This window comes from Bufo gargarizans, chromosome 3 (genome assembly GCF_014858855.1).
Source record: "Bufo gargarizans isolate SCDJY-AF-19 chromosome 3, ASM1485885v1, whole genome shotgun sequence".
Taxonomy (NCBI): Eukaryota; Metazoa; Chordata; class Amphibia; order Anura; family Bufonidae; genus Bufo; species Bufo gargarizans.
This window is the reverse complement of record NC_058082.1, coordinates 536,697,126-537,850,558: the sequence shown is the minus strand read 5'-3', so window position 1 is coordinate 537,850,558 and position 1,153,433 is coordinate 536,697,126. Positions and strand designations below refer to the sequence as shown.

The following is a 1,153,433-nucleotide window of genomic DNA, read 5'->3' as shown; positions in this document are numbered from 1 at the left end:
CCAGTATACCTTCAATTTTGAATAAATCCCCAACAGTGTCACCAGCAAAGCACCCCCACACCATCACACCTCCTCCTCCATGCTTCACGGTGGGAACCAGGCATGTAGAATCCATCCGTTCTCCTTTTCTGCGCTGCACAAAGTCACGGTGGTTGGAACCAAAGATCTCAAATTTGGACTCATCAGACCAAAGCACAGATTTCCACTGGTCTAATGTCCATTCCTTGTGTTCTTTAGCCCAAACAAGTCTCTTCTGCTTGTTGCCTGTCCTTAGCAGTAGTTTCCTAGCAGATATTGTACCATGAAGGCCTGAGTCACACAGTCTCCTCTTAACAGTTTTTCTAGAGATGTGTCTGCTGCTAGAACTCTGTGTGGCATTGACCTGGTCTCTAATCTGAGCTGCTGTTAACCTGCGATTTCTGAGGCTGGTGACTCGGATGAACTTATCCTCCGCAGCAGAGGTGACTTATGGTCTTCCTTTCCTGGGGAGGTCCGCATGTGAGCCAGTTTCTTTGTAGCGCTTGATGGTTTTTGTGACTGCACTTGGCGACACTTTCAAAGTTTTCCCAATTTTTCGGACTGACTGACCTTCATTTCTTAAAGTAATGCTGGCCACTCGTTTTTCTTTACTTAGCTGCTTTTTTCTTGCCATAATACAAATTCTAACAGTCTATTCAGTAGGAATATCAGCTGTGTATCCACCTGACTTCTCCATAACGCAACTGATGGTCCCGACCCCATTTATAAGGCAAGAAATCCCACTTATTAAACCTGACAGGGCACACCTGTGAAGTGAAAACCATTTCAGGTGACTACCTCTTGAAGCTCATCAAGAGAATGCCAAGAGTGTGCAAAGCAGTAATGTGGCTACTTTGAAGAACCTAGAATATGACACATTTTCAGTTGTTTCACACTTTTTTGTTATGTATATAATTCCACATGTGTTAATTCATAGTTTTGATGCCTTCAGTGTGAATCTAGAATTTTCATAGTCATGAAAATAAAGAAAACTCTTTGAATGAGAAGGTGTGTCCAAACTTTTGGTCTGTACTGTATATAACAATTTGGAAGTGCTATTCTCTCTGCTTTAACCGGTAACTGTAGAATCTCTAACCTAATCCTTGGATTCCCCTCTTTCCAAATAAAATCCCTCATTAACCTATCAAAACAAGTGAAAATCTTACTTGGTAACCATACTGGAGCACATTGGATTACATAAAAAATCTTAGGGAGGAAAACCATCTTTATCAAATTAATTTGTCCCATCAGAGATAATGGTAACCTTTTCCAGATGTGTATTTTCTTTTTCAAATCATCTAAAAGAGCGTACACATTTAACCTAACATATTCTGTCAGATACTTTGCAATATTGACTCCCAAATACTTAAAACTACTTTCCCTATCCACCAAGTGAACATCAGAAATCCTCTCACCTACCCCATCCTCTAATAACATCAAGTGAGGTTTTTTCCAATGTATTTTGAGTCCCGAATAATATCCAAATCTCTCAATTATCCCATCACTTTGACCCTCTACTCATCAATTGGTTGGATTAACAGGCACTCTATCATTCAAGGCTGTACTGAGAATGTGTATATAAAATAGTGCAAAAAGTATTATGGAATTCTATAGTGAAGAAATATGAAGAGAACCGATTTAATGTAACCACCTTAGTAATTCTTCAATATCAACTGATATAATTAAAATAAATGAATAAAATGATTAATTATCAGTAGAGATGAGCGGACCCGAACATTTCAGTAAAAGTTTGGGTTTGGTGTTCGGCAATTTCTTAAAACTTTTTGAAAGGCTGCAGAGCAGCCAATCAACAAGCGTTTAACTGTGTGCCCTTAGAAGCCATTACAGCCATGCCTACTAATGGCATGGCTGTGAGTGGCCAGTGCAGCATATGACCCAGGCTCTATATAAGCTGGAGTCAGGTAGCGCTGCACGTCACTCTGCTGTGCTTAGTGTAGGGAGAGGATGCTGCTGTGAGGGAGAGAATAGGACAGAATCTGTTATCAGAACTCCAATTGAACTACACAGATTTAGTTGTGTAGGTGCAGTGCACAATCTTTTTACCCTGCCCTGAGCCCAGTGACAGAGAAAAATAACTTTTATCCATCTGTTAGTTAGGTGGGCGACGGCGGCCATTTTATGCAAAGTCAGTGCACCAGCACTGCATCTGTGCTTTTGTGACATTCAAATCCAAGCTTAAAATACTGCAATAATAATCCTACTCCATATGGATCTCCACCTCATAAATCAAGGTTTTTTGGTTTGTTTTTTGTACGTATTTTATGTCATTTCATTTATTTGTCAGTTACATTTTAGGGTGAAATTCAGCAATTTTGGGGTGTGATATACCAATGCTATACCTAGTAGACAGGTAAAAAAATTCACTAAATTGTCTTAAATTTTCGCATGAAATTAACAAATGTTTGTCTGTGATAGACCCCTGCTCTAGCTAGTAGACAGGTTAATACATTTCACAAATTTTTCTGTTACATTCTTGGGTTGACATTTTACAATTTTTGACGTGAATAAACCCCTGCTCTGCATAGGTGACAGGGACAGAAATTTTTACAAATAATCTGTTCCATTGGTGGGTGACATTAACCCATTTCTGGCAATGAAAAACCCCTACTCTGCATAGGCAACAGGGACCTACATTTTTAAAATTCACCCTTTCCTTCGATCCTTCTGCTATAATTATTTGTCCCACATTTCCGCTTCATCCCATTGCAGCCATTGACCTCCCTTGGATGAGGATTTGCCGATAACCGTGATCAACATGGTAGGCTGAGAAAAGAACATCGAAAGTTGATAGATAAGATATCCAAATGGATGGTGGATGTCACAGGGGGACCTCTGCATAGGTGACAGGAAATTTCAGAAAATCATCTGTTACATTGTCAGGTGACATTTTACAAATTTTGCCGGATAGAAACCCCTGCTCTGCATAGGTGAAATTCTTCTTTAATTGATGTGTGCCGCCTCCTTTCATTCAATGCTTAAACTTTAACAATTTGTCCCACATTTGTGCTTCAATAGTTTGTCCCACGTTTCCACTCTATCATATTTAATTTCCAACAAATAACCTCACTTGGATGTGGTCTCACATTCTCATGCTCCCTCTCCGGCGTGGAACCCTTATTCGCCGATAACCGTGATCAACATGGTAGACTCAGAAAAGAACATTGAAAGTTGATAGAGAAGATAATCTCTAAATTGATGTTGGACGTCACAGGAACGTGCGACATGGTGGGGAAGTTTGTTTGCACACGCCACATACGATGGTTCTGCCCCCTGCAACTTCTGGGTCTCCAAATTGGGCACATGGCCTGAGCTTGCCCTTTACGCCTTGGAGGTGATGGCCTGCCCTGCAGCCAGTGTATTGTCTGAGCGTGTGTTTTGCACGACTGGAGGGGGTTATCACAGGTTATTTCCCAATGTTTTGGGGTGTACCATAATTTAAAAAATAAAAAAAAAATATATATATATATATATATATATATATATACAGAGGAAAAATGGCAGCACTGGCTATAAATGGGAAAAGTAGGGTGCACGTGCCTGGGGAATAGACTTCTCACCCCTCAATAGAATCCAGAAAAAGAGACGGCACTCCAGTAAAATGAAAAAAATCGATGTTACCTTTATTCAACCATCCGGTGCAACGTTTCGGCTCTAAATGAGCCTTTTTCAAGCAGAGATACAATGTGAGTGAAAACAAACTTATAAGCGAATCAATTAACACAGACACACCCATCTCTGGGGGTGGCTACACAATTACAAACATCTGAGCAAATCATGAAGACACATCCCACATCGGGTGTGTTCACAAAACAAATCAGTGTCATGATGACATATAAAAAAGTGCAAAACACTGAGTGCTAAAGTGAAAAACATATGTATCACAAAATTACACATTACAAGTGCATTTATCAATTGCATATCCCATGTGGATCCATGGACACACGCATCGATCAGGTAAACATAACTAATCGATGCGTGTGTCCAGTACCGCATGCGTGTAGAGGACGGAGCCGGAGAAAGGAAATCCGGACACATCCAACATCACCTGGAGACATATTCCATGTGGATATACGACATTGTGGTCATTCCAACACTCAGGCACGGCGTAACCTTCATCCCGGACTAGAAACGTCATCAAAGCTTGCCAACATCGTTGCGTCATCAAGACGCCCTTGACTGGTCACGGCGCATGCCCAGTATCGATCCATGTTATAAGGCGCCATCTTTAAAGCTGGAGAAATACCCTTGACCTGTGTAGCAGCATACTAAAGTATATTTGAGCATCAAACCTGTATGGAACCAGAGTGTGGCGGTCAAGACAGGTAGTGGCAACAAGGAGAACCAATGTGTCAACAACCCATACCCAGGTATCAATCCTGTACACACACGGAAACCCCAGTGTGTAAACAGGTACATACCATGGGTGTCATACCGCAACTTTCACTCAAGAGGGCTCTCCGCTCCAGGTATACAGATGCCACAGGGGGTAAATCCAGCCGGCCAAAGGAGAGAATCTGGGCTGCATCGCCGCAAACCAGTACAACAGAACATGTGTACAGGTCCCAGGAGGTTTGCCGGTCCTGGCGATATGGAAAAATATATAAAAAAACACAATAAAAATATAATAAATGATAATGTTATATACACATAGCCCATGGAAATAATGCTCCTATGCATGATGCCGTGTCCAATTCCTCCACTTGCTCCTGCCCAGAGAAGTGCTGAAGTGTAAAATGGTGATCTAGAGACAAAATGGAAAAATATATGAATATATATTTTTAAACATATATATTTTTAAACAAAGAAAGAAAAATCTTGAAACAGATGTTAATAATCTCTTAGTGTGCACACACTTGTTGCCACTACCTGTCTTGACCGCCACACTCTGGTTCCATACAGGTTTGATGCTCAAATATACTTTAGTATGCTGCTACACAGGTCAAGGGTATTTCTCCAGCTTTAAAGATGGCGCCTTATAACATGGATCGATACTGGGCATGCGCCGTGACCAGTCAAGGGCGTCTTGATGACGCAACGATGTAATTGTGTAGCCACCCCCAGAGATGGGTGTGTCTGTGTTAATTGATTTGCTTATAAGTTTGTTTTCACTCACATTGTATCTCTGCTTGAAAAAGGCTCATTTAGAGCCGAAACGTTGCACCGGATGGTTGAATAAAGGTAACATCGATTTTTTTCATTTTAGTGGAGTGCCGTCCCTTTTTCTGGAATATATATATATATATATATATATATATGTATAAATTTAAAACCAAAAAGCAGTGTAGGCTACTTCCTCCTCATCCACCGCCGCTTCCACCTACACCGCCACATCCACCACTTCCTCAAACGCCTACTCCATATGGACCTAGTCCTCAGATCAAGATTATATATTTTTACGTATTTTATGTTAAGGGTGGGTTAAGGATAATGTGGTCTGTGATTGGTTAGGAGACTTATTAGAGTAAAGAGGTAGTAGGATGATTGAAACTGATAGCAAAGGAGTAGTCATAGATCGCTACAGGAGGTTATATACCGATGTATGATAGATCTTTTTGAAATGTCCCTGTTTTAGATATTTTATGTATTTGCTATTATATGTATTTTACAGTGTTTTATTGAACATGTACAGTGGAGGAAATAATTATTTGACCCCTCACTGATTTTGTAAGTTTGTCCAATGACAAAGAAATGAAAAGTCTCAGAACAGTATCATTTCAATGGTAGGTTTATTGTAACAGTGGCAGATAGCACATCAAAAGGAAAATCGAAAAAATAACTTTAAATAAAAGATAGCAACTGATTTGCATTTCATTGAGTGAAATAAGTATTTGAACCCCTACCAACCATTAAGAGTTCTGGCTCCCACAGAGTGGTTAGACACTTCTACTCAATTAGTCACCCTCATTAAGGACACCTGTCTTAACTAGTCACCTGTATAAAAGACACCTGTCCACAGAATCAATCAATCAAGCAGACTCCAAACTCTCCAACATGGGAAAGACCAAAGAGCTGTCCAAGGATGTCAGAGACAAAATTGTAGACCTGCACAAGGCTGGAATGGGCTACAAAACCATTAGCAAGAAGCTGGGAGAGAAGGTGACAACTGTTGGTGCGATTGTTCGAAAATGGAAGGAGCACAAAATGACCATCAATCGACCTCGCTCTGGGGCTCCACGCAAGATCTCACCTCGTGGGGTGTCAATGGTTCTGAGAAAGGTGAAAAAGCATCCTAGAACTACATGGGAGGAGTTAGTTAATGACCTCAAATTAGCAGGGACCACAGTCACCAAGAAAACCATTGGAAACACATTACACCGCAATGGATTAAAATCCTGCAGGGCTCGCAAGGTCCCCCTGCTCAGGAAGGCACATGTGCAGGCCCGTCTGAAGTTTGCCAATGAACACCTGAATGATTCAGAGAGTGACTGGGAGAAGGTGCTGTGGTCTGATGAGACCAAAATAGAGCTCTTTGGCATTAACTCAACTCGCTGTGTTTGGAGGAAGAAAAATGCTGCCTATGACCCCCAAAACACCGTCCCCACCGTCAAGCATGGGGGTGGAAACATTTTGCTTTGGGGGTGTTTTTCTGCTAAGGGCACAGGACAACTTATTCGCATAAACGGGAAAATGGACGGAGCCATGTATCGTGAAATCCTGAGCGACAACCTCCTTCCCTCTGCCAGGAAACTGAAAATGGGTCGTGGATGGGTGTTCCAGCACGACAATGACCCAAAACATACAGCAAAGGCAACAAAGGAGTGGCTCAAGAAGAAGCACATTAAGGTCATGGAGTGGCCTAGTCAGTCTCCGGACCTTAATCCAATCGAAAACCTATGGAGGGAGCTCAAGCTCAGAGTTGCACAGAGACAGCCTCGAAACCTTAGGGATTTAGAGATGATCTGCAAAGAGGAGTGGACCAACATTCCTCCTAAAATGTGCGCAAACTTGGTCATCAATTACAAGAAACGTTTGACCTCTGTGCTTGCAAACAAGGGTTTTTCCACCAAGTATTAAGTCTTTTTTTGTTAGAGGGTTCAAATACTTATTTCACTCAATGAAATGCAAATCAGTTGCTATCTTTTATTTAAAGTTATTTTTTCGATTTTCCTTTTGATGTGCTATCTGCCACTGTTACAATAAACCTACCATTGAAATGATACTGGTCTGAGACTTTTCATTTCTTTGTCATTGGACAAACTTACAAAATCAGTGAGGGGTCAAATAATTATTTCCTCCACTGTATTTGTGTGATTTAATGTCTTGATTATTTAAACGTCTAATTGATTGGATCATGTGTGAGTGGGTAGGCGGGTGCAAACCAACCTGACCCGTTATAAGACCGCCCTGGAGTGGGTGGGATGAATACCCCTGACAAAGCTCGACTGAGCGAAACCTGGGTCGGGTGATTGATCCATTGTATACTGCCTGTATATACTTGTACATTGTGAGTATAATAAAACCATTTTCTACTCCAATCTGTATGACGGTACTTCACTATTGGATGCAATTTTGGTGTTCCATAGAAGCTTGGAAAGGAGAGGAGAGGCTTTGACTGGCCTGTTTGCTTCCCCATGTCCGTGATTATCTTGCTGGCTTCGATTGTGGATCTCCTGTGACTTCAGAGGCAGCGCGGTCCAATCAAAAGAAACGCTTTCACCTGTGTGAACTGTACCAACTTCACCATTGGGACCTGCGACGCCACTAAGCAACGTACCTTTTTGAGGCTTATTTATTATTTATAAACAAGAAATAGCTGTTTTGGCACTTTTTTTATTATTATTTTTTTATATTTACAACATTCATCTGACAGGTTAGATCATGTGGTATTTTTATAGAGAAGGTTGTCACGCATGCGGCGATACCTAATATGTATAAAAAAGTTTTTATATATGTAAGTTTTGCACAATATTTTCATTTTTGAAATTAAAAAAATCATGTTTTAGTGTGTTTGATCACTTGCTATTACACTTTTTGTGATGTAAGGTGACAAAAAAATAATTTTTTTTAACACCATTTATTATTATTTTTTTTTTACGGTGTTCACCTGAGGGGTTAGGTCATGTGATATTTTTATAGAGCAGATTATTATGGGCGGGGCTATACCTAATATGTATACTTTTTTTAATTTATGTTTTACACAATAATATCATTTTTGAAACAAAAAAATAAAACATCATGTTTTAGTGTTTCCATAGTCTGAGAGCCATAGTTTTTTTCAGTTTTTGGGCAATTATCTTGGATAGGGTCTCATTTTTTGCAGGGTGAGATGACTGTTTGATGGTACTATTTTGGGGTACATATGACTTCTTGATCGCTTGCTATTGCACTTTCTGTGATGTAAGGTGACAAAAAATGATTTATTTAGCACAGTTTTTATTTAGATTTTTTGCAGTGTTCATCTGAGGGGTTAGCTCATGTGATATGTTTTTAGAGACGGTTGATACGGACGCGGCAATACTTAATATTTCAACTTTTTTCCCCCCTATTTTTTACCAATTTTTTTTTACTTTATTTGGGGAAAATGTATTACTCATACAGCTTCCTGCCTGTGAGATCCAGGGGGCTGGATCTCACAGGCTCATCACAGTAAGGCAGCGCCGATGCTTAAGGAAGGCATTGCTCTGCCTTCCTTGCCATCGGGTCCCCCCAACAGCCGCATGGGGACCCGATGACACCTCCGATCACCGCCACCGCATAAGGTAAAAGCTGCAAACCGCAGGGACCCCCCCTTGCATTTACCCAAGGTGCCTGCTCAATGATTTGAGCAGGCACCAGGTTCCGCCCTGTGTCCTTAAGTACAGGTACGCAAAGAAGACAAAGAAGATTATAGCACTATATTAGCTAAACTGCTCTACATTAGTTTTTTAGAATATTCGCTATATTGCTATATATTCTTGTTTTTAGAATATTACGAATATTCTAAAAAACCAATATATAGCACTATATCGAATAAATTTAGTTTTTTAGAATGTTCGTCATTGCTTGAGAAGCAACTTAAGCAGGGAGGAATCATAACTTCAGATGGAAAAAAATTACGAATATTCAAAAAAATATATATATAGCAGTATATTCTATAGTGCTATATATGCATTTTTGACCAATGCCTGCATTGATTGCGTAATATTTGCATATTCCGCGATCATTACCTTGCCAATTTTTTTTGTAATTTTTTTTAGTATATAACAAATATTCAAATTCGGAAATATTCGACAAATATTCTACAAAATATTTGCGAAATATTGCGAATTCCAATATGACCCATGACGCCTATCACTATTCAGCAGTGTAAGACAAATAAATTCTTTAAAAATCATGCAATGTGATTTCCTGCGTTTTTGTTTTAAAATTCTGGGGATGCACCTACAATGTGAATTTCAGACCCCTCCATGATTTCTAAGTGAGAGAACTTGCAAAATTGCAGGGTGTTCAAATACTTCGGTTCCTCACTGTATATACAGTACAGACCAAAAGTTTGGACACACCTTCTCATTCAAAGAGTTTTCTATATTTTCATGACTATGAAAATTGTAGATTCACACTGAAGGCATCAAAACTATGAATTAACAAACCGGATTCCCAAAAAGTTGGGACACTAAACAAATTGTGAATAAAAACTGAATGCAATGATGTGGAGATGGCAAATGTCAATATTTTATTTGTAATAGAACGTAGATGACAGATCAAACGTTTAATCCGAGTAAATGTATCATTTTAAAGTAAAAATACGTTGATTCAAATTTTCACGGTGTCAACAAATCCCAAAAAAGTTGGTACAAGTAGCAATAAGAGGCTGGAAAAAGTAAATTTCAGCATAACGAAGAGCTGGAAGACCAATTAACACTAATTAGGTCAATTGGCAACATGATTGGGTATAAAAAGAGCTTCTCAGAGTGGCAATGTCTCTCAGAAGCCAAGGTGGGTAGAGGATCACCAATTCCCACAATGTTGCGCAGAAAGATAGTGGAGCAATATCAGAAAGGTGTTACCCAGCGAAAAATTGCAAAGACTTTGCATCTATCATCATCAACTGTTCAAATCATAACATCATCCGAAGATTCAGAGAATCTGGAACAATCTCTGTGCGTAAGGGTCAAGGCCGTAAAACCATACTGGATGCCCGTGATCTCCGGGCCCTTAAACGACACTGCACCACAAACAGGAATGCTACTGTAAAGGAAATCACAGAATGGGCTCAGGAATACTTCCAGAAACCATTGTCAGTGAACACAATCCACCGTGCCATCTGCGGTTGCCAGCTGAAACTCTACAGTTCAAAGAAGAAGCCATTTCTAAGCAAGATCCACAAGCTCAGGCGTTTTCACTGGGCCAGGGATCATTTAAAATGGAGTGTGGCAAAATGAAAGACTGTTCTGTGGTCAGACGAGTCACGATTCAAAGTTATTTTTGGAAATCTGGGACGCCATGTCATCCGGACCAAAGAGGACAAGGACAACCCAATTTTGTTATCAACGCTCAGTTCAGAAGCCTGCATCTCTGATGGTATGGGTTGCATGAGTGCGTGTGGCATGGGCAGCTTGCATGTCTGGAAAGGCACCATCAATGCAGAAAAATATATTCAGGTTCTAGAACAACATATGCTCCCATCCAGACGTCATCTCTTTCAGGGAAGACCCTGCATTTTTCAACAAGATAATGCCAGACCACATTCTGCATCAATCACAACATCATGGCTGCGTAGGAGAAGGATCCGGGTACTCAAATGGCCAGTCTGCAGTCCAGATCTTTCACCTATAGAGAACATTTGGCGCATCATAAAGAGGAAGGTGCAACAAAGAAGGCCCAAGACAATTGAACAGTTAGAGGCCTGAATTAGACAAGAATGGGAGAGCATTCCTATTTCTAAACTTGAGAAACTGGTCTCCTCGGTCCCCAGACATCTTTTGGGTGTTGTAAGAAGTAGGGGAGATGCCACACAGTGGTGAAAATGGCCTTGTCCCAACTTTTTGGGGATTTGTTGACACCATGAAATTCTGATTCAACATATTTTTCCCGTAAAATGGTACATTTTCTCAGTTTAAACTTTTGTTCTGTGATTTATGTTCTTTTCTGAATAAAATATTAGAAGTTGGCACCTCCACATCATTGCATTCAGTTTTTATTCACGATTTGTATAGTGTCCCAACTTTTTTGGAATCCGGGTTGTATATACATAACAAAAAAGTGTGAAACAACTGAAAATATGTCATATTCTAGGTTCTTCAAAGTAGCCACCTTTTGCTTTGATTACTGCTTTGCACACTCTTGGCATTCTCTTGATGAGCTTCAAGAGGTAGTCACCTGAAATGGTCTTCACTTCACAGGTGTGCCCTGTCAGGTTTAATAAGTGGGATTTCTTGCCTTATAAATGGGGTTGAGACCATCAGTTGCGTTGTGGAGAAGTCAGGTGGATACACAGCTTATAGTCCTACTGAACAGACTGTTAGAATTTGTATTATGGCAAGAAAAAAGCAGCTAAGTAAAGAAAAACGAGTGGCCATCATTACTTTAAGAAATGAAGGTCAGTCAGTCTGAAAAATTGGGAAAACTTTGAAAGTGTCCCCAAGTGCAGTCACAAAAACCATCAAGCGCTACAAAGAAACTGGCTCACATGCGGACCGCCCCAGGAAAGGAAGACCAAGAGTCACCTCTGCTGCGGAGGATAAGTTCATCCGAGTCACCAGCCTCAGAAATCGCAGGTTAACAGCAGCTCAGATTAGAGACCAGGTCAATGCCACACAGAGTTCTAGCAGCAGACACATCTCTACAACAACTGTTAAGAGGAGACTGTGTGAATCAGGCCTTCATGGTAGAATATCTGCTAGGAAACCACTGCTAAGGACAGGCAACAAGCAGAAGAGACTTGTTTGGGCTAAAGAACACAAGGAATGGACATTACAGACCAGTGGAAATCTGTGCTTTGGTCTGATGAGTCCAAATTTGAGATCTTTGGTTCCAACAACCGTGTCTTTGTGCGATGCAAAAAAGGTGAACGGATGGACTCTACATGCCTGGTTCCCACCGTGAAGCTAGGAGGAGGAGGTATGATGGTGTGGGGGTGCTTTGCTGGTGACACTGTTGGAGATTTATTCAAAATTGAAGGCATACTGAACCAGCATGGCTACCACAGCTTTTTGCAGCGGCATGCTATTCCATCCGGTTTGCGTTTAGTTGGACCATCATTTATTTTTCAACAGGACAATGACCCCAAACACACCTCCAGGCTGTGTAAGGGCTATTTGACCATGAAGGAGAGTGATGGGGTGCGCCAGATGACCTGGCCTCCACAGTCACCGGACCTGAACCCAATCGAGATGGTTTGGGGTGAGCTGGACCGCAGAGTGAAGGCAAAAGGGCCAACAAGTGCTAAGCATCTCTGGGAACTCCTTCAAGACTGTTGGAAGACCATTTCAGGTGACTACCACTTGAAGCTCATCAAGAGAATGCCAAGAGTGTGCAAAGCAGTAATCAAAGCAAAAGGTGGCTACTTTGAAGAACCTAGAATATGACATATTTTCAGTTGTTTCACACTTGTTTGTTATGTATATAATTCCACATGTGTTAATTTATAGTTTTGATGCCTTCAGTGTGAATCTACAATTTTCATAGTCATGAAAATAAAGAAAACTCTTTGAATGAGAAGGTGTGTCCAAACTTTTGGTCTGTACTGTATATTTGCTATTACATTGTATAGTTAATGATATATTGATGGTAAGAAGAGATATCTGCCGCCACCATCTGCCTTATATGAAATAGACTCAAAATTAACTTTATTATGTACTAATATAGAAACTCCCCTTGAATATGATACTGAATGATAGGACCTAGGGACTTTTTTTGTGCAGGTGGCATTTCTCCGCCGCCCTCACCACTTTCCCAAAAAGGTGGTGTGGCAAGGGAGGCAAAGAAGTAAAGCCAAAGGGCCTGGCACATTTATATTCTTTTACAACAGTTTTCAGGGGTAAAAGAACACTGAAATCTATGTTAGCTAAATTAAATCTGCTGATCAATTTCTTCTAAATGAACCTGAAATTAATTGCAAGAAATTGGCTCATCTTTAGTCACTGTGCCTACCTTTTGTAGACCCAAAGACCACAAGGGCCAATACAACCCATAAGGACAGATCCTTTTAGTTAACTGACTTCCTATAAAACTGTCCTTGTTTTGTATGTGTGTCATTAAAGGGGTTTTCCCATCTCGCTATTTCATCCTCACCTGCAGCCAGCTCTGCTGTTCACTTCCTGGTATCCTGCTTCTAAGGCTGGGGGGGCTTAGGCAGTTTGAGTTAAGGCCGGCCACACCTCCGTATGAAATCACACTGAGAACTCAGTCCTTGCCTGCTCGTTCATGTGGATAGTATGAGTCATCAGTCTGGCAGCATGCAGTGTCTGTGAGGCCCACCCCTCCTGCTGGGGAATCATCACTCAGAGAGTAGTGGTCAGTGAGCTCAGTAGACAGTAACATGTTGCTGTCCTGCATTCTAATACAGTTTTACACACAGAACCTGTCTTCTCTTTTTTAAACCCATTCTGTGCAGCAAAACGATTCGCTACTATACATTAGCCTAAAAGAATGTTAGCTAGTAGCCATATGATCTGTGCTTTTGACTCCCATAAAACATGACCAACCCCCACCGTCCAGCACTGATGCAGATTTGTTTCCATTACAGTTGTTTATAAAGCTTAGACCATGTATCTGTATAGATGCATATACAGCTCTGCTACATCTGTCTTCCCCAGTCCACTACCAGCACTGTGTTTGAATCACTTCATAATACAGCTCTGCTACATCTGTCTCCCCACCCCTTACTATCACTGTGTCTGAACAGCTTCATATATAGCTTTGCTACAGCTGTCTATTTCTCTCTCCCACCAGTACTGTGGCTACACCTGTCTTCCCTGAAACGCTATATATACAGCTCTGCTACATCTGTCTTGCTCTCCACTACCAGCTCTGTGTTTGAATCACTTCATATACAGCTCTGCTATCTGTCTATTTCTTTCTCCCACCAGCACTGTGGCTGAACCTCCTCATATACAGCTCTGCTACATCTGTCTATTCCCCTCTCCCACTAGCACTGTGGCTGAACCTCATCATATACAGCTCTGCTACACCTGTCTTCCCTGAATCACGATATATACAGCTCTACTAGGTCTGTCTTGCTCTCCACTAACAGCACTGTGTTTGAATCACTTCATATACTGTTCTGCTAAATCTGTCTATTCTCCTCCCCACTAGCACTGTGTCTGAACAGCTTCATATATAGCTCTGCTACATCTGTCTAAATCTCTCTCCCACCAGCACTGTGGCTGAATCACCTCATAAACAGATCTGCTACATCTATCTTCCCCTCCCCCACTAGCACTGTGACTGAACAGCTTCACATACAGCTCTGCTACATCTATCTTTTACCTTCCTTCACCAGCACTGTGGCATTGTAAGAATAGCTACAAATACTGCGCTGCTGTATGTCATAGACAGAAACCTACTAACTCATACTAGTAAAGTAAGGTGTTACATCACAATGCACAGTACTGCTTTCTTCCATCAAGAGAAATAGCTATGTCTGGCAATATAGCTATATGGGCATCTGCCAAACTGAGGCTCCATTCACACGTCCGCAATTTGTAATCCGCACAATTGCGGAACAGATGCGGATCCAGTCATTTCAATGGGGCCGGAAAAGATGTGGATAGCATTCATTATGCTGTCTGCATCCGTAGTTCAGTTCCGTTCTGCGGATCCGAACAAAAAATAGAGCATGTCCTACTTTTGGCAGTAAATTGTGGTACGTGGCCCCATTGTAGTCAATCGGTCCTCAAAAATGCAGATGGCATGAGGAAAGGTGCCAAATGTCATCCGCAATTACGGTTTCGCAGGAAATAGAAAAAAAATAATAGGCCTGCCCCCTGTGACTTTCAGAACCAGGGAAAGTAGTGTCTACAGAAGGAGAAGTAGAAGAATAGAGAGCTGATAATCAAAATGGCATAATTTGATGTTGAAAGGTTGATTGTCTTAATTCAGGAACTCCCAGCCCTATGGGACACCTGTGCTGAGGTCTATCATGACCGTGTGAAAAAGGACCGTTGTGGGAGGAAATTGGAAAAGAACTACTAGTGACAGCATGGTGCTCCCTCAGTCCAGAAGAAAGATAAAATCTGTGAGTATATGCATTTTTTAAAAAGTATGTTTATTTTAAATTGCTTCATACACACATCCGCGGAGCACGGTCCGTGAAAACCAGGCCGGGAGTGCACTGCGTCATTGATTGCTCTCCCGTGCGCTCCTGCACTCAGCAGCATGGCAGGCCGGGTTTACAAGGACCATGCACCACGGGTGTGTACGACGTCTTATGGTCCGTGAGTAGGCCATATGTCCTGGAACAGCATAGATAGTGTACTTTTAAGTGATACAGTACTTTACATGCTCATTTGCACATATTCTATGCTTCTTCATGACAGATGCCAACTCACTTTTGTGTATATATTGTAAATTTAATATATTTTGTGCAAGAGGCTTATTCAGAAAATGTTTGGCATAGCATACATTTTAAATTCCCTTTCAGCAATGCATAACGTATTGCATAGCAACCGATGAACATGTAAAAACATATTTTTTATACTTTAATAACCACATTTTTTATTCTATATTTCTTAGATATGAATTGATAATAGGCCTTTTTTTTTTACAAAAATTGATTATTAGGGCTCATGCAAATGTCTGTTGAGTGGCCATTCCATGCATTGGGGAGTGCCGTATGCGGCCCGCAATACGGCCATGTACATGAGCCCTAAAACTAGAAGGATGTTTGTATCAGCCCTCATACACACGACCATATGTCCTCTAAGACACATGGTCCGTGAGCAGGCTTTTATTAAAATTTTGTCTAGTAAATTTGTATTAATAATAATAAATTTATAAAAAATGTTTTTATTATTATTCTCTTATTAGTCCAATAACTAAAAAAAAAGAATGAACACCTGCAGGGACCAGTTCCGCAGGGAATTAAATGCAAAGCAGAGGAGGGGTGAAGGTGAGAAAAAAAAACATGTACACCAGACATCTCAATTTTTTTAAACAAATAATGGAATTGAGAACTTAAGTAATTTTTATATTATATTTTAAATATTTTAATACATTTTTATATAAAAAATGAATTATAACTTTTTTTTACAGAACTGTTGTCAATCTGTCTGCTGGGTCTCAACCACTGTCCACAGAAGTAGAGTAAAGAGAGGTGAAGGAAGAAAACCAGGATGTCATAGGAGAAGAATCGGTTTCTCAAGCACCTTTTGAAGAAATCAATGCGATGCCCAACCCAGAAGTCAGCCCTGTAGCAGCTGCTGCACCAGTTTGCCTTTCATCTGGCAGACGAGGGTGACGTGTCATGATCGATTCGGTTTAGAACTTTGAGGCCAGGTTGATACTCTGGTACTCGAATATCTAAACCGGAATCGATCCGAGGCAAGGAAGAAGTGGCTTTAAAAGGGCTAGCTTCTTCCTTGCATCGTGTGCCGATTGCCATGTTGACTCTATTTTTCCCATCGACAAAATCAAGAATTCGAGAGAGTATTGGCTTTAGAAATTCTTGCAAACGTGGTTCGTAGAGTATCTTCACCACCCAGGCTTTACTATACTCAAATCTGTATCTCTTCTCTGGCTCATCACCCTCTGCGTCACTAAATCATTTTAAAACTTCTTGTACTCTTCCCACATTTGAATTATGGTCCAAAACTGCGAGCGTTGCTTAAGCAACCAAGGCATCACAATAAAAATGTACCCGTTTTGGATGGTACTTGAGTACACTTGAATGGAAAACCTCTAATTCTCCGGTGTGGCAAAAAAACTAAGATGTTTGATGTCCCTCAGAAGTGATTTTTATAACAATACTTTTTAGTTTGTCATATGCAGTGGAGTCGGCACTGAGTCACTTTATATCCGGAATACTGGTTTGATGATGGCACCTTGAGTACTCATTTTTAGAATCCCATTCATTAATATTTATCACTTGTTTTAAAACAGACTTCCATCTTACTACTAATTCAGCTGGGTCGGTCTGCATCACAGTTTCTTGAGCACCACCAAAGATGATTTTTTTATGGATGGTATCCATGGTGACAGTGAGGCACAATGTTTGCTTTATGAAGCAGTTAGGAGCTTCTGTCCAACCAACATTTACCTTGCTTTCAATAATTCGGTCAATAGTATCTTTAAAACCTTGTTTTTCAAGGCTTACAGAAGTGGTCGTTGGAATTATTTGTTGTACACTGAAGTCCAGTATTTTTCCAAGGTCTGTCTGCATCATTGTGTAGATGCAATATTTTGCAGAAAAACAAGGGCTGTAGGATTGACCGCCCCCTGCTAAGCATACCGGTGTGCTTTTCAGTGTGGATATTATTTGGACATGTTATTTTTGCCATCCTTCGCTTATGATGAGAAATATATACTTGTGCTGGTGATGTTAATGAGTTGACTTTGATATCATCAACACATTGATTTAGGTCAAATATTTTATTTTATTTTTTTAGGAAATGGCTACTACTGCACTGCAAGATAAGATAAGGTTGCAAGCCACAATTTGATTTACTCACAGCTGGCTGGTCCACAGTTGTTAATTGTGTCCTCGTACACATTTTACATCTAAGTTTATAGCTGATCCTATCTGTCTGATTTTCATATGTGTTAGTTTTCTCCCACATGTTTTTCTGTACTGGCATGGTATCATAGAGATCATACTTTCCAGGCAACTTTGAAGACAATACATTTTTTATCTCCACCTATAATATCAATTTTATCAGGATCTGTAGTTACTTCCCCTAGTGGTTCAATCTCATCAATGAATGCAGATAAATCATCATCTTCCTCTTCTTCTGATTCTAAAATGCCAGCAATTTTTTTTTACAAAGTCCATTTTTTTTTATTTTTTTTTAAAGGTGACATATGTGGGATTTATAATCTGCTGCACATTTTGGATGCACTCAATGGGTTGGAGGAAAATATACTTTGCAACATGTCTATGGCTTCTAAGTATCTGTTACGGTTGCAGTCAGTGGTAGGTGCAGTTGTATCATGCTTCCAAGTAGATTCATTTCCCCTGTCTGAATGACATTACCTGTTGAAATAAAAGGATGTGACCCAACTTGGGTACTAGGCATATTTTCAAAATTTATTTTTTTAGTTCTCCTTCTGACAGATGGCCTAGTCTGTAACATGGGCACTGTTTCAGCTGCAGCGTGACTTTGTCTACAGACAATTTTTTCAGAAATATGTGCAGAGGGGTAGCAGATCGCGAGTCCGAACTCATGAATGATTCCGAAGTTGATGGGCTTTCTTCGGTTGTCCCTACAGTTACATCTGATGAATCCTAGGTACTATCAAGTGTTTTAGGGAAAATGTTGGGCAGAGCGTCAGGACATAATTTTTTACATAAGCCACCTTCTTCATAAGCAAAATAGTCAAAGTGCTTAGAGCACAATCGATAATTGTCATGTTTTTGTCTGGAATCCATATTTTTTTTTCTACCCATTCATCCAAGTTGGGAAAATGATCAGGAGCCTGCTTAATCCATTTACGGATAATTCTCAGATCTTTAGGAAAAACATGCATTATAATATTTTTCCCTTTGTCCCTCCAGGTGTGGTTACATCCCTTTATAATGCACCAGGGCAGAATTATCAATTCAGAAATTGGTTATCTATAACGGAAAAAGAAAAGAAAAAAGTATTTTTTTTTAAATATTAAAATGTTTAAAAAAATAGATATGTATTTAAATCTCAGACACTGGTGGCATCTTGATTGCATATGACCCCAGTAGACCATAGGTGTGTTTTTTTGCACCCATGGAGCCATGCATCCATCTGGTAAACAGATCAAGTAAAGTCATAAAGAGCCGACTCTGCTTACGCAGCCGCCCACTGTTCACAGTCGTGTGGACATTGAAAATAGGCAAGCTATGTGCGTGGGCCGCACCAAAATACATGGCGGTGGCATCCGCACAAGCCATCAGAACCACACCTATCATCCAATGGGTTAATATCCTAGCGATATATTTAATAAAATTATACAGATTTTCTCTATTTAGTTCAAATATTTGCAAAATGATTAGTGTCAAGTACAAAAATTATAATCAATTACCGTTGAAAGCAGGCACCAGGCGTACTGATTTCAGTTAGTGGATTGGTTTCACGACCCAGGACTATGACACACTGTAAAGTGAGCAGGAATCGCAGCAATCTGGTACTGGATTAGAATTTTTTTTTTTTAAATTAAAACAATGTATCTACATTCTATGCTTCCCAGCACTTTACATTGTTATCCAGCATTTCACTGTATTTTGACATACTAATCAAATGTTTCGTAAAGAAACACTTGTAGGGATGTTACTTAGAATAATTTTTGGCACAAAATGGTTTTATAATAAATAGTAAATTCACTGTATCTGACTGCAGCGTTCAAGATTATCAATTATATTTATTTTGGAGGGGGCTGTAGATAGAGAGGGATGTTATTTACATGGGACTGTAAATTGGAGGGGGCTGGTGAGATGGTGTGATGTTATTTACATAGGATTCTATGGCGGAGGGGGGGAATAGGGTTATTTACATGGGGCTGTATGTTGGAGGGGCTGAAGGGAGGGTAGTGATGTTCTTTACATAGGACTGTATTTTGGAGAGGGCAGGAGAGATTGTGTGATGCTATCTACATGGGACTGAATGGTGGAGGGAGGAATATAACTACAGTAGGTACTGCAAATCCAGGGGACATTATAGGTGTTCTTATTACTACTGGGGGCTCTATAGGAGGGACTTATAGATCCTCCTTATTTTTACTAAGAGTACTATGGGGGCCTTATTACTACTGAGGGGTCTGTAGGGAGCTTTATTACCACTGGGAAACAATAGGGGGGCTTATTTCTACTGGGGCTCTGTGAGGGTATTATTAATACTGGAGGGCTCTACTACTAATGGGGGCATTCTTGGGGAGCGTTATTACTGTTGGGGCACTGTAGGGGGGGAGTATTACTAATGGGGGCATTCTGGAAAGGAATTTCCTCCCCAGTGTCCCTCCATTTCATAATGTTTACCATCTGCCCCACAATTTTACCCTTCATCTGCGTCCCTCCACTCTATAATGTCCTCTCCATTGTCCCTCCATTCCATATGTAAAAATGATACTAACTTTGAAGTTGTTCCGGTCTGCCGATAGTTCTCCTGCACTTCCTCTCTCTCTGCACGTCCTTTCGCCGATGTCCGCGCTCCATACAGAGCATGCGCGGCTCTGTACTAGACTCGGCCAGGAAGAATTCAGCACTGCGCATGCGCGGTGGCATGAGCATTCAAAACAATGATGTGCGGCCCGGCCGGGGGAAAAGAATGTGTTCTGCGCAGGTGTGGCCTACTGATGCGGCACACAAGCGGTGGCTGTATCTAGTCGTTACCAGAAGACAACAGTGGGGTAGGAGTGCACAAATTTTCCCTAGATTGGTAGGGATTTGATAAAGAAACATAATTCGAAAAATTATAACAGGCACTTCAATAACACATTAAAATATGATCAATGAGATGGGAATACCCTTTTAAGATAGGGTATTGTGAACCCAAGTGTGGACAGTGACTGATGTGGATAACTACAATCTCTGTACAGCTCTGCAAAATGCTAAATACTAGCACTAAATAAGCTGGAGAAAAAGAACAGTCTTTCTGCCACAAGGAATCCCCATGACAATTCTCTGAGAACCACTCAAATTCAATTAGATTTTATTTTTTTTGACCAATAAGAACGTGTTAGAAAAAGGGCAAAATCACACCCGTATTTATACACAATTTATTTTTGCAAGTAAAATGATCACAATGCACACTGAATAGAACCCTTTTTCTTGATAAATGGAAAAATTGATTAACATCACTATGCCCTATGAAAAAGTCATATTCACTAACAGGGTTTTAAAAAATGTGAGGTCCCTGGCTAGATTCCATATCAGCTGTTGATCCCGATGCCATGTAGAAATGTTAATTTCCTTTCTCTCTTTTTCTAAATTCTATTCTGTATACATGTATACCCTTAATATAAGCTTATGATATGTACTGTATAAATAGAGACAGTCATATATATTTTATCAAGGTTTTAATTGGTCCTTCCCCTTTATTCTGAACAAATATAAATGGTTATAGATGTCCGAAACTTGGCCACATTTCTGCAGTATGAGGTAACTGTACATGTATACTGCATGTATACTGACTTTTAGGCATTTATCAAACTGGTGTAAAGTAGAACTGGCTTAGTTGCCCTTTCATTTTTGACAGCTCCTTTGGAAAATGAGACGTGGAATCTGATTGGTTGCTATGGGTAACTAAGCCAGTTCTACTTTACACCTATTTGATAAATGGCCCCATTAGTTTAGGAACATAGAGTTCAGCTCATCAGGGTAAGATGTCTTGCTACCATCTATGTCATATGGGCATTGGCCGAGCGCCATGTTAGGCGCTGGTCGAGTTGGAGCTGGCCCATCTGTTGGATGACTCTCGGTGACTCTTACTTTACTTTACCTTTTGTATATCATTGTATATATTTTCTATCACAGTTTAGTAAATTCCTTTTGCACCTAAGTTGTGTCAAGTATTTTTTTTTTTCCTCGAACTTCAGATCCCATGATAATACATATTTGAATGTAATTAACACGACTATATACTATTATATACTGTTATCTGTACTTTAATGTACTGTTTATCTGTACAACATGTTAAGTAAAATGACTTTAAAGGAAAATATTACTTTAAAGAGGAGCTAAGAGCAGCTGTATAAGCTTTCGACAAGTCATTTGGACTCCATTTCTGGTTTTCTAAAATGTGACTTGGGACAAACTAATGTGTCAGGCAAATCACACAGAAGCAAATATTCTGAGGATTCTGACCTCTGTAGCTAATCTTCACTATCTGGACATAAGCCTACGGACTTTAAGATCTTTCCAACCCTTCTTGTCACAGCTGTGATGTGCAGAATGACTATAAACATAAACAAACTGAAAAATAACCAATATTCAACCAGCTTCATCATGGGGCCCTAAACAGAGGGCCTTCACGACACACTGAAGACTTGTGTGAAACGGGTTAACTACGCGGCTGCCACACGATTTGTTCATATATTCTCAAAGTAAATAATGAAAATACCTATTAATTAAAATAAAAATTGAAGGGGGATTTGGCTGGCGCTGGAGTTAGACTGTTCCAGTATTCGAAGATAAAGCTCCATTAGCTTCACTGGTATTACAGCCATGATGGTATATTACAATTGTGAAAAAAAAGTTCCGCTTGTATGCTAAAAGTCTCTTATTCATTGCTATTTATCCCATCAGCAAAAAGCTATAGCACAGTACTATCAATCATAGACTGACCTTATAGCAATCACTGTTGTTTGTCTCTTGCCTGAAAATGAAATGCTCGTTGCAATTCAAAATGCCACAGGTTATTCATGTCCATCTCCCTCCCTATTAGGCTGTTAGCTTGTTCTACATCTTCGTTTCATGCATATTATGTAATCCATGGACAGAAACCCATGACTACAAAATGTATTTATTATTGATATTCAATTATATATACAGGTGAAACTCGAAAAATTTGAATATTGTGCAACGTTCATTTATTTCAGTAATGCATCTTAAAAGGTGAAACTAACATAGGAGATAGACTCATTACATGCAAAGCGAGATATTTCAAGCCTTTAGGGTCCATTCACACGTCCGTTGTTTCTTTCCTGATCTGTTCCGTTTTTTTTGCGGAACAGATCTGGACCAGATCTGGACCCATTCGTTTTCAATGGGTCTTGAAAAAAATTGGACAGCAAAATGTCCGATTTTTTTTCAGGACCCATTGAAAATGAATGGGTCCAGATCTGGTCCAGATCTGTTCCGCAAAAAAACGGAACAGATCAGGAAAGAAACAACGGACGTGTGAATGGACCCTAATTTGTCATAATCTGGATGATTATGGCTTACAGCTTATGAAACCCCAAAGTCACAATTTTGAGGTACCCTTTGCTCAGGGGGTATGGATTAATTAGCTGACTAGAGTGTGACACTTTGAGCCTAGAATATTTGAACCTTTTCACAAAATTCTAATTTTAAGCTGCATTAATGCAATTCCTTTTAATTGGCATTACTGAAATAAATGGACTTTTACACAATGAGTTTCACCTATATATATTTTTATTATTCCTAGTATTAGATTGAGTACAAAGTCAAACAATCACCAGATTATCCTGTTGCTGTTGAGATCATTCTTAGAAATGTTTGAATGTTTTTCTTGCGAGAGCAATCGTCTGTATGACACCTTACCTACAATTTCCCTCTCTTTGTATTAACAGAGAAAACATTGTATAGTATCTTTTTTTAGGGTCACATATAGTAAAAAGAAAATACAGCATAAACTAGTAGTTTCCAATTCAACTAATTATTAATCCTTCAGAGCAGTGGCGGTCTTTAACACTACACAAACCACTCAATTGTGTGGGGACCCCGCGATAACACAGCAATGCATCCTAAGGATCTTGGTTAGGACAGTTTTAATGGAATGATTGGGTCTGAAGCCAAAAAGTAGGTGGGTTGAGAGGTGGGAGGACAGCTCGAGATGGACATGTTGTTCTAGGAGTTTTGATGAGAATGGGAGTAGTGAGGTGTGGCAATAGCTGGATAAGGCCTCTTTCACACTACAGTATGTCCATTTCAGTGTTTTGCGGTCCGTTTTTCACGGATCCGTTGCTCTGTTTTTTTGCTTCCGTTGTGGTTCCGTTTCCGTTCCGTTGTTCCGTTCCGTTTTTCCGTATGGCATATACAGTATACAGTAATTACATAGGAAAAAATTGGGCTGGGCATAACATTTTCAATAGATGGTTCAGAAAAAACGGAACGGAAACGGAAGACATATGGATGCATTTCCGTATGTGTTCCATTTTTTTTGCGGACCCATTGACTTGAATGGAGCCACGGACCGTGATTTGCGGGCAATAATAGGACGTTCTATCTTTCAACGGAACGGAAAAACGGAAATACAATAACGGAATGCATACGGAACACATTCCTTTTTTTTTGCGGAACCATTGAAATGAATGGTTCCGTATACGGACCGTGTACGGAACGCAAAAAATGGACCGCAAAACGGAAAAAAACGGTAGTGTGAAAGAGGCCTAAAGAGGATGGGTCCAGAGAAGGTCTCTTGAGTATGGGTGGGATGGTTGCTTGTTTAAAAGAGGAAGGGAAGAGACACTAGTGGTTAGTGATAAGTTGAAGAAGTGGGTTAGGGCAGGAATAACTATAGTGGTGAGGTTAGGAAGAGGCGGAATGGGATTGGGTCAAAAGCACAGGTACTGAGGTGTGACTTGGAGATTAAGATGGAAAGGTTTTCTTTCGTGACCGTGTTAAACTGGGTTATTTAGGATGATCACTGGGTTGCTGTGTAGGAGGGAAGTAGGGGTAGCTTGAAGCTTTCACAGATTTTGTTGATTTTTTCTTTGAAATATTTAGCAAAGCCTTCAGCTGAGATGAGGGGTGTGGGGAGGGGACAGAGTAGAGAATTAAAGACAGTTGTTGTGTTGGGGATTGCAGGATAGAGATGATATGAGAGCAGTGAAATAGTCCTGTTTAGAAAAAATGATTGCAGACTTGTATTTGAGAATAGCTTTTTTGTCTAAGATGAAGTCTTCTTTAGCATGGGATTTCTTTCAGCATCGTTCTGCAGCTCTGGCTTGTCTCAGTTCCCTCAACAATGGTCCCTTAATTATCAGAACAACGTCATGGATGGAGAATGTGTCGTGTGTACAGTGTAACTGTGCAGGCATAGTCTGCAAAGGCCAGGGACGGAAGCGGCTTCTGTATCATTGGTAATGTCACATTTCTAGTGTCAGTTTGCCCCTGCTGCACATGGATTTAGCTTTTGCCACTAAAATGTAAAGTTTTTGAAAATGTTTTAGTTATCTCTTTAATTGCACTCAGCTCAGCCTTTCCCTTAAATTCCTACTGTGATGTGACTCAGCTCATACTATCAAATGAACCACACACGCCTTTCTTTGAATTTCTACGGTGATGTGACTCAGCACATAATCTGAAATTAATAACACACGCCTTTCTTTAAATTTCTACGGTGACCTGATTAGCTGAGTGCAAATAACTATCACCTTAATTGCATTTCTCAAAGATTTTCCCAAAACCTTAGTGGCAAAAGCTAAATCCATGTGCAACAGAGGTAAACTGATGGCAGGGGGCCCACAGCACCTTACTCAGTGTGAATACTAATCAGGTTTCATGCGATTTCCACACCTGCAGTAAGGAGGGATGGTATGCCATAGTTTACAGGACCTGCTCTAGCTGGATGCCGCTGCATTCACTGTTGGAACCTATTGACAATAATGTGATCTGACGAGGATTCTGCTAGTTTATGGCAAGAGTGATGGGTTTTGGACTGCATGCACCAGTTTTTCTGTGGCCAAAACCCAGCACTCATGTCAAAAACTGGCAGAGTCCCTGCCGGATTCCATTATTGTCAATGGGGTCCCGCGGTGCACAGCCTTATCCGGCTATGCCGGATATGGTGAACTCCAGCAGGCTGTTCCTTTTGTAGGAACAGCCTGCTGGATACCTTACCACAGGTGCACAAATAGCCTTAGTTGTTTAGAGCCACCTGCGGTAGGAAGGAACAGCCTGCCCAAGTTCACTGGAGCCAACTTAGCTGGATACCAATGCATGCACCACTTTTATTGCAGCAGAAACCCAGAACTCATGCCAGAAACTTGTTTTATCTCCACAAGTCCCATTATAGTCAATGGGGTCCGATGGTGCACAGCCCTATACGGCTATGCCAAATACAGTGAAGACTGGCAGGCTGTTCTGCAGGAACAGCCTGCTGGATACCTTACTGCAGGCTTGCAAGTAGCCTTAGATGTTCAGAGCCATAATATGAAGGTAAGTCAACAATTAGCTGTACTCTGGCTGTAGAATTTATTTGAATCAACTTACAGAAAAGGCAAATACATCATTTTTCACATGATCTCCCTAGGCACTGATGTGTAGGTTTGAACATGTTATGTCAGTTAATTTGTGACTACTGGAGATGAGGGAATTTCTCAAAAACTCAATTCGGCCTGTTCACTGAATTTTCCCAAAAGATTTGCTTAGATCCGAATTTATTTTCGACGAATCGCGTAAAAAAACATCTATTTTCGGGCTGCAGAGAGCCTTTATAGGGATGTAGAACACTATGCCTTGCAGTAACACACATAGAGAGTGTGCTGTGGTAGTAATATAATACTGTGAGTCAGTATGACATGCAGATGATAGGTGTCGCTCTTAGAATCACTGCACACTTCACTTATTTGGGCAGTTACAGGGCCAAATATCGACAAAATAACTCAAGTGTGAACTCAGCCTTACAGGTTGATGTTAGCATCAAGAAGAAGCACAGTCCTTTTACACTGTTGCCAGCAGATTCCACATAGATGTAAACAGAACCTGTTCTATTAAATGCTTATACAAGTAGAACCCCCTCCGACAGAATGGGGAGGTTGTCAGCAGTAAGTTTGTGCTAACGTCACTGATTATTTTGCCCTTCCTCTGATCCGTCAGAACAATAACCCACAAAAAAAGGATCCTGTCTGTGGAGCATCTGCCTTTATTCAGGTCAGCATTTGCTTAATAATCCATCAATATTGCTAATGCCAAAAAAAAAAAAAAACAGGAGTGGATCTAAAACAATTCCATGTGAATGGAATATTTGCATGTCTTCTGTGTTTTCTACCCACTCTTGCTTTCGGCTACCAAATCATGAGCCAATTCTGATGGGACCATACAGGCCTTACAGCTGCTACACAGACAGGATCCATTTTGCTTCTCATTTGTCCTTCCTTCTGACAGGTCAGAAGAAGGGTCAAACAAATGATGTCAGCCAGGCCGAAAGGCAAAATAGTGGCCCAGTCATGAAGTGGGGAGGGTGGGAACAGCATGAGGAGACCACAGAGTGGCCCAATGACAGTGTGGAGGTGGAGACAGCATCAGGAGGCCACAGATTGGCACAATGACAGATTCTGAAGGTGGCGGGAGTAGCAGCATCAGGAGAAGGCCACTGAGTGGCACAATGACAGAGCGTGGAGGTGGCAGGAGAATGAGGAAGCCACAGAGTGGCACAATGACAGAGCATGGAGTTGGCGGCAGTATCAGGAGGAGGCCACAGGGTGGCACAATGACCGAGTGTGGAGGTGCCGGAAGCATCAGGAGACCACAGAGTGGCAAAGTGACATAGTGTGGAGGTGGCGGCAGCATCAGGAGGCTACAAAGTGGCAAGGTGACATAGTGTGAAGGTGGCAGCAGCATGAGGATGCCAAAGAGTGGCACAATGACGAGAGATTGCAGAGGTGACAGCAGCATGAGGGGGCCACTCACTGTTAAAGGGGCAGTCACTGTGGAGGTCACTGTTAAAGTTACAGTCACTGTTAAAGAGGCGGGCATTGTGGAGGTCACTATTAAAGGGGTGGTCAATGTTGAAGAGGGGGCACTGTGGAGGTCACTATTAAAGGGGCAGACACTGTGGAGGTCACTGTTAAAGGGGCAAGCACTGTGGAGGTCACTGTTAAAGGGGTGGGCACTGTGAAGGTAACTCTTAAAGGGGAGGGCTCTGTGGAAGTCACTGTTAAAGGGGCAGGCACTGTGAGGTCACTGTTAAAGGGGAAGGCACTGTGGAAGTTACTGTTAAAGGTGCGGGCACTGAAGAAGTTACTGTTAAAGGAGCAGGCACTGTGAAGGTCACAGTTAAAGGGGTGGTCAATGTTAAAGAGGCGGGCAAAGTGGAGGTCATTGTTAAAGGGGCAGGCACTCTTAAAGGGGTGGGCATTATGGAGATCACTGTTAAAAGACAGTCAATTTAAAAGGGATGGGCAATGTGAAGGTCACTGATAAAGGGGCAGACACTGTGGAGGTGACCAAACGACTTGACTGATCTTCACCAAATTTGGCACACAGGTACATTAGGTGTCCGGGAAGGACATACCGTTCCTGAGATATTCCCAAAAAATGTTAAGGGGGCAGGGGCCACTATTAAAAGGGCAGCTGCTGTGGAGCTTGCTGTTAAAGGGGCGGGCACTGTGGAGGTCACTGTTAAACTGTTAAGGGGGAAGGCCACTGTGGAGGTCACTGTTAAATGGAGAGGGTACTGTGAGGTCACTGTTAAGGGAATGGGGTACTATGGCAGTCACTATTAAAGGGATGGGTGCTGTGGAGATCTCTGTTAAGGGGGCAGGGAACAGTAGAGGTCACAGATAAGGTGACGGTCCCCTATGGAGGTCAGTGTTAAGGCGCTGGGTGCTGTATAGGTCACTGTTAAGGGGGCCGGCCCCTGAGGAGGTCTCTGTCAAGGGAGTGAGGTGCTGTGAAACTCACTGTTAAAGGGGCGGGCTGCTGTAAAGGTGAAAGTTAAGGGGGTGGGCTGCTGTGGAGATTACATTTTAAGGAGGCGGGGCACTGTGGAGTTAACTTAAAGGGAACCTGTCACCAAAAAAACGGATACTAAACTGTTAATAGTACCTTATAGTGCTGCAGAGTAGTTTCTTAATGCACTATTTGATTGTTAAGGCTACTTTCACACTTGCGTTCAGAGCGGAACGTAAGTCTGGACGGATCTGCTTGCCTCCGCACGGCCAGGCGGACACCCGAACGCTGCAAGCAGCGTTCAGGTGTCCGCCTGCTGAGCGGAGCGGAGGCTGAACGCTGCCAGACTGATGCATTCTGAGCAGATCTGCGTCCACTCAGAATGCATTAGGGCTGGACGGACGCGTTTGGGGCCGCTTGTGAGCCCCTTCAAACGGAGCTCACAAGCGGACGCCCGAACGCTAGTGTGAAAGTAGCCTTAGCCGCATCTAGCCTCCTGGAGAAATCGTTGTTTTATTCGGCCGCTGCCCCCTGCTTCAAGTCAGGTTTGAAGTCAAGGGGGCAGCCGCCTAGGCATCTCCAATGCTGCTCTCCCCGCCTCCCGCCGCCTTTATTGACATGCCGGATCTCAGTGCCGGGACCGCGCTTCCAGCCCGCATGCGCAGTAAAGGGCTGCTGTAGCGCGATCCCGGCTCCGGCTCGTACACTCAGCCGGCTTCAGTTTCTACTGCGCATGCGCCCGCCAGCCTTACATACTAGCGCAGTTACAAAAGATGCCGGGTGCATGCGCAGTAGTGAAACTGAAGCCGGCTGAATGTACGAGCCGGAGCCGGGATCGCGCTACAGCAGCCCTTTACTGCGTATGCGGGCTGGGAGCGGGGTCCCGGCACTGAGATCCGGCATGTCAATAAAGGCGGCGGGAGGCGGGGAGAGCAGCATTGGAGACGCCTAGGCGGCTGCCCCCTTGACTTCAAACCTGACTTGAAGCAGGGGGCAGCGGCTGAATAAAACAACAATTTCTCCAGGAGGCTAGATGCGGCTAAACAATCAAAGAGTGCATTAGGAAACTACTCTGCAGCACTGTAAGGTACTATTAACAGTTTAGTATCCGTTTTTTTGGTGACAGGTTCCCTTTAAGGGGGCAGAGTGTTGTAGAGGTCACTGTTATAGGGGATACTGTCAATATCTTTTAGCAACACACACAAAAATTACATGAAATAGATTAAATATACCTGTGCGAAGTCGGGTCGTTCTGCTAGTATATACTCTGAACAAAAATATGAACGCAACACTTTCAATTTTGCTCCCATTTTGCATGAGCTGAAATCAAAGATCTGAAACATTTTCTGCATACACAAAAGAACCATTACTCTCAAATATTGTTCACAAATCTGTCTAAATCTGTGTTAGTGAGCACTTCTCCTTTGCCAAGATAATCCATCCCACTTCACAGGTGTGGCATATCAAAGTGCTGATTAGACAGCATGAATGATGCACAGGTGTGCCTTAGACTGCCCACAATAAAAGACAACTCTGAATTGTGCAGTTTGATCACACCGCACAATGCCACAGATGTTACAACGTTTGAGGGAGTGTGCAATTGGCATGCTGATTGCAGGAATGTCTACCAGAGCTGTTGCCCGTGCAATGAATGTTAATTTCTCTACAATAAGCCGTCTCCAAAGGCGTTTCAGAGAATTTGGCAGTACATCCAACCAGCCTCACAGCCGCAGACCACGTGTAACCACACCAGCCCAGGACCTCCACATCCAGCATGTTCACCTCCATGATCATCTGAGATCAGCCACCCGGACAGCTGCAGCAACAATCGGTTTGCATAACCAAAGAACTTCTACACAAACCGTCAGAAACAGTCTCAGGGAAGCTCATCTGCATGCTCGTCGTCCTCATCGGGGTCTGGACCTGACTGCAGTATGTCATCGTAACGGACTTGAGTGGGCAAATGCTCACATTCAATGGCTTCTGGCACGTTGGAGAGGTGTTCTGTTCACGGTCTTTTCCCGGTTTTCACTGTTCAGGGCAGATGGCAGACAGCGTGTATGGCGTCATGTGGGTGAGCGGTTTGCTGACATCAACGTTGTGTATCGAGTTGCCCATGGTGGCTGTGGGGTTATGGTATGGGCAGGCATATGTTATGGACAACGAACACAGGCACATTTTATTGATGGCATTTTGAATGCACAGAGATACCCATTGTTGTGTCATTCATCCATGACCATCACGTCATGTTGCAGCATGATAATGCACGGCCCCATATTGCAAGGATCTGTACACATGTCCTGGAAGCTGAAAACATCCCAGTTCTTGCATGGCCAGCATACTCACCGGACATGTCACCCATTGAGTGTGTTTGGGATGCTCTGGATCGGCGTATACAACAGCGTGTTCCAGTTCCTGCCAATATTCTGCAACTTCGCACAGCTATTGAAGAGGAGGGGACCAGCATTCCACAGGCCACAATCAACAACAATATTTGAGAGTAATGAGTCTTTTGTGTATTTAGAAAATGTTTCAGATCTTTAAGTTTAGCTCATGCAAAATGGGAGCAAAACCGAAAGTGTTGCGTTTATATTTTTGTTCAGTGTGTGTATATATATATATATATATATATATATATATAAATTTCAGTTAGTGTCAGTTTAGAATTTTGCCTGAATGCACCATCTGCGTACATGCATTTTGCAACCACTGAGCACCGATCAGTAGTGTCCATTACTGATCGCGTCTGCTCAGTTTGCACTGCAAGTTTTTTTGTGTTTTTTTTTGCAGAATAGACTTTTATAAAAAAAATTCTCCTAAATTAAATTTCAAGCTAATTACAAGCCCCTTCACATGTAGAAACACAACATACACACCCCTCACACTAAATAAAGTTTGAAACAGTTCACACCCCAATAAAATTAAAATGGCCCGTCCGTCCCAACGAGTATACTCAGCTGAAGAGGCATATGTCATGCTTGCCTCCGATACTGTGTCTGCCAGTGAGGGAGAAGAGGATGCCACTTTCCTCTACTTATCTACCCCCTCATCATCATCATCCGCTGATGAGTGACCCTCTAGAAGGTGCCCCAGGGTAGCAGCGGAGGCAGCCCCCCAGAGTGAACCCTTATGGACCCCAACCCCTGACGATTATCAGCCTCAAATTCCTGTTTTGAGGGCAGCTCTGGAATACAGATAGACTGTGCGGGCTTTACTGAACTAGATTTTTTCTAAATCTTCTTCTCTAAAGATTTGGTAAATTTAATGGTGGTCCAAACCAATTTATACACCCAACAATTTATTGATCATAACCCTAGTAAGTGCAGCAGAGATGATGAAATTTTGGGGACTCGTGTTGCATATGGGCGTTGTGAAGAAGCCAAATGTTAGACAATATTGGAGTTCAGACATTTTCTACTAGACTTCAATTTACAGTAAGACCATGACCCGAAAGTGATTTGAGTCAATTAGGAAATTCCTACACCACAACGACAATGCACAGTGCCCCTTCCAAAACGACCCAACATTTGACCGTCTGTTCAAAGTTAGGCCTGTCATTGACCGCTTTAACACCAAGTTTTCTGACGTGTACAACCCAGATAAAAATGTCAGCGTAGATGAGTCCCTATTACTTTTCAAAGGAAGGATTAGATTCCGCCAGTACCTGCCGAGCAAACAGGCAAGGTATGGCCTAAATATTTACAAATCTTGTGAGAGTAGCTCTGGGTGCACTCACAAGTTCCACATTTATGAAGGGAAAGATTCCCAGATAGAACCCCCAGAATGCCCCTTAATCCTTGGAGTTACGGAAAGATTGTGTGGGACTTACTGCACCCACTGCTGTAGGGTTACCACCTCTATGTGGTGACTATTATACCAGCAAACCCCTATTCATGTCCCTAACTGCCAGAGGTACTGTGGCTTGCGGCACAGTACGCAGAAATCTGAGAGGTCTCCCTAGATCCCCAATAGGGCAATCACTGAGAAAGGATGAAAGCAGGGCTCTCCTCCATGAGAACATGCTGGTGGTTAAGTACAAAGACAAGAGGGACGTCCTTGTACTGACCACCATTCACACTAACACCAGCTCCCCTGCTCCTGTACAAGGTACCACAACCGCTACCCCAAAACCAGTTTGTATCCTGGACAACAACAGGCACATAGGAGGGGTGGATCTTTCAGATCAACTTCTGAAGCCCTACAGTGCCACACAAAAAACGAAAGTGTGGTGCAAAAAGCTGGCCGTACACATTGTACAAATGGCAATGTGCTATTTCAATCTGCAGGCCACACAGGAACTTTCCTTCAGTTCCAAAAGGTGGTTATCAAGGCCCTATTTCAAAGTCAGGCCGGGGAGGGTCCGAGTACTTCTAGAAGTCATGGTGCCTGTGTTGTACCAGGGCAACATTTTCCAGGTCAAATCCCCAGACATCAAGGAAGGTAAGGAGCCAATAAAGATGCAAGGTGTGTCACAAAGGGGGATAAGGAAAGACTCCATTTACCACTGCAAAACCTGCCCTGTACATGCAGGAGTGTTTTAAAATCTACCACTCATCCATGGAGTATTAATTTTATTTTATCCATGATGTACACTGTAGTTTTACCACCTTATATCTTTGATTTAGTCCACATAGCTTACAGATCCACTTTTCACCAACCACTACGTATTACTTTCCGAGAAACACCTGTTAGGTCAAAAGTACCCCTTCAGCAGGGGTGTATCTATCACAAGGCAAACAAGGCATTTGCCTAGGGCGGCATTTGAAAAGGGGGCGGCAAAATGTCTTGTTTGCTTAGTGATAGTTACACAATATGCTAAATATATTTTTTGCCCCTTGTCCGATCCTTCATAATGCGAGCAGCATCGCCGGCGCCGCATAGTGAAAGAGTTGAAAAACTTACTTCCTCCCCCTCCTGACTTCCTCCCGACCTCCCCTGCCTTTTGTGTCCTCACGTTGCCGTCGTGACGTCACACGGAGATGGAGTCACGGGCCGGAAACTCTAGGGTGAGCCTTATCTCCTCCAACTGCAGAGCGGATCCTGCACACGGTCACCGTGAACACTGAGGCCAGGCCCCGGCCACCAATGCACTGATCCCTGAGCCTGCTGTCTTCAAAAACTGTAAGTACTTAAATTACAGTAATTCACAAAAAATCTATTACTTAGTTGTTTTATGGGGTAAGGGGGTTGGGACCCGTTGGGTGGTTAGAGGGGGGAGAATTAGGGAGGGATTAATACTGTACTAACTCTAGCTGCACATTGTTTTTTAACAAGGAAGGGATGGGTCAAATTTATATTAGGGGGGTGCCCGAGTTTAGTCTTGCCTAGGGCAGCACAAAACCAAGATACACCACTGCCCTTCAGCACTTAAAATGTTCGTACTGGGGTGCTCTTTCCAAAATAGGGTCATTTCTTGGGGGTTTTAATTTCTGGGGACCTCAAGAATTTTTTTAAATGCGACATTGCACCTAAAATCAATGTCTGCCCATTCAGGTCAGCAAAATCCATATTTTGATGTTTGAATCTAGAGCCCTGCTGTGCGCCTATACATTATTTTTTGAGCACATATGAGGTGTTACTATTTTCAGGGGGAAATTTGTAACAGAATGTGGGGTGCATTTTGTCCTGTTACCCCTTGTGAAAGTGAAAGATGTGGGTGAAAAGCAACTTTTTATGGAAAAAATAATAATTTTTCCTTTTCACAGCCAAGTGTTTCTTAATTCTGTGAAACACCTGATGGGTCAGTGCTCACCACACACCTTGAAGTATTCCTTGAGCGGTGTAGTTTTCAGAATGAGGTCACTTTTTGGGGGGTTTCCACTGTAGGGCCACCTCAGGGTGTTTTCATATGCGACATAGCTCCCAATTACCATTCCATTTAAATCCGCTCTCCAAAAGCCATATGGTGTTCCTTTCCACTCTGAAGTCTGCTGTGCGCCCAGACATCAGTTTTTGAGCACATAGGGGATGTTTCTGTAAACTCCAGATTCAGCATAATAGATTTTGAGTTTTGTTTGGCTGTTAACTCTTGATGTGTTGCATTAAAATCTTTTACATTTCATTCCCATTTTCTTTTAATTCTCATGGGGCACCTAACGAGTTAACAAAGTTTGTAAATTCAGTTTTGAATAGTTTGAGGGGTGTAGTATCTAAAATGGCGTGATTTATGGGTGGTTTCTAGTATGTAAGCCCCATAAAGTGACTTCATAGCTGAACTGGTCCTGAAAAAAATGGGATTTGGAAATTTTCATAAAAAATGTAAAGTTTTGCTTCTAAACTCCTTCTAACGGGGGGCGGAGCCTAGCCGTGACTGCAGATGGCTGTGTGAGACCTCGGCTCCTCCGCACTCAAGCTAATCAAGCCTCTTATACAGCAGTGACCCACTTAAAAATAGTCAAATATGGGAGAGACAGGGGTGCTGACGCACCTGACACCCCGAGAACCCAAAAGAGCCAACAAGCCATGCAGAGATTCCTCAAAAAGAAGGCCCTCATCTCCCCAGGCGCAGGGCCTAAGATGGCGCCGGCAGCAGCATGTGCCGAAGATGGCGAAGACTCCGACGCAGCTAGCTCTCAAGGAGAAGTGGAACTCCGCGACCCCTCACCAGTATCGAAGTCTTTCCTTACTAAGGTACTGGGACAGGCGCTGGAAAAGGCAATAAAGCCAGTGCTTTCTGAACTATCCGACATTAAATCGGAGATAGCACAAATGGGGCATAGAGTGGAGTCTCTAGAAACCGCAACACAGGAGATAGTGTCACACTCCGCGGGAGTAGCGGAATATCTGGACTTCCATACCACAGAGATCAATAGAGCAATGTTAATGCTCGAAGATCAAGAAAATAGAAGCCGGAGGCGAAATGTTCGTATTAAGGGGTTACCCGAAACCTGGGCCTCTGAATCCTTGCGCAAAGTCGCCCTAGAAATATTTGCCGATCTCCTGGGTGAGGAGTCCGTTGGAGAGATAATAATAGAGCGGATCCATAGGGCGCTGAGACCTGCCCCAAAGCCGGCTGAAAGGCCCAGAGACGTCATATGTGGACTGCTTTCATTTGTGGATACCGCTCGCATAATGGCGGCCGCTAGAGATAAAAAGCAAATAATCTATGGTGGAGCAGAAATAGCCCTATACCAGGATATCGCGCCTACCACGCTTGCAAAAAGACGCACGATGAAGCCACTCCTGGACGAACTGAGAGCACACAAGATTCCCTACATGTGGCTATACCCATTCGGACTTGCGATAATAAAAAATGGAAAACGCATTCCGATCCACACCCCAGATGACCTGGAAAGAGCCTGGGAAGCCATCGGTATTCGCCCAGTGGAAGTCGCCTCCTGGATGCCGCTGATACCATCTACAGACTTACCGAGCCTCCCGCAGATGGAATCCTGGAGGAAGATCCAGAAGAAGAAGTCCAAGTCAAACAGAGCGGCGGCCGAGGTGAGTTCCTCACCGACCTGAAGGTGATCTGCAGGTCACAATCCAGGTTTCATGAAGGACGGTCAGAGAAGTAATACCTGACTCCAGATCTCCAGCGAGCGGATACCTCTTACAGGGTTTGAGCTCGGAGTTATTTTCTAATGTTTTCTAATGTTTAGTATGTTTACTCACTTGTTATCTAACGTTATATGTCAGAGGGTGAGTCACTAAGACTCTGTGGCTTGCCCAAAAAATGGGGCCTGCGAATTTATTATAGGCCTTATGGTATGCTAACACTGTATGCGAATAGAGGAGTGACAATATTCGCATTTTGTCATCGCCCCATTATAGTGTGGCGTTCGTGTGCCACCTAGATATAGTACCACTAACATTCCCCCCCCCCATCTCCGTTTCCCTCACCTCCCCCCCCCCCCCTTCTTTCCTACCTCCCTTGCCCATATACACGTGTCTCTATATTAAAGAAAAAAAAAAGAGAAGAAGGCTTATATAATCCTAGCATGTTGATGACGAAATTAAAATACAGTGGTTTACATCTAATACTTGCCTCATATAAGTTTCTGACACATTATCAGGTTATTGATTTTAGAGAAACGTTTCTCCATCCCTAGAAGTAGGGAAAGACATGTTCAGCTTAGTGGGACCACCAACCAGCCTGTGAAAGATGGCCTGGTTTGCAGGCTTGAAGTGCGAGGGATAAGTCCATCCTCTTACACCCTCCTAACTCGCATACACTAGATTTTGTAGTACTGTTTATTACTTTTTTTTCTTTTTCCTTTTTTCTTCCATATATAATCTATTTTTCTTTTTCCTATTCTTCCCCCTTCTGTCTGTTTAATTCTACTACTCCTCCTCTTTTTTCTCCATCCCCCTCCTACCCCCCCTGTAGATCGATCTAACTACATTGTATAGACAACCAGAGATCTGTCACCTGGGAGATAATGGCGGAAGTGAAAATAACAACATTTAACGTAAAGGGCCTCAACTCGCCTCAGAAGAGAGGCCAGGTTATGTTAGCCATAAAAAAAATGGGTGCTCACATAGTCTTTCTACAAGAGACACACCTAAGGCAGAAAAAAATACCTAATTTTCCTACGCGCGTATTTGACCAATGGTTTCATGGCGCCCACCCTACTTCAGCTTCCAAGGGAGTCTCCATTGCCATCCATCACTCAATACCTTTCACACTACACCAGCAGCACAAGGATGATGAGGGTAGACTCCTGATCCTGAAAGGAGAGATTGCTTCCCGAAAATATACTTTAGTTAACCTATACGCACCTAACAAGGCTACGGTCCAATGGCTGCTTAAAACGCTGAATACCATTGACCACTATGCAGAGGGCCAAGTGATTCTGGGCGCTGACCTTAACCTGGTCCTGAATCCTGAACTGGACTCATCTACCACAAAATCACACATTGCCCAGAAACACATTAGCAGGCTACACAAAAAGCTACAAAATCTGAAACTGATTGATGTATGGAGGACTAGCAACCCTTCTGTGAAAGACTATTCTTTCTTCTCCATTCCGCACGGCTCCTATCAACGACTTGACCACATACTAATTTCTGCCTCTCTTTTGCCTGTCTCCAGCGCAGCCGAGATTGGGAACATCACCATCTCTGACCACGCTCCCTGCCACGTGACCCTTGCCCTCGCCTCCCTACCAAAGAGAGAATGGAATTGGAAACTAAACGAATCCCTATTGAACAACAGACTTCATATCGAACAGGTTAGATCTCAGCTGGAACTGTATTTCGAGACCAATTCCACCGCACATAGCACCTCACCTATAGAATGGGAGGCCCATAAGGCATACATTAGGGGCTGCTTCATCTCTATTGGGACACGGGTCAAAAAGGAGCAGCAGAAGACCCTAGAATCCATTCTAGACCAGATTTCTAAGATTTAAAAACTTAACAAATTATCTTCTTGTAAAAAAAAACAGGCAGACTTAGTAGAACTCAGAACCCAGCTTAAAAAACTGTTAGCTCAGAAAGTGAGGAAACAGTGGTTACACTTCCAGCACAAGGTGTACGCACATGGCGATAAGGGAGGTAAAATGATGACAGCAATTTGAAAAAAGGCTAAAAATGTGTCATATATCCCCAAGATAAGAAAGGTAGATGGTACTGTTACTCAGGAGACTCCGGAAATAGCTGAGGCTTTTGAAAATTTTATGAAGACCTCTATAATCTAAACAAATATATTCCCCTCAACCATGGTGATGCTAGGCGGACGCAGATCAAAAACTTCCTGGACTCACTAGAGCTCCCTGTAGTACGCACAGCCGATTTAGAATCCCTGACTACCCCAATTACGCTAGCAGAAGTGAAATCCATTGTGAGCAGTTTCCCACCAGGGAAGAGCCCTGGACCAGACGGTCTGCCCCTCCTCTACTATAGGACTTTCCAAGACATCCTATTACCCAGACTCACTAACATATGCAACACACTCTTACAAGGAGGTCAGCTACCCAGACAGACACAAGAATCTTATGTCACTCTCATACATAAAGAAGGCAAAGACCCTCAGAACTGCGGAAGCTACAGGCCAATTTCCCTCTTGAACCTGGACCTAAAGATATGGGCCAAAATCCTAGCAACCAGATTAGGCAAGCTACTTCCTTACCTAATAGGCCCAGAACAGTCAGGATTCATCCAAGGTAGAGAAGGGAAAGATAACGCCCATAGAATCTTCCATGCAATCCATGCAGCCAAGACAAAGAGGTTCCAGTTGGCTCTGTTAAGCATAGATGCGGAAAAGGCATTTGACAGAGTCAACAGGAACTTTATGGAAATGGTGCTAAAAAAGTTCGCCATACCAGAACCTTTCATTCACTCAATACTCACTCTCTATCAGCAACCCCATGCCAGGTTGAAGGTTAATGGAACGCTGTCTCCAACCTTTGAGATCTCAAACGGTACCAGACAGGGGTGCCCATTGTCCCCCTCTCTGTTCATCTTGGTTGTGGAAACGCTTATCCAGTTAGTCAGACAGACACCTGAGATCCAAGGAGTAAGTCGGGGCGAGGCAGACTTGAAATGTACTGCTTTCGCTGATGATCTATTATTCCTGGTGACCAACCCTGAGATAGGATTAGACCACTTGACCAAGAAAATAGAGATCTTTAGCCACATTTCAGACTTCAAGGTCAACCATTCTAAATCCGAAATATTAAATATTTCATTCCCTGAAGCACAAGCAGCTTCCCTCCGGACCCACCTTCCCTTCCACTGGACCAAAGGCCCCTTAAAATATCTTGGGATATTAATACCTAATAACCTAGAGGAATTATTTGCATGTAACGTCACTCCCCTCAAAAGCGATACTTCACGACTACTACAAAAATACAACCTGCCATACTTATCCTGGATGGGTAGAAAGAATGTGATCAAAGCCTATATTTTCCCTAAGATCCTGTATGTAATGCAAATGGTCCCGATCCACTTGCCGAATACATTTTTCCAGTAGACTTTTTTCACAGTTCTTCTGGAACGGTAGGCGATCTAGGCTATCGCATTCCCTCTTAATTAGACATAAACTTAGGGGTGGGCTGGGCCTCCCGGATGTGGCAAAGTACTACCAGGCAATGCAGCTAAACAGATGGCTAGAATCCGTTGACCCTAAGAGACGACCAGATGTGTATGATCTAATGCAACAAAATGTGGGACCTATGCTCCAGAGACTCCTCTGGCTGCCCGAAACAAGGTCAGGTAAGAACAAGGATCTCGACCCCTTATTGAAAGGGATCAGAGAGACTTGGAGAGAACTAAATAATACATTAGCTCCTAACCCATCTCCACTGTTGCCAGCAAACCTTATTCCCGACTTATTAGGTAAGAGTAGTGATATTCACCCCGAAATATGGGCCTCCTTGACTCAAACTAGAATAGGTGACTTATCTCTGAACACTGAAGAGACCATTTTGAGCAAAATACCGGAGCGAATTAAAGACTCGCCGGGTTTCTTTCTAACGAGAGCATACTTAGGTGCTGTGTGCGGTGGACTGGGAAAGAGGTGCACACCAGGTAGATCTTTAACCGATTTTGAAAAAGCAATACTCTCCCCCCTCCCTAACCAGAGGAGGATCGCATCACTCTATACCTTGGTGGGAGCCGAGGGCGAGGCGAAAAAACCACTATATATAAGGGAATGGGAGAAAGAACTTAACACTGTTTTTTCTGATCATGATCTTAAAAAGATTCTAGCATTTTCACATGGAACTTCACCGTGTATACGCCTACAAGAAAACCACTTCAAGCTTCTTACCAGATGGTATAGAACTCCAGAGTTCTTACATAGATGTGGTGTGGCCCCTGATCGACTGTGCTGGAGATGTGGCAAAGGCACAGGCTCACTGTCTCATATTTGGTGGTCGTGCCCACTGATCATACCATTCTGGGATAACATCACCAAGATAATTAAAAAAGTTACCACCCCTGAGTTCAAGCTCACTGCGGAAATGGTTTTCTTCTCCCTGCCAACTGACACATATAGGCCATCAAAGCATAACTTAGTGACCCATCTCATTTCGGCAGCTAAGGCCATTATCCCTCTACATTGGAGAGATACCAGCACCCCTTCCATACAGGAGTGGGAGGCCAAAGTAAATCTAATATCCCAATTCAAAGAAATGACAAGTTGGATCAACAGAAACCACGAGAGATATCTAAAAACTTGGCAACCTTGGAAGAAACTGAATGAGGGTGGGCGAGGTGCCTCGCTCTAGTGCTTATGCTGAGAGTAGGTCTGGAGACAAAGATCAGTGAGTGACCAACAGGGAAAACAGCTGCAAGTTGTTCAAGGATATTGACGGACTCAATTGTAGTAGGCTTCGATGTACTCCCCCTCCCCCTCCCCCCCCTCCCCTCTTCAGTTTTTCTCCTCTCTTCATCTTTCTTCTTTTCTTTTCCTTCTATTCTTTTCTTTCTTTTTGTCTTCTATTCATATTATTTCTTCATGCCATTGTCCAGGCCTTTACTGCATGAATGTAATGTATGACATTCGCATTGCCATATTGCCAGGATGCCTCTAATTAGTCAAAGTTGTTCAAATGACTATGATATTGTTATGCGATACTTAAAATGCCATGCCTGGATTTTGTATCCCTCCTTATGTGGAGGTAAATGATTGTCTACTGGATACTTATGTTTATATTTCTATTGAAAATTCTGAAAATAAAGAATTTATAAACTCCTTCTAACATCCCCAAAAAAATAAAATGTCATTTTCAAAATGATCCAAACATGAAGTAGGCATATGGGGAATGTAAAGTAATAACTCTTTTTTTTAGGTATTACTATCTATTATTAAAGTAGAGAAATTGAAATTTTGAAATGTGCTTTTAAACGTTTGGGTAAATTTGTTATTTTTTAATAAATAAAAATGAAATATTTTTTACTTAAATTTACCTGTAACGGTCCGGGTCTGGTTCAGAGTTTTTATAGCAACTACCTCAGGTAACATAGTCAGAAGGAAGCCAGTGTTCGATGCACAGGATAAAATCAGCAAGCAGGAGAAGGCAAATACTGTAGTCAGAAGGAAGCCAGTTGTCGATGCACAGGATAACGTCAGCAAGCAGGAGAATACCATCTGACCCCAATAAGGGACAATTTTTTGAACATTTTTAAAAGGCTTCTGTCACCCCCCGTCACCCCCCAAAGTCATATTTTTTTTTAGGCTAATTAAAATCCTTATACTGCGATTTTTCAATATATAGTGCTCTTACCCCTTTCTGTTGGCTAGTTTCTTTAAAAACCTCACTTTTATAATATGTAAATTACCTCTCTACCAGCAAGTAGGGTGGTTACTTGCTGGTAGCCGCCGAATCCTCCTTTAAAAAAAAACGCCCCCTCCTCCTGCTGATTGACGGGGCCAGCGAGTGCTCTCCTCCTCCGGCTGGCCCTGTCTGCAATTAAAATCCCGCGCCTGCACCTCATTTGGCGCAGGCGCTCTGAGAGAAGGACTCTCTCTTCCTCAGCACTCCCTCAGTGCGCCTGCGCTGATGACATCACCTCTAAACCTGAAAGAGAAGACGTCATCGGCGCAGGCGCACTGAGGAAGTGCTGAGGAAGCGAGCGTCCTTTTCTCAGAGCGCCTGCGCTGAATGAGGTGCAGGCGCGGGATTTGAATTGCAGACAGGGCCAGCCGGAGGAGGAGAGCACTCGCTGGCCCTGTCAATCAGCAGGAGAAGGGGGCATTTTTTTTAAAGGAGGATGCGGCGGCTACCAGCAAGTAACCACCCTACTTGCTGGTAGAGAGGTAATTTACATATTATGAAAGTGCATTTTTTAAAGAAACTAGCCAACAGAAAAGGGTAAAAGCACTATATATTGAAAAATTGCAGTATAAGGATTTTAATTAGCCTAAAAAAAAAATGACTTTTGGGGGATGACAGAAGCCCTTTAAATTTAAAAAGCTTAGTGGGGTTATCTCATTACAAAAAAATTGCATTTATCATATAGACAAAGATAATACAAGGCACTTATTAATGCATTGTGATTGTCCATATTGCTTCCCTTTCTGGCTTGATTAATTATACATTGTACACTGCTTGTATCCAGAAATTACAACTACCATGCAATCCTGCATCAGTGGCTGAGCTTGCACACTATACGGTAATAAAAAGTGCCTTGTATCAACTACAAACTACTATTGGTACTGGGTTTCCTTTATGGTTCTGATCTTTGCTTGGGTCTATGTGTCTTGTTTTTGTCCCAGGGTGTTGTTTGTCTCGCACCTTAGCAGAGTAGGGAACGTTGACCAGTTGCGGACTTGCCACTTAGAGCTTGCAATGCAAATAAGCAAGGAAAGTAGGCAGGGTTCTAGTTAGGGCCCAATGTCCATGTCCATCTCTACCTACTGACATTATGCACATTTTTTTTTACTTCACGACTACTACAAAAATACAACCTGCCATACTTATCCTGGATGGGTAGAAAGAATGTGATCAAAGCCTATATTTTCCCTAAGATCCTGTATGTAATGCAAATGGTCCCGATCCACTTGCCGAATACATTTTTCCAGTAGACTTTTTTCACAGTTCTTCTGGAACGGTAGGCGATCTAGGCTATCGCATTCCCTCTTAATTAGACATAAACTTAGGGGTGGGCTGGGCCTCCCGGATGTGGCAAAGTACTACCAGGCAATGCAGCTAAACAGATGGCTAGAATCCGTTGACCCTAAGAGACGACCAGATGTGTATGATCTAATGCAACAAAATGTGGGACCTATGCTCCAGAGACTCCTCTGGCTGCCCGAAACAAGGTCAGGTAAGAACAAGGATCTCGACCCCTTATTGAAAGGGATCAGAGAGACTTGGAGAGAACTAAATAATACATTAGCTCCTAACCCATCTCCACTGTTGCCAGCAAACCTTATTCCCGACTTATTAGGTAAGAGTAGTGATATTCACCCCGAAATATGGGCCTCCTTGACTCAAACTAGAATAGGTGACTTATCTCTGAACACTGAAGAGACCATTTTGAGCAAAATACCGGAGCGAATTAAAGACTCGCCGGGTTTCTTTCTAACGAGAGCATACTTAGGTGCTGTGTGCGGTGGACTGGGAAAGAGGTGCACACCAGGTAGATCTTTAACCGATTTTGAAAAAGCAATACTCTCCCCCCTCCCTAACCAGAGGAGGATCGCATCACTCTATACCTTGGTGGGAGCCGAGGGCGAGGCGAAAAAACCACTATATATAAGGGAATGGGAGAAAGAACTTAACACTGTTTTTTCTGATCATGATCTTAAAAAGATTCTAGCATTTTCACATGGAACTTCACCGTGTATACGCCTACAAGAAAACCACTTCAAGCTTCTTACCAGATGGTATAGAACTCCAGAGTTCTTACATAGATGTGGTGTGGCCCCTGATCGACTGTGCTGGAGATGTGGCAAAGGCACAGGCTCACTGTCTCATATTTGGTGGTCGTGCCCACTGATCATACCATTCTGGGATAACATCACCAAGATAATTAAAAAAGTTACCACCCCTGAGTTCAAGCTCACTGCGGAAATGGTTTTCTTCTCCCTGCCAACTGACACATATAGGCCATCAAAGCATAACTTAGTGACCCATCTCATTTCGGCAGCTAAGGCCATTATCCCTCTACATTGGAGAGATACCAGCACCCCTTCCATACAGGAGTGGGAGGCCAAAGTAAATCTAATATCCCAATTCAAAGAAATGACAAGTTGGATCAACAGAAACCACGAGAGATATCTAAAAACTTGGCAACCTTGGAAGAAACTGAATGAGGGTGGGCGAGGTGCCTCGCTCTAGTGCTTATGCTGAGAGTAGGTCTGGAGACAAAGATCAGTGAGTGACCAACAGGGAAAACAGCTGCAAGTTGTTCAAGGATATTGACGGACTCAATTGTAGTAGGCTTCGATGTACTCCCCCTCCCCCTCCCCCCCTCCCCTCTTCAGTTTTTCTCCTCTCTTCATCTTTCTTCTTTTCTTTTCCTTCTATTCTTTTCTTTCTTTTTGTCTTCTATTCATATTATTTCTTCATGCCATTGTCCAGGCCTTTACTGCATGAATGTAATGTATGACATTCGCATTGCCATATTGCCAGGATGCCTCTAATTAGTCAAAGTTGTTCAAATGACTATGATATTGTTATGCGATACTTAAAATGCCATGCCTGGATTTTGTATCCCTCCTTATGTGGAGGTAAATGATTGTCTACTGGATACTTATGTTTATATTTCTATTGAAAATTCTGAAAATAAAGAATTTATAAACTCCTTCTAACATCCCCAAAAAAATAAAATGTCATTTTCAAAATGATCCAAACATGAAGTAGGCATATGGGGAATGTAAAGTAATAACTCTTTTTTTTAGGTATTACTATCTATTATTAAAGTAGAGAAATTGAAATTTTGAAATGTGCTTTTCAAACGTTTGGGTAAATTTGTTATTTTTTAATAAATAAAAATGAAATATTTTTTACTTAAATTTACCTGTAACGGTCCGGGTCTGGTTCAGAGTTTTTATAGCAACTACCTCAGGTAACATAGTCAGAAGGAAGCCAGTGTTCGATGCACAGGATAAAATCAGCAAGCAGGAGAAGGCAAATACTGTAGTCAGAAGGAAGCCAGTTGTCGATGCACAGGATAACGTCAGCAAGCAGGAGAATACCATCTGACCCCAATAAGGGACAATTTTTTGAACATTTTTAAAAGGCTTCTGTCACCCCCCCCCCCCCCAAAGTCATATTTTTTTTTAGGCTAATTAAAATCCTTATACTGCGATTTTTCAATATATAGTGCTCTTACCCCTTTCTGTTGGCTAGTTTCTTTAAAAACCTCACTTTTATAATATGTAAATTACCTCTCTACCAGCAAGTAGGGTGGTTACTTGCTGGTAGCCGCCGAATCCTCCTTTAAAAAAAAACGCCCCCTCCTCCTGCTGATTGACGGGGCCAGCGAGTGCTCTCCTCCTCCGGCTGGCCCTGTCTGCAATTAAAATCCCGCGCCTGCACCTCATTTGGCGCAGGCGCTCTGAGAGAAGGACTCTCTCTTCCTCAGCACTCCCTCAGTGCGCCTGCGCCGATGACATCACCTCTAAACCTGAAAGAGAAGACGTCATCGGCGCAGGCGCACTGAGGAAGTGCTGAGGAAGCGAGCGTCCTTTTCTCAGAGCGCCTGCGCTGAATGAGGTGCAGGCGCGGGATTTGAATTGCAGACAGGGCCAGCCGGAGGAGGAGAGCACTCGCTGGCCCTGTCAATCAGCAGGAGGATGCGGCGGCTACCAGCAAGTAACCACCCTACTTGCTGGTAGAGAGGTAATTTACATATTATGAAAGTGCATTTTTTAAAGAAACTAGCCAACAGAAAAGGGTAAAAGCACTATATATTGAAAAATCGCAGTATAAGGATTTTAATTAGCCTAAAAAAAAAATGACTTTTGGGGGATGACAGAAGCCCTTTAAATTTAAAAAGCTTAGTGGGGTTATCTCATTACAAAAAAATTGCATTTATCATATAGACAAAGATAATACAAGGCACTTATTAATGCATTGTGATTGTCCATATTGCTTCCCTTTCTGGCTTGATTAATTATACATTGTACACTGCTTGTATCCAGAAATTACAACTACCATGCAATCCTGCATCAGTGGCTGAGCTTGCACACTATACGGTAATAAAAAGTGCCTTGTATCAACTACAAACTACTATTGGTACTGGGTTTCCTTTATGGTTCTGATCTTTGCTTGGGTCTATGTGTCTTGTTTTTGTCCCAGGGTGTTGTTTGTCTCGCACCTTAGCAGAGTAGGGAACGTCGACCAGTTGCGGACTTGCCACTTAGAGCTTGCAATGCAAATAAGCAAGGAAAGTAGGCAGGGTTCTAGTTAGGGCCCAATGTCCATGTCCATCTCTACCTACTGACATTATGCACATTTTTTTCTCATAACACAACGTGTGTTTAAACACTATCTGCCCCAGTAAGGAACAGGGAACTTTTTTATTTTATTTTAAAAGCAAAACAAATGTGAGGGCACAATGTGTTTTTAAATGTGCTGTTTGTTAACACCATCAAACGTGTTAACCAACAGTTATATATGTCAGTGTTATTTACTAATTGCTGGGATTGTTTCAATAGCTTAAAAGGGAAAGGGATCAAAAATTCTAAAGAGAATAAAAAAGATGAACACACGAGAGAGAAAATGAGTCCTTGGAGACCTCAGAGTGTCATATACCAATTTTAAGGCCTTTCACTTCAGGTAGAATTGATTCAAACCTGACAGATTCAACGAATCTCAAACAAAACAACATTTCTAAATATTTGCTCATCTCTTCTTAGGGCTAAAATGTTTTGAGGGATTTTTTTTTATTTTCATGTTATCATAGAGATAATGACTTTCTGGAGGAAATATTTAGGTCATGGCACAACAGCTAAAGTACCAAGCAAACTGTTCCCAAAGAGCACAATGGTTCAGAGGATATCACCTACTCAACATCATCATATCTCTGTGCACCTGAAAACATTTTTCTACAATTGTTCTAAATTTTACCAACCTGTTTTTGCTATAATAGCACACTAATGGAAAAATCATCAACTAATTACATTATTATAATTTCTCAATCTTTATGTAATATCTGTATTGTTTTTAGACGTCTTTTTCTAAAAGATTCTATGCTGCCTCAGATTCCATATTATAAAGCTAATCTCAAATAACCCTAGTGTACAGCCTCCAGAAATATTAGAGAAATCCCTTTCAATATACTCTCCATTTTAAAACACTTTCTTCCATTGTAGACCATAAAGTCCCATTTAACTTGTTTTTAGAATGATTTGTAAATTACTGCAATATAATACTTGCAGATACGACTGTGATTGTAAAAAAAAGATCTGATTTTATGAGGAAGACATAACTAATATTTGTAAGCAGATAAAAGTGAAATAAACAAGTAAATAAAGCGTGAAGCAGACCAGAGAGATGGCAGTTGGTTATTTCTATTTACACAGTAGAACAAATATTTAATGCATGTGGAGAAAACATTATGGAACAAAGTTAATCAATTATAAAGACGGCACCTGATTCCACTATAATATTGACTAAGCTGTTGAAGTTCTGCTTTTCGCAGTATTTATGGACCTACTGCTGTGTCAGATCGCGTTTTCATACTTTTCTTTGCTTTCCCATAATTCACTCTTTATAACTGAAGCATTTTTCATTTTAAATCAAACCTAACATGAAGAAATAACATGTGTTAATTCCATAATTACAGAATTATAGGGCTGTTATAGTGGTTTATGTTTCTGCATGCGGTTTACAGACAGGAAGCAGAAGGTGAACATTGCACACTTCTAAAAGTGACAGGTTAGCTTGAAGCGTGTAATAATTATGACATATGTATGGCACTAAGAACACAGAAGTGTAATTCAAGCAGTAATTTACAAACTATGTTTGGCGATTTGCTTCTTTTACTGACTTCAGTCTTTTGATTTACAGAATACTGATGGCAGGCTTGGATTTGGCCATTGAGTTGGAATAAAATGTAAATTAATAATTATTCAAACATAAATCATCAATAAGGCTTTAATTAAATTATAGATTACTGCACATACAAGGCAACCTCAATATTCCTCAATAGGGGGCACCAACTTGCAATAACTACAAGAACCATGGCACTCTGAATGATGTGTTGCATGAAGCCCTAGCAGTACAATGCAAAAGATTTTGTATTGGATTGATATGGGCTCTCTATGGCTTCTTTGTTACTTTCTATTTTATTACATGCCTTTCATTGTTTCATATATCACTTACAGTGAAGTACAGTATTGCCTTCCTAAACCTGATGACTTTGGCAACAAAAGTCGTAAACCTAAGAATTTTAGATGTTATTAATTAAGCTGAAATACACCTATATTAGGCGTATTTCAGGCGCAGACTGCAACGGTTAGGTGCTCTGCAATCTGCAACTTCTCCCCACTCATGCCAGGTCTAAAATTTTAGGTGTGGTGTGGGTGGGGAAGGGGACAGGCCAGCAGGCCCATCTCATTTACCATTTTCTACACCTGTTTCAGGTGTTCAACAAGGTCTAAATGTAAGACAGCTAGGAAGCTGTCTTAGATTTAGAACAGGCGGAGGTTCGGCAGAACCACCGCCAGCTTAGGGGTTTATTAAGGCCTCATGCACACGACAGTATTTTTTGACGGTCCACAAAAACGGGGTCCGTAGGTCCGTGATCCGTGACCGTTTTTTCGTCCGTGGGTCTTCCTTGATTTTTGGAGGATCCACGGACATGAAAAAAAGTCGTTTTGGTGTCCGCCTGGCCGTGCGGAGCCAAACGGATCCGTCCTGAATTACAATGCAAGTCAATGGGGACGGATCCGTTTGATGTTGACACAATATGGTGCCATTTCAAACGGATCCGTCCCCATTGACTTTCAGTGTAAAGTCTGGAGTCCCTTTTATACCAACGGATCGGAGTTTTCTCCAATCCGATGGTATATTTTAACTTGAAGCTTCCTCATCACCATGGGAACGCCTCTATGTTAGAATATACTGTCGGATATGAGTTACATCGTGAAAACTCATTTCCGACAGTATATTCTAACACAGAGGCGTTCCCATGGTGATGGGGACGCTTCTAGTTAGAATATACTACAAACTGTGTACATGACTGCCCCCTGCTGCCTGGCAGCACCCGATCTCTTACAGGGGGCCGTGATCAGCACAATTAACTCCTCAGGTGCTGCACCTGAAGGGGTTAATTGTACTATCATATCCCCCTGTAAGAGATCAGGGCTGCCAGGCAGCAGGGGGCAGACCCCCCCTCCCCAGTTTGAATATCATTGGTGGCCAGTGCGGCCCCCCCCCTCCCTCTCTCTATTGTAATAAATCGTTGGTGGCACAGTGTGCGCCCCCCATTGGACCCCCCCCCTCCCTCTATTGTAATAAATCGTTGGTGGCACAGTGTGCGCCCCCCATCGGCCCCCCTCCCTCTATAGCAGTAACAACATTGGTGGCCAGTGTGCGGCCTCCCATCCCCCCCCCCCCCCCCTGATCATTGGTGGCAGCGTAGTTCCGATCGGAGTCCCAGTTTAATCGCTGGGGCTCCGATCGGTAACAATGGCAACCAGGAAGCTACTGCAGCCCTGGTTGCCATTGTTACTTAGCAATAGTACAATAGTAGAAGATTCATACTTACCTGCTGGCTGCTGTGATGTCTGTGACCGGCCGGGAGCTCCTCCTACTGGTAAGTGACAGTTCATTTAGCAATGCGCCGCACAGACCTGTCACTTACCAGTAGGTGGAGCTCCCGGCCGGACACAGACATCGCAGCAGCCAGCAGGTAACTATGAATCTTCTACTATTGTACTATTGCTAAGTAACCATGGCAACCAGGACTGCAGTAGCGTCCTGGTTGCCATGGTTACCGAATCGGAGCCCCAGCGATTAAACTGGGACTCCGATCGGAACTCCGCTGCCACCAAGATCGGGGGGGGGGGGAGATGGGAGGCCGCACACTGGCCACCAATGTTGGTAATGCTATATAGGGAGGGGGGGCCGATGGGGGTGCACACTGTGCCACCAACGATTTATTACAATAGAGGGAGGAAGGGGGGGCGATGGGGGGGCGCACACTGTGCCACCAATGATTTATTACAATAGAGGGAGGAAGGGGGGGCCCGATGGGGGGCGCACACTGTGCCACCAACAATTTATTACAATAGAGGGAGGAAGGGGGGGGCCCGATGGGGGGCGCACACTGTGCCACCAACGATTTATTACAATAGAGGGAGGGAGGGGGGCCGCACTGGCCACCAATGATATTCAAACTGGGGAGGGGGGGGTCTGCTCCCTGCTGCCTGGCAGCCCTGATCTCTTACAGGGGGATATGATAGTACAATTAACCCCTTCAGGTGCCGCACCTGAAGGGGTTAATTGTGCTGATCACGGCCCCCTGTAAGAGATCGGGTGCTGCCAGGCAGCAGGGGGCAGTCTTGTACACAGTTTGTAGTGTATTCTAACTAGAAGCGTCCCCATCACCATGGGAACGCCTCTGTGTTAGAATATACTGTCGGATCTTCGGATCCGTCTGTATGAAAGCAACCTACGGCCACGGATCACGGACACGGATGCCAATCTTGTGTGCATCCGTGTTCTTTCACGGACCCATTGACTTGAATGGGTCCGTGAACCGCTGTCCGTCAAAAAAATAGGACAGGTCATATTTTTTTGACGGACAGGATACACGGATCACGGCCTCGGCTGCAAAACGGTGCATTTTCCGATTTTTCCACGGACCCTTTGAAAGTCAATGGGTCCGCGAAAAAAAACGGAAAACGGCACAACGGCCACGGATGCACACAACGGTCGTGTGCATGAGGCCTAAGACTGGAGTCAAAAACGCCAGTCTTATTAAATATGCCCCTTTATTCCTATATCTTATATCAATGGATGGAGCCCTTCATATTGTTCCTTTTCATCAGAGTGACTAACCATAAATTCAAATTTACTGCTTTATGTCATATATAAAATGCAAATAATGGAATAATTTCCTTCATATTAAAATATATAGCTTGTTGTTATTGGTAATATATAAGGAAACTATGGTGAAGTGAGCAACTACACAATATAATTAGAGATAAGCAAATTTCTAAAAAATTCTATTTGGGCGGTGTGCCGAATTTTCAAAAAGGTTTAATTCAATCCGAATTTATTTGTGACAAATCGCATTAAAAAACAGCTATTTACTGGCTGTAAAGAGACTGTATAGTGATGTAGAACACTGTGCCTTGCATTAAAACGCACAGGTAGACTCCTGAGGTAGTGAAACAATACTGTGAGTCAGTATGACATGCAGATTACAAGCGTTGCTCTTAGAATCACTGCATACTTCACTTATTTGGGCAGTTATGGGGCCAAAACTAACAAAATAACTCAAGTGTAAACTCAGCCTTACAGGTCGATGTTATCGTGAAGAAGAAGCGCACTCTATTTACACCGTCATCAGCTGATTCCACATAGATGTCTGCAGAACCTGTTCTATTAAATGCTTATACAAGTAGAGCCCCCCGACAGAGTGGAGCGGGTGTCAGCAGTAAGTTTGTGTTGATGTCACTGATTATTTTGCCCTTCCTCTGATCCGTCAGAACAATAACCCCTAAAAAACTCTCCTGTCTGTTGAGCATCCGCCTTCACTCGGTCAGCATTTGTCAGTAATTCATCAGCTCTGCTAAAGCCCCAAAAAAAAACAGGAGTGGATCCAAAACAGAGATGACACATGATTGGAATATTTGCATGTCTTCTGTGTTTTGTACACACTCCTGCTATTGGCTATCAAACCATAAGCCAATTCTAATGCAAAATAGGGACCATGTCATACAGGCCTACATAGACAGGATCAGTTGTGCGTCTCATTTTTTCTTCCTATATAGTGCTATAATGTAATGTAATGACAAGTGGAAGGCTGAAAAGTCAGCCTGAATTTGTGGGAGGGGCATCTTACCTTCTTAAGCTCCAGCCCCTAGCTCCTCAGGGCGCTTCTGTTCACACCTGGATAGGGAGTCGCCTGCTCTGGTACTGCATCCGTGCACGTCGTGAGTTGCTTTCATCTGGTTCGTTCGTTTCGTTTTCATACGCTGCCGTCACGTCTTCAGGAGAGGTAATTCTGTGCAAACAATGCGCCACAAGGGCTCCATCAGCAGCGGTCACATACCTCCGGCTCCCTGAGTCGGCATGCGTTCCAGCGTGGAACGCATGCCGATACACATTTCTGCCCCAAATTGTTTCTCTCTTCCTGTTTCTCTTTGCTTGTTTCTCTCCTGTCTTTCCCGTCCAAACTCCCTCCCGAAGACTGGTTCAGACTCGCTGTGCTTCTGCATCCCACTGATGTCATCCTGAGCCAGCCAGGTTGAACTGGTCACAAACTAAGCTACATAGGTTTAAAGTTTGCACTCCAGCTGCAATGCGCTTCCTATACAATTACACGGGAGAGGAATGAGCAGCAGGGGACAAGTCTGATGGAGGAAGACAGTAGGAAGCGACAATTAGCCCGAAGTTACACGTCTCAGCTACTTAAAGGGAGGCCAAAATGCAAACAAACTACTTTATCGTTACTTAAAATCAAGGGGACCACACTTGTAATCATCTATAAGAAATACAATAATTAGGAGCGGCTATGGTACTCACTGCTGATCTCGCCGAGTACCTATATCAATATACTGACAATGTTTGATCCTCAGGCTCCGCTGCAGGCCGGCGTGCGTTCCAGCATGGAGCGCACGCCGGAAATCCGCCGCCAGGCATGAGCCGGGTCACGTGGTCGGCGTGCGTTCCAGCTTGGAGCGCACGCCGGAGTCCCTCGGCCAGGCCTGGGCCTGGTCACGTATTCGGCGTGCGTTCCAGCTTGGAGCGCATGCCGGAGTGCTTCCGCCGGGCCTGAGCTTGGTCACGTGGTCGGCGTGCGTTCCAGCTTGGAGCGCACGCCGGAGTCCCTCAGCCAGGCCTGGGCCTGGTCATGGATTCGGCGTGCATTCCGGAGTGGAGCGCATGCCGGAATCTCCATTCAGGCCCGGCCGATTCATGCCATGGCGGCTCCGGTGCCTTGGCTCCTACCTAAGTCGTTCCTGTCCCCTCTGGGTCCCTCCCCTTCTTCTATTACTCCCTGATTCTGGCCTCACTATCAGGTCTACTGCCCCCAGGCTGGCACCCCCGCCGAAACAGGCCACACGCGGCAAACAGGGGTATCTAGCCCCTGGGCAACGACGGCCCATTCCCACAAACAGCAAAAAAAATAAAAAAATGTAAAAAAAAAATATATATATATATACAAATTAATCGGTAGGCTCAAATTCACCAGCCATTTCATACGCACTCCCGCCGTGCGGCAGCGGGTGGAAGGCAAGTCGTCCTCGGTTCCTCATTTAGGGGGAGGGCCCCGGGGTCCCTGCTGGGCTGGAAGGGACCTAGGTCAGCACAGTGTTCAAAAAAACCGGGGGTCTTACCACGAGTAGGCCAGGCCATCATTGCACGCCATACCCATTCAGCGGTCACTAAACGCTCACTGCAGTCATCTATTCTATGGGGGCGACAGTGCCATGTGTTATATGTATGTACTTCACGTTATATGCTGCTGTCTCATCTACTGGTTCGCCAGGCTCATACCTACTTCTGTCTCCTGGATCACCCAGGCTCACACCTACTTCTGTCTCCTGGATCACCCAGGCTCACACCTACTTCTGTCTCCTGGATCGCCCAGGCTCATACCTACCTCTGCCTCCTGGATCGCCCAGGCACGCACCTACCTCTGCCTCCTGGATCGCCCAGGCATGCACCTACCTCTGTTTCCTGGATCGCCCAGGCTCATACCTACCTCTGCCTCCTGGATCGCCCAGGCACGCACCTACCTCTGTCTCCTGGTTCGTCCAGGCTCATACTTACCTCTGCCTCCTGGATCGCCCAGGCACGCACCTACCTCTGTCTCCTGGTTCGTCCAGGCTCATACCTACCTCTGCCTCCTGGATCGCCCAGGCACGCACCTACCTCTGTCTCCTGGTTCACCAGGCTCTTACCTACCTCTGCCTCCTGGATCGCCCAGGCACGCAACTACCTCTGCCTCCTGGATCGCCCAGGCACGCAACTACCTCTGTCTCCTGGTTCGCCCAGGCTCACACCTACCTGTCTCCTGGTTCACCCAGGCCTGTCATCCTCCCCAGTTAGGTTCTCTTTCCCTTCCGAACTTTATGGATTTGTCCTCTCAGGAACGTGTTCTGACCGTTCACTTGTACGACATTTGGACCAAGGTCAGGTAACCCAAGACATCAGTACAGGTAGTAGCCTCTAATCCCAGGTACGTTACTCAGACCGACACAAGCCTTCTCGCAGTCGTACTACGTTCCGGTCACATATAGTTATTGCATATTTTTCCAGGAACAGTCTGGTTATGTATTCCCCTGAATCGCTCAGGCGTCTGTATTTTCCCGGGTCTCTCAGTGGGTAGGTGGTGGCCAGGTCCACCCAGGTTCAGGGTAATGCCCGACGCACCCAGGGTCCGTCATCTTCACGAAAGGTGTAGGTAAGCGCCTGATTCGCTCAGGATTCAATGTATTTGCCTGAATCGCTCAGGTTCCATGCGTCTGCCTGGAACGCTCGGGGGTTTCTCAGCAGGGTCCGGCTGGTTCCTGGTTACCCGGTTCGTGTCCGGCATGTCTGGATTTCTGTTTCCCGCAGGTCTTGTTGCATGCAGCGCGACTTCGGGCCCTGATTCTGGCAGTTCAGGGTCATCCAGCAGTTGGCCATGACGCCCAGGCTGCATCCTGGTTCTCCGTCGCTTCATTCCAGTGCCACCAGATCACACCTGGTAAGCAGGGCCCCAGGCCACCGGAATTTCGATCCATCCTCAATTGTGTCGCAGGGCGTCTCCGTGTCCGGTCATTCCACGGTGCCAGGTTTCAGGTAAGGTCCAGCCGGGTGGCGGCTTTACGCACCTCCGCAGCTCAGAGCCTTCCTTCATTCATCACGAGCCTCCATTCCTAGGTCTTTAGTGTCGCCGGAGAGTTGGCAGCACTGTCCGTGGATTCCGGTAGGTTGCGATCCTTTTTATACCATGGTCATTCCTGTTTCCTTTCCGCTCTCGCCCGGTCACTCGGCCACCGCTTAAAAAAAAAAGGGGGAATTATATATATATATTTTTGGGGGGGTTTTCCAGGGGGGGGGGGTTCTGACGCACCCCAGGTCTCATTTCCCTGAATCGCTCGGGTTTTATGTATTCCCCTGAATCGCTCAGGTTTCATGTATTTACCTGAATCACCCAGGTTTTATGTATTTACCCGCGTCACTCAGGTTTTACGTATTTTCCCTGAAATCACTCAGGTCATGTATTTCCCTGAATCGCTCAGGTTTGTATTTTCCTGTCTCTTTCAGGTTGACGGTATTTCCAGGGTGTATGTATTAATATTACAGGCTATAGCTACTAGAGAGAGATCGTTGATCCAGGGAGTTATTCTGATTGCCTGATTGGAGTCGGGAAGGAATTTTTATTCCCCTAAAGTGAGGAAAATTGGCTTCTACCTCACAGGTTTTTTTTGCCTTCCTCTGGATCAACTTGCAGGATGACAGGCCGAACTGTATGGACAAATGTCTTTTTCGGCCTTATGTACTATGTTACTATGTATTTTCCTGATTTACTCAGGTCACGTATTTCCCTGAAATCGCTCAGGTCTTATTTCCCACAGGTTGTTCGCATTTGACTGAATCGGTCAGGATCCAATATATTTGCCTGAAACGCTCAGAGGTTTTCCCGTACCATCAGGAAACTACCAAGCCGGCGTCAAGGTTTCCAAAGTTTTTCAAGGTCCCACACGCAGGTGGCTTGAACGATGTCTCCTACACCCTGGCGTTCATAGCCCACTGTCACCGCAAATCTCAGGCTGTCATTTAACACCATCGGGCTGTACCTAGCGGGGATACAGCACTGCGCCATGCTTCATAATCCAAATGGAGGTTCCATTTCTTCAGTGCAGGCAGTCAAGGCAGCCCTTAGGGGGATCCAGAGGTGCGGGGATGCCCCTACCGCCCGTAGAAAGCCTGTCTCCGGCGAGATGTTTGGGAGACTGTCGTCCGCGCTGGATAGACATTCTTTTGGGCACTCTCCTAGTTTAATTATTAAGGCAGCCATGTATCTCGGGTTTTACGGGTTCCTCAGGCCAGGTGAGTTTACCAGCACCTCCCCTAAACGTCAGGGGTTGCAGGTGCGGCAGTTGTCCTGGGCCCATGACCATTTTTGTCCTCTGGCTCCCTTTCACGAAGGCCAATCAGCATGGGCCTCCCTCGGAGGTCAGGTTTTAAACCTCGAACGATTGGTGGCCGGTCATGGTCCTCCGTCAATTGTTAGCCCTGTTGCAAGATGCCCCCCTAGATGGCCCGCTGCTTCCTTGGCGTGGGGGGCCCCTGACGTCAATTCAGTTCGTGTCCTGCCTCAGGTCTCAGCCATAACCGACTGGCCATCACAGGACACTCGCTCCGAATAGGGGCCGCGTCCTCAACATCAAAAAACGAGGTCCCGGCGCACGTGATCAAATGCATGGGTCGTTGGCGCTCTTCCTGCTTCACAAGATACATACCGAACCCGAATGTAGAGATTTCCCAGGCGTTTTGTAGTCTTGCCCTCTGAGTGGAATTAAAAGCTTTTGGTCACTACTCTGCTCTCCTCGTCTATCTTTGCCCACTACTAGGCTTACCCTCGCTCCTGGCTTCCGGCACAACACAGCCAGCTAGGTCAGGGGAGGCGCTTCACCCACTTATCACAGTTAAGCCTCTCCCATAAGTGGAAGGCTGAAAAGTCAGCCTGAATTTGTGGGAGGGGCATCTTACCTTCTTAAGCTCCAGCCCCCAGCTCCTCAGGGCGCTTCTGTTCACACCCACCCACCCCCCCTGTTCTCAAACACTCCCCTTAGGGTATGCCCACTACTAGGCTTACCCTCGCTCCTGGCTTCCGGCACAACACAGCCAGCTAGGTCAGGGGAGGCGCTTCACCCACTTATCACAGTTAAGCCTCTCCCATAAATATTTTTAGTTTATTTTTTTCAACACAGTACACATCAGGTGATCATCCCTCCCTTCTTCTAGCTTGTGGGCCAATGAGAAGGCTTTGTCACAGCTTAGCAACATCCCTAGCAACCAATAGAAAAGTTGCTTGCCCCTTACTATACAAGTTGCATGTATTGCAAAAAAAATATGCGCATCATTAATTGGCGAAAATTTGCGCAAATATATTGGAGCACTCTATCTGCATATAAAGCTATTCTAATGTTCTACCGTGTCAATCAATTTCTCCAGTCTCAGGAAACTTATACCAGCTTGAAAAATGTAGTATAAGTGACCGACGCCGGTATTACGCAAATAATACATTGCCGATTTTCACAATCAAAAATATAAAATTAAATTCTCAAATATATGACGAATATTCTACAAATTATTCGCTAAATATTGTGAATTCAAATATTGCCCCTGCCGCTCATCACTAGTGAGTATGCATCAGGCCATTTGCGCAAGTGACTCAGAGGGACTCCCTGCCTCCATCTCTACTGCATACTTCCACGGTGTGTCTTGGCCCTCTGCCTCATCTTCCTTATTGCCCTGTAGCTCCTCTGGCTGCTCCTGCTCTTCCTGATCCTCCTATCATGTCACTTGTGTAGATAAACCACCCATTTCTCTACACATTGCTGTCCTCCTCCTTCTCTAGTTCAGCTCCCACAAGACTCATGTGGCCGTGAGATGTAGTCTCCACATATCCTGTCACCTGGCCTGCCAGATTTAGCAGCATCTGTTCCAGGGCATGAAGCAGTGGAATGACGTTGTTCATCCCGTAGTCCTGGCGACTGACAAATAAAGTGGCCTCCTCAAAGCGCCCGAACAAACGGCAGGTGTCACGCATGAGCTGCCACTGTCTAACATCAAAGTTAAACAGGGGAATACCTCTGTCCACCTGTATCATCAATTATACGTTTATGGCCTTTCTCTATTCATATAAATCGGTCTAACATATGGAGGGTGGAATTCCAACAGGTGGAAATGTCGCATATCAGCCTATGTTGGGGGAGGCTGTTCTAATGCTGCAGTTCGAGGAGGGTGTGCTTTGCGGTGTACGAGTGGCTGAAGTGCATCCTGGCCATTTTCAGGATGTCTTGCAGATGGGTAGAAGACTTCAGGAACCACTTTTCAAACAGTGGCAGGGGCAATATTCAAATTTGAGATATTTTGCGAATATTTTGGTGAATATTCAAGATATATTCGTGAATTTGTGATCTCCGTTTATTATTTTCTTGATTGCGAAAATTGACAATTGGAAAATTTGCAATAAAAATGTAGCAATAAAAATTTGAGAAATGAAAATTTGCGATGAACACTACTCCTAAAGTCAAAGATATTTCAGCTTTCTCATTGGACCACAAGCAAGAAGCAGTGATAGATAATGTGTACTGATGAGAAAAATCTAGAATATTTGCGATTACTAAAATATAGCACTATATTCAAAATATTTGCAAATTCTCGAAGTGCCAATATTTGCGATAAAAAATTTGTGATTAGAATATTTGCGATCAACACCAATTGCCACACTGCTGGCTCACTCGCAAGCTGCCACCCTCTTCTCCTGATGATGATGATGATGAAGCCCCTTCTTCACCCAGCTCCCACATATGATCAGCTACATCATCAACTACTGTCTGCACGTCACTGATGTCTGCCTAAACGGTCTCAGGGCCAGGAGCCTGACCGCTCACAACACCTGCTCCCACACGATTCTCATCATCACTACTTGCCCACCTATCAGAGGAAGCAGCGGATGTCTCCTCCAGACATCGACTGGGCAGTAGCCCAAATTATACTTCTCGTGCTGAGGGAACTGAAAAAGACAGAGGAAGGTTCAGGACAGGTGGGAGCACAGGGCCTGCTCCCGGGCTATTCCAACTAAGTGTCATGTCAGTGGAACCCACTGACTCTTGGCTGAGGGTGTCTAATGTTATTTGTGACAAAGTCGAAGAACGAGTCAACCATTCAAGCACCACTGGGTTGCTGGTCAATACACGATTGCTAGATGACACTGGGAGCTCAGGCATCTCGTTGCAACTTCTGCTGCCATCCCCTACTTCTGTTGCCTGAGACAGAAACAAAATAAAGGAATATAACAATCACAATTCACCGCCAAACGGCTAATGGGACGTACGTATATTTCGTTTTTCTACACCACGTAAAAGTTTGTAGCACCATGTTTCTTCACCGCTGAATGGCAATTAAGGCATATATACAGTATATATCTATATAATTAGATATAGATAAATTTTCAGTATATATATATATATATATATATATATAGTTGTGTTCAAAATAATAGCAGTGTGTTTAAAAAAGTGAATAAAGCTCAAAATCCTTGCGTTGGGAACACTACACATTCTATTCCACAACAAAACATGAAGAAAAATACAGTATATCAAATATGTGTTGTTCCTCCAAAAAAAAAAAATTGAAAAGTGATTATACTGTTAAAAAAAATAGCAGTGTTTGTATTCTTCTTTACAAACTCAAACATTCACTATATAAACTGAAAAATGTTTGAAGATTTTGCTTTCCTTTGAATCACTTAACTAATATTTAGTTGTATAACCACTGTTATTGAGAACTGCTGTACATCTTTGTTGCATGGAGTCAACCAACTTTTGGCAACAAAGGTATTCCAGGCCAGGATGATTGGACTACAGTCCACAGTTCTTCTCTATTTCTTGGTTTTGCCTCAGAAACTGCATTTTTGATGTCACCTTACAAGTTTTCTATTGGATTAAGATCTGGAGAATTGGGCTGGCCACTCCATAACGTCAATCTTGTTGGTCTGGAACCAAGATGTTGAAGGTTTACTGGTGTGCTTGGGGTCGTTGTCTTGTGTGAACACCCTTTTCAAGGGCATTTCCTCTTCAGCATAAGGCAGTATGACCTCTTCAAGTATTCTGATGTATTCAAACTGATCCATGATCCCTGGTATGTGATACATAGGCCCAACACCTTAGTATGAGAAACATCCCCATATTATGCTTGCGGCACCATGCTTCACTGTCTTCATAGTGTACTGTGGCTTTAATTCAGTGTTTGGGGGTCATCTGACAAACTGTCTCCGACCACTAGACCAAAAAAGAACAATCTTACTTTCATCAGTCCACAAAATGTGCTCTTTGGCAAATTGCAACCTCTTCAGCACGTCAGTTTTTTTCAACAGTGGGACTTTGCGGGGGCTTCTTGCAGATAGCTTGGCTTCTCGTAGGCATCTTCTAATTTTAACAGTACTCACAGGTAACTTTAGACCTTCTTTGATCTTCCTGGAGCTGACTGTTGGCTGAGTCCTTGCCATTTTGGCTATTCTTCTATCCATTCGAATAGTAGTTTTTAGCTTTCTTCCAGTTGCCATTTTAAAACATTTGCGATCATTTTAGCTGAGCAGTCTATTATTTTCTGCACTTCTTTATTTTTTTCCCCTCTCCAATCAAATTTTTAATCAAGGTATGCTGTTTGTCTGAACAATGTGTGGAACTACCCATTTTCCTCAGAATTTCAAAGAAATGCACTGTAACCAGTATGTACAACATTTGCTGCCTTCCTCCTTTAAAAAAGGGAAATCATTTCCACCTGTTTTTCAAAGAATGAATGACCTCACTCATTGAACTCCATACTGCTATTATTTTGAACATGCCCTTTTCAATAAGTAATTGAATTACAGAGAATCAGCAACATGCATGTCATGACTGTTGGGTCTGTTGGGTTTCTATTACTCTACAACACCTGCTATTATTTTGAACACAACTGTATATACTGTGTATATATAGATATATATATATATATATATATATATATATATGTATACAGCAAAGACCAAAAGTTTGGACACACCTTCTCATTCAAAGAGTTTTCTTTATTTTCATGACTATGAAAATTGTAGATTTACACTGAAGGCATCAAAACTATGAATTAACTCACGTGGAATTATATGCATAACAAAAAAGTGTGAAACAACTGAAAATATGTCATATTCTAGGTTCTTCAAAGTAGCCACCTTTTGCTTTGATTACTGCTTTGCACACTCTTGGCATTCTCTTGATGAGCTTCAAGAGGTAGTCACCTGAAATGGTCTTCCAACAGTCTTGAAGGAGTTCCCAGAGATGCTTAGCACTTGTTGGCCCTTTTGCCTTCACTCTGCAGTCCAGCTGACCCCAAACCATCTCGATTGGGTTCAGGTCCGGTGACTGTGGAGGCCAGGTCATCTGGCGCAGCACCCCATCACTCTCCTTCATCCTGAAATAGCCCTTACACAGCCTGGAGGTTTGGGGTCATTTTCCTGTTGAAAAATAAATGATGGTCCAACTAAACGCAAACCGGATGGAATAGCATGCCGCTACAAGATGCTGTGGTAGCAATGCTGGTTCAGTATGCCTTCAATTTTGAATAAATCCCCAACAGTGTCCCCAGAAAAACACCCCCACACCATCACATCTCCTCCTCCATGCTTCACGGTGGAAACCAGGCAGGTAGAGTCCATCCGTTCACCTTTTCTGTGTCGCACAAAGACACGGTGGTTGGAACCAAAGATCTCAAATTTGGACTCATCAGACCTAAGCACAGATTTCCACTGGTCTAATGCCCATTCCTTGTGTTCTTTAGCCCAAACAAGTCTCTTCTGCTTGTTGCCTGTCCTTAGCAGTGGTTTCCTAGCAGATATTCTACCATGAAGGCCTGATTCACACAGTCTCCTCTTAGCAGTTGTTCTAGAGATGTGTCTGCTGCTAGAACTCTGTGTGGCATTGACCTGGTCTCTAATCTGAGCTGCTGTTAACCTGCGATTTCTGAGGCTGGTGACTCGGATGAACTTATCCTCCGCAGCAGAGGTGACTCTTGGTCTTCCTTTCCTGGGGCGGTCCGCATGTGAGCCAGTTTCTTTGTAGCGCTTGATGGTTTTTGTGACTGCACTTGGGGACACTTTCAAAGTTTTCCCAATTTTTCGGACTGACTGACCTTCATTTCTTAAAGTAATGATGGCCACTCGTTTTTCTTTACTTAGCTGTTTTTTTCTTGCCATAATACAAATTCTAACAGTCTATTCAGTAGGACTATCAGCTGTGTATCCACCTGACTTCTCCACAACGCAACTGATGGTCCGACCCCATTTATAAGGCAAGAAATTCCACTTATTAAACCTGAAAGGGCACACCTGTGAAGTGAAAACCATTTAAGGTGACTACCTCTTGAAGCTCATCAAGAGAATGCCAAGAGTGTGCAAAGCAGTAATAAAAGCAAAAGGTGGCTACTTTGAAGAACCTAGAATATGACATATTTTCAGTTGTTTCACACTTTTTTGTTATGTATATAATTCCACATGTGTTAATTCATAGTTTTGATGCCTTCAGTGTGAATCTACAATTTTCATAGTCATGAAAATAAAGAAAACTGTTTGAATGAGAAGGTGTGTCCAAACTTTTGGTCTGTACTGTGTATATATTGTGGGGTTTCGCTCTGGTAGATAGGGTAAGCTGGTGCAGTACAGAGGCAAAATACAAGTTCTTAACTCAAAACGTCAGTGTTTATTCACACTTGAGGCAATTGCACAAAACAGCTTGTAACTTTGCACTCTTGGAGTTAGTTCACATACAATGGAAAGTTCATATAACACAAGTCACCATGCTGACAGTTCTGCCTCCAGTAGTCCACAGCTGGCTTTAGGGGGCCTGTTTCCCCAGCATGTGTCTCTCAGCCCTCCAGCACGGCACAAAGCCTCAGATCCCAAAAACAGAGACATCTCTGCTGAGCCCAGCAGCCTATTTAAGGACTGCCAGGTGCTGCCAAAACCCGGACCGGCACTTAAACTCCGGTCCGGTGTTTGACCTCAGCCCAGCAGCACATGCGGGGAGAAAAATACCTGTATATATATATATATTTATTTTTTATTAATTTTTCTTCTCTTTAATAACAATCTGTAATTGTTAAATACAAGCTTGAAATACTGCAATAATTTTCAGGGTTTTAAAATACACCCATTTTGGGCAAAATACTAAATTTGCAGCCTTTGCTGCATCGGTCAGTGTAAAATACACGCGTTAGATACTGCTGTTATATTCTGTTATTTAAAAAAAACACCCATTTTGGGAAAAATACTAAATTTGCAGCCTTTGCTGCATCTGTCATTGTGAAATACACGCGTTAGATACGGCTGTTAAATTCTGTTATTAAAAAAACACCCATTTTGGGCAAGATCCTAAATTTGCGGAGAATGAGAAGAGCGTCGAATAAGGGACATTGCCCTGGTCGTGGTGCTGCTGGTGAAGCTCCTGTTGCAGGGAGAGGACGTGGTCTATCTGTGCCAGCTACACGCACAAGTGTTTTTGAGGGACACACCGCGCAGGGTTTAGAGCAACAGACCGATGAATGGTTGGTGCCAGTGAGCCTCAAGCCTGGCCTGGTGGTGTGCGATAATGGGCAAAATCTCGTAGCAGCTCTGGGACTAGCCAGTTTGACGCACATCCCTTGCCTGGCGCATGTGCTGAATTTGGTGGTGCAGAGGTTCCTTAAAAATTACCCCGATATGTCAGAGCTGCTGCAGAATGTGCGGGCCGTCTGTACCCGTTTTCAGTGTTCTCACCCTGTTGCTGCTCACCTGTCAGCGCTGTAGCGTAACTTCGGCCTTCCCGCTCACCACCTCATATGCGACATGCCCACAGGGTGGAACTCAGTGCCGATAACGCCGAATGTGGCACAGGAGGAGAAGGAGGAAAAGGGATCATTTCATAGGGTTTCCGGCCAGTCATTCACAAGTGGCTCCGAGGGTGGGTTCCTGCAACCACAAACGTTATTTCCCTATCCACATTTGTTTGAAGAGCACTTGCCTTGCTCCTTAACCAAATTTTGCTGCCATTTGCAGCCCTCTAACTCTTTCCATGACTTTTTTAGAGCCATTTTAGTGCTCAAAAGTTCAGGTCCCCATTGACTTCAATGGGTTCGGGTTCGCGGTCAAGTTCGGGTCCCAAACTCGAACTTTTTTGTGAAGTTTGTCCGAACCCGTCGAACCCGAACAACCAGGTGTCCGCTTAACTCTAGAAATAACCTAAAAGCAGCAGTATAATGGCAATTTGGATCCCCAGTTAGTGCAGAAAGGTGTAATAGAATTGCTCCTATTACCCAGGCTGTACACTCTCCTATTGCACCCTGTTCTCCTTTTATGGAGTAGATAATGCCTCCCTATCCTTTCCCTACAGCTTGAATAATCTTTCCCTGAACTTGTAAATAATCTTTTTAGCACAATTAAGTCTTTCCTACCACTGTCCCTAGCGCCTGCTGACGTCTATTTCTGCACTAAGTACATTGAAAAATGGCAGAATCCAAAATGGCTGAGGCTATTTATAGGGCTGTGACATCACAGGGCTGGCTGGCTGCTGATTGGCTGCATGCATGGCATTGTGGGTGATCCCTCGTTTCCAGAGTTCTTTGCTCCATGTGCAAACACGTGCAGCAGCTATTTTCGGAAAAAATGCAATTCGTTACCACGAAGCGTGAGGAAATTCGGATTCGGTGCGAATTCAATTTTACCTGAAATCCGGATCGAGTTCCACTTTGTGAACTTCGATTTGCTCATCTCTATAGATAATCAATAAGGTTCTGACCTGGTTCCATTTTTTTTTTACAGTATATTTTCTTTTATGTTGTAAATTTCAGTTGCAACCTGATGTATATTTGTATATTCTTAAAGGGGCTTTCCAGCTCAACGAAATGATTACCTATCCTCGCGAAAAGCCGTTGTTCTGTCCTCAGATGCAAATCTAGTTATTTCTGTGTGTTTATTAGTTTAGACATTGCTATTACCTGTGTCTGTTTTCCATCTGCATTATATTGTATGGTAACAGCACCATCTACTGATGAGTTTAGCGTATTTCATCTAGCCTCTGTTCCTATGCATTGTGGGAGTCCCAGGGCATTGTGGGTAGCTCCTGGTTCTTTGTGGTCTTGTTCTTGTTTAGAAGCAGAAACCATCTTATGTCTGAGGAGCCACATACTCACTGGTTTTCTGGCCCATGATCTATTATTCAGCCTGTTTTTTAAGCATAGTCGGTAAGGGTACTATCTATGTGTCATTATACTGCAGTTTATATGTTTGTTGCATTTAATAGCTCATTGTCATTGCATTATTACCTGATGTACTGTATGTATAGCAGATTATTCTGTATCCTATACAATGTACTATTGAAGTATATGTTCTGAAATACTACTGTTTTTATTCTGTAGTTTCACCTTTCCTGTCATAATCTATTAGCAATAAAAAGAAGGTTACAGCTGAACAGCCTTTTTCTTATGAAGACAGGGGGTTTAGCTACATGTCAGATTGCACACCGTGCTAACGTGTATGAGGACAGTATAGCCGTCATTAGCTGAAGAGTGGGGGTCTGACGACCCACACCCAAGTCGATCAGCTGTTTAGGTATAGCTCCATCCCTCAACTACAAGTTTACCAAAAAGCTGATTGGCATGGGTATGGTGTATCGGACCCTTGCTGATCAGCTAGTGATGGCCTATCCTAGAATAAGAAAATTCAGGGGTTGGCAGCACTACTCATCCCACTCATTTGGGTACTGACCAGGAAATGGCTTACAAGCCAAATGGCGCGCGCAGATAGGGATCCTGGCTGGGGGTCCCAACTCATCCAGACAATTCAATAATCCGCAGCACTCGCCGGTAAATGATGAAAATAGTGGTGATTTATTCACTCAAGCAGCCAGTATACAGCGACGTTTCAACCTCAGTTGGTCTTTATCAAGCAGTGAGTGACCATATCCCAGTGTGCCTTAAATAGTATGTATGGGTGGATACAATAATGGGTGTATATAATTCCGCCCCCCCAGTGGGAGTATACTTCCATTTACAAAAAACATGATTCAATTAACTGAACATTCAACAAATACTTAATTGTCATCAACGGAAAAAATTTTCAAGGCTGGACATAACATCTCACAGCTGAGGTTCCAAATTATTGATGGGATTAGACAGCCCCGACGAGGAGGGGATCGAGAGACCTTGTTGAAACGTGTAGAGCTGAAATGGATTCATAGACTAGACACCCTGGAGCCCAGGGGTCTTAATAGGGACTTTAATTTGATTTTTTTTGCCTGATTTTGTGATCCTCATTTCATACCCCTTTATTCCGTGTATAGGAGCTTTTTTAATACTGTATCTTAAGTTTTGTGCCCAACATGTATGTTGTGTTAGGTTTTAATAGACCACGGTGATATGAACACATTTACACATTAATTTTTTTTCTCCTTTTCCAGCCTGTGGATGGTGGGTCTCTATGTATTCCTCTGCTCTTATCCTGGTCTATCCCCGACTGTTGAACTCGTGGTACCTCTTTACAGCTACTAGTCGAAGGTAAAGGGGAATCTGGATACCAATTTGGAAGACTGTGGGATGTTATGCCCAGCTTTGAGGGAATTGGGGATGGGTCTGGCTACTCCTGTCTGGAGAGGTGTGTTTGGACTGCCTGCATGTGTGGACACAATCCTGTTCCTATGGCTGGTTGTTATGAGCAGCTGTGGGGCATTTTTTGTGTCCACAATCCCCCTAAATAACGTGACATACGCCACTCCATATATTTTGAATATGGAGGTGTGATCTGTTTCTTGGGGCTGAATGCATGGGAACATGGGAACCCCGACTGGGTGTTCAGCCGGCTGTCGCTGGTTGTACCCCTGGGGGACCATGTTGTCTCCTGGGTGGTCTCTAGCTGATGCATGAGTGGGTGCACTCTTGACCCTGCGGGTGGCTGTTATGGACCACGAGGGTCATGTTTGTGTATCCACATCCTCAAAATAATTGGACACACGTCCAGTCCCGTGGTAGGGATGGGAGCGGTGGACAGTTTCCTGGGGGTGGAATGGATGTGAACACAGTTGCCTCAGGGGTGTGTGCAAGTAGCGGTTGCCGATTGTCACCCTGGAGGTAATGTGCTCGATATGATGTATTTACGGCTGGAGATGGATGGATGGTCCATTAAAAACCTCCTGGCAGGTTGACTGATTCCCCCTACTAATAAATGGCTGCAGGTCCGACTGGCCCGGTGTGCCAGATGATATGGAGTGCTCCGTTTTCATTATGGAGCGTCCCTGTCTCCCTGACGACCGGAGCTAGCTGTCCTGCATTGAGTCTGTGTTGAGGGGAGGAGTAATCTCTCCTCCACACAGCAACAGCTGAGGTCACGATAAACCCATTTTTCCTATTGGCTGCAGTCACCTAGCAGAGGAATATTCTTATTTGTTCTGGGAATCGGCAACTAGTGATGTCATCTACAGCCTTTTTTCTTATTGGCCGATGCTGGGGAACGCCTCCGTTGCCTAGGTGCTGTGGCAGATCCTTGAGCATGCGCATTGTGAAGGAGGGGAAGCCAGTGTCTGACATGTTACCGGGACTAGCGTGGAGTGCAGGGATAGCGTGGAGATCCTCATACATAGGTGATATATAGGGGAATATGTCGACTTCATCACTTTTTATGCTGTTTAACCACTTCAACCCCGCTAGCTGAAACCCCCTTAATGACCAGGCCACTTTTTACACTTCTGCACTACGCTACTTTCACAGTTTATTGCTCGTTCATGCAACTCACCACCCAAATGAATTTTACCTCTTTTTCTTCTCATTAATAGAGCTTTCATTTGGTGGTATTTCATTGCTGCTGACATTTTTACTTTTTCTGTTATTAATCTAAATTTAACGATTTTTCTGCAAAAAAATTACATTTTTCACTTTCAGTTGTAAAATTTTGCAAAAAAAACGACATCCATATATAAATTTTTCGCTAAATTTATTGTTCTACATGTCTTTGATTAAAAAAAAATGTTTGGGTAAAAAAAAATGGTTTGGCTAAAAGTTATAGCATTTACAAACTATGGTACAAAAATGTGAATTTCCGTATTTTGAAGCAGCTCTGACTTTCTGAGCACCTGTCATGTTTCCTGAGGTTCTACAATGCCCAGACAGTACAAACACCCCACAAATGACCCCATTTCGGAAAGTAGACACCCTAAGGTATTTACTGATGGGCATAGTGAGTTCATAGAACTTTTTATTTTTTGTCACAAGTTAGCGGAAAATGATGATTTTTTTCTTACAAAGTCTCATATTCCACTATCTTCTGCCAAAAAATAAAAACTTCCATGAACTCACTATGCCCATCACAAAATACCTTGGGGTGTCTTCTTTCCAAAATGGGGTCACTTGTGGGGTAGTTCTACTGCCCTGGCATTTTAGGGGCCCATATGTGTGAGAAGAAGTTTGCAATCAAAATCTGTAAAAAATGACCGGTGAAATCCGAAAGGTGCACTTTGTGCACTTTGGAATGTGTGCCCCTTTGCCAACCTAGGCTGCAAAAGTGTCACACATGTGGTATCGCCGTACTCAGGAGAAGTTGGGGAATGTGTTTTTGGGTGTCATTTTACATATACCCATGCTGGGTGAGATAAATATCTTGGTCAAATGCCAACTTTGTATAAAAAAAATGGGAAAGTTGTCTTTTGACAAGATATTTCTCTCACCCAGCATGGGTATATGTAAAATGACACCCCAAAACACATTCCCCAACTTCTCCTGAGTACGGCGATACCACATGTGTGACACTTTTTTGCAGCCAAGGTGGGCAAAGGGGCACACATTCCAGGGAGCACCTTTCGGATTTCACAGGCCATTTTTTACACATTTTGATTGCAAACTACTTATCACACATATGGGCCCCTAAAATGCCAGGGCAGTATAACTACGCCACAAGTGACCCCATTTTGGAAAGAAGACACCCCAAGGTATTCCGTGAGGGGCATGGCGAGTTCCTAGAATTTTTTATTCTTTGTCACAAGTTAGCAGAAAATGATGATTTTTTTTCCTTACAAAGTCTTATATTCCACTAACTTGCGACAAAAAAAAAAAATTCTAGGTACTCGCCATGCCCCTCACGGAATACCTTGGGGTGTCTTCTTTCCAAAATGGGGTCACTTGTGGCGTAGTTATACTGCCCTGGCATTTTAGGGGCCCATATGTGTGAGAAGTAGTTTGCAATCAAAATCTGTAAAAAATGACCGGTGAAATCCGAAAGGTGCACTTTGGAATGTGTGCCCCTTTGCCCACCTAGGCTGCAAAAAAGTGTCACACATGTGGTATCTCCGTACTCAGGAGAAGTTGGGGAATGTGTTTTGGGGTGTCATTTTACATATACCCATGCTGGGTGAGAGAAATATCTTGGCAAAAGACAACTTTTCCCATTTTTTATACAAAGTTGGCATTTGACCAAGATATTTATCTCACCCAGCATGGGTATATGTAAAATGACACCCCAAAACACATTCCCCAACTTCTCCTGAGTACGGCGATACCACATGTGTGACACTTTTTTGCAGCCTAGATGCGCAAAGCGGCCCAAATTCCTTTTAGGAGGGCATTTTTAGACATTTGGATCCCAGACTTCTTCTCACGCTTTAGGGCCCCTAAAAAGCCAGGGCAGTATAAATAAACCACATGTGACCCCACTTTGGAAAGAAGACACCCCAAGGTATTCAATGAGGCGCCTGGCGAGTTCATAGAATTTTTTTGGGGGGGCATAAGTTGGCGGAAATAGATTTTTGTTTAGTTTTTTCTCACAAAGTCTCACTTTCCGCTAACTTGGGACAAAAATTTCAATCTTTCATGGACTCAATATGCCCCTCAGCGAATACCTTGGGGTGTCTTCTTTCCAAAATGGGGTCATTTGTGGGGTGTTTGTACTGCCCTGGCATTTGAGGGTCTCCGCAATCATTACATGTATGGCCAGCATTAGGAGTTTCTGCTATTCTCCTTATATTAAGCATACAGGTAATGAGATTTTTTTTTCCGTTCAGCCTCTGGGCTGAAAGAAAAAAATGAACAGCACAGATTTCTTCATTCGCATCGATCAATGTGGATGAACAAATCTCTGCCAAACAAAAAAAGGAGGGGAAAGGCGTCTGCCAGGACATAGGAGCTCCGCCCAACATCCATACCCACTTAGCTCGTATGCCCTGGCAAACCAGATTTCTCCATTCACATCAATCGATGTGGATGAATAAATCATTGCCGGGATTTTTTTTTATATACAAAGTGTTTGCTAAAGCATAGGAACACCGCCACCTCCTCAGCTCATATGCCTCGGCAAACGTATACAGCGCCGCATACACCGACTTGTGTGTAATCTGACAGCAGCGCAATGCTTCTGTCAGAATGCACATCAGTGCTGCAGCTAGTCGGTTGGTCCACCTGGAAGCTAAAAAAAAAAAAACAGGCCGCAACGCAATAATTTTTTTAACTTTTGAACAGAACATATAAACTTTAACTTTTTGAACTGAACATTAACCTTTTTGCTTACTGGTGATTTTTTTTTTTTTTTTTTTTTACCTTTATAGGACAAACCTCTCCTTCCCCATGGGACAATGTGCAAAGATGTGGCGAAGTACATTATGCACTTTATCCCAGGTGAAAGGAGAGGTTTGCAGCAGCTGTATGTGAATGGGCCCTAATAGCCCTGTGTGCCTGTCCTGGTGAGATGTGATCCCTATGCAGGTTGCTCGCTCAATTTGGATTGTCGTGTCTGCGTGAATGGAGGAGAGCATGTAAACGTCACGCTTGTCTCTCCATTTCACCGCGAGCAGTTCTTGGTTACACAAGGCAGCCCCCTCCCTCCTTGCAAGACGGGTGGTAACGAGCCGTTGGGGGAAGCCCGCGCGACTAGTTCACGCGGTGCCACAGCAGCCAATCTGTTCTAGAAACAAATGCCTGAAGAGGGCCACACTTGTGTAGAAATTGTCCACATAAAGATGGTACCCCTTGCCGAATAAGGGTGACACCAAGTCCCAGACTGTCTTCCCACTGCTCCCCAGGTAGTCAGGGCAACCGACCGGCTCCTGGGTCTGATCTTTTCCCTCATAGATCCGAAATTTGTGGGTATAGCCTGTGGCCCTTTCACAGAGCTTATACAATTTGACCCCATACCGGGCGCGCTTGCTTGGGATGTATTGTTTGACGCCAAGGCGCCCGGGGACTCGTCTATGCAGATGTTTTGCTCAGGGGTATACAAATCTGCAAATTTCTGGTTGATATGGTCTATGAGGGGCCAAATTTTGTGGAGCCGGTCAAAAGCTGGGTGGCCTCTGGGACGGGAGGTGGTGTTGTCGCTAAAGTGCAGGAAACGCAGGATGGTCTCAAATCGTTTCCTGGACATAGCAGCAGAGAACATGGGCATGTGATGAATTGGGTTCGTGGACCAATATGACCGCAATTCATGCTTTTTGGTTAGACCCATGTTGAGGAGAAGGCCCAGAAAAATTTTAATTTTGGAAACTTGGACTGGTTTCCACCGGAAAGGCTGGGCATAAAAGCTTCCCGGGTTGGCGGTTATAAATTGTGTGGCATACCGATTTGTTTCTGCCACAACTAAGTCTAAGAGCTCCACAGTCAAGAACAGCTCAAAAAATCCCAGGGCCGAACCGATCTGAGCTGTCTCAACCTGAACTCCAGACTGGGCGGTGAAAGGGGAAACTACAGGTGCGGCTGAAGTTGGGGACTGCCAATCAGGGTTTGCCAGAACCTCAGGGATTCTAGGGGCTCTACGGGCCCGTCTTTGCGGTGGCTGCGACGGGGTAACTACTACACGTGCCACCGTACCAGCTTCAACTGCCCTTCTGGTGCTCGCCACTTCACCATGTTGTACGGCAGTGCTGGTACTAGGTCCAGGATGGGCTGCGCTGCTGGTGTATGCCTCACCACGTAATCCGTCAGCGCCAGCCCCACTCTGCTGCCCTTGAAGCGGATCCTGCGCAACCTGTGGTCTAGCGACACGGGGCCGGGTACGCCTGGTGCTATCAGGGACGTCAGCCTCCTCGTCCGAACTTTGGGTCAGAGTGCCACTGCTTTTTACAGGTTCATATTCTGACCCGCTAGATTCATCAGATGAGGGTTCCCATTCCTCATCCGACTGGGTCAGAAGCCTGTAGGCCTCTTCAGAAGAATACCCCCTGTTTGACATTTGGGCAACTAAATTTAGGGGTATTCCCTGAGACTACCCAAGAAAAAAAAGCAAGCCTGTCTTACAAATGGGAGGCTAGCGAAGTACCGGAGGCTGCTGCGGTTGATATTTTTTATCGCCGCAGCGCGTATAAAGTTAATGTGCAGTGATCAAAAAAAAAAAAAAAAATTTGTCACTGCGGTGGGGTGGGCACAGGCCTGATCGGGGAAACACTGCGTTTTGGGTGGAGGGCGAACTAAGGTGACACTAATACTATTATAGATCTGACTGTGATCAGTTTTGATCACTTACAGATACTGTAAAAGTACAAATGCTGATTAACGATACGCTAATCAGCGAATCAGTGACTGCGGTGCGGTGGGCTGGGCGCTAAACAATCGCTAAACTACCTAACCAAGGGGCCTAAACTATCCTAAACCTAACAGTCAATACCAGTGAAAAAGAAAAAAGTGACAGTTTACACTGATCACTTTTTTCCCTTTCACTAGGTGATTGACAGGGGGCGATCAAGGGGTTAATTGGGGTGATGGGGGTGATGGAGGGTGATCTGGGGCTAAGTGAAGTGTTGGTGGGTACTCACAGTGATGCCTGCTCCTCTGCTGAGACCAACCGCCTTAAAGGACCAGCAGAGGAGCAGGGAAGCCATTTAACACATCATATTTACTAATATGATGTGTTAGCTGGCTTCTGATTCGATTTTTTTAAAATCAGCAACCAGCCAGCGACGATCATTGGCTGGCAGGTTGCTGACGAAATACTCCTTTAACTTTTGCCAGCCCGCGATGCGCATGCGCGGGCCTGCTCTGACCGAAATCTCGCGTCCAGGAGCAATGAATCAACCACCTTCCGATGGCATCTGTGCGTTGGGTGGTCCGGAGGTGGTTAATTACTTTGATGACAATTAAGTATTTGTTGAATGTTCAGTTAATTGAATCATGTTTTGTGTAAATGGAAGTATACTCCCACTGGGGGGCCGAATTATATACACCCATTATTGTATCCACCCATACACACTATTTAAGGCACACTGGGATATGGTCACTCACTGCTTGATAAAGGCCATCTGAGGTCGAAACGTCGCTGTATACTGGCTGCTTGAGTGAATAAATCACCACTATTTTCATAATTTACCGGCGAGTGCTGCAGATTATTGAATTGTCTATCCTAGAATAAGCCATCACTTAGTAAAGGCTCAAGAATCATTTATAATACTGTCACAACCAGACAGCTGAGAAGCTCTGACAGAGGCCTTTCAGAACCTCCTCCTTGAGTTTTCTTTGTTGTGGTATTCAGTTCCTCATCTCGTTAGCCTCTCTCAGCTGTCATGTAGTTGGACTGATTGCTTCCCTTTAAATTCCTCCCCATAATGCTTTACTGGGCGGCTTATACTTCTTCCTGGAGTGTGTGTGCATGCTGACCCTTTTTCCCAGTCTGCTACAAAGTTAAGTGCTGTACATTTTATCTGTTATTTTCTGTTTGCTGGATCCCAGGTGACCCTGACTCCCTCCGTGTCTGGTGTAGGGAGCCGGTGGTCGTGTCCCCTCACTATTGTAGGGTGTTCAGGGGTTATATAGTCGAGGTACGTGGATATGCAACCATCCACCTTTGGGATATTTGTATAGGCTGAGCAGCCAGGGAAAGTGCTAGGTCTTGTGCAGGGGTCTCGCTTTTGGTTCCTTAGCTTTGGATCCAGTGAGTCATATATGCATGTTGTTTTGTCTTGTTTCCTGTACACCATTCGTGACATTATAAGCCGCCAAAACCGTCTCAAGCATGGATCCGGTTTCACTTTTGGCTGAACGCCTTCAGGGTCTTTCATTGGAGGTAGCTGATCTCCGCAGGACTTTTTCTCAGCTTCAAGTGACCGGTTCAGCTGGCGTTCATGGAGTTTGTTCTGAGCCTAAGATCTCGCTCCCGGATACGTTTTCCGGGGGTAGTGAAAATTTTGTGCGTTTTAGAGAGGCTTGCAAACTCCATTTTCGCCTTCTTCCCCATTCCTCTGGTGATGAGGAACGGAGGGTGGGGATCATTATATCGCTACTCAGGGGTAACGCTCAGTCCTGGGCCTTTTCGCTGCCGGAGGGGGCACGGCCCCTCCATTCAGTGGATGAATTCTTTTTAGCCCTGGGTCAGATATATGATGATCCGGATCGTATTGCTCTGGCTGAGTCTAGACTACGTTTATTATGCCAGGGTAAACAATCCGCAGAGATATACTGCTCAGAATTTCGGAGATGGGCAGCTGATACTGGTTGGAATGATGCTGCACTCCGAAGTCAATTTTGCCATGGTCTTTCAGAGGGATTGAAAGATGCATTTGCCTTTCATGAAAGGCCTATTTCCTTGGACTCTGCTATGTCTCAGGCCGTTCGTATTGACAGGCGTCTTAGAGAGAGAGGAGAGATCTCTCCTTCCTGTCATACTCAGTCCCAGGACAGTGCAGCGGTCCCATTCTGTGTGCAGGGGTCTCAGTCGCTGTCAGCCCCTTCTGAGCAGGAGCCCATGCAGCTGGGGTTGATTGCTTCTGACAATAGAAGATTCAGCCCGCATGGGAGGCTTTGTTTTTGTTGTGGAGGTATAAATCATTTGGCAAATGTTTGTCCCTCTAGGAGATTCAGGCAGTTCTCTGGGAGTAATAAAGAAACAAAGAGGAAAAAATCTTTTAAAAATGTTCCGTCTGTTACTATTGGCAAGGTTGAGGCGGAAATTGAATGTTTTCGGTTTGCTTGTAGTTCCCGTTTTGTCCTGCCTGCTAGGGTGGCGCTAGAGAGCAAGAGCATTTTTTGTGAGATTTTTGTGGATAGTGGAGCAGCGGTCAATCTCAATTTGCAATAACTCATGGTTTCCAGGTGTGCACTTTGGGAAAGGATATTCCTGTTTTTGCTATTGATTCCGCTCCACTTTCTCAGAAATCATTAAAGGGCATAGTTCACAATATCCGTTTAATTGTGAGTGATGCTCATGTTGAGGATGTGTCATGTTTCGTCCTCAGCGGTTTGCCTACTCCTCTAGTGTTGGGGCTACCCTGGCTCACTAAACATAATCCCACCATTGATTGGCAAGCGAGGCAAATAAATGGTTGGAGTGACTTTTGCTGAGAGAATTGCCTCACGACATCTGTTTCTGAGGTTGCTACTAAGACTGTACCATCTTTTCTCTCTGAATTTTCGGATGTCTTCTCTGAGAGTGGAGTTCAGGATTTGCCCCCCCCCCCCACAGGGAGTACGATTGCCCTATTAATCTCATCCCAGGTGCCAAGCTGCCTAAATCTTGTTTATACAATCTTTCCCAACCTGAAAGGATCGCTATGCGTGCTTATATCTCTGAGAGTCTGAGAAAAGGACACATACGACCCTCGAAGTCACCTGTTGCCGCTGGTTTTTTCTTTGTTAAGAAAAAAGATGGTTCTTTAAGACCTTGTCTGGATTTCAGGGAGCTGAACAGTATCACTATTCGTGACCCTTATCTGCTTCCTCTAATCCCGGACCTGTTTAACCAGGTTGTTGGGGCTAAAGTCTTTTCCTAATTAGATCTAAGAGGGGCATACAACCTGGTCAGGGTCAGAGAAGGAGACGAATGGAAGACGGCCTTCACTACCCCTGAGGGCCATTTTGAAAATTTGGTTATGCCTTTTGGTTTGATGAACGCTCCAGCCGTTTTTCAGTATTTCGTGAACAGCATTTTTTAGCATTTGATGGGAAAATTTGTATTAGTATATTTGGATGACATTTAGATTTTTTCCCCTGATTTCAAAACTCATAAGGAACATTTACGTCAGGTCTTGCTCATTCTGCGGGAGAATAAATTATATGCGAAACTGGAAAAATGTGTGTTTGCGGTTCCAGAAATTCAATTTCTGGGGTTTCTTCTCTCCGCTTCTGGTTTTCGCATGGACCCCGAGAAGGTCCGCGCTGTGCTTGAGTGGGAGCTTCCTGAGAATCAGAAGGCGCTGATGCGTTTTTTGGGCTTTGCCAATTATTACAGGAAGTTTATTTTGAATTATTCCTCTATTGTTAAACCACTCACTGATATGACCAGAAAGGGGGTAGATTTTTCTTTTTGGTCGCTAGAGGCGAGTAAGGCTTTTTCTAATATCAAGGAGAGTTTTGCTTCCGCTCCCATCTTGGTGCAACCTGATATTTCTTTACCCTTCATAGTTGAGGTTGATGCTTCTGAGGTGGGTGTGGGTGCGGTCTTGTCTCAGGGTTCCTCTCCTGCCAAATGGCGACCGTGTGCCTTTTTCTCGAAAAAACTCTCCTCCGCAGAGAGAAATTACGATGTGGGAGATAGGGAATTGTTGGCCATCAAGTTGGATTTTGAGGAATGGCGCCATTGGCTGGAGGGAGCCAGACACCCTATTACCGTGTTTACTGACCATAAAAATCTGGCCTACTTGGAGTCAGCCAAGCGTCTGAACCCGAGACAGGCCAGATGGTCTTTGTTCTTTTCAAGATTTAATTTTGTTGTCACGTTCTGCCCTGGAGTTAAGAATGTGAAGGCAGATGCCCTGTCACGTTGTTTTCCAGGAGGCGGGAATTTTGAAGACCCGGGTCCCATTTTGGCTGAAGGTGTGGTGGTCTCTGCTCTTTTTTCTGAATTGGAGGCAGAGGTGCAGGCAGCCCAGTCAGAGGCTCCTGATCTTTGTCCTCCTGGGAGGTTGTTTGTGCCTCTCGCTTTAAGACACAAGATTTTTAAGGAACACCACGATACGGTCCTTGCTGGGCACCCGGGGGCAAGAGCCACACTGGATCTCATCACTCGGAGATTCTGGTGGCCTGCGCTTCGTAAGTCGGTTGAGGGTTTTGTGGCAGCCTGCGAGACTTGCGCTCATGCCAAAGTCCCTCATTCACGGCCATCAGGTCCTCTCCTTCCCTTACCCATTCCTTCCCGTCCTTGGACACATCTGTCCATGGACTTCATAACGGACCTGCCTCGTTCCTCGGGGAAGACTGTGATTCTGGTGGTGGTGGACCGTTTTAGCAAAATGGTGCATTTCATCCCTTTTCCTGGTTTGCCCAATGCTAAGACGCTGGCGCAGGCATTTATTGATCACATTGTCAAATTGCACGGTATTCCTTCAGACATAGTCTCTGATAGGGGCACGCAGTTTGTTTCCAGATTCTGGAAGGCTTTCTGTTCTCGCTTGGGGGTTCGGTTGTCATTCTTTTCTGCTTTCCACCCGCAGTCGAATGGCCAGACAGAGCGCGTCAATCAGAATCTGGAGACATATCTGCGCTGTTTTGTGGCGGAGAATCAAGAGGACTGGTGTTCTTTTTTGTCCCTTGCTGAGTTTGCTTTAAATAACCGTCGTCAGGAGTCCTCTGATAAGTCACCATTTTTTGGTGCATATGGGTTTCATCCGCAGTTTGGGACTTTCTCGGGAGAGGGGTCTTCTGGTTTACCTGATGAGGACAGATTCTCCTCGTCTTTGTCATCTATTTGGCAAAAGATTCAGGATAATCTAAAGAGCATGAGTGAGAGATATAAGCGTGTGGCAGATAAGAGACGTGTGCTTGGTCCGGACCTGAATGTTGGTGATCTGGTGTGGTTGTCTACCAAGAATATCAAATTGAAGGTTCCCTCCTGGAAGTTGGGTCCTAGGTTTATTGGGCCTTGCAAAATACTGTCTGTCATCAATCCTGTTGCCTACCGTCTTGATCTTCCTCAGACTTGGAAGATCCATAATGTTTTTCATAAGTCCTTATTGAAACCTTATGTTCAACCCATTGTACCCTCGCCTTTGCCTCCTCCTCCGATTATGGTTGATGGGAATCTTGAATTTCAGGTCTCTAGGATTGTGGATTCTCGTCTTGTCCGCGGTTCTCTTCAGTACCTTGTTCATTGGGAGGGTTATGGTCCTGAGGAGAGGATGTGGGTCCCAGTGACGGACATTAAGGCCTCTCGTCTCATCAGGGCTTTCCATAGGTCCCATCCTGAGAAGGTGGGTTCTCAGTGTCCGGAGTCCACTCGTAGATGGAGGGGTACTGTCACAACCAGACAGCTGAGAAGCTCTGACAGAGGCCTTTCAGAACCTCCTCCTTGAGTTTTCTTTGTTGTGGTATTCAGTTCCTCATCTCGTTAGCCTCTCTCAGCTGTCATGTAGTTGGACTGATTGCTTCCCTTTAAATTCCTCCCCATAATGCTTTACTGGGCGGCTTATACTTCTTCCTGGAGTGTGTGCGCATGCTGATCCTGTTTCCCAGTCTGCTAAAAAGTTAAGTGCTGTACATTTATCTGTTATTTTCTGTTTGCTGGATCCCAGGTGACCCTGACTCCCTCCGTGTCTGGTGTAGGGAGCCGGTGGTCGTGTCCCCTCACTATTGTAGGGTGTTCAGGGGTTATATATTCGAGGTACGTGGATATGCAACCATTCACCTTTGGGATCTTTGCATAGGCTGAGCAGCCAGGGAAAGTGCTAGGTCTTGTGCAGGGGTCTCCCTTTTGGTTCCTTAGCTTTGGAACCAGTGAGTCATATATGCATGTTACTTTGTCTTGTTTCCTGTACACCGTCCGTGACAAATACATTGTCTATTCCAGAGATTTTTTTGTCATCCAATTTTTTATTTTTATTTTTTATTTCAGTTCAGGTTTTTGAGGCATTATAATTACCCGACAATAAGAGACCACAATCATACTTTTCTCAGTGGTATATCAGGTGTTTGGCAGTACTCATTCAGGCTGGGCATTAAGCCAATGCCTCCGGATTTCTGTGATGATTTTTGGAGTACCCCTGGAGAAAGGTTTGTTTACATAAGACCAGATAGAATCAATCTGACATTTGTATCCAATTTAACAAAATAACATTTCTAGGGTTAAATATTCAATATTCATATTCTTAAATATGTAATAGGTAATACTTGGGAATTTTTGGAAATACAAGTTTATTTTAATGAACATGTGCACTTTAGAGCAGAATGTTTTCAAATTAGTTAAATCTCAAGCCATGTCTATTAATTCAGCCCACTCCACTTTACATGGAGTAAGAATGTATAAGAAGCGTTAGATAATCAAAGTATCTTGTGGAGTTTAAAGTGAATGTTTAATCAAAAAAATACCTATTTAAATCACGACATAAATTTTTACATTTTTGTAAATAATTTTTGATAATGTTATTTTTAGTTCTCCAAAATCTATATTTAAACACCAAGCCTTTCAATAGGCGCCACTTCTTGGTCTGTACAGATCAATTTACTGCAGTTACCTGCTTATCTATACACAGAAAAGATATCATTACAGGTAGGATTAGAATGACACATAAGCCAGGACCACCATTCACAATAAGTGATTATCAAAGCATATCTATTCTTTCCTTGTACAATGACCTCTGAACAGGTCACAGAGCTGCCTAGAAAACTCTCCAATAGATGTCAATAGGGTCCCATCCAGACCATTGTGTCTATGACTAGTGTTAAGCAAGCATGCTCGGCCAAATACCTGTTCGGTTCGAGCATCGCTATGTTTGGCACATGGCGTTACTCGGCCGCATGTGCTCGAGTGCCATGCTCGAGTCTCCTGCCCACATGCTCGAGTCTCCTCCCCACATCAATAAACGTGCAGGTAAGTACTGCCATCACTGTAATGCCAGTAGCCATTTTGGCTACTGGCATTAGAGTGATTGGCTGGCTGAAACGCATCATCGGGTGCTATATAGCATCCAATGACGCGGGTTCGGCTCATTACGAGTCAGGGAGAGCTTTTTTTAAAAGCATTTCAAAGAGCAAAAAGTCCTTTTAAGGAGTATTGTGTGTGGTGGCAGCAATTTCATCTTGCAAAGTAGTCTTCGTATTTTTTTTTCATGCTTTACGATTATTTTTCTATAGAAGGTGTCTGCAGTGACTTGTGACATCTGTTCAGCAATACCGTCTGTGTATCAGGGGCAGATATAGGAAGAATATTATTGAAAACAATTATATTTTTTCCATAATTTATCCACATTTTTCCTATGAACGGTCCCTGCAGTGAATTGTCACATCTGTGCTGCAATAGCGTGTGTGTGTGTGTGTCAGGCCCAGATATTGGGAAAAATATTAGTGACAATAAATATATTTTTCCCACAATTTATTCACACTTTGCCTATAAACGGTCCCTGCAGTGAATTGTCACATCTACGCTTGCAATAGCATGTGTGTGTCAGGAGAAGAGATAATAAAAATATAAGTGAAATCTATTTTCCTTTTTCGATACTTTTACATACTTTTTTCATATACTGTGCTTGCTGCGAACTGTGACACCCATGCCACATCTTGTGTGTCAAGCATGCAAATAACATTTAATATGAAGAAGGCGAGCATTTAGGGACAGGGAAGTGGCCGTGATGCTGATGGTGCACGCAGAGGCCATGGCCCTGGGCGCATTTAAACTGTGCCTGCTGCCAGAGCAGAAGAAAAACAATCATCCAAGATACCTAGCTTCAAGTCCCAGTATGCAGGGTGGCAAAGGACACCACTCTTGAAGTCAGCCCAGTGCGAGCAGGTGGTCGGTTGGATTGCAGCAGATAGTGCTTCCAGTTGGTTAAGCACCACCTTGTTTTCCACCAAGTCCAGTCTCAGTAGCCAGGAGTCTGGTCCACGCAATCCTCACCCTGATCCTCCTTCCTCCTACCATTTACATTCTGGCCAAACAAGTGATCCCACACTCGGATATTCTGAGGACCTCTTTTCATTGCCATTAAGTGATTTGGCCCTCTCGCCAAGAACGCTTGAAGAGGGACCTGAGATCTTGTGCCCCGATTCCCAACCTCTTGAGCATCCAGAGTCACAAGAACATGACGCTGAGGAACGGCAATTAGTGTTTAATGAGGTGGATGATGATGAGACCCAGTTGCCAATGACTCAACCGCAATTAACGTCTCAAAAGGTTGAGGAAGAAGATGACACACAGTTGTCAATCACTGACGTTGTTGTTAGGTCAACAAATCAGGAGGATGATGAGAGTGAGGAAGAGGAGGTGCTGGACGGTGGCAACAAGCTGAACAAGGAGGCAGAACAGAGAGGGAGGGATCTGCAGCACTGCAACAGTGTCAACGCCTGCCCTGGGAGAGATCTTAGAAGTTCAAATAGACGGATGACTCAGGAGTCTATCTGACAGATCTCTGTTGTTTTCATTATTGCTGACAGGTTTCCACCCCTTCGCAGATGCTGCTCATTATCAGTCAGGTGGCTCTTTATATATTCCGCCTCTTACTTGTTTCCCTGCGGCTGATAGCTCTTCTGCTTGTGTGGTGTTCTCCTGTTCCAGTTACATCTCAAGCTAAGTCCTTTCCCTTTTCTTGGTGTGTCTGCCCTGACTAGGCCTCAGGGAGATACTAGTTCCTTCAGTTTGGAAGGAGCCGGTTGCATCTTTCCCTGTTCCCTAAGCTGAAAGTTTGGTGCAGTGTTCAGGTTCCTGTGCATGTGCATTTCTACCATTGAGATTTGCACATGTTGTTAGCAGCTTAGGGAGAGAATCAGGGAATGCTAGGAGGTGACCTCTTTATTCCGTAGGTTTGGGGCCTAGTCTGTTGTTGTTTATTTGTGGTTCCCTTTGGTTGTCTTTCCTTCCCCGTACTTACTGTGACATTATCAGCCGCCGAATACCGTTACTGTTTCCCCTGCTCTGTATTGTCATGGATCCTGTCTCTGCACTGGTGGATCACATGAAGGGGTTGTTGCTGGAGGTAGCAGACCTCCGTGAATATGTTGCAAGGTGTCAGGCATCTGTTTTCGCCAGTGGAGTCCAGACCTGCTCTGAACCTAAGATCGCCCTCCCGGACCGATTTTCAGGAGGAAGTGACAACTTTGTTCGGTTCAGGTAGTCTTGCAAACTTTATTTTCGCTTACGCCCTTGTAATCCGTGTACTGGGGTGGGCTCCCCAGGATACAGCAAAGTCACAGACAAGGAAAGCAACTCTGACACCAACTTTATATACAAGAACAGAAACTTTAATAGATACAGTAATAACACAAGTTATTCAAAGAGCTGGATACAGTAAGGGAACAACAGCTACTCTCCTTCCTTTGAGTATCCATTCACTGCCGGACATCCGCAAGCCAGGATGGAATCGCATTCAGTCCCTCATAGCACGCTCCTTTCACCATGTCAGATCAACACTTCCTGGTTCACACAGAAGCAGCTTGCATGAGTCATTATCTGCAATGCATATGCATATCCCAGAGTGTGCTGACTGTGCTGTAAAACAGTGGCCTCTAGTGCCCGGAATGCCAAATGACAGCTCCAATACAATTTAAACATAAACATTATACAGGCAGAACTTATCCACAATCTAACACCCTCACTCCTCTGGTGGCGAAAGTCAAAAGGTGTGTATCGTTATTTCTTTATTGAAAGGTAACGCTCAATCCTGGGCCTTTTCTTTGCCAACCGGATCCCAATCCCTCTAGTCGGTGGATAATTTTTTCAGAGCCTTGGGACTTATTTATGACGACCCAGACCAAGTTTCTCTGGCTGAATCTATGTTGCACGGCTTGCAACAGGGAAATCGGTCTGCTAAGTCCTATTGCTCTGAATTCAGGAGATGGGCAACTGATTCTGAGTGGAATGACCCTGCTCTCCGGAGTCAGTTCTGTCAGGGGCTATCTGAGAGACTAAAAGATGCCCTAGCACTCCATGAAAATCCTGTTTCATTAGAAGCTGCCATGTCCCTTGCGGTACGAATTGATAGACGTCTGAGGGAAAGGTGTAAGACTCTGTTCTCTCAGGACGTATTACCTGAAGGGAGGTCGGTCCCCTCTGACACTCGGGTTACTGAGACACCTGAGCCCATGTTTGGAGATGAACCTATGCAATTGGGACGGGTCTCCCCTGGTGATAAGAACTTCAGGGCTAAAAAGAGACTGTTTTTTTGTGGTAAAGAGGGTCATTTTGTTAATGTTTGTCCCTACGTAAAATATCAAGGCAAGTAAAAAAAAAAAAAAAAAAGGACTTACCAATTAGTTTTGTTCTCTAACTATAGGCAGACTAGTTGAGGAATCTGAGAACATGCTCTTGTCTTTTACTGGTAGTACCCGTTTTCTCCTGCCTGCCAGGGCGGCGCTAGATTCTAAAAATATTGATGTGGAGGTATTTTTGGACAGCGGGCAGGGGTTAACCTTGTGGATTATCAGTTTGCCCTGATGCATGGTTTTAAATCTAATGCACTGGACAAAGAGATCTCAGTGTTCGCTATTGATTCTGCCACCCTTTCTCAAAAATCTTTGACTTAACATAACCCTACTGATTGGCAAGCGAGACAGATCAAGGTCTGGAGTGATTACTGTATGGACAACTGTCTCGTCACATCTCTTGCTGGGATATCCACTAAGATGTTACCCCCGTTTCTCTCTGATTTTTCTGATATGTTCACTGAGAGTTTGGATCGGGAGTTGCCACCTCATAGAGAATATGATTGCCCTGTCTGATTCCCGGTTGCCAAAGTTTCGGTTGTATAACCTTTCTGAACCCAAAAGAGTTGCTATATGAAAGTATATTACTGAGAGTTTGGCAAAGGGACACATCACACCATCTAAGTCACCTATAGGGGCAGTTTTTTTATTTTATTTTTTGCAAAGAAAAAAGATGGGACATTGAGACCGTGTCAAGATTTCTGAGAGTTGAATCACATAACTATCCGTGATCCTTATCCCCTTCCCTTGATCCCAGATTTGTTCAACCAGATTGTTGGAGCTAAGTAGAGATGTCGCAAACATAAAATTTTCCAAATTTCTGCAAATGTTTGCGAACGGGCGAACCGGGCGAACAGCCATTGACTTTAATAGGCAGGCGAATTTTAAAACCCACAGGGACACTTTCTAGCCACAGTAGTGATGGAAAAGTTGTTTCAAGGGGACTAACACCTGGACTGTGGCATGTCGGAGGGGAATCCATGGCAAAACTCCCATGGAAAATGACATAGTTGACACAGAGTTGGATTTTAATCCATAATGGGCATAAATCACCTAACAATCCTAAAAAATTTTAAACAACGTGGCTTAAAACATCCAGTGTGTGTATACGATCAGGTATGATGTTGTATCAATCAGGTAGTGTAAGGGTTACGCCTGCTTCACAGACATTGACAGACCAAACTCCCCTTTTAATGCACCGCAAACAGTCCATTTGCCCAACTGCAAACTTCCCATTTGCACAAGGTTGGATACCAAGCTAGCCATGTCCCGTTGATGTCATTGAAGGTTTCTTCCTCCACCCAGCCAAGTACAACACCAAGGGTCCCCGAAGGTGAATTGAATAGATTTTTCGAACGGGGAGATGGTTAAAAAAAACGCTGGCTCCCTCCCCTTTGTTTGAATCCACCCCACGGTCACTGCGTCTGCGCCGTGCAATTTACTGTCACACCTGATATGAGTGGTATTTTCTGTAGTAATATTCTCATCAGTTTAATCCCTGTTACATGACGTCCCCAATCTGGGGTCCATTTATTAAATTGATTTTTCGAACGGGGAGATGGTTAAAAAAAACACTGGCTCCCTTCCTTTTGTTTGAATCCACGCCACGGTCACTTAGTTTGCGCCGTGCAATTTACTGTCACACCCGATATTAGTGGTATTTTCTGTAGTGGTATTCTCATCAGTTTAATCCCTGTTACGTCCCATATCAGGGATTGCCTTTTGTGAAAAAAAGATTTAGGCCGGGTACCTTCGACTACCTTCACAGTAACAGACCAAACTCTAAAACACCAAACTGAATTGATTTTAGGAATCGGGAGATGGAAAAAGCAGCTTGGTCGGTCCTCTTACTCGCAAGTTGGGGCACTGCGCGTGCACGGAGCAATGTGCTGTGACACCCTATATGAGTGGTGTCTTAACTAGTAGAGTTGAGCGAACACCTTGATGTTCGGGTTCGAGAAGTTCAGCCGAACTTCCCGGAAATGTTCGGGTTCGGGATCCGAACTCGACCCGAACTTCGCCCCGAACCCGAACCCCATTGAAGTCAATGGGGACCCAAACTTTTCGGCATGAAAAATGCTGTAAAATAGGAAGGGCTAGAGGGCTGAAAAAGGCAGCAAAATGTAGGTAAATCCCCTGCAAACAAATGTGGATAGGGAAATGAATGAAAAAAATTATAAATAAAAAAATAACCAATATCAATTGGAGAGAGGTCTCATGGCAGAGAATCAGGCTTCATGTCACCCACCACTGGAACAGGCCACTGTCAGATATTTAGGCCCCGGCACCCAGACAGAGAAGAGAGGTCCCATAGCAGAGATTCAGGCTTCATGTCATAGCAGAGAATCAGGCTTCACATCACCCAACACTGGAACAGGGCACTGTCAGATATTTAGGCCCCAGCACCCAGACAGAGGAGAGAGGTCCCATAGCAGAGATTCAGGCTTCATGTCATAGCAGAGAATCAGGCTTCACATCACCCAACACTGGAACAGGGCACTGTCAGATATTTAGGCCCCAGCACCCAGACAGAGGAGAGAGGTCCCATTGCAAAGAATCAGGCTTCATGTCATAGCAGAGAATCAGGCTTCACATCACCCAACACTGGAACAGGGCACTGTCAGATATTTAGGCCCCGGCACCCAGACAGAGGAGAGAGGTCCCATAGCAGAGATTCAGGCTTCATGTCATAGCAGAGAATCAGGCTTCATGTCATAGCAGAGAATCAGGCTTCATGTCATAGCAGAGAATCAGGCTTCACGTCATAGCAGAGAATCAGGCTTCACGTCATAGCAGAGAATCAGGCTTCACGTCACCCACCACTGGAACAGGCCATTGTCAGATATTTAGGCCCTGGCACCCAAACAGAGGAGAGAGGTCCCATATCAGAGAATCAGGCTTCATGTCATAGTAGAGAATCAGGCTTCATGTCATAGCAGAGAATCAGGCTTCACGTCACCCACCACTGGAACAGGCCATTGTCAGATATTTAGGCCCCGGCACCCAGACAGAACAGAGAGGTCCCATTGCAGAGAATCAGGTTTCACGTCACCCACCACTGGAACAGGCCATTGTCAGATATTTAGGCCCCGGCACACAGACAGAGGAGAGAGGTCCCATAGCAGAGAATCAGGCTTCATGTCATAGTAGAGAATCAGGCTTCACGTCATAGCAGAGAATCAGGCTTCACGTCATAGCAGAAAATCAGGCTTCACGTCATAGCAGATAATCAGGCTTCACGTCACCCACCACAGGAACAGGCCATTGTCAGATATTTAGGCCCTGGCACCCAAACAGAGGAGAGAGGTCCCATAGCAGAGAATCAGGCTTCATGTCATAGTAGAGAATCAGGCTTCATGTCATAGCAGAGAATCAGGCTTCACGTCACCCACCACTGGAACAGGCCATTGTCAGATATTTAGGCCCCGGCACCCAGACAGAACAGAGAGGTCCCATTGCAGAGAATCAGGTTTCACGTCACCCACCACTGGAACAGGCCATTGTCAGATATTTAGGCCCCGGCACACAGACAGAGGAGAGAGGTCCCATAGCAGAGAATCAGGCTTCATGTCATAGCAGAGAATCAGGCTTCATGTCATAGCAGAGAATCAGGCTTCATGTCATAGCAGAGAATCAGGCTTCATGTCACCCACCACTTGAACAGGCCATTGTCAGATATTTGGGCCCCGGCACCCAGACAGAGGAGAGAGGTCCGATAGCAGAGAATCAGGCTTCATGTCACCCAACACTGGAACAGGCCACTTTCAGATATTTTTAGGCCCCGGCACCCAGACAGAGGAGAGAGGTCCCATTGCAGAGAATCAGGCTTCATGTCATAGCAGAGAATCAGGCTTCAAGTCATAGCAGAGAATCAGGCTTCATGTCATAGCAGAGAATCAGGCTTCACGTCACCCACTACGGAAACAGGCCATTGTCAGATATTTAGGCCCCGGCACCCAGACAGAGGAGAGAGGTTCCATTGCAGAGAATCAGGCTTCACGTCATAGCAGAGAATCAGGCTTCATGTCACCCACCACTGGAACAGGCCATTGTCAGATATTTTGGCCCCGGCACCCAGACAGAGGAGAGAGGTCCCATAGCAGAGAATCAGGCTTCATGTCATAGCAGAGAATCAGGCTTCATGTCATAGCAGAGAATCAGGCTTCACGTCACCCACCACTGGAACAGGCCATTGTCAGATATTTAGGCCCTGGCACCCAAACAGAGGAGAGAGGTCCCATAGAAGAGAATCAGGCTTCATGTCATAGTAGAGAATCAGGCTTCATGTCATAGCAGAGAATCAGGCTGCACGTCACCCACCACTGGAACAGGCCATTGTCAGATATTTAGGCCCCGGCACCCAGACAGAACAGAGAGGTCCCATTGCAGAGAATCAGGTTTCACGTCACCCACCACTGGAACAGGCCATTGTCAGATATTTAGGCCCCGGCACACAGACAGAGGAGAGAGGTCCCATAGCAGAGAATCAGGCTTCATGTCATAGTAGAGAATCAGGCTTCACGTCATAGCAGAGAATCAGGCTTCACATCATAGCAGAGAATCAGGCTTCACGTCACCCACCACAGGAACAGGCCATTGTCAGATATTTAGGCCCTGGCACCCAAACAGAGGAGAGAGGTCCCATAGCAGAGAATCAGGCTTCATGTCATAGTAGAGAATCAGGCTTCATGTCATAGCAGAGAATCAGGCTTCACGTCACCCACCACTGGAACAGGCCATTGTCAGATATTTAGGCCCCGGCACCCAGACAGAACAGAGAGGTCCCATTGCAGAGAATCAGGTTTCACGTCACCCACCACTGGAACAGGCCATTGTCAGATATTTAGGCCCCGGCACACAGACAGAGGAGAGAGGTCCCATAGCAGAGAATCAGGCTTCATGTCATAGCAGAGAATCAGGCTTCATGTCATAGCAGAGAATCAGGCTTCATGTCATAGCAGAGAATCAGGCTTCATGTCACCCACCACTGGAACAGGCCATTGTCAGATATTTGGGCCCCGGCACCCAGACAGAGGAGAGAGGTCCGATAGCAGAGAATCAGGCTTCATGTCATAGTAGAGAATCAGGCTTCATGTCACCCAACACTGGAACAGGCCACTTTCAGATATTTTTAGGCCCCGGCACCCAGACAGAGGAGAGAGGTCCCATAGCAGAGATTCAGGCTTCATGTCATAGCAGAGAATCAGGCTTCATGTCACCCAACACAGGAACAGGCCACTGTCAGATATTTTTAGGCCCCCGGCACCCAGACAGAGGAGAGGTTCATTCAACTTTGGATTGCCCCATTTTTTATTTTTTTTTGTATATACGCGTCCCCGTCCCCCGTCCCCTCATAAGGGTGGTGGGAGGGTAAATGGAAAGGAAAGGGAAAAGATTGGGGGAAATGGGAGAGGGGGAGAAAAATAGTATAAAATAATCGCTCAGGGAAATATGGAAATGTACTTTTGAAGATGTGCTTTGAAGATATTTAAATATTTGATGTGTTTGAAATGTGTATATGTTTCTTTTTGTATAATGAAAATAAAGATATATTTAAAAAAAAAAAAATTTGGATTGCCCCGCAATAGAATGGTAAAATGAAAATAAAAAAAGGATTGAATGAGGAAGTGCCCTGGAGTACAATAATATATGGTTAAGGGGAGGTAGTTATAAATGTCTAATCTGCACAAGGGATGGACAGGTCCTGTGGGATCCATGCTTGGTTCATTTTTATGAACGTCAGCTTGTCCACATTGGCTGTAGACAGGCGGCTGCGTTTGTCTGTAATGACGCCCCCTGCCGTGCTGAATACACGTTCAGACAAAACGCTGGCCGCCGGGCAGGCCAGCACCTCCAAGGCATAAAAGGCTAGCTCTGGCCACGTGGACAATTTGGAGACCCAGAAGTTGAATGGGGCCGAACCATCAGTCAGTACGTGGAGGGGTGTGCACACGTACTGTTCCACCATGTTAGTGAAATGTTGCCTCCTGCTAACACGTTGCGTATCAGGTGGTGGTGCAGTTAGCTGTGGCGTGGTGACAAAACTTTTCCACATCTCTGCCATGCTAACCCTGCCCTCAGAGGAGCTGGCCGTGACACAGCTGCGTTGGCGACCTCTTGCTCATCATTTGACTTCGCCTTGGGCTTCCACTTGTTCCCCTGTGACATTTGAGAATGCTCTCAGTAGCGCGTCTACCAACGTGCGCTTGTACTCGCGCATCTTCCTATCACGCTCCAGTGCAGGAAGTAAGGTGGGCACATTGTCTTTGTACCGGGGATCCAGCAGGGTGGCAACCCAGTAGTCCGCACATGTTAAAATGTGGGCAACTCTGCTGTCGTTGCGCAGGCACTGCAGCATGTAGTCGCTCATGTGTCCCAGGCTGCCCAGAGGTAAGGACAAGCTGTCCTCTGTGGGAGGCGTATCGTCATCGTCCTGCATTTCGCCCCAGCCACGCACCAGTGATGGGCCCGAGCTGCGTTGTGTGCCCCCCCGCTGTGAACATTCTTCATCCTCATCCTCCTCCACCTCCTCCTCATCCTCCTCGTCCTCCAGTAGTGGGCCCTGGCTGGCCACATTTGTACCTGGCCTCTGCTGTTGCAAAAAACCTCCCTCTGAGTCACTTCTAAGAGACTGGCCTGAAAGTGCTAAAAATGACCCCTCTTCCTCCTCCTCCTCCTGGGCCACCTCCTCTTCCATCATCAACCTAAGTGTTTTCTCAAGGAGACATAGAAGTGGTATTGTAACACTGATAACTGCGTCATCGCCACTGGCCATGTTGGTGGAGTACTCAAAACAGTGCAACAGGGCACACAGGTCTCGCATGGAGGCCCAGTCATTGGTGGTGAAGTGGTGCTGTTCCGCAGTGCGACTGACCCATGTGTGCTGCAGCTGAAACTCCACTATGGCCTGCTGCTGCTTGCACAGTCTGTCCAGCATGTGCAAGGTGGAGTTTCACATGGTGGGCACGTCGCATATGAGGCAGTGAGCGGGAAGGCGGAAGTTACGCTGTAGCGCAGACAGGTGAGCAGCGGCAGGATGTGAACGCCGGAAGCGCGCATAGACGGCCCACACTTTATGCAGCAGCTCTGACATGTCGGGGTCGTTGTGAATGAACTTCTGCACCACCAAATTCAGCACATGCGCCAGGCAAGGGATGTGCGTCAAACCGGCTAGTCTCAGAGCTGCAACAAGATTTCGCCCATTATCGCACACCACCAGGCCGGGCTTGAGGCTCACCAGCAGCAACCACTCGTCGGTCTGTTGTTCAATACCCCGCCACAACTCCTGTGCGGTGTGGCACCTATCCCCCAAACATATGAGTTTCAGAATGGCCTGCTGACGTTTACCCCGGGCTGTCATGAAGTTGGTGGTGAAGGTGTGTGGCTGACTGGATGAGCAGGTGGAAGAAGAGGAGGAGGAAGCCGAGTAGGAGGAGGAGGCTACAGGAGGCAAAGAATGTTGCTCTGCGATCCTTGGCGGCGGAAGGACGTGCACCAAACAGCTCTCCGCCTGGGGCCCAGCCGCCACTACATTTACCCAGTGTGCAGTTAGGGAGATATAGCATCCCTGGCCGTGCTTACTGGTCCACGTATCTGTGGTTAGGTGGACCTTGCCACAGATGGCGTTGCGCAGTGCACACTTGATTTTATCGGATATTTGGTTGTGCAGGGAAGGCACGGCTCTCTTGGAGAAGTAGTGGCGGCTGGGAACAACATACTGTGGGACAGCAAGCGACATGAGCTGTTTGAAGCTGTCTGTGTCCACCAGCCTGAATGACAGCATTTCGAAGGCCAGTAGTTTAGAAATGCTGGCATTCAGGGCCAGGGATTGAGGGTGGCTAGGTGAGAATTTACGCTTTCTCTCAAATGTTTGTGAGAAGGAGAGCTGAACGCTGCCGTGTGACATGGTTGAGATGCTTAGTGACAGAGGTGGTGGATGTTGGTGGTACATCCTCTGTTTGCTGGGTGGCAGGTGCCAACGTTCCTCCAGAGGCGGAGGAAGAGGCCGAGGCGGCAGCAGCAGAAGAGATAGCAGGGGCAGTCTGAGTGAGTTCCTTGTTTTTAAGGTGTTTACTCCACTGCAGTTCATGCTTTGCATGCAGGTGCCTGGTCATGCAGGTTGTGCTAAGGTTCAGAACGTTAATGCCTCGCTTCAGGCTGGGTCTTGTCATCAGCACATTGTTTGAATAACTGCCACGCCAGGGAACTCCTTGAAGCTGCCTTTGGCGTGCTCAGTCAGTGGCACGACCTTCATTCCATGTGGGGTCTAGGACCTCATTGTCCCCTGCATCGTCTTCCACCCAGTCTTCCTCCCTGACCTCCTGTTCAGTCTGCACACTGCAGAAAGACGCAGCAGTTGGCACCTGTGTTTCATCATCAGAGACGTGCTGAGGTGGTATTCCCATGTCCTCATCATCAGGAAACATAAGTGGTTGTGCGTCAGTGCATTTTATGTCTTCCACCGCTGGGGAAGGGCTAGGTGGATGCCCTTGGGAAACCCTGCCAGCAGAGTTTTCAAACAGCATAAGAGACTGCTGCATAACTTGAGGCTCAGACAGTTTCCCTGATATGCATGGGGGTGATGTGACAGACTGATGGGCTTGGTTTTCAGGCGCCATCTGTGAGCTTTCTGCAGAAGACTGGGTGGGAGATAATGTGAACGTGCTGGATCCACTGTCGGCCACCCAATTGACTAATGCCTGTACCTGCTCAGGCCTTACCATCCTTATAACGGCATTGGGCCCCACCAAATTGTCATGGTCTTACCTCCTTGCTGTTCCCTTCGTTTGACATGTGCTGGCGGCCATCTTGGTTTCTAAGGTTTTCTTGTAGCCTCCCACCCTGCGGCTCCTCCTTCCCACTTGGAGGAGCTGGATGCCCAGCTCATATATATAGGAGGTCTGTGGCTTCAGTTCCTTGCTTGGTCCTCCTGTGTTCACATGCTTCCAAGACTGCTGCTGCTTCTGGTTCCTGATCCTGGCCTCGTCTGACTACCCCGTTGGTTCCTGATTCCGGCTTCGTCTGACTACCCCGTTGGTTCCTGATTCCGGCTTCGTCTGACTACCCCGTTGGTTCCTGTTCCTGGCTTCGTCTGACTACCCTTCTGGTTCCTGACCTCTGTCTCCGCAAGACCCTGCTTCGGTTTAGCCATCCGTTCGGACTTTGCTTACGGCTTGCTCTTCAATAAAACCTTCTTATTTTCCACTTATCTCTTGTTGTACGTCTGGTTCATGGTTCCATGACATTAGGACCAAGCCATGAATTCTGACGGTACAGGGCCACCCTCGCTACCTACGCTGGTTGCCAGACTTGATCAGCAGGATCACCTGTTGGGTCGGTTCGCTGTGGCGTTGCAAACCCTGCTTGAACGCACGGCTCATTTAGCTTCCGTTGCCGATGGGTCGGTTGTCGCTCCTGGGCCCGCTCCTACTGCCGCTCCGGTTGTTGCGCCAGAGTCTACCCTGACACCTGTTGCTGCGCCTGTGGTGTTTCAGGGTATGACCGGTTCTGCCCCCCTTCCACAGCGCTTTGGGGGAGAGCCAACTCAGTGCCGAGGTTTCCTTAACCAGGTGGGCATTTACTTCGAGTTGCTGCCACATGCCTTTCCTACTGAGAGATCAAGGGTGGGCTTCTTGATCTCGCTGCTCTCGGACAAGGCCTTGGCCTGGGCCAGCCCTTTATGGGAGAACAACAATCCGGTGGTTGCCGAGTTTTCCGGTTTTGTTGCTTCTCTTCGGAAGGTATTCGATGTGCCGGCTCGTGCTGCCTCTGCTGTGAAGCTCCTTATGTCCATCAGACAGGGTTCACGATCCGTAGCTGAATACGCCATTGAGTTTCGTACCCTGGCAGCAGAGGTGGGCTGGAATAATGAGGCTCTGGTCGCTGCTTTCTCTCATGGTCTCTCGGATGCCTTGAAGGATGAGGTTGCAGCTAAGGACCTACCAGTGGAGCTCGAGTCTCTTATTTCTTTCCTGATTTTGATTGACACCAGACTCAGGGAGAGACCTTCCTTTAAGGAGAGCCTGCGGAGGTCTCCTAACAGATTGGCGCCTACGTTTGCTGTCCCACCCGTGCCTCCCTCTCCTCCCACGCCTCCTGGGGATGACTTGTCTGGGGGTGAACCCATGCAGCGGGGGTTTGCTCGCCTGTCTGAGGGGGAGAGGGTACTCCGGAGACGCGAGGGCCGATGCATGTACTGTGGTCTCGGTGGGCATTTTCGGTTGGCATGTCCGAACCGTCCGGGAGAACGCTCGCACCTGAGGTCCTGTCGGGGGCAGATCTTGGGTGGAGTCTCCTCGTCCCCGGTTTCCCGTGTTGACAAACCTCTGATCACGGTTGTCCTCTCCTGGGTCGGGGGCTCGGTGACGACCCAGGCGTTGGTGGACTCTGGTGCTGGTGGTTTGTTCATTGATAGAGTGTTCGTTGCCGCCAATTCCATTCCTCTGCAGCCTCGAGGTTCCCCACTGGCTCTTGAGGCGATAGACGGCAGACCCCTTCTGCCGCCACACGTGACTCATGAGACCCTTCCAGTGGGGATAGCCATTGGTGCCGTTCACAGAGAGTCGGTCTGTCTCCAGGTTATTTCGACTCCACACTACTCGGTGGTCTTGGGGTACCCCTGGCTCCAGAAGCATAATCCGACTTTCGATTGGAGATCGGTCGAGATCCTCTCGTGGTCACCGCAGTGTGGGGCTAGTTGCAGCCATGGGCCTGTCAATTTGCTGTGTACTTCCTCGGACTCTCTGTTGCCTCCTGAATACGAAGAGTACCGGGATTTATTCGATAAGGTTCGCGCGGTTGCCCTACCTCCGCACCGCCCATACGATTGTGCCATAGAGTTACAATCCGGTGCCGCTCCTCCTCGTGGCAAAGTCTATCCACTGTCGGTAGCGGAGAATGAGGCCATGGAGGAGTACGTGAGGGAGGCGCTTTCACGCGGACACATTCGCAAATCCTCGTCCCCGGCAGGGGCTGGATTTTTCTTTGTGAAAAAGAAGGGCGGCGAGTTGAGGCCTTGCATCGATTACAGGGGTCTCAATCGCATCACGATCAAGAACGCTTACCCGATACCCTTGATTTCCGAGCTGTTCGATCGCCTCAAAGGGGCCACGGTCTTTACCAAACTCGACCTGAGGGCGGCATATAACCTGGTAAGGATCAAGGCGGGCGATGAGTGGAAGACCGCGTTTAACACCAGGACCGGTCATTATGAATCCTTGGTTATGCCCTTTGGGTTGTGCAATGCGCCCGCAGTCTTCCAGGAATTCATCAACGATGTTTTCCGTGACCTGTTGCAGCAGTGTGTGGTGGTCTATTTGGATGACATCTTGGTATATTCTGCATCCATGGAGGCCCACATTCTGGATGTCAGACGAGTGTTGCAACGCTTACGAGAGAACAAGCTGTTCGGTAAGCTTGAGAAATGCGAATTTCACCGATCCCAGGTAACCTTCTTAGGTTACATCATTTCCGCTGAGGGGTTCTCCATGGATCCTGAGAAGGTTTCGGCTGTCTTACAGTGGCCCCAGCCCAGTGGGCTTCGTGCCCTGCAGCGCTTTTTGGGCTTCGCCAATTATTATCGGAAGTTCATCAGGGACTTTTCCATGCTAGCCAAGCCTCTCACGGATCTGACCAGGAAGGGCAGTAATCCTCAGGTCTGGCCGCTCGAGGCCATCCGAGCTTTTGAGGCTCTAAAGTCCGCCTTTGTGTCGGCTCCGATTCTGTCGCATCCCAACCCTGGGTTGCCTTTTGTCCTCGAGGTGGACGCGTCTGAGACGGGAGTAGGCGCCCTCCTGTCTCAGCGTAGAACACCAGAGGGTCCTCTGCTTCCTTGTGGGTTTTACTCCCGGAAACTGTCTTCCGCGGAGTGCAACTATCAGATTGGTGAAAGGGAGTTATTGGCCATCGTGCAGGCCCTTAAAGAATGGAGGCACTTGCTCGAGGGCTCGGTGGTTCCGGTTCTCATCCTGACGGACCACAAGAATCTGACCTACCTCTCTGAGGCCAAGAGATTGACACCACGTCAGGCCAGATGGGCTCTGTTCTTGTCACGTTTTAATTACGTGGTCTCCTACCTACCCGGCTCCAAGAACATCAGAGCGGATGCCTTATCACGGCAGTACTCCGAGCTGTCCGGGGAGGAGTCGATTCCGACTACGGTCATACCCCCGAATCAGATCCTGGCCGCTATTCGCACCAGCCTGACTTCTCCTCTGGGTGAGCAGATTTTGGCGGCTCAATCTGGTGCTCCCTCTGGGAGACCCAACGGCAGATGTTTTGTGCCTGAGGAGTTGCGCACTCGGTTGTTGCGAACCTACCATAACTCCAAGGCCGCGGGGCACCCTGGAAAGAATCAGCTGTCCTGGGCGGTTTCACGTCTGTTCTGGTGGCCTTCTCTACGTTCCGACATCGCCGCATATGTAGCGGCATGCTCCGTTTGTGCCCAGAGTAAGTCCCCTCGGCACCTTCCGTTGGGCCTTTTGCAACCCATAGCCACCGGGGAGCGTCCATGGTCACACCTGGGGATGGATTTCATTGTGGACCTCCCTGCATCCCGAGGCCATACGGTCATTCTCATGATTGTGGATCGGTTTTCCAAAATGTGCCACTGTGTTCCTCTCAAGAAGTTACCCTCTGCACAAGAGTTGGCCTCGATTTTTGCCAGGGAGGTCTTCCGGTTGCACGGTTTGCCCAAGGAGATTGTGTCGGATCGGGGGAGTCAGTTTGTGTCCAGGTTCTGGCGCGCCTTTTGCTCCCAGTTGGGGATTCATCTCTCTTTCTCCTCGGCCTACCACCCTCAGTCCAATGGGGCCGCAGAACGATCCAATCAGGCCTTGGAGCAATTCCTTCGTTGCTATGTCTCCGATCACCAAGACAATTGGGTTGACCTCCTGCCTTGGGCTGAGTTTGCCAGGAACACGGCGGTGAACTCTTCCTCTGGGACGTCTCCCTTCATGGCCAATTATGGGTTCCAACCTGCCGTGTTACCGGAGGTATTCTCTCCCCAGGATATTCCGGCTGTGGAGGATCACCTTTCCGTCCTACGTGCTTCTTGGGTACAGATCCAGAGGTCCCTTGAGGTCTCTGCGCAGCGCCAGAAACTCCAGGCTGATCGCAGACGAGCGCCCGCTCCTTCCTACCAGGTCGGAGACCGCGTATGGTTGTCCACCCGCAACCTCAACCTTCGAGTGCCCACTCCCAAGCTGGCGCCTCGCTTTGTTGGTCCCTTCCGAGTGCTTCGCAGGGTAAACCCGGTAGCCTATGCCCTTGCGCTTCCTCCTGGCATGCGGATCTCCAACGTGTTTCATGTCTCCCTGTTGAAGCCACTGGTGTGTAATCGTTTCACTTCCTCGATTCCTCGGCCTCGTCCGGTCCAAGTGGGCAATCGTGAGGAGTATGAGGTGAGCAATATCCTGGACTCACGCCTGGTCCGTGGCCGGGTGCAGTTTTTGGTCCATTGGCGTGGTTATGGTCCAGAGGAGCGTTCCTGGGTTCCCTCCGCAGATGTCCATGCTCCTGCTTTGCTCCGAGCCTTCCACGCACGCTTCCCTCAGAAACCGTTCCTTACTCCGCGGAGGAGGGGCCCTTGAGGGGGAGGTACTGTCATGGTCTTACCTCCTTGCTGTTCCCTTCGTTTGACATGTGCTGGCGGCCATCTTGGTTTCTGGGTTTTCTTGTAGCCTCCCACCCTGCGGCTCCTCCTTCCCACTGGGAGGAGCTGGATGCCCAGCTCATATATATAGGAGGTCTGTGGCTTCAGTTCCTTGCTTGGTCCTCCTGTGTTCACATGCTTCCAAGACTGCTGCTGCTTCTGGTTCCTGATCCTGGCCTCGTCTGACTACCCCGTTGGTTCCTGATTCCGGCTTCGTCTGACTACCCCGTTGGTTCCTGATTCCGGCTTCGTCTGACTACCCCGTTGGTTCCTGTTCCTGGCTTCGTCTGACTACCCTTCTGGTTCCTGACCTCTGTCTCCGCAAGACCCTGCTTCGGTTTAGCCATCCGTTCGGACTTTGCTTACGGCTTGCTCTTCAATAAAACCTTCTTATTTTCCACTTATCTCTTGTTGTACGTCTGGTTCATGGTTCCATGACACAAATATCTGTCACGGCTGAGGATGGGGAAAACCCTCAGCTGTGCGATGCCCAAAGATGTTAACCGCTACTCGGCCAGGACAAGAGAATTAGGGAGCAGGTGATATAACACAGGAGGCTACTCCAGCTAGCCATGGCTGAAGTACCCCTCAGACACGTGCTAAACACTGAGGCTTTATAGGCCCAAGTAGCCACACCCAACAAACACACCCAGTGTTCACACACACAGAAGGGAATTAACCCTTCACACACAAGGCAAGGGAAGACGGCCACTTAAAGGGGAATACACACATAAACCAAATACTACACCTGTTGCCGCGGGCAATGGCATGTGTGACAATCATGTCCTGGGGATCAGCCATAGGGCTGGGACACTGCCACCACACGCACTCAACACCACACATTGCCACAAACAACCAAATGCAGGAAAGTGTCATACAACAAACCATAGGCCGTGACACTCTCACCCCTCAAAGCCCCCTCACCCACACAAAAGGGAAAACAAGTGTGGGACCCCAAACATCGAAGGGGGAAGGGAAAAAAATGCAGGATCAGTGTCAGCGAGTCTCCTCAGGACTGCTGCCAGCCCCTGGAACAACAGGGACCAGAGACCAGCAAAGAAACAGCCCGGAGAGACCGCACTGAACACTACGTCCACTCTCAGCACACGGTTCCCACAAAGTCGCTGCCAGCATGCATCCTCTCCCAGCACACATTAAAGCCAGTCCAACGAGGACTGCAGCCAGCCACACCGACACAAATTAGCGAACCACTGAGACGTGGACAAGGAGAAACCCAACCACTAGTGTCAGTTCACAGACACTGCAGCAACAGCCACAGAGAACTGTACAGTATAAGGGTTCCCCTTTCACCCTCCCTCCGGAGGATAAGCATGTGTGCCAGAAAGCGGCAGGCACCACATGCTGCGCCCTCTTCCGAAGGCGGGATACTCCCACCCCTCAAAGCGCCTTCCAACAAAAAAAAGGGGAAAGTTGGTGAGGCACAAAAACAATGGGAGGGGGGGGGAGGGGAACAACAAACAAGGGGCACCAACACGGACACGGTGAGAAAGGAATGGCGGGGAATGCCACTCACCGCGCCTTCAGCGGCGAAAGCCCCACAACGCTCTCCCTCCGGAAAACGCGCATGCACCCCATCCGCAGATGGCGGTACATGCTTCACCCTCTTTCGAGGGAAGGCCACGTGAGGAGCCATTGTGGTCATACTGTCACGGCTGAGGATGGGGAAAACCCTCAGCCGTGCGATGCCCAAAGATGTTAACCGCTACTCGGCCAGGACAAGAGAATTAGGGAGCAGGTAATATAACACAGGAGGCTACTCCGGCTAGCCATGGCTGAAGTACCCCTCAGACACGTGCTAAACACTGAGGCTTTATAGGCCCAAGTAGCCACACCCAACAAACACACCCAGTGTTCACACACACAGAAGGGAATTAACCCTTCACACACAAGGCAAGGGAAGACGGCCACTTAAAGGGGAATACACACATAAACCACACACTACACCTGTTGCCGCGGGCAACGGCATGTGTGACAATCATGTCCTGGGACACTGCCACCACACGCACTCAACACCACACGTTGCCACGGACAACCAAATGCAGGAAAGTGTCACACAACAAACCATAGGCTGTGACAATATCGCTGTAAATTCTGGCGTCTACTGGGACCTGAGGTAGTTGGTACACTAGGACGTGTGGCTGTGGCAGAACGGCCATGTCCTCTCCAGGAACTAGAGGGTCCACTAACACCACCACGACCATGTCCGCGTCCCTTACTAGATGTTTTCCTCATTATTACCGTTCACAACAATAAGAAAAAAATTATTTGGCCCAATGTATTGAATTCAAATTCAGGCCTTTTTTTACAGGCACCTAACACTATCTGGCTATCTATTTAGGTACCGTATTACACTAATACAGGCACAGCAGTAACTAGCGTGTGAAGTTATTGAGGATGACCCTATCAGCACCTTCAATGTAATATACCCTTTTATGGATAGTTTTAAACTTGGCCTGATACAGCAGAAACCACTGATTTAGGGAATTGCTAATTTGGGAATTGTATTTCAACCCAGAAAGAAAGATATCCTTTGCCAGACAGCAGACAGTATTGCAATTGGCTAGCCACAGCTAAAACACCAGATTTAGGGTACTGCTATTTTGGCAATTGTATTTCACCCCTCAATAAAATAGTAAGCACAGCCAAGCCCCTGATATAGGATATAGCAAAAAAAAAACAACACTATTGGTTAAATGTACTTGGTGGCAGCTTGTGCTGGCGAACCACAAGACACAAAATGGCCGCCGATCACCCCAGAAAAAAGTGACAGAAAAACGCTCTGGGCAGCCTAAAAACAGTGAGCATTTAAATAGCAGAGGTTGAATGATTCACAGCTGTAGATCAATCACTTCATTAAGTGTTTTGGAAGAGTAAATCGCTGCCTAATCTCGCCCTAACAGCAGCAGCTGCATCCTATCCTTACACTGATGAGAGCAGAGTGAAGTGCGGCGCTACGTGACTCCAGCTTAAATAGAGGCTGGGTCACATGCTGCACTGGCCAATCACAGCCATGCCAATAGTAGGCATGACTGTGATGGCCTCTTGGGGCAAGTAGTATTACGCTTGTTGATTGGCTGCTTTGCTGCCTTTCAAAAAGCGCCAAGAAAGCGCTGAACACCGAACCCGAACCCGGACTTTTACGCTAATGTTCGGGTTTGGGTCCATGTCACGAACACCCCAAAATTCGGTACGAACCCGAACTATACAGTTCGGGTTCGCTCATCCCTATTAACTAGTACTATTCCTATCAGTTTAATCCCTGTTACGTGCCCTATCCGGGGACGTGTGTCAAATTGATTAATCATTGTCGAATAAACGACATCCTGAAATAATTTTGTTCAGAGCTCTGCACTTGCTTTGAATTGGAATTGATGGGGATTTTTTAAATTGTCTGTATTATTTCGAATAAACTATTAAATGACTTTACTATGATTTTTTTTATTTTATGTATTAAAAACCCATACAACTTATGAAAAATTATCCAGCCAATCGCTTTTAATCTGATCATAATGAAGCAACGGCCTTATCTGGGGTGTGGCAACATTGCCAACACACTCATAGAGGTGATGATCGCTTCATTGTGATACGCAAGCCCCTTCACCACAACAAGGTACCGAACACGAAGTGGAATTGACACATGTATGTGCCTTTTTTTTTGTTTTATTTTTGCAGCCACAGTGCAGCACTAGAGGCCAGAAAAATTAGGCATGTACACATGCCTGAAAAATCTGGTATTGTTGCAGCCGTATTGTTTATGTTTTCCAGGCAGAAAGGTGACTAAAATATTGCGGCTTGAACCCTAGTTGGTGGCGGAGAATTCACGAAAGTCATCCGGTATGCAGACATTAAATACAGCAGCGTGGGGACCATTTTGAGGCCAAGGCATGTCATCAGGCCTTTTGTTAGTCAAACGTATCCCCCACTGTCAGTCCATTCGGGATCCATGCCTCATTCATCTTAATGAAGGTGAGGTAATCAACACTTTTTTGACCGAGGCAACTTCTTTTGTCAGTGACAATGCCTCCTGCTGCACTGAAGGTCCTTTCTGACAGGACACTTGAAGCGGGGCAGGCCAGAAGTTCTATCGCAAACTGGGATAGTTCAGGCCACAGGTCAAGCCTGCACACCCAGTAGTCAAGGGGTTCATCTCTCCTCAGAGTGTCGATATCTGCAGTTAAGGCAAGGTAGTCTGTTACCTGTCGGTCGAGTCGTTCTCTAAGGCTGGATCCCGAAGGGCTATGGCGATGTGTAGTACTGAAAAAGCTCTGCATGTCCTCCATCAACAACACATCTGTAAAGCGTCCTGTCCTTGCCGCCGTGGTCGTGGTAGGAGGAGGATTACTTTCACCTCTTCCCCAGTTAGATTCCCGTTGTGCTGTGACATCCCCCTTATAAGCTGTGTAAAGCATATTTTTTAGTTTGGTTTTGAACTGCTAAATCCTTTCTGACTTTCGGTAATTTGGTAACATTTCCGCCACTTTCTGCTTATACAGGGGGTCTAGTTGTGTGGCCACCCAGTACAGGTCGTTCTCCTTCATCCTTTTTATACGAGGGTCCCTCAACAGACATAAGTTAGATTCGGCCAGAGCAACACGATCTGGGTCATCATATATCTGCCCCAGGGCCGCAAAAAATCTTTCCACGGATCGAAGGGAGGGATCCCCTGATGGCAACGAAAAAGCCCAAGTCTGAGCATTACCCCTGAGCAGGGAGATGACAATCCTCACCCTCTGTTCCTCATTACCAGAGGAATGGGGATACAAGCAAAAATGGAGTTTGCATGCCTCTCTGAAACAAAATTCTCACTGCCCCCGGAGAATGTCTCCGGAAGTGAGACCTTTGGCTCGCAACAGACTCCATGGGCCGGAGCAGAGCCCAATGCTTGAAGCTGAGTCATAGATTGACGGAGATCCGCTACCTCCAAAGAAAGACCCTGCATGCGGTCAACCAGGTCAGATCCATGTCAAAAAAGGACGGTTAGGCGGATTATAATGTCACGGCTGTAAGTGAGCAACAAGAGCCTACACAGTGAATAGCAACTGACCGGACCCAAACTAGGGAGGATAAAGGGTGACCCCTGTCAGACCCTAAAAGCTCTCCCTAATCTGCTAAGCACATGTCCGGATCCGGATGGTGGATCGAGACATGCCCGCGTACCTAAGGCTGATGACCACTGAAACCCCTACAATAGTGGAAGGGGCACGGCCACCGGTGCCCTGCTCAGTATATGGACGGAACCGGGGTCGCCTCGGATCCAGTCAGCAAAGAAACAGAAACACACAATGTCTGAACACTTAACTCAAGGAGCTGCAGCTGTAGTGAAAACAGATCCAAAGTCAGCAGACAATATCCGAAGTACTTGCTTCAGCAGAACACAGATCCAGTGAAAAGATATCACACAGGTGAAGATACTCAAGTGAGAGATACAGCTCAAATGAAAAGTATAATCCGCACCTCTACAAAGGAGGAGGGGTGATTTAAAGGCAGCGAAATCAAACACAGGAGGGACAGCTGGGAGGAAGGAAACAGAAAGTAAAGGCCTCATCACAGGGGCGGAGAAACAGGGCAGAGGGAACTCCTCCAAGCTCTAGTAGTGACATCATCACAGGGGTGGAGAAACAGAGCCGTGAGAACGTCTCAAAGCTCTGGTAGTGACATTGGTGCGGGGTCAGCCACTGATCCATTTGTGTGTTCAGGGCGGACAGGAGTGCTGGTCCGGTGTGGCTCTCTGCTTTCAGGCAAGTCAACCCCAAGACAGCGTGACACTGTCGTATCCGGGATGTGGAATAGCCCCTGGGGAGCTGGGGGGATTCAGTTCATGTGCAGCCAGACGCTGCAGCAGAAGAGGACTCAGCCGAGGAGGTTATGGAAGAGGATGGAGTAGGAGGAGTAGAGGAGGTGGCAGTAGGCCTGCCTGCAAGTCGTGGCGGTGTCACCAACTCCGCTGCAGAGCCACACAATCCATGCTTGGCAGCCGTCAGCAGGTTGACCCAATGCGCAGTGTAGGAGATATACCTGCCCTGACCGTGCTTTGCAGACCAGGTATCAGTGGTCAGATGGCCCCTTGCCCTAACACTGTATGCCAGAGATGCCATGACTTCCTTTTCAATCACTGAGTAGAGGTTTGGGATTGCCTTTTTTGAAAAAAAAAATCGTCCGGGTACCTTCCACTGTGGTGTCCCAATAGCGACAAATTTTTTGAAGGCCTCAGACTTCACTAGCTGGTATGGTAAAAGCTGGCGGGCTAAGTGTTCCATCAAGCCAGCTGTCAGACGCCAGGCAAGGGGGTGACTCTGTGACATTGGCTTCTTACGTTCAAACATTTCCTTTACAGACACCTGACTGTGGGCAGATGAGATGGAACTGCTGAAGACTAGGTGAGAGGCGGAGTGGCGGGTGGTTGAGAGGGGGCAAGGAGGACAGCAGTAGTTGACGTGGCTGAAGATGCTGGACCAGGAGGAGGATGGTGGCTTTGAGCTTGTGTGCTGCTTCTACTCGTTATCATGTGTTGATCCCATAGGCGTTTGTGATGTGCAAACATGTGCCTTCGCAAAGCAGTTGTACCTAGGTGGGTGTTGGATTTCCCACAACTCAGTTTCTTTTGGCACAGGTTGCAAATGGCATTGCTGTTGTCAGAGGCAGACACACAAAAAAAAAAGCCACACTGCTGAGCTTTGCAATGACGGCATTCTTGTGGTGGCAACAGCATGCGTTGATTGGCGTGCTGTCTGGCTGACCCCGGGTGCCAATACATGCTGTCTGACTGTGCCACTAGCTCCTTGTGACGACCACCCCCTGCTTCCAACTCGTCTCCTCCTTCTCTCTGTCTCCCCTTCTGAACTTTCCCCCTCTTCTTCTTCTCTTCGAGCAGGCACCCACGTGGCATCCACGGACACATCGTCATCATCAACCACTTCACTTGTATCTGACACCTCAGCAAAGGAAGCAGCAGCGGGTACAACATCATCATCATCATCACACTGTACGTCCATGTGTGTAATGCTGCCTAACTGAGACATATCCCTGTTACCTACAGTCATGTGAAAAAATTAGGACACCCTTTGAAAGCATGTGGTTTTTTGTAACATTTTTAATAAAAGGTTATTTCATCTCCGTTTCAACAATACAGAGAGATTAAAGTAATCCGACTAAACAAAGAAAACTGAAGAAAAGTCTTTTCAAGATCTTCTGTAAATGTCATTCTACAAAAATGCCTATTCTAACTGAGGAAAAAGATAGGACACCCTTGCCCCTAATAGCGAGTGTTACCTCCTTTGGCTGAAATAACTGCAGTGAGACGGTTCTTGTAGCCATCTACCAGTCTTCGACATCGGTCTGAGGAAATTTTACCCCACTCCTCAATGCAGAACTTTTTCAGCTGTGAGATGTTTGAGGGGTTTCTTGCACGTACAGCCCTTTTCAAGTCACCCCACAGCATCTCAATGGGATTCAAATCTGGACTTTGACTTGGCCATTCCAGGACTCTCCATTTCTTCTTTTTCAGCCAATCTTTGGTTGATTTACTAGTATGTTTTGGGTCATTGTCATGTTGCATGGTCCAGTTCCGCTTCAGCTTTAATTTTCTAACTGATGGTCTCACATGTTCTTCAAGCACCTTCTGATACACAGTAGAATTCATCGTGGATTCTATGATGGTGAGCTGACCAGGTCCTGCTGCAGCAAAGCAGCCCCAAACCATGACACTTCCACCTCCATGCTTCACAGTTGGTATGAGGTTCTTTTCTTGGAATGCTGTGTTTGGTTTACGCCAAACATGTCCTCTGCTGTTGTGTCCAAATAATTCAATTTTGGACTCATCTGTCCAAAGAACATTATTCCAGAAGTCCTGGTCTTTGTCAACTTTATCTCTGGCAAATGTCAGTCTGGCCTCGATGTTTCTCTTGGAAAGCAAAGGTTTCCTCCTTGCACACCTCCCATGCAAGTTAAACTTGTACAGTCTCTTTCTGATTGTAGAGGCATGTACTTCTACATCAACAGTAGCCAGAGCCTGCTGTAGTTCTCGAGATGACACTTTAGGGTTTTTGGAGACCTCTTTTAGCATCTTGCGGTCTGCTCTTGGGGTGAACTTGCTGGGGCGACCAGTCCTGGGCATGTTGGCAGTTGTTTTGAAAGCCCTCCACTTGTAGACTATCTTCCGGACAGTGGAATGGCTGATTTCAAAATCTTTTGAGATCTTTTTAAATCCCTTCCCAGACTCATAGGCTGCTACAATCTTTTTTCTGAAGTCCTCTGACAGCTCTTTTGCTCTCACCATGGTGCTCACTCTCACTTCAACAGTCAGGAGCACACCAAACTAAATGTCTGAGGTTTAAATAGGGCAAGCCTCATTCAACATGCAGAGTAACGATCTACTAATTATGTGCACCTGGTGTGATATACCTGTGTGAGATCTGAGCCAATTTAAGAGGGAATACATGTGAGGGTGTCCTATCTTTTTCCTCAGTTAGAATAGGCATTTTTGTAGAATGACATTTACAGAAGATCTTGAAAAGACTTTTCTTCAGTTTTCTTTGTTTAGTTGGATTACTTTAATCTCTCTGTATTGTTGAAACGGAGATGAAATAACCTTTTATTAAAAATGTTACAAAAAACCACATGCTTTCAAAGGGTGTCCTAATTTTTTCACATGACTGTACATCCTCTGGCAATAATGGTTGCGCATCACTAATTTCATCCAACTGATGTGTAAATAACTCCTCTGAGGGATCAAGTGAAGCGGCTGTGGTGGCTGTGGTGGTAGTTGTGGTAGTGGCGGCAGGCGGGAGAGTGGTAACTTGAGAGCAGGTGACCAAAGCTGATCTGGAGGAGGATGGTGTGTCAAGGTTCTTAGCGGAAGCTGTTGAAGATAGGGTGTCCTGTGTAAGCCAGTCAACTATTTTCTCAGAATTTTTTGGGTTCAGGGTACGTGGCCTCTGAACACTAGGCATTATTCCAGGGCCAGTGGAAATCGCAGCACCACGACCACGACGGCCCCTGCGGGGTGGCCTGCCTCTGTCTGTCATATTTTTTTTTAGATAAGTGGTACTATGCGTGCAAGGTACTGTGCCACCCTATATAAGTGGTGGGCAGTGGGCACAGTACAGTCTGTGTGGGCCTGACACACACACGGGCTTGCAACTGTGATTATATCGCAGAAAAATATTATTATTTTTTTTATTTGCAAGGTATTTGAGTGAATGACACCCTGTAACAGTATGAGTGGAGGCCTAGCCACTAGCCAGTGGCCACAATACAGTCTGTGTGGTATTTTCTGTCACACCCTGTATGAATGGTGTGCACACAGTGCTGTCTGTGACTGAGCCTGCAGCCTCTCACACACGGGCAGCCAGGCAACTGCAATATATATATATATATATATATATATATAAAAAGCAGACTGATGTACCAGCCCTGAAAAGGGCTATTTGGGGTGCTGTCAGGACGCTGTCCTTACAGCAGATGAGTCTGTGGACACAGAACACTGCCCTAGCTAACGCTTTCCCTATTGAATCAGTAGCAGCAGCACTGTCCCTCCTCTCACTGAGAATGCAGCTTCCGAATGAATCTAAAATGGATGCTGTCCAGGAGGTGGGAGGGTCTGGGAGTGAGGGTCTGCTGCTGATTGGCTGGAATGTGTCTGCTGACTGTGAGGTACAGGGTCAAAGTTTACTCAATGATGATGTATAGGGGGCGGACCGAACATCTCATATGTTCGCCCGCCGCGGCAAACGCAAACAAGCTATGTTCGTCGGGAACTGTTCGCCGTTGAATAGTTCGGGACATCACTAGAGCTAAGGTGTTTTATAAATTAGACCTAAGAGGGGCCTATAATCTGGTAAGAATCAGAGAGGGGGATGAATGGAAGACAGCTTTTAATACTCCTGTGGGACTCACCAGCAGGCCCTCACATATAATTTTTTAGAGGGCCTGCTCACCAGTATGCCCTCATATATATAATTTTTTAGAGGGTCCGCTCACTTGCAGGTCCAAACCTAAAATCTTTTACAGGGTCAGCTCACCTGCAGGCCCGCAACTCAAATCTTTTGCAGGGTCAGCTCACCTGCAGGCTCGCAAATCAAATCTTTTACAGGGTCAGCTCACCTGTAGGCCCGCAACTCAATGTGATATACAGGTATGCAGCATCAGCAGCAGCAAGGTGATAAAAATGAGTGGCAAGGTGGAGATGGCAGCATGAGGAGGCCACATAGTGGCACGAGTCTGGATAAAAGACTGAGGCCACAGATTGTTTAGAAAGATGCAGATGGAAACAAATCTGTGGAGCTGTATGACGGTTACCTGCAGATTAATGCAGCCATCAAAATCAAGTTGGGTTTGTCGGTTCCACCTCAGCTCACTAGCAGGCCCGCAACTCAAATATTTTAAAGGGTCAGCTCACCTGCAGGCCCTCAGCTAATTATACCTAATAGGTAATTTGTGCACATGCTGCCTTGCTTGGATGTGGTAGCCGTAGCAATTTCTCAGGCTCCCTCTCCGGAATCAAACACTGATTACCTGTTAACCGTAATTTACAATGGTTTTGAGCTGACAATTACATCGAAAGTTGATAGGCCAGACATCCGAATGGATCGTCACTGTCACCGGGACGTGCCATCGGCCCCAGGTTAACTAGAATCACCAAAGCGGCAGCAGGCCACCGCTCATAATGTTTTAGATGGTCAGATCAGCAGGCCCTTGCTCCTAATGTTTTTAACCCCTTAAGGACATAGGACGTATCGGTACGCCCTATTTCCCGAGTCCTTGAGGACATAGGACGTACCGGTATGTCCTGACTTAAAATCGGCATTCCGGCGCCGCGGGGGTTAATCGGAATGGGACGCCGGCTGAAATCATTCAGCCGGCATCCCGTAACAATGCAGGGGGGGTCATTTTACCCCCCGTATTGGCAATCGCAGAAAACCGCAGGTCAATTCAGACCTGCAGTTTTCTGCGTTTCCGGTCCATTCGGGTGTCCTGTGACCCGATGAACCGGAAAAAGACTGCGATCGGTGGCGTAATTATACACCACCAATCGCAGTCCGAGGATTTGAGGAGGCAGTGCTGGCCCTGGTGCTGAACGCCGCTGTCCAGGGTGCTGATTGGTGCAGGGGAGAGAGGCGCGAGATTCAAACTTCCTGCGCTCCTCTCTCCCCTCCTCTTCCTGTCCAGCACCCTGACCGTGCAGCATCGTCCAGCACCAGCTCCTGTGTCCCCCTAATCGGCATCCATCACCCTCCTGCACCCATCGCCACCCAGTTAGGTTAGGGTCAGTGAGGGAGAGGCACCGTTAGGAAGGGAAAGAAGGGAAAAGTTAGTTAGGAAAAAAAAAAAAGTACTTTTATTCCAAACTTCCATCTATCCATCTAACACTAACCTAGACCCCCCCTCCGCCACTTGCCCCCCCCCCCACCAGCCCCCCCACCCCCACCAGCCCCCCCACCCCCCACCAGCCTCCCCACCCCCCACCAGCCTCCCCCCCCACCCACCAGCCTTCCCCCCCACCCACCAGCCTCCCCCCCACCCACCAGCCTCCCCCCCCTCACCAGCCTCCCCCCCCCCCTCACCACCACTTTTTTTTTTCTGCGTGCGCTGACTGGCCGGCACTTTTTAGCGTCCCCAACAGTTCACTAGAGAACATAAAACACTATGGCTCTCAGACTTTGGAGACACAGAAACAATTTTTCTTTCCCCAAAAAATATTAGTTTTAGTGCAGGCATCCTCAAACTGCGGCCCTCCAGATGTTGTAAAACTATAACTCCCAGCATGCCCAGACAACCTACAGCCATCAGCAGGGCATGGTGGGAATTGTAGTTTTACAACATCTGGAGGGCCGCAGTTTTAGGATGCCTGCTTAGTGTCTCCAAAGTCTGAGAGCCATACATATTGGGCATCGTCGCGTGCGTAAAAGTCGTCGCTATAAAAATAACCTTTGACCAAACGCCTCGGATGAACGGTGTTAAAAATATAAAATAAAACTGTGCCAAAACACCCATTTTTGGGCAAAATTTCAATTTGAATCCATTTTGCCGGTAATAAAGCAAGGGTTAACAGCCAAACAAAACTAAATATTTATTGCCCCGATTCTGTAGTTTGCAGAAACACCCCATATGTGGTCGTAAATGGCTATATAGCCGCACGGCAGGGCATAGAACGAAGGGAACTCTATACGGTTTCTGGAAGGCAGATTTTGATGGACAGTTATTTTTTTGACACCATGTCCCATTAGAAGCCCCCCCTGATGTAGCCTAGACTAGAAACTCCAAAAAAGTCACCCCATCTAAGAAACTACACCACTCAAGGTATTCAAAAGTTACTTTACAAACTATGTTAACCCTTTAGGTGTTCCACAAAACTAAATAGCGAATGTAGAAACAATATTAGAATTTAATTTTTTTGTTACATTGCCTCAAAAAAGAGTAATATAGAGCAACCAAAAATCAAATTTACCCCAAAAATAGTCCCAAAACAACCACCTTATCCCGTAGTTTCCTAGATGGGGTCACTTTTATAGAGTTTCTACTCTAGGGGTGCATCAGGGGGCTTAAAAGCGTACATGGTGTAAATAAACCAGTCCAGCAAAATCTGCCTTCCAAAAACCATATGACGTTCCCCTTCTTCTATGTCCTGCCGTTTAGCCAAATAGTAGTTTACGACCACATATGGGGTGTTTCTGCAAACTACAGAATCAGGGCAACCCATTTTAAGTGTTGTTTGGCAGTTAACCCTTGTTTTACTCCTGGAAAAAATTGATTATATTGGAAAATTTTCCAAAAAATAGAAATTTAAAAATTGTTTCTCCATCTGCCATTAACTCTTGTGGAACACCTAAAGGGTTAACAAAGTTTGTAAACCCAGTTTTGAATACCTTGAGGGGTGTACTTTCTTAGATGGAGTCACTTTTTAAAAAAAATTATATTCTAGGGGTGCAACAGGGGGCTTCAAACGGGACATGGTATAAACAAAACCAGTCCTGCAAAATCTGCCTTCCAAAACCCATATGGTGTTCCCCTATTCTATGTGCTACCGTTCGGCCAAACAGTAGTTTACAACCACATATGGGGTGTTTTTGCAAACTACAGAATCAGGGCAACCCATTTTGAGTGTTGTTTGGCAGTTAACCCTTGTTTTACTCCTGGAAAAAATTGATTATATTGGAAAATTTTCCAAAAAATTGAAATTTCTAAATTGTTTCTCCATCTGCCATTAACTCTTGTGGGAGACCTAAAGGGTTAATAAAGTTTGAAAAAACAGTTTTGAATACCTTGAGGGGTGTAGTTTCTAGAATGGGGTCATTTTTGGGAGGTTTCTATTATCTAAGCCTCACAATATGACTTCAAACCTGAACTGGTCCATAAAAATGGGATTTTGAAGATTTTTGGGGGTATTACTATGTATTACTATGTATTACAGAAGTAGAGAAACTGAAACTTAGAAATTTGCTAATTTTTTAAAATGTTTGGTAAAAATTGTATTTTTTTTATGCAAAAAAAATAACTTTTTTGACCCAATTTTAGCAGTGTCATGAAGTACAATATGTGACAAAAAAACAATCTCAGAACGGCCTGGGTAAGTCAAAGCGTTTTAAAGTGACACTGGTCAGATTTGCAAAAAATGGCCTGGTCCTTAAGGTGAAAATGAGCCTGGTCCTTAAGGGGTTAAGGGTCACTAGCAGGCCATCAATCATAATTTTTAAAGGGTGTGTATGATGCCCTCCTTTATGTATAACTAAGGGTGCATCGGAGTGCCACTTCCTTGCAATTTTTGGCAGCACTTGCACTTTATATACAAGTAAATACACAGGAAAGAATATTGTCTATCAATTTTTCCTCTGAAATGTATTTGTTTCCCTTCGTTTTGTGTGTATTATTGTCATTATGTAAAAGTGGCGTACTATTCGGACAACATAGTTCCCAGCAGTGACCAGCAAGTCCAAGATGAATCCATACATCCTCTGCATGCTGTTAGAGAAGCATTTCGGTAGTGTTACCAACAATTTCTGACATTTTCTTATGAACCAGGCACCCTCCCCTCTTCAGAGCATGTAGTACCTGGTTTAATGCTCGGGTTCTCCCATTGACTTTCATTATACTTGGGTGCTCGGTCAAGCACCCGAATATCACGATGTGTTCGGCCCGAGCACCCGAGCACTACGGTGTTCGATCAACACTATCTATGACCCATGTAGATTCCATAAAGAAATTTTCTTAATGCTTTGTAAATGCTGTTAAGGAGAGCCCAGGCAAGATGGCCGCCCCATAGTCATGTTCAGAAAACAGAATAAAAAATTTGTAATAAGAAAATAAAAAGAGATTAGAAAAATAGGAAATGTGTTACTATTTGGTTTTAACTGGCAGATAACATTTTTGGTAACACATTGAAGGCTGGGTATACACATTCTGTGTGCCACATGAAGCCAAAACCCTGCTCACCCTTGTTAGCCAATAGTCACACAACTTTGAATTAAAGAGGACCTTTCACCTGTAAAAACAATGTGAACTAAGTATGCTGACATGGAGAGCGGCGCCCGGGGATCTCACTGCACTTACTATTATCCCCGGGCGCCTGGGAGAAAAAAACCTCCCAGGCTGTGAGCTGTGCTCTGCGATTGGCCAGCGCTGCAGCCTAGGAGAAGGAGACGCCCACAGGACAAGTGCAGACACCGCCTACTATAACTTACAGAGGGAAGATACCGGAGGGCATAACGGGAGAACGGAGTGGCGCCCGGGGATAATGGTAAGTGCAGTGAGATCCCCAGGCGCCGCTCTCCATGTCAGCATACTTAGTTCACATTGTTTTTACACGTGAAAGGTCCTCTTTAAGACCTTGGTTTTATCAGCACAATCATGCAGCCACTGACGAAAATAGCCTCATGTGGCAGCCAGAACTGTTGAAAGGCTTTCCTAAAATAGTACTAACTAATAGTGCGGTTCTGACTTTCTCGCTATAAACTGTATTTGAGGCTGGGGGGTATCCCTAATGTAACATTTTAGTTAGCAATATTTTTGCCAGTATTTTCAAGGTTCCACACTCCAGTTCTAGAATATATGTTAAAGTGTTTCTATTTTATATTTTTTACAGACAGACAAGTCGTTCATTTGTTAAAAGGAAATCTATCAGTGCCTGAGAGGGCCGCATAAGATATTAACAGGTATGCTGATTTCACCATTGTCTCTGTTATATGTGCCATTGATGTAGATTAGTGTTGAGTGAATCACAATATCCTAAGTGGACTTCAATCTGAATTTCAGGAATAATTTGATTTGCCGCAAAGCTGAATTTCCTCGAGCTTCATGGTAACAAATCTATTTGCCCTGAAATGGCAGTAAAAAAAAACACACTTACTTCATCCAATTGTCCATCAAGAAGCCATCACGGCCATCTTGATTGCAGTGATGACGTCACCACGCCCAGCCAGTGTGATGACGTCATTGTGTCACTGCGCAAGATTTCACTTGTGTCTTCAATCAAGATGGCTGGGATGGCCTCTACATGATGAAATGGATAAAGGGAATATGTATATTTTTTTTACTGGATTAGCCCCTGAAAAGCCTTAAAGGGGTCATCCAAGTTCTCAAACAGCCCACCATGTGCCAGGCCCCTCACAGGTAACATACTTACCCCGCTCCCCGTGCAGCTCTTGGTCTCCGCACCGCTGCTGCTTCTCCCTGTACACAAATGAAAACATCTGGTGTCGGGGGAGCAACCAACAGCAGGCGGGGACAAGCCTCCCTAGAATCACCAGCGATGCTAGGGAGGCTTGTCCCTGCCTGCCATTAGCTGCTCTTCCCCGACACCGGGTGTTTTCATCTGTGTACAGGGAGAAGCAGCAGTACGGGGTCCAGGAGTGTCGCAGGGAGCAGAGTAAGTATATTACCTGTGAGGGGCTCAGCACATGGGGGCTGTTTGTGAAATTGGATAACCCCTTTAATTTTAATCTCAGATGCAGCGATCGGTGATGAACCATTTTATATCAATCTAAACTACAGATTGACCATCAAAAAATGAGCCCTTACACACTTCTGTAGACATCACCATTTTAAAACAGGAATATGGATCATGCTGCTGCTGCCAACTCACCACTCTGTGGTCTCATGCTGCTGCCACCTCAACACTCTGTCACTGGGCCACTCTGTGAAAATAAATATTTTTTAAACTTTTAATTTTTTCAGTATTAAAGCACAAGAGAAACTATAAATGTAGTATCATTGTAATTGTACTAACTTGTGAAGGTAACAGGTTTTACCGGATAGGGAACGCTGTAAAAGCAAAACCTGTAAAACTGAGGTGGAATGAATATATTTTTTTTTTCAATTCCACTCCATTTAATATTTTTTTCCAGCTTCCCACTACTTTCATATATCTACATGAACTAAAGAATAAAAAAGTTATCCAGAAAGATGTGTGGGGTAAAAAAAACAGAAACTCAAAAACAGAAAATCCTCCTGGGCTAAAGGGGTTAATCAACATTGTACCTGTCTATACACAATTTAGGTAGGTGAGCATTTGTCTCTATTTACTTAATACAACCCGTCATCTATGGTATAAAGCAATGTATTCTTTTCTTTTCACAACAGTTTGAAATTGTCACCAATTACAGATATTTTCTCTTGTATGTCTCTTCTCACCTAAACAATAGAAGGAATTTGGGAGCTTTGACGCTCACATTTGTTGAATTAGGTTGAACAATGCACATGTAATGGTTAAACTAATATCACACAAAGCCTTTAAACAACTTTTGTAGACACTGAACTGACCAGCCATTGCTTCTCCACAGTGCTAGATACTGTTGTTTAATCTCATTTATGACCTTAAAGTAAACATAAGAAGCCTCCAAGGGTTGCTTTCATAGTGTTGCTACAAAGAACTTTCAGCTGCAAGTTTACTTTTGAGGGAAGTAAATATTGTTGATGAAACATTGATCTTGTACGGTTTTTCTATTAACTCACTTCAGTGCACATTGCACCAAACTTCAGTCTTTTCCCAAGAAATCTCATACACTGTTTCACACCAAAGCGGTCCATTGTCCACAATTAGCTTTTTCTTTCAGTCTGTGTTCATGGCTGCCTCCAGTCTACAGTGAATCTATACTTATCATTGATATCCTGTCAGTACATCACTGAGTAACAAAGATAACAAATTGTGCATTAATGTTAATAGAAAATATATTTCATTTTGGTATTTTTTTTTCAAAAGTATGCTAAATGGGGCATTTCTGCGCCATTAGTACATATTTCTACAAATCTAATTGACAGCAGTATAGTTGTAGGGGGTGTAGAGGCAGCAGTCACCCCTTGGTTCTGGTGCCTTAGGCTGAATCCGGCACCATTCATTTCAATGGGGCTGTGTACATGAGCGTTTTTTTTCACGCATCACTTCTGCAATCAGTGGCGTCGCCAGGGGGGGAGCCAGAGGGGGCCACCGCCCCCCTACATCAAGCTGTGCCCCCCCATGTTCCCCCCCCAACTAAAATGTCCCCCATTAATTTTGGTGGTGGATGGTCTATGCTGCACTGCTGTGCACTGTGTAGGCACTAGGCAGCCCTACCGGACATCTTCTTCACATCTGATGATCTGACTGAGTCTCGGACTTGGTGCCGTTGCGGTCTCACTCTCTAGTCTCCACCCACCGCTGCCGCGTCCCCGGCTCCGCCCCTGGCCCCGCCCCCCAGCTCCGCCCCCGGCCCCAGGACCTGACAAGTTGAGTCAGACTCAGTCAAACTCAGTGGCAGTGCTGTGCATAAATCAGCGTGCCGCTAGTCAAGACTAGCTGATTCTGATTCATTCAACTACTGGCAGCAGCTGCTTAAAGGGCTTCAGTCACCCCACTAAAGTCATTATTTTTTGGGGGGGGCAACTTAAATTCCTTATAATGCGATTTATCAATATACTGTATAATGCTCTTACTCATTTTGGTTGGGCAGTTTCTTAAAAAAAACTGACTTTTATAATATGTAAATGACCTCTCTACCAGCAAGTAGGGGGGCTACTTGCTCATAGCAGCCGCATCCTCCTTTCATAAAGACGCCCCCTCCTCATGTTGATTGACAGGGCCAGCGAACGCGCTCGTCCTCTGGCTGGCCCTGTCTGCGTTCAAAATCTGGCGCCTGCGCCGTACCGGTCTTCAGTCGGCGCAAGCGCACTGAGAGGAGGACGCTCGCTCGGCCGCTCCTTCCTCAATGCGCCTGCGCAGATGACATCACATCTACACCCGGCGCAGGTGCACTGAGGAAGGAGCGGCCGAGCGAGCGTCCTCCTCTCAGTGCGCATGCACCGACTGAAGACAGGTACGGCGCAGGCCCTCTCCTCTCCACACTTCCAACATTTTGCCTCCCCTGTTTTGTACATCTTACTCAGTACCCTAGGGGTAATATAGGTCCGATGGAGGATAAAAAACTGCGTCAGTCGGAAACTACTGGAGATGGTACTCCTTTTTACATTTTTATAAATACTTCTCCAGTCCAGAGTTGAGGGTTCCACCTCTTGTGCCCATTTCTTTTCACTATTAAATCAAATCACCCCCCCAACCCCTTCTTTATTTTTTTTTTATAAATCTGTGAAATTGATACTTTACTCCCTATTCCCTGAAAACATATTTAACAGGTAAAACATATTGACTCAAATTTACCATTACCATGAAGTGCAATGTGTCATGAGAAAACAATCTCTGAAAGGCTTGGATAAGTAAACACATTCCAAAGTTATTACCACATGGTCAGGAAGGGGGTAAATGGCCCATTCTGGAAGTGGTTAAAGGGAACCTGTCACTTTAAACATGGTGTCTGAACTGAAGGCAGCATATTATAGAGCAGGAGAAGCTAAGCAGATATATAGCTTTAAGAGAAACAATTAAATATAACTTGCATTTTCACATTGGTTACTAAACCTACCCTAATAAGAGGTGCTACTTCTAGTTCTGTACAGATACCTTTACTGCAATTACCTTCTTATCTGTCATTATTATCCTGCCTGTAGGGTATGTAAGCATTCAATGGGTGAGGTCATAGATGGCAGGTGCCTCACTGAGGCTGCTACTCTCAGTGATATAAATCCCAGAGGTAAATTGCGATCAGTGATGTTAGATCATTGAGTTTGTGGTAGCTGGAGTTTGGGTTCGGGATTTAGGAGTGACTGAAGAGTTTGGGTGGGAAGGTCTCTCCCATACTCCATCTCGGGTGTTACCACCTCACACAGATGAGGAAGCTAATTTAAAAGACACGCTGCCAGAGTGTAGTGGGTTGTTCTCTCTTGGCAGAGAGAAATCGCTAAGAAAAACCTACAAGCTAGTGAGAAGATTTTGTGAATTCTATGAACTGTCATTTTTGATTGCAGAAGCAAGCCTGTACCATTTGTATTTGCTGTGTTCCCAGTAAAACCTTGGAAAAAGAGACTGTCTGAGTGGTCCCGTCTCACAGGTAGAATATGTCTGCATTAGAGATGAGCAAAGTTTTCAAAAATTCAAATCAGTGGATTTGATTCGTTACAAATTAATTTGTCACAAAATGCTTTAAATTGGGTACACCCAGGCCTCTCTGCCTAATCATATTTATCCCATTTGGTGGCCCAATCTCAGCTTGGAATTTAAACTAGGGAGATTGCAGGGTGAGCGTATAACCATGTGCGTTACGTTCTAGTGCACTTACATTCATAGTAAGTAATGTGCTGTCAGTGTTACAGGTGTAATTTATCAACAAGATTCATAGCTAATCCCTTCTGTTAAACAAAACAAAAAGCATACAGCACCCTTCAGTAAAGCAAAAAACCTGTGCGAACCCCTGCAGTGCAATGACTTCTCAGTGAAACAAAATAAAGAAATGGAGGCAGTGCCAATAAAGTAGTGGAGATAAAAAATGTTCTGCTACATGTTGTGGCAGTCCAAACACATGTTTTTTAATCCCTTCTCTTAGCTATAGATTTATTGTACATCAGTAATGCAGGTCACTGTTACCACTGTTACCATCAAGTCTAATTTATTGCCGTGGCCAGTTGGGAGGGTGGCAGTAACAGTGATAATAATAGCCCCATGAAAGAGTGGGGACCGTATTATGTCCTCCTCCACTGCCACTTCATCCTCCTGGTGGCTCAGGTAGACATAAAATGTAAGTGCCAGGTCTTCTGTTCCCCGCCTATCAGATTTTTCAGCATCTAATCCAGGATGCGAAGAAGTGGAATGACATTCATCTTGTAGTTCTGCTGACTGACAAATAAAGCGGCCTCCTCAAATGGCCTAAGCAAATGGCACGTGTCACGCATGAGCTGCCACTGGCTAACCTAATTCCTCTGCTGGTACAGGTGGCCTGGCATATTTAGTGTTGAGTTTCAACGGGTGGAAATGCATATCTGGCGATGTTGGGAAAGAGCATTTTGCCTTTGCAGATCAAGGAGGGCGTGTTTTGCACAGTAAGAGTGGCTGAAGTGCATGCACAGTTTCCTGGACATTTTTAACAGCTCTTCCAATTCAGTGGAAGACCTGAGGAACTGATTGACAATGAGATTGAAGATGTGCAACTTGCAGGGGTCAGCTCTCCCAAGCAACACAGACAAAATGTTCTTCCCATTATCAGTAACCATGGTTCCTGTCTACAGTTGGCAAGGTGACAGCCAGTGTTTGATGTCTTTATTGATGACGCTGAGCAGTTCCTTCCCAGTGTGGCTCTGTTCACCAAGTCTGACCAGATGCAGAATCAAGTGAAAATGCTTAGATTTGCATAGGTGATATGCTGGAGGTCCACTGTAAACTGTGCCTAGAGGGGAGGGTAAGTACAAGGTGGAGGATGAGGAGCCAGAGGAGGACATTGGCACAGAAATCTCATGATTAGAATGCTAAGACGATACCTGGCAAAGTTGCTGGTGAGCCTCGCCTTGAACAAAATTTTCTCAGTGGGCTGTTAACAACATATATTGTCCTTGACCATAATTACAACTCAATACGTCAGCACTGGCGTAAACTCCACCAGATACCGAAAAGCCCAAGGACTGGCTTGCCTTTAGCTCAACAAACATGTTCAGGGCTGGTACAGGTTTTTTTTTTGTTTGTTTTTTAAGTAATGTTGGCTTGGGACTTTACACCTTGGGTGGGCACAATCCTTCAGTTCTCTGAAAGGTGGAGATTCAACTAGATGGAAATGGAGGGACTGTAGTACCAGAAACTTGGCCAGGTGCATGTTCAGCTTCTTTGCCATTGGATGAGTGAACACATCTTTTTGCAATCACCTCAGTGATTGATTGCTGTCAAAACAAATGACGAGGAGTAGGTGAAGTAGGAGTAGGAGCATCAGGATCAATAGACAACATTGAAGTCGATGGGAAGGAATGACAGCTCTGACTGTTGGAGAAAGATGCAGCGGTTGCTGCATCAGGTTGTAGCACTAAATGAGTGACACTGTTTTCCCACGCCATTTTATAGTGACGTCCAATGTGTTGATGCAGGGTCATCGTGCCAACATTAGCACCCTAGACATGCCTCACCTTCTACCCACATATCCTGCATACCCCCACACTGATGTCCTCCAGCAACTTGGTGAAAAATTCCCACACTGCCGAGTATAGCATTTTTCCTCCACCACTGTATGATGCCTAACTGCCTCTGCTTTTATGAACCCATGCACTGCTAGTGTGTTCCACACAGCACAAAATAAGCCCCCAAGGGGAGGGTGTCAGTATCTAAAACATAACTTTCAATTAAATATGCAGATTAAACAGACAAATCGCCAGGACCGGATGGCACACACCCCAGTATCCTAAGGGAAATTAGGTAATGTCATAGCCAGACCCTAATTTCTGATATTTGCGGACTCTATACTGACAGGGAATGTCCCACAGGATTGGCGCATGGCAAATGTGGTGTCAATATTCAAAAAGGGTCCAAAAACAGAGCCTGGAAACTAGAGGCTGGTAAGTTTAACATCTGTTGTGGGTAAACTGTTTGAAGGTTTTCTGAGAGATGCTATCTTAGAGCATCTCAACGGAAATAAGCAAATAACGCCATATCAGCATGGCTTCGTGAGGGATTGGTCATGCCAAACTAATTTAATCAGTTTCTCTGAGGAGGTAAGTTCTAGACTTGACAGCGGCGAATCAATGGTTGTCGTGTATCTGGACTTCTCCAAAGCATTTGACACTGTACCACATAAAAGGTTAGTATATAAAATGAGAATGCTCGGACTAGGAGAAAATGTCTGTATGTGGGTAAGTAACTGGATGAGTGATAGAAGACAGAGGGTGGTTATTAACGGTACACACTCAGATTGGGTGACTGTCACTAGTGGGGTACCTCAGGGGTCAGTATTGGGCCCTATTCTCTTCAATATATTTATTAATGATCTTGTAGAAGGCTTGCATAGTAAAGTATCAATTTTCGCAGATGACACTAAACTATGTAAAGTAATTTACATTGAAGAGGACAGTATACTACTACAGAGAGATGTGGATAGATTGGAGGCTTGGGCAGATATGTGACAGATGAGGTTTAACACTGACAAATGTAAAGTTATGCACATGTGAAGGAATAATGCAAGTCACCCGTACATACTAAATGGTAAAACACTCGGTAACACTGACATGGAAAAGGATCTAGGAATTTTTATAAACAGCAAACTAAGCTGCAAAAACCAGTGTCAGGCAGCTGCTGCCAAGGCCAATAAGATAATGGGTTGCATCAGAAGGGGCATAGATGCCCGTGATAAGAACATAGTCCTACAACTTTACAAATCACTAGTCAGACCACACATGGAGTACTGTGTACAGTTCTGTGCTCCTGTAAACAAGGCAGACATAGCAGAGCTGGAGAAGGTCCAGAGGAGGGCAACTAAAGTAATAACTGGAATGGGGCAACTACAGTACCCTGAAAGATAAACAAAATTAGGGTTATTCACTTTAGAAAAAAGACGACTGAGGGGAGATCTAATTAATATGTATAAATATATCAGGGGTCAGTACAGAGATCTATCCCATCATCTATTTATACCAAGGACTGTGACTGTGATGAGGGGACATCCTCTGCGTCTGGAGGAAAGAAGGTTTGTACACAAACATAGAAAAGGATTCTTTACGGTAAGAGCAGTGCGACTATGGAACTTACTGCTGAGGAGGTGGTGATGGTGAGTACAATAAAGGAATTCAAGAGGGGCCTGGATGTATTTCTGGAGCGTAATAATATTACAGGCTATAGCTACTAGAGAGGGGTCGTTGATCCAGGGAGTTATTCTGATTGCCTGATTGGAGTCGGGAAGGAATTTTTTATTCCCCTAAAGTGGGGAAAATTGGCTTCTACCTCACATTTTTTCTCTGGATCAACTTGCAGGATAACAGGCCGAACTGGATGGACAAATGTCTTTTTTCGGCCTTATGTACTATGTCACTATGTAAACACACCACTGTGATGCAATATTCTAAAAACATGGGGGGTCCAATCCTGGTACCCCAACACTGGTAGAGAAAGAATGAACAAAAAACCTGCTGCACCTAATGAAAGGTGCGAGCAGTCATACCAGACCAATATATACAATTGGACCAGCAAAGGTTTCAAGGGAGGCAAAATCCAGAGGTCGGAGTCTGTATGGACGACGGAGAACTGTGCCTGTTAAGCCCTATTTGTAGGGAAGGGGACTGGTTTCATTCTACCTATCTATACAGAGCACCTGCCCCAACAGGGGCGACCCTGTCCATATACCTGTCCCTATTTTGGACCTGGTCCCTAATTCTGAAAATAAACATAGCCAGCTAATGCACTCCTGATGACTTCCTGACGTGGCACGTTTCTGTCTGTGTCGGCTCTTCGGTGGGGGGGGAAAGTACAAAAAGAATGAAAGCGGGTATCCAGCCTGCAGCTATAACTGGGTCAGATGTAGAGATAATTGTAAATGCCCCCCAGGTGAGAGGGTGCAAATGGGGGAAATAAAGAACTACCAGCTGCTGGTAGGCTGGTAGTTCTTTATTTCCCCCCAACCATAGGGGACCTGCCATATGTAGGATTATCATATCCTCTGGACCAACCAGCATAGGATTAACATGTCCTTTGCACATTTGCACCCCCTTACCTGGGGGGCATTTACAATTATCTCTACATCTGACCCAATTATCGCTGCAGGAGACATGTGCTTCCACCCAACTGTCATCATTAGTACTAGTATGCTTAGAGCACCATTTTTGCCACAGTCCATTCCTTTGGAGGGTCCAGGCAACTGTTAGTTTTGGTGTACATTAGCTGTATTAGTACTGTAACAAATTAACTATGAATGTTGCAGCAGTTGAAGAAGATAAACACGGTAATATATTAAACTGCTCTTTAATACTGAGGCACAGTAATACTATATATAAACTAAGAACTAAACTGCAAATGTGCCAGCACTTCAACAAGATGCATAGGGCAATATATAAGACCACCGTTTAATACTGAGGCACAATAATCTATATATAAACTAATAGATTAAATGGGATTTTGGCAGCAGTTCACCAAGATGCACATGGCGATTGTACTCAACCTGCACTGTCCCTGCAGTCTCACTATGCTCTCCTTATGTTCTCTTTACAGTGTCTAAAAACTCTCCCTACAATCTACCTACACTGTCACTACACATAAGCACAGTCCCTATCCAATATTCTTCAATTAAAGGCTTTCTGCATCTCTGTCCCTACTGCATAAGCACTTGTTGCGTCTTTCCCTATGATCCACTCACAGTGAAATGGCAGGGACAGTGTGGGATGAGGCTTTTTATAGGGCTGCAAAATCACAGGTGATGGCTTTCTGCTGATTGGCTGGCTGTATGGCATTATGGGTCATTTTGCATTCCTGGGCTTCCTACTTCCACTTTGTAACCTATGCTGTAGCCATTAAAAGAAAAAAATCTGATTGGTTACCACAAAGCGCGAGGCAATTTGGTTTCTTGACGCATCACATTTTTTTCTAAACTTCAGATCAAATTCCACTTTAATAGCTTAGTCTGCATGTACAGAGTCTGATGGAACATGACACAAGTTTGTTTCTGATGAACCCAGCAAACTCCCTTCCTCCCTATATGTTTCTTTTCTTATTTAAGTCTTTGCCACCCCTCACATTGCAGCTTATATAATTTGTATGTCCATATGCATTGGAATTGGAGAATATTCACAGAAAGAGTCAGAAAAGGATTAAAGTTTAACCTCTGCACTGGAACATATTTTCCATTTAATGCTCATTTTTTCGGTCATGGATAAATTTACAGGAACAATTATGAACCGAAGAATTCAATTTAATAGTTATAACAATAAGGGTTGTATTGCCTTAATTAGCCTATGTTCCTTTCTTCCAACAGTTATTCTGAATAAATTTATACATATATGCATACAATGGAATTATTTAACCAGCAGTGGGGTAAAGGTCAAAAGGATAATTAATAACATAGAAATGTGTACTGATACATCAATTACCAGTCTCCCTGGCTGGCTAAATATCATACTGTAGTTTTACTTACCTTATTTTCACAATGAAGGGATCATAATTTATATCAGTCATTCTTACAACTTAAAGACTATGCTAAACTTTGCACTTTATTGTATGTTCATTTGCTTTCAAAATTAGGCAACTTTCTAAATATCAGTGTTAATAGGTTACAGTAACTGGATTTGTAATGCAATGTCCTACTATTTTGCTTCTGTAGAGAAAATGTAAGTCCTTCACCTAGCTGCTGGTGTTGTTGAATCTGACATAAATGCTAGAGCACCTCTTTTCTTTTATTTTCTTTCTTTTCTTTCTTTCCTTTCCACACCCTTCTCTGCTCCTGAACACACAAACGTCTGAATCTGAGAAGTTAAACCAGAGTGAATTGTTGTCAGGGTAAGAGATACTGATGTGGTATAACAAAAATCTGTTGCAGAGTAGTCACTGTGATTCAATAATGATTAGATGAGATGAGATTTATTAAGTGGGGTTATGAGGTTTCATATGGTTCCCTAAGGCCTCTTTCCTCTTTCTTTGCTGTGCAGTAGGAAAAGGACCTTTGATGACATCACTGCACTCATCACATTGTCCATCACATGATCCATCACCATGGTGATGGATCATGTGATGGAAGCAGTGACGTCACCACAGGTCCTATTCCTGTGCACAGCAAAGATGAAGACAGAAGAGAATCTGGGCTGTGCGAACAAGTGGATTAAGATGAGTTAAATTTATTATTATTTTTTTAACCCCTCCAGCCCTATTTTACTTAGCATTCTGTATTAAGAATGCTATTATTTCCCTTTATAACCATGTTATAAGGGAAAATAATAAAGATCATCTCCTAGCAACCGTGCACAAAAATCGCACCGCATCCGCACTTGCTTGCGGATGCTTGCGATTTTCACGCAGCCCCATTCACTTCTATGGGGCCTGTGTTGTGTGAAAAATGCACAAAGTAGAGCATGCTGCAATTTTCACGCAACGCACAAGTGATGCGTGAAAACCACCGCTCATGTGCACAAATCAGTGTTGGAATGGGGCAACTACAGTGTTTATGGCAGTGTTTATGTCACCCAGCAATAGAACAGAGGATTTTGAGAGATTTAGGCCCCTGTCAGCAATGCAGAGCAGGGGTTCATTCATGGCAAAAGGGGGTTCATGTCACCCAGCAATACAACAGAGGATTTTGAGAGATTTAGGCCCCAGTCACCCAGGCACAGCAGGGGTTCATGTCACCCAGCAATACAACAGAGGAGTTTGAGAGATTTAAGCCCCAGTCACCCAGGCACAGCAGGGGTTCATTCACGTCAAAAGAGGGTTCATGTCACCATGCAATACAACAGAAGATTTTGAGAGATTTAGGCCCCTGTCAGCAATGTAGAGCAGGGGTTCATTCACGGCAAAAGGGGGTTCATGTCACCCAGCAATACAACAGAGGATTTTGAGAGATTTAGGCACCTGTCACCCAGGCACAGCAGGGTTTTTTATATACGCCAAACATGGTAAAATGTCACCCGACAATTGAAAATAAGAATTTTTGAATTTAGGTCACTAAAATTGTTTTTTTTATTTATTAAAATGGCTCTAAAAAAGTCCTTGAAAAGGCTAGAGGGATGTAAAAGGCAGTAAAATGCATGGCAACTGCTCTGCAAACAAATGTGGATAGGGAAATAATTAAAATGAAATAAAATAACTAAAAATTACAAATTAATAACCTGCAACTCAGAGAAGGAGATGGATATGTAGTCGGAGGTTGAGGAGGCGGTGAATGTGGTGTTGTAGGTGGAGGCAGCAATGGAGGAGGAACAGGTAGCCAAAATGTTTTTTTATTTTTTTTTATTGGGGTAGGTAGCCCCCAAAATATTGGGACAAATAAAATAAAAAATAAAACAAAGAATCATTGCACTTGACCTGAGTACAAGAATGTATGTTTGATGGTGGTATAAATGTCTATTCTGCACAAGGTACAGACAAGTCTTGTGGGATCCAAGCCTGGTTCATTTTAATGAATGTGAGCTTGTCCAAGTTGGCTGTGGACAGGCGGCTGCGTCTGTCTGTAATGACGCCTCCTGCTGTGCTAAATACGCATTCAGAGAGTACACTGGCTGCAGGGCAGGGCAGCACCTCCAAGGCATACAGGGCAAGCTCTGGCCATGTGGACAATTTGGAGACCCAGAAGTTGAATGGGGCAGAACCATCAGTCAGTACGTGTAGGCGTGTGCACAGGTACTGTTCCACCATGTTGTTAAAATGCTGCCTCCTGCTAACACGCTCCATATCAGCAGTTGGGGCCGGTTGTTGCGGCGAGGTGACAAATCTTTTCCACATGTTGGCCATGCTAACCCTGCCTTCTGAGGTGCTGGCGCTGACACAGCTGCGTTGGAGACCTCTTCCTCCTCCCCTGCCTTCGCCTTGTGCTTCCACTTGTCCCCCGGCATCAGTCGGGAATGCTCTCAAGAGCGCGTCTACCAGCGTGAGATGCTTGGTGATGGAGGTGGTGTTGGTCAGTGCATTCTATGTCTTCCACCCCTGGGGAAGGGCTAGGTGGATGCCCTTGGGAAACCCTGCCAGCAGAGTCTTCAAACAACATAAGAGACTGCTGCATGACTTGAGGCTCAGACAGGTTCCCCGATATGCACGGGGGTGATGTGACAGACTGATGGGCATGGGTTTCAGGCGCCACCTGTGCGCTTTCTGCAGAAGAAGCGCAATTACGTCATCAAAGGTCCTTTTGCAGGTCCTGAAAGAAGAAGAAAGAAGATGATGCCAGCTGCGCAATGCTGAGGTGAGTTATGTTTTATTATGTTTTGACCCTCAATTAACATTATACTTAGCATTCTGTATTAAAGAATGCTATTATTTTCCATTATAACCATGTTATAATGGAAAATAATAATATATCCAGAACACCAAACCCGAACTTCAGTGAAGAAGTCGGGTCTGGGCACCACTTTCAGTTTTTTCTCACGCGTGTGCAAAACGCATTGCCCTTGCATGGAAAAAACTGAACATCGGAGCGCAATCTCAGACAAAACTGACTGCAATTGCATGCCTACTCACGCGGGTTTCCCGCAATGCACCCTGAACGCATCCGGCCCTCACCCGCGACGCCTGTGTGAAGGGGGCCTTAAGACGAATAAAGGGGGTTTTCCCCCCAAAAAAATTATTTATGACTTTTACAGACACACTCTACAGAAGAATTTCCTCTCCTACAATAGTTAAGACAGGTGAAGGGAGTGTTCCTAATTATTTATTCTCCTCTCTCCTACAACAGTTAAGACTAGAGATGAGCAAAACGAAGCTGACAAAGTGGAATTCGATCCGAATTTCTGAAAAAAAATTGATTTGCAACTAATACGAAATTCCTCGTGCTTCTTGGTAACGAATCACAATTTTTCCTAAAATGTCAGCTGTTATGGCGGCTACACGTATGAGGACATACGGCAAGGAACTCTGGGAAGGCGTGCAGCCAACCAGCGGCCAGCCAGCCCAGTGATGTCACAGCTCTAAAATTACGATGGCCATCTTAGATTCTGACATTTTCCAGTGTTCAGAGTGCAGGGACAGATGTGAGTAGGCGTTAGGGACAGCTATTGGAAAAACCGCTGTCTAAAAAAAACCTGAAAAAACGATTTATAAGTGCAGGGAAAGGATAGGGGGGAATCATTTCACAGCATCTTAGTGCAGGGAGAGACGTCAGAAGGCGCTAGGGACATTGATAGGAAAGTGATTTACAAGTGCAGGGAAAGGATAGGGAGTAGGGAGTACCTAACTTTAGGATTTTTGGACCCTAGACCCGAACCCGAACTTTTTCGTAAAAGTTTGGGTTCGGTGTTTGGTGCTTTCTTGGCGCTTTTTGAGAGGCAGCACAGCAGCAATTCAAGAAGCAGTTAACTGTCTGACCTTAGAAGCCATCACAGCCATGCCTACTAATGGTATGGCTGTGATTGGCGAGAGCAGCTTTTGACCCAGGCTCTATATAAGCTTGAGTCACGTAGCGCTGCATGTCACTCTGCTGTTAAAAGTGTAGGGATAGGATGCTGCTGGACTTGTGATTTCAGGGAGAGAATAGGAGCGAATCTAACTCAGCAATCTACAGAGAAATAGTTGTGTGGGTGCAGGACACAATTGTTTTACCCTGCCCTGAGGCCATTGACAAAAAAAAAAAAAAAAAAAACTTTTATAATTCTGTTAGTTAGGTGGGTGGCGGTGGCGGCGGCCATTTTATGCAAACTCAGTGCAATAGCACTGCATCTGAGCTTTTGGGACATTGCAAATCACCATTTTTTTTAGCAAACTACAACATCTGCAATTTAAGGTAGAAATGCACCCATCATTTTCTGGGGTTTGAAAAACACACTTTTTTGACAAAAAACATTATTTTCAGGCCTTGCAGCATCAGCACATGTGAAATTACAGGCTTATATACTGCTGTCAAATTCAGTTGTTAAACAAACACTCGTTTGGGCACAAAATATTTAGTTGGCAGCCTTTGATGCAGATGTCATTGTGAGATACACACTTAATACATTTGGGTTACATTCAGACATTTTAAATACCGCCATTTGGTGCACCAATATTGAATTCAGGCCTGCACTGGTTCAGACCGTGTGAGATACTCCCTCTATATACAGGGGTTTGATTCAGGGATTTGAAATACAGTCATTTGAAATACAGCCATTTTGGGCAAAGGGAAATTTACTTCGGCCTATACTGGTTCAGACCCTGTGAAATACACCCTCTACATACAGGGGTTTGAAGCAGGCATTTGAAATATAGCCATTTGAAATACAGCCATTTTGTGCAAAGAAATATTTAATTCAGACGTATACTGGTTCATGCCCTGTCAGATACAGCCTCTACATACAGGGGTTTGATTCAGGGATTTGAAATACAGCCATTTCGTGCAAAGAAATATTTACTTCAGGCCTACACTGGTTCAAACCATGTGAGATAACCCCTCTACATACAGGGGTTTGAATCAGGCATTTGAAATACAGCCATTTGAAATATAGCCATTTTGGGCAAAGAAATATTTACTTCAGGCCTACACTGGTTCAGACTGTGTTAGATACTCCCTGTAGATACAGGGGTTTGATTCAGGGATTTGAAATACAGCCATTTGAAATGCAGCCATTTTGTGCAAATAAATATTTACTTCCGGTCTACACTGGTTCAGACCATGTGAGATACCACCTCTACATACAGGGGTTTTAATCAGGCATTTGAAATACAGCCATTTGAAATACAGCCATTTTGGGCAAAGAAATATTTACTTCAGACCTACACTGGTTCAGACCGTGTGAGATACCCCCTCTACATACAGGGGTTTGAATCAGGCATTTGAAATACAGCCATTTTGTGCAAATAAATATTTACTTCAGACCTACACTGGTTCAGACCTTGTGAGATACCACCTCTACATACAGGGGTTTGAATCAGGCATTTGAAATACAGCCATTTTGTGCAAATAAATATTTACTTCAGACCTACACTGGTTCAGACCTTGTGAGATACCACCTCTACATACAGGGGTTTGATTCAGGGATTTGAAATACAGCCATTTGAAATACAGCCATTTTGGGCAAATAAATATTTAGTTCAGGCCTACACTGGTTCAGACCGTGTGAGATACCCGCTCTACATACAGGGGTTTGAATCAGGCATTTAAAATACAGCCATTTGAAATACAGCCATTTTGGGCAAAGAAATATTTACTTCAGGCCTACACTGGTTCAGGCCCTGTGAGATACACCCTCTACATACAGGGGTTTGTTTCAGGTATTTGAAATACAGCCATTTAGGGCAAAGAAATATTTAGTTCAGGCCTACATTGGTTTAGACCGTGTGAGATACACCCTTTACATACTGTCGTTCTTTTCTACTATTAATTAAACACCCATTTAGGGCAAGATCCAAAAGTTGAAAAATATGAGAAGAGCGTCAAATAAGGGATGTGGCCCAGGTCGTGGTGCTGCTGGTGGAGCTCCTGTTGGACGTGGTTGATCTGTGGCAGCTACACGCACAAGTAAAAACCCTTCCTCAGGTGCGAGTAGGCGACAAAACCTGCAGCGGTATTTGGTCGGGCCTAATGCTGCTCTACGAATGATGAGGCCTGAACAAGTTCAAGCGATAGTAGATTGGGTTGCTGACAGTGGATCCAGTTCCTTCACATTGTCTCCCACCCAGTCTCCTGCTGAAAGCCCACAGTTGGCACCTGCAGCCGATGTCCATCAGTCTTTCACCTCACCCCCTTGCAAATCAGCCAAGCAGTCTGAGCCCCAAGTCATGCAGCAGTCTCTTCTGCTTTTTGATGACTCTGTTAGCAGGGTTTCGCAGGGCCATCCACCTAGCCCTGCCCCAGAAGTGGAAGAGATTGAGTGCACCGATGCTCAACCACTTATCTTTCAAGATGAGTACATGGGAGGACCATCGCAGCACGTCTCGGATGATGATGAAACACAGGTGCCAACTGCTGGGGCTTTCAAAAGTGTGCAGACAAGGAAGTCAGGGGTGAAGACTGGGTGGAAGATGATGTGGAGGACGATAAGGTCCTCGACCCCACATGGAATCAAAGTCATGCGAGTGACCTATGTAGTTTGGAGGAAGAGGCGGTGGTCACACAGAGCCACCAGTACAGCAGAAGAGGGAGCAGGGTGCAAAAGCGGAGCGGCCGTCCTCTAGACAGTATGCCTCCTACTGCCCACTGCAGCAGGGGACCGAGCACACCAAAGCCAGCTCCAAGGAGTTCCCTGGTGTGGCAGTTCTTCAGACAATGTGCTGATGAGACACAAGCTGCAGTGGAGTAGACACCTCAAAAACCAAGAAAGGTCTCTGGCTCCTCCTGCTTCCTGTTCTGCTGCAGTTGCGGCCTCTTCATCCACCTCTGGAGGGACAGTGCCACCTGCCACCCCGCAAACAGAGGACCTGCCAGCAACACCAACATCTGGGTCACCAAGCATCTCCACAATGTCCCACGGAAGCATTCTTCTCTCCATATCCCAAATGCTGGAGAGGAAGAGGAAGTACCCTCCTACCCACCCGCTATCCCTAGCCCTGAATGCCAGCATTTCTAAATTACTGGGCTTTGAAATGCTGTCATTCCGTCTGGTGGAGATGGATAGTTTTAAAGGCCTTATGGCGGTGGCTGTCCCATAGTATGTCGTGCCCAGCTGCCACTACTTTTCAAGGTGAGCCATCCCTTCCCTTACAACCAAGTAGGGGACAAAATCAGGTGTGCACTGCGCAACACCATCTGAGGCAAGGTGCACCTGACTACGGATATGTGGACCAGTAAGCACGGTCAGGGCTGTTATATCTCCATAACAGCACACTGGGTAAATGCAGTGGTGGCTGGGCCTGAGGCGGATAGCAGTTTGGCGCATGTCCTTCCACCACCGAGGCTTGCAGGGCACTTCAGTTTGCCTCCTGTTGCTTCCTCCTCCTACTCTGCTTCCTCATCCTCTACCAGCTCCTCATCCGGTCAGCGTAACACCTTCACCACCAACTTCAGCACAGCCCGGGGTAAACGACAGCAGGCAGTTTTAAAACTTATCTGTTTGGGGGACAAACCCCACACCACGCAGGAGCTGTGGACGGGCCTTGAAACACAGACCGATGAGTGGTTTGTGCCAGTCAGCCTCAAGCCCGGCCTGGAGGTGTGCGATAATGGGCGAAATCTCGTAGCAGCTCTGGGACTAGCCGGTTTGACGCACATTCCTTGCCTGGTGCATGTGCTGAATTTGGTGGTTCAGAGATTCCTTAAAAATTACCCCGATATGTCAGAGCTGCTGCATAAAGTGCTGGCCGTCTGTGCGCGCTTTCGGCGTTCTCACCCTGCTGCTTGCCTGTCAGCGCTGCAGCGTAACTTCAGCCTTCCCGTTCACCTCCTCATATGCGACGTGCCCACAAGGTGGAACTCCACCTTGCACATGCTGGCCAGACTGTGTAAGCATCAGCAGGCGATAGTGGAGTTTCAGCTGCAGCACGGACAGGTGAGTCGCTTGGCAGAACAGCACCACTTCAACAACAATGACTGGGCCTCCATGCAAGACCTGTGTTCCTTGTTGCGCTGTTCTCAGCGTTACTATCCCACTTCTATGCCTCCTTGAAAAAACGCTCCTGGTGATGATGGAAGAGGATGTAGCACAGGAGGAAGGAAGAGGGATCATTCCGGCCAGTCATTCCCAAGTGGCTCCGAGGGTGGGTTCCTGCACCCACAAACCCAAGGTACACAATTGCCCAGCCAGGGCACAGTTCAGGAGGATGATGAGGTGGAGGATGAGGAGGAGGAGATGGAGGAGGAGGAACCATGTTCACAGCAGGATGGTACCCAGACCAGCTCATGGCCATCACTGCTGCGTGGATGGGGGGATACAGAGGACACAGACGATACACCTCCTACAGAGGACAGCTTTTTGTTGCCTCTGGGCAGCCTGGCACACATGAGCGATTACATGCTGCAGTGTCTCTGCAATGACCGCCAAGTTGCCCACATTCTAACTTGTGCCGATTACTGGGTGGCCATGCTGCTGGATCCCCGTTACAAGGACAACGTACGGTCCTTAATTCCATCACTGGAGGGTGATCATAAGATACGTGAGTACAAGCGCACACTGGTAGACGCACTGCTGGTGGCATTCCCACCTGACAGCGGGGGCACAGTGGAAGCACAAGGCGTAGCAGAGGACGAGGAAGAGGTCGCCAAAGCAGCTGGGGCACTGCCAGCACCTCAGAAGGCAGAGTTAGCATGGCCCAAATGTGGAAAAGCTTTGTCAGCACGCCACAACAACCAGCACCACCAGCTGATATGGAACGTCTTAGCAGAAGGCAGCATTTCACCAACATGGTGGAGCAGTATGTGTGCACACGCCTACACGTACTGAATGACGGGTCTGCCCCCTTCAACTTCTGGGTCTCCAAATTGGGCACATGGCCTGAGCTTGCCCTTTACGCCTTGGAGGTGCTGGCCTGCCCTGCAGCCAGTGTACACTACGTGCAGAATTATTAGGCAAATGAGTATTTTGACCACATCATCCTCTTTATGCATGTTGTCTTACTCCAAGCTGTATAGGCTCGAAAGCCTACTACCAATTAAGCATATTAGGTGATGTGCATCTCTGTAATGAGAAGGGGTGTGGTCTAATGACATCAACACCCTATATCAGGTGTGCATAATTATTAGGCAACTTCCTTTCCTTTGGCAAAATGGGTCAAGAAGGACTTGACAGGCTCAGAAAAGTCAAAAATAGTGAGATATCTTGCAGAGGGATGCAGCACTCTTAAAATTGCAAAGCTTCTGAAGCGTGATCATCGAACAATCAAGCGTTTCATTCAAAATAGTCAACAGGGTCGCAAGAAGCGTGTGAAAAAACCAAGGCGCAAAATAACTGCCCATGAACTGAGAAAAATCAAGCGTGCAGCTGCCAAGATGCCACTTGCCACCAGTTTGGCCATATTTCAGAGCTGCAACATCACTGGAGTGCCCAAAAGCACAAGGTGTGCAATATTCAGAGACATGGCCAAGGTAAGAAAGGCTGAAAGACGACCACCACTGAACAAGACACACAAGCTGAAACGTCAAGACTGGGCCAAGAAATATCTCGAGACTGATTTTTCAAAGGTTTTATGGACTGATGAAATGAGAGTGAGTCTTGATGGGCCAGATGGCTGGATTGGTAAAGGGCAGAGAGCTCCAGTCCGACTCAGACGCCAGCAAGGTGGAGGTGGAGTACTGGTTTGGGCTGGTATCATCAAAGATGAGCTTGTGGGGCCTTTTCGGGTTGAGGATGGAGTCACGCTCAACTCCCAGTCCTACTGCCAGTTTCTGGAAGACACCTTCTTCAAGCAGTAGTACAGGAAGAAGTCTGCAAGGTAAGAAAAACATGATTTTCATGCAGGACAATGCTCCACCACACGCGTCCAAGTACTCCACAACGTGGCTGGCAAAAAAGGGTATAAAATAAGAAAATCTAATGACATGGCCTCCTTGTTCACCTGATCTGAACCCCATTGAGAACCTGTGGTCCATCATCAAATGTGAGATTTACAAGGAGGGAAAACAGTACACCTCTCTGAACAGTGTCTGGGAGGCTGTGGTTGCTGCTGCACGCAATGTTGATGGTGAACAGATCAAAACACTGACAGAATCCATGGATGGCAGGCTTTTGAGTGTCCTTGCAAAGAAAGGTGGCTATATTGGTCACTGATTTGTTTTTGTTTTGTTTTTGAATGTCAGAAATGTATATTTGTGAATGTTGAGATGTTATATTGGTTTCACTGGTAAAAATAAATAATTGAAATGGGTATATATTTGTTTTTTGTTAAGTTGCCTAATAATTATGTACAGTAATAGTCACCTGCACACACAGATATCCCCCTAAAATAGCTAAAACTAAAAACAAACTAAAAACTACTTCCAAAAATATTCAGCTTTGATATTAATGAGTTTTTTGGGTTCATTGAGAACATGGTTGTTGTTCAATAATAAAATTAATCCTCAAAAATACAACTTGCCTAATAATTCTGCACTCCCTGTATTGTCTGAACGCGTGTTTAGCATGACTTGAGGGGGTTATCACAGGTTATATTTCCCAATGTTTTGGGGTGTACCCTAATTTAAAAAATAAAATGTAAATCCAAAAAGCAGTGTAGGCTACCTCCTTCTCCTCCACCGCCGCTTTCACCTACACCGCCACATCCACCTTTTCCTTCAACCTCCTACTCCATATGGACCTGGTCCTCCTAGGTCAAGATTTTATGTTATTTTAAGTCATTATCCTATTCACATTTGTTTGCAGAGCATTAAACAAATTTTGACGACATTTGCAGCCGTCTAGCCCTTTCTATGACATTTTTAGAGCCATTTTAGTGCTCAAAAGTTCGGGTCCCCATTGACTTCAATGGGGTTTAGGTTCGGGGTCAAGTTCGGGTCAAGTTCGGGTCCCTAACTTGAACTTTTTTCCGAAGTTCGGCCGAAAACGTCGAACCCAAACATCCAGGTGTCCGCTCAACTCTAATAGGGAGGAATCATTTCACAGCATCTTAGTGCAGGGAGAGACGTCAGAAGGCGCTAGGGACATTGATAGGAAAGTAATTTACAAGTTCAGGGAATAGATAGGGAGTAGTGTTGAGCGAACTTGTGTTTTAAGTTCGGCGTCTAAAGTTCGGGTTATCGAAGTATGCCGTTATGGATTCCGCGGAATTTAGTAACCATAACGGGATACTTCAATAACCTGAACCCGAACTTTAGACGCCGAACTTAAAACACAAGTTCGCTCAACACTAATAGGGAGGAATAATTTCACATTTTAGTGCAGGGAGAGACATCTGAAGTCGCTTGGGACAGTGCTAGAGAAACCTCATTGTGGGGAAAAAAAAGTCATTTACAAGTGCAGGAAAACATTATTTGGGGATCCAAATAGCCATTATACAGCTCTGGCATTTTAGCAATTTGTTCTGGTAATTGGGGTGCAAGTGTTATGTTGAAATGCCTTTAATGGCTTATATCTGTAGAATAATATATGCGCATTTCACTTCCGCAGTGTTTTGTGTTGAAAGAGTTTAGTGGCATATTTCAGTACAAAAAGGAAAAATATATACGCTTTTCACTTCTGCAGTTATACACTGAACAAAAATATAAACGCAACACTTTAGGTTTTGCTCCCATTTTGCATGAGCTGAACTCAAAGATCTGAAACATTTTCTACATACACAAAAGACCCATTACTCTCAAATATTGTTCACAAATCTGTCTAAATCTGTGTTAGTGAGCACTTCTCCTTTGCCGAAATAATCCATCCCACCTCACAGGTGTGTCATATCAAGGCGCTGATTAGACAGCATGAATATTGCACAGGTGTGCCTTAGACTGACAACAATAAAAGGTCGTATTTGAAGATGGGTGGAAGACTTCAGGAACCGCTTGACAACCAGATTGAACACGTGTGCCATGCAGGGCGCATGGCTCAGCCCTCCTTGACGCAGCGCCAACACACATTTTCTTGACGTTGTCAGTCACCATGGATCCGATTTTGAGTTGTTGCGGAGAAAGCCAGGATTTGATTTCTGGACGAAGGGCAGGGAGCAGTTCCTCCCCTGTGTGACTCAGTTCGCCCAGGGAAATGAAGTGCAGAACAGCGTGACACCGCTGTGCCCTGCACATTTGGTATGCTGGAGGGCCCCTGTGAATTTTCTCTGCAGAGGAGGCTGAGAACACGGTGGAGGATGAGGAGGCAGAGGCAGACATTGTTGCAGGACCAATGGCGTGGCACCGAGGAGGCGGAAGTGGCGTCACCTGGCCAAGTTTCTGGTGTGGTTGTGCAAGAACCACATTCACCCAGTAGGCCGTAAAGGACATATATTGTCCCTGTCCGTAGTTACAGCTCCACACGTCGGTGCTGCCGTGCAATTTGGCAGACACCGACAGGCTCAAGGACTGGCCCACCTTCTGTTCTACATCTGTGTGCAGGGCTAGTACTGCCTTTTTGGCAAAGAAATGACGGCTTGGGACTCTCCACCTCGGCTTGGCAAAAGCCATCAGTTCTCTGAAAAGTGCAGAGTCCACCACTTGGAAAGGGAGGGACTGCAGCACCATCAACTTGGACAGGGGCACATTCAGCTTCTGCGCCTTTGGATGCATGCATACATACTGTTGTCTCTTGGCAATCGCTTCGGTGATCGATTGCTGATAAAATGACTGATGAGGAGCAGGAGGATCAGAACCAGCAGATGATGGGAAGGACAGACAGGTCATTTCAGCTGAGATGGTGAAGCCTTGACTGCCTGAAACCGGGTGCGTGCCACTGGGTGAAGCAGCGGTTGCTGCGGCAGGCTGAACCACCACATCGGAGCCACGGTTCTCCCAGGTCTCTTTTTGGTGATGCTGCATGTGTGATGCAGGGCCGTGGTGCCAACATGGCACTTGGGCCACGCTTCACCTTCTGCCCACATATACCACACATGGCCATGTTCACCTCCATTGGCGGCTTAACAAAAAACTGCCACACCGCCGAGTACGTGATTTTACCCCCAACACTACGCACTGACTGCCTGCTACTGCCGCTGCCTCCGTGAACCCGTGAATCGCTACTTCCCGGGCAGGTAGGCTCCTGTGAAGCGACTGGTCTAAACCAGGCATGTTTCACTCCTGGCCTCCCACTGCTGCCACCCTGCTGACTCCTGGCCGCGCTAGCGACTTGCTGGCACCTCTTCTGGCTCACAGGCTAGCTGCCAGCCTCTTTTCCCGATGATGATGATGATGAAGCTCCTTCGTCACCCGGCTCCAAAGTGCAATAAGCTACATCATCATCGAGTACTATCTGCACATCACTGATGTCCTACTCAACCATCTCTGGATCAGGAGCCTGACCGCTCGCAACACCAGGTACCACGCCACACTCCTCATCACTACTTGCCCGCCTAGAAGAGGAAGCAGCAGATGTCTCCTCCCCATCTTGGCTGGCCAGTAGCTGCTGACTGTCCCCTAGTAGCTCGTCCTCGCTAAAAAGTGCCCACAGTCGAGCCCACAGCATATAACACTTCTCTGGCTAAGGAAACAGAAAAGGACAGAGGCAGGTTGAGGACAGGTGAAGGCACAGAGCCTACTCCCGGGTCAACTAAGCGTTGTGTCAGAGGAACCCACCGACTCTTGGTTGGGGGTGTCTGATGTCACTTGGGACAAAGTTGATGATCGAGTCAACCATTCAAGAACGGCTGGGTTGCTGGTCCAGATACGACTGGCAGATGACACTTGGAGCTCAGGCCTCTCGCTGCGACTCCTGCTCCCACACCCCGTTACTCTGCTGCGACCTCTGCCTACGCCAGAAACATTTAGGACTCTGCCACTCCCGTGTGCAGGATCTGGCACTTCTCTGTCTGACATACTGTTAGATCAAATAATCAAATGTTAGATCAATTTTTTTTTTCTTCCACTAAGGCGAACGTTGTTTGTTTTCCGTGTCCGTTCCATTTTTTTTGCGGATAGGATGCGGACCCATTCATTTTACCGTGTGCTGTCCACATCAGTATGTCCATTCCGTTGCCCCGCAAAAAAAATTGTGCATGTCCTATTTTTTTCTAGTTTGCAGACAAGGATAGGCATTATTATAATGGATCCACACAAAAAAAAAAACAATCTGCAAAATAAAGTATGCCATACGTCATCAGTTTGCGGACCGCAAAACACATGCGGTCATGTGCATGTAGTCTAATACACGGCAAACAAGGTTTCAGACTATATAACTGCACCGCAGAATGGCAATTAGATCCTAATTTTTTTCTACTTTTACAAAAAATGCTTTTCAACAGATAAGTGCAAAGATGAATATAACTTTTTTTCTTCCACTAATACACGACAAACAGGGCTTCATAATATATCACTGCACCGCAGAATGACAATTGGGCTCTAATATTTTTTTACTTTTACACAACAGGTTAGTGCAACAATGAACGGTGAATATAATTTTTTTCTTACACTAACACATGGCAAATAGGGCTTCAGAATATGTCTCTGCACGAATGGCGATTTGGCCCTAATTTTACACAAGGCTTTTCAACAGATGAGTGCAACGATGAACGGAGAATGTATTTTTATTTCGCCACTAATACACGGCAAACTGAGTTTCAGAATATATCACTAGAGATGGCCCTGCGGTTCATCCAGCGGTCGTTTCACGGCGAACTTTTGCAATTTAGGCGTTCCACAAGAATTAAAGGAAAATGGAGATCAAATGTTAAAATTTCACTTTTTTGGCAGATTTTCCATTTTAATCAAATTTTTTATTTAACACATCGATGGTTAACAGCCAAAGAAAAGGAGTGCCACAAGAGAAGGAGGGCCACATGGTTTTTAGATGCCATGTCCCATTTGAAGCCCCCCCTGATGCACCCTTACAGTAGAAACTCCCAAGAAGTGGAAACTAGGGGATAAGGTGCCAGTTTTATTGGTACTATTTTTGGGTACATATGATTTTTTGATCATTCATTATAACACTATATGAGGCAAGGTGACCAAAAATTGGTTGTTTTAGCATAGTTTTTATTTATTTATTTTTACAGCGTTCATCTGAGGGGTTCGGTAAAGTGACATTTTTATATCGTTGCGGACGTGGCGATACCTAATATGTATAATTTTTCTTCTTTTTTTAAGTTTTACACAATAATAGCATTTTTGAAACAAAAAAAATTGTGTTTTAATGTGTCCATGTTCTGAGAGCTACCGTTTTTTTTTATTTTTTTAGTGATTTTCTTATGTAGGGGCTCATTTTTTCCAGGATGAGGTGACAGTTTTATTGGCACTATTTTGTGGGACATACGCCTTTTTGATCAATTGGTGTTGCACTTTTTGTGATGTAAGGTGACAAAAATACACCCGAGGGGTTAGGTCATGTGATATTTTTATAGAGCTGGTTGTTATGGACGCGGAAATACCTAATATGTATACTTTTTTTTTATTTTTTTCACTTTAACACAATAATAGCATTTTTGTAAACAAGTGATGTTTTAGTGTCTCCATGTTCTGACAGCTATAGTTTTATATTTTTTTAGAGATTTTCTTATGTAGGGGCTCATTTTTTGCGGGATGACGTGGCGGTTTTATTGGTATAATTTTGTGGGATTTATGCCTTTTTGATCACTTGGTGTTGCACTTTTTGTGATGTAAGGGTGACAAAAATGGCTTTTTGACTGGGTCAATCATCCGGGATCAGAGGAAGCGGATAAGGGTCACAAATTGTGATACTGTTCAGCTCCCTGAAATCCAGACATGGTCTTAAAGAACCATCTTTTTTCTTAACAAAGAAAAAAACAGCGGCAACAGGTGACTTCGAGGGTCGTATGTGTCCCTTTCTCAGGCTCTCAGAGATATAAGCACGCATAGCGACCCTTTCAGGTTGGGAGAGATTGTATAAACGAAATGTAGGCAGCTTGGTGCCTGGGATGAGATTAATAGGGCAATCGTACTCCCTGTGAGGGGGAAGCTCATGAACCCCACTCTCAGAAAACACATCCAAAAATTCAGAGAGAAAAGATGGTACAGTCTTAGTAGAAACCTCTGAAACAGATGTCGAGAGGCAATTCTCTCTGCAAAAGTCACTCCAACCATTTATTTGCCTCGCTTGGCAATCAATGGTGGGGTTATGTTTAGTGGGCCAGGGTAGCCCCAACACTAGAGGAGTAGGCAACCCGCTTAGGACGAAACATGACACATCCTCAACATGAGTATCACTCACAATCAAACGGATATTGTAAACTATGCCCTTTAACGATTTCTGAGAAAGTGGAGCGGAATCAATAGCAAAAACAGGTATATCCTTTCCCAAAGTGCATACCTGGAAACCATGTGTTATAGCAAATTGATTATCAATGAGATTGACAGTTGCTCCACTATCTACAAAAATCCCACAAAGAATGTTCTTGCTCTCTAGCGCCACTCTGGCATGTAGGACAAAACGGGAACTACAAGCAAACGGAAAACCTTCAATTTCCACATCAACCTTGCCAATAGTAACAGATGGGACGTTTTTAGAGGACATTTTTCTTTTTGTTTCTTTATTACTCTAAAAAAACTGCCTGAATCTCCTAGAGGGACAAACATTTGCCAAATGATTTATACCTCCACAACAAAAACAACCCCTCCTCAGAGCTGAATCCTCTATTGTCAGAGGCAAGCAAACCCAGCTGCATGGGCTCCTGCTCAGAGAGGATTGAGAGACTGAGGCTCCTGCGTACTGAATGAGACCACCCCACTATCCTTGGACTGAGTATGACAGGAAGGAGTGATCTCTCCTCTCTCTCTAAGACGCCTGTCAACAGGAACAGCCCGAGACATGGCAGAATCCAAGGAGGTAGGTCTCTCATGAAAGACAAATGCATCTTTCAATCCCTCTGAAAGACCATGGCAAAATTGACGTCGGAGTGCAGCATCATTCCAACCAGTATCAGCTGCCCATCTCCGAAATTCTGAACAGTATATCTCTGCGGACTGTTTACCCTGGCATAAAAGACGCAGTTAGGATTCCGCCAGAGAAATACGATCCGGATCATCATATATCTGACCCAGGGCTAAAAAAAATGTATCCACTGAACGGAGGGGCCGTGCCTCCACCGGTAGCGAAAGGGCCCAGGACTGAGCGTTATCCCTGAGTAGCAAGATGATGATCCCCACCCTCCACTCGAAAATGGAGTTTGCAAGCCTCTCTAAAACGTATCCGGAAGCCAGATTTTAGCCTCAGAACAAATTCCTTGAACGCAAGCAGAAATGGTCACCTCAAACTGAGAGACAGTTTTCCGGAGATCTGCTACCTCCAGTGAAAGACCCTGCATGTGGTCAATCAAGGTTGAAACCGGATTCATGCTTAAGATGGTTTTGGTGGTTTATAATGTCACAGATGGTGTTACAGATAACTAGAAGACACAAATGAAGATCCGACTGACTTGATCCAAAAATAAGGAACAAAAGGGTAAGCCATGTAACAGCCCTAGCTCTCTCCCTTACTGCTCAGCCTATGCAAAAATCTCAATGGTAGAAAATTGCATACCCTCGTTCCTCGACTGTATGACACTTGAACACCCTATAATAGCGAGGGGACACAACCACCGGCTCCCTACACAGGGACTTATCTTGTGGATGCAGCAGTGACAGCTTGTAGCATCAGCATACTCCGGGAAGTTGTATAAACCGCAAGGTGAGGAAGTATGGGGAGAAGATATATAGGGAGGCAATCACTGCTAATAGATGACAGCTGGGAGAGGGAGGAGAGATGTCAAAACGAAACAAACCAAAAGAAGATCATGCAGGAGGTACTGAAGAGCGTCTATCAGAACTTCTCAAAGATCTGGTGGTGACTCATATATGTTCTTCCTCTAAATACTTATTTAGGGGTGCTACTGCTATACACCTTCTTTCACCAAATACTGATTGAAGGTTGCAATACACCTACTTCCACCAAATACTGATTGAGGGGTGCCTTATACCTGTTTCCCGCCAAATAGTAATTGAGGGGTGCTATATACCTGTTTTCGCCAAATACTGATTAAGGGGTGCTATAATACCTGTTTCCACCAAAAATTGATTGAGGGGTGCCATATACCTTCTTCCACTAAATACTGATTGAGGGGTGCAATATACCTTCTTCCACAATTACTGCTCTTTTCTACGGGCTTAGGCAGAGGGTCATTTAGAAAATGACAGGCAGACGATTCCGCAGGGATGGTAGGGGTCGGATAGGTGGGAAGTTGGAGAAGGTGCGTGCAATATCTTCAGAGGGCGCACCAGAGTTGGTTGAGTGGCTCACTCAGCCTTCCGCTTCAGCGTACTCCTCGTCCTCTGTATCTGCACCCTCCTCACTCTCTGCTGTGTGCACCCCCAAAGACACCACCAACACCACCATAGCTTCTCCACCGAGAGGAATTATTTTCCCATCCATTCCCAGACCTTACGATGCACAGCCATTCTTGGCATCGGATGAGGAAGAGGCGGTAGGAACGGCCGCCACCCAGCGGTCTGACGACAGTACCCAGGTCGTCCCAAGGAAGGTGGTCCCCGCTATTGCTGCCTACTCTGAGATCTCTAATGTCAGTGGTGAAGGTGACTATGATGACGTGTCGATGGATGTCACGTGGGTGCCCACAAGAGAGGAAGAGGAGGGGAGTTCAGAGGGAGAGATCAGCAGATAGGGAGGAGGAGGAGGAGAAGTAGGCATGACTCGCAGTGCACAGGAGGCAAAAAGCAGACTGTAAATGTATCTGGAGCGAGCCATCCACCATGCACGGTCACATCTTAAGCTCCCAGGACACCGGCACATGGCTCCGCAGTGTGGGCTTTTTTTTTACTTGTCAGCTGCTAATAATAGTGTTCACATCTGCATCGTGTGCTTTCAACGCATAAGACGTGATCAGCCCAACACTCACCTAGGGACGACCGCCTTAAGAAGGCACCTGGCCTCCCATCACTGAGCCCAGTGGGAACAACGCCATCAGAACCCACAAAGCCATACTCCTGGTGCTCCACGTCCTGCCTCTTATCCTTCTCCTCTCTCCTTCCATTTGTCCTCCACCTTCCACCGTGATGTCACCGTGTTCATCTGGCACAAGGCAGGCTTCCGTGGCCCAAATGTTCAAGCATAAAAAAAAAAGATTATTCTCTTGCCCAACAGCTGACCGCTGGCTTGTCATATCTGCTAGCCCACCAACTACTGCCATATAAATTGGTGGACTCGGAGGCCTTTAGAAAATTTGTGGCCATTGGCACACTGCAATGGAAGGTCCCCGGAAGGAAATATTTCTCCCAGAATGGCATCCCTGAACTATATGGCCACGGTCAGCGGCAAGTTAATATATTTCTGGCACACAGTGTCGGTGCTAAGATACATCTGACCACAGACACGTGGTCTAGCAAACACGGTCAGGAAAGGTACATAACTTTTACCTTCAACTGGGTGAACCTTCTGACGGCTGTCAAGCATGCAATCCGTGGCACCCGTGTGGATTTGGTGTTACCGCCATTGAATTCAGTGCAGGCTTGCCTCTTCTTCTCCTCCTCCTACTCCATCTTCCGTCTCTTCCTCAGCGGACTCCTCCTTTTCCACTGCTACCACCTCTTCCACTGCACCCCCCAAGCTCCCCAGAACCTATTCGACAAGCCAGCTGAGATGTTGCCATGCTGTGCTGCGGCTGTTGTGCCTGGAAGCCAAGAGCCATACTGTTCCTCCACTGCTTTCAGCCCTGCGGTCACAGGCCAATCAGTGGCTAACCCCGCTCAATTTGACAGTTGGTAAAGTGGTGTCCGACAATGGTGCCATTTTGATGAGCGTGCTGAAACAGGGCAAAATGACACACGTGCCGTGCATGGCACACATCCTGAACTTAGTTGTGCAGCGATTCGTTACCAAATGCCCCAGGGTCCAGGACGTCTTGCGGCAGGCCAGGAAAATCTCTGGCCATTTAAGAAGATCTCACATGGGCATGGCTCGACTTGCTGACATTAAGCGGCGACACCACTTGCCTGGCGGACGTCTGATTTGTGACTGCCTGACACGCTGGAACTCCACCTTGTATATGCTTGATAGGCTGCTCCAGCAGAAATGTGCCGTTAACGACTACCTGTATGAACTCTGCTGCAGCACAGGTTCTGGGGAGCTTGTTTTTTTTTACCACGCCAGTGGCTGCTCATGCACGACGCATGCAGACTTCTGCAGCCATTTGATGAGATCACCAAACTGGTCAGTCACAGCCAGGGCGCCATCAGTGACATTGTACCTTACGCCTTCTTTCTGAAGCGTGCATTTCGTTGTGTCATTGATCAAGCCGTCGAGGAGCAGGAGCAGGAAGATGAGGAAGTCGCAATGCTAAATGAATTCCCAGTGGGGGCTAATCTATCTGAGACAAGTCAGCAGGAGTGTGAAGAGAAGTTGGAGGAGGATGTTGGCTGGGGGGAGGAAGGGAGGAGCAAGAAGAGCCGGATTTAAACTTTTTGGGGATCCCTGGTGTTGCCCGTGGCTGAGGGGAGGAAACCAAGGATGACATTCTCCTGGGCGATGAGCAATAACCAGGGCGCTCCACCGCTTCCAAATAGTGCAAATGGGGGCCTTCATGCTACAGTGTTTGAAGAGAGACCCCGTATAAAAAGCATAAAGGGCAAGGACCTGTACTAAGTGGCAACGTACTAAGACCCCCGGTACAAACACAAAGTGTCAGACATGTTACCAGCATTACAGAGGCCTGTCAGAATGCAGCATTTACAGGCCTTGCTGCGAGAGATGCTGCATTCTGCTGTTGTGGGCAATGGCAGAGGAATTTCCACCCACAGTGAAGCAGGTGCTGGTACCAATCCTACCGCGCATGCAAAAAGAGGGCGGTTTGAATATGTGTTGGTCACTTCAGATGTGAGATCATTCTTGCAACCAACCCATTGACAGCCTCCCTCCGAATCCAGACTCGGGGAATGTCTAGACCGACAGGTGTCCGACTCTATTGGGTTAATGGCTGATGTGGACGCTGTGAGAAATGAAGAACCCCTTAACTACTGGCTGTGCAGGCTTGACCTGTGGCCAGAGCTGCACAATTTGCCATGGAACTCTTGGCTTGCCCCTTGTCTAGTGTCCTGTCCGAAAGGACGTTTAGCGCAGCAGGGGGATCGTGACAGATAAGTGCACTCGCCTAACTCAAGACAGTGTGGACTACCTCACATTTCTAAAAATGAATAACGCATGGATCTCGGAGGAATTCAACACCTGAGATGACCACGTGTAATTGAATTTCCTCATGCCAGCCCACACATATCTGCCACCATTCAGAAGAAAGAATGGTCCTTGCTTTATGTTTATATAGCAGCATAAAAGGCCTTTTTTGTCAGGTGAATGCCTAATTTTTGTGGCCTGTACTGGCCGACAGTTACATTTTAATCCTGTGACCGCCTAATGTCCCTCCAGCCACAGAATCCTACAACGTTGTTTGCTGACAGTTGAATGCCTATTGGCTAATTTTTGGGGCCTGTACTAGCCGACAGTTACATTTTTATCCTCTGTCCGCCTAATGTTCCTCCAGCCACAGAATCCTACAAAGTTCTGTGCTGTCAGGTGAATGCCTATTGGCTAATTTTTGGGGCCTGTACTGTCCGACAGTTACATTTTTATCCTGTGACCGCCTAATGTACCTCTATTTACCTGCTGTTTTGTGTTAGCCTTATACTACAGAGTTACCATTTACCTGCTGCTTTCAGAGCTGTTTAAGTTTATTTTAGGTGTTGCCCGGTCTGGTAGTGCTTTATTAGATATAACTGCACCACACAAGGGCAAATAAAACATAGAAATATTTCCTTGTAATAAACCCTGTTAATGCCTCTATCAAACAGCACTTACACCCTAATAAGAACGGTTTGCTGGAATTGCAGAGCTGTATAATGGCAATTTGGATCCCCAGTCAATGCAGCAAGGTGTAATAGGATTGTTCATATTACCCAGGCTGTCACTTCCCCGACTGAACCCTGTTCAACAGAAATGCTGGTGAAATCATTCATCCCTATCCTTTCCCTACACCTTGAATAATCTTTCCCTGCACATGTAAATCGTTTTTTTTTCACCACAATCAAGTCTTTCCTATCACTGTCCCTAGCACCTGCAGACACGTCTCTCCCTGCACTAAGTATGCTGGTGAATAGCAGAATCTAAGATGGCTGCCAATATTTATAAGGCTGTGATATCACAGGGTTGGCTGCCGGCTGGCTGCTGATTGGCTGCATGCATAGCAGTGTGGGTGATCCCGTCTTCCCAAAGTTCCTTGCCCCATGTCCTCAGACGTGCAGCAGCCATTTTAGGAAAAAATATATATTTGTTACCAAGAAGCGTGAGAAAATTAGCATTCAGCGCAAATCGATTTTTTTCCTGAAAGTCGGATCAAATTCCACTTTGTCAGCTTTGATTCGCTAGAGGGGACAGCCTAGTATGTCATAGTTAGTGTTTAATAATGGATTCTCCACGAAATGGAGAGCCACGAAAGGGATTCACAGGGAAAAGGGACAGAGGAGTAACAGGAGAGAGGTGGATTAGCCAGACAGCAAAGTTAAGGATAGATTGGGGCATAAGCATGATAGATAGGAGGCTACAGAGGAGGATGTTGCAGTAGTTCAGGTGGAAGATGATGAGGCTTAGTAAAATTATTTTTATACATTCCCAGTCAAGAGATATTTTTGAGTTGGAGGTGGCAGGCCAAAGCTGTAGATTGAGGAAAGTGGGGGTCCTAGGACAGAGTCTTGAAAGACACAAACAGAGTGGGGACAGGAGAAGGAGTGGTGAGAAAGTAGGAAACACTAAACGTTCAATCTGAGGTATCAGGTGATCCAGGAGAGGGCCAAGGCTGTGATTCATAGTAATCAAATAGTTTGTACAGCTAAAAAATACATCAGTCCATCCAGTTTAGCCAGTTATCCTGCAAGTTAATCCAGAACAATGCAAAAAATCCCCCCCCTGTGAGGTAGAAGCCAATTCTTCTCATTTTAGGGGGGAAAAAACCTTCCAGACTCCAATCAAGCAATCAAAATAGCTCCCTGGATCAATGACCCTTTTCCAGAAATCTAATAACTATAACCTATAATATTACACTCCAGAAATATATACAAGCCCCTCTTGAACTATTTTAGTGAATTCACCATCACCACCTCCTCAGGCAGAGAGTTCTATAGTCTCCCTGCTCTTACCATAAACAATCCTTTTCTATGTTTGTGTAGAAGACTTCTTTCCTCTAGACATAGAGAGTGTCACATTGTCACAGTCACTGTCCTGGGTGTAAATAGATCATGGGAGACATATCTGTACTGCCCCCTGATATATTCAAACATAGTTATTAGAGCCCCCCTGAGTTGTCTTTTTTCTAAAGTGAATAACCCAAGTTTTGATCATCTTCCTGGACACTGTAGTCCACCCATTACAGTTATTAGTTTAGTTGGCCTCCTTTGAACTCTCTCCAGCTTTGTTATGTCTATCTTGTTCACAGGAGGCCAGTAATGTACACAACACTCAGTGTGTGGTCTGACTAGTGTTTTGTAAAGTGGCGGGAGTAAGTTCTCATTATGTGCATAAATACCCCTTTTGATGCACACAATAATTGTATTGGCTTTGGCAGCAGCTGCCTGACACTGGTTTCTAGTTTATTTTGCTGTCAACTAAAATTCCTACGTCCTTTTCCGTGTCAGTGTTAACCATGTGTGACATGTATTTTTCCTTCCTATGTGCATAACCATACATTTGTCAGTGTTAAACCTCATCTGCTACTTTTCTGTCTAAGCCTCCAATCTATCCACATCCATCTGTAGCAGTATATTGTCCGCTTTGGTGTTAATTACCGTACTTTACACAGTTTAGTGTCTTCTGCAAAAATTTATATTTTACTGTGTAAGACTTCTTCTATAGCATCTCTTAGAAAACCTTCAAACAGTTTACCCACAACAGATGTTAGACTTACTGCCCTATATTTTCCAGGCTTTGTTTTTGACACCTTTTGGAATATCGGCACCATATTTGCTAAGTGCCTATGGAATGCTCCTTGTTTATATAGAGTCTTTAAATGTCGGAAATAAGGGTCTGTCTATGACATTACTATATTCTCTTTGAAGACGGGGGTGTATGCCATCTGGCACCAACTATTTGTCTATTTTTATTTTTTTAAGATTTACTTTTTCCTCATCGCTCTATACAGCTCTTCCCTCATCATCTGTAAAAGGCCGACACTTGCATATTTAATCTTTTTTTTCCATTTATTTCTTGTTCCAAGGAATAACAGATTTTGTAACAGAAGACAGATTGTAGCTGGGCAAAGAGGAAGTAGGAAGAAAGGTGGGAGGACAATTAAAGGTGGACATGTTGGGTACCTAACTTTGAGGCATATGGGAGTAGTGATATTGAGCAATAGCTAGACAAAGAGGGTAGGTCAAGTGAAGGCTTTTTAAGGATGGGTGTGATCGTTGCATGTTTAAAATGGGGGAAGACACTGGTGCTTAATTATAGTCTGAAGAGATGTGTTAGATCTGGGATAAACACTGTGGTGAGTTTGAGGTGGGATGGTTTCAGATCAAGCCTGCAGGTGGTGAGATAGGATCTGGAGAGTAGAGTGGAAAATGTTCCTTCTGTAATTGCAGAGGAACTGGTTTTGGGGGAACTGGACTGAAGAGTTGTGTAGAAGGCTGTGAGGACAGTACGCTGAAGCTTTCTCTGATATTGTTAATATTTTGTTCAAAGTCAAGTGCTCAGCTGGGATGAGAGGTGAGAGAGTGAGCACCAGGAGATGAAGAAGAGTGGCAGTGCTAGAAATACTAGAGGAATTATGTTTTTTGAATACCAGGGAATTTTTAGTTAATATATTGGGGTCCCCCATCCTGTCTGAGCAGAACCGCTACATAGAACGGGATTCATTTTCAAGGGCCCTGTATTCCTATGCCTTAAACAGGCAGCACATTGAATTCAATGTATAATTCTTCAGTTCTCCTGTGGTGAAGCTGTAGGAGAATTGTTCACCTCATGCTGGGTTCCCTATCGACTACAGATGATTGTCAAGGAACCCTTCTAACAAAAAAATGATTATGAAGTGGTTAATTTGGTTTTTAACTAGATGATCTATTAATGACTTAGAATATCATTGTAGTATCTCAGGTTCTTTACAACCAGGGTGAAAAAAATGTTGTTTGCTGTGATATAATCCTGTTTAAATTGGTTCTTAACAAGAGACTATTTTTCCAGCTAGTATGAATGGATCCAAATGATGCTAACATTTTTGAGAACGCTATGCAACAAATCATTTTTAATTATACAGCCATTCTGTGTGAACATAATGCCAGGAAAATCTCATACTGCAGGCCAACACAAATTCATTTTCATTTATAGTAAGTACTTTACGCTTATATGTCTGATATTCATTCTAGGAGCGTCTTTAATGGATGATGAGCATTTTAATAAATGATGAGTTCGGTACAACACACCACAAGGATATGGTTGAATTCAGAACTGATTAACAAATTGGAAGCAATTTTTTCAGTTTTCAAAGAGGGCTCATGCCACATGTAATTTCAGGCCAGAGGAGTAGGAATTTATGGTTTGATCATTAGACTAGCACGGCTGTTATTTCCCTAAAAAGATATAAACTGTTGACAAGTTGGTTTTATGGTTGATGACTATTGAAATTGATAATGGGGTTGTTATGAATTTTGAAGCTGCCAAAGTAATTCCACGTCGCTGAGGGCCTTACATCACTCTTATTTTACGCGATTAAAATGTTAAAAAATTAAACTGCTGATCGGCTTTGATGTGACAAGAAAACTACTTGGGATTGCTGCTTCTGAAATTTATAATAGTATTAAAGTGAATTTTATATTTACTGTAACTAAAATAAGACCACAGCATCTCATCTGACATAAAACTCAAATATCTAATGCTTCATTCTAAGTGGCTATTTATTAAGTTATATTTCCAGAGATTTAAACAAAAACTGTCCAGGATGTGTGTTGGGGCAAAAATATCATGTACAAGCTGCTGAGCTATACACAGGCTCATATACACAGGCCATTTATCGGCTGAACAAACATTTTTACAACTATTACTGTTATAATCTACTATTCATACAATTATTACGTTTTACTGACAAATGCCGAACCCAACTTAAATAGTAAATGTATCTAGCACTCTCAAATGCTAGATATTCTTACTGCCTCATATACAAGGCCCGACAATTACTTTATTTACTGGTACGATCTTTTATGCAGGCATAAAAAAATATTTTTTTGTTAGAAACACACCTCCCCATATAAAAAAGGGATATGCTGCCAACAATAATACAGGAGCAATTATAAGTAGTGGAGAATTTTTCATACAGGTGTTTGTTGCGTCTCTATGACATAACAAAAGGTTTTTGTAAAGTTAGTGACCCTTTAAGTGGCCCTCAAGTCTTCACCTTTTAACTCCTATAAAGGCCACTACTTCATGGAGTAGTCTGTGATCAGTGGTTGCTCACCCCTGAAGGTTAAGACACACCGGTGTGGCCCACCAAGGGTTGAGGCAAAATTGTAGTCAGGAATCAAGCTGAGGTCAGGGCAGGCAATGTTTGTGCAATCCAAGAAACAGTCCAAAATTAATAGAAGGCTCCAGAAGGTCAATATGAGAAACAGGCACAGGGGCAGGCCAGGCAGTAAAAGGTCAAATCCAGTTAACAGGCAGGGTGAGTACACAGGAGAGTGACCAGAAGAATGGTGTCTCGTTGCAGGAAACTAGCAACTAGAACCCATTTGTCAGGCAACGGGACAGTGACTTATATACCCATGTGAAGGCTGCCATAGGCTGTGAACATCTAATAGTGTGGGCATATATTCCTATTGGCCTCTTAACATGTCAGCACGCACCCTTTCAGATGCTTCCAGACCATGGCAGTCTTCATATGGATATTTAAGGCACCCAGAAATGTTGCTTAGGAGGGAACTGTGGAGAATACAGGAGTCACGCATTGTCCGCCATGCAAAATTTTAGACCCCAACCATTAGTATAAGCCCATCCTACTTATAATAGGCCAGCTGAAATTATATAATTATACCATCATGATGTCTAAAGAAGGACACTTTCAGAGCAGGATTAAGAACAACGCATTTTGTGTCTTAAGGCTAGACACTTCACCAGGTTCAGATTACAATCTTGTTTCCTGTATAGGGTAGGATTAATAATATTTTTTATGGACACATGCCCTGCCTCCTTAATTAGCACACACCCACAAAACCCATCTACATAAATTACTAGTAGTACATACAGTACATAGAGTTAGAAGCAACAAAGTAGCCGCTCCAGCACTCTGATTTTGAATAAAACCATACATTTTTTATTTAAAATATTTTCAAAAAAATCCAAAAATCGCACACAGCAGGACATCTCCCCACACCACTCAACGCATTTCGGACTGTGCTCAGTCCTTATTCATGACATAAAACAAATGAATCCCTTTTGCGTTTAAGGCTACTTTCACACCTGCGTTAGTGCAGATCCGTCTTATATCTGCACAGACGGATCCACACCGATAATGCAAACGCTTGTATCTGTTCAGAACAGATTCATTTGCATTACCATGAACAAAAAAACAAAAAAAAATTTTTTGTTCATGACAATGCAAATGGATCCATTTTGACTTACACTGAGAGTCAATGGGAGGCAGATCCGTTTTCAATTGCACCATATTGTGTCAGTGAAAACGGATCCGTCCCCATTGACTTGTAAGTCAGGACGGATCCGTTTGGCTCCGCATCATCAGGAGGACATCAAAACGCTGCAAGCAGTGTTTTGGTGTCCGTCTCCAGAGCATAATGGAGGCTGAACGGAGGCAAACTGATGCATTCTGAACGGATCCTTATCCATTCAGAATGCATTGGGGCTAAACTGATCCATTTTGGGCCGCTTGTGAGAGCCCTGAAACAGATCTCACAAGCGGACCCAGAAACGCCATTGTGAAAGTAGCCTAAAAAAGACTGCACAAATACAGGTACCAATGTCACATGATCCTCTAATGATAGGGTATTAACCCTTGGAAATCCAGGAGAAAATATAGTAAAACAGGAATACATGGTTGCAGACATTGTTATATATGAATAACAAAAGCTGGTATGATGATAAGAATAATAATACAAAAATGTGGGTGTCGACTTTGTAATAATTTTTTTTTTTATATATTTCCCTATTGAGAAGTTGTTTTTTTTTGTTTTTGTTATGTGATCCCCTCCTCTATAAGGCCTCTCTCTATCTCTTGGAAAGAAAAGTCAGCAAAATCGCCTCCATGGATATCTCTGAAATGTCTCGTCAGTGTACACCGACCTGCTCTAGCATACTCACATACTTTGCACTTTTTATGTCCACAATTATAAAAACCTGGATAAGATAGCCAGGTCTTTTGGAAACGTCTGTAAAGGTAAACACACTTGGAAACCGAATGTTATCCAGTATATGTGCCCTTATGGACACAAAACTGACGCAATTTTCACAATTTTAGCAAGTTCTTGGTCCTGTTCTAGGCTGGAATATATTTTTAATGATTGCAGTGATTTGTTGGAATTGTCTAATATTGTGACAAAAGTTATAGGATTTTTGTTGTTTATTTTTGTGTTGTATGAGAGTGGGATTTTGACGTTCCTGTTGTAGTGTATTTTTTTAGACATGAGCTATTTTTTGTACTGCTCTTTTCAGTGTTCTGTCAGTGTATTCTCAGTGCATTCTATAACAATGACTTTCTCTCTGTCTTGTTGAAAGATGTCATTTTCAGTACAATTGTGTCTCAGGCGCACCAATTCTCCATATGGGATGTTTTCAGTAATATGTTTAGGATGGCAAGACTTGACAAACAGGAGAAAGTTGCCAGCTATGGGGTTTCTCTATGGGGAACTGAGGACATTTGCACCTTCATGCAACAGATTGACATCCAGAAACAGAATGCTGACAGGATGATAATTATGAGTAAACTTCAGGTTCATTTCATTGGCATTAATATAGTCCACAGAGTCTCCACCTTCGTGCCACTCCAAACAAACAACAGGTCATCAATAAAACGACCAGACCATTTTATTGCTGACAGAAAGGGATTTGATTTAGACTGGAGGACTCGCATCTCCCACATGCTCATAAATATGTTAGCAAATGACGGGGAGAAGCGATCCCCCAATGGTGTGCCATATATTTGAAATAAATATTTATAATTAAACACAAAAAATGTATTCCTAAGTGGAAAATCAACCAAAATCTCCTGCAAAGGTAATGAATAGAGTTAGACGCAGTACAAGCTGCAGTATAAACACATAAGTAAATACTAGTATGTTATCATCAATCTTCAACTGCAAGATAGGTTGGACTGAGACCTGCAAGCCAGGGCGGACAGCGACCTGCAAGACAGGGCGGACAGTGACCTGCAAGACAGGGCAAACAGCGTAAACAAACAACTGCACTTTCACCACTTATATCTATGTTTCTCTTTGGCAGACAGAGGACTGTACAAAAGAGCAGCACAGATTCAGGCTGACATTGAGCTGTGTCTCTGTGTACTGTGTGTATTGGAGAAGTGGACTGGACTGGAGAGAGCTCTGAGCTGAGAAAGAGCTTGCCTTGTTGGTTGCAAACTCGCCCGCTCTTTATTAGCTGAGTGGGAGCGGCCACCGACTGGCCTGAATGGAGGATTAAGAAGTGAGCTCTGCCTCACTCGGCATTTATCAGAATCCAAACTTGCAACGTTTCGGCTCACAAGAGCCTTCCTCCAGCTGGAGGAAGGCTCTTGTGAGCCGAAACGTCGCGTTTGCCATATTATGGGTGAATAAAAGTTCACATATTTCACTTTTATTCAGGAGTGCAGTCCTATTTTTTCCATTTATATACAGTCATGTGAAAAAATTAGGACACCCTTTGAAAGCATGTGGTTTTTTGTAACATTTTTAATAAAAGGTTATTTCATCTCCGTTTCAACAATACAGAGAGATTAAAGTAATCCGACTAAACAAAGAAAACTGAAGAAAAGTCTTTTCAAGATCTTCTGTAAATGTCATTCTACAAAAATGCCTATTCTAACTGAGGAAAAAGATAGGACACCCTTGCCCCTAATAGCGAGTGTTACCTCCTTTGGCTGAAATAACTGCAGTGAGACGGTTCTTGCAGCCATCAACCAGTCTTCGACATCGGTCTGAGGAAATTTTACCCCACTCCTCAATGCAGAACTTTTTCAGCTGTGAGATGTTTGAGGGGTTTCTTGCACGTACAGCCCTTTTCAAGTCACCCCACAGCATCTCAATGGGATTCAAATCTGGACTTTGACTTGGCCATTCCAGGACTCTCCATTTCTTCTTTTTCAGCCAATCTTTGGTTGATTTACTAGTATGTTTTGGGTCATTGTCATGTTGCATGGTCCAGTTCCGCTTCAGCTTTAATTTTCTAACTGATGGTCTCACATGTTCTTCAAGCACCTTCTGATACACAGTAGAATTCATCGTGGATTCTATGATGGTGAGCTGACCAGGTCCTGCTGCAGCAAAGCAGCCCCAAACCATGACACTTCCACCTCCATGCTTCACAGTTGGTATGAGGTTCTTTTCTTGGAATGCTGTGTTTGGTTTACGCCAAACATGTCCTCTGCTGTTGTGTCCAAATAATTCAATTTTGGACTCATCTGTCCAAAGAACATTATTCCAGAAGTCCTGGTCTTTGTCAACTTTATCTCTGGCAAATGTCAGTCTGGCCTCGATGTTTCTCTTGGAAAGCAAAGGTTTCCTCCTTGCACACCTCCCATGCAAGTTAAACTTGTACAGTCTCTTTCTGATTGTAGAGGCATGTACTTCTACATCAACAGTAGCCAGAGCCTGCTGTAGTTCTCGAGATGACACTTTAGGGTTTTTGGAGACCTCTTTTAGCATCTTGCGGTCTGCTCTTGGGGTGAACTTGCTGGGGCGACCAGTCCTGGGCATGTTGGCAGTTGTTTTGAAAGCCCTCCACTTGTAGACTATCTTCCGGACAGTGGAATGGCTGATTTCAAAATCTTTTGAGATCTTTTTAAATCCCTTCCCAGACTCATAGGCTGCTACAATCTTTTTTCTGAAGTCCTCTGACAGCTCTTTTGCTCTCACCATGGTGCTCACTCTCACTTCAACAGTCAGGAGCACACCAAACTAAATGTCTGAGGTTTAAATAGGGCAAGCCTCATTCAACATGCAGAGTAACGATCTACTAATTATGTGCACCTGGTGTGATATACCTGTGTGAGATCTGAGCCAATTTAAGAGGGAATACATGTGAGGGTGTCCTATCTTTTTCCTCAGTTAGAATAGGCATTTTTGTAGAATGACATTTACAGAAGATCTTGAAAAGACTTTTCTTCAGTTTTCTTTGTTTAGTTGGATTACTTTAATCTCTCTGTATTGTTGAAACGGAGATGAAATAACCTTTTATTAAAAATGTTACAAAAAACCACATGCTTTCAAAGGGTGTCCTAATTTTTTCACATGACTGTATATATATATATATATATATATATATATATATATTGTAAGGGATCTCACTCTCTCAGGGGGTCTCAATCATAGATTTCTCGCAGAAAACCGGATTGAAGTCAAAATTATGCTTTATTTTCTGGTACTTTAGCACAATACAGCAACCAAAATAACTCCTGCCCGTCTAGGCACTACCTAATACATAAATCATTCCCTGACTCACCTCTAAAGAATACAGTTCACACACGTGATCAGATGTGGCTTTCTCAGCCCAAACAGTCCAGCAGCCTCCAGGCTGTGAATACTCCAGTACCTTTTGGGGGATTATGGCCCAGTAGTCCTCCTGACTCTGGCTATGCGACCCTCACTCCACAGGTGTCGCTAGGTCCCAAAAGTTTGGGTTATTATGTAACCTTGTGGCCCCTCAACCTCCTGGCTGAGACTACTCAGAGCCTCTACAGGTCTCTGTTACAAATCACTCTCTCCGCAGACTAACACACAGAGGGTTGGTTTTATGCCTCCTTGATTAGAGAAGGCCTCACCTGCGATCACCTCATGTGAAAGGTAATACCTGTGCTGGAAAGGTGTGGACTGGCAGATCCCATTACCAAACCTATCTGCCAATCCAAGTAAAATCCAGCCCAGAAGAAAATGTATACAAAACTGTTTAAGCAAAATATACTTTGCTGAGACCACTGCGGCTTTCTGGATTTTAGTTATCTCACCCAGTTGAGTTATCTGGGTGGGATACACACGCCTTCCCGCACTGTCCACATTACCTTCATTTTTTAAAGTAATGATGGCCACTCGTTTTTCTTTACTTAGCTGCTTTTTTCTTGCCATTTTACAAATTCTAACAGTCTATTCAGTAGGGCTATCAACTGTGTATCCACCTGACTTCTCCACAAGGCAACTGATGGTCCCAACCCCATTTATAAGGCAATTAATCCCACTTATTAAACCTGACAGGGCACACCTGTGAAGTGAAAACCATTTCATGTGACTGCCTCTTGAAGCTCATCAAGAGAATGCCAAGAGTGTGCAAAGCAGTAATCAAACCAAAAGGTGGCAACTGGGTAAGTCATGAAAATAAAGAAAACTCTTTGAATGAGAAGGTGTGTCCAAACTTTCGGTCTGTACTGTATATATATATATATATATATATATATATATATATATATATATAAAATCTCCAAGTGCCGAGTCCTCATAGCAGAATGCTAACACAAACAATACCACATGACACAATGGAGGACAAATTAGATAACTATAGCCATATTACCCAATAAACATCAGCCAGATTATCCAGAGGAATGCAAGCCATGTCGCCCCTCTAAGTGCAAACCATATTATGAACAATACAGTTCCCCCTATAATGCACACACATTTCCCTTGCAATACACAAAGAACATGCAGTTTCTCCATATAAAAAACTGTTGCTCCATGTAGTAAACCAATAGTAATATTACAATAACAATATATGCATTCACAGCTTCTTCACACACAGTATACAGTCAGGTCCATAAAAATTGGGACATTGACACAATTTTAACATTTGGATTTGAAATGAAACTAACAAGATGTGTTTTAACTGCAGACTGTCAGCTTTAGTTTGAGGGTATTTACATCCAAATCAGGTGAACGGTGTGCATATGTGGCTCCCATTTTTTAAGGGAATAAAAGTAATGGGACAACTGGCTTCTCAGCTATTCCATGGCCAGGTGTGTGTTATTCCCTCATTATCCCAAATACAATGAGCAGATAAAAGGCCCAGAGTTCATTTCAAGTGTGCTATTTGCTTTTGGAATCTGTTGCTGTCTGTTGAGGAAGGGTTGAGATATATGCATATATATATCCATACATGCATGCAAATACGTGCGTGCATGTGTGATATATATGCATGCACTGACTGCCACGTCATAGGATGATGTGCGCAGATGTGCCCAGCATCTGCGCTCGTCTGCCCCTAGTGGTCCACAGGGACTCATTGTGGCCCCTGTGGAAAATATGCGCCCCCAAATAAGTATGTATATATATATATATATATATATATATATATATATATATATATACACATATATGTAGAGGGAAGTGTATTCAATTCCCTATGAACTCTTATCAACAGTTCATCCCCCATGTTTAGAGTAAAACTTGTGCTGATAGCCTGTAGGATAACAGCTGATTAGTATCTAGTCCTCTTTTGTTCAGGCCCCAAACAATCAGACTCTCTGGCACCATTTGTCAGGGGTTTTTCTAACCAAAGACATCATAAACCCACACCTCTGCCCCATGGCCATGCTTCTACTCCCAGCATTTTGGGACTAGGGTGGAGGACTCTGGGGATTTGAGGAAGGCACACTATGATGTCACATGCCTGATGAGGGGGGAGGTGGGCTGTTTCTGAGGCTGATATAGGAGCCCCAAGCAAGGAACAAGGGCTCTTGCAACCAGACTAGAATCAGAGACACATGGGAGAGAGCAGATCCATGATGACCACCTGGAAATGGCCTACTAACTCTGGAAGGATTACGTATACACCTGTGTAGCCCCTACCTACCCCTCACATACCCCCTATATCCAACCCCTTCCCTGCCACCAACACATCCCATTGCAATAACTATACCCATACCCCCATAACCCCTTGCACATAACTCACCACTGTATGATCCCTCTCCCTGTCATCCACTCCTACCATTGCCCTGTACCTCAGCAATCACTTGTAAGGTATTAACCCTGGCATTGCTGAATCCCTAACCTGGATCCCTACCCTTTAGTTCCCCTTACCCTAATCCTACTATACTTGCAAGGCATGAACCCTTGCATTGCTGGATCCCTACCCAATGTCTGTGGCCTGCATTCACCCCTGCAGGGCCACCAATCTTAGGGATAGAATTAGACAGGTGGGGTGGGCTGCTAATACGTGTGTGTATTGTATAGTTAGTTTGTGGGTGGAATTTGGGAACCGTGTAGTGTAGTTTAGTGCTGTATTTAGTACTTTATTGTTAGTGTATTGCATGCGTAGTGTATTGTTGGTAATAATAAATACTGTGTTTTATATATAACCATCTGTGTATTGTGTGGTTATTAGCGATAGTTAGTTTAGTAAGGCGCATGCAGCTAGCGTAGTGATTAGTGTAAGGCAAAATATAGTCAAAGCATTGTGTTATTGTTATAAAAAGGTATAAATAGGCGGAGTCATTGATAGATGGCTCCTCCCATTTATGAATATTAATTATTGATATTTGCATCAATAATTAACAATGGCGAGCCAGGCCCACTGCTTAGAGTTTGAAATCTGTGTTTGGTTTTGAGGCTAAATGTCGGTTATACTGTTAATTATCAGGCAAGAGAGACGCGGTCAGCGGTCTGAGCATCTAGGACCTGATAATTCGGACTGGTAACGCGACTCTTCCTTATGGTGTTTGAGGCTAGAGATCGGTTATTCTGTGAATTGTCAGGCAAGAGAGACGCGGTCAGCAGTCTGAGCGTCTAGGACCTGATAATTCGGACAGATAACGCGACTCTTCCTTACAGCTCCAAACGCAGATCAAAATCTTTAGCAGAGAATCTATAATCTATCTGTGCGTAATATTTTACTATTTGCTTTACACGGTCACTGCATCGAGTGATTGCAAGGGAGAAGAGGACACGTCACTGGAGGAGATCCATCTTCATTGATGCGGCGTACAAGTCCGGCTGGACGGGAAGAAGCGATCCGGGAGAAAAAGGACTTCTTCCAAGCAGCTGACTAGGACGAAGAGGTACGGCCCCAATGAGAAGATGGACGCTCATCAAACAGTGAGTATGGACTTCCCCACACTGCAACACTTGAGCAGACACAGCACATTTAACCCCATCCTCTCCACTACATACAAGTCAGCAGAAATGCTGTGGTCCAATTTGTTAGCACAGGCTTGTAGTTATGACAAGCTTTGTGTTTACAAACGGACGGTGTTGAACAAGGCCACCAAACGGCTTTGGATGCTAGCCAAACTGGTTCATACGTTTGAGGCTAGCATCTGTAAACCAAAGGAAGTGGCGCTGGTGTCTCGGTCAACGGAGACAATTCCTCCGGCCGTTCACTGCCAGTGCTGTGCCAGTAATTCGGACCAGGTTTCGGCATTGCGGGCATAGCTGGCGGAGAATGTGCAGTCCACTGTTGACCGAGATGCGCAGGTGGCTAGGTTAGAGTCACAGTTATTAGAGCTGCAGAGGCAGAAGGAGGAAATTGAGGCTAAGTTGACTCAGTCTTATACTGAGGTCAAGGCCTTCAAGGAGCAGACTGCCTCTTCTAATGTGACGGTAGCCAAATTGAAGGCTCAGGTTGCTGTAAGCTCCCAGATAATGACTGGCATGCAACAGGTCATCACCAGGTTGGTGCCGGCCCTTTCTTTTCCCGTAAAGTCAGGGTCGGAATCTCCCAAAACTTTGCCCTATGCAGGGCAAAAAGGGGGGAGAGTAGTCTGTGACAGGCCAAATCACCAGACCAAGCCTGTCCAGACTAACAGAGATTTCTCGTGCTTTTTTCCATTGGGGGACACAGACCATGGGTATAGCTTAGAGGTATTAGTAGGAGGGACACTATGCAAATGAAAGAGCTCCTCCTCCTCGGGCTATACCCCCAGACTCCACCAGGAGGAACTCAGTCTTTGCTTAGTGTCTGGTGAAGGAGGTTGACACTCTCTGATTCTACTCCTTTTTGTTATTTTTATTCTAGATGGGGACACAGGTCGGCATGGCGCCTTCCTGGTCCCCCGTGGAGTGCCCGCCGCCGTCTTTGGGACGTTGCCTGGCTGCCTCCATTTCCCCCCAAGAAGATAAGTGGATCCGGGCTCGACCTGTTAGCTCCGGCATCCCACCAGCTGCTGGGACGCCTGCTGCCTACCCTCCTCCAGAGCACTGTTCTCCTGGATTGGAGTCAGAAGTCTGAAGAGGCGCATCCCTGCTGGTCTGGACATCGAGGGAGCATGCTGAGCAGATAAGTGTTGCACAATCCCTCCCCCTCCCTCTGTGTCTATTTGTCTGTGGCTGCCTGGGTGAGCTTGAAGAAGGATCCTGATGGGGCACTTTCTTCATTTTGGCACTGGAGTACTGGCATCTCTTCCCCTTAAACTGTGGGCTTCAGCGCTTCTCTCGTCGGGCCTTGGCTGCTGCGCTCCCTCAGCGCCCGCCGGCAGGCCGCTCCTCCACGTGGTGCGCTTATTTCCGCGCATATTTTCGCGCTCGCGCATATTTTCGCGCGCGCGCATATTTTCGCGCGCGCGCTTATTTTTCGTGCGCGCGCTTATTTTCGCGCGCTTTTTTCGCGCCATAATGACGCGTTAGGGGAGGCGGAGCCTCGGCATGCCGCTCTGACTCTCCTTACACCGGAGACTCTGTTTGCTCATGGCCGTGCAGCTCCTCATCACTCTACTCCGTTTTGTGCCAGGCAAGCTGGTAGCTCAGTGGTACTGCTGCTGTTGCCCCATGTCCAGGCTTTCTGAGTTCAAAGCCCCTTTCAGCCTTCAAAAATTGTTTATATTATTCTAGATGGGGACACAGGTCGGCATGGCGCCTTCCTGGTCCCCCGTGGAATGCCCGCTGCCGTCCTTGGACGCTGCCTGGCTGCCTCCATTGCCCCCCAAAGAAGACAAGTGGATCCGGGCTCGACCTGCAGCTCCGGTATCCCACCAGCTACTGGGTCTCCTGCTGCCACCCTCCACCAGAACACTGCACTCCTGGACAAGGAGTCAGAAGCCTGATGAGGTGCATCCCTGCTGGTCCTGGAGTCGAGGGAGAAGTTCTGCAGGAGCAGATAAGTATTGCCTGCATCCCTGCCTTACCCCCCTCCTCCACCCCTCCTCCACGTCCCTGGGGGCCTGCGGTCCCCGCTTGGGCATCTGCCATGTCCAGCGCGGCCGCTAAATTGGTCTTAGTCACCAAGGCAACCATGTCCTTTAATCCTGTGGCGCTAACGACTCCATCTCTCTCAGTGGTCCCCACAGTGGGTGACTGACTACGAAGAGGCAGCGTGAGCGGCAGCATCCCACCTCGGATGTCTCTGTCTCTCCACCCCCCTCACCTCGCCGGTGGCGCTTGCGGACTGCTCTTCCCCCTCCCTAGGGAGAGTACTCCGAAGGAGAATTATCCGGCTCGGACGAGCCACGTCCTTTTTGGACTATAGGGCATTTTCAAATCCTGTGACGCCAACCACCTCTCTAAGTGGTTTTCCACAGAAGACGCCCGAATACTAACAGGGAGCGTGAGCAGCAGCATCCCTCCTTGGATGGCTCTGGCTCCCCCCCCCCCCCCCTCGTCTAGAGGCGCGTTCGGGCGACTCTCCCCTCCCTTAGGGAGCGCAAGTCTGAAGGAGAATTTCCGGCTCTGATTAGGTCATGGAGCGGGACCCCTCGCCTAAGCTCTCCACCAGGGTGGCTGACTTAGTGGTGACTGTCCGAGACACCTTTATTCTCCAAGGGGATTCTCCTCCTTCCACTGGTCAGGAGTTCCCCCTTTTTCCGTCCAGGCAGTCGGAGACTACCATGTTCCCGGTCCATGAGGGATTTTTCCGCGGTCATGTCCAGGGCCTGGGGTGGTCTTAATAAGGTTCTCGACCACCCAGCGCATGAATATACTTTCCTTTCCCTGCTGACGGCGAGGAGAGGTGTCTCCTCCCCCTAAGGTGGATCCTCCGGTGGCCGGATTAGCCAATTATGTGGCCCTTCCTGTCTTAGTCAGTTCCTCTTTCCAGGATGCTGTAGACAGACGCATAGACTCTCTTCCAGGTCCTTTTTTCGCTGGCAGCGCGTCCCTGTGACCTACCTTTCACTCAGCAGGGGTAGCCAGTGCTCTCTCGGTGTGGTTACAACACCACCACCAGGAACTGGCGGTACGAGATGCGGCTACTAACACACTGGAGTTGGTTCTCCAGATGTCTCAGGCTTCTAACATTCTTTGCGAAGCTTCTAGGGACATTGTTTCCCTCTTTGCCCGCAGGTTGGCCATCTCTGTCACTCAGCGCGAAGAGATCTGATTGAAGGTGTGGGACGCTGACGCCTCCACCAAGCGTTCCCTTGCTAATCTCCCCTTTGGGGTTTCCAGGCCTTGTGGGGATCAGCTGGACGAGTTCGTCTCTGCATGCCTTTTGCCGTTTCTCATCTGGTAGGCCGTCGCCTGCTTCCTCCGCCGGGGGTCTCAGGTCGCCCGCAAAGAGGCCTTCCTTTGCACCAGCCTTCCCGGCACTAGAGGGCCCAGTCAGCCCGCCCTGCTGCTCCTAGGCCTATCACATGTCCCGATTGCGGGATCCCACCATCGATTCCTGCGCTTCGCCATTATGGGTCGACACTGTCAGTTTGTCGCCCTTCCTTCGGGTTGGCGACCACCCCGCGGGTCCTTGCCACGGTCCTGGACCGCTCATGGCGCTTCTTCGTACCAGGGGCATTCCTTTGCTGCCCTGTCGGGACGATATCCGGATAGAGGCCCCCCTCTCTACCGCAGACCACGGACAGCGTCCGGATCACTGTTCAGACCCTGGAACGGTTCGGCTGCCTGGTAACTTTCCCAAACTCCTGCCTCTTCCCGTCCCAGAGGCTCTCCTTCCGGAGGGTGATTTTGGACACCTCGGCTGCCAAAGTATTCTACCAGCCTTCAAGTCCTCCCAGGTCCAGGGGGCAGTGTCGCATCTGCTGCGCTCCCCGTGCCTCTCCATTCGGGAATACTTGCGGGTCCTGGGTCTTATGGTAGCCTCTTTCGAGGCCTTTCCATATGCCCAGTTTCACACTCGCCTGGCGCAACAGGAGATCCTTTACCTTTCAGCGGGTTCGGGCAGTTCTCCCTTGGTGGCTGTTCCCAAAGAACCTGAGGTCGGGGAGTTCCTTTCTCGCATTCTCCTGGACGATCGCCGCCACCGATGCCAGCATCCTGGGTTGGGGGGGCGTTTTCCAGTCTCGCACGGTTCAAGGAATTTGGCCGGCGGCAGAGTCTCGCCTTCCAATCAACTTTCTGGAATTGAGGGCGATTTTTTCCGCTCTCTCTCTCCTATTGGACCTCTCTCCTTGCGGGCCTCCCAGTGCGGGTTCAAACGGGCAATGCCGCGGCCGTGGCCTATATCGACCATCAGGACGGGACCCGCAGCCGGATGGTGATGCAGGAGGTGAAGTGAATTCTGACGTGGGCGGAGACTCACGTTCCGGTGTTGTCAGCAGTTTGCATTCCAGGAATGGACAACTGGACAGCGGACTTTCTAAGCCACAACACGGTGGATCCAAGCGAGTGGTCTCTGCATCCAGAAGGGTTCGAAGAAATCTGCCACAGATGGGACCGTCCGGATGTGGACTTAATGGCGTCCGGGTTCAACAACAAGATCCCAGTGGTCCTGGCTCGCGCCCGTGATCCGGAGGCGTACGGATGGATGCGCAGGTGTCTCCGTGGCAGGACTTCAGCCTCCTCTGTTTTCCTCTCCTGCCAAAGGGTCTACGCCAGTTCGAGGCGGAAGGGACTCCGACCGTTCTCATCACCCCAGAGTGGCCTCGCCGCGCGTGGTTTTTCGGACGTGGCTCGGTTGCTGGCGGACGCCCCATGGCCTCTTCCCGACGGACAGGACTTACTGTCTCAGGGCCCGTTCTTCCGCCGGAATTTGCGGTCTCTTCGTTTACCGGCGTGACTGTTGAAACCGCCATCCTGATAAAGATGGGGTTCTCGGATTCAGTGGTTAGGACCATGATCAGTCCGGGGAAGTCTTCTTCCTCCCGGATTTACTATCGTACCTGGATGGCCTTCCTATCCTTTTTTGAGGTTTCGGGGTTCCCCCCCCTTCGGTTTTCCATCTTGATGGTACTGTCTTTTCTTCAGTCTGGGCTTGTGCAGGGACTGTCGCTTAGTTCCCTGTAAGGTCAGGTTTCGGCGCGGGCCGTCAGAGGTCCCTTGCTCTTAAGGGTCCGGTGGTGACCTTTCTTCGGGGGTGGCGCATTCGGTTCCCCGTATGTTCCCCCTTTGTCTCCTTGGGATCTCAATTTGGTTCTGCGCGCTCTGCAGTCGGCTCCCTTCGAGCCTTTGAGGAGGGTCTCTCTGACTGTTCTCATCTGGACTTCCTTGTGACCATAGCTTCTGATACAGCTACATAGCGTAGTGATTAAAGTTCTGGGCTATTATGCAGTGGCTGTGAGTTCACGTCCCATCACGAGCTTTTAGGTCAGACTGGTGTCGAAGCTGGCCGCTCTTTCCTGTCAGGAGCCTTAATGGTTTTCCTCCAGGATTAAGTTGTGCTCCGTCCAGTCCCCTTCTTTTTGCCCAGGGTGGTCTCTCCCTTCCGCCTTGATGAGGATCTTGTCCTGCCTTCCTTTTGTCCTTCTCCGGCTAACCCCAAGGAACGCACTCTGCATTCCCTGGATGTTGTACGGGTCCTGAAGGTGTGTCTCGCGGCTACTGCTTCCGTCCGCCGTTCTTGGCGCTCTGGATCTGCTTGGCTATTTCCGCGGCTTGTTACGCTTGTGGTGGAGTTCCCCCGGCTAGAATTGCCGCTCACTCCATTGGGGCGGAGGGGACTTCCTGGGCAAGACGCAGTCGTGCCTCTGCGTCTCAGCTGTGTACGGCGGCCACCTGGTCGTCCTTGCATACCTTTGCAAATTTTTGTCAGTTGCATTCACTGGCTTCGGCTGATGCGGCTTTGGCCGCAGGGTTTTGCAGGCTGTGGTTCCTGTTTGACCGTTGGGGCGTTCCTCCTGGCGGTGCTGATATTTTTTCCCACCCCATGGACTGCTTTTGGACGTCCCATGGTCTGTGTCCCCCAATGGAAAAAAGCACGAGAAAAGGAGATTTTTGTGAAACTCACCTGTAAAATCTTTTTCTCGTCTTTTCCATTGGGGGACACAGCTCCCACCCATTATTCCTGTTGCAGGAGGGGTCTTTAGTTCAGTTTTTCTGTTTCTGGTTGGACCTTATGGCTTGGTCCGATGGTTTCCATGATTTTTTCTTGCTCCTTCTCCTACTGCTTGTGCAACGCCTGAGTTCCTCCTGGTGGAGTCTGGGGGTATAGCCCGAGGAGGAGGAGCTCTTTCATTTGCATAGTGTCCCTCCTACTAATACCTCTAAGCTATACCCATGGTCTGTGTCCCCCAATGGAAAAGACGAGAAAAAGATTTTACAGGTGAGTTTCACAAAAATCTCCTTTTTTCCCTGACTTTGGGGAAAAGAAAGATTGTGAAAAGTGCCTCCCTGAGGATGGAACAATTCAGGAAGCGCGGATGCAGTGTGGATGGACCTAAGCCATGCCGGGCAAACATCAAATGTTTTGCGTGTGGTGGCTTGGGTCATATAGCAAAGCACTGCAAAATACACAAGACAGAAAGCGCAATCAGGTGCTTTAGGTGTGGGAACAAAGGACACATTGCAAGGAATTGCCCTTGTGCAAGTAATTGCAATGTGTCCAGTGATGGGATTCAGGCAACAAATCGTGCAGCGGGGTCTAGTCAGCTTGGCCATAAAGGGGTTACCTCTTTGCGACACATGCCTCATCAGGCGCTGAGGGGTCAGAATGGCCAAGCTAGGCTAGGCAACATTTGACACCCCTGTACTATTTGTTACACAGTTTGTTCCCTGTGCATGTCCATGTTGTGTGTTTTTGTTATCTGTTTGTACGTTCTTCTTGATGTTGATGGTGGTATTCCTTGTCTACAAATGTGTTCCACCATGCTGATTTATGTAGTTTGCTAAGTCCCGTCTGCTGTTTTTGTTTCATTATGTGTCCCCTTGGAGTGGAACAGTGTTATACTGTGGATCGAGAACGTATAGGTTCGCGAGCAGTTAATTTCACATTGGATATCCTGCTGGTCGGTAGAAGGCATAAGGACCTTCTCCATGCAGCACACAAAGGATGGTGTGATATTATTCCTGGCAACCAGGGTCTCAGATCGATACAGATAACACTTTTGTGCTCAAGGTTTTCGGTAGGGCTGTGTTGCGCTGGGGACTGGGGCAGACAGACAACATTGGTGTAATGTTGTGCTGCGCACTTAATTCTAGTCCGAGCAGATAGCACAGCTCTGATAGGGATTGAACGTAGAGTGCTTGGCAGCAGAATGTGGACCGTGTTCTTGTGTTGTGGGGTCCTGGGGAGCCAGGGCATGACTATGCCATTGGTTCTGCGGGCCTCCACAATACAGGATCACAGGGGGAAATCAGCCTGGGTACACATGAGTGGACGGGGATACGGTGCAATCAATAACAATATGGTGCTTTGTCCACAGCACTTCAGTTATCCTAACCTAGTAGGGTGGCCATCCTTATCTGTTGGTGCAGAGGGATGTGTAGCAGAGGACGCGATCCTCTGAAGGTAGGGTGTTCAGACACCAGTGTTGGGATAACGAGGGGTCCTGTAAGATAAAGGGCAGCCCAATACCTTTCTCTACCCATGGGTCAAAGGTATTGGTGCTGGGAATTTATGACATTTAATTGCACTCTGAGGGGAGAAATTCCCCTGGGAGCGCCTGGTATTTTCTTCTGTCATAGGTGTGTTTTATATGGAGCGGAAGAAAAAACCCAGGAGATGCCACAGAAGAGACCAGCTATTCCCCCTGACACTCTTGTGAGGCTCCAGAGGATCCCACTGGATTTTGGCAATCAAGCGACCTCTGTCTAGGGGTGTTCTAGAGATGGACTGTGCCACAATCCAGCAGGAGCATTATCTCAGGCTCTGGAGAAAGACTTGGAGACGTTCGGGTGGAAGAGCTTATTCTATGATCGCTTGTTTCACCCAGTGAAACTTCTTCTGGTTCTGGTCATCTACATTAGACGGAGGGTCAAGGGACTTATTGACCAAATACACCAGAACCAGACAGAACTTTATCGAACTAACCGAAGGAGGAGGCTCAGGACATAACGCAAACATTGTTCCTGTAGCCAAATATTGTATGGACACACTTTGTTTCCTATGAGGGCTCGGGACGCATAACGTGTACTACCCTGAAACCCCATAGCACATTGTACATTTATTGATTTTGTTTGTCAGGTCGATGGTGTACCCATAGACACTCTAGGTACAAATGTGTGACAGCCCACACCCATGGAAACTCGCCCAACACACTGCGGAGAGTTATTATTTGGCTGTACACATTTGTATCCTATAGTCATTTCCCATTGACACAGGGGTCTGCAAGCTACCTGTGTCTTTGGAGGTGTAAAGATATGCCAGGTTGCATGAGTCTCTATGGGTACACATACATATAATGGAATTTGGTGGTGTTGGAAAGGATGTGACCTGTGTTTTGTGTGAATGGGGATAAGGTTAGGACACGATAGGGACAGGCATCCTTTGTTTGACATTTGCCACCTTGAACCCTGGAACGGTGAAGTTCTTAAGGGAAGGGCTGGATGGGTAGTGTGGGGGAGGTGTTCTCCGCAGTTAGAATTTAGGTACTATGACATCACCGCTTAAAAGTCTAACCTGCCTTGTAAAGACCTATTAATCTGTCCACGGGAGAACCGCACCCATCAAGATGGAAACAGATTTTGGACGAAAGTTGTGATGAAAGAAAGTTGGGACTGAGGTTGTGAGGGTGAACCCGCTCCAGATTCCTTGGAGACGGCCATACCTGAAGATCGGCAGAACTACCGAGAGACTGTGGGGGTGTGGTCACTCCGAAGTGGGGGTGGCCGACACTAAAAGACTGTTAAAGAAAGGCCAGTTAAAGACTGCGAGGGTGAACCCGCTCCAAATTTGGGGGGGCGACGACACCTGAAGATCGGCAACTACCGAGAGACTGGAAGACTATTCTAAAGATGTCAAGAAAGTTCCCGCGAGAAGAAGACGGTGTATCCTGTGGACAGAGGAGTAGGTTACGGTGAAGGGCAGGTTGGAGGAAGCTGGATGAGGGGTGTCTACGTACCTAAAGATTAGTGTGCACTACAGTTCTTCCTGAACTTCCACCAAGGATGGGGTTGAGGGGGGGGGGGGGGGGGGCAAATATATCTCAACCTGTTCCCCCAATATATTGTCGTATTATATATAGACCGACAACAGGGGGATTGTTGAGGAAGGGTAGAGACGTGTATATATATATATATATATATATATATCCAATGCAAATACGTGCGTGCATGTGTGATATATATGCATGCACTGACTGCCACGTCATAGGATGATGTGCGCAGATGTGCCCAGCATCTGCACGTGTCTGCCCCTAGTGGTCCACAGGGACTCATTGTGGCCCCTGTGGAAAATATGTGCCCCCAAATAAGTATATAGAATGTACGGGATTAGCTCTTTTCCAGGGGTTGCAAACACACACTTCTTCACAGAAACCAGGATTTAGGGGCCAAACTGTGCTTTATTGTGGCACACGGCATAAAGCAAAAACACACAAAGCCAAAATAAAATACCTTGCCCGTCTGGGCCCTAACTAAACAAATAGGTTTCCCTGACTCACCTAAAGCGTAGCACAGTTCACACCCGTGATGAGATGCGGCTTTCCCAGCCCAACCTCCAGCAGCCTCCAGGCTGCTCTCACACCAGTGTCTCTTGGGGGATAGTGGTCTCTCAGCCTGTCCCGGCTCAGACCACACAGAGCCACTCCAGCCTTCTGTGTGCAAGTCCCCCAAAGTCCAGGCTATTGGATAGCCTCGTGGCCCCTCAGCCTGGCTTATCTGAGACCACACTGACAGAGCCTCACCAGGCCTCTGTCTGCACACTCTCCAGAGTGATACACACCCAAGATTCAGTAGCAGGATTAAATAGGATCCCTGGACATGAGCATGCCCTAAGTCCCGGACTGGAACCTGGGGAAAGTGTATGTAGAGGGAAGTGTATTCAATTCCCTATGAACTCTTATCAACAGTTCATCCCCCATGTTTAGAGTAAAACTTGTGCTGATAGCCTGTAGGATAACAGCTGATTAGTATCTAGTCCTCTTTTGTTCAGGCCCCAAACAATCAGACTCTCTGGCACCATTTGTCAGGGGTTTTTCTAACCAAAGACATCATAAACCCACACCTCTGCCCCATGACCATGCTTCTACTCCCAGCATTTTGGGACTAGGGGGGAGGATTTGAGGAAGGCACACTATGATGTCACATGCCTGATGAGGGGGGAGGTGGGCTGTTTCGGAGGCTGATATAGGAGCCCCAAGCAAGGAACAAGGGCTCTTGCAACCAGACTAGAATCAGAGACACATGGGAGAGAGCAGATCCATGATGACCACCTGGAAATGGCCTACTAACTCTGGAAGGATTAAGTGTACACCTGTGTAGCCCCTACCTACCCCTCACATACCCACTATATCCAACCCCTTCCCTGCCACCAACACATCCCATTGCAATAACTATACCCATACCCCCTACAACCCCTTGCCCATAACTCACCACCGTATGATCCCTCTCCCTGTCATCCACTCCTACCATTGCCCTGTACCTCAGCAATCACTTGTAAGGTATTAACCCTGGCATTGCTGAATCCCTAACCTGGATCCCTACCCTTTAGTTCCCCTTACCCTAATCCTACTATACTTGCAAGGTATGAACCCTTGCATTGCTGGACCCCTACCCAATGTCTGTGGCCTACATTCACCCCTGCAGGGCCACCAATCTTAGGGATAGAATTAGACAGGTGGGGTGGGCTGCTAATACGTGTGTGTGTGTATTGTATAGTTAGTTTGTGGGTGGAATTTGGGAACCGTGTAGTGTAGTTTAGTGCTGTATTTAGTACTGTATTGTTAGTGTATTGCATGCGTAGTGTATTGTTGGTAATAATAAATACTGTGTTTTATATATAACTGTGTATTGTGTGGTTATTAGCGATAGTTAGTTTAGTAAGGCGCATGCAGCTAGCGTAGTGATTAGTGTAAGGCAAAGTATAGTCAAAGCATTGTGTTATTGTTATATAAAGGTATAAATAGGCGGAGTCATCGATAGACGGCTCCTCCCATTTATGAATATTAATTATTGATATTTGCATAAATATTGGTGATTAATATTCCCCCTTAACACTGTCAACAGATGAGATCCAAAGAGCTGTCACTATCAGTGAAGCAAGCCATCATTAAGCTGAAAAAACAAAACAAACTCATCAGAGAGATGGCAAAAACATTAGGCATGGCCAAAACAACTGTTTGGAACATTCTTAAAAAGAAGGAACACACCGGTGAGCTCACCACCACCAAAAGACCTGGAAGACCAAGGAAAACAACTGTGGTGGATGACCGAAGAATTCTTTCCCTGGTGAAGAAATCACCCTTCACAACAGTTGTCCAGATCAAGAACACTCTCCAGGAGGTATGTGCATGTGTGTCAAAGTCAACAATCAAGAGCAGACGTCACCAGAGTAAATACAGAGGGTTCACCACAAGATATAAACCATTGGCGAGCCTCACAAACAGGAAGGCCAGATTACAGTTTGCCAAACGACATCTAAAAAAGCCTTCACAGTTCTGGAACAACATCCTATGGACAGATGAGATCAAGATCAACTTGTACTAGAATGATGGGAAGAGAAGAGTATGGAGAAGGAAAGGAACTGCTCATGATCCTAAGCATACCACCTCATCAGTGAAGCATGGTGGTGTTATTGTCATTGTGTGGTGTGCATGTATGGCTGCCAATGGAACTGGTTCTCTTGTATTTATTCATGATGTGACTTCTGGCAAAAGCAGCAGGATGAATTCTGAAGTGTTTTTGGCAATATTATCTGCTCATATTGAGCCAAATGCTCCAGAACTCATTGGACGGCGCTTCACAGTGCAGATGGACAATGACCCAAAGCATACTGCAAAAACAACCAAAGAGTATTTTAAGGGAAAGAAGTGGAATGTTATGCAATGGCCAAGTCAATCACATGACCTGAATCCAATTTAACATGCATTTCACTTGCTGAAGACAAAACTAAAGAGAAAATGCCCCAAGAACAAGCAGGAACTGAAGACAGTTCCAGTAGGCCTGGGATGCAGAGGCCTGGGATGAAACCCATCATCTGGTGATGTCTATGCATTCCAGACTTCAGGCTGTAATTGACTGTAAAGGATTTCCAACCAAGTATTAAAAAGTGAACGTTTATTTTTTGATTATTATTCTGTCCCATTCCTTTTGGTCCCTTAACAAGTGGGAGGCACATATGCAAACTCTTGTAATTCCTACACGGTTCACCTGATTTGGATGTAGATACCCTCAAATTAAAGCTGACAGTCTGCAGTTAAAGCACATCTTGTTTGTTTCTTTATAAATCCATTGTGGTGGTGTATAGAGCCCAAAATGTTAGAATTTTTTGATGTCCCAATATTTATGGACCTGACTGTATACACATCTCCTCCTGTCCACGGTATATACAACACTACTCCGCTCACAGTATATATACAGCATCCCCGCTCATAGTATATACACATATCCTCCACTCACAGTATATACACATCTCCTCCGCTGTCAGTAGATAGATATATATATATATATTGTGACATAGCAAGGGGTTTTGTTTGACAAGGCAGGCATTTTCCTCCCAACATGGGCGGCTGGGCTGATTTCCAGCCAGGTGAGATCAAACACCGGACCAGAGTTTAAGTGCCGATCCGGGGTTTGGCAGCACCTGGCTGTCCTTTAAATAGGCAGATGGGCTCAGAATCACTCTCTGTCTTGGGATCTGAGGCATGGTGCCGTCCTAGAGGGCTGAGAGCCGCATGCGGGGAAACAGGCCCCCTAAAGCCTGTTGTGGAAGCTGGAAAAAACCTGCTAATAAGGTGACTGTTTTGTACTTTGTATTTTCCTTGGTGTGAACAAACACAAAGACTGGACATTTTTGCTTAGTTTTTTTCTCCTGTGTTCAGTGTCGGACTGGGGTACCTAGGGACCACCAATAAAATTTATTTTGGGGGCCCACCGTACAGATACATTCAAATATAATAAATAATCTAAAATGTTTTTTATATGAACATAAGCTGGTTGATGTGCTGTACATATATATATATATATATATATATATATATATATATATATATATATATATATATATATATATATATATATATAGTCCAGAAAAAATGGGCGGCACTCCAGGAAAAAGTACAAGTGAACTTTAATCACCCAGGTGGTGCAACGTTTCGGTTCTGCACTAGAACCTTTTTCAAGCAGAATTACAACTCAAATCACAGCATTATATACAGGTGGGACAATTAGCTAGCTGAACATGTGATCACACTCCACCCTGTGGGTGTGTTACAAATCTTGATCATCCAATAAAAAAGTGTATACAACAAAAATAGACACAATGCAGATGCAATAAAGCATACCTGTGACAGAATATATACGTGACATATACATGTTTACACATAGTGTATCAATGACCACATATTGTATCGATCATTTATAAAATCGATCTGTCCGATCGGTGCATTGTGGTGTGATGTGTTTTATAAAAACGAGAGTAGCAGAGAGGGGGGAGGGCGATCAAAGAAACATACCAGAGGGACAAAAGGAACCTGTCATGCCGTTGCTCAGCGTTGTTTGTTGTTCACTGCGCACCACTCTGAGATGTGCCGGCCGAAGACCTCTGATGTCATCAAATCGGGCCGCAGCGTCATCTTCCCGAGTCTCACCCCTGCGCATGCTCAGTGGATAGAGACTGTTCCCAGCGCCATCTTGCTTAGTGGAAAACAGATCGCTACGCCAATACACTAAGTGTAATGCATCCAAGCCACTTGTTCAAGGGTAACGGCACATCAGAAAGAAAGGGACAATCTAGAAACCAGAATGTCTCCCTTCATACCCACATGAAGCCATGCTGCGGCCACGGAATCCGCGGCCCCTGCACAGACGACCCTATGGTTACTGAGTGCCCTCATACCCGGGAGGGATCTCCTCTTCTGGGCATAAGGATGTCACAAAGTGTGGACAGTAGCTGGGGGTCTTATCGCTCAAATTTCACATGGTGCTCATCAAAAGTAGGCATACGGCACTCAGAAATTGTAGTACAGGTATCAAAAAAACAGTAAAATCAATCATGTGGGGCAAAAAACGTCCCACATAACCCTCTGGTATATGATGTGTCATGATCAGCCCAACCGCCTCCGCCAATCTTCCAGTAGTGAAATGTGAATGATCTGTGTAAAGAGCCAAGCGTATAGTGTCTAATGAGACCAAATTAGAGGAGACCCTGAGCTCGATGTCCCTGAAATTTCAGGATAGGGGTTATCCCAAACGGCTGCTAAATGAACACATAAGTAAAGTACAGAATTTGGACAGGGCTGACCTATTAACACCACGGAAGGCTATCCGTAAGACGGCCAGGATTCCTTTCATCTCGGTGTATGGTGAACATAGTCCTTCCGTTAATAAGATCCTGAAAAAACATTGGGGCCTATTAGGTACATGTTTTAGTGAGATCTCTGAATTTCAGCGTCCTCCTCTTCTCTCCTACCGTAGGTCCAGGAATTTGAAGGATCAGTTGGTAAAGGCGGATATAGGTTCAAAAGGATCCTTGAAACAGACCACGTTGGCGCAGTTGGGTTTGGGCTGTTATCCCTGCCTCAACTGCGTCAACTGTAAGTACATTCGCAAGGGGAAGAATTTTATACACCCTGGGACCGGTGAATCTTTCAAAATTCAATTTCACCTAACCTGTGACTCCAGCTACGTTATCTACATACTATCATGTCCATGCAATTTACTATATGTAGGGGAGACGACCACAGAGCTTAAGACTCGCCTCAACAACCATCGCTTGAGTATTAGAAAAAAAGAGGATAGACTTACCGGTATCCAAACATTTCACGGAAGCCAAGCACAGGGAAGGCGACCTGAGATGTTGGATAGTGGATCAGATTCCCCAACCTAGGCGAGGTGGGGATAGATCTAAGGTATTGAGACATAGAGAGCTTAGCTGGATTCACAGGTTAGGCAGTCTGAAGCCTCAAGGCTTAAATGTAGACTATAACTTTGGGGATGTTCTGTAGGGTGGTTTGCCCCTTGTGTCAAGTTGGGTGCCACTAGGCCCCTCATGTGTACACTAAGAGAGTTAATTAACTCAACCAATATTTTTCTTGCCTTATTAATTTATTTTTCTTTTCTTTACACAGATCATTCACATTTCACTACTGGAAGATTGGCGGAGGCGGTTGGGCTGATCATGACACATCATATACCAGAGGGTTATGTGGGACGTTTTTTGCCCCACATGATTGATTTTACTGTTTTTTTGATACCTGTACTACAATTTTTGAAGTGCCGTATGCCTACTTTTGATGAGCACCATGTGAAATTTGAGCGATAAGACCCCCAGCTACTGTCCACACTTTGTGACATCCTTATGCCCAGAAGAGGAGATCCCTCCCGGGTATGAGGGCACTCAGTAACCATAGGGTCGTCTGTGCAGGGGCCGCGGATTCCGTGGCCGCAGCATGGCTTCATGTGGGTATGAAGGGAGACATTCTGGTTTCTAGATTGTCCCTTTCTTTCTGATGTGCCGTTACCCTTGAACAAGTGGCTTGGATGCATTACACTTAGTGTATTGGCGTAGCGATCTGTTTTCCACTAAGCAAGATGGCGCTGGGAACAGTCTCTATCCACTGAGCATGCGCAGGGGTGAGACTCGGGAAGATGACGCTGCGGCCCGATTTGATGACATCAGAGGTCTTCGGCCGGCACATCTCAGAGTGGTGCGCAGTGAACAACAAACAACGCTGAGCAACGGCATGACAGGTTCCTTTTGTCCCTCTGGTATGTTTCTTTGATCGCCCTCCCCCCTCTCTGCTACTCTCGTTTTTATAAAACACATCACACCACAATGCACCGATCGGACAGATCGATTTTATAAATGATCGATACAATATGTGGTCATTGATACACTATGTGTAAACATGTATATGTCACGTATATATTCTGTCACAGGTATGCTTTATTGCATCTGCATTGTGTCTATTTTTGTTGTATACACTTTTTTATTGGATGATCAAGATTTGTAACACACCCACAGGGTGGAGTGTGATCACATGTTCAGCTAGCTAATTGTCCCACCTGTATATAATGCTGTGATTTGAGTTGTAATTCTGCTTGAAAAAGGTTCTAGTGCAGAACCGAAACGTTGCACCACCTGGGTGATTAAAGTTCACTTGTACTTTTTCCTGGAGTGCCGCCCATTTTTTCTGGACTACAAAATTGGGGTAAGAAGCCTATTCCCCTGGAGACGTGCACCCTATTTCCACTAGACTGCGTACCAGTGCCGCCATTTTTCCTTTGTATATATATATATATATATATATGAATATATGTATGTAGTGTACTAAATCTAATGTGTTATGTGCCACTTGTGCAGGGGGTGGAAGACTAGGGGCCCACCTTGCTCAGTGGCCCACCGGGGGATTCCCCTGTACCCCTGTGGGCCAGTCCGATTCTGCCTGTGTGAATAAACTGTTTCCTTTGCCTCTGTTCCACGTCCGCTTACTCTGCCTACCAGAGCGAATCCTCACTATATATATATATATATATATATATATATATATATATATATATATATATATATATATACACTACGTGCAGAATTATTAGGCAAATGAGTATTTTGACCACATCATCCTCTTTATGCATGTTGTCTTACTCCAAGCTGTATAGGCTCGAAAGCCTACTACCAATTAAGCATATTAGGTGATGTGCATCTCTGTAATGAGAAGGGGTGTAGTCTAATGACATCAACACCCTATATCAGGTGTGCATAATTATTAGGCAACTTCCTTTCCTTTGGCAAAATGGGTCAAAAGAAGGACTTGACAGGCTCAGAAAAGTCAAAAATAGTGAGATATCTTGCAGAGGGATGCAGCACTCTTAAAATTGCAAAGCTTCTGAAGCGTGATCATCGAACAATCAAGCGTTTCATTCAAAATAGTCAACAGGGTCGCAAGAAGCGTGTGGAAAAACCAAGGCGCAAAATAACTGCCCATGAACTGAGAAAAGTCAAGCGTGCAGCTGCCAAGATGCCACTTGCCACCAGTTTGGCCATATTTCAGAGCTGCAACATCACTGGAGTGCCCAAAAGCACAAGGTGTGCAATACTCAGAGACATGGCCAAGGTAAGAAAGGCTGAAAGACAACCACCACTGAACAAGACACACAAGCTAAAAAGTCAATACTGGGCCAAGAAATATCTCAAGACTGATTTTTCTAAGGTTTTATGGACTGATGAAATGAGAGTGAGTCTTGATGGGCCAGATGGCTGGATTGGTAAAGGGCAGAGAGCTCCAGTCCGACTCAGACGCCAGAAAGGTGGAGGTGGAGTACTGGTTTGGGCTGGTATCATCAAAGATGAGCTTGTGGGGCCTTTTTGGGTTGAGGATGGAGTCAAGCTCAACTCCCAGTCCTACTGCCAGTTTCTGGAAGACACCTTCTTCAAGCAGTGGTACAGGAAGAAGTCTGCAAGGTAAGAAAAACATGATTTTCATGCAGGACAATGTTCCATCACACGCGTCCAAGTACTCCACAACGTGGCTGGCAAGAAAGGGTATAAAAGAAGAAAATCTAATGACATGGCCTCCTTGTTCACCTGATCTGAACCCCATTGAGAACCTGTGGTCCATCATCAAATGTGAGATTTACAAGGAGGGAAAACAGTACACCTCTCTGAACAGTGTCTGGGAGGCTGTGGTTGCTGCTGCACGCAATGTTGATGGTGAACAGATCAAAACACTGACAGAATCCATGGATGGCAGGCTTTTGAGTGTCCTTGCAAAGAAAGGTGGCTATATTGGTCACTGATTTGTTTTTGCTTTGGTTTTGAATGTCAGAAATGTATATTTGTGAATGTTGAGATGTTATATTGGTTTCACTGGTAAAAATAAATAATTGAAATGGGTATATATTTGTTTTTTGTTAAGTTGCCTAATAATTATGTACAGTAATAGTCACCTGCACACACAGATATCCCCCTAAAATAGCTAAAACTAAAAACAAACTAAAAACTACTTCCAAAAATATTCAGCTTTGATATTAATGAGTTTTTTGGGTTCATTGAGAACATGGTTGTTGTTCAATAATAAAATTAATCCTCAAAAATACAACTTGCCTCTTTTCGTCTTTCACAAGATACTTTTTTCCCTCCCCCCCTCTTCTCTTCCTCTCTATTCCCTTCCTATGTTTTGCTCTACTCCTGAGGTCCCCCGACCTTACTCTTCCCTTCTCTCAGTTATATCCTCCTTCACAGGAGGTTCTACCTTGTTGCTTTTAATTGTATATTAACATGCTCAATTGTGTTATTATATACCCTGTATATAGTTTGTCAAAATGGGTCCTACATTCGAAAACATCTGCTTCACCGGGATGCAACGTCTTATTCTGCTATACAAACTTCTTTCACCTATGGATCCTATAAAGGTAACATCACTAAATGTAAATGGACTTAATGTCCCCCAAAAAAGGAGTCAGGTCTTCCATATGCTAAGGAGGGAGAGGGCAGACCTTTTGTTTCTACAGGAGACACACTTTAGACATAACCGCATTCCGGCCCTCTTCAATAAACATTATACTAAATGGTTCCACAGTTCCCACTCTTCCGCCTCTAGAGGTGTTTCCATCGGGATTAAGGCCAATACCCCCTTTCAACTACAAGCACAATATACTGACCCTGAGAGTAGGTACTTGTTCCTTAAAGGTACACTCTATGGCACTAAGCTGACCCTTGCCAACGTCTATGCTCCCAATTCTGGACAAATACCCTGGCTAATTAAGTTGTTAAGTTCACTACAAGACTTTAAAGAAGGAGTGTTAATCCTGGGAGGTGACCTGAACCTTACCCTTGATCACCCCATGGACTCTACCTCTAATACCCCGAAATACTCCGCTGCACAAATGTGTAAGTTACGTAGAGCTTTAGCTGCGCACCAGATATCAGACACCTGGAGACTGGCTCACCCCAGGGACAGAGACTTTACCTTCTTCTCCGCTGTTCACGGATCCTACCAGCGCTTGGATTACTTGTTTATGTCCAACCATGCACTGGATAAGATAATAGCCTCCACCATTGGTCAGATTACTATCTCAGACCATGCCCCTGTCTCTCTGGTGATTCAGCTGAAAGGTCTCCCCCCTAAAGCTTGGTCCTGGCGATTAAATGAAACCCTGTTGGAAAATGATAGGGACAGGACTAGATTGGAGGAAAAGCTAGTAGCCTTTTTTGATTTGAATAACACCCCTCTTATGGACAAGGCCATGATTTGGGAAGCCCATAAGGCTTTCATTAGAGGCAAGCTCATCTCCCTGGGATCATGGGTTCGGAAGCAAAGGTCACTTAAAGTAGATTCCATATTAGCTCAAATTTCTACTTTGGAAAGCATCAACAAAAGTAACCCTTCAGATACCCAGTACAATGATATTGTTAAACTGAGATGCCAATTGAAAGATTTATTAAATATCAAATCAGCTAAAGCCCTTAGGTCAGCCAAATATAAGCTTTATATTCATGGGGATAGGGGATCCAGACTACTCTCGCAAATGATTAAAGGCCAAAGAGAAAAAGCTTTTATTGATAACATTAAATCTGACAAAGGTCTGCATCTTACTAATACTCCTGCCATAGCAGAGGAATTTGCTGGATTTTATTCCGCCCTTTATAATCTAAAATCTGAGGACCCTGGTCTTACGATTAACAAAATTAACAATTTCCTAGAGACGGTCAAAGTCCCAACTTTAACAATTGAGGATAGGGACATGTTACTCTCCCCGGTGACTTTAGATGAAATTTTAAATGTTTTAGCGAGTACTCCTTCAGGGAAATGCCCAGGACCAGATGGCCTACCCATAATATACTATAAAAAATTTAAAAATACCCTGGCCCCGCAGCTAGTAAATTTATGTAACTCTTTACTAAATGGTAGCTCCCTTCCGCCACAATCACTAATCGCCCACATAACAGTTATCCCTAAAGAAGGGAAAGATCCCACTAAATGTAGCAGCTACAGGCCTATCTCTCTGCTTAACGTGGATGTCAAACTCTGGGCCAAGCTCTTAAGCTTTAGGATAGCAAAATTACTCCCTAAGCTCATAGGTGAAGAGCAGGTAGGCTTTGTTAAGGGGCGAGAGGGTAAGCACAACGTTAGCAGAGTTCTACATGCCATATATTACGCTAAACAACACAAAGTCCCACTGACGCTCTTGGGAACGGATGCGGAAAAAGCATTCGATAGGGTTAACTGGGTTTTTATAGAGAATGCTTTACGCCACTTTGGATTTCCGCCCATGTTTATTTCAGCCATTTTTTCTCTTTATGCAAGTCCCTCAGCTAGGGTCCTGATTAATGGAACTTTATCTCCTCCTTTCCACATCTCCAATGGAACGAGACAGGGCTGCCCTCTCTCTCCTGCATTGTTCATTTTATCTTTGGAAATGCTCCTTTGTAAACTAAGAACATCAGAGGCTATTAAGGGTTTGAAAGTGAATGGAAGAACCCACTCACTGGCAGCCTTTGCGGATGACCTGCTCCTTATTATAACGAATCCTACAGTTGCAATCCCAGAGGTGATTAAGATATTTTCGGACTTTGGAGAGGTTTCAAATTTCAAAGTCAACTATGACAAATCTGAAATTCTCAATATCACTGCCTCAGAGAAACACATGTCAGCCATCAAAACTAGCACCTCCTTTCAATGGCCGAGAGAGGCTATCAAACATTTGGGGATCATGATCCCAGCAGACCCCTCATCCCTATTTAAACTTAATTATGTCCCCTTATTTGGCAAGATTAAATCTTATCTGACATCCATTAAGCTCCCCTTCCTTTCCTGGTTAGGTAAGAAAAACCTACTCTCCACATATGTACTACCGCGAATCCTCTATACCTTGAGAAGTCTGCCTATACCACTGTCAAACAAATACATTTCTGAATTCAGGAGTTTATTCAGTAGTTTTTTATGGTCCAACAAAAAACCACGCCTAGCCTACTCCCTTCTTATCAGGAAACATAACAAAGGTGGACTGTCCCTTCCAGACTTAAAAACTTACCTTCACGCTATACAGCTAGAGAGGTGGATTGAAATGTCCAGACCTCACAATAAAGCCCTACACGTTGATTTGGAGAAAGCTTTACCTGGGGACAATGCCCTTCACCGACTATGGGTTCAAGCACCTATCAAAAAAGGGAAAACCTCTCTAAGTGCCCTAACACGAGGTATGCTTCAGGTCTGTGACAGTACCGCAGCCCTCTCAATGTCCACAAACAGACTTTCCCCCATAGCTCCCTTGTCTGTTCTCCCGTTTTACCTCAATAGAGATGGAGGTGACTTTCATGGAGCTTGGAGATACCTAAATGTGCTCAAGGTAGCTGACCTGATTAAAGCCACTGACATATCAGAACTCTTGAGATTAGCCCAAACCCATATACCTAGTCATCTATGGTCCACCTTAATGGAATTAGATTTCGACTTATGTTGCAAAAAAATTAAGAAGACCTGTGTAGTGCCCTATAATGATCCCACATGGCTAGAAAATTATACTCTTCTGCCCAATCCTCCCCCTAAAATTCTCTCAAAACTTTATTCCCAACTAATCTTGAACTCTTCCACGGAAATACCCACATACTTGAGGGTATGGGAGAAGGAACTTCAGGTCTCCCTGGCAGACGATGAGATTAAAACTATATTACAACACTCCCATGGCTTCTCCAGATGCATACGCATTCAGGAAAACTCCTATAAAATATTGTCAAGGTGGTACAGGACCCCAGACTTTCTTTACAGAGCCCACCTCTCGCCTTCTGATGAGTGCTGGAGATGCCAAGAAGATAGAGGCTCCATTACTCATATTTGGTGGTCATGTAGGAAAGTCTTGAGTTTTTGGTCTGAGGTGGAGGCAATTATTAATAAAGTGTGCAAGTTACAGATTGCCCTGTCCCCTGCCCTTATTCTACTATGGCTGCCCCAGAAGAAGTTCAAGCCCTCTGCTAATAATTTGGCCACACACATGATAGCGGCAGCTAAATATATTATCCCTACCAAGTGGAGGAACCCAGACCCCCCCACCATTAAAGAATGGATAGAGAAAACTCACCAGATATGTCTTATGGAAGAAATGTTGGGTTGGGATAAGAGTAATAGACATACATTCCTAAAGATTTGGCAACCATGGTTGGACTTTCATGGAAATTACCTGAGAACTTAAAATCCACGCGCCTTTGTTAAAGAAGGTGTGCTATAGCGCTTGCTCGCTTCCTCCTGACCTAACCCATAAGGATCGTCCTTATAGAGAAGATTATAACCCTCTTACACTCCCTTTTCACTTATTACTTTCAGTGTCCATTTACTATAATACCAGGCTCTTGTCAAGGTCACTTTAGTTTCCAGCAGATCTCTCATCACACCCACTCAATATGCCATCTGCATTATAAAGATGCTCCCGGATCACTAACTCCATCGCAGACCCATCCGTTTATTGTGTTTATTGTGTTTCTTTTCCCGTTTTCTGATTTATATTGTCCTTTACTGTTCTGACAGTACTCTTGATCCTAGTAATTAATAGGCATCTGACTTCTCTAATATGTGCCTCTGTGTCTAGATCGGAGAGGTGAGGGGTTATACATATATAGTGTGCGACCTCCTCTTTCTCCTTTTATTTTATGCTTAGGTCCATTAGTATCGAGACTGCTCACTCAGTTTTCATGCTATCTAATTCAGTGCCTTATACATATTTGTACTCTTGTCATATGTACTTGTCATCCCTTTTTCTTGTTATGAAAAATATTCATAAATAAAGAATTTACAAAAAAAAAAATACAACTTGCCTAATAATTCTGCACTCCCTGTATAACCTCCACCCACAGTACATACACACATTTTCTCCACTCACGGTATATACACATCTTCTCCGCACACAGTGTACACATATCTCCTCCACTCACAGTATATACTGTAAGGGATCGCCTTCTTTCAGGGGGTCACAATCACAGATATCTTCACGGACACCAGAATTAAAGTCCAAATGATGGTTTATTTTCACCAGCCCAAACATACACAATACAAAATAAACACCTGCCTGGTGTAACTAATACATATAATGTTTTCCCTTTCTCACCTAAAATTACAGCTTTATGCACAGGGTCTCAGGCACCAAGCCTTAGTCGGTCTGCTCACAACCCACAGTCCACACTGGTAAGGGATCAGGCTTCACATAGCCTCGTGGCCTCCTGTCTCTGTTCCAAATCACTCTCTCCCCCAGTCTGACATACTGGGAGGTGCTTTATGCCAGCCTGATTACAGCAGGTCTCACCCGCGATCAGCTCAGATAGAAGGGAATACCTGTTTTGGAAGGGTGTGGATTGGCAGATCCCATTTCCAGTCCAATCTGCCAATCCAACTTAAATCCAGCCCAGAATTAATAAACAAAACTGTCTCAGCATACTATGTTTTGCTGAGATGACTGCCGCTCCCTGGATTTTAGCTGTCTCACCTAGCTGAGGTACCTGAGTGGGACATACACACTTTCCAGCACTGTTCCCATTGCCACAATACACATCTCCTCCGATCACAGTATATATACATCTCCTCCACTCATAGTATATACAGATCTCCTCTGTTGACGGTGTGTGTATATATATATATATATATATATATATACACAGTACAGACCAAAAGTTTGGACACACCTTCTCATTCAAAGAGTTTTCTTTATTTTCATGACTATGAAAATTGTAGATTCTGTCACGACCCTTGGTCATGGTCGTGACTCTTTGAGCCGCATGCAGTTGCCCGTGGTTTAGTGTTGTCAACCGCAGCTGGGGGCACTTAGTGGTTTGCCTCAGGTGCGGTTGCTGCGGACAACAGGCATGCGTGCAGTTGCCTTTGGCAACGTGTGTTTGTGTGCACTTCCTTGTCTGTTTGTTGTGCACGAGGTGGTGTTTAGTATGACCAAACTGGTTCCTCACCTGGTCTCCTTCGAAAGAGGGTGAAGCATTTATCCCCATAGGCTGATGGGGTGCATGCACGTTCTCCGGAGGGAGAGCATTATGGGGTTCACCGTTAACGGCACGGTTGGTGGCTTTTCCCCGCCACCTTGCTAACCGTGTCCGTGTTGGTGACCCCTCGTCCCTCTCAGGGTTCCTATCTCTGGTCATCTGCTGGCAGCATTCCTTTGGTGTTCCGGCAGGTGTGCTGGTTGGGGAGTGTCTGCTGGCAGCGACCTGGAGTAGGAACGTCCTCCTGAGTTGGACGCGGTGTCCAGTGTTCCTCCTCCAGACTGCTTTGTTGGCTGGCGACCTGGGACTGTTGTGTACGGTCCAGGTCTGTTGGCGGCAGTTCTGGGGGGAGATACGGGCATCTGTCTGGCAGTGCCTCCAGTTGTTCTCTCTTCCAGTCTGCTTTGTTGGCTGGCGACCTGGGACTGTTGTGTACGGTCCAGGTTTGTTGGCGGCAGCTCTGGAGGGAGACACTGGTGGTTATCAGGCATTGCCCCTCCCCCCCCTCCCTGTTGTTTGGTCCCACCAGCTTTCCTTTTCGGTTGGGGGGGCTTTGAGGGAAGGGAGTGTCACGACCCTTGGTCATGGTCGTGACTCTTTGAGCCGCATGCAGTTGCCCGTGGTTTAGTGTTGTCAACCGCAGCTGGGGGCACTTAGTGGTTTGCCTCAGGTGCGGTTGCCGCGGACAACAGGCATGCGTGCAGTTGCCTTTGGCAACGTGTGTTTGTGTGCACTTCCTTGTCTGTTTGTTGTGCACGAGGTGGTGTTTAGTATGCACTTGGACTCCTCCCTTCACCTGCGGTTGTCCGCGGCAACATCTGGTGTTGTTTGCATGTAGTGGAAGTGTCTCGGCCTGTGGGCTGTTCTTTAGGACACTGTTGCCACGCATGCCGTTGCCGGCGATAACAGGTGAGTGAGTGTGTGTACTTCCCCTTTTAGTTGGTGTTTTCCCTTTCCTGTGGTGCTGGAAAGGTTAACTCTCTTCCCAGTGTGTGTGATGTCACTGTGTGTGTTCTGACCAGTGGGTGTAGCCACTTAGGCCTATAAAGCCTCTGTCTCTGGCTTGGCTCAGTAGGTTGCTTTCAGCCAGGCATAGCTGGAGCAGCCTCCTGTATATTACCATCTACCAGTGGGGGCCTCCCTTCTGGTCATAAATCTTTGTTACACGGTGTTATCTAGGTGTGTGTGGGGTTTTGTGTTATTGCAGCTTATGGTCCAGGGTTCCTGTGTGATGTCTGGTGTGTGCTGTGTTCTTTGGTGTCTTGAACTAACAGCACCTGCACATGGGTTCCTGGTTGTGTTGTCTGTAGCAGGTGAGTGTTGTGTGGATTACTTTTGCCTGTCACTGCCATAGCTGTTTCTGTTTCCCTTTGTAGCTTGGCCTCATTAGACTCCTGTTTCTCCGTCTCCAGGAGGAACGGGCTGTCTACCCTGTTCTCTAGTTCAGGGCCGACTTGAGGGCTTGTAGGGACTATAAGGTTCCAGCGTATGAGCCCTCCTACCATCAAGGTCGGCTCATACTGACAGGAGACAGGGTTAGCGTTAGGGACGCAATAGGAGGTGACCTGCTCCCTAATTCTGTGGTTCTGGCCAAGTGGTAACCCTACCATCTCCTGGCACCGCACAGCTGGGGGTTTCCCCCACCTCCAGCCGTGACAGATTCACACTGAAGGCATCAAAACTATGAATTAACACATGTGGAATTATATACATAACAAAAAAGTGTGAAACAACTGAAAATATGTCATATTCTAGGTTCTTCAAAATAGCCACTTTTTGCTTTGATTACTACTTTGCATGCTCTTGGCATTCTCTTGATGAGCTTCAAGAGGTAGTCACCTGAAATGGTCTTCCAACAGTCTTGAAGGAGTTCCCAGAGATGCTTAGCACTTTTTGGCCCTTTTGCCTTCACTCTGCGGTCCAGCTCACCCCAAACCATCTCGATTGGGTTCAGGTCCGGTGACTGTGGAGGCCAGGTTATCTGGCGCAGCACCCCATCCCTCTCCTTCATGGTCAAATAGCCCTTACACAGCCTGGAGGTGTGTTTGGGGGTCATTGTCCTGTTCAAAAAAAAATGATGGTCCAACTAAACGCAAACCGGATGGAATAGCATGCCGCTGCAAGATGCTGTGGTAGCCATGCTGGTTTAGTATGCCTTCAATTTTGAATAAATCCCCAACAGTGTCACCAGCAAAGCACCCCCACACCATCACACCTCCTCCTCCAGGTTTCACGATGGGAATCAGGCACGTAGAGTCCATCCGTTCACCTTTTCTGCGTCGCACAAAGACACAGTGTTTGGAACCAAAGATCTCAAATTTGGACTCATCAGACCAAAGCACAGATTTCCATTGGTCTAATGTCCATTCCTTGTGTTATTTAGCCCAAACAAGTCTCTTCTGTTTGTTGCCTGTCCTTAGCAGTGGTTTCCTAGCAGATATTCTACCATGAAGGCCTTATTCACACAGTCTGCTCTCCTCCTTGTTCTAGAGATGTGTCTGCTGCTAGAACTCTGTGTGGCATTGACCTGGTCTCTAATCTGAGCTGCTGTTAACCTGCTATTTCTGAGGCTGGTGACTCAGATGAACTTATCCTCTGCAGCAGAGGTGACTCTTGGTCTTCCTTTCCTGGGGCGGACCGCATGTGAGCCAGTTTCTTTGTAGCGCTTGATGGTTTTTGTGACTGCACTTGGGGACACTTTCAAAGTTTTCCCAATTTTTCCGACTGACTGACCTTAATTTCTTAAAGTAATGATGGCCACTCGTTTTTCTTTACTTAGCTGCTTTTTTCTTGCCATAATACAAATTCTAACAGTCTATTCAGTAGGACTATCAGCTGTGTATCCACCTGACTTCTCCACAACGCAACTGATAGTCCCAACCCCATTTAAGCTAAGGCAAGAAATCCCACTTATTAAACCTGACAGGGCACACCTGTGAAGTGAAAACCATTTCAGGTGACTACCTCTTGAAGCTCATCAAGAGAATGCCAAGAGTGTGCAAAGCAGTAATCAAAGCAAAAGGTGGCTACTTTGAAGAACCTAGAATATGACATATTTTCAGTTGTTTCACACTTTTTTGTTATGTATATAATATCACATGTGTTAATTCATAGTTTTGATGCCTTCAGTGTGAATCTACAATTTTCATAGTCATGAAAATAAAGAAAACTCTTTGAATGAGAAGGTGTGTCCAAACTTTTGGTCTATATATCTCCTCCGCACACAGTGTATACATATCTCCTCCACTCACAGTATATACACATCTCCTCCACTCACAGTATATACACATCTCCTCCACTCACAGTATATACACATCTCCTCCACTCACAGTATATACACATCTCCTCCACTCACAGTATATACACATCTCCTCCACTCACAGTATATACACATCTCCTCCACCCACAGTATATACACATCTCCTCCACCCACAGTATATACACATCTCCTCCACCCACAGTATATACACATCTCCTCCACCCACAGTATATACACATCTCCTCCACCCACAGTATATACACATCACCTCCACCCACAGTATATACACATCTCCTCCACCCACAGTATATACACATCTCCTCCACCCACAGTATATACACACCTCTACCCACAATATATACACATTTCCTCCACCCACAGTATATACACATTTCCTCCACTCACAGTATATACACATCTCCTCCTCTGACAGTATACAGTGTATATATATATATATATATATATATATATATATATATATATATAGAAACCAGATTCCCAAAAAGTTGGGACACTATACAAATCATGAATAAATACTGAATGCAATGATGTGGAGGTGCCAACTTCTAATATTTTATTCAGAATAGAACATAAATCACGGAACATAAGTTTAAACTGAGAAAATGTACAATTTTAAGGGAAAAATATGTTGAATCAGAATTTCATGGTGTCAACAGATCCCCAAAAAGTTGGGACAAGGCCATTTTCACCACTGTGTGGCATCTCCCCTTCTTCTTACAACACTCAACAGACGTCTGGGGACCGAGGAGACCAGTTTCTCAAGTTTAGAAATAGGAATGCTCTCCCATTCTTGTCTAATACAGGCCTCTAACTGTTCAATCGTCTTGGGCCTTCTTTGTTGCACCTTCCTCTTTATGATGCGCCAAATGTTCTCTATAGGTGAAAGATCTGGACTGCAGACTGGCCATTTCAGTACCCGGATCCTTCTCCTACGCAGCCATGATGTTGTGATTGATGCAGAATGTGGTCTGGCATTATCTTGTTGAAAAATGCAGGGTCTTCCCTGAAAGAGATGACGTCTGGATGGGAGCATATGTTGTTCTAGAACCTGAATATATTTTTCTGCATTGATGGTGCCTTTCCAGACATGCAAGCTGCCCATGCCACACGCACTCATACAACCCCATACCATCAGAGATGCAGGCTTCTGAACTGAGCGTTGATAACAACTTGGGTTGTTCTTGTCCTCTTTGGTCCCGATGACATGGCGTCCCAGATTTCCAAAAAGAACTTTGAATCGTGACTCGTCTGACCAGAGAACAGTCTTCCATTTTGCCACACTCCATTTTAAATGTTCCCTGGCCCAGTGAAAACGCCTGAGCTTGTGGATCTTGCTTAGAAATGGCTTCTTCTTTGCACTGTAGAGTTTCAGCTGGCAACGGCGGATGGCACGGTGGATTGTGTTCACTGACAATGGTTTCTGGAAGTATTCCTGAGCCCATTCTGTGATTTCCTTTACAGTAGCATTCCTGTTTGTGGTGCAGTGTCGTTTAAGGGCCCGGAGATCACGGGCATCCAGTATGGTTTTACGGCCTTGACCCTTACGCACAGAGATTGTTCCAGATTCTCTGAATCTTCGGATGATGTTATGCACAGTTGATGATGATAGATGCAAAGTTTTTGCAATTTTTCGCTGGGTAACACCTTTCTGATATTGCTCCACTATCTTTCTGCGCAACATTGTGGGAATTGGTGATCCTCTACCCATCTTGGCTTCTGAGAGACACTGCCACTCTGAGAAGCTCTTTTTATACCCAATCATGTTGCCAATTGACCTAATTAGTGTTAATTGGTCTTCCAGCTCTTTGTTATGCTCAAATTTACTTTTTCCAGCCTCTTATTGCTACTTGTCCCAACTTTTTTGGGATTTGTTGACACCGTGAAATTTTGAATCAATGCATTTTTCCTTTAAAATGATACATTTACTCGGATTAAACGCTTGATCTGTCATCTACATTCTATTACAAATAAAATATTGACATTTGTCATCTCCACATCATTGCATTCAGTTTTTATTCACAATTTGTATAGTGTCCCAACTTTTTGTGAATCCGGTTTGTATGTATATATATATATATATATATATATATATATATATATATACACACACACACACACACACACACACACTCACCTAAAGAATTATTAGGAACACCATACTAATACGGTGTTGGACCCCCTTTTGCCTTCAGAACTGCCTTAATTCTACGTGGCATTGATTAAACAAGGTGCTGATAGCATTCTTTAGAAATGTTGGACCATATTGATAGGATAGCATCTTGCAGTTGATGGAGATTTGAAGGATGCACATCCAGGGCACAAAGCTCCCGTTCCACCACATACCAAAGATGCTCTATTGGGTTGATATCTTGTGACTGTGGGGTCCATTTTAGTACAGTGAACTCATTGTCATGTTCAAGAAACCAATTTGAAATGATTCGAGCTTTGTGACATGGTGCATTATCCTGCTGGAAGTAGCCATCAGAGGATGGGTACATGGTGGTCATGAAGGGATGGACAAGGTCAGAAACAATGCTCAGGTAGCCCGTGGCATTTAAACGATGACCAATAGGCACTAAGGGATCTAAAGTGTGCCCAGAAAACATCCCCCACACCATTACACCACCACCACCAGTCTGCACAGTGGTAACAAGGCATGATGGATACATGTTCTCATTCTGTTTACGCCAAATTCGGACTCTACCATTTAAATGTCTTAACAGAAATCGAGACTCGTCAGACCAGGCAACATTTTTCCAGTCTTCAACAGTCCAATTTTGGTGAGCTTGTGCAAATTGTAGCCTCTTTTTCCTATTGGTAGTGGAGATGAGTGGTACCCGGTGGGGTCTTCTGCTGTTGTAGCCCACCTTTCTTTCCCATTCTGACATTCAGTTTGGAGTTCAGGAGATTGTCTTGACCAGGACCACAACCCTACTTGCATTGAAGCAACTGCCATGTGATTGGTTGACTAGATAATCGCATTAATGAGAAATAGAACAAGTGTTCCTAATAATTCTTTAGGTGAGTGTATATATACAGGTCCTTCTCAAAAAATTAGCATATTGTGATAAAGTTCATTATTTTCTGTAATGTACTGATAAACATTAGACTTTCATATATTTTAGATTCATTACACACCAACTGAAGTAGTTCAAGCCTTTTATTGTTTTAATATTGATGATTTTGGCATACAGCTCATGAAAACCCAAATTTCCTATCTCAAAAAATTAGCATATTTCATCCGACCAATAAAAGAAAAGTATTTTTAATACAAAAAAAGTCAACCTTCAAATAATTATGTTCAGTTATGCACTCAATACTTGGTCGGGAATCCTTTTGCAGAAATGACTGCTTCAATGCGGCGTGGCATGGAGGCAATCAGCCTGTGGCACTGCTGAGGTGTTATGGAGGCCCAGGATGCTTCGATAGCGGCCTTAAGCTCATCCAGAGTGTTGGGTCTTGCATCTCTCAACTTTCTCTTCCCAATATCCCACAGATTCTCTATGGAGTTCAGGTCAGGAGAGTTGGCAGGCCAATTGAGCACAGTAATACCATGGTCAGTAAACCATTTACCAGTGGTTTTGGCACTGTGAGCAGGTGCCAGGTCGTGCTGAAAAATGAAATCTTCATCTCCATAAAGCTTTTCAGAAGATGGAAGCATGAAGTGCTCCAAAATCTCCTGATAGCTAGCTGCATTGACCCTGCCCTTGATAAAACACAGTGGACCAACACCAGCAGCTGACATGGCACCCCAGACCATCACTGACTGTGGGTACTTGACACTGGACTTCAGGCATTTTGGCATTTCCCTCTCCCCAGTCTTCCTCCAGACTCTGGCACCTTGATTTCCGAATGACATGCAACAGTCCAGTGCAGCTTCTCTGTAGCCCAGGTCAGGCGCTTCTGCCGCTGTTTCTGGTTCAAAAGTGGCTTGACCTGGGGAATGCGGCATCTGTAGCCCATTTCCTGCACACGCCTGTACACGGTGGCTCTGGATGTTTCTACTCCAGACTCAGTCCACTGCTTCCGCAGGTCCCCCAAGGTCTGGAATCGGTCCTTCTCCACAATCTTCCTCAGGGTCCGGTCACCTCTTCTCGTTGTGCAGCGTTTTCTGCCACACTTTTTCCTTCCCACAGACTTCCCACTGAGGTGCCTTGATACAGCACTCTGGGAACAGCCTATTCGTTCAGAAATGTCTTTCTGTGTCTTACCCTCTTGCTTGAGGGTGTCAATGATGGCCTTCTGGACAGCAGTCAGGTCGGCAGTCTTACCCATGATTGCGGTTTTGAGTAATGAACCAGGCTGGGAATTTTTAAAAGCCTCAGGAATCTTTTGCAGGTGTTTAGGGTTAATTAGTTGATTCAGATGATTAGGTCAATAGCTCGTTTAGAGAACCTTTTCATGATATGCTAATTTTTTTAGATAGGAATTTTGGGTTTTCATGAGCTGTATGCCAAAATCATCAATATTAAAACAATAAAAGGCTTGAACTACTTCAGTTGGTGTGTAATGAATCTAAAATATATGAAAGTCTAATGTTTATCAGTACATTACAGAAAATAATGAACTTTATCACAATATGCTAATTTTTTGAGAAGGACCTGTATATATATCCTTCATCAACAGTATATACACATTTCCTCCACTCACAGTATATATATCTCCTTCACCCACAGAGTACATACCCATCGCCTCTGCTCACAGTATATACTTATCTAACCCACCCACTGTATATACACATCTCCTCCACTCACAGTACATACTGTACACATCTCCTTCACCCACAGTATATACACATCTCCTCCACTTACAGTATATACACATCTCCTCCGCTCTCAGTATATGGTCATCTCCCCCGCTGACAGTATATACATCTCGTTTGCTCGTAGTATACACACATCTCCTCCACTCACAGTATGTAGACAGCCTCCACGAAGTGTATTTACACAGTTCATGCATGCAGTATATACTATTTCACATACAGACAGGTTCCATAAGCATACTGTACTGTACATGGATGGTGGGGGACTCACATGAAGCTGCTCTGCTGTGGTACGTAACACACCTTTCTGCTGTTCCATGTTATCAGATTAATAGTGGATGCTACTGGGCTGGCAGAGGCCATTATCCCAAGGCCTTTCACACTGCAGCACTGGTGACCTTTACAGCTGGAGCAGGACTAGCAGCAGCAGTAGCTCCTTAGTCTGCTTGTCTTTGTTGGGGAAATTCTCCTGCAGGGGCTGGGGTCTGGTCCTTGGCTGCTAGACCTGATTAAGCTGCGGGGCTAAGCATAAGCCCTGCTTCATGCGCTGATACTGAGCCAGTATCACAGGGCTTCTGGCCAGTTATGCTGTACTTCTCCGAAACACAGAATGAAGGTGCAGCAGGCCACCACACAGGGCCTATCGATTTCTAGGTTTTAGGAATGCCAAGAGGTGATGGGGCCTTATTAGTTTGGAGTCATGGTGCTCCTACCTGGATACTGTCACTTCCCTGGGGTTAGGCTCCATAGCATTTAAGGAAGTTGTAGTTGGTGGAATACGTCAAGCCAAGACATGGTAAAATTCAACAGTTTTACTTGAATAAACTTGCATCCAGACAATACTTGATCTTCTTTTTGGCTCCAGATGGCTGAGGGTAAACTGGCAGATAAACTTGAATACTTCACTGCAGACTCCTGCTGCAAGAGGGGGCGCTCCCTCATTGCACCATGTCTGATCTCCTTCCAACTCTCAACTCCACTAACTTCCTGCCACACTCTCCCTTGGTGGGAAGCAGGACTCGTCCACTTCTGCCCAAAAGGGGGGAGAATGGAGTGGAAAGTTTCATTCTAAAGATCTCTCTCTGCCAGATACACTGCCACCTGCTGGTAAACCATGCACAGTGCGTGAAATACAATAAATAACAGTTACATAGCTCCTTCTTAACAGATCTGGAAACAGAAGGCATAGTGGTGTCACACATTGGTTAGGCATTATAGACAGTAGCCATTGTAGGAATGGAAGTGTTGGCACTCGGGTACTACATACCCCCTAACTGAAACCTAAGCCGCCCTCAGCTTGTGCTTAGGGTATGCTGCAGGGTTGCCTTTTAAGTTACAGTACTGCTTTATACTACTTTCTGTTGCTTTTCTACATTCTGGTGCTTCAGACTACACATCCTAGATGACATAGTGATGGCTACCTATACATGTCTTACAGAGATCGCCTTGACGTTCGACAGACGGGCTCAGATGGTTTTGTACAAAATGCATTTGCCAACCATCTCACTTTATAAATAAGCGTAGTATTAGCACTATACATTTTTTTGTGACTATGGCATTGTTGTACTTTATCTGGTTTGCAGAGTGCTGTTGCATTGTCCTTTTTTTTCTCTATGTTTTCAGCCATGGCAGCACGCACCTGTGCATTGAGGTGTGCTGACTAACCCCCTTTTTTTTGCAGATATACATATGAAGTACCGCTCTGTTGTTTTTGAATAGGGTCTCCACTTTACTGTTTTCCATCTCAGTGAACCCAGAGGGCAACAACTGCATAAAACTATCATTCTTAACTTCCTTTCGTGTATACCAAGCTCTAGTACTACTGAAACATAACTCTGTAATCCTATACAATGAAGGCCTTCAAATAGAAGGGTGGCTTCATCCTGTAATCCCTTGCTGTATCAAGGTCTAATTATGCTTTAAACTTTGTCACCTTGATGCATATTTCTTTAAGGCACCTAGAACAAGGAGAAGGAACCATGGCTGCGCCAATCTATTAAATAGCTTAACTCATATATTTTCAGCAGCAGAGTTACCCTTTAAAGTATTAAGGCACTGGTGCTGCTTGTAGCAATTGTAGTGCTTACAGCAATGGTACTGCTTGTGAATCTAGGTCATGGTCCTCCTGTGTATGATCCCAGAGACACAAGACATACTGGCTCCTTCCCCTCCCAAGAGAGAAATCGGTTAAGGGCATATGCAAGCACAATACAATACCTAGGCTTTCTAAACTAACACAGGGCTACATGACCATGTTATACTTGTCCTGAGTTCCCAGAGGCAGTCCACATAAGCAATGGAGCAAAGAGTAGCTAACTATCTAGCTAAGAGTACTATTTCACCAAAGTCTATTCAAAAAGTGCATGGAAAATCACATTGTTGCTCCAATTAAAAAATAATCCATACAATGAGCAAAAATACTTTAATGTTGCAAAAACTTTAGTGCAAAAATATCACAGTTGAGGTCACAAAGAGCTCAGGTACTCGTTTGAGTCGACTTTTTTGGGTTTTGGCTTATAATTTTGCAAAAAAACATAAAACATAGGACAAAATGAATTTTAACTGCAAAGTCATTTGTGATCCACAGAAGGTAGTAAAACTTGTATTTGTCATCCACATGAGGGTTAAAGTTAAGCTTAATCTGAGAAGGGGAAAAAAAAAGGGTGTTTGGTGCTAACATGCACAACCTGGAGATTATTATTGGATGAGCAGAGTCCTTACAATCCATGCACCTCTAGGTGAGAGACAAAAGAAGGCAACAAAAATCAAATGTTGGCCAACAAAGATCTCTCATCAATCAGATAAAGTCCACGTTCTAGCTCCGGTAGTCCTCGATGCATCTTCTACAGCAGCATGAGGTCTCCTCAGGTGAGGGACATGAAGTCCTCCTCACTGCAGGAGCTACTAAAGCTCATGAAGGGATGCTCCTGCCCTGTTGCAGTTACCTGTGGCCTGGCAGCAGAGCCCGACTGCCCCCTGGAGGCCACATTGGGTCTGATCAGTGCTGAAGTGCAGGAGCTGGCAAAGAGGACTCCCCTCCATTCAGAACCTCCTGCCAAGGCTGGGTATCCAGACACCCCCGGTTACAGAGGCGGTGGCAGAAGGGTCTCCAGTGGTGGCTTGATGGCAGGCGCGTCCCTGTTGATGACCTCTTGGTCGGACGGCTGCTTCCAGGGCACTTGGTATTGAACAGTCATGGGGGAGTAGTAAAAGGCCGGGTCTACGTAAGACCCTATATGGATCTGGGCGGACATTATTTTCGTTTCAGAGTGCTGGAGAATAACTTTTTGGATTTAATGTGTTTTCTGGAGTGAAGCTCATGCACCGATTCTTTGCCACCTGTTGGCTTGGCAGGAGTAAGTTGGCTATAGTTCAAAGTTGTAGGGTCTCCTGCCACTAACCAGTAAGCCCACCAACATTTACTGTATGCTGTGAACAGCACAGAATTAAAAAAAAGAACAATATTTTTGTGCAAAATGGCACTTGCCCCAAATATTTGTGACATGTATTCTTTATTAATTAATTGCATGCAAACTTGATAAATCACAACTAAAATGTCCATGTATAGTGATGTCTGATTAAATGATATAACATTAAATTTAAAACAAATACATGTTTAGATATAAATATACTTGTAATTATGTAATCTTAGTATCTTCAGTAATGAAGGTACCAAGTATACAATACCTCCCCATTCTTTCTTATCTATAGAATGTGAATATATTTGAAGACAATCCAAGGATTGGTATATATTATATTATGTAACAGTATTTAATATTTACAGGTGAATGCGGCAGTATCAGTGTATCTAATTACTCTTCACTAATTCCAAAAGTAAATTCCACTGTGCTTCACAAATTTACCCATCATTAAGCTTTACAGTACTTTCCAGCATACAAAATGCATGTGCTACACGCAATTAAGTTTAGTTTCAATCACAGGCCTGGAATTCATTATTAGTATTTTAATACATTTGCTCCAACTGGAAAAAAATAAAAAATAAAGAAATTCCTATTAAAGAAGTGATAATATGCAAACTACAAAATTCCTACATCTAATATTCTAATTACATACCCACTATAATAGATGTATGCAATAGTAGCACTAATAAGTGAGAAAGACATTCACTTTCAAAACAGTTGCATTCTTTCCTCTATCCCACAGTCATTAGTGGCAAATAGTTTTGACATGCTCAGCCATTTTGTCTTCCTTAGGGAAAATAATTCTGCAATTGTTATAACAAGTAAGAAGGCAGAGCACACATGTTTTGCTTCTGCTAGAATTGTTCAAGTAAATTCAAGGAAAAAAAAAGATCATAACAGTTGAGCTCGTTATTTAGTTTTACATTGGACTTTATATAGGTGTTGCATAACAAATCTACTTCTGCTGCATATGTATAGATAGAATAAGAATTGATAGCTTTGACTTTGTAAATAATTCAAAACAGTAATAAATACCAGCATCAAGTATTCTTCAAGAGGCAGGGGAGGACTGGGAACTTAAAATGGCCCTGAAAAAAAAAAAAAAAAAAACTAAAAGTGGCCCTATGTTGTATGGCCGTTCAAAAAGGACTATATACCACAGTGCTGCACAACATATTGCTCCAAAAGCGGTCCCTCTGTGGTGGCCATCAGTAGATGCCATTTTCTGTTCTACACCTCCAGTTGTCTTTGATTAAGATATGGAGCAGGGGCTTAGGACGTGAGATATGGGCCACAGCAGTTGAATTCAGGAGGACTTGTGTGGTCGCTGGCTGGGTCCATGAGTACCTAATTCTCACAGTGTTAATTACTGCTGAAAACTGCTTGGGTGGCCCCCTGGGCTTCGGCCCACGGGGAGATTTCCCTGCAAGGTCTATGGCCAATCTACCCCTGGCACAAAGGTGATCTTTGTTTAATTACATGAACAATGTTATTATACAAGACTAGATCCTATGCTTATCTCATCACCACAACATATGATTCATGGTCACATACATTATATTATATGTAAGAGGGTCAGAAACACCTGGGTGTGGTCTGTGTCTTCTTCATGGTACCCCAGTCAAGGATGGCACAGTGACTAACACAGGAACAGCAGGGTTTCTCTTCACCAATGATCTACTGAGACTGAGGTAAAGTACATATGGTTACAGTTAGGCTTGAACTAATCGATCTTTGGATCATAGATCCAAAGTTGACTAGTTCATATACTTAGATTTTAATGGTGTTTCTGTACAGCACTGAAATGTATTGGCTGCATGGAGCTAAAGTTCTTCTTGGCCAAAGTCGCGCAAGACTTCAGTTAATTCCTACGGTATGTATATCTGCGTATTGAAAAACAATAAAATAAAAAAGATCTGATATGGTCTTTGGTACCAAGGTATCTCTAGTACCAAAGCCCAGTTCATTCCAAACACAAAAAGTAATAAAAAGTAACAAGAGGATAACTAGAATTTATAGGGACCGAAAACAAAATCAGATGGGACACCCTACACCTAAAACATCAGCATAATTAGCAATAATTTAAGGTATGTATAATAGCACAATATATATAAAAAAAATGACAGCAAAAAGCCTCTCTATTTACAGTATATGACTTCCCACAAAAAGGTGCAATGTGCTGGCATGTGATGCCCGCCCTCCCCCCCCCCCCCCTCCTTTCCCAACCTATGGGCCCCATAGCAAGTGGTAAGGCTACTATGGCTATAGTTACACCCATGCCTAATATAAAATCCTTATGTGTCTTTGTTAGTTGCTTTTTCGTTAGATAACGCAGTTGCAGATAATGAAGAATACAATAGAAAACAGTGCATTGTTCTCTCAGGCTGCAGCCATGTCTACTACCCTTCCTTCTCCTCCTCTCATGCTAGTGCACGTGACCCAGGAAGTATAGGAGGATTGGTCTGGGATTAGTCTTGGATATCTTCTGTCTATATAGCAACAGTGGCCTTTTTTGGAAGGAATATCCTAGCTCAGGGATCAGCAACCTTTGGCACTACAGCTGCTTTGAAACTACAACTCCCAGCATGCAAACATGCTTGGTTGTTCTCACAACTCCCATAGAATGAAATGGAGCATTCAGGGAGGTGTAGTTTCAGAACATTTGGAGTGCCGGAGGTTGCTGATCCCTGTCCTAGTTAGTAATGGTATAAAATAGATTTGTTTACAACTCGAGATGAGAAAATCGATTCGAACCAAATCAGATTAGTCACAAGTTTCACAAATATTTGTCCACCAACCAAATCAGATGTTTTGGTGATTCATTTTCGATGAGTCATGCTAAAATGGCACTCAGAGCCATTTACTGTCGAAATTGGCAGAGAAAACAAGGAGGAAAGAAGAAGATGGAGGATCACATGACACAGAGCAAGATGGAGGAGGTCTTGCCCTGATTGGCTCAAAGGCTGACAGCCTAATCAGGGGCAGGATTCAGGAGCATCCTTTTATTGACAAAGTCATAGAACACCATTCTGTGTTCAACTAGCAACCTGAAAGGACGTCTTGTGTCTCTGAGACACAAGCCATTAATCTAGTGTTATAGGGACAATACAGGGACACTGTAAAGAGAATATAAGGATAGAATAGGGAAATATAATTGCAAATATTTTAGGGTTTTATCAGGGAAAGCTTATAACAAGAAAAAGGGACTGGTCACTGTCTCAGTTGTTTCAAGTAGCTTGCTGACAATTAGTTCTGCATTACAAAAGCTTGCAAAAAATAATATTTTTCTGCATGAAAGGCCTCCAATTTTTTTTTTTTTTATAAAAAAGTTTCGACAGTTCACAGACTTATTGCTAGCACCCCAATGGCATACATTGTGCTGAGCAAATACAACTTTTTTTTTCAAAAAACTATTCAAATTTACCATTTTTAATTGAGCATTACAGTGCATTATAACCATATTACTGAATGTGTTGTATAGTACTGTAAGATAATGGGTAGCTACTGCAATAACAGCATTGTTAAACCCATGTTAGTTACAGATGCAGCCGAGCTAAACTTGATGGTTAACGGGTTAAGTAGAAAATGGCACAAAAGATTCAATGTATTTCAATGGCTTTTGTCATAAGATGGCAGGAGATAACACTGTTACATGTGTTATCACAGTTATCAGACTTCATCTTAGCTCGGCTATATCTGTAACTTTTGTATTACTGCAAGATAATGGGTAGTAACAACAAAAGCAATACTGCAATAATACCTTTGTTAAAGCCATGTAATTGAACGCTGTGACAAACATTTGTAATTGAAGATGTGACAAACGTATGACATTTGTAATTCATCATTTGTGTTTCCTACTCTCCTGCCTAATGCTTTAAATAGCTTAATTATAGTGTGTTGGTCAGGTGAGGAACGCCATCCTGGTTTATAACTGCACATTCTGAGACTGGGCAAGGTAAGTGGAGCGTTATGGAATTTGTAGGTTGCATCTTACCTTTGTTTGAAGAGCCTGAAACTATCTAAGCTCCAGTCAGCAAATGGATTGGTTGGAGGTCAGGACACATCAGATAAAACTATCTATTGGGCATAGGATATTTGAGTGTGTTTTCTCCGGAAAAGTTTTAAAAACCTACCTGGTTATGTAGGGATAGTCTGTGTGTGGAGCTATGATATAACATCAGAACACAGCTCTCTTGATAAAAGACCAAGAACTGAATGACAAAGACATCTTTTAAGGATGTGAGGTTAGTTTTAATGTAATTCCTTTGACCTATCTTTATATTGTCCATCTTTATCTGTAACTTGGATGTGCTGTTGTTAAATCATATTAAACTGTTAAGTTTAGTAACTGTTCTGCTGTCCTGTTGATTGTTATATTTTTATTGCAATCTACTGTGTGTAAAGCAATGTATTGGCTTAGCTGCAGAATACTTAGGTGTGGTAACTCCTGCAGTTGCTTCACAGTGGGTGAGAATATCCCTACCTTAGGTAAGAGTCCCAGCAGGTAAGAATGGGGTCCCACAAAACAGTGTATTGGATATGGCTTTGTATAGCCTGAAGTAGTTTTGGGATAGCCTTTTGTATTGATACACAGGAAAGTGGGCATAGGCTTGGCCAAGCAGTGAGGAAAAAATGGTGTCCTAGTGTAGTGTGCAATGACAAACTTAGGCCTCATGCACACGGCCGTTGTTTTGGCCCGCATCCGAGCCGCAGTTTTTGCGGCTCTGGTGCGGACCCATTCACTTTGATGGGGCCGCAAAAGGTGCAGAGAGCACTCCATGTGCTGCCCGTACCCGTTGCTCTGTACCGTGGCCCCAGAAAAAAAAAATATAACATGTCCTATTATTGTCCGTTTTGCGAACAAGAATAGGCATTTCTACAATGTGCAGCCCATTCCATTCCGCAAATTGCGTAAGGCACATGGACTGCTTTCATTTTTTGTGGATCTGCGGTTTGCATGTAGCCTGTAGCCTTAGTCGTGTGCATGTAGCCTTATTTTACTTTTACGATTAAAAAAAACTTGTGGTACTGCAAGATAGTGTTCAATAAAAAAAAAATAACTGCAAAAACTGCACTGGTATACCTAGGTTATTGGAAACAGTCTCTTACTGCAATATACCATGTAGTTCAAACACGTTACTACAAAAACTGAATTCTACCCATTAGAGATGAGTGAATTTCAAAAAAATTTGATTCGGCCGGTTCGCCTAATTTTTTTTTTTATTTTTTTTTATTTGATCCGAATTTATTTGCAGCAAATCACATAAAAAAATGACTATTTCCTGGCTGCAAAACCTTTATAGTGGTGTAGAACACTGTGCCTTGCAGTAACACGCATAGGGAGTCTGCTATGGTAGTGAAACAATACTGTGAGTCAGTATGACATGCAGATGACAAGCGTTGCTCTTAGAATCACTGCACACTTCACTTATTTGGGCAGTTACAGGGCCAAAACTGACCAAATAACTCAATGTTAGCATCAAGAAGCAGCACACTCCTTTTACACCCTTGTCAGCTAATTCCACATAGATGTCTACAGAACCTGTTCTATTAAACGCTTATACAAGTAGAGCCCCCCGGAGTGGAGAGGGTGTCAGCAGTAAGTTTGTGTTGACGTTGTAACGAGACAGTTTCAGCAGACAAGGGGTTAAAATCCGTTTAGGCGATATGCCCCTTTCCGAGAGACAGGCACAGCTACTGCAGAACACCAACCTCCCGAACTGGATACAAAATAGCACTCCAAACTGGAACCTCGCAAATAGCTGTCAGCAGACGAACAGGAAAAAGGTACAGTCCACTTACACTCCTGGCAATCAGTCTCTAACAGCATACATGGAATCCCCCCAATGACGAGACAAGGCTCCGTGTTGAGGGTCAAACAGTGCTCTGACTGTACTTCAAGTACAGCCTCTTTTATTGATAAAAAACAAACATAGTACTGCCCACAGGGTTTTGAAATCCAACCAATCAGTAATTCACAACACACACAATGTAAATACAGCAACCAATCGTTCCCGCCCCCTAGAGGACCAGAAGGGAGACTGCGACACAGGACAGATACAACATATCCCCACAATGCATCATGGTTTCCTCCTCTCTGTCCCGGAGACGACCGAAGACAATCCAATTATCTCTCAGGACAAAAGGGAGATCGCCAATACACATGTGGAGACAACAAGACAGACATCACCATTTAAACACACAATGGGACAATGGGACAATAGAACCACACCCAGCATATTCCTCCCAAGCTGACAAGTTACACTTATTATAAGTTGTTATAACTTTGTGAAGTTACATTGTCCATACATATAACTTACATCAATTTAAAACAGTATAACTTGGGGGACAAACCTATCCAAAATTCCCTGGAATAGGTTCAGGGGTTTAAAAGTTACTATGGGCCATAATCCTGAGGCAAGAGGCTTTTAAACAGCCCCCTCCAAAACACCGTGGCGAGGTTGGTTTCGCCACAGACGTCACTGATTATTTTGCCCTTCCTCTGATCGGTCAGAGCAATAAACCTCAAAAAATGGATCCTGTCTATTAAGCATCCACCTTCACTCGGTCAGCATTTGGTCAATAATCAATCAGTATTGGTATTGCCAAAGAAAACAGGAGTGGATCCAAAACGGAGATGACAAGTAAATGGAGTATATTCATGTCTTCTGTGTTTTTTACCCACTCCTGCTTTTGGGTACCAAATCATAAGCCAATTCTGATGCAAAATAGGGACCACGTCATGCAGGTCTTAAAGCTGTCACATAGACAGGAACCGCTGTGTGTCTCATTTTTCCTTCCCTCTGACAGATCAGAAGAAGGGTCAAATAAATTATGTCAGCCAGGCCAAAAGGCAAAATAGTGGCAAAGTCATGAAGTGGGGAGGGTGGGAACAGAATGATAAGTCCACAGAGTGGCCCTATGACATAGTGGTGAGGTGGAAGCAGCATGAGTAAACCACAGAGTGGCCCAATGACAGAGTCTGGAGGTGTCAGCAGCTGTCACGGATGGTGTTGCAGAGAACTAGAAGACACAAATAAAGATCCGACTGATTGATCCCAAACTAAGGAACATAAGGGTGAGCCCTATAAAAGTCCTAGAGCTCTCCCTGACTGCTCAGCCCATGCAAAGATCTTTATGATAGATAATTGCATGCCCTCGTACCTAGACTGTGTGACACCTGAAAACCCTATAATAGTAAGGGGACACGACCACCGGCTCCCTACACTTAATACGGAGAGAGTCAGGGTCACCTAGGATCAAGCCAACAGGAAAACACAAATAAAGGAACAGACTTAACTGAGGAACCATCAGTTGTAGCATCTAGCAGTGAGCACAATCCAGGAAGTTGTATAAACAGCAAAGTGATGCAGTATGGGAGGGGATATAAAGGGATGCAATCAGTGCAGATAGATGACAGCTAAGAGAGGGAAACGAGATGACAAAATGAAACCAAAACAAAAGAACCTCAAGCAAGAGGTACTGAAGAACGTCTGTCAGAGCTTCTCAGAGATCTGGCGGTGACAGTAACATCAGGAGGAGGCCACAGAGTGGCACATTGACAGTGTGGAGGTGGCATCAGCAGCATTAGGTGGCCATAGAGTGGCACAATGACAGTGTGGAGGTGGCGGCAGCATCAGGAGGCCACAGAGTGGCACAATGACAGAGTGTGGGGGTGGCGGCAGCAGCAGTATCAAGAGGAGGCCACAGAGTGTCACAATGACAGTGTGGAGGTGGTTGCAGCATCAGGAGGCCACAATGTGGCATAATGACAGAGTTGGGAGGCAGCGGCAGCAGCAGCATCAGGAGGAGGCCACAGGGTGGCACAATGACAGTGTGGAGGTGGCGGCAGCAGGAGCATCAGGAGGAGGCCACAGGGTGGCACAATGACAGTGTGGAGGTGGTGGCAGCAGCATCAGGAGGAGGCCACAGGGTGGCACAATGACAGTTTGGAGGTGGCAGCAGCAGAATTAGGAGGCCATGGAATGGCACAATGACAGTGTGGAGTTGGCGGAAGCATCAGGAGGCCACAGAGTGGCACAATGACACAGTGTGGGGGTGGCGGCAGCAGCATCAGGAGGAGGCCACAAAGTGGCACAATGACAGTGTGGAGGTGGCAGCAGTATCAGGAGGCCACAAAGTGGCACAATGACAGTGTGGAGGTGGCAGCAGCATCAGGAGGCCACAGAGTGGTACAATAACAGAGGGTGGAGGTGGCGGCAGCAGAAGCATCAGGAGGAGGACACAGGGTGGCCCAATGACAGAATGGAGGTGGCAGCAGCAGCATAAGGAGACCACAAAGTAACACAATGACAGAGTGTGGAGGTGGCAGCAGCATCATTAGGAGGCCACAGAGTGGCAAAATTACAGTGTGAAGGTGGCGGCAGCAGCATCAGGATGAGGCCACAGGGTGGCACAATGACAGAGTGTGGAGGTGGCAGTAGTAGCATCAGGAGGCCACAGAGTGGCAAGGTGACATATTGTTGAGGTAGCAGCAGCATCAGGAGACCACAGAGTGGCAAGGTGACATAGTGTGGAGGTGGCAGCAGCATCAGAGTGACACGGTAACAGAGTGGGGAGGTGGGTGGCAATACCAGTACCAGCTGAAGATGGTGGGTGAAAAAGAAGCACTTGGCATCAGATGTGCGGCATCAGGTGGGTGGCACCATCAGAATAGTAGCTGAGGCAGGTTGCCAGAAGAAACCGGTCTCTTTTGTCAGTGTTTGTGTGGCAACATGAATGTTCTAGTCTGATGCATCAGGCATTGGTCGACCTGGTGGATTTTGTTGATCCTTATGTATTTTAGAGAAACAGCAAACTACTGGTAATCTCTGTTGTGTCTCTATTAGAGATGAGCAAATTTTACAAAAAAATTCACTTTGTGACGAATTACTTCGTCACGAACTGCATTTTAAAAAAAGTAGTGGGTGCAAAAACAGGGAGCTGTGATAGCGCCGCACCCCCGTCATTGTACCCCTCAGATGCTGCGTTCATACATGATCATGGCATCTGAGTGTAAAAACAGTGTAAATTAACAATAAATTAAATGAAACTTACCGTGTCCATTTGCTTGTGATGGGCCGGCAGCCGTCATCTTGCTTGAAGATCTGGCGCGATATTACGTCATCACGCCGGCCAACCTGGTGACATCATACCTCACCACGCACGGGACTTCAGTCGAGATCGTCAAAAAAGATGGCGGCCCATTGTGAGCAAATGGAGGAGGTAAGAATGAATTTCTTTGTTTTTTATACTATTTCAGGTTAAATCGATTCGCTTACACGAAGCACGAGGAAATTCGGCTTAGAGGCGAATCGATTTGAATCTTGGGATTCAATTCACTCATCTCTAGTGTCTATTATAAATTTATCTTCTTGTTCTAACAGTATACCTTTTTCCAGACCTCTTTTACAATATTCAATAAGTGTTTTATAATATTCCTTAGTGGGGATCCTATTTAGTTGATTATATGTTGATTTATCTGATAAATTATAATTCTAAATCATATTTTTCTGCCTCCAAAATTTCAATGGCTCCTCTCTTATCTGCCGGTCATATGACTATATTCCCTGTAGAAAATGGTCTACATGTCAGAGAGCAAGTAAGCTGTCTTATATTTAGAACTAGTGCTGCTACGCAGTTAAAATCTATGTAATTTAATTTATCTAATAGTCTATATTTGGTTTTATGCTTCCATCTAGTGGCCGTTTTTGCTAATGCACTTGTTTTTCTCGTTCTTGATATCCTGTTTCTTCATACTGCTCCAAACATATGCACAGGTGCACATGTATTCTCAGGTACGCTTACTAAAGCATCATCTTTTGACCGCACAATACCGGAATCCTTCTGTTCTGCTGTACTCTGTTATCTGGCTTACAGAATAAAGTAACTTACACGGATAAACTCGGTGTTGGCGAGTTCAAGCTATCTGATAAGGATTGTCATTGATGGAGAAAAGGAGTATGGCGCAGATGCTCGACACTTTGTGAGAGAGAGACTTATATGTTGACAATAGACTCAAGTCTTTACCTACAGACAAAGAAGCCATAGACCTGCTCTAAGGGACACAGAGTATGCTTTCTGACGCTAACCTCAGACTACACAAAATTGCCTCAAATAGTGTTGCTGTTATGAAAGCCTTTCAACCTGGCGATCATGCCACAGGGTTTAAGGACTTAAATCTGGGAATGAACATGCCACCTATACAGAGAAGTCTGGGCCTACGGTGGCACTTATTAAAGGACACTTTCAGCTTTCAAGTCAGCTCTACAGACAAGCCATTTACCAAGCGTAGTGTTCTGTCAGTGGTAAAAAGCCTATACGATCCAATGGGATTTGTGGCTCCCATCACCATACAAGGTAAAGCCTTACTTAGACAGCTCTCAGAGTCTATTAAAGAGTGAGATGCTCCACTGCCACCTGACAAGCTTTCAAAGTGGGAGTCCTGGAATCAATCTCTACACACCTTAGATGGAATCCATATACCACACTGCTACAACTCAGCTTCCCTTGCTACGAGCTGGAGAGAAGAGCTTCACATCTTCTCAGACGCATCTACTGAGGCCATAGCGGCTGTTGCCTACCACAAGGTGAGAGACTCTTCTAATCAAACACACATAGGCTTTCTGTTTGGGAAAGCTATATTAGCACCTAAGCCTGAGCACACAATTCCTAGGATTGAACTTTGTGGGACTGTGCTAGCTGTAGAAATTGCAGATTTCATAATATGCGAGTTAGACATTCAGATAGATGACACCAAATTCTACACAGACAGTAAGGTTGTTATGGGCTACATATACAACCAGACTAAATGCTTCTATGTCTACGTCAGCAACCGTGTAGAAAGAATCAGGAAATCATCTAAACCTGAACAATGGCATTATGTCCCATCTGAAATTAATCCTGCAGATCATGCTACTAGGCCAGTGTCTGCAAGTGTATTTACCAATTCTTCCTGGTTAACAGGTCCTGAATTCCTGCTGGACCCCACAGAAGAGACCACGGCTGAAGTCTTCAGCCTTCTAGAACCTGACAAAGATCCAGAGACCCCAACTATCCTTACCCCAGCTACCCTGCTTACCCAGAAGCTTGGGTCCGTTCCTGTTCCACCTGGAAACTTTAAAGACGTAAATCTGTGCTTTGATAATGGAAGAGAGTACAAAACCTTGCCAACCGCTTCTGGAATCGGAAGATGAAGTATCTTTCCACTCTGCAAGGATGCAGGAAATGGCAACGTCAGTAACCTAACATACAAGTTGGAGATCTCGTTCTGCTCAAGAACCAATCGAGTCGCCTATGGGAATTATTGTGAAGAACGTTCTTAGTGATGGCGGTAAGGTACACAAAGTGGAGGTGAAAGTTGCAAGGCAAGGGAGACTTTCATCAGGGCTTATCACGGAACTTATTCTGCTCTTGCCTTTTGGAGAATGAATTTATTGCCTAGGCTGCTAATTCCTACTTGAAACTTCAAGCAAGAAGTGTTTGAACTTACATTTTAGGCTACTTTCACACTTGCGTTCGGGGTTCCGCTTGCGAGTTCCCTTTGAAGGCTCTCACAAGTGGCCCGAACGGATCCGTACAGCCCCAATGCATTCTGAGTGGATGCGGATCCACTCAGAATGCATCAGTATGGCTCCGTTTGGCCTCCGTTCCGCTCAGCAGGCGGACACCCGAACGCAGCCTGCAGCGTTTTCGTGTCCGCCTGGCCGTGCGGAGCCAAAACTGATCCATCCAGATTACAATGCAAGTCAATGGGGACAGATCCGTTTGATGTTGACACAATATGGTGCAATTGCAAATGGGTCCGTCCCCTATTGACCTTCAATGTAAAGTCAGGAGTCCCTATTACTATACCAACGGATCAGAGTTTTCTCCAATCCGATGGTATATTTTAACTTGAAGCGTCCCCATCACCATGGGAACGCCTCTATGTTAGAATATACCATCGGATTTGAGTTAGATCGTGAAAACTCAGATCCGACAGTATATTCTAACACAGAGGCGTTCCCATAGTGATGGGGACGCTTCAAGTTAGAATATACTGAGAACTGTGTACATAACTGCCCCCTGCTGCCTGGCAGCACCCGATCTCTTACAGGGGGCTGTGATCCGCACAATTAAACTCTCAGGTGCCGCACCTGAGGGGTTAATTGTGCGGATCTCAGCCCCCTGATCGGGTGCTGCCAGGCAGCAGGGGCCAGACCCCCCTCCCTCCCCAGTATTAAATTCATTGGTGGCCAGTGCGGCCCCCCTCCCTCCCTCCCCAGTATTAAATTCATTGGTGACCAGTGCGGCCCCCCCTCCATCCCTCCCCAGTATTAAATTCATTGGTGGCCAGTGCGGCCCCCCTCTCCCCCCTAATTAACCACTTCAGCCCCGCTAGCTGAAACCCCCTTCATGACCAGAGCACTTTTTACACTTCGGCACTACACTCCTTTCACCGTTTATCGCTCGGTCATGCAACTTACCACCCAAATGAATTTTACCTCCTTTTCTTCTCACTAATGGAGCTTTCATTTGGTGGTATTACATTGCTGCTGATATTTTTACTTTTTTTTGTTATTAATCAAAATGTAACGATTTTTTGGCAGAAAAATGACATTTTTCACTTTCAGCTGTAAAATTTTGCAAAAAAAACGACATCCATATATACATTTTTCACCAAATGTATTGTTCTACATGTCTTTGATAAAAAAAAATGTTTGGGCAAAAAAAAAAAATGGTTTGGGTAAAAGTTATAGCGTTTACAAACTATGGTACAAAAATGTGAATTTCCGCTTTTTGAAACAGCTCTGATTTTCTGAGCACCTGTCATGATTCCTGAGGTTCTACAATGCCCAAACAGTAGAAAAACCCCACAAATGACCCCATTTCGGAAAGTACACACCCTAAGGTATTCGCTGATGGGCATAGTGAGTTCATAGAACTTTTTATTTTTTGTCACAAGTTAGCGGAAAATGATGATGATTTTATTTTATTTTTCTTACAAAGTCTCATATTCCACTAACTTGCGACAAAAAATAAAAAATTCTAGGAACTCACCATGCCCCTCACAGAATACCTTGGGGTGTCTTCTTTCCAAAATGGGGTCACTTGTGGTGTAGTTATACTACCCTGGCAATTTAGGGGCCCATATGTGTGAGAAGTACTTTGCAATCAAAATCTGTAAAAAATGACCGGTGAAATCCGAAAGGTGCACTTTGGAATATGTGCCCCTTTGCCCACCTTGGCGTCAAAAAAGTGTCACACATCTAGTATCGCCGTACTCAGGAGAAGTTGGGGAATGTGTTTTGGGGTGTCATTTTACATATACCCATGCTGGGTGAGAGAAATATCTTGGCAAAAGACAACTTTTCCCATTTTTTTATACAAAGTTGGCATTTGACCAAGATATTTTTCTCACCCAGCATGGGTATATGTAAAATGACACACCAAAACACATTCCCCAACTTCTCCTGAGTACGGCGATACCAGATGTGTGACACTTTTTTGATGCCAAGGTGGGCAAAGGGGCACATATTCCAAAGTGCACCTTTCGGATTTTGCAGGCCATTTTTTACACATTTTGATTGCAAAGTTCTTCTCACACATTTGGGCCCCTAAATTGCCAGGGCAGTGTAAGTACGCCACAAGTGACCCCATTTTGGAAAGAAGACACCCCAAAGTATTTCGTGAGGGGCATGGCGAGTTCCTAGAACTTTTTATTTTTTGTCGCAAGTTAGTGGAATATGAGACTTTGTAAGGAAAAAAGGAAAAAAAAGAAAAATCATCATTTTCCGCTAACTTGTGACAAAAAATAAAAAATTCTAGGAACTCGCCGTGCCCCTCACGGAATACCTTGGGGTGTCTTCTTTCCAAAATGGGGTCACTTGTGGCGTAGTTATACTGCCCTGGCAATTTAGGGACCCATATGTGTGAGAAGAACTTTGCAATCAAAATGTGTAAAAAATGGCCTGCGAAATCCGAAAGGTGCACTTTGGAATGTGTGCCCCTTTGCCCACCTAGGCTGCAAAAAAGTGTCACACATCTGGTATCGCCGTACTCAGGAGAAGTTGGGGAATGTGTTTTGGAGTGTCATTTTACATATACCCATGCTGGGTGAGAGAAATATCTTGGCAAAAGACAACTTTTCCCATTTTTTTATACAAAGTTGGCATTTGACCAAGATCTTTTTCTCACCCAGCATGGGTATATGTAAAATGACACCCCAAAACACATTCCCCAACTTCTCCTGAGTACGGCGATACTAGATGTGTGACACTTTTTTGACGCCAAGGTGGGCAAAGGGGCACATATTCCAAAGTGCACCTTTCGGGTTTCGCCGGTCATTTTTTACACATTTTGATTGCAAGGTACTTCTCACACATTTGGGCCCCTAAATTGCCAGGGCAGTATAACTACGGCACAAGTGACCCCATTTTGGAAAGAAGACACCCCAAGTTATTCCGTGAGGGGCACTGCGAGTTCCTAGAATTTATTTATTTTTGTCACAAGTTAGCGGAAAATGATAATTTTTTTTTTTCTCTTTTTTCCTTACAAAGTCTCATATTCCACTAACTTGCGACAAAAAATAAAAAAATCTAGGAACTCACCATGCCCCTCACTGAATACCTTGGGGTGTCTTCTTTCCAAAATGGGGTCACTTGTGGCGTAGTTATACTGCCCTGGCAATTTAGGGGCCCATATGTGGGAGAAGAAGTTTGCAATCAAAATGTGTAAAAAATGGCCTGCGAAATCCGAAAGGTGCACTTTGGAATATGTGCCCCTTTGCCCACCTTGGCATCAAAAAAGTGTCACACATCTGGTATCGCCGTACTCAGGAGAAGTTGGGGAATGTGTTTTGGGGTGTCATTTTACATATACCCATGCTGGGTGAGAGAAATATCTTGGCAAAAGACAACTTTTCCCATTTTTTTATACAAAGTTGGCATTTGACCAAGATATTTCTCTCACCCAGCATGGGTATATGTAAAATTACACTCCAAAACACATTCCCCAACTTCTCCTGAGTACGGCGATACAAGATGTGTGACACTTTTTTGCAACCAAGGTGGGCAAAGGTGCCCAAATTCCTTTTAGGAGGGCATTTTTAGACATTTGGATCCCAGACTTCTTCTCACGCTTTAGGGCCCCTAAAAAGCCAGGGCAGTATAAATACCCCACATGTGACCCCACTTTGGAAAGAAGACACCCCAAGGTATTCAATGAGGGGCCTGGCGAGTTCATCGAATTTTTATTTTTTTGCATAAGTTAGCGGAAATTGATTTTTTTTTGTTTTTTTCTCACAAAGTCTCACTTTCCGCTAACTTAGGACACAAATTTCAATCTTTCAAGGACTCAATATGCCCCTCACGGAATACCTTGGGGTGTCTTCTTTCCGAAATGGGGTCACATGTGGGGTATTTATACTGCCCTGGCTTTTTAGGGGCCCTAAAGCGTGAGAAGAAGTCTGGAATATAAATGTCTAAAAATGTTTACGCATTTGGATTCCGTGAGGGGTATGGTGAGATCATGTGAGATTTTATTTTTTGACACAAGTTAGTGGAATATGAGACTTAGTAAGAAAAAACAAACAAAAAAAATATATATTTCCGCTAACTTGAGCCAAAAAAATGTCTGAATGGAGCCTTACAGGGGGGGTGATCAATGACAGGGGGTGATCAATGACAGGGGGGTGATCAATGTCAGGGGGGTGATCACCCATATAGACTCCCTGATCACCTCCATCATTGATCACCCCCCTGGTAAGGCTCCATTCAGACGTCCGTATGATTTTTACGGATCCATGGATACATGGATCGGATCCGCAAAACACATGCGGACGTCTGAATGGAGCCTTACAGGGGGGTGATCAATGACAGGGGGTGATCAGGGAGTGTATATGGGTGATCACCCCCTGTCATTGATCACCCCCCTGGTAAGGCTCCATTCAGACGTCCGTATGATTTTTACGGATCCATGGATACATGGATCGGATCCGCAAAACACATGCGGACATCTGAATGGAGCCTTACAGGGGGGTGATCAATGACAGGGGGTGATCAGGGAGTGTATATGGGTGATCACCCCCTGTCATTGATCACCCCCCTGGTAAGGCTCCATTCAGACGTCCGTATGATTTTTACGGATCCATGGATCGGATCCGCAAAACACATGCGGACGTCTGAATGGAGCCTTACAGGGGGGTGATCAATGACAGGGGGTGATCAGGGAATGTATATGGGTGATCACCCCCTGTCATTGATCACCCCCCTGGTAAGGCTCCATTCAGACGTCCGTATCATTTTTACGGATCCATGGATACTTGGATCGGATCCGCAAAACACATGCGGACGTCTGAATGGAGCCTTACAGGGGGGTGATCAATGACAGGGTGTGATCAGGGAGTGTATATGGGTGATCACCCCCCTGTCATTGATCACCCCCCTGTAAGGCTCCATTCAGACGTCCGTATGATTTTTACGGATCCATGGATACATGGATCGGATCCGCAAAACACATGCGGACGTCTGAATGGAGCCTTACAGGGGGGTGATCAATGACAGGGGGTGATCAGGGAGTGTATATGGGATGATCACCCCCCTGTAAGGCTCCATTCAGACGTCCGCATGTGTTTTGCGGATCCGATCCATGTATCCATGGATCCGTAAAAATCATACGGACGTCTGAATGGAGCCTTGCAGGGGGGTGATCAATGACAGGGGGGTGATCAATGACAGGGGGTGATCAGGGAAGCTATATGGGTGATCACCCGCCTGTCATTGATCACCCCCCTGTAAGGCTCCATTCAGACGTCCGCATGTGTTTTGCGGATCCGATCCATGTATCCGTAAAAATCATACGGACGTCTGAATGGAGCCTTGCAGGGGGGTGATCAATGACAGGGGGTGATCAGGGAATCTATATGGATGATCACCCACCTGTCATTGATCACCCCCCTGTAAGGCTCCATTCAGACGTCCGCATGTGTCTTGCGGATCCGATCCATGTATCCATGGATCCGTAAAAATCATACGGACATCTGAATGGAGCCTTGCAGGGGGGTGATCAATGACAGGGGGTGATCAGAGAATCTATATGGGTGATCACCCGCCTGTCATTGATCACCCCCCTGTAAGGCTCCATTCAGACGTCCGTATGTGTTTTGCGGATCCGATCCATGCATCTGTGGATCCGTAAAAATCATACGGACGTCTGAACGGAGCCTGACAGGGGGGTGATCAATGACAGGGGGGTGATCAATGACAGGGGGGGTGATCAGGGAGTTTATATGGGGTGATCAGGGGTTTATAAGGGGTTAATAAGTGACGGGGGGGTGTAGTGTAGTGTTTGGTGCGACTTTACTGACCTACCTGTGTCCTCTGGTGGTCGATCCTAACAAAAGGGACCACCAGAGGACCAGGTAGTAGGTATATTAGACGCTGTTATCAAAACAGCGTCTAATATACCTTTAGGGGTTAAAAAAATTCACATCTCCAGCCTGCCAGCAAGCGATCGCCGCTGGCAGGCTGGAGATCCACTCGCTTACCTTTTGTTCCTGTGAGCGCGCGCGCCTGCGTGCGCGCGTTCACAGGAAATCTCGGGTATCGCGAGATGACGCGCCGATGCGTCCAGGAGGAACAAATCAACCACCTCCCGGACGCATCGGCGCATTAGGCGGTCGGGAGGTGGTTAAAATCACCCCCCCCAATCATTGGTGGCAGCGGAGAGTTCCAAATTTTAGAAGCATTATACTTACCTGTGCTGTCTGTGGCCGGCCGGTCACAGACAGCGCAGGTAAGTATAATGCTTCTAAAATTGCTAAGTAACCATGGCAGCTAGAACTGCAGTAGCGTTCTGGCTGCCATGGTAACCGATCGGAGTCCCAGCGATTAAACTGGGACTCCGATAGGCAATGCCGCTCCGCTGCCACCAATGATGGGAGGGTAATTTTAATTAGGCGGGGGGAGAGGGGGGCCACAAATGAATTTAATACTGGGGAGGGAGGGAGGGGGGCCGCACTGGCCACCAATGAATTTAATACTGGGGAGGAAGGGAGGGAGTGGGGGGCCGCACTGGCCACCAATGAATTTAAAACTGGGGAGGGAGGGGGGCAGCACTGGCCACCAATGAATTTAAAACTGGGGAGGGAGGGGGGGTCTGGCCCCCTGCTGCCTGGCAGCACCTGATCTTTTACAGGGGGCTATGATACGCACAATTAACCCCTCAGGTGCGGCACCTGAGGGGTTAATTGTGCGGATCACAGCTCCCTGTAAGAGATCGGATGCTGCCAGGCAGCAGGGGGCAGTTATGTACACAATTCTTAGTATATTCTAACTTGAAGCGTCCCCATAACCATGGGAACGCCTGCATTAGAATATACTGTCGGATCTGAGTTTTCACGATGTGAAAACTCAGATCTGAAAAAGCTGTCTAACGCAGATGGATCCGTTCTGAACGGATGCAAGCATTTGCATTATAGGTGCGGATCCATCTGTTCAGATACCAGACGGATCCGCACCGAACGCAAGTGTGAAAGTAGCCTTAGTTGCTGCATTATATGCCTGTTCTCTTTATGTTTTTCAGGTCCTCGGACACCAAGCAAATTACTGTTGTTTATTTGCAATTATATAACTACCGTTATGGTTTAAATAGTGACATTTTCAATGCCAGACAGGGAATGTGCTGCTACGCAGTTAAATCTATAGTTTAATTCATAGGATATTCTATATTTGGCTATATGCTCCGTGTTTGGTAATGCACTTGCTTTTCTCGTTCTTGATATCTGTGATTTATTTATTTTCTTTGCTCCACCCCTTCTTCTGTGTACCTCACTTCCTGCTTCTTCATACTGCTCCAGACATATGCACAGGTACACATGTATTCTCATGTACGCTTAGCGAAGCATCATCTTTTGACCGCACAATACCGGAATCCATCTGTTCTGCTGTACTCTGTTATCTGGCTTACAGAATAAAGCAACTTACACAGATAAACTCGGTGTTGGTGAGTTCAAGTTATCTTATAAGGATTGTCCGCAGCGAATATATCTGCTTATACAGGGAGTGCAGAATTATGAGGCAAATGAGTATTTTGACCACATCATCCTCTTTATGCATGTTGTCTTACTCCAAGCTGTATAGGCTCGAAAGCCTACTACCAATTAAGCATATTAGGTGATGTGCATCTCGGTAATGAGAAGGGGTGTGGTCTAATGACATCAACACCCTATATCAGGTGTGCATAATTATTAGGCAACTTCCTTTCCTTTGGCAAAATGGGTCAAATGAAGGACTTGACAGGCTCAGAAAAGTCAAAAATAGTGAGACATCTTGCAGAGGGATGCAGCACTCTTAAAATTGCAAAGCTTCTGAAGCGTGATCATCGAACAATCAAGCGTTTCATTCAAAATAGTCAACAGGGTCGCAAGAAGCGTGTGGAAAAAGGCGCAAAATAACTGCCCATGAACTGAGAAAAGTCAAGCGTGCAGCTGCCAAGATACCACTTGCCACCAGTTTGGCCATATTTCAGAGCTGCAACATCACTGGAGTGCCCAAAAGCACAAGGTGTGCAATACTCAGAGACATGGCCAAGGTAAGAAAGGCTGAAAGACGACCACCACTGAACAAGACACACAAGCTGAAACGTCAAGACTGGGCCAAGAAATATCTCAAGACTGATTTTTCTAAGGTTTTATGGACTGATGAAATGAGAGTGAGTCTTGATGGGCCAGATGGATGGGCCCGTGGCTGGATTGGTAAAGGGCAGAGAGCTCCAGTCCGACTCAGACACCAGCAAGGTGGAGGTGGAGTACTGGTTTGGGCTGGTATTATCAAAGATGAGCTTGTGGGGCCTTTTCGGGTTGAGGATGGAGTCAAGCTCAACTCCCAGTCCTACTGCCAGTTTCTGGAAGACACCTTCTTCAAGCAGTGGTACAGGAAGAAGTCTGCATCCTTCAAGAAAAACATGATTTTCATGCAGGACAATGCTCCATCACACGCGTCCAAGTACTCCACGGCGTGGCTGGCAAGAAAGGGTATAAAAGAAGAAAATCTAATGACACCTGATCTGAACCCCATTGAGAACCTGTGGTCCATCATCAAATGTGAGATTTACAAGGAGGGAAAACAGTACACCTCTCTGAACAGTGTCTGGGAGGCTGTGGTTGCTGCTGCACGCAATGTTGATGGTGAACAGATCAAAACACTGACAGAATCCATGGATGGCAGGCTTTTGAGTGTCCTTGCAAAGAAAGGTGGCTATATTTGTCACTGATTTGTTTTTGTTTTGTTTTTGAATGTCAGAAATGTATATTTGTGAATGTTGAGATGTTATATTGGTTTCACTGGTAAAAATAAATAATTGAAATGGGTATATATTTGTTTTTTGTTAAGTTGCCTAATAATTATGCACAGTAATAGTCACCTGCACACACAGATATCCCCCTAAAATAGCTAAAACTAAAAACAAACTAAAAACTACTTCCAAAAATATTCAGCTTTGATATTAATGAGTTTTTTGGGTTCATTGAGAACATGGTTGTTGTTCAATAATAAAATTAATCCTCAAAAATACAACTTGCCTAATAATTCTGCACTCCCTGTACAGGCCAGGCATAGAGGTCTCACTAGGGATAAATCGCTATTACAACAATCGGAGTCAGAATAGAACTGGTGCCTAGATGCACCAAAGTTATGAAGAGGCCTGCACCACTTCATAACTTCGGTGTATCCACCGCCAGCACAGGGTCTTTATTATGTCTGGCATCTAAAATGCAGGTCTAAATAAATGTAGCCCATTGTTTTTGTTTGTAGCATTAAAAAAATACATCTCTGATTCCATGCCAGTTTAGGGAAATATGTGGGCAAAATATTACGCACATTGGGGTTCAACAGATTGGCTCTGCTATCATTGTTGACATGCGATGCACCAAGGGACACTGCCAACAACTATGGCCAAGTCAGACACTAATTAATTCAAGCAGGAAATATAATCCTCTCAAGTGGTAGTGTGCTTAGTAGGAATCACTTTCTGATGATAAAATATTTTTTGATATATTGAACATTTTCATAATTTCTAAAATCAACAGATTATAGGCACCAACCCAAACACATATTTCCCAACATACGATATCATTAGCAAAAGGAAAGAAACAAAGTTGTATTAGCTATTGGTCAACAAATGGTCTGCCTTGAGGACTGTATTCTGACAGTCGTGGATTTTATGCAAAATATTGTATATACACAATGATGGACATCTGGTTAAATTATTACTATGAAGGTTTGGAGAAATCTGCATTCCAGAAAACTCTAGAAAAAGGGGTAATCTATTAAGCTGAAATACACCTATATTAGCGGCTACTTCCAAATTTTCCCTGCTCACACCAGGTCTAAATAAGTGGAAGTGGCATAGGAGGGGGCAGGCCAGCAGGCTTATCTTATTTACTATTTTCTACAACTGTTTTAGGCGTAGAAAAAGGTCTAAGTGCAAGACAGTTTGGAAGCTGGCTTACATTTAGAACTGGCAGAGGATTCACCGCAGTTATGAAGAGGCCGGCGCCTCTATATAACTCTGGCGGATCCACTGCCACTTTAGGGGTTTATTAAGACTGGCATCTAAAATGCCAGTCTTAATAAATGTGCCCCTAAATGGCTTAAAGAAAAATCAGCAGCTAATGTGAAACTAAATGCTTTGGTTGAGAATAAATCACTACTTCGTAACTAAGAACATCTCTTTTTCTTCTGTCACACAGGGGATTTGGAGGTTTTCCATTCTAGCGCTTTTATTATGATGCCATAGTGGCCTGAACAACATTTGTACTTCTTGATCATAATACAAATTTGGAAAGGGTACAGGCTGTTCTACAAAACATTGTAAATAAAACACATGTTGCTGCCCAAAAAGCTTTTAAAGGGGTGATCTAAACTCTAAAACATGTCCCCCAATGCTCGGGCCCCTCCTATAGATTAAATTTACCCTGCTCCCTGGCACCCAAGTTGCTCCTGATGCCCGCACGGTCGTCGCTGCTGCACACCCCAGCTGTGCAGATCAAAATATCCAGGGAGGGGGGTTGCCAATAGCAGGTGGCGGGCGATACTAGGGGCTTGTCCCCGTCGTGGCCTGCTATAGGCTGCTTCCCCTGTTGCCAGATGTTTTAATCTGTGCAACGGGGAAAAGGTCGAGATTAGGAGCAACATGGGTGCCAGAGAGTGGGGTCGGTATAATCTATATATGGGGCCTGCACACTGGGTGGCATGTTTTATAGTTTGGATAACCCCCTTAAAGGGCATGGCTACAAGAAGATCTTGAATGCAACCATGGATTGCAGTGTAGCAAGGCAGCCATAGAAAAGATTGGGGTAGCAGCACGACTCTCATGTTTGCCTTAACAGAAACCCCAGAAATGCTAAAAATTTCAGCAGGGTTGGATTTTTTATGATTCTGAGGTTGCAGTCCTGGCAAACATGTGAGTCGTGCTGCACTCCAATTCATCTCTATTGCTGCCCTGCTATACTGTGATCCTTGGTCATGCAACGGCTGTCCCGCCCAAGATCACTGTGTAAGTTGGTCTTAATGCAGGTTCACTTTATCACGTTCTCATAATTCTAGCAGGTCCCACTGAGTGAACCAGCAACTACCCTTTACTTATGAAATATCCCTGAAATTTGACCCAAATGTAAATGTGCTATTTTGATTTGGAGAATGTTGGTGAGAAATGATAAAACATTCCTTTTTTAAAACTTTTTTCTTTATTTTTGTTTCAGCAAAACAAATTTTTATTAAGATTTATTAACATGTGAAATCCCGTATTTTCTACTACAAATATAAACAATTATACCACATCTAATAGTTGTTTTACTGAACTAAAATTATAAATAAATTAAACTATGGTGACATGTTGATTCAAATCTGAGATAGGACTAAGCGCCAGGCCCAAATGGTCGGGATTCTGGAAACAGTCGGACAGGACTGCACTCTGATGTTTCAGTAACTCCAACTGCATTAGGCCTGAGTTATGAGAAGAGCTTAGCAGAACAAGCTAAGTTACTTCTATAAGCCCGGCCAACTTGGAACAGCACTTCTCTCGCCATGGAAGCAAGGGATAGAAGCATAGGTTTGTGTAAGCGTTGGACAAACAGCTGTTAGATGTGATAATTACAGTATTTGGCAATCATTTTTTCAACAACTGTTCAAAGAACGATTAGAAGAACAAACAGCAATTAGAAGAATCAAAAATTCAAGTTCAAATCTGCTTCAGACAGTGGGAGGTCCTGATAATATTGAAATCCTCTGTAATGATCATTTAGATCTGGGAAGCCTTCTCTAATTTTTAGCACAGGACAGTGTTGTCTCCTGTTATGCTTGCCAACTATGCCCTGGACCCATGATGTGAATGCTCAATAGGAAACAAGATGAAGAGATCTGTATAACAAACCAAGAACATTATGGTCAATATATTTATCTTATAAAAAAGCTGGTAATTAAAAACCTTCTTACAACAATGTAAATTTCTGTGCACTACCCAGCACATGGATATTTTGAACAGACTAGCCTACCTCAAATTACGAAGTCACAGATTAGACATTTACTTTTCGTCTGTAGATGGCATCTTTTCAACAAAATGAACGATGCATAATATCAACAACACGATACCAGCTTTAATTTGGAGTTGGTATTGGTATAGATCAATTTAGTTAGTAATAGCTTATCCACTATATGTAATCCATCTTACACTTTCATCAACTGAGAAGAAGGCCATATCTCATCTCAAAGATTGATGACATTTCGCTAGGAGATGCCATAAATATCACAAAGGTGCGTGTCCCACCACTGGTAACTACTTCTATGTTCACAATAGGGCCCTCTAAGTGCAGTTGAGCACTCTGCTCAAGCAACTCCTTCTTTCCCAGAATTTGGAATGCTGGATATTGCCCAGGCAGAGCAAGGGCATATTCTCGGGATTACCTCGGGTTTTAAAAGACCATGGCACAACCAGTGCTAATTTGCATTATGGTGAGCATCTGAAAGAGATCATTCTGGTCCAGACAAACAGCCTCAATAGATGGATGTTGAGTGATACAAGCAATTCCAGATTCTAACAGGTTTTTGCTAGACATCTATCTCTGTGCAACACAAACATTCACTCGCTGATTGCATGGTTCGGCAATTTTTGCATTTACACCAATAAAAATATTTTAGGCAGTTTTCATACATACAGAGGTAATTAGAAAACAGAAGTTCTGGACCTCAGTGGCGTAACTATCAGGGAAACATCTGCTTTAGGGCCCGAGCTCAGAAGGTGCACGGGAGCAGTCGCTGTACTTCATCACCCTGGGCCCCCGTCAGATCAGCTGCCTTTTCCTGCACCTAAAGTCAGGTTCCAAGTCTTGCACTGCACTTATGTGTCACTAACCGGACATCGCATTAGTTCTGATGATGAACAGTGACCAGCATCAGTGCGATCAGTTGTGTTTGGGGCTATGTTAGCTTAGCCCATTTTCCTACCTGCCATTCCTGCAGCCTGAAGCTTTGATGCCCAGCATGCTGAACATTATTTGGATTGCCACAACCCTGCCAGTAATGTGAGTGGCATGAGAACTGGGGTTATATTCAGCTTTCCCAGACTGTTCTCATGTCTCTGCACTTGGGACATGCAGTGCAGGCCGAAGCTGGGTGATATTAAATCATGTAATGTCATCCAGCTTCCCTGCTATCCTGCATGGCACAAGTGCAGAGTCATTACAGTATGGGGACCAGGGGGTGGACTGTGTATACTAATTCACTAGAAAAAATATGAGATCTGCACACCCTAGATGGTGGGTGCTCGTGAAGGACAGACGTCAATTGATTCACAGAGGAAATCCACGGCACACCATTTGCATTTCATCAATTATACTAATTCACTGGCGCCGGTCCTGCAGGCAGCCCATTTCAGCAGCTCTCCATTCATTCTTGAGTTTTTCCTTTTTTAATTCTTTTTTAGACCTGTTGTGTATTTGTTTACTTACTTGTTACTTAGTTTTTGCTTAGTGACAAGATGGACCGGAATACATTTTGGCCAACCCGTTTTTAATTTTGTTTTTTTCGTCCGGCGAGAGTGAGCGATCAAGCTGCTATTGTTTACAGCAGGGATCAGCTGTTAGCGCTCCGTAGCTCTGCTGAGTCGTTTACCAGTCGTTTCCCCGCGAGTTAATGAGAAAGAGACGGGGGACCAGGGATGGAAGAGGACGTTGGGACTGGAGGAAAAGGAACAGACCCGCCATCCCTTCCATCATTATGGGAAATGTGAGATTGCTCCAAAACAAAGCGGATGATTTAGCGGCGCTAACGAAGCATCAGCGCGTCTATAGAGAGAGTAGTTTACTCATTCTGACTGAGACATGGCTGACAGAATTAACGCTGAACACGCATGTATACATGGAAGGGTTTCATCTGCTCCAGGCTGACAGAAGCAAAGAGAGCGGTAAGACAAGAGGGGGACGTCTGGCTGTGTTTGTGAACGATAGATGGCATAACTCTGGGCATTTAACTATCAAAGAGACGCTTTGCTGTGAAGACATTGAGCTGCTAGCTGTTAGCATGAGACCTCACTATCTGCCACGAGAGTTTACATCGGTTATTGTGTTTAGTAGTCTACGTGCCCCCCTCTGCCAATGCTTCAGTGCCTGTGACATTATTCACACTGTGACCAGCAGACTCCAGACAAGACACACCCAGGCCCTCTTTTTGATCTCTGGAGACTTTAATCACGTGTCCCTGTCTTCCACTCTTCCGACCTTCACCCAGTATGTTAACTGCCACACAAGAGACAATAAAACGCTGGACCTACTGTATGCTAATACTAAACAGGCATACAGCTCCTCACCTCTCCCTCCAATGGGGTTGCTCAGAACACAATCTGGTTTATCTTCAGCCTGTATACAGACCCCTTGTATGCAGAGAACCAGCTGTGAGGCAGACAGTGAGAGGATGGTCTGAGGAGACTGAAGACGCTCTGAGGGACTGTTTCAACTGCACTGTGTGCGATGAGCTCTTTGCTTCTCGTGGGGAAGACATCAACAACATTACTGACTGCATCACAGACTACATAAACTTCTGTGTGGACAACACCGTGCCAGTCATGAAGGTGCAGTGTTTTTCTATTAATAAGCCTTGCATTAACCCAGAAATAAAGGCTCTCCTTGAAAAAAAAAAAAAAAAGCTTAAAACTGTGCAAAAGGAGTCGAGAAGGAAGATCAGAGAGGGGAAAGCCATCTACAGGAAGCAGACGGAGGACCAGCTGCAGCAGAATAACACACACGGGGTCTAGAAAAGCCTTAAAACCATCTCAGGTCACAAACCGGGTCAAAATAAGACCGCAGGTGACTTGGGGTGGGTAAATGAGTTGAACCAGTTCTTCAAAAGGTTTGACCAGATGGAAGCACTGTGAGGATCATGTTTTTTTTCCTCCACCATCCAACTTGTACATCTGAGGGACAATCTGGAGATGGCAGGAGTGGACTACCACATGTCACATTGGATACTTGACTACCTCACAGAACACCCACAGTTTAAATCTCAGGGTTGTTTCTCTGACAAGCTGTTCTGCATTACAGGGGTCCCCTGGTGAGGTCTTCATTGGATCCACTGCAGTTTGCTTACCAGCCTGGCATCGGGGTGGATGATGCCATCATCTACCTCCTACACTGTGCTGTAAGTCACCTGGAGAGGCCTAGAAGTACTGTGAGGATCATGTTTTTTGATTCCTCCAGTGCTTTTAACACCATTCAACCTGTACTTCTGAGGGACAAGCTGGAGATTGCAGGAGTGGACTACCACATGTCACATTGGATACTTGACTACCTAACAGAACGCCCACAGTTTGTTAAATCTCAGGGTCGTGTCTCTGACAAGCTGTTCTGCAGTACAAGAACACCTCAGGGAACTGTACTGGCACCGTTCCTCTTCACCCTCTACACTGCAGACTTCTCCATCAACTCCCCAGACTGCCACCTACAGAAGTTCTATTAAGACTCTGCCATAGTCGGCCTTATCACAGGTGAGGACGACTCAGAGTACAGACAGGGGACACAGGATTTTGTCGACCGGTGTCAGCAAAACCAGCTCCAGATCAAAGCGGGCAAAACCAAGGTGCTGGTGGTGGATTTCCACAGACACAGGCCCTCTGCTTTGGTTCCGGTGAACATACAGGGAACAGAAATTGAGGTGGTAGTCACTAAGTACCTGGGTGTTCACCTGAACAACAAACTAGACTGGAGCCATAACACTGATGCTCTTTTCATAAAGGGTCAGAGCAGACTATCTGTTGAGGAGACTGAGGTCCTTTGGAGTGCAGGGGACGCTCCTAAAGAACTTATTTGACTCAGTGGTGGCATCAGCCATATTCTATGGTGCAGTTTGTTGGGGGAGCAGCTTATCTGTGGCTGAGAGACAGAGATTATATAAGCTCATTAAGAAGGCCAGCTCTATCCTAGGTTGTCCCCTTGATCCAGTGCATGAGGTGGGTGACAGAAGAACTCTAGCAAAATTAACATCACTGTTAGACAATGTCTCCCACCCTAGGCATGAAGCTGTTGTGGAGCTGAAGAGCTCCTTCAGTGACAGACTGCTGCATCCTAGGTGCACAAAGGAACATTATCATAGGTCATTCCTCCCAGCAGCGGTTAGGATTTATAACCACCACCGTTCCCAAAAACCCAATAGTGAATTTTTTAAGTAAATTCTGTTATGTTTTTCTTGTATTTTTACTCTTTAATTTCTAATTACTCTTATTTATGCTCCTGTTATGAATGTGATTGCTGCTGCCATGCCAAAATGTCCCCACCGAGGGACAATAAAGGGATTATTTTCTTCTTCTTCTTCTATATTGCTTCATCAATGTATGTGGTGACTGTGTGTATGAGTGTGTCCATGTACATGGTAACTATGTGTATACGAGTGTGTCCATTTATGTGGTGACTGTGTGTGTGTGAGTCTGTCAATGTATGTGGTGAGTGTGTGTGTCCATGTTTGTGATGATTGTGTGTGTGAGTGTGTCCATGTATGTGGTGACTGTGTGTATGAGTGTGTCCATGACAGAACTGTATAGGGCACCTGTGGCTGCAGTATGAAGGGTACAGAGGCTAAAATACAAAATAATGTACAGGTAAATCAGACATATCTATTATAATTGCAGAGCAGATATAAAGGGGTTGAGTTAAATATAAAATATGTCAACAGCTGTATATGTTAAAAACAAAAAAGTCATGCTAAAAGGACAGTAAAAAAATAATAATAATAATAATTAAAAAGTCACAAAATAGCCATAATGGGGGGTTTGCAAAGGAGGAGGTGCTTATCAAAGAATTGTGTGTATGTGTGTGTGTGTGTGTGTGTGTGTGGTGTGTGTGTGGGTGTGTGTGTGGTGTGTGTGGGGGGGGGGGGGGGGGAGTATACAAAAATTTGCTGTGGGGTCCAGTTAGTTCTAGCTGCGCCTCTGTCATTGGCTCAACAAATAAAGAGTTATTGAAACAAAGTGGACAGGCTAAATGTAATTGAACCCGAGAACGTTAGGGCATTCAATTTGGTAAACATGCAAAAGGTCTAGCCACAACAATCGAATATATAAAGCTGAGTGTATGCGTGTATGTCTGCTAAAGGAATCCGCACTGTTCCAATAAATTTGGCACACAGGTACATCAGGTGTCCGGGAAGGTTTTAGACTCGGTCTCAGCTCTCTAGGACATACCGTTCCTGAGATATTCCCTAAAAATGCAAATATGGCACATCAGATTACCTAAATTAGCCAATAGAAGACTGCAGGTCTTTCATATTCCAACTGCCATACACACGGTAACATGTCCCTTATCAGCCAATAGAAGCTCGCATGTCCTTAGTTTCCACATACACACAGTTTTACACCAGGCTTCCATAACAGCCCAGTCATTTTTCTTCACTGCTGTAGGTCAGCTTTAGGGTACATTCATACGTTTGCAAATGGGTACGCATCAGTTCCGCAATATTGGGAATGTGTGCATACCCATTCTTCCTTAATGGGGCTGGAATGGATGCGAAGAGCAGGCAGTGGTTGCAGAGCAGGTAGAGCACTGAAGGAAGCAGTGGTAACACCACTGCCTAAGAAACCAGCGCTACCTGTGACCGATCTGAGCAACCTTAGACCGATTTCGGAACTGCTGTTCGCTGCAAAGATAGACGAGAAGGAGGTTGTTGCACAACTACAGGGATATTTGGAGGCCAATCACATTCTTGATGACTTCCAGTCGGGATTCCGACCCGGAAGGGGTACTGAGACCGCTCTGGTCAATGTCCAGGACGATCTACTGATGGCATTAGACCAGAATGACTCTATGGTCCTAGTCCTTCTGGACCTATCATCCGCTTTTCACACTATTGACCATCAAGTGTTACTGAACTGGTTGAAAGTGGTAGCCGGATTAGATGGAAAGACATTGGCATGGATGGTCTCATTTCTCCAGGACAGGGTACAACGAGTGAAGCTGGGGGAATTTCACTCAGTCGATCTCCCACTGTCCTGTGGAGTACCACAAGGCTCAGCACTATCTCCAGGCTTGTTCAACATCTATCTGAGACCATTGGCCGACATCATCAGGAGCCACAATCTTCAGTTTCATGTTTATGCGCATGATACACAACTATACTTTAGGCTTGCCAAAGGAACAGTTGATCAAGTTGATCTGGCCGGATGTCTCTTGGAGATCGATCACTGGATGAGTGCCAATCATCTACAGCTTAATGGCACCAAAACTGAATGTATTACATTCAGTGACCAGAAAATTACACCCTCAGCACCCCAATGGCCATTGTCTTTTGGACCTGTCCCTGAGACAGCTATCCAGGTCAGGGACTTGGGAAGTGGTCTTGGACTACAGATTAACCCTGGCTCCTCAGATTAATCGGGTGGTTAGTATTTGCCACTACCAGCTGAAACTTCTAAGGAGGATCTTAAAATACATTGAATCCCCTCTCAGGAAAGCCTTGGTCGGAGCAGCGATCAGCAGTCGGTTGGACTATTGTAATGCCTTGTACATGGGACTCCCTAAGAAGAACTTGCATAGACTTCAACTTGTGCAGAATGCCGCAGCAAGGCTACTAACGGGTGTTGCCCATCGAGAGCATCACTCTCTCTCTTAATGCCTTGCACTGGCTCCCTGTCCAACAACGGGTGATGTTCAAGATTGGATGCTTCATGCATAGGGTATTCCATGTTGTACCCTTGTACCTGCAACGTAAATTTACCAGGTACGCCCTGTTGAGGACATTGAGGTCTAGTAACTCTGCAAATTTTACCATCCCGCAAGTTAACAAGATAAGACGTGGAGGTAGATCCTTTTCGGCTCAAGGGGCCAGATTTTGGAACCACCTACCTCTGGCACTGAAAATGATTCCCAGTCTTCTCTCATTCAGATGTGCACTGAAAACCTTACTTTTCAAACAGGCGTTTGATCTTCCTATATAACACACACATTTTTTGGTTCATATAATTTTGGGGGTTTTCCTAAATCTTAGTCTATAAATAATCGAACAGTTCTCGGACATGATAAGCATCTCAAATAGTTTTCAAAACTCCTGTCCAAAAGCCTGTCAGCTCTGTGCACTCCCATAACATATGTAGAGTAGATGCAGGGCCCATCCTGCACCTCGGACAAGAAGGATCAGGTCTAACCCCAATCGCATAAAAGAATAACGGAGTTCTATAGACTCTGTGAATAAGCAATAGTGGCATACGCTGCCCCTTGCAAATTGAAAGTTGTGGCGCCAGCGCCAGCACCTTATTCTATTGGTCTACCGATATGTGGCCAACATCTTTCTCCCATTTCTGCTTGACCAGGAGTATTCCATCTCTCATAGATTCAGTAAGTATATTTCCATAGATTAAAAGGTATTAACCCTTTTGTGGAGCCTCTAGTCCGGATCTGTTGCATAATAGGTACCACTGCAAAAGTTGCAGGACATGTTTTAAACTGTGCCCGAAATGCGTGCCACATTTGTAGAAATTGGTAAAAGGCATTACGGGAAGACTAAACTCCTCCTGGAATTGCTTGAACGATATAAATTCCCCATCTTTCTGGAGTTGATATAGAAAAAGTATCCCTTTCTCTTCCCACGGGCAGAATCCCTCAAACGAAAGATTTCCGGCAGATTAGGGTTCACACAGTGAAGTCATTTGTGTAATGCCTTTTACCGACACTATATCGCCACACTTGCGCCACACCTTATATAATAAATCAATTGTAGAAAATCTGGCAACCGAAGCAGCCAGGCCACCTAATTCCAGTAAAGGTACTTATATCCTCTGATATGGAACACCAGCCTCGCCGACGCATTCCCCGAGGAGTCTGACCCCAACCCCTCAGGTGCTGCATCTAGGAGGCAATAAAGTACAACCAAAGATTAGGCATAGATAATCCACCCGAGTCCTTCCCTCTCTGTAAAGTCTCCAATTCTATCCTGGCCAGTCTTTTTCGCCAGATCAGACTTCTAAACAGTCCTTGTATCTTAAAGAAAACCCGCTGCAGGATCCACACTGGGGAGTTATGCAGGATATAAGTATCATCTTGAGTATATTACTCCTCCCCACTTTGGACATTGGCAATTTGCACCATATAGGGATCTTATCCGCCATAGTATTTAGATATAGGTAATTATGTGAAGGATAATATGGATCCACTTCTAAAGATATAGTAATACCCAGGTATTTAAACCGCTGAGCTACTTGTAACTGTGTGGACGCTATGGAAACAGTAGGAGGAATAGAATCCAGTGGGAAAATAATGCATTCATCCCAATTTATTGTTAGACCTGACCTGTCGCCAAATTCTCATATGAGAGACAAAAGAGGATAAATATATTATTCTAGATCCTAATGTAGACAAGTATTTCATCCACATACAGTGAAATGCGTTCTTCCTGATGGAAACCCCTCAATCTGCGTTGATGACCTAAGTGAGCACGTGAGTGGTTCAATTGCTATGGCAAAAAGGAGACGGGAAAGTGAGCAGCCCTGTCGAGTGCCTCTTTCCAGGCCAAACACCGCCGAGATGCCACCGTTGCCCCGAATCCAGGCAACGGGGCAGTGATAAAACAATTGGACCCACAAAACAAAGTTACTAAGTTAACCCAATAAATAAAGCATAATTTCTACAAATAAATGCATATTCAAACTACATCATCATCGTCCTCAACTGGTTGTAAATCTATACTTTGAGCCACTTCAGATACCTGTAATGTGGATAATGAAAAAAGGACACATTGAGTTTGAGTATTCAAACGCATCATTACAAAAATGTACGGTTTCCCATGGTGCTCGATTCAACTAGATATGACTGTCATACATAGCCAACAGCAAGCACCTGGTCACCTGTAGCCCCACACAGATGAGTACAGTTCATATCTGTGGCCGCCACTCCATTCAAGTTATTGGCGGGTGCCCCGGCGCTCAGGGAATGGCCAACAACACACTTATCCACTATTGTGTAGATTGGGAATCATTTGCTGCATTGGAACAAATAATTTTTTTAATTTTTTTATATTGCAATTATAAAAACTGCATGAATGACATTGACACATCCAAGTCTTAGAATTCCACCTCTTTGCAGGTGGCCCTTACAGTAAGAAAAAGCATAGACATTTTTGTTAACCAGCGAATCTAATTATAATGGACGGTAAATCTTTATTATTATGTTCTCAGTGTATGATATCTAACTCAAAATGTGTGTATCTCTTAATATATTCTGGGGCAGACTGGTCATAGAACCCACCAGTAAGGACTCAGTGGACCACTGCCTAGGGGGCCACCAGAGCCCTCCTGATGGCTACCAGCCAGGTAAATAACAATGTGGCGCATCCTGTGTTAAAGATGTATTTCTACCTCAGACACTGATGGCATTTGGGTGGGATAGGCCATCAATGCCATACAGTGCCAGGTCCAAACTCTGGAACCCGTTCATATCTGCAGAACAAGCACATCTGCTGGGAGTGCCATGTAGCAGGCCAGTAGCCAAAGTCCTCCTTCTGAATTCACCTGTATTTCCATTCTCAAGACAGCTATGCAATGAAATACTGCCCTGTGACATGGCAGCCAATGGTTCCCTGCCCCGCCTTTCATCCCTACTTAGACGTGGCAGGCAGTAAGTTGGGGCAGGAGGTAGTGGGACAATGAAGTCAACAGGACCACTGGCCCTCGGTCCCCTAACTTCTGCAGGGACAGTATAAAGTGCTGAACTGTGGCATTTGGATCTGCCGGAGAAGTATATTGTATTCTATGCTTGTGCTGCTACTGTGAGCATCTACACGGGCAGAAAAGACGGGTTGTGCAAGATGTCTGGCCCAGTCAATTAAATGGCAGGTGAGCACGCACTTCATCTGTGGGGATGGCCCCTCATAAGTGAAGAAATGTGGCTAATGAAACAAATTAATATGTCAGAATAGATTTGCTAATTTCTAAATTCTTTATCTATTTCTTTTTACCCATCTATATCTATCTATCTCTATTTACGGAAATATCTGCTATATCTTCTATAATCATATTTTTCTAAATGTGGTGTTTGGTGCACAACTTGGGTGGTTGTAGAGAGTTGAGGACAAGAACATATCCTACTGGGCTGATCTCTATTGCCTTAGCTCTGGGAATTTGCTTTTGTAGTGGTGCTGAGAACTAGCGAATCACTGGTATGGTTTTAGGCATTTCAGCATCCGCTTTTACCATAGATGGTTGTGAAGGTCTTGTACAAGTTCCCTACTGATGATGCTGATAAAGGACACAGTTATCACGTACAGGCAAGCAGTGCAATCACGTCAATAAAGTTCTGCTTGCCTGTACAAGCCTCAGAGGATCCAGGAAGAAGGATGCTACAGCTGTGGAAGGTTAGTGAACTGTGCAGATGGAACAACCCCTTCAAAGAAGCCAGGTCCTGGTTGCCTTCTAGGAACAGCCTAGAAGCCTGCAATTGAAAATCACTGATGGCTAAGGGCAGGACCTCTAACTTCCTTCAAAAGGCTTAATGTGCTTCACACATTAATACTATTTTATAAAATAAATCCTGTCAACATTACTGCCGTTCATTGAGGTGCATGTGACATTTAAAACTGCAAATATTGCGGCTGGTACACAGAGAAGGGGATTATTGGGTCAAACTATCCCGCATCACCTGAATATGCTCAGCATTTGTCATGTCATGTACAATACATGCAAATAAATTATTTTATCTCAGACATGCGGGAGAGAAACTTTAAAGAGGAAGATAAAGCACAAAGTCTAATTATACCGAGAAATCCAGAGGTGATGTACAACAAAATGTAGTCTGAACTACTGCATGCATAATACTACAGCGTTAGGAGGATAATTATCAGAAATTAAACATTTTGAGACAGAGACAGTATTAAGCAAAGACTAAAATTGGTTTAAAAAAAAAATTCATGAATGGTTTGATTCACTATCTTCTTTGACCCTACTGGTCCAGCTTGTAAATCGATAACAGAAGTATATTAATGGGGTTTTACATAATACGGTATCCTAATATGCTATGCAAAAAAAAAAAAAAATTAAACCAGTGAGACTACAAAGTATGATGGATATTGTTATGTATACCCATGCTTGGTTCAGTGTATACTATTTGTACTCTTTTTTGGTATACAGACATAGGGGGTCATTTATTAAACAGAAATACGCTTATATTAGGTGTATTTCTGGTGCAGATTGTAGTGCAAAGGTCATTTGTGGCGCAATCTGAGACTTCTCCCTGCTCATGCTAGGTCTAAAAAAGTAGACGTGGCGTGGTCGGGGACAGGCCTGTAGGCCCATCTTATTTACCCTTTTACTTAATTATTTACCCGGTCTTAATTAATGTACCCCATAATGTTCAGACATATGGCCAAATGTAATGAGAACAGCAGAGCAATGCCTATGGATCCTCCATATGGCTCTGTAAAGAACTATCCGTGCAGTATGCATAAGCTGTCCTCATGGTAACATGCTTTATATATGGAGGTATTTTGCCCTAGATGCAATATTGAATATATGGCATTTAATGGAGAATGCCACACTTTTTGGGAAATATTACAGAATGAAAGCCTCCACATAAACTTATAGGCATACAGTGATATAGTAAAAGCATCACAGGAGCCCAGTTACAGCTTTACACAAAGGCAGAGCCAAAATACAGAAGTGTGAATTTGTTCAGTACAGTATTTTAGGACTATAGACTGTAATGAGCCAGACATGTACATGTTGGTGCCCTTCCATTAAAGAAATAAAAACCCTGAAGTCTGGACGTTCCACTATTTCCACTATGCAAAGTAATCAACTCATTACTTTATTGCACTTTAAAGGGTTAACTTGCATTGACTTATACTGTTTAATACTGTGTAACTGCATTTTATATATATGTTGTCGAATATATCCTGTTCATTTGCACTGTATTTGAACAGCACTGTGAAAAGGGTTAACAAATATTCAGAGACTTTTGGGACTTTCTAGATAATAGTGAGAGGCTGGTAATTTTCCACAGTTACCATGAGAGTTAAAAATAAGTATGTTTTGGAGGGGGGGGGGGGGGGAACAGACTTGTTTACCACCAAAACCAGACAGACTGACCTTTGAATGCCAGGTGCTGCTATGTTATGTCTGAAAACCTGTTTTTCTATGGAAAAACACTTTGCTTTTAAAGCTCTAATGCAAATTTATGAGAGACAAAAAGTGTGACATTGTATTTGTTTGGGCTGAGTTGCTCTACTTTACCCTCCCAGTTCTGGAATGTATTATGCCAGTGTTATCCAATACATTCCAGACCGCTAAGGGTTACTTAGCATCATAAATCAATACAATGTTATGGCAGTGCTGGAAGCTCATGACGGGTGCAGCACTGCGAGTCCAGAGTGTGACACCCGCCAGTGTGAAACCAGCCTTAAACTTAACATTTTGTTGCACAACTTTTTGAGGCAATCGCTGCAATCAAGCGATTTCTGTAATTCTCAATGAGACTTCTGCATCTGTGCACAGGTATTTTGACCCATTCCCTCATGAGCAAACTGCTCCAGCTGTCTCAGGTTTGAACGGTACCTTCTCCAGACTGCATGTTTCAGCCCCTTCCACAGTTGATCATCTTCCATTAAGTCCACTTTGGCTAAGACAGAGACAGATGGCGAGATCTGACACTGATGTACCTTGATCTTGGAGTTCATCTCTAATCTCTTTGGAAGTTGTTTTGGGCTCTTTGGTTACCATTTGTATTATCCGTCTCTTCAATTTGTCATCAATTTTCCTCTTCTGGCCATGTCCGGGGTGCTTGGTTACAGTCCTATACACCTTAGACTTCTGAATAATATGTGCAACTGTATTAGGCCTCATGCACACAGCCGTATTCCGTGGCCGAGAGCAGACCGTGGAAAACCAGCCGGGATTCCTGCTGACAGCATGAGTGCACGGCGTCATTGGTTGCTATGACGCCGTGCGCTTCATGCAGCCGCTGCTGTACAGTAATACACTCGTATAGTGTATTACTGTACAGCAGCGGCTGCATGAAGCACACAGCGTCATAGCAACCAATGACGCCGTGCACTCATGCTGTCAGGAGGAATCCCGGCCGGGTTTCCACGGTCCGCTCTCGGCCGCGGAACACGGCGGTGTGCATGAGGCCTTACTGTATCCTCTCTAGGACTTTTTAAATCTTTGCAGGGAATATATGACCTCTTAAGAGCCAAACATCTCTCCCTCTAGCATGGCAGAGGAAGATATATTCCCTCCATAAGTAGACAGTTGTATTATAAATGACATATGCCAGGTGCTGGACTCTGTTACAGAATTCTCATTTTGAACCAGGAGCTTCAAGTTATGGCTCTGAAAAATAGTGTTAAAAGTGATGACATAAACTCTAGCTTCTGTGTCCATGTCATCACTCTGTCATACAGTTTTTGGTGCTACAATGAAATACAGTATAAGGCCTCATGCACACAAATGTTTTTTGGGTCCGCATCCAAGCCGCAGTTTTTGCGGCTCGGGTGCGGACCCATTAAATTCAATGGGGCTGCAAAAGATGCGAACAGCACTCCGTGTGCTGTCCGCATACATTGCTCCGTTCTGAGGCCCCGCAAAAAAATATAGCATATCCTATTCTTGTCCGTTCCGGAAGGCACACGGGCGGCTTTCGTTTTTTGAGGATCCGCGGTTTGCGGACCGCAAAAAACGGCACGGTCGTGTGCATGAGGCCTAAGCCTGGCCTTCTCGGCAGTGGTGTAGCGTGGGTTGCCAGGACCCGAAGCAAGCCAAGTATTTCGCCCCAACCTGTGGACACGTCCCTTTTTACAGATAATGCAGTAGATGTCACATGCAGTCCTATGTAACACCAAAGATAACACAGTAATAGCTCTCTGATTACAAACCGGATTCCCAAAAAGTTGGGACACTAAACAAATTGTGAATAAAAACTGAATGCAATGATGTGGAGATGGCAAATGTCAATATTTTATTTGTAATAGAACGTAGATGACAGATCAAACGTTTAATCCAAGTAAATGTATCATTTTAAAGGAAAAATACATTGATTCAAATTTTCACAGTGTCAACAAATCCCCAAAAAGTTGGGACAAGTAGCAATAAGAGGCTGGAAAAAGTAAATTTGAGCATAACGAAGAGCTGGAAGACCAATTAACACTAATTAGGTCAATTGGCAACATGATTGGGTATAAAAAGAGCTTCTCAGAGTGGCAGAGTCTCTCAGAAGCCAAGATGGGTAGAGGATCACCAATTCCCACAATGTTGCACAGAAAGATAGTGGAGCAATATCAGAAAGGTGTTACCCAGCGAAAAATTGCAAAGATTTTGCATCTATCATCATCAACTGTGCATAACATCATCCGAAGATTAGAGAATCTGGAACAATCTCTGTGCGTAAGGGTCAAGGCCGTAAAACCATACTGGATGCCCGTGATCTCCGGGCCCTTAAACGACACTGCACCACAAACAGGAATGCTACTGTAAAGGAAATCACAGAATGGGCTCAGGAATACTTCCAGAAACCATTGTCAGTGAACACAATCCACCGTGCCATCCGCCGTTGCCAGCTGAAACTCTACAGTGCAAAGAAGAAGCCATGTCTAAGCAAGATCCACAAGCTCAGGCGTTTTCACTGGGCCAGGGATCATTTAAAATGGAGTGTGGCAAAATGGAAGACTGTTCTGTGGTCAGACGAGTCACGATTCAAAGTTCTTTTTGGAAATCTGGGACGCCATGTCATCTGGACCAAAGAGGACAAGGACAACCCAAGTTGTTATCAACGCTCAGTTCAGAAGCCTACATGTCTGATGGTATGGGGTTGCATGAGTGCGTGTGGCATGGGCAGCTTGCATGTCTGGAAAGGCACCATCAATGCAGAAAAATATATTCAGGTTCTAGAACAACATATGCTCCCATCCAGACGTCATCTCTTTCAGGGAAGACCCTGCATTTCTCAACAAGATAATGCCAGACCACCTTCTGCATCAATCACAACATCATGGCTGCGTAGGAGAAGGATCCGGGTACTGAAATGGCCAGTCTGCAGTCCAGATCTTTCACCTATAGAGAACATTTGGCGCATCATAAAGAGGAAGGTGCAACAAAGAAGGCCCAAGACGATTGAACAGTTAGAGGCCTGTATTAGACAAGAATGGGAGAGCATTCCTATTTCTAAACTTGAGAAACTGGTCTCCTCGGTCCCCAGAAGTCTGTTGAGTGTTGTAAGAAGAAGGGGAGATGCCACACAGTGGTGAAAATGGCCTTGTCCCAACGTTTTGGGGATTTGTTGACACCATGAAATTCTGATTCAACATATTTTTCCCTTAAAATGGTACATTTTCTCAGTTTAAACTTATGTTCCGTGATTTATGTTCTATTCTGAATAAAATATTAGAAGTTGGCACCTCCACATCATTGCATTCAGTTTTTATTCACGATTTGTATAGTGTCCCAACTTTTTGGGAATCCGGTTTGTACATAATGTAGTAGATGTTACCTGCAGTCCTATGTAACACTACAGATAACACGGTGATAACTTTCTGATTACATAATGTAGTAGATGTTACCTGCAGTCCTATGTAACACCACAGACAACACAGAGATAACTCTGAGTACATATAATGTAGTAGATGTTTCCTGCAGTCCTATTTAACACCACAGATAACACAGTGAAAACCCTCTGAGTACATATAATGTAGTAGATGTTTCCTGCAGTCCTATGTAACACCACAGATGACACAACTCTCTGAGTACAGACAATGTAGTAGATGGGTGTGAGGCCCTAGAATTCAGAACACACAGTGTGACCTAGAGTCTGGGGCCAGGGTGCAACAGTGTGGGCCAAATTCTCTGTACACCCCCCCCCCCCCCCCCCCCCAAGATATTTGGATTGTCATTACATACAGTCAGGTCCATAAATATTGGGACATCAACACAATTCTAATATTTTTGGCTCTATACACCACCACAATGGATTTGAAATGAAACAAACAAGATGTGCTTTAACTGCAGACTGTCAGCTTTAATTTGAGGGCATTTACATCCAAATCAGGTGAACGGTGTGGGAATTACAACAGTTTGCATATGTGCCTCCCACACTTACTAACATCATCTCCTAGCAAGCATGTGTGAAAATCGCATTACATTCGCACTTGCTTGCGGATGCTTTGTGATTTTCACGCATCCCCATTCATTTCTATAGGGGGCTGCGTTGCGTGAAAAACACAGAATATAGAACATGCTGCAATGATTTTCACGCAACGCACAAGTGATGCGTGAAAATCACCGCTCATCTGCACAGCCATAAATCACTGTGAAAGGTGCACCACAAAGATATGCAACTGACAACACTGGCTGATCCCGCAGGCTGATGTTAAGAACTGAGACTTTAGCCAATGTATTCCGGTCAGGTATCTCAGCGTGGCGTGGGTTCCTGCCACTAAACTACCTACGGAGTGTGAACACAGGTATGTGGGAGCATGGCTGTAAGTTGTAGCTCAGTGTTCACACTCCAGTAGGTAGTCTAGTGGTAGGACCCATGCCACACTGAGATACCTTGACAGTTGTGCAAAAGGGCTCCGATGTGTTCCTGACTGGAATACGTTGGCTGAAGTCTCAGTTCTTAACATCACCCTGAGGGATCAGCCAGTGTTGTCAGGTGCATATCATTGTGGTGCACCTTTCACAGTGATTTATGTATTTTTATATTTGCATCCACACATTATCCCATTCTGTGTAGGATACCATTGTGGTGCATGTGGTCCGCTGCCGACATCCTCCATTGTATGCATTTTTGCTGGGGATTGCCGTTAGCAACGGATCACATGCGGAGGAATTGCTCCCCCGGTTATAAACACGCCACAGTGTTTGGGGTTTTTGAGCATTTCCTCCCATTTAGGCCACTTTATTTCAGTTATTGATCTGAACAGCCCCATTCAAGTGAATGGGTCCGGATTCAGTACGGGTGCAATACGTTCACCTCACGCATTGCACCCACGCGGAATTCTCGCCCGTGTGAAAGCGGCCTTATCCTGCTGCTACCTCCAATACCATTCTAGTGCCATTTACATAGTCCCCCATAATAATATGCTCCCAAACTGTCCTCCATTGTAATAGCGTTCCCTACAGCACCCCCAAAAGCAACCGCATCAGTAGCAATGTCCTCCATATTGTGCTCAATAATAATGCTCCCACAGCACCAATATTAATTACACACAGAACAGGTGCAGATCTTTCCTTAGGCCTTATGTCTGTGGAGGCTCCAGTCCTGGTTTTGGCTCATAATCACTGATGGAAATCACTGACGTGTCAATGAGGCTTAACCCTTTCATCTGTCAGCAGATTTGAACCAATGAAATTGGCTGACCTACTGCAGGTGCACTATGGGGCCATGAACACGTCCTTATTTTTTGTAGATTCATGTGGATGTTCTGTAAATGGCTGACTGACCCACAGAAGAGCAGATGAATCCCTTGGTTGGCCCCCAGACATCCGTGTCAGTTTTGGATCAGTGGTAACACAGACCGTGTTCAATCCGTGTTTTCTCCCGTGACAGATCCGTGTTGGGTCCGTTTTTTGCTGTCCGTGTTGCATCATTTTTTCACTGACACTGAACAGTTGAAAAATAATTTTCAAAGCATCTCTTCTTAATGATCCGTGAAATACGGATGCAAAACGGATGGCATCCGAGTTTTTCATGGACCCATAGACTATAATGGGCGTGAGTGATCCTGGAACACGGACCAAGTTAGGACATGCATCCGTGCTCAAAACACGGACCATGCTAAAACACTGATGTGTGAATACACACGTTCAAATGTATGGAGACGTGTGCTGTCCGCGGCGAACACGTACAGCACACATACGTGAAACACTGATGTGTGAATGAGGCTTAAGGGTGGGCCCCAACCTCCTAAGTACTTAAAATATATTAGAGGGGTCAGAAAATGGCATTTATCTTGCAGAGAAAGTTATTACAAGGCACTTACTAATGTATTGTGATTGTCCATATTGCCTCCTTTGCTGTCTGGATTCATTTTTCCATCACATTATACACTGCTTGTTTCCATGGTTACGACCATCCTACAATCCAGCAGCGGTGGCTGTGCTTGCACACTATAGAAAAAAGCTATAGGCAGTGAAGCCTATATTGTTAATAAAATGATAAAAGTAACACTCCTCCCCGGACCCCTGGTGAGTGAAACCCATCATGCTCTCCGCAGCAGAAGGCACCATGAAGCAACGTCATTGCACCTGCTGTGCTGACCACTAGAGCACAGGCCAGGGAATGATCATCATGACCCGGCCTGTGCGCTCTGCTATTCCACCCTGCTCATCGCGCGATTCGCGCCTGCTGGGGAGAGCTGACGTCCCTGCTTCACCATTGTCTCCTCAGAAAGCGGGACAACTGCTAGAATCCAGGCCTGTCCTGCTGGGAGTTATGCTTTAGTACAAACATGGTCGCACACAAATGCATCTTTCCCCTGATATGTATTGAGAATGGGCGGTGGGAAATCTGAGAACTGGGACCAGTTAATATTTGCACGGAGCCCCCTGAATTAATTTTACTGGTGGGCCCTTGGCACCCCAGTCCGATCCGGATGAGCGAAGTTATCAAAAATTTGTTTTTGCTGCTTTGCCAAATTTCACAAAGTAATTTGATTTGTGACTAATTACTTTGTCGCGATGAGCATTTCTTTGTATGTAGCGGGCACAATGGAAGGGCGATTGTGCCACCCCCCCATTGAACCCCCAAGATGCTGCGTTCATTCTGAGACTACAATTCAGGCCTTTCAGGGGTTAGTCATCCGCTGGCCGGGCGAGCCACTGATGATATCACTGCGACTGATCAGCGTGTTGGCATGGTGATGTCATACGTCAGCCCGCACAAAATTTTGCGCCTTTTTTGCAATCAAGATGGCCGCGATGACTTCTTCACGCCAAAATGGTTGAGGTGAGAATCATTTTTTCTATTACCAGTATTTAAACGAAACGCGAGGAAACTGAGCTTTGCGGCAAATCAAATTTTTCCTGGATTGAAATTCGGATTGAAGTCCATTCATTTTCCTTCTGAGGACCAGACTACTTCCCGCAGAATCGATCAGCATTTGCTGAAATACAGACAGGACTGAGTGCGCGAGGCCTTATCCGTGGTGCAAATAGGGTTAGCGATATAATTGTGTTGTCAGAAATGGATGAGGCCCCATGCAGGTCACTATGATCTATCCGTTATGACTGCACAAACCAGACAAATGACAGACTCAGCTCTGCTGCATCTGTGCGAGTGTGGCTGTAGGAAGAGAACCCGTATACTGTGATCCTTTATGTATTGTCAAGGATTTCGGTTATTTCCTTCACGCCCGCTGTGCATTTATACTCTTAGGCCCCTTTCACACGAGTGAGTTTTCTGCGCGGGTGCAACGCGTGACGTGAACGCATAGCACCCGCACTGAATCGTGACCCATTCATATAAATGGGTCTGTGCACATGAGCGTTGTTTTTCACGCATCACTTGTGCGTTGTGTGAAAAATGCAGCATGTTCTATATTCTGCATTTTTCACGCGGTCCTGGCCCCATAGAAGTAAATGGGGCTTCAGTAAAAAAAAAAAAAAACGCATTGCATCCGGAAGCAGGTGTGGGTGCGATCCGTTTTCCACTGATGGTTGCTAAGAGATGTTGTTTGTAAACCTTCCGTTTTTTATCACGCGCGTGAGAAACGCATTGCACCCGCGCGGAAAAAAAACTGAACGCAATCGCAGACAAAACTGACTGAACTTGCTCGCGAAATGGTGCGACTTTCACTGAACGCACCCAAAGCCAATCTGTCACGCTCGTGTGCAAGAGGCCTGCCCCTTTCACATGAGCGTGACGGATTGGCTCCGGAGGCGCTCAGTGAAACTCGCACCATTTCGCAAGCAAGTTCAGTCAGTTTTGTCTGCGATTGCGTTCAGTTTTTTACGCGCGGGCACAATGCGCATTGATGCGTTTTTCACGTGCGTGATAAAAACGGAAGGTTTACAAACAACATCTCTTAGCAACAATCGGTGAAAAACGCTTCGTATCCGCACTTGCTTCTGGATGCGATGCGTTTTTCATGCAGCCCCATTCACTTCTATGGGGCTAGGACCGCGTGAAAAACGCTTAATATAGAACATGCTGCAATTTTCAGGCAACGCACAAGTGATGCGTGAAAAACAATGCTCATGTACACAGCCCCATTGAAATGAATGGGTCCGGATTCAGTGCGGGCGCAATGCGTTCACGTCACGCGTTGCACTTGCGCGGGAAATCTCGCTTGTGTGAAAGGGGCCTTACTTCTCGCTTTTGCTCCAACATTCCCAGAGATTTCCTTTACTCCCCAATCATTTCTGCAGCTGGTGATATAAGGCACAGAATTACCAATGTGCTTCAGATCCCAGGGTTAGATGGTGGTTGTCCTCGAGGTGTGTCTCAGGCTGCCCATTCATTTCCTCCATAGCTGAGCATTCTGAGGTGGAGAAGACGCTGAAGTGACAAGCATGGCCCTGTCATCCCTGCAGCCTGTCAGCCACATCCTCTTCGACATGGACGGCCTTCTGCTCGGTGTGTACAATGGCTTCTGCCTCTGTTAACCCTTCCCCTCCCTGCTTCCCTCATGTCCTGCACTGTAAACCCTCCCACTGGATGAGACGGGAGCCCCTTACTGGTGGAGCCACTAGTTTCTCTGCACAATGTGAACTTTCCTCCATTACCGTATTATCTGTTGTACTAGGGAAGAGAAGTTACCACATTGATTCAACTTCTACAGCTTGGTCTGTAAGGCCAAGGCAAAACTACCATTATATATATTTATTTTATTTTATTTTATTTGACAAAATAGCCAGTCCATAAAACAACTAGGATCATGCTTTTATTCGACCCCTAATTGTATAATAACAACCAATTAGATTCCACCTTTCATTTTTTAGAGCTCCATTTGAAAATGAAAGGTGGAATCTGATTGGTTTCAAAGGGCAACAAAGTAAAAACATTTTTATACCAATTTTGATAAATGTCCCCCATGGTGTTTTATGATAGTTCATATCTGATTGTGGATATCTTGTACTGAACTCATAGATAACAACTGACTCCAAAAAAGAAGGATATCACCCCCCCCCCCCCAAAGAATGTCAGTGGGGCACACACCACTACAATGCGCATCATCGTACAGACCACCCTTATATAATATCTAACATTAAAGACGCTCCATTCTCTGCCAGCTGTCCACAGGGAAGCTGAATCCATAGGACAGAGCAGCAGTCCGGGGGCACATGTTCTCTAGCGGCAGGACGGATCCGACAGGCTGTTCACCCGACGGAACAGCCTACCGGAGGTCTGTGCCGCTAGTGTGAAAGTAGCCTTACTGAAATTGAAACTTTGCACGATACACTATATACCGCCATATTCAGCTCTATACATGATTCTATACCGCTATCTCCAGCTCTATACATGATACACTATATACCGCTATCGCCAGCTCTTTACATGATACACTATATACCGCTATCGCCAGCTCTTTACATGATACACTATATACCGCTATCGCCAGCTCTATACATGATACACTATATACCGCTATCGCCAGCTCTATACATGATACACTATATACCGCTATCGCCAGCTCTTTACATGATACATTATATACCGCTATCGCCAGCTCTTTACATGATACACTATATACCGCTATCGCCAGCTCTTTACATGATACACTATATACCGCTATCGCCAGCTCTTTACATGATACACTATATACCGCTATCGCCAGCTCTTTACATGATACACTATATACCGCTATCGCCAGCTCTTTACATGATACACTATATACCGCTATCGCCAGCTCTTTACATGATACACTATATACCGCTATCGCCAGCTCTTTACATGATACACTATATACCGCTATCGCCAGCTCTTTACATGATACACTATATACCGCTATCTCCAGCTCTTTACATGATACACTATATACCGCTATCTCCAGCTCTATACATGATACACTATATACCGCCATATTCAGCTCTATACATGATACACTATATACCTCCATCTCCAGCTCTGTACATGATACATTATATACCATCTCCAGCTCTATACATTATATACCGCCATGTACAGCTCTATATATGATACACTATGTACCGCCATGTCCAGCTCTATACATGATACACTATAAACCGCCATATTCAGCTCTATATATGATACACTATATCAGGGCTTCACAAATTTCCTTGGAATCTAGGAGCCAGCTAAAAAAGTTAGGAGCCGTTTATTTTTTATTTTTTTACCTTATAAAGCCTTATTTTCATCGACAAAAGTAACACCTCTTAAATTAACATATAAAGAAGTCTAGAACCCAAAACATGGGCATTGTTTATTATGAGTACTATGACATCACTGTGTGCAGCATCTCTTCAGTGTTTATCATAGTACTGTGACGTCACTGTGTGCCGAATCTCTTCAGTGTTTATTATCAGAGTACTGTGATGTCACTGTGTGCAGCATCTCCTCAGTGTTTATTATCAGAGTACTGTGATGTTACTGTGTGCAGCATCTCTTCACATCGTTTATTATCAGAGTACTGTGACGTCACTGTGTGCCGCATCTCCTCAGTGTTTATCAGAGTACTGTGACGTCACTGTGTGCCGAATCTCTTCAGTGTTTATTATCAGAGTACTGTGACGTCACTGTGTGCCGCATCTCCTCAGTGTTTATCAGTTTACTGTGACGTCACTGTGTGCAGCAACTCTTCAGTGTTTATCAGAGTAGTGTGACATCACTGTGTGCCGCATCTCTTCACATCGTTTATTATCAGAGTACTGTGACGTCACTGTGTGCCGCATCTCCTCAGTGTTTATCAGTGTACTGTGACGTCACTGTGTGCAGCATCTCTTCAGTGTTTATTATCAGAGTACTGTGATGTCACTGTGTGCAGCATCTCCTCAGTGTTTATTATCAGAGTACTGTGATGTCACTGTGTGCAGCATCTCCTCAGTGTTTATTATCAGAGTACTGTGATGTTACTGTGTGCAGCATCTCTTCACATCGTTTATTATCAGAGTACTGTGACGTCACTGTGTGCCGCATCTCCTCAGTGTTTATCAGTTTACTGTGACGTCACTGTGTGCAGCAACTCTTCAGTGTTTATCAGTGTACTGTGATGTCACTGTGTGCAGCATCTCTTCACATCGTTTATTATCAGAGTACTGTGACGTCACTGTGTGCCGCATCTCCTCAGTGTTTATCAGTGTACTGTGACGTCACTGTGTGCAGCATCTCTTCAGTGTTTTTCAGTGTACTGTGACGTCACTGTGTGCAGCATCTCTTCGTTGTTTATCAGTGTACTGTGATGTCACTGTGTGCCGCATCTTCTCAGTGTTTATCAGTGTAATGTGATGTCCCTGTGTACCGCATCTCTTCAGTGTTTATCAGAGTACTGTGATGTCCCTGTGTACCGCATCTCTTCAGTGTTTATCAGAGTAGTGTGACGTCACTGTGTGCAACATCTCCTCAGTGTTTATCAGTGTACTGTGACGTCACTGTGTGCCGCATCTCTTCAGTGTTTATCAGAGTACTGTGACGTCACTGTGTGCCGCATCTCTTCACATTGTTTATTGTCAGTGTACTGTGATGTTACTGTGTGCAGCATCTCCTCAGTGTTTATCAGTGTACTGTGACATCACTGTGTTCCGCATCTCTTCAGTGTTTATCAGAGTAGTGTGACATCACTGTGTGCCGCATCTCCTCAGTGTTTATCAGAGTACTGTGATGTCCCTGTGTACCGCATCTCTTCAGTGTTTATCAGAGTACTGTGACGTCACTGTGTGCAACATCTCCTCAGTGTTTATCAGTGTACTGTGACGTCACTGTGTGCAGCATCTCCTCAGTGTTTATCAGTGTACTGTGACGTCACTGTGTGCAGCATCTCTTCAGTGTTTATCAGAGTACTGTGACGTCACTGTGTGCAGCATCTCCTCAGTGTTTATCAGTGTACTGTGATGTCACTGTGTGCAGCATCTCTTCAGTGTTTATCAGTTTACTGTGATGTCACTGTGTGCAGCATCTCTTCAGTGTTTATCAGTTTACTGTGATGTTACTGTGTGCCGCATCTCTTCAGTGTTTATCAGAGTAGTGTGACATCACTGTGTTCCGCATCTCTTCAGTGTTTATCAGTGTACTGTGACGTCACTGTGTGCAGCATCTCTTCAGTGTTTTTCAGTGTACTGTGACGTCACTGTGTGCAGCATCTCTTCGTTGTTTATCAGTGTAATGTGATGTCCCTGTGTACCGCATCTCTTCAGTGTTTATCAGAGTACTGTGATGTCCCTGTGTACCGCATCTCTTCAGTGTTTATCAGAGTACTGTGACGTCACTGTGTGCAACATCTCCTCAGTGTTTATCAGTGTACTGTGACGTCACTGTGTGCCGCATCTCTTCAGTGTTTATCAGAGTAGTGTGACATCACTGTGTTCCGCATCTCTTCAGTGTTTATCAGTGTACTGTGACGTCACTGTGTGCAGCATCTCTTCAGTGTTTTTCAGTGTACTGTGATGTCACTGTGTGCAGCATCTCTTCGTTGTTTATCAGTGTACTGTGATGTCACTGTGTGCCGCATCTTCTCAGTGTTTATCAGTGTAATGTGATGTCCCTGTGTACCGCATCTCTTCAGTGTTTATCAGAGTACTGTGATGTCCCTGTGTACCGCATCTCTTCAGTGTTTATCAGAGTAGTGTGACATCACTGTGTGCCGCATCTCCTCAGTGTTTATCAGAGTACTGTGATGTCCCTGTGTACCGCATCTCTTCAGTGTTTATCAGAGTACTGTGACGTCACTGTGTGCAACATCTCCTCAGTGTTTATCAGTGTACTGTGACGTCACTGTGTGCCGCATCTCTTCAGTGTTTATCAGAGTAGTGTGACATCACTGTGTTCCGCATCTCTTCAGTGTTTATCAGTGTACTGTGACGTCACTGTGTGCAGCATCTCCTCAGTGTTTATCAGTGTACTGTGACGTCACTGTGTGCAGCATCTCCTCAGTGTTTATCAGTGTACTGTGATGTCACTGTGTGCAGCATCTCTTCAGTGTTTATCAGTTTACTGTGATGTTACGGTGTGCCGCATCTCCTCAGTGTTTATCAGTGTACTGTGACGTCACTGTGTGCAGCATCTCCTCAGTGTTTATCAGTGTACTGTGACGTCACTGTGTGCCGCATCTCTTCAGTGTTTATCAGTGTACTGTGACGTCACTGTGTGCCGCATCTCTTCAGTGTTTATCAGAGTAGTGTGACGTCACTGTGTGCAGCATCTCCTCAGTGTTTATCAGTGTACTGTGACGTCACTGTGTGCAGCATCTCTTCACATCGTTTATTATCAGAGTACTGTGATGTCACTGTGTGCCGCATCTCTTCAGTGTACTGTGACGTCACTGTGTGCCGCATCTCTTCAGTGTTCATCAGTGTACTGTGACGTCCCTGTGTATAATCCCTGCGCTGTGACGTCCCTGTGTATAATCCCTGCGCTGTGACGTCACTGTGTGTATAATCCCTGCGCTGTGACGTCACTGTGTGTATAATCCCTGCGCTGCTCTGCAGCTGACAGAACTGAGATCCCTTCCCCAGGATGTTTGGTCTGGACTCCTCATTCATCTCATAGTTCTTCTCTTGTAAACTTATTTTGTGACTAGATAAAACTGAAGCAGCGCTGGGTTTGAAGAGAAATGTCCCTCGTTGCCGCCTGTACCTGCCATCACTGCGGGATCACTGCCCTTCTGCTGTCCCGGAATATTTGTCCTGTCCAGGGGATAATGGAGTCTCTGTTGTTGGCGTCTCCGGGGCCGTCCCTGTGCTCCCTCCGCTGTGGACGCGCACTGAGTCCAGGCCGGGATTTGGTTCCAGTTCTTGCTGGATCTACATCCCGTGCTGTGATTTGGCTGGGGTGGGGCTGCGGTCCTGTTTGTCGGAGGGATCTCGGAGTCCTGTGAGTGCGTTAAGCCTCATGCACACGTCTGTGTGATCCCGGCCTTGATTTCTTCTGAAATCGCAGGAGCGCTCGGCATCATTGGTTGCTATGCCTTACTTGATACCATTCGATACCACGCAAAAAAAATAAACCCAAAAAGCCACGTGCATTCCGCATTTTTAAAAAATGGCGAATCGCACAGTTTTTATAAAAAACATTCTGTTACGGCGTTCACCGCATATTTTTTTTTTTTCTATTTTACTAATTTGGACTTTTTGGACGTGGTGATATGTGATATGTTTATTTATTTATTGTTTATATATTTAATATGTAATTTATACTTAATATTTTGGTGTTTTTAAAAAATGAGGACCTTTCATCGGTCCAAACATTGTGAACTAAGTATCATGACATATACAGCGGCGCCCAGGGATCTCACTGCACTTACTATTATCCCTGGGCGCCGCTCCGTTCTCCCGTTATGTCCTCCGGTATGTTCGGGGACTTGGTTATAGTAGGCGGAGACTTAGGGGACTTGGTTATATAGTAGGCAGAGACTTAGGGGACTTGGTTATAGTAGGAGGAGACTGCCCTTGTTCTGCTGGGCGTCTCCTCCTCCTAGGCTGTAGCGCTGTCCAATCGCAGCTCACAGCTCACAGCCTGGGAGGTTTTTTTTTCTCCCAGGCTGTGAGCTGTGCGCTGCGATTGGCCAGCGCTACAGCCTAGGAGGAGGAGACGCCCAGCAGAACAAGGGCAGTCTCCTCCTACTATAACCAAGTCCCCGAACATACCGAAGGGCATAACGGGAGAACGGAGCAGCGCTCAGGGATAATAGTAAGTGCAGTGAGATCCATGGGCGCCGCTGTATATGTCATGATACTTAGTTCACAATGTTTGGACCGATGAAAGGTCCTCTTAAATAACTATTTCCCCCCTTATGGGGAGAAGAAGATGCCCAGGAGAACAAAGGCAGTCTCCTCCTACTATAACCAAGTGACCGAACATACCGGAGGGCATAGCGGGAGAACGGAGCTGGCCCAGGGATAATAGTAAGGGCAGTGAGATCCCTGGGCGCCGCTGTACAGATCATGACACTTAGTTCACTATTTTTTGCCAGATGAAAGGTCCGCGCCCGGCTGCTGGTGTGCTGGGCCTATTTTCAAGCAGGGGCAAATACCCAGACGACAGGACAAAATTCCTGATCACCATGGCGACCTGGTGCTTGGGATTTGTCGAGCCCTATATCCCGCCATGTCCAGCTCTATACATGATACATTATAAACAGCCATGTACAGCTCTATATATGATACACTATATACCGCCATGTCCAGCTCTATATATACTTTATATACTGCCATGTACAGCTCTATATATGATACACTATATACCGCCATGTCCAGCTCTATATATACTTTATATACTGCCATGTACAGCTCTATATATGATACATTATATACCGCCATATCCAGCTCTATACATGATACACTATATACCGCCATGTCCAGCTCTATACATGATACATTATATACTGCCATGTACAGCTCTATACCGTATATGATACACTATATACCGCCATGTCCAGCTCTATACATGATACATTATATACCGCCATGTACAGCTCTATATATGATACACTATATACCGCCATGTCCAGCTCTATACATGATACATTATATACTGCCATGTACAGCTCTATACATGATACACTATATACCGCCATGTCCAGCTCTATACATGATACATACAACTTGCTGCAGACTCTCCTAGCAGGCAGACATGTCATTCAGGACAGCTCTTGTATTCACTCCCTTAGCAGTGTCATTATACAGCTGGGACTTGTAGTCCTACACATACAACATGCAGCAGAGTCTCCCAGCAGGCAGACATGTCACTCAGGGCAGTACTTGTATCCACTCCCTTAGCAGCGTCATTATACAGCTGGGATTTGTAGTCCTACACATAAAACATGCTGCAGACGCTCCCAGCAGGCAGACATGTCACTCAGGGCAGCTCTTGTATCCACTCCCTTAGCAGTGTAATTATACAGCTGGGACTTGTAGTCCTACACATACAACATGCTGCCGAGTCTCAGACATGTCACTCAGGGCAGTACTTGTAGCCACTCCCTTAGCAGTGTCATTATACAGCTGGGACTTGTAGTTCTACACATACAACATGCTGTAGTCTCTCCCAGCAGGCAGACATGTCACTCAGGGCAGCTCTTGTATTCACTCCCTTAGCAGTGTCATTATACAGCTGGGACTTGTAGTTCTACACATACAACATGCTGCCGAGTCTCAGACATGTCACTCAGGGCAGTACTTGTAGCCACTCCCTTAGCAGTGTCATTATACAGCTGGGACTTGTAGTTCTACACATACAACTTGCTGCAGACTCTCCTAGCAGGCAGACATGTCATTCAGGGCAGCTCTTGTATTCACTCCCTTAGCAGTGTCATTATACAGCTGGGACTTGTAGTTCTACACATACAACATGCTGCCGAGTCTCAGACATGTCACTCAGGGCAGTACTTGTAGCCACTCCCTTAGCAGTGTCATTATACAGCTGGGACTTATAGTTCTACACATACAACATGCTGTAGTCTCTCCCAGCAGGCAGACATGTCACTCAGGGCAGCTCTTGTATTCACTCCCTTAGCAGTGTTATTATACAGCTGGGACTTGTTGTCCTGCACATACAACATGCTGCAGACTCTCCTAGCAGGCAGACATGTCACTCAGGGCAGCTCTTGTATTCACTCCCTTAGCAGTGTCATTATACAGCTGGGACTAGTAGTCCTGCACATACAACATGCTGCAGACTCTCCCAGCAGACAGACATGTCACTCAGGGCAGTACTTGTATCCACTCCCTTAGCAGTGTCATTATACAGCTGGGACTTGTAGTCCTACACATACGACATGCTGCAGAGTCTCCCAGCAGGCAGACATGTCACTCAGGGCAGCTCTTGTATCCACTCCCTTAGCAGTGTCATTATACAGCTGGGACTTGTAGTTCTACACATACAACATGCTGTAGTCTCTCCCAGCAGGCAGACATGTAACTCAGGGCAGCTATTGTATTCACTCCCTTAGCAGTGTCATTATACAGCTGGGACTTGTAGTTCTACACATACAACATGCTGCTGAGTCTCCCAGCAGGCAGACATGTCACTCAGGGCAGGACTTGTATTCACTCCCTTAGCAGTGTCATTATACAGCTGGGACTTGTAGTCCTACACATACAACATGCTGCTGAGTCTCCCAGCAGGCAGACATGTCACTCAGGGCAGTACTTGTATTCACTCCCTTAGCAGAGCAGGGGGAGGGGCAGAGGTTGTATTTATTGCAAGTAAACAAAGGGCCAGAAAAGAACCAGGGAAATGAGGAAATAGATATTTTTTTGCCTAAAACTTGCTTAGCTTTTAGGCTTCGTTCACACTTCAGTGTTTGGTCAGTGATTTCCATCAGTGATTTGTGAGCCAAAACCAGAAGTGGAGCCTTCACAGACATGAGGTAGAAGGAAAAGATCTGCTCCTGTTCTGTGTTTAGAGTTGCACCTGGTTTTGGCTCACAAATCACTGATGGAAATCACTGACTAAACACTGAAGTGTGAACGAGGCCTTAGTTATATATCGCTGACCATCAGAGTTACAGTGCTATATCTATTTTCCATAACTCAGACAACCCTTTTATGGGGTTTAAGTGGAGGGTCCCTTCATCAGGCATGAAACAACAGTTAGGCCCCTTTCACACTGGCGAGAATTCCGCACGGGTGCAATGCGTGAGGTGAATGCATTGCACCCGCACTGAATACGGTCCCATTCACTTCAATGGGGCTGGGTAGATGAGCGGTGATTTTCACGCATCACTTGTGCGTTGCGTGAAAATTGCAGCATGTTCTATATTCTGCGTTTTTCACGCAACGCAGGCCCCATAGAAATGAATGGGGTTCTGTGAAAATCGGCAACATCCGCAAGCAAGGGCGGATGTGATGCGATTTTCACGCATGGTTGCTAGGAGAGAAACGGGATGAGCAACCCTGGACCCCATTAAAGTCTATTCACTGTATTATTTTCCCTTATAACATTGTTATAAGGGAAAATAATAGCATTCTTAATGCAGAATGCTTACTAAAATGTGGCTTGAGGGGTTAAAAAATACATAAAACAGGACCTTTGATGACGTAATCGCGCTCACCACGTGGTGACGTCAGCGCAAGTCCTGCTGAATGAAGATAGAAAGAACCCCTTAATCCACATTTTAGTAAGCATTCTGTATTAAGAATGCTATTACTTTCCCATATAACAATGTTAAAAGGGAAATAATGCAGGGAATACACTTTAATGGGGTCCGTGGTTCTTATCCCTATCATCTCATAGCAACCATGCGTGAAAATCGCACCGCATCCGCACTTGCTTGAGATTTTCACGCAGCCCCATTCATTTCTATGGGGCCTGCATCAACGTGAAAAACGCAGAATATAGAACATGCTGCGATGAAAATCAGAACAAGTGCAGTGTCCCAGGGGGTCAGTAGTGTATGCTGGGCTTTGTAGTGCAGATTGACCACTAACCTGGGATCCACTGTCGTCTTCAAATCGGGGCGAATGCTGGAACAGGCAGGTAGTTAAAGAGTTCGTGACGCCAGTGTCAATTAAACGGTGACACGCCGTGTATGATGTTATAAAAGAATGAAGCAAGCATAGGGTAGCCAACAAAAACTGGAACTTTACTGAATATCAGTCAGGATAATACATGGACACAGGTAGAGCACAGTTCCATGAAAGACGGTTGGTTTTCCATACAGATACAGGTGGTTCTTGGGAGTACAGAATGGCCGGTCTTAGCAATGTATAATACAGAGTGTTGATTGCAGGAGATGCAGTACAGGCGGCTTGCACACTATTCCTGACTGGTCCTGACACATGTGACTTGCTCTCCAAGGTCTAATGCCCTTTATCTGGCGTACCCTTGAAGCTGTCCTTATCTAGTACCTCCTCTGTTATCTTGAGTACCTCTTGCTTTATCTGATCGGCCTCTGTGGTAATCTGTGTCTTGGCTGGTGGCTTGCTTATGCTGCTTCAGCTAAACGGATGATGACTCAGGAGGGGAACCTTTTCCTTGGATCCGGAACCCGGTTACAGGGCCTTTACTACCCTCTCCTAGCCGGCAGGCTTCAGGCCTGCTATGCTCTCACAGGCCCATAGCCTGGCCTTCCCTCAGACACAGGATCATTTCTGACCTCTGCTCCCACTGTCTGACTCTCTACTACTACTTCCTGACTGGGCCTTATATAACCTAGGGTTCCCTAGCTCCCTCTAGTGACTCAGAGCTGGAACTACACCCTAGCCGGCCTGCAAATGCACGTTTCACAGTAACAGGAAAATACATAGCATGACATTATAAGATATTCTATACCAACCTCCCCTTAAATACAGGGGGAACGACAATACCCAAGTGACCCTTCAGTAGTGACGGGGTATTACTCTCCCGTACACTACACAAGTGATGCGTGAAGATCACTGCTCATCTGCACAGCCCAATTGAAGTGAATGGGTCCGGATTCAGTGCGGGTGCAATGCGTTCACCTCACACATTGCACCCGCGCGGAATTCTTGCCCGGGTGAAAGGGGCCTAACAGTGCATTAACCCTCCCCCTGCTCCAGGCTGGCTTAGGTCACACACATCTGAAGGGGGGAGCTGAAATAGTGCTGATGGATCCTGCTTATTAAAAAGACATTGGGCCAGTACATGACCACAGTGCCTGCGGACTGTAATACAGATTTATTCTTGATAAAAAATGTTTCTTATAGTACGGTACGTAAATGGACAGTACAGAGATCTCTGTAATGACTATTTTCATACCTAAGGCCTCCTGCACACGAACGCGTGCGCCCTGTGGCCGTGCTGCGGCCCACAAAATGCGGGCCGCAATGCACGAACGTCATCCGTGGGGCAGCCGCAGCGGATCGCGGACACATTCACTTTAACGTGTCTGCGATCCCGCCGTTCTGCAACAAGATAGGACATGTTCTATCTTTTTGTGTACAGGACGAAACCCCACAGAAGCACTCCGTAGTACTTCCGTAGGGTTCCGTTCCGTGCTTCCGTTCTGCATCTCCGGATTTGCGGACCCATTGAAGTAAATGGGTCCGCATCTGTGATGCGGAATGCACATGGAACGGTGCCAGTGTATTTTCGGATCCGCAAAGGCGGTCCACAATACGGTAACGGGACAGCTACGGTTGTGTGCAGGAGGCCTAAGCCTGTCACTATAACAAGAAGGCATCATCTAAGTCTAGTGCAAAGAAGCCTTTTACCATCAGCCTAGACAGGGATTCTTTACTGTAAGGGTACAACCACACGACCAGGTTTTCTGATGTAGTTTTGGGAGCCAAAACCAGGAGTTAGTTAAAAAAAGGAGAGTTGTATCTGTCCTTGGTACTGTCTCTCCTTTTTCGATACTCTGCCGATTTCGGCTTCCAAAACTGCATGCAGAAAGCTAAGGGTCCATTCACACGTCCCATTCATTTTCAATGGGGCCGGAATGTGCTGTCTGCATCCGCACTTCTGTTCCGCAAAAAAAATAGAACATGTCCTTTTCTTATCCGCAATTGCAGACAAGAAAAGGCATTTTCTATGAGAGTGCCAGCGATGTGCGGTTCCGCAAAACGCGGAACGCACCTTGCCGGTGTCCGTATTTTGCGGATCCGCAATTTGAAAAACACATACGGATGTGTGAATGGACCCTAACTGTGTGGCCGTACCCTAAGAGCAGTGAGACGCAGCCTATGGGGATTCATTGAGGTTTTGAGGTTCATGAAGGGCCTGGATTAGAGATGAGCAAATCAGTTTGTAATGAACCGGGTTCATTACAAATTGTAAAAAATGTTGTCTGGCATCTGAACCTGAAGCTTCAGGTTTTTTTCGGACAAATCCAGTAAAACGGCACGCAGCACCATTTTGCCGAACATGTTGGTGGGAAAAAGCCCTAGAGGAAGTGGACGGGAGGGACAGGTGGGTTGGGCCAAGTAGTGCAGGAGGGGGGGCCCTTGCAGAATGTCTTCTGTGGTGGGCCATGAATGAAGGTGGACGGGTATTTGCAGTGTCTGGCAGAAAAACGACTTTAGGGACAGAGTTCAGTCACAATTAAGCTTCTATTCTACTGTCGGGGTCAGTGAAGGGCAAGGCTAGAATGAAGAATTGTGTAGCATAGAGAAAGAACTGATATGAAACACGAGGATGGGGCTGGGTGTGGCCGGCAGTATGTTCTAGCTGCAATTATTTATTATTAAAGCGCCATTCATTCCATAGCGCTGCACATATGAGAAGGCATATACATACATACATAATACAGACAATTGCACTGAGCATGAACAAGATGAGTTACAGACTGGTACAGAAGGAGAGAGGGCCCTGCCCGTAAGGGCTTACAATCTACATGGTATGGGAGAAGGACACAGTAGGTGAGGGTGAAGTTGGTCATGGCGGTATAGAGGCAGCAGGGGCACTGGTTGTAGGCTTGTCTGAAGAGGTGAGTTTTCAGGTTTCTTTTGAAGGATTCCACTGTAGGGGAGAGTCTGATATGTTGGGGTACCGACTTCCAGAGTATGGGGGATGCATGGGAGAAATCTTGGAGGCGATTTTGGGAAGAGGTGATAAGAGGAGAGAAGGAGGTCTTGTGAGGATCGGAGATTGCCTATGGGGATGTATCGGGAAAGTAGCTCAGAGATGTAAGGAGGGGACAGATTGCTGCCTCAGGCCTCTTGCACACGACCATATGGCATTTTCTGTATTTTGCGGTCTGTTTTTCACAGATCCGTTGTTCATTTTTTTGTTTCCGTTCCGTAGTTCAGCAAAAAATCTCTGCATGGTTTCTGTATGCGATAACGCCCAACAGACATTAGGCCCAAATCTGTTAACGACGCCAATACTGCATTATTTCCAGTATCAGTAGCAGTGTCTTCATTGTGGTTGTGTAAAGGGAAGAACACAGGTGTTGTTTCCAGGTTGGGCAGCCCATGCCGCTCATACTGAACTTGTCCCTCAACCCCCTCATATGTATCTTAGAACAGACGCTGGCGCTCACGTGGCTACAGAGGAGGTAGAAGAATTGCTGTCTGTCCTGTACCTGTTGGGGACCCAAAATGAGAATTTTCCTTGAGGGAGGAAGAGTCAGATTTGGATGAGTAAGAGGATAATGGCCAGGACACCCAGTCGTCTCAGTGGGGTGCAGAGTTGAAAAGAACTGGCTCCTCTGGTTTGCTGGCCAGAATGGTGACCTGTAGACTCCCTTGCTTACTACCATGAGAGGTGTATAATTGATATCAAGCAGTCTGATCATTACTGGATAGCCATGCTTCTAGACCCTCACTTTTAAAGCAAAATAGGGGAATGTTTTGCTCTCTCTGAAAGTCAGGCCAAATGACATTATAATTAGGAAACACTGTCTGTGCACCTTGCCGCAGCTTTCGATGAGCAGACGCCTGCCGCCAGCATGTCTGAAAGGAAGACCCCTCTCCACCTCCCACAGAGTCACCCACCAGCCAGTTCAGTTTCCTCAACATAGTGTTTACCTACACTCTGGCCAGTCTCTAGCGCATACCTTGTTCCCTGACCCCATGGATTTCTGGGCAGGGGGTCTGGTCCGGACACCACACAAAGAAAGGATGTGTCCTTTGTCGGCCTGGTTGTGGCTATAAACTGTGTCTGCCCTAAAGGAGTATTCGGGTTGTTAAAAGTTATCCTTTATCCATAGGATAGGGACTAACTCTTTTTTTAGGTCCTACGGCGTGGATCCCCGTGATCACGAGAACTGGCATGGATAGGGGGTAATATTTAACAACTAGAATACTCCTTAAAGTGCATTGTGTGAATGAGGACTTAATCTATCATTGAGGCCTCATGCACACGACCGTTGTGTGCACCCGTGGCCGTTGTGCCGTTTTCCGTTTTTTTCTGCGGCTCCATTGACTTTCAATGGGGCCGTAGAAAACTCGGCTTGTGCACCGTTTTTACACCGCGCCCGTGACCCGTGTTTCGAGGCCGTGAAAAAAATATAACCTGTCCTATTTTTTTCACGGCCAACGGTTCACGGGCCCATTCAAGTCAATGGGTCCGTGAAAATCAGACTTAGATTTTTTTTTAATCTTTCATGTCCGTGGATCCTCCAAAAATCACGGCAGACCCACGGAAGAAAAAACGGGCACGGATCACGGTACAACGGAACCAAGTTTTGCGGGACGTTTAAAAATACGTTCGTGTGCATGAGGCCTTAGGCCTCATGCACACGGACGTTTTTTTTCACGGTCCGCAAAACGGGGTTCCGTTGGTCCGTGATCCGTGACCGTTTTTCCGTCCGTGGGTCTTCCTTGATTTTTGGAGGATCCACGGACATGAAAAAAAAGTCATTTTGGTGTCCGCCTGGCCGTGCGGAGCCAAACGGATCCGTCCTGAATTACAATGCAAGTCAATGGGGACGGATCCGTTTGATGTTGACACAATATGGTGCCATTTCAAACGGATCCGTCCCCATTGACTTTCAATGTAAAGTCTGGAGTTCTGTTATACCATCGGATTGGAGTTTTCTCCAATCCGATGGTATATTTTAACTTGTAGCGTCCCCATCACCATGGGAACGCCTCTATGTTAGAATATACTGTCGGATATGAGCTACATCGTGAAACTCATTTCCGACAGTATATTCTAACACAGAGGCGTTCCCATGGTGATGGAGACGCTTCAGGTTAGAATATACAAAAAAACTGTGTACATGACTGTCCCCTGCTGCCTGGCAGGTGCTGCCAGGCAGCAGGGGGCAGACCCCCCCCCCCCTGTTTTTAACTCATTGGTGGCCAGTGGGCCCCCCCTCCCCTGTTGTTAACTCGTTGGTGGCCAGTGTGCGCACCCCCCTCCCTCCCGCCCTCTATTGTTTTAATACATTGGGGCCAGTGTGCGGCGCGCCCCCCCCCAACCCCCCTCCCTCCCTCTATTGTTTTAATACATTGGGGCCAGTGTGCGCGCGCCCCCCCAACCCCCCCTCCCTCCCTCTATTGTTTTAATACATTGGGGCCAGTGTGCGCACCCCCCCAACCCCCCCCCCCCTCCCTCCCTCTATTGTAATCATCATCGGTGGCAGCGGAGTAGAAGATTTTCATACTTACCTGGCTGCTGGCTGCTGCGATCTCTGTGTCCGGCCGGGAGCTCCTCCTACTGGTAAGTGACAGGTCTGTGCGGCGCATTGCTGTCACTTACCAGTAGGAGGAGCTCCCGGCCGGACGCAGACATCGCAGCAGCCAGCAGCCAGGTAAGTATGAAAATCTTCCACTCCGCTGCCACCGATGATGATTACAATAGAGGGAGGGAGGGGGGGGGGGGGGTTGGGGGGGCGCGCGCACACTGGCCCCAATGTATTAAAACAATAGAGGGAGGGAGGGGGGGTTGGGGGGGCGCGCGCACACTGGCCCCAATGTATTAAAACAATAGAGGGAGGGAGGGGGCGCGCGCACACTGGCCCCAATGTATTAAAACAATAGAGGGAGGGAGGGGGGGTTGGGGGGGCGCGCGCACACTGGCCCCAATGTATTAAAACAATAGAGGGAGGGAGGGGGGGTGCGCACACTGGCCACCAACGAGTTAACAACGGGGGGGGGCCGCACAATGATATTCAAACTGGGGAGGGGGGGGGGGTCTGCCCCCTGCTGCCTGGCAGCCCTGATCTCTTACAGGGGGATATGATGGGGTTAATTGTACTATCATATCCCCCTGTAAGAGATCGGGTGCTGCCAGGCAGCAGGGGGCAGTCTTGTACAAAGTTTGCAGTGTATTCTAACTAGAAGCGTCCCCATCACCATGGGAACGCTTCTGTGTTAGAACATACTGTCGGAAATGAGTTTTCACGAAGTGAAAACTTAGATCAGAAAAAGCTTTTATGCAGACGGATCTTCAGATCCGTCTGTATGAAAGCAACCTACGGCCACGGATCACGGACACGGATGCCAATCTTGTGTGCATCCGTGTTCTTTCACGGACCCATTGACTTGAATGGGCCCGTGAACCGTTGGCCGTGAAAAAAATAGGACAGGTCATATTTTTTTCACGGCCAGGAAACACGGCTCACGGATGCGGCTGCCAAACGGTGCATTTTCCGATTTTTCCACGGACCCATTGAAAGTCAATGGGTCCGTGAAAAAAAACGGAAAACGGCACAACGGCCACGGATGCACACAACGGTCGTGTGCATGAGGCCTAAGGGGTAGAGGGTACTCGTTCACGTGATCGGTGGAGGTCCCAGCAGAAGGATCCCCACCGGTAAAATAGTTATCCCTGATCCTGTGGATAACTTTTAACAACCGGAATACTCCTTTAAAGGCCATTTATCAGCAGATTTGTACCTGTGAAACTGGCTGACCTGTTACATGTGCACTTGGCAGCTGAAGCCATCTGTGTTGGTCCTATGTTCATATGTATCTGATTGCTGAGAAAGTTTTAATATATACAAAGCAGTTTCTAGGAGAAAAGGGGGCATTGCCTTTACTCCTAGAGACTCAGCTCTCTCTGCCGTGCCAGGCAGGTAAACGGGACCCTGTCAGTCAAAGTGCAGAAGGTGCGGCAGTTGAAGAAAGAGCTGAGCCTTTAGGGGTAACGGCACCACTCTTGCTGCTCCTAGAGGATCATTTTCACTTATAAACATCATTTTTCTCAGCCATGCGGGCACATATGAACATGAGACCAACACGGATGCCTTCAGCTGCCAAGTGCACAAGTAACAGGACAGCCAATGTCATAGGTACAAATCTGCTGACAGAGGCCCTTAACGCTGGGTTCAGACCTGAGCGTTCGGAAACGAGCGCTCTGTATGCGCGATTGTACGGGCGTTTACAATCGCGCATACAGAGACAGGGGTGCACACATTGTCGCGCGTTCCCGAATATCTATGTGCGGGAACGCGCGACAAACGCCCAAAAAAAAGCTCAAGCACTTGTTTGAGCGTCGGGCGTTTTACAGCGCGTAGGAACGCGCTGTAAAATGCTCAGGTGTGAACCCAGCGTAAAGTGCAAACAAAGGGAAGCAGACTCTGCTTGGAATTTTTTTGGGCGGAATGTGCGCAAAATTCCACAAGCAAAATTTTTTTTTTTAAATGCATAAATGGGGACTTGCATTTGGTTACATCTAAAAAGCAATGATAAAATAGCATGAAACTGGCAAGAACACTGTAAGGCGACGGCAATCAATTCCCCTTTGCTTGGCACATAAACCAGCTAAGTGTGTGTTCTGCTAGAAAGAATTATTTCTCAAAGAGAAGTCAGTGCGGATTGTAATGTATTGATGCTCCAGGTGAAAGACCGATCTGATAGAACCCGTGTGTGGTATATACCGTAGTACACACAGGTGTTCTGTCTGCGCATCACTCATTACTCTCGGTATATTTGCAGACATGCTGCGCGGTACATTCTTGCTTCTTAGCACTTTGCAGGTCACTGATCACTTGGCTGATAGAATGCTGATTTCCCCGCGTCTTTGTCATTTTCCACACTGACATGTTTCTAATCCTTACAAGAGCCATTCAGGGTAAAAAAAATATTTTAAAAAAAATTGTGAGCACATCTGATTTAAGAAAAAATAAACGGTAATACTCTCCTGTTCAGTCCGCTACCCCGGTGGTCCTCTCTGGTTTTTACGTAGTCAGTGGCATAGCTCCAAGGCAGACCAAGAAGCTGCTATGGGGCCCAGAGGGGATGGAAGACCCCACCCTCTACAATGTCTAATGTAGCGCCACCCACTCTACTCCAGTTTCGAGTCCCTATATGGGACTCGGACGGTCCCTGCTTCCCCTGTGTTCAGCCCCCCCCTACATACTTTGTGTGTGTACAGTGCATGTCCCCGACTCTGACCCTGTGCCCTACAGTCCCACCCCAGACACTGCAGCCAAGGGAGCACTCTCCTCTGTCTTCTGGGTGCTGAACTGGCCAATCAGTATTTAGCAGTGCTAAGAGCCTGGCCTAGTGCAGCAGATAGAACTGAGCGGGCAGGACACAGCAGTCTTCTGTGTAGCACCGTCCTTCCTGGCTGTCAAGCCACCCGGGCGGACTACAGCCCCCAGCCAGAGACTAAGGTTTTTTTCTAGCCACAGACAGAGTCTCACTGCACTGACTCCAAGTTTAAAAAAAGTTCATGGGGGGATTGTTTCTGGGGTGGAGAGGCAGCAGCAAGCAAAGTTCAAGTGTCCTGTATATAAAGCTTATATAGAGGACCATGTACCCTAGGCAATCCCCCCTCCCCATGAGCTCTGGGGGGGGGGGGCTTCCTGGGCTACACTAAGCATCAGCAGCAAGCGAAGTTCATGGGGTGGGGGAGGCAATGCCAGGCTTTTGAAAAGCAGGCAGGAGGAACAGTATACGTGCGAGATCCTGCCCTGCGCTCGCTTAGCTGTGCTCACATACATATCGCTCTGCCTGCCTGTGCCCATTCCGCTAAAGCCTGAACTAGCCCAGCTGGGGGGGGGGTAATGATTTCTATGTGCTTACAGTACATTAACAAATATTGTTTTGCACGATTCCTTTCACTTTGCAAAAATGGTAAATCTTACAAATTCTGCCTAGGATATTTAAATGTATGACCACACCTGAAGATAATCCTACAAATGGGTCAGACAGGAGTTACAGCGTTATCCATCACCAGTAAATGTCTAGGCAGTCGGTAAATCAGGGCACCTTTTCCGGTGTCTATAAAAAAAATCATTCAGCTGAGATTTTCTGTGAAGCCGGAGGAGCTTCTGCAAGTTACTGTAATCATCGTCATCATGGTCAATAATGACTGTGTATGGTGTGTAGACATCAATGACCTTTAATATTTATGATGTATTATGGTTGTTCAATATTTGTTGATGAAGTGGATTAATAAGACCAAACCTTGAACAAGAAGTGTTGACAGAAGGACACAGAAACCTGGCGGCTTCAGGCTTGTAACATGAGGCACTAACAAGTGCTTAGATGCAAATAAGCTGCTAAAAAGGTTTTTCACATTTAAAGGGCATTTGTTGTGAGATTTATAACTATGACACAGTGGACCTGTTACATGTGCACTTGGCAGGTGAAGGCATCTGTGTTGGTCCCATGTTCATATGTGCCCGCATTGCTGAGAAAAATGAGGTTTCAATATATGCAAATGAGCCTCTAGAAGCAACTGTTCACTTTCATGGTTAGTTAGTTAGTTAGCCACGCTGATCAGTGAGAAATAGCAGGGGGATGCATAAATATTTAGGGTAGAGATATTAATATCCTGTACACTATGTGAGGGAGCAGCTCCCAGCCAAGCCTGTCTTCCCACTCAGTAGTGCACTGTACTGCACAAGGAAGACCGATGTGCCTTAGCAACGTTCATACAGAGAGAGCGCTGCGAAGGGACATTTCTGGGCAAGTTTTCTACTATAAATGTACACGTTCTTTAAATAAACTATATTACAAAAATTTTCCTAATCACTGTCCCTACACAGAAGCAAAAAAACTAAACAAAACATGAGTTACACTTTAACTCCTACACTGGGTCAGTTTTCACCTTCCTGCCCTTTTTTTTGCAAATCTGACCAGTGTCACTTTATGTGGTAATTACTTTGGCAGCAAGGGTTAACAGATAAACAAAACTCAATGTTTATTACCCTGATTCTGCAGTTTACAGAAACACCCCATATGTGGTCGTAAACTGCTGTATGGGCAAACGGCAGGGCTCAGAAGGGAAGGAGCAACATATGGATTTTGGAGGGTATATATCATTGGGATTATTTGTGGGTACCATGTCGCACTTGAAGATCCCCTGATGCATCCCTGCAGTGGAAATTCCCCAAAAGTGACCACATTTTGATGTCACACTTGTGTGTGGAAGGAAAATACCACACCGAGCATAGGAGGGAAAGGGGATACCGGAATAAGGAAAACTATGGGGGACAGTATACTAGATAAAATATCACTTTTATTAAAAAGTAAGACATGTACACACACACAAGCTGGTACAATGGAGAGACCAGTTGAGTACAAATAAGATGTGAGTAGTGGGCTGGACCAATGGTGGCAGACCGGGCACAACTGTGTCAAATAAGATCAGCTAGCCCTATTGCCTCCCTGCTTGTCCTGGTCCGCCCTACAAAATGTGTCCATGGGACGAGGTCCAAAAAAGCCCCGCAAGGGGTGGCCCCGACTGGAACTCTCTTCCTGTATAAGTGACCCTATTGAGGCCCTGACACAGGGAGAACACAAACCGTCCAAAGGGACGGAAAACACACAATAAATGAAAAAGTAACCCCACCAACAGATATATCCCCTAAAGAGGGGGATAGGGTGACGGTTATACTTATGTGTCCCGACGCGTTTCTTCACAGGATGCCCCAGGATTCATCAGGGGACACGGGGCAATTACTGCAGGCAGAGTATGGCTGAGTCTGAGGATCACATCAAAAGTGCAAAAACTAGAATAAGTACAATGACATAACATAGATGAGCCCCCATGTCGTCAGCCCTCATTGGGCCATGGAGGCAAATCACTTACATTTTTGTTTGGCAGCGGTCGGCGTATGGCTCTAAATCCACCATCAAGCTATGACCCAGGGTGTCCGCAGTGGTGGGGTGACCGGCAGCTAATGGGGCGACTAACGCCCCCTTATATAGGCTGTAGGGCCATGTGCAATGTTCCGAGAGCCTCCGGCGCCCCTTGATGACGTCACGAGAGAAGTGCCAGTCATTAGGTCATGTGACCGGAAGGATCGCAATCGCGCATGCGCAGAAACACTTCAATGTGCTTCAGGGGCCCAGGTGGAACGCACAGCTATATTTCCGCATCACGTGATCGCCATCTCTTTAGGGGATATATCTGTTGGTGGGGTTACTTTTTCATTTATTGTGTGTTTCCCGTCCCTTTGGACGGTTTGTGTTCTCCCTGTGTCAGGGCCTCAATAGGGTCACTTATACAGGAAGAGAGTTCCAGTCGGGGCCACCCCTTGCGGGGCTTTTTTGGACCCCGTCCCATGGACACATTTTGTAGGGCGGACCAGGACAAGCAGGGAGGCAATAGGGCTAGCTGATCTTATTTGACACAGTTGTGCCCGGTCTGCCACCATTGGTCCAGCCCACTACTCACATCTTATTTGTACTCAACTGGCCTCTCCATTGTACCAGCTTGTGTGTGTGTGTACATGTCTTACTTTTTAATAAAAGTGATATTTTATCTAGTATACTGCCCCCCATAGTTTTTCTTTATTGTCTAATTGAGCAGTAACTCAGGGAGGCACCCCTGTCTCTTCCTGACTGACCATCTTCAATCTGTTTTGATACCGGAATAAGGCCTGGTTAACCAGGGAAGGAAGATGGACACCTCCTAGAGAAAACTCTAACTCCAGTCCTGACAGACTACCAGTATGATATAAAAGTAGGTTCACGTGGATAGCTTACCACCTTACTCAGAGTGGAAAAGGTGCTCTAGTCTAAACTGATCACCCAATCAGTGAAAAATACGTAATGAAGAAAATATATAAGACTGGCACTCACTATATGGGTCACATCAGCACAATTTAATAAGGCAGCAGAAATACAATACTAATCACACTATAAAAAAACCACAGTTCCGGATAAATCTGTGGAAAGCATACAGTAAAAACAATCACATTCAAATCACACCCTAAAATGTATAAGAAAAATATAAAAAACTCAATGCACTCGCAGCAGTCCTCTACATGCAAGATAGGGCCGTGTGGAGGAAATCCCTTCAAATGCTGTGCTGTAGGATAATTATGCTACCCAGGTGTTGAATGTGTCACAAGCCTGTTGTATGTTTGATCATGCTCCTTGGCAAGAGATACTGATACTGTCCACATGACAATGTCCGTCTGAATTCCTATATTCGAAAGTTCACATTGAACATATAGTGGGGCAATGTAGCGACAAAAAGTCTTTCCTCCTTAAGTGCAATGTCCGCACTCAATATATGGCGGCTCGGTCCGGCAGGAGGCGAATGCCGTGGTGGGAGTTATAATATGCCCAATGTTGTTGTGGGCAATCGAATGTGGTGGTAGGTGGTATGGGAGTATAAAGCTTACCGGTATATGATGGCAGTTGGCAGTCCCGTTTTTTAGCTATCTACTCACCACCGCACGGCTGCTCTTGCTCCCTTGGCGTCCTCACTCTCTGGTGCGTCTCACGTGACTATTACAGAGATATCGCGAGGTCTGGTCTTTTAGTCCGGTTCGTAGGTGAGGTTTCACTCAGAGTAAAGAGATTTGGAGCGCTCCAATCTTTGAACTTTCTTAGGTGGTCCAAGCTGTATCCAGTTTCTTGTCAGTGCAGGGGTATAACGCCAGACGCGTTTCGGGGACTTCACTCCCCTCCTCAGTGGCTTTACCCCTACTCAAACGTCACATCCTTTTATATCCCCTTGGGTCATCTTCAAAATCTGGACCGGAGCATATATTTTACTTGTTGCGATATCGGTGCGTCTTCTGTGCGGTTTTTAACCGACATATGCGTTTTTTATATATTGTCTTCATATTGTTGCGACTAAGATAGGCAATGAAGGAAAAATCGCTGCGGCATTGCTTTGCATAAAAATATCAATCTATCTTTAAAAAGGGGAGGTGTATTGACCTGCAGTATATAATACATACATATTCATAGGGAAAGAACCATACTACTCATCCAATATATGTTAATTTTGTAATACACTAGAATTCATATAGCTTTGGCTCGGTCTTGCTTTCTATAAGTAGATGGGGGGATGTGGGACCATCCCCAAGGGGGGGTCACAGTGCCGATAGACGGCCAGACATGTGATCCCCCATGTGATCCCCCATTGGATGAGAGGCACACATCCCTAGACCTATAAGAAGCCAAATATTAATAGCTCTGTGTTCAAGCCTGCTGGAATCATACTTCCAAAATCATAAATCTGTTTGGATTCCGCTCTTGACATTCACTCAATATGTTTCCCTCCTCTCCAGTGTTTGTCAATCCTCTCGAAAGCTACAAACGTCAGCCCTGTGGGATCTTGCCTGTGAACTTCTTTAAAGTGCTTTGAGAGTGAGTGTTTTAAATATCCTTTCCTGATATTGGATATATGTTCAGATATCCTCACTCTCAAAGCTCTTTTCGTTCTCCCAACATATTGTCTGGAGCACGGGCATTGGATGAGACTACCAGTATGAACAGGCCCCAAAGGTAGGCAAGCTCATACACCAGATACCTAGAATCCTATCTCACCCTATGGGACCTTGGAACTAATGTCAGGACTGAGTCTACCTGTTCCTCCAAAGGGAAGGACGAACAGGAGTCTCCATTCAGCCTAATGACCAACAACATGGAAAGGCAACACACACATATATATACAGTACAGATCAAAAGTTTGGACACACCTTCTCATTCAAAGAGTTTTCCTTATTTTCATGACTATGAAAATTGTAGATTCACACTGAAGGCATCAAAACTATGAATTAACACATGTGGAATTATATACATAACAAAAAAGTGTGAAACAACTGAAAATATGTCATATTCTAGGTTCTTCAAAGTCGCCACCTTTTGCTTTAATTACTGCTTTGCACACTCTTGGCATTCTCTTGATGAGCTTCAAGAGGTAGTCACCTGAAATGGTCTTCCAACAGTCTTGAAGGAGTTCCCAGAGATGCTTAGCACTTGTTGGCCCTTTTGCCTTCACTCTGCGGTCCAGCTCACTCCAAACCATCTCGATTGGGTTCAGGTCCGGTGACTGTGGAGGCCAGGTCATCTGGCGCAGCAGCCCATCACTCTCCATTGTGGTAAAATAGCCCTTACACAGCCTGGAGGTGTGTTTGGGGTCATTGTCCTGTTGAAAAATAAATGATGGTCCAACTAAACGCAAACCGGATGGAATAGCATGCCGCTGCAAGATGCTGTGGTAGCCATGCTGGTTCAGTATGCCTTCCATTTTGAATAAATCCTCAACAGTGTCACCAGCAAAGCACCCCCACACCATCACGCGTCCTCCTCCGTGCTTCACGGTGGGAACCAGGCATGTAGAGTCCATCCATTCACCTTTTCTGCGTCGCACAAAGACACAGTGGTTGGAACCAAAGATCTCAAATTTGGACTCGTCAGACCAAAGCACAGATTTCCACTGGTCTAATGTCCATTCCTTGTGTTCTTTAGCCCAAACAAGTCTCTTCTGCTTGTTGCCTGTCCTTAGCAGTGGTTTCCTAGCAGATATTCTACCATGAAGGCCTGATTCATACAGTCTCCTCTTAACAGTTGTTCTAGAGATGTGTCTGCTGCTAGAACTCTGTGTGGCATTGAGCTGGTCTCTAATCTGAGCTGCTGTTAACCTGCGATTTCTGAGGCTGGTGACTCAGGTGAACTTATCCTTCGCAGCAGAGGTGACTCTTGGTCTTCCTTTCCTGGGGCGGTCCGCATGTGAGCCAGTTTCTTTGTAGCGCTTGATGGTTTTTGTGACTGCACTTGGGGACACTTTCAAAGTTTTCCCAATTTTTCAGACTGACTGACCTTCATTTCTTAAAGTAATGATGGCCACTCGTTTTTCTTTACTTAGCTGCTTTTTTCTTGCCATAATACAAATTCTAACAGTCTATTCAGTAGGACTATCAGCTGTGTATCCACCTGACTTCTCCACAATGCAACTGATGGTCCCAACCCCATTTATAAGGCAAGCAATCCCACTTATTAAACCTGACAAGACACACCTGTAAAGTGAAAACCATTTCAGGTGACTACCTCTTGAAGCTCATCAAGAGAATGCCAAGAGTGTGCAAAGCAGCAATCAAAGCAAAAAGGTGGCTACTTTGATTAACCTAGAATATGACATATTTTCAGTTATTTCACACTTTTTTGTTATGTATATAAATCCACATGTGTTAATTCATAGTTTTGATGCCTTCAGTGTGAATCTACAATTTTCATAGTCATGAAAATAAAGAAAACTCTTTGAATGAGAAGGTGTGTCCAAACTTTTGGTCTGTACTGTGTGTGTGTATGTATATATATGTTAATAAACAAAATACAAAAAGGAAAGGAAACACATCTTCAATCAGAAGGTAAAAAGACCACAATAGCCACTCCTGGGGAAAGAAGGTTTGGCAAGCACTACAAACAACACAGAAGTCATTTGATCCAAAAGGAAAACATGTCAGTTCAAACCACGTGTTGCCAGTCACACAGATCTCCTGCCTACCTGTCGCGGGAACATCCGTATGTCTCGGTACGTCCGTGACATTTGGAAACTATCAGATAAGATTGCAGTTTCATTGCTACTATTTTGGGGTACATATGATTTTTTGATGACTCAATATTACGCTTTTTGTGAGGCAAGGTAACCAAATAATGGGTGTTCTGGCACAGCTTTTATTTATTATTTTAGTGTGTTAACCTGACGAGATATATCATGGGAAATTTTTATAGTGCCGATCATTGCGGATGCAGCGATGCCAAATATGTCTATAAAATAATTTTTTTTCTGTGTTGCCATTTTCTGAAAGCCATATTTCAGTAAATTTTTTTTTTTTTTTTTTTTTTTTTTTTTTTTAGCGTTCACCTGATGGGGAAGATCAGGTGATATGTGATATTTTTATAGAGCTGTTCATTACGGATGCGGTAACACCTATTATGTCTATTTTTTCTTTAAATTAAAAATGGCTTGATTAGGGATGAGTGAATCGACTTTGGATGCTTCATCCGAAGTCGATTTGCCTAAATTTTTGTTGTAATACTGTACAGAGTGGGAGCTCCGTACAGTATTAGAATGTATTGGCTCCGATGAGCCGAAGTTATTACTTCGCAAAGTCTCGAGAGACTTCATGTAATGTTCCAAGTTACCACTTGGAACTGAACCCGAGTTCGGTATCAAGTTTTTTACAGTAATTAATTCACTAAGTTTTTACACAAAGTCTCACGAGACTTCGCAAAGTAATAACTTTGGCTCATTGGAGCCAATACATTCTAATACTGTACGGAGTTGTATGCAAATTGACTTTGATGAAGCATCCGAAGTCGATTCACTCATCGCTAGGATTGTTTTCTTTACTGGAAACTTTTTTTTAACTTTTTTTCTTTTTTTTTACTTTTTTTTTTTTTTTGGTCCCAGTATGGCACTTCAGCTTTTGAGGCTCTGATTGCAGATTCGATCTAGTACAATACATTGTATTGTATTGCGTGTATTTTACTACGTTGAAACTGTCAGTTTCACACTGACAGTGTGCCTATGAGGCCAACCCTGGTGGCTGGGCCACTTGGGCTTTCATATATAGCAAGGGCTGGGGTTGCCATAGCAGCCATAGTCCCCCTGTTGCTGGGGGGCCGATGGAGAAATATGGGGAGCCCCCTCCCTCTGCGAACCTCATATATGCCACAGTCAGCATAGATTGCAACATATAAGAGGTTAATATGTGTTTACAGCGATGCTGGTGGATACAGCAGGGTCCTGGCTGTCAGTCACTGCAGGGCCCTTGCATTGATTGGGCGCACGCACAGCTACTGTGCCTGCCCGGTCACCAAGACATACTAGTATATCATTTTGCGGGAAGTCACTTCCCACTGCGACGTACTATTATATCAAATGTCAGGAAGGGGTTAAGCAATGCAGTCAATTATACTGTCAGTAGGAAACGGACAGGCAATCGGTTAGCCTGTGCATCTGGCATTGCCTAATAGGCAAACACAGAGGGCAGGCCTGGGAGTCTTCATTGGACCCCTTGCTTTCTACAGATATAGCCACCCCGTGATCATGGCGGTGCTGATGGCTAACAGAGGGAGCCCCCTCCCTTTGAAAACCACTAAGATGCTGTGGTCGCAATTGACTGCTGCATGTATGGTGTTAAACAGCTGGGATCAGCATTTTTACCAATTCGGGACGTTAAAGCAGAAGCTGAGCTCCTACTCTTCGCTGCATGGAAGACCCTTGCAGTGCTTAGATGTCGGCTATGTAATACATTATGCAATTGGAATATAAAACTAGGACGCAAAAAATGGTCATCGTATGGCAGAAAAATAATTAGTTATGGCTTAATAAGGAGGCGGAGGGGTGTTTACAAGATCATAATAATGGCCAACACATAACAAGTGCAATGTCAGGAACAAACTGCAATTTGTTTTTTGATAGCTTTTAGTTCAAATGTATTTTTTCCTCCTATTCAATAATGAAATAATAATTACCATCATCAATCAGAACTATTGAAGTCACAAAGTGATCAAATGTACCTCAGCAATTTTTGAAACTTATGAGTAAATCAAAGCCTCTAAAACTGTATTTGATTTAATATCTTTTTATTTGGATCAAAGTGTAGTGAGATCTGTCTGAATGGCATCAAGGTTACTCTGAATATGTTTGCTGGCAGCATTCCCTATGTAGGGCATTCAAAATAACGGAATAACTGCTCGTTCCAAATCAAGTTGTTGGAATGCACTGATCCACACAAGAAAGGCCCTGGGCTTTCTTCCATTCCACCCTTAGCTAAAACTTTTCTGCTCCTTTCTGCCAAATTCCAACGCATTTATCACAACTGACAAAATCTAAGTTATTCTTTTCATGTCAGACATCCAGAAGAAATAAATAGAATGTTTTCTGAAGAATAACGTCACATTGTATGATTATATGGCTGGAAATAGAACAAAACTTGAACATATGATAGCATGGGTTGTTTCTATAGTTTTCTGTCCCCTGCATAAACACACAAATATCACTCAGTTGTTAATGCAGCACCCTAATAATGCCTTACATGCCCGTGTCTGTGACTTGAGACTTGCGGGTCTCGGACTTGGACGCTACAGCCATCATTTACAGCAGTGGGGAGCTACGTACTCCTACACTTAGCAAGAAACACTGCATCCCAGTGCAGTTGCAGTGCCCTTTTAGGAGCAGTGCTCACAGCATTCAAAGTTAATTTACATACCACTTAATTAATTAAAAGCAGTGATAGAGGTATACAGTGCCCTGAAAAAGTATTGATATCCCTTGAACATTTCCACTTTTTTCACGTTACAGCCACAAACTTAAATGTATTTTATTGGGATATTATGTGATAGACCAACACAAAGTAGAAAGTATGTTTGAAGTGAAAAGAAAATTATACCCGGTTTTCAAAAGTTTTAATAAGGGTACTTTCACACTTGCAGCAGAGGATTCCAGCAGGCAGTTCCGTCGCCGGAACTGCCTGCAGTCGCAAATGCGGATGGACGCAAGCAGATGGCATTTGTCAGACAGATCTGTCTCTCCGGTGTCATCTGGAAAAACGGATCTGGTATTTATTTACTTTTGCATTATTAAAGGTCTGCGCATGCACAGACCGTAAAACCACATCTGTTTTGCCGGAACACTTAATGCCGGCTCCAGCACTAATACATTTCAATGGAAATTAATGCCGGCATTCAGGCAAGTGTTCAGGATTTTTGGCTGGAGAGAAAACTGCAGCATGCTGCAGTATTTTTTCCGGCCAAAAAACATAAGAGTGACTGAACTGATGCATACTGAACAGAATGCTCTCCATTCAGAATGCATTAGGATAAAACGAATCCGTTTTTTTCATGTACTGAGCTCCTGTGACGGAACTCAACACCGGGAAAGAAAACCGCTAGTGTGAAAGTACCCTTAATAAAAATCTGGAAAGTGTAGTGTGTATTTGTATTCAGCCACCCCTAAATACCATCCTGTGTGACCAATTGCCTTTATAAGTCACCTAATTAGTAAATTGAGTTAACCTGTGCATAATGTATTCTCAGTATAATTATAGCTGTTCTGTGAAGGCCTTGGAAGTCTGTTAGTGAACATTAGTGATCAAAGAGCATCAACAAAACCAAGGAACAGAACAGACAGGTCAGGGATAAAGTTGTGGAGAAGTGTAAAGCAGGATTAGGCTGTAAAAAATATCCTAAGCTCAAGAGTATGGCACAACTGCAAACCTACCAAGACATGGTCAGCCACCTAAACTGACAGCCCAGGCAAGGAGAGCACTAAATAGAAAAGCAGCTAAGAGGACCATGGTCACTAGTAGAGCTGCAGAGATCCACAGCTCAGGTGGAATAATCTGTCCATAGGACAATTGGTCATGTACTCCACAAATCTGGCCTTTTATGGAAGAGTGGCAAGGAGAAAGCCATTTTTGAAAGCAATCAAACATGTGGAAGAAGGTGCTATGGTCAAGTGAGACCAAAGTTGAACTTTTGGGCCTAAATGCAAAATGCTATGTGAATTTCTTTTGTTCAGCAGGGACAGGGAAGCTGGTCAGAGTTCATGGGAAGATAGATGGAGCTAAATACAGGGACTTCCTGGTAGAGGCTGCAACAAAATAAGACTGGGGTGGAGGTTCACCTTCCACCTGGACAACAACCCTAAACATACAGCCAGAACTACAATGGAATAGTTTACATTAATGCATATTCATGTGTTAAAACTGCCCAGTCAAAGTCCAGACCTAAATTTGTTGACAATCTGTGACAAGACTTGAAAATTGCTGTTCACACACAGACGCTCTCCATTCAGTCTGAGCTTGAGCTATTTTGCAATGAATAATGGGCCAAATTTTCTGTCTTTAGATGTGCAAAGCTGGGTGAGACATACCCCAAAATACTTGGAGCTGTAATTGCAGCAAAAGTTGGTCCTACAAATTATTGACTCAGAGGGGCTGAATACAAATGCATGCCACACTTTTCACATTTTTATTTATTAGAAATTTTGAAAACCGTGCATCATTTTATTTTTATTTTTTTCACTTTACGTATACTTGCTACTTTGTGTTGGTCTATCACATAAAATCCCAATAAAATACACTTACGTTTGTGGGTATAATGTCAAAAAATGTGGAAAAGTTCAAGGGCTATGAATACATTTTCAAGGCACTGTATATTACTTCCAGTCAGCTGTCCGTCCCCAACAAAACTGCTGGCAGACTTCCTTTAAGGGCTGTGAAATATTGATCAGAATGGTTTAAATGGTTTAAAACTATAAAAGAAGTTATATTCACCTCAAAATTATCCATTGATTTTGTTCTGACACTTCCTGGGTCACCTCTTGGTCTCTACTTCCCCGTTCTTTCCAACATGGACATGTGACGCTGCAGCCACATTGGTGACTTTTTATGGAGACTACAGTCGCTATGGTCAACTAATGGTCTGATAGGTAGGTAGGTTAGAGAGGGGTCTGGAACCTTGCTAAACGAATATTAACTTGTGTGCACAGTATACGATCAATACATATGAGAAGTCATCAAAGTGGGAAAGGGTCACGTGTAGTTTTAATCAGCACTAGTTTGTACCATATGAATATTTATTTTCAGAAGGTATAATAAAGGAGCAGTGAGAACAGCTTATTATGGTTATCTATGAGGCGGTATGCTTCTTTGGTTTGTTTCTCCTCTGAGTAATGGCGCATGTAGACGAGCAGACAATGGTTACAGTTTGAATGCTGACAACTCATGTGGGATGATAATCGTGCAGTGTAAATGTATCTAGCGACTGAACGATTATACTGAAAAAGCTTGTTTGTAAAATTGTGAATAAATAAATTATTTGCTGTTATTGAACTGTGGTAATGTAAAGTGCATCATGTGATATTTCGGCAATGTGAACTGTTAGGCCGGCAGTCCATGTCCACCGCTGTCCCACTTTCCTGGGTGAGCATCGCTCTGCTCACCCTGTATGAACTGGGACTAATGCTCAATGAACTTCCTTACAGCAGTGATAGAGTTAATCCTTCCCTTTTTGCTCCCTGTCTAGCGGCTGACTGATTGTTAATCAGCCTCCCTATTTGGCTGGTCTGTGGATCCACTTCCTGGCCTGAGCTTTAGGTTTTCTAGTGTCTAGTAACCAGCGGAGGTGTGATCTCTTGCCTGACTACCCGTGTGCCATATCTTGCCTGACTTTCAATTTTGCTCCTTCCGCCTGTCCCGATCTTGGAATTGTTATTTTGATTATGAACATACTCAGCCTGCCCGACCTTGGAATTACTGCCTGGAATATGTATGTACTCTGCCTGCCCTGATCTTGGACTATATTCAGACTACTCTTTTTGCCTGAGTGCTTTGAACTGGTGTTTTTGACCACCGCTGCCATCTATACCAGGACTATTCCAGGAGGTAGTAGCCTGTTTTGTTCCCTGCAGCAAAGTCTAGATCCCTGTACAGGGGGGAAAGGGTAAATACTATAGAAAGTCAAATGGGTTACTTGCCACAATGGGTCCACACCCACCTCCCGTTACATGAACATGAATGTACAAAGAGGTGTATGTTATGTAAAATGTTGCCACTTAATTGCAGTGAACGATCCTCAAGCGACTAAACGATTGCATGGGAACAAATTTGTACACAATTATCGTTACATGAAAATGCTGGTCTGTCGTTACATGAAAATCGCCTAAAAAATCGCCTAAAAAAAAAAATCTAGTCAATAAAAATAAAAGCATATATTGTACATACAGTGATAACAGTCTCACCATATTACATCAATGCAAAAAGCAGATTGCAGAGCTTCACAGTAACACAATCGAGTATGAATTAGGTTTCCAGGGCAATAGCCCGACAATACAGGTAGGTGAAGACACCCAATCGTATCCAAGTATGTCTGATTACCACTAAATGTATGCATGAAAATATCTGGTGAAAACATAAGGAATCAAAAAGACATAAAACACAATAAGGAAGGTGACACAAGGACGTAAAGACACAAAAAACATGATAGTCCTGTCATCTATGACTTTTTCCATTATTTTCTAAGATAATCCATCTGCTGGGCCAAATGGCTAAACCTAAAGGCGCAGTTGAAAGGTTCGGCCAAGATTTGACCTAATGGCCAACATGGTCTCCCTCACCAGGCTAAAGCTGCCTGGAATGTGTGAAGTGAATCCATAGGATAGGCTTACTCTCCCAGTAACTTAACCCTTGCTGATCTCCTCTATATCTATCTTCTTAGCATACTTTATCCATGGTTCCCAGACCTGTAAATATCTATCCCTAGTATTGTAATTCCACCCCACCAACTCTTCCATTCTGCACATATCGCTCATATTCTCATGCCACATCTTAAGGGACTGCGGGTCGTTATCTTTCCATTTCACAGGGACTAACAACTTAGCAGCCGTGATCATATGTGTGGGGAGGTTCATTCTGTTCGGTCTGAAGCCAGCTAGGGGTAACCACAATAGGACTAACTCCGGGGGGGGGGGGGGGGCTTCAGGTCAACAGAGCAAATCTGATTAATCATTTTTTCAATACCTTCCCAGAACTCCTTCAGACTCAGGCAGAACCACGATATGTGTGACAGAGATCCTTTATCCTTCCCACATCTCCAACAAAGATCATTTGGCACTAGTCCCATTTTGAATAACAGCTCGGGTGTTCTGTACCATCTAGTGAGAATTTTTAGGGAGTTTTCTTGGGTCAGAATACATTAGGAGAACCCATGTGAATGAGTCAAGATATAGCTCCTATCTCTATCGTCCAGTGTGCAGTTCAACTCTCTCTCCCAGGCGCTAACGTAAGAGGGTATACAGTTGTTCCTATCCCTCAACAATTGCGTATAGATGAGTGAGATGCATTTCGGGGGGATTTTGGGAAGCAAAGTGTATGTTTCTAACCAAGTAGGATCCGCAAGAGGAACAAACTTGGACTTTTTGAACTTGGCACACGTGATCTCAAAATCCCTTTCTTGCAGGAAGTCCCACTTGGCACTATTTTCCCCAGCGAAGGAGGTATAATAGCCATTCTGATGGGGCGTTCTCACAAGATCTCCTAATACTATCCCCGACAGAGAGATCCAGATGGGAATATGCACAAAGAAAAGTCCAGCTCACCCAATTATTCCACCACCTGCGTGCACGGAAAAGGCCGGCAAGCCCGTATATTCTTGATATGAAAGCACAATGAAATTCCAGCACTCACGATTTTGGTAGCTAAAATCTTTGTCTTTTATTCAGGCAGTAGACATATAAACAGGACATCCACCCACAAGTGCAGCAACCTTGACGCGTTTCGAACAGTAGTTCTTAGTCGTAACAATGAGCAGTGTCTCCTCTGGCACCTTTATACCAGTCTATACCAAAATGTAATTGCTTTTCTCCTCCACCTGAGGGGTGGGGGAGTGTAGGAGGCAGGGAACATTTTAACCTCTTGTTTTCCAGGTGAGGCACTGCTCATATGTTTCACAATAGAAAATTCATGCATCTATACAAAGTCACTGATTATTACAAAAATTTGTGTTGAAAAATAACCATTAAATAAAAACAGTGAACATATTAAAATTGTCAAAGAATGTCAATTGTCAGGATAGCATCAGAACACCATATTGGTTATATATAGCCAATTTATTTGTATGGATCCACATATATTAGTGCTGTGTTGCTAATTCTGGCATGGATCCCTTTTCTCCATTACTGCTCTTGATTGAATTGAAAAAATGCATGCATACATAGCTATGATGAAAGGAAATGTGAAAAAACAGGAAAGTCATGAGTTAGTAGAAATACATAAGTTCATTTTTCTTATTGAGGCCATTTGGATGTCTGGTATTCAACTTAAAAATCCAAAAAGCCTCTCTGAGTCTCACTAAACGTTTAAAATCTCCTCCTCTGTTAGGTAATTTCACCTGTTCAATTGCAAAGGCTTTGAAATTGCGCACCTGGCTTTCGTGTTTACTAATAAAATGTTTAGCCGCATTGGATGTGTTCACACTATGCGGATTTTTTATGTAGTTGAGGTGCTCCAGAATTCGGACCTTAAATTTTCTAGTGGTACATCCCACATATAACATGTCACAGGCTATACATTTTATGATATATACCACCCCCATAGAATTACAATTAATATAAGATTTGATTGGATATATGTGCGAATTATTCGCATCGTGAAAAGTTTTGGTATTTACTGCGTATGTACAAGTACGGCAGCGCAAACTTCCGCATTTAGTGAAACCCTTGTATATAAGCCAGGGATCCCGTTTATATTTGTTTCGATGTATATACATGGAGGGTGATAAATCATTCCCTATAGTTCTTGGCCGTCTTGACACAATTCTACAACCTTGTTTTAGCGCACAGTGCAATATTTCGTCATCATGAAGAATAGGTAAATATTTTTTAATAATTTGTTGAATTTTTTCAAATTGTTTACTGTACGTCAAAACAAGTGTAGGTAAATTGTGTTTTTCATTTTTATTTACATTTATATCTGAAATCTCACTTTTTGATATCTGTTTAGAGATATTTTTATTTTTAGGAGTTGAAAAGAGTAAGGCTTCTCTATTTTTCTTTTTAGTTATAGCTAGGCCTCTGGATATCATCCAGTTTGGATATGCTCTTTGTTTTAATCTATTTATAATAGTTTGAGCCTCTATTTCAAAAGCCGCTGCGGTACTGCAGTTTCTGTAGGCACGTGTGAATTCTCCCACAGGAATTGATTTTATTGTGTGTAGGGGGTGATGGCTATTTGCCCGTAGTAGTGTATTTCCTGTTATTTCCTTGCGGTAGGTTTTAGTTTGTATAATCTGGTTCAGTTTTCCTGTAAGTGTTAAATCAAGAAAATTGATACTTTGCGGATGTTCCGTATATGTAAATTTTAAATTATATGTGTTATTTTCCAGATATTGCATGAAGTGTTGTATGGCAGGTACATCACCACTCCAGATAAGGAGCATATCATCGATGTACCTGCCATACCACACCACATGGTCCGCAAATGGATTTTTAATATTATATACATATGCCTCCTCCCAATAGGACATTGTTAGATTGGCCAGGGAGGGTGAGTACTTCGCACCCATTGATACACCAGATATCTGTACATAGTATATAGAGTTGAATGAAAAATAATTGTGAGACATCAGAAATTGAGTAACCTCCAGAGTATAATCTATAAAATCCTCAGAAAAATTGCTGTATTTGTGCAAATGGAATTCAAGTGCTAGCATCGCCACATGATGTGGTATTGATGGATAAAGCGATACCACATCAATGGACAACCATCTGTAGTTTTCAGCCCAGGTCATGTCATAAAAAGATTGCAGAATTGATGTGGTATCTTTAATATACCCTGGGATTCTTTTGACAAGGGGCTGTAAACTACAGTCTAGCCATTCACCCAGCCTCTCTGTTAGGGATCCAATCCCGCTGACTATGGGGCGTAGAGGGGGAGGAAATTGGCCCTTGTGGACTTTAGGGAGGGCATGCATTATAGGTGTAACTGTAAATTCTACATTTAAATAATTAAATTGTTTTTGGTTAATGTGATTATATTCCAAACCTTTTCGCAAAATCTCAAGAAATTCCCCTTTATATTTGGGTAAAGGGTCAATATCTAACCTTTGATATACTGAGAGATCAGAGAGCAATTTATTCATTTGTTCACAGTACATGTCACAGTCCAGGACGACGACGGAACCTCCCTTATCGGCCATTTTTATAACAATACGTTCATTATCGGCTAGTTCCTTGATTGCTTTTTTATATTTCATAGGCAGGTTGGTATATCCCCCCTCGTCCTGGATGTGACTATGTATTTCTTTTAGCTCCCTCTCTATGATATCTTGAAAGGTGTCCATATTGGTAGTTCTGGACATGATAGGATAGAAATCCGGATTAGTGATTTTAAATTTCTGAGCATCAACACATCTATCATATTCCAGTGATTCCCCTTGAAGATCGGTGAGACATGTTAGGGCCAATTGTTCTTGGAACGATAAATGAAAATATTCATTTTCAATTCTACTTTCCGAACATGTCTGATCGATATTTCGTATGGGCTCATTCATATCCACATCACTGAAATGTCTAGTCACTCTCAGTTGTCTTATAAATCTATTTATATCTAATAAAGTAGAAAATAAATCAAAATTGACAGAAGGTACAAAATTTAAACCTAATTTGAGAACTTCAATTTGTTCAGTTGAGAGGATTGTGGCAGACAAATTTATAACATCTAATTGTGCACAGTCAGCTATCTTTGTTGGTAGCGTGTTGACCTGGTTTGGGGCGTTTTTGTGTTTACGTCCCGCCCGGCGCACTCGTTTTTTGACGATTTTGTTGCAGTATCCTCCTTTTTATTTTTATTGTTCTCCAGGTTAATATTTTTAGATTTTCTATAGTATGACAGTTAGGGTTTCGCTCCATATTCCATGATTTGCTGAGGGCTTTGTGGTAAATCCTGTGAGCCATCAGAGGTGTCAGCGGTATCCAGTTCAGAGGAAAAGCTCACTCTTGGTGATTTATTTTGTGACTTATTTATAATTGCGGTTATCTTGCTTTGATTTATTTTTGTTTTTATTTTTCAAAATGGATCTGGGGGTCGAGTAAAGGTTTTCCCTCCTACCCCATTCATATACTTGATCCTGTTTGTAATCATATAGATCTCTCTGGAATTTATTGTGTTTAATATCCGTGATATATTCTTCCATATGATGTATATTATTCAGCATTTCTGTTTGCAAACTTTCAAAATCTGCCCCAGATTCAAGAGGTTTTAAAGATAATTTACAACACTTCATGCAATATCTGGAAAATAACACATATAATTTAAAATTTACATATACGGAACATCCGCAAAGTATCAATTTTCTTGATTTAACACTTACAGGAAAACTGAACCAGATTATACAAACTAAAACCTACCGCAAGGAAATAACAGGAAATACATTACTACGGGCAAATAGCCATCACCCCCTACACACAATAAAATCAATTCCTGTGGGAGAATTCACACGTGCCTACAGAAACTGCAGTACCGCAGCGGCTTTTGAAATAGAGGCTCAAACTATTATAAATAGATTAAAACAAAGAGCATACCCAAACTGGATGATATCCAGAGGCCTAGCTATAACTAAAAAGAAAAATAGAGAAGCCTTACTCTTTTCAACTCCTAAAAATAAAAATATCTCTAAACAGATATCAAAAAGTGAGATTTCAGATATAAATGTAAATAAAAACGAAAAAGATAATTAACCTACACTTGTTTTGACGTACAGTAAACAATTTGAAAAAATTCAACAAATTATTAAAAAATATTTACCTATTCTTCATGATGACGAAATATTGCACTGTGCGCTAAAACAAGGTTGTAGAATTGTGTCAAGACGGCCAAGAACTATAGGGAATGATTTATCACCCTCCATGTATATATATCGAAACAAATATAAACGGGATCCCTGGCTTATATACAAGGGTTTCACTAAATGCGGAAGTTTGCGCTGCCGTACTTGTACATACGCAGTAAATACCAAAACTTTTCACGATGCGAATAATTCGCACATATATCCAATCAAATCTTATATTAATTGTAATTCTATGGGGGTGGTATATATCATAAAATGTATAGCCTGTGACATGTTATATGTGGGATGTACCACTAGAAAATTTAAGGTCCGAATTCTGGAGCACCTCAACTACATAAAAAATCCGCATAGTGTGAACACATCCAATGCGGCTAAACATTTTATTAGTAAACACGAAAGCCAGGTGCGCAATTTCAAAGCCTTTGCAATTGAACAGGTGAAATTACCTAACAGAGGAGGAGATTTTAAACGTTTAGTGAGACTCAGAGAGGCTTTTTGGATTTTTAAGTTGAATACCAGACATCCAAATGGCCTCAATAAGAAAAATGAACTTATGTATTTCTACTAACTCATGACTTTCCTGTTTTTTCACATTTCCTTTCATCATAGCTATGTATGCATGCATTTTTTCAATTCAATCAAGAGCAGTAATGGAGAAAAGGGATCCATGCCAGAATTAGCAACACAGCACTAATATATGTGGATCCATACAAATAAATTGGCTATATATAACCAATATGGTGTTCTGATGCTATCCTGACAATTGACATTCTTTGACAATTTTAATATGTTCACTGTTTTTATTTAATGGTTATTTTTCAACACAAATTTTTGTAATAATCAGTGACTTTGTATAGATGCATGAATTTTCTATTGTGAAACATATGAGCAGTGCCTCACCTGGAAAACAAGAGGTTAAAATGTTCCCTGCCTCCTACACTCCCCCACCCCTCAGGTGGAGGAGAAAAGCAATTACATTTTGGTATAGACTGGTATAAAGGTGCCAGAGGAGACACTGCTCATTGTTACGACTAAGAACTACTGTTCGAAACGCGTCAAGGTTGCTGCACTTGTGGGTGGATGTCCTGTTTATATGTCTACTGCCTGAATAAAAGACGAAGATTTTAGCTACCAAAATCGTGAGTGCTGGAATTTCATTGTGCTTTCATATCCAGATCCAGATGGGGCCTGATTCTACATATGATTTATTTAGTATCTGGGGCAGCATTCTAAGTGGTGTCAGAGGTGACAATTTCCCCCTCCCTTTGTTAAGCGCCTCCGTTCTACTACAAGCAATAACAGTACTTTTCGTGATGACGCAAATCAGGGATTATTTATCAGGTTTTTTTAAAGGGAACCACAGCATATAGTCTGCTGAGTTTCCCATTAGGGCGAGCTCCATCTCCACATGCAATGGTGGGGGTGTAAGCCTCACTAAGGCAATCCATCTCTCCAGGTGTATAGCTTGTACATATTGCTCCACATCTGGGAGTGATATGCCTCCTCCTTCTTTCTCCTAGTAAGCAACCCAAAGGGGAGTCTAGCCTTTTTGTTCGCCCAGATGTACCTCCCTATTATCCGTCTAATCTTAGATATGTAATTGGCCGGTAAATACAATGGAAGAGATCTTAGGGTGTATAACAGCTGATGTAGTATGTAAGCCGTGATCACATTTTTCCTCCCTAGCCAGGAAAGGAATGGCAGAGAACTTTTGGTAAGGAAAGTTTCAATCTTATTCAGCAGAGGAGGGAAATTCAGTCTGAACAGCAGTCCAGGATCACTAGATATATTAATTACTTAATGGAAGTTGGAGGCCACTTGTGGAAGTAGGCAGTTAAGTCTAATTTGTTGTGCGGAGGAGAGGGATATTCCTAATGCTTCTGAATTGTCCAGGTTGATCTTAAAGTTGGACAATGTTCCGAACTGCTGGAAAATATTCAAAACCTCGCTCATAGCATTTACTGGGTCAGTTAACATGAGGAGTAAATCGTCGGCGAACGTCGCCATTTTATGGGTGTATGTACCTAAGCGCAGCCCCGGGATAGCAGGGTTTTGTCTAAATTTTAGAAGTAAGGTCTCTAAGGTGAGTATAAAGAGTGTGGGGGATACGGGGCATCCCTGCCGCGTGCCATTACGTATCAAGAAGGCGTCTGACAGAGTCCCATTCACCATGATGCGTGCTGATGGCGACGAATATAGCGAAAATATGGCGTTAATATACTGTTCTGGAAAGCCAAATGCCTCCAATGCACTCCGCATGTACAGCCAACTGACCCTGTCAAACGCCTTCTCCGCATCGGTACCTAGTAGCACCATTGGTATCCGATTCTTCTTAGCATGACAAACAGCATGGACCACCCTACTAACATTGTGTCTCCCCTCCCGTCCTGGGACGAACCCCACTTGTTCCTCTCCCACAAGCTCAGGCAGAAGCTTAGAAATCCTGGTACTAAGCAATTTAGCCCACCACTTCAAATCAGTGTTGAGCAGGGAAATAGGCCTGTAGCTTCCACATACTTCTTGGTCTTTCCCCTCCTTATGTATTACTGTAATATGCGCTGCCTGAGCCTGCGGGGGTAGAGTCCCCCCTCTGAGTAAACAGTTGCATAAACGGACAAAATGAGGAACAAGTATGTCTCTAAACTTTTTATAGTAAGCAATGGGGAACCCATCCGGGCCAGGGCTCCTCCCGGACGGAATGGTGTCTAGAACTCGTGTCACCTCCTCTGCTGTAAAAGGCTTCAGTAACTCAAGGCTATTTGCTTCTGAAACTGATGGAATCTTAATGGAGCTTAAAAATTCCTTAATCTGCAGGGCTATATCTGGACGAGGGCCACTATCCTTCAAGTTATATAGGGATCCATAAAACTTACAGAACTCCTTTGCTATGGCTGTCATGTTTGTGAGTCTATTCCCGCTTGAGGATTTTATCGCCTGAATGAAGGACTTATCTCTCTGATGCTTTAAAAGAGCGGACATTAGTTTGGAGCTTTTGTTACCGTGAAGGTAATGTTTAAAACGTAGGGCCTGCAGTATTTTAGCTGTTTTAACATTGAGGAGATCTCTCACCTGCCTACGTAGGGCAGCTAGGGAGTTATACACCTCACCAGACTGCGATTTATTTTGTGGATGCTCTCAAGCGTAGATACTGCAGCAATAAAGAGTTCAGCTCTTTCAATCTATGTCTCTTTAACCTAGTGCCCAGACTAATAAGTTCTCCTCTAATCACTTCTTTGTGAGCTTCCCACAGAATGGGGCTCGAGATCTGATCTGAGTCATTATTCAGAAAATAATCCCTCCGCTTTTGTGTGATTGACTGCGCATGGATTGCATCATCTATTAATGTGGTGTTTAATCGCCAGGTCCAGGATCTACACGGCAAGTCCGCAAACTTCACACTTACACTTATGGGAGCATGATCAGAAATAACCGCATTGTCTATTGTGGCTTTCGTGACCAACGGGAGTGCTTGGTTAGATAAGAAAATATAATCCAGTCTCTGGTACAAATCATGTACTCTAGAGTGGAACGTATAATCTTTATCTTCTGGATGTAACAACCTCCATACGTCCGACACCCCCAAATCCGACAATGCAAGGTGAAGTTTGCAGAGTTGTTTAACCGACGTGCTCCTACCCCTAGATGTGGTGTCCTTCATGGGTCAAAGATCATGTTCAGCTCCCCTCCCATGATTAATAAACCTTCCGCAAAGGGCTTCAGGATGTCAAGCGTCCGTAAAATCCACCTAATCTGATTACAGTTGGGAACATACAGATTTGCCATAGTAACAGTTAAGTTAAGAATTTTCCCTTTAACCAACAGGTACCTGCCCTCCGGATCTGCCATTTTAGCTAACATTTGGAACAGGACATTCTTCCCTACGCCTATAGAGATGCCCCGTGAGGCCGACGAGTAGGACGCATGGTACCATAGGGGGAATTGTTTGCTGATCACATTAGGTATATGCATATATCTGAAGTGAGTCTCCTGTATAAAAGTGATGTCAACACGCTCTTTCTTTAAGGTGTGGTATAACTGGCTCCTCTTTTGAGGGATATTAGCGCCATTAACATTAAGGGAGTAAACTTTCACTTCAGCCATATCCAAATAAGCGTCTATCTAAGAGACTAGCAGTACAGTGGATGTCAAGCAAGACAGGACATAAACAACAACAATCAAAAGTGAATATGAACAAAACAAGTTGTTAGGATCTGGACTTGAACCTGGGACCTCTGCTGTGTCTGGCGGTGCCTCTACTTGCTGAGCCACCTGAAGTGCTGGACAGTTCCTTAGACTATTCCTTGAATGATCTTGTCTTGAATCTTGTTTGCCTTGAACCTTGAACCCCTTGCTCCTCCCATGAACTTCCTGATTTAAGCCATGTCTCTGCACTTCCTGGTTGCCAGATTATTGTGCCTTACCAGCCAATATCTTGCTCTTGTCTTTACTGCTGCCGACCGTATCTCTGCTACCATCCGTTACTGACATTTGGCTTGTTCCTCGACTACGCTCCTGCTTAATCCCAACCTGCACTATTTGTTACCGACTTTGGCTTGTTATTCAACCACGCTTCTGCTTGATCCCTGTCTGCTATATCTGCTACTGGATCTCGGCTTGCTCACCTCCTGCTGGGGCTATCCTGAGGACCGCGACCTGGTACTAACACGCAGCAAAGTCCATCTCCACCATCAGGAGCTCTGGCGAATACCGGTTAGTACTTAGACCCCGCACCTCAGGTGAACCCGTGTCATCAGCCAGGGTGACCAGTGTGAATATCTGCTCCGCTGCTATAGCTACTGGCCTCCGAGCCTGACTCCAGACCGTGACAGAATAATCTGGCCCAAAACATGGAGGCCGCTGTAGCAGCTGCTGTGGCTCCTCTCAGGGTACAAATCTCTGAGTTGCAGGCATTTGGTGTTAACTACCAGGAGAAGTTTGCTGATTTACAAATTGAAGTGAAAGGGCTACAAGAGGACATCCTTGATCTGCATAGACAATTGCGGGACTTTCGTTCCCGTGACACTGCTGCTGTAGATACTAATGCACGAATGCCCCTACCACTCAAGTTTAATGGAGACCGTCACCATTACAGAGGTTTCCTTAATCAGTGTCGTATATACTTTCAGATGCAACCAGCTGCATTTACTTCTGACAGGAAAAGGGTGCTGTTTATTATTAATCTCCTGACTGAGGAAGCCTTAGCCTGGGCCTCCCCTTATGTGGAGAAAGATGATGTCATCCTGGATAATTTCAATAATTTTGTGGCTGCTATGAATCAAGTTTTCGATGATCCTAACCGCTGCGCTACTGCTGAGGCAAAATTACACAAATTAAGGCAGGGCAGACGCTCAGTTGCAGAGTACACCACAGAATTCCGACGTTGGATCTCAGATACCAATTGGAATCCAGCAGCACAAAAGAGTCAGTTCCGTCAAGGACTCTCTGAACAAGTAAAAGATGAGCTAGCCAGAGTAGAAAGTCCTGAAGACCTTGAGGCTTTTATTAAATTATGTATTCGAATTGATCAGAGGCTTACTGAAAGGAGAAAAGAGAGACTGGGAATCCTAGGCAGTAATGGTGACATGCGTTTTTCTACTAGCCAGTTTACTCCTAAGGGTCCAAGAGTTCTTCCAGATTCTGACAGTGCTGAACCTATGCAGGTGGATGCTATTAAAAGATCTATTACTACTCAGGAGAAAGAAAGACGACGTTCAGAGAACTTATGTCTTTATTGTGGAAACGCTGGACACTACGCAATTAATTGTCCCAATAAATTTAGAAGAACAATTGCGGCAACTGATGTTGTATCTGAACAAATAAACTCAATTTCTCAGTCTGTCTCTCCTTTGATTCAGGAAGCAAATAAAGTTCATTCTTTATCAACTCATTTTATCATCCCTATAAAGCTTATCGTTGAAGATAGTGAAATACCTTGTTCTGCTATGCTGGACTCAGGGGCCGGGGGAAACTTCATGGACATTGAATTTGCCCAAAATCATAACATTCAAATAAGAAATAAACTCACCCCTGTTGATATGGAAACTGTGGATGGCTCACCCTTATCTTCAGGACCTGTTACCCATGAGACTGTTTCACTTAAACTCCTAATTGAGACTGACCATCAGGAGACTATCAGTTTTCAGCTGATCACATCACCCAAGTTCCCTATCATCCTGGGCATTCCTTGGTTCTCTATCCATAATCCCTCCATCAACTGGGAAACACGTTCTTTAAGTTTTACCTCTGACCATTGCAAAAAACATTGCAGGGAATCTTATCAAATAAGCCCTCCACCAACCCTGGATTCACAAGCAGTTATGGTAACTACCCAGTCATATGACAAGCTACCTCCACAATATCTTGAGTTTTGTGACGTTTGTGATAAAAAGAACGCCGATCAGCTGCCTCCTCATCGCTCGTATGATTGCCCCATTGAATTGCTTCCAGGGGCAGAAATACCCTTTGGTCGCCTTTTTTCTTTATCAGAACCTGAGCTGAAGGTGCTCCGGGAGTGGCTTAATGAGAATCTGGAGAAGGGTTTTATCAGACACTCAACCTCTCCTGCTGGGGCAGCCTTGTTCTTCGTGGAGAAAAAGGACTCAACCCTGCGTCCGTGTATCGACTACAGAGATTTAAACAGGATCACAATTAAAAATCGCTATCCACTTCCACTGATTCCAGAAATGCTCGAGAGACTCCGCTCCGCCAAGCTCTTTACCAAATTAGATTTACGGGGGGCATACAACCTTGTCCGCATTCGTCCTGGAGATGAATGGAAAACTGCTTTCAGAACCAGATATGGACATTTTGAGTCTTTGGTCATGCCCTTTGGACTGTGCAATGCTCCCGCAACCTTTCAGCATTTTATTAATGATGTTTTCCGAGATTTGCTGGATCAGTTTGTAATAGCCTATTTGGATGATATTCTAATTTTTTCTGATAATTTGGAAGAACACCGCAAGCATGTCTGTATTGTCCTCAAGAGACTAAGGCAGAATCAACTTTACATAAAACTAGAGAAATGCGAGTTTGAACAAAGTCAGATCCAGTTCTTGGGTTACATAATTTCTTCTGAAGGGGTAAGCATGGATCCCGATAAGATCAAAGCAGTGGTGGATTGGCCTGTCCCTACGAATGTTAAGGAGATACAACGATTTGTTGGATTTGCTAACTTTTACAGGAGATTTATAAGGAATTTCTCCAAGGTAATAGCTCCAATTACACAGATGACAAAGAAAGGAATACCCTTTTTGTGGTCATCTGAGTCACAAGCTGCCTTTAGTAAACTAAAGACTCTCTTCACTACTGCACCAATACTGGTACATCCAGATCCTGAACTACCTTTCATCGTAGAAGTTGATGCTTCAGATTCTGCTGTGGGAGCTATTCTTTCTCAGCGAATTGGAGAAAGAATGCAGCTTCATCCTTGTGCTTATTTCTCTCGACTGATGTCTCCAGCCGAGAAGAATTATGACATTGGAAACAAGGAGCTGCTGGCAATTAAGCAAGCATTTTCTGAGTGGAGGCATCTGCTGGAAGGGGCTAAGCACCCTGTAACCGTTCTCACGGATCACAAAAATTTAGAATTTATTCGGTCTGCCAAGAGGTTGTCATCTAGACAAGCACGTTGGACCCTATTCTTCTCGAGGTTCAATTTCGTTATCTCGTACCGCCCCGGGTCAAGGAATGGTAAGGCTGATGCCCTGTCACGGATGTTGTCTGGGCCTCTCCAGGAAAGCAACTCCGAATGTACGATCCTGCCTCAAAAGAACTTTCTAGGGGCCATGAGTTCTAAGACCTTTCTTAATCTTCTCAAGAAGGGGTATGAGAATGACCCACTTCTTAATCATCCTCCTAAAGACTTTAACCTCAAGTACAGCAACGGTTTTTGGACTCAAGCGCATTGCCTCTATGTACCTGAATCAGTTCGAGTAGAAGCCCTCAGGTTGGTTCACGACTCTAAACTTGCTGGTCATTTTGGGGTTTCTAAGACAGAGGAACTCTTATCACGTTCCTTTTGGTGGCCTGGGTACAAGAAAGATGTCAAGAATTATGTGGCTTCGTGTCGAACCTGTGCTCGCAATAAGACACCCCGATCGTCTCCTCTGGGGTTACTTCAACCACTGCCTGTTCCATCAAGACCATGGGGGTCAATTTCGATGGACTTTGTGGTTGACCTTCCCCTTTCTAAAGGGATGACCACCATCCTGGTAGTTGTGGACCGTCTCACTAAAATGGCTCATTTTATTCCAGTTAAGGGGGTACCCTCTGCCGAACATACTGCAGAAGTAATGGTCCGGGAAGTTTTTAAACTACATGGAATTCCTGATGATGTGGTGTCTGACAGAGGAGTACAGTTTACCTCTAAATTTTGGAGAAGTTTTTGCTCAGCGTTGGGTGTAGCAATTAATCTGTCCTCAGCTTTTCATCCACAGTCTAATGGTCAGACCGAGAGGACCAATCAAACCTTGGAGCAATACCTTCGATGCTTTGTGAGTTATCTTCAGGATGATTGGGTGGACTACCTTCCTACAGCAGAGTTTGCTTACAATAACTCTAAACATAGCTCCACTTCCCAAAGCCCCTTTTTCCTAAACACTGGGTATCATCCAGTTTTTATTCCAGGGCTACCTATTTCAACTCCAATTCCTGCTGTTACAGACAGATTAACTTCATTACAGGAGATCCAGGAGAAAGTGACGGACACATTGAAGGAGGCTCAGGAATATTACAAGAAAGCTGCTGACAGACATCGGAGATCAATCCCCACCTTTCAAGTAGGTGACAAAGTTTGGTTATCTACCAAAAATTTGAAGGTTCAGGTTCCATGTGCTAAGTTGGGTCAAAAGTTTGTGGGACCTTTTGAGATTTCTTCTCAAATCAACCCGGTCACTTTTCGCCTAAAACTTCCCGACAATATGAGGATTCACCCTGTTTTTCATGTATCGCTACTTAAAACGTTTCATGAAAATACTTTTTCTGGAAGAATTCATCCTCCTCCTCCACCTGTTGAAGTACAGGGTGAAGAAGAATTTGTGGTGGAAAAAATTCTTGACTCCAGGATCTTTCGGAAAAAATTACAATATCTGGTTCAATGGGAAGGATATGGGCCAGAAGAAAACTCTTGGGAGCCGGCTGAGAATGTTCACGCCCCTAGATTAACAAAGGAATTCCACCAGAGGTTTCCTCACAAACCTGGCCCTAAGACATCCAGGGGATGTCCTGGGAGGACGGGAGTACTGTTAGGATCTGGACTTGAACCTGGGACCTCTGCTGTGTCTGGCGGTGCCTCTACTTGCTGAGCCACCTGAAGTGCTGGACAGTTCCTTAGACTATTCCTTGAATGATCTTGTCTTGAATCTTGTTTGCCTTGAACCTTGAACCCCTTGCTCCTCCCATGAACTTCCTGATTTAAGCCATGTCTCTGCACTTCCTGGTTGCCAGATTATTGTGCCTTACCAGCCAATATCTTGCTCTTGTCTTTACTGCTGCCGACCGTATCTCTGCTACCATCCGTTACTGACATTTGGCTTGTTCCTCGACTACGCTCCTGCTTAATCCCAACCTGCACTATTTGTTACCGACTTTGGCTTGTTATTCAACCACGCTTCTGCTTGATCCCTGTCTGCTATATCTGCTACTGGATCTCGGCTTGCTCACCTCCTGCTGGGGCTATCCTGAGGACCGCGACCTGGTACTAACACGCAGCAAAGTCCATCTCCACCATCAGGAGCTCTGGCGAATACCGGTTAGTACTTAGACCCCGCACCTCAGGTGAACCCGTGTCATCAGCCAGGGTGACCAGTGTGAATATCTGCTCTGCTGCTATAGCTACTGGCCTCCGAGCCTGACTCCAGACCGTGACACAAGTGGACTATAGAACCCAATGGCGTCTTGCGACGCTGTAAAGCACACGCTGGACAAGTAATCAAGGCCAGTGGGGGGTGACATGTGTAGAGAAGTCACAGGACCCATCTCCATCCACCCGGCCTATCAAGCTAGAAAAAGAATACCCGTAATTACATAGTTTAACAACATGTAAGTGCAAAGTTGTAGGTTAGCATTAAACCCCTAGCTGGGGAAGATAACTCTGCTTCCTCAGTGGAAAACTCAAACATATATAAGGTGACCTCGATGAACACAGAAATAATAAACAATCTAGAGGAAGAAACTTCTCTTATAGGATCAAAGTCCTGTTTCTCAGATGGCCTTCTTCCTCGACGAGCGACCTTTGCTCGCCGTCTGCCACTGCAGGTTCTGCGGGAGCTGAGGTAGATCTGGCGGGAATGACATCGGTTGCCATGATGGGATTTCCAGTGGTTCCATCTGCAATGCATCCCACATCCTGGGCAAATCCTCTGGTGCTTGCACAGTATATTGCCGTCCCTCAATTGTGGTTGTCAGTCCAAAAGGGAAGAGCCACTTCACAGGGAGCTTCTTCTCCTTTAAGGCATTAGTTAGTGGACGAAAGGCTCTCCGTTTCGCCAGTGTGCTGGCCGCTAAGTCCTGAAACAATAGGATCTTATGCTCATCCAGCAAGAGGTCACCCGCCTCTCTCGCAGCTCTAAGCAAGGCCGCAGTGTCCAGGTAGTTCATAAGAGCACATACCACATCCCTGGGAGGTTCTGTGGCCGGCGGTTTCAATAACAATGGCGTCTGCGCGCTCTTTGCCCACAAGCATCTCAAACAAATGGCGCACTGTGGCCGTCAGCTCCTCTGCAGTGATCGACTCAGGGACTCCTCTTAAACGAATGTTCTTGCATCGACCCCTGTTCTCTTGGTCTTCCAGGTACAAGAAAGCGGTATTCACCTGTTTGCAGACCGAGGCAAGTTGCGACTGCATCCCCGCACTGTGCTGCGTCATGAGGGAGTGAGTCCTCCAAGGCCTCCACTCTGTGGCCCACATGCAGGACCCCTGTTTTAATGTCCAACAGCTCTTTCAGGACTGGCGACAAAGCTTTGTCCAGCGATTGAGCTAGCGACTGTTGCAGGAAGGCTCTGGTGATCGGTAAGGCGTCACGCTCACCTTGTATTTCGGAGCAGGCATCCGAGCTGTCGCCATCAGAGTCGTCTTCCCGCCTCTCCACAGCTGGTGTAGATCGCGCTGCCTTCCCCCGCTCCGACTGAGACGAAGAGGTCTTTTTGCTGAGGTATTTGTTCATGTCGCTTTGCGAGCTTTTCAGTTTCGGGGTGCTCTCCACTTCCCCTCTCTTTTCTCTACCAATCTTCCCCATCATCTTGTCGGGTAGCTGTGAAATAGGCTAAAAGACAGGGCTTATGGCAAGGAGCTCAGACGCACACATCCTCCACCATGCTCAGTCGGCCTAAAAAAAATTATCTACTCGTCTAAATCAGTGTATACAGAGATAGCTGTCAGGCATTGATAAGATGATCCTCGTTTACAACTAAACTCAGAAAAAGCTGAGATTTACCTGTATGAATTGCAAGTTTTCTGAAACTTTACCCACAAAACTCAACCTGTTCAGCTGGTCCTGCTCTATAACATGCTGCATTTCATGGTGACAGGTTCCCTTTAATGGTACAGTACCGACATCCGATTATTACCGATTATAACGTGTGTACGAGGGACAGTGTTGGTCCAGAAGGACTGCTAACATTTTAGTTTTCATCTGTAGTGTATCTTTCACTTGCATTTACTGAACCACTTTGGATCCGTGCAGAGACATATACAGTATGATGTGTTCTTTTTTATTAGCGCTATAAAGTTTTATGTTGCTGGCTCCCTGTTCAAAATGCACCTAAACCTTCTGTCATGAGCTGAACTGTATCTCTCACACAGACGCCTACTCTTTGATCCTCTGAGCAAAAACGAGCCAGTGCTGAAATCTACTTTTACAAGGAAAAAAAGAAACAAATATCTTTTGTAAAGGGCAGTTAAGTGAAGGAAACATGTGACAAAGAACAACATCATTAGGACTCCTGCACAACAAACGTATTTTCTTTCCCTGTCCGTTCCATTTTTTTGGCGAACCGTATGCAGAACCATTCATTTTAATTGGTCCGGAAAAATAACGGAAATTACTCTGCTATCCATTTCCGTATGTCCGTATTTCCATTCCACAAAAGAATAGAACATGTCCTATTATTGTCCGCATTATGGACAAGGCTAGGACTGTCCTATTAGGGGCCCGCTGTTCCATTCCGCAAAATACGGAATACAATACAGATGTCAGCTGTATTGTTTTGCTGCTCCGTTTTTTGCGGACGGTAAAATGCATATGGTTGTGTGCATGAGCCCTTAGGGAGTTTTCCAGGAATAAAATATCTATCCTGAGGATAGGTCATCAGTATTGGATCGGTGGGGATCCAACTCCTGGCACCCCGGTGATTAGCTGCTTGAAGAGATGGTGGTCCTCATACTACATGCTTGGTATTACAGCTCATCTGATTGACATCTTTATGGGAGCGAGGAAAGCCCCCTCTTTGCCTATTTATTCAATGTTTCCATAGACCCCATAAGTAGATTCCTGTTAAATACCCTGATTGTTTGGAAAATTATGTTAAAGGCACTGTGGTGAAAGTGATGGCTGTTGTGGTGATAACCCATCTTAGAAACTTCCTGCACATGCCTTTGTAATTTCTCAACAAGTTTGGAGCATTGGCAGGATTTATTTTTAATGTAGAAAAATCTGAAGCCCTCCTCCTCAAAGATCTGCACAAACCATCTTGGTCACATAATATTCCCATAAACTGGTGTCTAAACGCTGTAAAATACCCGGGCTTTCAGATGTCTAGACATCCTTTAAAACTTGCCATGAATATTACTCCTTATATAAAGAAAGCTGGAAAATTCCTTGCTCATATGCAACAAAAATGCCACTACTTCTTTCTTTTGTATAAGTAGGCCTCATTTGCTTAAAATGCTAGAGATTTTTAAATTCTTTACTTTTTTCAGGCCCTGCCTTAAAGGGAGTCTTTCAGCTAAAATCACCATTATAGAACACTAACATCAGGATCTCCATTACTTTCCCCATATTAGAATGCTACCTTCCATATTGCTGTCCATCGCCGATTTTCTCAGAAAAACACTTTTATTTAATATGTTAATTAGCTTCTGAAGGTGCCCAGGCCCCTTGATGCTTTTCATACAAAACCCCTCCCCTTTCACCCCTCTGGCCCACCCTAGGTTCTTCTGATTACATCTTCAGAGGCACAAGGCCGGCTAGATCGGGATGTACGGGCCGGCACATGCCATTAACCATTAGACGCATTTGCCCATAATGGGGAATGAAGTGCACAGGCGCGGCAAATCTGTTGAACAGCACTGGTGCTGGATTTCTCACTAAGAGGAGGACGTAATCAGAACCTAGGGCCGGCCAGAGGGGTGAAAGGGGAGGGGTTTTGTATGAAAAGCGCCGAGTGGCCTGGGCAACGGCTGCATGAAAGCCGCCCCTGGGAACCTTCAGAAGCTAATTAACATATTGAATAAAAGTGTTTTTTCTGAGAAAATCAGCGATGGACAGTATACTACCAATTGCGGGTGCAGATATCTACCATTGTTTGTGGTCTTGCCCATCTGTGTAGAGATTTTTGTGATGCTAGTTAGGATTTTTACCCTACGTTATAATACTACTTTTTACTCTTTAACTTGTTGTGACTGCCCTATTACAGGCTGTGGTATTACAGTGGAGGTTCGAGCGAAGTGCGCCGGCCGGCGCATGCGCACTTCGCTAAACGAGGCCGCTGCTAGTAGTCCCCCACTTGGCTGAATCGAGCGGACGTACGAGAGGCGGTGTTGAACTGAGGTAGGCGGATCGAAAGAAAGGGAGGACGCCAATTTCAGCATTGAAGGCGGCGCTGGGCACCTAAACTAGATGGCTGCAGCCGGGCACCTTTCACCATGAGACGTCCCCTTGGACACATTTCGAAGTGATTGGCAGGTGATATAAACATCTTTTTTATGAATATAGAGCCACAGGGGCATTTAATAAACTCACTTTAGGATTCAGTGTTTTACAAGGGACATCACCATATGTTTAGCTTATAGGACCAGTTTCTCATGACAGAATCCCTGGTTAAATGCACACAACCGTACCTGTTTTCCCTCCACAAAACACAGATCCGCAAAATATGGATACGTTCTGTGTGCGTGCTGCAATTTTCTCACTTCCAAAAATAGGGCATGTCATATATTTGGCAGAATGGCCACATTGGATTAGGGTTGTTGCGGGTATCGAAATTTCGATACCCAATCGATACTTTTGTTCCGGTATCGATACGATACCGGGATTTCCGTTTTTCCGATACTGGGCTGCGCTTCTGCGCAGCCTAGTATCTCTGAACATGAGTGCGCTGCTATCGGCGCGCTCATGTTCTCTCAGCAGCACAGGGGAGAAGGAAGCTGTCTTCCTCCCTCCCCCCTGTACTGCTGCCGATGCCACCAATGAGAAGAGAGGGGCGGAGGAGGGGCGGGCGCACTGCGCCACCAATGATAGGACTATTCCCACACACAGCGGCGCCCAGCGATGTCTCAGCACTTACCATTAGTCCTGGGCACTGCTCCATTCACCCGCAGTGCCCCATTACTGTCTCCTCTCCTGCTCCACATGCTGCTGATTACTATCAGAGCGATAGGAAGGAGACATCAGCTTCACTAGTGGGCGTTCCTTCTCCCAGGCTGTAGCGCTGTCCAATCGCAGCGCAGGGAGAAGGAACGCCCACTAGTGAAGCTGCTGTCTCCTCCACATCGCTCCTATAGTAATCAGCAGCATGTGGAGCAGGAGAGGAGACAGTAATGGGGCACTGCGGGCGAACGGAGCGGCGCCCAGGACTAATGGTGAGTGCTGGGACATCGCTGGGCGCCGCTCTGTGTAGCCTGAAACTTAGTCTGGACGCAGTGGGCACAGGGTCCTCTCCCCTCCCCCTCATTTGTGGTGCAGTGGCAGCTTCTGATCGGAGCCCCAGCTGTGTAAGCCTGGGGCTCCGATCGGTTACCATGGCAGCCAGGACGCTACAGAAGCCCTGGCTGCCATGGTAACATCCCTGATGCTGTGTGCACAAAGCACAGAGCAGCAGGGACAGTGTGAAGTCCTATTCACCCTGATAGAGATCTATCAGGCTGAATAGGACAAGGGATGAAAAATCCTAGGTTCTAGCCCCTAAGGGGGGAAATGGTTTTAAATAAAAAGTGTAAAAAAAAAAAAAGTTAAAAACCCCCCACCAAAATATGAAGTCCAAACTATTAAAAGATAACAAAATCTAGGTGGTGAACGCCGGAACAGAAAAAATAAATAAAAACTGCGCGATTCGCCATTTTTTAAAATGCGGAATGCACGTGGCTTTTTTGGTTTGTTTATTTTTTTTGCGTGGTATCGAATGGTATTGAGTATCACAATACTTTTTCATGGTATCGAAACCGAATCAAAAATTTGGTATTGCAACAACTCTACATTGGATGAAATAACATGCTTCCTGTGTTTATTCTGATCCGCATGGGTTCCGGTTTATACCTTGATATTGGTTCCGATCCTGATTCTGTGTCTTTGATTGGGTTTGCTTGCGATCTTGATTCTTGTCTGTTTGGTATGCTTGGGTTCTGGCTGTGTAAACTGGTCATTGCAGTTCTACCTGTGGGTGCTTGGACTAGGTTCCTGCCAGCATCAGGACTGTTCCCCAGTTGGGGGCTGTCATTCAGGAGAGATCATCCAAGCAGGTGGGAACAGTGTTTTGTTCCTTTGTTTAATAAAGTGTTCGTTTTTGCACATTCTGTTTCCTTATGTCATCTGTGAACGCTTAGAATATGTTCAATGGATCTCTCAAACTCCTGAACATGACACTGGGCAGGTAGTGTAGTATCAACATGGGTAAACAGGTTTGGTCATACAGTGAAGGGTCAATATGGTAGTAAGCACAGGTCAGGCGGTGAAGGGTTAATACTGGTAAACAAATAAAGGTTGGTAGACAGGCAGACAACAGAACGGAACAGCTTAACTTAGGGCACTACAAAAACCTATTGCTCAGGCACCCTCCCAATAGGGACCGTGCCTGAAATACCCCAGGATTGCCAGCCATTAGCTGCGGAAGAGTAGGGTGCGCAGGCTGGCCCCCTAATAGCCAGAAGAATAGCTGATACTAAATTTGGAGCTATTGATACATTCAAATTTAGCCATTTGTCTGCTCCACATCTCCATATTGCTGCTGAACACTAAGGCCCCTTTCACACGGGCGTGGTGGATTGGGGCGGGATGCGTTGAGGGAAAATGATGCGATTTTGACACTAAGACAAGTCAGTTTTCACTGCAATTGCCTTCCACGTTTTTTTTTTTTCTGCGCGGGTTCAAAACATTGTAATGCGTTTTGCACCCGCGTAAGAAAAATCAGCATGTTTGGTACCCAGATCCGAACCCGGACTTCTTCACAGAAGTTTGGGTTTGGGTTATGTGTTGTGTAGATTTTATTATTTTCCCTTATAATATGGTTATAAGGGAAAATAATAGCATTCTTAATACAGAATGCTTAGTAAATTAGGGCTGGAGGGGTTAAAAAAAAAATGTAACTCACCTTAATCAACTTCATCACGCAGCCCGGCTTCTTTTCTGTCTTCTTCTTTAAGGAATAGGACCTTTGATGATGTCACTACGCTCTTCACATGGTCCATCACATGATCTTTTACCATGGTGATGGATCATGTGACGGACCATGTGATGAGCGCAGTGACATCATCAAAGGTCCTTTTCCTGTGCACAGCAAAGAAGAATACAGAAGTGAAGCCGAGCTGCGCGATCAAGTGGATTAAGGTGAGTTATATATTTTTTTAACCCCTCGAGCCCTATTGTACTATGCATTCTGTATTAAGAATGCTATTATTTTTCCTTATAATCATGTTATAAGGGAAAATAATAATGATCGGGTCCCCATCCCGATCGTCTCCTAGCAACTGTGCGTGAAAATCGCACCACATCCGCACTTGCTTGCGGATGCTTACGATTTTCACGCAGCCCCATTCACTTCTATTTAGAACATGCTGCGATTTTCACGCAATGCACAAGTGATGCGTGAAAATCCCCGCTCATGTGCACAGCCCAATAGAAATGAATGGGTCCGGATTCAGTGCGGATGCAATGTGTTCACGTCATGCATTGCACCCGCCGGAAAACTTGCTCGTGTGAAAGGGGCCTAAGGGTACTTTCACACTAGTGTTAACGTTTTCCGGCATTGAGTTCCGTCCTAGGGGCTCAATACCGGATAAAAACTGATCAGTTTTATCCTAATGCATTCTGAATGGAGAGCATTCCATTCAGTTTGCATCAGGATGTTTTCAGTTCAGTCTCTCTTACGGTATTTGGCCAGAGAAAATTGGTATTTTCTGAGTCCAAAATTCCAGAACACTTGCCGGAATGCTGGATTCGGCATTATTTTCTATTGAAGTGCATTAATGCCGGATCCGGCACCAAGTGTTCTGGCAAAACTGATCTGGTTTTCCGGTCTGCGCAGACCTTTAAAAATGCAAAAAAATATATAATACTGGATCAGTTTTTCCAAATGACACCGGAGAGACATATCCGGTGTTTCAATGCATTTGTTAGACCGATTCGCATCTGGATCCGTCTACAAATGCTATCCGTTTGCACACAAATTTCCGAATCCGGCAGGCAGTTCCGTCGCCAGAACTCTTCACAACGCAAGTCTGAAAGTACCCTAAATAGAAGCATTGAGTCGGGGAGATCTGTGCTATCACCGGGTGATTATCATACTTATTGGTTGATTTCTTTCATTATTTACCTGCTGTGTGTTGTGGAGAACACTTCTGTAATTTGGATGCCAATGAAAAAAGTCTTGAGGATTAGGAATTACAGATGCAAATTAGGCTTTATTTCTATTTCCATTTGTATATAGCTTATATAATGTAGCAGTTATCAGGGGAATGCAGGCTTTAGCCCATGCAAAGTGAATTCATTGAACTTCTAACTAAAAGCATTATTACTTTGCCCCTACAGTAGTTTCATTTCATATTTTCTTTTTGTTCCTATTCCCGTTTGCTTATCTTAGACACCTAAGTGACCTTGTTTGTCGTCGTTCTATTTTCTATTTCCTTATGATGCTTATTTGCCCTATTCTTGCTGTTCTGCTAAGTGACTGTTGATAGCAAAAATATTCCCCTAAGGAAACAGGAATATGTTTCTTTCTTCTCTTTGTAAACCCCTCCTGGATGTGATCAATCTATGGTCCCTTGTCTTGGATGTTACTACATAACCTACAGAACAAGCAATGTACAACATACATCAATGACTTTGTTGTTTTTGCAGATCTTTATTTTCTTTTTCTTTAGAGAAAAAGATCTCATAAGTTACATCCTACTAAATCTTCAGTCCATTTTTGAGGGGCTGGAGTTTTTACCGCTAGTTGGGGATTTCATATTTATGTCGACGGACATTTAGAAACTTTTAGTGAAGCTACAGACCAGTGTCATCAAAATTCATGATTAACAATTCTAACAGTACAGAGATTTTGCATTTGCTAATTAACCCATTTAGGATGCAACCATTTTGGGTCCTGAAGATTCATTTTTTGTTGTTGTTGTTGTTGTTGTTTTTTTCATCACTTGGTTTCAAGAGCCATAACTTTCACATTTTCCTATAAACTTTGTTTGTACAACATTCACTGTGCTATATAAATAAATATTTTAACCACTTAAAGGCTATGTACAACTTTTGGAGGCAATTTTTTATGATTGAATTTTACTAATTTTTGGCTCGAAATCATATTTTCATTTGTCCTTTATAAAAAATATTGAGATGTTCTGTCTCAAAGGGTTAACTGTTCTAACTGTGTGACTGGTACTTTCACTTTGTGCCTATCAACTAATAAACTTTATCTCTAAACTACTAATAGGTCATAAACACTTATTTAAGCCATTGAGCTGTAATGAGTATTTATAATGTCAGAGAGCAGAGATAAGGATCCCGTCAGCTCCTGGTCTGAAGGAAAAGACAGAAAATCCACAGGCTGCTACTACAGTATCTCAGCTATGTATATATATTCCATATTTTTAGTACAGACCAATTGCAAAATTGTTTTTTTTTAGATCAAAATGAGTACAATGCAATAATTAAAAATATTGCCCCCAAATGTGTACATAGCCTTTAAGTACATCCCCTCCTTTAATACTAAGGGGGCATTTATCAATTCCTGTGTATTGTATGCTGATCTTCATTCCCCCTGTGCTGCCGGAGGATAGGCCAAATTTATGTAGAGACTCATGCCGTCTTCTGCTCTTGCTGTGCGATACATTTAAATCTATGGTCGCCTCCTAGCTGCCATACATTTTAGTCTTTCTTTATGTCAGAAAACCGATGTAAAGAAAGAAGAACATGGCGGGCCAACATCGCTATCCGCTTCCTGCACATGGCACTCCTCCTTTCTTGCCACTTCTGAAAAGTGACATGAAGGGGATTATGTCACACATACTGTATATTGTGTGGGACAAAATGTGCAACCTATTAATGCCAGAAAAGTGGCATAAATAGGGTAGGGAATGTCCACTTAAGTTAATTTTGGTGTAATATTTTTATTTTTAGGTCTCACAACATTCAGAAAGCCGTAGCTTTTTTTTTTTTTTTTTTTCTGACAGTATAGCCATGTAAGGACTTTTTTTTGTGGGAGTTGTATTATTTATCGCACCATTTAGTGAGTGGCACATAACTTATTAATTAATATTTATTAACTCTTTCTTGGGAAGCATGTAAAAAAAATCACAAATTCCACCATTGTTTTATTTTTATTTTTAAATGTATGCCTTTGGAATAAATAATGTGTTACCCTAATCTTACAAAACCAAAGAATAAAGGCGATATCAAATATGTATCATTTTTCAGTCTTACTACTTTTGCAAAATAATAGTGCATCATATAAATTGCCTAGCACTTGTTTTTAGTTTGCAAGAAATAAAAACTCTTTGTTTTGTAATTTTCTATAGTCACAGAACTCCTTAGAGACTTTTAAGGCTCTTTTCACATTACAGGTATGTCAGAGCCTTCCCTCAGATATTGGTCCATGTATATAGAGGACTCTAATATGTCATGTGTATTTCGAAGTTTTTCTTGGTTACCTTTGCATAGAAAAGCGTAGTCAGCTACTACCACCTCCCTGCTCCTGGCAGACATGGACACTGAGGTTATCACCTGTCCTGCAGCCTTCCTGCTCTGGTGGTCCATGCCCGCAGACATCTTCTGCACAGCCAGCCGCTGGAGCTATTAGCTCTGCATACTGCCCTGAGGCCTTGCTGCCTCCTGAATGCTGGTCTCTCTGCTCTTAGGGTGTTTGTGCTCTCTCTGGCTCTTAAAGAGCCAGCATGTATACATACAAATCTGACCCCAACCTATGGCTAGCCTTCCCTGGGTAATTGATGGCTCTATCCCCCTATCAGAGCGGGCCTGAGCAATAAGTTATCTAGCTTCCTAGTCACTGTGAAATTGAACTGTTATTCTGTTTTGACATGCTCAATCTCTGACACCCATATTGACCCTTTTCTGGCTGTTCCCATGTTTAAACGGTTTTATTGGATTGAATATAATCTTCCTGCCCTGACCTTGGCTTTTACACTGATTATTTTACCTGTACATTAGGTGTCTGTTGCTTCAGTGTCTATTGACCTGCCAAGGTCAACTGTCCCTGAACAAGGACTACTTCAAGAGGTAGTGGTCTGGTAGTTCCCCTGTAATGAAGTCTAGATCCCTGTACAGGGATTAAACGGTGAAGACCAGAGGGCCACTAAGAAAATCGCCTTAAAAGTAGCCCTAAGCCAAATCTGTTTAGTGACAGAGAGGGTCCACACCCACTTTCTTAAAAAAAAAAAAAAAAAAAAAAAAAAAAAAACAATAGAAGACTACTGTATATAAGCATGACCAAGGACAAAAAGGCACAGGGACAACATCAACTGAGCCTTATACTTTCATAATTTACAATAGAGATACTCTGTCCAATATATACATTTCATTACCACCAGAACCCTGTAATAGGGTCTCCCACCCACCATTTGTTATTTATAGTAAAGATGTCTTTTTATGTTGCAGAAGGGCCTTTGGTAACAGGGTCAAGGTGTGGTTGCTACATTTGCACCACCTATAGCCACCTCCCTGAATATAGGCACATTTGTCTGTTTTCCATGATCTATATTGATAATCAGTTTACTTTGGAGGAGAACTGAAGGAAGAATAACTCCTTCTCTAGTCCAGCAGTCAGAGGTACTTCCTCCACCTGCTCATGTAATGCTGTGCAGAGGGGACCACAGAGACTAAAGTCAAAAAATGAAGAAGCTATCTGATCCTCTGAGCAGACCCTATGCTACTTTGCAAGTAATTGTTCAATATGCACAGTTCAGAGTGGCATATACAGTACAGTCAGTTGGGGCGTGAAGGGCTTCTGCCTGACGTCTTCAATAAAAATATTGGGTGTCACCTCAAAGTTCTATAATCGTTTGTACTCTTTTATGTTCTTAATACAATTTTGTGGCTATAATTATTTTCAACAATTTGCAATAGAAGGCACTGTACATTATCCCACATATATTTGGTATCCTTGAATCTGTAACAACCAATAAAGTTAACACAGTGAGTAGAAAATGGCTTACTATAAAAACTCAAGATAAGAAAATAGTCACCTTAATAAAAAGGAAAATTAATTAAACTGTAATTAAAATGTATCGCAAAAGGACATTAAAAAGAGAACACAAGTCGTGCTGGAGCAATGACAGCGAGAGCAACATAAAATACAAAAAAATAGCTGCAGGAATAAAAAATAAAAAATGAAAACTCTTCTGGTCCTTAAAGTGTACCTCAGCTTTTCATGCACTTTTCAGAACAGGCTGTTGTGTCTTCATTAGCAATAACACTATTTCTGACCATTCTATCACTTGTATCCTACATTTTTCAACAGTTTTCTCCTCTTCAGGCTTTATCTGTAGTCCTCAGTCTCGGTTCTCCTTGAACCATTGGGTGGAGACTAGCTACTATGGAGTCTTCCACAGTAAGCACAGCATATAGACAGGAGATTCTGCTCCCTAACTTTAACTTTCTATTCAGAAGCTGCATCAGTACCATATAGGACATTACGTTTTTGCAGTTTTGATGTTAATAAAGCTCTTGGGTGAGATAGATAATTTACAATTAGCTGCTCTAGCCTTTTTGTGTTTCTCAGTTGTTAATAACTGTGCAGCTCACTCCCACTCCCTATCTATAGACTTCTATCAGAAATTGTAATCTTACGCTCCTGTGACTTGACGGTATGTTTCTGTCTCTCAAGATTGACTTGAATTCAGAGTGAATGTTAGTTTAGGAAAGGAGGGGAGAGCTAATAAGAGGATAATTAAGCATTTACCTGTGATACTATATATTGCAAAGTTTCTTATATTCATCTTTACCATTGATTAACAGATGTGTGTGTCAGAATTGTACCATTTTATCTCCATGACCAGACACATTTTATTTTTTAGTACATGTGGCTTTAAAAGTAATATTTATTTGTTGTTATTTACCGTATTTTTCTCTTTATAAGACACATCTGATGATAAGACATACCTTGGTTTTTGAGGACGAAAATAAGAAAAAAAAGGTGTTTTTTAACCAAAATGTGTGCTTTTGGTGGGTTTTGAACTAACGGTGGTCTGTGGATGATGCACTGTTATGGGGTATCTGAGGATGACACTATTATGGGGGGGATCTGTGGATGACACTATTATGGGGGGATCTGTGGATGACACTATTATGGGGGGATCTGTGGATGACACTATTATGGGGGGATCTGTGGATGACACTATTATGGGGGGATCTGTGGATGACACTGTAATGAGGGATCTGTGGATGACACTGTAATGAGGGATCTGTGGATGACAATGTTATGGGGGGATCTGTGGATGACACTGTAATGCGGGATCTGTGGATGGCAATGTTATGGGGGAATATGTGGATGACACTAATATGGGGAATCTGTGGATAATACTGTTATGGAGGAATATGTGGATGACACTAATATGGGGAAGCTGTGGATAATACTGTTATGGGGAATATGTGGATGACACTATTATGGGGGGATCTGTGGATGACACTGTTATGGGGGATCTGTGGATGACACTATTATGTGATTATAACCCCCCTCATCCATAGGAATCCACCCATATACTGCATTACATAGGTTGATTCTTATGGATGAGGGGGTTATAGTCATATTTAATATACTGTAGACACATGCCAATTACAGAACAGTGTTTATTTTAAATATGACTATAACCCCCCTCATCCATAGGAATCTACCCATATACTGCAGTACATGGGTGGATTCCTATGGATTAGGATAGTTATATGTGGCACACATTTTTTTATTAGGGTACCCGGACAGGTCATATGGCGCGAACAATGTGAGAAGCTAATTGGTGGAGGAAATGTATGGAACTGATTGGTGGAGGCAGGGGGAGCAGGACTCGCTCACAACCAATCAGCACAGAAGGCTCCTGCTGCTGGTTTGAGTGGAAGAACTTGCAGGCTGGCGGCACTACAGGGTATACAGAGAAGCCGCCAGCCTGCCCAACGATACTGTAGTGTAGGGCAGCGCAGCAATGAATGAAATGGAAGCACGGCTGCCGGCATTACTTAACATTCAGTGAAGCCGCCAGCCCGCCCAAGGTGCTACTTACTGCTGAAGCCTAAGTGCTGCCAGCCTGTGCTAACTCATTCACCCCGGCCCGCACCACCCACCTAGTACATAACCAAGAGAGCGCAACATGAGAGAATGGCAAGCACATTCTTGTATGCCCGCCCACACGAAGTTCTGTGGGTCACCTTACTTTTATAAGACACTCTGCCTTTTTCCCTCCACTTTGGAGGGGGAAAAAATGTGCGTCTTATAAAGGGCTTTTTCTTCAGTAATAGGGCTTTACTTTGATGTCATTTTTATTTTGGTATTTTACTGCATCTAAAAAGATTATATTTTTTTTTTTTTATTGTTTCCCCCTTACTCTTGTGGTTGTTTTCATATAGGGGATGCATAGTTCACAGACACTGTGGCTAGGGCAAGAATCACCAGTGGTAGAGGCCTTTTTTGTCTTAGTTCATTTTTTATATTTGGATTGGATAGAACCGGCACTCGAAACAATCGGATTGTACGTGGAAATAAATTAAAATTATTTATTAAACAATAAACGCTCAATAAGCTATATTCTGTGTACATCAGAGTAAAATCACAGTAAAAATCACATAAAAGGCATATAAAACATATGTATATACCAAATGAATATCTCTGATATAGAGAAATCTCAAATGCTGGGCACAGCAGGCTGCATCCGTGTCCCCCCCAGTTGGGTAAGGTTGTTAGATCGCAGGCGTCTGTGACAAAGCAGAATGGTGTATTTGAAATATATTCAGTGGTATTTATGCATAAAAAATAAAGCTATGTATAGATGGATTCAGTAGCATATATCCCACATAGTCCTAAATTTATCACCGTATAGGATAAGGGATAGAGAATAGTCAGATATGGTCTATATTTTGACCATGAATGGATTGTCCAGCATCAATAGCAATCTAAGATTCACAAGCACTTGTCCAGCACGTCTGTAATCACAGTGCCTGTGCGCCTCTCATGCAAAGAATCGGTATAGTTCCACTGAACTTGATGTTACTCACTGTGTCTCCGTGTAGGCTCACTCGGTTAGGTCTGCGGAGGGATTTCTGCCGTGGCGTCCCACGCTTTAGCTTTTCTCCGCTGTATTTGTGTCGGGTCCAGTTTGTAATGGGATCCCGTCTCTACTCTCGTGAGAGACCTGTGTTAGACCTGTATTAGCTGTTTCAGCTGTTTCGCTTCGGTGAGTCTTACAACACTTACTGGTCTTCTATAAGTGGATGTATTCTCTCCATCCTTTTAGTACATGGCCATGTACCGCTGAGATGATTCTTTCACAGGTAATACGCCCAGACGCGTTTCGAGATATCTTATCTCTTCCTCAGTGGGTATGACCTGTGAACACTGCTCTTGTGTTTGATATACTCTCATCTCAATTAATTGATTCCTTTCACCTGTTCCAAAACTTGTGTAAGAGCATGGAGGATTTGCTTTTCATTAACCTTTTCTTTTCCATATAGTGTTTCTATCTTAGAATCCTCTTTCAGTAGCATTAATAATGTCAGACATCTCTGCATATATATATATATTTATTCACATATGGTAACTATATAATCAAATATAAGATAAAAATAAAATAAAAAGTATATGTAATCTAAAAAGTATAAAAGAACCACTACTCAATAATATATATTGGCAGACATTTGAAATCCTACATTGTGGGGAAATGTTTTTATATCACTCATGTGGTGAATAGTTCTCCACCTACATATTCCATTATTAATATCTTAAAATGTGAGATTTTTTTACATATCGGTCCTGAAGGGCATATGTCAATCCCCATCTTCCTAAGGGCTGATTGGCTAAATCTCAAAATACTGTTAAAATTCAATTGTTCCTTTTCGGGATATGGTCCTCATTTTCAATCTATTTTTCTTTCTTGTATACATTTTTTTCTATAGTCTTTATTCCTTATTTCAATATAATTCATACCTGCACTTATTTGAAATTTTGCGTTTTTTTATTGCGGTTTTTTCATGCGTTTTTTTTCCCGATTTTTCTCTGCGGTTTTTCTGGGGATGCGTTTTTTTTTTTTTTTTTTTTTAAAGTTCAAAAAAAAAAAAAGGTTTTTTAATTTTTTACATATATATAGAATAGTTTTATCTTCCTTCCTTCTATTTAGGGGATTTTGGATTCAAAATGTTACTATATTTTCATTTCTCAGAATCTATCTCTATACTCATCTATAATGCTGTAAATGGTTAGAGTCTTATAATCTAAATAAAACCAAAAATCTCCAAGTCTGAGTTCAACCCCGCAGGGAGGAGACTACCAAAATCATAAATTCTTCTGGACTCAGCTCGTGACATCCTCATAATGTGATTACCTCCTCTCCAGTGTATGTCCACCTTTTCCAGGGCCACAAAGGAAAAGCCCTTGGGGTCACTATTGTGTGACACTTTAAAGTGTTTGGATAGAGAATGATTTTCATATCCTTTTCTGATATTATTTAGATGTTCTGTTATTCTCACTCTCAAGGGTCTTTTCGTTCTGCCAATGTATTGTTTCTGGCAGGGGCACTGGAAAAGGTAGACAACACTGGAGAAGTCACATGTCAGGCAACCCTTAATATCCAAACTAAATTCATTTTGAGTGGATTGGACCTTGCTTATCTTTTTTGGGAATGTGGAGTTTTTACACCCCGAACATCTCCCACATCTGAAAAACCCATTCATATTCAGCCATTTTTGAAGTGTGGGTGCCTCTTTTTTCTTGTGATTAATTATTGTGGGTGCTATTTTTAAGCCTAAGTTAGGTGCCTTGGTGAAAGTGATAAGTGGGGAAGTGTGCAACATGGGTCCAATGACCTTATCTCTTAGTAAAAAGTGCCAGTGTTGATTTATGATGTGCCGTATTTGTTTGGATTGTGAACTGTAAGGTAAAATAATTCTCAATTCCCCTTCCTTATTTGTGTTTTTGTGAATATTTGGCTGAAAAAAGGTCCCTCTCTCTGTTTCTCTTATTTTTACCAGAGCATCTGTAAGGACTTTTTCGGGGTAACCTTTACATTCGAACTGTTCTTTCATTTTGAGGGCCTCAATTTCAAAGTCCACTTCCTCAGTACAATTTCGTTTTATACGGCGAAACTGTCCTGAGGGAATATTTAGTAGCCATTGGGGTAGATGGCAGCTTGTGAATGGTATAAAACTGTTTTTCGCTGTTGGTTTATAGTGGGTATTACACCTGTATTTATTGTCACATTGTGTAATCTGCTTTGTCACAGACGCCTGCGATCTAACAACCTTACCCAACTGGGGGGGACACGGATGCAGCCTGCTGTGCCCAGCATTTGAGATTTCTCTATATCAGAGATATTCATTTGGTATATACATATGTTTTATATGCCTTTTATGTGATTTTTACTGTGATTTTACTCTGATGTACACAGAATATAGCTTATTGAGCGTTTATTGTTTAATAAATAATTTTAATTTATTTCCACGTACAATCCGATTGTTTCGAGTGCCGGTTCTATCCAATCCATTTATATCCATTAGAACCAAGGGGTGTTTTTTGAACCTGCGCACCTGTCGTGGCAAATCAAAGTGAGCCACCTGCTTAAATATCTTTAGCATTTTTTATATTTGTTTTGTCTTTATTCATTTATTGTTGTTTAATTTACACATTGTTCCCCCAGAAGATTATACAAGACATATGGGGAGCATTTTCCCATTACTTTTTTCATTGCTGATTTGTCCTATAACTGTGAGTGAAATACAGTCTCTGGGCCCTCACTGCAGAGCTGCTCTGGGTTTGCTTATACATAGCCATTCCTGTTACCCACGGAAAGGAGTAGGAAACATAATGAAAGCTTTCTGATCTGTATGCAGTTCATGGCACTGTACACAGCGATGGGAAAGGCTGTCACTAACATATGGCCTCCTATTCCTGCATCTGCTCCCTGTTCAACTACAAAGTCTTCAAGGACACCAAGAACAGAATTTTAGAGTTAAATGCAGATCTGACAGATTTTTTAAGTGATCTGATTCTGTGTCTAGGAGCAAGCCAGTTTTAGGAGAGTCATTTTTGTTTCTCCCTCTTCCAGGACTATCTATAGATACCATATTGGGGTTCATCAGATTTTTTTTTTATTTTTTTTACTTGATATATTTTTTTTTTTATGGTGTTCCCAAGGCATTATAAATAGCATGATTTTTTGGAAATATTCGGATGCGATAATACCATATCTATTTCATAGTTTTTAACTTTTTTGCTTTAGTCCCCGGCCCTGTGATTGTTCTGCTGTAAATAGACTTTACTGGTGTTCTATTACAGATTTAATAGGAGATTCAGGATGCAATAGTAACAGTAACATGGCAGGCCTCTGAGCCTTCAGTAGGTCCCTGGCTGCCATGAATATTGATTGGCACCCCATGTTTGTGTCATGTGTGGTGGGAGGCAATCAGGATGCTGCGGTCACTATTGACCATGCCACCTAAGGGGTTAAGCACCTGGATTCAGAGTTGTTCCCAATCCTAAACAAAGCAGGTAGGCGCTCTATGCATATCCACATACATCATTGGTTGTTACGGTGTTAAAGGGTTAGGCTGACACAATCCTTTTTGCACACTTAATAGAACTGTTTGCATCTTCCTCGTGACTTGATACTGATATCATATTTTCTATGGACATTTCGCATGGAGCAAGAAAATGAGACGCATTTAGTACACAATCCATTGATGTACACAGTCAATAATTATGTGTTTGACATTTTGAGATAGTGAAGTCTATGCAAAATAGCTTGTGGGCTTACAAATGAAACCGGTGAGCATTTTAGCCTTGCAGTTTTGCAGTATTTTACAAAATAGAAAATATGTATAAAATATGACTAATATGGGAGTAAATTGTTTTAAAGGGGTTGGCCACTTTGTGGCTACTTGTGACCAATATGTAGGTAAGATGACTATATGGCCCTTACTATAATATATGCATTGTTGATATTCTGTGCCGTTAGCTAGATTTCATAAGCCAGATCCCCCCAATATTCTGTGATATCCACATCGAGGTCTTGTCCATCAAATGGCGGCTGATGGAGGGTCAGGTGACCAGACACATCACTCTCCTCTATTCTAATACACTGCATCTTCACTAAACTCACAACTGTGAAATGTAGATGGCAGGTGTAGTGTATTTGAATGGAAGATACATCACATGGAGGGGATTTGCCTGGTCACATGACCCCTCATCAGCAGATGTTTTATGGACAGGACCTGTGTGCCGACAGGACAAAAAGACAAGGGGACATACCTTATTAAATATAGAAAATGGAGCAGAATTTCAACAAATGCTACATTAGTAAGTGTCATATACAGTAATCATCTTACAAATGCATCGGTAAACCGTATGCAGAACGGAGCCTTTAAGTATTTTGACAGACAAGGGCTAATTTCTCAGTAATGTGCAAGGACACGTTCTGGCACTACGTAAAAACTGTCATTTTGAGTAACACCTGTGGTAAATTTGTTAAAAAGTTGAACAGCTCATGATACTACTTTTATAAAAATAGACACCAAGCTTTACACCAGGTCTGTAACAAAAAAAAATTCTGCCTCAAGACCATGATAAATGTGTCAGACTCCAGAACTGAGGTTACCTAGATACACCCCCTGCTCGCCCATGCTCCATCGAAAGCCAAAATTTGACAAATACGTAACTTAGGTTTATCTCCCATATCTGCATTATGGATCCATGAGGTATGGGTCAGTATAACATTGCCCACATACAGCTATGGACCCTTAATGGAGCTCAATATGCCTTGACACATGACATGTTCAGGGGCATGCCACAACTCAGAAGAGAGAATCATGGAGGCTCCATGAGACTGTACTAGGCTAAATGTAGATCCTCGCATGTTGAGTTGCTGCATGTATGGGGCATTGATACTGTTCACAGTAGAGCGGTATTGTGTCTGAAAGAAAGCACTGATATTTTTCTAACCTGAAGCAAACTTTTAAAAGGCAACTTGTCACGTCAGATCCACTGTACCTTATTCGTATGCATATGGAGCTCTGGAAGTCGTTCTTGTCGTGGTAAATGTGCTGAAAATCCACTTCAAATCTTCTTCCCCTTGTATGCAAATGAGTCTGTTTAAGTCAAGAGGCAGGTGTATCCTCCTCCCAGTCAAGGTCTCCCTGCCCTCCTCCTGCCTCTTGATTGATGTTCTCTCAGGAAGGGATCTCATGTGGACAGGGGATGATGTTCCCTTCTCGAGAGGCTCACGATCAGTCAAGATGCAGGAGGTGGAGGGTGGGCAGGGAAACTGCCGGCCTTTTTAAAAATTCCTTTTAATGAAATCAAGGCTTTAATGAAAATAGCCTTGATTTAATTAAAAGGAATTTTCCAGATGGCCTTTGCGTGGTGACTGTGGTTTGTTCCTGTGATTCTACAAGCGATCCTGGCCGGGGGAGTTTAGCCTTTGGGTGTTTTATGCTTATCCCTCAGGCTATCTCCCCCAGTGAAGTGAGTTACTTATATATATTTTATTCATTTTATTGATATTTATTTTATTTATTGATCTTTACCTATATTTGCAACCGTACTGAGGTTTTTTAACCATTGAACCTTCTTAACGCACGGCCATCCTTCTATATACAGATCCTATATACAGATCGTATACACTCCTACAAACCACTCTAGACAGTACTATATTCCCTACATCATTCTATTTTGCTCCATTCTACACAGGTGATTTGGCGCCAACCTAGTGGCTGGGTTATTATAGTTTTTTTGATTCTTATACTTTATTATTATATACAGCGATCCCTGCTGTGTATTCAGCCACCTCTGGCAGCCTACCACCGATCCGCCTCCCTACCCACTACAGATCTTTCTCTCTCCTCCCTGGTGGCGCCTGGTTGTTGTCTATTGGACCACCTTTGGAGATATTATCCAAGGGTAATCTGATACTAACACTCTTTTTTTTTTTTTTTTTGGGGGGGGGGGGTCTATTTCCCCTCCTCCTTCTATACCCTTGTCACAGTCCTGGGGATAAATAGATGATGGGAGAGATCTTTGTACTGACCCCTGATATAGTTATACATACAGTTGGAAGAAAAAGTATGTGAACCATATGGAATGATATGGATTTCTGCACAAATTGGTCATAAGATGTGATCTGATCTTCATCTAAGTCGCAACAATAGACAATCACAGTCTGCTTAACCCCTTAGGGACACAGCCTTTTTACACCTTAGGACCAGGCCATTTTTTGCAAATCTGACCAGTGTCACTTTAAGTGCTGATAACTTTAAAACGCTTTGACTTATCCAGGCCGTTCTGAGATTGTTTTTTCGTCACATATTGTACTTCATGACACTGGTAAAATGAAGTAAAAAAAAATATTTTTTTTGCACAAAATAATACCTAATTTACCAAAAAATATCAAAAATTTGCAAATTTCAAAGTTTCAGTTTCTCTACTTCTGTAATACATAGTAATACCCCCAAAAATTGTGATGATTTTACATTCCCCATATGTTTACTTCATGTTTGTAGCATTTTGGGAATGATATTTTATTTTTTGGGGATGTTACAAGGCTTAGAAGTTTAGAAGCAAATTTTGAAAATTTTCAGAAATCTTCGAAATCCCACTTTTTATGGACCAGTTCAGGTTTGAAGTCATATTGTGAGGCTTAGATAATAGAAACCTCCCAAAAATGACCCCATCTAAGAAACTACACCCCTCAAGGTATTCAAAACTGATTTTACATACGTCGTTAACCCTTTAGGTGTTGCACAAGAGTTATTGGCAAATGGGGATGAAATTTGAGAATTTCATTTTTTTGTCTAATTTTCCATTTTAACCCATTTTTTCCACTAACAAAGCAAGGGTTAACAGCCAAACAAGACTGTATCTTTATTGCCCTGACTCTGCCGTTTACAGAAACACCCCATATGTGGCCGTAAACTACTGTACGGCCACACAGCGGGGCGTAGAGTGAAAGGTGCGCCGTTTGGTTTTTGGAAGCCAGATTTTGCTGGACTGGTTTTTTGACACCATGTCCCATTTAAAGCCCCCCTGATGCACCCCTAGAGTAGAAACTCCATAAAAGTGACCCCATCTAAGAAACTACACCCCTCAAGGTATTCAAAACTGATTTTACATACATTTTTAACCCTTTAGGTGTTGCACAAGATTTAATGGAAAATAGAGATACAATTTCCAAATTTCACTTTTTTGGCAGATTTTCCATTTTAATATTTTTTTTCCAGTTACAAAGAAAGGGTTAACAGCCAAACAAAACTCATTATTCATGGCCCTAATTCTGTAGTTTACAGAAACACCCCATATGTGGTCGTAAACTGCTGTACGGTCACACGGCAGGGCGCAGAAGGAAAGGAATGCCATACGGTTTTTGGAAGGCTGGATTTTGCTGGACAGTTTTTTTTTGACACCATGTCCCATTTGAAGACCCCCTGATGCACCCCTATAGTAGAAACTCTAAAAAAGTGACCCCATTTTAGAAACTACGGGATAGGGTGGCAGTTTTGTTGGTACTAGTTTAGGGTACATATGATTTTTGGTTGCTCTATATTACACTTTTTGTGCGGCAAGGTAACAAGAAATTCCTTTTTGGCACAGTTATTTTTTTTTGTTATTTACAACATTCATCTGACAGGTTAGATCATGTGATAATTTTATAGAGCAGGTTGTCACGGACGCGGCGATACATAATATGTATACAATTTTTTTTATTTATGTAAGTTTTACACAATGATTTCATTTTTAAAACAAAAAAAGTTTTAGTGTCTACATAGTCTAAGAGCCATAGTTGTTTCAGTTTTTGGGCGATTATCTTGAGTAGGGTCTCATTTTTTGCGGGATGAGATGACGGTTTGATTGGCACTATTTTGGGGTGCATATGATTTTTTGATCGCTTGTTATTGCACTTTTTGTGATGTAAGATGACAAAAAATTGCTTTTCTTACACCGTTTTTATTTTTATTTTTTTACGGTGGTCACCTGAGGGGTTAGGTCATGTGATATTTTTATAGAGCCAGTCCATACGGACGCGGCAATACCTAATATGTATACTTTTTTTAAATTTATGTAAGTTTTACACAATGATTTCATTTTTGAAACAAAAAAAATGATGTTTTAGTGTTTTCATAGTCTAAGAGCCATAGTTTTTTCAGTTTTTGGGCGATTATCTTAAGTAGGGTCTCATTTTTTGCGGGATGAGATGACGGTTTGATTGTTACAATTTTGGCGTACATGCGACTTTTTTGATCACTTTTATTACCTTTTTTTGGGAAGTAAGGTGGGCAAAATTTCTATTTCATCATAGTTTTTAATTTTTTATTTTTATGGCGTTCACCGTTCGGGTAAAGTAACATGACCGTTTTATAGATCAGGTCGTTACGGACGCGGCAATACCAAACATGCGTAGGGAATTTAATTTTTTTCATTTTTAATCAGTGATAAATGTGTTTTTTGATTTTTGCTTTTTTTTCACTTTTTTTAACTCTTTTTTTTACCCAGACCCACTTGGTTCTTGAAGATCCAGTGGGTCTGATGTCTGTATAATACAATACTGTACTCTATATAGGGTACTGCACTGTATTTTACTTACTGAACAGATCTATGCTTTCAGCATAGATCTGTTCAGTACCATGGACAGCAGGATGCCTGAGAAGGCATCCTGTTGCCATGGGAACCTTCCCCGTCTGTCACAACTGCGCAGACGGGGAAGGGTGAGGACTGGGGTGTCGGGGGGCTGTCTGGGGGCTCTCTCCCTCTCCCATCGGGGGGCTGCAAAGGCACAGCAGCCCCCCGATCGGAGAGGGAGGGAGCTCCCTGCGCTGTTAACCTTTTCCATACAGCGGTCCGTACGGACCGCTGTATGGAAAGGGTTAAACGGCTGACATCGCATCAACGATGTCAGCCGTTTATACCAGGGTGCCAGCAATGTGCTGGCACCCTGGTATACCCACTAGAAACCAACGATTATTGAAGGGGAGGCGGGCGGGGGATCGCGATCCCGCCTGCCGCACCGCCCGCCTCCCGCACCGCCCGCACCGCCCGCAACCCTCCCCCTGTACCACCCGCCCACATAATATCATTCAGGGGTGCAGGGGGAGGAAGAACATATATATTCTGGGCATTGTAAAGTTTCTGATCCCCGCGGTCAGGGACCGCAGGGATCAGAAACGGCAAAAAGCGCATCAAACCGCAGGTCTGAATTGACTTGCGGTTTGTTGCGATCGCCGACATGGGGGGGTCACGGGACCCCCCCGCGCATTTAGCCTAGGTGCCTGCTCAATGATTTGTGCAGGCACCTTGTTCCGATCACTGCCAGCCGGGCGGCAGTGATCGGAACAACACATGACGTACCGGTACTTCATGTGTCCTTAAGTACCAGGGCATCATGACGTACCGGTACGTCATGTTTCCTGAAGAGGTTAAACTAATAACACACAAAGAATTAAATGTTACCATGTTTTTATTGAACACACCATGTAAACATTCACAGTGCAGGTGGAAAAAGTATGTGAACCCTTGGATTTAATAACTGGTTAAACCTTTTTTGGCCGCAATAACTTCAACCAAACGTTTCCTGCAGATCAGACGTGCACAACGGTCAGCAGTAAAATAAGCTCTTTACAGAACTGTTTCAGTTCAGCAATATTCTTGGGATGTCTGGTGTGAATCGTTTTCTTGAGGTCATGCCACAGCGTCTCAATCGGGTTGAGGTCAGGACTCTGACTGGGCCACTCCAGAAGGTGTATTTTCTTCTGTTGAGGCCATTCTGTTAATGATTTACTTCTATGCTCTGGGTCGTTGTCCTGTTTCAACACCCATCTTCTGTTGAGCTTCAGCTGGTGGACAGATGGCCTTAAGTTCTCTTGCAAAATGTCTTGATAAACTTGGGAATTCATTTTTCCTTCGGTGATAGCAATCCGTCCAGGCCCTGACGCAGCAAAGCAGCCCCAAACCATGATGCCCCCACCACAATACTTCACAGTTGGGATGAGGTTTTGATGTTGGTGTGCTGTGCCTCTTTTTCTCCAGACATAGTGTTATGTTTTTCTTCCAAACAACTGAACTTTGGTTTCATCTGTCCACAGAATATTTTGCCAGTACTGTTGTGGAACATCCAGGTGCTGTTGTGCAAACTGTAAATGTGCAGCAATGTTTTTTTTTTTTTTTTTGGACAGCAGTGGCTTCCTCTGTGATATCCTCTCATTAAATCTGTTCTTGTTTAGTGTTTTACGTATCGTAGATTCGCTAACAGGGATGTTGGCATATGCCAGAGACTTTTGTAAGTCTTTAGCTGACACTCTAGGATTCTTCTTCACCTCATTGAGCAGTCTGCACTGTGCTCTTGCAGTCATCTTTACAGGACGGCCACTCCTAGGGAGAGTAGCAGCAGTTCTGAACTTTCTCCATTTATAGACAATTTGTCTTACCGTGGACTGATGAACAGCAAGGCTTTTGGAGATACTTTTATAACCCTTTCCAGCTTTATGCAAGTCAACAATTCTTAATCGTAGGTCTTCTGAGAGCTCTTTTGTGCAAGGCATCATTCACATCAGGCAATGCTTCTTGTGAAAAGCAAACCCAGAACTAGTGTGTATTTTTTATAAGGCAGGGCAGCTGTAACCAACACCTCCAATCTCATCTCATTGATTGGACTCCAGTTGGCTGACACCTCACTCCAATTCGCTCTTGGAGATGTCATTAGTCTAGGGATTCACATACTTTTTCCACCTGCACTGTGAATGTTTACATGGTGTGTTCAATAAAAACATGGTAGCACATTCTTTGTGTGTTATTAGTTTAAGCAGACTGTGATTGTCTATTGTTGTGACTTAGATGAAGATCAGATCACATTTTATGACCAATTTGTGCAGAAATCCATATAATTCTAAAGGGTTCACATACTTTTTCTTGCAATGGTAGTTATTAGATCTCCCCTCAGCTGTCTTTTTTCTAAAGTGAATAACCCTAATTTTGATAATCTTTTAGGGTACTGTAATTCCCTCATTCCCGTTATTACTTTAGTTGCCCTCAGGGTGGATTTGATTTAAAGGGACACTGACAGGCCAAATAAGCATATTGGTTGTATATATGTATGCACAGGTCTTTTATTGTATAATAAAAACATATAAGTCTAACCCCTGTCCACCTTATGAATACTGTAAAATGATGTTTTATAACCTGTTAGAATTGCTCGTCTTTCTGCCCAAGGGGCGGCGTTTCTGCTTCACTTCTGCCCAGGCAGCCTCCCCCCAACCGCCGTTCTGAAGCGCCGGCCAGCTCATCAATATTCACTTTGCTGGGCGGCTTCTGCTGTTCCGACATTACAAGATCCGGCGCATGCCCAATACAAATCAGTGAGGGTGCCGGGCACATGCGCAGAAGATGAAATGGAGTCCAATGCCCATAGATTTGTATTGGGCATGCGCCGGATCTTGTAATGTCGGGAACAGCAGAAGCCGCCCAGCGAAGTGAATATTGATGAGCTGGATGGCACTTCAGAACGGCGGTTGGGGGAGGCTGCCTGGGAAGAAGTGAAGCAATTCTAACCGGTTATAAAACATCATTTTACAAAATGCACATCAATGCCTCATTCAACATCCAGCATAGAGGCAGGGCAGGGTGCTGGTTTGCAGAGCGTGATTGCATTTGTGTTTTTGCGTTTGTATCTGTAATTCACCATAGCAATGTGCACCTGCATAGGGTTGTGCTGACTGAACCCCCCACATTTTTTTCTTTGTAGTATATATTGGAGGTGTGGAGATCTCCAAGCAGTCATGCACACCTGACCAGTTAGACTGCCCTGGAGGCTGGTTTTAAAGTCAGTATAAAACTGAGTCTGCTTATATAGCACCTACCAGTAGCCATTTGGCTCCAGGAGAAGTATATAGTGGGCTCAGCATGCATGTTGGTACTTGCATCCCTGGATCCGATGAAAGCTGTAATGGCACCTGACGGGGTTAAAAGCAGAGTGTGCTTGGCGTGCATGCTGTACCTGCGCTCCCTGGACTTTGTGTGGCTGTCATGGCCGATAACAGGTAGGAACTAGTGTTAGGGACCACTTATAGAGGCGACCTTGATGTGGTGAGTGGCTTATTACGCTTTGGCCAAAATGTACACCAATGCCTCATTCAACATCCAGCATAGAGGCAGGGCAGAGTGCTGGTTGCAGAGTGCGATTGCATTTGTGTTTTTGCATTTGTATCTGTATTTCGCCATAGCAATGAGCACCTGCATAGGGTTGTGCTGACTGAAGTTTTGAGAACTGCAAAAGTAAACCAAGCATCTGTGATAATATCTTGTAGGCAGATAAACTGCCCAATAATCTTACAAAAACTTCTGGAAGAGCATGACAATGTGAATGGATTAATGGAATTTATTTACCAAAAAAATTACACATGTAGAAACATAGAATGTGTCAGCAGATAAGAACCATTCGGCCCATCTAGTCTGCCCAATATACTGAATACTATGAATAGCCCATGGCCCTATCTTATATGAAGGATGGCCTTATGCCTATCCCATGCATGCTTAAACTCCTCCACTGTATTTGCAGCTACCACTTCTGCAGGAAGGCTATTCCATGCATCCACTACTCTCTCAGTAAAGTAATACTTCCTGATATTACTTTTAAACCTTTGCCCCTCTAATTTAAAACTATGTCCTTTTGTAGCAGTTTTTCTTCTTTTAAATATTCTCTCCTCTTTTACCTTGTTGATTCCCTTTATGTATTTAAACGTTTTTTTTTATCATATCCCCTCTGTCTCGTCTTTCTTCCAAGCTATACATGTTAAGATCCTTTAACCTTTTCTGGTAAATTTTTTCTTGCAATCCATGTACTAGTTTAGTAGCTCTTCTCTGAACTCTCTCCAAAGTATCAATATCCTTCTGGAGATATGGTCTCCAGTACTGAGCACAATACTCCAAATGAGGTCTCACTAGTGCTCTGTAGAGCGGCATGAGCACCTCCCTCTTTCTACTGGTAATGCCTCTCCCTATACACCCAAGCATTCTGCTAGCATTTCCTGCTGCTCTATGACATTGTCTGCCTACCTTTAAGTCTTCTGAAATAATGACCCCTAAATCCCTTTCCTCAGATACTAAGGTTAGGACTGTATGACAGATTTTATATTCTTCTCTTGGGTTTTTATGCCCCAGGTGCATTATCTTGTACTTATCAACATTAAATTTTAGTTGCCAGATTTTGGACCATTCCTCTAGTTTTCCTAAATCCTTTTCCATTTGGTGTATCCCTCCAGGAACCTCAACCCTGTTACAAATCTTTGTGTCATCAGGAAAAAGACACACCTTACAATCGAGGCCTTCTGCAATTTCACTGATAAAGATATTAAACAATATGGGTCCCAGAACAGATCCCTGAGGTACCCCACTGGTAACAAGACCTTGGTCTGAATATGCTCCATTGACTACAACCCTCTGTTGCCTGTCCCTCAGCCACTGCCTAATCCATTCAACAATATGGGAGTCCACGTACAGCCTTATTCTACATAATTAAAAAACTAATCTTTATTGCATGATGGAATAACCTTTTGGATGGTAATATATTTTCCTCAAAAAATCTGATTTAAATTAAAAAAATCAATTTTTTTTGATAAAAATAAATAAAAAATCATCGATTTTTATCCACCCTGGTTGCCCTCCTCTGGACCCTCTCCAGCTCTGCTATGCCTGCCTTGTTCACAGGAGCCCAGAACTGTACACAGTACTCAATGTGTGATCTGACCAGTGATTTGTAAAGTGGTTGGACTATGTTCTCATCACGGGCATCTATGCCCCTTCTGATGCAACCCATTATCTTATTGGCCTTGGCAGCAGCTGCCTGACACTGGTTTTTACAGCTTAGTTTGCTGTTTACTAAAATTCCTAGGTCGTTTTCCATGTCAGTGTTACCTGAGTGTTTTACCATTTAGTATGTACTGGTGACTTGCATTATTCCTTCCCATGTGCATAACTTTACATTTATCAGTGTTAAACCTCATCTGCCACTTCTCTGCCAAGCCTCCAATCTATCCAGATCCCTCTGTAGTAGTATACTGTCCTCTTCCGTGTCAATCACTTTACACAGTTTAGTGTCATCTGCAAATATTGATATTTTACTGTGCAAGCCTTCTACAAGATCATTAATAAATATATTTTCAAGAGAATATGGCCTACTGACCCATGAGGTACCCCACTAGTGACAGTGACCCAATCTGAGTGGGTACCGTTAATAACCATCCTATGTTTTCTATCACTGAGCCAGTTACTTACCCACATACAGACGTTATAGAAATTGATTAAATTAGTTTGACATGACCGATTCCCTCATGAATCCATGCTGATATGGCATCAGAAAATTTAGTTTAGTTTAGCCATACGGTCCATTGTGGTCACTCTGAATGAAATTATTGCAAAACTCAGACGTTTGTCCACAACTATGGAAAAAATATTGTAAAAACCACTACATAAGAATAAACCCTTCAAAAGATAAGTAAATGCATTAAAGGGGTATTATCATCTTAATGATCACTGTTAAATCTGTTAATGATTTAACAGTGATAATTTTTCTAAATATATTTCATTAACAAATCCCCACCCCTTAGAAAAAAATAAACCTATACTTACCTGACTGTTGTCTTCCATCTCCCCTGGTTACAGCCACTGCTCTTCTCAGGAACCGCAGTGGCCGCGCGTGCACAGACGACTTATTTTCTTCTCCCGGCCGGCCGCACGCTGTTCTGAACGTGCACGCTGAGTCCGCGCATGCGCCCTGGTGACGTCTTCCTGGCTAGTATACTAGCGCGGACTCTGTGTGTGCGCGTTCAGTACAGTGCGCGGCTCGGCCGGGAGAAGACATCAATGAAGATGGAGCCCGCCCCCTGCCAAAACTAGGAAGTGGACGGCGCGCCGGGAGCAGGTAAGTAGCAAATAGCGTGTTGAGAAAACCCCTTTAAAGGGGTTGTCTCACTTCAGCAAATGGCATTTATCATGCAGAGAAAGTTACCGTATTTTTCGCCCTATGAGACGCACCTGCCCATAAGACGCACCTAGGATTTTGGGGAGGAAAATAAGAAAAAAAATGTTTTATCCAAAAGGTGTGCTTTTGGCGGGTTTGGAACTAATGGTGGTCTGTGGATGGCACTATTTCTAGGGATCTGTGGATGGCACTGTTATGGGGGAGATCTGTCACCATTGGAGTGGTAAAATATTACTCCTTTTGTTCTTTTATAGTATTATAAACTGTTAGATTTTATTTTTTTTTTTTATCATAGGGTTAGACATCATGGCACATTTCTTTTTGCACTTGGAAGCATTCTCGGGAATTTTAATTTTCACTCTTTGCCCTGTAGCTCTGTCAGCAACCTGTATCTTCCAAAGGACATGCATTGTCTATTACCGGAAGACTATTAAAGGGGTTGTCTCACTTCAGCAAATGGCATTCATCATGTATAGAAAGTTAATACAAGGCACTTACTAATATATTGTGAATATCCATATTGCTTCCTTGGCTGACTTGATTTATTTTTCCATCACATTATACACTGCTTGTTTATAGGGGTTATGACCATCAGTGGTGGTTGTGCTTACAGATCATAGGAAATGGCATCGGCCTCTCTCACTTTTTTCAATAGTGTACGTATGCGTTCACTGCTGCTGGTTTGCAGAGTGGTCCTAGAAAGCAATATGGTCAATCACAATACATTAGTAAGTGCCTTATATTAACTTTGTCTACACGATAAATGCAATCTGCTGAATTAGCTTTATGACAGATTCGATGGCACACTACTATCACAGATTCAATGGCTCTCCATTCCTACTGGGCGATTGCCCTTTTCTATTTAGCGCTGTTTCATTGGGGCTTCTGTGTTGCTACAATTTCTTGCCCTCTGGTGTGGCCGACAGCTATCTTCTTGACTATTTCACAACTCCCTCATATGCATACATGTTCCCGTTGTCCGAAGCTCTTTATACAACAATACACTATTGTGTATGTGGGGCTTTAGTTGCAAATTCATAAAATCCAATAATATGTAATACATTTTAGAATTGTAACTTTTTTTTAAATGATGGGAAATAATGACATGAATTAATGACATGAATTTCAAGTGTTACCATGCAAGCCGGTGTTGACCAACTGTGCCACTAAATGGATTTGATTTGGGGCCTCTCCTGGGGGCATTGCAAATATAGATCCCAGGTGTTCACCCTTTCATCTCTTTCTATAGGGATCTGGACTTTGCTGCAGGGTCACCAGACTGCTACCTGTAGGAGTAGTCTCCATCCATAAACCATTTACCCAGGCTGGTCAAGAGACACTGGTGCATGACACCACGGGGACAGGCAAAAGCGTGGTCAGAGAACAAGCCAAGGTCAGGATAGGCAGAGTTCTTGCAATATGGTAAACAGGCAATAGGTCAGGGCAGGCAGCCGAGGGTCAGTGCGCATGGCAGGACCATCGGCATCACACATTATATTTTGGTGCCTTTTTATTTTAAAACATTTTCAAGTAATTTTTTACTGCAGTATGGGGAAAACACAATCTACACAGAACATGCTACATTTTGAAAATTTTCCACAAAAACATCACAGACCAAACTGCTTTATACGTAGACTGCATATATACAATATATACATATATATATATTTCACTATAGACTCTAAAGTAGCTTATTTTCAAAATGTTGTTTGATTCCTCCCTTAAAGGGATTGTCTGGCCTAATTAAAAAATAAAATAAAATATAGTGACAGACAGCAGTGAATTAAAAACAAAACAAAAAAACTCTTTACTCGCCTCCGTTGCCGCATCACAGCTCCCACAACAGTGACATGCCATTCTTGTACACATGAACACTGAGGCCAATGACTGGCTGCAGCAGTCTTGTATAAAAGAACCGCTCGCTGTTGCTTCTGTTCTGGCAGGACCACTGTGAGCCATGGTGCTGAAGTGAAGGGCATTTTAAAAGGTAAGGATTTTATTATCTTTTTTTTTTTTTTTTTTTCAAGCAAACCTTTCACCACAAAATGCAATGCAATCTGCAGGCAGCATTTTATAGAACCTGTGGAGCTGAGCAGATTGTTATGTAATTTTGTAGGAAAAGATTCAGTATAACTTGTATATATGCATTCAAATCTCTGCCATTTCTCACTTCAGCTGTACATGGGGGAGCTGTTGTCAGTGATTGATAGCATTGTGGGCATAGAGAGATAGCTGTCAGTCACTGATGTGCAAAGGGATGGATTTAAAGGGGTTATCCAATTTCTCCAACCCCCCCTCACATGTCCCATGCCCCTCACCAGTAATATATTTACCCCGTTACCCCCAGTGAGGGGCCCAGCACATGTGGGGTGGGGGGTCGGGGGTTAGAAATTGGATAACCACTTTAGGTCCAGAAAGCAGAGATTTGAATGTATAAATTCACATGTCCATCCATCCCTTGATTGAACTTGATTGATATGTCTTTTTTCAACTGTATTAACTATGTAATTACGTAACTATATGAATTACAAGATTAGGCCTCATGCACACGACCGTTCCGTTTTTTGCGTCCGCGGATCAGCAAAAAAATGGAAGCTGCCCATGTGCCTTCCGCAATTTGCGGAATGGAACGGGCGGCCGTCAATATAAATGCCTATTCTTGTCCGCAAAGCGCGGACAAGAATAGGACGTGTTAGATTTTTTTAGCAGGGCCGCGGAACGGAGCAACGGATGCGGACAGCACACAGAGTGCTGTCCGCATCTTTTGCGGCCCCATTGAAGTGAATGGGTCCGCATCCGAGCTGCCAAAATGGCGGCTCGGATGCGGACCCAAACAACGGCCGTGTGCATGAGGCCTTAACTGAATGTTTTACCTAGGCTACTTTCACACTGGCGTTTCTGGGTCCACCTGTGAGATCCGTTTCAGGGCTCTCACAAGCGGCCCAAAATGGATCAGTTTAGCCCCAGTGCATTCTGAATGGATAAGGATCCGTTCAGAATGCATCAGTTTGCCACTGTTCTGCCTCCATTCGGCTCTGGAGGCGGACACCAAAACGCTGCTTACAGCGTTTTGGTGTCCGGCCTGGCGCTGCAGAGCCAAACGGATCCGTCCTGACTTACAATGGGGACGGATCCGTTTACATTGACACAATATGGTGCAATTGTAAACTGATTCGTCCCCCATTGACTTTCAATGTAAGTCAGGACGGATCAGTTTGACTTACACTTAGACTTAGGCCTCTTTCACACTTGTGTTGTCCGGATCCGGCGTGTACTCCACTTGCCGGAATTACACGCCGGATCCGGAAAAACGCAAGTGAACTGAAAGCATTTGAAGACGGATCCGTCTTCAAAATGCGTTCAGTGTTTCTATGGCAGCCAGGATGCTATTAAAGTCCTGGTTGCCATAGTGGGAGCGGGGGAGCGGTATACTTACAGTCCGCGCGGCTCCCGGGGCGCTCCAGAATGACATCAGCGCGCCCCATGCGCATGGATGACGTGCCATGCGATCACGTGATCCATGCGCTTGGAGCGCCCCGGGAGCCGCATGGACGGTAAGTATGCGCTCCCCCGCTCCCCACTACACTTTACCAAGGCTGCCAGGACTTTAGCATCCCGGCAGCCATGGTAACCATTCAGAAAAAGCTAAACGTCGGATCCTGCAATGCGCCGAAACGATGTTTAGCTTAAGGCCGGATCCGGATCAATGCCTTTCAATGGGCATTAATTCCGGATCCGGCCTTGCAGCAAGTCTTCATGCTGCGGTATTTTCTCAGGCCAAAAAACGTTCCGGTCCGGAACTGAAGACATCCTGATGCATCCTAAACGGATTTCTCTCCATTCAGAATGCATGATCAGGATTCTTCCGGCATAGAGCCCCGACGACGGAACTCTATGCCGGAAGAAAAGAACTCGTGTGTGAAAGAGCCGTTAGACTTTTTTTTTGACAGAGTTAATATGCAGACGGATATGTTCTAAAAGGATACCAGCGTTTGCAGTATACAGGGAGTGCAGAATTATTAGGCAAGTTGTATTTTTGAGGATTCATTTTATTATTGAACAACAACCATGTTCTCAATGAACCCAAAAAAACTCATTAATATCAAAGCTGAATATTTTTGGAAGTAGTTTTTAGTTTGTTTTTAGTTTTAGCTATTTTAGGGGGATATCTGTGTGTGCAGGTGACTATTACTGTGCATAATTATTAGGCAACTTAACAAAAAACAAATATATACCCATTTCAATTATTTATTTTTACCAGTGAAACCAATATAACATCTCAACATTCACAAATATACATTTCTGACATTCAAAAACAAAACAAAAACAAATCAGTGACCAATATAGCCACCTTTCTTTGCAAGGACACTCAAAAGCCTGCCATCCATGGATTCTGTCAGTGTTTTGATCTGTTCACCATCAACATTGCGTGCAGCAGCAACCACAGCCTCCCAGACACTGTTCAGAGAGGTGTACTGTTTTCCCTCCTTGTAAATCTCACATTTGATGATGGACCACAGGTTCTCAATGGGGTTCAGATCAGGTGAACAAGGAGGCCATGTCATTAGATTTTCTTCTTTTATACCCTTTCTTGCCAACCACGTTGTGGAGTACTTGGACGCGAGTGATGGAGCATTGTCCTGCATGAAAATCATGTTTTTCTTGAAGGATGCAGACTTCTTCCTGTACCACTGCTTGAAGAAGGTGTCTTCCAGAAACTGGCAGTAGGACTGGGAGTTGAGCTTGACTCCATCCTCAACCCCAAAAGGCCCCACAAGCTCATCTTTGATGATACCAGCCCAAACCAGTACTCCACCTCCACCTTGCTGGCGTCTGAGTCGGACTGGAGCTCTCTGCCCTTTACCAACCCAGCCATCTGGCCCATCAAGACTCACTCTCATTTCATCAGTCCATAAAACCTTAGAAAAATCAGTCTTGAGATATTTCTTGGCCCAGTCTTGACGTTTCAGCTTGTGTGTCTTGTTCAGTGGTGGTCGTCTTTCAGCCTTTCTTACCTTGGCCATGTCTCTGAGTATTGCACACCTTGTGCTTTTGTGCACTCCAGTGATGTTGCTGCTCTGACATATGGCCAAACTGGTGGCAAGTGGCATCTTGGCAGCTGCACGCTTGACTTTTCTCAGTTCATGGGCAGTTATTTTGCGCCTTGGTTTTTCCACACGCTTCTTGCGACCCTGTTGACTATTTTGAATGAAACGCTTGATTGTTCGATGATCACGCTTCAGAAGCTTTGCAATTTTAAGAGTGCTGCATCCCTCTGCAAGATATCTCACTATTTTTGACTTTTCTGAGCCTGTCAAGTCCTTCTTTTGACCCATTTTGCCAAAGGAAAGGAAGTTGCCTAATAATTATGCACACCTGATATAGGGTGTTGATGTCATTAGACCACACCCCTTCTCATTACCGAGATGCACATCACCTAATATGCTTAATTGGTAGTAGGCTTTCGAGCCTATACAGCTTGGAGTAAGACAACATGCATAAAGAGGATGATGTGGTCAAAATACTCATTTGCCTAATAATTCTGCACGTAGTGTAGGTGCGGATATGTCTGTGCAGATACCAGAAAGATTCGCACCTAAACGCAGGTGTGAAAGAAGCCTTAAAACTATATATCAATCTAGTCGGCTCCTCTGGCTCTGAGTTGTCGCACCACATTTTATGGTGACACGTTCTCTTTAACTCATTGCTGTTTGCCATTAATTTCTATTAAGTCCTAATAACCTCTTTAAGGTATAGTCACATTTATGCATCCAGAACAAATGGAGAAATTTAATTATCCTAATGTGAAGGTTAATCGACAACCATTGAACTTTTTAACCAAGTCAATATGTTCTTGTTGCCCAAAGCTGAATAAAAATAACTTCAGCTCTCAAAACAGATAGAAAGTTTTTCTGCAAATTAATAACCGACTTGGGCTGGAAAGTTTTAGACTGTGCGTGTCAATTATCAAGCAATACTAGGAATTTAAATATCCCAACCTAAGAAGTATGCTTTGATGCTTTTACTTATTCACATCTCAAATTTGCTGAATGTCTGTATTGCATAATTAATAATACTGCAAGATTCAGAATTATTGCTTTGGCCTAGATACATACCTGCTGATACATAATGAATTAGTTCATATCTTTAATTTTATGGTTTCCATGTACTTTTTTTTATCCTGCTCCGGTGCTTGACATAAAATTATACATATGTACATTGTAGCCTATAATGACCATGCACTATAGCACCTAAATGTGTGTGTGTGTGTGTGTGTGTGTGTACATATATATATATATATATATATATATATATATATATGTGTATATATATATATATATATATATACAGTACAGACCAAAAGTTTGGACACACCTTCTCATTCAAAGAGTTTTCTTTATTTTCTTGACTATGAAAATTGTAGGTTCACACTGAAGGCATCCAAACTATGAATTAACACATGTGGAATTATATACATAACAAAAAAAGTGTGAAACAACTGAAAATGTCATATTCTAGGTTCTTCAAAGTAGCCACCTTTTGCTTTGATTACTGCTTTGCACACTCTTGGCATTCTCTTGATGAGCTTCAAGAGGTAGTCACCTGAAATGGTCTTCCAACAGTCTTGAAGGAGTTCCCAGAGATGCTCAGCACTTGTTGGCCCTTTTGCCTTCACTCTGCGGTCCAGCTCACCCCAAACCATCTTGATTGGGTTCAGGTCCGGTGACTGTGGAGGCCAGGTCATCTGGCGCAGCAGCCCATCACTCTCCTTCATGGTCAATCAGCCCTTACATGGCCTGGAGGTGTGTTTGGGGTCATTGTCCTGTTGAAAAATAAATGATGGTCCAACTAAACGCAAACCGGATGGAATAGCATGCCGCTGCAAGATGCTGTGGTAGCCATGCTGGTTCAGTATGCCTTTAATTTTGAATAAATCCCCAACAGTGTCACCAGCAAAGCACCCCCACACCATCACACCTCCTCCTCCATGTTTCATGGTGGGAACCAGGCATGTAGAATCCATCCGTTCACCTTCTCTGCATCGCACAAAGACACAGTGGTTGGAACCAAAGATCTCAAATTTGGACTCATCAGACCAAAGCACAGATTTCCACTGGTCTTATGTCCATTCAAATCAAAGCAAAAGGTGGCTACTTTAAAGAACCTAGAATATGACATATTTTCAGTTGTTTCACACATTGCACTTTAGGGCTATTTATTCCCTGGGCAGGGAAGGAAGGGGTTAACAGTAGCTGATTGCAGTGCACTCCTGCCAAGTGCAGGAGCTTGATTGTCACATGTGAACAGCTAACCCACCCACATAAAGGGAAGATTCATATCCTCCAGATATATGAGTAAAAAAGTGAAAAAAAAAAAGATGAAAGTTACACTGGAGGGCAGCATGTTTTCACATTGTTATAGTTAATATAATGATGCACATTACTGCAGATAATTTTATTTATATATTTTTTGATACATAGAATAACCCCTGTAAGAAAATCTTAGAACCATTGTTTGCTTGCACAATTGCATTTCTCTGGAACAGAGGTGTCAAACTCATCAGCCTTATGGTTCTCTGCAAAGGGCCGTTAGTAATTCTGCGACTGTATAAATGTAACTATGCCAGTTAGACGTAGTTACATTTATAGCCTGTTAAAGGCAACTATAAGGCTTTAGTTAACATGAGTTCCCCCTAAGAAAGCCTGCTGTCTTGTACCCCCCCCCAACATTGCCCTCAGAGAGCCTGCTGCCATATTGCCCCCAGTGTGCCTGCTGCCATATTGCCCCCAGTGTGCCTGCTGCCATATTGCCCCCAGTGTGCCTGCTGCCATATTGCCCCCAGTGTGCCTGCTGCCTTATTGCCCCCAGTGTGCCTGCTACCATATTGTCCCCAGAGAGCCTGCTGCCATATTGTCCCCAGAGAACCTGCTGCCATATTGTCCCCAGAGAGCCTGCTGCCATATTGTCCCCAGAGAGCCTGCTGCCACATTGCCCTCAGAGAGCCTGCTGCCACATTGCCCTCAGAGAGCCTGCTGCCACATTGCCCTCAGAGAGCCTGCTGCCACATTGCCCTCAGAGAGCCTGCTGCCACATTGCCCTCAGAGAGCCTGCTGCCACATTGCCTTCAGAGAGCCTGCTGCCACATTGCCCTCAGAGAGCCTGCTGCCACATTGCCCTCAGAGAGCCTGCTGCCACATTGCCCTCAGAGAGCCTGCTGCCACATTGCCCTCAGAGAGCCTGCTGCCACATTGCCCTCAGAGAGCCTGCTGCCACATTGCCCTCAGAGAGCCTGCTGCCACATTGCCCTCAGAGAGCCTGCTGCCACATTGCCCTCAGAGAGCCTGCTGCCACATTGCCCCCAGTGTGCCTGCTGCCACATTGCCCCCAGTGTGCCTGCTGCCATATTGTCCCCAGAGAACCTGCTGCCATATTGTCCCCAGAGAACCTGCTGCCATATTGTCCCCAGACAGCCTGCTGCCATATTGCCACCAGAGAGCCTGCTGATATATTGCTCCCAATGTGCCTCCTGCCATATTGCCCACAGTGTGTCTGCTGACATATTGTCCCCAGAGAGTATGCTGCCATATTGCCCCAAAGAGCCTGCTGCCATATTGCCCCCAGAGAGTATGCTGATATATTGCTCCCAGTGTGCCTGTTGCCATTTCCCCCCCGGTGTGCCTCCTGCCATATTGCTCCCAGTGTGCCTGCTGCCATTTTCCCCCCGGTGTGCCTGCTGCCATATTGCCCCCGGTGTGCCTCCTGCCATATTGCCCCAGTGTGCCTCCTGCCATATTGCCCCCAGTGTTACTTCTACCATATTGCCCCCAGTGTGCCTGCTGCCATATTGGTCCCAGAGAGCATGCTGCCACCAGCTGTATTTACCTTCTTCTCCACTCCTGCTCCATGCAGGCACAAAAAGTAGATGGCGCCCAGCAATGATCTGTGCTCACCAATCCAGTCCTGGCCGCTCAGCAATCGCGTTAAAGCATCACAACCCGGCTTTGTTACCACTGCATAGAGTGGTGGAGCCGCGGCACGCTGCATCCATGTGATTGCTGAGTGCCCGGGACAGGATTAGTGGGTGTACATATACATCGGGCACTACTCACACTTATTTCTCATCAGCCATCCATAGCACCGGCGGTCCACAAAAAAACAAGGCCACGTGTAGGATTTGGCCCGCTGGCCTTGTGATTGACACATGTGCTCTAGAAGGATGAAACATTCTCTCCTGTGCAAACAGTTCTCACACAGGTAGTCAAACTTCTTGCTTCTTTAGTACCAGCCCTCAACGACTGTCTACGCATAAAGCAATGGCCAATTCTTGAAGCACCTTTCTATAATGTCTTCATGCAGATTATGTGCTCTTGGCAGTTAAACCAATCACCACGACATACATTTATGTCATATTGCCTGGAAGACAACCTTCCTTTACATGGGATGACCCAGCTCTTTGAACAGTGCAGTAACCTATGATGCTGTGCGCTCCCGTGTGCAGGATGTATGCCGCTCCGGGACATATAGCCCGCTCACGTACCGTATGTCTCGGAGGGCATATGGTCGTGTGCATGAGCCCTAAGTCTGCAAGGTTTGCACACCTAGATTTGGAGATTTTCTGCCATTCTTTTCCACAGATCCTTCCAAGCTCTGTCATGTCTGTCATGGGGACCGTCGGTGGAGAGAACTTAACGTTCTCTCCAGTGATGTTTGATTGGATTAAAATCAGAGCTCTGAATAGGCTAGTCAGGAACATTTACAAAGTTATCCCCAAGCCACTCCTGTGTTCTCTTGTCTGTGTACTTAGTCATTGTCTTGTTGCAAGGTAAACCTTTGACCCAATCTGAGTTCCAGAGCACTCTGAATCAGATATCATTAAAATAGCTCTGTACTTTGCTCAATTCAGTTTTGCCTCAACTCTCCCAGCCACTGAAAAATATCCCCACAGTACAATGCTGCTGCCACCTTGCCTTAGTGTAGTTTGGGGTGCCTAGGGCCCACCAGTAAAAGTCATTTTGGGGGACCACTGAAGAGCTACATGCATATACTACCTGCCCCCACTACCCAGATTTTATATGAACATAGGCAATAGCCAGCCTCTATATATGTCAGTCTACTGTGCCATGTGCCACTTGTGCAGGGATGGGGACTAGGGGCCCACCTTGCTCTGGGGCCCAATGGGGTATTCACCTGTTCCCCTGTGGGCCAGTCCAAACCCGAATTTAGTGATGGCATTGGGCAGGTGATAAGCAGTACCTGGTTTGCTGCAAACATGACATTTGGAATTGATCATTCATCAGACCTGAGAATCTTGTCTCTCACAGTCTTAGAGTCCTTTAGCTGCCTTTTTGCAAATTTTCTCTTGTGTTTGCTTAGGGGCAGGCTTTCTGTATACTCTGCCATAAACATCCGATTGGTGGAATGCTGAAGTGATGGTTGACCTTCTGGAAGTTTCTCCCTTCTACGCACAGGATCTTTGGAGCTCAGCCAGATTGACCATTTTATTTTTGGTCACTTCTCTTACCAAGGCCCTTCTCCCCCAATTAGTCAGTTTGGTTGGGTGGCTAGCTCCAGGAAGAGTCCTGGCTGTTCCAAACTTCTTATGTTTAAGAATTGTGGAGGCTACTGTGCTTTTGCGAACTTTCAGTGCAGCAGAAATGTTTTTGTACCCTTCTCCAGACCTGTGCCTCCACAAGCAGTTCATTCCTCCATACAGCTTGGTTTTTACTTCGATATGCATAGTCAGCTGTGCAACCTTATATAGACAGGGGTGTGTCTTTCCAAATCATGTCCAATCATTCAATCAAGGTGTGGAAACATGTCAATGATGATCAAGATAAATGGGAAGCCTACAGAGCTAAATTTCAAGTGTCATACCAAAGGGTCTGAATACCTACATCCATGAGAAAAGTTAGCTTTTCCTTTTTAATAAATTTGCAAGCCTTCCTAAAATTCAGTTTTCACTTCCTCATTATGGGATATTGAGCACAGATTGATGGGCAAAAACTTTATTTTTTTAATTTCTTTATTTTAGCACAAGGCTGCAATATAACGAAATGTGAAAAATCAAAAGGATCTGAAGACTTTCCGAATGCACCCGCCTCATGTGTTGTACATGGGTTGAAAATGGGTTGTTGTCATGAGAAAAGTTTAAAAGTCCACTGTATAAGATATTTAACAAAAATTTACGGTATGTGCCATTTTAGACTTAAATATCTAATTTTCTCAATATTTTTAAATAGGCTTTTAAGCATTTATCTCTAATTGATATTTGCCAAACAATGAACACAATTAATGCTAAAAAAAAAATTGCCAATAGGTATTTGGCCAGGAAAACACAATGCACATATGTTCGTACTATCCTATTTAGCAATAGATAATGGCGGTTTGAGAAAGTGTGGGCAGTCAGCTATGTAATGAATTCCTGTAGCATTTGCTTAATAATTTTACGCTAGTGCAGCATGATAATTACAACCAGTGCACCACTGCTGTAATCAGTACAATAAGTCCTTGTGTACAGTGTATGCCTATAGTATACATATTTATAAGATCACCTCTGAAGCTGACCCGTGGAACTGGCCAACAATATAACGTGTAGGTGGGCTTCCTGACTCTCCCCTAATGGCAGACATGGGGAAAAATTCAACTACCCTATCCTTTTTTTTTTTTCTCATGGAGATAAGCCACATCTAGAGAAGTCTGACAGCTGCTTTCTGTCAATTATGAACACATCCATTCTCAACTTAATCAAATATGTATCTGTGGGGCCTTCAAGAGCTGTTGGCCAAACAAGCATTAGACAACAGGTATCTTAGGTGTATGGCCATTGTAAGCCTTTTTTTTCCCTAAACTTAAGAATCCCAAGCTTTCATTTTTTTAAAAATGATCTCACATTTCAATCACATTTCAATTATTTACTTTTCGTCCCCACCTTTAAACCCTCTCTAACTCTACTACATCCTATTTTAGAGTATAATGCCAAAAAAACACCCTTTGGGGCTATACAAAAAGAGAAAATGGGCCGGTCACTGACAGGATATAATGAGTTGGAATATGTAGGTATTCTGATGCATTGTACAGTAAAGCTGAAAAAGGATCATACGTAGGGACAGAGAAAAAGTTGGAAAAAAAAAGGTTTAATAAAGTTTAGAAGAAAAGTTAAAAAAATTAAGTAAAACAAACTATTTTTGTGCTGCATAATAAACAGGGTGAAACAAGATTAAAAAGGCAGATTTTTTGGCTCTTTTTCAGCAACCCACCACCCCACCTCACCTACGTTCAAAGAAGAAAAAATAGCAAAAATGTCAACTCTAAAGATGCAAGCGGAATAAATAAAGAAATACACATTTTCTACTTAAAGGGAACCTGTCACCTAGATTTTGAGTATAGAGCTGAGTACATGGGCTGCTAGATCGCCGCTAGCACAGCCGCAATATCCAGTCCCTATAGCTCTGTGTGCTTTTATTGTGTAAAAAAAAAAAACACACGATTTTATATATATGAAATGAGGCTTCTAACAATACCGGAGCCCAGCCACACCCACTGTGAAGGAGCCCAGCACCGCCCCGCATACTCCGAATCTCCTCCTTGCTCCCCACTGTAATCTCGCGATGCGCAAGCTAGCGCATGCACAGTGTTGACATAGTGTTCCTTCCCTGTGCTGGCATCAGCCTCAGGGAACAAACTGCGCATGCGCTAGCTCGCACATCACAAGATTACAGCGCTTTAGCTTTGTGTTGTCGGTTAGCAAGGAAGAGATTCGGAGGATGCGGGGCGGGGCTGGGCTCCTTCACAGTGGGCGTGGCTGGGCTCAGAGTCAGAGAACGATAGACTCCTCTCTGAAGCATGGAAGAGACAGGACTCATCTAAGGTTTATTTACATACATATAAAATCATTTTTTTGACACAATTAAAGCACAGAGAGCTTTGGGGACTGGTTATTGCGGATGTGTTAGCGGCGATCTAGCAGCCCACGTCCTCAGCTCTATACCCAACATCCAGGTGACAGGTTCCCTTTAAATCGAGAAACCACTTGTGAAGTTTGGGTGAAGGTTTAAAACTAGTGCCAAAAGAAAAAACTAAAATAAATTTTTTGCATAAGCAACATCTATCACCAGGATGGTTGCTAAATGTATGATTGCTGGCGGTCCTAGGGCCCTGACAGATTAAGATTGAGAGTTCCCTGTGTAAAAAGAATCAGAAGCTTGCGGGCGTAATCAGCGCTCAATTTATTGTCTATGAGATTGAAGGAGTATAGTGCTCAGTGGTCAGATCTCCAATGATCGTACATGTATTACCTATCCAGTGACAGACTTTACCATCACACAGACCAAACAGATGCTTGTGGCCCACAAATCAAGGCTTCCCTGCTGATCACAAGTGGTCTTCTAGAAAACACAACTTAAGGAAAGGACATACAGTCTATGCAGACGGTTAAGCTGCATGGGTGGTCCGAGCTGTAGAGCAGGAGTAGAAGTGTCTAGGCTTTACTGCTAAGCGGACATTGGGTCTTAGCGGTCTGGGCAAGGTTTAGTGGCCTCCAGACATAATGTTAATTGGTGCCCAGCCTCAAAAATGGCAAATCCACCTCTGTACCTGTTCTGTGGATATGTGGTAAATATTACTTCTAGCAATATGCTCTAAAGAGAAAGAGAAAAGCAGAACATTTTATTTGTGTGACTTTTTTCATACTTACATTTTGAAATAAAAAGCAAGACTTCATTGCCATTTTATATTGTTCTTAAAAACATGAATATAAATTAGATATTTTTTTCCAGCATGTTGGAAAGCTTTTCATGTGCATATTTTCTGACAGGCCATAAGGTTTTAGAGTTTTCGAGATATTCTGGATTTAGGTGTGAGATTTTCCCTAGGGGATTGTCTTTCTGCAACAGAACTGTGAAATCATGTGTCGGGAATACAGCACACAAACTTTTCACAAAGCTGACTGGGAATATAAAAAATACATGTTTGTATGCAATATATATATAGTATGAATGACCTCAAAATCCTAAACTGAAACCATGAGTTACAATATTAAGAGAATGTGCTCTTATCAATTGAAGGTACAGAATATTCTTAGCATATACCTTGCACCTTTAAGGCAACATATACAGATCTCAGTACAGCCATATTCGTATAGCATCTGTGTAAAGGGGGATTCATTCCCCCAAGACGCACTTCATCAGACAAAAGGGCACGATCACACTCAAATAAGTCAATAATCTTATCAATGAACCCTAGCCAGTAGATTTCTAGTTTTGGGCAGTTCCATATCAATTAATTCATATTAGGCTACTTTCACACTTGCGTTCAGGGTTCCGCTTGTGAGTTCCGAACGGATCCGTACAGCCCCAATGCATTGAGTGGATGCGGATCAGTATGGCTCCGCTTGGCCTCCGTTCCGCTCAGCAGGCGGACACCCGAACGCTGCTGCAGCGTTTTCGTGTCCGCCTGGCCGTGCGGAGCCAAACGGATCCATCCAGACTTACAATGTAAGTCAATGGGAACGGATCCGTTTGAAGTTGACACAATATGGTGCAATTTTAAACGGATCCGCCCCCCCTATTGACTTTCAATGTAAAGTCTGGACGGATCCGTCTGACTACAAATTGAACTTAGATTTTTTTCTGAAATATAATGTAAACGGATCCGTTCTGAACGGATACCATCATTTGCATTATAGGAGCGGATCCGTCTGTGCAGACACCAGACGGATCCGCTACGAACGCAAGTGTGAAAGTAGCCTTTTCCTTACAAAGACACTTAATTTTTATTTTTTATTTTTTTGAATGTGTAGCTTTTAATCTATGAAGTATTATAAAAGGCCTGATGTATAAAAAGTATTGAGATGTTGTAGATTAAATAAACAGACAATAACAATACAGATTTAAGGATATTCATCCAACCGGCATGTTTTATGGGGGAACAGTCTTGTTTCCATTTCTCAAAGACGCTCTTGATATGTTTCATATGTAGCCTTGATACAACCTTCTAAAGCTTTCAGATTCCATGTTTTATCTTTGGTCTCTCAAATATTGTTCTTAAATGTCCAAAGTCAATACACTTGACTTAACCTGGAATCGAAATTTATCAGGGGAACTATATTTAGGTTCTCAAAAGCTTCAATATCCCATGAAACACAAAATCCAACATATCTAAAAGCTGTTTTCACAAATGAGAAATCCACTATTACAAGGTTGAGGGATAGTGAGTGAAAGCAATATTGAGTTATCATTAGTTATCAATTATTTGTTACCTAACCCTTTAACAACCATAATTCCGCTCCTAAAAGACCTGATATATAGATATATAGATATATATAGATATATATATATATATATATATATATATATATATATACCTTATGTTTTTATTTGTTGGCCTACCAACATATTTTTGAGACATTTTTTCATGAGGCATACTGTAGGATAGTTTTTCTCTTTTTTAATACCCTTTAACAGAAATATAGAAAGTTCAGATAAAATGGAGAAGCTTTTTTTTTATACCAATTTATAGTTCTTTGTTCTATAAATTTGCAAAGTAACAAATCAAGTATTAAAAACAGTTCTTTAATTTGTTTAACCACTTCAGCCCCGCTAGGTGAAACCCCCTTCATGACCAGGCCACTTTTTACACCTCGGCACTACACTCCTTTCACCGTTTATCGCTCGGTCATGCAACTTACCACCCAAATGAATTTTACCTCCTTTTCTTCTCACTAATGGAGCTTTCATTTGGTGGTATTTTATTGCTGCTGACATTTTTACTTTTTTTGTTATTAATCAAAATATAACGATTTTTTTGCAAAAAAATGACATTTTTCACTTTCAGCTGTGAAATTTTGCAAAAAAAACGACATCCATATATAAATTTTTCACTAAATTTATAGTTCTACATGTCTTTGATAAAAAAAAAATGTTTGGGCAAAAAAAAAATGGTTTGGGTAAAAGTTATAGCATTTACAAACTATGGTACAAAAATGTGAATTTCCGCTTTTTGAAACGGCTCTGATTTTCTGAGCACCTGTCATGTTTCCTGAGGTTCTACAATGCCCAAACAGTATAACTACCCCACAAATGACCCCATTTCGGAAAGTAGACACCCTAAGGTATTCGCTGATGGGCATAGTGAGTTCATAGAACTTTTTATTTTTTGTCACAAGTTAGCGGAAAATGATGATGATTTTTTTATTTTATTTTTTTCTTACAAAGTCTCATATTCCACTAACTTGCGACAAAAAATAAAAAATTCTAGGAACTCGCCATGCCCCTCACAGAATACCTTGGGGTGTCTTCTTTCCAAAATGGGGTCACTTGTGGCGTAGTTATACTGCCCTGGCAATTTAGGGGCCCAAATGTGTGAGAAGAACTTTGCAATCAAAATGTGTAAGAAATGACCGGTGAAATCCGAAAGGTGCACTTTGGAATATGCGCCCCTTTGCCCACCTTGGCAGCAAAAAAGTGTCACACATGTGGTATCGCCGTACTCAGGAGAAGTTGGGGAATGTGTTTTGGGGTGTCATTTTACATATACCCATGCTGGGTGAGAGAAATATCTTGGCAAAAGACAACTTTTCCCATTTTTTTATACAAAGTTGGCATTTGACCAAGATATTTTTCTCACCCAGCATGGGTATATGTAAAATGACACCCCAAAACACATTCCCCAACTTCTTCTGAGTACGGCGATACCAGATGTGTCACACTTTTTTGCAGCCTAGATGCGCAAAGGGGCCCAAATTCCTTTTAGGAGGGCATTTTTAGACATTTGGATCCCAGACTTCTTCTCACGCTTTAGGGCCCCTAAAAAGCCAGGGCAGTATAAATACCCCACATGTGACCCCACTTTGGAAAGAAGACACCCAAGGTATCCAATGAGGGGCCTGGCAAGTTCATAGAATTTTTTTTATTTTTGCATAAGTTAGCGGAAATTGATTTTTTTTTTTTGTTTTTTCTCACAAAGTCTCACTTTCCGCTAACTTAGGACAAAAATTTCAATCTTTCATGGACTCAATATGCCCCTCAGCAAATACCTTGGGGTGTCTTCTTTCCAAAATGGGGTCAGTTGTGGGGTGTTTGTACTGCCCTGGCATTTGAGGGTCTCCGCAATCATTACATGTATGGCCAGCATTAGGAGTTTCTGCTATTCTCCTTATATTGAGCATACAGGTAATGAGATTTTTTTTTCCGTTCAGCCTCTGGGCTGAAAGAAAAAAATGAATGGCACAGATTTCTTCATTCGCATCGATCAATGTGGATGAAAAAATCTCTGCCAAAAAAAAAAAATGGAGGGGAAAGGCGTCTGCCAGGACATAGGAGCTCCGCCCTACATCCATACCCACTTAGCTCGTATGCCCTGGCAAACCAGATTTCTCCATTCACATCAATCGATGTGGATGAATAAATCATTGCCGGGATTTTTTTTTTTTTATATATATATATATATATATATATACAAAATGCTTGCCAAAGCATAGGAACGCCGCCTCCTCCTCAGCTCGTATGCCTTGGCAAACGTATCTGTCACTGCAGAGGAGAAAATCCCGTCTTGCAGCGCCGCATACACCGACTTGCGTGTAATCTGACAGCAGCGCAATGCTTCTGTCAGAATGCACATCGGTGCTGCAGCTAGTAGATCGGTTGGTCCACCTGGAAGGTAAAAAGACAAAAAAAAAAAGAAAAAACCAGGCCACAACGCAATAATTTTATTAACTTTGGAACAGAACATGTAACTTTAACTTTTGGAACTAAACATTAACCTGTTTGCTTACCTGTTTTTTTTTTTTTTTTTTTTTTTACCTTTATAGAACAAACCTCTCCTTCCCCATGGGTCAATGTGCAAAGCGCAAATCGCCCAAAGATGTGGCGAAGTGCGTTATGCACTTTGTCCCATGTGAAAGGAGACGTTTGCAGCAGCTGTGAGTGAATGGGCCCTAATAGCCCTGTGTGCCTATCCTGGTGAGATGTGATCCCTATGCTAGGTGTACCTGTGTGTGGTACTTTCGGAAACACTCCCCTAAGCATAGGGCAGGGTGGTCGGGACAGTCAGGACAGAAATAACGGGTGTCACGCCTTATTCCACTCCTGCTACAGACACGACATTTTTTTTCGGGGTGGCGGTCGGTTTGAGGTACCAGCAACGACACTGGGGAAGTGTCGCTCGTGTAGACGGCTAACTACACTGGTGGATGGGGCCACGGAACCTCCTGGATACAGGAGGTTCGCGATGATCTCTTCCTGAAATTTGAGGAAGGATCCAGTTCTCCCAGCCTTACTGTAGAGAACAAAACTATTGTACAGAGCCAATTGAATTAAATATACAGACACCTTCTTATACCAGCGTCTGGTGCGTCGGGAAACTAAATACGGAGCCAACATCTGGTCATTGAAGTCGACCCCTCCCATGTGGAGGTTATAGTCGTGGACTGAGAGGGGCTTTTCAATGACACGGGTTGCTCGCTCAATTTGGATTGTCGTGTCTGCGTGAATGGAGGAGAGCATGTAAACGTCACGCTTGTCTCTCCATTTCACCGCGAGCAGTTCTTCGTTACACAGTGCGGCCCTCTGCCCCCTTGCAAGACGGGTGGTAACGAGCCGTTGGGGGAAGCCCGCGCGACTAGTTCGCGCGGTACCACAGGCGCCAATCCGTTCTAGAAACAAATGCCTAAAGAGGGCCACACTTGTGTAAAAATTGTCCACATAAAGATGGTACCCCTTGCCGAATAAGGGTGACACCAAGTCCCAAACTGTCTTCCCACTGCTCCCCAGGTAGTCAGGGCAACCGACCGGCTCCAGGGTCTGATCTTTTCCCTCATAGACCCGAAATTTGTGGGTATAGCCTGTGGCCCTTTCACAGAGCTTATACAATTTGACCCCATACCGGGCGCGCTTGCTTGGGATGTATTGTTTGAAGCCAAGGCGCCCGGTAAAATGTATTAGGGACTCGTCTATGCAGATGTTTTGCTCAGGGGTATACAAATCTGCAAATTTCTGGTTGAAATGGTCTATGAGGGGCCGAATTTTGTGGAGCCGGTCAAAAGCAGGGTGGCCCCTGGGACGGGAGGCGGTGTTGTCACTAAAGTGCAGGAAACGCAGGATGACCTCAAATCGTGTCCTGGACATAGCAGCAGAGAACATGGGCATGTGATGAATTGGGTTCGTGGACCAATATGACCGCAATTCATGTTTTTTTGTCAGGCCCATGTTGAGGAGGAGGCCCAGAAAAGTTTTAAATTCGGAAACTTGGACTGGTTTCCACCGGAAAGGCTGGGCATAAAAGCTTTCCGGGTTAGCGGTGATAAATTGTGTGGCATACCGGTTTGTCTCTGCCACGACTAAGTCTAAAAGCTCCGCAGTCAAGAACAGCTCAAAAAATCCCAGGGCCGAACCGATCTGAGCCGTCTCAACCCGAACTCCAGACTGGGCAGTGAATGGGAAAACTACAGGTGCGGCTGAAGTTGGGGACTGCCAATCAGGGTTTGCCAGCACCTCTGGGATTCTAGGGGCTCTACGGGCACGTCTTTGCGGTGGCTGCGACGGGGTCACTACTGCACGTGCCACCGTACCAGCTTCAACTGCCCTTCTGGTGCTCGCTACTTCACCAGGTTGTACGGCAGTGCTGGTACTAGGTCCAGGAAGGGCTGGGCTGCTGGTGTATGCCTCACCACGTAATCCGACAGCACCAGCCCCACTCTGCTGCTCTTGAAGCGGATCCTGCGCAACCTGCGGTCTAGCGACACGGGGCCGGGTACGCCTGGTGCTATCAGGGACCTCAGCCTCCTCGTCCGAACTTTGGGTCAGAGAGCCACTGCTTTCTACAGGTTCGTATTCTGACCCGCTGGATTCATCAGATGAGGGTTCCCACTCCTCATCCGACTGGGTCAGAAGCCTGTAGGCCTCTTCAGAGGAATACCCCCTGTTTGACATGTGGGCAACAAAATTTAGGGGTATTCCCTGAGACTACCCAAGAAAAAAAAAGCAAGCCTGTCTTACAAAGGGGAGGCTAGCGAAGTACCGGATGCTGCTGCGGTTGATAAAAAATATCAAAACTGATTTATTTATCGCCGCAGTGCGTGTAAAGTGAATGTGCAGTGATCAAAAAAAAAAAAATTTTTTGTCACTGCGGTGGGGCGGGTGTGGGCGAACGCACGTGTGGGCGACCGATCAGGCCTGATCGGGCAAACACTGCGTTTTGGGTGGAGGGCGAACTAAAGTGACACTAGTACTATTATAGATCTGACCGTGATCAGTTTTGATCACTTTCAGATACTATAAAAGTACAAATGCTGATTAGCGATACGCTAATCAGCGAATAACGGACTGCGGTGCGGTGGGCTGGGCGCTAACTGATCGCTAACTACCTAACCAAGGGACCTAAACTATACCTAAAACCTAACGGTCAATAACAGTGAAAAAAAAAAGTGACAGTTTGCACTGATCACTTTTTTCCTTTCACTAGTGATTGACAGGGGGGGATAAAAGGGGTGATCAAAGGGTTAATTGGGGTGATCTGGGGGCTAAATGTGGTGTGGTGGGTACTCACAGTAAAGATGTGCTCCTCTGCTGGAACCAACCGACCAAAAGAAGGAGCAGAGGAGCACAGCAGCCATATAACCCCATCATATTTACTAATATGTGGGGTTATATGCCTGCTGATTGGATTTTTTAAAAATCAGCAGCCTGCCAGCCAATGATCGTGGCCGGCAGGCTGCTGACGAAATAGTCTTCTGCGAAATGCCGGCCCGCGATGCGCATGCGCGGGCCGGCTGTGACGTAATCTCGCGTCTCGCGAGAGGACGCGCCGATGCGTCCAGGAGGAACTAAACAACCACCTCCCGGACGCATCGGTGCGTACAGCGGTCGGGAGGTGGTTAAAGTATAACTGTTGTATTATTATTTTTGGAGTATTGGATTGAGGTGGTTAATATCACCTTGGTGGCCCTATTTCAACTTTTCACTGTGTATTCAATTACCCCTTAATTCCACAGTTTTGTTCCCTGTACTGCCTACTTTTACCTGTGCTTAAAATAAGGTTGCTAGGCAGGGTCCGTCTATGTGTTGAAGGACGGAGGACACAGAAGCACGCAGCGTGCAAGGTCACATTACTGACAGCCAGGGACTGTAAGTAAATGATTAAAGCCAGGTCCTCCCCAGCAGCTGATAACAGTGCCTGGGCTGTGTGCACTTCTCCCTGTCCCTGCACTTGGCAGACGCTCCCTCACTCAGCAGAGCTGGAGAAGTAGAGTTGAAGCAGCGCAGACCAGGGAGGGGAGATCTGCCATCTGCTCAGTGTATAAATGACAGCAACGTGTGGTAAGAGGACCCCTTTGTGCTGCAGGAGATTAACCCTTTAGAGGGGAGGGCTCTGGTTACTGACACTTTTGGGGGGCTATTGTTACTGGCTAGTGAGGGCAGGCGGGATTAGCCTCGGTGAGGGCAGTGGCGGCCATCTTAACTGAATAGTGAAATTGCAGTTTTATGCAGACTGGTTGCTAAGGGCTGAATCTTATTAAATATAGGGTAAGTCAGTTGTTATGGGTGGGGTGCTTTTTATCTTTGCATTTTTTTCATATATATGTAAATAGATATATATTTTATTTATATTTTTATTTTATTATTTTTATTTATTTATTTTTTGTTATGTAAGGCATTCTACATGATTCTACATGTAGTCATTAAAGACCCCCAGCAGAGATATTCATACTTTATTTTTTTATTTTTTTATCTTATCTTTCATTTTCCACTGTAAATGAGGTATCCATAGGATGATTTCCAGGTCCAGTAGAGTCAGTGATAACATTGCTATTCACTATACAAAGTAATTTAGGAAGAATATTGCAAAATTATAGCCTTGGTATTTATAACACCATTTTTTTTTAACATAAAAAGCATACTATCTATCCAAGTTTTATCTATACATTATTGTGAGCTCCATTGGTGACACGGCAGATGTCTACAAAAAATTTTAGACTAAGGCCTCTTTCACACGGGCGAGTTTTCTGTGCGGGTGCAATGCGTGAAGTGAACTCATTGCACCCGCACTGAATCCGGACCTATTCATTTCTATGGGGCTGTGCACACGAGCAGTGATTTTCACGCATCACTTGTGCGTTGAGTGAAAATCGCAGCAAGCTTTATTTTGTGCGTTTTTCACACAACGCAGGCCCCATAGAAGTGAATGGGGCTGCGTGAAAATCGCAAGCATCCGCAAGCAAGTGCGGATGCGGTGGGATTTTCACGCACGGTTGCTAGAAGACGATTGGGATGGGGACCCGATCATTATTATTTTCCCTTATAACATGGTTATAAGGGAAAATAATAGCATTCCTAATACGGAATGCTTAGTACAATAGGGCTGGAGGGGTTAAAAAAAATAATAATAATTTAACTCACCTTAATCCACTTGTTCGCGCAGCCCGGCTTCTCTTCTGTCTTCATCCGTGAGGAAAAGGACCTGTGGTGACGTCACTGCACTCATCTTATGGTCCGTCACATGATCCATCACCATGGTGATGGATCATGTGATGGACCGTGTGATGAGCACAGTGGCGTCACCACAGGTCCTTTTCCTCACAGATGAAGACAGAAGAGAAGCCGGGCTGCGCGAACAAGTGGATTAAGGTGAGTTAAATTATTATTTATTTTTTTAACCCCTCCAGCCCTATTGTACTAAGCATTCCGTATTAGGAATGCTATTATTTTCCCTTATAACCATGTTATAAGGGAGAATAATACAGTCTACACAACACCTAACCCAAACCTGAACTTCTGTGAAGAAGTTCGGGTTTGGGTACCAAACATGCCGATTTTTCTCATGCGTGTGCAAAACGCAATACAATGTTTTGCACTCGTGCTAAAAAATCATGCATGTTCCCGCAAAGCAGCCGCATCTTTTCCCACATCGTCCGTGTGAAACCAGCCTAACACAAACATGGTCACAGGTGCATATCCATAAAGTGAGCATACAGATAATAATAAAAGCATGGCTGCACAACATTCCACATGCAAACAATAGAACTTAGAAATGGGGGTCATTCTAAATTAAAGGGGTATTACACCTACTATAAATGAAGAAATAGAAGCTCTTTGAGCATATTTTTGATCAAACATGTGTTGGGCCCATCTACAAGGCGTCAAGGTGGCTACGGCAGATGGGTACCTAACACTAACAGACTTCCTCTCTTGGACCTACCTTAGCCTACAATATTCAGGGCAGTGTAGGAACCAGGCTTAGGTAAGTCCAGTAGAGGCAGTTCTGTTAGCGATAGGTACCCATCTGTGGACACTACCTTGCCTGGTAGATGGGCCGGACACACTTTTGATCAAAAATTTGCGCAAGGAGCTTCTATTGCTTCATTTATAGTAGATATAATAACACTTTAATTTAGAATGACCCCCATTTCCTAGTTCTATTGTTTGCATGTGAAATGTTCTGCAGCCATGCTTTTATTAACGGCAGATGTCTAGATGATATTCCAATTCTTTCCAGATGTGTACCAGTATATCCTGCGATATAGACCACTTTTTCAGTCATGCGTCATCTCAGGCCATTCAAATACTTTGGCTAGGGGGATAGATACCTGGAGCTCTTGATGTAGCACAGAAAGAAGTCGCCGGGTGTTAGATCTGGTGATGGTGGAGTCCAGCACAACATTGGTGAATTGTTTATTCTGTCGAAGCATTTCCAGGTAGGAGTTACCAGTGACAGTATCCTTGGAAAAGAAAGAATGGACTGTAGACTTTGAGTCTGCTCATTCCACAGAAGGCATTTACTTTGGCTGTCCATTTCAGCATTTTCTTTAGTAAACTCCATCTTTTTTCACAATCCAAAATATGCTGTAATATAAAGACAAGGTCTCAGATGCTCACGTGTTTCAAACAAACAAGTACTCAGTCATAGAATAAAAACTTGTTTGTTCCAAATGCCTAAATGGCAGGGATCTTGATCTTATAGTACAAGATGTCTTAATGGATTGCTAATAACAATGGGTTTTACTGAAAGTAAGTGCTGGATTGAACACTTTTATATTTAGTATGGCTACCAAAAAGTTATTGAGTGTCTTTTTTACCGTATGTGCTATTTTATTTTTAGTATGTATTTTGATTTTACATTGTGGCCTCTAAAGCTTCACGGTGAACTAAAAGTAGCTTACAAGTTTCCAGTAGAAACATGTTAGACCCAGTGGTACTGTACACAAAATAGTTTGCCAATCATAAGATGGGTTTTTAAATGATAACCAAGGTACAAATATGGTTCAGTAATATCTTATCTGGTCATTTTATTGAGCACTGTGTAGAAATTGATTGAGGACATTGAAGAGGACTCCACTAAGATTTGTTTGTGTAGCCATTTATTCTTGTATGCAATTCATAATTTAAAGCCTATCATAACAGACAGAGAATAATCTTTAAGATTCAACAACTGAAACCTACAGTGACATTGTGACAGATCAAATGTTAAAAAGAAGCATCTACATAATGGTTTATGAGTGGGCAATCAGTGTACCCTTATGTTCACTGCTGAGCAACACTCATCATGTTTTCTTTAAGCTCTTTGAACATGTCTGAGTTCCGGAACTCAATCTGTCCATATTTCTCTAATCTCTATGATAAACACAAACAATTGGCTAAGGTATGTTTGATTATTTCAATGTCGATGGCTTACATCCTGTTGGAAGATGGATTCAGATTCAAATCCAACAATCCATGAAATGCTTCTTCCTTTCCAACATTTTCCAGAGGGTGACCCCCATATACATCAAATATAGAATGACATAATGTTATTTGCAGGTAACGGATAAAAGGAGCTGGCTTAGGAGCTAAGCCCTCTCCATACTTAGAAGGTGGTGGCCATGTAATCGAGCTGATACCTAGGCCAATGACCGAAATTGGAGACGTCGCAGATCATAGTTATTTATTCCCTCAGATGTCATGGCATCAATAGTAACTATGGGATCTTAGAGGTTAGACAGAGAGAGACGGCTCCCTCAATCCTCCATTTAGAGTGAGTGCAGCAAAACCATGGTTCCCATGAAAAAATTCCAATAGACTGCATGAGTATACTATTGCAGTCTATGGTATAAGTGATCAGAAGATATGGAAATAAAAATGTCAAGGGAAATTAAAATTACAGTATCCCAGTTTTACATACACAATTCACTGAAGAAAATGCACCAAAATGATACGCACCTGACAAAACTAGCCAGTACCTCAGGCAGATGTTAAAAGCTGAGACCTTTGCCAATATCTTCCAGTCAGGAACATATCGGAGCCCCTCATGCGCCACGTCACGGTGTCTCAGCACACATGGGGGTCCTACCACTAAACTGCCCGTGGTGTGTGAACAGGGTCTGAACAGTGCAATTAACTCACAGCCAGGCTCTCACATGCCTCCATAGTGGTATCACAAATGCATTGTGAGGTAAAATAAAGCTGTGAGCCGCACCCACGACAGACCATGTGACACAGAATCTACCAGGTGCAAAAGAATGTTATCAACAAAATAAAGTGGCACATTCCATACACATAAGGACAAAAACTCATACAGTACGGTATGCTATAAGTTTGCATTGATTCTTGCTTGTAATACTGTGACAGACACACAGTGCTGCCCATAATTATTCATACCCCTGGCAAATTTTGACTTAAAGTTACTTTTATTCAACCAGTAAGTAATTTTTCGACGGGGAATGACATGGGTGTCTCCCAAAAGATAATAAGACAATGTAAAAGAGGCATTATTGTGGAAAAAAAACTATTTCTCAGCTTTTATTTACATTTGAGCAAAAAGTGTCCAGTCCAAAATTATTGCCCATTCATCTTTAGCATTGAGCTCCAAATCTTTCAGGTTGGAGGGTCTTCTTGCCATCACCCTGATCTTTAGCTCCCTCCACAGATTCTCAATTGGATTCAAGTCTGGACTCTGGCTTCACCGCTTTTGCTGTGTGTTTTGGGTCATTGTCATGCTGAAATGTCCACTGTTGCCTAAGGCCAAGTTTCTCTGCAGACTGCCTGATGTTGTCGTGGACAATCCTCATGTAGTGCTTTTTTTTTTATGGTGCCGTTTACTGTGGTTAGGTTCCCTGGTTCATTGGCTGAAAAACACCCCCAAAGCATTAGGTTCCCACCACCATGTTTGACAGTGGCAATGGTGTTCTTTGGGTTGAAGGCTTCTCCTTTTTTACGCCAAATGAAGGAAACATCATTGTGACCAAACAATTTAATTTTTGTTTCATCTGACCATAACACAGAAGACCAGAAGTCGTCGTCTTTGTCCAGATGAGCTTTTGCAAAGGCCAAGCGAGCTTTTGTGTGCCTTATCTGGAGAAGTGGCGTCCTCATTGTTCTGCATTGTGGAGTGTCTGTTGAATTGTCTGCCTTGAGACACTGCCACCAGCAGAGCCCAGGTTCACCAGGATGGCCTTGGTGGTGATCCTTTGATTCTTTTTCACCTCTCTAACTATCCTCCTGGCCAGCACAGGTGTCACTTTTGGTTTCCGACCACGTCCTCTGTAATTTTTGCTCAAATGCAAATAAAAGCTGAGAATTTTTTCTTTTTTTTTTCTTTTCCCACAATAATGCCTTATGTACATCGTCTTATTATGTTTTGGTAGACACCTTTGTCCTTTCCAGTCAAAAAATCACTTGCTGGTTGAATAAAAGTAACTTTAAGTCAAAATTTGCCAGGGGTATGAATAATTATGGGCAGCACTGTATATTAAATAGAAAGTTAAGTACAAGATGGAGATTACCTGATCTCCATCAACATTCTCATAATCTAGGAGCATTTTCTGTCAGTCCATGCGCCTAAACTGAAATCTACTGCAGCTTGTAGCTGCCATAGATTTCAGTCTTAATTTACACCAGAAAAAAGGTGTACAGGAGGGAAAATGTGGAGTGCCTTCTGGCCTTGCCCCTTCCCAGCCTCTGCCATGCAACCTTCTTGGAAAGTGGCAATGGTAGTGTAGATACACCACTTGCATCTAAAATTCATTGCAGTGATGTTTAATAAAGATGAGCAAATCGAAGCTGACAAACTGGAATTCAATACGAATTTTAGGAAAACTTTGATTTGCAACAAATGCAACTTTCCTCTTGCTTCGTGGTAATGAATTGCAATTTTCCTAAAATGGCGGCTATACGTGTGAGGACTGAGGCCATGGGGCAAGGAACTCTGGGCAGATTGACATGCCTGCATGCAGCCAATCTGCAGCCAGCCAGCTATGTGATGTCACAGCCCTTTAAATACGGCAGCCATTTTAGATTCTGACATTTCCCAGCATTCAGAGTGCAAGCACAGATGTCTAAAGGCGCTAAGGACAGCTATTGGAAAAACCTTTATTAAAAAAAAAAACTGAAAAAAGGATTTAGAAGTGCAGGGAAAGGATAGGGAGAAATCATTTCACATCATCTTAGTGCAGGGAGAGACGTCAGAAGGCGCTAGGGACATTGATATGAAAGTGATTTACAAGTGCAGGGAACAATTATTTGGGGATCCAAATAGTCATTAAACAGCTCTGTCATTCCAGCTTTTTGTTATTGGGCTGCAAGTGTTATGTTGGAAAGCCTTTAGTGGCTTATATCTTAGTATCTTATTCAGCATGACAAAAATATATACGTAGTTCACTTCTGCAGTTATTTCAGTTGAAAGCGTATAGGGGTGTATTACAGTACAACAAGAAAAATATATATGCACTGTTGTAGTTATTTATGGTCAAAGCATATAGGGGCGTATTTCAGTAAAATAAGAAGAATATATACACACTGCGCTATTTACATCTACATAGAAGACGGAAAAATACAAACAAAGACATACAATAAACCCACAGATACAAATAGTTTCATCTCCCGTGAAAGCTGCCACCTCCCACAGTGGTTGGAAAATATCCCAAAAGGGCAATTTGTGAGAATTAAACCTAACTGTACTAAAGAAAAAGAATATGAAATAGAGGCAGACAAAATGCAGAAAAAATTTGAAGACAGAGGTTATGACAGGGAAAAATTACTAGCTCAGAAAAAACTAATAGGTACCCTTGACAGACAGGAATTAATTAATAAAAAGAAAACACTAGAATATAGTAAAGCAAAAACAGAAGCTTTTGAAATACCACCAATCATTACACAATATAATAGTCAAGCAGGGATATTGAGAAAAATAATCAAAAGACACTGGGAAACCCTGAAGGAGGACAAAATAATAGGAGACCTGATCCCCAAAAATCCAAAATGTATTTATAGAAAAGCCAAGAATGTGGGAAGCATAATAGCCCCAACCAACAAATGCTTGAGCAAAAATGACAATCAAATATCAAACACAACTCCAGGACAGAAACCGCAGGGAGGTTTCTTTCCATGCGGCAATTGCGGTATATGCAAGAAACTAAAAATAAATAAAAAACAGAACATAAAGTTGGAAATACACAATGAATGGACAGGGGACACAGAAACACACAAAATAAAAGATCATATCACCTGCAAAAGTCAGGGCGCAATATATGCAATAACATGTCCGTGTAAAAAAACATACATAGGACGCACAAAAAGAACAATAAGTAAAAGAATAGGGGAACACATCTACAACATAGGAAGAAAATATGAGGGTCACCCGCTCTCCAGACATTACAAAGAGAAACACGGGGGAAAGTATAACGGCACCACCTGTTGTGGTATTGAAATAGTTAAAAAAGACAAAAGAGGAGGAGATTATATAAAGAAAATGTCCAGGACAGAAAGCCGCTGGATATTCAACTTAAATACTCTAGCACCCTCAGGACTGAATTCTGAAATAGAACTATTCGCTTTCCAGTAGACATCAAACCAGAATACGGGCAAGGAAGGGGTTAAGAATGGGAGGAGATACGGACCTTTAAAATCAGCACCAGGAACCAGAACAGCTATCCCTGACAAAGATTAGCGATCTAATCGAAACGCGTTGGAGTATTTTTGGTCCTCCTGGTCCACCGTAGCTACCACCGTGACGTCACGCAGCACTCCGTGCAAGCGTGTACGAGCGGCCTTTTCAAACCACGAGCTGTGCCACTGGCCGGGGCAAGCTCTGCAGTTTAGATTTTTTTTTTTTTTTAAAACCCACAAAAAATAATAAATAATCATTAGGGCAAACCTCCCCAAACCCTTCCCCATCCTGGACGGCACCTAAAAAGGAGAAAAAAACTGAAAAAAGAAAAAGCAAGAAGGACACAGAGGAACAGGATCCGCAGCTGCAACATTACTCTGGGAGTCACTGTATCATATACTGTGGGCCTTTACAGTACTGAACAGGCAGGGAGAGAGGGGAAAAGGGGGTATACGTCGCGCAGTACCGAACAGATACACACTGCGCTATTTACTAATTTTCTGATTCCAACAAAAAATATATATTCTCAGGTCACTTCTGCAGTTATTTCTGGTGAAAGCGTATAGGGGCATATTTAATTAAAAAAAGAAAAATATATACGTACTGCACTGTTGCAGAATGATATGGATTTATGCACAAATTGGTCATAAAATGTGATCTGATCTTCATCTAAGTCACAACAATAGAAAAATGAAACTAATAACACACAAAGAATTAAATGTTACCATGTTTTTAATGAACACACCATGTAAACATTCACAGTGCAGGTGGAAAAAGTATCTGAATCCCTAGACTAATGACATCTCCAACAGCTAATTGGAGTGAGGTGTCAGCCAACTGGCGTCCAGTCAATGAGTAAAGATTGGAGGTGTTGGTTATAGCTGCCCTGCCCTATAAAAAACACACACCAGTTCTGGGTTTGCTTTTCACAAGAATCATTGCCTGATGTGAATGAAGCCTTGCACAAAAGAGCTCTCCGAAGACCTACGATTTAAGAATTGTTGACTTGCATAAAGCTGGAAAGGGTTATAAAAGTATCTCCAAAAGCCTTGCTGTTCATCAGTCCACGGTAAGACAAATTGTCTATAAATGGAGAAAGTTCAGCACTGCCTCTATTCTCCCTAGGAGTGCCCATCCTGTAAAGATGACTGCAAGAGCACAGCACAGACTGATCAATGAGGTGAAGAAGAATCCAAGAATCCTAGAGTGTCAGCTAAAGACTTACAAAAGTCTCTGGCATTTGCTAACATCCCTTTTAGCAAATCTACGATACGTAAAATACTAAACAAGAATGGATTTCATGGGAGGATACCATAGGGGAAGCCACTGCTGTCCCCAAAAAATTATAATAATTGCTGCACGTTTACAGTTTGCACAAGAGCACCTGGATGTTCCACAGTTGAGTTGTTTGGAAGAAACACACAACACTATGGGCCAGATTTATCATTAGCTCAGGTCAGAATAATGGAGTGAAAAAGTCCCAAAAAGAGTCCCAAACGCTAAAACTGCGCACAAATCTGCACTATGCTCGCCAGTTTTCTGAAAGTGGGCGTGTTTTCTTATGTAAATGAATCTCTAGACAGATTTACTATTGGGACTATTTAAAAAGTCACAAAAAAGTTGCAATTTCACTCCAGTGAGGACCATGCTTATCTTATGAGACTTTTTAATAGAACATGTGACTTTTTCATAGAAACGTGCGACTTTTGTAAAGCTGCTCACTGATGGATAAACTGCTACCGTCAAGCCACATTTATTACAGTCTTAAAGGGCCGATCATAAATCTGACTTGGCTAAAACTGACTTTAGCCATATGTTAAAGTGGAGTGAGCTGTCAGAGTAATGATAAATCTAGCCCTATGTGTGGAGAAAAAGAGGCACAGTACACCAACATCAAAACCTCATCCCAACTGTAAAGTATGGTGGTGGGGGCATCAGGGTTTGGGGCTGCTTTCCTGCGTCAGGGCCTGGACAGATTGCTATCATCAAATGAAAAATGAATTCCCAAGTTTATCAAGACATTTTGCAGTAGAACGTAAGGCCATCTGTCCACCAGCTGAAGCTCAACAGAAGATGGGTGTTGCAACAGGACAATGACCCAAAGCATAAAAGTAAATCAACAACAGAATGGCTTAAACAGAAGAAAATACGCCTTCTGGAGTGGCCCAGTCAGAGTCCTGACCTTAACTGTGGCATGACCTCAGGAAAGCAATTCACACCAGACATCCAAAGAATATTGCTGAACTGAAACAGTTCTGTAAAGAGGAATGGTCAAGAATGACTCCTGACCGTTGTGCACATCTGATCTGCAACTACAGGAAACGCTTGGTTGAAGTTATTGCTGCCAAAGGCTGTTCAACCAGTTATTAAATACAAGGGTTCACATACTTTTTCCACCTGCACTGTGAATGTTTACAGGGTGTGTTCAATAAAAACATGGTAACATTTAATTATTTGTGTGTTATTAGTTTAAGCGGACTGTGATTGTCTATTGTGACTTTTATGACCAATTTGCGCAGAAATCCATATCATTCCAAAGGGTTCACATACTTTTTCTTGCAACTGTATAGTGACATTTCAGTCAAACAAGAAAAATATATGCTCAGTTCACTTCTGTAGTCATTTCTGTTGAAAGCGTATAGGGGTGTATTACAGTAAAAAAAGAAAAATATATACGCATTTCACTGGTGCACTTACAGACGTGGACAAAATTGTTGGTACCCTTTGGTCAATGAAAGAAAAAGTCACAATGGTCACAGAAATAACTTTAATCTGACAAAAGTAATAATAAATTAAAATTCTATAAATGTTAACCAATGAAAGTCAGACATTGTTTTTCAACCATGCTTCAACAGAATTATGTAAAAAAATAAACTCATGAAACAGGCATGGACAAAAATGATGGTACCCCTAGAAAACACAGAACATAATGTGACCAAAGGGACATGTTAATTCAAGGTGTGTCCACTAATTAGCATCACAGGTGTCTACAACCTTGTAATCAGCCATTGGGCCTATATATATGGCTCCAGGTAATCACTGTGTTGTTTGGTGATATGGTGTGTACCACACTCGACATGGACCAGAGGAAGCAAAGGAAAGAGCTGTCTCAAGAGATCAGAAAGAAAATTATAGACAAGCATGTTAAAGGTAAAGGCTATAAGACCATCTCCAAGCAACTAGATGTTCCTGTGAGTACAGTTGCACATATTATTCATAAGTTTAAGATCCATGGGACTGTAGCCAACCTCCCTGGACGTGGCCGCAGGAGGAAAATTGATGACAAATCTAAGAGACGGATAATCCGAATGGTAACAAAAGAGCCTAGAAAGACTTCTAAAGAGATTCAAGGTGAACTTCATGCTCAAGGAACATCAGTGTCAGATCGCACCATCCGTCGTTGTTTGAGCCAAAGTGGACTACATGGGAGACGACCAAGGAGGACACCATTGTTGAAAACGAATCATAAAAAAGCAAGACTGGAATATGCCAAACTACATGTTGACAAGCCACAAAGCTTCTGGGAGAATGTCCTGTGGACAGATGAGACAAAAATCGAAGTTTTTGCCAAGGCACATCAGCTGTATGTTCACAGACGAAAAAATGAAGCATATCAAGAAAAGAACACTGTCCCTACTGTGAAACATGGAGGAGGCTCTGTTATGTTCTGGGGCTGCTTTGCTGCGTCTGGCACAGGGTGTCTTGAATCTGTGCAGGGTACAATGAAATCTCAAGACTATCAAGGAATTCTAGAGAGAAATGTACTAGCCAGTGTCAGAAAGCTTGGTCTCAGTCGCAGGTCATGGGTCTTGCAACAGGACAATGACCCAAAACACACCGCTAAAAACACCCAAGAATGGCTAAGAGGAAAAAATTGGACTATTCTAAAGTGGCCTTCTATGAGCCCTGACCTCAATCCTATTGAGCATCTTTGGAAGGAGCTGAAACATGCAGTCTGGAAAAGGCACCCTTCAAACCGGACACAACTGGAGCAGTTTGCTCATGAGGAGTGGGCCAAAATACCTGCTGAGAGGTGCAGATGTCTCATTGACAGTTACAGGAAGCGTTTGATTGCAGTGATTGCCTCAAAAGGTTGCGCAACAAAATATTAAGTTAGGGGTACCATCATTTTTGTCCATGCCTGTTTCATGAGTTTATTTTTTTACATAATTCTGTTGAAGCATGGTTGAAAAACAATGTCTGACTTTCATTGGTTAACATTTATAGAATTTTAATTTATTATTACTTTTGTCAGATTAAAGTTATTTCTGTGACCATTGTGACTTTTTCTTTCATTGACCAAAGGGTACCAACAATTTTGTCCACGTCTGTATTTGTGGCAAAAACGTTTGGTGGCCTATTTCAGTACAAAAATAAAAGTATTTTTTCAGTTCATGTCGGCGGTTATATGTGTTGAATTTATGGCTGGGAGTCAGCACGGTGACAGCAGTGGGAGGTCGGGAGCCAAACGTGCCCGGGGTAGAGCACCTGCTTCGCCTACCTACCTGGGAAGTAGCAGGGGTTCATGGAAGTAGCGGCGCTAACATTCAGTCAATGCGGCAGTTATATGTGGTAAAATCTTTAAAACACCTAACAATAAATAGCTATCATGAATATCTCACATGGAGTTATTTGTATATCACCTACAATGCTCAAAAAGCTACCACACAAAGAATAATTATTATTATAATCAATAAGTTCCTTTATTAGACATCCTAAATGATATATCATTAAAAAACATACACAAAAGCAGTAATCATGAAAACACGAAAGTGTTGCAAACAAATGTTTGAAAAACAGAGAAAGCTCCAGACCAAAACAGGGACTAGTATCCCCCCACCACAGTTGTAGCAGTTTCAGTTGAGTGGGGCTCATGTGGAAATGTGCACCCATAGAATAAGTAACAAGGCACACCAACCATTGGGGTGGTGTGAACCTGCGTGCAACCCCACACAACAGAGACTGCAGGGGGGTGGGGGGGGGGAGAAAAGGTTTAAAGTGCACAAAGTACAGCAAAACACATTCCTTACTGACCCTGGTCTGAAGCAACCGCCCGACGATCGTTTCGCCTCACGAATATTTGTTTTTCCACCGAAATAATTCACAAAAGATTTTAACGCATATAAGTGCAGCACTAAACACTGAATAAAATGTATTTTTCCACCAAAATACTTCAATAAAGATTTTACCACATATACCGGAGCACAGAGATGGAAAGGGTCTTCTGATTTCCCCACGCACTACACGGACGTCTGAGAAATTAACGCTGCTTCTGACAGCAGCTCCTGGGAGTGAGTGAAGGAAACACTCCTGCTACCGGCTTCCTCATTTCGCATGCGCCGAAGGAAGGAAGCCAGCAGCAGGAGTGCGTCCTTCACTCACTGCGCCTGCGCCGAATACTAAACGGGGCGGCGCAGGTGCGGGAATTACGGGACTTTGAGGAGACTTTGTTTTTTAAGTTCGGCGTCTAAAGTTCGGGTTCGGGTTATCGAAGAATTCTGTTATGGATTCTAAATTCCGTTATGGTCTGTGGTAGCAGAATCCATAACGGGATTCTTCGATAACCCTAACCTAAACTTTAGACGCCGAACTTAAAACAAAAGTACGCGCAACACTACTCGAGAGTCAATCAACTGAACCTGGGCTGACCTTTAAAAGTCTTTATTTTAATAGAACGGCGGCAGGCAGGGAGTTATAAAGCATACTGTTATGTACTGCTGACATTAGCACATCGCTAATATCAGTTAGCTACATAACATTATTTTTTATGACAGAAACCCTTTTTTTTGTTAAAATCTTTTTTAAAATATTTCGGTGGAAATACAAATTTTCACCTACTCCATTAACTTCCTCATCTCCTCGTTACCATCAGACACACTAACTTTACACCCCCCCAGCTATATATATATATATATATATATAACAGAAAAAGAATTCGGCGGCACCAGTCTGCGGCTCAGGTGCTATGTCCAAAGAAATGAGCTCCAACCTTCTTATATATGTAGAGAATGGGACAGCACTCCAAGACTTGAAAAAAGTAGAAATCTTTATTCACCCATGTGAAAAATAATTGCAACGTTTCAGCTCACAACTGAGCCTTTCTCAAGCTTGAGAAAGGCTCAGTTGTGAGCTGAAACGTTGCAATTATTTTTCACATGGGTGAATAAAGATTTCTACTTTTTTCAAGTCTTGGAGTGCTGTCCCATTCTCTACATATATATTTGTGTAAGGGGCTTACGGTAGTACAGTGAAGAGCCCTGGGAAAGCAGGGAATGAGTGCAGTCGGTTGTGGTGTGCCGGAACCGAGGATGAGGTAGGCCTGAGAAAGAAGAGGGCCTACCCAAGGAAAAGATATGGAAGAAATGAGTTGTAAATGAGTGGAGTGGTGGGAGGGTCAAAAAGCTCAGACCTCAATGATGCAGGAGCCAGGTAAGGGGAGTGCCCTAAATAGGCTGGAGGCGGACCTCAGCCCCTCCCACAAATCCAGGCAATCTGCCTTAATACTTGTGTAAGGGGCTTACGGTAGTACAGTGAAGAGCCCTGGGAAAGCAGGGAATGAGTGCAGTCGGTTGTGGTGTGCCGGAACCGAGGATGAGGTGGGCCTGAGAAAGAAGAGGGCAAAAATGGAAATAACCAGTTTATTGTAACCAATTGATGTATCAATGGCTTAACCCGACATGTTTTGGAAAGCCACTCTTAACTCTTGTGTTGGATTGGGAATGTATTGCCCGTAAGCGGATGACTCCCAGCGCCCCAATCCCCTGATGACATGAGTGAGGATGTTGGCACTGGAGGCCGTGGACGTGGCTCCAATGCGAAAGGAGTGCCCTGAGTAGTTGGCTGCGTTGAGGCCTAGTTGTGTGAGAGATGACCCGGCATGGGTCATGAAGGTGGTGGTGGTGAGTACCGAACCATGTAGTTGAAGTAGCGGTTGAGAGGGTAGAACTTGTAACGCTGATTGTGAGCATCCAGGACCCTGACTGGACACCATCTGTTGTGCGTGGGGTAATGAAATGTTGACGGGTAAGTGCTGACTATTCTTGGAGTGAGGTAAGGACAGGATGTAGTGAACCATGTGTTTTGACAAGTGGGAGACAAGAAGACAAGGTGAGGTTCGGGTCGTGGAGGCTGTAGTGAATTTCCAGGAACTCAGGAATCCGTAGATGGCCAAGTAAATTGCCGTTTTGATGATGGAGTTGGTATCTGTTTCAAGAGGCGTGGTGTCCAGTAAGTCGGATAATGCTTTGAAGATATGATTGATTATGGGTAGCCTCTGGGCTGGACGTGCGGGTTCCGTTTCCTGAATACCTCTGAGTATGGATTTGATCTGGTGCGAGGACATGAAGCTGATGTTATTGGGGTGTGTGATTAGCATATGATGTTGAAATGCCAGTGAGATATAGTTTGATGGTGTTGTATGACATGATTTTGAGGTGGCAAAAAGAAGCCAACCCCGGAAGAGACGTCATGACAAAAGGGTGCGTGATGTTGTGTTCCAACAGGACCTGTTGAATAGTGTGAACGCTCTGTTGTGTGTTCTATGTGTATCGTCTGATAGTGCTAAGCGGGACAAAGACTGGCTATGCTGCATGATGCCTTCTAATCCAGAATGAGCTGTTTGAAATGATGGAGTGATGGAGGCCGTGGGTGACGCTGATGGGAGAGCTTGATGAAATGCCTGAAATTTGACGCGAGACAGACTGTCAGCTGCCGTATTGCCCACCCCCGGGACATGGAAACAATGTAAGAAGAAATTATTGCAAGCGGCCAACCAAGAAAGTCTCCGCAGAAACCTCACGATTGTGAGAGATTTGGAACAATCCTGTTGATGAACTGGCAGGTCGTATGGTTGTCTGAATAGCACCGGACCGACATGTTTGCCCCTGAATGACCCCACGCTACGGCAGCCGCCCCGATGGGGTAGAACTTGAAAAGCGCTGAGGCAGCGGAGAATCCCTCCAAACCCCGGACCGCAGGAGGCCAGCTGCCCCACAGCCAATCGTTCCCAAAAATGGCCGCGAAGCCTGTGGTAGATGCCGCATCTGACCAGATAGAGGGGGAAGAGTCCGACGGCTGAGGGAGAAACAAGCCCCCGCCACTCCAGGTGGACAGAAATCTCCCCCACATGCCCAGAGCTGCCTGCAGCGTGGGCATCCAGGGACACCCCGTGCGAGTCGTGTAGGAGAAAGGGGAGAGGTGCAGGAGCCGTGATATAAATGAGCGACCCTGAGGTGGATGCGCATGGCAAAGATCAGGGAGCCCAACAGGGACTGCAGTTCTTTGCGGTTGCCAGTGCTGAGTTGAAGGTAGTTGTCTATGTGGGCGAGAATGTCCTGGATCTTCCCGGATGGCAAACTGGCTTGCATTGAGGCTGAATACAACTGGGTACCCAGGAAAGGTGATGACCGTGTCTGGCCCTTCTGTCTTCCTGGTGGCGATGGGTACCCCAGGTTCCTCCTCCGGTATTATGTGCGCCGGGCTGACTTCTTGGTCCTCCAGGCTAACGGTCGACGTGATCACTGGCAATCCGGCCGGCGCCGGTGACGCTGCCGGTGGTGGCCCTGCCAAGGAGAGGGTCGCGGTGACTGATTCCAGCCTATCCAACCTGGCGTTGACTTTAGACATGGATGACATTTAGGGAGGACAGCATGGTATGTATATCCCCTGTGCTGGACTGGCTAGGTCCTTCCCCTGCCTCCCTGTTATCGATTGGCGTGCGCAGCAGCCGGAAAAGCTCTGCTTCCCTCGCCGTGGCGGGGAAGGGAACATGCCGTCACCTTAACTCCGTCGTTATGCGCGGGATTGTCCAGGATCTGATGGGTGCTGGACTGGCTAGACCGTCTCCCTGGGTAGCAGTGGCGGATCTAGCAGGGGTGCCAGGTAGGGAGAAGTTCTCTATCCCTTCCAGAGACATGCTAAAACAAAACAGTTGATTAGCTTGGGGAAACACAGGATCGTGCTGGCAAGCTAGCTAGGCCGGATGGCGAAAAATTATACTTGCATGGTGACAGATGAGGCCCTGCTAATTTGCCAAGCGGCTTGAGAGGCTCTACCTATGATTTGGCGCGAGGGGTTAATGAGGCCACTTGTGGTAGTGGCAGGAGCGTTGGCCTCTCAGTGACTGTAAGACAGGACTAGGGGAAGGGAGTGACAGGTGAGGCCCTCTCTATGCAACACGCGAGGCGGCTTACTAACGAGGTGGCGCGTTGGGCGGGTGCCTCTGTACGTTTGAGGCGGGGTGTCGGCCTCGCGGGACCACTAACTGCTGGCGAAGCCAAGAAGGGGGTAACCTAGTGGGATGATGGTGCCCCTAAAGCCAGCACGCTGACCCTAACGGGATTATTCGAAATGTAAGGAAGACTTTTGTTAATGAGCAGGAGAACATACCTGGTGGTAAGAAAAAATTCTCCGGATACATGGTAGTGCAAAATACAATATAGGTTGACCGCCTGAAAAAAAGGGGGAGGGTAGACATAAGATAGTGTGATGAAATGTGACAATGTACATGGTACATATGCATGACCCGGAGGATCATGACGGTTGTTCATGAAATGATAGCTTGCGCCTGGTGTGAGAAGAGACCAGCGCGTGGCGCATGGCCATGCACAAGTGGGAATGCGCGTTTTGCAATCCAATGGAACGTATTGGTCTGTGTCCTTTAATTTGCTTTTTTTTTTTTTTTTTTTTTATATTGTGTGGGGCTGCTGGGGTGATGTTTGACTTTGGAGGGGCGTGCTGGAAGGCCCCCCTGCAACCTGCGCAGGAGGGGCCCCCTGTGTGACCGGAGCCCCCTGAGCTCAGCCGACCAGCCGGGCCGGACCGTCCGACGGCGGCCCCCCGTATCAGATGCGGCGCGCACGGCCGCCGGGACACCGCGCATGCGCCGACGGAATCGCCGCGCATGCGCAGAACCCCGGCCGCGCATGTGCAGACCAGGCACCAGGACGCGGCCGCGCGCGCCATCGGCCGCGCTGCAGGAGGAGCGGCAAAACAGGCAGGAGGCGGTTTGGGAGGGGATGTCTGTGCAGCGGTCAGCCCAGAGGAGGTTGCAATGAATAGGGGGTGTGCCGGTTGCACCGCCGCTGGCCCCTGTAGCTGTGCACGTGAATACGGGGGGGGGGGCATGAACGTTGCTGGCGAAGTTGTGTGAATCATGTGGATCATGCTGGAAGTTTATGTGATTGTTTATGAAGAGTAACATCTTAGAGCATATGAAAATGAAATGCCATTTATTTCTGTTCCCATCCGTCCGGAGTCCCACCACGGCCGCCGGGACACCGCGCATGCGCCGACGGAATCGGAGCGGCAAAACAGGCAGGAGGCGGTGGGGAGGGGATGTCTGTGCAGCGGTAAGCCCAGTGGAGGTTGAAATGAATAGGGGGTGTGCCGGGGGCCCGCAGCTGGCCCCTGTGCTGTGCACATGAATACGAGGAGGGGGGGGGGGGGTTCGAGGGCATGAATGTTGGATGTTGAGGGGTGAAATGAAATAAACCAGAAATGGGGAATGGGGCTGGAACCAGCAGGGTGCTGACCGGAGTGTCGGTCCTGTGGGGAGATGCCAGAATAGGCATGAGAGCAATGAGCTGCCGGTGATTGCTGCGAGAAGCCGTGACATGGGTGCAGCGTGTGTGAAAAGAACAACAGAACTGGGGGATTTAATCCAGGAACCATTGGCCGCATGCTGCCAGAGCTGTTGCCCGGAATGGTGGTGCGGTTTGTGAACAAATGCGCATGAACAGGTGCGACAGAAATGAAAGCTGGTGACTTTGTATGAAAACCGTGACATTGGTGCGCATTGATGAAATGAGATGAACCGGTACAGGGGCAACCGTGAGGCCCTGCTGTACCGTATGAAATAACTCATACGCATTTGTGCTCCTGCAGCCGTGCACGTGAACATGAGGAGGAGGAGGGGGGGGGGGCATGAATGTGGATGATTGTGGGGTGATATGGACTGAAAAGGAAATGGGGAACGAGCCTGGAAACCACAGGGGTGCTGACCGCAGTGTTGCCTGTGGGAAGATTGCTTGAACGAGACATGACAAAATGAGATGCTGGTGACAGTGAGAAAGCCGTGACATTAGCGCAGCGTCTATGAAATGAAATGAAACAGAAATGGGGGATTAGGCCAGAAACCATGCCGCATGCTGCAGAGGTGTTGACCGGAATGGTAGTATGGTGTGGACAAATTGCACATGAACAAGGCGTGACAGAAATGAATACTGGTGACTTGTATGAGAAAACCGTGACATTGGTGCAGCGTATGATGAAATGAAATGAACCGGTACAGGGGCAACAGTGAGGCCCCGGCTGTACCGTATGGATGACTCAGAAACCACTGCCTGCAGCCGCAGGGGTGTTGTCCGGAGTGGTGATACGGTGTAGGTAAATTTATGCATGAACAAGACATGACAGAAATGAAATGCTGGTGACCTGGGCGAGAAAGCTGTGACATTAGTGCAGCGTTTGGTGAAATGAAATTAACAGAAATGGGGGATTGCCCAGGAAACGACTGCATGCTTGCCGCAGGGGGGCAACGAAAAACTCCCCGAAATTCAGCGACTCGCAGGCAACTCTCCAGACACTCCACAAGCGACCTCCTCTCTAAAAAGCTCAGACCTCAATGATGCAGGAGCCAGGTAAGGGGAGTGCCCTAAATAGGCTGGAGGCGGACCTCAGCCCCTCCCACAAATCCAGGCAATCTGCCTTAATACATATACATATATATATATATATATATATATATATTAAAGGTAAATGACACTGCCAGCCTGCTAAAGGGAACTACAGCATGATACCACAATACATTTGATATGACATTTAGCAACAGTTTAAAGTGCCCACATATGGCACATAGTGGGACACTGCATCAAGATGAATCAGGCGTGGATCAGCCAGGATTTCCACACAACAATTCCTGATGCATCAGACTACATCATCCATGGTGCCAAACCAACAATTTGACAAGAGACCAGTTTCTTCTACTTCTTATCTTTGAAGACCCTACCACCAATGTATGAAATAATATTTACAGTAATGACGCCTGCTTAAGACTCACAAAGTCTAGTGTTACTAGCGGCTATGTTCATTTGGCCACAGCCTAGACAATACACTAAAGGGCCCCTACAGTGATTGGGATCAGGAACTCCTAATTTTACTGTTTCAAGCAAAAAAGATTCTGATTTGCCCAAATCAGGACGAATCTGAATGAACCAACACTAGTACAGATCATTCCATAAAAAATTTGCCCTTCACACAGCTCCATGGACATATCTATAAAAAATAATCATTGGGGTCAGAATATGGCAATGCAAACAAAAAAATAATAATATTTTTTTCAAAGTTTTTATTTTCTTATTTTCAGTATTAAAACAAGAAAAATGACAGAAATGTCATTCACTGACCCAGAGAATAAAGGTAACAGGTCATTTATGTTGCATAGAGAATGGCGTAAAAACGAAATCCATAAAATTGTGGTGGAATAGTTTTTTCCAGATCCACCCCATTTAGCTTCCCACTACATCATATGCTATAATAAATGGTGCCATTACAAAGTACAACTTATCCTGCAAAAAAAAAAAAAAAAAAAAAAAAAAAAAAATATATATTTTTTGCCAATATAAGGAGATGATAAATCTCTCCCAGTGTTAAGAAATATTGCTAAATTGTGGTCTTTTCTGACATGTTTTTTACCAGAAGAATTGAAAAAAGCTAATGATTTTCCACAGCAGAACTTCAGATAATGCATTAGCAATTATCCAAATGATACAAAGCAAAAAAACATTAATTTACGAAAAACAAGAAGGTGGTGAATGGTTAAGGAAAACAGAAGCAGAATGGTTTACTTATGTCCCATTTCCTTTAAGCCATCTGCTATAATAATATCTACATTTTCATTACGAAAATATTGTAAATTGAATCAGTCGCTAATGGAAATATATCCATCAGTCTTTGAATGGTTCAATAGTAACAAAAACACATCCCAGACAGTGCCTGACATCTGTTCACACTGTTTTATCACCCTAATATACATATTTTTAAGTACCTTTTACCCAGCACATTTTCTAAAAACATCATTGGCCTTCTTTGACTTCACATCTACAGAAAGGTTAAATCCTAATGGTTCATTGTAGATGAAGAGCTTGACAAAGACCAATTAAAATGAAGCTAATAAGTCTTGCGTTATATTATTTTTTTGCCATTCACTTTCATGTAACTTCTTGTAAAATAATTCTCACAGGGTAGATATTGTCATACTTTAGCAAGCTAATACATACTAAGAAATCCCAGAGGTGACGAGAAAAGGCAAAAAATATGCTGATGTTGAGAAAAAGATGCTGCAAAGCTGTTGTAAGCTCATTTAAATACGCAAAATATTCTATACATTATGAATATTTTATGCGAACATCTTTAACATTCATCATTCCATCTGATAAAAGGGACTCTGAAGAGGGTCTGTGACTTCTTCGTTGCATAAAGGTTTTCTTCTTCCTTTACAAGATGTCTCAGGTGGCAAAAATGGTGGTTTATAATTGTATTCCTTTTATCGCTACTCCATGTTGTGCTTTTGCATACCACTGTGAGCCAATATGCTTATGTTGCTGATGATTTATGTAAGTACAGCATATTGATTTCATGATGACAGCAGCAGCTAATAGCCTATTCACCCTACCCTCAGGGAAGCAGGCGCTGGCTTTTTGACATGTTAGGGGTTCTTTTAAGTCAGATTATTATTAAGTGAAGGTAGGGTAGTGCCTTACTGGCTAGAGCCACCATTAGGGCAGCATAGCTGGTACTGTTATATGAGGTTCCATCATGATTTCTGATAAAATAAGGGGGCAGTAGTGAAAGGGTGCCGAGCAGTTAAAGGGATTTTCTGGGACTTTAGGTGGCCATGCACATTATATAAAATGATAAAATATGGTTGATGGTTGAACAGCAGTCAAACAATCATCTAGTGAATGACCAATGACCATTCAGTCCATACATTTATGACCATACAATTGTTCTAACGAGCCACGCGTGCTCAATGAAACTGTACAATAGCTAAAAGATCTTTCTGGGAACATTAGTTCAATGAAAGATTTTCGTTCGACCTTTGGCCGAAAATTTCAAACACTTCAGAATGTCATTGGTCGACTAAAATGATAAATTGTTCATAACCCCACGAACAATTGTTTTGGTTGAAATTGACTATTTTGAACAACTTTTGACTTACGTGTATGGCCACAATGCATTATGCCGATTATAACCCAGCCATGATCCCCTGAAAAAGGTCTTGAGGACCGAAACGTCGGGACATACTATGGCTTATGAATTATAAATAATGTATATTATGATTTTGGCGCCAATAGTCATATATTGACATTTTGAAAAAAAATTTTGTACCTAAAATAAACTTGAAAAAGAAAAAGAAATATTGGAGTGCCGTGGATTATCTCTATTTATTTGGCCACATTCATGACCTCATCAATATCTGATTGGCCTTCAACTTCACGTCCATTGGTATAGATAAAGCTAATGGCATCCAATGTTCTCCCATAGGTTCTTCTTTATTTAAAACATAACCCAACTGACAAAAATGCAATGTTTATGCAATGCATATCTTTATTTCTTATATATGTTAACAATGGTTTTGCATGGGGTTTGAGTTGACCATAATTGTTAATGAGCTTTAGTTTACCTGTTGCAAATTTGGATACTCTTGGTTTTCTGAGTGATGGGACTTGCATGTGAGCCCCATATCCCTTTGCCACAAAACAATTTTCATGTTTGTAAACTGGACCTACACCCCAAAATTAGAGCCCAGCTTGAGACACCATCAACATTTAGATGATAGTGATCCCATACAGGTGCCTGGGCTAATCGAGATGGCACTCCTCATCACAGGTGTACCTTTCCCAAGCTCTGTGCAGTACAAGTTCTCCAAAGTAGAAAATAGGATAAGCTAGCATGTGTTAAGTCCTTCATGGCGGACATACAGTGTCGTTTTTTTGCCCCAAATCCTTAGAGAGGTGCTAACGCCAGATACGTAAATTCATACCAATCTTCAAGAGAATTAAGCCGCATGGGGGATATAAAATCCAGTTTTCCATGACAACATTGATCACATGGATGTTGTGCAGTATAGTGACATTCAAATAAAAGGGCTTGAGCTGCAATAAAAAGCATAACTGCTAAACAAAGTATGGCGCTCTGCTCCATATAGTATGAAGAGGTCTGACAACAAAGCAACCCCTTGAAGCAGTTGATCGTCGGGGATGCTAAGAGCCTGACCCCTACTGATCAGATAAATTGATAGGTCACTTATAAGTAATTCCTGGGAAATCCCTTTAATAATCTAAAGTTATACCTAGTGGGCAGGGAAAAAGAGGAAGTAGAAAAGCATGAAGGGGAGAAGCAATTAATTGCATAGATCTCTCCTCACTTCCTGCAGTTGACACAATGAAGACCCCTTCATTTACTTACGGACTCTAAACTAAAGCAGCTGCAAATTTATGTGCTGAGGTAGGTGGAAAAGGGGAACTATAAATTATATGTGCAAGAAGGTGGGATGGAATGATTTTGTGTAGTGAAATTTGTTGTAGATAATTTTTGTTGAGGAGAAGACATTTAGGCCCCCTGCACACGATCAGGATTGCGTGTGGATTTTGCGCGCGGATTTGCATGCGGAAAATCCGCACCGTAGGTCATGTACATTGTATTCTATGAGAATTTGAAATTCTCAATGCACACGATGCAGATTTTTTCTGTGCGGATTTTGACCTGCGGTGCGGATTTTAATATCCGCGACATGTCAATAAAATTTTTTTTTTTCCTGACCGGATTTTCTTCATTCACTTAGTGAAATCCGCATGCGGAAAATCCACACCGAATCCGCACCAAATCCGCATGCAAATCCGCACCAATTAATGCGGATTGACCGCACAAATTTGCCTGCGAACACCTGCGGATTTCAGTGCGGATTCTCCGCACATGAATCCTGAACGTGTGCATGTACCCTTATAAACCTTTTTATTGTTGGGTTTGAGTATGAGACTTGGTTTAAAGTCTAATCCTCAGAAGGGAAGCTTCTTTATAGTTTATTATGAGGGGTAGGGGCTTTTTTTTTTTTATAGATCACTGCTATGCAAGCGAGTATAGCCACTGACCGGCTATACCCTGGAGGGGGGTGAGTAATTGACTACCTGGTCTTCACTAGATCCTCTGATGGTAAGGATAGGCTTGGGCCATTAGGGTAATCACCAGGTACCACTCCAGAGCAGTCCCCGGGTCAGTGGCAGCTGGGGAAGGGGAAGGACGTGGTCAAGAAGTCCGAAGTCAGGGCAGGCAGCAATCAAGCAAAGTCCTTAATGAAGTCCGAGGTCAGTGGCAGGCGGCAAATAAATAAAATCCAAGAGCAGGGACCGGTACACAGAAAAGTAGAAACTCCAAAAACACCTTCACACTAGGAACTAGAGATGATCGAATCGAAGTTGACAAAGTGGAATTCAATCGGAATTTCAGGAAGAATTCGATTTGCACCGAAGCCGAATTTCCTCACACTTTGTGGTAACGAATCACATTTCTTCTTAAAATGGCTGCTGCACATGTGAGGACATGGAGCAAGGAACTCTGGGAAGGCGGGATCACCCATAATGCCATGCACTCAGCCAATCAGCAGCCAGCCCTGTGATGTCACAGCCATCTTGGATTCTGCCATTTCCAAGTGCAGGGAGAGACGTCTGCAAGCTCTAGGGACAGTGCTATAAAAAACGTCATTGTGCTAAAAAAAAACAATTTGCAAGTTCAGGGTTCAGTAGGGGAGTTTACAGCCTGGGTAATAGGATCAATCCTATTACACCTTGCTGCACTGACTGCGGATTGAAATTGCCATTATACAGCTCTGTAATTCCAGCAAACCGTTCTTGTTATTGGGGTGTTACAGTCATATTCCTATGTCTTATTTGCCCTTGTGCTATGCAGTGATATTAGTGGGAATAAAAGGGCTTATTAGTAGGGATGAGCGAACTCGAACTGTATAGTTCGGGTTCGTACCGAATTTTGGGGTGTCCGTGACACGGACCCGAACCCGGACATTTTCGTAAAGGTTCGGGTTCGGTGTTCGTCGCTTTCTTCGCGCTTTTGTGACGCTTTCTTGGCGCTTTTTGAAAGGCTGCAAAGCAGCCAATCAACAAGCGTCATACTACTTGCCCCAAGAGGCCATCACAGCCATGCCTACTATTGGCATGGCTGTGATTGGCCAGAGCACCATGTGACCCAGCCTCTATTTAAGCTGGAGTCACATAGCGCCGCCCGTCACTCTGCTCTGATTAGCGTAGGGAGAGGTTGCGGCTGCGACAGTAGGGCGAGATTAGGCAGATTAACTCCTCCAAAGGACTTGATTAACTGATCGATCTGCAGCTGTGGATCATTGAGCTGCTGATCCTCAATTGCTCACTGTTTTTAGGCTGCCCAGACCGTTTGTCAGTCACATTTTTCTGGGGTGATCGGCGGCCATTTTGTGTCTTGTGGTGCGCCAGCACAAGCTGCGACCAAGTGCATTTAACCTTCAATGGTGTGGTTGTTTTTTGGCTAAAGCCTACATCAGGGTGAAGCTGTCACACCAAGTGCATTTAACCAGCAATAGTCTGTTCATTTTTTGGCCATATACAAAATCAGGGGCAAGCTGCGCCTGTCACCAAGTGCATTTAACCCTCAATGGTGTGGTTGTTTTTTGGCTAAAGCCTACATCAGGGTGAAGCTGTCACACCAAGTGCATTTAACCAGCAATAGTCTGTTCATTTTTTGGCCATATACTAAATCAGGGGCAAGCTGCGCCTGTCACCAAGTGCATTTAACCCTCAATGGTGTGGTTGTTTTTTGGCTAAAGCCTACATCAGGGTGAAGCTGTCACACCAAGTGCATTTAACCAGCAATAGTCTGTTTATTTTTTGGCCATATCCCAGTCTAATTCTGTCACTAAATCCATACCGGTCACCCAGCGCCTAAATACTAGGCCTCAAATTTATATCCCGCTAAATCTGTCCTTAGTGCTGTAGCTGGGCGAGTTATTTAGTGTCCGTTCAAGCACATTTCTTGTTCTGGGTTGAAATACAATTCCCAATTTAGCAATTTCATAATTTAGTGGTTTCTGCTATATCAGAGCTATTTGAAATCTATCCCTAAAAGGGTATATAATATTCAAGGTGCACATTGGGTCATTCAGAATAACTTCACACACACCCGCTACTGTGTATTTCCAAGTCTAATTCTGGCACTAAACCCATACCTGTCACCCAGCGCCTAAATACTAGGCCTCAAATTTATATCCAGCTAAATCTGTCCCTAGTGCTGTAGCTGGGCGAGTTATTTAGTGTCCGTTCAAGCACATTTCTTGTTCTGGGTTGAAATACAATTCCCAATTTAGCAATTTCATAATTTAGTGGTTTCTGCTATATCAGAGCTATTTGAAATCTATCCCTAAAAGGGTATATAATATTCAAGGTGCACATTGGGTCATTCAGAATAACTTCACACACACCCGCTACTGTGTATTTCCAAGTCTAATTCTGGCACTAAACCCATACCTGTCACCCAGCGCCTAAATACTAGGCCTCAAATTTATATCCAGCTAAATCTGTCCCTAGTGCTGTAGCTGGGCGAGTTATTTAGTGTCCGTTCAAGCACATTTCTTGTTCTGGGTTGAAATACAATTCCCAATTTAGCAATTTCATAATTTAGTGGTTTCTGCTATATCAGAGCTATTTGAAATCTATCCCTAAAAGGGTATATAATATTCAAGGTGCACATTGGGTCATTCAGAATAACTTCACACACACCCGCTACTGTGTATTTCCAAGTCTAATTCTGGCACTAAACCCATACCTGTCACCCAGCGCCTAAATACTAGGCCTCAAATTTATATCCCGCTAAATCTGTCCCTAGTGCTGTAGCTGGGCGAGTTATTTAGTGTCCGTTCAAGCACATTTCTTGTTCTGGGTTGAAATACAATTCCCAATTTAGCAATTTCATAATTTAGTGGTTTCTGCTATATCAGAGCTATTTGAAATCTATCCCTAAAAGGGTATATAATATTCAAGGTGCACATAGGGTCATTCAGAATAACTTCACACACCCGCTACTGTGCATTTCCAAATCTAATTCTGTCACTAAACCCATACCTGTCACCCAGCGCCTAAATACTAGGCCTCAAATTTATATCCCGCTAAATCTCTCGTTACCGCTGTCCTGTTGTGGCTGGGAAAGTTATTTAGTGTCCGTCAAAGCACATTTTTTGTTCTGGGTTGAAATACAATTCCCAATTTAGCAATTTCATAATTTAGTCGTTTCTGCTATATCAGAGCTATTTGAAATCTATCCCTAAAAGGGTAGATCATATTGAAGGTGCACATAGGGTCATTCAGAATAACTTCACACACACGCTTCTGTGCATTTCCAAGTCTAATTCTGTCACTAAATCCATACCGGTCACCCAGCGCCTAAATACTAGGCCTCAAATTTATATCCCGCTGAATTTGAATACAATACATTGGGCCAAATAATATATTTGTTGTTGTGGTGAACCATAACAATGAGAAAAACATCTAGTAAGGGACGCGGACGTGGACATGGTCGTGGTGGTGTTAGTGGACCCTCTGGTGCTGGGAGAGGACGTGGCCGTTCTGCCACATCCACACGTCCTAGTGTACCAACTACCTCAGGTCCCAGTAGCCGCCAGAATTTACAGCGATATATGGTGGGGCCCAATGCCGTTCTAAGGATGGTAAGGCCTGAGCAGGTACAGGCATTAGTCAATTGGGTGGCCGACAGTGGATCCAGCACGTTCACATTATCTCCCACCCAGTCTTCTGCAGAAAGCGCACAGATGGCGCCTGAAAACCAACCCCATCAGTCTGTCACATCACCCCCATGCATACCAGGGAAACTGTCTCAGCCTCAAGTTATGCAGCAGTCTCTTATGCTGTTTGAAGACTCCGCTGGCAGGGTTTCCCAAGGGCATCCACCTAGCCCTTCCCCAGCGGTGAAAGACATAGAATGCACTGACGCACAACCACTTATGTTTCCTGATGATGAGGACATGGGAATACCACCTCAGCATGTCTCTGATGATGACGAAACACAGGTGCCAACTGCTGCGTCTTTCTGCAGTGTGCAGACTGAACAGGAGGTCAGGGATCAAGACTGGGTGGAAGACGATGCAGGGGACGATGAGGTCCTAGACCCCACATGGAATGAAGGTCGTGCCACTGACTTTCACAGTTCGGAGGAAGAGGCAGTGGTGAGACCGAGCCAACAGCGTAGCAAAAGAGGGAGCAGTGGGCAAAAGCAGAACACCCGCCGCCAAGAGACTCCGCCTGCTACTGACCGCCGCCATCTGGGACCGAGCACCCCAAAGGCAGCTTCAAGGAGTTCCCTGGCATGGCACTTCTTCAAACAATGTGCTGACGACAAGACCCGAGTGGTTTGCACGCTGTGCCATCAGAGCCTGAAGCGAGGCATTAACGTTCTGAACCTGAGCACAACCTGCATGACCAGGCACCTGCATGCAAAGCATGAACTGCAGTGGAGTAAACACCTTAAAACCAAGGAAGTCACTCAGGCTCCCCCTGCTACCTCTTCTGCTGCTGCCGCCTCGGCCTATTCTGCTGCTGCCGCCTCGGCCTCTTCCTCCGCCTCTGGAGGAACGTTGGCACCTGCCGCCCAGCAAACAGGGGATGTACCACCAACACCACCACCACCACCTCCGTCACCAAGCGTCTCAACCATGTCACACGCCAGCGTTCAGCTCTCCATCTCACAAACATTTGATAGAAAGCGTAAATTCCCACCTAGCCACCCTCGATCCCTGGCCCTGAATGCCAGCATTTCTAAACTACTGGCCTATGAAATGCTGTCATTTAGGCTGGTGGACACAGACAGCTTCAAACAGCTCATGTCGCTTGCTGTCCCACAGTATGTTGTTCCCAGCCGGCACTACTTCTCCAAGAGAGCCGTGCCTTCCCTGCACAACCAAGTATCCGATAAAATCAAGTGTGCACTGCGCAACGCCATCTGTGGCAAGGTCCACCTAACCACAGATACGTGGACCAGTAAGCACGGCCAGGGACGCTATATCTCCCTAACTGCACACTGGGTAAATGTAGTGGCAGCTGGGCCCCAGGCGGAGAGCTGTTTGGCGCACGTCCTTCCGCCGCCAAGGATCGCAGGGCAACATTCTTTGCCTCCTGTTGCCACCTCCTCCTTCTCGGCTTCCTCCTCCTCTTCTTCCACCTGCTCATCCAGTCAGCCACACACCTTCACCACCAACTTCAGCACAGCCGCGGGATGACGTGAGTACGTCGCGTCTCGCTCTCCCCTCTGTGCTGGCCTCCTCCCTGCAAGCGCTGATGCCCTGACGCTGAACAGCTGACGCCGGCGTCCTCCTCCCAAAGCTCCGACGCCCTGTGCCGAAACAGCTGATGCTGGTGCCTTCTGATGCGCCGAGCTCCGATGCGCTGAGCCGGACAGCTGATGAGGAGAGCAGAGCTGCGTGCCCGGTTTGACTCTCGCACAGCTCACGTCTCCGCATGTTAAGTGGAGGACGCTGCTGTCGGCCGCGGCTGTCTCACTCTCTGGTCTGCTCTAGACTTGTTTGCCCTGCGTTGCTTCATCCGTTTTACCTGTTTGATTCTGTTCTGCTTGACCTCGTGACTGCCCGTTTGGCTCTTCTTTGCGGCCCCTGTCTGCTGCTGCTGCCTCGCTGCTCTGCTTGACGCTGGATTAGTGGATTGCCTGTTCCTCCGGATTTTCGCCTTGCTGGGTTTCTCCTGCCTCCTTTCTGCTGGCGTGCTGGTGTGCCTGCTGCTGGACTCCTTGACCCCCTGCTATTCGCCTGCTATCGGTCTCTCTGCCACTCGGACGGATATATCATATCTATACCACGGCTTGGACTTGCTGCTACGGCCACGGCGGATACTGGGACTACAACGTCGTTCACGTGAGAACTGAACTTTGATTTCGTACTTATCGTATTGTTAATGTGGCGCGGAGATAGCTTTTGCCAAAAACTGCTCCCTGCTTGTGGTTAAAGGGAAAAAAAAAAAAAAAAAAAAAAAAAAAACAGAACTAAAGGAAAGAGAGAAAAAAAAAAAAAAAAAAAGAAGGGGAAAAGGAAAGGGAAAAAAAAAAAATACACTATAAATAAAAACAAAATATAGGCGAGGGGAAAGGAATAAACAAGGGGAAAAAATAAAAGGAAGGAGGGGGGAGAAAAGGGAGAAGGGGCGATAAAGAAAGAGAGAAAAAAAAAAAAAAAAAAAAAAAAAAATATATATATATATACAATATAAAGTGTTGGAAATGGCCCCAAAACGACGGTCAATTGACTCTTCCACTACTAAGCTGGGGGCTAAGACTCCAGAGAACAAAATCGATAAATTTTTAAAATCGCCCTTCTTAGCTGAAAAAAACCCAGCTAAAACCAAACCTCCAGCCAAGATGAAAAAACTGGCGAATACTCGTCAAAATGCTGATCTCTCTGAGGATGGATCAGAGGATGTTGACCAGGAGGGAGGCGAGGAAGGCTCCTCTACACAAATACGAACGGAATACGACCCATCGGTTTTGGACAAAATCCTTTGCGCTGTGGAAAATAATGGCACTTTGGCGCAGGGAATGTCCACGCAATTGGGGTCAGTGCAGAGCGATATTTCCTTAATAAGAGAAGATCTAGGAAAGATAAGGGAGCGAGTTCTTAGCGCGGAAAAAACCATTGATTCCCTGCAAACAGGCATGGGCATGCTAAAATCCAAAATGATAACCCTGGCATCAGAAAATCAAGCACTACAAAATAAGCTAGAGGACCTAGAAAATAGGTCAAGGCGCAATAATGTGCGCATAATCGGTTTCTCTGAAGGAGCTCAGGGCCGACAACTAGAGGAAGAAATTAAAGATGTAGTCATGCACAGCTTTGGGAGTGAGAACTTTTCCCCTATGTTTCAAATAGAAAGAGCACACCGAATACCAGGAGGGAAGCCCATACCAGGGAGACCGCCGCGTGCAATTTTAATCAAACTGCTATTGTCTGCTGATAGAGACATGATTTTGAAAAGAGCAAGAGAATGTGCACCCATTGAATATCAGGGTACTAAACTGCTCTTTTTTCCTGATTTTGCGCGGCAGACTCAGGAGAAAAGAAGAAACTTTATAGAGATAAAGAAACGATTGGCGGCTAAGGAGATCAAATACTCTCTACAGTATCCAGCGAAATTGAGAGTAATCCACAACGGGACTTCACTTTATTTTGAGACACCACAGCAGGCGTTAAACTGGCTGGAGCAAATGGGCATCTGAAATTTTGTATTAGTAGGAATAAAGGGAAGGAAGGGAGGGAGGGGCGCCCAATGATATTAAACATTTGCTATAGCATCCAGCGATCCAAGAGTGATCCATAAGGGAACTGCTCAATCCTGTTCAGAGAGAAAGAAAGGAAAAAAGGAAAAAAGCACAACAAGCGTCAGAACAGCTGGAGAAAACGGATATTATTATGGAAGGGAGGGGCCAGGGCAAGGGAGAACGGCCGGGGGTTTAGAGGTTCGCTGACCAGATCGGGCGGATCAATGGAGAGGGGAGCGGGATGGGCGGGCGGGAACCCACCTTGCAGGTTCGGGGAGGGTTTTTTTTTTTTTTTTTTTTTTTTTTTCTTTATGCACAGTGAAGGATGTCTACTCGGATAGTAACCTGGAATATCAGAGGGCTCGGTGAAAGGGTAAAAAGGCAAGCCATTATGGATGCACTTAAACGATATCTTCCAGCAATTATCTGCATGGTAGAAACCCATCTTACCAAAGAAACCGTGTCCCGTTTGACAACGGGATGGCATTTGCAGTCCTATCACTCCACTTTTAGTAGCTCTTCTAGGGGTGTTTCAGTTTTGATCCATAACTCTGTGGACTTTATCCTTATTAAATCCTATATAGATGACCAGGGTAGATTTATTTTTTTGCATGGCAAGCTGTATGGCCATAGCTATATTCTCGCTTTTTTTTATATACCTCCGCCCTTCTCAATGTACCCATTGGTCCAGCTAATACTCTTTTTTGAAGGGAGATCAGAATGCCGGCTAGTTTTGATGGGGGACTTTAATGCAGTGATGGACCCCAAGAAAGACAGATTTACATTAGATGCAGAATGTGGGAGGAATCTATCTGCCTCCCCGCTGCCACAATTCTGCCGGGAAGTTGGACTGGTGGATATATGGGAACATCTTGGCGGAGGCAAGCGAGTATACTCTTGTGTTAGCAGGGGCGGCAGAGCTATGTCCAGAATTGATTTAGCATTTACCAATGAGAATAATCTCTGCAATATCCGTAAGATACGATATGGTGTAAGAACAATCTCGGATCACTCACCGGTATTGATTGAGGTTTGTATTGGGAAGAACAAGGATAATAGGGGGCTAGGATTTAAGTTGAACCCATATTGGTTTTCTATTATGGATAATTTACAGTCCACTAAATCATTGATATCCTCTTTTTGGGAAGTGAATCGCCCCTCTGCTAACATCAACATAGTATGGGATGCCCTGAAAGCATATCTGAGGGGGGTCTTCATAAGCGAGATTGCTGCAGCAAAGAGAACATTTAAAAAAAAAGAGGAGGAACTGACCAGGGCTGTAGCAGGCGCAAGCGAGCGTTTTATCGCCCAACCTACTGAGTATAATAGGGAGGAGATGCAGAAGGCCAGCTGTTCCTTGGATAAATACATAACAGAGAAAGCTACTCATAGAGTATTTTTCAAGGGTTTAAAATATTTTTCGGAGTCTGGACGCCCCGGCAGGTTGCTGGCTAGGATAATTTCACAACAAGGCAAGAAAAATCAGTCTATTGTTTCGATCCGTAATATAGCAGGGGAAACTATAACAGACTCAGAAGGAATTAGGGACACCTTCCTACAATATTTCACCCAGATATATAGCCCCTCTCCTGGCCTGCCGCCTGACCTAGCGACGCGGTTTCTTGAGAGGATCTCACTTCCTGTTTTAAATGAAGCTCAAATAGAATATCTGGAAGAGGAGTTATCCCTTTTGGAACTTCAAGAGGCTTTGGGATCCATCACGGGGAACTCGTCGCCGGGGATGGATGGCCTTCCATATGAGGTTTACCGCAAGTATAGCGATGTGATTCTCCCTCAACTTCTAGATGTCTTTTCTCAGGCAACACAGGGAGGAAATTTACCATGCACTATGATGGAGGCTCTTATTGTTTTAATTCCCAAAAAGGATAAGGATCCGTTAGAAACGAGCTCCTATAGACCGATCTCGTTACTAAACACAGATGCTAAGCTACTATCTAAAGTTTTAGCTAGGAGGCTTTCACAGGTTATATCAACTATTATTCACTCAGACCAAAATGGCTTTATGCCAAAAAGGGGCACTCACCACAATCTGCATAGGTTATTTATTAACATTCAGTCTCCGGGGTGTGGGGCCCGCTCCATCCTGTCGCTGGATGCCACTAAGGCCTTCGACAGGGTGGAGTGGACCTTTCTCTGGGCGGTAATGAAAAAAATGGGCTTTGGCCCCAGATTTGTGGCGATGGTTCAGCTACTATATAGCTCCCCAACTGCTAGGATCAGGGTTAATGATACGATCACAGAGAGCTTCTCCCTAGGAAGAGGCACCCGTCAAGGCTGTCCTCTTTCACCTCTTCTTTTTAATATTTATATTGAACCTTTAGCGGCCAGCATAAGACAGGATCTGCAGGTGGCTGGCTTCTGTTTAATGGGGAAGCATGACCGTGTATCCCTCTACGCAGATGATATTTTGATTTTCCTCCAGCAAACAGAAACTACTCTCCCCCGTATAATGGATTTGGTTTGTTTTTTTTCTGCTCCGTCTGGCCTAGAGATCAATTGGGAGAAGACTGCTCTCCTTCCTATAGACGAGCTGCGAGGTAATTGGGATGATCAGCTAACTGTCTCTGAATCAATAAAGTACCTGGGGATTTCAGTTTCTGCCAAACCTTTGGAATATTTACAACTTAACTTGATTCCCCTGCTGATAAAGCTGAGGGCCAAATCCAAGATATGGCAAAAAATTCTGCATACGAGAGCTGATAGAATTTCTTTAATCAAAATGGTAGTACTGCCCCAGGTTCTTTATGTCCTGCGCAACTCGCCTGTATGGATCGCAGATAAGTACTTTAGACTAATTGAGCGGATGCTTAACGATCTACTGTGGGGGAGGAAGCGCGTCAGACTGAAGGCGCTCTACTTCTCTATGCCCTATAGTCAGGGAGGCCTTAACCTCCCTTACTTTAGGGGCTACTTCATGGCTTCTCAGCTTTGCCTTTTTAGTGATTGGGAGAATAGCCATTTCTGCAATAGAGTGGTGAAAGACTCAGGCTTTACGGATTTCTTTACTGTATTGGAGTCCGACTATCTATTAAATTCACAGATCGGGTATACACTTTTTTGCAGAATGGCTATAAAGACCTGGCGGGTCATCAGGAGCTGGTGTGGAGTTGAGGCATCGCTTATTTGTACCCCATTGTGGCATAACCTAAAGCTTGTGAATATAAGGGACTTGAAGTGCTGCCAGTATTGGAGGACGAAGAAAGTTCAGTATTTACATCAGGTGGTTAGTGGTGGACAAATTCTGTCCTCAAGGGAAATAGGGGAGAGGGCAGATATGGGTGAGGTGGCTTGGTATGCATATTTCCAATTGAGGTTTGCACTCTCTAGCACTTTGAATAGTCACCTTCTTTCTATAGATTCTCCTGAATTTTTACACAATCTTATTATTAAGAAAACTGCTACAAAAATCAAAATGTCATATTGTTATAGACACTTAATGAAACACTTTTTTATGGGTCTTCTTTCTCCAGGACAGAAGTCCTGGTCTTTGTTACTTTCAGAGGTGGGTCCCCCAGATTGGGAGACTATAGGGGAAAGCTTAAAATATGTTTCACACAATTTTAATCACACTGTTGTACAATTTAACATTCTGCACAAAATATATGTGACACCTATGTGGCTATATAGAAGAGGACTTAGGACCTCCTCTGATTGCCCACGCTGTGGCGACCCCGGGGCAGATCACCTACATCTGTTCTGGGATTGCCCGATGATGGGTAGTTATTGGAGATCAGTCCAGACCACCTTGGCTTGCAAACTGAATATGCTTGTTCCTTTGTCCCCCAGGATATGGGTCCTGGGAGACCTATCGGAGGTTAACTATCAGCCCATAAATCGCCAATTACTGATTAAGGTTATGTTCCTGGCCAGGCTTATTGTTGCGAGATTGTGGTTTAGCTCCACCACTCCAGATTGCGGTAACTGGATGGCTCTGGTTGAGAAGGTGAAAAACTACGAGAAGATTTTGTACAAACAAAGAGGAGCCTACTTAAAATGGATTGGTCTGTGGGAAGAGTGGGTTACGGTTTAATTAATTAACTAAAATTTTTTTTTTTTTTTTTTTTTTTTTTTTTTTCTTTCCTGCAAGGCTGGGAGGGGGGGGGGGGGGGTTGGGGCGGGTTGCGGATGATTTATATTATAAATGTCATGCTGATATGTATTTTTGTATTATAAATAAAATATGGAGATTAAAAAAAAAAAAAACTTCAGCACAGCCCGGGGTAAACGTCAGCAGGCCATTCTGAAACTCATATGTTTGGGGGACAGGCCCCACACCGCACAGGAGTTGTGGCGGGGTATAGAACAACAGACCGACGAGTGGTTGCTGCCGGTGAGCCTCAAGACCGGCCTGGTGGTGTGTGATAATGGGCGAAATCTCGTTGCAGCTCTGGGACTAGCCAATTTGACGCACATCCCTTGCTTGGCGCATGTGCTGAATTTGGTGGTGCAGAAGTTCATTCACAACTACCCCGACATGTCAGAGCTGCTGCATAAAGTGCGGGCCGTCTGTTCGCGCTTCCGGCGTTCACATCCTGCTGCTGCTCGCCTGTCTGCGCTACAGCGTAACTTCGGCCTTCCCGCTCACCGCCTCATATGCGACGTGCCCACCAGGTGGAACTCCACCTTGCACATGCTGGACAGACTGTGCGAGCAGCAGCAGGCCATAGTGGAGTTTCAGCTGCAGCACGCACGGGTCAGTCGCACTACAGAACAGCACCACTTCACCACCAATGACTGGGCCTCCATGCGAGACCTGTGTGCCCTGTTGCGCTGTTTCGAGTACTCCACCAACATGGCCAGTGGCGATGACACCGTTATCAGCGTTACAATACCACTTCTATGTCTCCTTGAGAAAACACTTAGGGCGATGATGGAAGAGGAGGTGGCCCAGGAGGAGGAGGAGGAGGAGGAGGAAGAGGGGTCATTTTTAGCACTTTCAGGCCAGTCTCTTCGAAGTGACTCAGAGGGAGGTTTTTGGCAACAGCAGAGGCCAGGTACAAATGTGGCCAGCCAGGGCCCACTACTGGAGGACGAGGAGGACGAGGATGAGGAGGAGGTGGAGGAGGATGAGGATGAAGCATGGTCACAGCGGGGTGGCACCCAACGCAGCTCGGGTCCATCACTGGTGCGTGGCTGGGGGGAAAGGCAGGACGATGACGATACGCCTCCCACAGAGGACAGCTTGTCCTTACCCCTGGGCAGCCTGGCACACATGAGCGACTACATGCTGCAGTGCCTGCGCAACGACAGCAGAGTTGCCCACATTTTAACCTGTGCGGACTACTGGGTTGCCACCCTGCTGGATCCACGCTACAAAGACAATGTGCCCACCTTACTTCCTGCACTGGAGCGTGATAGGAAGATGCGCGAGTACAAGCGCACGTTGGTAGACGCGCTACTGAGAGCATTCCCAAATGTCACAGGGGAACAAGTGGAAGCCCAAGGCCAAGGCAGAGGAGGAGCAAGAGGTCGCCAAGGCAGCTGTGTCACGGCCAGCTCCTCTGAGGGCAGGGTTAGCATGGCAGAGATGTGGAAAACTTTTGTCAACACGCCACAGCTAACTGCACCACCACCTGATACGCAACGTGTTAGCAGGAGGCAACATTTCACTAACATGGTGGAACAGTACGTGTGCACACCCCTCCACGTACTGACTGATGGTTCGGCCCCATTCAACTTCTGGGTCTCTAAATTGTCCACGTGGCCAGAGCTAGCCTTTTATGCCTTGGAGGTGCTGGCCTGCCCGGCAGCCAGCGTTTTGTCTGAACGTGTATTCAGCACGGCAGGGGGCGTCATTACAGACAAACGCAGCCGCCTGTCTACAGCCAATGTGGACAAGCTGACGTTCATAAAAATGAACCAGGCATGGATCCCACAGGACCTGTCCGTCCCTTGTCCAGATTAGACATTAACTACCTCCCCATAACCATATATTATTGGACTCCAGGGCACTTCCTCATTCAATCCTATTTTTATTTTCATTTTACCATTATATTGCGAGGCTACCCAAAGTTGAATGAACCTCTCCTCTGCCTGTGTGCTAGGCCTAAATATATGCCAATGGACTGTTGCAGTGGTGGCTGACGTGAAGCCTCATTCTCTGCTATGACATGCAGACTGATTCTCTGCTGACATGAAGACAGATTCTCTGTTACGGGACCTCCCTCCTCTGCCTGGGTGCTGGGCCTAAATATATGCCAATGGACTGTTGCAGTGGTGGCTGACATGAAGCCTGATTCTCTGCTATGACATGCAGACTAATTCTCTGCTGACATGAAGCCAGATTGTCTGTTACGGGACCTCTCTCCTCTGCCTGGGTGCTGGGCCTAAATTTATGACAATGGACTGTTGCAGTGGTGGCTGACGTGAAGCCTGATTCTCTGCTATGACATGCAGACTGATTCTCTGCTGACATGAAGCCAGATTGTCTGTTACGGGACCTCTCTGCTCTGCCTGTGTGCTAGGCCTAAATATATGCCAATGGACTGTTGCAGTGGTGGGTGACGTGAAGCCTCATTCTCTGCTATGACATGCAGACTGATTCTCTGCTGACATGAAGACAGATTCTCTGTTACGGGACCTCCCTCCTCTGCCTGGGTGCTGGGCCTAAATATATGCCAATGGACTGTTGCAGTGGTGGCTGACGTGAAGCCTCATTCTCTGCTATGACATGCAGACTGATTCTCTGCTGACATGAAGCCAGATTGTCTGTTACGGGACCTCTCTGCTCTGCCTGTGTGCTAGGCCTAAATATATGCCAATGGACTGTTGCAGTGGTGGCTGACGTGAAGCCTGATTCTCTGCTATGACATGCAGACTGATTCTCTGCTGACATGAAGCCAGATTGTCTGTTACGGGACCTCTCTGCTCTGCCTGTGTGCTAGGCCTAAATATATGCCAATGGACTGTTGCAGTGGTGGGTGACGTGAAGCCTCATTCTCTGCTATGACATGCAGACTGATTCTCTGCTGACATGAAGACAGATTCTCTGTTACGGGACCTCCCTCCTCTGCCTGGGTGCTGGGCCTAAATATATGCCAATGGACTGTTGCAGTGGTGGCTGACATGAAGCCTGATTCTCTGCTATGACATGCAGACTAATTCTCTGCTGACATGAAGCCAGATTGTCTGTTACGGGACCTCTCTCCTCTGCCTGGGTGCTGGGCCTAAATTTATGACAATGGACTGTTGCAGTGGTGGCTGACGTGAAGCCTGATTCTCTGCTATGACATGCAGACTGATTCTCTGCTGACATGAAGCCAGATTGTCTGTTACGGGACCTCTCTGCTCTGCCTGTGTGCTAGGCCTAAATATATGCCAATGGACTGTTGCAGTGGTGGCTGACGTGAAGCCTCATTCTCTGCTATGACATGCAGACTGATTCTCTGCTGACATGAAGCCAGATTGTCTGTTACGGGACCTCTCTGCTCTGCCTGTGTGCTAGGCCTAAATATATGCCAATGGACTGTTGCAGTGGTGGCTGACGTGAAGCCTGATTCTCTGCTATGACATGCAGACTGATTCTCTGCTGACATGAAGCCAGATTGTCTGTTACGGGACCTCTCTGCTCTGCCTGTGTGCTAGGCCTAAATATATGCCAATGGACTGTTGCAGTGGTGGGTGACGTGAAGCCTCATTCTCTGCTATGACATGCAGACTGATTCTCTGCTGACATGAAGACAGATTCTCTGTTACGGGACCTCCCTCCTCTGCCTGGGTGCTGGGCCTAAATATATGCCAATGGACTGTTGCAGTGGTGGCTGACATGAAGCCTGATTCTCTGCTATGACATGCAGACTAATTCTCTGCTGACATGAAGCCAGATTGTCTGTTACGGGACCTCTCTCCTCTGCCTGGGTGCTGGGCCTAAATTTATGACAATGGACTGTTGCAGTGGTGGCTGACGTGAAGCCTGATTCTCTGCTATGACATGCAGACTGATTCTCTGCTGACATGAAGCCAGATTGTCTGTTACGGGACCTCTCTGCTCTGCCTGTGTGCTAGGCCTAAATATATGCCAATGGACTGTTGCAGTGGTGGCTGACGTGAAGCCTCATTCTCTGCTATGACATGCAGACTGATTCTCTGCTGACATGAAGCCAGATTGTCTGTTACGGGACCTCTCTGCTCTGCCTGTGTGCTAGGCCTAAATATATGCCAATGGACTGTTGCAGTGGTGGGTGACGTGAAGCCTCATTCTCTGCTATGACATGCAGACTGATTCTCTGCTGACATGAAGCCAGATTCTCTGTTACGGGACCTCTCTGCTCTGCCTGTGTGCTAGGCCTAAATATATGCCAATGGACTGTTGCAGTGGTGGCTGACGTGAAGCCTCATTCTCTGCTATGACATGCAGACTAATTCTCTGCTGACATGAAGACAGATTCTCTGTTACGGGACCTCTCTCCTCTGCCTGGGTGCCGGGGCCTAAATATCTGAGAATGGACTGTTCCAGTGGTGGGTGACGGGAAGCCAGATTCTCTGCTATGGAACCTCTCTCCAATTGATTTTGGTTAATTTTTATTTATTTAATTTTTATTTTAATTCATTTCCCTATCCACATTTGTTTGCAGGGGATTTACCTACATGTTGCTGCCTTTTGCAGCCCTCTAGCTCTTTCCTGGGCTGTTTTACAGCCTTTTTAGTGCCGAAAAGTTCGGGTCCCCATTGACTTCAATGGGGTTCGGGTTCGGGACGAAGTTCGGATCGGGTTCGGATCCCGAACCCGAACATTTCCGGGATGTTCGGCCGAACTTCTCGAACCCGAACATCCAGGTGTTCGCTCAACTCTACTTATTAGTCGTTGTGTGATGAAGTACGAAAATTGCAGCCCTTTTTGTTGTGTATTAGTGGCAAAAGAAAATTATATTTGCCGTTCAGTGGTGCAGTTATATGTTCTAAAGCCCTTTTTGGCATGTATTAGTGGGTAGTGTTGGGCACGAATATTCGAATCGCGAATATCGGCACTTCGAGAATTCGCAAATATTTAGAATATAGTGATATGTATTTGTACTTTCGAATATTCTAGATTTTTTTTCATCTGAACCCATGATCCCTCCCTGCTTCTTGCTTGTGGGCCAATAAGAAGGCTGCAATGTCTTTGTCTGAGATTAGCAACATCCCTAGCAACCAATTAGAAAGTTGCCTACCCCTTTCTATATAAGAACCTCCCCAGCAGCCATATTTTCTAGTTTTTTTTTTTTTTTTTCCTTTAAGTTCTGAGAGGGAGCGCAGTGTCATTGCTGTGCTCTGTGCTTTCCTCTCATTACATTAGACAGATAGTTAGATAGCTGATATATATAATATAGATAGTTAGTGGGAGATAGTCAGTGCAGGTTAGATAGTGATATAGTGTAGGTTCTGTTGTCCATACATACATGCTACAGACATAGTGCTGTGATGTCACAACAATACATAGTGCACCAATCAGTAATATGTAGTCATAAATGTGTAAAATGTGAAGTTTCACATATTGCACCAAAATATTTGCATCATTAGTGCCGATTAGTGCAATCGCAAAGATATTGGAGCACTCTATCTGCATATAAAGCCATTTTTAATGTTCTGCTGTGCCAACCATTTTCTTCACTCTCAGGAAACTTCCAGCAGCTTGGAAAATGTAGCAAAAGTGATCCATGCCTGTATTGCGCGCTTCATTATGCAAATATTATATTACCGATTTTCACAATCGACAAAATAATCACAAATTCGCGAATATATGACGAATATTCTACAAAATATTCACAAAATATCACAAATTTGAATATTTCCCCTGCCGCTCATCACTGTTAGTGGGGAAAAAGAAAATGGGCTTATTAGCAGTAGTATGAGTACTTGAGAATGTACTAGCAGCCATTTTGACAGGGTCAGGGGACCCCATTCTTGTTGTGGATCCGACCTTGGTGGATAAATGTCTGATATGTAGATACCTCTATAAATAGGGGCGGATTGGCCATAGACTCTACAGGAAAATGTCCCCTTGGGCCGATGCCCAGGGGGCCACCTGAGCCCTCCTCATGGGCACCAGCCAGATAAGTAATTATCTGTCGCCTCCATAGTTAAAGGGAGTCCGTCACCTGACATCCCAGACATCCCTGTGTGCACTTTGTATCTGTATAAAACTTGGATAAGGGGTCACTCAAATATCAGGTAAACACACGATGATTTGTATCCACACTCGACTTTATATAATTGTGCGTAAAATATAACAATCTACAATAAAAAATGCAATTAAAACATATCATAAAACACATACAAAGAATGCTAAAATATAAACCGCTAGGTCCCAATATCTGTAAATGCTATGACCGCAATTAGGGGATTGGGTATCCCAATTAGCAATGCCGTCCAGTTTAAATCAAACTGTCGCTTGGAGCTGGAAAAGAGTCACTATTCCATCTGCACTCTTGAATATATCTGAAAAGGGAGTGCTATTTGATTATTACTTGAGTGTACGTTACCGCGTCTTTATCCGGTGATCGCCGGTTCTTTTATCTAGCATGGTATTCGTACCAGTTCTTCGGTTAGGTGAAGTCTCCCACTCCTCTGTACGGAGCACAGCGATGTAGCAGGAACTTTCTGCTGTGACCTTCCAGGACCTACGTGGCGTCCCACGTGGTTCACTGCTTGGTCATGTGCTGCTGACGTCTTCTGCACGGGGATTCAAATCACCTGTATCCGAATGTTTGATGAGTTTGTACGTGATCAAAGTTCAAAGTGTTGAAAGATACACACCAAATTAGTAATATTATGAAAACTCCTGGCTTCGATGATCCCTCACTGTTATTTTTTAACGCGTTTCGGGGGTGAGCCCCTTCTTCAGTGGTTTAAACAGTGGAGATAAAATGTCCTCTTTTATATAGTGTCCATACTTAAGACATGTGGGTTGGGACATTGGATTAAACAGGTGAGGGATATCTTGAAAACCAGGAAGACACAGTCTCAAGGATTGGAGCCTATCCTTTTATGTTATAAACTTCAGCTCCAAGCAACCTTGTATTGGCAGGTCTATATATGGAGAAATAATTCAGCAATGAAGTGTCATGGTGGTATAATGTGAGATCAAACCGGTCAAATAGTATATAAATAGTATACAGACCCTAAAATATGTAAAACAAGAAAAAACGCAAGTGTGGTTTTTGTGCGTTTTCAATGCGTTTTTTCAAGATTTTCCTAAAAATGGATCAGAATGATAAAACAGGATACATTTGTAAAATTTGATACCTTGTACACACTTAATACAACAATATATATATATATATATGTATTTTCACTCTTGTCTTCATTATGTCCATAAAATTGTATATAAAATTGTATATTCATGAATAGGACATGTTCTATTTTTTTCAGGATCGGAATTGGCGGACCCGGAAGTGCGGGTCCGCAATTCTGGATCGGGGCCGCAAGCCGTGCGGCCCCATAGAAATGTATTGGTCCGCAATTCCGTTCCGCAAAATGCGGAATGGAATTGTGGATGTGTGAATGGAGCCTTAAAGTGGAGTACAGACACAAAGTGCACACAGGGATGCCTGGGATGTCTCTGTAATCTTCTGTGGGGCAGTGCTCTTAGTTATGTTGGTAAAAAATTAGGTGACAGACTCCCTTTAATCAACGCCGGGGGTCGTCAAGTGTTGTGTACCTGGCTGGTGACCACAGGTGCTCTACTGATTCCTCTATTCAACTCTATTGCCATCCTGAGGCACCTGGAGTAGGAGGACATTCTGTGGCAGCTGGTGCCAGCCACCACAGAGGAGAAGCATCTGAGGAGGTACATTGTGGTTTTTAGTTCTGATGTGGCAGTTTATTGTGTTACACTGAGATATTTGCCTCTGCTGGGGCGGTATTTTGTGCCAGCATATGATAGTGCTGGCCCACCTACTTGCCTCGGCCCTGCTTTCTGTCAGTTTGGACCCTCCTACAACATGGGGCCATTTATAGTTTTTTTCCAGAGCCACTTTAGGTTCCCAATCCACCCCTGTCTATAAATGTATACATCTCCCAGGGAATGCACATACGTACACAATGAATGCAATGTGAATAAACCCTAATATACAGTATACACCCACCTATCTGTCTATGGGCACTTACTGTAGACGTGCACTTTTAGTAAACCTGAGTATAAGTACTTGAGTATGTTTCTTGTATCTTTTTTTAGTTTTGGAGAAGTATGTTGACATCATACAACATAGAAAATCTATAGGGGGTGCAAATGTTTAGACAGAGTTATAAATAATAGCTTCGATGAGATATAAAAAATAGCTGGTTTGTAGAAAAAGCCATGTTTTTCCATTAGTTTGTGTTACGGAGAGGCAGAGAGAGGCTAGAAACCATTTCCTGCTATGATTTCTTCAGTTTGTATACCTGCATTAAGCAGCTCTCTGCAGGCAGCTGAAGGGAAAGATGAAGAGCCTGAAACATCCCACATTTTTGAAAATATTTTCAAGGACACAGTAAGAGATTCACTGAAGTTGATGTTTTGAAAAGTAACCAGTAGTTATCATTCAATGCAGAGTTCAAATTCGTTTCCAAATAGTGTTTTCTTTTAAGTATAATGGAGTCATTTGTCCCTTACTCACATTATTCACATTTCTTACACCAGATGTCACTGTAAAGTCATTATGAAGTATAAAACTCACTACATACAAAGAGTTTACAAATCTTCAAAATAGCACTTAAAAAATGCCACAAAAACAGCAATAAAAAGCAGTATTACGGTATAACCATATATGACATAAATGCTTTAATTCTCCACAACAGGATTTTGTTTGTACAATTTGCAGCATTTACAGTACCAGCAAAGTGAATGAGATTTCGGAAAGTTCATCCACACACTGTGGAGAAAAGTCACAGCATACATCCATAGCATGTCAGTTGTTGCTGCGGGTTTTACTCACATCTTTTATCCAATGCAAGAACTAACAGTGGCAGAAGACCCACTGTGATGGTGATAGCGATGCAGCAAGAAAAAACAGCCTGTTTTGGACAGTTTTTGTGATGGTGATTTTTTACCTTATTCGCTGTGGAAAATCTTAAAGGGTTTCTACCACTTGAATATCACATATTTGGTGTTCAGACACTAGCGATTCGCTAGTGTCTGTTCTTGCCTACAAGCTAATTATCACATTAATCCGGGCTGCCGATACCTCAAAAAAAGCACTTATATCTTTATGCAAATGAGCCTCTAGGTGCTATGCAGGCGTTTTTCTAAGCACCTAGAGGCTCCGTCTACCTTGCATTTTGCCGCCCTGCGCCTCGCTCCAGCACGCCCATCTCTCACTGTAATCGATCCTCCCCCTGCTTCAGCCTTCCGAAATCCCGCGCCTGCGCCGTCCGTCGCGGCATTCGGAGGCATTCGGCGCAGGCGCAGTCAATGTCTGACCGCTTGCTGCTGGGCTTCGTCTGTCCCACGGAGCTCTGTGACGTCATCGGCGCAGGCGCAGTTGAAATGTCTGAGCAGGGAGCGGTCAGACATTGACTGCGCCTGCGCCGAATGCCTCCGAATGCCGCGACGGACGGCGCAGGCGCGGGATTTCGGAAGGCTGAAGCAGGGGGAGGATCGATTACAGTGAGAGATGGGCGTGCTGGAGCGAGGCGCAGGGCGGCAAAATGCAAGGTAGACGGAGCCTCTAGGTGCTTAGAAAAACGCCTGCATAGCACCTAGAGGCTCATTTGCATAAAGATATAAGTGCTTTTTTTGAGGTATCGGCAGCCCGGATTAATGTGATAATTAGCTTGTAGGCAAGAACAGACACTAGCGAATCGCTAGTGTCTGAACACCAAATATGTGATATTCAAGTGGTAGAAACCCTTTAAGGTGCCTAAGGATCCTATTAAGCTGAAACCCCACATGCAGTTTTTGATGCAGTTACAGGCAAAACTTAATTTAGACGGAATGGAAAATACATTTATTGACCCCAAAAAAACAAAAAAAAACACCAAGAAGGATTTGTTAAAATTGAATGAAACTTTATATTGGAATGTAATGATCTTTTTAGAGAGAAAGGATGTTTATTAGGGGAAAACTACAGGGAGTGCAGAATTATTAGGCAAATGAGTATTTTGACCACATCATCCTCTTTATGCATGTTGTCTTACTCCAAGCTGTATAGGCTCGAAAGCCTACTACCAATTAAGCATATTAGGTGATGTGCATCTCTGTAATGAGAAGGGGTGTGGTCTAATGACATCAACACCCTATATCAGGTGTGCATAATTATTAGGCAACTTCCTTTCCTTTGGCAAAATGGGTCAAAAGAAGGACTTGACAGGCTTAGCAAAGTCAAAAATAGTGAGATACCTTGCAGAGGGATGCAGCACTCTTAAAATTGCAAAGCTTCTTAAGCGTGATCATCGAACAATCAAGCGTTTCATTCAAAATAGTCAACAGGGTCGCAAGAAGCGTGTGGAAAAATAAGGCGCAAAATAACTGCCCATGAACTGAGAAAAGTCAAGCGTGCAGCTGCCAAGATGCCACTTGCCACCAGTTTGGCCATATTTCAGAACTGCAACATCACTGGAGTGCCCAAAAGCACAAGGTGTGCAATACTCAGAGACATGGCCAAGGTAAGAAAGGCTGAAAGACGACCACCACTGAACAAGACACACAAGCTGAAACGTCAAGACTGGGCCAAGAAATATCTCAAGACTGATTTTTCTAAGGTTTTATGGACTGATGAAATGAGAGTGAGTCTTGATGGGCCAGATGGATGGGCCCGTGGCTGGATTAGTAAAGGGCAGAGAGCTCCAGTCCGACTCAGACGCCAGCAAGGTGGAGGTGGAGTACTGGTTTGGGCTGGTATCATCAAAGATGAGCTTGTGGGGCCTTTTTGGGTTGAGGATGGAGTCAAGCTCAACTCCCAGTCCTACTGCCAGTTTCTGGAAGACACCTTCTTCAAGCAGTGGTACAGGAAGAAGTCTGCATCCTTCAAGAAAAACATGATTTTCATGCAGGACAATGCTCCATCACACGCGTCCAAGTACTCCACAGAATGGCTGGCAAGAAAGGGTATAAAAGAAGAAAATCTAATGACATGGCCTCCTTGTTCACCTGATCTGAACCCCATTGAGAACCTGTGGTCCATCATCAAATGTGAGATTTACAAGGAGGGAAAACAGTACACCTCTCTGAACAGTGTCTGGGAGGCTGTGGTTGCTGCTGCACGCAATGTTGATGGTGAACAGATCAAAACACTGACAGAATCCATGGATGGCAGGCTTTTGAGTGTCCTTGCAAAGAAAGGTGGCTATATTGGTCACTGATTTGTTTTTGTTTTGTTTTTGAATGTCAGAAATGTATATTTGTGAATGTTGAGATGTTATATTGGTTTCACTGGTAAAAATAAATAATTGAAATGGGTATATATTTGTTTTTTGTTAAGTTGCCTAATAATTATGCACAGTAATAGTCACCTGCACACACAGATATCCCCCTAAAATAGCTAAAACTAAAAACAAACTAAAAACTACTTCCAAAAATATTCAGCTTTGATATTAATGAGTTTTTTGGGTTCATTGAGAACATGGTTGTTGTTCAATAATAAAAATAATCCTCAAAAATACAACTTGCCTAATAATTCTGCACTCCCTGTATATAACTGAGAGAAGGCTCCAGTACCCTCTTGGGCCGTCTCTAGGCTTGTTACAAGATGAGATGTGGTTGGGCATGCAGGTTCTGTATGGTATCCTGGTGAACATTTGCCCACAGATGTTGCAGCTGGGCTTGTAGGTCCTGCATAGTCATAGATTACCAAAGCTGGTGTCCCAGCTCGTCCCACAAATGCTCGATTGGCAAATCAAGAAAGTGTTGGAGATATCTAGTGAAGATATTCCTTGCAAACCCTTGCTGTATGTGGGCGAGCATTATCCTGCTTAAAAATGCCATTTGAAAGCCCTGCCATGAGCTGCAACACGTGTGGCCGCAGGATGTCCTGCACATATCACTAAGCTGTTAGTGTCCCTCATATCACTACTAGAGGTGAACAACTATCATATGCGAGGGTTCCCCAGATCATCACACCAGCAGTTGGGACAGTATGTCACTCAACAGCAAAGGCAGGATTGGGGTGCTCATCACCAGGCCTCCATACTTTTTTTTTATTACTTTTATTTTCAAAAAAGATAATAAAATTACAATGTACCAATTCGTTGTCGGAATTCAAAAATACATACAGTGCAAAAAGTGAGTACAGTACATCTTAATCTCATCCTATGTTATTTTTATCAAAAACTTGTGTGATTAAATGTATCCCATGTTTTTCCCAATATTTAGGATCACCCATTTGCATGATTTGAGGTAGATGTACATTCCTCCACAAGGGGGTATACTGGACCGATTGGGATACTCCAACCGCACATCTAACTTGTTGCCAGATGTGCTCAAGCATTCTACTAAAAGGATTTGTTATTATTTTCTTCTCAATGGGGCCCTTTTCGAGGATGGGAAAAGGATCATCCCAAGGTCCGCAGTGCTCCCCAAAAATATTAATTCGTTAAAAAGGGACTCCAATTTATTAAAGAACTTATCTTCTACTGCTATCAGACATGCATTTAACACATATAGTAACATTGGTAATAATGTCATTTTTATGAGAGCGATACGGTTAATTTGTGACAGGGGTAGTCTTAGCCATACTCAAATTTTTTCGGTGACCTTAGCTATTATTGGAAGAACATTCAATTTCTTATAGTCCTCCAGTTTGGTTCCAATATGGATACCCAGATATATTAAAGATTCTGATGGGCTCAACATATTGACCCGAGAATTATAATCCGGTGGGACAGGAAATTTTAATGGGAGGAACTTTGATTTTTTTCCCAATTTATCTCATATCCAGATAAACATCCAAATTCATCTATACTTTCCATAACCCTGGGCAAGTTCCTATACCCTCCCCCCAGAAAGAGTAAAGTGTCGTCCGCATATAGGCTTATTTTATCGGCTGCTCCCTCACATCCGAAACCCTGTATTTCCTCATCTGCTCTAATCTTACATGCCATTGGTTCCAAAAACAGTGCGAAAAGTAAGGGGGGGGAGGGGGAATCCCTGTCGTGTTCCCCGGGTCAATGGAAAGAGAGGCGAATACTCCCCATTAACCCGAACCCTGGATACTGGGTTCCGATACAAAATATGAACCCATCTGGAGAAATATTCGCCCGTGACATCACTCTCCAGGAAGGGCCACTCCACCCTGTCAAACGCCTTAGCAGCGTCAAGAGACAGGATGGAGCAGTCCTCCCCTCCCCCCCCCATCTGAATATTCAGAAAGGCCCTCCTTATATTATCCTGTATACTCCTTTTAGGGATAAACCCAGTTTGATCTGCATGGACAATCTTGTGAATAACAGCTTTTAATCTGTTGGCCAACAGTTTTGCTAGGATTTTATAATCTGTGTTCAACAGAGAGATGGGGCGATAGGACGTAACTGACAACGGGTCTTTTCCCTTTTTGGGGATCATTGTAATAGTTGCTTCCATCCATGAAGGGGGCAGGGAACCCAGTATCCATGATTGATTTAATACTTCCAACATTTGGGGCAAAATAATTCCCTCATGTTTTTGGTATACTTCAAATGGGAAACCGTTCAGCCCTGGGGACGTATTACCTTTAATAGTTTTTAGCGTATTCTGTAGCTCACTCAGTTGGATTGGTCTATTCAGCCATTCTATATCTTGTTGGTCAAATTCTGGGATCTTTATGTTGTTTAAATATGGATCTATTTTTACTCCCTGGTCCATAGGACCAGCCTGGTATAGCGCGGAAAAATATTGCCTGAATTCACCTAGAATATCGTCCGTGTCTCTTAAGATGTCTCCTGCCTCTGTCCTAATTCCATTAATATTGTTGCTTCCCCTTTGATTTTTTACTATTGTGGATAGTAATCTGCTCGGTTTACCGGATTCGCTAAAGGTCCTCAACCCCGAAAAAAACATTTTATTCTGTGCTTTTTTATATAAATATTGTTTATATTCATCTTGTGCTTTTTTTAATTGAAGTTGTTTATCTGGGGTATTTATCTGCACAATCTCATTCATTATCTGATTGAGCGTGCCTTCTGTTTCCTAATTTCTGTTTCCTAATTTTATATGAATATATACCTCGAAGGTATGCCTTGAGCGAATCCCAAACCATGTGTATATGTGTTGAGTTAATGTTGTCGCTCCAAAAAAGCTTTATTTCCTCATTAATCTTATCCACGTCCTTTATTAATGTTATCCAATGGGGGTTGAGTTTAAAAATTCTATTCTCCTTAAGTTTGTTATAACTATCCACTGTTACAGTGACCGGTGAGTGATCGGAAATACCATGGCTTTCATAGTTCATTTTTTTAACCCTATTGATGAGCCCGGGGCTGGCGACGGCAAGATCAACTCGTGACATGGACCTATATGTATTACTAAAGCATGAATATACTTGTTTATTACCGTACAGAGATCGCCATATATCCACCAATCCCATTTCTTTACTTATTCTAAATAGTAACGTATTTGGGCTACTATTTTGTTCATAATTAGTTATGGTAGATATCCTATCTATTTTAATGTCCATGACAGAGTTGAAATCGCCCACCACCAGCACCGAGCATTCAAGCAATTATACTCCTTTGACCCTGCCACTTGCAGTGAAGAAAAATATATCGGCCCTTTTGAGCTATTAGTTGTTTTTATTTTTTGTCACAAGTTAGTGGAATATAGACTTTGTAAGAAAAAAAAAAAAAAAAACATTTCCCGCTAACTTGTGACAAAAAATAAAAACTTCCATGAACTCACTATGCCCATCAGCTAATACCTTAGGGTGTCTACTTTCCGAAATGGGGTCATTTGTGGGTTTTTTCTACTGTCTGGGCATTGTAGAACCTTAGGAAACAAGACAGGTGCTCAGAAAGTCAGAGCTGCTTCAGAAAGTGGAAATTCACATTTTTGTACCATAGTTTGTAAACGCTATAACTTTTACCCAAACCATTTTTTTTTTTTACCGAAACATTTTTTTTAATCAAAGACATGTAGAACAATAAATTTAGAGGAACATTTATATATAGATGTCTTTTTTAATTTTTTTATTTTACAACTGAAAGTGAAAAATTTCATTTTTTTGCAAAAAATTCGTTAAAGTTCGATTAATAACAAAATTTTTTTTAAAATGTTAGCAGCAATGAAATACCACCAAATGAAAGCTCTATTAGTGAGAAGAAAAGGCGGTAAAATTCATCTGGGTGGTAAGTTGCATGACCGAGCAATAAACGTGTAGTGCAGAATTGTAAAAAGTGGTCTGGTCATTAAAGGGTTTCTACCACCAGAAATACTATTATGTAGCTACCTGACATTAGCGATGCACTAATGTCAGCACTACATAACAGTATGTTTCTAACAGTAGTTCCTGCAGCCGTTTTTGTTAAAAACGTACTTTTATAGATATGCTAATGAGCCTCTAGGTGCTATGTGGGAGTCATTAGCACCTAGAGGGCTCCGTCCACTAACCATTTCAGCCGCCCATCGCGTCCCTCCAGCCCGCCCCGCTCCTGTTGATTGACGTGAAACTTCTCAGTATAGAGTACCAATTCCTAGAGGCTCATTAGCATATCTATAAAAGTATGTTTTTAACAAAAACGGCTGCAGGAACTACTGTTAGAAACATACTGTTATGTAGTGCTGACATTAGCGCATCGTTAATGTCAGGCAGCTACATAACAGTATTTCTGGTGGTAGAAACCCTTTAAGGGTGTTTAAGCTAGGGGGGCTGGTTAAAAATGTAAAAAGAAATTTAAAAATGGAAAAATAATAATGCCAAAAGCTCAACCCTATATATAAATGAAAGCAGCAAGTAAGTTATACAGAACTCAGAGTTAGTGTGGAGCGAGCATGCTCGGCCAAACACTAGTTCGACTCCAGCATCGCTATGCTCGGCGCATCACAGGGTTCAGCCGATCACTGTGTGTGCTCGAGTGCGATGCTCGAGTCAGTGTATTTAAATCAAATTTAGCCCCTATTTCTATGCAGAAGATCGCTGTACAGTGAGGGAATCCCTCAGTGTGAGTCTGCGGCTTAGGAGTCCCTGCTCTGACTCCATATATAGCTATATCCATATATGGAGTCAGTGCTTAGGGACACCCCGGTGTATTCAAATCTAATTTAGCCTGTATTTCAGAAAAGTTTCTGCTGGGATTTGAACTCATGACCTTCTGCATTAGAGGCAAGGCACTTAAAGAGGACCTTTCATCGGTCCAAACATCATGTAAGATCATTATCCCTGGGTGCCGCTCCTTTCGCCCGCTGTGTCCTCCGGCATCTTCACTGAATTGGTTCTACTAGGCAGAGTCTGCCCTGTTTCACCCTGGGCGTTCCTTTTCCAAGGCTGTAGCGCTGTCCATTCTCAGCGCAGAGCTCACAGCCTGGAAGAAAAAAAACTCCCAGGCTGTGAGATTTGCGCTGCGATTGGACAGCGCTGCAGTCTGAGAGAAGGAACGAAAGGGTGAAACAGGGCAGACTCCGCCTAGTAGAACCAATTCAGTGAAGATACCGGAGGACACAGCGGGCGAACGAAGTGGCGCCCAGGGACAATAGTAAGTGCAGTGAGATCTCTGGGCACCGCTCTATGTAGCCTGATAATTATCTTACAATGTTTGGACCGATAAAAGATCCCCTTTAACCACTCAGCTATAATATCTGCATGGGGGTGCTTGGGGGAATTACATTTGCTTGGCTGCTCAGTAGAACACCCAAGCATTGCGAAGTGTTGTACTTGAGCATACAAGTACTTTGGTGTTGATGTTTTTGAGTTGGTGGTGGAAAGGGCTTGGATGTGCGGTCAGAAGGAAAGGGCAGAATACAAGGTCACTCCAAGGCAGCGGACTTGGTTGACCGGGGATAGTGTGCAGCCATTGATCGTGATAGATAGGTCTGTTGGGGGGTTTAAGCAAGATGGGGGAAAGATGATGAATTCAGTTTTATCCATGTTGAGTTTTAGAAAGCGAAAGGCAAACTACTGTCTCAAGAGGTTGATGAAGAGGATGAGACACAGTTGTCAATCACTGAGGTTGTGGTTAGGTCAACAAATCAGGAGAATGATTAGAGTGAGGAAGTGGAAGAGGAGGTGGTGGACAATGGGGTCACTGACCCAACCTGGGAAGGTGGAAAGCCGAACAAGGATAGCAGTACAGAGGAGGAGGGATCTGCAGCACCACAACAGAAACATAGAAACAGAATGTGTCGGCAGATAAGAACCATTTGGCCCACCTAGTCTGCCCAATATACTGAATACTATGAATATTCCTTGGCCCTATCTTATATGAAGGATGGCCTTATGCCTGTCCCATGCATGCTTAAACTCCTTCACTGTATTTGCAGCTACCACTTCTGCATGAAGGGTATTCCATGCATCCACTACTCTCTCAGTAAAGTAATACTTCCTGATATTACTTTTAAACCTTTGCCCCTCTAATTTAAACCAATGTCCTCTTGTAGCAGTTTTTCTTCTTTTAAATATTCTCTCCTCTTTTACCTTGTTGATTCCCTTTATGTATTTAAAAGTTTCTTTCATATCCCCTCTGTCTTGTCTGTCTTCCAAGCTATACATGTTAAGGTCCTTTAACCTTTCCTGGTAAGTTTTATCCTGCAATCCATGTACTAGTTTAGTAGCTCTTCTCTGAACTCTCTCCAAAGTAGCAATATCCTTCTGGAGATATGGTCTCCAGTACTGCGCACAACACTCCAAATGAGGTCTCACTAGTGCTCTGTAGAGCGGCATGAGTACCTCCCTCTTTCTACTGGTAATACCTTTCCCTATACACCCAAGCATTCTGCTAGCATTTCCTGCTGCTCTATGACATTGTCTGCCTACTTTTAAGACTTCTGAAATAATGACCCCTAAATCCATTTCCTCAGATACTGAGGTTAGGACTGTATCACTGATTTTATATTCTGCTCTTGGGTTTTTACGCCCCAGGTGCATTATCTTGCACTTATCAAGATTAAATTTTAGTTGCCAGATTTTTGACCATTCATTTAGTTTTCCTAAATCCTTTTCCATTTGGTGTATCCCTCCAGAAACCTCAACCCTGTTACAAATCTGTGTGTCATCAGCAAAAAGACACACCTTTACATTGAGGCTTTCTGCAATTTCGCTGATAAAGATATTAAAGAATATGGGTCCCAGAACAGATCCCTGAGGTACCCCACTGGTAACAAGACCATTGTCTGAATATACTCCATTGACTACAACCCTCTGTTGTCTGTCCCTCAGCCATTGCCTAATGCATTCAACAATATGGGAGTCCAAGCGCAAAGACTGCAATTTATTGATAAGCCTTCTATGTGGGACAGTATCAAAAGCCTTACTAAAGTCTAGATAAGCAATGTCTACTGCACCTCCGCCATCTATTATTTTAGTCACCCAATCAAAAAAAAAATCAATAAGATTAGTTTGACGTGATCTCCCTGAAGTAAACCCATGCTGTTTTTCATCTTTGAATCTATGGGATTTTAGATGTTCCACAATGCTCTCCTTGAGTATGATTTCCATTAATTTCCCCACTATTAATGTCAGGCTTACTGGCCTATAGTTGCCCGATTCCTCCCTACTACCTTTCTTGTTAATGGGAACATTTGTTAATTTTGAATCTTCTGGGACGACTCCTGTTACCAGTGATTGGTTAAATAAATCTGTTAATTGTTTTGCTATTTCACCGCTAAGCTCTTTTAATAGCTTTGGGTGTATCCCATCAGGCCCCTGTGAATTATTTGTATTATTTTAGACAGCTGACTTAGAACCTCTTCCTCTGTAAAGACACATGCATCAAAAGATTCATTAGTCTTCCTTCCTAACTGAGGTCCCTTTCCTTCATTTTCCTTTGTAAAAACTGAACAGAAGTATTCATTGAGGCAGTCAGCTAGTTCTTTATCTTCTTCCATATACCTTCCTTCTTTTGTTTTTAATTTGGTAATTCCTTGTTTTACTACAATAAAACTACTTCAATGGCACTCTGTGTGTTCCACTAAAGTGTGGCAGCGGTATCGCAGCAGAACCGCAATATCTGCTGCACTAAAGGAGGTACTAAATGTATAATAGTAGCGATACCGCACTCTGTATCTATTATCACCTTTTTTCACTGACTGAGCTCATTTCTCTTCTGCCTGTGCTTTAGAAGCTCTTATAACTTGTTTTGCCTCTCTCTGCCTAATCTTATAAATTTGCCGGTCATCCTCGTTTTGGCTTTCTTTATAATTACTAAATGCTATCTTTTAGTTTTTAATGATTTTGGCCACTTCTGCTAAGTACCACAGTAGCCTCTTCCATTTTTTTGCTTTTACTGACAAGCCTAATGCAATTATCTGTTGCCTTAAATAGGGCCACTTTTAAGTTGTCCCATTTCTCCTGGACTCCATTGAAACTGTTCCAATCTGATAGAGACTTGTATACCACTAATCTAATTTTAGAAAAGTCAGTTTTTCTAAAATCTAAAACTTTTGTTTATGTGTGGTGTGACTGTACTTATAGTAAACCACACTGACTGGTGATCACTAGATCCCAAGCTTTCCCCTACAGTAATATCAGATACCAAATTCCCATTTGTGAATACTAAATCTAAAATGGCCTCCTTTAGGGTTGGCTCCTCAACTACTTGCTGTAGAGAAAATCCCAGTAGGGAATTTAGAATATCTGTACTCCTAGCAGAACTAGCTATTTTGGTTTTCCAGTTTACATCAGGAAGATTAAAGTCTCCCATAATGATAACTTCCCCTTTCAATGTCATTTTAGCTAGTTCCTTAACTAGTAGATCATCTAATTCTTTGACTTTGCTAGGTGGTCTATATAGCAAGCATTTGTAGACCAGACTCTGAGGTTGTCATTTCTATATAGCACCCGATGACGAGTGTTCGGCTCATTTGTAGTCAGAGAGAGCTGAGTATAGGAAGGGACAGTGTTGGGAGTGTAATTGAATATTATTTCTGTACAAAAACATGGCAGAGACCCAATAGTCTGCACTAAATTGCTCAGTGTTAGGGAGAGCTGTGCATAGGAAGGGACAGACAGTGTAGGGAGTGTAATAGGAAGATTTTTATACAAAAAACTTTTCAGAGACCCAGAAGTCCTTTTAAGGACTATTGTGTGTGACAGCAGCAATATATATTTTTAACGCATCCTGCGCAAAATGCTGTGCAATAGGCCGCTGCAGACAGTTAAATTACTCACGCCACATCTCCTATGTAAATTGTGCGTATCCCTAAAATATCAGTGATATCCAGTGCACTTTTTCCGTAGACTGTGTCCACTGCGGACAGTTAAATTATCCACACCACATCTGTTTAAAGTGTGCGCATCCCTAAAATATCAGTGCCATGCAGTGCTTTTTTTCCCGTAGTCTGTGTCCGCTTCTGACAGTGACCTTACCAGGCCCACATCTGCTGTGTAACGTGTGTGCTTCAAAATTTATCTGTGACATAACATTTCATTTTTAAATAGACAGTGTCCCCCTCTGAGAATCGCGATTGGGTAATTTCAGCGCCCCCTTGCCTTCCTTGGATGTGGTAGCCGTTTCTCAGGCTCCCTCTCCGGAATCGAACACTGATTCTTCGTTAACCTGTGGTCACCATGTTAGACGCATAAAAGAACATCAAAAGTTAATAGTACAGACATCCAAATGGATCATCAATGTTACGGGGACGTGCGATCAGGCAGAAGTCATCTAGAGTCAACAAAGCTGCAGCAGACCCTCGCCCATAATGTTTGCGATGGTCAGCTCATCTTCAGGCCCTCAACCATAACTTTTTTGATGGTCAACTAAGCAGCAGGCACTCTCCCATAAGAGTCTGGTCAACACAATCCTCACCACCGGGGGTCACGGAACTAATAAGCGCGGAGGAGTCTCGTTGGTTATCGGAATTAACAAGACACATCGCTCCACCAACTTAGTACGGCCATGCACCACCACCCACAGAATCGAGAAAGAGCTATCAAACTTTCAATTCTTTCCGTGTCCGAGCCGGGTGAGGTTTGCTGTGTTGAGTCAAATTATGCCGCAGGCTCCACTCCTAGTGGTGCCCTTCCGTCAATTAAGTTTCAGCTTTGCAACCATACTCCCCCGGAACCCAAAGACTTTTGTTTCCCGGAAGCTGCTCGGCGGGTCATGGGAATAACTCTGCCGGATCGCCTGTCGGATTGTCTTCGGACCTCCGATTTTCGTTGTTGATTGATGAAAACATTCTTGGCCAATACTTTTACTGTGGTTCGTCTTGCGCCGGTCCACGAATTTTACCTCTAGCGGTGCAATACGGATATCACCGGACGTCCCTCTTAATCATGGCCCCAATTCCGAAAATCAACAACATTTTTGGCTGAACTTGCACTTTATATACAAGTAAATATACAGGAAAGAATGTTTCCTAACAATTTTTCCTCTAAAATTGATTTCATCTTCGGTTTTGTGCTTATTACTGTCAGTCTGTAAATGTTGCATACTAATCGGACAACATCGTTCCCAGCAGCGACCTGGGAGTCCAAGATGCATCCAGACATCCTCCCTATGCTGTTCCCGAACCAGTTAGATGGTGTTTCCATCATTTTCTGACCTTTTCCTATGAACCAGGCACCCTCCCCTCTTCAGAGCAGGGGGTCCTTGGTTTAATGATCGGGTTCTCTCATTGACTTCCATTATACCGAGCACCCGAGCATCCCGATATGTTCGGCCAGAGCACCCGAGCACTTAGGTGCTTGATCAACACTAGTTTTCAACCAAGTATTAGAAATGAACATTTTATCAACAATTATTTAATTTGTCCAATGGTTGCTAAGCTGTTCTATACCTGTGTGCTGTGTTCTATCTTTGATTCAATTTGCAGCAAAGCCAAACCGTCCGCTGCCATCTTGCTTGAAGATCTTGCACAAAATTCCATGCATTGTGACATATGATATCACCACGCTGGCCGACATGATGGCTTCATCATGGGCTACGTGAGATTTTGCGCCGATCTTGAATCAAGATGGCGACAGCCGGCCCGTTGCAAGCAAATGGATGAGGAAAGTATGATTTTTTTGTTTTAAATTTAACACTCTCTTATTACTATCAAATGCAGCGATCAGCTATGAAAGTGGCATTTGAGGGGTACAATGATGGGGAGCTGCACAATCGTTGCTTCCTCTCATTACACCCACTAGTTATGAAGAAATGCACTTTGTGACTAAGTAATGAGTCGCAAATCTATTTTTTTTGTAAAACTCTGCGAATTAGCCAAATAGAATTTTAGAATACTTCGCTCATCTCTAGTTCTGACTAATGAAGTACCAAATCATGACCTATCCGGTTCTGATCTGGGGCACAGTGCTCTATTTAATCCCCTTCCTGGCCAGATCCCATTGCCAGGTATAAGTTTTCACTCCCTAGCTGTGCTCCCAGTTCTGTGTGCGTTTGGATTGCTTATTGGATTGCCCTCTGCTTGCCTTTGACTGCTGTCTCGTGATTTGGTACTGTGTTTCCTGTCTGGTTCTGACCTCAGCGGCTATTCTGACTACCATCTGTCATCTGATTTGGTATTGCATTGTCTGCCCGCGTCCGACACCCATTCCTGTACAATTTCCTCTTTTGTGTAGTTTCTTCCCTGTATGTGTGTCAGTCCTGTACCTAGCAGAGTAGGGACCGTCCACCAGTTGCAGACTTGCCATCTAGAGCTTGCACTGCAAGTAGGCAGGGAAAGCGTGCTGTGTTCTAGTTATGGCTCACTTCCTGTGTGTTCTTGCCTACTTTCATGACACATGTTTTTTCTACATTTACAATTCTACTGGCTTAAGAGCTGAAATCTCTAAAATGTGTTCTAGTAAGGCTGGAATTGCATCTAAAATGATCAGTTTTGCTTAGTTTATGTTAGTTCCATTAGGTTCCAGTTATGTTTTATAGAGAAAGTTGTCAATTTCTGTGGCTCTAGTCCAGTCTTGGTACTGATGTTTGTTTATAGGCAGTAGCATTGACATGTTGGTATATAGCATGTGATCCCTGCAGTCAATCACTGTCCTCGGTAGTTTACCACTGAGGACAACGATTAGCTTCAGCCACGATGTTCCATACACCTGCACATCACTGTGCACCTTACCGACACTGTGATGTGCACAATGTCCTGTAAGTGGGAGTATGTGACTCTCCCATACAACCACTATATGGGCTCCAGTGGTCACATGCTACAAACCAACAAGTCACTGTGTACGTCCCGTGATGTGCAATGTATGTTAACTGGAATAGCAGGACTAGACCAGCATTGCAGAGAATGTCACTGGAGAAAGGGGTGAGTATAATATGATTTTGTACTGTAAGCAAGATTGTTAAAATGTTTTTATTATCTTATTCATCTCCTTTAAAAAGAACTTGTCCCTCAAAATGCATTGCAATACATAATGTTATAGAGCAGGAGGAGCTGAGCAGATTGATATACATTTTTGGGGAAAAGATTTGGTAAAACTTGTAATTTTTGCATTTAAACCTCTGCTCTTTCAAAATATAAAACTGCCCCTGTGCACAGCGATCAGGGACTAACAGCTGTCTCTGTATACAAACTTACACAGAAAATGCTATCATCCACTGATAAGATGGCCTCCATGTACAACACAGCTCAGAAAGAGCAGAGATTTAAATGTGTATATATAAATGTTCCTGAAAACTCTGGTCATGCAGATCAGTAATACAAATGTGTGCATGAGCCCTCAATGGTCTTGTAGTGTATTTTGTTCTAGTCACCTCTTTTAATTTTTCAGCTAATAATGAGTAAGATGCAGAATTAGGCCTCATGCACTTGACCCACAAAAAACACATCCTCAAAAAACATGGATGACATCTGTGTGCATTCCATATTTTGTGGAACGGAACTGCTGGCCCCTAATAGAACAGTCCTATCCTTGTCCGTAATGTCAGTAATAGGACATGTTCTATCCCAGTGATGGCTAACCTTGGCACTCCAGCTGTGGTGAAACTACGACTCCCAGCATGCTCCATTTATTTCTATAGAGTTTTGAGAGCAGCCAAGCAAGGGGGGCATCTTGGGAGTTGTAGTTTTACCACAGCTGGAGTGCCAAGGTTAGCCATCACTGTTCTATCCTTTTGCGGAACAGAAATACGGACATGCGTAAACAGAATGCACACAGACTACCTTCCGTTTTTTTTGCAGACCCATTGAAATTAATGATTCTGTATACAGTGCGCAAAAACGGAACGGACGCGGAATGAAAATACGTTTGTGTGCATGAGGCCTTAGACAAATGTATTTTCAGCGCCGATCATTTCACAGTTTACAGGTTTCCTTTCAGGGAGGGTAAAATGCGTCACCCTTAACATGAAATGCCTCTTTAGCATAGTGTAGTAATATGAATTAAACAGGTATGTTTCCTTTATGTGCTGACTTCTCTTTCCAAAGGTTTAATCATGTAAAAATGAATTCAACACTGTGATCGTTATTCAGGTGGAAATACTTTCCACAGCAAGACAGCTTGTTAATGTAATGCTATGATAAATCTCCAATTTGGTGTCTGAATTTCCTATTCATTTGAAAGCTACAAAGTGGAGATCTAATTAGCAGAAATGTATGGCCCTGGGGACAACAAGCCTTTACTCCCAGCCCTACAAAGAGTTCACAGGATACGTTTGGAACAAAATAGTACTTACCAGTTTTATTTAGATTGATTGACTTTGATATATCATTTCCTTAAACCGAGATAAATAGAGAAGCAGCATAGAATTTGTCTAGAAAAAACAAATATTGTGTGTGTGGCAATGTTTTCTGTTCATTCTAGGTTATTAAAGCAAGCTGTTGGTAATTTAAAATTGCACATATTTAACTGAAATTGACGGGATGAATTTAAAAGAAAGGCAAAATGCACATTTCATTGCAGAATCTTACTACTTAGTTGGAATGCATGCATTTCACTATGTGTCCTGGCTAGGAGATGCTTTTCATGTTGCATTAGGGCAGTAACACCCAGCATTTTTTATCTAAATTAGGCTACATGCACACCGTGGGCCCCCCTGTGGCTGTATTGCAGCCCGCATACAGCGGGTCCGCAATACACGGGCATCGGCCGTGTGCAATCACTGAGATGCGGAACGGAGGCATGGATCGGAACCCCACGGAAGCACTATGGAGTCCTTCCGTGGTGTTTGTGGCCGTGCCTCCGCACCACAAAAAAGTAGTGCATGCACTACTTTTTTGCGGTGCGGACCGTCTGATGCAGATCGTGGACCCCATTCAAGTGAATGGGTCCGCGATCCGCATGTAGCTGCCCCACAGTCTGGACCGGGATTTGCGGTCCGCAGCATGGGCATGGAGCCCTTACGTTCGTGTGCATGTAGCCTTAGCCTGGCTTGGGTTTGTTAGGTTAAAAGGAATGTCCAGAATTAGAAAAACAGGAATACGTTCTTCCTAAAAGAGTGCCACGCCTTTTCACTGGTTCAGTGTGGTATTGCAGCTTAGCTGTATTCACTTCAGTTTAAATTAGCTGGAATGCAAGACGCAACCCAAGCAGTAATTTTTTTCTAATTTTACACAATGCCTTAAACATAAAGTAAACTTTTACTTTCAGTCCCCAAAAATAATTATGGCCACATGACAACCAGAGTTGCTTGAGGATCTCCACTTGTTAAATAGCTGCATAGTGAATTTAGAAAAGCTATAAATCACCAGTCTCAGCCTTTCATACATGAACGCCCTAAGGAACCTTAAAGGGAACCAGTCGCCTCAAAAATGCATCTACACCCTCCAGCAGTACCTCATAGTAGCCCGCAGTCTGATAATAATCATATGTTTCATCCTGTTGTCCGATGCTGCATAAGCTCAAAAACCACAGTTTTATTCTCCGTCAGCACTATAGTGCCGGTCAGCTTGAAGTCAAGGGGGCAGCGGCCTCCTTGCTTCAAGTCAAGGTAACCATGCCTCCTAACTGTCCCCCCTTGCCTGAGAGAGACAACCTACAGTTGGGCCACAGTTGCCAAAGTCTTGCACATGCGCAGTGCGCCGATGAAACCCAGATAACAGCGGCAGCAGGAGATGGGATCGCACACGAGTACAGAGCGCATTGCGCATGCTCAAGACTTTGACAATCGCGGCCGAACTGCAGGATGTCACTCTCAAGAAAAAGGGGACAGTTAGGAGGCATGGTTACCTTGACGTGAAACAAGGAGGCTGCTGCCCCCTTGACTTCAAGCTGACCGCCAATATAGCGCAGATGGAGAATAAAACAGCGGTTTTTGAGCTCATGCTGCATCGGACTACAGAATGAAGCATATGCTATGCATATTATCAGACTGCGGGCTACTATGAGGTACTGCTGGCAGGTGTAGATGCATTTTTGAGGTGACAGGTTCCCTTTAAATCCATTTTGACTTGGCCTTGCAAAAAATCTTCCTGAACATTTCTTACTACCCGAAACCTTATATAGTAAAAAGGTTTGTAGCCAGCTCACCTTTCGATCCTGTGTAACGGTGCACGGGGCGGACTCAAGCCAGTCCAAGATAAATACACAAGTAGAAAAAGGCTCCGGCACCAAAGGACGTAGTGAAAATCCCGGTCTTTATTTTTGTCACCACAGTATAGGTACAACCAGCAACAGTGACACTGTTACCCACTTGTCCCCACGATCTACGCGTTTCGAACAGTGTTGTTCTTAGTCATGATCTGAGGAGTCTGGCGTGTACCGGGCTGAAATAAGGTTCACCCCTGAGACATCCGCCCATAAGGGAGGGATCTCAAAATCTGGGGCAAGCCAAAAATCAGTCCGGTAGACGCGAGACACCTGTGCAAACAAAGTCACCTGTGACATATAAAAATCTATATACCCCACAGTGTTACAACATATATTACAACATATATGAAATATTAAATACAAAATGTAGTTACTCTCTCCTAAGAAAAAAGGCAGAGCATAAAGAAATATATATACATATGATCCATGATTTGGCAACCCGATATGGTATATTTGCACTATTGCTTACTAAATGCAGACAGAAGGGCGCATATAAAAAAAAAAAAAGAAAAAACAACATATCAGAAAAAAGGGGAAGTTATTGCCAGAAAAATACAAAATACAAACATAAATTAGATAATAAAATGGGAAATACCAAAGCTAAAAGAAATACATTATCAAATCAAAACAAAAAGATATATGTATATACATATATATGCACAGACAAAATTTACATAGGACGGGACTTATGGTTTTTCCATAGTTCTGTAGTATTGATGCCCGAGTTCACCATACTCTCCAAGATTAAACATAGATGGAATTCTAAACTGATCGCTCCCTGTGAACTGACGCAAGCTGTGAACAAGCGCCAAGGTTCATACACAAGGAGCAATTAGACACATTATAATGACCATGGCGAACTCGGGAGCCAAAAAACAGACTGACATCTCACCAAATTTGTCTTATGTCTCTTACATTTATCTGTTGGAAAAGAACGCTTCCTATCACTAATGTTGTACACTCTAAAAGACATGCCGATCTATAAGTAAGCCAGCATGTTATCTTATTATAATATGATCTTATGTTGTCTAACAATCATAAAGGAAGAGCGCATATTATAGGCTGAGACAAAGTCTATAGGTATTATATGTCTGTGCATATTTTAGAAGCAAGTAAATATTATATATATTCCATTTTTATTACTTGTAGTTTTTGTCTTAATTAAATTACGCTATCAACTTGGTATATTCTATTTTGAGTTGAGATTTAATTTATGGGGAAATATATACTTATTTTTTATTTTTTATGTAATTATTGTTGCTGTTTTTTGTTTCCTACTATATCTATATCCTCATACCATATATCATTCATGTATGTTATAATATTCTGAATATCTATCCAGAAAATATTCTGGGGGTATCAGATGAGGAATATAGAAAAGAAAATTAGGAAAGTAGCGACATATAATATGTTTGTCTTTCCATTTGCCAATTACCATGGAAAATTTACATGTATACTGAAACGCATAATTCAATTAAAATGCAGAGCAGCACAAACATGCCGTTGCAATAGCAGTGTCTTGATTAGGTCATATATGACTACCATGAGAAAAAGCCTCATAATTATATAATGTCAGACCTATATAATAATCATAGGGGGTTCCATTCATGTCTTTTCAGAGAGAGTACATACATATAATTAAAAATACCATAAGATAAAACCTATATGGGTATGTGTAAAAACAAGGTGATTTTTTGTTTGATATTACCACCTCGCTGAGATAAGGTGACCCGTTCAAAAGCAAAAGTACTAAATGTATCTGTATTCCGATTGTGTGCATCTATAAAATGATGTGCCGCGTTAGAGACTCCTATGGCTGTTGGATTTTGAATGTAATTGAGATGTTCACGTAGTCGATCCTTAAATTTCCTACTAGTGCAGCCCACATACATTAAATCACATGAGGTGCAAATAATGATATAAATAACTCCAGTTGTATTACAATTTATGAAACTCTTAACAGGAAAAGTCTCAGTATGTATTGAGTTATAGAATTGTTTGGTGTTTTTGGCAACTCTGCATGTCTTACATCTCGTATGTCCTTATTTGGAGAAACCAGTATATTTTAACCATGTGGTAGGATTTTTAGAACGTGTTGGGGTGTACATAGAGGGGGAAAGTGTTTTACCCAAAGTGTCAGGTCTTTTAGATACTACCCGGCAGCCGTGTCTTAGGGTGTCCCTCAAAATGTCATCTTCATACAAGATAGGGAGACATCTCTGGATGATATTTTTGATTTCCGTAAACTGTCTACTATATGTAAGTACTATTGTTGGTATGATGTTATTGTTCTCTTGGGTGGTATCGGATTTGACATAGGTTTGATTATTGTATCCGTCCTTTCGCTCATTAGCAGTGGGATCTATTAAAATGCTCTTTGTGTCGAGGTGTAAAAGTTTAGCTCTAGATTTATTTTTTGCAATTTTGAAACCCCTATGTAGCATCCATTGTGGATAGCCTCGTATTTGTAAGCGTCTCCACACTTTAGTACATTCCCTATTGAATGTTTCATCCGTACTACAATTTCTCCTGGCTCTTGTGAATTCACCGACAGGGATACTTTTAATAGTATGAAATGGATGATGGGAATTTGCCTTGAGGATAGTGTTGCCAGATATCTCCTTGCGGTAGGTCTCTGTCAACACCACCTGATCTGGAGTCCCAGTTAATGTCAAATCCAGGAAATGGATAGTTGTGGGATGCTGTGTATAGGTAAATCTCAAATTATATGTGTTCTGATTCAAATAATGAACGAAGTCTGGTATGGCAGACACATCGCCTCCCCATATTAGGAGCAGATCATCAATGTATCTGCCATACCAGACAACACACCCAGAAAAGGGATTATCAACTGAAAAAACATACTTTTCCTCCCAAAAAGCCATAGCTATGTTGGCCAAAGACGGGGAAAATTTAGCCCCCATAGAAACACCTGAGGTCTGGATGTAAAAGACCTCATCAAATACAAAATAGTTATGTGTTAGGAGGTACAATGTAACCTCCAACACATAGTCAATAAACATGTCAGAGTAGCCACTATATTTGTGCAAATTATACTCCAAGGCCAGAAGAGCATATGAGTGGGGTATGAAAGGATACAGCGCCACTACGTCCAATGTGATCCAGGTATATTCTTTAGACCATGTACAATTATACATATATTTAAGCACGTTGGTTGTGTCTCTAATGTAGCCTGGAGATCTTTTCACAAAGGGTTGTAGTACTGAATCCAACCATTGCCCCAATTTCTCCGTTAAGGATCCAATGCCGGACACTATAGGGCGTAATGGTGGAGGGTTAACCCCTTTATGCATTTTAGGGAGAGCATGGATTATGGGAGTAACAGGATATTTAACATTCAAAAATTCATATTGTTTCTGTGTTATATGTCCCCTCTCTAAACCCTTATTTAAGGATAGAGGTTAATTCTCTTTTGTATGTTATAAGAGGGTTCTGTTTAAGAATGAGGTAGGTGGTGGTGTCAGACAGGACTCCCAACATTAATGAGTGATAACATGTCCTGTCGAGGCACCACCACGGACCCTCCTTTATCCGCCATTTTTATTATAAGATTTTTATTATCTTCCAGTTGTTTTAAAGCATTTTTCTGTAATGTATTCAGATTGTGCTTTTTAACAACAGGAATCGAATCCTGAGCTTTAAGCAATTCTCTTTCTACTACCTCCTGGAATGTATCCATACAGGAGGTACGGAATTTTTCGGAGTTTTAAAACCGTGCTGTTTAATCTGATCATATAGCTCCTCCCCCTCTGCATGAAGATGCACGAGACAAAGTAAGGATTGTTGTTCTTTAAAAGACAAATTTGTATAGATATTCTCATCTGTCAATTTATCCTCATTTGTCGCAGCATCTTCATGCAGAGGGGGAGTTTCAGAAAAACATCTTCTCAATGTAAGATTCCTGATGAATCTATTTACTTGCATAATAGTAGAAAAAGGGTCAAAATTAGTATCAGGCACAAAGTTCAAACCTAAGGAGAGTACATTCTTTTGATCAGGGGTTAATTCCTGGCTGGACAGATTAATAACATCCAACATCATATTACTCTCAAGAGATTCAACATTCATTTGTTCTGCAAACGAGTGGACATCTGGTGGGGTCTTTTTATGCTTGCGGCCCCCCCTTCGGATCCGTTTTTTGATTGTGCCGGTTTGTCCCTGTTATTTCTATTCTTTTGATAATAAGATGGTTTTGATTGATGTGATTCACGGTTTTGTGAGTCATTCATTAAATCTTCTCCTAATGACTCACATGATTCCGATGTCTCAAGTTCCAAATTACTGAAGCTGACTCTGCGAGGTAAGTCCTGTTTAGTAGGAGTTTTCTTATTTTTGATGTATATTTTATTGGTATATTTCTTTTTTAAGATGGATTTAGGCGTGCTGTGAGGGTTCTCTCTTCTCCCCCATTCATATACCTGGTTATTGTTATAATCGTAGAGATCCCTTTGGAATTTACGGTGTTTCATCTCCATTATATTGTCTTCCATTTCCTTAATAGACATCATGATTTCTTCTTCTTTTTTTGCAAAGTTTTCACATGTTTTATATTTTTCAAGAGCACCCTTACATGTGTCCATTTCTGTCTGTATATGATTGAGTCTTTCGGCCTCGTGTTCTATAATCAGAGACATCAACCGTAATGAGCAATCACTTAATGTTTTGTTCCATCTCAACACAAATGAGTCCGAAAATATTGTGGTCGGAATCTTTTTTAGTCTTAAGCCTCGCGGAATCATTTCTTTTTCCACATATTTTATCAGGGTCGTATGGTCCCACCATACTTTGATCTCATGGGTTAAAAGTCTCTCCAGTTCCTGAAATTGGAATTTCATACTACTTTCATCACTTAGTATTAGGTCACATGTCGAGAAGACTTTATCCGCTTTGGATTTACGGTCAATGCATGCAGTAAATGCCATGTTTGGCTCGGGATATTGTGGGTCAGCGTTCACACTGTGCTGTTTTAATTGCGGGATATAATAGTCGTCCGAGTAGTATCAATACAGTTATAACTTGGGATCAGATGAGCACGAGCGCTTGTTGCAATATATAGTAAAAAGGTTTGTAGCCAGCTCACCTTTCGATCCTGTGTAACGGTGCACGGGGCGGACTCAAGCCAGTCCAAGATAAATACACAAGTAGAAAAAGGCTCTGGCACCAAAGGACGTAGTGAAAATCCCGGTCTTTATTTTTGTCACCACAGTATAGGTACAACCAGCAACAGTGACACTGTGACCCACTTGTCCCCATGATCTACGCATTTCGAACAGTGTTGTTCTTAGTCATGATCTGAGGAGTCTGGCGTGTACCGGGCTGAAATAAGGTTCACCCCTGAGACATCCGCCCATAAGGGAGGGATCTCAAAATCTGGGGCAAGCCAAAAATCAGTCCGGTAGACGCGAGACACCTGTGCAAACAAATTCACCTGTGACATATAAAAATCTATATACCCCACAGTGTTACAACATATATTACAACATATATGAAATATAAAATACAAAATGTAGTTACTCTCTTCTAAGAAAAAAGGCAGAGCATAAAGAAATATATATACATATGATCCATGATTTGGCAACCCGATATGGTATATTTTCACTATTGCTTACTAAATGCAGACAGAAGGGCGTATATAAAATAAAAGAAAAAGAAAAAACAACATCAGAAAAAAGGGGAAGTTATTGCCAGAAAAATACAAAATACAAACATAAATTAGATAATAAAGGATTTTCACTACGTCCTTTGCTGCCGGAGCCTTTTTCTACTTGTGTACCAGAAACCTTGTATTATTGTGTCTAAGACATAATGTTTAACATTTCTAATATAGTAGTGTGACAATCTGTAGAGAAAGGAGTCATCTGCATGCCATGGATCTGTTGCTTCTCAGCATAATTTAAAAACCTCTCCATTAGGACTCTTAGTATACATTTTGCTCAAAATGCATAAGCCCACTCACCACATCAAAGTGTACTCTTATGAGCAGATACCTATCGTAACTTAGCACAGCGTCACATGGAGAATACCACCACCGCAACACAACTCCTGCAGGCAGTGAGACCCAGCAGCTCAATAGTACTGTCTCGTTCTGGATTTTGAGACCACATGGAGAGATCTGTTCACATTGTGTGGTGTTGCATGATCGCTGTTGCTGTTGTGATGCTGTGCCTGTGGGCTGGTTGTGTTCAGTGCCATGGCGGCTTAGCCTGACAACGTCAAAGTGACAAAATCGTGGTATTGTTGGGCTTCTGGGTTTTGCCCGGCAATGGTCACCATGTGGCACTGTGCCAAATTAGAGTAGGGGCCTACTTAACAGAGGCCACCTTCATCTAATAAGTAGATCTATGAATTTTGATTATGAGCATTTTTAATTTGAAGTCCTTTATCTGAGATGTTTATAAATTAAGCTGACAAACAATAGATAAATCCATGGCAGGTGAATGTGAGATCCATATATTTTCCTCCACAGTCTAGTATAGCACAGAGTGACACTCCTATACTTTTCCATGAACATACATGTTATAGGCAATGTTTGTGGAGCCACTGTGTCAACCAGTGGGTTTGATTTTTAGGATACACCTAAGGGAAATATCCTGGTATTTACCCTTTAATCCCTATGCAGGAATCTGGACTTTGCTGTATGAGAGTCATTACCTTTTGGAATAGTCCCAGTATGGTTGGCTGCTGAACCACAGCACATACGGAACAGGCAATGCATATAGGAAATGGGCAGAGTTCATGCAAATCTTTGACAAAATCCAGAGATCTGGGCAGGTAGCATGCAATCAGTATGTTGAATAAGCACAGGTCAGGAATCAGGCAGACAAATAGATAATAGCTCTTTTACAAACTCTAGCTAACTAGACAGAGACCTAGCAAGATTATTGTAAAGGCAAGGACTGAAGGTAATAGTCAGGTCTCTATAGGAGCAGCTGATTAGCAATTGGACACAACTATTTATCATCTCCCAGAGAGAAGATTAACACTTGCAGTGCTGAAGACAGAGATACAAGCAATGCAAGCCCCAATTCAAACACAAGTTAGCACCCGTGTGCACAGGACAGCTGTGGCCATGAACTGGCATTGTAACATTACTCCACTACCTTTACGCCCCTTATTTCTTGGTCCAGATGCTCTCAGGAGGGCAGGGCATTAATATTGGTGAGAATGAAGATATTTTGAGACATCACCTCCTGATTAGCTTGATCAATGGATTTTCGGATAACATCTCTCTCAAGTTTTTTTTTTTACATGTTCCGACTTAGACATATAGAAAGTAGACTTGGGGAAGAGTGGTGCCCAGGATGAGGTCAATAGAAAAATGAGCATATGGAGAAGGCAGATTTTGCAGATGTTGAGGTACAGGTGGATTCCAGACAAGATGCACAATAGTCAAGCATTGGGAGTGACAGACATAATCTTAACAAAGAATCTGTGCAGTTTCAATCTAGAACCAAACTGTGTGGAGGGAACCAAAGCAGTTCCAGCAGTAGTAGACAGGTAGACACAGGCAAAACATAGAGAGGCATTTTCTCTGAATGGTAGATGCCCACTTGAAGCTCCAAAAGTACAGTGATGTACTGGATGGTCTCAGAGAGAACCTCTCCTTTAATGCAGGTCACCACTAAAGTTTTTTTTGTTAGGTGCCGGACATGTATACAATACTGGTTCACCAAGGTCTGATGTAGAAAGCTTCCTGCCGAGCCAGAGTCTAGGAAGGCCTGAATGGTAAACATCATACCATTGCAAGACAAAGATACTGGTGAAGTCAACTTTGGAGAGAACTGGTCTTCACTCAGGACCATCTCTTCTATGGTCCCTAGGCTTGGGAATCCCTTCTTGCAAGGAGAAGTGCGGATTTAGAGTCCCTTGGCTCCACAATACATACATAAGTTATTGGAACACCTGTGCAGATGTTACCCTTCAGACAATTTGAGTCTTTCCACTTGCATGGGCTTTGGTGCAGGTGAAGAAGAATGAGAAGGAATCAGAGATCTCTGGAAATAAATAACCAATCGTGGAGGTTTTCTCTAATGCACTGCTTCCTTGGCATGTTCCTAGAACTGAAGATCAATGTGGGTAGCACAAGAGATTGAACCTTCAAGGGTAAGATATAGGACAAATCATGTGCTTAGCCACACATGTATTTGTTGGTTTCATTTTCTTCTATTGATGCTCTTCCTTGTGTGACAGAATATAGTGCCCAAATAAAACAACTATACAGAGCCTAAATAACATTGCCATAAAGTGTCAAGAAACACATTATCGAAAAATTGGGGAAGCTTTTGGAGCACAGGATATCAGGGCCATTGGAACCACCTTCAGTGACACTAAAGTTGATACTTTAGACACGTCTATGCTGTAGGCTCTGCCTCTCAAATTATGAGGAGTTTTGGAGCTTTAAAATAGCAGAGCAAGAACCAATGTAAAATAAATAGGGATGAGCGAAGCGAGCTTCGGATCCTAGATCCGTAGTCTTTTCTCTGAAAACTTCGGATTAATGCTTTAAAGAGATCCATCTCTGTACAGCATTAATAAGTCAGTTATTCAAGAAGTCTCCTTAGTATTTGGTTTTTAAAATTTGGATCCAAACTCTGCTTCGGTTCTGAGGTAAATGACTTCACATCATCGGAGACAGATCTCTATTATTTTGTAGTTTTGAGTGAAGCAACTTGGATCCAAAGCTCTCTTCGTTCAGCACTAAAAATAAATGAAAACAAAAATACTACTCATCCTTTATTTGTCCTGCAGCTCTAGTGCCGCCTATCCGATTCCTGACTCTTCAATTCCTGCTTGTACAGTAGCTATCACATGCATTTTATTGCTCACGTGATTGATGTGGTGAATCATTGGCGTCAACTGTCATGTGTAAATGAATGCATGCGACCACTGAGGCCAGTGACTGGCTGGAGCTGTCAAGTGAATGATGAATGGTACTTGATCACTGCTTTGTTATAGAACACAGCATTTTCTAGGTATGGAATATTACCTTTCAGACATGTTTTCCATAGACATCTCTGTAAGAATTGAAAAATATAAATGTATGCAATCACAAAAGGTGAAAAGCATGCTTTTTTCCATCATAAAAGACAGTGTGAACAGTCTTAGAGAGGCTGTTCAGTATTAGAAGAACATAGCTGTTTTATTTTCCAGAAATTACACCATTTTTATTGACAGGTTGTGCGGCTCAGCTGCATTCTAGTGAGTGTAGCTGAGCTGCAATACTACACTAATCCAATGAACAGGTTTTTCTTTTCCTAGAAAATCCCTATGTACAGCCTTTATGGTTACAATGTCACTCTATATGCAGTCTGTTTTATCTCCACTGTAGAGTGATTTAACCTAATGGAAACTGGGGAAATATTATTTTTAGGTTTTTTTTTTCCTTCCTACCTTCCTATAATTTTTATATTTTCCCTTTAAAAAAGGCATTATTTAAAATATGCAGTATTTTTAGTGGAACAATTTAGTTTATCATATCTTGTACTAAAAAATTAAGAAAAATTTTCTTTGTGGAATAAAAAACAACAACGTTTGAGTATTAGTGTTGGGCACGAATATTTGAATCGCAAATTTTAGTCGTAAATATATCCACATTGAGAATTTGTGAAGATTTTGAGTATAGTGATATATATTCGTATTCGCAAATATTCTAGATTTTTTTCATCTGAACCCATGATCCTTCCCTGCTTCTTGCTTGTGGGCCAATGAGAAGGCTGCAATTTCTTTGTCTGAGATTAGCAACATCCCTAGCAACCAATAGGAAAGTTGCCTACCCTTTACTATATAAGAACCTCCCAAACAGCTATTTTCTGTAGTTTCATGGAGTTCTGAGAGAGACAGCACTGTTAATGTTTAATTACATTAGATAGTTAATATATATATATATATATATATATATATATATCTATCAAATTACAGATAGTTGGATATGTCAGTGTAGGTTAGATAGTGGTATAGTGTAGCTGATAGGTTCTTCTGCCCATACATACATACATACATACATACATAGTGCTGTGAGGGCACAAGTTCACAACAATACTTAGTGCACAAATCATTAATATGTAGTCAGACCTGCTAAAATGTGAAGTTGCATGTATTGAGGCAAAATATACGCATCATTATTTGCCAATTTGCGCACTCGCAAATATATTGGAGCACTCTATCTGCATATAAAGCTATTGTATTGTTCTGCCTTGCCAACCAATTTCTCCAGTCTCGGTAAACTAGCAGCAAGACGCGCATATTACATTGCCGATTTTTGCAATCAAGAAAAGAATGGCGAATTCTTGAATTTATGACGAATATTTGCGAAATATCACAAATTTGAATATTGCCCCTGCCTCTCATCACTATTGAGTATGTGACCTACAGTGCATGATAAAAAATGACATAATAAATCTTACTCGTTATACTGGTTTTCTACGTGGGGGATTTGAAGCTCTACATTACAAAATTGACTTCTGAGCACTATAAACATATATCAAGAATTACAGAATTTTGGACCTTTTTGAGATAACCGCCCACAATTACTGTGTGTGTGTGTGTTTGGGGGGGGGGGGCTCAAAGAATTAAAGAAGATGGCCAGAACGCATAGTATATGGTTGAACTGAAAATCTATGACAGGTAATTTGGTACAGGTAATTTGGTCTTGATATGAGAGTAGTCGTATTAAAGGGGTGACTTTATTTCTGTCATGGGCAGTCGGTGTGGAGCCACTGTGTCAAACAACCAGTTTGACTAGGGCGTTACTCTGGAAGTTCCCCTGATATTCACCCTTTAACCCCTATGTGATGATCTAAAATTCAGTGCAGTAGAGCCACCAGGAAGCTAACTCTTGGAGTAGTTCTAGTATGGATTACGGATGACCCACTGTGGTTAGAGACACTGGTTCAAAGTACCAAGTCATCAAGCAATACTCCTAGGTCATCACTATGTTTACCTGGATAATCCCTTTAACCATTATGTATTGGAAAGTACTGGGGAATTTAGTGTATGAAGACCAGTAGATTTCTACTGCACCTGAATGGAAAGATCCTATTATAAACAATGCATTTGGAAAATCTTTAGACCCTTTCACTTTTTTCACATTTTGTTTATATTGCAGGCTAAAAAAATATATAAAGTTTGCCCCTATTATTCTGGACACCCCATAAGGAGAAAAAGAAAACTGAATGTAAGACATCTTCGCTAACTTATTGAAAAGGAAAAACTAAAATATTTTATTGACACAAATATTCAGACCCTTTACTCAGGACTTAGTTGAAGCACCTTTGGCAGCAATTACAGCCTCCAGTCTTCTTGGGTATGATGCCAAAAGGTTTCCTCATCTGAATATGGGGATTTTTTGCCATTCTTTTCTGTATATCCTCTCAAGATCTGTGAAGGGTGGACCTTCAGTGAACAGCCATTTTCAGTTCTCTCCTGATAAGTTTGATTGGGGTCAAGTCAGGGCTCCGGTTGGGCCACTTATGGACATTCACAGAGTTAGCCATAAGGCACTCTTGTTTTTTTTCTAGGCTGTGTACTTGGCTGGTTCATTGTCTTGTTGGAAGGTGAAATTTTGGCCCAGGTTAAGTCCAGAGCACTCTGAATTAGGTTTCATTAAAAAATACCTCTATACTTTGCTCCATTCAGCTTTCCCTCAGCCATGACCAACCAATATATCTGTCCCAGCTGCTGAAAAACACTCCCCCCCCCCCCCCGCAGTATGATGCTGCCACCATGCTTCACTGTATGGATGGTATTAGGCAATGCCTAGTTTCCTCCAAACATGAAGCTTAGAATTGGGGCCAAAAGGTTCAATATTGCTTTCATCAAACTAGAGCATCTCCTCTCTCTATCCTTTAGGTGCTTTTTTTGCAAACCTTCATGCATTCTTTACTGAGGTTTCTTTCTGGGTACTCTGTTATAATGCCCAGTTTGGTGGAATGCTGCAGTGATGGTTGTTGACCTTCTGGAAATTTCTCTTATGTACACACAGGATCTTTATAGCTCACCAAGAGTGACCACTGGGTTATTGGTCACCTCTCTTACCAAGGCCCCTTTCTCCTGATTTAATTAGTATGTTGGGGCGGCCAGCTTCAGGAAGAATAGTGGTTATTCCCCAAAAATTCCATTTAAGAATTATGGAGGCCATTGTTGTCTTGGGAACTTTCAGTACAGCAGAAATGTTTTTTGCCCTTCTCCAGACATGTGCCTCCACACAATCCTGCCTCTGGGCTCCACGGCAGTTGTTTCCTCCTCTTGGCTTAGTTTTTGGTCTGATATGCATTGTCAACTGTGAACTAAACAGAGTAGCATTTCTGCTGTTCTGGCTACAGTTTATGCAATGTTACAATGTTGTAAAAAATTTAAGGAGTTTTTTAGGAGTAGAAAAAAATGCTCTGTTTATCCAGAAACAGTGTAACGTCTGCCCACGTACAAAATCTAGTATTGCATCTCAGTCCCATTTAAGTGGATGAAGCTAAACTGCTATCTGATTCACAGACCATGGAAAAGAAGGGCAGTTTGAAAAAAAAAACAACAAAAAAAAATAAACGTGCTTTCCCTTTAATTTCACTGCCTTTTTTACGATAAAAAAAAAGCTTTTGATAATTCTAGTATTTGGAAAAACAATTTTTTGATAAATATAAAAAAATAGGACTTGCTAGTAATCTAGAGATTTCTTGCCTCATATTTTTGCAGCACATTTCACGTCGGCTGTGTCATTCTGACTGACATTCACTTCACAAGAAGCACCTTTACAAAGAAATTCTTTTGTAAACAGCAATTTTTATAAAAGAATCACATTTTGTGAGCAGTGCAGGGACACATATTTTGCATTTCTGAAGGATTTAATGCTTGCTATAAAACAACCTTTTCATCCTGCATCACGTTGTTCAAAACTCTGTGTCCTCTGCTTATTGAGGAATAAAATAAATGGAATTTCCTGTTTGCAGAAGAGATATTTTTATGAAGAAAAAAAAAGAAAGGTTTGTACTCTTTCTGTACCAGTAATAGAAAATGGCACTTAGTATCTATTACATCTATAGTTTTATGTTTGTGTCTTATTTATTATAAAATCTGAAAATTGGTTTTGCACAGTGCAGAATTTTTGTATGTGTTCATTTCACAGTGGATGGCAGCTTGAGTACAGCTGTTTTGCAGACAGAATTACAGGAATCATGTTCTTATGTCTGACTAGTCAGCACAGTGATACCATACTGACCCCAGAAGACTTCAGAATTACGAGTAGCAGTCCCATGTCTCTTGCAGTGCTGTATGCTATGAAGATATTTTTAATGAGTTCAGGCTGTCGAATGACACTGTGCATCAAATGGAAGGATTTTTTTTTTTCCCTCTTTCAAACTGTAGTAAGGAACTACTATATAGTATTTTATTTCATACCGTACTGTCTGTATGGGCACGTAGTATAAAAGGTCAGTCTCGCTCAAGGAAATTGCAGATTTGCTTTAATAAAAAATATATATTTTAAATTTAGACAAATACATTTTCAGTTGATTTCATATACAAAGGATTAAAGTGTAGGAAGCAGGTTTTCTGGGCTGTTTGTGAAAAATAAAACACAGAATAAGTAGTAGCAGAGGAATATTTGCAGTATATAACTAAATGGCAACGTGGATAGATTCATCCACCCTAGAGCCATCCATACACATAAAATAATAATTGGTTGAAACCACAAATTTTGAGGGGATCTACTGACCATCTAATGGACATGGGGCCTACTGACTCTTCTCCAAATGGCAGATGCCTGGCCTGTGGTGGTAGCTTCATCTCAGAGGACAGTAGGATCGAACATGTTGAGATCCGGCATGTCTAATTCTTTTGGTCTTAGGGAAATTAGCCAATCTGACAGAGATGTCTGGCAGTGGCTTTCTCCCTTCTCCCCATTCAAAACTTGTTCTGGAAAAGCTAGGAATCATGATGGTGGTGGCTGAACAGGTTTTTTCTAGTGTTTCTGTTGCGTCAAGCCAGGACAGAAAGAGGAAAGCAGCAGGTATATGGAATAACAGTAGTGGTGGGGTGTCATGACCGGCGTGCCGATCACATACGTGACGCAAAGGGAGGGAAATGGGAAGGCCCTGTCCAAGGGAGAGGGAAAGGTGGTGACCCCTAACTCACCTTGAGGCTGGCACCTGACTGCCCTGACATCCCTAGACGGGTTCCTCACCCGTACGCCGATCACGTGCCTAAACCCTGGCTTTCCCTGAGATGAGCCCTACGTAGTGAATAGGGCGGTGGGGACACTAGTCCTCATCACTAACACTAAAGGAAAACACCAAGGAGAGGACAGACAATACAGACAAAACATATAATCCCAGGTGGGCGACAACAAACAACCAACAGGGATCTGGAGGGTAACGCTCTGGAACAACAACCAGGAATCACAGCTACACAGCTCCAGTGGGTCAGTATAGAAGTCCAGGCAGGAAGCTCTATATCTGGCAACCAGAGAAGTGGGAGAGGGGAATATAAGGAGGTTGGGATTGCTGGACAAGAAACAGCTGAGGAGAAGAAGCTATGGATCCCTGAGTGAGACAAAAAGGATTGCAATGCAAACCCAGAAAGCTACCATTAAGAAACAGCACTATCTTTAGACATAGAGCGCGCAGCCACCCGCTGCGACTTCCTGTCCCCGGGTATAACTGAGTCAGACGTGGCTCTTGACACCCTCGTGAAAGGGGGATGTTAGAGATGAATAAAGCAGAGTACAGCACTTGGCCCTTTTTGGAACTCCTGGAGAGATGAATTGAGTGACAGAGCACATGCCCAACTTGCAGCTCTGTTAATTTCTGGAGGCTCAGGTCAGTATAGGTGGAAGTCCCGGCGGTAGAGCCACAACCGATCCAATAATCCTGTGAATAGGGGATATTTTGTCACAGCTGGAATACTCCTTTATACATTTCCCTGAAACAAAATTTTAAGACCAGCCCTTTGTGTGTGCGCATATATAGAAGGAATGATTCTCAACCTTTTTCTAATGGTAAACCACTGAAAACCTCTACCAGTAACACTGCTGTTGGCATTTATATAGTATGTAGATAAATTAAAGACAATAATGTTTACTTTAGCTGTATTTGCTAGTTTGGACATTTCACATCCAGCAGTCAGTCTTTGAATCTGCAAGAATTTTCCATCCCTGTAGTTCAAGTGACAATGTGGCTGTACTATCTGCTGTGGAAGCCTTCTCTGAGCTGCAGGAAATCCAGACGTTCTTAGTTGGGAGGCATTGCTATGGCATGCACCCATTGAGCAGTATGTTTGTGCAAAAATGGATGTTTATTGAGATGCAACAATTACATGGAATACCGATATAAATAATCCCTCACTCATAGTTACTCGTTTCTAAAGGCCCAAAGCAGAACAAAATATATTAACAGATTAATCTCACTGATATAGCCTCCATTTTTGCTATCGACAAGAAACATTTGTAATGCACTTTTCTCACAAGCGCAGTTCAGGAGTAGGATGATGAATTTGATATAATGTCCTGAGTAGAGGACAGATGTGTTACCCTCAAACCCCTAACTGAAAATGTGTGCTTTGTGTCTTTTTAATGTGTCCAGGAATATTTTGCGATTGTTAAGTACAGTAACTAATTTGACTCATTTATTTGAACATCTGTATTATGTATCTACTTTTCGCACTTGACTATAAATCTGATGTAGTTTTATGTCAAATTTATGCAGAAATATAGAAAATGCTGAATGGTTCACAGACTTTCAAGCACCACTGTAATGAGTTGCAGAGGGTTAAGACCCTGGTTCCAAATGTTTTATGATGGATCCTACATGTGGACAGTTTTTTCATGCCCACTATTCTGTGCAGATGGTAAGGAGTGTGGGCAAGGCTATTTAATAATGATGTAATAATGTCAGATACCTCACTAACTTGCCAGCAACCATTGAAGGTGGAAACTACTGCTGAATGACCACTATATTGCTATTCACATTATACTTTTATTTTTCATTTTTTTCATTGTATGTCTTTTTATGAAGGTGGTAACCTTTTTTTAAATCTAATCTTATCAATTGTACCTATACGATCCCCCCCCTCCCCACGTACCATAGCATACCCTCTATGATCGACATTGATATTAAATAAATGCACATTTTTACCAATCTGTCTACATTGCTCCTTAAGTGTTCTACTAGGTGAAGAGTGCCGGTTTTCTACACATTCTCATTGCAATGTCAGATACCTGTTTCATGAGTGACTGTTTCCTATCGATAACTATATCCAAATCATATACATGGTCTGAGCATTGAAGGATTGTGTTTCCCAGGGATAGAGATGTTGGATGAGTAAATTGCCATTTTAGGTGCTGACCTCCAAATGAGAGAACTTCTATTTTGTCTGGGTTCAGTTTTAGCCAGCATGCAAAGATTCTTGTAGTCCAGCTAAGGCCCCTATTAATTGTGACCGGCCAGCTACTCCAACTGATATATGTGCAGAGCACTTTAGTGCGTAGATCCGGCAGCTATACATTGATAGCGCCAGACAAAAGCGATTTGCTGTTTGGCGCTGTTTGGCATCCGGAGTGATCATTGATGTTTTGGATAAATATGATTAATCCCATAGAAAACTATGGGGTCAGTTCTGGCTTGAGTTCCCCTACAGTGTTTTTTACTTCACGACATAGGTATACTGAACTGGATTGGCTGATATACAGTATGTGGGGCTGGCCTAAGCCAGAATTTATAGCTGGAGATGATTCATTGACTGTGGGTATCATCTGCAATGACACATGATGGTGAGGGGGGTGCTTAAGAAATTTGTATCTATACAGTATATGTAGAACCGATAGGCCAATATTTATGTCATAGGGACTAAGCAGGTGCATTGTAAAGGGTTTGATTGAGGGCTAAACTTGGGAGTGGAATCAATGGGATCCTCTGATTTTCATACTTTAATCCCTGTACAGGGATCTGGCCTTCACTGCAGGGAATCCTCAGTTCACAACCAGAAGAATAATCTCTATTAGCAACATTTTATTTGATGCTAGGTGGTGACAAATGGATACAGTACAAAATTGGAAGTCATAGTCAGCTGGATAAAGGTCAGGGCTTATGAAGTTCAGGCTATACATTAGACAGGTAGAAGGTCAGACCAGACCAGAAAAATTACCATAGCGTGGAACTGGAGCACAATGGAACCTTTTGGACAGGCCAAGAGTGAAGGGGGAGGGTCCCATTAATATCCAAATAGTTAAAAAAAAAAAATAGGGTAGATATTTCACAGAACTGTCTTGTATTATGGCCCTTTTACATGGGCTGATGCATCAGGAAAGAACCATTCATTCCTGATCATTTATGTAGAGAAAGTTAATATAAGCCACTTACTAATGTATTGTGTTTGTACATATTGTCTCCTTTGCTGGCTGGATTCATTTTTCCGTCGCATTATACACTGTCTGTTTCCATGGGTATTACCACCCTGCAATGCAGCAGCAGTGGCCATGCTTGTACACGATGGGAAAAAACACTAGCCTATGTTGGCCCCTAAGGTCCCGGCCACCAGATAAGCTGGCGGTTTTTCTTTTAGCGTGCAAGAATAACCACCACAGATGGATTGCAGGGTGGTCATAACCATGTAAATGAGCAGTGTATAATGTAATGGAAAAATGAATCCAGCCAGCAAAGAAAGCAATATGTACAAACACAATACATTAGTAAGTGCCTTGTATTAACTTTATCTACATGATGAATGCCACTCGTTGAAGTGAGACAACCCCTTTAAGTTGCAGAGATACATTTACATGCTGTAATCATTCCCTTCATGAGGGGAGGAATGACAACTATTGTTTGTTGGCAGCTCATCTCCATTTGCACATGCCAATGTGCTGCCCACAAATGATGATTTTAGGTGCAACATAGTAGATGTGACCACTCGACACATGAGCATTTGCTCATTTTGTCGGATGATTGATGATACTTTTACACAGGACGGTTATGAGGGATGAGCCTTCATACGACCCTTCATCCTCAATATTTATCCCAATCCTTGGACCATTAAGAAGGTCTATTACACTATGCCTGAGAGTTGAAATATCAGCTTTCTTTGCTCTCAGTTGGATTCATTGTTCCCCTTCTGCCTTTGTAATATTCAAACCCAATGCTATCCATAATCTGTAATGCAGCTTTATATTCTCACAATGCTTGTATACTCGGTTTGCCAAAGAAAACTAGATAACCTTGTGATTTTCACTTTATATCATTTATTCTTTTATACAAGTGTTACATTTTACAGCTTTTTGGGTTGGTTCATAGAAAGCCTACAGTGAAGATGTGTTAATGTGTTAAACTATCAGTCAACTATAAAGGTAGCCAGTCAAAGATGGTCGAATAATGGCTATGCTCAGTGTGTGAGAAGCCTTATCTGCAGATAATCCTACATTAGTTAGGGGTTGAACAGCAGGCTATACACAGCCACAGTTTAGAGAATGCAGTTCACCTAAATAAAACCTACATAATATCATAAAAGCCCGAGAGGTGAAAAAATAATGGGGAGTGACTCACTAAGAGCTATTTATGGCAATACAGTTCATTTGAAAGAGATAATTCTTTAAAAAAAAAAGAAAGAAAACTCACTCGCTTTGACTTTCATAGTGTTTTCAACAAAATGTTGTTGCCATTTGATCCTGTATGATAGTTTAAGTTACACTGAAAATGTCATCCTGTGCCATTGTGAAACAGTAAAAGGCATGAAGTGTGAAGGATTTAATGAAGCTACTAGGACAACATGTACAGAGTATAGTGTGACGCTATTAAATAAAAATAAAATAAAGCAAGTCCGAGGATTCTGTGTTCTCTGGTTCGCCTGTGCCACTTCCGCAGCAGAGCCAGTGTAAGTTTTCATACTGATCTTTCTGACATTTATACTAGACGAAAGGTCAGAATTTTAATGTACAATAATAAATTCTCCATGAAGCATGATCCATATTTTATATATCCACAATTTTGATGTTCAAAAGAAGGATCTCTCGAAAAAGAAATTACATTGTACAAAGAAACAGAGTGAAGGCTTAGGAGCGAGAAGAAAGACTGCGCAGATTAATTTGGAAACGGGATGTCAAAGCTTGGGATGGGTGCTAAGTAAATTGTAAGATCTTTTTTTTTTTTTCTAGTAATAAATCTAAGCCATATAATGAGATTGGTTACTTTCAATTGAAGGCAAGAGCAATCCCTTCCATTCTAACACATCATTTCGCAAATCTTGACCTCTAATTATAGGATTTTTCTTTTGTGTGTTTCCTATAAGGTTTTACATATTTTTGCAAGGGACAATGCCAGCCCTGTCATTTTTACTGCCGTCTACTTAACCCACCAGCCTATTGTTCTCCTCTTTCTATAGAGAGTGTCAGAGATCTTAATTATCTTTTGTCTTTTTTTTGTTAACACTCTTTTTGCATGCCTCTTAAAAGAAAAAACTGCAGATCACAGATTATTACTAACCGTGGCGTTAATTGCTATATCTTGCCTTGTGTGGTGCTTTCAGGTTGTGTATTCCATTTGTTATCTTGCATATCTTTCTGAGGGCTGAGAACAATACTTGGTGAATGTGTTGATTTACAATTGCAGATGTCACAGAAGGTGATTTCGTATTCTGCTGTTTGTAGCAGTTGTGGTGTCTGTTAGAAAATCAGCTACTATTCCTAATTGCATGTCACACCATTAAAAATCAATAGGACATAGGATGTTTTCTCAAAAGGAATGCAGATCTCTGAGAAAATGGGAATTTTTGTTTGGTTTTTTTAATTTTATGTATCATCCATGGGCAAATGTTAGTGACTTTGAATACTTTGCTTACTACTATGTTCTTAAAGGGACATGGATTTATCTGATGTTGGTCTAATAGATCACTAAAACCAGAGCCAAATTATACCAACCTTCCAATTTCCTCCAAAGTTTTTTATATATATATCTACACACACACCCCAGGAAAACCCTTTGAGGGGAATGTCTCATTTCCTCCATGCACAGTTTTATTATATAAAAAAGTCACAAACTTCTTTGCAACTTTGTAAATGCTATTGTGCCTAAATTTAGGTCCTAAGTGTCTATGCCACCCTCACGTTTCCCTAGCATATTCATCTTCTTTTATGCCAGTTTTGTTTTGTTCATGTATCAATCAGAATGTCATTCTCCAAAGCTTTCAAACCCCTCTCATGATTACAGCACATTATGTACTATATGCCTCACAATGGAAAACTGAAGAAGGTCTGGACTGTAATTACATGTAAGATCAAGCAACATTCATATGGTTATGCCCTGGCCTGGGAACCTACAGTACATCTTAGCACCATCGCATTATAACCATATTGCCAAGAATTCCCCTACTGTTCATGTACCAAGACCCTGAATATATGAATGTACAAGGATTAAATTGTAATAGAATACAAGGGTCAACTTTATTTTCTTTAGGCCTCATGCACACGACCGTGTTCCGCGGCCGAGAGCGGTCCGTGGTAACACGGCCTGGATTCCTGTTGACAGCAGGAGTGCACGGTGTCATTGGTTGATATGACGCCGCGCGCTTCATGCCGCCGCTGCACTACAGTAATACACTCGTATAGTGTATTACTGTAGTGCAGCAGCGGCATGAAGAGCACGGCATCATAGCAACCAATGACGCACTGCGCTCCTGCTGTCAACAGGAATCCAGGCCGTGTTACCGCGGAACACGGCCGTGTGCATGAGGCCTTAGGCCTCTTTCACACAACTGTGCACATTTTTCAGCCAATGATATGACATGTACCATCTTTGCCGGCTTTTATGTGCTTCCAGGTCCATGCGGACGTGCCACAAAAGATAGGACATGTCCTATCTTTGGCCAGATTTTGTGGATCACAGACCCATTGAAGTTAAAGGGTCTGCACTGTGATTCTGGCACCATGGCCAGTGTCCGCCTTTTTGAAGTCCGCAAAACAGATATGTTCATGTGAATGATACCTTATGAAAAATGTTACGAACAATTATAAGGGCACTAAATATTTTAATACACAAATCTTTTTTGCATCATGTTCCAGCTTTCTTTTATTTATTTTGATAAAGCCTACAATGTGGGGGATATTTTATGATTAAAACCTGACAGAATTTTTTGTAAATTGCTTCAAAGTGCTCGAGACTGGTGTGAAGGCACCAAATTTATTTGATATTTTATTAAACTTTGAAATAAAAAAAATATGGGTCTAAATTTTAAATGAAATAAATTAGAATTAAATGTTACAAGCAGAAGGGATTTCCTGTTATCTTGTCTCCTCCTGTCTATTTGTATTGTGTAGGGGAATTGCTAGGCAACTGCATTACATTTGATCCCTTATTCTAGGTTAGCTGATCAGCTTGGTCAGCTTAGTACTCCCTTATTATTCCTTGTATTTTGTTCCTAGCCGAGATTTGCTTCCTGTCAATTTAGCATGGTCCTAATAGTCCTTTAAGCCCTTACCTTGCTACTAACCATGAAGTTTGTTTCATGCGGTAACAATAAAATTCAGCCCTACTTTAAATCCTGTAGATATCTGGGCTTTGGGAGACTGGGAAACTTTGTATTTATATATAGGCTTGTGGCTAAATCCATCTCGATTCAGTATTCTCTTTTATACAAATATTCGTTCAGACAGTGAAGCTCAGTCTTCTTCTTGTAGTTCCACAAACTAGCCTCTGCAGGTAGGTTTTACCTAGATATTGGTAGACCATGGTGCAGAGAGCAGAAAAACAACTGCATGGGGTCCGATAGAGTAAAAAACTTTCCTTTTCTTTATAATACTCACAAGACAAAATCATATATTTACCTTTCATAAAATACCAAACTGGCTTCCTCAATAACTTTTGGTACTGCAGGGTAGACTTGAGCAAATCGATTCATTAGAATCAAAATCTGTCTCAATTTTTTTTTTACATTTGGTAGAATCAGATGTTTTTCAGATTCGTCTGGGTAAGAGAGATAAATAATTTTCAGCCCAATAGGATAACATGGGGGAAGTCTTTATGTTGCAGCCAGGCCATGTTCCTCTGAAAATTGTTAGTCCTTGTGGTGTTCTGCAAAATTAACATCCCACAGTGTAGCTAATGGTTTGTTGCTGATTTTCTGAAGCTTAATGTCTCAAGTCATTTCAACAGAGGATGTAATCCACACAAAAATCCACCCTTAGTTTTCTTTCCCTTTATGAATGAAAGCTAGTTTGCATATGTTTTTCCCCGAAACCCAGATGAGCCCATGCCTACTAGGTGCTCAGGTGCTCTCCTTGAGGAATCGTAGTATCCTCTGCATCCCAACCAAAGCCTTTCACCTAGCTAAGCCAGTTCTCTCTGGTCTGCACTGATGAGGCACAATCTAAATTATGCTTTTAAGCTTGACTTACAAGATTAACCTAACATTTGGTGACAAAATAAGCTTAGGAAGAAAAGCTAATTTGCATACCCAGAAGAGGCTTGTCTGGCCTATAACGCTCTTTGAGCAGGTCAAATTCTCCCTCTCTCTCAATTCAAATTGCATGGTTAGGTGAAAAAGTTTATTTCACCTTTGTGTAAATACTACTATGTTTGAAAAGACAGCTACTGTACATCAAAGCTGAGCTTATATTTACATATGTTACAGTAACATCCGCTGATATTATTGCTTTAGAACAGAAGTGCATATCTTTTTATGTTCCAAGGGCCACATTGTCAGATACTACCACTCCCAAGGCCCATAATAAAGCTTAGAGACATTTATAGCATATAATGACATGTATGCCGTATATATCTCATAGGTAGCTGTCATGGTCCCTCTCATAACAGAGATGAAAATATCTGAGAGACTGGCAGCGCGTGAGGGTATCTGACAGTCTCTCTGTTTTCTCCTTGCAGTGTTGTTGTTTGGTAATGACTACATCTCTTGTCAGGTGCAGTTTGTGGTCATTACTAAGGCTGTATTTAGTTCTGACTCACACTGCTTACCATGCGGTTGATATTTCCTGCTGTAGTTGGTTGAGCTGGTGTGTTGTTCCTTTGGATCTCCTGCACCTCCATTATTCTTTAAGCTAAGTGCATTTTGTTTTGCATTTTGTTGTTCGCTTGTGTTTGTTGTTTTCTAGGCCTCAGAGAGACCCTGGTTCCTTCATCTGGGAAGGAACCAGTAGTCTCATTCCCTGCCCCCACTCCTAGGGCTTTCCAGGGTCTCCAGGGCTAATGTTCTGGTGTATAAGTATCTCCACCTTCAGGGTCTACTCATATTGGCAGGAGTCAGGGAGAGGTCTAGGGATTCATAGGAGGTCACCATCCCTCTCCCTTAGCTTTGAGGCCTAGATTCTGGTCTATTTCCTTCTGTGTGTTATCTGGTGTTTTCCCCTCCCCATTATTTGTGACAGTAGCATACTTACCAGCATTAGTAAATTTAGGGCATTGAAACCTCGTCCCTGGTAACTACTGAACCTGTCAGAATCACTCACACTAGACATGGTTTACATAAACCCTAACCAATTGTGGCCTGTGAAAGCACACATTTATGGCGCCTCTATCTCCCAGCGGTATTACCGCATGTTAAACTCCTCATTGCATCCACACCAATGTGACTTCTTCTCCCACCAGCGGCATTAGTCTAATGAAGGCACAGAGTTGCCGAAACGTCACTTCGCTGCAGCAACCATCTTTGTACGCAAAATAAACAAGTTGCATCAAATACGACTTAGCTGGAGTCTTTGTATCTATTGTTAAAGGGGTGGGAACCTTACTCCAGCAGAATATCCACTGAGTGCTACAAGGGCTCTGCTTGTATATATAGGAGACACAGTGATATTTGAGAAGTGAAATGAAGTTTATTGGATTTACAGAAAGTGTGCTATAATTGTTTAAACAAAATTAGGCAGGTGCATAAATTTGGGCACCGCAAAAAATAAATTAAATCAATATTTAGTAGATCCTTCTTTTGCAGAAATTGCAGCCTCTAAACCCTTCCTGTAGGTTCCAATGAGAGTCTGGATTCTGGTTGAAGGTGTTTTGGACCATTCCTCTTTACAAAACATCTTTAGTTCATTCAGGTTTGATGGCTTCCGAGCAGGAACAGCTCTCTTTAAGTCACACCACAGATTTTCAATGATATTCAGGTCTGGGGACTGAGATGGCCATTCCAGAACGTTGTACTTGTTCCATAAATGCCTTAGTGGATTTTGAGCAGTGTTTAAGGTCGTTGTCTTGTTGAAAGATCCAGCTCCGGCGCAGCTTCAGCTTTGTCACTGATTCCTGGACATTGGTCTCCAGAATCTGCTGATACTGAGTGGAATCCATGCGTCCCTCAACTTTGACAAGATTCCCAGTCCCTGCACTGGCCACACAGCCCCACAGCATGATGAAACCACCACTATATTTTACTGTAGGTAGCAGGTGTTTTTCTTGGAATGCTGTGTTCTTTTTCCTCAATGCATAACGCCCCATATTATGGCCAAATAACTCAAAGACAACCGGTCAAAAAAATAAAATAAACATAAACTATGACTCTTAGACTATGGAGACACTAAAATATGTTTGTTCTTTTTGCTTCAAAACTGCTTTTATTGTGTTAATGTGAAATAAATAAAAAAGTTTTTATATTAAATATTAGGTATTGCCACATCAGTAACAACCAGCTCTATAAAAATATCACATGACCTAACCCCTCAGGTGAACACCGTAAAAAAAATAAAAAAAAAAAGTGCCAAGAAATCAATTTTTCTCACCCAACATTACATAAAGTGCCACACCAAGCGATCAAAAAGGCGTATGCCCCCCAAAATAGTACCAATCAAACCTTCACCTCATCCTGCAAAAAATGAGACTCTAATTTCTAATTAAGACAATCGGTCAAAAAATAAAAAAAGCTATGGCTCTCATACTATGGAGACACTAAAACATATATTTTTTTTGTTTAAAAAATGCTATTATTGTGTGAAACTTAAATAAATAAGAAAAAGTATACATATTAGGTATTGCCACATCCGTAACGATCTGCTCTATAAAATGTCACATGACCTCACCCCTCAGATGAACGCTGTAAAAATAAATAAATAATAACTGTGCCAAAACAACCAATTTTTGGGTCACCTTGCCCCATAAAGTATAATAATGAATGATTAAAAAATCATATGTACCCAAAAATTGTACCAATAAAAATGTCAACTCTTCCTGCAAACAATGAGCCCCTACGCAAGACGATCGGCATAAAATAATAATAATACGACGTTAAGAAAATGGAGACGCAAAAACATTTTATTTTTTAAAATGCTTTATTGTGTAAAACTGAAACAAACAAACAAAGAAAGTAGACATATTTGATATCAATGCATCCGTAACAACCTGCTCTATAAAAATAGTGCATGATCTACCCTGTCAGATGAATGTTCCCCAAAATCATACGAATGAAACTGGCACCTTATACCCTAGTTTCCAAAATGGGGTAACTTTTTGGGAGCTTCTACTGTACGGGTGCATCAGGGGGGCTTCAAATGGGACGTGGCATCAAAATCTGCCTTTCAAAAACTATACGGCGCTCCTTTTCTTCTGCGAGCTGTCGGGTGCCCTTACATCAGTTTACAACCACATGTGGGGTGTTTCTGTAAACCGCAGAATCAGGGTAATAAATATAAAAAATTGGGGGCTGTTGACCCTCGATGTGCTAAAGAAATAAAGAAAAAAATGATAGATTAAATAGGAAATCTGCCAAAAAAGTGAAATTTAGAAATGTCATCTTCATTTTCCTTTAATTCTTGTGGAACACCTAAAGAGTTAGCAAAGTTTGTAAAATCAGCTTTGAGTAACTTGAGGGGTGTAGTTTCTACAATGGGGTCATTTTTGGGTGGTTTATACTATGTACTTCAGACCTGAACTGGTCCTTCAAAAGTGGGTTGGGAAATTTTCTTAAAAATTTAAAGAATTGCTTCTAAAATCCTAAGCCTTCTAACGTCCTAAAAAAATAAAATGACATTTGCAAAAGGATGCCATAAAATAGACATATGTGGAATGTTAAGTAATAAATATTTTATGAAGTATCACATTCTGTTTTAAAAGCAGAGAAATTAATATTTAGAAAATTGTGAATTTTTCAAAATTTGTGGTGCATTTTGGATTATTTTATAAATAAAGTTGAAATACAGTACAGACCAAAAGTTTGGACACACCTTCTCCTTCAAAGAGTTTTCTTTATTTTCATGACCATGCAAATTGTAGATTCACACTGAAGGGATCAAAACTATGAATTAACACATGTGGAATTATATGCATAACAAAAAAGTGTGAAACAACTGAAAATATGTCATACTCTAGGTTCTTCAAAGTAGCCACCTTTTGCTTTGATTACTGCTTTGCACACTCTTGGCATTCTCTTGATGAGCTTCAAGAGGTAGTCACCTGAAATGGTCTTCCAACAGTCTTGAAGGAGTTCCCAGAGATGCTTAGCACTTGTTGGCCCTTTTGCCTTCACTCTGCGGTCCAGCTCACCCCAAACCATTTCAATTGGGTTCAGGTCTGGTGACTGTGGAGGCCAGGTCATCTGGCACAGCACCCCATCACTCTCCTTCATGGCCAAATAGCCCTTACACAGCCTGGAGGTGTGTTTGGGGTCACTGTCCTGTTGAAAAATAAATGATGGTCCAACTAAACGCAAACCGGATGGAACAGCATGCCGCTGCAAGATGCTGTGGTAGCCATGCTGGTTCAGTATGCCTTCAATTTTGAATAAATCCCCAACAGTGTCACCAGCAAAGCACCCCCACCCCATCACACCTCCTCCTCCATGCTTCACGGTGGGAACCAGGCATGTAGAGTCCATCCGTTCACCTTTTCTGCATCGCACAAAGACACGGTAGTTGGAATCAAAGATCTTAAATTTGGACTCATCAGACCAAAGCACAAATTTCCACTGGTCTAATGTCCATTCCTTGTGTTCTTTAGCCCAAATAAGTCTCTTCTGCTTGTTGCCTGTCCTTAGCAGTGGTTTCCTAGCAGATATTCTACCATGAAGGCCTGATTCACACAGTCTCCTCGTAATAGTTGTTCTAGAGATGTCTGCTGCTAGAACTCTGTGTGGCATTGACCTGGTCTCTAATCTGAGCTGATGTTAACCTGCGATTTCTGAGGCTGGTCACTCGGATGAATGAAAATAAGAAAAAAATATATATTGTACTAAAAGGTGTGCTTTTGGTGGGTTTTGAACTATTGGTGGTTTGTGGATGACACTGTTATGGGGATCTGTGGATGACACACTGTTAAGGGGGATCTATGGATGACACACTGTTATGGGGGAATCTGTGGATAACACTGTTAGGGGGGCATCTGTGGATGACATTGTTATGTGGATCTGTGGATGATACTGTTATGGGGACATCTGTGGATGTCACTGTAAGGGCTCGTTCACATGACCGTATGTCTTTTTCAGTTTTTTATGGGCCGTGTTCCCCAGATCCGTTTTTCAGTTTTTTGTTTTGTTTTTTTTCAGTAGTGTTTTCGGTTCTGTTCCGTTTTTCCGCATGGCATATACAGTATAAAATAATGACAGAAAAAATTGGGCTGGGCATAACATTTTCAATAGATGGTTCTTTAAAAATGGAACGGACATTGAAGACATACGGATGCATTTCCGTATGTGTTCTGTTTTTTTAGCGGACCATTAACTTGAAAGGAGCCACGAAACGTGATTTGCGGGCAATAATAGGACATGTTTTGTCTTTCAACGGAACGGAAAAACGGAAATACTGAATGCATACGGAGTACATTCAGTTTTTTTGTGGAACTATTGAAATGAATTGTTCCGTATACGGCCCGTATATGGAATGTAAATAACATTTGTGTGAAACGAGCCCTTATCGGGAGATCTGTGGATGACACTGTTATGGGTGGGATCTGTGGATAACACATATATAGCAACCTTTGCTATATATGTGTTATTCACAGATCCCCCCCATAAGTGTCCCTGTGTAAATAGTGACCGCAATACACCGGGCCTGTGCACAGCAATGTTCATATGTATAGTTTAGTCATGTAATCCTAAGTAAAGTACTACTCTGTAGTAGTATTTAATATCAAACTACCGTAGCAGGCAGGCCGACCAGCAGCGTAATGTCACTCACTCCGTCACACGCCTGCTCCTCCCACTTTATTAATGAAGTAGGAGGAGAAGGCGTATGACAGTTGCCGGCCTCCAGCCCCTCCTTCCTCCCCGCTGATACATCGCAGGCCGCACTTTGCAGCATACGTATAGAGTCAAGTTGTTTACTGTATAAACAGAAAAGAGGGCACACCATAGGGTAAAAACCTTTTGGAAATTCTGATAAAATCCCAATTTGGGAGGCTCACCTTGCAGGGTTGCACAATTATAGGCACAACGCTATTGTAGACATGTGGGAAATAATTTTAATCCCCAATATGAAGGTTGGTATGCAGCCACGGATGTAGATGTCCTCGGATAAGCGTGCCTAGGCCCACACAGAGGATTGAAATGACATGAAGAAAGGGAGCATCCCTCAGTGCAAGGAACCAACCAGGCAGACGATAAATCTTCAAGAGTTTTTATTGCAATCACACAACGCGTTTCGGGGAAAGGGTCCCCTTCATCAGGTGAAAAATATTGCCTCAAATATTGCAATATTTTTCACCTGATGAAGGGGACCCTTTCCCCGAAACACATTGTGTGATTGCAATAAAAACTCTTGAAGATTCATCGTCTGCCTCTGGTTGGTTCCTTGCGCTGAGGGATGCTCCTTTTCTTCATGGCACTGTGCAGCATAGCAGCTGGCGATGTATCAGTGTGAGCAAAGTAAAAATGGCAGCATTCACTTTATAAGACGCACTACCGCTTTTGGGGGGGAAAAGTGCGTCCTATAAAGCAAAATATACGGTATTCTCCTCTCTAATCTCCTGCTCCTGAAATAATTTTTAAGGACCTTCTACCTACCTCTAACTTTGTCATTGGTGCCAATGTGCATCATGACCCTTGGGTCTTCGCCAGCCCCTCCCAGTAATCTATTAACCCGATCCACTATCCGTGACTTAATCCCAAGTCATAAACTTGAGACAAAACAAACTTAAGATAAAAACACACTTGAAAGCTTGCACACTGCCTATTTCAGTCTGTTTTTAAAGCTGATTTCCCAAACCTACTTAAAACCAGTCTGGAGACCCCCCTCCCCCTTACCCACCCTCTGGATACAAAGGGATTGGCAGCTGTCTATGTATGCATGCTCATACCATTGATGGTGGGCTCAGAATCACAAATAAGCTTATCCACTGTATGCATGTATAAACCAAGAAAGAGCAGGGAATTAAGTGAATACATTACAAGTAGTATATAACTTCTTTCCACAAAACTATATGCCAATCTTTTTAATTTTTCCTACTCTATAACACATAGGTTTAACGCTATTTCCAAGGTGTCATATACCCTTTACATTTTTTATTTTATTACAAATGGATATTCTTACTTTATAAAACTAAGGCTTATCTGTAGTTTATACTATACATTTCTAATAAGTAGAGAATAGTACTTAGCCCATATCATCCCATGTGCATTTTCTCCTCAGTTAGGGTCCATTCACACGTCCGTTTTTTCTTTCCTGATCTGTTCCGTTTTTTCAGGAACAGATCAGGACCAGATCTGGACCCATTCATTTTCAATGGGTCCTGGAAAAAATCGGACAGCACAATGTGTGCTGTCCGTTTCCGTTGTTCCGTTCCGCATGTCCGTTTAAATATAAAACATGTCCTATTCTTGTCCTGAAAAATCGGATCCTGGTACAATACAAAGTCAATGGATCCGCAAAAAACGGATGACATTCGGATGTCATTCCGTATGTCATCCGTTTTTTGCGGATTCCGTTCCTGGAAACACATAACAAATTTTTTTTATTTTTTTTTTTTCAATTTTTTTTCAAAGAAATCCAAACAACTTTATTTGATTATTGAAATGTATACATGTTCCCGTTTTTTGCGGATCCGCAAAAAACGGATGACATACGGAAACATTTTCAGGAACAACGGATCCGCAAAAAACGGACCGTTTTTCAGGATGAAAAAAAACAGGACGTGTGAATGGACCCTTAATTGTATTGAGTTAATTAGGTTCTAGATGTCAGTAACTTACATTACCGGTATGTTTCATTAGTTTCCACCACTTTTTTTATTTGGTTACAAAAATTTCTATTAAAAAGAATTTTAACAAAATGTTTAAACTTTAGTTAATTTTTGTAAATATATCCTGTATACAGTGTGTCATTTTCCGCAAAGAATTGAAACAAAACAGGCTTTCATGTGCAAAGGAATAATTTATTGCATTTCTAGGCCTCCAATGATTGATCCCCCAAAGTATTTACTTCTAGCTTTCCAGTAATTGTTCTCTTCCAGAAGGAAAGTAAATCCACTGAGGTTAACATTTGTGTATTGTATGTTTTTATTTATCTTTGTATATCAAAAAATAACATAGATCAATAAACTAAGATCACAATTCACTGCCGCATATCTGGGGACTATAGATTATTTAAAGAAGACAATATATTTTGTGGATTTCACAAGTTTTCTTTGCTGGATAACGGGCTGAACTGGATGGACAGATGTCTTTTTTCAGCCTTATAAACTATGTTACTATATTACTATGTTTAGTTTACTGCAGAGAACTAAGGCATTTTCTGAACCTACTGATTACATCTGTTACAGTATTTTGTCAAGAGTATTGTGTTTTTTTTATTTTTTTTATTTTTTTAACCCCTTCAGGACCCTTCCCTTTTTCACCTTAAGGGCCAGGCCATTTTTTTGCAAATCTGACATATGTCAGTTTATGTGGTGATAACTTTAACCCCTTAGTGACCACCCATACACCATTTTACGGCGGTCACTAAGGGGCCTTAGGCTGGGCCGCCGCGTTTTTACGACGGCCCAGTCTAAGCGCTGCACGGCTCCCCCGTGCAGCAGGGAGCGCGGACCCGGCTCTCACAGCCCTGACCGGCAGAAGTGCCGATCCGTGCTGTTTATCCCTTTACATGCTGGGCGCAATGGCGCCCGCTGCATGTAAAGTGGTGACAGAGGGAGCAGAGTCCCTGTGTCTCCCATCAGCACCCCGAAAATGTGATAACGGGGTGCTGATGTGTTGTGAAGCTTACCTTGCTTCCGTTCAGGGCCCCGAGCCTGTCTTCAGTAATCTCCAGCAGGCTGTGCCTCTCTCGCGCAGCCTGCTGGTTAATCTTTGAATAGCATTGCTATTGAAATGTAATGCATTATAGAGATAATGCATTGCATTTTAAAAGCAATCAAAATACTGTATATTATAGTCCCCTTGTGGGACTTTTAAGTAGTAAAAAAAAATAGAAAAAAATACACATTTATTAAATAAAAAACATTCCATAAAATAAAAAAATATATGCTTTTTTTCCATTGAAAATATGCTTTTCAATGAAAAAAATAGCAAAAAGAAAATATCCCCCATATGTTTGGTATTGCCGCGTCCGTAACGACCCGGACTACATAAATATAACATAAATTATCCACTATGGTGAACCCCGTAAAAAAAAAAAAAAAAAAAAAAAGACAGAATTTCTAATTTATTCTTAGTTTCCACTGAAATTTTTTTAATAACAAGCGATCAAAAAGTGCTGTCTGGCTGACCCCGGGTGCCGATACATGCTGTCTGACTGTGCCATTAGCGCCTTGTGACGACCTCCCCCTGCTTCCAACTCGTCTCCTCCTTCTCTCTGTCTCCCCTTCTGAACTTTCCCCCTCTTCTTCTTCTCTTTGAGCAGGCACCCACGTGGCATCCATTTCACTTGTATCTGACACCTCAGCAAAGGAAGCAGCAGCGGGTACAACATCATCATCATCATCATCATCATCATCATCATCACACTGTATGTCCATGTGTGTAATGCTGCCTGACTGAGACATATCCCTGTTATCTACATCCTCTGGCAATAATGGTTGTGCATCACTAATTTCATCCAACTGATGTGTAAATAACTCCTCTGAGGGATCAAGTGAAGCGGCTGTGGTGGTAGCGGTGGTGGTGGCGGCAGGCAGGAGAGTGGTAACTTGAGAGCAGGTGACCAAAGCTGAGCTAGAGGAGGATGGTGCGTCAAGGTTCTTAGGTGAAGCTGTTGAAGATTGGGTGTCCTGTGTAAGCCAGTCAACTATTTTCTCAGAATTTTTTGGGTTCAGAGTACATGGCCTCTGAACACTGGGCATTATTCCAGGGCCAGTGAAAATCACAGCACCATGACCACGACGGCCCCTGCGGGGTGGCCGGCCTCTGCCTGTCATTTTATTTTAGATAAGTGGTACTATGCGTGCAAGGTACTGTGCCACCCTATATAAGTGGTGGGCAGTGGGCACAGTACAGTCTGTGTGGGCCTGACACACACGGGCTTGCAACTGTGATTATATCACAGAAAAATATTAAATAGATTTTTTTTTATTTGCAAGGTATTTGAGTGAGTGACACCCTGTAACGGTATAAGTGGAGGCCTAGCCACTGGCCACAATACAGTCTGTATGGGCCTGACACACACTGGCTTACAACCATGATTATATCATTAAAATATATTAAATCAAATTTTTTTTTATCTGCAAGGTTTTTGAGTGAGTGACACCTTGTAACAGTTTGAGTGGAGGCCTAGCCAGTGGCCACAATACAGTCTGTGTGGGCCTTACACACACTGGCTTGCAACTGGGATTATATCACAGAAAAATATTAAATATATATATTTTTTTATCTATGAGGTATTTTCTGTCACACCCTGTATGAATGGTGTGCACACAGTGCTGTCTGTGACTGAGCCTGCAGCCTCTCACACACGGGCAGCCAGGCAACTGCAATAAATACACATATATATATATATATATATATATATATATATATATATATATAAAAAACTGACTGATATACCAGCCCTGAAAAGGGCTTTTTGGGGTGCTGTCAGGAAGCTGTCCTACAGCAGATGAGTCTGTGGACACAGAGCACTGCCCTAGCTAACGCTTTCCCTATTGAATCAGCAGCAGCCGCACTGTCCCTCCTCTCACTGAGAATGTAGCTTCTGAATGAATCTAAAATGGATGCTGTCCAGGAGGTGGGAGGGTCTGGGAGGGAGGGTCTGCTGCTGATTGGCTGGAATGTGTCTGCTGACTGTGAGGTACAGGGTCAAAGTTTACTCAATGATGATGTATAGGGGGCGGACCAAACATTGCATATGTTCGCCCGCCGCGGCGAACGCGAGCAAGCTATGTTCGCCGGGAACTGTTCGCTGGCAAATAGTTCGGGACATCACTAGTTGCCATGTCACATTTGAAGACCCCCTGATGCATCGCTAGAGTAGAAAGTCCCAAAAAGTGATCCCTTTTTGGAAAATATACCCCTCAAAGTATTTAAAACAGATGTTGCGAACTTTGGTAACCCTTTAGGTGTTCCACAAGAATAAAAGGAAAATGTAGATTATATTTCTGAATGTCACTTTTTTGGCAGATTTTCCATTTATTCAATTTTTTTCAGTAACAAAGCAAGAGTTGACAGCCAAACAAAACTCAATATTTATTACCCTGATTCTGTAGTTTACAGAAATACCCCATAAACTGCTGTACGGGCACACGGCAGAGCATAGAAGGAAAGGAATGCCATATGGTTTTTGGAAGGCAGATTTCACTAGGATAATCATAAGTTGCTATGTCACCTTTGATGGTGGCAGTTTTGTTGGTACTATTTTAGGGTACATATGATTTTTGGTTGCTCTACATTACACTTTTTGTGAGGCAAGGTGATAAAAAATAGCTGTTCTGGCGCCATTTTTATTTATAATGTTCATCTGAGAGGTTAGATCATGTGGTATTTTTATACAGCAGGTTGTTACAGACGCGACAATACCAAAAAATTTTTGTTTGTTTGTTTCAGTTTTACATAATAAAGCATTTAAAAAAATAACATTTTGTGTCTCCATATTCTGAAAGGTGGTTTTCATGTGATATTTTTATATGGAAGGTTGTTACGGACGCGGCAATACCTAATAGGTATGCTTTTTTATTAATTAAAGTTTTACACAATAACAGCATTTTTTAAACAAAAAAAAAAAGTTTCAGTGTCTCCATATTCTGAAACCCATAGTTTTTTTTATTTTTTGGGCGATTGTCTTAGGTAGGTTCCCATTTTTTTGCAGGATGAGATGACGATTTATTGGTATGATTTGGGGGGGGGGGGTGTATGACTTTTTGATTGCTTGGTACTATACTTTTTGTGCTGTAAGGTGATTAAAAAATGGCTTTTTTACACAGTTTTTTTTTTTTTTTTTTTGATGGTGTTCATCTGAAGGGTTAGATCACGTGATATTTTTATAGAGCAGGTTGTTACGGACGCGTTTGTTATGGACGCAGGTTGTTAGCAGGTTTAGTGTCTCCATAGTCTGAGCCATAGTTTTTTATATTTTTTGGGTGATTGTCTTAGGTAGGGTCTCATTTTTTTGTGGGGTGAAGTGACCGTTCGATTGGTACAATGTTTGGGGGCATACGCCTTTTTGATCGCTTGATGTTGCACTTTTATGGTGACAAAAAATGTTTTTTAGCACAGTTTTTAATTTATTTTTTTGACAATGTTCTCCTGAGTAGTCAGGTTATGTGATATTTTTATAGAACCGATCGAGACAGCCGCGACAATACTTAATATGTCTACTTTTATTTTTTATTTTCCTATTTGTTACAATATTTTTAACTTTATTTTTGGGCTTTTACTTGATTTTTATTTGAAACTTTTAACCTTTTTAGGCCTGGAGGTTTTTTTTTTTTTTCGTTTTACACTCTCTGCCTTACTAGAGCCATAACGTTTTTATTTGTCTGTCTAAAATTTTTTGCAGGACAAGTTTTACTTTTCAATGCCACCATTTAATACAGCTATGATATAGTGAAAAGCGGGAAAAAATTCCAAATAGGTTGAAATTGCAACAAAAAAAAAGAAATTCCACCACAGTTTTATTGTTTTATTTATTTACAACGTTTGATGTACTATAAAACTGACCGGCTACTTTTACTCTATAGGTCAGTATAAATCTGGTGATACCTTTATATGTATAGTTTTTCTTGCATTTTGTCGCCATATTTTGACCCCTATAACTTTTTCGTAATTATGTGTATGGAGCTGTATGGGGGCTATCTTTTTTGCGGGGCGATCTGCACTTTTCATTTATACCATTCTTGTGTGTATATCACTTTTTGATCACTTTTTATAAAAACATTTTTAGAAAATGAAGCGACCAAAAATGGCGAATCGGCCTTTTGAACACTTTTTTTCATTTTGGTGTTTGCCGTATGGGGAATATATTTTAATATTTTTTTTTTTTTTACTATGGGCGTTTTCGCAAATCGCTTCACCCATGATGTGTATTTTTTATTTTATTTTTTTTATTTTTATTTTAGGAAAAGGGGGGTGATTTGAATTTGGATGTTTTTTATTTTTAAGACCTTTTTTTTTTGCAATTTTTTTTATAGGGTACTATAACATGCAATCATTAGAGTGCTATTATCATAGTCTCCAATGTACTCTATGATTATTTTACTACTTTCTTATGGAGCCCTATTTCAGGCAAGGGCTCCATAGGAAACACTATGCAGCAGCCTCGTGTCATTCACAAAGACAGGTGCTGCTGCACACATGCTTCGGCTCCTGTGATTGCCACGCGGGGGAGCTGGAGAAGCACACTTCCGGTGTTTCACGTGCTCAGGTGCCGTGGTCACAATTGACCATGGCATCTGAGGGGTTAAATGTCTGCGTTCGGCATTACTGACGGTTGTGGACATGAGCCACGGGTGCCTGCTATAAGAAGCAGGCGGCCACCTGCAGCTATCTTTAAAGATTCCACCAGCGCCATACATGTGCTGCGCTAGGCGTTAAGGGGTTCATTTTTTTTTTGCAAAACTTTCTATTTTAACTTATTTTGTCACTTTTTTATAGTCCCACTCTGGGACTTAAACTTTTGGGTGTTGGATCCCCTTTACAATGCATTACAATACTTCTGTATTATGTGTTGGCTGTAAATGTATTACACACTGTAATACACTTAAAGCTTTCTGCCTGTGAGTTCCAGGGGGCTGGATCTCATAGGCTGTCACCGAAGGCATCCACAATGCTTAGGGAAGGCATCGGGCTGCCTTTCCTGCCATCAGGTCCGCATCACAGCAGCGCATGGAACCGATGGCCACCCGCTCTCGGCAGGATCCCGCACGTGCCACAGTCAGTGTTGACCGCTGCAGTATGAGGGGTAATGCGCCGGCAGTGGTGTTTTCACTGATGCCAGCGCATACAGCAGGGGTCTGGCTATCAGTGACTGACAGACCCCTGCAGCTGATTAGGCGGGTGCAGCTCCTGGTCCTTAACCAACACCTGTCTGCCCGTTGACTATAAACGTCCGGTAGGTGGATCTCTATCCCTGAATGGAAGTTACTGAATGTCCATTCAGTGATGGCAGCTGCAAAATAATCGTGCAGCTGCAGATCGGGTTGCCCACTGTCCGTGACAGCAGGGCAACCCAGAGAGAAGGCAGGGACAGTTACCAGGTGTCCCTGCCTTCTAGATCGCTGTATACACAGTGCTCAACGAGAGCTACAGACCTCGATCAGCCCTGCACTGAGGCTATACAGTGTTGTATAGTGCTGTACAGCCTCTCTGGGGGGTGTATTATCCCTGTACTCTGTCAGCCCCAATTACAGGAGAAATCAATAGTGAAAAAAATATATATAAATGTGAAGTTAAATGTCCCCCAGAAGACTTGTATGACCTTATGGGGGACGCAAAGTGTAAAAAAATAAAATAAAAATAAATAAATAATAATAATTCCCCAAGAAAAAAAGAAAAAAGTTAAAAATGGTTAAAAAATAAATAAAAATATATTCATATTTGGTATTGCCGCATCCCTGACGGTCGGCTCTATAAACACAATAAAAATGATAAACTGTGTCAAAAAGAGCCATTTTTGTCACGTTACATCACAAAAAGTGCAACACCAAGGGATCAAAAATGTGTATGTCCCAAACAATGGTACCAAAAATGAGTCCCCACATAAGAAAATAAGTAAAAAATAAATAAAAAAAATTAAAATAAACTATGGCTTTCAGGCTATGGAGACACTAACCCTGGGTTCACACCTAAGCGTTCCTCAAACGCGCGTTTTTGTCGCGCGTTTTTATGCGCGTTTTTTGTAATAGTAAACGCGCGTTTGACGCGCGTTTGTGTCATTGACTGCAGTGTCCTATGGCCACAAACGCGCGTCAAAACGCCCCAAAGAAGCTCAAGTACTTGTTTGAGCGTCGGGCGTTTTACAGCGCGTTCGTACGCGCTGTAAAACGCCCAGGTGTGAACCCTTCCCATAGGGAAGCATTGGTTTTCATGTCTTAAGCGTTTTACAGCGCGTTTGAACCCAGGGTAAAACATAATTTTTATTTAAACTTATATTTATTTAAAACTTAAATAAATAAAAAAGTATGTATATTAGGTATTGCCACGCCCGTAACAATCTGATCTATAAAAATTTCAAATGACCTAACCTTTAAGGTGAACACTGTAAAAATAAATAAATAAAAACTGTGCTAAAACAACCAATTTTTTGGTCACCTTGCCTTGCCCCATAAAGTGTTATAATGAATGATCAAAAAAAATCATATGTATCCAAAAATGGTACCAATAAAAACATCAACTCTTCCTGCAAAAAACGAGCCCCTGCACAAGACGATTGGCAAAAAAAAAAAAAGGCATTCAGAATATGAAGACACAATTTTTTTCTTTTCAAAAATGCTTTGTTATGTAAAACTGAAACAAACAAACAAAGAAAGTAGACATATTTAATATCATTGTGTCCATAACAAACTGCTCTATAAAAATAGCACATGATCTACCCTGTCAGATGAATGTTGTAAAAAAATAAAAAAATAACAACGGTGCCAAAACAGCCATTTATTGGTTACCTTGCCTCACAAAAAACGTAATATAGAGCAATTAAAAATCATATGTACCCCAATAAACCTGGCACCTTATCCCCTTGTTTCCAAAATGGGGTCACTCTCTGGGAGTTTCTACTGTACGGGTGCATCAGGTGGGCTTCAAATGGGACGTGGCATCTAAAAATCAGTTCAGCAACATCTGCCTTCCAAAAACCATATGGCGCTCCTTTTCTTCTGCGCCCTGCTGTGTGCTTTTACATCAGTTTACAACCACATGTGGGGTGTTTTTGTAAACCACAGAATCAGGGTAATAAATATTGAGTTTTGTTTGGCTGTTAACCCTCGATCTGTTAAAGGAAAAAATTGATCAAAATGGAAAATCTGCCAAAAAAGTGAAATTTTAAAATTTGATCTCCATTTTCTTTTACTTCTTGTTGAACACCTAAAGGGTTAACAAAGTTTGTAAAATCAGTTTTCAGTAACTTGAGGGGTGTAGTTTCTACAATGGGGTCTTTTATGGGGGGCATCCACTATGTAAGCCCCACAGAGTGACTTCAGACCTGAACTGGTCCTTAAATAGTGGGTTTTGGCAATTTACTTAAAAATTTTAAGAATTGCTTTAAAATTATAAGCCTTCTAACGTCCTAAAAAAAAACAAAATGACATTTACAAAATGATGCCAACATAAAGTAGACATATGGGGAATGTTGAGTAATAAATATTTTATGAAGAATTACTTTCTGTTTTAAATGCAGAGAAATTTAAATTTCGAAAAAATTGCACATTTTTTACACTTTTTTAGTAAATTTGGGATTTTTTCATAAATAAAGGTGAAATATATAGACTCAAATTTATGACTATCATGAAGTACAATGTGTTACGAGAAAACAATCTCTGAATGGCTTGGATAAGTAAAAGCGTTCCAAAGCTATTACCACATAAAGTGACATATGTCAGATTTGCTAAATTAGGCCTGGTCAGGAAGGGGGCAAATGGACCACGTGAAGTGGTTAAGTCATGGCCAGATATGATGTACATGTATGTCATGGGTCCTTATGGGGTTAAAGTAAATATAATGTACAATTTGCTAACGTAGATAATACACAGTTCACATTCTCTTCTTATACTAGTGTTCTATTTCCCTGGCTGGCCTTGTCAAGTGCAGAGGGCACAGCAGTTGTAAAGAGAACTGAGCCTATATGAATAATGGCAATGCCCCCTTGCTCCTAGAGGCTCATACAGAGTCACACCACAAAAGTGACCCAAATTTGGAAACTACACTCTCAAGTTATTTATCAAGGGGTGGATTGAGCACTTTTATATCACAGGTATTTTGAAGAAATTAATTTGCAAGTTTTCCACAGATATGATATTTCAGGCCCCAATATCTCACACCCTTTGAATTGTAAAGGCGGGTTCTACTAGGTATAGAAATGCCATATATACTGCTTTTTCGGCGCACTGCAGGGTTCAGAAGGGAAAGACAACCTTTTGGTTTTTGCAGTGCATATTTTGATTGCTTTATAGGTGCCATGTTAAAAAGCCTCTGAGGTACCAGTATAGCAATTGTCTGACAACTATACCGTTTTTATTTTTATTTTGCCAGAGATGTGTGAGGGCTTATTTTTGCTAGATGAGTTTCCATTATCATTGGCTATATTACTTTGCTGGGGGGCCTACTTCTGGGACCACCACTAATCACAAGAATGGAGATCCTGTAACCCATGGTGCTCCCCGAAATGAACAGCGCTGCTGGCTCGGCATGTGCTCCATTAATTTATGTGGACTTTCTGGAGATAGATGAGCGCTATACTCGGAAATTTTTGTTCAAATTCGATTCGTTTACAATTGATTCCTCAAATATATTGGAAAAATAAAAAAAAAGTTCTGATTAATGCAGGTGCAGGCTGTTTTATACAGCAGGCACATAGCTGCAATGACTGGGATTGACAATAACGACAATCTTGTTCATTTAACTCCACAGATGCCATGGTCAATAACGATCAAAGCATTTATAGGGTTAGCGAGAGGGAGGGGGGTCCCTCTGCTTACCCATAGGAGCCCCTGTGGTGATATCACAGGGCTACGATCCATTGCCATGATAGCCTGGGGCCTTTAATAGGTTCCCAGGCCTGTCATAGGTAACTTTCTGTGAAGTTGAGTCTGAATCACAGCATCATAGGCAGTGTGTCAGAATCCCATATACTGCAATAGTATTCTATCACAGTCTATAGGGCAAGTGATCAGAGGATTGCATGTTTAAGTACCCTAATGGACTAAACATTACTGTATAAAAAAGTTTTGGAAAAAACACAAAAATATAAAAAAATGAAATCAGCCTCCTTTTTCAATTTTACAATTAAAAATAAATAGGCAATATGAAAAATAAGGTACAGCCAGGTCCAGAAATGTCCGAACTATTCTTTTCAATTCTCTTTTTATTGGTTTTATAGTAAAATCCATAAGAAATACGGAATAACAATTGTAGTACAAGGTACAAAATCAGAGAGCGACTGTGATGATGCAACATCGGAGTACAAGTTGAACAATCACAATGTGCAGGTAGATACAAATCATAAATAAATAGAAGTACCTTGCATGTAAGATTGGATAAAGAATATAATTTCCTAATAGTAGTTTTATAAATGATTTAAATGGGGGGATAGGAGGAGAGAAGGGGAGAGAGGGGAGTTGAAATGGAAGGGGGCAGGGTTTGGGTTTTGTGTTTCAGATTTAATCCGGAGTAGTTAGAGACAATGAAGCGATCTGTTGTAATACCTGAGGAATTGACCGGAACGTAATCCAGTCATGCCAGATCTTTTGAAATTTAGTGTGAGAGCTTAGTTCCCAGGCTGATAGTTCTTCCATCAGGAATATGAAATTAACTTTTTGTAACCATTGAGCTATGCTAGGGGCTTTCTGTTGATTCCACTGTTGTGGGATTAGAGATTTTGCAGTGGCCATGAGGTGTTGGAAAAGGATCCTTTTCTCAGGAGGGATTCTTTTAAGTCTAATGTTGAGGAAGATGGAGACTGAGTTGGGTTCTGAGGTCAAAGAGCATATTTATTTGGTCAGATTCAGTACCTCTGACCAGAAGGGAGTTAATACAGGGTGTGACTACCACACGTGGAAGTATGTGCCTTGTGCAGAGTTGCACTTCTAGCATGTGTCTAGATCGAGGCATCCCATTTGTTTAAGCCTAACCGGGGTGCGATACCATCTGGAGACAAGCTTAAAATAATTTTCTTGTAGTCAAATACATTGTGAGATGCCATGAGATTTCCTATAAATCTGTTTGATTTCAAGAGGGGTCCATGTGGCTGCCAGGTCCTTTCCCCAGTCTGAAATGTAGTTTCTGTCTGTGGGAGATCTTATAATTTGCACAATGGCATAAACTTTTGAGAGGAGGTGTGGCGGTGGGTTTTTGGAGGTGCTCATCTCTTCAAGAGGTGAGAGCCCTTGGGGCGCCGGCATGATGTTGTTAAGGGGCTATAAGCTTATTTATGTGAATTCTTTGTAGGTGTTGAAGGGAAGTACCTTCTAGTGGGTCTTCTGTAGTATCATTATTGAGGAAGGTTATAATACATATGTTTTGTAATTCCTGAAGGTTGAGTCTGATTCCCCTGAATTCTGGCAGGTGTATATCCAGGGTGTCAGCGATTGACATCAGAGGAGAGAGAATAGGGCTAATTTTTTTTTATATGCATTCCAAATTTTTAAGATGGTTTGGGTGATGGCGTCCGAGAAGAGTTGGCTGTTTTTTTTTGTAGTTTTCGTTTTGCCATAGGAGAGATCTTAACGGAAATTTAGCTTAGTATGTCTCTAATGAAAACCCAAGTTTTTTGTCTCCTAAACGCAACCAATGTACCACCCTGGATAAATGTACTGTGTCATAATAAAGTTTTCAATCAGGTAAGGACATTCCCCCTCTTAGTTTATGTTGAACTAACAGGTTGTGGCTCAATCTGGGTCGACTGCCTCGCCAGAGATAGCTGATCAGTCTCCAAATGTTTGTGAAAAATTGCGGTAGTGAAATGGGGAGGGTTTGAAAAAGATACAGTAGTTTAGGGAGGAGTATAGATTTTATAAGATTCTTAAGAATGGGAGGGACCACGAGTCTAAGGTCAGTTTGAATTTTGTTAGGATGGGGGCGTAATTTAGTGCATACAGGTCTTTCCATGTAGAGATATATAATGTGAGATTTAGGCCAATGGTATAGGTAATGTGTTTGAAGTAGTTTGGTCTCTTCATTATGCAAATTAAAACCCAAGGCCTCCGATTTTGTGATATTCATTTTTATATTAGAGATTTGTCCATATTCCTGAAACAATGATTGAAAAGCAGGAAAAGCAGAGGATGGATTAGTCAGAATTAGCAAAATGTCATCAGCATATGCCGCTGTGTTGTGCATCCGGCTACCATCATCAAACCCCTTAATGTCTGGGTGTGATCTGATGGCCGCTAGGAGAGGTTCTAATGATAATATGAACAGAATTGGTGAAAGTGGGCAGCCTTGATAGGTTCCATTTTTCTATATGGAAAGGGGCTGATAGAGATTGATTGATGCGCAGTTTGGCCGTAGGTCTAGAGTACATAACAGAGATCGCAGCAATAAAGGCCTGGGGGAATCAGAAGTGTAACAGTACTTGTTTCATGTAGGACCCAGTCCACCCTATCGAAAGCCTTCTCTGCGTCGGTCCCAAGAAGAACCAGCGGTTGCCTACTATGGGACACTATTTGGATTACTGAGAGGATCCTCATAGTGTTGTCCTTCCCCTCTCTTCCGGACACAAATCCCACCTGCTCAGGCGAGATCAGGTCGGGTAGTATAGGCTTGAGTCTATTTGCTAGTAGGTTGGCGTATAGTTTTAGGTCAGTATTCAGGAGTGAGATGGGTCTGTAACTACTACAATTGTAGTGATGTATGCCTCTAATGCTTGTTGGGGTATATCAAATCCTGAGAGGTAGGAGTTTAACGTGTCGGTCAGCTGGGAGAGGAGAACCGAGGAGAAAGAGTCATAGTAAGAGCAGGGTAGGCCATCAGGGGCCGGGGCTTTGTTATTAGGGCTTCTCTTTAGAGCGGACCGGACCTCATCTATCGAGAAAGGTTTAAGTAGAGACACATGTGAGTTAGGATTTAGTTTGGGGAGGTCTAACCGTAAGAGGAAGTCCGAAATGGCCAAATGATGCGATCTCTGATTATGCCCTCTGTCCACTGGGGGAAGTTGGTATAAAGATGAGTAGAATCGTATGAATTCGGCCTCTATTTCTGATGGGGTTGATGTGATATTTCCTGAGACCTGCCTAATCCCAGTGATATTAGTATGAGGTTTTTTTTCCATTTAAAGAGGACCTTTCACTGATTATGACACTGTGAACTAAGAATATAGACACGGAGAGCGGCGCCCGGGGATCTCACTGCACTTACTATTATCCCTGGGCGCCGCTTCGTTCTCCTGCTATGCCCTCCGGTATCTCTGGTCACAAAGTTATGGTAGGCGGAGTCTGCCCTTGTTCTTCTGTAGTGCTGGCCAATCGCATTGCAGAGCTCACAGCCTGGGAGAAAATAACCTCCCAGGCTGTGAGCTCTGCGCTGCGATTGGTTAGCGCTAGAGCAGAACAAGGGCAGACTCCGCCTACCATAACTTAGTGACTGAAATCTCCGTCTACTATAACTTAGTGAGCGAAGATACCAGAGGGCATAGCGGGAGAACTGAGCAGCGCCCAGGGATAATAGTAAGTGCAGTGAGATCCCCGGGCGCCACTCTACATGTCTGTATTCTTAGTTCACAGTGTCCTAATCAGTGAAAGGTCCTCTTTAATGAGGGACATCATTAGTTTTGATGTTTTGTCTCCATGTGCGTAAAATGAATGTTTAGTTGACATATATATTTTTGCGGAGGATTTATTTGGTCCATCTTTGAGTTGTAGATGAGCTTCAGTAAGTTTTTAGAGATGGCGGGTCATTAGGGATTGTTTGTGAATTTTCTCTAATCTAAATATTTCGGTGTATAATGATAGTATTTCATGATCTCTTTGCTTTTTGTGGTATGTGCCCGCTGAAATAAACTCACCTCGAACGGTGGCCTTGTGTGCTTCCCAGACAAAAGGAATCGAGGTACCTTTGTCTCGGTTTTGTTGAAAATATAATTCCAGGCGTGCATTAATCTTGTTATATATTGAGCGGACGGATAATAATGTTCCATTAAGTCTCCTTGGGGGTTTAACCTGGGATTTGTTTTTAACAAGCAATGTCATTTCTAAAGGGGAATGATCAGAATGAACACTGGGACCAATTATTGTAGAACAGAGTTTGGAAAGTGAAGGTTGTTGCAGAAGAAAATAGTCTAGTCTGTGGTAGGAGTTATGTGGAGCTGAATACAAGGTGTAGTCACGGTCAGTAAGGTGATCAAAACGCCATACATCTCTTAGAGTGAGGAGTTGGAGGGAGTGTTTAATATGATTAAGTGCCCGGTAAGACCGAGCGGATTTGCCTGTGGATGTGTCCAACATGGGATCTAGTGCTAGGTTGAAATCTCCTCCAACCACCAAGATCCCTTATGAGACTCCATTTATCAATGTAAGGACATCACGTATCCAAGGAGCTTGTTTTGTGTTTGGGGTGTATAGATTAGTTAACGTGACTAGTATTCCATTCAGTTTCCTGACAAGTATCAGGAATCTACCGTCCTTATCTTTCTGTAGAAGGTCTAAGTCAAAAGTTACGCTTTTTCAAAATGCAATAGCTACACCCTTCGAGTTCTTGGTAGGGGTGTGGAAGTAGAACCATTTGTCAAAGAAGTGTCCTTGCATGGCCGGGGTCCTCTCGGAAATGAGTTTCCTCTAGGAAAATGACATCTGCGTGGGCTTTTTTCAAAGCGTGTAGTGTTTGACTGCGCTTGACTACCGTGCTAAAGCCTCTGACATTGTAAGAGATAAATTTTAAGTTGGCCATATGATAGTAGAAATAATCAACGCCTCTGGAGTGTATGTGGACTGAATTTAATGTGTTATGTTGGTTATGCCCTATGCCTTTAGGGACTGAGGAGGTGAGGGTGGGGAAGGAGGGAAGGGGGAGGGAGGGGGGGTGATAAAGAACATCAGGTAGAATACTAAGATGAACACTGTATCTTAAAGAGACCAATAATGTTAAAAGCATAGAGCAATAACAAAAGCAACATGAACTGACAGCCAGGAGGGTTATAGCTGAAATAAAGAACTTATGTATGTGCGAGTGATGGACAGAAATAAACAACATACATGAGTACTGCCCTTAAAGTCCATGACCATCAAACAGAGGGGAATGGATTATTTAAAGTGGCGCCGCGGAAGAGCCACAAATTTTCAGCCATCTCCTTCAGGTAGGAGTGTGGGATTACAGGAATAAGGCCAGGAGATGCCAAGATGACATCCCATTGTCCCAGTTCTGGGCTGTCCCGCATCGCTTAGACAGGATCACCCTGTTTTAGGACAGGATTATCCTGTATATCAGCACAATACATGCCCTATAAATCAGGATAGAGGAATAGAACTGCTGATTAATAAACATTAAAGACTGTCAAAGGCAGATGTGGGATGGAGGGGGGGGGGGGGGTTCCGGGTCCCGGGTCTCGGGACCCAGACGTCTCCAAAATGGAAACTAGAAAGTTAAATCTGAAATGAAAAATATAGGGATAAAGCCTCGCTATCCTAGGGACCTCCTCCACTCCGTCCCTCCTGTAAAAAGGAACACTATCAATATAAAATTATCCTAACAAGAATGATGTAATATGTATAGTAGTGTATCCAAGCTAAAGTATATCACCCAGGTCCGCTGGGGTTCAGGTCGGGTCCATCTAAATTCTCCTGGGGGTCATTTTCCCTAGTCTTTTCCGATTCCTGTTTCTTTTTTCGGAGTCTGCGGTTTCCCATGGTGTAGGTGGAGGGATCGTAGGTAGACCAGTAAGGTCTTGAATCGGGGACCACTCTGGAATGTCCATGTCTGAGATGTTGAGCTGTGCCAGGAGATCTGGTAGATCTGGTAGTTCCGCATGGTCTCGAAGAATAAATATCTTCCCTTCATGAGAAAAGGAAAGCCCAAAAGGAAACAGCCATTTGTAAGGGATGTTCCTTCTCCCTAGTACTTCGGTGAGAGGTCTGAGGATATTTCTTTTAGAGAGTGTGACCCTCGCCAGGTCTTGGAAAATAAAGATCGACAAACACTCTAGTCAGGGTTAGGAGGCTTTGTGCGGGCTAGTCGCAGGATGTCATCTTTTACTTTGGAGTGAAAAAAAAAGGGACAAATGACGTCTCTGGGAGGTTCTTTAGAGGTAGGTTTCACTCTTAGAAATCTGTGTGCTCAGCACTTTGCTTCTCCTCTATATCCCCAAGATGGCTATTAGTATTGCCTCCTATAATGTCAAAGGATGCAATTCACCTTCTAAAAGGTGTCAGATTTTTGGAATGTTGAGGAGAAATAAAGCAAATATAATTTTTCTACAGGAGACACATTTTAGAATACAACATTTCCCCAACCTTTCTTTTTCTTTTTATCCTACTTGGTTTCACTGTGGTTCCCCTACTTCAAACTCTAGAGGTGTTAGCATAGGTTTCCAAAATAAGGTTCCCTTTACCCTTGATGAACAATTATGTGACCCGGAGGGGAGGTTTTTGATGATTAAGGGTAAAATTGGTCAACATCTCTACACCTTTGCGAACTTATACGCCCCAAATGATCACCAAATCTCTTGGTTAAAATCAACTCTTCTAAAATTAGAAGCTTTTAGAGGTGGTGTCACGGTGGTAGGAGGAGACTTGAATTTAGTCCTAAACCCCCTCATTGACTCTTCAAAAATCGGCCCAATCACATAAAGGGTTTCGCTCTTTACTACTTACCCTATCCAAAGCCCATCTAATTGATGTTTGGCGCACCATGAATCCTGATTCCAAAGACTATACCTTTTACTCTCCTATGCACAAATCGTATCAGCGATTAGACTATCTATTTGTTTCAAAAGAGCATCTCCAGCTGTGTTCCAGAACCGAAATAGGATCTATAATCCTATCCGATCACGCCCCAATATTTCTCCATATGAAACCGCCTGTTAACCATAAACATAACAGCCACTGGAGGTTTAATGAACAACTCATCAACTCATCCGATAATATATCTGAACTGAAACAAGTGTTAAGAAAATACTTTGATAATAACTGCACCCCTGAGGTTTCACCACAAACAGTCTTGGACGCTCACAAAGCCTATATACGGGGCCACTGTATCAGCCTAGGAGCTCATCTTAAAAAAGAAAGACAAAGACAGATGGATTCTCCCCATGAGAAAATTTGCCTCCTAGAAAGAGCTCACAAAATTTCCCTTCTGGAGACTCATTTGCAGGAGCTTTCCTCATGTGGAGCCTCTCTCAAGAATCTTTTAAACATAAGTTCCGCTAAGTTTTACTTACACTCCCAATTCAAAATATTTGCTCATGGAAACAAGACCTCTCGCTTTATGATGTCCAGACTAAAAAGCTGAAAAATGCAAAACTTCATACACAAATTAAAAACTCCAGATGGTGCCTTAACCTTCGAAACTAATAAAATAGCTTCCTTATTTAGAGACTATTATGAATCTCTCTATAACCTTAACCCACAGCAATCCACTCCGAGTAATACTATATCGCCATCAACCCTATCTCTATAAAATTAGCCCTCCCCTCGCTCTCAGAACAAAGCAAAACCCAACTGGCATCGCCATTTTCCTCAGAAGAATTACTAGTAGCTATTAAAAATTCCCCTAGAGGGAAATGCCCAGGTCCTGATGGTCTCCCTATTCCCTATTATTCGACGTTTCAGGAGATTTTGATTCCACACCTATTACCGGTGTACAATGCCACTTTATTAGGTATACCCCTATCAACCGATATGACCAGAGCCCACATTACTCTAATCCCTAAAGAGGGTAAAGACCATACTTTATGCCCCAATTTCAGACCTATCTCCCTTCTCAACTTAGATTTAAAGCTTTTAGCCAAAATGCTCGCAAATAGACTGGCGGGACTTCTCCCGTCTTTAATCCACAGAGATCAAGTGAGGTTTGTAAAACAAAGAGAGGGAAAAGATAATACAGCCCGGATCCTCAATATCATCCACTATGTCAAAAAGAAAAACCTCCCTCTAGTCCTTCTCAGCACAGATGCTGAGAAGGCCTTTGATAGGGTCAATTGGTCCTTTATGTACTCAGCGTTGAGGTCTCGCAATTTCCCTCCCCTGTTTATTTTTGCAATAGAAGCTATGTACCTTCATGCCTCGGCTTCAATTAGGGTAAATGACACCCTATCTGAACCCTTCAAAATTCGTAATGGCACCCGCCAAGGCTGCCCCCTTTCCCCACTTTTATTTGTTCTCGTCATTGGAGCCTCTTTTACAGACCATTAGGCTAGATGGCGACATCCAGGGAATATCTCTAGGGGACCAACAACATAAAATTGCCGCCTTTGCGGACGATCTGCTTTTAATAATCAGCAATCCTGAGACGGCTCTTCCCAAGATATATGGACACTTAGAAACCTATGGATCGTTCTCCAATTTTAAGGTTAATCACAATAAATCACTTATAATCTCTACTGGCCTTAAAAAATCTTTAAAAGATCATCTAGTAGCAAACTCTCCTTTCAATTGACTGCTCCCTTTTTAACGTTTCTGGGGGTTAAAATGTCTATGGATCCAAATCAACTTTTCAACTTGAACTATGTTCATCTCCAAAACAAACTGTCCGAGAACTTGAATTCCCTGGATGTCCCCATACTCTCATGGTTTGGGAGGAAGAACATTTTACTTTCCCTCATTATCCCTAAACTTACATACCTCCAACAGACCTTACCAATTCCAGTTCCCTCCTCATACAATTATAAACTTAGAACCTTGTTCTGTGCCTTTATTTGGAATAAGAAAAAAGCCAGATTGTCATACAACCTGTTATCATTCCCGAGGGAGAGAGGGGGGATTTCATTGCCAGATCCGGAACTATATGGCAAAGCGATATTACTCACTAGAGTAACAGATTGGATGAACGCCCCCAAACAGAAATCGTGGGTTCCAATGGAAGAATCCCTACTTGGGATGCCTTTTAGAGCAGCGTTATTAGGACGATCGTCATTACCACCTACCCATCCAAACATCTCTCCAGTAATGAAGGCAACCCTACAAGCATGGAATGCCCTGCAGTCCTCCCCCTTCAGTCCCCTTTCCCATCCCCTATTCTTAATATAAAAGACATACTTCAATTAGCTCCCAAGCCCTACAAAATAGTCTACCTACTGAGATAATTCAGACTAAGGCGAGATTAATTGATTTATACACTGATGGACAATTGATTTCCGTCAAAGCAATGAATGATTTCTTTAACACCCCTTGGTCTAGCTTTAATGGTCTTCACTTTCTAAGGGCGTATTTGTCTCAACATATCCAAATACAAAACTTACTACGCCCTATAACATGGTTTGAGCACTTGATCTCTTGAAACTCTTCCCCACACAAACTGATATCTCAATGGTACAATAGGTTGAGGACTCCTCCTCCTGTCGCGCTGACACCGGCCTTCATTAGATTATGGGAAAAAAGACCTAGATAAATGCTTCTCCCCCGAAGACATCAGTACTATCTATAACTCCCCACATAAAGCCTCAAGATGTGTCAAAATTCAAGAAAATAACTACAAAATCATCACACAGTGGTATAAAACCCCTGACAAGACATGCTTGTACTCAGCCTCGGCTTCTGACACATGCTGGAGATGCTCTAAGAATAAAGGTACATATATCCACATCTGGTGGTCGTGTCCGATTTTGGCTAACTGCTGGATTAAGATTTTCCATACTTGCAATAAAATTTGTAACTCCAATATTGCCCCATCACCAGAGGTTGCTCTTTGAATCTCTTTCCTAAAGATCCCTCTCCACCTAATCTGGCACTATTTAAACAGTTAGTGTACGCTGCCAAATTACTAATCCCCATATTGTGGTTATCAGCCGAGGTCCCAACTAAGGAACAATGGCTCCAAAAAATCAATCAAATATATCGTCTAGAGGAATTATCTTCCTGGGAAATGAGATCTCACCTCAAGTTTCTGAAAACCTGGAGCAAGTGGATCTCTTATAGAGGGTACTAATCGGTCCATTCCGCGAGGATGATTCTCTTACAGTTCAAGGTTCAGCGGACAATCATACGGTTCCTTCCCCACCGTGGAGTCCATCTCCTGACCCGTCTCGGATGTGTATCTCGGATCTAGATCTAAGTTGTACCTCCAATAGTCTACCTACTGAGATAATTCAGACTAAGGCGAGATTAATTGATTTATACACTGATGGACAATTGATTTCCGTCAATTAAATCACCTCTTTAAATGTGATCTGTAATAAGGAATAACAGATATGAGTCTCAGAATTTTTGCTGTTTATATTTATGTGGAAAGATTTATGACTTAACTATGTAGCCAAGAAGGTGGACATACAAACATTCTCTTCAATATGCTGTCTTCCTGTTGAACAATCTCTTTGAAAATAATATGACCCGTAATATGTATTTGACAGACCTGGAATTAGTTCAGAAATGTATTGGAATGGTGGAGATTTGTCACTTTTCCACTATTCCAGTTTCTTTGTATGATTCTGAATTGTTTAATAAATTTATAAAAAATAAATAAAAATAAATAAATATTATTAGTTTTTTCATACGGGTAAACAAATGTTCAGTACCAATGTCTTGAGTTCCCTTTTCATTGTGGTTTTTAAAAAAAATACCTACTTTCACTATTAAACATTTCACGGATTTCGATTGTGGTTTTGGCAAGATTTTATTTCACAAAATGTTTTAGTTATTGCCAAGCAGGATAATAAAGTTTATATTTCCAGCTAAAAAAAATAATAATCTGTGTGCTCTTTCAATAGTTATTTCCAGAGGGTAATTGTTCCCCAAGATCGCCATGAAGATCTGTTTAACAGTGTCAGGGAGAGTTTCTGGGAGGAAAGATTCAGGGATTCCCTTGATCCATAAATTATTACGTCTTGCACGGTTTTCTTGATCCTCCATCCAGTTGATGATCTTGTTCATATGTGATTGGCAGGAGGTAAATGTGGTTGTCGCCGCTTCAGTGTAGCAGACCAGCTGAGATTGTACACTCTCTAGTTGTTCGACCCTGCCTCCAATGCTTCTTACATCTTGTTTGATATCCTGTAACTCTTTAAAGGGAACCAGTCACCGGGATTTTGGGTATAGAGCTGAGGACATGGGTTGCTAGATGGCCGCTAGCACATCCGCAATACCCAGTCCCCATAGCTCTTATGTGTGCTTTTATTGTTTCAAAAAACCTATTTGATACATATGAAAATTAACCTGAGATGAGTCCTGTCCCTGACTCCTCTCACCTACAGGACTCCTCTCAGGTTAATTTGCATATGTATCAAATAGGTTTTTTGAAACAATAAAAGTACACAGAGCTATGGGGACTGGGTTTTGCGGATGTGCTAGTGGCCAACTAGCAACCCATGTCCTCAGCTCTATGCACAAAATCCTGGTGACAGGTTCCCTTTAAGCACTGGCTCCAAAGCCTTGGAGAGGGCTTTCCTCAGGAAATTTCTTGATATTGCGAGGCTCCGTTCCTCCTGTGTCTCATCTGCATCACTTTCCATGTCTAAGAGATCATGTGGAGTGTGGACACTTTTTTTTTCTTCTGCAAATAGAGAGATCAGTGGAGGGGTATGCTTAATAGAGGATGTCCCTTGTGTTTTTTTGCATATAAGAGTCTGTTATTTTCATAGTAGTTGCTGCTCTGGTTTTGCCTGGACCGATTTTGACCATAGCAGTGGATGACAAGAGATAATCCCCTTTAATTTCGGGTGATGTGGGAGATGAGCAGTAGAAATAGCGGTAAGTGACCCTCGTCGGCCGTTCAAAGAAAGTCTATGTCGACATTGTGCTTCCGCTAAGGGGAGTAAATAAAAATTGGGACAATGGTCCTGAAAATCTTAGGAAGAATAAGTCAAATTTTCTTGCAGGCGTATTACTGCAGCAGAAAAATTGGGTCAGAGGCCCTCTAAGAGACAGCTTTGGTGGTCCCAAAAATAGAGACCAATAAAAATTTAGGCTTAGCCTATGTATTCCATATATAATCACCGGAACGAAGATGCGATGCAGTGTAAAGCAGCGGGGTAAAATTTTGTTATTCCCGTTTGACGGCTGCAAAAGATTCCCGGTACTATCCTGTGTCCCAGGGGTATAGAGACGTACCTTTGTGGCGATTTTGAAACTTGTTCCACTCTATGGAGTGGGTAGTGAGTAAATGGGGTCTCTGCAATCTTTAAGCGGCCCTGATGTGTCGCGGAATAGCGCTGTGCAGGCAGTTTTTTTCCTGGGACAGGGAAGCAGTGCCGGTAATGGATTATGCCTCCACTCAGAGCGTCGGCCCGGGCGCTAGAGCCAACAGTGTTTTCCGTTGGGTTCTGTGTGGTCTGGCAGTTCACGCAAGGCGGGCGTGGGAGTTAGGCCCAGAAATCCGTAGTCGGGTATGCACGGCCAGTTCACCCGATCGTGGAAGGGGCAACCCCGCAGGTGAAGCGCTGCTTGCCGCTTTCGGTACCGGACCCTGACTCAGGTAAGGCTCTTAAGCCCGGGGTGCAGGTGTGTCCACGGCTGGGCTGGTAATCGAGGCCAAGGCTTCACTTCCCGGCTAGGCCCGATATAGATCTCCGGTTCCGCTGGGCCTAGTTTCAGGCTCAAAACAAAGAGCATAATGTGTGGAGCCTAGATGTTGTAGATGTGTGCCTCTTTGTCCACCGGGGACTAGTGGATGCCGACGGATTAGCGTGTCTCAGTAGGAGCTGTGCAGAAAAGCGTCTGCACCGCACGGCTGCAAGTCACGCCCCCTCATGTCCGAACTATTCAAATTTTTAAATATTTGCCCTGTGTTGTGCATCTCATTTTTTGTTCTTGTCCCTCTGACAAAATTGAACAAAAAGTGATGAAAAAATTATGTGTACCACAAAATAATAGCATTAAAACCTACAGTCCACCCCAAAACAGCAAGCCTTCACACAGGTCTGTAGATAAAAAAAATAATAATAAAATATATATATATATATATATATATATATATATATACAGTACAGACCAAAAGTTTGGACACACCTTCTCATTCAAAGAGTTTTCTTTATTTTCATGACTATAAAAATTGTAGATTCCCACTTAAGGCATCAAAACTATGAATTAACACATGTGGAATTATATACATAACTGAAAATATGTCATATTCTAGGTTCTTCAAAGTAGCCACCTTTTGCTTTGATTACTGCTTTGTACACTCTTGGCATTCTCTTGATGAGCTTCAAGAGGTAGTCACCTGAAATGGTCTTCCAACAGTCTTGAAGGAGTTCCCAGAGATGCTTAGCACTTGATGGCCCTTTTGCCTTCACTCTGCGGTCCAGCTCACCCCAAACCAACTTGATTGGGTTCAGGTCCGGTGACTGTGTAGGCCAGGTCATCTGGCGCAGCACCCCATCACTCTCCTTCATGGTCAAATAGCCCTTACACAGCCTGGAGGTGTGTTTGGGGTCATTGCCCTGTTGAAAAATGAATGATGGTCCAACTAAACGCAAACCGGATGGAATAGCATGCCGCTGCAAGATGCTGTGGTAGCCATGCTGGTTCAGTATGCCTTCAATTTTGAATAAATCCCCAACAGTGTCACCAGCAAAGCACCCCCACCCCATCACACCTCCTTCTCCATGCTTCATGGTGGGAACCAGGCATGTAGAGTCCATCCGTTCACCTTTTCTGCGTCGCACAAAGACACGGTGGTTGGAACCAAAGATCTCAAATTTGGACTCATCAGACCAAAGCACACATTTCCACTGTTCTAATGTCCATTCCTTGTGTTCTTTAGCCCCAAAAAGTCTCTTGTGCTTGTTGCCTGTCCTTAGCAATGGTTTCCTAGCAGATATTCTACCATGAAGGCCTGATTCACACAGTCTCCTCTTAACAGTTGTTCTTTACTTAGCTGCTTTATTCTTGCCATAATACAAATTCTAACAGTCTATTCAGTAGGACTATCAGCTGTGTATCCACCTGACTTCTCCACAACGCAACTGATGGTTCCAACCCCATTTATAAGGCAAGAAATCCCCAGGGCCGTCTTTACCAAGGGGCAAAAGGGGCAGCTGCTAGCCACTGCCCCGGGTGTCAGGCTGTCAGCTACAGAGGGGGTGCTGCCATGCCATACCTGCCGGCACTGAGTCCAGGCACCATACTGTGTCTGAGAGCTGTGATCTAGGACCTTAGATGACATCATCACCATGTGACCAGTAACCTAGCAATATTACTGGTCACATGGCTATGAGGTCATCACAGGTCCTACCAGGACTGTTGCAGGAGAAGTTTGCAAGCTTTTTTTTGTGTAGATTACATCAGAAAAAGGTGACAGGGGCTGTTATGCTAATAAACTGTAAACTACTGTATAGTGGGGTGCTGTATACTGTGTGGGGGCTTGTATACTGTGTGGGGGCTTGTATACTGCGTGGGGGCCTGTATACTGTGTGGGGGGCCTGTATACTGTGTGGGACTGTATACTGTGGGGGGCCTGTATACTTTGGGGGGGGGGGCTGTATACTGTGTGGGGGGCTGTATACTGTGGGGAGGCCTGTATAGTGTGGGGGCCTGTATAGTGTGGGGGGGCCTGTATAGTGTGGGGGGCCTGTATAGTGTGGTGGCTTGTATAGTGTGGGGGGCTGTATAGTGTATACTGTGGGTGCTGTATATTGAGGAGTGCTATACTGCTGTACTGTATACTGTGGGGGGCTGTATACTGTATACTGTGGGTGCTGTATAGTGTGGAGTGCTATACTGCTGTACTCTATAGTGTGGGGTGCTGTATAGTGTGGAGTGCTATACTGCTGTACTCTATAGTGTGGGTAGCTGTATAGTGTGGGGTGCTGTATCGTGTATAGTTTGGGGTGCTGTATACGGTGAGGTGCTATACTACTCTACTGTATACTGTGAGGTGTTGTATACTGTGGGTGCTGTATACTGTGGGCTGCTATACTGCTCTACTATATAATGTGGGGTACTGTATAGTGTGGGGTGCTATACTGCATACTATGGGGTGCTGGGGTGCACTGTAACACTAGGGTGAGCCGAGCCCTGGTCGCCTTCCTGCAGAGCGGTGCCAACTTCCAGCCTGAGCCCAGAGCACTGATCCTGAGCCGCTGGAGTCTTCAGAACTGGAAGTATTTACAGTCGTTCACTGTACTCTACCAGATGTGTGGATTTTTTGTGTGTGTTGTGGAGGGCGTGATTGCCTGCTAAGGTGTGGGAAGGCGGGATCCAGGGGGCTCAAGTAAATTTTTGCCCAGGGTCCAATCAATATTAAAGATGGCCCTCGAAATCCCACTTATTAAACCTGACAGGGCACACCTGTGAAGTGAAAACCATTTCAGGTGACTACCTCTTGAAGCTCATCAAGAGAATGCCAAGAGTGTGCAAAGCAGTAATCAAAGCAAAAGGTGGCTACTTTGAAGAACCTAGAATATGACATATTTTCAGTTGTTTCACACTTTTTTGTTATGTATATAATTCCACATGTGTTAATTCATAGTTTTTGATGCCTTCAGTGTGAATCTACAATTTTCATAGTCCTGAAAATAAAGAAAACTCTGTAAATGAGAAGGTGTGTCCAAACGTTTGGTCTGTACTGTGTGCATATATATATATATATATATATATATATATATATTAATGGCTGTCAGAATATGGCAATGCAAAGAAAAAAAAATTTTTTTTTTTAAGTAGTAAGACATAATAAAACCTAAAAACGTTGGCATCACTGTAATTGTACTGACCTGAATAATACGGTTGTGATGTCATTTTTAGCAAACAGTAAACATTACAAAAACAGATCAAAAAGTTGCAAAACTCAATAGTGCACCTTTTAGATGCTATTGCAAGTAGATTTAGTTGCAAATGCCAGTTTTACTCCACCATTGCCAGTTTCCAAAAATGAGGCATAGATAGACAGGGTTTGCCAAGGCCATCAGCCCTGGCACATTCATCATCATATATGCCAGAAACTGATGACTGAAATCTAGGGCTGCAGCTTAGTTGTCGATAATTTCAGCGATTAATAGGGGAAAAAACACCAAAATGACAAAACAAGGGGTTTATATGATTTTACTTGAAAAATTATGTTAAAAGGCCATGTTAAAACAAATTGTTGATGGCACTGTTATGGAGAGGTTCTGTGGATGGCGCTGTTATGGAGGGGTTCTGTGGATGGCGCTGTTATGGAGGGGTTCTGTGGATGGCGCTGTTATGGAGGGGTTCTGTGGATGGCGCTGTTATGGAGGGGATCTGTGGATGGCACTGTTATGGAGGGGATCTGTGGATGGCACTGTTATGGAGGGGATCTGTGGATGGCACTGTTATGGAGGGGATCTGTGGATGGCACTGTTATGGGGGATCTGTGGATGACACTGTTATGGGGGATCTGTGGATGGCACTGTTATGGGGGGGTCTGTGGATGACACTGTTATGGGGGATCTGTGGATGACACTGTTATGGTGGATCTGTGGATGACACTCTTATGGGGGCGATCTGTGGGTGGCACTGTTATGGGGGGGATCTGTGGGTGGCACTGTTATGGAGGGGATCTGTGGATGGCACTGTTATTGAGGGGATCTGTGGATGGCACTGTTATTGAGGGGATCTGTGGATGGAACTGTTATGGGGATCTGTGAATGGCACTGTTATGGGGAGGGGGACCTGTGGATGACTATGCTATGTGGGGAATCTATGGATGACACTTTATAGCATCTTAAGCTATATGTGTCATCCACAGATCTCCCCCATAGCAGTGTCATCCACAGATCCCCCTCCCCATAACAGTGCCATACACAGATCCCCCTCCATAACAGTGCCATACACAGATCCTCCTCCCCATAACAGCCCTGGCCCTGTCGCTCACAGCAGTATTCCTTAACCGGCAGTATCTTTTACTTTAAATCACTGCATCTTTTTTACCTTACAATTAAGCTCCAGTAACCGGCAGAGTGGGCGGTGGCGTAACGTCACTTACTCACGTGACACGCCTGCTCCACCTACTTTGCTTACTCACGTGAGTAAGTGATGTTACGCCGCCGCCCGCTCTGCGTGTTACTGGAGCTTCATTGTAAGGTAAAAAAGACGCAGTGATTTAAAGTTCAGGGACCCGCAGGCATAGTGCCTACCGCCTGCTCCCGCCCGCATAGCAACAAATCGGCCGATTATTCGATAACGGGATTCATTGACAACCAATTCCGTTATCGAATATCATCAATAACGTTGATTAATCGTTGCAGCCCTACTGAAATCGGAAAGTTTGGTGCACAGACTTCTGCCTTGTCAGAATAACATGTCTGCTCTGGCCATCGCAGGACCTATAAAGACCTGTGTAGCACACACTGGTCTTAATAAATCAGGACTTAAAGGGGTTGTCCCACTTTGCTGTTTCAATCTTACCAGCAGTAAATGTCCTGATAACTTCCTGCTTCTCAGGCAGTTGAGTGAAGGCCACGCCTCCTCATGACTCACCCTCAGAGCTCAGTCCGTGCTTTCATGTGGATGAGTCATCCACATGGAGCCTGCAGAGTAATGTAAAGCCCATCCCCCTGCTGGGGAATCACTCAGTGACCACTGACCAATGCTAGTGAACTAATGGAGTAACTTGTGGCTGTCCTGCATTATAATACACTTACACATAAAACCTGTGTTACAAACCCATTCTGTGCAGCAAAAACAATAAATCACTACAGCCCAAATGCATGTTAGCTAGTAGCCATATGATCTGTGCTAGATATAGATAGATATATTCACTGACTTATTACCCAGCTTTCCCGATGTCTGATATTATAACTGACTTATTACCCAGCTTTCCCGGTGTACAATATTATCACTGACTTATTACCCAGCTTTCCCGGTATCAGATATTATCACTGACTTATTACCCAGCTTTCCCGGTGTACAATATTATCACTGACTTATTACCCAGCTTTCCCGGTATCAGATATTATCACTGACTTATTACCCAGCTTTCCCGGTGTACAATATTATCACTGACTTATTACCCAGCTTTCCCGGTATCAGATATTATCACTGACTTATTACCCAGCTTTCCCGGTATCAGATATTATCACTGACTTATTACCCAGCTTTCCCGGTGTACAATATTATTACAGACTTATTACCCAGCTTTCCCGGTGTACAATATTATCACTGACTTATTACCCAGCTTTCCCGGTATCAGATATTATCACTGACTTATTACCCAGCTTTCCCGGTGTACAATATTATCACTGACTTATTACCCAGCTTTCCCGGTGTACAATATTATCACTGACTTATTACCCAGCTTTCCCGGTATCAGATATTATCACTGACTTATTACCCAGCTTTCCCGGTGTACAATATTATCACTGACTTATTACCCAGCTTTCCCGGTGTACAATATTATTGTACACCGGGAAAGCTGGGTAATAAGTCAGTGATAATATCTGATACCGGGAAAGCTGGGTAATAAGTCAGTGATATTACCCAGCTTTCCCGGTATCAGATATTATCACTGACTTATTACCCAGCTTTCCCGGTGTCAGATATTATCACTGACTTATTACCCAGCTTTCCCGGTGTACAATATTATCACTGACTTATTACCCAGCTTTCCCGGTGTACAATCGCGGTGTACAAAGCTGGGTAATATCACTGACTTATTACCCAGCTTTCCCGGTATCAGATATTATCACTGACTTATTACCCAGCTTTCCCGGTGTACAATATTATCACTGACTTATTACCCAGCTTTCCCGGTGTACAATATTATTGTACACCGGGAAAGCTGGGTAATAAGTCAGTGATAATATCTGATACCGGGAAAGCTGGGTAATAAGTCAGTGATATTACCCAGCTTTCCCGGTATCAGATATTATCACTGACTTATTACCCAGCTTTCCCAGTGTACAATAATATTGTACACCGGGAAAGCTGGGTAATAAGTCAGTGATAATATTGTACACCGGGAAAGCTGGGTAATAAGTCTGTAATAATATTGTACACCGGGAAAGCTGGGTAATAAGTCAGAAGTCAGTGATAATATCTGATACCGGGAAAGCTGGGTAATAAGTCAGTGATAATATCTGATACCGGGAAAGCTGGGTAATAAGTCAGTGATAATATCTGATACCGGGAAAGCTGGGTAATAAGTCAGTGATAATATCTGATACCGGGAAAGCTGGGTAATAAGTCTTATAGACTTATTACCCAGCTTTCCCGGTGTCTGATATTATCACTGACCTATTACCCAGCTTATATGGAACTCGGCCACATATCAGTGTATTACCCTATCTCTTCACCATTCTTTATATGACATATATTGATAATCCCCACCTCACCAATCACTGAGAATGTACCAGCGCATACCTAGCTCTGCTACATATCCATTTTATGTCAGTCCTACACCTGTACTATCTCTCCACCATTCTTTATATGACATATATTGATAATCCCCACCTCACCAATCACTGAGAATGTACCAGCGCATACCTAGCTCTGCTACATATCCCTGTTATCTCAGTCCTACACCTGTAATATCTCTCCACCATTCTTTATATGCCATATATTGATAATCCCCACCTCACCGATCACTGAGAATGTACCAGCGCATACCTAGCTCTGCTACATATCCCCGTTATCTCAGTCCTACACCTGTAATATCTCTCCACCATTCTTTATATGCCATATATTGATAATCCCCACCTCACCAATCACTGAGAATGTACCAGCACATACCTAGCTCTGCTACATATCCCTGTTATCTCAGTCCTACACCTGTAATATCTCTCCACCATTCTTTATATGCCATATATTGATAATACCCACCTCACCGATCACTGAGAATGTACCAGCGCAGACCTAGCTCTGCTACATATCCCTGTTATCCCTGCTGTCCATAGATATAATATAGTTGCCCCCAGTCTGCATAAAATTCATATAGTTGCCCCCAGTGTCCATTCATATAATATAGTTGCCCCCAGTGTCCATTCATATAATATAGTTGCCCCCAGTGTCCATAGATATAATATAGTTGCCCCCAGTCTGCATAAAATTCATATAGTTGCCCCCAGTGTCCATAGATATAATATAGTTGCCTACAGTCTGCATAAAATTCATATAGTTGCCCCCAGTGTCCATTCATATAATATAGTTGCCCCCAGTGTCCATAGATATAATATAGTTTCCCCCCAGTCTGCATAAAATTCATATAGTTGCCCCCAGTGTCCATTCATATAATATAGTTGCCCCCAGTGTCCATAGATATAATATAGTTGCCCCCAGTCTGCATAAAATTCATATAGTTGCCCCCAGTGTCCATACATATAATATAGTTGCCCCCAATGTCCATTCATATAATATAGTTGCCCCCAGTGTCCATAGATATAATATAGTTGCCCCCAGTCTGCATAAAATTCATATAGTTGCCCCCAGTGTCCATAGATATAATATAGTTGCCCCCAGTGTCCATACATATAATATAGTTGCCCCCAGTGTCCATTCATATAATATAGTTGCCCCCAGTGTCCATAGATATAATATAGTTGCCCCCAGTCTGCATAAAATTCATATAGTTGCCCCCAGTGTCCATAGATATAATATAGTTGCCCCCAGTCTGCATAAAATTCATATAGTTGCCCCCAATGTCCATTCATATAATATAGTTGCCCCCAGTGTCCATAGATATAATATAGTTGCCCCCAGTCTGCATAAAATTCATATAGTTGCCCCCAGTGTCCATACATATAATATAGTTGCCCCCAATGTCCATTCATATAATATAGTTGCCCCCAGTGTCCATAGATATAATATAGTTGCCCCCAGTCTGCATAAAATTCATATAGTTGCCCCCAGTGTCCATAGATATAATATAGTTGCCCCCAGTGTCCATAGATATAATATAGTTGCCCCCAGTCTGCATAAAATTCATATAGTTGCCCCCAGTGTCCATAGATATAATATAGTTGCCCCCAGTCTGCATAAAATTCATATAGTTGCCCCCAATGTCCATTCATATAATATAGTTGCCCCCAGTGTCCATAGATATAATATAGTTGCCCCCAGTCTGCATAAAATTCATATAGTTGCCCCCAGTGTCCATACATATAATATAGTTGCCCCCAGTCTGCATAAAATTCATACAGTTGCCCCCAGTGTCCATAGATATAATATAGTGGCCCCCAGTCTGCATAAAATTCATATAGTTGCCCCCAGTGTCCATACATATAATATAGTTGCCCCCAATGTCCAAATATATAATATAGTTGCCCCCAGTTTGCATAAATATAATATAGTTGCCCCCAGTGTCCATAGATAGAATACATTTGCCCCCCCAGTGTACATAAAAATGCCCCCATGGAATTTCCTATGAAACCCCTTTATTGCAGAATATTCAATTATCGTTGGTCGATTAGTGGTTCAGCAGATATTATACTTACAGTATCCTGTTCCTCCGACGTCCGTCCGCTCACTCCGCTGACTCGCCCGAACTGTTGTGACGCCCGCGCATGCGCAGCTTTATCCAAGACGCGGCGGATATACTGCGCATGCGCGGTCGTGCGCGTTCATGTAGTGGAGAGGGCGGACGATAAATTTACTCCACTGTAGTGCGCAGGCGCGGCAAAAGGATGCGGCCGGCGAAAAGCGGCCGTATCCAGGGGAGATCCTAGTAAACAAAGGATAGTAATATAAGCTGTTTTAGGGTGAAGGAAAGTTTTTTTTTAAACACATATATAGGAAGAAATGTTCACTGGGGGACAATAAATTAGGATAAACCGATTTAATGAAGTGGGACAACCCCTTTAAGTCCTTAGGAGAGTTTGGGAAATATCCATCTTCCAAACATCCAAAAGCACCAGACCTGTGCTACTTTATTTTAAATTTTTTAGTAGATAGATTTTTGGCATTTTTGGCCTAATAGTATGTCTCATAGGGTATACTCCCTTATTGGCCATTGTCCACACATGGAAGTCCTGTGACCAGGCAAATCGGACATCTGCACATGTATTATTGTGAGTTTAATCTCTTGCAGACCATTATCACCCATTGCGCAGCAGGAAGGGAGTTAAGGACCCACATCACAACACACTGATCAGGCAGACACAGGAGCTGAGCTTGTTTGATAAGAACAGGGGCCTAGCTGTTATTGCTGGCATCGGTGAAAAGTGGTTTAACCTCTTAGATGAGGCAGTCAATGATGCTTTCTTTCTCACCCCATCGGCTCCTTGTGATTTAATCGCCAGGTAGTGATGGTTGCTGTTGCTGTTGCAGCCTGAGGCCTTACAAAGGCCCCCTGACCTGCCAGCTATGGAAGCCTATGAGTTCTAGCCACAGGCTGGGCTCACAGAAACTGTTAATGTATTACAATACAGCATGTTTTGTATTGCTTTCTAAAAGTGATCAGACCCTAAAAAGCACCCTAGTGGTACAAAGAATAAAGTAAATAAAAACAGTTTTTTATAAATAAAAAATAAAAGTTTCAAGTAAAAAATACACCTCAACCCCCCCCCCCCCCCTTCCCCTCATGATCTACCCTGTCAGATGAACATCATAAAAATAAATACATAAAAACTATGCCGGAACAGCCATTTTGTGGTCACCATGGCCTCAAAAAACATAATTTCAAGCAATCAAAAATGTAATGTACTCCAAAATGATATCAATAAAAACATAAACTAATCCTGCGAAAGACGAGCCCTCATACAAGACAATCTCTAGATTAACAAAAACTACGGTCCTGCCGTTTGCCCATAGAACTGCTTAGATCCAAATCTATGCCATTTCTGTGCCTATTAATTCAAGAAGTGTGATGTCAGTTTTTAGATTGCACCATCCGGATAGATAAATACATTGAGAGGTGTAATTTTCAATTTGAACAACTTCTTGGGGGTCTATTATTTTTTCACCCCAGTCTCTCTACCATTGTCAGTACAAGATGTGTAAATAATCACATTAGGCCACAAATGGACATGGTGCTATTTTACTCCTGAGACATGCTGTATGCCCATGTTGGGTGTTTAAAAAACAAAGAAGCACAACATAATAATAATAATAATAATATCAATAAAAAGGTTTATTTGCATATCTGCATATGCTGGACATGGGATATTGGGCACTGAAATGCATAGCTGTTTAAAAATTGCACTTTTCACTTTGCATCTGCTGTGCATTAATTTTTGCAAAAAATAAGGGGTGTAATTTCTAACTTCTCAGGACTTCTCATTTTTTTTACTTTACCTCACAGCCTCTACAGTTGTCTGCCAATGCTGTATAAATCACCAAAATAGACCTCAAATACACGTGTCCTTTCTCTTCTGAGCCCTTCAGTGTGCCCAAACAACAGTTTATGACCACAATGAGGGTATTGTCAAACTTGAGGAAAACAATCTGAAACAAAATTTGGAGTACTTTTTCTCCTATTACCACTTGTGAAAAGGAAACATTTGCTGCTAAAATTATATATATGTATTTTTTCATTTCATGTCCCAAATTCAATGAAAGACCTGTGGGATCAAGCCAATCACTATACACCTAGGTAAATTCTTTGAAGAGTTCTATTTTTAAAATGGAGTAACTTTTTTTAGGTTTTACATTGGGGCTCTGCAAATATGACATGGCACCCAACAACTAATTCTAGTGAAATCTGCTCTCCAAAAGCCAATGGTGTTACTTCTGTTCACATGTGAGCCATTTACCACATTCAGGAGAAATGTGTAACACATTATGAGGTATTTTTGTTCTTGCTACTGCTTGAGAAAATAATAAAAATAAAACTGGTGCTAAAAACATTTTATTGGAGGAAATTGCATTTTTTCATCTTCATAGATAGTGTTTCTAAATTTTATTAAATGCCTGTGACATAAAAGCGCTCACTACGCACCTTGAAAAATACTCTGATGGGTTTAATTTCCAAAATAGGGCCACTTCTTGGGTATTTTCACTATAGTGATAACCCAGAGTCTTTCAAAATGTGACATAGAGGCTGAAAACCATATCAGCGAAATCCATACAGCGCTCCTTCCTTTCTGAGCCCTGCGGTGTGCCCATACAACTGTTTATGAGCAAATATGGGGTGTTGTATTCGAGAGAAAATGGGTAACAAATCGTGACATGTCAGTTTCTCTACAAATGTTACATGGTGCCCAAAAATAATTCCAGCAAAATCTGCCCTCCAAAATCCATAAGGGACTTCTTCCCTTCTGAGCCCTTCTGTAAACCTCAGAATAGAAGTAATCAATATTGAGTTTTTTTTTTTTGGGCTGTTAATTGCTTCTAATATTAGAAGCCTAACTGTAACCCTTACCATCTTAAAAAATAAAATTACATTTACAAAATGAGGTCAACATAAACATATGTGGTACCACTATCTGTCTTTATTAAGTTATTAAATAAAAGTTTTGAAAATTGCCAAAGCTAAATCACATTGACCCAAATTTACTGCAGGCATAAAGTGCAATGTGGCAGCTTTATCATCTCCCTTGTGCTAAAAAAATGACTTAAAAAAATTACAAGATGCCTGTTTTACGCTACCCTCACCACTGTTCCAAAAGCAAGGGCAAGGGTGGAAAAGTGATGTGGCCAACAGCCAAGACACATTTATCTTCATTTACGCCAGATGAAGCCAGAAATCTAAGTCTTGAGCTGTCATAGATTTCTGTTTAGGAGCATAGACTGTGTGTCATCATAAATTTGGTGCATCTTTTGGCAGCGCAGGGAATATCAGGACCAGGTCTTAGGATGGATCCTGAAGATGAAAACTGTCTGGGTCCTGAATGGGTTAATGCAAGTGGAGTATGTTTAAATGGAGGAGGTGGAGTGATGTGACTGGGTTATATAACCCTCCTTCAATGGTCATCTTATGGACAGGACCTCTATGCGGACAGCACACAAGATATACCGAACAATGGAACATGGCTAATGGAATAAAGCAAATGACATAAAATGTCAAAAAGCTTCAAATAAATATATCCCATATGTTGCTTTGAGAGATTACATTTTGGGAACCATCATCTTTGACCTTTAATAATAATCTAATAAGAAAATTGGCCCCAAGAATTGATACTCAAAATATAAACGCATAATACAGCATTGGAGCATAGGTAGGTCACCCCACAATTGATAGTAACACAGGGTGGCCAAAAACACTCTAGATGAATAAGGATTAATAATTAGACTATATCAGGTCTTTGCACTATTACTCCAATTTTCTTATTAGATTATTATTAAAGGTTAAGTTTTATATTGATCATCTTTCTACTTTCGCTGTAAAATTAAGGTGGTTTATTTCGATTATCTAGCTATCTCTGCTGTGTATTTATACCATCATCTTTGACCACTAAATATTTTCTTCTGCTTTGGGGACATACATCTCCAAGAATTCAGTTTTTAAAAGGACTTTAGAATTTGCTTGCATTGGTTTACTATATACCCGTACAGTAGTGTTTTGTTTTTTTCTTCTATGTCTACATGTTTTTAGCAGCCATCCATACCAATATCATATTCAAAATTTGAACTGTTGCACTGTTTATTTTAATTTTTATTTTTTTACACAAAATGCTCTAGGTTTACTTAGCTATACCACTTGTGTAGGAACCCACCTCTGTATTTGAAAACACTATTAAAAACTAAATCCAGAATTCATAGAACTTTAATTCATTCTATCTCACACCAGCACTGAGCTGACCGCACTACCAGATCCGTAATTCAATGCATAGACTTTGAGTTTGACAAATTGCTGCCCATGAGTAGTACCCATGTATATTAACATAAATCGTCTGAGTAATAGGTCTTATCAGACGTCGGTAACCTGTATAAATGGCTTGGCTTCCCAGCTAATGCTCTGTGGTTTTGTTTGCCTGCTTATACTGTGGTAGTAGAGGCAGTTTATTATTCTGGCTTGATCTTAAAAATGTACGAGTACCACATTGCCCTCAGATCGTTGTCTATTCCTTTTATTTGTCTCTTAGTTCCCACTGCATCAGTAATAAATTAGGTTGTAGGACAGCAACAGCTTAAGCCATATGCCTTCAATTTATCTTTAACTTTCACTTGCTGAGAACGCCACCTGGTACTGCCAAGTGTACGCTTTTTTTTTTTTTCTTTTAGTTGGGCTATCAATCTTGAAACTATCAGAGCTAGTCTGTTAAATTTGTGCTGATTTGAAACAGTATTGTGATATATGTCTTGTGGGCTTTTGGGGCTGCACTGTTCAATTTTTTTTCCCCCATTAAATCACGCTAAAGGATTTGACCGCACTAGTCTGTTGTTGATGGTTGATTTTAGTCATATGTATTTTATGCCTTTCACTCAAAATGAATATGCCCAAGGAAAGGTTCAATAGGTGCAGTATTTACTCACAAATCAAATTTCTGGAAGATGTAAGTGTCATTGTGCTGTACACTTCATTTGTGGATATCGGTAAGTCAGTGGAACTATGTGTTTTGTGAAGTTCAGGGGTCACCCATTGTAGGAGCAACAAGAATATTCATTATGAGTTACATATCCTGGACAAGGACCAATTTCTATAAATTCATTGTTGTGTGGATAAAGGACATCCTTGCACAACATACAGTATGTACACTGTGCACCGAAATAATACATGAAAGATATTTTGTATATCGGGTTCAAATAAGGTAAACCTGAATATACAAGGCCAGATTTATCATTTGAATAAGCCAGTTTTCTGGTGTGAAAAAGTCGCAAACTGCATTTGTGCAGCTTTTTAAACTCTGCCAGCCTAGCCACAAGTGCCCTTTCTCTGCCAGCCTAGCCACTTTCCTGAAATAGGGGTGCAGTGAGGGTAGGAATGGGGCAGGGACAGTGGTCCCGCCACATTTATCATCTTCTACGCCAGTTTTCTTGTGTAGAAGAACTGTGAAATCTACTGTATGCCAGTCGGGGGCTGGCATAGATTTCTTTTAATTTGCACAGACTGCCAGGTGCTGCACCTAATTTATGACGGCGCATACCTGGCCCAGGGTACATAGCTGAGCGATGATAAATCTCCCTTCAGTATTCTAGTTTTTCTTGCCACTAAGATTTCCTATCATTCCCACAGATCAGTCACTGCACATTATACAGAGCCATGCTAGTTCTGACAAGCCGTGACCCCTTTGATTTGCTAATCAATGGGCGTTGGACCTCCATTGATCTGATAGTGACAGGCAATTATTATTTAAGTTCCAGAAAACTGCTTTAAGTTTTCTTGCTTCCTGGATTGGGAACCATTAATGTTTACTTCTCGGTAAAAACTCTGTTATGGCCACGCTAGGCTTATATACCAACCTTATTCATACATTCCCATTTACCAATGTCCTATTGGCATCCGTAGACTGGTATGTGTCAGTATACATTTTTGAAACTATACAGGTTTCCTATGTAGAGCCATATAGTGACACATATTGGAGCCTTCTGTGACATCATGAAATCAATATATTGTACACTTCCACAGAAAGTGATAGCTAAATGTGAAGATATGTTTATGATCATATATAAAGGCATGATTTAAAGGGGTTGTCCTAGCTACAGACATTGATGATGTATCCTCAGCTGTGCTCTGTACAAAGCATAGATTCCGGGGCCAAATCTGACCAAAACAGGTGATTGGTGACAGTGCAGAGTGTCATACCCCACTAATCCAATACTGATCCGTGTACCTATACTGATATCTACACCAACCCCCGTACGTCTGCCATAAATTTCAGTATTTTTTTATGCCAGAAAACTGGCATAAAAGATAATAAATGTGGCCAGGTCAATTTTCAGGAAAGTGGCAAGGTGACAAAGACACCACTTGTGCAAACAATTTTGCATATATGGCAGCATCTACAGGGAACACCCGTGTTCTCTGTCTAACCTTGAGGGTGATCGGTACTGTCCATTTCAGCACTCCATTAGTGGCCCCCTGCAGCCCCCTTACTTGCTTTTACAGTGAGGCAGCAGTGACTGGGCCACAAGGGGGAAGTACATCCTCTCTCTTCCCTTTACTAAGATGGCTAGCTGTCGGGGATATCCGTCATCTTAACCTGGCCACTGTGTGATTAGACAACATGATCGATTTTCATAACGCATTACACAAATGTCTACAAAATACTTAGATATAAATGGGAACTCTTTTAGTTAAAGGGTTATCCATAGGATAAGGGATAACAATTAGGTTGGTGGGGTTCCTACCACTGGGACTCCCACCGATCGTGAGAATAGGTATCCAGTACCCCTCAGAGCCCCCAAATGAACGGAATAGCAGGTCAGGCATGCAAACTACCATTCCACTTATCTCTATGAGCCTTCCAGAAATAGCCAGGTGCTGTACTCTGCCATCTCTGGAACTCTTGTAAAGATAAATGGAACGCATGGCCGACCTGTCACTCTGTTCATGGTATGGGGTAACAATTCTTATGATCATAGGGTCCCAATGGTATTATCCCCACTGATCTAATAGTTATCCCCTCTCATTTTAACAACTGTAATACCCCTTTAAAGCACAAATAGGACATGTCCTATAATTTGCTAAACAGACACACGGATGAATGTATCTGTGTCAAATCTAAATTTTTCGGATTGCACATGGACTCATTTCTATGAGTCCTCAGAAAGAAAGAAAAAAATAACCTGACAGCACACGGTTGTCATCCATGTGCTGTCCGCATCCATATGTCCATTTTGCAAATTATAGAACATGTTCTATTCTTCTCTATTTTGCATTTCTATAAATGGGACTGAGAAAAATGGGGATTGCCGATGGAAGGTGCCGTATTTTGCAGATCCATGGTTTGCAGACCACGACACAACACAATCATGTGCATGATGTCTAATGCAGCATCTGCAAGTCCAGAAATTCTGATAACTCCTCGGGCAGTTATAGAGGGTGTTAAGGTAGCAATTGCCTTTTAGGTGCCGGAGGGGGCAAAATATCCCTCTACTGCATAAGAATATTACAGGTTTATAAATGGCTGCTGCAGATTTTGCAAGGAGCCTCATGAATTTCGGGTTACATCTCGGTCTATGATAATCTTCAGCCTTAGAAGTTTATAACCAGAAGCCTAAACCTCCACCAGTTTGGATAATCTTTTGTTCGAAAAAAGTGATTATAGCAAACATACATTTTGAAGGACTGTCTTCCATAAAGCTTTCTAAAACTACTAGTACATTGTACAGTATATACAGCTTTATTACCATGGTTTGGGCCATAAAATCTGATAATCTGGTCTATCAGCCCTGAACGGAGCATCCAATGTAATGTGAACAAGACCTAAATTCCCATTAATGAAGGATTACATGAATTTTATTGTAGTTATTTTTTTTTCATTTTTTTTTAGCTACCATCAAATCCTACTATAGCTCACTGTAAAAATACAGTGTAATCCATCTTAATGCTTTTATATGCCTTCCTTTACAGATACAGAACGTCTTTACACAGTGGTATTTCAAGAAATCTGTGACCGATTTGGAAAGAAATACACATGGGATGTGAAATCCTTAGTCATGGGGAAAAAGGCATTGCCAGCAGCCCAAATTATCTGTGATGTTCTCGACCTTCCTACTACTGCTGAAGAATTACTGAATGAAAGTCTAATAATGCAGGAGAAGATTTTTCCAACTGCATCCTTAATGCCAGGTATAGTGAAAGTTGTACTGTAGGGGGAATGGAAGTGTTTAATACTGACAAAGCCATGTTCTATCACACGGGCAAGTCTTCTAAAACCATCATCTCTGCTCAGTCGTTACCATATCTGGAAATATCTGTGTAGTATGGAGGATCTTACTTAAAGGGGTTATCCGAGTTATGGGGGAATTTTTTTTTATAAAACTCATCAGGACTTACATATACATTAGTTAAGCTTGATTTCTGAAGAGAGAAACCCATACTTAAACCTTTTCATGGTTCTGTTATTGCTGTGTTTAGATGCTGAAGTACATGCTGAGGGGGAGTATAACAACAATGCCTGAGCTCTCCCTCATGAATATTTGTGGGTGTGAACAATCTTACCTTCCCTGCCCCCTGCTCTGCACAACCTAACTTTGCATAAAAAAACTGTCACATGATCATCTTCTAGCTCACACAGACAGATCTTCCCGTCACATTGCAGATACAGCTACAGCTCAGATACAGCTACAGCTTAGATACATATATAGCTATAGCTATAAGATGGACATACATCTGTAGCAAAGCCATAGCTGTATATAAGCTGTAGCTGTATCTAAGCTATAGCTGTATCTAAGCTGTATCTAAGCTATAGCGGTATCTAAGCTGTAGCTAAGCTGTAGCTGTATCTAAGCCGTAGCTGTATCTAAGTTATAGCTGTATCTAAGCTATATCTGAACTTAAAAGCTATGGCTGTATCTAAGCTGTATCTAAGCTATAGCTGTATCTAAGCTATATCTGAATTTAAAAGCTATGGCTGTATCTAAGCTGTATCTAAGCTATAGCTGTATCTAAGCGGTATCTAAGCTATAGCTGTATCTAAGCTATAGCTGTATCTAAGCTATAGCTGTATTAGATATAGTTATAGCTATATCTATATGATGGACATTTATAAACTTTGTGTGTCCTGGGGGTGGTATTACGAGTATAACGATCCCCAGACGCTGGAGGGGAACGTGTAAACTGGCCCATGGAAGTGAGGGAAGGAGCCAGACACATACCCTGCTGCTGAAGAAAATCTATCACTGCTCTGGTAAGTATTGCGCTTGAGCGATCTCTGATAATCACAGAGGCAGTGTGAGGAGAGGGAGAGAGGGGCGGGCACCAAAGGCTCTGACGTATTGTTTACAGAGCTGGGCCACTCCCTCAAGCAGGGAGAAGCTTGTAAACGAGACGTCAGTTCCAGAGAAGGGTTGATGACGTCGGGGGTCACATGACCCAAATCGGCAGTGGCTAAACAGAGCAAAATCAGTAAAGTAAGTGATTTACAAAATAGTTTAATATACTAATATAATAGCTATTAGCATACATTTATATAACTCGGATAACCCCTTTAACCGCCTCCGGACCGCCTAACGCAGATTTGCGGTCCGGAGGAGGCAGCTCTGCGCAGAGTGACGCATATACGCGTCGTCTCACGAGAGAGCTGTGACTTCCTGTGAACGCGCGCACACAGGCGCGCGCGTTCACAGGAACGGAAGGTAAGAGACAGGATCTCCAGCCTGCCAGCGGCGATCGTTCGCTGGCAGGCTGGAGATGTGATTTTTTTTTAACCCCTAAGGCCTCTTTCACACGGGCGTCAGTTTTTTTGCCCGGATAAGAGCCGGGTGCGTTGCGGGAAAATGCGCGATTTTCCCGCGCGAGTGCAAAACATTGTCATGCGTTGCACTCTTGTGAGAAAAATCGCGCATGTTTGGTACCCAAACCCGAACTTCTTCATAGAAGTTCGGGCTTGGGATTGATGTTCTGAAGATTGTATTATTTTCCCTTATAACATGGTTCTGAATACAGAATGCATAGTAAACCAGCACTAGAGGGGTTAAAAAAAATAATAATAATAATTTAACTCACCTTAGTCCACTTGATCACGAAGATGGCATCTCCTTGTGTCTCTTCTGCGCTGAGCGGCTGAACAGGACCTGGGGTGAGCTGCTCCATTAAATACAGGTTAAGGACCTTCGATGACGTCACTCCGGTCATCACATGGTACGTCACATGATCTTTTACCATGGTGATTCACCATGGTAAAAGACCATGCGATGACTGGAGTGACGTCATCGCAGGTCCTTAAGCGATAGTTAATGGAGCAGCTCAGCCCAGGTCCTGTTCAGCCGCTCAGCGCAGAGGAGACACAAGGAGATGCCAGCTTCGCGATCAAGTGGACTAAGGTGAGTTAAATTTTTTTTAATTTTTTTTTAACCCCTCTAGCGCTGGTTTGCTATGCATTCTGTATTCAGAATGCTATTATTTTCCCTTATAACCATGTTATAAGGGAAAATAATAATGATCGGGTCTCCATCCCGATCGTCTCCTAGCAACCGTGCGTGCAAATCGCATGGCATCTGTACTTGCTTGCGGATGCCATCCGATTTTCACACACCCCATTCATTTCTATGGGGCCTGCGTCACGTCGAAATCGGACAATATAGAGCATGCTGCGATTTCAACTGAACGCACAAGTGATGCATTAAAAACAACGCTCATGTGCACAGCCCCATAGAAATGAATGGGTCAGGATTTAGTGCGGGTGCCATACGTTCGCCGCACGGATCGCACCCGCACGGAAAACTCGCCCGTGTGAAAGGAGCCTAACAGGTATATTAGACGCTGTTTTGATAACAGCGTATAATATACCTACTACCTGGTCCTCTGGTGGTCCCTTTTGTTTGGATCGACCACCAGAGGACACAGATAGCTGTGTAAAGTACCACAAAACACTACACCCCCCCGTCACTTATTAACCCCTTATGAACCCCTGATCACCCCATATAGACTCCCTGATCACCCCCCTGTCATTGATCACCCCCCTGTCAGGCTCCGTTCAGACGTCCGTATGATTTTTACGGATCCACGGATACATGGATCGGATCCGCAAAACACATACGGACGTCTGAATGGAGCCTTACAGGGGGGTGATCAATGACAGGCGGGTGATCACCCATATAGACTCCCTGATCACCCCCCTGTCATTGATCACCCCCCTGTAAGGCTCCATTCAGATGTCCATATGATTTTTACGGATCCACGGATACATGGATCGGATCCGCAAAACACATACGGACGTCTGAATGGAGCCTTACAGGGGGGTGATCATCAATGACAGGGGGGTGATCACCTCATATACACTCCCTGATCACCCCCTGTCATTGATCACCCCCCTGTCAGGCTCCGTTCAGACGTCCGTATGATTTTTACGGATCCACGGATACATGGATCGGATCCGCAAAACACATACGGACGTCTGAATGGAGCCTTACAGGGGGGTGATCAATGACAGGGGGGTGATCACCCCATACAAACTCCCTGATCACTCCCCTGTCATTGATCACCCCCTGTAAGGCTCCATTAAGCCTTTTTTCTTGGCACAATTTAGCGGAAAATGATGATTTTTTTTTTTTCCTTACAAAGTCTCATATTCCACTAACTTGTGACAAAAAATAAAAAATTCTAGGAACTCGCCATGCCCCTCATGGAATACCTTGTGGTGTCTTCTTTCCAAAATGGGGTCACTTGTAGGGTAGTTATACTGCCCTGGCATTCTAGGGGCCCTAATGTGTGCGAAGTAGTTTGAAATCAAAATGTGTAAAAAATGACCGGTGAAATCCTAAAGGTGCTCTTTGGAATGTGTGCCCCTTTGCCCACCTAGGCGGCAAAAAAGTGTCACACATCTGGTATAGCCATACTCAGGAGAAGTTGAGGAATGTGTTTTGGGGTGTCATTTTACATATACCCATGCTGGGTGAGAGAAATATCTTGGCAAAAGACAACATTTCCCATTTTTTTATACAAAGTTGGCATTTGACCAAGATATTTATCTCACCCAGCATGGGTATATGTAAAATGACACCCCAAAACACATTCCCCAACTTCTCCTGAGTACGGCGATACCACATGTGTGACACTTTTTTGCCGCCTAGGTGGGCAAAGGGACCCACATTCCAAAGAGTACCTTTAGGATTTCACAGGTCATTTTTTACACATTTTGATTTCAAACTACTTCGCACACATTAGGGCCCCTAGAATGCCAGGGCAGTATAACTACCCTACAAGTGACCCCATTTTGGAAAGAAGACACCTCAGGGTATTCCGTGAGGGGCATGGCGAGTTCCTAGAATTTTTTTATTTTTTGTCACAAGTTAGTGGAATATGAGACTTTGTAAGAAAAAAATTAAATAAAAAATAAATCATCATTTTCCGCTAACTTGTGACAAAAAATAAAAAGTTCTATGAACTCACTATGCCCATCAGTGAATACCTTAGGGTGTCTACTTTCCGAAATGGGGTCATTTGTGGGGTGTTTATACTGTCTGGGCATTGTAGAACCTCAGGAAATATGACAGGTGCTCAGAAAGTCAGAGCTGTTTCAAAAAGCGGAAATTCACATTTTTGTACCATAGTTTGTAAACGCTATAACTTTTACCCAAACCATTTTTTTTTACCGAAACATTTTGTTTTTAATCAAAGACGTGTAGAACAATAAATTTAGCGAAAAATTTATATATGGATGTCGTTTTTTTTGCAACTTAAAGTGAAAAATGTCATTTTTTTGCAAAAAAATCGTTAAATTTTGATTAATAACAAAAAAAGTAAAAATGTCAACAGCAATGAAATACCACCAAATGAAAGCTCTATTAGTGAGAAGAAAAGGAGGTAAAATTCATTTGGGTGGTAAGTTGCATGACCGAGCAATAAACAGTGAAAGTAGTGTAGTGCAGAATTGTAAAAAGTGGCCTGGTCATTAAGGGGGTTTTAGCTAGTGGGGTTGAAGTGGTTAAGAAGAATGCTAAAAGGGAATCTATGTAAGGGATGCATATTACGGCCACAGGTCCATACTCCTAGTATCCCAAATGACACAAAAAAATGTGCTGTTTGGTTACTTGGACTCTCTCTGCAGTTACTGGAACACTCGTGCATGTTCATATAAACCCTGCTGCGGGGGAAAAGGGGAAGGCATTTTTTTTTTTTCAAATCACAATAGGCTCAGGGTCTGGCTTTATTTGCCCTCATAGCCTGCCATTCTCTCACACCTTCCTCTAAAAAAAATGCTAGTTACACAAAAAAACAGCATACAGAAAAAACACAGTATGGACAAAAATGCCTAAAAAAAAACGCTATAAAAAAGGTGATCAAGTCAGGCATTTTTTGGCCTAAAAAAGCACCAGGGACAAAACTGTGTGCGGAGGAGTCCTAACACTGTTAAAGGGACTGCTTTATTTGTGCCTGAAATAAAGAATAGACTCTTACTTACCAAGCAGATGCCACTCTGCCACTCCTCTTCTCCCGGATGAGCTCTGTTAACTCAGCTGCAATGGTAACATCATGTTGACATGTGACCGCTGCAGCCAATGACTAGCCCCAGAGGTTCATTGCTTGAGGCTAGTGATTGGCTACAGCAGTTTATCATTTCCAGAGCACACAGATAAGAGGGGACACGCTCACTAAGGCCTTGCTGCCCTTACAATGACAATGGGGCAGATTTATAAATGCATATAAAAAAAATTGAACAATATGGGATTTTGGCCACCCCATGTTTATAGAAGTTACAAACATTGACTTAAAATCTCATGCAATATAGTAGCGGGGCACGTGCGCTTCACTTGGTTATAGACTGGTGTACCTATTGATCTTCCGATCATTTAAAGGGGTTTTCAAATGAAGACTTGTGTTGATATGCCCACTGGCAGGTCCAGCAGACAATGCTTTGAATTGGTTGGACAAAAACTGCTGCACTGGCCGACTCTGCATATTTTCCAGGTAGCGGCCGGATCTCTGCCCAACCCCATTATAGTCAATCTGGTCTAGCGGGTAGTATCTGGTAATGGCAGATCCGGAGTACTCTGGCAAGCTGTTATCTACCGAAACATACTGCTGGTAATCTCGGCTGCAGATATGAGTCTAGCCTAACTTGTACCAGAATACATTGTGCAAGTTATTAACTTACACTCTAATGTATTTACTGTGTGAACGGTCTTGTTGCTACAGTTAAATTTGTGTAATGTTTGCATAAATATTCTGATGCTTAATGAAACAATAGGACAGGATTGGCCATAAACCCTACAGGGACATTTCCCGGTGGGCTGATGTCCAGGGGGCCTCCCAAGCCCTTCTATCTGCTGCTGGCCAGGTACATAATGAGTATTAATGAAAGCTATGAGAATCAGGTACTCAGGTACCCAACCAACCACTGTACATGCCCTCCTGAATTCAGCTGCTGTGGACTATATCTCACCTCCTAAGCCTAATGGCAGCTATTGATGGCGACCACAGAGGGACAGTTTTTGGGGCAATATATTGTGCTGCACTGTGGCCAGTTTTTTATTTTTTTATTTATTTCAGGGCCACTTTAAGATCTCAGTCCACTCCTGAAAAAGGATGAAGGAGCATTTGTCTGCACATTTGTACCTATGAAACTGGTTAACCTGTTACATGTGTGCTTGGTAGCTGAAGGCATTTGTGTGGGTCCAATGTTTATATGTGTCCACATTACTGAGAATAAAAAATACTGTATGTGCAAATAAGCCTGTATGTTATTTGTAATCTTGTAGTTTTACCACATATACAATCTCTCACTCACACGCTCCGCACAGAGAGTGCAACCTGTTGACCAAAAAACAAATTATACTACAAGGAATAGTCATCTTTTTTGAAAGACAGGAATGGTTTATGTTGTATGTCAGACTGCACACTGTGTGAACGTGTAATAAGACGGAACAATACACTTTATCACTTGGCTATAATAGCCTGCCTACATTCAATGTGCTGCCTGTACTATTCATAGTGGGCCCTGCACTAATGAATGGCAGGAAAATTCTAAATCATATTGGTACACCATAGGCTTTTTCCAGGGCATGGGTGCACACAGAAAGGGATCTGCGTGCAGCCTCTGGCACCCGTGCCATAGGTTCGCCACCACTGGCCTAGAGGCTCTGCTCTCTCTGCAACTACTGCCCCCTCTCCACCTTAATTAACAGGGCCAGACAGTGAAAGTGAGTTCAGGGCTGCCTGCCCTTGTAAATCAAAATGCAGAGAGTGCTGAGCCTCTAGGTGTAACAGCATTGCCCCGTTGCTCCTAGAGGCTCATTTGTATACATTAAAACATATTTTTTCTCAGCAATGTTGGCACATATGAACATGGGACCAGCACAGATGCTTTCACCTGCCAAGGGCACATACCACAGGTTAGCCAATTTCAAAGGTACAAATCTGCTGACAGATGCCCTTTAACCCCTTAAGGACCAAGCTAATTTTCACCTTAAAGGGAACCTGTCATGTGGATATTTGATTATAATCTAACTAATTATATACAATCATTAACTACTAAAAAGTGCCTTCGATTTTTGGGGCCGTTACAAGGCTTAGAAGTTTAGAAGCAAATCTTGACATTTTTCAGAGGTTTTCCAAAACCCACTTTTTAAGGACCAGTTCAGGTCTGAAGTCACTTTGTGAGGCTTACATAATAGAAACCACCGACAAATGACCCCATTTTAAAAACTACACCCCTCAAGGTATTCAAAACTGATTTTACAAACGTTGTTAACCCTTTAGGTGTTCCACAAGAGTTACTGGCAAATCGAGATGAAATTTAAGAATGTCAATTTTTTGGCAAATTTTCCATTTTAATGCATTTTTTCCAGTAACAAAGCAAGGGTTAATACCCAAACAAAACTCAATATTTATTGCCCTGATTCTGTAGTTTATAGAAACACCACATATGTGGTCGCAAACTACTGTACGGGCACACGGCAGGGCGCAGAAGGAAAGGAACACAATTTGGTTTCTGGAAGGCAGATTTTGCTGGACTGGTTTATTTACACCATGTCCCATTTGAAGCCGCCCTGATGCACCCCTAGAGTAGAAACTCCTTAAAAGTGACCCCATTTAGAAAACTACGAGATAAGGTGGCAGTTTTGTTGGGACTATTTTTAGGGTACATATGATTTTTGGTTGCTCTATATTACATTTTTGTGAGGAAAGGTTACAAGAAATTGAAATTCAGAAATTTCATCTCCATTTGCCAATAACTCTTGTGGAACACTTGAAGGGTTAACAAAGTTTGTAATATCAGTTTTGAATACCTTGAGGGGTGTAGTTTCTTAGATGGGGTCACTTTTCTGTAGTTTCTACTCTAGGGGTGCATCAGGGGGCTTCAAATGGGACATGGTGTAAAAAAAAAAAAAAAAACTGTCCAGCAAAATCTGCCTTCCAAAATCCATATGGCGCTCCTTTCCTTGTGCGCCCCACCGTTTGGCTATACAGCATTTTACAAGCATATATGGGGTGTTTCTGTAAACTACAGAAACAGGGCAATAAATATAGAGTTTTGTTTGACTGCTAACCCTTGCTTTGTTAAAGATTAAAATGGAAAATTTGGCAAAAAATAGCTGTTTTGGCACTTTTTTTTTGGACTGTTCATTTGAGTGGTTAGGTCATGTGTTATTTTTATAGAGCAGATTCATACGGATGCAACAATACCTAATATGTCTACTTTTATTTTTTTTAACATTAATTTAGGTTTAACACTATAATATACTTTTTGAAACAAAAAAAAAACATTTTAGTATCTCCATAGTCTGAGAGTCAGTTTCTTTTTTTAGTTTTTAGCAGAGCTCATTTTTTGTGGGATGAGAGGACTGTTTTATTGGCACTATTTTGGGGTGTGTATGACATTTGAATCGCTTGCTATTACACTTTTTGTGATGTAAGGTGACAAAAAAATTGATTTTTTATTTTATTTTTTTGACTGTGATCATCTGAGCCATTAGGTCATGCGGTATTTTTATAGTTCAGGTTCTTACAGACGCGGCAATGCCTAATATGTATACTTTTTTTAATTTATTTTAGTTTTACAAAATAATATCCTTTAAAAAAAAATTTTTTAGTGTCTAAAGTCTAAGAGCCATATTTTTTTTATTTTTTATGGGCAATTGTTTGTGGCCAAATAGAATTGAAATTGGGGAAGGGGATTATAAATTTAGTACTCCATGGAAGTGTGGTACTCCCTTAAGCAACCCTCAATGCAGAGGCCCGCATGATCGGGGCACGTGTCACCTCTGAGTGATGATGGTGTCCTTCCGTATCCGCCTCTTGTGACACACTCTGCACTTTTTGGGGGACCGTCCTTTTTTCTAGTATGGGGGACCACACCTAAAAAGTGTTGGCCAGGGATGATCCTGGCGCCTCCAGTTCCCTAAGGTACCCCAGCCTGCTCTTTCCTTATCAGAAAAGATCAGGGCCTTGAGAACTGCCTCATAGAACTGCAGGAATTTCTCTGTGTTGCCAGCGCTCCGGGACAGCACAAAAGAGTTGTACAAGGCAACCTGTAGACCGCAACTTTTTTGTACCATGCCTGGGTTTTGCGCATGGCGTTATATGGCTTGAGGACTTGATCAGAGAGATCAACTCCTCCCATATACCGATTGTTGTCCACGATACAATCGGGCTTGAGTACCGTTGCCGCGGTACCTCGCACAGCCACAGGGGTGATGCTGTTACCGTGAATTGTGGACAGTACAGAGACAACCCTCTTGTTTTACCAACAGGTTTCTTGTAAGGGCACGGGTCTCACCCCTGGGGATAGGTACCTCGAGGGGGTGGGTAGGGAGGCCGTGTTGATTTTTCTGCATGGACCCACGTGGATCTGGCGGTGAGGGACTGGAACAAGGGGATACTAGTATAAAAGTTATCCACGTACAGGTGGTAACCCTTATCTAGCAGTGGGTGCATAAGGTCCCACACAAGTTTCCTGCTAACACCCAGAGTGGGGGGACATTCTGGGGGTTCAATACGGGAATCTCGCCCCCTCATACACACAAAACTTGTAAGTGTACCCTGAGGTATTGTTATAGAGTTTGTACAGCTTCACGCCATACCTCGCCCGCTTAGAGGGAACATACTGGCGGAAACTCATCAACAGTGACCTCCCTTCCAGGTACATAGTCCTCTAAAAATTTGGCCCTGAAGTGATCGATGACCGACCTGGTTTTGTACAGGCGGTCATAGGTAGGATCACCTCGGGGGGGGGGGGGGGGGGGGGGGAGAGCGCATGCTGCATTATCTGCATAATGTAGGCATTTCCAAATGGCCTCAAAACTGGAACCTGTCATGGCCATACAGTAGAGTGGGGTCTGGTAGAAGACGTCCCTACTCCAGTACTGCCTGACACAGTTTTTTTTTTTTTTTTTACTAGGACCATGTGCAGCATGAGGCCCCAAAACGTCCTTATCTCCGCTGCACTGACCGGAGTCCAGCCACCGGACCTAGCCAAAAAGGAGACCGGGTGTTGAGCAATGAACTGTTAGGCGAACAAGTTCGTTTGCTCCACCATCAGATTCACAAAGTGGTCACTGAAAATAAAAATAAAAAAAGTAATATTCAGTGAAGCCCACTGAGGGAATCTAGATTCCTGGTTGGCCAACAAAATCCTCTGGGGTACACCATACAAGTTCATCGGTAGGGGGCTCAGGTGGACTTCTCTGTTGGGCCGAAAAACTAGTAAGAGCCCCAGGGCTGCTCATACTAGTGTGGTTCACAGGGTCCCTTGCATGGGGGTCCCCTGGCTCCACCTGGCGGCATCTCTGCCGCCTTGGGGGTTCATCATCACTAGATGATGAGGATGCGGATGACAACAGGAAAGTGGGGTCATCCTCGTCCTCACTGGGGCTCTCTGAGTCGGAGACAAGCAGGGCATATGCCTCCTTGGCCGAGAACGTCCGGCGGGCCATAGGGGATTGTGTGTGTGCGCATGTGTGTAAAACTTTATTTAGTGTGTGTGGGAGGGCTGGTGTTCACGTTAACTTATTCCCTGCCCTAACCAACCCTAAACCTAACAGAATAAAATAAATACAACTAAATAAAAATATCAAAGCCCCCAAAATTTTTAACAAACAAAAAAAAAAACAACAAAAAAAGAAAAAAGATTCAAAGCGGTCAGAAGCAGATCAGCGTGGGGTGGGCGATGTGCTAACAGTAACCGGATGCTAAGAGTGCCGGGCCACAGTCAGCGCACGCACACATGACAAAAGAGAATGTGTGTGTGTGTGGGGGGTGGGGGGCAGGGGGGAAGCTGCAGCACCCCTGGGGGGTCTAAGGTTGCACAGCTGAGTGTGCTGTGGACCCCAGGCACCCGATCAAGGAAAAGCCCAAAAAATAACTTTTTTCCCCCTAAAACTGTCCCTTAGTCTCCCTGCCTATTCTAACCTTTCCCTAAACCTGTCCCTGCGAACTTTTGTGCCAGATGGCACTATGGTGGCTCATGTGGGGGTGCTGAGCTCAGAGGTGGACGGACGAGCTCCTCTCTCCTGGCTCCATGGAAGCAGTGTGGAGGAGGAGAGCAGAGCTGGAGGAAGTTAACCCCCGCCCGTCCAGCCAATAGGATGCGATCCTGAGAGGTGATGTCACCGCTACTTCTCAGGATCTAAGGATGGTGATTGGTGGTGTATTATCGCACCACGATCACCATCTTATTCCGGGTTATCGGGTCACCGGAGACCCGAATGACCCGGAAACGCAGCAAACCGCAGGAAACACAGCAAACCGCAGGTCTGAATTGACCTGCGGTTTGCTGTGATCGCCGATACGGGGGGGTGGTCACAGGACCCCCCTCGGCATTGTCACAGAATGCCTGCTGAATTATTTTGGCGGTGATCGGAAATACACAGGGCGTACCTGTACGCCCTGTGACCTTAAAGGGAGTCTTTCACCTAATCTGAGCGTTTTAGACCGCTCAGATCAGGTTATAGACTCTTTAACCCTCATTACGATCATACCTTTGTCTTATGTGTCCATCGCCCAGATAATGAAAATAACACTTTTTAAACTTAGGCAAATTACCTTCTGAAGGTGCCCAGGGGCGGCGTTACTGGGCGATGTGCCCAGAAAAACACACCTCCAGCCGGCGGACGTCACGAGCGGCACCAGAGGACGGCGGGCTGGGAACTGGCCCGCACCTGCGCACTGCTCTGCCCATTATGGGCAGATGAACAGCTTTTCATATTGCGCATGCGCCAGCCAACTAAAGACAGCCGGCCGGCGCATGCGCAATATGAAAGGATGTTCCTCTGCCCATAATGGGCAGAGCAGTGCGCAGGTGCGGGCCAGTTCCCAGCCCGCCGTCCTCTGGTGCCGCTCGTGACGTCCGCCGGCTGGAGGTGTGTTTTTCTGGGCACATCGCCCAGTAACGCCGCCCCTGGGCACCTTCAGAAGGTAATTTGCCTAAGTTTAAAAAGTGTTATTTTCATTATCTGGGCGATGGACACATAAGACAAAGGTATGATCGTAATGAGGGTTAAAGAGTCTATAACCTGATCTGAGCGGTCTAAAACGCTCAGATTAGGTGAAAGACTCCCTTTAAGGACTCGGACAGCAGGGCATACCTGTACGCCGTGTGTCCTTAAGCGGTTAAATTGTAAGGATAAACAGATAATCATGACTTAGATAAGATACGATGGCATGGCATGATTGTACATTATGCTCATGTCTCTAAATTGCCTTGAGTTGAAACTATTCCCACAGAAAACTGGAAATGTTTTTGACTTCAGAAGTCATAAATGAGGAAATTATACTATAACTTATGTGATGCAGAAAGTGACAAGTGCCCAGTCAACCATCTTGGCCGAACCACTAACTGTGCCTGCCACATGCTAGCTAACAGTAGGAGAGATGACTTAATCATAATGCCAGGTATTTGTCAGTCAGAAAAATATTCATGTATTTTTGTCCTGTTTTGTTTTTAAATTGTGCTGATATTATTTCTACTGACGGGTAACCGCACAATTTGTTGCAACTGACATATCGTAGGGAAAAGTGCCAGAAGCAGTAGGTGCCACAGTACTTTATATCTCTACTAAATTTAGCTAAATAAGCTATTGTACAAAGGTCAACAAAGCGTAAATGCTTAAGAATGACTACATTTCCTATGGCTCGAGTGTATTCCATTTTTTATACCTTCTGAATATATTTTTTATATGCATAGTAGATAATCATTGATTGACACGTCAAGTAGCTACTTGTTGGCCACTTACTTAGGTAATATACACGGAAATGCATCTTCTATCAACAACCCCTATTAGATTGGTGCCACAAAGGCCATGTATGTGTTCCTGTAACCTGTGGCACGCAGATAATTATCCCACGGAAAGCAGAGGTTGACTGCCCATAGACCCCAAAAGGAAGCTTCTCAGTAGATTGATGCCTCGCAGCCAACGCCCGGTACATAACTATCTCCTAGTGTTAATTAATGCTGAAAGTCTCAGGTACTTATGTACCCGACCAACGGCTGAAGCAAATGTCTTAACGCCGCAATGGAAGTAAATGTTTACTGCTTTGTTCCCACACAGATTAACACTGATACACTGGGGCCACCATGTCATCACGTTATTGCTGGTAAATATAAGTGAGGGTTAACATCGTGTTTTTCCCATCCGTTTAACGTATACAAAATTAAATGCCACACCGTGGTCTCCATTCACTATACAGTTCCATTGTAAAAAATGCATTTATACTTTTTTTAACGGACTCTGCAAGATGCAATTTTAAATAGCAATGACGTATTGTGACAGATAAGTGCCCGCTGTAGCAAATCATTTTCTTTGGCAATGACCTATGTATTATTCTAACATTTTAGGGCTCTTTCACACCTGCGTTCTTTTCTTCCGGCATAGAGTTCCGTCGTCGGTTTTTGCTCCGGCCAAAAATCCTGAACACTTGCCGCAAGGCCGGATCCGGAATTAATGCCCATTGAAAGGCATTGATCCGGATCTGGCCTTAAGCTAAACGTCGTTTCGGAGCATTGCCGGATCCGACGTTTAGCTTTTTCTGAATGGTTACCATGGCTGCCGGGACGCTAAAGTCCTGGCAGCCATGGTAAAGTGGAGTGGGAGCGGGGGAGCAGCATACTTACCGTCCGTACGGCTCCCGGGGCGCTCCAGAGTGACGTCAGGGCGCCCCGCGCGCATGGATGACGTGATTGCATGGCACGTCATCCATGCGCATGAGGTGCTCTGACGTCATTCTGGAGCGCCCCAGGAGCCGCACGGACTGTAAGTATACTGCTCCCCTGCTCCCCACTACTACTATGGCAACCAGGACTTTAATAGCGTCCTGGCTGCCATAGTAACACTGAACGCATTTTGAAGACGGATTCGTCTTCAAATGCTTTCAGTTCACTTGCGTTTTTCCGGATCCGGTGTGTAATTCCGGCAAATGGAGTACACGCCGGATCCGGACAACGCAAGTGTGAAAGAGGCCTTAACTGCCGGGAACCCTCTTGTAAGCTTTGACCTTAATAGACTTAAAGGGGTTGTTTCGTCTCACCATTACTAAATCATGATGGGACTAGGCCCCAACCACCAGGTGTGGGACGTGGGGGGGCAGTGGAGATGGCCGGTGCTCTGCTGTTTCAGTAGCTTACTTACTTGGAAACGGCATAGCTTTCTGCGCTATAATGTTTCTGTCACTCCCATGCACTGCAATGAGAGCTACTGAAACAGCGGAGCACTGACCCGGTTTGCTGTTTCCCAGGGCTTAGTCCCATCTCACCTTAGTAACGGAGAGATAAGACAACCCCTTTAACCCCTTAGTGACCAGCCTTTTTTGCACCTTACTGACCAAGCATTTTCTTCATGTTTACAATATCACATTCCAAAAGCAATAACGCTTTTATTTCTCCATCTATGAAGCTGTATGAGGGCTTGTTTTTTGTAGTAGTTTTTAATGGTGACATTTTAAGGTACACATAACTTACTTATTAACTTTTATTAACTCTTTCTGGGAGGAGGATAGGAAAAAACAGCAATACTACCACTAAGTTTATGTTATAAATTTTGTGGCGTTCTTTTCAGCACAAATAACACAATCATTTTATTATCTGGGTCAGTACAATTATAGCAATACCAACTACATAACTTTTTTATTTTTATTTCTACAGAGCTGTGTGAGGGCTTGATTTTTGTGGGACGCCTTATAGTTTTCATTGCTATCATTTTGCGGAATATACATTTTTTTCATCACTTTACATTTTTGTGGCAAATAAGCAAAGGAATAAATTGAAATGATATATTGAATATACGCCTATAAATACAATAGAGCAAATAACATGGGGATAGGCGCTAAAACAAAATAATAATGTCTTTATTAATTGTCTGATTAAGAAATAAGGGGTATCAACCGTCAGTATAATGTGCAAAACTGACTTTAACAATTGTGAAAACACTGATATATACCAAATAGCACCACCATCTGGATTGCCAGTGTAGTCTCACAAGCTACTAGCATAAGGGGCTCATTCAACCACAGGGTTCAAGATGTGTATCCCAGGGTGAAAGGTATCAAGGGGATGTATTGGTATGGGAATTTCACCAAACACCACTCCAAAACAGTGAGAGCCAGCGCGCAGACTCTCACTGCACTAATAATCACAGGTGCTGGACTATGGCAGAGCAATAGCATTCACTCCAGGTGGATTAAAGGAGCAATGGTTGCCCTGACATGTCCCTTATTTGCAACAGCTCAACGCTGCGTTTCCATGCATTGGGAATGCATTTCATCAGGAGCTATGTGCACCAGGTTAATACTAGAGCCCAGAGCCTCAGTGTTGTTTTAATAACCGAGGTAATGGACAAACAAACAGTCAGTGATAGAGATCCCTGCCTAGCACCGTTTTCCTCTAGTGTGAGGTACGGAGCTTTACAAACAGTCACTATCCTGCCTGAGCTAGCAACCTCTAGGCTGAGGTGCTGCGTGCTAGTGTGCATGTAATCCGGCACTGTGATGGCCGCAAAGCGGCCCACAGAACACCGAGCTTTACAGGGTGAAACCCCGCCCTGTTAGACACGCCTCCGTCAATCAGCCAATCCGGCCAGGAGGCACGGCACAAGGCAAACTAAAGGCTGAAGGGTGGAGGAACAAGGTGAGTCACAGGGAAAGCGCAGCAAGCGCCACATAAACAAAGCAAGGAATTTACAAAGCGGCTTTATATATTTATCGCAGCATGGACATCTTTATTATAATATACAGTGAAGGAGAGTCACTCCAAGAGAAGTGTGTAAAAACGGACAGACACATAGATTCATGTGTGTAGCCACTTGTATCAATGATCACACACATGAATCCACTTCTCATAGTGCATTGTACAGTAACACAAAGAAATCAGCCTGGTCACTAGATGAACGGGACGTATGAGATCGCATCATTGAGGCCGGATGGTTTGATGGTATTCAGAGAAAAAATCCATCTCGCCTCTTTTTGCAACAATATGCGATCATAATCACCGCCCCTTGGTGACGGCTTCACAGAGTCGATCACTTGAAATTTGACCGAAGATGTATCCCCCCTGTGAAGGTCAAGAACATGACGAGCAATTGGCGTATCTTTGAGATTGGTAATATCCAAAATATGCTCCCCAATCCGTCTTCTTAGCTCTCTGATGGTTTTACCCACATATTTGATGCTGCATATACATGTCATTAAATACACAACACCAACTGACTTGCAATTGTGGAAAGACTTAATGAAGAACGTTTTATCCGCAGTGCTGTTAGTGAAGCTTTTGGATTTTTTAATGAACCCACAAAATTTACAGGATCCACAAGGAAACGTACCTGTAAGTGGGTTTCGCAGCCATGACTGCGGACGGGGGCTGATGTACAGACTATGTGTCAACATATCACGTAAATTATTGTTGCGGCGATAAGTGACTGAAGGGTTGGCTGAAATCATCCCACCAATATCCGGATCGGATTTCAAAATGTCCCAGTGCTCGTTAAGGACATGGCGCACCTCGTCATGGGCGCCGTCAAAAGTCCCAATGATCCTCACAATATTCTCACTATTGTCCCTCTTTTTCGGAGACAACAACCGATCCCTGTTAGTACTCATTGAGTGCTGGTAAGCCTGCTTTAGACACTGCTGAGGATAACCACGACACTGAAACCTCTGCTGGAGATCTTTAGCAGCCACCCTAAAATCACTGAGATGAGAACAATTCCTCCTAACCCTCAAGTATTGGCCCTTAGGGATTCCTCTCCTAAGGGCCACAGGGTGCGCACTGTCCCATTTCAAAAGGTTATTGGTAGCTGTGGGCTTTCTGAAAACGTTGGTACTAATATGCCCATCAGCAGACAATGAAATGGACAGATCCAGGAAGGAAATGTTCTTCAAATCCATTTCTGAGGTGAAAAAAAGTCCCACGGTGTTGTTGTTGAGGACCGCAACAAATTCACGGAACAATTCACTATCGCCCCCCCACAGGATCAGCACATCATCGATGTACCTGATCCAGAGGGGGACAACATCCGTGAATCGCTCCATATCTTCACAAAACACTACCTCCCTCTCCCACCAGCCCAGGTAGAGGTTCGCAAAAGTCGGGGCACAGGGACTGCCCATTGCGACCCCCCTGAGCTGGTGGAAGATAGAGCCATCAAACAAAAATACATTGTGTGTGAGTATGAAACTCAACAATTCCATTACAAAGGCATTATGGGCCCTATATTGTTCACCCCTCTGCTGAAGGAATGTTAGGATCGCTCCACAGCCCAATCCGTGAGGGATTGAGCTGTAGAGCGCCTCCACATCCAAACTGGCCAGATAGGTACCACTGTCACATTGGACACCATCCAAGCGTCCCAGCACATCCATAGTATCCCTTACATGTGAGGGCAAGCTGTTAACAAATGGACGCAGGATGGTATCAACATAAGTACTGATATTGGCTGTCAAACAATTGTTTCCAGACACTATCGGCCTCCCCTTTAGAGGTTCATACCCCTTATGAACTTTGGGGAGACAATAAAAGGCCGCAGTGACTGGGTGTGAAGGTAACAAAAAGGCCAATTCAGTCTTGTCAATGAGTTTCTTCTCAAGGGCTTGGTTCAAAATACAGGACAATTCCACCTTATAAGTTGGCGTGGGATCAGACGGAAGTAGTTCATATGTAAGCTTGTCCCTGAGCACGCTCATACACATATTACGATATTGTTCGTGCCCAAGGACAACAATATTTCCGCCTTTGTCTGATGATTTAATCACCACTTCTTTGTCCTGTTGCAATAACCACAAGGCCCCTCTTTCTTGGTCATTCAAATTGTCACTGTTAAGTCCATGCATGTCAATCTGACTCAACTTATTAGACACTATAGGACACAAAAGTATCAATTGGGGTGCAATCACCAATAGGTGGCATTTTTGTTGAGGGTAATCTAAGCTTGGTGAACGGACCATCACCTGGATCCCTTTGTCCCTCAGCCAGAAGATCTGATAAGATTTGGACATCTGGCAAGTCTGATATATCAATTCCTAGCTCTTCGCATTTCCTGCGGTCATTATTGACAAAAAATTTTCGCCACTTGAGCTTACGCGCAAATAAATTCAGGTCTTTGACCCACCCAAAACAATCAAACCTGCGCATCGGGACAAATGAAAGGCCCTTTTGTAGAACATGGGTCTCCATGGTAGTTAGAGTCCGTGAAGACAAGTTAATAACTTGTAACTCGTCCTTCATTGATCTAGATGGAAATAGGGATGTAGTTTGGGACGTACAGGGGGATGTCAATGTTTGTTCCTCAGTAAGTATTGGGAAATCAGCGGGGTATCGTCTAAAAAACCCCCCCTACCGTATTGACCTCTACCTCCTCGTCCTCTTCTACTACCCCTACCTCTATTCCTACCACCATACGGTCTTCTAGCGGACTGGGACCTTGTTCGCTTATCACCAGTAGCGTCTGAATCTATTTCACCCTCTGAGGAAGAGACTTCGGTATCTAACTCAAGAGCATCCGAATGTTTGATGCTATAATCAAAGATTTTGCCCTCTTTAAAGTCTCTGATATCTCTATTGAAAAGGGAGTGTTTCTTTTCTTTTAACTGGGCAGTGTATTTTTCCACAGAAATTTGGAGGAGTGACTCCTTTTTATTAAAATCAGTGTGACTATTGAATTTTTTTGTTGCCTCAATAGCTTCCTTCAGGTCACTTTCCAGAGATGTCACAACACTCTTTTCCTCCTCCAATAGGAGTTTCATCAATCTCAGAGAGGAATCTACGGACTCCTTCTCCCACTTTTTCAGGAAGTCCGCAGATCTCAATCGGACTGATGGTGTGATAGGATTCCTCAGGCCACGTGGGACAATTTTATTCCCAATATACGTTTCCAAAGACTGCACCTCCCACCAAGATCTAACAAAATTTTTGTAGATCTTAGTGACTTGTTTGAAAGCAGAAGAGATGGTAATTGTCTGAGAGGCAAAAGATATGTCTCGCTCAGAAAACACCTCACTAGGATCTCCCATCCACTGTGCGGTGTCAATGCCGCTAGATAAAAAGCCTGCCATTCCTTGTATAATAATTAAATGGAATAAATTGAAATGATATATTGAATATACGCCTATAAATACAATAGAGCAAATAACATGGGGATAGGCGCTAAAACAAAATAATAATGTCTTTATTAATTGTCTGATTAAGAAATAAGGGGTATCAACCGTCAGTATAATGTGCAAAACTGACTTTAACAATTGTGAAAACACTGATATATACCAAATAGCACCACCATCTGGATTGCCAGTGTAGTCTCACAAGCTACTAGCATAAGGGGCTCATTCAACCACAGGGTTCAAGATGTGTATCCCAGGGTGAAAGGTATCAAGGGGATGTATTGGTATGGGAATTTCACCAAACACCACTCCAAAACAGTGAGAGCCAGCGCGCAGACTCTCACTGCACTAATAATCACAGGTGCTGGACTATGGCAGAGCAATAGCATTCACTCCAGGTGGATTAAAGGAGCAATGGTTGCCCTGACATGTCCCTTATTTGCAACAGCTCAACGCTGCGTTTCCATGCATTGGGAATGCATTTCATCAGGAGCTATGTGCACCAGGTTAATACTAGAGCCCATTACCTCGGTTATTAAAACAACACTGAGGCTCTGGGCTCTAGTATTAACCTGGTGCACATAGCTCCTGATGAAATGCATTCCCAATGCATGGAAACGCAGCGTTGAGCTGTTGCAAATAAGGGACATGTCAGGGCAACCATTGCTCCTTTAATCCACCTGGAGTGAATGCTATTGCTCTGCCATAGTCCAGCACCTGTGATTATTAGTGCAGTGAGAGTCTGCGCGCTGGCTCTCACTGTTTTGGAGTGGTGTTTGGTGAAATTCCCATACCAATACATCCCCTTGATACCTTTCACCCTGGGATACACATCTTGAACCCTGTGGTTGAATGAGCCCCTTATGCTAGTAGCTTGTGAGACTACACTGGCAATCCAGATGGTGGTGCTATTTGGTATATATCAGTGTTTTCACAATTGTTAAAGTCAGTTTTGCACATTATACTGACGGTTGATACCCCTTATTTCTTAATCAGACAATTAATAAAGACATTATTATTTTGTTTTAGCGCCTATCCCCATGTTATTTGCAAATAAGCAAAGGGCAGAAATTATGGCTTTTTGTTGATGTTGTTTTTATTTTGCAGTGTTCACCATACGGGATAAATTACATAATAATTTCATAGTGTGGGGCGTTACAGACATGGCATTACCAAATATGTGGAGATTTTTGCAATTTATTTTCCATTGAAAATCATTTTTTTCAATGTAACAAACATTTTTTTATTGGATTTTATTTTATTTTATTTTAATAAATATTTTTTTAAACTTATTTAACCATTTAATAGTCCCATAGGGGGACTGTCATAGACAATATTTTGATTGCTTCTAAAATATTTCTATAGTGCAATGTATTTTAATGTCAGTGCTATACTGACATTCACCAGCAGGCTGTGCCAGAGAGGCAACCTGCTGGGAAACACTGGAGGAAGGCCTGGGGCTTATACTCGGCCCCAGCCTGCATACTCTGACATCGGCACCCCACAATCTCATTTGTGGGGTGCTGATGGAAGACAGAGGAGGTCCATTCCCTCTGTAACAGCTTACATTCGGGGGGCGCCATTGCTCGTTAAACAGCCTAGATTGGTACTCCTTCCAGTCCCAATTGTTAGAGCAAGAGTACGGCTAACAAGTAACAGCTGTGCCCCCACTCTCTGCTGCACGGTAGACACGTGCATCACTTAGGTTGGCCACTGTAAAAATGGGGCGGCTCAGCCTAAAGCCCCTTAGTGACTTCTGTAAAAAAAAGTGGTCACTTTTGGTGGCCACTAAAGGGTTAAGTCACGGAATACTAGATAAATGAATGTCACCATGATATATTTTTTTTCCTCCGATTCCAAATTTTACATACACTAAATGGAATTACGATAATCAGGTTTGGACTGATCCACCAATAGATCCTCTGGTTAGCTAAGCCTTAGGCAAAATAATGAAAATCTGCCGTCACAAAGATCACACATTAGGCAATGTAGCGATTAAGCTACCTATAGAAATTATAATTTTTTTTATTATTTCACAAATGACCAATTATCTTATCTGGGGTTCATCCCACGGGCATAATTAAAATCAAATTTTAGGGGCCACCAACCAAATAATCTACTAAATACGCAAAATACCATTTGAAAACCAACCAGTAGATCAACCTCTTCATCCCTAAGGATGATATACTGAGTCTTGCAGCCTATCAGTAGTGACATCGCTTCTCCAGAAAAGTCATATAAGCAGAAGTTTTTTTACAGATCTAGTAATATACAATTTACTGATTGAAATGGATGTGTAGCGCCAAAGTACATTCACTTGAGTTCTGTAATGGTATATGAGTGGCCTTCAGGCCGAGTACTCAAGGGGTTAATTTACTGGACGCTATTGGGCAGCCAGTCTTATTTATGGGATTTCATTGTCTTCCACATTCATTTCAGATAATAACAGTGAACTTGAAAACTTTATTTTTCCCGAAACTGTCACATACGATTATTATCCGCTATCATTGATAGTATGGACAAGCTTTATCATGTAATCTTTGCATTTCTCATTTATTTCCTCTCTCTTTCTCTGTCACAGGGGTTGAAAAGTTAATCTACCATCTGAATAAGCACAACATCCCAATGGCTGTTGCCACCAGCTCAGCCAGAGTGACATTTGAAATGAAAACAAGCAGGCACAAAGAATTCTTCAATTTATTCCATCACATTGTGCTTGGAGATGACCCAGATGTGAAAAATGGCAAACCTCAGCCTGATGCTTTTCTTGTATGTGCAAAGAGGTTTAACCCCCCTCCGAGCGTCGGCAAGGTAAGTGTGAAAATACATATTACTCCCGCCGCTGTGCTAGGTTTGGAAATTACACAATCATAAAGTAGTTACGTTTGCAGGGCAAGGGGCGAAATAGGTTATAGGTTATTCAATGTCTTTTAAAATGGTGAAAACTGGCCAGAAATCTGTCCCTTTGTGACTCATTCCATGTCGCCTAGAAGGCAGCTTGGACATCAGCGTGCACAAATGATCAAAAATCATATAATAGTAAAAATATATTGTACAAAGTACATTAAGAAAACAGCAGAACCTAGCAGCATCTTATACGACCTGACGTATTGGATCTTGCCAGACGCAGTTAATGCTTCGAGGTAAGGGTAAGTGACCGTTTAGCTCCCTATGTAAATTGTATTGCTTTAAGACTTGCTGTACAGCCATGGTACTCATTATCTTCTGCTTATGTCAGTCCTACCACTCCATCTCACTGCTAAATGGGCATGCAAAGGTTATCCCCAGAAGTCCAGCTGTCAGGTTACATAAAAACATTACACTTTTTGAAGAGAATTAAAAAATATATAATAATCTGCAGAAGCAACCAAACGATATTTGCCTTGTAGGCCTTTTTTGTATTTCTGTGGGAATGATATCTGTTTTCCCAGCTTAGTGCCTTTCTATGATATCTTGAGAACAATGGAACCTCATATTTTACCCATATATGTATATGTCTATGAACATTTTATAGCACGCAATAGAATAGGATACCGGGAGGGCTCATGTTTCAGATGTTCACATGCAGTATTACCTACTGTCTTTCTAAGTAAGATGGGTCCATCACCTAAATAGGGTGGCTTTAAAGGGGTGTTAAATAAAAGGACCTATCCTCAGGATAGGTTTTAAGTGGCTGCCAGCTGTTTTAATGGACTCTTCCTAGGCCAGTGACGTCACATTTATTGGTCAGATAGTCTAGGAGCAGCTCAATGTCAACCACAGCTGCTATCCAATGCTGTGAGGAGGAGGCCACGGTGCTCACCGGAGGGCCGCAGCCTCTTTAAACAGCTATCGGCTGGGATACCAAGTGTCAGGCCCCCACCAATCTCTCTGAGAGGATGGGTCGTCAGCATTAAACACTCAGACAACCCCTTTAAATTGCTTGTTCACCTTTGGGAGGCCTTTCTGCCAGAATCCCCCCCCCCCCCCCCCCCCCACACACACACACACATCCTGTTTAACCTGGTTGACCACAGCAGTTACATACTCTCCATGCATCATGTATTACTGCAGATAATAGTCCCAAATTGTAGCGTCAGATTGCCTTTAAAGGTGGTATTCAAATTAGAAGAGATAATACCCTCATCCACTAGAATTGCCTGAATGCTGGGATCCCCACCTATAGCCAGAACAAATAAACAAGCCTCATTATAATGAAGTGTACCACTGCCTATGGGACACCCAGAGATAGCCAAGTGCTATATTTGTACTTAATTGAGGTGAATGGAGTGGAAGTCCAATGCTCCATTTAAATGGAGGACTCGGTCTACATTTTCATGATTGACGGGGCCCCAAGTGGTCAGACATCCATCAATATTCTTTATTCAATTGATAGGGGATAACTTTTTCTATTTGGAATACCTCTTTAAAGCCACTCTTTTCCATTGATGGTGTTGGACTGGGGTTCCTCGGGCCCACCAGTAAAATTTATTCTAAGGGCCCACTGTAGAGCTACAAGTAAATACCACCTGCTACCACAACAGCAGGCAGCAGTAATATGCTTAAGATGATCGATTATGAGGGTCCCTGTAGCGATTTTGAGAAGGTAGGTCCTTTAGGAAAGTGGATACTGTCTGGCCTGCCTCTATGCCTAAAAGTCTTCTTCACCACCTGATGCATCTATACTAATAAACTACCAGGGTTTTTTATATGGACATAGGCAGGTTGAAATTCTGTACGCTGCATGTTTGTATGTATGTGGTGCGGTCTGTCTTCGGTGTTATGTGCAAGGGATGAGGGACTGGGGGCCCACCTTTGTCAGGGGCCCATTGGGGGATTTGCCTGTTCCCCTGTGGGCCAGTCCGAGCCTAGCTTTATACTATTAAACTTAACTGTAGCAGCCAGTGACAGGCAGCTGTTGCCACGTCCAATGAGCTTATGGGTTGCATCAAAAGGGACAGCTCAGAGCTGCCATAGATCTCTGGCTTCATTTGCACCAGTAAACTGGCGCAAACAAAGATAAATTTGTTGGGGCGGCTAGCCACTCCCCCTTCCCATCCTTGCCACAGCCACTTTAGGGAAAGTGGCGTGGTTGGCATAAAAACCAAGAGATGTGACATTTGTCTAAAAAGATGCAGTTAAAAAGTTGTAAACACGTAGGGGTAATTTAAAAAGACCTCTACAAAACTTTGGCGTATACACCACTTGTCTAAATATACACTAGCGCTCTTGCTGGTGTGGCTTTCGACCATTTTCTAGAAATGTCCCTTTTTTAGACATAGTGTGAGCGGGAAAAGTTGCAGATTGTATTGCAAATAACCAAAAAGTGGCATATATCTGTTAGTAAATGACCCCCATAGTTTGTGACTTTTTAACACCACTTTTCAGGCAAATGGGAGGTGATAAATCTCCTGCATAGTCCTGCCACTTTACAAATCGCTAGTCAGACCACACATGGAGTACTGTGTACAGTTCTGGGCTCCTGTAAACAAGGCAGACATAGCAGAGCTGCAGAGGGTTCAGAGGAGGGCAACTAAAGTAATAACTGGAATGGGGCAACTACAGTACCCTGAAAGATTATCAAAATTAGGGTTATTCACTTTAGAAAAAACACAAATGAGGGGAGATCAAATAACTATGTATAAATGTATCCAGGGGCAGTACAGAGATCTCCCCCATGATTTATGAGAAAGAAGATTTCTCCATCCAGATTATGTAGAAGATGATTCTTTACGGTAAGAGCAGCGAGACTATGGAACTCTCTGCCTGAGGAGGTGGTGATGGTGAGTACAATAAAGGAATTCATGAGGGGCCTGGATGTATTTCTGGAGCATAATAATATTACAGGCTGTAGCTACTAGAGAGAGATCGTTGATCCAGGGAGTTATTCTGATTGCCTGATTGGAGTCGGGAAGAAATTTTTTATTCCCCTAAAGTGGGGAAAATTGGCTTCTACCTCACAGTTTTTTTTTTTGTTTTTTTTGCCTTCCTCTGGATCAACTTGCAGGATAACAGGCTGAACTGGATGGACAGATGTCTTTTTTAGCCTTACAAACTATGTTACTAATACACTTCTTATTTGATCGGAGTAAAAGCTAACACTGTGGATATGACATTTAATTTAGGCAATATTCTTATGTGACTGCTTGGAACCAACTTCCATTGTCATGCACCTGCTATCACCTATTTTTAGAAGTGAAATAAAGTAAGTTTTCTGCGTGCACTCAATGCAGGAATCAATTTAAGCTACTTTATTGCCAAGACTACAGGACCCTGATTTTTCCGAGATGTAGAGAAATAAAGGCCAGAATATATGTCAATGTCAAGATACAACTTTTTCAAAATGCTTCTAACTTGTGTAACTATTCCACAGAGCAAACTATCCCTGTGAGCATATTAAAGGGTCTTCTCTATACAGGAAATGATAAAATAGCACTCTGGGAATGTCCTCCTTTTCTTTTTAATACAGTAACTTCTCAAATATGTCAAAAGAGGAGATCTGTTAAAATACATAAAATATACAGACTGCTGTATAACAGCACGAATAAAAGACGTTGAGCAAACTGACATTTTGTATTATACCCAACTCTGAGAAGAAGAGAAAAAAATGAACATTAGGTGAGAAAATAAATTAGATAGTGGTTGCCATATCCCCTTGAATGGAATAGCACCTAGTACATAAAATATGTGTTAAAAAATGTACAGTATATACTGAAAAATATTTAGCTGAAGTATAAAATACTTTTATAACGATCTCTTTAAATGTAAACTGAATGTGGAGCTTAGAACTGTGCTTATATGTTAGAGGTGAGCTGAATTGCACCTGTTTGTCAGACATCAAGAGTAAAAGTATTGATGGTACCCTTAAGGAACAGCGCTATGGGGCACATTTTCCAGAGTGGAATTTCTGCAAAAGATTACAGCACATAACATGTTTTTTTTTTTCCAGATTTTGTTGTGCAGAGGCTGGAAACTGCCTATAGCTTCCCTTGGCAGAAGCAATAGCACTTTGTGAATACTGCTGTATTCCAAGTCTATGGAGAGGGCTATGTAATACCATGTATCCCTTGAAGTTGTCCCATTTTGCCATTGCTATAGCGAGATAGAAGTAAGTGTGACCACCAGGAGGACAGGAGACAGTTAGGGGAAATGGCACAGCTTGCTGGGCTAGTCTGTTTCTGTAGCTCCAATGCACCGCAAGGGGAGCTGGCCCACTCCACTGTTTCCTGGCCACCTGATGGTCAGTGCTTATTCCCATCTGACCTTAGTAATGGTGAGATGGAACAACCCCTTTAATATATTAATTTGACACTCTTGGTGTTTTTATACATATGTTGCCACTGCAGGCAGTTCCTTCTTTGTAAGTGATTTCCACCTCTTATCGGGTATCAGTCTAGGGTACACTGGTTGTGTGACAGTCATGGCCAGGGTCACAGCATAGAGGTGATGCAATAGGAATTAATGAGATTGCAGTACATTGCTCTGCAATCTCATTCATTTCTATGAGATCACCACTACTCTGCAATCCTGGCCACAAGAAGTATCACTGTGTAGCCATGGCCTAATAAATGTCTTATTTTTAACTATTTTGCATCACAACATATTCAATTTTATTACTGTTATATGATGTGTGCTCTATGGGGGTGACATAATAGATCTTAATATATCGGCCCCAATGTATTACATTTATATTTACTGCAATATTTTTTCATTTCATGGTTGTTGTCTCTAATAGTTTTGAAGGACCTTGAGTCTAAAGCTAGCTTTCCACTTATGTCAGCTGAATGCTGATTCCTGTGACAGCCCCCGTACACATGCATGCTCAGCTTGGCCGAGTGTGAATGTGTTCTACAAGAGGAGAACAGCCGCCAGACTCCTCTAGTGGCGGTATGTCTCCCAGAGAACAAAATGAACGGGTATGTTGAAGTTCAAAAACTCGATTCTTCTCTTTCCCAATAGCAAACGTTCTGGGAGCCTCCAAACATATTAGATGGATGTCTGGTCTGACCAAAATTAGTGGGTTCACCCAACATTAAACTAATGAGTATGGCTAACTTAAAGGAGATCTCCAGTCTTTTATTTAGAATTTCCTGGAGTCTTCTCACCTGTGGATGACATATTGTTTCCTGAGTACTTACCTATCTATCACAACACTAGTGTTGCCATTTCTACTATGCTTAGACTGGCTGTATGCCTTTCCTATCAGGTCCTGACCTTATGTGTCCCCGAGTCTTCTTGTTCAGCTACATATACAGTATATATGCTGCTGAACAAGAGAGACCCAAGAACACATCTGGTCGGGACCTACTGTAGGTAGACAAGCCCACAGTCGGTCTGGGCATAGTGGAGACAACTGCATCGGTTGAACAACGGGCAGCTAAGTACTGAGGGAATGATCTTTTATCCACTGCAAGAAGACACCAAGATTTACAAAAAATAAAATAAACTGGAGAACCCTTTTAAGATCAGAATGTTGCATTTTCCTTTTTTATAACATGGAACAGAAAGAGGCAAGTAATAATAGCAGCAGAATGCTGCATTGCATACATTTACCCTTGGGAAAAGTTGACCAGTTCAGAAAAAGCACTGAATGAACAGATTTGTTGGCTCAATGAGATGATACACCGTACATGCTTCAGTTTCATAAGCGATGCTGCTCTAAGAGACTTGTGCTAAGTAGTCTGGAAAAGGCTAAATGGGATCAAGCTGTATCCCACACAAAGCATCACTAGAACATCTAGACAGAGGTTTGTAAAGTGTAGGCCTCTCATCTGACATTTAATCAATCAGCAATTTAATGAGCTAACATATAACAGTTCTGTTCAACAAGGGATATAAACATTGAAAGCAGACAACTTTCTATAGTTATGTCTGGAAATTCTTTACCTGTCCACAAATATTGTCTTCCAGAATGTTTACTGGCTTAAATATACTCTATCAGTGTTTTAACCCATTAGGGTTTATCAAAAACTCAGATGAATATAATGCACTTAAAGGTCCTGGAGTTTCTGAGAAAAATAAACTTTTAATATATGCAAATGTGGCAATAAAAGCAATGGGGCATTGCCTTTACAGTCCCTGACAAAAGTCTTGTTGCTTGTGTACAAATTGACCTGAAGTGCCGCTAAAATATATTTCTAATCAAGATTTTGTTACAAGAAATGGGTCATTTTAATCCCAACAGCTTTTGTAATAAAGTTTCAGTGCAAAACGAAATGACAAAAAGTATTCTAATATTCACAGCTTGGTAAAGCCCATTGAGTATATTTTTGCCAAGACATAAGTGTTGTCGCCTTGTCATATGAGCTTCACCTGTGACTAATAATGGATCAATTAGGTCTCAGGTGTGTATAAAAAGAACCCCAGTACACTAGACCTTCACATCAACTGCAACTAAACCTCTGCAAACATGCCTAACATTCACCCAGAGACTAAAGTGTTGATTATCAAGAGGCTGAAGACCAGATCCACTGTTGATGTGGCAGACACCTTCAGTGTGTCTCAGCGTCAAGTTCAGAGGATAAAAAAAAAAACGATTTGAAGAGACTGGAGACGTTTTGGACAAGGCCAGGTCAGGCCGACCCCGCAAGACAACTGCTCAAGAGGACCGTTTGTTGGCTCGAAAATCCAAGGCCAGACCATTTTCCACTGCAGCAGAGCTCCATGAGACCTGGTCAACTGAAGTCCCAGTGTCAACCAGAACAGTTTGTCGGATTCTGTCTCGAAATGGCCTCCATGGTCAAATCAGTGCCCATAAGCCAGCACTAAACAAAAGACAATTGAAAAACCGTGTGGCATTTGCCAAGGCCCACAGCCTGCTAAAATGATGTACACTGGAAAAGTGGCAGAAGGTGGATTTTTCAGATGAATCTTCTGTTGAATTACACCACAGTCGCCGCAAATATTGCAGGAGACCTACTGGAACCCGCATGGAGCCGAGATTTACCCAGAAAACTGTGAAGTTTGGTGCAGGCAAAATCATTGTCTGGGCTTACATCCAGTATAGGGGTGTGCGAGGGATGTGCAGGGTGGAAGGCAACATCAATAGTCTAAAATACCAAGAAATCTTAGCTACCTCTTATATTCCCAACCATAAAAAAGGCCAAATTCTGCAGCAGGATGGTGCTCCATCGCATACTTCCATCTCCACATCAAAGTTCCTTAAGGCGAAGAAGATCAAGATGCTCCAGGATTTGCCAGCCCAGTCACCAGACATGAATATCATTGAGCATATGTGGTGTAGGATGAAAGAGGAAGCATGGAAGACAAAACCAAAGAATATTGATGAACTCTGTGAGGCATGCAAGACTGTTTTCTTTGCTATTCCTGATGACTTCATCAAAAAATTGTATGAATCCTTGCCAAACCGCATGGATGCTGTCATTCAAGCTCATGGAAGTCATACAAAATATTACATTCCGATCTCACAGCACCACTACTTAATTTGCTGACATATTTTTGGATTTGCAGTAAAGTTGTTCAATTTCTGTATATAGGCGACAAAACTTTTGTCTTGCCAAAATTTGACCTTTCTGTCTTGATTAAATGATAAATCTTTTCTCAGTGAAACTAATTTATTTCAGTGCTTTGAACATCATTTGGGGGGGCTTCAGGTTTTCATATGAGCTTTTTCTAACACCAATTGATTAATTAAAAGTCAGATTAATAGCAGGAGTTTCTACAAAATAGAGAAGCGACAAGGCTTTTGTCAGGGACTGTACACCTAGAGGCTCTGCTTTCTCAGCAACTACAATGCCCCGTTACTCCTGGAGGCTCATTCAAATATAATAAAACATTTTTCTCAGTAATGTGGGCACATATAAACATGGGAACCAACACAGATGCTTTTAGCTGCCAAAATCACATTCAACAGATCAGACAGTTTAATAGGTACAAATCTGCTGACAGATGTCCTTTAACCCCAAGGATATTAAAGGATTTTTTTAATTTTTTTTTTGTTTGTCATTTTTCTTTTTCTTTTTCCTTTTTTTGTGGGACAAGTTGTACTTTCAAATGCCACAATTTAATATGGTAAACAATGTAGTGGGAAGCAGGAAACAAAATCCCAAATGGGGTGGCATTAGGGAAAAACAGCGCAATTTCTCCACCTTTTTACTGGGTTTGTCCCTATGGCGTTCCCTGTGCGGCTTAACTGACCTGTACCCATCATTATCTGGGTCAGTATGATTACAACAATACCACATATAGGTTTCATGTGTTTAAATACTAAAAAAAAAAAAAAACTTTGAAAAAAAAATATTTTTATTGCCATACTCTGACCCCCATAACTTTTTTTTATAGTCATTTCTACTGAATTTTGAAGTGTGTGTGTCTTTTTGATCACATTTTATTAAATTTTTGGGGTAAGAGAAACGATGAAAAAAATGGCGAATCAGCCATGTTGATACTATTTTTCCATTACTCCATTCATCGTATTGGAATTTGTTTTAATATTTTTGGACGCGGTGATGCCTATGATGTTTATATTTGTTATTACTTATGTATTACTTTTTTATTATAAGGAAAGAGGGGTGGGAATTTATTTATTTTTTAAAATTTTCCCCTCTAGAAGGCTACAATGTCCACTATTTTTTTTTTTTTAAGAGAATATTACTATACTGCCATAAGGAGTATAGTAATTATCTAATTACTGATCTCCTATGTTGGCCTGCCAGCTGCTGGTCAACATAGGAACTGCAGCTTTAATACGCTAGGTCTCTGCAGAGAGACCCTACCTATTAGAAATAATGATCAGCAACCCTGATCACACTTGAACACGGCATTATTGCCTGTCGCAGACATTAGCCATGGGCCTCTGCTGTTTCAAACAGCAGAGATTCATCGGCTATCGTGCCCGCTGCTTGTGCGAGCGGGCGTCTTGTTTAAAGACCACACTAGCACTGTACATGTACTGTGCTGGTAGCGAAGGGGTTAATCTGCTAAAGCATGTCTGAAGGGGATCAGTATGGATGGAATGTTGCATGCTGCATTCGTTGCTGTCTGTTTTGACTACTGGATATAACTGTTACTTCTCAGGGAGACAAGCACCTTGTACTTGAATAGTGATCGTGGATACATATACCAAGGAAATAGGGCTTCTGTCCAAGAACATGGGTTCCAAATCAAAGCCTGGTCACTGAAAAGTGTGCCTATAGGGGGGGAAAAAACACAACTTACCTGCCGAGATTCACTGTTCCAGCACCATAGCTCCAGTCCTGTGACTGGTGTTACCAATCAGTGGCTTCAGAAGTCACACGTCCAAGAGCGGCCCCAGAGTTTACCTGACTGGTTTTAATGTCACAAAGTTAACTTGCCTGAAACGCACTTGTGATGTCACAGCAGGTTCACGACTGAAACCTAGTTGAGATGTTCCAGCTGTTTACATGACTGATGCCCACTTTGATGACTGGAACACATGCATGATGTCACAACAGATTACCCAACAGAAACACAATTATTATGTCACATCAATTTTCCTGACAAAAACATGTGATGGGACACTTAAATGGGATGAGCAGTTGTAATTACACTGCATTGTCGCTGCAAGGCAGACAACCTGCAGGTAAATATTGAAGAGAATTATAATTCAGTATGGGCCCCTTAAATAGCTGATCGGAGGAGGTGCCAGGAGTTGGACCACCGCCAGTCTGATATTGATTGATTAGCTCATCAATATTATGCTACTTAAACAACCTCTTTCACATCAGAGTGGCCTCCATAGACAATTGATTTTGCAGAGCAATTGTCATCAAACAAATGAGCGTTTACGTAATACATGATGACTGGCTACACCAGAGCAAGAGCTCCTGCTTATTACTAGCTTTCTGCTTCGGCTCAAAGAGGCTCTAATACAGGAGAGGGACTCTCTTTAGGATGGTTGTATACTTATGGAAAGGAGTTGTTGACACCAACCAACACCTTTAAGTGGGCATGGAGCTATGATTTCAGGGATTAATATTATGCATGTCATAATGTTGCCCTAAAACTGTTAATATAATGGCGTTTTACTATGATGACATACTATGGGCAGTTTGATAGCAGTCAGCACTAGCTTTCAACACTGGAATAAGAATCTCCATGGTGTTGTTTTTCTTCATATGTGCACGTGTTTAACTTGAGATATATAAAAAAAAAAGACTATGACTCTAATTGTGGCAAAAAAAGAATGATGAATGTGGATGATTACAATTTATGTGCAGATATACAGAATATATTGGTGCTACCAGTCCTTGGTTCAAAGGGCAACATCTGCATGGAGTTTGTATGTTCTCTCCATGTTTGTGTGGGTTTCCTTTAGGTACTCTATTTCCTCCCACACTCAAAAAAATACTCTATACAGATAAATTGATTCAGAAATTAGATTGTTTGCCCCAGTGGGGATAAAGAATGATATGAGTATTCTCTGTACAGTGCTACCATCTAAAAGCAGTAAGAAACAAATAAAAATTATTTTTCTAGATTACAAATAGACTTATCAAAACATGGGCAAGACTTATCAAAACATGTATAGAGAAATCAGAGCACAGGCCTATGCAAAATTATTGCACTGCTGCTTTTCTTTCCAAATTGCATGTAAAAAAATAAAAGTTTACTTCAGATTTGTTACTTGCAGTAGTTATGCTAACTTTATTGTAACAATTTCTGCTCCAGAAGCCAGGCAAAGAGGGAGGATATCTGGCAACCTAAGAGCTATTACAAACTAACTTGCTCTGGCTATTGGTATGGAGCGGAGAGGCAGGAGGGGGCTTGGCATGAGAGCCAATTAGTTAGATCTGTGTTCTTAAATACTGCTGTGCTATTGCTCAATGCCAGGTATTTAACTTTCAACCTTATTCCTCTATACGTTAGTTTCCTCTGTGCATTTTGTGACTAATCTTGTGTTTTTATTTGTTACTATATATGACCTTTGTCGCGGGTTTGCTACTATATATGACCTTTGTCGCGGGTTTGTTTGCTTACGGTGAAGTCACCAATGACAAACTTTGAGACTTCGGGGTTAAAAGTCCAAATGGTATTTCACAGCACATAAAGCATAACATGAAACATGAAATAAACACCTGCTTGTCTATGCGCTAACTATACAGAGACTTCTCTCTTGCACATGCTTTCAGCAGGACACGAGGATTAGTCAAATAGCTAGCAGACTCTGACACTGACTGAGGCTCTAAAGCCTCTATTTATTCCACTGTAATGATCATAGTAGCCACACCTGTGATCTCCTCAGACTAAACTGAATAGCTTTGAACAACAAAATCTGAACAAATACACTTTGTTGAAACAAATACTGCTTTCTGGATTCTTTATATCTCAGCCAGCTAAGGGCTCTGGGTGAAATATATACCCCTTCCCGGATTTTACCACATACTTGGTTACACCTCATACAGTGATCCTGACTACTCCCCTGCCTTTTGTTATTGTGCTCTCTCTTTCGATTTTAAACCTCAATTTGGCTTTGCTGTTCCTTCCTCTGTGGTTCTGACCCTATTCACTTCATCTGTTAGCAGCTACCAGGTGAACTCAAGATAAGACTCCATACCACCCAGTGTGGCCATTCAGGGTTAAATATTTAGCTTACTAAATGGGACCTCCCCCAGCTCCAGCATCTATTCCAGTGTAGGTAGGGCCCCTTTAGTTATAGAGGTGTTGCAGGGCTAGTTGTCCAGCTCTCACTGAACCAGCTAGCTAGCGTTAAGTTTGGCATGTCTTTCTACTCTGGTTAGTCACATCTCTTTCACATTGTTGACATACAAAATGGAGATGGACACGACTCTGTGTTTATTAAATGGGTAGGATATCAATGCAAATAAATCGTAGATAACTCAGTTTTGATTTGATTTAGCTTTGATTTGGATGCATGGTTCAACTTAAGCTGGATTTACACGGGCCAATTGAGCGTCCGATTGCTGGGAATGAAGCGTTCCTTCCTGACAGTCAGCTGCTCGTTTAGTGAAGGAGACCACTGTAGTTACATGCAGCGATCTCCTTCACGGTATGAAGACTAGACCTCATCCTCATACAGAATAATGGTTTCCTGCCCAGAAGCCATGAACGGTGGTGTCTGCATGAACAACAGGATCACACGATGAACAAGTGTTTTGCTTGTTCATCGGGTAATCAGCGGCACATTGACATGGCCAAAATAATCTGCCCGATTCTCAGGCCGTGAAAATGCACCTTTACAGTCACTGAAAAATATATACAGTCAGGTCCATAAATATTGGGATATTGACAAAATTCTAACATTTTTGACTCTATACACCACCACAATGGATTTGAAATCAAACAAACAAGATGTGCGTTAACTGCAGAATATCAGCTGAACGGTGTAGGAATTACAACAGTTTGCATATGTGCCTCCCACTTGTTAAGGGACCAAAAGGAATGGGACAATTGGCTTCTCTGCTGTCTCAATGCCAGGTGTTTGCTATTCCCTCATTATCCCAATTACAATGAGCAGATAAAAGGTCCAGAGTTAATTTCAAGTGTGCTATTTGCTTTTGGAATCTGTTGCTGTCAACTCTCAAGATGAGATCCAAAGAGCTGTCACTATCAGTGAAGCAAGCCATCATTAGGCTGAAAAAACAAAACAAACCCCATCAGAGAGATGGCAAAAACTTTAGGCATGGCCAAAACAACTGTTTGGAACATTCATAAAATGAAGGAATGCATTGGTGAGCTCAGCAACACCAAAAGACCCGGAAGACCACGGAAAACAACAGTGGTGGATGACCGAAGAATTCTTTCCCTGGTGAAGAAAACACCCTTCACAACAGTTAGCCAGATGAAGAACACTCTCCCGGAGGTAGGTGTATGTGTGTCAAAGTCAACAATCAAGAACATCACACCATCAGTTGGGACAATGTGTCACTCCATAGCAAAGGCAGGATTGACGATATGACCACAAGGCCTCCATAGTTTAACTAAACTGTTGTGGAATCCCAAACAAAACCCGGATTAGTCACTAAAGACAATATGGTTCCAGTCCGTAGCAGTACAGTTTTCTCGTTCATGACACCACTGCAAATGTAGGCAATGTTATCTGGCTGTCAATTGCAGTACACATAACCGGAGCCATGACACCAAATTTTCTTCTGCGGAATGCCTGGGAATGGTCTAGATAGAGACAGGGGTGTGTAACGAATGTGCTACCTTTGAACAAAACTGTAAGAGCTGCTCATTCTTGTCCTCTCTCCTGGTGATATGTCTGGATCATCCGAATCCTAGGTGCTGTGTTTACCTGCCCTTAGATACCACTGCTTCCAACACCTTCTAACAGCTAGGCCAGAACATCTTAGATGGCAGGCAATTTATCAGGCAATGTATCAAAACAACTATCCTGCTTTTCTCAGCCAGCTCTGTTGATGGGGCAAAATGTCTTTGAGTGTGTCTAGCAGTTAAATATATATGTTACTGAGAGATATACCTCTGAGGACCTTTTTTATGGCTCTGGGGGGAAGCAATTTTCTGCCCTTTAGTGGCAAGACCCAGAGTCAAATCATACCACACCTGTAATCATTTATATATCTGCCTGAGACATAACTGCATGTTGAGGGTTGCAGCAATTCAACATTTTTATTTGGGTGCATTATTGTAATTTTTTTCTTTTGTCAACAAATGTAGATTTTTATTAAACCTTAATAGATTTATAATAAAGTTAAAATATTCATTGACATCTACTTCCAAGCATAACCACTCAAAGATCCTTCATCCCCAAATATTCCATTATCATCTCATGACAACTGTAATTTGAGTTAGTGTTGTCCTATAACCTGTATTTTAAAATGGTGTCCATTTTGGTTAATACTATCCTAGATTTGTCTCTAATTAATAGATAATAAAACCATCTATCAAGAAAAAGATTGGAAGAAACTAAATAAATTGGTTAATATCAATGAAACATTTTTCAAAACAGTTATTGATGTCATTGTTTAAAGATACATAGTACAGACCAAAAGTTTGGACACACCTTCTCATTCAAAGAGTTTTCTTTATTTTCATGACTATGAAAATTGTAGATTTACACTGAAGGCATCAAAACTATGAATTAACACATGTGGAATAATATACAAAACAAAAAAGTGTGAAACAACTGAAAATATGTAATATTCTAGGTTATTCAAAGTAGCCACCCTTTGCTTTGATTACTGCTTTGCACACTCTTGGCATTCTCTTGATGAGCTTCAAGAGGTAGTCACCTGAAATGGTCTTCCAACAGTCTTATAGGAGTTCCCAGAGATGCTTAGCACTTGTTGGCCCTTTTGCCTTCACTCTGTGGTCCAGCTCACACCAAACCATCTCGATTGGGTTTAGGTCTGGTGACTGTGGAGGCCAGATCATCTGGCGCAGCACCCCATCACTCTCCTTCATGGTGAAATAGCCCTTACACAGCCTGGAGGTGTGTTTGGGGTCATTGTCCTGTTGAAAAATAAATGATGGTCCAACTAAACGCAAACCGGATGGAATAGCATGCCGCTGCAAGATGCTGTGGTAGCCATGCTGGTTCAGTATGCCTTCAATTTTGAATAAATCCCCAACAGTGTCACCAGCAAAGCACCATCACACCTCCTCCTCCATGTTTCACGGTGGGAACCAGGCATGTAGAGTCCATCCGTTCACCTTTTCTGCGTCGCACAAAGACACGGTGGTATGAACCAAAGATCTCAAATTTGGACTCGTCAGACCAAAGCACAGATTTCCACTGGTCTAAAGTCCATTCCTTGTGTTCTGTAGCCCAAACAAATCTCTTCTGCTTGTTGCCTGTCCTTAGCAGTGGTTTCCTAGCAGATATTCTACCATGAAGACCTGATTCACACAGTCTCCTCTTAACAGTTGTTCTAGAGATGTGTCTGCTGCTAGAACTCTGTGTGGCATTTACCTGGTCTCTAATCTGAGCTGCTGTTAACCTGCGATTTCTGAGGCTGGTGACTTGGATGAACTTATCCTCCGCAGCAGAGGTGACTCTTGGTCTTCCTTTCCTGGGGTGATCCGCATGTGAGCCAGTTTCTTTGTAGCGCTTGATGGTTTTTGTGACTGCACTTGGGGACACTTTCAAAGTTTTCCCAATTTTTCGGACTGACTGACTATCATTTCTTAAAGTAATGATGGCCGCTCGTTTTTCTTTACTTAGCTTCTTTTTTCTTGCCATAATACAAATTCTAACAGCCTATTCAGTAGGACTATCAGCTGTGTATCCACCTGACTTCTCCACAAAGCAACTGATGGCCCCAACCCCATTTATAAAGCAAGAAATCCCACTTATTAAACCTGACAGGGCACACCTGTAAAGTGAAAACCATTTGAGGTGACTACCTCTTGAAGCTCATCAAGAGAATGCAAAGAGTGTGCAAAGCAGTAATCAAAGCAAAAGGTGGCTACTTTGAAGAACCTAGAATATGACATATTTTCAGTTGTTTCACACTTTTTTGTTATGTATATAATTCCACATGTGTTAATTCATAGTTTTGATGCCTTTAGTGTGAATCTACAATTTTCATAGTCATGAAAATAAAGAAAACTTTTTGAATGAGAAGATGTGTCCAAACTTTTGGTCTGTACTGTGTACATGTTTAATTTTTCCAAAAATATGATTTTCATATGACTTTGCTTATGCCCTGAGTCTCAGTGATGTAAAAGTGTAAAAGATATATATATGCCAAATTTTAAGAAGATTGGATAATATTTTGGGGTTGCACAAATTGATCACATTTATTACTACTCTCACTCCTGTACCTAGGAGGTTGGTCTAAAACAACTTCAGTTTCAGGATCTAATGGGCTCTGCATCAAGCAAGGTGGATAGCAAAGGCAATATATGCATTTAAAATTGTCCTTTTCACTAAACAGTTGAATATTCCTCAACTAGAATTCAAAGGAATGAAACGGGTTGCACATTTTGTTAGTCTCATATATGTTTGCTTTTTGCATGAGGCAATTGTAAGTCGATGGGCTCCAAAGAATGATTTGGATATGCTACAGCTTTTTGTCACGGACGGTGTACAGGAAACAAGACAAAGCAACATGCATATATGACTGAGTGGATCCAAAGCTAAGGAACCAAAAGGGAGACCCCTGCACAAGACCTGAGACTTTCCCTGGCTGCTCAGCCTATGCAAAGATCCGAAAGGTGGAAGGTTGCATATCCACGTACCTCGACTATATAACCCCTGAACACCCTACAATAGTGAGGGGACACGACCACCGGCTCCCTACACCAGACACGGAGGGAGTCAGGGTCACCTGGGATCCAGCAAACAGAAAATAACAGATAAATGTTCAGCACTTAACTTTGTAGCAGACTGGAAAACAAGATCAGCATGCACACACACTCCAGGAAGTAGTATAAGCCACCCAGTAATGCATTATGGGACGGAATTTAAAGGGATGCAATCAGTCCAACTCCATGACAGCTGAGAGAGGCTAACGAGATGAGGAACTGAACAGCACAACAAAGAGAACTCAAGGAGGAGGTTCTGAAAGGCCTCTGTCAGAGCTTCTCAGCTGTCTGGTTGTGACACTTTTGAGCACTTACTCAGATGCAGACGTAAAAAAAAAAAAAAGTGCTCTCACAGTTGCAAAACAGACAAACTTATTACTCAGGCTGTTAAGGAAAATATGACAAAAAAAATGTGAAACCAAATCTGCAAAGAAAAAGAAAATGAAATGATTAGAGGGGAAAAACCTAGTTTTTGAAGTAAAAGACCTGAGCGATTTAGTTACTAATAAAACAATGACATTCTTTGAATTGTTTGGGATCCACTACATGACAGAATACTGAAGTGATTCTATAAGAAGCCATGTGAACGCTCTTAAGGTGGCATATGTTACCCCAGAAAGAGGAATTGCTCTAATAAAAAAGTGTAACAGGAACGAACAACAAAAATTATTCTTGTTGAGGGTAGTCGAGCATCACATAAAAGTCACCAAGATAACAAAAGAAGGGATTGCATCGTTCAAAGTTGATTAATATAACACTTGTTTTGCCTTTTGTACTACCTAATTATCTTAGTGTCTAGTTTTAATATTATTTTAAGTTTGTGATTTCTAGTTTTCCCAATAAAGGTAATTTACATTGAAAAATCATATTTTTTGCCTACTTTTACAAAAGTAAAAGTCTGCAAAAATTTAACATTTAATTTTTTTTTTCTATTAAAAAATGAAACATCCTAATATGTACAGTATATAGTAACATGTAGGTATACGGCTTCTAACCACTGCAGCCAATCACTGTCCTAAGCTATAGGCTGCTGTAGACACTAATTGACCACAGCTGCCATGTACCATATCCCGACACGTCATGCCTGCTGTTCATAAACAAACAGTGGCAGGAGTACCAGAGGAGTACTGCAAAGAATAAGATTTTTTTATTTTTTTTATCGTACATTGCTGAAACTTTCCAATATTTATGATTGTCTCAGGCAACCCTTTTACATTAGGTTCCTTTTATCTCCTTTTTTAACATGTACCAATAGATTTGGGACTGGGACTTTTTTTTAAAAGTCACAAAAAATTCCCCCAGTCGCTCCAATGGGGAGTGGTTTAGAAAACTAGACAAAGTTGTTAGGTCTAAAGATAAAACAAATTTAACAAACATGTGCCATTTGATAAATTTGGCACAAACACAGACTCTTATTTTGCAGTACAACATTATTACAGAGATAACAAATTTATATAGTTTTAACGATTGAAAGCCCCAAAAAATTGAAAAAAAAATATCCATCTACAGAGCTGTATAAGGCCTTTTTTTGTGGGGTCAGGTTTAATTTCATGTTTCTATTAAACCCTGCCACAGGCAAGGCTCAAAAGGAACTTTGTTATGGCAGGCAACAACTGACACATTTATGTATTGATTCATTTTCTAATTTACATGGATCCATCACACAAAAAATAAATACAAAATCCGCGATAGAGCTGTGTTTGTTTGTTTGTCAAATTGTTCTTTGGTGTATGTCTGTTTCATTATTTAGATTTCAAACTCATCATCCAAATGTCACCAGTAGTGTTCAGCGAACCCAAACTGCAAAGTTCGGGTCCATACCTAACTTTGCAAGTTCGGGTACCCGGACCTGAACCCAAACTTTGCAGCAGAAAAGTTCAAGTTCGGTGTTCGGGCATTTAATTAAAGCTTTTTAAAAGGCTGCAGGGCAACCAATGAACAAGAGTTTAAGCTGTGGGCACTTTTAAGCCACACAGCCATGCCTAATAATGGCATGGCTGTGATTGGCCGGTGTATCATGTGAACCAGCCTATATACAAGCTGGATCACGTGTAGCACCACCCATTAGATCTGAGTAGTGCAGAGACAGGAAGCAGGCAGCTGAAGTGAGGGAGAGTGTTAGGAATCTCATCTGGCTATTTATTTTGTGGGTGACCTATAGTGATTTTCTTGTGGGTGCGCAATACCCCATCTTTGTACCCTTGACACAAAAATATAATAGTTAGGCCTCATGCACACGACCATATGTATTTTGCGGTCCACAAAATAACTGATCCGCATAAATGCTGATGACATCCGTGTGTATTCTGTATTTTGCGGAACGGAACAGCTGGCCCCTAATAGAACAGTACTATCCTTGTCCATAATGCGGACAATAAGAGGACATGTTCTATTTCTTTTTGTAATGGAAATATGGACATACAGAAACAGAATGCACACTGAGTTACTTCTGTTTTTTTTGCAGACACATTGAAATGAATGGTTCCGTATGCGGTCCGCCAAAAAAATGAAACAGACACAGAAAGAATATACGTTTGTGTGCATGAGGCCTTAATCTGTATTAGTTCGGTGGGTGACATATACCAATTTTTTGTGTGAGGTAAACCTTCATTGCATCCGTGACAGGGATATTAATATAGTTAATCCATCTGTATGTTTGGTGGGTGACATATACCCATTTTTGGTGTGAGGTACACCTGCACTGTACCCGTGACAAGGAAATTAATATAGTTAATCTGTCTGTTAGTTCGGTGGGTGACATATACCCATTTTTTGTTCGAGGTACACCTTCACTGCATCCGTGACAGGGAAAGGATTATAGCTAATCCATCTGTTAGTACAGTGGGTGACCTCAAAGATTGAGGAGAGCATAAAAAAAGGGATATGTGGTCATGGTGCTGCTGGTGGTGGAGCTCCTGTTGCAGGAAAATGACGTGGTCGATCTGTGCCAGCTACACACCCAAATGAAACACCTTCTTCAGGTGCACGTAGGCAACAGAACGTTCAGTGTACAAATGGTGAGGCCAGAACAAGTAGAGGCGTTAGTAGATTAGATGGCTGACAGTGCCTCCAGTTCCTTCTCATTGTCTCCCACCCGGTCCCCTGTTGAGTGCACTGATGCCCAATCACTTATGTTTCAGGATGTGGACATGGGAGGACCGTCGCAGCACGTCTCTGATGATGACGAAACACAGGTGCCCACTGCTGCGGCTTTCTGCAGTGTGCAGACCGGCAAGGAGGGCAGGGGTGAAGAGTGGGTGAAAGATGATGTGGGGGATGATGAGGTCCTAGACCCTACATGGAATCAAGGTCATGCGAGTGACGTGTGCAGTTTGAAGGAAGAGCTGGGGGTCATACAGCACCATCCACAGAGCAAAAGAGGGTGCAGGGTTCAAAAGCAGAGTGGCAGTCCCCCCTAGCCAGTATGCCTGCTACTGCCCACCACACCCAGGGACTGAGCACACTAAAGCCAGCTCCAAGGAGATCCCTGGCGTGGCAGAGTCTCCAACTCCATAGGTTACCACATAACATAGCACACCTTTTTCGTTTACTCCATTCATCATGGTTGTAATTGAAGGCACCTTGTGCGGACAACTTCCCAGACACATTAACCCTGGACTTGCCAGGATATTCATTTTCTGACAAGAAAGCCGCACAGTGTGAACCCACCACCATGTCATTAATTAAAAAACATATAGTACATACATAAAAAATGAAACATAGAAATACAAACTAAACATAAACATAAATGACGGAAGAAGATAGGAAAAAATGCTCCAGCACCGCGGTGGATAATATGAAAATCCCGATCTTTATTAACACCATAAAACATCCAGGTGAGTACAGCAATCGAAGACAAACACTGGTGGTCCCCGGTACCCCGGATCTACACGTTTCGAACTATTGAGTTCTTAGTCATGATCCTAGGTGTCTCCCATGCTCCAAGCCTAAAATACTATCCACCCGCCATTATCCCCTCCTAGTAAGGGAGGAGCATAATGGAACAGGGCCGGCAGCAGAATCGGCTGGGCCCATGGGAGACACCTGTGTAAACCCAATCACATGTTGCACAATCCCAATCCCAATAATATAACATGAAAAAATATATACATAAATAAAACATCTCTCTCTATATAACTAACTGGTATAAAATCCTCTGTAGGCCGTCTCTCCAAACATATTTAACATGGTATTCTAATTCCATATGAATTATGAATGAATAGATGTAATATTCAAAAGACAAAGATAAGAATAAACACAAAATCTCTGAGTCTCAGTCAGCGCACAAAAATAAGATTTTATCATATTGTATTGTCCCATTTGTATCACATATTGCTTTGGTTCCATACATAGATCTTTTAATTTCTTCATTCATCCATTATGTTGGAGTATTTGATTTTCTTCATTATACTCAGAAAACGCATTGTATGAACCGAGGTCAATCTTTAGACTGAAAAAAAGGGGGACCGCTTTTATCGAACATAATATATCAATGGTTAATCCATAAAACAGATCCGCGGTGTATCATGTATTATGTAATAAATTGTTTGATAGGTGTAAGACAAACATTTATATATAAAAAAATTAAAAATTAAAATATACATATTTTTGTGCGCTGACTGAGACTCAGAGATTTTGTGTTTATTCTTATCTTTGTCTTTTGAATATTACATCTATTCATTCATAATTCATATGGAATTAGAATACCATGTTAAATATGTTTGGAGAGACGGCCTACAGAGGATTTTATACCAGTTAGTTATATAGAGAGAGATGTTTTATTTATGTATATATTTTTTCATGTTATATTATTGGGATTGGGATTGTGCAACATGTGATTGGGTTTACACAGGTGTCTCCCATGGGCCCAGCCGATTCTGCTGCCGGCCCTGTTCCATTATGCTCCTCCCTTACTAGGAGGGGATAATGGCGGGTGGATAGTATTTTAGGCTTGGAGCATGGGAGACACCTAGGATCATGACTAAGAACTCAATAGTTCGAAACGCGTAGATCCGGGGTACCGGGGACCACCAGTGTTTGTCTTCGATTGCTGTACTCACCTGGATGTTTTATGGTGTTAATAAAGATCGGGATTTTCATATTATCCACCGCGGTGCTGGAGCATTTTTTCCTATCTTCTTCCGTTTACAAGGGACTGGCTTGAGTCCGCCCCGTGCACCGCTGTGCAGGACGATGAGGTGAGCTGGCTACAATCCTTCTCTATATAAACATAAATGACCTTCGGCTTTCTGATAAGCAGCAGTCTATTATTATACAGTGACCGCAGAAGGAGATCAATTTGCAATGCCAATAATTCTTGGCATTAGTAAAAACATAATATCTTTGCAGTCCTGAATCCAAATTCATATCTCTTCTATACATTGATATCTGCAGTTAGATATGTAGTGTATAATATAATATAATACTCGACTTGTCATTAACCCCGGGTGCGCTGAATCGATCTTGTTCATGAGCAGCCGGAATCAAAGGCAAAACCTCACTGTCCAGCCGTCGTCATGTGTACAGATGAACAGAGACGTGTATGACAAACCGGACAATCCTAGTTACCAATAACTCTATACTCAGTACCGCTATTTGGTTGAGCATAAGTATCATATTATGTTGGGGTTTTGACACAATATACCAGTAAGTACCCAACTTATGACATGGTGGTGGGTTCACACTGTGCGGCTTTCTTGTCAGAAAATGAATATCCTGGCAAGTCCAGGGTTAATGTGTCTGGGAAGTTGTCCTCACAAGGTGCCTTCAATTACAACCATGATGAATGGAGTAAACGAAAAAGGTGTGCTATGTTATGTGGTAACCTATGGAGTTGGAGACTCCCACCCACGTCACTGGGGGGGAGATGGTGCAACCCCTTTATATAGAAATTATTTGTTACCACTAAGGGTACTCACCCGAAACGCGTCAACGTCAATACCGTGTATGTGGTGGTTATGTCTGTCAACCATATTTGAATAATAAAGAAGAGCTATCAGAGGAACTCGATTTGTCTCCGGGACCTTTCTTCACTTATCTGCAGCCTGCCACGGGAACACTCCCCTAGGGCCTCTGGAGCCGGGATTACTTATTCCACCAGGGAGGTGAGCTGGACATAATTTTAAATATTTTCCAAAGTGTTGTTTTCCGTGCCACACCTCCGGTGTCCCGAGGAGATGTTATTACCTTTAGCTCTATAACTTATATTTGGATCACGGACTTCCACTGAACATACACGGATATACCTTTTAACAATGGCCTTTTGTATCCGGCCTGATCGACAGTCTAAAGCGGATTCAGTTTTTCGGCAGAGGACTCAGGCCGCTCCAATGATCTGGATATCAAAAGCGGTATTAAAGACTTGGAACGTTTACTTAATCAAGAAACCCGCGTTTGGTGGGACTGTACCACTCTTACGAAATACAAAGAAAAATGTATGATACCACGCGGCTTAAGAATCAAAAAAGTTCCTACTACCGTCTTTTCAGATGATTTTGTATGTACAGTAGATGGAACAGCATATTAACGGATTGTTCCATGGAGTTAATGAAACTTATTATAGAGTTTGAAACTGAAAAACTGACTGCACTGCAACAGGAGATTTTGTCTGCAAAAGAACTTCTAGAGAAATGTACCAGCAATCCAGAATTTATCCTGATGGAAGAGGAAATGAAACTATCTATCACCAAACTCGAGGACACCATTATGGATTATAAACATTCCAAATATCAACGGGACTTATATGACTACAACCATAATCAGGTTTATGAATGGGGGAGGAGGGATAATCATTATTCTACACCCAGGTCGATATTGAAAACCCGTAAGAAAAAGAAATTATCCAAACGAGTGGCCAGAGTTAGTTTCTCCTCAGATACAGAGGGCTCTGATTTCTCACATGCAGCAGGTGAATTGGAACCGCGACTTGATGTCTCCGCCCTGCCTCTTTCATATGATGAACCTGGCAATACTGCTTCATATTACAAAAAATCCAAAATAGAAAAAGATAAAAGAGATATATTAAATGTCTCAAAAAACATAGAACTAGAGGCGGACGGAAACACAGGTCAGCGGCATTCAAGAGCCACACGACTGCAAACCAAACAAAAATAAGGTTTAATGAGTTAAGTGTGATTAACCTGTCCAGCGTGGTCTTGAGTGATGAACAGAGATATGTACTCTCCCTTGGTCTCAATTTTGCCCCCACAGGTCATTTTGATATGTTTTCTACCTTACTTGACATTAATAAATTTGTACGAAATATTACAGTATCCCGACATTTTCATGATGCCCCGTCTCCTGCTGATACCCCATATGGCAAGACACATGGATACGAAGATAACTCTTTTAAAAATCTACTGTTCAAAGAACAAGTGTCACTGTGTTGCCTTGTAGGACTTCAGGAGGAACAAGGAATTAGGGATTTACCCAGCCCTCCTGGAAGGTTCCGTACACAAAACACCAAAAAAAGAATTAAGAAGTATAGAGATAGAAAGTAAGAAAACTTATACTCACAGTAACCTTAGTGTATCACAAACCCAAGCTCTTCGGGAATTACAGAAACTTGATTCCTTGGTCATTAAAATGGCTGACAAGGGGGGGGGGGGGGCGGTGGTCGTCATGGACAAAGAAATCTATGGCAATCAGCTTCGGGAAATGTTGGCGGATGCATCCACGTACAATAAACTGCCAGGAGACCCTTTACGGGAATACATGGATAATTATTCACCATTGATACAAAAGGGAAAAGACCTGGGTATTTTCAGTGATGGTGAATATAGATATTTGTGCGTGGATGCCCCAGTCACACCCATTATACATGCGTTGCCTAAAGTCCATAAAGGCGTCCATCCGCCCTCCCTTCGTCCCATAGTGTCCGGCATTGGTTCACTGACAGAACGTCTGGGTAGCTGGCTGGACAATGTTCTCCAGCCCCTAGTCAGGCGTACTCCAGGTTTCCTGAAGGATACGGGGGACGTATTACGGGCCATGTACGAGTTTAGATGGGAGGAGGGATACAATTGGATTACGGCGGATGTAGTTTCTCTCTATCCTTCTATTCCCCACGGGGTTGCTCTGCTGGCAATGGAATACCACCTACATCGCTATACCGGACTTAGTTCCGGTTATATTGATTTTGTCTGTCAGATTACAGCATTCCTTCTGACTCATAATTACTTTGTGTTTGATGGTGTGCACTACCTACAGACCCGCGGAGTGTCGATGGGGGCCAGATTCTCACCGTCCCTGGCAAACCTGACTATGTCATATTGGGAGGAGAAATATATTTACAATCTGGATAATCCATTTATGCCTGGTTTGGTCTGGTATGGCAGATACATCGACGATGTGCTCATGGTGTGGGCCGGCGGTGTGTCTGCCGTACCAGACCTCCAGGCATATTTAAACAATAATAATTACAACTTGAAATTTACATGTGCAACACACGAATTCCACACTAATTTCCTCGATCTAACACTCCGCTGGGTTCCAGGTGAGATAGTGCACACCATCACCTATAGAAAGGAAGTGGCAGGCAATTCCATATTAAATGCCAAAAGTCATCATCCCATGCATACTGTCAGAGAAATACCCGTGGGTGAATTTATGCGCACAGTCAGGAATTGTAGCGAGATAGAGAAACTAGATGATGAATTTAATAAAGTGGAAAAAAGATTGAGAGACAGAAATTATCCTGCTTGGATGATTAAAAGAGGGAGAGATATAGCAGTACGAAGGGATAGAAAAGATATGCTGTTTGGAAGGCCAAAATATAGGCCAAGGATATTGACACCTGCTGGCGGTGTGGAAGCATGTAGAGACGGCGATCAGGAAGGTGTTCCTACTTTATCTCTGACATACAGCAGAGAATTCAATGCAATTAGTTCAACCATAAAAAAATGTTTACCTATTCTGTTCGATGATGATATTTTATATCAAGCGCTGAAATCAGGTTGCAGGATTGTCTCCAGAAGAGCACCCACTCTGTCCTGCTCTCTGTCTCCATCGTTCTACACTGCTAGTAGTAAGGGAAATAATTTTAGGCCAAACTGGCTTACCTACAAAGGATTTACTAAGTGTGGAGGTCATCCTTGCAAGACTTGCGATTATGTGCTGCCGGCAAAGTCATTTGACAATGCAGCTCATTCATGCAAATTTCCCATCCAGAGTTATATAAACTGCAATACGGAGGGCGTTGTTTATGTTATCAAATGTACTCATTGTGATCTGATGTATGTTGGCAGTACATCACGCAAGTTCAAAACCCGCATTCTAGAACATCTAAATTATATCAAAAACCCGAACAGTGTCAATATCTCTAACGTAGCAAGGCACTTTATACAAAAACATGCCCGTCAGGTATCATTTTTCCAGGCATATGCTATTGAGAGGGTTTTGGCCCCCAGGAGGGGCGGTGACCTCAAGAAAAAAATCCTTCTTCGTGAGGCCTACTGGATTTTTAGGCTTGGTACTAGGATTCCAGTAGGTCTCAACTTGAAAAAAGAATTAATATATGTTTACCAGTGAGCACTTAAAATAAGTTGGGTACTTACTGGTATATTGTGTCAAAACCCCAACATAATATGATACTCATGCTCAACCAAATAGCGGTACTGAGTATAGAGTTATTGGTAACTAGGATTGTCCGGTTTATCATACACGTCTCTGTTCATCTGTACATATATTTATCTCTGTTCATCTGCACACATGACGACGGCTGGACAGTGAGGTTTTGCCTTTGATTCCGGCTGCTCATGGACAAGATCGATTCAGCGCACCCGGGGTTAATGACAAGTCGAGTATTATATTATATTATACACTACATATCTAACTGCAGATATCAATGTATAGAAGAGATATGAATTTGGATTCAGGACTGCAAAGATATTATGTTTTTACTAATGCCAAGAATTATTGGCATTGCAAATTGATCTCCTTCTGCGGTCACTGTATAATAATAGACTGCTGCTTATCAGAAAGCCGAAGGTCATTTATGTTTATGTTTAGTTTGTATTTCTATGTTTCATTTTTTATGTATGTACTATATGTTTTTTAATTAATGACATGGTGGTGGGTTCACACTGTGCGGCTTTCTTGTCAGAAAATGAATATCCTGGCAAGTCCAGGGTTAATGTGTCTGGGAAGTTGTCCGCACAAGGTGCCTTCAATTACAACCATGATGAATGGAGTAAACGAAAAAGGTGTGCTATGTTATGTGGTAACCTATGGAGTTGGAGACTCCCACCCACGTCACTGGGGGGGAGATGGTCCAACCCCTTTATATAGAAGGTTCACATAAGGTAATTTGTTACGACTAAGGGTACTCACCCGAAACGCGTCAACGTCAATACCGTGTATGTGGTGGTTATGTCTGTCAACCATATTTGAATAATAAAGAAGAGCTATCAGAGGAACTCGATTTGTCTCCGGGACCTTTCTTCACTTATCTGCAGCCTGCCACGGGAACACTCAACTAGGGCCTCTGGAGCCGGGATTACTTATTCCACCAGGGAGGTGAGCTGGACATAATTTTAAATATAATGCTGAAAGCAACCTGATTAACTTTACAGATAGCTTTTGGACCAATACAATGGATGTGTATTGATTATTCCCTTTGAACATGAAAGAGTTAATTACAATTCCTCCCCTGATGCTTGTTGTACAGTTGCTGAAAATAGTAACACCTGAGGTATGAAACTAGGGATATCTAGAACTAACGGGCAAATATACATTGAGGGACAGAAGTATTTGAACACCCTGCGATTTTCGAAGTTCTCCCACTTAGAAATCATGGAGGACTCTGAAATTCACATTGCAGGTGCATTCCCACGCTGAGGCTTCTGCCAATAGCTGAGGTCCAGAAATGCATTTGATTTGCTTGCTTTTGTATTCATAGTTATTTAGTCTGAATTACAGCTAATGGTATTTGTAAGTTTGCATAGTAGCTGATTAATTTAATAAACCAATTAAAACTCATGGAAAAATCATTCAAATTCAACAGATTATAGAAAAATTTCTGTGAGATCAAGTACATAAATTATGACTCATGGTGGATTACTAATTGTTAATACTTTTTGACCTTTATGACCTGCAACGAGGGTTGAAAAAGAACAACTGGTCTAAGGCTGAGTTCACACGGGCGTGACGGATTTGTTCAGGATGCTTTCCGGTTGTACTGCGGCAAACCCGCGCGAGTAGGTACCCAATTGCAGTCAGTTTTGACTGCGATTTGCGTTCCGTTGTTTCATTTTTATCGCGCGGGTGCAATGCGTTTTGCACGCGAGTGATAAAAAACTGACTGTGGTACCCAGACCCGCACTTGGTAATGGACCATGTGATTGGACCATGTGATCTGACGTCACCACAGGTCCTTTAGCCGGCAGCTCATGATTAAAGAAGTAAGAAGAGACCGGCAGTTTTTTTGTTTTTAACCCTCAATTGACCAGCTACTAAGCATTCTGTATTAAAGAATGCTACTATTTCCCCTTATAACCATGTTATAAGGAAAATAATACAGTGAATAGACTGTCATCTTAGCAACCATGCGTGAAAATCGCACCGCATCCGCACTTGCTTGCGATTTTCACTCAGCCCCATTCACTTTTATGGGTCCCGCGTTGCGTGATAAACGCACAATATAGAACATGCTGCGATTTTCACGCAATGCATAAGTGATGAGTGAAAATCACCGCTCATGTGCACAGCCCCATAGAAGAGAATGGGTCCGGATTCAGTGCCGGTGCAATGCGTTCAGCTCACGCATTGCACCCGCGCGGAAATCTCGCCCGTGTGAACTCAGCCTAAGGCCGAGTGCACACGGCTGTGAGCGGTCTGTGTAACCATGGGCTGGATTCCTGCTGAGAGCAGGAGCGCACGGCATCACTGGTTGCTATGACGCCGTGCGCTTCCTGCTGCTGCCGCAATACAGTAATACACTGGTATAGATCATACCAGTGTATCACTGTATTGCGGCGGCAGCAGGAAGCGCACGGCGTCGTAGCAACCAATGACGCCGTGCGCTCCTGCTCTGAGCAGGAATCCAGCCCGTGGTTCCACGGACCGCTCACGGCCGTGTGCATTCGGCCTAAGGCTCTTGCAAATCACTGAAATGTTGCTCTGTGGACTTTTTTTGATTGGCAATTGGAAGTTAACTTTTTTATATGTTAGACTTATGGCAGGCATAATCAAGAATCCATGTTTTAGTTTTCCACCTATACGGCATACATATTAGGACATCGTCAGACAAATATTAGACAAAACTCCGTCCTCCCTCATCCAAAACTCAGTCCTCCATCAGACATCAGCCAAAACTCCGTCCTCCCTCACCCAAAACTCCGTCCTCCCTCACCCAAAACTCCATCAGACCTCAGACATCAGACAAAACTCCGTCCTCCATCAGGCAAAACTCCATCAGCCCTCAGACATCAGACAAAACTCCATCATCCGTCAGGCAAAACTCCATCAGACCTCAGACATCAGACAAAACTCCGTCCTCCCTCACCCAAAACTCCATCAGACCTCAGACATCAGACAAAACTCCGTCCTCCGTCACCCAAAACTCCTTCAGACCTCAGACATCAGCTAAAACTCTGTCCTCCCTCAGACATCAGCCAAAACTCAGTCCTCCCTAACTCAAAATACGCCCTACCACACACACTCTTCACCTGACGGAGCTGCTAGCTGCTGGAGAGGCAAAGGACCTGTGATGACGTCATGACCATGTGACGAGTCACGTGTGTGGGAGGGGTCAGATGTGCACAGCAGCTGGTAGAGTGTACAGAACAGTAGCCATCAAATAGAGCTCTGTACTAGAGATGTGTGTGTAACCTGCATGTAGCAGAGCTGTGTACTGTGTCACAGAGATGTATGTGTAACCTGCATGTAGCAGAACTGTGTACTGTGTTATAGAGATGTATGTGTAACCTGCAGGTAGCAGAACTGTATGTGTAACCTGCAGGTAGCAGATCTGTGTACTGAGTTACAGAGATGTATGTGTAACCTGCAGGTAGCAGATCTGTATGTGTAACCTGCAGGTAGCAGAGCTATGTACTGTGTTACAGAGATGTATGTGTAACCTGCAGGTAGCAGAGCTGTTTACTGTGTTACATAGATGTATGAGTAACCTGCAGGTAGCAGAGCTGTGTACTGTGTTACAGAGATGTGTGTGTAAACTGCATGTAGCAGAGCTGTGTACTGTGTTAGAGATGTATGTGTAACCTGCAGGTAGCAGAGCTGTGTACTGTGTAGGAGATCTGTATGTGTAACCTGCATGTAGCAGAGCTGTGTACTGTGTAGCAGATCTGTATGTGTAACCTGCAGGTAGCAGAGCTGTGTACTGTGTAGGAGATCTGTATGTGTAACCTGCATGTAGCAGAGCTGTGTACTGTGTTACAGAGATGTATGTATAACCTGCAGGTAGCAGAGCTGTGTACTGTGTAGGAGATCTGTATGTGTAACCTGCAGGTAGCAGAGCTGTGAACTGTGTAGGAGATCTGTATGTGTAACCTGCATGTAGCAGAGCTGTGTACTGTGTAGCAGATCTGTATGTATAACCTGCATGTAGCAGAGCTGTGTACTGTGTAGCAGAGCTGTATGTGTAACCTGCATGTAGCAGAGCTGTGTACTGTGTAGCAGTGCTGTATGTGTAACCTGCATGTAGCAGTGCTGTGTACTGTGTAGCAGTGCTGTATGTGTAACCTGCATGTAGCAGTGCTGTGTACTGTGTAGCAGAGCTGTATGTGTAACCTGCATGTAGCAGTGCTGTGTACTGTGTAGCAGAGCTGTATGTGTAACCTGAATGTAGCAGAGCTGTGTACTGTGTAGCAGAGCTGTATGTGTAATCTGCATTTATCAGAGCTGTGTGCTGTGTAGCGGAGCTGTATGTGTAACCTGCATGTAGCAGTGCTGTGTACTGTGATACAGAGATGTGTGTGTAACCGGATGTAGCAGAGATTTTTACTGTGTAACAGAGATGTGTGTGTAACCTGGGAACTATAAAAAAGTGTAAAATAAAACATAAAAATTCATATCACCCCCTTTTCCCAAAATGAAAATAAAAGAACTAAAAAAATACACATCATGGGTGTCGCAATGTGTAAAAACACCCATTGTATAAAAATATATTCCCCATACGGCAAACGGCAAAACAGGAAAAAAAAAAAGAGTCCAAATGTCCGATTCGCCGTTTTTGGTCGCTTCATTTGCTACAAAAATGTAAATAAAAAGTGATCAAAAAGTCTTAAACACCCCAGAATGGTATCAGTGAAAAGTTCAGATTGCCCCGCAAAAAATGAGCCCCCATCCAGCTCTGTACACATAATTCCCAAAAAGTTATAGAGCTCAAAATATGACAACAAAAAAAATCTGATTCTGTCACTTCCGAGTTACTCAGAATTGGTAACCCTAATTAATAAATACATGCAACATGAATGACAGAATCAGATTTTTTTTGTTGTCATATTTTGAGCTCTATAACTTTTTGGGAATTATGTGTACAGAGCTGGATGGGGGCTCATTTTTTGCGGGGCAATCTGAACTTTTCACTGATACCATTCTGGGGTGTTTAAGACTTTTTGATCACTTTTTATTTACATTTTTGTAGCAAATGAAGCGACCAAAAACGGCGAATCGGACATTTGGACTCTTTTTTTTTTCCTGTTTTGCCGTTTGCCATATGGGGAATATATTTTTATACAATGGGTGTTTTTACACATTGCGACACCCATGATGTGTATTTTTTTAGTTCTTTTATTTTCATTTTGGGAAAAGGGGGTGATATGCATTTTTATGTTTTATTTTACACTTTTTTATAGTTCCCAGGTTACACACACATCTCTGTTACACAGTAAAAATCTCTGCTACATCCGGTTACACACACATCTCTGTATCACAGTACACAGCACTGCTACATGCAGGTTACACATACAGCTCCGCTACACAGCACACAGCTCTGATAAATGCAGATTACACATACAGCTCTGCTACACAGTACACAGCTCTGCTACATTCAGGTTACACATACAGCTCTGCTACACAGTACACAGCACTGCTACATGCAGGTTACACATACAGCTCTGCTACACAGTACACAGCACTGCTACATGCAGGTTACACATACAGCACTGCTACACAGTACACAGCACTGCTACATTCAGGTTACACATACAGCTCTGCTACACAGTACACAGCACTGCTACATGCAGGTTACACATACAGCTCTGCTACACAGTACACAGCTCTGCTACATGCAGGTTACACATAAAGCACTGCTACACAGTACACAGCTCTGCTACATGCAGGTTACACATACATCTCTGTAACACAGTACACAGCACTGCTACCTGCAGGTTACACGTACATCTCTGTAACACAGTACACAGCTCTGCTACATGCAGGTTACACATACAGCTCTGCTACACAGTACACAGCACTGCTACATGCAGGTTACACATACAGCACTGCTACTCAGTTCACAGCTCTGCTACCTGCAAGTTACACATACAGATCTGCTACACAGTACACAGCTCTGCTACCTACAGGTTACACATACATCTCTGTAACACAGTACACAGCTCTGCTACATGCAGGTTACACATACATCTCTGTAAGGCCTCATGCACACGACCGTTGTGTGCATCCGTTGCCGTTGTACCGTTTTCATTTTTTTTTTCGCGGACCCATTGACTTTCAATGGGTCCGTGGAAAAATCGGAAAATGCACCGTTTGGCTTCCGCGTCCGTGATCCGTTTTTCCAGTCCGTGAAAAAAATAGGACCTGTCCTATTTTTTTCACTGACAACAGTTCACGGACTCATTCAAGTCAATGGGTCCGTGAAAAATCACGGATGCACACAAGATAGTCATCCGCATCCATGATCCGTGTCCGTGATCCGTGTCCGTTTTTCCTATCATTTTCAATGCAAACTTGACTTAGTTTTTTTTTTTCACTTTTCATGTCCGTGGATCCTCCAAAAATCAAGGAAGACCCACGGAAGAAAAAAACGGTCACAGATCACGGAACAACGGAAATCCATTTTGCGGACCGCAAAAAAAAACGGTCGTGTGCATGAGGCCTAACACAGTACACAGCTCTGCTACCTGCAGGTTGCACATACATCCCTGTAACACAGTACACAGCTCTGCTACATGCAGGTTACACATACAGCTCCGCTACACAGCACACAGCTCTGCTACATGCAGATTACACATACAGCTCTGCTACATTCAGGTTACACATACAGCACTGCTACACAGTACACAGCACTGCTACATGCAGGTTACACACACATCTCTGTAACACAGTACACAGCTCTGCTACATGCTGTTACACACACTGCTCTATATACACAGTACACAGCTCTGCTACATGCAGGTTACACATACAGATCTACTACACAGTACACAGCTCTGCTACCTGCAGGTTACACATACATATCTGCTACACAGTACACAGCTCTGCTACCTGCAGTTTACACATACAGATCTGCTACCTGCAGGTTACACATACATCTCTGTAACACAGTACACAGCTCTGCTACATGCAGGTTACACATACATCTATGTAACACAGTACACAGCTCTGCTACATGCAGGTTACACACACATTTCTAGTACAGAGCTCTATTTGATGGCTACTGTTCTGTACACTCTACCAGCTGCTGTGCACATCTGACCCCTCCCACACACGTGACTCGTCACATGGTCATGATGTCATCACAGGTCCTTTGCTTCTCCAGCAGCTAGCAGCTCTGTCAGGTGAAGAGTGTGTGTAGTAGGGCGTATTTTGAGTTAGGGAGGACAGAGTTTTGTCTGATGTCTGAGGTCTGATGGAGTTTTGGGTGAGGGAGGACGGAGTTTTGTCTGATGTCTGAGGTCTGATGGAGTTTTGCCTGATGGAGGACGGAGTTTTGTCTGATGTCTGATGGAGTTTTGCCTGACGGAGGATGGAGTTTTGTCTGATGTCTGAGGTCTGATGGAGTTTTGCCTGATGGAGGACGGAGTTTTGTCTGATGTCTGATGGAGTTTTGCCTGACGGAGGACGGAGTTTTGTCTGATGTCTGAGGGCTGATGGAGTTTTGCCTGATGGAGGACAGAGTTTTGTCTGATGTCTGAGGTCTGATGGAGTTTTGGGTGAGGAAGGACGGAGTTTTGTCTGATGTCTGAGGTCTGATGGAGTTTTGCCTGACGGAGGACGGAGTTTTGTCTGATGTCTGAGGTCTGATGGAGTTTTGGGTGAGGGAGGACGGAGTTTTGTCTGAGGTCTGATGGAGTTTTGGATGAGGGAGGACAGAGTTTTGTCTAAAGTCTGAGGTAGGAGGGAGTTTTGCCTGACGGAGGATGGAGTTGTGGATGATGTCTGACGATGTCCTAATATGTATGCCGTACACCTACATCCATTCATTCATAAGAACTAAGGCTCTGTAAAAATGCTAAGAAGGCAATTTTTCAAGGATATATTTTTCAATAGTAAGTAATGCCACTGATGACAAAAAAAAGCTTTAAAATCTAAGTTTTCAGTCCTGAACATATTTAGGCCACTACTTAGGCTACTTTAACATGTCCTTTTTTTCTTTCTGGTTTTGAGATCTGTTGGAGAAACTGAAAACCAAAGGAAGACGCTTCAGTTTTGTCCCCATTCATTGTCAATGGGGACAAAACTTAAACCGGAACAGAGTGTGCCAGAATGCATTCTGTTTTGTTGTGTTCCCATGCCAAACACATAACCAGGTCCAGCATGATGTATGTAAAATATAAGAAAAAGAGCTGAATCGCACATCCTCAATACTATGCTTTTATCTAACTGCTTCTCAGCATAATTAAGATCGCTTCTCAGCTCAATTGATCGTATACCTATCCCTATGCTGTATGCTGTACATGAGGCATTAGTATACAATTTGATCAAAAAGCATAGGCCTACTCCCGCGACAAGGTTACCTATTTGAATGGGACCCTATTCTAAGTTTGGCGCAGCGCTGCACGGCGACCACCGACGCTGCAACACCGCACCAGCAGGCAGCGGGACCCAGCAGTCAAACAGCGCCCCCACTGTCTGGCTAAGCCACCCTGGCACTAGGCCTTACCAACCCACCAGCACAGCACCAACGCACCAATGGCCGCCGTACAGTACTGCACCATGTGAACAGGTGTGGAACTCACCTTATCACATATTCTCAGGAACTCCAACTGAGAGGTAGAAATGTATAACCTTATGCGGACTCCTGCTAATTAAAAGCACCTGGGCCGAATGGGGAGAAGTGCTGATACCAGTGGGGAAAAGAGCATAGATTCTATAAAACACGTAAAATAGTTTTAAAAGAAAAGGAACTGGATCGCACATCCTCAATACTAAGCTTTTATCTAATAACTGCTTCTCAGCATAACATCGCTACTCAGCGCAGTTGAACGTATACCTACCCCTATGCTGCCGGATCCATTTTTTTACAATGGTTTTAGTGGCGGATCCGTCTTGTTCATTTTGGAAATAATGCAACTGGATCTGTTCTGAACGGATGCAAACGGTTGTATTTTTTACCAGCTGTGTTTTTGCTGATTCCCTGACAGATCTAGCAAAAACGCTGATGTGAAAGTAGCCTTAGCTAACAAAAAGCCACAAAAATGGAAGTACAGGTGAAACTCGAAAAATTTGAATACCGTGCAAAGTTTATTTATTTCCGTAATGCAACTTAAAAGGTGAAACTAATATATGAGAAAGCCTCATTACATGCAAAGCGAGATATTTCTTTTTTTTATTTATTTATTTATTTTTTTAAATTTTTCAATATAGACATAAACCAACAGTAGCCTGAAGGCCTTAAGTTGAAATATATAGACAGGGAGTTGCATATATTCAGGCATGACGAAAAGTAACCACATAAAGTAATATCAAAGTCATCCAAAGAATAGTAGCCAGAAATGATGGAGAATTCACATATCTTTGTGCAATGCCCAAATATTAATTCATAAATCCAACCTACAATAAGTCTGATTATTCAGGGCTGCCTTGGCTACATGGTGTTGAGCAAATTATACATTAAAGGGGTTGTCCAGGTTCAGAGCTGAACCTGGACATCCCTCCATTTTCACCCCGGCAGCCCCCCTGACATTAGCATCGGAGCTGTTCATGCTCCGATGCTCTCCTTTGCCCTGCGCTAAATCGCGCAGGGCAAAGGCATTTTTCAGAGTTCCGGTGACGTACCGGGGCTCTCTATGGGGCTGACAGGAACCCCGGTGACGTCACCGGCACTGATGGGCGGGATTTGGCTCTGCCCTAGCCAGTAAAACGGCTAGGGCAGAGCTAAAGCCCGCCCCTCAGAGCCGGTGACGTCACCGAACACACTGCTGGGCGGAAGTTACCGCCCGGCAGTGTGTTATTGTAAACACAAGAGCCTGTGCCCTGCGCGATCTAGCGCAGGGCACGGGAGCGCATCGGAGCATGAGATGCTCCGATGCCAGGCTCAGGAGGGCTGCCGGGGTGAAAATAAGGGTATGTCCGGGTTCAGCTCTGAACCTGGACAACCCCTTTAAGTGGATGTACACAGCAACGTAGAAAAGTATGGAAAGAAAGGACTTTGAGAAGAAAGTTGTGGGAAGAAAAGAAGAAATAAAGTAGGGGACAAAGCGAGATATTTCAAGCCTTTACTTGTTATAATCTGGATGATTATGGCGTACAGCTTATGAAACCCCAAAGTCACAATTTTGAGGTACCCTTTGCTCAGGGGCTATGGATTAATTAGCTGACTAGAGTGCAACACTTTGAGCCTAGAATATTGAACCTTTTCACAAAAAAAATTTTAAGCTGCATTAATACAATTCCTTTAAATTTGCATTACTGAAATAAATGGGCTTTTCCACAATATTGTAATTTTTGGAGTTTCACCTGTATAAGCTAGCTAGTGCTAAATTTTTATGTTGATACAGTATGTTCTACAAAATACTTTGTACATTAATTTAGATTTCATTTGTAGTGGTTAGAATAGCCTTACAAAAAAAATTACTGCAATTAATTTGAAAAAAAATAATATTGTTTTTGACTTTTAAAGATGAAACTAAACATTTTCCTTCTGTGACATTTCATTTCAGTAAGACTAGTAAGCACGAGCTGTCAATGCTTAGGATGGAAAAGGTCAGTGCCAGTGTAGAAAAAAAAAAAACAACCCAAAAAAAATAAAATAAGGAGAACATTTCAAATGTGTGTTTCTAATATACTGTATATCTTTCTATGATTTTTTTTTCTCTGAAGAAAATTGATTTGTAAGCCAAGATGAAGCAATTTGATAATAGCTACTATTTCCTCTCTATAAAGAGGAATGACAAAAGTAAGTGTCTAGTATAAAAAACATGCATTGATGCACAGGATAGAGATGTAACATTCCCAATTTTTAGATATATAAGTACAACAATCTCTCAAGTTAAAATATGAATTTGTTCCAGGACGAACATTGTATGTTGAAACCATTGTACCTTGAGTAATTGGTTCCAAAGCCTCAAAATGTTACCTAAGATAAGAGAAAATGAAGATTTAAGAAAAATAAGCAGATAATTAAAACAGATAAAACAAGTCCTTACAGATGAGGAATAGCTGCTAACTAGTAACGAATACAGCTTCGTTACCAGACAAGTGACTTTGATTGGTTAGATCTGAGTCTAAGACATTGTATGTTGAGTATTATTGTATCCTGTGGCCATTGTATCTTGAGGGACCACTGTATTATCAGTAAACCTTCAGATGCATTTAATAGTGAAATGGGATACATCTGTCTTTTTCTTTTACAATATCAGGAATAATTGTCAATCCAACTGCTATATCCTAACAATCTCACAAACAATGGTCAAGATTCACTCTGCACCTCGATGCCACAACATTGCACAAATGGACATAGTGTTTTAACCTCTTACCGCTCACAGTACATTATAATGAGATGTATTCATATATATAAAAAATTATGCATGTAAAAAAAGTAAACTAGGGATCTAATCATAAAACTAACCTACTCATGGTTCACCATTGCATTGTATTGTATTTTTTGTGAACCAGCATCATCTGGTTAAGATTGGCAATCCTGACCAGATGTTGAGAAAAGAGCTGCTGAATCCTTCTTCATGCCAGGGACACTGGCTTAGTGCAACAATTGCTTCAATACATGTTTGGGCAGTTGGAAAAAAATCTTCACTCTGCTTTACGTTTCATGTTAGCGACAGTGGGTGGAAGCCCCTCAAAATCAATGTATAACTGAATTGGTGCTTAAAAAATGTTTTGGGAAATTTTCTTAAAAATTTGGAAAATTGCTTCTAAAATTCTAAGCCTTCTAGTGTCTAAAAAAATTAATTTACAAAATAATGCCAACACAAAGCAGACATATGGGGAATGTTGATTGATAACTATTTTATGAGGTATTACAATCTGTCTTAAAAGTAGAGAAATTACATTTTTTGTTAAATGTTGGATTTTGTATAAATAAATGTGAAATGTATCAACTCAACTTTACCACTGTCATAAAGTACAATGTGTAACGAGAAAACACTCTCAGAATGTATGGGATAAGTAAAAGCGTTCCAAAGGTATTACCACATAAAGTGACACGTCAGATTTGCAAAAAAAATGGCCTGGGCAGGAAGGTGAAAAACGGCCTGGGGCAGATAGCGTTAAATAGTATTGTTGCACTATTTTGTTTCTTTATCTGGGATCTATATGAAGTATCTTTTATTTATTATTAAAAGGGTTGTCCAAGTTATATTTATTGATGACCTATCCTCAGGATAGGCGATCAATATCAGATCGGCTGGGATCCGACACCGGCACCCCCGCCGATCAGCTGTTTGAAAAGAAGGCGCGTGCCGTGCCAGCGCTGCCTCCTCTTCACTGTTTACCTTCTCGTCGTTGCATCTGCAGCGGTGAGCAGGTGTAATTACGCCTAAGCCGTCCCATTCATTTCAATAGTACGGATCGCTTCTATACACTTGTATAGGAGCGATCCGTACCATTGAAATGATTGGGACGGTTTGGGCGTAATTACACCTGCTCACCGCTGCAGATGCAATGACAAGAAGGTAAACAGTGAAGAGAAGGCAGCGCTGGCACGGCACGCATTTTCTCTTCAAACAGCTGATCGGCGGGGGTGCCGGTGTCGGACCCCAACCGATCTGATATTGATGACCTATCCTGAGGATAGGTCATCAATAAATATAACTTGGACAACCCTTTTAATTATTTGGCCTTGTTTATTGATGTATTTGGCCCCTTTCTTAGGTTTTATTGTAAACTATGCGAGGGGGAGATTCTCAAATATGCATACTTTTGAGACCTCTAGTTTTTCTGTGGTGCTTTTTAATAGTTTTTTTTATTATCTAATAAAGCCTTATCTTTTGTATTATATATAGAGTTGAGCGAACACCTGGATGTTCGGGTTCGAGAAGTTCGGCCGAACTTCCCGGAAATGTTCGGGTTCGGGATCCGAACCCGATCCGAACTTCGTCCCGAACCCGAACCCCATTGAAGTCAATGGGGACCCAAACTTTTCGGTACTAAAAAGGCTGTAAAACAGCCCAGGAAAGGGCTAGAGGGCTGCAAAAGGCAGCAACATGTAGGTAAATCCCCTGCAAACAAATGTGGATAGGGAAATGAATTAAAATAAAAATTAAATAAATAAAAATTAACCAAAATCAATTGGAGAGAGGTCCCATAGCAGAGAATCTGGCTTCACGTCACCCACCACTGGAACAGTCCATTCTCAGATATTTAGGCCCCGGCACCCAGCCAGAGGAGAGAGGTCCCGTAACAGAGAATCTGTCTTCATGTCAGCAGAGAATCAGTCTGCATGTCATAGCAGAGAATCAGGCTTCACGTCAGCCACCACTGCAACAGTCCAGTGTCATAAATTTAGGCCAAGCACCCAGGCAGAGGAGAGAGGTCCCGTAACAGACAATCTGGCTTCATGTCAGCAGAGAATCAGTCTTCATGTCATAGCAGAGAATCAGGCTTCACGTCAGCCACCACTGCAACAGTCCAGTGTCAGATATTTAGGCCCAGCACCCAGGCAGAGGAGAGAGGTCCCGTAACAGACAATCAGGCTTCACGTCAGCCACCAGTGCAACAGTCCATTGGCATATATTTAGGCCCAGCACCCAGGCAGAGGAGAGAGGTCCCGTAACAGAGAATCTGTCTTCATGTCAGCAGAGAATCAGTCTGCATGTCATAGCAGAGAATCAGGCTTCACGTCACCCACCACTGTAAGAGTCCATTTTCATAAATTTAGGCCCAGCACCCAGGCAGAGGAGAGAGGTCCCGTAACAGACAATCTGGCTTCATGTCAGCAGAGAATCAGTCTTCATATCATAGCAGAGAATCAGGCTTCACGTCAGCCACCAATGCAACAGTCCATTGTCAGATATTTAGGCCCAGGCCCAGGCAGAGGAGAGAGGTCCTGTAACAGACAATCAGGCTTCACGTCAGCCACCAGTGCAACAGTCCATTGGCATATATTTAGGCCCAGCACCCAGGCAGAGGAGAGAGGTCCCGTAACAGAGAAATTGGCTTCATGTCAGCAGAGAATTAGTCTGCATGTCATAGCAGAGAATCAGGCTTCACGTCACCCAACATTGGAACAGTCCATTGGCATATATTTAGGCCCCGGCACCCAGACAGAGGAGAGGTTCATTCAAATTTGGGTAGCCTCGCAATATAATGGTAAAATGAAAATAAAAATAGGATTGAATGAGGAAGTGCCCTGGAGTACAATAATATATGGTTAAGGGGAGGTAGTTAATGTCTAATCTGGACAAGGGACGGACAGGTCCTGTGGGATCCATGCCTGGTTCATTTTTATGAACGTCAGCTTGTCCACATTGGCTGTAGACAGGTGGCTGCGTTTGTCTGTAATGACACCCCCTGCCGTGCTGAATACACGTTCAGACAAAACGCTGGCCGCCGGGCAGGCCAGCACCTCCAAGGCATAAAAGGCTAGCTCTGGCCACGTGGACAATTTAGAGACCCAGTAGTTGAATGGGGCCGAACCATCAGTCAGTACATGGAGGGGTGTGCACACGTACTGTTCCACCATGTTAGTGAAATGTTGCCTCCTGCTAACACGTTGCGTATCAGGTGGTGGTGCAGTTAGCTGTGGCGTGTTGACAAAACTTTTCCACATCTCTGCCATGCTAACCCTGCCCTCAGAGGAGCTGGCCGTGACACAGCTGCCTTGGCGACCTCTTTCTCCTCCTCTGCCTTGGCCTTGGGCTTCCACTTGTTCCCCTGTGACATTTGGGAATTCTCTCAGTAGCGCGTCTACCAACGTGCGCTTGTACTCGCGCATCTTCCTATCACGCTCCAGTGCAGGAAGTAAGGTGGGCACATTGTCTTTGTAGCGTGGATCCAGCAGGGTGGCAACCCAGTAGTCCGCACACGTTAAAAAATGTGGGCAACTCTGCTGTCGTTGCGCAGGCACTGCAGCATGTAGTCGCTCATGTGTGCCAGGCTGCCCAGGGGTAAGGACAAGCTGTCCTCTGTGGGAGGCGTATCGTCATCGTCCTGCCTTTCCCCCCAGCCACGCACCAGTGATGGACCCGAGCTGCGTTGGGTGCCACCCCGCTGTGACCATGCTTCATCCTCATCCTCCTCCACCTCCTCCTCATCCTCGTCCTCCTTGTCCTCCAGTAGTGGGCCCTGGCTGGCCACATTTGTACCTGGCCTCTGCTGTTGCCAAAAACCTCCCTCTGAGTCACTTCGAAGAGACTGGCCTGAAAGTGCTAAAAATGACCCCTCTTCCTCCTCTTCCTCCTCCTCCTCCTCCTGGGCCACCTCCTCTTCCATCATCGCCCTAAGTGTTTTCTCAAGGAGACATAGAAGTGGTATTGTAACGCTGATAACGGCGTCATCGCCACTGGCCATGTTGGTGGAGTACTCGAAACAGCCCAACAGGGCACACAGGTCTCGCATGGAGGCCCAGTCATTGGTGGTGAAGTGGTGCTGTTCTGTAGTGCGACTGACCCGTGCGTGCTGCAGCTGAAACTCCACTATGGCCTGCTGCTGCTCGCACAGTCTGTCCAGCATGTGCAAGGTGGAGTTCCACCTGGTGGGCACGTCGCATATGAGGCGGTGAGCGGGAAGGCCGAAGTTACGCTGTAGCGCAGACAGGCGAGCAGCAGCAGGATGTGAACGCCGGAAGCGCGAACAGACGGCCCGCACTTTATGCAGCAGCTCTGACATGTCGGGGTAGTTGTGAATGAACTTCTGCACCACCAAATTCAGCACATGCGCCAAGCAAGGGATGTGCGTCAAACCGGCTAGTCCCAGAGATGCAATGAGATTTCGCCCATTATCACACACCACCAGGCCGGGCTTGAGGCTCACCGGCAGCAACCACTCGTCGGTCTGTTGTTCTATACCCTGCCACAACTCCTGTGCGGTGTGGGGCCTGTCCCCCAAACATATGAGTTTCAGAATGGCCTGCTGACGTTTACCCCGGGCTGTGCTGAAGTTGGTGGTGAAGGTGTGTGGCTGACTAGATGAGCAGGTGGAAGAAGAGGAGGAGGAAGTCGAGTACGAGGAGGTGGCAACAGGAGGCAAAGAATGTTGCCCTGCGATCCTTGGCGGCGGAAGGACGTGCGCCAAACAGCTCTCCGCCTGGGGCCCAGCTGCCACTACATTTACCCAGTGTGCAGTTAGGGAGATATAGCGTCCCTGGCCGTGCTTACTGGTCCACGTATCTGTGGTTAGGTGGACCTTGCCACAGATGGCGTTGCGCAGTGCACACTTGATTTTATCGGATACTTGGTTGTGCAGGGAAGGCACGGCTCTCTTGGAGAAGTAGTGCCGGCTGGGAACAACATACTGTGGGACAGCAAGCGACATGAGCTGTTTGAAGCTGTCTGTGTCCACCAGCCTAAATGACAGCATTTCATAGGCCAGTAGTTTAGAAATGCTGGCATTCAGGGCCAGGGATCGAGGGTGGCTAGGTGGGAATTTACGCTTTCTCTCAAATGTTTGTGAGATGGAGAGCTGAACGCTGCCGTGTGACATGGTTGAGATGCTTGGTGACGGAGGTGGTGGTGGTGTTGGTGGTACATCCCCTGTTTGCTGGGCGGCAGGTGCCAACGTTCCTCCAGAGGCGGAGGAAGAGGCCGAGGCGGCAGCAGCAGAAGAGGCCGAGGCGGCAGCAGCAGAAGAGGTAGCAGGGGGAGCCTGAGTGACTTCCTTGGTTTTAAGGTGTTTACTCCACTGCAGTTCATGCTTTGCATGCAGGTGCCTGGTCATGCAGGTTGTGCTCAGGTTCAGAACGTTAATGCCTCGCTTCAGGCTCTGATGGCACAGCGTGCAAACCACTCGGGTCTTGTCGTCAGCACATTGTTTGAAGAAGTGCCATGCCAGGGAACTCCTTGAAGCTGCCTTTGGGGTGCTCGGTCCCAGATGGCGGCGGTCAGTAGCAGGCGGAGTCTCTTGGCGGCGGGTGTTCTGCTTTTGCCCACTGCTCCCTCTTTTGCTACGCTGTTGGCTCGGTCTCACCACTGCCTCTTCCTCCGAACTGTGAAAGTCAGTGGCACGACCTTCATTCCATGTGGGGTCTAGGACCTCATCGTCCCCTGCATCGTCTTCCACCCAGTCTTGATCCCTGACCTCCTGTTCAGTCTGCACACTGCAGAAAGACGCAGCAGTTGGCACCTGTGTTTCATCATCATCAGAGACATGCTGAGGTGGTATTCCCATGTCCTCATCATCAGGAAACATAAGTGGTTGTGCGTCAGTGCATTCTATGTCTTTCACCGCTGGGGAAGGGCTAGGTGGATGCCCTTGGGAAACCCTGCCAGCGGAGTTAGAACAGCATAAGAGACTGCTGCATAACTTGAGGCTCAGACAGTTTCCGTGGTATGCATAGGGGTGATGTGACAGACTGATGGGGTTGGTTTTCAGGCGCCATCTGCGCGCTTTCTGCAGAAGACTGGGTGGGAGATAATGTGAACGTGCTGGATCCACTGTCGGCCACCCAATTGACTAATGCCTGTACCTGCTCAGGCCTTACCATCCTTAGAGCGGCATTGGGCCCCACCATATATCGCTGTAAATTCTGGCGGCTACTGGGACCTGAGGTAGTTGGTACACTAGGATGTGTGGATGTGGCAGAACGGCCAAGTCCTCTCCCAGCACCAGAGGGTCCACTAACACCACCACGACCATGTCCACGTCCGTGTCCCTTACTAGATGTTTTCCTCATTGTTATCGTTCACCACAACAACAAAAATATTATTTGGCCCAATATATTGTATTCAAATTCAGCTGAATATAAATTTGAGGCCTAGTATTTAGGTGCTGGGTGACCGGTATAGATTTACTGACAGAATTAGACTTGGAAATGCACAGTAGCGTGTGTGTGAAGTTATTCTGAATGACCCTATGTGCACCTTGAATATTATATACCCTTTTAGGGATAGATTTCAAATAGCTCTGATACAGCAGAAACCACTAAATTAGGAAATTGCTAAACTGGGAATTGTATTTCAACCCAGAACAAAAAATGTGCTTTGACGGACACTAAATAACTTGCCCAGCCAGAACAGTACAGCGTTAACGACAGATTTAGCGGGATATAAATTTGAGGCCTAGTATTTAGGCGCTGGGTGGCCGGTATGGATTTACTGACAGAATTAGACTGGGATATGGCCAAAAAATAACCACACTATTGCTGGTTAAATGCACTTGGTGTGACAGCTTGACCAACCACACTACTGAGGGTTAAATGCACTTGGTGACAGGCGCAGCTTGCCCCTGATGTAGTATATGGCCAATAGTCTAAACAGACTATTGCTGGTTAAATGCACTTGGTGTGACAGCTTCACCCTGATGTAGGCTTTAGCCAAAAAACAACCACACCATTGAGGGTTAAATGCACTTGGTCGCAGCTTGTGCTGGCGCACCACAAGACACAAAATGGCCGCCGATCACCCCAGAAAAAAGTGACTGACAAACGGTCTGGGCAGCCTAAAAACAGTGAGCAATTGAATTTCAGCAGCTCAATGATGCACAGCTGTAGATCGATCGATTAATCAAGTCCTTTGGAGGAGTTAATCTGCCTAATCTCGCCCTACTGTCGCAGCCGCAACCTCTCCCTACGCTAATCAGAGCAGAGTGACGGGCGGCGCTATGTGACTCCAGCTTAAATAGAGGCTGGGTCACATGGTGCTCTGGCCAATCACAGCCATGCCAATAGTAGGCATGGCTGTGACGGCCTCTTGGGGCAAGTAGTATGACGCTTGTTGATTGGCTGCTTTGCAGCCTTTCAAAAAGCGTCACAAAAGCGCCAAGAAAGCGACGAACACCGAACCCGAACCCGGACTTTTACGAAAATATCCGGGTTCGGGTCCGTGTCACGGACACCCCAAAATTCGGTACGAACCCGAACTATACAGTTCGAGTTCGCTCATCCCTAATTATATAGTATGCATCAGCATGTACTTTTTCCTTTTGTGTGTTCTTGATGTACAGTGGAGGAAATAATTATTTGACCCCTCACTGATTTTGTAAGTTTGTCCAATGACAAAGAAATGAAAAGTCTCAGAACAGTATCATTTCAATGGTAGGTTTATTGTAACAGTGGCAGATAGCACATCAAAAGGAAAATCGAAAAAATAACTTTAAATAAAAGATAGCAACTGATTTGCATTTCATTGAGTGAAATAAGTATTTGAACCCTCTAACAAAAAAAGACTTAATACTTGGTGGAAAAACCCTTGTTTGCAAGCACAGAGGTCAAACGTTTCTTGTAATTGATGACCAAGTTTGCGCACATTTTAGGAGGAATGTTGGTCCACTCCTCTTTGCAGATCATCTCTAAATCCCTAAGGTTTCGAGGCTGTCTCTGTGCAACTCTGAGCTTGAGCTCCCTCCATAGGTTTTCGATTGGATTAAGGTCCGGAGACTGACTAGGCCACTCCATGACCTTAATGTGCTTCTTCTTGAGCCACTCCTTTGTTGCCTTTGCTGTATGTTTTGGGTCATTGTCGTGCTGGAACACCCATCCACGACCCATTTTCAGTTTCCTGGCAGAGGGAAGGAGGTTGTCGCTCAGGATTTCACGATACATGGCTCCGTCCATTTTCCCGTTTATGCGAATAAGTTGTCCTGTGCCCTTAGCAGAAAAACACCCCCAAAGCAAAATGTTTCCACCCCCATGCTTGACGGTGGGGACGGTGTTTTGGGGGTCATAGGCAGCATTTTTCTTCCTCCAAACACAGCGATTTGAGTTAATGCCAAAGAGCTCTATTTTGGTCTCATCAGACCACAGCACCTTCTCCCAGTCACTCTCTGAATCATTCAGGTGTTCATTGGCAAACTTCAGACGGGCCTGCACATGTGCCTTCCTGAGCAGGGGGACCTTGCGAGCCCTGCAGGATTTTAATCCATTGCGGTGTAATGTGTTTCCAATGGTTTTCTTGGTGACTGTGGTCCCTGCTAATTTGAGGTCATTAACTAACTCCTCCCGTGTAGTTCTAGGATGCTTTTTCACCTTTCTCAGAACCATTGACACCCCACGAGGTGAGATCTTGCGTGGAGCCCCAGAGCGAGGTCGATTGATGGTCATTTTGTGCTCCTTCCATTTTCGAACAATCGCACCAACAGTTGTCACCTTCTCTCCCAGCTTCTTGCTAATGGTTTTGTAGCCCATTCCAGCCTTGTGCAGGTCTACAATTTTGTCTCTGACATCCTTGGACAGCTCTTTGGTCTTTCCCATGTTGGAGAGTTTGGAGTCTGCTTGATTGATTGATTCTGTGGACAGGTGTCTTTTATACAGGTGACTAGTTAAGACAGGTGTCCTTAATGAGGGTGACTAATTGAGTAGAAGTGTCTAACCACTCTGTGGGAGCCAGAACTCTTAATGGTTGGTAGGGGTTCAAATACTTATTTCACTCAATGAAATGCAAATCAGTTGCTATCTTTTATTTAAAGTTATTTTTTCGATTTTCCTTTTGATGTGCTATCTGCCACTGTTACAATAAACCTACCATTGAAATGATACTGTTCTGAGACTTTTCATTTCTTTGTCATTGGACAAACTTACAAAATCAGTGAGGGGTCAAATAATTATTTCCTCCACTGTATATGTATTGTATTTTGGTGGTGTCCATCCTACATTCCATATTTGTACTATTCAGGACGGAGACATTTACCGGAGACATGTACTTTCTCCCATAGGTGAATGTACTTTGGTGTGAAAAATACAAATCAATTCAAGAACAACAACAATTGACCTCATGAAGGGTTCAGCATTCCAGTGGCCCAGAACCACTACCTTGCCTGCCAGGCCCAGAGTAGCAATGTTTTCTCCTTCACACAGCCTGAGGCCTTCTTCCTACCAGCAATGGCTCCAACTGCCGTAGGATGCACACATTCTCTTTGGCTCTGAAAGCGCCAGCATGCATCCACCTTGGTCTCTCACAGCCTGTGGTTAAAAAAGAAAAAAACAAATACACCACTTATCATAGGGTTTCAGTTACAAAAAAAAACTGATGTGCGCTCCTGGAGCTGTATCCAACAACTCCTGTGTAAAGTCCATATATAGACTTCCCACGAATTGAAGAAATAATGCTTTAATCCAAAGCTAGAAAACCTAGATGCAACGTTTTGGCTTTTACTTAGCCTTCTTCAAGCATGCTTGAGACTGAGACTGACTCAATAGAAAATGTATGGGCCCAGCTTAAGGGCTGTTTCACACGAGCGGATGCATGTGTGAAATGACAGCCAAGACCCGATGCAGACTGCATAAGCAGGGAGCATTAACATGATTGATAATGCTCCTTGCCTGTCTGTGACCTCTTTACTACGAAATCACAGTGACAACTTTATCTCACTGTGATTTCGTAGTAAAGAGGTCACAGAGAGGCATGGAGCATTATCAATCATGTTAATGCTCCGTGCTTCTGCTGTCCGCATTGGGTCCTGGCTGTCATTGACGCAGCGGATGTCGCACACGGCATCCGCTCGTGTGAAACAGCCCTAATTCTGTCCCCATGCAGTGAGGAGAGCTCAATAGGTAAGCATTTCTCTCACCTCTTTCTAGCAAACTGTGGGTGTCTGAGCTCTCAAAACCCCACAATCAAAACCTCTCTATAACATAACAGTTTTCTGAAAACTCAGTGACCCGTTAACAGACTTGTTATAGTTAATAGTTAATCAATTATTTTTATTTTTTTATTCAGCCGAGAATGTAGTGCCTAATTTCCTAAATGTGTTTTTGTCACATCATGTGAACTGTTTGTAGTGTTTTTATTTTGCTGGTTATCTGGTTTTATTTGTCGTTTTTGCATTTGAGTCCTTAAAATATAAATGTACCCAAAGAACAAGAAAAAGCATTCTATTAGAGCAGCATTTTTTTTTTTTTTTTTTTTAACATAAATGTCATTGAGTTCTCAGTACAAGTGACCTACAAAAGAAAATGCATATTGTAGCTTAGAGGATGAAAAATTGGAGACAGTTATAGTATAAAATAATAATTATAATTGTAATAATATGGATAGTGAATATATCAATATTAATTTCAGATATTTCCTGTGCTCATAGTTGTTTCCATATAGTGGTGCTGGTAGATTAACGTCCAAAACATTTGCACATTTTAACAGGGATTGGTAATTATTGTCTCATGCCTGGAGTATTTTATTGCATCATAAAGTGTGTGTTTTACTCTTGATAATGCATTTGCATAATCGTGTAAGAAAGAACCTAAGTGGCATGTTCGATAAGCTACAATTAATGTCACTTACAGCTTATATTATTAGAACTGGTAAAGGGAGTTTTTAACCCCTTAACGCCCAGTGCCATACATGTACAGCGTGCTGATCAGGCGGGTGCAGGAGCTGCACCCATCCGATCCGCGGCAGGGGTCTGGCAGTCACTGATAGCCGGACCCCTGCTATATGCGCCGGCACTGATGCCGGCATTAAACACTGATGCAAATAAACCCTGCGCGGCCGCGGTCAGCGCTGACCGCAGCACGTGCGATTTCCGTTCAGGGAGGAAGCAGACATCGGGTCCCCGCACTGCTGTGACAGGGATGCAATGGCAAGGAAATCAGCCCAATGTCTTCCTTAGGCATCATGGCTGCCTTCTGGGAGAGCCTGTGAGATCCAGCAAGACAGTCTGTAATACACTTACAGCCAATGAATCACAATACAAAAGTAAATTTTCTGGAAATTTTCAAGATTTGCTTCTAAGCCTTCTAACGTCCCTAAAAAAATTAAATGGCATTCACAAAATTATCCAAACATGAAGTAGACATATGGGGAATGTAAAGTAGTAACTATTTTTGGAGTTATTACTATCTATTATAAAAGTAGATACATTTTAATTAGGAAATTTGCTATTCTTTTCCAGTTTTTGGTAATTTTTTTTATTTTTTAAATATTGAATTGAATTTTTTTGACTCAATTTTACCACTATCATGGAGTACAATATGTGAAGAGAAAAAAAAAATATCTGACAATGGCCTGGATAAGTAAAAGCGTTTTAAAGTTATTACCACATAAATGTCACAGGGCGCCAGCGATGCCCTCGCTCTCTGCAGCGCGGCTGGCGTCCTCGGTTCCCCCAGCAACCAGGATAAGCCTGAGCACCGAGCTGAGCATTCGGTGCTCAGCCCTATGCAGCAGGGTGAGTCATGTGACACTGGCCATGTCATATGACCCCTGCTAGTCAGATTTTAAACAGGCAGCCTGCTGGCCACAGGTTGCCTGTTATTTAGGTTCCACCTGCCATTTTGTCTTACCTGGCGTACTTACCTTCTGCCGAATTCCTGACGATCCTCTGCCTGCTCCTTATGTACTTTTGCTGCTCTTCTGGTATTCTGACCCCGGCTTCCTCCTGACGATCCTGTCAGATTTGCTAAAAATGGCCTGTGCAGAAAGGTGAAAAATGGCTTGGTCCTGAAAGGGTTAAAAGCATCTTATGTGTGCAAACATTTGCACCAGAGACATAAAACAATGTTTTAATGCAGCTTAGGCATGCAATGATTCTCTATGTCCTTGTTTAAAATGAAGGTCAAAATAAAAACTATTTATTAATTTAATAATTTGAATTGATGAATATGGAGATAGCAAAATACAAAAAAAGTTGTACCATAAAAAAAAAAATAAAAAAATACGGGGAACATTTACTAACCTATTTTGTGGCATAGATAGGTTGCACATTTTGTTGCACCATTTGTGCGGCAAAATGTGTGACAGAAGTCACAAGGATATAGGCGTTCCGTAGATAGGTAGCAGGCAGCATCGGAGGTCTTCACAGCAATCTTCTGACATGAATATAGACTTAAATCTACAGCAGCTAGGAGGCTGGTGTAGATTTAAGTGTGTTGCACGGCACAGCCAGAAGATGTGCCAAATATATGAGAGGCGTCCACCATCTTTCAACATTACAGGGGATTCAAGACCGGTGTACAATATCAATATGCTGGTCTTGATAAATGTCTCTTTTTTTTCTGTCTAAAATACAAAAAAAGTAAAAAAAGGCAGCACTCTTGAGAAGAAAAAGAAGTCCTTTATTCACCTATGTGGTAACAGCGACGCTTTAGCACTTGTCTGCTTTAGGGCCAGTGCTGCCACTATATAAATATATATATATATATATATAAGTTTCTGTCTGTCTGTCGGAGCATTCTTTATGTGCGACAAACGACTGGTTTTAGACCGGACTCAGCTCTCTAGGACGCACTGTTCCTGAGATATTCCCACATTAGCCAATACAAGCCTGCAAGTCTTTCTCTTCAAATCCCAACTGCTCAACTGCTATAAACACAGTTTTACTCCAGGTTTCCATAACAACCCAGCCATTTTGTTTTACTGCTTAAATGGGCTGGCACTGTGGAGGTCACTGTTATTAATGGGGTGGGCACTGTGGAGGTCACTGTTAAAGGGGCGGGCACTGCAAAAGTCACTGTTAAAGGGGCGGTCTCTGTGAAAGTCACTGTTAAAGGGGAGGTCACTGTGAAAATCACCGTTAAAGGGGTGGTCACTGTGAAAATCACAATTAAAGGGGCGACCACTGTTAAAGGGACAATCACTGTGGAGGTCAATGTTAAAGGGGCGGTTACTGTGGAGGTCAATGTTATAGGGAAACTTGATATCTTTTTATGACACACGGAAACATAAAATGAAATAGATGAAATATACCCGTGTTAAGCCGGGTCCTTGTGCTAATTAATATATATATATATATATATATATATATATATATATACAGTACATACCAAACGTTTGGACACACCTTCTCATTCAAAGAGTTTTCTTTATTTTCATAACTATGAAAATTGTAGATTCACACTGAAGGCATCAAAACTCTGAATTAACACATGTGGAATTATATACATAACAAAAAAGTGTGAAACAGAAAATATGTCATTTTCTAGGTTCTTCAAAGTAGCCACCTTTTGATTTGATTACTGCTTTGCACACTCTTGGCATTCTCTTGATGAGCTTCAAGAGGTAGTCACCTGAAATGGTCTTCCAACAGTCTTGAAGGAGTTCCCAGAGATGCTTAGCACTTGTTGGCCCTTTTGCCTTCACTCTGCGGTCCAGCTCACCCCAAACCATCTCGATTGGGTTCAGGTCCGGTGACTGTGGAGGCCAGGTCATCTGGTGCAGCACCCCATCACTCTCCTTCATGGTCAAATAGCCCTTAAACAGCCTGGAGGTGTGTTTGGGGTCATTGTCCTGTTGAAAAATAAATGATGGTCCAACTAAACGCAAACCGGATGGAATAGAATGCCGCTGCAAGATGCTGTGGTAGCCATGCTGGTTCAGTATGCCTTCAATTTTGAATAAATCCCCAACAGTTGTCACCAGCAAAGCACCACCACACCATCATACCTCCTCCTCCATGCTTCCCGGTGGGAACCAGGCATGTAGAGTCCACCCGTTCACCTTTTCTGCGTCGCACAAAGACACAGTGGTTGGAACCAAAGATCTCAAATTTGGACTCATCAGACCAAAGCACAGTTTTCCACTGGTCTAATGTCCATTCCTTGTGTTCTTTAGCCCAAACAAGTCTCTTCTGCTTGTTGCCTGTCCTTAGCAGTGGTTTCCTAGCAGATATTCTACCATGAAGACCTGATTCACACAGTCTCCTGTTAAGTTGTTCTAGAGATGTGTCTGCTGCTAGAACTTTGTGTGGCATTGATCTGGTCTCTAATCTGAGCTGCTGTTAACCTGTGATTTCTGAGGCTGGTGACTCGGATGACCTTATCCTCCGCAGCAGAGGTGACTCTTGGTCTTCCTTTCCTGGGGCGGTCCGCATGTGAGCCAGTTTCTTTGTAGCGCTTGATGGTTTTTGTGACTGCACTTGGGGACACTTTAAAAGTTTTCCCAATTTTTTGGACTGACTGACCTTCATTTTCTTCATTTTCAGCTGTGTATCCACCTGACTTCTCCACAATACAACTGATGGTCCCAACCCCATTTATAAGGCAAGAAATCCCACTTATTAAACCTGACAGGGCACACCTGTGAAGTGAGAACCATTTCAGGTGACTACCTCTTGAAGCTCATCAAGAGAATGCCAAGAGTGTGCAAAGCAGTAATCAAAGCAAAAGGTGGCTACTTTGAAGAACCTAGAATATGACTTATTTTCAGTTGTTTCACACTTTTTTGTTATGTATATAATTCCTTATGTGTTAATGTTAGTTTTGATGCCTTCAGTGTGAATCTACAATTTTCATAGTCATGAAAATAAAGAAAACTCTTTGAATGAGAAGGTGTGTCCAAACTTTTGGTCTGTACTGTATATATATATATATATATATATATATGTTAAATATAACACATTTTAGCATTGTTTTTCATTTCCGTCACTTTCAAAATAACAAAAAAAGGAAGAGAGCCCAAAGCTAAATATTGGGCACCCTGCATGGTTAGTACCTAGTAGCAGCCCCTTTGGCAAGTATCATAGCTTAATAAGGCTTTTTGTAGCCAGCCAAGAGTTTTTTTAATTCTTGTTTGAGGAATTGTCATCCATTCTTTCTTGTAAAAGTCTTCCAGTTCTGTAAGATTACTTGGACGTATTGCATGTGTTGCTCTTGTGGTCTATCCATAGATTTTCAATGATATTCAGATCACGGAGCTGTGACGGTCATGGTAATACCTGCAGCTTCTTTCTTTTGAGGTAGTCTATTATGAATTTTGAGGTGTATTTAGGATCATTATCCATTTGTAGAAGCCGTCTTCTTTTCAACTTCAGCTTTCTATTTTACAGTTGGTATTGGTATGTTTGCATTGAATCCATTCTTGCCTCTAATTGATCCACCACCCCAGGCTTAATGGTTGGAGAGGTGTTCTTTCCATGAAACTATGTGCCTTTTTTTCTCCGAACATACCTTTTGCTCATTTTGGCCAAAGAGTTATATTTTAACCTCATCAGTCCACAGGACTTGTTTCCAAAAAGCATCAGTCTTGTTTGTCCTTTTGAAAACTGTTGACTCTGAATTTTGTGGTGAGGACGCAAGAGATGTTTTCTTCTGATGACTCTTCCATGAAGGCCATATTTGTACAGTTGTTGAATAGTAGAACAAGGTACCACTTAGTACCAAGGTACTACAACTCCAGATTCTGCTAAATCTTCTTGAAGGTCTTTTACAGCCAAGATGGGTTCTGATTTGACGAGCAGCTTTCTCTGAGATTTTTATTTGTCTTCCAGACCTTCTCTTCACCTCCACTGTTCTTGTTAACTGCTATTTCTTAATTACATTTCAAACTGAGAAATGGCACCCTGAAACTACCTCAAGAGTCACAAGGTTTTACCATAGTTCTCGCTGTCCGCTGTTCTGAACATATTTGAAAATTTATGGATAGACCTTAAAAGAGCATACAAGACAGCCCAGGAATCTCAACTAACTGGAAGATTTTTGCAAGGAATAATTGATGAAAATCCCTCAAACAAGAATTGAAAGACTCTTGTCTGGCTACAAAAAGTCTTTACAAGCTGTGATACTTGCAAATGGGGTGCAACTAGATAGTAATCATGCAGGGTGCCAAACTTTTGCTTCGGGTCCTTTCCTTTTTTGTTATTTTAAAAATGTAAAAAATGAAAGTAAAAATTATGTTTTTGCTTAAAATACAAAAGGAATGCATCATCTATAACTTTATGTCCTTTGGAGATAATTTTATCTTCAGTTTGCTTAACTGTTCACATTAACATAAATTCTCACCAGAGGCCAGAGGTGCCCAATATTTTGTATGCCACTATATATATACAAATAATATGGGGTTAGTCAGCACCTCCCAATGCCATGGCGAAAACATAGAGAAAAAAAGACAATGCAGCAGCACCCTGCAAACCAGATTATAGTGCTAATGCTACACTTATTTATAAAGTGAGATACTTGGCGAATACATTTTGTACAAAACTATTTGAGCCCGTCTGCCGAACGTCTTTTTTTTCTCTCTGAATTTGGGAAGGCCTCAAAACAATGGGAAATGGAAATTTGGGAAGGCCCCAAAACAATGGCAAATGGAAAAGAGCATGCAAAGAGAAAGTGTGCTGGAGTTTAACAATGGCTCGTTACGGCCAGTTTACTTGTCTGTTCAGCACAAGGTACGGACAAATCCTGTGGGATCCGTGCCTGGTTTATTTGAATGAAGGTGAGCTTGTCCACGTTGGTTGTGGACTGCGCTTGCACTTGTCTGTGATCAACCTCCCTGCCATGCTAAACACATGTTCGGACAATACACTGGCCGCAGGTCACACCAGTACATCCAAGGCGTAAAGGGCAAGTTCAGGCCATGTGCCAAATTTGCAGACCCAGAAGATGAATGGGGCAGACACATCATTCAGTACATGTAGGCGTGTGCACACATACTGTTCCACCGTGTTGCTGAAATGCTGCCTCCTGCTATGACGTTCCGTATCAGTTGGTGGTGTTGGTTGTTGTGGCGTTCTGAAAAAGCTTTTCCACATTTTGGCATGGCTAATCCTTCCTTCTGAGGTGCTGGCGATGCCCCTGCTGCGGTGGTGACTTTCTCCTCCTCTGCCTTCACCTTGTGCTTCCACTGAGACCCCGCTGTCAGGTGGGAATGCCATCAGCAGCGTGTCTACTAACATGCGCTTGTACTCGCACATCTTCCGATCACGCTCCAGTGATGGAATTAAGGACGGCTTGTTGTCCTTGTAGCGTAGATGTGGCCACCCAGTAATCAGCACTGGTTAGAATGTGGGCAATTTGGCGGTCGGCAGGCAGTGCAGCATGAAGTCGCTCATGTGTGCCAGGCTGCCCAGAGGCAACGACAAGATGTCCTCTGTGGGAGGTGTATCGTCTGTGTCCTCTGTATCCCCCCAGCCATGCTACAGTGATGCCCATGAGCTGCTTTGGGTGCCACCCTGTTGTGAACATGGTTCCTCCTCATCATCCTCCTCCTTCAGAACTGTGTTCTGCCGGGACAATTGTGTACCCGGCCTCTGTTGGTGCAGAAAGCCAACCTCCAAGCCACTTGTAAATGACTGTCCTGATAACCGTGGAAATGATCCCTCCTCCTTTTTCTCCTGTACCACATCTGCTTTCATCATCGTCCGAAGTGTTTTTTCAAGGAAACATAGAAGTGGGATAGTTACACTGAGGATGGCGTCATCAGCACTGGCTATGTTGGTGTATTCGAAACAGTGCAACACGGCACACACATCCCGCATGGAGGCCCACTCATTGGTAGGGAAGTGGTGCTGTTCCACAGAGTGACTCATCGGTGTGTGCAGCAGCTGAATCTCCACTATCGCTTGCTGCTGCTCGCACAGTCTCTACTGCATGTGCAAGGTGGAGTTCCACCTTGTGGATAGATCGCATATGAGGCGGTAAGTGGCAAGGCCGAAGTTACACTGCAGCACAGACAGGCAAGCAGCAGCAGGGTGAGAACGCTGAAATCACGCCCAGACGGCCCACACTTTCTGCAGCAGCTCTGACATATACAGGTCATTTTTCAGGAACCTCTGCACCACCAAATTCAGCACATGCGCCAGGCAAGGGATGTGTGTCGAACCAGCAAGGCCCAAAGCTGCTACAAGATTTCATCCATTATCGCACACCACCAGGCCAGGCTTGAGGCTCAGCGGCACCAACCACTCATCGATCTGTTGTTTCATGCCTGTCCACAGCTCCTGCACAGTGTGTGGTTTTTCCCCCAAACAGATGAGTTTCAAAACAGCCTGCTGTTGTTTCCCTCTGGCTGTGCTGAAGTTGGTGATACAGGTTTTACATTGACCGGATGAGGAGGTGATAGAGGAGGAAGCGGAGTAGGAGGCAACGAGGAATGTCCTGCATTCCTCAATGGACAGGACATGCGCCAAACTGCTATCTGCCTCAGGCCCAGCCGCCACTGCATTTACCCAGTGTGCTGTTAGGGAGATATAACGTCCCTGCCTATGCTTACTGGTCCACATATCGGTTACGTGGACCTTGACACAGATGGTGTTGCGCAATGCACACCTGATTTTGTCTGCCACTTAGTTGTGCAGGGCTGGTATAGCTCGCCTGGAAAAGTAGTGGCGGCTGGTAACCAGGTATGTAAGGTTTTTTAAAGTCTTCGTCTCCACCAGACAGAATGACAGCATTTCAAATAGCAGGAATTTTGAAATGCTGGCATTCCGGGCCAGGGGGGACTTCCTCTTTCTCTCCACTGTTTGGGGGATGGACAGCTGTACGCTTTTATGGGACAGTGTGCAGATGCTTGGTGACGGTGGTGAAGGTGGTGGTGTTGCTGCCACATACTCTGTTTGTAGGGAGGTGCCACTGCAGGTGCCACTGTCACTCCAGAGGGGGAGGAAGAGGCTGAGACTGCAGCAGAAGAGGGAGCAGGAGCAGCCTGAGATCTTTTGTGGTTTTTGATGTGTGTACTCCACTGCAGATCGTGATTTGCATTTAGATGCCTGGTCATGCAGGTGGTGCGCAGGTTTAGAACATTTATGCCTCGCTTCAAGCCCCGTTTGCACAGCGTGCAGCAAATCACTCACGTCTTGTCGTCAGCACATTGTCTGAAGAACAGCCACACCAGGGAACTCCTTTGAGCTGGCTTTGGTGTGCTCATTCCCTGGGTGCATGGGCAGTAGCTCATTTGCTGCGTGACACTCGCATGACATTGATTCCATGTTGGTTCTTGGACCTCATTAAACTTCACATCATCTTCCACCCACACTTCACTCCTGCCCTCCTTGCCGGTCTGCACACTGCAGAAAGCCGCAGCAGTTAGCACCTGTGTTTCGTCATTATCAGAGACGTGCTGCACTGGTCCTCCCATGTCCACATCTTGAAATATAAGTGGTTGGGGTTCAGTGCACGGAATCTCTTTCACTTCTGGGGCAGGGCTAGGTGGATGGCCCAATGAAGCACTGCCAGCAGAGTCATCAAAATGCATACGAGACTGCTGCATAAGTTGGGGCTCAGACTGCTTGGCTGATTTGAAAGGGGGCGAGGTGAAAGACAGATGCCCATGGGCTGCAGGTGCCAACTCTGCGCTTTCAGCAGGGGACTGGGTGGGAGACAATATGAAGGAACAGGAGGCACTGTCAGCCACCAAATCCACTACTGCCTCTACTTGTTTTGGCCTCACCATTCGTACACCGGTATTCGGGCCTACAAAATAACATTGAACGTTCTGTCGCCTATGTGCACCTGAGGAAGGTGTTTTGTTTGGGTGTGTAGCGGGCACAGATCAACCACGTCCTCTCCCTGCAACAGAAACTCCACAAGCAGCACCACGAACAGGGTCACGTCCCTTATTTGATGCTCTCTTCGTTCTTTTGAGGTCACACACTGAACTAACAGACTGATTAACTATATTAATTTCCCTGTCACGGATGCACTGCAGGTGTACCTCACACCAAAAATGGGTATATGTCACCCGCCAATCTAACAGACAGATTAACTATATTAATTTCTCTGTCACGGATGCAGTGCAGATGTACCTCACTAAAAAAATGGGTATATGTCACCCACCAATCTAACAGACAGATTTGCTATATTAATTTCCCTGTGACGGATGCAGTGCAGGTGTACCTCACACCAAAAATGGGTATATGTCACCCACCAAACTAACAAACTGATGAACTATTATATTTTTGTGTCAGGGGTACAAAGATTGCACCCACAAAAAAACCCGCTATAGGTCACCTGCAGAATTAGGCTATATGCACACGAGTGTTGTTTGTTTCCGTGTTAGTTACGATTCCATGTGCTGTCCGCATCAGTATGTCTGTTCTGTAGCCCCGCAAAAAAGATTGAACATGTCCCATTCTTGTCCGTTTTAGGCATTATTACAATAGATCCGCAAAAACAATTGGACAGCACATGGATGCCATACATTTTTTTTGGGAGGGTCCACAATTTTCGGCCCGCAAAACACATACGGTCGTGTTCATGTAGCCTTAACAGCCATATTAATTATATTATATTTCTGTGTCAGGGATGCAAAGCTGGTGTATTGCACCCACAAAAATATCACTATAGATCACCCACAGAATAGCCAGATGAGATTCCTAACACTCTCCCTAACTTCAGGTGCCTGCTTCCTGTCTCTGCACTACTGGGCGGTGCTAAATGTGATTAAGCTGGTTCAGGTTTGGGTTGCAGTTCGGGTTTGCTCAACACTAAACACAAGATGACTGGTAATCTTCCTCAGTCTGGGGCTCCATGCAAGATCTCTCCTCGTAGGGTAAGGATGATTCTGAGAAAGGTCATGAATCAGCCCAGAACTTCATGGGAGGACAGTCTCAAAGATTACCATTATTAAAACACTAGGCCATCATGGATTAAAATCCTGAAGGGTACGCAAAGTCCCTCTGTGCATGCCAGCACATGTCCAGGCCTGTTTGAAGTTCACCAGTGACCATCTGGATGATCCAGAGGAGTCATGGGAGAAGGTCATGTGGTCAGATGAGACCAAAATATAAGGGAAGAAAAGTCCAGCTGCCTGTGGATGACACTTTTATAGGGAGGGGGATCTGTGGATGACACTGCTATGGGGGGGGGGGGGATCTGTGGATGCCACATACCGTATATAGCATCTTATGCTATATGTGTCATCCCCATTTCCCCCTCCATAACAGTGTCATCCACAGATCTCCCTCCCCGACTCTCACAGGAGTGTACATTTGACATTTCTAAACTGTAATCCATATCCTGCAGTAACTTTAACTTTAAATGAGGATTAAGCTGGCCGCTCATCTCTACTAGTACCTTAACCTTACACCACTTGGCTAGCTTCGGTAACAGGGCCAGGCTACAGCCTACAGGTACTGCGTGTTAGTTGTTACCGAGCGAGTGCTGATTTCTGCAGGTCAGAGCATACGGATTACAGTTTAGAAGAAATGTACACTCCTGAGAGCGGTCCAGACCAGTGGCAGATCCAGAGCCTGGTCTCGGGAGGGGCACTTCCAGATAATTTTCTGTCCGCCGCCACAGAACAAGTGTGCTTATAGAACAGACTACACAGTGTAGAGGTATACTGTATACTGTGTGGCACAGTGTAGAGGTATACTGTGTGGCACAGTGTAGAGGTATACTGTGTGGCACAGTGTAGAGGTATACTGTGTGGCACAGTGTAGAGGTATACTGTGTGGCACAGTGTAGAGGTATACTGTGTGGCACAGTGTAGAGGTACACTGTGTGGCACAGTGTAGAGGTACACTGTGTGGCACAGTGTAGAGGTACACTGTGTGGCACAGTGTAGAGGTACACTGTGTGGCACAGTGTAGAGGTATACTGTGTGGCACAGTGTAGAGGTATACTGTGTGGCACAGTGTAGAGGTATACTGTGTGGCACAGTGTAGAGGTATACTGTATATTGTGGGGCACAGTGTAGCGGTATACTGTATATTGTGGGGCACAGTGTAGAGGTATATGTCTATAACATAAACATATTTCACATGAACACTTACAGTTACTTGGCTTGGCCCTTGGGGATCTCGGACACCACTTCAACACTTTGGCCGGGGGCTCGGCGGAGCTGATGTTGTGCTTTATCCTAATGAGAAAGATTTCATAATAAGGATTTGGAGAAGGGGCAGAGGTATAGCAGAGCAGGGAGAGGCTGGTGCTGCTAATAGGGGGTCATACCATGGGGGAGTAATAAAGCCCACCATAATGCCCCCCAGTAGAAATAATTCTCCTTATAATGTGACAATGCAAAAAATACCCCCTTATTCCCCCAGTTGAGCTAATGTCCCCATAATGTGCCAGAATAAAATACACCTATATAGTGCCCCCAGTAAATGCCCCCATAGTGCTCCTCTCCCCCTTCCTCCTAGTGCCCCCCATAATGTACCAATATAAAATGCACCAGTAGATGCCCTCAGTGTCCCCCATAATTTGCAAGTATAAATTACCTCTTCTTAGTGACCCCGTAGATGACTCCATAGTACTCCTCTCCCCCCTCCCCATAGTACCCACCATAATGTGTCCCAGTATAAAATGCTACTGTACAGAGCCCCCATATAAAACACCCCTTCTTTGTGGCTCAGTAGATGCCTCTATAGTGCCCACCAATAATGTGCCAGTAATAAGCCCCCCCATTACGTGCCAGTAATAAGCCCCCCATTACGTACCAGTAATAAGCCCCCCCCATTACGTGCCAGTCATAAGCCCCCCATTACGTGCCAGTCATAAGCCCCCCATTACGTGCCAGTAATAAGCCCCCCATTACATGCATGATTCATTGACCCATCGAGAAAAGCCTGTTGTGTAGCTGGAGCAATGTTACAGATGTTACATTAAATACTCTGTTTTTGCAGACTTTAAATTGATAAACACATTAAAAACCATTCAAAGTGTCAAGTTTATTGCCCCCTTCTTTGTGACCTCAGTAGATGCCCCTATAGTGCCCACCAATAATGTGCCAGTAATAAGCCCCCCCATTACGTGCCAGTAATAAGCCCCCCCATTACGTGCCAGTAATAAGCCCCCCCATTACGTGCCAGTCATAAGCCCCCATTACGTGCCAGTAATAAGCCCCCATTACGTGCCAGTAATAAGCCCCCCATTACGTGCCAGTAATAAGCCCCCTCATTACGTGCCAGTAATAAGCCCCCCATTGCGTGCCAGTAATAAGACCCCCATTACGTGCCAGTAATAAGCCCCCCATTACGTGCCAGTAATAAGCCCCCCATTACGTGCCAGTAATAAGCCCCCCATTACGTTCAGTAATAAGCCCCCCATTACGTGCCAGTAATAAGCCCCCATTACGTGCCAGTAATAAGCCCCCTCATTACGTGCAGTAATAAGCCCCCATTGCGTGCCAGTAATAAGCCCCCCATTACGTGCCAGTAATAAGCCCCCCATTACGTGCCAGTAATAAGCCCCCCATTACGTGTCAGTAATAAGCCCCCCATTACGTTTCCAGTAATAAGCCCCCCATTACGTGCCAGTAATAAGCCCCCCATTACGTTCAGTAATAAGCCCCCCATTACGTTTCAGTAATAAGCCCCCCATTACGTTTCAGTAATAAGCCCCCCATTACGTGCCAGTAATAAGCCCCCCATTACGTGCCAGTAATAAGCCCCCCATTACGTGCCAGTAATAAGCCCCCCATACTGTGCCAGTATTAGGTCCCCCCCATCATGTGCCAGTATTAGGTCCCCCCCATCATGTGCCAGTATTAGCCCCCCATCATGTGCCAGCCCAGTATTAAGTCCCCCCATCATGTGCCAGCCCAGTATTAAGTCCCCCCATCATGTGCCAGCCCAGTATTAAGTCGTCGTCCCCATCATGTGCCAGCCCAGTATTAAGTCCCCCCCATCATGTGCCAGCCCAGTATTAGGTCCCCCCCATCATGTGCCAGCCCAGTATTAAGTCCCCCCTACCCATCATGTGCCAGCCCAGTATTTAGTCCCCCCCTACCCATCATGTGCCAGCCCAGTATTAAGTCCCCCCCAATGTGCCAGTATCACTATTGTAAAAAAAAAAAAAAAAAAATTATACTTACCTCCATGTCAGCGTTGCAATGCAGGCCTCTTCTGGCCTGTGTCCCACGCTGTATGGCTCAGGCGGCGCGATGACGTATCGCACCACCTGCGCCGGCCTCTGATAGGCTGCCGGCCTAGTGCCGGCAGCCTATCAGAGGAAGGGGAAGGGACACGCCTCTCCCTCCCCTGCAGCACCGCCGCTGGCACAGGCAGATTCCTAAGGAGATGAGCGCAATGGAAGCGCTCATCTCCCTGTGCCCGGCAGCGGCGGCTCACTTTGGGGGGGGGGGCGCATTTTAGTTGGGGGGCACATGGGGGGGCACAGCATGATGTAGGGGGGGCCGTGGCCCCCTCTGGCCCCCCCCCCCCCCCCCCGGCGACGCCACTGACTCTACTTGCTGTGTTTGAAGGAAGAAGAAGGATGAGTACAACACCAAAATCACCTTCCCAACCGTGAAGCATGGGGGTGGAAACATCATACTTTGGGGGTACTTTTCTGCAAAGGGGACAGAACAACTGTATTGAAGGGAGGTTGGATGGGGCCACGTATCACAAGATTTTGGCCAACAACCTCCCTCCCTCAGTAAGAGCATTTAGGTGGGTCATTAATGGGTCAGCATGACAATGACACGAAACACACATCCAAAACAGCTAAGGAGTGGCTCCATAAGAAACATTTCAAGGTCTTGGAGTGGCCTAGCCAGTCTCCAGACCTGAACCCAATTGAAAGTTTTTGGAGGGAGCTCATTCTGTCTCTCACAGTTGAAGTGTGCCTATGATAAATAAATTACAGATTCCTTGTAGGTGGGAAAACTTGCAAAAATTGTCAGTGTATCAGTTACTTATTTCCCCCACTTTGTGTGACTATATATATATATATATATATATATATATATATATATATATATGGCATGACTTTCCGCAGTACTTTTTCACAAGGGAATAGTCAATTTCAATTGTGTGTGTGATAAGAACTCTGCTAAAGAATATCTACAAAATTTTCTGATCTGCAACTTTCTTCATATTGCTGTCAATACAGTTGCTGGAGGGAAGGACAGAGATATTGCATGATTCATTGACCCATCGAGAAAAGCCTGTTGTGTAGCTGGAGCAATGTTACAGATGTAGCAAGCATTAACTTGATACTTAATACATTAAATACTCTGTTTTTGCAGACTTTAAATTGATAAACACATTAAAAACCATTCAAAGTGTCAAGTTTATTGCCTCCGGTATCTTCATAGTTAGGCTCCACCCAGGGGAACCTGCCGGCGCCTCCTTCTCCCATGCTGCAGCGCTGGCCAATCACAGCGCTCAGCTCATAGCCTGAGAGGCTTTTTTCTCTCTCAGGCTATGAGCTGAGCGCTGCGATTGGCCAGCGCCACAACATGGGAGAATGAGCCGACGGCAGGTTCCCCTGGGTGGAGCCTAACTATGAAGATACCGGAGACAATAACGGGAGAACGGAGCGGTGTCCAGGTATAACAGTAAGTGCAGGGGGGTCCCTGGGCGCCGCTCTACATGTCTGTATAGTTAGTTTAGAAGTTTTATTCTGGTGAAAGGTCCTCTTTAAGTTTGTTAAATGTTGGGTTAACACTTGCTATTGGGTTAACACATTAGCAATTCACTGGTTCACCTGAAATGCACCACTAGATCACCACTAGATCACCATGAGAAACATGGGATCACAGTCTAGCAATGCAGCCATATAAAAGAATAGGATTGCAGTGCAATTTGCCGCAACCCCAGAATCTAAAAAAAAAATCCATCATGGTTGTATTTTTTGTGACATTGGGGTCGCATTTGCAGCAAACAAGTTGTTCTATGCCCCCATTAATTTCAGTGGCTGCTCAGTTACACAGTGCTCATTGGTTGGCCACGCGACAGCTGTTGTGCCCATGATTGCAGTGTTTTCCCAGCTTTAGGGCTCATACACACGACTGTATGTATTTTGTATGAATATATATATATATATATATATATATATATATATATACGGATGACATCCGTGTACATTCCGTATTTTGCGGAACGGAACAGCTGGCCCTTCATAGAACTGTACTATCCTTGTCCGTAATGCGGAGAATAATAGGACATGTTCTATTTTTTTTATTTTTTTTTGTGGAACGGAAATACGGATATATGGAAACATTCGGAGCAACTTACGTTTTTTTTTGGGCACAGCTATTGAAGTGAATGGTACCGCATACGGTCTGCAAAAATAACGGAACGTACACGGAAAGAAAATACGTTTGTCTGCAGGAGCCCTTAGAGCCCTTTATTTCTGTATAGTTTAATGGGAGGGGGAAGTTATTATTGGACTTACACCTGTTTTTTTCCCACACAAATGTCACTTTTACGTAAGCCTTGTGGAAGCATTGTTCTGAGCAAAAATGTTTTAAAAGTTTAGCGGAGGGGTTGTAGCTTTTACACAAGAAAATTGCATAAATTACAACTCGAATCTATGATATCTGATAGTTGATGTACTGTAGGTTTGATTTTACGGTGCATAGACTGCCAAAACAGCCGGTCAATTTTTTAAGAGGCCTGTAATAACTTTGGCACATCCTACTCCAGTGCACTTTTTATTAAAGCTAAGATATAAAAAACACCAGTTTTAATAATTACCCCCGCCCTCTTGCATAAAACTGAGGTGTCTCAGAACCAGGACCTGGGAAAGCCCACAAATAACTAATGCTAAGCAAAAAAAAATTGAGATGGCAAATAATATCCAACAAAATCCTAAACATCCAAGGCAAGAAAGGCTGATAACCAAGAACTCCAATATTCCATCTGTCAATACACCCTGCTGAAATATAAAAGGCCTTATCAGCTTCTACACATATCCAATATCAGCTGTGTCAAGAGCGGGCGTCACCACGACTGCATTTCATCCATTGTAACCATTAATAAACTGGCCTTTCAGTACGGTGTCACTAAATCACTCAGTCGGCAGATGAGAGCTGCCGCAAACTGCAGGGACAGTGTGTTACGGCAGCGCGTTTCTAAGCCCTATGCTACTTCAGAGTCGAGGCCTAAACCGTGACTACTCTAGATTCATTAAATGACCCCTGCTGTCACTGAGCACTGACAAATGTGTTTCAAGATATCATCTTAACAGAGCACTTTTGTGTAGAGTACTTTCTACCCAGAGGCAGCTTCCTATTCAACATATTATGAAAATCAGGGCTCAAATAGAGATAAGCATTGCTTTATATACTCGGTGATGCTTCATCACTGCGGAACAAAGCCGTTCCATTGTGATAGGATTGTATTATAAAATAAAAAGATAATATGTTCTTTCAGTGCTGGCAGAATGGCCGTTTTATCTGTCTCAGAAATAAAATATTCTCACCTATCTATTCATTGTTTTTTTTTTTTGTTTTTTTTTTAGCAAAACAACTCATTATACATAAGACAAGAAAACAACCAGGATTCCTTATTTATGCCATCGATTAAATTAAAACTTAATTTTTTTGGGCATGTCAGCATAATTGCTCTACTTGCACAATATTATCGTTATCATTTATTTGAAAATGTTTCTGTCTTTCACAGCAATTTAGTGTAGGATGGAAAAAGTCGTTTTGGGAAATGTTTTTCAGCGTGACTACTGTATGTATCACAGTGGCCCAAAATCTTGTCGATAGGGGAGATTTGATGTATAGTTACCCAACAGTGATAAAAAAAAAGGGCCATTAAAAATGGCAAAATGGTCCATTCTTTTATCGCAGTTGTTTTTTGTTTTATTTTCATGGATACTTTTGTGAAAAATGAGCATTAAAAGCAGCTCCATTGAATTGTATTGGGTCTATTGTGCCATGTAAACAGAAGAAATAGGACATATTCTATTTTTTGAGAGGCGGGAATCATAGTCTGCTAGAAATGGACATGTGAATATAGCCATAGACCGTCACTGTTTTAAAATTGTCCATGTAAATAAGCCCTTATCTCCAAATACCTTGCTTACCTTATCTCCTTACCTTATATACCTTATCTCCATATACCTTACCTTGCTTTTGGTGTAAAAAAAAAGTTGTGAAACTGGGTTATGAGACTTTTTTTAAAAAAAAAAGCAATTGCAACTAAATCTAGTCACAATGGCATTTTTATTCCACCCTTGCCAGTTTCCAAAAAGGGGATGTGACAATGGTAGTGTGTGGACATGGCCATCGGCACTGGCACATTTATTATAATTTTTACCTGAAACTGGTATAAATGATGACAGAAATCTATGCCATGTGTGAGCTGGAGTAGATGTGATGCATTTAATTTATGATGAGGCTTCCTTTGGCAAAGGGCCATCAAGACTGGAGCAGCCCATGCCAGTCTTGACAAATCAGGGCCTGTGTTTCTTAAAAAATTGATACATTTCAATGTAAATGTCAGAGAAGTATAGACAACCCAATATAATAATGTTGCTTATTTGTAGCTAGTATAGTACCACTATGGTCTTGCAATGTTCCTCAGGTGGAAGTATGAAGATTTATCCAATATCTGTTTCCTGAGAATCTACAGTCAGGGCCATAAATATTGGGACATCATTGTAACATTTTGGGCTCTAGACACCACCACAATGGGTTTGAAATGAAACAAACAAGATGTGCTTTAACTGCAGACTGTCAGCTTTAATTTGAGGGTATTTACATCCAAATCAGGTGAACTGTGTAGGAATTGCAACAGTTTGCATATGTGCCTCCCACTTGTTAACCACCTCCGGACCGCCTAACGCAGATCTGCGGTCCGGAGGTGGCAGCTGTGCGCTCAACGACGCATATACGCGTCATCTCGCGAGACACGAGATTTCCTGTGAACGCGCGCACACAGGCGACCACCAGAGGACACAGGTAGCTGTGTAAAGTAGCACCAAACACCACTACACTACACTACACCCCTTATGAACCCCTGATCACTTCATATAGACTCCCTGATCACCCCCCCCCCGTCATTGATCACCTCCCTGTCATTGATCACCCCCCTGTAAGGCTCCATTCAGACGTCCGTATGATTTTTGTGGATCCACGGATCGGATCCGCATAACACATACGGACGTCTGAATGGAGCCTTACAGGGGGGTGATCAATGACAAGGGGGTGATCACCCATATAGACTTCCTGATCACCCCCCTGTCATTGATCACCCTCCTGTCATTGATAGCCCCCCTGTAAGGCTCCATTCAGACGTCCGTATGATTTTTACGGATCCACGGATCGGATCCGCAAAACACATACGGACGTCTGAATGGAGCCTTACAGGGGTGTGATCAATGACAAGGGGGTGATCATGCATATAGACTTCCTGATCACCCCCCTGTCATTGATCACCCCCCTGTAAGGCTCCATTCAGACGTCCGTATGATTTTTAAGGATCCACGGATACATGGATCGGATCCGCAAAACACATACGGACATCTGAATGGAGCCTTACAGGGGGGTGATCAATGACAAGGGGGTGATCACGCATATAGACTTCCTGATCACCTCCCTGTCATTGATCACCCCCCTGTCATTGATCACCCCCCTGTAAGGCTCCATTCAGACGTCCATATGCGTTTTGCGGATCCGATCCATGTATCTGTGGATCCGTAAAAATCATACAGACGTCTGAATGGAGCCTTACAGGTGGGTGATCAATGACAGGGGGGTGATCAGGAAGTCTATATGCGTGATCACCCCCTTGTCAATGATCACCCCCTGTAAGGCTCCATTCAGACGTCCGTATGTGTTTTGCGGATCCGATCCGTAGATCCGTAAAAATCATACGGACGTCTGAATGGAGCCTTACAGGGGGGTGATCAATGACAGGGGGGTGATCAGGAAGTCTATATGCGTGATCACCCCCTTGTCATTGATCACCCCCCTGTAAGGCTCCATTCAGACGTCCGTATGTGTTTTGCGGATCCGATCCATGTATCCGTGGATCCGTAAAAATAATACGGACGTCTGAATGGAGCCTTACAGGGGGGTGATCAGTGACAGGGGGGTGATCAATGACAGGGGGGTGATCAGGAAGTCTATATGCGTGATCACCCCCTTGTCATTGATCACCCACCTGTAAGGCTCCATTCAGACGTCTGCATGATTTTTACGGATCTACGGATACATGGATCGGATCCGCAAAACACATACGGACGTCTGAATGGAGCCTTACAGGGGGGTGATCAATGACAAGGGGGTGATCACGCATATAGACTTCCGGATCACCCCCCTGTCATTGATCACCCCCCTGTAAGGCTCCATTCAGACGTCCATATGATTTTTACGGATCCACGGATACATGGATCGGATCCGCAAAACACATGCGGACGTCTGAATGGAGCCTTACAGGGGGTGATCAATGACAGGGGGGTGAGACAGGGGGGTGATCACCCATATAGACTCCCTAATCACCCCCCTGTCATTCATCACCCCCCTGTAAGGCTCCATTCAGACGTCCGTATGCGTTTTGTGGATCCGATCCATGTATCCGTGGATCAGTAAAAATCATACAGAAGTCTGAATGGAGCCTTACAGGGGGGTGATCAATGACAGGGGGGTGATCAATGACAGGGGGTGAGCACCCCATATAGATTCCCTGATCACCCCCCTGTCATTGATCACCCACTGTAAGGCTCCATTCAGACATTTTTTTTGGCCCAAGTAGGCGGAATTATTATTATTATTATTATATTTTTTTTTTCTTACTAAGTCTAATATTCCACTAACTTATGTCAAAAAATAAAATCTCACATGAACTCGCCATACCCCTCACGGAATCCAAATGCGTAATATTTTTTAGACATTTATATTCCAGACTTCTTCTCACGCTTTAGGGCCCCTAAAATGCCAGGGCAGTATAAATACACCACATGTGACCCCATTTCGGAAAGAAGACACCCCAAGGTATGCCGTGAGGGGCATATTGAGTCCATGAAAGATTGAAATTTTTGTCCCAAGTTAGCAGAAAGGGAGACTTTGTGAGAAAATACAAAAAAAAAATCAATTTCCGCTAACTTGTGCCCAAAAAAAATCTAGGAATTCGCCATGCCCCTCACGGAATACCTTGGGGTGTCTTCTTTCCAAAATAGGGTCACATGTGGGGTATTTATACTGCCCTGGCATTTTAGGGGCCCGAAAGCGTGAGAAGAAGTCTGGGATCCAAATGTCTAAAAATGCCCTCCTAAAAGGAATTTGGGCCGCTTTGCGCATCTAGGCTGCAAAAAAGTGTCACACATGTGGTATCGCCGTACTCAGGAGAAGTTGGGGAATGTGTTTTGGGGTGTTATTTTACATATACCCATGCTGGGTGAGATAAATATCTTGGTCAAATGCCAACTTTGTATAAAAAAATTGGAAAAGTTGTCTTTTGCCAAGATATTTCTCTCACCCAGCATGGGTATATGTAAAATGACACCCCAAAATACATTCCCCAACTTCTCCTGAGTACGGCGATACCACTTGTGTGACACTTTTTTGCCGCCTAGGTGGGCAAAGGGGCACACATTCCAAAGAGCACCTTTAGGATTTCACCGGTCATTTTTTACACATTTTGATTTCAAACTGCTTTGCACACATTAGGGCCCCTAGAATGCCAGGGCAGTATAACTACCCCACAAGTGACCCCATTTTGGAAAGAAGACACCCCAAGGTATTCTGTGAGGGGCATGGCGAGTTCCTAGAATTTTTTCTTTGTCACAAGTTAGCGGAAACTGATGATTTTATTTTTATTTATTTCTTTCTTACAAAGTCTCATATTCCACTAACTTGTGACAAAAAATTTAAAATTCTAGGAACTCGCCATGCCCCTCACGGAATACCTTGGGGTGTCTTCTTTCCAAAATGGGGTCACTTGTGGGGTAGTTATACTGCCCTGGCAATTTAGGGGCCCTAATGTGTGCGAAGCAGTTTGAAATCAAAATCTGTAAAAAAAAATGGCCGGTGAAATCCTAAAGGTGCTCTTTGGAATGTGTGCCCCTTTGCCCACCTAGGCTGCAGAAAAGTGTCACACATCTGGTATCACCGTACTCAGGAGAAGATGGGCAATGTGTTTTGGGGTGTCATTTTACATATACCCATACTGGGTGAGATAAATATCTTGGTCAAATGCCAACTTTGTATAAAAAAATTTGAAAAGTTGTCTTTTGCCAAGATATTTCTCTCACCCAGCATGGGTATATGTAAAATAACACCCCAAAACACATCCCCCAACTTCTCCTGAGTACGGCGATACTACATGTGTGACACTTTTTTGCAGCCTAGGTGGGCAAAGGGGCACACATTCCAAAGATCACCTTTCGGATTTCACCAGTCATTTTTAACAGATTTTGATTTCAAACTACTTCTCACGCATTTGGGCCCCTAAAATGCCAGGGCAGTATAACTACCCCACAAGTGACCCCATTTTGGAAAGAAGACACCCCAAGGTATTTCGTGATGGGCATAGTGAGTTCATGGAAGTTTTTATTTTTTGTCACAAGTTATTGGAATATGAGACTTTGTAAGAAAAAAATAAATAAAATAAAAATCATCATTTTCCGCTAACTTGTGACAAAAAATAAAAAGTTCTATGAACTCACTATGCCCATCAGTGAATACCTTAGGGTGTCTACTTTCCGAAATGGGGTCATTTGTGGGGTGTTTGTACTGTCTGGGCATTGTACAACCTCAGGAAACATGACAGGTGCTCATTAAGTCAGAGCTGCTTCAAAAAGCGGAAATTCACATTTTTGTACCATAGTTTGTAAACGCTATAACTTTTACCCAAACCATTTTTTTTACCCAAACATCTTTTTTTATCAAAGACATGTAGAACAATAAATTTAGCGAAAAATTTATATATGGATGTCGTTTTTTCTGCCAAATTTTACAACTGAAAGTGAAAAATGTCTTTTTTTTTCAAAAAAATCGTTAAATTTCGATTAATAACAAAAAAGTAAAAATGTCAACAGCAATGAAATACCACCAAATGAAAGCTCTATTAGTGAGAAGAAAAGGAGGTAAAATTCATTTGGGCGGTAAGTTGCATGACCGAGCAATAAACGGTGAAAGTAGTGTAGTGCAGAAGTGTAAAAAGTGGCCTGGTCATTAAGGGGGATTCTGCTAGCGGGGTTGAAGTGGTTAAAGAACCAAAAGTAATGGGACAATTGGCTTCTCAGCTGTTCCATGGCCAAGTGTGTGTTATTCCCTCATTATCCCAATTACAATGAGCAGATAAAAGGTCCAGAGTTCATTTCAAGAGACAAACCAATCAGAGACATAGCAAAAACATTAGGTGTGGCCAAAACAACTGTTTGGAACATTCTTAAAAAGAAGTAACGCACGGGTGAGCTCATCAACACCAAAAGACCCGGACGCCCACACATAACAACTGTGGTGGATGACCGAAGAATTCTTTCCCTGGTGAAGAAAACACCCTTCACAACAGTTGGCAACTCCCCAGGAGGTAGGTGTATGTGTGTCAAAGTCAACAATCAGGAGAAGACTTCACCAGAGTGAATATAGAGGGTTCACCACAAGATGTAAACCATTGGTGAGCCTCAAAAGCAGGAAGGCCAGATTAGAGTTTGCCAAAAGACATCTAAAAAAGCCTTCACAGTTCTGGAACATCATCCTATGGACAAATGAGACCAAGATCAACTTGTTTCAAAGTGATGGAAAGAGAAGAGTATGTAGAAGAAAAGAAACTGCTCATGATCCTAAGCATACCACCTCATCAGTAAAGTATGGTGGTGGTAGTGCTATGGCGTGGGCATGTATGGCTGCCAATGGAACTGGTTCTCTTTTATTTATTGATGATGTGACTGCTGACAAAAGCAGCAGGATGAATTATGAAGTGTTTCAGGCAATATTATCTGCTCATAATTAGCCAAATGCTTCAGAACTCATTGGACAGCGCTTCACAGTGCAGATGAACAATGACCCAAAGCATACTGCAAAAGCAACCAAAGAGTTTTTTTTAAGGAAAAGAAGTGGAATGTTATGCAATGGCCAAGTCAATCACCTGACCTGAATCCGATTGAGCATGCATTTCACTTGCTGAAGACAAAACTGAAGAGAAAAAGCCCCAAGAACAAGCAGAAACTGAAGACAGTTGCAGTAGAGGCCTGGCAGAGCATCACCAGGGATGAATCCCAGTGTCTAGTGATGTCTATGTGTTCCAGACTTCAGCCTGTAATTGACTGCAAAGGATTTGCACCCAAGTATTGTCAAGTGAAAGTTTGATTTATGATTATTATTATGTCCCATTACTTTTGGTCCATTAACAAGTGGGAGGCACATATGCAAAATGTTGTAATTCCTACCCTCAAATTAAAGCACATCTTGTTTGTTTCATTTCAAATGCATTGTGGTAGCGTATAGAGCCAAGAATGTTAGAATTGTGTTGAGTTCCCAATATTTATGGACCTGACTGTATACCCCATTAGGTTGGCCTCACAGGTGGTGGAATTATCTGCTGGAAAAAACACAACACCAAGACTTCCCCCATGTTATTCTATAGGGTTGAAAATTGTCTTTCCTTGTGTAATGTTCTGCTGTATAATTTATGTCACGCAACGTAAATATTGTTGTGGATTTCCTGTAAGAGAATCTCTCCAATTCAATTCATTTGGAAATTGAACGCTGCAGACAAATCTGCAACAACATCTGTGTGTATATTGTTGGGGATTTTTTAAGGGTTTTTTTTTGCTGCGTTTTCCATGCGTCAATTTCCCATACAGGAAATTCTAAACAAAATCTACACTGTAATTTGCAATAAAAAAAATAAAAAATAAAAAATTTTCTTAAGATCTGCCTCTGCAGATTTGTCTGCCACTAGTGAAGGCACTCTTACTGACTACACCCAATTTGTACAGGCTTGTGCATAGTGCACAATCTCAGCTTTGAAGGTTTCCAAAGAATAGAGTTGTTGAATGTGCAAATTGCAGTTTGCTGTTCACATTCACCACCAACCAAGCCTTCAGTTTTTGTTCAGTTTTAGCAAGCTGCCAATCATTTATACTTGTAGTTTAGCTAAGTAGGAATTTATAGCTGGAGATAGGTGATTGAGCCTGGGCTTGAAGGACAGGCTTGAGAGCTTTGGTATCCTGTGTATAACAGTGGTAGTTAGACCGTGGCACTGCATTGTTTTGCCATTTAGTAGCATAAAAACTAAAGTATCACAGAAGCATATGCATATACTGTAAATGATTCGAGCTACATGCTGATTTGAGCATGCTCATACCTATGATATTTTCAACCCTGTACGGAAATACTGGGGCAAATAGAATACAAAGACCCTTAGGATTCTATAGAGATAGCTGTTACTCTGAGGATCTCAGGCTCAGTCCCGTTACAGTCTCCTAGACTGTCTATTTCTTAACTCCATGTTCACATTTGCACTGTGTATTATTACATTATTTGATAATATCCTGCTCAGATTGTATTATTTCTCAGGGAAATTGTATTATTTCATATTGTTCAAAACAAGCGTTTCTATTAAAGGGGTTGACGGGCGGAAAAAAGCAAAAAAGGGTTAAAAGGTAAAATAAGTATTACTCCCTCATTGATTTGCAGCCTACAATACCAAGTCTCCCCTGATTTCCAGCTCCTGGTCCCATCTTGATGCAAGGAAATGGCAGGAAATGCTTGCTCAGTGGCTGAAGTGGGTCACTGCAGAGGCCAGTCATTGGCTGAGCAGAAATCTCCTTCCATTTCTTGCGTGTCAAGACTTAGGCTACTTTCACAACCGATTTTTCCTTTCCGGTTTTGAGATCTGTCATAGGATCTCAAAACTGGTGGAAAACACTTAAGTTTTGTACCCATTCATTGTCAATTGGGACAAAACTGAACTGAACGGAGTGCACCAGAATGCATTCTGTTCTGTTTCGTTGCTTTCCCATGACGCACACAAAAGCGCTGCAAGCAGCGTTTTTGAGTGTGTCATGGAATGCAGAGCAGACCTTTTCCCAGACACAAAACATATATGGTTTTAGTGCCGGATCCGTCTTGATCATTTTAGAGATAATACAACTGGATCCGTTCATAACGGATGCAGCCGGTTATATTATTATGACGGAAGCGTTTTTGCTGTTCCATGACGGATCTAGCAAAAACGCAGATGTGAAAGTAGCCTTAACCAGAAAGTAGAGACTGGCAGGTACCCAGCATGCATCACAATGGCAACTGTGATCAGTGAGATGAGTAATGTTTTTTTTTTTTATATGTTATCTATTCTGTCTCTTTTCTAAAATGTGTTATCTTATAAGACTCTTTATGCCTATAGTAGCACATCTTGCTAAGAACTTATTTGACAAGTATTTTGAGAAAAGATGCCAAAAGTTTTAAACCTAGTTGAGTATCTGTTCTCTATGGTCATGTAAGTGACTTCTAAGGTTTTATCAGGTATTTATTTCTAGAAGTACAAGTTCATTTTATGCTAATTTCACACACCTAATGGCTTTTATATAGTAATGATGGTTAGTCCCAGTTGACATGCATTGGTCTCAAACCAATAACACAGACATGCAAGTTTTTTTGTTCTAATGACAATTCATTATGCAATGCAATACCTTCCTCGGCTTTTATCCTTTTTAAATTCTATACAGTTAAATTAGAGACAATGTTTTTTAATTGGAAATCCTGCTAACGCAGACTTTGGAAACACATCTAGCGAATAACCTGTGAGATACATAAAGTAATCTCAAGCTTTTATTTCTCAAATTGCTAATGTCAAATCATTAGTGCATGCTAAAACGTACATTTTATATATATATATATATATATATATATATATATAGTGGGGAGTTAGCTCTTCTCCGGGGGTCATTCACACAAATATATTCGCCAGACACAAGTTTCAGGTCCAAACTTCGCTTTATTTGGCCCCTCAACAAAACAAACATAAATGTTACAAAATAAACAGCTGCCCGGCTGGGCTCTAACTAAACATTACCTGACTCACCTAAAGCACCGTTTACACACTGTCATAAAATGCGGCTTTCCCAGCCCAATGTCCATCAGCCCCCTGGCTGTACAGAGCACCATTCACACACGTTCTAAAGTCCAGTGCCTATATGGGGAGTGTGGCCCAGTAGTCCTCCCGACTCCAGCCTTGTAACCACTTGCGCCCAAGTGTCACGGCGTCCCCCAACAATTCGGCTAGTACCTAGCCCCGTGAGACCACCCTTCCAGAGCCTCCAGCAGGACTGTGTTTCACAAAGACTCTGTCTCCTTCCCAAGACTGGGAGCCACACCCAAGTCCAGCAACAGGATTAAATGCCATCCCTGGGCATGGACATATTCCAAAATCCCGGACTGGAGCATGGGAAGCTGGCACCCACCCAACACATTGCCTGTTTCCAGTAAAAGCCCGCCCCGGACTAGCTGGAACCAGCTAAGCTAACTGTCTTGGTGTCCACCAACTAACTTGGTGGCCACCTATATCTAGGGCCTTTACTCCACCAAGGCCAGCCCCAAGCCGCTTGAAAAAGGCTCTTGTATGAGCTGAAACGTTGCCATCCACATGGCTGAATAAACACCACTACTTTTACTTGGAGTGCTGTCCGTCTTTCATCTCTTTTATGTATGTATGTATATATATATATATATATATATATATATAATATTATTATTATTATTTATTATATATTTTTTTTATTATGTATAGTGTTGAACGAACCGGAACTGCAAAGTTCAGGTCCGTAAGTAACTTTACAAGTTTGGGTACATAGCCCCGAACCTGAACTTTGTCACAAAAGTTCAAGTTTGGTGTTCAGGCATTTAATAAAGCTTCCTGAAATGCTGCAGGGCAGCCAATCAACAAGCTTTTAAGCTGTGGGCACTTAGAAGCCATCACTGCCATGCCTAGTAATGGCATGGCTGTAATTCGCCGTTACATCATATGACCCAGCTTCTATACAAGCTGGATCACGTGTAGCTCTGATTAGTGCAGGGACAGGAAGCAGGCAGTTGAAGTGAACGAGTGTTAGAAATTCATCTGGCTATTTATTCTGTGGGTGACCTATAGTGATTTTTTGTGGGTGCAATGCACCATCTTTGTACCCCGACACAAAAATATAATAGTTCATCTGTCTGTTAGTTTGGTGGGTGACAAAAACCCATTTTTGTTGTGAGATACATGTGCACTTTATACATGACAGGGAAATTAATCTAGTTAATCTGTCTTTTAGTTCGGTGGGTGACATATACCCATATTTGGTGTGAGGTACACCTGCACTGCATCCGTGACAGGGAAATTAATATAGTTAATCCATCTGTTAGATCGGTGGGTGACATATACACATTTTTGGTGTGAGGTACACCTGCACTGCATCTGTGACAGAGAAATTAATATAGTTAATCTGTCTGTTAGTTCAGTGGGTGACCTAAACGAATGAGGAGAGCATCAAATAATTGACGTGGCCCTGGTTGTGGTGCTGCGGGTGTTGGTGGAGCTCCTGTTGCAGAGAGAGGATTTGGTCGATCTGTGCCAACTACATGCCAAAATGAAACACCTTCCTCTGGTGGGCATAGACAGCAGGACGTTCAGCATCATTTTGTAAGCCCGAATACTGTTGTACGAATGATGAGGCCAGAACAATTAGAGGAGGTAGTAGATTGGATGGCTGACAGTGCCTCCAGTTCCTTCACATTGTCTCCCACCCGGTCCCCTGCTGAAACTGCAGAGTTGGCACCTTCAACCCATGGGCATCTGTCTTTCACCTCAACCCCTTGCAAATCAGCCGAGCATTCTTAGCTCCAAGTCATGCAGCAGCTCTCTTATGCTTTTTGATGACTCTGCTGGCGAGATTTCCGTGGGCCACCCACCTAGCCCAGCCAGAAGTGGAAGAGATTGAGTGCACTGATGCCCGACCACTTATGTTTCAGGCATGTGGACATGGGAGGTCCACTGCAGCACGTCTCGGATGATAATGACGAAACACAGGTGCCATCTGCTGCGGCTTTCTGCAGTGTGAAGACCAGTAAGGAGGGCAGGGATGAAGAGTGGGTGGAAGATGATGTGGAGGATGATGAGGTCCTAGACCCCACATGGAATCAAGGTCAAGTGAGTGACGTGTGCAGTTCGGAGGAAGAGAGTGCTGGTCACACAGCGCCAGCTGCACAGCAAAAGAGGGAGCATGGTGCAAAAGCAGAGTGGCCATCCCATAGCCAGTATGTCTGCTACTGCCCACTGCACCCAGGGAGTGAGCACACCAAAGCCAGCTCCAAGGAGTTCCCTGGCATGGCAATTCTTCAGACAATATGCTGACAACAAGACGTGAGTGGTTTGCACGCTTTGCAGTCAGAGCCTGAAGCAAGGCATCAATGTTCTAAACCTGAGCACCGCCCTCCTGACCAGGCATCTAAATGCAAAGCACGAGCTGCAGTGGAGTGCACGCCTCAAAAGAAACAAAATATCTCAGGTTCCTCTTGCTCCCTCTTCTGCTGCAGTCTCAACCTCTTCCTCCCCCTCTGTAGTGACAGTGGCACCTGCCAGCCCACAAACAGAGGATTTGGCTGCAACACCACCACCTCCCCCATGGTCACCGTCATTAAGCATCTGTCCCATGGAAGCGTTCAGCTGTCCATCCCCAAAACACTGTAGAAAAATAGGAAGTACTCCCCTACCCACTAGAGATCTTTGGCCCTGAATGCCAGCTTTTCAAAATTCTTGGCCTTTGAAATGCTGTCATTTTGTCTGGTGGAGATGGAGACTTTTAAAAACCTTATGGCGGTGGCTGTCCCACAGTATGTGGTTCCCAACTGCCACAACTTTTCCGGTGAGCCATCCCTACCTTGCACATTGAAGTGACGGACAAAATCAGGTGTGCACTGCGCCAAGCCATCTGTGTTACGGTCCACATAACAACCGATACATGGACCAGTATGCACGGGCAGGGATAGGAGATCTCCCTAACTGCACACTGGGTAAATGCAGTAGCGACTGGGCCTACCGCCACCTCCTCCATTTCTTGTTAACTCCTTTTGCCTCTTTCTCCACTTCCTCCTCTACCACCTCCTCATCCGATCAGTGTAAGACCTGCACCACCAACTTCAGCACAGCCAGTAGGAAACAACAGCAGGCTGTTTTGAAACTCATCTGTTTGGGGGAAAAAACACACACCGCACAGAAGCTGTGGACGGGCAGAGTTTTGGCTGTGGCTGACACAGGGTCATGTGACGCTGGCCACGTCACATGACCATTCAGTCTGGGCTATTTAACAGGCAACTTGCTGGCCTTACTACTCACTACCGTTTTCCTGCATATGTGATTTTGTGAACTCGACCTCTGCTTGTTTTTGACTCCTGATCCTGTGTAATCCCTTCGTACTGATGTGAACTCTTGGCTCCTGACCTCAACTTGTATTTGACCTTGATCTTGTGTAATCCTTTTGTATTGACATGATCTCCCGGCTCCTGACCTCGATTTGTATTTGACCTTGATTCTGTGTTATTCCTTTGTACTGACGTGACCTCCTGGAACTTGACCTTGGCTTCCATTGTGTTCTGATTTTCCTTACGGTTTGTTATTAGCTTGTTTGGTTTCTAACCAGCCTGGTAGCTTATCTTTCTGTCTTAGTCTCTTGTTTTCTTCCACCTTGTTCCCTTTCTGTAGGCCCCTGCACGTACTTAAGCCAGGGACTGCCATCCAATTGTGCACCGTCGGTTAGGACGGACCGTGCAAGTAGGTAGGAATAGTGGTGTGTGTGTGTGGAGCTCAGGGCTGCAGTTATCCCTACCGCCCTACCGTTTGTGACACCCGATATGTCAGAGCTGCTGCAGAAAGTGTGGGCCGTCTGTGTGCGCTTTCGGCGTTCTCACCCTGCTGCTGCTCCTCGCCTGTCTGTACTGCAGCATAACTTTGGCTGTGCGAGCAGCAGCAGGTGATAGTGGAGTTTCAACTGCAGCATGCACGGGTGAGTTGCTCTGTGGGACAACACCACTTCACCACCAACGAGTGAACCTCCATGCTGAACGTGTGTGCCGTGTTGCGCTGTTTCGAGTACTCGACCAACATGCCCAGGGCAGATGACGCTTTCCTCAGCGTTACTATCCCACTTCTATGTCTCCTTGAAAAATCTCTTCGGGCGATGATGGAAGAGAGGAAGATGTCACCAACGCAGCTGGGGCATCGTCAGCACTTCAGAAGGGACGGTTACCATGGCCGAAATGTGGAAAAGCTTTGTCAGCATGCCACAACAACCAGCACCACCAGCTGATACGGAAGGTCTTAGCAGGAGGTAGCATTTTAGCAACATGTTGGAACAGTACTTGTGCACACGTACACATACTGACTGATGGGTCTGCCCCATTCAACTTCTGGGTCTGCAAATTGGGTACATGGCCTGAGCTTGCCCTTTATGCCTTGGAGGCGCTGGCCTGCCCTGCGGCCAGTGTGTTGTCCGAACATGTGTTTAGCATGGCGGGGGGGGGGGGGGGGTCAGGGGTGATAAGAGACAAGCACAGCTGCTATCCACAGCCAACATGGACAAGCTCACATTCATTAAAATGAACCAGGCATGGATCCCTCAGGACTTGTCCGTACCTTATGCTGAATAGACAAGTATACCGGCCGCACCCAGCCATTGTTATACTGCAGCGCACTTTTTCTTTGCTTTCTCTTTTCCATTTCCCTTCCCAATTATAAACAAAAACAGTGTTGGTTACCTCCTCCTCCTCCACCACTGCTTCCACCTACACCGCCACGTCCACCGCCTCCTCAACCTCCTACTCCACTTTGACCTCTGCCTCCTAGTTCAAGATTATTATTTTTCTATTATATGCTATTTTAAGTCATTTCCCTATCCAGATTTGTTTGCAGGGCAATTGTCCTGGTCTTATCCCCATTTTGCTTCCTTCTGTAGCCCTCTAGCCCTTTCTATGACTATTTTACAGCTATTTTAGTGCACCAAAGTTCGGGTCAAGTTTAGGTCCCGAACCCAAACTTTGACCCGAAGTTCGACCGAATCCGGCAAACCCGAACATCCATGGGTCTGCCTATCCCTAATCATATAATCTAAGTCTGTGCCCCATTAAAATGATCTGTTTTAGTGCAGCTTATTTAGTAAAGTGACATTTTAATACTGAATACATATTATTATATCTAATTTAAATCCCATTGAAGTCACTGAATTTACAAACCTATCCACACAACTGGATACATTGAGTTGTAGTAAATGTATCACCAATTTTGTTTTCTGCCATTTAAAACAGCAGCACACATCCATTTCTTTCTAATCTGTTTTTATTTTCTGATTGCAGATTTTTTTTTAAATTCTATTTCCTGAACATGATTATGGGGGCTGCCATCTTGCCTGCGTTTTAACAGCATTTAGAAGGCATTAATGAAATGTCTTTATGGCAGCCACATGAGCCATACACAAAATGGTCCTGGAAGGGACCTCATTGACTTATATGAGTGGTTTTCTAGGAATGCTCTGTGACCTTTGTGCAAGGAAAGAATAGATATGATTACCTATTGTGAATGGTGGATCCTATCTTATCAATACACAGTGGTGATATCATTACAGGCAGGATAAGAATGACAGAAAGGCAAGTAGCTGTAGTAAAGTGATCTGTACAGACCAAAATTGTGCTGCCATCTGCTGTCAATGACCATACTTCCTACTTCTCTGGTTGTCATGTGGACAATAGTCAATAGAAAAACACAGATATCTGACTACACATATAGAATTCAGTAGATCCATGTGCTGTCTGTGGAGAACACGGTCAGCACAAGGACATGAAACACTGACGTGGATAAGCCCTAAAACTTAAAGAACTGTGATTAAAGCAGTACAGTATACTTGAACACTGTAGGGAAAAGATCTGTTTTTTGCGGACCCCGATGTCCCTGCCAGAAGAAAGGCAGGCAATTTTTCCTACAGTGTGAAAGCAGTGCCACCACTCCTGGATTCCAGGGTGGTTGTAAACCCTAGATACGAACAGTCTATAATGTAATGGAAAAATGAATCAATAAAGCAAATGAGGCGATATGGACAATCACAATACATTAGTAAGTTCCTTTTATTAATTTTGTCTCCATGATAAATGCCATTTGCCCAAGTTAGACAAGCCTGTTAAAGGGGTTATCCAGGAAAATGAATGTATGACTTATCCTCAGGATAAATGGTGTGGCACTTGGTACCCCCACCAAAAAGCTGTTAGAAGATGCCTTTAGTGCCATAGCCTCTTCCTAGGCCAGTAACATCACTATACATCGGTCACATAGCCTAGTTGCAGCTTAGCCCCATTCTAGTAAATAGGGCTGAGCTGCATTACCAAGCACTTCCACTATACAATGTACGGCTCTGTCCATGGAAAACTGCCAAGAGTCTGCATCGCTCACCGGAGCTCTTTTGAGCGCAGTGGCTCCCTGAAACTGCTGATCGGCGCGGGTGCTGGGACTTGGACCACGGCTGATTTGATAATTAAGACCTATCCTGAGGATAGCAATCAAACAGCAGGTGACGGCAGCATCTCCAGACAATCTTTATTCATCGTACATCCATGAAGTGCAACGTTTCGGCTACATAGTATCCTTTTTCAAGCATAACATTTAGTGCAATTGGTGAACATATATAGTACATAGCGCTCCTCCTCTTGTTTGGAGGACCAATTAACAAACTTGGTAACACCCACTAATTAAAAAAATCCAATAAAACATTTCACTGTAATATTACACAACACCTTCAGCTGATATTAATTAGTGAACATATTTGTTACCTGATGGTGGATGGTGACTGTAGGAGATTCACATCAAGCACCTGGATTCCACACTGGCGTCTCCGGATTCATATTGTGCATGTCCGGAACGTCATCAGTAATTGCCCCGCCATAGACAAAATGCACCATAGCGTCATCTGACTTGAACTAAATCACATGATCCCAAGCATCTTCGCCTGACTCCACATGTTACACACCGCTATAGACGCGTCTCCATTTCCATGGAAACCCGCTACGCCGCTCGGCACAATGATAAATAATATCACTGTGCAAATCATAATTGTGGTCAACCCCGGACAATAATAGGGTACATATACAAGAGACTTTATAAAAATAATGTTATCATTAGGGCATAACTAATGATCAATAGTTCGATCCTGGTGTCACCACCAGACATCTGAGAAGCTCTGACAGATGCCTTTCAGAACCTCCTCCTTGAGCTTCCTTTGTTTTGCTTTCAGTTCCTCATCTCGTTAGCCTCTCTCAGCTGTCATGTAGTTGGACTTATTGCATCCCTTTAAATTCCTCCCCATAGTGCATTAGTGTGCGGTTTATACAACTTCCTGGAGTGTGTGAGCATGCTGATCCTATTTCCCAGTCTTCTACAAGATAAGTGTTATGCATTCTTTTGTGTTTTTCTGTTTGCTGGATCCCAGGTGACCCTGACTCCCTCCGTGTCCAGTGTAGGGAGCCGGTGGTCTTGTCCCCTCACTATTATAGGGTGTTCAGGTGTTATACAGTCGAGGTACAAGAATATGCGATCATCTACCATTGGGATTTTCGCATAGGCTGAGCAGTCAGGGAGAGTGCCAGGTCTGATGCAGGGGTCTCCCTTTTTGTTCCTTAGTTTTGGATCCAGTGAGTCATATATTCATTTTGTGTTGTCTTGTTTCCTGTACACCTTCCGTGACACCTGGTGCCTGATGTCACTCCAACATCGTCCACACATCATCTGTGAAAACAAAATTAATAACATTAAAAACAATACATGAAAAGCAGGACATAAATTTATTCTAATCAATACCACTTACATTGAAGTCCACTGATAAGTCACAGTTTTTGGGGGCATATGGGTCCCATCCGCAGTTTGGCACATTTTCTAGTACTAAAATTTCTGGTATACCTGATGAGGAAAGATTTTCCTCTTCTTTGTCATCGATTTGGTGGAAAATAATTTAAAAAAATTGGACAAGTATAAACGGATGGCTGACAAGAGACTTATGAGTGGTCTGGACCTGAGAGTGGGTGATTCTGTGTGGCTGTCCACAAGAAACATTAAAGTGAAGGTACCTTCTTGGAAGTTGGGTCCAAGGTTTATTGGTCCATATAAGCCGGTAACCTTTTGTCTTGAACTTCTGCAGGTGTTAAAAATTCATAATGTTTTCCACAAATCATTGCTGAAGAGATATGTAGAACCTGCTGAACCGTCCTCCTTGCCTCTTGCTCCTGTCATGGTGGATGGTAATCTTGAATTTTAGATCGTCAGTATAGTGGACTCACAATTTCTCCGTAGATCCCTTCAGTACCTCGTTCACTGCAAGGGTTACGGTCCAGAGAAGAGAATGTGGGTTGCATCGACCAACATTAATGCCTTTCACATGGCCCATCCGTATAAGGTCGGTCCTGGATGTCCAGAGGTCACACGTAGAAAAAGGGGGGTACTGTCACGGTCCCTCCAGTGACAGAGGTTAGAAGATCTGAGAGACTGGCTGCATGTTAGGTTATCTTACAGCCTATCCATTTTCACTTGTTGCAGTGTTGTTGTTGGTAATGACCACACCTCTTGTCTCAGGTGTAGCTTGTGGTCATTAATGCTCCTCTATTTAGAGTGGACTCACACTTCATTCCATGTGGTTGATATTCTGATTCTCTACCTGGAGTTGGTGTGTTGTTCTCAACTGATTTCCTGCTCATCCATTTTTTATTGAAGAAAAGTGCTGACTTCCTCGCAATGTCCACAGTCACAGCATAACCGACAGGCAGAGGATCAGGAAACGATGAGTACAGAGCCTTGGGGGCGATGCATTCACCACTTCCCGGTCCTCTGGTAATAGAAGCGTATATTAGTATTCACTCCATAAGACGCAATGGCATTTTCCCCACATTTTATGGGGCGAAAAATTTAGGTCTGGATTTAGAACGACTCCACATGTTATACATAACTGGATGCAATACTTTGCTTCTTTTGCGAGCTGCATTACCAGGCACAGCCTATGGCCAAGAGAAGAATTAAAGTATGCTTTTCTAATCTCATAAATCCCTACAAATTTTCATAAATACAGTAGATATATATTTAAATATGGAATTTAATATGAAATGTAGTTTTTATACAGTTTCTCTTTAACAGAAATGTTGCCTTCAAAGTAAAGTTGGCTTTACCACATGATTAGTATTATAAACAGGCAAACAGGATTATCTCAGCACAAATTCTCTAGTCAAATAAATGATACATAAAATATTGTTCTCACACTAAATATCCTTTAATTGAAAATGTGCTTTTTTGCCCATGCAAAACTTTTTTCTATATTTCTTTTAATTAGCCGCACTAACTAACAGGCATGCTTAGCTGCTTACAGTTAACAAGGTCAAGCTTTTAAATTCATACCTTCATAACTTCAGACCTCAAGTCCATTAATATTTGTTAAATTGCTACTTCCTATGTTGGTTAATGGTCAGTATAATTAGGTGTAGCATGAGATCTTACGATTTGGAGTCACAAGGGCCACGATAAATTCTTTAGTGCAGTAATAATACCCAGTAATGTCTTCCTTTTACAATTGAATAGCGTTTATTAGCATTCATCTGTTTCAAGAACAATGGGAAGGGTTAAGTGAGCACAAATGTCAATTTGAGGTGTTTTACTTTTATATTTTTATTAATAATGTGCGGCGTGTCATTCATTACGCAGAATGCTTTATTAATATTCTTCACGCTAACATAGTTACTAAATTGATTATATTAGACCCTAAAAAGAGTTGTTCACTCCTTTACTACTGATGACCTACCCACTGGATAGGCCATCAATATGGGATCAGCAGTCATCCAGCAATCAGCTATTTCAGATTTGCTCCAGTGCCAGAATTGCACAGCTCCATTTATGTGCAGTGGACTGAGCAGCAAGCGTCCAACACTCTGCACTCCGCTAATCAGCTATTACAGAGTTGCTCCAGCGCCAGAACTACACAGCTCCATTTATGTGCAGTGGACTGAGCAGCAAGCGTCCAACACTCTGCACTCCGCCAATCAGCTATTACAGAGTTGCTCCAGCGCCAGAATTACACAGCTCCATTTATGTGCAGTGGACTGAGCAGCAAGCGTCCAACACTCTGCACTCCGCCAATCAGCTATTACAGAGTTGCTCCGGCGCCAGAACTGCACAGCTCCATTTATGTGCAGTGGACTGAGCAGCTGGAGTCCAACACTCTGCACTCCACCAATCAGCTATTACAGAGTTGCTCCGGCGCCAGAACTGCACAGCTCCATTTATGTGCAGTGGACTGAGCAGCAAGCGTCCAACACTCTGCACTCCGCCAATCAGCTATTTCAGAGTTGCTTCAGCACTGGAACTACACAGCTCAATTTATGTGAAGTGGACTGAGCAGCTGGAGTTCAACACTCTGCACTCCGCCAATCAGCTATTTCAGAGTTGTTCCAGTGTCAGAACTACACAGCTCCATTTATGTGCAGTGGACTGAGCTAGTTACTGCAGTGCTACTCCCATTGAAGGGAAAGAAACCAGCACCATCAACTGCACAATGGGGGATGCTGTATAGTTCCGGCACTGACTTCCAGTGCAGTAGTTACTCTGAAACAGCTGATCGTGAAGGTGGCAGATGTTGTGAGGATAGGTCATCAGTTGTAAAGGAGCAGCCAACCTTTTAAGTTTTATTGTATGAAATTGCATGTTTTATCTATACACTTATTAACACCGTCACGGCTGCCATACTGCTATATACGTGCTATCTGCATATACTCCGTGCAGCTAGCTCGTATAGAAAACGTTATGGCAGCTCTTTAATCCAATCGCTGCAAAGCTCTTGGATTGTAGCTTCTGCGCCTGCACTGCTGCTGTTACGGACAGTGCAAACCCAGTAATGGCGGCAAGGGACAAATCAGAGTGCAGACTAACCAATCAGAGCGCGGGAGTGTTAAAATGCCGGTTTCAGGCTCTGATCTGCATGCTGCAAATCAGGGCCTGAAATCAGGTACCATATGCTCCGTGCCCCCAATCTGTGCTCCCAATATGTGAGCCCCCTGCCCCGATCTGTGCACCCTGCCTCCAGCTTTGCCGGCCGTGCACTGTGTATGTGCCGGCAACTGTGCCCGCCTGCCCCCATCCGTGGCCTCTGCCCCCATCCATGGCCACTGCCATTTGTGTCCTCTCCCCAGCTCTCATCTGTGCCTCATTGTACGGGGCTCCTGCTGTATCTGATGGTGGCGGCTCTGTTCCTGAGCCGCCACCATCAGCAGCAAGTGTCAGCTGTGCCACTCTCAGCGGCATTCAAGGGCCTAACAGAGGGAGGGGGCTCCCTCTCTCAACCATCGGGCTGCCGTACTGCGATAGTAGCGGCCCGATGGTTGCCATGACAACTGTACGCCTTGCAGATTTTCCATTTTAATCCATTTTTTCCAGTAACAAAGCAAGGGTTAACAGCCAAACAAAACACAATATTTATTACCCTGATTCTGTAGATTACATAAACACCCCATTTGTGATTGTAAATTGCTATATGGGCACACGGCAGGGTGCAGAAGGAAAGGAATGCCATATGGTTTTTGGAGGGCCACTTTTTAAGTCCCCCTGATGTACACCTAGAGTAGAAACTCCAAAAAATGACCCCATTTTGGAAACTATAGGATAAGGTGGCAGTTTTGTTGGTACTATTTTAGGGTACATATGATTTTTGGTTGCTTTATATTACACTTTTTTAAGGCAAGGTAACAAAAAATAGCTGTTTTACCACCATTTTTATTTTTTTGTTATTTATAATGTTAATCAGGTTAGATCATGTGATATTTTTATAGAGCAGGTTGTTACGGACACGACAATACCCCAAAAATTCCTTTAGTGTCTCCATATTCTGAAGGCCATAGTTTTTTTTTTTATATTTTTGGGCGACTGTCTTATGTAGGGTCTCATTATTTGTGGGAGAGATGATGGTTTTATTGTTACAATTTTGGAGTGTGTATGACTTATTGATCGCTTGGTATAAAACATTTTGTGAGGTGAATTGCTTTTTTGACACCAATTTTATTTAGCTTTTTTTACGGTGTTCACCTGACGGGTTAGATCATGTCATATTTTTATACAGCGGGTGATTACGGACAGGGCGATACCTAATATGTGTACTTTTAGTTATTCAAGTTTTACACAATAACAGCATTTTTTAAACAAAGAAAATCATGTTTTAGTGTCGCCATATTCTGAGAGCCATAGTTTTTTTTTTTTTTTTTTTTTTAGTGATTGTCTTATGTAGGGTCTTATTTTTTGCGGGATGGGATGATGGTGTGATTGGTATGATTTTGTGTTGCGTATGAATTTTTGATCGCCTGGTATTACACTTTTTGTGATGTAAGGTGACAAGCTTTTTTACACAGTTTTTACTTTATTTTTTAACTGTGTTCACCTGAGGGGTTAGATCATGTGATATTTTTTTACAGCAGGTTATTACGGACGCGGCAATAATTTTTTTTTTTTTGTAAATTCTTTATTTTTGAAGAATTTTCAAAGAATTTTCAATCAGTTAACAAACATAGATAGATCGATACAGTAAAAAATTGCTCAAAAATCATATGGACAGTTGCCGTAGCGACAAAGTAAGAAGTTCACATCTCTGCTTGGGTGATACAAATACAAATCTAGATACAACAAAAAGGAGCATTGAGAACATGCCGTAGAAGAAAGCGGGCTATTTTCTCATAGATCGGTTTCTATACGGCTATATATGATCTACATGTCAATCCTTGACTAAATAGAATAGGCACACCATATGGTACATGTTAATTAACTGCATCGTCAATCCATAACAAAACATTAGAACCAAACAGATGGGTAGTTTCAATCTCGTAATTTAGAGCAAGGGAGCAATCTTATGTCCTATACATACGTAAGCAACCAGGATCACACTAGAATGCATGAGCAAAGGGTACGATACTAAACGTATACGTTGAGGAGGAGAGAGGATTTTCCAGTATGTGTGAGACTCTAAGAATTCTTGAAGGTCTAAGAACCGAATCATTTGGTATATACATGTAGTGTTTTCCCTTAGGAGTGGGAGTGTAATAATCTAACTATAGCTCTTATAAAAATGCAACCATTGTTGCCACGTTTTTAAAAACTTATTCCTATTACCCCTGTCCCATCCCACCATTTCTTCCATGAGGCATATCTGGTGCACTTTTTCCAACCATTCTTTGATGGTAGGTGGGTCAGTATTCCTCCATTTGGTGGGAACTACAAATTTCGCAGCTCCTATCATGTGCATGGTCAGGTTATTGGAGGAGGGTCTGAAGTCGCCATGAGGCAGCCACAGAAGTATCAGAGCTGGGGTTAAGGAGATATGGGAGTTACAGACCTTGTTAATAATTTGTTCCACTTCTGTCCAGAAGTTGGAAATAACCTTACAGGACCACCAGATATGTGAGATAGATCCAGATTCTTCTTGACAACGCCAACATTTATCTGAGGGCGACAGATGAGCTCTATACAGAAATTCTGGTGTTTTGTACCATCTGGATACTATTTTAAAGGAGTTCTCCTGGATGCGGATACATCTCGAGAATCCATGGGAATGTTTCAAAACTGTATTGATATCTTTGTTCGACAAAGATAGCTGCAGTTCCCGTTCCCAGGCTCTTAAGTAGGTGGGTTTCTCATTTGAAGAATCTAGTATAAGTTGGGAGTATAGTTTGGAGAGGGTCTTAGTGGGGGGGGAAGGAAGTAGAACGTAGTTTTCAAGCCAAGTGGGGTCATTATAAGGCTCTCCATATGATTTCCTAAATTTTTTAAAGCTGAGTTCTAGGTCTAACTCAACTAGTCTGGAACGCATGGTCCCGGGTATATGAGCTTGGGCTTCTGTCAGAAAATCCTGTAGGTTTTTAGCTTTAGCTAGGTCAGAAATTCTAAGGTCCGAAAGATACGACCAGGCTTTATGGAATTCGCTTCCATCTTTGTTAAGATAATATGGGAGGGCGGAAAGTGGGGCTACTGGGGATAATTTGTTAGTAGACATTGAAAGGGCCGTAGATTTGCTACAAAATTGAAACATGCAATACGTCAGGGCACTAAGAGGGTACCTCTTCTTCCTGATTGGGGGGGCAACCCAAAGGTTGTGGACAGAGTCCTCACCTAACAGAGCTTTCTCTAAGGCTACATGTAATGAATCGTTATGGGGCCTAGCCAGTTCAATCCATCTCTCCAATTGAATAGCATGTAGATAGGTTTTAAGATCTGGCAAGGATAATCCTCCTCTATTTGTTTTCCTAATCAGTAGGGGGTATGCCAGTCGTGGTTTTTTATTGGACCAGAGAAAGTTACTGAAAAGACCTCGAAAATTTGTGAGGAATTTGTTCGCTAGCGGGATGGGTATGCATCTCAGGGTGTAAAGGATCTGTGGAAGGACATAAGTAGCCAGTAGGTTCTTCCTACCCAAACAGGAGAGAAAAGGTAGCTTGATAGAGGCCAGGAAGGTTTTGATTTTGCTAAATAAGGGAACATAGTTAAGCTTGAACAGGTGTGAGGGATCTGCCGGAATCATGATTCCTAAGTGCTTAATAGCTTCTTTGGGCCATTGAAAGGAAGTGTGCTTTTTAACTTCTATCATGTGTTTATCCGGAGCTGTGATATTAAGAATCTCAGATTTATCATAATTGACCTTAAAGTTTGAGATTTCACCAAAGTCTGTAAAGATCTTTATCACCTCTGGGATTGCAACTGCTGGATTTGTAATAAACAGGAGCAGGTCGTCTGCAAAGGCCGCCAAAGAATGGGTTTTCCCCTTCACTTGGAGTCCCTTGATAACCTCAGAAGTTCTCAATTTGCAGAGGAGAGTCTCAAGGGTCAAAATGAACAGAGCTGGAGAGAGAGGGCAGCCCTGTCGTGTTCCGTTGGATATATTGAAAGATGGAGATAAGGTGCCATTGATTAGGACTCTAGCAGACGGTTGTGAGTAGAGCGAAAAAATGGCAGTAATAAACATAGGCGGAAAACCGAAATGGTGTAAGGTACTCTCTATGAAAGTCCAATTGACCCTGTCAAATGCTTTTTCAGCATCAGTTCCTAACAGGGTCAATGGGATCTTGTGTTTTTTTGCAAAGTATATGGCGTGTAAAACTCTGCTAACATTATGTTTGCCCTCCCGCCCCTTCACAAAACCCACCTGTTCTTCGCCAATTAGTTTAGGGAGTAGTTTTGCTATTCTGTGGCTTAAGAGTTTGGCCCATAGTTTAATATCTACATTAAGTAGAGATATCGGCCTGTAGCTGCTACACTTAGCAGGATCTTTCCCCTCTTTGGGAATAACTGTTATGTGGGCAATTAGCGATTGCGGGGGGAGGGATGTTCCTTTCAATAAGGAATTGCATAGGTCTGCTAAATGTGGGGCAAGAATTGTCTTAAACTTTTTATAGTAGATTATAGGCAATCCGTCTGGACCCGGGGATTTCCCTGAAGGAGTACTTGCTATGATCTCCAGTATTTCCTCCACTGTTACCGGGGCCAGTAACCTTTCTTTTTCTGAAGAGTCTAGAGTCGGAACTTTAGTTGTCTCCAAGAAGGACTTCAATTTGGCCAATGTACGTTCGGGACTATTTGATTTCAGATTATATAGGGAAGAATAAAATTTAGCAAATTCCTCAGCTATTGCGGGGGTGTTGGTAAGCTGATGTCCCTTTTCGGACTTGATTCCCTGTATAAAAGTTTTCTCCCTATGCCCTTTGATCATTTGTGAGAGTAGCTTAGAGCCTCTGTCACCGTGCATATAGACCTTATATTTGGCAGCTTTAAGGGCCTTAGCTGATTTTATGTTTAACAGGTCCTTAAGCTGGGATCTTAGCTTAGTGAGTTCTTTATAATGGGCATCAGATGCGTTCCTTTTTAAGGTGTTCTCCAAAACAGAGATTTGTGCTAGAATAGAATCTACTTGGAGCGTCCTTTGTTTGCGTACCCATGTGCCTAAGGATATAAGCTCCCCTCTCATGTACGCCTTATGGGCCTCCCAGATCATAGCTTTATCCATAAGGGGAGTGCAGTTAAGCGCAAAGAAGGCTTCAAGTTTTCCCTCTAGTCTAAGTCTGTCTCTGTCATTTTCCAGAAGGGTCTCATTGAGTCTCCATGACCACGCTTTAGGAGGGAGGCCTTTCAGCTGGAATATCAGAGAGACAGGGGCATGGTCAGACACTGTGATCTGCCCAATAGAAGCGGATACAATCTTCTCCAGGACATGGTTGGAGAGAAAAAGGTAGTCAAGGCGTTGAAAAGACCCGTGAACGGCTGAGAAAAACGTGAAGTCTTTGTCGCTAGGATGAGCTACTCTCCATGTATCTGTGATTTGATGATCAGAAAGCGACTTCCGCAGTCTACGGAGTTGTTTAGCAGAGCAGTTGGGGGCCCCCGAGGTCGAGTCTATGGAGTGATCCAAAGCTAAGTTTAAATCACCCCCAAGGATCAATATTCCCTCTCTGAAGTCCTTAAGCAGGTTTAAAACCTTAATCAACCATGGAATTTGCTTAGTGTTGGGGGCGTATACGTTGACCAAGGTCAGCCTATTACCAAAGAGCGTACCCTTCAGGAACAAGAATCTGCTCTCAGGGTCCACGTATTGCGCCTGGATTTGAAAGGGAATATTGGATCCTATACCAATGGACACCCCTCTAGAGGCAGAAGAGTGGGAGCTGTGAATCCATTTTGGGTATTGTTTATTGAAAAGGGTTGGAATATGGTTGTGCCTAAAGTGCGTCTCCTGTAGGAACAGAAGGTCTGCCCTCTCTCTCCTAAGCATCTGATAGACCTGGCTCCTTTTCTGAGGAACATTGAGGCCATTTACGTTTAGTGAGGTTACCTTCAAGGAATCCATGAAGTGTGGTGGGCTGTGTGAGCAAGCGAGAAGTTGCATCCCAGAGGATCAAAAGTTGTTGAAAACGGTACCCATCTTGAGAAACTATAAACAAAACATATAAAACCAAAATTGAGCATGATAGTACTCAGAAAGAACATATAATTGGTGGCCTCCTGAGAGGGAGGATACATAGAGGGGGAGATAAGCGGGAATACAGTATACGGAAGAAAAAAGAATGAAAAAGGGTAGGTGAGGGAGGAGGTAGGGGGGAGAAAACTGTGAGATACACAAAGCCTGTGTGGACCTCCCACAGCATAGGAATAATATCAGACAGCAGGGTCCCACATTGATAAAGGTTGAGCGGCCCAACCTGAATATAGGTCTCCCAGGCCTCTCCATCTGACTGGGTGTGAACATGGGAAAAGCATTCCTAAAACAAGTAAGGTACAGTCACATATAGACATGTTGATATGGTATGTTGGGGTAGACGGCACATTACTGCAAAAGGTAGATAAGGGGTAATGAGGCAATGGCAGCTATGGGGCTTACAATATAACATCAAGAACTAAAACAATATTTTAAAGTCTAATGCATTGCCCTGAGGATTTATATAGATACCAGATATAACCTCTGAAAACCTCCTGAAGGAGGCTAGATATGAGAGACTGATATAGAGGAACAGTCAAGTGTCCTGAAGTTCTGCCTGTCGTTTCTTCGCTTGCGGCGACTTGAATTTCTTGGTTAACTTCCACTCTTCTAATGCAGGTAACTGCGGTACCTTCAGGTCTCCTGTCATAGGCAGCCAAGAGGGTATTTCTAAGGGGTCAATCTGCAAAGCGTCCCACATTTTGATGAGGTCCATCAGGTGACGGACAGTGACCTGCTTTCCGTTGATGGTAGCACAGAGGCCGAAGGGAAAGAGCCAGCGTAGAGGGTGCCTTCTCTCCCTAAAGAGGTCAGTGAGTGGCTTGAGTTGTCTCCTCTTCGCCAGGGTACTTGCCGCTAGATCCTGGTATAGTTGTATTTTGGCGTTTTCAAACGATATATCGCCTTTATGTCTGGCGGCAGTTAAGATGGCGGCAGTGTCTAAATAACTTAACAGGCCACATACAATGTCGCGTGGCGGTGCCTCTGGCGGCGGCTTGGGCCTGAGGGCCCTATGGGCTCTTTCAATAACAATCTTCTCTGCTCTTTCCTGTCCCAGCAGGGAGGAAAAGAGTTGACTAACCGTGTCTAAAATGTCCTCTCTCTGCACGCTTTCCGGAACTCCTCTGATACGGACATTCTTTCTCCGACTCCTGTTCTCCTGATCTTCTAGGTACAGGTAAGTGGTATTAACGTGTTCGCGAATCTCCTCCACTTTAGATTGTAGTGCACGGCTGTGCTTGGTTATGGCGAGCTGGGAGTCTTCTAGGGCTGCTACTCTGTGCCCCGTCTGCTTAAACTCCGTTTTGATAGCAGAAAGCTCTCTCAGGACTGGCTCGAAAGCGAGTGCCAATGACTCCTTGAGGAAGGCTCTAGTGATGGGAGTCGAGCCTCTCTCGCTGCGTGTCTCGGACATAGCGCAGGAGCCCTCATCGTCCGAGTCTTCTGTGCATGTAGCGGCGGCGGCAGCAGCTTCCTGCGCCATCTTGGCTCTGACCGCCGGAGAAGATAACTTCTTTTTGAGGAACTTATCCAAGTCGGATTGTCCTCTGGCGTGTTTAGGCGTCATCTGTGTCTCTTTAGGCTTCTCTCTATTAGGTTTCCCCATAATAAAGCGCAGTGGGAACCCGCTGAATGGCTAATGATGGCGTGCTGCTGTGCGGAGCTCTTAGCTCAGGCGGCCATTTCCTGACGCGGCTAGCTCCGCCCCCCGGACGCGGCAATAATTAATATGTATACTTTTTTTTTTTTATTAAAGTTTTACACAATAACAGCATTTTTAAAACAAACAAAAAATAATGTTTTAGTGTCTCCATATTCTGAAAGCCATAGTTTATTTTTATTTTTTCGGTGATTGTCTTAGATCGGGTCTAATTTTTAGCGGGATGAGATGATGGTTTGATTGGTATGATTTTGGGGTGCGTATGACTTCTTGATCACTTGGTATGGCACTTTTAGTGATGTAAGGTGACAAAAAATGTTTTTTTTTTTTAGCACAGTTTTTATTTAACTTTTTTTACAGCGTTCACCTAAGGGGTTAGGTCATCTGATATTTTTATAGAGCCGGTCTATGCGGATGCGGCGATGTGTACTATGTCTTCTTTTCTTTTTATCCCTATTTTTAACTTTTTTTAAACTTTATTTTGGAAAAGGGACACTTTTTTTTACTTTAAACATTTTTCACTTTATTTTACGTTTGATATTTGTCCCAATGTGGGACTTCATCTTTTCAGGGTCTTATCCCTGTTTTAATTCACTACAATTGCACATAGTGAGACGCTGACAGTTGCCTAGGAGACCCAGCGCTCAGGCTGGATCTTCTGGACTTCCGTAGGCTGGCATCTCTAATGCCTGTGTAAGGCAACGGGGCTGCCATGGCAACCTTAGACCCCCTGCCAGCACAACGTGGGAGGGCGATGGAGTATACACCGCACATGTGCTGACCGCCGCCCATAAAAGGGTTAATCCACTGCCGGCGGATGCAGCAGGGGCCCGGCTATCAGTAACAGCTGTGCTGCAGATCGGGCGGGTGCAGCTCCTGCACTACCCGATCCCATCACGTACATGTAGGTGATAATGCGGGAAGAGGTTAAAAAGTGGGTTTTGGAAATTTTCTTAAAAATGTTAAGAATTGGTTATAAAATTCTAAGCCATCTAATGTCCTAAAGAATTTAAATGACATTTACAAAATGATGCCAACGTGTAAAGTAGACAAATGGGGAATGTTAAGTAAATATTTTATGAGGTATCACTTTCTGTTTTAAAAGTAGAGAAATAGACATTTTTGGTAAATTTGGGATTTTTTCATAAATAAAGGTGAAATATATTGACTAAAATTTAGGACTATCGTGAAGTACAATGTGTCACGAGAAAACAACCTCAGAATTTTCCCATTAAGGGGCGGAGCCAACGTCTGAGCTGTGAAGACATGCTCTGCTGAGCTCCGCTTATTCTCCTGCTAAAGGGACTCGATTACGTTTGCTATTGTACTCCAAAATGGTGAAAATAGGAGGTCAAAAGAACACAGACCAAGCTGTGATCCCGAAATGCCCTAATCCAGGTACGGGAATGGTGAAATACCTGAAGAAACAAACCGCTTCTCCTGCAGCTAGAGAATCCAAGATGGCACCGGCAGACGAGCGCTCTGAAGCAGGCGCTGAAGGAGGCATGTCTGAGGGAGAAAGTGATGGCGGTGAGTCTATAACCTCCCGCTCCCGGCCTGTGTCTAGGCGTTTTATCAAGCAAGCTCTTGCTGAAGCCCTCTCACCCCTGATGCAACAAATCTCCGTACTTACACAAGAGATCCAGCACATCCGTCACAGGGTAGAGTCTCTGGAGAATATCACTCAGGCCACCCTGGAACATAGCACCGCTGTCTCTCAATCCCTTTCCTCCTGCCAGCAACATATAAATCATCTGCATGCAGCCATGGAGGACCAAGAAAACAGGGGCAGGAGGAACAACCTCCGTTTCAGGGGTATACCAGAAGCTGTGCCTAATGAGGAACTAATATCCACCATTAGACAAATAGCTGCAAAACTCCTGGGAAGTGACAATCTGTCTGATATGATTATAGAAAGAGCTCACAGGGCCCTCAGACAGAAGCCAAAAGACACAGAACCTCCCAGGGACATCATCTGCCGATTTTTAAATTTTGCAGACAAAGAAAAAATCTTTAATGCAGCCAGAGCCTCAAATTCCATCTCTTTTGGTGACTCAAGATATTTCAAGACCTCTCCCCTGTCACCTTAAATAAGAGGAAAATCCTGAAACCCCTTACTTTCAATAGTTTTTTATTATCAGAGTATAGGCTCATGCCAAGACTGAAACAGCATACAGATTACAAGCAATATTAAGAGTCACTGAGCACAGTACTCCTCTTTTGTCTAAATACAAAACTCAGCCATACAGAAGGTAATCCATAGCAAAGTTTGTCATAACATGTAACTAATAAATCATACAATAAATCATACAATAAATCATATAATAAAATAAAATAACATAACATAACATGTGCCGCGTCTTCATTGCCACATTTTATACAAGTGCAGTCTGCGCCCGAGACCATACATATTACATGCTTGATTCCACCATCTACACCCCATTTCTAGTGTTCTGTGTCTCCAGACCCTACTCCCTCCACGCATCCCATTTCAAGTCATGTTTTCCAACCTGAAAGGTTCGGTGAGCTATCATATATTCGTATGATTTAGTGGTACTGACTGCACTGATGATCTCTCGAAGGTCAGGGATATTAGTGCTTTTCCAATTTTTTGTTATTGCTATTTTGGTAGCTATTAGTAGATGTAGTACTATAGTTCTATACTTGAATGGAATTTTATCCAACTCCACCAAGAGCAAGGCTAGAGCTGGGTCTGGAGGAATTACATATCCTACGATCCCCGACACCTTAGAGAACACTCGAGACCAGAGAGAATAAATATTCGGACATTGCCAAAGTATATGCATCAGTGTACCTTTATGTCCACAGTTCCTCCAACAGTTTATGTTAGTACTTGGAAAAAGTGAGTGTAACCTAACAGGGGTGTAGTACCATCTCAAGGTTGTTTTGAGAAAAGTTTCTAGGTGTGAGGAGCATTTGAGGGTGGAGATAGCAATTTTATTTGCTGCTGTCCATTGGGCTGTGGAAAAGGTTGTTTTAAGAGCAGTCTCCCATGCTAGGAATGGAGCGGTCTTTGAAAACCTATCCTTGTCCCCCAGAAACATATATAAAGGTTTAATCCCTTTGTGGATGGGTCCTTGGATGGACCATTGAGCCATCAAATGAGTATGACTCTTGAGGACAAAGGACGGGTTACCCGACAATATGTGTCTTATTTTGATATAAGAGAACACTTCCTGTGGAGGAATATTATAAGATTGTTCAATATCTTTAAAGGGTTTTAGATCCGAACCTGACAACAGGTCTGCCACAGTGGAGAGTCCACTATTTTTCCACACCTTAACATTTAAATCCGGTGCTAGATATTGAAGAGTTTCTATAGGAGCCAGGTGTGCCACTGATGATGGGGCTGCTCGACTGAAATCATGATATTTTTTCCACAAAGCCACTGAAGTATAGACATAAAAAGCGGGATAGAGACCTGAGTAGCCGTCGTGCAACGCTGCCATGAGAAGAGCGCGTAAATTTCGTCCTGGGATTTGTGCTTGCTCAATATGCACCCAATGTTTTCCTATTCCACCACTCCACCAGTCTCTAAGCTGATTAATTCTAGAGGCTAGATAATAGTCAAACAAGTTAGGCATGCCCAAACCTCCACACTTTTTATGTCTGCACATGATACTTCTCGCCAATCTAGGTTTGGCTTTATTCCAAATAAAAGCGTTTAACATCTTGTTAGCTAGATTAAAGAAGGAAATTGGAACAGGAATAGGGATAGTTCGGAACAGATATAATAATTTTGGCAATATATGTTGCTGTAACGCAGCAATGCGTCCTAACCAAGATAGCTCTGTTTTGGCCATGCTATCAAGTTCCGGTTGAAGTGAAAGCAGCAGGGGAGGGAAGTTAGCTTTATACAGTCCCTGGGGGGTAGTAGTCACTTTAAAACCTAAGTACTGAACCATGACTTCTTGCCAATCTAAGGCGAATTCTGCCTTCATCTGAGACAAGCTAGCTCCTGGGATCCCCAACGATAAAGCCTGAGACTTGCTCTCGTTTATCTTATAATATGATAAGGCCCCATAAGAGCGAATGATGTCCATCACTGCTCCTAATGATTTCCTGGGGTTTGTTAGGGACAGTATAATATCGTCCGCATATAGCGATATACAATGTTGCCTGTTTCCAATTTGTACACCCGTCACCTCGGTCGACTGACGGATCGCCTGAGCTAATGGTTCCAACGATAAAATAAATATTAAGGGGGAAAGGGGACATCCCTGTCTCGTGCCATTAGAAAGTCTAAACGGATCTGACAATACACCATTTGTTAATACACGGGCTGAGGGGTTGGAGTAAAGGACCCGAATAGCTTGTATAGTAGATTCCGGGAACCCCATTCTGCGGAGTACAGAGAAGACAAACGACCAGTTTACTCGGTCAAAAGCCTTCTCTGCATCCAAGGTGACCATGACCGTCGGAATACGAGCACGATTTACAAAATCCACTAAGTTCAATACTCTTCTTGAGTTGTCTGTGATTTGTCGCCCCTGGACAAAGCCCACCTGGTCAGGGGCCACCAGAGATGGAATGATGTTCGCTAGTCGGGAAGCTAAAATTTTTGCATAAATTTTAAGGTCCGTATTAAGTAAAGAAATGGGGCGGAAGTTTTGAGGAACAGAAGGATCCTTACCAGGTTTGGGTAAAGTCACAATTACCGCCTCCAACATTTCAGTAGGCATATTACCTTTTTCCATGGCACGGGACAGAGATGCGTGAAGAGGTGGCAACAAATAGTCGGAAAAGGTCTTATAATAAGAGTTTGAAAGTCCGTCTGGACCAGGACTTTTCTGATATGGCAAACCCTTAATTACCTTAGATATTTCAGCTGGGGTGACAGGAGCAGTAAGGGATTCACTCTGACTCTTATCCATGGAGGGTAACGATAGGGATCCCAGGAAACCTTCAATGTCATCAATGGAAGGGGAAACAAAGCCAGGTTCTTCCTGTAAATTATATAACTGAGAATAGTAAGATCTAAACTGATTAGCTATAGCCTTTGGGTCATATAGCTTATAGGATTTTGAAGAGTCCCAAAGGAACGCAATTTTTGATTTTACAGCTTTAGCTTTAACTCTGCTAGCCAACAGCTTCCCTGCTTTATTAGCTTGGGAGTAGTATGTAGCATTAGTCTTTTTAAGTGCTAATTCGTACGTGTGCAGAAAACTTTCTCTGAGTTGCGATCTGAGAACTTTCAGTTTATCGGATAATTCCAGTGAGGGGGACGTCTTATTCAGTGCATCTACAGATTGTATTTGTGATATAAGATCATTTTGATACTTTTCCCTCTGTCTTTTATGTTTATGGCTCAGTTTCATAAGGATTCCTCTTATGAACGCTTTATGGGCGGTCCAAACTATAGTGGGATCCGCAACAGAGTCCGCGTTAAAGTGAAAATATTCCCTCAATGCTGCAGATATTTCTGCCTGGTATTTGGTATTAGCTATTATAAAGTCATTGGCTCTCCATAATGGGTTGGGAGGGGTCGAAAACTCTTCCTTTATTTCTAAGGTCACCGGGGCGTGATCCGACCAGGTAATCGTCCCGATTGAGGATTTTGCAGAAACGCTCAAAGACGTTCTATCGACAAGGAACAGGTCTATACGGGAGTACGTTCTATGTGCCGGAGAAAAATATGTAAAATCTCTCTCCGACGCATGGTGAATGCGCCATACATCAAATAGAGAGTTAGCTAGCAAAGATGGTATGAGAGATGTTGCGCTCGTTCTAGAAACAGAGGAAGAGTCTTGGGATGGGTCAGGTGTTACGTTGAAATCACCACAGATGATCACTCTACCTTCTTTCAACGTTTGTATTTTGTGGAAGAGTTTATTAAGAAAACGCACCGGGCGAATATTCGGGGCATACACACCCACTAGGGTATAGATTATATTATTTATTGAGCACACATGAATAACGTACCTACCCCCTGGATCAATGACTGTTTTCCTCTCAGAGTGTGCCACAGAATTTCTTATTGCTAATAAAACCCCCCTCTTTTTACCAGTAGTATGGGAGTGAATCAAAGTCGGAAAGGAAGGGTGTTTCAATCTCCTCATATCAGCCTCTAGTATATGTGTCTCCTGCGCACAAAATACATCACATTTATTCATGAGTGCCTCCTTCCACATCATCCGCCTCTTGTATGGACTATTTAAGCCTCTCACATTTAACGAACTAATTGTCAACACCATCTTGTCACATAAGAGGCTGCATAGAGGAACTCACACGGTCCATGCGGAAGGAGACACCCATCGACACCTGCATGTAGATCAGGTAAGTGGTAAAATATAGACTTGGCACAGAGAAAACAATAAATGCAAAAAGAAAAGAACTGTAACAGTATAAACCATAACTGACCGCCCTGGAAAAGGGACGGTAAAGGATTAGCACAAGGGTTAGATCGCATATCCCCTTGTGATCTTTCTAGGGGGAAGACAGTCTTGCCTACCACCATGAGGCTCCACATTAAGAGCCTATTCCCGCTCCTTCTGGATGCAGGACAATTAGAAGAACCTTCAGCGACGTCTCCTTCAGCGATGTTTCCTCTGGCGTCGTCTCTCAACTTGATGCCACTCTCCCTCCTCTTCAGGCTTCTGCTGAAGCTTCCCGGTAGGGACCACCGATACCGCGATTCCCCAGGCTGCCATGACAGATTTGCCCTCCTCGACTGTGCGAATAACAGACATAGCCCCATCTCTCTGTACAAGCAGCTTCATGGGGTAACCCCAGCGATATGGAATTGAGTGTTCTCTCAGTGCTACAGTAATCGGGGTTAGCGTGCGTCTGAGTTGTAGAGTGGCTACAGAAAGATCCGCAAAAAGCTTTACAGACTGGTATGGATCCGGTAAAGTTCCTAGCTTCCTTGCCGCTGCGAGGGTGTCATCTTTAGCTTGAAAGAAATGCAGGCGAGCTAGCACATCTCGAGGCACATCATCAGGCAGGTGCTTCGGCTTGGCAATCCTATGCGCCCGGTCAATGATAAGATCCTGTTCGGTGCAATCGGGCAAAAGCAGCTTGATCAGATTCTTGATGTAGGCTTGCAGGTCTGCCACCGCGACCGATTCCGGCACCCCACGCAACTTTAAGTTGTTTCTACGGGACCGGTCCTCAAGGTCCGCCACTTTCGCCCTGAGGTAAGCAATCTCCTCTGAATGAGAGCCATGTGAGTCAATCAGATTATTGTGCGAGTCCGCAAATTCGCCCATTTTCTGTTCCACGTGTTGGACTCTGTTGTCCAGGGCTGCTACTGACGCCTGAATAGGCGAAATTAGGTGTGATATGTGGCCGGTAACTGACTGATTAAATGCCAGGAGCATGTCCTTCAGCAGCAAGCTAGACGCCGGTTTGTCGTCAGTGGGAAAATTATCTAGCGCGTCCGATAAGGTGCCGGTTTCTGCATGGGTCTTTTCCCCATCTTCTTGCAGTCTGGGTCTCTGCTTAGCCGGACTGGTACCGGGAGATTGCAGTGACGCCGCGGCCTCCAGCATTAAGTCCCCTTTCTCCGTTAGATGACTCTTACCCGATCGGGATAGTTGCGGGGATCCACTAGGGCTCTGGTGAGAGCTGCTGTTGTCTGAAGCGCGGGGAGATCCTCCGCTAGTCGTGGATACTGGACTGGAGCCGGGCCCTGTTTGTCTGCCTCGTGAGCCAGCGCCATCTTTGCTTTGCTCAGGGCCGAAGAAAAACTCCAGTTTTCCCTGGTTTTTTATGCTCCTTTTTCCCCTGGTCATCATCGGGGATAGTGCCGATGCCGAACCGCACCAGAAGAAGAGAAATAAAGTGCAATATGAAGGTTCTGCTGGGCTGAATTGCTAGACTGGAGCGGGAGCTCTGGAATCAAGCAGCCATACTCCTCTGCGGCTCGGCCACGCCCCCCCCTGAAACCCCTTACAGACCATTTGCGCAGCAAGAATATCTTATACAGATAGACCTTCCCATTTGGTCTGTCATTTAAATACGCAGGAAAACAGATGAAGATTTCCTCCCATATGGATCTTCAGGATGCATTTTCTCCAATGGACATAGCAAGCTGGGATGCAGTGTCCGAGATCTCCACATTGCCTGACCTTCCGAAGCTTACCCCCTGGGAGAAGACCTCTACTCCTAAAAGACAGCGTATGAAGAATCGCAGTGGTAACCTGACTCCAAGGAGAATAACTGGGACTGTGTCTTAGCTCTCTCTCTCTCTAATCCTGTGGGCATATTGTAAGCTATATATATATATATATATCTCCATTTCCCACTAAGTCCACCTTCCTAGCTTTCTCTCCTTCTCTTCCTCTACCATGTCTTTCTTCATCTATATCCCCCCCCCCCTCTACCTACCCCCTCCTTCTATCTGGAGTACATAACTAAAAGCTTTAAATATTCCCATTATTAGCAGGATCCTATATTTGGGTTAACCCCACTCCCCCCCCCCCCCTCTCTGAAGAAGCCTTTAAGCTTCATGTTGTTCTTAAAGCGGCAACTTGACTTTCCCCTGCCGCATTACTGTTTTATTATTGTTTGTTTTTCTTTTATGTTTTTTCAGTTATGGAATATCTGGATATCAGTCGTACCTATATATGTGATGGGAATATGCTCGCTTCTCTAGGGGCCGCCAGTACGGTCCAATCATTTAGCCATGAATGACCTTAAATCAGCGTCCTTTAATGTGAAGGGCCTCAGATCTCCATCTAAAAGATCCCAAATCTTTTCCCTCCTTTGGAAGGAAAGATGCTCAATCTTGTTCTTACAGGAAACCCACTATAAACATGACAACTACCCTGACCTCTCATTCTCCAAATACCCTACTTGGTATCACTGTGGAGCGGGAGGAGCGGCCTCTAGAGGAGTGAGTATAGGATTCAAAGGTAATGTTCCCTTCACTTACTCTGCACATACGCAAGACCCAGATGGCAGATACATCATTCTTAAGGGTACTATTGGTCGTAACGTACACTTCAAATCCCTTTATAGAAGAGTACTTCTCCCTCAATAATACCCCAGATATTTCCCCCCACATCCTCTGGGATGCGCACAAAGTTTTTATGAGAGGCCACTTCATTAGTAAATGCTCCTATCTGAAGAAACAAGCAGATAAACATCTTTCCTCTCTTCTGGACCAGATTCATGTGTTGGAGTCCCTCCACAAGAGATCCCTAGCAGCCCAACATTTATCGGACCTTACAGCTCTTAGAACAGAGCTTAAAAACCTCTTAAATGCTAAAGCCGCTAAATACTATTTATCCTCCCAAGTTTTTTGCCCATGGCAACAAAGCCTCAAAGTTCATGATGCAGCGTATTAAACGTAGAAAATTAGCTAGACATGTATCTTCCATCAAAACTCCCCAGGGCCAACAGCTCTTCTCCTCGGAGACTATAGCTGAACAATTTAAGCTTTTTTATGAAGCCCTATATAATTTACCTCCCCCCTTAGAGGACCCTCACACTCAGAACAGAGACTCGTCAGTTAAGGCCTTTCTGGAAACGCTAAACCTCCCTAAACTATCCCCAGACCAGCAAGATATCCTACAAAAGCCTTTCACGGCAACTGAATTAGCTGCAGCCCTTAAATCCTCCCCAAAAGATAAATGCCCGGGCCCGGACGGCTTCCCAACCGCTTACTACACCTCTTTCCAAGACTCTCTAATCCCTTACTTCCACCCAGTCTGTAACTCTTCCCTTTGTAATAAGCCTTTATCAGTCGATATGACTAACGCTCTAATTACTATCATACCTAAAGAGGGTAAAGACCCCTCCTCCTGTGCTAACTATCGACCTATATCCCTATTGAATACAGACTTAAAAATCCTAGCAAAAATGTTGGCCACTAGACTCCAATCCTTTCTCCCTAACTTAATTCACTCTGATCAGGTGGGATTTGTGAAAGGTCGAGAGGGAAAAGACAACACTACAAAAGTTCTTGATGCCCTCTTCTATGCTTCTCACAAAAAAAGGCCCTTGGTTCTACTAGGCACCGATGCTGAAAAAGCATTTGATCGAATAGACTGGTCATACATAAGACATACCCTGCATAAATTTCAATTTCCCACCCCATACATTAATGCGGTTTTTGCAATGTACACAAATTCCTCTGCTTCAGTCCTGGTCAACAATCTCATCTCCACCCGTTTTTCAATCAAAAATGGAACACGTCAAGGATGCCCCCTCTCTCCCCTTATATTTGTTTTAGTGATGGAGACCCTTTTGCAGGCCTTGAGACAAGAAGAGGGCATCAGTGGACTAAAATTAGGCCCAAAAGAACTTAAATTAGCGGCTTTCGCAGACGATCTGCTTATCCTTACAACAAACCCCATAAGGTCCATGCCCCTAACAATATCCCTCTTAAATAGATTCGGTCTCCTTTCAAATTTCAAAATCAACCCCCAAAAATCCCAGATTCTTCATATAGGTTTATCCCCTACTCAAATTTCGGCCCTCCAATTAAACTCTCCTTTTAACTGGTCTAACAGACATTTAACCTACTTGGGCGTTAAATTAACCTCTCATCTTTCAGAACTGTTTCAACTCAACTATACCCCCCTCTTGAAGGCCATTGTTGCTCACCTGGATTCTCTGGACCTTCCTTATCTGTCTTGGTTTGGAAGAAAAAAAACTAGTAATGTCCCTGGTAATTCCAAGACTCACTTATCTCCTGCAAGTCCTTCCTATTGCTATCCCTATTTTTTTTTTTTAGGTCTTTGAATTCCCAGATCCGAAAGTTTATATGGCAGGGTAAAAAACCTAGAATTTCCTTTTCTACTTTAACAAAACCCAAACACCTTGGTTTACCTGACCCGGAACTTTATATGAAGGCTATACACTTAAACAGAGTGATTGATTGGCTCCGACCCTCTAGTCACAAACAATGGCTACCGTTAGAAAATATTTTATTTCCCTCTACCATTAGGGCCCTGTTGTTGTCGGACAGCCCACTTCCCGCCTTATCCTCTATTCCGAACCCTATAGTTCGCACTTCTTTGAAGGTATGGAAGTGGTTCTCCTCCAATTGCTGTGCCCTACCTCTGCCCTCCCCTCTCCTTCAGGTAGGAGATATTATCTCATTAGCTCCAAAAGAGCTGAGAGACACATGCCCTCTAGGGATCAGATCTTCTATTAAATTAGTAACCGATCTACTGGACAGGGACGGATGTGTCCTCTCTGGAGAGTCCCTTTGAAGCAGTCTGGAAATTACTTCCTCACATACTCTACTCCTCACCTATATTAGTAAAGAAATTACCGTTAGAGCCAAATCCCTAAACCTACAGAAACCCCTGGACTGGTTTGAAAATATGTTGAAGTCCACTACCTATCCTTCTAAGCTAATTTCGGTTCTTTATAAGAAGCTAGCCCTTCCCACCTTGAGTGTCAAACCAGCAGTAATAGCACTATGGAAAAAAGACCTGGGAAGACAATTCTCCCAATCCGAAATGACCAAACTCTTCATCACTCCACACAAACTTTCAAGATGTGTCCGAGTGCAAGAGAACGGCTACAAGGTTTTATCTAGATGGTATATAACCCCAGACAAGATCTCCTCATACTATCCCAACATCCCAGACAATTGTTGGAGATGCGAAAGGAATAAAGGTTCTTATTTCTATATCTGGTGGGAGTGCCCTCTGCTAAAACCCTGGTGGGGGAAAATCTTCAATTTAAGTAATACTATTTGCAACACCAATTTCCCTATTTCCCCTGAGATAGCACTACTATCTTTGGGTATACAAGGGGTAGACACTCACAAAAAAACCCTCTTCTCCTTCCTGATATCAGCGGCACGACTACTTATCCCCATGAACTGGCGTAGCCCAGTCATCCCCACTATAGACCATTGGATAGCTAAAGTCGACCAATTCTATCGCCTTGAGGAACTCTCACATTGGGAGTTAAAAACCAGAAATACATTCCTCAATATTTGGTCTTCATGGAAAACGTATAGGAACTTCACTTAACACTTCGTGTTCATGTTCTCTATCTAGGTATTCCGTCGTTCAACACTCAGGTTCTAGTTCTATGCATATAACATTATATGTACATGATAATCATAATATGTCTATATACAAATGTAATGTTTGTAACCAAAAATTGTACATTATTATTGCTCTATGATGTACTTCTACTGCAATGTACATGTGTATTGATATTTTAAAAACAATAATTGTTTAAAAAAAAATATATATATATATATATATATATATATATATATATATATAATTTTCCCATTAATTCACTTGTTCTGTGACCAGACTAAAGTTCATTGTCACAGACCACCACCATTTAAAACTTAGCCTTTATTATAGAAAACATCTAAAATAAACCAAAGTGCTGTATAAATATGATGTTGGCAGGTTATGATACATGGGAATAGAGAGGAAAAATCTGATCCCTAAGTCTATACCTACGTTTTTGTGTCCTGCTTAGAATGCAATGGCTGGACAGATCGGGTCGATCAGGAACCTCCTATATTCCCTCGGATGGCCCTGGCACAGGGATAAATACCTCCACCATTATCAATAGAAGACTAGTGATGTTATTAAAAAATAAAAAAGTGATGAACCGCAGAGTCCAGAGTGCTTGATGACCTCATAGAAGTCAACAAGCACAGTGTCACAGCTGGATGCCGATAGCTGCATATAATGAACAGGGAGGTGTTAGAGGCCGGTGCTCACCGGTGCCATGGTGTAGGTAAACAAAACACAAGCTATGCATATCTCTGGTGCTTCAGCGGTTCAAAACTTATGAAGATATAGCTGCACGCACACAAGATAAGGGGTACTAGAGTAGAAGTGACTAAAAAACTAATGTATTTGCCACAAATAAACTTGAAACTAAATAATTTTAAATAGAACATATTACCCTGATATCTGGCTAGTAGGTTATATGAAACAAGCAAATACAATGGATGCATTCAGGCCTGAAGGAGTCACAGTATTAAGGGTATAAATCCATCTTGACTCCTTTAGCCTGAAGAGTCTGTCCATATCACTACCTCTAATGGATGGAAAAATAACCTATATCTTGGAAAAGCTTAGTGTGTCAACATTTGCCCCATGAGAGAATCTAATATGTCGGGCTAATGGATGTACCCCATATGTTCTAAAATTATCATCTTAAACTCCCTACAGGTCTTCCCTACATAATTGAGTCCGCAAATATATTGGTCCAGATAAACCGCCACCATTGTGTTGCAGTTGGCAAAATGTCTCGATGTATACGTTTTATTCCCACTACTATCAGAGACGGTGTTTTCCATTCTGATGTAGGGACAGGCTTTACAACGGCCATATCTAAATGTGCCCAAGCTCCTATACTGTAGCAACGTCTCTTTAAGTGGTGGTTCAAGATGACTATGAACTAAGGTGTTGCCAATGCTTCATACCCGTCGAAAGGTGGTGACTGGGGTCTCCAATAATACTCCCTTTTAGTCTGGATCTACCTTAATTAGAGACCAATAAGGGCTTAAAATCTCTCTAACCTGTGGAGCCCCTGAGTCATAGGTCCTTATGACCATAATCAATTCTTGTGGCTTGTGTTTCTTGGGTTTAAATAAAGATGAAAGGTCCCAGGATCTCGCATAGTTTGAAGCCTCCTGTAAGGGTCTATCCGGGTACCCCCTCTGTTTGAAAAGGTCGTACAGATTTGACACCTCCATTTCAAAATCTCCCTCATCAGAGCAGTTTCTACCAAGTTCTGAGAAATTGCCCCTTTGGTATGCCATTCTTTAAGGATGTGGAATGAAAGGTAATGGTGGCTGTCTTTTTGCGATACAAGGTTGTATTAATTAGGCTATTTTCTCCCCTTTTAATGCAAATATCCAGAAAGGCAATTGAGTCTATCTGGAGTTCATACGTAAAATGGAGACTTATATGGTTGGAGTTTAGTTTACTTATAAACTCTCTAAAATACGATTCAGTCCCTCACCAGAATAATAGAATATTGTCAATATAACGTACCCATAGTAAAATTAGACTGGTCCAGGGAGAGAGGGTATCCGAGAAGACCACTGTGTCCTCCCACCAGCCCAGGAGTAGATTTGCATAAGTCGGTGCGCAGGGGTTACCTATCACAGTACCTCTAAACTGGTGGTAGAATTGGGACTCAAATATAAAGTAGTTATGTGTAATTATGAAATCAAGAAGTTGAATAATTAAACAATTATGTTCTCTTAGTTCAGTACATCTAGAGTCAAGGAAGTATTTGATGGCCGCCAATCCTTTATTGTGCGGGATAGAGATATACAGTGTCTCGACGTCAGTAGATGCCAGCCAAGTATCAGACTCAATGGTGATGCCCTCTAATCTTCTAAGAAGATCAGTGGTGTCACGTAGATATGTGGGTAATGTGAGAACAAATAGGCTTAAGATCTGATCGACATACAGTACAGACCAAAAGTTTGGACACACCTCATTTAAAGAGTTTTCTTTATTTTCATGACTATGAAAATTGTAGATTCACAATGAAGGCATCAAAACTATGAATTAACACATAAGGAATTATATACATAACAAAAAAGTGTGAAACAACTGAAGATATGTCATATTCTAGGTTCTTCAAAGTAGCCACCTTTTGCTTTGATTACTGCTTTGCACACTCTTGGCATTCTCTTGATGAGCTTCAAGAGGTAGTCAACCGAAATGGTTTTCACTTCACAGGTGTGCCCTGTCAGGTTTAATAAGTGGGATTTCTTGCCTTATAAATGGGGTTGGGACCATCAGTTATGTTGTGGAGAAGTCAGGTGGATACACAGCTGAATTTGTATTATGGCAAGAAAAAAGCAGCTAAGTAAAGAAAAACGAGTGGCCATCATTACTTTAAGAAATGAAGGTCAGTCAGTCTGAAAAATTGGGAAAACTTTGAAAGTGTCCCCAAGTGCAGTCACAAAAACCATCAAGCGCTACAAAGAAACTGGCTCACATGCGGACCACCCCAGGAAAGGAAGACCAAGAGTCACCTCTGCTGCGGAGCATAAGTTCATCCGAGTCACCAGCCTCAGAAATCGCAGGTTAACAGCAGCTCAGATTAGAGACCAGGTCAATGCCACACACAGTTCTAGCAGCAGACAAATCTCTAGAACAACTGTGTTCTAGAGGAGACTGTGTGAATCAGGTCTTCATGGTAGAATATCTGCTAGGAAACCACTGCTAAGGACAGGCAACAAGCAGAAGAGACTTATTTGGGCTAAAGAACACAAGGAATGGACATTAGACCAGTGGAAATCTGTGTGCTTTGGTCTGATGAGTCCAAATTTGAGATCTTTGGTTCCAACCACCGTGTCTTTGTGCGACGCAGAAAAGGTGAACGGATGGACTCTTCATGCCTGGTTCCCACCGTAAAGCATGGAGGAGGAGGTGTGATGGTGTGGGGGTACTTTGCTGGTTACACTGTTGGGGATTTATTCAAAATTGAAGGCATACTGAACCAGCATAGCTACCACAGCATCTTGCAGCGGCATGCTATTCCATCCGGTTTGCGTTTAGTTGGACCATCATTTATTTTTCAACAGGACAATGACCCCAAACACACCTCCAGGCTGTGTAAGGGCTATTTGACCATGAAGGAGAGTGATGGGGTGCTGCGCCAGATGACCTGGCCTCCACAGTCACCGGACCTGAACCCAATCGAGATGGTTTGGGGTGAGCTGGACCGCAGAGTGAAGGCAAAAGGGCCAACAAGTGCTAAGCATCTCTGGGAACTCCTTCAAGACTGTTGGAAGACCATTTCAGGTGACTACCTCTTGAAGCTCATCAAGAGAATGCCAAGAGTGTGCAAAGCAGTAATCAAAGCAAAAGGTGGCTACTTTGAAGAACCTAGAATATGACATATTTTCTGCTGTTTCACACTTTTTTGTTATGTATATAATTTCACGTGTTAATTCATAGTTTTGATGACTTCAGTGTGAATCTACAATTTTCATAGTCATGAAAATAAAGAAAACTCTTTGAATGAGAAGGTGTATCCAAACTTTTGGTCTGTACTGTATATTCCTGCATGATGGGTCAGGCTGTCAATACCGGAAACTATAGGTGAACCCTTAAGGGGATTCAGACCTTTGTGTACTTTGGGAGACCGTAAAGAGTTGCCAATTTTGGATGGGGGGGGGGGGGGGGAGAAGATATTCAAATTCCCTTCAATAAATGAGTCTGATTTAAAACCAAGCCAAGTCAAGTGAAAACTGAGTTGTCTGTCAAAAGAGATAGACACATTTCCCTATATTGTTGATAATTCAAAACTACAATATTACCCCCCTTATCAGAGGACTTAATATATAGTTTTATTTTTCTCACTCAAGTGTTGTAGGCCCTCTATTCCAGCATGGGTATAGTTTTTAGAATGATGTTTAATGTCTAGGATTTCAAGATCCCTGATGACAGAGTTTAAGAATTGTCAGAACCTCCCAGGGAGCCAGTAGTGGGATGAGGAACCCACTGGCAGTAAGCAGCTGACAGCCCAGAATGCGGTACAAGTTTAGGGATAATCCAAGAGGGGTAGTCAATGTCCAATCCGGGTCGAGGCAGGCAGCGAAGGTTCAAGGCGGAAGACAGTCCAGGGGTCAGTAGCCGGGAAGGATACAAAGAAACAACAGGCAATAGAAGGATCTGCAGGGAGGCTAGGTGTTCACCATAAGGTGGAATAACTCAGCAATGAACCAGAGCTCAGGCCAGGTCTTTATAGCCAGGGAAGGTAGGAACCACCCTCCCCAGGAACCAATGGCAGACGAGGAAGGTGAAAGGTGTGTACTGGGAATCTCCCTCAGCAAGGCTCACACCTGACAGCCGGATAATGCAGGAACTCTATGCACCCGGAAATGTGCGAGCAGCCTGTGTACTGCGCACACGCCGTGCACCCGCACCTCGGGCACCAGGTGTTCTACCGAGCTGAAGGGGAACCCGTGCCCTGCGCCGTGCCCGTGGTCCCAGAGTAGGGGTAACACCCCCTGCTTCCTGACAGAGCCCCCCACCAAGGAGCGGCCTCCGGACGCGACCCTGGGAAGGCCTCTCGGGGTGAGCCCGATGGAACGCCCGCACCTTGGCGGCCGCATGGACATTCCCCAAGGGCTCCCAGGAACGCTCCTCGGGACCGTACCCCTTCCAGTGGATGAGATACTCCAGGACCCCACGCCGGCGGCGGGAGTCCAGGATCTCCTGGACTTCATACTCATCATCGTTATTCACCTGGATGGGAGGTGGTGGAGCAGGTGCCCGGTCCGGGAATGGGTTGGCACGGTGTGGTTTCAACAAGGACACGTGGAATACCGGGTGGATTCCCAGGGAAGTAGGCAACTGGAGCTTGGCTGCAACGTTGTTGACCATACTCACGATCTCAAAGGGACCAATGTAACGGGGTCCCAGTTTTCGGGAGGGACAGGACAGCTTGAGGTGCTGTGTGGAAAGCCACACCTTGTCCCCGTCTTTGTACCTGGGGAATTCTGTGCGTCTACGGTCTGCCTGCATCTTGTGCCGCTGCTGAGCGGCCTGGAGTTGTTGCGTTAGGGTCCGCCTCAGTTCTCGTAGGAGCCGGAGCCGTTGAGCCACTTCAGGCACTGGGACATCAAGGGGGAGATCCGGGAGAGTTGCGGGATGATAGCCGTAGTTGGCATAGAATGGTGAGAGCCCGGTGGAGGAATGAAGCTGATTGTTGAAGGAAAATTCCGCGAAGGGGAGATGGCTCACCCAGTCGTCTTGTAGATGGGATGTGTAACAGCGAAGGAACTGTTCGAGAGTTTGGTTGGTCCTTTCGGTCTGCCCATTGGACTGGGGGTGATAGGCAGAAGACAGGCTGCGAGTGATATGAAGGCTACGGCAAAACTGGGTCCAAAAGCGGGAGGTGAATTGTGAGCCCCGGTCTGAGACGATGGAATCAGGGAGCCCGTGCAACCGGAACACGTGTTGGAGGAACAACTCTGAGGTTTTTTGGGCCGTCGGGAGACCGGAGGTCGGAATGAAGTGGGACATCTTGGTACATCTGTCAACCACCACCATGATGGTGGTACAGGCTTGTGAAGGCGGTAAGTCCACAATGAAATCCATGGCTATGTTGCGCCATGGAAGGGTTGGCACTGGCAGAGGCTGTAATAACCCAACAGGTTTTGAGGTGGGACGTTTGTAGAGTGCACACACGGAACAAGACTCTATGAAGGAGCGTACGTCGGCTGCCAAAGAGGGCCACCAAAACTGACGTAGGATGCATTCCATGGTGTTGCGCCTACCTCGGTGGCCTGCTGTGGGGTGGTCATGGTGATGCTGTAGTACAGGCAGTCGCTGGGAGACTGGGACGTAGATCCACTGTTGGTGGTAACAAAGCCCCTGCTTCGTTGGCAGATGGGCTGCCTCCTCTGGAGCTGGCATGCTGGCCCGTCGGATCCTCTCGATCAAGGAGTGTTGGGTGGCTAGAAAGTATGCGGCTGGCAGGATCGGTTCCGGAGGTGCAGGATCGGCCTCGGAGGAGCACATACGGGACAAGGCATCAGCCTTGCCGTTCTTGGATCCCGGTCGATAGGTAATCTGGAGGCGAAAACGGGAGAAAAAGAGAGCCCACCTGGCTTGTCGAGGACGCAGTCGCTTGGCACTGCGGAGATATTCGAGGTTGCGATGGTCGGTGTACACCACCACAGGGTTTTCGGCTCCTTCCAGCAAATGTCTCCATTCCTCCAGGGCGTCCTTGATAGCGAGCAGCTCCCTCTCACCCACATCATAGTTGCGTTCGGCCCCGGTGAGTTTGCGGGAATAAAAGGCAACGGGATGGAGAAGCTGCTTCTCCCCTTGGACCTGGGAGAGAACAGCCCCGATAGCCCCCTCGGAGGCATCGGTCTCCAGAAAAAACGGGCAAGAGGCGTCCGGTTGTACTAGTATAGGTGCCTGTGTGAACAGCCTCTTAAGGTGCTGGAATGCCTGTTGGACCTTCGGGGTCCATTCAAACAGGGTGTTGCTCCTGGTCAGAGCAGTGATGGGAGCGCAGATCGCTGAAAAGTTCCGAATGAATCGGCGGTAAAAATTGGCAAAACCAATGAACTGCTGCACCATCCGCCGATTGCGGGGGACAGGCCAATTCTGGACGGCCTGGATCTTCCTGGGGTCCATCTCCACTCGACCTGGGGATAGGATGTAGCCCAGGAACTCAATGGACGAGACTTCGAATTTGCTTTTTTCAAGCTTGCCATAGAGACTGTGGGTCCGCAGACGCTGGAGCACCGATTTGACATGCCGTTCGTGTTGTGGCAGTGATCTGGAGAAGACAAGGATATCGTCCAGATATACCACAACATGGGTATCCAACAGGTCACGGAAGACGTCATTGATGAAGCACTGAAATGTGGCAGGGGCGTTACAGAGCCCGAAGGGCATGACAAGGTACTCGTAGTGCCCAAACCGTGAGCGGAATGCTGTCTTCCACTCATCCCCCTCCCTGACACGAATCAGATTGTAGGCCCCACGGAGGTCGATCTTGGTGAAGAAACGGGCATCCTTGACTCTGTCCAGCAAGTCGGGAATGAGAGGGAGTGGGTACCGGTTTTTCTTGGTGATGTCGTTCAGGGCCCGGTAATCGACACAGGGCCGGAGACCCCCATCTTTTTTTCCCACAAAGAAGATGCCGGCCCCAACTGGAGAGGTCGAGGGACGGATGAACCCCTTCGCTAGGCTCTCCTCTATGTAGTCCTTCAGGGCCCTGGTCTCGGGTTCGGACAGATTGTACAAGCGCCCGTACGGCAGTGGGGCTCCAGGGAGCAGGTCAATGGGGCAATCATAAGGCCTGTGTGGCGGCAAGGCGTCTGCTCCTTTTTTTTCAAAAACGTCTGCATAGTCCCGATATTTGTCAGGTAGTCTGTGTTCAACGGTGCCCAGAACCGCAGGAGGGCTTGGAGCCGGAGACGCGTGAACAGGAGAACCGGAGGGGGGCGTGAAGGTGATGGAGCCAGAGGTCCAGTTAATCGTGGGGTTGTGTCTCCTAAGCCAGGGGATGCCTAAAATGACTGGAAACAAGGGGGAAGGCACGATGTCCCACACGATCTTCTCGGAATGGTAAAGGCCGATGCGGAGGAACAAGGGATGTGATTCCATGGCGATAGGTCCCGTCTTTAGGGTGCTGCCATCCACCAGATGCAGCTGGGATGGGTTCTTCTTAGGGCGCAACGGGATGCCTAGTTGGGAAGCCAGATCCTTGTCCATAAAACAGCTGCTTGCGCCCGAATCAATGATGGCAGAGAGATCAATATTGTTGTTGCCCAGCTGCAGGGAAACAGGGATGGTGAGATGAGACGAGTTGTTATACATAGGTAGGTTAATGCATACCGTGGGTGTCTCCGGCCTACCTTCGGTAGGTTTGATGGGACAGTCCTTCAGGAAATGGCCCGGTTTTGCGCAATATAAACACAGATGCAAAGTTCTTCTCCTGGTTCTCTCCACCGTGGACAGGGGACCCCGAACAGCCCCGATCTGCATCGGCTCCTCCTGTTTACCGTCTGCTGCCACAGGAACAGGAAGCCTTAAGGGTTCCGACCGGCGCTCCGTTAGAGGCGGGGTCTGTTGTCGCTCCTGTCGTCTTTCCCGGAAGCGGCGATCCAGGTGGGTTACTGAGTCCATCAGGCCCCCCAAGGAGCCCGGCACCCCAATGCGGGCGAGCTCATCCTTGAGCTGCTCGGACAAACCGATGCGGAATTGGTCAATCAAGGCCACCTCGTTCAAGCCCGTATCCGGGGCTACCTCACGGAATTCCATGATGTAATCCTCCACTGGACGTCTGCCCTGGCGGAGGGTGCGCAAGGTACCCCTGGCGGTTGAAGAATGCAGGGGGTCATCATAAAGTCTTTGCATAGCTGCGGCAAAGGACTTCCAAGATGCCAGCACTGGGTCATCGGCTAGTAGGAGTTGGTGCGCCCAGGTCTGGGGAGGCCCTGAGAGCAAGGAAATTGCCGTGCGTACCTTGACGAAGTCCGTGGCATATGTACGTGGCTTCAGGGAAAACAACAGCTCGCAGGAGATGATGAAGGAGCGGTACTTCCTCCGATCTCCTGAAAACCGCTCAGGGAGGCTGACTGACGGCTCGCTAGAGACCACTTCCAGGGTGCGCGCCGGCGTAGGGGGAGGCGAGGGTGGTAGCGCGGTGCGCTCTGCGATGCGCTGCTCCTGTGTGGCAACCCTCTGCAGCAGGTGCTCATGACTCGCTTGCATCTCCTGAAAGGCCTGCGTCATGAGGTTAAGTTGCTGGGTCATGGCCGTCATGGGATCCACTGCTTTTGCGGGTTCCATGGTGAAGGCTGAGTTATTATGTCAGAACCTCCCAGGGAGCCAGTAGTGGGATGAGGAACCCACTGGCAGTAAGCAGCTGACAGCCCAGAATGCGGTACAAGTTTAGGGATAATCCAAGAGGGGTAGTCAATGTCCAATCCGGGTCGAGGCAGGCAGCGAAGGTTCAAGGCGGAAGACAGTCCAGGGGTCAGTAGCCGGGAAGGATACAAAGAAACAACAGGCAATAGAAGGATCTGCAGGGAGGCTAGGTGTTCACCATAAGGTGGAATAACTCAGCAATGAACCAGAGCTCAGGCCAGGTCTTTATAGCCAGGGAAGGTAGGAACCACCCTCCCCAGGAACCAATGGCAGGCGAGGAAGGTGGAAGGTGTGTACTGGGAATCTCCCTCAGCAAGGCTCACACCTGACAGCCGGATAATGCAGGAACTCTATGCACCCGGAAATGTGCGAGCAGCCTGTGTACTGCGCACACGCCGTGCACCCGCACCTCGGGCACCAGGTGTTCTACCGAGCTGAAGGGGAACCCGTGCCCTGCGCCGTGCCCGTGGTCCCAGAGTAGGGGTAACACCCCCTGCTTCCTGACAAGAATAGATCTATGTGTAGATCACCTCCCATTTTGGGGGGGGGGGGGGGGTTTAGTACTCTTATTTCTAAGAGTAGTAAACCACCACTGACCTCTGGGGTTATCATTATCATTGAGTATTAGCAGGTCATGTCATCATACCTCTGGAGATCGCCTAAGAAAAAATCTTTGCCTGAGAAAAAATCTTATGCCACCGTTTCTTACTTAAAAATAAATGAAGATCTTTTATCCACTTAAAGCAATTAAAGTGGTTTGTAGGAACATAAGTTGATCCCTTTTCAAGGATACTCAACTCAGATTCTGATAGAGTAATCCCTCATAGATTATTGATGGAATTTGTCAACTGTAGCTTATGTTCTGCTGATGGGTAGCACAGGACAGCAGTGTGTTGTGATAATGGTATTTAAAGGGGTATTACTATCTTAGACAATGGGGGTATATCGCTATTTGTCTGATAGGTGTGGTTCCCACCACACTTATCTCATAAATTGAACCAGCTATGTAAAGGAGGATGAATGCCCTCCATTCATTTGTATGGGGTCGCTGAAAATAGCAGAGAGCAGGCTCAGCTATTTCCATCGGCCCCATTCAAATGAACGGAAGCAGAAGCAGTGTCCACACAAGCTCGGTGCGCCCTCCTTCACTTTCCTGGCTCAGTACCCACACCTATCAGACAATGGGGGCATATCCTTGTGATATGCCCTCATTGTCTGAGATGGGAATACATATAGGGTAAGTGGCTGCTTTGGGGCATGAACTCAGAAGGGGCCCAACCAGAAGGAGGACTAAAATATTTTATTGTCAGTGCACCCTCAACAGTATTATAAAATTACATAATATACAGTGACAGTTTCCAGGCCTCATCTGAGAGAGAGATTTTAACTAGCCACAGGAGTGGGGGTTGTACAGGATTCAGGGGTTGCAAAAAAGTTGCTTGGGGGTGGGGGGGGGCCTGGGCCCCATTTGCTGTGGGGCTCGGCCATTGCTAGTTACACCTCTGAACAAGAACCTCTTATTGTGTGTAGAAATCACTTTTCATGCAGATTGCAACTTTGACTGATTTTCTTGACTGTATACTTGGCCATAAAAATTCAGTCACAACAAGTAAATAAGTTCTTTTAGGTTGTTAGCATTTGTATTGAGTCATTAGCCTTAATATGCAGTTCTATGAAAGCAAGATTCACTGTAATGTAAGGTTTATCCAGATAGTTACGTTAAAGGAAGTGGAAATGATTGTCTAATTTTCTAGATCTACTAGAAAGATCAATATTGAAATTTCTACAATGAGCACATTATTTAACCATGCACCGCCTGTGGAATTATACCAAGCAGGTAATGAAAACCATTATATCCTTGTCATCAAGACCATAATGACTGTTAAGTAGCATATTTTGTCTTTATATCAGCAAAATTGTCATTTTAACCTTTAGATTAGGAGAATTATATTACAGCGCCATCTGTTTGAGCATCATTACTATGTAGTCTTAAACAAATCAAACAAGTTAATAAAAACAGATTACCTAGCAATGAAACATGTTTTAGGGTTCCATATTTATTCATAACATTGCATGGATTTTTATATGCTACAAAAAAAAAAAAAGCTACTGTTCAGTATACTGCACATTGTGGCAGTGTACTTATCTTCTACTTTTTAGGTAGCATAATATACAACTCAACACAATGTATTTATCTTCCAATAGGTGTGAACGCTGCATTGTACTGCAGTTTCAGGTCACTACCATAGTATAATGAGGACCTGTCATCTCATAATGTCTCTCTTTTAGTAAATTCTTGTATTTCCCATAAAAATAATAATGTTATAGGGCAGGTACAACTCATATGTGGCAGATGATGGTATGCTACTGTAGGTAAAATCCCCATAGTGATCTTTACACCGAGGAAGTTCATGGGACTAATCCATAGGCACTTTTGCATCTCAAAAAAGTTTTTGCTCATCTTAGAAGGCTTTCTACAAGATTTTGGAGTATATCTGTGGGAAAATGTGCCTATACTGTACATACAGAAGAGCATTGGTGAGGACAGACACTGATGGTGAATGAGAGGGCCTGGCTCGCAATCTCCATTCTAGTTCATCATGATGGGTTTGAGTTTAGAGCACTGTACATGCCAGTCAAGTTCTTTAACACCAAACTCACTCAACCATACCTTATGTACCTTTATTTGTGCACTTGGACACAGTCATGATGAAACTCAAAGGGGCCTTCCCCAAACTGTTGCCACAAAGTTAGAAGCATACAATTGTCCAAAATGTCTCAGTATGCTATAGCATTAAGATTTACCTTCACTGTAACTAAGGGCCATGGAGACTGCTCACCACAGAGACCCATGCCATAAAGCTCCTGGCACACTGGCACAAAGGTTTTTCTGAGATTTTTATACTGATGACCTATCCCCAAGATAGGTCTTCAGTATCTGCTCGGTGGAGGTACATTGTATAGCAGCTGTGCTTGGTATTGCGCTCAGCCCCATTTACTACTGGGGCTGATCTGTTCCTAGGCCACGTGACACTTGAACATGTAGTAGGAAGCTGGAAAAAAAATTCCAAATGGTGTAGAATTGGGAAAAAACGCAATTCTGATAAAGGTTTTTTGTTTTGTTTGTTTTTTACACTGTACACTATGCGGTAAAATTGACCTGTTATCTTCATTTTCCAGGTCAGTATGGTTCCAACGATACCACACTTGTATAATTTGTCTTGCGTGTTAATACTGAAAAAAAAGTTAAACCTTTGAGAAAAATATATATATATTTTTTTTTTTCATAATCATATTCTGACCCCTATAACTTTTTTGTAGATATTTGTACGGGGCTGTGGGCTCATTTTTTGCAGGACAATTTGTTCTTTTCAGTGATACCAATGTTAAGTGTGTGCGACTTTTTTTATCACTTTTTTAATAAAAAAATTATTGGGTATTTGAAGTGACCAAAAAATGGCAGATTGGCAGATTGACCACATCTGAAGAGTAAGATGTATGCAATCATAATCAATTTAAAATAGCAGAAACCCCATGGCGAGCAGGCGACATGTTTAGGGATCGGACCCATGACATAAGCTACGTCATGGGTCCTTAAAGGGTCAAAAAAAATTATTAAAATATAGAAAAGTTATCCCATACGGTGGATGGCGTAATGGAAAAAATAAATAAAATGGCTGATCGCTATTTTTTTCATTACTTTACTTCCCCAAAAAATGTAATAAAAAATGATTAAAAAGTCATACACACTCCAGCATAGTATTATCACATATTTCCATAGACATACTTATAAAAAAAGTTATGGGGGTCAGATAATGTTTTTATTATTTTCAGCATTAAAATGCAAGACAAACTATACATATGTGGTATCACTGGGTTCGTACAAACCTGGAAAATGATGAGCACAAGTCAGTTTTACTTCAGAGGGAATGCCATAAAAAAGAAAGTTAAACTGTAGAGGAATTTTAGTTTTTTTTTTTTTTTTCAATTCCACCCCATTTCAATTTTTCCCCCCTTCCCACCACATCCTATGCAATTTCTAAATGGTAGCATTACAAAGTACAACTTTCCCCACAAGGAACAAGCCCTCATACAGCTATGTCAATAGAAAAGAAAAAAAAAAACATCTGGGAAGTTAGGAAGCTAAAAATTGAAAATCGCTGTGTCAGGAAAGGGTTAAACACTATTGAGAAGTCCTGTCCAAGTTGGAACCTTTGATTTCTGTTAGTTCTTGAAGGTCCCTTTCCACCAGCTCCGATAACACATCTTTGTTGGTTGTCTGCTCCATTGGAAGCATTTTAATGTTCTTGTATTCTAAGTACTCTTGTATTGAAGATTAGCCAATAGATCTGTCCCCTCTTCCTTATGACTTTTATTATAGAGTGATGTTCACATCCTCCTGCTTGACCTGAGTTCTTCAAACAGATTCCCATTATCCTGCAGAAAGAGTTTTCACCATTTTAGATGCCTGCAATATAGAATTCCTTGGCCTACCAGCAGATATTAAAGATTGTTTATGACACAAGAAGCCCTTATTGAGAATACTCATTCCTGCTGGAGATGAGGGATTGCTTACCAAATTCTAGGTGGTTGGCATATGACCCCTCACCACTGTTTAGTGTTGATTTGGGGGAGAACGTGTTTCTTCTTCCCCTCAGCAAGTGGTATGATATGGGAGGGGTAATTGTGCTCAAAAATGTAGTTGGAATTAAAAAGAAGACAGTGCTTTCCAAAGGACACAGTCATTGAGTAGACAGTGTAGTGTGCTCTCATCTTGGAAAACATGCAGTGATGCACAACTCTTGTAGTTTTCTTTTCAGGAGTTGCCTTGTGGACAGGGCTGCCACCGACAATCCTCTCTTAATACCAATGCTGGTCCAGATAAACACAAGTAGAGCAATCTAGTCCAAAAATTATATCTTTCTTCGTCAGCACTGCTTGTAGACTGAATCCAAGTAGCTGACATGTGAAGTACAAATATTGAGGCTTGTGCCAGGATCGGCTAGCTGAGAAGTACGTGCCTGTACCTACCTGAAGCAGTGGAGTTATGCCGGAACTGCTGTATTTTGAGGGTAGCCTGAAGGGGGCTACCCCAGTGTGGATTATGTGATGAAAGGGGAGGGTTGGGCGGGCAGACGTGCCGATGAAGGAGCAGCAGCAGCAGGTACCTCAGGCTGCCTCCTTTTAACCCTATGTGGCCCCGCCTCCCCTAGCACAAACCCAGCAATGTAAACATTGCTTAACACTTGTGCCAGGATCGGCTAGCTGAGAAGTACGTGCCTGTACCTACCTGAAGCAGTGGAGTTATGCCGGAACTGCTGTATTTTGAGGGTAGCCTGAAGGGGCCAAAAACCACACGGATGCAGGAAAGGTTAGGATCTGTGTATTCTAAGTGAAATTACAACAATAAATTATTGAAAGCAAGGGACATTTCCTGTTGAGGATCAGGCACATAACGAGCGTAGCATGCCGATTTCCACCTGCCCAACTTCTGAATGACGTGTGCCGGTACATTATTTTTGGAAGCTGCGGAGGCGGCACCTATGCGAAATGAATGCCCGGTGATGGCTAACGGGTTGCCCCCTGAAGAGGAGATCAATAACCGAACGTATCTGAGAAAAGACTGAATGTTCAAGGGGGACCCATCTAGCTGGAAGAGGGGGGCCTCCGCGGGCATGTCCCCGGTGTACTGCAACCATTCGCGTAGGATCGTTACTGGGCACCACCTGTTGTTGGTGGCGAAGTACATGACCGGCACGGATTCCCCAGGTCGGCCCGTCTTGCTGGAGTCCAAGCTGAGGATGAGATGAATACCGTCCCAAACCAGTTGGTTTCTCCGCAAGAATTTTTTGGATGATTTTAAACACGTGAACTCACCTGGCCTGAGGAACCCGTAGAACGCCAGATACAATGCCGCCCTGACGAGTGAGCTGATGTAGTGTCCGAAGGGGTCGTTGGCCAGTGCGTCGGAGACTGTCCTCACCATGTTGCCGGTGAAAGGTTGCCTGGCAGGTCTTCTTTTGATGGCCTGTTTCTGGATGCCCCTCAGCAAGGATTTGACCGGATGGGCCGTGAACAGAGATGGTTGATCCGGGAACTGTACATACCAATGATGCTGTATGCCCGCGAGGTACAGCTTAATGGTGCTATAAGATAGCTTTAGCTGAGAGTGGCAAAAAGCTATAAACGCCAGCAGGTAAGTGATAGGACCCTCCCCGGCCGGAGGGTAAGAGATTTTGAACCTGTTGAACAACCGCCAGGCCGTCCTGTACGCCTTGCGTGTGTTGCTAGATAGAGAATCGGACATGATGTTCCTAGCCAACTGGAGAAAAGGTGCTATTCCAACAACAGCTGGCCATGAGGCGGGGTTGGTGTTTGGGAACGATCTGCCTCTGGAAAGACCTGAAAGAAGAGGGGAAAGTTAAAGCGAGATAGAGCATCGGCTGCGACATTGCGTTGGCCACTTATGTGCGTGCATATGAAGTTGAAATTGTTTTGCAGAGCCAGCCACACCAGCTTTCGCACGAACGCCATGATGTGCCTGGAGGCTGACCTGCCCTTCATTAGAATGTTGGCGAGAGCCTCATTGTCGGTTAGGAACAGGACTGTCTGGTTGCTCCACTGAGCCCCCCACGTGACAGCTGCTGCTACTATGGGATAAATCTCAAAGAGTGAGGAACTCCTTGAAAACCCTGCGATGCTGGTGACCTCTGCCGGCCATGATTGGGCGAACCAGTGAGTGCCGTGGATGGCTGCAAATCCAGCAGCGGGCGAGGCGTCTGTGTGGATCACTGGGGAATCACTGGATGCCACCGGGATGAACAGGGAAACCCCATTCCATTGGGAGAGAAAGTTGTCCCACATCACCAAGTCAGCGATGGCATCTTGGTCCAGCTGGACTGGGCTGTCTTGGCAGGGTGCTAGCGGGAGGAGTGCCAGGAGCCTTGAAATGAAGGACCTGCCCTGCGGCATGATGCGCATGGCGAAATTCAACATTCCAAGGAGCGACTGAAGATCCGCCCTGGTGGTTACCCTCACTTGTGCCAGTCTGTGAACAACCGTCTTGATTCTGGCCAGCTTGTCCTGAGGAAGACTGGACTTCATGTCTACTGTGTTCAAGTGGATTCCTAGAAAGGTGATCTCTGTGCTGGGTCCCTCCACTTTGTGCGGGGCCAATGGAATTCTCAGGTCTGAAAATGCCGTGCGCAGGACTTGTAGGTCTTGAGGTACTTGATCCGGGGATTCTATTAGGAGAAAATCATCTAAGTAGTGGATGACGTGGTTTGCCCTGAAGGTGTTGGTCAAGATCCAATGCAGCGCGCTGGCCAGCTGGTCGAACAACCAGGGGCTGGACTTTGACCCGAAGGTCAGTTTACTGGCAAAATAATAAGCACCCTGCCATTTCATGCCATGCCACTGCCATAACTCAGGATGGATGGGAAGTAATTTGAAAGCATCGGTGATGTCTGCTTTTGACAGCCAGGTGCCTCTGCCTAACCTGATTATGACCTGTATAGCTTCGTCTATAGATGCGTATCTCATGGTGAATTCTTCGGATGGAATCAGAGAGTTCAAGCTTGGTATGTGTAAAGAATGTGGGGCGGACAAATCATAGATTAGGCGTTTTTTATTATTAAATTTGCCGGTCACGATGCCTACTGGATTGACTCTCCAGCATGCGAAGGGAGGTTGGCTAAATGGTCCTATCAAGTATCCCCGGTCTAGCTCAGTGTGGATCAACTGGGTTACCGCCTCGGGGTCCCTGGCTGCGGACTGCAAATTGTCACACTCGAACGTGGTTTGAGGGAGTGCGAGAAGCCCTGTATGAAACCCGTGTGTCAATCCGTGGATGACAAACTGGACCCAGGCCGGGTGTGGATGTTCCGCCAATAATACCGCCAGCAGAGCCACGTTGACCACGCTTAGTCACGCTGGGCCTTGATTCCTTTGAGGGCATGCCGTGCGTGGATGGGCCCTAAAGCAAGTCGCACACAAGTGTAGCAACCTGCACTGGTTGTAGTGACAAATGGCGTAGTTATAGTTGTTACATATCTGGCTCCTGCCAAGGTATTTAATGGGACGACCTAACTTGTCTACCCCGGATGCTGGCTTGGTGTTGGATGGACCTGGGGCTGAGTAAGGTGGTGCCGGATCTGCTACGTGGCTTGTCTGAGAACACCAACCCGTGGTATGAGAGTACGAGTTGCAGACCGTGCAGGTCGGGGCTTTGAGCCCTGCAAAATGGCGGCAGAACAATTCTGTGTCTATATCCGACCAATCCAGCACGTGCTGACACTGGATGAGTGCAGCTGCTGCTTTGGCTGAGAAGGACCGATGATAGTCAAAGAATGCTGTGCCGCCATATTTGTAACCCAATTCCACCACCTTGTACATGTATAGATCCAGTTCAGCCCTCCTATGCGGGTTGACTGTGCAGATCACGTCCCGATATAAGCTGAACGCTAGAACGAATTCTGTGACGTTCAATTTCCTGTTAAGCCTAGCGTCCTTAGACTTCAGGATTACCGAGACCTCCCCACACGCAATGGTTCTATTGTCCGGGGCCTCATGTGTCGCAATAAGCAGGGACGCCAGGTTGACGTCTTTGCCCTCCAATATGTCCTGCCTTATACTGGCCGGAATGAAGTGGGACGGGGCGATTGAGGGAAAGTGGGATGACCCACCCGAAGCACCGGATGGCCCTGCCACAGGTTCCGCAGGTGTTGGTGTCGCTAATGCTGCCGCCGCCGACCTGGCTTCCACCGAATCCATTCTGGCTTGAAGGTCTGACATGGATGACGCCATATTGTTGATCACGGCGTGTAGTTGGGTTAGTGACGTCTGAATGGTACCCATGGAAACCTCGTCTTGACTCACTGGTGGTCCATCTGACATCAGAAGACGATATAACTCGGCTTTCCTTGCTGATGCTGGGAAGGGGATGCCTCTTCGGCGCAGCTCGGCGGACAACTTTGGGATGGTCCAGGAACGTAACGAGGGTCCCACGCTTCGCTCCGACTGGGTGTCCCCATTGTCTCGCGACGCGGAAGAGCCACCAGGAGTGAATTCTTGCGACATCTTCCTATTGGTTATTAATTGAGAGCGATTAGAACCCCCCTTTCCCGAGCTGCGAGTATGACCTTGTGCTCGAGTGCCCCTGCGGGTGGCCGGGGCGGACCAGCGTGCTACCGCCACCTGCGTGATCGCCCCCCGTAGTCTCCCGGGCTGTGAGGCCCGAAGACAGAACCAGCCCTGGCCCGTATTGGGATGTCCAGGTGGCACCTGTGGAGTGACCATGACTGAGAAGACGTCCTGGTACGTGTGCCTGTGGACGTGACAGGACTTCGTGCTGATGTGTGGAAGAGCGGTGGTGTGCCTGTAGGCGTGACAGGACTTTGACCAGCCTGTGGACGTGGAAGTTGTGTATGACAAGACTGCCTGTGGTCGTGACAGGACTTTATTGCGAGTCTGTGGACGTGACAGACGTTGAGATACGAACACCTGTAGTCGTGACAGTTTTTTTTTTTTTTTTTTCTTTATCAACTGCCTGTAGTCGTGACAGGGTTTTTTTTTTTTTTTTTTTCTTTATCGAATGCCTGTAGTCGTGACAGGGTTTTTTTTTTTTTTTTTTCTTTATCGAATGCCTGTAGTCGTGACAGGGTTTTTTTTTTTTTTTTTTTTTACTCTTTATCAAATGCCTGTAGTCGTGACAGGGTTTTTTTTTTTTTTTTTTTTTTTTTTACTCTTTATCAAATGCCTGTAGTCGTGACAGGGTTTTTTTTTTTTTTTTTCTCTTTCTTTTTCTTTACCGAATGCCTGTAGTCGTGACAGGATTGTATCGCAAGTCTGAAGACGTGACAGACGCGTTATGGATGCCCGTGGTCGTGACAGGACTTAAGTGAGTCTGAGGACGTGACAGACTTTTTTTTTTTTTTTTTTTTTTGGCCAACCCTCCACCGTGGACTTCACGCCGTGGATGACTGCCTGCTTGCGCTATGGCGGAACCTGATACATACCTTGTTTCCGTGTATGCCTATGGTACCACGAACTGTAAAACATGGACATGGGTTTTATTTTTCCCTGGCCTTCTGACCCCCCCCCCCCCCCCCCCGCCCACAAGGAGTGGCTGGCGACCGGGACTGCGAAGGCCGCCATCCCACCAGACCGTCGCCTGATGAGGACACGGCAAGTCGCATGTGACCTGATTGTGCGGTCGCCTGAACCTGGGGCGTGAATACTACGGCGGTATGAAGAGGTTGCTGAGGTACGTGTAGGATGAACAAAATGCATTTTGACAAGCACCAAAGCAGAACCCTCCCTGATGACATGCGTGGCGTGCCGGTGAACGTGACACTGTATTGCATCTGTGCAACCCTCCCCCCCCCTTGCATTCATTTGTTTATATATTTATTTATTTCCAGTGTGTGGCTGAACCATGTGGTGCCCTTGCTTGCAGCCAGGGGGGGGGCGCTGGACAACAGCCCTGGAGTTCAGCTTGCAGCAGCCTATGCCGAGTGCCAGGTCTCTGGCTGCCGCTGAACCCCCCCCCGACCGCGCCGCATGTGGCCACCAGGTGGCGCTGTGCAGAGCGAGTACCGCCGCCGGCCGTGCGGCCAGGAACGCGGTCTGCACTGCACCCATCAGCCGCCGGCTAGCAGAGCAGAGCGCGCCCGCCGGTGTTTGCCATCCTGCCCCCTCAGTGTCCTGAGACGTGCAGCCGCCCCTGTCTTACTTGGAGTCGCGATGATGCGACCTGCACCAGCTGCTTTCCAGACCCGAACCTGACCCTGAACGACCCGGAAGTGCCTCAGACGTGCCGATGAAGGAGCAGCAGCAGCAGGTACCTCAGGCTGCCTCCTTTTAACCCTATGTGGCCCCGCCTCCCCTAGCACAAACCCAGCAATGTAAACATTGCTTAACACTTATCCTATCGCCTCAGACCCGGGTGTGTAGTCTGTACAAGAAATGTGTTGTCTTTGTGTCTAGTTTAAAATAAACAGCACATTTGCACTTTACCTGGCTGCTTGTAGTCAGTCCATAGCCAGCTCTGAAAAAGAAAGATCAATTTTTTATTATATTGCTCTACTTATTGGATGGGTAGTTTTACCATGTTTTAGCAAAAATATCAGTGGAGCCACTATGTTTCCTTTACTGCCACTGGGGATCCTTAATCCTTTACCCTTGACTTTGTAGATTCCTTTTCAGACTCTTTGTCTGAGAAACCAAATTCAGTTGATAAGTACAGATTATTTACTTTGAAGTATGTTAAGTCCCTCAGGATTGGTTTGTACTTTCATTCTTGGATTGCATATTACAGATCTGTGTTTATTTTTTTAAATTTTATCTCTGATTTAAAATTCTTAAATCTCACTCTTAAATTTCAGAGTCTTTTCAATCAGATCTGTCAAATTTAAATGAAAGTGCCTTAAAGGATTTTTTTCCCCTCACAAATCTGAGCCATCTGTCAGCCATCTGTTGCCCAATGTTTTTGATTAAGTGTAAAGTGTGCACAGAATACTATATATTGTTTTCTAATTTCTATATTACATAAATATTTACATCAAGTGTCTACAGCACGGATGTCAAACACAAGGCCCGCGGGCCGAATCCAGCCCGCCAGACCTCGTAATGTGGCCCGCGTAGCCGCCGCCGGCCGCCAGCCTTCACCTTTTATTATCACTTCCTGCAGGCGGCCCCCGCTCCTCCCGGCTCCTGTATCGGGTGTATCAGCTGTGAGGGAGGAGGGGCTGGGGACCGGCATCTGCTTTTATAATGACAGCGGGGCCCGTGCAGTGACTATTCTACTACACAGGCCCCGCTCACTGTATAATCGTATCTCTAATAGTTAATGGTTACCGTATGTATATAATCGTATAAGGAGCGCTGTGTATTACCGGTACTTACAACTACAAGCGCTCGCCGAGAGGAGGGAGGAGGCAGGCTGGGAGGATGGGCGTTGGCAGTGTGAGTCATGCATCATGCGCCTGCGCCGCCCACTTTATGAATGAAGCAGGCGGCGTGGGCGCATAACGTATGACTCACGCTGCCAGCGCCTGTCCTCCCGGCCTGCCTCCTCCTCTCGGCGAGCGCTTGTAGTTGTAAGTACCGGTAATACACAGCGCTCCTTATGCGATTATATACATACAGTAACCATTAACTATTAGAGATACGATTATACAGTGAGCGGGGCCCATGTAGTAGAATAGTCACTGCACGGGCCCCGCTGTCATTATAAAAGCAGATGCCGGCCCCCAGCCCGTGTATTGAGGGTCATTCACTACAGGGACACTTATGGTTGGGATCTGTGGATGACACATAGCATAAGATGCTATATATGTGTCATCCACAGATCCCCCCCATAACTGTCATACACAGATCCCCCATAAGAGCCACCCACAGATCCCCCATAAGTGTCACCCACAGATCCCCCCATAAGTGTCACCCACAGATCCCCCCATAAGTGTCACCCACAGATCCCCCATAAGTGTCACCCACAGATCCCCCATAAGTGTCACCCACAGATCCCCCATAAGTGTCACCCACAGATCCCCCATAAGTGTCACCCACAGATCCCCCATAAGTGTCACCCACAGATCCCCCATAAGTGTCACCCACAGATCCCCCATAACAGTGCGTCACCCACAGATCCCCCATAAGTGTCACCCACAGATCCCCCATAACAGTGCGTCACCCACAGATCCCCCATAACAGTGCCATCCACAGATCCCCCATAACAGTTCAAAACCCACCAAAACAGTAATAATTGAATGCAGTGACAATAATTTATGATAATAAAGAGTGGACACATAGTCCTACAGATACAACCGGCCCTTTGAGGGTGACCAAACTGCTGATGCGGCCCCCAATGAATTTGAGTTTGACACCCCTGGTCTACAGCATGTGAGTCTTAAAGGGAATCTGTCACCGCATACCTTCCAATGAAACCTTCTACCTCTATAAATGTGCGCTCCTCTGCTGATTCCAGGACACTTGTGCTATCTTGATCCATGGCCCATATTTAAAGAAGTAAACCTATTTAGTTTTACAAATGAGTCCCTTGGTGCAACAAGAGTGTTGCTGTTGCGTCTAGGCGCTCCATTCCTTCTCCCCTGCCGGCCATTTTGACTGATAGGGTCAGGCAGTGTAGATATAATTACCCCTGGCCCTGAAATCTTGCAGCAGTGTGTTTAGTGCATGTGCAAAACCGGCCTGGAGATCACCGGGCTGATGGAATTATGCCCAGTGATCTCCAACACCGTATTGTGCATATGCTGAATGTGAGTTTAGGGCCAGGCTCGGGGTCTTACCCACGCTGCCTGACCTGACCTGAGCCTGTTTACCAGTTTGACCCTTTGCTGCATGACCTGACTTCGGACCTGTTTCACTGATTTGTATGTACAGTGCCTTGCAAAAGTATTCACCCCCTTGACTGGAATTAACAATGAATTGGTTGAAGATTTGCATCATTTAATTTACAGAACATGCCCACAACTTTGAAGATTTTTTTATTTTATTTTTTTATTGTGAAGCAAACAACAAATAGGACATAATAACAGAAAAAGTCAATGTGCATAACTATTTACCCCCCCCCCCCCCAAAGTCAATACTTTGTAGAGCCACCTTTTGCGGCAATCACAGTTCCAAGTCACTTTGGATAAGTCTCTATGAGCTTGCCACATCTTACCACTGGGATTTTTGCCCATTCCTCCTTGCAAAACTGTTCCAGCTCCTTCATGTTGGATGGTTTGCGCTTGTGAACAGCAATCTTTAAGTCTGACCACAGATTTTCTATTGGATTGAGATCTGGGCTTTGACTAGGCCATTCCAACACATTTTAATGTTTCCCCTTAAACCACTCAAGTGTTGCTTTAGCAGTGTGTTTGGGGTCATGGTCCTGCTGGAAGGTGAACCTCCATCCTAGCCTCAAATCACACACAGAGTGGGACAGGTTTTGCTCAAGAATATCCCTGTATTTAGCACCATCCATGTTTGCCTCAACTCTGACCAGCATGATGCTGCCACTACCATGTTTTACTGTGGAGATGGTGTTCTTTGGGTGATGTGATGTGATGTGTTGGGTTGTGCGCCAGAGATAGCGTTTTCTTTGATGGCCGAAAAGTTCAATTTTAGTCTCATCAGACCAGAGCACCTTCCTCCATACATTTTGGGAGTCTCCCAAATGCCTTTTTGCAAACTCACAACGTGCCTTTTTGTTTTTTGCTGGAAGTAATGGCTTTCTTCTGGCCACTTTGCTATAAAGCCCAACTCTATGGAGCATACAGCTTATTGTCGTCCTATGTACAGATACTCCAGTCTCTGCTGTGGAACACTGCAGCTCCTAGAGGGTTACCTTAGGTCTCTGTGCTGCCTCTCTGATTATTGCCCTCCTTGCCGGGTCCGTGAGTTTTGGTGGGTGGCCGTCTCTTGGCAGGTTTTCTGTTGTGCCATGTTCTCTCCATTTGGTTATGATAGATTTGATGTTGCTCCTGGGGATCATCAAAGATTTGGATATTTTTTATAACCTAACCCTGGCTTGTACTTCTCAACAACATTGTCCCTTACTTGTCTGGAGAGTTCCTTGGTCTTCATGGCAGTGTTTGGTTAGTGATGCCTCTTGCTTAGGTGTTGCAGCCTCGGGGGCCTTTCAAAAAAGGTGTATATGTAATGACAGATCATGTGACACTTAGATTGCACACAGGTGGACATCATTTCACTAATTATGTGACTTCTGAAGGTAATTGGTTGCACCAGAGCTTTTTATGGTCTTCCTAACAAAGGAGATAAACATATACAAACATGCCAATTTTCAGTTTTCTATTTCTAAACAATAGTTTTATTAATATATTTTCCCATTTCACTTCACCAACTTAGATTATTGTTTTCTGATCCATTACATAAAATTCAGATTAACAAAACATTGAACTTAAGGCTGTAATATAACAAACACAAAAAAGTCAAGGGGGTGAATATTTTTGCAAGGCACTGTACATTGCCTGCCCTGACTTTTGCCTGTTACAGACTAAGGCCTCTTTCACATGGGCGTTGTGGGAACATGCACAATTTTTCCCCGCGAGTGCAAAGCGTTTTAATGCGTTTTGCGTGCGCATGAGAAAAATCAGCATATTTGGTACCAAGAACCAAACCCGGGCTTCTTCACAGAAGTTTGGGTTTGGGTTCAGTATTCTGTAAATTTTATTATTTTCCCTTATAACATGGTTATAAAGGAAAATAATAGCATTCTTTAATACAGAATGCTTAGTAAAATGTCAATTGAGGGTTAAAAATAAATTAATAACTCACCTCCTCCAATTGATCGTGTTGCTGACGGTCTCCTGTTCTTTCTTCAGGACCTGTCAAGGGACCTGTGGTGACGTCACTGTGCTCATGACATGGTCCATCACCATGGTGATGGATCATGTGATGTATCATGTGATGAGCACAGTGATGTCACCACAGGTCCTTTGACAGGTCCTGAAGAAAGAACAGGAGACCAGCAGTCACGCAATCAATTGGAGGTGAGTTATTTTATTTTTTAACCCTCAATTGACTTTCTACTAAGCATTCTGTATTAAAGAATGCTACTATTTTCCCTTATAACCATGTTATAAGGGAAAATAATACAGTGAATAGACTTTTATCCCAGCAAACATGCGTGTAAATTGCACCGCATCCGCACTTGCTTGTGGATGCTTCTGATTTTTACGCAGCGCACAAGTGATGCATATAAATCACTGCTCATGTGCACAGCCCCATAGAAATGAATGGGTCCGGATTCAGTGCGGGTCCAATGCGTTCACCTCACGCATTGCACCCGCGTGGACAACTCGCCTGTGTAAAAGGGGCCTAAGAGTTTGGCTGTCCCTTTGGTGCTATGGACTGGTGTTTCTTGACCCCTGAGTTAGTCAAGTTCGGAAGCTGTCTTACATTAAAAAGCAGAGGTGGATCAGCACCTCTTCAGAACTGTGGTGGATCCACCACCAGCTAAAACGCCGGTCTTTATAAATATGCCCCATAATGTGTATAATATGTCTATATTTTGCACCTTAAAAAGGGATGCACAATGAAGACTTCTCTGAGACACATTGTTCTAAGTACTTTTGAAAAGTATCTAAAATAGATTTGGCACAGACCATGTACTTCATTTTTGGGCTCATTTGTGACTTAATAGAGGTGCAATTTTTCACTTCCAACTGTTTGATCTTCTGAGTAGAGACCAGGAAGGGAAGTGACACCTGCTTGATGATGTACAAGGCACAGTGAAGTGCTTGTTACTATTCAAGCCGATTTATCTACTGGCCTAACAACCTAACCTTTACTTTGACAGCATGATAATAATAATATACTATACTGCTCTACTATAACTACATGTCATCTACCTAAATATGTTCTAAGAAAGAACTTATATATGAATGCAGTTGATTTTATATACTTAGCTTCCATTTTACAAGCAGTCAATTATACTGTCTTTGTAAAATGTTCAAAGCAAGCTGGAAAGAGGTAGCTGGATTATTATTGCTGTGAAACATATTTTGTATACTGCTTAATCCATCTTATCCTATTGCGTTTAATAATGTTGAGTAAAGTGTCTGCGCTCTGCTGAAGTATAATAAGCACACGGTACCTGGGTAAGTCATTTTCTCGTACAGTAGCAATCCACGCATTTAATTAAAACTGAATAATGGTGATTAAGAATAAAGACTATTCCATATTGAGAAAATGTACATTTTTTTTACAACTTGTCTTGATTTTTTCAAGATCTCTGCTTATAGGCATTGAATGAGAATTATTGTTGACTTGTGCCCGGTCTATTTATATCTTGTGTGATGAACTATCACTAGGATATGCCATTGCTATATGATTGGTGGGGATCCCACCTCTGGGACCCCCACTGATCCTGAAAATGAAGTGTCCTCAGAGCTGATTCAGTGATGAGGCACTTTCACAGTTTTTCCCTGCAAAGCAGTGCTCACAGCCACCCAGATGTGCAGCAAACTGCAGCCAACCTCTTTCACTTGCATGGAATTGTGCTACAGTTCTCCTGCACAGTGGGTGGCCATGACACTTCATTTTCAAGATTGGTGGAGGTCCCAGAGGTTAGATCCCAACTTATCATAAGATAGAATAGCCTTAATTTTTTTCCAAAAAGACGTCATAAGAAACATATAGCATGTATCATAGGAACATTTCAACACTTAGACCTCCACTGATCACTTAAACAAGGAGAGAGAAGCACCTCACATAGCACACTCTCTATCCTTGCTATAGAAGTTGAAACCGACACTAGCTCAAAGACTTTCTATTGAGACCATCTCCTGCAATGACGAGAGAGAATGCGCTATGTAAGTGCTTCTCCTTCCTCGTTCAAGTGATCAATGGGAGTCTCAGACCCTCACATATCAAAACCTTTGATTTGTTGCAATGACCCTTTAATTAATGACCTCCTATGGTTGTGCTTCTACAGTGTGTTCACATAGTAACAGATTATAAATAGAGACAAGTGAATTGAATCACACAAAGTGGAATTTGATCCGAATATCAGGATAAATTTGTTTCGCCTCTAAGCCAAATTTCCTTGAGCTTCGTGTTAGCGAATTGATTTAACCTGAAATAGCGTAAAAAAAAAAAAACATTCTTCCTCCATTTCCTTGCAACGGGCCGCCAGCCTCCATCTTGATTGAAGATCTCGGACAAAATCCTGTGTGTTGTGACGTATGACGTCACTGCGCTGTGCAAGATTTTGCTCTAGATCTTCAAGCAAGATGGAGGCGGCCGGCCCGTCACGAGCAAATGGAAGAGGTATTCAAAACCTTTGATTTGTTGCAATGACCCTTTAATTAATGACCTCCTATGGTTTTGCTTCTACAGTGTGTTCACAAAGTAACAGATTATAAATAGAGATGAGCAAATCGAATCACACGAAGTGGAATTTCATCCGAATTTCAGGATAAATTCGATTTGCCTCGAAACCGAATTTCCTTGTGCTTCGTGTTAGCGAATCGATTTAACCTGAAATAGCGTAAAAAAACAAAAAAAATCATACTTGCCTCCTCCATTTCCTTGCAACGGGCCGCCAGACTACATCTTGATTGAAGATCTTGGACGAAATCCTGTGTGTTGTGACTTATGACGTCACTGTGCTGCGCAAGATTTCGCTCCAGATCTTCAAGCAAGATGGAGTCGGCTGGCCCGTCGCGAGCAAATGGAAGAGGTAAGTTTTATTCATTTATTTATTTATTTTTAATGTTAATTTCACACTGTTTTTACACTCAGATGCCGCAATCATGTATGAACGCGGCATCTGAGGAGTACAATGACGGGGGGCTGCACTATCGCAGCGCCCTGTCATTGCACCCGCTGCTTACAAAAAATGACCTTTGTGACGAATTAATTCGTCACAAAGCGAATTTATTTGTAATATTCGAACCCTGTGTGGTGTGATACAGAAGTCATATTACTAACTATGTGTCGCCTATGTTTTGCTAACCTAACAAGTATGCTGTAAGTTACTAAAAGTAGGGGACAGATGAGTTGGAGTGTGACAAGATCAGACTACATAGGTTCCATTTGAATATATAGGTCTGCATAGGAGCTGTAAGCACAAAATGCTGGGGGATTTTTAATTGACTATTTGTAAGTCGCTTCCTTTTTTAGATGCATTGGAACAGTAAATAAAATTGTTTGTAAATGTGGACATAAGGTTTAATTTTTATTTGCTGAATCTAGAAAACACCTTTACTGCTAAAATGCAGCAATAGCAGTTCTTTCATGCACAGAATATTTGTGCAATTATGGTCAAAATAACGTCTGATGTAAGATTCAGGCATTTCAGTTACGGATATAAAGAATGAATATAGACATTCTGGTTATGCCTCCATTCTGTATGCAGTCTACATTTGGCAGAGATTGTTGTAGTTATTGTGAACAGCCCTGAACTAAATTACAAGGACATCAAGCACATCAACTTTTAACAGGATATCTGTCTGAGCAGTGGATCATGCTCTGTACGGTATAATAAGATTATTAGTCATGAAGGACATAGAATTTGATACTTACAACAGCACAACAGTCATTGGTTTGAGTGCAATGTGATAGCATGCAGCTGGAGAAAAGTGATAATCTACTTTATCAATTTGTTTTGTAAGCCCTAAGTGGTCATTGCTTACCCCAGTGTTTACTGATATGAGAATTATGGTTTTCACTTTAGAAACAAGGACGTGCCAGATTTGATGTTGAATAAAAACGGAGTGTTCCTTAACCCCTTATGTTTCAAGGCTGAATGGCAAAATGTTCACCCTTATGGTACCAGTGTTTTTTATTGAAATATCATCACATCAATGGAATTATATAAATTCACCACACAAAGTTAAAATCATTTATATTATACTTCAAAATAATAATAATACTAATAATTTGAGATGAGCAAAATTATGAAAAATTCACACGAAGGACATTCCTTTGCATGTGGAGGTCGTCATTAAACCCCTCAGATGCCACTTTCATCGTTGATTATGGCATAAGAGGCTACAATGTGTGCCCTTTTATGGTTATTCAGGGTAAAAACAATAAAAAAATAAATACTCGTCTTATCCATTTGCTCACGTAGAGTCCGGTGCGGCCATCTTGATTGAAGACACAGCCGGAAATCTTGTGTGGTGACGTCTTCAGCTGTGCTGTTTCTGCAATCAAGATGGCAACGACGGGCTCTTTGCATTCAAATGGGTGAGATATGAAAAAATAGATTAGTTACCACAAGCACGAGGAAATTCAGCTTCACTGCAAATCAAATTTTTCCTGAAATTCGGATCAAAGTCAATTAGCTTGGCTTCAATTTGCTCAACACTACTACTACTACTAATAATAATAATAATAACAATAATAATCTAAAAATAAGATCTTGCAGTGGTTGAGATTTGTAGAGTGTCTACATGCAGAGGCCGTGTCTCCAGTGCTAGTCACAAAGGCCACATAAAATAAACAGCTACATTTTGCCATCTCCAAGTATCTCCATCTGCAATATATACTGCCATCTGCAACAAATACTTTTGTAAGGGGCTAGGAATAATGATCATACAACATCAGGCAGCAATTTTAAAGTTCCATGTCTTTCAGCTTTTAGTAGCACATTCACATTTCTTCCTTAGTTCCACCACATCCATGTCAGCAGAGCATGGTCTTTCACAGAGCTAAACCTGCTTCCCACTAAACAGTATCTTAATACTATTTGGCAGATAGGATACTGAGCAGATTTCCTCTGTAGAATTCAGCTTTCTACACCGGTGTCTCACTGAACATTCTTTACTATCCACCACCTGAGTCAACATTGCTCCCTGTCCTGTATCAAACACAATTGTTTGGACCAGAAACTCCTAAAATCTGGGGTGACTACCACTGTCTGTTTACCCAGAGAAGACTTTAGGATCTGAAAAGCTTCCTTTGCCTCTTGGATCCAAGTCACCATTACTGACTTACCACTCTTTGTTAATTCAGACAATGGAGCTGCCATTGAGACAATATTTGGCAAAAAATAAATAAAAAATTGGTAGTAACCAGTGACACAGAAAAACACCCTGACTTGTTCCTTGTTAACGGTTTAAGGCAGTTCTACAGGGAGTGCAGAATTATTAGGCAAGTTGTATTTTTGAGGATGAATTTTATTATTGAACAACAACCATGTTCTCAATGAACCCAAAAAACTCATTAATATCAAAGCTGAATGTTTTTGGAAGTAGTTTTTAGTTTGTTTTTAGTTTTAGCTATTTTAGGGGGATATCTGTGTGTGCAGGTGACTATTACTGTGCATAATTATTAGGCAACTTAACAAAAAACAAATATATACCCATTTCAATTATTTCTTTTTACCAGTGAAACCAATATAACATCTCAACATTCACAAATATACATTTCTGACATTCAAAAACAAAACAAAAACAAATCAGTGACAATATAGCCATCTTTCTTTGCAAGGACACTCAAAAGCCTGCCATCCATGGATTCTGTCAGTGTTTTGATCTGTTCACCATCAACATTGCGTGCAGCAGCAACCACAGCCTCCCAGACACTGTTCAGAGAGGTGTACTGTTTTCCCTCCTTGTAAATCTCACATTTGATGATGGACCACAGGTTCTCAATGGGGTTCAGATCAGGTGAACAAGGAGGCCATGTCATTAGATTTTCTTCTTTTATACCCTTTCTTGCCAGCCACGCTGTGGAGTACTTGGACGCGTGTGATGGAGCATTGTCCTGCATGAAAATCATGTTTTTCTTGAAGGATGCAGACTTCTTCCTGTACCACTGCTTGAAGAAGGTGTCTTCCAGAAACTGGCAGTAGGACTGGGAGTTGAGCTTGACTCCATCCTCAACCCGAAAAGGCCCCACAAGCTCATCTTTGATGATACCAGCCCAAACCAGTACTCCACCTCCACCTTGCTGGCGTCTGAGTCGGACTGGAGCTCTCTGCCCTTTACCAATCCAGCCACGGGCCCATCCATCTGGCCCATCAAGACTCACTCTCATTTCATCAGTCCATAAAACCTTAGAAAAATCAGTCTTGAGATATTTCTTGGCCCAGTCTTGACGTTTCAGTTTGTGTGTCTTGTTCAGTGGTGGTCGTCTTTCAGCCTTTCTTACCTTGGCCATGTCTCTGAGTATTGCACACCTTGTGCTTTTGGGCACTCCAGTGATGTTGCAGCTCTGAAATATGGCCAAACTGGTGGCAAGTGGCATCTTGGCAGCTGCACGCTTGACTTTTCTCAGTTCATGGGCAGTTATTTTGCGCCTTGGTTTTTCCACACGCTTCTTGCGACCCTGTTGACTATTTTGAATGAAACGCTTGATTGTTCGATGATCACGCTTCAGAAGCTTTGCAACTTTAAGAGTGCTGCATCCCTCTGCAAGATATCTCACTATTTTTGACTTTTCTGAGCCTGTCAAGTCCTTCTTTTGACCCATTTTTCCAAAGGAAGATGCACATCACCTAATATGCTTAATTGGTAGTAGGCTTTCGAGCCTATACAGCTTGGAGTAAGACAACATGCATAAAGAGGATGATGTGGTCAAAATACTCATTTGCCTAATAATTCTGCACTCCCTGTATATTGCCTTGACCTTGTCAATCTGGGGTGTAACTGATCCTTTACCAATAGCGTAGCCCATGTATTTTGCTTCCTTTAGAGCACAGTTATCCATATCTACAGTAAGGCCCAATCACTAATGGCCTGTACTTTGAAGAGGTGACTTTTTCAGTTTGAACTAAAAATAACCACAATATCGAAGTAGGTGGCTGCATAGTCACAATAGGGTCTCAAGATCAGATCCATCAACCTCTGAAATATAACAATAACTCCTTGTAACCCAAATGGCATCACGACATACTGGATCAACCGCTCTGGAGTAGAGAAGGCTATTTTCTCCTTGGCTTCATTTGTTAAAGGTATCTGCCAGCAACCTTTCATGAGATCAAGAGTGGTGATACACTTTGCATTACAAAGCCTCTCAATCAGTTCATTTATCCTTTATATTTTGTCACCGTATCATCCACACAGGATGGTTGACTCGTTGCCATGCAGCCAATTGTTGCAGGTACGCTGGATTGTGTCGGAAGATGATATTTTTGAAAAACATATTGATGAGATGTGTGGGAAGTTTACAAACAGGGGATATCCCAAGAGGTTGATTGGACACACTAGGAAGAGAATTACAGACATTGAACGCAAGGGCACTCTAAATGTGAGCCCTCACAATAGAATTGAGATGAGGATCCCTTTTGTGTCCATCTATGGGGAAGATAGTGGCAAAATTGCCACAATCCTTAGAGAAGAATGGCAGATCCTACATTGTGGCCTGCCCACCATTAAGGAATTTAAATTACCTCCCATGATGGCATACAAAAGGGGCCCCAACATTCGTGATCGAGTTGTTAAGGCAGATGTCGGAGGGAAAGATTTAGATAGACAACTACTCTTGGCCCCTGAAAAACATGGGAATTTCCCTTGTCTCTCATGCTGCAACTGCAGTGGCATCATGAGAGGCAACAGCTTCCCACATCCATATAGTGGCAAAATATATAAATTGAAGTGATAGTACACATGCAGATCCAGAGATGTAATTTATATGATACAGTGCCCATGCAGTTTTATATGTTGGTGAGACTATGATGGAATTAAGAGAGCAGATCAATAAGCATGAGATTACAATAAGGAAAGGGATGATTGATAAACCTGTAGCAAAGCACTTTATTAAATGTGGACATTCCATAAATCAATTATGTTTTCGTGCAATAGATAGGGTAGGTTATCTCTGAAGGGGAGGGGACAAGAATAAGATTCTGAGGAAAAAAACTCCAATGGATACACAATTTGAAGTCACTCCAACCTTATGGATTAAACATTGAGTTCAATGTTGACACAATAGATTAAGTTTGGGTTGTGTGATTTCTTTGTGGGTGTACAATGCTATCATTGTTTTTACATACAGTGACGCATTCTCATTGGTCAGTCTGTGCCATTGCCTGTAATTGGATAATCTGGATGAGGGTGGCACACTTGTTTTTACTATAAATTTATGTATGTAACACAATGTGAGTAGGGTTGAAAAAGGCTGTGTATCAGCTGAAACGTTGCCATTTGTATTATTTCTTTGAAGTCCAAATAAGAGTCGATGATGTGAGATGCTGTTGATACCGTCTGCACTTTTCTATATATTCTGGCCGTTGGATCCAAGGCCATCGGTGAGGCTGTTGCATCTATTTGGATACATCAACAAGGACCGAGTGGTGCTGCTTCTACACTTTGTTTATTGCTATCCTGAGGATAGCTTAGTCTTTATATCATGTTTTATTAGGTGTGTACGGCCAGGAAAAAATAAATAGCTTTATTCCTATGTAGGAATTCCTTAACTTACTGTTGTTGGTGCATTTACAGTGTTTTATGGAAGGAGGAGACCAAAATAGAACTTTTTGGTTTAAATGATGAGTTTTATGTTTGGAGAAAGGAAAGCACTACATTCCAGAAAAAAAACCTTATCCCGTCTGTGAAACACGGTAATGGTAGTATCACAGTTTGGGCCTGTATTGCTGCATCTGGGCCAGGACAGCTTGTCAGCATTTATGGAACAATGAATAATGAATAATACCAGCAAATTATAAAGGAATATGTCAGGACATTTGTCTGTGAACTGAATCTCAAAAAGAGAAAATGGGTCATGAAGCAAGACAAGTCACTCTTCCAAAGATTGGTTAATGGTTAGAATAAAGTTAAAGTTTTGCAATAGCCAAGTCAAAGTCTTGATTTTAATCCAATAGAAATCTTGTGGAAGGACTTGAAGTGAGCAGTCCAATGGAGAAAATATAGCAATGTTAAAGCTGTTTAGTATAGAGGAATGGGCTAAAATTCTTTCAAGCCAATGTGCAGGACTAGTCAACAATTACCAGGAAAATTTTGTTGCAGTTATTTCACAATAGATCACACCAGATACTGAAATCAAAGGTTCACATACTTTTGCTACTCATAGACGTGTCATATTTGATAATTTTCTTTAATAAATAAATGACCAAGCCTAATATTTTTATTTATTTGTTCAATTTAGTTATTTTTTATGTACTTTTAGGACTTGTGTCAAAATCTGATGTAGTATTAGGTTAAATTGAGGGGCATTGCTAGGATCTTAAAATATCTAGGGCCCAAGTCCCAATTATAATGACACATTTGGTCATGAAAATACAACACCACACACCTATTACATCTAGTGATGTCTCCTCTGATGTACAGGTAGATGTTCTCTTTCCTTCTCTTCTCCATTCCACCCAGACAACATAAGATGACTTCCTTCAGCTACGTCTCATCTCTGCAAAGTTTTCGATCTTAGATTCCTCACTTATTGATCATCCTTGTCCTCCCGGTGCCCCAACAGTGTTATCCTGCTGCTACCTCCAATACTGTGCCTACTGCACTCCCCAAAGCCTCAAAATACTTTAATAAAGAAAAAAAACGTTCCATACAGAGCTCCAAAGTGCTTCCAAAAGTCCCACCAATAGTAATAATACTCTTGCAGAGTTTCCTCATTAATAATTGGCCCCCTACACTGATAATTCTCCTTGAAATTACCCCTATTAATAGTAGTGCCCTCCATATTGCACCCAATAATGCCCCCACAGAATCCCAGTACTAATAATGCCCCATAGTTCCCCCAGTAGTGCTAAAGCTCCCCAAAGAGCCCCACTATTAATAACCACCTATCCAAAGTGTAACAAGTAGTAATAAGGCCTCCTAAAGTGACCCCAGTAGTATTAAGGCCTCTCTATAAGCCCCCCTTGTGCAGCTCCCAGTAGTTATACCTCATTGTGGAGCACCCCTTCGTTATACCTCCTATAGTGCCCCAAGTATTTATAAGTCCCCATTTAGAGCCTCTAATAATTATAATACCACTTGTATAACCCCCATTAATTATAATGCCTACTAGAGCACACTAAGTAGATATTGTGCCCACTTAGGGTGACCATAATAATTATAATGCCCCCCTTGTAGTTCCCAGTAGTTATAATCCCCTCTGTAGAGCCGTAAGTAGTTACAATGGCCACTATAATTTCTCTAGTAGTTTAAGTGTCCCCTGTTTAATCCCCATTAGATATCATGCCCCTGTATAGAGTACACAGTAGTTATAATGTCATCTTCTAGTACCTTAAGTAGTTATAATGCCCCCTGTAGGTATAATGTCCCCGTTGGTGCCACAAGTACTACAGTGCACTCCTGTACCTCCCCCAGTATTATAGTGCATGTATGCAGTGCCCCCAGTACTTATAGTGGCCCCTTTTAGTGTCTGCAGTATTTATAGTGGCCCGCCTATAGTTCTAATGCCCCCACATAGTGCCCCAGTAAGTATAATGCTCCCTCAATGCCCCAAAAACTTATAGTACCCCCTGTAGTAACCCCAGGACTTATACAACCCCCTTGTAGTTATAATATACCACCTACATAGTGCACCCCAGTACCACCTTCCACCAATGCTAGTTTGAAAAACAAAATACTCAATTGACTTCCTGCTGCCTTAACTCCTAGCCTGAGTTTCTGGCTTCTGGGCCCAGCCCATCACATTGAAGTCAAAGTGCCTCCAGCAGCCTGACAAAGATGTGCGTGATGATGTCATCACGCTACCTGATACCTGGCACAGGCAGCGATACAGTTAAACAGTCTGCAGTCACAATGTTTGGGATCCTGTCAAAGCATTCTGGGCTTGGGCCCTTTATATTCTGACTTAGTGATGAACATGGTCAAATTTCTGCAGAAATATAGAAAATTATGAAGGGTTCATAGACTTTCAAGCACTATTGTATTGTACTTGTGACTGGCTTCAAGGCCAGCTCCAGATGGGGTTGTCTTATGCTGGAACCTTGGGACATATCATAATGTAAGGGCCTGTGCCCACAGGAACATCCCATGGCGCTCTAGTAGGCCAGTCTGACACTGGAATTGAGTTATCCTACATAAGAATATCCTAAATCCAATTAGAAAAGGATAATTCACACACTCTAGTGAACACCAGCCCACAAGTACTGGATTACTTGAATATAAAGCAGTACAGAGGTGGACAGCATGCTTCTGTTTCATTGTTTAATTACATTGAAGCTGCTATGGGTAATTATTCTGTAGTAAACAGGCACCACATAAAACATGACAAATAATGCAATCAATAATATGTTAAAATATGAAGAACAATGGTTTATGAATTAAAATAACATAAAATATATAACATTAAATATAAATATTAAGTTGTAAGTATTACTGTTTTATAATGTACTGTTTAATGATATATTTAATACAAATCTTATGAACAGGGAAGCAAACCATGGTAAGCAAGGTTCCAAAAAAAGGCTAGCATCACTAAGACATGATGCAATATTTAATAGCAATTGTAATAATTAGAGATGAGCGAATCTTAGCTGACAAAGTCGAATTCGTTCAGAATTTCGGGAAAAATTTGATTTGAATTCAAATGTGAATTTCCTCGCGCTTCGTGGTAACTAATCGCAATTTTTCCTAACATAGCGGCTAGCCGGCCACAATGGCAGCTAAAATGGCGGATACACGTGTGAGGACATGGGGCAAAGAACTCTGGGAAGGCGGGATGACCCATAATGCCATGCATGCAGCCAATCAGCAACCAGCCAGCCCGGTGATGTCACAGCCCTATAACTACTGCGGCCATCTTAGAGTCTGCCATTCACTATTGTACTTTGTTCAGGGACAGATGTGTATGTAGGCGCTAGGGAGAGTGAAAGTAAAACGAATTGTTAAAAAAAAGGATTAGAAGCGGGAAAGGATAGTGATAGGAGTCATTTCACAGGTAGGGAGAGATGTGTGCAGATGCTAGGGCGAGTCATAGGAAAAGCTATTTACAAGTGCAAGGAAACATTACTTGGGGATCCAGATAGTCTCATAATACCTCTCTGTCATTCCAGTGCTATGTTAAAAAGCCTTTAGTGGCTTTTATCTGTGGAAAATATAAATATATACGCAGATCTCTTTTGCTGTTAAATGCGCTGATAACATTTAGTGGCCTATTTCAATATAATACGATAAATATTTACACACGTCACTTTTGTTATTTGCGCTAAAAGTGTTTATTGCCATATTTCTAGAGAAAAAGAGAAAAATAGGCTAAATTAATATTTTCTGTTATTTGTGCTAATAGCGTTTATTGTCATATTTCACTACGATACAAGAAAAATATACGCAGTTCACATTTGGTGTTATTTGCGGTAAAAGCCTTTATTGCCATATTTCTAGAGAAAAATAGACTAAGTTCATATTTGCTGTTATTTGCCCTAAAAGCGTTTCTTGTCATATTTCACTACAGTACGAGAAAAATAGATGCAGTTCACATTTGGTGTTATTTGCGCTAAAACCATTTACTGTATCTAGAGAAAAAGAGAAAAATATTCACAGTTCACTTTTTCTGTTATTTACTTAGAAATCGTTTAGTGGCCTATTTTTGTCCAATACGAGAAATATATATGCGCAGTTCACTTTTGCTGTCATTTATGCTGAAATTGTTTTGTTGCCAATTTCATATCCCTTAGTTGCCTATCTCGGTAAAAAAAGAAAAATATGTTTGCCGCTTTTAGGGGTGTTTTAATTTGCTTTTAACATATTTAGTTCGGCTAAAAGTATGTCAGACAGAGAAGTGCCAGGCCCTGCACAGGGGAATGTCAGAGGCGTAAATGATTCTGGCGCAGACACAGGTCTCATCAGAGTAAGGGGGCGTGGCAGCAGGGGTTTCTTCCCGAGGTCCACATGTCAGCTAGCGGTAGTGTCTTGACCAGCAACCCAGCGGTTCTTGATTGGTTAACTGGATCTTCGACTTCGTCGCAAGTGACAGCAGCACCAGCAGCCTGAGTCTAGGGTCGCTGATGAGCATATTTCTTCACCCGCATAGTGAAGAAACTACTCACCAGCAGCAGCAGGTAGACCTGGAGCAGGACCTGAACCAGCAGGTGGTGGCATACTTTGACAGCACCCTGCCAGCCATCATAGAAGATCCACTGGACTACTGGGCAGCCAAACTGAATTTGTGGCCCCAATTGGCCGAGTTTTCCCTGGAAAAGCTGTCCTGCCCAGCCAGTAGTGTGGCATCAGATCGGGTGTTTAGTGTGGCGGGGGCCATAATTACCCAAAGAAGAACTAGCCTGTCCACCCAAAATGTGTAGAGACTTACCTTTGTCAAGATGAATCAGGCGTGGATCAGCCATGATTTCCACCCACTAATGCCTGATGCATCAGATTAGATCATCCATCTCCACACTATATCACCGTGCCACTCTTATGTATCATGCTGCTGCTGTTGCTGTGATGTCCACACTATGTCACCATGCCACTCTGTGGCCTCCTGATGCTGCCATCTCCACACTATGTCACCGTGCCACTTTTTGGCCTCCTGATGCTGCCATCTTCACACTATGTCACCTTGGCACTTTGTGGTATCATGCTGTGTTTGCTGCCATGTCCACACTGTCACCTTTCAACTTTGTGGCCTCCTGATGCTGCCATGTCCACACTGTCACCTTGCCACTCTGTGGTATCATGCTGCTGATGTTGCTCTTGCTGCCATCTCTACACTATGTCACCTTGCCACTTTGTGGCCTCCTGATGCTGCCATGTCCACACTATGTCACCTTGCCACTCTGTGGTATCATGCTGTTGCTGCCATCTTCAAACTATGTCACCGTGCCACTTTGTGGCCTCCTGATGCTGCAATGTCCACACTATGTCACCTTGCCACTCTGTGGTATCATGCTGCTGTTGCTGCCATCTCTACACTATGTTACCTTGCCACTCTGTGCCCTCCTGATGCTGCCATCTCCACATTATGTCACCGTGCCACTCTGTGGCCTAATCATACTGCTGCTGTCACTTCCACACTTTGTCATCGTGCCACTTTGTGGCCTCCTGATGCTGCCACCACCTCTAGACCCTATAATTGTGCCACTTGGTAGTCTCCTCATGCTGCTTCCACCTCACTACTATGTCATAGGGCCACTCTGTGGACTTCCCATGCTGTTACCACCCTCCCCACTCTATGACGGGGTTGCTTTTGTACTTGTTTGGCCTTTAAATCACTATTTATTTTACCTTTTTTCTGATCAGTCAGAAGAAAGGAAAAATGAGACCCACAACGGATACTGTCTATGTAGCAGCTGTAAGACCTGTATGGTCCCTTCAAAATTGGCTTATGATTTGGTAGCCAAAAGCAGGATTGGGTACAAAACACACGATACCAGACTTTTTCCTTTTTCTTTAAAACACAGAAGACATGCAAATATTACCTTCACGTGTCATCTCTTTTGTGGATCCACTCCTGTTTTTTTTGGGCATTACCAATACTCATGGATTACTGAGAAAATGCTGACCGAGTGAAGGTGCATGCTCCACTGACAGGATCCGTTTTTTGTGGGTTATCGTTCTGTCGGATCAGAGGAAGGGCAAAATAATCTGTGACTTCAACACAAACTTACTGCTAACACCCTCTCCACTCGGGGAAGCTCTACTTGTATAAGCGTTTAATAGAACAGGTTCTGTAGACATTTATGTGGAATCAGCTGACGAGGGTGTAAAAGGAGTGTGCTTCTTCTTGACGCTAACATGGACCTGTAAGGCTGAGTTAATGCTTGAGTTATTTGGTCAGTTTTGGCCCCATGACTGCGCAAATAAGTGAAGTGTGCAGTGATTCTAATAACGACGCCTGTCATCTGCAAGTTATACTGACGGACAGTATTATTTCACTACCCCAGCACACTCCCTATGTGTGTTACCACAGTGTTCTACACCCATGTAAAGGCTCTATGCAGCCTAGAAATAGATTTTTTTTTATTACGACTTGTTGTGAATATATTCGGATCGAAGCAAATTTTTGGGGAAAATTCGGCAGACCGTCCGAATCAAATCTTTTTGAAATTCGCTCATCTCTAGTAATAATGTTATTTACTGTTTAAAAGTCATCAGCGTAGAATAACAATGTAGATTAATCCTGTTATTGCTGGATGTAAGTTTGCACTGGTTGTCTGTGTTGCATTATGATAAAAATTCGACTTTATGATTGGTATAATGAAGTTATAAGAGCAGACAGATAAACAGCAAACACAACTTGACAGCAAGTCGATGACATGAAGCGTTAATCATTGGGGCTATTTGTTTTGAAGATTGGCAATTTCTTTGGTTTTGCTTTTCAGCATTTTCTTCTGGACTGGTTAAGCACAGTAAGGTGGTCACATCTGACCACCTGTGCACTTGACCCAATCCCATCCCACCTCATCCCTAACCTCACTGCAGTGTTTATCCCAGCCCTAACTCATCTCTTCAACCTATCACTAAACTCTGGTGTCTTCCCCTCTGCTTTTAAACATGCTACCATTACACCCATCCTCAAAAAACCTTCACTTGACCCATCTTCCTTGTCCAGTTATCGCCCCATATCACTTCTTCTGTATGCCTCAAAGCTACTTGAACAACATGTCCATTCAGAACTGTCCTCCCACCTCTCCTCCTGCTCCCTCTTTGACCGCCTACAATCTGGCTTCCGACTCCACCACTCGACCGAGACTGCCCTTACCAAAGTCACCAATGACCTACTCACAGCCAAAACCAAGAAACAATACTCTGTCCTCCTTCTCCTTGACCTGTCCTCTGCCTTCGACACTGTTGACCACTCCCTTCTGTTGCAAACGCTCTCATCTCTTGGCATCACTGACCTGGCCCTCTCCTGGATCACATCATACCTCACAGACCGGACATTCAGCGTCTCCCACTCCCGCACCACCTCCTCAGTCTCATTCCCTCTCTGTTGGTGTCCCGCAAGGCTCTGTTCTAGGACCCCTGCTCTTCTCTATCTACACTTTTGGCCTGGGACAGCTCATAGAGTCCTATGGCTTTCAGTATCACTCCTACGCTGATGACACACAAATCTACCTCTCTGGTCCAGACATCACCACCTTACTATCTAGAATCCCACAATGTCTATCTTCTATATCATCCTTCTTCGCCTCTCGCTTTCTTAAACTTAACATGGATAAGACAGAATTCATAATCTTTCCCCCATCTTGTTCAACCCCCCCTACAGACCTATCTATCACGATCAATGGCTGCACACTATCCCCAGTCAACAAAGCCCGCTGCCTTGGAGTGATCTTGGATTCTGCCCTTTCCTTCCGACCGCACATCCAAGCCCCTTCCACCACCTGCCGTCTCCAACTCAAAAACATCTCCCGCATCCGCGCTTTCCTTAACTTTGAATCTGCGAAAATACTTGTACATGCCCTCATTATCTCCCGCCTAGACTACTGCAACATTCTCCTCTGTGGCCTTCCATCTAGCACTCTCGCACCCCTCCAATCTATCCTCAACTCTGCTGCCCGACTAATCCACCTCTCACCCTATTATTCCTCTGCCTCTCCCCTTTGCCAATCCCTTCACTGGCTCCCCATTGCCCAACGAATTCACTTCAAAGTACTTACAAATACATACAAGGCCGTCCATAACCTGTCCCCTCCCTACATCTCTGAGCTAATTTCCCGATACACCCCCACACGCACTCTCCGATCCTCACAAGACCTCCTTCTCTCCTCTCCTCTTATTGCCTCTTCCCACAATCGACTCCAGGATTTCTCCCGTGCATCCCCCATACTCTGGAACTCGCTACCCCAACATATCAGACTCTCACCTACAGTGGAATCCTTCAAAAGAAACCTGAAAACCCACCTCTTCAGACAAGCCTACAACCAGTGACCCTGCTGCCTCTATACCGCCACGACCTGCTTCACCCGCACCTACTGTGTCCTTCTCCCATACCATGTAGATTGTAAGCCCTCACGGGCAGGGCCCTCTCTCCTTCTGTACCAGTTTGTAACTCATTTTGTTTATGATTAGTGCAATTGTCTGTATTATGTATGTGCACCCCTTATCATATGTACAGCGCTATGGAATGAATGGCGCTTAAATAATAAATAATAATAATAATAAGGTATTTAGTTGTAGTTGTCATGGTTTTGAGATTATTTTGTAGAGATCTTCTGTCCAATACTTCCATTTCTGTTTTTAGTCTCACAAGCTACAATTTTCCTTTAGGTTCTCCACCACTTATCATCCAGTAAGTTTTCAATGCTTTTTATTTGATCAGTTTGTATGTTATGTTGTATCTTGAAAGTCTGATTTGAATAGTTTTTTTCCTCCCCATTAGAAACTTAAATAGGTTTTTGCCGAGACTTAATTACTGATGACCTATTCTCTAAATAGAACGAAAAACAAGAATGGCACCGGCAGCATCTCACATCATCCAATATTTTATTGCAACCTCAAGACAAATACAGCAGCAACGTTTCGGCTGAAACTCAGCCTTTCTCAAGCCTAATGACATCAACATCAATACACATATATATACCCCACATAAAAACACACCCCTCCCAATCACCAATGTTAATCACTGTTCATTTCAATTGCTTATGGCCATGTGTTATTACCTTGCACCTGATCGGGAACTCAGTATGGCGATGTTAGTCATATCGGCGTTGTCCCATGTGAAGTGCGCAGCCGTGCACAGCTGCACTTACTTGATCGGGTGTATCAACCGTATCCACGGCAACTGACAGCGCTCATTAGTGCGGCCAATCGGCTATCTCCAAGTCCACATGACGCACGCGATCACGTGTCATGTCCGCAGACGTCATCAAGAACGCGCCCTTGCGCGTCAGATGATCACATCACGCGGACACTCACGTACGGCGTCATTGCAGCGCAACATCATCAGTGCCATGGTAACGGGGACGCATCCGCAGGAATCATTCCTGTAACTCAAAAAAGACAGATCAACTTAGATCCATTTATCCAATAATCGCATGGGACAGTTCCGATTAGCTACGGTAAAACAATCACATATTCAACATAGCCCTATAACCTATAAGGCATACATCAATACATTGCATAAAGCAACCCCGATTATAATAGGGAAAAAGGTACATGATTAAACACAACTGATGTGTACCTCTATCATACATTATAGATACATTTATATAAAAACCATATTCATAGAATTATAACATATCAGTGAATTTATAAACATCTGGCTACCCCAAGAGGTAAGGGATGAATCCTCAGGATTATTTTACATATACCATTATAAAAACAAGATGTCCTGATACCTAGAGGACATACTAGCTTCTCACCCTAGTCAATAGAAGAGACGTTAAATTCTATATTCAGGCCAAATGGTTGAAGGGACCTAAGAGTATGAATCCATTTTAGCTCCTTTCTTCTCAGGATTCTCTTTCTGTCCCCACCCCGTCTCAAATATCCTACACTGTCAATGGCACGAAATCTTAATTTATTTATGGAATGATTATGTTCAATAAAATGTTTTGCAACCAGTTTATCTAATGCACCCTTTCTTATTGTACTTTTGTGTTTATTAATTCTCTCTCTCAATTCCATTGTGGTCTCCCCCACAAATATCAAACTGCATGGGCACTGTATCATGTATACCACATCAGTGGATCTACATGTATAGTGTCCTCTGATTTTAAACAACTTGCCGCTATAAGGGTGCGCAAAACCATCGCCTTTCATGATGCCACTGCAGTTGCAGCATGAAAGGCAAGGAAAATTGCCACTCTTCAATAGTGCCAATCTCTTCTGTCTCTCTATAGCTTTACCCCCTATATCTGCTTTTACAATTCTGTCACGTAAATTCAGACTTTGTTTATAAGCCATCATGGGGGGAGCTGTGAATTCAATGACATTGGGCAATCCTTTATGCAAGATTTCTGCTGTCTCCCCCATAGATGGACACAAAGGGAATCCGAGGGGTGTCTTTCTTATGAAGCCTCCTTGTAAAGGTGGAGCTACGTTCAGTGGCACAATTTTCTGTCTAGTTCGTTTAATCTATTTTTTTAGTGTATCCTCTATTACTGAACTTACTGCACATTTCATCCACCCTATGCTCAAACTGAGTTTCATCAGATAGAATGTGCCGTACCCTGAGCAGTTGACTCCATGGTAGGGAGTTCACCATACTATGAGGATGGCTACTGTCATACATCAATAAGGTATTTTTATCTGTAGGTTTTTGGAACAGATCAGTTTTGATCTTTCCCTCCTGTACAAGAATTCGGACGTCAAGGAACTGCAGCTCACTGACAGATTGTGTCACTGTGAACTGCAGCTCCTGAACTCCAGAATTCAGGTGTGCATGGAATTCATCAAGTTCCGATGTGGTACCCGTCCAGATTAAAAAGATGTCGTTGATGTAGCGCCACCAGCTCAGAACTCTCTAAAAAAATCTGGAGCGATACACCAGCCGATCCTCGACCTCCGCCATAAAGATGTTTGCGTAGGTGGGGGTGACAGGGTGGCCCACACGCAAATAGCTATTCAGATCATCATCGATTCCTTGACCCAGGGCTTCATCCAATATCACCCCTATGATATCCGCTATATCCCATTTGGGATCCTTTGTTAACATCTCATACACTTCACTGTCTCCTACCTGTCTGGTGATCTCATCAACATATTTGCAGGTATCCATCACGACCACGGCGCCCCCCTTGTCAGCCAGTTTAATTGTCAATTTTTTGTTATGTTCCAGCTCAAAAATAGCCTGTCTCTCTGCTTTAGGCAAGTTATGTCTGTACACATGAGCTTCCTCGGCCCTCAATTGATCAACACGTTTCCTAACAAATTCAATATATGTTTCAACCACATGATTATTTTGTGGCGGAACAAAATGGCTTTTGTTCCTCAATTCCAAATTTTTACATGATAAAGCATTAATGGACACATTAGATTGTATAGTAGATACATAATTATCTTTAGTTAAGAAAAAAGCCTTCAATCTTAGACGTCTAAAAAACTTCTGGAGATCTAACTCCAATTCGAACCAGTCCTGTGCCATTGTTGGGCAAAAGGTCAGGCCCCGGCTTAATACATTAATTTGTGCATCATTCAGCTGAAAAGACGAAATGTTCACCACAAGGTTTACTGTTTCCGCTGGCCGCGTCTCGTGGTTCTCCCCTGCTTGTACGCAGGTATCTCCGTTGATGTCGGGGGGAGGGTTTTTGTTGGATCGGTGATGTTTCCTACCGCCCCTTCGATATCCCCTTCTCTTCTCCTGCTTGGGCCTAAAAAATTGGATGTACCAGACTCATCCATTGAATCCGATTCACCTGTAGTGAAGCCAAATTTGCCTTGGTCAAAACGTTTACCTCTTCTCCGTCTATTGAACCTTTGGGGCTGAGACGATTGCCAATTATATATTTTTCCGGATTGGTAGTCGTCTAAGTCTCTATGCCATTTATCTCTTTTTATGTGTTCCACTTCCATTTTGTGTCGCAGAATGTGTTGTGTAGTTTTCTTTGTACACCGTATAATCCTCCACACTCATGAGGTCTTGGATCTGGGCATCCAGTTCGGCTGATGCCTTCTTTAAATTGTCAACCTCTTTCTGCAAAAAGTCTATATTCAATAGCATTAATTCAAAAGAGTATTTGTTGTTTATAACTTCAAAGGCTTTACAAAAGTCTCCATTATTTGGAAACAAATTTGGGCGTAAGTTCGACCTAAGGCCCCTCGGTATCCTTTGATGTTTATAATACTCTCTTAAAGTGATTAAGTGCAATTCCATCGTGTTCAGTCTTTTCAAATCTTGTTCTTCCTTCCGTTTCAATATATCCACGAACGGGGAACTTAAAAAGGCCACATCACATCCATCCACATTGATGAGTCGCTGTATGTCCTCATCGGTATATACATACATTTGTCTTATCGAGGTCTCAGCAGTCTTATCTGGACCTAGGGGACACTCCATGATGATCCACACCACTGTGTCTGGTTCCCTTGTGCACGCTCCTCGAATCCAAAACAGCAATAAAATGTAGGTAGAAGCAGCACAAAACGGTCTTTGGTGCCATTCTTGTTTTTCATTCATCATATGGCCTGCTGGATCAAGGGTCAACGGTGAGGCTGTTGCATCGTATTTCCACATCGAACAAAGACCGTTTTGTGCTGCTTCTACCTACATTTTATTGCTATTCTCTAAATAGGTCATCAGTATCGGATTGTTGGGGCTCTGACACCTGGAACCCATGCTGTATAACCACTTAACTGTTTGCCCGAGTCTAGCTCGGGCAGTGGGAAAAGTACTTAACTGAAAGTGGAGGGGAGGGCTGTTTTAGATGCTGCTTTCTCCTGAATGATATCAGCTAGAAACATGTAACTGGTATTGTTTGAAAGCTTGCATTCCAGACCAAAATTATAGCTAAAGTCTAAGCAACAGAAGAGAAATCACTGATAGAAATCAAGTCGGGAATAATCGCGGTTAAACCCTGCTTTTACTTTCACTTTCAGCTGCATTCACAGCATCCCGATTTCTAACAGTGATATCTTCCCATGTACTGAACATATTGCTGTCATTCTAAGCTCAAAATGTCAGCTTTCAAACAATACAAACCCAATATCTCTAGCTGTTACCAAACCAAAGATATGAGCAGTTAAAGCAACCCCCCCTCGCTTTACCTGTCAGTCTGGAGGAGAATGGGCGAGCAGTTGCAAAGTTGACAGGTTCTTCATTGTAGTGACCCAGATAATAAAATTGTTATTTTTACCACACAGTGGTATTACAAGTAATTTAATATGCTATATATACCCCAAAATGGTTCCTAAAAAACGAATTCCACAAAATTAAAAATTAAAAAATATTTATAAGAAAAGAATTTAAAGTTTGAAAAATATTATTGGTTCTTAAGGCTAAAATTAATGATGTCACTAAAGGGTTAAAAATACAATATTGTCCCCTGAGTTGTGCGCCAACAAGATTTTTTGCAGACGCACATTAAAAGTCGACAATAAAAAAGTGAAATTTTTAGGAGGGCTTTCCCAATTTTAATGTGACTGTTAAGAGATTATGAAGGCAGTGGCTCTTGTGAGCGATGCAGCCTTCTCCCTGTACATTGTATAGCAGCTGTGTTTGGTATCACAGCTCAGCCCCATTCCCTGTAATGTGCCTGAGCGATGTGACTGATGAACATATCATCACTTGGCCTAGTGAAAGCTAAGAGAAGGCCGTACTCCGCTGCCTTCTCAAACAGCTGATCAATGGGGATCCAGGTGCTGGACCCCCACCGATCAGTATTTAAGTCTCAGAAACCCCTTTTAAGGCTACCTGCTCCCTACTACGGCATACATATTAGAACATCGTCAGACATCATCCACAACTCCATCCTCCGTCAGGCAAAACTCCATCAGCCCTCAGACATCAGACAAAACTCCGTCCTCCGTCAGGCAAAACTCCATCAGACATCAGACAAAACTCCGTCCTCCGTCAGACAAAACTCCATCAGACCTCAGACATCAGACAAAACTCCGTCCTTCCTCACCCAAAACACCATCAGACCTCAGACATCAGACAAAACTCCGTCCTCGTCACCCAAAACTCCATCAGACCTCAGACATCAGACAAAACTCCGTCCTCCGTCACCCAAAACTCCATCAGACCTCAGACATCAGACAAAACTCCGTCCTCCGTCACCCAAAACTCCATCAGACCTCAGACATCAGACAAAACTCCGTCCTCCGTCAGGCAAAACTCCATCAGACCTCAGACATCAGACAAAACTCCGTCCTCCGTCAGGCAAAACTCCATCAGACATCAGACAATACTCCGTCCTCCATCAGGCAAAACTCCATCAGACCTCAGACATCAGACAATACTCCGTCCTCCGTCACCCAAAACTCCATCAGACCTCAAACATCAGACAAAACTCCGTCCTCCGTCACCCAAAACTCCATCAGACCTCAGACATCAGACAAAACTCTGTCCTCCCTCAGACATCAGACAAAACTCCGTCCTCCCTAACTCAAAATACGCCCTACTACACACACTATTCACCTGACGGAGCTGCTAGCTGCTGGAGAGGCAAAGGACCTGTGATGACGTCATGACCATGTGACGAGTCGCGTGTGTGGGAGGGGTCAGATGTGCACAGCAGCTGGTAGAGTGTACAGAACAGTAGCCATCAAATAGAGCTCTATACTAGAGATGTGTGTGTAGCAGAGCTGTGTACTGTGTTACAGAGATGTATGTGTAACCTGAATGTAGCAGAGCTGTGTACTGTGTTACAGAGATGTATGTGTAACCTGCAGGTAGCAGATCTGTATGTGTAACCTGCAGGAAGCAGAGCTGTGTACTGTGTAGCAGACCTGTATGTGTAACCTGCAGGTAGCAGAGCTGTGTACTGTGTTACAGAGATGTATGTGTAACCTGCATGTAGCAGAGCTGTGTACTGTGTTACAGAGATGTATGTGTAACCTGCAGGTAGCAGATCTGTATGTGTAACCTGCAGGTAGCAGAGCTGTGTACTGAGTAGCAGATCTGTATGTGTAACCTGCAGGTAGCAGAGCTGTGTACTGTGTAGTAGATCTGTATGTGTAACCTGCATGTAGCAGAGCTATGTACTGTGTTACAGAGATGTATGTGTAACCTGCAGGTAGCAGAGCTGTGTACTGTGTAGCAGATCTGTATGTGTAACCTGCAGGTAGCAGAGCTGTGTACTGTGTAGCAGATCTGTATGTGTAACCTACATGTAGCAGAGCTGTGTACTGTGTAGCAGAGCTGTATGTGTAACCTGCATGTAGCAGAGCTGTGTACTGTGTAGCAGTGCTGTATGTGTAACCTGCATGTAGCAGTGCTGTGTACTGTGTAGCAGAGCTGTATGTGTAACCTGCATGTAGCAGTGCTGTGTACTGTGTAGCAGAGCTGTATGTGTAACCTGCATGTAGCAGAGCTGTGTACTGTGTTACAGAGATGTATGTGTAACCTGCAGGTAGCAGAGCTGTGTACTGTGTAGCAGATCTGTATGTGTAACCTGCATGTAGCAGAGCTGTGTACTGTGTAGCAGAGCTGTATGTGTAACCTGCATGTAGCAGAGCTGTGTAGTGTGTTACAGAGATGTATGTGTAACCTGCAGGTAGCAGAGCTGTGTACTGTGTAGCAGATCTGTATGTGTAACCTGCATGTAGCAGAGCTGTGTACTGTGTAGCAGATCTGTATGTGTAACCTACATGTAGCAGAGCTGTGTACTGTGTAGCAGAGCTGTATGTGTAACCTGCATGTAGCAGAGCTGTGTACTGTGTAGCAGTGCTGTATGTGTAACCTGCATGTAGCAGTGCTGTGTACTGTGTAGCAGTGCTGTATGTGTAACCTGCATGTAGCAGTGCTGTGTACTGTGTAGCAGAGCTGTATGTGTAACCTGCATGTAGCAGAGCTGTGTACTGTGTTACAGAGATGTATGTGTAACCTGCATGTAGCAGAGCTGTGTACTGTGTAGCAGTGCTGTATGTGTAACCTGCATGTAGCAGAGCTGTGTACTGTGTAGCAGAGCTGTATGTGTAACCTGCATGTAGCAGTGCTGTGTACTGTGTAGCAGAGCTGTATTTGTAACCTGAATGTAGCAGAGCTGTGTACTGTGTAGCAGAGCTGTATGTGTAATCTGCATGTATCAGAGCTGTGTGCTGTGTAGCGGAGCTGTATGTGTAACCTGCATGTAGCAGGCTGTGTACTGTGTTACAGAGATGTGTGTGTAACCGCATGTAGCAGAGCTTTTTACTGTGTAACAGAGATGTGTGTGTAACCTGGGAACTATAAAAAAGTGTAAAATAAAACATAAAAATTCAGATCACCCCCCTTTTCCCAAAATGAAAATAAAAGAACTAAAAAAATACACATCATGGGTGTCGCAATGTGTAAAAACACCCATTGTATAAAAATATATTCCCCATACGGCAAACGGCAAAACAGAAGAAAAAAGAGTCCAAATGTCCGATTCGCCGTTTTTGGTCGCTTCATTTGCTACAAAAATGTAAATAAAAAGTGATCAAAAAGTCTTAAACACCCCAGAATGGTATCAGTGAAAAGTTCAGATTGCCCCGCAAAAAATGAGCCCCCACCCAGCTCTGTACACATAATTCCCCAAAAAGTTATAGAGCTCAAAATATGACGACAAAAAAAAAAAATCTGATTCTGTAAATCTCCTGTCACTCCGAGTTACTCAGAATTGGTAACCCTAATTAATAAATACATGCAACATGAATGCATATATGCCGCTTCACACAGATCACAAGTGTTAGGCCTCTTGCACATGAACGTTGTTGGTCCATTCCGTGCATTGGGGACAGCAATTTGCAGTCCCCAATGCACGGGCAACGTGCGTGCAGCAGCCGGGACAGATCCAGACCCATTCAACTTGAATAGGTCCGTGAATATGTTCTACTTTTTTGCTGTGCGGAGGCATGGCCAGAAACACCACGGAAGCACTCTGTAGTGCTTCTGTGGGGATCCGATCCGTGTTTCTGTTCTGTTCAAGTGAATGGGTCGACATCACGGATGCGGGATGCACACGGCTGGTGCCCTGTGTATTGTGGAACCGCCGTATGTGGTCCACAATACAACTACAGGCACACACGGCCATGTGCAAGAGACCTTACAAAGATGGGATTTAAGGTGCACATCCTCTTTTGCTTCCCATATTCCACAGATTTATATCACACAGCTACTTACAGTTGTGCTGATAAGTTTACATACCCTTGCAGAATTTATGATTTCTTAAAGGGGTATTCTCATCTTCCCTTTTTCATACTTACCTTCCTTGAGCGTGACGTTCACTTCCTGTATTCTTCTCCCGGCCGGGCCGCGCTTGCGCAGAAGACTGAAGATTCTCTCCCGGCCGACCTGTGTGAAGTTGGCACCCCATGTTCTTAAATTTCAAAAATAAATACACCATTCAATTGTGCTGCGTTTGTGCTGGTTTGTGCCGCAAAAATGAACGTTTGTGCCGGTTCGGTTCCTGAGATATTGCGCGTTAGATGTTTATGAAGCCCCGCCCATTTTCCACCCCATGTTCTGAAATTTCAAAAAGAAATACACCATTCGTTTGTGCTGCGTTTGTGCTGGTTTGTGCTGCAAAAATGAACGTTTGCGCCGCTTTGGTTGCCGAGATATTGCGTGCTTGATTTGATGAAACCCCTCCCACTTTCCACCCCATGTTTTTAACCCTGACTCTAGACCCCCCAGGTGTCCTGCAGCTTGCCCCCCTCCCGCCCCCTTTCACAACTTTTTTTGGGGCACAAGCATATTATATATTTTTTTCTGCGTACACTGACTGTGGCCGGGACTCTTAGCGTCACTGTTAGCGCATCGCACGCCCCACCGCTGATCAACTTCGGACGGTTGATCAGCGAGTTTGAATTTTTTAAAAAAATCACATTTTTGGGCCTTTTTTTATTTTTTTGTCTGTAAGGTTTAGGGTAAGTTCCCGAACACCCGTCCCCCCACACACACGCACACCAAATAAAGTTTGTCTGTAAGGTTTAGGGTAAGTTCCCGAACACCCGTCCCCCCACACACACGCACACCAAATAAAGTTTATCACACACACTCCCCTATGGCCTGCCGGATGTTCTAGGCGGCATATGCCCAGCTTGCCTCCGAGTCCGAGAGCCCCAGTGAGGACGAGGATAACCCCTCTTTCCTTTTGTCATCCGCATCCTCCTCATCATCTAGCAATGAAGATGAGACCCCAAGGCGGCGGAGACGCCGCCAGGTGGAGCAAGGAGACCGCCATGCTAGGGACCCTGTGGCCCACACTAGTACGAGAAGCTCTGGGGCTCGTACTAGTTTTCCGGCCCACCAGTTAAGACCACCGGAGCCCCCTACCGGTGAACTTGTCTGGTATACCCCAGAGCGTTTTGAGCCCGTGATTCCTGATTTTGTAGGCCAACCAGGAATCCAGATTTCCACAGTGGGCTTCACTGAATGCGACTACTTTAGTCTTTTTTTGTGAATCTGATGTTGGAGCAGACGAACCTGTACGCCCCACAGTTCATTGCTCAACATCTGGGCTCCTTTTTGGCTAGGCCCGGTGGCTGGACTCCGGTCTGTGCAGCCAAGATGAGGACGTTTTGGGGCCTCGTGCTGCATATGGGCCTAGTCAAGAAACCTAGTGTCAGGCATTACTGGAGTGGGGACGTCCTCTACCAGACCCCACTTTACAATTATGCAGATAATGCAGCATGTCCCCTCCCCAAGGTGATCCTGCCTATGACCGCCTGTACAAAATCAGGTCGGTCATCGATCACTTTGGGGCCAAATTTGTGCAGGTTTATGTACCTGGAAGGGAAGTCGCGGTTGATGAGTCTCTCATTGCTTTCAAGGGGAGACTCATTATCCGCCAGTATGTTCCCTCTAAGCGGGCGAGGTATGGCGTGAAGCTGTACAAACTTTGTGAGAATACCTCAGGGTGCACTTACAAGTTTTGTGTGTACGAGGGGCGAGATTCCCGTATTTAACCCCCAGAAGGTTCCCACACTCTGGGTGTTAGCGGGAAACTTGTGTGGGACCTTATGCACCCACTGCTAGATAAGGGCTACCACCTGCACGTGGATAACTTTTATACTAGTATTCCCATAGTTTTATATCCGATTGTCAGTGGCTAAAATGGGGAAGGGGAACATAAATTTAGTACTCCATGGAAATGTGGTACTCCTTGAAGCAACCAATAATGCAGAGGCCCGGATGATCGGGTCACGTGTCAGATTGAGCAGTGGCGTAGGGATCGCCATAGCAACCATAGCAGTTGCTATGGGGCCCTACGCCACTGGGGGCCCTGCCCGTCCTGACCGCATAATTTTTTATTTTTATTTTTTATTAATACACTCAGGCAGCCAGGCCCGACGGCCCGACCGCCCGCCCAGTGTAGTGGGCGGGGCGCGGGCGGTCCGCGGCTCGGGCCTGGCTGGGGGGGGAGGCGGAAGCCGGAGTCACACAGGCAGCCTGCAGCCAGGCCCGGGACCGCCCGCCCAGTGTAGTGGGCGGGGCGCGGGCGGTCCGCGGCTCTGGCCTGGCTGGGGCCCGGGGAAGGAAGCCGGAAGCCGGAAGGAGGAGAGGAGGACAGGAGGACAGGACGGAGTTGGACGGCAAGTTGGTACGTACTACTAGGCTGGCGGTCGGCGCGGTGGAGGGGGCCGGAACGGCTTCTTGGTTCAGACACAGACATGAATATTCATGATGCAGCCAGACAACGACCGCATCAAGGGGCACAGCATACCCGGTGAGCCTCTCCACTCTGAACGCTTGGCTGGTTTTATTGGTACAGGAGTCTGGTGGAGGTCAGAAGTTGTCCCTAATGATGCTTGGCGGTGACTCCATCTCATTTGTTTAGAAAGTTTCTCATAAACTTCTGCATTTTCCTCCTCACACCTCTATGCACAATAAAATACACAGCTAGGCGGTTAAAGGGAGTCTTTCACCTAATCTGAGCGTTTTAGACCGCTCAGATCAGGTTATAGACTCTTTAGCCCTCATTACGATCATACCTGTCTCTTATGTGTCCCTCGCCCAGATAATGAAAATAACACTTTTTAAACTTATGCAAATTACCTTCTGAAGGTGCCCAGGGGCGGCGTTACAAAAAAAAACACACCTCCAGCCGGCGGACGTCACGAGCGGCACCAGAGGACGGCGGGCTGGGAACTGGCCCGCACCTGCGCACTGCTCTGCCCATTATGGGCAGATGAACAGCTTTTCATATTGCGCATGCGCCGGCCAACTAAAGGCAGCCGGCCGGCGCATGCGCAATATGAAAGGATGTTCCGATAGATATGTGAGGGGGGGGGGGGGCCCATAAAATTTTTTTGCTATGGGGCCCATGCATTTCTAGCTACGCCCCTGAGATTGAGTAGTGGTGTCCTTCCGTATCCCCCTCTTGTGACACACTCTGCACCTTTTTTGGGTACGCCCTTCTTTCCAGTATGGGGGACCACACCTGGAAAGTGTTGGCCAGGGACGATCTGGGCGCCTCCAGTTCCCGAGGTACTCTGGCCTGCTCTTTCCCGGTCAGAAAAGATCAGGTCCTTGAGGACTGCCTCATAGAACTGGAGGAATGTCCCTGTGTTGTCAGCGCTCCGGGACAGCACAAAAGAGTTGTACAAGGCAACCTGCACCAAGCAGACCGCAACTTTTTTATACGATGCCCGGGTTTTGCGCATGGCGTTATATGGCTTGAGGACTTGATCAGGGAGATCAACTCCTCCCATATATCGATTGTAGTCGACGATGCAATTAGGCTTGAGGACCGTTGCCGCGGTACCTCACACAGGGACAGGGGTGATGCCGTTACCGTGAATTGTGGACAGCATAAGGACATCCCTCTTGTCCTTATGCCTGACCAGCAACAGGTTTCCACTGGTAAGTGCACGGGTCGCCCCCCTAGGGATAGGTACCTGGAGGGGGTGGGCAGGGAGGCCGCGTTGATTTTTCCGCACAGTCCCACAAGCGAACGTGGATCTGGCGGCGAGAGACTGGAACAAGGGGATACTAGTATAAAAGTTATCCACACAAAGGTGGTAACCCTTATCTAGCAGTGGGTGCATAAGGTCCCACACAAGTTTCCCGCTAACACCCAGAGTGGGGGAACCTTCTGGGGGTTAAATACGGGAATCTCGCCCCTCGTACACACAAAACTTGTAAGTGCACCCTGAGGTACTCTCACAAAGTTTGTACAGCTTCACGCCATACCTCGCCCGCTTAGAGGGAACATACTGGCGGATAATGAGTCTCCCCTTGAAAGCAATGAGAGACTCATCAACCGCGACTTCCCTTCCAGGTACATAAACCTGCACAAATTTGGCCCCAAAGTGATCGATGACCGACCTGATTTGGTACAGGCGGTCATAGGCAGGATCACCTTGGGGAGGGGACATGCTGCATTATCTGCATAATTGTAAAGTGGGGTCTGGTAGAGGACGTCCCCACTCCAGTAATGCCTGACACTAGGTTTCTTGACTAGGCCCATATGCAGCACGAGGCCCCAAAACGTCCTCATCTTGGCTACACAGACCGGAGTCCAGCCACCGGGCCTAGCCAAAAAGGAGCCCGGATGTTGAGCAATGAACTGTGGGGCGTACAGGTTCGTCTGCTCCAACATCAGATTCACAAAAAAAGACTAAAGTAGTCGCATTCAGTGAAGCCCACTGTGGAAATCTGGATTCCTGGTTGGCCTACAAAATCAGGAATCACGGGCTCAAAACGCTCTGGGGTATACCAGACAAGTTCACCGGTAGGGGGCTCCGGTGGTCTTAACTGGTGGGCCGGAAAACTAGTACGAGCCCCAGAGCTTCTCGTACTAGTGTGGGCCACAGGGTCCCTAGCATGGCGGTCTCCTTGCTCCACCTGGCGGCGTCTCCGCCGCCTTGGGGTCTCATCATCATTGCTAGATGATGAGGAGGATGCGGATGACAAAAGGAAAGAGGGGTTATCCTCGTCCTCACTGGGGCTCTCGGACTCGGAGGCAAGCTGGGCATATGCCGCCTAGAACATCCGGCAGGCCATAGGGGAGTGTGTGTGATAAACTTTATTTGGTGTGTGTGTGTGTGGGGGGACGGGTGTTCGGGAACTTACCCTAAACCTTACAGACAAAAAAATAAAAAAAGGCCCAAAAATTTGATTATTTTTTTTTTTATTCAAACTCGCTGATCAACCGTCCGAAGTTGATCAGCGGTGGGGCGTGCGATGCGCTAACAGTGACGCTAAGAGTCCCGGCCACAGTCAGCGTACGCAGAAAAAAATATATAATATGCTTGTGCCCCAAAAAAAGTTGGGAAAGGGGGCGGGAGGGGGGCAAGCTGCAGGACACCTGGGGGGTCTAGAGTCAGGGTTAAAAACATGGGGTGGAAAGTGGGAGGGGTTTCATCAAATCAAGCACGCAATATCTCGGAAACCAAAGCGGCGCAAACGTTCATTTTTGCAGCACAAACCAGCACAAATGCAGCACAAACGAATGGTGTATTTCTTTTTGAAATTTCAGAACATGGGGTGGAAAATGGGCGGGGCTTCATAAAAATCTAACGCGCAATATCTCAGGAACCGAAACGGCACAAACGTTCATTTTTGCGGCACAAACCAGCACAAACGCAGCACAAACAAATGGTGTATTTATTTTAGAAATTTAAGAACATGGGGTGCCAACTTCACACAGGTCGGCCGGGAGAGAATCTTCAGTCTTCTGCGCAAGCGCAGCCTGGCCTGGAGAAGAATACAGGAAGTGAACGTCGCGCTCAAGGAAGGTAAGTATGAAAAAGGGAAGATGAGAATACCCCTTTAAGAAATCATAAATTCTGCAAGGGTATGTAAACTTATCAGCACAACTGTAAGTAGCTGTGTGATATAAATCTGTGGAATATGGGAAGCAAAAGAGGATGTGCACCTTAAATCCCATCTTTGTAAGGCCTCTTGCACATGGTCGCTGTGTGCCTGTAGTTGTATTGTGGACCACATATGGCGGTTCCGCAATACACAGGGCACCAGCCGTGTGCATCCCGCATCCGTGATGTCGACCCATTCACTTGAACAGAACAGAAACACGGATCGGATCCCCACAGAAGCACTACAGAGTGCTTCCGTGGTGTTTCTGGCCATGCCTCCACACAGCAAAAAAGTAGAACATATTCACGGACCTATTCAAGTTGAATGGGTCTGGATCTGTCCCGGCTGCTGCACGCACGTTGCCCGTGCATTGGGGACTGCAAATTGCTGTCCCCAATGCACGGAATGGACCAACAACGTTCATGTGCAAGAGGCCTAACACTTGTGATCTGTGTGAAGCGGCATATATGCATTCATGTTGCATGTATTTATTAATTAGGGCTACCAATTCTGAGTAACTCGGAGTGACAGGAGATTTACAGAATCAGATTTTTTTTTTTGTAGTCATATTTTGAGCTCTATAACTTTTTGTGGAATTATGTGTACAGAGCTGGGTGGGGGCTCATTTTTTGCGGGGCAATCTGAACTTTTCACTGATACCATTCTGGGGTGTTTAAGACTTTTTGATCACTTTTTATTTACATTTTTGTAGCAAATGAAGCGACCAAAAACGGCGAATCGGACATTTGGACTCTTTTTTTTCTTCTGTTTTGCAGTTTGCCGTATGGGGAATATATTTTTATACAATGGGTGTTTTTACACATTGCGACACCCATGATGTGTATTTTTTTAGTTCTTTTATTTTCATTTTGGGAAAAGGGGGGTGATCTGAATTTTTATGTTTTATTTTACACTTTTTTATAGTTCCCAGGTTACACACACATCTCTGTTGCACAGTAAAAAGCTCTGCTACATGCGGTTACACACACATCTCTGTAACACAGTACACAGCACTGCTACATGCAGGTTGCACATACATCCCTGTAACACAGTACACAGCCTGCTACATGCAGGTTACACATACAGCTCCGCTACACAGCACACAGCTCTGATACATGCAGATTACACATACAGCTCTGCTACACAGTACACAGCTCTGCTACATTCAGGTTACAAATACAGCTCTGCTACACAGTACACAGCACTGCTACATGCAGGTTACACATACAGCCCTGCTACACAGTACACAGCTCTGCTACATGCAGGTTACACATACAGCACTGCTACACAGTACACAGCTCTGCTACATGCAAGTTACACATACAGCTCTGCTACACAGTACACAGCTCTGCTACCTGCAGGTTACACATACAGATCTGCTACACAGTACACAGCTCTGCTACCTGCAGGTTACACATACATCTCTGTAACACAGTACACAGCTCTGCTACATGCAGGTTACACATACAGCTCTGCTACACAGTACACAGCTCTGCTACATGCAGGTTACACATACAGATCTGCTACACAGTACACAGCTCTGCTACCTGCAGGTTACACATACATCTCTGTAACACAGTACACAGCTCTGCTACATGCAGGTTACACATACAGCTCTGCTACACAGTACACAGCACTGCTACATGCAGGTTACACATACAGCTCTGCTACACAGTACACAGCACTGCTACATGCAGGTTACACATACAGCACTGCTACACAGTACACAGCTCTGCTACATGCAGGTTACACATACAGCTCTGCTACACAGTACACAGCTCTGCTACATGCAGGTTACTCATACAGATCTCCTACACAGTACACAGCTCTGCTACCTGCAGGTTACACATACAGATCTGCTCTACACTACACAGCTCTGCTACCTGCAGGTTACACATACATCTCTGTAACACAGTACACAGCTCTGCTACATGCAGGTTACACATACAGATCTACTACACAGTACACAGCTCTGCTACCTGCAGGTTACACATACAGATCTGCTACTCAGTACACAGCTCTGCTACCTGCAGGTTACGCATACAGATCTGCTACCTGCAGGTTACACATACATCTCTGTAACACAGTACACAGCTCTGCTACCTGCAGGTTACACATACAGATCTGCTACACAATACACAGCTCTGCTACCTGCAGGTTACACATACAGATCTGCTACCTGCAGGGTACACATACATCTCTGTAACACAGTACACATCTCTGCTACATGCAGGTTACACACACATCTCTAGTATAGAGCTCTATTTGATGGCTACTGTTCTGTACACTCTACCAGCTGCTGTGCACATCTGACCCCTCCCACACACGTGACTCGTCACATGGTCATGACGTCATCACAGGTCCTTTGCCTCTCCAGCAGCTAGCAGCTCCGTCAGGTGAAGAGTGTGTGTAGTAGGGCGTATTTTGAGTTAGGGAGGATTGAGTTTTGGCTGATGTCTGAGGGAGGACAGAGTTTTGTCTGATGTCTGAGGTCTGATGGAGTTTTGGGTGACGGAGGACGGAGTTTTGGCTGGTGATGTCTGAGGTTCTGATGGTTGTTTTGGGTGAGGGAGGACGGAGTTTTCTTTGTTGATGTCTGAGGTCTGATGGAGTTTGTTTGCCGGAGGACGGAGTTTTTGTCTGATGTCTGATGGAGGTTTTGCCTGACGGAGGACAGGAGTTTTGTCTGATTGTCTGAGGTCTGATGGAGTTTGCTGACGGAGGACGGAGTTTTGTCTGAGGTCTGATGGAGTTTTGGGGACGGAGGACGGAGTTTTGTCTGGGGTCTGATGGAGTTTTGGGTGACGGAGGACGGAGTTTTGGCTGATGTCTGAGGTTGATGGTGTTTTTGGTGAGGGAGGACGGAGTTTTGTCTGATGTCTGAGGTCTGATGGAGTTTTGTTTGACGGAGGACGGAGTTTTGTCTGATGTCTGATGGAGTTTTGCCTGACGGAGGACGGAGTTTTGTCTGATGTCTGAGGGCTGATGGAGTTTTGCCTGACGGAGGATGGAGTTGTGGATGATGTCTGACGATGTCCTAATATGTATGCAGTACCCTACCTACCTTGCGGAATATGAATGTTTTTTCTGTGTGGAATTTTATGCAGAAAAACAGCAGCATAATACAGTATCAGAAAAGTGAATGAGATTTCACAAATCTCATGAAAACACTTTGCTTTTCTTTCTGTGCAGAAACTGACTCGCCATGCAGATTTAGAAACCCCCTGCATGTGAATTGTTTGTGCAATTTTTTGTGCAGATTTCACTCTTTGAAAGGTATACGATCTGCAGCAAATCTGCTTCAAATTTGCAACAAAAAGTGCAATGAACATGCAGTTTTTGATACAGATTTGTTGTGGAAACACACAGAAATCCACATGAAAATCTACAAGAAATTTCTGTTTTGAAACCTGCACCCGTGTACAGGTAGTCTAAGATTCTAGTATATCTTATGCTATATCTTTGCTGTTGTGGATGAACATGTAATGTCTTGGCAAAGCAAACATAAATAATCTATTTTATATCAATGATCTCTGTATGCTCAGTTCCAGGTCATATCAGCAAAAAGCATTAAAATATTATGATTTAAGATCCCTTGATAAACCCTTCCACGGGGGAAATGTGTTGGGACACCTGGAGGGGGAGCTTTACTCTTCTGCAATTTGTTTACAGAAGATGTTATCTTGCAGACTAGAATAGAGCCCCCTAACAGGAAACTTTTGTATTGTCTGCACCTTATGTTGGGGATTATAGGTTATATTTATGTCCTGTTTCTGCGTATAGTCATGAATCAGTAACAGCACTTTTTTTTATATAGTTGCAGTTGTGGTTGTGGATGACATTTGTTGGTGGTGACCTTCAACCCTTACCTGTTATCAATTCTCTTCGGGACTGTCATGTGTATCAATGGTCTAAATAGTCCGGATTTGTGACTTTTCCGTGCCAAAAAAAGGCATAAGAAAAATTAAAAATAACCCTTGTCTCTGTCCTTTTATATGATCCATTGCTGGCTTTGGTGTCTCCAAAAACCTGAATGCAGAATAGTATACTCATTCAAAAACATTAGACGTTTGCCAGCCTCATTTCTAGTTTCCAGTTTGTGTTGTCTCCCATTTATTTTGTTTCATTCAGTTTGCGAGCAGTAGATATTCTTTGCAAGTTTTGTGCAATTTCCACATGGGCTTGATCATAAAATGTTTTTCTATAATTTTCCTCGGTTATTAATGTTTAAACTTGAGGCATAACTGTAGATTCACAATCCCTAATTCTTGGGGAGTGTTGGGTTTATGTGCTCCATATTCTACATGTGGAAGTGGCTGATGGTGCCTGCATTCATGCAGATGACAGGGCTATTAGCGGAGTAGACAGATCCCTCTATTGAAGTCTATAACAGTTATTGAAACAGTTTTTCTCAGAGACAGTGTTATTCTTGTCTAAGAAAGGAGTTGAATGATACTGAGCTACAATATAGACACAGTCCATGAGCAAGAATGGCACTGTTGCTGGAAAGAAAACAGGCTTATTCCAGCGACGTCATGACTTTATTTGTGAGACAACCCCTTCAGTACTATAGTTATTGTATCTACTTTGTTTTTTTTGTTTTTTGTTTTGTTTTTATGTGATAGCATATAAATTTGCCTATCATTAGAAATTAATGCCATTTTTACCGTATCACACCAGGTTAATCTTTTCACAGAAAGTGAGTCTGTTAAATAACTAATACCCCTAAATCTTTATATATCGTCAATGTTTATATTGGGTGATAATATTCTGCAATGTATCTCAAACAAAATGTATTATTGTCACGTACAGAAGGAAACCATTTCTTAACAGACCACAGGTGCTATACATACCGAATATAGAAGAAAAAATTCTAACACTGATAATAAAATGGCACAGAAATGGATGAGTTAGAAGATGCTATGACACTTTGACTAGTGAAAATTATACAATAATTACATGGTGGAGAGGAAAGAGGTATTCTATTAAGAACATCAGAAGTTGTCATTGATTAAATAACCTCTATTACCGCAAACTTTATAAAAACAAATCAGGTTGTTGTATTAGTATAAATGTTGGCATAGTGTTTATAGCAAGTCAGCCTTTTATTTTAAGGATAAGTATACCTTCAGGGGCAATTTTTTATGATTGTATTTTACTCATTTTGGTCTAAAAATATATTTTTCAATTGATCTTTATAAAATTACTAGCAGAAGGACCCGGCTTTGCACAGGTATATTTCATCTATTTCATTTCATGTTTCCGTGTGACGTAAAAAGATATCAACAGTATCCCCCATAACAGTTACCTCTACAGTACCTGCCCCTTTAACAATTACCTCTACAGTGCCCGCCCCTTTAACATTGACCTCCACAGTGGCAGTCCCTTTAACATTGACCTCCACAGTGGCTGCCCCTTTAACATTGACATCAACAGTGCCCACCCCTTTAACATTGACCTCCACAGTGCCCACCCCTTTAAAAGTGATCTCCACAGTGCCCACCCCTATAACAGTGACCGCATCTTTAACAGTGACCTGCACAGGGCCTGCCCCTTTAACAGTGACCTCCACAGTGCCCGCCCCTTTAATAGTGACCTCCATAGTATATAGCTATATAGCACCCGATGACGTGTTCTGGCCAGCCAATCACTGTAATGCCAGTAGCCAACATGGTATTGTAGTGATGGCAGTACTTACCTGCATGTTTATTGGCTGCATAGCAGCCGCGAAATGTGTGGGAAGGAGACTTGAGCATGGCACTTGAGCACATGCGGTACTCAGCCGAGCATGCTCGCTCAACACTAGTGTCAGAGCATTGGAATACCCCTTTAAGTCTACTACTTCTGGCTTGAGATGTTACTTTACTTTCTATGTCACCCCTTTACTGGAGTAACATTGCAACACTCTTTTTAACTTTTTAAAAAGCTGCAGTTGATAAATCTTACTTACATCAGTTTGCCAGACTAATCATGATCGCTTTACCATCCAGAAGCAATACTGAAGAGACTGTTGTCATCATTTTTTTTTTAATTTTTTTTTTGCACAATTATGCCCAAAGGGTTGCAAAGCAACTTTTTGAAGCCAGAATTCTGGTGTGCAAGGCTTGATAATCCCACCTCAGATATTGTTTACGTTATGAAAATCTACAGCATTCTAACCATTATTCACTAGATATACTGTAGCAATTAAAATGTCAAAATGTCCAAATCACAAAAGGGTGTACAGCTCAGTCATGAAAGGCATCAACTATTTCTAAGCATAAAATTATATATGCATGATGAACGACACATTTTGACATTTTTGTCTAGTCATCTAATCTGATAAATCTACCAGACAATAAGAATGAAAGACTCTAAAGACTAGAATGGAACACCAAATGGAACACCTGCCCATTTAACCTGCAGAATACATACGTTTATAGTAGAATATTGCTAGACCTGCTTTCTTGCATGTTTGCTCATGATAGAAATATGGCCTATTTGATAGAAACTTTCTTCCATCCATAGTATATAAAAGAGAATGCAAACTATATCAGCCACATAAATATTATACACTAGGGGTTCTACACTATGTTGTTAAAGTTATGACTAAAACTAGGTGTCCATCCTTGGGTCATGAACTAGATTAATTGCCTGCAGAGTAGACACCTACGGTACACAATGTATATGATGCTAACTTTGATATTTATCCAAAAATATTCTTATATGACAATATGGTTGCAAAAGAATACTTTACCAGGCATGCATGTTCTAGCAAAAGCATGAGTTCCCATTTAGTTCCTCAGAACATTTTGAAACACACTTGGGGTTAGACCTTTCCTGTTACCACATCTTCCTCTGTCTCATTTACAATTAATTTGGCAGAGCAATATATAATAAAAATAGCAATATGGACTCCAAGAAATATATAATCGTGTATAGGTATACTTTAACAATATATGACAGTGTCTACCAAAATGTGCTTATATGAGTTTTCTTGGACTAAAATACTAATGGCCTATAAATAAAATAAACCATCAATGTTTGCTCAGTGGGCAATCAACCTGTATGGATCTTTGTAGATCATCAAAACTAAAGATCTGTGGCAAACACTGGAACCACATATCCCCTTCTTTATTAATCCAGGCACATCAGCTTATTTGTATAAGCGGATGTGCCTTCTACTACAATTGAACCCTATTATTTGCAGTGACTGGCAGAGGTCTCAGGATCAGAGCATGCCCCAGTACTTTTTGTTGTGCGCCACACTGATCCATATTACAGCCATGGGCAGAAAATCTTATTTATTTATTTTTTTCTGATCTACAGAATGTTAAACATGAGCTTAGCATGCACATAACAGTTGTTTCAATACCCATGTAAACGTCCAGTTGTGATTTATAGACATGTTAGAGAAAATAAACAAATATAGAACAGAATACCAAATGATTTGTACATAAAATCTCTCATCATAGAAATGTGTTCCCTGATAGATTTTAGATTGCACGCTCCATCCTTCAGGCGGGCAACTTTTCATAAACTTGTCAGTTCACCCACAGTTCTTCTTGCATATATTACCTTGTTGCCAAGTCAGTGAATGTTGTTCTGTTTGAATCCTTTCTCCGTCTCTCTTTCTGTTCTCAATAAGTAAAGCCCTCTGCTGTGAGGGTGGGCATATCCTTGACAACATCACAGTGGTTCTATTAGGTTACTTCATGCACATTTTTCAATCATGATTTCTTTGCAGAGACTTGAAGGCAACAATATTCTTGATATTGGATGGTTGAGTTAATCATCCTGAAACACACCTTTATTTCGGAGAGCTCACTCCTCACTCTTCAAAAAATTTATTTACAGTGCTGTGTATATGACATTATAAGGAGGAATTTAAATGCTGCATTAACTAACCATGTATTATAGTGCTATAATAAATGAGCAGTGGTGGTATATTGGCAGTATTTTTAACACACAGTGTGATATCAATCTAATAAAAGCTAAGAAATCTTTTTATAAATAATATGTTGTTATAACATGTACAGTATATTTGAGCTTAATGGTAGCAATTCCCAGTCAAGGCATACTTGAGTGCTGGTTCATACCAGTTAAAGGTTTTTGTTTTTTGTTTGTTTTTGTTTTTTTAAGTCCATGTTTTCTAGTTCTTGTTCAGAGTATTTAAACCATGAAAAAAATGAAGCATAACCTGTTCAGGAAAGTTTGTCTATAATCCTTTCTTAATGGGCATCTGCAAACTGATGCAGAACACAGTTAAACTGATAGCCTGCAGTCAGTCAAGTGTCACTTTTTTCCCTGCCTCTCTATCTTCAGCTGAAGACCGGCTCTGTTCACTAGCACAAACTTACAGGCAGACAGGAAGTTTGGGAAGGGTGTTGGGCTTAACACTGCATGCACTTCAATAGACACTCAGAACACTGTGAAAGACACTACAGAGACTGCTACTCTGCTTTCCCAGGGGAATGAATGTAAAGTTTGTCTACATAGCCAGGAGGGATTTCTGACTGTCTTAACAGGACCCCGAAAGGCAAATCTAGCTAGCCATGGCACTATTTAGACATGTAGAGCAAGATATATCTTGGTAGATTTAGTATTCTGCAGTCCACAGGGTTGAAATCCAGTTTTTCCAGGACTCTGAAAGGCTAATCTTCCTAGCTATGACACTATTTAGAAATGGGCAAGGTGGTTTGTCTATTCTGCAGTCTATAACAGCTCAATATGGCTTTAACCCAGCTTTCCAATGACATTTAAAGTCAAAGCTGCTTAGATGTGGTACTATTTAGGAGCGAGGAAGGGGATTTATCTTGGGAGATTTCGTATTCTGCAGTTTATTACAGAAAAATATGGCTGTAACCCAGCTTTCCAAAGACATTGAAAGGCAAATTTGTCTAGATGTGCTACTGTTAAGAAGTGAAGAAGAAGATTTATTTTGGCTGTAACCCAGCTTTCCCAGGACCCTAAGAGGCTAACCTGCAAAGCTATTTGGAAATAAAGAAAATATTTATTTAAGTATACTTTATACTTTTAGCAGTCCAAATTACAGGTCCAGATCATTTATTTATGTTACTCACTTATATAGTGCCAACATATTATGCTGTACTTTACGTGCATTACCATAATTCATTTGCTGCCCAACTTTCCTTAGACCCTGAATGACAGTGCTACAGTATGAAGGATTCTTACTCAGATTTTTCAGGCTCCTGGCTAAAAAAAAAAATCCAGCTAGGTATTTTTCAGTACTGGGGATTTACCAATTCATATGCAGGCTGATTTGGCATTCTGTAGTCTGAGAAACCTGGGCAAGAACTGCAATTTCATAGGAAGCCCATCAAGTATGTTGTACTAGAATACAATGTCTGCTTTTCTCTAGTAACATTGCTCTTATATCTGGTATTGCAGCTCAGCTTGATTTGAATAGGACTGATACCACCCATATCAAGATAGGTGTTATCAGTTGGAGTTGGGCTCCTGCAATAGCAGCACTGATTGGACAGTATCAGACTATGGAGGGAGACAAGGTGGTTACACCCATCTGGAACCTCATTGCAAACTGTTGGCAACTCATTCATAACTTTTAGTCAGAATAATCATGGAATGGCACAACATAGACTCATAAGATGCCCCAGAAGTGTTATTACAAGGGGACTGTAAGTAGTTACAAAAATAGTTAATCCTCTTCCATTCCCAGACGCACAACTCTGGTCTTCACCTCCACTCTATGTTCAATTGGCTGCAGAATTGACATGCCATATACCCCACTGGTCTCGCCAACCTTGTGCCGTGTATCACTGAAGCCAATGATTGACTGCACCAATGATGGTGAAGTGCACTACAGCAGTCAAATAAACAAATGCCAGTAAGGTAGATCAAAGTTGTAGTGCTAAAAAAAGCTAGAGCTTAACTTGGTGAGTGTTGTTGTACATGTGTTTTTTATATATATATATATATATATATATATATATATACACACATACAGGTGAAACTCGAAAGATTAGAATATTGTGCAAAAGTCCATTTATATCAGTAATGCAAATTAAAAGGAGATGCATTAAATGCAGCTTAAAATTAGAATTTTGTAAAAAAGCTTCAATATTCTAGGCTCAAAGTGTCACACTCTAGTCAGAAAATTAATCCATATCCCCTGAGCAAAGGGTACCTCAAAATTGTGACTTTGGGGTTTCATAAGCTATAAGCCATAATCATCCAAATTATAACAAATAAAGGCTTGAAATATCTCACTTTGCATGTAATGAGTCTATCTCATATGTTAGTTTCACCTTTTAAGTGGCATTACTGAAATAAATGAACTTTGCACAATATTCTAATTTTTCGAGTTTCACCTGTGTGTGTATGTGTATATATATATTATACTTTTTAAATTACTTGGATAAACTCTTTTAAGATTTGGGCATTTTTATGGGTCCTGCCATATCATTTACCTTGGGTTTATCACCATCTAATTTTTTCTATTTTGTTTATTTTATTTTTTGTTTGTTCAACCAACCTTTTCAATACTAATGTTCAGATTAACTCCTTCTTAATTAGGCCTATGGTGCCTGAATGTCCACATCAAAGTTTCCAAACAATTCTTTCAATGTTACACATTTTTTTTTATTTTGCACTTTTTTTTGTATTCTCATGGCATAGATTGAGCTATCAAAAAATATGTACATTTTCATTTTTAGTTTTATATAGAGAAAATTTTGAAAATAAATGACAGAAGCAATTCATGCAAAACAAAAATTATTCCTCACACTCTGGTTTGTTAGGAATTATCTGGTAGTTTTATTCATATATATTAAGGTCTCACTTTATCCTTTTCTACTGGTTCATAACTGCCTAATACTTCAAAATGTTGAAGTTTTCCTAGATTGATTGCACTGTATTATTTTACTAACATTAGCCAGATCTCATATTTAGGTCACTCCAATTTTATTTTACTGTTTTACTTCCATGTCAGAAACTTCAATATTGTGTGCACTCAATGCTTGGTTTGCAATATGCATTATTTATTAACCCATGTGTTGGACTGTTAAACATCTTGAGAGAAAGTATTAAAAGGATCCGACAGGTTTCGATACACTGTAAATAAATTGTTATAGCCGCAACCAAGGTTCAAAACAGTCCCTTGTTGGGATCTCCTATAAAAAAGATGGTGCTATACTAATAGTTTCCACCATTAGTGTGTCTCAACCCCCAAGTCACAGAGTTTATAACAACTCCAGTCCATAAACATATTTTTTTTTTTTACATGCAATTAAAAAATGTCAACGCTTCAAATAAGATTTGGTATAGGGTCTACTGTAAAACTCGCATTTATCCTGAATGCTTGAATATTACACACATGAGCTATTACTAGGGTTGAGCAAACCCAAACTTTAAAGTTTGGGTTCATACCGAACTTTAGGATTTTTGGACCCGAACCCGAACAATTCTGTAAAAGTTCGAGTTCGGTGTTCGTCGCTTTCTTGGCGCTTTTTGAAAGGCTGCACAGCAGCCAATCAACAAGCGTCATACTACTTGCTCCAAGAGACCATCACAGCCATTCCTAAAAATGGCATGGCTGTGATTGGCCAGAGCAGCATGTGACCCAGCCTCTATATAAGCTTGAGTCACGTAGCTCTGTACGTCACTCTGCTATTACAAGTGTAGGGAGAGGATGCTGCTGGACTTGTGATTTCAGGGAGAGAATAGGAGAGAATCTAACTCAGCGATCTACCTAGAAATAGCTGTGTGGGTGCAGGACACAATTGTTTTACCCTGCCCTGAGGCCATTGACCAAAAAAAAAAAAAACTTTTATAATTCTGTTAGTTTGGTGGGTGGCGGCGGCAGCCATTTTATGCCTGCTCAGTGCACCAGCACTGAGCTTTTGGGACATTGCAAATCACCATTTTTTGGGGGCAAACTACAACATCTGGATTAGTGAGTGTGCAATTTAAGGTAGAAATGCACCCATCATTTTCTGGGGTTTGAAAAACACCCTTTTTTCTTTTTTTTTTCCGAAAAACAGTATTTTCCAGATCTGCAAGTGTTAAATTCAAGTTTAATATATACAGCATTCATATTCTGTTAGCAAAAAAATACTTTTTGGGCAATCTACAACATCTGTATTAGTCAGTGTCCAATTTAAGCTAGAATACACCCATCATTTTCGGGGGTTTGAAAAACATACTTTTTTGTCAAAAAAACCCACTATTTTAAGGCCTTGCAGCATCAGCACATGTGAAATTACAGGCTTATATACTGCTGTCAAATTCAGTTGTTAAACAAACAGTCGTTTGGGCACAAAAAATTTAGTTGGCAACCTTTGATGCAGATGTCATTGTGAGATACACCCTTAATACATTTGAGTTACATTCAGAGATTTTAAATACCACCATTTGGTGCACCAATATTGAATTCAGGCCTACAGAAGTTCAGGCCCTGTGAGATACCACCTCTACATACAGGGGTTTGAATTAGGCATTTGAAATACAGCCATTTGAAATACAGCCTTTTTGTGCAAAGATATATTTACTTTAGGTCTATAATGATTCAGGGCGCGTATGATCCCCCCTATACATGCAGAGGTTTGATTCAGCCATTTGAAATACAGCCTTTTTGTGCAAAGATATATTTAGTTCAGGCCTACACTGATTCAGGACATGTGTGATCCCCCCTTTACATACAGGGGTTTGAATTAGGCATTTGAAATACAGTCTTTTTGTGCAAAGAAATCTTTACTTCAGGCCTACAATGATTCAGGGCATGTGTGATCCCCCTATACATACAGGGGTTTGAATTAGGCATTTGAAATACAGCCATTTGAAATACAGTCTTTTTGTGCTAAGATGTATTGACTTCGGGCCTACACTGATTCAGGGCGTGTGTGATACCCCCCTACAAACAGGGGTTTGAATCAGGCATTTGAAATACAGACATTTGAAATACAGCCTTTTTGTGCAAAGATATATTTAGTTCAGGCCTACACTGATTCAGGGCGCGTATGATCCCCCCTATACATGCAGAGGTTTGAATTAGCCATTTGAAATACAGTCTTTTTGTGCAAAGAAATCTTTACTTCAGGCCTACAATGATTCAGGGCATGTGTGATCCCCCTATACATACAGGGGTTTGAATTAGGCATTTGAAATACAGCCATTTGAAATACAGTCTTTTTGTGCTAAGATGTATTGACTTCGGGCCTACACTGATTCAGGGCGTGTGTGATACCCCCCTACAAACAGGGGTTTGAATCAAACATTTGAAATACAGACATTTGAAATACAGCCTTTTTATGCAAAGATTTATTGACTTCAGGCCTACACTGATTCAGGGAGTGTGTGATTCCCCCCTATACATACAGGGATTTGAATTAGGCATTTGAAATACAGCCATTTGAAATACAGCCATTTTGTGCATAGATATATTTACTTCAGGCCTACACTGGTTCAGGGCGTGTGAGATCCCACCCTATACATACAGGGGTTTGATTCAGCTATTTGAAATACAACCATTTGAAATACAGCCATTTTATGCAAAGATATATTTAGTTCAGGCCTACACTGATTCAGGGCGTGTGAGATCCCCTCTATACATACAGGGGTTTGATTCAGCCATTTGAAATACAACCATTTGAAATACAGCCATTTTATGCAAAGATATATTTAGTTCAGGCCTACACTGATTCAGGGCGTGTGAGATCCCCTCTATACATACAGGGGTTTGATTCAGCCATTTGAAGTACAGCCATTTTGTGCAAAGAAATCTTTACTTCAGGCCAAAACTGATTCAGGGTGTGTGTGATCCCCCTATACATACAGGGGTTTGAATTAGGCATTTGAAATACAGCTATTTTGGGCAAAAATATATTTTATTGAGGCCTAGTCTGGTTCAGGCCTTGTGAGATACACCCTTTAGATACTGTTGTTCTATTCTACTATTAATTAAACCATTTAGGGCAAGATCCTAAATGTAAAAAATATGAGGCGAGTGTCAAATAAGGGACATGGCCCAGGTCATGGTGCTACTGGTGGAGCTCCTGTTGCAGGGAGAGAGGACGTGGTTGATCTGTGCCAGCTACACGCACAAGTGAAACCCCTTCCTTGGGTGCGAGTAGGCGACAAAACCTGCAGCGGTATTCGGTCGGGCCTAATGCTGCTCTACGAATGGTGAGGCCTGAACAGGTACAGCAATAGTAGATTGGGTTGCTGACAGTGGATCCAGTTCCTTCACATTGTCTCCCAAACAGTCTCATGCTGAAAGACCACAGTTGGCACCTGCAGCCGATTTCCATCAGCCTTTCACCTGCAAATCAGCCAAGCAGTCTGAGCCTCAAGTCATGCAGCAGTCTCTTCTGCTTTTTGATGACTCTGTTAGCAGGGTTTTCCAGGGCCATCCACCTAGCCCTGTCCCAGAAGTGAAAGAGATTGAGTGTACCGATGCCCAACCACTTATTTTTCAAGTTGAGTACATGGGATGACCATCGCAGCACGTCTCGGATGATGACGAAACACAGGTGCCAACTGCTGGGGCTTTCGAAAGTGTGCAGAATGACAAGGAAGTCAGGGTTGAAGACTGGGTGGAAGATGATGTGGATAACGATGAGGTCCTCGACCCCACATGGAATCAAGGTCATGCGAGTGACCAATGTAGTTCGGAGGAAGAGGCGGTGGTCGCACAGAGCCACCAGCAGAGCAGAAGAGGGAGCAGTGTGCAAAAGCGGAGCGGCCGTCCTCTAGACAGTTTGCCTCCTACTGCCCACCGCAGCAAGGGACCGAGCACATTAAAGCCAGCTCCAAGGAGTTCCCTGGCGTGGCAGTTCTTCAGACAATGTGCTGACGACAAGACACGAGTGGTTTGCACGCTGTGCAATCAGAGCCTGAAGCGAGGCATAAACGTTATCAACCTGAGCACAACCTGTATGACCAGGCATTTAAGTGCAAAGCACAAGCTGCAGTTGAGAAAGGTCTCTAGCTCCTCTTGCTTCCTCTTCTGCTGCAGTCGTGGCCTCTTCATCCACCTCTGGGTTGACAGTGCCACCTGGCACCCCACAAACAGAGGATTTGCCAACAACACCAACACCTGGGTCACCAAGCATCTCCACAATGTCACACGGAAGTGTTCAGCTCTCCATATCCCAAACGCTGGAGAGGAAGTGAAAGTACCCCCCTACCCACCCGCAATCCCTAGCCCTGAATGCCAGCATTTCTAAATTACTGGCCTTTGAAATGCTGTCATTCCGTCTGGTGGAGACCGATAGAAGGCCTTATGGTGGTGGCTGTCCAACAGTACATCGTGCCCAGCCGCCGCAACTTTTCAAGGCGAGCCATCCCTTACCTGCACAACAAAGTGGAGGACAAAATCAGGTGTGCACTGCGCAACGCCATCTCTGGCAAGGTGCACCTGACTACGGATATCTCCATAACAGCACACTGAGTTAATGCAGTGGCGGCTGGGCCTGAGGTGGATAGCAGTTTGGTGCATGTCCTTCCACCACCGAGGATTGCAGGGTGCTTCAGTTTGCCTCCTGTTGCTTCCTCCTCCTACTCTGCTTCCTCATCCTCTACCAGCTCCTCATCCGGTCAGCGTAACACCTTTACCACCGACTTCAGCATAGCCAGGGGTAAACGACAGCAGGCAGTTTTAAAACTTATCTGTTTGGGGGACAAACTCCACACCGCGCAAGAGCTGTGGACGGGCCTTGAACAACAGACCGATGAGTGGTTTGTGCCAGTCAGCCTCAAGTCCGGCTTGGTGGTGTGCGATAATAGGCAAAATATCGTAGCAGCTCTGGGACTAGCGGGTTTGACGCACATCCCTTGCCTGGCGCATGTGCTGAATTTGGTGGTGCAGAGATTCCTTAAAAATTACCCCGACATGTCAGAGCTGCTGCATAAAGTGCGGGCCATCTGTGCGCGTTTTCGGCATTCTCACCCTGCTGCTGCTCGCCTGTCAGCGCTGCAGCGTAACTTCAGCCTTCCTGCTCACCACCTCATATGGACGTGCCCATAAGGTGGAACTCCACCTTGCACATGCTGGACAGACTGTGCGAGCAGCAGCAGGCAATAGTGGAGTTTCAGCTGCAGCACGCACGGGTGAGTCGCTCGGCGGAACAGCACCACTTCACCACCAATTACTCGGCCTCCATGCGAGACCTGTGTTCCTTGTTGCACTGTTTCGAGTACTCCACCAACATGGCCAGTGCCGATAACGCCGTTCTCAGCGTTACTACCTCACTTCTATGCCCCGTTGAAAAAACGCTCCTGGCGATGATGGAAGAGGATGTGGCACAGGAGGAGGAAGAGGGATCATTTCGTAGGGTTTCCGGCCAGTCATTCCCAAGTGGCTCCGAGGGTGGGTTACTGCACCCACAAACCCAAGGTACACAATTGTCCAGCCAGGGCACAGTTCTGGAGGATGAGGAGAAGGAGATGAGGAGGAGGAACCATGTTCACTGCAGGGTGGCACCCAGACCAGCTCATGGCCATCACTGGTGCGTGGATGGGGGGATACAGAGGGCACAGACGATATACCTCCCACAGAGGACAGCTTTTCGTTGCCTCTGGGCAGCCTGGCACACATGAGCAATTACATGCTGCAGTGTCTCCGCAATGACCTGCTGAGTTGCCCACATTATAACTTGTGCTAATTACTGGGTGGCCATGCTGCTGGATCCCCGTTACAAGGACAAAGTACCGTCCTTAATTCCGTCACTGGAGCGTGATCGTAAGATACGCGAGTACAAGCGCACGCTGGTAGACGCGCTGCTGGTGGTATTCCCACCTGACAGCAGGGGCACAGTGGAAGCACAAGGCGAAGGCAGAGGACGAGGAAGAGGTGGCCAATGCAGCTGGGGCACCGCCAGCACCTCAGAAGGCAGGGTTAGCATGGCTGAAATGTGGAAAATCTTTGTCAGCACGCCACAACAACCAGCACCACCAGTTGATATGGAACGTCTTAGCAGGAGGCAGCATTTCACCAACATGGTGGAGCAGTATGTGTGCACACGCCTACATGTACTGAATGACGGGTCTGCCCCCTTCAACTTCTTTCTCCAAATTGTGCACATGGCCTGAGCTTGCCCTTTACACCTTGGAGTAGCTGGCCTGCCCTGCAGCCCGTGTGTTATCTGAAGGTTTGTTTAGCACGGCAGGGGGCGTCATCACAGAGAAGTGCAGCCGCCTGTCCACAGCCAATGTGGACAAGCTCACGTTCATTAAAATGAACCAGGCTTGGATCCCACAAGACTTGTCTGTACCTTGTGCAGAATAGACATTTATACCACCATCAAACATACATACTTGTACTCAAGTCAAGTGCAATGATTCTTTGTTTTCATTTTTTTTATTTGTCCCGATATTTTGGGGGCTACCTACCCCAATAAAAAAATAAAATAAAAACATTGTTGGCTACCTCCTCCTCCATTGCTGCCTTCACCTAAAAAAACACATTCACCGCCTCCTCAAACTCCGACTCCATATCCACCTCCTTCTCTGAGTTGCAGGTTAATAATTTGCCATTTTTAGTTATTTTATTTAGTTTTAAGTTATTTCCCTATCCACATTTGTTTGCAGAGCAGTTGCCATGCTCTTAATCACATTTTACTGCCTTTTACATCTCTCTAGCCTTTAAAAGGACTGTTTTAAAGCCATTTTAATGCAAAAAAGTGCCAATTTTAGTGCCCTAAATTGAAAAAATTCTTATTTTCAATTGTCAGGTGACATTTTACCATTTTTGGCGTATACAAACCCCTGCTGTGCCTGGGTGACAGGGGCCTAAATCTCTCAAAATCCTCTGTTCTATTGCTGGGTGACAAGAACCCACTTTTGCCATGAATGAACCCTTGCTGTGCCTGGGTGACAGGGGCCTAAATCTCTCAAAATCCTCTGTTGTAATGCTGGGTGACAAGAACCCCCTTTTGCTGTGACTGAACCCCTACTGTGCCTGGGTGACAGGGGCCTAAATCTCTCAAAATCCTATGTTCTATTGCTGGGTGACATGAACCCCCTTTTGCCGTGGATGAACCCCTGGTGTGCCTGGGTGACAGGGGCCTAAATCTCTCAAAATCCTCTGTTCTATTGCTGGGTAACAAGAAACATCTTTTGCCGTGAATGAACCCCTGCTGTGCCTGGGTGACAGAGGCCTAAATCTCTCAAAATCGTCTGTTATATTTCTGGGTGACATGAACCCACTTTCGCCATGAATGAACCCCTGCTGTGCCTGGGAGACAGGCACCTAAATCTCTCCAAATTCTCTGTTCTATTGCTTGGTGACATAAACCCCCTTTTGCCGTGAATGAACCCTTGCTGTGCCTGGATGACAGGGGCCTAAATCTCTCAAAATCCTCTGTTCTATTGCTGGGTGACATTACCCGCTTTTGCCGTGAATGAACCCAAGCTGTGCCTGGGTGACAGTGGCGTAAATCCCTCAAAATCGTCTGTTCTATTGCTGGTTGACATGAACCACCTTTTGCCATGAATGAACCCCCTGCTGTCCCTGGGTGACAAGGGCCGAAATCTCTCAAAATCCACTGTTCTATTGCTGGGTGACAAAAAAAACCTTTTGCCGTGAATGAACCCCTGCTGTGCCTGGGTGACAGGGGCCTAAATCTCTCAAAATCGTCTGTTTTATTGCTGGTTGACAGGAACCCACTTTTGCCGTGAATGAACCCCTGCTGTGCCTTGGTGACATGGGCCTAAATCTCTCAAAATCCTATGTTCTTATGTTGGGTGACATGAACCCCCTTTTGTCGTGAATGAACCCCGCTGTGCCTGGGTGACAGGGGCCTAAATCTCTCAAAATCCTCTGTTCTATTGCTGGGTGAAATGAACCTCCTTTCGCCGTGAATAAACCTGTGCTGTGCCTGGTTGACAGGAGCCTTAATCTCTCAAAATCCTCTGTTCTATTGCTGGGTGACATGAACCACCTTTTGCGGTGAATGAACCCCTACGGTGCCTGGGTGACAGGGGCCTAAATCTCTCAAAATCGTCTGTTCTATTGCTGGGTGACATGAACCACCTTTTGCCGTGAATGAAGCCCTGCTGTGCCTGGGTGACATGGGCCTAAATATCTCAAAATCCACTGTTCTATTGCTGGGTGACAAAAACCCACTTTTGCCGTGAATGAACCCCTGCTGTGCCTGGGTGTTAGGGGCCTAAATCTCTTAAAATCCTCTGTTCTATTGCTGGTTGACATGAACCCCCTTTTGCCGTGAATGAACCCCTGCTGTGCCTGGGTGACATGGGCCTAAATCTCTCAAAATCGTCTGTTCTATTGCTGGGTGACCAGAACCTCCTTTTGCCGTGAATGAACCCCTGCTGTGCCTGGGAAACAGGCACCTAAATCTCTCAAAATACTCTGTTCTATTGCTGGATGACAAGAACCCCCTTTTGCCATAATGAACCCCTGCTGTGCCAGGGGCCTAAATCTCTTAAAATCTTCTGTTCTATTGCTGGGTGACAAGAACCCACTTTTGCCATTATTGAACCCCTGCTTTGCCTAGTTGACATGGGCCTAAATCTCTCAAAATTCTCAGTTCTATTGCTGGTTGACAAGAACCCAATTTTGCAGTGAATGAACCCCTGCTGTGCCTGGGTAACAGGGACCTAAGTCTCTCAGAATCGTCTTTTCTATTGCTGGGTGACAAGAACCCCCTTTTGCCGTGAATGAACCCCTGCTGTGCCTGGGTGACAGGGGCCTTAATCTCTCAAAATTGTCGGTTCTATTTCTGGGTGAAATGAACCACCTTTTGCCGTGAATGAACCCCTACTGTGCCTGGATGACAGTGGCCTAAATCCCTCAAAATCGTCTGTTCTGTTGCTGGGTGACATTAACCCCCTTTTGCCGTGAATGAACCCCTACTGTGCCTGGGTGACAGGGGCCTAAATCTTTCAAAATTCTCTGTTCTATTGCTGGGTGACATGAACCTCCGTTTACCTTGAATGAATTCCTACTGTGCCTGGGTGACAGGGGCCTAAATCTCTCAAAATCCTCTGTTCTATTGCTGGGTGACATGAAACACCTTTTGCCGTGAATGAACCCCTACTGTGCCTGGGTATCAGGGGCCTAAATCTCTCAAAATTGTCTGTTCCATTGCTGGGTGAAATGAACCACCTTTTGCCGTAAATGAACCCCTACTGTGCCTGGGTGACAGTGGCCAAAATCCCTCAAAATCCTCTGTTCTATTGCTGGGTGACAAGAACCTCCTTTTGCCGTGAATGAACCCCTGCTGTGGTTGGGTGACAGGGGCCTAAATCTTTCAAAATCGTCAATTCTATTGCTGGTTGACATGAACCTTTTTTGCCGTGAATGAACCCCTGCTGTGCCTGAGCGACAGGGGCCTAAATCTCTCAAAACCCTCTGTTCTATTGCTGGGTAACATGAACCTCCTTTTGCCGTGAATGAACCCCTGCTGTGCCTGAGTGACGGGCCTAAATCTCAAAAAATTGTCTGTTTTATTGGTGGATGACAAGAAGCCCTTTTTGCCGTGAATGAACCCCTGCTGTGCCTGGGTGACAGGGACCTAAATCTCTCAAAATCATCTGTTCTATTGCTGGGTGACATGAACCACCTTTTGCCGTGAATGAACCTCTACTGTGCCTGGGTGACAGGGGCCTAAATCTCTCAAAAAATATCACAAATAAGTGTTGGCTAGCGATTCCTCCTTCACCGCCGCTTCCACCTACACCGCCACGTCAACCTACACCACCACATCCAGCCATCCACCGCCTCCTCAACCTCCTACTCCTAGATTTAGATTGTTGTTTTTAATTTTTCTGTATTTTATGTTATTTTAAGAAATTTCCCTTTCCACATTTGTTTGCAGAACAGTTGCCATGCTCTTAAGCACATTTAGATGCCTTTTGCAGCCCTCTAGCCCTTTCCAAGACTATTTTAGTGCCATTTTAGTGCCCAAAAGTTCGGGTCCCCATTGACTTCAATGGGGTTCGGATTCGGGGGCAAGTTCGGCCGAACTCTTAGAACCCGAACATCCAGGTGTCCGCTCAACTCTAACTATTACATAAACTTGTTGATTATACATATATTGTCGACACGTTTTGGAAAACTGTACAAATATTGTCATAGTTCACATCAGTTTCTGAATGGGGCCTAGTTCATAACTGTGTAAATTATAGTTTTATTGATTTTTTTTCTTAAAATATATAAATTCTCATTTTTACACATAAACAAAAGTATAATCATATGTTAATCAGCATGAATATTCAATATTGGAATTACGTCATTCCATTCTTGAAACAAATATATAGAAATAAGAATAACAAGTATACACAGGTATAAAGCATTTTGTACAAACAATTTGAAGAGCAAATAAGTACATCATAAAAAGGTTGGATGGGAGAGGAAGGAAGGGAGGGGAGGGAAAATGGACATTAGCAGAACAAAGTGGATGTCCCTATCTCGTATAGTGAACAATAAAATCCCTGACATTATAGAAGAGGATTGATGTTGTCATTCTCTATAGCTTGAAGCCACTTTTCCCAAACCGTGTGAAATTTTTCCGGTTTATGAACTGTGTACCACCTTCTCTTCTCAAAATCACAAACCTTACTAAACTCCACAAACCAATCTCCTAAAGTAGGTGGATTTTTCTGGAGCCATCTCCTTGGGATCAATAACTTAGCTGCATTCAGAATGAACGAGCACAGGTCAGACTTCACACAATGTTGATGAGCATTATGTATATTAAAAAGGACCATGTTGGTGGACAACTTAATCTCAGAGTCAAAAATTTTGTTTATGATTTTGCTGATGCCCTCCCAGAATGATGAGAGCGTTGAACAGGAAAACCACAGATGCTCGTAATTCCCAACCCCCTGTCCGCATCTCCAGCAAGTGTCAGGTATCTCCTGATTGTATCTATGAAGCAAGACAGGAGTCTTGTACCATCGTGTAGTAATCTTGTACTGCAGTTCTCTATAATTGTACGCAGGAGAATTGGAAAAGGAGGTGCAGGTGGCGCCTTTGGGACCCGCAACTGTTTGGAGAACGGAGCCTCGCGAGGTGGTGGATGTTCTATATGTGTAACATCCCAGAGTGGTGTTACCTCTACGGCACCCTGCTACTGTCTTTATTGGGCTAACACGAATGCCATCTATGTATTTTGTCCAGGTCCTCCACACTGTGCATTTCTCATCTTTATGTAACTGTTATGTTTATGTAATATACTTGGTTCAACAGCAGGTGGCAGGCACAATACAGAAGTGCCCCTTACCCCTCTTATTTATTATTTTCACAGAACCCCTGTAACTTACTATTAGAGAGAGTGTGTGTGTGTGTGTGTATATATATATATAATATATATATATATATATATATATATATATATTGGTTGTTATGATATAGTGGATTTTTTTTTGCTCAAATCAGATGACATTTAGTTTTTCTTATTTCATTCTAATAATGCAACTTTCAATATCATCTGTATAGAAGAGTTTGGATCATTTCCCGACCTCACTCCTTTTAGCATTAGACCCTGGAATAGTGGATATTCCCTTATCGACAATTACATGACATTTATGCAAAGAGTCAGTATTTGCAGTGTTGGCCCTTCTTTTTCAGGACCTCTGCAATTCGACTGGGCATGCTCTCAATCAACTTCTGGGCCAATTCCTGACTGATAACAACCCATTCTTTCATAATCACTTCTTGGAGTTTATCAGAATTAGTGGGTTTTTGTTTGTCCACCCGCCTCTTGAGAATTGACCACAAGTTCTCAATGGTATTAAGATCTGGGGAGTTTCCAGGCCATGGACCCAAAATGTCAATGTTTTGGTCCCCGAGCCACTTAGCTATCACTTTTGCCTTATGACACAGTGCTCCATCGTGCTGGAAAATGCATTGTTCTTCACCAAACTGTTGTTGGATTGTTGGAAGAAGTTGCTGTTGAAGTGTGTTTTGGTCTTTATTCGCGGCTGTGTTTTGGGGCAAAATTGTGAGTGAGCCCACTCCCTTGGATGAGAAGCAACCCCACACATGAATGGTCTCAGGATGCTTTACTGTTGGCATGACAAAGGACTGATGGTAGCGCTCACCTTTTCTTCTCCGGACAAGCCTTTTTCCTGATGCCCCAAACAATCGGAAAGAGGCTTCATCTGAGAATATGACTTTGCCCCAGTGCTCAGCAGTCCATTCACCATATTTTCTGCAGACGATCAATCTGTCCCTGATGGTTTTTTTGGGAGAGAAGTGGCTTCTTTGCTGCCCTTCTTGACACCATGACATCTTCCAAAAGTCTTCGCCTCACTGTGCGTGTAGATGCGCTCACACCTGCCTGCTGCCATTCACCAGCAAGCTTTGCACTGGTGGCACTCTGATCCCGCAGCTGAATCCTCTTTAGGAGACGATCCTGGCACTTGCTGGACTTTCTTGGACGCCCTGAAGCGTTCTTAACAAGAATTAAACCTCTTTCCTTGAAGTTCTTGATGATCCTATAAATTGTTGATTGAGGTGCAATCTTAGTAGCCACAACATCCTGCCTGTAAAGCCATTTTTTGCAACGCAATGATGGCTGCACGCGTTTCTTTGCAGGTCACCATAGTTAACAATGGAAGAACAATGAATTCAAGCATCACCCTCCTTTTAACAGGTCAAGTCTGCCATTTTAACCCAATCAGCCTGACATAATGATCTCCAGCCTTGTGCTCGTCAACATTCTCACCCGAGTTAACAAGACGATTACTGAAATGATCTCAGCAGGTCCTTTAATGAAATGCAGTGGAAAGTTTTTTTGGGGATTAAGTTAATTTTCATAGCAAAGAAGCACTATGCAATTCATCTGATCACTCTTCATAACATTCTGGAGTATATGCAAATTGTTATTATAAAAACGTAAGCAGCAACTTTTCCAATTTCCAATATTGGAAAGTAATTCTCAAAACTTTTGGCCACAACAATTTTTTATATTAACCAATGCCTGTATTTACCCAAATATAGGATATTGAGGGGATATTACACCATTTATTTTGTTAACCCTTTATTTTGTTATTTTAATTAAACAAACTATTTGCTTTCTAGTCTGGACTTCTGATCCTTTAAAAGAATTTCAGGTTAGGTGAGGTAGCAGAGACAAAGATTCTACAGCGACTCACCTGAACTAGTGATTGTTAAGTGGTACTGATAAACGAACATCAGCCGGGACGGTTCGCGAACGGTCGTTCACAATCACATGTTCGTGAACTGTGCGTTTGCGGGATGCCCATTGACTTTAATGGCAGGCGAACCTGAAAGACATTTAGGTCATATTTGCAGCCAAGAAATACTTACTAGAAGTGCACAAATAGTCCCTGGACAATGACATACAAGAGGGGGATCATTGGCACTTCCCACGCCCCCTTCACAGCCTCTCTCCTAGGATTCTTAACCCCTTCAGCTTCACACTATGGGTATCTGCAGCAGTGACAATTCTGTGCACAGGAGATGAAGGACTAGAGAGAGCATTGCACAAGAAGGTAGGGGGAAGATCCTGTGTGTATTAGCAATATCATTATACAGCTATCACTTCAGGGCAGCTCTTGTATTCACTCCTTTAGCAGTGTCATTATACAGCTGGGACTTGTAGTCCTACACATACAACATGCTGCTGAGTCTCCCAGCAGGAAGACATGTCACTCCGGGCAGCTCTTGCATTCACTCCTTTAGCAGTGTCATTATACAGCTGGGACTTGTAGTCCTACACATACAACATGCTGCCGAGTCTCCCAGCAGGCAGACATGTCACTCAGGGCAGCTATTGTATTCACTCCCTTAGCAGTGCAGGGGGAGGGGCAGAGATAGTTTTTATTGCATGTAAACAAAGGGCCAGAATAGAACCAGGGAAATGAGGAAATAAATATATATATATATATATATATATATATATATATATATATATATATATATGTTTTTGCATAAAACTTGCTTAGCTTAGTTATATATTGCTGCCCATCAGATTTTCAGTGCTATATATATTTCTTTCATAACTCGGACAACCTCTTTAAAGAGAAACTCTCTAAAATGTGCCCTACTAGAGACTAGAAATGTTTTATTTTACGCCATGGGAGTACAGGCCCCAAAAATTAGGCATTTACCTGACAGAAAAGAACTTGTGATTATGTGGCTGGAGGTACATTAGGCGGTCACTGGATAAAATTTTTACTGTAGGCCACTGGAGTAGAGGCCCCAAAAATGAGGCATTCCCCTGACAGAAAAGGCCTTTCATGCCGCTGAATATACATAAGATAAAGACCATTCTTTGTTCTGGGTGGTGGTGGATATGTGTCAGCTGGCATGAGAAAATTCAATTACATGTGGTTGTCGCGGGTGTTGAATTCCTCAGAGATTCATGCCTCATTTATTTTTAGAAATGTGAGGTAGTCCACACTGTCGTGAGCTAGGCGATTGCGCTTATCGGTCATGATCCCCCCTGCTGCGCTGAACGTCCGTTAACCCGATGTAGTCAAACACATGTCGGTCTAGGCGTTCCCTGAGGCTGGGTCTGGAGGGCGGATGTCGATGGGCTGGCTGCAAGAATGATCTCATATCTGAAGTGAAGAAGACATCTTCAAACCTCTTCTTGCAGGTGCGGTAGGATTGGTACCCACACCTGTTTCGCTGTGGGTGGAAATTCCTCTGCCAGTGCCCGCAGCAGCAGAATGCAGCATTTCTCACAGCAAGGCTTGGAAATGCTGCATTGTGACAGCCCTCTGTGATGCTGGTAACATGTCCGCCATTTTGTGTTTGTACCGGGTGTCTAAGTATGTTGCCACCCAGTACTGGTCCTTGCCCTTTATGCTTTTTATATGGGGTACCTCTTCAAACACTGGAGCATGAAGGCCCCCATTTACACTAAATTGGATGCGGTGGAGCGGCCTGGCTCCTGCTAATTGCCCAGGAAAATGTGGTCCTTGGTCTCCTCGCCCCAGCCACCAGGGATCCCCGAAAAGTTTAAAGACCCCTCAAAGCCTGCTCTTCTTGCTCCTCCTCCTCCTTACCCCAGCCACCATCCTCCTCTGACTCATTTTTAGACTCCTGCTGACTTGTCTCAGATGGAGTAGCCACCCCTGGGAATTCATTCAGCATTGTGACTTCCTCATCTTCCTTGATGGCTTGATCAATGGCACAACACAATGCATGCTCCAGAAAGAAGGTGTAAGGTACGATGTCACTGATGGTGCCCTGGCTGCGACTGACCAGTTTGGTGATCTCATCAAATGGCCACTGAAGCCTGCATCCATTGTGAATAATCAGCCATTAGCGCAGTGAAAAGAAACCAAGCTCCCCAGAACCTGTCCTGCCGCAGAGTTCATACAGGTAGTCGTTAACGGCAAGTTGCTGCTAGAGCAGCCTATCAAGCTTCTACAGGGTGGAGGTCCAGCGCGTCGGCCTGTCACAAATCAGACGTCTGACGGGCAAGTGGTGTCACCGCTAAACGTCAGCAAGGCGAGCCATGGCCATGTAATATCTTCTAAAATGGCCAGAGATTTTCCAGGCCTGCCGCAAGACATCCTGGACCCCGGGGTATTTGGCAACTAATCTCTGCACGACTAAGTTCAGGACATGTGCCATGCACGGCACGTGTGTCATTTTGCCCTGTTTCAGTGCTCAGCATATTGGCACCGTTGTTGCACACCACTTTGCCAACTGTTAAATTGAGCGGGGTTAGCCACTGATCGGCCTGTGAGCACAGAGCCGAAAGCAGTGCAGGACCGGTGTGGCTCTTGGCTTCCAGGCACAATAGCCGCAGCACAGCATGGCAACATCTCACCTGGCACATCAATTAGGTTCTGGGGAGCTTGGGGGGGCACATTGGAAGAGGTGGTATCAGTGGAAAAGGAGGAGTCAGCTGAGGAGGAGATGGAGGATTGAGGAGGAGGAGAGGGAGAGGCAGGCCTGCATGCAATCCATGGAGGTAACACCAAATCCATGGGAGCCATGGGTTACATGCTTGACAGCCGTCAGAATGTTCACCCAGTGGACAGTTAAAGTTTTGTACCTTCCCTGCCCATGTTTGCTAGACCACGTGTCTATGGTCAGATGTGTCTTGGCACCGACGCAGTTCCGACAAGCCAGCGGTCTGTCATTGGGCAAGAGGGTTATCCGGCGTGATCAACTTTTTACACTCGAACATTTGAGCCATGGAAGCCTGCCTCCTGCCAGATGAATGTGATGACAGCACGGTGAAAGGTAGAGTGGAGGACAAATGGGAGGAGAAGGAGAAGAGGCAGGACGCGGAGCGCCGAGAGTGTGGCTTTGTGGATTCTGACGGCGTTGCTCCCACTGGGCTCGGTGATGGCAGGCCAGGTGCCTTGACAGCACAGGCTGTAGATGGCAACACTATTGTCAGCAGCTGACACGTTAAAAAAAAAAAGTCCACACTGCGGAGCCATGTGCCGGCGTCCTGGGAGTGCCAGAAGTGTCCGTGCATGGTGGATGGCTCGCTCCAGATACATTTGCAGTCTGCTTTTTGCCTCCTGTGCCCTCTAACTGCTTCTCCTCCCTCTTAGTGATGAGCAGCAGGGTCATACTCCAATTTGCGATATTCGTTGAATATTCACAAATTCAAATATTCGTTATATTTTAAAAAAATATATACAAAAAAAATTGCCACGGTAATGATCGCGTAGTATGCAAATATTATGCGATCAATACAGGCGTGGGTCAAAAACAAATATATAGCACTATAGAATATAGTGCTATATATTAGTCTTTTAGAATATTTATATATTTTTTCATCTGAAGTCATGATTCCTCCCTTTTTAAATTGCTTGATAAGCAACTTAAGCAGGGAGCAATCATAACTTCAGATGGAAAAAAATGACGAATATTCTAAAAAACGAATACATAGCACTATATTATATAGCGCTATATATTAGTTTTTGACCCACGCCTGTATTGATCGTGCACTATTCGCATATTACGCGATCATTACCTTGCTGATTTTTCGAGTAAAAAAAAAAGACGAATATTTGAAAAACGAATATATAGCACTATATTCAAAACATTCTTGAATTCTCGAAGTTGCGATATTCGCGATAAATATTCCTAAGGCCTCTTTCACACTTGCGTTGTCCGGATCCGGCGTGTACTCCACTTGCCGGAATTACACGCCGGATCCTGAAAAACGCAAGTGTACTGAAAGCATTTGAAGACGGATCCGTCTTCAAAATGCTTTCAGTGTTACTATGGCAGCAAGGACGCTATTAAAGTCCTGGTTGCCATAGTAGGAGCGGGGGAGCGGTATACTTACAGTCCGCGCGGCTCCCGGGGCACTCCAGAATGACGTCAGAGCGCCCTATGCGCATGGATGACGTGCCATGCGATCACGTCATCCATGTGCGTGGGGCGCCCTGACCTCACTCTGGAGCTCCCCGGGAGCCGCACGGACGGTAAGTATGCTGCTCCCCCGCTCCCCGCTACACTTTACCATGGCTGCCAGGACTTTAGCGTCCCGGCAGCCATGGTAACCACTCTAAAAAAGCTAAACATCGGATCCGGCAATGTGCCGAAACGATGTTTAGCTTAAGGCCCGATCCGGATCAATGCCTTTCAATGGGCATTAATTCCGGATCCGGCCTTGCGGCAAGTTTTCAGGATTTTTGGCCGGAGCAAAAAGCGCAGCATGCTGCGGTATTTTCTCCGGCCAAAAAACTTTCCGTTCCGGAACTGAAGACATCCTGATGCATCCTGAACGGATTTCACTCCATTCAGAATGCATTGGGATAATCTTGATCAGGATTCTTCCGGCATAGAGCCCCGACGACGGAACTCTATGCCCGAAGACAAAAACGCAAGTGTGAAAGAGCCCTAATTTGAATAATCACGCTCAACACTACTCCGTCTCTCTGAACTTCCCTCCTCTTCCTCTCTTGTGGGCACCCATGTGACGTCCATCAACACGTCATCATTGTCACCTTCACCACCACTGACATTTGAGATCTCGGAGTGGACTGATCTGGGTACTGTCATAATACCACTGGGTGGTGGCCGTTGCTACCTCCTCTTCCTCATCCTATATCAAGAATGGCTGCGCATCGGTTAGGTCTGGGAATGAATGGTAAAATAATACCTGTGACTCGAGTGAAGGGGCTATGGTGGTGGTGGTGTCTTTGCGGGTGCACACAGCAGAGAGTGAGAAGGGTGCAGATACAGAGGATGAGGAGGGTGCAGAAGCGGAAGGCTGAATAAGCCACTCAACCAACTCTGGCGCGTCCTTTGAAGTAATTGCACATTCCTTCTCCAACTTCCCACTTAGGCTCCGGCCTAGTGCAATTGGCCGACCCCTACCACCCTGCTAAATGGCCTGCCTCTTCCCCTGCCTGTCATTTTCAAAATCACCCTATGTCTAAGTCCCTATAAAAGAGCAGTATTTGTGGAAGCAGGTATATTGCATGCCTCAATCAATATTTGGTGGAAACAGGTATAGCAAACCCCTTAATAAGTATTTTGTAGAAGCAGGTATAGCACAGCCCTCAGTCATTATTTTGTGGAAGTAGGTATATCAAACCCCCTTAATCAGTATTTTGTGGAAGCAGGTATATCACACCCCTCAATTATTATGTTTTCCCACAACAGTTACAGTATATCACACCACCCTGTTTATTTGGGGCAACAGGTATATCGCAGCCATCAATCAGTATTTTGTGGAAGCAGGTATATTAGACTCCTCAATCCGTTTTTTGGGGGGCAACAGGTATATCACACCTGTTGCAAATATTTGTTCTAGCGGTTGTCCCGCTATATAGCTGTGGTATCGCAAAAGTACCGCACACAACTGCTGCACAATGCAAATGCACTATAATATACTTTCTATGTTAGAAAGTATAAGTATATCACACGCCTCAGTATATCACACCTATCGATAGCACACCTATACCAGTCCTTAAAAGGACTTTTATGGCCCTATTAGCTAGCATTTAGTGTCCACAGCCTGCCCCTGCTCCACAAAGTAACCTCTCCCTAGACTAGCAAAACACAGAATGTAAAATGGCTGCCAGATCAAGTTCTGTTATAGGGTGGGGGTGTGTCCATGTGCTGAAAAGTCTCAATTGCCTGTCCTGTCCCAACTGATAGATGTGTCATGGGTCAAAGTTTGGCGTAATGCAAAAGAATATTGCGCCGGCAGACATCGCCATATGTTTGCATGTTCAGCGAATAGTGAACGCGCAAAGTTTGCCGCAAAACGACCGCAAGGGCATCGTTATTGAGTGGTTATTTCATGTGTGTCAGGAGAGACCCGGAAACAGAAGCGACAGGATTGAAGTGGTGCTGGATTGCTGAGCATGATTTATTTTACAACATCTTTTTTAAAAACATTGGAAACATCTGAAAACCAGTGGAGTGTTAAGTGTAGCACTTCTAGTTAGTAGGTGTCAGTTCAAGAGGCAGCCACTTATATACTTGCTTACGGAACCCATACATCAAATGATAATTCCACTAATTTCTTGTTTTTCAATGTGATTTTTGCTGCATGATTTTTATAGGTGAAACACACTAAGAACATATGATTCTCCAGGAAAACAAAATCCATGTAAAAAAATGAATAAGAAACATGGCAGTTAATTGGAAAGCTGCTTTCAGAACACTACTTCTACATCTATAATCACCCATGGATTATGGCCACACATAGTGGATCCACAGTGGATTTTTATCTGGCCAAATTCTGCAGATTTTACTGTACATTTCAATGTGGAAATACCATGAAAATGCCATAGATTTCACCCATTAGCTTGCAAAGGATTAAAGGGAACATGTCACCAGTTTTATGGTGTCCTAACTAAGGGCAACATAAATAAGTGACTGATTCTCTTAGCAAAATGCTGGGTCACTTTCTTTAATTGACCCAGTCAATCTGCCAACATCTTGTATTGAAAAGCTCCAGCTGATAATGATGAGTCCTGAATATTCATGAGCTCCTGACTCTCCCTGCCCACCTGCTGCTGAATAGTAGGTTTTTTTTCCATATGAATCAGCAGCAGGTGGGCAGGGGAGTGGCTATAGCTGTTAATTAAATATACGCTGGACTCAATGACATCACGCTGGACTCAAATCAGCTCATTAGCATGCGGCATGTGGCATCTTTGTGTGTATATTATGAGGTAACCATCTGTCACACCAGTAAGTGAATATATCTAAGGTACTTTTTAGTAGTTAATGATTGTATATAATTAGTTAGATTATAATCAAATATCCACATGACAGGTTCCCTTTAAGTCTGTGGCAGAAATCCACAACCGCAATTGACGTGCTCAGGATTAAAAATCCTTCCTGTATGTCAAGTTATGTGCAGATTGTCTGGCAGCATGTAAATGAGGTTTGTGAAAATTGTATATTGTATATTTTCTACATTGCAGAAAATCCATAGGGTTTATACTACTTGTGGCCACCACTATAGTGTAGGTAACAAATGAACTACACCCATTTAAAGTATTTTAGAGGCAGGTATAGCGGGACTGAAAGCCAGAGATGAGGGTTCCTTCCTTAAAATAATTTATTTTTCATTGATTTTATCTGCTATTCTAAACACAATAATATGAAAAATTAGATTTTTTGAATATTAGTGACTATGTTATACAACCTTATTTTTCATTTGGATGTATTCTTACAATGTACTTTGAGATAAAATGCTACATTTCCAACACCCACCAGATTGTTTGCAGCCAGGCCAAGTCCCAGCAGTATAATAATGAGTCATGAATACCACTACTGTCCAAGTTATGGTGGCAGATTGTTCACACCACAACATTACTCATCCAGTTAGTAGTTCATATTTTGGGCACAGACATTTGACACTCTATCCAGAATGTGGAAAAGAAAATCTGTCCCTCTAACAAACATTTGGTTTTCTTCTAAGAATTTCCTATTTCCTCCTACTTCCTTCCTGCTGTCTTTGTTATGATTTTAATTCCCACAGAAAGATCATGTTGTGTGTATTTCTATGAAGGAAAATCCCAAGCTATGTGCTTTATTTCTAACACAGTATTGTTCATACCTAGTATGTAGTATTTTATAGGAATACCTCCAGGGCTCTCATTTTACCTTGTGGTTGTCTACATGGACACTAAAGGTTGTCTCACTTTTAAGTAAAAAAAATGAAATGAAATTTCCACTCATGCTTAAATCACAGATCCTCTGCCATGGATTTTTCTAAGGCTACTTTCACACTTGCAGCAGAGGATTCTGGCAGGCAGTTCCGTCGCCGGAACTGCCTGCTGGATCCGGCAATCTGGACGCAAACGGATGCATTTGTGAGACGGATCCGGATCCGTCTGACAAATGCATTGCAATGCCGGATCCGTCTTTCCGGTTGTCATCTGGAAGAAACGGATCCGGTATTTTTTCAAATTTTTAAAGGTCTGTGCATGCGCTGACCGGAAGAACGGATCTGTCAATGCGGCAATTTTAATGCCGGATCCGGCACTAATACATGTCAATGGAAATTAATGCCGGATCCGGCACTAATACATGTCAATGGAAATTAATGCCAGATCCGGCATTCAGGCAAGTGTTCAGGATATTTGGCCGGAGAGCAAAATGCAGCATGCTGTGGTATTTTCTCCAGCCAAAAGATGTAAGAGGGACTGAAGTGATGCAGAATAAAACTGATCAGGTTTTTTTCCAGTATTGAGCCCCTAGGACAGAACTCAATACCGGAAAAGAAACACACTAGTGTGAAAGTACCCTCAGTTAATTTCCACATTCTACCTTTCTATCCAAACACATGTATAGACATTGGGCAAAATTATTAAATGAAATTATGTTCTCTGCTCCTAAATGTCTTTGGCTTGGCTTGATTCATTTTTCCATCACATTATACACTGCTTGTATCCATGGTTACAAACTAGTGTTGAGTGAATCAAGCTTCTGATCATAGATCATATAGAGACAGATCTCCGTACAGCATTAAAATCGCCTCCGTGGAGACAAAATTTGTTTCATCCAAAGTCACACGATACTTCGGTGAATGAATTCGGTATTCATTTCTACATCTTTAAAAAGCAATCCATTGTCGGGTCCGGTACCAAACCCAACTTTGGATTCAGAATTTTACATGTTTTTAAAGAAGTAGAACTGAATACTGAATTCACTCACCAAAGTCTCAAATGACTTTGGGTGAAACAAATTTTCCATCCATGGAGGCAATACATTTTAATGCTGTATGGCGACATGTCTCCGTACAGTATTTAAATGAACCTCAACACTATTTACTACTACCCGGCAATCCAGCAGCAGTGGATGTGCCTGCAAGCTATTGGAAAAAGCTCCAGCCTATGTGCAGTGCCAGGTCTTGGCCACCAGAGAGGTTGGTGCCTTTTCCTATAGTGTGCAAGCACGGCCAAAGCTGCTGGATTGCTCGTAATCCCTGGAAATGAGCAGTGTATAATATGATGGGAAAAAAAAGATCCAACCAGCAAAGGAAACGATATGGACAATCACAATACATTATTGCTACGGCCAAACCAAGAAAATCCACCTAGGAGGATCGGAGCAGCTGTGCTGCCTGGGAGGACCTTTTCTTTATAACTCATACAACCTGTTTTATAACTATAACAGACAATTTTTAAGGATCTAATATAACACAGCCATGCAGTTTTCGCCCACGTCGGGACCATATCTCAACTATCAAACCAACAAAGCCAAGCAGCATAGGCAAAAACAGTTAGCACAACACAGTACAAATGAATGATCTTTATTCCGTGATAGAGATATACAGACAAACATAAAAGATAAAATCACAAAAATATGAACACAAAAAAAGTGGTGTTATGATACTCAACCACTTAAACCAGTCTCCTATAACAATAAACAGTACTATAACAATAAGCAGTACCTAGGAGAAATAGATTATACATAAGAAATCATATATGTGTACAAAAATCAATATCCCTAATGATAGCTGAATATTATTCTTAACGTGCAATATTGCAACAAGTGAAACCTACCATAAAATAACCAATGAAAAAATAATATAAAGGTAATTGATAGTGTGCAATAAATAAATACTGACTCCGAAAGGCAGCCAGATAAGGAGACAATTGGTCGCATCTCAATTGCCCCCACCACCCACCAATTATAGTTGTACCCATTGTAAGGGATCGCTCTCTCTCAGGCGATCTCAGTCACAGACTTCTTTGCAGACCAGTTTAGTGTCCAAACTGGTGCTTTATTGTGGCACTTCAGCACCCACACAAACAAAAGCATCAAAATGAAATAAACACCTGCCCGTCTGGGCTCTAACTAACACAGTCGTTTTCCCTGACTCACCTCTAAGAACAGGTTTACACACAGGGTTACAGGCTCCAAGCCTCAGCAGATCCGGTCATCAAACACAAGTCCATACGGGGAAGAGGTTTGGCTACATGTAGCCTCGTGGCCCCTCAGCCCTCCTGGCTGAGACCACCCAGAGCCTTACTAGGCCTCTGCTTACAAGTCCTCTCTTCTCACATTTTTTTTATCACAGAGGTCAACCACCTAAAATATAGCTTTTAATAGAAAATATTAAAAATTACTATAAATCCCTCACATGGGGACAATACAACAAGAAAGACAAACAAACAAACACGTACACATGGGCTGGATCAAGAACAGAGGGAAAGGATGGTACGGCAGAGAATGGGCAGGCCAGAAGGGTCCCTAGTATAGCCCTAAGGTATCCCTTCCTAGTGCTCAGCCCAGAGATGCAACCAGATGGTGGGAGCACTCTGTCCCCGTACCTGCCCTGTCTGTCCTTAGAACAGCCCTACAACACACAATAGACCCTTATGGATGCCCAGGTCATATAATATAGTAAGATATGAATACCGAAATGATTGTCAAAAATTCAATTAAAGGTTCTCGTCTCGACGCGTTTCCCCATTAGATTTGGTTCGTCAGGAGACAACTAGAGAAAAACCAATGCAGTGCAATCACACCGCTAAGTCTATACAAACACAATCCACGGAAAAAATACTGGAGCGCCAAACGAAAAATACCTTCAAACCGCCCGACACACAACCAGATATGCAATGATAATGCAAATAACAGGATAGTGAAAAACAGAGCATACGGCAAAATGAGTACAAACAACTACCTAGAGATTAGTCAACAGTGCTGTATTTGTCATTTAAGCAGAGCATGCGACGGAAGAGTGCACTTATCAGGGATAAACCATGCTGTACTTATCTTTAGGAAGTGTGTCAAGGCGGTTTGAGGTGCTCCAGGGGGCACTAAGATGAGGCTCCTCTCTTCTCACAGACTGACACACAGATGGTTGGTTTTATGCCTCCTTGATTATAGCAGGCCTCATCTGTGATGACCTCAGACTAAGGGAAAACCTGCTGTGGAATGGGGGGTGGACTGGGAAGGTCCTACTGCCAAACCTACCTCCCCAATCCAAATAAAATCCAGCCCTTGTACTCCAGCAAAACAAATAGCTCCAGCAACTATGTTTGCTGAAACCAAATACCATCCTCCAGGATTTTACTTATCTCACCCAGTTGAGGAACCCGGGTGAGATATACACCCCTTCCAGGACTTTTACTGTACACCTTGCCACACCTTATATTGTACTCTTGATTAAATCATTAGTTAAAACAATAACATTCACAACCAGTTTAAAAAGATAAGTCATCTAATAGCCAAAAATATTGTCATATGGTGTCCATATAATTCCACAACAATGAGACCAGCAATGTCATACATTACTTATATGTATACTCAAAAACACAGATATAAGGCAAGGTATGTATAATACAGTAGACTACAAATATATTAAATAGGGATGGATGATTTGTTTTTATTTTCTAAGGCTTATTTTTTTATTTATTTTTATTCTGTTTTCTGAACATGATTATGGGGGTTGTCATCTTGCCTGATCTGTTCTTAACAGCATTTAAAGAGCATTTATACAATTCCTATATGGCAGCCACAAGGTTCGCCAGGCACAATGGTCTGGAGCAGGGATGTCAAACTCGTGGCCCTCCAGCTGTTGCAAAACTACAACTCCCATCATGCCTGGGCATACTGCAGCTATCAGGGAATGCTGGGAGTTGTAGTTTTGCAACATCTGGAGGGCCGTGAGTTTGACATCCATGGTCTGGAGGATACCCCATTGACTTCTACGGGAAAATTTTATTTGCATGCTCTGTGAAATGAGATCAGAAGGGTTGATAAGCTTTGACAATCACCTTCCGCTGGACCCTGTGTTATCTACATACAGAGGTGATATATGCCATTCCAATCCGGCCTGTAATGATAAGCAGATAACCGCAGTAAAGTGATCTGTACAGACCAAGAAGTGGTGCCTATTATTAGGCTTAGTGCTTAGTGCTGAGTGTGAGAACTGCAGAATGTTTTTTTTTATTATATATATATATATATATATATATATATATATATATAGATATTGACATGAAAAATTTAAAATAACAAAAAGTCTTTAAAATATGGTTAACATAAAAAAGTGATTTAAACAATAGGTCATTTTCTGATGACACATTCCCTTTTAACCACCTCCGGACCGCCTAACGCACATGTGCGTTCCGGAGGTGGCAGGCTGGCGCACAGTCACGCATATACGCGTCATCTCGCGAGACGCGAGATGACGTGAGTATGCGCCCGCGCGTGCGCAGTTCGCGGCGGCATTTCATCGAGAGGTATTTCGTCAGCAACCTGCCAGCCAATGATCGTGGCTGGCAGGTTGCTGATTTTTAAAAAATCCAATCAAAGTGCCAGATAGCAGATCATATTTGTAAATATGATCTGTTATATGGCTGCCTGCTCCTCTGCTGGTTCTTTTCGTCGGTTGGATCCAGCAGAGGAGCAGGCTTCACAGTGAGTACACCAAACACTACACTATAGCCCCTGATCACCCCCCTGAACCCCTATTAACCCTTTGATCACCTCTTTGATCACCCCTGTCAATCACAAGTGAAAAGAAAAAAGTGATCAGTGCAAACTGTCACTTTTTTTTTTCACTGTTATTGACCGTTAGGTTTTAGGTATAGTTTAGGTCCCTTGGTTAGGTAGTTAGCGATCAGTTAGCGCCCAGCCCACCGCACCGCAGTCCGTTATTCACTGATTAGCGTATCGCTAATCAGCATTTGTACTTTTATAGTATCTGGAAGTGATCAAAACTGATCACGGTCAGATCTATAATAGTACTAGTGTCACTTTAGTTCGCCCTCCACCCAAAACGCAGTGTTTGCCCGATCAGGCCTGATCGTTCGCCCACACCCGCCCCACCGCAGTGACAAAAAAAAAATTTTTTTTTGATCACTGCACATTCACTTTACACGCACTGCGGCGATAAAAAAATCAGTTTTGATATTTTTTATCAACCGCAGCGGCCTCCGGTACTTCGCTAGCCTCCCCTTTGTAAGACAGGCTTGCTTTTTTTTTCTTGGGTAGTCTCAGGGAATACCCCTAAATTTAGTTGCCCACATGTCAAACAGGGGGTATTCCTCTGAAGAGGCCTACAGGCTTCTGACCCAGTCGGATGAGGAGTGGGAACCCTCATCTGATGAATCCAGCGGGTCAGAATACGAACCTGTAGAAAGCAGTGGCTCTCTGACCCAAAGTTCGGACGAGGAGGCTGAGGTCCCTGATACCACCAGGCGTACCCGGCCCCGTGTCGCTAGACCGCAGGATCCGCTTCAAGAGCAGCAGAGTGGGGCTGGTGCTGTCGGATTACGTGGTGAGGCATACACCAGCAGCCCAGCCCTCCCTGGACCTAGTACCAGCACTGCCGTACAACCTGGTGAAGTAGCGAGCACCAGAAGGGCAGTTGAAGCTGGTACGGTGGCACGTGCAGTAGTGACCCCGTCGCAGCCACCGCAAAGACGTGCCCGTAGAGCCCCTAGAATCCCAGAGGTGCTGGCAAACCCTGATTGGCAGTCCCCAACTTCAGCCGCACCTGTAGTTTTCCCTTTCACTGCCCAGTCTGGAGTTCGGGTTGAGACGGCTCAGATCGGTTCGGCCCTGGGATTTTTTGAGCTGTTCTTGACTGCGGAGCTTTTAGACATAGTTGTGGCCGAAACAAACAGGTATGCCACACAATTTATCACCGCTAACCCGGGAAGCTTTTATGCCCAGCCTTTCCGGTGGAAACCAGTCCAAGTTTCCGAACTTAAAACTTTTCTGGGCCTCCTCCTCAACATGGGCCTGACAGAAAAGCATGAATTGAGGTCATATTGGTCCACGAACCCGATTCATCACATGCCCATGTTCTCTGCTGCCATGTCCAGGGCACGTTTTGAGGCCATCCTGCGGTTCCTGCACTTTAGTGACAACACCGCCTCCCGTCCCAGGGGCCACCCTGCTTTTGACCGGCTCCACAAAATTCGGCCCCTCATAGACCATTTCAACCAGAAATTTGCAGATATTTATACCCCAGAGCAAAACATCTGCATAGACGAGTCCCTGATACATTTTACTGGGCGCCTTGGCTTCAAACAATACATCCCAAGCAAGCGCGCCCGGTATGGGGTCAAATTGTATAAGCTCTGTGAAAGGGCCACAGGCTATACCCACAAATTTCGGGTCTATGAGGGAAAAGATCAGACCCTGGAGCCGGTCGGTTGCCCTGACTACCTGGGGAGCAGTGGGAAGACAGTTTGGGACTTGGTGTCACCCTTATTCGGCAAGGGGTACCATCTTTATGTGGACAATTTTTACACAAGTGTGGCCCTCTTTAGGCATTTGTTTCTAGAACGGATTGGCGCCTGTGGTACCGCGCGAACTAGTCGCGCGGGCTTCCCCCAACGGCTCGTTACCACCCGTCTTGCAAGGGGGCAGAGGGCCGCACTGTGTAACGAAGAACTGCTCGCGGTGAAATGGAGAGACAAGCGTGACGTTTACATGCTCTCCTCCATTCACGCAGACACGACAATACAAATTGAGCGAGCAACCCGTGTCATTGAAAAGCCCCTCTCAGTCCACGACTATAACCTCCACATGGGAGGGGTCGACTTCAATGACCAGATGTTGTCTCCGTATTTAGTTTCCCGACGCACCAGACGCTGGTATAAGAAGGTGTCTGTATATTTAATTCAATTGGCTCTGTACAATAGTTTTGTTCTCTACAGTAAGGCTGGGAGAACTGGATCCTTCCTCAAATTTCAGGAAGAGATCATCGAGAACCTCCTGTATCCAGGAGGTTCCGTGGCCCCAACCACCAGTGTAGTTAGCCGTCTACACGAGCGACATTTCCCCAATGTCGTTCCTGGTACCTCAACCCAACCGTCACCCCGAAAAAGATGTCGTGTCTGTAGCAGGAGTGGAATAAGGCGTGACACCCGCTATTTCTGTCCTGACTGTCCGGACCACCCTGCCCTATGCTTTGGAGAGTGTTTCCGGAAGTACCACTCACAGGTACACTATTAGCATAGGGATCATCTCACCAGGACAGGCACACAGGGCTATTAGGGCCCATTCACTCACTGCTGCTGCAAACGTCTCCTTTCACATGGGACAAAGTGCATAACGCACTTCGCCACATCTTTGGGCGATTTGCGCTTTGCACATTGACCCATGGGGAAGGAGAGATTTGTTCTATAAAGGTAAAAAAACAAAAAAAAAACAAAAAAAAAAACAGGTAAGCAAACAGGTTAATGTTTAGTTCCAAAAGTTAAAGTTACATGTTCTGTTCCAAAGTTAATAAAATTATTGCGTTGTGGCCTGTTTTTTTCTTTTTTTTTTTTTTGTCTTTTTACCTTCCAGGTGGACCAACCGATCTACTAGCTGCAGCACCGATGTGCATTCTGACAGAAGCATTGCGCTGCTGTCAGATTACACGCAAGTCGGTGTATGCGGCGCTGCAAGACGGGATTTTCTCCTCTGCAGTGACAGATACGTTTGCCAAGGCATACGAGCTGAGGAGGAGGCGGCGTTCCTATGCTTTGGCAAGCACTTTGTATATATATATATATATATATATAAAAAAAAAAATCCCGGCAATGATTTATTCATCCACATCGATTGATGCGAATGGAGAAATCTGGTTTGCCAGGGCATACGAGCTAAGTGGGTATGGATGTAGGGCGGAGCTCCTATGTCCTGGCAGACGCCTTTCCCCTCCATTTTTTTTTTTTGGCAGAGATTTTTTCATCCACATTGATCGATGCGAATGAAGAAATCTGTGCCGTTCATTTTTTTCTTTCAGCCCAGAGGCTGAACGGAAAAAAAAATCTCATTACCTGTATGCTCAATATAAGGAGAATAGCAGAAACTCCTAATGCTGGCCATACATGTAATGATTGCGGAGACCCTCAAATGCCAGGGCAGTACAAACACCCCACAACTGACCCCATTTTGGAAAGAAGACACCCCAAGGTATTCGCTGAGGGGCATATTGAGTCCATGAAAGATTGAAATTTTTGTCCTAAGTTAGCGGAAAGTGAGACTTTGTGAGAAAAAACAAAAAAAAATCAATTTCCGCTAACTTATGCGAAAAAAAAAAAAATTCTTTGAACTTGCCAGGCCCCTCATTGGATACCTTGGGGTGTCTTCTTTCCAAAGTGGGGTCACATGTGGGGTATTTATACTGACCTGGCTTTTTAGGGGCCCTAAAGCGTGAGAAGAAGTCTGGGATCCAAATGTCTAAAAATGCCCTCCTAAAAGGAATTTGGGCCCCTTTGCGCATCTAGGCTGCAAAAAAGTGTGACACATCTGGTATCGCCGTACTCAGAAGAAGTTGGGGAATGTGTTTTGGGGTGTCATTTTACATATACCCATGCTGGGTGAGATAAATATCTTGGTCAAATGCCAACTTTGTATAAAAAAAATGGGAAAAGTTGTCTTTTGCCAACATATTTCTCTCACCCAGCATGGGTATATGTAAAATGACACCCCAAAACACATTCCCCAACTTCTCCTGAGTACGGCGATACCAGATGTGTCACACTTTTTTGATGCCAAGGTGGGCAAAGGGGCGCATATTCCAAAGTGCATCTTTCGGATTTCACCGGTCATTTTTTACAGATTTTGATTGCAAAGTACTTCTCACACATATGGGCCCCTAAATTGCCAGGGCAGTATAACTACGCCACAAGTGACCCCATTTTGGAAAGAAGACACCCCAAGGTATTCCGTGAGGGGCATGGCGAGTTCCTAGAATTTTTTATTTTTTGTCGCAAGTTAGTGGAATATGAGACTTTGTAAGGAAAAAAGAGAAAAAAAAAAAAATCATCATTTTCTGCTAACTTGTGACAAAAAATAAAAAAATTCTAGGAACTCGCAGTGCCCCTCACGGAATACCTTAGGGTGTCTTCTTTCCAAAATGGGGTCACTTGTGGCGTAGTTATACTGCCCTGGCAATTTAGGGGCCCAAATGTGTGAGAAGTACCTTGCAATCAAAATGTGTAAAAAATGCCCTGCAAAATCCGAAAGGTGCACTTTGGAATATGTGCCCCTTTGCCCACCTTGGCAGCAAAAAAGTGTGACACATCTGGTATCGCCGTACTCAGGAGAAGTTGGGGAATGTGTTTTGGGGTGTCATTTTACATATACCCATGCTGGGTGAGAAAAATATCTTGGTCAAATGCCAACTTTGTATAAAAAAATGGGAAAAGTTGTCGTTTGCCAAGATATTTCTCTCACCCAGCATGGGTATATGTAAAATGACACCCCAAAACACATTCCCCAACTTCTCCTGAGTACGGCGATACCACATGTGTGACACTTTTTTGCTGCCAAGGTGGGCAAAGGGGCGCATATTCCAAAGTGCACCTTTCGGATTTCACCGGTCATTTCTTACACATTTTGATTGCAAAGTTCTTCTCACACATTTGGGCCCCTAAATTGCCAGGGCAGTATAACTACCCCACAAGTGACCCCATTTTGGAAAGAAGACACCCCAAGGTATTCTGTGAGGGGCATGGTGAGTTCCTAGAATTTTTTATTTTTTGTCGCAAGTTAGTGGAATATGAGACTTTGTAAGAAAAAAAAAAAAAGAAAAAAATCATCATCATTTTCCGCTAACTTGTGACAAAAAATAAAAAGTTCTATGAACTCACTATGCCCATCAGCGAATACCTTAGGGTGTCTACTTTCCGAAATGGGGTCATTTGTGGGGTAGTTATACTGTTTGGGCATTGTAGAACCTCAGGAAACATGACAGGTGCTCAGAAAATCAGAGCCGTTTCAAAAAGCGGAAATTCACATTTTTGTACCATAGTTTGTAAATGCTATAACTTTTACCCAAACCATTTTTTTTTTGCCCAAACATTTTTTTTTTATCAAAGACATGTAGAACTATAAATTTTGCGAAAAATTTATATATGGATGTCGTTTTTTTTGCAAAATTTCACAGCTGAAAGTGAAAAATGTCATTTTTTTGCAAATAAATCGTTACATTTTGATTAATAACAAAAAAAGTAAAAATGTCAGCAGCAATAAAATACCACCAAATGAAAGCTCCATTAGTGAGAAGAAAAGGAGGTAAAATTCATTTGGGTGGTAAGTTGCATGACCGAGCGATAAACGGTGAAAGGAGTGTAGTGCCGAAGTGTAAAAAGTGGCCTGGTCATGAAGGGGGTTTCACCTAGCGGGGCTGAAGTGGTTAATGATCTTTCAAGTTTAAATAAAAACTTAGGCAGCTTCTGTTAATGTAATAAAATAATGAAAATGATTCTTAGCTCTTTTTTTCCTGCCACTTCCATTGTTGTGCTCTGGTCCTCCCCACCATTGTCATCTTCCTGGCTGTAGCAGTGACATTCCATGACCACAGGTCACCATGCAGCCAACCACTGACCTCAGCTGCATACAGGACATAACAGCAGAGGCTAGAGATTAGCTGTTTGGTGGCCTGTGTGCACGTAATGTCACCGCTGCAGCCAGGGAAACAAACAGAGATGAGGACGACTTGAGTGCAGCACTTGAAGCTGCAAAGGAGAAACGTGGAGAGCCTTGATTCTTTTGTTATTTTACTACATTTGCAGAGGCTGCCTGAGTTTTATTTAACTTTGACAGCCGCTTTAATTTTACATTTAGGAAGCAAATAACTAATACAAAAAATACTGTAAAGGCATCCATAGACTTAAAAAAAAGAATTACGTTAAGTGTTAGAAAAAGGAAACGTGATTGTATAATATCAATTGGTGTGTGCCATTGCACAATGAAATCTATGTAGCTCTAAAGTCTAATGCCTATATAAAACTCAACTGTATCCCAGTGTTTGTAAAGGTACCCACTGGACTTTACTACCGTATATTGGTGTCACCAACTTACCTGTCCAGGCTCCAGAGATACACTCTGGGACTAAGGTGCGGCCGCGACAGGTGAGACCCACTGCCAGGCAGCACCCCCTGTGATGCGCCGCTTAGGCCCCCTGGTGACGCCAACGCAACTATAGTAACAGAGTGCTCGCTCTGTTCCTCCATGCAGCGGAGACATGCTGGGGGAGATTAGCTGTGATTTTGTTTAGGTGCGTTTGGATATAATGCAGGCTGAGTGACAGCTCAGTCTGCCCACCTAGGGCATTCACTACAAGTAGACGGGGAAAGCGGGCTGAGTTCCAGTTATGATGTCTGTGTGTTCCTGCCTATTTTATTGCATGGTGTATTATCAAGATAGTCTATGGGAAAATAGGGTACTGTATGAGACACCATACCTGTGACACTATAATGCAGACCAAAGGCATGCCTGAGACTTGACATTTCCTTACACATGCAGAACTGTATTTATTATAAGATATGGCTCACATGAAGCCATTCTGCATGTGTGTCAAGCACAAGATAATCTATGTCTTTCTGATTTATTGACAATATCAATTAACATACAATTTGTTCAAAAACTTTGATGTACAGAAACAGCATTAAAATGTATTGGCTTCGTAGAGCCAAACTTCATCTTGCCTGATGTCGTGCAAGACTTTGGTGAATTAATATTGTATTCATATATTTATACATTTATTTCAATTTAAAATAGGAAACCGAAGTGGGCTTTTGTGCAAAGGTGCCAGCCAGTAACAAAGCCCACTTCAGATTCTTATTTTAAATTGTTTTTAAATATTCAGATATGAATACAGTAGTACGGTAATTCACTGAAGTCTCACGTGACTTCGGACGAGATGAAGTTTGGCTTCACGGGACCAATACATTTTAATGCTGCACGGAAACAGCATTAAAATTTAAGTTTTTGAATGCATCAACATTGGATCTAGGCTCGGACTGGCCCACAGGGGTACAGGTGAATCCCCCGGTGTGCCCCTAGTCTCCCACTCCTGCACATGTTGCACATAACTACATACATATATTCAATGTACAGCACCTCAACTAGCCTATGTTCATATAAAAAACTTAATACATTATTAAAGAAACTCCCCAGTTTATTATTATAAACACAATCAGAGCTGAGATGACTTCTAGGTATAAAGTAAAGCTACCAGTGTTCTCTTTTACCTAGGACCTACCTTCTCAAAGTTGCTGCAGGAACCCCCATCGTCAATCATCTGCTGTGTGAGCAGGTAATATTTGAATGTATCCATACAGTGGGCTCCCAAAATACATTTTACTGGTAGGCCCTAGGCAGCCTAGTCCGACACTGATTGGATCTATGATTCGAAGGTCAATTCGCTCAAGTCTAGTTACTGAATCCATTAAAAAAATTGCAGTGCTTGATAATGTGTTTGAAAACCCTTCCACTTTGGTTGAAATCTCTGGATACCGATGGTTATGAAATCACTAATTTATTTTATTTAAGACTTCTGTAACTTATCTGTATTTTATGGGGTTCAGTATGTCTTTGGAGTGTGGGAGGAAACTTGAGTACCCAGACAAAACCCACACAAACATGGGTTTCAAACTTCATGAGAATGTTGGTCAGATTTGAACCTAGGACCAGTGCTAACCACTGTCCTTGTCCTTGGCCAGCAAGTTCATGCAGTTATATCTGTCCATGCTTTTAAGGTTTAGGACTGACGCATTGACCAGACAAAATATTACAGAATGTGTAATTCTGCTTTAAGAACATGATATTATTTTGATTTAGCTGTGTTGATTGTACATTTGTGCCACTATATCCATGGCTAGCATTCTCTAATTAAGAACTACAATTCCTTGTAGTGGTCATTAACCCTTTCATGACCAAGGGTCATTGATGCCCCAGTGTCCAGGTCAAAATTTACAAATCTGACATGCGTCACTTTATGTGGTAATAGCTTTGGAACACTTTTACTTATCCACACCATTCTGAGATAGTTTTCTCGTGACACATTGTACTTCATGATAGTCATATATTTGAGTCAATATATTTCACCTTTATTTATGAAAAAATCCCAAATTTACCAAAAATGTGGAAAAATTCACAATTTTCCAAATTTCAATTTTTCTGCTTCTAAAACAGAAAGTCATACCTAATAAAATATTCATTACTTAACATTCCCCATATGTCTACTTTATGTTGGCATCATTTTTGAAATGTAATTTTATTATTTTAGGACGTTACAAGGCTTAGAGGTTTAGAAGCAATTCTTAAAATTTTTAAGAAAATTTCCAAAACCCACTTTTTAAGGACCAGTTCAGGTCTGAAGTCACTTTGTGGGGCTTACATAGTGGAAACCCCCCATAAATGACCCCATTGTAGAAACTACACCCCTCATGTTACGCAAAACTGATTTTACAAACTTTGTTAACCCTTTAGGCGTTCCACAAGAATTAAAGGAAAATGGAGATGAAATTTCTAAATTGCACTTTTTTGGCAGATTTTCCATTTTATAATTTTTTTTTCTTTAACACATTGAGAGTTAACAGCCAAACAAAACTCAATATTTATTACCCTGATTCCGCGGTTTACATAAACACCCCACATGTGGTCGTAAACTGCTGTACGGGCACACGGCAGGGCGCAGAAGGAAAGGAATGCCATACAGTTTTTGGAAGGCAGATTGTGCTGGATTGGTTTTCTGAACGCCATATGTTTTTTATTTTTCTGCCCATCGTCTTGTGCAGGGGCTCGTTTTTTGCAGAAAGTGTGGAGGTTTATATTGGTACCATTTTTGGGTACATAGGATTTTTTGATCATTCATTATTACACTTTATGGGGCACGTTGACCCAAAAAATGGCTGTTTTGGAACAGTTTTCATTTATTTATTTTTACAGCGTTCATCTGAGGAGTTAGGTCATGTGATAGTTTTATAGAGAAGATCGTTACGGACGTGGCAATACCTAATATGTATACTTTTTCTTATTTATTTAAGTTTTACACAATAATAGCATTTCTGAAACCAAAAAAATGATGTTTTAGTGTCTCTATAGTCTGAGAGCCATAGCTTTTTTATTTTTTGGGCGATTGTCTTAAATAGGGTATCATTTTTTGCGAGACGAGGTGACGGTTTGATTGATACTATTTTGGCGGTCAAACGCCTTTTTGATCGCTTGCTGTTGCACTTTTGTGATGTAAGGTGACAAAAATGGCTTTTTTTTACACAGTTTTTATTTTTTATTTTTTATGGTGTTTATCGGACGGGGTCTATCATGTGATATCTTTATAGAGACGGTCGTTACGGACGCGGTGATACCTAATATGTGTATTTTTTTCATTTTTTATTTTTTATAGGAAAATGTTATTTTTTTTCATTTTACATTTTTATTTAATAATTTTTACTTTTATTTTTTTTTCACTTTTTTTTTATCAAGTCCCTCTTGGATCATGAAGATCCAGTGGGGCTGATGGCTGTACTATACTTTGCAATGCTCTTGCATTGCAAAGTGTAATACATTCAGATGCCCTGTAGGTGGCAACAGCGGACGCTTTTGCAAAGCGTCCGGTTGCCAGGGCAACCATCGGGGCTGCCATCGCAGCGCAGCAGCCCCGATGGTGGAGAGAGGGAGCCCCCTCCCTCTATTAACCCCATAGATGCCGCTGCCGCAGCATCTATGGGGTCACAGAATTTACAGCAGAGTGTCAGCATAGAGCTGACACTCTGATGATGGCGGCGGCTCAGGAATGGAGCCGCCGCCATCAAACAGCAGGGGGGCAGACGGGGGTCAGCGCTGGAAGGGGGAGGGGGGGGGGAGGGAGGTATGACAAGGCAGCAGGGGGCGGACTCAAGGAGGGGGCAGTGCCGCAGCACTAGGAACAGACGGAGGGGGCACAGATGGGCCTGCACAGATCGGGGCAGAGGGGTAAGTGTCTGCAGGCACAGATCGGGGGCGGGGGGCTGCACAGATGGGGGGCTGCAAGGACACTGATTTCAGGCTCTGATCTGCAGAGCGCAGATCAGAGCCTGAAACCGGCATTTTAACACTGCCGCGATCCGATTGGATTGCACAGACTAACCAATCGGATCGATTGCCGGCAAGGGGCCACTCTGATTGGTCCCTTGCCGGCATTACTGCACTGTATGCTGTCCGTGACAGCAGCAGGGCAGGGGCAGAAGCTTTAATCCAAGCGCTTTGCAGCGCTTGGATTAAAGAGCTGCCAGAACGTATATATACGTGGTAGCTGCACGGGGTATGTGCAGCTATCACGTATATATACAGATTGCGGTCGGGAAGGGGTTAATATGTTATCTTACTGGAGATTAGAATGGAAGCAGCATAACAGTAATTACTGTCACTTAATAGCAACCTTAACATTACGTTACCTTTAGATAATTACTGTATCCTCCTTAAAAGCTGTGTTTGGTTTCATAGAACTTGTCACTTTATAGGGAAGTACACACTTTTAAAAATAGTAGATGCAAATAAAAGGTGACATATCTCCCTTTACTTCAGGGAAAAAAAAAAGAAGTGAGTGAATATCTAGATTAAATGCAGTTTTCCACTTGAAATCCTTTATCTCCGCATTCATACTGCAGCACGAAGCCATCATTTCGGGACAGTGTTTTTTTCTTATACTGATGTTACCTGCTCCTTTCATGGCATTTCATCCTGTTAACAGTGAAGCAGGAAGGCAAGCAGAGAAATGAATTCCATAATTGCTTTATAATTGTACTTGTGACAGGTGATTTAACTTCAGCAATCTCTAGAATGCAGCTAAAATATTTTTCTGCCTTGTGAAGCCGATCTATGTTCCATTTTCACATTTATCATAAAGGATCACAAGGCAGCTATAACACATACTAGACAGTAGTTGTCGTTGACCACTTTGGTGCACCTTTGAGCATCAAGGGATCCTGAAAAATCTGATTTAAATGCTGAAAAACATTATATAGGCACCTTAAAAATGTTCTCTAGAGGGTGTACCACACATACCAGAGGTGGATATGCAGTCTCCACAGTGTTCTAGGGTCAATAAGCTAATGTCCCAGGTGGGGATTAACTCCTCAGTGCCCCTAGAGGTCAGCGTTAATAATGACACGAGTGGTGTAGGTGATGTATGTGCAGTGACTGATAACAGCTCAGAGAGTGAGGCTGCCATGTCAGTTTCCTCTGAAACTAAGGTGGTTGCTAGTGGCAATTGGGAGTCAGTTGTACCTGACGAGATGAGTGTCAAGTATGTGAGCTTGATATGGGAAGAGAAAGTATCTGGTAGTGACTGTATGCTGGAAGAGTGTACAGAACCAGTAATGGATCATGGAGGGACCTCCTTGGAGGCCACTGATAAGCTGACTGTGTGTGCAGCAGGTGTCAATGCTGAAAAGAGCCTGGTGTCACGACCACTATCCCAGCAGCAGTCGTGTCGCACCAGACGGAGGGGAAGGGGGACCCTTATTCTACGGATGGGAAATAGAACGGCCACCCCTGACTAACCCTAAGCTGGCACCTGTCTGCCCTGATACCCTAGACGGGGTGTGAACCCGTGCGGCGAACAGGATGCCTAAACCCTCAGACACCCTAACTAGACTAAACTGGGGAAAGGCGGATGGGAGCACTAGTCACCATCACTCATGTCTAGGAGGACAACAGGGTTAAGACAGCAACAAACAAACAAACAATCTAAAGCATAGATAGACTTATCCAGTCACGAGCAGAGAAGGTGATCCCAAACGACAGTCCACGCCAGACCAGAGTGCCACAGCAATACCGTCAACCGATCTCCTTCAAAGTCAGAATAGCACTGGAAGTAAGGACTATATCTGGCAATGACTGCAAGTGAAACTGAAACTAATATAGTAGCTGGGAGTGGCAGACAGGACTCACCTGAGAAGGATGCCTACAAACTCCCAGTCTGGACAAAAAGGTTCACTAGGCAAAACCCGGATGACATACCCTGAACCATGGAGCAAACTCACAAGCTATCGCGAGTAGCAAGTCGCTGCGACCTTCTCCTCCCAGACCTGTCTGGATCAGTCACAGTCGTGACACCTGGATTCTCTATTGTGTGATGATGGGGAGATGTGTGATGCTGAAACCTGTAAGATGTCTGGTGTCCTATGTACTCACACCTCAGAGCCAGTTGAGTCAAGTAATTAGATGTTGCAGGATATGGAGGATGATACTGGGGTAAATGCAGCTCAAAATAATACATTTGAGTACTTGGATGATAAAATCAGTAAGGTCTGCACACTGATGGATGTGGTGTTGTTCACTGGTAATGAGCCAGAGATAGTTGTGTCTGCTTGTAATGGTGAGATCAATATGACAAGCCCCAGTGTGGTGATAGAAGACTATGTACAGAAGTTCGTTTGGCCATCAACATGGATGGCTATTTGTGTTGGTGTTAAAACTAATTCTCAGTGGGAATTATACCATGTAGGTAACAAGAAAAATCACAAAATCAATGTATGTGTGAGGCGAGTGAGCAAATGGAGGAGTAAGTCCATGTCTGAACAAGTGTCTTGTACACCTCTGGAAGGTGATGTACATGGTACAGTATGTCTACTGCTGAGGTGACCCCAGATGTTTCCCAACGTAAAAGTTTTGACCCTGGAGGGGGTTTAGGTAATGTGAAAAGTCCTACAGCCTTTATCAGGGGGGCAAGATATGTGGCAGTGGAGCTGCAAGATGGCCATAGGAAGGCCATTCAAGTGGTGTATCCCACCCAGAGGAAGCTGGGTGAGAACAAGAACGGCTAGTTTTTCCAACTGTCTGCAGCAGCAGCTAGAGTGGTAATGAGGATAATTAGCAGCCAGCTGAGGAGCTTGGATAAAGATGGGCTGAGCTCCTCAATCAGGGCTCCCAGTCTGAGGAAGGAACAGGCTACGTCAAGGCCTGTAGGAGCCAGAACCCTCTGTGGGATAAGCACTGATGTGCTTTGGGGAGCTGGGTGGTATACCCAGATCCCGCTAGAGAGGGAGATTATACTGTGTAGTCAGTGGATAGGACGGCTGAGGTTTATGTTTATGATTTCTTTGTTTGCTTTGCTGGTGTCAAAATAAAAGCACAGTTTGGACATGAAAATCCGTTGTCTGGTGAGACGTCTATGAGTGTGACCCCCTGAAAAGAGACGATCCCTTACAATATACTATATATATATTGTAAGGGATCGTCTCTTTTCAGGGGGTCACATTCACAGATATCTCACCAGACAACGGATTTTCATGTCCAAACTGTGCATTTATTTTGACAGTCTTCTTATAAAGGATAGTCCAGTTATACATCACTGGGTGGGGTGAGGTTCCCACACTGCCAACACTTAAAACACAAATAAACTCCTGCCCGTCTAGACGCTACCTAAACACAACACGTCCCTATCTCACTCATAGAGCTCAGTTCACACATGGACAACATATGCTGCTTTCCTCAGCCAACATCAATACTGCAGCCTTAAGGCTGTGGCAACTCCAGTACCTTTTGGGGGAGTGTGGCCCAGTAGTCCTCCAGACGCTGGGCGTGCAACCCTTGTTCTCTAGGTGTCGCTAGGTCCTCCAAACCTCAGGCTAGTCAAAGCCTTGTGGCCCCTCAGTCCTCCTGACTGAGTCCACACACAGAGCCTCTGCTTCACAAAACAGTCTCGCTCTCCCTCCCCACACTGACCTACTCTGAGGCGCTTTATGCAAGCCTGATTACAGCAGGCCTCACCTGCAATGACCTCAGGTAGAAAGGAAAACCCATACTGGAAGGGTGTGGACTGGGAACCCAATCCACCAAGCCTAGCCACCAGTCCAAGTAAAATCCAGCCCAGAAAATGTATACAGAAATGTGTCAGCAAACTATGCTTTGCTGCGACTACTGCCACTCTCTGGATTTTATCTGTCTCACATATCTGGAATACCTGAAGTGGGACAACACACCTTCCAGCACTGTTCACATTACCACAATATATATTATATTAGACTATAGTATCAGTGGCTCACCCATTTCAGACCTTGGAGTAGGTGCTCACTCCAGGGCGTCCCCGTCGTCCAAATGGATATGTATTATAGTAAAAGGGTAGTGGAGGGTACTCAAATTATTGGAGAAGTATGGAATGGATCGCAATTATAATTATTATAACTGTTTATTAAATAAAGGAAAGAAAAATGTAGGAAAAATGTAGTCAGTATAAAATAAATAGCATCCAAAATCATATAAAATCACGTCAGGAACAATATTTAAATCCCTTAGGAGATTTGATAAAAAGTAATAGTAAATAAGTTAGGTGATCACCTATAGCTAATTGGCTTGTTTAAAATTGCCTGGGTAAAAATGTCTCTATTGTCCCATAGGAACAAAGCTGGGAGTTAATGACAACAACTTAAAGGGCTTCTGTCACCCCACTAAAGTGATTATTTTTTTTTGGGCTAGTGAAATTAGTTATATTGCGATATATGACAATATAATTGTGTTACTTACTTTGATCCAGCAGTTTCTGCAAAAAACTAAGTTTTAATATATGTAAATTCGGTCTCTACCAGCAAGTAGGGCGGCTACTTGCTGGTAGCTGCTGCAGAAATCCGCCCCCTCGTCGTGTTGATTGACAGGGCCAGCCGGGATCTCCTCCTCCGGCCGGCCCTGTCAGCATTTCAAAAATCGCGCGCCTGTGTTGATTCGGCGCAGGCGCTCTGAGATGAGGAGGCTCGTCTCTTCAGCACTCCCTCAGTGCGCCTGCGCCGATGACGTCTTCTATTTCGGTGATGTCATCGGCGCACTGAGGGAGTTCTGAGGAGACGAGCCTCCTCATCTCAGAGCGCCTGTGCCGAATCAACACAGGCGCGCGATTTTTGAAATGCTGACAGGGCTGGCCGGAGGAGGAGAGCCCGGCTGGCCCTGTCAATCAACACGACGAGGGGGCGGATTTCTGCAGCAGCTACCAGCAAGTAGCCGCCCTACTTGCTGGTAGAGACCGAATTTACATATATTAAAACTTTGTTTTTTGCAGAAACTGCTGGATCAAGGTAAGTAACACAATTATATTGTCATATATCGCAATATAACTAATTTCACTAGCCCAAAAAAATAAAATCACTTTAGTGGGGTGACAGAAGCCCTTTAAGTTTCTATAATGATGGTAAGTTGCAGCTAAGTAAAAATGTGGCTGTATAAAAAATGTATGACATCCAATTAGCTAATTATATTATTCCATTGTTTCCCAACTGTGTAATAATAACAATAGTACAATAACAATGACACAGTAGCTAAACTTATATGATGGTATCAATAAAGCTGCCAGATAGATAGTCCAGACTTTCATCTCCTTTGTGGAGTTAGGATTCCATGTATGAGTTTGTATCTGGTCAGAGAGGTCTATTACACCTAGTAAGTCTTTTTCTTATAATCAGAGATATTATTGTCTAGAGTCATAAGTTATGCCCCATATAGTGTAATGGTCAATGGTAACGTTAGTGATTGTACGTTACCGCTCCCAGTAGGTTCCAGTGTTGTCCCGTGCTGCAGAGTGAAGCTCAGTTGTGGTTCCCGCCCGTATCAGCGTCCCTCGTGGCGTCTCACGTGGTGCGCCTCGGCTGCTTGTATGTTTTCCGTTTGTTCTGTGAGGCTCCTGCAGCGTGTATAAGAGGTCAGCATTGGTAGGTATAATTTGCCCGGAACACTGTGAGTATGTGGGGAAAAAGCGCTTAGAGTTAGGCTGGGTTCACACCTGAGCGTTTTACAGCGTGTTCCTACGCGCTGTAAAACGCTCAACAAGGAGAAACCAATGCTTCCCTATCAGCATGGTTCTCATCTGGGCGTTTTACAGCGCATACGATCGCGCTGTAAAACGCCCGACGCCCCAAGAAGTACATGAGCTTCTTTGGGGCGTCTTGTCACGCGTTCCCGTACATAGACTTCCGGGAACGCGCGACAATGGGAGTTCGCTTGTCTCTGTATGCGCGATTGCAAACGCCGGTACAATCGTGCATACAGAGCGCGACATCCCGAACGCTCAGGTCTGAACCCAGCGTAAAGGATGATTGTATCAGAAAATGTCGAATTCTGAGATGGGTATGATTATTAATCACGATCTGACAAGAAAAAAATGGAGAGATTTTTACCCAGCCAATTTTAAACAAGCCAATTAGCTTCAGGTGATCACCTAACTTACAGTTGCAAGAAAAAGTATGTGAACCCTTTGGAATAATATGGATTTCTGCACAAATTGGTCATAAAATGTGATCTGATCTTCATCTAAGTCACAATAGACAATCCCAGTCTGCTTAAACTAATAACACACAAAGCATTAAATGTTACCTTGTTTTCATTGAACACACCATGTAAACATTCACAGTGTAGGTGGAAAAAGTATGTGAACCTTTGAATTTAATAACTGGTTGAACCTCCTTTGTCAGCAATAACTTCAACTAAATGTTTCCTGTAGTTGCAGATTAGACGTGCACAACGGTCAGGAGTAATTCTTGACCATTCCTCTTTACAGAACTGTTGCCAGCAATATTCTTGGGATGTCTTGTGTGAATCGCTTTCTTGAGGTCATTCCACAGCATCTCAATCGGGTTGAGGTCAGGACTCTGACTGGGCCACTCCAGAAGGTGTATTTTCTTCTGTTTAAGCCATTGTGTTGTTGATTTATTTCTATGCTTTGGGTCGTTGTCCTGTTGCAACACCCATCTTCTGTTGCGCTTTAGCTGGTGAACAGATGGCCTCAAGTTCTCCTGAAAAATGTCTTAATAAATTCGGGAATACATTTTTCCTTTGATGATAGCAATCCGTACAGGCCCTGATGCAGCAAAGCAGCCCCAAACCATGATGCCCCACCACCATACTTCACAGTTGGGATGTGGTTTTGATGTTTGTGTACTGTGCCTATTTTTCTCCACACATAGTGTTGTGGGTTTCTCTCATACAGGAATATTGACGGTCACTTGGCTGAGGAAATCTCCATCCCTCAGTCAGAGCGTGCGCATCAACCCAATTGACAAGTGACCTATTATGCAAGGCCTGGGGACGAAGTCTGTCAGCAGTTGGGTCTAACACTGCATTATAGTCTCCCATCATAATTAGCGGGTCAGTCGGCAAAGTTGAAACCCTCCCCATTATATCATCAAGTACACTTCTCTGGAAAGGGGGGGGGGGATATATACATCAACCACTATGTAGTCCCTTCCTCGTATAGCAGCATGCACAATTACATAACGCCTAGACAAATCGTTCTGTACGGAGTGCAATTAAACAACTCAACTTTGGTTTCATCTGTCCACAGAATATTTTGCCAGTACTGCTGTGTAACATCCAGGTGCTCTTGTGCAAACTATAAATGTTCAGCAATGTAGTTTTGGACAGCAGTGGCTTCCTCTGTGGTATCCTCCCATGAAATCCATTCTTGTTTAGTGTTTTATGTATTGTAGATTCGCTAACAGGGATGTTAGCATGTGCCAGAGACTTTTGTAAGTCTTTAGCTGACACTCTAGGATTCCTCCTCACTTCATTGAGCAGTCTGCGCTGTGCTCTTGCAGTCATCTTTACAGGACGGCCACTTTTAGGGAGAGTAGCAGCAGTGCTGAACTTTCTCCATTTATAGACAATTTGTCTTAACTGGTGTGTGTTTTTTATAGGGCAGGGCAGCTGTAACCAACACCTCCAATCGAATATTATAGATTGGACCCCAGTTGGCTGACAGCTCACTCCACTTAGCTCTTGGAGATGTCATTAGTCTAGGGGTTCACATACTTTTTCCACCTGCACTGTGAATGTTTACATGGTGTGTTCAATAAAAACATGGTAACATTTCATTCTTTGTGTGTTATTAGTTTAAGCAGACTGGGATTGTCTATTGTTGTGACTTAGATGAAGATCAGATCACATTTTATGACCAATTTGTGCAGAAATCCATATCATTCCAAAAGGTTCACATACTTTTTCTTGCAACTGTATATACTATTACTTTTTATCGAATCTCCTAAGGGATTTAAGTATTGGTCCTGACGTAATTTTTTTAATGATTTTACATGCTATTTATTTTATTCTGACTACATTTGTCCTACATTTTTCTTTCTTTTTTTTAAATAAACGGTTATAATAATTATAATTCCGATCTAGTCCATACTTCTCCTATATATATATATATATATATATATATATATATATATATATAATTTTTGTACAGTGTAAATAATATTTTATACTTTAGGCATAGTAATATGAAGATGATTCATACAATAAACCATTAACCAGAACGCATACGATATCTGCCTTATATACTGTTTCATTAATATTTTCATGGAAACATCTTTTTGACCTTAATGGAAGAACAAGGCCTCTCTATTCATTCTTCAGGCATCTGTTGATTAAGCTGAAATGGTTATACTTCATATAATCAAATACTGTGTAAGAAATGCCTGGGAATTTTTTTTTGGGGACCTACGTCTCAAGAAGCCTCACAAAGTTCTTAGTGTTGTCTTCCAAACACGGACGTCTATGAAAAGAATTCTCCAGCCATCCGGAATGATGACAGTAACCTCCCATGTAAATGTGACCTTCTCATTACTTCATAGAGTCACAGTGTCTCTGTCTAGCTGTCATTCACAGAAGCACATTCTTTCACTTGATTGAATCCTATTTCGAAGCAACAATTTGTAATTCTTTCCCTCTGTGTCTGGATCGCTGGTTGCTTCTTCTGTTTAAACTGCCAATCCTTAAAATGTGAAATTTAGCAATTTTTAGTTTTTCTTTTTTAATTGATGTCTTAGTTAAATAATATATGAACAAGGAACCTTAAAAATAACATTAGAATTAAAGACATTTTATGCACATAAAGGTGATATTTCACTCATTCCAATGCCCTCTGTAAGACTTGCTTTGCTTGTGCCTGTGTTAAACCTAATAGTTGATAGGCCCAAGCAGTTCCAAATCCCATCATAGCAATTTAGTGATAACAGAGTAGAAATGTAAATGCATTCATTGATAATTTCAACAGTCTTTGCAGTTGAGTTTAACCTCTGTCACACTGTCTGTTGTGCTCTCGGATCTCTCCTGTGTAGTGCCTGAAGTTCTGAGGTTTGAAATAAAATAAAAATTTGATTGCGGACATACCATTATATTATACTACAATTTACAGTTGTGGTAAAAAGTATGGAATCCAATGGAGTAACCTGGATTTCTGCTGTGATTTCTAATGATATGAGGACTGATTGGTATGTAAGTCTTAATTATAGACCAACACAATCTAACTAAGCTATTCACATAGAAACAGTTATACCAGTCATGTCTTTATTGAGTCAATAGCAGTGCAGGGTAAGTAAACCTCTGTGTTAATGACTTCTCTAAGAGCTAATTGGCAAACAATGTTTCAGGTAAAGGGGTTCTCTGAAAATGATTTAAAATGGCCACCAGCAACCTGTCCTAGTGTTTAAGCAGGACTGGTTGCCACCAGTTACAGAGCTGCATTGGGGGGTGAAGGGTCAGGCCTCACTACACATCACACTGCTCTACAATAGATAGTAATGACGTGATACTGCCTAAGATGCTGTATGCCATCATGGCTGAGCAGCCTGACAGGAAAACTCACTAATGTGTAGCACACGCAAGTGTCAGAGCCTACTATGTTGTGAGGCACTGGCCCCTTACTCCCGTAGGGAGCTCTGCAAGTGGAGGGAAATGGCTTTGCTCATATTCAAGGACAGGTTGCTCACAGCTTCTGTATTTTAAATCATTCCAAGAAAACCTCTTTAAGGAGATGAGATTGGAAATTGTGGTTTCACATGTGCTTTGTCCAGTAAATGAAGAGACACAAAACCTGGTAACTGACTGATGTGTTCTGAAGAAACGCTGGATACTGTGACCAATATCATGATGCAAACAACTTTCAGAAGAGCTCAGAAGACGTGTTTTAGACATTCATGAAGACAAAAAAAACATTGTTAAAGACCTAGATTCACATCAAACCACAATAGATAGATGATCTATAACTGGAGAAAATGCGGACTGTTACTACTTTTTCTAGGATTGGACATCCTGTTAAGATCATTCTAAGAGCACAATGGAAAATCCTGAAAGTGGCAAGGAAGAGTTCAAGGGTAACAGCAAAAGAACAACAGAATACTCCATTGAACTCTGAAAAAGAATGGTGTTCATGGAAGGACAATATGAAGTACTCTGCTCCTGTCAAATAATAACATTGAGGCACTTCTCAAATTTGCTTTAGACAACCTGGATATTTTATAAGACTAACAGGAAAATGTTCTTTGGGCAGCTGAGAGACAGCTGGAATTTGGGCAAGAGCAAAAGACCCCCTTCCAAAATGTAAAATAGCCTGGAAATCTGCTTTGACAAAGATCATAGCAAAGATGGTGGAGACACATGCTCAGCATCTCTCTCTCCTGCATCCTCCTCCTAGCTCCCCGCTTGATAATACACTGCCAGCTACTTTCTTGGATTATGACTCATCTCCACAAGTCTCATTAGGGTTTTCAGCTCCTTAACTACCATCCACGGCTGACAACATCAGATCAATGACTTAATATATCAAGCAACTACGGGCGGAGATGACCAGACCTCAGACGGAGCACAACCATTTACTACTCACCCATTGCCTTCGCACAGCCCTGTCAAGCACAAACCATGACTTAAAGGATAACTGTCACACTTAGACCCTAATTACAATTTTCACATATGTAGTTACTAATAACATGATATTCCAGAATCAGTTACTATTAGACTGACTTACCCCATATTTAATAAGATTCAGCCCTTAGCAACCAGTCTGCATAAAACTGCAATTTCACTATTCAGTTAAGATGGCCGCCACTGCCCTCACCCTGAGGCTAATCCCACCTGCCCTCACTAGCCAGTAACAATAGCCCCCCAAAAGTGTCAGTAACCAGAGCCCTCCCCCTAAAGGGTTAATCTCCTGCAGCACAAAGGGGTCCTTTTACCACATCATGCTTTCATTTATACACTGAGCAGACGGCAGATCTCCCTTCCCTGCTTCGCGCTGCTTCGACTCTGCATTGTCCCAGTCTGCTGAGTGAGGGAGCGTCTGCCAAGCGCAGGGACAGGGAGAAGTGCACACAGCCCAGGCACTGTTATCAGCTGCTGGGGAGGACCTGGCTTTAATCATTTACTTACAGTCCCTGGCTGTCTGTAATCTGACCTTGCCTGCTGCGTGCTTCTGCGTTCTCCGTCCTTCAACACACAAACTGTGGAATTAAGGGGTAATTGAATACACGGTGAAAAGTTGAAATAGGGCCACCAAGGAGATATTAATCACCACAATCCAATACTCCAAAAAAAAATATATATGACAGTTATACTTTAACCCTGCATCTTCAGACCAGGTTAGTACCTCTGCTGCTCCTACTTCTAACCCAACACAGCCAGATGCTTTTTTTAACTACCCTATCAGAGCAGTCCTGATAAAGTATGCTGCTGGAATTGAGATCATCTTTACATAGCAACATCACAGACCTACTAATTTGTGTCTCTGTCTCTGTACATGAATTAGAGGATAGAGTGCAACACACTCCATCTAAGATGCCAAAACAATGTTATAGATGCTTATAATGACATGGCGGATGAGAATGAACAACTGAAAGCCAAGGTAGTCGACATTGAAGACCTCTCATGCCACAACAATATAAAGTTTAGTGGCATCCCAGGGAGGATTTTGCCATCAGAACGTCATACATACACACTGTACATAAGTTGTTCCAGCTGTTGCTCCCATATGTCTCATCTCATGACATGACGATCAACAGGGCACACAAAGTCCCAAAGACTAAACATGTTTGCTGTTTCATGCACTTTAGCAACTGATCTTCAACTACTCTTGCTCAGGCTGATAAGATCTAACCCTGCTTGACAACGCTTCACTTTGCACATATTATAGGAGGTAGGCAGAGTGGGAACAACACTCTGCCCTGCTTCTGTTGGAGATAGGACGATGTCCATGGAGAGATGGATAAGCGCCTGGTGTGGAAACCAGACCCACACAAATGTGGTGGTGTCAGTAGGACCTGCCTTTGTTGCTGTGGTGCTGCATCACTTTGAAAACCATTGACCCAATGGGGCATGAAAGACATATTGGAGATAGGACGATGTCCATGGAGAGACGGATAAGCGCCTGGTGTGGAAACCAGACCCACACAAATGTGGTGGTGTCAGTAGGACCTGCCTTTGTTGCTGTGGTGCTGCATCACTTTGAAAACCATTGACCCAATGGGGCATGAAAGACATGTACTGTCCCTGTTCCAGGTGCCCACGGTGGCATGCACCTTGCCGCACAATGGGAATTGCAAGGAGAGGCCTACATTCTCCACCATGTGATGCCATCAGTTTGCTAAAGACAGCAATAACCACTAAGCGGTAAGGCAGAGACTGCACTGCTAGCAACTTGGCCAGGTGGGAGTTAAGCTTGCACAGCAGTTGATTGCTGGGCATATCGAGTTGTTTCCTGGTCGCATATTTTGTTATTAATGGCTGACATGATAGAAGCAGTAACTGACAATAACCATGGCAAGGAAACTGGATGCGGCCTGGGTACCACAAAAGTGGAAAGGGACAAGAAGGACACTTTTTTGCAACCTGGCGACCACTTGTATTTTCCAACAGTAACTGGTGATGTCATTAGACTTCCTATCTGGGCCATTTGCCCCCTTCCTCACCAGGCCTAATTTAGCAAATCTGACATATCTTACTTTATGTGGTAATAACTTTGGAACGCCTTTACTTATCCAAGTCATTCACACAATGTTTTCTCGTGACACATTGTACTTCATGATAGTCATAAATTTGAGTCAATATATTTCACCTTTATTTATGAAAAAATCCTAAATTTACCAAAGATTTAGAAAAATTAGCAATTTTCTAAATTTCTATTTCTCTGCTTTTAAAACAGAAAGTGATACCTCATAAAATATTTATTACTTAACATTCCCCATATGTCTGCTTTATGTTGGCATCATTTTGGAAATGTCATTTTATTTTTTTAGGACGTTAGAAAGCTTAGAAGTTTAGAAGCAATTCTTCAAATTTTTTTGAAAATTGCCAAAACCCACTTTTTAAGGACTAGTTCAGGTCTGAAGTCACTTTGTGGGGCCTACATAGTGGATACCCCCATAAATGACCCCATTGTAGAATCTACACCCCTAAAGTTACTTAAAACCGATTTTACAAACTTTGTTAACCCTTTAGGCTTTCCACAAGAATTAAAGGAAAATGGAGATTAAATTTTTAAATTTCACTTTTTTGGCAGATTTTCCATTTTAATCCAATTATTTCTTTAACACATCGATGGTTAACAGCCAAACAAAACTCAATATTTATTACCCAGATTCTGCGGTTTACAGAAACACCCCACATGTGGTCATAAACTGCTGTATGGGCATACGGCAGGGCACAGAAGAAAAGTAACGCCACATGGTTTTTAGATGCCATGTCCCATTTGAAGCCCCCCTGATGCACCCTTACAGTAGAAATTCCCAAGAAGTGACCCCATTTTGGAAACTAGGGTATAAGGTGCTAGTTTTATTGTTACTATTTTTGGGTACATATGATTTTTTTTGGGTACAGAGTTTTTATTTATTTATTTTTACAGATTTCACCTGAGGGGTTCGGTCAAGTGACATTTTTATAGAGCAGATGGTTACAGATGTGGCAATACCTAATATGTATATTTTTTCTTATTTATTTAAGTTTTACACAATAATAGCATTTTTGAAACAAAAAATATGTTTTAATGTGTCCATGTTCTGAGAGCTTTTTGTGATGTAAGGTGACAAAAATTGCTTGTTTTGACACATTTCTATTTTTTTACGGTGTTCACCCGAGGGGTTAGTTCATGTGATATTTTTATAGAGCTGGTTGTTACGGACGCGGCAATACCTAATATGTATTCTTTTTTTATTTATTTCACTTTAACACAATAATAGCATTTTTGAAACCAAAAAATGATGTTTTAGTGTCTCCATGTTCTGAGAGCTATAGTTTTTTTTTGTTTTTTTTGAGAGATTTTCTTATGTAGGTGCTCATTTTTTGCGGGATGAGGTGACTGTTTTATTGGTACCATTTTGTGGGACATACGCCTTTTTGATCACTTGGTGTGATGTAAGGTGACAAAAATAGCTTTTTTTTACGGTTATTTTTTTATGGTGTTTATCGGACTGGGTCGATCATGTGATATTTATTGAGCCGACCGTCACGGACGCGGCAATACCAAATATGCCTATTTTAATTTTTCTATTTTAATTTTTTTTTTTATTCCTTACTTGGAGATTATTTATTTTACATGTGAAGCCTTTTTTTTGTTTTTGTTTTTTTAACCCTTTATTTTTATATTTTTTATTTTACACTTTTTGTCCCCCATAAGGTCATACAAGACCTCTGGGGGATATATACTTCACTTTTATAATTTTTTTCACTGTTGATTTGTCCTGTAACTGGGGCTGACATAGTAGCCTAAGTTACAGGAGAAATACACCCCCCCCCCCAAAGAGAGGCTGTACAGCGCTGTACAACCTCAGTGCAGGGCTAATCGAGGTCTCTGAAAGACCTCACACAGCTCCTGCACTCTCTGGTCCTGGCGATCACATGACCGCCGGGCCTGAAAGGGAAGCTCTGTGAGCGCTGTGTATGCAGTGATCCAGAAGGCAGGGACACATGGGCACTGTCCCTGCCTCCTCTCTGGGTTGCCCTGCTGTCTCTGATAGCGGGCAACCCGATCAGCAGCTGCACAATTAGCGTGAAGTTGCAGTTTCTGAATGGACGTTCTGAGAACCACCTCCCGGACATTTTTAGTCTATGGGCGAACGGGAGGTGGTTAAAGAAATCATTATACAGAAGAAAATAAGCAGCACTCTAAGCCCACACTTAGGGTAAATATAATTTCGGTAATCTGGATGCCTCGTAAAAAGGTTCAAAGTAATATGGTGTCCGTGGACAAGGATCCAGTCTCTAGTGTTCCTTGTAGTAACAAAATACTATAAGAATCCGCAGCACTCGTCCAATTCAAGCAATCCAGTGTTTATTTAACATGCAGCAAACATGTTATGTGATGTTTGCTGCATCATAAATAAACATCACATTGCTTCAATTGGACGAGTGCTGCAGATTCTTCTATTATTTTGTTAAAGGATGAGGGAGCCATCCAGTCCACAATCTCACCGTCTTTGTCCTCAATAGTAATTTGGCTCCTGTTGGAAGCCAGGTAGAATTGTGGCCTTTTACTACTACTACTAGTACTACTACTGGCACAATGGCTGGTGCTGCTAATGTTGTTAGCACTTCGACCCATATTCTGACACTTGGATGTCTAGTCATTTATAAGGCATTTTATTATGAGACCTTTTAATGAAATGATACAAGTTTGGTACATGGATTACTGCACATTACTAACAAAATTGCAAGTGTTTTTTTTTCTCTGCAATTTAAAGACAGATGCTCAATTAAATGTCCCTGCCCTTCTGCAAACACACTTAACACTGGTATTGACAATTTACACTGGTAATGCAATGCATGGAATAAAGCTACTATATTAAAGAGGTTGTCCGGGGTTTTAATTATGATGACCTATCCTCAGGATAGATCATCAATATCAGATCGGTGGCGTTCTGACACCTGGCACCCCCGTTGATTAGCTGTATGAGGAGATGGCACGCTTAGTATACACATGCTGTTTCCCATCTGTCTTCCAAGTCACGAATGCCTTGCCATAGACAGCAGCAGTGAGCAGGAAGAGAGACGGGTGCGCACGTGCCATCTTCTCATACAGCTGCCATCTCCTCATACAGTACGACGCACGGCACCCCCGGCAATCTGATATTGAATAACTATATTCAGGATATTAAAATAAAAGCCCGGTCAGCCTCTTTAATGTAGTTATTACAGTCAAACGCATTCAGTATTAATCCATAGTAATTTTGACCCAATACAATGTGGTTAACTGGTACTGTATATAAATGCTGCTATTACAGTATAATGTGTTCATTAATAATGCATGGCAATCTTGAAACAATGCAATGCGTTAACAGTTAGGGCTCGTTCACATCACCGTCTTTTTCATCCGTTCAGAGGATGAATAAAACGCAAATAAACGGATCCGTTGTAAATCCCATTCACTTCTATGAAGCTGATAAAGTGTCAGTTACACTCCGTTTGGCTCCTTTCTGTCAGCTTCGCGTTATTTTAAACAGAGAAGAAAATCCTACATGCAGGACTTTTGCTCCCGTCTAAAATAACGGATTTGTGACTGATCCGTTTTGTATGTGACGGATTGTAATGGATTGCTTTGTATGTGATCCGTTATGCAATCTGTTTTTCTGTTCCGTTTTTTTTTTCTGAGCATGCTCAAATGAAATAAAAAAACAAAAAAAAACAATGAATAACGAAACAACAGAAAGCGAATGGATGCATTGTGTCCGTTTTTTAAACGGATCAGTTTCGTCAGTCCGTTAAAAAGACAGAAAATATGCTTTCCGTTATTTTGAATGGATTACAAATATAACGATAAGCCTAGCGGTGATGTGAACGAAGCCTTAACTGGTATACAAATGCTGTTAATGCAAAACAGTGTGTTCACTAAAACCGCGGGTATCTTGATGCAGTGCAATGTGGTTATGATTATTATATAAATATAGTTATTGCACCAGACCGCAATTAGTAATAGTAAAAATAATAGTAATAATACAGGTATCTGGATGCAATATGTTACGGTTAACTGGTGTATAAAAGCTGATTTAAACACAATGGGGGAGATTTATCAAAATGGTGTAAAGTAGAACTGGCTTAGTTGCCCATAGTAACCAATTAGATCAATTATATCCACCTTTGATTTTTTACAGAGCTGTGAAAAATGAAAGGTGGAATCTGGTTGCTATTAGAGATGAGAGAATTTCTCAAAAATTCGATTCGGCCGGTTCGCCAAATTTTTCAAAAAAATGTGGTTCCGAATTTATTTGTAGCGAATCGTGTTAAGGACTGCTGTGGTAGTTAAGCAATACAGTGAGTCAGTGTGACATGGCAGATGACAGGTAATTCCACATAGATGTCTGCACAACCTGATCTATTAAACACTTACACAAGTAAAGCACCCCCCGACAGAGTGGAGAGGGTGTCATCAGTAAGATTGTGTTGACATCACTGATTATTTTGCCCTTCCTCTAATCTGTCAAAAAAATAACCCCCAAAAAACAGATCCTATCTGTGAAGCATCTGCCTTCACTCGGTCAGTATTTGGTCAGTAATCCATCAGTATTGCTAAAGCCAAAAAAAGCAGAAGTGGATCCAAAACAGAGATGGAATATTTGCATGTCTTCTGTGTTTTTTTACCCACTCCTGCTTTTAGCTACCAAATCATAAGCAAATTTTGATTCAAAATAGGGACCATGTCATGCAGGCTTTACAGCTCTTACATAGACAAGATCCGTTGTGCATCAAATTTTTCTTCCTTCTGTCAGATCAGAAGAAGGGTCAAATAAAAGATTATGTCAGCCAGGCCGAAACGCAAAATAGTGGCCCAGTCATGAAGTGGGGAGGGTGGGAAGAACATGAGAAGTCCAGAGAGTGGCCCTATGACATAGTGGTGAGGTGGAAGCAGCATAAGGAGACCATAGAGTTGCCCAATGACAGAGTGTAGAGGTGGCAGCAGCATCAGCAACATCAAGAGGAGGCCACAGGGTGGCACAATGACAGTGTGGAGGTGGCAGCAACAACATCAAGAGGAGGCCACAGGGTGGCACAATGACAGAGTGAAGGTGGCAGCAGCATCAGGAGGAAGCCACTTTGAGCACAATGACAGTGTGGAGGTATCAGCATCAGGATGCCACAGAGTGGCAAGGTGACATAGTGAGGAGGTGGCAGCAGCATCAGGAGACCACAGAGTGGCAAGGTGACATAGTGTTGAGGTGGCAGCAGCATCAGGAGACCACAGAGTGGCAAAGTGACATAGTGTTGAGGTGGCAGCAGCATCAGAAGACCACAGAGTGGCAAAGTGACGTAGTGTGGAGGTCGCAGCAGCATCAGGAGACCACAGAGTGACCCAGTGAGTGGGGAGGTTGGTGGCAATACCAGTATCAGTTGAAGATGGTGGGTGAAAGAAGGAGCATTTGGCATCAGATGTGTGGCATCAGGCAGGTGGCATCATCAGAATAGTAGCTGAGGCAGGTAGCCAGAAGAAACCGGTCTCTTTTGTCAAAGTATTGGTGTGCCACCATGGATGATCTAGTCTGATGCATCAGGCATTGGTGGGTGGAAATCCTGGCTGATCCACACCTGATTCATCTTGACAAAGGTCAGTCTCTCCACATTTTGGGTGGACAGAGGAGTTCTTCTTGGGGAAACTATGGCCCCCGCCGCACTAAACACCCGTTCTGATGCCACACTATTGGCTGGGCAGGACAGCTTTTCCAGGGCAAACTCTGCCAGTTGGCTGCTCAGTAGTCCAGTGGATCTTCAATGTGAGGTGGCAGGGTGCTGTACAAGTATGCCATTACCTGCTGGGCTGGTGAGAAGTTTAGGTGGGTGAAGAAAGCTGCTCATCAGCAACTCTAGATTAAAGTTGCTGCTGATGGAGCTGGAACTGCTCCTACCCCCCCACCCTGCCACAGCAGCCATGGCAGAGGAACGTGAGCGTAGATGGCCCTCCTGGTCAGACCTGTGAGAGGATGGATGATGGGGCAGATAGGCAGCGACCAACTGACTACATAGGATGCCTCTATAGTAGTTCAGTTTGTCCTTCCTCTCAGCGGGTGTAAAAAAAGCCCACATTTTGGACCAGTAGCGAGGGTCCAACAATTCGTCTGTCACTATGCAAGCAAGTGAGCATGCATTGGGCCATTTGTGCAAGTGAATCGGAGGGGCTCCCTGCTTCCATCTCCACTGCATACTGCCACAGTTTGCCTGGTGCCTTGTCTTCCTCATCGCCCTGTAGCTCCTCTGTCACCTGTGTAGAAAAACCACCCATTTCACTCCACATTGCTTGTGCTCCAATGTCCTCCTCCTCCAGTTCAGCCCCCACAGAGCTCATGTGGCCGTGAGATCTAGGTGCCACATCTCCAGTCCCCTGACCAGCCAGATTTACCAGGACATGAATGTTGTTGTTCATGCCGTAGTCCTGGCGACTGACAAATAACGTGGCCTCCTCAAGGGGTCTGAGCAAACAGCAGGCGTCACGCATGAACTGCCACTGACAGACATCAAAGTTACACAGGGGAGTACTCCTGTCCGCTTGGATAATCAAGAAATTGTTTATGGCCTTTCTCTGTTCGTATAGTCGGTCCAACATATGGAGGGTGGAATTCCAACAGGTGGTAATGTCGGATATCAGTCTATGTTGGGGGATGCCGTTCTGCCACTGCAGCTCAATGAGGGTGTGCTTTGCGGTGTACGAGTGGCTGAAGTGCATTCAAAGTTTCCTGGTCATATTTAGGATGTCTTGCAGATGAATGGAAGACTTCAGGAACCACTTGGCAACCAGATTGAACACGTGTGCCATGCAGGGCGCATGGCTCAGCCCTTCTTGATGCGGCACCGACACCATGTTCTTCCCATTATCGGTCACCATGGTTCCGATTTTGCGTTGTCGCGAAGAAAGCCAGTATTCGATTTTCTTGATGAAGGACATGAAGCAGTTCCACCCCTGTGTGACTCAGTTCGCCCAGGCAAACGAGGTGCAGGACAGCGTGACACCACCTGCACTGCACATGTGGTATGCTGGAGGGGCACTATGAATTGTCCTTGCAGTGGAGGCTGAGGATACGATGGAGGATGAGGAGGCAAAATTGGACATTGTCGCAGGACCAATGGCGTGAGAACGTTGAGGCACAAGCGGGGTCATCTGGCCAAGTTGCTGGTGGGGCTGTGCAGGAACCACATTTACCCAGTGGGCCAAAAGGACATGTATTGTCCCTGACCGTAGTTACAGCTCCACATGTCAGCACTGCCGTGCACTTTGGCAGACACCGACAGAATCAAGGACTGGCCTACCTTCTGTTCTGCATGTGTGTGTAGGGCTAGTACTGCCCTTGTGGCAAATAAATGATGCTTGGGACTCTCCACTTCGGCACAAGCCATAGCATGCACTGGTTAACATACACAAGAAAAACCCACATAAATATTGGGCAAAATTTTCTGACCCTAAAGAATCATGAAGTAATCCTAAAAAAGCAAACTGAGACTAAACAGGCTAAAATAATCAGTGATTTTATTAACTACATAAATATGACAAAAGACACAAAAGTACATCAAAAGATGTGGTATGAATCACTCCTGAGGAATAGTATAACATATATATATATATATATATATATATATATATATATTTATATATAGAGGCTTGTAATAAAATGCTAAAACGTCCCTGTAGGTGAAAGGGAAGATAAGTGATCAGGTGGGGCTGCCAGCAAAAAAAAATAAAAAATGCACCAGAGGTTGTCTTGTTAATGTTAAATCGCAAGGTAGCACTATCACTATCAATGCATGCTTCCCAAACCGCCTAACAGCAATAAAGTGCAAAAGCAAACACAATGCCCTCATATTACTGACAACAGAATCCCATAAACCTACCCATGAAGTAAGGGGGAGATGATTTCTCAGGGGAGCCGTACACCCCAACGCACGTTTCAGCGTCTGCCTTCTTCTGGGGGCTGCCTTCTAATATTCCACCAAACCCTGGCAAATAACTTATGGGCCTCAGTCAATTCAAAAGAAAGTTGTTTAAAATCACTACTGTCGACATCCATATCCACATCATGAATTTGTTTTTATATTATTTATTCTTTCAGGCTATGATTTTAGAAGTGAGAAAACTACAATCTAATTGAACTTGACCAATGCGGAATTTCAGGCCATTAGGAATTTACAACAGAATACCACTTGTCTTATTAAAGAGGCAGATAAGGGAGGTAATGTTGTGCTGTTGATACTGATCTTTATGTGAGGGAGGCTAGGAGACAGTTGGAGAATCGTTACTTTTGCACCCCTTTACCACAGATTTAACGCAGACTTTCATGACTAAGATGGAGAAGCTTCTCATTTTTGCATTTCAAATGAATATTATCACCAAGAAAGAAAAGGACTTTTTGGAGGTCAAACAACCAGTGGTACCTACTTTTATATGCTTCCTAATGTACACATGGACTTGGTTGACCTCCAGGACATTCCATTGTGACGAGCATAGAGGGTCTGGGTGTTCACTTAGATTTCTTTCTACAACCATTTGTTTTAGTTCACAAGTCTTACCTTAGGGATTCAATGCATCTGATTGAAAATCTTCTGGGGATCCAACTTCCTCCTGAGACTTTGGTTCTTACCTGTGATGTTGAATCACTGTACTCGAACATATGTGGACGGAATTGCTGCAGTTCAATACTTCCTTTGAAGATCTACTCATGGAGATTCGGTGCATCACACATTTTTGGTGAGCCTTCTCAATTTTGTTTTGCACCATAATTACTTTGTATTCGACCGTACTTTTTACAGACAGGTCTCGGGGACCGTGATGGGGGCATGTTGTGCGCCCTTTTACGCCAACCTGTTTTTAAGTTGGTGGGATGAAACACACGTGTACCCCTTATGCCTTTTAAAAATAACATTTTAGAGCTTGATATCGCTATATCGATGAGCTTTTGATATTTTGGCAGGGTACACAAGAACAGTGTCAGGATTTTCTGACAATGTTGAGCAAAAACTAATTTAATATCATACTGACCCTCAGGATATCTGACACTTCAACCGACTTCTTGGACTTACGGATACATTTGGATGACAAGGGGATTCGCTATATCGTAAACAGACGGCAACAAACAGCTTACTTCATGTTAGCAGTTTTCATCCATCTCATTTGCAGAGGGGAATACCTAAAGGACAGTTTTTGAGGTTGTGCCGGAATTGTACAACCACACAAAATTTCAAATAAGCATCTAGTTATTTGACTACATGGTTTTGGTCAAATGGTTGTTATCCTAAGAAGGTTATATCTGAAGCATATGAAAAAGGCTGATCGTTCAGAACTTTTCAAACCCAAACTTAGAACACATATAATAATATAGGTATAATAATCAATGGCATGATCTCTACAAAGTGTTAAATACACATTGGTATATTTTATTGTCTGACTCTAAGTTACTGGATTATGTTAATCCATGTCCAAAAATTATTGCATGGAGAGCTCCGAGTTTACGAGACAAACTGGTGCGCAGTCATTTCAAGAGACCTACCCAGAGTTTGGGGAGAGGGGTCAAATTGCGGGGTTCTTACCCCTGTGGCGACTGTAATATTTGCCAGTTTATGGTTAGCACTGATTCCTTCACTACTCTTAGACATCCTGAATAGATTTCCCTTAGACATTATATCAACTGTCATATCAAAATGTTGTATATGCGCTTATTTGTAAATGTGAGAAGGTTTATGTTGGTCAGACTTGCCAGGAACTACGTAAGCGCATTCAACAGCATTTTTCAAACATCACCTTGGCACAACGTGACAGGGCACGAGCTGAAAAACCCTTGACTTTAGTGGCTGCACATTTTTTGTATTATCATTAATGTAACATTCATGGGTTGAAAATTGCCGGACTTGCATTGGTACTCAAAGATTTGAGAGGGGCTCAGTTACTTCACAATTACTTTGTTTGGAATCCAAATTATTAGGGTTCTGTGACATTTTATTTATTGTTGATTATTTTATCGATTAGCCAACTATTTATATTCTTAATCATGAAATTAAATAGTTTATTGATCATGATTATGTATGTTTTCTCCACTTTAGGGTATTTGATCAAGTTTTTTATTTTTTATGGGTATACATTTTTATTATGAGTTTATTATTATTGATTATTCTATTTTTTATTATTTATTTTTGATCATGTACTAATGTTGGTATTGTGTGTGAAATCATGATGAATGCCATAAATTGGTACATTGTATATATTTCTGTATGTGGTAGGTCTTTTGGTTAGCTTATTTCTTTTCACACACATGCACAATATCTCTGTTCCGCTCTCAATTCTTGTAGTTGCACTCTGAGCGGACTATATTTTTCCGGCTTGGATTCCGCCAGTGGAACGTATTTTTGCATTCCATTGCGGCCATCTTCTTCCAGTCACATGTCTTAGACATTTCCTGTCTCCCTGCCATCTTGTGCATGCGCGATTTGACCCTGGGGACGCTGGGAACTCACACACATGATTTTGCTTGTTTACAGGAGAATATGATTAATAAAGTTATTTGGATACGTACATTTAGTATATATATGAAACACCATTGCATGGTCTAGTACCCCTGAGGAAGACGGACTACGCCGGCGATACACGTGGGGCGTCTTTCTTCATGCCGCACAGGTCCACTTCACCAGCTCTTCTACAGGTCATGGCTCTTATATTTTGACCAGATCTGGTACCATCCTAACTTCTTTGATGCCACATTATATTTTGATGCAAGGCTTTTATGTATTTACAGATACGGTTATTGATGTAGCTGCTTATTGGCCGCATACATGGCATTGTGGGTGATCCCTCATTCCCAGTGTTCTTTGCTCCATGTCCTAACACGTGCAGCAGCCATTTGAAATATGCGACGATATGAAAAAATGTGATTCATTACCACGAAGCATGAGGAAATTCGGATTCGGTTAAAATACATTTTTTCCTGAAATTCAGATCTAATTCCTAGTTTGTCAACTTTGATTTGCTAATCTCTAGTTGCTATGGTCAAATAAGCCAGTTATACTACTCACCAGTTTGATAAACGTACCCAAATGTGTTCACTAAAACGACGGGTATTGTGAGGTAATACAGTGCTTTAATGGTTAATAGTAAGTTAAGGTTGATATTACAGCAGAACATGCCCAGTAATAAAGTGGTTATCTTGGTGCAGTACAACTATCAGTTAACTGGTGTAGTAGAAATGCTGTAATTGTAACAAAATGTGTTCACTAAAACTGAGGGTATTTACAGTGAATTTACAATTATTACATAAATACTGCTATTGCAGTAGAATGCTTTCAGTAAAAATGCACAGTAATCTTGCAATATTGCAATACAATGCGTTGACTGGTACATAAATTCTGTTATTGTAGCACGGTATGCATTCACTAATAGGGAAAAAGGGCAATTTTTCAGTGTTTCAGCTGAATGTATACTGTTAGGGTGCTGTCAATAATTTTATGAACTATAGAAACTTTTGTTTACAAAAAGAAAGATGTCTGGGTGTTCATTCAGAGAAATATGAGTTATCTTGCAGGATTCCGAATTTTCTAGCAAGCAATATGAAACTGAGATAGTGACCTCACTCACTCTGTTTAAGCTTTCCCTGATAAAACTCTAAAATCTAGCCAATTATATCTCCATGTTCTTTCCCTCTATAGTGCCTCTATAGTCTCCCAATAACTGGCTTGTGTCTGCAATAGTTTTTTAGTTGTTTTTTTTTTTTTTTGGCCAGACACAGCACAGTCTAGCAAAACTCTAGCTGCACACAAAATGGTGTTTCTTCTTTCTGTGTAAAAAGGACCTGGCTCAATACTGCCCCTGATTGGCTGATAAGGCTGTTTGTCTCTGAGCCAATCAGGGAAAGACCTTCCTCCTCCCTCCCAGGGTCATATGATCCTCCATCTTCTTCCTTCTTGTTGTTTTTCCATCAATTTTTAGAGTAAAATGGCATTGGGCGCTGTTTTAATGCAATTTGTCTAAACAAATCCTCAACATTTTGGATTCATTTAACAGTCAATTTTTTGTGAAATTTGTACCTAATCCAATTTGTTTAGAATTTGTCCCTTCATTTATAATTTAAACTTTATGACCACCTATTAATTTTGTATATTTCTTGAGATTGTCTTCTCTTGATGCATTGGGGCTCATTATTAGTACTCTGGTGGGCTAGTCAGACTCTGACTGACTCATTCTGACTCCCTCGCCATCCTCCAACAAGTCATTGATGATTTTATTAGTACACATCCTCAAGCACTGCTGTATGTATGTCAGCTGTATTATTAGAGTTTGCTGCATCTGTATGTTCACTCCTCCGATATTGGTCAAGTTTTCACACGACCCTGTTCTGGTATCTCATTAACCAATACAAGTGGAAGTACAAAGCTATTAGTGATGATACATTTGTAAGAGGTGAATATCAAATTTAAATGTAGTTTTCTGAGTATTAAAATGTTATCCACTTAATTTCACTGACTGCTTAGTGTATGTTCTTCTACATACAAATAGATCTGAGGTGAAAGTGCCCTTTATATTTTCGCTGAAAACCTACATACTTCAAATGTAGGAGACGTAAAATTTCGAAATCACACTTCCTTTTATGCTCAAGCATGAAGGCATATTTGGATAAAAGAAAGGTCTTGTAAAGTTGACGTACTCATTCTCCTTTGAAGTATATTTAAAATCAAAATGCATATTTACTGGCAGCTACAGTAACACATTTAGAGTTAAGATTCCCTAAAAGCCAAGTTTAACATTGGGGAGAAAGTTCCTTCATGAAATATTTAGCTGCCAGAGTTACTGCTCAGGACATGCATGGTTTTATATCTTCAGGTTGACAAACTTCATCAGAGCGTTCTTCTTTTAGGAGTAGATTTAATCGGACCTAGAAAACATGTCATTATTTATGTGTTCTTGCATAGCAAGACCACATACTATTATCTCACATATATATTATTATTATTATAGCCAAATTTGCCACCCTAACTCCTCCCACAGTTTTTACACTACATAGACAAAAATTTACCAAAACGTGCAGATTGTACCCGATCGGATTGCTATTACTTTGTGGAGCGATCCCACCCCCGGGGCCCCCGTGGCGAGCCCCGGAAGCCCCCTTTTTTCCCATAGACTTTGACAGGGTAAATTTTCAAATCGCTCCCACTCGCCAGGCTTTGACGCTAAAGTCACCAAACTTGGGTCACTTAGTCATGGAGTCAACCCGAAAATTTTGGGCACATTTCGGGGACCCCAAAAAGTGGGCGGGGCCATACAGAACCAATCAAAATCTCCCCATTGACTTTAATGAGAACTTCAAATTGCTACTCCTCCCACATTTTTAGGAGTACAAATTCCAGACTTTGCAGACTTGGTCGGCACCCACCCGAGTACCTTGCTTTTGCTTTGTTACCCGATCCCACCCTCCGGGCCCCTGGGACAGGGCCCCCAAAATCCATGTTTTTCCCATTGACTTTGACAGGGACAATTTTCAAATCGCTCCCAGTCGCACAGATTTTAAACTAAAGTCACCAAACTTGGGTCACTTAGTCATGGGGTCAACGCGCAATTTGTTAGCACATTTCGGAGACCCGAAAATGTGGGCGGGGCCACACAGAACCAATCAAATTCTCCCCATTGACTACAATGAGACGTTCAAATTGCTACTCCTCCCACAGATTTAGGAGTATAAATACCGAACTTTGCACTCTTGGTCGGCACATACCCGAGTATCTTGCTTGTGCTTTGTTAACCGATCCCACCCTCCGGGCCCCTGGGGCGGGCCCCCGAAAACCTCTTTTTTTCTCCCATAGAGTTTTATTGGAAAAATGCAAATGTTTGTCACTCATACAGCTTCGGAGTGAAACTCACCAAACTTGGGTCACTCAGTCATGGGGTCAACCTGAAAATTTCTGTCACATTTTGGGGACATTAAAAAGTGGGCGGAGCTACAAACAACCAATCAGATTTTCCCTATTGACTTCAATGAGAAACTTTTAAATTGCTGGCATTCTCACAGTATTTAAGCCAGAATACCCAAACTAGGCACCGTAGGTCATTGGGTGACTGGATTCAAAAAATAATGAAAAAGTGGGCGGAGTCTACAACGGCCAATCAAATTTCAGCCATTTGTTTAAATGGGAAAAATTCAAACTGCCGCTGCTCTTAGACTGTTAATGGCAGGTTTCCCAAACTTGGTACAGTTGGACAATTTAGGATTAGGATTAAAATTTTGAAAAGTGGGCGGGGCCAAAAACAACCAATCAGATTTCTTTCATTGATTTCAATATGGAAAAAAAAAATTTCAGAAAATTGAAAAATGCTGCCATGATTGATGTCAGGGGCTTCAAATCGCTGAGATCAGGTCATAGATTACTTTGGATTCAAAAAATTTAAAAGTGGGCGGAGCCAACAACAACAAATCAGATTTTCCCTATTGTCTTCAATGAGAAAATTTTAAATTGCTGCCATTTCAACATTGTTAATGGCAGGGTTGTTAAACTTAATATATTCGGTTAATAGGTGACTAGAATTCAAATGTTTTAAAGTGGGCGGGGTCTACAACGGCCAATCAAATTTCAGCTATATGTTTTAATGGGAAAATTTAAAACTGCCGCTGCTCTTAGACTGTTAATGGCAGGATCCCCAAACTTGGTACAGTTGGACAATTTAGGATTAGGATTAAAATTCAGAAAAGTGGGCGGGGCCAAAAACAACCAATCAGATTTTCCCTATTGAGTTCAATAAGAAACCTTTAAACAGCTGTCATTCTCACAGCACCCAAACTCGGCAAGGTGGGTCAGTGTGAGACAAAGGTCAAAATTTATAAAAGTGGGCGGAGTCTACACTCCACCCAGTTACTCCGCCCACTCCAGTTGTAAGCTACTGGTGGAGGCAAGAACACATCACACAATTTCCCCAGAAATTGTACCTTTTCTAGTTTATGCCTGTTATCTTATTTGACAGTATGGTAATCTGAAAGGTATCACAGTACATAGAACAATATAAAAAAAAAAATGCACACAGGACCCAGATAGACAACAAAGTAATCCGGTTTTGCACCAGACATCTTAAGAACATAATCATCCAGCAACATTTGCTTATAGATATTTTCAAACAAGTCAGATAATTGATGGTACGTACAGTATATTAAAAGGGATGTTTTATGAAGAAAACGTCTTTAAAAAAGAAGCTGGTATGGCAATTTGCTGCTGTCTGCAAGTCTGTTTTCTTTTAGCTTCAGCATTCAGCTGTTATCACGTCTGGTTACACATTTCTGCTGCAGGGAAAATGAAGTACTACATGATGGCAATTCAAATGGATGGTCAACCATGTAATATACATTCATGGGCCAAGATCGCTAGTTGAAGAACTGCTGTCTGCTCTGACTCGTAATGAAGACTGCAGAACGCAAATCAGTCTATTCGGTCCATAAGCACTAATAAGGCTCATGGTATGTCAGCAGATAACTTCTTTAAAATATGTTTCACTAAAGGGCTTGTCCTGTTTCACAAACCAATTTTCCTATTAGAGAATTATAGATTAAGGGAAGGAACCTTATCTAATAGTAAAAGTGGGAAATAGTTACAAAAATAATCTCTCTCTCTCTCTCTCTGAAGGAACTGTCATTGATTTGATTGGACATTGCATAATGATTAGCTTCTCCTATGGTTCTGCATAAAGATTGAAAACTCACTGTCTGGTATTCTGCAGCATCTAACCACATATACACATGAAAGTCAATGTGATAGAAAAGCAATTCACATACCAGTAGACTTTTTGGGCATTGAAGGAAACTAGAGCACCCAGACATAGTGCTTATAACTCCATCTGAACCCCATTTTAAGGGAATCTGTCAGCAATATTTTGTCTCTAATATTATAACTAATACTAAGGTGATGTGCACTCAAACATAGTTTAAAACGTACCTTTAGTATCCTTCTCTGAATTTGTGATTGCAAGAAAATTAAGTTTATTCTATATGTAGATGAGCTTCAAAGCACCCAGAAGAGCTTCTTCAACCTTCCAAAGAGGCCAAGCCCACCTGTTCAATGAGTCCAAGCCTACCTCTTCAGATAGCCCAGAACCTTCCCATTGTGCTCCTAACTCCCATCAACATCAATTATGCCCTTCCCCTTTGTTGGTAATGTCACCTCTTTGCCTGGGGCTGCGCACCACAGTATATATCGTGAGAATCGGCCTCGCTGTGCAGTACATATAATGAGACCGACAACCGCACTATGTACTGTGGTCCAGGCAGAGAGCCGAGAAGTGACATCACCAGCAAAGGGGAAGAGCATCAGTGACATTGCAGGGAGTTGGAGGAGGTACTGGGCTTTCTGAAGAGGTGGGCTGGAGCTCATTGATTAGGCAAGCTTGGGCACATTGGAGGGTTGGAAATGCCCTGCTGGACACTTTATGGATCATAGAATAAGCTTAATTAATTGGGTGGAGCTTATTCAAGACCTATTCCCCCTCCATCCTCCAAAAATGTTTTTCCCATTTGGGTTTGGGCATTGGTTGGGCACGCCTTAAAATCACCAAATTTACCAAAAACAATGTTGGTATGTAAGAGATAGGGCTGCCCTAATCAATTATGTAATCTGTGCTACCAGATCATATTGCTGTGTAGGATGGTCTGTGAATAGGGATGAGCGAACCCGAACTGCAAAGTTCAGGTTCGTACCGAACTTTGTGAGTTCGGGTACCCAAATTCAAACCTGGCCATATATATATATATATATATATATATTTTTTTTTTTTTACTGAAGTCTGAGTTCGGGTTTAGTGTTCGGGTTATTTATTTATTTTCCATTATAACATGGTTATATAGGAAAATAATAACATTCTTAAGACAGAATGCAAAATAATATGGCATTTTAGGGTTTAGAAAAAAATAAAAACTCGCCTCATCCACTGGATCGCGCTGCTGCAGCCTCTGCCAAAGGACCTGCGATGTGTGCGATGACGTGGGAGAGCGCAGTGACGTCATTGCGCACATTGCAGGTCCTGCTGAATGAAGATAGAAGAGACTGCTGCAGCGCAATCAAGTGGATGAGGTGAGTTTATTTTTTATTTTTTAACCCCTAAATGCCCATATTATTTACCATTCTGTCTTAAGAATGCTATTATTTTCCAATATAACCATGTTATAATGGAAAACAATAAAGTGAAGTTCAGGTCCCCATTGACTTCAATGGGGTTCGGGTCAAGTTAGGGTCCCGAACCCGAACTTTGACCTGAAGTTTGTCTGAACCTGGCAATCCTGAACTTCCATAAGTTTGCTCATCCCTAACCATGAACATAAAATATTATATTTGTAGACTATTTAAGAAATAGTTGAATAGTTGGCTGTACTCTTCTCTTTCTTCCATTTGTATACTATTATCAGTGCTTACTTGTTGTACATTGTAATAGCCTGCACCATAATGATTTATTATGTTACCTAAGGGAACTATGTCATACTGCACTCATGTTGAGCAGATTTCTTACTGTTTTTAGGCAAGATATTTGAGATATCTTGACATTTTAGAGAATGCTCATTGAAAAAAAAATAATCCAGAGAGAAAGATTTGCTGAGCCAGGTAACCTTTAACAATTATGTAACAGAACCAGCTGCTATGAACTTTAAGAAAATAAGTGAACAAATTAAGTTGAAAACAGTTAAATTGTGTGCTTAGAAGAAAGAAATACTTAAAGGGGTTGTCAGGTTTATATTTTTAATATATTTTTTAATATTGTTTAAAAGTATTTGTCTATAAAGTAGGAATCATACACTTGTCTAATATATATATATATATATATATATATATATATATATACATACATATATGTGTAATAGTGCAGAATCCCAAGCAACCAGACAGATGTTTTAAACGACTTTAGTGAGTCGATGATAATTCAGTCAAAAGCCCGTGATCATACACAGGTAATCAATCCGAATAAGAACCTTTGCAGGGAAAGATCAGGGAAGTAGTCCGTGACCAGGCCAAAGTTCATACACCTTATATCAGTCCGGGAAGCGTGGTACCGAGGGATGAGACGTCAGAGAATACCCAGGGTCTGATCTGAGGTCATACACGAGATAGTTTGTTCAGCCAAGATAAAGTATCCAGAGAGAGGTCACTAGAGAACAGTCAAGGAAAGCAGAGGTCATACACAGGTAAACTGGAGAGAAACAATCACCAACATACACCCGGATTGTCAGAACAACAGTGGGCACTGACCAGCCAGGGAGATCACCTTTTAAGTACCTGCTAGCCAATCACAGAGTGCCAGGTGTCGATTCCTCATAGGTCATATGATGATCCTAATCCCTAACACTTGTGCGGCCTATCCCCTAATCTACTTTGAATTTGTGCACAGGTGCTTTTCCTGCCAGCGGCCGGTGTAACACATAATATGCGCGTACGCTCGGCCGCGTATCCCTTTGCGAACCACCTCTGGAGCGTGCGCGTGGACGCTTGATTGGCCTAGCACAGATGCAGGACCGCTCCGGAACGGAACCCGTAGGCGATACCGAAGACAGGACCGGCCACGGCTTGTTGCCACCAGCCTGCCAATCTGCCTCCAGGACCCCGGCAGTCTTCCCCTCTGTCGCCCATGCGGGCGCACCATCGCATCCGTCCGCATGTGTGACCTGTCCCGCTACTCCAATGGGACCCCCCAAAGTCGAGGCAGGGGACCCAGAGGCCCGCTGGGATGGAGTGCCAGCAGACCCACTAAGCACCCCAGACCTCTCCCCACAGGCCAAACCCCACGAGGACCTCTGGAGGCCCCAGTGGACCGCGGAACAGGAGAGTGTCTCCAATATGTATTTACATTTTTTACAACATGCACCATATCTGTAAGACAGATGTTGGGATTTGCAAGCCTCTTGCACACGAACATTGTGCATCCGTTCCATGCGTTGGGGACCACAATTTGCGGTCCCCAATGCACGGGTAACGTCTGTGCGGCGGCAGGGACGGATCGAGACCCATTCAACTTTTTTTGTGGTGCGGAGGCACGGACAGAAACATCACGGAAGGACTCCATAATGCTTCAGTGGGGTTCATATCAGTGCTCTCGTTCCGCATCTCTGTGAATGCGGACCCATTGAAGTGAATGGGTCCTGTATCCGAGATGCGCAGTCCACACGGTGCACGTTTATTGTGGACCGGCCATATGCAGGCCGCAATACGGCCACGGACACAAAACGTTCATGTGCAAGAGGCCTAACCTTTCACTGTACAAGGATGTTTGGACATTTTGCACCTCTGGTAGCCACGACAATTTTTTGCAGTTTTGACAAGTACAAATAGAACCTAAATTTAAAAATTTAAATCATACTAACCTCACTATACCCTTATATTTTCTTAAAGCGGGCAACTGTCATTGTCAAAATGTCACTCGGCAATTTATGCATGCAGACTAGGGATGAACGAAGCGAGCTTCGGATGCTACATCCGAAGTCGCTTTGTTCAAAACTTTTGAATAATACTGTATGGAGATGTGTCTCAGTACATTATTAAAATGTATGGGCTCCAATGAGCCAGTCAGTTATTTGCGAAGTCGCGCAAGACTTTGTTGAATAACTTCGGTAGTTGATCTTTAAAGTAGAATACCACTTTAAAGCTTGAAACTGAACAGAGCTTCGGTTCCGATTGTTACCCTATAGCAACCAATCCACCTTTTATTTTGGACAGCTCCTTTGGAAAATGAAAGGAGGAATCTGACTGGTTGCAATGGGCAACTAAACCAGTTCTACGTTACACCACTTTGATAAATGACCCCCCATGGATCGCACATTCACATGCCTTGCATTGATATATTGTTTCTCAGCATAATTTGTTAACATATTTTGGGGATTTGCTCTGGTAGGCAGGATAAGCGGACGCAGTACAGAGGCGAAAACAAGTTTGTAAAGCAAAACTTAAGTGTTTATTCACACATAAAGCAAAAGTAAAATGACTCTGTACAGTCTTGGTGTTAGTTCACACAATGCAAAGTCCACAGAACAAAAATATCACCTTATTGGCCATTTTATCCACAGCGGTTCACAGCAGGCTTTAGGGGGCCTGCTCCCTAGCGTGCGGCTCTCAGCCCTTTAGCATGGCACCATGCCTCAGATCCCAAAACAGAGACCATTTGCTGCTGAGCCCAGCTGTCTTTTAAGGACAGCTAGGTGTTGTCAAAACCCGGACTGGCACTTAAAATCTAGTCCTGTGTTTGACCCCACCTGGCTGCAAATCAGCCCAGCAGCACACACTGGAAGGAAAATACCTGTCCTCCGAGATCATACCCTTCACTGTGTCACATACCCCCCCTTTGTTCAACCCTGAGGAGGTGAACACTCACCAGACAATGTACCCAGGACAGGGCATCTGTGTTCCCCTGTAACCGGCTTGCCCTGTGTTCCAGTGTAAATTTAAAGTTCTGTAGGGACAGGATTCACCATCGGGTGACCTGGGCATTTCTGTCTTTAGCCTAGCTTATCCACATGAGAGGGGAGTGGTCGGTCACCAAGCGGAAATTTCTCACCAACAAATAGCAGAGAGACTTAAGTGCCCACTTGATAGCCAGGCACTCTCTCTCCACTATACTGTACCTGGTCTCGGCTGGGGTGAGCTTACGGCTGAGGAAGACAATGGGATTCTCTTCCCCGTTGACTTCCTGGGACAGTACAGCACCGAGGCCCACCTTGGAGGCATCCGTCTGTACTATAAATTCCTGCTTGAAGTCAGGCGTTGCCAAAATCAGGGACCCACACAGGGCCGACTTAAAAGCTGAGAACGCCTCTCTTCCATCTGATCATCCCAGCGAACCATCACAGACTTAAGTCCTGTCAATGGCGCGGCTATCGTAACAAAGTGGGGGGCGAACCTCATGTAATAGCCCCCCATCCCCAGGAATGACTTTACTTGCCTATAGGTGACAGGTCGGGGCCAATTCCATATGGCGTCTTTTTTTTTAATTTGGGGTTTGATGACTCCGTGCCCAATGACATACCCAAGGTATTTAGTCTCTTCTAACCCTATTGCACACTTATTTAGGTTAGCGGTCAAGCCAGCCTTCCTAAGGGAGACCACCACAGCCTGTACCTTATGTAATTGACTTTCCCAGTTGTTTCTATGGATAACAATATCGTTCAGGTACACCAAAGCGTACCGATGATGTGGACGGAGTACAATGTCCATTAGCCTTAGAAATGTGGCCTGATACAGCCCCTTTGGTGTGATGGAAGCCGTTTTCTCCTTGGAAGCCTCCGTCAAGGGTAGCTGCCAGTATCTGTAGTAGTTTACCGAGTTCCCTAATGACTTTTGACATAAAAGGGGTCCCCTGGTCGGTCAGAATCTCTTTAGGTAGGCCCACTCAGGAGAACATCTCCATTAACTCTTTGGCTATGAGTTTGGTGGAGGTATGTCGCAGCGGCACCACCTCTGGATACCGAGTGGCATAGTCCAGGACTACCAAAATGTGTTTTTGCCCTCTAGCGGACCTAGGTACTGGGCCTATGAGATCCATACCGATCCGCTCGAATGGAACCTCAATAAACGGGAGCGGGACCAGGGGACTACGGAAATGTGGATGGGTGCTGGTTATCTGGCAGGTTGGGCAAGACGTGCAATACTCTTCCACCTCTCTGAACACACTGGGCCAGTAAAACCGCTGTAGAATCCGGTCCTGTGTTTTCTGTTGGCCCAGCCCATGTTGGTGGGCTAATTCCAACATGAGCTTGCGATACGCCTTGGGCACCACCAACTGTTCAATATGGTCACCCAGTAGTTAATTTACCCGGTACAGCATCTCCTGTTGAACCACAAAACGGGGGAACATAGACTCGGCCCTCTGTTGTTGTGGTTCACCATGTATTATTAATACATTTCGCAGGCTCGGGATAAGGTTGGGTCCCAGTGTTGTGCAGTACTAAAATTATTCCCAGAGACATTAAGATCAGCCAGCTCAGGCCCCGGCGGCAAGTCCTCCACGTCTCACACCATTACACTCAGTGGGGTTGTCGCCTCCTTTTCCACCAAAGTGGCGGTCACCCCTTCCACTGTCCCTTCGGCCTTGAGTTCCCAGGATTCTGGCCTCCCTCCGGAGAAAGGCCACTTTGCTGGGGTTACCCCTGTCTCATGGGCACCAGTCACCCTTGTAGCAGGCCACAGTGACGGGAAATCTGGGAAGTCTCTCCCAATGATGAGTTTGTAGTGTAATTTTGTGGGAACTGCCACTTCATGAGTCCACCTGCCGTCCCCATGATTAGAGACACCAGGCAGTGGGATAGTCTTTCAAGTCCCCATCAATGCACATGACCCCGACTTTCTGGCCAGTATACTCAGCAGACCACACCAGGGGAGCCCTTACTAGGGTCACCAGACTACCTGAGTCCAGCAGGGCCTTCGCTGGAGTGTCTCCCACTTCCACCTGGCATAACTGATCTAGAGTCCCTGGGGTACCTGTTGCACTCAGCTTCCTGGCATATAGCGACTGACAGTAGCCATAGTTAGTATCCATGGGCTTAACACGATGGGGACAGTCAGCCCTTACATGGCCAGGGTCCTGACACTGCCAGCAGACTATCGGAGCCAAGTCCGCAGTGGGTACATCCTGAGCGGGTTTTATCGGCTCAAACCTCCGGGCCTGGGGTGGAGATTTCCGGGATTTGACTAGCCCCCTCCTGAAAGAACCCCCCTTTAGATTTCTGGTAGTCTCATAGCATTCCACCACGTCCACCATCTCAAGGGCATTGCCAGGAGACACCTGGCCGATCCAGTGCTGGAGAGGGGGTGGCAAAGCCCTCCAGAACATATCAGGTAACAGACGGTCCAGCATAGCAGTGGGGCTCAGCCCATCAGGCTCTAGCCACTTTTGCATAAGGTAGAGCAAGTTATAATACTGGGGTCTCGTGGGCTCAGCCGGGTTGAACCCCCACTGATGCACCCAATGGACCCAGATAAACACATTCACCCCCAGTTTCTCCAGAATCTCACCCTTGACTTTCTGGTAATCGGCCGCTTGATCGTCCGGCAAGTAATACACCCGCTGGGAATCGGATGTCAGGAATGGAGGGACGACCTCAGCCCACTGATCTCGGGGTAGATTCTCCCTTGTGGCCACCTTCTTGTACATCGCCAGGTAGGTTTCGATGTCATCTGATGGCGTCATCATGGCGATCGCCGCAAGGACCACTTTCTGGACATCATGGACACTCTGGGACGCTCCTGCCGTCTGTAAAGCCATCACGTGTTGTAACAGCAGCTGGTTTGTTTCTTGCTGGTGTTGGTTAGCCTCCATGAGAGAATTCATTACAGCCTCCATTTTGTCACGTGACACAGGTTCGAATTTAGTTGGTTTAATTCAGGACATCCAGCCGTAACCGAAAACAAAAATATTTAGGCGTTTCCACCAGCCTCACTGCGTGTTCCCGCTCCAAGCCACCAATTGTGGTGATTTGCTCTGATAGGCAGGGTATGCGGATGCAGTACAGAGGTGAAAACAAGTTTGTAAAGCAAAACTTCAGTGTTTATTTACACATAAGGCAAAAGTAAAACAACACTGTACAGTCTTGGTGTTAGTTCACACAATGCAAAGTCCACAGAACAAAAATATCACCTTATTGGCCGTTTTTTTTTTCCACAGCAGTCCACAGCAGGTTTTAGGGGACCTGCTCCCCAGCGTGCTGCTCTTAGCCCTTTAGCACGGTACCATGCCTCAGATCCTAAAACAGAGACCACTTGCTGCTGAGCCCATCTGTCTTTTAAGGACAGCTAGGTGTTCTCAAAACCCAGACTGGCACTTAAAATTTAGTCCGGTGTTTGACCCCACCTGGCTGCAAATCAGCCCAGCAGCACACACTGGTAGGAAAATACCTGTCCTTCCCGACCATACCCTTCACTGTGTCACAATGTACATGAGGCACTTTGTATATGTTTTGACCAAAATGCATAGGTTAACTTATAACGACAAGATGGCCTCTTTTGAGTGGGTCCCTACTCTAGTTTGGCACAGCACCATATGACAACAACACAGCAGCTGAAGGTGGCAAGACTGAGTAGCCCACCAGCACCCCTGCTGTGAGTATAAGCCCTCTTGGCTCTGGGCCCCCCACTACCCTCAGCAGTACAACAGCCCTCATGCAGCACCACTTAGAATAGATGTCAGAACTCCTCCATGTGGTCTCAGAAACCAGACTGCGATCAAGTAGGTAGTAAAACTTAGGCCTCATGCACACGACCGTTGTGTGAATCCGTGTCCGGTGTTCCGTTTTCCGTGGTTTTCTGCGGACCCATTGACTTTCAATGGGTCAGTTGAAAACTCGGAAAATGCACCGTTTGTCATCCGCGTCCGTGATCCGTGTTTCTTGTCCGTCAAAAAAAATGATCTGTCCTATTTTTTTTACGAACAATGGTTCGCGGACCCATTCAAGTCAATGGGTCCGTGAAAAAACACGGAGGCACACAAGATTGACATCCGCGTCCGTGATCCGTGTCTGTTTTTTTCCTATCATTTTTTCACTTTTCTGGTCCGGTGATTCTTCAAAAATCAAGGACGACACACGGAAGAAAAAACAGACACGGATCACGGCACAACGGAACTCCGTTTTGCAGACCGTGAAAAAATACTGTTGTGTGCATGAGGCCTTACGCAGATTATTGCTAATTGAAAACATCTAGGTCAAATGGTAGTAGTGCTGATAACATGAAAAAAAAAATTCACGGGGTATATGACTGCAATTAAAAATTATTGATTAGAGATATAAAGACATGGATTGCACATAAATACGCCATGCACTAACCTGTTGCTTCTCAGTATTATTTATATGTATATGTACATAAGGCACTATATCTTTTTTTTATCAAAATGCATGGGACCACTTACCATATCAAGGTGGTTTATTTTGAGTGGGTCCCTTCTCTTATTTGGCACAGTGCCACACAGCAACCACTGGCACCACAACAAAGCATCTGCAGGTAGTGAGATCCACCCTTGCTGCCATCCTAAGCTCCCTTGGCACTGGGCACCACCAACACCACAGCAATAATAACCCCCATGTAGCACCGCTCTCTCAAAAGCTCGAACTTCCATGTGGTCTAAGAAACCATACTGAGACCATTTAGGGGCTCAGCCTGACAGTATGGATGTTGTTGGGCTGCTGGGACTTGCCATTTTTAGGTGCTGTCTTGTGGCGGCAGTGGTTGCCATGTGGTGTTGCACCAAATTAGAGTAGGATCCCACTCAAAAGGCCACCTTGATGTGAGTGGTCCTATGGATTATGATCAAAATGCATACAATGTGCCTTGTTGCCATGCTTAGAAATGATGCAGAGAAGTAATGGATCAATGTGGAACCCATGTCTTTTTTCAGTTTGGTAATAATTATTTCATAACAGAGTTATTCTGTAGTAGTTTTCTTCCACCTTGCCAAGTGATAGCTATGCCTTATGTGTCAGTGCTTATACACATCTAAGTTTATCCAGAATATGTGCAACACCTCTGCCTCTAGAAATTGGTATATATTTTTCCACATTTCCCCCAACTCTATTTATCTTGAAAAGCCTCTAAGCCGAAACATGTTACTGAAAGTTTTCTCAACTATGTAAGAACAATGCTGAGGTCTATAATGTCAAGGAAAGTGTAAAGCATGAGATGCATTGCAACGTTCTGTTGCCCGCAAGTCACAGTAAAATCACAGCATGAATGAAACGTGGCTTTAAGGTTTCCCTAAGTGAAACCAGGTCATAATCATGGGAGGTCTGATGATATCTCTCTCACTATGAACTGACTACCGATGCATTTGTCTACATCATTAGTTTTGTTTTGTGGTCAGAATAAATTGTTATAGAAAGTCCAGACAAAAAACTATCTCTTGGTCAGATTTGTGCATCTCTATTTACTCACAGGGTTTGATTTACATAAATGGGACTGTTCTTTGAATCCACCAATGTACTGTATATATACGTCTGGAGCCTTGTACCTATAGAACAAAGCAACACAATAATAATATGAGCGCTAAGCATCACTGTTATGTCATCCAGATGTTTGTATAGAGAATACCTAAACTGCTTCCACAGTGACACAAATTTAATGTGTTCAGTCACCTTTTGCATCTGCCCCTAAAAGAGAAGATATAAAATGCATTGAGTGTGAGTATGCCTTTACTATATAAAGGCTATAAAATAAATGAGGTATAAATACACTTCAGCAAATGGGCTCTAGTTTTATGACTAAAATTGTCATAAAATGGACCCAAGCACCTTTTTTTTTTTCCTAGCTTGGACCCCTGCTACCATGAGGCGACATACAAAGGAGGTGACTAAAGCAGTGTATAGGTTTTGAGTGGAATTCAAATAAGCAATTTCAAAATGCATTCTGAAGCATAGACATTGGTTAGATAATTACTTTAGTAGTCTTAGAGATTCCTGGAAAAAATGTCAAGCTGTGATTCAACACTGTGAATTGGTATTTTTGCCTATGTTTGTTATGTTTGAATATAAAATGTACATGCCTTTACCTGACATTATTTCAGCACTTAAACTTAAAAGACATGAAAGACTAGATTCTCATTTTTTGCCTTTAAAAGCTGCGATTCCATCTACCAAACATTATGCTTATTTAAAAGTTTTTGTATAATGATGGTAAATGTGTTTCCACTACTTTCAAAGAATCTGTGGTAAAGTTATCGTTCATAGATAATGAAAACTTTCAGGCTCCATAAGTGTGAAGGCTGTGGGATTTGGAACTGCTTGTTTTATTGATTTAGGTGCTAATGTTTTTGTGGTAGGTTTTGATTAAGAAAAAAAGCAAAAAAGATAAAAGTTCAATTAAATGGGTCATCTTGTAATGGAGACCCATTTCCACGTATCCTATTAGGAAATATAAATGCCATAGAGTGGTCTTCATTGCTCCCCTTTCCCATGGGCAGAGATATGCTTGAAAAGGGGACTGTAGGAGAAATGTAAGTTATGACTGACCAATAGTGTTGAGCGAATAGAAGTATCAGGGAAAATTCTATTTGTCCTGAAGCCAAATTTACGTGTGCTTCGTGGTAATGAATCAATTTTGCCTGAAAAAACAAAACAAAAAACATACTCACCTCATCTATTTGAAGATTCCACGCAAAATCTTGTACTCAGTGAGATATATGACGTCACCACACCGACCAGCGTGATAGACCTTAATATTCAGGAGAAGAGGAAAGAGATGCTGGAAATCAATCTGTTGGACAGCCAGGCTAATGAAATCACAGAATGTCATTTTGCAGCTACTATGTACTTTGAAACATAGAAACTGCAGAAGCCAAACAAAGCAAAATTGTTAATGGGGTTGGGTAGTTTATATTACTTGCTGCACCTGTGCTGGTGTATATGCCAGACCTGAGTTCCAGCGCTCCTCTGGAAACGTGACCGCTAAACCAGGGTGCTGTCCATTAGTGGCCTCCTTTCATTTACACTAGAGATTGACTACACATGAACTAGTTCCTCTGCCCATCGCCAGCATGCAAGTCAGGAGACCTGCTTGTAAGCATAAATTATTCATACTAAACTATTGGACATTGGTGCCAATAGTTTAATAATCAATATTACTAGCTACATGCTACAGTTCTACAGAGTCACAAAAAAACACGGAGAGAAAGTTATCCCACAGGATAGGGGATAACTCTTTAGATTGGTGGGTATCCTAACGCTGGCACCCTCACTGATCATGAATGTGGGGCCCTGTACCCCATGAAGCCCTCCTAAAATGGATAGAGTAGGTAGTCAGAATTTGGCGCCACTGCTCCATTCATTTCCTTGGGAGCACCAAAATAGTCAATATGTTTTACTTTTATGTATTAAAAATTCCCAAATTTCCAGAAAAATCCTGAAAAAAATTATATTTTCTAAATTTTAATTTCCCTGCTTTTAAGAGATGCCTCATAATATAATTAACATTCATCATATGTCTACTTCATGCTGGCCTCATTTTGTAAATGTAATTTTATTTTTGCAGGACGTTAGGAGGCTTAGAATTAGAGAAGCAATTTTTTAAGTTTTCTTAAATATTTCCAAAACCTCCTCTTTTAAGGACCAATTTAGTTCTGAAGTCACTTTGAGGGGCTTAACTAATAGAAACCACTCACAAATTACCCCATTTTATAAACTATACCCCTCAAGCTATTAAAAATTTTACAAACATTGTTAACCCTTTAGGTGTTCCTCAGAAATTCTAACAAAATGCAGGTGAAATTTAAAAATCTAACTTTTTTTTAATTTGAATCAATGTTTTACTGAATGCAGCTAGGTTTAACAGAAACACAAAACTCAATATTTATTATTCTGATTCTGCAGTTCTGCACTGCATATGTAGTCAGGAACTGCTGTATGGGCACACAGCAGGCCTCAAAAAGGATTAAACGCTATATGGTTTTTGGAGGGCAGATTTTGTTGGACTGGATTTTGATGACAATTCTCATTTGAAGAGACCCTGAGATACCTCTACAATTTAAACCACCAAAAAATAAGACTACACCCACAAAAAAAAAAAAAAATTTGAAAGGTGTAGTCAGCACTCAACTAGTGTTTGATAGAATTTAGAAATGCTTAGCTGTAATAAAATGTTACTTGGAACCCAGAATTTTCATTTTCACAAGGAGAAAATTTGTTACCCATTTCCTGAATACGTAACATCCCTTATGTGGTTGTAAACTGCTAAATGGGCACAGCACAGGGCTCAGAATGGAAGGAGCTCCATTTGGTTTTTGGAGGGCATATTTTGCTGGAATGGTTTTTGGGTGCCATGTTGTATTTGAAGGAACTATTAGCTAACCCTACAGTAGAAACCCTTAAAAATTGACCTTGGAAACTTGGAAAATCTTGGAAACTACAGTACAACCCTCCCCCAAGGATTTTTTTTAAGGGGTGTAGTAAGTATTTTTACCCAACAGGTCTTTCACAGACAAAAATATATTTTTCACAGAAAAATGCTGCTTTAGGCCTCATGTACATGACAGTATTTTTTCACGGTCCGCAAAAACGGGGTCCATAGGTCCATGATCCGTGACCGTTTTTTCATCCGTGGGTCTTCCTTGATTTTTGGAGGATCCACGGACATGAAAAAAAAGTTTTGGTGTCCGCCTGGCCGTGCGGAGCCAAACGGATCCATCCTGAATTACAATGCATGTCAATGGGAACGGATCCGTTTGACGTTGACACAATATGGTGCAATTGCAAACGGATCCGTCCCCCATTGACTTTTAATGTAAAGTCAGGAGTCCCTTTTATACCATCGGATCAGAGTTTTCTCCAATCCGATGGTATATTTTAACTTGAAGCGTCCCCATCACCATGGGAACGCCTCTATGTTAGAATATACTGTTGGATATGAGTTAGATCGTGAAACTCAGATCCAACAGTATAATCTAACACAGACCCCCCTGTTTTTAACTCATTGGTGGCCAGTGTGGCCACCCCCCTCCCCCCTGTAGTTAACTCGTTGGTGGCCAGTGCGGCCGGCCACCCCTCCCTCCCCTGTAGTTAACTCGTTGGTGGCCAGCCCCCCCCTCTCTCCCCTGTAGTTAACTCATTGGTGGCCAGTGGGCCCCCTCCCTCCCCTGTAGTTAACTCATTGGTAGCCTGTGGGCCCCCCCTCCCTCCCCTGTAGTTAACTCGTTGGTGGCCAGTGGTCCCTCTCCCCTCCCTCCCCCTCCTAATTAAAATCCCCCCCTATCATTGGTGGCAGTGGAGAGTACCGATCGGAGTCCCAGTTTAATCGCTGGGGCTCCGATCGGTAACCATGGCAACCGGGACGCTACTGCATCCCCGGTTGCCATGGTTACTTAGCAATTTGTAGACGCATTATACTTACCTGTGAGCTGCGATGTCTGTGTCCGGCCGGGAGCTTCTCCTACTGGTAAGTGACAGATCATTAGGCAATGCACCGCACAGACCTGTCACTTACCAGTAGGAGGAGCTCCCGGCCGGTCACAGACATCGCAGCAGCCAGCAGGTAAGTATGATGCGTCTACAAATTGCTAAGTAACCATGGCAACCGGGACTGCAGTAGCGTCCTGGTTGCCATGGTTACCGATCGGAGCCCCAGCGATTAAACTGGGACTCTGATCGGTACTCTCCACTGCCACCAATGATAGGGGGGAGATTTTAATTAGGAGGGGGGGGAGGGGAGAGGGCCCACTGGCCACCAATGAGTTAACTACAGGGGAGGGAGGGGGGGCTGGCCACCAACGAGTTAACTACAGGGGAGGGAGGGGGTGCCCACTTGCTACCAATGAGTTAACTACAGGGGAGGGGGGCCCACTGGCTACCAATGAGTTAACTACAGGGGAGGGAGGGGGGGCTGGCCACCAACGAGTTAACTACAGGGGAGGGAGGGGGGCCACTGGCTACCAATGAGTTAACTACAGGGGAGGGAGGGGGACTGGCCACCAACGAGTTAACTACAGGGGAGGGAGGGGGGGCCCACTGGCTACCAACGAGTTAACAGCAGGGGAGGGAGGGGGGGCGGGCGCACTGGCCACCAATGTGTTAATTACAGGGGGGGGTCTACCCCCTGCTGCCTGGCAGCACCTGCCAGTCAGCAGGGGGCAGTCATGTACACAGTTCTTTTAGTATATTCTAACCTGAAGCATCCCCATCAGTATGGGAACGCCTCTGTGTTAGAATATACTGTCGGATCTGAGTTTTCACAAAGTGAAAACTCAGCTCTGAAAAAGCTTTTATGCAGATGGATCTTCGGATCCGTCTGTATGAAAGTAACCTACGGCCACGGATCACGGACACGGATGCCAATCTTGTGTGCATCCGTGTTCTTTCACGGACCCATTGACTTGAATGGTTCCGTGAACCGTTGTCCCTCAAAAAAATAGGACAGGTCCTATTTTTTTGACGGACAGGATACACGGATCACGGTCTCGGCTGCAAAACTGTGCATTTTCCGATTTTTCCACGGACCCATTGAAAGTCAATGGGTCCGCAAAAAAAATACTGAAAACAGCACAACGGCCAGGGATGCACACAACGGTCGTGTGCATGAGGCCTTATTCCCATATTTTTCATTTTCACAGGGGGCAATAGGAGGAAATGCACCCTACAATTTCTTACCCATTTTCTCCTAAATGGGTTAACGTTTTTGTAAACGGTTGTCTGGACACACCACAGGACTCAGAAGGGAAGGAATGGCTTTTGGAGGGCAGATTTTACTGACATTCTGTAGGTGATACATAACTTCACCATTTCTGATGCCTTTTATTACATGTGCCATCTTTACCCTGATGACAGTGGTCATTACGCCAAAGTATCTTGCATCCTTCTTATGAAATCATCCACTACAGAGCTGAAATGGACTCAATTTGAGGGATTTCGCCTTCACCGCTAGACAACATTATTTGAAAATGTTCCTCAGAATACAGCTTATTTTCACTATAGAAAAACACTTATGCATTGCTGCCTCTTCATCTATGAATCTATTAGACTACTTAATGCCTCTTTTAATACAGGGGTGTAATTTTTTTTTTTTACATTTATACAAATTGTCGTATTGTTCTTTAGATGGAGTCCCTCACTGAGACATCACAGAACAGCACAGAGTGCCTATTGATTCTCATTACACAAGCTCTAAGAACTGTATAATCAATTCTTTGGAATATGAATAATGAAAAAAATAATAATGCATAGTTTTAATATTTAGATAAAAAAATGTATTACTGACAATAGTTCTACATCATTATCAGAATGCAGTACTTATTGTTAAGTATGGGGTTTATTATAAAGTAATTACAATGTTAAAGAACTTGTCCATTGTATGTTAACACCAGCATGATAGTAGAGTGATAAACTGCAGCACTCAGTCGTGTTGCAAATTACAGATTAGAGTTTACAAACGTATTGCGCATAAAATTAAACCTTTTCAATAGCGTGTTTTACCAGCAATGCATATCTATCTATCTATCTATTGTGAGGCAAAAGTCTGGACACACCCTTTCAACAAGTATAATTTGTAAAAAATTGACATCCATGTGTGAAAGTACTATTTAGGAGGTAGGGTGTATTTTTTGATAAAGGAAACATTTTCAGCCACCATTTTTAAATACACCATATTGAATACAGCACAGGTTTTTCCAATGGGAAGGGGGTCATGTGATATATCAGTCGTGGCCACAAAAGAAGCACACAGGAAGTGTCAGTTTTGGCTCATCTTTACTTGTTTATGAGTTAAGAGAGGTTAAAGTTACCTAAAGTGTTTTATATGACATGTTCTATGTGTCCACCATAATCCAATCTCTGTGAACATGCTGATGAATGGCACTTGATATTTCTTCATAGCACTGTAGGATTCACAATTTCAGGTGAGCACCATTTCCCATTACTATCCCTGTAGAGAAGCATGGTGGTGTTAGAATCATGCTGTGGGATGTTTTTCTTCACCTGGGACATGGAGACCGGTCAGGGTTGAGGGAAAGTTGAATGTAGCAAGGTACAGAGATGTTCATAATGAAAACCTTAGTGATGGTTCCCATCCAACCTGACAGCTTGAGAGGATCTGAAACTAGAATCCAGGTGGTCAAACATTGTGGCACCATATACAAGAAAACTGGAGGCTGTCGTCACTGCTGAAGGTGCTTCCACTAAGTACTGAGTAACGGGCCTGAATCGTTATGTCAATGTAATATTACAATTTTTCATTTTCAAGACATTAGCAAAGATTTTGAACATTCTGGTTTGACTGTGTCCTTCCAGAGTAGTGAGTACAGATTGATAGGGAAAAACTTTTGCACAAGGCCTTAACATAACAAAATGTGAAAAAAGGGTATGCATGCTATTAAAATTTCTATATAATGCATATTGTGTTATTGTTTCTTGATCTGATCTGGAACGGTCTTTGAGTTAATAAATTATGAGGAAATATATAATAATTGGAGATCAGCAAATTTTCTAAAATATGTCTCCTGATTCAGATTTAATTTGGTCTGAATAAATTCAGCCTAACTTGAAAGCCCCTTGTTTGCCTTGAAAAGTCATGTATGGACATTCTGGGCTCTCCTAGGACTGCATCCAACCCCTTTAACACCAACACAGCATTATTTATACTGATGATTTATCCTCAGGATAGGTCATCAGTATTTGATCGGCGGGTGTCCAGCACCCGAGACCCCTGTTGATCAGCTGTTTGAGAAGGCGTCGGTGCTCCAGTGAGTGCAGCAACCTTTTTCTATGCTTACCAAGCACAGCACCGTACTTTGTATAGTGGTTGTGCTTGGTATTGCTCTCATCCCATTGACTTCAATGGGGCTCAGTGCAATACCAAGAACAACCGCTATACAATGAACAGCACTGTGCTTGGTAAGCTGTGAGAATTCCACAGCACTCAAACAACTGATCAACTTGGGTTCTAGGTGTCTTACCCCCACAGATCAGATATTGATGAGCTGGGGCTGAGCTGCAATACCAAACACTGCCACTAAACGATGTGCAGTGCTGTCCTTGGAAAGCTCCCGGGAGCCTGAATCGTTCACCAGGGCTCTGGTAAACGCAGATGCTCCTTGAAATGGCTGATCGGCGGGGGTTCGGGACTTTGACCCCCACTAATGTGATAATGATGACCTATCCTGAGAATAAGTCATAATTATCTTTTCCAGAATATTATTGAATCATTAAAAATGTATTAAAAATTGATTCACTGACATCTGTCAGTTCAAAAAAAAATTATCTATGTTTTCATTTTTTGTTTTGCTCTTTACTAGATTTTTAGATTTCACTATTTTTATTAAACTAATTCTTTTTTTTTTCTTTCTATTTTTGGTCTTCCCTCTACTAAAAATATGCTTCTTAAGTTATAGCAACAAAATCAACTATTCAGTACTATATTCTTATAATTCAGCTAAACCCTTTGAGAAAATAGGCTTTAGCTGCCCCCTAAGAGGCCTGCTTGAATGCCAGTGTCAAGTTTGTCGTAAGGCAATGGTAAAAACAATTTTACTCTTTGAAACATGTCACAGCAGTGGCTCTAACACTGATGTGTGCATTCAATGCAAAGCACAAAAATGACAGACTTCTTTTTCTTCTCCTTGTCATTTTCCTATAGATATTTTTCTAAGTATCCTGATAAAGCAATCTTTCTTAAAAAATACTGCTATTATTATCTTGGAGAAAATATCTTTTGATAAAACGCATAGTGAACTTTATTGTCCACAGTCCAATAATGATTGAATTTATTTTGTAAGTCTACTAGATGCAATGTAAAGCTATAGCCAGTAATCAGCCTGCTATGCAGGTGCTCATATACTAGTTTTATGTTTTCACTAGGGCAAAGCCTTTCATAAACTACAGCATTTATAACAATAATGGGGGTCCAAATATATAATAAACACTGTTACTAATATATTTTAAAGGGGTTGTCCCATGAAACATATATATATATATATATATAATATATATTTTTTATTTTTTTTATTTTTTTAAAGCCAGCACCTGGATCTGAATGCTTTTGTCATTGCATATAATTAAAACTTTAGTAAAGCCACTGAGTTCTTTGTTTTTTATTTCTCTGTCCATCTCTCCGAGGTGGACACACATGCTCAGATCTATCCTTCAACTGCCTCTTGAGCTATGAGATAAATCTAGCAGAGCAAATGGAACAATGAATTGGCATATCTCTGGATCCATGTGAGCTACAGGGCTGGTTCTAGCTTTGTTAGAAAGAGATTGTTATGTATTATATGATGTCTGATTTTTATTTTTTGCGTTAATCATGGTATAACCCCTATAAATACAACAAGTAACTAAATTCAAAACATTTAAAATCAAATTAACCTCACACTATTTAGTACATAAGTACAATGGATTTGGAAAGTCCTCAGACTCTTTTCTTTTTTTCGTATTTTGTTATGTTGCGGCATGGTGCTAAAATGTAAAAAAAAAAATTCCACCATCAATCTGCATTGTATACCCTATAATGAGGAAGGGAAAACAGAATTTTAGAAATTTTGGCAAATTTATAAAAGAGGAATATCTTGAAATTTCACATGAACATAAATATTTAGACCCTTTGCTACAACTTTTAAAATTAAGCTCTGAGGGCCTCCCAATTATCTTGATTATCTTTGAAATATTTTGACACTTTGATTGGAGTATTCATGATGGAAATTCAGTTGATTGGACATGATTTGGATTTTGGATGTTGCTGTATGGATCGGCTGACTGAGTGAACATGGACTGCAATGCACGGAGATGCAGCAGCCTTAACATAGCAGAAAGGAATATGTAACGTCTTATTGATTTTTATCATTTTCTGGAATATCAAATAGATTTATAAATAAATGAACTGTTTAGTCTATATATGTCTGTGGAATACACATATGAAGGTGCAAGCTTAATAGGGGGCTTGTGAAGCTGTGTTGTATGAGGACCGTGCCACATTTTCTATATTTGGAGAGACACACCCCTGTCTATATACAATCTCATAGCTGACTACACATATCAAAAACCAAGCCACAAGGAGGAAAGAACTGCATGTAAAGCTCAGAGACTGGGTTGTGTGGAGGAACAGATCTGGAGAAGGGTACAACGAATTTAAACTGCACTGGAAGTTCCCAAGAGCACAGTGACCTCCATAACTCTTAAATAGAAGAAGTTTGGAACAACTAGGACTCTTGTTAGAGCTGGTCATCCCACCAAACGTACTTATAGCCTCTCCTTAGTAAAATATACACGAAAGGCCACCTTTAGTTTGAAAAAAATATATATAAACACCAAAAGGACTCCCAGACTGTGAGAAACACATTCTCTGGTCTGATGGCCAAGGGTAAACTTATTGGCCTCAATTCTAAGGGTCACTACTCACCTGCCCAATACCATCTCTACAGTGAAGAATGCTGGTAGGAGCATCATCATGTGGGGTGTTTTTCAGTATCAGGGACAGGAAGACTAGTCAGGCTTCATAGAAAGCTGAATGGAGCAGTTCGGAGATATTCTTAATGAAGACCTGAGCCAGAGTTTTCAAGACCTCAGATTGGACTAAAGGTTCCCCCTCTAACAAGACATTGGGGAAATATATCAAAACTGGTGTAAAGGAAAACTGGCTTAGCTGCCCATAGCAGCCAATAGGATTCCACCTTTCATTTTGCAAAGGAGCTCTATAAAATTAATCTGATTGGTTGCTATGGGCAACTAAGCCAATTTGCTTTTACACTACAAGATGTACTAGAGTTAACACACATGCTTTATGAGACGTGTTATCTAAACTATGGGCTCCGATATCTTCCTGACAGGAATATATTGGCAAAAGTCTCGGCTTTTAATATCTGTATTTATGACTAGCCAGTATAGTCAGTGGCATATCCGTTTGGTGCATTTCTTCTGTGTTATCTAAACTAAATGCGTTAAGCAAATACCTTCAATTGCTTTTCAATGGCTTTTGTTTCAAGATGAGTTAAGAAATTTGAGTTGAGTATGTGTGTTAACCCTTCTACATATGCAGTTTTGATAAATCTCCCCTTATGAGCCTAAGCACTACCCAACACAACACAGGAGTGGCTTAGGGACAACTCTGTGAATGTCCTTGAGTGGCCAAGCCAGAGCTCTGACTTGAACCCACCCATTCTAAGTGCAGAATGACTGGGGAAAGCTTGAATTTATTTTGATTTTAGCAGAAGGCAATGCAAAAAAAGTGTGAAAAAAGTAAGTCTGAAGACTTTCCAAATGCACTGGACATTACTAGAGTAGGATGAGTATGGGAGACTGCAAATAATGGATATATTCTCTCTCTCTCTCTCTCTCTATATATATAATATATATTTACTTTTTTTGCACCCTATAAGTTTATTATATTGTCTGCTTTTAAGCAGAATCAATTCCAGTAACATATTAAAAAAAATAGACAGGCACACTTCATTTGGAATAATCCAGAGGTCTTTAGTCTATATCATCCACATAGTCCCTTATTATGTTTATAAGAATATATATATATATATATAAAAAAAAAAAAAAAAAAAATATATATATATATATATATATATTATAATAATAATTTTAATAATGTGAATTAATGTTAACTCTGCAGGGACATTCAGAAAAGTATTTGCAGAATTAAGTCCCAACTGCTTGGATGTATATTGTCAATGGGCAATCTGCAGGTGATTAAAGGGGTTGTGTCACCTCAGCGAATAGCATTTATTATGTAGAGAAAGTTAATATAAGCCACTTACTAATGTATTGTGATTCTCCATATTGCCTTTTTTGCTGGCTGTATTCATTTTTCCATCACATGATACACTGCTCGTTTCAATGGTTACGACCAACCTGCCATTCATCAGCAGTACTTGCATACTATAGAAAAAAAGCACTAGTGAGCTCCCATATATATGGTCCTGGCCACCAGAGAAGCCATAACTTTTTCCTATAGTTTGCAAACATGACCACTACTGATGTATTGTAGGGTGGTTGTAACCATGAAAGCGAGCAGTGTATAATGTGACTGAAAAATTCATCCAGCCAGCAAAGGAAGCAATATGGATAATAACAATACATTAGTAAGAGCCTTGTATTAACTTTCTCTACATGATAAATGCCACTTGTTGAAGTGACCCAACCTGACTGAATTTGTTTTAGGCATTTAAGTTATCTGTAAAACTGTAAAGGATTATAATTTATTGATATAAGTTGTTTAGTCTTTAGACTTGAACAGAAATTTCTCTATGTACAAGTTATAGAGGTGGATTATCCAGCCATTAATATTGATAACCTATCATCAGGATAGTTCATCAATATCTGATCTGTGGGGGTCTGACACCTGGCACCCCTGCCAATTAGCTGTTTGAAGATGAAGCGGCGCTCCATGTGACCACAGCTTCCGGTTCACTGCACTTCATCTCATTGATCAGGTTCTCCTGCTCTATAGTGCTTTCAGATTCCATAGCATTTTGTGGTGACAGGTTCTCTTTAAGTTCCACACTTCTTTATAAAGTGGCAAAATAATGCTTAGCTTGTAAGATCCCCTTGGCTGTAGACACAGCAGATTGACATTATTGCTAGGCTGGCGGCCTGTGTCCGTTTCTTCACTAGCTATATGCCTATTTGAAGTGGCTGTGTGAACAGGAGCTTAGTTTAGTTCATCTCACCTCAGGTTTATCACTGCAGGGGTTTCACCCTTTTCTTGTTCTGTGCTGACTAATTAGTTCATTAGCTCCCCTATAAATACCTGCTTGCCTCTCTCAGTTCTTTTCTGACAGCCAGGCCGTGAAGATTATCTCTTGGCTCATTATCCTCTTTACCAGTACCCTCAAAATATGGAGTACCATATGACCCCCAGTCATAAATTCCTACCTAGCAGACCTATAAGAATTGATGAATGCCAACTGTCTCAAACTGAACGCAGACAAAATCAAAGTTCTTCCGGTTAGAGGTCAGCACCTGATAGCAAAATGCACATCCAAAACCCTGGTAGACACAACTCCTGTATGTAACTTGGATGTAGTTATTAAAGGGAAACTGTCTGTTAGGAAACAGATAACAGCCATTATAAGATCTTCATACTTGCAAGAATAAAACACCTCATTCCACAAGAACATTTATCCACACTGGTTCACACCTTTACAACCTCTTGGTTGGACTACGGTGAAGGCCTTTACATAGGCCTACCAGACAAAGCAATACACAGCCTTCAGCTAGTTCACAATGCTGCAGCTAGATTAATAATCAATCAGCCCCAGTATGCTCCCATAACACCAGTCCTCTCTGTAGTGTCTGCCCATTAAATGGAGAATAACGTTCTATAATTTGCTTGCAGAACTTTAAAACCATAAACAAGGCCCCAACTATCTGAAAGAACTGCTGCAGCCCTACAATCCACGCCGTTCCCCCACATATGTAAAAACTCTCCCTACTCAGGATCTACCATAAAACTTTTGGAACTAGAAACTTCTGTCATTCAGCCCCACTGTCTAAAATGCTCTACATGAATGAATATCATCATTGGACTCTTGTTTTTTAAAAAAAGACTCACATGCCCCTGTTCATTTTGGCATTTGAGGACAAATAACTCATTTGCTTCAGTTATTTCTTTATAGGTCATCATAATAAACTGCTCCTTGACTGCACTTTGAGTCCCTTGTGAGAAAGCACATTTCACTACCCTAGTTTGCAGTAGGCCTTAAAAGGAATCGTATTTTGGCTGGGCAAGAAGCTAGGTAAAATAGGAAGCCATGTCAGAGAAAGATTTTGCTTACCTCAACGGAAAGGATAAATTAAAAGATGGTTTATTAACTCACAAAGGATAAAAGACTTGTTAGGTTTGCAATTGTTGGTTTTGAAAGGATCCAGACAGATTGATCGACACAGAAAAACCACTGTCAATAGGAAATAGACATCACAGGGTTTTGTTGTGCTGTGTAATTCTGGAAAAAAAGACAGTTCTCTTCTCATAAAGGAAGTTAATAGAGTTTAAGAAGCACTAGGAGTCTAATGCACAAAAAGAGCTGGAACATAGATTTATTTCCAGTCCCCTTTGTTCACAAACTGTTCAATTGATGAATTTCTGGGGCTGTAACTAAAGCTATGCTGACTGTAGCCATAAATAGAAAGGCTTTGTCATTTCTTCAGTTCTATCTATAATATGACTTATATTGTCAGTTGTTAATTCTCCATTTTTTTAAATTTTGGTTTTACAAATAAACTCATCACTGGCTGCAGAAGGAGTTGCAGTGTTTTTAAAGGTGTTTTCTGGGGTTATAATATTAATGGTCAATCCTTACGGAATACTATTATTAGCACACACCACAGACGGCGGGGACGGCTTCCCTTTAAAAATCGAGCTATTGAAGGCGTGCTCACGGCTGCCACAGTGCCGGTTACTGGCTGACCACAGACCATCAGTTGCGGCCGACACTGAATTTACTAACAGTCCACCAATTCCTTACCTAAGCTCCTAATGATGAGCTGGGTTATACCCGCTGCAGAAACGCGTTGAGCGTGTGGGATCACAGTCAGACCCACGCTGGGCCGACTGTCTGTTCTATTTCTAGCTTGAATCTGGTCACTGCGTTGCAGAGAGGTCTCTCCTGCAGCGCTCTGCTGATCACTTGGCACTGACGGTAATCCTCATCATCAGTGCCATAAGCAGGGTGCACCAGAGCTAAAGCGTTGCAGAGAGGTTGCTCCTGCGATGCAAAAGGTGGTGACTGGGACACACACACTGACTGATGCTGCTAATTACCTCTAGCAGAGGTTTATTCTATGCACCGGTATTCCTAGGCTTTGGCTTTAGGGGCACAAGTAGCCCTCACTGCCTGGCTAATCTATGAGGGTAGAGGTATTACACCAACAAGGAGGAACCCTAACATCTCAATTACCTCCTGGTCCACCACAGATGTGTATCTTGACACTTGAAGCACACCAGCAGCACAATATCACTGGGTAACATATGCTTCTTTCCCAGTGTGGCTGCAATATACCCTTTATGCCTAACTCAGTGCTATTTGGGCCGCTGCCCGATTTTTATATATTTATCAATAAAGTTATTGTTATTTTATGTTATTTAACATTCTATTCAGGCGTGAACCAAGACTATTATTATCTGGTCCAACTCAAAGCACCTCTAGTGATCAGCTGGAGGAATAGTCACAACATTCATACCGTATACTGTATTTTAGAGGCATTCATTGTGCAACCAGGTCTGTAACTGTAACAAGAGGACATCATTTGCACCTAGAGGGAAGAAGGTTTCTACATCAACATAGAAGGGATTTCTTTACTGTGAGCAGGGGTGGATTGGCCATAGATCTTACATGGAAATTTCCTGGTGGGCCAAAGCTCAGGTGGCCGCCCAAGCTAAAGCTGTGAGAATCAGTTAGGGCTCTTTCACACTTGCGTTCTTTTCTTCCGGCATAGAGTTCCCTCGTCGGGGCTCTATGCCGGAAGAATCCTGATCAGTTTTATCCTAATGCATTCTGAATGGAGTGAAATCCATTTAGGATGCATCAGGATGTCTTCAGTTCCGGAACGGAACGTTTTTTGGCCGGAGCAAAAAGCGCAGCAAAAATCCTGAAGACTTGCCGCAAGGCCGGATCCGGATCGAATGCCCATTGAAAGGCATTGATCCGGATCCGGCCTTAAGCTAAACGTCGTTTCGGCGCATTGCCGGATCCGACGTTTAGCTTTTTCTCAATGGTTACCATGGCTGCCGGGACGCTAAAGTCCTGGCAGCCATGGTAAAGTGTAGTGGGGAGCGGGGGAGCAGCATACTTACCATCCGTGCGGCTCCCGGGGCGCTCCAGAGTGACGTCAGGGCGCCCCAAGCGCATGGATCACGTGATCGCATGGCACGTCATCCATGCGCATGGGGCGCTCTGACGTCATTCTGAAGCGCCCCGGGAGCCGCGCGGACTGTAAGTATACCGCTTCCCCGCTCCCCGCTCCTACTATGGCAACCAGGACTTTAATAGCGTCCTGGGTGCCATAGTAACACTGAAAGCATTTTGAAGACGGATCCGTCTTCAAATGCTTTCAGTACACTTGCGTTTTTCCGGATCCGGCGTGTAATTCCGGCAAGTGGAGTACACGCCGGATCCGGACAACGCAAGTGTGAAAGAGGCCTTACTTAGGTACCCTGCCAGTGACCTCACATGCCCTCCTGAATTTAAATCCTGTTGCCTGCATCCCACCTTCTAAGCCTCCTGCTCCAAATCTTAATCAGAGACAACTGGAAGAGGACATAAAATGGCAGCTATTGATGGCCACCACAGAGGGACAGCTTTTGGGGAGGTATTTTGTGCTGCCCTGTGGTATTTATTTCTGCTGGGACGGTATTTTGCCCTCTGGTATTGCTGACCTTGCCTACTCATGTTGCCCCACCATTTTGGACCCACCTACAACATAGTGCCACTTTTAATTTTTTTTCCATGGTCACTGTATGTTTCCACACCGCCCGTGAGTGAGAGCAGTGTGACTATGGAGTTCTCTGCCAGAGGAGGTTGTAATGGTGAACTTACTAAAAGAGGTCAAAAAGGACCTGGATGCCTTTCATGCGTGTTATAACATTGCAAGTTATAGTTTTAAAATTTCTGGAAAAGGCTGTTGATCAAGGGATTTATTCTGCTTACCATATTTGGAGTCAGTCAGGAATTGTTCCTTCAAGGGAGATGACTTCTTTACTCTTTATCAACTTAGCATTATAATAGGCTGGGCAGAATGGAAATACAGTATATCTTTTTTCAGCCTACCAAACTATGGTACTCTTTTACATTGCTATACATTTGCTGGTTCTGGTTCTGCAGCTCAGTCCGTTTTGAATGAATGGGTCTGAACAGCAGTTACAGGCACAGCCACAGCCAAATGTACAGACTTGTGCCTGAATAAACAATGAAGGAGACATGGTACTCATCAATTGATCACTGGATATGCTATGTACATGTATATCTGTTTATAACCCTTTAAAGGGGATCATTATTTGCTTTTTCGGGCTATCAGGGTCAGGCAGCAGAGTCAACCTTTATAGGGTGGATATTTCAGTTTTCTTTGGGGTTCAGGCTAAAGATAGGTGAAGGCATTATAGGAATAGAATGGGTATAATCTCCCAAATAGTAAACTACAGAATACTACTTGAGACTGACCTACTGCAATGCATTGAGTTTGATTTTGCCATCTATATTATTTGTAGGCATGTTTACAATTTGACAATATACAGTTAGGTTGGTTATTTAACATAATAGCACTCAAGACAATAGTACTATTGAGATATTGTGATGATGTTGGCACACCAGCTGTACTTGCACCATCATAACGTACTCGTTGTAACTAAAACCCCCTTTATACTGCTTAATTGAGCAGATAATTGTTGCGAAGAAAGCATTCCCAGCAATCGCCTACTCATCAGTGAAGGAGACCACTGTATTTATATGCAGTGGTCTCCTCCACAGTATGGGAAGGAGTTATCGCTAATGCCATTGCTCGTCCCCATACAGAATCAGTCTCTGTTGGCAGCAGACTGCTGTTTAGATGGTGCAATCTGCTTACGGCAAACAATGATTTAGGTGTCTGCACAATTTTATTACCCAATGAACGAGTGTTTCACTCCTTCGTCAGGCAATCGACAGCACCTTTACACTGGCAGATCATGTTCTAACTAGTTATTAACAATGATCTGTCTGATGTTCGGGCAGTGTAAAGGTGCCTTCACAGCAGAAACAATTTATGTTCTGGTCAAGACAAGTTGAGGGCTCCATCTGTCACCATTGATGACACAATCAACATTGTTCCATAGCCTGCCCTTCTAATATGCCTATTAGTTCTTACCTGTACTGTACAAAGGTAGTAAACTAGAAGAAAAAAGAAAAAAAAACTATGTACGCTTGGTATTGCTGTAATCATAATGACCGGTAGAAAAGATGTTAAGATATTATTTGTAGTGCACAGTGATGTGGACAAATAGGACAAATCCAGCAAAATAAATACTCATACGGCTGCACAGATGACAAAATACAACCTTATAAATCTATTGTATATGACTGTAAGCTCTTATCTGTAACCTGTAATCTGTATAAAAGCGACTGGTTATATTGTGGTCTGCCGCCACCCAGTTGCGCAGCAGATTCCTGTGACCACATTGTCATTAGACAGCTGCAGTCAGAGTAAGTATCCCGGAGACCGGCGCCGGTTTAAATGTTAGCCAGCTTCCTTTCTGGCTTACATGTAGACCATTTTCTACACCTAAAATAGGCATAGAAATTTATGAATAAGATGGGCCTACCACCGCGTTCCCTGCCCACGCCAAGCCCACCTTTTTAGACCTGGCGTGAGTGCGGAAAAGTCGCAGATTGTGGCGTAACTAACCTTTGCGTCACAATCTGCGCCAGAAATATGCCTAATAAAGGCGTAATTCTTGATAATAAATGACCCCCTTAGTTTTGGGGGGAGAGCTGGGCTCCATTAAAGCCATCACCAGGGTAAGATTTCTTGCTACTATCTCCTCTCTTTGTATCATATATCTTTTATCATAGTTTAGTAAACTCTTTAAGTCGTTTTAAGTCTATTTTTTACTAAATGTCTGATCTCGCGATAATACGCTTTCTTGTCTGCTGTACCATGTTTTGTCTTGATCTGTTTGGAATTTTTCTATGTACTTGTCATGGTAATTTCCCTAGTTTGTATGGAGCTTCAGTCTGTATAAGTGTCTTAGTGCCTGTTCGGCCATGTCTGCTGTGTCTGAACAGTATCCAGTTTCTGAAGTCTGTCTTGCCATGTCTGTCATTACTGAACTACCTTCTAGTTCCTGACGCCCATCTGGTCTAGTCTGCTATGTCAGCACAGAGTCCTAGTTCTGGTAGTCTGCTTTTATAGTCCGTGTCTCCAAGTGCATGATGTCTGTGTATCTGGGTCCCTGATCTGTTTGTCTGCCAGTGCTCCATGTCTGGTTGATTTCCTGCGTTTGTGTTTACCTTGGATATCCTTGTTCTCTGGTTCTGTATCATGCCATGCCTGTGCCTCTGGTGCTTGCACCAGAGTTCCTGAGTTCAAGGGCGAGATGCCAAGTATATCTGCATCATCCCAGGAGGTAGTGGTCTGGTCACTAACCCACAGAGAAGTCCACAGCTCTATATAGGGGTTAAAGGGTGTATACTGGGGAGGTGCCAGAATAATGACCTTAGGGTTTGGCCCAGCATCAAACCAATGACTCGGCACAGTGCTTCCACAACCATTGTCCATACGCATGACCCATGGCAATAAGAATTATTATATAATTTTTTTTATAATTTGCAGTGTTTTTTTTTTTTTTTTTTTTTAAATCTGTCATCTAATGGCACACAAGAACGGACTAAGGTGTCCTGTGAAAAAAATATCCAATGCACATAGGCTGGCTCGGAAATAAGTGACTCACTGTGAGATAGGCCCATTGCTAAATCTGAAAAATTGGTTTGGTAAGTAAGGGGGGGGGGGGGGGGGTAAACGTTCTAGTAATAAAATGGTTAAACACAGAAAATTACAAAAATTGAAAACAAGCCTTATGGACAATCAATTAATTAATAATGTTATTGGTTGTTGTCCACCAATCCATTTATACAGCTTAACAGAGTGGAAACACCATCACTGATCTCTACGGGAGCCTTTTAAATAACTTTGAGGCATTTGAGAGAGCAATCCAGTAAAAACTGATACAATCCTTTTGATAGCAGTACAGGTCCTGAGACAATGGTGTACAATTCAGAGGTTCAAAGTACTCGACAAATAGGAGTCATGCACTGCCAATTTAGGCGCCGAGCACTGTCATAACTTAGGGAATCAGTTTTTCCTAAAGTGTTCCTGCAAGATCAATCAGAGCTAAATTCTAAAATGTTAAGTCTTCGTGTGTAGCTTACCTTTGGAAAGTGCTCTGGAAGCTCTTTGAGATCCTGTACAAGTAAAAAATAAATAAATAAAACTCATTTCTGCTGCAAAATGTTCTGCTCAGCCTGCATCTGTCACAGTGAATAAGAGTCACATAAACTTTTTATTTTGTAACTTGTATATTTACTTATATAATAACAACAAAAGGCAAAGGCACCAGTATATTAGTATTAGCATTCCAGCTACTTGGTCATGGTTCATAATCCTAATCCTTACATATTTTCACAAAATTTAAAAATGTACTACTCTGAACCATGGTCTTTGATGTCTTCTATACGATGGGAATTAAAGGCATAGTCATTGTTCTGCAGACTGTACAACTCAAATAAATAACGGATAGCAGTACAGGATCCCTAAGGATTTCAGTGACATTCCAGTAGTATAAGGGAACTGAATAATTTTGTCAAACAGAAAACACTATTTTGCACTTAATAGAGCAGCTGGTAGTTGTCACAAAAGATGCAAAAATCATTGTCCACTGGTGTAGAAAAAGGTGTATGCCGAGCGAAGACAGCCTTCTGCTTTTTAAAGCCCATGTCCACCTTCATAACCATTTTTTCTAATTTTATATTGCATCTAAAATGAAAACATGTTTGCAAATAATTAGTGTTTACAGCACCTATAAAGAGCAATGTGTTTCCATGGTAACAAGTGACAGACAAAACCAGTTTTCTCAGATCCTGCAATCATACTTTTATTCAGCTGCCCCCTGCTGTTTAATAACTTACTGTACATTACATTAAATTAGGGGGGAAAAAGTAGCAGTTGCACAGGTATTGTTTGTATAATGGGCAGTGGGGTTAACCCACTGTACTAACTGGTTTGACTTTGGGCTAGTCCTAAAGATATTATTCTAGTGATCCCCTTTTTTACCCCTCAATAAATGGATCTGGAATTCTCTCTAGGGGACCCACCAGGCTGCTACCTCTTGAAATAGTCCTAGTATAGTTAGCAGATGACTCACTTGGGGTAAAAAAAAAAAAAACAATGTTGTGAAGCACCAAGGGGTCAGGCAATACTCATAGTCGGTAAACAGGCAAAGGTCAGGGCAGGCAGTGTTTGTGCATTTCCATGAAACGAATATGAGGTCGGGGCCGGCAGCAAACGGTCAGTATGGTAGACTGGCTAAGGTCAAGGCAAGGAGTAGAGTATTAGAGTCACTTAACAGGCAGACGTTTGGTACATGGGCAGACAATCAAAATAGCAACAACTTCCCTAAGAACCTAAGCTCAGGTAAGGAGTGGGAGGGCAGCCTAGCATTTATAAGAGAAGTCGATTAACGATTATAGACAGTAATGCAACTCCACAAAGAGCACAGAGAGGAGGGGTGTGGTGGTGATGGCAAAAATGGGAATAGAAGTAGTTAAATGAATAGTGTTCCAAATAGAAGTAGACAGTAATGGACACAGGCCACCATTGTAACAGTTTGTAGTCTGTTATCATGGAAATAAATATGTCTGCATAGAAGCTGTAGCTACAACCCCTCTTTAAAGATTATGTCAACCTTTTCTAATTAAGAATATTTGCAAAGTTGCCTCATATTTTGATGAATTGGATCAATTAAAAATGTAGCTGCAAAAGTTGACATAGCCTTTAGAGAGATTTTCCAGGATTCTTATATTGATGACCTGTCATCAATATCAGATCAGCAGGGGTCTGACACTCTTCAACCTCAGCAATCGATATATCATCAATATCAGATTGGCAGCACCCCCACACCCCCTCTAACTAGCTGTGGCAGAAATGCATGCCAGAAGTATACAGCTCTATCCATTGTTTTGTGGCCGGAGCTGGTAACTTCAGCACTGCTCCGTTCAGTTCAATGTGAGCAGCACTGCAGTAGCAAGCTCCGTCTTCTACACAATTAATGGAGCTTAATAGTTCTGGTGCCTACTCCTGCCACCAGAGCTACACAAGACCAGCTGATTAGAGGGGCTGGGGGTGCTGCCAATCTGATGTTGATGGTCTGTCCTGAGGATAAGACATTCCACTTTCCAATACATTTTCCAAAGGATTCCTTTAAGGAGCAGGAGTAATTCTGGTATTAGAACATGGTAACCATGCAGGATTCAAATACCATCAAAATAACTTTGATAAATGTAGCTCGATTTTGTGACTAGATTGCATTAGAGGTAAAAAAAAGAGGAATAACCACATTGTACTGTGTGCAGAGAGCAATATTATGCAAGTTGTGGTGATTTTCATGGGACTACATTATAGAAGTAATGCTGTGATAAGTGCCCAAGCAGTAAGCAATTTTGTCTGTGGCCATTTGCATGAATATGAACAGACAGTGAGCACAATGGGCAGATTGCCTCTAGCTAAATATATTTGAAAAGAGCTACTGAGAGGTACATATTGCGAACAGAGAAAACACCTGACATTTAAATATATGTAAAATGACACAATTTCAAGCAAAGCTGCAGTCACTTGGTGATAGATGTTTGACAATTACTTAAGGACATTGTCTGAATAGCAGTATCAAATAACTCGAATCTTACAACTTGATTGCTGTCCACATTTATATAAAACATACAGTGGAGACATTTTTGTTCTAAAATGTTGGAAAATCATGATTATGAAACAATGGTTTGCATAGGGTGGTTGACCATGAAACTTGAATGAACAAGCCTAAAGAACATGGTTGATGAGTAGTAAAAATATTGGCATATCCTTAAGCTTATTTTTAGACCATCAATATTATATTAGTGGGGGTCGGCTCTCGGCACCCCTACTTAGAAAGCAACGTGTCCCTTCATTGTTCACTAGGTTCACTATGGTGCACAGCGCTATGCATTTAGTCATGACGGTGACTGGTATTGCAAATAATTTTCATTGACTTGTATAAGATCATGCTGTAGTAAACTTTACCAGACACAACCACTACTAAAAGTACAGTGCTGTGTCTGGGGAAAAAAATGAAATGGATGCAAGACTTGCTAAAGTGCCACTGCCAGTGTTGGGCGAGCATACTCTTCCAAACACTAATTTTACTTGAGCATTGCATGTGCTTGAGCGCGATGCCGAGTCTCCTCACCGCACATTTGTTGTGCGTGGAAGTACTGGTACTCACTGTAATGCCGTAGCCATATATACCAACCTAACTAAACCACACATGTAGTATAGAAAAATAAGCTTTATTGAACATAATCGTACAAAATATCACAAAAGCACATCATAAAATCATTGTGTGGGAACTATGAAACGAACATCTCCCCCTACACAGATGCTGTCAGCATGTATTACAAGTGCAGATAGCATATAGATAAAGGTAGTTGTATATACCTGACAACAACAAAAAAACATGTTATAGTGCTAATAGTATTGCATACAGTACAATAATCTGTGATGGGTCAGTAATGGAATAATATGTGAGTCTAATACCTATCCCACAGATTGCCAATATGCATATATAAGTTCCAAACACAATTTGGTCGAAAATTGTGGCTCCAACTTGGGAATATCTCAGTAAATATCATTGATTGCCATTAATGATATTTACTAAAATCATCTGTGACATTCAGTGTACTTTTTTCATAGACGCTGTGGACAGCGACATTATCTGTGCTACATATCCTGTTTAACGTGTGCGCATCCTAAAAATATCAGTGACATTCTGTGTACTTTATTTGACTTTATTTGCGCATAAACTTGCAAAACCTGCGCTGTTGTACGTGTGACATACTTACAAGCATATATACCTTTATTTTGCGCAAGGCGAGCAGTAAGGGTCGTGGGAAGTAACCGTGCTGCTGATGGTGCACGCAGTAGCCGTGGCCCTGGGTGCGGTTAAACAGTGCCTGTTGCCAGAGCACAAGAAACACACTCATACCTAGCTTCATGTCCCAGTTTGCAGGGCGGCGCAGGACATCACTCTCGAAGTCAGACCAGTGCGACCAGGTGGTCGGTTGGATTGCAGCAGATAATGCTTCCAGTCGGTTAAGCACCACTCTGTCTTCCACAAAGTTCAGTCTTAGTAGCCAAGAGTCTGGTCAACAGAATCCTCACCCTTATACTCCTTCCTCCCACCATGGAGAGTCTTGGCAAACAAGTGATCCCACACTCGGATATTCCGAGGACCTCTTTTTATCACCATTCCTTTATTTGGGCCTCTCAACAAGCCTGTTTGAAGAGGGACATGAGAAGATATTGTGCCTTGATTCCCAAACTCTTGCATCCACAATCACAAGAAGATGACGGTGGAGAACGGCAATTTGTGTTTCACGAGGTGGATGATGATGATGAGACACAGTTGCCAATAAGTCAACGGCAATTAGTGTTTCAAGAGGTTCATGATGAGGATGAAGTCACTGACCCAACCTGGGAAGGTGGCAAGCCGAGCGAAGACAGCGGTACATAGGGGGAGGGATCCACAGCACTGCTACAGGCTGGAAGAGGCAGTGGGTTGGCAAAAAGGAGAAGGCAGCCACACCCAACAGGCCCACAACTGATCCCCGGAATACCCCTTTGCGGCAATCACCCTTGCCAAGGGGTAGGTGTTCTGCAGTCTGGCGCTGTTTTGAGGAAAGTGCAGATGATAAAAGAATTGTCGTTTGCAACCTGTGCCGTACCAAAATGAGCAAGATCGTGAACACTAGCAACCTAACCACTACCAGCATGATCCGCCACATGGCATCATAGCACCCTAATAGATGGACTGAACGCCTAGGTCAACAATCAGTGTCTGAGGGTCAAACCACTACCTTCCACTCCCCCTGTGTTACGTGCTGGCCAATGCCTTGTCCAAGACGTAGGGCCGGATGCCTCCCGCAATGCACCTGGACCTTCGCAAGCACCGTCTGCTAGCATGTCTACTTCTGTGTCCCAGTGCAGCGTACAGATGTCTTTACCCCAGGCCTTTGAACAAAAGCGCAAATACCCAGCCACCCACCTACAGGCCTTAGCACTAAATGTGCACCTTTCCAAATTGCTGGCCCTGGAAATGTCGCCATTTAGGCTTGTGGACACTGAGGCTTTCTGCAGCCTGATGGCGGTGGCCGTCCCGCGTTACTCTGTCTCCAGCCGCCTATATTTTTCACGGTGTGCTTTTCACTGTGTGCTGTCCCAGCCTTACACCAGCATGTGTCCCGTAACATCATCTGTGCCCTGACCAACCCAGTTATTGGGAAGGTCCACTTAACAACTGACAAGTGCTTTTTGCCAGGGACGCTACATTTCCCTGATGGCACACTGGGTGAACGTTGTGGAGGCCGGGAGCGAGTTGTACCCTGGGAGATTGCACAGGTGCTACCAACGCCAAGGATTGCGGGCCCTACTTCCATCAGGGTTTCTGCCACCACTTACATTAGTGGCTGCAACCCCCCTTCTCTTCCTCCACTTCCACCTCTGAATTGTCATCTTGCAGTTAGACATCAGTCAGTAGCTGGAAGCAGTGTAGCACTGCAATGGAGAAGCAGCAACAAGCCGTACTTAAATCTAAGCAGTGACAAACAGCACACCACCGCAGAGCTGTGGCTCTCGCCACTCAACCTAGAACCAGGCATGGCTGTGTCTGATAATGGCTATAACTTGGTTGCGGCTTTGGAGCTCAGCAAGCTTACACACATACCATGCCTAGCCCACGTGTTCAACCTAGTGATTCAGCGGTTTCTCAAAACCTACCCCAATTTGCCTGAGCTACTGAGTGCCCATTTCCGCAAGTCATTGACAGCTTCCACCGGTCTGGCAACACTGCAGCAGCGTTTGCTATTGCCAGCTCACAGGCTGTTGTCTGACGTGAGCACGCGCTGGAACTCCACGTTCCACATGTTATCCAGGCTTTGTCAGCAGCAGATGTCAGTAGTGGAATACCAGCTGCAACATGGTCATCGCCTATCCAGTCAACTTCTGCTCTTCACAAGCGACGAGTGGGCATTGATGTCTGACCTCTGTGAGGTTTTACGCAACTTTGAGGAATCAACACAGATGGTGAGCGGCGATAACGCTTTTATCAGCGTAACCATCCCACTTCTGTGTCTACTTAAACGCTCACAGCTCACAATTAAGAATAACGCTTTGCATGTGGAAGAGGTGGAAATGGGGGAAAACATTACACAGGGTGATAGTCAGACCACCCTCAGTTCGTTCTCTCAACGCAAATTGGATGATGATGAGGAGGAGCAGGAGACAGTTGCCTCCGCTACAGAGGGTAGTACCCATGGAAGTTTTATTCCATCTGTTCAGCATGGATGGGTAGGAGAGAAGGAAGAGGAGATTGAGAGTCATCCTCCTGATGAAGACAGCGAAGTCTTGTCTGTTGGGACTCTGGCACACATGGCTGACTTTGTTAGGCTGCCTTTCCCGTGAACCTCGCGTTGTACACATTTTGGCCAACAACGATTACTGGTTGTTCACCCTTCTCGACCCCCGCTACAAAGAGAAATTCTCATCTCTCATTCCTGTAGTGGAGAGGATGAGCAAAATGGTGCAATACCAGAAGGTCTTTGTGGAAAATTTTCTTCAAAAATTTCCATCTGACAACGCTGGCTGCACAGTAGGTAGTTCCTTGGCCAACCGAGGAGGGGATACAGTATGATGGGAACACACAGCAGTTCCAACAGAGGCAGGGCTACACTCACTAAGGCCTGGTACAGTTTTATGACACCCCACCAGCACCCTCAACCTTATGCGCGGCCTAGTGTCACAAGGAGGGAAAATTTTGGGAAGAGGGTGAAGGAGTATGTAGCAGACCGTGTCAGTGTCCTCAATGATCCCTCTGTGCCTTACAACTATTGGGTGTCCAAGCTGGACACGTGGCACTAACTGGCACTCTACGCCTTGGAGGTGCTGGCCTGCCCTGCCGCCAGTGTTTTGTCATAGCATGTATTTAGTGCTGCTGGGGGCATAATAACTGCTAAGCGCATCCGCCTGTCAACTGAAAATGCTGACCAGTTGACTCTTTTAAAAATGAACAAGGCCTATATTGCCCCTGACTTCTTTACCCCACCAGAGGAAAGCGGCTGAACCTAAAAGCACTCTAAATATGGCTTTTATGGTGTATTGAATACACTGTATTCCCATGCAACCCTTCCACCACTAAAAAGAGTATATGGTTCAATCTCCCTATTCTCATTCTCCTCCTCCATCATATAAACATGCTTATTAGGCTGCCCTCGCTCCTAATGGTTTAGAGGGTCAGCTCAGCAGCAGGCCCTCGCCCATAATGTTTTTGAGGGTCATCAGCAGGCCCTCAACCATAATATTTTTGAGGGTTACCAGCAGGCCTTCACCCATAATGTTTTACAGGGTCACCAGCAGGCCCTCGCCCATAATGTTTTTGAGGGTCACCAGCAGGCCCTCACCCATAATGTTTTTGAGGGTCACCAGCACTCCCTCGCCCCTAATGTTTTAGAGGGTCACCAGCAGACCCTTGTTCATAATGTTTTTGAGGGTCACCAGCAGGTCCTCGCCCCTAATGTTTTAGATGGTCAGCTCAGCAGCAGACCCTCACCACTAATGTTTTAGATGGTCACATCAGCAGCAGGCTCTCGGCCTTAAAGTTTTAAATGGTTAGATCAGCAGGCCCTTGCTCCAGTAGTTCTTGAGGGTCACCAGCAGAGCATCAGTTTTAATTTTTCAAGGGTGTGTAGGATGCCCTCTTTTATGTGTAATAAAGGGTGTATTTTAGTGCCGGTTCCTCTAATGTTTGGCAGCCCTTTTACTTAGTGCGTAGGCTTTATGAGTGTAGGAGTCCCACTACCTGAACAATTGTACCACAATGTGAATGAGGCCATCATTTATGTGATATACAGGTTGTTTCGAAGTGCACTTTATATACAAGTAAATATATAGGAAAGAACAATTTTTCCTCTAAAATCGATTTTATCTTTGTTTTTGTGCGTATTATTGTCAGTCTGTAAAAGTGGCATACTTCTCGGACAACATCGTTCCCAGCAGCGACCTGGGAGTCCAAGATACATAAAGACATCCTCCCCATGCATTTCCCAAACCATTTCAGTGGTGTTTCCATCAATTTCTGACCTTTTCCTGTGAACCAGACACCCTCCCCTCTTCAGAGCAGGGTGTTCCTGGTTTAATACACTGGTTCTCCCATTGACTTCCATTCTGCTCGGGTGCTCTGTAGAGCATCCGAGCATCCCGAGGTGTTCTACTCAAGCACCCAACCACTCTTGTGCTCGACCAACACTAGCCACTAACCTTCAAGAGTTGATTCGTGAGGCTGCCAAAAATAGACCCCATCAATTTAACCACTTCAAGACCGGGCCTTTTACCCCCTTCCTGACCAGGCCTAATTTAGCAAATCTGACATGTGTCACTTTATGTGGTAATAACTTTGGAACGCTTTTACTTATCCAAGCCATTCAGAGTTTGTTTTCTCGTGACACATTGACTAAAGTTTACCATTAACATGAAGTACAATGTGTTTTACCTTTATTTATAAAAAAAATCCAAAAGTTCATTAAAATTTGAAAAAGGTCACTGTTTTCTAAATTTGAATCTCTCTGCTTTTAAGACAGATAGTGATGCCTCATAAAATTTTAGTTTTATTTCTGAAATTTTAGTTTAGTTCTGAAGTCACTTTGTGGGGCTTACATAATAGAACCAACCCTTAAATGACCCTATTTTAGAAACAACACCCCTCAAACTAGTCAAAACTGGTTTTAGAAATGTTGTTATCCCTTTTAGGTATTCCACAATAGGAATTTAAGCAAAATAGAGGTGAAATTTCTAAATTAGCATTTTTTGGCAGATTTTCCATTTTAAGAATTTTTTTCCTGGAACACACTAAGGGTTAACTACTAAAAAAAACCTCAAGATTTATTACCCTGATTCAGCATTTTGCAGAAACACACCATATGTGGTCGTATACTGCTTTTTGGGCACACGACAGGGCACAGAAGGCAAGGAGCGCCATATGGTTTTTGGAGGGTTTTGCTTGAATAGTCTTTGGGCACCATGTTGCATTTGAAGAGACCCTGAGGTATCTCCATACTCAAAACCCCCCCAAAAGTGACCATATTTTGTAAACTACACCACCCAAGGAAAAGCACTTTACTCAACAGGTGTTTCATAGAATTTTTAATACTTGGGTGTGAAAATGAAAAAAATATTTTGTTGAATTAGCTGCGTGAGGGCTTATTTGGTGCATGACAAGCTGTAGTTTTTATTTACACCATTTTGGGGTACATTTGGCTTTCTGGTTGCTTTTTCTCTCATTTTTTTTGGAGGTGAAGTCACACAAAAAAACTGTTAGGTTTCATTGTTAAATTTTTTTAATATTGTTTACTTGATGTGGTAGATCATGTGATATTTTTATAGATCTGGTCATTACAGACGCAACAATACCAAATATGTCTAGGGTTTTTTTATGTTTACGTTTTACACAATAAAAACATTTTTAGAAAAAAACATGCTTTTGTGTTGGTATTTTCTTAGAGCCATATTTTTTAAATTTTTCTTGCTATAGTCTCATGTGAGGGCATGTTTTTTGCAGGACGAGGTGACATTATTATTGCTACCATTTTGGGATACATATGACTTTTTGATTGATTAATATGTTTTTTGTGAGGTGAGGTGACTAAAAACAGTTTTGGCATAATTTTTATTAGTTTTTTTACAACGTTCACTTAATGGGCTAGATCATGTGATATTTTTATAGAGCCAATTGTTACAGACTTGGCAATACCAAATATGTCTATTTATTTTATATCTTTTTTAACTTTTACACAATAAGAGCATTTTTAGAAAAAATATTTTTTTGTTACAATTTTCTTAGAGCCATATTTATTTTATTTTCTGGCTATGGTCTTGTGTGGGGGCTCATTATTTGCGGGATGAAGTGATTTTTTTTGCTACCATTTTGGGGTACATACGACTTTTTGATTTAACATTTATTTTTTGGGGGGGGAGGTGAGCTAACTAAAAAATCTGCTTTGGTGTAATGTTTATTATTTTTTTTTATGGTGTTCACCTGATGGGGTAGATCATATGATATTATTATAGAGCTGGTATCAATGGACTCGGTGATACCAAATATGTCTATTTTTTTTCTTCTTCTATTTTTAAAATAACGGATTTTGGGGGAATTATTTTATTTTTTAATGTGAAACTCTTTTTTTCAAAATACTTTTATTTTATTTTATTTTGTTATGTTACACTTTGTGTCCCCCATAAGGTCATACAAGACCTCTGGGGGACATTTAACTTCATTATTTTTTTACTGACATAGTAGCCCTAGTTTCAGTGGAAATACACTCCCCAGAGAGGCTGTACAGTCTCAGTGCAGGGCTGATCGTGGTCTATGGAAAACCTGTCAGCTCCTGCACTCCCCCAGCCCCGGCGGTCCCTGCCTTCTCTCTGGGGTGTCCTGCTGTCACTGACATTGAGCCCCCGCTCAGCAGCTGCACGATTAGCGTGCAGCTGCCACCTCTGAAAGGACGTTCCAGAACGTCCATTCAAAGATAAACCGACCGCACAAGGATGGAAACCAATATTAGACAATTAACATTAAATAAACTATATTGGCTTGTAGACTGAAAACATGCCACTGTCTGGGTGAACATAGCGTATAATACTATTCTGTGAAAACAACATGATATGCAAAAATGAGCTAAGGCTATAAAGTTTGAGAGTTATTAAATTTGGTTTCTAGTTTGGACAACCCATCTTAATCTGCCATAGGCAGGGCTTATTAGGAACTGTGCAATGGCAGTTCTGGGAAACTTCCAAATGCTCCAGGCTGCTATAGCAACTGAATGGCTCCATCAGTCTCATCATAGGGGGAGGGTTGGTCATTGGGAGAACCATGCATACAGTAAATTATCACTCAGATACCATGGTTGCAATTGAGTTGTCACAGATCATAGACTCTGCTGTGTAAAACAGGAGCTGAGCTGGTGCGATCTTTAAAGACCCAATATCCACCATACATGTATAGCAATGACTGAAATGGGTTTAATCAATATATATTCTTAGAGTCTTCTGACACTTAAAGGGGTTGTCCCACAAAAAATATTCTACAGTTTTTAAACCAGCACCTGGGTTTGAATACTTTTGTAATTACATGAAATTAAAAATTTAGCATAACCACAGAGTTATTCAATAAAAATATATCTGTATAGAGCCACCTGCTTTTTTTTTTCTTTTCTTATTGCCTTGTCCAGGTCTCTGAGATGGCTGCACATGCTCAGTTTGATCCTTCTTCTGCCTCCTGAGTTGTGATAGGGAGAGCATAGACACCCCTGCTGAGCAGCAGCAGAAAAGACACTCCTCCTGAGCTGTCAGCTTGATATAAATCTAGCAGAGCAATAAATCTGGATCTGGATATCTGGATCCAAGTGAAGTACAGGTCTGGTCCTAGTGTTGTTAGAACGAGATTGTCATGTATATGATGTCTAATTTTCATTTTTTACATTAGTCATGGGATAACCCCTTTAAAACTGTGCAAAATATCGCTTTTGAGTGCTTGTGCCATCACAGACACCATAAGAGCTGATGCTTGCAATGTTTCTGGCTTCTGAGACCCTCCTCAAGTATTTATTTTTACTGGGAAAAGAATCTCCTCTTTTTGCTGTTTTTTAGCTCATCATATAACACCACCTTACAGTATGTCTCTGTAATAATCCAACTATTGATATATTTATGAACTTGTTCCAAAATATTAGAAAGTTGGAACTGGACCTTATACTTAACCACTTTCCTACTGCCGCATGACTTTATACGTGGTGGTGGTAGGCTCTTATCTGTAACCTGACATATAAAAGTGTCGGGTTACATCACAACCTGCCGGTGGCCCGTGTCGCAGCAGATCGCTGTGACCGCACTGTCATTAGACAGATGCTGTAAAAGGCGGGCGCGGTCAAGCAGTAATAGATGCTTTTAGCTCTCTTGAAACCTTTTTAATAGTTTGAAAAAATTTGATAAGAAACAAAAAATATATTTTTTCATAATTTTCACATTTTCACATTCCTTAATTATTATTATTTTTTATAAATATTATGTCCATCATCTAATGACACAAAAGAAAGGTCTAAGGTGTCCTGTGAAAAATGATATCAAATATATGTAGGCTGGCTCAGAAAATCATCAGTCAGATAGGTCCATTGCTACACCCAAAAAACTGGCCTGGTAAGGAAGGGAGACAAACACACGGTAATAAAGCGGTTAAAGAAATTGAGAGGTGGAAAACATTATTCACAAATGAGATTTATCTGGGCAGAAGAATTTTTAAGGTTCATTTAAAGGAGTCTGTATTGCCAAATGTTGAACAATGTTTGATAAATTTGGTACATCTTAAGGGCTTGTTCACACGACAAATTGCGGTCCGCAATACACGGGCACTGACCGATCACTTAAATGGGGTCTGCGATCCGTCCATTCTGCAAAAAGATAGAACAAGTTGTATTTTTTTGTGGAATGGAAGCACTGAACGGAACCCCAAGGAAGCACTCCGTAGTGCTTCCGTTCCTCATCGCATCTTCGGATTTGCGGAATGCACACGGCCGGTGCTCCATGTATGCAGACCCGCCATATGCGGGGGCAACGGCCTTGTGCAAGAGGCCTTAAGACGTTACCACTTTCTACACCTCACCATTACTGGATTAAGACTGCTACAACTTTTGCAACTTTTTAGCAAGCTGTCCTTGAAAATTCATGCTTAAATCCATTTGACAGGTTAACTATGCCCACTTTCCTACCCACTTTTCAAATCTAGAGTGAAGTTAAAATGCTAAAAGTAGCAAACTTTGTCCGCAAGTAAGTCCAAAAAGTGTCAAAGCACCATAAATTCCACCCACAATGTTTAAGTGCGTGTTGAATTGACATTTTTTCTCTGGTGTTTTTCAGTCAAAAAGCTGGTCAGGTCAGAAGTTTGCTGCTGGTTTTTACTAATAAATGCCTCTACAGATAAAGCATTCTCATTTGTTGTATTTTTGGTGTTGCTTTTGTGATTAGTGGCATTAATATGCCTTAAACAACTCCTAAAATGTATATGCCAAAGACATAATTTAACTCTATAAGTCTACAGGTGTTTTTGTAGTCCAAAAATATGACCACATATAAATGCATACACAGTGTAAATAACCCTTAAGGTATTTTGTGTGGAGCCACTTGATCTACTTCAGATGGTCTTTGGCACAGGTTACCAATGGGTAATCATTGATATTTCTGCATGCTGCTCTTCACGCCTGGGAAAATCAAATATCCACCTTTGAAGCATTCTCTCTAAAGAGAAAGGGAGACATTGTGTAATACTCTTGATTCTTCTAAAATAACAGCTGTCTAAATTTGTATTGACACTTTGCCTTTTACTTTCACACTAGCGTTTCTATTTTCCGGTATTGGGATCCGTCATGGGGATCTTCCGTTTTGTCCCTATTCATTGTCAATGGGGACAAAATGTAACTGAACGGAATGCTCCAAAATGCATTCCATTCTCATACCGGAGAGCAAACTGCAGCATGCCGCGGTCTGCTTTCCGTCCTGGCATACGGAGCAAGACTGATCCGTCATAACCCACAATGCAAATCAGTGGTGACGGATCCGTTTTCTCTGACACAATCTGGCACACATCTGGAGTTCATGACGGATCGTCTTGGCTATGTTACAGATAATACAACCGGATCCGTTCATAACTGATGCAGATGGTTGTATTATCAGTAACTGAAGCGTTTTTGCTGAACCCTGACGATCCAGCAAAAACGCTAGTGTAAAAGTAGCCTAAAGCAGTATGTTGGTTTATCAAAATTTTTATTCAGTTTTAAGCTAATTAAACACAGTTCAACCTCGTGGGGAAAAGGTTAATAAAGAAGCAAATATTAATCCTGGTTGATCCAGAAGGAGAAAATTGTATATAAGGATTTTTAAGTTCTATGTGTCTCCTAAGAATATAATTGTGTTTCTTTGTTTTTTTCCCTCTAGTGCCTTGTATTTGAAGATGCCCCATATGGAGTAGATGCTGCACTTGCTGCTGGTATGCAGGTGGTTATGGTTCCAGATGAAAATCTAAATAAAGATCTTACAAAGAGAGCAACATTAGTCCTAAACTCTCTGGAGGAGTTTAAACCACAATTATTTGGTTTGCCACCTTATGAATAGAGCTGCCCCTGCAATTTGTTTGCATTATGTGATGTTTTCATTAAAATACAATTTGATCATTCAAACTAATACCAAATAATTACATTTTAATTATTAAATAAAAGTGTTTCAAACTGTAACTGTTTTCCTGAGTGTTTTGAGTAAAGTATCCTTGCTGGAATGACATCATCTACAGGGGTGTACAGCTGGAACTTCAGATGGTCCAGTGGCCCCATGTAGGTGGCATTACATTGGTAGAAGGCGATCTCAGCAAACCATAAGGTACGGTCAATGTGCTGGTAAGTAGGACCAATATAAACATGTAATGTTACAGTAGGTGGAACCTTTTCAGTCTAATGGCAGGTCTAATACAAGTAAGGTGGTGCGCTGGTTGAGGTCTGCTTCATAACTTGACATGGTGCGGATTTAAAATAAGCACCCCTTGTAAAATCTTCAGGAACATTAGCTGCAAGGTAGATGAGGTTTTAAAAAATGTCATCCATACACAGCTGAAAGCTTGTTTAACCCCTTAGGGACCTATGACGTACCGGTACATCATGGGTTGTTCCGATCACCGCTGCCCGGGGGGGCGGTGATCGGAACTAGGTGCCTGCTCAAATCATTGAGCAGGCACCTCGGCTAAATGCCTGGGGGGGTCCCGTGACCCCCCCGTGTCGGCGATCGCCGCAAACCACAGGTCAATTCAGACCTGCGGTTTGCGGCTTTTTATTGTGCGGCGGCAGTGCCATCGGGTCTCCATGGGGCTGTGGGGGGGACCCGATGGCATGGAAGGCAGCGCGATGCCTTCCTGAGGCATCAGCGCTGCCTTCCGGTGACGAGCCTGTAAGATCCAGCCCCCTGGATCTCACAGGCCCCGTAAGCTGTATAAGCTGTATGAGTAATACACACAGTATTACTCATACAGCCAATGAATTCCAATACAGAAGTATTGGAATGCATTGTAAAGGAATATACCCCCAAAAGTTCAAGTCCCAAAGTGGGACAAAAAAAATAAAGTGAAAAAAAAGTTGAAAAAAGTTTTTCCTCAAAAAATTTAAAGTTTCAAGTAAAAATAAACAAAAACGTCATTTTCCCCAAATAAAGTTTGGTAAAAAATGGTAAAAAAATAAAATCATTGTGTAAAACTTACATAAATAAAAAAAAGTATACATATTAGGTATTGCCGCATCCGTGAAAACCTGGTCTATAAAAAATATCACATGATCTAACCTGTCAGATGAATGTTGTAAATAACAAAAAATAAAAACAGTGCCAAAACAGCTATTTCTTGTTATCTTGCCTCACAAAAAGTGTAATATAGAGCAACCAAAAATCATATGTACCCTAAACTAGTACAAACAATACTGCCACCCTATTCTGTAGTTTCTAAAATGGGGCCACTTTTTTGGAGTTTCTACTCTAGGGGTGCATAAGGGTGGCTTCAAAAGGGACATGGTGTAAAAAAAAACTGTCCACCAAAAGCTGCCTTCCAAAAACAGTATGGCATTCCTTTCCTTCTACGCCCTGCCGTGTGCCTGTACAGCTGTTTACAACTACATATGGGGTGTTTCTGTAGACTACAGATTCAGGGCCATAAATATTGAGTTTTGTTTGGCTGTTAACCCTTGCTTTGTTAAAGTAAAAAATATATATATATATATATATATATTAAAATGGAAAATCTGCCAAAAAAGGGAAATTTTGAAATTGTATCTCTATTTTCCATTAATTCTTGTAGAACAAAGGGTTAACAAAGTTTGTGAAATCAGTTTTGAATACCTTGAGGGGTGTAGTTTCTAGAATAGGGTCATTTTTGGGTGGTTTCTATTATGTAAGCCTCACAAAGTGACTTCAGACCTGAATTGGTCCCTAAAAATTGGGTTTTTGAAAAACTTCAAGATTTGCTTCTAAACTTCTAAGCCTTGTAACATCCCCAAAAAATAAAATATAATTCCCAAAATGATCCAAACATGAAGTAGACATATGGGGAATGTAAAGTAATAACTATATTTTGAGGTATTACTATGTATTATAGAAGCAGAGACATTGAATCTTGGAAATATGCAATTTTTTTTACAAATTTTGGGTAAATTTGGTATTTTTTTAATAAATAAAAATGATTTTTTTTACTTTATTTTACCAGTGTCATGAAGTACAATATGTGACGAAAAAACAATCTCAGAATGGCCTGGATAAGTCAAAGTGTTTTAAAGTTATCAGCACTTAAAGTGACACTGGTCAGATTTGCAAAAAATGGCCAAGTCCAAAAGGTGAAATAGGGCCGAGTCCTTAAGGGGTTAATCAAATCTGCAGATAACTTGACATAAGGCAGGGATTGTAAATGGTGGTTTTCTGACACAGGTTTTACCATTTGCAGTGCCAAATCTGCAGCATTTTCATACCAAAATTTGAAGAAAATTTGGAAAAAGTCATTCTTCTTTTAAAGGATCATGCACTTGTCCGTTGTTCGGCTGTTCTGTGCATTAGGGGCATCATCCATGTGGCTGCCACAATGAATCCAGACCTATTCAACTTGAATGGGTCCATGATCCGTCCGCACTGCAAAAAAATAGACCATGTTCTATTTTTTTGCGGTGGGGAGGCACGGAGAGAAACCCCACGGAAGCACTCTGGAGTTCCAACCTTCCGGATTGCGGACATATTCAAGTCTGCATGGGTCTGCATCCATGAAGCGGGGTACACACGACTGGTGCCCGTGTATTGCGGACCCGCTGTTTGTCTGGCCGTGTGCATGAGTTCTAAGGCATATAATGATACCTCACAAAACAGATATTACTCTACATCCTCCATATGTTGTCTTTATGTTGGCATTATTTCGTAAATGTAATTTTATTTTTTTAAGACCTTAGAAGGTTTAGAATTTTAGAAGTCATTTTTAACATAACCAGTTTAGTTCTGAAGTCATTTTATGATGCTTACATAGTAGAAACCACTATTGTTGGGTGCGAATATTCAAATTGCGAATATGGGCACTTTGAGAATTCGCGAATATTTAGAATATAGTGATATATATTCGCAGATAATATTCTAGTTTTTTTTTTTATTAGTAACCTCCCTTCTTGCTTGTGGGCCAATGAGAAGGCTGCAATGTCTTTGTCTGAGATTAGCAACATCCCTAGCAACCAATAGGAAAGTTGCCTACCCCTTACTATATAAGAACCTCCCCAACAGCCCTTGTATGCAGTATTTTGCAGATCTGATAGAGACAGCAGTGTTATTGCTGTGCTCTATGCTTTCCTGTGTCATTACATTAGATAGTTAGTTAGCTTATATATATATATATATATATAGTTATATATATATATATATAGTTAGTGGGGGATAGTCAGTGTAGGTTAGATTGTGATATAGTGTAGCTGTCCAAACATACATGCTACATACATACAATACATAGTGCTGTGATGTAGAAGTTCACAACTATACTTAGTGCACCAATCACTAATATGTAGTCACACCTGCTAAAATGTGAAGTTGCACATATTGTGCCAAAATATGCACATCATTAATTGCTGATTTGCGCAATTGCAAATATATTGGAGCACTCAATCTGCATCTAAAGCTATTGTGATGTTCTTTCGTGTTAATCATTTTCTCCAGTCTCTGGAAACTTCTAGCAGCTTGAAAAAATGTAGCAACAGTGACCCACGTCTGTATTGCACGCACAATATGTGCATATTGCATTGTCGATTTTCGCAATCAAGAAAATAATCACAAATTCTCTAATTTGCTAATATATAACTAATGTTTGCCCAAATATTAGCGAAATATGGCAAATTCAAATATTGCCCCTGCCGCTCATCACTAGAAACCACCCCTAAATGATTAATTATATTTAGAAACTACACCCCACAAGTTATTCAAAACTGATTTTACTAACTTTGTTAACCTTTTAGGTGTTCCATAAGAATTAAACCCTTCAAGACCAAGCCAGTTTTCACCATTAGGACTAAGCCACATTTTGCAAATCTGACATGTTTCACTCTATGTGCTAATAACTAGAGATGAGCGAATCGAAGCTTACAAAGTGGAATTTAATCTGAATGTTAGGAAAAATTTGATTTGCACCGAATGCAAATTTTCTTGCTCTTCGTAGTAACGAATCACATTATTTCCTAAAATGGCTGCTGCACATGAGGACATGGGGCAAGTAACTCTGGGAAGGTGGGATCACCCACAATGCCATGCATGCAGCCAGCCAGCTCTGTGGTGTCACAGCCCTATAAATAGCGGCAGCTATCTGAGATTCTGCCATTTACCAGTGTACTTAGTGCAGAGAGATGTCTGCAGGCGCTAGGGACAGTGATAGAAAAAACGTCTTTGTGCTTAAGAAAAAAAAAAAAAAAAAAAAAAAAAAGCGCAGGGAAAGATTATTCAAGGTATACAGAAAGGATAGGGAGAAATCTTTCCACAGCTTTTCTGTTGAACAGGATTCAGTCGGGGAGGTTACAGCCTGGGTAATAGGAACATTCCTCTTACACCTTGCAGCACTGACTGAGGATCCAAATTGCCATTATACAGCTCTGTAATTCTATCAGACCGTTCTTATTACGGTGCAAGTGTTGTTTGATCCAGGCATTAACAGGGGTTATTACAAGGAAATATTTATGTTTTATTTGCCCTAGTGTGGTGAAGTTATATGTTCTAAAGCATTTTTTGGCTTGTATTAGTGGGAAATAAGGGCTTATTAGCCGTTGTGTGGTGAAGTGCAAAAATTACAGCCCTTTTTGTTCTGTATTAGTGGCAAAACTTAATATATTTTCCGCTCAGCGGTGCAGTTATCTGTTCTAAAGACCTTTTTTCTGTGTATTAGTGGAAAAAGGAAAAATATATTTGTTGCTCAGCAGTGCAGCTATCTGTTTTAAAGCCCTTATTTGCGTGTATTAATGGAAAAAGGAAAAAATATATTTGCCGCTCAGCGGTGCAGTGATATATTCTAAAGCCCATGCCATGTATTAGTGCCGAAATAAAAAAATATATTTGCCGTTCAGCGTTGCGCTTATCTGTTGAAAATCCTTTTGTGTAAATTTAGAAAAAAAAATAGTGCTCAATTGCCATTCTGCAGTGCAGTGAAATATTGTAAAGCCCAGTTTGCTGTGTATTACTGGTGAAAAATATATACTCATCGTTCAGTGTTGCACTTATCTGTTGAAAAGCCTTTTGTGTTGTGTAAAAGTAGAAATAATTAGGGCCTAATTGTCATTCATCGGTGCAGTTATATATTCTAAAGACCTTTTTGCGGTATATTACATAGTAGTGAAATTTTTTATGTGAAACAGGCTTTTTTGGGGGGGAGGGAAATTTATGGGTGATTGGTACAAACAGAACAAAGTCTACAATATTATATATTGGAAAGCCTTTAGTGTAGTGGAAAAGAGGGAAAAAATGTTGTTGGGAAAATTGATGAGTTATTGTAGACTTTGTTCTGTATGAACTGATGTTATATGTTGAAAAGCCTTTAGTATAGTGTAGCCTTTAGTGTGACTCCGTGCAGAACAGCGTGAGAGTGATGAGAGGGGTCAAACATGGCTTGCATACACTAGATGCCTCCAACATAGTTCTTGGATCTCTACCTGAAAATAATGTATTTGCTGTAAATCGCGAGAGGTGCACAGTTGGAGACATTGACTTCACAAGAGATACAGAGCAGCGGAGTTCAGCCACCCGCTGTTTACTGCTCCTAAATAAAAATTGGGGCAACCAGCTTCAGCTTCCGCTGATGTGTATGCCTATGGAGTCCTTTTTTTATGGCTTTGCACAGGGAGCAAGAATGTTATGCACAATTCTGATGGAACTCTTGATCTTAAGAAACTAGACTTGGACTCCAAAGCAGAGGCTCTCCTCTCCTGTCATGTCTTGTGTGCTGTGGAGATTGAATGCAGATGGAGCAGATAAAAACACATGAATATTTTCAACTTACAGAAGCTGCTTGATTTAACCCCTTAAGGACCAGTGCCGTACATGTATGTCGGGCTGATCAGGTAGGTGCAGAAACCGTGCCCCCCGATCAGCGCAGGGGTGCAGCAGTCACTGATAATATGAATATTTTCAAGTAACTGAAGCTGCTTGATTTAATTGTGAATAGAGGGTAAAGGCAAAGTCTGCTGGTGTGTTGTCATCAGCGTCTACATTATGTTGCTGGACCCACAACGACGTAATTCGGTCTATAAAACAAAAGGAGGTCTACAATCACCCATCAATTTTCCCGAAATAGCCTGTTTCACATAAAAAAAATTCAACAATGAAAGGATAATGAAATTTGGTTTGCTTGGTTATTGTTCTGACGGATCAGAGGAAGGGCAAAATAATCAGTGACGTCAACACAAACTTACTGCTGACACTCTCTCCACTCTGTCGGGGGCTCTACTTGTATAAGCGTTTAATAGAACAGGTTCTGTAGATATCTATGTGGAATCAGCTGACAATGGTGTAAAAGGAGTGTGCTTCTTCTTGACGCTAACATCGACCTGTAAGACTGAGTTCACACTTGAGGTATTTGGGCAGTCACAGAGCCAAAACTGACCAAATAGGTGAAGTGTTCAGTGATTCTAAGAGTGACGCCTGTCATCTGCATGTCATACGGACTCAAAGTTTTATTTCACTACCAAAGCAGACTCCCTATGCGTGTTACTGCAAGGCACAGTGTTCTACAACACTATAAAGGCTCTCTGCAGCCAGGAAATAGCCCTTTTTAACACAATTCACTGCAAAGAAAAATTGGGTCGAACCGGCAAATCAAATTTTTGAAAACTTCGCTCATCTCTAGTAATAACTTTGGAACGCTTTTACTTATATAAGCAATTCTGAGATTGTTTTCTAGTGACATATTGTACTTCATGTTGGTGGTAAATTTAGGTCAATATGTTTCAAATTTGGAAAAATTTTCAATTTTGGAAATTTCAATGTCTCTTCTTTTAACCGCCTTCGGACCGCCTAACGCAGGATCGCATTCCGGAGGCGGCTCACTCAGGCACAGTCACGCATCTATGTGTCATCTCGCGAGACGCGAGATAACGCTCACAGCCTGCCCGCGCATGCGCATCGCGGGCCGGCAAAAGTTAAAGAACAAGTTTGTCAACAGCCTGCCAGCCAATGTTCGTCGCTGGCAGGCTGATGATTTTCAAAAAAACGAATCAGAAGCCAGTTAACACATTATCTATTTATTTTTATTTTTTTTACATAAAGCAACAGTTTATTGTTTCATGGCACATATAAGACACAAAATCGTCATCAACTACAGTGGGCACCAGGAATACTTAATCTTGCACACCTCCTCAAGGTGGCGTAGTAACTCTTTTATCATCCGACTAAGACTAGCCTCTGCAGTCAGTGTACAGTTAGTTGTAGTGGTACATAGTAGCCATGATAACCTCCGCCCTGGTAACGACAATCACTACTTCTTCACATGGGCACAGTCATATTTTTCACTGACAATTTTTAGCTTGACCCCAGGCAGATCCTGTGTGCGTCTACCCTCCACCAGGACAATGTTGTGTTCCTGCAGGTTGTGTCCCTCTCCTGGTATAAAGCACACCTCTTTGCCGTTGCTGAGCCGCACACGGGCACACTTGCGGTTGGCAGAGTTGGGTTTTTTAGGCTTCCGGATCATGGTTTTCAAAACGACACCTTTTAGCTGAGGGTTGCCACCCAAAGGTCCCAGTCTGGGTGGAGGTTTCTTGGGTCGGCCTGCCCGGTGCATCTGGTTCAATGTGGCCATGCTATGGGAGTCCACCAGCGAAGGGACAGCAGGACGGAAAAGTGAAGAACCTCATCGCCAAGGTAAGGAGACAAGGCTCCGGATTCCTGCAAAGGACATCTTGGCTTCAGACAGACATCACCTTGAGCAGCCCGGCTCATACACACAACAGCATGTGCAGCCACTCAACACATTATATTTATAAATATAATGTGTTAAATGGCTGCTGTGCTCCTCTGCTGGTCCTTTTCGTCGGTTGGTTTAAGCAGAGGAGCACAGATCACAGTGAGTACACAAGACATAACGCTTAGCCCCCAGATCACCCCCCATCACCCCAATTAACCCCTTGATCACCCCTTGATCACCCCTGTCAATCACCTAGCGAAAGGGAAAAAAGCGATCAGTGTAAACTGTCACTTTTTTTCACTGGTATTGACTGATAGTTTTAGGATAGTTTCGGCCCCTTGGTTAGGTAGTTAGCGATCGTTTAGCGCCCAGCCCACCGCACCGCAGTCACTGATTCACTGATTAGTGCATCGCTAATCAGCATATGTACTTTTATTGTATCTGTAAGTGATCAGAACTGATCACAGTCAGATCTATAATAGTATTAGTGTCACCTTAGCTCATCCTCCACCCAAAACGCAGTGTTTGCCCGATCAGGCCTGATTGGTCGCCTACACGTGCGTTCACCCACGCCCCCGCCGCAGTGACAAATTATTATTATTTTTTTTATCACTGCACAATCACTTTACAAGCGCTGCGGCAATAAAAAAATCTGTTTTGATATTTTTTATCAATCACAGCGGACCTCCGGTACTTCGCTAGCCTCCCATTTGTAAGACAGGCTTGTTTTTTTCTTGGGTAGTCTCAAAGAATACCCCCTAAATTTAGTAGTCCAAATGGCAAATAAGGGGTATTCTTTTGAAGAGGCCTGCAGGCTTCTAACCCAGTCGGATGAGGAATGGGAACCCCCATCTGACGAATCCAGCGGGTCAGAATATGAACCTGTAGAAAGCAGTGGCAGTCTGACCCAAAGTTCGGACGAGGAGGTTGAGGTCCCTGATACCACCAGGCGTACCCGGCCCTGTGTTGCTTGACCACAGGTTGTGCAGGATCCGTTTGAAGGGCAGCAGAGTGGGGCTGGCGCTGTCGGATTACGTGGTGAGGCATACACCAGCAGTGCAGCCCATTCTGGACCTAGTACCAGCACTGCCGTACAACATTGTGACGTGGCGAGCACCATAAGGGCAGTTGAAGCTGGTACGGTGGCACTTGCAGTAGTTCCCCCATCAAAGCCACCGCACAGACAGGCCCGTAGAGTCCCTGAGGTGTTGGCAAACCCTGATTGGCAGCCCCCAACTTCAGCCGCACCAGTAGTTCCCCCTTTCACCGCCCAGTCTGGTGTTCGGGTTGAGACAGCTCAGATCGGTTCAGCACTGTTTTTTTTTTAGCTGTTCTTGACTGCGGAGCTGTTGGACTTAGTTGTGGCAGAAGCAAATCGATATGCCACTCAATTTATAACCGCCAACCCGGGAAGCTTTTATGCCCAGTCTTTCCAGTGGAAACCCGTCCAAGTTTCCGAAATGAAAACTTTTCTGGGCCTTCTCCTCAACATGGGCCTAACCAAAAAGCATGAATTGCGGTCATATTGGTCCACAAACCCAATTCATCACATGCCCATGTTCTCTAATAATCCCGGCAATGATTTATTCATCCACATCGATTTTCTGAAAGCCATATTTATTTATTTTTTGGGTGATTATCTAGGGGCTCATTTTTTGTGGGATGAGGTGACATTTTGATTGGTACTAATTGTGGCTACATATGACTTTTTTATCACTTTTTATACAATTTTTGGGGAAGTGAGATGGGCAAAATTGCAATTCCATCATAGTTTTTATTTTTATTTTTTTATGGCGTTCACCATGGGGTAAAAGTAACATGATCTTTTTATAGCTCAGGTCATTATGGACGCAACAATACCAAACGTGTAGTGTATTTTTTATTTATTGTTTTTACCAAATACTCCATTTGCCTCATCTGTCTAGATATCTCTATGATATCCGTCTGCTTCTACCACTACCCCTTCACAGCCCTACTTCTCCTTCCTTGTGCATCCGCTTTCATACTGTAATGCTGCTAACGACAAAGGGATAATTTTTGGACTACTTGTTCAGAACATGTGAATGATCAGGAACAAACACTTTAATTTTGATAATTGCCTTGCATATCGACCCATGTAAATAGGCTATAACAATCTACAGTCTCTCACAAAAGTGAGTACACCACTCACATTTTTGTAAATATTTTATTATATCTTTTCATGGGACAAATCTTTTCAAGATATGACATTTTGATAGAGTAAAGTAGTCAGTTTATAGCTTTATAACAGTGTAAATTTGGAGTGCCCTCAAAATAACTCAAAACCAGGGGCGGACTGACCGGTCGGGCACTTCGGACATGGTCCGAGGGCCCGGACGGGATGGGGGCCCGCTCACTGTATTTACTCATTCATATGTGAACAACTTGAAATCCTCTGCGATCCTCTCCCTCCCCTCTGTGCTGCCTCCACCAATAAGAAGAGAGATGGGAAGAGGAGGGGAGGGGCTGTGGCCACTGTGCCACCAATGAAGATAACTGACGTGTTAATACAAATGCAGGAGGCGGGTGCCGGAATCAAATAGCCGGCACCCAACCTCTATGACAGGGAGCGGCACCTGAGGGGTTAACTGCCGCTGATCGCAGCTTCCTGTCATAGAGGTCGGGTGCCGGCTATTTGATTCTGGCACCCGCCTCCTGCATTTGTATTAACATTGGTGGCGCAGTGCGCCCCCCCCCCCCCAACACCCCAGTATAATAAACATTAAGTGCGGCCCCCCCCAGTATAATAAACATTGAGTGCCCCCCCAGTATAATAAACATTCAGTGCGCCACCCCCAGTATAATAAACATTGAGTGCGGCCCCCCCAGTATAATAAACATTGAGTGCGCCCCCCCCCCAGTATAATAAACATTGCATGCGCCCTGGTGACTTCTTCCTGGCCAGTATATTATATAGTATAGTATATAGTATACTATACTGGCCAGGAAGAAATCACCATAGTGCGTGATCTTTCGGGACTGCGCGTGGCCGGAAAAAAGAAGAAGTCGTCTGCGCAAGTTTCGCAGAAGAGCGGTGGCCGTAACCAGGGGAGATGGAAGACAACAGTCAGGTAAGTATATGTTCATTTTCTTCTAAGGGGTGGGAATTAGTTAATTAAATATATTTAGAAAAATTATCACTGTTAAATCATTAACAGATTCAACAGTGATCACTAAGATGGGAATACCCCTTTAAAGAGGATCTGTCACTACAATGCAATGCAATCTGAAAGCACCATGCTATAGAGCAATAGAAGATGGACAGATTAATAGTTTTGTGGGAAAAGATTCAAGCTTGAATAGAGGTGGGGGGTTAGACATCTATTGTCTGCCACATACAATGCTGTCTTGACACCTTTTTCTGGGAAGTTTTTTTCACCTACTGACTCCAATTAGGATAATGGAATCAACACCTTTGACCCAATGCTGGGTATAATTACCAGATGTGGATTCAGTTACATATTTATTCCCAGAATTTTTGTACAATCACTCAGAATTGAGAAAGCTTGTTGGAAGAACGAGTGAAACGTTTTCAAGAAATCTACAGTACGTCCAGTTGCCTTGATTTATTCTTTACAGATCTATACCATGACCTGGATAAATGAGAACCTTCACAGACATAACACGGCTTTTTTAGTAATTGGAGGTGACTTTAACGTACACTTCTCGGATATAGCCGACAGATTAGTGATACATTCCTCCCCTCCTTCTCAAGCTTCCTCCCGTTTAGCTAGGCAATTGTAAACTCATACATGCCTATTCCCTATATGACTTATGGAGAATTGATAATCCCACTGCGCAACAATACTCCTTTTTCTCCCATCCACACCAAACTCATACGAGAATAGATTTTTTTCTTTGGGAATATACTGACTTCAGTGACATTAGGTCCCATCACCTGCTGCCTGCGCTCTGTCTACCTCCTCCGTCGGCTGCTGTGGTCTGTGAACCGGTGCGCACAGCGTGAGGTCACAGAGAGCCCTCACGTTGCACACAGCCCAGCATACCCGACAGCAGAGGACCAGGATAGGGTGAGTACAAAGCCTTCACCGCTTCCTGGTCCTCTGGTATTGGAAGCGCTCATTAGTATTCGCCCCATAAGACGCAGGGGGAAAAAACTGCATCTTATGGGGTCGAAAAATACTGTACATTTTCCATATAAGAGTGGAACTCTTGATTGCATAGCCAAGAATCCACCCACACAGCCTGGGCCAGACCCCAGAAAAATGATTTAGGAAAGAGGAAGGTGCCCCACTAGGAGGGAGCAGTAAAGACAGAGAGGGCGCTAATTGCTTCTCTGTGGCTGCAAGGAAAAGGAGCAGAAGGAATGCTGTGACTCCTAGCTCCAAGGCATGGTGTCAGACTCAGAAGTCACCTCCACCTCATCCTGCTGTGACTGAGAGGACGAGCAAGCCATCCAATCCACAATCTCACCCTCTTTCTCCTCAATGATACTGTTTCACCTTTTCAAAGCCAGGTAGAACTGTGGTCTACTACTGCTATGACTACTTCTGGATGGATATCTAGTGCTGCTTGTACCCACATTCTGGTTCTGGGAGGACAAGGTCTGTGTCTTTTGTTTTGAACCGTTCCGTATTCCAGAGATTTTGAAGCCTAATATTAATGGGTTTGGTACATAGTCACACTAATTATGGAACGGTTATAGCAAATTTGCAAGCATGTTTTCTGTATATGTATTTTTTTCAGAAAATACCTTTTTCTAATGTAAAGAACGGTGGCTGGTTTTGTACTGCAGAACAGCAAGAATGAGGTTCTGCAGCAGGTGGATAATTAATCACTGTGTTCCAGCCCCTCAGTCCCTCAAACTGCTTACCTTGTTTAAAGTACCTAGTATTCTACACAATTATTTCTTTCTATCCTTTTATTCTAGCTTGTGATTCTTTATACTGTCTAAGATCACCCTTATGTCATGTGAGCATACTTCTTCTTCCTCCCTCGTGGTCTTGCCTGCCAACATGTGCATTTAAATGGCACTGTAAATATTAAAAATTTGTCATATAGACTATTGTTTGCCTTATTTTAACATATGTCTTTAGATGATACTTGTAAAACTTAACTTTTAATATCAATTGTTCCAAAATCCCTATCTGACCATTGAATAAACTATATTAAAAATATCAGTTGTTCATATTAATTATCAAGGTAAATTGACACCATTGTTAGTGGCACAGTGCTATTATATCAGTGGTGAGAGGCTGGTAGCTGCATGCTGGCTCCAGACTTATCACATGGAACATTGTCCCTGCCTACCACCTAATGTTTCCTATTGAGTGCTTGTCCTGATAGAAGCATCACAACTGCGCTAAAAAGTCCCTCAAACACTGCTCCCCCATTTAAATGGCACTGCACACTGTGCAATCACATAGTAAATTATACTCAAATTAATGTTCTCAACAACATGTTATTAAGTTCATGTCACTTGCATTGCATAGATGTGAAATAATGCCAAGGAAAGATGTCAGAAGCAAAACAGTCCACCCATCAATAATTAAAATTACCTTAGTATCATGTAGCAATATTCTTCTTGGCTATGAACTGGGTGGACCTGGAATACTCAACTTACTAGTAACCAGCCTCAAATGCTAATTTGGTACGCTTTACTTATTCAATGCAATAGTAATAATAAATCTCCATTATTTCTGTTATGCACATTTGTAATGGCCACTGGGGAGCAAAATTGTATCTATTGTCAAGGAGTATACAAGAAAAAGTTGGATTGATGAATTAAGAAGTGTAATGCAACATTTCTCTGACATTTAGAATTATTCTCCTTTCAACTCTGGTGAGTTTGATCCTGGTGAGTGGATTGTGACATAAGTGCAGGGAGACAAAAGTGTTCATAGTTTTAAAAATTGCAGTATTTTGTATGCAATTGTCTGTATTGTTTTTTTGTACTCTTATATAGCCCCATCCCTTGTATTACCAGGGTTCTTTTGAGGGCAAGCTAGCTTATATCCAACCAATATTCATGTGAACAGTGGAGTTTGGGTGATGCAAGTTGTACGAGGGCGAAAAATACATTGGATCCAGTAGAAATACACCATTACTATACATCAGAGTTGGTAAGAACTACCCCTATTAAAATGTATGGCCTCCAATGAGGTTAAGTGAGTTATTCCCAAAGTCTTGCAAAGCAGAGTTTGGATCCAAGTTTTAAAATGTTTTTTTTTTTTTTTTTCAGTTTAAAAATAAAATATGGAAGTTATTCACCGAAGTCTTGCAAGGCTTCAGGAATAACTCACTTCGCCTCGTCAGAGGCCATACATTTTAATGCTGTAGTTTTATGCGAAGCGACTTCAGATCTAGGATCCGAAGATCACTTTGCTCATCCCTAGTTAGGATGATACAAGGTATTGATGGACATGTAGTTGTTTGTCCACTAGATGCAGATAATGTTCAGAATAAATCAGAGCTGAATAGTAATGTTCCTCATAGAATGTGTACTAATGCTCGTAGTTTAGGAAACACACTCTGCGAGCTAATGGCGATCGTATCTAGGGATAATTTGAATCCATCATAGTCATACCTGGATACACGCTGTACAGGTTTGTGACTTTTAAAATAACGAATCACAAGCCATATAACTCATTATATTTGTTAAATGGCTTCTGTGCTCTCTGCTGGGTCCTTTTTGTCGGTTGGTCCCATCAAAGAGCACAGATCACAGTGAGTACACCAAGCACTACATATTTAGCCCCAGATTACCCCAATTAACCCCTTGATCAGCCCTGTCAATCACTAGTGAAAGGGAAAAAAGTGATCAGTGTAAACTTTTTTTTTCATGAGTATTGACTGTTAGGTTTAGGTTAGTTTAGGCCCCTTTGGTAGGTAGTTAGCTTCAGCTAGCGCCCGGCCCACTGCACCGCAGTCACTGATTCGCTGATTAGCGTATCGCTAATCAGCATTGGTACTTTATAGTATCTGTAAGTGATCAGAACTGATCACAGTCAGATCTATAATAGTATTAGTGTCACCTGATCGGTCGCCCACACGTGCGTTCACCCACGCACGCCCCGCCGCAGTGACAACATTTTTATTTATTTTTTTATCACTGCACAATCACTACACAAGCGCTGCGGCGATAAAAAAATCTGTTTTAATATTTTTTATCAATCACAGCGGCTTCCTATACTTCGCTAGCCTCCCATTTGTAAGACAAATTTCTTAGGTAGTCTCAGGGAATACCCCCCTAATTTTAGTTGACCAAATGGCAAGGAAGGGGTATTCTTCTGAAGAGGCCTACAGGCTTCTGACCCAGTCGGAAAAAAAATCGGATTACCCATATGTAGGGATGAGCGAACTCGAACTGTATAGTTCGGGTTCGTACCGAATTTTGGGGTGTCCGTGACACGGACCCGAACCCGGACATTTTCGTAAAAGTCCGGGTTCGGGTTCGGTGTTCGTCGCTTTCTTCGCGCTTTTGTGACGCTTTCTTGGCGCTTTTTGAAAGGCTGCAAAGCAGCCAATCAACAAGCGTCATACTACTTGCCCCAAGAGGCCATCACAGCCATGCCTACTATTGGCATGGCTGTGATTGGCCAGAGCACCATGTGACCCAGCCTCTATTTAAGCTGGAGTCACATAGCGCCGCCCGTCACTCTGCTCTGATTAGCGTAGGGAGAGGTTGCGGCTGCGACAGTAGGGCGAGATTAGGCAGATTAACTCCTCCAAAGGACTTGATTAACTGATCGATCTGCAGCTGTGGATCATTGAGCTGCTGATCCTCAATTGCTCACTGTTTTTAGGCTGCACAGACCGTTTGTCAGTCACATTTTTCTGGGGTGATCGGCGGCCATTTTGTGTCTTGTGGTGCGCCAGCACAAGCTGCGACCAAGTGCATTTAACCCTCAATGGTGTGGTTGTTTTTTGGCTAAAGCCTACATCAGGGTGAAGCTGTCACACCAAGTGCATTTAACCAGCAATAGTCTGTTCATTTTTTGGCCATATACAAAATCAGGGGCAAGCTGCGCCTGTCACCAAGTGCATTTAACCCTCAATGGTGTGGTTGTTTTTTGGCTAAAGCCTACATCAGGGTGAAGCTGTCACACCAAGTGCATTTAACCAGCAATAGTCTGTTCATTTTTTGGCCATATACTAAATCAGGGGCAAGCTGCGCCTGTCACCAAGTGCATTTAACCCTCAATGGTGTGGTTGTTTTTTGGCTAAAGCCTACATCAGGGTGAAGCTGTCACACCAAGTGCATTTAACCAGCAATAGTCTGTTTATTTTTTGGCCATATCCTAGTCTAATTCTGTCACTAAATCCATACCGGTCACCCAGCGCCTAAATACTAGGCCTCAAATTTATATCCAGCTAAATCTGTCCCTAGTGCTGTAGCTGGGCGAGTTATTTAGTGTCCGTTCAAGCACATTTCTTGTTCTGGGTTGAAATACAATTCCCAATTTAGCAATTTCATAATTGAGTGGTTTCTGCTATATCAGAGCTATTTGAAATCTATCCCTAAAAGGGTATATAATATTCAAGGTGCACATTGGGTCATTCAGAATAACTTCACACACACCCGCTACTGTGTATTTCCAAGTCTAATTCTGTCACTAAACCCATACCTGTCACGCAGCGCCTAAATACTAGGCCTCAAATTTATATCCAGCTAAATCTGTCCCTAGTGCTGTAGCTGGGCGAGTTATTTAGTGTCCGTTCAAGCACATTTCTTGTTCTGGGTTGAAATACAATTCCCAATTTAGCAATTTCATAATTTAGTGGTTTCTGCTATATCAGAGCTATTTGAAATCTATCCCTAAAAGGGTATATAATATTCAAGGTGCACATTGGGTCATTCAGAATAACTTCACACACACCTGCTACTGTGTATTTCCAAGTCTAATTCTGGCACTAAACCCATACCTGTCACCCAGCGCCTAAATACTAGGCCTCAAATTTATATCCCGCTAAATCTGTCCTTAGTGCTGTAGCTGGGCGAGTTATTTAGTGTCCGTTCAAGCACATTTCTTGTTCTGGGTTGAAATACAATTCCCAATTTAGCAATTTCATAATTTAGTGGTTTCTGCTATATCAGAGCTATTTGAAATCTATCCCTAAAAGGGTATATAATATTCAAGGTGCACATTGGGTCATTCAGAATAACTTCACACACACCCGCTACTGTGTATTTCCAAGTCTAATTCTGGCACTAAACCCATACCTGTCACCCAGCGCCTAAATACTAGGCCTCAAATTTATATCCCGCTAAATCTGTCCTTAGTGCTGTAGCTGGGCGAGTTATTTAGTGTCCGTTCAAGCACATTTCTTGTTCTGGGTTGAAATACAATTCCCAATTTAGCAATTTCATAATTTAGTGGTTTCTGCTATATCAGAGCTATTTGAAATCTATCCCTAAAAGGGTATATAATATTCAAGGTGCACATTGGGTCATTCAGAATAACTTCACACACACCCGCTACTGTGTATTTCCAAGTCTAATTCTGGCACTAAACCCATACCTGTCACCCAGCGCCTAAATACTAGGCCTCAAATTTATATCCCGCTAAATCTGTCCTTAGTGCTGTAGCTGGGCGAGTTATTTAGTGTCCGTTCAAGCACATTTCTTGTTCTGGGTTGAAATACAATTCCCAATTTAGCAATTTCATAATTTAGTGGTTTCTGCTATATCAGAGCTATTTGAAATCTATCCCCAAAAGGGTATATAATATTCAAGGTGCACATTGGGTCATTCAGAATAACTTCACACACACCCACTACTGTGTATTTCCAAGTCTAATTCTGGCACTAAACCCATACCTGTCACCCAGCGCCTAAATACTAGGCCTCAAATTTATATCCCGCTAAATCTGTCCTTAGTGCTGTAGCTGGGCGAGTTATTTAGTGTCCGTTCAAGCACATTTCTTGTTCTGGGTTGAAATACAATTCCCAATTTAGCAATTTCATAATTTAGTGGTTTCTGCTATATCAGAGCTATTTGAAATCTATCCCTAAAAGGGTATATAATATTCAAGGTGCACATTGGGTCATTCAGAATAACTTCACACACACCCGCTACTGTGTATTTCCAAGTCTAATTCTGGCACTAAACCCATACCTGTCACCCAGCGCCTAAATACTAGGCCTCAAATTTATATCCCGCTAAATCTGTCCTTAGTGCTGTAGCTGGGCGAGTTATTTAGTGTCCGTTCAAGCACATTTCTTGTTCTGGGTTGAAATACAATTCCCAATTTAGCAATTTCATAATTTAGTGGTTTCTGCTATATCAGAGCTATTTGAAATCTATCCCTAAAAGGGTATATAATATTCAAGGTGCACATAGGGTCATTCAGAATAACTTCACACACCCGCTACTGTGCATTTCCAAATCTAATTCTGTCACTAAACCCATACCTGTCACCCAGCGCCTAAATACTAGGCCTCAAATTTATATCCCGCTAAATCTCTCGTTACCGCTGTCCTGTTGTGGCTGGGAAAGTTATTTAGTGTCCGTCAAAGCACATTTTTTGTTCTGGGTTGAAATACAATTCCCAATTTAGCAATTTCATAATTTAGTCGTTTCTGCTATATCAGAGCTATTTGAAATCTATCCCTAAAAGGGTAGATCATATTGAAGGTGCACATAGGGTCATTCAGAATAACTTCACACACACGCTTCTGTGCATTTCCAAGTCTAATTCTGTCACTAAATCCATACCGGTCACCCAGCGCCTAAATACTAGGCCTCAAATTTATATCCCGCTGAATTTGAATACAATACATTGGGCCAAATAATATATTTGTTGTTGTGGTGAACCATAACAATGAGAAAAACATCTAGTAAGGGACGCGGACGTGGACATGGTCGTGGTGGTGTTAGTGGACCCTCTGGTGCTGGGAGAGGACGTGGCCGTTCTGCCACATCCACACGTCCTAGTGTACCAACTACCTCAGGTCCCAGTAGCCGCCAGAATTTACAGCGATATATGGTGGGGCCCAATGCCGTTCTAAGGATGGTAAGGCCTGAGCAGGTACAGGCATTAGTCAATTGGGTGGCCGACAGTGGATCCAGCACGTTCACATTATCTCCCACCCAGTCTTCTGCAGAAAGCGCACAGATGGCGCCTGAAAACCAACCCCATCAGTCTGTCACATCACCCCCATGCATACCAGGGAAACTGTCTCAGCCTCAAGTTATGCAGCAGTCTCTTATGCTGTTTGAAGACTCCGCTGGCAGGGTTTCCCAAGGGCATCCACCTAGCCCTTCCCCAGCGGTGAAAGACATAGAATGCACTGACGCACAACCACTTATGTTTCCTGATGATGAGGACATGGGAATACCACCTCAGCATGTCTCTGATGATGACGAAACACAGGTGCCAACTGCTGCGTCTTTCTGCAGTGTGCAGACTGAACAGGAGGTCAGGGATCAAGACTGGGTGGAAGACGATGCAGGGGACGATGAGGTCCTAGACCCCACATGGAATGAAGGTCGTGCCACTGACTTTCACAGTTCGGAGGAAGAGGCAGTGGTGAGACCGAGCCAACAGCGTAGCAAAAGAGGGAGCAGTGGGCAAAAGCAGAACACCCGCCGCCAAGAGACTCCGCCTGCTACTGACCGCCGCCATCTGGGACCGAGCACCCCAAAGGCAGCTTCAAGGAGTTCCCTGGCATGGCACTTCTTCAAACAATGTGCTGACGACAAGACCCGAGTGGTTTGCACGCTGTGCCATCAGAGCCTGAAGCGAGGCATTAACGTTCTGAACCTGAGCACAACCTGCATGACCAGGCACCTGCATGCAAAGCATGAACTGCAGTGGAGTAAACACCTTAAAACCAAGGAAGTCACTCAGGCTCCCCCTGCTACCTCTTCTGCTGCTGCCGCCTCGGCCTATTCTGCTGCTGCCGCCTCGGCCTCTTCCTCCGCCTCTGGAGGAACGTTGGCACCTGCCGCCCAGCAAACAGGGGATGTACCACCAACACCACCACCACCACCTCCGTCACCAAGCGTCTCAACCATGTCACACGCCAGCGTTCAGCTCTCCATCTCACAAACATTTGATAGAAAGCGTAAATTCCCACCTAGCCACCCTCGATCCCTGGCCCTGAATGCCAGCATTTCTAAACTACTGGCCTATGAAATGCTGTCATTTAGGCTGGTGGACACAGACAGCTTCAAACAGCTCATGTCGCTTGCTGTCCCACAGTATGTTGTTCCCAGCCGGCACTACTTCTCCAAGAGAGCCGTGCCTTCCCTGCACAACCAAGTATCCGATAAAATCAAGTGTGCACTGCGCAACGCCATCTGTGGCAAGGTCCACCTAACCACAGATACGTGGACCAGTAAGCACGGCCAGGGACGCTATATCTCCCTAACTGCACACTGGGTAAATGTAGTGGCAGCTGGGCCCCAGGCGGAGAGCTGTTTGGCGCACGTCCTTCCGCCGCCAAGGATCGCAGGGCAACATTCTTTGCCTCCTGTTGCCACCTCCTCCTTCTCGGCTTCCTCCTCCTCTTCTTCCACCTGCTCATCCAGTCAGCCACACACCTTCACCACCAACTTCAGCACAGCCCGGGGTAAACGTCAGCAGGCCATTCTGAAACTCATATGTTTGGGGGACAGGCCCCACACCGCACAGGAGTTGTGGCGGGGTATAGAACAACAGACCGACGAGTGGTTGCTGCCGGTGAGCCTCAAGCCCGGCCTGGTGGTGTGTGATAATGGGCGAAATCTCGTTGCAGCTCTGGGACTAGCCAATTTGACGCACATCCCTTGCTTGGCGCATGTGCTGAATTTGGTGGTGCAGAAGTTCATTCACAACTACCCCGACATGTCAGAGCTGCTGCATAAAGTGCGGGCCGTCTGTTCGCGCTTCCGGCGTTCACATCCTGCTGCTGCTCGCCTGTCTGCGCTACAGCGTAACTTCGGCCTTCCCGCTCACCGCCTCATATGCGATGTGCCCACCAGGTGGAACTCCACCTTGCACATGCTGGACAGACTGTGCGAGCAGCAGCAGGCCATAGTGGAGTTTCAGCTGCAGCACGCACGGGTCAGTCGCACTACAGAACAGCACCACTTCACCACCAATGACTGGGCCTCCATGCGAGACCTGTGTGCCCTGTTGCGCTGTTTCGAGTACTCCACCAACATGGCCAGTGGCGATGACACCGTTATCAGCGTTACAATACCACTTCTATGTCTCCTTGAGAAAACACTTAGGGCGATGATGGAAGAGGAGGTGGCCCAGGAGGAGGAGGAGGAGGAGGAGGAAGAGGGGTCATTTTTAGCACTTTCAGGCCAGTCTCTTCGAAGTGACTCAGAGGGAGGTTTTTGGCAACAGCAGAGGCCAGGTACAAATGTGGCCAGCCAGGGCCCACTACTGGAGGACGAGGAGGACGAGGATGAGGAGGAGGTGGAGGAGGATGAGGATGAAGCATGGTCACAGCGGGGTGGCACCCAACGCAGCTCGGGTCCATCACTGGTGCGTGGCTGGGGGGAAAGGCAGGACGATGACGATACGCCTCCCACAGAGGACAGCTTGTCCTTATCCCTGGGCAGCCTGGCACACATGAGCGACTACATGCTGCAGTGCCTGCGCAACGACAGCAGAGTTGCCCACATTTTAACCTGTGCGGACTACTGGGTTGCCACCCTGCTGGATCCACGCTACAAAGACAATGTGCCCACCTTACTTCCTGCACTGGAGCGTGATAGGAAGATGCGCGAGTACAAGCGCACGTTGGTAGACGCGCTACTGAGAGCATTCCCAAATGTCACAGGGGAACAAGTGGAAGCCCAAGGCCAAGGCAGAGGAGGAGCAAGAGGTCGCCAAGGCAGCTGTGTCACGGCCAGCTCCTCTGAGGGCAGGGTTAGCATGGCAGAGATGTGGAAAACTTTTGTCAACACGCCACAGCTAACTGCACCACCACCTGATACGCAACGTGTTAGCAGGAGGCAACATTTCACTAACATGGTGGAACAGTACGTGTGCACACCCCTCCACGTACTGACTGATGGTTCGGCCCCATTCAACTTCTGGGTCTCTAAATTGTCCACGTGGCCAGAGCTAGCCTTTTATGCCTTGGAGGTGCTGGCCTGCCCGGCAGCCAGCGTTTTGTCTGAACGTGTATTCAGCACGGCAGGGGGCGTCATTACAGACAAACGCAGCCGCCTGTCTACAGCCAATGTGGACAAGCTGACGTTCATAAAAATGAACCAGGCATGGATCCCACAGGACCTGTCCGTCCCTTGTCCAGATTAGACATTAACTACCTCCCCATAACCATATATTATTGGACTCCAGGGCACTTCCTCATTCAATCCTATTTTTATTTTCATTTTACCATTATATTGCGATGCTACCCAAAGTTGAATGAACCTCTCCTCTGCCTGTGTGCTAGGCCTAAATATATGCCAATGGACTGTTGCAGTGGTGGCTGACATGAAGCCTGATTCTCTGCTATGACATGCAGACTAATTCTCTGCTGACATGAAGCCAGATTGTCTGTTACGGGACCTCCCTCCTCTGCCTGGGTGCTGGGCCTAAATTTATGACAATGGACTGTTGCAGTGGTGGCTGACGTGAAGCCTCATTCTCTGCTATGACATGCAGACTGATTCTCTGCTGACATGAAGCCAGATTGTCTGTTACGGGACCTCTCTCCTCTGCCTGTGTGCTAGGCCTAAATATATGCCAATGGACTGTTGCAGTGGTGGCTGACGTGAAGCCTGATTCTCTGCTATGACATGCAGACTGATTCTCTGCTGACATGAAGCCAGATCCTCTGTTACGGGACCTCTCTCCTCTGCCTGTGTGTGTGCTGGGCCTAAATATATGCCAATGGACTGTTGCAGTGGTGGCTGACGTGAAGCCTCATTCTCTGCTATGACATGCAGACTAATTCTCTGCTGACATGAAGACAGATTCTCTGTTACGGGACCTCCCTCCTCTGCCTGGGTGCTGGGCCTAAATATATGCCAATGGACTGTTGCAGTGGTGGGTGACGTGAAGCCTCATTCTCTGCTATGACATGCAGACTAATTCTCTGCTGACATGAAGCCAGATTGTCTGTTACGGGACCTCTCTCCTCTGCCTGTGTGTGTGCTGGGCCTAAATATATGCCAATGGACTGTTGCAGTGGTGGCTGACGTGAAGCCTCATTCTCTGCTATGACATGCAGACTAATTCTCTGCTGACATGAAGACAGATTCTCTGTTACGGGACCTCTCTCCTCTGCCTGTGTGTGTGCTGGGCCTAAATATATGCCAATGGACTGTTGCAGTGGTGGCTGACGTGAAGCCTCATTCTCTGCTATGACATGCAGACTAATTCTCTGCTGACATGAAGACAGATTCTCTGTTACGGGACCTCCCTCCTCTGCCTGGGTGCTGGGCCTAAATATATGCCAATGGACTGTTGCAGTGGTGGGTGACGTGAAGCCTGATTCTCTGCTATGACATGCAGACTAATTCTCTGCTGACATGAAGACAGATTCTCTGTTACGGGACCTCTCTCCTCTGCCTGTGTGTGTGCTGGGCCTAAATATATGCCAATGGACTGTTGCAGTGGTGGCTGACGTGAAGCCTCATTCTCTGCTATGACATGCAGACTAATTCTCTGCTGACATGAAGACAGATTCTCTGTTACGGGACCTCCCTCCTCTGCCTGGGTGCTGGGCCTAAATATATGCCAATGGACTGTTGCAGTGGTGGCTGACGTGAAGCCTCATTCTCTGCTATGACATGCAGACTGATTCTCTGCTGACATGAAGCCAGATCGTCTGTTACGGGACCTCTCTGCTCTGCCTGTGTGCTAGGCCTAAATATATGCCAATGGACTGTTGCAGTGGTGGGTGACGTGAAGCCTCATTCTCTGCTATGACATGCAGACTGATTCTCTGCTGTCATGAAGCCAGATTGTCTGTTACGGGACCTCTCTGCTCTGCCTGTGTGCTAGGCCTAAATATATGCCAATGGACTGTTGCAGTGGTGGGTGACGTGAAGCCTCATTCTCTGCTATGACATGCAGACTGATTCTCTGCTGTCATGAAGCCAGATTGTCTGTTACGGGACCTCTCTGCTCTGCCTGTGTGCTAGGCCTAAATATATGCCAATGGACTGTTGCAGTGGTGGGTGACGTGAAGCCTCATTCTCTGCTATGACATGCAGACTGATTCTCTGCTGACATGAAGCCAGATTGTCTGTTACGGGACCTCTCTCCTCTGCCTGTGTGCTAGGCCTAAATATATGCCAATGGACTGTTGCAGTGGTGGCTGACGTGAAGCCTCATTCTCTGCTATGACATGCAGACTAATTCTCTGCTGACATGAAGCCAGATTGTCTGTTACGGGACCTCTCTCCTCTGCCTGGGTGCTGGGCCTAAATTTATGACAATGGACTGTTGCAGTGGTGGCTGACGTGAAGCCTGATTCTCTGCTATGACATGCAGACTGATTCTCTGCTGACATGAAGCCAGATCCTCTGTTACGGGACCTCTCTCCTCTGCCTGTGTGTGTGCTGGGCCTAAATATATGCCAATGGACTGTTGCAGTGGTGGCTGACGTGAAGCCTCATTCTCTGCTATGACATGCAGACTGATTCTCTGCTGACATGAAGCCAGATTCTCTGTTACGGGACCTCTCTCCTCTGCCTGTGTGTGTGCTGGGCCTAAATATATGCCAATGGACTGTTGCAGTGGTGGCTGACGTGAAGCCTCATTCTCTGCTATGACATGCAGACTAATTCTCTGCTGACATGAAGACAGATTCTCTGTTACGGGACCTCCCTCCTCTGCCTGGGTGCTGGGCCTAAATATATGCCAATGGACTGTTGCAGTGGTGGCTGACGTGAAGCCTGATTCTCTGCTATGACATGCAGACTAATTCTCTGCTGACATGAAGACAGATTCTCTGTTACGGGACCTCTCTCCTCTGCCTGGGTGCCGGGGCCTAAATATCTGAGAATGGACTGTTCCAGTGGTGGGTGACGGGAAGCCAGATTCTCTGCTATGGAACCTCTCTCCAATTGATTTTGGTTAATTTTTATTTATTTAATTTTTAATTTAATTCATTTCCCTATCCACATTTGTTTGCAGGGGATTTACCTACATGTTGCTGCCTTTTGCAGCCCTCTAGCTCTTTCCTGGGCTGTTTTACAGCCTTTTTAGTGCCGAAAAGTTCGGGTCCCCATTGACTTCAATGGGGTTCGGGTTCGGGACGAAGTTCGGATCGGGTTCGGATCCCGAACCCGAACATTTCCGGGATGTTCGGCCGAACTTCTCGAACCCGAACATCCAGGTGTTCGCTCAACTCTACCCATATGCTCAATATAAGGAGAATAGCAGAAACTCCTGATGCTGGCCATATATGTAATGATTGCGGAGACCCTCAAATACTAGGGCAGTACAAAAACCCCCACAAATGACCCCCATTTTGACCCCATTTGGAAAGAAGACACCCCAAGGTATTCGCTGAGGGGCATATTGAGTCTATAAAAGATTGAACTTTTTGTCACAAGTTAGCGGAAAGGGAGACTTTGTGAGAAAAAACAAAAAATATTTCCACTAACTTGTGCCAAAAAAAAATATATAATTCTATGAACTCGCCATGCCCCTCATTAAATACCTTGGGGTGTCTTCTTTCCAAAATGGGGTCACTTGTGGGGTATTTATACTGCCTTTGCATTTTAGGGACCCTAAAGCGTGAGAAGAAGTCTGGAATCCAAATGCCTAAAAATGCCCTGTGAAATCCTAAAAGTATTCATTGGAATTTGGGCCCCTTTGCGCACCTAGGCTGCAAAAAAGTGTCACACATGTGGTATCTCCATACTCAGGAGAAGTAGGGCAATGTGGTTTGGGGTGGATTTTTACATATACCCATGCTGGGTGAGAGAAACATCTCTGTAAATTGACAACTTTGTATAAAAAAATGTAAAAAGTTGTCATTTACAGAGATATTTCTCACACACACATGGGTATATGTAAAAATACACCCCAAAACACATTGCCCTACTTCTCCTCAGTACGGCGATACCACATAAGTGAGATTTTTTTGCAGCCTAGGTGCGCAAAGGGGCCCAAATTCCAATAAGTACTTTTAGGATTTCACAGGCATTTTTACGCATTTGGATTCCAAAATGCTTCTCATGCTTTAGGGCCCCTAAAATGCAAGGGCAGTATAACTACCCCACAAGTGACCCTATTTTAGAAAGAAGACACCCCAAGGTATTCCGTGAGGGGTATGGTGAGTTCATGTAAAATGTAATTTTTTGTCACAAGTTAGTGGAATATGAGACTTTGTAAGAAAAAAAAAATTCAATTTCTGCTAACTTGTGACAACAAAATAAAAACTTCCATGAACTCACTATGTCCATCAGCGAATACCTTAGGGTGTCTACTTTCCGAAATGGGGTCATTTGTATAGTGTTTCTACTGTCTGGGCATTGTAGAACCTCAGGAAACATGACAGGTGCTCAGAAAGTCAAAGTGCGTAAATAAATTTTTTTGCACCATAGTTTGTAAACACTATAACTTTTACCCAAACCAATAAATATACACTTATTGCATTTTTTTTATCAAAAACATGTAAAACAATACATTTAGAGAAAAATTTATATAGAAATAGTTTTATTTGAAAAATTTTACAACAGAAAGTGAAAAATGTCATTTTTTTGCAAAAATGTCAGTCATTTTTGATTAATATAAAAAAAGTAAAAATGTCAGCAGCAATAAAATACCTCCAAATGAAAGCTCTATTAGTGAGAAGAAAAGGAGGTAAAATTCATTTGGGTGGTAAGTTGTATAAGTGTAGTGCAGAATTGTAAAAAGTGGTCTGGTCATTAAGGGGGTTTAACCTGCTCAGGACCGCCGTACGCAGGATTGCGTCTTTGCGGCGGTCCTGTTCCTCTGGGTGGACGCGCCGGTGCGCCCTCTCGCGAGACGCGAGATTTCGGGGAAAGCCGGCCCGCGCATGCGCATCGCGGGCCGGCAAAATTCAAAAGACAAGTTCGTCATCAACCTGCCAGCCAATGATCGCGGCTGGCAGGTTGTTGATTTTCAAAAAAACAAATCAGCAGCCAGATAACACATCATATTTAGTAAATATGATGTGGTTATATGGCTGCTGTGCTCCACTGCTCCTTCTTTTGGTCGGTTGGTTCCAGCAGAGGAGCACACATCACTGTGAGTACCCACCAACACCACACTTAGCCCCCAGATCACCTCCCAGCACCCCAATTAACCCCTTGATCACCCCTTCTTGCCCCTGTCAATCACTAGTGAAAAGGAAAAAAGTGATCAGTGCAAACTGTCACATTTTTTTTTTCACTGGTATTGACCGTTAGGTTTTAGGATAGTTTAGGTCCCTTGGTTAGGTAATTTAGCGATCGGTTAGCGCCCAGCCCACCGCACCGCAGTCCCTTATTCGCTGATTAGCGTATCGCTAATCAGCATTTGTACTTTTATAGTATCTGGAAGTGATCAAAACTGATCACGGTCAGATCTATAATAGTATTAATTTCACTTTAGTTCTCCCTCCACCCAAAACGCAGTGTTTGCCCGATCAGGCCTGATCGGTCGCCCACACGTGCGTTCACCCACGCCCGCCCCACCGCAGTGACAAAAAAATATATTTTTTTTGATCACTGCACATTCACTTTACACGCGCTGCGGCGAGAGAAAAAAACAGTTTTTATATTTTTTTATCAACCGCAGCGGCCTCCGGTACTTCGCTAGCCTCCCCTTTGTAAGACAGGCTTGCTTTTTTTCTTGGGTAGTCTCAGGGAATACCCCTAAATGTAGTTGCCCAAATGTCAAACAGGGGGTATTCTTCTGAAGAGGCCTACAGGCTTCTGACCCAGTCGGATGAGGAATGGGAACCCTCATCTGATGAATCTAGCGGGTCAGAATACGAACCTGTAGAAAGCAGTGGCTCTCTGACCCAAAGTTCGGACGAGGAGGCTGAGGTCCCTAATAGCACCAGGCGTACCCGGCCCGTGTCGCTAGACCACAGGTTGCGCAGGATCCGCTTCAAGAGCAGCAGAGTGGGGCTGGTGCTGTCGGATTACGTGGTGAGACATACACCAGCAGCGCAGCCCTTCCAGGACCTAGTACCAGCACTGCCGTACAACCTGGTGAAGTGGCGAGCACCAGAAGGGCAGTTGAAGCTGGTACGGTGGCACGAGCAGTAGTGACCCAGTCCCAGCCACCGCAAAGACGTGCCCGTAGAGCCCCTAGAATCCCTGAGGTGCTGGCAAACCCTGATTGGCAGTCCCCAACTTCAGCCACACCTGTAGTTCCCCCTTTCACCGCCCAGTCGTGGCCGAAACAAATCGGTATGCCACACAATTTATATCCGCCAACCCGGGAAGCTCTTATGCCCAGTCTTTCCGGTGGAAGCCAGTCCAAGTTTCCGAAATTAAAACTTTTCTGGGCCTTCTCCTCAACATGGGTCTAACTAAAAAGCATGAATTGCGGTCATATTGGTCCACGAACCCAATTCATCACATGCCCATGTTCTCTGCTGCTATGTCCAGGACACGATTTGAGACCATCCTGCGTTTCCTGCACTTTAGCGACAACACCACCTCCCGTCCCAGAGGCCACCCAGCTTTTGACCGGCTCCACAAAATTCGGCCCCTCATAGACCATTTCAACCTGAAATTTGCAGATTTGTATACCCCTGAGCAAAACATCTGCGTAGACGAGTCCCTTATACATTTTACCGGGCGCCTTGGCTTCAAACAATACATCCCAAGCAAGCGCGTCCGGTATGGGGTCAAATTGTATAAGCTCTGTGAAAGGGCCACAGGCTATACCCACAAATTTCGGATCTATGAGGGAAAAGATCAGACCCTGGAGCCGGTCGGTTGCCCTGACTACCTGGGGAGCAGTGGGAAGACAGTCTGGGACTTGGTGTCACCCTTATTCGGCAAGGGGTACCATCTTTATGTGGACAATTTTTACACAAGTGTGCCCCTCTTTAGGCATTTGTTTCTAGAACAGATTGGCGCCTGTGGCACCGCGCGAACTAGTCGCGCGGGCTTCCCCCAATGGCTCGTTACCACCCGTCTTGCAAGGGGGCAGAGGGCTGCATTGTGTAACGGAGAACTGCTCGCGGTGAAATGGAGAGACAAGCGTGACGTTTACATGCTCTCCTCCATTCACGCAGACACGACAATCCAAATTGAGCGAGCAACCCGTGTCATTGAAAAGCCCCTCTCAGTCCACTACTATAACCTTCACATGGGAAAGGTGGACTTCAATGACCAGATGTTGGCTCCGTATTTAGTGTCCCGCAGAACCAGACGCTGGTATAAGAAGGTGTCTGTATATTTAATTCAATTGGCTCTGTATAATAGTTTTGTTCTCTACAGTAAGGCTGGGAGAACTGGATCCTTCCTCAAATTTCAGGAAGAGATCATCGCGAACCTCCTATACCCAGGAGGTTCCGTGGCCCCATCCACCAGTATAGTTAGCCGTCTACACGAGCGACATTTCCCCAGTGTCGTTCCTGGTACCTCAAACCGACCGCCACCCCGAAAAAAATGTTGTGTCTGTAGCAGGAGTGGAATAAGGTGTGACACCCGCTATTTCTGTCCTGACTGTCCTGACCACCCTGCCCTATGCTTTGGAGAGTGTTTCCGGAAGTACCACACACAAATACACTTAGCATAGGGATCACATCTCACCAGGACAGGCACACAGGGCTATTAGGGCCCATTCACATACAGCTGCTGCAAACCTCTCCTTTCACCTGGGACAAAGTGCATAACGCACTTCGCCACATCTTTGACCCATGGGGAAGGAGAGGTTTGTTCTATAAAGGTAAAAAAACAAAAACAAAAACACCAGTAAGCAAAAAGGTTAATGTTTAGTTCAAAAAGTAAAAGTTTATATGTTCTGTTCCAAAGTTAATAAAATTATTGCGTTGCAGCCTGTGTTTTTTTTTTTTTTTTTTACCTTCCAAGTGGACCAACCGATCGACTAGCTGCAGCACTGATGTGCATTCTGACAGAAGCACTGCACTGCTGTCAGATTACACGCAAGTCGGTGTATGCGGCGCTGCAAGACGAGATTTCTCCTCTGCAGTAACAGATACGTTTGCCAAGGCATACGAGCTGAGGAGGAGGCGGCATTCCTATGCTTTGGCAAACACTTTGTATATAAAAATAAATAAAAATCCCAGCAATGATTTATTCATCCACATCGATTGATGTGAATGGAGAAATCTGGTTTGCCAGGGCATACCAGCTAAGTGGGTATGGATGTTGGGCAGAGCTCCTATGTCCTGGCAGACGTCTTTCCCCTCCTTTTTTTTTTTTTTTGGCAGAGATTTTTCCATCCACATTGATCGATGTGAATGAAGAAATCTGTGTCGTTCATGTTTTTCTTTCAGCCCAGAGGCTGAACGGAAAAAAAAATCTCATTACCTGTATGCTCAATATAAGGAGAATAGCAGAAACTCCTAATGCTGGCCATACATGTAATGATAGCGGAGACCCTCAAATGCCAGGGCAGTACAAACACCCCACAACTGACCCCATTTTGGAAAGAAGACACCCCAAGGTATTCGCTGAGGGGCATATTGAGTCCATGAAAGATTGAAATTTTTGTCCTAAGTTAGCGGAAAGTGAGACTTTGTGAGAAAAAAACAAAAAAAATAACAATTTCTGCTAACTTATGCCAAAAAAATAAATTTCTATGAACTCGACATGCCCCTCATTGAATACCTTGGGGTGTCTTCTTTCCAAAGTGGTGTCACATGTGGGGTATTTATACTGCCCTGGCTTTTTAGGGGCCCTAAAGCGTGAGAAGAAGTCTGGGATCCAAATGTCTAAAAATGCCCTCCTAAAAGGAATTTGGGCACCTTTGCGCATCTAGGCTGCAAAAAAGTGTCACACATGTGGGATCGCCGTACTCAGGAGAAGCTGGGGAATGTGTTTTTGGGTGTCATTTTACATATACCCATGCTGAGTGAGATAAATATCTTGGTCAAATGCCAACTTTGTATAAAAAAATGGGAAAAGTTGTCTTTAGCCAAGATATTTCTCTCACCCAGCATGGGTATATGTAAAATGACACCCCAAAACACATTACCCAACTTCTCCTGAGTAGGGCGATACCAGATGTGTGACACTTTTTTGCAGCCAAGGTGGGCAAAGGCACATATTCCAAAGTGCACCTTTCGGATTTTGCAGGCCATTTTTTACACATTTTGATTGCAAAGTACTTCTCACACATTTGGGCCCCTAAATTGCCAGGGCAGTATAACTACGCCACAAGTGACCCCATTTTGGAAAGAAGACACCCCAAGGTATTCCGTGAGGGGCATGGCGAGTTCCTAGAATTTTTTATTTTTTGTCGCAAGTTAGTGGAATATGAGACTTTGTAAGGAAAAAAAAAAAAATCATAATTTTCCGCTAACTTGTGACAAAAAATAAAAAAGTTCTATGAACTCACTATGCCCATCAGCGAATACCTTAGGGTGTCTACTTTCCGAAATGGGGTTTTTCTACTGTTTGGGCATTGTAGAACTTCAGGAAACATGACAGGTGCTCAGAAAGTCAGAGCTGCTTCAAAAAGCGGAAATTCACATTTTTGTACCATAGTGTGTAAACGCTATAACTTTTACCCAAACCAGTTTTTTTTTTTTGCAAAATTTTACAGCTGAAAGTGAAAAATGTCTTTTTTTTCTGCAAAAAAATCGTTACATTTTGATTAATAACAAAAAAAGTAAAAATGTCAGCAGCAATGAAATACCACCAAATGAAAGCTCTATTAGTGAGAAGAAAAGGAGGTAAAATTCATTTGGGTGGTAAGTTGCATGACCGAGCGATAAATGGTGAAAGTAGTGTAGTGCAGAAGTGTAAAAAGTGGCCTGGTCATTAAGGGGGTTTTAGCTAGCGGGGTTGAAGTGGTTAAGCTAGGGGGGCTAAGGTGGTTAAAAATGGCCATTTTAAAGGCAACTAAATTATATGTCAAACAAATTAGCAAAAGTACAAACCGGATTCCAAAAGTTGGGACACTATACAAATCGTGAATAAAAACTGAATGCAATGATGTGGAGGTGCCAGCTTCTAATATTTTATTCAGAATAGAACATAAATCACGGAACAAAAGTTTAAACTGAGAAAATGTACCATTTTAAGGGAAAAATATGTTGAATCAGAATTTCATGGTGTCAACAAATCCCCAAAAAGTTGGGACAAGGCCATTTTCACCACTGTGTGGCATCTCCCCTTCTTCTTACAACACTCAACAGACGTCTGAGGACCGAGGAGACCAGTTTCTCAAGTTTAGAAATAGGAATGCTCTCCCATTCTCGTCTAATACAGGCCTCTAACTGTTAAATCGTCTTGGGCCTTCTTTGTTGCACCTTCCTCTTTATGATGTGCCAAATGTTCTCTATAGGTGAAAGATCTGGACTGCAGACTGGCCATTTCAGTACCCGGATCCTTCTCCTACGCAGCCATGATGTTGTGATTGATGCAGAATGTGGTCTGGCATTATCTTGTTGAAAAATGCAGGGTCTTCCCTGAAAGAGATGACGTCTGGATGGGAGCATATGTTGTTCTAGAACCTGAATATATTTTTCTGCATTGATGGTGCCTTTCCAGACATGCAAGCTGCCCATGCCACACGCACTCATGCAACCCCATACCATCAGAGATGCAGGCTTCTGAACTGAGCGTTGATAACAACTTGGGTTGTCCTTGTCCTCTTTGGTCCGGATGACATGGTGTCCCAGATTTCCAAAAAGAACTTTGAATCGTGACTCGTCTGACCACAGAACAGTCTTCCATTTTGCCACACTCCATTTTAAATGATCCCTGGCCCAGTGAAAACGCCTGAGCTTGTGGATCTTGCTTAGAAATGGCTTCTTCTTTGCACTGTAGAGTTTCAACTGGCAATGGCGGATGGCACGGTGGATTGTGTTCACTGACAATGGTTTCTGGAAGTATTCCTGAGCCCATTCTGTGATTTCCTTTACAGTAGCATTCCTGTTTGTGGTGCAGTGTCGTTTAAGGGCCTGGAGATCACGGGCATCCAGTATGGTTTTACGGCCTTGACCCTTACGCACAGAGATTGTTCCAGATTCTCTGAATCTTCGGATGATGTTATGCACAGTTGATGATGATAGATGCAAAGTCTTTGCAATTTTTCGCTGGGTAACACCTTTCTGATATTGCTCCACTATCTTTCTGTGCAATATTGTGGGAATTGGTGATCCTCTACCCATCTTGGCTTCTGAGAGACACTGCCACTCTGAGAAGCTCTTTTTATACCCAATCATGTTACCAATTGACCTAATTAGTGTTAATTAGTCTTCCAGCTCTTCGTTATGCTCAAATTTACTTTTTCCAGCCTCTTATTGCTACTTGTCCCAACTTTTTTGGGATTTGTTGACATCGTGAAAATTTTAATCAACGTATTTTTCTTTAAAATGATACATTTACTCGGAATAAACGTTTGATCTGTCACCTACGTTCTATTACAAATAAAATATTGACATTTGCCATCTCCACATCATTGCATTCAGTTTTTATTCACAATTTGTTTAGTGTCCCAACTTTTTTGGAATCCGGTTTGTAATAGGGAGAAGAAGCCACCATGGTTTACTAGAGAAATACGTAACATAGTAAAAGAAATAAAGTCTGTCTGGCCACACATTAGAAGAGCTCCGGCAATACCTCAGCTTTAACTGAGTTTAACCCTCTCATTTCAACCTACTATACAGTCTACCACATTGGGAACACCTCCTATGATGACCAGGGGAAAGAGGGCACATAAAGTGCAAGGCAAATTGGACTTTTATTTCGATAAAGACTGGGATCATAATGGCACAGACTCAGATAGAGACTCATGCTCACTAACTTCCCTACTGACATCTTCTCCTCTTGAGCCGACTTCAGTGGCGGAGAATGGGCAACATAGATCGGGTGGCCTTGTCTCCCTTCAACAATCCCCTTTAGCACTGGCCCCAGGATCTTGTTACTCCCCACTGGCTCGGTAGTTGGGAGATGCAGATGTGGCAGCTGAAATTAGAAGAGCGACACCATCTTACCCATCAGATTGACCTGCCAAGCAGCTGTCCAGTGTGAAGACCCCGATCTCAAATACGGAGGTAAGCCCAACTCAAGAAGTCCCTGCAACAAGCTTACCTGACACCCTTACTGTGTCCTTTGCATCCATCCAGGCATCTGATATGCCAAGGTCCGGTTCCCTCATCAAGGAACTGTTGTTAGCCATCAGCCATTCCCTGCATCATTGACAAAGTTAGAGGTAGGTGGAGCGTCCTTAAAAATGATTTAAGAGATTAAGGTTAAAAGCTTTGGGCAAGGACCTCAAAAGGTAGTATTTTCTGAAATACTACTTGTACCACGATACACACCAGAAAGGCAGCGGGAGAATGGAGAAGTTAACAAGTTGCTCAAGCTTGGGTTCCTGGAAAACTTCTCTCTTGGCTATAGGCTCTATCGTAGGGATGGGCTGCACCTCAATGGGGAAGGGGCAGCTGTGTTGGGGGAGAAGATGGCTAGAAGGTTGGAGGAGTGTTTAAACTGGGGGGGGGGGGGTAATTACTTTATAGGATGGGAGGATAGTGCAGATAGAGTTTGAGGGAAAGTTAATGGGACTGGGGGAGAAATGGAAGGAGGAACTAGAACAGCTCAGAAAGAAAAGTGTAGAGTATAAAATATACATAAACCTCTTAAATGAATGTATACTAATGCCAGAAGTCTGACCAGTGCTATGTGAGGAGGACTATGACATAGTGGTGTAAGGGGGCAGCAGGTAAAGTGCAAAATGGCGTACTTATTCCACCTAGGTTTCTCACCTATACATGGTGAGGGGCACTGTTCCTGGGCCTGGAACAACTTACTCTGCAGCCACTTGATTAATGCAGCTGGGCTGAGGCCTACTTAAAAGAGCCAGGCTGCATTATGTAAGAGAGATACAAACAGGTACAGGTTGCTGTTACTCTGTGTTATTTGGGAAGTCAGGTACGTTACTGTCTTGTGCTTAGAGTTTCTTCATGTTAAGTTTTCTTTTTGAACTGTGCATCCTGTACACGTGCTGCCTGTTTATGCTGACAATAACTGCTGGAAAGGACCGCGCTTCGAAACCTTAAAGTTTGTCTGGGTCTCTGTAGCATTGGACTTGCTAGGACCAATGAGCTAACTAGAAAAGTCTACAGATGGTGTCGGATGCAGGCAGATCCTTAAAGAGACAGTACTCTTAAAGAGACAGCGCACCTGGTGTAACCGGTTCCTGGTATAAACATGGAGGAACTTATAAAGCAGCTGGTTCAGGCTAATGTCAGCCTTAAGCAGAACCAGGCCACTCAGCAACAAGCCAATGCTCTTCATCGACACATGCATGAGGAAGCCATGAAAGCCCAGAGTGAGACTAATCGTCTGTTGGCTCAAGTGCACCAAGCCTCGGTGAAAGAAAAACAGCAGGTGAATCAATCTCTACAGCAGCAGATCCAAGCCTTGTTTGAGAGACCTGAGGTATCGCAAGGAACCCAGCCTGCACCACGGCAGTTGGTGCAGAATGCCCTGAGAAAGAGGGCGAAGGAGGATGATATAGAAGCCTTCCTGGGCACCTTTGAAAGGATTACAGAGAGAGAAAGGCTTCCGGGCGACCAGTGGGCGGATGTGCTGGCCCCCTTCCTAACAGGCGAACCCCAAAAAGCTTACTTTGACCTGAGGGTACAAAAGGTGTATGCCAAATTGAAGGCTGAAATCCTAGCCCGTCTGGGGTTTACCCTAGCGGTCCGGGCACGGAGGATCTACACCTGGGTAAATGATCATGAAAAGCCAGCTAGATCTCAAATGTATGATCTCTTCCACCTCACCAATAAATGGTTGCAGCCAGAGGAACTTATTTCAGCTCAAATTGTGGAGCGAGTCATTTGTGACCTTTTTATACGGGCCCTGCCTCTGAACATACAACGCTACATTGGATACACCGACCCAAAAAGTGTGGATGAGCTTGTGTCCGTGGTGGAGCGATACACGGCTACAGAGAAATGCCTCCAGGATCTACATCCTATCGGGGTGGCTCCTAGGAGCAAAAGAGGTCTGTCTGTGGGTAAGACTGCTCCATTTTCTAAAGGGGTGAGACTGTACCCTAAGGAGAGGGTGGTACACATGCAGAGGGCCAAGGTGTAAGGGCCCCAAGTCCAAAAAGGGACACTGGACCAAGAGCCCGGGGCCCTTTAGTCTGTTGGCGATGCCAAGGGTTGGGCCATGTTGTAGCTAACTGCCCACTAGCTTGTGAGCCTATGGAATGTGACTTGGGAAGGCGTATGTCTTATTTCGCTAAATCGTCCTGTACAGCTCGCATGGACAGTAGAACCGACAGGCAAGTGTGTCAAGTCAAAATCGAGGGACACCCTGTAATGGCATTGCTGGACTCTGGGAGCCTGGTGACCCTAGTACACATTTTACAGCCTCACCAAGGGTACGCAGCTGCATATTTAGATCATGTTGTTGTTTTCAGTTCAGACTGGAAGTCCCATCTAGAAAGTCGAAGCTGTTCTAGACTCAATTTTGGAAGCTGGTTTAGCCGAAAATCCAAACAAAATGTACCACAGGCCTAGAAGAAGCTCATTAGCTAGGCTAAAACATTGGGCGAGGCGTCATCAAGCCTCAAATTGACAAAATTGAGGCTATTAAAAACTGGCCTTGACTTGGTGTCCAAAAAGCAGGCCAAAGCCTTCTTAGGGATATCTGGATATTGTAGAAGGTGTGTACCAAATTTTGCCACATTAGCAGCTCCTCTCACTGATCTTACCAAGGGGTCCAAATCCACCATGGTAGAATGGAGTGAGATGGCAGAGCAAGCGTTTTAAAGGTTGAAAGAGGTCTTGTGTAAAAGGCCAGTGTTGATCGCTCCCAACTTCAGAAAATAATTTTTGGTTCAAGCAGATGCCTCCGATGGAATGTTTAGCCCTTAAGTGGGCCATTGAGTCCCTTAGGTATTATCTGCTGAGGAGACAATTTAGGCTGATCACTGATCATTCTCCATTTAAATGGATGGCACAAAATAAAGGGAAGAATGTGAGAGTGACTCTGTGGTTTTTGGCATTGCAAGACTTCAAATTTTTTATTGAGCATCGCGCAGGCTCAGAACATGGCAATGCAGATGCGTTGTGTCGGGTCCACTGTCTTTTTGTCTTTTAAGTTTTCTTTTTGAACCGTGCATCCTGTACATGTAAATGCTAGAAAGGACCGCGCTTTGAAACCTTAAAGTTTGTCTGAGTCTCTATAGCATTGGACTTGCTCGGACCAGTGAGCTAACTAGAAAAGTCCACAGTTGGAATAACTGAGACTGGCTGGATGATAGCTATGACTGGGCAGTTAATGTACAGAGTTAGAACGTGTTTAGAAAGGATTACCACAACCGGAGAGGGGGAGGGATCTGCCTGTATGTCCTGTGAAAAGCCCACACTCCGGGAAGATATAAGTGAGGGACATGAACTTGTGGAGTCACCATGGGTAGAAATACATGGAGGCAAAAACAATAATCAATTACTAATAGCAGTTTATTATAAACCACCTAATATACCAGAGTCCACAGAAAATCTACTACTAAACGAGATAGATGAGGCGGCAAATCATAATAAGGTGGTTATTATTAGTGTTGATCACAAATATTCGAATTTCAAATTTTTATTGCGAATATAGGTATTTCGAATATAGTTATATATATTCATAATTTCGAATAGTCAACATTTTTTTCCCTTTTCCTTTTTTTTTATTCAATTTTTATTTTATTTTATCAGTACACATGATCCCTCCCTGCTTCTAGCTTGTGGGCCAATAAGAAGGCTGCAATATATTTGACTTTAGGAGTAGTAGTGTTTGTGAATTTTGCTCTATATTTGTTTTTTTTGAATATTCGCAATATTGCTATATATTCTTGTTTTAGAATATTACAAATATTCGAAAAAACTAAGTTATAGCAATATAGCGAATATTCAAAAAAAAAACGAATATAGAGCAATTTAGCTAATATAGTGCTATAATCTTTTTTTTATAGTTGTAATTTTTTTCCAATCTGAACTTCAGATGAAAAAGAAAATTACAACTATTAGACAAAGAAGATTATAGCACTATATTAGCTAAATTGCTCTATATTCTTTTTTTTCGAATATTCGCTATATTACTATATATTCTTGTTTTAGAATATTATGAATATTCGAAAAACTAAGTTATAGCAATATAGCGAATATTTGAAAAAAAAATCGAATATAGAGCAATTTAGCTAATATAGTGCTATAATCTTCTTTGTCTAATAGTTGTAATGTTTAAAAATTTGCAATAAAAATTTGAATCAGAAAATTCGAATTCTGAAAATTTGCATATTACACAATCATTACCTTGCCGATTTTTCGAGTAAAAAAAAATCGTAGAATATAACGAATATTCAAATTTGCGAATATTTGACGAATATTCTACAAAATATTTTGCGAAATATCGCAAATTCAAATATGGCCCCTGCCGCTCATCACTAGTTATTATTGGGGACTTCAACTACCCAGCTATAGACTGGGAAACTTGTATATCTCATGAAGGAAACAGGTTCTTGGCAATAACCAAAGACAATTGCCTTTCCCAACTGGTTCAGGACCCAACTAGAGGGATGGCCATACTGGACTTAGTATTAACCTGACAGAACAACAGATGTGCAGGTTGGGGGACACCTGGTAAATAGTAACTATAAGGTAATAACCTTCCAATTTTCATTCAAAAGAGTGTTTCTTCAGGGAGGAACAAAAATACCAAACTTTAAAAAAACTAAATTAAGACAACTAAGAGAGGCCATAGGCCTAACTAACTGGGACAAAGTCCTCAAAAAGAAAAATACAGCCACAAAATTGGATATTTTTAAAAGCATCCTAAAATCTTAGTGTGAGAGGTACATACAGTCAGGTCCATAAATATTGGGACATCAACACAATTGTAACATTGTTTGGCTCTATAAACCACCACACAAGCAGGAACTGAAGACAGTTGCAGTAGAGGCCTGGCCGAGCATCACCAGGGATGAAACCCAGCGTCTGGTGATCTATGGGTTCCAAACTTCAGGCTGTAATTGACTGCAAAGGATTTGCAATCAAGTATTAAAAAGTGAAAGTTTGATTTATGATTATTATTCTGTCCCACTACGTTTGGTTCCTTAACAAGTGGAAGGCACATATGCAAACTGTTGTAATTCCTACACTGTTCACCTGATTTGGATGCAAAAAAACTCAAATTAAAGCTGTCAGTCTGCAGTGAAAGCACATCTTGTTTGTTTCATTTCAAATCCATTGTGGTGGTGTATAGAGCCAAAAGTGTTAGAATTGTGTCGAAGTCCCAATATTTGTGGACCTGACTGTACCTTATGGGAATAAAAGGTTAAGGAACAAGAAAAAAACAATGTGGATAAATAAATCTGTAAAGAAAGCAATAAATGAAAAAAAGAAAGCATTTAAATCACTAAAACAGGAGGGTAGCGAGGAAGCAGTGAAAAACTATAAGGAGAAAAAAAGAATATGTAAAAAACAAATAAAAGCAGCCAAACTTGAGGCCGAGAGATTAATTACCAAAGAGAGGAAAATTAACCCTAAAATGTTTTTAAATTATATAAATGGTAAAAATAAAATATAAATCTGAAGTGTCGGCCCTCTACAGAGTAATGAGGGGGGAGTTGCAGAGAACGATGAGGAGAGAACAAAGCTATTAAATATTTTTTCCTCCACTGTATTCACTGAGGAAAATACTGTCAGATAAAATACACAATGTAAAAGTAAATTCCCCATTAAAAGTGCCCTGTCTGACCCAGAAAGAAGTACAGCAGCGTCTTAAAAAGATTAAAATAGACAAATAACCAGTACCCGATGGCATGCACCCCCGTATCCTAAGATAATTAAGTAATGTCAGAGCCAGACCCTTATTTCTAATATTTAAGGACTCTATACTAACAGGGAGTGTTCCACAGGATTGGCGCATAGCAAATGTAGTGCCAATATTCAAAAAGGGTTCAAAAATAGAGCACAGAAACTATAGGCCGGAAAGTTTAACATCTGTGGTGGGTAAACTGTTTGAAGTTTTTCTAAGAGATGCTATCTTGGAGTATATAATTGAAAATATGCAAATAACGCCATATCAGCATGGCTTCATGAGGGATTGGTCACGTCAAACTAATTTAATCAATTTCTATGAGAGGTAAGTTCTAGACTTGACAGCAGCGAATCAATGGATGTCGTATATCTGGACTTCTTCAAGACATTTTAAACTGTACCACATAAAAGGTTAGTATATAAAATGAGAATGCTTGGACTGGGAGAAAATGTCTGTATGTGGGTAAGTAACTGGCTCAGTGATAGAAAACAGAGGGTGGTTATTAACGGTACCCACTCAGATTGGGTCACTGTCACTAGTGGAGTACCTCAGGGGTCAGTAGTGGGCCCTATTCTCTTCAATATATTTATTAATGATCTTGTAGAAGGCTTGCACAGTAAAATATAAATTTTTGCAGATTACACTAAACTGTGTAAAGTAATTGACATGGAAGAGGACAGTATACTGCTACAGATGGATCTGGATAGATTGGAGGCTTGGCAGAGAAGTGGCAGATGAGGTTTAACACTGACAAATGTAAGGTTATGCACATGGGAAAGAATAATGCAAGTCACCCGTACATACTAAATGGGTAAAACACTGGGTAACACTGACATTGGAAAGAACCTAGGAATTTTAGTGAACAGCAAATTAAGCTGTAAAAACCAGTGTCAGGCAGCTGCTGCCAAGGCCAATAAGATAATGGGTTGCATCAAAAGATACTGTAGATGCCCGTGATGAGAACATAGTCCTACCACTTTACAATACACTAGCCAGACCACACATGGAGTACTGTTTACACTTCTGGGCTCATGTGAACAAGGCAGATATAGCAGAGCTGAAGAGGGTACAGAGGAGGGCAACTAAAGTAATAACTGGAATGGGGGGGGGGACTACAGTACCCTGAAATATTATCAACATTAGGTTTATTCACTTTAGAAAAAAGATGACTGAGGGGCGATCTAATTACTATGTATTAATATATCAAGGGTCGGTACAGAGAACTCTCCCATCATCTATTTATCCCCAGGACTGTGACGAGGGGACATCTGGAGGAAAGAAGGTTTGTACACAAACATAGAAGAGGATTCTTTACGGTAAGAGCAGTGAGACTATGGATCTCTCTGCCTGAGGAGGTGGTGATGGCAAGTTCACTAAAAGAGTTCAAACTGGGCCTAGATGTATCTCTGGAGTGTAATAATATTACAGGCTATAGCTACTACAGATAGGTCGTTGATCCAGGGAGTTATTCTGATTGCCTGATTGGAGTCAGGAAGGAAACCTCACAGTTTTTTTTTTTCCCTCTGGATCAACTTGCAAGATAGCAGGCCGAACTGGATGGGCAAATGTATTTTTTCGGCCTTATATACTATGTTACTATGTAGTACATAACTGAATTGTACACTCCACTCCTGGCCAAACTCCATTACATATCTGGCAGAGTAGATCATGTTGAGCATAAAATGGGAGAATTTGCAAGCTCTCATAATCATCCTATTGACTCTGGCAGAGGAAGTTGAGTCACTGCGGGCCATGGTCACAGAGCTGAAGGACCGTTCTCATAGGAACAATATAAAATTTAGGGGAAATGCTTAGGATATTCCCTCATCAGAATTGCTCTCATATGTTTAATCTCTTTGGAAACAGATTCTGCTCAACTGTGATCCACGAGACATTGTGATTGATTGTGCACACAGAGTGCCTCGGCCTAAACACATCCCTGAATCAGTCCCTAGAGACGTTCTTGCACATATTCATTTTTTTCATATTAAAGAGAATGCTATGGCGGCTGCCAGATCACAGAAAGAACTGCCAACTCTGTATCAATATGTTAAATTGTATGCAGACCTATCAGCCATGACACTCAGACTACGCAGACAACTGCTGCCCATAACCTCCATCCTACGTGATAACAACATCTCCTAACCGCTGGGGGTTCCCAGTGAAGTTGCTAATAAACCACAATTGAAAATACTACAATGCTTCCTATGTAGTGGAAGGCGCTTGATTGCTTCAAGGGTGGGTATATCTACCTCCAACATTCATCCTCCTCCTGGTCCCGAGAACAGCACACCACTTCTGAATGGCAAGTGGTGTGCTGTTCTCACCACCCTGTCGAATAAAAGGCCTCAACTGCTGCCCTAGAGGTGTCTTGCTGTTTGAATTACTCTTGAAGATCCTTTATGTTGAGTTGTTTCCCCCTAATTACTGAGTAATCAGCTATTAATGCTGTCTGCTAGGTTACTACTGTTTTTGTCCCTAGAGTTTTTAGGGATTCACTGAAGTCTTTTTTGTGTTGTCTGTATTTTTGTTCCTTTGCTTCGTTTTAGGTACTTCTGTTTTTTTCTTAACAAGGTATAGCAGTCTCTTCGCTCTTTATTCACCATGCTGTCTTCCCCTCAAGAAAAGGTACCTGCCATTTATATTAGCACACCACACTTCCAATATGCCACTTAAACTTGCATCCATGAACGTCAAAGGGCTTAATAGCCCATATAAGCAGTCATTGATGTAGAAAGAGCCATTGTTGCACCAGGCTGACATATTCTGTGTACCGGACACACATCTTCTCACCTTAGATGCTGTGACGAATACCACACCTCAAGGCCACTTGACGTCAACTACGTCGAGCTCACGAGATGCAGTATTGTCCCTGGTTACCAAAAATGTGACATTGCACCCTCTGGGAGGAGCAGGTAAGGTCAGGTTGGTACAGTTTACAAATAAACTATTAAAGGGGGGCAGTAACTAAGTAAAACATCACTTTTAATCGATATAAGGGTAAAAAGGCCCCTACAGACAGACAAACATGTAAGAAATGGTGATATAGAAACCCGTGTGGTCATAGATATAAAGACCATATAGGGCTTCATTAGGACCATCAGGTGGAAGAGGTACCCACACAGTGCATAGCGCAAAGTGGAGCGCTCAGCTAGATACCTGGAAAAGGGGTACCAGGAAGAAGCTAAAAATTTCACCGTGGGCACTAGTAGTGGACTAGCAAATGATAAGTGCCAAGTCAGGGAATAATGGAGGGTAATGGAATGGTGTATACACTGACCCTAATAGGTCCCTACTTGTCCTAGTCCACCCTACCAATGCATCCTTGGAGCGGGGTCCAAAAACCCAGCAAGGGGTGGCCCCGACTGGAACTCTGGTCCTACGCTGGATGCTATGTTAAGGCCCTAAACAGCGATAAAAGAACCATATACCCATAAGGGGAGGGGATACAGATTAGGGCTAAAAAAATCAGTTAGGCTTGTGGGAAAAGCTGTCCCGATGCGTTTCCTTGAAATAAGCTCCTAGATTCTTCAGGGGACACGGGGCATAATGATGGTGACCCAGCTGGCGTATGGCTCAACAATAAGGGGTAGTCTGTTTGATTGCTGCAGTCAGCGTATGGCTGAGCCTGAAACATAACAGAGAAAGAAAAAACACATGAGGATAATGACCATAAAACACCACCATTCGTCCACAAAAAGGACGATGGGGGAAGTGGCAACTTACTGTTTGATGGCTGCAGTCAGCATATGGCTGTGGACCCAATGGGGGGGAGAACCAGAGTGATGGTGTCCACCTAGATGGAAAACCAGCAGCCTATGGGGCCGAGCAGCCCCATTAAATAGGCAGAGGGGCCAGGTGAGACACATACCTGCGAATCCCCGTCACATGATCGGTCGTCCGCTGTCGTAGGTGGACACCATCACCCTGGTTCTCCCCCCCATTGGGTCCACAGCCATAAGCTGACTGCAGCCATCAAACAGTAAGTTGCCACTTCCCCCATCATCCTTTTTGTGGACAAATGGTGGTGTTTTATGGTCATTATCCTCATGTGGTTTTTCTTTCAGGTTTCAGGCTTAGCCATATGCTGACTGCAGCCATCAAACAGCTACCCATTATCTCCCGTGTCCCCTGAAGAATCTAGGAGCTTATTTCCAGGAAACCCGTCGGGACACTTTTCATTTTTTGTCCTACAAGCCTAATTGGGCTTTTTGGGACAGCTTTTCCCACAAGCCTAATTGAGTTTTTTTTAGTCCTAATCTGTTTCCCCTTATGGGTATATGGTTCTTTTATCACTATTTAGGGCCTTAACAGGGCATCCAGCATAGGACCAGAGTTCCAGTCAGGGCCACCCCTTGCTGGGTTTTTGGACCCCGCTCCAAGGATGCATTGGTAGGGTGGACTAGGACAAGTAGGGACCTATTAGGGTCAGTGTATACACCATACCATTACCCTCCATTATTCCCTGACTTGGCACTCATCATTTGCTAGTCCATTACTAGTGCCCAAGGTTACATTTTTAGCTTCTTCCTGGTACCCCTTTTCCAGGTATCTAGCTGAGCGCTCCACTTTGCTCTACGCACTGTGTGGGCACCTCTTCCACCTGATGGTCCTATTGAAGCCCTATATGGTCTTTACATCCATGACCACACGGGTTTCTATATCACCGTTTCTTACATGTCTGTAGGGGCCTTTTTACCCTTATATCGATTAAAAGTGATGTTTTACTTAGTTACTGCCCCCCTTTAATAGTTTATTTCTCAGCCTTGGAGCAGTGTTCAGGAAGGGCTTTAACTGCCCATCCTGTTTGACCTTCTTTATTGTGGTACAGTTTACACTCACCTGTCCACGCAGGTACAGAGGCAACAATCTGAGAGAGCCTTTTCATAGCTGCAGTGAAAACAGCGCAGTCTCAGCCCGGAAATCTGCCACTAGGCCAAAACACGGACGTGGGTATTCGTGATCGAGATACAAGATAGCACAAGATTAAATTATATATTTAACACAATACACACAGAGAATATATACAGTGGTCTGAGGTTACAGATACAGATTATTTGGGTACAATAGGTTTAAGCAGAGTAAAAGTCAGTTACCGGGTAGAAAGTTCCTTGTTGATGTCTGCGGTTTCCAGGTCTCTCCAAACACATTTGCACGATGTGACTCCCTTTCAGAGAAAGACCTGCCCGTTTGCTGACACAAGCCTTTTAGCCTGTAGGTCCACTTCCCCTCTTCTGGGCTTGCAGCAATGACCCGCAAAACCCTTTAGGGTTCATAACTCCAGACCAGAGGGTCACAGGGAGATGGTTCTGGGACCAACGGACCTGCCTGGGTTCCGGCTACAAGTAGAGTCCAAACCTGGTACCGTTATGTGGTTTCTGTGGGGAGATATGGATATCTCCTTTCCCTGGCATACCCCCATCTAATAAAGCCCATGGGCACATACATCGTGGCAACCGGGACACAAATATGTCTCCGGTTTGCCCCTACGATGGCTGGGCGATTCATAATCCCTTCTGAAATGTAGGTGCCAACATATCTAGAAGGTATCCTTGATCTTGGGAAGGGCTGATACCTCCTTCTGGGGGTTTTCCTGCAGGATTTAGCTTGTGTGCAAACTGGTGGATGGAGGTGTGACATTCTCCTCCTAGGGCCTCCTTGAAGCCTGGACCCCTGGGGCTTTCTTCCTTGCCAGCTGACACTCAGATTGCTGGGGGGGGGGGGGTGGAAACTTATTTTTCATGTACACTGATGAACATACCAAGAGGTGAATCAAATGACAATCAGGGCTGGGGCTAAGAAGCAGGGCCCTCCTGTGGAGTTCACTACCTCTGCTATCTGTCAGCAAATGCGGGTGTGAGGACATGGCTGACAGTAAATATTAATCCATATTCCTCACACCTCCCCATTTTAGAGGGTGCCAAAGGGCAGCACATTCCTGTGTTCTCCCATGCGCCCATCCGCACCCTCTCTAATGGTGAATGACAAAGTGGTACGACTGAAGCGCCAGGCTCCCGCGTACCCACCTCCCATTCATTCCTGACCCATGGAGTCACCCAGACTGAGCCCTACCCTGAGGCCACAATGGCTGGCACCAGTCGGTACTATAAACGGCCATGTGCAGTCGGCTGCCTGTAGTACTGGGAAGCTTGAAAGGGCGTCCTTCAGCACCTGGAAGGTGGTCTTGCAGATGTTTACATCACATTCTAGCCCCCAATAGCGTAATAATGAATATCTTATATCACATAACACATATCAGGCAGAACTAAACACAGAGGTAAAAGAATACTTCACTTTGAACACTGGCTCTGTCTCTAGCCCAGATGTATTGTGGAATGCCCATAAGGTTTCCATTAGGCGTAATTTTATAAAATTAGGAAGTCGGTTAAAAAAATTTCATATCTGAGACCGGCATATTGAGACCCTTAACAAAACATCTATATCCCCTGCTCTGGTTGAGAAACTGTATCTACTATGCATTCAACTTACCAAATGTTTGCTAATCAACTATGAAAAATGCATGAGATCCCTTAATATACAATATTACTCCCAAGACAATAAAGCCAGTAAGCTGCTTTCTTATAGACTGAAAACTAGGTCAGCTAAGGCAAAAATTCCCTATCTCCTGAACCCAATGACCATAACTAAAATATATGACCCTAAGGCTATTGCCAATAGATGTAGAGATTATTTCTCCTCCCTATATAACCTAGTCACAACTATGGATTCCCCGCCCTCCCAATCAGACATTAATTATTTCTTAAACTCTTTATCTCTCCCGATTATCTTTGGAACATCTTGCCCTCTTAAAGGGGTTGCCTGGGTTCAGAGCTAAACCCAGACAAACCTCTATTTTCACCCAGGAAGCCCCCCTGACTTGAGCATCGAAGCAGTTCATGCTCCGATGCTCTCCTTTGCGCTGTGCTAAATTGGCAGCACAAAGGCTCTTTTGTTTACAATAACACACTGCCGGGCAAAGGCTTCCACCCGGCAGTGTGTTTGGTGATGTCACCGGTTTGCTGCGGTCCACATGCGGTGGGATTGCTCCCGCAATGAGAAACATGCTACAGTGTTTGGGGTTTGAGCAGTTCCCCCAGATTTGCCACTATATTTCTGTGATTTTGTTTAATTAATATAATAAACCTAATACAAACGTATTGATTGGAAAAAAAAATTAGACGGACGGATTCCAAACATATTGCTATGGCAACGATGGAAGAAGAAATTGTCAAATCTAAAAAAAGTAGATTTAAAAAAACTTCTTTAGTTACAGTTGCAAAAAAAAAGAATGTGAACCCTTTGGAATGATATGGATTTCTGCACAAATTGGTCATAAAATGTGATCTGATCTTCATCTACTATAAATCACAACAGTAGACAATTACAGTCTGCTTAAACTAAAAACACACAAAGAATTAAATGTTACCATGTTTTTATTGAACACACCATGTAAACATTCACAGTGCAGGTGGAAAAAGTATGTGAACCCTTGGATTTAATAACTGGTTGAACCTCCTTTGGCAATAATAACTTAAACCAAACGTTTCCTGTAGTTGCAGATCAGACATGCACAACGGTCAGGAGTAATTCTTGACCATTCCTCTTTACAGAACTGTTTCAGTTCAGCAATATTTTTGGGATATCTGGTTTGAATCGCTTTCTTGAGGTCATGCCACAGCACCTGAATCGGGTTGAGGTGAGGACTCTGACTGGGCCACTCCAGAAGGCGTATTTTCTTCTGGTTAAGCCATTCTGTTGTGGATTTACTTATATGCTTTGGGTCGTTGTCCTGTTGCAACACCCATCTTCTGTTGAGCTTCAGCTGGTGGACAGATGGCCTTAAGTTCTCCTGCAAAATGTCTTGATAAACTTGGGAATTCATTTTTCTTTTGAGGATAGCAATCCGTCCAGACCCTGATGCAGCAAAGCAGCCCCAAACCATGATGCCCCCACCACCATACTTCACAGTTGGGATGAGGTTTTGATGTTGTTGTGCTGTGCCTCTTTTTCTCCACACAGTGTTGTGTGTTTCTTCCAAACAACTCAACTTTTTTTAAATAGTATTTATTTATAGAAAACATTTTAAAATGTGAAAGAACATTCAAATCCCACAAGGGATATAAAAACAAAACACAGACAGTTGGACAACAAGTCCACGATACAGTACCCATACGAACGATCCCTAAGCGGGAAAAGCCTCTTAGGAAATTAAAGGCTTTGTGTTGTTAAACCAATAAGCAGTCCCAAAGTTCAGTAGAGTTTATTAACTACTTACCGCTACTCTAACTCCGAAAGGCGTCATCTCTGCGGCGCTCCCAGGCTACGCTAACGCCGATCGGCGTCATCTCGCGTGAGCCGAGATTTCCTGTGAACGCGCGCTCACAGGAGCGCGCGTTCACAGGATCACGCAGTTCACAAGTTCATCTGCAGCCGGCCGGCCGCGATCGTTGGCTGGCAGGCTGTAGATTTTTGAATCGTCCAATGAAATGGTTATGTCAGACGCTATTTTGAAAATAGCGTCTGATATAACTGCTGCCTGGTCCTCTGGTGGTCCCTTTCGCTTGGATCGACCACCAGAGGACACAGGCAGCTCAGTAAGTAGCACCAAACACCACACTACACATTAGATTTTACGCTGTCATTTATTAACCCCTTATTTAGCACCTGATCACCCATATTAGACTCCCTGATCACCCTTATCACCCCCTTGTCCACCCCCCTGTCATTGATCACCCCCCCTGTAAGGGTCCCTCATCCCTGCCAGGTAGTTAGCTACTTGCTAGGTAGTTTAGCGCCCACCGCACCGCACCGCAGTCACCGATTAGTTGCTGATTAGCGTCATCGCTGTCGCTAATCAGCACTAGTACTATATAGTATCTGTAAGTGATCAATACTGATCGCAATCAAATCTATATAAGTACATTAGGGTCACCTTAGGTTCTACAAAAAACGTAGTGTTCGCCCGATCAGGCCTGATCTTGTGCGCACACTTGCATTCAGTCCGCCCCGCCGCAGTGCCAGAATTTTTTTTTTCTGATCACTGCAAAAACACTGTAAAATCGCTGCGCCGCTATAAAGATCACTTTTGAGCTTTTTGGATCTTTATTAGCGATCGCAGCTTTACTTCGCAAGCACTCCTTTTTACTAGGTAGGTTTGCTCTTTTTCCCGGGTAGTCTCAGAGGAATACCCCCTAAATTTAGTGAACCCAAAATGTCAAACAAGGGGTATTCCGCTGAAGAGGCCTACAGGATTCTGGCCGTGATGGATGAAAGCAATGGGGACGCCTCATCCGCTGAATCCAGTGGTTCAGAATATGAACCTGTAGACAGCAGTGGCACTCTAACGGCTAGTGAGGATGACGAGGTAGAGGTCCCTGCTACGGCCAGACGTACCCGATCCCATGTAAGAGTTCTGCCTACCCTGCATGATGATCCTCATTTGCAGCAGAGTGGTGCTAGTGCTGATCTTGTTTATGGTGCGGCATACACCAGCAGCGCAGCACAGCCTGGACCTTCTACCAGCACTGCCGTATTCCCTGGTGAAGTGGCGAGCACCAGAAGGGCAGTTCCAGCTGGTACGGTGGCACGTGCAATAACTCCCCCGTCGCAGCCACCGCGTTCACAGGCCCGTAGAACCCTTAGTCTCCCAGAGGTGCTGGCAAATCCTAATTGGCAATCCCCTGATTCTGCCGCACCCGTATTGCCCCCTTTCACCGCCCAGTCTGGAGTTCGCGTGGAGACGGCTCATTTAGGATCGGCCCTTCAGTTTTTTTAGCTGTTCTTCACCGCGGATCTCTATGACCTAGTTGTGGCAGAAACCAACCGCTATGCCACACAGTTTATTACAGCCAATCCGGAAAGCTACTATGCCCAGCCTTTCCGGTGGAAACCAGTCACCGTTTCCGAGTTTAATTTTTTTTTGGGCCTTCTCCTCAGCATGGGTCTTACTAAAAAAAAATGTATTGCGGTCATATTGGTCTAAAGACCCAATACATTTCATGCCCATGTTCTCTGCTGCAATCATGTGCTTTATGCATTTTACGGACAATAGCACCTGTCATCCAAGAGGCCACCCTGCTTATGACCGGCTCCATAAAATTCGACCCCTCATAGACCATTTGTCATCCAGATTTGCAGATGCGTATACCCCTAATCAAAACATCTGCATAGACGAGTCCCTAGTACATTTTACCGGGCGCCTTGGCATAAAACAGTACATCCCCAGCAAGCGCGCCCGGTATGGGGTGAAACTGTATAAGCTCTGTGAAAGGGCCACAGGCTATACATATCGTTTTAGGGTCTATGAGGGAAAAGACTCAAAACTGGAGCCGGTCGGATGTCCTGACTACCTGGGGAGCAGTGGCAAGATTGTTTGGGACTTGGTGTCACCCTTACTCCACAAGGGGTACCACTTATACGTGGACAATTTTTACTCAAGCGTGGCCCTCTTTCGGCACTTACATCTAGTCGGAATTCAATGCTGTGGCACCGCGCGACCTAGTCGCCGGGGCTTCCCCCAACGGCTCGTTAGTACCCGACTTGCACTGGGGGAGAGGGCTGCCTTGTGTGACCAAGAACTGCTCACGGTGAAGTAGAGGGACAAGAGGGACGTTTACCTTCTGTCCACCATTCACGCAGACACGACTGTCCAAATTGAACGGGCAACTGGAGTCATTGTGAAACCCCTCTCTGTCCACGACTATAACCTTCACATGGGAGGGGTGGATTTCAATGACCAGATGTTGGCTCCCTATTTAGTTTCCCGCAGAACCAGACGCTGGTATAAGAAGGTGTCTGTTTATTTGATCCAATTGGCGATGTACAATAGTTTTGTTCTCTACAGTAAGGCTGGGAGAACAGGATCCTTCCTAAAATTCCTGCTTTGCACATTGTCCCATGGGGAAGGAGAGGTTTGTTCAATAAAGGTAAAAAAAAATAAACAAAAAAAATCACCGGTAAGCAAAAAAGTTATTGTTCTGTTTCAAAAGTTTATAAAAGTTAATGTTAATAAATTTATTGCGTGGCGGCCTGTTTTTTTTTTTTACCTTCTAGGTGGACCAAGCGATCAAGCAGCTGCAGCACTGATGTGCATTCTGACAGAAGCATTGCGCTGCTGTCAGATTACACAAAAGTCAGTGTATGCGGCGCTGCAAGACGAGATTTCTCCTCTGCAGTAACAGATACTTTTGCCAAGGCATACGAGCTAAGGAGGAGGCGGCGTTCCTATGCTTTGGCAAACACTTTGTATATATTAAAAAAATATAAAAAATCCCGGCAATGATTTATTCATCCACATCGATTGATGTGAATGGAGAAATTGGGTTTGCCAGGGCATACGAGCTAAGTGGGTATGGATGTTGGGCGGAGCTCCTATGTCCTGGCAGATGCCTTTCCCCTCCGTTTTTTTTGGGCAGAGATTTTTCCATCCACATTGATCGATGTGAATGAAGAAATCTGTGCCGTTCATTTTTTTCTTTCAGCCCAGAGGCTGAACGGAAAAAAAAATCTCATTACCTGTATGCTCAATATAAGGAGAATAGCAGAAACTCCTAATGCTGGCCATACATGTAATGATTGCGGAGACCCTCAAATGCCAGGGCAGTACAAACACCCCACAACTGACCCCATTTTGGAAAGAAGACACCCCAAGGTATTCGCTGAGGGGCATATTGAGTCCATGAAAGTTTTAAATTTTTAACCCAAGTTAGCGGAAAGTGAGACTTTGTGTGAAAAAACTAAAAAAAAATCAATTTCCGCTAACTTATGCCAAAAATGTTTTTTTCTATGAACTCGCCATGCCCCTCATTGAATACCTTGGGGTGTCTTCTTTCCAAAATGGGGTCACATGTGGGGTATTTATACTGCTCTGGCTTTTTAGGGGCCCTAAAGCGTGAGAAGAAGTCTGGGATCCAAATGTCTAAAAATGCCCTCCTAAAGGGAATTTGGGCACCTTTGCGCATCTAGGCTGCAAAAAAGTGTCACACATGTGGTATCGCCGTACTCAGGAGAAGTGGGGGAATGTGTTTTGGGGTGTCATTTTACATATACCCATGCTGGGTGAGAGAAATATCTTGGTCAAATGCCAACTTTGTATAAAAATAATGGGAAATGTTTTCTTTTGCCAAGATATTTCTCTCACCCAGCATGCGTATATGTAAAATGACACCCCAAAACACATTCCCTAACTTCTCCTGAGTACGGCGATACCAGATGTGTGACACTTTTTTGCAGCCTAGGTGGGCAAAGGGGCACACATTCCAAAGAGCACCTTTAGGATTTCACCAGCCATTTTTTACAGATTTTGATTTCAAACTACTTCTCACGCATTTGGGCCCCTAAATTGCCAGGGCAGTATAACTTCGCCACAAGTGACCCCATTTTGGAAAGAAGACACCCCAAGGTATTCCGTGAGGGGCATGGCGAGTTCCTAGAATTTTTTATTTTTTGTCACAAGTTAGCGGAAAATGATGATTTTTTTTATTTTTATTTTTTTCCTTACAAAGTCTCATATTCCACTAACTTGCGACAAAAAATAAAAAATTCTAGGAACTCGCCATGCCGCTCATAGAATACCTTGGGGTGTCTTATTTCCAAAATGGGGTCACTTGTGGGGTAGTTATACTGCCCTGGAAATTTAGGGGCCCATATGCGTGAGAAGTAGTTTGAAATAAAAATCTGTAAAAAATGGCTTGTGAAATCCTAAAGGTGCTCTTTGGAATGTGTGCCCCTTTGCCCACCTAGGCTGCCAAAAAGTGTCACACATCTGGTATCACTGTACTCAGGAGAAGTTGGGGAATGTGTTTTGGGGTGTCATTTTACATATACCCATGCTGGGTGAGAGAAATATCTTGGCAAAAGACAACATTTCCCATTTTTTTATACAAAGTTGGCATTTGACCAAGATATTTATCTCACCCAGCATGGGTATATGTAAAATGACACCCCAAAACACATTTCCCAACTTCTCCTGAGTACGGCGATACCAGATGTGTGACACTTTTTTTTGCAGCCTAGGTGGGCAAAGGGGCACACATTCCAAAGAGCACCTTTAGGATTTCACCAGCCATTTTTTTACAGATTTTGATTTCAAACTACTTCTCACACATATGGTCCCCTAAATTGCCAGGGCAGTATAACTACCCCACAAGTGACCCCATTTTGGAAAGAAGACACCCCAAGGTATTCCGTTAGGGGCATGGCGAGTTCCTAGAATTTTTTATTTTTTGTCACAAGTTAGTGGAATATGAGACTTTGTAAGAAAAAAATAAAATAAAAAATAAATCATCATTTTCCGCTAACTTGTGACAAAAAATAAAAAGTTCTAGGAGCTCACTATGCCCATCAGCGAATACCTTAGGGTGTCTACTTTCCGAAATGGGGTCATTTGTGGGTTTTTTCTATTGTCTGGGCATTGTAGAACCTCAGGAAACATGACAGGTGCTCAGAAAGTCAGAGCTGCTTCAAAAAGCGGAAATTCACATTTTTGTACCATAGTTTATAAACGCTATAACTTTTACCCAAACCATTTTTTTTTACCCAAACATTTTTTTTTAATCAAAGACATGTAGAACAATAAATTTAGCGAAAAATGTATATATGTATGTCGTTTTTTTTTGCAAAATTTTACAACTGAAAGTGAAAAATTGCATTTTTTTTGCAAAAAAAACGTTAAATTTCGATTAATAACAAAAAAAGTAAAAATGTCAGCAGCAATGAAATACCACCAAATGAAAGCTCTATTAGTGAGAAGAAAAGGAGGTAAAATTCATTTGGGTGGTAAGTTGCATGACCGAGCAATAAACCGCTAAAGTTGTGGAGTACCGATTTGTAAAAAAGGGCCTGGTCACTAGGGGGGTATAAACCTGTGGTCCTTAAGTGGTTAATGAGTACAGGATTCAACACCCATCCACACACACACATTCATACAGCCTGGAGTACCGGGTTCCACTTACTAAATCAGATAGTACCCTGCACACATTTATCAGGAGTCCCCCTTGTTGCAAAAGTGAGCTTGTACATCTGCAGGTCAGAATTTATCAGTTGGATCCCCGAGAGTAGGGTAGGGGTCTTTGGTGGTTTCCAGTTCAAGAGCATTGTCTTTCTCCCATAGAACATGAGTAAACGGAGCAACTTTCTTCCATATTTGGTAGGAACTACCTCCAACACTAATCCCAGCAAACATACTATAGGGGAGAATATCCCCTGGAGGCCCAACTTTGAGGAGACAAAATCACAAATCATACTCCAGTAACGTCACACTACCGGACAAGACCAAACCATATGATACAAGGATCCTCTCGATTCACCACACCTACTACAAGAAGGGTCTGGGAGCCTACGCATATGGTACAGACGGACTGGAGTGAGATAAACCCTGTGTAGCCACTTAAGTTGAATGAGTTGGTCACGAGCACTTATTACTGTGTTCTTCCAGACAGAGCTCAGTTCCTCCAGATGAGACGCCTCCATATCTGGCATATCAGCCCTCCAACGCTGGAAGGAGCGACAGAGCGGCAAATCTTGCATTTTCATTATTTCCACATAAAACAATGAAATTGTTTACATAGGGCCACATTTCAAACATAGGGATAAGGATTTAAATTGCGTCTCACAAGTGTGTTTCAGCTGGAGGTACCGATAGAAACATGTATGAGGCAAGTTATATTCCCTGCGGAGGATCTCAAATGAGCAGAAGACCCCATCCGCATATAATTGCGTAAAGTACTTCACACCCCTTTGAGGCCAAAATTCATAGTCAAATAAATGGAGCATCTCCTGCAGCTGGTTGTTGCGCCATAATGGAACGTATGGGGACCAGGTGTCGTCTCCCTCACCCTCAATGCATGTCACCGCGAATTGCTTCAAGGCCATCACCACCACGGCCATAGCCTCAGTGTAGTGCAGGACTGAATTCCCTCCCCCCGGTATACCAAATTGGCTAATGCCTCATAAGAGCCCACGAGAGCCGCTTCTAATACCACTGCAGGATTACTGGCATCTGCCCTAATCCACCAAGAGGCATACACCAATTGGGTAGCAATGAAGTACACATACATGTCTGGTAGTCTCAACCCCCTCTGGTTATATAAAGATTTCCTGGCAATGTGAGGCGACTGATGATTCCACAAAAAGGGGGAGAAAATCTTGTCTAAAGAAGCAAAGTGGATATGGGGGATTTTTATGGGAGCCGCTCTGTATATGTATAGGAGAACTGCCTGGGATCTCTGTGTATTCTAATCCCCAAGTAGACAAAAGACTCCACTACTTTTAGACGCGACAGGGGCGATATATATGCCAGATTCATCTCATCTATTAAGCAGAGACTGGATTTACTCCAGTTAACCCTGAGGCCCGAGAATTTACCCAAACTCCCGAATATCACTGACTGTGTACGGCACTTTAGAGGTATATAGGTCAGAGTAGTAACAAGCAAATTGCGTACATATATCTCTCAGCTGGGAAAAGTGAACCCCCTCAGCGTTGGTAATCAGGAGACCACTGTTTGGGGATTTTATGTTTTCGCTAGATAAGCCAGCGCCCTCCCGTTTTTGTCCCCTTCCTAAAATACTACTTGTTTCTGATACAATAGCTTCTTCTGAGTATATTCCAGTAAATGAAGGTAATATCTCCTCTGAACCTCCTCCCATGCCTCACGGGATTCTGGGCTAGGGGTCTGAGTATATGCACTCTCCTTGTCAGCCAATTCTTCCTCTAGTTTAGTTCTAGTAATCGCTAGCTTTTTCCTATGTGAGGCGATGGCATGTATAAGAGTGCCGCGTTGCACCGCTTTAAAGGCCTCCCATTCCACAGTAGGATTGGCTGACCCCTCATTAGTATCCAAATATTCTACTGCCCCTTCTGAAGCTGCACAGGCCACAGGTAAAACCTCCAGCTATCTAGCATTGAGACGCCACTGCCTATCCAGGGGGGCCAGCGGCATTGTCAAAATCACGAGTAACAGGGTGTAATCAGAGATACCCCTCGGACGGCATTCCACCCTAGACAGCCACAACAGAAGCTCCTTGTTAACAAACACCAAATTTATACGGGACAAGGTATCAAAAGATGCCGAGTGACAGGAATATTGACGGTCACTTGGCTGAGGAAATCTCCATCCCTCAGTCAGAGCGTGCGCATCAACCCAATTGACAAGTGACCTATTATGCAAGGCCTGGGGACGAAGTCTGTCAGCAGTTGGGTCTAACACTGCATTATAGTCTCCCATCATAATTAGCGGGTCAGTCGGCAAAGTTGAAACCCTCCCCATTATATCATCAAGTACACTTCTCTGGAAAGGGGGGGGGGGATATATACATCAACCACTATGTAGTCCCTTCCTCGTATAGCAGCATGCACAATTACATAACGCCTAGACAAATCGTTCTGTACGGAGTGCAATTAAACAACTCAACTTTGGTTTCATCTGTCCACATAATATTTTGCCAGTACTGCTGTGGAACATCTAGGTGCTCTTGTGCAAACTGGAAACGTGCAGCAATGTCTTTTTTGGACAGCCGTACTTCCTCTGTGGTATCCTCCCATGAAATCCATTCTTGTCTAGTATTTGACGTATCATAGATTCGCTAACAGGGATGTTAGCATATGCCAGAGACTTTTGTAAGTATTTAGCTGACATTCTAGGATTCTTCTTCACCTCATTGAGCAGTCTGCGCTGTGCTCTTGCAGTCATCTTTACAGGACGGCCACTCCTAGGGAGAGTAGCTGAACTTTCTCCATTTATAGACAATTTGTCTTACTCTGGACGGATGAACAGCAAGGCTTTTGGAGATACTTTTATAACCCTTTCCAGCTTTATGCAAGTAATCAATTCCTAATCGTAGGTCTTCTGAGAGCTCTTATGTGCGATGCATCATTCACATCAGGCAATGCTTCTTGTGAAAAGCGAACCCAGAACTGGTGTGTGTTTTTTATAGGGCAGGGCAGCTGTAACCAACACTTCCAATCTCATCTCATTGATTAGACTTCAGTTGGCTGACACCTCACTCCAATTAGCTCTTGGAGATGTCATTAGTCTAGGGGTTCACATATTTTTTCCACCTGCACTGTGAATGTTTACATGGTGTGTTCAATAAAAACATGGTAACATTTAATTCTTTTTGTGTTATTAGTTTAAGCAGACTGTGATTGTCTATTGTTGTGACTTAGATATAGATCAGATCAGATTTTATGACCAATTTGTGCAAGGGTTCACATACTTTTTCTTGCAACTGTATATTAGTGGTAGAAAGAAGAAAAACTGAGGGATTACAAAAATTAGAAATGGGGAAAATAACTATGTTGATGGTGCTAAGACAATCACTGACCATTTGAATAGTTACATTTGTTCACTATTTTCAGTAGCCAGCTTTCATAATTGTGACTAGGGTTGAACGAACCCGAACTGTAAAGTTTGGGGTCTTACCAGATTTTTGGACTCCGGACCCGAACCCAAACTTTTCAGTAAAAGTTTGGGTTCGGTGTTCGGCAAGTTAATGGCTCTTTTTGAAAGGCTGACCCAGCTGACCCAGCCTCTATATAAGCTGGAGTCACGTAGCGCTGCACGTCACTCTGCTGTTACTAGTGTAGGGAGAGGATGCTGCTGCTGTGATGGAGAGAATAGGAAAGAATCTTTAATCAGAAGTGCTTGTTAACTCAGCGATCTACCTAGATTTTGTTTTGTGGGTGCAGTGCACAATCTTTTGCCCTGAGCCCAGTGGCACAGAAAAATAACTGTTATCCGTCTGTTAGTTTGGTGGGCGGTGGCGACCATTTTATGCAAGCTCAGTGCACTAGCACTGTATATGTGCTTTTGTGACATTCAAATCCAAGCTTGAAATACTGCAATAATAATCTGGGTTTAAAAAGACACCTATTTTTGGTGATATCCTACATCTGGTGCCTTTGCAGCATTTGTCAGTGTGAAATAGAAGCTTGCAATACTTGAATAATGTTCTGGGTTTAAAAAAAAAATCACCAATTTTTTGCAAGACTCTACATCTGGGGCCTTTGCAGCATTTGTCAGTGTGAAATCCGATCTTAAAATACTGCAATAATTTTCTGGGTTTAAAAAACACCCATTTTTGGCAATACGCTACATCTGGCGCCTCTGCTGCTTTTTTTTGTGTGAAATAGAAGCTTGAAATACTGCAATAATAATCTAGGTTTATAAAAACATCAATTTTTTTGCAATATCCTACATCTGGTGCCTTAGCACCGTTTGTCAGTGTGAAAGACAAGCTTGAAATACTTCAATAATTTTCGGGGTTAAAAACCCCCCACAAATTTTGGACAAAAAACTAAATTTGCAGCCTTTTCTGCATCTGTCAGTATGAGATACACACGTTAGATACTGGTGTACTATTCTGTTATTAAAAAACACAAATTTTGGGCAAAATACTTAATTTTGCAGACTATGCTGCATCTGTCAGTATGAGTTACAAGCTTGAAATACTGCAATAATAATCTGAGTTTAATAAAAGACCAATTTTTGACAATATCCTACATCAGGGGCCTATGCTTCATCTGTTAGTGTGAGATACACGCATTAGATACTGGTGTTCTATTCTGATATTTAAAAAAGCACCCATTTTGGGCAAAAAACTAAATTTGTGGCCTTTGCTGCATCTGTCAGTGTGAGATACACGCGTTAGATACTGGTGTTCTATTCTGTTACTAAAAAAACACCCATTTTGGGCAAAATAATAAATCTGTGGCCTTTGGTGCATCTGTCAGTGTGAAATACACGCATTAGATACTGGTGAATTATTATGTTATTAAAAAAACACCCATTATGGGCAAAATAATAAATCTTTGGCCTTTGGTGCATCTGTCAGTGTGAAATACACGCATTAAATACTGGTAAATTATTGTATTATTAAAAAACACCCATTTTGGGCAAAATAATAAATCTATGGCCTTTGCTGCATCTGTCAGTGTGAGATGCAAGCTAGATATGCTGCAATAATATTCTGCTATTAAAAAAAACACCCATTTTGGGCAAAAAAGGAAATTTGCGGCCTTTGCTGCATCTGTCAGTGTGAGATACATGCGTTTGATACTGCTGTTATATTCTGTTATGAAAAAAAACACCCATTTTGAGCAAGATCCTAAATTTGAGAAATATGAGGAAAGCATCAAAAAAGGGACATGGTCTCGGTCGTGGTGCTGCTGGTGGAGCTCCTGTTGCAGGGAGAGGACGTGGTCCATCTGTGACAGGTACATGCACAAGTGAAACACCTTCCTCAGGTGCGAGTAGGTGACAGAACCTTCAGCGTTATTTGGTTGGGCCTAATGCAGGTCTATGAATTTTAAGGCAGTACAAGTACAGGCGATAGTAGATTGGGTTGCTGACAGTGCCTCCAGTTTCTTTACATTGTCTCCCACCCAGTCTCCTGCTGAAAGATCAGAGTTGGCACCTGCAGCTGATGTCCATCATTTTTTTCACCTCATCCCCTTGCAAATCAGCCAAGCAGTCTGAGACCCAAGTCATGCAGCAGGGTTGACTCTGCTAGCAGGGTTTTCCAGGGTCATCCACATAGCCCTGCCCTAGAAATGGAGTGCACCGATGCCCAACCACTTATGTTTCAAGATGAGGAGGACTGCCGCAGCATGTCTCAGATGATGATGAAACACAGGTGCCAACTACTGTAGCTTTCGAAAGTGTGCAGACCGACAAGGAGCGCAGGGGTGAAGACTGGGTGAAAGATGATGTGGAGGACGATGAGGTGGAATCAAGGTGCATTATTGAAGGCAACAGAAAATTGCATTAGACTTGTCAGTAAAAGCAAAAAAAAGGAAGAGACCACTGTGGTACTTAGCAGAAGTGGCCCAAATCATTAAAAATAAAAAGCTAGCATTTTGTAATTATAAAAAAAACCAGAGCAATGAAGATAAGGAAATCTACAAGATTAGGCAGAAAGAGGCCAAGCAAGTTATAAGAACTTCTAAAGCTCAGGCAGAAGAAAAACTAGCTCAGTCTATGAAAAAAGGGGATAAGACATTCTTCAGATATATAAATGAAAAAAGGAAATTAAAACAAGGAATAACTAAATTAAAAACAAAGGACGGAAGGTATGTAGAAGAGAATAAAGGGCTAGCCGACTGCCTTAATGAATACTTCAGTTCAGTTTTTACAAAAGAAAAAGAAGGCGAAGGACCTCCACTAGAAAGGATGACTAATAAATTGTTTGATGCATGTGTCTTTACAGAGGAAGATGTTCTAAGTTTTCTGTCTAAAGTGAAGACAAATAAGTCACAGGGGCCTGATGAGATACACCCAAAATTATTAAAAGAGCTTAGTAGTGAGCTGGCAAAACCGTTAACAGATTTATTTAACCAATCATTAGTAACAGGAGTTGTCCCGGAAGATTGGAAATTGGCAAATGTCGTGCCCATTCACAAGAAAGGTAGTAGGGAGGAATCGAGCAACTATAGACCAGTGAGTCTGACATCAATAGTAGGTAAATTAATGGAAACCCTATTAAAGGATAGGATTGTGGAACATCTAAAATCCCATGGATTGCAAGATGAAAAACAACATGGGTTTACTTCAGGGAGATCATGTCAAACAAATCTTATAGATTTTTTTGACTGGGTGACTAAAATAATAGACGGTGGAGGTGCAGTAGACATTGCATATCTACATTTTAGTAAGGCTTTTGACACTGTCCCACATAGAAGACTTATCAATAAACTGCAGTCATTGAGCATGGACTCTCATATTGTTGAGTGGATTAGGCAGTGGCTGAGTGACAGACAACAGAGGGTTGTAGTCAATGGAGAACATTCAAAACAAGGTCATGTTACCAGTGGGATTCCACAGGGATCTGTACTGGGACCAATTTTGTTTAATATCTTCATAAGTGATATTGCAAAAGGCCTCGATGGTAAGGTTTGTCTTTTTGCTGATGACACAAAGATATGTAACAGGGTTGATGTGCCTGGAGGGAAATGCCAAATGGAAAAGGATTTAGGAAAACTAGAAGAATGGTCAGAACTCTGGCAACTGAAATTTAATGTGGATAAGTGCAAGATAATGCACCTGGGGCGTAAAAACCCAAGGGCAGAATATATAATATTTGACACAGTCCTGACCTCAGTATCTGAGGAAAGGGATTTAGGAGTAATTATTTCAGAAGACTTAAAGGTGGGAAGACAATGTAATAGAGCAGCACGAAATGCCAGCAGAATGCTTGGATGTATAGGGAGAGGTATAAGCAGTAGAAAGAGTGAAGTGCTTATGCCGCTGTACAGAACACTGGTGAGACCTCACTTGGAGTATTGTGCGCAGTACTGGAGGCCATATCTCCAGAAGGATATAGATACTCTAGAGAGAGTTCAGAGAAGAGCTACTAAACTAGTACATGGATTGCAGGATAAAACTTACCAGGAAAGGTTAAAAGACCTTAATATGTATAGCTTGGAAGAAAGAAGAGACAGAGGGGATATGATAGAAACTTTTAAATACATAAAGGGAATCAACTCGGTAACGGAGGAGAGCATATTTAAAAGAAGAAAAACTACCACAAGAGGACACAGTTTTAAATTAGAGGGGCAAAGGTTTAAAAGTAATATAAGGAAGTATTACTTTACTGAGAGAGTAGTGGATGCATGGAATAGCCTTCCTGCAGAAGTGGTAGCTGCAAATACAGTGAAGGAGTTTAAGCATGCATGGGATAGGCATAAGGCTATCCTTCATATAAGATAGGGCCAGGGACTATTCATAGGATTCAGATATATTGGGCAGACTAGATGGGCCAAATGGTTCTTATCTGCCGACACATTCTATGTTTCTATGTTTCTATGTAAGGTCATGCGAGTGACCTGTATAGTTCGGAGGAAGAGATGGTGGTTGCACCGAGCCACTAGCACAGCAGAAGAGGGAGCAGAGTGCAAAAGCGGAGCGGTCGTACCCTAGACAGTTCGCCTGCTACTGCCCACCACAGCAAGGGACCGAGCACACCAAAGCCAGCTCCAAGGAGTTCCATGGTGTGGCAGTTCTTCAGACAATGTGCTGACGACAAGACACGAGTGGTTTGTGCGCTGTGCAATCAGAGCCTGAAGCGAGGCATAAACGTTCTCAACCTGAGCACAACCTGCATGACCAGGCATCTAAGTGCAAAGCACGAGCTGCAGTGGAATAGACACCTGAAAAACCAAGAAAGGTCTCTTGCTCCTCCTGCTTCCTCTTCTGCTGCAATCTCGGCCTCTTCATCCACCTCAGGAGTGACAGTGCCACCCCACAAGCAGAGGATCTGCCAGCAACACCACCACCTGGGTCACCAAGCATCTCCAGAATGTCCCACAGAAGCATTCAGCTCTCCATCTTCCAAACACTGGAGCGGAAGAGGAAGTTCCCCCCTACCCACTTGCGATCCCTGGCCCTGAATGCCAGCATTTCAAAATTATTGGCCTTTAAAATGCTTTCATTCTGTCTGGTACAGACGAAGACTTTTAAAAGCCCTATGGCGGCGGCTGTCCCACAGTACGTCGTGCCCAGCCGCCGCTACTTTTCCAGGTGTGCCATCCCTTCGCTGCACAACCAAGTGGGGGACAAAATCAGTTGTCAACTGCGCAACGCCATCTGTGGCAACTTCCATCTAACTATGGATACGTGGACCAGTAAGCGCGGTCAGGGACATTATAGCTCACTAACAGCACACTGGGTAAATGCAGTGGTGGCTGGGCATGAGGCGGATAGCAGTTTGGTGCATGTTCTTCCACCACCGAGGATTGCAGTGTGCTTCAGTTTGCCTCCTGTTGCTTCCTCACCCTACTCCACTTCCTCATCCTCTACTGCCTCCTCATCCGGTCAGCGTAACACCTTCACCACCACTTCAGCACAGCCACGGGTAAACGACAGCAGGCAGTTTTAAAACGTATCTGTTTGGGGGACAAACCCCACACCACGCAGGAGCTGTGGACGGTCCTTGAACAACAGACCAATGAGTGGTTGGTGCCAGTGAGCCTCAAGCCCGGCCTGGTGGTGTGCGATAATGGGCGAAATCTCATAGCAGCTCATCCTTATTTTGTACGCCTTCCAACTTTAAAGGTACAGATGTAGCAGTGTTAACACACACACACACACTTGGTGAGTTATCACATTTTGTTAATCTATAATTATAAAATCCCTGTGTGAGTGTGCTGTGTCTGTGTCACCAGTTTTGCACTGGGCATGCACGGGCGCGGCATCCAATCATGACACAGCGCTCCACACAGACGCAGCGCTACACACAATTATCCCTGAAGCCTCATTGCTCATAGATACCTCTGAGGCCACAGCTCCCCTGCCGCCGTTTGCTCCTGCCACAGTTCCCCCACCGCCGTTCGCTCCTCTTTTGGCTCAGAAGATGCAGAGCGCGCAACATCCCCCTCCTTTCAGGATGGCAGAGTGGCAACGCTCAGAGTGTTAGCTGTAATGTCCAGCTAGCACTCTGCTTGAATCGGCACCGATGTCGGACGTTTAACCCCATCAATGGCGTGGTCCTTAGGGAACGCTGTATGGAGGGGCTAACCATCAGGCCGCTGCTCTGCTGTGGCAGCAGCCGATGCTTGAATGGTAAACTGAGGGAGGGAGATCCTTCCCCCATCAGGCCGCTGCACTGTGGCAGCCTCCTGATGGCTACCATGGCAACTGGACACCTTCATAGGCATCCGGCTTGCTGTGGTATATCTAAGCCTGATCTAGCTCCTGCTAAAGGCAGGAGGCTGATCAGGCTTAGTGTGAGTTCAATACACTGCAGTACACTATATAGTGTACTGCAGTGCATTGTAAGCCATCACAATCACTGGATCTGCAAGAACCAAGTGGATCTGGGTCCAAAAAAAGTAAAAAAAAAGGGAAAAAGTAAAAAAAAAAGTAAAAAAAAAAAAAATTGCTATATCCGAACATAATTGGCTAAAAATGTAAAAAATAAAAAATAAAACACTAAACATGTTTGGTACTGCCGCGTTCGAAAGGACCTGATCTATAAAAGGATCATTTTACTTTTACTGCATGGTTAACACTATGAAAAAAAAAAAGAAAAACTATGATGGAATTGCAATTTTGCCCACCGTACTTCCCAAAAAATTGTATAATAAAAAGTGATAAAAAAGTAATATGTATCCAAAATTAGCACCAATTAAACCGTGACCTCATCCCACAAAACTGCTTTTGTTGTGTAAAGTAAACTAAAATAAAAAATGTGCATATTAGGCATTGCTGTGTCTGTAACAACCTGCTCTAAAAAAATAGTATGTGATCCAACTTGTCTGGTGAACATCACAAAAAGTGTAATACCAAGTGATCAAGGCCAGCATTCAGCAGTCTCGGCCACATCCACCAGTCAGTGCCAGCAGTCTCAGCCACCTGCCGCAGTCAGCACTCAGTGCCAGCAGTCCCAGCCATAAGCTACAGCCAGCAATCTCAGCCACAGCCACGGGTCTCGGCCACCAGCCACCAGTCAGTGCCAGCAGTCTCAGCCACAGCCACCAGTCAGTACCAGCAGTTTCAGCCACAGCCGCCAGTCTTGGCCAACGATCAGTGTGGTCAAGTTCCCTTGCTATTTAACATAGACTATTCTGCTTGGTCACGAAACAGCTCAATCTTTACCTCCACTTGCCTCTCCACTAATGAAAGCTACTATCTCCGCTTGGAAAGGGCTCAGTGACACTCAACACATAAGACCATTTCCCTCTCAAACACTTCAAGTCAGGGATGTAATAAATGTCACCCCCAAGGCCCTGATAGAAAGTGTGAAGGGGTGCCTCAAAAACTCCACAATTCCACTTAGAGACATTGCTAGCGACTCCCACTTAATCCCTATAGCGGATTTGACGACCAAACTAAACTATCAGCATTCTAATCCCACCCCCTTACACTTCTTACGTTCATACATTCAACAAAACATCAAACCACAAGACTTTTCTCGTCCACAAGTATGGCTGGAAAGTCTATTTGACTGTGCCCAGACCCCAACCAAAATAATTTTCCAGCTTTATAATAGATTACGGATTCCTGATGCTTTCTTTATCCCAGCGTTCATTAGACTTTGGGAGAAAGACCCGAATAGGTCGTTTTCCACACAGGAAATAGACAAATCTTGATCTCCCCTCACATAGGCTAGATCGTATAAGACCCCAGATAAAACCTGCCTATATTCTGCGTCTGCTTCCGACACATGCTGGAGGTGCTCAAAATCTAGAGGCTCCTTCCTACATATTTGGTGGGAATGCCCTTCTTTTACTGGACTGGTTGAAGCAGCTTTTCGACCTATGTAACCAAATCTGCGGGGTCTTTCTGCAACCTCAACCAGAGAATGCTCTCTTGAACCTATACCCTACATCTTGCAGGATTCCAAACCTTGGTCTCTTCAGACAGCTGGTTAACGCGGCTAGATTTCTAATCCCTCACCACTGGCCTGCGCCAGATACCCCTCTATTGAGCAAAGGTTCACCAGAGTCAATTCGATATATAGAATGGAGGAAATTTCCCACAAGGAAATGAGATCTATTCATAAGTTCAACTCCATATGGCTCGTTTGGAAGATCCACAGAGGTTTTGGGAGATTATGTAAATCTCTAGAGCTTCCACCCTACACCCTATCTATTCACACAACTTCCTTTTAAATAAATCAACATATGTGTCCTTGTTTGGCCCTCTGAAGTGTGGATGGGAAGCTGGCTCTCTCTCGAAAGTATCCAGAACTTTTTGCAATAAGAAGCAATGACGTATTTGTAACTCGTGACTAGGGATGAGCGAACTCGAACTGTATAGTTCGGGTTCGTACCGAATTTTGGGGTGTCCGTGACACGGACCCGGACATTTTCGTAAAAGTCCGGGTTCGGGGTTCGTCGCTTTCTTGGCGCTTTCGTGACGCTTTCTTGGCGCTTTTTGAAAGGCTGCAAAGCAGCCAATCAACAAGCGTCATACTACTTGCCCCAAGAGGCCGTCACAGCCATGCCTACTATTGGCATGGCTGTGATTGGCCAGAGCACCATGTGACCCAGCCTCTATTTAAGCTGGAGTCACATAGCGCCGCCCGTCACTCTGCTCTGATTAGCGTAGGGAGAGGTTGCGGCTGCGACAGTAGGGCGAGATTAGGCAGATTAACTCCTCCAAAGGACTTGATTAATCGATCGATCTGCAGCTGTGCATCATTGAGCTGCTGAAATTCAATTGCTCACTGTTTTTAGGCTGCCCAGACCGTTTGTCAGTCACTTTTTTCTGGGGTGATCGGCGGCCATTTTGTGTCTTCTGCGGTGCTGCGACCAAGTGCATCCAAGCTGCGACCAAGTGCATTTAACCCTCAATGGTGTGGTTGTTTTTTGGCTAAAGCCTACATCAGGGTGAAGCTGTCACACCAAGTGCATTTAACCAGCAATAGTCTGTTTATTTTTTGGCCATATACTACATCAGGGGCAAGCTGCGCCTGTCACCAAGTGCATTTAACCCTCAATGGTGTGGTTGTTTTTTGGCTAAAGCCTACATCAGGGTGAAGCTGTCACACCAAGTGCATTTAACCAGCAATAGTCTGTTAATTTTTTGGCCATATACTAAATCAGGGGCAAGCTGCGCCCGTCACCAAGTGCATTTAACCCTCAGTAGTGTGGTTGGTCAAGCTGTCACAATAAGTGCATTTAACCAGCAATAGTCTGTTCATTTTTTGGCCATATACTACATCAGGGGCAAGCTGCACCCGTCACCAAGTGCATTTAACCCTCAGTAGTGTGGTTGGTCAAGCTGTCACACCAAGTGCATTTAACCAGCAATAGTCTGTTCATTTTTTGGCCATATACTACATCAGGGGCAAGCTGCGCCCGTCACCAAGTGCATTTAACCCTCAGTAGTGTGGTTGGTCAAGCTGTCACACCAAGTGCATTTAACCAGCAATAGTGTGGTTATTTTTTGGCCATATCCCAGTCTAATTCTGTCACTAAATCCATACCGGTCACCCAGCGCCTAAATACTAGGCCTCAAATTTATATCCCGCTAAATCTGTCGTTACCGCTGTACTGTTGTGGCTGGGCAAGTTATTTAGTGTCCGTCAAAGCACATTTTTTGTTCAGGGTTGAAATACAATTCCCAATTTAGCAATTTCATAATTTAGTGGTTTCTGCTATATCAGAGCTATTTGAAATCTATCCCTAAAAGGGTATATAATATTCAAGGTGCACATAGGGTCATTCAGAATAACTTCACACACACGCTACTGTGCATTTCCAAGTCTAATTCTGTCACTAAATCCATACCGGTCACCCAGCGCCTAAATACTAGGCCTCAAATTTATATCCCGCTAAATCTGTCGTTACCGCTGTCCTGTTGTGGATGGGCAAGTTATTTAGTGTCCGTCAAAGCACATTTTTTGTTCTGGGTTGAAATACAATTCACAATTTAGCAATTTCATAATTTAGTGGTTTCTGCTATATCAGAGCTATTTGAAATCTATCCCTAAAAGGGTATATAATATTCAAGGTGCACATAGGGTCATTCAGAATAACTTCACACACACGCTACTGTGCATTTCCAAGTCTAATTTTGTTAGTAAATCCATACCGGTCACCCAGCGCCTAAATACTAGGCCTCAAATTTATATCCCGCTAAATCTGTCGTTACCGCTGTACTGTTGTGGATGGGCAAGTTATTTAGTGTCCGTCAAAGCACATTTTTTGTTCTGGGTTGAAATACAATTCCCAATTTAGCAATTTCATAATTTAGTGGTTTCTGCTATATCAGAGCTATTTGAAATCTATCCCTAAAAGGGTATATAATATTCAAGGTGCACATAGGGTCATTCAGAATAACTTCACACACACGCTACTGTGCATTTCCAAGTCTAATTCTGTCACTAAATCCATACCGGTCACCCAGCGCCTAAATACTAGGCCTCAAATTTATATCCCGCTAAATCTGTCGTTACCGCTGTCCTGTTGTGGATGGGCAAGTTATTTAGTGTCCGTCAAAGCACATTTTTTGTTCTGGGTTGAAATACAATTCCCAATTTAGCAATTTCATAATTTAGTGGTTTCTGCTATATCAGAGCTATTTAAAATCTATTCCTAAAAGGGTATATAATATTCAAGGTGCACATAGGGTCATTCAGAATAACTTCACACACACGCTACTGTGCATTTCCAAGTCTAATTCTGTTAGTAAATCCATACCGGTTACCCAGCGCCTAAATACTAGGCCTCAAATTTATATCCTGCTAAATCTGTCGTTACCGCTGTCCTGTTGTGGATGGGCAAGTTATTTAGTGTCCGTCAAAGCACATTTTTTGTTCTGGGTTGAAATACAATTCCCAATTTAGCAATTTCATAATTTAGTGGTTTCTGCTATATCAGAGCTATTTGAAATCTATCCCTAAAAGGGTATATAATATTCAAGGTGCACATAGGGTCATTCAGAATAACTTCACACACACGCTACTGTGCATTTCCAAGTCTAATTCTGTTAGTAAATTCATACCGGTCACCCAGCGCCTAAATACTAGGCCTCAAATTTATATCCCGCTAAATCTGTCGTTACCGCTGTACTGTTGTGGCTGGGCAAGTTATTTAGTGTCCGTTAAAGCACATTTTTTGTTCAGGGTTGAAATACAATTCCCAATTTAGCAATTTCATAATTTAGTGGTTTCTGCTATATCAGAGCTATTTGAAATCTATCCCTAAAAGGGTATATAATATTCAAGGTGCACATAGGGTCATTCAGAATAACTTCACACACACGCTACTGTGCATTTCCAAGTCTAATTCTGTCACTAAATCCATACCGGTCACCCAGCGCCTAAATACTAGGCCTCAAATTTATATCCCGCTAAATCTGTCGTTACCGCTGTCCTGTTGTGGATGGGCAAGTTATTTAGTGTCCGTCAAAGCACATTTTTTGTTCTGGGTTGAAATACAATTCCCAATTTAGCAATTTCATAATTTAGTGGTTTCTGCTATATCAGAGCTATTTGAAATATATCCCTAAAAGGGTATATAATATTCAAGGTGCACATAGGGTCATTCAGAATAACTTCACACACACGCTACTGTGCATTTCCAAGTCTAATTCTGTCACTAAATCCATACCGGTCACCCAGCGCCTAAATACTAGGCCTCAAATTTATATTCAGCTGAATTTGAATACAATACATTGGGCCAAATAATATTTTTGTTGTTGTGGTGAACCATAACAATGAGGAAAACATCTAGTAAGGGACGCGGACGTGGACATGGTCGTGGTGGTGTTAGTGGACCCTCTGCCACATCCACACGTCCTAGTGTACCAACTACCTCAGGTCCCAGTAGCCGCCAGAATTTACAGCGATATATGGTGGGGCCCAATGCCGTTCTAAGGATGGTAAGGCCTGAGCAGGTACAGGCATTAGTCAATTGGGTGGCCGACAGTGGATCCAGCACGTTCACATTATCTCCCACCCAGTCTTCTGCAGAAAGCGCACAGATGGCGCCTGAAAACCAACCCCATCAGTCTGTCACATCACCCCCATGCATATCAGGGAAACTGTCTGAGCCTCAAGTTATGCAGCAGTCTCTTATGCTGTTTGAAGACTCTGCTGGCAGGGTTTCCCAAGGGCATCCACCTAGCCCTTCCCCAGCGGTGGAAGACATAGACTGCACTGACGCACAACCACTTATGTTTCCTGATGATGAGGACATGGGAATACCACCTCAGCATGTCTCTGATGATGACGAAACACAGGTGCCAACTGCTGCGTCTTTCTGCAGTGTGCAGACTGAACAGGAGGTCAGGGATCAAGACTGGGTGGAAGACGATGCAGGGGACGATGAGGTCCTAGACCCCACATGGAATGAAGGTCGTGCCACTGACTTTCACAGTTCGGAGGAAGAGGCAGTGGTGAGACCGAGCCAACAGCGTAGCAAAAGAGGGAGCAGTGGGCAAAAGCAGAACACCCGCCGCCAAGAGACTCCGCCTGCTATTGACCGCCGCCATCTGGGACCGAGCACCCCAAAGGCAGCTTCAAGGAGTTCCCTGGCATGGCACTTCTTCAAACAATGTGCTGACGACAAGACCCGAGTGGTTTGCACGCTGTGCCATCAGAGCCTGAAGCGAGGCATTAACGTTCTGAACCTGAGCACAACCTGCATGACCAGGCACCTGCATGCAAAGCATGAACTGCAGTGGAGTAAACACCTTAAAACCAAGGAAGTCACTCAGGCTCCCCCTGCTACCTCTTCTGCTGCTGCCGCCTCGGCCTATTCTGCTGCTGCCGCCTCGGCCTCTGCCTCCGCCTCTGGAGGAACGTTGGCACCTGCCGCCCAGCAAACAGGGGATGTACCACCAACACCACCACCACCACCTCCGTCACCAAGCGTCTCAACCATGTCACACGCCAGCGTTCAGCTCTCCATCTCACAAACATTTGATAGAAAGCGTAAATTCCCACCTAGCCACCCTCGATCCCTGGCCCTGAATGCCAGCATTTCTAAACTACTGGCCTATGAAATGCTGTCATTTAGGCTGGTGGACACAGACAGCTTCAAACAGCTCATGTCGCTTGCTGTCCCACAGTATGTTGTTCCCAGCCGCCACTACTTCTCCAAGAGAGCCGTGCCTTCCCTGCACAACCAAGTATCCGATAAAATCAAGTGTGCACTGCGCAACGCCATCTGTAGCAAGGTCCACCTAACCACAGATACGTGGACCAGTAAGCACGGCCAGGGACGCTATATCTCCCTAACTGCACACTGGGTAAATGTAGTGGCAGCTGGGCCCCAGGCGGAGAGCTGTTTGGCGCACGTCCTTCCGCCGCCAAGGATCGCAGGGCAACATTCTTTGCCTCCTGTTGCCACCTCCTCCTTCTCGGCTTCCTCCGCCTCTTCTTCCACCTGCTCATCCAGTCAGCCACACACCTTCACCACCAACTTCAGCACAGCCCGGGGTAAACGTCAGCAGGCCATTCTGAAACTCATATGTTTGGGGGACAGGCCCCACACCGCACAGGAGTTGTGGCGGGGTATAGAACAACAGACCGACGAGTGGTTGCTGCCGGTGAGCCTCAAGCCCGGCCTGGTGGTGTGTGATAATGGGCGAAATCTCGTTGCAGCTCTGGGACTAGCCAATTTGACGCACATCCCTTGCTTGGCGCATGTGCTGAATTTGGTGGTGCAGAAGTTCATTCACAACTACCCCGACATGTCAGAGCTGCTGCATAAAGTGCGGGCCGTCTGTTCGCGCTTCCGGCGTTCACATCCTGCTGCTGCTCGCCTGTCTGCGCTACAGCGTAACTTCGGCCTTCCCGCTCACCGCCTCATATGCGACGTGCCCACCAGGTGGAACTCCACCTTGCACATGCTGGACAGACTGTGCGAGCAGCAGCAGGCCATAGTGGAGTTTCAGCTGCAGCACGCACGGGTCAGTCGCACTACAGAACAGCACCACTTCACCACCAATGACTGGGCCTCCATGCGAGACCTGTGTGCCCTGTTGCGCTGTTTCGAGTACTCCACCAACATGGCCAGTGGCGATGACGCCGTTATCAGCGTTACAATACCACTTCTATGTCTCCTTGAGAAAACACTTAGGGCGATGATGGAAGAGGAGGTGGCCCAGGAGGAGGAGGAGGAGGAGGAGGAAGAGGGGTCATTTTTAGCACTTTCAGGCCAGTCTCTTCGAAGTGACTCAGAGGGAGGTTTTTGGCAACAGCAGAGGCCAGGTACAAATGTGGCCAGCCAGGGCCCACTACTGGAGGACGAGGAGGACGAGGATGAGGAGGAGGTGGAGGAGGATGAGGATGAAGCATGGTCACAGCGGGGTGGCACCCAACGCAGCTCGGGTCCATCACTGGTGCGTGGCTGGGGGGAAAGGCAGGACGATGACGATACGCCTCCCACAGAGGACAGCTTGTCCTTACCCTGGGCAGCCTGGCACACATGAGCGACTACATGCTGCAGTGCCTGCGCAATGACAGCAGAGTTGCCCACATTTTAACCTGTGTGGACTACTGGGTTGCCACCCTGCTGGATCCACGCTACAAAGACAATGTGCCCACCTTACTTCCTGCACTGGAGCGTGATAGGAAGATGCGCGAGTAAAAGCGCACGTTGGTAGACGCGCTACTGAGAGCATTCCCAAATGTCACAGGGGAACAAGTGGAAGCCCAAGGCCAAGGCTGAGGAGGAGCAAGAGGTCGCCAAGGCAGCTGTGTCACGGCCAGCTCCTCTGAGGGCAGGGTTAGCATGGCAGAGATGTGGAAAACTTTTGTCAACACGCCACAGCTAACTGCACCACCACCTGATACGCAACGTGTTAGCAGGAGGCAACATTTCACTAACATGGTGGAACAGTACATGTGCACACCCCTCCACGTACTGACTGATGGTTCGGCCCCATTCAACCTCTGGGTCTCTAAATTGTCCACGTGGCCAGAGCTAGCCTTTTATGCCTTGGAGGTGCTGGCCTGCCCGACGGCCAGCGTTTTGTCTGAACGTGTATTTAGCATGGCAGGGGGCGTCATTACAGACAAACGCAGCCACCTGTCTACAGCCAATGTGGACAAGCTGACGTTCATAAAAATGAACCAGGCATGGATCCCACAGGACCTGTCCGTCCCTTGTCCAGATTAGACATTAACTACCTCCCCTTAACCATATATTATTGGACTCCAGGGCACTTCCTCATTCAATCCTATTTTTATTTTCATTTTACCATTATATTGCGAGGCTACCCAAAGTTGAATGAACCTCTCCTCTGTCTGGGTGCCAGGGCCTAAATATATGCCAATGGACTGTTCCAATGTTGGGTGACGTGAAGCCTGATTCTCTGCTATTACATGCAGACTAATTCTCTGCTGACATGAAGCCAGATCCTCTGTTACGGGACCTCTCTCCTCTGCCTGGGTGCTGGGCCTAAATATCTGACAATGGACTGTTGCAGTGGTGGCTGACATGAAGCCTGATTTTCTGCTATGACATGCAGACTGATTCTCTGCTGACATGAAGCCAGATCCTCTGTTACGGGACCTCTCTCCTCTGCCTGGGTGCTGGGCCTAAATATCTGACAATGGACTGTTGCAGTGGTGGCTGACGTGAAGCCTGATTTTCTGCTATGACATGCAGACTGATTCTCTGCTGACATGAAGCCAGATCCTCTGTTACGGGACCTCTCTCCTCTGCCTGGGTGCTGGGCCTAAATTTATGACAATGGACTGTTGCAGTGGTGGCTGACGTGAAGCCTGATTTTCTGCTGTGACATGCAGACTGATTCTCTGCTGACATGAAGCCAGATTGTCTGTTACGGGACCTCTCTCCTCTGCCTGAGTGCTGGGCCTAAATATCTGACAATGGACTGTTGCATTGGTGGCTGACGTGAAGCCTGATTCTCTGCTATGACATGCAGACTAATTCTCTGCTGACATGAAGCCAGATTGTCTGTTACGGGACCTCTCTCCTCTGCCTTGGGTGCTGGGCCTAAATTTATGAAAATGGACTGTTGCAGTTGTGGGTGACGTGAAGCCTGATTCTCTGCTATGACATGAAGACTGATTCTCTGATGACATGAAGCCAGATTGTCTGTTACGGGACCTCTCTCCTCTGCCTGGGTGCTGGGCCTAAATTTATGAAAATGGACTCTTACAGTGGTGGGTGACGTGAAGCCTGATTCTCTGCTATGACATGAAGACTGATTCTCTGCTGACATGAAGCCAGATTGTCTGTTACGGGACCTCTCTCCTCTGCCTGGGTGCTGGGCCTAAATTTATGAAAATGGACAGTTGCAGTGGTGGCTGACGTGAAGCCTGATTCTCTGCTATGATATGAAGACTGATTCTCTGCTGACATGAAGCCAGATCCTCTGTTACGGGACCTCTCTCCTCTATCTGGGTGCTGGGCCTAAACATCTGACAATGGACTGTTGCATTGGTGGCTGACGTGAAGCCTGATTCTCTGCTATGACATGCAGACTAATTCTCTGCTGACATGAAGCCAGATTGTCTGTTACGGGACGTCTCTCCTCTGCCTGGGTGCTGGGCCTAAATTTATGAAAATGGACTGTTGCAGTGGTGGGTGACGTGAAGCCTGATTCTCTGCTATGATATGAAGACTGATTCTCTGCTGACATGAAGCCAGATCCTCTGTTACAGGACCTCTCTCCTCTGCCTGGGTGCTGGGCCTAAATATCTGACAATGGACTGTTGCATTGGTGGCTGACGTGAAGCCTGATTCTCTGCTATGACATGAAGACTGATTCTCTGCTGACATGAAGCCAGATTGTCTGTTACGGGACCTCTCTCCTCTGCCTGGGTGCTGGGCCTAAATTTATGAAAATGGACTCTTACAGTGGTGGGTGACGTGAAGCCTGATTCTCTGCTATGACATGAAGACTGATTCTCTGCTGACATGAAGCCAGATTGTCTGTTACGGGACCTCTCTCCTCTGCCTGGGTGCTGGGCCTAAATTTATGAAAATGGACTCTTACAGTGGTGGGTGACGTGAAGCCTGATTCTCTGCTATGACATGAAGACTGATTCTCTGCTGACATGAAGCCAGATTGTCTGTTACGGGACCTCTCTCCTCTGCCTGGGTGCTGGGCCTAAATTTATGAAAATGGACTGTTGCAGTGGTGGGTGACGTGAAGCCTGATTCTCTGCTATGATATGAAGACTGATTCTCTGCTGACATGAAGCCAGATCCTCTGTTACTGGACCTCTCTCCTCTGCCTGGGTGCTGGGCCTAAATTTATGAAAATGGACTCTTACAGTGGTGGGTGACGTGAAGCCTGATTCTCTGCTATGACATGAAGACTGATTCTCTGCTGACATGAAGCCAGATTGTCTGTTACGGGACCTCTCTCCTCTGCCTGGGTGCTGGGCCTAAATATATGCCAATGGACTGTTGCAGTGGTGGCTGACGTGAAGCCTCATTCTCTGCTATGACATGCAGACTAATTCTCTGCTGACATGAAGCCAGATTGTCTGTTACGGGACCTCTCTCCTCTGCCTGGGTGCTGGGCCTAAATATCTGACAATGGAATGTTGCAGTGGTGGCTGACGTGAAGCCTGATTCTCTGCTATGATATGAAGACTGATTCTCTGCTGACATGAAGCCAGATCCTCTGTTACGGGACCTCTCTCCTCTGCCTGGGTGCTGGGCCTAAATATCTGACAATGGACTGTTGCATTGGTGGCTGACGTGAAGCCTGATTCTCTGCTATGACATGAAGACTGATTCTCTGCTGACATGAAGCCAGATTGTCTGTTACGGGACCTCTCTCCTCTGCCTGGGTGCTGGGCCTAAATTTATGACAATGGACTGTTGCAGTGGTGGCTGACGTGAAGCCTGATTCTCTGCTATGATATGCAGACTGATTCTCTGCTGACATGAAGCCAGATCCTCTGTTATGGAACCTCTCTCCTCTGCCTGGGTGCTGGGCCTAAATTTATAAAAATGGACTGTTGCAGTGGTGGTTGACGTGAAGCCTGATTCTCTGCTATGATATGAAGACTGATTCTCTGCTGACATGAAGCCAGATTCTCTGTTACGGGACCTCTCTCCTCTGCCTGGGTGCCGGGGCCTAAATATCTGAGAATGGACTGTTCCAGTGGTGGGTGACGGGAAGCCAGATTCTCTGCTATGGGACCTCTCTCCAATTGATTTTGGTTAATTTTTATTTATTTAATTTTTATTTAAATTCATTTCCCTATCCACATTTGTTTGCAGGGGATTTACCTACATGTTGCTGCCTTTTGCAGCCCTCTAGCCCTTTCCTGGGCTGTTTTACAGCCGTTTTAGTGCTGAAAAGTTCGGGTCCCCATTGACTTCAATGGGGTTCGGGTTCGGGACAAAGTTCGGATCGGGTTCGGATCCCGAACCCGAACATTTTCGGACCCGAACATCCAGGTGTTCGCTCAACTCTACTCGTGACCTATCATGAATCATACCATTGTTAATTTGTTCATACCCTCCTCTAACCTCATTTCATTCTGTACACCTGCTTTTTGAAACAAAAAAGAAATAATAATAAAATATATAGACTATTTCTACTAATGTTTATGCACTACTGTTCTAGCACCCGCTATTGTTAAGGGTTTAATGTCTAGTGTATTATAACTGTGACTTAAGTCTGCTGCATTTCTCCCTCTTATGCAAGTCTATGCAAGTTATGACTGTGACTATGCCCCTGCGTCTTTTGTCGCAAGTTAGTGGAATATGAGACTTTGTAAGGAAAAAAGGGAAAAAAAAGAAAAATCATCATATTCCGCTAACTTGTGACAAAAAATAAAAAATTCAAGGAACTCGCCGTGCCCCTCACGGAATACCTTGGGGTGTCTTCTTTCCAAAATGGGGTCACTTGTGGGGTAGTTATACTGCCCTGGCAATTTAGGGGCCCAAAAGTGTGAGAAGTACTTTGCAATCAAAATCTGTAAAAAATGGCCTGTGAAATCCGAAAGGTGCACTTTGGAATGTGTGCCCCTTTGCCCACCTTGGCAGCAAAAAGTGTCACACATCTGGTATCGCCGTACTCAGGAGAAGTTGGGGAATGTGTTTTGGGGTGTCATTTTACATATACCCATGCTGGGTGAGAGAAATATCTTGGTAAAAGACAACTTTTCCCATTTTTTTATACAAAGTTGGCATTTGACCAAGATATTTCTCTCACCCAGGATGGGTATATGTAAAATGACACCCTAAAACACATTCCCCAGCTTCTCCTGAGTACGGCGATACCACATGTGTGACACTTTTTTGCAGCCTAGATGCGCAAAGGTGCCCAAATTCCTTTTAGGAGGGCATTTTTAGACATTTGGATCCCAGACTTCTACTCACACTTTCGGGCCCCTAAAAAGCCAGGGCAGTATAAATACCCCACATGTGACCCCACTTTGGAAAGAAGACACCCCGAGGTATTCAATGAGGGGCCTGGCGAGTTCATAGAATTTTTTTTTTTTGCATAAGTTAGCGGAAATTGTTTTTTTTTTTTTTTTTCTCACAAAGTCTCACTTTCCGCTAACTTAGGACAAAAATTTCAATCTTTCATGGACTCAATATGCCCCTCACGGAATACCTCGGGGTGTCTTCTTTCCGAAATGGGGTCACATGTGGGGTATTTATGCTGCCCTGGCTTTTTAGGGGCCCGAAAGTGTGAGAAGAAGTCTGGAATATAAATGTCTAAAAATGTTTACGCATTTGGATTCCGTGAGGGGTACGGTGAGTTCATGTGAGATTTTATTTTTTGACACAAGTTAGTGGAATATGAGACTTTGTAAGAAAAAACAAGCGAAAAAAAATATATATTTCCGCTAACTTGGGCCAAAAAAATGTCTGAATGGAGCCTTACAGGGGGGTTGATCAATGACAGGGGGGTGATCAATGACAGGGGGGTGATCACCCATATAGACTCCCTGATCACCCCCCTGTCATTGATCATCCCCCTGGTAAGGCTCCATTCAGACGTCCGTATGATTTTTACGGATACATGGATACATGGATCGGATCCGCAAAACACATGCGGACGTCTGAATGGAGCCTTACAGGGGGGTGATCAATGACAGGCGGGTGATCACCCATATACACTCCCTGATCACCCCCTGTCATTGATCACCCCCCTGTAAGGCTCCATTCAGACGTCCGCATGTGTTTTGCGGATCCGATCCATGTATCCGTAAAAATCATACAGACGTCTGAATGGCGCCTTACCAGGGGGGTGATCAATGACAGGGGGGGTGATCAATGACAGGGGGGTGATCACCCATATAGACTTCCTGATCACCCCCCTGTCATTGATCACCCCCCTGGTAAGGCTCCATTCAGACGTCCGTATGATTTTTACGGATCCATGGATACATGGATCGGATCCGCAAAACACATGCGGACGTCTGACTGGAGCCTTACAGGGGGGTGATCAATGAAAGGGGGTGATCAGGGAGTGTATATGGGTGATCACCCCCCTGGTAAGGCTCCATTCAGACGTCCGTATGATTTTTACGGATCCATGGATACATGGATCGGATCCGCAAAACACATGCGTACGTCTGAATGGAGCCTTACAGGGTGGTGATCAATGACAGGGGGTGATCAGGGAGTGTATATGGGTGATCACCCTCCTGTCATTTATCACCCCCCTGTAAGACTCCATTCAGACGTCCGTATGATTTTTACGGATCCACTGATACATGGATCGGATCCGCAAAACACATGCGGACGTCTGAATGGAGCCTTACAGGGGGGTGATCAATGACAGGGGGTGATCAGGGAGTGTATATGGGATGATCACCCCCCTGTAAGGCTCCATTCAGACGTCCGCATGTGTTTTGCGGAGCCGATCCATGTATCCATGGATCCGTAAAAATCATACGGACATCTGAATGGAGCCTTACAGGGGGTTGATCAATGACAGGGGGGTGATCAGGGAATCTATATGGATGATCACCCGCCTGTCATTGATCACCCCCCTGTAAGGCTCCATTCAGACGTCCGCATGTGTTTTGCGGATCCGATCCATGTATCCATGGATCCGTAAAAATCATACGGACGTCTGAATGGAGCCTTACAGGGGGGTGATCAATGACAGGGGGTGATCAGGGAATCTATATGGGTGATCACCCGCCTGTCATTGATCACCCCCCTGTAAGGCTCCATTCAGACGTCCGCATGTGTTTTGCGGATCCGATCCATGTATCCATGGATCCGTAAAAATCATACGGACGTCTGAATGGAGCCTTACAGGGGGGTGATCAATGACAGGGGGGTGATCAATGACAGGGGGTGATCAGGGAATCTATATGCGTGATCACCTGCCTGTCATTGATCACCCCCCTGTAAGGCTCCATTCAGACGTCCGTATGTGTTTTGCGGATCCGATCCATGTATCTGTGGATCCGTAAAAATCATACGGACGTCTGAACGGAGCCTTACAGAGGGGTGATCAATGACAAGGGGGTGGTCAATGACAGGGGGGGGTGATCAGGGAGTTTATATGGGGTGATCAGGGGTTTATAAGGGGTTAATAAGTGACGGGGGGGTGTGGTGTAGTGTGGTGTTTGGTGCGACTTTACTGACCTACCTGTGTCCTCTGGTGGTCGATCCTAACAAAAGGGACCACCAGAGGACCAGGTAGTAGGTATATTAGACGCTGTTATCAAAACAGCGTCTAATATACCTGTTAGGGGTTAAAAAAAATCACATCTCCAGCCTGCCAGGCGAGCGATCGCCGCTGGCAGGCTGGAGATCCACTCGCTTACCTTCTGTTCCTGTGAGCGCGCGCGCCTGCGTGCGCGCGTTCACAGGAAATCTCGGGTATCGCGAGATGACGCGCCGATGCGTCCAGGAGGAACAAATCAACCACCTCCCAGACGCATCGGCGCGTTAGGCGGTCGGGAGGTGGTTAATGAGGAGTACCCATTGGCCCACTGTAGGACACTTGGGCGGTTTCCAGTTCAGAAGTATATTTTTCCTCCCATAGAACATCAACAATCGTAACAGTATTCTATTATATTTGGAGGGAATAGCTTCCGAAACTAACCCTAACATACAGATTATCGGGCTACAAATCCCTGGGAGCCCCAACTTAGCATTAATAAAGTCACATATGCCCTTCCAATACGTCTTCATCACCGGGCAGAGCCAAACCATATGGAAAAAAGAACCCCTAGCCTCTCCGCATCTATCGCAGCCTGGAGTCGGTATTTGCCGCATCTGATGAAGACGCAGTGGGGTCAAGTACACTCTATGCATCCATTTAGCTTGAATGAGCTGATCCCTAGCACTTATAACCGATGTCCTCCACCTCAGACGCCACTCCTCCAAGTGAGAGTCTTCCAACTCCGGGATATCTACAGCCCATTTAACAAAGGACCGCTTAATAGGAGATTCTTGCATTTTGATAATTTCAGCATAAAAGGAAGAAATTGGTTTGTGTGGGAGTTTCCTCCTGGCTACTGATTCTAGTGGGCCGCACTCTAAATTTAGGGTCTCGAAAGAACGGAAGATCCCTTCATGAACCCCTCACTTCTAATATTACCGTACACCCTAACAGCTTCTGTAGAATGAGGGCAGGCCGGGTGGGTGGCAGCGTAACTCCCTGATGCCACGTGCCTGCGCCGCCTACTTTCTGAATGAAGCAGACGGCGCAGGCAAGTGACATCAGTGAGTGACGCGCCGGCCGCCCTGCCTGCCTGCGTTGTACAGAATCTGTTAGGCTGTACAGTAATATTAGGAATGAGGGGCATGTTTAATCACTTTTAATTGAATGAGACATTTTATATTTGTATACTGCAGCATTGGAGTGGTGGTGGGGGGGAATCTGTGGATGACAGTTTTATGGGGGACATCTGTGGATCGCACTGTTAAGGGGTGGGGGGTCTGTGGATGGCACTGTTATGGGCTGGGGGGTCTGTGGATGGCACTGTTATGGGCTGGGGGGTCTGTGGGTGGCAGACCTCCATAACAGTGCCATCCACAGATCCCCCATAACAGTGCCATCCACAGATCCCCCATAACAGTGTCATCCACAGATCCCCCCCCTGTAACAGTATCCTTCACAGATCCCCCCCATAACAGTGTCCATCACAGATCCCCCATAACAGTGCCATCCCCAGATCTCCCCATAACAGTGTCCTTCACAGATCCCCCATAATAGTGCCATCCACAGATCCCCAGTAATAGTGCCATCCACAGACCACCATTAGTTCCAAACCCACCAAAAGCACACCTTTTGGTTAAAAAAAAATGTTTTTCTTATTTTCCTCCCCAAAAACCTAGGTGCGTCTTATGGGGCGAAAAATACAGTAATGTTTTGCCACGTGGACCTCATTTGAAACATGATCATGTTTTGGTGTAATACCATTGAAAATAAATCACCAGTAGTCCACATATTATTATTATTCCACAGTCAATGCAATATTTAGAAAAAAAAAATACTATTATTTTACCTCTATCATCATTTATGTGGATACTATTAAGGATTTGCAGTCTACTTTTAATGTTAACCCCTTAGTGACCACACTTTTTTTTTTAAATCGCAAAATGCAATCAATGTAAAATCCGCTACATATAAAGACACTACAGATTTGAAGTAAAAAGGTTTTTATGTCTCAAGCATTCAATGTTCTACTTGTATAAAAATTGATGCCTTTGCAGTCTTCCTGCTGGTTTCCAAATAATGGGTTGCCTAATAACTGCAACCACCAGTGTAGTGTTATGTTTTTTGCAATCGATCTCTAGTTGTTTAAAATACACTTTCTTATGTGTACTCAGGAAAACCTTGACAGATATCCTTTGCCCCCTGTAGTTTTCTAAAACAATCCAATGATATCTGCATTGTATAGTTCAACACAGTTTCTCTAATGCTTGAATCTTCTGTATTTAATGAGATAAAATCCTACCATGCAGTGCATAGTGTGCTTACAGTAAGAATATAAATATATATATATATATATATATATATATATATATTTCATGCTTGATAAAGACTGCATTGAACGGTTGAAAAGTTGCAGAGGTGTCAATAAAGGGTCCACACTTTTTCACTATATCTATTGGAGTGCTGCCTCATCTTTTGGATATATATCATCTTCATTGACCACTGAGCCTGCGGTTTGGAGGATCCTGCACCCGTGGTCTACTGGACTAGTTCTACTGCTTGAATCTTTGTATATATATATATATATATATATATATATACACACACACACAATGGATATAAAAAGTCTACACACCCCTGTTAAAATATCAGGTTTCTGTCTGACAAAAGGAGACAAAGATAAATCATTTCAGAACTTTTTCCACCTTTAATGTGACCTATAAACTGTACAACTCAATTGAAAAACAAACTCAAATCTTTTAGGTAGAGGGAAGAAAAAATATAAAAAAATAAATAATATGGTTGCATAAGTGTGCACACCTGTAAACTAATACTTTGTTGAAGCACCTTTTGATTTTATTACAGCACTCAGTCTTTTGGGGTATGAGTCTATCAGCATGGCACATTTTGACTTGGCAAGATTTGCGTACTCTTCTTTGCAAAAACACTCCAAATCTGTCAGATTGTGAGGGCATCTCCTGTGCACAGCCCTCTTCAGATCACCCCACAAATTTTCAATCGGATTCAGGTCTGGGCTCTGGCATTTCTTAACTTTAATCTTCTTCTGGTGGGTCGTTGTCATGCTGAAAGATGAAGTTTCTCTTCATGTTAAGCTTTCTAGAAGAAGCCTGAAGGTTTTGTGCCAATATTGACTGGTATTTGGAACTGTTCATAATTCCCTCTAGCTTAACTAAGGCCCCAGTTCCAGCTGAAGAAAAACAGCCCCAAAGCATGATGCTACCACCAACATGCTTCACTGTGGGTATGGTGTTCTTTTGGTGATGTGCAGTGTTGTTTTGTGGCCAAACATATCTTTTGAAATTATGGCCAAAAAGTTCAACCTTGGTTTCATCAGACCATGTTGCTGTAGGCCTCTTGGTAGCCTCCAAGACCAGTTTTCACCTCATCTTTTCATAAATTTTGGAGTGACGTCCAGTTCTTGCTTATGTCACTTGCTAATGTCACTGTTGACTGTTGATATGTTCTCCACTTGATGATGACTGTCTTCACTGTGTTTCATAGTATATCTAATGCCTTGGAAATTCTTTTGTACCCTTCTCCTGAATGATACCTTTTAACAATGAGATCCCTCTGATGCTTTGGAAGCTCTCTGTGGACCATGGCTTTTGCTGTGGGATGCGACTAAAAGCAGCTGAACTTTATTTGGGATTAATAAGAGGCACTTTAACCACCTCAGCCTCCCTAGCTTAAACACCCTTAATGACCAGACCACTTTTTACAATTCTGCACTACACTACTTTCACTGTTTATTGCTCAGTCATGCAACTTACCACCCAAATAAATTTTACCTCCTTTTTGTCTCACTAACAGAGCTTTCATTTGGTGGTATTTCATTGCTGCTGCCATTTTAACTTTTTTTTTTATTAATCAAAATTTTCCGAAATTTTTGCAAAAAAATGACATTTTTCACTTTCAGTTGTAATTTTTTTTTTTAAAACAACATCTATATATACATTTTTCTCTAAATTTATTGTTCTACATGTCTTTGATAAAAAAAATGTTTGGGTAAAAAAAATATGGTTTGGGTAAAAGTTATAGCGTTTGCAATCTATGGTACAAAAATGTGAATTTCCGCTTTTTGAAGCAGCTCTGACTTTCTGAGCACCTGTCATGTTTCCTGAGGTTCTACAATGCCCAGACAGTAGAAAAACCCCACAAATTACCCCATTTCAGAAAGTAGACACCCTAAGGTATTTGCTGATGGGCATAGTGAGTTCATGGAAGTTTTTATTTTTTGTCACAAGTTAGCGTAAAATTATGATATTTTTTTTTTCCCTTACAAAGTCTCATATTCCACTAACTTGTGACACAAAATAAAAACTTCCATGAACTCACTATGCTCATCACAAAATACCTTGGGGTGTCTTCTTTCCAAAATGGGGTCACTTGTGGGGTAGTTATACTGCCCTGGCATTTTAGGGGCCCTAATGTGTAAGAAGTAGTTTGAAATAAAAATGTGTAAAAAATGTCCTGTGAAATCCTAAAGGTGCTCTTTGGAATGTGGGCCCCTTTGCCCACCTAGGCTGCAGAAAAGTGTCACACATGTGGTATCGCCGTACTCAGGAGAAGTTGGGCAATGTGTTTTGGGGTGTCATTTTACATATACCCATGCTGTGTGAGAGAAATATCTCGGCAAAAGACAACTTTTCCCATTTTTTTATACAAAGTTGGCATTTGACCGAGATATTTATCTCACCCAGCATAGGTATATGTAAAATGACACCCCAAAACACATTGCCCAACTTCTCCTGAGTACGGCGATACCACATGTGTGACACTTTTTTGCAGCCTAGATGCGCAAAGGGGCCCAAATTCCTTTTAGGAGGGCATTTTTAGACATTTGGATCCCAGATCACACCCCTGTAAGGCTCCATTCAGACATCCGTATGTGTTTTGCGGATCCGCGGTGTCCGTGTTTTGCGGTTCCGCGGTGTCCGTGTTTTGCGGATCTACGGATCCGCAAAACACATACGGACGTCTGAATGGAGCCTTACAGGGGGGTGATCAATGACAGTGGGGTGATCACGGAGTGTATATGGGGTGATCACCCCCCCCCCTGTAAGGCTCCATTCAGACGTCCGCATGTGTTTTGCGGATACGATCCATGTATCCGTGGATCCGTAAAACACATACGGACGTCTGAATGGAGCCTGACAGGGGGGTGATCAATGACAGGGGGGTGATCAGGGAGTCTATATGGGGTGATCATCCCCCTATCATTGATCACCCCCCCTGCAAGGCTCCATTCAGACGTCCGCATGTGTTTTGCGGATCCGATCCATGGATCCGTGGATCCGTAAAACACATACCGACGTCTGAATGGAGCCTTACAGGGGGGTGATCAATGACAGGGGGGTGATTAGGGAGTCTATATGGGGTGATCACCCCCCTGTCATTGATCACCCCCCTGTAAGGCTCCCCTGTATGGTGAGTTCATGTGAGATTTTATTTTTTGACACAAGTTAGTGGAATATGAGACTTTGTAAGAAAAAAATAAAAATAAATCTATTTCCGCTAACTTGTGCCAGGGGGGTGATCAATGACAGGTGGGTGATCAGGGAGTCTATATGGGGTGATCACCCCCCTGTCATTGATCACCCCCCTGTAAGGCTCCCCTGTATGGTTCAGATGTCTGAACACATACGGACGTCTGAATGGAACCTTACAGGGGGGTGATCAATGACAGGGGGGTGATCAGGGAGTCGGTATGGGGTGATCAGGGGTTAATAAGGGGTTAATAAGTGACAGGGGGGGTGTTGTGTAGTGTGGTGATTGGTGCTACCTATTACTGAGCTGCCTGTGTCCTCTGGTGGTCGACCCAAGCAAAAGGGACCACCAGAGGACCAGGTAGCAGGTATATTAGACACTGTTATCAAAACAGCGTCTAATATACCAGTTAGGGGTTAAAAAAATTGCTTCTACAGCCTGCCAGCGAACGATCGCCGCTGGCAGGCTGTAGATCCACTCGCTCACCTTCCGATCCTGTGCGCGCGCGTTCACAGGAAGTTTCGAGTCTGCGAGATGACGCATAGATGCGTCACTCTGCCTGAGACAGGCGCCTCCGGACCACGATCCTGCGTTAGGCGGTCCGGAGGCGGTTAAATGATGGCAGGTGTATGCTGACTGCTATTTAACATGATTTTGAATGTGATTGCTTAATTCTGAACACAGCTACATCCTCAGTTATAAGACGGTGTGCACACTTATGCAACTACATTATTTTAGTTTTTTTCTTCCCTCCACCTAAAAGATTTCAGTTTGTTTTTCAATTGTGTGGTACAGTTTATAGGTCACATTAAAGGTGGAAAAAGTTCTGAAATGATTTATCTTTGTCTCATTTTTAACAGGCGTGTGTAGACTTTTTATATCCACTGTATGTATATACACTCACCTAAAGAAATATTAGGAACACCATACTAATACGGTGTTGGACCCCCTTTTGCCTTCAGAACTGCCTTAATTCTACGTGGCATTGATTCAACAAGGTGCTGATAGCATTCTTTAAAAATGTTGGCCCATATTGATAGGATAGCATCTTGCAATTGATGGAGATTTGAAGGATGCACATCCAGGGCACGAAGCTCCCGTTCCACCACATCCCAAAGATGCTCTATTGGGTTGAGATCTGGTGACTGTGGGGGCCATTTTAGTACAGTGAACTCATTGTCAAGTGTGCCCAGAAAACATCCCCCACACCATTACACCACCACCACCAGCCTGCACAGTGGTAACAAGGCATGATGGATACATGTTCTCATTCTGTTTACGCCAAATTCAGACTCTACCATTTGAATGTCTCAACAGAAATCGAGACTCATCAGACCGGGCAACATTTTTTCAGTCTTCAACAGTCCAATTTTGGTGAGCTCGTGCAAATTGTAGCCTCCTTTTCATATTTGTAGTGGAGATGAGTGGTACTCGGTGGGGTCTTCTGCTGTTGTAGCCCACCTTTCTTTTGCATTCTGACATTCAGTTTGGAGTTCAGGAGATTGTCTTGACCAGGACCACAACCCTACATGCATTGAAGAAGCAACTGCTGTGATTGGTTGACTAGATAATCGCATTAATGAGAAATAGAACAGGTGTTCCTAATAATTCTTTAGGTGAGTGTATATATATATATATATATATATATATATATATATATATAGAATAAGCAACATTTTTGAAATTTGTTTCTTGTCTGATTTTGTCAAATTTATTTCAAAATGTAAATTGTACCTGAATCAGTTCTACACGAAGTCACTCCAATTGCCCTAAAAATAAATTAATATAACACCCTCTAGTCTCCTAGTGGGGACAGATAGTGTTTAAACACACACAGTGATATTTGAAAAAGACAAGGGTTTGTTGGGACCAAGTGTCCAAAAATTATGCCTCAGCGGGGCGCAACACTGTTAACACACATGCTTGTTAATGTCAAAAGAAAGAGTGGCGTGTTTTGCACAAGTACAAAAAGAAAAAGAGAAAGAAATACAGCACCCACCACAGGTTTTACTTGTAAAGTCCAGATGGGCGCCCCTGGAGCTATATCCAACTGCTCCCTTGAAAATCCACAGAAAATAATGGAGGCAGCATCCCAGGTAGTGAAAAAGTGTGCTTTATCCATAAGTTGCAATACAGTAACAAACAACCCAGATACCTGCAACCTTACGGCTACTACTTAGCCTTCTCCTCTAGCCTTGTTCTGCACAAGCATTCAAAAGTTATGCCTGAATGGGGCAAAATGCCTGCCTGTATTTTTACATGCAGAAGTATTAATTGTCACAAGAAAGAGTGGCTTGTTCTGCACAAGTGTTAAGCATTATACATTAATGGGGGAAAATGCCTTCCCATATTTATATATGCACTTACATTTCACAAGAAAAAGTGTATCTTTCTGCACATGTCCAAAAATTATGCATTAATTGGGGCAGAATGCCTGTCCATATTTATTCAAACAAAAGTATTAATTGTTATTGGAAAGGGTGTGTTATTCTGGATGAGCTTAAAAAAATATCCCTTCTAATTGGCAACAGCAACAGTAAAGCATGGATGTGGAAAGGGTAGGGTAATAGTGCAACAAGAGCAGCAGCAGTAGCAGCATAGCATGGAAAAGACAAGGCAGTAGATGTGTGTAGCTGTTTAGGGGTGATGGTAGCAGGTGTAGTGGTAATGGTAGTGGCAATAGAGGATTGGCAGCAAAGAATAGCAGCTGTGGTTAGGGTGACAATGGCAGCAGCCATACAGTACGGAACATGATGGTGTCCAGGCGATCAGTGACAGTGGCATGATGGCAGCAACAGCCTTACAGTACAGAACATTATGGTAGGCAGGCAGACAGTGGCATGATGGGGCACCAGCAGCAAGGACAGATCTATTCATCAGTCTCAGCTGGAGAAGTGTGAAAATCCTCAGGGATTCCTGCCTCGTTCATTTTGACAAAAGTGATGTTTTGTACACTGACAAGAACAACTTCTTTCATCTGGGTGTCTTAACGATCCCTGCTGAGCTGAAAACTCCCTCTGACATCACTCGTATTACAACTAGAAAACTGAACTGGCTTCTGCAGAGGCAACTCCAAAGTGGTGACAAAAGTGTGGGTGTAAGCATGCAAGTGCAAAACATTTGAAAAAACGTTGATACAATGTATAGTTTTTCTCACCTGACTACCTGACTAGAAGTTCAATACACAGTACAGGCCCGAAAAATTAATTTTGTGTGAAGAAGAGGAAGTGTGCAACAATTTCCACAACTAAGTTGGACAGCAGTAACTACACTGCTTAAAGAGGACCTTTCGCTAGTTTACAAACTAAAAACTAACTACAAACCGGATTCCAAAAAAGTTGGGACACTATACAAATCGTGAATAAAAACTGAATGCAATGATGTGGAGGTGCCAACTTCTAATATTTTATTCAGAATAGAACATAAATAATGGAACAAAAGTTGAGAAAATGTACCATTTTAAAGGGAAAAATATGTTGAATCAGAATTTCATGGTGTCAACAAATCCCAAAAAAGTTGGGACAAGGCCATTTTCACCACTGTGTGGCATCTCCCCTTCTTCTTACAACACTCAGACGTCTGGGGACCGAGGAGACCAAGTTTAGAAATAGGAATGCTCTCCCATTCTTGTCTAATACAGGCCTCTAACTGTTCAATCGTCTTGGGCCTTCTTTGTTGTACCTTACTCTTTATGATGCGCCAAATGTTCTCTATAGGTGAAAGATCTGGACTGCAGACTGGCCATTTCAGTTCCCGGATCCTTCTCCTACGCAGCCATGATGTTGTGATTGATGCAGAATGTGGTCTGGCATTATCTTGTTGAAAAATGCAGGGTCTTCCCTGAAAGAGATGACGTCTGGATGGGAGCATATGTTGTTCTAGAACCTGAATATATTTTTCTGCATTGATGGTGCCTTTCCAGACATGCAAGCTGCCCATGCCACACGCACTCATGCAATCCCATACCATCAGAGATGCAGGCTTCTGAACTAAGCGTTGATAACAACTTGGGTTGTCCTTGTCCTCTTTGGTCCGGATGACATGGCGTCCCAGATTTCCAAAAAGAACTTCGAATTGTGACTCGTCTGACCACAGAACAGTCTTCCATTTTGCCACACTCCATTTTAAATGATCCCTGGCCCAGTGAAAATGCCTGAGCTTGTGGCTCTTGCTTAGAAATGGCTTCTTCTTTGCACTGTAGAGTTTCAGCTGGCAACGGCGGATGGCACGGTGGATTGTGTTCACTGACAATGGTTTCTGGAAGTATTCCTGAGCCCATTCTGTGATTTCCTTTACAGTAGCATTCCTGCTTGTGCTGCAGGTTCTTTTAAGGGCCCAGAGATCACGGGCATCCAGTATAGTTTTATGGCCTTGACCCTTACGCACAGAGATTGTTCCAGATTCTCTGAATCTTCGGATGATGTTATGCACAGTTGATGATGATAGATGCAAAGTCTTTGCAATTTTTCGCTGGGTAACACCTTTCTGATATTGCTCCACTATCTTTCTGCGCAACATTGTGGGAATTGGTGATCCTCTACCCATCTTGGCTTCTGAGAGACACTGCCACTCTGAGAAGCACTTTTTATACCCAATCATGTTACCAATTGACCTAATTAGTGTTAATTGGTCTTCCAGCTCTTCGTTATGCTCAAATTTACTTTTTCCAGCCTCTTATTGCTACTTGTCCCAACTTTTTTGGGGATTTGTTGACACCGTGAAAATTTTAATCAACGTATTTTTCTTTAAAATGATACATTTACTCGGATTAAACGTTTGATCTGTCATCTACGTTCTATTACAAATAAAATATTGACATTTGCCATTGCCACATCATTGCATTCTGTTTTTATTCACAATTTGTTTAGTGTCCCAACTTTTTGGGAATCCGGTTTGTATATCAGTGGGCAGAGCGGCGCCCAGGGGTCCCCCTGCACTTACTAGTATGTCTGGGTGCCGCTCCGTTCGCCCGGTATAGGCTCCGGTGTCTGCAGCTCCCTCTGTTGTACTTGGCGGAGTTTTTGTATTAGGGTTGTCCCTTACTGCAGCGCTGGCCAATCGTAGCGCACAGCTCATAGCTCCGATGCAAATCATCAAAACTTTGTCAAATGTTTATAAAATTTGGGACAAATCTGAATAATTTACAATATATTTGTTCATCTCTAGTCTCTTTACATTGTCTAAAAAGTTATTATTTTTTTTTTTTTGCAATAGTGTCAATAAAAAAGAGCTTATTATTAGCAATGCAGCTGCAAATGGAAACATTCATGACATATCAAATAAATTCATAATGAATAAAATCCAAAAATAAAAGTACAAAAAGCAACTGCACAAGAATAAATGTGAAGGGTTGATGAACTCATGTCTATTCACTATGTAGAGACAGATCTGATAATAGAATATTATCCTCTGATCCCAGATCCTCTTGATTTATTTATTATTCAATCCAAGAATTCTATTAAACATTCCATCAACATAATCTCATTTATCCGTATCATCAATGAGTCCCTAGAAAGAGAGTGATGTTGCTTCTAGATGGCGGAGATGCAGCTTTTGCTGTCGACGATATATGAGTAATTAGTTTGGCTCGTCTTCTAGAGATATGCTCCAGAGGTTTAGCTAGCAATAGGGATGTAGGATTAAGATCAAGCTTAATGTCAATCACCTGTTCAATTATACTGACAACTGCTGGTAAGAAACAATAGTAAGGAGGAAAAAATAATATGAAATTGGATCCTCTGTTGGTTGCAATGCCTTCATTGTTGAAGGGGAACTGATCCAGAAGCATCTATTCTGTGACAGTGCAAATTGAGGTCTTAGCCTCTTTCTCCCATAAATCAAACCATTCATCATTGGAGCCAATCTCCTGCTCATTGGTTTAGAGGGAAAGTGGAATTCTCCTTCAAAGCTATATAACATAGACATTAAAATTGACAGTGTCAATTTGAATTTATTGATGTATGCAAATAAGGTAGGCTATAGCAGGCAGGAATCTCATCTAAATTCATTTTGCTAGTATTTGCTGAACTATACAGATTTTGTAATGAATTAAATTGCAGTAAACAATCTTCGGGATATATAGAATTTGCAATGAATGGAATATTTCTGAAACATAATAAGATTTTACTTACTTATTACCTATATACGCCATACTATAAATACCCGGGATCAACAACCTCCGGCACTCCAGCTTTTCTGAAACTACAACTCCCAGAATCTTCCTTTTCACTTCTATGGTAGTTAAAAATACAGCCAAGCAAGTGTGCATGTTGGGAGTAGTAGTTTCACAGCAGCCGGAGCGCGAAGGTTGCTGACCACTGAATGTGCTTACCTTTAAAGAAGAGCAGTCAGCTCTCCGGACAAGTCTATTCTAGTAAATATCTGTATTCTCCTTACTGTAATATTTCTGGAGCATATGATCTGATATATCTCTGCTGTACGGTTCCATCAGTCCTAGTGGAACTTTTGTTTTACTAAATTGACAACTGGACATTATCAGTTAGGGGAGTGTTCTCCTAAGGGCTGGATCATGGTTGGTTGGGGCCCCCTGAAAATTATATATATTATATTATTTTTTACAGTAACTGTAGCACCAAGGGGGAAGAGGATGGAAGGGGGTTGTGTCCCTGAGCTACATGCCTGTCTGCTGCTGCAACCCTCCTCCAACACCCTCTTCCATGACTGTTGCACTATTTTGTCAGTGATTTATTGGTACAGTATATACAGTGATCTTAAGGGGCAGTACAAAATATATACAGTAATCTATTGGTGCAGTGCCCAGTATATATAGTGATCTATAGGTGCTGTACACAGTATATACAGTGATCTATAGGTGTTGTACACAGTATATACAGTGATCTATAGGTGTTGTACACAGTATATACAGTGATCTATAGGCACCGTGCACATTGTATATGTGGTGATCTATAGGTGCCGTACACCGTGTATATACAGTGATCTATAGGTGCCGTACACAGTATACACGGTGATCTATAGGTGTCATACGCGGTATACACAGTGATCTATAGGTGCCGTATACAGTATAAACATTGATCTATTGGTGCCGTACACAGCATATATAGTTATCTTCAGGGGCAGTACACAGTGTATATATAGTGATCTATTAGGTCAGTACACAGTATATATAGTGATCTATTAGATCAGTACACAGTATATATAGTGATATATTAGGTCAGTACACCACATATACAGTGATCTTCAGTGCACTACACAGTGTGGACAGTAATTTTTTGGTGGTGGTTCAGTACACAGTATAGGTAGTGATCTATTGGTGCAAAACACAGTATATACAGTGATCTATTGTTGTAGTACACAGCATATACAGTGATTTACAGGTACAGTTCACAGTATAGTTACCTGTTGGGGCCGTACAGTGTACATACAGTAATCTCTAGGTGCAATACATAGTATATACAGTGATCTATAGGTGCAGTACAGGGTATATACAGTGATCTATATGTACAGTACAGGGTATATACAGTAATCTATAAGGTGCAGTACACTGTATATGCAATGATCTATGGAGGAAGTACACAGTACATACAGTGATTTATTGGTGTAGTACACAGTATGTACAGTGATTGATAGGTCCATTACACAGTATATATCTGTGATCTATTGGTGCAGTATAGTGTTCATACAGTAATCTATTAGTGTAATACAAAGAATATACAGTGATCTATAGGTGCCGTACACAGTATATACAGTGATCTATAGTTACAGTACACTGTATATACAGTAATCTCTAGATGCAGTAAATAATATATACAGTAATCTCTAGGTGCAATACACAGAATATACATTCATCTATTGTTGCCATATACAGCATATATAGTTATTTTAAGGGGCAGTACACAGTATATACAGTGATCTATTGGTGTAATACACATAATATACAGTGATCTATAGGTGCTGTACACAGTATATAAAGTGATCTATAGTTACAGTACACGGTATATACATGAATCTCTAGGTGCAGTAAATAATATATACAGTAATCTGTAGGTGCAATACACAGAATATACATTCATCTATTGGAGGCAGTATAGAACGGAACAGAAAACAGCGGCACTCACCCGTGTGTTGTCACAAAATCGGCAGCTTTATTTATCCAAAATTACATCAGGCAGGGGGCGGACAATTCTGAAGCGCTACATGCGCTTCTTCTGGCTGTGCGTCAATGCGTGCTTGCGCATCGCTCCTTTTAAATGCTGACGCAGGCCGTTGTCATGGAAATTAACAAGTCGGGCTGTGTCTGCAGAAAGGAAATGACTGGAACGGGATATGTGTATAAAAACAATACAAGTGTAATAACCAAGGAACATGGACAAAGTGAGCAATATAGATCTGTGTTTATACGCTAGAGCATTACAAGAAGGGGCTTAGATCATTCCTGTCATTGAGTCCGAGTTCCCCTAGGGCTTGTGTACGCAATATCCACTTTGCCTCTCTCTGCAGGAGATGGCGGTGTCTGTCTCCTCCCTGCAGAGGGGTGGACACAGTTTCCAAGCCAGAGAAGGAAATACAACTAGTATCACCATCGTGAGCACCTCTGATATGTTCTATGAGCCTGGGACATCCTTTCCCTGTCTTGATAGAGTTAAAATGTTCCCTCACTCGTTCAAAAAGACATCTAATAGTTTTACCGATGTAGAAACGTCCACATGTGCACAGTAATAGGTATACTACATACAGGCTCGGACTGGCCCACAGGGGTACAGGGGAATCCCCCGGTGGGCCCCTGAGCAAGGTGGGCCCCTAGTCTCTCACCCCCTGCACAAGTGGCACATAAAACAGTAGATTTACTGCACTACATACATACATACATACATACATACACAGCACCTCAACCAGCCTATGTTCATATAAAAAAACTTGTTAGATTATTTATTATATTTGAATGTATTTGTACGGTGGGCCCCCAAAATAAATTTTACTGGTGGGCCCTAGGCATCCCAGTCCGACACTGACTACATATGTACTCCGACAGTTAATGAAGGTATTGACTGTGTGTTGAATACCAGCAAATTCAATACTCTTTTTCTGGGAATTACTAGAGCACAGTGAACAGTTTCCACACCTATAGTTGCCTTTTGGAAGGTTACTTTTGAGCCAATTCTTGCTCTTATCTGTTTGGAGTCTACTCCTGACGAGTTTGTCTTTAACAGTGTGACTCCTTCTAAAGGAGATCAGAGGTCTCTGTCCTGTCAGCTCATTCAGAGTTGCATCCCTCCTCAAAACATCCCAATTCTTGAATATGACTGATCGAATACGATCAGCCATGGGACTGTATTTGAAGGAGAACGCAAATCTAGCACCCTTGGTCTGGTCACCACTCTTATCCTTTCTCTGGTTACCACTCTTCAAAAGACTATCCTGTGAGAAATTTTCCTCTACTCTTTCCATATCTCTACTTAGTGCTTCTTCAGGGTAGCCCCTTTTTACTAAGCGCTGTTTCAGATCATCAGCCTGTCTATGATAGCCACTGTCTTTACTATTAATGCGTCTCAATCTAATGAACTGTCCATATGGTACGGCTTTTTGACACTCTGTGGGTGGAAGCTGTCGTGGTGGAGCAAGGAGTTGGTCGCCGTGGGCTTGCGAAAGCCCTCCGTGACCAACTCGTCGCCTTCCACCAGGACAGCCACATCCAAGAATTCTAACCTATTTCCTCCAAAGTTAAGAGTGAAGGTCATTCCCATGTCATTTTTGTTCAAATAGTTAACAAACTCATTACACTCTTCTTCTGTACCTTCCCAGACTATAAACACGTCATCTACGAAACGTAGGTACGTTTTTAACTTGGAAAGAAGAGGATTGCTGACAGAGTAAACATACCTGTCCTCTAGTCTGGCAAGGTACATATTAGCAAAAGTGCAGGAGACGGGGTCCCCATAGCCGTGCCCAACTTTTGTCTGAACCACTCGTTACCGAACTGAAATACGTTATTCATTAGAATGAACTCCAGAGCCTCCCCAATAAATTCACAATATACAGGGCTTTTACCCAGGTTCACCACAATGTCAAGGACCGCCTCAACACCAGCATCATGAGGGATGCGGGTGTAGAGGCTTTCCACATCGAGGGATACCAACTGGTAATCCTTCTGCCAACAGATTTCTTTCAGGGCCAATAGAAAATCATTGGTATCCCTGAGATAGGCAGGGGCACTGCTGAGTACTGGTCTCAAAAGCCAATCCACATACTTGGATAAAGGCTCAGTCACTGAGCCAATCCCCACGACGATAGGACGCCCCGGGGGGTGGCTCAGTGACTTATGGACCTTTGGAAGAAAATACCAAGATGGCTTGGCTGGAGACAACGGGACAAGTTTGTCCAACATGTTTCTGGGTAGAAAGCCAACCTCCACATATCTATTAACGAGGGATTGCAACAACTGTTGGGTACTAGGCAGGGGATCCCCCCGTATCCTCTCATAGACGCAGGTGTCACCCAATTGTCTAAAGGCTTCATTTACATAAAATTCTCTAGACATGAGAACCACATTGCCCCCCTTGTCCGCCGGTTTTACAATTATAGCTTCCTGGGAGCGGAGCCACTGTAAGGCTTTGTGCTCCTCTATACTGATGTTGGGTTGAGCAGTGGAATATATCACTGCTCTGATATCCCTCATAACTTGATATTGAAAGATATCAATGCTACTACCGGCGGGCATAGGGGGGCAGAAGGTGGATCTAACTCCACCAGTAAATGGATCCACGGAGATATCAGATAAAGACCTCTCAGTGACATCCATTCCAGTGAGAAATTCAAGACAGGCTCGTTCTTCATCATTAAATTTGTTGGATATTTGGAAAGCCACAGGATCCGACCGGAGTGGCAACTCTCCCTGAGTGGTGGACAATTTCTGTGGGGTGTCTCTAAATAGCTTGTGTAGATACAGTTTGCGGGTGGCTTTGAATAGGTCGACTTCAAAGGTTACAGGATCGAACTTTTCAGTTAAACTGTAACCAAGTCCTTTGTTGAGAACCTTCATACATCCAGGTGGTAATGGGCGGCCAGTTAGGTTGATCACCAAACTCTCGTCAGGAAATGGGGGGGTATCTACTTTCTCCAAGATACTTGTTTTTTCTCCCTTCCTGACTTCCTGACCCCCATTGCTCTTGTTGGTCTTCCTCCCTCCTCTTCTAATCCTTTTCCCAAAGGGTCACATGACTCCCTTACAGGCTCGGCTGATGCTTGACCAGGATCATCTGAAACGCTGGAATCGGAATCCGTCGTCCAGTAGTCATTATTCTGGCGTCGGTAGGTTTTTTTCTTTTGTTGCTTCTTGTTGAATCTTTTACCAGAGTTCCAATTAAAGATGGTGCCGGATTCATAATCCTGTTTGTCTCTTACCAACTTATCTCTTTTTCTTTCCTTGACCTCAGCTTGTGTGACAGTTAGCTTTTTATTTAGCTTCTTATCAAAAGCGTCCAGGAGATTTTCAGGTAATCTGGATTCCAACTCTGTCCGTGCTTTGTCAAGTTCATTTTTGACGGTATCATATTCCTTGATACCATCTCTAATATTTGCAGAGAAAAGCCCATATGTAATGATTGCCATTCCTTCAAAAAACATCATCATGCTCATATTGTGCAGGAACTTTATATATCCTTTTTATACACATATCCCGTTCCAGTCATTTCCTTTCTGCAGACACAGCCCGACTTGTTAATTTCCATGACAACGGCCTGCGTCAGCATTTAAAAGGAGTGATGCACAATCACGCATTGACGCACAGCCAGAAGAAGCGCATGTAGCTCGAAACGGCCGCCGCTGTTCAATGCGTGCTTCAGAATTGTCTGCTCCCTGCCTGATGTAATTTTGGATAAATAAAGCTGCCGATTTTGTGACAACACACGGGTGAGTGCCGCTGTTTTCTATTCCGTTCTATACTGCCTCCACTTTGCATCTTACCTGCACAGCTGAGCACCTCAGATCGTGTATGTCCTCTCCAGCAACGTACAGCGTTTGATCCATGTGCGCTCAGCCGGAGTAGTGGTGCCGCCCCCTACCTCATTTGCTACAAATACATTCATCTATTGTTGCCATATACAGCATATATAGTTATTTTAAGGGGCAGTACACAGTATATGCAGTGATCTATTGGTGCAGTACAGCAGGGCCGGCGTCAGAACCCGGCAAACCCGGGCAAGTGCCGGGGCCCACTGTAAGTTAGGGGGCCCACTCGTCTCCGCGGCGGCCCCTTTAAAATGTTTGTCAGAAATATTTGCGCAGCGCAGTGCAGCGCAGCGCAGCGCCTGCTCGCCGTCCGAGCCATAATTATTCATGTTGCGCAGCGCAGCGCCCGCCCCCTCTCTCACGTGATCCTCTTCTCTTCTGATTCCGAGTCCAGGCACCGCACGCCGCACAGATCAACGAATCCAGCGATGATCCTCATTTGAGTCTGACTCACTGTAAGCCCGCCCCCAGCCAGCAGCAGGCCTGATAGCCGAGCCCAGAGGAAACCTGGCGCCCAGCCCAGAGGAAACCTGGAGGAGCTGAATGCTGCTGCTGGACTCGTTTTACATTTAGAATTAAGGTGAACTAGTAACAGTCACATACCAAGACCAGTTCATGAATTTTTGCCAATAAACTGTATAATTGATTTCATGTGTTCTGGTATTTTCTTATAGGAGTTTATATTGTGTTTTAGGCCGAATGCACACGTCCGCATTCCACGGCTGTGAGCGGTCCGTGGTATCCCGGTCTGGCATCCTGCTGAGAGCAGGAGCGCACGGCGTCATTGGTTTCTGCTATGACGCAGTGCGCTTCATGCCGCCGCTGCACTAGAGTAATACACTCATATAGATCATACGAGTGTATTACTGTAGTGCAGCGGCGGCATGAAGCGCACGGCGTCATAGCAGAAACCAATGACGCCGTGCGCTCCTGCTCTCAGCAGGATGCCAGGCCGGGATACCACGGACCGCTCACAGCCGTGGAACGCGGACGTGTGCATTCGGCCTAAAACACAATATAAACTCCTATAAGAAAATACCAGAACACATGAAATCAATTATACAGTTTATTGGCAAAACTTCATAAGAGGAAATTTTCCTCTTATGAATTTTTGACAATAAAGTGTATTATTGATTATCATTTTCTTATAGGAGTTTGTTTTAAGCCTCATTCACACGGCCGTTGTGTGCCCATGGCTGTATTGCGGCCCGCATACAGCAGGTCCGCAACGCAATACACGGGCACCGGCCCATGTGCACTCCGCATCACAGATGCGGACCCATTCACTTGAATGGGTCCGCAATCACAGAGATGCAGAACGAACGCATGGATTGGAACCCCATGGAAGCACTATGGAGTGCTTCCGTGGTATTTCTGGCCGTGCCTCCGCACCCCAATAAAATAGAACTTATTTAATTTTTTTGCGGGGGGCGGACGGTTAACGGACCCATTCAAGTTGAATGGGTCCGGATTCGTCCCGGCCACTGCATGGACGTTGCCCGTGCATTGGGGACCGCAACGGATGCACAACGGCCGTGTGCATGAGGCCTAAGGGCTCTTTCATACGAGCGGATGCCGTGCGGGTAATCCGCTGCGTGAAAGAGTGCCAAGCCTCGTCCAGGACAGCAGAGACACGGAGCAGTAACATGATTGATAATGCTCTTTGCCTCTCTCTGACATTTTTACTACAAAATGACAGTGAGATACAGTTGTCACTGTGATTTTGTAGTAAAATTATCACAGAGAGGCAAAGAGCATTATCAATCATGTTACTGCTCCGTGTCTCTGCTGTCCTGGACGGGGCTTGGCACTCTTTCACGCAGCGGATTACCCGCACGGCATCCGCTCGTATGAAAGAGCCCTTATGCCCCTTGCAGACTAGCGTTCCTCCCGCAGCAAGTCCACATCGCAGCACCCGGCCCAACCTCCCAGCGCTGCCGGAGGTCACATAGCATTATATTGATTGATCTAACCCTTAAAGTTCTGGAATGTATTGGATAACTGGCATAATGCTGTTAGTGTCATCTAATACATTCCAGGACTATAAGGGTTACATAGCATCATAAATCAATATAATGCTATGTGAATCCCATCAGTGCTGGGAGGTCAGGCCGGGTGCTGCGATGCGGACTCGCTGCGGGAGGAACGCTTGTCTGCAAGGGGCCTTAGCACAGGGGGGCCCACTGAGGCTTTATCGCCCAAGGGCCCACATGAACCTGGAGCCGGCCCTGCAGTACAGTGTACATACAGTAATCTCTAGGTGCATTACACAGCATATAAAATGATCTATAGGTGCAGTACACAGTATATACAGTACTTTATAGGTGCAGTGTACAGTATATACAGTGCTTTATAGGTGCAGTGTACAGTATATATCTGTGATCTTTTGGTGCAGTACAGTGTACATATAGTCATCTATTGGTGTAATACACAGAAAATACAGTGATCTATTGATACAGTACACAGTACAGTATATACAGTTATCTATAAGTGTAGAACACAGTATATTCACTCATTTATAGTTACAATACACAGTATATACAGTAATCTCTAGGTGTAGTACACAGTATATGCAGTAATCTATTGGTGCAATACACAGTATATACATTGATCTATAGTTACTGTACACAGTATATACAGTAATCTCTAGGTGCAGTACACAGTATATACAGTAATCTAATGCTGAAGTACACAGTATGTACAGTAATCTAATGCTGAAGTACACAGTATATACAGTGATCTATTGGTGCGGTACACAGTATATACAGTGATCTACAGATGCAGTACCCAGTATATTCAGAATCAGTGATCTATTGGTGCAGTACACAGTATATACAGTGATGCACTGGTGTAGCACACATTATATACAGTGATGTATAGGTGCAGTACACAATATACATCTGTGATCTATTGGTGCAGTACATTGTATATACAGTAATCTATTGGTGTAATAGACAGTATATACAGTGATCTACAGATGCAGTACCCAGTATATTCAGAATCAGTGATCTATTGGTGCAGTACACAGTATATACAGTGATGCACTGGTGTAGCACACATTATATACAGTGATGTATAGGTGCAGTACACAATATACATCTGTGATCTATTGGTGCAGTACATTGTATATACAGTAATCTATTGGTGTAATAGACAGTATATACAGTGATCTACAGATGCAGTACCCAGTATATTCAGAATCAGTGATCTATTGGTGCAGTACACAGTATATACAGTGATCTACAGATGCATTACCCAGTATATTCAGTGATCTATTGGTACAGTACACAGTATATACAGTGATCTACAGATGCAGTAACCAGTATATATAGTGATCTATTGGTGCAGTACACAGTATATACAGTGATGCACTGGTGTAGCACACATATACAGTGATGTATAGGTGCAGTACACAGTATACATCTGTGATCTATTGGTGCAGTACAGTGTATATATAGTGATCTATTGGTGTAATAGACAGTAAATACAGTGATCTATTGATGTAGTACACAGTATATACAGTAATCTCTTGGTGTAGTACATAGTGTATACAGTAATTTATTGCTGCAGTACACAGTATATACAGTGATCTACCGATGCCGTACACAGTATATACAGTAATTTATTGGTGCAGTACACAGTATATACAGTAATTTATTGCTGCAGTACACAGTATATACAGTGATCTACAGATGCCGTACACAGTATATACAGTAATTTATTGGTGCAGTACACAGTATATACAGTGATCTACAGATGCCATACACAGTATATGCAGTGATCTACAGATGCAGTACCCAGTATATACAGTATTCTATTGGTGCAGTACACAGTATATACAGTGATCTACAGATGCCATAAACAGTATATGCAGTGATCTACAGATGCAGTACCCAGTATATACAGTATTCTATTGGTGCAGTACACAGTATATACAGTGATCTACAGATGCCATACACAGTATATGCAGTGATCTACAGATGCAGTGCCCAGTATATAAAGTAATCTATTGCTGCAGTACACAGCATATGCAGTGATCTACAGATGCAGTACCCAGTATATACAGTAATTTATTGGTGCAGTACACAGTATATACAGTGATTTATTGGTGCAGTACACAGTATATGCAGTGATGCACTGGTGTAACACACAGTATATAAAGTGATGTACAGATGCAGTACCCAATATATACAGTGATTTATTGGTGCAGTACACATTATGTACCATGTCCTATTGATGTAGTGCACAGTATATACCGTGATCTACAGGTTTTGGAGGGCAGATTCTGCTGAAATAGTCTGATTTTGCTGGGTGCCATGCTGCATTTGAAGAGACCATGAGCAGGGGCGTAGCTATAGTGGGGGCAGAGGTAGCAGTCGCTACCGGGCCCAGGAGTCTGAGGGGGCCCAAAGACATAAGCATTATAGAAAGTGCATGCTAGCCAAGTTACACCTCTGGCTGGAGGGAAGGGGGTTAGGTCAAGGATTTGGCATACTCCCAAAAAGTGACCACATTTTTAGAAACTATATCACCCAAGGAACTCTTAAGCGGTTTAGTGAGCATGTGGACCCATCAGGCATTTCATAGAATTTATAATACTTGGCTGTGAAAATGAAAAATTACATTAGATTTTACAATAGAATGGTGCTTTAGACCCAAACTTTCTTTTTCAAAAGGGATAACAGGAAAATATCACCCCACAATTTGCTATGTATTTTCTCCTGAATACAATAACACCCTATTTTGTGGTCATAAACTGTTGTTTGGGGATATGCCAGGGCTCAGAAGGGAAGGAGCAGCATCTGGATTGTCTAACATGGGATTTGCTGAAATGGTTTTTAAGAGCCATAACTTTAGTATTTTTTGGTTGACTTTTAAGTGTGAGGGCTTATTTTTTTTAAGGACAAGCTTTAGTTTTTATTGGCACCATTTTGGCATACACTTGGCTTTCTGATTTCTTTTTATCTCATTTTTTAGGAGGTGAGGTGTGCAAAAACTGAAATCCTGTCACTGTTTTATATTTTTATTTTTTATGAGGTTCACTATGTGGTATATATTATTTGGTAACTTAATTCTGCAGATTGATAAGATTATGACAATGCCAATTTATATAGTTTTTTTAATATTTTACTACTTTTGCGTAATAAAATCCCTTTTTAAAAAAAATCTGTTATATTTTGCATCGTCATACACTAACATCCATAAAAAAAAATAAAAAAAATTCTGCCAACGTAAAGGCCTGAGGGCCTGTTTTTTGCAGGACAGACTGTAATTTTTATCAATACCATTTTCAGGTACATAAGACAAAAACTGTTTTGGCTTATTTATTTTTTTCCGCGTTCAACTGATGGGGTAGATCATGTGATATTTTTATAAAACAGGTTATTATGGATGTGAAGATACTAAATATGTCTATTTTTAAGGTTTTACACAATAAGATCATTTTTGCAAAATAATCATGTTTTTGTGTTGCCATTTTTTTAGAGCCATATTTTTTTTTACCTTTTTCTGGCTATAGCCTTGTGTGGGGGCTCTTTTTTATGGAATGAGGTGACATTTTCATTGATACCATTTTGGGGTACATATAGCCTTTTGATCACTTGATATGTTTTTTTGGGAGGTGAGATGGCTAAAAACAAACAAACAAAAAAACAAAAAAATATGTTTTGGCATGTGATATTTTTATAAAGCCATTTGTTACAGATGTGTCCATACAAAATATGTATTTTTTTTAATTGTAACTTAATTGTGGAAAAAAGCCAATTTCTTTACATGTGTTTTTCATTTTTATAATTTTTTTTTTTTTTACACAATTTACCATTATATATATATATATATATATATATATATATATATATTTTACTGTTGACTTCTTCTGTAACTGGGGCTGACATAATAACCCTATTTACAGGGGGAATACACTCCCCATAGAGGTTATACTGCTCTATGCAATGCTATACAGCCTCACCAGCCTCATTGCAGAGCTGATTGAGGTCTAAATAAGCCCCATCAGCTCCTGCAGTTTCCCAGCTCCGGCAGTCACATGACTATCTGGGCTGGTGCAGGAGGCAGCATAGCTCTTTCTTGCTATATACACTGCTGTCACTGACATTGGGCCCTAGCACATTAGCTGCATGATTAGCCAGAACATCCATTCAGAGATTAAACCGAACCACCTAGACATTTATCTTTTTAAGATATAGCTCCTCTCCAATTTTGAAATTCAAATTATCCAGCTGAGTATGGTATAATTAGGTGTTTTTTTGTTTTGTTTTTATTTTCCTAGCGAACAAATCTGAAGTTTTTGTGATTTACTTTGGACCAATCATGTCCATTTTACAGTCAAAACTGGAAAAAAAAAACATGAATGAGGAGAAAGATGAATGATTATATGACACTGGGGGGAATTGGGGGGATGGCTTGCCCTGACTGGCTCATAAGCCTAAAGACAGTCTGATAAGCCAATCAGGGAGCAGTATGAAGACAGGTCCTTATGCTGAGACAGAAGAGTGTCTTGTGGCAGTGTCTGACAAAAATCTATTACAGACTCAAGTCTCTAATGAAGTGTGATAGGAACACTATAGGCATATTTATATAGATAGAATAAAAATATATCATTGGCTATTTTAGGGAATTTGATCAGGGAAATCATATAGAGAGAGTGAGGGATTGATGTAGTGGTTAACCAGCTGTGTGCTTAATACAGCTACTGGCAACTCATTTTTTTTGTGTATATGAACAGTGCAATAGAAATAGAATCCAGCACCAGCTTGTGGGAAAAATCGGAATATTACGTCATGGATCAGTGGCATGTTCATGGCCAAAAACCTACACCAGTTGTAGAAAGAGGATCCAGTGTTAGAACAGTGTTTTGCGTTTTGACTAAATCACAGTCTTAGGCCTCATGCACACGACCATTTTTTTTTAAGGTTCGCAAAAACGGGGTCTGTAGGTCCATGATCCGTGACCGTTTTTTCATCCGTGGGTCTTCCTTGTTTTTTGGAGGATCCACGGACATGAAAAATTAAAAGAAAATCTAAGTCAAGTTTGCCATTGAAATGATAGGAAAAAACGGACACGGATCACGGACACTGGATCACGGACGCGGATGACAATCTTGTGTGCATTCCGTGATTTTTCACAGACCCATTGACTTGAATGGGTCCGTGAACCGTTGGCCGTGAAAAAAATAGGACAGGTCATATTTTTTTCACGGCCAGGAAACACGGATCACGGATGCGGCTGCCAAACGGTGCATTTTCCGATTTTTCCACGGACCCATTGAAAGTCAATGGGTCCGCGAAAAAAACCCAGAAAACGGCACAACGGCCATGGATGCACACAACGGTCGTGTGCATGAGGCCTTAATCATAGAGTCTATGATTAAGACAGTGATTCGGTCAAAACATGTTTAGACTGTCCTGAAGATGTGCATTTTTAATGTGACTACTGGGATAAAGTTGTATTTTTATCAAGCATGCTGGATCCTCTTTCTACAAATATGAACAGACATATTTTTTTAAACCTCTACTTTCTACAGCTTATAGGCTTATTGCCAGAACCCCAACACCAATCTCTGAGCAGTTATGCATTTATCTCTTCTGAAAACCAGTTTATATTTACTGTTTGCAATTGAGCATATCAGTGTATTACACCTGTGCATGGTATATTGCTACTAATGATGGATAGTTACAGTAAAGCAGTACTGCAATAACCCTACTTTTGTACCCGTGTTATTTAAGGGAACCTGTCACTATGAAAGTGCAAATTAATCTCCAGGGAGCATGTTATACAACAAGAGGAGCAAAGCAGATTGATATATACTGTAGTTTTATAGGAAAGGATTTGGTAAAACTTGTGTTTTATTCATTTAAATTCCTGCTCATTTTGAGCTTTAAAGTCAATGAGTAGTGATGTCCCGAACTATTCGCCGGCGAATAGTTCCCGGCGAACATTGCTTGTTCGCATTCGCCGCTGCGGGCGAACATATGCGATGTTCGGTCCGCCCCCTATACATCATCATTGAGTAAACTTTGACCCTCTACCTCACAGTCAGCAGACACATTCCGGCCAATCAGCAGCAGACCCTCCCTCCCAGACCCTCCCACCTCCAGGACAGCATCCATTTTAGATTCATTCGGAATCTGATTTCACAGAGAGAGGAGGGAGAGTGTAGCTGCTGCTGATTCAATAGGGAAAGCGTTAGCTAGGGCATTGTTCTGTGTCCACAGACTAATCTGCTGTAAGGACAGCGTCCTGACAGCACCCCAAAAAGCCCTTTCTTTTTCCCCATATATATATTGCAGTTGCCTGGCTGCCCGTGTTTCAGAGGCTGCAGGCTCAGTCATAGACAGCACTGTGTGCACAGTGTACACCATTCATACAGGGTGTGACAAAAAATACCTTGCAGATAAAAAAAAAATAATCTATTTAATATTTTTCTGTGATCTAATCGCATTTGTAAGCCTGTGTGTGTCAGGCGCCCACACATACTGTATTGTGGCCACTGGCTAGTGGCTGGCTAGGCCTGCACTCATACCGTTACAGGGTGTCATTCAGTCAAATACCTTGCATAAAAAAAAAAATTATATTAAAAATTTAACTGTGATCTAATCACATTAGCAAGCCCGTGTGTTAGGCGCCCACACATACTGTATTGTGTCCACTGGCTAGTGGCTGGTTAGGCCTGTACTCATACCGTTACAGTGTGACATTCGCCCAAATACCTTTCAGAAAAAAAAATTATATTTAAAATTTAACTGTAATCTAATCACATTAGCAAGCCCGTGTGTGTCAGGCGCCCACACATACTCTATTGTGTCCACTGGCTAGTGGCTGGTTAGGCCTGCACTCATACCGTTACAGGGTGTCAATCGCCCAAATACCTTTCAGAAAAAAAAAATTATATTTAAAATGTAACTGTGATCTAATCACATTTGCAAGCCCGTGTGTGTCAGGCGCCCACACATACTCTATTGTGTCCACTGGCTAGTGGCTGGTTAGGCCTGCACTCCTACCATTACAGGGTGTCATTCGCCAAATACCTTTCAGAAAAAAAAATATATATTTAAAATTTAACTGTGATCTAATCACATTAGCAAGCCCGTGTGTGTCAGGTGCCCACACATACTCTATTGTGTCCACTGGCTAGTTAGGCCTGCACTCATACCGTTACAGGGTGGCATTCACCCAAATACCTTTCAGAAAAAAAAATATCTATTTAAAATTTTACTGTGATCTAATCACATTTGGAAGCCCGTGTGTGTCAGGCGCCCACACATACTCTATTGTGTCCACTGGCTAGTGGCTGGTTAGGCCTGCACTCATACCGTTACAGGGTGTCATTCGCCCAAATACCTTTCAGAAAAAAATAAATTATTTAAAATTTATCTGTGATCTAATCACATTAGCAAGCCCGTGTGTGTCAGGCGCCCACACATACTCTATTGTGTCCACTGGCTAGTGGCTGGTTAGGCCTGCGCTCATACTGTTACAGGGTGTCATTCACCCAAATACCTTTCAGAAAAAAATAAATTATATTTAAAATTTGACCATCTCCCCGTTTGAAAAATCTATTTAATAAATGGACCCCAGATTGGGAACGTAACAGGGATTACACCGATGAGAAGAGAGAACTACAGGAAATACCACTCATATCGGGTGTGACAGTAAATTGCACGGCGCAGACGCAGTGACCGTGGCGTGGATTCAAACAAAGGGGAGGGAGCCAGCAATTTTTTAACCATCTCCCCGTTCGAAAGGACTTTAATAAATGGACCCCATATTGGGGACGTAACAGGGATTAAACTGATGAGAAGAGAGAACTATAGAAAATAACACTCATATCGGGTGGGACAGTATATTACACAGCACAGATGCAGTGACCATGGAGTCAAACAAAGGGGAGGGAGCCAGCGTTTTTTTAACCATCTCCCCATTCGAAAAATCAATTCAATTCACCTTTCCGGGACCCTTGGTGTTGTACGTGGCTGGGTGGAGGAAGAAACCTTCAATCATCAACGGGACATGGCTAGCTTGGTATCCAACCTTGTGCAAATGGGAAGTTTGCGGTTGGGCAAATGGACTGTTTGCTGTGCATTAAAAGGTGGGTTTGGTCTGTCAATGTCTGTGAAGCGGGCGTAACCCTTACACTACCTGATCGATACAACATCATACCTGATCGTATACACACACTGGATGTTTTAAACCACGTTGTTCAAAAAAATAATTGGATTGTTAGGTGATTTATGCCCTTTATGGATTAAAATCCAACTCTGCATCAACTATGTAATTTTCCATGGGAGTTTTGCCATGGATCCCCCTCCGGCATGCCACAATCCAGGTGTTAGTCCCCTTGAAACAACTTTTCCATCACTATTGTGGCCAGAAAGAGTCCCTGTGGGTTTTAAAATTCACCTGCCCATTGAAGTCAATGGCGGTTTGCCCGGTCGCGAACATTTGCGAAAACTCGCGTTCGCTGTTTGCGAACGGAAAATTTTATGTTCGCGGCATCTCTATCAATGAGGTGGTCCTATCAGTGTATACACAGTATTAGAAGGAAGGCTGTCAATCACTGATAGGACCCCCTCCTTGACTTCAAACCCCAAAATGAGCAGGAATGTAAATTAATAAAATGCAAGTTTTTCTGATTTTTTCCCCCATAAAACTATACTTTATATCAATCCACTCAGATTCTCCTGCTCTAGACACCATGTTCAACGTGACAGGTTCCCTTCAAACAGGTTGCATATTACTGCGTGATAAGATGTAGCTACTACTTCTGTTTAATCTGTATCTATAAAAGGTATTTTTGTTTGCTTAGATGTTTTTTTTATACATAGTATAGAAGCAACATTTTATGCACAATGTAGCTAAGCCACTATATTATATTAGAGCTTTCTGTTTGTCAAGGTCATCTTAATGTGGTTTGTCTTTGCTATTCATTTGCAAACATGAACTGAACGACAACCTTTTACTGCTGTTACAGTGCTGCTGATGGACTCATTCCTCCTAATGCTTGTCTAGTATGGAGTCAATGAGGTATAGCTGTACTATTTATAATCACCTAACTGTGTGCCTATTTATGTTAGAATATAATTGCTCAATACTAACCGTACAGAGAGAGGATATAAATTGTGAGCAATGGTACAAAATAAATTAATCCACAGGTTAGTGATTTCAGTATCCTTCAGCTATGTAAAATAAATATTATGTTTTGCTCACTTTAACTGAGAGAAGCTACAACAAGACATTACAAATGCAAGCTAATATTTACCCTTTGTTATTACCATAGACTCAAGCATGCAGAATATCACATGATGTTTTCCTGCACAGCATATTAAATATTGAAGGATATTTCAATGTAAGTGAGAAAACGCAGATTAATAAATAGTAAGCCTCTGAGTATCTATCTATCTATCTATTATCTATCTATATATCCATCTATCTATTTATCCATCTATAAAAACAAAAATAGTGCGAGCAGCACAGCGTTCAAGCGGTTGCGGTGTGCCAGCGGCTGTAGAAGCGAACCACCATCCAAAAGATAAACAATGAAAAATTACAAAGCACTCCCAGAAAAAGTTAAATTAAAAGCAGTGCTCTTTAATCACTAGACAGCGACGTTTCAGTCCTCCTACTGGGACTTTTCTCAAGCAGTGACAATATACAATGGTGCCATGTGCAAATATATATCCACAGAGTAATTGATCATTAAACATAATTGGAAAATAAAACCTGATTTGTGCACAAATGATCATAATCACACATGATACATCATTTAATCACATCTCAGCGCATTTCATCATATATCTAGAGTAAAACATACATGATACATATTTTCCCTTGTGTTGTACATAATTGACAATAATTAAAATAACCCACAGATATGTTGACACAGGTGTACGATAAAAACATAAAAATACTAACTAACTAACACTAACCAGCATGGACCCCCGTCCCCCACCACATGTGTTCGGCGTCATATGCCTTGTAATATGCATGAGTCAGGGCTATTAGCTGTTTACCAAAGAAGCGCATCGATCTATAATCTGATGGAACGTGCGCGTGACTGCGCGTCACATGATCGTACATGGAACGCACCATGAGCCGCAAGTGTAACATCCCAGAGTATGTCACTAAAATCTGTCTCCCTGCTACCATATGTTAGGTGTGTATGTATTATCATCTTGTGTAATCTAACACTGCATTCTCCATTATGTGCATTTTCTATGCCTGTTTCATATAATTGCTGTGATTTCCATGTACACCAGCAGGTGGCAGCAATGTGTTTAGCATAGACTTAGACAGTTTAGCATAGCTAGACTGGAATAGTACATTCCAATCTAGCTCCCCCCCCCCCCTCTTTGAGGAGGTGTGGAATGTTCCCACATCCTGCCTCATGGGAAGGAAAGAAAGTTCTAGTCAGTGTACCAGCCCCCCGGCTAGGGGAAGGCTGTGTTAGTAGGAGCTCCAAGAAACAGGGATCCCAAGACAGGATCGAGCCTCGGCTGAGGTAAAGATCACCCTTCCCAGCCTGAGCCATCAGCCTCAGCTGGTTGACAAGAAAATCAGCCCTCTCCAGCCTCCAGGACGAAGCCTTCCCTGCGAGCAGTCCTCCTCAGCTAGTCAGGCCCACACCAAGCAGAAGACAGACAGAGCAGAAGATAAATACCTGCCAGATTCTCCAGGCATATAGTATAGGAGCAGAAGAGGCATTAACCCCTGCCATACATTGCTAATACCTGCTGGGACCTAAAGACTATTGCTGTACTCATATGGATTTATGCTGCACCCATTAAGTAAAGACAAGTTGGATCATATTACCTGTTTGGATCTCATTAATTCCTCAATTACTCCTATTAACAACACTCAATTTATTGCAAGTGAGCCAGGATCCAGGAGTCCAGCCATACCAAGGTAGGAGACACCGTTGACACTACCATATCTGCTATACAGAGACATTATCCCCCTCTGGCATTCCTTACCTGGTACGTGAGATATAACATCTTAAAGGGCCCTGCTACAGTACCTGCGCAAGCTGCAATTGGTGTCACGAACTATTACACATATATACTGACCCACTGCATAGCTGACCCACTGTACCGGTGTCCTGCTCATTGCATTAAGGGTCCATTCACACGTCCGTTGTTTCTTTCCTGGTCTGTTCCTTTTTTGCGGAACAGATCTGGACCAGATCTGGACCCATTCATTTTCAATGGGTCCTGAAAAAAAGTCAGACATTGTGCTGTCCGATTTTTTTTCAGGACCCATTGAAAATGAATGGGTCCAGATCTGGTCCAGATCTGTTCCGCAAAAAACGGAACAGATCAGGAAAGAAACAACGGACGTGTGAATGGACCCTAAAGTGGCGTCACTGCGACCAGGATTGGATTGAATTGTGTGTCTACCCCTGCCCAACAGAACTGGATCCAATTTTGTGCTTAACCGGATCCAACTGCATGTTTCACAGTACTACAAGATCTGAAAATTGACTTTATTGCTTCATTGCCGTGCCAGAAAGCACCAAGCGGTGCCCACGAGTACTCAGGGGGTTAATTTACCATATTCGCAAAATGCGCCGCCTCTTCATGCTTGTTGGAGGTGGGAAAAGGCAAGAATGCCCTCTCAAGAGCGCGAAGATGTCGAGTACGCTACCATATGTCTCCCTGCTACCATATGTCTCCCTGCTACCATATGTTAGGTGTGTATGTATTATCATCTTGTGTAATCTAACACTGCATTCTCCATTATGTGCATTTTCTATGCCTGTTTCATATAATTGCTGTGATTTCCATGTACACCAGCAGGTGGCAGCAATGTGTTTAGCATAGATTTAGACAGTTTAGCATAGCTAGACTGGAATAGTACATTCCAATCTAGCTCCCCCCCCCCCTCTTTGAGGAGGTGTGGAATGTTCCCACATCCTGCCTCATGGGGAGAAAAGAAAGTTCTAGTCAGTGTACCAGCCACCCCGGCTAGGGGAAGGCTGTGTTAGTAGGAGCTCTCAGAAACAGGGATCCCAAGACAAGATCGAGCCTCGGCTGAGGAAAAGATCACTCTTCCCAGCCTGAGCCATCAGCCTCAGCTGGTTGACAAGAAAAGCAGCCATCTCCAGCCTCCAGGAAGAAGCCTTCAATGTGAGCCAAGCTGTGAGTACATATCCAGAGACCAGGAGAAGCCAAATTCCTCCTCAGCTAGTCAGGCCCACACCAAGCAGAAGACAGACAGAGCAGAAGATAGATACCTGCCAGATTCTCCAGGCATATAGTATAGGAGCAGAAGAGGCATTAACCCCTGCCATACATTGCTAATACCTGCTGGGTTTTAAAGACTATTGCTGTACTCATATGGATTTATGCTGCACCCATTAAGTAAAGACAAGTTGGATCAAGTTTAGATCTCATTAATTCCTCAATTACTCCTATTAACAACACTCAATGTATTGCAAGTGAGCCAGGATCCAGGAGTCCAGCCGTACCAAGGTAGGACACACCGTTGACACTATCATATCTGCTATACAGAGACATTGTCCCCCTCTGGCATTCCTCACCTGGTACGTGAGTTATAACATCTTAAAGGGCCCTGCTACAGTACCTGTGCAAGCTGCAATTGGTGTCACAAACTATTACACATATATACTGACCCACTGCATAGCTGACCCACTGTACCGGTGTCCTGCTCATTGCACAAGCATAGCCATAGTGATGCAGTCACCTGATCGCAACTGTATAAATCAGAGGCTATGTAGGTCCCACTATTAGTAATATATGTAAAACATATAAATAGATAAGTATCAGGGGAGGAAGAGAGATGCTAGATAATAAAAATATGAGCGAAATGGAGATCCCTCTACGTCCCTTCACATCTTCCACTGCACACGGGACATATCGGAGGGCCGATGCAGCTGATCCGTATCTGCTTAACAGACACCGAACTCAGTTGTCGCAAACCACAACCTCCTATCACTAATGTATGAAGGCAACTGTTGCCACTGTTAAGAATGGGAAAACCAGTGATTCCGATTCATAATGCAGTTATGCTACATGAATCAGGGTGACTTAAGGGCTCCATGAAGGGAGACCGGCATAAGATAGAAACATAGAATGTGTCGGCAGATAAGAACCATTTGGCCCATCTAGTCTGCCCAATATACTGAATACTATGGATAGCCCCTGGCCCTATCTTATATGAAGGATGGCCTTATGCCTATCCCATGCATGCTTAAACTCCTCCACTGTATTTGCAGCTACCACTTCTGCAGGAAGGCTATTCCATGCATCCACTACTCTCTCAGTAAAGTAATACTTCCTGATATTACTTTTAAACCTTTGCCCCTCTAATTTAAAACTATGTCCTCTTGTAGCAGTTTTGCTTCATTTAAATATTCTTTCCTCTTTTACCTTGTTGATTCCCTTTATGTATTTAAAAGTTTCTTTCATATCCCCTCTGTCTCGTCTTTCTTCCAAGCTATACATATTAAGGTCCTTTAATCTTTCCTGGTAAGTTTTATCCTGCAATCCCTGTACTAGTTTAGTAGCTCTTCTCTGAACTCTCTCCAAAGTATCAATATCCTTCTGGAGATATGGTCTCCAGTACTGAGCACAATACTCCAAATGAGGTCTCACTAGTGCTCTGCAGAGCGGCATGAGCACCTCCCTCTTTCTACTGGTAATACCTCTCCCTATACACCCAAGCATTCTGCTAGATCAACACATGTTGCACTATTATCCGAACTACCAGAGAATAAGGACATTATTTTCAATAATAAATGAAAATCTAGCATCCCATGCACTAATCTCACACTAGGAAAACATTTTTTTTCCAGAATACACTTATGATTGCAATAGGAAGACATCGACACCCTAAATAGCACTTGGACCCTAAATTGCACTATTTTTTGGACACGAAAATCACAAAAAATGAAAATGTATTTGCAGATGTTTATGTTAAACCTATGGACAAAAACACTGTCCTTCGATGTGATAGTGCCCATCCTAGGGCAATGGTCAAATCTCTTCCTTTGAGCCGCCAAGTGCATTGTGAATGATGATAAACAATTGGACTTGACGTTAAAAAAAAAGACCAAAGTCTTTCAAGATAGAGGTTTCCCCAAGGCAGGGCTAAACACACATTTAAAAGCAACCCAAGATTTGAATAGACTGGAGTTACTTAACCACCTCAGCCCCCCTAGCTGAAACACCCTTAATGACCAGACCATTTTTTACATTTCTGCACTACACTACTTTCACCGTTTATTGCTCGGTCATGCAACTTACCACCCAAATGAATTTTACCTCCTTTTCTTCTCACTAATAGAGCTAGAATTTCATTGCTGCTGACATTTTTACTTTTTTGTTATTAATTGAAATTTAACAAAATTTTTGCAAAAAAATGACATTTTTCACTTTCAGTTGTAACATTTTTTAAAAAAAACGACATCCATATATACATTTTTGGCTAAATTTATTGTTCTACATGTCTTTGATAAAAAAAAATGTTTGGGTAAAAAAAAAAATGGTTTGGGTAAAAGTTAGAGCGTTTACAAACTATGGTACAAAAATGTGAATTTCCGCTTTTTGAAGCAGCTCTGACTTTCTGAGCACCTGTCATGTTTCCTGAGGTTCTACAATGCCCAGACAGTAGAAAACCCCCATAAATGACCCATTTCGGAAAGTAGACACCCTAAGGTATTCGCTGATGGGCATAGTGAGTTCATAGAACTTTTTATTTTTTGTCACAAGTTAGCGGAAAATTTAGATTTTTTGTTTCCTTACAAAGTCTCATATTCCACTAACTTGTGACAAAAAATAAAAACTTCCATGAACTCACTATGCCCATCATGAAATACCTTAGGGTGTCTTCATTCCAAAATGGGGTCACTTGTGGGGTAGTAATACTGCCCTGGCATTTTAGGGGCCCAAATGCGTGCAAAGTAGTTTGAAATCAAAATCTGTAAAAAATGGCCTGTGAAATCCGAAAGGTGCTCTTTGGAATGTGGGCCCCTTTGCCCACCTAGGCTGCAAAAACGTGTCACACATGTGGTATCGCCGTACTCAGGAGAAGTTGGGGAATGTGTTTTGGGGTGTCATTTTACATATACCCATGCTGGGTGAGATAAATATCTTGGCAAAAGACAATTTTTACCATTTTTATATACATAGTTGGCATTTGACCAAGATATTTCTCTCACCCAGCATGGGTATATGTAAAAATACACCCCAAAACACATTCCCCAACTTCTCCTGAGTACGGCGATACCACATGTGTAACAAAGCTATTATATGCAGCCAATTGAATTTAATATACAGACACCTTCTTATACCAGCGTCTGGTGCGTCGGGAAACTAAATGCAGAGACAACATCTGGTCATTGAAGTTCATTCCTCCCATGAGCAAATTATAGTCGTGGACACAGAGGGGCTTTTCAATGACTCTGGTTGCTCACTCAATTTGGATTGTCGTGTCTGCGCGAATGGAGGAGAGCATGTAAACGTCACGCTTGTCTCTCTATTTCACCGCGAGCAGTTCTTCGTTACACAAGGCAGCCCTCTCCCCCCTTGCAAGACGGCCGGTAACGAGCCGTTGGGGGAAGTCCCGGGCGACTAGTTCGCGGTGCCACAGCAGCCAATCTGTTCTAGGAACAAATGCCTGAAGAGGGCCACACTTGTGTAGAAATTGTCCACATAAAGATGGTACCCCTTGCCAAATAAGGGTGACACCAAGTCCAAGACTGCATCTCACATCATCCAATATTTATATTGCGACCTCAAGACAATTAAGATTTTGTGCTATTGATAGTGTAGGATATTTGAGACGGGGTGGGGACAGAAAGAGAATCCTGAGAAGAAAGGAGCTAAAATGGATTCATACTCTTAGGTCCCTTCAACCATTTGGCCTGAATATAGAATTTAACGTCACTTCCATTGACTAGGGTGAAAAACTAATTTGTCTACTAGGTATTGGGACATCTTGCTTTTATAATAATATGTGAAAAATAATCCTTGAGGATCTACCCCCTATTCTATGGGGCAATCAGATATTCATAAATTCACTGACATGTTATAATTCTATGAATGTGAGGATTTATAGAATGCATCCATAATATATGATATAGATACAGATTACTTATGTTTAATTATGTACCTTCTTCCCTATTATAATCGGGGTTGTGTTATGTGATGCATTGTGATATACCTTGCAGATTATATGATCATGCTGAGTATGCGATTATCTTTATTGATATTTATCGGAACTGTCCCATGTGATTATTAGCTATAAGTCGATTTGCCTTACTTGAGGGACAGGAATGATTCCTGCGGATCCGTCCTCGTTACCATGGCACTGACGTTGCGCTGTATTGACACCGCACGTGAGGGTCCACGTGATGCGATCATCTGGCGCACAAGGGCGCGTTTGGATGACGTCTGTGGACATGGCATGTGGGCGTCATGAGTATTTGGAGATGGCTGATTGGCCACATAAACGAGTGCCGTCAGTTACCGTGGATACGATTGATAAATCTGATCAAGTAAGTGCAGCTGTGCGCAGTTGCGCACTTCACATGGGACAACGCCGACATGAACAGCATGGCTATAGTGAATCCTTAACCAGGTGCAAGGTAATGAATACATGGATAGAAGTGTTTTTGAATAGTGATTTACATTGATGATCTGAAGGGGTGTGTCTTTTTATGTGTGGTATATATACACCTATTGATGTGGATGTTATTAGGCTTGACTAAGGCTGAGTTTCAGACGAAACGTTGCTGTTGTATTTGTCTTGAGGTCGCAATAAAAATATTGGATGATGTGAGATGCTGCCGGAGCCATCTTTATTTCTTTGTTCATCATATGGCCTGCTGGATCAAGGGCCAACGGCGAGGCTGTTGCATTGAATTTACGCATCAACAAAAGACTGTCTAGTGCTGCTTCTACCCATATTTTATTACCAAGTCCCAGACTGTCTCCCCACTTCTCCCCAGGAAGTCAGGGCAACCGACCGGCTTCAGGGTCTGATCTTTTCCCTCATAGATCCGAAATTTTTGGGTATAGCCTGTGGCCCTTTCACAGAGCTTATACAATTTGACCCCATACCAGGCACGCTTGCTTGGGATGTATTGTTTGAAGCCAAGTCGCCCGGTAAAATGTATTAGGGACTCGTCTACGCAGATGTTCTGCTCAGGGGTATACAAATCTGCAAATTTCTGGTTGAAGTGGTCTATGAGGGGCCGAATTTTGTGGAGCCGGTCAAAAGCTGGGTGGCCTCTGGGACGGGAGGTGGTGTTATCACTAAAGTGCAGGAAACGCAGGGTGGCCTCAAATCGTGCCCTGGACATGGCAACAGAGAACATGGGCATGTGATGAATTGGGTTCGTGGACCAATATGACCGCAATTCATGCTTTTTGGTTAGACCCATGTTGAGGAGAAGGCCCAGAAATTTTTTCAATTCGGAAATTGGACTGGTTTCCACCGGAAAGGCTGGGCATAAAAGCCTTCTGGGTTGGCGGATATAAATTGAGTGGCATACCGGTTTGTTTCTGCCACAACTAAGTCCAAGAGCTCCGCGGTCAAGAACAGCTAAAAAAATCCCAGGGCCGAACTGATCTGAGCTGTCTCAACCCGAACTCCAGACTGGGCGGTGAAAGGGGGAACTACAGGTGCGGCTGAAGTTGGGGACTGCCAATCAGGATTTGCCAGCAGCTCAGGGATTCTAGGGGGTCTACGGGCCTGTCTGTGCGGTGGCTGCGACGGGGTAACTACTGCACGTGCCACCGTACCAGCTTCAACTGCCCTTCTGGTGGTCGCCACTTCACCATGTTGTACGGCAGTGCTGGTACTAGGTCCAGGGAGGGCTGCGCTGCTGGTGTATGCCTCACCACGTAATCTGACAACGCCAGCCCCACTCTGCTGCCCTTGAAGCAGATCCTGCGCAACCTGTGGTCTAGCGACATGAGGCCGGGTACACCTGGTGGTATCAGGGACCTCAACCTCCTCGTTCGAGCATTGTGTCAGACTGCCACTGCTTTCTACAGGTTCATATTCTGACCCGCTAGATTCATCAGATGAGGGTTCCCATTCCTCATCCGACTGGGTCAGAAGCCTGTAGGCCTCTTCAGAAGAATACCCCTGTTTGACATTTGGGCTACTAAACTTAGGGGTATTCCCTGAGACTACCCAAGAAAAAAAGCAAGTCTGTCTTACAAATGGGAGGCTAGCGAAGTACCGGAGGCCGCTGCGGTTGATAAAAAATATCAAAACTGATTTTTTTTTATCGCCGCAGCGCTTGTAAAGTGATTGTGCAGTGATCAAAAAATATATATTTTTTGTCACTGCGGCTGGGCTGGTGTGGGTGAACGCACATGTGGGCGACCGATCAGTCCTGATCGGGCTAACACTGCGTTTTGGGTGGAGGGCGAACTAAGGTGACACTAATACTATTATAGATCTGACCGTGATCAGTTTTGATCACTTACAGATACTATAAAAGTACAAATGCTGATTAGCGATACGCTAATCAGCGAATAAGTGACTGCGGTGCGGTGGGCTGGGCGCTAAACGATCGCTAAACTACCTAACCAAGGGGCCTAAACGATCCCTAAAACCTAACAGTCAATACCAGTGAAAAAAAAAAAAGTGACAACTTTTTTTACTTTCGGTAGTGATTGACAGGGGCAAGGAGGGGTGATCAAGGGGTTAATTGGGGTGATAGGGGGTGATATGGGGCTAGGGTGTGTAGTGTTTGGTGCTACTCACTGTGATGCCTGCTCCTCTGCTGAGACCAACCAACGAAAAGGACCAGCAGAGGAGCAGGGAAGCCATTTAACACATCATATTTGCAAATATAATGTGTTAAATGGCTTCTGATTTGTTTGTTTTTAAATCATAAGCTTGCCAGCCACGATCATTGGCTGGTAAGCTGATGACGTGACCCCCCTCTAACTTTTGCCGGCCCGCGATGCGCATGCGCGGGCCGGCTAAGCGCGTCATCTCGCGTCTCGCGAGATGACGCGTATATGCGTGACTGTGCCTGGAGCTGCCGCCTCCGCATCGCGATCCTGCGTTAGGCGGTCTGGAGGCGGTTAAAACAAGAAAAAATTAAAATCATTTAAATAGAATCCTTTTAGTGACAACATATACTGAGAATACTCACAATGTGAAAAAGATCGTCAACAAACACTGGTCGATCATAAAAATTTGACATGGTGAAATTCAGGAATGCAAATCCCTCCCCCGTATGTCTTATAGGAGGCCCAAGAATTTAAGGGATAGATTTGTCCACACTGATATATATATAGAACAGTGGGTCAAAGTTTTTACAGAGCCAGAAAATTGGTTGAGTTCTATCCTTGAACTGTATTAATTGCTGCCACATGCAAAAGGTAATCCGATTTATTCCCCCCAGTACGACAAAAAAATAAAGAATTAACTATTATCTAACTTGTGACTCCACATTTGTAATGTACATTCTATGGTGTCCTTGTAAGTTATTTAGTGATGAGCGGGAGGTGCAATATTCGATTTCGCAATATTTCGCAAATATTCGATAGAATTTTTGTCTTATATTCGTCGAAAACGAATATTTGTCATTATTCTATTTATCGCGATTAATATGCAATTCAATTATTCGCGTATTGCGATTTTAACTGTATAAGGCAACTTTCCTATTGGTTGGCTAATGGCTATATGTGTATTTTACGAATATTCTCTATATTGCTATAACTTTGCTTTTTAGAATATGACAAATATTCTCAAAAACGAAGTTATAGCAATATAGCAAATATATTAATTATTCATTATTTAGAATATTTGTCTTTTTTTTTTCCAATGTGTACTGTTATTCCACTTTGGCATACTCCTCCCAGACAAGCATCCCTGTCACCACGGGAACGCCTGTGGGTTAGAATATACCATATGATCCGAATTTTTACGATCTCAGGGAAAGCTCATATCTGATGGTATTTTGCTGTGAAGATACGAGATGTGCATCACCTGAAACTACGGATACTGGAAGCCTGTGCTAGCATTTCTCCTGCGGTGTTGCTATCAGTGTGTGAAAAGTGGGAGAAGAGGGTTGCATTGACAATCCAACACAATGGGCAGCACATTGAACACATTTTATAAGTGGTCAGAAACTTGTAAATAACTCATGAAAGAATAAAGTTACGTTAAAACCAATTGTTTTTCTTGTGAAATTCCCAATAAGTTTGATGTGTCACATGACCCTCTTCCTATTGAAAAAACAAAAGTTGGATTCAAAATGGCCGACTTCAAAATGGCCGCCATGGTCACCACCCATCTTGAAAAGTTTCCCCCCTCACATATACTAATGTGCCACAGACAGGAAGTTAATCTCACCAAATATTCCCATTTTATTAAGGTGTATCCATATAAATGTCCGACCCTGTATATATATATATATATATATATATATAAATATTAAAAAAAATGGCAGCACTCCGGTCTTGTGAAAATTCTGTGACGTTTATTCACACTTAAATGCGATGCATTTCAGCCCTCTCAATGGAGCCTTTATCAAGAGATATATATATATATATATATATATATATATAGTGAACTGTTACACCTTCCAGCGGGGTTGTTTTGGGCAGAAACAGGAACACCTGACACCTTTGTAGCTTGTGCGTCAGACTGTTGCTAGTTTATTTTGCAAGTTGCTCAAAATAACAAACAAAACCAAAACAACTATAGCCGTCTGGCTTCTGCCTATCTCACTCGGCAGCCCTAGCTAAACTCATAACACAAAACACAAAGAGCATTTTCAAGGGGAAAACAGAGCAACTTACAGTTCAGTAGTTAGGAAGAGAAGCCGACCGCTCTCAGAGCTCCTAGGCTTGCAGCTTCTCAAACAGACTGCCTAGACTGCCAGAGAGAGAGCTCCTGGGTCAGGGCTGCTGACTTAATTAGTAAATCTGTGTGAGCAGTCCCACAGGCAGGTAAAACCCGGACTGGCTCCGGGTGGTCAGGGAACCCATCCAATTCTTCCCTGACCGGCTCCAGGACCCTAAACTGGCTTTATTTTTCCCAGGAAGCTTTTGGATACAAAGAAAACCAAACCTTCCTGTAGCCTTTTAACACATGAAGTGCCGGAAACTTGGTGCAATATGCACACCATCCAGCACTTTCTCTGCAAAACATTGTGACACCCTGTCACAATATATATATATATATATATATATATATACACACACACACACACACCAGTAAATTCACCTCATAAACCAATAATTCAATGCTATATGAGAGGTTAAGATTGTAATAGGGGGAAGGTATGGGAGATCAGACATTAGTGATGTAAACCGTAGATTTTACATGGAAGACTAACATTAACCGCTGACTAGACCTGTGATAAACTGTGGATAAATAAAATTTAACAATCAAGTCCGCTCACCAGTCACCACCTATCGGCAAGCGGGTTTAACCCCCCTTCTAATTACTGACTGTGACAACTAAGTCAACAGGGAGGGAGGGCGGGCAGGCTGCAGATCATGAATATGTGGCTTGGCAGACAGTATAATGCTGGCAGCCTCCAAAAGTAACTTACCCAACATAACAACATCCAATAACCCCGTATCTAATTGCAGAACTGTTGTTTAGTTCCCCAAACCGTCAATAACCCAGCCACAATACCCTATAGCACAAATTCCCATGTTAGCTTGTAACTTTGACTAGTTCTACCCATCTATAACACTGGTTTCAGCATATTAAAAAACCACAAATTGAGGAAAATACACCATGTGGATAATCATAATCCCAAGCAGATCAATACATCTCAGGATTTCTTGATCTATTACTTTGTTAAGAATTCTTAACAGAGTTTTTGGTATAAATTCTTAACATTGTGTGATTATTTACAGGGCTTCCCGTTCCATTGAAAAAACAACAAAGACCCAAAGGCCTGTTCTAAACGTGGCGCAGGTGTCGATGGAGGGAGAGCAGGCCGGACCCTCTGCAAATGCCTTGGCTACTTCCCCCCCTGATGTCTGCAGTCCCCACCTGATGTCTGCATTTCCCCCCTGATGTCTGCAGTTCCCCCTCTGATGTCTGAAGTTCCCCCTCTGATGTCTGCAGTTCACCCATGATGTCTGAAGTTCCCCCCCTGATGTCTGCACTTCCCCCTGATGAGTCGGAGAAGCAGTCGGAGGGAGAGCAGGCCGGACCCTCTGCAAATGTCTTGGCCACTTCCCCCCCTGATGTCTGCAGTTCCCCCCCTGATGTCTTCAGTTCCCTCCCTGATGTCTGCACTCCCCCCCTCCCCCACTGATGTCTGCACTTAATTCCCTGATGTCTGCACTACCCCCCTAATTTATGCACAATGGTGGAAGTCGAGACGGAGGAGGTCAGACCTTCTCATCCACCAGAATCTCACCACCCAGGTCATGAAGAAGAGGAGATGGTCTACACCCCCCACCAGGATGGTAAATATGTGCACACATCAAAATAATTCTGTATACATAAGATGTTCACATGCATCACATGATCCCCCCCACCCCCCTTTCAACTCTGGAGCAAAAATGCACATGTGCAAGAAATCTCAACTATAGCCGACCTTAGTTAACATGGCTGCCTGTTGACCTGAGAAGCCTTTGCATCCCGGTTAGCAAGTAACTACGCTTGAGGCCCGGGGGTTTGTTGTTACATAACAGTATGTCCCTATGCATCCAGTCACTTTCCGCTGCGGCTTACTAGTAAATTGGCCGGTTGGCAATTGTTTATAAGTCCCTACAATGAGGGGGTCAACATAAACTACCTCACTATAAAGAAACAGAAATGCACCCTTTCATTAGGCGCATGACCGTTGTTTAGGTCTGCATCCGAGCCGCAGTTTTTACAGCTTTGATATGGACCCATTCAATTCCATGGTGCCGAAAAAGATGCAGTCTGCAATCCTTGTGCTGTCCCCATCCATAGCTCCTTTATGTGGTGCCTAGAAAATATATTACCTGTCCTATTGTTGTCCATTTTGCGTACAAGAATATGCAGTTATTGAAATGGCTGTCTGGGCAGTTACGCTAATTGCATAATGCACACGGAAGCCTTACGGGTTTTTCAGCTACACCATTAATGCACCATGCAAAACACACAACGGTCGTGTGCATACAGCCTAAGGCCCCTTGCACACGATCATATGCCCTCCGAGACATACGGTCCATGAGCATGCCATATGTCCCAGAGAGGCATACAACATGCGCACGGGAGCGTGCAGCATCATAGGTTACTATGCCAATAATGTATATTAACTATAGGTTACTATTCATCGGCCACCCGTGGGACGATTGTCCAGAACTCATATGAACACAGGACTATAGTCCCACGGGCGGACGATGCGGAGTCTATCATAGTAACCTCTGCTGTTTTGCGCTCCCATGTGCACGATGCATGCCGCTCCGGGACATATGACGTGCTCATGGACCGTATGTCTCGAAGGGTATACGGTCACGTGCAAGTGGCCTAAGTGTCTAAAGTAGCTAATAAGTATAAAGTACCCAAAAAAATATCATTAAACTGTATCAAAACAATCTCTAATCTAAAAAACACTATAACGACCATAAACATGCGTAACTTCTGGATTTTGATGTAAATCTGAAGTGTTTATACACCTACTCCACACAATGCACTAATTGTCTGCTAAACTAAATTGCATTAATATTTTCTTTTCTTTTAAACATACAGTAATCTATAAATGCCATCAACGAATGGGCAAGTTCAAGAAGGAACATCTAGAAGATCAATTGACTATCCATAAGCTGCTGTGGCGGGTTTCGAAGAAGGTTCGAAGGATGGATAAGAGGAACTGTCAAATAATGAAAGATATAGTAGCTTTGCATGAAAAAATAAAAAAATAAGCCAGAAAGGACAGTTATTGTTAAAATGTTGTAAATTGTTATTGTTAAAATGTTATTAAAATTATTTATCTGCCCCAGACTTGATGTGCCCAATCTTGAAACCTCTAGCGGTCGGAGGAGTCGTGTCGTGTGTAGCTAATTTTGCACTTCTTTTTCTTGTTGTTTTAAAAAAACATATTATTTATTGAAACAAAAATTCTAGAAAGTCAAATAGTGTAATTTTTTCATGTTAGCCCATTCCTGCTGCACGCCTACAACATAATGCTGTAAGAGGTCTTGGTTTATTTTTGGTGTTGTCCTGGTGTGGTAGGGGCCCATTCCTGGGAACAAATTCCTGCTGCACACTTCAAACCTGCTGCTAGCTGTCGTGCTGAATTAGGCCGAGCTATGTGTAGCCCTTATACTGCACCCTTAACATCTACCTGCTACTGATGCTGAAGTCTGTCCTGACCCTGATGACTTATGTGTGGGCCTTACACTCCACCGTTACCGATACTTGCTGTTGTAGGTCTTGACACTGCTGAGTTATGTGTGGGCCGTATACTACAGTGTTACCATGTACCTAATGCTGTCTGTCCTGACCCTGGAATAAATTTGGTTAGTTAATAGTTTTTCGGTAGTTTACAGAGTATGTCACATTTTTTTCCCTATTGCCGTCTGTCCTGACCCTGGAATGAATTTGGTTAGTTAATAGATATACGGTAGTTCACAGAGTATGTCACATTTTTTTCCCTATTATACTAGTTTCTGTTGTCCCCTAATTGTTGCCACTTTCAACCACTTCGCGGCCGGCCATTAAGAGTAGGCTTAGCGGGACGTGACTTGGTGCAGAGGGACAGTCTATTACGGACCAACAGACACCCTGCCCCCAAGCATAAACGTTTGTGAACCGGGGAGCAAATGCTGCTCAGCTAAACAGGCAGCCATGTTAACTAAGGGCTGCTATTTTTCAGATTCATTACACATGTGCATTGCAGCTCCGGAGATGCAGGGTGGTGGGGGGATCGTGGTATGCTTGTGAATATGTTATGTATACCAAATTATAGTAATGTGTGCACATATTTACCCTCCCGGTGGGGGGTGTAGACCACCTCTTCCTCCACTTCTGAAGCTGGGGGGGGGGCAGAATCTGGTGGCTGGAAGTTTTGGCCTCCTCCTCTGTCGCCTCTGTCTCGAAAACATCTTGGGGGAAAGTGTCCTCCACATTTTGTCCCTCCTTCTGCTCCTCACACTACTCCTCCTCCATGGCCACCTCCTCAGATTTTTTTTTTGTGGTAGCGGACAGAGAGAACGGGTTGACCTGTAATAATGACACAATGTTAAGAATTTATACAAACAACTCATAACAAAGGTAAATATCAAGAAATTCCTATATGGAGGAATCTGCATAGGATTATGAATTATACCAATAGTGGATTTGCCTCATTTTGTTGGTAAAAAAAAAAGTGTTATAGAGGAGTAGAACTAGTCTAAGTTACAAGGTAGGATGAGGTAACATGGGAATTCTTAGGAAGGTGCCCTATAGGGTATTGTGACCGGGTAATTGATCTTTAGGGAAACCAAACAACAGTTCAGAAATTAAATAATGGGTTATTGGCTGGTGTTATGTTGGGTATATAATTTTTTGTGGCTGCCAGCGTTAGACTGTCTACCAAGCCGCATTTTGAAGATCTGCTGCCAGCCCACCCTCCCTCCCTGTTGATTTAGTTGTCATGGTAACTTTATAATTAGAAGGAGGCTTAAAGTCTCCCCTTTAACCACTTCAGCCCCGCTAGGTGAAACCCCCTTCATGACCAGGCCACTTTTTACACTTCGGCACTACACTCCTTTCACCGTTTATCGCTCGGTCATACAACTTACCACCCAAATGAATTTTACCTCCTTTTCTTCTCACTAATAGAGATTTCATTTGGTGGTATTTTATTGCTGCTGACATTTTTACTTTTTTTGTTATTAATCAAAATGTAACGATTTTTTTGCAAAAAAATGACATTTTTCACTTTCAGCTGTAAAATTTTGCAAAAAAAACGACATCCATATATAACTTTTTCACCAAATATATTGTTCTACATGTCTTTGATAAAAAAAAAATGTTTGGGCAAAAAAAAAATGGTTTGGGTAAAAGTTATAGCATTTACAAACTATGGTACAAAAATGTGAATTTCCGCTTTTTGAAGCAGCTCTGACTTTCTGAGCACCTGTCATGATTCCTGAGGTTCTACAATGCCCAAACAGTAGAAAACCCCCACAAATGACCCCATTTCGGAAAGTAGACACCCTAAGGTATTCGCTGATGGGCATAGTGAGTTCATAGAACTTTTTATTTTTTGTCACAAGTTAGCGGAAAATGATGATGATTTTATTTTTTTTATTTTTTCTTACAAAGTCTCATATTCCACTAACTTGCGACAAAAAATAAAAAATTCTAGGAACTCACCATGCCCCTCACAGAATACCTTGGGGTGTCTTCTTTCCAAAATGGGGTCACTTGTGGGGTAGTTATACTGCCCTGGCAATTTAGGGGCCCAAATGTGTGAGAAGAACTTTGCAATCAAAATGTGTAAAAAATGACCGGTGAAATCCAAAAGGTGCACTTTGGAATATGTGCCCCTTTGCCCACCTTGGCAGCAAAAAAGTGTGACACATCTGGTATCGCCGTACTCAGGAGAAGTCGGGGAATGTGTTTTGGGGTGTCATTTTACATATACCCATGCTGGGTGAGAGAAATATCTTGGCAAAAGACAACTTTTCCCATTTTTTTATACAAAGTGGGCATTTGACCAAGATATTTTTCTCACCCAGCATGGGTATATGTAAAATGACACCCCAAAACACATTCCCCAACTTCTCCTGAGTACGGCGATACCACATGTGTGACACTTTATTGCAGCCTAGGTGGGCAAAGGGGCGCATATTCCAAAGTGCACCTTTCGGATTTCACCGGTCATTTTTTACAGATTTTGATTGCAAAGTACTTCTCACACATATGGGCCCCTAAATTGCCAGGGCAGTATAACTACGCCACAAGTGACCCCATTTTGGAAAGAAGACACCCCAAGGTATTCCGTGAGGGGCACTGCGAGTTCCTAGAATTTTTTATTTTTTGTCACAAGTTAGCGGAAAATGATGATTTTTTTTTTTCTCTTTTTTCCTTACAAAGTCTCATATTCCACTAACTTGCGACAAAAAATAAAAAATTCTAGGAACTCGCCATGCCCCTCACGGAATACCTTGGGGTGTCTTCTTTCCAAAATGGGGTCACTTGTGGCGTAGTTATACTGCCCTGGCAATTTAGGGGCCCAAATGTGTGAGAAGAACTTTGCAATCAAAATCTGTAAAAAACGACCGGTGAAATCCGAAAGGTGCACTTTGGAATATGCGCCCCTTTGCCCACCTTGGCATCAAAAAAGTGTCACACATCTGGTATCGCCGTACTCAGGAGAAGTTGGGGAATGTGTTTTGGGGTGTCATTTTACATATACCCATGCTGGGTGAGAGAAATATCTTGGCAAACGACAACTTTTCCCATTTTTTTATACAAAGTTGGCATTTGACCAAGATATTTATCTCACCCAGCATGGGTATATGTAAAATGACACCCCAAAACACATTCCCCAACTTCTCCTGAGTACGGCGATACCAGATGTGTCACACTTTTTTGCTGCCAAGGTGCGCAAAGGGGCACATATTCCAAAGTGCACCTTTCGGATTTTGCAGGCCATTTTTTACACATTTTGATTGCAAAGTTCTTCTCACACATTTGGGCCCCTAAATTGCCAGGGCAGTATAACTACGCCACAAGTGACCCCATTTTGGAAAGAAGACACCCTAAGGTATTCCGTGAGGGGCACTGCGAGTTCCTAGAATTTTTATTTTTTTTGTCACAAGTTAGCGGAAAATGATGATGTTTTTTTTTTTTTTTTTTTTTCTTACAAAGTCTCATATTCCACTAACTTGCGACAAAAAATAAAAAATTCTAGGAACTCACCATGCCCCTCACAGAATACCTTGGGGTGTCTTCTTTCCAAAATGGGGTCACTTGTGGCGTAGTTATACTGCCCTGGCAATTTAGGGGCCCAAATGTGTGAGAAGAACTTTGCAATCAAAATCTGTAAAAAACGACCGGTGAAATCCGAAAGGTGCACTTTGGAATATGCGCCCCTTTGCCCACCTTGGCATCAAAAAAGTGTCACACATCTGGTATCGCCGTACTCAGGAGAAGTTGGGGAATGTGTTTTGGGGTGTCATTTTACATATACCCATGCTGGGTGAGAAAAATATCTTGGCAAACGACAACTTTTCCCATTTTTTTATACAAAGTTGGCATTTGACCAAGATATTTATCTCACCCAGCATGGGTATATGTAAAATGACACCCCAAAACACATTCCCCAACTTCTCCTGAGTACGGCGATACCAGATGTGTCACACTTTTTTGCTGCCAAGGTGCGCAAAGGGGCACATATTCCAAAGTGCACCTTTCGGATTTTGCAGGCCATTTTTTACACATTTTGATTGCAAAGTTCTTCTCACACATTTGGGCCCCTAAATTGCCAGGGCAGTATAACTACGCCACAAGTGACCCCATTTTGGAAAGAAGACACCCTAAGGTATTCCGTGAGGGGCACTGCGAGTTCCTAGAATTTTTATTTTTTTTGTCACAAGTTAGCGGAAAATGATGATGTTTTTCTTTTTTTTTTTTTTTTTCTTACAAAGTCTCATATTCCACTTACTTGCGACAAAAAATAAAAAATTCTAGGAACTCACCATGCCCCTCACAGAATACCTTGGGGTGTCTTCTTTCCAAAATGGGGTCACTTGTGGGGTAGTTATACTGCCCTGGCAATTTAGGGGCCCATATGTGTGAGAAGTACTTTGCAAAAAAAGGCCTGCAAAATCCGAAAGGTGCACTTTGGAATATGTGCCCCTTTGCCCACCTTGGCATCAAAAAAGTGTCACACATCTGGTATCGCCGTACTCAAGAGAAGTTGGGGAATGTGTTTTGGGGTGCCATTTTACATATACCCATGCTGGGTGAGAGAAATATGTTGGCAAAAGAATACTTTTCCCATTTTTTTATACAAAGTTGGCAATTGACCAAGATATTTATCTCACCCAGCATGGGTATATGTAAAATGACACCCCAAAACACATTCCCCAACTTCTCCTGAGTACGGCGATACCAGATGTGTCACACTTTTTTGCAGCCTAGATGCGCAAAGGTGCCCAAATTCCTTTTAGGAGGGCATTTTTAGACATTTGGATCCCAGACTTCTTCTCACGCTTTAGGGCCCCTAAAAAGCCAGGGCAGTATAAATACCCCACATGTGACCCCACTTTGGAAAGAAGACACCCCAAGGTATCCAATGAGGGGCCTGGCAAGTTCATAGAATTTTTTTTTTTTCGCATAAGTTAGCGGAAATTGATATTTTTTTGTTTTTTCTCACAAAGTCTCACTTTCCGCTAACTTAGGACAAAAATTTCAATCTTTCATGGACTCAATATGCCCCTCAGCAAATACCTTGGGGTGTCTTCTTTCCAAAATGGGGTCACTTGTGGGGTGTTTGTACTGCCCTGGCATTTGAGGGTCTCCGCAATCATTACATGTATGGCCAGCATTAGGAGTTTCTGCTATTCTCCTTATATTGAGCATACAGGTAATGAGATTTTTTTTTCCGTTCAGCCTCTGGGCTGAAAGAAAAAAATGAACGGCACAGATTTCTTCATTCGCATCGATCAATGTGGATGAAAAAATCTTTGCCAAAAAAAAAAAAAAAGGGGAAAGGCGTCTGCCAGGACATAGGAGCTCCGCCCTACATCCATACCCACTTAGCTCGTATGCCCTGGCAAACCAGATTTCTCCATTCGCATCAATCGATGTGGATGAATAAATCATTGCCGGGATTTTTTTTTTATATATATATATATATATATATATACAAAGTGCTTGCCAAAGCATAGGAACGCCGCCTCCTCCTCAGCTCGTATGCCTCGGCAAACGTATCTGTCACTGCAGAGGAGAAAATCCCGTCTTGCAGCGCCGCATACACCGACTTGCGTGTAATCTGACAGCAGCGCAATGCTTCTGTCAGAATGCACATCGGTGCTGCAGCTAGTAGATAAAAAAAAAAGAAAAAACCAGGCCACAACGCAATAATTTTATTAACTTTGGAACAGAACATGTAACTTTAACTTTTGGAACTAAACATTAACCTGTTTGCTTACCTGTTTTTTTTTTTTTTGTTTTTTTTTTTGTTTTTTTACCTTTATAGAACAAACCTCTCCTTCCCCATGGGTCAATGTGCAAAGCGCAAATCGCCCAAAGATGTGGCGAAGTGCGTTATGCACTTTGTCCCATGTGAAAGGAGACGTTTGCAGCAGCTGTGAGTGAATGGGCCCTAATAGCCCTGTGTGCCTATCCTGGTGAGATGATCCCTATGCTAGGTGTACCTGTGTGTGGTACTTTCGGAAACACTCCCCTAAGCATAGGGCAGGGTGGTCGGGACAGTCAGGACAGAAATAGCGGGTGTCACGCCTTATTCCACTCCTGCTACAGACACAACATTTTTTTCGGGGTGGCGGTCGGTTTGAGGTACCAGCAACGACACTGGGGAAGTGTCGCTCGTGTAGACGGCTAACTACACTGGTGGATGGGGCCACGGAACCTCCTGGATACAGGAGGTTCGCGATGATCTCTTCCTGAAATTTGAGGAAGGATCCAGTTCTCCCAGCCTTACTGTAGAGAACAAAACTATTGTACAGAGCCAATTGAATTAAATATACAGACACCTTCTTATACCAGCGTCTGGTGCGTCGGGAAACTAAATACGGAGCCAACATCTGGTCATTGAAGTCGACCCCTCCCATGTGGAGGTTATAGTCGTGGACTGAGAGGGGCTTGTCTTACCTTCTTGCTGTTCTCCTTCGTTTGACATGTGCTGGCGGCCATCTTGGTTTCTGGGTTTCTTGTAGCCTCCCACCCTGCGGCTTCTCCTTCCCACTGGGAGGAGCTGGATGCCTAGCTCATATATATAGGAGGTCTGTGGCTTCAGTTCCTTGCTTGGTCCTCCTGTGTTCACATGCTTCTAAGACTGCTGCTGCTTCTGGTTCCTGATCCTGGCCTCGTCTGACTACCCCGCTGGTTCCTGATCCTGGCTTCGTCTGACTACCCTGCTGGTTCCTGATCCAGGCTTCGTCTGACTACCCTTCTGGTTCCTGACCTCTGGCTAAGCAAGACCCTGCTTCGGTTTAGCCATCCGTTTGGACTTTTGCTCACAGCTTGATTTTCAATAAAGCCTTCTTATTTCCACTTATCTCTTGTTGTACGTCTGGTTCATGGTTCCATGACATTAGGACCAAGCCATGAATTCTGACGGTACAGGGCCATCCTCGCTACCTATGCTGGTTCCCAGACTTGATCAGCAGGATCACCTGTTGGGTCGGTTCGCTGTGGCGTTGCAAACCCTGCTTGAACGCACGACTCATTTCGCTTCCGTTGCCGATGGGTCGGTTGTCGCTCCTGGGCCCGCTCCTACTGCCGCTCCGGTTGGTGCGCCAGAGTCTACCCCGACACCTGTTGCTGCGCCTGCGGTGTCTCGGGGTATGACCGGTTCTGTCCCCCTTCCACAGCGCTTTGGGGGAGAGCCAACTCAGTGCCGAGGTTTCCTTAACCAGGTGGGCATTTATTTCGAGTTGCTGCCACATGCCTTTCCTACTGAGAGATCAAAGGTGGGCTTCTTGATCTCGCTGCTCTCGGACAAGGCCTTGGCCTGGGCCAGCCCTTTATGGGAGAACAACAATCCGGTGGTTGCCGAGGTTTCCGGTTTTGTTGCTTCTCTTCGGAAGGTATTCGATGTGCCGGCTCGTGCTGCCTCTGCTGCGAAGCTCCTTATGTCCATCAGACAGGGTTCACGATCCGTAGCTGAATACGCCATTGAGTTTCGTACCCTGGCAGCAGAGGTGGGCTGGAATAATGAGGCTCTGGTCGCTGCTTTCTCTCATGGTCTCTCGGATGCCTTGAAGGATGAGGTTGCAGCTAAGGACCTACCAGTGGAGCTCGAGTCTCTTATTTCTTTCCTGATTTTGATTGACACCAGACTCAGGGAGAGACCTTCCTTTAAGGAGAGCCTGCGGAGGTCTTCTAACAGATTGGCGCCTACGTTTGCTGTCCCACCCGTGCCTCCCTCTCCTCCCACGCCTCCTGGGGATGACTTGTCTGGGGGTGAACCCATGCAGCTGGGGTTTGCTCGCCTGTCCGAGGGGGAGAGGGTACTCCGGAGACGCGAGGGCCGATGCATGTACTGTGGTCTCGGTGGGCATTTTCGGTTGGCATGTCCGAACCGTCCGGGAAACGCTCGCACCTGAGATCCTGTCGGGGGCAGATCTTGGGTGGAGTCTCCTCGTCCCCGGTTTCCCGTGTTGACAAACCACTGATCACTGTTGTCCTCTCCTGGGCCGGGGGCTCGGTGACGACCCAGGCGTTGGTGGACTCTGGTGCTGGTGGTTTGTTCATTGATAGTGTGTTCGCTGCCGCCAATTCCATTCCTCTGCAGCCTCGAGGTTCCCCACTGGCTCTTGAGGCGATAGACGGCAGACCCCTTCTGCCGCCACACGTGACTCATGAGACCCTTCTAGTGGGGATAGCCATTGGTGCCGTTCACAGAGAGTCGGTCTGTCTCCAGGTGATTTCGTCTCCACACTACTCGGTGGTCTTGGGGTACCCCTGGCTCCAGAAGCATAATCCGACTTTCGATTGGAGATCGGCCGAGATCCTCTCGTGGTCACCGCAGTGTGGGGCTAGTTGCATCCATGGGCCTGTCAAGTTGCTGTGTACTTCCTCGGACTCTCTGTTGCCTCCTGAATACGAAGAGTACCGGGATGTATTCGATAAGGTGCGCGCGGTTGCCCTACCTCCGCACCGCCCATACGATTGTGCCATAGAGTTACAATCTGGTGCCGTTCCTCCTCGTGGCAAAGTCTATCCACTGTCGGTAGCGGAGAATGAGGCCATGGAGGAGTACGTGAGGGAGGCGCTTTCACGCGGACACATTCGCAAATCCTCGTCCCCGGCAGGGGCTGGATTTTTCTTTGTGAAAAAGAAGGGCGGTGAGTTGAGGCCTTGCATCGATTACAGGGGTCTCAATCGCATCACGATCAAGAACGCTTACCCGATACCCTTGATTTCCGAGCTGTTCGATCGCCTCAAAGGGGCCACGGTCTTTACCAAACTCGACCTGAGGGCGGCATATAACCTGGTAAGGATCAAGGCGGGCGATGAGTGGAAGACCGCGTTTAACACCAGGACCGGTCATTATGAATCCTTGGTTATGCCCTTTGGGTTGTGCAATGCGCCCGCAGTCTTCCAGGAATTCATCAACGATGTTTTCCGTGACCTGTTGCAGCAGTGTGTGGTGGTCTATTTGGATGACATCTTGGTATATTCTGAATCCATGGAGGCCCACATTATGGATGTCAGACGAGTGTTGCAACGGTTACGAGAGAACAGGCTGTTCGGTAAGCTTGAGAAATGCGAATTTCACCGATCCCAGGTAACCTTCTTAGGTTACATCATTTCCGCTGAGGGGTTCTCCATGGATCCTGAGAAGGTTTCGGCTGTCTTACAGTGGCCCCAGCCCAGTGGTCTCCGTGCCCTGCAGCGCTTTTTGGGCTTCGCCAATTATTATCGGAAGTTCATCACAGACTTTTCTATGCTAGCCAAGCCTCTCACGGATCTGACCAGGAAGGGCAGTCATTTCCAGGTCTGGCCGCTCGAGGCCATCCGAGCTTTTGAGGCTCTAAAGTCCGCCTTTGTGTCGGCTCCGATTCTGTCGCATCCCAACCCTGGGTTGCCCTTTGTCCTCGAGGTGGACGCGTCTGAGACGGGAGTAGGCGCCCTTCTGTCTCAGCGTAGAACACCAGAGGGTCCTCTGCTTCCTTGTGGGTTTTACTCCTGGAAACTGTCTTCCGCGGAGTGCAACTATCAGATTGGTGACAGGGAGTTATTGGCCATCGTGCAGGCCCTTAAAGAATGGAGGCACTTGCTCGAGGGTTCGGTGGTTCCGGTTCTCATCCTGACGGACCACAAGAATCTGACCTACCTTTCTGAGGCCAAGAGATTGACACCACGTCAGGCCAGATGGGCTCTGTTCTTGTCACGTTTTAATTACGTGGTCTCCTACCTACCCGGTTCCAAGAACATCAGAGCGGATGCCTTATCACGGCAGTACTCCGAGCTGTCCGGGGAGGAGTCGATTCCGACTTCGTCATACCTCCGAATCAGATCCTGGCCGCCATTCGCACCAGCCTGACCTCTCCCCTGGGTGAGCAGATTTTGGCGGCTCAATCTGGTGCTCCCTCTGGGAGACCCAACGGCAGATGTTTTGTGCCTGAGGAGTTGCGCACTCGGTTGTTGCGAACCTACCATAACTCCAAGGCCGCGGGGCATCCTGGAAAGAATCAGCTGTCCTGGGCTGTTTCACGTCTGTTCTGGTGGCCTTCTCTACGTTCCGACATCGCCGCATATGTAGCGGCATGCTCCGTTTGTGCCCAGAGTAAGTCCCCTCGGCACCTTCCGTTGGGCCTTTTGCAACCCATAGCCACCGGGGAGCGCCCATGGTCACACCTGGGGATGGATTTCATTGTGGACCTCCCTGCATCCCGAGGCCATACGGTCATTCTCATGATTGTGGATCGGTTTTCCAAAATGTGCCACTGTGTTCCTCTCAAGAAGTTACCCTCTGCACAAGAGTTGGCCACGATTTTCGCCAGGGAGGTCTTCCGGTTGCACGGTTTGCCCAAGGAGATTGTGTCGGATCGGGGGAGTCAGTTTGTGTCCAGGTTCTGGCGCGCCTTTTGCTCCCAGTTGGGGATTCATCTCTCTTTCTCCTCGGCCTACCACCCTCAGTCCAATGGGGCCGCAGAACGATCCAATCAGGCCTTGGAGCAATTCCTTAGTTGCTATGTCTCCGATCACCAAGACAATTGGGTTGACCTCCTGCCTTGGGCTGAGTTTGCCAGGAACACGGCGGTGAACTCTTCCTCTGGGACGTCTCCCTTCATGGCCAATTATGGGTTCCAACCTGCCGTGTTACCGGAGGTATTCTCTCCCCAGGATATTCCGGCTGTGGAGGATCACCTTTCCGTCCTACATGCTTCTTGGGTACAGATCCAGAGGTCCCTTGAGGTCTCTGCGCAGCGCCAGAGACTCCAGGCTGATCGCAGACGAGCGCCCGCTCCTTCCTACCAGGTCGGAGACCGTGTATGGTTGTCCACCCGCAACCTCAACCTTCGAGTGCCCACTCCCAAGCTGGCGCCTCGCTTTGTTGGTCCCTTCCAAGTGCTTCGCAGGGTAAACCCGGTAGCCTATGCCCTTGCGCTTCCTCCTGGCATGCGGATCTCCAACGTGTTTCATGTCTCCCTGTTGAAGCCATTGGTGTGTAATCGTTTCACTTCCTCGGTTCCTCGGCCCCGTCCGGTCCAAGTGGACAATCGTGAGGAATATGAGGTGAGCAATATCCTGGACTCACGCCTGGTCCGCGGTCGGTTGCAGTTTTTGGTCCATTGGCGTGGTTATGGTCCAGAGGAGCGTTCCTGGGTTCCCTCCGCAGATGTCCATGCTCCTGCTTTGCTCCGAGCCTTCCACGCACGCTTCCCTCAGAAACCGTTCCTTACTCCGCGGAGGAGGGGCCCTTGAGGGGGAGGTACTGTCATGGTCTTACCTTCTTGCTGTTCTCCTTCGTTTGACATGTGCTGGCGGCCATCTTGGTTTCTGGGTTTCTTGTAGCCTCCCACCCTGCGGCTTCTCCTTCCCACTGGGAGGAGCTGGATGCCTAGCTCATATATATAGGAGGTCTGTGGCTTCAGTTCCTTGCTTGGTCCTCCTGTGTTCACATGCTTCTAAGACTGCTGCTGCTTCTGGTTCCTGATCCTGGCCTCGTCTGACTACCCCGCTGGTTCCTGATCCTGGCTTCGTCTGACTACCCTGCTGGTTCCTGATCCAGGCTTCGTCTGACTACCCTTCTGGTTCCTGACCTCTGGCTACGCAAGACCCTGCTTCGGTTTAGCCATCCGTTTGGACTTTTGCTCACAGCTTGATTTTCAATAAAGCCTTCTTATTTCCACTTATCTCTTGTTGTACGTCTGGTTCATGGTTCCATGACAGGGCTTTTCAATGACACGGGTTGCTCGCTCAATTTGTATTGTCGTGTCTGCGTGAATGGAGGAGAGCATGTAAACGTCACGCTTGTCTCTCCATTTCACCGCGAGCAGTTCTTCGTTACACAGTGCGGCCCTCTGCCCCCTTGCAAGACGGGTGCTAACGAGCCGTTGGGGGAAGCCCGCGCGACTAGTTCGCGCGGTACCACAGGCGCCAATCCGTTCTAGAAACAAATGCCTAAAGAGGGCCACACTTGTGTAGAAATTGTCCACATAAAGATGGTACCCCTTGCCGAATAAGGGTGACACCAAGTCCCAAACTGTCTTCCCACTGCTCCCCAGGTAGTCAGGGCAACCGACCGGCTCCAGGGTCTGATCTTTTCCCTCATAGACCCGAAATTTGTGGGTATAGCCTGTGGCCCTTTCACAGAGCTTATACAATTTGACCCCATACCGGGCGCGCTTGCTTGGGATGTATTGTTTGAAGCCAAGGCGCCCGGTAAAATGTATCAGGGACTCGTCTATGCAGATATTTTGCTCTGGGGTATACAAATCTGCAAATTTCAGGTTGAAATGGTCTATGAGGGGCCGAATTTTGTGGAGCCGGTCAAAAGCAGGGTGGCCCCTGGGACGGGAGGCGGTGTTGTCACTAAAGTGCAGGAAACGCAGGATGACCTCAAATCGTGTCCTGGACATAGCAGCAGAGAACATGGGCATGTCATGAATCGGGTTCGTGGACCAATATGACCGCAATTCATGCTTTTTTGTCAGGCCCATGTTGAGGAGGAGGCCCAGAAAAGTTTTAAATTCGGAAACTTGGACTGGTTTCCACCGGAAAGGCTGGGCATAAAAGCTTCCCGGGTTAGCGGTGATTAATTGTGTGGCATACCTGTTTGTCTCTGCCACGACTAAGTCTAAAAGCTCCGCAGTCAAGAACAGCTCAAAAAATCCCAGGGCCGAATCGATCTGAGCTGTCTCAACCCGAACTCCAGACTGGGCGGTGAAAGGGAAAACTACGGGTGCGGCTGAAGTTGGGGACTGCCAATCAGGGTTTGCCAGCACCTCTGGGATTCTAGGGGCTCTACGGGCACGTCTTTGCGGTGGCTGCGACGGGGTCACTACTGCACGTGCCACCGTACCAGCTTCAACTGCCCTTCTGGTGCTCGCTACTTCACCAGGTTGTACGGCAGTGCTGGTACTAGGTCCAGGAAGGGCTGGGCTGCTGGTGTATGCCTCACCACGTAATCCGACAGCACCAGCCCCACTCTGCTGCTCTTGAAGCGGATCCTGCACAACCTGCGGTCTAGCGACACGGGGCCGGGTACGCCTGGTGCTATCAGGGACCTCAGCCTCCTCGTCCGAACTTTGGGTCAGAGAGCCACTGCTTTCTACAGGTTCGTATTCTGACCCGCTGGATTCATCAGATGAGGGTTCCCACTCCTCATCCGACTGGGTCAGAAGCCTGTAGGCCTCTTCAGAAGAATACCCCCTGTTAGACATGTGGGCAACTAAATTTCGGGGTATTCCCTGAGACTACCCAAGAAAAAAAAAGCAAGCCTGTCTTACAAATGGGAGGCTAGCAAAGTACCGGAGGCTGCTGCGGTTGATAAAAAATATCAAAACTGATGTTTTTATCGCCGCAGTGCGTGTAAAGTGAATGTGCAGCGATCAAAAAACTGCGGTGGGGCGGGCGTGGGTGTACGCACGTGTGGGCGACCGATCAGGCCTGATCGGGCAAACACTGCGTTTTGGGTGGAGGGCGAACTAAAGTGACACTAGTACTATTATAGATCTGACTGTGATCAGTTTTGATCACTTCCAGGTACTATAAAAGTACAAATGCTGATTAGCGATACGCTAATCAGCGAATAACGGACTGCGGTGCGGTGGGCTGGGCGCTAACCGATCCCTAAACTACCTAACCAAGGGGCCTAAACTATACTGAAACCTAACGGTCAATACCAGTGAAAAAAAAAAGTGACAGTTTGCACTGATCACTTTTTTCCTTTCACTAGTGATTGACAGGGGCGATCAAAGGGGTGATCAAAGGGTTAATTGGGGTGATCTGGGGGCTAAGTGTGGTGTAGTGGGTACTCACAGTAATGATGTGCTCCTCTGCTCCTCTGCTGGAACCAACCGACCAAAAGAAGGAGCAGAGGAGCACAGCAGCCATATAACCCCATCATATTTACTAATATGTGGGGTTAAATGGCTGCTGATTGGATTTTTTAAAAATCAGCAGCCTGCCAGCCAATGATCGTGGCCGGCAGGCTGCTGACGAAATACTTTGCTTCGAAATGCCGGCCCGCGATGCGCATGCGCGGGCCGGCTGTGACGTAATCTCGCGTCTCGCGAGAAGACGCGCCGATGCGTCCAGGAGGAACAAATCAACCACCTCCCGGACGCATCGGTGCGTACAGCGGTCGGGAGGTGGTTAACTGTGACTGTGATGGTGACCGCAACTTTAACAGTGACTTTGATGTGAGCGCCCCTTTAACAGTGACTTTCACAGTGACCGGGCTTTTAGCAGTAACTTTCACGGTGACCGGCCCTTTAACTGTGAACTCCACAGCGCCGTCAGTTGGCTGTTTGGATTTAAAGGGAACCTGTCATGTGGATATTTGATTATAATCTAACTAATTTTATACAATCATTAACTACTAAAAAGTACCTTAGATGTATTCACTTACTGGTGTGACAGATGGTTACCTCATAATATACAGACAAAGATGCCGCATGCCGCATGCTAATGAGCTGATTCGAGTCCGGCGTGAGGTCATCGAGTCCAGGGTATATTTAATTCAGAGCTATAGCCACTCCCCTGCCCACCTGCTGCTAATTCCTATGGAAACAAACTGTCACTCAGCAGCAGTTGGGCGGGGAGAGTCAGGAGCTCATGAATATTCATAACTCATCATTATCAGCTGGAGCTTTTCAATACAAGATGTTGGCAGATTGACTGGGTCAATTAAAGAAAGTGACCCAGCATTTTGCTAAGCGAATCAGTCACTTATTTATGTTGCCCTTAGTTAGGACACCATAAAACTGGTGACAGGTTCCCCTTAAGTGAAAGACTGGCAGACTTGTATCGGATAATACAGGTCATTTTTGGGGAATATCTCGGGAACGGTACTCCATAGAGAGCAGAAACCAATGCAAGATTTCAGGTAGCAAGGGATGTGTATACCAAGTTTCAGACTCCCTTTCCTCCGTCCAGCGCAGGGCCTGGGTGGAAACAGGGACGTCCTTTTGAACAGCTCACTCTCAGACAGCAGCAGTGAACTGCAGAGAGAAAGTCACCATTCTTCCTACCCATGAAGTTGACAGAAGTTTATTATTACCTTAATTTTTTCAATACCAGTCAGCTGTGGTCTGGTGTGTGAGTGAGAGGGGGCATAGTCTAATCAGGTCAGGGGCGTGACTTAGTGGAAACTGAGGGCGGGGTTTTTAAGTTCGTCTTTTGAGGGACTCCACTCCCTTAAAAGTGTCATCCACAGTGCCCTGTGCCTTTAACCTCCTACGGACACAGGTTCGCCCTGATGTCCCGGTATTTCGTACCTATACATCCTGTGTATTTCCGAACACCGCTGTGCGGCAGACGTTGATCGGAACTGGGTGCCTGTTGAAATCAATCAGCAGACACCCTTGGTCAATACCGAGGGGGGTCCTGTGACCCCCCCGTATCAGTGATCGCTGCAGATTAACCGCTTCTATGCCTCTACTGCGGCATAGAAGGAGTTTGTGTTTGAGGGAGCCCATCGAGTCCCCGCGCTGCTATGGCAGGTACTCGATGTCTCAGAAGACAGCCTGATGCCATGCAGAGGCTGCACAATGCCTTGCACGGCATCGGGAACTGCCTTCTACTGGAGCCGAGGAGATCCAGCCTCAGGCTGGGTCTCCTAGGCAACCTGTTAGTGTATTACTCTGTGATGTATTGTAATGCATTGCAGAGGGGATCAGACCCCCAAAAGTGAACATCAGAAGTAAAGTAAAGAAAAAAAAAAAAAGTTTTAAATAAAATTAAAAAAGTTATAAAATTAATAAAGGAAAAAAAGGAAAAAACGCTCCTTTCCCCTTATTTTGCAATAAAAAAAACATAAAACCCCCCACACATATTAGGTATCGCCTCGTCCGTAATGACCGGCTCTATAAATATATCACATGATCCACCCTGTCCGATAAATACCATTAAAAAAAAACGGTGTAAAAAAAAGCCATTTTTGTCACCTTACATCACAAAAAGTGCAATACCAAGTGATCAAAAAGGCGTATGCCCCCCAAAATAGTACCAATCTAGCGGTCACCTCATCCGGCAAAAAATTAGCTCCTACCTAAGCCAATCACTAAAAAAAAAAAAAACTTTGGCTCAGAATATGCTTTTAAAAAATGCTGGTATTGTGTAAAACTTAAGTAAATAACAAAAAGTATACATATTAGGTATTGCTGCATCCGTAAGAACCTGCTCTATAAAAATATCACATGATCTAACCCCTCAGGTGAACACTGTAAAAAAATAAATATAAAAACGGTTTGCCACCTTACATCACAAAAACTGTAATAGCAAGCGATCAAAAAGTCATACGCACCCCAAAATAGTACCAATAAAACCGTCATATCATCCCGCAAAAATCATACCCTATCTAAAATAATTGCCCAAAAAACTGTAAAAACTATGGCTCTCAGACTATGGAAACACTAAAACATGATTTGTTTTTGTTTCAAAAATGAAATCATTGTGTAAAACTTACATAAATAAAATAAAGTAGACATATTAGGTATTGCCGCGTCCGTAATAACCTGTTATATAAAAATATCACATTACCTAACCGCTCAGGTGAATACCGTATTTAAAAAAAAAATTAAAACGGTGTAAAGAAAGCAATTTTTTGTCACCTTACATCACTGCAAAAATCATACCCTACCTAAAATAATCGCCCAAAAACTAAAAAAACGATGTCTCTCAAACTATGGAGACACTAAAACATGATTTTTTTTTGTTTTAAAAATGAAATCATTGTGTAAAACTTACATAAATAAAAAAAGTTGACATATTAGGTATTGCCGCGTCCGTAATAACCTGCCAATTTGTTTGTCACCTTACATCACAAAAAATGTAATAGCAAGCAATCAAAAAGTCATACACACCCCAAAATAGTGCCAATCAAACCGTCATCTGATCCGCTACACAAGTCAGTAGCCCAAAAAATAAATAAACATATGGCTTTCAGAATGTGGAGACACTAAAGAATCATTTTTTTATGCTTTGTTATGTAAAACTGAAACAAATAACCCCAAAAAGTTGTCATATTTGGTATTGTCGCATCCGTGACAACCTGCTCTATAAAAATACCACATGATCTAACCTGTCAGAAGAATGTTAAATATAACAAAAAATAAAAACGGTGCCAAAACAGCCATTTCTTGTTACCTTGCCTCACAAAAAGTATAATATAGAGCAACCAAAAATCATAAATGTACCCTAAAATATTACCAACAAAACTGCCACCCTATCCCAAAGTTTCCAAAATTGGGTCACTCTTTTGGAGCTTCTACTCTAGGGGTGCATCAGGGGGGTTTCAAATGGGACATGGTGTCAAAAAAACTGTCCATCAAAATTTGCCTTCCAAAAACTGTATGGCATTCCTTTCCTTCTACACCCTGCAGTGTGCCCGTATGTCTATTTTCCATTAATTCTTGTGGAACACCTAAAGGGTTAACAAAGTTTGTAAAATCAGTTTGGAATACCTTGAGGGGTGTGTTTTTTAAAATGGGTAATTTTTAGGTGGTTTCTATTATTTAAGCCTCACAAAGTGACTTCAGACCTGAACTGGTCTTGAAAATGTTGGTTTTAGAAGTTCTCTGAAAAACTTCAAGATTTGCTTCTAAACTTCAAAGCCTTGTAACGTCCCCAAAAAATAAAATGGCATTCCCAAAATGATCCAAACACGAATTAGACATATGGGGAATGTAAAATTATAACTATTTTTGGAGGTATTAATATCCATTATAAAAGTAGAGAAATAGAAATTTTGAAATGTGCAAAATTTAGTAAATTTTGTATTTTTTTATAAATAAAAATGATTTTTTTTTACTCCATTTTACCAGTGTCATGAAGTACAATATGTGACGAAAAAACATTCTTAGAATGGCCTGGATAAATAAAAGTGTTTTAAAGTTATTCACACATAAAGTGACACTGGTCAGATTTGCAAAACAATTTCTGGTCCTTAAGGTGAAATATGGCGATGATATTAAGGGGTTAAAGCTGACCTACAGAAGTGAAGAAAATGGCTGGGTTGCTATGGAAACCTGGTGTAAACCTGTGTGTATATGGAGACTATGGGCCTGCAAGCTACTATTGGCTGACAAGGATCATGTGACCGTGTGTATGGCAGTTGAGATATGAGGAGAAACACCTACAGGCTTCTATAGGCTAATGTGATTTGCCATATTTGCATTTTTTGGGGAATATTTCAGGAACGGTATGTCCTAGAGACCTAAGACCCGGTCTAAAACCTTCCCTGACATCTTATGTTCCTGTGTGCCAAATTTCGTGATTATAAATGCGACAGTGCGGATTCCTTTAGCGGACATACATGCACATATACACTCAGCTTTATATATTAGATATTGATCTAAAAAATGGGTCAGTGGTTTTCTAGCTTTCATTTTTTGAAGTCACTCAGTGTATTCATCTTCCTACGCGGGATCTTTAATTTTCTCTTTGGACTTATAGTACAGCAAGTATCTCACTTGACTTTCTCAGTCAGACCATCACTGTGACCAGAGAGGGAAGACGGATATATGAGTAAATGAGAACATCAGACATTACATTAACGTATACAATGATCTTTTGTGGAGATCTTTATGTAGGCCTGTCAAGACAACAATACAGTTGTCATACTGCCATCCCAATTCTACACCATTTTAATGAAAATTACATTGCAGATGCCATCTTCCCAGGACAGCAGCAGTAAACTGACAGTGGATTGCCTATTTATATAGAAGGTCTTATCATTTGTGTTGACAGCTATAGAAGGACAATATTTAGTATTTCATTTTCAATTACATAGTGCTATGAAAATGAAAAAGACAAACAGCCCCCCCAAATATTTGTTTTTCTATGACTATAGAATTTTTATAAAATAGTCATTTCTGATGGCTGCCTTAAAACAGAAAGCAATTGGAAGAATCAGCTTCTCAACAGGCTTCTGCATTCTACATTTAAACATAAGGGGGCACATTTATTAAGATCAGAGTTTTAGATGCCAGTCTTAATAAAGCGGATCCTCCGCCAGTTCTAAATGCAAGCCAACTTCCTTGCTGTTTTACATTTAGACCTTTTTCTACGCCCATCCCCTTCACCGCCCACGTCACTTTTTTAGACATGGCGTATGTGGGGAGGAGTCGCAGATTGCAGCAGAACAGTTATTTGCTAGTTATTTTTTTTTCTTACCCCGGATTAACCTCCTGAGCATCTAAATGTGAGTCTTAGATGCCGAGATCAGCTTTGAATTCACCATCTGAGGGGATAATTGACGGGGACCGGCACATTTGCTGTTCCCCGTCGTTGCGCCTGATCCAGACAATGAAAATAAATTCATGACAAATCAAATTTCTTAAAGGTTTGGCAAAGCTGCCAGATCGAACTATCGAGTATCAAAACTTTACTCATCAATAGTCCATACATTACATGGTTGTATACTACATTTCATTTAGGCCTCATGCACACGACCGTTGTGTGCATCCGTGGCCATTGTGCAGTTTTCCGTTTTTTTTTCGCGGACCCATTGACTTTCAATGGGTCCGTGGAAAAATCGGAAAATGCACCGTTTTGCAGCCGAGACCGTGATCCGTGTTTCCTGTCCGTCAAAAAAATATGACCTGTCCTATTTTTTTGACGGACAACGGTTCACGGACCCATTCAAGTCAATGGGTCCGTGAAAGAACACGGATGCACACAAGATTGGCATCCGTGTCCGTGATCCGTGGCCGTAGGTTACTTTCATATAGATGGATCCGAAGATCCGTCTGCATAAAAGCTTTTTCAGAGGTGAGTTTTCAAATCGGGAAAACTCAGATCCGACAGTATATTCTAACACAGAGGCGTTCCCATGGTGATGGGGACGCTCCAGGTTAGAATATACTGAAAAACTGTGTACATGACTGCCCCCTGCTGCCTGGCAGGCCCCCTGTTTTTAACTCATTGGTGGCCAGTGCGGCCGCCCCCCCCCCTCCCTCCCCTGTAGTTAACTCATTGGTGTCCAGTGGGCCCCCCTCCCTCCCCTGAAGTTAAATCATTGGTGTCCAGTGGGCCCCCCTCCCTCCCCTGTAGTTAACTCATTGGTGTCCAGTGTGCCCCCCTCCCTCCCCTGTAGTTAACTCATTGGTGTCCAGTGGGCCCCCCTCCCTCCCCTGTAGTTAACTCATTGGTGTCCAGTGGGCCCCCCCTCCCTCCCCTGTAGTTAACTCATTGGTGTCCAGTGGGCCCCCCTCCCTCCCCTGTAGTTAACTCATTGGTGTCCAGTGGACCCCCCTCCCTCCCCTGTAGTTAACTCATTGGTGGCCAGTGGGCCCTCTCCCCTCCCTCCCCCTCCTAATTAAAATCTCCCCCCCCCTATCATTGGTGGCAGTGGAGAGTACCGATCGGAGTCCCAGTGTAATCGCTGGGGCTCCGATCGGTAACCATGGCAACTGGGACGCTACTGCAGTCCCGGTTGCCATGGTTACTTAGCAATTTGTAGAAGCTTCATACTTACCTGCGAGCAGCGATGTCTGTGACCGGCCGGGGAGCTCCTCCTACTGGTAAGTGACAGGTCTGTGCTATAGGCAATGCGCTGCACAGACCTTTCACTTACCAGTAGGAGGAGCTCCCGGCCGGTCACAGACATCGCAGCTCGCAGGTAAGTATGAAGCTTCTACAAATTGCTAAGCAACCATGGCAACCGGGACTGCAGTAGCGTCCCGGTTGCCATGGTTTCCGATCGGAGCCCCAGCGATTACACTGGGACTCCGATCGGTACTCTCCACTGCCACCAATGATAGGGGGGGGAGATTTTAATTAGGAGGGGGAGGGAGGGGAGAGGGCCCACTGGCCACCAACGAGTTAACTACAGGGGAGGGAGGGGGGGTCCACTGGACACCAATGAGTTAACTACAGGGGAGGGAGGGGGGCCCACTGGACACCAATGAGTTAACTACAGGGGAGGGAGTGGGGCCCACTGGACACCAATGAGTTAACTACAGGGGAGGGAGGGGGGGGGCCCACTGGACACCAATGAGTTAACTACAGGGGAGGGAGGGGGGGCAGCCACACTGGCCACCAATGAGTTAAAAACAGGGGGGGTCTGCCCCCTGCTGCCTGGCAGCACCTGCCAGGCAGCAGGGGGCAGTCATGTACACAGTTTTTCAGTATATTCTAACCTGAAGCGTCCCCATCACCATGGGAACGCCTCTATGTTAGAATATACTGTCGGATCAGAGTTTCACTATGTAGCTCATATCCGACAGTATATTCTAACATAGAGGCGTTCCCATGGTGATGGGGACGCTTCAAGTTAAAATATACCATCGGATTGGAGAAAACTCCAATCCGATGGTATAAAAGAACTCCAGACTTTACATTGAAAGTCAATGGGGACGGATCCGTTTGAAATGGCACCAATTGTGTCAACGTCAAACGGATCCGTCCCCATTGACTTGCATTGTAATTCAGGACAGATCCGTTTGGCTCCGCACGGCCAGGCGGACACCAAATCGTCCGTGGATCCTCCAAAAATCAAGGAAGACCCATGGACGAAAAAACGGTCACGGATCACGGACCTACGGACCCCGTTTTTGCGGACCGTGAAAAAATACTGTCGTGTGCATGAGGCCTTATGCATAGTTTTTTCTGTGCAGGTGCCTTTCAGGCAATGATCTCTTTTATTTGGTCAATTGTGGTTTTAAATTGATTTTTTAGAGTGCATCGTGTCATGAGTAAGAATGTTTGAGTAAGCAGCATGAACATGTTGGGCTAGTTGGCCCCTTTTTTGGGGGAGGAATTAGAAAACAACAGTCACAGAAAACACATAGATTTGCGTTCATTTATAGTGATCCTATGTGATGGGAAGTACCCTATATAGTGAGATACCCACTCAGTGTACATAAGCATACACGAACAAAGGATAAACTGAGACTAGACGGGTATAGTAGAAAAAATGTACATATACTTTATTAAACAATACATAAAAAATCCATAATTAATCCCCCAGAAGAAGGCATCCTAGCCGAAACGTGCATCGGGGTACGTGGCTCTCCTGAGTTTGGACTGTCTTTATCATATGGGTATGTAATGTTACAGTGTGAGGTTCCTCTTTGCTTTGTTAGCTAATGGTTCTGCAGCATGATTCAGCTATGTCTTTTTTAGTACAGGAATTGATCTCTGTGATCGTTTCTGATACTTTGATTGTATCTATCGATATATAGTCACTCAGTTGCATATATTTGTATGTGCGTGTCCTTGCATTGCTCCACTTTTGGGGCACTAGTAGCTATTTGCATCTGCCCCTGAGGCGACATGCACATGCACGTTTATGCATCTTTATGTGACTCTGTTTCTACTCTTATAGTAGTAGATGAGAGAGAATGCCAAGAGTGTGCAAAGCAGTAATCAAAGCAAAAGGTGGCTACTTTGAAGAACCTAGAATATGACATATTTTCAGTTGTTTCACACTATTTTGTTATGTATATAATTCCACATGTGTTAATTCATAGTTTTGATGCCTTCAGTGTGAATCTACAATTTTCATAGTCATGAAAATAAAGAAAACTCTTTGAATGAGAAGGTGTGTCCAAACTGTTGGTCTGTACTGTATGTCCTAACTTGATGCACTGGCAGTGGAGATACATGTGTATATATCAGCATCAATTGTGGATATTTGTGATATATGTAGAGAACCTCTCTGTATATAAAACAGGTCCTATGTATGTATATATATATATATATATATATATATATATATGTTGCAAGCTTTGAGATATGCACTTGCACATTTTCTAGCCACTTGTGAACATTAGCTGAGGTATAGCTGAGGGTTGACCTCATTGTCCCCTTCTTTGTATGTAATCATGTTATGTCCCCTCAGGTGTAGTCTTTTTATCTGATGTGATATATCACCCAATTAATTATGGATTTTTTATGTATTGTTTAATAAAGTATATGTAAATTTTTTCTACTATACCCGTCTAGTCTCAGTTTATCCTTTGTTTGTGTACCCTTTTTTGGGGGGGTTTAACGTTTGCAAAGAATCTGGTTGGTTGCCATGAGCCAGTTCTACTCTATAACACTCTGATAAATTACCCCACTTGTTTCTGCAAATTTGACCATTAGATCATAAATAATTGTGTGCATTTTATGGATCTGTGCAGGATTGTTTATTTGCTGTATAAAAGTTGCTTTTTATTTATTTATTTTCACTTTTTCCCATAGTAATGCATTTTGAAAGTGGAAAAAAAGGCAATTTTTATTTTTTCCTTATTTGGGTTTCTTATTTGCATTATGATTGTCAATGTTATACTGAAAGGCAGCATACTATATCCTTGGTGTCCCTAATGGGTCAACAGCCAAAATCACAGTTCGCTCTGATCTTCACAACTACAGCAGAGTGTTAGCTCTATGGTACAGCAGACATCTTCTGCTGATGGTTCTGGCAGAGCTCCTGTATTGTGGCATTCCTTGCACTATACACTTTAGGTGATGTATGAGACTGTGCAGTAAGTGGTTAGTCTTAAATATGAGATAGCGGGTGATATATCTGAGACTTATGTTCTTAGATTTCTAGCCAAACACAAAAAATTATTACACTATTGGAGATCTACTCAGCTAAATGTCCCAGATTTCAAGCTTAGTTTGTGCCCTTAAAAATGGTGTACATGGCTTATGTCACATTAACTATGTGTCTTAGGCAGGTTGAGACTTAATGGGGCCAACATTTTTGTGGGAAAAGGATTTAAATATAATTATATTTAAAGATCCATAAATAAGCATTTGGGGTACAGATATGTCATCCTTAAAGTGTACCTAAACTTTTAGAGAGTTTTTTTGTAAACTACTACAAATGCACTAAAATAGTTTTGGGATTTTTTAAAATTTATTAATTACTTTTACTATTTTAAAAAAAAGCCGTTCAGGCTATTTTATAGTGCTTTTTACTGCATCCCATACATAATCGGTACACTGTAGCCATGTATGTGGTCTACAAATTCTGTTCTACAATAGATAATAAAACAATAAAATAAATTAATAAAATAACCTTTATGTTCTGCGGGTGCAAACCCGTTGTCTCATGAGACAAACTCCCTCAGACAGTGATGTCTAAGTACATCCCTTGTTCGTCACAATACCTCTGATGGTGAGGATGGACTTTAGTGAGAGATGTACCAGGTCCTTTGAGGGGGTTGGGATACGAGGGAATCGGGACCTGGGTGTGGACCCACTGGACTGACCTCCAGGTGGTGCGGTACACTCAGAGGGCACAGGGAAGCCAGAGGCTGATCAGGTGGAAATGTAGTCAGGGTACGAAGGTCGAGTTCAAGACAGAAACAAACTAAACTAAAAATCAATACCAATTATACTCCTGAAGTAGAGACTGTAAATGTGATATCCCAAAAGGGAGTGGCGAAAGGGAGTTAAAGCATAACTTTTACTTCTGATTGATAAAATATGATAAGGGCACCAAGACATACAGATAGTACTCACAAGCACAAACTCCCCAGTGAATGGAATTTGCTCAAGATAAAATGGAACATACTTACCAGTTCAGACATACCCCAAGCACGACAAGCCAGGCTAAATTCAAGTTTGAAGTGGCCTGTCAGATAACACGATAGTGTGGTTGGGTAACTTTGTGCATAGATGAGAGTGGGGAAGGCTATCCCTAAATAACCCTAGATGTTGGAAGGGGGTAGCTAGTCTGACCCTTCCTATCCATACAGAGCACTAACCCCGATAGGGGCAATCACGTCCGGATACCTAGCCCTAGGGACAGGCGGTATCCCTATTGTGCCCTACAGGATATTCCCAACGTATCACGATTCAACTAGTGTATCATCAGATAGTGAAACATTGGCATCCTGAAACAATAGGATATAGTGATATAAGGAAAGAGTGCATATTATCTCCAATAAACAGACACAAACAAACATTAAAAATCCATGGGGCCTACCTTAGGTCAGTCGACCACAAGGATATTAGATGCGGTGCACCCCAAAGTGAGGATAGGGGAGCACCTATGAAGCAGCGAAAGATGTCCGGCAGCTGAACGCCGGACACTTGTATGTGGTGCCCTATGTATAGCTAGACGGCCCCCCGTTCAGGTGACCAGAACAAATGACCCACATGACGCACGCCAGGGGGAGGAATGCAGCGCCAGTACAGCTCAGCGAAAGACGCCACAAGATTATCATCGGGTCACATGGAGCGTGGGAGGGCCCAGAAGTCATATGCTCGCGTTCATGCTGGGGCTGCATAGGATCAGGCATTCGTGCTGGTCCTATAATTATGATTGATAAAAATAGCATTTAACGCAGGAAGTGCAGGGATATTAATAGAGGCTATTTAGAAAATTAGGCTTATGCATCAAGAAAGGACAAACAATCAGACAAAATAGGGGTAGACGACCTCAAGGAAAGCAAGATGTATATATAGGGGATAGACTGGGGGGGGGGGTTGTTTAAGTAAGGGAGTAAATGGGAGATTACTCAAATAAAGCAGCTAAAATTCAGCTGCTCATTCAATCCATGTGGAGTCATGGTTTTGAGCTCGTAAATCCATCTAACCTCCTGCTGCAAGATTATTCTGTCCCAGTCCCCCTCCCTACCTGGTGGGTTCACCTTGTCTATGGCCATGAAGGATACTTGTGAATGGCCATTGTGGAAATTGTGCACATGTTATGCTACAGGGGTGTCTCAGATCATCTTGCCAATGTATTCTTTGCCGCATTGGCGATATATCCCACCACAAGTTCTACAGTTAATGTAATCACGTATGGTGTATTCTGTATTCTTTACCGGTGATTCTACTTCTAAAGTTTTTACCAGTCCATAGTCGATGCAACCACTGCATCTGTAGCAGTCTGGTTACGATTGCGAAGCCAGGAGCTTCCCAGGGGTACTGATGGGGTATACTGACTGTGTACAAGCCTATCACGTAGGCTCCTACCCAGACAATATGTGATGTGTGGGTGGTCCCCTACCACCTCCCTAAGGTCAGGGTCCATAGGCAGGATGTGGCAATTTTTATTGTCAATGTCCCGTACTTGTTTTGCTGCGCCATCCTATGTATATATTACAAAACGAATCAGTTTACTCGTTGGCGTCTGGCTGTGCCTGGGGGTAAGGAGGGTGGATCGGTTCTCCCGTGCCAAAAATCTTTAGCATAAATCAGTGGCTTGGTGCAAAAACTCTGTTCTCGTTCAGCAGTTTCACCTCAGGCGAAAATACTGACCTTTTGGGATTCCACGTCTAAGAGGGAGGGGGTGTTCGCTCTCCCATCTCAGAAGTGAATTGGTTGAAGACAGGCAGCAATGAGGCAAAGTCTGTAGTCCTAGGTCAGGGGTAGGTATCAAATAAGAAAAGTCAGTTTAAACAAGAAGCAGGGTCTGGTACATAGCAAATAAGAATCACACAAAATACCTTCACACAATAGGGCTAGACAAGCTATTGACCAAGTTTCTCAGACACCTTCCTGTAGAAGGATATAATTAATTTAGATACCTTTTGATGAACAGCCATAGACTGGGGAAGATAGGAGGGGTGCGCATCCATAGAACGTATACATTTTCAAGTTTGTTTAACATCTTGTACCATTCACCTTGGGATAAATTTAGTTTATAGACAAGTTAAAGGAAGAGATGTTTGTGAAGCCATAGATGAAAGATTCCAGAAAATCTTGTTGTCATTCTCCTAGTGTAATACATTAGTATGCTACCTGCAACAAAAATAGAAATAATTTGACACCAAATTAAAGGGACAACGTCATGATTAATGTACTGTCGACATGAATGTGCAGAATAAATCTAAGCTGATATGTAACGTGCACGAGCATGCAACGAAGGGCAAGAGCTATGTGATTTCAAGGTTGAATAGCATTTCCAGAAATTTTAGTGACCCATCTCACAAGCTCAGCACAATATCTTAGAGCTGTGCTTTAGATGTATATCATTGGCTTTTATCCAAAGGCTTCATATTTTTTATTAGAAAATAGGAAATTTGATTAAGTCAAAATAAATTTTCCCAACAACAGGGACTTGTAGCTTGTACTATTATTGATTATAGCATTCCACATTGTTTGTCTTGTTATCTCTGCTTTAAACCTATACCCTATATAGCATGCATACTCATTTTGAATTATTGGAGGTAAAATAAATTTTTGCTATAGCATATGGCAAGGTTACAGTAGAAAGCAAGGTTTATGACATCTTTTTCTTCAGTCTTGAAAGGATGTACTATGATTTCTATTAATTGATGTGTTTTTTCCCATTAAATTGATTTTTTCACTGTTTAGCTAATGTATATATATATATAGACAATGAAAGTCACCTAGAAACAAATATAAATAAATAGCATTTAAGGGTTGACCAATTAGGACATTATGAGTTAATAGAGGTGAGTCTATTACTCAAGACTAGAGTTGAGGAAAAATGTTACTTGCTGCAAAGCCAAATTTTCTTGCACTTCGTTGCAACTAATCAATTTTCCATAAAATGGCAGTAAAAACAAAAAAATACATACTCACCTCATCCATTTGCATGCAAAGAGGCCGCCGTGGCCATCTTGATTGAAGATACCAACACTGAAACTGTCCCCATTATTTTCTCCTACCATTTCAGGTGTTTTCACTCAGAGATTTAAAATGGTACCCTCTGGATTGTAAAACACACATTGTACATTTATTTTTCAGTTAAACCACCACTACCCCCAACACCAAAACGTGAACTTTCTGGAGATGCCTTGTCCCAGATTTTGGCCTACTAAATGTTTTCACTGATGTTTTAAAGAGTACCCTCTGGATTATAAAACATGCTTTGTACGCATGTATTACTATTTTTGCAACCCACACCAACAATTGAACTGTCTGGAGATGCCCTGAGTGTGTTTTCACTCAGAGATTGAAAAACGGTACCCTCTGGATTTTAAAACATGAGTTGTACATTTGTACTGTAGTTAATAACCCCCCTTCCCAACACTTGTTGGACTGTGTCTGTAGATGCCCTGTCACAGATTTCTGACTACTATTTCAGGTGTTATCTCTTACATATTTAAATTTATATTCTCTGGATTATAAAACATCCTTTGCACCTGTAAAATAATGTGGTTAATCCCCCTTACACCAACACTTCAAATGTGCAGAGAAGGTGGTTTAATTTCTGTGTATGGCGTAATTTACGTTCAATTTCACTGGTCAAAAAACTGTGTTAATGCTTTTGCTACAATGCAACACATTTAAAGGGCTTCTGTCAACAGAAAAATGGGTATTAAACTGGCTGACATTAGTGATGCACTAAAGTCAGCTGAACATAACTATATTAATCCCATTTCACTATGTGCCGCCATTATTTAGAAAAAAAGAACTGCTCCTAGAGGCTCCGTTCTCCTACCTCTGGCTACGCCCTGCTACACTTGATGGCCAGGTAGCATTTCCTGCCTAGACCTGAGTTCGGATGAAATCTTCAGCTGCATACATCGCAGTACACACTCTCCTTCATTGATGCCAGCATTGCTCTTCTTACGGGTGCACTGTGATGTATGCCGGCGAGCATCCCTTCTTCACTACGCCTGCATCGCATACTAAATGGCTGAAGATTTCATCCGAACTCAGCGCGAGGCTGGATGAAGCGAACGCTGCATGGCCATGTCAATCAAGTGTAGCAGGGCATGGCCAGAGGTGGGAGAACAGGGCCTCTAGGAGCAGGAGCAACGCCTACCCTGCTCCTAGAGGCTCATTTGCATATTATAAAAGTTATTTTTGTTTAAATTACGGCGGCACATAGTGAAATGGGACTAATATAGTTATAGTTAATACCCATTTTTCTGCTGACAGAAACCCTTTAAAAACAATAGAGATACTGTATAATGCACTGAAAAAAAATAACAACTGTCCAGCAGCAGTAGATGGAGTTATTGCCTTACAATTTCTTGCAATGCTTTTGCTATGATGCACAGCATGTATTGATGCACTGAACAAAAAGTACACTAATTGTTCAGAAGTCAGCACTGCAGCATACAGCTTATTGTAATGGCAGTAAGCTGGCTTCCCCTGCTCTTCCTGCTTATTCTATAAAATTCTTCTTCTTTCTAGTTTATCCCTTCACTATACCTGACACTAAAGTAGAAGCTTGATTGTGACTAGAGATGGCCTTGTGGTTCGCCTGGCGGTTGGTTCGCGGCGAACTTCGCTTATTCGCGATTCGCCGAACATGCGAACATATGGCAATATTCGCGCCCGCCATATTCTTTTGCATTGTGAATAACTTGACACATCCATCAGGTGGTACAGGACAGCCAATTGAAAAGTTTCAGCACATGGTCTATAAATAGACCTGATCTGGCTGCCATTTTACATTATGTCTTTTGTCAGTGTAGGGAGAGGTTGCTGTGTGGAGCAGGGACAGGCTGTTAGGGACACCAAACGCTAGCTAATTAGGGCCACAAAAGTCCTTTTAAGGACTGGTATAGGTGTACTATTGATAGGTGTGCAGTACAGAGGGGTGTAATACACTTTTTATAGTGGATTTGTATTCTGCAGCAGTTGTGGTGACTGGTGAGCTGTTCTGAAGCGATACTACAACTGCAAAGAGCGCCAAATGCAATTACAAAAAAAATATTATAACTGGTGTGATATACCAGTCACCCCCCAAAAAAGCTGATAGAAGCCGGGTGTTATATACTGTCCCAGGCCTTGAGTGTTGCCTTGCCTATGTTGGAACTTCTGTGTGTTCCCCTCATCTCCCCTCCTCTGCTGTGGGATGGCACAGGTGCTACCGATGCCATGGGCTGCGGGCCCTACTTCCATCAGCCTTTCTGCCAACACCTACATTAGTGGCTGCAATCCCCCCTTCTACTCCTCCATCTCCTCCTCCACTTCCACCTCTGAATTATCTTCTTGCAGCACCCGTCATCCATCAGTCAGTAGCTGGAAGCAGTGTGGCACTGCAGTAAGGAAGTGGCAACAGGCTGTGCTGAAACTATTATGTTTAGATGACAAACAGCACACCGCCGCAGAGCTGTGGCAGCTCTCGCCACTCAACCAGGCATAGTTGTGTCTAATAATGGCCGTAACTTGGGGCAGCTTTGGAGCTCGGCAAGCTCACACACATCCTTGCCTATCCCACGTGTTCAACTTAGTGGTTCAGCAGTTTCTCAAAACCTACCCCAATTTGCCTGAGCTACTGGTGAATGTGTGCCGCGTATGTGCCCATTTCCCAAAAACATCTACAGCTGCCGCCGGTCTGGCAAAGCTGCAGCAGCGTTTGCAATTGCCAGCTGACCGACTGTTGTCCATGTTTCACATGTTGGCCCGGCTTTGTGAGCAGCAGAGGGCAGTATTGGAATACCAGCTGCAACATGGTTGTTGCCTTTCCAGTCAACTTCCGCTCTGTACATGCAACGAGTGGGCAAGGATGTCTGAACTCTGTGAGGTTTTAAGCAACTTTGAGGAATCACCACAGATGGTGAGGGGCGATGCTGCTATTATTAGCGTAACCATCCCACTTCTGTGTCTACTGAAACCCTCACTGCTCACAATGAAGGAGGATGCTTTGCATGTGGAAGAGGTGGAAATGAGGGAAGACAATACACAATGGCAGATACAGCAATAGTCCTTAAAAGGACTTTTGGGTCTCTAACACCAACCTTGCCTAACAATAAGATTAAATTCCCTACACCATATGTTCCTTCTACAGCACAGCTCTCCCTGACTAAGACTGGCCGAACCACGAGTCATCGGGTGCTATATAGCACCCGATGAAGCGTTTCGGCCAGCCAATCACTGTAATGCCAGTTACTAACATGGGCCTGGCTACGATATTACAGTGAGTGGCAGTACTTACCTGCACGTTTATTGGCTGCATAGCAGCCAACAAATGTGCAGGGAGGAGACTTGAGCATTGCGCACGAGCACACGCGTTATTCGGCTGAACACCGCGATGTGCCGAGTATCACTATGCTCGAGCCGAACTGGTGTTCCACCGAGCATGCACGATAAACACTACAACTAACTAGTCACTACTAACTAGTTATTTGTAAAGTTGCAGGACTATGTTCTAATCATGTGCATCTATGCCCCTTTTATCCAACCATTAATCTTATTGTCCTTTGCAGCAACTGCCTGAAACTGGTTTCTACAATTCAATTTTCTGTCCGCTAAAATTCATACAGTAAGTCCTTTTCCATGTCAGTGTTACCCAGTGTTTACCATTTAGTATGTAATAGTGACTTGCATTATGCCTTCCCATGTGCATAACCTTACATTTGTCAGTGTTAAGCCTCATCTGCCACTTCTCTGCCCAAACTTCCAATCTATCCAGATCCATATGTAGCAGTATACTGACCTCTTTCATGTTAATTACTTTATACACTTTAGTGTCATCTGTAAAACTGATATTTACCGGAATAAGCCTTCTACAAGATCATTAATATATGTATTAAAGATAATAGGGCCGGATACTGATCCCTGTGGTACCCCACTAGTCACAATGACCCAATATGAGTATGTACCGTTATTAATTGCCCTCCGTTTTGTATCACTTAAACCAGTTACTTACCACATACAGACATTCTCTCCCAGTTCGAGCATTCTAATCTAATATACTAACCTTTTATGTGGTACATTATCAAATGCTTTGGAGAAGTCAAGATAAACAACATCCTTTGAATCACCCCGGGTCAAGAACTTACCTCCTCATAGAAACTGATTAAATTAGTTTGACAGGAAAGATGCCACAAAAAGTCATGCAGATATGGTGTTATACTCCAGAATAGCATCTCTTAGAAAATCCTTAACCTCCTTGGTGGTTTTCCCGAGCGTGACTCGGGGTTAATTTTCGCTGCCAGGAGCGGTAACCCCGGGTCACGCTCGGGGTAACATTGCAGAGTCCCCTCACCTTCTGCTGGCGATTCGGCGATGTCCTCCGCTGTGATCGCCGGCGAGAGCGCATTTGACTTAGTGTTTCCGTTCCCTGCGAGCAGCAGCTACGCATGGGAGTGGAACTGGCCGGGAAATTCCAATAAATATAAACACAAAAAGTGACACACACACATAAAATAGGTTATACATTGTAATCTGAGAGGATTACACTGTATAACCTCAGATCTGACATTTGATAACTGTACAGTGCCCCTTGCCTGCCATTTTACTGTCATTTGTGCCCATAAAATAAATGTATAACATGGCATCAAAAAAGCACAACTTTACTACAAAAGCGCTTTTGGACCAGTTGAGTGACAGTGAGAGTGAGACGGAGATGCTCGCAGAACTGAGTGATAGTGAGTTGTGGGGAGATTTGTCGTCTGACACTGAGAACTGATCTGGCAAGTGACAACAGCGATGATCCTGCACCTGACCTCAGCCATGTGCTCACTTGGTGCCCTATTGACTTTGATATGGACCAGGTAGCGCCCCCAAGATTCCTGTTCACTGGATCACCTGGGATTAAGGTAGATGTTTAGCGTGACAACCCTCTGGCATACCTGCAATTATTCCTCACTGAGGAGGTAATTGAAAAAATTGTCACTGAGACAAATCGCTACCAAGAGCAGCAATCCGCTACGCTGCATGCCACCTTTTCCAGAAGCAGAAAGTGGGAACCGGTGACCAAAGAGTAAATGTGGCAGTTTCTGGGACTCATCATCCTTCAGGGGGTGATGGGTAAACTGCTCCAGAAATGGTACTGGACCACCAATCAGTTACTGGCCACTCCATTTTTTGGCACCGTGATGTCAGAATACCAGTTTTCCCTCATCATGAAGTATTTCCACTACACGAACAACGAAGAATTTGATGAGGCCACGCATCCTGTGCCCAAACAAAAAAAAATCTGGGAGGTATGGCAAATTATTGTGACCAATTTCCAGTGGAGCTACGTGCCAGAAAGGGACGTCAGCGTAGATGAAAGTTTGATGGCCAACAAGGGACGCCCAAGCTGGATACAGTACATTGCATCCAAAAGAGCGCAGTTTGGCATCAAATCCTACATGCTCTGCGAGCCATCCACTGGATACATCTGGAATTCGGTCATTTACACCGGTAAAGGCACGAAGTTCAACCCCAGGTACAGCGGCTATGGGATGGCCACATCATCTGTCCTTACACTGCTGGAGCCATTGCTGAACCAGGGATATTGTGTGACCACGGACAATTTCTACACGTCTCCGGAACTGTATGAGGTTTTGCTACAAAACAAGACTGATGCATATGGTACCTTTAGGCCTAACCGAGGTGACATGCCATCTAAACTCAAAACCGGAGAAATGGTTGCCTGGCTGAAGGGTAAGATGATGACAATGTGATGGCGAGACAAGAAGGACGTGTGTCTCATGAGTACTGTGCACAATACCTCTACTGCCATGGTCCACACAAAAGGTGTGACAGATGTGCTGAAGCCGCAAGTCGTTATAGACTATAATAACACCATGGGAGGTGTCGACAGAGCTGATCAGGCATGACATTTTATCCGGCTATGGGCAAACAGCAAAAAAAATATTATAAGAAGATCTTCAGGCATCTTCTGGATTAATGCCTTTGAAATTTCACATATCCTGCACAGAGCAAAGAGTGACAAACTTCTTGTTCATTCTGAGTTTATTTGGAAGGTGGTTGAGCGGATTTTTGTCAACCACCAGGCACCATCAGTAGCTGTGAACAGACCTGGACGTTGTGCTGTTGACGTTGTCAACCCAGAACGCCTGACTGATCGTCACTTTATGGACTACACCCCGCCAACCGCAAAAAAGTCTGCACCTACCAGGATGTGCGTGGTTTGCTGCTCAAAGAGAGATGGCAATTTCTTTAGCTTTCCAGTCCCAGTTAATCACAAAACCCTACTTGACCTCAACTATGCCTTAATTTTAAGTGTTGCTAAATTAATGATTCAAGCATTAAATGTGAACTTGTACCATAACTTATGAACAGTGCCCAACAACATTAACTTAGAACAATTTCATCAGCGCTCTCTCCTGAATGCCATTGTCATTGCCCTGTGCCTCGCTCGCTCTTTAGTAAATACATTTCTGACAGCATTACTTAGCAGATGCTTTTAATGTACTGACAATTACGTTTTAACACATTCATTTATTTTGAATTTTGCAAGAATTGTTCATTTTATATTTACTAGTTTGGCCCATAGATATCCTTTTAGTGGAGCATACTTTCTTAACTACTCATTTTCATTTGGAAGTTTTCTATTCTATTTTTACATAGTTATCAATTTCACTAATAGCAGAGTATAATATGCAGCCTCATTTCGTAGAGCGACAGTACAGCTATTTGACAAATTGAGCAGGGAGAATGATGAAAGGCCTGCCAAAAGATATGACAACTATAGCAGTGAAGGCTTGTTATCATCCCTTTTGAATGCAGTTTTTGGACAAAAGATGTGATAGGGCCTGTGTGTGAAGGTTTCAGACCTATTTAGAGAGTTCTACTTTTTCCTATTTTAGTATTCAGTTCACAGTAGTTCGATACTAGGGTGTGCGTCTATATTTTGAACATATCACTGCCTATAAAGACGCTAAAAAGAAAAATTACAAATCTTTATTGTATTGCAAATTCACTAAAAACAGGTGGCACCCAATTACAGGCTTCAGAAATAAATAATCCTCCCGTTCATAAACACCTGTACAGTGTTGTGATCTTTCTAGACATAAGGTGGTCACACTTGTGGGAGGTTGCAGTAGGGATCCTAATAAGATATCTCATGTATAAATGTGCAACAAAGCACACCCCACCCGTAGACAGAGAGAGCAAAAATACACCAGGTCAGAATCTATGGAGGCAGTAGTAAATACTGGATATTAGAATGTCTTTAGGACCCTAATGTGTCGTCATATCAAGTGCAGTTTGATTTTGTGTGCTGCATAATGGCACTAGTGTGGTCATGTCGGCTCTGTACTATTTATTATCTGATAAATATAAGATATGTCGCACTAAAATGGGAAGGGGATCCAGAAGAGGTGCGCCCACTAACAGACAGCACCCAGTCTGATAGAGGTTAATATGTAAAAAGAAATAGAAGTGGGGCACTCACTAAAAGTATATGGATCTTTTATTACATAAATCACAACAACACACAGTAAAATATCGGCAGTATAATACAAGGAAAACAAAGATAAAAATGAATATATAAAATCGGTACTAGCAAGAATATAGATAATATGATAAAATAATTAAGATAATTAAAAAGGATTAAATTCAGCAATATTAATATGTTGATATATATAAGATCCCAGTGTATACCGTTGAGGATAAGATAGTGATTCAAATTGTATTAGATGATGATATTCACTAGTTGACTTCTAATAAATAGTTCCGTATGTGGTTATCCACTCCAACAACCAGTCCTTCTGGCAAGTCTCTCATAAATGATAAAAGCAGAGTTCCAGGCGTATGCAGCTATAGGCTATTGCTTAATAGTAATTCAACTGCAAATACGCACAGCGGCGTCCCGCTGTATTAAATGAAGCGATCGCTTTAAGGTGGGATGTGCAAGGTCTTACCCGAGGATCCTTTGCGCTGGAGTACTCATCCCTCGACTCGGCTTGTAGTATTTTAACTCTGGTCTCAAGGGTTAGAGTTCTGGTTCAAATTTGGCGCCAGTGGAAATGTTTGCTACACGAGGTTGGATTGTCTTATGTGCAGTATCATCGGTATATTCCGGTGATTCTCTGGCCCACAGGATATGTTCTCCAGGCTTCCTCGGTCTTGCAGTCCCACTTATCTTGGCGGGGGGATACCAGACGCGTTTCGGGGATTTACAAGAAAGACCCCTTCCTCACACCACTGAGGGTGGGGTACTCCAGCGCAAAGGATCCTCGGGTAAGACCTTGCACATCCCACCTTAAAGCGATCGCTTCATTTAATACAGCGGGACGCCGCTGTGCGTATTTGCAGTTGAATTACTATTAAGCAATAGCCTATAGCTGCATACGCCTGGAACTCTGCTTTTATCATTTATGAGAGACTTGCCAGAAGGACTGGTTGTTGGAGTGGATAACCACATACGGAACTATTTATTAGAAGTCAACTAGTGAATATCATCATCTAATACAATTTGAATCACTATCTTATCCTCAACGGTATACACTGGGATCTTATATATATCAACATATTAATATTGCTGAATTTAATCCTTTTTTAATTATCTTAATTATTTTATCATATTATCTATATTCTTGCTAGTACCGATTTTATATATTCATTTTTATCTTTGTTTTCCTTGTATTATACTGCCGATATTTTACTATTTATTATCTATATCGCTCCTGATGAAACGACTATGTTGAAACGTGTCTAGAGAACTTACTAGTGTGTGAGACTTCTCCCTGGGGTGATAGCAAGTGCTCTTACATACTCGATACATATAACCCTCGGAGGACACAAGGCATATGTCTCCAGCAGTAATAGGAGTGCTGTCTATGCGCTTGATAGGGGCTGACTGTGAGTCCATTCAGCTAGACTAGATTTGTGTGATTTGGCACCAGTGTAGTCTTGATAAAGGTGGGATAAACCACTGCTATTTATCCCCAGTAGACGTACACCACTGGGGGCCATTACAGTGCTAGTTTGACACCGCATATGTGCCATTATTCAGCAAACGGAATCAAACGGCACTTGATACATTGACGACACATTAGGGTCCTGAAGATATTCTAACATCCAGTACTGGGTCTGATTTGGATGCTTAACTACTGCCTCCATAGATGTGTTTTGTTGCACATTTATATATGAGATATCTTATTAGGATCCTTGCTACACCCTCCCACAAGTGTGACCACCTTATGTCTAGAAAGATCACAACACTGTACAGGTGTTCATGAATGGGGGATTGTTTATTTCTTAAGCCTGTGATTGGGTGCCACCTGTTTTTAGTGAATTTGCAATACAATAAAGATTTGTTTTAGTATTTTTTTAGCATCTTTACAGGCAGTGATACCTATTTTAGTATTCACATCAAATTAAGTATCTAAAGGCCAAAATTATTTTGCCATGATATGTTATATATAGTGATGAGCAAATTTCTTTGCAAATAGCAGGCGCAATGATGAGGAACAGCGATTCCTCAGCTCCCCAATCATTGAACCCCTTACATTCTGCGTTCATTGCTGATCATGGCATCTGAGATGAACATTAAGGGCTTTCAGGGTTGTATCCAGTGAACAAGTTTTGCAGTGGGGGAGGGCACATTATCCTACTGAATGAAGCCATTGCCATTACAAAAAGCTGTTTTGTACTTTGCCGACAATAACTACCTATATAGGTATGAAAGTAACATCTACAAGGATGCCAGGACCAAAGGTGTTACTGGAACAAATAACACAGAGCATTCTGCCCATTGTGTATCCTGGTGTTGTCGTTTTCTCCAGGAAAGCAACACATGCACCTGGCTGTCCAAATGATATAAAAGAAAATTGCCACTATCTTTATTTGTCTATGACCCAGTTCTAATGCTCACATGTCCATTATAGTCACTTTCGGTAGTAGACTAGGGTCAATAAGGACATTCTAACCAACCAGCCTCATATGTAGTAACTTAAGATGCTCTATGTCTTCTGAAATATTTTTGCCATCAGTAGGATAGATCTTCTGTGACAGCTATATCAAGTATATGAAATCCATAGAAATTAAAGGATACATGAAACAGTCAAGAAATTATTTAAAAATATTGCTGTCCTTGAGAAAAAGAAACACAATGAGGAATTTTATTACCACCACTAACAACACTTATCCCTATAGACAGGATAAGGGATAAGTGCTGATCACTGAAGATCCAACTGCTGGGACTGCACAAAGACCAAGGTCTCGGTGTCCCTCATGAGAATGGAGTGCTGATCATTTGTGATCACCTTTCCATTCACTTCTGTTGGATTACCAGAGGAAGTGCTGAATGGCTGGACCACCAGTGATGAGACACATCCCCTATTATGTTGTTAGTAGGAAAACTTTTTTTTTATGATAACTTTGTAGCATACAACATATAAAGTGAGACATAGTGCAATCTGCCTCAATCTCAATGAATTTTGCCTATAAGTATACAGTATTTACTATGTACTATTAAATTTATTTATTCCTAGTGCCTTTATTTCTATCCCATCCTTAGTGTCAATAAATTTATATCAATATGGATCAACTAGAAAATGATTTTTCACATACATTTCCATCACCATTTATCTGGGAACAAGCTGATTAATCTGGTGCAGAAGTAAAAGTATGTTTCTCAAAATAGCCATTTTCTTTTTACTTTAATGGTATGTCAGTTATACATGCCATAATAGTGTAGTAGGTGGGAGTAAACTATGTAAACTATCCTTATAGATAATGATTAGTTCTAAGTACTCATCCTAACCAGAAGGTTGGCCATGAATGCATAGCCAGTGTCTATAGAAATGTGACACATGTATTTCAGTCTTGATATGATCATAAAGGTTCATGTCTTAGTACAACAACTACTGTCAATGTGTCTTATTATGTATTGTGGGATTTCGCTCTGGTTGAAAGAATTAGCGGACACAGTATAGAGGCAACAACAAGTTCTTTGAATCAAACAGTTCAGTGTTTTATTTACACTTTAGGCAAGTGACAAAACAAGCAGTCATAATAAAATAAAAAAAGTCATCTTGTGGTGTTGGTGGTAATTCACACCATGCGGCAATTCTGCTTCAAAGAGTACTTGACCATAGCAGCACCAACCTGTTTTCATGCCAAACGGGTAGCAAGCCTTCATCCAGACACAAGGCTCCCAGATCCCAACACTGAGACATGGCTTCTGAGCCCAGCTGCCTATTTAAGGACAGCCAGGTGCTGCCAAAACCCGGACTGGCACTTAAAATCTGGTCCGGTATTTGACCTCACCTGGCTGTAAATCAGCCCAGCAGCACATGCTGGGAAGAAAATACCTGTTTTCCCAGACAAAACCTCTCACTGTGTCACAGTATATAAGGTCAAAGAGGAGGGTCCCCCACTTAGTATGGCCTCTATGTTCAAGAACATTGCATACATGCATTGGTGACATCAAATAAATAGTTTTTAGCTAACTTCCTTAAATTATTTAGGCTAAGGCTCAATTTACATTTCCTGTAAGTTACTCCACAGAAAAATGTGACATTACACAAAGAGATCTTAATATTTCCCTATGGAAGCAGGGTCCTGGATAGCCTACCATCTTAGAAAAATAGGCCCTTTTGTGAAAGTCGCTAGAGACCTTAACACCCATGGTTAAAATTAGTGTTGATCACGAATATTCAAATTGCAAATTTTTATCCCGAATATCGGCACTTTGAGAATTTGCGAATATTTAGAATATAGTGTAATATTAGTAATTTTGAATATTCAAGATTTTTTTTAAATCAGTAAACATGATCCCTCCCTGCTTCTAGCTTGTGGGCCAATGAGAAGGCTGCAATATCTTTGACTTTAGGAGTAGTGTTGATTGCAAATTTTCGGAATGCAAATTTTCGTCATGAGAATCAATGAGATCATGAAAACTCAGATCCGATTGTATATTATAACCCCCAGGCACTTCCATGGTGACGGGGACTCTTTTCAGGGAGGAGTATGCAAATGTGGAACACCTGTACGAAGAAGACGAACATTAAAAAAAAAAAAAATATATTCATTTTTTAGAATATTCGTAATATTAAAAAACAAGAATATATAGCAATAAAGTGAATATTCGAAAAAACAAATATAGAGCAGCTAAGAAAAAAAAGATTATAGCACTATATTAGCTAAATTGTTCTACATTTGTTTTTTTTTATCGAATATTCGCTATATTGCTATATATTCTTGTTTTAGAATGTCTCCGGGGATAATTTTGGTACTGCACAGCACCGGGATCCAACCTTATCCCGAGCCTGGGAAAATGTACTAATAATAGATGGTGAACCACAACAACCAGGGGCAGAGTCAGTGTTCCCCCCTTTTGTGGTTCATCAGGATATGTTGTATCAGGTAAATCAGCTGTGAGGTGAATCCATTGAACAGTTGGTGGTGCCCCAGGCTTATCGCAAACTCGTGAAGAGTTAGCCCACCAACATTTTCTCGGGGGTCATCTGGGAATGCAGAAAACACAGAACCAGATACTACAACGGTTTTACTGGACCAGTGTGTGTAAAAAGGTGGACGAGTTCTGTAAGTCTTGCCCGACCTGCCAGGCAACTAGCATCCAGCACCTTTTTTGCAGTTCCTTGGTACCCCTCCCGATCATCGAGGTACCGTTTGAGCGAATTACTATGGACCTAGTAGCCCCAGTACCGAAGTCTGCTAGGGGACACCAACACATCTTGGTTGTCCTTGATTACGCCACTCGGTACCCGGAGGCAGTGCCACTGCGATATACATTGGCGAGTCTTATAGCTAAGGAGCTAATGGAGATGTTCTCCCGGGTGGGGCTTCCAAAAGAGGTTCTGACTGACCAGGGGACCCCTTTTATGTCCAAGGTCATGAGGGAACTCTGTAAGTTGCTGCATATTAAACAGTTACGGACATCCGTGTACCATCCATAAACGGACGGTCTGATGGAAAGGTTTAATAAAACTCTAAAAACCATGTTAACATGAATAGAGACCGTTTTGCCTCTTGTCCGGGAGCATATGGAGGCCGCTCAGCGAGCCCAGAGTCGGATCTATAATCGGCAGGCTCAGGTCCGGATCTTTAACCCGGGCAATCGGGTTTTGGTTCTGGTCTCGACTGTGGACAGTAAGTTCCTTGCCAGGTGGCAGGGGCCCTACGAGGTACGGGAAAAAATTGGAGAGGTAAATTGCAAGGTACACCAGCCGGGGAGGTGAAAGCCAGAGCAGGTTTACCATGTAAACTTACTAAAACCCTGGAAAGATAGTGTCACCGCCAGATCTCTGAGAAGTTCCGATAGACGTTCTTCAGTACCTCCTGCATGATGTTCTTTTGTTTTGGTTTCGCTTTGACATCTCTTCTCCCTCTCCCAGCTGTCATCTATTAGCAGTGATTGCCTCCCTTTATATCCCCTCCCATACTGCCTCACTTTGTGGTTTATACTACTTCCTGGATTGTGCTCAGTGCTAGAAGTTTGCTACTGCTGGTTTCTCAGTTAAGTCTTATTTGTGTTTTCCTGTTGGCTTGATTCTAGGTGACCCTGACTCCCTCCGTATTTAGTGCAGGGAGCCGATGTCCGTGTCCCCTCACTATTTTAGGGTTTTCAGGTGTCACTCAGTCTAGGTAAGTGGACATGCAACTTTCTATCACAGAGATCTTTGCCTGGGCTGAGCAGTCAGGGAGAGCTAAAGGGCTTTAATAGGGCTCACCTTTTTGTTCCTTAGTTTAGGATGAAGTCAGTCGGAACTTTATTTGTTACTTCTTGTTTTCTGCAACACCATCCGTGACAGATAGGGAGACCTGTACGGAAGACATCCCGCGACTGAGTTTTCTAGGGGAAGAGGTTCCGGCTCCTCGGTCTGATGCAAGGGAAGCTGTTGCCACAATAAAAATTGCTGACAGCCTCTCCTCTAAACAGGCTCAGGAGACCAGGGAGTTCGGTAATCGGAACACAGATGTGTTCTCAAACTTCCCTGGAAGCACTTTCGCAATCCAATATGACATTGTCACTGAGCCTCAAGCAAAAGTCGGGTTAAAGCCACGAGGCTCGTCGAAAAGCTATCTCGGAGGAAGTGCAGCTCATGCTGTGGCTAGACGTCATTGAGGAATCTAGAAGTGAATGGGCAAGTCCTTTAGTCTTAATTCCTAAGCCAGATGGGATGTTACGATTTTGTAACAATTTTAGGAAGTTGAATAAAATATCTAAATTTGATGCATATCCAATGCCTCAGGTAGATGAACTGATTGAGAAGTTAGGCCAAGCCAGGTATTTTTCTGTTTTGGACCTCACTAAAGGGTACTGGAAGGTGCCCTTGATGGAAGCTGCCAAAGAAAAAACTGCCTTCATCACACCAGACGTGCTGTACCAATATAAGGTGTTACCCTTTGGCCTGCATGGTGCCCCCGTCACCTTTCAACATCTAATGGATATTGTTCTACGATATTATCATTCACAGTACTGACTAGGAAAGTGACCTGCCCAAAGTACAGGCCGTAGTGGACTCCCTTTGAAAGGTTGGTCTAACAGCTAACCCAAAGAAATGTGCGATAGGGTTAGAGGAGACTAAATACCTTGGGTATGTTATTGGGCGTGGAGTCATCAAACCCCAAGTAAACAAAATAGGGGCGATACGGAATTGGCCACGACCTGCCACCTCTAGACAAATAAAGTAGTTCCTGGGAATGGTGGGCTATTATATGAGGTTTGTCCCCCATTTTGCCACTTTAGCGGCTCCATTGACAGGGCTCTTAAAGGGACGGAAGTCCCTGATAGTCCGCTGGAATGACCAGTCGGAAGAGGCTTTCTCCGCTTTGAAGTCGGCCGTGTGTGGGGCCCCGGTTTTGGTGACGCCCGACTTCAAGAGGAAATTTGTGGTACAGACCGATGCCTCCGAAGTAGGTCTCCGTGCGGTACTGTCTCAGGAAATCAATGGGGAGGAGCATCCCGTTGTCTTCCTCAGCCGTAAGCTCATTCCAGCGGAGACCCGGTACAGTATAGTGGAGAGAGAGTGCCTGGCCATCAAGTGGGCACTCGAGTCTCTCCGCTATTATCTGTTGGGGAGAAAGTTCCGTCTAGAGACCGACCACTCCTCTCTGAAGTGAATGAGCCAGGCCAAAGAAAGGAATGCTTGGGTCACCAGGTGGTTCTTGTCTCTACAAAACTTTAAGTTTACAGTAGAACACAGGGCAGGCTGGTTACAGGGAAACGTGGATGCCCTGTCCCGAGTACACTGTCTGGCGTGTGTTCACCCCCTCAGGGTTGAACAAAGGGGGCAGGTATGTAGTAAGGCACAGGGATCCGTCATTGACGGAAGGTACATGTCACCGAGGTTCCTGGCCTCGGTGAGATAAGAACCGGTAGTTTTGTGTGTCAGCGGCAGCTAGTGCTTGCTGACACTGTTTTACTTAGTGTGGCTATAAAGCCAATTCGGGCCGGTTCATATTGGGAGCAGCCAAAGAGCAGGGTGGGTGGCTGTTCCCCATATTCAGGCTAGGTTTTGGGCTGGGAATAAAAACCCAGCCAGCAGTCACAGCTCTGTGTGGATTACCCTGCCATTTCATAGTGGATCTGTGAAGCACTGAGGTGTTTGGGTTCCAACTAGTTGGTAGCGTGCTGGAGAGCTGCATGCTGAAAATCAGGCACCCTTAAGCCTGCGGTGGATGGCTGTGGATTGCCCTGGACAAAACAGTCCGCCAGGTGACACGTTTGTGCTGTGGATTTTATGTGGTGTGAATTAACACCAGGACTCTGCACAGTGTTATTTTTGCTTTGTTGCTACTTGTGTGAATAAACGCTGAACTTTTTCTTTATTACCGTGTTCTTTCCTCTGTACTGCGTCCGCTTACCGTGCCTACCAGAGCAAATCCCTACAAGTGCTATATATTCATTTTTTGAAATGTTCGTAATATTCATAATAGTTCCTTAGCTATAAGTCTCGCCTATGTATATTACAGTTACCGGGTACCGAGTGGCGTAATCAAGGACAACCAAGATGTGTTGGTGTCCCCTAGCAGACTTCGGTACTGGGGCTACTAGGTCCATAGTAATTCGCTCAAATGGTACCTCGATGATCGGGAGGGGTACCAAGGAACTGCAAAAAAGGTGCTGGATGCTAGTTGCCTGGCAGGTCGGGCAAGACTTACAGAACTCGTCCACCTTTTTACATACACTGGTCCAGTAAAACCGTTGTAGTATCTGGTTCTGTGTTTTCTGCATTCCCAGATGACCCCCGAGAAAATGTTGGTGGGCTAACTCTTCACGAGTTTGCGATAAGCCTGGGGCACCACCAACTGTTCAATGGATTCACCTCACAGCTGATTTACCTGATACAACATATCCTGATGAACCACAAAAGGGGGGAACACTGACTCTGCCCCTGGTTGTTGTGGTTCACCATCTATTATTAGTACATTTTCCCAGGCTCGGCATAAGGTTGGATCCCGGTGCTGTGCAGTACCAAAATTATCCCCGGAGACATTGAGGTCTGCCAGCTCAAGGCCTGTCGACAAGTCCTCCATGTCTCCCACCATTACACTTAGCGGGGTTGTTTTCCCCTATTCGACCGAAGTGGCGGTCACCCCTACCGCTGGCCCTTCGGACTCAGGTTCCTAGGGTTCTGGTCTCCCCCCTGAGCCAAGCCACTCTGCTAGGGTTACACCTGTCTCATGGGTATCAGTTACTCTCTGAACAGGCCACAGTGCCGGAAAGCCTGGGAAGTCTCTCCCTATTATGAGTTCATAGTGTAGGTTGGTTGCGACAGCCACCTCGGGGGTCCACCTGCCGGAAACTGTGGACAGAGACACTATAGCAGTAGGGTAGTCTTTTAAGTCCCCATGTATACGCATGACTCTGACCTCACGGCCGGTGTACTCAGCGAAGCCCTTACCAGGGTCACCAAACTCCAACAGAGCCTTCACTGGAGTGTCTTCCACTGCATACAGTTTTGTGGCATACAATGACTGACAAAAGCCATAGTTTGTGTCCATGGGTTCCCCCTGATATGGACAGTCAGCTCGAACATGGCCAGGCTCCCGACACCACCAGCAAATCATTGGAGCGGGGTCCACAGGGGTTACATCCTGTGTGGGTTTGGGGGGCACCAGTTGCCGGGGACGGGGTGGAGAGTTAAGGGATTTGACTGTCCCCCTCCCAAAGGAACCACCCTGCAAGTTCTGGGTCACCTCATAATGCTCCACCAATTATGGCCGAGGTGGAGGACAGGCTGGTATATCAATCCCCCTTTTTTGGGAGGGTACTGTGTTGGTGGCGCTACATCGACAACATCTTTATGATCTGAACAGGTACGGTCAATGAATTGGAGGATTTTTATCTACACTTGAATACCGGGGTACCAGGATTGCAGTTCACGGTTACGTGGTCCAATAGTGAGCTGCAGTTCCTGGACGTACGAGTTTATGTGGCAGAAGGTCTAATTGGTACTGACCTCTATCAAAAACCCACAGAAGCACTCTCCTGACTCATGATAGTTACCACCCACGACGAATGCTGGACTCCATACCTTGGAGTCAGCTACTAAGGGTCAGGAGAATTGTTTCTGAGGACTCCAAGTTCGCATTGAGGGTTGATGCTATATGTGAACGATTCGGTGAATGTGGCTATCACAAGACACTGCTGAACAGAACAAAACAAAGGATCTCTTTGGTTGACCGGGAGTCAGTACTCCAGAAACCTACTAAGACTAGGTCCGGGGCTAGGGTTGCCTTTGTATCCATCTTCAGCCGGGACAGTGGTGACATTGCTCAAATCCTTAGGAAGGAATGGTATATTCTACAAAGAGGATTGCCTGAAATTGATGAATTCAAGTCCCTGCCGATGATGGCCTACAGGAGGAACCCTAGCCTACGTGATAAGTTGGTCAAATGAGATATTGGTGGCCGTGCATCAGATTCACAGATGCTTCTTGCCACGCGTAAAAATGGGACTTATCCATGCTTGTCTTGTTGTAACTGCGGAAACATTTTAAAAGGGGATCACTTCTCTCACCCATACAGCGGTAAAAAGTATAAGATCAATGGGTATTACACCTGTAGATCCCGAGACGTGGTATATATCATTCAATGCCCCTGTAGTCTCATCTATCTAGGTGGGACTACAATGGAAATCCGCGAACGGATCAATAAGCACAAGAGCACTATTCGCAAGGCAAGCATGGATAAGCCCGTGGCCAAGCACTTTGTGGAGGCCGGACATTCGGTCAACCAACTGAGGTTCAGGGTTATTGACAGTGTGGGGACCCTTTGTAGGGGTGGAGATAAGGATGCCATACTGAGAAAAAAAGAACTCAAATGGATTTATACACTGAGATCCTTACAGCCCTTTGGACTCAATTTGGAATGCAATGTGGCAGGACTCAGATAGATCCTCATCCTTTTTATGTATCTGTATGTATATGTTTTTATGATTGAATTTTGCATAAGCACACCCCTAAAAAAAAAAAAAATGCTGCGGTAATCCTTTATGCTACAAGCCTTAGGCCTCGTTCTGTTGCTAGATATGGCCTTTATATTCAGTTAGTGAGTACTCGCTCTTGTTTCTTTCATTGAAGCAGGTTTTATAGTTTGTATCCATGGGGCAATGCTCTGTACCAGCAATGTAGCGAAACTTACAACGCAACATTGTGGTCATGTGATCGGGTTTTCCCTGGGCACGTGACCTATATGCCGGCTACTGATGCCGTCGCTACATGCGCCCCTTATTGGTTGTGCGTTGATGATGTTGCTTTACGTCACATTGCTGGGCCCTCCTCAGTCGATTCTTGATGACGTGCACTGAGATGGGCGGCCACAGGTGTATGACGTATGTGGACATGCGCAGTCGTTATGGCCGGACGCTGTGGGATACATGCCTTGCCGCCAGGGATCATTAGATACAGGTGAGATTGCCATGTATGTTCCTGCCTACTTATTATTGTTGTGAGAACTCACTATGGCTAGTGGCATGTTGAATTTTGTCATTTATTTGGCAATTAAGAATGTGGGTGTGTCTTAGCTCTATATATATGTGAGTCTGTAGAATTGTAATATACACTTGATAAAGGCTTAACCTAGCCGAAACGTTGTGTGGATTTTGTACACTGTGCCTTGGAATTTCGCACAATAAAGAAACTTGGATGGACATGCTGCTGTGGCCCTCTATTTACTCGACTGTTCTGTGGACCGTCTTGGATTTGGGGTCTCTTGCCCAGCTGCTGCATCATACCACCAGAACTCTGCACAAGCCGATTGCAGTGCTGCTCCTAACTCCTATTTTCCTTTAAGTAAAACAGTGTCAGTGAGCACTAGCTGCCGTTGACACACAAAATTACCTTTTCTTATCTCACCGAGGCCAAGAACCTCGGTGACACGTACCTACCATCAATGACGGATCCTTGTGCCTTCCTACACACTATATCGAATATATTCGTTTTTTTGAATATTTGTCTTTATTTCCATCTGAAGTTATAGATCATGACTTTGATGGAAATAAAGAAGAATATTCTAAAAAATGAATATATTCGATATAGTGCTATATATTTGTTTTTTGAATATTCGTAATATTCTAAAACAATACTGAATATTCAAAAAAAACTATGTAGAACAATTTAGCTAATATAGTGCTATAATGTATTTTTTTTAATAGTTGTCATTTTTTCCAATCTGGACTTCAGATGAGAAAAAAATTACAACTATTAGACAAAGAAGATTATAGCACTATATTAACTAAATATCTCTATATTCCCTTTTTTATATTCACTATATTGCTATATATTCTTGTTTTTGAATATTACGAATATTCTAAAAAACAAATATATTCGTTTTCTAGAATATTCGTCTTTTAAAAAAAAATCTGTACAGTTGTTCCACTTTGGCATACTCCTCCCCGACATGCATCCCCATCTCTATGGGAACGCCTGGGGGTTAGAATATACCATTGGATCTGAGTTTCCACAATCTCATTGATTCTTATTCCGAAAATTTGCATCACGAAAAATCTCATTACAAAAGTTTGTATTACGAAAATCCGCAATCAACACTACTAACGAATATTCTAATTTGCGAATATCCGACAACCAGGAACAGCCTGCTGGATCTGTCACTGCAATGACTGTTTTGTATAATCAATCACATCCGCACATTTGGCTATCCTGTGTAGGATGTTCTTGTGGTACATATGGTCCGTTGCAGGCATCCTCCATTGAATGCATTTTTGCTGGGGATTACTGTTAGCAACGGATCACATGTGCAGGATTTGCTCCCCCAGCTAGAAATGTGCAACAGCATTTGGGGTTTTGAGCATTTTTCTGCCTCTTAAGACCACTTTTTAATTTTGTTTGTATATGTGTACCTGGAGGTGTGGCAACTCCAGGTTGAGTATTATTTAGGTGCACCTGTGTAGCCTGCGTCACATGACTCAGTGATAGGTGGGACTCACAGCCTCTTCCCTCCTCCCATTGTATGTGTGATTTCATGCTGTAGGTAACCTGGGAGCTGTTCACTGTGTGTTGAACCTTATGCTGCTGTAATTGCCCATACGACCCCTGTAATTGCCCATATGGCACAGGTAGGTTAGCGTTAGGTCCCGTGCCACTATGAGAGATCTTGATGAGGTGCGCGGGCTCCGGTATTTTCTTGATATAAGAATATATTGGCGACAGTCTCATTTTTAATATCAGAGTGAGGGCTTAGCCATATATTGTCAATTGCATTTGCCATTGTAGTGCACAAATTTTTGCAATGTTCTGTTTTAACATCGCTTTATCCCCTGATTTATATTGTTAGAAGAACAAACTCCATAATCTCGGATGGGAAAAGATGAAAAGGTTTAAGCTGGCAAAGACAGTAATAGAGACAAAGAAAACTTCAGAAAATAAATTCATGAATGAAATCTCCAGTGCCTTTAAGTCTTTTTTCATCATAGAGATTGCTACCCCAGCTTTGAAATTTATCTCAGTACACCCACTAAACTGAATTTATCACATGCCATTTCATCACAAAGGACTCAAGCACACAGCTGAATAGGAAGATTCAGTGACATGTTAAGCACATATACCAATAGTTCTGTCAATCTGTGACATGCTTTACATCTCAAATGTTTTGCTTAATAAGTATAATGAGAGAAATTTTTAGCATGCAATTAGAGTTGTAAATGAGCTTTCTGTATATAGAACAGAGATTTTCTTGACATTTGCACACTGGTTATTTCTCTTTAAAGGGTTTTTTTTTTTCCCTTTGGATAACTCTAATAAATTTCTGCAGTTCTGGCTAATGACTGGCACTTTTTCAGCCTCTATTCTCATCTAGATATTATACCAAGGGGTCTGCGGATTTCTTTTAAACCTGTCTTTATGAATGATGGGGACTTCACTGAATTATGGTATAAATATATCGATGGGTGTTCAAGGTCCCTGGTTAACATATTAATAAATAAACACCGTAGCCTCTGTAGAGGACTTATAACACACATTGCCAATACCTCGGATCTGGAAGCCAAAACACTTCCACCCAGACACTTCTTCGGAAGGCTTGAGTACAACGAGGTTAGGAAAAAGTGTAAACAACTCCTACATGATATTAATGATTACAAAAATGGCCGTATCAGACGTTGGCAGTATAACCAACCATCATCCAAATCAGGGTCCTACACTCCTGAACTCTATCACCAGTCCCAAACACTTACACAAACAGACATGCCACATACGGGAATATCCAAGGCAGGACCTTCTACAGGAGCCAATCCCACCAGTGACAACCCCAGTGAAGGCCAGGAAGGACAATAGAAAACCCCCTTCCTACCTTCCTGTGTGGGAATCAACAACGACTGTTCCTCTTCCACCAGTCAACCCTAGAACTTTGGCCCACCCACTTAATCGTGAGGCACCAAACTCCAACCTCCCTCAGACTGATCATTCAATTATACCCTTTATCCCTAGGCCCAGTACCTCTGTGATACCTTCAGATCATAAGGGCATGGAAAACCCTGTGAAATGTCTCCACCGCATAGAATCCATAGTAAATGATATTCCAGAGGATGGGGAGAAAACGACTGTGAGTCCCCTTCTGAGTAATGGTGGCCTTTTACCACAGGCTAAAGCATCATCACAACCGGTAATAAAAACTCTCATGAATGATCTTATGGAGGACAAGCCCCAAATGCCACTTATTACGGGGGTCCAGCCAGTCTGACAAAATTATTTACACTTCTTGTAGATCCCCCCGCTCCCCAGCTCACTCCAGTCCTCCTTGAATAATTTGATAGACAATATATCTATCAACAGCAACGATTCATCCAGCCATGAACCCTTTCTACCGATACCCTCTAATCTGGCAGATCAATCATCCCTAAACCATCTAGCTTCATCTGCTGGCACCCCAATTGGACCCAGACCAGTCCTATCCAGCATTTAGTTATTTTCACTGTACCTTGCTGAATCCCCATCAGCTAACCTAACCTTTTTAAGAATCTACGCTCACAGCAAAACTTGAAAGTAACCCAATTCTTCAGTCCAATCCAACCCCTGACCCACAAAAACAAAAGAGTAATGTCCGGCGAAGAAGGTGTAGAGTAGGAAAGAGACATAGGTCCAGATACTAAAAAACTGTGAGCCGAGACCAAGGGAATAGAGAGCAGTCTACTATATACTTAAAGGAAAAGGGTATTTTTAAACTATCTAGCTACAATCTTAGTCAAAGTGAGATAGAAGTACTCTCCAAAGGGCTGTCGTTCTGCCCTTCCAAGGGCCCAGATATGTTTGAGTTGTTTGTAGACCTGAATCAATATATCCGTCGAACATTAAAACGCCATTTTATATCCAGGGACCTCACCCCTAACTCCACGACCACGATTAATATTAACCTTCCAGTGGGTGAACTCTTTGCCTGTCATATCCCATCTCAATACAAACCAAGATCTACATTTTATCCAATAGAAAACAGAGGACCCCACCTCAAAACATTTTATATAACCAACCACTCAATCTCACTGAAGCACACATGAAGGCCATCTCCTCCCTGAAATCCAATAAATAAATTGTTATTAAGAATGCGGATAAAGGTGGGGGGATTGTCATCCTAGACTCCAATACCTATAACAATGAGGCCTTGCGAATCTTGTCAAATGAGAACTACTATGTCAAACTCTCAAGTGACCCAGGTGACGATTTTAAGAAGACCCTAGCTTCACTTATTGATAGAGGGTTTGCTGAAAAAATACTCATTAAAAAAGAAATTCAATTTCTTAAAACAGCATTCCCCTCCACCCTGTATTTCTATTTCTTACCCAAGATCCACAAAACACTGACCAACCCCCCTGGCCACCCGATTATCTCGGGGGTTGACTCATTGACCTCAAACTTATCTGCGTATGTAGATCAGATCCTACAGAGATATGTCAAACATCTACCATCTTACCTGAGGGATTACAGCCATCTGATCACACTCCTCCGAGATATCAACTAGGAACCAGAGATGCTCTGGGTCACACTTGATGTATTGGCCTTATATAGCAATATCTAGCACAATTTAGGCATTGGGGCAGTGGAAAATTTCCTAAATGAGGACATGTTTTGACCACCTAGTCAAAAAGCATTCATCCTAGATTCCATTTACTTTATACTGACACATAATTATTTCCAATACAAAGGGGAATTTTACCTCCAAAAGTGTGGAACAGCTATGGGGACTAAGTTAGCCCCATCATATGCCAAACTGTTCATGGGGACCTTTGAATGTAGGGAGAGTCTAAACCATGATGATATCGTCTTTTACAAAAGATTTATCGACAACATCTTGTCATGACCCGGGGTCCAAGTAACAGACCTCCGAATCGCCCAGCATCAAACTACAAATAAACACATATGAGAATATCAGAAGATTATTACAAAGTAACCAGAGCAAGGAATATAAACAAACAAGCTCAATGTACTGTGCAAGCTCAGTGGGTGGGAAATGTCACGACCCGGGGTCCATGTGACAGACCTCCGAATCGCCCGGCATTAAAATAGGAATAAACACATATGAGAATATCGGAAGTTTATTGCAAAGTAACCAGAGCAAGGAATATAAACAAACAAGCTCAATGTACTGTGCAAGCTCAGTGGGTGGGAACCCACTGCACCACTGACTGTCAATACTTTGGAGGGACGTATCTAAGCAACACCCGGATTTCACTAGGGCCCCTGATGGTGGGGATAGACTTTGCCAGACGGTAGTTGCCAGGAGTGACTCCAGAGCATAAACCAGCCAGTGACAGCAGGGACCAGACCAAAGGTAACAGCAAGGTACCGACAGTACATAGAGCGAGGCATAAACATGAACAAGGCATGGAATCACAGGTAAAGCAAAAACATGCCCTAGTAGCAGGAATATTCCCCCTCGAGAAATGACAGACCCCCTTCAGGAGGAGTGAGGACATAACAAAGCATAGAGAGGTAATAACCTTACATAGCAAAGCTAAGCATAGACATACCAAGACATACAGGGTATAGCTAGGAAAGAGGAAAGGCCGGAGAATGATAATAAAAAAGTAGATAGAACCAAGAACGGAGAAAGACAAAGTCCCCAAGGGTCAGCAGCATGGGGAAAAGCAAAGTACGAACACAGACTGACAGGACGGACAAAACCCAAGAAAGCTGACCCAGAACTGAGGAAAACACAGGCCTTAATACTAATTCCATGAGTGCAGCAAGGAGGGCACACCCACGGAGCCAGGCAGGGAAGATTAACCCCAAATGAACCAGACAGGGGAGTTAACCCTAACAGCACAAGAATGAATCTACAGCGAGGGAGCTGCAGTATGGGCGTTGCCGATGGCAACCAAACTTACGCGGACAAGACCGAACACAAATACAAATACGAAATGAAGTCAAAGGGGTACAGAGGTACACGGGCAGGTTCACACGTGAAGCCACAGCCAGCACGCTGCCGCTATCAACAAGCCTGCACCGAGTGTTCCGCAGCCAGTACGCCAGGGGGCGAGCAGCGAGCCTACACGACCATACGTCACTGTGATCCTCATCGTGAAACATCACCTTGTCCACACTTATACAGAAATTTTATTGTAATGACTGAAACCTATCATTCAGTGCTCATTTCGACCCTAACTCCATAGTCTTCTTGGATCTCCATCTTCAGGCCCAAGAAGGTAAAATTATAACAAGCACACATTTTAAAGAAGTGGATGCGAACAGCTACTTGGTCTTCAGTAGCTGTCATTTCCACAAATGGAAAAAGAACATTCCCTACGGACAAATAAGTTAAAAAGTAACTGCTCGGATAACAAGGTTTTAGTTAATTAACTGGCAGCACTACGGAAGAGATTTAAAGATAAGGAGTTTCCCAAAGATTTAATATGAGACTCTAGATCCCGTATCCTGAAAGAGAGTCAGGATGACCGGTCAACCATCCCCAAGATTGAACCACTGGATGTACAGTATAATTTCTTCACCAGGTATAACTCTGTCCATAATTCCATTAAATTGATCCTTCAAAAACATTGGCCAATTCTCTGTCAAGATCCAATCATTGGCAAAACACTCCACACCACACCCAGTATCACCTATAGACGGGCCCATACTCTAAAAAATAGCTATAAAAATATTAGCACCTTCATTCTCCAAACATACTGGCCGTAATCTGGGTTCCCGCAATGGTGATCTCAGTACATCACCTAAAGGTTCCTTCTGGTGCGGCTCCAGATGCTGCATGTGTTATCTCAGTATCTCGGACCATGTAGACACAGTGATTGCTTCCAACACGGGTGAATCTGTTCCGCTTAGACACAATATAAATTGCAACTCCAGGCACGTGTATATGTTGGAGTGCCCCTGTTGGTTACAATATATTGGCCGCACTACCCAAACAGTGAGGGAGAGACTCAACCAACATTGTTCCAACATCCAGCAGGAATATTTGAAACATGGGGTGTCAAAACACTTTTCTGAGGCACATGGGGGCAACCCTTTTGGCCTAAAATTAACACCTATAAATTCAGTTCCCCAATCCTACTCCCAGCTTTGCAAAAGAGAAATGTACTGGATCTACAAGTTCAACACCCTCACTCCCTTTGGCCTGAACGAAACCCTGGAATACAGTCACTATTAAATAGAATATAAATAAAATTCCTTTCCCCAACTAGATATCTATCCATGCAGCCAGGTAGGAGAGATATGTGGTGCTGACCCTGTAGACCCAGTAAGAATATATTATTTCAACAATTCACCATCCCATTCCTGCCGTGATTATTTGAGTGACGAATATGATGTAATTTATCATTTAATCCCCTTATTGTCACTTCCAACACATTCCCATCATCATAAAGAGGAAGGGACTGGTCAAAAAGAAGGGAATATGGGGCAAGGGAAGGAGTTAGAAATGGGATGAATGAAGGGATAATTAGGAGTGACATGAACCCCCCCCCCCCCACATCACTACATGCCTCAACTTAAATCTGTTTCTCCAAGGGTCTTTTAATTATATATGGGGTTAAAACCACTAACCCCTCATCATTTATTTATTGATTGATTTCTTTCACTCATCAATCTGAACAAATACCTATATATGATTTGATCTATGTATTAATTCCCCCCCCCTCCCAGCAGCCATCATGTTTTGACCTTAAAATAGGTGTATATTCATATTTATATCTATACTGACATATGAGGTATTTCTTATATTTATATATTTTTATATGTGCATTTATATCAAAATAATTTTAATATATTTTCATATATATGTTGATTACATGCGGCTTAATGTGAATGTAAAACATATTTATGCTTATTTGTATCTAATATTTTTATCTACTGTGTTTTATTATTTATTCTTTACATATTCTTATATATATATGGGATATAGTGCAAGTTTGGGTCTTCTAATGACCCCAGTAATATCCTGGCTGTGTAACAGCAAAAAAAAGAGAGTGCTGTGGTCTTTACTTCAACTACATGAACTTTGTATACCACAGAGCACCTCCCTACGCACGCCGAGGAGTGCCGCTCAACTTTGTATTCTAATGTATAGTTTGGTGACAGCCAGGGGATATCCAATTATGCCTTTTTATGTTGCAACCTATTGCAATGTTTCTACCATTTATAAGTGCAGAAAAGGCATATTTTAGTGCATGGAATAGCAGGTATTTTTTTTTTGTCACAACCAGGGAATGCCCAATTTTGCCTGCATTTATTGTTTCTAAAAAAACTGTTGCAAATATACAGTTTATAAGTATACAAATAAGCATCACCAACATTTACAGAAGTTTGGCTTGTACAAAAAAGAGCAAGGATTTAACAAGGTAAAAAAATCTAAGTTTATTCAATATAAATCACATGATCATTACAGGTGAGACTCAAAAGGGACAGAACATGGAGACTGGGCCACAAAAGGGCTCTACAATGTGGAGAATCACAATAGGGGATAATGTGACCATACACAGCAGGTAACAGACAATTGACAGAAGCTGTGAATATTGGAGTAGTTGTGGGTGCAATTGCTGTTCCCTAGTACTGAACAACTACCTGGCTCCTATTCACAGCGTCCAAACAATGGATGCTGTAGGGTATAAATGGACGGTGCAATACTACTCATAAAGATGGCATATAACAATAACTGCAAGCCACTAGTCCCACCCTAATCCAGATACCATGTTACCTACCCATGTTGCTGCTGAAAAATGGTGACACGGTTCCCCCACTGCTTCAACCTCGACATGTGTTTCGTCACGTAGGCTTTGGCAGAAGTTTGGCTGCAGACTGTGTTCAATTGTGCATTTTTTAAAATATTATTAAAAAAATGCTATTTAGCACAGATTAGTGTACCTAACCTGACCAATTGGTCTGTGTCACAGTTGCCATATATCATAATAGTTGAGTATGTTGGTGCAGGCTGAAAAGCTGAGTTAAACCTAGGGCAAGCATGGGTGGTGGGAGCGGTCATGTGGTCCCATATAGTAATTTGTCTCCAGAGTGCCAGCCGTTATTATATTGGATTATGCTCAAGTGCAATTGTTTTTTTTTAAATATATTTTAATTGATCCTTTCCTTTTTTGCACTCTGGTATTATCACTCCTCCCATTCGACCCAGGTGATTTAATTAGCAGGAGACTGGGTTAACAGATTGATTCCTATCAGCTCTCAGTTGGAGTTCCTGAGTGCATATGATAAGGTGAGATATGACAACTGTTTACATGGTGCGGTGACGCCATTGTTGCTGTGGTGCTTTGAGGGTGTGTTGGTGGGGCCGAGTGCCAGAGTGGCTTTGGTGGTGGGAGTAGTCATGTGGTCCCAGGTACATACGGATGTAGTAGAGTTAACACTCATGCTTTATGAGACGTGTTAGCTAAACTAAATGCGTTAAGCAAACACCTTCAATTGCTTTTCAATTGCTTTTGTCTCAAGATAACACGATGAGTTAAGAAATTTGAGTTAAGAGCTTGAGTGCTAACCCTGCTACATCTGGTAGTAATTTGTCTCCAGATTGCCAGCCATTATTGTATTGGACTCTGCTCAAGTGTAATTTTTTTTCTTCTAAAAATTAGAATGGAAAAAAAAACAAAATATTGCATTGTCATAAGTATTTAGACCTTTTACATTTTTAGTCTTCTAGGTTACCTGGATTTGAGGATTTTCTGCGATTCTTCTCTGTATATTCTTTCAAGTACTGTCAGGTTGGATGGAGATCATCGGTGGACAGACAGTTTTAGGTCTCTCCAGGGATGTTCGATTGGGCTTAAGTGAAGTCTCTGGCTAGGCCACTCCTGTGTTTTCTTGTCTGTGTGCTTAGTGTCTTTGTTTATTTAGAAAGAATTAGGTTCAGAACACACTGGGTTAGGTTTTTGTTAAGTATATCTATGTGCTTTTTCTCAACTCTGACCAGTCTCCCTGTCCCAGCCAATAAAAACACCCCCACAGCATGATGCTGCCACCACAATGCCAAAATGTTAAAGCTTGGTTTCATCAAACCAGAGAATCTTGTTTCTCACACTCTGAGTCCTTTAGATGCTTTTTTTAATGTATATTTTTGTGAGAAGAGGCTTCTTTATGGCCACTGGGCTATAAAGCCCAGATTGATATAATGCTGCAGTGGTGGTCTACTTTTTGGAAGTTACCCCATCTGCCCACAGGATCTTTGGAGCTCAGCCAGGGGGACCTTAGGTTCTTGGTCATCTCTCTTACCAAGCCCTTTTCCCTGGATTTCCTAGTTTGGTGGGGCAGCCAGCTCTAGGAAGAGTATTGTTTTTTCAAAACTTTTTCCACTTAAGAATTATGGAGGCTACTGTGACTTTGGGAAAATTTTGTACTCTTCTTCAGATGTGAGTCTCCACATAGTCCTGTATCTGAGCTTTTCAAGCAGTTCTTTCTTCCTCATGGCTTGTTTTTGCTCTGAAATGCATTTTCAGCTGTGAGACCTTATATAGACAGGGCTGTCTTTCCAAACCAAGGAGCATCTCAAAGATGATCAAGAGAAATGGAAACCCCCCTGTTTTCATATTTATTTATTTATTAATATTAAGGGGGATTGAGTGGAGATTGATGGGGAAAACTTGATTAAAAAAACAATAGCACAAGGTCGCAACATAACAAAATGAGAAAAAGGTGAAAGGGTCTGAAGACTTTCCAAATGCACTATAAATTGTCTTCCAAAAGGTCTGTGTATCAAAATTGTGTGCCTCACACCGAACACACATTTTACAGATCGGTGAATTTCCTAAAAAGTCTGTTTCATCCAAATAGGCCAAGAGATTCAATTCAGGCAAAATTCACTTCTACCTGAATCATAAGTGCTTTAAATCTCCCTCGCTGTCTCTGACAAATCCAAACCTTTTTTTTAAAAATTTGGTCAAAGTTGATTCACTAGCACATTGCATTGTACCCTGTCTAAATGCCCTTTTTCAGAATAAGTAATATAAATTGTTTTACAAAAAATGTATATATCAGAGTCATGTGCCTGACCCCTAAAGTACATTGTATTGGACTTTTGTTTTCTAATGAAAATTGTCTTCTAAAAAATCTATATAGCTTAGCTCCAGACCCTGTAGTATATTATACTGGAATTTGTCCAATAGAGATTTTTTTTAATATTGCCTTTTCTTAAAGAAAATCTGTATGCCTCATTTCCAAATAATCTATATCTGCAATCTCTACACCTAGAGAATAAGGCATGTTCAATTAGGCACAATGTAGGTACTATGGCTCTCCAACACATGAATTGGTGTCACAGGCTCATGTGGGAAAATCTATTTATCAGAGCCTGACCTAGTACATTGTGATTTTTTTTCTAAAACATTGTTTAAAATCATATTGTCCTAAAAATGTTGATAAAAATTGTACTAGATTTTTTATATCATCACCAAAATTCTTATGTGACTCATTAGCTATGGAATTCTGGCAGCAGAAAATCTGAAGCATATTGCTTGCAATCTGCAGGAGTAAAAAAGCACAGATTTTAATTTTTAACAGGGTGAAATCCCCTAAGTGAATCTGTGGTTTAAATTTACATGCTGCAGATTTAAAACCTGTGCAACAGGTAAGTTCCAGCTGGATGATTTTTCTGCCATGTGTGAATGAGAATTTCTAAATAGTTAACTTACTTTTCTGGTGCTATACGACCCTGCAAATTTGTAGTATAATAATCTGTAAATGCAAATCCAGTTTGCGGCTCTCATAGTCAAATGTGGATATCTCCAAAAATTGTGTGTGAACTCCTTTCTGCAAACTCTACTTTGTCTCCATTGTGCGTGCATATACAATTTTCAATAAAAAAAAATCATAAATTCAATGTTGCAGTGTGATCTTAAACAGACTGTTAATACAGTCAACCATGTGTATATATTACACTGACATTTTTTGTTATTGCTTCATTTGCATTAAAGAGCTTGATAGGGGAAAGACAGAGAAATAAATTGAAAATAATAAAAGAGAGAGAGAGAAAGTCTTAGGATACCTCAGAGTGTCATACATCAATCTTCATGACAAATGGAGGACTCTCAATTTGGGCAGAATCAATTCAGGGGGAAAAAAATCTAATTTTCTGACCGATTCATTGGAATTGGACCAAAACAAATCTAGAAAAAATTGAAATACATTTATTTTATTTGCAATAGCTACAGTGAATGTTGTTTGTGTTATATAATATATAGTCTATCAATTTAAAATGTATCATCCACTTATGTTTTTTTTTTGACCATCACATTTTGACATCACAAGGATTTTTTTTTTTCTATGCAGTTTATGCCTGAGAGTGAAACACTATATTTGGTATTGTATTCACAAATAACGTTAGCCACTTGTATTTCATAGGTCAGTGCCATATGTGTTTATAAGCCTATTATCTGCCGTTACTTTCTGTTCAGATGTATCATGAACAGACATTTATGCGTGTTCACAGTATTATGGTTGCTTTCACACAAGCGAGTTGTACACTCCGGACTCGGAGCGTGAGTATAAGGCTGCGTTCACACGGGCAAGATTTCCGCGCGGGTGCAATGCAGTAGGTGAACGCATTGCACCTGCACTGAATCCTGACCCATTCATTTCAATGGGGCTGTGCACATGAGCATTTTTTTTCATGCATCACTTCTGCAATGCTTTAAAATCGCAGCAAAACGCATTGCACCCGCGCGGAAAAAACTGAACAACTAAACGCAATTGCAGCCAAAACTGACTGAACTTGCTTGCAAAATGGTGCGAGTTTAACTGAACGCACCCTGAACGCATCCGGACCAAATCTGTCACGCTCGTGTGAACTCAGCCTAAGACAGCTCCCGTCCTGAACTTCTAGCATTATATTTATCTTAACACTTTTATTCTCATCATCGATCTATTGGGTAAAGGACAAAACTGGTGACAGATTAAATTTAACTGCTTGTATTTGACAACTACAGTACCTCAGAATTTTTACAGGAATACTTTACCGCTGTCTTGGACCATGATGTTGGCACAGCTTCTGAGCCCAACCTATCAATTAGACATACAGTACTGTGCAAAAGTTTTAGGCTGGAGTGGAAAACAATCTACAAAATAACAATGCTTTTTCTAAAGTAGAAGTGCTAGTTTAAATTTAAACTTATTCTGCAGCAGGACAAGGACCCCAAACATAAAGCTCATGCTATTGAGAACTATCTTCAGCATAAAGAATAACATAGAGTCCTGGAAGTGATTATATGGCCCCATTCTGTCTGATTTTGATCCAGTTTGTTTGTGATTAAATGGAGAGACAGGAGGATTTCAGCAAGCCTACATCCACAGATGATCTGTGCTTAGATCTCCAAGATGTTTTGAACAACCTCTCTACTGAGTTCCATCCACAACTATGTGCAAATGTACCTAGAACAATTGATTCTGTTTTAAAGGCAACATACAAATATTGGTTTAATTTTTAGATGTCTCTTTTGTTAATTTTGCATTTTGTTAATTGCAAAATAATAAACTATTAACTCTGCTATGTTTGAAAGCATTCATACTTTGCAGCATTTTTCCCACACCTACCTGATACTTTGGCACAGTACTGTAAATTTATTAACAAAATGGGTTAATATACACTTTTTTTAATGTAAACAATTCCTACTCCTATATAAAGCATGTGTCAATCACTGCAGTCTTTTAACTGGATAGTTTGGTTGATTCATTTGGATTTTATAGCTATAGTTAGTGTTTGAGGGTAAGAATTCTGACTTCTGTGATATCTTGACATGCACACATTTGATCCATGTAGAATGGTTTTAACATAAATGGTATTTACTAAAATATACAGTTTAATCAAGCACTTAGATGCATAAACCAAATGATAGTAACTAACTCTCCTCAGTGGTTTCTATTTTAGCACTGAGAAACCATGTAGCATAACAAGTTCTTATGCTATCACATCAATACACAATTACACTTTATGTTAGACATAGGCATACATTCACCTTTGTTCCGCTTAGTGCTTTTATATTAACTGAGATAGGCACATACAAGAATATAACATTTAAAAAACAGGAAAGGATCAATCAGTTATATACTTTGATTATGCTGGAGTCCATGCCATTACAACTTCCTAGCTCATAAGAAATCGTATGCTAGAGATTAGCTATATTAACTTTGAACTTAAGGGTAGATTCACATTGAGTTTTTTGGAGAAAGTTTTGAAGCAGGCTTGCCTGCAGGTTTTTCAGCCAAATCCAGAAGTTTATCCAGTAGAAAGAAGAAGTATACGTTATTCCTTTATATTTCCAATTGCCCTTGAATCCACTTACGGCTTTGGTTGAAAAACCTGCAGACAAATCATTCTCAAAACCTCCTCCAAAGTACTCGGTCAGTGTTTCATCCATGATGATGTCAGGGAAGGGACTGTTGTTGTCCATGTGTGTGTCTCTTGTTCTCTCTATGTCATCTGTATTCCACATGCACTACTAGGCTAAAAAAGATATTTCCAGCATATCTCCTACCAAAGATCAGTGAAAACCTCTGTCAGTGGTCTTCATTGACTCAAAGACTTCAATGGGCATATTTCAACTATAACACAAACCAACGTTGTTCATGCTTCAATATTGTCTTCCCAGTAATTACGGGTCAGTGGAAAAACATGGATCTGTGGACACCTTAAAATCAATTGATGCATGTGCTGTCCATGGAGAACATGGACATCACAAGCCTGTGGTTTAATGGTGCGTAAATAATACGCTAATGTTGGAAATAGTTTTGATGCAGTTTGAAGTGCAGTTCTAGTGGGGGAAATGGTTGATGGGCCCAACACAAAATTGTGCGCAAATTTTCATATAGTAAGGACAGCTCAAAGCAGCTATTCAATTTATATTTATTCATGTTTTCAGTGTTTACATGTGTCTTTGCACATGGCAGTGTGCCACAACTTGTCCTTGTTTGCTTTTATCTATCTATCTATCTATCTATCTATCTTCTTTTAAATGTAATAATCTTAAACATTTATTGAAACTTAAAATGTGGTGTCTGTTGTTCTACGAGAGTCCAATTATCTAAATAAATTACCATCTACAGTATGTTTCTTATTAAAGTGGTTGTCTCATGGACACAAATATAATTCAGAGGAAAGCAAGTACTTTAATAACTGATCTGTGCTGGTCCAATTTGTTACACCCTCAGCTGATTCTGCAGGAGAAAACTCTTGTTGACTATGCAAGGTCACCATTGCATTGTAAATGTAGTATTACCTGATGTTCATTTACAATACAATCAATACATGTATCTACAATTATGGTGGGACAATTTCCATTTGTATGTGACACATTATACAAGTGACCTTTTACGCACTTATGGTGTCATCTCAAGCTGTCCATATCTCCTATTAGATCTTATGGGTTTAAACTAGCTCTTTATTAACCACTTCCCGACCACCCATTGACTATAAACGTCCTGGGCGGTCAGGTTTATCTCTAAATGGACCTTCTGAAATGTCCTTTCAGAGATGTCAGTGACAGCAGGACACCCCAGAGAGAAGGCAGGGACCGTTCCTGGATGTCCCAGCCTTCTAGATCGCTGTGTACACAGCTCTCAACAAGCGCTGTGTATACAGATCAGGAAGCGCTAAGGTCTTGTATGACTTTATGGGGGGACACAAAGTGTAAAATTAAAAAAATTAAAAATAAATAAAAAAAGTGTTTTAAAAATAAATAAATAAAAAAGTTTCACATAAAAAAAATTCCCCCAAAACCGTTATTTTTTGTTTTTTTAAATATAGAAGAAATCCTCACGTGCATGTATGTGATGCCCCCCACACTGTGCTGACAGGGGGCAGATGATTGCCCTGCAGGCTGGGTCTAGTAGGCAACTGTCTGCATCTTACTGTAAGATGCTGACAGTTAAATTTAGTACCATACATAATGTATTGTACTGAGTTAAAACAGGGATCAAACCCTGAAAATATGAAGATCTTTGGTAGGACAAAAATAAAAAAGTAAAAAAGAAAATGAAAAAAAAAGTTTTTGGTGTACTACAAAAATTAAGTTTCAAGTAAAATAAATAAATAAATAGAAGCCCCCTAAGCATAAAATATTGTTTAAAAAATGTTTTAAATAAAAAAGGCACATTAGGTATTGCCGCATTTGTAACAACATGCTCTATAAAAATGTCATAATCTACTACCTCAGGTGAACGTCGTAAAAAATAAAAATAAAAACTGAGCAAAAAAGGCCATTTTTTGGGCACCTTACATCACAAAAAGTGTAATTCCAAGCGATCAAAAAGACATATGTACTAGTGTTGATCGAGCACCAAAGTGCTTGAGTGCTCAGAGCACCACAGCACAATGTAAGTCAATGGAAGAACCAGAGCATTAAACCTGATCTGAAGAGGGGGGGTTGTCTGGTTCACAGGAAAAGGTCAGAAATCGATGGAAACACCACTGAAATGGTTTGGGAACAGCATAGCGAGGATGTCTGGATGCATCTTGGACTCCCAGGTCGCTGCTGGGAATGATGTTGTCCGAGTAGTACGCCGCTTTTAGAGACTAACAATAATACACACAAAACCGAAGATAAAATTGATTTTAGAGGAAAAATTGTTAGGAAGCATTCTTTCCTTTATATTTACTTGTATATAAAGTGCAAGTGCTGACAATACAATCTGTATATCACATAAAGTAGGGCCTTATTCACATTGTGGTACAATTGTTCAGGTAGCGGGACTCCTACACTCATAAAGCCTATGCACTAAGTGAAAGGTCTGCCAAAAATTACAAGTAAACGGCACTCCAAAACACCCTTTATTGCACATAAAGGAGGGCATCGTACACACCCTTAAAAAATAATGATTGATGGCCTGCTGCCTATCTGACCATCTAAAACATTAGGGGTAAGGGTCTGCTGCTGAGCTGACCCTCTTAAACATTAGGGGTGAGGACCTGCTGCTGATCTGACCATCTAAAACATTATGGGCGAGGGCCTGCTGGTGACCCTCTAAAACATTAGGGGTGAGGGTCTGCTGCTGAGCTGACCCTCTAAAACATTAGGATCAAGGGCAGCCTAATAAGCATGTTGATATGATGGAGGAGGGGAAAGGGGACAAGAAAAGGAAGATTGAACCAAATACCCTTTTTTGTGGTGTAAGGGGTGCATGGGAATACAGTGTATTCATTACACCATAAAAGCCACATTTAAAGTGCCCTTATGTTCAGCCGCTTTGCTCTGGTGGAGTAAAGAAGTCAGGGGCAATCCAGGCTTTGTTCATTTTGATAAGAGTCAATCTGTCAGCATTTTCAGTTGACAGATGGATGTGCTTATCAGTTATTATGCCCCCAGCAGCACTAAATACCCGCTCTGACAAAACGCTGGTGGCAGGGCAGGCTAGCACATCCAAGGCGTAGAGCGCCAGTTCGTGCCACATGTCCAGCTTAGACACCCAATACTTGTAAGGCACAGAGGGATCACTGACACGGTCTGCTATGTACTCCTTCACCATCTTCCAAAACGTTTCCCTCCGTGTGACACTAGGCCACGCATCAGGGTGAGGGTGCTGGCGGGGTGTCACAAAACTGTCCCAGGCCTTGGAGAGTGTTGCCCTGCCACTGTTGGAACTGCTGTGTGTTCCTCTCGTCTCTTCTCCTCGGTTGGCCAAAATGCGTATAACGTGATGGTCACGGGAAAGGCAGCATAACATAAAGTCAGCCATATGTGCCAGAGTCCCAACTGACAAGACTTTGCTGTTCTCATCAGGAGGATGACTCTCAATCTCCTCATCCTCTTCCTTCTCTTCGGCCCATCCACGCTGAACAGATGGAATTAACCTGCTATAGGTACTACTCTCTGTAGCGGAGGCAACTGTCTCCTGCTCCTCCTCCTCATCATTATCCAATTTGCACTGAGAAGATGATCTGAGGGTGGTCTGGCTATCACCCTGTGTATTGTCTTCCCCCATTTCCACCTCTTCCACATGCAAAGCATCCACATCATTGTGAGCAGCGAGCGTTTCAGTAGACACAGAAGTGGGATGGTTACACTGATAATAGCGTTATCGCGGCTCACCAGCTATGTTGATTCCTCAAAGTTGTGTAAAACCTCACAGAGGTCAGACATCCATGCCAACTCGTCGCTTGTGAAGAGCGGAAGCTGACTGGAAAGGCAACAACCATGTTGCAGCTGGTATTCCACTACTGCCCTCTGCTGCTCACAAAGCCTGGCCAACATGTGGAACGTGGATTTCCAGCGCGTGCTCATGTCACACAACAGTCGGCGAGCTGGCAATTGCAAGCACTGCTGCAGCATTGCCATACCGGCTGTAGATGACTTTCAGAAATGGGCACACATGCGGCGTGCCTTCACCAGTAGCTCATTCAAATTTTGAGAAACCGCTAAGCCACTAAGTTGAACACGTGGGCTAGGCATGGTATGTGTGTGAGCCTGCCGAGCTCCAAAGCTGCCTCCAAGTTACAGCCATTATCAGACACAACCATGCCTTGTTCTAGTTTAAGTATCGAGAGCCACAGCTCAGTCTGGTCCCTTATACCCTGCCACAGCTCTGCGGTGGTGTGCTGTTTCTCACCTAAGCAAATTAGTTTCAGCACGGCTTGTTTCCACTTCCCCACTGCAGTGCTACACTGCTTCCAGCTACTGACTGATGTCTGACTGGTGCTGCAAGATGATAATTCAGAAGTGGAAGTGGAGGAGGAGGAGAAGGGGAGATGTGCAGCCACTAATGTAGGTGGTGGCGGAAATCCTGATGGAAGTAGGGCCCGCAATCCTTGTCGTCGGTAGTACCTGTGCCATTCAAGGGTACGCCTCCACAACGTTCACCCAGTGTGCCTTTAGGGAAATGTAGCATCCCTGACCAAAAGCACTTGTCAATATATCAGTCGTTAAGTGGACCTTCTCCAATAACTGTGTTGGTCAGGGCATGGGTGATGTTACAGGACACATGCTGGTGTAAGGCGGGGACGGCACACCAGGAAAAGTAGTGACGCCTGGGAACTGAGTAATGAGGGACGGCCACCACCATCAGGTTGCATAAAGCCTCAGTGTCCACAAGCCTAAATGGCAACATTTCCAGGGCCAGCAATTCGGAAAGGTGCGCAATTAGTGCTATGGCCTGTGAGTGGGAGTCTGGATATTTGCACTTTCGTTCAACGGCCTGGGGTATAGACATCTGTACGCTGCGCTGGGACACAGAAGTGGAGGTACTAGCTGATTGTGCTTGCGAAGGTCCAGGTGCAGGGCGTGAGACATCCGGGCCTGCGTCTTGGACAGGGGATCCACAGACACTGATTGTGGACCCAGGCATTCGGGCCACCTATTAGGATGCTTTTATGCCATGTGGATGATCATGCTGGTGGTGGTGAGGTTGCTAGTGTTCACACCCTTGCTCATTTTGGTACGGCACATGTTGCAAATGACAATTCTTTTATCATCCATATTTCTCTCAAAAAAGCACCAGACTGCGGAACACCTACCCCTTGGCAAGGGAGATTGCCACAAGGGGATGCTCCGGGGAATTGAGCTGCATCTTTGGCCCCCTGGAGCCCCCCAGTTCTACATGTTGAGAGGAAGATGTCTACATTGGCGGCTATCAGATAAGTCCTTGGCATTTGTATCTCTTATTAAGACAAATCTTTGTCTGTACACCATCACAGACCATTGTGGTATTGGGGTGCTCCAGTACCTCCTATTATATCTTCTATTGTACCATATTCTTTGTAAGGTTGTACCCTATTTATCATAGGGGGAAACGCGGTGGGACTGTTATAGTGTATTAAATGAGGAGTGTGTATACCTTGTCTTTAGGTAGATATTGACCCTTGATTTAGGGACTCTTTTCAATGTATCAGATATGTATAGGGCTGCACAGGGATAGGTGAGCCGAGGCACGAGGACAGAGCGCTCCTACCATTAAGGGGTATCTCTGGGCTGAGCAGTTAATTGAGGGGCAATTGTAGGGGCAGGCATAGGTATTGTTGACATGCTGTACAGATTTTACCCCCTATCTATTTTAATTGACTGTGATTCCATGTGTAAATAGCTCTGAAATTGCCATACTACATTTATTTAGGTCCGTTGGGGACCGTTTTTTATATGATAGTTATTAAAAGTTATGTTTTACGGTTGCCCTCAGTGATATATACTTCTGTTATTGCAACTACACTTTGATATCATTCTTTCAATGATTTTGCTCTGGGGAACAGTTGCGGGCCTGTTTGGTGTGGCCCACCTTCTCCCTTTTGCCATCCCACTGCCTCTTCCTGCCTGTTGCGGTGCTGCGGAAACCTCCCCCTATGTACTGCTGTCCTCGCTCGGCTTTCCACCTTCTCAGGTTGCTTCCTCACTCTGGTCATCCTCCTGACTTGTTGAACTAACTAGAACCTCACTTATTGACAACTGTGTCTCATCCTCATCATCAACCTCTTATGACACTAATTGCCATTGACAACTGTGTCTCATCATCATCATCCACCTCATGAAACACTATTTGCCGATCCCCCACCGTCATCTTCTTCTAACTGTGGATGCTCAAGAGTTTGGCAATCAGTGCACACGATCTCCTCATGTCCCTCTTCAAGCGGGCTTGGTGAGGGGGCCAAATCAATGAATGGCGATGAAAAGAGCTCCTCGGAATATCCGAGTGTGGGATCACTTGTTTGCCAAGTCTCTCCATGGTGAGAGGAAGGAGGGTGAGGATTGTGTTGACCATACTCTTAGCTACTAGACTTCCACATGTTGGTCTGTGCTTAACTGATGGGAAGCATTATCTGCTGCAAACCAACCGACCACATGGTCGCACTGGTGTGACTTCAAGAGTGGTGTCCTGCGCCTCACTGCAAACTGGGACATGAAGCTAGGTATCATGGAAGAGTGTGTTTCTTGTGCTCTGGCAGCAGGCACAGTTTTACTGCGCCCAGGGACACGGCCTTTGCGTGCACCAACAGCAGCACGTTCACTTCCCCGTCCCTTACTGCTCGCCTTGAGCATATTAAATGGTATATATGCTTGCAAGTATGTCACACGTACAGTAGCGCAGGTTTTGTAAGTGTATGCGCAAATAAATTACACTGAATGTCACACATATTTAGGATGTGCAAACGTTATACAGGAGATGTAGCGCTGTTAATGTCACTGTCACCAGCAGCGAAAAAATGACACTGAATGTCACAGATGTTTAGGATGCGCAAACGTTATACATTAGATGTAGCGTAGGTAATGCCGCTGTCACCAGCGGTGAAAAAATGACACTGAATATCACAGATATTTAGGATGTGCAAACGTTATACAGGAGATGTAGCGCAGGTAATGTCGCTGTCACCTGCGTGTAATAAAAAATTACACTGAATGTCACAGATATTTAGGATGTGCAAAACATTTTAAAAGAGATGTAGCACAGTTAAGGTCACTGTCAGCAGCGGCAAAACAATTGTGTTGAATATCACAGATATTTAGGATGCGCAAATGTAGCACAACAGATGTAGCAGAAGTTGTGTCACTATCAGCAGCAGCCAAACAATTGCACGCAATTTAGTGCAGGCTGCGCTAATAATATACATTGCAACCAGATAAAAAAATAGTCCTTAAAAGGACTTTTGGGTTTCTAACACCTTTCAACACTAAACCCTGCCTACAAAAAAGCAACAATTCCTGTCCCTACAATATCTGTTCCTTCTGCTGCAGCTAGCCCTGACTAAGACTGAGCAGAACCACGTGTCATCGGGTGCTATATAAAACCTGATGATGCATTTCGGCCAGCCAATCACTGTAATGCCAGTAACCAACATGGTTACGGCACTACAGTGAGTGCCAGTACTTCCCGTAGCAGCCAACAGACGTGCAGGGAGGAGACTCGATCATCCCGCTCGAGCACACACGGTATTCACCCGAATACCGCAATGTGCCAAGCATCGCGCACGAGTCAAAATGGTGTTCGGCCGAGCATGTTTGCCCCACACTAATATGTACCCCAAAATAGTGCCTATCAAACTGTCAAATTTTCCCGCAGAAAATTAGCCTTTACTTAAGACAATCGTCCAAAAGATAAAAAAAATATGACTTTGAGAAAATGGAGACACTTTATTTTTCTTCAAAAATGCTTTTATAGTGTAAAACTGAAATAAATAAAATAAAAAAGTAGACATATTAGGAATCTCCAGGTCTGTAAGGACTTCCTCTATAAAAAATATTTTATGATTTACCCCCTAAGGTGAACACTAAAGATGAGCGAATTTTTCAAAAATTTGATTCGGTCAGTTTGACAAATTTTAGAAAAAAAATTGCTTCAATCTGAATTTATTCAGTACGAATCGCATAAAAAAAACTGCTATTTCCTGGCTGCATAAAGCCTTTATAGTGGTGTAGAACACTGTAGTAACAAGCATAGGGAGTCTGCTGTGGTAGTGAAATTATACTGTGAGTCACTATAACATGCAGATAACGGGCGTCATTCTTAGGCATCTTTCACACAAGCGTGAAGGATTGGCTGCGGATGCATTCAGGGTGTGTTCAGTGAAACTCTCACCATTTTGCAAGCAAGCTTAGTCAGTTTTGTCTGCGATTGCGTTCAGTTTTTTTTTCAGCGCGGGTGCAATGCGTTTTAATGTGTTTTTTCACACGTGTGATAAAAAAACTGAAGGTTTGCAAAGAACATCTCTTAGCAACCATCGGTGAAAAACACATTGCATCCACACTTGCTTGCGGATGCAATGCGTTTTTCACTGAAGCCCCATTCACTTCTATGGGGCCAGAGCTGAGTAAAAAACGCAGAATATAGAACATGCTGCGTTTTTCACGCAACACAGAACTGATGCGTGAAAAAAAAAACGCTCATGTATACAGACTTATTGAAATGAATGGGTCAGGATTCAGTGCGGGTGCTATGCATTCAAGCCACGCATTGCATCGGCGCGGAAAACTCACTCGCTTGCAGTTACGGGGCCAAAACAGACCAAATAACTGAAGTGTGTACTCAGCCTTGCAGGTCGATGTTAGCGCCAAGAAGATGCGCACTCCTTTTACACTGTCAGCAGCTGATTCTACATAGATGTCTACAGAACCTGTTCTATTAAACGCTTATACAAGTAGAGCCGCCCGACAGAGTGGAGAGGGTGTCAGCAGTAAGTTTGTGTTGATGTCATTGATTATTTTGCCCTTTCTCTGATCCGTCAGAACAATTTCCCACAAAAAACGGATCCTGTCTGTTGAGAATCCGCCTTGCTACCATGGCCCCTTACTCTGCTGCGACCTCTGCCTGCGCCAGAAACATTTAGGCCTCTGCCACTCCCCTGTGCAGGGTCTGGCACTTCTCTGTCTGACATACTGTTAGATCAAATAAATAAATAAAAAGGAAATAAAAACACCCCCAAAAAAGTCTGTAATTTTCTCACTTTACCACACAACAGCTAATAAGCCCTTTTTTCACACTAATACACACAAAAAAAGGCTTTAGAACATATAACTGCACCGCTGACCGGCAAAAATATTTTTTCTTTTTCAACTAATACACAACAAGAAGGGCTTTAGAACATAACTTTAGGACATAACTTCACCACTGAAAGGCAAATATATTTTACTTTTGACACTAATATATGACAAAAAGGGCTATAATTTTCTCACTTTACCATACAACGGCTAATACGCCCTTTTTTCCCACTAATACAAGCAAAAAAAATGCTTTAAAACATATTTGCCTTGCAAAAGTATTCACCCCCTTGAATTTTTTTGTATTGTGTTACATTACAGCCTAAAATTCAATGTTTTGTTAATCTGACTTTTATGTGATGGATCAGAACACAATAGTCTATGTTGGTGAAGTGAAAAATATATAAATAAAACTATTATTTATAAATAGAAAACCGAAAATTGGCATATGCGTATTGTAAGGGGTTACACTCTCAGGCAGTACGTTGATGGCAGATTCTCGTACAGACCACAGGGTTAATGTCCAAACGTTGCTTTATTTTTTTTATAACACTCTGGCAATACAGGCAGACCCAGTTATAACTCACTAGGTAAGGTGGAGGTCCAGAACCACAAAACATAAACCAAACCAAAAAAAAAAAAACCTGCCCATCTGGGCTCTGGCTAATACAGTGAAGATTCTAGCTCACCTATTGAACACAGGTCACACAAAGAATTTGGCTTTTCTAGCAGGCAGCGCAGCCATCTTCCCAGACTTTCTCCAGGCATTACTCTCCCCAGACTGACAGCCTGGACTGTGCTTTATTTCCCCTTAACGATCCCAGCTGGCTTCAGCTGGGAATCCCTCAGGCTAGGAGAAAACCTACCCCTGAATGGGGTGGACTGGGGAGGTCCCTCTACCAAGCCTACCTTCTCCCAGTCCAATAAAAGTCCAGCCCATAAATGTAACAAAACTGTCTCAGCAACCTACACATTGCTGTAATCATTTTAACCTTCTTGATTTTATTTACCTCACCCAGTTAAGGAAGCTGGGTGGAATATACACCCCTTCCAGGACTTTACCATACACTTTTCTGTTCACCTTACCACAGTATGTATTACCCCCTTTGTTAGGAAGCCCATTAAAATCTCTGGTGCAACCATTTCACCTGTGTGCAATCTAAGTGTCACATGATCTGTAATTACATATACACACCTTTTTTGAAAGGCCCCAGAGGCTGCAACACCTAAGCAAGAGGCATCACTAACCAAACACTGCCATGAAGACCAATGAACTCTCCAAACAAGTAAGATACAATGTTGTTGAGAAGTACAAGTCAGAGTTAGGTTTTAAAAAAATATCAAAATATTTGATGATCCCCAGGAGCACCATCAAATCTATCATAACCAAATGGAAGGAATATGGCACAACAGCAAAACTGCTAAGAGACGGCCGCCCACCAAAACTCATGGACCGGGCAAGGAGAGCATTAATCAGAGAGGCAGCACAGAGACCTAAGGTAGCCTTGGAGCAGCTACAGAGTTCCACAGCAGAGACTGGAGTATCTGTACATAGGACGACAATAAGCTATACGCTTCATAGAGTTGGGCTATATGGCAGAGTAGCCAGAAGAAAGCCATTACTTTCAGCTAAAAACAAAAAGGCACGTTGTGAGTTTGCGAAAAGGCATGTGGGAGACTCCCAAAATGTATGGAGTAAGGTGCTCCGGTCTGATAAGACTAAAATTGAACTTTTCGACCATCAAAGAAAACGTTATGTCTGGCGCAAACCCAACACATCACATCACCCAAAGAACACCATCCCCACAGTGAAACATAGTGGTGGCAGCATCATGCTGTGGGGATGTTTTTCAGCAACCGGAACTGGAAAACTGGTCAGAGTTGAGGCAAAGATGGATGGTGCTAAATACGGGGATATTCTTGAGCAAAACCTGTACCACTCTGTGCGTGATTTGAGGCTAGGATGGAGGTAAACTTCCAGCAGGACAATGACCCCAAACACACTGCTAAAGCAACACTTGACTGGTTTAAGGGGAAACATGTAAATATGTTGGAATGGCCTAGTCAAAGCCCAGATCTCAATCCAATAGAAAATCTGTGGTCAGACTTAAAGATTGCTGCTCACAAGCGCAAACCATCCAACTTGAAGGAGCTGGAGCAATTTTGCAAGGAGGAATGGGCAAAAATCTGAGTGGTAAAATGTGGCAAGCTCATAGAGACTTATCCAAAGTGATTCGGAGCTGTGATTGCTGCAAAAGATGGCTCTACAAAGTATTGACTTTAGGGGGGTGAATAGTTATACATATTGACTTTTTTGTTATTTTGTCCTATTTGTTGTTTGCTTTACAATAAAAAACAAACAAACATCTTCAAAGTTGTGGGCATGTTCTGTAAATGAAATGATGCAATTCCTCAAACAATCCATGTTTATTCCAGGTTGTGAGGCACTAAAATGCGAAAAAAGTCAAGGGGGTTGAATACTTTTGGAAGGCACTGTATGAGGCAAAGTGACTAAAAACATTGTTGTTTTGAGTTTTCATATTTTTTTATTTTTTATGGAATTCACCTTAAGGTTTAGATCATGTGATACCGTATTTTTATAGAGCAGGTTGTTACGGAGGCGGTGTGTTCTGATCTATCACATACAATTCTGATTAACAAAACATTGCATTTAAAGCTGTAATGTAACAAAATATGAAAACATTCAAGTGGGGTGAAAACTTTTGCAAGGCACTGTAAAGTGTAATATTGAGTGATCAAGAAAATCATATGTACCCAAAAATAATACCAATAAAAATGTTAACTCTTTTTAAAAAAACGAGCCCCTTCACAAGACGATCGGCAGAAAATTAAAAAAATATACACAGTAGCTTTCAGAAAATAGTGAAACGAAAAAAACATGATTTTTTTTCAACAAAAGATTTAATTGTATAAAACTGAAATAAAATAAAAAAAATTGACATATTAGGTATTGTTACATCAATAATGACCTTCTCAATTAACATATCACATGATCTACTCCCTCAGATGAACGCTGTTAAAAAAAAAAAATTGAAACTGTGCCAAAATGTCCCAAAAAGGTGTCACATTGAAAGATCAAAAAATCATATGTACCTGTACCCAAAATGATACCAATAAAAATGTCAGCTCTTCCTGTAAAAATAGAGCCCCTGCACAAGATGATCGGCAGAAAAATAAAACAAATGTAGCTTTCAGAAAATGAAGATACAAAAACATTATTTTTGTTTTCAAGCAAGCTTTATTATATAAAACTGGAAAAAACAAACAAAAATACACCTATTTGATATTGTCCTACACTTATCAACCGGCTCTATAAAAGCAACACATAATCTATCCCGTCAGGAGAACTCCGTGAGAAACAAAAAATAAAGACTGTTCAACAACAGCCATTGTTTGGTTACCTTGCCTCACAAAAAGCGTAATATCGAGCAATCAAAAAACATGTACCGCAAAATAGCACCAATAAAACTGTAGTTTACAAAATGGAGTCATTTGTAGGGAGTTTCTACTTTAGGGGTGCATAAGGGAATCTTCAAATGTGAAATGGCAACTTAAAATGATCCCAGCGACATCTGCCCTCCAAAATCCATATGGTGCTCCTTTCCCTCTGCACCCTGCCATGTGCCCATACAGCAGTTTACGGCCACATATGGGGTGTTTCTGTAAACTTCAGAATCAGTGTAATAAATATTAAGTTTTCTTTGGATGTTAACCCTTGCTGTGTTACAGGGATAAATAGATTAAAATGGAAAATTTGCAAAAAAAGTAAAATTTTTAAATTTCACCTCCATTGTATTTTCATTCTTGTGGATCACCTAAAGGGTTAAAAAAGTTAGTAAAATCATTTCTGAATAACTTAAAGGGCTTAGTTCCTAAAATGGGGTCATTTTTGGGTGGTTTCTACTATGAACTGAACTGTTCCTTAAAAAGTGGGTTTTGTAAATTTTCTTATTTTTTTAAAAAAATGTTTCTAAAATTCTAAGCCTTCTAATGTCCTAAAACAATAAAATGACATTTACAAAATGATGCCAACATGAAGTAGACATCTGGGAAATGTAAAGTAGAAACTATTTTATGAGGTATCACAATCTGCTTTAAAAGCGGAGACTTTTAAATGTCAAAAATTGTGACTTTTTCCAAATTTTATGTCAATTTTGAATTTTTTTTATAAATAAAGGTAAAACATATTGACACAAAATTACTACTAACATCAAGTACAATATGTCCCAAGAAAAAAATTCAGAATCGCTTATATAAGTAAAAGTGTTCCAAAATGTTGCTTGTTCCTTATGGTGAAAACTGGCTTGGTCTTGAAGGGGTTAAAGATGGAGCCAGCTCCAGAGTGGACTGAACGTCATAGCTACAGCTGGGACTAAATATGACCGGTGCATCTGAAAGACCAAAAATCCGGAACCGCACGTTTGCTGAGCAGGAATGCCTCCCGGGCTGAGATTGGGGAAGGCATTCCATTGAAGTAATAAACCCGAGCCTGTACTAGTCTTTAGGCCTGCAGGTAGCAGCACTGTATTTTCCAACTACCAAGTGGACCCCAATAAGCAATCATTAGATTGTAATTTGTATAAAGTAATGGAATTTTATCCTTTACAGTATATAATTTTATCCTTTACAGTATATAAAGATCAGTATTTTCCAAAGTTAAAAAAAAAGTTTTAAAAATATAAAATTCATTCCTTTCCCCAAAATTAAAAGAATAACAAAAAAAATGGCACATTCTCTGCTTTTTCATCTATTCACCTCCCAACAAAAAATGGAATAAAAAGTGATCAAAAAGATACAAATTACTGATAGTCATGCAAAAAATGAGCCCTCACACAGCTCTGTAGACATAAGTATAAAAAAAGTTATGGCGATCAGAATATGGCGATGAAAAGAAGGAAAAAAAAATTTTCTATTTTTTTCAGTATTTAAGAAAAGCTGAATAAATATGGCATCATAAAGAGACTGAAGGTAACTGGTCAGTTTTTTACTTCATATTGAATGACCTAGCCCTCTTGCACACAAAGTAGTTTTTTTTCCATTTACGTTCCGTTTTTTGCGTTCTGTATACGGACCGTATATGGAAACATTAATTTCAATGGATCCGCAAAAAAACCTGAATGTACTCAGTATGCCTTACGTTTCCGCATTTAAATTTTTCCATTCCGTTCAAAGATAGAACATGTCCTATTATATTCTGTATAATGGACAAGGAAAGTACTGTTCTATCAGGGGCCAGCTGTTCCGTTCCGCAAAAAACGGAAAGCACACGGACGTCATCCATATTTTTTGCGGACCACAAAATACTGAAAAAGCCAAACGGTCATGTGCAAGAGGCCTAAAAATTTATTTATTTTTTTTCATTTCAACCACATTTGGAATTTTACCAGTACAGCTGGTTCTTCAAAAAAATAAATAAAAAGCCCTGATATGGCTACGTAAACAGAAAAATAAAAAGGTTATGGCTCTGGAAAGGCAAGGAGTAAAAAATAAAAACGTAAAAACAGAAAGTGTCACGGTACCTTCTGTGACAGAGGTTAGAAGATCGGAGAGACTGACTGCACGTGAGGTTAACTGACAGTCTCAGTGTTGTTTGGTAATGACCACAACTTTTGTCAGGTGCAGCTGGAGGTCATTACTGCTTTCCTATTTAGTTTGGTTTCACACTTCTTACTATGCGGTTGATATTCTCTGCTTGGATTTGGAAGAGTTGGTGTGTGGACCTTACCTGTGTTCCTGCTCATCCATTTTCTATAAGATAAGTTGTACTGCTCTTTGTATTTGGTTGTTCCCTTGCGCTTGTTGTTTCTAGGCCTCAGGGAGATGCTGGTTTGTTCACGTGGGAAGGAACCAGTAGTCTCATTCCCTTTCACTACCTCTAGGGCATCTCAGGGCTCCTAGGGTTTAGGTTCTGGCATATGTATTTTCCCACCTTCAGGGTCTATACATACTGACAGGAGTCAGGGCCAGATCTAGGGGTTTCCTAGGAGGTGAGTTTTACCCTCTCCCTATCCTTGAGGCCTAGTTCTTTGTCTTCTCCCTTCTGTTGTCTTCCTGGTGTCCCTCCCTTCCCCATTATTCATGACAGAAAGTTAGGAAGGGGTTAAATAACATTTATTATTTTTATTTTATTTTTTTATATTTATTATTATTTAAAGGGAATCCTAGACACATGGTTGTGGTTTAACCGATTAAAAGCCTGTTTTTCTTTTGTTAAACCGAGGCTCGTTCCCGAGTTATCTTACTGTGCAAATTAGGCCTTTAGTGCAATGAGGGTGTCACCGTTTTTCTTGTTGATCCTAAGATCCACTCCTTCCTATAACACGCAGCCGTATTTTTCCGGCCAAATCTAGATATATTTGCCGGGTAGTGGCTGGATCCCATTATAGTCAATCAGGCAGGCAGGCATTGCGATAACACCTGGCAATGTCAGATCCAGAGAGCTCCAGCAGGATGATCTCTGCCAAAACAGTGTTTCGGAACTAATAACATTGATTTTAAAGAAACCTTATTAAACTGTATTCTGTAATATTCTTTCCATTTCTGCTCATTTGACACAGTGGCAAGAAGAAATCTCACTGCTTTAAAACATCATTGACCAGAATTGAATATTACCATGTGGCTTTATAAGCAACACAACATGAATAGATGTAAAAAATTTGCACAGCTGGATGAAGGCCAAGAAGCTAGTAATCTATTCTCGTCAAAGGGAAATAATCAAGGGTAGTTGTAAAGTCAAAATCGCTATCACTGAAACCAACTACCTAAAATATAGCTTTTATTCAAAATCGCTAAAATCTAGGTCCCTAACGGGGGGAGCAAAATAATCATGTTTGTCCATGATTATTTTGGTCCCCCCGTTAGGGACCTAGATTTTAGCCATTTTTAATAAAAGTTATATTTTAGGTAGTTGGTTTCAGTGATAGCGGCCAAGAAGCTAGTAAACATTCATTTTCACCAATTAAGTGATCAGAAGCACATTTCAGTCAAGATGACAACTCAAGGGCATGGACAAGATTGTTCCTTTTGCAGATATACATAATGTCTTCCAGAATAAAAACAACATTGCCTTTAAGCCCTTCTCATATACATCTCCAATCTGCTAGTAAGTGAAGGAGAATAAAGTCAGTTGTGTGTTACAATAAATACTAGAACATAGAAATGGGGACTATCAACAAGTACATCTCATAATGAACATTCCCGATGTTTTACATTTTTCCCAGATTTATTTGCATTCATTTTTGTAATACCTTACTGCATATTACTCATTTTCTAGAAGTTACAGTCCTGGATCAAACCGTCAGATATGTGAAAGGTTTAAAGTGAAGGACATGTACACTTGCATCCTGTTCCGCTCAGTAGAGAATGGCCACTTTCACATTGTCAGTATTTTTCATCACTACTTGCACCTCTGTAGCATTTGCTTACGAATGCAGATGTAAAATACTGATGAAATACTTACCATGTGAAAGTGGCCAGAGAGAGAGAGAGAGACTGCCTGATTAAATCAGTGCCCAACTGCGGCAATCAGGACTATCAGGATAAATGTACACAAGCAGGATTGTGTGCAGATTTTTCACGCTGATTTGCGCATTGAAAATCTGCACCGTAGGTCAAGTAAATTGTATTCTATGAAAATGTGATACTCATGTACACGATGCATTTTTTTTTTCTGCAGATTTTGAACAAATTTTTAAATCCACAGCATGTAAATTTATTATATTCTTCCTAACCAGGTGTTCTCTATTCACTTCAATGGTAAGAGTAAAATCTGCATGCAAAAAATCTGCACCAAATCCGCATGTAAATATGTGCCAATTTGATGTGGATTGTCCGCACAGATTTCCCCACAAACACCTTCAGATTTCAGTGAGGATTCTCCGCAGATAAATCCTGAACGTGTACAGTATGACCGCACAATGTGGTTGTGATGTTGAGAAGGCTATTATTAAACTACATTTAGTCGGTCTGTATTGTTAATGGCCAAGCAATACAGATCAGTGAAACATTTATCTATCTATCTCTCTAGTCCTGCTGCTTATATCAGCAAGGAGGAAGTAAAGAGTTACAGTAATTCATGCTTTCTGCAACTATGCTCCATTCAGAATTGAATAAAGTATGTAGCCTGCACATGAATAAAGCAAATAAAGTACGTAGAATAGCCAGTTTTTCATTGTACATTAGAAGCCTGGGTTTGCATACTGAGGTCATACACTTAGGATACAGCTAGAAAGAACTTCTAAGCCCATACAGCCTAGATACATCAATTGATGCCAGCCAAGAGTGGCACAATTTTACCCTAAAATTATTTCTGCCTCAGATGGGTATGACTGTGTCATCTGGCTCTACAACTAGAGGTTTTGTGTGTAATGCTGGGTATAGGTTCTAAGATTTATTTACATAAAACCTTTTTTACCTATTTTAGATTGTTCAACAGATATGATGGCGGTCCTGATTGTTAATCTCTTGTATTCATTTTGCATTTCTGCTTGCTTGACCCAAGTGGAGAGAGCAATTCTAACTGTTTTAAACCATCAGTGACCAGAAATGAATATTATCATCTGTCTTCATTCAGAAGATATGTATGTGTAAAGAATTTACATAGCTTGATGAAGGCTAAGCTACCATGAATGTGAGTGCACTAGAATGTAATGCACACAGCGATACCCTCTCCCTGCAGTTTAAGTTCAAGCCTTCTCACTGACTGAGATTGGGCCAACAAGTGGGCTGCATATGACTAGGCAGAGTGGCCTGGGTATACTAGATTTATAATATAGGTATAAGGCGGCTCACTATAACTCCAAGGGGTGGAATATGGTGCTCAATCCAAACAAAGCGTACCCAACGCTTGAAATGGAGAAGAGGTATGTGGAAGTAAAGGGATGGCACTCAAAACATAGGTGATGTATGGAGGATAGGTAGATACAAAGATTATTTATTAAATAATGGCTGGATGTGCCTAAAAAACAATGGCTGGGTATGCCTGAATGAAAATGGTATCATAAATGTGTCGTCAAATAGATGTAGACAATTATAAGGCAGATCGCTAGTAAATACATATACATATATATATATATATATATATATATATATATATATATATCTGTAGGTATCAGCACTTGTATACAGTATAAAAAAAAAAAAAAAAAAAAATTAAAATTAAATTTTAAAATTACATTTTTTATTTTTAATTTTATACTGTATACAAGTGCTGATACCTACAGATATATATATATATATATATATATGTATATGTATTTACTAGCGATCTGCCTTATAATTGTCTACATCTATTTGACGACACATTTATGATACCATTTTCATTCAGGCATACCCAGCCATTGTTTTTTAGGCACATCCAGCCATTATTTAATAAATAATCTTTGTATCTACCTATCCTCCATACATCACCTATGTTTTGAGTATACTAGATTTATCTCAATTCGTGACAAATTAATTCAGAATGAATAACATTTCCGGAAGAACTTTGGTGAATCGTTCAAATCCATTTTTTCAAAACTTCCCTCATCTCTACTCAGGAGTAAAGTGAAGTGATAACTTTAACCTCAAAGTACCTCTTACCCCCCAAAGGTTCTTTCAGGAGACCTTTGCATTTGCTATTCAATAATCAAAAACAGACACTTACTTTAAAATATTGATAACAAATTTATTAAACTATAGAGAACAAGCAAGTAATAATGAAAACAGAAGAAAATGTACATACACCAAACAAATAATGTTGTATAACAATACTAATTAAAATAAAACCACACAATGACAGATAAAATATGGTAACTGACTGTGAAATATTAGTCATTAATAACAAACTGATGTTATTAGCTAATCAAAACGTTGACAATGATAATATACTGTTATTTAGCTGATCTTATAGTCTGCATATACTTCAGCTTAGTTTCTCAGAAAAGGAGCCCCGTGCTCGCCATGGGTTTTTCTGATTTAAGTGGCTGCAGAAGATAATGGCCCTGGACCTACAACATCAATGGGCCCAAAGAAGAGACTCGATGAGACTCAAGAGATTCAATGTTGTATGGTATGTCTGTTTATACAGATTTTCTATACATATCCATAATGCCTTATTACCTAGTGACTTATGCCTAGGTAATGACTCATACTGTATGTAATTATGTCTGTAAGTTTTCTAGACCCTTCTTTCCTGGGAATCTGAGAAATTCCCATCATTGTTAGATCTTGTTGAATCAAACTTCATCAAAAATTCAAAATGCACTGAATTTATTAAGCTTTGTTTGCCTTTTAGTAAATATTGCTTAAGTACTTACTAAACCTTTGCCTAAGTTGTCCTGCGCTGTTAAAGGGATTGTCAGGTTTCCCATTTTGATGACCTAAAGTATCCTCAGGATAGGTCATCAACAGCAGATCAGCGGGGGTCCATCTCCAGACACCCTGGTCAATCAGGTGTTTGAAGAGACTGCAGCACTTGTATTAGCACTGCATTCATTTCACTTGTTAACTGCACCCTGTCGACATTGCAGCGACGGTGCAGTATAATTACAACTGCTCCATTCCATTCACTTGAGCAGCGGTGCCAGGAGTCAGACCCCTGATGATCTGATATTGATGATCTATCAAAAGGATAGGTGATCAATATTGGAAATCAAGCAACCCCTTTAATTCTACCTGTTCAGGTGGCACTTGCTTCTAATTAATTGTGGCGCTTATTGGGCTACCCATGTTCCTGAACTGAAATGTACTCCAACAAAGAGCTGGAGTAAATCTCTGTGTGCTAATTTTGTGGTGCACATGTTGTTAAATAAGTTGGTCTGCAGAGGTCCTGCCCATGGGCCGCATGTTTTCGCCCACACCCGTCCACTTTTTGGAAAGGTGGTAATGCAGCATCCTGCTACTAGAAATCGCACATACTGCAAAGTGCCGAAGTATATTGTTATTATGTCATTTATGTATTCACTGTGTATTTCAGTAAGAACATGATAATTATAGGCCATATCTAACAGCCACCACTAAATGGGATTGATGTCACCCTCTATATATGGAGAAGAGAGTCAGCACAGTTCAGTGTGTTAATCCAGTCTAAGCTGGCTCCCTAGCCACCCCTGGACCCAGGTACCAGCCAGGGGGATGCCAGAGGAGAAAGGAACAACTACAAAAGTAGCAAGGTAATAGAGATGTGTAAAGCAAGACCTGTAGAGGTGAGCTGTCTACAAATAACTTATTTGACTCTATGGCATCCATGTTCAGGAAAAGCCAGCCTCCGGTGCCTGGGCACACACCAAATAGAGTTTGGTGCACGTGTATTTACCTTCACACCCCACAGTGGAATAATGGATAAGCAATCTATCAAATAATGAAGCAGAAGAGTTTGCCTGCAGTTAGGAAGAACTGCCCTGTTGATTTACAGAAGTAAAGTGTATTCACCAGGCATGTCCAAACTGCGGCCCTTCAGCTGTTGCAAAACTACAACTCACAGCATGCTCTAATAGCTGTAAGCTATCCAGGCATGCTGGGAGTTGTAGTTTTGGAATAGCTGGAGGGCCGCAGTTTGGACATGCCTGGTATACACTGTGTCTGGATGCTTGTGTGTACTGTCAGACATTCAGGATAAGGGTGATTGCTTAAAACATCCAAAGAGACACTGGTTTGGCCTATGGTTATCTGTGCATCTGTGCAACCTGTACCATCTGGGTAGACTGTATTTCTGTGTAACATCAGCCGGTCCATAACAAGTAAGACCTGTGCTGAATTACGTGCATCTGATGCTTCAGTAAACAATTGTTTGTTGTTAACCTGGGCTCATTATTTCTATCCTACTTTTGCACCTCAAGATGCTGGTGTCACGACAATAGGGACAAACTAAGCATAGGGAACGAACGTGACTTTAAAAATACCTTTAATGTCAAAGTAATGGGTATTGGTACAACGGTACCTATTAACTAACAATATGTGATGTAATCCTCCAAGGGAGATATATTAGTAATAATATGGTGACGGGAAAAATATCAAGATGAATCAGGAGAGGAGGATAGTCAGGGGACTACAGGGGATACTATCCCTGTAATGCCCTAACCTATCCTCAGCCCAGGGTTGCCCCCTGATGGGAGAGGTTCCCTGTCCCCGTGCCTAATCCTATAATATCCCTGTTAAAACCCTATAGAAGGGGAACATTACAAATAATCAGAAATCAGATAAGGAAATAGGGACCCTGCCTCTAGCACCTTAAACCACAACATCAAGGGCACCTCAACTGTCATCAGGCAGGAGAAGCCTCAGAACCGGAACATGCCCCAAAGGGAATTGGTGCACCCATTTCCATTACTGCATGCTGGCACAAACAGCTTCAAAACCATGAGTACCAACTACTACATCCCTCAGTCCAGCACACTCATGCGTGCCCCTGCGGCCCGGTCACTGCAGTAATGGTATTGGAGAAAGCTAAATAGTCACACATTTTGACTTTTCAAAGTCATAAAACTAACACAGAAGTTTGATAAATCTTCACCTGTGAGTAGTGTCCCATGTACCAGCCGGAGTAATGTTAAGATAATGTACATTGCATAGAGATGTAAAAAGGATATTCAAAAATAGACATCTTAAATCTAAGTGATACTATAATTCCCTATTATTCTGAATTACAACATAAATGTGAGGTAAAGACATGATGGACATTGCATGTAAACCTTGTGGTCTCATTGAGCTCTCCATAATGTAGGCAGCTCTGCAAAATATGTATAAACTCAGCTCTATCCATGGGGCATCTCAGTGGTTTAGGATGTACCTATGAAGCAGCCTAATCTTTGTGAACTAACATTGAAGAATAATAAATAGTTGTTAGCAGCTGGAGAGACAAGAAAACCTATTTGCTTTACTCAATTTTCCCCATTCATCAAATGTATCAGTTCTTCCATTTTGCTTTGCCGCAAATTTACCATGTGAGTACATGGAGTGGAGATAAATCTGTGACCGCGAGCCTGTAGGATGCTGGTAAGTGGAAAGAAGGATATAGGGTTATGCAAGACTAGGAATTGACTGATAAGGGCATACTTTAGCTGAATGTACCTGAAACACGTAATGTATAAACTTAGCCTAAAGGTCAGTTAAATGCTTCCCTCTTTTCCTGCTGTGTGACAGCATTTGGTAGTTTCCATCTTCTTTTATTGTGAACCAATGAATGTTAATTCACAAGGTATTTCCAAGATGAGGGAGTGATGCAGTGTATGATATATTGTGGTATGATACAGACAAAGAGTATTAATGGATCTGAAGCACAATCATGATTTTATGGGAAAAAAAAGCATTACAGATTTGTCTACCCGTACTGTCACCGACTTTTGTCTTCACGAGCTAGTAAAACACTCAATAGATTGCAATTCACATCAAAACCCCTGGGTGGCCACAAAACAAATAATGCATATACAGTCATGGCCAAAAGTTTTGAGAATTACATAAATATTGGAAATTGGAAAAGTTGCTGCTTAAGTTTTTATAATAGCATTTTGCATATACTCCAGAATGTTATGAAGAGTGATCAGATGAATTGCATAGTCCTTCTTTGCCATGAAAATTAACTTAATCCCCCAAAAAACTTTCCACTGCATTTCATTGCTTTCATTAAAGGACCTGCTGAGATTATTCCAGTAATCGTCTTGTTAACTCAGGTGAGAATGTTGACGAGCACAAGGCTGGAGATCATTATGTCAGGCTGATTGGGTAAAATGGCAGACTTGACCTGTTAAAAGGAGGGTGGTGCTTGAAATAGCTCTACTTGGAACAGAAAGGAACTGTACAAAAAAGATGGTTTGCATCTTTCTCTCAAAGGAACAAATGTACTTAGTGAACAACTCCAAGAATTTGCGAAAGAGTATTTAAACTAGGAAGGGGGGGCAAAAGAGTGAAAATAAAAGAGTCCAATTGCCCCCCGAAACAATGCCAGAACAGGTCAGATGCACAGAGGTTAAGAAATGATAAGCTCAGAGTCCTCTCTACAAATGCTCGCAGTTTAGGTAAAAAAATCAATGAACTTGGGTCAATAATGGCATCTGAGAATGTAGATTTAGTGGCTGTTACGGAGACATGGTTTAATGAAAGAAATGACTGGGACATAACCATACCAGGGTACTCTTTATACAGAAGAGACAGAGAAGGCAAGAAAGGAGGAGGAGTGGCCCTGTATGTGAAAGATAGCATTAAATCTAACCTAATACAAGTTGGTGAGGCCAACATAGAGTCAGTTTGGGTTACGTTGCAGTTTGCTAATCATGCAGTAACTCGTGTAGGTGTGATATATAGACCACCTGATCAAGTTAAAGAACTAGATGATCTACTAGTTGAAGAAATAGCTAAAATGACAATGAAAGGAGAAGTTATCATTATGGGAGATTTCAATCTTCCAGATATCAACTGGAAAACCAAAATAGCAAGTTCTACCAGGAGTACAGATATTCTAAATTCCCTACTGGGGTTATCCCTACAACAAATGGTTGAGGAGCCAACCCGGAGGGAGGCCATTTTGGATTTGATATTCACAAATGGGGATTCGGTATATGATGTCATTGTAGGCGAAACCTTGGGATCTAGTGATCACCAGTCAGTGTGGTTTAATATAAGAACTGTGAAAGAGTCCCACCACACAAAAACAAAAGTTTTAGATTTTAGAAAAACAGACTTTTCAAAAATGAAATTAGTCATAAATGAGTCCTTATCAGACTGGAACGGATTACATGGAGTCCAGGAGAAATGGGACTACTTAAAAGGTGCATTATTGAAGGCAACAGAAAATTCAATTAGACTTGTCAGTAAAAGCAAAAAAAGGAAGAGACCACTGTGGTACTCGGCAGAAGTGGCCCAAATCATTAAAAATAAAAAGCTAGCATTTTGTAATTATAAAAAAACCCAGAGCAATGAAGATAAGGAAATCTACAAGATTAGGCAGAAAGAGGCCAAGCAAGTTATAAGAACTTCTAAAGCGCAGGCAGAAGAAAAACTAGCTCAGTCTATGAAAAAAGGGGATAAGACATTCTTCAGATATATAAATGAAAAAAGGAAATTAAAACAAGGAATAACTAAATTAAAAACAAAGGACGGAAGGTATGTAGAAGAGAATAAAGGGCTAGCCGACTGCCTTAATGAATACTTCTGTTCAGTTTTTACAAAAGAAAAAGGAGAAGGACCTCCACTAGAAAGGATGACTAATAAATCGTTTGATGCATGTGTCTTTACAGAGGAAGATGTTCTAAGTTTGCTGTCTAAAGTGAAGACAAATAAATCACAGGGGCCTGATGAGATACACCCAAAATTATTAAAAGAGCTTAGTGGTGAGCTGGCAAAACCGTTAACAGATTTATTTAACCAATCATTAGTAACAGGAGTCATCCCGGAAGATTGGAAATTGGCAAATGTCGTGCCCATTCACAAGAAAGGTAGTAGGGAGGAATCGAGCAACTATAGACCAGTGAGTCTGACATCAATAGTAGGCAAATTAATGGAAACCCTATTAAAGGATAGGATTGTGGAACATCTAAAATCCCATGGATTGCAAGATGAAAAACAGCATGGGTTTACTTCAGGGAGATCATGTCAAACAAATCTTATAGATTTTTTTGACTGGGTGACTAAAATAATAGACGGTGGAGGTGCAGTAGACATTGCATATCTAGATTTTAGTAAGGCTTTTGACACTGTCCCACATAGAAGACTTATCAATAAACTGCAGTCATTGAGCATGGACTCCCATATTGTTGAGTGGATTAGGCAGTGGCTGAGGGACAGACAACAGAGGGTTGTAGTCAATGGAGAACATTCAAAACAAGGTCATGTTACCAGTGGGATTCCACAGGGATCTGTACTGGGACCAATTTTGTTTAATATCTTCATAAGTGATATTGCAAAAGGCCTCGATGGTAAGGTTTGTCTTTTTGCTGATGACACAAAGATATGTAACAGGGTTGATGTTCCTGGAGGGAAACGCCAAATGGAAAAGGACTTAGGAAAACTAGAAGAATGGTCAGAACTCTGGCAACTGAAATTTAATGTGGATAAGTGCAAGATAATGCACCTGGGGCGTAAAAACCCAAGGGCAGAATATAGAATATTCGACACAGTCCTGACCTCAGTATCTGAGGAAAGGGATTTAGGAGTAATTATTTCAGAAGACTTAAAGGTGGGAAGACAATGTAATAAAGCAGCACGAAATGCAAGCAGAATGCGTGGATGTATAGGGAGAGGTATAAGCAGTAGAAAGAGTGAAGTGCTTATGCCGCTGTACAGAACACTGGTGAGACCTCACTTGGAGTATTGTGCGCAGTACTGGAGGCCATATCTCCAGAAGGATATAGATACTCTAGAGAGAGTTCAGAGAAGAGCTACTAAACTGGTACATGGATTGCAGGATAAAACTTACCAGGAAAGGTTAAAAGACCTTAATATGTATAGCTTGGAAGAAAGAAGAGACCGAGGGGATATGATAGAAACTTTTAAATACATAAAGGGAATCAACTCGGTAAAGGAGGAGAGCATATTTAAAAGAAGAAAAACTACCACAAGAGGACACAGTTTTAAATTAGAGGGGCAAAGGTTTAAAAGTAATATAAGGAAGTATTACTTTACTGAGAGGGTAGTGGATGCATGGAATAGCCTTCCTGCAGAAGTGGTACCTGCAAATACAGTGAAGGAGTTTAAGCATGCATGGGATAGGCATAAGGCCATCCTTCATATAAGATAGGGCCGGGGCTATTCATAGGATTCAGATATATTGGGCAGACTAGATGGGCCAAATGGTTCTTATCTGCCGACACATTCTATGTTTCTATGTTTCTATGTAAATCATTGTTCTTCCATTGTTAACAATGGTGACCTGCAAAGAAACGCGTGCCGCCATCATTGCGTTGCATAAAAATGGCTTCTCAGGCAAGGATATTGTGGCTACTAAGATTGCACCTCAATCAACAACGTATAGGATCATCAAGAACTTCAAGGAAAGAGGTTCAATTCTTGTTAAGAAGGCTTTAGGGCATCCAAGAAAGTCCACCAAGCGCCAGGATCGTCTCCTAAAGAGGATTCAGCTGCGGGATCGGAGTGCCACCAGTGCAGAGCTTGCTCAGGAATGGCAGCAGGCAGGTGTGAGCGCATCTGCACGCATAGTGAGGCGAAGACTTTTGGAAGATGGCCTGGTGTCAAGAAGGGCAGCAAAGAAGCCACTTCTCTCCAAAAAACCCCACCAGGGACAGATTGATCTTCTGCAGAAAATATGGTGAATGGACTGCTGAGGACTGGGGCAAAGTCATATTCTCCGATGAAGCCTCTTTCCGATTGTTTGGGGCATCAGGAAAAAGGCTTGTCCGGAGAAGAAAAGGTGAGCGCTACCATCAGTCCTGTGTCATGCCAACAGTAAAGCATCCTGAGACCATTCATGTGTGGTTGCTTCTCATCCAAGGGAGTGGTCTCACTCACAATTTTGCCCAAAAACACAGCGATGAATAAAGAATGGTACCAAAACACCCTCCAACAGCATCTTCTTCCAACAATCCAACAAAAGTTTGGTGAAGAACAATGCATTTTCCAGCACGATGGAGCACCGTGCCATAAGGCAAAAGTGATAACTAAGTGGCTCGGGGACCAAAACGTTGACATTTTGGGTCCATGGCCTGGAAACTCCCCAGATCTTAATCCCATTGAGAACTTGTGGTCAATCCTCAAGAGGCGGGTGGACAAACAAAAACCCACTAATTCTGACAAACTCCAAGAAGTGATTAAGAAAGAATGGGTTGCTATCAGTCAGGAATTGGCCCAGAAGTTGATTGAGAGCATGCCCAGTCGAATTGCAGAGGTCCTGAAAAAGAAGGGCCAACACTGCAAATACTGACTCTTTGCATAAATGTCATGTAATTGTCGATAAAAGCCTTTGAAACGTATGAAGTGCGTGTAATTATATTTCACTACATCACAGAAACAACTGAAACAAAGATCTAAAAGCAGTTTAGCAGCAAACTTTGTGAAAACTAATATTTGTGTGATTCTCAAAACTTTTGGCCACGACTGTACATTTCCCAACTGATTATCACAAAATTATGTTTTGTTATTTTAATCTGGTCATCTACGCCACGCATTTTTTGATATGATATACCAGGAGAAAGAGGTAAGGAAGAAAACATTTATAATTTATTTAATAATATAATTTATTTAATAATATAATTTATATTAAAACAGACAAAGACCGCAAATCCTTCCACTGTCGATAAATATGTATTTCTATACCCTATACGTCAACTCTAAATAATTAAAACATTTCCAAGCCAAAGTCGATATCAGGAGAATCCAGACAAAGACCTTTTTCAGACGAGTGTGTTTCACACTTCAGACTCGCAGATTGAGTGCATCATTAGTCCCCCTCCCTCCATATTCCCCCGATCATCTCTCCCTTATATACACAGACATGTCTATACACAGATTTATATATACATACAGTATAAATATATATATTTTTGTATATACATACACACCTTTAAACGTTATATACAGTATGCAGTATACACACAGACATATATACAGTTCCTTGAAAAAGTATTCATATGCCTTGAACTTTTCCAAATTTTTATGTATTTTATGGGGTTTTTTTTTGATAGACTAACACAAAGTAGCAAGTATGTGTGAAGAGTAGTGATAGGCGCGAATATTCGAATCGCGAATATTAATCGTGAATATCGGCACTTCGAGAATTCGCAAATATTTTGAATATTGTGATATATATTTGTAATTTCAAATATTCTAGCTTTTTTTTTTTCCATCAGTAACCTCCTTTCTTGCTTGTGGGCCAATGAGAAGGCCAATATCCCTAGCAACCAATAGGAAAGTTGCCTACCCCTTACTATATAAGAACCTCCCCAGCATCCCTTGTATGCAGTATTTTGCAGATCTGAGAGAGACAGCAGTGTTATTGCTGTGCGCTCTCCTTTCCTGTGTCACTACATTAGATAGTTAGTTAGCATATATATATATATATATATATATATATTTATATATATATATATATATATATATTACAGATCGTTAATAGGAGATAGTCAGTGTAGGTTAGATAGTGATATAGTGTAGCTGATAGGTTCTGCTGTCCATACATACATGCTACATACATAGTACTGTATGTATGTACAGTATATATGTATGTATGCCACATACATACATAAATAGTGCTGTGATTTCACAAGTTCACAGACCTGTTAAAATGTAAAGTTGCGAGTACTGCGCCAAAATATTTGCACTCTAGCTGCATATAAAGCTATTGTAATGTTCTGCCGTGCCAACCATTTTCTTCAGTCTCAGAAAACTTCTAGCAGCTTAAAAAATGTAGCTATAGTGACTCACGCCTGTATTTTGCGCACATTACGCGAATATTACATTGCTGATTTTTTTGCGATCAAATAAATAATCTCGAATTTGCGAATATATGACAAATATTCTACCAAACATTGGCGAAATATCACAAATCTGACTATTGCCCATGCCGCTCTTCACTAGTGAAGAGAAAAGAATATACTTATATACATGGTTTTCTAAATTTTTATTAAATAAAAATGTGGAAAGTGTGCTGTGCATTTCTATTCAGCCCCCCTGAGTCAATAATTTGTACGACCACCTTTCACTGCAATTACAGCTGCAAGGCTTTTGGGGTATGTCTCTACCAGCTTTGCACATCTAGAGGATGACAGTTTTGCCCATTCTTGTGTGCAAAATATCTCAAGCTCATTCGGATTGGATGGAGAGCGTCTGTGAACAGCAATTTTCAAGCCTTGCCACAAATTCTCAATGGGATTTAGGTCTGGACTCTGACTCGGCCATTCTAACACATGAATATGCTTTGATCTAAACTATTCCATTATAGCTTTGTCTGTTTGTTTAGGGTCGTTGTCCTGCTGGAAAGTAAACCTCTGCCCTAGTTTCAAGTCTTTTGCAGTCTCTACCAGGTTTACCTCCAGGATTGCCCTGTATTTAGCTCCATTCATCTACCCATCAACTCTGACTAGCTTCCCTGTCCTGCTGAAGAAAAGCACCCCTACAGCATGATGCTGCCACCACCATGTTTCACAGTGGGGATGCTGTGTTCAGGGTGATGAGCAGTGTCATTTTTCCGCCGCACATAACATTTTTATACACTATTAGCATTTTTGTTTATTGTATACAATATATAATCTTTTATAATACATCATACCTTGTGTTCTTTTCAAGAGAAATTCTGATTTGAAGTCTTTCCATCATCTTTGCCCGTTCTTCACATTGTTATGTCTACTTTGCAAATAGATTTTACTCATATTTTTATATTTTCTTTGAATGAATGATGTGAAATAGTATATGGAAATATTAATCAATACACTTGTCACTTCAAAAGGTTCACTATTTTAATTATCAGATTTATTTACGTGTGGAAGAATTATGTTGCATTATTCAGGCAATAACTTATAATCAAATACTGCTCCTATTGAAGAAATACATTTCATTCTACTGGGATGTGATTTGACTGTTTTCTGATCACTGGGAATAATAGTAGAGATATTGTTTTAGAAGTTATTGAATCTGCCTTAGAAAGGAGAGTGAAACACAGTCAAGCAGAAAACAAAATGGTAATGTTATTGTAAAAATTCAATGAATATTTATATACATTTTGCTCCATTCTGTTTAATATGAGGACAGTTCAATGGCATGTGTTCAGCGGTGCCTTATGAAAAATAAATGAACATTAAAGCAAAAAGAAAAAAGAAGCATCTTTCATATGTTCATTGCATCAAACTTTTATTAATAAATTACACATTAATAAAGAATGTAGCACCTGTCCTTCCCACGGCTGCAAAGGGGACTGGGGACTGAAACGTTAGTAGGAATCTTGGATGAATAGAATTCTTATATTTCAGTTCTTATGTTACTGCACATTATTTGATACGTTCTACAAATATGTCAAAGAAATTTGCTGTACATGCAAGATCTCTCTGACATCTGATGAATAAGTGATATAATTGGTCCTTGCCCACCACCATCACTTTACTCCCTAAAAAGTATTGTATGGACAGCTTCTCCAAAAAGCCCAAGTAGATGGGTGCACACCTCTAAGAGGTTTGGTCCAACTCTCCCCTAAAAGAGATAATCTAAAATATATCCATCTAGAATAAAGGAGAAATATTTTTTGCATTAAATTTGGAGTACTGTCTCTACCCTTCTTTTATTCCCTGGCTGTTCATCCCTGCTGGCATTTATCTATTCCCTCCAGGTATGGCCAGACTGAGACCTGCAGCTTGCCTGCTCTGCCTCTCTCTTCATCTGTAGGGAGCATACATGTGCCTTCTGTGGCTATTAAAGGGGTCAATGTCCATCCACCTCAGTCTTTGCCAGCTAATAGTTGGTCACCTTAGGGTATTTAAAGCAACACTCTCTGTTAAAAAGATGCCTGAGCAATAGGTTCTAGTTCTCTAGTTTCTTGCAAAGATGGGCTACTTGTCATGTTCACTCTCCCATGCACTGAATTTCTCACCCTTCGTTGCTTGACGACCTCTGCCTGATCTCCATATTGACACTGAGCTGCTTGCCCTGGCCCTCAGACTGACTTTGGATTTCACAAACTTGCCTGTCCTGACCTTGGCTCCAAGAAGTAGCTGTCTAGTGGTTCCCCAACAGCAGAGTGAATATCCCTGTATATGGGCTACAAGATGAAGACCAGTTGGGGACTTTTAGATAAATTGCTTAGGTGTAGCCCCAAGTCAAATCTATTCAGTAGATACAGCGGATTCACATCCACTTTGTAACTTAATACTGCTCATATACTTTTAGATAACCAAATGCGACTCAGCTTAGACATAGCTCAGACTAATGCAAGACAAAGGTGCAAGTTATGACTCAAAAAAGGATATTTCTACCATGATGCATTCCATAACCCATTTTTCAGTGCAGTGCAATAATATATAGTACAGTGCAAATATTTTAGGCAGTTGTGGGAAAAATGCTGCAAAGTAAGAATGCTTTCAAAAATAGAAGAGTTTTTATCAATCAACAAAATGCTAAGTGAATGAACAACAAAATCCTAAATCAAATCAATATTTGATGTGACCACCCTTTGTCTTCAAATCAGCATCCGTTCTTCTAAGTACTGTAGGAAGGAACAATGGGTCGTCATTAGAGTTGAGCGATCACCTGGATGTTCGGGTTCGAGAAGTTCGGCCGAACTTCCCGAAAATGTTCGGGTTCGGGATCCGAACCCGATCCGAACTTCGTCCCGAACCCGAACCCCATTGAAGTCAATGGGGACCTGAACTTTTCGGCACTAAAAAGGCTGTAAAACAGCCCAGGAAAGGGCTAGAGGGCTGCAAAAGGCAGCAACATGTAGGTAAATCCCCAGCAAACAAATGTGGATAGGGAAATGAATTAAAATAAAAATTAAATAAATAAAAATTAACCAAAATCAATTGGAGAGAGGTCCCATAGCAGAGAATCTGGCTTCCCGTCACCCACCACTGGAACAGTCCATTCTCAGATATTTAGGCCCCGGAACCCAGGCAGAGGAGAGAGGTCCCGTAACAGAGAATCTGGCTTCATGTCAGCAGAGAATTAGTCTGCATGTCATAGCAGAGAATGAGGCTTCACGTCAGCCACCACTGCAACAGTCCATTGGCATATATTTAGGCCCAGCACCCAGGCAGAGGAGAGAGGTCCCGTAACAGACAATCTGGCTTCATGTCAGCAGAGAATCAGTCTTCATGTCATAGCAGAGAATCAGGCTTCACGTCACCCACCACTGTAAGAGTCCATTTTCATAAATTTAGGCCCAGCACCCAGGCAGAGGAGAGAGGTCCCGTAACAGAGGATCTGGCTTCATGTCAGCAGAGAATTAGTCTGCATGTCATAGCAGAGAATGAGGCTTCACGTCAGCCACCACTGCAACAGTCCATTGGCATATATTTAGGCCCAGCACACAGGCAGAGGAGAGAGGTCCCGTAACAGACAATCTGGCTTCATGTCAGCAGAGAATCAGTCTGCATGTCATAGCAGAGAATCAGGCTTCACGTCACCCACCACTGCAACAGTCCATTGTCATAAATTTAGGCCCAGCACCCAGGCAGAGGAGAGAGGTCCCGTAACAGACAATCTGGCTTCATGTCAGCAGAGAATTAGTCTGCATGTCATAGCAGAGAATGAGGCTTCACGTCACCCAACACTGTAAGAGTCCATTTTCATAAGTTTAGGCCCAGCACCCAGGCAGAGGAGAGAGGTCCCGTAACAGAGGATCTGGCTTCATGTCAGCAGAGAATCAGTCTTCATGTCATAGCAGAGAATCAGGCTTCACGTCAGCCACCACTGCAACAGTCCATTGGCATATATTTAGGCCCAGCACACAGGCAGAGGAGAGAGGTCCCGTAACAGACAATCTGGCTTCATGTCAGCAGAGAATTAGTCTGCATGTCATAGCAGAGAATGAGGCTTCACGTCAGCCACCACTGCAACAGTCCATTGGCATATATTTAGGCCCAGCACCCAGGCAGAGGAGAGAGGTCCCGTAACAGACAATCTGGCTTCATGTCAGCAGAGAATCAGTCTGCATGTCATAGCAGAGAATGAGGCTTCACGTCAGCCACCACTGCAACAGTCCATTGGCATATATTTAGGCCCAGCACACAGGCAGAGGAGAGAGGTCCCGTAACAGACAATCTGGCTTCATGTCAGCAGAGAATTAGTCTGCATGTCATAGCAGAGAATGAGGCTTCACGTCAGCCACCACTGTAACAGTCCATTGGCATATATTTAGGCCCAGCACACAGGCAGAGGAGAGAGGTCCCGTAACAGACAATCTGGCTTCATGTCAGTAGAGAATCAGTCTGCATGTCATAGCAGAGAATGAGGCTTCACGTCAGCCACCACTGCAACAGTCCATTGGCATATATTTAGGCCCAGCACCCAGGCAGAGGAGAGAGGTCCCGTAACAGACAATCTGGCTTCATGTCAGCAGAGAATCAGTCTTCATATCATAGCAGAGAATCAGGCTTCACGTCACCCACCACTGTAAGAGTCCATTTTCATAAATTTAGGCCCAGCACCCAGGCAGAGGAGAGAGGTCCCGTAACAGAGGATCTGGCTTCATGTCAGCAGAGAATCATTCTGCATGTCATAGCAGAGAATCAGGCTTCACGTCACCCAACATTGGAACAGTCCATTGGCATATATTTAGGCCCCGGCACCCAGACAGAGGAGAGGTTCATTCAACTTTGGGTAGCCTCGCAATATAATGGTAAAATGAAAATAAAAATAGGATTGAATGAGGAAGTGCCCTGGAGTCCAATAATATATGGTTAAGGGGAGGTAGTTAATGTCTAATCTGGACAAGGGACGGACAGATCCTGTGGGATCCATGCCTGGTTCATTTTTATGAACTGTCAGCTTGTCCACATTGGCTGTAGACAGGCGGCTGCGTTTGTCTGTAATGACGCCCCCTGCCGTGCTGAATACACGTTCAGACAAAACGCTGGCCGCCGGGCAGGCCAGCACCTCCAAGGCATAAAAGGCTAGCTCTGGCCACGTGGACAATTTAGAGACCCAGAAGTTGAATGGGGCCGAACCATCAGTCAGTACGTGGAGGGGTGTGCACATGTACTGTTCCACCATGTTAGTGAAATGTTGCCTCCTGCTAACACGTTGCGTATCAGGTGGTGGTGCAGTTAGCTGTGGCGTGTTGACAAAAGTTTTCCACATCTCTGCCATGCTAACCCTGCCCTCAAAGGAGCTGGCATTGACACAGCTGCCTTGGCGACCTCTTGCTCCTTCTCTGCCTTGGCCTTGGGCTTCCACTTGTTCCCCTGTGACATTTGGGAATGCTCTCAGTAGCGCGTCTACCAACGTGCGCTTGTACTCGCGCATCTTCCTATCACGCTCCAGTGCAGGAAGTAAGGTGGGCACATTGTCTTTGTAGCGTGGATCCAGCAGGGTGGCAACCCAGTAGTCCGCACAGGTTAAAATGTGGGCAACTCTGCTGTCGTTGCGCAGGCACTGCAGCATGTAGTCGCTCATGTGTGCCAGGCTGCCCAGGGGTAAGGACAAGCTGTCCTCTGTGGGAGGCGTATCGTCATCGTCCTGCCTTTCCCCCCAGCCACGCACCAGTGATGGACCCGAGCTGCGTTGGGTGCCACCCCGCTGTGACCATGCTTCATCCTCATCCTCCTCCACCTCCTCCTCATCCTCGTCCTCCTCGTCCTCCAGTAGTGGGCCCTGGCTGGCCACATTTGTACCTGGCCTCTGCTGTTGCCAAAAACCTCCCTCTGAGTCACTTCGAAGAGACTGGCCTGAAAGTGCTAAAAATGACCCCTCTTCCTCCTCCTCCTCCTGGGCCACCTCCTCTTCCATCATCGCCCTAAGTGTTTTCTCAAGGAGACATAGAAGTGGTATTGTAACGCTGATAACGGCGTCATCGCCACTGGCCATGTTGGTGGAGTACTCGAAACAGCGCAACAGGGCACACAGGTCTCGCATGGAGGCCCAGTCATTGGTGGTGAAGTGGTACTGTTCTGTAGTGCGACTGACCCGTGCGTGCTGCAGCTGAAACTCCACTATGGCCTGCTGCTGCTCGCACAGTCTGTCCAGCATGTGCAAGGTGGAGTTCCACCTGGTGGGCACGTCGCATATGAGGCGGTGAGCGGGAAGGCCGAAGTTACGCTGTAGCGCAGACAGGCGAGCAGCAGCAGGATGTGAACGCCGGAAGCGCGAACAGACGGCCCGCACTTTATGCAGCAGCTCTGACATGTCGGGGTAGTTGTGTATGAACTTCTGCACCACCAAATCCAGCACATGCGCCAAGCAAGGGATGTGCGTCAAATTGGCTAGTCCCAGAGCTGCAACGAGATTTCGCCCATTATCACACACCACCAGGCCGGGCTTGAGGCTCACCGGCAGCAACCACTCGTCGGTCTGTTGTTCTATACCCCGCCACAACTCCTGTGCGGTGTGGGGCCTGTCCCCCAAACATATGAGTTTCAGAATGGCCTGCTGACGTTTACCCCGGGCTGTGCTGAAGTTGGTGGTGAAGGTGTGTGGCTGACTGGATGAGCAGGTGGAAGAAGAGGAGGAGGAAGCCGAGAAGGAGGAGGTGGCAACAGGAGGCAAAGAATGTTGCCCTGCGATCCTTGGCGGCGGAAGGACGTGCGCCAAACAGCTCTCCGCCTGGGGCCCAGCTGCCACTACATTTACCCAGTGTGCAGTTAGGGAGATATAGCGTCCCTGGCCGTGCTTACTGGTCCACGTATCTGTGGTTAGGTGGACCTTGCTACAGATGGCGTTGCGCAGTGCACACTTGATTTTATCGGATACTTGGTTGTGCAGGGAAGGCCCGGCTCTCTTGGAGAAGTAGTGGCGGCTGGGAGCAACATACTGTGGGACAGCAAGCGACATGAGTTGTTTGAAGCTGTCTGTGTCCACCAGCCTAAATGACAGCATTTCATAGGCCAGTAGTTTAGAAATGCTGGCATTCAGGGCCAGGGATCGAGGGTGGCTAGGTGGGAATTTACGCTTTCTCTCAAATGTTTGTGAGATGGAGAGCTGAACGCTGCCGTGTGACATGGTTGAGACGCTTGGTGACGGAGGTGGTGGTGTTGGTGGTACATCCCCTGTTTGCTGGGCGGCAGGTGCCAACGTTCCTCCAGAGGCGGAGGAAGAGGCCGAGGCGGCAGCAGCAGAAGAGGCCGAGGCGGCAGCAGCAGAAGAGGTAGCAGGGGGAGCCTGAGTGACTTCCTTGGTTTTAAGGTGTTTACTCCACTGCAGTTCATGCTTTGCATGCAGGTGCCTGGTCATGCAGGTTGTGCTCAGGTTCAGAACGTTAATGCCTCGCTTCAGGCTCTGATGGCACAGCGTGCAAACCACTCGGGTCTTGTCGTCAGCAGATTGTTTGAAGAAGTGCCATGCCAGGGAACTCCTTGAAGCTGCCTTTGGGGAGCTCGGTCCCAGATGGCGGCGGTCAGTAGCAGGCGGAGTCTCTTGGCGGCGGCTGTTCTGCTTTTGCCCACTGCTCCCTCTTTTGCTACGCTGTTGGCTCGGTCTCACCACTGCCTCTTCCTCCGAACTGTGAAAGTCAGTGGCACGACCTTCATTCCATGTGGGGTCTAGGACCTCATCGTCCCCTGCATCGTCTTCCACCCAGTCTTGATCCCTGACCTCCTGTTCAGTCTGCACACTGCAGAAAGACGCAGCAGTTGGCACCTGTGTTTCGTCATCATCAGAGACATGCTGAGGTGGTATTTCCATGTCCTCATCATCAGGAAACATAAGTGGTTGTGCGTCAGTGCATTCTATGTCTTTCACCGCTGGGGAAGGGCTAGGTGGATGCCCTTGGGAAACCCTGCCAGCGGAGTCTTCAAACAGCATAAGAGACTGCTGCATAACTTGAGGCTGAGACAGTTTCCCTGGTATGCATGGGCGTGATGTGACAGACTGATGGGGTTGGTTTTCAGGCGCCATCTGTGCGCTTTCTGCAGAAGACTGGGTGGGAGATAATGTGAACGTGCTGGATCCACTGTCGGCCACCCAATTGACTAATGCCTGTACCTGCTCAGGCCTTACCATCCTTAGAACGGCATTGGGCCCCACCATATATCGCTGTAAATTCTGGCGGCTACTGGGACCTGAGGTAGTTGGTACACTAGGACGTGTGGATGTGGCAGAACGGCCACGTCCATTCCCAGCACCAGAGGGTCCACTAACATCACCACGACCATGTCCACGTCCGCGTCCCTTACTAGATGTTTTCCTCATTGTTATGGTTCACCACAACAACAAAAATATTATTTGGCCCAATGTATTGTATTCAAATTCAGCGGGATATAAATTTGAGGCCTAGTATTTAGGCGCTGGGTGACCGGTATGGATTTACTAACAGAATTGGACTTGGAAATGCACAGTAGCGTGTGTGTGAAGTTATTCTGAATGACCCTATGTGCACCTTGAATATTATATACCCTTTTAGGGATAGATTTCAAATAGCTCTGATATAGCAGAAACCACTAAATTATGAAATTGCTAAATTGGGAATTGTATTTCAACCCAGAACAAAAAATGTGCTTTGACGGACACTAAATAACTTTCCCAGCCACAACAGGACAGCGGTAACGAGAGATTTAGCGGGATATAAATTTGAGGCCTAGTATTTATGCGTTGGGTGACCGGTATGGATTTAGTGACAGAATTAGACTTGGAAATGCACAGTAGCGTGTGTGTGAAGTTATTCTGAATGACCCTATGTGCACCTTGAATATTATATACCCTTTTAGGGATAGATTTCAAATAGCTCTGATATAGCAGAAACCACTAAATTATGAAATTGCTAAATTGGGAATTGTATTTCAACCCAGAACAAAAAATGTGCTTTGACGGACACTAAATAACTTTCCCAGCCACAACAGGACAGCGGTAACGAGAGATTTAGCGGGATATAAATTTGAGGCCTAGTATTTAGGCGCTGGGTGACCGGTATGGATTTAGTGACAGAATTAGACTTGGAAATGCACAGTAGCATGTGTGTGAAGTTATTCTGAATGACCCTATGTGCACCTTGAATATTATATACCCTTTTAGGGATATATTTCAAATAGCTCTGATATAGCAGAAACCACTAAATTATGAAATTGCTAAATTGGGAATTGTATTTCAACCCAGAACAAAAAATGTGCTTTGACAGACACTAAATAACTTTCCCAGCCACAACAGGACAGCGGTAACGAGAGATTTAGCGGGATATAAATTTGAGGCCTAGTATTTAGGCGCTGGGTGACCGGTATGGATTTACTAACAGAATTGGACTTGGAAATGCACAGTAGCGTGTGTGTGAAGTTATTCTGAATGACCCTATGTGCACCTTGAATATTATATACCCTTTTAGGGATAGATTTCAAATAGCTCTGATATAGCAGAAACCACTAAATTATGAAATTGCTAAATTGGGAATTGTTTTTCAACCCTGAACAAAAAATGTGCTTTGACGGACACTAAATAACTTGCCCAGCCACAACAGTACAGCGGTAACGACAGATTTAGCGGGATATAAATTTGAGGCCTAGTATTTAGGCGCTGGGTGACCGGTATGGATTTAGTGACAGAATTAGACTGGGATATGGCCAAAAAATAACCACACTATTGCTGGTTAAATGCACTTGGTGACGGGCGCAGCTTGCCCCTGATGTAGTATATGGCCAAAAAATGAACAGACTATTGCTGGTTAAATGCACTTGGTGACGGGCGCAGCTTGCCCCTGATGTAGTATATGGCCAAAAAATGAACAGACTATTGCTGGTTAAATGCACTTGGTGTGATAGCTTGACCAACCACACTACTGGGGGATAAATGCACTTGGTGATGGGCGCAGCTTGCCCCTGATGTAGTATATGGCCAAAAAATGAACAGACTATTGCTGGTTAAATGCACTTGGTGACGGGCGCAGCTTGCCCCTGATTTAGTATATGGCCAATAAATGAACAGACTATTGCTGGTTAAATGCACTTGGTGTGATAGCTTGACCAACCACACTACTGAGGGTTAAATGCACTTGGTGACGGGCGCAGCTTGCCCCTGATGTAGTATATGGCCAAAAAATGAACAGACTATTGCTGGTTAAATGCACTTGGTGTCACAGCTTGACCAACCACACTACTGAGGGTTAAATGCACTTGGTGACGGGCGCAGCTTGCCCCTGATGTAGTATATGGCCAAAAAATGAACAGACTATTGCTGGTTAAATGCACTTGGTGACGGGCGCAGCTTGCCCCTGATTTATTATTAGGCCAAAAAATGAACAGACTATTGCTGGTTAAATGCACTTGGTGTGATAGCTTGACCAACCACACTACTGAGGGTTAAATGCACCTGGTGATGGGCGCAGCTTGCCCCTGATGTAGTATATGGCCAAAAAATAAACAGACTATTGCTGGTTAAATGCACTTGGTGTGACAGCTTCACCCTGATGTAGGCTTTAGCCAAAAAACAACCACACCATTGAGGGTTAAATGCACTTGGTGACAGGCGCAGCTTGCCCCTGATGTAGTATATGGCCAAAAAATAAACAGACTATTGCTGGTTAAATGCACTTGGTGTGACAGCTTCACCCTGATGTAGGCTTTAGCCAAAAAACAACCACACCATTGAGGGTTAAATGCACTTGGTCGCAGCTTGTGCTGGCGCACCACAAGACACAAAATGGCCGCCGATCACCCCAGAAAAATGTGACTGACAAACGGTCTGGGCAGCCTAAAAACAGTGAGCAATTGAGTATCAGCAGCTCAATGATCCACAGCTGCAGATCGATCAATAATCAAGTACTTTGGAGGAGTTAATCTGCCTAATCTAGCCCTACTGTCGCAGCCGCAACCTCTCCCTACGCTAATCAGAGCAGAGTGACGGGCGGCGCTATGTGACTCCAGCTTAAATAGAGGCTGGGTCACATGGTGCTCTGGCCAATCACAGCCATGCCAATAGTAGGCATGGCTGTGATGGCCTCTTGGGGCAAGTAGTATGACGCTTGTTGATTGGCTGCTTTGCAGCCTTTCAAAAAGCGCCAAGAAAGCGTCACAAAAGCGCCAAGAAAGCGACGAACACCGAACCCGAACCCGGACTTTTACGAAAATGTCCGGGTTCGGGTCCGTGTCACGGACACCCCAAAATTCGGTACGAACCCGAACTATACAGTTCGAGTTCGCTCATCCCTAGTCGTCATTAATGGGCGGTATGTGTCACCGAGGTTCCTGGCCTCGGTGAGGTAAGAGCCATTTTTTCCCCTGAAATGTAATCACTGCAGTCTGACACTTCAGCTGGTTAGTATGGCTGTAAAGCTGATTCGGGACAGCTCTTACTGGGAGTAGCCAAAGTGCTGGGTGGGTGGCTGCTCTCCACGTTCCAGGCCAGATCTTGGGAGGCTTAGAAAAAGCAGTCAGCACTGTCAGGTGGTGTGGATTATCCTCTATCTCACAGTGAAGCTGTGGAGTCTCTGTGTTTTGGGATCTGAAGTGCCATGCTAAAGGTCTGAGAGTCACATGCTGGAAAACAAGCCCCTAAAGCCTGCTGGGACCGCTGCTGAAAAACTGCTAACAAGGTGAATATTTTGTTCTGTGGACTTTCCATGGTGTGAATGAACACCAAGACTGCAAACTGTCATTTTGTTTTGCCTTCAGTGTGAATAAACACTGAATTGTTTAACCACTTAGCGCTACGCTAACGCCGAAAGGCGTCATCTCTGCGGCGCTCCCAGGCTACGATAACGCCAATAGGCGTCATCTCGCGTGAGCCGAGATTTCCTGTGAACGCGCGCACGCAGGCACGCGCGCTCCCAGGAACGGAAGGTAAGCGAGTGGATCTCCAGCCTGCCAGCGGCGATCGCTCGCTGGCAGGCTGGAGATGTGATTTTTTTAACCCCTAACAGGTATATTAGACGCTGTTTTGATAACAGCGTCTAATATACCTGCTACCTGGTCCTCTGGTGGTCCCTTTTGTTAGGATCGACCACCAGAGGACACAGGCAGCTCAGTAAAGTAGCACCAAACACCACTACACTACACTACACCCCCCCTGTCACTTATTAACCCTTTATAAACCACTGATCAGCCCATATAGACTCCCTGATCACCCCCCTGTCATTGATCACCCCCCTGTAAGGCTCCATTCAGAGGTCCGTATGATTTTTACGGATCCACGGATACATGGATCGGATCCGCAAAACGCATACGGACGTCTGAATGGAGCCTTACAGGGGGGTGATCAATGACAAGGGGGTGATCACGCATATAGACTTCCTGATCACTTCCCTGTCATTGATCACCCCCCTGTAAGGCTCCATTCAGACGCCCGTATGTGTTTTACGGATCCACGCATCCATGGATCGGATCCGTAAAACGCATACGGACGTCTGAATGGAGCCTTACAGGGGGGTGATCAGGGAGTCTATATGGGATGATCACCCCCCTGTAAGGCTCCATTCAGACGTCTGCATGTGTTTTACGGATTCACGCATCCATGGATCGGATCCGCAAAACGCATACGGACGTCTAAATGGAGCCTTACAAGGGGGTGATCAGTGATAGGGGGGTGATCACCTCATATACACTCCCTGATCACCCCCTGTCATTGATCACCCCCCTGTCATTGATCACCCCCCTGTAAGGCTCCATTCAGACGTCTGCATGTGTTTTACGGATCCACGCATCCATGGATCGGATCCGCAAAACGCATACGGACGTCTGAATGGAGCCTTACAGGGGGGTGATCAGTGACAGGGGGGTGATCACCTCATATACACTCCCTGATCACCCCCTGTCATTGATCACCCCCCTGTCATTGATCACCCCCCTGTAAGGCTCCATTCAGACGTCTGCATGTGTTTTACGGATCCACGCATCCATGGATCGGATCCGCAAAATGCATACGGACGTCTGAATGGAGCCTTACAGGGGGGTGATCAATGACAGGGGGGGTGATCACCCCATATACACTCCCTGATCACCCCCCTGTCATTGATTACCACCATGTAAGGCTCCATTCAGACGTCCGTATGTGTTTTGCGGTTCCGATCTATGTATCCGTGGATCCGTAAAAAACATATGGACGTCTGAATGGAGCCTTTCAGAGGGGTGATCAATGACAGAGGGGTGATCAGTGACAGGGGGGTGATCACCTCATATACACTCCCTGATCACCCCCCTGTCATTGATCGCCCCCCTGTAAGGCTCCATTCAGAATTTTTTTTGGCCCAAGTTAGCGGAAATATTTTTTTTATTTTTTTTCTTACAAAGTCTCATGTTCCACTAACTTGTGTCAAAAAATTAAATCTCACATGAACTCACCATACCCCTCACGGAATTCAAATGCGTAACATTTTTAGACATTTATATTCCAGACTTCTCACACTTTAGGACCCCTAAAAAGCCAGGGCAGTATAAATACCCCACATGTGACCCCATTTCGGAAAGAAGACACCCCAAGGTATTCCGTGAGGGGCATATTGAGTCCATGAAAGATTGAAATTTTTGTCCTAAGTTAGCGGAAAGTGAGACTTTGTGAGAAAAAAACAAAAAAAAAATCAATTTCCGCTAACTTATGCAAAAAAAAAAAATTCTATGAACTCGCCAGGCCCCTCATTGAATACCTTGGGGTGTCTTCTTTCCAAAATGGGGTCACATGTGGGGTATTTATACTGCCCTGGCATTTTAGGGGCCTGAAACCGTGAGAAGAAGTCTGGGATCCAAATGTCTAAAAATGCCCCCCTAAAAGGAATTTGGGCCCCTTTGCGCATCTAGGCTGCAAAAAAGTGTCACACATCTGGTATCGCCGTACTCAGGAGAAGTTGGGCAATGTGTTTTGGGGTGTCATTTTACATATACCCATGCTGGGTGAGATAAATATCTTGGTCAAATGCCAACTTTGTATAAAAAAATGGGAAAAGTTGTCTTTTGCAGAGATATTTCTCTCACCCAGCATGGGTATATGTAAAATGACACCCCAAAACACATTCCCCAACTTCTCCTGAGTACGGCGATACCAGATGTGTGTCACTTTTTTGCCGCCTAGGTGGGCAAAGGGGCACACATTCCAAAGAGCACCTTTCGGATTTCACAGGTAATTTTTTACACATTTTGATTTCAAACTACTTACCACACATTAGGGCCCCTAGAATGCCAGGGCAGTATAACTACCCCACAAGTGACCCCATTTTGGAAAGAAGACACCCCAAGGTATTCCGTTAGGGGCATGGCGAGTTCCTATAATTTTTTATTTTTTGTCACAAGTTAGCGGAAAATGATGATTTATTTTTTTTTTTTTTTTTCTTACAAAGTCTCATATTCCACTAACTTGTGACAAAAAATAAAAAATTCCAGGAACTCGCCATGCCCCTCACGGAATACCTTGGGGTGTCTTCTTTCCAAAATGGGGTCACTTGTGGGGTAGTTATACTGCCCTGGCAATTTAGGGGCCCATATGTGTGCGAAGTAGTTTGAAATCAAAATCTGTAAAAAATGGCCGGTGAAATCCTAAAGGTACTCTTTGGAATGTGGGCCCCTTTGCCCACCTAGGCTGCAAAAAATCGTCACACATCTAGTATCGCCGTACTCAGGAGAAGTTGAACAATGTGTTTTGGGGTGTCATTTTACATATACCCATGCTGGGTGAGATAAATATCTTGGTCAAATGCCAACTTTGTATAAAAAAATGGGAAAAGTTGTCTTTTGCCAAGATATTTCTCTCACCCAGCATGGGTATATGTAAAATGACACCCCAAAACACATTCCCCAACTTCTCCTGAGTATGGTGATACCAGATGTGTGTCACTTTTTTGCCGCCTAGGTGGGCAAAGGGGCACACATTCCAAAGAGCACCTTTCGGATTTCACAGGCCATTTTTTACACATTTTGATTTCAAACTACTAACCACACATTAGGGGCCCTAGAATGCCAGGGCAGTATAACTTCCCCACAAGTGACCCCATTTTGGAAAGAAGACACCCCAAGGTATTTCGTGATGGGCATAGTGAGTTCATGGAAGTTTTTATTTTTTGTCACAAGTTAGTGGAATATGAGACTTTGTAAGAAAAAAAAAAAAAAATAAATAAATCATCATTTTCCGCTAACTTGTGACAAAAAATAAAAAGTTCTATGAACTCACTATGCCCATCAGCGAATACCTTAGGGTGTCTACTTTCCGAAATGGGGTCATTTGTGGGGGGTTTCTACTGTCTGGGCATTGTAGAACCTCAGGAAACATGACAGGTGCTCAGAAAGTCAGAGCTGCTTCAAAAAGCGGAAATTCACATTTTTGTACCATAGTTTGTAAACGCTATAACTTTTACCCAAACCATTTTTTTTTTTTACCCAAACATTTTTTTTTAATCAAAGACATGTAGAACAATAAATTTAGCGAAAAATTTATATATGGATGTCGTTTTTTTTGCAACATTTTACAACTGAAAGTGAAAAATGTCATTTTTTTGCAAAAAAATCGTTAAATTTCGATTAATAACAAAAAAAGTAAAAATGTCAGCAGCAATGAAATACCACCAAATGAAAGCTCTATTAGTGAGAAGAAAAGGAGGTAAAATTAATTTGGGTGGTAAGTTGCATGACCGAGCAATAAACCGCTAAAGTTGTGGAGTGCCGATTTGTAAAAAAGGGCCTGGTCACTAGGGGGGTATAAACCTGTGGTCCTTAAGTGGTTAAGTTAAAGACTTTGCAGTTGCCTCTATACTGCGTCCGCTAACCTGCCTACCAGAACAAATCCCCACAGTACACTTATATACCGTTTTTAATGGAACTCGGCAGGGAGGTTGTTCCATCCATCTTAGAGAATTAACCATTGATCTAGTATAGATCTAGGCTTGCTCAAATCCTTCCATGTCTTTATGTAATCCCAGACATTCTGGATCATTTTGAAATCAGGGCCATGTAATCACTTAAAGGACTCTTTATTCTTCTGAACTCTGAAGATAGTTTTTAATGACCTTTGCTGTATGTTTGGGTTATTGTTCTACCACAGAATAAATGTGAACTATTAACACTTCTATTTTTTAAACCATTCTTACTTTTAGTATTTTTTTCACACCTGCCTACATCCTTTTAACAGTACTGTATGCCTTGCAAGGGATGTGCAGTGGACAAAGAAGCACAATGGTTGATGGATTATAGATGCAAGAACTATACCTGCCCCATGTTTTTTTTTTTTTTTTTTTTTTGCTGTTTGGCATGAATTTAATACATTTATGTAAGTTTTTGGGTAGATTTTTTTTATTCAGACATGTTTTACATATATTTTTTTTTCTAAAAAACACTACCGACCCCATAGATGTACAAAAAGAGAAGAAAAACACTACAAAAATGTGCTGTTGTAATGCATTTTATATTGCATTTTATTTTTCTCTGTTGATGTTAAGCTAACATTTAGCTGTAGTATTGTTTTAAAGAAACAAGAAAAAAAGGAAAAACAACAAATATCAAAATGAATAGCATGTAAATGGCATCAAAAGGTCACTATCTAATAACTCTAATAAAAAGTACACAGAGCAATATCGTAAATTAACCTTACCTTACTAATTCTTATATGCCTGGATTGCTCTGTTCATTGACTATGCCAGTCAGTGTGTTTAATTTAGTTGGTTGGTGGAATGAAAAGAATAAATGTATATCTACATAAATAATGCAAACAAATGGCATTATGTAGCAATGATGAGGGGGGCACTCTGCTGTCATGTTATAGTACATGTGTGACTGACTCTGTTGCCAAGTAAACACTAAAAAGGTCCAAAAGTGTACAAAAAACATGTGGCAATAAAAAAGTCATGTTTTGTACCATATTTACAACCTTATCCTATGCGATTCAATCAACATTTTTCATTAGATCACTAACTATGAAAAGGAGAGATTCAGACTTCATCATTGCAACGAATACGAGCATCCAAAACTGTTAGATATTTTAATCTAATATATAAAACTAAGTGTATGTATGTGTGTATGTATGTCCGCTAAAGGAATCCGCAGTGTTGCATTTACAATCACGAAATTTGGCACACATCTACATCAGGTGTCCGAGAAGGTTTTAGACCAGGTCTAAGCTCGCTAGGATGCACTGTTCCTGAGATATTCCCCAAAAATTCATTAGCCAATAGAAGCTTGGTCACATGACCCTTATCAGCCAATAGAAGTTCGCAGGCCGTTAGCCTCCACATACACAGTTTTACGCCAGGTTTCCATAGCAACCCAGCCATTGTTCTTCACTACAGTAGGTGAGCTTTAAAAGAAATCTGTCACCAGGATATTTGCTATTGAAGTAAATCCATGGCCTAATAGCACTTAGTACCTTATTTCAAGATGTGCCTTTGTTCCGGCAATAGATGTTTTTTATTTGGTATGCAAATGAGCCAGTAAGGTGCCAAGAGAGGTGTCACTCTTGCAGGAAGGAGCTGTGACATAATGTGTTTACCCTCAAAAGACGAACTTAAAACCTTGCCCTCAGGCCCCGCTAAGCCATGCCCCTGATCCAGTTAGACCATGCCCCCTCCCACTCCTTAGCTGATGGGGATTGAAAAAATGAAGGTAAAAATCAACTTCTGTCAGTTGAAGGGGTGGGAGGGAGGGTGACTTTCTCCCTGCAGCTCACACTCAGACAGTACAGTGCTGCTGTCTCAGAGTGAGCTGTTCAAAAGAATATCTTTGTGTGCGTCTAGGTCCTGCGCCAGACGGAGGAAAGGGAGTCTGAAAGCAGGAATATGCGGCCTAAAACTGGACCTCTGGCCACCCTAGGGGCAGGCTACTGTGGAGGTCATAGTTAAGGGGAAGTCAGTGTTAGGGGGCAGATTGCTGTAAAAGCCAATGTTAAAGGAGTGGGCCCCTGTGGATGTAACTGTCAATGGGCTTGTGTGCTGTGAAACTCACTGTTAAAGGGGAAGGCTGCTATAAAGGTCAATGTTAAGGGGGTGGGCTGCTGTGGAGGTCCAATTTTAAGGAATGGGGCACTGTAAGGGGGGTTTCAGTGTTGGGGGCTGTGGAGGTCACTGTTAAGTGGGCTGGGTGTTATAGATGTCACTGTTAAATGAAATAGATTTTATATACCTAAGTGAAGCCAGGTCCTTCAGCTAGTTACTAATATAACTGCTAGATTCATATGAATTAGTGTTAAGTGATTCAATGGCAAACTAATTGACGTCGATCCGAATTTCTGGAAAAATTTGATTAGCTGCAAAGCCGAATTTCCTTGTGCTTCGTGGTAACAAATATATATTTTTTGAAATGATGCACGCAAAGAGGCCAAAATCTTGCATTACTTCACTATGCCAGCGCTCTGGCCAGGTGTGGTGATGTATTCAGTGATTGAGTATTTTTATTTTTTTTCCTGATTAACCCCTTAAAGACCTAAATTGTACCCTCAAATGCCACAATCAGCCATGAACTTGGCATCTAAGGGGTTCAATGACAGGAGGTTGCGTGATCGACGCTCTCCGTCATTGTTTCTGCTACATACAAAGGAATGTCACAAATCAAATTTCTTTGTGAAATTCGGCAAAGCAGCCAAATCAATTTTTTCATAATTTCGCTCATCTCTAAAATTAATTTTAGCTAGCAGTTAATGAAACTGGATATCTAAGCAAGTATTCCCCTTCTGGTGGCCTAGGGTCCCTAATGTGACCCTCATGTGCCTGATATATGACCACATTCATATGCTGCATCTGTCCCCAGAATAATGGCATAAGTCTTAGGCCACATATAAACCTCCCTCAGTGTGTTGGGATAAGAGAGAGCTCTCCATCATGAGAAAGAGTACCCCTTAGATAACGCATATGTATTGTCAAGAAACACACATTTCTGTACTAGTCACTCTCTGTCTCTCTCCAAAAAACTTCACGAACGCCAACATTTTGCATGCAACTGTTGTTCTGTCTCATAGTTTTGGCCCATATTTTTTGGAAACTAATGCGTGGCAAAGGAATAAGCATAATCTTTCAGTGAAAATTATTGGATTTTTTTGTCAAACAAGTCTGATTGAATTGCAATAGAAAGTTGAAAAAGATGGAATTACTTTGTAAATGTATATAGTATATTAATGTTACCTTCAAAATCTGATATTTACATAGTATTTTAGGATGATACATGCACTGTCATCGGTATCTTATTTTATTTACTTCTGAAATGTCAAAGATTATTTGTGCTTTGTCCACAGAGTGAAATAACTAAACTTGGAAATATGCTCACATGCACAATTCACTCAAGAAGGTCTGGAAGAATAACCAAGACCTAAAGTGTAAAAAAGTTTAATCAAATGACCAAGTAAAATAAATATTTACTTAGAAACTGAATAAAATGAGTTGAAAGTCCTGTTATTACTCTACTCAACATAATTCAAATGTTTTCCAATACAAAAGAAGAGCTGTTTCATTTAAGTCATACCGCATTACCACATACTGTTTTTCCCTTGCCTTGGGTCTGGTGCTTCATGCTGTGAGCCCAAGCAAAGCTTAACTATTCCCTGAACAGGAACTCAGAAGTTTCAAACATTTGTCTTTACACACTGTTTGAAAATAACATAAAGTAAAAGAAAATATTCTGGCTTCAGTCAAAACTGCATATCCCTGCTACAACTGTAATATTGGAAATAGTGATGGACGAACATCAGCCGAGACATTTCTCGAACGCGCATTCGCGATCAAATGTTCGCGAACCGCACGTTCCCAGCGGGCCCTATTCACTTTAATGGCATGCAAACCTGAAAAACCTTCAGGCAATATTTGCAGCCACCAAATACTTATTAGAAGTGCACAAATACAGTTGCAAGAAAAAGTATGTGAACCCTTTGGAATGATATGCACAAATTGGTCATAAAATGTGATCTGATCTTTATCTAAGTCACAACAATCAAAGTCTGCTTAAACTAATAACACACAAAGAATTAAATGTTTTTATTGAACACACCATGTAAACATTCACAGTACAGGTGGAAACCAAACATTTCCTGGAGTTGCAGATCAGACGTGCACAAAGGTCAGGAGTAATTCTTGACCATTCCTCTTTACAAAACTGTTTCAGTTCAGCAATATTCTTGAGATGTCTGGTTTGAATTGCTTTCTTGAGGTCATGCCACAGCATCTCAATCGGGTTGAGGTCAGGATTCTGACTGGGCCACTCCAGAAGGCGTATTTTCTTCTGTTTAATCCATTCTGTTGTTGATTTACTTCTATGCTTTGGGTCGTCGTCCTGTTGCAACACCCATTTTCTGTTGAGCTTCAGCTGGTGGACAGATGGCCTTAAGTTCTCCTGCAAAATGTCTTGATAAACTTGGGAATTCATATTTCCTTCAATGATAGCAATACGTCCAGGCCCTGATGCAGCAAAGCAGCCCCAAACCATGATGCCCCCACCACTATACTTCACAGTTGGGATGAGGTTTTGATGTTGGTGTGCTGTGCCTCTTTTTCTCCACACATAGTGTTGTGTGTTTCTTCCAAACAACTCAACTTAGGTTTAATCTATCCACAGAATATTTTGCCAGTACTGCTGTGGAACATCCAGGTGCTCTTGTGCAAACTGTAAACGTGCAGCAATGTTTTTTTTGGACAGCAGTGGCTTCCTCTGTGGTATCCTCCCATGAAATCCATTCTTGTTTAGTGTTTTACTTATCGTAGATCCGCTAACAGGGATGTTAGCATATGCCAGAGACTTTTGTAAGTCTTTAGCTGACACTTGTACAAAAAAAAGAGCAAGGATTTTTTCAAGGTAAAAAATCTCATTTTATTCAATATAAATCACATGATCATTACAGGTATTGCTCAATAGGGACAGGACATGGAGACTGAGCCACAAGGGGCTATACAATGTGGAGAATCACAATGGGGGATAATGTGACCATACCCAGCAGAGAACAACAATATACCAGAGGCCGTGAGCAAAAGTGTAGTTGCGGGTGCAAATGCTGACCCCTAGTATAAAACAACTACTGACTATTGCTCACAACCTCTGTCCGGGGATGCTGTGAGGTGTCAATGGACGGTGCAGTACTACTAATAAAGATGGCATATAACAATGAACTGCAAACCTCTCGTCCCACCCTGATCCAGCTACCAAGTTACCTACCCATGTTGCTGCTGTAGAATGGTAACACGACTCCCCCACTGTTTCAACCTCGACACGTGTTTCGCCACGTAGGCTTCGTCAGGAGGTAAGTCTTTAGCTGACACTCTAGGATTCTTCTTTACCTCTTTGAGCAGTCTGCGCTGTGCTTTTGCAGTCATCTTTACAGGACGGCCACTCCTAGTGATAGTAGCAGCAGTGCTGAACTTTCTCCATTTATAGACAATTTGTCTTACCATGGACTGATGAACAGCAAGGCTTTTGGAGATACTTTTATAACCCTTTCCAGCTTTATGCAAGTCAACAATTCTTAATCGTAGGTCTTCTGAGAGCTCTTTTGTGCGAGGCATCATTCACATCAGGCAATGCTTCTTGTGAAAAGCAAACTCAGAACTGGTGTGTGTTTTTTATAGGGCAGGGCAGCTGTAACCAACACCTCCAATCTCATCTCATTGATTGGACTCCAGTTGGCTGACACCTAACTCCAATTAGCTCTTGGAGATGTCATTAGTCTAGGGGTTCACATACTTTTTCACCTGCACTATGAATGTTTACATGGTGTGTTCAATAAAAACATGGTAACATTTAATTCTTTGTGTGTTATTAGTTTAAGCAGACTGTGATTGTCTATTGTTGTGACTTAGACAAATATCAGATCAACTTTTTATGACCAATTTGTGCAGAAATCCATATAATTCCAAAGGGTTCACATACTTTTTCTTGCAACTGTAGTCCCACAAAATGGATAGTTACATACCAGAGGGAGATCAATGGCAAAAATTCCCACAAAAAATATGTATATTAATCAGCCCCTGATTAATATAGCCCCTGATTATGTGTCTTAAAGGGAAACTCTCAAAAATGTGCCCTGCTGGAGCCTAGAAAAATTTTACTGACAGACAATTGCAGCCGCCTGTTCACAGCCAATGTAGACAAGCTCACGTTCATTAAAATGAACCAGGCATGGATCCCTCAGGACTTGTCCGTACCTCGTCCAGAATAGACATGTATACCGGCACTAACCAGCCATTGTTACACAGCAGCACAATTGCTCATGTTTGTATTTTGGATATTTCACACTCTTTTGGAGTGTACCTTAATTAAAATTTTTTAATGAAACCATAAACCTGTGTTGGCTATCTCGTCCTCCTTCACTGCCGCTTCCACGCTACATTCACCACCTCCTCAAACTCCTACTCCCTATGGACCTCCACCTCATAAATGTGTTTTATTTTATATCATTTTACTACTTTGTCATTTACATTTCACCAACTTTTGGTTGTATAGTACCACTGCTATGCCTATTAAACCGGTGAATTAAATAAAAAAAAATATAATCTGTTACATTTTCTGGTGAAATTAACCAATTTTTGGGTGTATTGTACCACTGCTATACCTAGTAGGCTGGTTAAAAAAATAAAAATAAATTGTCATTAACATTTTCTTTTGAAATTAACCAAATTTTTGTGTGTATAGTACCACTGCTATATATCTGTAAAGAATAAATCAAGGCAACTGGACGTACTGTAGATTTCTTGAAAACATTTCACTCGTTCTTCCAACAAGCTTTCTCAATTCTGAGTGATTGTACAAAAATTGTACAAAAATTCTGGGAATAAATATGTAACTGAATACCTAGTATGCCGGTACAAAAATAAAATAAATTGTCATTAACATTTTCTGGTGAAATTCACCAATTTTTGGGTGTATAGTACCACTGCTATACCTAGTAGACCAGTAAAAAAAGAAAATTGTCATTAACATTTTCTGGTGAAATTCACCAATTTTTTGGTGTATAGTACCACTGCTATACCTAGTAGACCAGTTAAAAAATAAAATAAATTGTCATTAATATTTTTGGGTGAAATTCACCAATTTTTGGCTGTATAGTACCACTGCTATACCTAGTAGGCCGGTTAAAAAAAAAGATTGTCATTAACATTTTCTGGTGAAATTCACAATTTTTTTGGTGTATAGTACCACTGCTATACCTAGTAGACCAGTAAAAAATAAAAATAAAATTGTCATTAACATTTTCGGATGAAATTCACTAATTCTTGGGTGTATAGTACCACTGCTATACCTATTAGACCGGTAAAATAAATTTTAAAAATGATCTGTTACATTTTCTGGTTAAATTCACACATTTTTGGGTGTATAGTACGACTGCTATACCTAGTAGGCCGGTTAAAAAATAAGTAAATTGTCATTTGGGTGTATAGTACCACTGCTATACCTAGTATGCCAGTTAAAAAAAAAATTGTCTTTTACATTTTCGGGTGAAATTAACCAATTGTTTGGTGTATAGTACCACTGCTATACCTAGTAGGCCAGTTAACAACAAAATAAAGTTACATTTTTAGTTGAAATTCAACAATTTTTGGGTGTAAAGTAGCACTGCTATACCTGGTAGACAGGTTAAACAATAAAAAGAAAAATGTCTTTTGCATTTTATGGTGAAATTCACCAATTTTTGGGTGTGATGTACCACTGCTATACCTAGTAGGCCGGTAAAGAAAAAATAAAAATAAATTGTCAGTTACATTTTCGGGTGAAATTAACCAATTTTTGGGTGTATAGTACCACTGCTAAACCTAGTAGGCTGGTTAACCCAAAAAAAAAAAAAATTGTCAGTTACATTTTCTGGTGAAATTCAGCAATGTTTTGGTGTGATGTACCACTGCTATACCTATTAAACCAGTGAAAAAAAAACAAAAAAAAAACATTTGTTAGTTACATTTTACGGTCAAATTCACCAATTCACCAAATTCATGAAATTCGCTTATCACTAGTGTATATTTCCATTATAAATGGAGAGTGAACTTTCAGAATTATTTTCTCTGGCAAACCAAGGAACCCCAAAGAGCGAACATACAGAATTATTTCCTTTGGCAAACCAAAGAACCCCAAAGCTTACATATATGTGAAAGTCAGCTACAATTGGCACATTAATTAGTTCCTACAGTAAATATTTGTATCCCATGCTATTTTTTTAGGCATACAATAAAGAAAATCTATAGAAAATCATTACATTTCTTTACTTCTAATATCCATTGCTGTGTATAAAATCCACTGAGTAACACATATCATTTCTATTGAACCCTGCAATTAATGTTATAGTTAAGCACCACCACCACAGAAAATTCAATACATTTGACTTTGCTGCATGGGAAAGTATTTATTGCACCAAATGCTGATATCTGTTTAAAGACTCTATATTTATTTTTTACATTAGAAAAGCCTTCATTTTGTTACAGTAGATTTTATAGAGTATTTAAATTATTTCATCGATGCAAAACCATATACAAACAATGTTTCAAGCAAGTACATCTCTTTAGCTTAGCTCTTCATGAGAATAAACAAATCAAAGAGATTTTTTATCTCTCTCTCTCTCTCTCTCTCTCTCTCTCTCTCTCTCTCTCTCTATATATATATATATATATATATGAAGGGCAGCACAGCCTCAAGATAATGATGGGTGCATGGCCCGCTGGGACTAGTCAATCCCTCAACAATAAATAGGAAAAAGGTAGCACTCAAAAAAATAAATAACAAAAAATAAATAAACTTTATTTACCTCAGTATTTGCCACTGAGGTGAATAAAGTATTTTTTAAATTAAATTTTTGGGAGTGCTGCCTTTTTCATATATATATATATATATATATATATATTGTGACAGGACCAGGGGGAAAGTGGTAGAAGGAGTCTACATTTCACCTAGGTTCCTGTCTTATACGTTCTAAAAAGCAGCCAGGGAATTGACAGCAAGGAAAACTAGGTTTTCTCTTTGCAAGGGTTTTGTTAAAAACCTGGTTAGAAGGGCCTGGCTGCTTGGAGCAGGGAGAGATGGGTGGGTCCCTGCTCCAATTAGCCACTCCAGGTATTCAGGTAACTGTGGCTAATCACCTTGGAACCTGAGTGTGCTATAAAAGGGCAAACAGCTCACTAGCTGATCTCTCTGCTCCTGGGAAGAACCCTGCTGTGTGAGTAAAACAACTGCGTGTTTGTTGATGGAGCTGGGCATAAGGCTCAGTTCCATGTAGTTAGGGACTACTGCCTGTTTAGTCGTAGTGGCCAGACGGCCAGGTATTTAATTTGTTTTGAACTGTTTTGTTTAATATTGATCTTTCTGCAAAAGTCAATAAAACTGGCTGAGGCCAGTTGCACCATACTTGCTTGGACTGGACTGTCTTTTATGTGCCTAAAGCGCCCGTCTATCCCAGGAGACAGCGGTCCCGTGAGCTAATCCCGTTACAATATATATATATATATACAGTAAATATGTGAAATAGAAATCACTTTCCAAATGCCTTGACTAGAGATAAGCCAAACGAAGCTGACAAAGTGGAATTCAATCCGAATTTCAGGAATTATTCGCACTGAATCCAAATTCGTGGGAATAAATCACATTTTTTCCTAAAATGGCTGCTGCATGTGTAAAGACATGGAGCAAGGAACTCTGGGAAGGTGGGATCACCCATGATATGCTCCTGATGAAGGGGTTTCTTATACCCCGAAACGTGTGGAGCAAGATACGTTCACCCCACCCTGTGGTTCAATAAAGACGATTGACAAGAGGCTCGACTGGACTGCTGTCATTCTGTGAGATCTTATAGGCGACCCAGGCGCAGGAGGTTATTCGGTGGGTGTTTTGAGTTTATCCCATCCGATACCTCCTGGGTGAAGAGAGTCAAAATTGCTTTTATTTTATTTTAAAATTCATGTTATGACATCATTTGATTAACCTCTAATTGAGTCTTTTAACGTATGTGCTAGTAACTTCAATTTTAATAACCTACTAAAAGTTATATTTTATTTTAATGTACACTTCTCGTCCGAGGGATGGTGGCGCCTCTCAAAGGGGTAAAAATTGTTTTTGTTCTATCTCTTTTGCCTATCACCCATAATGCCATGCATGCAGCCAGCCCTGTGATGTCACAACTAGAGAAGAGCAAATTTTTCAAAAATTCGATTCGCCGGTTCACAAAAAAATTTGGGAAAAATTTGGTTAGATCAGAATGTATTTGTGGTGAATTTCATAAAAAAAAACTGCTTTTTCCTGGATGCAGAGAGTATTTATAGTAGTGTAGAACACTGTATCTAACAGTAACATGTATAGGGAGTCTGCTTTGGTAGTGAAATAATACTGTGAGTCAGTATGACATTCAGATGACAGGCATCACTCTTAGGCCTCATGCACACGACCGTGCCTTTTTTGCAGTCCGCAAACCGCGGATCCGCAAAAAACGGAAGGCGTCCGTGTTGCCTTCCGCAATTTGCGGAACAGAATGGGCGCCGGCAATATAAATGCCTATTCTTGTCCGAAAATCACGGACAAGAATAGGACATGTTATATTTTTTTTTTGCGGGGCCGCGCAATGGAGCCACGGATGCGGACAGTACACGGAGTGCTCTCCGCATCTTTTGCGGCTCCATTGAAATGAATGGGTCCGCATCCGAGCCGCCAAAACGGCAGCTCGGATGTGGACCCAAACAACGGTTGTGTGCATGAGGCCTTAGAAACACTGCACACTTCGCTTATTTGGGCAGTCACAGGGCGAAAACTGACCAAATAAGTGCAACTCAGCCTTACAGGTTGATGTTAGCGCCAAGAAGAAGCACGGTTGTCAGCTGATTCCACATAGATGTCTACAGAACCTGTTCTATTAAACGCTTATACAAATAGAGCCCCCCAACAGAGTGGAGAGGGTGTCAGCAGTAAGTTTGTGTTGACGTCACTGATTATTTTGCTCTTCCTCTTCATAAAAAATTCATTAAAAAAAAAAAAACGGATCCTATCTGTTGAGCATCTGCCTTCACTCGGTCAGCAGTTGGTCAGTATTTGAACGTCTTATGTGTTTTGTACTCACTCCTGCTTTTGGCTACCAAATCACAAGCCAATTCTGATGGGACCATACAGACCTTACAGCTCCTACACAGACAGGATCCGTTGTGCGTCTCATTTTTCCTTCCTTCTGATAGATCAGAAAAAGGGTCAAATAAATGATGATGTAAGCCAGGCCAAAAAGGCTAAATAGTGGCCTAGTCATAAAGTGGTGAGGGTAGGAACAGCATGAGAAGTCCACAGAGTGGCCCTATGACATAGAGGTGAGGTGGAAGCAGCATGAGGAGACCACAGAGTGTCTCAATGACAGAGTCTGCAGGTGGTGGCAGCATCAGGAAGCCACAGAGTGACATAATGACAGAGTGTGGAGGTTGCGGCAGCATGAGTTGACCATAGAGTGGCAAGGTGACATAGTGTGGAGGTGGTGGAAGCATCAGGAGGCTACAGAGTAGCAAGGTGACATAGTGTGGAGTTGGGTGGCATTACCAGTACCAGCTGAAGATGGTGGGTGAAAGAAGGAACACTTGGCATCAGATGTGTGGCATCAGGCTAGTGGCAGCATCAGAATAGTAGCTAAGGCAGGTAGCCAGAAGAAACCGGTCTCTTTTGTCAAAGTGTTGGTGTGGCACCATGGATGATCTAGTCTGATGCATCAGGCATTGGTGTGTGGAAATCCTGGCAGATCCACGCCTGATTCATCTTGACAAAGGTCAGTCTCTCAACATTTTGGATGGACAGGTGAGTTCTCATTGGGATAAATATGGCCCCCGCCACACTAAACACCCACTCTGACACTTTTCCAGGGCAAACTTGGCCAGTTGCGGCCACAAATCCAGTTTGGCTGTCCAGTAATACAGCAGATCTTCAATGACGGCTGGCAGGGTGCACTCCAAGTATGCCACCACCTGCTGGTTCAGGTTCTGCTCTACGTCTAGCTGCTGATGAGCAGTTTATTCACTAGGCGGGTAAAGAAAGCTGCTAATCAGCCACTCTAGACTCAGGCTGCTGCTGATGGAGCTGGTACCACTCCTGCTACCCCACCCCTCCCCAGCAGCCATGGCAGTGGAACTTGAGCGCAGAGGGCCCCACTAGTCAGACATGCCAGAGGATGGTGCAGATAGGCAGCAGCCAACTGACTACATAGGATGTCTCAATAGTAGTTTAGTTTGTCCTCCCCCTATCAGCGGGGTTAAAAAAGGCCCCCATTTTGGACCGGTAGCGAGGGACCAACAAGGTGGAGAGCAAGAAGTCATCCCTTTGCCGAATGGTGTCAATTTGGCTGTCACTACGCAAACAAGTGAGCATGCAGCGGGCCATTTGCGCAAGTGACTCGGAGGGACTCCCTGCCTCCATCTCCACTGCATAGTGTCACAGTGTGTCTGGGTCCACTGGCTTATCTTCCTCATGCCGTGTAGCTCCTCTGGCTTCTCCTGCTCCTCCTCTCCTGTCACCTGTGTAGAAAAACTACCTATTTCACTACACATTGCTTGTGCTCCAATGTCCTCCTCCTCCTCCTCCATTTCAGCCCCCACAGGGCTCATGTGGCCATGAGATGTAGGTACCACGTCTCCAGTTCCCTGACCAGCCAGAATTATGATCATCTGTTCCAGAACATGAAGCAGTGGAGTGACATTGTTCATCCTGTAGTCCTGGTGACTGACCAATAACATGGCCTCCTTAAAGGGCCTGAGCAAACGGCAGGTGTCACGCATGAGCTGCCAATGGCTGACATCGAAGTTACATAGGGGACTACTCCTGTCTGCTTGGATCATCAAGAAATTGTTGATGGCCTTTCTCTGTTCGCATAGTCAGTCCAACATGTGGAGGGTGGAATTCCAACGAGTGGAATGGTCACATATCAGCCTATGTTGGGGGATGTCACTCTGTACTGCAGCTCAAGGAGGGTGTGATTGGCAGTGTACGAGTGGCTTAAGTACATGCAAAGTTTCCTGGTGATTTTTAGGATGTCTTACAGATGGGTGGAAGACTTCAGGAACCGCTTGACAACCAGATTGAACACATGTGCCATGCAGGGCGCATGGCTCAGCCCTCCTTGATGCAGTGCCAACACCATGTTCTTCCCGTTGTCGGTCACCATGTTTCCGATTTTGAGTTGTTGGGGAGAAAGCCAGGATTCGATTTCTTGATGAAGGACACGGAGCAGTTCCTCCCCTGTGTGACTCAGTTCGCCAAGGCAAACAAGGTGCAGAACAGCGTGAGAGTGCTGAGAGGGGTCTCACATGGCTTGCATGCACTACATGCCGGCAACAGAATTCTTGGATCTCTACATGTAAATCGAGAGAGGGGCATAGTTAGAGACATTGACTTCACAAGAGATACAGAGCAGAGGAGTTTGCTTTGAAATAAAAAGTTTCACCACTGAGGCACTTCGCTTGACCACACACTGTTTGACACTAGAATGTATTGGGCAGAAAACTGCAAATCAAAGTTGACAGTGCCCTTTTTCAAAAAGTGGAGATCGTATATGGACCACTTTTTCACTGAGAAAGAGATCCTGACTACTATTACACCGTTTGTTCAAACGGAATGGTTCTTAACCACCTCCGGACCGCCTAACGCAGATGTGCGGTCCGGAGGCGGCAGCGCTGCGCAGAGTCACGCATATACGCGTCATCTCGCGAGACGCGAGATGACGCGCTATGCCGGCCCGCGCATGCGCAGTTCGGGCCGGCATTTCGTCAAGGGGGGTCGCGTCATCAGCTTGCCAGCCAATGATCGCGGCTGGCAAGCTGATGTTTTTAAAAAAATCCAATCAAAGGCCAGATAACAGATCATATTAGTAAATATGTTCTGTTATATGGCTGGCCTGCTCCTCTGCTGGTTCTTTTCGTCGGTTGGATCCAGCAGAGGAGCAGGCTTCACAGTGAGTACACCAAACAGCACACTTTAGCCCCAGATCACCCCCCTGCACCCCAATTAACCCTTTGATCACCCCTTTGTTCGCCCCTGTCAATCACTAGTGAAAGGAAAAAAGTGATCAGTGCAAACTGTCACTTTTTTTTTTCACTGTTATTGACTGTTAGGTTTTAGGATAGTTTAGGTCCCTTGGTTAGGTAGTTTAGGGATCAGTTAGCGCCCAGCCCACCGCACCGCAGTCCCTTATTCGCCGATTAGCGTATCGCTAATCAGCATTTGTACTTTTATAGTATCTGGAAGTGTATTAGTGTCACTTTAGTTCGCCCTCCACCCAAAATGCAGTGTTTGCCCGATCAGGCCTGATCGGTCGCCCACACGTGCGTTCGCCCACACCCGCCCCACCGCAGTGACAAATTTTTTTATTTTTTTTTGATCACTGCACATTCACTTTACATGCGCTGCGGCGATAAAAAAATCAGTTTTGATATTTTTTATCAACCGCAGCGGCCTCCGGTACTTCGCTAGCCTCCCCTTTGTAAGACAGGCTTGCTTTTTTTTCTTGGGTAGTCTCAGGGAATACCCCTAAATTTAGTTGCCCAAATGTCAAACAGGGGGTATTTTTCTGAAGAGGCCTACAGGCTTCTGACCCAGTCGGATGAGGAATGGGAACCCTCATCTGATGAATCCAGCGGATCAGAATACGAACCTGTAGAAAGCAGTGGCTCTCTGACCCAAAGTTCGGACGAGGAGGCTGAGGTCCCTGATAGTACCAGGCGTACCCGGCCCCGTGTCGCTAGACCGCAGGTTGCGCAGGATCCGCTTCAAGAGCAGCAGAGTGGGGCTGGTGCTGTCGGATTACGCGGTGAGGCATACACCAGCAGCCCAGCCCTTCCTGGACCTAGTACCAGCACTGCCGTACAACCTGGTGACGTGGCGAGCACCAGAAGGGCAGTTGAAGCTGGTACGGTGGCACGAGCAGTAGTGACCCCGTCGCAGCCACCGCAAAGACGGGCCCGTAGAGCCCCTAGAATCACAGAGGTGCTGGCAAACCCTGATTGGCAGTCCCCAACTTCAGCCGCACCTGTAGTTCCCCCTTTCACTGCCCAGTCTGGAGTTCGGGTTGAGACAGCTCAGATCGGTTCGGCCCTGGGATTTTTTGAGCTGTTCTTGACTGCGGAGCTCTTGGACTTAGTTGTGGCCAAAACAAACAGGTATGCCACACAATTTATAACCGCCAACCCGGGAAGCTATTATGCCCAGCCTTTCCGGTGGAAACCAGTCCAAGTTTCCAAAATTAAAATTTTTCTAGTCCTTCTCCTCGACATGGGTCTAACTATAAAGCATGAATTGCGGTCATATTGGTCCACGAACCCAATTCATCACATGCCCATGTTCTCTGCTGCTATGTCCAGGACACGATTTGAGGCCATCATGAGTTTCCTGCACTTTAGCGACAACACCGCCTCCCGTCCCAGAGGCCACCCTGCTTTTGACCGGCTCCACAAAATTCGGCCCCTCATAGACCATTTCAACCTGAAATTTGCAGATTTGTATACCTCAGAGCAAAACATCTGCGTAGACGAGTCCCTGATACATTTTACCGGGCGCCTTGGCTTCAAACAATACATCCCAAGCAAGCGCGCCCGGTATGGGGTCAAATTGTATAAGCTCTGTGAAAGGGCCACAGGCTATACCCACAAATTTCGGATCTATGAGGGAAAAGATCAGACCCTGGAGCCGGTCGGTTGCCCTGACTACCTGGGGAGCAGTGGGAAGACAGTCTGGGACATGGTGTCACCCTTATTCGGCAAGGGGTACCATCTTTATGTGGACAATTTCTACACAAGTGTGGCCCTCTTTAGGCATTTGTTTATAGAACGGATTGGCGCCTGTGGCACCGCGCGAACTAGTCGCGCGGGCTTCCCCCAACGGCTCGTTACCACCCGTCTTGCAAGGGGGCAGAGGGCCGCACTATGTAACGTAGAACTGCTCGCGGTGAAATGGAGAGACAAGCGTGACGTTTACATGCTCTCCTCCATTCACGCAGACACGACAATACAAATTGAGCGAGCAACCCGTGTCATTGAAAAGCCCCTCTCAGTCCACGACTATAACCTTCACATGGGAGGCGTGGACTTCAATGACCAGATGTTGTCTCCGTATTTAGTTTCCCGCAGAACCAGACGCTGGTATAAGAAGGTGTCTGTATATTTAATTCAATTGGCTCTGTATAATAGTTTTGTTCTCTACAGTAAGGCTGGGAGAACTGGATCCTTCCTCAAATTTCAGGAAGAGATCATCGAGAACCTCCTGTACCCAGGAGGTTCCGTGGCCCCATCCACCAGTGTAGTTAGCCGTCTACACGAGCGACATTTCCCCAATGTCGTTCCTGGTACCTCAACCCAACCGTCACCCCGAAAAAGATGTCGTGTCTGTAGCAGGAGTGGAATAAGGCGTGACACCCGCTATTTCTGTCCTGACTGTCCTGACCACCCTGCCCTATGCTTTGGAGAGTGTTTCTGGAAGTACCACTCACAGGTACACTATTAGCATAGGGATCATCTCACCAGGACAGGCACACAGGGTTATTAGGGCCCATTCACTTACACAGCTGCTGCAAACCTCTCCTTTCACCTGGGACAAAGTGCATAACGCACTTCGCCACATCTTTGGGCGATTTGCGCTTTGCACATTGACCCATGGGGAAAGAGAGGTTTGTTCTATAAAGGTAAAAAAAAATAAAAAATAAAAGCACCAGTAAGCAAAAAGGTTAATGTTTAGTTCAAAAAGTTAAAGTTTATATATTCTGTTCCAAAGTTAATAAAATGATTGCGTTGCGGTCTTTATTTTTTTTTAAATTTTTTTTAACCTTCCAGGTGGACCAACCGATCGACTAGCTGCAGCACTGATGTGCATTCTGACAGAAGCATTGCGCTGCTATTCAGATTACACGCAAGTCGGTGTATGCGGCGCTGCAAGACGAGATTTCTACTCTGCAGTAACAGATACGTTTGCCGAGGCATACGAGCTGAGGAGGAGGCGGCGTTCCTATGCTTTGGCAAACACTTTGTATGTAAAAAAAAAAGAAAAAAAAATCCCAGCAATGATTTATTCATCCACATCGATTGATGTGAATGGAGAAATCTGGTTTGCCAGGGCATACGAGCTAAGTGGGTATGGATGTTGGGCGGAGCTCCTATGTCCTGGCAGACGCCTTTCCCCTCCTTTTTTTTTTTTTGGCAGAGATTTTTTCATCCATATTGATCGATGCGAATGAAGAAATCTGTGCCGTTCATTTTTTTCTTTCAGCCCAGAGGCTGAACGGAAAAAAATAAATCTCATTACCTGTATGCTCAATATAAGCAGAAAAGCAGAAACTCCTAATGCTGGCCACCATACATGTAATGATTGCGGAGACCCTCAAATGCCAGGGCAGTACAAACACCCCACAACTGACCCCATTTTGGAAAGAAGACACCCCAAGGTATTTGCTGAGGGGCATATTAAGTCCATGAAAGATTTAATTTTTTGTCCTAAGTTAGCGGAAAGTGAGACTTTGTGAGAAAAAACCAAAAAAAAATCAATTTCCGCTAACTTATGCCCAAAAAAAAAAATTTGATGAACTTGCCAGGCCACTCATTGAATACCTTGAGGTGTCTTCTTTCCAAAGTGGGGTCACATGTGGGGTATTTATACTGCCCTGGCTTTTTAGGGGCCCTAAAGCGTGAGAAGAATTCTGGGATCCAAATGTCTAAAAATGCCCTCCTAAAAGGAATTTGGGCACCTTTGCGCATCTAGGCTGCAAAAAAGTGTCACACATCTGGTATTGCCGTACTCAGGAAAAGTTGGGGAATGTGTTTTGGGGTGTCATTTTACATATACCCATGCTGGGTGAGATAAATATCTTGGTCAAATGCCAACTTAGTATAAAAAAAATTGGAAAAGTTGTCTTTTGCCAAGATATTTCTCTCACCCAGCATGGGTATATGTAAAATGACACCCCAAAACACATTCCCCAACTTCTCCTGAGTACGGCGATACCAGATGTGTGACACTTTTTTGCAGCCTAGGTGGGCAAAGGGGCACACATTCCAAAGTGCACCTTTCGGATTTTACCGGTCATTTTTTACAGATTTTGATTGCAAACTACTTCTCACACATATGGGCCCCTAAATTGCCAGGGCAGTAGAACTACGCCACAAATGACCCCATTTTGGAAAGAAGACACCCCAAGGTATTCCGTGAGGGGCATGGCGAGTTCCTAGAATTTTTTTTTTTTTGTCGCAAGTTAGTGGAATATGAGACTTTGTAAGGAAAAAAGAGAAAAAAAAAATCTGCATTTTCCGCTAACTTGTGACAAAAAATAAAAAGTTCTATGAACTCACTATGCCCATCAGCGAATACCTTAGGGTGTCTACTTTCCGAAATGGGGTCATTTGTGGGGTTTTTCTACTGTTTGGGCATTGTAGAACCTCAGGAAACATGACAGGTGCTCAGAAAGTCAGAGCTGCTTCAAAAAGCGGAAATTCACATTTTTGTACCATAGTTTGTAAACGCTATAACTTTTACCCAAACCATTTTTTTTTTGCCCAAACATTTTTTTTTTATCAAAGACATGTAGAACTATAAATTTTGCGAAAAATTTATATATGGATGTCGTTTTTTTTGCAAAATTTTACAGCTGAAAGTGAAAAATGTCATTTTTTTGCAAAAAAATTGTTACATTTTGATTAATAACAAAAAAAAGTTAAAATGTCAGCAGCAATAAAATACCACCAAATGAAAGCTCTATTAGTGAGAAGAAAAGGAGGTAAAATTAATTTGGGTGGTAAGTTGCATGACCGAGCGATAAACGGTGAAAGTAGTGTAGTGCAGAAGTGTAAAAAGTGCTCTGGTCATGAAGGGGGTTTTAGCTAGCGGGGTTGAAGTGGTTAAGGAAGCATTGAAGGTGTCTGGCACTGCTGAATCACCCTGACTGCTGACTATAAGATACAGACACATTTAAGGAAGATTTTTCTTGCTAAAATATAAATCTTATAGTCCAAAAATACTGTACATACATATAAACTTTTTATGCAAATACATATTATTACTATTCTACAGTTCTGTTAGGACATAATCCTAACATGTATACTACTGTAACTACTAAGTTTGTCCTTGTTAATTTCATAATATTTGAGCAGTCTCAATGTGAAGTCCCAAAATCTACTTAAAATTACCACATTACTGCACTATACTGTATATTACTAGCTACATAGCTATTACTATTGTTTCCCGCCAATGCTACTATTGGAAGCATTTCAGAGAGCTGCAATGGCTTTAACTCCATTTTGGCACCATTAATAAAATGTTGACATTGGGACCTTATAATTATTATGAAACGGTGTTGATTGTTCTTGAAGTTGGTACCTTCATTACAAAGACAGTTGGGATGAGTGATGTCACTTTATGTGAGGTAGTGAGCATTAAGGGAGTGAGCATTAGTGACATTTGATCTGTTCAATGATTTGTTTTGGATGAATGGATCTGGGCTGGGTCTCCGGGACCCTATTAAGTCTGAGCATCATCATTTAAATGTCATAAAAATGAGTTGCACTGTTTAAATAAATTCATGGTAGCCACAGTATGAAGTGCAAAATACAGTATAAACAGTATATAAACAAGAATTTCATCTCAAATCTACAATTCATTGGAATAATTTTTTTTTTTTTTTTTTTTTTATTAAAAGAATAACACAGACTGTCTTGGTTTGGTCATTTAAGGCTATAAAAGGGTAGTCCTACCATATGACATTTTAGGATAAAAAGCTTGTAAAAAAAAAAAAAAGTAAAAGGAGTAATACTCTAACTATCCTCTGTCACTCTGATGCCATCGCATCCCTAGTCCCCTGCTTGTTTCTATTTTTCATGCTCCAGCAATGAAGTGTCAATAAGTCATGTGTCTGTAGCAGCAAATCACTGACTGTAGTGTTGATACACCTGAGATCATGTGTGATGCTGACATATCTTTGCCAAAGATAGAAGATTAGATACCAGTGGGAGACCAAGGAAGCATATAGTGGTGTTTGGAAGGTTGTAAAATCTTCAGAATTATCTATATTTCTTGATAAATTTCACCTAAAACTATATCAGAGTTTCATACAAGTTCTAAAAGAATTTAAACATAACCAAATCAAACAAATGAGGCAACAATAATAGACTAGGTCATTTATTTGAGGAAAGTTAATCAAAATTAAGTGGAAACTGGTGAAATTAGAGTCAGGTGAAAGGTTTTATTTAAATAACAGGGATCTATCAAAGTTTGATCTTCACAACACAGATTTGTGTAAGTGTATCATGGCACAAACAAAAGAGATTTCTGAAGACCTCAGAAGAAGAGTTGTTGATGCTCATCAGACTGGAAATGATAAAAAAAAAATCTCTAAATAATTTTGATTCCACCAATTCACAGTCAGACAGATTGCGTAGAAATGATGAAATCCAAGACCATTATGACCTTCTCCAGGAGTGATTGACCAACAAAGATCACACCAGTAGCAAGGTGTGTAATGGTCTGTGACATCACAAAGGAACCCAGGATAACCTCTAAGCAACTACATAAAGGTATTTCTCCCATTAGCTGATGTTATAGTTCGAGTCCACCATCAGGAGAACATTGAACAAAAATGCTGTGCATGGCAGGATTTCAAGGAGAAGGCTACTCTCTAAAAATAACATTGCTACCCATTTCCAGCCAATTAACGATCACCTGGTCAGTCAGAAGGCTATTGGAACAATGTTTTGTAGACGGATGACACTAAAATAGAACTTTTTGGTTTAAATGAGGTGCCATAATTGGAGAAAGGAAAACCTCATTCCATATGTGAAACATTGTAGTGGTGTTGACATGGTTTGACCCTGTTTGGCTGCATATGGACTACCACTGCTTGCTGTCATTAAAGTCAGAATGAATTCTGGATTACACCAGCAAATTCTAAAGCAGAATGTCAGGAAATCTGTCCATGAGCTGAATCTCAAGAGAACATGGGCCATGCAGCAAGCCAAGAACCCTGAGTATAAACAAATGATTAAACAAGAATAAGGTTAAACTTACAGAATGGTGAATAGAGATGTCGCGAACATAAAATTTTCCATCCGCGAACGGCGGATGCAAATTTTTGCAAATGTTCGCGAAAGGTCGAACCTGGCGAACCGCCATAGACTTCAATAGGCAGGCAAATTTTAAAACCCACAGGGACTCTTTCTGGCCACAATAGTGATGGAAAAGTTATTTCAAGGGGACTAACACCTGGACTGTGGCATGCCGAAGGGGGATCCATGGCAAAACTACGTAGTTGACACAGAGTCGGGTTTTAATCCATAAAGGGCATAAATCACCTAAAATTCCTGAATTGTTTGTAATAACGTGCTTTAAAACATCCAGTGTGTGTATACGATCAGGTATGATGTTGTATCGATCAGGTAGTGTAAGGGTTACACCCGCTTCACAGTGACAGACCAAACTCCCCGTTTAACGCACCGCAAACAACCACAAACAGTCCATTTGCACAACCGCAAACTCCCCATTTGCACAAGGTTGGATACCAAGCTAGCCATGTCCCGTTCCTTGTCCTCACTGACGTCATTGAAGGTCTCTTCCTCCACCCAGCCACGTACAACACCAAGGGTCCCCGAAAGGTGACAACAAGCCCCTGGGACGCCTGCTGTGGTTGGTCTTCCACCTCCTCAAAGCCACCTTCCTCCTCTGACTCCTCTTCTTCAGACTCCTCTCTCTGCATTGCCGCAGGTCCAGCAATCGACGACGACAAGACTGCTTCTGGTGGTGATGGTGACCACAACTCTTCCTCTTCATGCTCATCTACGGCCTGATCCAGCACTCTTCGCAGGGAACGCTCCAGAAAAAACGCATATGGGATGAGGTTGATGATGTTGCCTTGGGTTTGACTGACCAGGTTTGTCACCTCCGCAAAAGGACGCATGAGCGTCATTGTGCATGAGTGTTCAGTAATGCTGCCAAAAAATACCCAGCTCCGCAGAGGCTGTCCTCTTTTTTTTTTTATTAAAAAAAATCTGTTCCTACCAGTTTAATCCCTTTTACGTCCCCTATCAGGGGCCGATGTATGGAATAGATTTTAGACAACCGCAAAGAGTTGTCAATAGTTGACACACTCATGACATAAATTTTATTCCTCTATGCGTCAATCTTGGTGTAGTGATGACTGTGCTCTTGCGCACGTTTGGGAGATTGCAGGCGATGACGGTTTTTCAAAGCCTATGGTCGTGCTGAGGTAGTACAGTGACAGTTAAGTGACCCAGAAAACAATGATTCTGCAGTGTGTGCCCATTGTTGGCCTAGTAGGCTTTAATGATCACCTTAGATGATCACAAAGAAAATGTATGTTTTTCAAATGCAAAATTATCCAGCCAATCGCTTTCGGTCTGTTCACAATGAAGCAAAGACCTTATCATCTGGGGTGTGCCAACATTGCCAACACACTCATAGAGGTGATCGCTTCATTGTGATACGCAAGCCCCTTCACCACAACAAGGTAACGATCACTAAGGGAAATTGACACATGTATGTGCCTTTTTTTGTTTTGTTTTTGCAGCCACAGTGCAGCACTAGAGGCCAGAAAAATTAGGCATGTACACATGCCTGAAAAATCAGGTACTGTTGCAGCCGCTGCTGTAGCAGCAGCCGGAAAAATGTATGTTTTCCAGGCAGAAAGTGCACTAAGACATTACGGCTTGAACCCTAGTTGGTGGCAGAGAAGTCATGCAAGTCATCCGGTATGCAGAGATTAAATACAGCAGGGTGTGGCCCATTTTTAACCCAAGGCATCTCAGGCCTTTTTTTAGTCAAATGCATCCCCCACTCAGTCCCTTCGGGATCCATGCCTCATTAATCTTAATAAAGGTGAGGTAATCTAGACTTTTTTGACCTAGGTGACTTCTCTTCTCAGTGACAATATCTCCTGCTGCACTTAAGGTCCTTTCTGACAGGACACTTGAAGCGGGGCAGGCCAGAAGTTCTATCGCAAATTGGGACAGCTCAGGCCACAGGTCAAGCCTGCACACCCAGTAGTCAAGGGGTTCATCGCTCCTCAGAGTGACGATATCTGCAGTTAAGGCGAGGTAGTCTGCTACCTGTCGGACGAGTTGTTCTCTGAGTGTGGACCCCGAAGGGCTGTGTCGATGCGTAGGACTTAAAAAGCTCTGCATGTCCTCCATCAGCAACACGTCTGTAAAGCGTCCTGTCCTTGCCAGCGTGGTCGTGGTAGGAGGAGGATTACTTTCACCTCTTCCCCTGTTAGATTCCCATTGTGCTGTGACATCACCATTATACGCTGTGTAAATCATACTTTTTAACTTGTTTTGGTACTGCTGCATCCTTTCCAACTTCCGGTAATTCGGTAACATTTCAGCTACTTTCTGCTTATACCGGGGGTCTAGTAGCGTGGCCACCCACTACAGGTCGTTCTCCTTCAGCCTTTTTATACGAGGGTCCCTCAACAGGCATGACAGCATGAAAGACCCCATTTGCACAAGGTTGGATGCCGAGCTACTCATTTCCCGTTCCTCCTCCTCACTGATGTCATTGGCGGTCTGTTCTTCCCCCCAGCCACGTACAACACCACAGGTACTGAGATAGGTGACAACGCGCAACCCTGGGATGCCTGCTGTGGTTGGTCTTCCTCCTCCTCAAAGCCACATTCCTCCTCTGACTCCTCTTCCTCAGACTTCTCTTCCAGCGTTGACACAGGTCCAGCAAGCGATGATGATAACGCTGTTTCTTTTGGTGATGGTGACCACAACTCTTCCTCTTCCTCTTCACGCTCATCTACGGCCTGATCCAACACTCTTTGCAGGGCACGCTCCAGGAAGAAAACAAATGGGATGATGTCGCTGATGGTACCTTCGGTGCGACTGACTGGGTTTGTCACCTCCTCAAAAGGACGCATGAGCCTACAGGCATTGTGCATGAGCGTCCAGTGACGTGGCAAAAAAATACCCAGCTCTGCAGAGGCTGTCCTAGCACCCCGGTCATGCAAATACTCATTGACAGCTTTTTCTTGTTGGAGCAGGCGATCAAACATTAGGAGTGTTGAATTCCAACGTGTCGGGCTGTCGCAAATCAAGCACCTCACTGGCATGTTGTTTCGCCACTGAATATCGGAAAAGTGCGCCATGGCCATGTAGGAACTCCTGAAATGGCCACACACCGTTCTGGCCTGCTTGAGGATGTCCTGTAAGCCTGGGTACTTATGCACAAAGTGTTGTATAATCAGATTACACACATGTGCCATGCACGGCACATGTGTCAACTTGCCCAAATTTAATGCCGCCAGCAAATTGCTTCCGCTGTACTTGTCACACACCACTTTGCCAATCTCCAGTTGGTGTGGGGTCAGCCACTGATCCACCTGTGCGTTCAGGGCAGACAGGAGTTCTGGTCCGGTGTGACTCTGCTTTCAGGCAAGTCAACCCCAAGACGGCGTGTCATATCCGGGATGTGGAATAGCCCCGGGGGGGGGGGGGGGAGGGGTGCAGTTGATGTGGAGCAAGACGCAGCAGCAGAAGAGGATGGAGTAGCAGGAGTAGAGGAGGTGGCAGCAGGCCTGCCTGCAAGTCGTGGCGGTGTCACCAACTCCTCTGCAGAGCCACGCATTCCATGCGTGGCAGCCGTCAGCAGGTTTATCCAATGCGCAGTGTACGTGATATAACTGCCCTGACCGTGCTTTGCAGACCAGGTATCAGTGGTCAGATGGACCCTTGCCCCAACACTGTGTGCCAGAGATGCCATGACTTTCTTTTCCATAATAGAGTACAGGTTAGGGATTGCCTTTTGTGAAAAAATAAATAAATTCGGCCGTGTACCTTCCACTGCGGTGTCCCAATAGCTACAAATTTTTTTAAGGCCTCAGACTCCACCAGCTTGTATGGTAAAAGCTGGCGGGCTAGGAGTTCCGACAAGCCAGCTGTCAGACGCCGGGCAAGGGGGTGACTCTGTGACATTGGCTTCTTATGCTCAAACATTTCCTTGACAGACACCTGACTCTGGGCAGATGAGCAGGAACTGCTGAAGGTGAGAGGCGGAGTGGCAGGTGGTTGAGAGGGGGCAAGGAGGACAGCAGTGGTTGACGTGGCTGAAGATGCTGGTCCAGGAGGAGGATGGTGGCTTTGAGTTTGTGTGCTGCTTGTACTCATCATGTGTTGATCTCATAGGCGTTTGTGATGTGAGAACATGTGCCTTCGCAAAGCAGTTGTACCTAGGTGGGTGTTGGACTTCCTATGACTCAGTTTCTTTTGGAACATGTTGCAAATGGCATCGCTGTTATCAGAGGCAGACACACAAAATACATACCACACTGCTGAGATTTGCAATAACGGCATTTTGGTGGTGGCAACAGCATGCTCTCTGGCTGACCCCGGGTGTCGATACATGCTGTCTGACTGTGCCACTAGCTCCTTGTGACGACCTCCCCCTGCTTCCAACTCATCTCCTCCTATCTGTCTCCTCATCTGAACTTTCCCCCTGTTCTTCTTCTCTTTGAGTGGGCACCATGGTGACATCCATGGACACATCGTCATCATCAACCGCTTCACTTGCATCATCATCATCATCACACCATACGTCCATGTGTGTAATGCTGCCTGACTGAGACATATCCCTGTTATCTACATCCTCTCGCAATAATGGTTGCGCATCACTCATTTCTTCCAACTGATGTGTAAATAACTCCTCTGACAGATCAAGTGAAGCAGCTGTGGTGCTAGTGTTGGTGGTGGCGGCGGGCGGGCGAGTGGTAACTTGAGAGGTGCCCGAAGTTGAGCTAGAGGAGGATGGTGCGTCAAGGTTCCGAGCGGAAGCTGTAGAAGATTTAGTGTCCTGTGTAAGCCATTCAACTATGTCCTCAGAATTTTTTGAGTTCAGGGTACGTGGCCTCTGAACACTGGGCATTATTCTAGGGCCAAAGGAAATCACAGCACCCCAACCATGACGGCCCCTGCGGGGTGGCCTGCCTCTGCCTGTCATTTTTTTAAGATTAGTGGTACTATGCGTGCAAGGTACTGTGCCACCCTATATGAGTGGTGGGCAGTGGGCACAGTACAGTCTGTGGGCCTGACACACACTGGCAGGCAACTGCAATTATATTACAGAGAAAAAATGTAATTACTTTTTTATCTGCAAGGTCCTGTGCCACCCGATATGAGTGGTGGGCAGTGGCAGTGGGCACAGTGCAGTCAGTGGGCCTGACACACAGTGGCAGGCAACTGCAATTATATTAAAGGGTGAAAATTAAATGACTTTTTTATCTGCAAGGTACTGTGCCACCCGATATGAGTGGTGGGCAGTGGGCATAGTACAGTCTGTGGGCCTGACACTCACTGGCAGGCAACTGCAATTATATTACAGAGAAAAAATTAAATTACTTTTTTATCTGCAAGGTACTGTGCCACCCGATATGAGTGGTGGGCACAATACAGTCAATGGGCCTGACACATAGTGTTAGGCAACTGCAATTATATTACAGAGAAAAAATGTAATGACTTTTTTATCTGCAAGGTACTGTGCCACCCGTTATGAGTGGTGGGCAATGGGCACAGTACAGTCTGTGGGCCTGACACTCTCTGGCAGGCAACTGCAATTATATTACAGAGAAAAAATTGAATGACTTTTTTATCTGCAAGGTAATGTGCCACCCGATATGAGTGGTGTGCACACAGTATAGTCTGTGGGCCTGTGGCCTCTCACACACGGGCAGGCAACTGCAATTATATATATATATATATATATATATATAGAGAGAGAGAGAGAGAGAGAGAGAGATAAAAAATATAAAAGCAGACTGATGTACAGCCCTAAAAAAGGGCTTTTTGGGGTGCTGTCAGGACTCTGTCCTTACAGCAGATGAGTCTTTGAGGACTGGAGTGGACACAGAACACTGGCCTAGCTAACAATTTCCCTATTAATTCAGCAGCAGCAGCACTCTCCCTGCTCTAACTAACACTGCAGCTTCAGAATGAATCTAAGATGGATGATGTCCTTGCTTTTTGATAGGAGGTGGGAGGGTCTGGGAGGGAGGGTATGCTGATTGGCTGGAATGTGTCTGCTGACTGTGAGGTACAGGGTCAAAGTTTGCTCAATGATGACGTATAGGGGGCGGACCGAACATCGCATATGTTTGCCCACTGCGGCAAACGCAAACAAGCGAAGTTTGCCGGGAACTGTTAGTCGGCGAATAGTTCGGGGCATCTCTAATGGTGAAGTCAAAGTCCTCAACTTAATATGAGAGAAATATTCTGGAAGGACCTAAGGTAAGCAGTTTATGGGTGGAAACCCTTATTACATAATTTAATTGTGTTGTACTTAGAAATGGGCAAAAATTCCACCAAGCCAATCTGCAGTACTAACCAATTAGAAATGTTTAGTTGCAGTTATTGCTCCATATTGAGGTCACAGCAGTTACTGATAGCATAGGTTTACATTCGAAATAAGCAAATTGATTTTAAAGAATCAATTTATCTAATCAGCAAGATTTATTTGCCTGTGGAGGACTGTCCCTGTAGGTGAAGAAATACCCACCTGACACTAAATTTACAGCTCCAGACATTTAGCCCAGCGCTGACAATTGCTGCCTTTGCCTGCTCTGCTTAGCAGAGCAGGGCAGAGGCCCCGCTTCAGCTTTGGAGCAGAATCTGCACAAGCACTGCTTAAAACTTTAATCATAATATAAATAAAATATAAATGTGTGCTATTTTAAGTGATTAAAGTGGTTGTCCACAATTTGTTTTCTTAAATTCCCCCCTCACCCAGCATGCCATGCATAGAAGGGGTCATATCTGCTGTAGCAGCTAATGACTGGCCTCAGCAGTGACGTCTCCAAGCAGCACTTAGCAGTGATGTGCTTCTTGGGAACATGTTACCACTGAGGCCAGTCATTGGCTTCAGTGGAACATTAAACCCCATCTGTGCAGGATGTTTACAGTCCGAACTCCAGTGAAAACATCCCAGAGAGCCAAGGAGCCTAAATGGCCGGTAACTATAGCTCTCTTCAGATGTACCACTGGAATAATATTTAAAAAAATTATAATAATTCTGAACAACCCTTTTAAAATTATAAGATTAAGAACAAAGTTCAATGGTATTGAAGCTCAGCCCCATTAAGTAAATATACTAAATAGTTTAATAATAAGGTTTACTTACATGCTTGTTAGATGTTAAACCCGTATTGTCTTACAGCCTGATTGATTGCAATAGCATTGGTGTGATTTGTTATTGATGAACTCAAAACCAATAATGCACAAGTGGTAATTGCTGAGCATGTATGTGTGCAAAAATACACACTGACCTATCCTGGCTGTACAATAAGAAACACACAAAAGTTCAATGAAAGATAAAAAGGTAAAAATAGGAATTTATGTGACTGATTTGCTTATCTTATTGAGATCTAGCGGGTTACAACATTAGAACTGCATTTGTAATGAGACAAGTAAAAGTGTGCTGCCTTGATATATTATTGATTAAAGATTTTTTTCAAATACGTGTGTCATGGCACAGGGTCAGATCAATGACAATACAGGATTGTCCAATAATTGTATTGTCATTGAGATATAGCTGTCACGTTGACGTGCTTTACAAATACCCTCGCATAAAATTACAAAATAAGCTGCAAATACACCATACAAACTTTGAGCATTTGCATTCTGTAAAATGCCCATGCATCAAGAGAAATATCAAAATATTTGGTAAATGTATTTTATTGTGATTATCATTTTATACTATTTTTCTTTCAGTAAAATGCTTAATTTTATTTTTGAATGTTTTGGCACCGCATCTGAACATATAAAAATTGTTCACATATTTAATTATATTTTCAGTAGTAATATATCCCAGCTACATACAGTAATGATACACAATTGTGTTAGCAGATTTGTACCTATGAGACTGGCCGACCTGTTACTCGTGGACTTGGCAGCTGAAGTCATCCGTGTTGGTCCCATGTTCATATGTGCCCGTATTGCTGAGAAAAATGAAGTTTTAACATATGCAAATAAGTCTCTACTAGCAACATGGGCATTGTCGTTTCACCTAAAGGCTCTGCTTCTCTGCAACTGCTGCATCCTCTCGACTTTGACAAGGCCAGGCAATGTAAACGTGATTTACAGAGGGTGTGGTAGTTGCAGAAAGAGTAGAGCATCTAGGAGTATTGGAAACACCCCCGTTGCTCCTTGGGGCTCATTTGCATGTATTAAAACAGTAATTTCTTCTCAGTAATGCGGACAGATATGAACATGGGACCAACACAGATGCCTTCAGCTGCCAAGTGCACATGTAACAGGTCAGATGCCCTTTAAAGGGCTCGTGCAGTGGCTTAATATTGATGAACTATCCTCAGGATAGGTCATCAATATCAGATTGGCTTGGGTCCGACTCCCAGCACCCCTGTTGATGAACTCTTTGACGGGGTTGCGACTCTCATGATGCCATTGATGCTTCTGGATCTGTCTGCAATTTTCACACTGCAGTCTCTGCAAGAATGTTCATAAATGTCCAGGCAAAGATAAGAACCGAATGCTAAGACATATACACAGTAATCAACACATCTCAGTGCTAGTGATGGATGAACATCGGCCGGGCCGGTTCGCTAATGCGATCGCGCGAACTCGATCAAATGTTCGCGGTGGACCCTATTCACTTTAATGGCAGGCGAACCTGAAAAACCTTCAGCTCATACTTGCAGCCAGCAAACACTTACTAGAATTACAAAGTACACAAATAGTCCCACAACATGGACAAGTGATATTGGCAAAAATTCCCACAAAAAATATGTTTTTTAATCAGGGGCCATTTTTAAGCATCTTAAAGGGAAACTCTCAAAAATGTGCCCTTCTGGAGCCTAGAAAATGTTATTTTCTAATGGTTTGATGTATACAAATGTGCAGAACTCCACGTTTTTTGTATCCTGCAGAGTCCATTAAAAAAATGCATACGTTAGCGTAATTTTTTTTTCTACCATGGAACTGTATGGTGAATGGACGCCGCTGTATGGCATCAGTCTGAGGCATTTGTTAAAGCATACATTTTTGGTATGCATGATGGCAAAAAATAGGATCTGAACCCAGCCTTGGTGTCAGAATAATAACCAGTACATAGCGGAGCAGCGGAGCGGAGAGAGGAGGCCACCATGTACTGACAGAGTGCTACCTGGTCCTGGTGGTCAGGGATGAGGACTGTGTTTCCCAAGGATCATTTTGTACTGGGAAATACAGGGCACAGTATAATACACTAGAATCTATATACTGTAAAGATATTAGCCCTACCTCTGAATAATAATACAATTAGGTGGTCATTTATTATATAGAAATAAGTCTATGTTAGGCTTATTTCTGACACAAATTGTGGCGCAAAGGTCCTTAGTACCGCAATCTGCATATTTTTTCCCTCTCATGCAGGTCTAAAAAAGGATGGCATGGGCAGGGAAAGGGATACAGTTATAGCCATCCAGATATTGGATATCACCGTCAAACATTGACCGGATAACATCTCTGCACAGTGACCGGATAACACCACCATATTGTGACCAGATAAAAGAGTATAAGAGGGCACAGTACAGGGAATGACTAGGCACACTGCACAAGGTGTGGTAAGAGGGCACAATGCAGGGTATAAGGGGGCACAGTATGGGGTGAGGGGCACAGTACAGGGTGGGGGTCACAGTCACATTACCCAGTGACATTAGAAGGTCCTTATGGTGAATGCAGCTTATACACCACTATAATGGGAGGCAGAAGAGTGAGACAGGGGTGTGATTATGTGGCTAGAGATAAAAAAATGTAACCGTCGGCGAGTACAGGCCCCCAAAATTAGGCAATAGGCATTCACCTGACAGCACAGAACTTTGGATTCTGTAGCTGGAGGTACATTAGGCGGACACAGGATAAATATGTAACTGTCGGCCAGTACAGGCCACAAAAATGTGGCATTCAACAGACATAAAAGGCCTTTTGTGCTGCTGTATTTGTGGGCTGTCATGAGGAAATTCAATCATTCATTTTTAGAAATGTGCGGTAGTCCACACTGTCGTGAGCTAGGTGAGTGCGCTTAATGGTCATGATCCCCCCTGCTGCGCTGAACGTCCTTTCTGACAAGACACTGGACGAGGGGCAAGCCAACAGTTCCATGGCAAATTGTGCCAGCTCTGGCCACAGGTAAAGCCTACACACCCAGTAGTCCAGGGGTTCATCGCTTCTCAGTGTGTCCACATCGGCCGTTAACCCGATGTAATCGGACACCTGTTGGTCTAGGCGCTCCCTGAGGCTGGATCCGTAGGATGGCTGTTGATGGGTTGGCTGCAAGAATGATCTCATATCTGAAGTCACCAACACATCTTCAAACCTCCCTCTTCTTGCATGTGCTGTTGGATTGGTACCAGCAACTGTTTCTCTGTGAGTGGAAATTCCTCTGCCAGCACCCGCAAAAGTAGAATGCAGCATTTCTCGAAGCAAGGCCTGGAAGTGCTGCATTCTGACAGCCCTCTGTGATGGTTTCTGCCATTTTCTGTTTGTACCGGGGGTCTAAGTACATTGCCACCCAGTACTGGTCCTCGCCCTTTATGCTTTTTATACGGGGGTCCCTCTTCAAACACTGGAGTATTTGCACTAAACTGGAAGCGATGGAGTGGCCTGGCTCCTGCTCATCATCCAGGATAATGTCATCCTCGTTCTCCTCCCCCCAGCCACGGACAACACCATGGATCGCAGAAAACTTTAAAGCATGCTCTCCTTGCTCCTCCTCCACCCCGACACCATCCTCCTTTGACTCCTCTTCAGACTCCTGTGGTTGACTTGTCTCAGATGGAGTAGCCCCCCTGGGAATTCATCCAGCATTGCGACTTTCTCATCTTCCTGCTCCTGCTCCTCGACGGCTTGATCAATGACACAACGCAATGCACACGCCAGAAAGAAGGCGTAAGGTACAATGACATGTTCATGTAAATTTGAATGCCACCCTTTATAATGAAAATGTTCCCTTTAAGATGGATAATATGTGATTTTACAGGGTCGCGATCCAACGCATCCACTGTACCACTTCATCCGGCCGTGCTCCTTGATGCCGTCATCACGTGCGCTACGCAAGCGTATTGGTGAGGTGAGAACGCACTGAAGGATGAAGTTGGTCTATAGTTGTTATCTCAGGTCATTCTACACTGCCCATTCAAAAAAAAAAAGTCGCCACCAAAAATATTTTGTTGGACCGCCTTTAGCTTTGATTACGGCACGCATGTTTCGATAAGCTTCTGCAATGTCACAAGATTTATTTCCATCCAGTGTTGCATACATTTTTAACCAAGATCTTAAATTGATGATGGCAAAGTCTTCTCCAGCACATACCAAAGATTCTCAATGGGGTTAAGGTCTGGACACTGTGGTGGCCAATCCATGTGTGAAAATTATGTCTCATGCTCCCTGAACCACTCTTTTACAATTTGGCCTGATGAATCCTGGCAGTGTCATCTTGGAATATGCCCATGCCATCAGGGAAGAAAAAAATCCATTGATGGAATAACCTGGTCATTCAGTATGTTCAGGTAGTCAGCTGACCTTATTTTTGGAGCACATACTGTTGCTGAACCTAGACCTGACCAGCTGCAGCAACCCCAGATCATAGCACTGCCCCCACAGGCTTGTACAGTAGGCACTAGACATGATGGGTGCATCACTTCATCTGCCTCTCTTCTTACCCTGATGCGCCCATCACTCTGGAGCAGGGTAGATCTGGACTCATCAGACCACATGACCTTCTTCCATTGCTCCAGAGTCCAATCTTTATGCTCCCTAGCAAATTAAAGCCTTTTTCCTGCTTTGCCTTACTGATTAGTGGTTTTCTTATGGCTACACAGCTGTTCAGTCCCAATCCCTTGAGTTCCCTTCTCATTGTGCATGTGGAAATGCTCTTACTTTCACTATTAAACATAGCCCTGAGTTTTACTGTTGTTTTTCTACGATTTGATTTGACTAAACGTTTAAGTGATCGCCGATCACGATCACTCAGGGTTTTTTTCCCGCCACATTTCTTCCTCGAATACAATGGGTCCCCACTATTCTTCCAGTTTTAATAATGCGCTAGACAGTTCTTAACCCAATTTTAGTAGTTTATGCAATCTCCTTAGATGTTTTCTCTGCTTGATGCATGCCAATGATTTGACCCTTCTCAAACAGACTAACATCTTTTCCACGACCACAAGATGTGTCTTTCGACATGGTTGTTTAAGAAATGAGAAGCAAGTCATTGCACCAGTTGGGGTTAAATAACTTGTTGCCAGCTGAAAGATAATTTACCATGCAGTAATTATCCAATAGGAGGCCCATACCTATTTGCTTAGTTAAATCCAGGTGGCAAATTTTATTTTGGACAGGCAGTGTATTTATCATTATATGATCCCACCACATCCTTTAGATATAACCTGTAAAGTCTATTACAATCACCTCCTGATGAAGCCTTTAAGGTGAAACGCACGTTGAAATGTCTGTGTTTGGGATGACATTCCAGTTTTTGAGTGAACCATGTCACAGGGTATGTTCTAATAGGATATGTATATATTACCTCCTAAATTTTCTTTGTGACATATTCTATTATATTTTTTATGTGTCTGACTTGTTATCGATACTGGCTGTATCTTGTATTTGTGATGTTGGTGCACAATTTTTTATATCTGATATTTTTTTAAATTATTTTTTTATATTTCTTAATGGTTCAGCGACACCGCTAATATGATACAGTTAGTATGTTTGTTATTTGAACTACATATACGTTCAGTGTTTGTGGTGCTGCAGTATATTTAAACCAATCTGTATCCCTTTTGTGAGCTACTGGGGATTAGTAGATTGTTATATAATTGTATTTTTTTGTATTGAGACACTCAGTAGCACCATTTGCACAATAAATGTTTTAAAGACACAGATCACTCTATCTGGCATTATGCCCCTTGCTATGCTCTCTGTATCCTTTTCCATCATGCTAATTTTTTCTCTTTGATTTATTATTTATTTTGTTATATTAATAACTCTTGAAATGTTATCCTGGCAGTAAAAAAAATCTTCCTCCACCATTCAGCTATAGTCGAACATGTCCACCAAGTGGCAACTTTACAGCACCAGCAGAGGTCAGGCAAATTAGGGCCATATAAGGAAGTTTTATCTGGGATTCTATACCATCTAGATACACCTTGAAAGCTTGAGAGGGATGCTGAAAATGTATAGGGAGAGAATTGCTTCCCCAAATCTTCCCATAGTCCTATTGCAGCTGGTTTGACATCAGCGGGTGGGAGCTTGAGCATCTTGTATATTGTAGAAATTAGTTTAGAAGGCTATCGGGAACTAGTCAATAGTCTTTTGAACCAAGTAAGAGAACTCTGATTCGGCAGAGATTTGGCCCAGGAGGTGGCTTAAGAAAATTTAGAAATAGACTGCTGGAGGGGGGTATGTTAAGCTTAAGTTGAAGGAAGGAGTCAGAGTGGACACAACCCTCTGCATTTAGTAAATCAACTACCAGTAAGGTTGAGGTCCTAACATAAAATGGGTCTAGTGTCTATAATGGCAGTATAAACTAGTAACATAACATTGCTAACTTGGAGAAGAGGTGAGAGGGAGGGCTCTATGGGTGGGAGAAAACCACTTGCAGGTCTTCAGAGCTGTACTCACCAAAGGTTTGAGAATAGAAGTCAGAGCCAAAAACAGTCTATCTTCCAGCAACAAGGCAGAGGGGAAGTATATATTTTCTATGGAGAGCAACTGTTTATGGGTAGAGGGTCTAAGCCAATCTACAACTCTACACAAATGTATTGCTTTCATATACATTTCAGGATTCAGCAGACCGATTCCACCGAATTGCTTAGGTTTAGATAAGGTAGAGAAAGAGATCCTCAATCCTCTATCCTGCCAAATAAATATGTCTATGTGACTATTCAAGGATCAGAAACATGACCTAGGAGTCTTAATTAGGTGCACTTGAAGTAAGTACGTTTCGGGAGTAGGTATGGATAATCCAAAGATTCCAACTGAGCAATGATAGCCTGTAGAAGGAGCATATACGTAATTAGGTAGATATGTCAAATGTTGAGTCGACCAATTATCTTGTAAGGATTGGTGGGCGTATTAGCACTGACACCCCTACTGATTAAAACTTTTGAGATGTCTTTAAAAAACCCTAAGTTTTTTGAAAACTCAGTGACCCTTGAAGTAACCAGTTTGTACAACTAAATTCCATTTATGTTACTCTGATCTAAAATGTATTGCATTCCTGTAATAATCTCTAGGCGCCAGCTCATGTCGTCTAGTTCTTAGATTCAAGCATTTCAGCCAGCTGGTATCTACCCTTAGACTTTGATTTATTTTGAGTCACAATTTGGCACCACTATGTCCCTTATTGTTGAATGAAAGCCACTTGTGAACAGATGTACTTGGCACATTTTAACTAAATACATACTACATTTATAAGGCATCTGTTACATGTTGAGAAGAAAGAATAAAAAGAGAGTATCCTATTGTGTGATGCCTAAATTTGTCTTGGCAGAGTACATCTAAAAAAACTCAGCTCATCTAAAAAGACAAACAAACCGCATCAAATGCAATATATTCACTGCTAACTATTTAGACAGTCTCTTTACAACAGTTTCACTGCAAAGAAAACTATATTTGAAAATATTTTTGCTTTTGATTATTAATTTACTGTTCGAGTAATGCAACATATTAGAGGCGTTTTGTTCAATGTAAAAAAAATTCTGATGCAGCATGAACTTGATGATGATAATGTTTTTTAAATATCTGGTTTACAACAAGAAAAGTAATAGCTTCACATTAGCTGGAAAAGCGTCACATTCTGGTATTATCTTTAAACTGATTGTCCATCTTTAATCTATTCTGTGACCAGGCCTAAATGACCAGACTATATAGTGAACATGTTGGTTTAACAGCCCAAAGTTTAAAGTGTTTAAATTTGAAAATTAATATCAAAATACATTATTAAACTTGGCTCCTAAATAATATGTATAGTTTTGTATGAATCCTATGGTGCTGGTTTAGTGTGTGTATTTTATTATTATTATTATGATCCTTTATTGTATTTTTTAATATCCCCCAAGAGCTCAAAACCAATTTGTCATAAAAGATAAGGATAAGTGCAACCCTAAACTCCAGCCACACCTCTGTCCCTACCTATTTGCACGGTCCTTCCTAACGGACTGGGTACAACTGGGCGGCAGTCCCTAGCTTGCGTACATGCAGGGACCTAAAGGATGGAACAACAAAGAGAGGGAACAAAAGACACAGACAGGAAACACAGAAGCAATGCTTACCAGGCCGGGTAAGAACCGCATCCGGAGTCAAATACAAGCCAAGGTCAGGAGCCAGGAGATCGTGTCAGAACCAGGGGTATCACAAGGTCAAAAGTCAAATAGAAGCAGAGGTCAGGAGCCATGAGGTCACCTCAGTACTAGGGGTAATACAAGGTCAACGTGAAATTCAAGCCGAGGTCAAACAAATGAAGTCTACTATGCAGGGTACGCTAGTGAGGTAACAAGACCAATCACAGGCAACCTGTGGCCAGCAGGTTACCTATTTAAATAGGCCTAATTGATGGGTCAGATGACGTGGCCAGCGTTACGTGACCCACGCCCAACACATCAACACACCTGAGCGCCGATTAATCGACATCGGCGCTGTTTCCCCCCCTCGTTGTCTAGGGGATAAAGGACACCGGCCACGCTGAGAAGGTGTGCACTACCAGGTCCTCCCCGCCCCTTTGTTACCATGGAGACGAGGACGCCGGTTGTGTCCTTGCTCCTCCTCACACATAGGATGCTGGCGGTACAGCAGGGAGAGAGCGCATCACCGGCTCCCCGTTACACAATTTACATTTAGTTTTCTTATTTTGCACTATTTCCCCTTTAAATAGAGCATCCATATGGATCCCAGTTACCTTCTGTCGTCGTATATTGGACTGGAAGAGCTGATCTAAGTATGCTAATATCCAGCAGTTCTGTTATGCCTATACACAGCAGGTGATCATGTGATTGCTGTGTCCAATTGGGAGACTCACTGTCCATTGTTAAACCATAGTGGGTGATTGATAAAGAGTTAACACCATGATATTTTCAGGCCCAAAATTGTCTGCTGATCACTTTTTTAATTATATATTTATAGTGTTCAGGCCCTGTGTAGACCAATGATATGCAGTATGATCTTAAAGGTGTTATGCAGTTTCCTAATATTGATGAGCTATCCTCAAGATAGGTAATCAATATCAGATCAGTGGGGTCCAACTCCTGGCACTCCAGTCAAGCAGCAGTTTACTTAGGAGGAGCAGTTATTACTATGATGCTGCGCCTCTACAAATAAGACCACAGGCAGGTAATTTTAAAGATGAAACAGCACTCCCATGACTGCTGCTACCTCTTGAATCAGCCGATTGGTAGGGCGTTGATTCCTGAGGATAGCAAAATCAATATGATAGGACTGAACAACCCCTTTAGGCTCTTCCTACCAGTGGTAGCATGTAGCCAGAATTACATTTTTTAAACAGCCCTAAAAGGAGGGAAAATTTAGCGAGGCAGCAACGCCAGCTAACCTTTCGTACTTCAGTCTACACTGTAATGGGCAGTAGTTTGCCTGATAAAAGGAGGAGTTTCACCTGACATGAAATTGAGCTTTGTATGACAAGGGGCTGAATTTGACTTGAAAAGGGTGAGGGTTTGCAGAAATACCGCTGATGGTTTAGGAATATTTTGACTGTATTCTGCCAAGATTGAATGTAATAAGACTGCAGTGTGAGTTGTTGGTGTATAATGTGAACAGTATCTTCGATGTACAAGTCAAATAGGCACTTTTTAATAGTAGCTTGTGTGCCTCTAATCCATTGGGCTCCAGTGTTCATCATGCGTCCAATGTGCATGTTAGTTGCATGCAGGACACGTCCTGTGTCTTAATGACATGTGCAGCATTTGTCTAGTGTGTTAGTGGTGTCTACAGTATGTCTCTGCAGTGTTAATGTGTGCAGCATATGCACTGCATGGGTAAAGTATAAGCATGATATGTCCAGAGTGTGCAATATGTGTGCACTGTGCTAGTTATATGTGTGACATGTGTTTTGCATGTTAGTGATGTGGTAGCATGTGTACAGTGTGTGCATGGCAACTGTGACTAGGGATGAGCGAGAACTGCAAAAAGTTCAGGTACCCGGATCGGTGTTCGGGTGATTTTATTATTTTTCCTTATAACATGGTTATATTGGAAAACAATAGCATTCTTATTTTTTTTTTCAATATTTTCTTTATTCATCTCACAAAACACTTACAAAATTAAGAGAAACAAAATGCATACATTTCCACCCACCCACCCCCTTCCCCCCACAATGCTGCCATCCCCAGGGAAAAGAGGCAGGAAGGAAAAAAAAAAAAAAATGAGAAAAAAAAAAGGAAACATATATATATATATATATATATATATATATATATGTCACCATAAGGTCTTTTCAATTATTCTTTCACCCATTCCATACTGCCCAAACCTTAAGCCATGTATCATATGAACCTCTCTGCCTGTACAAGATGGCCTCATAGTCTTTGATTTTATTGACTAGTTTCAGCCACTGGATAGATGGGCCAAAAACATCACCCTAGTCAAAAAGCACTGCATTGGCTTCTGGCAGTTTAAAGCCAACAGATCCCCGAGGATCCATAGCTCCGGCTGGCGAGGGAGCTCCATCTGCAGACGCCGAGCAAGAAGTTCTTGCATTGCTCCCCAATAACCATCTAAAAGGGGGCAATCCCAAAACAGATAAAGATAGTCTGCGTTCGGGCTCCCACAACGTATGCAGTTGGAGTTATCTCGTAATCCACGCCTGTGAAGCCACTCCGGCGTTACATATATCCTGTGCATAATGTTAAACTGAACAACTATGTGGTTAAAACTAATAGAAACTAAACCCATATTCTTCAATACACTGAATAGCAACCAATGACGCCGTGCGCTCCTGCTCTGAACAAGAATCCAGCCCGGCATACCACGGACCGCTCTCGGCCATGGAACACGCGTGCCCTGATTAAGTGTTTATAACAATAAGCTATCTTAGCCTTTACGTGCTTCTTTTTCTTTATTAGACTGTGCAAAAAACTAGACGTGTCTATACTTAATAAAGTTCTATCCACAATACTACAAAGTGCCAGTCGTAACTGAAAATATCTAAACCAAACTATTTTACCTGTGTTTTCCTTCTGCGCAATCTGCTCAAGAGAGAGGATCCGGCCGTCACCAACTACTTGCGCTATGTAGTGAATATTCTTAGACCTCCAATACTAATGACAATCAGGGTCCGCCAGCATTGCAAGTCTTTGATTTTGCCATAGTGGGGTGCAAACCAGTCAGAATGTAATAGAAAGCCAGCTCCTGATCAGTATCCAGGCCCTGGCTACAAGCTTAACGAAACTTCCTAACTCCTGCCTCCGACTCAATAGGCATCCCTACTCTAATAGAGTAAAGAAGTCAAGACAACCAAATTGATCCACTCATTTTTTACATAGGGGGCTAGTCTCCCACTCATAAAAAAAAAAACATAGCTGAGATGCAATAAAGTATCCCCTGAAGCTCGGGAGGTTCAAACCCCCCCTCCCCCCCCCCCCCCCGTTCCAGTGGCATTGAAAAATAATCCAGTTTCAGCCTTACCAGCTTTCTCCAGTATAACAAATGATTGATCATCTTTTCTAGCAATTTAAGAATTTATTCTCTATCCAGACCGGGGAGTTTCGGAGAACATAAAGCAGTTTGGGAAGAACTATCATTTTCACCAAGGAAACCCTATCTCCTCTCGAAAGGGTAAAACGATTCCATATTTTTTTTATTTTAGACCTAATCTTCATAATGACTGGGAGTAGATTAAGTTGAACATAGGTCCTGAATATTAGCAAAGACAGTTATCCCCAAGTACTTCATGGAATCCTCAACCCCCAGGTCCAGAGGTAAATTCTCCACTGACCATTGTGGCTTATCTATAGGGAGGAGGGTGGTTTTAGACCAGTTTACCTCCAGGCTCGAAAACCTGAAGTAAAATTCTATAATCTCCATAACTTTTGGCAGGGTGATATTGGTCTGTTGCATAAAGAACAGAATATCGTCTGCATGTAGAGAAATCCGATCATGGTCTCCCGCAATCCCAAATCCAAGAACCCCCGAATCCTGTCTGATTTTTATAGCCAAAGGCTCAATATAAATGTTAAATAGGAGTGGCGAGAGAGGACATCCTTGACGGGTACCTCTCTCCAACATCAGACTCCTGTTCAGGGTCCCATTAATCCGGAGTCTGGCTGAAGGGGATTTGTAAAGCAGACGGACCATGGCTGTAAACCTTGGACCAAATCCCATTCTTCCCATCACCCTCCAGAGGAAACTCCACTCAACCCTGTAAAAGGCCTTTATGGCATCTAACGACAGGATCGAGAAGGCGGTCCCCCCAAGGGATTGAATGTTAGCAAACAAGCGATGTATATTATAATGGGTACCCCTCCCAGGCATAAACCCATTTTGGTCTGGGTGAATTAATGATGTAATCACCTTGGAATGTCTATTGGCCAGGACCTTGGGAGCAACTTAATATCAGTATTAAGTAAATAAATAGGTCTCTCTCCAATGCCCCTGACATTCCAAGATAAAATCTTAACCATTAATCAACGGCGACAAAAAAAAAAAAAAAGGGGGGAAACCAACCCAGGGCAGGCAGCATACCCCCATGTTCCTCCTCCTCCCCCTCCCTCCAAAAGCCCTGTGACCCTCTTGCTCCATCACTACCCGTGACAGAACCCCTAACTAGGACCGTCCCTCCCCCACTCCCTCAGCCGAACCCCCGAAAATAATAAAAAAAATACAGATTTAAATTTTTTTTCCGATCTAACCAATCCCTAGCCGCATCTGGAGTATCAAAAAAGAGGACAATATCATTAAACACAATCCTTAATTTAGCCGGATATAAAAAAAGAGTACTTAATATCCTTGGACTGAAGACGTTTCTTAACATCCAGAAAAGTATGTCTCTTATCTTGCACTTCCTTTGAGAAATCCGGAAAGAAAGAGAGTTTACATCCATTATGCAAAATCGAGGGGGAGTCTTGTGCTCGCCTCAGAATCGTATCTCTATCAGAAGCGGCCGGCATCTTAATTTTCACTGTCCTTGGCGGCCACCCGGAAGGGGTTTACCCTCAGGAATTCGATGGGCCCTTTCGATTAAAAATAAGGGTGAAAAATGTTCCTTTCCGAAATTATCAAAAATAATTGATTGTGTTGTTCCTACTAGATTTTTATCATCCACATCTTCTGTCAGTCCAATAATTTGTACATTAGATCTTCTTGACCGATCTTCCCAAATTTTTTTCTTAGGTAGTTATAATCTATTTTTAATGTAGTGTTTAAAATTTTTTCACTTCTTGCTCCTGTATTTTCTAATTCTTCAATTCTATCTTGGATCTTTGTCAAATCGTCCTTTGTAATAAGGACATCTGTCTGTATTGATCCCAATTGCACTGCAATGTTTTGTATTGCCTTTCTGTTATTTTTAACAGCTGATAAAATTTCCTCTAATGGAGAGGAGTTATCCATAGACATCTCCCCATTTCCAATATGGGAGTTCCCCTCAAGTGCCTCCTCCGGTCTATGTTCTGAAATATTCTTTCTCGTGTTAATATCCGGCTTCACTTTTAATCCCGACCTGGTGCTTAAATTTGGAGATCTCAGAAACGGATCAATTCTGGAGGACTCTATTTGTCTCTGCGTTGCCTTACCCCCAGTCAGGTCTGTTGAGAGTCTGTTCTGTTTAGGGGCCTTTTTTTTTTTTTTTTTTTTTACTATTCCCTATCTTTCTCTCTCTTTTCTTTTTTTTCTTTTTTTCTTTCCTTTTTTTTCCCCTCTTCCTCCCTTTTCTTTCTTTATTTCCTTCCTTCCTCCCCGCCCCCTCCTCACCTCCCTTTTATATATAGATTTGTTTTTCTCTCTCTCTTTCTACCCTTTTCCTTTCCCTCGGTTTCCAAATGAACAATAACAGGAAGTTAGTATAAGTTATTAGTTATTAATTGAAAAAAACTCGGTAATGAGGGGTTAGAAAGAGGAAAACTGTGGTTAACTGAGGAGGTAATCTCACGGGGGGGCGGGGGAGGAGGGGGGGCAATCAGGTTAGATCTCACCCATCCACAGTATTCACAGTCCAGTTCAGATCCCAGCACCAGTCCAAAAAAGCTATGCAGATGAGCCTCCGGTCTTCACACCCCGTCCGCACAACAATGGGCTCAGTAAGACAAGACACCGGAGACAGACAGAGAGCCCGGAGACCCCCGCAGATCCGACACAGGGAACCAGCCGGACAACAGACCATCCAGTCCCACCAGGCAGCACACAGGGGACGCATGAAGGGAACACAACAAAGTACGGCACAGGATGCACACAACGGGGAGGGGGAGACAGCGTTCAGGACATCTATACTTGCACCTCCCGCAGCAAGCAAGCAAGCGATCCTATGTCCTTAAGCAATTCAGTACAGGAAAGGGTCGGCACAGGGGGGGTCGGCACAGATTCAGGCTCTAGATATCATTAATCAAGCAGGACGTTCACTACATGGCAGCAGAGGTAGATCGGAAAGCCTTTGGCATTGAAGGAGGAGGGAGAGTGTAACAGTGCGCAATCACGTCATCACGTCCACCAGAAACAATAGCATTCTTAAAGGGCTTCTGTCAGCCCACTAAACCCTTTTTTTTTTCCCCGTTAATATTAATCCCTACACTGCAAGCTCCCTGTACATATGCTAAATATTAATTTTCGTTCAGTAGATATTGTTAAAAATCTAGTTTTATCATATGTAAATTACCTTGCTACCAGCAAGTAGGGCGGCTACTTGCTGGTAGCAGCCGCATCCTCCTCTCATCATGACGCCCCCTCCGCCGTTTGATTGACAGGGCCAGGGAACGGGTTCGTTCTCTGCTGGCCCTGTTCGAATTCAAAATATCGCGCCTGCGCCGTACCTTTCTTTAATCGGTGCAGGCGCACTGAGAGGCGGCCTCTCTCCCGGCCGCTCCATCTTCAATGCGCCTGCGCCAGGTGTAGATGTGACGTCATCGGCGCAGGCGCATTGAGGATGGAGCGGCCGGGAGAGAGGCCGCCTCTCAGTGCGCTGGTAGCAAGGTAATTTACATATGATAAAACTTGATTTTTAACAATATCTACTGAACGAAAATTAATATTTAGCATATGTACAGGGAGCTTGCAGTGTAGGGATTAATATTAACGGGGGAAAAAAAAAAGGGTTTAGTGGGCTGACAGAAGCCCTTTAAGACAGAATGCAAAAGAATATCGCCATGTACGGGTTAAAGAAAAAAAACAACACCATGTGAGAGGGCGCAGTGAAGTCATCGCACACATCGCAGGTCATGCTAAATGAAGATAAAAGAGACTGCTGCAGCGTGATCAAGATGATAATGATTTGTTTTTGTTTGTTTTTTGGCTTGTGTTCAGTATGTGTCATGTGCCTAGTTTCTTAGTTTTAAATGCAGCATGTGTCCAATGACTTTAACATGGTTTACTGTTTTTGACATGTAATGGCAAGGGGCCCAGACACACTTTTTGCACAAAGGTCCATTACTGTTAGAATCCATGATGCATTTATAAATATGACTCTGCAAGGCATTTGCACCTCTGTATCAGAAAACAGATTAATTAAATTAATGAGTACAGAGTTTTGGACCTGTTTATCCTTTACTACTGAAATTGTGCTCACTGATGGACTTTCATTTTAAGCTGTATATTAGCATAAGATGGTCTCACCTATTATTTTTCATCTTGGAATCATAGATTAGTAAAACAATTATGACTATTGACCATGCATAATAACTGGTGATATTCTGATTAGGTGTTTATTGTTATAGGTGTTGTTGTCTTACATAAATTCATAAAAATTGCTAAGCACAATATCATCTCCAGGCTACCCAACCAACGTTACTCAACCAACAATAGCCAGATTCAGTTTAATACGGTTAACTACTGGTTGACTAGATCTTTAAATACAGATAAAAAATAAAAAAAAACATTGCCAGCACTTACCACAAAAAATCATGACAAAAGTACTATAGAGCAGATAAGCACTATAACAACAGATAAGATTGCCAAATGTGTTTTCCAAATATTATGTGAACCTAGCCTTATTCGCAGGCACGGTTTGATAATTGCCTCATGAATCTTTTGTAATGCTTTAATTTCATCTGGAAATGCAGGACACACAATGTAGGCCTTGGCAGATCCCAGATAGGCTGTTCAGCATGTATCACACTACAAACTGTTTCCCAATTTCCCATGGATTGCAAATAATAACATAGGAAACTACCATTACAAATACTATGACAACTTTGTATACTGTACAATGGTTTGAAAGAAATAATAAAGCAATTGTGTACATATTGTGTGCAATGGAGAAATTGTATTCACATTGTGCCAAACAATTTTTAGTGGCTTTGCTGAAAATGCGTGTCACACAATGTGAACCAACTCATTTGATTGAACACCTGAATGGCCTACACCCTGGTTTATTTACTGCCAAAATAGTGGTGGGAAATAGAGGAAAGTGCGGTAATTTTACTGAAATCAGAGCCTAAATTGATTATTATAAAATGCATGCTGATCAAACTGTGAATGCTGAAATGCAATTTGAAATTAAATTGAATAGTAGTAGTGACTCTTTAACGCCTTAAGGACACAGACATATTTCACCTTAAGGACCAGGCCATTTTTTGCAAATCTGACCAGTGTCATTTTATGTGGTGATAACTTTAAAAACGCTTTGACTTTTCCAGGCCATTCTTAGATAGTTTTTTTTGTCACATATTGTACTTCATGACACTGGTAAAATGAAGTAAAAAAAAAAAATAGAATCATTTTTATTTATAAAAAAAAATACCAAATTTGCCAACAATTTTGAAAAATTTGCAAATTTCAAAGTTTCAATTTCTCTACTTCTATAATACATAGTAATGCCTACAAAAATAGTTATTACTTTACATTCCCCATATGTCTACTTCATATTTGGTTAATTTTGGGAATAACATTTTATTTTTGGGGGATGTTACAAGGCTTAGAAGTTTAGAAGCAAATCTTGAAATTTTTCAGAAATTTTCAAAAACCCACTTTTCAAGGACCAGTACAGGTCTGAAGTCACTGTGTGAGGTTTACATAATAAAAAACACCCAAACATGACCCCATTCTAGAAACTACACCCCTTAAGGTATTCCAAACTGATTTTACTAACTTTGTTAACCCTTTAGGTGTTTATGGAAAATAGAGATACAATTTCAAAATGTCTATTTTTTGGCAGATTTTCCATTTTAATATATTTTTTTTTCCAGTTGCAAAGTAAGGGTTAACAGCCAAACAAAACTAATTTTTTTTTAGCTCTGATTCTGTAGTTTACAGAAACACCCCATATGTGGTCATAAACCACTGTACTGGCATGCGGCAGGGCACAGAAGGAAAGGAATGCCATACGGTTTTTGGAAGGCAGATTTTGCTGGACAGTTTTTTTGACACCATGTCCCATTTGAAGCCCCCCTGATGCACCCCTAGAGTAGAAACTCCCAAAAAGCGACCTCGTTCTAGAAACCACACCCTTCAAGGTATTCAAAACTTATTTTGCAAACTTTGTTAACCATTTAGGTGTTCCACAATAATTAATGGAAAATAGAGATACAATTTCAAAATTTCACTTTTTTGGCAGATTTTTCATTTCAATAATTTTTTTCCAGTTACAAAGCAAGGGCTAACAGCCAAACAAAACTCAATATTTATGGCTCTGATTCTTTAGTTTACAGAGACACCCCATATGTGGTCGTAAATCGCTGTACGGGCACACGACAGGGCGTAGAAGGAAAGGAATGCCATACGGTTTTTGTAAGGCAGATTTTGCTGGACTGGTTTTTTGACACAATGTCCCATTTGAAGCCCCACTGATGCACCCCTAGAGTGGAAACTACAAAAAAATGACCCCATATTACAAGATAGGGTGGCAGTTTTGTTGGTACTATTTTAGGGTACAAATTATTTTTAGTTGCTCTATATTACACTTTTTGTGAGGCAAGGTAACAAGAAATAGCTGTTTTGGCACCGTTTTTATGTTTTGTTATTTACAACATTCATCTGACAGATTAGATCATGTGGTATTTTTATAGAACAGGTTGTCACGGACGCGGCAATATCTAAATATCACGCTGGACAGGTTACAAGATACCACAGAACATCACACAAACAAGTGTATAGGCCAGAAGCTGGGGATAAAAGGTCACCTCCTTACAAATCCCTACCAGCCCTCCCTAGACTACTGTGCCCACGTTCAGACCCTGAAGGTGGGAATAACGTGCCCCCATGCCTAAGGCTGAAGATACCCTAAAATCCCTAAGATGGTGACAAGGGAAAAGAGACAGCCTGCTTTCTCAGGACCTTGAGGAGGCAGGCGTCTTCCACAGAGCAAGATTGAAGCTATAACCCGCACAGAACACTGGGAAGAGGCATGATTTAAACTCCTACAAACGACCCCACCCAGAGCACCTGAAGGGAGGCGGATACAGCTCAACTCCAAAACAAAGACAAAAAACTACACATGTGCTGCTAACCTGGCAGACCTCCACACATAATCTGAGTAGGGCATGACACTAATATGTATACTTTTTTTTATTTATGTAAGTTTTACACAATGATTTCATTTTTGAAACAAAAAAAAAATCATGTTTTAGTGTTTCTATAGTCTGAGAGCCATCGTTTTTTCAGTTTTTGGGTGATTATCTTGGGTAGGGTATGATTTTTACAGGATGAGATGACGGTTTGATTGGCATTATTTTGGGGTGCATATGACTTTTCGATTGCTTGCTATTGCACTTTTTGTGATGTAAGGTGACAAAAAATTGCTTTTTTTTTACACCATTTTAATTTTTTTACGGTATTCACCTGAGGGGTTAGGTCATGTGATATTTTTATAGAGCAAGTTATTACAGATGTGGCAATACCTAATATGTTTTATTTTTTTATTTCTGTAAGTTTTACACAATGATTTTATTTTTGAAAAAAAAATAAAAATCATGTTTTAGTGTTTCCATAGTCTGAGAGCCATAGTTTTTTTCAGTTTTTGGGCGATTATCTTGGGTAGGGTACGATTTTTGCGGGATGAGATGACGGTTTGATTGGCACTAATTTGGGGTGCATGTGACTTTTTGATTGCTTGCTATTACACTTTTTGTGATGTAAGGTGACAAAAAATGGTTTATTTAGCAGAGTTTTAATTTTTTATTTTTTACAGTGTTCATCTGAAAGGGTTAGGTCATGTGATATTTTTATAGAGTCAGTCGATACGGACACGGCAATACCTAATATGTATACTTTTTATTTATTTATGTAAATTTTAAGCAATAATATCATTTTTGAAGCAAAAAAAAAAACATTTTTTAGTGTCTCCATATTCTCAGAGCCATCGTTTTTTTTAGTTTTTGGGCGATTATCTTATCTAGGGTCTCATTTTTTGTGGCATGAGATGATGGTTTGATTAGCACTATTTTAGCGTGCATATGACATTTTGATCGCTTGCTATTACACTTATTGTGATGTAAGTTGATAAAGAAAAAGGTTTATTTAGCACAGTTTTTTTTTTTACGTTGTTCATCTGAGGGTCATGTAATATTTTTATAGAGCCGGTCAATACGGACGCGGCGATACATAATATGTATTTTTTTTTTTTTACATTTATGTAAGTTTTACACAATAACAGCTTTTTTAAAGCAAAAAAAAAAATATGTTTTAGTGTCTCCATATTTTGAGCCATAGTTTTTTTTTACTTTTTGGGCGATTGTCTCAGGTAGGGGCAATTTTTTTACGGGATAAGGTGATGCATTAGATTGGTACTATTTTGGTGGGCATGCACCTTTTTGATCGCTTGCTGTTGTACTTTTTGTGATGTAAGGTGACAAAAAAATGGTTTATTTAGCACAGTTTTTATTTTTTATTTTTTACGATGTTCATCTGGTTAGCTTTTACGTTTTTGTTTATTTTTACTTGAAATTAAAAAATCTTGGGGGGGGGGGGGAAACTTTATTTTTTCAACGATTTTTTAACTTTATCTTTTGTCCCACTTTGGAACTTCAACTTTTGTGGGTCTAATCCCTTTATAATGCATTCCAATACTTCTGTATTGGAATGCATTGGCTGTATGAGTAATACAGTGTGTATTACTCATACAGCTTCCTGCCTGTTAGATCCAGGGGGCTGGATCTCACAGGCTCGTCACTGGAAGGCAGCGCCGATGCCTCAGGAAGGCATTGCGCTGCCTTCCATGCCATCGGGTCCCCCCTACAGCCCCACGGGGACCAGATGGCACCGCCGCCAGCCGCCACCGCAACATTGAAAAGCTGCAAACCGCAAGTCTGAATTGACATGGGGGAGGCGGCAGGCACCTTGTTCCGATCACCGCCCTGCCGAGCTGTGGTGATCGGGAATACACACGGTACGTCATGTGTCCGGGACAACATTCCGTACCGGTACATCATGTGTCCGGAAGAGGTTAAGTAACTTTGTGATAGAGTTGGGGTGGGTGGACCGGTAAAGCTTTATGAATCCTATGGCAAAGATGTTCTCTTTGCTTTAATAAAACATGCCTAGCTCTATTCCATTAATACATCATTGCCCATTCCTAGGGTCAATATAATTAGGGGAAATACCCCAATCTGTATTAAAGATACCTGTAAAAATCTGCACTGACAGTCTTTATTAACAGTTCATAAGAAGGATAGGGTACAGCTTTTTGAGATCACTAAGGGGAAGGCCTCAAAAGCAGTAATACCCACAACAGTGTCGTGTAATTAAAAGTGCCCGTCCCATTCCCTTGAATGGGACAAGCAGTTGTAGAGACAAAACCGAGTGATTACAAGTGAGAAAAAGCACATTGTAATTCTAAAGAGGAATCAGCACTCGCAAGAGCACCACCTCCTTTGCAAACCACTAATGACCCATCCTGAGGCTAGGCCATCAATATAGAGCCTCGGCAGAACCCGTTAAAAAAATGTAAATAGGGAAAAAGATTTCAGACAGATATTATCAAGATAAAACACCAAAAAATAACTATCATAAATATCTTGCGTGGAGTTATTCGTATATCACCTAAAACGCTCAAAAAGCTTCCACACAAGTAATTATAATCAATAAGTTAATTTATTAAACATCCATTTACAATACATCAGTAAAAAATTACAAGAGAGCAGCAGTCATGGGAACACAGCAGTGTTACAAAAAATATAAAGCTTTTTATATTTTTTGTAACACTGCTGTGTTCCCATGACTGCTGCTCTCTTGTAATTTTTTATTGATGTATTGTAAATGGATGTTTAATAAATTAACTTATTGATTATAATTACTTGTGTGGAAGATATTATCAAGATCTGTACAAATTGGAATCTGAGGAAAAGAAAGACCAAATTAAAGTTTATTTGCAAGGGATTTCTCTCTCCTCAGTAACCCAGCAGTAAAAAAAAAAAAGGTTTCTGTAAGCAGATATTACCTTATAAGAGGTTGTGAGAGTAATTTGAAGTGATCAAAAGCATCTGGTGGTCTCCTTTATGAAATCCTGAAGCATTTGTCCAGGTGGCTATACGTAATTATGATTGGTAAGGATGGGTTGGATTGACTTGGTGGATGCTAAGATTCTGACAAACATCTCTCCTTCTGTACCAGTTTGTAACTCATCTTGTTTATGCTTAGTGCAATTATCTGTATTATGTATACCCCTTTCCATATGTACAGCACTATGGAATGAATGGTGCTTTAATAATAAATAATAATAATAATAATAATAATAATAATAATAATATTAATAATAATAATAATAATATATCAGAGATAATTCAGAGGTATTGTAGCTGCACTACTTGTCAAAATCTTTAATGGTCCCAGAGAGAACATCCTGCATTTGCCCAGGTGTCTATATATAATTCTGATTGGTAAGGATGGGTTGGATTGACTTGGTGGATGCTAAGATTCTGACAAACATTTTAGCAATCAGTCTTAGTGTTGAGCGAGTACGATGCTCGGCTGAACTCGGCTACCACATGTGCTTGAGCGGCATGCTCGAGTCTTCTCCCTATAAGTTTTGCAGCTGATATGTAGCCAATAATCGTGCAGGTAATTGCTGCCCTCACAGTAATGCCAGTAGCCATGTTGGCTACAGGCATTACAGAGATTGGTTGGCTGGAACACATCATCGGGTGCTATACAGCACCCGATGAATACATGTTCGGCTCATTTATAGTCAGAGAGAGCTGCACTTCAGAAGGGACAGAGAGTGTAGGGAGTCAGAACGCAATCAATTCAGTAGAAAAACATTTCAAAGACCCAAAAGTCCTTTTAAGGACTATTGTGTGCGGTGGCAGGCTGGCAGTATTTTATAGCTACAAAAACTCACTGAAAGAAGTGGCCTAAACGGGTGGAAATGCTCCAAACCCAGACACTATAGCGTGTCTATAACCGGGGAAGCAACTCCTCCGCATGCAGTCCGCAGATAACGGCAATTCCCAGCAAAAAATGCATACAAAGGAGGATGTTGGGGCAGATCGCATGCACCTCAAGGACATCTTACACAAAATGATACATTGCGCGGATGAAAAAGTATATACATACACAAATCACTCTGTATGTCATGAGTAAGGGCTGTAACTATTTTGTTGCCTGAAACGCGTAGACCAATACTGTCTGTACCTGGATGTTTTTTTAATATTTGCTTACAATAAAGTGCTACTGGAAATTCGCTAAAGAAAGGCTGGACCAATCTTCTATTTTTTATTCATTTGACTTGGCTTCTAAACCGGGTGAGGAAGCGGCCGTGCCTCTATGAATGAAATTCCAGACAGGTGAGAGCTGCTCTGATTACCCTTTGACATACACAAATCACTGCACAAAATGCACCAAAATGATGCACAACTGACAAAACTTGCTAATTCCTCAAGCCGATGTTAAAAGCTGAGAACTTTGCCAATATCTTACAGTCAGGAACATATCTGAGCCCCTCATACACCACGTCATGGTGTCTCAGCAAGCATGGGGTCCTACCACTCAACTGCCCATGGTGTGTGAACAGGGTCTGAACAGTGCTAGAAACCAACTCACAGCCAGACTCTCAACATGCCTCCATAGTGATATCACCAATGTACTGTGAGGTAGAATAAAGCTGTGAGCAGCACCCACGACAGACCATGTGACACAGAAGCTACCAGGTGCAAAAGAACATTACCAGCAAAATGAAGTGGCACATTCTATACACATAAAGACAAAAACTCACAGAAAAAAGTGGCCTAAACGGGTGGAAATGCTCCAAACCCAGACACTGTAGCATGTCTATAACCGGGTGAGCAACTCCTCCACATGTGGTCCATAGATAACGGCAATCCCCAGCAAAAAATGCGTACAATAGAGGATGCCGGGGCGGACCGCATGCACCACAAGGACATCTTACACAAAATGATACATTGTGCAGATGGAAAAAAAATATATACATACACAAATCACTGCGAAAAATGCACCAAAATGATATGCAACTGACAATACTAGCCAATTGCTCGAGCCATTGTTAAAAGCTGAGAACTTTGCCAATATCTTTCAGTCAGGAACATATCCGAGCCCTATGGAGGCATGTGAGAGCCTGGCTGTGAGTTGGTTTCTAGCACTGTTCAGATCCTGTTCACACACCATGGGAAGTTGAGTGGTAGGACCCCATTCTTGCTGAGACACCGTGATGTGTTGCATGAGGGGCTCCGATATGTTCCTGACTGGAAGATATTGGCAAAGTTCTCAGCTTTTAACATCGGCTTGAAGAATTAGCTAGTATTGTCAGTTGTGTATCATTTTGGTGCATTTTTTGCAGTGATTTGCATTTTATAATTTTTTTTCCCAGCATTTTCAATGCTTATTCTATAGAGGGTGTCTGCAGTGACTAGATACATCTGTCCAATACCTTCTGTGTGTCAGGGCCAGAGATTGGATAAATATACCGTATTTTTTGCCCTATAAGAGGCACCGGCCTATAAGACATACCTAGGTTTTTGAAGAGGAAAATAAGAAAAAAAATATTTTGAAACAAAAGGGGTGCTTTTGGTGAGTTTTGAACTAATGGTCTGTGGAAGACACTATTATGGGGGATCTGTGGATGACACTGTTATGGAGGGGATCTGGGGAGGACACACTTTTATGGGGGATGTGTGGCTGACACTGCTATGGGGATATGTGGATGACACTGTTATGGGGGCATCTGTGGATGGCACTATTATGGGGGATCTATGGATGGCACTGTTATAGGGATCTGTGGATAACACTGTTATGGGGATCTGTGGCTGACGCTGTTATGGGGGGCATCTGTGGATGACACTGCTATGGGGGTATCCTTGATGACACTGCTATGGGGGTATCTGTGGATGACACTGGTAGCGGGGCAGATCTGTGGATGACACATATATAGCATCTTATGCTATATATGTGTCATCCACAGATCCATCCTATAACAGTGTCCCTGTGTAAAGAGTGAATAACCCCCAATACAGGAGGAGGGGGCTGGCAACTGGTGTTGGAATGGTAGCGAGGCCCGGTGCAGTTACTGTATTCTATTACACCAGGCCCCGCTCACTGTAGTATTCATATGTAGGCATGGGAGCTTTGTTAAACTATAGAAATCCTCTGCAGCAGTAGCGAACTCCACGTAGTACTCACTTGAAACTCCGTAGCAGGCAGGCCGGGTGTCAGCGTAACATCACTCACTACATCATGCGCCTGCTCCTCCCACTTTATGAATGACAAAGCTCCCATGCCTACATGTTACATATAAATAGAATATTGCAGTGAGCGGGGCCCAGTGTAATAGAATACAGTGACTGCTCCGGGCACCGCTGCCATTCCAATATCAATTGCCGACCCCCAGCCTCTCCTCCCTCCCCGCTGATACAAAGCCGGCCGCACTGTGCAGCATTTCGGCCGGCGATGTAGCAGTGTCAAATGGTAACATTTGCCTCATAAGATGCAGTGCCATTTCCCCCTCACTTTTGTTGGAGGAAAAGTGCTTCTTATAGGGCGAAAAATACGGTAACTGAAATGTACAAATTTTTTTTCTATTATTTTCAATACTTTTTATATAGAGGGTGTTTGCCGTGACTAGAGACATCTGTATTATGCCTTCTCTGTGTCAGGGCCAGAGATTGAAGAAATATAACTGAAAATTACTATATTTTTTCCATTATTTTCAATACTTTTATAATATAGAGGGTGTGTCACGTACCGGCAGGACAGGTAGTGGATCCTCTGGGCCAGAGAGGCAATGGCGCTAGTTGTACTAACGGACCGGTTCTAAGCAGTTACTGGTCTTCACCAGAGCCCGCCGCAAGGCGGGATGGATTTGCTGCGGCGGTAACTACCAGGTCGTGTCCCCTAGTAACAACTCGACCTCTCTGGCAGCTGATAAGGCGTGGTACACAGGGAGAAGGTGAGAGCGTAGTCGGACGTAGCAGAGGTCAGGGCAGGCGGCAAGGTTCAAGGCGAGTAGACGGTAGCAACGGGTTCGGCAACAGGCAAGGCAAACTAACACAGTTGAACGCTTTCTCTGAGGCACAAGGCACAAAGATCCGGCAGGAAGCTGTGGGAGGAGAAGGTATAAATGGGCAGTGCACAGGTGCAGCCTAATTAAGTCAGCACTGCCTCTCACAAACCTTAACCCTTAATAACCCCTTTGGACCAGGCACCAATCACTGGTGCACTGGCCCTTTGAATCTAAGAGTCCCGGCGCGTGCGCGCCCTAGAGAGCGAGGACGCACACGCCGAGACACTGGAGTGCTGCCTGGGGGCATACGCTGTGAGCGCTCCGAGGCCAGCAGGGGACCCGGAGCGCTCAGCGTAACAGTACCCCCCCCCCCTTTGGTCTCCCTCCCTTTTTGGTACCGAAGAACTTGCGGATGAGACTGCGGTCCAGGATGTTCTCCTCCGGCTCCCATGACCTCTCCTCAGGACCGCAGCCCTCCCAGTCGACCAAAAAAAATCTTTTCCCCCGGGAGATCTTGGTCGCCAAGATCTCATTGACAGAGAATATATCGGAGGTACCGGCGACAGGGGTGGGAGAAACAAGCTTGGGAGAAAAACCGTTAAAGACAGCAGGTTTAAGAAGGGAGACATGGAAGGAGTTATGGATTTGGAGGGAGGGAGGAAGATGGAGCTGATAAGAAACTTGGTTGATACGACTCTTGATTTTATAGGGTCCCAGGAAACGAGGGCCCAACTTGTAACTTGGGACCCTAAATCGGATGTACTTAGAGGAGAGCCACACCTTGTCACCCGGGCGAAATTCCGGAGGAGATCTGCGTCTCTTGTCAGCTTGAACCTTCATACGGGCGGAAGCCTTGAGGAGAGCAGCGTGGGTTTCTCGCCAGATGGAGGAAAAATCCTGTACAAGACTGTCAACGGCAGGTACAGAAGAAGGAGTGGGAGACTGCGGCAGAGGTGGAAGAGGATGACGGCCAAAAACTACAAAGAAAGGAGACTTGTTAGAGGCAGAGGATTGTTTGTAGTTGTAGGAGAACTCCGCCCAGGGAAGTAGATCAGCCCAGTCGTCATGGCGTGAGGATACAAAGTGACGCAGATAGTCACCCAAAATTTGGTTCACCCGTTCTACTTGGCCGTTAGACTGAGGATGGTACGAAGAAGAAAAGTCCAATTTGATCCCGAGCTGAGCACATAGAGCCCTCCAGAATTTGGAGACGAATTGTACTCCACGATCCGAGACAATATGTTTGGGAAGGCCATGGAGACGGAAGATGTGTTGGAAAAATTGTTTGGCCAACATGGGCGCAGAGGGTAGACCGGGCAGGGGTATAAAGTGAGCCATCTTGGAGAAGCGATCCACCACGACCCAAATAACGGACTTGCCATGGGAGGAGGGAAGATCTGTAATAAAGTCCATGGCGATGTGAGACCAGGGAACTTCAGGAACAGGTAGAGGCAAGAGGAGACCCGCTGGTTTCTGGCGAGGCGATTTATCCCGGGCGCAAATCATACAGGCCTGGACGAAGTCCGAGACATCTTTCTCCAGAGAAGACCACCAGTACCTTTGGGAGATTAGTTGGAGAGACTTTTGCACCCCTGGATGACCGGCAAAAGGGGAGGCGTGGCCCCACTTGAGAATTCTCAGCCGCTGACGTGGAGGTACGTAGGATTTGCCAGGAGGAAGAAGGCGCAGGTCCACAGGAGAGACTGTAATAAGGCGTTCTGGAGGGATAATATATTGAGGTGTTAACTCGTCGCCCACCACATCAGAGGAGCGAGACAGAGCATCTGCCCTAATGTTCTTACAAGCCGGACGGAAATGGATCTCGAAATTAAAGCGGGCGAAGAACAGAGACCAACGAGCCTGACGGGGATTTCATCTCTGAGCAGACTGGAGATAAGCCAGGTTCTTGTGGTCCGTGAAGATGTACACAGGATGTGTGGCGCCCTCGAGTAAATGTCTCCATTCCTCCAGTGCCAATTTAATAGCCAGCAGTTCCCTGTCCCCAATGGAGTAATTTCTCTCTGCGGAAGAGAATGTTTTTGAAAAGAAGCCACAAGTAGAAGTCTTGCCCCGGGAAGACTTCTGGGTGAGGACAGCTCCGGCTCCCACCGAGGAGGCATCCACTTCAAGAGAGAAAGGCTTGGTGGAATCTGGTCTAGAGAGAACGGGTGCAGAGGCAAAGGCGGATTTCAGGGACTGGAAGGCTTCCTCGGCTTGGGAAGGCCAGGATTTGGGGTTAGCTCCTTTTCTTGTGAGGGCCACGATAGGAGCTACCAGAGTGGAATAGTGAGGGATGAATTGCCTGTAGTAATTCGCAAAGCCCAGAAATCTTTGTATGGCTCGGAGACCAGAGGGGCGTGGCCAATCCAGAACCGCCGAGAGCTTGGCTGGGTCCATTTGAAGTCCTTGGGCTGAGATAATGTATCCCAGGAAAGGCAGGGAGGTCCGTTCAAAAAGACATTTTTCAAGTTTAGGGTACAGGCGATTTCTCCTTAGACGAGTAAGAACTTGTTGCACATGGACCCTGTGTTGATCCTAATTGGAGGAAAAGATGAGGATATCATCCAGGTATACGACCACGCAGGTGTAAAGTAAGTCCCTGAAAATATCATTGACGAATTCCTGGAAGACAGCAGGTGCGTTGCAGAGGCCGAAGGGCATCACCAAATACTTAAAATGGCCGTCCCTTGTGTTAAAGGCGGTCTTCCATTCGTCTCCCTCACGGATACGGATCAGATTATAGGTCCCTCGAAGGTCCAATTTTGTGAAGATCTTAGCCCCTCGGAGACGATCAAATAGCTCAGAGATTAGAGGCAGAGGGTAACGATTCTTGATGGTAATTTTATTAAGACCTCTGTAGTCAATGCAGGGGCGGAGGGAGCCGTCTTTTTTTGTCACGAAGAAAAAACCGGCCCCAGCAGGAGAAGAAGATTTTCTTATGAATCCTCTCTGTAGGTTCTCACGTATATAGTCGGACATGGCAAGAGTCTCAGGAGGTGAGAGAGGATAAATTCTGCCCCGAGGTGGAGTAGAACCGGGTATCAGGTCGATCGGGCAATCATAGGATCGGTGAGGAGGAAGGACCTCAGCTTGTTTCTTGCAGAAGACATCCGCGAAGGGATGGTATGGCTTGGGCAGCTCAGAAGGCGGAGAAACTTGCGGGTTCTGTTTGACCAGAGCAGGCTTGAGACAGCGGTCCGAACAGGAGGAACCCCAACGCAGGATCTCACCGGTGGACCAATTCAGGACAGGACTATGACGTTGAAGCCACGGCAGACCCAGGAGGAGTTCGGAGGAACAGAAGGGAAGGACAAAGAACTCTATAGTCTCGGTATGAAATATTCCGATGTCCATCTGCAGAGGCTGGGTACGGAACTGTATGGTGGCAGAGAGTCTCTCACCGTTAACAGTAGAGATGAAAAATGGCTTGGGTAGACGGATTACTGGAATACAGTACTTGTCAACCAAGGAGGCGTGAATGAAGTTGCCAGCTGAACCGGAATCCAAGAAGGCGGCTGCGGAGAAAGAGGACTTGGAAGAGATGATCAACTGCACGGGTATGATGAGACGTGGAGAGGAAGAATCCACACCTAGCAACGCCTCTCCCATGTTTACTAGGTGCGAGCGTTTCCCGAACGCGGTGGACGGAGAGGACAATCTCTAAGGAAGTGCTCGGTACTGGCACAGTACAGACACAGGTTCTCGTTTCTGCGGCGGCTTCGTTCTTGCAGAGTCAGGCGTGACCGATCCACCTGCATGGCTTCCACGGCGGAAAACCCAGTAGCGGGTTGAGGTGGACGCAGAAAAATGGGAGCCAGACGAGGAAAGCGTCTAGGACGAGCTTTTTCCTTTTCAAGGAGGAGTTCCTCTTGTCTTTCGGCGAAACGTTTGTCTATCTTAGTGGCCAGCAAGATGAGGTCACTAAGAGTGGAAGGAAGCTCACGTGCAGCCAGAACGTCCTTTACTTCACTGTTAAGTCCCTTCTTGAAGGTGGCGCAAAGGGCTTCATTGTTCCAGTTCAGCTCAGAGGCCAGAGTGCGGAACTGAATGGCATAGTCACCCACGGAAGAACCTCCTTGGGTCAAATTTAGTAAGGCAGTCTCTGCGGAGGTAACCCGGGCAGGCTCCTCAAAAACATTCCGGAACTCTAGGCAGAAGCTCTGGACGGAAGCGGTGGCAGGATCTGCGCGGTCCCATAGTGGTGTAGCCCAGGCCAGGGCCTTCCCGGACAGTAAACTGAGAATAAAGGCTACCTTAGCTCGCTCAGAAGGAAACTGGTCGGATAGAAGCTCGAGGTGGAGAGAGCACTGCGACAAGAAGCCACAGCACTGCTTAGGATCTCCGTCATAGTTGTCTGGTAGGGACAAACGGATTCTGGAACCAGTGGCAACTGCAGGCGGAGGTGATGCAGCAGGAGCAGACGGAGGAGCTGGCTGTTGCTGAGAAGGCAGGAGCTGCTGCAACATAGCGGTCAACTGGGCCAGCTGTTGACCCTGCTGGGCCACAATAGTGGTGAGGACCGCTAGTCTTGGCAGGGGAACATCAGCGGGATCCATGGCCGGATCTTACTGTCACGTACCAGCAGGACAGGTAGTGGAACCTCTGGACCAGAGAGGCGATGGCGCGGGTTGTACTAAAGGACCGGTTCTAAGCAGTTACTGGTCTTCACCAGAGCCCGCCGCAAGGCGGGATGGATTTGCTGCGGCGGTAACTACCAGGTCGTGTCCCCTAGTAACAACTCGACCTCTCTGGCAGCTGATAAGGCGTGGTACACAGGGAGAAGGCGAGAGCGTAGTCGGACGTAGCAGAGGTCAGGGCAGGCGGCAAGGTTCAAGGCGAGTAGACGGTAGCAACGGGTTCGGCAACAGGCAAGGCAAACTAACACAGTGGAACGCTTTCTCTGAGGCACAAAGCACAAAGATCCGGCAGGAAGCTGTGGGAGGAGAAGGTATAAATGGGCAGTGCACAGGTGCAGCCTAATTAAGTCAGCACTGCCTCTCACAAACCTTAACCCTTAATAACCCCTTTGGACCAGGCACCAATCACTGGTGCACTGGCCCTTTGAATCCAAGAGTCCCGGCGCGTGCGCGCCCTAGAGAGCGAGGACGCACACGCCGAGACACTGGAGTGCTGCCTGGGGGCAGGGGACCCGGAGCGCTCAGCGTAACAGGGTGTCTAAAAAGGAAATAGAGACATCTGTACAATACCTTCTGTGTGGCAGGGCCAGAGATTGGGGAAATATGACTGAAGAATTCTATATTTTTTCCATGATTTTCAATACTTTATATTGAGGGTGTCTGCAGTGACTAGAGACATCTGTCCAATATACCGAAGAAAAGAGTTGTAAAGTACGAAAGTTACAATTTCCAGCTCACCATAAACGAGGATGCATGAAACAAGAACGGACCAGGTATATAACATACAGAAGAAAAGAGTTCCAGCATCCAAAGTTTCAAAAGGGTTGCTTCGTCTTTATTTTGATTCATAATATGGATACATCCAGTGTGCACCTCACCCACCACCGTGGCTGGTTAGCATGTTTCCAACTGTTCAGTTCTTAATCATAACTTGGTGGAGTGCTCGTACCCGGGGTATAAAAAGGCCCTACCCTCAATCATTGGGGTGGGTAGGAAGATCTAAACTCTTCCCTGGGGCGAGCCTTCCACAAAATATACACCAATCACCATGCATCACAAACGCTGCTATTTCCAGCCTGTAAAACACATAATGAAATTAAAATATTCCTGCCGCAACTCCTTGTAATATCTGGATTATTACCTGAGCAATTTATTGTCACCGCCGATTCTGTGAGAAGGTCTGACAGACGTTCTTCTCTACCTCTTGTATGACGTTCTTTGTTTTGATTTCACTTTGTCATCTCCTTTCCTTCTTCCAGGTGTCACTTATTTAGAATAATCGTCTTTCTTTATATTCCCTTCCATACTGCCTCACTTTGCAGTTTATACTACTTCCTGGATGAAGTGTTCACTGCTGGAGACTGCTGCTGCTGTTTGCTCAGATAAGTATTTCCCTTTATTGTGTTTCCTTGCTGGCTTGATTCTAAGTGACCATGACTCCGTCCGTATTAAGTGCAGGGAGCCGGTGGTTGTCTCCCCTCACTATTATAGGGTTTTCAGGTGTCACACAGTCTTAGGTACGTGGGCATGCAATTGTCTACCATTGAGACCCTTGCATGTGCATAGCAGTCAGGGAGAGCTCTTAGGGTTTTAAAGGGCTCACCTATATGCTCCTTAGTTTGGGATCAAGACAGTCAGTCATTTATTTATAAGTTCCAGCTATCTGCAACTTCACCGTGACATTTATAAACAGATGAATAATTAAAAAGAAAACCAATCCTGCAGAGAAGGGGAAAAACCATAATTTCTCAACCTTCTATAGATAACTATACATGAGTTCCCTACGCATATTAAGGACCTTATCTAATCTAAAGATCCAGAAGGCTTCTCGCAATAGGATCTCATTCCTGATGTCACCCCCTCTGGGGGTGGGGGGGGGGGAATAACCCTCTCAATGGTGCAAGCACTCAAGCTGGCCACATTTCTATTATGTTCTTTAATGAAGTGACTAGCAACATTGGAGATACTTGTTGGGGCTGGCAACATAATTCAGATGCTCCCGCAGTCTGGCCTTAAATTGTCTACAGGTACTTCCCACATACATAACATTGCAACTGGTGCAGTTGATGAGGTAAATAACACCTACACTGTTGCAGTTGATATAGCTCTTAATAGAAAACTGTTCCGTATGTGTAGAATTCTCAAACACTGTAGTAGGTTGTACATAATTGCAGGACTTGCAGGGATGACCCCCACACTTGGTAAAACCCTGATGTCGAAGCCAGGTGGGCTTAGATCTAACAGTGGCAGAAACAAGTAAGGTGGGAGACAATTTATTGGCCAGGCTGCCAGGACGTCTTGAAACAATCCTGCAACCATCCCGCAGAGAGTTAAACAGGAATTGGTCCTCATATACAATCGGGATACACCTTTGCATAGCCCGTTTGATCGCCGTAAATTGTCTACTAAAGTCGAGGACAAGTGTAGGTTTGTCACTAAAATTTGCTCCCTTTTTATTTCGGTACCCTCTACCTGAATGTTTGAACAGAAGATCGGTTCTATTCCTCTTCATTTTATATTATTTTTTGTTTATATTATTTTTATTTTACAAAAAAACGAAAATACAAAATAAGAAACATATAGAGGAGCTAAAAAGAGCAAAGAATCCCAACGAGATGGGAATACATACACATTTGATCCCACCGCCAAACCACCCGCCACCCTCTTCCAAAAAACACCATTAAGCCAGTTCATACAACACTTGTATTATATTGCTGTAAGATCCTCACCTGCTTTGCACTCCAGGGGAACCAAGAGGGGTCCTCGTGGAGTTGCGGGACAGGTTATGCGTGTCTCTGATGCACCAGCGCTGACCCCTTTGCGAGCCAGTGCGGAGATGCGTTCGCGTGGACATCGGAGGGGAGGACCGTCGGAGTCCCGGGGACAGAGTGGCCAGGCAAATGACAAGATGCCGCGGCCAGGGTTGTCTCCGATGTCTCCTGCGACTTCCGTTTCCGCATCTGGGTCCACGCGCTCGCATACTCGCGCTGAGTCAATCATGCGTCCGTGCGTACGCATGAGGGCAGGTTCGCAATGGGATACACGGTCGCGAGTACGCGCTTCTTATGCACTTCGTCGACCAGTGGCGCATATTATACTGACTCATAAGAGCAAAGTGGATTAGGGAGCCAGCCATGGGTTAATCAACTTGTGATTGCCTTAGGCCTTGTACTCAGGTGCAGGGCAATTTGTTCACCTATGGTAGTGGACACTTGGCACCCTGGGATTGGTCAGCAGGCATTTAAAAGGAGGTCTCTCAGGGTGATCAGTGCCCACTGCTATTTTCCCTCAACCAGGTATAGGTCACAACTCCTAGTGACTGAAGACTGCCAGGAACTTTGTCCTTTACAGCGGACCCAAGATCTGGAGTGACTCGACTGCCAAGTGCACAGCATCTTTCAGCACTGGTTGGGACTATTCCTGGAATCTCCTTTTTGCTTTCATCACTGGTCTGTTTGTTGGTGCCTTGCATTACAATTGCGTTATAAATAGAGCTCATATACCCACAGAATCTAACCACTCTGTGGCCTCAGCTGGGGTGTACCCTCTCTTTGTATACTATTCTAAGCGTAGCAGGAAAGAGCATAGCATATTTGATGTTAGATGATCGCAACCTTTTTTTTATCTCATTATATTCTCTCCTTTTATTCTGGGTATCCCTGGAGAAGTCGGGGAAGAATTTGATCAGATTATTATTATACTCTATCTCTCGTAGTTCTCTTTTCCATCTTAATACCCAATCTCTGTCCCTGGAACTAAGCATTCTAATCAGGAGAGCTCTGGGGGACTATTTTCCAGTGTTTTTTTTTTTTTTAGGGATTCTATGCGCGCGTTCCACGATAAAGATAGTAGAATTGTGGTCCGACCCCAGGGCCTAATCAAAATATTTTTGAATGAATGCCTCAGGATCCTGTTGCTCCGGGAAAACCAATAATTCTCAAATTCTGTCTACGGGATCTGTCTTCCAGGTCTGTTAATTTGCTCCTAAGCCTAGTCTGCTCCTGCTCCATTTCTTTAACCTTTCTGGATAGCCCCGCCAACTTGCCCCTCACAGACCGCACTTCAGTACTCATTTCCTGAAATTTTTCTCTTGTCTTACTTAAATCATTTTTAATCAAAGCCAGGTCTGCCTGTAGCAAGGAGACGGAGCCAGTCAACACCATGACAGACATGTTTGTACTCTAGATAGCCCCTAAAATATCCACCAATTTACCATCTATGATCTCTAAGCGGTCATCCCTTTTTGACTCTCAGTGCCTAGATGCTGGGAAGCCTCTCGCCCCATAAAGTTGACAGGTTCTTCTGATTCCCCCGTGTTTTGGAGATCGGAGACTTAAGGAATTTTGTCCAGCTTAGCTTGTGGGCTGGATGATGTCACGTTCTTTGTTGAACCCAGCCCCCCCCCCCCCATCCTGATCTCCTATTATATTTGGGTGACATTGCGAGTTCTAAGAGAAAAAAAAAAAAAAAAACGACAACAACACTAAAACAGAACCACAATACAGGCCAGCTCTAGAGGACCACATGGTACAATCTCTAGAGCATAGTCAAACGCAGGGCCAGGATCAGTTCCCCAAATCTTATACAGCAGATTGTTCCACACAAGGGTGGACGGCCTCAGAAACTTACGGGCAGAAAGCTAGTCCCACCACTCTAGATCCAATTCTTCAAAATTGTTCCTTGTAACAGTTCAATAGGAGAGAGAGGAAAAGCTAAAGGTCCAATATAGTAACCAGTTAAAATCAATCGAGGTAACAGATGCTGGAAATGCTCAAGGAACTGCTATCTTGCAAAAATAGAGGGAAAAACAGTCAGATCTCACCCATCTTCCGTTTTTTAAGTGCTGAGCCAGTACATATCGGCATGGCTGCATACACCTGCTTCAGCATTGAACTTACAGACTCATCCGGACTTCTGCCAATCTTCCAGAGCTTCACCTGGAAGACCCCTCCACAGAATCACTCCAGCCCCACCTCAGCTCCACAGCTTCCAGGCTAGATCACCCCACAGGGCGTTGTGGGAAGTCACCTCCAACCCACAGTCAGGGCAGAACACATCCGACCCTACTGCATAACATTATTCTTTAAAGACTGAGGCAGGCAGATGGACGCCACCGAGCTCATCAGGCAGTGAGGCAAGGAATCAGGGCAGCAGGTGAGCAAGGTGGGTCTTCTCATCCACAGTATCTTCCCTTGAATAATCAGGAGGCAGCCATCCCAGACTCCAGGCGGTGCTACACAGACGGCCGCGATAGAGAACTTTCTTGGGAGGTTTGGTCTTGGGTAGAAAACACATGGTCCGCTTTGGACCTGCGGTCTGATGAGGATAAATGAGCCATCGAAAGGTGGTAACGGGGTGGGTGGGGCTGCACATGTATACCTTAAATTGGCAACCATATTATAAATTGAACACAGGTGAGTACAACGGAAAAGTCCTGTAACAATGTAAAGTAAGAAAGTAGCAATTTCCAGCTCACCATAAACGAGGATGCACAAAACAATACCGGACCAGTCCTCTATATAACGTATTGAAGAAAAGAGTTCCAGCATCCAAAGTTTCAAAAGGGTTGCTTCGTCTATATTCGTATTCATAATATGGATACATCTAGTGTGCACCTCACCCACCACCGTTCACTGGTTTGCCTGGAGGGGTTATGAATAGAAAATCAAATGTTTGATGCTAAAATGGATAGCCAGGAATTTAAAACTAGAAATACTAGCTTTTATCCCGTGAAGTCACAGGTTCCTAGCATGGATACCTTTCAAGGAACATTAGAAAGGGAACTCACTGAGATCCACACACTCCAGGTTAATAAAAAATACAGGTATGAGAATCTCACTAGACGGCAGGACCAGGCTTTGAAACAGCTAAGGGAATGTTCAGACCTAGTAATCAAAATGGCGGACAAGGGGGGATCCGTGGTAGTCATGGACAGGGATGTTTATTTTGGGCAGATGATAGCCATGCTGATTCTTCCACATACAGAAGAGTAGAGGGAAACCTTACTGATGAATTTAAGAAGACTTATCTGTCCTTGTTGGCAGAGACAGAGGTTTCATCAATGAAAAATAATATAATTTTCTGTGTGTGGAAAGTCCAGACATCCCCATCATACATGCCCTTCCTAAGACACACAAAAAAATAGGTACCCCCCTCTCTGCCCCTTAGTGTCAGGTATTGGGTCATTATTTGAAAGATTAATAAAGTGGCTAGATGCCATTCTCCAACCCTTTGTCAGGAGACTACTAGGTTTTGTCATGGACACATCGGATGTTCTGAGGGCTTTCTATGACAAATCCTGGAGTGAAGAGTATACCTGTATCTGGCTTACCCTCGATGTAGTCTCCCTTTTTCCCTCCATCCCGCATAACATAGCCCTTTTGGCATTGACATATCACCTGCACAGATATAGTTGCCACTCAACAGATTTTGTGGACTATATAGTGGGGGTGACTACACTGCTCATGACTTCCAATTACTTCAGCTTTGACAACAGGTTTTATTTGCAGATCAGAGGTGTTTCAATGGGGGCCAAATATTTGCCATCCCTTGCCAACCTCACCATGGCTTACTGGGAGAAGCGCTTTATATTTATGGAGAATAATCCCTTTGCGGGTGCCGTGGGGGGTGACTGTCACGAGGGTGTCAAGAGCCACGTCTGACTCCGTTATACCCGGGGTCAAGAAATCGCAGCGGGTGGCTGCGCTCTCTATGTCTAAAGATCACGTTGTTTCTTAATGATAGTTTTCTGTGTTTGCCTTGCAATCCTTTTTGTCTCACTCAGGGATCCGTAGCTTCTCCTCCTCAGCTGTTTCTTGTCTGTCACTCCCAACCTTCTTATATTCTCCTCTCACACTTCTCTAGTTGCCATATATAGAGCTACCTGCCTGGACTTCTATACTGACCCTCTGGAGCTGTGAATCCTGGTTATTGTTCCAGAGTGTTATCCTCCGGATCCCTGTTGGGCTTTTTGTTGTCTTCTGTTGTCGCCCACCTGGGATTATATGTTAGTCTGTATTGTCTGTCCTCCCCTTGGTGTTTTCCTTTAGAGCTAGTGGTGTGGACTAGTGTTCCCACCGCCCTATTCACTATCTAGGGCTCATCTTAGGGAAAGCCAGGGTTTTAGGCACGTGATCGGCGTACGGGTGAGGAACCCGTCTAGGGACGTCAGGGCAGTCAGGTGCCAGCCTCAAGGTGAGATAGGGGTCAACACCTTTCCCTCTCCCTTGGACAGGGCCTTCCTCTTTCCCTCCCTCTGTGTCACGTATGTGATGGGCACGCCGGTCATGATAGTGACATCAGGAATAAGATCCTATTGCGGGAAGCCTTCTGGATCTTTAGATTAGATAATCGGTATCCGAAGGTCCTTAATATGCGTAGGGAACTCATGTATTGTTATCAATAGAAGGTTGAGAAATGATATTGCAACATACTCAAATTATACTATATTTTATTTAAGATAGCAACGGTCTGACAATCATTATGTTAATCAGGTATGTCTGAGTGATAGGATAATTTTTCCATTCTAAGCCACCATACATGCAGAGGGGGGATTTAACTATTATGATAAGGTGGATTCGGATTGTGTTAACACTGACTACCGCTATTTTTTTTTCCTTTCTCTGCAGGATTTGTTTTGTTTTTAATTATTCCTCCGCTTATAAATTGCTCAGGTAATAATCCAGACATTACAAGGAGCTGCGGCAGGAATATTTTACTTTCATTATGTGTTTTACAGGCTGGAAATAGCAGTGTTTGTGACGCCTGGTGATGGGTGTATTGTTTGTGGAAGGCTTGCCCCCGGGGGGAGTTTAGATCTTCCTACCCACCCTTATGATTGAGGGTGGGGTCTTTTTATACCCTGGTGTACGAGCACTCCACCAGGTTATGATTAAGAACTGAACAGTTCGAAACATGTTAACCAGACACTGTGGTGGGTTAGGTGCACACTGGATGTATCCATATTATGAATCCGAATAAAGACAAAGCAACCCTTTTGAGACTTTGAATGCTAGAACTCTTTTCTTCCGTATGTTATATACCCGGTTCAGTCTTGTTTCGTGCATCCTCATTTATGGTGAGCTGGAAGTTGCAACTTTCTTACTTTACATCTGTCCAATACCTTCTGTGTGTCAGGGCCAGAGATTGGAGAAATATAACTGAAAAATAATATATTTTTTCTATCATTTTCAATAATTTTTCTATAGAAGGTGTCTGCAGTGACTAGTGACATCTGTCCAATACCTTCTGTGTGTCAGGGCCAGAGATTGGAGAAATATTACTGAAAATTACTATATTTTTTCCACCATTTTCAATACTTTTTCTATAGCGGGCGTCTGCAGTGACTAGTGACATTTGTATTGTACCTTCTGTGTGTCAGGTCCAGAGATTGGAGAAATATAACTGAAAAATAATATTTTTTTCTATAATTTTCAATAATTTTTCTATATAGGGAGTCTGCAGTGACTATAGACATCTGTCCATTACCTTCTGTGTGTCATGTCCAGAGATTAGAGAAATATAACTGAAAATTACTATCTTTTTTCCATAATTTTCCATACTTTTTATATGGCGGGTGTCAGCAGTGACTTGTGACATCTGTCCAATACATTCTGAATGTCAGGGCCAGAAATTGGAGAAATATAAGTGAAATATATTTTCCTGCTGCCATACTTTTACGAACATATAATGTGCTTGCTGTGAAATGTGACATCCGTGCCACATCTTGTGTGTCAAGCGTGCATATAACATTTAATATGAGCAATGCAAGCAGTAAATGGCCGTGACTCGTTGAAACTGTGCCTGCTGCCAAAGCAAAAGAAAAACAATCATCCATGATACCTAGCTTCATGTCCTAGTTTACAGGGTGTCACAGACCAAAACTCTTGAATTCAGACTAGTGCGACCAGGTGTCGGTTGGATTTCAGCAGATAATGCTTTTAGCCAGTTAAACACCACCCTGTATTCCAACTTATCCAGTCTCAATTGCCAAGAGTCTTGTCAACAGAATCCTCTCCCTCATGCTCCTTCCTCCCACCATGGAGAGTCTAGCCAAACATGTGATCCCACACTCGTAAATTCTGGGGATCTCTTTTCATCGTCATTGCTTGATTTGGCACTCTTGCCAAGCACGCTTGAAGAGGGACATGAGATCTTGTTCCCTGATTCCCAACCTATTGAGCATCCACAGTCACAAGAATATGATGGTGAGGAATGGCAATTAGTGTTTAATGAGGTGGATGATGATGAGACACAGTTGTCAATGAGTCAAAATCAATTTATGTCTCAAGAGGTTGATGAAGAGGATAAGATACAGTTCTCAATAACTGGTTAGGTCAACAAATCAAGAGGATGATCAGAGTGAGGAAGTGGAAGAGGAGGTGGTGGACGATGAGGACACTGACCCTACCTGGGAAGGTAGAAAGCCGAGTGAGGACAGCAGTACAGAGGGAGAAGGCTCTGCAGCACTGCAACAGGGTGGAAGAGGCAGTGAAGTGGCAAAAGGGAGAAGACGGGCCACACCAAACAGGCCTGCAACTGTTCCACTGAGCACCCATTGCATAAATCTCCCTTGCCAAGGGGTAGGTGTTCTGCAGTATGCGCTTTTTTGATGCAAGTGCAGACAACAAAAGAATAGTATGGTACTTTGCAACCTGTGCCAAACCAAAATCAGCCGGGACTTGAACACTAGCCACCTCACCACCACCAGCATGAACCGCCACATGGCATCCAAGCAGTGTAATAAGTGGGATGAACGCCAGAGTCTGCAATCTGTCTCTGCAAGTCACACCACTGCCTCCTCTTCCCCCATGGTAGGTGCTCGCCAATCGCCTGTCGAAGGCTCAGGCGAGGATCCCTCCCGCCCTGCACCTGGACTTTCGCAAGCACCATCAGTGACCACATCCACTTTCCTGTCCCAGCAAAGCGTCAAAATGTAGCTACCCCAGGCATTTGAACGTAAGCACAAATACCCGCCCACCCACAGGCCATAGCACTAAATGCGCACCTTTCAAAATGACTGGCCCTAGAAATGTTGCCATTTAGGCTTGTGGACACTGAGGCCTTATGCAGTATGATGTCGGTGGCCGTCCCGCATTAAGCAGTCCCCAGCCGCCACTATTTTTCGAGGTGTACAATGCCCGATTTACACCAATATGTGTCCAGAAATGTCACACATGCCCTGACCAACGCAGTTACTGGAAAGGTCCACTTAACCACGGACAAGTGCATTTGGACAGGGACGCTACATTTCCCTTATGGCACATTTGGTGAACATTGTGGAGGCCGGAAGCGAGTCATACCCTGGGATAGCACAGTTTCTACAGATGCCGAGGATTGTGGGCCCTAATTCCATCAGGGTTTTTGCCAGCACCTATGTTAGTGGCTCCAACCCCACTTCTTTTCTGCCTCCTCCTCCACTTCCACCTCTGAATTATCTTTGTGCAACACCAGTCAGCCATCAGCTAGTTGCTGGAAGCAGTGTAGCACTACAGTGGGGAAGCGTCAACAGGCCGTGCTGAAGCTGATATGCTTAAGGGACAAACAGCACACCGCCGCAGAGCTGTTGCAGGGGATAAGTGACCAAACTGAGCTGTGGTTCTCGCCACTTAACCTACAACCAGGCATGGTTGTGTGTGATAATGGTCATAACTTAGTGGCGGCTTTGGAATTCGGCAAGCTCACACACAACCAATGCCTAGCCCACGTCTTAAACTTAGTGGTTCAGCTGTTTCTCAAAACCTACCCCAATTTGCCTGACCTACTGTTGAAGGTGCGTACATTTCTGCAAGTCATCGACAGTTTCAGCCGGTTTGTCAACGCTGCAGCAGCGCATTACCTTGGCGGTTCACTGGCTGTTCTGCGATGTGAGCACACGTTGGAACTTCATGTTCCACATGTTGGCCAGGCTTTGTGAGCAGCAGAGGGCAGTAGTGGAATACCAGCTGCAACATGGTCGTCACCTTTCCAGTCAGCTTCCGCTAATCAGAAGCGAGGAGTGGGCATGGATGTCTGACCTCTGTGAGGTTTTAAGAAACTTTGAGGAATCAACACAGATGGTGAGCGGCGATAGCGCTATTATCAGCGTAACCATCCCACTTCTGTGTCTACTCAAACACACGCTGCTCACAATTAAGGATGTCGAAGAGGTGGAAATGGGGGGGGAAAAGACATTACACAGGGTGATAGCCAGACCACACTCTGTCCGTTTTCTCAGCCTGAATTGGACGATGAAGAGGAGGAGGAGGAGCAGGAGACAGCGGCCCTTGCTATAGAGGGTAGTACCCATGGAAGTTTAATTCCATCTGTCCAGTGTGGGTGGGCAGAAGAGGAGGATGAGGAGATTGAGAGTGATCCTCCTGATGACGATAGTGAAGTCTTGCCTGTTGGTACTCTGGCACACATGGCTGACTTCATGTTAGGCTGCCTTTCCCGCGACCCGCGCTTTATATGCATTTTAGACAACACAGATTACTGGGTGTTTACCCTTCTCGATCCCCGCTACAAAGTTAACTTCTCATCTCTCATTCCTCAGGTTCAAGAGGACAAGCAAAATGGTGCAATACCAGATAGTCCTTTTTTAAAAATTTCACCAAAAATTGCTGGCGGCAGAGTCCTTACTTCCTTGGGCAACCGAGGAGGGGAAACAAGGGGAACACACAGCAGTTCCAACAGAGGCAGGGCAACACTCTCCAAGCCCTGGGACAGTTTCATGACACCCCGCCAGCACTCTCACTCTGATGCGCTGCCTAGTGTTATAAGGATACGTTTTGGAAGATGGTGAATGAGTACATAGCAGACCGTGTTAGTGTCCTCAGTGATCCTTCAGTGCCTAACAACTACTGGGTGTCCAAGATGGACACGTGGCGCAAACTCTACGCCTTGGAGGTGCTGGCCTGCCCTGCCGCCAGCATTTTATCCGAGCGGGTATTTAGTGCTGCTGGTGGCATTATAACAGATTAGTGTATCAGCCTGTCAACTGAAAATGTTGACAGGTTGACTCTTATAAAAATAAACAAGGCCTGGATTGCCCCAGACTTCTCGACTCCACCAGAGGAAAGCTGATGAACAAAGGCACTTTAAATGTGTTGTTTAATATACTGAATACACTGTATCCCCATGCACCCCTTCCACCACAAAAAAGGTTATATGAATAAATCTTCATTTTCTCATCCTCCTCTTCCATCATATCAACATGCTTATTCATCGCATATAATGCCCTCTCATATAATGCCCTTGCATATATGCTCCTGCATATCATTTTTTACAGGGTCAGCTTAACTGCAGGCCCTCACATATAATGTTTTACAGGGTCAGCTCAACTGCAGGCCCTCACATATAATGTTTTACATGGTCAGCTAACCTGCATGCCTTCATCTACAATAATTTACAGGGTCAGCTCACCTTCTGATGACGACAGCGAATTCTTGCCTGTTGGTACTCTGGAACTGGTTGTTCACCCTTCTCGACCCCCGCTACAAAGAGAACTTCTCATCTCTCATTCCTCTGGTGGAGAGGACAAGCAAAACTGTGATATACCAGAAGGTCCTTGTTTAAAAATTGCTCCAAAGTAGATCGTGCAGACATCCAAATGGATCGTCGCCGTCACTGGGACATGCGATAGCCTAGAAGTTATCTAGAGTCAACAAAGTGTGCAGCAGGCCTTCACCTACATGTCCAGTCTCAATAGCCAAGAGTCTGGTTAACACAATCCTTATCATGATGGCACACTGGGTGAACGTTGTGGAGGCTGGGAGCAAGCTGGCTGCTGGCACCAGACTTGCCCTCCAATAGATCCTCATTAACAGAAAGCGTACTAATTCCAATAACAGGGCCGCTTAAGAGTGCTGTATTGTTATTTGTCGTCACTACCTCCTCGAGTCAGGAGTGGATAATTGCCATGTACCTGCTGCCTTCCTTGGATGCTTGTGCTTTAATAACTTGACCCACCCTCTCTGGGTGGTTTACAATTAGGAAAAATAGGGGCAAGGGAACAAAAGCCAATCAGATTTCACCCATTTACCTCCCATGGATGTGGTAGCCTTTTCTCAGGCTCCCTCTCCGGCATCGAACCCTGATAGCCTGTTACCCGTGACCACTATGGCAGGCGCAGAAAAGAACATTGAAAGTTGATAGGACAGACATCCAAATGAATCGCCGTTGTCACGGGGACGTGCATTTGCCTAGAAGTTATCTAGAGTCAACAAAGTGGCAGCCGGCCCTCACCTACTAGTCCAGTCTCAGTAGCCAAGAGTCTGGTCAACACAATCCTCATCATGATAGCACACTGGGTGAACATTGTGGAGGCTGGGAGCAGACTTGCCCTCCAATAGATCCTCATTAACAGAAAGTGTACTCATTCCAATAACAGGGCCGCTTAAGAGTGCTGTATTGTTTTTTATCGTCACTACCTCCCCAAGTCGGGAGTAGGTAATTGCCGTGCGCCTGCTGCCTTCCTTGGATGTTTCTGCTTTAATAACTTGACCCACCCTCTTTGGGTGGTTCACAATTAGGAAAAAAAGGGGCAAGGCAACAACAGCCAATAAAATTTCAGCCATTGACCTCCCTTGGATGTGGTAGCCCTTTCCCAGGCTTCCTCTCCGGCATCGAACCCTGATTCCCCGTTACCCATGATCAACATGGTAGGCGCAGAAATGAACATCGAAAGTTGATAGGACAGACATCCAAATGGATTGTCGCCGTCTTGGGGACGTGCAATTGCCCAGAGGTTATCTAGACTCACCAATGCGGCAGCAGGCCCTCGCCCTTAAGGTTTTAGATGGTCAGATCAGCAAGCCCTTGCTCCAAATGTTTTTGAGGGTACCAGCAGGCCATCAATCATAATTTTTCAAGGGTGTGTATGATGCCCTCCTTTATGTGTAACAAAGTGGAGTGCCGGTTCCTTGTAATTTTTGGCAGCCCTTTCACTTAGTACATAGGCTTTATGAGTGTAGGAGTCCCACTACCTGAACTATTGTACCACAATGTGAATGAGGCCCTCCATTATGTGATATACAGGTCGAAAATTCCTTGTAATTTTAAGCAGCACTTGCACTTAATATACAAGTAAATATACAGGAAAGAATGTTTCTTAACAATTTTTCCTCCAAAAAATTTTTCATCTTTTTTTTTTTTGTGTGCGTATTATTGTCAGTCTGTAAAAGTGGCGTACTACTCGGTCAAAATCATTCCCAGCAGTGACCTGGGAGTCCAAGATGCATCCAGACATCCTCCTCATGTTGTTTTGGAGCAATTTCGGTGGTGTTTCCAACAATTTCGGACCTTTTCCTATGAACTAGGCACCCTCCCCTCTTCAGAGCATGGGCTGCCTTGTTTAATGTTCACTGCAAAGATTATTTTTTTCCTATATTTTAATAGTTCAGAGATTTAAGGACACGATAATACCTGATATGTTTATTTTTTTATTGTTTATATATTTTTATATGTGAAAATGGGAAAGGAGGTAATTTGGACCCTTGCCGTACATGTGCGTGACAGCTGGACGTGACTTAAGGACCAGTGACATACATGTATGGCAGGCTGATCGGGCGGGTGAAGAAGCTGTGCTCACCCAATCAGCGGCACGGACCCGGCAGTCACTGACAGCCGAGACCCTGCTGCATACGCCGGCATCGGTGAAGACACAGATGCTCGCGTATTAACACCTTGTATGACATGGTCAAAGCTGACCACGGCATGCAGAGGGCTTGCGGAGTGTACGGGTGCCCTCCGCATCTCCATCGGGTCCCCGCTCTGCAGTGGCAGGGACCCGATAGCAGAGAAGGCAAGCCCCATGCCTTTCATAGGCATCGGGGCTTGCCTCCTATGGATAACCAAAAAGGATATATGGATACCCACTAAGTAAAATGAAATAATGTACCAACGCAAAATACAATGAAACCATACACAATTTTATTTTAATCAGATAAATATTCCCGATTGACAAAACACAAGGTTAGAAACACTAAATAAAACAAAACAAATTTAAACAATACTGGGTCTAGTGGTGCATGATTGGCAGCTCAAGGAATAAAGTGGCATTTATTGTGTAAAACTTAAATAAATAAATAAAAAGTATACATATTAGGTATTGCCACATCCATAACTACCTGCTATATAAAAATATCATATCACATGATCTAACCCCTCAGGTGAACACCGTAAAAAATAAAAATGTAAAAAAGGCAATTTTTTTTTTACTTTATATCACAAAAAGTGTGATACCAAGCGATCAAAAAGTCATATACATCCTATAAATATACTAATCAAACTGTCATCTCATACGGAAAAAAATGAGCCCCTACCTAAGACAGTCGCTCAAACAATAAAAAAAACTATGGCTTTCTGAATATGGAGACACTAAAAAATCATGTTTTTCAAAAATGCTTTATTATGTAAAACTGAAACAAACATCCCCAAAAATGATGGAGACACTAAAAAAATCATATTTGGCATTGTTGCGTCTGTAGCAACCTGCTCTATAAAAATAGCTCATGAGCTAACCTGTCAGATTGTAAATAACCAAAAATAAAAACGGTGCCAAATATCTTTGTTATCTTACCTCACAAAAAGTGTAATATAGAGCAAGCAAAAATCATATGTACAATAAAATAGTACCAGCAAAACTGCCACCTTATACCATAGTTTCCAAGATGGGGTAACTTTTTGGGAGTTTCTACTCTAGGGGTGCATGGCAGCTTAAAATTATCCCAGTAAAATCTGCCTCCAAAAACCACATGGCGCTCCTTTCCTTCTGTGCCGCTCCTTTCCTTCTGTGCCTGTACAGCAGTTTACGATCACAAATTAAGTGTTTCTGTAAACTAATGATCAGGGTAATAAATATTGAGTTTTGTTTAGCTGTTAACCCTTGCTTTGTTAGTGGGGAAAAAATGGATTAAAATTAAAAATCTGTCTAAAAAGTGAAATTCTAAAATGTTATCTACATTTTCCTTTAATTCTTGTGGAACACCTAAAGGGTTAACAAAGTTTGTAAAATCAGTTTTGAATACCTTGAGGGGTATAGTTTCTAAAATGGTGCCATTTATGGGTGGTTTCTGTGATTTAAGCCCCACAAAGTGACTTCAGATCTGAACTGGTCCTTTAAAAATTGGGTTTTGAAAATTTTAGTAAAGATTTTAAGAATTGCTTCTAAAATTGCAAGCCTTCCAACGTCCCAAACAAAGAAAATGTCATTTACAAAATTATCCAAACATGAAGTAGACATATGGGAAATGTAAAGTAATAACTATTCTAGGAGGTATCATTATCTGTTTTAAAAGCAGAGAAATAGAAATTTAGAAAATTGTGAATTTTTCCAAACTGTTGGCAAATTTGGCATATTTTTTTTATAAAAATGAAGTACAATATGTGATGAGAAAACAGTCTCAGAATGGCTTGGATATGTAAAAGCGTTTTAAAAATATCACCACATAAAGTGACACATGTCAGATATGCAAAAAATGGCCTGGTCCTTAAGGTGAAAAATGTCAGGGTACTGAAGGGGTTAAACTTTTAATATTTTAATGTTTTCTTTTATTCTAAACTTTTTTTTTTTTTTTTACTTTTATATTAACTTTTATTTCACTTAGGGAGCTAGAACTTGGGATCTTTTTATCCCTTGTCCCATTGACCCTAAAGGAGATTCTAATTAGGATGAATGGTATTTTCATACTCTCCCTACTGAGCTGTGCTTCGTGCAAAGCTTTGCAGGGAGCTTACAATGACAGGTCTAGGAATCTTCAGAAGCATCCAGGCTGCCATGATAACCAATCAGAGCCCCATTATTTCACTGCAGGGAGTCCAATAGGAAGGCAAAGTAAGCTTTATCTCTCTTCCTTACCTCACAGATGGTGCAACATGTTGATCACAGAATTTAGAGAATGTATACAGTAGATATTTTTTTTTGTGCTATACATTATATATACTTTTTATAATTTAGAAATAGGTTAAACAATAAACAATTGTCAATATTGACTGTTATAAGCATTCATTAAATGATGTCAACTATTTATTTCATTATATAGTGTATTCCAATATTAATTGCTATTAATACTGACAGAATAAGGGTGGGTTCACACTAGCTTTAGGGATTCCGTTATGGCTTTTCGTTATAACATGGTTATAACGGAAAATAACAGAATACCCAGACAGAATGCAAAACGGAAGCCTTTAAAGGGTATTCCGTTTGCTTTCCGTCATAATAGAAGTTCTGTCGACAGGACTTTGTTTTCCGTCTTGTATAAAGGGACCCAGACGGATACGTTTTGATTCCCATAGAATTCTAATGGGACGTAAAGCAAACAGAATGCCTTTCAAAGGCTTCCGTTTTGCATTCTGTCATAATACAAGTCTATAGGCAGAAGAACGGATCTGTCCTTCTGTCTTATGGATTCCGTTATTTTCCGTTATAACTGTGTTATAACGGAAAGCCATAACAGAATCCCTAACGCTAGTGGGAATCCACCCTAACTGCCAGCACATTTAGTCAATTTAGCTATTTTAACCAAGGCAGTCTAATGCTTTTTTTCTCCCTCCCTTTCATAGTTTCTTTTAAATCACCCAGTTCCCTAGCTATTTCTGTACATTATGCTGCTTAAATAAGAAGTTCATACTATTCTTAGCCATCAAAGACTGTTCCTTCTACAATATCTATTCCTGCCAGAAAAGCAGTGCAAGACAAGGTGTTTTATATTTTCTGCATGTGAGACATATCTAGATGTTAGATAAATTTAGTCATCTCTGGAAACTTTCCAATCTGTTCAAACACATTCATGTCCCCGTTGTGTAGTAATAAATACTGAGGGAATTTAGGATAATCAACTTAGCTTGTCAGTCTAACAGATGAATGGGTTGATAATACTCTTTTAGACTCAAAGGTATTCCTAAAGGCAGAATGGAATACTGATAGGCTCCCACATGACTTATAGCTATGGGGGAGATTTATCAAACCCCCCTTCTTCAGAATATTGGCAGCAAGAAGCCAATAAATTGTGTGCAAGCCTTGTTTTGACTTGTGTGATTTTTTGCCCTTTTTACAACACCCTTGCCTTTCTCATTTAAGATCACTTGGGTCAGTTTTCTGGTGCCAATCCCAACTAAAATCCAGATGTGACTTTCAACAGATTTCAGATTCTGACTAGTGTTGAGTGAACCCGAACTGTAAAGTTTGGGTCGGTACTGAACTTTGCAAGTACCCGGACCTAAACCAGAACTTTGCCGGAAAAGTTTGGGTTCAAGTTTGGTATTCGGGCATTTAATAAAGCTTTTGCAAGGCTGCAAAATAGAGACCCAGCCTCTATACAAGTTGGATCACGTGTAGCACCGCCCTTCAGCTGAGTAGTGCAGGGACAGGAAGCAGGCAGATGAAGCGAGGGAGAGTGTTAGGGATGTGGCTATTTGTTTTGTGGGTAACCTAAAATGATTTCTTGTGGGTGCAATGCACCAGCTTTGCAACCCTTACAGAAATATAATAATAAATCTGGCAAATAATTCTGTGGGTGACCTATAGCAAACTTTTGTGGGTGCAATGCACCATCTTTGTACCCCTGCCACAGAAATATAATAATTAATCTGGCTATTAATTCTGTGGGTGACCTATAGCGATTTTTTGAGGGTGCAATGCACCATTTTTGTACCCCAGACACAAAAATATAATATTCAATCCATCTGTTAGTTCAATCGGTGACTTACACCCATTTTTGGTGTAAGATATATGTGCACTTTATACATGACAGGGAAATTATTATAGTTAATCTGACTGTTAGTTCAGCGGGTGACATAAACCCATTTTTGTTGTGAGGTACACGTGCACTGTATATGTGACAGAGAAATGAATATAGTTAATCTGTCTGTTAGTTCATTGGGTGCCATATACCCATTATTGGAGTGAGGTACACCTGCACTGCATATGTGACAGTGAAATTAATATAGTTAATCCGTCGGTTAGTTCGGTGGGTGACATATACTCATTTTTGGTGTGAGATTCACGTGCACTGCATATGTGACAGGGTATTTAATATAGTGAATCTGACTGTTAGTTCAGCCGTGACATATTCCCATTTTTGGTCTGAGGTACACCTGAACTTTATACGTGAAAGGGAAATTAATATACCATATTTTTCGCCCTATAAGACGCACTGGCCCATATGACGCACCTAGGTTTTAAAGGGTGAAAATAGGGGAAAAAAAATTGAACAAAAGGAGTGGGGTCACTTTATTAGGAGTGGGTCACTTTATCAGGAGTGGGGTCACTTTTATTAAGAGTGAGGTCACTTTATTAGGAGTGGGCTCACTTTATTAGGGGGGGTCACTTTATTAGGAGTGGGGTCATTACGGGTACCTTAGGGATGACTTTCTGGCAGGGAACAGCTCTCACAGCAGTCACAGTGCACCTAGTCAGGAGCAAGCACATGTGAAGACTGAGAGGCAGTGCAGGCATGTGTGACAGGGAAGTCTGCTCCACCCCTTGTGTGCCTGCTCCTGCGCTCCCATCAACTTTCCTCCATAACAGCACATGTTCGGGCCTGCCAGTCTCTACCACTCAGCACTTGCTATGGCAGGCTGGTCCCTACCACAGACAACCCGCAGAGGCAAACAGCCCCTGCATCCCACCATCTGCAGGAGGGGGCGGTCCCTGCCTTCTAACACCCACAGCGTTCTCGGCCCCTTGCACCTAGCCCCCGCAGCACGGCAGTGGTGGTGCAGACTCAGGATGGAAACATGAGTACCCTCTGATCCCGCATTTACCGTATATACCAGAGCGAAAGCCAAACTCTGAGCGGAAGGAAGAGGGCACTTCTGCCAGAGTTTGACTATTTAGCTCTGGTATATACCGGCAAATGCGGGATCAGAGGTCACTCATGTTTCCATCCTGAGCCTGCTTCATCACCGCTGATTCCATCTATCAATGCAGCGCTTTCATCCCAGCACTGCAGTGGCACCCAGGTAGCACCAGACATTTTTTCCCCCTATATTCACCCGATAAGACGCACTAACTTCCCCCCCTCATGAGTGGTAGGGGTAAGTTGTTGTGTGACATACAGAGCTATGTCACTCCATAAATAGATTAAGATCTGTTTGTAATGTTTTTCACTAACTGCCCAACCCCTTTAAAGTAATTTGCGGGGGTGCGTTTTATAGGGCGAAAAATACGGTAATTAATCTGACTGTTAGTTCGGCCGGTGACATAAACCCATTTTTGTTGTGAGATACACGTGCACTGTATATGTGACAGAGAAATTAATATAGTTAATCTGTCGGTTAGTTCGGTGGGTGACATATACTCTTTTTTGGTGTCAGATTCACGTGCACTGCATATGTGACAGGGTATTTAATATAGTTAATCTGACTGTTAGTTCAGCCGTGACATATTCCCATTTTTGGTCTGAGGTACACCTGAACTTTATACGTGAAAGGGAAATTAATATACCATATTTTTCGCCCTATAAGACGCACTGGCCCATATGACGCACCTAGGTTTTAAAGGGTGAAAATAGGAAAAAAAAAATTTGAACAAAAGGAGTGGGGTCACTTTATTAGGAGTGGGTCACTTTATCAGGAGTGGGGTCACTTTTATTAAGAGTGAGGTCACTTTATTAGGAGTGGGCTCACTTTATTGGGGGGGGTCACTTTATTAGGAGTGGGGTCACTACGGGTACCTTAGGGATGACTTTCTGGCAGGGAACAGATCTCACAGCAGTCACAGTGCACCTAGTCAGGAGCAAGCACATGTGAAGACTGAGAGGCAGCGCAGGCATGTGTGACAGGGAAGTCTGCTCCGCCCCTTGTGTGCCTGCTCCTGCGCTCCCATCAACTTTCCTCCATAACAGCACATGTTCGGGCCTGCCAGTCTCTACCACTCAGCACTTGCTATGGCAGGCTAGTCCCTACCACAGACAACCCGCAGAGGCACACAGCCCCTGCATCCCACCATCTGCAGCAGGGGGCGGTCCCTGCCTTCTAACACCACCCACAGCGTTCTCGGCCCCTTGCGCCTAGCCCCCGCAGCACGGCGGTGGTGCTGCAGACTCAGGATGGAAACATGAGTACCCTCTGATCCCGAATTTACCGTATATACCAGAGCGAAAGCCAAACTCTGAGCGGAAGGAAGAGGGCACTTCTGCCAGAGTTTGACTATTTAGCTCTGGTATATACCGGCAAATGCGGGATCAGAGGTCACTCATGTTTCCATCCTGAGCCTGCTTCACCACCGCTGATTCCATCTATCAATGCAGCGCTTTCATCCCAGCACTGCAGTGGCACCCAGGTAGCACCAGACATTTTTTCCCGCTATATTCACCCGATAAGACGCACTAACTTTCCCCCCCTCATGAGTGGTAGGGGTAAGTTGTTGTGTGACATACAGAGCTATGTCACTCCATAAATAGATTAAGATCTGTTTTTAATGTTTTTCACTAACTGCCCAACCCCTTTAAAGTAATTTGCGGGGGGTGCGTCTTATAGGGCGAAAAATACGGTAATTAATCTGACTGTTAGTTCGGCCGGTGACATAAACCCATTTTTGTTGTGAGATACACGTGCACTGCATATGTGACAGGGAAATTAATATAGTTAATCTGTCTGTTAGTTCAGTGGGTGACATATACCCATTTTTGGTGTGAGGTACACCTACACTGCATACGTGACAGGGAAATTTATATAGTTAATCGGTCTGTTATTTCGGTGGGTGACATATACCCATTATTGGTGTGAGATACACGTGCACTGCATATGTGACAGTGAAATTAATAAAGTTAATCCGTCTGTTAGTTCGGTAGGTGACCTCAAAGAATGAGGAGAACATCAAATAAGGGACATGGCACTAGTTGTAGTGCTGATGTGCTGGTGGAGCTCCTGTTGCAGGGAGAGGATGTGGTCGATCTTTGCCAGCTACACACCCAAATGAAACACCTTGCTCAGGTGCATGTAGGTGACAGGACATTCAGCGTCATTTTGTAGGCCTGAATACCAGTGTACGAATGTTGAGGCCAGAACAAGTAGAGGCGGTAGTAGATTGGATAGCTGACAGTGCCTCCAGCTCCTTCGCATTGTCTCCCACCCTGTCCCTTGCTGAAACCGTAGAGTTGGCACCTGTAGCCCATGGGTATCTGTCTTTCACCTCACCCCCTTGCAAATCAGCCAAGCAGTCTGAGCCCCAAGTCATGCAGCAGTCTCTTATGCTTTTTGATGACTATGCTGGCGGGGTTTCCGTGGGCCATCCACCTTGCCCTGCCCAAGAAGTAGAAGAGATTGAGTTTACTGATGCCCAACCACTTATTTTTCAGGATGTGGACATGGGAGGACCAACACAACATTTCTCTGTTGATGATGACAGAACACAGGTGCCATCTGCTGCAGCTTTCTGCCATGTGCAGACCGACAAGGAGGGCAGGAGTGAATAGTGTGCAGTTTGGAGGAAGAGATGGCGGTCACAAAGAGCCAGCCGGACAGCAAAAGAGGGATCAGGGTGCAAAAGCAGAGTGGCCGACCCCTAACCAGTATGCGTGCTACTGCCTACCGCACCCAGAGACTGAGCACACCAAATCCAGCTCCAGGGAGTTCCCTGGCGTGGCAGTTCTTCAGACAATGTGCTGACGGAAAAGAAGCAAGTGGTTTTCATGCTGTGCAATCTGAGCCTAAAGCGAGGCATACATGCTCTAAATCTGAGCACCACCTGCATGACTAGGCATCCAAATGCAAAGCACGAACTGCAGTGGAGTACACACCTGAAAAATCACAAAAGATCTCAGGCTCCTCTAGCTCCCTCTTCTGCTGTGGTCTCGGCCTCTTCCTCCTCCTCTGGAGTGACAGTGGCACCTGCCACCCTGCAAACAGAGGATGTGGCATCAACACCACCACCTTCACCACTATCACCCAGCATTTCCACACTGTCCCATGGAAGCCTCAGCTTTCCATCCCCCAAACACTGGAGAGAAAGAGGAAGTACCCCACTACCCACCCCCGATCCCTGGCCCTGAATGTCAGCATTTCAAAGTTCCTGGCTTTTTTTTTCAATTATCTTTATTGAGCAATTTAGAATCATACAAAATAAACTGGAATAGTGGAAAAATGACAAATCTCCACTACTCTTAAACATTTCTGAACTAATTCCAGGTCTGTCAGATACATATTACGGATCATATTTTTTTCATAGAGGTTATTCAACAGGAAGACAGCATATCAAAGAAAATGTGTGTGTGTGTGTGTCAACATTCTTGGTTACATAGCCAAGTCATACATCTTATTACAGAGACATAGCAAGCAAAAAATCTGAAACTCACACCTGCTAATTCTAATTGCAGAACACATCTAAAAGGTATGACTTAGAGGCATAACTTAGAGACAAGTCCGAGAGACACATCCGAGACAGGTCTAGGGAGGATATCGATGGAGGGGGAAGATCCAACTGACCATCTACTAAACCTTGAGCTATGGAAGATCCGGCCTCGCCATATGGACCGTCTAATACCCTCTATAAGAGATCCATTTGCTCCAGGTTTTCAAAAACTTGAGGTGAGATCTCATTTCCCAAGAAGATAATTCCTCTAGACGGTATATTTGGTCGATTTTTTGGAGCCATTGTTCCGTAGTTGGGACATCGGCTGATAACCATTGTAGGGGGATTAGTAATTTGGCAGCATACACTAATTGTTTAAATAGTGCCAAATAAGGTGGAGAGGGATCTTTAGGAAAGAGATTCAAAAGTGCAACCTCTGGTGATGGGACAATGTTGGAGTTACAAATTGTGTTGCAAGTATGGAAAATCTTAACCCACCAGCTAGCCAAAATCGGGCACGACCACCATATGTGGAGAAATGTACCTTTATTTTTAGAGCATCTCCAGCATGTGTCAGAAGCCGAGACTGAGTACAAGCATGTCTTATCAGGGGTTTTATACCACCGTGTGATGATTTTGTAGTTATTTTTCTGAATTTTGACACATCTTGAAGCTTTATGTGAGGAGTTATAGATAGTAATGATGTCTTCGGGGGAGAAGGATTTATCTAGGTCTTTTTCCCATAGTCTAATGAAAGCCGGTGTCAACGCTACAGGAGGAGTCCTTAACCTATTGTACCATTGTGATATCGGTTTATGTGGGGAAGAGTTTAAGGAAATCAAGTGTTCAAACCATGTTACAGGGCGTAGTAAATTTTGTATTTGAATGTGTTGAGACATATAAGCCCTTAAAAAGTGAAGACCGTTGAAGCTAGACCAAGGGGTCTTCAAAAGATCATTCATTGCTTTAACAGAAATCAGTTGTCATCTACGTATAGATCAATTAATCTCACCTTAGCCTGAGTTATCCCAGTAGGTAGACTGTTTTGTAGGGCCTGGGGAGCCAATTGAAGAATGTCTTTTATATTAAGAATAGGGGATGGGAATGGGGAACAAAGGGGGCAGGACTGCAGGGCATTCCATGCTTGTAGGGTGGCCTTCATTACTGGAGAGATATTTGGATGGAGAGGCGGTATTGACATTCGTCCTAATAACGATGCTCTAAAAGGAAGCCCAAGTAGGGATTCTTCCATTGGGACCCACGATTTCTGATTGGGGGCAATCATCCAATCTACCACTTTAGTGAGTAATACCGCTTTGCCATATAGTTCAGGATCTGGCAATGAAATCCCCCCTCTCTCCCTCGGAAATGATAACAACTTATAGGACAATCTTGCTTTTTTCTTGTTCCATATGAAGGCTCGAAACATGGTCCTAAGTTTAGAGTAATATGTGGATGGAACTGGAATTGGTAAGGTCTGTTGGAGGTATGTAAGTTTAGGAATAATGAGGGAAAGTAGAATGTTTTTCCTCCCAAACCATGACAGTCCTCGGACAGTTTGTTTTGGAGAGGAACATAGTTCAAGTTGAAAAGTTGGTTTGGATCCATGGACATTTTAATCCCCAGGAACGTTAAAAAGGGGGCAGACCAATTGAAAGGAGAACTTGCTTCTAGATGGTCCTTTAAGGATTTTTTAAGGCCAGTGGAGATTATAAGTGATTTATTGTGATTAACCTTAAAATTGGAAAATAATCCATAGGTTTCCAAATGTCTATAAATCTTAGGGAGAGCCGTCTCAGGATTGCTTATTATTAAAAGCAAAGGCGGCAATTTTATGCTGTTGGTCGCCTAGAGTTATTCCCTGGATGTCACCATCTAGCCTAATGGTCTGTAAAAGAGGTTCTAAGGCGAGGACAAATAAGAGCGGGGAAAGGGGACAGCCTTGGCGGGTGCCATTGCGAATTTTGAAGGGTTCAGATAGGGTGTTATTTACCCGAATTGAAGCCGAGGCATGAAGGTACATAGCTTCTATTGCAAGAATAAAAGGGGAAGGAAAATTGCGAAACCGCAACGCTGAGTACATAAAGGACCAATTGACCCTATCGAAGGCCTTCTCAGCGTCTGTGCTGAGAAGGACTAGAGGAAGATTTTTTTTTTTTACATAGTGGATGATATTGAGGATCCGGGCTGTATTATCCTTTCCCTCTCTTTGTTTTACAAACCCCACTTGATCTCTGTGTTTTAAAGACAGGAGAAGTCCCGCCAGTCTATTTGCGAGCATTTTGGCTAAAAGTTTTAAGTCAATGTTGAGAAGGGAGATAGGTCTAAAATTGGGGCATAATGTATGATCTTTACCTTCTTCAGGGATTAAAGTAATGTGGGCTCTGGTCATATCGGATGATAGGGGTATACCTACTAAAGTGGCGTTGTACACAGGTAAAAGGTGTGGGATGAATATCTCCTGGAACGCCAAATAGTAGGGAACAGGGAGACCATCAGGACCCGGGCATTTCCCCCTAGGGGAATTTTTTATAGCTTCCAGTAATTCTTCCGAGGAAAATGGAGATGCCAATCGAGTCTTGCTTTGTTCTGAAAGCAAGGGAAGAGCTAATTTATCTAAATATAGAGATAGGGGTGATGGCGACATTGTTTTACTCGGGGGGGATTGATGTGAGTTAAGGTTATAGAGAGATTCATAATAGTCTCTAAATAAGGAAGCTATTTTATTAGATCCAAAGGTTAAGGCGCCGTCTGGGGTTCTTAATTTGTCTATGAAGTTTTGCATTTTTCTACTTTTTAGCCTAGACATCATAAAGCGGAAGGCCTTGTTTCCATGAGAAAATATTTTGTATTGAGAGTGCAAGTACAACTTAGCGGAACTTGTGTTTAAAAGATTCTTGAGAGAGGCCCTACATGAGGAAAGCTCCTGCAACTGAGTCTCCAATAGGGAGGTTTTATGAGCTCTTTCTAGGAAGCTAATTTTCTCATGGAGGGAATCTATCTGTCTTTGTCTTTCTTTTTTAACATGAGTTCCTAGGCTGATACAATGGCCCCGTATGTATGCTTTGTGAGCGTCCCAGACTGTTTGTGGTGAGACCTCAGGGGTACAGTTAGTATCAAAGTATTCTCTTAACAGTTGTTTCAGTTTGGATATGTTATCAGATGAGTTGGTGAGTTGTTCATTAAGCTGCCAATGGCTATTATGTCTATGGTTAAAAGGTGGTTTCATATGGATAAATATTGGGGCGTGGTCGGATAGGATTATGGATCCTATTTCAGCTCCGGAGCACTGCTGGAGATGCTCTTTCAAAACAAATAAATAGTCTAATCGCTGATATGATTTGTGCATTGGAGAGTAAAAGGTATAGTTCTTGGTATCAGGATACATGGTGCGCCAGACATCAATCAGATGGGCTTTGGATAGAGTACACAGTAAAGAGCGAATACCTTTTTGGGATTGGGCCAATTTTTGGGAGGAGGAGTCAATGAGGGGGTTTAGGACTAAATTCAGGTCCCCTCCAACCACTGTAACACCACCTCTAAAAGCTTCTAATTTTAGAAGAGTTGATTTTAACCAAGAGATTTGGTGATCGTTTGGGGCGTATAAATTCACAAAGGTGTAGAGATGTTGCCCAATTTTACCTTTAATCATGAAAAATCTCCCCTCCGGGTCACATAGTTTATCATCAAGAGTAAAGAGAACCTTATTTTCGAATCCTATACTAACACCTCTAGAGTTTGATGAAGGGGAACCGCAGTGAAACCAAGTAGGGTAATAAGAAAAATAAAGATTGGGGAAATGTTGTATTTTGAAATGTGTCTCCTGTAGAAAGACTATGTTTGCTTTATTTCTCTTCAACATCCCGAAAATCTGGCACCTCTTAGAAGGTGAATTGCATCCCTTGACATTATTAGAGGCAATACTGATAGCCATCTTGGAGATAGAGAGGAGAAACAAAGTGCTGAATCAAAATATCATAAGGGTGTGTTGTATTAATGAATAGAATATGGGACTTATCGTCTAGTGGGATTGTTATATATAACCGTCTTGTTCCTGGTGATGAGATGACCCATCTCGGATGAGCTCTCCCCTGAATATGTAAAGACCTGGAGATGAAATAAAAAAACAAACAAAATTTGAACAAAAATAAAACAAATACAACTATAACAAAAGGGTCCTGTGGGACCTGGTCGAGTGGGGGAAAAGGCATTCACCAATAATGGACCGGACCATCTATTTTAATTGTCATAGATGCTGCAGGAATAATAAATGAAAAGTACAGGGCAGGTGGAGTTGGGCAAGTTATAAGAAAAATAGGGAAATTGGGTTGGGATCTTACGGGAATTTCTTACGTAAGTGTCTTGTATGAAACTGGAAGCCACTGAATACATATTATAGCCCATAGGTATTAAATACATAATATAGCTCAAAAGTGTTGAATATATATAGTAGCAAAAAGATGTTGATTACATAGATTAGCCCAAAGGTGCTGGTTTCATAATATAGACCGAAGGCGCTGGGTATATAATATAGCCCAAGGGTGTTTCTTATAATTGGGCACTAATGAATCTCATGAGGCAATATAGCTGTATAGAGCCTTGTTGTGAGGAATGGCCGACCCCCGAGATCATGGAGAGCTGTATTTTTAATAAGATATAATTTCGAGAGTCCACTCGCTTTCTGTCGCAATGCAGTGTCAGGGGTATTGCGATTTTAGGCATGCCTTGCGATTATATCCTCACAAAAAGATCATAAGGCTGATCAACGCCAGACTATCCGAAACTCTGTGACTAGGTATCGTTAAGTGACTTATATAATCAAGTGGCCTCATGAATTTCATCTGACTATGCATTAGCGAGTGGGAGAATAAATAATCTTAACACCGGACCCTATTCTGTCGGGCAACAGCTCTCCACGGCTCTCGTGAAGCCTATCAACTCCCACCTTTTGATGACTCCTATGGTAATGCTATCTATACCATTTTAATAATAGCGGTTACTGTAGCGTGGGACAGGCATTAAGACATTACGTGGTAAAGCATTAAGGTTGATAGCAGTTCCGACCGTTATAGCAAAGTATTAGGATAAGAATCGAGAGGGAGATAGAAAAGAAGTACAGAGATAGATAAACAAAGGGGGGGGGGGTGAAAAGGTGTTAAAGGGAAAGAATGAGAAAGTAATACTCATCATCTAGGATATTAGATGCCGAGAGATAGCACTTCTACTTCATGTCTCTTTGTCTCTGTGTTCTTCATTTCGAATGGCACTATTCTGGGGAGACTCGGCAACGATGATATATCCTGGACAGCGTCCCAATCTGCTATCGGCAAGGGGGAGATATCCAGAAGCTCGAATGCAGGGCCTAAGTCCAGGTAAGACTTAATGTTAATCCTCTTGCCTTGATAGGAGAAAGATAATCCGAATGGGAATTGCCAGCGATAGAGGATTTTATGGTTTCTGAGCCAGTCAGTGAGGGGTTTGAGGCTTCTTCTTTTCTGGAGAGTCATAGGAGCCAGGTCTTGGTAGATGTTAATTGGAACTCCCTTGTACTTCGCTCCATTCGGTAATCGTGTTTTAGCTATTATATCTTCCTTATCTTGGAAGTGAAGAAATCAACATATGATGTCCCTAGGGGGTTCGTTACCTTTTGGTCTTGGACGTAAAGCCCGATGAGCTCTCTCTAATATAATCGAGGCTGAACGTTCTGGGCCTAATAACCCCTCACAAATCTCCTTTACCACATCTGAGGGGTCTTGGGGGGAGTCGATTTCTGGAACCCCTCTAAAACGCAAATGATTTCTTATTCCTCGGTTTTCCTGATCTTCCAGGGCGTTAAATGCTTTGTTGAGACACAGTTGGCACTTTTGCAGACTAACGGCAGTTGCTTCTTGGAAGTCCAGGATCACAGCCTGGTTGTTCTCCAGGGTTTTGACCCTGCCTCCCACATGTCTTATGTCTTGCCTGAGGGACAACATTTCACTCACGAGCGGCTCCATTGCCCTCTGCAATGCAGAGTCCAGGTATTTCCTCGATATCGGGAGGTGTTTGTGATGTTTAAGATCTTCAACATCACTGCTGTCTGCCTGGAGATCTGTTTCACTGTCTTCAGTCTCCTTGTTGGGCTCCGGCGCCATCTTAGTTTCCAGGACTGCACAGATTGCCGCAGCTTTTTTAATGAACTTGTCCATGTCTCCACAGTTTGATGGCTGTTTGTGGGAGAGGGACGAGTCCCCCGTCTTTTGCTGGCCGATTTTGCCCATAATTTATGCTTAGCAGCTATCGTTTGCTGTGAAAAGGCCGGGATCAAGCAGCAGAGCTCAAGCGCACACGTTCATTCAGGTCTGGCGCTAGCTCCGCCCCCCTCAAAGTTCCTGGCTTTTGTAATGCTGTCATTCCATCAGAGACAGAGTCTTTTAAAAACCTTATGGTGGTAGTGGTGGACCAGTAAACACGGGCAGGGACGTTATATCTCCCTAACTGCACACTGGGTAAATGCAGTGGCGGCTGGACCGAAGGCGGATAGCAGTTTGGCGCATGTCCTACCACCACTGAGGATTGCAGGACATTTCTGGTTGCCTCCTGTTGCCTCTTCCTCCTCCTCTGCTTCCTCTTCTACTGCCTCTTCATCCGGTCAGCGCAACATCTTCAGCACAGCCAGGGGGAAATGACAGCAGGCTGTTTTGAAACTCATCTGTTTGGGGGAAAAAAGTCCTCAGCGTTACTATCCCACTTCTATGTCTCCTTGAAAAAACACTTTGGCAGATGGTGGAAGAGGATGTGGCACAGGAGGAAGAGGAGGAGGAAGAGGGATCATTTCCATGGTTAACAGGCCAGTCATTCACAAGTGGCTTGGAGGGTGGGTTCCTGCACCAACAGAAGCCAAGTACACAACTGTCCAGCCAGGGCACACTTCTGTAGGATGAGGAGGAGGAAGATGATTACGAGGAAGAACCATGTTCACTGCAGGTTGGCACCAAAAGCAGCTTATGGGCATCAATGGAGCATGGCTGGAGGGATACAGAGGACACAGATGATACACAGAGGACAGCTTGTCACCCCTGGGCAGCCTGGCACACATGAGCAACTACATGTTGAAGTGCCTGCGCAATGACCGCTGAGTTGCCCACAATCTAACCAGTGCTGATTACTAGGTGGCCACCCTGCTGGATCCCCGCTACAAGGACAACGTGCTGTCCTTAATTCCGTCACTGGAGCATGATCGGAAGATGTGCGAGTACAAGTGCACTCTGGTAGATGCGCTGCTGTTGGCATTCACAGCTGACACCGGGGGCTCAGTGAAAGCACAAGGCGAAGGCAGAGGGGGAATAAGTCACCAAGGCAGCTTGGGCACCGCCAGCACCTCAGAAGGTAGGGTTAGTATTGCCAAAATGTGAAAAAAGCTTTGTCAGCACGCCACAACAACCAGCACCACCAAAGGAACGTCTTAGCAGGAGGCAGCATTTTAGCAACATGGTGGAACAGTGCGTGCATATGTCTACACGTACTGACTGATGGGTCTGCCCCAGTGCCCCATTCAACTTCTGGGTCTCCAAATTGGGCACATGGCCAGAGCTTGCACTTTATGCCTTGGAGGTGCTGGCCTTCCCTGCAGCAAGTGTAGTGTCCGAACGTGTGTTTAGCATGGCAAGAGGTGTTATCACAGACAAGCGCAGCTGCCTGTCCACAGCCAACATGGACAAGCTAACGTTTGTTAAAATGAACCATGCATGGATCCTACAGGACTTTTCCGTACCTTGTGCTGAGTAGACAAGTATACACCCAGACATTATTATACTCCAGCGCACTTTTGCTTTATTATATTTCCCAGTATTTTATTATATTTCCCAACACTTTGACCTCCGCCTTATAGTTCAATATTATTATATATTTCTTTGTCTATTCTATGTTATTTTAAGTCATTTCCCTATCCACATTTGTTTGCAGGGCAACTGTCCTGTTCTTACTCCCATCTTGCTTTCTTTTGCAGCCCTCTAGCCCATACTATGACTATTTTACAGCCATTTTAGTGCACCAAAGTTCAGATCCCTATTGACTTTAATGGGGTTCTGGTTCAAGTTCGGGTTAAGTTTGGGTACCAAACCCAAAATTTGACCCGAAGTTCAGCCAAAACTGGCGAACCCGAAAATCCATGGGTCCGCTCACTCAATTCTGCATGGACCTGTCAAGATATGCCAATATGATTAAGAGGTGTGTACAGTACTTCTTAAGCATTTTGCCATATCTCATGCTATCAGAAACTAGATCAAGATTAGAGATGGCCTTACGGTTCGCCGGCGGCAAACTTTGCCCGTTCGCGATTCGCCGAACATGTGAACATATGGAGATATTCGCATACGCCATATTCTTTTACATTGTGAAAAACTTTGGCACATGACACACCCATCAGGTGGTACAGGACAGCCAATTGAGACGTTTCAGCACATGGACATACCCCCTAGCTTATAAATAGACCCGATCTGGGTGCCATTTTATATTCAGTCTTTTGTCAGTGTAGGGAAAGATTGCTGTGTGGAGCAGGGACAGGCTTTTAGGGACCAAAAAGCTATCAAATAGGTCCACAAAAGTCCTTTTAAGGATTGGTATAGGTGTACTATTGATAGGTGTGCAGTACAGAGGGGTGTAAAACACTTATAATATACTTTCTAACAGAGAAAGCATATTATAGTGGATTTGTATTGTGCAGCAGTGGTGAGCGGTTCTGCAGCGATACTGCAGCTACAAAGAGTGACAAACGCAATTAGAAAAAATAATTATAACTGTATAGGAATACTTACTCATATTTTTTATTTTTTTTGTAACTGGCTATGCAGCTCTAGAGTTTAGTGGTTAACATTCTTGGCTGTAATGTAGAAGGTTGTGAGTTTGAATCCCACCAGAAACTTTTCAGAAATAGAGACTAAATTAGATTTAAATACACTGACTCGAGCATCGTGCTCGAGCACACATGATATTCGGCCGAGCATAGCAATGCTCGAGCAGAACTTGTGTTCAGCCGAACATGCTCGCCCAACACTAGTAATTCCATAACTAAGACACATTGGAGCAGACTTACTTATCCTGTTTTTACACCAACAGTCCATGCCCACTGTCTCACTTCTCCTGGTGTGAGTCAGGAAGCACTCATCTGCTCTCTCCAGCTGGATTTCTGGTAGTCTGTGTTAGGTGATATCTTGCTGTTCCCTCCTGGAGTGTCTGGCCATCAGAGCAGTGCTTTCATGTCCAATCCAAACAGGCTGAGTACTGCTTCTCACCTGCTCTTCCTTTCACTCCAGGTAGAGCACCCTCACATACTCTCACCACCTCTTAACCACCTCCCAACCGCTGTACGCAGATATGCGTCCGGGAGGTGGTTGCTTTACTCCTCCTGGACGCATATACGCGTCATCTCGCGAGACACGAGATTTCCTGTGAACGCGCGCACACAGGCGCGCACGCTCACAGGAACGGAAGGTAAGCGAGTGGATCTCCAGCCTGCCAGCGGCGATCGCTCGCTGGCAGGCTGGAGATCCGAATTTTTTAACCCCTAACAGGTATATTAGACGCTGTTTTCATAACAGGTGCAGCTTCAGCATGTGCAAGGTACCATGAATTCTCTTCAGTACCAGGAGATATTGGATGAAAATGTGATGCAGTCCGTCACAAACCTGAGGCTTGGGAGACGTTGGACCTTTCAACAGGACAATGATCCCAAGCATACCTGCAAGTCCACTAGAGCATGGTTGCAGATTAAAGGCTGGAACATTTTGAAGTGGCCATCGCAGTCACCAGACTTAAATCCGATTGAGAACCTCTGGTGGGACTTAAAGAAAGCAGTTGCAGCGCGCAAGCCTAAGAATGTGACTGAACCGTGGGAAATGGGAGAAGATACCCGTAGATCCCTGCAAGACACTTGTGTCATCTATGCTTCACGGTTAAAAGCTGTTATAACTGGAAAGGGATGTTGTACTAAGTTTTAAGATTGAATGTCACTTGGGGGTTGAATAAAACTGATAATGATGTGAGCACAGAAAAGACGTTTGTGGTTATTTCATTATAAATGTTATGTTATATTTGTCTGACTTACAAATGCCTCTTTGATTTAATTGTAAACAAGATGACTGAAATGATCAAAATCAATGTCAAACTGGCCAAAACACTCAATTTCAGTGGGGGTTGAATAATTTTGAACACGACTGTACCAGTCGCCCCCCCAATTTTTTTTTATAGAAGCGGGGTGTTATATACCAATAATATACTTTCTATATAGTGCATTTGGGTACAGCAGCATTTGTTTGCGGTTTTGCTGTGTTCCCTCTGCTACACACAGTGACAAACGGTATTGAAAAAGATAATTATAACTTGTGTGATATACCAGTCGCCCCAAAAAAAACTGATTGAAGCAGGGTGTTATATACCAATAATATACTTTCTATATAGAGCATTTGGGTTTTGCAGCATTTGTTTGCGGTTTTGCTGTGTTCCCTCTGCTACACACAATGACAAACGGTATTGGAAAAAATAATTATAGCTGGTGTGATATACCAGTTGCCCCTCAAAACAACTGATTAAAGAAGGGTGTTATATACCAATATACTTTCTTTATAGTGCATTTGGGTACTGTATAGTGCATTTGCAGATGTTCGTCCATCACTAATCAAGATTAGCGCTTGAAAAAACTTTTTGGTACACTTCCCACATGTTTTGCTACAGTGTTTCATAGTTTTAAAATGGGCCAGCCACAGGGAGAAGTGTCCTCTGCTTTTATTTCTGAAAAGTTTCTGGGGGGATTCGATCTCACAACCTTCTACATTACAGCCAAGAATGTTAACCACTACACTATAGAGCTGCATGGCCAGTCATTTAAAATAAAAAATAAAATAAAATGCTGTATAGGAATACTTACTCATATTTTTTTATTTTTTTTGTAACTGGCTATGCAGCTCCTAGAGTTTAGTGGTTAACATTCTTGGCTGTAATGTAGAAGGTTGTGAGTTTGAATCCCACCAGAAACTTTTCAGAAATAGAGACTAAATTAGATTTAAATACACTGACTCGAGCATCGTGCTCGAGCACACATGATATTCGGCCGAGCATAGCAATGCTCGAGCAGAACTTGTGTTTAGCCGAACATGCTCGCCCAACACTAGTAATTCCATAACTAAGACACATTGGAGCAGACTTACTTATCCTGTTTTTACACCGACAGTCCATGCCCACTGTCTCACTTCTCCTGGTGTGAGTCAGGAAGCACTCATCTGCTCTCTCCAGCTGGATTTCTGGTAGTCTGTGTTAGGTGATATCTTGCTGTTCCCTCCTGGAGTGTCTGGCCATCAGAGCAGTGCTTTCATGTCCAATCCAAACAGGCTGAGTACTGCTTCTCACCTGCTCTTCCTTTCACTCCAGGTAGAGCACCCTCACATACTCTCACCACCTCTTAAAGGACCAGCACTCACACAACCTAATGTTACCCAACATATGTCTGGCCATCTCCTTGTGGGATGGTGCCTGAGCAATAGGCTCTATTTGTTAGCTCCCTGTATAGGTGCATAATTGCTCTGTTTGATCTTTTGTGCACCAATTTCTCCCTGTTATGTAGATTTGACCCTTTGCTGCCTGATCATTGTGCCCACTACATACAAAGGAATGTGTTTTGTGACCAAGTAATTAGTCACAAATCAAATTTATATGTGAAATTCAGCGAAGCGGCTGAATCTAATTTTTCATAGCTTTGCTCATCTCTAAAAGTAATAGCTGGCCACTGCATTTTTCCTAAAAATTGTGAAAAATGCCAATAATAATATCACAAGGAACACAACAAAAAACTGTTTGATTTCAAGCATAAAGAAAATCAAATAAACCATAATAAATATATTTTTTTTTCACCAGTATTTTAGGATGTGAACTAATTTGGCACGTAATGACCCATTAATATATTTTTCCTTTTTTTTAGGTCTTCATTTCTGCATTTTTCAGCAGAAAAAAATTCTTCGTTTTTTTGTACCATTCTGGGATATACAGGGAGTGCAGAATTATTAGGCAAATGAGTATTTTGACCACATCATCCTCTTTATGCATGTTGTCTTACTCCAAGCTGTATAGGCTCGAAAGCCTACTACCAATTAAGCATATTAGGTGATGTGCATCTCTGTAATGAGAAGGGGTGTGGTCTAATGACATCAACACCCTATATCAGGTGTGCATAATTATTAGGCAACTTATTTTCCTTTGGCAAAATGGGTCAAAAGAAGGACTTGACAGGCTCAGAAAAGTCAAAAATAGTGAGATATCTTGCAGAGGGATGCAGCACTCTTAAAATTGCAAAGCTTCTGAAGCGTGATCATCGAACAATCAAGCGTTTCATTCAAAATAGTCAACAGGGTCGCAAGAAGCGTGTGGAAAAACCAAGGCGCAAAATAACTGCCCATGAACTGAGAAAAGTCAAGCGTGCAGCTGCCAAGATGCCACTTGCCACCAGTTTGGCCATATTTCAGAGCTGCAGCATCACTGGAGTGCCCAAAAGCACAAGGTGTGCAATACTCAGAGACATGGCCAAGGTAAGAAAGGCTGAAAGACGACCACCACTGAACAAGACACACAAGCTGAAACGTCAAGACTGGGCCAAGAAATATCTCAAGACTGATTTTTCTAAGGTTTTATGGACTGATGAAATGAGAGTGAGTCTTGATGGGCCAGATGGATGGGCCCGTGGCTGGATTGGTAAAGGGCAGAGAGCTCCAGTCCGACTCAGACGCCAGCAAGGTGGAGGTGGAGTACTGGTTTGGGCTGGTATCATCAAAGATGAGCTTGTGGGGCCTTTTCGGGTTGAGGATGGAGTCAAGCTCAACTCCCAGTCCTACTGCCAGTTTCTGGAAGACACCTTCTTCAAGCAGTGGTACAGGAAGAAGTCTGCATCCTTCAAGAAAAACATGATTTTCATGCAGGACAATGCTCCATCACACGCGTCCAAGTACTCCACAGCGTGGCTGGCAAGAAAGGGTATAAAAGAAGAAAATCTAATGACATGGCCTCCTTGTTCACCTGATCTGAACCCCATTGAGAACCTGTGGTCCATCATCAAATTTGAGATTTACAAGGAGGGAAAACAGTACACCTCTCTGAACAGTGTCTGGGAGGCTGTGGTTGATGCTGCACACAATGTTGATGGTGAACAGATCAAAACACTGACAGAATCCATGGAGGATTCTTGAGTGTCCTTGCAAAGAAAGGTGGCTATATTGGTCACTGATTTGTTTTTGTTTTGTTTTTGAATGTCAGAAATGTATATTTGTGAATGTTGAGATGTTATATTGGTTTCACTGGTAAAAATAAATAATTGAAATGGGTATATATTTGTTTTTTGTTAAGTTGCCTAATAATTATGCACAGTAATAGTCACCTGCACACACAGATATCCCCCTAAAATAGCTAAAACTAAAAACAAACTAAAGACTACTTCCAAAAATATTCAGCTTTGATATTAATGAGTTTTTTGGGTTCATTGAGAACATGGTTGTTGTTCAATAATAGAGTTGAGCGAACACCTGGATGTTCGGGTTCGAGAAGTTCGGCCGAACATCCCGGAAATGTTCGGGTTCGGGATCCGAACCCGATCCGAACTTCGTCCCGAACCCGAACCCCATTGAAGTCAATGGGGACCCGAACTTTTCGGCACTAAAAAGGCTGTAAAACAGCCCAGGAAAGAGCTAGAGGGCTGCAAAAGGCAGCAACATGTAGGTAAATCCCCTGCAAACAAATGTGGATAGGGAAATGAATTAAAATAAAAATTAAATAAATAAAAATTAACCAAAATCAATTGGAGAGAGGTTCCATAGCAGAGAATCTGGCTTCCCGTCACCCACCACTGGAACAGTCCATTCTCAGATATTTAGGCCCCGGCACCCAGGCAGAGGAGAGAGGTCCCGTAACAGAGAATCTGTCTTCATGTCAGCAGAGAATTAGTCTGCATGTCATAGCAGAGAATGAGGCTTCACGTCAGCCACCACTGCAACAGTCCATTGGCATATATTTAGGCCCAGCACCCAGGCAGAGGAGAGAGGTCCCGTAACAGACAATCTGGCTTCATGTCAGCAGAGAATCAGTCTGCATGTCATAGCAGAGAATCAGGCTTCACGTCACCCACCACTGCAACAGTCCATTGTCATAAATTTAGGCCCAGCACTAGTGTTGAGCGGCATGTCCCATATTCGAATTCGCGAAATTTTGTGAATATTCGAAAGAATATTCGTAAAATATTCGCGATTATTCAAATTCGTTATTATTTCGCATATGCGATAATTCGAATTATCGCATAATACATATGCTATGCAAAATTCACATGTGCGCTAATGAAATCGCCTTACGAAGATTCGCAACTCAATTCAATCACTAATGTATGAATGCAATGCCCTTTGCCTCTGTTCTGGGACAAGTGTAGATATTCGCATGTGCGCTAATAAAATCGCCTTACGAAGATTCGCACCTCAATCACTTTCTAGGGAATGTGAGACTTTTGGGAATCAATCGAGATACAGTGGGGGGTGATGACAGTAGTTGACAGAGTACAGATCAATGTAATCTGTAAGGTGGAAAGTAAAATAAAAAATACGAATATTCGTAAATCGAATTTTACGAAGTTCTACGTATTCGCGAATATGGTGCTATACTATATGAATGCACAGGCCTTTGCCTCTCTGTTCTGGGGACAAGTGTAGATATTTGCATTTGCGTTAATAAAATCGCCTTACGAAGATTCGCAGCTCAATTCAATCACTAATGTATGAATGCAAAGCCCTTTGCCTCTGTTCTGGGACAAGTGTAGATATTCGCATGTGCGCTAATAAAATCGCCTTACGAAGATTCGCAACTCAATTCACTAATGTATGAATGCAAAGCCCTTTGCCTCTGTTCTGGGACGTGCCGATATTCGCATGTGCGCTAATAAAATCGCCTTACGAAGATTCGCGCCTCAATCACTTTCTAGGCAATGTGAGTAAGATCTGAGCTGTTGGACCTTTGGGAAACAATCAATTATATGTGTACTGTAATTTTGTGGGGGGGGGGGGGGGAAACAAAAAACGAATATTCGTTTTTACGAATATATAGCACTATATTCGAAATATTCGCGAAATCGCGAAGTTGCGATATTCGCGAAAAAAATTTGCTTTTCGAATATTCGCGCTCAACACTACCCAGCACCCAGGCAGAGGAGAGAGGTCCCGTAACAGAGAATCTGGCTTCATGTCAGCAGAGAATCAGTCTTCATATCATAGCAGAGAATCAGGCTTCACGTCACCCACCACTGTAAGAGTCAATTTTCATAAATTTAGGCCCAGAACCCAGGCAGAGGAGAGAGGTCCCGTAACAGACAATCTGGCTTCATGTCAGCAGAGAATTAGTCTGCATGTCATAGCAGAGAATCAGGCTTCACGTCAGCCACCACTGCAACAGTCCATTGTCATAAATTTAGGCCCAGCACCCAGGCAGAGGAGAGAGGTCCCGTAACAGACAATCTGGCTTCATGTCAGCAGAGAATTAGTCTGCATGTCATAGCAGAGAATGAGGCTTCACGTCACCCACCACTGCAACAGTCCATTGGCATATATTTAGGCCTAGCACACAGGCAGAGCAGAGAGGTCCCGTAACAGACAATCTGGCTTCATGTCAGCAGAGAATCAGTCTGCATGTCATAGCAGAGAATGAGGCTTCACGTCACCCACCACTGCAACAGTCCATTGGCATATATTTAGGCCTAGCACACAGGCAGAGCAGAGAGGTCCCGTAACAGACAATCTGGCTTCATGTCAGCAGAGAATCAGTCTGCATGTCATAGCAGAGAATGAGGCTTCACGTCACCCACCACTGCAACAGTCCATTGGCATATATTTAGGCCTAGCACACAGGCAGAGCAGAGAGGTCCCGTAACAGACAATCTGGCTTCATGACAGCAGAGAATTAGTCTGCATGTCATAGCAGAGAATGAGGCTTCACGTCAGCCACCACTGCAACAGTCCATTGGCATATATTTAGGCCCAGCACCCAGGCAGAGGAGAGAGGTCCCGTAACAGACAATCTGGCTTCATGTCAGCAGAGAATTAGTCTGCATGTCATAGCAGAGAATCAGGCTTCACGTCAGCCACCACTGCAACAGTCCATTGTCATAAATTTAGGCCCAGCACCCAGGCAGAGGAGAGAGGTCCCGTAACAGACAATCTGGCTTCATGTCAGCAGAGAATTAGTCTGCATGTCATAGCAGAGAATGAGGCTTCACGTCAGCCACCACTGCAACAGTCCATTGGCATATATTTAGGCCTAGCACACAGGCAGAGCAGAGAGGTCCCGTAACAGACAATCTGGCTTCATGACAGCAGAGAATCAGTCTGCATGTCATAGCAGAGAATCAGGCTTCACGTCAGCCACCACTGCAACAGTCCATTGTCATAAATTTAGGCCCAGCACCCAGGCAGAGGAGAGAGGTCCCGTAACAGACAATCTGGCTTCATGTCAGCAGAGAATCAGTCTTCATATCATAGCAGAGAATCAGGCTTCACGTCACCCACCACTGTAAGAGTCAATTTTCATAAATTTAGGCCCAGAACCCAGGCAGAGGAGAAAGGTCCCGTAACAGACAATCTGGCTTCATGTCAGCAGAGAATCAGTCTTCATATCATAGCAGAGAATCAGGCTTCACGTCACCCACCACTGCAACAGTCAATTTTCATAAATTTAGGCCCAGAACCCAGGCAGAGGAGAAAGGTCCCGTAACAGACAATCTGGCTTCATGTCAGCAGAGAATCAGTCTTCATATCATAGCAGAGAATCAGGCTTCACGTCACCCACCACTGCAACAGTCAATTGTCATAAATTTAGGCCCAGCACCCAGGCAGAGGAGAGAGCTCCCGTAACAGAGGATCTGGCTTCATGTCAGCAGAGAATCAGTCTGCATGTCATAGCAGAGAATGAGGCTTCACGTCACCCACCACTGCAACAGTCCATTGGCATATATTTAGGCCTAGCACACAGGCAGAGGAGAGGTTCATTCAACTTTGGGTAGCCTCGCAATATAATGGTAAAATGAAAATAAAAATAGGATTGAATGAGGAAGTGCCCTGGAGTCCAATAATATATGGTTATGGGGAGGTAGTTAATGTCTAATCTGGACAAGGGACGGACAGGTCCTGTGGGATCCATGCCTGGTTCATTTTTATGAACGTCAGCTTGTCCACATTGGCTGTAGACAGGCGGCTGCGTTTGTCTGTAATGACGCCCCCTGCCGTGCTGAATACACGTTCAGACAAAACGCTGGCCGCCGGGCAGGCCAGCACCTCCAAGGCATAAAAGGCTAGCTCTGGCCACGTGGACAATTTAGAGACCCAGAAGTTGAATGGGGCCGAACCATCAGTCAGTACGTGGAGGGGTGTGCACACGTACTGTTCCACCATGTTAGTGAAATGTTGCCTCCTGCTAACACGTTGCGTATCAGGTGGTGGTGCAGTTAGCTGTGGCGTGTTGACAAAAGTTTTCCACATCTCTGCCATGCTAACCCTGCCCTCAGAGGAGCTGGCCGTGACACAGCTGCCTTGGCGACCTCTTGCTCCTCCTCTGCCTTGGCCTTGGGCTTCCACTTGTTCCCCTGTGACATTTGGGAATGCTCTCAGTAGCGTGTCTACCAACGTGCGCTTGTACTCGCGCATCTTCCTATCACGCTCCAGTGCAGGAAGTAAGGTGGGCACATTGTCTTTGTAGCGTGGATCCAGCAGGGTGGCAACCCAGTAGTCCGCACAGGTTAAAATGTGGGCAACTCTGCTGTCGTTGCGCAGGCACTGCAGCATGTAGTCGCTCATGTGTGCCAGGCTGCCCAGGGATAAGGACAAGCTGTCCTCTGTGGGAGGCGTATCGTCATCGTCCTGCCTTTCCCCCCAGCCACGCACCAGTGATGGACCCGAGCTGCGTTGGGTGCCACCCCGCTGTGACCATGCTTCATCCTCATCCTCCTCCACCTCCTCCTCATCCTCGTCCTCCTCGTCCTCCAGTAGTGGGCCCTGGCTGGCCACATTTGTACCTGGCCTCTGCTGTTGCCAAAAACCTCCCTCTGAGTCACTTCGAAGAGACTGGCCTGAAAGTGCTAAAAATGACCCCTCTTCCTCCTCCTCCTCCTCCTCCTCCTGGGCCACCTCCTCTTCCATCATCGCCCTAAGTGTTTTCTCAAGGAGACATAGAAGTGGTATTGTAACGCTGATAACGGTGTCATCGCCACTGGCCATGTTGGTGGAGTACTCGAAACAGCGCAACAGGGCACACAGGTCTCGCATGGAGGCCCAGTCATTGGTGGTGAAGTGGTGCTGTTCTGTAGTGCGACTGACCCGTGCGTGCTGCAGCTGAAACTCCACTATGGCCTGCTGCTGCTCGCACAGTCCTGTCCAGCATGTGCAAGGTGGAGTTCCACCTGGTGGGCACGTCGCATATGAGGCGGTGAGCGGGAAGGCCGAAGTTACGCTGTAGCGCAGACAGGCGAGCAGCAGCAGGATGTGAACGCCGGAAGCGCGAACAGACGGCCCGCACTTTATGCAGCAGCTCTGACATGTCGGGGTAGTTGTGAATGAACTTCTGCACCACCAAATTCAGCACATGCGCCAAGCAAGGGATGTGCGTCAAATTGGCTAGTCCCAGAGCTGCAACGAGATTTCGCCCATTATCACACACCACCAGGCCGGGCTTGAGGCTCACCGGCAGCAACCACTCGTCGGTCTGTTGTTCTATACCCCGCCACAACTCCTGTGCGGTGTGGGGCCTGTCCCCCAAACATATGAGTTTCAGAATGGCCTGCTGACGTTTACCCCGGGCTGTGCTGAAGTTGGTGGTGAAGGTGTGTGGCTGACTGGATGAGCAGGTGGAAGAAGAGGAGGAGGAAGCCGAGAAGGAGGAGGTGGCAACAGGAGGCAAAGAATGTTGCCCTGCGATCCTTGGCGGCGGAAGGACGTGCGCCAAACAGCTCTCCGCCTGGGGCCCAGCTGCCACTACATTTACCCAGTGTGCAGTTAGGGAGATATAGCGTCCCTGGCCGTGCTTACTGGTCCACGTATCTGTGGTTAGGTGGACCTTGCTACAGATGGCGTTGCGCAGTGCACACTTGATTTTATGGGATACTTGGTTGTGCAGGGAAGGCACGGCTCTCTTGGAGAAGTAGTGCCGGCTGGGAACAACATACTGTGGGACAGCAAGCGACATGAGCTGTTTGAAGCTGTCTGTGTCCACCAGCCTAAATGACAGCATTTCATAGGCCAGTAGTTTAGAAATGCTGGCATTCAGGGCCAGGGATCGAGGGTGGCTAGGTGGGAATTTACGCTTTCTATCAAATGTTTGTGAGATGGAGAGCTGAACGCTGGCGTGTGACATGGTTGAGACGCTTGGTGACGGAGGTGGTGGTGGTGGTGGTGTTGGTGGTACATCCCCTGTTTGCTGGGCGGCAGGTGCCAACGTTCCTCCAGAGGCGGAGGAAGAGGCCGAGGCGGCAGCAGCAGAATAGGCCGAGGCGGCAGCAGCAGAAGAGGTAGCAGGGGGAGCCTGAGTGACTTCCTTGGTTTTAAGGTGTTTACTCCACTGCAGTTCATGCTTTGCATGCAGGTGCCTGGTCATGCAGGTTGTGCTCAGGTTCAGAACGTTAATGCCTCGCTTCAGGCTCTGATGGCACAGCGTGCAAACCACTCGGGTCTTGTCGTCAGCACATTGTTTGAAGAAGTGCCATGCCAGGGAACTCCTTGAAGCTGCCTTTGGGGTGCTCGGTCCCAGATGGCGGCGGTCAGTAGCAGGCGGAGTCTCTTGGCGGCGGGTGTTCTGCTTTTGCCCACTGCTCCCTCTTTTGCTACGCTGTTGGCTCGGTCTCACCACTGCCTCTTCCTCCGAACTGTGAAAGTCAGTGGCACGACCTTCATTCCATGTGGGGTCTAGGACCTCATCGTCCCCTGCATCGTCTTCCACCCAGTCTTGATCCCTGACCTCCTGTTCAGTCTGCACACTGCAGAAAGACGCAGCAGTTGGCACCTGTGTTTCGTCATCATCAGAGACATGCTGAGGTGGTATTCCCATGTCCTCATCATCAGGAAACATAAGTGGTTGTGCGTCAGTGCATTCTATGTCTTTCACCGCTGGGGAAGGGCTAGGTGGATGCCCTTGGGAAACCCTGCCAGCGGAGTCTTCAAACAGCATAAGAGACTGCTGCATAACTTGAGGCTGAGACAGTTTCCCTGGTATGCATGGGGGTGATGTGACAGACTGATGGGGTTGGTTTTCAGGCGCCATCTGTGCGCTTTCTGCAGAAGACTGGGTGGGAGATAATGTGAACGTGCTGGATCCACTGTCGGCCACCCAATTGACTAATGCCTGTACCTGCTCAGGCCTTACCATCCTTAGAACGGCATTGGGCCCCACCATATATCGCTGTAAATTCTGGCGGCTACTGGGACCTGAGGTAGTTGGTACACTAGGACGTGTGGATGTGGCAGAACGGCCACGTCCTCTCCCAGCACCAGAGGGTCCACTAACACCACCACGACCATGTCCACGTCCGCGTCCCTTACTAGATGTTTTTCTCATTGTTATGGTTCACCACAACAACAAATATATTATTTGGCCCAATGTATTGTATTCAAATTCAGCGGGATATAAATTTGAGGCCTAGTATTTAGGCGCTGGGTGACCGGTATGGATTTAGTGACAGAATTAGACTTGGAAATGCACAGAAGCGTGTGTGTGTGAAGTTATTCTGAATGACCCAATGTGCACCTTGAATATTATATACCCTTTTAGGGATAGATTTCAAATAGCTCTGATATAGCAGAAACCACTAAATTATGAAATTGCTAAATTGGGAATTGTACTTCAACCCAGAACAAAAAATGTGCTTTGACGGACACTAAATATCTTGCCCAGCAACAACAGTACAGCGGTGGGTAACGAGAGATTTAGAGGGAATTAAATTTGAGGCCTAGTATTTAGGCGCTGGGTCACCGGTATGGATTTAGTGACAGAATTAGACTTGGAAATGCACAGAAGCGTGTGTGTGAAGTTATTCTGAATGACCCTATGTGCACCTTCAATATTATATACCCTTTTTGGGATAGATTTCAAATAGCTCTGATATAGCAGGAACCACTAAATTATGAAATTGCTAAATTGGGAATTGTACTTCAACCCAGAACAAAAAATGTGCTTTGACGGGCACTAAATAACTTTCCCAGCTACAACAGGACAACGGTAACGAGAGATTTAGAGGGATTTAAATTTGAGGCCTAGTATTTAGGCGCTGGGTGACAGGTATGGGTTTAGTGACAGAATTAGACTTGGAAATACACAGTAGCGGGTGTGTGTGAAGTTATTCTGAATGACCCTATGTGCACCTTCAATATTATATACCCTTTTAGGGATAGATTTCAAATAGCTCTGATATAGCAGAAACCACTAAATTATGAAATTGCTAAATTGGGAATTGTACTTCAACCCAGAACAAAAAATGTGCTTTGACGGACACTAAATATCTTGCCCAGCAACAACAGTACACCGGGGGGTAACGAGAGATTTAGAGGGAATTAAATTTGAGGCCTAGTATTTAGGCGCTGGGTCACCGGTATGGATTTAGTGACAGAATTAGACTTGGAAATACACAGTAGCGGGTGTGTGTGAAGTTATTCTGAATGACCCTATGTGCACCTTCAATATTATATACCCTTTTAGGGATAGATTTCAAATAGCTCTGATATAGCAGAAACCACTAAATTATGAAATTGCTAAATTGGGAATTGTACTTCAACCCAGAACAAAAAATGTGCTTTGACGGGCACTAAATAACTTGCCCAGCTACAACAGGACAACGGGTAACGAGAGATTTAGAGGGATTAAATTTGAGGCCTAGTATTTAGGCGCTGGGTGACAGGTATGGGTTTAGTGACAGAATTAGACTTGGAAATACACAGTAGCGGGTGTGTGTGAAGTTATTCTGAATGACCCTATGTGCACCTTCAATATTATATACCCTTTTTGGGATAGATTTCAAATAGCTCTGATATAGCAGAAACCACTAAATTATGAAATTGCTAAATTGGGAATTGTACTTCAACCCAGAACAAAAAATGTGCTTTGACGGACACTAAATATCTTGCCCAGCAACAACAGTACAGCGGTGGGTAACGAGAGATTTAGAGGGAATTAAATTTGAGGCCTAGTATTTAGGCGCTGGGTCACCGGTATGGATTTAGTGACAGAATTAGACTTGGAAATACACAGTAGCGGGTGTGTGTGAAGTTACTCTGAATGACCCTATGTGCACCTTCAATATTATATACCCTTTTTGGGATAGATTTCAAAGAGCTCTGATATAGCAGGAACCACTAAATTATGAAATTGCTAAATTGGGAATTGTATTTCAACCCAGAACAAGAAATGTGCTTGAACGGACACTAAATAACTCGCCCAGCTACAGCACTAGGGACAGATTTAGCTGGATATAAATTTGAGGCCTAGTATTTAGGCGCTGGGTGACAGGTATGGGTTTAGTGACAGAATTAGACTTGGAAATACACAGTAGCGGGTGTGTGTGAAGTTATTCTGAATGACCCTATGTGCACCTTCAATATTATATACCCTTTTAGGGATAGATTTCAAATAGCTCTGATATAGCAGAAACCACTAAATTATGAAATTGCTAAATTGGGAATTGTACTTCAACCCAGAACAAAAAATGTGCTTTGACGGGCACTAAATAACTTTCCCAGCTACAACAGGACAACGGTAACGAGAGATTTAGAGGGATTTAAATTTGAGGCCTAGTATTTAGGCGCTGGGTGACAGGTATGGGTTTAGTGACAGAATTAGACTTGGAAATACACAGTAGCGGGTGTGTGTGAAGTTATTCTGAATGACCCTATGTGCACCTTCAATATTATATACCCTTTTTGGGATAGATTTCAAATAGCTCTGATATAGCAGAAACCACTAAATTATGAAATTGCTAAATTGGGAATTGTACTTCAACCCAGAACAAAAAATGTGCTTTGACGGACACTAAATATCTTGCCCAGCAACAACAGTACAGCGGTGGGTAACGAGAGATTTAGAGGGAATTAAATTTGAGGCCTAGTATTTAGGCGCTGGGTCACCGGTATGGATTTAGTGACAGAATTAGACTTGGAAATACACAGTAGCGGGTGTGTGTGAAGTTACTCTGAATGACCCTATGTGCACCTTCAATATTATATACCCTTTTTGGGATAGATTTCAAAGAGCTCTGATATAGCAGGAACCACTAAATTATGAAATTGCTAAATTGGGAATTGTATTTCAACCCAGAACAAGAAATGTGCTTGAACGGACACTAAATAACTCGCCCAGCTACAGCACTAGGGACAGATTTAGCTGGATATAAATTTGAGGCCTAGTATTTAGGCGCTGGGTGACAGGTATGGGTTTAGTGACAGAATTAGACTTGGAAATACACAGTAGCGGGTGTGTGTGAAGTTATTCTGAATGACCCTATGTGCACCTTCAATATTATATACCCTTTTAGGGATAGATTTCAAATAGCTCTGATATAGCAGAAACCACTAAATTATGAAATTGCTAAATTGGGAATTGTACTTCAACCCAGAACAAAAAATGTGCTTTGACGGGCACTAAATAACTTTCCCAGCTACAACAGGACAACGGTAACGAGAGATTTAGAGGGATTTAAATTTGAGGCCTAGTATTTAGGCGCTGGGTGACAGGTATGGGTTTAGTGACAGAATTAGACTTGGAAATACACAGTAGCGGGTGTGTGTGAAGTTATTCTGAATGACCCTATGTGCACCTTCAATATTATATACCCTTTTTGGGATAGATTTCAAATAGCTCTGATATAGCAGAAACCACTAAATTATGAAATTGCTAAATTGGGAATTGTACTTCAACCCAGAACAAAAAATGTGCTTTGACGGACACTAAATATCTTGCCCAGCAACAACAGTACAGCGGTGGGTAACGAGAGATTTAGAGGGAATTAAATTTGAGGCCTAGTATTTAGGCGCTGGGTCACCGGTATGGATTTAGTGACAGAATTAGACTTGGAAATACACAGTAGCGGGTGTGTGTGAAGTTACTCTGAATGACCCTATGTGCACCTTCAATATTATATACCCTTTTTGGGATAGATTTCAAAGAGCTCTGATATAGCAGGAACCACTAAATTATGAAATTGCTAAATTGGGAATTGTATTTCAACCCAGAACAAGAAATGTGCTTGAACGGACACTAAATAACTCGCCCAGCTACAGCACTAGGGACAGATTTAGCTGGATATAAATTTGAGGCCTAGTATTTAGGCGCTGGGTGACCGGTATGGATTTAGTGACAGAATTAGACTGGGATATGGCCAAAAAATAAACAGACTATTGCTGGTTAAATGCACTTGGTGTGACAGCTTCACCCTGATGTAGGCTTTAGCCAAAAAACAACCACACCATTGAGGGTTAAATGCACTTGGTGACAGGCGCAGCTTGCCCCTGATTTTGTATATGGCCAAAAAATGAACAGACTATTGCTGGTTAAATGCACTTGGTGTGACAGCTTCACCCTGATGTAGGCTTTAGCCAAAAAACAACCACACCATTGAGGGTTAAATGCACTTGGTGACAGGCGCAGCTTGCCCCTGATTTTGTATATGGCCAAAAAATGAACAGACTATTGCTGGTTAAATGCACTTGGTGTGACAGCTTCACCCTGATGTAGGCTTTAGCCAAAAAACAACCACACCATTGAGGGTTAAATGCACTTGGTGACAGGCGCAGCTTGCCCCTGATTTTGTATATGGCCAAAAAATGAACAGACTATTGCTGGTTAAATGCACTTGGTGTGACAGCTTCACCCTGATGTAGGCTTTAGCCAAAAAACAACCACACCATTGAGGGTTAAATGCACTTGGTGACAGGCGCAGCTTGCCCCTGATTTTGTATATGGCCAAAAAATGAACAGACTATTGCTGGTTAAATGCACTTGGTGTGACAGCTTCACCCTGATGTAGGCTTTAGCCAAAAAACAACCACACCATTGAGGGTTAAATGCACTTGGTCGCAGCTTGTGCTGGCGCACCACAAGACACAAAATGGCCGCCGATCACCCCAGAAAAATGAGACTGACAAACGGTCTGTGCAGCCTAAAAACAGTGAGCAATTGAGGATCAGCAGCTCAATGATCCACAGCTGCAGATCGATCAGTTAATCAAGTCCTTTGGAGGAGTTAATCTGCCTAATCTCGCCCTACTGTCGCAGCCGCAACCTCTCCCTACGCTAATCAGAGCAGAGTGACGGGCGGCGCTATGTGACTCCAGCTTAAATAGAGGCTGGGTCACATGGTGCTCTGGCCAATCACAGCCATGCCAATAGTAGGCATGGCTGTGATGGCCTCTTGGGGCAAGTAGTATGACGCTTGTTGATTGGCTGCTTTGCAGCCTTTCAAAAAGCGCCAAGAAAGCGTCACAAAAGCGCGAAGAAAGCGACGAACACCGAACCCGAACCCGGACTTTTACGAAAATGTCCGGGTTCGGGTCCGTGTCACGGACACCCCAAAATTCGGTACGAACCCGAACTATACAGTTCGAGTTCGCTCATCCCTATTCAATAATAAAAATAATCCTCAAAAATACAACTCGCCTAATAATTCTGCACTCCCTGTACAAAACATATCTGTGACATGCAGTGTACTTTTTCAATAGACGGTGTCCTCTGCGGACAGTGACATTACCGTGCCACATCTCCTGTGTAAAATGTGTGCATCCCAAAAATATATGTGACATACAGTGTACTTTTTCTGTAGACGGTGTCCGCTGTGGACAGTGACATTAGCTGTGCCACATCTCCAGTGTAAAGTGTGCACATCCCAAAAATATCTGTGACTTACAGTGTACTTTTTCTGTAGACGGTGTCCACTGCAGACAGTGACATTAACTGCACCACATCTCAAGTGTAAAGTGTGCGCATCCCAAAAATATCTGACATCCAGTGTACTTTTTCCGTAGACAGTGTCCGCTGCGGACAGTGACATTAGCTGCACCACATCTCCAGTGTAACTTGTGCGCTTTTTAAAATGTATCTTTGACATACAGTGTACTTTTTCCATAGACGGTGTCTGCTGCAGACAGTGACATTACCAGTGCCACATCTGCAGTGTAACGTGTGCGCTTTAAAAATTTATCTGTGACATGCAGTGTACTTTTTCCGCAGACGGTGTCTGCTGTGGACAATGACATAACCAGTGCCATGTCTGCAGTGTAACGTGTGCGCTTCAAAAATGTATCTGTGACATACAGTGTACTTTTTCTGTAGATGGTGTCTGCTGCGGACAGTGACATTACCAGCACCACATCTACAGTGTAACATGTGCGCTTCTAAAATGTATCTGTGACATACAGTGTACTTTGTCAATAGACGGTGTCTGCTTCTGACAGTGACATTACCAGGGCCACATCTGCAGTGTAACATGTGAGCTTCAAAATTTTAACTGTGACATACAGTGTACTTTTTTGCGTAGATGCTGTGTACAGTGACATTACCAGTGATATCTCTCCTGTATAATGTTCCCTCATCTGGGCGCGGTGAAACTGTGCCTGCTGATAGAGCACAATAAAAACAATCAACCATGATACCTAGCTTCATGTCCCATTTTTTAGGGCGGCGCAGGACTCCATTCTTGAAGTCAGACCAGTGCAACCAGGTGGTTGGTTGGATTGCAGCAGATAATGCTTCCGGTCAGTTAAGCACCACCCTGTCTTTCACCAAGTCCAGTCTCAATAGCCAAGAGTCTGCTCAACGCAATCCTCAACCTGAACCTCCTTCCTTCCACCATGGAGAGTCTGGGAAAACAATTGATCCCACACTTGGATATTCCGAGGAGCTCTTTCCAGCGCCATTACTTGATTTGGCACTCTCGCCAAGCACACTTCAAAAGGGACAGATATTGTGTCCTTATTCCCAAACTTGAGCATCCGCAATCACAAGTAGATGACGGTGGAGACTGGCAATTACTGTTTAATGAGGTGGATGATGATGAGACACAGTTGCCAATAACTCAACGGCAATTACTGTCTCAAGAGGTTGAGGAAGAAGATGAGACACAGTTGTCAATCACTGAGGTAGTGGTTAAGTCAACAAGTCAAGAGGATGAGCAGAGTGAGGAAGGGAAAGAGGAGGTGGTGGACAATGAAGTCACTGACCCAACCTGGGAAGGTGGAAAGCCGAGCGAGGACAGCAGTACAAAGGGGGAGGGATCTGCTGCACCACAACAGACTGGAGAAGGCAGTGGGGTGAAAAAAGGGAGAAGGCAGGCCACACCAAACAGGCCCACAACTGTTCACCCGAGCACCCTATTGCGGAAATCTCTCTTGCCAAGGGATAGGTGTTCCGCAGTATGGTGCTTTTTTAAGGAAAGTGCAGAGGACAAAAGAATTGTAATTTGCAACCTGTGCCATATAAAGATGAGCAGGCATGTGAACACTAGCAGCCTCACCACCATCAGCATGATCCGCCATATGGCATCAAAGCACCATGATAGGTGGGCCGAATGCCTGGGTCCACAATCTGTGTCTGCGGATCACACCACTGCCTCCTCTTCCCCTGTGTTACGTGCTGGCCAATATCCTGTTGAAGGGCAGGCCCGGATGCCTCTCGCCCTGCACCTGGAACTTCGGAAGCACCATCAGCGACCACATCCACTTCCGTGTCCCAGCACAGCATACAAATGTCCTTACCCCAGGCATTTGAACGCGAGCGCAATTACCCAGCCACTCACACACAGTCCATAGCACTAAATGTGCAGCTTTCCAAATTACTGGCCCTGGAAATGTTGCCATTTAGGCTTGTGGATACTGAGGCCTTCTGCAGCCTGATCCTGTCATCCCACGGTCATCCTGCGTTATGCAATCCCCAGCCGCCGCTATTTTTCAATGTGTGCCATGCCCGCCTTACACCAACATGTGTCCCGTAACATCACACATGCCCTGACCATTACAATTGCTGGGAAGGTTCACTTAACCACTGACACATGAACAAGTGCTTATGGCCAGGGATGCTACATTTCCCTGACGGCACACTGGGTGAACGTTGTGGAGGCTGGGAGCGAGTCATACCCTGGGATGGCACAGGTGCTACCGAAGCCAAGGATTGCGGGCTCTACATCGATCAGGGTTTCTGCCAGCACCTACGTTATTGGCTCCAACCCCCACTTCTCCTCCTCCTTCTCCTCTTCCACCTCTGAATTATCCGCGTGCAGCACCAGACATTAATCAGTCGGTAGCTGGAAGCAGAGTACCATTACAGTGGGGAAGTGGCCACAGGCCGTGCTGAAGCTGATATGATTAGGGGACAAGCAGCACTCTGCTGCAGAGCTGTGGCAGGGGATAAGAGATCAGACTGAGCAGTGGCTTTAGCCACTCAACCTAGAACCAGGCATGGTTGTGTCTGATAATTGTCGTAACTAGGTGGCAGCTTTCGAGCTCGGCAAGCTCACACACATCCTATGCCTAGCCCACGTCTTAAACTTAGTGCTTCAGCGGTTTCTCAAAACCTACCCCGATTTGCCTGAGCTACTGGTGAAGGTGCGTTGTGTGTGTGCACATTTCTGCAAGTCATCGACAGCTTCATATAGTCTGTCAATGCTGCAGCAGTGTTGAAATTGCCAGCTAACCAGCTGTTGTGCGACATGAGCACGCACTGGAACGCCACGTTCCACATGTTGGCCAGGCTTTGTGAGCAGCAATGGGCAGTAGTGGAATACCAGCTGCAACATGGTCATCGCCTTTCCAGTCAGCTTCTGCTATTCGCAAGCAAGGAGTGGGCATGGATGTCTGACCTCTGTGAGGTTTTAAGAAATTTTGAGGAATCAACACAGATGGGGAGCGGTGATAACACTATTATCAGCATAACCATCCCACTTCTGTTTCTACTCAAGACGACACTTTGCATGTGGAAGAGGTGGAAATAGGGGAAGACATTACACAGGGTGATAGCCAGACCACCCTCAGTTCGTCTTCTCAGCATGAATTAGACGATGAAGAGGAGGAGGATCAGGAGACGGTTGCCTCCGCTACAGAGGGTAGTACTCATGGAAGTTTAATTTCGTCTGTTCAGCGTGGATGGGCAGAAGAGGATGAGGAGATTGAGAGTGATCCTCCTGATGATGACAGCGAAGTCTTGCCTGTTGGTACTCTGACACACATGGCCGACTTCATGTTAGGCTGACTTTCCAGCGACCCACGCGTTATGCACATTTTAGACAACACGGATTACTGGTTGTTTACCCTTCTCGACCCCCGCTACAAAGAGAACTTCTCATCTCTCATTCCTCTGGTGGAGAGGACGAGCAAAATGGTGCATTACCAGAAGATCCTTTATGTGATATACAGGTTGTATCGGAGTGCCTCTTCCTTGTAATTTTTGGCAGCCCTTGCACTTTCTATACAAGTAAATATACAGGATCTTTTCCTGTGGTTTTGTGCGTATTATTGTCAGCCTGTAAAAGTGGCGTACTCCTCAGACAACATTGTTCCCAGCAGCGACCTGGGAGTCCAAGATACATCCAGACATCCTCTGCATGCTGTTCCCGAGCCATTTCGGTGGTGTTTCCATCAATTTCTAACCTTTTCCTAAGAACCAGGCACCCTCCCCTCTTCAGAGCAGGGGGTACCTTGTTTAATGCTTGGGTTCTCCCATTGACCTCCATTGTGCTTTAGTGATCGTTAGAGCACCCGAGCATCCCGATGTTTTCGTCCCGAGAACCCGAGCATTATGGTGCTCAATCAACACTATTGACTAGTGATTTGTAAAGTGGTAGGACTATGTTCTCATCACGGGCATCTATGCCCCTTTGGATGCAACCCATTATCTTATTGTCCTTGGTAGCAGCTGACTGACACTGGTTTTTACAGCTTAGTTTGCTGTTCACTAAAATTCCTAGGTCCTTTTCCATGTCAGTGTTACCCATTGTTTTACCAATTAGTATGTACTGGTGATTTGCATTATTCCTTCCAATGTGCATAACCTTACATTTGTCAGTGTAAAACCTCTTCTGCCACTTATCTGCCCAAGCCTCTAATCTATCCAGATCCATCTGTAGCAGTATACTGCCCTCTTCCGTGTCAATCACTTTACACAGTTTAGTGTCATCTGCAAAAATGTATATTTTACTGTGCAAACCTTCTACAAGATCATTAATAAATATTTTGAAGAGAATATTGCCCAATACTGACCCCTGAGGTACTCCACTGGTGACAGTCACCCAATCTGAGTGTGTACCGTTAATAACCACCATCTGTTTTCTATTACTTAGCCAGTTACTTACCCACATATACAAACAATTCAAGCCTGTTAAGGCTAATGACCTCTCTTATCCCAGATAATAAAACGTAACTTTTATTAAGTCTACTAAGATTCCTGAGTGAAATAAATGTGAGCACTACTAAGTTAAAACTTTCTGATGTCCTGTCAGTGTTTCAGCAGTAATGTCCTAACTAGCATGTGAACCTGAGGTGCACATCCCATTCATTCACACACTATATTGCTGTTCAGATACGTCAGATGTGCACGCGCCCCCTGCACCAAGTCTTACCTTACCAGACCATTATATCAGGGCTCTGCGACTGTGCGGGGACTTAGAATGTGGTTGGGGCTCCTCTCTCATAGTACACCTGCGTGTGTACTTAAGAAATAAAATAAAATAAATAATAAATAAAAATATTCCTGGAAAAAAAAACTTTTTTTCTTCCCTTTCCTTTCCTTTCTTTCTCCTTTTTCGCCTCTCCCTTTCCCTTTCCTTCCTTTCCTTCTTCTTCTTCTTCTTCTTTTCTTTCTTCTTCCCTTCCCCTTTCTCTTCCCTTTCCTCTTTTTTTTTTCCTCCCTACCTGTAAAAAAATAAAAATAAAAAAAAATATTATAATAAGGGACATCTTGCTTTACCGTAGTGCGCTTGGGCAGGAGCTTGGAACTGTTCGGGCATCTAATAATGTTAGTGCTCCTGTGCGTGCACTTAGTCTGTGGGCAAGGAGCTGTCACTTACTGTGCCTGCGCTTCGGACTTTGGCTACCGTAGGTAACTCCACTCTATGTGACAATTATCTTCCCAGATAACAGGCGAATGCGACTGCGCAGGCACTTAGTATATAGATAGGGTGCCTCTCTCATAATGCGCCTGCGTGTGCACTTTGACAAATTAACAAATCGATCCACCTTGATGCGACTGCGCAGAAGCTTTGAGGACCTTAAAAAGGCAGTCACATGATTGGAGGTGTTTTAGGTTCTGAGATTTTTTTTAAATTTTTTTTATTTCTTAAGTACACACGCACTCTGGAGAGGCGCCCCAGCCACATTCTAAGTCCCCGCGCAGTCGCAGAGCCCTTATATAACGGTCTGGCAAGGTAAGACTTGGTGCAGGGGGCATGTGCACATCTGACATATCTGAACACTCCCACATGGATGATGCCAGTGGAGCGTCAGAGGCAACTTACAGGCCGTTCATTGGCTACTTGCATCTATCTGATACTCACCTACCAGTACACTCTAATGTGATTGGTCTTGGTAACAAGCCTCCAATCACGTGACTGCCTTTTTAAGGTCCTCAAACAGCATTTAATTTAATTCTGTCCGTTACCCCTGATGAAACCAGATTAGCTGGCAAAACATGTTGGGGGACAGGCTCATGTTTTAGGTTCTGAGATCTTTGTCAGTGTCAGCTTTCAGTAAGATTGCTATAGCAAGTCTTCAACACATTTAGTGTCTGCATGTGGAATCTTCCATGGCAAAATAGATAGTACGATGTGTCTGTGAATACAGCAATATAGTGTGTGAATGAATGGGATGTGCACCTCAGGTTCACATGCTAGTTAGGACATTACTGCTGAAATACTGACAGGACATCAGAAAGTTTTAACTTAGTAGTGCTCACATTTATTTCACTCAGGAATCTTAGTAGACTTAATGAAAGTTACGTTTTATTTTCTGGGATAAGAGAGGTCATTACCCTTAACAGGCTTGAATTGTTTGTTTATAGTAAACCCTTCCTAGATAGGGTCTTGTTATTGTTTAGTTTACAGACATATAGACATTTTCTTCCAGTCTAAGCGTTCTCATTTTATATACTAACCTTTTATGCGGTACAGTGTCAAATGCCAAATGCTTTGGAGAAGTCCATTGATTTGCCGCTGTCTAGAACTTACCTTCTCATAGAAACTGATTAAATTAGTTTGACATGACCGATCACTGATAAAGCCATGCTGATATGGCGTTATTTGCTTATTTTCATTGAAGTACTCCAAGATAGCATCTCTTAGCAATCCCTCAAACTGTTTACCCATGACAGATGTTAAACTTACAGGCCTATAGTTTCTGGGCTCTGTTTTTGAATCTTGGCACTACATTTGCTATGCGCCAATCCTATGGAACACTCCCTGTCAGTATAGAGTCCTTAAATATCAGAAATAAGGGTCTGTCTATGAAATTACTTAATTATCTTAGGATACAGGGGGTGTATGCCATCTGGTTCTGGTGATTTGTCTATTTTAAGCTTTTTAAGACACGGCTGTACTTCTTCCTGGGTCAGAAAGGGCACTTTTAATGGGGAATTAACTTTTACATTCTGACAGTTTATTTTATTCAGTGAATACAGTGGAGAAAAAAATATTTAATAGCTTTGCTTTTTCCTCATCGCTCTCTGCAACTCCGCCCTCATTACTCTGCAGAGGGCTGACACCTTCAGATTTATACTTTTTACCATTTATATTTTGAAAAACATTTTAAGGTTAGTTTTGATCTCTTGGTCTCCAGTTTGGCTGCTTTTATTTGTTTTTTACATATTCTATTTTTTTCCTTATAGTTTTTCAGTGCTTCTTCGCCACCCTCCTGTTTTAGTGATTTAAATGCTTTCATTTTGTCATTTATTGCTTTCTTTGCAGTTCTATTTATCCACCATAGTTTTTTTTTTTTTCTTGTTCCTTAACCTTTTATTCCTATAAGGAATTAGATTTTCAGATGCTTTTAAAAATATCCCATTTTGTGGCTATATTTTTATTTTTGAGGACTTTGTCCCAGTTAGTTAGGCCTATGGCCATTCTTAGTTGGCTAAATTTAGCTTTTATGAAGTTTGGTATTTTTGTTCCTCCCTAAATAAACACTCTTTTGAATGATAATCGGAAGGTTATTACTTTACGGTTACTATTTCCCAGGTGTCCCCTGACCTACACATCTGTTGTTCTGTCAGGTGCACCACTAGATGGAGCCGGTGTCACCTTCTATATAAATAGAGGAGTAAATAAATTCTAGAGCACATGTAGTGCAGTTTAGTCCAGTACGTCTAACTCTATCAGAAACCAAACCACATGGAAAGATGTATTACGCACCTTCTCCTGGAACAGGAACCACCCAGGACAGGATCACAACATCTAGACAACGAGCTAGTTGAGAGAAGGAAGTGTAGGGAAAATCCAGTAGAGCTAACTGTTTAGGAAAAAAAAAATATTATAGCTTAGCCTCTACAGCAGATGTCCCTGGATTCATATTTAACCAGATTATCACCATTGAGAATCTATACATCACAAGATGGATTTTGCGGAAATGAACTGTGAGTACACCAATGTTTTCACAGAGCTGACGTCGGGACAATTGATATCCAGCTTTGCACCTCAAAATCTTCACCACTAAGGGCACCTCAAATGTCATCAGATAGCAGAACCCCAGAACTAGAGTCTGCCAATAAGGGAACAAAGATGTGCCCTTCCCATCACTGCACGCCTGTCCAGGCAGCGTCTGAACTGTCAGTAGAACTACTAGTATATACAATTGTGTTAAAAATAATAGCAGTGTGTTTAAAAAAGTGAATAGAGCTCAAAATCCTTCTAATAGCTTTTATTTTCATACACACAAATGCATTGGGAACACTACACATTCTATTCCAAATCAAAACATGAAGAAAAATATATCAAATTTGTTCCTCTAAAAACATTGAAGAAAAGTGAATATGACTATTAAAAAAGCAGTATTTGTATTCTTCTTTACAAACTCAAACATTCACTATATAAACTGAAAATTATTGAAGATTTTGCTTTCCTTTGAATCACATAAATAATATTTAGTTGTATAACCACTGTTTCTGAGAACTGCTGTACATCTGTATTGCATGGAGTCAACCAACTCCTGGCACCCGTGAACAGGTATTCCAGCCCAGGATGATTGGACTACATTCCGCAGTTCTTCTTTATTTCTTGGTTTTTCCTCAGAAACTGCATTTTTGATGTCACCCCAGAAGTTTTCTATTAGATTAAGATCCCGGGCTGACCACTCTATAACGTCAATTTTGTTGGTCTGGAACCAAGATGTTACACGTTTACTGCTGTGTTTGGGGTCATTGTCTTGTTGTAACACCCATTTCAAGGGCATTTCCTCTTCAGCATAAGGCAGCATGACCTCTTCAAGTATTCTGATGTATTCAAACTGATCCATAATCCCTGGTATGCGATAAATAGGCCCAACACCTTAGTATGAGAAACATACCCATATCATGATGCTTGTGCCACCATGTTTTACCTTCTTCACAGTGTACTGTGGCTTGAATTCATTGTGTGGGGGTCTGACAAACTGTTTCCGGCCATTAGGCCCAAAAAGAACACTCTTACTTTCATCAGTCAACAAAATGTCTCTTTAAGCCAATCAATGTGCTCTTTGGCAAATTGTAACCTCTTCAGCACATGTCTTTTTTTCAACAGTGGGACTTTGCGGGGGCTTCTTGCAGATAGCTTGGCTTCACATAGGCATCTTCTAATTATAACAATACTCACAGAAAACTTTAGACCTTCTTTGATCTTCCTGGATCTGATTGTTGGCTGAGTCCTTGCCATTTTGGCTATTCTTCTATCCATTTGAATGGTAGTTTTTCACTTTCTTCCACGTCTTTGAGGTTTTGGTTGCCATTCTAAAGCATTTGCAATCATTTTAGCGGAGCTGCCTATCATTTTCTGCACTTCTTTATATGTTTTCTTCTCTCCAATCAACTTTTTAATCAAGGTACGCTGTTCTTCTGAACAATGTCTGGAACAACCAAGTTTCCTCGGAATTTCAGAGAGAAATGCACTGTGACCATCATGTACAACATTTGCTGCCTTCCTTTCTTAAATAAGGGCAATAATTGCCACCTGTTTTTTTAAAGAATGAATTACCTTACTCATTGAACTCCACACTGCTATTATTTTGAACATGCCCCTTTCAATAAGTGATTGAATTACAGAGAATCAGCAGCATGCATGTCTTGACTGTTGGGTTTCTATTACTCTACTACACCTGCTAGTAAATTATTTGCCATGTAGAAATATCATTTCTATCAAAAACTGTGATTGATCAGATTAGTGATGTCTGACTGCTATTATTTTGAACACAACTGTACATTCACCCACACACTTGTCCCTGTGGGCTGGTCACTGAAGTTCCTGCAATGAACTATTAGAGTGCAGGGCAGTAAAGTATTAAGGAAAAAAGACTGTTCTAATAAATCATGTATTTTTCATAATTTCAAAGATTCAAAAGGGGTTTTCTATCTAAGGCAATGCCATTTTCTGATTAGAGTCTAGCATAGTTGCAGGGAAAGCACAGTAGAACACATTAACAATTGAAGACCATATTTAGTTTTCTGCAGTGAGAGCAGCTCATTCAGAATATGCCTTAAAATTATATTTATATAAGCATTGTCCAGTGTGGAAAGTCTTTTTAAATTGTTGCCTGTTTTCTTATAATGGAGTTGTAATTTCATTTTTACAAGAAGAAAGAAACAAAAGGAAATAAAATCACCAAGCAGAAATACTATTATTTTATGTATTCTACATTGCACTATCTATATACATACCCCTTTTCTGGCGCTTCAGCAATTAACAGAAGCTAGGGTAGAAGGTGATAAGGGAAATCAATTGTAGATGTGACTTCCAAAGGTCATGATGTTGACCTGAATTGGACGTTAAGTCATAGCTTCATGAATAGACAGCAAAGTAAAGAAAAAAATATATTGATTTCCTCTGTGTTTTTTAAAGTATGTAATACAATTTTTTATGTATTGTTACTATACACTCAAAAATGCTTTTACCTGGACACAGTGTAAACAACAAAGTTATGAAAGCTCTTCATAAAAAAACATAGTATTTCAACGGTAATATGATTATATACAAATGATTTGCAATCTTTTATGTTCACTGTATGAGACCAAAAACATACACAGGATATGGCCTACTTTTTTCTATTATATTTGTTAAACGTTTTGTTATAAAGGTCATCTCTTCAAATTTTTACAGTTCTGTAGTTAGTTTTATTGTTCACAAGGAAGAGACTAGAAAAGCATACTCAAGATTTGTTATACTGTAAATGATAGATACAAAAAACGAATTTAGTTGTGAATGACACTGCTCTTTTAGGTCAACGTAAATATGATTATTTTCCTTATGCATAAACCCATAAGGATACTGCAGGTGCAAATTTCTACCAGGACTAAAGAAAAAAAATAAAATAAAAATACTTTATAGATGTCAGAGTTTTTAAAGCGTAATTCTGAGCAGAAGAAATGTTCTCCTATCCACTCGATAGGATATAAGTATTTTATTGGTGGAGGTCCAACTGTTGGGACTCCCATTGATCATAAGAACACGGGTCCGATTTCAAAAGAGCGCTGGTCAAGCATGCACACCACTGCTCCACTCATCTCTATAGGACTGATAGAGATAGTTAAATACAGTACTTGGCTAGCTCTGTTAGGCCTCATGCACGCGGCCGAGCAAACAGCGGGTCCGCAATATGCGGGCACCGGCCGCGTGCTTGGCGCATCACGGAAGCGGACCAATTCACTTGAATGAGTCCACAATCCGGAGCTGCGGTGCGGAACGGAGGCATGAAACCCCATTGAAACACTACAGAGCACTACTTCTGTTGTGTTTCTGTCCGTGCCTCCGCACAGCGAAAAAATAGACCATGTTCTATTTTTTTACGGTGCGGACGGATCATGGACCCATTCAAGTTGAATGGGTCTCTATCCGTCCCGGTCGCCACACGGATGTAGCCCATGCATTGGGGACCGCATATTGTCCCCAATGCACGGAACAGCCGCATAACTAGGATTGAGCACGAATATTTGAATTGCTAATATCGGCACTTCGAGAATTTGTGAATATTTAGAATATAGTGATATATATACGTAATTTCAAATATACTAGATTATTTTTTTCATCAGTATCCTCCATTCTTGCTTATGGGCCAATGAGAAGGCTGCAATGTGATAGCTTATCAACATCCCTAGCAACCAATAGAAAAGTTGCCTACCCTTTACTATATAAGAAAATTTCCAGCAGCCATTTTGTGCTGTTTCATGCAGTTGTGAGAGAGAGATAGGAGTGTGCTAATTGTGCTGTGCTGAATAGCTGTTTTATAATACTTCTGATACCTCATATATAATCCAGATATTTAGTATAAGATAGTGTAGGTTAGTTAGTGAATAGGTTAGCTGATTAGGTTCCAGTGTAGGGTGTTAACTACATTAGTAAGGTACATCACACCCAAAAATTGTTGAATTTCAACTGAAACTGTAACTGACAATTTTTTTTTTACCTGTCTACTAGGTATAGTAGTGATAAATCACACCCCCAAAATTGTTGAATTTCAACTGAAAATGTAACTGACAATTATTTCCCCCCCCCCCCCAGTCTACTAGGTATAGCAGTGATACATTACACCCAAAAATTGGTGAATTTCACCAGAAAATGTAATTGACAAATGTTTTTTTAGGTTTTTTCCAGTCTACTACGTATAACAGTGGTACATCACACCCAAAAATTGGTGAATTTCAATGGAAAATGTAACTGACAATTATTATATTCTTTTTAACCTGTCTACTAGGTATAGCAGTGGTACTTCACACCCAAAAATTTGTGACTTTCACCCAAAAATGTAACTGACAAAGTAGTGAAATGACATAAAATAAAATACGTACAAATAAAATACAAATTTGATTTATGAGGTGGAGTTCCATATGGAGTAGGAGTTTGAGGAGTCGGTGGACGTAGCGGTGTAGGTGGAAGCGGTGGTGGAGGAGGACGAGGTAGCCAACACAGGTTTTAATTAAAAATTTTTAAATTAGGGTACGCTCCAAAAGTGTGAAATATCCCAAATACAAGAATGAGCAATTGCGCTACAGTATAACAATGGCTGGATAATGCCGGTATACATGTCTATTCTGCACAAGGTACGGACAAGTCCTGTGGGATCCATGCCTAGTTCATTTTGATGAATGTGAGCTTGTCCACATTGGCTGTGGACAGGCTGCTGCGCTTGTCTGTGATGACGCCCCCTGCCGTGCTAAACACACGTTCAGATAATACACTGACTGCAGGGCAGGGCAGCACCTTCAAGGCGAAAAGGGCAAGCTCAGGCCATATGCCCAATTTTGAGACCCAGAAGTTGAATGGGGCAGACCCGTCATTCAGTACATGTAGGCGTGTGCACACATACTGCTCCACCATGTTAGTGATATGCTGCCTCCTGCTAAGACGTTCCATATCAGCTGGTGGTGCTGGTTGTTGTGGCATGCTGACAAAGCTTTTCCACATTTTGGCCATGCTAACCCTGCCTTCTGAGGTGCTAACAGTGCCCCAGCTGCGTTGGCGACCTCTTCCTCATCCTCTGCGTTCGCCTTGTGCTTCCACTGTGCCCCCGCTGTCAGATGGGAATGCCACCAGCAGCGCGTCTACAGGGTCGGTGCAAGGATTTTTGTCAACACAAGTGATTCTACATTTTGGCACCCCCCCCCAATCATTTCACATTTCTGCCCCTCATGATTCATGTCCATTTCTTGCCATCCTCATCATTTCACATTTCAGCCCCTCATGATTCATGTCCATTTCTTCCCCCCATAATTTCACATTTCTGCCCCTCATGAATCATGTCCATTTCTTAGCCCCCCCACCAACATTTCTGCCCCTCATGATTCATGTCCATTTCTTGTCTCCCCCATCATTTCACATTTATGCCCCTCATGATTTATGTCCATTTCTTGCCCCCATATGCCAATATCATAGTGCCATCCTCTCCCCCTGTCCCCTAATGTACCAGTATCAAGTGCCTCTCTCCTCCCCCCTCCATGTGCCGGTATCATGGCGCCAATAGAGTCTGGAGAAGAACACTGCAATAACACAGCCTGCTGCGCCATGTGCTGATTCCTCCAAGCCAGAGGGCAGCAGGACTGGCGTGGATTAGCAGAAGCTCTTTCATCCTCCTTTTGTTTGTGAAGAGCCATGGTTACCGACACTTGAACGACCCATACATGATCAGCGCCACACACACGCTGGGTTCCAGCCATCGGCAGCACCCAGCCGTCATCTTCCCATCAGAGCACAGAAGCCAGTGAGGAACAAGCTTTCCTCAGCCTGGGAGTGGAAGTGTCCCCGGCTCTGCCGACTGGATCAGTTCCCCTCTGTGATGACTCTGTCATGGTCCCCGGCTGCTGGCAGGATCCTAGGCGGCAGCCTTCAGTGTGCAGCCCGGATCATCGATCGCACATGACGCTAAATTAGCCTTTATGTGCGAGGCTTGGCTACACATGGGGAGTAGTGTCGCACAGCCCGTGGCAGACTTCACCAGGAAGGGGCTAACAGGCACCGGGGAGCACTTACACTGTCATCCAGCAGAGCGCAGTTTGTAGTCTGTTTTGAAGACAACGTGTTCTGGAGTTACATAGAACTGACGGTAAACTTATCCCACAAAGCAAATGTAGCTCTGCTTCATCTTTGTGGACTTGACATAGAAAATCAGATCCTGTAGGTTCCATAAAAATGTACAGTCGTGGCCAAAAGTTTTGAGAATTACATAAATATTGGAAATTGGAAAAGTTTCTGCTTAAGTTTTTACATATACTCCAGAATGTTATGAAGAGTGATCAGATGAATTGCACAGTCCTTCTTTGCCATAAAAATTTACTTAATCCCCCAAAAAAACTTTCCACTGCATTTCATTGCTTTCATTAAAGGACCTGCTGAGATCATTTCAGTAATCGTCTTGTTAACTCAGGTGAGAATGTTGACGAGCACAAGGCTGGAGATCATTATGTCAGGCTGATTGGGTTAAAATGGCAGACTTGACCTGTTAAAAGGAGGGTGATGCTTGAAATCATTGTTCTTTCATTGTTAACCATGGTGACCTGCAAAGAAACGCGTGCAGCCATCATTGCGTTGCATAAAAATGGCTTCACAGGCAAGGATATTGTGGTTACTAAGATTGTACCTCAATCAACAATTTATAGGATCATCAAGAACTTCAAGGAAAGAGGTTCAATTATTGTTAAGAAGGCTTCAAGGCATCCAAGAAAGTACAGCAAGCGCCAGGATCGTCTCCTAAAAAGGATTCAGCTGCGGGATCGGGTTGCCACCAGTGCAGAGCTTGCTCAGAAATGGCAGCAGGCAGGTATGGGCGCATCTGCACGCACAGTGAGGCGAAGACTTTTGGAAGATGGCCTGGTGTCAAGAAGGGCAGCAAAGAAGCCACTTCTCTCCAAAAAAAACATCAGGGACAGATTGATCTTCTGCAGAAAATATGGTGAATGGACTGCTGAGGACTGGGGCCGATGAAGCCTCTTTCCGATTGTTTGGGGCATCAGGAAAAAGGCTTGTCCGGAGAAGAAAAGGTGAGCGCTACCATCAGTCCTGTGTCATGCCAACAGTAAAGCATCCCGAGACCATTTATGTGTGGGGTTGCTTCTCATCCAAGGGAGTGGGCTCACTCACAATTTTGCCCAAAAACACAGCCATGAATAAAAAATGGTACCAAAACACCCTCCAACAGCAACTTCTTCCAACAATCCAACAACAGTTTGGTGAAGAACAATGCATTTTCCAGCACGATGGAGCACTGTGCCATAAAGCAAAAGTGATAACTAAGTGGCTCGGGGACCAAAACGTTGACATTTTGGGTCCATGGCCTGGAAACTCCCCAGATCTTAATCCCATTGCAAACTGGTGGTCACTCCTCAAGAGGCGGGTGGACAAACAAAAACCCACTAATTCTGACAAACTCCAAGAAGTGATTATGAAAGAATGGGTTGCTATCAGTCAGGAATTGGCCCAGAAGTTGATTGAGAGCATGCCCAGTCGAATTGCAGAGGTCCTGAAAAAGAAGGGCCAACATTTCAAATACTGACTCTTTGCATAAATGTCATGTAATTGTCGATAAAAGCCTTTGAAACATATGAAGTGCGTGTAATTATATTTCACTACATCACAGAAACAACTTAAACAAAGATCTAAAAGCAGTTTAGCAGCAAAGTTTGTGAAAACTAATATTTGTGTCATTCTCAAAACTTTTGGCCACGACTGTACAGTAATCCGGTACTCTACAATGCAGATGTCTGGAGGGGGAGAAAATGTCAGGGCTTCCAGGGAGAGATGGGGTAGATAGATTGATTATAGCATGATGGACAACATGTATATATCTATCTGCCCCATCTCTCCCTGGAAGCCCTGCATTATTCTCCCCCTCCAGACATCTGCATTATATAGGACCGAATAACTGTATGTTTATCATGAACTTAAAGGAATATGAATTTCTATGTCAAGTCCACAAAAATATAGCAAAGCTGCATTTGTTTTGTCGGGTAAGTTTACCGGCTGTTCTATGAAATTCGAGAATAGTGATGTACGAACAAAGCGATCTAGACTTTAGTAAGGCTTTTGATACTGTCCCACATAGAAGGCTTATCAATAAAGTGCAGTCATTGGGCTTGGACTCCCATATTGTTGAATGGATTAGGCAGTGGCTGAGGGACAGACAACAGAGGGTTGTAGTCAATGGAGTATATTCAGACCAAGGTCTTGTTACCAGTGGGGTACCTCAGGGATCTGTTCTGGGACCCATATTGTTTAATATCTTTATCAGCGAAATTGCAGAAGGCCTCAATGGTAAGGTGTGTCTTTTTGCTGATGACACAAAGATTTGTAACAGGGTTGATGTTCCTGGAGGAATACACCAAATGGAAAAGGACTTAAGAAAACTAGAGAAATGGTCAAAAATCTGGCAACTAAAATGTAATGTTGATAAGTGCAAGATAATGCACCTGGGACGTAAAAACCCAAGAGCAGAATATAAAATCAGTGATACAGTCCTAACCTCAGTATCTGAGGAAAGGGATTTAGGGATCATTATTTCAGAAGACTTAAAGGTAGGCAGACAATGTCATAGAGCAGCAGGAAATGCTAGCAGGATGCTTGGGTGTATAGGGAGAGGCATTACCAGTAGAAAGAGGGAGGTGCTCATGCTGCTCTACAGAGCACTAGTGAGACCTCATTTGGAGTATTGTGCTCAGTACTGGAGACCATATCTCCAGAAGGATATTGATACTTTGGAGAGAGTTCAGAGAAGAGCTACTAAACTAGTACATGGATTGCAGGATAAAACTTACCAGGAAAGATTAAAGGAACTTAACATGTATAGCTTGGAAGAAAGACGAGACAGAGGGGATATGATAGAAACTTTTAAATACATAAAAGGAATCAACAAGGTAAAAGAGGAAAGAATATTTAAAAGAAGAAAAACTGCTACAAGAGGACATTGTTTTAAATTAGAGGGGCAGAGGTTTAAAAGTAATATCAGGAAGTATTACTTTACTGAGAGAGTAGTGGATGCATGGAATATCCTTCCTGCAGAAGTGGTAGCTGCAAGTACAGTGAAGGAGTTTAACCACTTCAGCCCCGCTAGGTGAAACCCCCTTCATGACCAGAGCACTTTTTACACTTCGGCACTACACTCCTTTCACCGTTTATCGCTCGGTCATGCAACTTACCACCCAAATGAATTTTACCTCCTTTTCTTCTCACTAATAGAGCTTTCATTTGGTGGTATTTCATTGCTGCTGACATTTTTACTTTTTTTGTTATTAATCAAAATGTAACGATTTTTTTGCAAAAAAATGACATTTTTCACTTTCAGCTGTAAAATTTTGCAAAAAAAACGACATCCATATATACATTTTTTGCCAAATTTATTGTTCTACATGTCTTTGATAAAAAAAAAATGTTTGGGCAAAAAAAAAATGGTTTGGGTAAAAGTTATAGCATTTACAAACTATGGTACAAAAATGTGAATTTCCGCTTTTTGAAACAGCTCTGACTTTCTGAGCAACTGTCATGATTCCTGAGGTTCTACAATGCCCAAACAGTAGAAAACCCCCACAAATGACCCCATTTCGGAAAGTAGACACCCTAAGGTATTCGCTGATGGGCATAGTGAGTTCATAGAACTTTTTATTTTTTGTCACAAGTTAGCGGAAAATGATGATGATTTTATTTTTTTTATTTTTTCTTACAAAGTCTCATATTCCACTAACTTGCGACAAAAAATAAAAAATTCTAAAAACTTGCCATGCCCCTCACGGAATACCTTGGGGTGTCTTCTTTCCAAAATGGGGTCACTTGTGGGGTAGTTATACTGCCCTGGCAATTTAGGGGCCCAAATGTGTGAGAAGAACTTTGCAATCAAAATGTGTAAAAAATGACCGGTGAAATCCAAAAGGTGCACTTTGGAATATGTGCCCCTTTGCCCACCTTGGCAGCCAAAAAGTGTGACACATCTGGTATCGCCGTACTCAGGAGAAGCTGGGGAATGTGTTTTGGGGTGTCATTTTACATATACCCATGCTGGGTGAGAAAAATATCTTGGTCAAATGCCAACTTTGTATAAAAAAATGGGAAAAGTTGTCTTTTGCCAAGATATTTCTCTCACCCAGCATGGTTATATGTAAAATGACACCCCAAAACACATTCCCCAACTTCTCCTGAGTACGGCAATACCAGATGTGTCACACTTTTTTGCAGCCAAGGTGGGCAAAGGGGTGCATATTCCAAAGTGCACCTTTCAGATTTTGCAGGCCATTTTTTACACATTTTGATTGCAAGGTACTTCTCACACATTTGGGCCCCTAAATTGCCAGGGCAGTATAACTACGCCACAAGTGACCCCATTTTGGAAAGAAGACACCCCAAGGTATTCCGTGAGGGGCATGGCGAGTTCCTAGAATTTTTTATTTTTTGTCGCAAGTTAGTGGAATATGAGACTTTGTAAGGAAAAAAGAAAAAAAAACGAAAAATCATCATTTTCCGCTAACTTGTGACAAAAAATAAAAAATTCTAGGAACTCGCCGTGCCCCTCACGGAATACCTTGGGGTGTCTTCTTTCCAAAATGGGGTCACTTGTGGCGTAGTTATACTGCCCTGGCAATTTAGGGGCCCAAATGTGTAAGAAGTACCTTGCAATCAAAATGTGTAAAAAATGGCCTGCGAAATCCGAAAGGTGCACTTTGGAATATGTGCCCCTTTGCCCACCTTGGCTGCAAAAAAGTGTCACACATGTGGTATCGCCGTACTCAGGAGAAGTTGGGCAATGTGTTTTGGGGTGTCATTTTACATATACCCATGCTGGGTGAGAGAAATATCTTGGCAAAAGACAACTTTTCCCATTTTTTTATACAAAGTTGGCATTTGACCAAGATATTTTTCTCACCCAGCATGGGTATATGTAAAATGACACCCCAAAACACATTCCCCAACTTCTCCTGAGTACGGCGATACCACATGTGTGACACTGTTTTGCAGCCTAGATGCGCAAAGGGGCCCAAATTCCTTTTAGGAGGGCATTTTTAGACATTTGGATCCCAGACTTCTTCTCACACTTTCGGGCCCCTAAAAAGCCAGGGCAGTATAAATACCCCACATGTGACCCCACTTTGGAAAGAAGACACCCCAAGGTATTCAATGAGGGGCATGGCGAGTTCCTAGAATTTTTTTTTTTTTTGCATAAGTTAGCGGATATTGATTTTTTTTTGTTTTTTTCTCACAAAGTCTCACTTTCCGCTAACTTAGGACAAAAATTTCAATCTTTCATGGACTCAATATGCCCCTCACGGAATACCTTGCGGTGTCTTCTTTCCGAAATGGGGTCACATGTGGGGTATTTATACTGCCCTGGCTTTTTAGGGGCCCTAAAGCGTGAGAAGAAGTCTGGAATATAAATGTCTAAAAATGTTTACGCATTTGGATTCCGTGAGGGGTATGGTGCGTCCATGTGAGATTTTATTTTTTGACACAAGTTAGTGGAATATGAGACTTAGTAAGAAAAAACAAAAACAAACAAAAAATTTCCGCTAACTTGTGCCAAAAAAAATGTCTGAATGGAGCCTTACCAGGGGGGGGGTGATCAATGACAGGGGGGGTGATCAATGACAGGGGGGTGATCACCCATATAGACTCCCTGATCACCCCCCTGTCATTGATCACCCCCCCTGTAAGGCTCCATTCAGACATCCGCATGATTTTTTACGGATCCATGGATACATGGATCGGATCCACAAAACGTATGCGGACGTGTGAATGGAGCCTTACAGGGGGGTTATCAATGACAGGGGGTGATCAGGGTAATCAGGGTGATCACCCCCCTGTCACTGATCACCCCCCCTGTAAGGCTCCATTCAGACATCCGCATGATTTTTTACGGATCCATGGATACATGGATCGGATCCACAAAACGCATGCGGACGTGTGAATGGAGCCTTACAGGGGGGTTATCAATGACAGGGGGTGATCAGGGTAATCAGGGTGATCACCCCCCCTGTAAGGCTCCATTCAGACATCTGCATGATTTTTTACGGATCCATGGATACATGGATCGGATCCACAAAACGCATGCAGACGTGTGAATGGAGCCTTACAGGGGGGTTATCAATGACAGAGGGTAATCAGGGTGATCACCCCCCTGTCACTGATCACCCCCCCTGTAAGGCTCCATTCAGACATCCGCATGATTTTTTACGGATCCATGGATACATGGATCGGATCCACAAAACGCATGCGGACGTGTGAATGGAGCCTTACAGGGGGGTTATCAATGACAGGGGGTGATCAGGGTAATTAGGGTGATCACCCCCCTGTCACTGATCACCCCCCCTGTAAGGCTCCATTCAGACATCCGCATGATTTTTTACGGATCCATGGATACATGGATCGGATCCACAAAATGCATGCGGACGTGTGAATGGAGCCTTACAGGGGGGTTATCAATGACAGGGGGTGATCAGGGTAATCAGGGTGATCACCCCCCTGTCACTGATCACCCCCCCTGTAAGGCTCCATTCAGACGTCCGCATGATTTTTACGGATCCATGGATACATGGATCGGATCCACAAAACGCATGCGGACGTCTGAATGGAGCCTTACAGGGGGGTTATCAATGACAGGTGGGTGATCAGGGAGTGTATATGGGTGATCACCCGCCTGTCATTGATCACCCCCTGTAAGGCTCCATTCAGACGTCCGCATGTGTTTTGTGGATCCGATCCATGTATCCATGGATCCGTAAAAATCATGCGGACGTCTGAATGGAGCCTTACAGGGGAGTGATCAATGACAGGGGGGTGATCAATGACAGGGGGTGATCAGGGAGTGTATATGGGTGATCACCCGCCTGTCATTGATCACCCCCCTGTAAGGCTCCATTCAGACGTCCGTATGCTTTTTGCGGATCCGATCCATGTATCCGTGGATCCGTAAAAATCATGCGGACGTCTGAATGGAGCCTTACAGGGGAGTGATCAATGACAGGGGGGTGATCAATGACAGGGGGTGATCAGGGAGTGTATATGGGTGATCACCCGCTTGTTATTGATCACCCCCCTGTAAGGCTCCATTCAGACGTCCGTATGCTTTTTGCGGATCCGATCCATGTATCCGTGGATCCGTAAAAATCATACGGACGTCTGAACGGAGCCTGACAGGGCGGTGATCAATGACAGGGGGTGATCAGGGAGTTTATATGGGGTGATCATGGGTGATCAGGGGTTTATAAGGGGTTAATAAGTGACGGGGGGGGGGGTGTAGTGTAGTGTAGTGTAGTGTGGTGTTTGGTGCGACTGTACTGACCTACCTGAGTCCTCTGGTGGTCGATCCTAACAAAAGGGACCACCAGAGGACCAGGTAGGAGGTATATTAGACGCTGTTATGAAAACAGCGTCTAATATACCTGTTAGGGGTTAAAAAATTCGGATCTCCAGCCTGCCAGCCAGCGATCGCCGCTGGCAGGCTGGAGATCCACTCGCTTACCTTCCGTTGCTGTGAGCGCGCGCGCCTGTGCGCGCGCGTTCACAGGAAATCTCGGCTCTCGCGGGAGGACGCGTATATGCGTCCACCCAGAAGAGCAGGGCCGCCGCCAGGACGCGATCCTGCGTACGGCGGTCCTGAGAAGGTCAATAATGCATGGGATAGGCATAAGGCCATCCTTCATATAAGATAGGGCCAGGGGCTATCCATAGTATTTAGTATATTGGGCAGACTAGATGGGCCAAATGGTTCTTATCTGCCGACACATTCTATGTTTCTATGTTTGCGAATACAAACAGATCTGTTCTGAACGGATGCAGATGGTTGAATTATCTGAACAGATCCATCTGTGCAGATTCATGACGGATCCGCACCAAACGTGAGTGTGAAAGTAGCCATAGACAAAAAAAGGGCTTATTACTAGTGATGAGCTAGCATGTACAACATGTGCTCGAGCGCCATGCTCGAGTCTCCTCCCCGCACGTTTGGCGCCTTCTAAGCAGCCAATAAACATGCTGGTAAGTATTGCCATTAGTGTAATGCCATTAGCCATGTTTTCTAGTGGCATTACAGCGATTGACTGGCCGGAACACGGGAGAGCTGCTGTTAGGAAGGGACAGAGAGTGTAGGGAGAATTTGATCGCAAATTTACTAATTTTAAAGACGTTTTAAAGACCCAAAAGTCCTTTTAAGGACTAATGCGTCTGTTGGCAGCAATTTAAAGTGCAGATTTGCACTTTTATTTTGTATTAATTTACAAAACAAAACGCTTCATTGGCTATCTTAATAGAAGGTGTCTGCAGTGACTTCAGACATCTGTGCAATACCTTTTGTGTATCAGGGGCATAGATAGGAAAAATATCAGTGAAAACAGCACACAGTTTTTTTGCGTACGGCAGAAACCGTTTATCGCAGAACATTGCATTTCTATGCCGTCTGAGTGCTTCAATCCCATATATTAGAAAAAAGTGAAAATCAATATATATACAAATTTCACTGATTCTGCACAGTTTTCTTGTCTGCACTAGAAACCGTTTATCACAGCGCATTGCATTTCTATACCATCTGAGTGTTCAATCCCATATATTGGGAAAAAGTGAAAATCAATATATATACAAATTTCAGTGATTCTGCACAGTTTTCTTGTCTGCGGCAGAAACATTTTATTGCAGCGCATTGCATTTCTATATCGTCTGAGTGCTTCAATCCCATATATTGGGAAAAAGTGAAAATCAATATATATACAAATTTCACGGAATCAGCACACAGTTTTTTTTTTTTGTCTGGGGCACAAACCGTTTATCGCAGCGCATTGCATTTCTATACCGTCTGAGTGCTTCAATCCCATATATTGGGAAAAAGTGAAAATCAACATATATACAAATTTCACTGAATCTGCACCAGTTTTTTCTGTCTGCGGCAGAAACTGTTTATTACAGCGCATTGCATTTCTAGCGGTGCAGTTATATGTTCTAAAGCCTTTTTTGGCATGTAAAAAAGGAAAAAAATATAAGGGCTTATTTGTCGCTCAGTGGTGCAGTTATATGTTCTAAAGGCCTTTTTGGGTGTATTAGTGCAAAAAAGTGGTGAAGTGAGAAAATTACAGCCTTTTTTTTGGTGTGAATCAGTGTAAAACAAAAAGTATTATTTGCCGTTCAGCGGTCTAGTTATATGTTCTAAAGCCTTTTTTGGCGTGTTTAAGCGGAAATAAATAAAGGCTTATTTGCCTTCAGCTGTGCAGTTATATGTTCTAAAGCCTTTTTTGGGATATTAGTGTATTAGTGAAAAAAAAATTGGCTTATTAGCCGTTGTGTGGTGAAGTGAGAAAATTACAGCCTTTTCTGGCGTGTATTAGTGGAATAGAAAAAGTATTATTTGCCGTTAAGCAGTTCAGTTATATGTTCTAAAGCCTTTTTTGACGTGCACTAGTGGGGAAAAAAAAGGGCTTATTAGCCGTTGTGTGGTGAAGTGAGAAAATTGCAGCCTTTTTTGACGAGTATTAGTGGAAAAAATAAGGGCTTATTTGCCGTTCAGTGGTGTAGTTATATGTTCTAAAGCCTTTTTTTAGGGTGTATTAGTTGAAAAAAAGGGCTAATTAGCCGTTGTGTGGTGAAGTTAGAAAATGACAGCTTTTTTTGGGCGTGTATTAGTGAAAAACAAAAAGTATTATTTACCATTCAGTGGTGCCGTTACAGTCAGGTCCATAAATATTGGGATATCGACATTGGCTCTATACACCACCACAATTGAATTGAAATGAACAATATGTGCTTTAACTGCAGACTGTCAGCTTTAATTTGAGGGTATTTACATACAAATCAGGTGAACGGTGCAGGAATTACAACAGTTTGCATATGTGCCTCCCACTTGTTAAGGGACCAAAAGCAATAGGACAGTTGGCATCTCAGCTGTTCCATGGCCAGATGTGTGTTATTCGCTCATTATCCCAATTACAATGAGCAGATAAAAGGCCCAGAGTTAATTTCAAGTGTGTTATTTGCACATGTCGGCGATTGCTGCAAACCGCAGGTCAATTCAGACCTGTGGTTTGCTGCGTTTCTGGGTATTCGGGTCTCTGGTGACCCGATAAACCGGAAGAGGACAGTGATCGGTGGTGTTATAATACACCACCAATAACGCCCAACAGTTTATTGCTCAACATCTGGGCTCCTTTTTGGCTAGGGCTGGTGGCTGGACTCTGGTCAGTGCAGCCGAGATGAGGACATTTTGGGGCCTCTGCTGCACATGGGCCTAGTCACAAAACCCAGCGTCAGGCATTACTAGAGTGGGGACGTCCTCTACCAAAACCCACTTTACAGTACGGCCATGACACGTACCCATTTTGAGGCCATCCGGAAATGCCTGCATTATGCAGAAAATGCATCATGTCCCCCCCAAGGTGATCCTGCCTATGACAGCCTGTACAAAATCAGGCCGGTCATCGATCACTTCGGGGCCAAATTGTTGGAGTCCTATGTACCTGGAAGGGAGGTTGCTGTTGATTAGTCTCTCATTGCTTTCAAGGGGAGACTCATTTTCCGCCAGTATGTTCCCTCTAAGTGGGCGAGGTATGGCGTGAAGCTGTACAAACTTTGTGAGAGTACCTCAAGGTCCACTTACAAGTTTCGTGTGTACGAGGGGCAAGATTAAACCCCCAGAATGTCCCCCCACTCTGGGTGTTAGCGGTAAACTTGCATGGGACCTTATGCACCCACTGCTAGATAAAGGTTACCACCTGTATGTGGATAACTTTTATACTAGTATCCCCTTGTTCCAGTCCCTCGCCACCAGATCCACGTCTGCTTGTGGGACCGTGCGGAAAAATCTACGCAGCCTCTTTACCCACCCCCTCCAAACACACACAGATGCGCTTAAAACTAGTTAAATTTGTCCAAAATAAAAGTTATTCCCTGCTGGAATACTGTTTATAACGTTTGTGGATTGAACGCACAAACAGATGTGCCCAAAAGTAGTTAAATGTGTCCCAAATACAAATAATTCTCTGCTGGAATACTATATATAATGTTTGTGGATTGAACACACACACAGTTGTGCCCCAAACTAGTAAAATTTGTCCCAAATACAAATAATTCTCTGCTGGAAAACTGTATATATGGTTGTGGCCTAAACCTACACACAGATGTGCCTAAAACTAGTTAAATTTGTCACAAATAAAAGTTATTCTCTGCTGGAATACTGTATATAATGTTTGTGGACTGAACGCACACACAGATGTGCCTAAAACTAGGTAGATTTGTCCAAAATAAAAGTTATTCTCTGCTAGAATACTATTTATAACGTTTGTGAATTGAACACACGTGGATGTGCCTAAAACTAGTTAAATTTGTCACAGATAAAAGGTATTCTCTGCTGGAATACTGTATATAACGTTTGTGGATTTAACACACACACAGAGATGTGCCTAAAACTAGTTACATTTGTCACAAATAGAAATAATTCTCTGCTGGAATACTGTATATAACATTTGTGGATAGAACGCCCACACAGATGTGCCTAAAACTAGTAAAATGTGTCCAAAATAAAAGTTAATCTCTGCTGGAATACTGTATATAACGTTTGTGGATTGAACGCACACACAGATGTGCCTAAAACTAGTAAAATTTGTCCCCAAAAAAAGTTATTCCCTGCTGGAATACTGTATATAACGTTTGTGGATTGAACGCACACGGATGTGCCTAAAACTAGTTAAATTTGTCACAAATAAAAGTTATTCTCTGCTGGAATACTGTATATAACGTTTGTGGATTTAACACACACACAGATGTGCCTAAAACTAGTTAAATTTGTCAAAAATACAAATAATTCTCTGCTGGAATACTGTATATAACGTTTGTGGATTGAACGCACGCAAAGATGTGCCCCAAACTAGTTAAATTTGTCCCAAATACAAATTATTCTCTGCTGGAATACTGTATATATGGTTGCGGATTAAACACACATACAGATGTGCCTAAAACAACTTAAATTTGTCACAAATAAAGGTTATTCTCTGCTGGAATACTATACATAACGTTTGTGGATTGTACACACACACAGTTGTGCCCCAAACTAGTTAAATTTTTCCCAAATACTAATTATTCTCTGCTGGAATACTGTATATATGGTTGCGGCCTAAACGTACACACAGATGTGCCTAAAAGTAGTTAAATTTGTCACAAATAAAAGTTATTCTCTGCTGGAATACTGTTTATAACGTTTGTGGATTGAACACATACACAGATGTGCCTAAAACTAGTTAAATTTGTCCAAAATAAAAGTTATTCCCTGCTGGAATACTGTTTTTAATGTTTGTGGATTGAGCGCACACACAGGTGAGCCCAAAAGTAGTTAAATGTGTCCCAAATAGAGTTGAGCGGACACCTGGATGTTCGGGTTCGAGAAGTTCGGCCGAACTTCCCGAAAATGTTCGTGTTCGGGATGCGAACCCGATCCGAACTTCGTCCCGAACCCGAACCCCATTGAAGTCAATGGGGACCCAAACTTTTTGGCACTAAAAAGGCTGTAAAACAGCACAGGAAAGGACTAGAGGGCTGCAAAAGGCAGCAACATGTAGGTAAATCCCCTGCAAACAAATGTGGATAGGGAAATGAATAAAAATAGAAATTAAATAAATAAAAATTAACCAAAATCAATTGGAGAGAGGTCCCATAGCAGAGAATCTGGCTTCACGTCACCCACCACTGGAACAGTCCATTCTCAGATATTTAGGCCCCGGCACCCAAGCAGAGGAGAGAGGTCCCGTAACAGAGAATCTGTCTTCATGTCAGCAGAGAATCAGTCTTCATGTCATAGCAGAGAATCAGGCTTCACGTCAGCCACCACTGCAACAGTCCATTTTCATAAATTTAGGCCAAGCACCCAGGCAGAGGAGAGAGGTTCCGTAACACAGAATCTGGCTTCATGTCAGCAGAGAATCAGTCTTCATATCATAGCAGAGAATCAGGCTTCACGTCAGCCACCAATGCAACAGTCCATTGTCAGATATTTAGGCCCAGCACCCAGGCAGAGGAGAGAGGTCCCATAACAGACAATCTGGCTTCATGTCAGCAGAGAATCAGTCTTCATATCATAGCAGAGAATCAGGCTTCACGTCAGCCACCAATGCAACAGTCCATTGTCAGATATTCAGGCCCAGCACCCAGGCAGAGGAGAGAGGTCCCGTAACAGACAATCTGGCTTCATGTCAGCAGAGAATCAGTCTTCTTATCATAGCAGAGAATCAGGCTTCAGGTCAGCCACCACTGCAACAGTCCATTTTCATAAATTTAGGCCCAGCACCCAGGCAGAGGAGAGAGGTCCCATAACAGACAATCTGGCTTCATGTCAGCAGAGAATCAGTCTTCATATCATAGCAGAGAATCAGGCTTCACGTCAGCCACCAATGCAACAGTCCATTGTCAGATATTTAGGCCCAGCACCCAGGCAGAGGAGAGAGGTCCCATAACAGACAATCTGGGTTCATGTCAGCAGAGTATCAGTCTTCATATCATAGCAGAGAATCAGGCTTCACGTCAGCCACCAATGCAACAGTCCATTGTTAGATATTTAGGCCCAGCACCCAGGCAGAGGAGAGAGGTCCCATAACAGACAATCTGGCTTCATGTCAGCAGAGAATAAGTCTTCATATCATAGCAGAGAATCAGGCTTCACGTCAGCCACCAATGCAACAGTCCATTGTCAGATATTTAGGCCCAGCACCCAGGCAGAGGAGAGAGGTCCCGTAACAGACAATCTGGCTTCATGTCAGCAGAGAATCAGTCTTCATATCATAGCAGAGAATCAGGCATCACGTCACCCACCACTGCAACAGTCCATTTTCATAAATTTAGGCCCAGCACCCAGGCAGAGGAGAGAGGTCCCGTAACAGACAATCTGGCTTCATGTCGGCAGAGAATCAGTCTGCATGTCCTAGCAGAGAATCAGGCTTCATGTCAGCCACCACTGCAACAGTTCATTGTCAGATATTTAGGCCCAGCACCCAGGTAGAGGAGAGAGGTCCCGTAACAGACAATCTGGCTTCATGTCAGCAGAGAATCAGTCTGCATGTCATAGCAGAGAATCAGGCTTCACGTCAGCCACCACTGCAACAGTCCATTTTCATAAATTTAGGCCAAGCACCCAGGCAGAGGAGAGAGGTCCCGTAACACAGAATCTGGCTTCATGTCAGCAGAGAATCAGTCTTCATATCATAGCAGAGAATCAGGCTTCACGTCACCCACCACTGCAACAGTCCATTTTCATAAATTTAGGCCCAGCACCCAGGCAGAGGAGAGAGGTCCCGTAACAGACAATCTGGCTTCATGTCAGCAGAGAATCAGTCTTCATATCATAGCAGAGAATCAGGCTTCACGTCAGCCACCAATGCAACAGTCCATTGTCAGATATTTAGGCCCAGCACCCAGGCAGAGGAGAGAGGTCCCGTAACAGACAATCTGGCTTCATGTCAGCAGAGAATCAGTCTTCATATCATAGCAGAGAATCAGGCTTCACGTCAGCCACCAATGCAACAGTCCATTGTCAGATATTTAGGCCCAGCACTAAGGCAGAGGAGAGAGGTCCCATAACAGACAATCTGGCTTCATGTCAGCAGAGAATCAGTCTTCATATCATAGCAGAGAATCAGGCTTCACGTCAGCCACCAATGCAACAGTCCATTCTCAGATATTTAGGCCCAGCACCCAAGCAGAGGAGAGAGGTCCCGTAACAGACAATCTGGCTTCATGTCAGCAGAGAATCAGTCTGCATATCATAGCAGAGAATCAGGCTTCACGTCAGCCACCATTGCAACAGTCCATTGTCAGATATTTAGGCCCAGCACCCAGGCAGAGGAGAGAGGTCCCGTAACAGACAATCTGGCTTCATGTCAGCAGAGAATCAGTCTTCATATCATAGCAGAGAATCAGGCTTCACGTCAGCAACCAATGCAACAGTCCATTGTCAGATATTTAGTCCCAGCACCCAGGCAGAGGAGAGAGGTCCCGTAACAGACAATCTGGCTTCATGTCAGCAGAGAATCAGTCTTCATATCATAGCAGAGAATCAGGCTTCATGTCACCCACCACTGCAACAGTCCATTTTCATAAATTTAGGCCCAGCACCCAGGCAGAGGAGAGAGGTCCCATAACAGACAATCTGGCTTCATGTCAGCAGAGAATCAGTCTTCATATCATAGCAGTGAATCAGGCTTCACGTCAGCCACCACTGCAACAGTCCATTTTCATAAATTTAGGCCAAGCACCCAGGCAGAGGAGAGAGGTTCCGTAACACAGAATCTGGCTTCATGTCAGCAGAGAATCAGTCTTCATATCATAGCAGAGAATCAGGCTTCACGTCACCCACCACTGCAAAAGTCCATTTTCATAAATTTAGGCCCAGCACCCAAGGAGGAGGAGAGAGGTCCCGTAACAGACAATCTGGCTTCATGTCAGCAGAGAATTAGTCTTCATATCATAGCAGAGAATCAGGCTTCACGTCAGCCACCAATGCAACAGTCCATTGTCAGATATTTAGGCCCAGCACCCAGGCAGAGGAGAGAGGTCCCATAACAGACAATCTGGCTTCATGTCAGCAGAGAATCAGTCTTCATATCATAGCAGAGAATCAGGCTTCACGTCAGCCACCAATGCAACAGTCCATTGTCAGATATTTAGGCCCAGCACCCAGGCAGAGGAGAGAGGTCCCATAACAGACAATCTGGCTTCATGTCAGCAGAGAATCAGTCTTCATATCATAGCAGAGAATCAGGCTTCACGTCAGCCACCAATGCAACAGTCCATTGTCAGATATTCAGGCCCAGCACCCAGGCAGAGGAGAGAGGTCCCGTAACAGACAATCTGGCTTCATGTCAGCAGAGAATCAGTCTTCTTATCATAGCAGAGAATCAGGCTTCACGTCACCCACCACTGCAACAGTCCATTTTCATAAATTTAGGCCCAGCACCCAGGCAGAGGAGAGAGGTCCCATAACAGACAATCTGGCTTCATGTCAGCAGAGAATTAGTCTGCATGTCATAGCAGAAAATCAGGCTTCACGTCAGCCACCAATGCAACAGTCCATTGTCAGATATTTAGGCCCAGCACCCAGGCAGAGGAGAGAGGTCCCGTAACAGACAATCTGGCTTCATGTCAGCAGAGAATCAGTCTTCATATCATAGCAGAGAATCAGGCTTCATGTCACCCACCACTGCAAAAGTCAATTTTCATAAATTTAGGCCCAGCACCCAGGCAGAGGAGAGAGGTCCCGTAACAGACAATCTGGCTTCATGTCAGCAGAGAATTAGTCTGCATGTCATAGCAGAAAATCAGGCTTCACGTCAGCCACCACTGCAACAGTCCATTGTCAGATATTTAGGCCCAGCACCCAGGCAGAGGAGAGAGGTCCCGTAACAGAGAATCTGGCTTCATGTCAGCAGAGAATTAGTCTGCATGTCATAGCAGAAAATCAGGCTTCACGTCAGCCACCACTGCAACAGTCCATTGTCAGATATTTAGGCCAAGCACCCAGGCAGAGGAGAGAGGTCCCGTAACAGAGAATCTGGCTTCATGTCAGCAGAGAATTAGTCTGCATGTCATAGCAGAAAATCAGGCTTCACGTCAGCCACAACTGCAACAGTCCATTGTCAGATATTTAGGCCCAGCACCCAGGCAGAGGAGAGAGGTCCCGTAACAGAGAATCTGGCTTCATGTCACCAGAGAATTAGTCTGCATGTCATAGCAGAGAATCAGGCTTCACGTCACCCAACATTGGAACAGTCCATTGGCATATATTTAGGCCCCGGCACCCAGACAGAGGAGAGGTTCATTCAACTTTGGGTAGCCTCGCAATATAATGGTAAAATGAAAATAAAAATAGGATTGAATGAGGAAGTGCCCTGGAGTACAATAATATATGGTTAAGGGGAGGTAGTTAATGTCTAATCTGGACAAAGGACGGACAGGTCCTGTGGGATCCATGCCTGGTTCATTTTTATGAACGTCAGCTTGTCCACATTGGCTTTAGACAGGCGGCTGCGTTTGTCTGTAATGACGCCCCCTGCCGTGCTGAATACACGTTCAGACAAAACGCTGGCCGCCGGGCAGGCCAGCACCTCCAAGGCATAAAAGGCTAGCTCTGGCCACGTGGACAATTTAGAGACCCAGAAGTTGAATGGGGCCGAACCATCAGTCAGTACGTGGAGGGATGTGCACACGTACTGTTCCACCATGTTAGTGAAATGTTGCCTCCTGCTAACACGTTGCGTATCAGGTGGTGGTGCAGTTAGCTGTGGCGTGTTGACAAAACTTTTCCACATCTCTGCCATGCTAACCCTGCCCTCAGAGGAGCTGGCCGTGACACAGCTGCCTTGGCGACCTCTTGCTCCTCCTCTGCCTTGGCCTTGGGCTTCCACTTGTTCCCCTGTGACATTTGGGAATGCTCTAAGTAGCGCGTCTACCAATGTGCGCTTGTACTCGCGCATCTTCCTATCATGATCCAGTGCAGGAAGTAAGGTGGGCACATTGTCTTTGTAGCGTGGATCCAGCAGGGTGGCAACCCAGTAGTCCGCACAAGTTAAAATGTGGGCAACTCTGCTGTCGTTGCGCAGGCACTGCAGCATGTAGTCGCTCATGTGTGCCAGGCTGCCCAGGGGTAAGGACAAGCTGTCCTCTGTGGGAGGCGTATCGTCATCGTCCTGCCTTTCCCCCCAGCCACGCACCAGTGATGGGCCCGAGCTGCGTTGGGTGCCACCCCGCTGTGACCATGCTTCATCCTCATCCTCCTCCACCTCCTTGTCCTCCTCGTCCTCCAGTAGTGGGCCCTGGCTGGCCACATTTGTACCTGGCCTCTGCTGTTGCAAAAATCCTCCCTCTGAGTCACTTCGAAGAGACTGGCATGAAAGTGCTAAAAATGACCCCTCTTCCTCCTCCTCTTCCTCCTCCTGGGCCACCTCCTCTTCCATCATCGCCCTAAGTGTTTTCTCAAGGAGACATAGAAGTGGTATTGTAACGCTGATAACGGCGTCATCGCCACTGGCCATGTTGGTGGAGTACTCGAAACAGCGCAACAGGGCACACAGGTCTCGCATGAAGGCCCAGTCATTGGTGGTGAAGTGGTGCTGTTCCGCAGTGCGACTGACCCGTGCGTTCTGCAGCTGAAACTCCACTATGGCCTGCTGCTGCTCGCTCAGTCTATCCAGCATGTACAAGGTGGAGTTCCACCTGGTGGGCACGTCTCATATGATGCGGTGAGCGGGAAGGCCGAAGTTACGCTGTAGCGCAGACAGGCGAGCAGCGGCAGGATGTGAACGCCGGAAGCGCGAACAGACGGCCCGCACTTTATGCAGCAGCTCTGACATGTCGGGGTAGTTGTGAATGAACTTCTGCACCACCAAATTCAGCACATGCGCCAGGCAAGGGATGTGCGTCAAACCGGCTAGTCCCAGAGCTGCAACGAGATTTCGCCCATTATCGCACACCACCAGGCCGGGCTTGAGGTTCACCGGCAGCAACCACTCGTCGGTCTGTTGTTCTATACCCCGCCACAACTCCTGTGCGGTGTGGGGCCTGTCCCTCAAACATATGAGTTTCAGAATGGCCTGCTGATGTAAACCCCGGGCTGTGCTGAAGTTGGTGGTGAAGGTGTGTGGCTGACTGGATGAGCAGGTGGAAGAAGAGGAGGAGGAAGCCGAGAAGGAGGAGGTGGCAACAGGAGGCAAAGAATGTTGCCCTGCCATCCTTGGCGGTGGAAGGACGTGCGCCAATCAGCTCTCCGCCTGGGGCCCAGCTGCCACTACATTTACCCAGTGTGCAGTTAGGGAGATATAGCGTCCCTGGCCGTGCTTACTGGTCCACGTATCTGTGGTTAGGTGGACCTTGCTACAGATGGCGTTGCGCAGTGCACACTTGATTTTATCGGATACTTGGTTGTGCAGGGAAGGCACGGCTCTCTTGGAGAAGTAGTGGCGGCTGGGAACAACATACTGTGGGACAGCAAGCGACATGAGCTGTTTGAAGCTGTCTGTGTCCACCAGCCTAAATGACAGCATTTCATAGGCCAGTAGTTTAGAAATGCTGGTATCAGGGCCAGGGATCGAGGGTGGCTAGGTGGGAATTTACGCTTTCTCTCAAATGTTTGTGAGATGGAGAGCTGAACGCTGCCGTGTGACATGGTTGAGACGCTTGGTGACGGAGGTGGTGGTGGTGTTGGTGGTACATCCCCTGTTTGCTGGGCGGCATGTGCCAACGTTCCTCCAGAGGAGGAGGAAGAGGCCGAGGCGGCAGCAGCAGAAGAGGCCGAGGCGGCAGCAGCAGAAGAGGTAGCAGGGGGAGCCTGAGCGACTTCCTTGTTTTTAAGGTGTTTACTCCACTGCAGTTCATGCTTTGCATGCAGGTGCCTGGTCATGCAGGTTGTGCTAAGGTTCAGAACGTTAATGCCTCGCTTCAGGCTCTGATGGCACAGCGTGCAAACCACTCGGGTCTTGTCGTCAGCACATTGTTTGAAGAAGTGCCACGCCAGGGAACTCCTTGAAGCTGCCTTTGGGGTGCTCGGTCCAAGATGGCGGCGGTCAGTAGCAGGCGGAGTCTCTTGGCGGCGGGTGTTCTGCTTTTGTGTACTGCTCCCTCTTTTGCTACGCTGTTGGCTCGGTCTCACCACTGCCTCTTCCTCCGAACTGTGAAAGTCAGTGGCACGACCTTCATTCCATGTGGGGTCTAGGACCTCATCGTCCCCTGCATCGTCTTCCACCCAGTCTTGATCCCTGACCTCCTGTTCAGTCTGCACACTGCAGAAAGACGCAGCAGTTGGCACCTGTGTTTCGTCATCATCAGAGACATGCTGAGGTGGTATTCCCATGTCCTCATCATCAGGAAACATAAGTGGTTGTGCGTCAGTGCATTCTATGTCTTTCACCGCTGGGGAAGGGCTAGGTGGATGCCCTTGGGAAACCCTGCCAGCGGAGTCTTCAAACAGCATAAGAGACTGCTGCATAACTTGAGGCTGAGACAGTTTCCCCTTGTATGCATGGGGGTGATGTGACTGATGGGGTTGGTTTTCAGGCGCCATCTGTGCGCTTTCTGTAGATGACTGGGTGGGAGATAATGTGAACGTGCTGGATCCACTGTCGGCCAACCAATTGACTAATGCCTGTACCTGCTCAGGCCTTACCATCCTTAGAACGGCATTGGGCCCCACCATATATCGCTGTAAATTCTGGTGGCTACTGGGACCTGAGGTAGTTGGTACACTAGGACGTGTGGATGTGGCAGAACGGCCACGTCCTCTCCCAGCACCAGAGTGTCCACTAACACCACCACGACCATGTCCACGTCCGCGTCCCTTACTAGATGTTTTCCTCATTGTTATCGTTCACCACAACAACAAAAATATTATTTGGCCCAATGTATTGTATTCAAATTCAGCTGAATATAAATTTGAGGCCTAGTATTTAGGAGCTGGGTGACAGGTATGGGTTTACTGACAGAATTAGACTTGGAAATGCACAGTAGCGTGTGTGTGAAGTTATTCTGAATGACCCTATGTGCACCTTGAATATGATATATCCTTTTAGGGATAGATTTCAAATAGGTCTGATACAGCAGAAACCACTAAATTATGAAATTGCTAAATTGGGAATTGTATTTCAACCCAGAACAAAAACTGTGCTTGGACGGACACTAAATAACTTGCCCAGCCACAGCAATTTAGAAGGATATAAATTTGAGGCCTAGTATTTAGGCGCTGGGTGACAGGTATAGGTTTACTGACAGGATTAGACTTGGAAATACACAGTAGCGTGTGTGTGAAGTTATTCAGAATGACCCTATGTGTACCTTGAATATTATATACCCTTTTAGGGATAGATTTCAAATAGCTCTGATACAGCAGAAACCACTAAATTAGGAAATTGCTAAATTGGGAATTGTATTTCAACCCAGAACAAAAAATGTGCTTTGACGGACACTAAATAACTTGCCCAGCCACAACAGTACAGCAGTAACGACAGATTTAGCGGGATATAAATTTGAGGCCTAGTATTTAGGCGCTGGGTGACAGGTATGGGTTTACTGACAGAATTAGACTTGGAAATGCACAGTAGTGGGTGTGTGAAGTTATTCTGAATGACCCAATGTGCACCTTCAATATGATATACCCTTTTAGGGATAGATTTCAAATAGCTCTGATACAGCAGAAACCACAAAATTATGAAATTGCTGAATTGGGAATTGTATTTCAACCCAGAACAAAAAATGTGCTTTGACGGACACTAAATAACTTGCCCAGCCACAACAGTACAGCAGTAACGACAGATTTAGCGGGATATAAATTTGAGGCCTAGTATTTAGGCGCTGGGTGACAGGTATAGATTTACTGACAGAATTAGACTTGGAAATGCACAGTAGCGTGTGTGTGAAGTTATTCTGAATGACCCTATGTGCACCTTGAATATTATATACCCTTTTAGGGATGTATTTAAAGTAGGCCTGATACAGCAGAAACCACTAAATTAGGAAATTGCTAAATTGGGAATTGTATTTCAACCCAGAACAAAAAATGTGCTTTGACGGACACTAAATAACTTGCCCAGCCACAACAGTACAGCAGTAACGACAGATTTAGCGGAATATAAATTTGAGGCCTAGTATTTAGGCGCTGGGTGACAGGTATAGATTTACTGACAGAATTAGACTTGGAAATGCACAGTAGCGTGTGTGTGAAGTTATTCTGAATGACCCTATGTGCACCTTGAATATTATATACCCTTTTAGGGATAGATTTCAAATAGCTCTGATACAGCAGAAACCACTAAATTAGGAAATTGCTAAATTGGGAATTGTATTTCAACTCAGAACAAAAAATGTGCTTTGACGGACACTAAATAACTTGCCCAGCCACAACAGTACAGCAGTAACAACAGATTTAGCGGGATATAAATTTGAGGCCTAGTATTTAGGCGCTGGGTGACAGGTATAGATTTACTGACAGAATTAGACTTGGAAATGCACAGTAGCGTGTGTGTGAAGTTATTCTGAATGACCCTATGTGCACCTTGAATATTATATACCCTTTTAGGGATAGATTTCAAATAGCTCTGATACAGCAGAAACCACTAAATTAGGAAATTGCTAAATTGGGAATTGTATTTCAACCCAGAACAAAAAATGTGCTTTGACGGACACTAAATAACTTGCCCAGCCACAACAGTACAGCAGTAACGACAGATTTAGCGGAATATAAATTTGAGGCCTAGTATTTAGGCGCTTGGTGACAGGTATAGATTTACTGACGGAATTAGACTTGGAAATGCACAGTAGCGTGTGTGTGAAGTTATTCTGAATGACCCTATGTGCACCTTGAATATTATATACCCTTTTAGGGATAGATTTCAAATAGCTCTGATACAGCAGAAACCACTAAATTAGGAAATTGCTAAATTGGGAATTGTATTTCAACCCAGAACAAAAAATGAGCTTTGACGGACACTAAATAACTTGCCCAGCCACAACAGTACAGCAGTAACGACAGATTTAGCTGGATATAAACTTGAGGCCTAGTATTTAGGCGCTGGGTGACAGGTATACGTTTACTGACAGAATTAGACTGGGATATGGCCAAAAAATAACCACACTATTGCTGGTTAAATGCACTTGGTGTGACAGCTTGACCAACCACACTACTGAGGGTTAAATGCACTTGGTGACAGGCGCAGCTTGCCCCTGATGTAGTATATGGCCAAAAAATAAACAGACTATTGCTGGTTAAATGCACTTGGTGTGACAGCTTGACCAACCACACTACTGAGGGTTAAATGCACTTGGTGACAGGCGCAGCTTGCCCCTGATGTAGTATATGGCCAAAAAATAAACAGACTATTGCTGGTTAAATGCACTTGGTGTGACAGCTTCACCCTGATGTAGGCTTTAGCCAAAAAACAACCACACCATTGAGGGTTAAATGCACTTGGTGACAGGCTCAGCTTGCCCCTGATGTAGTATATGGCCAAAAAATAAACAGACTATTGCTGGTTAAATGCACTTGGTGTGACAGCTTCACCCTGATGTAGGCTTTAGCCAAAAAACAACCACACCATTGAGGGTTAAATGCACTTGGTCGCAGCAAGGGCTGGCGCACCACAAGACACAAAATGGCCGCCGATCACCCCAGAAAAAAGTGACTGACAAACGGTCTGGGCAGCCTAAAAACAGTGAGCAATTGAGTATCAGCAGCTCAATGATGCACAGCTGCAGATCGATCGATTAATCAAGTCCTTTGGAGGAGTTAATCTGCCTAATCTCGCCCTACTGTCGCAGCCGCAACCTCTCCCTACGCTAATCAGAGCAGAGTGATGGGCGGCGCTATGTGACTCCAGCTTAAATAGAGGCTGGGTCACATGGTGCTCTGGCCAATCACAGCCATGCCAATAGTAGGCATGGCTGTGACGGCCTCTTGGGGCAAGTAGTATGACGCTTGTTGATTGGCTGCTTTGCAGCCTTTCAAAAAGCGCCAAGAAAGCGACGAACACCGAACCCGAACCCGGACTTTTACGAAAATGTCCGGGTTCGGGTCCGTGTCACGGACACCCCAAAATTCGGTACGAACCCGAACTATACAGTTCGGGTTCGCTCATCCCTAGTCCCAAATACAAATAATTCTCTGCTGGAATACTGCATATATCATTTGTGGATTGAACACACAGATGTTCCCCAAACTAGTTAAATTTGTCCCAAATACAAATAATTCTCCTCTGAAGTACTGTATATATGGTTGCAGCCTAAATGCACACACAGATGTGCCTAAAACTAGTTAAATTTGTCCAAAATAAAAGCTATTCTCTGCTGGAATATTGTATATAATGTTTGTGGATTTAACGCACACACAGATGTGCCTAAACCAGTTAAATTTGTCCCAAATAAAAGTTATTCTCTGTTGGAATACTGTATATAACGTTTGTGGATTTAAGGCATACACAGATGTGCCCAAAAGTAGTTAAATGTGTCCCAAATACACAGAATTCTCTTCTGGAATACTGTATATAACGTTTGTGGATTGAACATACACACAGATGTGCCCCAAACTAGTTAAATTTGTCCCAAATACAAATAATTCTCTGCTGGAATACTGTATATATTCTTGCGGACTAAACGCACCCACAGATGTGCCTAAAAGTAGATAAATGTGTACCAAATACAAATAATTCTGTGCTGGAATACTGTATATATGGTTGCGGCCTAAATGCACATACAGATGTGACTAAAACTAGGTAAATTTGTCCCAAAAAAAAGTTATTCTCTGCTGGGAAACTGTATTTAATGTTTGTGGATTGAATGCACACACAGATGTGCCTAAAACTAGTTAAGTTTCTCCCAAATACAAATAATTCTCTGCTGGAATACTGTATATATGGCTGCGGCCTAAACGCACATACAGATGTGACTAAAACTAGTTAAATTTGTCCCAAAAAAAAGTTATTCTCTGCTGGAATACTGTATATAACGTTTGCGGATTGAACACATACACAAATGTGCCTAAAACTAGGTAAATTTGTCACAAATACAAAGAATTCTCTGCTGGAATACTGTTTAAAACGTTTGTGGATTGACCACACACACAGATGTGCCTAAAACTAGGTAGATTTGTCCAAAATAAAAGTTATTCTCTGCTGGAATACTGTATATATGGTTGCGGCTAAACGCACACACAGATGTGCCTTAAACGAGTTAAATTTGTCCCAAATAAAAGTTATTCTCTGCTGGAAAACTGTATTTAATGTTTGTGGATTGAATGCACACACAGATGTGCCTAAAACTAGTTAAGTTTGTCCCAAATACAAATTATTCTCTGCTGGAATACTGTATATTTGACTGCGGCCTAAACGTACACACAGATGTGACTAAAACAAGTTAAATTTGTCCAAAATAAAAGTTATTCTCTGCTGGAATACTGTATATATGGTTGCGGCTAAACGCACACACAGATGTGACTAAAAGTAGTTAAATTTGTCCAAAATAAAAGTTATTCTCTGCTGGAATTCTGTTTAAAACGTTTGTGGATTGAACGCACACACAGATGTGGCACAAATTAGGTTAATCTGCAGCGAAAATAAAGATTCTCTAATGGTGCGGTGTATATCTCCCTTGCAGACACACTCTAGTGAATAAGCTCCTTTTTATAATGTCTGCTAAACACACTGCTCTCTGATAGCGTACTGTAGATCTCACTAGCAGACACACTCTAGTGAATAAGCCCCTTTTTATAATGTCTACTAAACACACTGCTCTCTGATGGTGTACTGTAGATCTCACTAGCAGACACACTCTAGTGAATAAGCCCCTTTTTATAATGTCTACTAAACACACTGCTCTCTGATGGTGTACTGTAGATCTCACTAGCAGACACACTCTAGTGAATAAGCCCCTTTTTATAATGTCTGCTAAACACACTGCTCTCTGATGGCGTACCGTAGATCTCACTTGCAGACACACTCTAGTGAATAAGCCCCTTTTTATAATGTCTTCTAAGCACACTGCTTTCTGATGGCGTACTGTAGATCTCACTAATATCAAATCTTTCTGTCTTTTAAAAGCTTTTGGGTACTTTACCCCTTAACCTGTTACAGACACAGGGCGTACAGGTACGCCCTGATGTCCCGGTGCTTAAGGACACAGGGTGTTCCTGTATGCCCTGTGTATTTCCGATCACCGGTGCACGGCGGGCAGTGATCGGAACAAGGTGCCTGCAGGCACCAAGAAGTATTGGAATGCATTGTAAAATGGATTAGACCCCCAAAAGTCCCAAAGAGGTACAAAAAAAGTTAAAAAAAATAATGTTTTCCCCCCAAAAATTTTAAGTTTCAAGTAAAAATAAACAAAAACATCATTTTCCACAAATAAAGTAAAAAAAAAATAGGGGAAAAATAGGGGAAAAAAAGGGGACATATTAGGTATCTCCGCGTCTGTATTGACCAGATATATAAACATATGACATGACCTAACCCCTCAGATGAACACCGTAAAAATAAAAACTGTGCTAAATAAACAATTTTTTATCACCTTAAATCACAAAAAGTTCAACAGTAAGCGATCAAAAAGGCGTATGCCCACCAAAATAGTGCCAATCTAACCATCAACTCATCACGCAAAAAATGAGACCCTACCTAAGACAATCGCCCAAAAAATACAAAAAAGTATGGCTCAGAATATGGAGACAATAAAACATAATTATTTTATTTTTTTTTAAAAAGCTGTTATTGTGTAAAACGTAAGTAAATAAAAAAAGTATACATATTAGGTATTGCCGCATCCGTATAGACCGGCTCTATAAAAATATCACATGACCTAACCCCTCAGATGAACACCGTAAAAAAAACATTAAAAAAAGGTGTAAAATAAGCAATTTTTTGTCATGTTACATCACAAAACGTGTAATAGCAAGCGATCAAAAAGTCATACGCACCCCAAAATAGTGCCAATCAAACTGTCATCTCATCTCGCCCAAAAAAGTGAAAAAAAACTATAGCTCTCAGACTATAGAGACACTAAAACATGATTTTTGTTTCAAAAATGAAATCATTGTGTAAAACTTACATAAATGAAAAAATTGTATACATATTAGGTATCTCAGCGTCCGTGACAACCTTCTCTATAAAAAAACACATGATGTAACCTGTCAGATGATTGTTGTAAATAACAAAAAAAAAAAACAGCTATTTCTTGTTACCTTGCCTCACAAAAAGTGTAATATAGAACAACCTAAAATCATATGTACCCTAAACTAGTACCAACAATACTGCCATCCTATCCGTAGTTTCTAAAATGGGGTCACTTTTGGGGGTTTTCTACTCTAGGGGTGCATTAGAGGGGCTTCAAATGGGACATGGTGTCAATAAAACAAGTCCAACAAAACCTGCCTTCCAAAAACCGTATGGCATTTCTTTCCTTCTGCGCCATGCTGTGTGCCCGTACAGCGGTTTACGACCACATATAGGGGTGTTTCTGTAAACTACAGAATCAGGGCCATAAATATTGAGTTTTGTGTGGCTGTTTACCCTTGCTTTGTAACTGGAAAAAAATATTAAAATGGAAAATCTGGCAAAAAAGTGAAATGTTGAAATTGTATCTCTATTTTCCATTAATTCCTGTGGAACACCTAAAGGGTTAACAACGTTTGTAAAATCAGTTTTGAATAACTTGAGGGGTGTAGTTTCTAGAATGGGGTCATTTTTCGGTGGTTTCTATTATGTAAGCCTCACACAGTGACTTCAGACCTGAACTGGTCATTAAAAAGTTGGTTTTTAAAAATTTCTGAGAGATTTCTAGATTTACTTCTAAACTCTAAGCCTTGTAACGTCCCCCAAAAATAAAATTTCATTCCCAAAATGATCCAAACATGAAGTAGACATATGGGGAATGTAAAGTAATATCTATTTTTGTAGGTATTACTATGTATTATAGAAGTAGAGAAATTGAAACTTTAGAAAAATTTTGTATTTTTTATAAATAAAAAAGATTTTTTTTTTTTTACTTCATTTTACCAGTGTCATGAAATACAATATGTGATGAAAAAACTATCTCAAAATGGCCTGGATAAGTCAAAGCGTTTTAAAGTTTCACCACTTAAAGTGACACTGGTCAGATTTGCAAAAAATGGCCTGGTTCTTAAGGTGAAAATTAGCTCGGTCCCTAAGGGGTTAAGGAGCGGGCTCATTTTCACCAGGCCATTTTTTGCAAATCTGACCAGTGTCACTTTATGTGTGAATAACTTTAAAACGCTTTTACTTATACAGTCCATTCTGAGATTGTTTTTTTTTTTGTCACATATTGTACTTTATGACAGTGGTAAAATGGAGTCAAAGAAAATCATTTTTATTTATAAAAAAATACAAAATTTACCCCAAAATTTAGAAAAATTTGGAAAATTCCAAGTTTCAATTTCTCTACTTCTATAATACACAGTAATACCTCCAAAAAGAGTTATTACTTTACATTCCCCATATGTCTACTTCATGTTAGGATCATTTTTGAAATGACATTTTATTTTTGGGGGACGTTACAAGGCTTAGAAGTTTAGAAGCAAATCTTGAAATTTTTCAGAAAAAAATTAATAAAAACTTTTTAAGAACCAGTTCAGGTCTGAAGTCACTTTGTGAGGCTTACATAATAGAAACCACCCAAAAATGACCCATTCTAGAAAGTACACAACTCAAAGTATTCAAAACTGATTTTACAAACTTTGTTAACCCTTTAGGTGTTCCAGGAGTTATTGGCAAATGTAGATTAAATTTCCGAATTTACATTTTTTGCCAAATTTTCCATTTTAATCCATTTTTTTTGTAACAAAGCAAGGGTTAACAGCCAAACAAAACTCAATATTTATTGCCTTGATTCTGTAGTTTACAGAAATACCCCATATGTGGCCATAAACTACTGTACGGGCACACGGTAGGGCGTAGAGGGAATGGTGTGGGCCGTGTGGTTTTTGGAAGGCAGATTTTGCTGGACTGGTTTATTTACACCATGTCCCATTTGAAGACCCCCGATGCACCCCAGAGTAAATACTCCAAAATACTAACCCTATCTAAGATACAACACCGCGCAAGGTATTCAAAACTGTTTTTTTTATAAACTTTGTTAACCCTTTAGGTGTTCCACAAGAGTTATTGTCAAATGGAGATGAAATTTAAGAAATTCTGTTTTTTTGCAAATTTTCCATTTTAATCAATTTTTTCCAGTAACAAAGCAAGGGTTAACAGCCAAACAAAACTCAATATTTCTTGCGACGATTCAGTAATTTGCAGAAACTCCATATGTGGCCGTAAACTAGGGCATAGAGGGAAAGGTGTGCCGTGTTGTTTTTGGAAGGTAGATTTTGCTGGACTGGTTTTTTACACCATGTCCCATTTGAAGCCCCATTGATGCACCCCTAGAGTAGAAACTCCATAAAAGTGACCCCATTTTGGAAACTACGGGATAAGGTGGCAGTTTTGTTGGGACTATTTTTAGGGTACTTATGATTTTTGATTATTACAATTTTGTGAGGCAAGGTTACCAAAAATAGAAATTCTGAAATTTCATCTCCATTTGCCATAAACTGTTGAGGAACACCTAAAGGGTTAATAAAGTTTGTAACATCAGTTTTGAATACCTTGAGGGGTGTAGTTTCTTAGATGGGGTCACTTTTATGGAGTTTCTACTCTAGGAGTGCATCAGGGGTTCTTCAAATGGGACATGGTGCCCCAAAAAAAGGCCATCAAAATCTGCCTTCCAGAAACGATACAGCCTTCCTCTCTTTCTGTGCCCCGCCATTTGGTCATACAGCAGTTTACAACCATATATGGGGTGTTTCTGTAAACTGCAGAATCAGGGTAATAAACATTAAGTTTTGTTTGGCTGTTAACCCTTGCTTTGTTATTGGAAAAAACAGATTAAAATGGAAAATTTGCTAAAAAATTGCTGTTTTGGCACCGTTTTTTATTTTATTTTTTTGACCGTGTTCATCTGAGGGGTAAGGTCATGGGGTATTTTTATAGAGCAGATTCTTATGGACGCGGTGATACCCAATATGTCTACAGTTTTTTTTATTTATTTAGCTTTTACACTATATTATCCTTTTATAAACATAAAAAAGGATTTTGCGGGAAAAGGTGCGGGTGCGTTGCGGGAACATGCACGATTTTTCAGCGCGAGTGCAAAACATTGTAATGCATTTTGCACGCGCGTGAGAAAAATCGGCATGTTTGGTACCCAAACCCGAACGCTTGGGATCGGGGTTCTGTAGATTGTATTATTGATTGTAACATGGTTATAAGGGAAAATAATAGCATTCTGAATAAAGAATGTATAGTACAATAGCACTGGAGGGGTTAAAAAAACAAAAAAAAATTTTTAACTCACCTTAATCCACTTGATCGTGCAGCTGGCATCTCTTCTGTCTCTTTCTTTGCTGATTGCAGTCAAAGGACCTGTGGTGACATCATTCCGGTCATCACATGGTCCGTCACATGAACTTTTACCATGGTGATAGATCATGTGATGACCGGAGTGATGTCACCATCCCGATCGTCTCCTAGCAACCGTGCGTGAAAATCGCACCGCATCCGCACTTGCTTGCGGATGCTTGCGATTTTCACGTTCTATGGGGCCTGCTTTGCGTGGAAAATGCACAATATAGAACATGCTGCAATTTTCACGCAAGGCACAAGTGATGCGTGAAAATCACCACTCGTGTGCACAGCCCCATAGAAATGAATGGGTCCAGATTCAGTGCGGGTGCAATGCGTTCACATCACGCATTGCACCCGCGCAGAATACTCGCCCGTGTGAAAGGGGCCTAAGAGTCTTTTTGTTTTTACTTTTTAGCCGATTATCTTAGGTAGGGGCTCATTTTTTTTTTTTTTTTTACATTTATTTAGGTTTTACACTATATTATCTTTTTATAAACAAAGAAAAAACTTTTTAGTATCGCCATAGTCTAAGAGTCAGTTTTTTTTTTTTTTTTTAGCTGATTATCTTTGGTAAGGGCTCATTTTCTGCGGGACGAGAGGACAGTTTTATTGGCACTATTTTGAGGGGCATATGACTTTTTAATCGCTTGCTATTACACTATTTGTGATGTAAGGTGAAAAAAAAAATACAGTTTATATATTATTTTTTGACCGTCTTCATCTGAGGGGTTAGGTCATTGGGTATTTTTATAGAGCAAATTCTTATGAATGTGGTAATACCTAATATGTCTACTTTTTTTATTTATTTTCGTTTTGTTTTAGTGTCTCAAATCTGAGAACCATCGTTGTTTTTCCGATTGTCAGTGGCTAAATGAAATAAAAATTGGGGAAGGGGATTATAAATTTAGTACTCCATAGAAGTGTGGTACTCCCTGATGCAACCAATAATACAGAGGCACGGATGATCGAGGCACGTTTCACACTGAGTGGTGGTGTCCTTCTATATCCCCCTCCTGTGACACACTCTGCACCTTTTTTGGGTCCGTCCCTTCTTTCCAGTATGGGGGACCACACCTGGAAAGTGTTGGCCAGGGACGATCCAGGCGCCTCCAGTTTCCGAGGTACTCAGGCCTGTTCTTTTCTGGTCTGAAAAGATCAGGGCCGTGAGGACTGCCTCATAGAACTAGAGGAATTTCCCTGTGTTGCCAGCGCTCCAGGACAGCACAAAAGAGTTGTACAAGGCAAACTGTACCAAGTAGGCGGCAACTTTATTGTACCATGCCCATGTTTTGCGCATGGCATTATATGGCTTGAGGACTTGATCAGAAGAGATCAACTCCTCTCATATACCGATTGTAGTTGACGATACAATCGGGCTTGAGGACTGCTGCCGCGGTACCTGCCACAGGGACAGGGGTGATGCCGTTACAGTGAATTGTGGACAGTACAAGGACATACCGCTTGTCCTTATATCTGACCAGCAACAGAATTCCACTGGTAAGGGCACGGGTTTCACCCCTGGGGATAGGTACCTGGAGGGGATGGATAGGGAGGCTGCCTGAATTTTTCCGCACGGTCACACAAGCGGATGTGGATCTGGCGACGAGGGACTGGAACAAGGGGATACTAGTATAAACGTTATCCACGTACAGGTGGTAACTCTAATCTAGCAGTGGGTGCATAAGTTACCCACAAGTTTCCGGCTAACACCCAGAGTGGGGGGACATTCTGGGGGTTCAATACGGGAATCTCGCCCCTCGTACACACGAAACTTGTAAGTGTACCCTAAGGTACTCTCACAAAGTTTGTACAGCTTCACGCCATACCTCGCCCGCTTATAGAGAACATACTGGCAGAAAAGGACTCTCCCCTTGAAAGCAATGAGAGACTCATCAACCGCAAGCTCCCTTCCAGGTACATAGGCCTCCAAAAATTTGGCCCCAAAGTGATCGATGACCGGCTTGATTTTTTACAGGTGGTCATAGGCAGGATAACCTTGGGGGGGGGGGGTGGGGGGGCATGTTGCATTTTCCGCATCATGCAGGCATTTCTGGATGGCCTCAAACCGGGTATGTGTCATGGAGTCTGGTAGAGACATCCCCACTCCAGTAATGCCTGACACTTTTTTTTTGGCTAGGCCCATGTGCAGCGCGAGGCCCCAAAATGTCCTCATCTCGGCTGCACTGACCTGAGTCCAGCCACCGGCCCTAGCCAAAAAGGAGCCCGGTTGTTGAGCAATGAACTGATGGGCGAACACGTTCGTTTTCTCCACCATCAGATTCACAAAGTGGTCACTGAAAAAAAGACTAAAATAGTCATATTCAATGAAGCCCACTGTGGGAATCTGGATTCCTGCTTGGCCAACAAAATCAGGAATCACAGCATCAAAATGCTATAGGGTACACCAGACAAGTTCACTGGTAGGGGGCTCCGGTGGACTTAACTGGTGGGCCGGAAAACTAGTAGGAGCACCTCGTACTAGTGTGGGCCACAGGGTCCCTGGAATGGCGGTCCCCTTGCTCCGCCTAGCAGCGTCTCCGCCGCCTTGGGGGCTTATCATCATCGCTAGATGATGAGGAGGACGCGGATGACAAAAGGAAAGTGGGGTCATCCTTGTCCTCACTGAGGCCCTCAGAGTCAGAGGCAAGCGGGGCATATGCCTCCTCGGCCGAGAACATCCGGTGGGCCATAGGGGAGTGTGTGTGTGCGTGTGTGTGGAGGCACGGGTGTTCGCGGGCTTATCACTAAAACTAAGAAAAAAAGGCCAAAAAATTAGAAAATAAAAAATTCTAACTCGCTGATCAGCCGTCCGAACCTGATCAGCAGTGGGGTGTGCAATGCACTAACAGTGGCTGGATGCTAAGAGTGCTGGCCACAGTTAGCGTACATAGGGGGGCAAGCTGAAGCACACCCGATTAGGTTGATGCAACAATCAACCTTTTTTTTTGCACTAAACTTTCCCTGAATATCCCTGCCTAACCTAACCTGTCCCTAACCTTTCCCTAAATACCTTTTAGTGCCAGATGGCACTGTGGAGGGTCAGAAGGGGTTGCTGGGCACAGATGCAATACAGACTCCTCTTTTCTCGCTCCCGGACACAGAAAGGAGGAGGAGAGCTGTATCAAGTTAAACCTCCCGCCTGCAGCCAATCAGAAGCGATCCTGAGAGGTGATGTCACCATTACCTCTCAGGATCGCAGGATGGTGATTGGTGGTGTATTATCACACCATCGAGCACTATCCTGTTCCGGGTTATGGGGTCACCAGAGACCCGAATAACCCGGAAGCACAGCAAACCACAGGTCTGATTTGACCTGCGGTTTGCCGCTATCGCCGATACGGGGGGGTCACAGGACATGTGTCCTTAAGTAAAGGGACATCATGACGTACCGGTACATCATGTGTCCCCAACAGGTTAAAAAAGCGATTTTCCAGCCTTGCGCTATCTGTCTCTTCCTGAAGACGCCTGTCCCTGATACTGATGAATTTAACCCCTGGTAAATGGTGCTGCACTGCTGTCAAACACACACTGTAGTCCTTAAGAGGACTGTTTGGTCTTACAATAGTTTTTTGGGAGTTAAATCTGTGAATTTCCAGCAAAACGTTATCTGTCCCTGCCTACTGTCTGCTCTCTCTAACGCTGAATGATCCGAGTGCGGGACATTGGCTCCTATATAAACTGGTATCACGTGTTCCAGCCAGTCAATCAGTGTAAGGCTAATAGCTAACATGGCTATGGTATTACACTAAAATGAATTACTTGCCTGAACGTTGATTGGCTGCTTATGAGGCACCAAACATGTGGGGAGGAGGCTCGAGCAATGCGACAAGCACACGTGGTATTCGGCCGAGTACCGCCACGTGCCGAGCATAGAGATGCTCGAGCCGAATCGGTGCTCGGCCGCGCATGCTTGCTCATCACTACTGGGCAGCCAAACTAGATTTGTGGCCTCAACTGGCTGATTTGCCCTGGAAATGCTGTCTTGCCTGGCCAGTAGTGTGGCCTCATAGCGGGTGTTTAGTATGATGGGGCCATAGTTACCCCAAGGAGAACTTGCCTATCCACCCAAAATGTGGAGAGACTGGCCTTTGTCATAATGAATCAGGTGTGGATCAGCAAGGATTTTCAAACACCAATGATTGATGCATCAGACTAGATCATCCATGGTGCCACACCAACACCAACAGTAGCTAGTGCCTCAGCTACTATTCTGATCCTGCCACCCGCCTGATGCCACACATCTGATGCCAAGTGCTCCTTCTTACACCCACCATCGTCAGTGGGTATTGTTTCTTCCACCCACCTCCCCACTCTGTCGCCGGGTCACTCTGTGGTCTCCTGATGCTGCTGTCACCTCACCACTCAGGTTTCCTCATGCTGCTGCTGCCACCTTTACACTCTGTCATTGTGCCACTCTGTGGCCTCCTTATGCTTCTGCTGCCACCTCCAAAATCTGTCATTGTGCCACTCTGTGGTCTCTTTATGTCTCTGCTGCCACCTCCAAAATCTGTCATTGTGCCACTCTGTGGCCTCCTCATGCTGCTACTGCTGCCATTTCCACTCTATGTCACTTTGCCAGTCTGTAGACTCCTCATGCTGTTGCCCCCACAGTATGTCTCTTTGCCAATCTGTGGCCTCCTCATGCTGCTACTGCCACCTCCACACTATGTCATTGTGCCACTCTGTGGTCTCCTCATGCTTCTGCCACCTCCACACTATGTCACCTTGCCACTTTGTGGTCTCCTCGTGCTGCTGCCAACTCACAACTCTGTCTTTTTGCCACTTTGTGGTCTCCTCATGCCGCTGCTGCCACCTCTACACTCTGTCATTGTACCATTGTACCACTCTGTCACCCCCTCATGCTGCTGCTGCCACTCCCACTTTATGTCACTGGGCTACTCTGTGGCCTCCTCATGCTTCTGCTGCCACCTCTACACTTTGTCACCTTGCTACTCTGTGTTCTCCTCATACTGCTTCTAATGCCACACTATATCACTGGGCCACTGTATGGCTTTCTCATGCTGCTATTAACTCAAGACTATGTCACTGGGCCACTCTGTGGCCTCCTTTTGCTGCTGCTAACTCAACACTATGTCACTGCCCCTGCCACCTCCGCTACAGTAGGATCTTGGGCCTCTGCACGGTTCTTTATACCTGGCGCTAACATCGACCTGTAAGGCTAAGTTCACACTTGAGTTATTTGGTCAGTTTTGGCCACATAACTTCCCAAATAAGTGACGTTTTCAGAGATTCTAAGAGCAACGCCTGTTATGTGGGTCTCATACTGACTCACAGTATTGTTTCACTACCACAGCAGATTCCCTATGCGTGTTACTGCAAGGCACAGTGTTGTACACCACTATACAGGCTCTCTGCAGCCAGGAAATAGCTGTTTTTTAACGCCATTTGCAGAGAAAAAATTTGGATCTAATCAAATCTTTTCGGAAAATTCGGCGAACCGGACAAATCAAATTTTTGAGACATTCGCTCATCTCTATAAATCAGGCTACAAAATTACTAGCTAAGATATAATGGATTTTTGAAAGCTTTTTTTTTTTTTAAAGCACAAAACATACATTTTGAAGTGAAGTGAGTGAATAATAATAGTGGGGATAAAAAAAAAGGGAAATGCAGCAGCAACCTGCAAACCAGATAAAGTGCAACAAAGCCATAGTCACAAAAAATATTATAGTGTTAATGCTATGCTTATTTATAAAGTGAGAGGCTTGGCAAATGCATTTTGTGCAAAACCATTTGAGCCTGTCTGCCGAACGTCAAGGCGATCTCTGTCAGAAGGGTCCTAACACTAAATATTACCTGTTATGCGCCATAATGTGCGCCATAAATTTCAGGAAGTGTTGGATCCACATGCATGCTGGATCCACTCTGCCTTTTACTATTTTTGGTGCCAAAATGGCCTCCATTACTTACAAGGGATGCAGGTACCAACATGCATGCCGAGCCCACTCCATACCTTTCCTTGTGCCAGACAGCTTCCATTGAATGTAGTGAGGCCACAGCTTTAGGACTCTTTCACATGACCGTATGTTTTTTTCTGTGTTTTGTGTTTTTGTTTCCATTGTGTTTCCATTTCTGTTCCGTTTTTCT

At 43.5% G+C, this 1,153,433-nt stretch overlaps 2 protein-coding genes across 2 annotated transcripts; one reads left to right on the top strand and one right to left on the bottom strand.

Annotated features, from left to right (window-relative positions):
- Window positions 1-236,577: 236,577 nt before the first annotated feature.
- Window positions 236,578-768,620, top strand: LOC122930573 (pseudouridine 5'-phosphatase). The gene is made up of 4 exons (XM_044284063.1): window positions 236,578-236,787; window positions 465,963-466,181; window positions 488,155-488,384; window positions 768,319-768,620. Exons 1-4 carry the CDS (start codon window positions 236,724-236,726, stop codon window positions 768,493-768,495), a joined length of 690 nt encoding a protein of 229 aa, XP_044139998.1. The 5' UTR covers window positions 236,578-236,723; the 3' UTR covers window positions 768,496-768,620.
- Window positions 768,621-775,885: 7,265 nt separating this feature from the next.
- Window positions 775,886-776,209, bottom strand: LOC122931743 (28S ribosomal protein S12, mitochondrial-like). The gene has a single exon (XM_044285807.1). The coding sequence runs from the start codon at window positions 776,207-776,209 to the stop codon at window positions 775,886-775,888; it is 324 nt and encodes a 107-aa protein (XP_044141742.1).
- Between the last annotated feature and the right edge of the window lie 377,224 nt (window positions 776,210-1,153,433).

Bases quoted from the DNA above. Each gene is read 5' to 3' on its own strand.
- LOC122931743 (XM_044285807.1), bottom strand. From the start codon at position 776,209: ATGGCCACATTGAACCAGATGCACCGGGCAGGCCGACCCAAGAAACCT.
- LOC122930573 (XM_044284063.1), top strand. From the start codon at position 236,724: ATGGCCCTGTCATCCCTGCAGCCTGTCAGCCACATCCTCTTCGACATG. The intron at 236,788-465,962 runs GTGTGTACAATG...CTTCCTTTACAG, and splicing joins CATGGACGGCCTTCTGCTCG to ATACAGAACGTCTTTACACA. The intron at 466,182-488,154 runs GTATAGTGAAAG...TCTCTGTCACAG, and splicing joins AACTGCATCCTTAATGCCAG to GGGTTGAAAAGTTAATCTAC.